At 44.2% G+C, this 1,096,317-nt stretch overlaps 12 protein-coding genes and 2 long non-coding RNA genes across 37 annotated transcripts in view; 4 read left to right on the forward strand and 10 right to left on the reverse strand.

Moving 5' to 3' along the window:
- Window positions 1-1,077: 1,077 nt before the first annotated feature.
- On the forward strand, window positions 1,078-19,915 carry PINK1 (PTEN induced kinase 1). The gene is made up of 8 exons (XM_074975462.1): window positions 1,078-1,386; window positions 6,982-7,293; window positions 8,754-8,857; window positions 11,192-11,374; window positions 12,526-12,689; window positions 15,810-15,937; window positions 17,648-17,884; window positions 18,346-19,915. The coding sequence occupies exons 1-8, from the start codon at window positions 1,078-1,080 to the stop codon at window positions 18,604-18,606; spliced, it is 1,698 nt and encodes a 565-aa protein (XP_074831563.1). The 3' UTR covers window positions 18,607-19,915.
- Window positions 15,737-25,472, reverse strand: LOC142000845 (uncharacterized). The gene is made up of 3 exons (XR_012642333.1): window positions 25,402-25,472; window positions 20,683-21,163; window positions 15,737-17,096 (listed from the first exon to the last, which is right to left on the reverse strand). It is a non-coding gene; the product is annotated as an uncharacterized LOC142000845 (long non-coding RNA).
- On the forward strand, window positions 23,967-40,608 carry AGMAT (agmatinase (putative)). Its single transcript, XM_074975463.1, has 7 exons — window positions 23,967-24,467; window positions 26,977-27,179; window positions 27,814-27,862; window positions 30,787-30,982; window positions 31,651-31,830; window positions 33,954-34,038; window positions 37,373-40,608. Exons 1-7 carry the CDS (start codon window positions 24,055-24,057, stop codon window positions 37,444-37,446), a joined length of 1,200 nt encoding a protein of 399 aa, XP_074831564.1. The 5' UTR covers window positions 23,967-24,054; the 3' UTR covers window positions 37,447-40,608.
- Window positions 38,522-56,307, reverse strand: DNAJC16 (DnaJ heat shock protein family (Hsp40) member C16). Of its 2 annotated transcripts, none has more exons than XM_074975461.1 (15): window positions 56,236-56,307; window positions 55,073-55,258; window positions 52,947-53,013; window positions 51,304-51,637; window positions 49,931-50,115; window positions 48,634-48,738; window positions 47,732-47,890; window positions 46,755-46,885; window positions 45,817-46,000; window positions 44,611-44,793; window positions 44,240-44,316; window positions 43,625-43,705; window positions 43,436-43,531; window positions 42,465-42,632; window positions 38,522-41,924 (listed from the first exon to the last, which is right to left on the reverse strand). In XM_074975461.1, the coding sequence occupies exons 2-15, from the start codon at window positions 55,237-55,239 to the stop codon at window positions 41,525-41,527; spliced, it is 2,337 nt and encodes a 778-aa protein (XP_074831562.1). In that variant the 5' UTR covers window positions 55,240-55,258; window positions 56,236-56,307; the 3' UTR covers window positions 38,522-41,524. The 2 variants fall into 2 exon arrangements, with proteins under 2 accessions (XP_074831562.1, XP_074831561.1); XM_074975460.1 differs by having other exon boundaries at window positions 42,465-42,635.
- A 1,530-nt stretch (window positions 56,308-57,837) lies between these two features.
- On the forward strand, window positions 57,838-71,875 carry CASP9 (caspase 9). Its single transcript, XM_074934119.1, has 10 exons — window positions 57,838-58,121; window positions 59,158-59,371; window positions 60,997-61,086; window positions 62,282-62,319; window positions 64,184-64,360; window positions 65,622-65,711; window positions 67,766-67,913; window positions 68,422-68,601; window positions 69,226-69,335; window positions 71,248-71,875. The coding sequence occupies exons 1-10, from the start codon at window positions 57,990-57,992 to the stop codon at window positions 71,338-71,340; spliced, it is 1,272 nt and encodes a 423-aa protein (XP_074790220.1). The 5' UTR covers window positions 57,838-57,989; the 3' UTR covers window positions 71,341-71,875.
- A 1,796-nt stretch (window positions 71,876-73,671) lies between these two features.
- Window positions 73,672-83,580, reverse strand: LOC142000728 (chymotrypsin-like elastase family member 2A). The gene is made up of 8 exons (XM_074975215.1): window positions 83,538-83,580; window positions 83,156-83,244; window positions 81,905-82,002; window positions 79,737-79,865; window positions 75,874-76,010; window positions 74,981-75,126; window positions 74,449-74,601; window positions 73,672-73,724 (listed from the first exon to the last, which is right to left on the reverse strand). Exons 1-8 carry the CDS (start codon window positions 83,578-83,580, stop codon window positions 73,707-73,709), a joined length of 813 nt encoding a protein of 270 aa, XP_074831316.1. The 3' UTR covers window positions 73,672-73,706.
- A 9,817-nt stretch (window positions 83,581-93,397) lies between these two features.
- Window positions 93,398-103,742, reverse strand: LOC141974376 (chymotrypsin-like elastase family member 2A). Its single transcript, XM_074934050.1, has 8 exons — window positions 103,649-103,742; window positions 101,660-101,748; window positions 100,240-100,337; window positions 98,796-98,924; window positions 95,710-95,846; window positions 94,816-94,961; window positions 94,226-94,378; window positions 93,398-93,514 (listed from the first exon to the last, which is right to left on the reverse strand). The coding sequence occupies exons 1-8, from the start codon at window positions 103,740-103,742 to the stop codon at window positions 93,497-93,499; spliced, it is 864 nt and encodes a 287-aa protein (XP_074790151.1). The 3' UTR covers window positions 93,398-93,496.
- Window positions 103,743-106,620: 2,878 nt separating this feature from the next.
- On the reverse strand, window positions 106,621-115,680 carry LOC142000674 (chymotrypsin-C-like). Its single transcript, XM_074975110.1, has 9 exons — window positions 115,613-115,680; window positions 113,089-113,190; window positions 112,289-112,377; window positions 112,092-112,189; window positions 111,180-111,302; window positions 109,789-109,925; window positions 108,841-108,986; window positions 107,581-107,730; window positions 106,621-107,097 (listed from the first exon to the last, which is right to left on the reverse strand). Exons 2-9 carry the CDS (start codon window positions 113,126-113,128, stop codon window positions 107,092-107,094), a joined length of 789 nt encoding a protein of 262 aa, XP_074831211.1. The 5' UTR covers window positions 113,129-113,190; window positions 115,613-115,680; the 3' UTR covers window positions 106,621-107,091.
- A 4,736-nt stretch (window positions 115,681-120,416) lies between these two features.
- Window positions 120,417-141,374, reverse strand: EFHD2 (EF-hand domain family member D2). Its single transcript, XM_074975349.1, has 4 exons — window positions 141,058-141,374; window positions 127,361-127,508; window positions 123,188-123,322; window positions 120,417-122,575 (listed from the first exon to the last, which is right to left on the reverse strand). The coding sequence occupies exons 1-4, from the start codon at window positions 141,372-141,374 to the stop codon at window positions 122,441-122,443; spliced, it is 735 nt and encodes a 244-aa protein (XP_074831450.1). The 3' UTR covers window positions 120,417-122,440.
- A 9,313-nt stretch (window positions 141,375-150,687) lies between these two features.
- On the reverse strand, window positions 150,688-210,904 carry FHAD1 (forkhead associated phosphopeptide binding domain 1). 4 transcript variants are annotated; one of them, XM_074934062.1, is made up of 30 exons: window positions 210,766-210,904; window positions 208,775-208,857; window positions 207,534-207,645; window positions 206,038-206,244; window positions 198,696-198,969; window positions 196,874-196,947; window positions 196,169-196,396; window positions 194,053-194,176; window positions 192,961-193,091; window positions 188,707-188,772; window positions 187,964-188,068; window positions 186,213-186,320; window positions 183,964-184,044; window positions 182,184-182,336; window positions 180,392-180,587; window positions 176,867-176,937; window positions 176,378-176,515; window positions 174,539-174,646; window positions 173,593-173,682; window positions 172,813-173,038; window positions 172,002-172,083; window positions 170,779-170,885; window positions 169,673-169,832; window positions 169,195-169,324; window positions 165,944-166,079; window positions 163,957-164,081; window positions 162,833-162,928; window positions 160,554-160,774; window positions 155,508-155,673; window positions 150,688-150,925 (listed from the first exon to the last, which is right to left on the reverse strand). In XM_074934062.1, exons 3-30 carry the CDS (start codon window positions 207,627-207,629, stop codon window positions 150,827-150,829), a joined length of 3,798 nt encoding a protein of 1,265 aa, XP_074790163.1. In that variant the 5' UTR covers window positions 207,630-207,645; window positions 208,775-208,857; window positions 210,766-210,904; the 3' UTR covers window positions 150,688-150,826. The 4 variants fall into 4 exon arrangements, with proteins under 4 accessions (XP_074790163.1, XP_074790166.1, XP_074790165.1 ...); XM_074934065.1 differs by lacking the exon at window positions 183,964-184,044; XM_074934064.1 differs by lacking the exon at window positions 188,707-188,772 and having other exon boundaries at window positions 150,689-150,925; window positions 210,766-210,903.
- Window positions 210,905-216,101: 5,197 nt separating this feature from the next.
- Window positions 216,102-229,831, reverse strand: TMEM51 (transmembrane protein 51). Its single transcript, XM_074934076.1, has 3 exons — window positions 229,753-229,831; window positions 223,063-223,540; window positions 216,102-217,547 (listed from the first exon to the last, which is right to left on the reverse strand). Exons 2-3 carry the CDS (start codon window positions 223,410-223,412, stop codon window positions 217,124-217,126), a joined length of 774 nt encoding a protein of 257 aa, XP_074790177.1. The 5' UTR covers window positions 223,413-223,540; window positions 229,753-229,831; the 3' UTR covers window positions 216,102-217,123.
- Window positions 229,832-260,331: 30,500 nt separating this feature from the next.
- On the reverse strand, window positions 260,332-973,030 carry KAZN (kazrin, periplakin interacting protein). 9 transcript variants are annotated; one of them, XM_074934067.1, is made up of 17 exons: window positions 972,891-973,030; window positions 848,934-849,091; window positions 658,072-658,261; window positions 407,103-407,294; window positions 341,189-341,325; window positions 332,927-333,097; window positions 327,152-327,341; window positions 322,343-322,473; window positions 318,421-318,471; window positions 315,561-315,684; window positions 287,885-288,090; window positions 286,975-287,093; window positions 283,799-284,030; window positions 282,092-282,193; window positions 281,610-281,776; window positions 267,880-268,012; window positions 260,337-265,063 (listed from the first exon to the last, which is right to left on the reverse strand). In XM_074934067.1, exons 1-17 carry the CDS (start codon window positions 973,009-973,011, stop codon window positions 264,899-264,901), a joined length of 2,589 nt encoding a protein of 862 aa, XP_074790168.1. In that variant the 5' UTR covers window positions 973,012-973,030; the 3' UTR covers window positions 260,337-264,898. The 9 variants fall into 9 exon arrangements, with proteins under 9 accessions (XP_074790171.1, XP_074790169.1, XP_074790174.1 ...); XM_074934068.1 differs by lacking the exons at window positions 848,934-849,091; window positions 972,891-973,030 and adding an exon at window positions 659,775-659,971 and having other exon boundaries at window positions 260,334-265,063; XM_074934073.1 differs by lacking the exons at window positions 848,934-849,091; window positions 972,891-973,030 and adding an exon at window positions 659,452-659,473 and having other exon boundaries at window positions 260,334-265,063.
- LOC141974391 (uncharacterized) lies at window positions 659,390-668,000 on the forward strand. 3 transcript variants are annotated; one of them, XR_012635738.1, is made up of 4 exons: window positions 659,390-659,857; window positions 660,600-661,588; window positions 664,351-664,640; window positions 667,546-668,000. It is a non-coding gene; the product is annotated as an uncharacterized LOC141974391 (long non-coding RNA). The 3 variants fall into 3 exon arrangements; XR_012635739.1 differs by having other exon boundaries at window positions 659,390-661,160; window positions 661,257-661,588; window positions 667,546-667,990; XR_012635736.1 differs by having other exon boundaries at window positions 659,390-661,588; window positions 667,546-667,987.
- Window positions 973,031-996,889: 23,859 nt separating the features above from the next.
- Window positions 996,890-1,096,317, reverse strand: part of PRDM2 (PR/SET domain 2) — a 118,389-nt gene continuing 18,961 nt past the window's right edge. For 3 of the 10 annotated variants that reach the window (XM_074933946.1, XM_074933952.1, XM_074933947.1), the window contains 8 exons: window positions 1,083,211-1,083,328; window positions 1,079,504-1,079,607; window positions 1,071,283-1,071,435; window positions 1,062,536-1,062,662; window positions 1,031,532-1,031,636; window positions 1,025,365-1,029,835; window positions 1,001,013-1,001,143; window positions 996,893-999,235 (listed from right to left, as the gene is read on the reverse strand). In XM_074933946.1, the coding sequence (XP_074790047.1) occupies window positions 1,001,035-1,001,143; window positions 1,025,365-1,029,835; window positions 1,031,532-1,031,636; window positions 1,062,536-1,062,662; window positions 1,071,283-1,071,435; window positions 1,079,504-1,079,607; window positions 1,083,211-1,083,328 (5,187 nt within the window). In that variant the 3' untranslated portion in view covers window positions 996,893-999,235; window positions 1,001,013-1,001,034. Of the gene's footprint in view, window positions 999,236-1,001,012; window positions 1,001,144-1,021,565; window positions 1,021,655-1,022,136; window positions 1,023,118-1,025,364; window positions 1,029,838-1,030,827; window positions 1,030,887-1,031,531; window positions 1,031,637-1,037,571; window positions 1,037,630-1,062,535; window positions 1,062,663-1,071,282; window positions 1,071,436-1,073,078; window positions 1,073,618-1,079,503; window positions 1,079,608-1,083,210; window positions 1,083,329-1,085,719; window positions 1,085,763-1,096,317 lie in introns of those variants that run through there. The other 7 variants (XM_074933951.1, XM_074933948.1, XM_074933950.1 and 4 more) reach the window with 7 other exon arrangements.

Below are 1,096,317 nucleotides of genomic sequence, written 5' to 3' on the forward strand. Positions count from 1 at the left end.
TTTATCTCCAGACTTCTTCTCCTTGTCCAGATCTATTGCGCCCCCAACAATCTTCTATTCATTGAACTTTTTGAAACTTTGCACTTTTAGAGAGAGGTAAGGGATTGACTCTGTGTACACAAATTTGCAGAGGGACAATAGGGTTGAGGTCTGTTATTTCTCACCTCTATATATTATTTATTTAAAAACATTTTTGCTGTTAACAAGTGTGTTACCTTTGGAGACACAAATCCACAGTTTGAGAACTGCAAAACTAAGCATCTCTGATGGTATCTTCTAAACTGAGCACTGAGTCCCATAGAAAGATTAACCTAAATAATCTATACAGAAGCCTGTGGAACCCCATAAAATTGGGTCCCTAATCCATGTACTATTAGAACTCATTTATAAAACTTTTCTTAAACATTACATGAATATATTGTCTCATACTATAGAATTAGAATTTATAATCCGTATTCTATGATGAGCTATCTTTGAGTTATAATGTAGCTTAGTTAAAACTATCTTTAGATAGGTTTTTTCCTCAAAAAGCATTTTATCAAAAAAATCTGATTTACATAAAAAATATCATTTTTTTTAAAAAAATCATTGATTTTTATCCACCCTGATGCAGAGCACACACCCAAAGCCCAGAGTGACACACAGCATCAGGCCTGGCACACACAACCCATATTCAGAGTAACACACACACACTATGCCCGGCACCCAGCCGGTACTCAGAGCGACACACATACCAGGCGCAGCACACAACCTGTGCTTAGAATGACACACACACCACGCCCAGCATACACAACCCGTACCCAGAGTGACACACACACACCACGCCCAGCACACACAACCCGTACCCAGAGTGACACACACACACCACACCCAACAGACACAACCCGTACCCAGTGTGACACACACACCAGCACCCTGTGCCTGGTCCTACCCGCAGTGACCCCCCCCCAACACACTCCACGTCTGCCGTGACTGACACACAATCCCCCCCCCCCGGGCCGGGCGCGTCACAGCGGGCGGGTCCCCGGGTAACCAGGGGCCGGGCCTGGGCCGAGGCGGGCGCTGCCGAGCGGGGCCATGGCGCTGCGACAGGCTCTGGGCCGCGGGCTGCAGCTGGGCCGGGGGCTCCTCCTGCGCTGGGGGCCGCCCCGGCCGCCGCCCGCCCCGGCGGCCCGGGGGCTGCTGCCGCCGCCGCTCGCCCGCTACCGCTTCCGCTTCCTCCGCGAGTCCGTGTCCGGGCTGGCGGGGCGGCTCCGGCGGCAGCTGCTGCTGCGGGGCCCGCGGGGAGCCCGGGGGCTGAGCCTGGCCTTCGGGCTGGGGCTGGGGCTGCTGGAGCAGGGGCTGGAGGAGCAGAGACAGGCCGCCTCCGCCTGCCGCCACATCCAGGTGCGGCCCCGGCCCTGGGCGGGAGCGGGGCTGAGACCGGCCCGGCCCGGCCCGCGAACGGGGGACCCGGGCTGCGTCCTGCTGGGCCCCGACCCCGGGGGCTGCGTCCTCTGGGGAGCGACCCCAGGCTGCCCCCCTCGCCCCCCGAGGGAGTGTTGGGGGAGGGGCCGACCCCCAACTGCCCCCCCTTTTGGGGGAGGGGACGACCCAGGCAATGCCCCCCCCTTTGGGGGAAGTAGCCGGCCCCAGGGCTCTCCCCCCCCACCTTCCCCCCGAGGGAGTGTTGGGGGAGGGGCCGACCCCCAACTGCCCCCCCCTTTTGGGGGAGGGGACGACCCAGGCAATGCCCCCCCCCTTTGGGGGAAGTAGCCGGCCCCAGGGCTCTCCCCCCCACCTCCCCCCGAGGGAGTGTTGGGGGAGGGGCCGACCCCCAACTGCCCCCCCCTTTTGGGGGAGGGGACGACCCAGGCAATGCCCCCCCCTTTGGGGGAAGTAGCCGGCCCCAGGGCTCTCCCCCCCACCTCCCCCCGAGGGAGTGTTGGGGGAGGGGCCGACCCCAAACTGCCCCCCCTTTTTGGGGAGGGGACGACCCCACTAACACCCCCCCCCTTTGGGGGAAGTAGCCGGCTCTAGGGCTGTCCCCCCCCCCAACCCCCCGAGGGAGTGTTGGGGGAGGGGACGATCCCAGTAATGAACCCTCCTTTTGGGGGAGGGGACGACCCCAGCAAGGCCCCCCGCCCTTTGGGGGCAGTAGCCATCCCCAGGGCTGCCTCCCCATCCCTGGGATCCTGGAGGGGGACCCAGGTCACAGCCTGACAAGGTGTGGGGTGACAGGGTCCTAGGGAGCTGCCTGTCACTGTCTGGGGGAGACCCGTTGTGAGGTGCAGGGGGGGGCGACCAGGGGAGGGTTAGGTCGCAGACACTGTCCTGGCGAGTGGAGGAGCCCGACGCTCCCCACACTGAGCCCTGGGGAGGGTGGGTCCCAGAAAAGGAAATCCCAGTTCGTCCTTTGGGCATCTCCAGTCCAGGGAGACGCGGGATCCCGTCTGGTTTGGCGAGGTACCAGTGGCAGAGGAGGAATGTGTCGGGTTTTGGGGGACTAGCCCCATTTGCACAGAAGGATAGTAAGTGGGTGGGGGTCTAAGCAGCAGGGCTAAGGACTGACTTAGCACTGAGATTCGACCCCCCGCCCTCCCAGAACGGGTCAGGGTCCCTATATGTTAGGTTTTGGGCACGCTGGTGCTGCTGTCCATGCTAGAGAAGTGGAGACTGACAGTCTTGAGGGCTATCAGACCAGCACCTTTCACCAGCTCTAAATACACTTCTATAAAACCGCCTTTTCTCTCTTTCAGGAGGCTTTTTCCTTTTCCTCTCCTGCTGCCCCCACCCCATCCTCATCCATTGTTTTGTAAAATTGTTCTCCCCCTGACTTCTTAAATACTGTACCTTCCCGCCTATTTTATTTTGTGTAAGTTAAATTAATAGGAGAGTGTCTACACACAAAGCGGCTTTAAATAAATTGGTTTAACTTCAGAGCTTTAGTGAAACTGTTGAGACTTTGTATGTAAACTAGGGCTGTCAAGCAATTAAAAATATTAATCACAATTAATCGTGCGATTAAACAATAATGGAATACCACTTATTTAAATAGTTTTGATGTTTTCTACATTTTCAAATATATTTATTTCAATTACAACACAGAATACAAACTGTACAGTGCTCACTTTATATTTATTTTTATTAAAAATATTTGCACTGTAAAAAACAAAAGAAATAGTATTTTTCAATTCACCTAATACAAGTACTGTAGTGTAATTTCTTTATCATGCAAGTTGAACTTACAAATGTAGAATTATGTACAAAAAAACCTGCATTCAAAATAAAACAATGTAAAACTTTAGAGCTTACAAGTCCACTCAGTCCTACTTCTTGTTCAGCCAATTGCTCAGACAAACAAGTTTGTTTACTTTTGCAGAAGATAATGCTGCCTGCTTCTTGTTTACAATGTCACCTGAAAGTGAGAACAGGCATTTGCACGGCACTGTTGTAGCTGGCATTGCAAGGTATTTACATGCCAGATACGCGAAAGATTCACATGTCCCTTGATGCTTCAACCACCATTCCAGAGGACATGCGTTCATGCCGATGATGGGTTCTGCTCAATAATGATCCAAAGCAGTGTGGACCAACACATGTTCATTTTCATCATCTGAGTCAGATGCTACCAGCAGAAGGTTGATTTTCTTTTTTAGTGGTTTGAGTTCTGTAGTTTCTGCATCAGAATGTTGCTCTTTTAAGACTTTTGAAAACATGCTCCACACCTCATCCCTCTCAGGTTTGGGAAGGCATTTCAGATTCTTAAACCTTGGGTTGAGTGCTGTAGCTATCTTTAGAAACTTCACAATGGTGAATCTCCTCTGCATTTTGTCAAATTTTGCAGTGAAAGTGTTCTTAAAATGAACAACATGTGCTGGGTCATCATCCGAGACAGCTATAATATGCAAAATATGGTAGAATGTCCGTAAAACAGAGCAGGAGACATACAATTCTCCCCCAAGGAGTTCAGTCACAAATTTTATTAATGCTTTTTTTTTTAATGTGCGTCATCAGCATGGAAGCATGTCTTCTAGAACAATAGCCAAAGCATGAAGAGGCATATGAATCTTTAGTGCATCTGGCACATAAATATTTTGTGACGCCAGCTACAACAGTGCCATGCGAATGCCTGTTCTCACTTTCAGGTGACATTGTAAACAAGAAGCAGGCAGCATTATCTTCTGCAAATGTTAACAACCTTGTTTGTCTGAGCAATTGGCTGAACAAGAAGTAGGACTGAGTGGACTTGTAGGCTTTAAAATTTTACATTTTGTTTTTGAGTGCAGTTACGTAACAAAAAATACATTTGTAAGTTGCTCTTTCATGATAAAGAGATTGCGCTTCAGTACTTGTGTGAGGTGAATTGAAATACTATTTTTACATCATTTTTACATTCAAATATTTGTAATAAAAACTAATATAAAGTGAGCATTGTACACTTTGTATTCTGTGTTGTAACTGAAATAGATATATCTGAAAATGTAGAAAAGCATCAAAAGTATTTAATAAATTTCAATTTGTATTCTATTAAGAGTTCGATTAATCGTGGTTAATTTTTTTAATCGTGATTAATTTTTTTGAGTTAATCACATGAGTTAACTGCGATTAATCGACAGCCCTAATGTAAACCAGGCCTTGCGCCCTGATATTGCAGTCACATCCATGCATATTGACTCCTGTACTCATGCAGGTCTCATTGCAGGATTGGCGTTTTAGTTTCCTTTCCTTTCTGAGGTGTACTCCTGCCACAAAGTCATTGGGTCTGGTCTATGCCTCCGTCTTCTGGGAGCGACCCCGTTAGTGTACTGGGCCCCAAGGACCCACACAGTTCCATAGGGGCAGGCCCATGGTCTTCAAGACTAGGCCTTCGGCACCAGTGTTTCCTGCCTTTCTCTCTGGCTCCCTGCAGGGAATGCACCCAGCCAGACTTGTGGGAGGCCTGTACTGTGCCACTTTAGGGCCCAGTGCTCTCAGGGAGTATTTACAGAGACACAGGAAGCCTTTCCAAAGCCAAGTAACCATTTATTGGTCATCTGGCTATAGAATCTGGAAGTCCTTAGGTTAGTCCAGAGAAATGAAGTTAATCCATATAGTTCACTCTGGTCAAACCAGTGCCATGATGAGCCAGCCAAGCTAGGATGGAGTCCTCTGGCTCTCTCCCTCTGTTCCCCTTTTGTCTCCCCAGTCTAGGCTCCTGTTTTTCCAGTCAGCTGACACCTTATTCTCCAGCTCAGTTCCCGGTTCCTGCCTGCCAGGGTTTCCTGCTGTTAAGTGTTGATTGTTCAGTGGTTGGGGCATCTCTTTGTTTTGTGGGCCCTCTGTTGATTTGGATCAGTTTGAGCCAGTTCTTTAAGGACTATATTCATTCCTCGCAGACAGCAAGGTGGCACACTCATACCTTCTGTCTCTTGTGCTGTTCCAGGAGCTTTGTTAACCCTTTTGCACCCACCGGCTACCAATGCCACGCTCAAGAGGACACTGAGGCATGCCTCGGCGTCATAAAAACATTACAGAAAATTCCCACTTCATCACAACTGGTTTCTTCAATGTCTTAATTCTTAATTTCTGATCCCGAAGTCCTCTTCCTCTTCTCCTTTTTGCGTCTCTTTCCGTCAACCCCCATACATTTCCCCCTCATTGATTCTCTCTCCTCTAACCATCTATCATTTTCAGCTGCCATGAAAGCTTTAGGGCATTGGCATTCTATCTGCCATTGTTCTTAACTAGGTTTTATTTTTAAACATTTTATTCATTCAGAGAGGGAGGGAAGCACAGTAAAAATCCCTGTTACAGAAGCTGGCCAGATCTTTCTCTGCAGACTTTATTTGCTTCTGTTGGAGATCAGTGGTTCCCAAACTTGTTCCGCCGCTTGTGCAGGGAAAGCCCCTGGTGGGCTGGGCCGATTTGTTTACCTGCCGCGTCCGCAGGTTCAGCCAATTGCGGCTCCCAGTGGCCGCAGTTCGCTGCTCCAGGCCAATGGGAGCTGCTGGAAGCGGCGGCCAGTACATCCCTCGGCCTGCGCCGCTTCCAGCAGCTCCCGTTGGCCTGGAGCAGCGAACCGCGGCCACTGAGAACCGCGATCGGCCGAACCTGTGGACGCGCACTGCTTCCAGCAGCTCCCATTGGCCTGGAGCAACGAACCGCAGCCACTGGGAGCTGCGATCGGCCGAACCTGCGGACGCGGCAGGTAAACAAATCGGCCCGGCCCACCAGGGGCTTTCCCTGCACGAGCGGCGGAACAAGTTTGGGAACCACTGCTGTAGATGAATAAATGTTTTTCTTTTCCCTCTTCTGATCAAACACATGTATTTGTCTGTAGTATTGGTTGAAAAACACCTTAAATAAAAACTTGTTGGATAACTATACCCTCAAAACCTTCACATTGTAGACACAGCCTGTACCTGCAAAGAGCTTTTCTCAGCACAACTTATCAGTTCGGCAAGCAATATGAGTGATGCTGGCAAAAGCAGTTTTTATGCTGGTATAGCTGTGTCTACAGTGGGGCTTTTGCGGACAGAGAAAGTTGCAAAAAATATCACATCCCTAACTGACATTGCTCTGCCAGCAAAAGTTTCTAGTGTGAACCTGGCTATTGTCCCTTCACTTGTAGGGTATGGGTAATATTTTACTTACCTTATGCTGCTGTGAGGCTTAATATTTATACAGTGCTTTGAGGTCTTCAGATAAAGGGTGCTACAGAAACACAAAGTATTATATGCTTTATGTGCCTATATTCCAATCTGAAGCATGCACATGCAGGATTTGGATGTCGTGAGTTTGTAAATTGGATCCACCATGTGTTTTGTAAGTGCCCAACTGGATTGTAGTTTAACATAATAGAAGATATAAAGCTTTCAAATGACGACTGTGCTGGCCATGTGGTATATATACTTGTATGCACACCCTGGAGCACATACAATAATATAATTTAACATAGCAAAGTAGTTCTCTATTTTTTAAAGTGTGGAATAATTGAGTGATTTTTCACTTTCCTTTCAGACCATATTTATCAGAAAGAACAAGCCACTGAAAGATCCACTGAGCGCTTTCCGCTGGCAGGGCTTCAAACTGGAAGAGTACCTTATTGGGCAACCCATTGGGAAAGGGTGCAGTGCTGCGGTATATGAAGCAGCTATTCCTTTGTCTTCCAACTACCAAAGAAGTGAAGATAGCAAGCCTTTAGAAGGGAAGAGTCCAGATGCACAGTGGGATCATGGCTCAGTTATCCACCCTGCAGAAACGAAACCTGTACAAACAAACCAGCAAAGAGCTGCTTTCCCATTAGCTATCAAAATGATGTGGAACATTTCGGTAAGGAGTTAGTCTTTAGTCTTCCTGTTTGACGCTTGCGAAGTCTGAGTGAAATGTTTACCACAGATGTGTTGAAAGCTCTAATTATTTTGTGCACAATTAGTACATTGGAACAAAGTTGTTGATATATAGCAATGGAAACACAGATTGTTAATGAACAGTCACTCAGCGAGGTAATTAATGCTCATCAAAAATCTTCCTATGGGAGTCAGCGTCAGCATGACATTTGTGTGTCACTGCTGGTTTGTCTATTGTGTCTTGACAATATTGACAGTATTTTCTGGGAAAAAAATATTTTGTTTAATATTAAGAGAAACTTGGAGAAATGTTAAGAACTAGCAGGAAATGGAAAAACACTGCGAAAGAAGTTTGAGGAATCACTTGCTTTTAGAGATACTCAAGGATAAAACTTAGATGTCCATTTGCTGGGGACATTTTAGGTATGAAACCAGTAATGCTTTGTGGAAGCTGGATAGCTAAATTACCCACTGGAGGCCCCGCACAATTAGGTGGGTGGACCAGATCTCTTTTCATAAGTTTCTTCCAGCCCAAATGATTCTGTGATCAGCCATATCCCGAAGTAACTATCCCAGAGATTCAGAGAGCTATCATTCTTTTCTCTGTGGAAAATTCACTGTACCCATCCCAGTCTGAACATGAGAACATAGGCACCGAGTTTCTAATCTGCTGGGGGCGCTCCCCCTGGCTCCGCCCAGGCCCCTCCCCCACTCCACCCCTTCCCCCAATGCCCCACACCGGCCATGCTTCTTCCTACCCCCGCTCCTCCCCCAACCCGCCTCTTCCCTGCCCAGTTCCGCCCCTTCCCCCGAGCGCACTGTGCCCTTGCTCCTGCCCCCTCCCTCCAGCGCCTGCCGCAAAACAGCTGATCCGTGGCAGGCAGTAGGCACAGGAAGGGAGGGGGAGGCGCTGATCAGCGGGGCCCACCAGCAGGCAGGAGGCTCTGGGGATGAAGAGAGGCATTGATGGGGGGGCTGCCAGTGGGTACTAAGCATCCACCATTTTTTTCCCATGGGTGCTCCAGGGCTGGAGCACCCACAGAGTTGCCGCCTATGCATGAGGAGTCTTCCAGACTAGTGATCCCTTAAATCTGTTGGGATTCATAGATTTTCTTTTTTAAACCCAGAATGGACCATTATGATCATCTATTCTGACCTCCAGCATAACAAAGGCCATAGAATTTCACTCAGTAATTCCTGAATCAAACCTGTATCTTGTAGCTGAGTTTGGAAATATTTTTTAGAAAGACATCTAGTTTTATTCTGAAAATTTCAAATGATGAGGAACCCACTACACCTGCGCTGTTAAAAATGACCCCTTATTTCTAGCCTGCATTTACTGAGCTTCAGCTTCAGGGTTATCTGTTTCCAGTGTTGGTATTTAGATTGGATGATTTTAAAGCTCAGGTTTGAATACAACGTTCTGTGTAACTGCTGTTGTAGGCTGGTTCTTCAAGTGAAGCTATCCTCAGCAGCATGAGACAGGAGCTCGTTCCAGCGAGTGGTTCTGCCTTATCTGGGGAATACGGAGCTGTTGCTTGCCACAGGTATGTTTTATTAGTAGATGCTTTTTTTGGTCCTTAAAGGTGATCAGAGAGCCTTTATTAGCATGTTTTAAGAACACAAGTTTATTATAAGAATCTGTGAAGCCCATAAATTTCAGATACAAAAAATTGGAAAATCAACTCCCCCTTTCACATGTCTATCAAGACCTGAATTCAGGGGGCTGTGTTTCCCTGCAATAGCTACTGCCATCATTAAAATCCCCCCAAAAGATGGAACAGTACTGATACATTCAGGATCTGAGGCACCTTTCATCCAAATCCCAATGTGGCTTACGCATTTTACTCATTGTACTTGTATATTTGTACAATATGTGTGGAAATCATTTCATCAGACCTCTGAAATTCAGCGGTGGTTTAGAGTACACAGGCATACCACAGAGTATCTAAATAGAGGAAGTTAAGAGAAAAACTGCATCCATTTGATGCTACGTAGGGGATTTAATCACTCAGTCTGGACCTTGGCCAGAATACTGGGGCTGACTCTTCTACACTTGCCAAAAAAAGAAAAAGGGCCATGGAATTATTAGTGACCACAAGTGGTCAGGACCTCTGTTGTACATTTCAACTAAATGATGGCACCTCCGGAAGTACAGGGAACCCTAAACACAGTTTTGGAGAATTAGTTCATAGGGATTTGGAGGAGAGAATAGCACCATATCTGTTTGTTCTTTGTACAGCGCCTAGCATAATAGGGTTCTGGCCTGTGATTGGGCCTCCTAGGTGCTGCAGTAGTACAAGTAATTAATAACAACAACAACATGTCAATGGGGTTTACTCAAAACTGACCAGAAACAAAAGTGAAAATGGCTTACTCTGTTTTCACATACTGAGCGAAGAGAAAAGTAAATAAATACAGGAAAGTAAATTAGAATTTTAAAATTCTTTCACATTTTGTCATCTAAGATGTGAACACAGGAAAGTGTTGTTTTGGTTTTTTTTTTAATCGGTGTCCTTTTAAAAAAAGCTTCTTTTTTTTTTCCAGTATAAAGAATGTAGTCCAGAATCCAGATCATCTGTTTTAAATTTCAAATACACCTCTGCTGCCAGTACAAATAGATAATAAACACTGCTAGGTATGTAGCTAGCCTAGGAGTGTAACAGACAAATCAGACAGATATTTTGCATTCAGGGGATGAGAGAAAAGAGAGGTCTGTTTTGCTCTAGATACATGTGTGTAACTTTCATTCATTTTAATGGGCACTTACTGTGTACATCAAAGCATAGATTTCCTGGTTTGCTATCCCCTTGATCTTGATCTGCTTCTAGTAATAAATTCATTTTTTTTCAAAGCCAGTCCTAGTTTTCTCCTTAATCTTATTGAGAGTCAGGTCTCTTTCACTAACTCTACTCCTCTGTTAATAATTTAGAACACTAGCACTTAAAGGGTAATTTGGAGGCTTAAGGGGTTATTTTGGATTAAAATAAAGGGTTACATTTTGCTTTTAATGATTCTCAGTGGGGCTTATTTTCTAATGTAGCCAACTGTTGGCTCATGTTCAGCAATCAAATTTGTAGAAAATTCTTTTTTCTCAATGTAATTCTTTTTTTTAATAGTCGATAAAACAAATGTTTTGAATGCCCTCTTATGGTGTAACATTAAACTGCACCTTGCAGAAAATAGAGATTGGTTGTTTTGGGTTATTAGAGCAAGGGGATCTAACACATTTGGTGGAAAGAGCCAAATTGTAGTTTTAATTATGGTCAGTGGGTCAGATCTATAAAGCCAGAGTCCATTGACTACCCTTGATCTGCAGGGGATTGTCCACTAATAACAATAGGAGTGGGGATTTGCAAGAAGTCTGAGTCATGCAGGCAGATGCTGGTGTCTGTATGGAGCGCTGTTTAGCTCAATGGGACTCAATATAGGCAATGAGTCTACTTTGTGGATCCCTATTGAAGTCAGTGGGATTTCATGTGAGTGCAGGAACCTGCCTGTATGGATTAGTTTGCAGGACTGGGGGCTTGGTTAGGAAAGTTATCTGTTGAACAATTGTTAGAATTGTTTGTAAACTTGTGGTATCCAGAGCGTTTCATGTTTGAGAGTGGTTGAGTATTTTTTATAGACACTTTTAAGGTACATCTTGTTTTGAACTGCACTTTCTAACCTTAATTTTAACTTGCCAACATTGTTTGTTTTAGAATGAGTGAGTTTATAAACTGCTTTGGGATCCTTTAGGAGGAAAAGTGCTGTATTAATGAAAAATATGATTTTAGTAAGAATAACAAAAATGAAAGTGTCCGTAATTCACCATCCTACTGTCGCTGTTGGGTTTTAATTTCTTTGTCTGATGTGATTCACAAATTATGTTGAAACAGGAGACCTGTTTTTGGGAAGAAGAGGTTGGAACCTCATCCGAATATAATCCAGGTGATCCGAGCTTTTACATCCTCAGTTCCTCTGCTACCTGGAGCATATGTGGACTATCCAGATGTTCTCCCGTTAAGTCTGAACCCCAGTGGGATCGGTCACAGCCGCACGCTCTTCTTAGTGATGAAGAAGTAGGTAGAGATGAGCTTTGTAAGGTACTCAGATTTCTAGTGTGGCTGTGCTGCGAGGCTCTGTATTCTGCAGCTGCTGGATAGGCAACACAAGGCCTTGTGAAGTCTTGGTCTGGCTCATTGCCATGGATCAAAGAACACCTTAAGAAATATCCTGTGATCTTTCCCCAGTTCCTGAGGCTTTAAATCTTGTCAAACAATGAAGGCTAGTTGCTCTTTTAAGTAATGAATTTAATTAACTCATTTTAGAAACTCCAAACACTTTCCCAATTTTCAGATATTCTGGTTCTCTAACCCTACCTTCTCAGCTGTACACGAAGGCATAATTAAAGCAAAAGTGACTCATCAGGACCCAGTAACTCTGGGCTTTCTCTTTCTTTCTGATCAGCTGTTGCTTTTCAGTTGAGACACAACCATTAGGCTCCAAATTATCCCTCCATTTTTTATAAAACACTTTGTAGGGGGATATCTCCATTTCCCCCACTTTTTGCTATTTTGACCAACCTGGCTCCAGAAAAACTCTTCCTTCTCTGATTCATGTCCCTTCCCACCAAGTCTGTCTGTTCTGTAATAACACACTTCCCTCTCTTTCCTTCAGAATACAAAGGAGGATACAGAAGAACCCTTTGTAAATAAAATACCTAAGAAATCTCATTGTATAACACCCTGTGAGCCTCCTACTTTTAGAGAGGATGCTTTTATTTCCAGTTCTAGAAGTATGGAAGCCCTGATGGAGGTGCCAGATTTGAGATAGCATGCCAAGTGGCAGAACATTAGCAGATGTTTTTGTGTACTGGGGATGAGAGGGGATTGGGGTTGGTTAAGGAATTTGGGATGGTTAGAGAGAAGTTAGTAAATGTAACAATGAAGTATCTCCAAGCAGTTGCCACTAATGTTGAACTGAATATTTGCTTTACAGCGGTAGAATACTGAATCAAATATTGGGGGGGAGGGGTAGCTCAGTGGTTTGAGGTTTGGCCTGCTAAACCCAGGATTGTGAGTTCAATCCTTGAGGGGGCCATTTAGGGATCTGGGGCAAAAATTGGGGATTGCTCCTGCTTTGAGCAGGGGGTTGGACTAGATGACCTCCTGAGGTCCCTTCCAACCCTGATATTCTATGATTCTATGATTGTCTTTCTCAATCTGTCTAGTTATCCATGCACCCTGCGCCAGTACTTGAGCGAGAGGAATTCAGATGCCCACCTCAGCACCTTGATGATCTTACAGTTACTGGAAGGCGTGGATCATCTTGTTCGACATGGAATAGCACACAGAGATTTAAAATCTGACAATATCCTGGTTGAATTTGATTCTGGTATGTAGCTTGCTGAATCCAGCCGGAGATGAATAGGGAGTTTACAAAAGTAATTTGACTTGTATTGGGACTTGGGCTACTAAGTCACTTAGATAACAAGGAGTCTGGTGGCACCTTAAAGACTAACAGATTTATTTGAGCATAAGCTTTCGTGGGTAAAAACCCCACTACTTCAGATGTATGGAGTGAAAATTACAGATGCAAACATAAATAAACTGACACATGAAGAGAAGGGAGTTACCTCACAAGTGGAGAACCAGTGTTGACAGGGCCAATTCGATCAGGGTGGATGTAGTCCACTCCCAACAATAGATGAAGAGGTGTCAATTCCAGGACAGGCAAGGCTGCTTTTATAATGAGCCAGCCACTCCCAGTCGCTATTCAAGCCCAAATCAGTGGTGTTAAATTTGCAAATGAATTTTAGTTCCGCTGTTTCTCTTTGAAGTCTGTTTCTGAAGTTTTGTTGTTCAAGTGCAGCTACTTTCAAAACGGTTCTAGAATGTCCAGGAAGATGGAAGTGTTCTCCCTCTGGCTGTTGTATGTTACCATTCCTGATGTCCGATTTGTGTCCATTATTCTTTTACATAGGGACTGTCCGGTTTGGCCAATTTCCATGGCAGAGGGGCATTGCTGGCACATGATGGCATATATAACATTAGTAGACGTGCAGGTGAATGAGCCTCTGATGGTATGGCTGATGTGGTTGGGTCCTCTGATGGTGTCGCCAGAGTAGATACAGAGACAGAGTAGGTAGCGAGGTTTGCTACAGGGATTGGTTTCTGGATTAGTGTTTCTGTGGTGTGGTGTGTAGTTGCTGGTGAGTATTTGCTTCAGGTTGGGGGGCTGTCTGTAATGGAGAACTGGCCTGCCTCCCAAGGTCTGAGAGAGTGCGGGATCGTTTTCCAGGATAGGTTGTAAATCGTTGATAAACACACTCTGTCAGTATATTTATGTCTGCATATGTAATTTTCACTCCATGCATCTGAAGAAGTGGGGTTTTTACCCATGAAAGCTTATGCTCAAATAAATCTGTTAGTCTTTAAGGTGTCACTGGACTCCTTGTTGTTTTTTGGATACAGACTAACATGGCTACCCCCTGATATAAGTCACTTAGGTTATGTCTACACTACCGTGGTAAGTCAACCTAAGTTACACAACTCTAGCTACGTGAATAACATAGCTGGAGTCGATGTAGCTTAGGTTGACTTACTGTGGTGTCTATACTGCGCTGGGTCGACAGGAGACACTCTCCCATTGACTTACCTTACTCCTCTCTTTCCCGATGGAGTACCAGGGTCTTCAGTAGACCCGCTAAATTGACTCCCAGTGCATCGATCGCCGGAGTGTCGATCCTGCGGTAGTGTAGACGTAGCCTTAGGTTATGTCTATATTACCCGCTGGGTCGGTGGGCAGCGATTGATCCAGCGATTGATCCAGCGTCTAGACTAGATGCGATAAATCGACCCCCGAGCGCTTTCCCGTTGACTTCTGTACTCCGCCGCCTCAAGAGGCGCAGGTGGAGTCGACGGGGGAGCGGCAGCAGTCGACTCATCGCAGTGAGTCCACCACAGTGAGTAGGTCTAAGTATGTCAACTTCAGCTACGTTATTCACGTAGCTGAAGTTGCATAACTTAGATCGATCCCCCCTGTGTAGACCAGGCCTTAGATGCTTTTGAAAATCACATCCACGGTGTTTAATGGGGAAGGAAGTGAGCCTAGATGTTACAGCCTTTGTTTAGGGGAGTTGAGACTCCTAGGTTCTGTTCTTGGCTCTACCACATGCTTCTGTTGTGACAGCTGGGAAAGTCACTTAGCCTCTCTGTGCCTCAGTTTCCCCATCAGTAAAATGGAGATAATGATTCCCAGCCTCACAGGGGTGTTGTGGTGTTTGTTCAGTGTCTGTTACATGCTTGGAGACCATCAGATGAAGGGTGCTATGGAAGGACAAAGCACTGTTAAGAAGATATGTTGCAAAAATTACTAAGTGAATGACTGCTTAAACAGAGAGCAGAGGGGCATGCACTAGCCTGCACTACAACATTTATGACGCATTCGCTCCATGTCCATGGTCTCTGTCATTATAACTTGCCAGGCAATTTCTAAAATCCCACAGCAGAGATAGGTTCATGATATTGCACCTTCGGATCATTAAACTTTAGCTGAGACCAGAGGGAACAGCATTTTGTTGGTTTGCTGTCACTCTCTTTAACTGAAATTTTAATTACCTGAGCACTGTGTCAGTGTGACCGAGATTCAAACGAACAGGGAACAATAGCAAGTGCCTAGATCTGTGTAATTAAAAATCCTGCTGTAGAAGATTTTTAGAGGTCCTACTAACAAAGGTTTCGTTTTCTTGAAGCCTTGTTTGAGCTATACCGAATGCAGATGGTAATGATTAAAACTTCAGTCTCTGGAAATCAATTATTCTCTTTTGCAATGTTTGACTTGGCATCAGCAGAGTAACCATTAACTAGCTCAAACATTTGCCAGCTCCCTGACTCTGAACCAAAGATTCCTTCCATCCCTGATTAATTCTTAACCTTGTGTGTCTTCTCTGAAGTCAGAGTGGGACTCAGTCAGACCTGGCACACCAGTATGTTTTCTCTTATCACTCAGCAGCAGCTCTAATTCTTACGCTGCATTTTATATCTAGGAATATGCTTCCGTTCTGCCCATCTCTGCTGTACATTGGTACTGTACCTCACTCGCTGGGTGTCCAAGTTACGATGGAAGCTGTTTAAATGAACACGAGTGTTTTCCTCCATGCAACCTCAGAAACTGAAAGTACGGTGTGTGTGGAGTGTGAGTCCCAGACTGCTGAATTTGGGAGAATCACTGATGTGTCTGAGAAACCTCTGAATGGATAACTAATTCTTTATACAGAGAAATGGGCAAACCTTTTACTTTACAAATGTCCCCAGTGTTCTAACTTGTAATACTGAAGAGAGGAGATGCAGAAATGGTCTTCAGTAATATAGATTCCTGTAAGGAATGAGACTGCTTGTGCTGATTAATAGTCAGTCAGTTTTCTGATATGATGTGTGGTATCTAATATTGCCAAGTATTGTACACTGCACATCTCAATTGGGTGCTAACTTTGTTAATCTGTGATGTTTACAGCTGGCTGTCCCTGGCTGGTGATCACAGACTTTGGTTGCTGTTTGGCAGATGAAAATATTGGCTTGAGATTGCCTTTCACCAGCTGGTATGTGGATCGGGGAGGCAATGGCTGTCTTATGGCACCTGAGGTAATTTCTCATGTGTATGAGTCTCAGTAAGTAATTATAGCCTGTATTAGGTAGTTACATATGTGTAGTGCTGTTGGAAGTGTAGGATCCAGTAAAGTCCATTAACATAGATAGGAGCAGGATTAGGTCCAAAGTAATGGATTTGGGGAACACCAAACCTTCCCCTTTGCTCTATATACCCCCCCACCGCAAGATGAGAAATTCGAATGCCGTTCAAACACGTCCATCTTAGTCAACACTTGGTAAAAGCCTCTTCATTATTGGTTATCTTGCCATTTTTGCCTAGTACTGTGCCCACTAATTTGCTATGTTGGCTGCTGCAGATTGTTGTGGGTGTGGCATTGTTTGTCTAGTTTATCTCCCCACAGAACTTCCTGCCATGGATTGCCATCTCCAATAGCATTGCTTAGAGGATTCATGGTCTGGTTGATTGGCACTACCATGTGGTTAAATGTCTCTGATAAGAACATCAGAATGGCCACTCTGGGTCAGACCAATGGTCCGTCTAGCCCAGTATCCTGTCTTCCCACAGAGGCCAGTGCCAGGTGCCCCAGAGGGAATGAACAGAACAGGAATCATCAAGTGATCCATCCCCTGTTGCCCATTCCCAGCTTCTGGCACACAGAGGCTAGGGACACCATCCCTGCCCATCCTGGCTAATAGCCATTGATGGACCTAATCTCCATGAACTTACCTAGTTCTTGTTTGAACCCTGTTATAGTCTTGGCCTTCACAATATCCTCTGGCATGGAGTTCCACAGGTTGACTGTGTGTTATATGAAAAAAATACTTCCTTTTGTTTGTTTTAAACCTGCTGCCTATTAATTTCATTTGGTGGCCCCTAGTTCTTGTGTTATGAGAAGGAGTAAATAACACTTCCTTATTTACTTTCTCCACACCAGTCATGATTTTATAGACCTCTATCATATCCCCCGCTAAGTCGTCTCTTTTCCAAGATGAAAAGTCCCACTCTTATTAATCTCTCCTCATACAGCAGCAGTTCCATACCCCTAATAATTTTTGTTGCGCTTTTCTGAACCTTTTCCACGTCCCATATATCTTTTTTGAGATGGGGCGACCACATCCGCTGTTGAATTCATCACGAGAACACCATTACAGAGCTCCGCGCTGGGCAATCTCCCGCTGGTATCTTGAGCAACTGAAAATGGGAAAAAAAATCAGTGTTACAAGGTGGTAGTTGATCTTACGCATAAAAGTAAGAAATTCCAAATTTGGCTGCCTTCCATTCATATGCCCTCTTCTGCTTAGCTTTTCCAAGGGTCTCGGGACAGTGAGTTCTCCTACACAGCATCTGTGTAGCAATTCTTGCATTGTTATCAAACTAGTAGTCATTCCTCTGCATCCTTTGGGTGGTGGTGAAATTAATTGTGTTTCCTTTCCCTCCCCCGTTACCAGTAATCTTAACATATGGTAAGGGATCCCTTGCCTGGCACTGGTATTTGGGGCAGAGATACTTCTGGCTTTCATGCGGTGTGAAATGGAACACACGGTTCCTTTATAAGGCCACTATCTGGAGTCCCTCTTCAGCTGCCCAAGTAATATATCCCTATAAATACTAAGCTGGGTGCAAGCTTTAGTCAGAAGTAAGAATTGAGTTGATGAATAGAAGAAGATTTATCAGAAGGTTAAACAAACTTGTGCTGTGTATTTCTACCTTCCCATATATTTCCTATGGTCTTTCTGATGCAGGTGGTCACGGCAATACCTGGTCCAGGTGTCCTGATTGACTACAGTAAAGCAGACGCATGGGCTGTTGGAGCGATAGCATATGAAATCCTTGGACGGTGTAATCCTTTCTATGGCCAAGGAAGGTCCTCTCTGGAAAGCAGAAGCTACCAAGAAGACCAGCTCCCAGCATTGCCAGATACTGTGTCCTTCGATGTGAAGCAGGTGGTAAAGATGCTACTTCAGCGGAATCCCAACAAGGTGAGAGACCTTGCAGCTGTTGTCATGAGTGGGGTTTTAACAGGGTGTCAGTTGCGTAACAGTCACTGTCCTGAGAGTATTGTGTTAGACTATACAGTGCCTAGTACAGGGGGGTCCTTGACCATGACTAGGGCTCCTAAGCGCTGTGTTGGTGGTGGTAATAGAAAATTATCGTAGGACTTCGATGAAAGTGTGATGCAATATAAAGATCTTGGTACCTGACACTTCTTTGCATATTACAGTGAAGTTATATTGTAAAAGGGTGGCATTTAATGGAACTTGATTGAACTGGGAGCTCAAGTATAGTAGCCTGACAGCAACAGCCCCACAAAGCCTTGCAACTAGAAGTGAATGTTCGGTGAGATGAGAAGATGCTTGGGAGCATTTCAACAGTATACATCTTATGTGTCTATTCTAACACCTTTGTCGTTCAGCTGATCTTCTTTCACTTCTTGTTTCAGAGACTATCTGCTCGAGTTGCAGCTAATGTGCTCCACTTAAGCCTCTGGGGTGAAAATATTCTAGTCCCAAAGAGTCTGAAACTAGACAAGATGATTGGCTGGCTTCTTCACCAATCTGCTGCCACTTTACTGATGGATGGACTGGTGGACAGAAGCAGGGTAGAAACTAAGATGAAGACGTGCTTCTTGGCAAATCTGGAGTATGAAGATCTTTGGGAGGCAGCATTTTTACTGCTCTCTTGGAGAGACCATTCTGCCTGAAGGGTACAATTCTGTGTGTGGCCCTGCAGTAGATAAATGGCATTTACTAAAAGCACTTGGGAATCTGTCTAATACTTCTGTCTCTCTGGAAGCCTAAAATACTTTAAGGAAAAATATCTGCAGGCCTGGTGTATGTGTTAATGTAAGAGGTTGAGTTTACCTACAGAAAGAATTAGTATACAGAGGGTTGTTGTCTTCCCTGTAGAGAAAACAACATTGAATTGTTATGAGATTTGGTATGATTTGGAAAGTGTTTGAAGGCTATCTGGTCAGCTTCATTCACACCGAGAATTTAGATTTACTGCTTGAAGCAAATTCCTTTACAAAAGGGTTTATGCACTGAGGGAAGTATAACACAGCTGCTCTTTACAGAAAAGCATTACAGTTGCACTTTTGTTAATCATACTGATTTTCTGTTCGAACTATAAAGGAAGTTGAACTGATGGAACAAAATGAAATCTTTGTTTTCTTAAATTTGAAATCAGCATCATTCTTATTAAAATAATATTCCTCTGAAGCCATAGATACATTTTATAAAATGACAGCCAAGAGCATCATGATTGAGCTGTTTATCTGTGAGGAGTTCTGTCAGGAGCTGTGGGGTAGGTTATAAAATGCACAGCCAAAGTACTTATCTAATTATATGTAAAATGCCATAGAGGCACTCAATACAGAACAACTAATTTCTGTTTTCTGATTGATTTGCTATAACAACATTTTTATCCCTTTGAGGGCTCTCATCAACTCTAATATCCAAATCTGAATTTCACAAGCCAGGCTTGCAGTGTTAGAAGGTTCGCTGCATGAGCTGAACTGGAATACCAAATCCAGATATCCCCAGGCTTTTGAGAAGTTTGGATTCAGATCTTGATCTGAACTAAGCAACTGAGTCACATCTCTGATCACAGCAGGTCAGTACTTGGACCATTGAGATAGTCATGTGGCCTTTTAGACTGTGTAGATCTAGTTCTTCTAACCAGATCTAAAATTCCTTCCAGGGACATGCTACTATTTCAGTGTGCCAGGCTCAGAGAGAATTGCATCATGGTTGAAAGAATGGTGAAAAGAGGTCATGGGGTTAATGGCTCTTTCGGTAGTTATGCTTGACTATGTTCCTTATTATATATACCTGGTTTTCTGTTTCACTACAAGGGCTTATTCTGTGGTTGTAAGGAAAACACTAATTTTTAAGCAGCAGCAAGTGTTGTACTGAAAATATCATGAGACTTTATAGCTGCGTATTGTGGGTGTTTGCAAAAGTTAGTTCATTTTCCTCTGCACAATAAAGTGGTGACTGTGCTGTTACAATGAATGAATTCACGGAGGCTGATTTTGTCTCTGTTCACTGTAGCCGGACTTAATGCCATAGTGACCTGTGGGTTAATTCATATTGGGTCTTGGCCTTTCAGATTTACTCTTCTGTTGCATGCTAAATATTTGTCTGGATGTGGTCCTGAAAGCATCGTCAGCTCCTTCCAGTCCAGCCCTCAAGGCTCAGTTTATTCTCATACTCCACCACTAAGGATAACCATTAAGTCTAGTTTTGCAAAGAGCATTTGGGAAACAAACCAAGCACCAGGATTGTTCAACATATTCACGGAAGTCCTGAACATTTTCTTGGTCCCTTATATTCTTATTTCAAGGAGATCGTTAGAGCTGGGCGGTGAGACACTGTGTGTCAGTGACTCACTACACAGGAACAAGCTGCCCATGTAGCATGGGTCTCGTAAGTCGTTTGCAATGCTTTTAAAAATGTTTTATTTCAGGCCTCTTCTCCATTCACTTGTAAAATATAATGGAAATATCAATTGCAAATTTGTATTGCACTGGAGTAAATCTGCTTATAGAAATTGGCACCATTCATTTTATAATGCAGCCACTGAGCTATGTGCTTTCATAGCTAACATACCAGAAAGTGTATCAGCTGACTAACATAACCAGCCACCTAATTTGAACCTTTATAGGTGCCATACAACAATACCGAAATGGTCCCACACAGAAGGACCCACAAAAGGCAAAGGATCTGGGAAGATTCAGGAAAATCAAAGTAAATTCTAGCCCTGGAAAAACAGTTACCTCAAAACCCTGATAAGTTAATGGTGTTTTGAGCACAAATTGCCATCAGCAACAATCCCATAACTTGGCAGAGTTCAGTCTAATTGTTTGTGGATGGCAGCACCTACAGGTGCTATCTGTAAATGGGAAGTGGGGGTGGGCTTTATCCCTCGCTGAAAGGATCTTGGAAAAATTCATTGCACAGTTATGTAGACCATGGCTGTTTGCTACGGATTCTACCCTATATTTAGGGTAGGGCTCTGCTTCAGCAACGTACTATCCATGTTGACAGGATGTTTCTAGCCACGCCCACTGCCAGTTATCAGGACCGTGATAGGTATGAGGTTTTATGCAGTTTGGCTTTTGAGGCCCTTCGTCTTTTTTTTTTCATTTATTTTTTGCTTCAAAGTATGGATTATGGCCTGTGTTCCAAGCAGGAGATGCTTCCTGAAACATCCCATTCTGCGCTCCCCAAGGGTGGGGTGCTAGCATCTCCGACAACCTGCAAGATAAGAGGACAGAACTAGAGAAATCTTATCAATGTTTCCATGATAAATGAGGATAGTGAAACAGTAACTAATTTTCCTGAATATAAGCCTGGGTTGGATCTCTCCCCCGCCCCACTGCTCTGTATTATGTAACACCCTGTAGAAGATCTGAGGGCTAGTAAGGTCAGGCGAGGCACTGCTGATAATAGTTGCATAACCGCTGCTGAGTTGAAATCTCTGGTTGATGCAGAGATTTCAGCTTGCAGGGAGGGGTAAACGCTGTCACTTTTCTGTTAGCTTTCAACCCCAGCAGTGAATTCTCAGCTTCTCTTTTATGAAAAGGGGTTAATTGGGACATGTGCCACAGCATTCATTAATTTTCACTTTAACTAGAGAACTGAGGCTGCCATCTGCATTTATTTGCGTGAAGAGGTATTGTCAGAAGTTCTACCCTGGAACCAGATTGCTTTACACATGTGACTGCCCCTCCTGTCTCTAAGAAGCTCCAGTCTGCAGAACAGTAGGGAGTGGAGTTAGAAACATAGCATTTGCCAACCAGATCAGACCGCTGAAGAAAAGTGAAGAAAAACCCATAGTGCACATAGCTAGTTGTGTAGGGGACTCTTGAACTCTGCAGGCAGTCAGCTGGCATCCTGAAGTAGCAAGTTTTCAAAATGCATTTGTTACTTACAGATGCACCTAAGTATGCCAGGTGATTATTAGGGCAGGGACCAGCTGTGAGACACAATGGGCTAAGGGAAGACAAAACCAAAAGGAGCAGAGGACCAGGAAGCAGAGGTCATTGAGAAATTAAATACACATTCCTAGAAGAGACAAAGGGAAAGATATGTCCGGTGCTTTGATATAGACAGCGAAAAGAGGTGTGGTGATACTCCACCAACTAGGGCAGGAAAGGCAGACACTTCCACCAACTACCACCCAAGCACATCCTTGTCTAACCAACCTCCCCACGTCGCAACCCTCTTAATATTTTCATCCATCTTGACTCAAGGCATTTTGGACTGCTGTAGTCAATACATCTCACAGCTTCCTTGCATCATCTGAGTCAAGCCTGCTTGGTATGAAACACTGGTGAGCCTCGGATATTCAATCTGGTTTGATCTTGTTCAGTCCAGTGGCCAAAATTAGAGTTGGCAGGAGGACAGCAATTCTGTTTCACACTACCTTTTGAGGTTTTTGTGAAAATTGAATTACATTGGTGTCTGTTTTCAGGTTGAAATGCGAGCTTTTTGATTTGGGAAGATAAGGGTGAGATGTGGGAGGTGATCCAGATTCAGAGCAGAGCTTGATTCAGAGCAGAGATTTTCATCCGAGATGACTCTGAATGAGGCAGAGTAGGGACTTGAACCTGGGTCTCTAACATCCCAGGCCAGCAGTCTTGTCACCAGGGAACAGAGCACATGTGTATTCTTGCATGCACACAAAATAGTCTCGCTGAAAATTTCCTCAAAACTGATCTGTCTCCATGAAATGTTTCAGTTTTGCTGAAATTTCAGTTTGTTGAAAATGTTCCGACTATCTCTAGCCAAGTTTAATATAGTTTTTTTTAAAAGGTTGCAGGTTCCTGCTTGCTAAAAATGGGAAAGCTGGGGCTTGTGAAGCAAAGAAATGCTGAGTGTCCATCATCAGAATGTATTTAACCACTGGAAGCTTTTGGTCACACCTGAATTTTGGCAGAGAGTTTGCCATTTTCTGATATACACTGACAGTGTTCACAGCTGCACTGTTACAAGGAGTTGCCATTTCTTGGGCTTCCTACTATGAGAGTTCATATCACTTGGGTATTAATCGAAAATGTGATAATACTCTAGGATTGTATTACTTCCAACCCAAAGTCTTTTATGATGACTAAGGCCTACGTTTCCCTGGGGACTTACCCTGAGTCCAGTCATCAGTGGCTGGTTACCGGTATAGTTACCAGTGCATATCCCCTAGAAAAGGAAAGCTGCCATTTGTACTGCTAAAGCTTACTTTGCTCTAAGTGCTAAAGCTGCATACTGGGACTCTGTGTGTACATGCTTGGGGTTTGCACTAGGCCAGCTGGGCATCTGGAGCTGGAGCTGGAACTGGGGCAAATCCGCATAACTCCCTTGGAGAATTGTCTGTGGAGACCTAATAGACAAGGCTCATGCTGAAATCACATGGTCCTCAAGAAAGTGGAAAGTCAGAGGGTGAGATGTGAAGAAAAAGTTCTTCTCTTTTCCCTAAACCTCTGCTATGACAACTGACCCGTTTAAACAGCTGCTGCATTCCCCGTCAGTGTGTATTGCAGCAGGGCAGTGAAGACAACTTGTAATTCTAGTGGTAAATTTTGCGAAGGATCCCTTCGACTAACAGGCAAAGGTAGCTCAGGCAGTTCTGCAGTGAGGCCTGTGGCTTCCTTTTCCTTTAATCTTATGGAGGTGCAGCCTGCAGGGACTACAGGCTGCTTGATTTAAATGAACATGTTGCAAGCTGGAACCTGGCCACGTCGGATCACGGCAATAATGCTCCATGTGGCACAAATTCAAATTGCTCCGGCCACTTGGCTGAGTAGACTCTGGGGTCCCTGACACGGCATCTGACAAACCCAGAGGAGGAAAAGACTCCATTTCCCAGAATGCAAGGTGGGAGGAAACAGGGGAGGGGGCAAGGGGAGTGGGAATAGATTATGGGGAAAGGGTAGGAGTTTAAAGCTGTTGTATCCCTGCTCTTGGCCTGGAGGAACAGAGGGAGGTGTGGATCTCGGTGTTGCACTTTGAACCTGCCAGGGGGAAGGGAATGAGGGGGGTGGAATGAGTGCTGTCTGTCTCTGCTACCCCAGCCACTCTCTGCTTTGAACCTGAAGGGCCAGCTCTGGACGTGTCTGCTGTGCTGGGGGAGGAGAGCTAAGCAGGGGGTGCAGATGGAGGCCCTCTTTCTGCGAGGCAGCCAGCTGCTCTGGAGAACGCTCTGCAAGGAGCGACTCTGCCTTCGGAAGTTCTCGGCAACTTTCCTGGCAGCCAAGCTCCAGCCACCTTTGCTGAGCAGCCCCAGAGCTAGCCCGTGTGCGTGGGCCACAGCTCACCCCGCTGCAGCTGGCTCCCTGCCTGGCTTCCATCGTGGGGGCTTGGAGCGCGTGCTCGCTGGGCATGGTGCCCCTCGCCGCTTTCTCACTGGTTCTAGCTTCAATATGCCTCCCAGTGCTGAATTCATAGCCAGGCCTGTGGGGGTCTGCTCCATGATGAAGCTGCCCATTCAGACTTCACCAGAGGGACTAGATGCTGCTTTTGTTGGGGTGCCCCTTGACACGGGAACCTCCAACCGTCCTGGTGCAAGGTAAGGGGCAGCTGTTAGGCTAAGAGCTGAGGAGGGGGAAGCCACAACCCATGGGATAGGGGCTATTCAAGAAAAATCCCAGGGGAGTCAGTGCTGATGAAAGATTGGGACCGACTGCCCGGTAGCGTGCAGGCCTCTTGTTATTCCAGGGAACAGATATGGCAGAATGCAAGGTTTCCCGTACTGCCCTGCCAGTCTGCCTTGGGCGCGTCCTGCAGGGACCAAGAAAAAGCGGGAGAGGGTGGTTTGCTCTTGGTACCCATTCAGTCCTGTTCAGGCTGCTAACGAAGGTGCCAGTTGTCAGAGTGGTTCTGTAATGTGACAGTCAGGGTCCAGACACCCCAGGGGGAGAACAAGGGTCTGAACCCCAAAGAATTTGCAATTGAATCAACTGACTGAATATAATATTATTGTACTATAAAAGCACATTGAGTAAAGTCTTTTATGAAAACTGGTAACATGCTGGTCGTGAATATCAGCGTGATGTATGTATGGGTGGTGCATAGAGTTATGTATGGGTGCTGAAAATATGTTCCTATAATACGTTGTGGAGAGAGTTGATAAACCAACTTGCCTGAGACAAAGGAATGCGGATTTACCTGTCTAGGTCAGAGGTGGGCAAACTTTTTGGGCCGAGGGCCACATCTGGACGGGGAAATTGCATGTAGGGCCATGAATGTAGGGCTGGGGCAGGGGGTTGGGGTGTGGGAGGGAGTGCGGGGTGTGGGAGGGGGTGCGGTGTGCAGGAGGGGGCTCAGGGCAGGGGGTTGGGGTGCGGCAGGGGGCTCGGGGGGTTGGGGTGCAGAAGGGGTGTGGGGTGTGGCAGGAGGCTCAGGGCAGGGGGTTGGGGTGCAGGAGGGGTGCAGCAGGGGGGATCAAGGAAGGGGGGGTCGGGGTGCAGGAGGGATGCGGGCTCCAGCCTGGCACCACTTACCTTGAGCTGCCCTAGCGAGACGCCGCTCCCGGAAGCGGCCGGCACCACGTCCCTCGGCCCCGGGGAATGGGGGGGCAAAGGGCTCCGCGTGCTGCCCTCGTCTGTGGGTACCTCCCCTGAAGCTCCCGTTGGCCACGGTTCTCTGTTCCTGGCCAATGGGAGCTGTGGGGGGCGGTGTCTGCAGGTGAGGGCAGTGCGCGGAGCCCTCTGCCCCCACTCGTCCCAGGGGCCGCAGGAATGTGGTGCCGGCCACTTATTGGAGAGGCGCGGGGCTGGCAATCCCACGGGACGGATTCGAAGCCCTGACGGGCCAGATCTGGCCTGCGGCCCATAGTTTGCCCACCCCTGGTTTAGATCAACCTCTATAAGCCAAAGGACAATGACAGTACATTTATATATGAGGTAAACACAGCAATCAAGCTAACAAACGGCAGCATATTGGGGACAGAGTCTGCACTCCTAGGAAGTCTTCCCGGCTCCTGATCCAAAGACAATGGACTTTGGCAAAGATAAAGTAGAGCAAAAAGACATTCTAGTTATCCATCACTTATGGGAACACTGAGGCTGTGCATTCCTCTTACCTAAATGGCTGGAGTTGCGGGGAATTTGATTGAGTGAGTAACCTGCTTAGGCGAAGTTTATAACTTGCTAAAAATAATCCTTAGTCACTAGAAAGCATGTTTGGTTTGTAACCATACCAGTCTGTTTTCCTCTGGCTTAGTATCATTTACATCTAGGTTCTTTATTAATAAACTTATTCTTAGTTTTACTATATACCGTCTCCGTTAGGGTGACCAGATAGCAGTGCGAAAAATCAGGATACTTTTTGGGGTGGGGGGCAGGTGGGGGATAGTTGCGCATATAAGACAAAGCCCCTAATATAGCGACATCTGATCACCCTAATCTCAGTGCTGTTATGTTGAAGTAAGTAGGAGTCTTCAGCTAATCTAACAGGTTAATGTGTACATTGTCTCTGTGGAGACAGCAAACCTAATAGTGCCTGTGAGTGTCCATTGAGCGTGACTGGATGCTGCAGGGAGACGCCCGTTTCAGGCTTTCCGGTCGTAAGCATGGCCTAAGCACTTCAGCAGATGGATCATGTGTGGCTCCAGTCAGAGACTTTCTTGTAAATCTAGTGTGACTGGCAAAGAGTTTCAAAAGCACCTGACAATTTAGACACTTTAAAGGGAGCGGAGGTTGAAAAGGTGGGTGTTCAGCATATCTGAAAAGCAGGCCCCTGAAAATCTTCTCAGGTTGGCCACCCAGAATCAGAGTCACATGTGAAAATCTTTGCGTGCACTCTTGATTTGCAGTAAGCGCTCTGCCTGGATCTACAGATGACCGGTCTGTTGAAACCATTCAGCCATACTCATTATGCATCTGACGTAGACTATCACAACCACAGTATAGTCCCACTTGAAACATTTGCCCCAATGGTCTTTCCAGCCTTCAACTCCTAAGTGTCTAGGAGGAGTGTGTGCCCAACCAGCCATGTGTTCAGAATCCCCGGGTTCTATACAAGTTTCGTCCTCGAACCATCCCAGATAACGAAGTGTGGGATTCTTTCCCTTCCAGGTTCGGCCCTCGCCATATTCGAGCGGAGTCGGGCATGGTGAGAATGTATAACCCCAGCACTGGGGCAGCACCTTTCCATTCCCTCGTGGTTGCTGACATTGGTGATGTGAACGTGAACCTTTACAACCTGCAGGACAGCTGCAGGCAAATCCGAGAAGCCTATCAGAAGATTGTGGCAGCTGGCTGCATTCCCCTCACGATGGGTAAGGAACCCAGGGCTGGGCCCAATCTCATGCTTTGCAGTTAAAACACCAGAAAGTGGGCACCCGGAAGAATAGCAGGATCCATTAAAGCCACCTCCCCCCTTCTGCCCCATACACTGCAATGGATACAGACTAATTTATTAACAGGGTCTTGAGAGTGCAACAGAGCTACTCTCTCCTCCCCGCTGAGATAATTCAGTCTCCTGCAGCTGCTCCCAGACCTTTGCTGCTGCTGGTTCAGCTCTGGGGCTGGGGCTGGGAGAGAGGCACATCTCCCCCAGCCTGCTGCGGTGAGAGAGGGCTGTATATCCGGGATCTGCATTCAGAAGCTGGCCTTGAGTCCCAGCTGCAGCAAGAGAGTGACAGCCAGCTGGATTTTTGAGAGCTTTTAAAAAGAGAAGCTGCCCCTTTTTATACTATCTGCCACCAATTTAAAGCTGCAGAGAAGGTAGTTAGATGAATAAAGGCTGTTGCTTCGAAAGGATGAGCTCTCTCTTTGTGAAGTGCGGATGTGTTCCCCTATGAGAGGAGAGGTGCAATATGAGTGTAGGTTGCTATGACTGGAAAATATATCTGATCAGTGCTGGCCTGTTCTTATTACATAGCATGTTCTCTGTTCCCTGTCCCGTTGCAGGTGGTGATCACACAATAACATACCCAATCCTGCAGGCAGTGGCAGAAAAGTAAGTTTAAAGTCTTTTCTCAAGACTAAACATGCCCAATTTTTGGTAACTTTTCCTCATAGGTCAGGCTTCCTAACCCTTTTATCATTTTGGTTGCTCTCCTCTGGACTCTCTCCAATTCGTCCATATCTTTCTTAAAGTGTGGTGCCCAGACCTGGACACAATACCCCAGCAGAGGCCTCATTATTGCTGTGTGTAGTGGGGCAATTTACCTCCCTTGTCTTACCTACAACACTCCCGTTTATACACCCCAGAATGTTGTTAGCCTTTTTCGCCACAGCATCACATTTTTGGCTTATAATCAACTTATGATCTACTATAACCCCCACATCCTTTTCAGCAGTCTGACCACCTCCCAGTTATTCTCCATTTTGTAGTTGTGCGTTTGATTTTTTCTTCCTCGTGTACTGCTTTGCACTTGTCCTTATTTAGTTTCATCTTGTTGATTTCATACCAATTCTCCAATTTGTCAAAATTGTTTTGAATTCTCATACCGTCCTCCAAAGTGCTAGCGACCCCTCACGGCTTGGTGTCATCTGCAATGTTTCGAACATCCTCTCCATTCCATTAGCCAAGTCATTAATGAAAATGTTGAATAGCACTGAACTCAGGATAGACCCCTACGGGACCCCACCAGATGTGGCCTCCCAATTTGACAGCATACCTTTGATAAATACTCTTTGAGTACAGTCTTCAACCAGTTTTGCACCCACCTTAAAGTAATTTCATCTAGACTACATTTTGCTAGTTTGCTTATGAGACTGTTATGTGGGACTGTGTCCAAAGCCATACTGAAATCTAGACACATCATGTCTACAGCTTCCCCCCAGTCAACTAGACCAGTAACCCTGTCGAAAAAGAAATTTGGTGGGGTTGGCATGATTTCTTCTTGATGAATCCCTTTTGGCTATTCTTTATAACCCTAGTATCCTGTAGGTGCTTACAAATTTATTACTTAATAATATATTCCAGATTCTTTCATCTATCGAAGTTAGGCTGACTGGTCTATAATTCCCCGGGTCCTCTTTGTTCCCCTTTTTAAAGATCATTACAATCTTTGCTTTTCTCCAGTCCTCTGGGACCTTACTTACCCTCCCTGGGTTCTCAAACATAATCAGGAACAGTTCTGAGATTTCCCCAGCTAGTTCCTTAAGTACCCTAAAATGAATTTCATCAGGCTCTGCTGACTTGAATACATCTAATTTAAAGAAATATTCTTTAACTTGTTCTTTCTCTATTTTGGCTTGCATTCCTTCCTTCTTGTTCTTAACATTAATTGTGTTAAGTATTGGGTCACAATTTATCTTTTTAGTGAAGACTGTAGTATTCAGGCATTACACAGCTCAGCCTTCTTAATGTCGTCAGTTATTAGCTCTCCCTCTCTGCTAAATGGAGGACCTACACTTTCCTTTGTGTCTCTAATCCTACTCATGTATTCACAGAACCTCTTCTTATTGCCTTTTATGTCGCTTGGTAGGTGTAACTCATTTTGTGCCTGTCTTTCTGATTTTGTCCCTACATGCTTGTGCTATTCTTTTATACTCATCATCAGCAATTTGTCCATGTTTCCACGTTTTTGTAGGCTTCCTTTTTAATTTTCAGGTCATTAAAGAGCTTCTGATGGAGCCGTCTTAGCGTCCTACTGTTCTTCTTATCTTTCCAATGGCTCCTCAGACATTTGGGGTTCCAGGGTTCGTGTAAGCAGACAGGGTTGGAGAGTCATGTGAGGGATAAAGTTGGGCTGCAGCAGTATCTGTCAATCAATAGCTAGATGCTGGCAATCTTCCTGTTTGCTCCTCTCACTTACCCAGAGCTTGTTTGTGCTGATCCCAGCTGGCATCTTGTGTCTGCACTCTGTCTCTGGCTATCTTTGCCCTAGAGTTAATTGGTGAGAGATCATGTGCTTATTGCCTTCCTGAACCTGCTGAATAGAAAGATGCCTTCTCAGAGGTCTGAAGCCATAGGAATCTAGGGTGGGAAGAAGACCTTGACAAGTCAATTGTATGATCTGTTTGGCATCTAGATCTCTATCATTGTGAAGAATCCAAGATTTTATGCTGAAGGATTGAACAAGGTCAGCACTACTTGTGACAAAGTTCTTCCTCTGCCTTGGGGGGTCCTGCGCTTTTTGGCAGATTTGCTCCCCTCAGAGGTTCACGGCAGCCCTCAGTTTGGCCACTTCTGCTAGAGGCGCTAACCTCATCACCGGCCAGCGTGGGGGAAACTTCTCCACCACCTCTGTTGTCCCACCTAGGGGGTCAGGGACAGGCCAGATCCCTTTCCAAATTAGACCTTCCCTTCTGGTGTTGCTCACAGCCCAGGTCAACTCCTCCTGTGTCCAATCAGGAGTTGGGGGGAACCCGGGCCCACCCTCTACACCGGGTTCCAGCCCAGGGCCCTGTGGATAGTAGCTGTCTAAGTCTCCTGTATCAGCTGTGTGACAGCTACAACTCCCTGAGCTACTTCCCCATGGCCTCCCCCCAGCACCTTCTTTATCCTCACTGCAGGATCTTCCTTCTGAAGCCTGATCACGCTTGTACTCCTCAGTCCTCCAGCAGCATGCCTTCTCACTCCTTGTGTGTCCTCCCCGCCCCGCGATGGGAGGTCCCTTTTAAAAACCAGGTGTCCTGATTAGTCTGCCTGCCATAATTTATTCTAGTAAGTTCTTAATTGGCTCCAGGTGTCTTAATTGGTTCTAGCAGGTTCCTGATTGCTCTAGGGCAGCCCCTGCTCTGGTTACTCAGGGAACCGAAAACTAGTCATCCTGTGGCCAGTATATTTGCCTTCGACCGGACTCCTGTACCCCACTGGTCTCGGTCTATCACATACTGTAAGCACCTGTTTTAACCAAAGCATCCACACAAATGCATGTGAGCATGGGGCTGGAGCTAAGGCCGTGTTTGTGCCTGCCCTGTCCCAATTAGGCATGGTCCCGTGGGACTGGTGCACGTGGATGCTCATACCGACACAGGAGACACAGCGCTGGGGGAGAAGATCTACCATGGGACGCCATTCCGACGCTGCGTGGACGAGGGGCTCCTGGACTGCAAACGCGTGGTTCAGATCGGAATCAGAGGCTCCTCCTACACCCCGGATCCCTACAAATACTGCTGGGACCAGGTAGCGTATACCACTGCTAAAACCTTCTCTACTCTCCGCCGGGCCCAGCCTGTGCAGTCAGGGCCAAAATGGCCATTGATTTCAGTGCTGGGAATAACAATATGTCCCTCTTCTTCCTGAGACGGCATCTGAGAGGCTTGCTGAGTGTGTGTGATGTGAGATCCTCAGACAAAAGGTGCAAGATGATATTGTTCATTAACTGATGCCGTGGCATGGGACACTTCTCCCACTCCAGTCCCTGCAACCAAGACACTTAGAGCAGGACAAAAGCCACCCGCTGCCATTCTTTTCATTTATTGTCCCCCTCTCCTTCTTTTGCACCAGATGGCAAGGGAAAGGCACCCCTGCTCCCTCATTGCTCTCCTGTCTGTGCTGTTTCCAGCAGCATATGCCCTGAACAGCTTCACCTGTGGGAAAAGCGCTACTTGCCAGGGCAGGTGGAGACCATAGTCTGTCCTACGTGGGGGGCATAATGGAAGAGGGAGCAAATGCGAGACCACAGAATGGCTGGAAGCACCAGTTGTGATCCGCAGAAGACACTTGCTTTGGCCAGTTAGAGCTGTTTGCATAAACATTACACTGGACCACTGCTCTCTCCACCCGTTTCCTTTCCCCAGCAGCGTGTTTCAGGCAGGTGAAGCCAACCTTTCTTCTCCTTCCTCCACCAGGGTTTCCGTGTCGTCCTGGCTGAAGACTGCTGGCTGAAGTCATTGGTACCACTGATGGGGGAGGTGAGAAAGCAGATGGGAGCAAAGCCCATTTACATCAGCTTTGATATTGATGGATTGGACCCTGCATATGCCCCTGGCACAGGGACACCTGAAATTGCTGGTCTCACACCTGCTCAGGTAAGGAGATGCTCAGACTTTATTTCTGAATGTGCAGAGTGGATGCAGGGAAAACCTGGCTCCCTTTAAAGGAAGTCCTAGGGCTTACACTGTCCGCCCCTAGAAATCATAGAATCATAGAATATCAGGATTGGAAGGGACCTCAGGAGGTCATCTAGTTCAACCCAAAAGCAGGACCAAGCCCCAATTTTTGCCCCAAATCCCTAAATGGCTCCCTCGAGGATTGAACTCACAACCCTGGGTTTAGCAGGCCAATGCTCAAACCACTGAGCTATCCCTCCCCCCTAAGCCGGACACACTTTCTCCTTTCCCAGACACACAGCTTGGGATCTCATTCCCCTTGTCCCAGCACACAGGGCAGTTCACAGACAACTGCTTGGAGATCAGGGTAGCTCCCTCCATAGGCAAGTCAATACCCCTGACAGACACAGGCACGTTTCCTTCACTGTCACACTTCTCCACCCAGCTAACAGGTAAGGTCCAGGGACACTCATCTTCCACTCTCCTCGCCTTCCCACCCTGCTGACTAGACAAAGCCATCAGCTCACAAGGCTGCCTAGGCTCATCCAGACTTTCCTTACCAAGCACCTTGCCTCTCCCAACAGATCCCCTGCCCTGCCTGTGTTTCCCCGCACTCAGCTGGGGTCTCAGCTCCCATTGTGCTCAGCGCTGCCCTTGCTGTCCCAGTGGGGCAGGCAGCGAGCTCGCTGCTTTCCTCACTGCATCAGAGCCAGCGAGAGCCCCCTCTCCAGTGTGCAAGGGGGGCGGGGAGCATCTCTCTGTCCCACCCAGCCCCAGGGGTCTGGTTACAGGCAGGCAGGTAGCCTGAGCCTAGCCGCTCCTCCCCATCTGCCAGCCAGGTCATCTGCATTTTCACTGACCATTTCCCTCTCCACCGATTGGTTCCCTGATTCAAATTCAAACCCTTGGCAGTTACAGGAGCAGGGCCTGGATCCTGTCCCAAAGAGGCACAGTCACCCCACAACAGGGTCTCACAGCTGGTATCCTGGAGCCCCACCCCTCCTGTGTCTGCACAGGGATCTGGGCCATAGGCAGGGCGAGGGGCTTCATCCCTGGGACCCTCACCCAGCTCACACAGCCCCTCAGCATCTGAGGCTGCACCACCCAGGGCCTGACAACAGTTCTCTCTGTCCCAGGATCTCGCCACCCCAGGAATGTCTCCCCATTGACCATCACCTTCTGCTCCCACTGGAGGTCTGAGGGGCCTGGCCCCAGGAAACTCCACACAGACATATAGGTTGGAGTCAGGAGTGGGAGCCTGTCCACCTCCCCACCCATCTGGCTGACGGAATCTATCGCCTTGGGACCCAGCAAGGGAGCTAGACACCGGGGCTTTTCCGCAGGGTCCCCCTGGTTCAAATCTCCAGCCTGCTCAAAGGCAGTGAGGTGGGCATCCACATCCCCCGCTTTCCTTAACCAGGGGCAGCAATTTAGTCTCGAGGTTCCCTGCGGAACTGGCACCCTGGGGTCTATCCCCACTCACCCCTGGGAAGTCCCCTAGGCCTCTCCGCTCCACCATCGCCGGTTCATGCTGCTGCTGCTTCTGCAGCTCTTTCTTGGACTCTCGCTGTGTCTCACAGTCCTCTTGCTCTCTTGGACTCAGCTCCAATCCCGTCCGTCTCCAATCCCCCGATGGGGAACCCGATCGTGAAGACCCTCGTCTGGTCGGGGACAGGAGTCTTGGGGATGAATCTAAGGGTCAAGGATCTAAATGGGATTTAGAAGTCTTTAAACAGGAAACCTGGCAGAGCGGGAACTGAAATCATTGAGAACTACTGTGTCCTGCCTATAATCTAGAGAGAGATTGGAATTTACCCTTCTAGAATAGGAAAAGCCACTGCTAAGGGAGATTGAGCTGATATACAGTTTGATGGTGTCTCAGTATTTATACATCTAATCCTCTGCTTTCCGCTCACTCCGGGTCAGCATGTAACAAACAAAGGGCACTGGGTTACAGCAGTGATCTCAGACTGTATCTTCTCAGATTTCATGTCAGCTGTGTTTAAAAACCAAAACACCCCCTCGGCTATTTAAATATATAGAGTGTTTTCAAAGTTAACAATTTGGGTACCTAGTAACTAGCCCTTTCTTACCTTCCCTAGGCTTTGGAGATCATTCGTGGGTGCCAAGGACTGAATATAGTGGGATGTGACCTTGTTGAAGTTGCACCAATCTATGATGCTTCTGGTGAGTCACAGGAAATATTTGGGACAATAAAGCAAACTTAGAGAACTGCTGCATACCATGTTTGTCAGTAGTAGATTGGGTCCTGTTTAGCTGTGGGCACTGGACGCTGTCTAGAGTTCAAAACAAAACGACAGATATTTGGTCCTGGACAGTTTGAGCATCCCTAGAGAATATAGTGATGGCTGTCGGAAATACTTATAGTCAGGTTTCAGAGTAACAGCCGTGTTAGTCTGTATTCGCAAAAAGAAAAGGAGTACTTGTGGCACCTTAGAGACTAACCAATTTATTTGAGCATAAGCTTTCGTGAGCTACAAAAAAGCTTATGCTCAAATAAATTGGTTAGTCTCTAAGGTGCCACAAGTACTCCTTTTCTTTTTACTTATAGTCAGCTATTCCTACTCTGCGTATTACCGACAATTCAAACAGCATGTTGCATGAGAATATTTAAGAAAATGCAGAGTAGTCTTTAGAAATCTAGCAACAGTGATTTCAGGGTATGCTAGAGTGTGTGACCACCAGGATGTCGGGGACAAATAGTGCTGTGTAAACAAGAGAGGCCACAGCTCCTGTATAACCAAGATATGGATTCCTCAGCGTTAGTCGAAACTCAGCTCAGTACTCGAAACAGCTGGAAGGTAAGAAGCACTTGTGAATGAACTGCTGTGTTTGCGTAAATCTGTACTTCCATTCTGCAGTTCTATAGCACCTTCAGTGCAAGCACCTCAACCACTAATGATCTGATCCACTTGGTCCCCTTGTCGCTCCCTTTTCAGATGGGGGAAATTGAGCTACAGGGAGGTGACAGGACCTGTCACAGCTCACCCACCAAACTTGCTGTAAATAAAAGCCAGTTTTCTGGACTCAAAGTCCAGTGCTTTAACCACTAAGCCATCCTTCCTCTGTACTGCTGTGGCAGCCAGGTAAATGCAAAGAGACGTCAGTCCTGCCCTTGGTGACAGAGGCGACTCCATGCTTCAACAGCAATAAAGACAAAACAATATTTAAAACTAATTTAATTTAGAAAAACCAATATTTGAACCTGTTATGTTCAGAAACTGTGGTAGGCAAAGCGCACCCTGTAATAAGATGATGGCTGTATTAGGTTCATGTCCCGCCAAAGGCACGCTTTTTAGCAGAACACTCTGCTACTGGAATTGACTTTGTCATATGTATATAACGCAGCCGGGCTCATGCAGGGAGAGAAGTGCTTGCTTTAAGAAACACCAAAAAAAAACCCCCCAAACACTGTATCTGGTTCCTGGAGACCTGTAGCGACTATAACAACACTGGACGGTCCTGTCCCGGGGCCGCTCTGCCTTTAGATTGATTTCAGTGTGAGTTATACACATAAAGGGACAGACCTGGCCACACTGGCACTTCACAGCGCTGCAACTTTCTCGCTCAGGGGGGTGAAAAAAACATCCCTGAGCGCAGCAAGTTACAGCGCGATAAATCTAATCCCCTTGCGGAGGTGGAGTACCAGGAGAGCTCTCTCCCAGCGCTGGCACGCGACCACACTCGCTCCCGCGGCAGCGCTTTGAAGTTTCGAGTGTAGCCCTGCCCCTGGAGTCTTAGGTTGCATTTATGCTGGCAAAAGTCAGCTGGTCACTATGGGTGTAGCTCCAACAGTGTAGCAATGGTTGTGATGCACTCTCTGTATAGAGTGTGAATATAATGTACCTGGAATATGCTTCATGCAAAAGGTCTCTTGTAAGGTATCATTACAAAGCTTATAATCCACTGAGTGTGGTCATTCTAGTTGTATAAATGTATCCCTCTTGTATCAGAAACTAGAAATATGAAATATAACTCTGAGGGCCTATTGTAGTTATGCAAATGGGCCATGAATGGTGGCTTGGAATCTTGATGGCTCCCATCGACCAGGACAATTGACTGTGGATGGCTCTGTTTGCAGGCAGGCCTTCCTGTGAGTCAGGCTGGGAGGAAAGAAGGCTTGGGGTCTCACAGGACATGTGATTATGTCACCTGAACTGGAATCCATCTTTAACCTGGTGTTTTTCCACTGAGAAGGAGGGGTGGGAACCCAGAGGGACAAAGGATTCCCGCCTGATGCAAAAGATATATAAGTGGGTGGAACAGAACAAGGGTGGCAGCCATCATGAGCTGGAACAAGGGCTGTACCCGGGAAAAGGATTGTGCCCAGACTAGGAAGGTGTCCAGCTCCAGTCTGTCAAAGAATCTTATTGAAGCATCTCTAAGGGTGAGATTTTATCTGTATTCAGTTTTTAGTACTGTACTAGACGTAGACTGGTGTGTTTTAGTTTATTTTGCTTGGTAATTCACTTTGTTCTGTCTGTTACTACTTGGAACCACTTAAATCCAACTTTCTGTATTTAATAAAATCACTTTTTACTTATTAATTAACCCAGAGTATGTATTAATACTTGGGGGGGAGAGGGAGGCAAACAGCTGTGCATCTCTCTATCAGTGCTATAGAGAGCGAACAATTTATGAGTTTTACTCTGTATAAAGCTTATAGAGGGTAAACAGATTTATATAGGGTTTGGACCCCATTGGGAGTTGGGCATCTGAGTGTTAAAGACAGGCACACTTCTGTAAGCTGCTTTCAGTTGAGCCTACAGCTGTTAGGGGACGTGGTTCAGACCTGGGGCTGGGTTTGCAGCCGGTTAGCAGGTCTGGCTCAAACCAGGCAGGGCACTGAAGTCCTAAGCTGTCTGGGCAGGAAAGCAGGGGCAGAGTAGTCTTGGCACATCAGGTGGCAGCTCCCAGGGGGTTTCTGTGATCCAACCTGTCACAAAACATATGGACAGGACCAAGTGTGTTCTCTTCCCTTGTACAATGGTAAAGACTACAGCTTTCCACCAAGGCACTCACTAGGGAAGTAGCACCAGCTGTGAATCAGGGGCAGGCGCTGTAGATACAGCCTTAGTGTACTGTGCAAATGAAACTTGTGTGACTAAGAATTAAGTTACTTGTGTATTGTTTCAGCTGTTGACTATCAGTTACTCTAATTTATTTCCTGGGGTTAGGGTAGAGATTCCATTTGAAGACAAGAAGTCAGTTTGGTAGACATAAGCATTCAGCATAACTACATTGGTAGTTTACCAGCACAGACAGCTTTTCACTAGCGTATGGCTTTTAAGCAGCCGGTCTCAGTCAGGCAAGTGAATTTGTGCAGGAGCACGTCATTGACTTGAATGAGCCTCTGCCAACGTGACGTCAGTTACAGGATTGGGGCCTAGATATCGGAGGAAGAGTTGGAAAATAACCCCTTGTTCGTGTAGTAATGACTTTCTGACTGACCCTTTAATTGGAAGCCATTGGATAGTCATGGTTTTTTCTTTGTTTGTAGGTAACACAGCCCTCATGGGAGCAAATCTGCTGTTTGAAATGCTGTGCGCACTCCCGCGAGTCAAAACGATTTAAAGCCGTGTAGGGCGGGCTCCAGCTTAGGCAAATCAAGTCACGACTGCTCTCTCTTCACCTACAAGATGAGTTTAATATTCACAGCCTTTCCGCACAAGTACTTCGACATAATATGAATGAAGAAAAAAGCCTGAATGGAACAACGCAGTCAGATATTGCTTTTAATTTCCAGCTTCCCTCACCTCTGCAGTTAGAGAAGGGGCGAGGGAAAGCTAAGCTTTGTGGTAGAGAATAAAAGCCATTCCTCATCAGACAAAGTCATTTCATGCTCCTTGTATGCTACAAGCAGCGGCCAGAATAGATGCCGGAATTGCGGGGGGAAGGCTTAATGGTCATGTTGCTCTAGTAATATGGCTTAGCAGCATATGGGTCCAAGGATGGCGGCTGGAATTCTTTCAATATCAAAACTGGCGGCCATGATCTAAAATGTGGGGGTCTTTTGGAAGTGCCTAGTAAAGATTTTTTTCCACTAAACATAAACCTAGGAGGAGAGCAATATACAGACATAATGTAACATCCTGGCTCCCTTCCATGGGCATGGAATAGAAGAGAAGTTCTTCTGGCTTCTTTATGCAGTGGATCCAAACTGACACTAGCTCCAAGCCCTACCTTAGGAGAGGACTTATGCCAAGGCACTGTGTTCTCCCTTGCAGTGATGGGACGTTTCTAAACCCTATTTATGCATGATTTTCCTAGGGCCCATAGCTGTCAGCCTTCAGAAGGGCAATAGGAACATTGACTAAAATACAGGGCAGCTTTTGGAAACAGTTGTCCTTGGTTAAGCAGCCCTGTTGCCTGAGTGGAGATAACTAGCCCACTGCATTTGCTAAATTACAAGCAGTTAACAGCTGTCGAACTTTTGCAATTAACTCACGTACGCCACAGCGCACTGTCAGTTTGTCTATTAAAATGCAAGGCCACCTCATCGTCTCACATTAAAATAGTTTATTTCAGTTGCGAATCTGTAATAATCTTAAAACAAAATGACATTATCAGTGCCTGTTCACAAATACAAAAACAAAAATTAAAAAAAGACATTTGCCAAATAAATTATTCCCTTCCCCTCCCTCCCCCCCAAGAGTATCAAAAGTGCAAAATATTTACCTGCTTTTCAATCCAATCTCCCAGGCTGCATTATTGTATTAGTTCCTGGCAAGCTTTTACTGACCACATATATGTCAGCCATCGCTGCGAAGCTGCTGTGTACCACACCCAGTTAAGGGGAAAGGGCAGGTACAGTATTTGGACTCTAGGCTACGTTTCCCTGTGTTGTAACGATGTTTCGCTTCAGTTTCTAGGAGTTTTACGTTTAAAAAGCTTATATTTAGGTTTCTCGCAGAGCAGTACATTAGCACTGAAAACTTCCTCGCTCTTAGCTCAAGAAAGTACCATGCACAAACTGAGAATGGCCGAGTGCATTTCCTTCACTATGAAGCAAACCAAAGGGCAATAGTGAGGGCAGTAGGACAAAAAATTATCCCAGCTTAATGGTCTTGCAGCATCTGGAAAAGGGTGGAGGGAAAGCAGAGACATTCAGTTCCAAGCAGCAGAGAGGTCCTGTGACTGGTCTTCTGCCCCAGATGAATAATGCAACTAGCTGGATATCAGAGCAGTGCTATCCTTGCTGAACAGATGAATTCCGAACAGTTGGGGTGTGCCTGAGCCCATGAAAGCGTAGCGTCTCCCTAAAAATACAATGCGCTAATAATAAATCATGTACTTTTACAAATGAGCTGGTTTGACCTCCTGCAACTTTGTTCTACATTCACTTTTATCCGTAACTGAATGGAATCTGTAGCACACACAGTTGGCTATTTCCTGAGGGTGTATTACTGCGAGTGGTCTCTCCACAAGACCCACATCAATAGATGTTTATACACAGAGTAAGAGTCACCCCTCTGTACAGAACAAACACAAGGCCTACATACCATGGAGCCTCAATATAGGGTTTAAGTAATGCCTATAGCCTTTTCCTGGGTCCTTTCTTCTACACAGCACACTTGGGCCCTTAGTTTAAAACCCTAAAGTTTGACACTGGTTTCCGACTAGCAGAAGAGATAGAAGGATAATTTACAAAAGCTGGCTGTTACTAGGCCTAACCCACTCCTGGAGACATTGTTCTGCTGTGTTTAGCGTATCAAAAATTCTCTTTTTAAATTTGGATTTTTTTCTGCAGTGCGTCCAACTCTGGGGTTTACAGCACTGTGTTAAACCATGCAAGACCCAAAAGGCAGAACTGGCTACAAACACAAGAAAATAACCAGGCTATTTCATTACCCAAGGCAGCTAAAGCACCAGCTTCAACAGAAACAGCATAAAGAGTGAAAAGTCAGTCTGCTGCTTCAGGTTAGTTTAGGGTCAGTCTAATGCATGAGGGTTTTCAGCATTTTATTGCTGCCTCTCTCCTCAGAAGAAAAATCCTCTTCTTCCCTCTCACAGCCTGTGCTTAGTAATCAAAAGGGTTCACGCTGGAGTTAGGACTTTACAGATTAAACTCCATTGGTTTAAGTAATATAGGGAAAGTCGGTTGAGTCCAATATTTTAACCTGACAGTACCCTTACATATAAGAGCATTATGATTATTGTTCAAGTGCTCTTTCCTTAGTTGAAGCACAGAGGGTAGTGAGGTTTTTAAGTAAACCCCCATGCTTGTAGGAGTGCTTTACAATAAGGTTCAGAATGCCACTCAGGAGTTAATCTCAATCTGAATGAGAGGAAAACTCATTGGCCATCATGTACCATAACGTGACCCATTCACGTGGAAGCCTCAGATTCCTATCCAGGTCACTTTGGAGAAGTTTATTAAGTTTACAGCAAGCATCAGATAAAGTGACTGTGTCCACACGGATTAACAGAGAGAAAAAAGGAAGTACCAGTGTCACAAGATTACAGTTCCCTGCTTTGAAAAGAAACCTTTCCCATTTACCTTAACGTTCAGGTAGCAGCAAGAGACCATTTCTTTGTTGACTACTTGTCACTAACAAAAAGCCAGCTCCCTGGGCAAGCCAAATGGCTGGTAGGAGAGCCCATTTGATATATTTAAGTACAGTAACTCCACAGCCTAGAACCATTCCAGTTTTACACTGAACCATAGGTTTTAAAGGAGGAAAAAAAGGCAACCTGTATGTTCAGAAACCTTTGAGCTGAGGATAAAAACAAAGTGAGAGAAGCTGAAACTACGCATCTTGTAAACGTCTGTCTACAGCCAAACTAGTTCCATATGTAACAAATGATCTGATGACAGCATTTGTTGGGCAACATAGTTCAAAAATACAATCATTAAAGAATTAAGTTCCTTGATACAAAGAAGTGTCGATATTGTACTAGAGATGTACCATTGTTGTTTGAAAGGTGTCCAAGTTGATTCACTAGCAGGTATTGAAATTTTCTTTTACATGTCTACTGGCTCATAGCAGCTTATGCCTACAATCTGAGGACGTGGGTAAAGTTATGGCTCTAAGAAGACAGTCTAAAAATCGACAGAAGCAAAAAGGCATCTGAAACACAATGTACATTTAAATGGCTCAACATCTTTACAGTATTTACTGTAACCACACTCCTAAATCACTCACCGCAGGGAAAGCTGATAAATAAGAATGCTTGGTATGAGGCCTTTCAGAGTTTCAGAGGCTGGGGAGATTCTGTAGGGTCTTCCCAGTATCACACCATGCACTATGGGTTAAGCATTGGGAAGGGGACCTGACCTATGTAACAAGTTCATTGTGTTCAGTCCAAACTGAGTCACCGTTGCGAAGAACTCATAGGTTTTCTTCAACTGAGAACAAACAAGAGACTGGACAGAGGCGATGCGGTGAGCAGGACATTAAAGGGAAATAGACTGGGTTTTGTCTTAGATAGTACAGCATTCAAATACAAGAACAATTTGGTACAGAGGACTTCAGTATGTTTCATCTTTCACTCCTAGGTCAAAGATGAAGGAAGATACTTCTACTCACTGGCCTAGGAGAGTTCATCTAAAACCTACTGTCCATTTGTTATGATTGTTTATTCCTGGAAAGAATTGTCCATGGTTGTCATCTTAAAAAGTTTGTAGTGTTAGAATCTCTTTTAAATCCCTTCAGTCTAATGCAGGCCAGGATGGAATATAGAACCTTTGTAAGGAACCTTCTAAGAGACGTTCCATCCATAAGGACAACTTGCTTAATTTGTTTTTAACTTGTTTGGATCCTGGACTGCAGGAGGATTTTCCTCGGGCTTCTCCTGTGTGTAGCAAGGGGTCATAATCCTCACAGGACCCCATGGTTCCCCCTTCATCGCCTGATCTGTGAGGCTTGAAGAGGCAGAAGTATTTCTTGTGGCCATTTAGAGCTAGGACGTAACCGGTGTAGTCGCGCTCCAGGAAATGTTTATCGTATTGATTTGGAATGGGGGCAGCATCCTGGGCAAATTCTAACAAATACTCCAGCCATTCTCTATGCTTATCGAGGCTCAGGAAGGAGAAATGAAGACAGCTGCTCCTGCGGAAGAAGTGAGAGGGAGACAATTTAGACTGTGTTCCAATTCCGACCAGACACCACACAGGAAACATCAAAGTTAGAAACTGAAGGAGGGTTGGAGTAATTTATTTTTTGCGCACACTATTTTGACTGACTTACAGCCCTGGAAAGTGAAGCCCTGTATTTGTCCGAACACAGGCATAGCATAAGTGGCAGTAGATAGACCTGGAGGGGAGAGTTCAGGCTCCATGACCCATCCAGTCCTTGGCCTCTCCGCTGAGATCACCAGTTGCACTAGTGACAGTGCGGAGGACATCCATCCATTACAAAGGGGACTGAGCCCACCAACCCATTTAATGCTGGCTATCAAACGGCTACCCATTTAAGCCCTCTCACAGGTGCAATCACCCACATGAAGCTGAAGATGTTCTTGGGAGCAAGCATGCAAGTATACACGTGACGAAGCAATGCAACAATACACACCCCAAGCCTATTCACTGCACAACACTACACAGACCATTAAGACCATAGCAGAAGCCCAACGAGGAACTCCGTACTTACCCTGTGAATGTGTAGACTTCCAGGGCAAACTTCTGAAGCAGGCTGGTTTTGGTGGGGTTGGAAAGGATCACAACCACATTCATGTGACCTGGCCTCAGGCGCACCAGATTACTAGTATAGGTAACATCTGTTAGCTCAGTCACTTCAACAAAGCCCTTTTTGGGAATCCTGCTGGGCAGAGAGAATGACTCAAGTGAAAAAGGAGCAAAGGACAGTAAATGCACCTGGTCACGATAAGGAAAGAGTGACCCAGTGCAAAGTAACTCAAAACCCATGTCACAATGTGTTGGCTAATCTGGCACAGTGCAGAACCCCTGAAAACTCACACTCCTCTATGCCCTCTATCCAAAGCCTATTAAAGCAGTTTATCTTTGGCCTGCTAAAGGTTATGGATTAGATGCTATTTGGCAAATCATTGTCTTTTATCCTTCATCACTCCACAAAGCATTTGTCTAGGGGCAAACACGTGGGCTTCTAAGTGACTGTATGGCGGGAGAAGGATAGCTTTTAAATGTAGGAGACGGAGAAAGTTGGGTGGATGGAAAGAAGTTGGCTGTATAGCCACTAGTCTGTTGCTAGTTCAAAGAACTTAGCAGTGGCTCCCTTGTATGACAGGTTTCAGTCACAGCTCAGGTAACAGCTACTTTCCAGTTCTCTACCTCGAAGGGACTTTTGGTCCCAAATATTCAATTTGTTGCTTTCCCCGGATTGGTCGATAGCGGTGCCCATTCCCCATGCACGCTTTATATCAGCTACACCAAACTGACCCATGCGCTGCTGTTCCCATGCTGCCTTTCAGTCACACCAGCTCCATTACTTCCCTACTACCTACCCACTGCCCTTCCCCAACCTGCCCTCTCTGCCTGGGGGAAGCAGTAGGAGCAAGACTGTGCCCCACCAAGCCTCTTGAGCAGGAAAGTGGAGGTGCAGAGAAGGCCTGACTAGTGCTGGAAGGAGTTAGCAGGAGAAACCTGTTCTCTTTGCTGAAGGCCGTGTCATTCTTTTCATTTTTTTCATTGGGTTCTTCTTTCTGGGGGAGAGGAGAGTCTCTCTCATCGCTCGAGTCACTGCAAAGGAGCATTTTAAAATAGGGTAAGTTTCAACTGAGATGCTGAAATCTGGTTTGTAAGGCTCCAACAGATGGTCTGGTAGGTACTCACCTGAAAGCCTGAACGATAACAGTGCCAAAAAGAATGAAGAGGGCTGAGAAGATCAGGGACAGAAGTGGCATCATTTCCCGCCTAAGAGAGAAGGTTTGCAGTTAGTTCTGAGTTCCTACAGTCAACCTCTGCCTCAGGTTTTCAGCTTCCTTCCACCCCAGATAATAGCATATAATTTTCCTTGAACTGATTGTCTTCTGGTTGAAGGGCTTTAATGGAAGCTCTCTCATCATTCCTATCTCCTAATGAAAAGCCGGGAGACAGACGGAAGCATGTTTTTAAAATACCCTAAATGCTAATGAAAACCAGCACAGCAAGACAGCCAAGCCAGGACTATTGCCAAGAGGAGCAGTGTGTTTTCAGTAGCACAAAATCCAGGGGCAGACCTCAGCTTCACAGCTCAACCAGCTACCCAGAAGATGAGGCAGAAGCCAAGCTTCACTGGCCCACAGTTCCTCTCCTCTCTCCAAGAGAAGATATATATGCCTCCTTCTGTCCCTGTCAGATACCTCCATATCTTGATACGCTTTTGAATTTATCCTCAGGCAAGACAGAGGGCATTACATCTATACACAAAATAAGAGCTATATTGATATTTTAAATGGGATTCCATACCAGTTATTATGAAATACGCTATCCCAGACGTCTGAGACATACTCTATTGCGGAGTAGAGCCATCGGAGAAAGAACACCTGTAAAGACACAACAGGTCAATGACAAGGTGGCTGCTCTTCCCCCACGTGTGAAGAAACACATCAACTATGTCACTATCCCCTCTGCACCCCTTGTCCAAACCAGCTCAACTACCTCAGAGAACAGGGGCTGCCCCCTGAAGCTGATGAGTACACAGTGAAAGAGTCTTGCCTCTCCAATACTCAAACCTCTAGGCACAATTCCCATCACGGACCACAGCGGTGGAGTCTTAGAATTAACTAGAACCAGCTAACATAGGTTCGTTATGTCTCTACAAAACTGAGAATACTTACAGGAGCAAGTTCATCATTCAAGTCTGGCAGGACAGTGTCTGAAGAGAGAAGACCAGGGTCTGTTCTTAACTGAGCCAGAAGATCCAAAAGCATGAAGTTATCCTCTTCGCTGCCCTTCCAGGCATCTTCCAAGATTTTATAGACCACTCTTCCTACATTATTGCGCCTTTCCAAGATGGCCACCTGGACAAATCAACATCACCACAAGCTTCAGGGAATAAGATACCAACTCGGAAGAAAGACTTGATGTGTCAAATGAGAATTCAGCACGAGGATCCAGATTAAAAACAGCTATTTCAGTTAATCTCTCACAACTCCCATGTCAAAGAGCGGGCACAACAGCGGGATGGGAACAAGTATTAAAATACGCCGCATGTTCCATAATACCCAACAGGAATAGAGATGAACAGCACGTGTTCTCTAAACCCCAGCTCCTGTTCTTTGAAAGCATAACACTTATTTTGTACAGCGTTTTCCCTACACACTGCATTCCACATCACAGTAGAGTTAGCCAGAAGGACAGTAATTAAGAAGCATAGGCAAGGAGGAAAAAGAGGGATGTTTTCTCAGCAGAGATGTGAAATAAAACAGTGGATTTGGTGGTGAGACATAGGAAGGTCATTCCAAATAGGAGGAGCTGCAGAGGACAAAGCTCTCACATGAAAACTGGAGTGACAGAGTGAAATGACAGAACGGAACAGTGCTAAATAAACAGGAGTAGTTTGGGAAGGAGTAGAGAGAGACAAGGTCCGTCCATGAGACTGGCAGGAGCAAGTTCATCGAGGGGTTTAACATCAAAGGAGGACAATTTTGAACTGGACAGTGAAATGAACAGAGCCAGTGGAATCATGAGAATGGAAGATGATGAGGTTACACTTTGTACACGTCAGAAGGCAGGCAGTCGTGTTCTGCACATGCTTGAGTCTAGAGAGCTGAGATCAGGACAGATCAAAAAGAAGAGAATTGCAATACACAAGACAATGAAGATCTGACCTGAGGCAGAGCACACCACCATGCAATACAAGAGGATTTGTCAGAAGTAGAAGGTCTGATCCTGCCCATAACATGCTCCCATAATATTTCAAAGAAGCAGCGTCAATGTTCTGTCCCCCCCGCAACATTTTTGAGTTTGGGGTGAAAAAATGTAAAGTTCAGAGAAAGAGAGACTGAATTACAGATTAGGCAGAAGGAAAATGTGACACTCACGGCAGATTTCCCCCAATATTTCTCATCGTCCATCAGCAAGGCATGGGCAAAGTCTCGCTGACGGTCGTTGTAGATATGCACAAACCTCACGGTGTCTTTCGTGTTTGCCAGAGCAAAGGCCACAAATGCCTCATAGGTCCTAGCAAACTTGTCACCCTCGCCCGTAAGTAAAACCACACAGTACCTAGACAACACAATGAAATGGAGGATTCACAGCAGGCCTGGAGACACAAAGGAATAACAAATCCAACCTGCCAGCTCGAACGGACCCTGACGAGCCAGAGAGACACTTCATCGTGTCTATCTTCTTATACACTCTATTGCTCAATGTTCCAATCTCAGTCCTTCCCATCTTCTATGTTCCTGTCCCCACAGAGTTACTGCAAGGTATTCTATTCCATAATACAAGAATAAGGGATAGTGAACAGAACTGAAGAGTGGCATGTTTGAAACTGATAAAAGGAAGCTCTTTCACACACACAATTAGCTTCTGGGACTCATTGCCACGGGACAGAGGCCAAGATCTTAGCAGGATTCAAAAATAGATTAGACATTTAGATGTGTAAGAACATCCAAAGTTCTAATACTAAATATAGAGAGACCCCCCCCCCTCAACGCTTCTGAAGGCATATAGACCTAACCTTGAATTATTAGGGGTTCGGAGCAAACTCCCCTGGGGGCAGGTTGTCCCATCACTGCCACTGAAGAGCTTCTTGGACATCCCTGTGAAGCATTTGGCACTGGCCACCGATGGTGACAGGATACTGGACTACATGAACCACTGCTCTGATCCCATCTAGCAATTTCTATTCTTCCAATGAATATTCTTCCCCCTTTATGGACCCCCCCAGAGAGTTAAACGAGAGGTCGCCTGTAAGCAGCCACCAAGAGTAGGTGTGCATGAGGATAGGAGGATCTCCCATTGCAGCGAGCCTTACTTCCGCTGACGGTGAGACTTCTTCACAGGACACAGCTCACGAAACAGTTTTTGGTTGGTGAGCCTGGCTGCCAGAAGGAACTTGTTCTGGGAAAGGAAGTCATCAATGAGCTGCTTTTTCATCTCTCGTGCCTAGAAAGGACAAAGCAAACAGAAGATCAGCATTGTTCAGCTAAACCAGAAGGATATTCAGCTCTCAAGGAACATGAATGCTCTAGTGTTAAAGGGTCACCATGATGATGGTCAACAAGATGTTTTACACAATGGAAGAGATGTTTGGGAGATTGGAAGCATGGCCACTCATGACTGCCCCTGGAGAAGGAGAATTAAACAGCTGTTGGAGCTGAGGGGGGGAAAAAAAAAAATCAAAAAAATCAGAGCATCCAGTAATATTAAAATCCCAACTGTCAGAAAGCGAAACAGTGACCAAAGGCTTCTGACGACCCAGCATTTTACTGGGGTGTACCTGCACAAGAACAAAGGTTTGGGCATATCCCATATGCAGCCTTTCACTATTAATTCACTTTCTCTGTGAAACCTCTAAGTCTCATGGACTAGTCTCTCTACGGAATTCCTCAGAGCCAAGGGTTCTTCCAAGGAGACTAACGATATCTGACAAAGCTGAATTAATTAAGAGCTGCCCACTCTCTGTACAGTCACTGCTCCACTGAAACCCAAAGACCTGCCCTCCTCCCATCAGCTTAGCTACAAAACTATGTTCCAGTGAAAACCAAAACTATCACCCAGTTATCCTCCAAGTTAAGATCCTTGTTGAAACCTACAGAGCTCCCTCGCTCCCTGACATTCGTTCAAGACATCCTTCTGAAGCTCGAATTTCTGCTCACATCCAACCCAGAGTTGGTTTGAAATGCTCCACTGACCAACTTCTGATGCAGGAAACAGGCCAGAAAAGCAGTTATTATATTTTTTACTTAAAACCCAGACAGACAGACAAAGACACAGACCACGAAGGGATACCTGAATAACATCGGCAGGCTTATCAACGTGTTCCTTGAAGATCATCATGGTGGGGGTGTAGACATTGATGTTATATTGTCTGGACAACTCTTCAGTCCCTCTGAGTCCAACATACACGTATCCAAAGGACAAATAATCTCTGTACGCAAAAGCAGTGAGCTAGAGGGAAACAGAGGTCCAGTGCATGTTTACATTGCAGATCACGCTTTGATTCTTCCCCAATACAGCTTATGGTGATTATTTCCCCATAGCCTCCGCAGCACTGTTAAGTCTACAACACTCACCATTGTAACAGCCAAATGACACACAACGTCAGCCCATTCCCTTTACTAGGCTTATTACACAGTTAGCTTCTTCCTCATGACAGAGGAAGGTTGGCGGGATCCATAGCTTTATTTTACAATTTAACATTCTATATCTTGCCAGATGTTTCTTTAGCAACTCGTCGTCCTCAAACAAACTAGATGCGGTGCCCAAATGGCCCGGATCATTAACTATTTGTGGTGGGAAAGGAATGACGACTTCTCCCCTTGCCCCCAACCCCACCCACGCCCTTACTCCCACTAGAGATCTGTCTATGGAAAGAAAAGTAAGTTCTACTCATATTCAGATGTTTAAAATAGTTAGCAAAAGCAGGTCACCTGACTATGCAGTCTCCAAATAACACACATGAAATTGCTGGGTGTTCGGGGTGGATAATGCTACTTAGAAGAACCATCCAGCCTGTGCCTACACCGAGATCCCATTCTCTGCTAAGACAGGTGTCTTTACAAAGCTGTAAATCTTTGTAAAGACACCCCCAAGACAAAGGTCACATCAGAGACTGACTCCTTCAGATGATGTGTCAGAGACAACAAAAAGATCCAAATGCCAGAGATAACACACAAACACAAGTACATTACCTTGTATAACAATGGCACTACTGGCATATGATCAAACAGAAGGACATGGGGTTTATTTTCTTTCTTCCAGTTTGACAGGAATCGGACATAATTTTTATCTGTAATCTTAAATGTAAAACAGACAGTTAGTTTCAACCTCAATACATTCAGAAAACTAAAGTTCAATATGGTTAAATGGCTGCATTAGAATTGGGTCCTAAAAAGATGCCAAAATGTCATGGGTGTTTTTTTTTTTTTTTTTGGTAAAGGACAATTGTGCCCATACATCTTTTCTCGCTAAGGCGATTTTTGCAAAACCAGGATTTTTACACTAACCGTTCTCTCTGCTTTTGCTGATCTTTCCTGACTTGATGTCATAAATTCTCAGTGGCATCACAATCATTTCCACAGCAACTAACTAGTGGTCATTACTGAGGATTATGACTTCAGATGGGGAATAAGCAAAAAGGGCAGAGTAGAAGTCAAACACTATGTTTATTTTAAAATGTCTCTAGTGATAAAAAAACTCTGTCTTCCAAAAGGGCTTAGTGCGCTCAACTCCCATTTAAAGGCCTGATTTAAAGCCTGCTGAAGTCAACAGAATGATACCCTATTCACTTCAGTAGGCTTTATGTCAGGCCTAAATATCAGCAGGAGTTGAGAATACAGAAAATCTTGCAAGAGGTACTTCTCAGTTTGCAGAAGTGGGCAAGGGGAGAGGAAGAGACATACAGTGATAGTCTCTAACGTCACGTCCATACCGGAGCACCACTTTGGAACCTGGACATGACTATCCTCCAAGCAGAGTTCAAACACGAATCCTTAATATAGTTGTAACTATCTCTGGTGTAGTCCCAAACAGTGTCAAATTGGCACCCGTGTGGTTACGAGCCCTAAAGTGAGCCACATGTACGATCAAATGCTTACCATGAAGCACTGCAGTTAACCCTGAAGGACGGGAGTTATGGGAAGTGGGGTATCATCAGTGAGGGGGAGCGTCCTGCTGCCAGCTCTGGCACCTATCTCACCATGCACAGGGAACGATGGAGAAAAATTCCATCTTGTGCGTGAATGTAGTGTTTCCTTCAAAACTGCCTCCAGCATTCATAGCTATAACGACTTCACTCATCCAAACTGCCATTCTCCCTTGATTAACGCCATTGCAAATAGCTTCAGAAACTTCTGACACCCCAAGACAAAGGTCACATCAGAGACCGACTCCTTCAGATGATGTGTCAGAGACAACAAAAAGATCCAAATGCTTAGCACACACTACTACTTACCAGAATCCGAACACGCTGATCTCCCTGTCACGTACCTTCTCGATGAGGTTCCCTGGAAGAAGGCTCTCCACAAACTGCTGCAGGTTTTCTCGAATGACCGCATTGTGAAAGAAGGATATTTTCCCATTAATGAGTCCCAGAATGGACGGTGTGCTGTGTGCTCCCAGGTGATGTGCGAGGCGTCTCTCATATCCAGCATGGACAACTCCAATTCCCACTCCTGAAAAAGGAGGGCAATCCAAAAAGAGGGTCACCTTGACATGGTGGGTGAATGACCCAAACTCCCCTACAGGGAATCAGCACTAAGGTGGCTTCTGTTACCCAGCACACCGAGAGGATTAGTTATTCAGCTGGTACTACATAGTGTTTCCCTTTTTCACATTCCATGGAGAGTTGTATTACTCTGCTCTCAGGAAGAAGTAACAATGGCACTATCTCCTCCTTACTCTTCTGCCTAAAGGTTCTCTCTTCGGCATGTTAAAACCCCAAGGAAAAAATCACATTAAATATACAGTGCAGCAACTTCTGGTCCCTGCACTCTTATTTTGGATTCTGTGTTCTCTGTGACCAACTATCTCTGGTTATGTAGATGACCCATAAGGGGGACAGGAATTTTCATCCTGAGCAAGAAATACTGTAAGTGCTTAACTGGAATCCAAGTGTATATATTGCCAGTGTTCCCTGATTTTTATTTTGGGTGCCAAAATTTTCTCCCATCCTCCTGTGTCCTGCAGGATAGTGGCCTTGACTCTGGTCAAGTATGGGCTGGCTCACAGCCCCCTCTGGACTCCAGATTGCATCTCAGTACCATTCCTGGTATATATCAAAGGGCAATGTAATGTTTATATTGCAGGGCAGAACACAGTAGTCCCTGACCATGCAACACTCCTTGGTGCTATTTAGAGTGATGCAGGCACTAGGAATGGTTTAATCACACTGCAGCAGAAAAGGAGACAATCACTGAATTTAGAGATGGAAGAGACTCCCCAGACTGCATCCAGTCCATCCTCTGCCAGGGAAGGATTTCCTAATGCCTTGTCTCGTCAAGTTGCAGCTATCTCCAGGGATGGGGCTTTCACCAGCTCCCTTCAGAGACTGACCCAGCCCTACAGATCTAAAGTGTTTCCTCATGTTTTAAACCTCAATTTTTCCTGTCTCAGTTTCATTGATGAGGATCGGTGTTGAAAAGAAAGAGATCAATGCCCCTCCACTTACACTGGAAAACAACAGAAATAAAGCTATTCACACCACACTGATAAACCACAAAGGAACTCCGTGGCTGAATTCACATTCAAACACAACCCCCAAAAGTTGAAGTCAGTTGCTGTGGCCTAGGATGGAAAGCTTTGAGAAAGCCTCTTTCTGAAAACACGTTGTATCTTGAGTTTTTAAAATTTGCTTCTCTTACCCAGCACCTCTAGCTCCTGAACAACCTCCTTCCACACAGGCTCAATGTGGATACAGCTGAAGCACCAGTCTGAGGTTATTTTAATGAGGTAGGGCTTTTTGAAACTGTCCGGTACAATCTCGTTCACGTAGTGCGAAAAATGCAGCAAGTACTTCTCATCGGAGGAGTCTCGTCGCTCCGAGTTAAACGGGAAGTGGAAAAAGGATTCATCAAAGTAAAAGCTTTCGTGGAAGTGATGGAACTGGCGGTGCTGCTGCTGCTGAGGGTACCCCTGGTTCTCACCCACGTCTCCGTAACGATCAAAGTTTGATCTCTTTTCCTCATTGGAGAGGATCTGTCAATCACAGAGTTAAGAAGGGTTGAAAAGAAACAAAACCTGGCTCATGTTGAGAGGGAACTGGAAGGATGACAATTCCCCTTCTTAAAATGACTGAATAGCCATAAGGAGCAGACACACTGGGAAGAGGACATAGGTGCTGGAACTAGGGGTGCGGGGAGTGCTGCAGCACCCCCTGACTTGAAGTGGTTTCCATTATATACAGGGTTTCCAGTTTAGTTCAATGGCTCTCAGCACCCCCACTATAAAAAAATGTTCTAGCACCCCTGGAAGAAGAATTTCTTTTGCTGAATGTCTACCCAGTTGAGCTCCAAGAAAGGGAACTGTCATGTCTTTTACACCTGTGTCTCTGTAGCCAAATTCACGTATGTGGCATGGAGCAAGACAGAGTTCACCCAAAGAAACACAACATTTATTTGGAAAATTTTGTACAAACCTACTCACTAGCTAACCATTCTTTTTAAATATTAATTTCTGGCTTCCTAGTTCTGTGACACTCTGTCTTCCAAACTCTTATCATTTCAGTTTCTCAGCTAAGAGGCTATAAAAGAGAGTCCTAAAACAAACAGTCGAGATGACTATTGTGGCTTTCTCGTAATGTCAAACATTTAACAGCCACATGAATTTGAAGAGCTGAAGTGCTCAGGAAGACAAGCAGCACTTTAAGCAGAAACTGCCGATTGAGCTGGGAGATGAGAATTCAGTTTATTCCTGGGAGCTCAGCATGGATGTAAGAAGAGCATCGGCTGAGATGCCACATGCTGAGGTAGCTGATTCAGTGCGCCTTGGATGAGTGACCTGCAAATATTTATGCAAATAATATTTTAGAAGTGACTAAAGCTCTCAAGCCATTAAACCCACTTACATCATCACTGGAATATGTATAACAAATATGAAGAGATGGCACCAGCCTGCTTTGCTGAACTCAGTGGATACCCCTTACTCTTTGCTTGATGCTTTTCAGCAAGCAAAAGGCAGAACTTTACATTTATTCTTCCACAACATTTCCAGCTGTAGAATGTTCACGGTTTATTGAGATTAATTCACATCTCCCCCAGTAACTGGGGAAGTGTTAAATGGACATATAGGTTTTTTTGAAGTCAGCAGTATCCAGGTGCTGGTTTTTGTCAAGAAAACCCAGACAAAGATTCCACCACCCTACTCTTCTATACACAGAGCTGAGAAATTGTTCCATGTAGATATAACTGGAAAATAGTAAAGGCTACTTGTAAAGGATGAACAGCAATTTCCAGGCTCTAACATACATCCTGAAAGCAGCACAAAGTTACCAAACAGTGTTGAATACCTCATAGGCCTTGCTAATTTGTATAAACTTATCTTCTGCTCCTGGGTCCTTGTTTTTGTCAGGGTGCCTACAATGCAAAAAATAAAGAAAATGGATTTTGTCCTTTAGAAAGCATCAACAATTTATCACAGGGAGTCACAGCAAGCCACAAGTGTTTTCAGCTTCAATTTAATACTCATACTAAGCGGGATACATAGACATTAATGCCATTTATTGGTATCCACTTCTCAATCCACCTGCTGCAGATTTATGGCAAAAGTCTATTTCTCCTACCCAGGCTGAACCACATAAAGAATTTCAATAGGATTTGGGTGGTGTATGTAAAAGCATTTCCTCGGTTTTGAATTTTATTTAATAAATAAATGGTCCAAGTGGAGCTAAAAAGTTGATTTAACAGCAGGCAGTAAATTCCTTAAGCAACAATCCTACCAATTTGAAAGATGCACGCTTTAGCCGCTGCTCTCTATATATTAGGCAGAGCAGCTACTTGGTACATCTGCAATTCTATTCTGCATTTTAATAGTTTTTCATGATAGCATTAGACCACAACCTTAATGCCTAGGTTCTATGAGACCCCAGAAGCTATCAGATTCTGTAGTTCAGATAATCATGTTTTTCCAGATGCTTTACATCAGCTCTTCTCCTCAGTGTATGAAACAGGTCTTAATGTATGGTCATAATTTGGTTTAGCTTAATTCACTTCCTCTTGAAAATTTGACTTAAAAAAAAGCTCAATGACTAGAAGTTGGCCGTGATCAATTTTTTATATATATAATAATAGATTTACTCAGTTGAGCTACTGGATGTGAGGAGCACACGTAAACAGTTAGAGAAATTAACTAGTGAGTGTGATCCTGTTGCAATTCCTACAACAACCCTAAAGATATAGTACAGAAGTTATTAAAAGACATTTGTTTCTTAAATGTCTGCCCTTGTTGACTCTTCCAATATGGTATATTTTGTAATGTACAAGATGGAGAGGGGAAAAAGTTTCATATTAGATCCTCCAGAGTCTGATATCCAGAGAACTGGATGAACCGGAAGTTAGTACCATCAGAAAATATTACAGCATGTGCAGTGTGTACAAACAGCTAAAATTTACGGCCAGATCCTGCCGTTCTTATTGTCAACCTGTGAATAAAAATGAGGAGTCTGGTGGCACCTTAAAGACAAACAGATTTATTTGGGCACAAGCTTTCGTGGGTAAAAAACCCACTTCTTTATGCACCCATGAAAGCTTATGCCCAAAGAAATCTGTTAGTCTGTATCCACAAAAACTACAAGGAGTCTGGTGGCACCTTAAAGACTAACAGATTTCTTTGGGCACAAGCTTTCATGGGTAAAAAACCCACTTCTTTATGCACCCATGAAAGCTTATGCCCAAAGAAATCTGTTAGTCTTTAAGGTGCCACCAGACTCCTTGTAGTTTTTGTGGATACAGACTAACACGACTATCCCTCTGATACTTAGTACCTGTGAACAGTCCCACTGAAGTCAACAGGTCATTTGTGTGACTATGTGATGTGGGATCAAGACTCTCATCACTTATACAGAACATAGTGTATAACCAGCCTTTTACTTAGAAGACACATTGAAACAAGATAGCTAAACATTATAGGTCCAATTCTACAAACCTCTTCTTGAGTAGTACTTACTCACAAAAGAAGAGCCACTGAATTCAATGGGACTACTCATGAAAATAAGTACTTCTCACTTTCAGGCTGCATAATTGGGCCCTTTATTAGGAAACAGTTTTCCTTCTCTCTCTCTCTCTCTCTCTCTGTCTTTTTTTTTTTTTTTTTTAAAAAAAAAGGTCTCTCCCTGACCAGCAGATACATTTACTTAAGAACAGTGGGCCAGCTCCTCAGCTGAAATAAATCAGTGTAGTTCTATTGTGGATTTAAGTTGATTTACACCAGCTGAAGTGCTGGCTTGCTATTCAGAATACAGTTTTATTCAACATGATAAGAGCAAGTATGGGAAAATGGTTATTGTACAATTTTGAATGTCTTTGTTTTTATTTTGTAGATGATGGTTTCTCTCACAAATATTTGATGCATTGGTGAAAATAGCTGACTCTACCTTGCAGAAACCATTTAATATGCAACATATTTTAATCCACCTACCATTCCCGGGCGAGCTTCTTATAAGCCTTTTTAATGTCAGCCTGGCTGGATGTCCTGCTAACCCCAAGGATTCTGTATGGGTCAAAATCCACTGCAGACAAAATTTGCAGGACCAAGACCAGAACCAGGACCACAACCAACGAGATGCTTAACTTTTTCAGTTCCATTTCTCTTCCTTTAGGCAACCTGGACAGGAGAGTTTCCATATGCATAAGACAGAAGTACAAAACTAGGGATTGGTGCAAAATCCAGGAACCCCTATATTTAGTCCTGGACCACTGGCAAAAGAACTGAAAAACCAAAGGCCCCATCTCCTTCAAACAACCAGCACTAGCATTCATGTCTTATACTACTAAAAAGGTAAGATTTGGTAGAGAGTCTGTTCCAGCCCTTGCATTTCATGAAATATCACATCGTTCTAGTTATCATCATTTTGCTTCACCTGCAGTTCAACATTTTAGTAGCTTCTATCTTGAGAATTCTAGAGCAAGAGACCTGTGCTTTACACCTACTAGCAGTTCGCTACCAGTTTTCAGATATTAAAAAAGGCAATAAACTGTAGCTGTTTCTGCCATTCCATCATCTATTCATTTATCAGGACTAGCAGATACTTAAGGGACCAGTACAATTTTCAAAATGCTAGTACTAGACTAGCAATCAGAAACCAAAGAACTCTGATGGCTGACAGTTACATGAGACCATGTTAGCTGAAGGGACAATGCCACCCTGAACTCTAGTCAGTTCCAAAAAAGTGAGCTAGAATATTTTCAGGTACTACATCTGCCCCTCAGCCCCCACTGTTGTCTCGGCACCCCCCGGCACTGCGGGAGGGGAGCGCCCCGAGCTTCCCAACGCTGCTCCCCAGCAGGGCCCCGCCAGCACCCCCCGCTGCCCGCATCCCCACAGCTGCCCCCCACTTTACCTCAGGTCGCCTCCCACCAGGCAGCTCTGGGCTCACCCCACCGCCAGCCCCCCAGCCGGGCGCCCCGACCGTCGCCCCCGCTGCCCCCAGCCAGGCCCCGGGCGGCGCTCGGAGCGCGAGGCCCGGAGCGGGCGGGACGGCCCGCGGCAGGGTCAGCCCTAGATCACATGGCGAAGCCCCTTAAAGGGCCAGCACCCACTCCGGGCCGGGACCCCATGGTGGGAGAGGGGGCGATACCCACCCTGCGCTCCGGGCGCCCGGTCCCCGCTTCCGGCTTCGCGGCCCCGCCTCTCGCCGTCACCATAGAGACGGCGCACGGCTCTCTTCCGCTCTCCGCTCCATCCGGTCATAGAGACGAGACACGGATCATAGAGCAGCGCGGGGCTCCGAGGGCTAGCGAGTACCATTCTGCAGAGCATGACGGGATACAAGCGGAGAAGGCGGGGGTGGGGGGATACCCTGTAACCAACCCCCTTTCATGTCGAGGCAGGAGTATCATGACGTGATGTCATGGTGAAGTATTGGCCCATGTCACAGCACCGTGACCTGGGGCGTGATGGCGTGTCTTGGTGTCAGCCCATGTCACCGTGGCGCTGCATCATAATGTGACGTCATGTCATGAGGTCAGCTCATGTCACCATGTGACGTCATGTCATTGCAGGGGGGCTGGAACAATTTTTATCGTGGGGGGTGCTGAGGGCCATTGAACTAAACTGGAAACCCTGCATATAATGGAAACCACTTCAAGCCAGCGGGTGCAAGAGGGAGCACCCCCCGTAAACCTAGTTCCAGCACCAATGTGCCCTGGTGTCAGCCCAGGTCACCATGGTGCTGCTGTGTCACGACATGACGTTGCGTCATGGTGTCAGCCCACGTCACCGTGGTGCTGCGTCACCCTGTGGCTTCTTGGCCTCACAATATGGTGTTTTCTCTCCCTCTCCCCTGCTCCTCTCTTGGCGTGGTAACTGAATTAGCATGATTGACCCACTAGATGTATAAAATGCCAACCCTATTCAAAATAGCCTAAACTGCTTAGCTGCCACGCAAACATGTAGAGCTATTAGCATAACCTCAAAGACCACACACGCTGGGGTCCAAATTCTGCCTATTGTCCAGATTGTACCCGTGTAAAGCCACAGGTTTCAGCAGAGTAACTCCAAATTCACACCAAGGTGCGAGTAAAGTTTCCATCTGTGCAGGGAACGTGTTCTTCCATGCAGGAATGACTGCGCTGGGACAGACTCATGGTCCATCGAGTCTGGTATCTGGACCCATGCCAGCTGCTTGCATAGAGGATGTGGGCACACAATATACTGCTGTTAGCTGTGCGGTGCTGCCTGATGGGGAAGAATGTAATTGTCTGTCAAGGGGGAGCATATAAAACCAGTACTGACAGAGATAGGGGAAAGGCTACAGGATGTCATAGAAAGGTGCAGCAGGGGCTTATAGAATATTAGGATTGGAAGGGACCTCAGGAGGTCATCTAGTCCCACCCCCTGCTCAAAGCAGAACCAGTCCCCAATGTTTGCCCCAGATCCCTAAATGGCCCCCTCAAGGATTGAACTCACAAGCCTAGGTTTAGCAAGCCAATGCTCAAACCGCTGAGCTATCCCCCGCAGGAGCTTCTGAACCGGTAGAAAGAAAGAAGGGCGACTCTTTCGGGGCCCTGTGGACGGTGCTGCACAGCGAGAAAGGGAAGGGGTTGTGCAGGGAGCTGGTGTCAAAGCGGCAGGACGCGCACACACCGCCGGGGCTCCGCAGGGGACGGTGTTACACCGCCCTCCACGTGAGGGACCAGGGCGGGCGCTCCGGGCGACGGGAGCCGGAGGGGAGGCCCCTGTAGGAGGAGCAGCCGCGGGGAAGGGCGGGTCCCAGAGACGCTTCCGAAGGGGGCCGGGCCGAGAGGGGTTCCCGGAAGCGGGCGGAGCGTCTCGGCTGTCTCCTGCCCGCGGCTCCCACCCGCACCCCACCCCAGGGGGTCCCCGGGCGGCGCGGATGGAGGAGGCTCAGCGGCTGCTGCTGCAGCGGAGCCGCCTGCGCCTGGTGCGGGAGCTGCAGGTGGCCCCGCTCTGGGACCTGCTGCTGCACAAGGGCGTCTTCACCCAGGACATGATCGAGGAGATCCAGGTGCCCCGCCCCCCGCCCCGGGGCTGTATCTGGGGTGGGAGCTTCCGGCGGTACCGGCCCCCCAACCCCCCACCGCTGCCGCCCTGCCCTCGCTGTACCCCCCCTCCCCATCCCTGCTCAGCCCCCCCTTGCCCAGGCTCCTTCCCCATGCCCCCTGGGGTAATTGCATTTTAGCGCCCCCCCATGGCTAGAGATTGCAGTGCAGACGGCAGGGCAATGCCCCCGCCACAAGACCCAGCCCCCCTGGGGTTCGCACAACCCCCTTAGGCTTGCTGGGGAACTTCTCCACTATCTCCCGCGAGGAATCCGGCAGCCGCTAGATGCCATTGTCAGGCCACTGTAAACGGCTGAACTTTTACAACCCGGGGCAAATCGACAGTTGTGGGGAGTTCCCTGCATTTCTGATCAAGCCGTTCAGGGTTATTGCGGGGGCTGAGGTCGCAGAGCGGCTGTGAATTTAAGTTTTATGACTGTGAGCTGGAAGGACAACCTTGGAATTAAAGTGGCATAACCCTAACCGTGGGGGTTTACAAGCCAAGAGAAGCTTTGAAGGCTGGGCGTTAGTTTGTACAAAACCAAACCAAAACCAACAAAGGTATAATACAGTAGAACTTGCCCTATCACGTGGGAGGCAGCATTGTCTAGTGGTGGGAGTGGAGGACTGTGGATCAGGTGACTTGGGTTTTATACCTCGCTCCACCAGTAACTTGCTGTTTGACCTAGGGCAGTTCCTCTGTGCCTCAGTTTCCCTACCTATGATAGTATCTGGGCCTTAAAAAATTCACTGGGCCTCTACTAGGCAGAGGCATGAATTTGCCAGCCAGAGGCTGATGTGAAAGATGGGAGGGCCATCAATGAGTTGCCTGGCTACAGGCTAAAAAGACAATACCCTGATCAGTTTATGTTCTGTTCACATCTGGAAAATCCCCCGTTCTTTCTTGTACTCATCACCATGCTGTTTATGAATTGCTGGACTGTAGACATGCTGTGCCCACTGGATGCTAATGCTTTCTGTCTTGGTTTTGCTCCCCTATAGAGAGCAGGCACTCGAAGAGACCAAGCCAGGCAGTTGGTTACAGACCTTCAGACGCGAGGAAGACACGCTTTTCCTGCATTCGTCTCAAGCTTGCGAGAAACGGGACAAAATGACCTTGCCACTTTGCTGAGTGAAGGGGACAAATTCCCACAGTTGCGTCCGGTTGATCTAAAACCAGTTGAAATTGGCTTACGTGGTGGAAAGGGTGATATGTGTAAGTATCAGTGGTGGTGTTATTTTCGTGATAGACGGCAAAATTGGATACAGCAGTTGTAAACCCTGTTGCTGAGGAGGTACAGGAGGCTGGCTAACAGCTTGTGAAATCTGATAAACCAGATGTCTTCCAGAATCGTTGATTGTACAGATTATTCCACACAGCCACTGGGAAAATATTATGCTATCCAATACCACTGAAAACTTTTAATTGGCAGCAATCTCCTAGTGCTGTGCTAATAACTTTAGAACGGCTGGGTTTTTTTGCAGATCACCTCAGTGGTGTCTCAAATCTGACCTCTGAGGACACAAACGTTTCTCTTTTCTATTGGCGAGAGAGTGTGATCCAGTGATTAGAGAAGGGATTGGACACTGGCAGATCTGAATTCCATTCCTAGCTCTGTGTCTTACTTGCTGTGGGATTTGGGTCAGATCACAATTCCTCCATCTGTAAAATGGGGGTAAAACCTCCTTACCTATCAAAGGAGTTCTGAGCTTTAATTATTGTAAAGCTAAAGTGTGCTAAGATTCTTGGATGGAAGGGACTGTACAGCATAGTATATTTTATTTGCATTTGATGTGTAACTTGTCTACCTGTCCTGTTTTTACCTTATATAGTCATATTTCTTTCTTTATTATTCCAAGGACTTGTCTACCCTTTAAAATGCTACAGTGGCACAGCTGTGCCACTGTAGGGCTTCAGTGTAGACACCACTGTATTGACGGGAGGGGTTCTCCCTGGAGCGTAGGTAATCCACCCCTCTGAGAGGCGATAGCTAGGTCGACGGAAGAATTCTTCCATCAGCCTAGCGCTGTCTACACAGGGACTTAGGTCAGCTTAACTATGCCGCTCGGGGGTGTGGATTTTACACGCCCCTGAGTGACGTAGTTATGCCAGCCTACTTTTCTAGTGTAGACCAGACCTTACAGAGAGAGTTCTATACATATTACAAATTTTTTTACCAAAAATATAAAGGCAGGATCCCTGCCCTGACAAGTGTCTGCTCTCACTCAGACAAGTCTGATACACAGGACAACAGCAGAGGTGTTGCAAAGACATTTGGTGCTGAGAAGATCAGCACAGTAAGGCCTTGAGAAAGGCAAAGGGTTTGAAGCAGGAGAGAGAGGAGTCTTGGGAGGTCATCCTGAGAATAAGTGGTGGCAGGAAAGAAGAGGCAAAACTGAAACTGAGAGCGGGAGGAGGGATGCAAAGATCACGTAGGACAGAGGACATGAAGGAGTGAGAATTTAGGGTGGGATTTAGGTAGGCGTGGAGTAGAGAGAAGTCTTTTTATGAAGGCTTGGCCTTTTCAGGATGCTTTAATTATTTGGGTGGGGTGGGGGAAGAGGGAGAGGTTGCTATTTCTAAGAGCATGAGCCAGGAAGAAAGGGGCAGGTGCCCTCCGTGTGATGGTGAGAACAGGTTTTGCTGTGTGCTCGCAATTCCCCTCCACTGTTGAGTCTGGTTCTAGGAGCAGGGCAAGAGGCTCTGTTACCTGCAATCAGCAGTGCTCCATCCGGATCCTCCGGAGAGAGGCCTGCTCTCTGCTTCGTATGCTTTTCTCTCTTGCAAAAGTCTATCGGAAGGGCAGTAATGCATGACCCAGATGTCTTATACCTTTACAGATGGGAAGGCTCATGAATATTTGCCTACCCCAATCCAAGCCGTGACTGAGAGGGGCCAAGTGTCAACATGTCCCAGCGCAGCAGCTCCGGGTAAGCAGTCTCCGCTAGCCGGTTCTTGGTCTAAATCCTTCATTCCATCTCCTCTCTCCCCATACCTCATGTAGGTCCCTTCGGCCCATCTTCCTCTGGGAGCCTCAGCGTGGCCCACATATTGTGCCAATCCGCCTTCTGGATGGAGCACCCTCTGGAGCAGTGGTTCTCCACCTGCGGCCCAGTCAGTACAGAGCTGCAGCCCATGTGACCTCCTCAGGGCCATACAGGGAGTATTGGATGCGGCCCACCTAAGGTTCTTGCTTCCCACAATGGTAAAGAGGTTGAGAACCACTGCTCTGGAGTGCATCAGTGCCACTCCATAACTCCGCTGGAGGCATTCCCTCTACCCTGCTCTTCCCTTTCCCTGTGCCCTTTTGCCACAGGCTGGCTGATCATGCTGTCTACGCATTGCGTCCATTCCCTGCTAGTCCAGGCATCTCTCCTGAGTAATGATGATTTTCTCTCTGTGTGCAGTGACTAGCAGCCACCTGCAGCCATTTCCCTCTGTGAAGCGGGTATCTCTGTGTACCATTACTTGTATCAAATCCGTAGTATTCGTACACATTTCTGGCTAGTGTCTGAGAGCCTGCTAGCCATTAAAAGCACCCAGAGAAGAAAATATCAAGACTAAAACCAAGGCTCTGTCATAAAGGATCCGTCCATCGAAGGTGGGAGGGATGCAGCCCCAAGTGTACTGTGCCATGTAATTGTTGATTTAAGATGGAATGTAATCAATCTGAACAACTAGACGCTGTCAAAAGGAAAACTACTTTGAGTTGTAACACTGATTGTTCCAGAGACTTTTATAGGCTAGGTTAGGTTGCCTGCTGCTTAGGAGAGGAGAGAAGGTATTTGGGATGGAAAGGCTATGAGATGATTTCCCATCTAATTCTGTTGTGACAAACGAAGCTCAAATTCACAACTTTCTGGCCAATACTCTTTGGCAGACAATGTCCAAAGCCATGATAAATGAACCCCCAGAACTTCACTCTCAACATCTGCAGTCCGATTATGCATGTAAAGGAACAATGCTTCTTTCCGGTGTGTCACCAGGGGCGAGGAGGAGTTCAGGTGTCAAAGCACTGGAAATATTTGCATTAATATGAATCCCATTAAGCAGGGACCCAACCTCTAACGAATGTGAGGTAGGTGGTGGAGCTGTATGTCATTTCTCTCTCATCACGTGTTGTAGGTTCTGCTGCAGAGAAATCCAGGAGGAACTCAGATATGGTTAGTTTCCTGCTTCTACGTATAGTGTTTTTACTCGTTTCTTACTTGAACGACCTTCTTTTCCTCCCCTGTCCCACCCACTTTGCATCCCGTTTTCAAAAGTCAAAGGGACTTAGGCTCTTAAGACTCCAAATTACAAAGGTATTTAGGTGCCTAAAGGTGAAGCAGGTGTATAGTGTAATTTTCAAAAGCGTCTATTCAGGTGAGGTGCCTAAGTTCCATTGGCAGTTAGGTGTCTATCTCACTATGGTATTGTTGTAGATCTCGCTGGGCACCTGCTGTTATTTTCAAGTCCCTAAATACCTTTGTAAGGTTTTGTCTATGCTAGAAAGGATTTGCTGGCATACTGGGCAAAATAATTTTTTTTGCCAGTATAATTTATACCAGTTCCCCGAACGAAATAAGCAGCAAAAGGACATTTTTGCTGGAATAACTGCGTCTGCTCTAGGGGTTGTGCTAGCCCTCGAGCAGTCAGTTATGGGTGTGATTGTCCCTCCTCCCCTCAACCAACAGAGAGATGCTGGCAAAACTTTTAAGTGCCTAGCAGGTCTAAATCTGGCCCTTAGTGCCAAAGTTCTTGGGATTTGGGTGCTTTTGAAAATTTTTGCCTGCAGCTGGTAATTTACATTGTGCTTCTTTACAGTTTATTTGAATCAAACTGTTCTGTGTTATTTAAAAGATCATTTAAATAATTACTAGCAAATGTGACTTTGATGTCCAGGTGTCAGATGCAGCATCCGAGTGAGTCCTGCTGCTTTGACTGGGCCAGTTCAGTTCAGATTAGAACAATTGTCACACCACACTCACTCTTCTAATTACATTAAATACAACATAAATCTGACCAATAATGTATAGTCAAATATTTTTCCCTACGCAATTATCATCAAGACAACTAATAATTACCTAGCGCAACGCTTAAAGTGTGCTGCATTTGTAGAGTGGGTATTTTGGTTTTGTAATTATAGTGTGAAATACACTAATAAAAAAACCCCCACTAACTAAAATGCACTGCACACATTCGTGCAGCATGACCGTTACAAGTTAAGCTAGTGTCGTGAATACAGACCTGCATGTTTAGGAAAGTGGAGGCCAAATTCATCCCTGATGTAAGTCAATGGAAGGGAGTTTGACCCTGTATCCGTTTCAGTCAAGACCCTGATTCTGCTGATCCCATTGACTTCAGTGGGACTCTGCATGAATGAAGTAATGCTGGATGTGTGACATTATCCCAGCTGCTTGTATTCACTCGTATAGGGAGCAATTTTCCCTCTAATTTTTTACATCCATATGCGGAATGAATTTTGTTATGTGCACCAATATGGAGGTGATGTGTGGTATGGGTGGGGCCGAGGGATGAGGGGTTAGGGCAGAGGGTTGGGATGGGGGTCGGTGAGGGCTCTGGCTGGGGGTTGCTGGCTCTGGGGTGGGGCTGGGGATGAGGTGTTTGGGGTGCAGGTTTCCCCAGGGCTGCAGCGGGGAGAGAGGACCCTCTCTCGCTGCAGCAGCCCGGGACGGGGGCAGGGGCGCCTATCCCCAGCCGCGGGAGCTCCGGGGCCGGGGCCAAGGGAGAGGCACCTCTCCTGGCCGCGGCATTTCTGGGGCCAGGGGAGAGATGCCTTTCCCCACCTGCACGGATGTGGCCGCACAGCCTAGAGGGAACTTAGATAGGGAGCATGGATTCCATTATCCATCTGTCATCCTGGGCAAACAATAAATTGAGTTTTCAGAAGCAATAAAATGTGGTTCATGAAAGCTGCATTTTCAGTTCTGAGCTGCATCCCACTGGATTAGCCGACAGACACGCTGAATAAAATGAGGTTGAATTTAGTTTGTCTGACTGCTCCCCTGTGGGTATGTATGCCAGGTTTACGTTCTGAAAGCTAACCCGTGTGGTTACTGCCTCATCATCAACAACGTCCGTTTCACCGAAGAGTCTGACCTGTCTTCTCGAGAGGGCTCCAATGTAGACTGTGAGAAACTGGAGAAGCGCTTCAAGTCACTGCACTTTGACGTCCTGGTTCAACGAGATCTCAAAGCTCAGGTAAAGGTGGATGCATTTGGCGAGAGCCGAGGGGCTAAGAGGCTGTGCTGCAGGTGAAGGTGTGGTGGTAGCGGGGGTGGGCATACCTGTGCTAGCTTCAATCTCACTAGTACAGGTAACAGTTGTCGTTCAGACATGGCCGCACAGGCTAACTGCCTGAGGGCAAGCCCATCCGAGAGCCTGCGTACGTTCTGGGGTGGCTAGCCCCCACTGAAGTCCGTGGTGCCACATCTATGCTGCTACTGTTACCCGTGCTAGCTAGATTAAAGCTGGTATGAGTCTACCTACCTGTGCGACAATCCCACCTTCGCTTGCCGTGTAGATGTACCCTAAAAGTGTTGCTAGAGGGTGACAACGTGTGCTCCGATGGTAAAAGCACATAACCCTCCAACCCCAAACGTCAGTGTTCGAAGAGACAGCGAAAGCACTGCTTTCAAATCATCTTGTCTTTTGCAGTTACAGTAACAGATGAAAAAGGAGCCCCACGTTCTGGGCTCTCTGGGCTGAGTTTTTATTCCTGAACATGATTTATAAGTAATTGTCTGTGGATGTATTTATTTGATAGTTCTGACCGGGATTCTCCCTGACTGGCGTACCCAGGGGCTTGATTTTCTGTTTGTTCTTGAATGATATAATAGTTGATATTAAGCAGGGCATTCAATCTCCTGGCATACAAACGAGTCTGATTATTTTTAAATCTGAGGCGGAGCATTGGTGTGCGTGCGTGCGCACATCAAATGCACTGCCTTCCATTTGTGCTGCGTTTGGAAGAAACACAGAAATGGGGGTGTCCTTTAAAACAGCAAAGTAAATATCTTCATTTAAATGGCAAATGTTAAGTAGCAGTAGATTGCAATCACCCTGAGCTTGTTCCATCTGAGAAGTGGTTCATGTCCTAGACGAAGAAAGTAGGGTGGCTCTCCTTGTGGACACTTGTCAGGGTAATAAAATTGTCATCCTGCTTGGCACTGAGTTTAACAGCCTTGCTGGCAAAAGAGAGGGCAAGGATTAACTGGGCCGGGGAGCAAGCAATGGGTCTGCTCTCCTCCACAGCAGCAGTGTCCGCAGATCAGCATTGAGCAGCACGGGGAAGCTGGTCTGTGCTCTTGGGTGAGGCAGTCTCCGGGGAGCACACTCTGACCCCTTTCAGCAGCATGACATTGACATGGGATTGCTAAGGGGCAGGATTGAAGGTAGCAGTTGCTAAACTGGCAACGGAAAAATGGGATCATTGAATGCTGACCTTTGCAAATGTGTGTAGGAAATTGCCAGGGAGTTGCAGCACCTGGCGAGGCGGGACCACAGCGCTCTGGACTGCTGCCTGGTAGTGATCCTTTCCCATGGCTGTCAGGTAGGAGGATCGGTACTCTCGTGCATATCTCCCCATGATTGGGGGAGAAGCATGCTCCTGAAAAGCGTGTGTGGATTGCCACCATGCCCTGGGCATCAACGTGGTGACTGGTTTCTGCTCCCTCCTGTCCTGATCTTATCCTGCCGACATAGGCCATTAGGGCCTCTCCTTTCCAGGTATCGTGCTATGGGGGGGGGGGGGGGTTTGCCCAGGGAAAGGATCTTCTAACTGCAGTGCTGAACTAATCACGGTGGGGGTTGCCCCATTACCATGCGCGATGGGGCCTCCCTTGATGGTAGGCTCGGTGATTTGCTTTATAGCTATAAAACATGGTGAGGAGTTTTCTCAGGTGGGTGACAGATGCTATATCAAACACAAGCTCTTTCCTACTTTAATCTGACCTTGCTACTAATTCCCCTTCCTGGGCATCCTGTGCCCCTTATAAAAAGAAAAGGAGGACTAGTGGCACCTTAGAGACTAACCAATTTATTTGAGCATGAGCTTTCGTGAGCTACAGCTCACTTCATCGGGTGCATTCAGTGGAAAACACAGTGAGGAGATTTATATACACACAGAACATGAAACAATGGGTGTTATCATACACACTGTAAGGAGAGGGATCACTTAAGATGAACTATTACCAGCAGGAGAGCGTGGGGTGGGGTCTAACCTTCCTGGGACATGGGGTGTGTTCCGAGTTTATGGTGGATGAAACAGTGAGGGGAGCCTGCTGCTAGACAATGTTTTGTGTGGAATAATTCTACATCCGCCAGGGGAGCGTCCATGGATCAATGCGGGGGGCGGCGGGTGTATAATCCGGTATGAGTCTACCTACGTGTGCTACAATCACACCTTCGCTTGCCGTGTAGATGTACCCTAAAAGTGTCGGAATGAATGAATGTAGTAGGAATGAATCCCTGGATTCCAACAGTGCCTAGCTAGAGGAAATGTGGTGAAATTACAGAAAGAGGAAAATTTAGGGTGGCTGTTAAGCAAATATTCAGATTAGCCTATGGGGCAGTGGGTAAATTAAAGCTGACAAATCCCAGGTTTTGGGGGAGAAGTGGGGGCCATTGGAAGATCAGGGGCATGGGTTTCTGGAATTTAGACTATTTAAAGTAACACATGGGTTTTCTCTCTCCTTAACTCATATCCCAAATCCTCCTAAATATCGGAGCATCAGATTCATCCCAGCATCCATATGCAAGGAAAGACTTTTAAAATGGGGGTTGTTTATACTAGAGCAGTGGTTCCCAAACTGGGGTTTGTGAACCCCTAGGGGTTCGCGAAATGTTACAGGGGATTCTCAGGAAAAAATTCCCTAATGGCGGACAGAGCTGTCCCTAGGGACCCCAGGCAGCACCGGGCCAGCAGCCTGGAGCCCCTGGACTTCCAAGAGCTAAGCAGATCAAAGCAAGCATATCTATCATACTGAGGAGATTTAAACTTTAAGACTCCTTATAAGAAATGGAAAGGGAGGTGGATATTTTTTGCTGTTTTTAAAATTAAATAGGCAGCTAATACTGTTTTAAAAATTATTATGAAGAACAAGTTTAAACTTTGTTGTAACGTGTGTTGTTTGACTGGACTGCTCAAGACCTGAATGCTTGTGTAGGAGGAACAATTTGAGTTGGCTTCTTAAATCCCTTCCTGCTGTTTCACATCTGACGCTCCTTGATGAAACCTAGGAGCCTTGTCTTATAACAGGCTTATTCAAAGTGATACAAGCTACGAAAGTGAGATCTTGGAAGAGTGTTGCCGTTTTCATAATGTAATAAAAATATTGTAATGATAAATAATAATTAATAATAAATAGTGTGTAATAAGCATGTCATAAAAGCAAATTTTATATTTCCAAGATCACTGCTTTTATAATTTACACTCAGCTAAAGGAGAAAATCCCTGGAAATAATCATTTTTCGGAGGGGGTTTGCGAGACTTGACATTTTAGTGAAAGGGGGTTCACAGGTAGTTAAAGTTTGGGAACCACTGGGCTAGAGAAAAGGTTGGCCTCTTGCCTTTGTGTTAACAGCCAGCGGATTTTGCTCTTTCAGACCAGCCATATTCAATTTCCTGGAGGCATTTACGGCACGGATGGAAAGCGCATTCCAGTCGAAAAGATTGTGAACTTCTTCAATGGGTCCCATTGCCCAAGCTTGAGAGGAAAACCCAAACTCTTCTTTATTCAAGCCTGTGGCGGAGGTGAATATTGGCTTGAGTTCTGCGAGTGCTTTGCCTTCGGGGCTCCTTCAGGAGGAGAAGCAGTTGTATGGCCGCTTGCTTGTGCATAGGCACTTGGGGTGTAATAATTCTCTGTCATCTCTTTCTTTTGCTGCTCTTATTCCCTTTTCTCAGGCTGTCTTCTCTTGCTCTCTGCCCCATATTCTTATTGCTGAGGCAATGCACTGATTGGCCATAGAGAGTGAGGTTTCTAAAGACTGAGCCGTTGGAAGCACTTCAGAGCCGGAGGTGCGTTCCACTGCAATGGAGTTCTGAGCAGAAGACTCCTGTATGGAGTCTGCCACAGCTGATTGTTTCGGTTCTCTGCCTTTGGCTCAGAGCATCTCGCTGGCATGAATGGACTCTGGGCTTGAGTGAATTGCAGGTGGCTTCTTTAGTTAAAGGACTGTGTTTGCTAAGGGGTGGGAGGGAACCACTGCGTATTAGTTACGTAGGTAACGGAGAAGGGTTTTCTGGTTGCCTCTTGCAGAGCAGAAAGACCGAGGATTTGAGGTGGATTCTGATTCACCTGTAAACCAACCTAGTGGAGGTTCCGTAGAGTCGGATGCAACTCCCTTTCAGATCCAGCCCGGTAACTTGGATGAGCCAGATGCAGTAGCCAGCTTACCCACTCCCAGTGACATCTTCGTGTCCTATTCAACTTTTCCAGGTGAGACAACATAAGTCAAGCACTGGCAGTGGATAGAGCACTGGCCTGGGATTCAGGGGACATGGGTTCTATACCTGGCTCTGCCACTGACCTGCTGGGTGACCTTGGACAAGTCACTTTCCTGCCCTCTGCCTCAGTTTCCCCAGCTGTAGAATGGGGATAATGATACTGATCCCCTTTGTAAAACGCTTTCAGATCTATGGATGGGAAGTGCAAAACGAGAGAGAGGGCTTATTATATATTCTTACTTTCCCTCTTTCAAAGTCTTAAAGAACCTATTCTTTGGTGAGCAATAACATCCTGCATTTATCATCTGAGGATCTCAGTCCTTGGCAAACATTAATTGAGCCCCTCACGAGCATGAGGCAAGCAATTATGATCCCCATTTTAGACGGAAGAAACGGAGGCACAGAAAGGTTTTGACTTGCCCCAGGTCACCCAGTGAGTCTGTAGCACTGGCCACGCTCCCTCACGAAGACTCTGAATATTCTAGTGCTGGATTTGGAAGAAATTATCCATAGGGTGGAATTTCTACCCCTCCGGGCATCTCCTTATGGAGTTAGGAAGGAAAGAAAGGACTGCTTGTAGGGAATGAGTTCCTTACTTTCCCTGTGTTCTCCTAAGGTTTTGTTTCCTGGCGGGATACCCAGACTGGCTCGTGGTACGTCGAAACACTGGACAGTGTACTTGAACAATACGCTCCTACTGAAGACCTGCTCTGCATGCTAGTGAGGGTAAATGTTCCTGTTTCTGACTCTCTTGCGGAATGTAGGCATTTAGTTTTGCATTTAATCAGGCGTTAGACACTTAGGCCTCCATTTTCAATAGTGACTAGTGATTTTGGGGTGCTTCAGTTTTGGGAGGCCCAACAAGAGATGCCTTGAAAAAGCCTGATTTTCCAAAAGGGCTAAGCACCTTTCCTCTGAGAATCAGGCCTCAATCAGGTGTCGCACTCAAAATCACAAGTCACTTTTGAAAATATAGGCCTTAATCTTTGCCTAACGGCCTGCCCTCATCCTGCCTCAGAGCAAAGTACCATCTGTCCGTCCTGTCACAAAAAGCCAAACTGTCAGAGCCAGCAGCAGCAGGCACAAAGGTAGTGTGTTGAGATAATCTCCTACTTGAACATAAAATAGCAAGACATGGTTGTGTTTGTAATGGTCAGAGTTCTCCGTATTGATCTTAGCTTTTTGCTTTTACTCTCTCTCTGCTGCTGTGGTGAGCTTTTGATTTGTCTCCTGGAACGTCCTGTTGTATGGATAACCCCACCAGATGCTTGCGTTACTGTTGTTTTTTTATCTTGACTTGTGAGTGATGTAATTGCATCTTAATTTATGTGCATGAAATGTAAATGTATATGTTAATGAGCCAGTAAGTTTGAGTATATACTAATTTAGGATTCTCAGAAATAACTCTCCCATATTGTGAATGACGGGCACAGTGTTTCAGAAATAATTCAGTGAAAATCCGAACCTCTCAAACTAACTTTTAAGGGTACTCGTACCATGCTGCAGCCCTCATACACTGCAATGAAATAGCACAAAAGCCCATTTTGTCACTATCAAATGGGCCACTGTGTTTACTCAGCAATACCCAACAATTAGGGTGACCAGAAGTCCCAATTTTATATGGACAGTCCTGATTTTTGGGGCTTTTTCTTATATAGTCACCTATTTCCCCCCCCCACCCCGTCCCAATTTTTCACACTTGCAATCTGGTCACCCTACCAACAATAATCATTCACTTACCAGAAATTGTGTACTGGGCATACACCTACAACTCAGATAGTGGAGAGGTGGTTGTTTTGTCCATTCAAGACTAGGTAAATGACGTTCCAATTTTCAGAATTTCACCTGGTCTTTTGCGTAATCCGTGTGTAAAGAAGCATCCTACATTGTCTTCAAAACAGGAAAGAAAAATTGTTCTCACAATCTCCTGGACCTAATTCTGCTCCGGTAGAAATCAGTGGCACAACTCCTGTTGATTTCAATTTGCTGAGGATCGGGCCCTCCCATTCTAAAGTGGTCAAACCGCTTTCAGTTGGGAAAGTGAATGCTTTGAAATCATTCAGTCCCAGTGCAGGATTCTTGGGGAGGTGATGGGGAGTCCTAGCAAATACGGAAGGGGAAGAGGGATAATAGACCTTTCTGTTTTGAAAGAAACTGCATGGAAGTGTCGCCACAAAAGCAATGACTAATCTCTTGTGAGCAAAGGAAAGGTTATTTCTGATTCATACAAAGAGATGTCTGTGTGGACTGGGCAGCGGGGGGTGGGTATTGACTGCTCTCAGGCAGCCTTCAGAGATTAGCATCTGATGAGGAGCACAGGGGTGATGGAGTGGCTCTGAAGTGTCTTAGAGGCAAAGACCTACAGTACAGTACAGAGGTTTGACACAAGATCTGCTCTGGGACTCTTTATCTAGCCCTGCACTTCTCCAGAGTTGTCTTAATTCTGCCAGCAAACCCTCCCCCCCCCTCACCTTATAAATGTTAAACCTACCCACTGCCTCTCCTCCCCCTTTCCTAATACATACAGCTCTCCTCACTGCACCCATGGTTATCTGTGCGTCTCTAGTGCTGGGAAAAGCTACGTTCCAACACACTCAACCAGCAAACTAGCCACCACCTTGGTTTTTCTCTTTCCCAGGTGGCTCATGCTGTGTCTGCTAAAGGAAAGTACAAGCAGATGCCAGGCACTTTTAACTTCCTCCGTAAACAATTCTTCTTCCTGAGCGACTAAAGTTGTGGTGGAGAGGTCTCCGCCATACGCCCGGGTTGTCTCCACGAGGCCGGAAGAGATTCTGCACCTGGCCATTACTGCTCCGAACCAGTGCTCCTCTTTACCTTCGTCTTTTCATGGATTCATTTTTCCTTGGAAGCTTAATGTGTTCATGCACTCGTTACTATGAAATATACGTCACACCTCCTGCCTGGTCAGACCAGGACTGTTCGTTTCCTAATCTCAAACATTTAAGACCGACAACAAGGACTGAAGAGTCCTACCCTTCATTACGAAGTTGCAGCCTTGGACTCTGTATCTCTGCTATCCAGAGGGCCGTGCCGGTGGCCGTTTTAGGCCCCACTCTAACTACGATTACGGTGCCCTCTACCAGGAGGCTGGGTGAAGTGTCGGCATTTTGTAATTACCTTTGTATTTACACTCTTTGAATCAAAAATGCCCCTGAATCAAAAGCCAGTGTTTGGGGATGAGGAATCGTTTTACAGCATCTGTTGCCCTTTTGTATTAAAGACCCCGCTCTTTCTATACAGTTTGTCTTGCTCTTTTATTCTCTTGTCTCTTCTCCAGCTAGCCTGGCGTTCTCTGACTTCTCTCTTACGGCTAGGCATCTCCCAGCGTCCGGGGGAATAAAAGCATGATGATTTTAGCAAAAAAATATTTTGATGGCTCTTTAAGAACTCTCCCACTAATGAATTATCACAACCGTCCACGCTTACCAGGAACACCAGAGTAGCTTAGACCAGCTGCAGCTAGTCTGTGATGCTTAATGGCCGATTCTCCCTTTTAAATAAAATCAGGAGTGTGATTCCTTTGGTTGCTGTTTGAAGACACCAATTACATTATTTCCCCCTGCAGCTGACTCACTTGGGTGCTGGTCTTATGTACGAGTCTGATTGGCTTTACTTTAGAAACACGGTATGCCTGGCACCTGCACTGTTAATGCTCCTCCGGGGAGAGGGAAGCAGAAGACTTATCTGTGGGAAATGGAGCTGGGGGGCCCTGTCATGTGTCTCAGGAAGCTGCAGCTAAGCAACACGCGCCTTCTGGACAAGTGATATGGCAGGGCTAAGGTTGGTGAGGGACTCTGTGCACGAAAGGGGAGAATCTGGAGCGCTGCGGTTTGCTACCGTACATTCCCTTCGCTGTGCTGAAACGTGGTCTCTCGAAATCCAAGTAAGTTACTGCTACTGTAAGCACTTATTGTCCTTTGCACCCTTGCAGCTTCCCTTAGCCAGATGGCTTTGAGTTGGAACGTACCCCAGGCCATAGCTCATCCTGATCCTTGCTCACATGTGCAGGACTGAATTGACCAATTGTCTGTCTTCGGTTTTGCTCCTTTCTGGAGCATCAGAGCTTCTTTGTTAGGATCATTTGACTAAAGGCAATGGGAATGTAGGTGGCCCTCAGTCCTTCCAGGGTGTTTCTGTTCGGTAGTTCCCAGCTCTGAAAGCTCAAGGCAGACAGGGTGAATTTATGGCCTTTCCCTAATTCTTTCCAAGTGGGTTAAATTTTATAGTGGTAGAAAAATGAACACTGGCTTGTGTTTTCCCCTCTGCAGGTGCGCATGAAACTCCAGTTGGTATGAGATTTATGGGCTGCTGGGGAGAGAGAAGCACCATGGGCTCCATTCCCCTTAAAAGGGTAAAAATGTATCATCAGAAATTGTCCTCCGTCTTTAAAAGCCTCCCTGATATTTCAAAGTGGCTTTCAGGTGGTTCCCTGCTCTACGGCATGTTCTTCAGCCAGCAGCCGCTCCAGGATCATTTCCAATAGCCAGGCATAACCCAACGAATAACAGCATCAAATCACTGAATAGGGGAACTGCCAGGAGCTCTGCATTGCGTATTTTGGGTTCCCATCAAGAGCATTGCCAGGTTCTTGGGATTTGTAGTTCTTATCATTCCCCCGTGCTCAGGTGTAAGGCAAAGGGAGAGTTGGCAGCTGGAAACTAGTATGGGAATGTGGCGTTAGAAGGGAGTGTGGGGACACCAGGGTGACAACACACATTTCTCATGTCAACCACTGTGGAAGGAGATGGCTCTGGGTGAGCCCCCCCCCCCATCCCGTTCCCCCATTCTTGTGTCATGCTTCTTATTCCACTTTCAGTCACGATGGGTTTATCTAATGGAAGAAAATACTCCATTGCATAACGCCCTGCCACCGTGTCATATGCTTCATCCTAAACCCTCCCTTTCCCCGAGGCACAGGCTTTACATGTCCGTTGCAAACAAACGTTGGTTATTTATTATACACAGATTCCTTCAGCACCTCAGATTGGAATTTGATGAGTACGACTTTATTTCAAGTAGCAAAATAGCTTCCCTTCCCCCGGCACAGGGTTAGTCTGTTGTCCACGGCTCTTCAGGTTAGTTGTTTGCCATAACCTGCAGAAAGTGTAAAACACAGTGTGTGGGGGAGGAAATCAAACCAGAAAACTAAGGAAATCCGTAAACAGGGCCACCCAAACGCTACAAATTGTCCCTTTAAATACATAAACCAGTCCTACAACCCTCTCTCTTCCTAAGGATTTAAGACAGGTGATTTGGCTTCTGTGTCATCCTTTATGTGAAGGGTTCATTTATAGTTAATAAATATTTGATAAAAACATTATAGCCATGAGCGATATTTGTTCCTGATCATCAGAGTAATAGATGATAGCTAACTAAGTTGTTGGACATCAATTAACATTTATTAAAACTCTATAAAATATACCCTTAATATACAGCATGACAGATTTATTCCAAAACGTCTGAACTTTGGTTAGAAATGAAGATCATTTGGATAGTTGCATTCAACCGGAAGACACCTCACCTTCGCTGCAGGAACTAATTCTCTAGAAACAAGACAACATTCTCTCTTGTTGTGTTGTGGGATCGTCTACGTGGTGAAGTTATTATGGAATAAGTTAGGGGGTGAATTTAAAGTGCACTAGCTATTCCAGGGTAAGTGTGTGTGCATGGGAAGCTACTGCTGGCCAGTGTATCCATATGGACAAACCCTCGGTCTTGAACTGTTTTGCAGGTGTTTTGTTTTGTTTTACCCCAAATGACCATTTAGAAGTTCACAGCAGAGTTTGTTCTTGCTCAGCAGCAGACACTAGACCCTTACCGTAGCGATCCAGTTGTTGAAAGCAGAGACTCGAGTGAAGACGGAGGGTTTGCGGTAATAATTACAGCCTAGTGAGGAGCCGAAGCTGACTATGCCATGAACTTCCCACTTGCCATCAGCACCTCTGCAGTTCAGTGGGCCACCAGAGTCCCCCTGCAAAGAAGGAGAGGCACAGTCATTGAACGGGTCTCATATAATTAGAGATGGGACATGGGAGAAAGGCAGGAGTGTGAATGAAATGAATATAGGTTCTGTCTTATGAGAAGGCTCCCAGCTGCCATGTTCAGGTCCAACATGTAGGGGGAGTTTGGATCCAGGGGTTTGGGGTGGATCCTTCTTGCACGTGAGGGTATAGAAATGTGTTTATTAAATAGTCCTTCAACACGTTAATTGCTATCAACCTCTACGAAGGAGTTTCAACGCCCATCTAGAATGGGTAGATCCTAGTACCCTGCCTCATCTTCAGAGTCCCTTCCCATAATGCAGAACTTTCTAACGCCATTCTCATAAATGCCAAGTTCTCCGGACTCACGTTGCAGCTGGAGATCACTCCGTCGCCGCCTGCGCAGACCATGGTGGTTTTTACTGAGCTACCCCACCAGCTAGGCAGGGAACAGGTGGCGTAAACAACCACGGGCAAAGGTCCTTGCTGCAGTTTATCTGGGAGAGCACCGTTTGCTGGAAGGGAACAGAAACAAGGGAATAGCATTAGCTCCTGGCAGTCAAGAAACAGCAAAATAACGTATCCAGGTACAAGAGTCAACAGGGATTCCAAGCACAGAGGGGTTGCAGAATCCAGTCCTTAGCACATCCCTCCTTCAGAAAAGTGTCTGAACTAGACGGATAATCCTCATCCATTTTAACAATGGCTCTCTGTCTATATCGCATGGGAAATCAGCTGGTGGCCGAGCACTTTAACATTCACATATCAACACCCTACTGGCGATAGCGTCAGCAAACAGGCCAAGGAATGAATAGGCCAGGATCCCTGCTCTGTGCTCTCACCTCTAGGTGATGCATCCTGGTCAGGATTGAAGCACGAGGCTGTTGCCTGCATTGTACCCGTTCTCTGCACAGGGACTTCCCTGTTCCAGGCTGGCTGTCCAACACTAACATTCACTTCTTTAAAGTGGCTTTTCAACACTTCCATGAGCACTAGCAGCCCCAGCAGCCTTCAGACCACTCTCACTTGGGTTACAATTGCACCTCGAGGCCTCAGCTGGGGTCCTGACAAAAGCTAAACATTCTGCAAGGAAAATGCAAAAACATCTCTGGTGCAGGAGTGGAGCAAGAGCCTGGTCAGCTCTTTCTTTGAATTGAGGGCTGAGGGGGACCAGAAAAAAGAACCTTATTCCAGCCAATCCCAAAGGAGGTGTTAACACAGACGGACTTAGTGTTACCACTGAGAACTGTATTAACACTTACTGTACAGCCTTCCCCATCCAGTTACGTAGCAGATGACGCCAGAGGCCAGGAGACTGTTTGCCGGAGGGAGGCAGGCCGGCTGGATTTGATTGCTCAGAGCAACGCTCTGGGAGAGTTTGATCAAAGCGATGTCGTTGCTGTGTTCAGAAGCCGGGGTTGAGGAGGAAGCGTGCACAGAGGGAGAGTGGAAGAAAACACAGACCCATTAATATGTAGCATTTATAGAGTGCTCCGCCTGTTCAAAAGAGGGGGCCCTGCCTTTAGCGGGAGGAGGAGGGAAGGAATGTCCTCAGGGCATGGCAGAGACGTCCCACCACTTGGTGTTGCCTGTACCACACCCAAACGCATGCCTCAGTGCCCATAGGCCCTGGTGGAGCACCTTTATTTTCCTTCCTCGTGGCCCAAAAGCCATGTGGAAATTCAGGTCCCAGCATCTCCAGCTCCTCTGCCCACACGGGGTTCAGTTTGAGAGGCTTGGCCTGTCTCTGTCAAGCTTTGGGGTAAACTCAGCATGTGACAGTGAGAGCTTCTGGAGAATACATGGAGTGCCTCCTGGAGCTTCAGGCTCGTCAAGGCTTGTCAAGCACTCGTTTCTGTTCAGCTCCCTGTGGTGGGTGGGTATCTCCCTAGGGAGGTGCCCATGCTGTTACCGACTCATCCTTCTACTCAGAGACTCCCAAGAAATGGCCTTTCAGCCAGAGGCTTCCTTGTCAGGCTGGGGTTCTCTCAGGGCCGGGGGAGTGAGACCTTTGTCTTTGTCTTGGAACCCCCCAAATGGATAAAAGAAAAAGGGCTATATGGCTTTTAGCTTATGCAGTAGAGGCTCATGCATTTAGCTCCAGACATCCCAGGTTCGATCCTGCCCGCTGACAACTGGCATCTGTCAGTGTTACACAAGCAGGTTTTGGAGGGAGGGATAGCTCAGTGGTTTGAGCATTGGCCTGTTAAACCCAGGGTTGTGAGTTCAATCCTTGAGGGGGCCATTTAGGGATCTGGGGCAAAAATTGGGGATTGGTTCTGCTTTGAGCAGGGGGTTGGACTAGATGACCTCCTGAGGTCCCTTCCAACCCTGATATTCTATGAATTCAAGAGGCATAACTCCTTCTCTTCCAGTCAGTGCTGCACGTACTCCACCTCAAACACATGCCTTAATGCCACCTGGCCCTGTTGGAGCACCAGGACTTTCCTTGTATATGGCCTGTGAGGTTTGTGTTTCAGTTTATTGCCGAGTCAGCATCCAAACGTACAAGGGCTCATCTGTGGTGTGTGAGCATCAATAATTCCATAACTGATATTTGTTTTAATTTTTACCACTCGGGGTTTGCCAAAACCCTTCCCGCACAGCAGGGCAGTGTTCTGTACCTTTCCTCTCCAGATGGGGCAGCATTTAAGTAATTTTTCAAGCCTTCCCGAGCCTCAATAAACATCATGATATTGTGCCCTGTAACTGCTAGACTGAGGTGTAATAAACCAGTGGAATCTAAAAGTGTTGGCTGCAGTTGGACATAGTCTGGCTCTGTTTAATGGTGTTCAGCCCTACATTTGGCAGATAACATAATGTAGCAAGTTTCTCAACTGCTTGGTGTTCAGGCCTCTAAGGGAGGTGGCTCGACCCTGGGCAGTTATCATAAGAGCACAATGCCATTCTATTAATCCCTGGTACGCCCACACTTGAATATCATAGAATCATAGAATATCAGGGTTGGAAGGGACCTCAGGAGGTCATCTAGTCCAACCCCCTGCTCAAAGCAGGACCAATCCCCAATTAAATCATCCCAGCCAGGGCTTTGTCAAGCCTGACCTTAAAAACTTCTAAGGAAGGAGATTCTACCACCTCCCTAGGTAACACATTCCAGTGTTTCACCACCCTCCTACTGAAAAAGTTTTTCCTAATATCCAACCTAAACCTCCCCCACTGCAACTTGAGACCATTACTCCTTGTCCTGTCCTCTTCTACCACTGAGAATAGTCTAGAACTATCCTCTCTGGAACCACCTCTCAGGTAGTTGAAAGCAGATCTCAAATCCCCCCTCATTCTTCTCTTCTGCAGACTAAACAATCCCAGTTCCCTCAGCCTCTCCTCATAAGTCATGTGTTCCAGACCCCTAATCATTTTTGTTGCCCTTCGCTGAACTCTCTCCAATTTATCCACATCCTTGTTGTAGTGTGGGGCCCAAAACTGGACACAGTACTCCAGATGAGGCCTCACCAATGTCGAATAGAGGGGAAGGATCAAGTCCCTCGATCTGCTCGCTATGCCCCTACTTATACATCCCAAAATGCCATTGGCCTTCTTGGCAACAAGAGCACACTGCTGACTCATATCCAGCTTCTCGTCCACTGTCACCCCTAGGTCCTTTTCCGCAGAACTGCTGCCTAGCCATTCGGTCCCTAGTCTGTAGCTGTGCATTGGGTTCTTCCGTCCTAAGTGCAGGACCCTGCACTTATCCTTATTGAACCTCATCAGATTTCTTTTGGGGAATACTGCGTGCAGTTCCGGTCACCCCATCTCAAAACAGATATAGTAGAATTGGAAAAGGCACAGAAGGTCAATAACAATCATTAGGGGTATGGAACAGCTTCTGTATGAGGAGAGATTAAGAAGGCTGGGACTTTTCAGCTTGGAAAAGAAGCGACGAAGAGGGGATATGACTGAGGTCTGTGAAATCATGACTGGTGTGGAGAATGTGTTATTTACTCCTTCATGTAACACAAGAACCAGGGCTCATTAATAGGCAGCAAGTTTAAAACAAACATAAGGAAATACTTCTTCATGCAACACAGTCAGGCAATGTTGCGAAGGTCAAAACTATAATGGGGTTCAAAAAACAACTAGATAAGTTCCTGGAGGACAGGTCCGTCGATGGCTATTAGCTAAGATGGTCAGGGATGCAGCCCTGTGCTCTGGGTGTCCCTAAGCCTCTGACTGTCACTCGATGATTACCCTGTTCTGTTCATTCCCCCTGAGGCATCTGGCATTGGCCACTATCAGAAGACAAGATACTAGACTAGATGGACCATTGGTCTGAGGCAGTATGGCCATTCTGACGTCCTCGTTCTTGTACTACTGCCTTGGGGAGCTGGGCTTGGCCACATACTTGGGGATGAAACGCGTAGAAAATTGGAAACAGAGCTGATTCACGGAGCTAACACACTAGGGCTTCAGCAGAACCAAGGAGTCCTTCAGCAACGTGGCCTCAATCCAAGTTACTAATAATACTCTGCACTTCTAGTAGCACCTTTCATCTGAAGCTTTCAAAGTACTTTACATACATTAAACATATGTATGAAATGAACCTCTCCACACACCTGTCTCTTCACCCACTGCTAAGATGCAGGAGACACTGTTGGGTCGAACAAGGCAGCTGTTAAGCAATGAACAACTGTGCTATGCAGCCATTGAACTGAATTCAGTTGCAATAGGTGGAATTTGGTTTGGACACGGGCGTTAATTCACCTGTACTCTTATGAAACCTGCTGCGGACTCTTTAATAGGCACAAGTGGTCAGCAGCTCAGGTGAATGTGTCTGAAAGTTTCTGAGATAGTGGAGGCTGAAGGCATCACTTAACTATTGGGGAGGTGGCTCCTGCACTGGCATCTGTCCCTTTGGGGGTGATGGGCATCTGCTCGCTGAGCCAGGCACGCCCATCCTCCATAGTGTGACAAAGGTTTGAACTGTGGAAAGGTTTCACCACTCCCCACATCCAGTCACCCAGTATTTTGGAATCATCAGACTGAGCCTATGCTGTAACAACTGGCTCCAAATTTGGAGCTGCCCACCGTGTAGGGGTGTTTGGACCAAGAGGCCTTGGTTTAGGGCCCTATCGCTAATACTTTTTATAAATAGCTGCTATTAACTTACCCATTTGCAATACGGTTTGGGTTCCAGCCTTCATGGACAATGATTTTTTCTGGACTGGCTGCAATCGATCCTTGTTCAGTAGCCTTTAGGTTGAATTTGCCAAGAAACACTCGATAGGTCCGAGAAGAACTGGGGAGGAAAAGGAACAGGGAGAGATAAGAACATATGAATGGCCATACTGGGTCAGACCAAAGGTCCATCCAGCCCAGTATCCTGTCTACCAACAGTAGCCAATGCCAGGTGCCCCAGAGGGAGTGAACCTAACAGGTAATGATCAAGTGATCTCTCTCCTGCCATCCATCTCCACCCTCTGACAAACAGAGGCTAGGGACACCATTCCTTACCCATCCTGGCTAATAGCCATTAATGGACTTAACCTCCATGAATTTATCCAGTTCTCTTTTAAACCCTGTTATAGTCCTAGCCTTCACAACCTCCTCAGGCAAGGAGTTCCACAGGTTGACTGTGCGCTGCGTGAAGAAGAACGTCCTTTTGTTTGTTTTAAACCGACTGCCCATTAATTTCATTTGGTGGCCCCCAGTTCTTATATTATGGGAACAAGTAAATAATTTTTCCTTATTCACTTTCTCTACACCACTCATGATTTTATAGACCTCTATCATATCCCCCCTGAGTCTCCTCTTTTGCAAACTGAAAAGTCCTACCCTCTTTAATCTTTCCTCATATGGGACCCGTTCCAAACCCCTAATCATTTTAGTTGCCCTTTTCTGAACCTTTTCTAATGCCAGTATATCTTTTTTGAGCTGAAGGGACCACATCTGTATGCAGTATTCAAGATGTGGGCGTACCATGGATTTATATAAGGGCAATAAAATATTCTCCATCTTATTCTCTATCCCCTTCTTAATGATTCCTAACATCCCGTTTGCTTTTTTGACTGCTGCTGCACACTGCAGGGACGTCTTCAGAGAACTATCCACGGTGACTCCAAGATCTTTCTCCTGATTAGTTGTAGCTAAATTAGCCCCCATCATATTCTATGTATATATTTTTTCCAATGTGCATTGCTTTACATTTATCCACATTAAATTTCATTTCCCATTTTGTCGCCCAATCACTTAGTTTTGTGAGAGCTTTTTGAAGTTCTTCACAGTCTACTTTGGTCTTAACTATCTTGATGCTTAGGTGTGTAGCTCCCTGCTTCCTGCACAGTCACACGCCTCTTTGGGAAGGGCGGCCAAATGCAGCCTAGGGGTCTCCAGTGGGAACCCTCTGAGAACTGCAGGGGCCAGCACGCATTGATCTACATTACCAGCCGTTGGTTTAGGACGGAGCATTGCATGCTGGAACCTATAGTCACTAGAGGCTGCATCTCCACATGCTCCTCTGCCTCCTGCCAAGATTCCTGCTAAACGTGGGCCCCAGCTGATCTTCGAGTTTGAGGCTGCCACTTCCTGGCACATCTGAGCAATTCCGAAGGCCTCTCTGGTAGTGTGACCATGTCTATTACGAAAGCATCTCGACTGGTACAGAGGTGTGTGGAAGAGTATTGTGCACCCTGGCAATCTGACCTCACACACAGCCCGCCCGGGAGAGCTCATATCTGCTCTGACGATGCTTTCCGTGGCTGGAGTGGTAGTAACCAGCCGCAGTGCATGTGTGTACGGGAAACAGGCCTGTACTGCGGTGCTGGGTAGGGAAGCTGGCCTTGACTGAGGCATTTAAGGTGATGAAGTCAAAGCTGATCACGCCCCTCATTTTTACAGCATCCCATAATCTGAGAACGAGAAGCTCTCACTGAAATTGATGGCAGGTGACTTTAAACCCAAAGGGACGATTTCCTCATGGAAGTGGGTGCGCTAGTTAACCTATGGAACTCACTGCTACATGTGCTTGTAACGAGAACACAGCTGATTTTAAAAGGGGCTGGACAATTTAATAACTAATATGTATTGTTATACATGCAAAAATAAAGTCAACAGTGCAGAGCATGGCACAGGCAGGGGACGAGGAAGGAAGTTTTCCCCTTCCAGTGAATCATCAGGTAGGGGCCACAGCCAAAGACATAATCTAGATGTGATAAACTTTTTAGAGGGGGAGAGCCTGTTATTAATATGCTTTGGCTTTCTCTTTTCCTCAGAGCATTTACAGCTTTCTGCATGTTGACTTAAAAGAAATGATTGCCCAGGCTTCGGCAGCTAACATACCTGATACAGTGAGCAGCTGTCATGACCCAGTTGGGTGCAATGAGGGTTCCCCCACAGGTGTGATACCAGTTACCACTGGAACTGTATTGCAGGGAGACCTAGGAACAATACGGTAAGAATGCTACTCTCTGATCGACTTCTCCTTCTGTTGGGAAGGTGAAAAGCTGAGCACCCAAGTGCTCCATGTCCAGACCACTCTCTTGTGAAAAGGCTTTTTTCCAAAGTTTCATTTCACCGTTGCTTTCCCAAAGCTATTTACTAAGCATTGGCCAAACAGAGGGTTGTATTTGCTACAGAAGAAATCGGTTCATGAAACACCTCTTTGTCACTCTATGTAGAAATAGGGCCCTGTTGGTGGTTTGGGGGTTTTGTTTTTTAAATATTTCACTGGGTTTAGTGGGCAAGTGACCTGATCATGGAAATGGAATCTAGGGAAATAGGAATCCGTGAACTCCTGAGTTGTTGCTTTTGTTCTGCCTTTGACACATTATGTGACCATGGGTAGGTTGCTCAGCTTCTCTGCCACAGTTGCCCAAATATGCCATGAGGATTGTATCAACGGTACAGGGGTGTCATTTATTAACCTTTCAACAGGGTTTCCTTAGCCCAGTCGAGGATACATTGAGCCACGTTGCCTTCCCATTACGTTGGGCCTTGCTTTGCTCAGCCTGCACGCGCGTTGATGGCATTTCCCTGTCTGATATGCTATAACTTTTGAACATGGTATCCGATCAATTCCAAACTTCCAAGGAACGTTCTAGGCATCAGTGGTCAGAGCCCTACTGAGTTTAGTGAAAATTGGAAAATGAGAAGGCAGAAAAGTAGAGGACACCTGGAGCCCCCGGCATCTGGTTAGCAGACCCAGCAGCTATAGCTGGGTCTATAATAATAGACATAGATCAGCGAAGTGGTTGATGGCAGCCATTGACCCCTTCCAGTGTAACAACATGCCCCAGATCTCAGCCCTGCCCAGCATCCCAATGGAGCAGAAGGTTTTGATCCCCTGAAGGACTTTGCTCCCACATGGAAGGAAAAGAAATAATTTAACAAATTATACAAGTGGGATTATTTACATATGTCCCTGATGTGAGGGGGATGGGAGGGCAGCACACAAGGAGCTTAGGGGGTAGAATGGGGAATGCAACTTAAGGACCCCTGGTGGGTATGTGAGCGGAGCCTACAGAGGCAACAAAGTATCCTCTGTAAGCAAGGTATCCTGGACTGGGCTAAGGAAACCCGGGAATCACTAACCTGCCAGGGCCAGCTGAATGGTCTTGCATCTTCTCCTCCAACCACTCTGTTCAAGAGAGGTGGGTAGGCGGGATTCCCACAACTGAGGGCTGCAAGAGACACAAGATGGGGTCCGATTTAGAAATCGGAACAGATCAAGCCACCAACCAAAACTGACCTGATCTTTGTGTAACACATGTTTGAACTTAGGGGACCGATCTGGCGCCCTTTCTGTCACTACAGACGTTTCTAAGCCATAGTCTATTCTGACCCTTACACTGCACCCATTACTCTGATATCTCAGCACCTCCAGGCTGCTGGTCAGCGTCAGGACCACAGGATCAAGCTAGAAATCTGCAATTGGTAAAACAGATGAAATCCTACGTCTAGGCAGGATACATACCCCCAGTGGCCAGCGTCAGGGTAGCAAACAGGATACGGATCATGGTGCCCTGTAGCTGTGTCAGGTGCAGTGCCTCTGCTGAGCCCTCTTATATGTCCGTAGCGCTTATCTCTGGCAGATAGGGCCTGGAGCAGGGGGTGTGTGGCTCAGTCACCAGTGGGAAGATTTCGCACCCGTGGGACATTTTCCTGTGTGTGCACGTGCTAAAAAAAGATGGACCTTGAGATGCTGGCTTCAGCTCTGCCTTGTCTGGGGAGTGTTGCGTGAGCTTGATTTTGTTTGTCGCAGCTGTTCACTCTCCCCTACCTCGAGTCCTGGTCACAAATATGTGGATGGAAGGGAAAATTACCTGAATTGGGGGGGGCGGTAAATCTCCCTCCAGCAATTCATGGGGAACCCTTATGATGTGGCACTCCATATGCTCTTTGGAAATATGCTTATGAATATGACATAACTGGAATATGCTTTATGTTAAATACCCCTTGTATGGTGTCATTAGAAAGCTTGTAATCTACTAAGTGTGTTCATCCTATTTGTTTGCATGTATTATTTCTATATCTGGAATTAGGAAAATAAGATATAAACTTTAATCACTGATGTAAACATATTAATTGGAGGCCATTAAGGGTGTTCCAGAAACAATCAGCTGTAAATGGCATTAGTTACTTGAAAGCCTTCGTGTGTACGTGTGGGCCAGTCCATGGGGAATGGTGCTTGTGGGTCTTACAGTGACATGTGACCATGTCGCCTGACAATGAAATCCATCTTAAATCTGGTACTTTTCCATTTAGAAGGAGGGGTGGAGACCCAGAGAGACAAAAGAGTCTCGCCTTGTGCCAAAGACATAAAACGGGGTGGAGTAGGACAAAAGAGGCAGCCAGTCATGAGAAAACCCCTGCTTACCACATGAGATGTCTGCTGGATCTAACAAAGACTGTACCAGGGAAAAGGATTGTGCCCAGACAGGAATCTAGGAAGGAATCTAGTCTGTGAGAGGTTTCAGAGTAGCAGTCGTGTTAGTCTGTATTCGCAAAAAGAAAAGGAGTACTTGTGGCACCTTAGAGACTTACAAATTTATTTGAGCATAAGCTTTTGTGAGCTACAGCTCACTTCATCGGATGCATTCAGTGAAAAATACAGTGGGGAGATTTATATACATAGATAACATGAAACAATGGGTGTTACCATACACACTGTAACGAGAGTGATCACGTAAGGTGAGCTAGTACCAGCAGGAGAGTGGGGGGAGGAGGGGGAACCTTTTGTAGTGATAATCAAGGTGGGCCATTTCCAGCAGTTGACAAGAACGTCTGAGGAACAGTGGGGGGTGGGGGGAGGAGGGGAATAAACATGGGGAAATAGTTTTACTTTGTGTAATGACCCATCCACTCCCAGTCTTTATTCAAGCCTAAGTGTAAGCAGTGTCAGGATGAGCTCCACCCTGACATCTGGTGGTGAGGTGTGGCAAGTTGTGGAAAAGAACTTCAGGGGCTGAGCTCATTTGCATAGGCACACCCACCCCGCCTAGAATGAGGCCATAGCTGCCCAAATGATCACTTTGGCTGCTGTGGGATCCCCAGTGTCTCTGTTATTGGGGCAGGAAGAATAAATTGTTATTACCCTGATTATGGGAACTGTGCTTGGAACTGTACTTGGCCTTTTGTTATGATGGAGGGACTCACCATCAACTAAGTAGCACTCGCTAGGCAAGGGTCATGGGTTCCAAAACTCTGTGAATTGAGAGAGGTTGGGGACAAGTATTAATACTTGGTGGCATGGGCCCCTTGGTGAGGGCCTTACATGCTAATTGCATGTTTTCCTCTCTCTATTGTGGAATATCAGAGCTAATTTTGATTTCATTAGGAGTCTAGTTACAGGCTGCTGAGCTCACTTTGGGCTAATAGTGCACCAGCACTGAGGCTCCCCTACTACAAGCTGAATTCACCGAAGAGCTGAACTGACTAAGAGTTGAAATCACTGAGTGTTGTGTTAAGTAGTGGGGGAGCCTGAAGATATATTGTGGAGAAGTTTGCGGGACGGCTGGAGTGCCTTGTGGACAGGCTGGTGGAGCAGTTCATAGGACGGTGGGAGCTGCTGGTGGGACACGGAGCAGTTCGTGGACCGGCTGGTGGAGCAGTTCATGGGACGGCGGGAGCTGCTTGTGGGCCACGGAGCTGAGCAAAGCAGTTCGTGGGGCGGCTGGTGGAGCGGAGCGGAGCCCTATGGAGCTGTGGAGCGGTCTGAAGCTGAGGTGCCTTTTACCCCCGCTCCCATCTCCACCCAGGTTGGGAGGTAAAGCTCTGCAGATAAACTTTTGAACTCTGGGGCTGCCCTGATCAGGGACAGAGACTTTTGGTCATTGGACTTTTGGGACTTTGGGTGATTTGGGGTTGCTGGACTCAAGAACCAAAGGGAAAGGGCATGCCCCAATTTGCTTGGGGTGGGTTTTTTGTCATGGGTTGTGTTATGAATCCTGTTGGTGGTGTTTCCCCAACATAATGCCACATTGTTTCTCTCTGTTATTAAAAGGCTTTTTGCTACACTCAGACTAGGTGCTTGCGAGAGGGGAAGTATTGCCTCTTGGAGGCGCCCAGCGGGTGTGGTATATATTTGTCCCAGGTCACTGGGTGGGGGCTCGAGCCGGTTTGCATTGTGTTATTGGAATGGATCCCCTAGATATTGAACCCGGCCCTTGTTGCTGCCAACTCTGACAGGAAGAATGGTTACATAAGTTAATTGTATCCAGTTTGCAAATGAATTCCAATTCAGCAGTCTCTTGTTGAAGTCTGTTTTTCAAGTTTTTTTGTTGAAGAATTGCAACTTTTAGGTCTGTAATCGAGTGACCAGAGAGATTGAAGTGTTCTCCAACTGGTTTTTTAATGTTATAATTCTTGACATCTGATTTGTGTCCATTTAGTCTTTTACGTAGAGACTGTCCAGTTTGCCCAATGTACATGGCAGAGGGGCATTGCTGGCACATGATGGCATATATCACATTGGCAGATGTGCAGGTGAACGAGCCTCTGATAGTGTGGCTGATGTGATTAGGCCCTATGATGGTGTCCCCTGAATAGATATGTGGACACAGCTGGCAATGGGCTTTGTTGCAAGGATAGGTTCCTGGGTTAGTGGTTCTGTGGTGTGGTGTGTGGTTACTGGTGAGTATTTGCTTCAGGTTGGGGGGCTGTCTGTAGGCAAGGACTGGCCTGTCTCCCAAGATCTGTGAGAGTGATGGGTCGTCCTTCAGGATAGGTTGTAGATCCTTGATGATGCCTTGATGATGCGTTGGAGAGGTTTTAGTTGGGGGCTGAAGGTGATGGCTAGTGGCGTTCTGTTATTTTCTTTGTTGGGCCTGTCCTGTAGTAGGTGACTTCTGGGTACTCTTCTGGCTCTGTCAATCTGTTTCTTCACTTCAGCAGGTGGGTATTGTAGTTGTAAGAATGCTTGATAGAGATCTTGTAGGTGTTTGTCTCTGTCTGAGGGGTTGGAGCAAATGCGGTTGTATCGTAGAGTTTGGCTGTAGACAATGGATCGTGTGGTGTGATCACTTTTGTTTATTAATTTCCCCAGAGTAAGTGATTAATACCTGGGCCAGTAAACAACCATGCATATCTCTCTATCAGTGTTACAGAGGGGAGACAATTTATGAATTTGCCCTGTATAAGTTTTATACAGAGTAAAATGGATTTGTTTGGGGTTTGGAACACATTGGGAACTGGGTGTCTGGGTGCTGGAGACAGGTAACCTGCTCAGCTGTTTTCAGTTAAGTCTGCAGCTTTTGGGGCATTTGTGTTGCAGCAGGCTAGCGTGTCTGGCTCAACAAAGTAGGGTTCTAGAGTCCCAAGCTGGTACGGAAAATGGGCTCAGAGGTAATTTCAGCACATCAGGTGACAGTCCCAAGGGATCTCTGTGACCGAACCTGTCATACCCCTAGTCCACAAGGTCCTCCAGGAGCCTCTGGTGTTGCAATGGAAGGATCAGGCTCAGGGCAAAGCCACCAGGGCCTGGGTTTGAGGGTTAGGTAAGGGGGAACATGCGTGAATACGGACATTTGGGCATGTGGCCAAAGGGGCAAAGGCGTGGGATGGGCCTGCATTGAAGGGACGGGCATCGGAATATTATTAGACCCTTGCCTAAGTTGCCTTTTTTCAGGGGGTGAGATGGGAAGAACAGTGGGCACTTGGGAGCAATAATTATAGCCCCCACCCCAAAAAATATAAAGACCCAAAGACAATTCCCCTCCCCCCTTCTCCTTCAGCCCCACAGTAATTGGAAAGCTAGAAACTGTATGTAATAACTTTTTCACAGCCCTGGTAAAGCTCTTCCTGATGGAAACTCACCAGGCTGCTACGTATGGGTCCCACCACATTGGGCCGTGTGAGGTTTAGGCTTTCCTTGGTCTGGGTAGACTCCAGCACTGTCTCTTTCTTTTGGCCTCTCTGGCATGGTCCCATGGCACAGGCTGTTTGTCTGTTTCCCCATCATGGCAATGGGACATCAGGGGCTAGCTGCCCTAGGCCCCCCCAGGATAAGTGCTGGCTCCACAAAGACACCCCAGTTGCTCAAGCATTCCCTGGCCCAGGTCTCCCACCTTTGTGAGTTCTCTGGTTTACATTTGCCAGTTGATGCACACACTACACAGGCTTTGCAAAAGGGGAATCCTAAACCAATTCCTCTTTACTTCAGGCAGCACAAAAGATAGACAGATCCAGACATAATAATAAACACACCTGCACCTGTTTCCCCTTCTCAGTGTCCTCACCACTCTGGAGCATTCTTTGGGCTTAGGTCAGAGTTCTTTAGGGTGTCCAGGATCTCCCTCCTGCAAGTCATAGCTTCTCCTTCAACTCATGGAGTTGGTCAAACTTCCTTTGACCATGGCTGGTTGTGCAGTATAAAAAGGTCCTCTCAGCTAGGAAAGTAACCTTCGTTGTTCCTTTCTCTTGACACAAGCTTCCTTTTATCTCTCTGACCGGCCCAGGCTCTGTGTTTGTAAAGGGCTGTACCCTCACCACCTCTTTGTTCTCACTCCAAACCCCTTCCCTGCAGACACACTTGGTCAAACTGGTTTCCCTAGACTTCAGCCATCCCATTGTCTTAAGGTGCTCCAATATGCATGGGAGCAATTCATGTTAATGACTCTCCATTGTCCCTGGACTGGGAGAGCCATGCTACCAGGCCTGAGAGTATATATGCCCACACCCACTAAGGCATTCAGTGGTACAGCAATTTCATAAAATCATCCAGAATTCATATGTTCTACATAGATTCTCCAATTTTCCACACTTTACATAAAGAACTATTATTATTAATAATTGAAAACAAATAAAAATATAACCCTTCTGCCAGTTGGAGTGGCATCAAGAAGGGCCAGATTCAATATCTAGGGGGGTTCCTTTTCAACAATATAACCAGAACCGGCTCGAGCCCCCACCCAGTAACCTGGGAAAATTTCAGTCTACCCTCTGGGCACCTCTAAGAGGCATTTCTTCCCCTCTCACAAGCACAGAGACTGAGGTAGAAAGAGTTTCTTTAATAAAGTAACCTAGCATTAATCTGAGAAAACAACACACGCTGTATTCATAAACATAAAAGCAGGAGCAAGACACGCTCCCCAGAGTACGCTGGGCAGTGTCCTTTGTTTCCTTTGTCCTTTGTTTCAGGTTCTTGAGACCAACATCAAAGTTCCTATAGTGTGCCCTCCCCCTGCCCTTAACTCCCCACTCACAGTCTCTGTCCCTGGTCAGTGCAGACCTAGAGTTCAGAGGTGCACCTGCATGAATTCTCCTCCAGCCATGAGTGGGGGTGTGGGGTAAAAGCCACCATGCTCCCTCCACTGCTCACCACCCCCACCTCTCTGCTGTAACCTCTGCCAGTCAGACGCTTAGTGATTTTCAGCTCTGGGCAGAATACGGTCCTACCACAAGGGATTTCAGCTCTCAGTCATTGTCAGCTCTGGGCAGACACACCGTCCCACTGTGACGTTGCACTCCATGTGCTTTATGAGATATGCTTATGAATGTGAATATGATGTAACTGGAATAGGCTTCATGCAAAAGGTCTCTTGTAAAGTAGCATTACAAATCTTATCATCTACTGCGTGTGCTCCTCCTGTTTGTTTGCATGGACTAGTTCCAGGGCTGGAGTTAGGAGAATAAGATACAAACTTGTGTTACTGATGTAAACATACTAAGTGGAAGCCATTAAGGGTGCTTCAAAATCAATGACCTGTGAATGGCTCTTGTGGTGGGTTCGGTCACAGAGACCCCGCCTTGGGACTGTCACCTGATGTGCTGAGACTGCCTCTGAGCCTGTTTTCTCCTGCCAGTTTGGGCCTCCAGAACCTGCCTTGTTGAGCCAGACATGCTGCAAACACAGACCCAGGGTCTGGGCCACGCCCCCAAAGCTGAAAACGTCTTAGCAAGTGCTCCTGTCTCCAGCACCCACACACCCAGCTCCCAATGGGATCCAAACCTCAAAGAAATCAATTTTACTCTGTATAAAGCTTATACAGGGTAAACTCATAAATTGTTTGCCCTCTATAACACTGATAGAGAGATGTGCACAGCTGTTTGCTCCCCCAGGGATTAATTACTTACTCTGGGTTAATTAATAAGCAAAAGGGATTTTATTAAATATAAAAAGTAGGATTTAAATGGTTCCAAGTAATAACAGACAGAACAAAGTAAGTTACCAAGCAAAATAAAACAAAACACGCAAGTCTAAGCCTAATACAGTAGGAAACTGAATACAGGTAAATCTCACCCTCAGAGATGTTCCAATAAGCTTCTTTCTCAAAGTGGACTCCTTCCTAGTCTGGGCCCAATCCTTTTCAGACCAATGTTGTAGTTTATCACTCAAACCCTCATAGTTACTGTCCTTTGGTCCAGTTTCTTTAAGGCATCTCTTTGGGGTGGAGAGACCATCTCTTGAGCTAGCTGAAGACAAAATGGAGAGGCTTCCAGGGCCTTTCATATTCTCTCTCTTGTGGGCGGAAACCCCTTTGTTCTTCTGTGCAAAATCACAGCAACAAGATGGAGTTTGTAGCCACCTGGACAAGACACATGTCCATGAATGATTCAGCTTTTTGCAGGCTGACGCCATTGTTTACATGTTAGCTTGAATGTTCCCAGGAAAGCTCAGATGTGGATTGGCGTCTCCCAAAGTCCATTGTCAGTTAAGTGTTTCTTGATTGGGCACTTACTCAGAATAGGCCTTTCTCAAGAAGTTGACCAAATGCTTCACTGAGGCTACTTAGACGCAAACACATTGAGATACAAGTACAGAGCCAATATTCATAACTTCAAATACAAAAGTGATACACACATACAGACAGTATAAGCGTAACTAGCAAATTACAACCTTTCCATAGACATCTTACTTGACCTTCTTTGTACAAGATTTGGTGCAACTATCGGACATTGGTTGCAACAATGATCTATATGGTCACAGTTCATGTCAGTAACGTCACAGCTCTGTTGCAAACCAGCCTCTGTACATGTGGGCCAGCCCAGGAAGAATGGAGGCTGGGGGTCTCACAGGACATGTGACCATGTCACATGATGCTGGAATCCATTTTAAATTTTTCCATTTAGAAGGAGGGGGTGGGGACCCAGAGAGACAAAAGATTCCCTCCTTGTGCCAAAGCTATAAAAGAGGGTGGAGCAGGACAAAGAGGCTGCCAGTCATGAGAAAGCCCCTGCTTACTACCTGAGATGTCTGCTGGAACTAACAAGGACTGTACCGGGGAAAGGATCGGGCCCAGACTAGGAAGGAGTCTAGTCTGTGAAAGAAGCTTATTGGAACATCTCTGCGGGTGAGATATTACCTGTCATCAGTTTCTTAATGTATTAGGCTTAGACTTGCATATTTTTGCTTTATTTTGCTTGGTGACTTACTTTGTTCTGTCTGTTATTGCTTGGAACCACTTAAATCCTACTCTGCATACTTAATAACATCACTTTTGTTTACTAATGAACCCAGAGTAAGTGATTAATACCTGGAGGAGCAAACAGCTGTGCACATCTCTCTATGAGCGTTATAGAAGGCGGACAAGTTTTCAGTTTACCCTGTATAAGCTTTATACAGAGTAAAACGGATTTATTTGAGGTTTGGATCCCATTGGGAACTGGGTGTTGGAGAGGTAAACTGCTGAGCTGTTTTTGGTTAAAGTCTGCAGCTTTGGGGGTCTGTGTTGCAGCAGGCTAGTGTGTCTGGCTCAACAAGGCAGGGTTCTGGAGTCTCAAGCTGGCAGGGAAAATGGGCTCAGATGTAATTTCAGCACATCAGGTGACAGGCCCAAGGGGATCTCGGTCATTGACCTCATCACAACTGATTTTAAGCTCTGATTGAGTATTTAAAATAACAAAGAGGTTCTTATTTAGCTCGAGTCTTTGAACAGTGGGGAGAAACAGGCTAAACCAGTTTGGGGAGAGCCCTTGGAAACGGTTTGCAGATATCTTCTGGCTTAGATATCTGTCTCCACCCCTCTTACTTTCTCAGGACTCTGGCATTCATGCTCCTGGCTTAGCGAGGTTCTTTCAACTGAGTGTGACTCCCTCATTTAGGACAGGTTAAGCACAGTCCCGCTTCCCGTATTCCTACAATTATTACAACATTGGTAATCATATTTCACTACCCCTGCATTCAGTATTAAGGTGATTTGTAACCCAACACCAGCCAAAGTTGATCACTTTGACACCGCTCTGTCTGCTGAATATCTAAGCAGAGCAGGAGCAAACTGTATTTACATAAACACAACCAAAGTCTCTCCCCCTCCAAGCTAGCTGCCAGGGGAGCATTCATTCAAACCCTGCTTACAAATATGGCACCTTTCATCCATCTGGCTTTGAGTCGGAACTTTTCCCAGGCCATAGCTCATCCTGATTCTTGCTCACGTGTGCAGGACTGAATTGACCAATTGTCTGGCTTCGGTTTTGCTCCTTTCTGGAGCATCAGAGCTTCTTTGTTAGGCTCATTTGACTACAGGCAATGGGGATGTAGGTGGCCCTCAGTCCTTCCAGGCTGTTTCTAATGGGTAGTTCCTGGCTCTGAAAGCTCAAGGCAGAGAGGGTGAATTTATGGCCTTTCACTAACTCTTTCCAAATCAGTTAAATTTTATAGTGGTAGAAAAATGAACACTGGCTTGTGTTTCTCCTCTGCAGGTGCACATGGAACTCCTGTTGCTATGAGATTTATGGGCTGCTGGGAAGACATAAGCATCATGGGCTCCATTCCCCTTAAAAAGGTTAAACTGTATCATCAGAAATTATCCTCAGTCTTAAAAAGCCTAACTGATATTTCAAAGTGGCTTTCAGGTGGTTCTTTGTTCTATGGCATGCAATTCAGCCAGTAGCCGCTCCAGGAACACTTCCAATGGTTGGCCATAACACAACGAGTAAAGGCCTCAAATCACTGAAAGGGGAAGTGCTGGGAGCTCTGCATTGCGTATTTTGGGTTCCCATCAAGAGCATTGCGAGGTTCTTGGGATTTATAGTTCTTATCATTCCCCCATGCTCAGGTGTGAGGCAAAGGGAGAGTTGGCAGCTGGAGCCTAGTACAGGAATGTGGGGTTAGAAGGGAGTGTGGGGACACCAGGGTGACAACACACATTCCTCATGTCAACCACTGTGGAAGGAGATGGCTCTGGGTGAGTCCCAACCACCATTCTTGTGTCGTGCTTCATATTCCACTTCCATTCACGTTGGGGTTTATCTAATGGAAGAAAATGCTCCATTGCATAACGCCCTGCCACCGTGTCATATGCTTCCTCCTAAACCCTCCCTTTCCCCGAGGCACAGGCTACGCATGTCTGTTGCAAACAAATGTTGGTTATTTATTATACACAGATTCTTTCAGCACCTCAGATTGGAATTTCATGATTACAACTTTATTTCAAGCAGCAAAATAGCTTCCCTTCCCCCAGCACAGGGTTAGTCTGTTGTCCACGGCTCTTCAGGTTAGTTGTTTGCCATAACCTGCAGAAAGTGTAAAACAAAATGGGGAGGGAGCAATCAGACCAGAAAACAAAGGAAATCTGTGAACAGGGACATCCAGACTCTCCAAATTGTCCCTTTAAATACATAAACCAGTCCTACAACCCTCTCTCTTCCTAAGGATTTAAGACAGGTGATTTGGCTTCTGTGTCATCCTTTACAATAAGGGTTCATTTATAGTTAATAAATATTTGATAAGAACATTATAGCCATGAGCAGTATGTGTTACTGATTATCATAATGATAGATGATAGATAATTAAGTTGTTGGACATCAATTAACATTTATTAAAATTCTACAAATATAGCCTTAATATAAAATTGTGACAGATTTATTCCAGAATGTCTGAACTTTGGTTAGAAATGAAGATCATTTGGATAGTTGCATTCAACAGAAAGACCTGTTCGCTGCAGGAACTAATTCCCTAGAAACAAGACAACATTCTCTTTTGTTGTGTTAAGGGATTGTCTACGTGGTGACGTTATAATGGAATAAGTTAGGGGGTGAATTTAAAGTGCACTAGCTATTACGGGGTATCCACATTGGAAGCTGTTGCTGGCCTATGTACCCAAATGGACAAACCCTCGGTCTTGAACTGTTTTGCGGGTATTTTGTTTTGTTTTACCCCGAATGACCATTTAGAAGTTCACAGCAGAGTTTATTCTTGCTCAGCAGCAGACACTAGACCCTTACCGTAGCGATCCAGTTGTTGAAAGCCGAGACCCGAGTAAAGACGGAGGGTTTGCGGTAATAATTACAGCCTAGTATAGAGCCGAAGCTGACTATACCATGCACTTCCCACTTGCCGTCAGCACCTCTGCAGTTCAGTGGGCCACCAGAGTCCCCCTGCAAGGAAGGAGAGGCACAGTCATTGAACTCCAGATTGGAAAAATCCACGTCTTTCTATGGTGCATGAGAAGAGAAGTCACTGACAGGGGTCTCGTGTAATTGGAGATGGGACATGGGAGAAAGGCAGGAGTGTGAATGAAATGAATATAGGTTTTGTCTTATGAGATGGCTCCCAGCTGCCATGTTCAGGTCCAACATGCAGGTGGTGTTTGGATTCAGGGGTTTGTGGTGGGTCCCTCTTGTAGGTGGGGGTATAGAAATGTGTTTATTAAATAGTCTTTCAACACGTTAATTGCTATCAACCTCTACGAAGGGGTTTCAACGCCCATCTAGAATGGGTAGATCCTAGTACCCTGCCTCATCTTCAGAGTCCCTTCCTATAATGGAGAACTCTCTAAAGCCATGCCCATAAATGCCAAGTTCTCCGGACTCACGTTGCAGCTGGAGATCACCCCGTCGCCGCCTGCGCAGACCATGGTGCGTTTCACTGTGCTACCCCACCAGCTAGGCAGGGAACAGGTGGCGTAATCCACCACGGCCAATGGCCCTTGCTGCAGTTTATTTGGGAAAGGACCATTTGCTGGAAGGGAAGAGAAACAAGGGAGTAGCATTAGCTCCTGGCAGTCAAGAAACAGCAAATGACACATCCAGGTACAAGAGTCAACAGGGATTCCAAGCACAGAGGGGTTGCAGAATCCAGTCCTTAGCGCATCCCTCCTTCAGAAAAGTGTCTGAACTAGATGGATAATCCTCGTCCATTTTAACAATCGCTCTCTGCCTATATCGCATGGGAAATCAGCTGGTGGCCGAGCACTTTAACATTCACATATCAACACCCTACTGGCGGTAGCGTCAGCAAACAGGCCAAGGAATGAATAGGCCAGGATCCCTGCTCTGTGCTCTCACCTCTCTAGGTGATGCATCCTGGTCAGGATTGAAGCACGAGGCTGTTGCCTGCATTGTACCCGTTCTCTGCACAGGGACTTCCCTGTTCCAGGCTGGCTGTCCAACTCTAACATTCACTTCTTTAAAGTGGCTTTTCAACTATTCCATGAGCACTAGCAGCCCCAGCAGCCTTCAGACCACTCTCACTTGGGTTACAATTGCACCTCGAGGCCTCAGCTGGGGTCCTGACAAAAGCTAAACATTCTGCAAGGAAAATGCAAAAACATCTCTGGTGCAGGAGTGGAGCAAGAGCCTGGTCAGCTCTTTCTTTGAATTGAGGGCTGAGGGGGACCAGAAAAAAGAACCTTATTCCAGCCAATCCCAAAGGAGGTGTTAACACAGACGGACTTAGTGTTACCACTGAGAACTGTATTAACACTTACTGTACAGCCTTCCCCATCCAGTTACGTAGCAGATGACGCCAGAGGCCAGGAGACTGTTTGCCGGAGGGAGGCAGGCCGGCTGGATTTGATTGCTCAGAGCAACGCTCCGGGAGAGTTTGATCAAAGCGATGTCGTTGCTGTGTTCAGAAGCCGGGGTTGAGGAGGGAGCGTGCACAGAGGGAAAGTGGAAGAAAACACAGACCCATTAATACGTAGCATTTATAGAGTGCTCCGCCTATTCGAAAGAGGGGACCCTGCCTTTAGCGGGAGGAGGAGGGAAGGAACGTCCTCAGGGCATGGCAGAGGGGTCCCACCCCTTGGTGTTGCCCGTAATACACACAAACACATGCCTCGGTGCCCATAGGCCCTGGTGGAGCACCTTGATTTTCCTTCCCCATGGCCCAAAAGCCGTGTGGAAATCCAGGCACCAGCATCTGCAGCTCCTCTGCGCACATAGGGCTCAGTTTGAGAGGCTTGGCCTGTCTCTGTCAAGCTTTGGTGTAAACTCAGCTTGTGACTATGAGAGCTTCTGGAGAATACATGGAGAGCCTCCTGGAGCCTCAGGTTTACCAAGGTTCCCTGATTTAAAGCACTCGTTTCTGTTCAACTCCCTGTGGTGGGTGGGCGTCTCCCTAGAGAGGTGCCCATGCTGTTACCGACTCATCCTTCTACTCAGAGACTCCCAGAAACTGGCCTTTCAGCCAGAGGCTTCCTCGTCAGGCTGGGGCAGGTGTTCTGTCGGGACCGGGGGAGTGAGACCTTTGGGTTCAAGAGGCATACCCGCTCCTCCTCCAGTCAGTGCTGCCTGTACTCCATCTCAAACTCATGCCTTAATGCCCCCCGGCCCTGTTGGGGCACCAGGACTTGTGTGAGGTAAGTGAGGCCTGTGAGGGCTTTATGTTTCAGTTCATTCCCGAGTCAGCATCCAAACATACAAGGGCTCATCTGTTGTGCGTGAGCACCAATGATTCCAGGATAGTTATTTGTATTTCTTTTTAACACTAGGGGTTTGCCAAATCCCGGCCCTTCCCATCACCCTTACAGCAGGGCAGTGTGCTGTGCCTTTCCTCTCCAAACGGGGCAGCATCTAAGTAATTTTTCAAGCCTTCCCGAGCCTCAATAAACATCATGATATTGTGCCCTGTAATTGCTAGACTGAGGTGTAATAAACCAGTGGAATCTAAAAGTGTCGGCTGCAGTTGGACATAGTCTGGCTCTGTTTAATGGTGTTCAGCCCTACCTTTGGCAGATAACATAATGTAGCAAGTTTCTCAACTGCTTGGTGTTCAGGCCTCTAAGGGAGGTGGTTCGACCCTTAGCAGTTATCATAAGAGCACAATGCCATTCTATTAATCCCTGGTACGCCCACACTTGAATACTGCGTGCAATTCTGGTCACCCCATCTCAAAACAGATATAGTAGAATTGGAAAAGGCACAGAAGGTCAATAACAATCCTTAGAGGTATGGAACAGCTTCTGTATGAGGAGAGATTAAGAAGGCTGGGACTTTTCAGCTTGGAAAAGAAGCGACGAAGAGGGGATATGACTGAGGTCTGTGAAATCATGACTGGTGTGGAGAATGTGTTATTTACTCCTTCATGTAACACAAGAACCAGGGCTCATTAATAGGCAGCAAGTTTAAAACAAACATAAGGAAATACTTCTTCATACAACACAGTCAGGCAATGTTGCGAAGGTCAAAACTATAATGGGGTTCAAAAAACAACTAGATAAGTTCCTGGAGGACAGGTCCGTCGATGGCTATTAGCTAAGATGGTCAGGGATGCAGCCCTGTGCTCTGGGTGTCCCTAAGCCTCTGACTGTCACTCGATGATTGCCCTGTTCTGTTCATTCCCCCTGAGGCATCTGGCATTGGCCACTATCAGAAGACAAGATACTAGACTAGATGGACCATTGGTCTGAGACAGTATGGCCATTCTGACATCCTAGTTCTTGTACTACTGCCTTGGGGAGCTGGGCTTGGCCACATACTTGGGGATGAAACGCGTAGAAAGTTGGAAACGGAGCTGATTCACGGAGCTAACGCACTAGGGCTTCAGCAGAACCAAGGAGTCCTTCAGCAACGTGGCCTCAATCCAAGTTACTAATAATACTTTACATACATTAATTGAACCTCTCCATACACCTGTCTGGTGAGAGCTCCCCTCACCCACTGCTAAGATGCAGGAGACACTGTTGGGTCGAGCAAGGCAGCTGTTAAGCAATAAACAACTGTGCCACGGAGCAGTTTAGAGGCGTTGAATTGAATTCAGTTGCAACAGCTGGAATCTGACTAGGACACTGGGGTTAATTCACTTGGACTCTTACAGAAACTGCTGTGGACTCTTCAATAGCCTCAAGTGGTCAGCAGCTCAGGTGAGTGTGTCCAGAAAGTTTCTGAGATAGTGGAGGCTGAAGGCATCACTTAATTATTAGGGAGGTGGCTCCTGCACTGGCATCTGTCTCTCTGCGGGTCATGGGCATCTGATCGCTGAGCCAGACACGCCCATCCTCCATAATGGGACAAGGGTTTGAACTGGGGAAAGGGCTCACCACTCCTCACATCCAGTCTCCTGGTATTTTGGAATAATCAGTATAAGCCTATGCCGGTGTTCGCCAAACTTTTTACCTCGCACCCCCCCCCCCTACTCCAGTCTGCACCCCCTCTCCCCCAGGCTGGAAACAGGACCACAGCTCTGGGTGGGGGGGATGCGGACGGGGTAAGGGGGCCAAAGCTGGAGGCCTGAGCGGGGCTGGGGCCGAGAGCGGAGCCTCAGCTGGGGGTCTAGGATGACTGCCGGGGCCCCAGGTATGGGGCTTGGAGTGGGGCCCTGGGCACGGGGCCAACAGTTGGGGCTGGGGCCAGGAGAGGAGCTGGGTGGCGGTCCCTCCCCACCCCTCATGGGGGGGGCCTGGCCCAGGCCCCAGCTGCACCCCTCCCCAGAATGGTCCTTCACCCACAGTTTGGGGACCTCTGGCCTATGCTGTAATAACTGGCTCCAGATTTGGAGCTGCCCACGGTGCAGGGGTGTTTGGTTTGGGGCCCTATCTCTCATACTTTGTACGAATAGCTTCGATCAACTTACCCGTCTGCGGCATTGCTTTCGTTCCAGCCTTCATGGACAATGATTTTTTGTGGACTGATGGCAGTCGATCCTTCTTCAGCAGCAGTTAGGTCAAATTTGCCAAGAAACACTCGATAGGTCTGAGAAGAGCTGGGGAGGAAAAGGAACAGGGAGACACGCTTAGCTGTGTAACTTCTGGCTTGCTGCACAGTCACACACCTCTTTGGGAAGGGCGGCCGAATGCAGCCAAGGGTTCTCCAGTGGGAACCCCTCTGAGAACTGCAGGGGCCAGCACGCATTGATCTACATTACCAGCCGTTGGTTTAGGACGGAGCATTGCATGCTGGAACCTATAGTCACTAGAGGCTGCATCTCCACATGCTCCTCTGCCTCCTGCCAAGATTCCCGCTAAACGTGGGCCCCAGCTGATCTTCGCGCTTGAGGCTGCCATTTCCTGGCACATCTGAGCAATTCCGAAGGCCTCTCTGGTAGTGTGACCATGTCTATTACGAAAGCATCTCCACGGGTACAGAGGTGTGTGGAAGAGTATTGTGCACCCTGGCAATCTGACCTCACACACAGCCCGCCCGGGAGAGCTCATATCTGCTCTGACGATGCTTTCCGTGGCTGGAGTGGTAGTAACCAGCCGCAGTGCATGTGTGTACGGGAAACAGGCCTGTACTGCGGTGCTGGGTAGGGAAGCTGGCCTTGACTGAGGCATTTAAGATGGTGAAGTCAAAGCTGATCACGCCCCTCATTTTTACAGCATCCCATAATCTGAGAACAAGAAGCTCTCACTGAAATTGATGGCAGGTGACTTTAAACCCAAAGGGACGATTTCCTCATGGAAGTGGGTGCGCTAGTTAACCTATGGAACTTGTAACGAGAACACAGCTGATTTTAAAAAGGGCTGGATAATTTAATAACTAATATGTATTGTTATACATGCAGAAATAAAGTCAACAGTGCAGGGCATGGCACAGGCAGGGGACGAGGAAGGAAGTTTTCCCCTTCCATTGACTCATCAGGTAGGGGCCACTGCCAGAGACATGCTCTAGATGTCGTTACCTTTTTGGTGGGGGAGACACTGTTGGGTCGAGCAAGGCAGCTGTTAAGAAATGCACAGCTGTGCCACGGAGCAATTTAGAGGCGTTGAATCGAATTCAGTTGCCATAGCTGGAATTTGGCTCGGACACTGGGGTTAATTCACTTGTACTCTTACAGAAACTGCTGTGGACTCTTCAATAGCCACAAGTGGTCAGCAGCTCAGGTGAATGTGTCTGAAAGTTTCGGAGATAGTGGAGGCTGAAGGAATCACTTAACTACTGGGGAGGTGGCTCCTGCACTGGCATCTGTCCCTTTTGTTATTAATATGCACTGGCTTTCTCTTTCTCGCAGAGCACTGACAGCTTTCTGCACGTTGACTTAAAAGAAATGATTGTCCAGGCTTCGGCAGCTAACGTACCTGATGCAGTGAGCAGCTGTCATGACCCAGTTGGGTGCAATGAGGGTTCCCCCACAGTTGTGATACCAGCCACCATTGGCACTGAATGCCACGGAGACCTAGGAACGATATGGTAAGAATGCTACTCACGGATCAAATAGTCCCTATTTTGAGACACCGGTTACTTGCCGAGCATGGCTCTGCAGACCTAGCAAAATATAATGACATTGGTCTCTTATTCCTCCAGAGCTTTCATCCTGATGGATCCGAGCAGGCTTTGACACTTAGCTGACCTGTCAGCTGTAGACAGGAATCACTTCGCTCCCCAGTTAGTTCTTGAAAAGAGCACAGTAACGCTGCAGAACCATCTGGGATGTTGTGATTAATAGTAGTCATTAATTGGTAACTCGTCTTTAGCACACTCCGTACGAGGAGCTCCAGCATTAGCAAATGAATCCTGATACGGGCCCTTGGGAGTAGGATCAGAAACGGAGGTGCCGTGTCCCAAAATAGCAAGTCAGGATCATTTCCCAGCATGCTCCTTGTTTGCTATTTATTGACAAGCTTATCAAAGGGCTCACCACATGGCTCTGGGTGCAAAGAGAGCCCGTTCTGACACCCACTGAAACCAGGGAAAGTTCCTCCTCCCTCACTGATTTCAATGGGAGCTGGATTGGGTGCTAAGTGACTTGCTTAAGGGCAGGCAGTGAGTCTGTGGCAGAGCTGGGGATAGAACTCAGTTCGCACACCTCTTCTTGCACCTTAAGCACAAGGCCACTTGGCCTTGTAGTGTGTCCCATTCAGAATACAGCCACGATACACCTACACTTTGTTGCCTCTGTAGGCTCAGCTCACATACCCACCAGGGGTCCTTAAGTTGCATTCCCCATTCTACCCCCTAAGCTCCTTGTGTGCTGCCCTCCCATCCCCCTCACATCAGGGACATATGTAAATAATCCCGCTTGTATAATTTGTTAAATTATTTCTTTTCTTTCCATGTGGGAGCAAAGTCCTTCAGGGGATCAAAACCTTCTGCTCCATTGGGATGCTGGGCAGGGCTGAGATCTGGGGCATGTTGTTACACTGGAAGGGGTCAATGGCTGCCATCAACCACTTCGCTGATCTATGTCTATTATTATAGACCCAGCTATAGCTGCTGGGTCTGCTAACCAGAGGCCGGGGGCTCCAGGTGTCCTCCACTTTTCTGCCTTCTTGTTTTCCAATTTTCACTAAACTCAGTAGGGCTCTGACCACTGATGCCTAGAACGTTCCCTGGAAGTTTGGAATTGATTGGATATCGTGTTCAAAAGTTATCGCATATCAGACAGGGAAATGCCATCAACGCACATGCAGGCTGAGCAAAGCAAGGCCCAACGTAATGGGAAGGCAACGTGGTTCAAGGTATCCTGGACTGGGCTAAGGAAACCCGGGAATCACTAACCTGCCAGGGCCAGCTGAATGGTCTTGCATCTTCTCCTCCAACCACTCTGTTCAAGAGAGGTGGGTAGGCGGGATTCCCACAACTGAGGGCTGCAAGAGACACAAGATGAGGTCTGCTTTAGAAATCAGAACAGATCAAGCCACCAACCAAAACTGACCTGATCTTTGTGTAACACATGTTTGAACTTAGGGGACCGATCTGGTGCCCTTTCTATCACTACAGACGTTTCTAAGCCATAGTCTATTCTGACCCTTACATTGCACCCATTACTCTGATATCTCAGCACCTCCAGGCTGCTGGTCAGCATCAGGACCACAGGATCAAGCTCGAAGTCTGCGGTTGGTAAAACAGATGAAAACCTACGTCTAGGCGGGATACATACCCCCAGTGGCCAGCATCAGGGTAGCGAACAGGATACGGATCATGGTGCCCTGTAGCTGTGTCAGGAGCAGTGCATCTTCTGAGCCCTCTTATATGGCTGTGCGGCTTATCTCTTGGAGATACAGCCTGGAGCAGGGGGTGTGTGGCTCAGTCACCAGTGGGAATTTTCACACCCATGGGACATTTTCCTGTGTGTGCACGTGCTAAAAAAAGATGGACCTTGAGATGCTGGCTTCAGCTCTGCCTTGGGTGCAGAGTGCTGCGTGAGCTGGATTTTGTTTGTTGCAGCTGTTTGCTCTCCCGCTATCTTGAGTCCTGGTCACAAATATGTGGATGGAAGGGAAAATTACCTGAATTTGGGGTGGGGGGGGGGGTAAATCTCCGCCCCAGCAATTCATGGGGAACCCCTAGTCCACAAAGTCCTCCAGGAGCCTCTGGTGTTGCAGTGGAAGGATGGGACTTTAGGGTAAAGCCACCAGGGCCTGGGTTTGAGGGGTAGGTAAGGCGGGGGAGGCATGGGTGAGGAAGGACTTTGGCTGTGTGGCCAAAGGGGCAAAGGTGTGGGAAGGGCCTGCATTGAAGGGACTGGCATTGTCATATTATTAGACCCTTATCTAAGTTGCCTTTTTTCAGGTGGTGAGATGGGGAGAACAGTGGGCACTTGGAAGCAATAATTAGAGCTCCCCAGCCCCAAAAATATGAAGACCCAAAAACAATTCCCCTCCCCCACTGCCACCTTCTCTTTCAGCCCCAAAGTAATTGGGAAGCTAGAAACTGTATGTAAGAACTTTTTCACAGCCCTAGTAAAGCCCTTCCTGCTGGAAACTCACCAGGCTGCTGCGTATGGGTCCCACCAAACTTTTCCTTCCAAAATCCATCTTTGGTTGTTTTCCAAACATTTCCCAGGTAATGATGGTTTAGGATATTAAATGGGGCTAGTTCTGACAATCACACCTTGGGTTTCCCCATCATTTACTCGCTTCTGTTGCATTGGAGGAGATGGTTCTTGAGAGGTGGTAAAAAGCATTTAAGTCCTTTGGGGGCAGGAAGCCAGGCTTCTCCAGACCTGCCAGTATAGTGCCTATCACACTGTTGGTGCTAGATACATTATGTGGCTTTCTTACTGTTATCTGTATGGAGAAACTGCCCATTAATTGATCGGTTCTTGGGGCATCTTTCTATCTACAGTACTCATTATCCTGTGTCACTGTAGTATCTGAGCACCTCACACTCTGTAATGTATATCCTCACGTGAAGTGCCATTTACCCCAGCTTTAATATGGGGAACCTAGGCACAGAGAAGCTATGTGACATGCCCAAGGACGTCAGTGGCAGAGTGGGGAACAGACACTGGGTCTCCTGATCCCTACACCATGGCTATAATCAGATCAACCCTCCTCTCACGGCAGATGTCAATACGTTTAGGTTTCCAGTCCGGCTCAAGTAAAGAAACTTGTAGCATTAGATTGTCTGAGCTACTTGAGTCCTGTCTGTTACCCCAGCATGTGATCTCAACTCCCATTAAACTTAACCACAGCCCCATCTCCACAATACAACCTGAACTCCTGCCCCGAGACCTTTGGATCTGCAGTTGTTGTTGTTCATTACCTTGCCGTTCTTCCTTGCCTTGATGACGGCACTCTGCAATGCACCCGGGGTGGCTCAGATTTGAGATGAGTTTGGTCTCAGTATCAATCCACATCAGAGGAATATTTGAACGAAGAGCAAAACCCACTTCAGAGTTTGGAGCCAATAATCCATGTGCTCTGGGAACACCCAGCACGCTGGCAGGAGAACTGGTGGCAAATAGCTGTGTGTGCCACAGGACTTGGGCTGTTTTTAACCAGTTTGCTCAATTCCCCAGTGTCACGGGCACTTTAATTTAGAAAGGCCAATTGACTTATACATAGAGCTGGGGACGGTGGTGGGGCGAGGTGTGTGTGTATGTGGGAGTGTGAGAGAGAGCGAGAGTGTGAATATTTTACAGTATTTCCCTTCTACAATGTAGGTTGTGTAGTGAACCTAAAAGTCACCAGGAGGCACGGTTTGGCGCACATGGATTGGGTGCTGCCCCTTCATTTCTGGGGCCCTCTGCTCTAGCTCTGTGAAGTCCTTTGATCTGTCTTAGTCTCTCTGCTGTGCATGCGCATTCATCCCCAAAGCACAGACCAGCGAGCCCGCTCTGTGCTCCCCGGGAAGTAGGGAAGTGTTAACCCCATTTTGCCAAGAGGAGAATGGTGAGGTGGCTCATGTGAGATAACAGTGAATGGGTTAGAACTCAGCAATGCCTGGCTTCCAGCCCTGAGCACCCTTATGAGATGCAATACAGAGTTAGAGCCCAATCTTTTCTCTACCCCTCACCCTTAAAAAAAAAAACTGTGTAGCAATCCCTGATTGCAGTCACACAGGTACCATTCCACTGCCCATGGGAAGGTGGGGCAGGATTCCAGGAGCCCACAGATAGATTCTATAGAGCCATGCTCCCTTCCCCAATGCACGGGTGTTTTTGGAGGAGCAGGTCAGGGGAGGGTTGGATCTGGCGCGTCTAGGACTGCATTAATCCCCTAGCCACTCCCCTACGCAACAGGGCTGTGCAACAGGACAATTTTCTGCATCATCCAGGAAAATCCTTAGTGAATTAAGGTTAAGTAGCTCTGGAATCCTTTAAAAATGCAAAGTTTATGTGTTAGTGTGGAATTGTACACAACTTCTCTAGCGGCAAGAGGTGACCAGTGTAAACCCTGGGATGTGTTTTGAGCCCCAAAGGACTATTTGAAACAATGTGCCCGGCAAGAATGAACTTTTGGGACGAACAAATTTAAGTGGGCTTCCCAGAAAATCGTCGGGGGGAGGTGAATGCAAATGTACAACCACCCCTCCTTCCCAGTTGTGCAAAACCCCAGCCTTCTGAAGCTATGCCCTGAGGAAAGGACCTTTGTCTGCTGATCAGCTGTTACATGAGGACAAGAGCAAAAACCCAAACCTTATAAAGGAAAAACAAAACCTATGCACGGTTGTTCTTGCTCTGAGCTAAAGCAGTTGTGAACTTGTAGCCCCAGGAGAAAACCATGCATAGGGTTTGAAGGACTGACTCCTGTCAGCACCTGTTGGCGTTAGGGGCCTGATCTCCAGTAAGCTTAATAGCAAGCATGTCAGTTCTTTTATCGTTTCTAATGATTTTGCTGTAATGCTTTCACCTTAAGAATAAATGTGCTTGCTTAGAAAGGGCTGCACAGTAACTTAACTGTGGGCCATTACCCTGTTTGTAGCCTCTGAAGAGAAAGCAAAGCACAGATGCTGGCTGGGTTAGGCAGTCTGGCTTGCTGGAGAACTCACCATGTAGGCAGGGAACAGTGCAGCCTGGAAATACCCCGGTCAGAAACGGGAAAGATGCAGGTCCCCACCCAAGAGAGGTGACAGCTGGGGAGTGGGTGCCTTGCTGGACCACGGAGGGGGAATACAGCTGCCATTGCCCTGAACTGTGGCACGGTGCACAGCAGCCACCATGGAGTGGCTCCTCGGCTTTGCTCCTCCTCCCGCCATGCTTGGGGATCTCCTGCAGTGAACATCCCAGTCACGCCAGACCGGTGGTGTTAAAGGAGATGCTCACTTGTCATTTTAGCTCTGTGTTCCCTCAGACAGTTCTACTGCATGATCTATCAAAGCATACGGGGGCATCCAAACATCTCTTTCAACGTAAAAATGAAAGGATCAGGCAGAGAGTGATTCCAGGTAGGACCAACACCTTTCCCCTCCTTTGCTTTGTTGCGTGTGCATAACAAAAATCTTCCTTTGAGTGGTTGTGGGGGAATGTGCTATGCGATTTTGCAAGCACAGGACAGTAAACATATGGGTGAGTGGGCTTCCCTCTGCTGCAGAGGGAAGTGGCTTATACTTGTTCAAACGGAGCCTGAAGTTACTGACCAGTAAGACAGGGGCTACTTTATAGTTACATTCCACAAAGAGCCAAGCCTGGTTGTGTGCAACTGACGCGGGTTCGTGGGCTTGCTGGTTTGGGATGCATCACCGGCGAGATAAAGCCGTTGTATACGCGAATGTATCAGCATCCAAAATCAAAGCAAGGAGACTTTCACTTCAGCGTTATGTACAGATGCCAGAATAGCTTTGATCATTTCACTGCTGAGCTGATACCCCTTGTTTTTAGCCCACCCTGGGCTCGCCAATCCTTGAGGAATTGGCTGTTTGAGGTACAGACCATATCTCTGTTGGGTGTTTGGACAGCGCCTGGTGGAATAGTACTGGGAACTCTAGGTTCTGCTGTGGTAACAGCAGTAGTAAGGACAACCATCTGCTTTCAACTCTTGCCTATTGATAGTCACACATGATTCCACAGTTTAGTCTCAGGTATTTTCTCCCCTGTATAAGTGTCCCTGGGAAAAGGCAAAAAGCTGGGCCAGATCCTCAGCTGGTGTCAATCAGTGTAACTTAACTGAAGTCACTGGCACTGTGTGTATTTCCTGTAAATAAGTACCCATGTGTCAGACACATTTCAAGCAGCCTCTGGACCAAGGAAAGTTATGATGAGACAATTTATTAGGGTTTCCTGGGATTTACAATCAATGAAATGAGCTGGACTTTTCAGTTGAGATTTATTTTCTGGTGACAGGGGAAAGAAAAGAAGCAGTGTTAGTCATTTTTAAAAAATAAGTTACAGTTTCACACTAAACCAGACTAAATGGCTCCCGGTAAAGCAAGTTCTTATTTACAAGTCCACTCGGTCTGAAGCATCAATGGCTCTCTCCTACTGGAGAAGTGTAACCTATACTGTGGCAAGCTAAAACAGACGGGCCCGAAGTCCTGGGTATCCAATTAGATTTATACACGTGCAACAAGCTGGTCATAAAACTGGGAGATTTCTTTATAAATTTCAAAAAGTGTCCGAACAGCTGACCACTCTCCTCTAAAGTAACGTCGGCATCTGAGGCAAACCCCCAATCCTTCTGCATGGTGCAGCTGAGTTAAGTCTCTCTGGGTTGTCTCCTCTCCTATTGGCATTTCCAGCATTGTAGACTATTTCTAGGCCAGGAGGCTCAAATCTAGGGACGAAATAAATGGCTGGACTTTCAAAGTTGCCCATTACCTAGTAGCTCTCACTGAAATCCCACTGAAGTCAATGGAAGCTCCTTGGTGCTCAGGCTATTTACTTCAACACCTAAGTAATGACTTAGGAGCCTAACTTTAGGCCTCCATTTTTGACACTGGACACAAGAATGCCTCATTTTTGTAGGACAGCAGCAAAACCATTTGCTGTGTAGAGATGGCACCAAAGATGGGCCAAGGCTGTTCAGTTGCGATCCTGCTCCAAACTTCCCCAGAGTTTGAGGGCTTTGGTGCAGGCCTATACATTTGATTTAGTCATCGAGAGCTGACTGAAAAGGAAACAGAGATAGTAGTTCTGGGATGGGTCAATCGGTTTTCTTTTAGGTACTTAAATAAAAGCAACTAGATAATCATTTCACGTAAGTGTGCAGAAATCTAGTTAAGCACTTGGAGCTTTGCTTTAATGGGCTGATACCTACCTCATTTATCCAGTCGATGTAGGCAGACACCCGGGTGAAGACAGTTGGCTTCTTATAAGTGTTGCAGCCCAGCCCAGATCCAAAGCTCACAATGCCATGTACTTCCCAAGCATTAGCGCCATGACAGTTCAGTGGGCCCCCAGAATCTCCCTGACACAACACAAAACAGGGAAACTTTTATTATAGTAACAGTCCTTCTGGCTCAGCGATAAGGCTTGGCTGATTTTCTTAGTATTAAGATTTGGGAGGATACAGAGAGAATTTCTGCCTTTTTTTTTTTGTGTCTAGTGTCCTGGACTTCTTCAAACTCTTGGGGATAATGCCTTCATTCTGTACTGTGGTCACTGTTCAGAAAGTCTATATGTGACCCGGTGTTGTACATAGGACACTACCATTTTTCTCTATACTCGGAGTAGGAAATAACTGGTAGCTTTGACTTTTTCAAGGCAGCCTTGCGTATCTTCGCTCATGCATTCGAGTAACTTGTTCTATTGGGTGTGTGGCCAAGCTGAATTCCACTGTTCTATCAGAAGTGGGTGAATTGGTGTCTGCATGGAAATAAGAGGCTCGTGTTCAGATATGGGTGAGGCGAGCACCTTCAGACTTCTTCTCCTCCCAGGCACTTCACTCTAACCTACAACAGCTGCTTCAGTTCAGAGGATGGGCCTTGTGCTCAGCTATGAAGTGGATGAATCTTTTACATTTGTGTTCTGCGTTGTCAAAGGCATACATCAATCACCAGTGAAATGCAGCCACTCTGGTGTGGCGAATAGCCAGATTAACTCTTTCTGCTCAGCAGTTAGAAGAGACACTGGGATCTCATGAAAAGCACTGTGGGATCTTTAATTAATTTGCATGGATCAAAAAGGACATTGGTTTGCAAGATTGAGTTCAATCCTCCCCTTACGCCCCCAAAAAGAAGTAAATAACATGGCTTGAGAGGTGACTTGATCCCTGCTTAGGTTTGAACCTGTAACTCCAGGGAGTCCTATATTCCAAACTTGATACATGGACTGCTCAGCTGTGCCACAAAACTCACTCAGCTTGTTAGCAAATATCAGAGGTGCCAAGTCTCACTTCGATGTCATTATCCAGAGGACTTTCTTGGTTGAATTTTCATAGCTAGGGAGTCCCTAGGAGCCAATGAGATGCTGCTGTGAACCCATCAGCACATGCCCCAGTTCCTGCCAACAGGATTTGCTCACCTTCCTTGAGAGGTGATGAGAAAGGATGCAGCACTACCGTGCTGGGAAGACTTACTTGGCATCCAGAAACAACTCCATCTCCTCCGGCACAGACCATGGTTTCCCTGACCATGAAGCCCCACCAGTCCCACTGACTGCAAGTGGCATGGTCCACGACAGGCAGCAGTGCCTGCTGGAGATCATCAGAGATGGGGCCATTGGCTGGTAAACAGAGTGGATCACAAAAAAAGAAAAAGAACCATCAGGAGCGTTTTACACAGGTGAGAAGCCAAGTCAGGAGCTGTCTTCTACACAAGGGAGGTTATTCAGAAAATGGAAACATCAGATTGACTGGCTATTGGTGATCACTCAAGATACCAGTATATGAAGGGTGCAAACAGCAAAGGAAGGAGAAGAATCACTGAGGGTGCGTAAAAGCATTATGGGAAGAAACTGAGTAAAGGTAAATTTAAGATGTTAATCAGAGAAGACTAGACTGGGAAAAGGACTAGAACAAAGAGTAGGAATCAATGCCGCATTGTCAAGCAGGTAAACTAGTAACTCTCCTAACTCTCTTCCACCTCTAACCTTTATGATTTATTAGCTCTTTTGGGAGTCTGAGATCTGATCTGGCTCCAAGGGAAATCCAAGCTCAGACATCCTTTGGTTTCTGGTTCAGGAGCTCAGTCAGCCTGAAGGCACTGTGTCCTATTTCCTCCAGCATAATAGTTTCCAATCTTTTTGGCCACTTGCACCAGTTCCCCATGCTTTGGCCTCCACTGAACCAGCCCATGCTCACTCTAGCCTTTCACAGTGCATAGGCTGTTCCAGATCTTAGCTTTGTGAGAGGGCCAATGGCCATGGCATGTCAGAGCGGGGCCAGTGACATGGGAAGCTTGCAAAGGAGGCTCATTGTTAAAACAGGTAGCCTGGAGTAACACTCAGCAACGACTGGAGTCTATCGGTACTGGGCCACGTCCTAGGAGCGGGACACCACGGCTGTAGGAGAAGGTGCTCTACTCACTCCAAAGGCGTCCCCATCCGGTGATGTAGCAGGGGAAGTCTTGTGTCAGGATTGCACCGTTTGCAGGCAGGCAGGCTGGCTGGATCGTCTTGCTCAGTTGTACGGGCTCCGCTAGCTTGATCAGGGCAATATCGTTGCTGAAACCCAAATCAGATCGGGAGGGGAAGTTTAAACTCAGCTGGGAAACACTGGACTCCTGAGGACTGAGAGACCCTTTGAGACCCTCTTACCCACCTTTTCTTTTCTAGCTGAGTAAGATGTTCAAGTTCTTGTTCTTTCCACACTCAAGAGTGAGTGGGCTCACTAACAACCTTCCTTTCCCTCCTTTGCTCATTTCTAACTGCCGGATGTCTATGTCAATGTCTATGCTCAGTCCTGACTTGGTGTGGAAGGCAGACCCACAGAGCAAACAGCAACTCTCTCAAGCAGAGAGGACACAAGTCCAGTTCAGTAGCTCTATGCAGGGCCAGATTTCAGTGGGAGTTTAGCCTGTGGGAAGGAAGCTGCAGGGTTGGCATATTTAAGCAGTATTAGAGTAGGATCCAAATTTCAAAACATGGTATTAAAAAAGAATCCCACCGTAAATAAAGATGCAATATTAATATACTGGATAAAGAGCAAAAGTGTCAAAATGGCTTAAGTCCCATTTTCAAAAATGACCTGGGTACTTAAAACCTGTGTCCCTTTGACTTTCAGTGAGACCTAGGTGCCTAAGTCACTTGGGCCTTTTTGAGAATTTTACCAACCACTTTTTCGCACACATTAAATACATGCCTTAGTTTGCAAACACTTTAAACTTGAGTTATGAGAATAAACGAAGTGTAATATCTGAGCCAGTCAAAAAAAAAAAAAAAAAAAAAAACAAACATGGACAGCCAATGTAGCCATAAAACAACTGCTGAGGTGTTTGTGCCTTACCCCGGCCTGTCTTCTTAATTTGATTGAATTGATTTAATCTGAACCGTGACATTCCATTACAAAAGCAACCCTTCACTAGACCCACCTCACCAAAGCACATCCCACACGGCAGCCAGTCAGAAAGCAAACGGAACCAAAAATCTCCCCTGCCCACTCCTTAGCTTCCCAAAGGAAACACGTCACGTGACTCCAGGTCAAAGCAGGGAAGGCCGGCAGTGACTTTGGGGCGGTGGTGGGAGAATGAGGGTTGGTGACATGACCCAATAATTCTCTTTACACAAGAGTGGCCCGTCTGAATAGCAACTTTCCTTATTGCAGTTGTCAGAGGCATATTTTAATCAAAGTGGCTTTGGGCGCAATCAGTGAAATAGAGCCAGAACTGGCTGATTTGAGCTCAGCTTTCACAGCACAATTGCTGAAAGAGAAACTGCAGAGCCCCCACCACCAGCACCCAGGGGCCTTAGCGGATTTACATGGTCAGGAAGGAGTTCCATTTCTCATGGACAATGATCTTCTCCACAGCAGCGGCCACAGAGCCAGGTTCCTCGACCTCCAGGTTTTGTTTCCCCAGTAGAACTCGGTATGTTCTGCTGTTGCTATAGGAACAAACGGCAGGAGAAAACACCGTTAAACTTACGCCTCTCTTGATTGCCTCCACATTCACAGCTTATCTGCTTAGGCCTTGCATTCGTTTCCTAGCTGTGACGAGGCCATCAATGAAAGCTAAGGAAGTAACTCTGTTAGAGGACAGCTATTAGCCTCATTGTGGATCAGGCACCAGATGAAGGCAAAGACCCACGCACCCCTAGCATGAGTTGCGTATTCTCACTCTTGGTCCCCTCCCCAGCTGTGTTTCTGCACTAAACACTTGGACTTCCTGGACAAGGGCTTTGGGCCTGTTCCCTTGGCAAAAGACTTCCACTCCTAGTTTGTGTGCATGGCTTATCTGCCCTCGTTCACCCACCATGGCTATTTGTTTATCTCAGTGGTTCTCAGCCATGGTACATGTATCCCTGGGGGTACGCAGAGGTCTTCCAGGGGGTACAGCAACTCATCTAGCTATTTGCCTAGTTTTGCAATAGGCTACATAAAAAGCACTAGCAAAGTCAGTACAAAGTAATGACTGGCTTATACGGCTCTGTATACTATACGCTTAACTGTGAGTACAATATTTATATTCCAAGTGATTTATTTTTATAATTCTATGGTGAAAATGAGACAGTAAGAAATTTTTCAGTAATCGTGTGCTGTAACACTTTTGTGTTTTCGTGTCTGATTTTGTAAGCAAGTTGTTTTTAAGTGAGGTGAAACTTGGGGTACACAAGACCAATCAGACTCCTGCAAGGGGTACAGTCATCTGGAAAGCTTGAAAGCCACTGGTTTACCTGATGCAGTGGGCCGCAGTGAGGACCCAGTTGGTAGCAATAAGGGTCCCGCCACATGTGTGAGCCCAGACGCCACTTTTGTCGTATTGGAGGGAAATCTGGAATTCACCGAAAGCATGAGGATGTTAGCCTGGATTTCACCCAGTGGTTAAAAAAATAAAGCCCAGTCTTGGGCAATAATAACGCTGCTTCTTTACCTGCCAGGGCCAGCTGTGGGGATTGGCATCTTCACCTCCGACCACACGGGCAACAAAAGGTGGGTAGGCAGGGACGCCACAGCTGTACGCTGGGAAATGCAACAGGGAAGAGAGATGAGCATTTACAAATTACCACAACCTCATACTAATGGCCTGACCCTATGCTCCTGTCTGCTAACCAGCTCAAGGAGTCCCAAGTTCATTTGGGGATGGGGAATGTGCTTGTGAGCTTTATTTCCACCTGAACTCCCCCGCCCCCTGTCCACCCATGTAACTGGATTGAATGCAAGTTTGTCATCAAGCTGAGCTGGGCATCTGCAGAAGAGATGCTCACATGCGCAACATACCAAGGAAATTTAGGAGGGAAGAGGAGAAGCCCTGTGTATGGTAAACCTGCATTCAATATGCTGTGGACACTGACAGTAAACTGCACCAAGGAAATCCCCCAAGTTAACTGACCCAAATTGGGTCCATTCTCAAGTGCAACTTTCAAATTCTCAGGAACAAGTGTCCATATTGCAGCGGGTGTGAACTGGTCACCTTGCCTGAGGTCTCTGTAGTGAGGCCAAGGTCTAACTGGGCCAAGGTAACTGAATTCCCATCTGGCTCCTGGAAGAAGTCCCTGTGGAGTAGGTTTGAGGGACACCAGCAGGAAGCTTGCTCAGTGCTCCAGCTTGTGGTGAGGGAGAGGCCTTCAGTCGCCAAGGCTGTCATTTGGCAGCCCCCTGCACTCATTTCAGGCCTCCCCTCTCCCTTCCCATCCAAGGAGACTGGAGTTGCCAGACATATAAAAAACTTACCATAGCCCAGGAGCAAAGCGAGGAACACAAACCCGAACATGGTGACTGTCTAGGTTCAGCGAAGGGGACTGCTGACTACTTATAGGGTAAGACCAGTTTGACCTGAAGCCAAGAATGGAGATTAGCTGCAGCATAGAACCAATACGCGGTGAGATAAATATTTGTTCCTAACCTTGGGAAGTTATCGTTCAGCAAACATGATGCACTGGGCAGTTTGGAAGAAAAGGCAATGTCTTACCTTTAAAATGTGCGACCTAGCAGGATTTCTCTCTCTGTAGAAAGAAAAGGAGGACTTGTGGCACCATAGAGACTAACAAATTTATTTGAGCATAAGCTTTCGAGAGCGACAGCTCACTTCATCAGATGCACGTAGTAAAGGCTCACTCACCGTGCCATGCCGGGCAAGCCACAGTTGCTTTTAGGCATACCCAGGATATCAGGCACCATGAACCAGGTAATGCTTTCATTCTACACAGAGATCCTGGGGTCAGTAAAGAAAAGGCAAAACTTTGCTCTCCGGCCTCCATACACTGGGTTTGTACCATGTTTAATCCGCTAATGGGCAGTCGTTTTTGGCTCGCTTACCTGATCTTCTCTGTGCATCAGTTTTTCCATCTTAATTAATGCTCCCTGAAGGCCTCACATGGACGAGGCTATAGCACAGGCAAAGTACCGGTGTTATAGTCAAGTATTTTCTCATTTCGGAAACTTTTTCTTCTCAAGTGGGAGGCTTGGCTTGGTCTGGGTTACTGGGCCACCCATTGCTACTGTATAACAGTGGGGCCACTGTAAGATGCGTATGCATCTCCAGCACCTAGTTTTGACACCGAAAAGGGGTCAAGCCGGTATCTGCCAAGGTATTTAGGTACCTAATGCTCATGGGAATTTGGTGCCTCAAGCCCTTTGAGGATCTGAGCCTCACTACTTAAACATTCCAGGGATAACCTTAGCAATAGCTTCAGTCCAGCCGAGCACTCGCACGCTGTAGCAATTTTCTGAACAAGAAGCCCCCTGACTTCAATGGGACGATGGTGGAGTAAGATTGCAGACAATGCGAATAAGGGAGGCAGAACCTGGCCTATCGCTAGAGAAGCTGTATCATTTTGCCTCGCCTTGCGACAGATTCGCGAGGATATTCTCTTACTAGTTACAAGAGCAGGGTTCCTAGGCCTCTGAAGGGCTTCTGTAACATTTAAGCACTTCCATATTTTCAAGGCGTGTTCTCAGAACGGCTCGCGCAAGTGAATCTGTGGGACAATTGTTTTTGGTAACGGGATTAAGGAAAAACCATCTGGTTACTTCCAAAAGTAAAGCTGATGTTCCGGCTTCTGCAGAAAGCATTTTAGGTGCTGCTGGCATTCACAAAATCCCCGTCCAGCTGCTGCCTGACCTGTAGGAGCCTCAAAGATATTTAGATGGTTTCAATGGGAGTTAAGTGCCAAACTAGATTTGGATCTAGGCACCTAAGTTCCACTGTGACAGTCCGTAAAGCCCCTGACTGGCTAGTGCAGGGGTGGGCAAACTACGACCCGTGGGCCGGATCCAGCCCCTCGGGGCTTTGGATCCAGCCCGCAGGATTGCCCCCACTGCTCTCAGAAGCGGCTGGCACCACATCCCTGGGGCCCCGGGGGGGCAGGGGACAGAGGGCTCTTGCCTCCAGGCATCGCCCCCCACAGCTCCCATTGGCCAGGAATGGAGAACCGCGGCCCATGGGAGCTTTGGGGGAGGTACCTGGAGGCGTGGCAAGGGCAGCGTGCGGATCCCTGTGCCCCCCCACCCCCAGGGGCCACGCAGGGACGTGGTTCCTGCCGCTTTCCGGAGCGGCGCAGGGCCAGGGCAGGCAGGCAGGCAGGCAGGCAGGGAGGGAGGGAGCCTGCCCTGGCCCCAGTGCATGCCGCTGCCACCCCGGAGCCTGAACCCCTCCTACACCCCGCCCCCCAACTCCCTGCCCTAAGCCCCCTGCCGCACCCTGCACTCCCATGCACCCCAACCCCCGCCACACCCCTCCTGCATCCCAACCCCTTGCCCTGAGCCCCGTCGCACCCCACACCCCTCCTGCACCCCAACCCCTTGCCCTGAGCCCCCTCCCATAGTCCGCACCCCTGCCCTGAGCCCCCTCCTGCACTCTGCACCCCTCCTGCACCCCAACCCACTTCCCTGAGCCCCCTCACACACCCTGCACCCCTCCTCTGCCCCAATCCCTTGCCCTGAGCCCCTTCCTCCACACCGCACCCCCTCCTACACCCCGTACTCCTTCCTGCACCCCAACCCTCTGCCCCGGCCCTGCATACCATTTCCCCACCCAGATGTGGCCCTCGGGCCAAAAAGTTTGCCCACCCCTGGGCTAGTGGCTAGTTTAGGCAGCTCACCGCTGAGCTTGCTGGCTTTTGTGACTCGGTGCCTAACGTGCCCCACACACTGTGTGTATGGGGAGCCTGGACACCTAATGTGTAGCTGTGAATTCCCCTGGGCAGCCCAGCACCTAAAAGATGGGTGCTGCCCCGCTCCGCCTTGCAGCACTTACGTTCCTCCTTGAGCATCCGGCCCTTAGACTCAGCCTGGAGTCTGGGCAACCGGAACGGAGTTGCAGAAGACAGGGGTAGCCCTATATGAAAAAGGAAGCCAAGCTTTAGAAGGGTCAGTGTGTCAAGAATGGGAATGGAGAGCCCAGACTCTGTGAGATGGACACTGGGCCTATCAAGAGGGAATTTGAGGAGCAAATAGCCAAAGGCAGAAACAAATCACAAGAGGTAACGTAAGGGCTTGTCTAATTCACAGGGAATTGGGGAATTGACAGGGCCGTGAGTGAAGAATAGCCAGGGTGGGAATTCAAAGTGCAATAGCTGTTCTGCACTAACTCCCTGTGTGGACACTTTCTCCGCAGTGGATTGACCTAACCCACACAAAGGCACTCACCTGGCAATAAGAGCGTTCACACGAGGGGCTTTGCTGTTCCGGGCTTTCCCCCCAATGGAGATAACACTAGTATGTCAGAGACAGTAGATCAGAAACAAGAAGACTGTGAGAGAATCGGTGGATTTGCTGGAATACTAGAGAACTGGGAGTGCAACTACAGAGACAAATGTTTTCTTTGATGTTCATCACAGAGGATGTTGAGGAGATAGTGAGCCTAGACCCACCTTCTCAAGTAATAAAGGTGAAACGGTGAAAGATGTGGAGTCATCAGAAGAGGAGGCGCTGGAAGAAATTATGACATATCAGCTGGGTAGATCTCACGCCATTGTGGGGCCCTGAGGCATTGGTGCACCTCCGGCCTCCCTGTTCTCTGCCTGCCGCACACAGTACGTTAGTCTCTTGAAGGCTGTGTAATTTGGTCTTATTCTGGTTGTTGGGTTCAGTGGGTGGGTGCTGGGTGGAACCTGTGATGTTCAGGTCAGATTAGAAGCTCTAGGAAGACACTGCAAAGGGACTGGCTGACCCTTGCAGAGAGCTCAGCTGTGAGAGGCTCCAGTTCTTTTACACGTTGGTGTGAATTCAGCCAAGCTCCCACAGATTGGAGCATTAGCTTTGCTTCTGGCGGGAAGGCCCCTGAGAGCGAGGTGCTAACAGGTGTTTCGCAGAAAGACAAATAGGCAAATACTCAAGGACCCATTTTTCAGCTGTCATGAAACCTGAGTAATCAGCTGCTCAGCTCCCCCCAGAGCCCTCGCTGGTGGCAAAGCGTCAGCTTGGGTGCCCTAGATGCAGTGAATTTTACTGCCAAACCTCCTCGTCAGACATAGAACCATGGGCCTCCAGCAGGGTGCGAGGTGAAGTGCTGCGTTCTCATGCCCTGGGAGGACACAAACCTGAGAGCGCCTTGCAGCCCGCGGACTGACTGACACATTAAAATGCAATGGTGCTTCCTTTCCTGTAGAGTTCCCGATAGAGTCCCATGCAAACTGTCCCCGGCACGCTTTGTAGATGCCAACGCAACAGTTGATGCCGGGTGTGAAATGGTTTTGGCACCCCTTACCAGGTGGCTGTGCTCAAACGCCAACAGAAGCTATAGCTGCAGGTCAGCCTGTGTTAGGTGAGCATAATGGTCCCGTGGGACCTTAAAAATCTATTAATTTAGTTCTTACAGGTTTTGCATAGTGACTTATAATCAGAACCTGAGCAACGGGGTGGCATGAGGGGAGGATGTCTTTGCAGCCTGCCTGTTTGCTCTCCTCCCCTCTATACACTATTGTCAGTTTTGTGGCTGCAAAGCCTGCGGCCCCACTGAACACCCTTGGCTTTCAAAAGCAGCCTGGAGCGACCTCTAGCCACGGACAGCTGGCACTGGAGCCAGGGTGGGAGGCTGGTACAGATCATCTCTCACCCCTGCTGGCTTAGATGAGCTGCTTAATATGGGGCTTGCTGGCTGCTTCTAAAACTTCATGGTATCATCAGGGCCGGATTAACCTTTTCTGGACCCTGGCGCCTGGACTATGGCCACAGCTCCCCCGCTTCACCCCGAGGCCCCGTCCCCGCTCGGCCTCTTCCCCCAGAGGCCCGGCCCACCACTCACACAGGGGTAGGGGGCAGAAAGGAGCAAGCAGCAGGTGGGGGCGGAGAGGAACGAGCCAGAGGCGGATCATCTGGGGCAGGAGAGGCCAAGTGGGGGAGTGGCCTCAGGGCAGATCGCAGGTGGAGCAGGGGGTGTGGCCATAGTCTGGGCACCAGGGCCTCTTCTGGCATCATTGTAAACCCAGTACTGGGTATCATACAGATTGCACCAGCCCGGGCTGCACTGCATCAGGGTGTGGAGGGTGGGGAGAAAATAGGAGGACTGGGTATTAAAACTGTCACCAGCACTAGTAAACCTAGCATGGTCATAGCCAGCATCACCTCCCATTGCTCTCTACTGAATTGTCCCATCTTGGATCCACCCTGCAGAGCACTTTGTATCTCCTTGGATCTAGTTTCCCACTGCTGTGGCCTCCCAACTCCCTTTTCCCCACGGTTCTTATGCTGGCTCAACCTCTCTCCCGAGTCTCCCTCGCACCTTTCTGTTTCCCCGTGTTGTTTGTGTTTCCCCTTCTGCTTTAGCTCATCTTTCTTCTCCATCTCTTTTTCTAAGGGAGGCAGGTGCCCAACCCACATTGATTTTCCGCTGGTGCCGACTGACTAATTTCTGTTAGGCCTCTCTGAAAATCTCTGAAAACCGCAAGAGCAAGCTGGGAGGTTTGGCTCGGCCGCCGCAGGGGATTCTTGTGGGCAATTTGCTCGTTTCATTACGTTTTAGAAAACATTTCTTAACATGGACGTTTGCCCCATTTCCGCCTTCCCATTCCCCAGGGTCGTGAACAGGAGAATAAATATAGCTGCTGTGATTTAACTATCCAGGACAAATCCACAGCCCACATGGAGATTTTGCTTATCAGGGGGCTGCTGGTATGAAAGTAGGGTTTGGGCTCACGAAAATTTCATCTGGGGCTCCCCAGGGCAACAGCCTCCATGCTGGATCAATGAGTCACGAGCAGGAGGATTAGGGAAGAAGTTTTAAGAATCCATTTACTTAGGAACCTAGATCCAGAATCTAAAATGATCCAGTGAAAAATTCTTTGGCAAGAATTCCACTGGGTCAATTTCTAAGGTCAAGCACGGACGCAGAAAAGCGAGAGGGAAATGTTCTACTATATCAGCGAGTCCATCACCTAGGGGGCTGCACAGGGTAGTTACCTACCTTGTTCTCTAGCTCAGTGCATCTCGGCCTTTCCTGCACCAGGACCCCAACCCCTTTTAGGGAGCACTAGGGGATCCCCGGCTTTGTCCAGTCCATTTTTAAGTGGCCCCAGTAATGAAGTTTCCATTACTTACCTTGAAGCTGTTACATGATCTAAGATCCACTGGCAGGACAACTGTCCTTATCTTCAGCCTGAGTGTGTATTTTCTGAATTTCTTCCCAGGTCTCCTAGTTATTGTTTCCTATACCACATGCTGGGTAGCAACATGTGGATTCCATGCTTGTAAAATTAAAACTGCTGACAGAGGTGCTGCAGCCAGCATTCCAGCCTTGTGCACACAGACTAGCTTCCTGGTCCCTCCTCCAAACTTCTCCTGCAACTTGTGCTCCTCCCTCAGAGTTCCATACAGGTTGCTACAGCTCCCCAGAAGGTTAGGCTGCTAATCTATGGGCAAGATGATGTCATAAAAATCAAATCCCCCTCTCAAACACACATACAAACTCCCATTGGTTTCAGTGTCTATCTAAGAGCAGAAACTAATCCTAAAACTTCTCTCCATTTTCTATTCTAGGCTATGGGTCTCAGTCTGCAGAGAGCAGCTGGTGATGTGGGAGAAGAGGCATCCATGGGTTTGAGATGTGGGTGTCACTATGAAAAAGCTTATGAGTCACTGGTTTAAGCAGGTTACAGACTAACACGGCTGTTACTCTGAATTCGCAAAAAGAAAAGGAGTACTTGTGGCATACACATTGTAAGGAGAGTGATCACTTTAGATAAGCTATTAGCAGCAGGAGAGTGGGGTGGGAGGAGGTATTTTTTCCATGCTTTGTGTGTATATAAGAAGATCTTCTACACTTTCCACAGTATGCATCCGATGAAGTGAGCTGTAGCTCACAAAAGCTTATGCTCAAATAAATTGATTAGTCTCTAAGGTGCCACAAGTACTCCTTTTGGTTTAAGCAGAACCAGGAAAAACCAGTGAACAAAATTGCCTGTTGCAATTCTACACGCTAGGTGGCAGTGTGATTTAATTCTCAATTAAACGGTCATGTTATTTTTGCAGGGGTTTCTGTATTGCTACCATAGTGGCTGGCTGTACAATACTGCATGTGCATCTTCTGCACTGTTGCCATTTTAAGGGGTAGTGACCAGAAGTATTTTTGAGTAATATTTGCTGCCAGCAACATAGGGGGGGAAAGTATGTTGCTCTTCGCCACTGCAGTGTCACGCTCACTTTCAAACGGAACCTAGGGAGAGTACACAGGTCAGGGGCTACACACGTGTTCACTTGCAACAAAGCTGTTTTCTGCATGCGTTAGACAGCTCGATGCCTAACTCATGCCCAAAACAAGGCGAATGGGCAGCTTTGCACCTAAACAGCAGCGCTGCTGCTAGGATTTAACTGATGCAGAGAGTCAGAGTTTAAGGCCAGAAGGGACCACCAGAGCATCTGACCTGTCTACCACAGGCCACCAACACCACCCCCCACCTGCCCGCTAAACCCAACCAGCTGGAATGAGACCACAATATTACAGCCCATGGGAGACTAGACAGACTCATGGGCCACAGGCAGAGAATAATACCTACATAATAGGAATAATAATAATAAACCCCTTTGCATTTGAAATTCGCCAGCCATCAGCCACACACAGGCATAAGAAATATAGGTTTTATTTTAGTTTAGTTACAAAAAATAATCAGACCCCTGAATGGAAGGAGCTTTTGAAGAAAAAAAAAAAACAACAACTTTTAAATTCATCTGTAGAAACATCTGCTAAAGAAAAGCAGTAAAAGAATGGAAGAAACCAATATCATCTTTTAGCAGATAACCGTATGAAAAATAATAGAGCCTCTAAATCCACCAATGGGTTTCTTCTTAAAATCTTTTACCAGAACACCAGGTTGGTCTACACGCAATCAAGCAATTAACTTTTTCAGGATGAACAGGACACTCTGCATTTTGCATACCAGTGGCATGGATTTTTAAAACACTTTTTCCAGTAAACATCAACACTTAAATGTCAAGTCTTCTGTTCTCACACTTCACTTCCTCATCTGAATGACGACATTAAGGGTTAGTTCGGGCTTTCCATGCTTACAGGCAGGCACAAACCAATTCTACTGGTTTTCATTACAAACACCACTTCGTGCCATGGAGGTTTCTGTGCATTCCAGTTGACCACGTCAGAAATGCAGTTAGAGACATTAGTTATGTGTATGGTTTCGTTACAAACCCTGAAAGGATCGAACAATGGTGATTAGAGTTTGTCCCTTTCTTTTAAGGATCACAGTGCATGCAAAAGACATATAAAAGCACTTCTCAGAGAGGTGTTTTTCCAGCCTGAATGTTTATTGGTTGTTAAAGAGCCGTAGCTGTATTCAGCAAGTTTCCCCAGCATGCCTGCGGCTTTCCCCTCATTTTTTGCAGGGGACCAAAATATTTAGGCCTGATACTGAGAAATCCCCTGCATTCGTTCTCCCACCATGGCTCTTTCTGCACAGGGAACACTGTCTACAAACCAACTCAGGTGACATACACAGGATTACGCCAGCGTTAGCTGCATCTTCCAGAACTAGGCTGTGTCCTTTTCCCTAACACCTCGGTACTAAGCGTTTATCAAGAGGGAATGCAGAGAGAGGCAGAGCTTCGTCATGAAACGCAGCACTTGGGTCTCAAGTCAGCAATATGCCAAGCAACTCCTGGAGGTGCTGTGAGTCCTTAACTCCCACTGCCATCAAAGGCAGCTCAGGGAACTGTCCAGATTGTAAAGTTGAGCCCTTAGTGTATGCAACCATTTAGGACCAGTCTGTGGTGCTTAGCATCTCACAGAGAGGCAGGCCCTGCTCAAAATCCACCTTCTCGTCCGCACCCCCTGGTGAAGGGAGGTGGCCTTGTCCTCATTGTATGGGCACAAAAAGTTTCAAGCAACTCATCCAAGGCCACACAGTGAATCAGTGCCAGAGGCAGGATTAGAAGTCAGCGTCCCCAGCTCCTCATCCCACATTCAGTTGACTGAGTATGCTGCCTTAATGCGGGCTTTCCCCCAGATGATTTTTGGAACGGTTTCAGCTACGGGCCTTTAAAGGGACTGATTTAAAGCATTAAGTGTAGACTGTTTCCAGAAGACCCCGCGCACTAACAGCTGCCTGAGGCACTTCTGCACAAGCAGGAGATGCTAGTCCAGAGTGCAGTACGTTCAGTGCCAGGGGCATAGCCACAGTGCTTATCATACGGTTCGGTTTACAAAATGGTTCACAGCTAGAGAACACACACGAGTTCAGAGCACACGGAAAGTTGGCTTTTTTTTTTGTTTTTGCTTTTGTTTTTTTTTTTTAAAAGCAGAGTTACACCCCCACCAATTTGCAGACGCACATCGTCACAGAACAGCTAACAGACCAACGGGAAACGGCTCGCCAAGTCTTCACTTGCCATATTTACATTGCAAGACAACAGGATGATAAACAAAACCGTCAGCAGCCTGTCCCTGAAGGTGGCCCAACAACTCTGGATTCACAGACAAAAAATGTTCTTTATAAATTGGTCCATTCAACCATCACTTACACAAATCATTCCGGACATTTCCCAGACAGCGGTTTGCTCAGCACCTCCTTGGCACTCTGTACCATGGAAGTCCTTTCCAGGGCTGCAGCCGCCCCCCGCCCTCCCCGCCAACCTCTGATCATTGCTTGAACGCGGACTGTAGTTCCTTAAAGGCGGCTTTCCTCTGTTTCATCTCCTCTGCCTGCTTTTTCTTCTCCTCCTGCTCGGCTTTGATCTCCTCTTCGAAGCGGCTGGCCTCATTAACAGCTTGGACCTGGAAGTTCAATTGCATTAGGCAAGGGAGTCAGAAGAGCCAACCCCACAAGGCCTTTGGCAGCAGGATTTCTCACAAAGAGCGTAAGCCAAAGCCCAGCGGAGCCAAGGGAAACTCTCCACTCCCTTCAGTGGGTTGGGGATCAGGCCCTAACAGTGAGGCTTCCAGCCGGCCCTTTTGGGCACGACTCATCTACAAGTCACCATCCAAGCTCGTCACGTGTGAGCCGGCAGCAGGTGCGAAGCCACGGCACCTCTGCTGTCCCGGCTGTCATTCAGCAGCCTCGCAAGGAAGAGCAGATGCTGCATGCAGCAGCTTTGCAGGCTGCAAGCCAAGCTCTACCCTTGGGGGCACGCAGCTGCCATTGGCTCACACAGGAAACGCACGACAACGGGTGGTGGTCGGGGTCTGGCTCCAGAGTGGCTTTCTGTAAACCGCAGTGTGACGCACACTGGTTATATAGGACATCTGAACACCGGGCACTAGGGTCAGAATCATCTACCAGGCCCAGAACACCCGTCACCTTGTGATAATGGAACACACCCTCATGTGTTCCCCCGGCCCCCCTCCTAGCTGCACTAAAATGACTTCAAGTTGTATTTTTATCCTTACTTTGGCCTCGAAGAAGCTTTTGGCTCCTTTCACGCCCTCCGTGGAGACGTCGATCTCCGAGAGCCGCGCTAAGGCGTGAAGCCCGCTGTCTTCCTGCAATTCGCCCGCCGCGGCTTTGTGGAAAATCAGGAGGAACTGTCAGAAGGAAGAGGCACAAAATTGCAGTAAGTGGAACCTGGCTGGAGGGCCTAAGAGAATAATCCTGGGAAGAGAGACTTGCTCCCCGCTGTGTTATTTATTACTGACCAAGATCAGGGCCCCACTGCACTCGGTGCTCTGCAGATATGTAGGACAGTCTCTGCCCTGAAGAACGTACACAATCTCCACCACCGAAGAGGAGAAGGAAAAGCTGAAGTGACTTTCCCAAGGTGTCCCAAGCCAGCAGTGGCAGAGCTGGGAGACGCCAGGTCTCCTCAGTCTTGGTCCAGTGTCTTGCCCACTGGACCTGGCCTGATACAAAATGTTCAGAGTCAGTTGTATCAAGCACGAGAGGGCGAGTCAGGAGACTGCCGTGTAACCAGGACAAGGCGGGAAGCTGACAGGTTAGACACTGAAAATTAGGTCACTGGGCCAGCATCACCATCTTATTTAGCGACTGTAGGACCAAACACCATGAATATTCATCTTGTGAATGATACTGAGCTGTATCACATGTCTGCTGCACATCTGCTCACGAGTATTTTAAGGGCAAGTGCTGAGATAACTGCACAGAGCAAGCAAGCATGAATGCCAGCCGCTCAGGGTTGCATGCAGCCATGTCCCTCACAGAGAATGAAGGCGCTGGCGACAGCCTGGACAGTGCGTAAAACAGGAAGATGTAATCCCCTGAGTGCATTATTTTGCCTTGCTGCTAAAGTCTCACTTCTCTTTTCGGAAGGGGATTTCATTCGATCTGCAGAGGCTTCGTTACGACGCCCCAAGAGCGGAGTGCTTTTGCACGGATGCTGTTTAAGGAGGCAAGCAGCCCGTCTCACACAGGAAGCATGTTTAGAGCGATGCCATCCCAGGGTCTCCGTGCAGTCAGTGTAACTCACTGGAAATCTCCCGCAAGGAAGGAAGACTTTTAAATGCAAGGGGCTGCGTGTCCGCATGAGTGTCCTACACTGGGGGTGAGGTTCAATGCTGGAGAGACCTAGAGATCGGCAGGAATGCAGTAACCTAAACACGACTGCCCCATTAGACTTACCCTTGTTCATATAGCACGGGAGGAGTGCACAGTGCTTCGTGGCCGGAAGAATATATTAATGCCTGCCACCTTACAATCTAACAGACATAGCGATCCTCCCCTGGGTGGGGCGTCAAGAGGGGAAGACATTCTGGGGAAAGCAGGTTTAACCATTTTTTATATTATCCTAGACAAGCTCCAGAGCAGAGATGGGTGCCAGCTGGATGCTAGGCCAGAGCGTCGAGAGGGGGTCTGAACCGAGGACAGTGAGGAAGTGAGAGGCAAAGGGGGAAGGAGGATTTTGTAGGCGAGATGGACAGCAGAGGCAAAGGCATAAGTGGAGGGAGAGAAGGAGGGGCACAGAAGCTTCAAGGCAATAGCAGAATTAGGGATGTAAATATCAGCTAAAAAGTTAACCAGTTAAAATTATATTGTTTAACTGGTTAACCGAGGTCGCTCTGGCCGGCCTGGCAGGGGTCCCTCCCGCCAGCCCGACCCGGCATGGCTGGGGCTGGGGTCCTCTGGCCGGCATGGGACCGCCGGGGTTAACAGGTAAGGCCAGTTAAGGGTAAACCTAATGCTTACTGGTTAACCTTTTACATCCCTAAGCAGAATGTGGGGGCCAAACGGGGACACCACAGAAGCGGAGGCGGCAGCACTGATGGGGAGGAACGTGCAGCAGATGACACCGGGGAAGGACGTTACGCCATTGTGACGGTTCATCTATTTTAAGTAGGAGGGACCATCGTCCTCCAGCTTGACCTGCACAACGCAGGCCCCAGACCTCACCCTGTGATCCCTGCAGCAAGCCCAGCACCCTGTCAGCTAGCGCAGATCTTTTAGCCTTGATTTAAAGTCTATGTGATGGAGAATCCACCACACCCATAGGTAAGTTGCTCCAATGGTCTGTTGCCCTCACTGATTTAAAAAAAAAAAAAAAAAAAGCACCTTATTTCTAGTCTGAATTTGTTTAGCTCCAATTTCTAGCGACCGTTCTGCCATTGTCTATTGACAAGCCCGCTGTGAAAAATCTCTTGCCTTGCAGGTACTTCTAAAGCCATGATCAAGTCAGCCCTTAACCCTTTGGTTGTTAAGCTAAAGAGATTGAGCTCCCTGAGCCTCTCCCCATCAGGCAAGTTTTCCAGACCTCAAATTTCAGCAGAAGGATTCTTGAAGGGGGGAGATGACAGCTCAGAGTGAGAGGGGACCAACTGCATGGAGGAAGCACTCACAGTTTTGATTTAAACCCAGTACAGATATTTGCAGGGAATCCAGCCCCTTTAGCAGTGACCCTGTTTGCCCTTCCATTGTCCAGGGGGAATTTCTTGCCAAAAAGACATGGCGTGGGGCATGTTAATTTCTCATCCAACCGAATAAGGAGTGGCTGAGCACTTGTAGACCTGCAGAATCAGGTTAATTGTGTGTGGTCTCCTGGGAACTGTCTTATTTAAGCGCGTGATGGACAGGGAATGGGGAGGGGCACAGGGCTGCGTTACGAGTCTTTTCCAGTCCCCAGGCTCACATTAACAACACTGGTTTTGCCAGAAGTAGTAGGTGAAGCAAAAAAGTGCATCACAGAGTGACAGAACCAGACACCCTCCATCCTATCTCCCTATCAGTCATTCCCAGCCCCGTGCCAACTCCCCCCCTTCCCTGCTTCATCTCCCCTCGAAGAGACACTGGGCCTGGGGCCAGACTGCCTGCTGGTCCTCTGACAGAGCTAATGTGTAATGGGGACATGTCGCACTCCAGATGATGCAGGAAGAGGGTGAGCCAAGATCTGGACCAACGGCTGCCACAGGGGACTCCGAAAATGGCACAAGCATTGCTCAGACAGGAGGTACAGCGTCACGGCTCCGCACAGAGGCAGCTGGACCCCTGGTGCCCAGAGATCTTTTCAAAGGTGGGAAGGAGGGAGAGGCCTTTATCAATTGCTTGAGCAGCAGCCCAATCCTTCCCGTAGCACACGCCCAGAGTGCACATTGACACTTACCCCCTCCCCTCTAGTGACTGGGCACTCAGCCTTTATACGCCGTCCCCCAGTGCCAAACCCGCCCACGTTGCGCAAGACAAACTCCAGTATAACCTGACCTCACCAGTGTCATGGAAGCTTTGCAGATCCCCAAGAAATCAGAGTCAGAAAAGCCCCTGGATAAGTGAAATGCTGGTGATTTAAAAACACAGGAGCTGAAAAAATAAAGAGCCACAAATTTGGCAGGTGACTGAAATCAGTGGGACTGGTCCGAGGCTTAAAGATAGGCACGTGCTTAATTATCTTGCTGGATCAGGGCCGAAGGGAGAGATCACACAAGCCCCACGCTGCCAGCCACAGTAACACAAAGATGCTACAGCTGTGCAAGGTGGGAACCGCAATCACAGCCCAGCGTTGTGGCCTCCAGGTTGAAGTTGCCAGCTGTAAAACCGCCCGAATGCAGTTTCGCTGGCATTTAAGCACAAGCTTCTCCCCAGGGCACAGCTGCTATAGACATTTATACAGGGCGCATGTTGAATTCTCCTGCCTTCGACTGGGAGGCCATTCCCTTAGGGCTATGGCAGGAGAAACAGGCTGGTGGATCTGGAAACTGACTCAACCCACCCTGACTCCAAGCTGACCCAGATCTAGCCCTCTAAAGCATTTCTAACACACCCATCACCATGCTATCTACATCCTTCTACAGGAGCCTATAGACACATCAGAAGAGCTTTTAGCCAGCTACTTTCTAGGGCAAAAGGCAGTCTGGCTGAACGTGCACAGCACAGATATTCAGTGGTGGAGGGCTCGGAGAAACATTCAGCGTGATTAGCTATACACTGTAACCGAGGGCACAAAGATCACTGTGGAGCAAGTGAAGGAGCAGTTGTCCTGCCCTGGCAGAGAAGAGAAACATCTAAAAGTCTCGGTATCCCCGGAGAGGAGCAGGTGCTTCCATGGATCGGGCACACAAACCAGGATGGGCACACTGTCCTGGAGCACTCACTCTGATACTGCTCACTAGAGAAGGCCTTACCTCCCGGAAGCTAAGCTTGCCATCAAAATCTTCGTCTACTTCTTTGATCATATTTTTCAGCCCAAGGTGCGTTTGTGATGCTCCTAGTTTTTCCATCATTAGCTTCAATTCCATCAGATCAATGAAGCCATCTTTCCCCGCGTCATACCTAAGAGACAGAAACAATAACTACAGAGACCAGCTTCCCTTCAGAAGTTGCTAATTCAGATCCCGTGAATTTGCCTCTATGTTATCAGCACTTTTCCAGAAGGCCCTGTCCTATCGCTCCCCATCAGTGCTGCCTTTGCAAGCCCACCTGTACCATCTCTCTTTGCCGTGGACTCATCAAATACCATGGAGTCAGTGGAACTCAGGGACTTCAGTATCAAATGATCAGGCCTCTCCCAGTTGAGCTAAATGTTAGCTTAGCTAAAATCATAGCTGTGAGCAATAGCAAGCTGTCAGCCTCTGTGGGCAGCAGCTACTCGAGGGAGAGATGATCACACATGATGGGTGAAATTTACCCTCCTCTCCCCACAGGGCCATGCAGCAAAGCATCAGGAGGGACATATATAACATACTAAGAGTGAAATCTACCTCTGTACAGGAGACCAGCAGAAGTGATGCAAGGAGATAGTACTGACCCTCTGTATTATACATGCACCCCCTGATGCTTGACTACAGCCGCTCCTGAACGGCTAGTTCTCAATCAAAAAAGAAACGTAACTCCACAAAGCATCATTCCAGCTGGCAGAGAGTGAATCGAAGACCTTTGCCTAGAGCCCCTGGCATGGGATTGAACTACACACCCAGTAAATGCAATCCCTTTCCTGCTCAGGACCCTGAAGCTCTAACTTTCAATTCCCTCTCCAGCAACACAACACACAGACTGTAAAAAGAGCTACAGTTAGTGACATTCAGATCCAGCTTAGGAAGCTGATCTACTGCCCAATGGTACAATTTCCCCACCGTACAAAAGCCGACCAGGTGAATACCACAACAGGAAGTTCATAGTCCATAATAAGTTCTTAAAATAATGGATCTGCCTTCGTCTCTTAATGGCCTACCGCCATGCATTATGCAGCCTGTTGACACTGAGTGCAGAGTTATGGTATAGCTCAGCCCCTTCATTGTACTTAGTGGGCGAGTCTGTTTGCTTTCCAGCCTCCAACCCTGGCAATAGCTGGAGCTTATCACAATGTCCACAAGCAACGCCATGCTAAAGACAAAGACCAGACTCTGTGTGGGTGTGGAAAGAGCATGGGGACATGCCAACCTGAATGGGGCAAGGCAGGAAGCAAGAGCAGGAAGCATTTCGACATTGCACTACTGATTGTACAGAGTGCAATGGCTTGCAAACAGACAAGGACAAAGCAAACAAAGGAGGAAATTACAGGGTTGGTTGTGGGTTTTTTTGCACCATTAAAATATTTCTTCTACTTATTGTTCCAAAAATTGTACAGGGGGCATAAACAACACCAGAACTCACTACAGCAGTTGCTCTGATAAGAATCGGGGCACCCCTAGAAAGTGAGCAGAAGTTCGGGTAATGGGCCATCACTTCCTTCAGTGGAGATTCCAAGGCCACAAGGGACCACTGTGATCATCTAGTCTGACCTCCCGTATAGCACAGGCCAGGGCACTGCCCCACGATAATTCCTAGAGCAGAGCTTTTAGAAAAACATCCAATCGTGATTTTAAAATGGTCCGTGACGGAGAATCCACCATGAGCCTTGGTTAATTATCCTCACTGTCAAAAATGTACGCCTTATTTCCCGTCTGAATTTGTCTAGCTTCCACTTCCAGCCATGGGATCATGCATTAACCCTTTCTCTGCTTGATTTAAGAGCCCATTATGAAATATTTGCTCCCCATGTAGAGATTTATAGACTGTGATTAAGTCACCTTTTTAACCTTCTCTTTGTTAAAGTGAACAGATTTAGCTAACTAGATGGAATAGTGGTACTTTGGCAGTCTCAGTACACTCTGCATCAAGCAATAGCTCTTAAACGGCTTGGGGGAAGAGAGGGAGAGAGACTTGGCACAAGCCTCCAGGCCTGGCAGCTGAGCTGTGAATATCAGACGTGCAGAGCCCTGCTGTAGGAGGTCGTCTTACAGATCTCCAGCTGGTGGCTTCAGCCGGTTATAGACACATCTATATGGAGCTTGGCTGCTGCACTCCAAGTTGAGTACTCTCAGGAGCAGGAATTTTGTTTCCCACTCTGAAGAGGAGATGGCGCATTCAGGTATGAAATTAGCTACCGGGATGGGAGGAGAAGCAATTAAGAGTCTGCACATTCTAGGAAAGCCTCTCCACCCGCTTAGCGTGCAGATGATCTGCCTGGTGAGCTGTCTAAAACCTTCCTGTTAAAAGAAATGAATAGTGGAAACCACACACCTCCCCAGAGGCTTATGATACTGTGAGGTTTTAGATGAAGATCTGGTTCCTCTAAAGTCTCCCAGGTCAATGACTCAACATGTATTTAAAAATAGTAGCCAGAATGTAGATAGCCAGGATGTGGCTGGAAGCACCTAGTATTGAAACTCATCACCAGGCATGTACCAATGGACCTCAAAACACCCTCAGTCTCCTCTCTTAATTTCGTCTCTGGCTAGGAATTCTCTGTCACTAAGGAGTGCATAAAGAGACATGAAGTTTTATCATCCTCAGATGCAGCCCCCCCATTCACACTGCAAGAGCTCTGTGGCTACAATTGTTAGTACCGGTGTTGCTTATGATCCACTGTGTCCTGGCCCAGGGGTTCCCCATAAGGACGTCGATATCCCACTATAATAATAGTCAAGGTTCATCGTGAACATGCCCCATAAATCCCATCACAGAACATGTTTGTGCTGAACGTTTACAGCAAGCATTAAGATGAGCCAGGCCGTGCTTTGGTGGCTTACTCAAGATGGCTTTGGGTGTGTTTCAAAACCACCAGAGGCATGTGTGAGACCACTAAAGGCACCCGAGAGTGTCTTTTTATAGCATCTAGTTTTACTTTTGGCTTAAATGAGATTGGTTTGCAATGGTATTCAAGCCCTCCAGGACACATCCAAGTGCTCATCACTCTCGGGGCTTAGAATGCACTTGCACTAAGCATTAACAACCCCACTAAAGGGCTCCCTGCGGAGTGGGGGGAGTGGATGCTTTTTGAATGATACTTTGTGTTATTGCTGAAATTAACACGCCAGATGCTTTTCTCCCCAGTGAAGCGTGCACCACTTCAGCTAAAGAATTTGTTGCAGTACAAGAGGAGCTTTTCCAGGTAAATCTTGCCACCGCTACCAAGCATGGAAGATTGGTTTGAGACCTGTGCCTTGATAATCCCCCTTCAACCTAAGCCAATCTACTTCTGAAGTGGAATCACAGCTGTACATGTGCTTTGAGTTGAGTGGATTTAATTTGCTTCATCATTATCTGAAGACACCCTACACCTCTTTGCTTAAGTCCTACACGGTAAAATGTGCACATGCTATAGGGGGTTCAGTGCTTGCTTTACTCGGCATATACGAGATTTCCAATAAAGTGATCACGCTAAATCCATTCAATAATACTAAATTAGAAAACATAGTGCTCCAGAGGCAGATTCAATATAGGACTGGTGTGTGCATCAAGACTAATGTAGCTATGCACATGTGTTAAGGAAGGAGGAAAACACATCCACTTCAGTTGTTGAATCACTATAAACTCTGAAGGGAAGTTTAAAATCTAAATAAGACTAAGCAACAGGACTGAACCCAGAGACTGATGTCTCTGCCAATATAATGGGGTGGAATAAATAACCTAAACATTCTTATTTACCATTCTTCTTTCTGCCATGATGTCCAGACACTGGAATGTTGTGCTGAAACAAAGGATTTCTGCTAATATATATGTCTATGTTGACCCAAGAGACGTGTATCTTAAGGCATAGAGTAGCTCTGCACTGGTTTTCAAACCAGGAGAGATGGCCACAGGATCAGTGTTTTAACAATGACTTCATTTCTATTGAGCAATGAGAACTGGTGAATCAGCTAACCTCATAGACACTGGTACTGAAAGTAACTATTACACTGCTACGCCATTTACCTGCTCTATTAAGATTGGTTTAGAACAAGGTTGCTGTTCTTTAACGAATCAGAATCGTTTGTCCATAAACTAGAAGGTTCTTCTGATTAGGGTGAAGTCTTCATACCTACTCTTATCAGTGAATCATTGTCGGGCAGCCAACAATTGCAGAAGTCACAGATGGAAATGACCCATTAGAACACGAGGGCCCTCTCCCTGCAAATGCTAGATTAATCTGGCAGACTGTCTAGGAAAGCAGATTCAAGTCATATCCATACTTAAAAATTTCACAAGGACATCTAGTGAGTTTGTTTGAAGACCCTGATGTTTTTTGTCCCTAGAATACACCTGCTGAAGTTACCTGACTTCCCTAAAGAATCACAGAAGATTAGGGTTGGAAGAGACCTCAGGAGGTCATCTCATCCAACCCCCTGCTCAAAGCAGGACCAACACCAACTAAATCATCCCAGCCAGGGCTTTGTCAAGCTGGGCCTTAAAAACCTTTTAGGATGGAGATTTCACCACCTCCCTAGGGAACCCATTCCAGTGCTTCACCACTCTCCTAGTGAAATAGTGTTTCCCAATATCCAACCTAGACCTCCCCCACTGCAACTTGGGACCATTACTCCTTGTTCTGTCATCTGCCAAAACTGAGAACAGCCGAGCTCCATCCTCTTTGGAACCCCCCTTCAGGTAGTTGAAGGCTGCTATCAAATCCCCCCTCACTCTTCTCTTCTGCAGACTAAATAACCCCAGTTCCCCCAGCCTCTCCTCGTAAGTCATTAACACATCCCAGACACATTACGCTAAACACCTGGTGTCTGACAGAGTAGATCCCCAGCAACATCCAGCAGGAATTACTTCATCTCCTTGAGCTGACTTGTTCAGAAAGATGATTTATGTTTGACCTGGATGATCCCTGCACCTAGCACAGTTCTCCCAGCACTGCTTGATAGTTCCCCATCAGCAGTTCTTTTAGTTACTTGGCATTGTTCATCTTCAAAGTCATTTGCAGACATCCTCCCAACACCCTTCTGAGACAGGCAGATATTCTTACAGGTTTATAGATGGGGAGAAGCCCGTGGTCAGAAAGTTGAGCTCAGAACTCAGGAATTCCTGGCTCACCATTAGAGTTGGTAATTCAACAATCTGGAGTGGGTAGCCCTGATTTCAGAAGTTCTGAACTCCCCTAATCCAGCTGAATGGCAGCCCCAAGCAGCCCCGCTTGCTTCAATACGGTACAAAGGGTTGGGTTTGTAGAACTAGCAGGTCAACATCTTGTCTACAAAAATGAAGCTGGAACAGTGGCGGATTTAGAGTTAGTGGGGCCCTGTGCGCAGCTTCATTTTCGGGGGCCCCCCCTCGGGACCCAGCCAAGAAAAAGAACAGTCTCTCTTATCCCCCCCCCGTTTTTCATTCTTTTTTTCCTTCATCCTCCTCCTATATTATAAGTAATGGGAAGTAAATGAAAATAAAGTGAGCTACCCTGATTGGGGCAGGGGGTTGGGGTGCAAGAGGAGGGCAAGGGGGCAGCGCTTACCTTGGGCAGCATGGCTCCCAAAGCAACTGACACCCCTCCCCCCTCCGTCAGCGACTCCTAGGCGGGGGGGAAGGGCAGGGGGGTCTCCGCGTGCCGCTGCCCGCAGGCATTGCCACCGCAGCTCCCACTGGCCGCAGTTCCCAGCCAACGGGAGCTGCAGAGTCGGTGCTCGGGGTGGGGGCAGCGTGCAGAAACCCCAACCCCCCCACCCAAGGGCCGCAGGGACATGCCGGCTGCTTCCAGGAGCAAAGCGGCGCTGAAGGAGGGAGGTAGAGTGGGCAGGGAGCTGGCTTAGCCCTGCTGCTGGCACGTCTCTGCATGCCCCTTGAGGGGAGGGGGGGCAGTGGGTCTCTGTGCATTGCCTGGGGCAGGGGCAGCATTCGGAGCTGACTCTCTCCCTCCCCGCCTGCCAGGGGCGCGCAGAGACGTGCCAGCCGCCAGCCACTTCCGGGAGCAGTGTGGGGCCACCGGCCACGGCATGCAGGCAGCCTGCCAGCCTTAGCCCTGCTGCGCCGCCCGCCGGGACTCAGGGCAGGTTGTCAGATATTTGTCCTGCATTTTGGGAGCCCCCCCATCATTGGGGGCCCCGTGCCACCCCATGGTTTGTTTCATGGTGAATCTGCTCCTGAGCTGGAAGACATATCAGGGGGTGGAGGTGGGGAAAGAGTTTAATCTTCCAGTTTGCCAGGGTTGGAAACAACCCTTGTACAGTATTGGAAAAATGGAGCCCGCTGCTTCCCGGGGATACACACCGCTCTCCGTAAGACACGGGGCATCAGGAAGCGTCCCTTAAATCTCTGCATGGTTCCTCAGCCGAAAGGAGCCTTTCTGGCACTCCTCCAGGGATTAATAGAGGAGAGGCCTTGGATCAGGGTAATTCCCGGTCCTGAAAGCGAGATCTGAAAACGCTCCAGGCAATTCTCATAATTGTGCTTTGGAGTTTGGAGATGGAAAGTCTCAGCCGTGCCTTGTCTGATCCTCTGTGAGCAGTGACCTGCTTTTGAGTCCCGGCTGCCAGCGGGGGGCAGTTCGCGATACCCGACACCCACGCTGCCAGCCAAAGTTGAGAGCTACCCTGCAGCACAAATGAAGGCTTGGTCATTTTCCACCTTTATCGGGAGCTAGCGCTGTGAGTAACTGGTGGTGGGCCAAGGTTCCAGACCGCCTTCCATTAAGTATCTTGCCTGCAGGACATTCATCCAGCCCCAGCTTGTGCTGTCTGCTGCCAGAGGACAATGTTCCCCACGCTGAGCAGAAGAGAGGAGAATGTGGGGCTGCCCCGACAGCCGTCTCTCTGTTCTACTCATTACGGACATCGTAGTGTAACTCACGACTTCACCACTTGTGCGCGCCACACTCTCTCCCCTGCCCGGGAAGGCCCGAAGATCCCAGTGGCGTGTCTCCCGCCTCTCTGGCTGTCCTGGAGTGAAATCGGACCCACGAAACACAGACCCAGGGACAGGTCCCCACCCCCAAGGAACCTGCCAGTTGTGTTGGCTCCAGCGGCAACGGGGGTCAGGCTTCTCCTCTGCAGGGCGCTGAACAGAACCATTTGATTCCTCTGTTCAGAATTCCTTGACGCAGGCCCCTAGAGAATTAGTGATCCACATGGCTGGGATTCTCGAGCTGCTGCAGGGACTCGTGCGTTGGAGAGGTTGACACAGGGAAGAGATTCCCAGACAGACACGTACCCCTTGGCTTCGCTCCTCCAAGAATGCCAAAAGGACCAGGCCAGGCTCACCTTGCTGGGAGGGGTCAGTCTCACCCTCCCCTCCCTGCCACAGTAGCTCCAGCTAGGATCAGCTGGAGAGCAGTGCCTTGGGGCCACCTCAGCTGCTGAGTCTGATCCTAGTGTTAAGAACCCAGCAGGGAAACTGGGCTCTTAGATGTGGGCCAGTCGGCGCCCCCCCTGCCCTGAGAGTTCAGGGGCAGAGGGATTTCTCGGTGCTGTCCAGCTGCAGGAATCCGGCACTTCACCACCGTCAGCAAAGCACGGGCGATCCTGAAAACATGCCCAGGCCCACCTGATCATTTCCTTTCTTCCAGCAGGAAAATCCACAGATTGGTCCCACCTTGTTAGTTACCGCAAGCAAGACTCTCTTCTCTCTGGAGGAGGGGGGAGAAGTTGTATTTAGGCTCTGCCACAAGCAGTCACTGTAATCGCAGCTAGAGCTGGGTCCAAATAAGGCGTGTTTGAAGCTATCATGCGAGGGGAGCAGAGGTTCTTCACAGCGCAGAGCCTAAACCTGCGCCGGCCTGTGACTCAGGGGTGCAGTTTGCTTTTGGAGCAGCAATGGTTCCTCTCACTCCCCATGGTCTGTGGGGAGTACTATATTCGTACTATATTAGGAGAAAGAACGGTCTCCTGGAAGCCTGGGTACATTTGGTCGAACGTGTAGCTGATGACAAAGCCAGTTTGGGAGGCGGAAAAAAAAAAGCTTCTCTCTAGACTGGGTTCTCTCCAAACTGCAACAAATGCAGCACCAATTCAGTGGCTACTACACTGGCTGCCTTGAATTAGGCACATGCCCCTCTTTTCCCCTTCCTTAAGTTATTCTAGGGATCCATTTTAATTTCAGTGTGATAGCTTGGGCTATAAAGCAAAATCTCCCCTCTTGCTAGCATGACTCACGCTTTGCGTGCCAGGGCTGGTAGCCGCTCTCTTGCTGAAAATCCCGCCGCCCTGTATGTAACTCAGTCCTTCCTCTTCCCCAAATTAGTGGGGTCAATTCAATGCAGCATTTCAACAAAGCCTCTGTCTGGATAACATTAAATACACCCTGTGGATGAATTATTGCAGTGTTGCAAATTCCCTCAGCTTCCTAACTTGGAAAGGGGGATTACCTCTCCTGGAGACAGGCTTTAATTGTGCCCCTAATCTCTGGCTAAGTGGTAAATGACCCCATTATTAGCAACCTCAAAAGAAACATCATTAGAGCATTTCTGTGTCAGAAGGGTCAGTCAATGGCTCCTTCAAATTCTTTGCTAGCAAGCTCTTCCTGCTTGTGTTACTTAGTCTTCTCCAGTTCTTTGCCTCATTAAACAGGACCGTCCCAGGAACCCTTCATAATTTAAAACAGCCATGTTTACCAGTTTGGCGCCAACAGATCGAATAAGGATTTGGCCAGGCAAAGAGGACAAGGACGAACTATGTTGAAACCAGGCTCCTAGCGAGAGACAGCATGTCCTTGCCCTGGTTTAACCCCATCCACACCGGGTTATCTTCACTGGCACCAACCAAGCACGATTTTTAGAATTCGGGACGTGAAGCCTGTGTAAATGGAATCTGAAAGATGCCAAGATTCTAGAATCTTGGAAGTAACGGGGCTGCAATCAGAGGTGCTGGATAGGAGGGGATGGACCGTTTCTTTCTCTGAGGAAGAAGTATCCCCCAATCTGCCAACTCCTTTCAGGAAGAGAGCATGGCACAGAATTCAGCAACATTTTGTCTGACATTATATATTATACCGTAGGAAAACCAGTACTGATTAGATCTCTACCACAGCTGCTTCAGGGAAGACAGATGACTAAGTATGTGACTGACCTATACTATAGAAGCAGATGACTGTATTTCCTGTGTCTTTCTAAGCCTCTGGTTCTATGGTCTCCTTATACAAATACTTAATTGCTGTAGCAGAGAGAAACACACACCCAAGAGACTGCAGAAAGCAGTGAGCTCATTTCAAATTAAGTGTAAAGGTATTTGAAACTTACGGAACTAAACGTAAGTATGTTGATAGCAACGTGGCCTTTTGAACAGGAGCTAATAAACGCAGAACCAAAAATACACCCCACAACTCAGAAGAAAGCCAATGGGGTAGAAGAGGAACACCCTGCAAACACATACCGGAGGAGAAAAGCAGAACTAGAAAAAACAGCATGAAAGGAAGAGAAGTAAAACCTCTAAAGCCAGAACAAGCTAACATAGCTTTGGAGGTGGACTGACTTAAATCTTTACCTATGCGGTTCTGGTGACTAGGAAGGAGAAATAATTTAAGGCTAACTTTTATTTTTCTTTAAAAGGTTAGGGGAGAAGCAGAACTTAACAGAGGGATATTCATGGGCAGAGCATTACTTCTGCAACCTTTTCATTTTACAAGATGTTTTAATTGTTGCTTTCCCTTCTGGACATCTACAGAAATGCCTTACACTGACTTAGGAAGTGGGGGATGAAGTCAGGGTCCCTTAGGTTCTGTTACACACACACACACAACCGGGCTTTGCAAGCTCTGCTACAGGCCAGCACAGCTACACTACAAGAGATTAAAAAGTAGCAATTTGCTGAATTCAATGCGACACCTAAGCCACTGTCTGAGGGCCTGATCGAAAGATCAAGGAAGTCAACGAGACACTTCCCATTGACTTTGACAAGCTCTGAATCACACCTCGTGTTAATACCCTAAAAGGGAAGCAGGAGGAGGGCGAGAGAATGAGAAACGGTCCATTCAGTAGGTTTTAAAAATGAAGAACAAGGGAGAGCACACAGAGGCAGATTACAAAGCCGCTAATAACAAAATGTCTGGGTAATGCTGGATCTCAGGACCCAGACCAGTAACCCTTACTCACACAAACTGTCCCAGGGACTATGAAAAGTGAGCTCTGGAAACCTTAGTACAAATACACATTTAGAAACTGAATGCCTCATGCTATGATTAATCACTTCCTTATCACCGAGGTGGCCTTGGGCACTGGAGCACCTCACTCCCTCCTGTTCTCTAACTGTGATAAATAACAGGTTAGTCTCCTGTGGGCGCTGGTGCTGTGGTTTAGTTTTGGTTGTTAGGTTTAGTGTGATGGTGCTGGGTGGTGTTGGTGGTTTGTAATATACCGGAGGTCAGACTAGATGATCTGGTTGTCCCTTCTGGTCTTGAACTCTATGACTCTTTGATTCCACTAGGCTCCACGGGGCAAGTATACATCTCAGGCCTCAATGGAGAAAAACTTTCCACAGACCCTCATATTTTACCTACCAAATATCTGTTAACACTATCAGAACGGGGGCAGTCTTGTCACTAAAAAAGGCATCTGTGGCAAAAGAGGAGCAGCAAATTCATCTATACCAATAAGAAAATCTTCGGAGAACAAGTCAGATACAGAGAAATTAACACAAGAATCTGACAGGGATTGCCACTGCTCTAGTTTTCATCAATATATAGACAACACAGGCAAATCCAGAAAGTAACCTGAACTTGTATTCTGGCTACCTGGATTTGCCAGTGGTTTTGGGTAGAATTCTCTAGATTTTGCTGATTATCCAAGTTATGCCAGTGGCACTGGCTTGATACATAAGAATGCAATTTGCTTGGCTTTACTCTGCAATCTAGCCTTACAGCTCCCACACAGACTCTCATTCCTCATGCTGCAGCAAAATGCTCGGAAGTGTGTTCAACTAAGTAACGTTAGAACAAATGAGCCGAGTGTGTAGAAACTGCTTACTCTGTAGTTCTGTAATCAGAAGTAGGCGTTAGAACTGGGCCAGAATATGGTCAGATGCAACTTTTGGCCAACAATGCAGCATTTCCTCATTTTAGACTGCCACATGCAATGCCTATCCCTGAGCAGTGGGTTGCACTCCAATTTTAAAAGAACAAACACAGGTCCGCACTGGTCCAAAATTAAGATCTCTGTAGCCAGGAAAAATTTAAGTTTTCAGGGGAAACAGATTAACAAACCCCAAACAAACATTCCAAAACAATGCAGCAGAACAATGCCAGTGCAAAGTATCTGGAAGTGAAATTGACTCGGAACTTACCGTAAAAACAAAAGCAGAACTAGTCCATTTTTAATGTCCCAGCAGAAAAACATTTTTTAAAAAAAGGCCGGTCATAGTGAAAAGTAACTTATTCAAACAAAGCGTTTCCAGTATAATTTCAGATTTTGTAAACATGAGGAAACATGTTGTTTTCCAATAGCATCTCCCTTAGTTCCATCACTGCATTTATTTTAAATCAGTGTCAGAGTTTAAAGCCAGAAGGGACCATTAGATCATCTCGTCTGACCTTCTGTATATCACAGGCCATTAAAATTCACCTACTTACTCCTGTATGGAGCCCAATTAAGAGCTTATGGACCAATAGCCTGAAGATCCTTATGTTTTTTTAGTGCAGCCTTTCTAGTTAACACACTCAAACTCTCTAAATATTTGTTCCTAGACTGATTTAGCTAAACACTGTTTAAATAAATGGCTAACAACATATGTCACGTCTCAGCTGGATGCTAATTTAAAATAGCTGAGCAGGAAAGGTCAGGATTTAAAGAGCAATGACAGGCCCTTATATTGATGGTAGTAACGTACACAGAGCAGCATCCTTTCCACCGTTTTCATCCCTGTTCCTACCCCTATTGAAGCCAACAGTAAAACTCCCAGCAGTGGTGCAAGATTGGGCCCTCAAAGCATTACACAACTGACCAGGCGCATTATGGGATTTTCCCACTTTGCTTTGAAGCATTTGGTGCTCGCCAGTGCCAGAGGCAGGATACCAGACTACATGGCCCATTAATGTGATCTGTATTCCCGGAATTTTAACTTGTTACACTGAGAAGGTAATGTCTGAACATCAAGCTATAGATCAACCAATTTTTACAGAGGAGATCCAGTCTATTTTACTTATTAATGTTGCAGCTTGTAACTTAACCCACAGCCTGCAGAATTCTTCTGTTTCCGGAAGATCAAAACTTACGTTTCTTTTCAGTTTCCATGAGAAATTTCTAAAACTCTAAGGTTTCTTCCTTGATAGTTGCCGTTAGCGACTAGTGATAACTTATTTGAATCAAGCTAGTACAGTAATTGTCAGAGCGCGAGCCTCAGGAGGGACTGAATGGAGAGCAACCGAAAAGAGGAATACAGCAGAAATTAATAGAGCGGGAAGTGTTACTCTGATGTGTGAAATTTATTGCCATGTCAGGTTTTTCTAAAAGTTGCCTTCTATACTCTTAACTCTAAGGAAAAGAGCTATGTCTGCAAAGCATAACGCCACAGGCCCGGCCTGGTTAGTTGGGAAGAGATGGAAGGATTTTCTTGTTAAATCCAAAACAAGAGCAAGTCACCTCCAATTCTGGAAGTGGAACTTGCAAAACACACACACATATACACACACGACAAAAAAAGGAACAAGATTTCCTAAGCTTTAACTATTACAAAAGCAGCACTGGGTATTATCTCAGCATGCAGCAGAAACGCTAATCACCCTCACACCACTAAGCCTTCTTCTGCAGGATCAACTTCTTCTGGACAGGTCTGGAGGCTTCACACCCGTTGCCAGACTCGCTTACAAGGAGAGGGGAGTTTGTGCAGAGATCTTTTCCCTCTTCTATCCACAGGCACACTGCACACCCTGCTTTAAATCAAAAGCCCAGCCTCTCTAATGCAGCTAAGTCTGGCAGTCTTTTGGGGGAGGAAAGGGGGAATTGCTCATGCTCCTAATGTAACTATTCCTACTCCCCCCAGCGTCACATGGCTGAGGGTGGCATCTCTAAGCCTGCCAGAAGCAAGCAGAACTACACCCCACTTGTGCATAGGTCAGTGATGCCCCGAGGGGCAGAGGAGTGTCTCCGGGGCAATTCTCCCCCCAAGACAGAGGTCAGTGATGCCCCGAGGGGCAGAGGAGTGTCTCCGGGGCAATTCTCCCCCCAAGACAGAGGTCAGTGATGCCCCCAGGGCAAGCGATGAGGATGGCGGTTGGGTTTGCTCCTCAGGAGGGGAAGGAAAGGGGCTGGAGTCCCGCAACCAGAGAGACAGGTGTCGCTGCCCAGAGGAAGGAGGCTGGGGAGGAGAATCTCCATCATCTCCCCCCGGCACTCAGTGGTTGCAAGTGGCTCCATCCCTGCCCTGTCGTGTGTGGCTAGAGGGTGGGGTGGGGGGCTCCCCTTCTCCCCCGGACTTTACGGGGGGGGGTCGCTTTCCCGGGCCCCAGCACCGGCTGCCGGGGGGGGAGCGGCTCAATTCCCCGGTTCTCCTCTCCCCGGGCACCCCCCGCACCAGCCTGCACGTGCGCCGGGGAGCTCCCTGCCCCGCCCCGGGCACCCCCCGGCCCCGGGCACTCACTGCACCAGCCTGCACGGCCGCCGGGGAGCTCCCTGCCCCGCCCCGGGCACCCCCGGGCACCCCCCGCGCCCCCGGGCACTCACTGCCGGAAGAGACGCTCCATGTCGCGGATCTGCCGGCGGGAGAACTCGCGGAACTCGGTGTAGGGGTTAAAGACCTTGCGGCCGCCGCCGGGCGAGAGCTCCCCGCCGCCCTGGCTCAGCTCCGTGCGCCGCTGCAGCCTGGCGCTCAGCTCGCCGCCCGCGCCGCCGCCCAGGGGCTCCGGGCCGTCGGGCTCGGGCGCGGCCGCCTCCCCGTTCTGCCCCTCGGGCCCGCCGCCGCCGCCGCCCTCGCCCTCGCCCTCGCCCTCCTCCAGCTGCAGCCGGCGGCTCAGCTTGCTGGCCAGCTCGTCCGTGGCCATGGTGCGCGGCGCCTGGCGCGGCCGAGACTCTGCAGCAGCGGCGGGGACGGGCCCAGAGGAGGAGCCGGCGCCGCCCACCCGCCGCCACTGACTGACAGCGGGGCCAGGCGCGGGGTGGGACACGGGGGCGGCACGGGACAGGCAGACAGGTGAGGTCGGTGCACGGTGCAGGACAGACAGACAGGAGGGTCAGGCTGGACAGGACAGGGGCTGGGGCACAGGACAGACAGACAGGTGAGGTCGGTGCACAGTGCAGGACAGACAGACAGGAGGGTCAGGCTGGACAGGACAGGGGCTGGGGCACAGGACAGGCAGACAGGTGAGGTCGGTGCACAGTGCAGGACAGACAGACAGGAGGGTCAGGCTGGACAGGACAGGGGCTGGGGCACAGGACAGGCAGACAGGTGAGGTCGGTGCACAGTGCAGGACAGACAGACAGGAGGGTCAGGCTGGACAGGACATGGCTGGGGCACAGGACAGGCAGACAGGTGAGGTCGGTGCACAGTGCAGGACAGACAGGAGGGTGAGGCTGGACAGGACATGGCTGGGGCACAGGACAGGCAGACAGGTGTGGTTGGTGCACAGTGCAGGACAGACAGGTGAGGTCGGTGCACAGTGCAGGACAGGCAGACAGGAGGGTCAGGCTGGACAGGACAGGGGCTGGGACACAGGACAGACAGACAGGCGAGGTCGGTGCACAGTGCAGGACAGGCAGACAGGAGGGTCAGGCTGGACAGGACAGGGGCTGGGGCACAGGACAGACAGACAGGTGAGGTCGGTGCACAGTGCAGGACAGGCAGACAGGAGGGTCAGGCTGGACAGGACATGGCTGGGGCACAGGACAGACAGACAGGTGAAGTTGGTGCACAGTGCAGGACAGACAGACAGGAGGGTCAGGCTGGACAGGACAGGGGCTGGGGTACAGGACAGACAGACAGGTGAGGTTGATGCACAGTGCAGGACAGACAGACTCAGGCTGGTGCCCAGCACAGGCCAGCCCCAGGGGCTGCAGCAGGACACACACCAACAGGGGAGGCTAATAGGCTGCCCCTCTTCCTGACACACCCCCAGTCCAAGCGCCATCTCTTAAAGAGAGAGAGTTTCCTTCTGGAACAAACTTTAGCAACCAGCACAATTCTCTCGACCCCCTCCTATGCCCTGCACCCCCAGCTGTATCATTTCCTAGGGGAAGCAGTTCTTGGTGTGCTAGTCTTTTACACTCCCATGCTCTAGTCCAGGAGTTGTTAAACTGTCTCATAAAGTGGCCCACCTCTTAAGGAGATACTGGCCAACACACCCCTTCCCTCCCATTGGTGCGGGCATGAACCATTTTCCCTCCCACTGCCAGAACACCGCTGGCAGCTACTGCGATGGCTGACATGACAAAGTAACAAGGATGGAAACAAGGAGAACACTCAGCACTACTAGACCAGCCAGCTTGCTGCAGTCCATTGAGGGTCTGATGGATGGCTGCTGTTTGGGAACCATGGGTCGAGTAGTTAGCTAGAACCAGGAGACTAGACTCCCGATTATATTTCTGCCTCTGCCACAAACTTCCTATGGGATCTTGGGCAAGTCACTTAAGGCCAAATTTTTAAAGGTAGTTTAGGCTCCTAACTTCCATTGATTACTTTTGTGAATCTGGGCCCTGGCCCTTAAAGTCTCTGTGCCTGGCCTTTGCTTGTTAAACAGGGACAGACTGAGAGAGAGAGAGAGAGAGTGTGTGTGTCTCTCTCTCACCCCCTTAATTTGTGTTTTGAGATCCTTGAATGGAAGACACCACAGATTTGCAAGCTATCTACTCCCTTGCAGTGTTTGTGACCATACTGTGTGTAATAATGGTATATCTGCCCTGGGAGATTATGAGGCTGCTGTAGGCAGGGAGGGACAATGGATTAGCTGGTGTGTGTAGAGATGTCAAACTAATATCTGCCAGCATTTGAAAGAGATTAATAGGTTGGGTTTTTTTTTTAATACCAAGCATTGCTACGATAGCTGAACATCTCACAACAATCACAGACAAGGTGACATCACAGAATGCTACAAAAAGAAGAGCATGCTTGGCAGGTAGACCTTAAAAGGAATCGTACACGACAGTCGCTTTTGTAAGAGCTAAGCGTTATCATTGCTGCATTTTAGTATTCAGATCCCAAATCAATTTACTTTGCACATTAAATCTTCATTAATCAACACCGTTAAAAGAAACCTCTAATGGGGAAGTCCCTTTCACTGTCACTGAAATGATTTAGACTGGGTCATAGATATTTTATGAAAAAAATACAACCCCTAACTGGAGCTCTCCCTCCCCTAGGGTGATGAGCTGATCTTTCTTCTCTCCCGCCAAGCTTCTCCTTCTGCTGGAATCCCCTGTAGTCAAGTCATAATCCTGTGTTTGTGACACTCGTCTGTTGCCATGAAAGTGATTGTGATGGGCCAGACTTGGCACCGACATAGCAGGGTTACCCATGAAGAGCTGGCTCACATGAGAAAAAGAAGCCACTGCCTCCCCAAAGAGAGTATTTTTTTATTATTGTCAGGAATAAATATGTGCGTATATGTATATGTACAGAAGCACCACTATATGTGAGCTAAGTCAATGCCAGCATCAACTGACAAGTTAGAAACCTGCTGGTAGAAACACTGCATTTAAGGATATATTTATATCCTTTTATTAAATTAATATTAAACACAGAACAGCAAACTATCCCCATGGGAAGGAAAGATAGGAAAAATAGTACAAGGCCAATATGGCTCCATCAGGAACTTAAAGTGCAAACTTGGACAAATTGCTAGGGATGGGTACAGAAGAAGAGTGCAAGCATCTAGGGACAAAATTAGAAAGACTAAGGCACAACATGAATTATAGCTAGCAAGGGACAGAGAAGGCAATAAGACAGAGGTGGGCAAACTACGGCCCGCGGGCCACATCCGGTCCACGGGACCGTCCTGCCTGGCCCCTGAGCTCCCGGCCGGGGAGGCGCCCCCAGCCCCTCCCCTGCTGTTCCCCCTCCCCCGCAGCCTCAGGGTGCTGCGCCGCCAGCGCTCTGGCCCACTGCTCCTGCTGGGCAGCGTGGAGGCGTGGCTGGCTCCGGCATGGTAAGGGGGCGGAGAGCGGGGGTCCCAAGGGGCAGTCAGGGGACAGGGAACAGGGGGCGGTTGGATGGGGTGGAGGTTCGATGGGGTGGAGGTTCAGGGGTGGTGGTGGTCAGGGGACAGGGAACGGGGTTGGATAGGCGTGGGAATCCCAGGGGGCCTGTAATGGGGTGGGGGTGTGGATAGGGGTCAGAGCAGTCAGGGGACAGGGAGAAGGGGCGGTTGGATAGGGGCGGGGATCACGGGAGGGGGCGGTCAGGGGACAAGGAGCAGGGGGGTGGATGGGTCGTGAGTTCTGAGCGGGGCAGTCGGGGGCGGGAAGTGGGAGGGGGTGAATAGGGGGTAGGGGCCAGGCTGTTTGGGGAGACACAGCCTTCCCTACCCAGCCCTCCATATAGTTTTGCAACCCCAATGTGGCCCTCGGGCCAAAAAGTTTGCCCACCCCTGCAATAAGAGTTTATTTACAAACTTTAATAACAAGAGAAAGACAAAGGACAGTGTAAGTCCTCTACTTAGCAGGGAAGGAGAGCTAATAATGGATATTAGGAAGGCCGAGTTGTTAAATGCTTATTTTGCTCCAATCTCCACTAAAAAGGTTAATTGTGACCAGATGCTTAACACAATTAATATTAACAACAAGGGGAAAGGAATGCAAGTCAACAAAGAGGAAGAATGGGTTAAAGAATATTTAGATAAGTCAGATATATTCAATTCAGCAGAGCCTGATGAAATTCATTGTAGGGTACTGAAAGAACTAGCTGAAGCGATCTCGGAACCATTAGCGATGATCTTTGAGAACGCACGGAGGATGGGTGAGGTCCCGGAGGATTGGAGAAGGGCAAACAAAGTTCCCATCTTTAAAAAGGGGACTCGGCAAATTGTAGACTAGTTAGCCTTGCTCTGATACTTGGAAAGATACTGGCACAAATTATTAAACAATCCATTTGTATGCACCTCAAGAATAGGGTTATAACGAATAGCCAGCATGGATTTGTCAAGAATAAATCATGCCAAACGAGCCTAATTTCCTTCTTTGATAAAGTTCCTGGTCTAGTAGATGGGGGGTGAAGCTGTACACATGATATTTCCTAATTTTAGTAAGGCTTTTGATACAGCCCACATTATAGTCTCGTAAGCAAACTAGGGAAATGTGATCTACAGGAACTTACAATAAGGTGGGTACAACACTGGTTGAAAGACCGTACTCAAAGAGCCGCTATCAATGGTTTGCTATCAAATTGGGGGGGAAGCATCAGATATGGTCCTGGAGGGATCTGGTACTAGTCAACATTTTCATGAATGACTTGGATAATGGAGTGGACAGTATGTTATAAAATTTGCAGATGACACCGAGGTGGAAGGGGAGGCTAGCACTTCGGAGGACAGGATTAGAATTCAAAATGACCTTGACAAATTGGAGAATTGGACTGATGTCAACAAGATGAAATTCAATAAAGACAAGTGCAAAGTGCTACACTTAGGAAGATAAAATCAATGCACAACCACAAAACGGGGAATAACTGGCTAGGTGGTAGTACTGCTGAAGAGAATCTGGGAGTTATATGGGATCACAAATTGAATACGAGTCAGCAATGTGATGCAGTTGTGAAAAAGGCTAATATCATTCTGGGGTGTACTAACAGAAGTGTCATATATAAGACATGGGAGGTAACTGTCCTGCTCTATTCAGCACTGGTGAGGCCTCAGCTATAGCACTGTGTCCAGTTCTGGGTGCCACACTTTAGGACAGAGGTGGATAAACTGGAGAAGAGCAATAAAAATGATAAAAGGTTTAGAAAACCCAGCCTGTGAGGAAAGGTTAAAAAACTGGGCATGTTTAGTTTTAAAGACTGAGGTAGGACCTGGTAACAGGCTTTAAATATGCTAAGGGTTATTATGCTGAGGACGGTAATCAACTGTTGTCCATGTTCACTGAAGCAGGACAAGAAGTAATGAGCTCCATCTGCAGCCAGGGAGATTTAGGGAAAACTTTCTAACTACAGGGGTAGTTAAGCTCTGGACTAGGCTTTCAAGGGAGGCTGTGGAATCCCCATCTCCATCACTGGAGATTTTTAAGTACAGGTTGGAGAAACACCTGTCAGGGATGATCTGTGTTTATTTGGTCCTGCCTCCACACAGGGGGCTGGACTGAATGACTTCTCCAGGTGTCTTCCAGCCCCACATTTCTATGATTTATGGTTCTGGAGTATGTATTTAAAAAGATAGGCCCCAAACAGGTTAGCCACTGGGCAAATGCGCAGAAATAGACAGCACCTGATCTAAGGATCTTACAATCTGAATATCAGGACAAAAGATGGAGGAAATTGCTGAGATGTCATCTCAGCAACAGACGGGTATGTATGTGTGGTCTCAAGAGTCTTGACACACTTTTAAAATGGCTGCAAACGTCACTTGAATTACATTCAACCTGAATTACACTTCTAAAAAACAACCACCAATAGGCTTACTCACACAGATGATATGACCCATAACAGGCCATTTTGGTCAAGAGATCTTATATATTCAGGGGTAAATTTTCCAAGGCGTGGTGAACTATGCACCCACAATTTAATTGCTGATGCAAAGCAGACTATTTGAGCAGCTGCAATCAGGTAGCTACAGCTCAGTGCCTGCAAAACCAGGCTGGGTTACAGAGCAGCTGAATATGTAACCCTTAATGATTGCTTTGCGTGTTCAACAAGACAAAGATTCTTCTTTTGTTTTCTTTAAATTATTCTTCTCTGGTTCAGGTCTTAAGTTTTCTGGCAACAGAAATAGTTTTGATAAAGGTGATTTATGCTTGTCACCAGCTATTTTGAGAATATCAAGCCTTAGGCTGGTAGCTGGCTGACTTGAAACAGATATTTTTGAATGCCAGTCTCTTGTCAAAACCTCCTGGTTTCAACATGAGTCCTGACTGAATGAGTGGGAGAGAACTGCGAGCAGCAGTTTAAAGCATGGTTGTTTTGTGTCCTTTTCAATGGCCTGGGAGTAAGAAAAAAAAACAAACATAAAAACCCCATCAGGCTAGAGTGCGTGAAAATGATATTTAATTAAAGCAGCAGTTCACAGTACTAGAGATGCAATTACTAAAGAACATTTATAATGGAATTAGTGGAGCAACTTTTCAGAAGCTGTTCTATCAAGTACACAGCAGTGGTGAAGAAATAAACAAAGCAAACAAATATGTCTAAGCTATAAAGGAGAACTTGTTCCATAGATTCCAAAGCCAGAGGGACCATTGTTGTCATCTAGTCTGACCTCCTCTATAACACTCCAGAAAACTTCCCCAAAATAATTCCTAGAGCAGATCTTTTTGAAAAACATCTGGTCTTGACTTAAATATGGTCAATGATGGAGAATGCACCATGACCCTTGATAAATTGTCTAATAGTTAATTATCCTCACTGTCAAAAATGTACACCATACTTCCAGTCCGAATTTGTCTAACTTCAACGTCCAATCATTGGATTGTGTTATACCTTGCTCTACTAGAAGTGAAGATCCCATTATTAAATATTTGTTCCCCATGTAGATACAGTACTTACAGACTGTAATCAAGTCACACCTTAACCTTTTCTTTGTTAAGCTACATAGATTAAGGTCTTTGCTTCTCACTGTAAGGCATGTTTTCTAACCCTTTATTCATTCTCATAGTTCTTTTCTGTACCTTCCTTAATTTATCTATTTCCTTCTTGAATTATGGGCCCCAAAACTGAACACAGTATTCCAGCAGCGGTTGGATCAGTGCCAAATACAGAGATAAAATAATGACTCAATGCAAGTGTGAATTGCAAAGATGTAGATATTTCCATGCATGAGGTTGCTGGAAAAGGTTATTGTAGCACATTGGCTCTGTGCACTGAATCTTGAGAATAGGTATTCTATTAAAAATAAGCTTTTTAAAAATAATTTCCCTGATTTTCAAAGGTGCTGAGCACATATGTGTTCCCACTAACTTCCACAGAAAGCTGCGGTTGCTCAGTACCTCTGAAAATCAGGCCAAATTTACTTTATTTATATATTTTTAACAATTTGGGAAGAGCAGTAACACACTAAGTACATGGCTTGTACTAGTTTCCTCAACTTCTCAGATTGTTGGACGTTACTAGGCTTTTGGCATCACATGCTGAGCACCAAGGGCAAAGCTATTGATTTTTGGTGTCATCAGAGCTCTGCAGGAATGATATAACCTTAACAGGTTTCAGAGGGATAGCCTTGTTAGTCTGTATCAGCAAAAACAACAAGGATTCCTTGTGGCACCTTAGAGACTAGCAAATTTATTTGGGCATAAGCTTTCGTGGGCTAAAACCCGGGTTTTAGCCCACGAAAGCTTATGCCCATATAAATTTGTTAGTTTCTAAGGTGCCACAAGGACTCCTCATAACCTTAACAGTTTCCCTGTGTTGCAAAATATCTTGAAACATCTGAAAACATACTTGAGCAAAGGTCTGATTATCAGTGATGACCTGTTGTTTAGACACAATATTGACTGACATATGGAAATTAGACATATAGATAAAAAAGCTGCTAAACGTATTTGCTAGAGAACCGTTTAATTAGACTATAAAGGGTCTGAAACTGACCACAAGACATCAATTATTCTTTATGAAGTCACTGAGTGACTGCCCTCTGCAGATTAAAATAATTATGGTCAAGCTTCTGAGATGACCTGAAAGTATTCCACTTGTAGCAAAGCTACATCTACAGCTGATGCACTGGGAAGAGCAATGGATAAGAGTATGAAAGAAAAAAACATAGGAAATAAGGGAGCATATGCTAGTTTGGTAATGATTACCTTACTAGCAGCTGATCGGAAGATTAAATTTATCACAAGCAAGACAGAGGAGACTTTTCAAATCCTTGGGACAATACTGAAGTGATAGCCACATGCAAATCTAGATTATTCAAGGTACGGCAGCTATAGAAATTAGCTAATGTTATAGGGCAGGGGGAAGGGCAATATATGAGGATTGCAAAATAACGATGCCCCAAAAACGCTCAAGGAAGAACTGCTGCAAAGGTTCAAACAGAACAGATGGACGGGGCCAGAGCAAAATGTTAAAATAAAACAGGCATGTGAGGTCATGTATTGTCCCAAAATAAACTCAGGACATTGTACAGATGGAAGCATATTGCACATCTGGTAAGAAAAATAGGCCAAGTCCTAAAGAGAGACTGACTTTACCCAGTGTGTTAGGAACTAAACCAAGTCTGCACTAGAAAAGAGCTACTAGTTACGGACTATTGTACCATACATAACATTAGCAGTGAGACTCGGACTAAAGCATGTCCACGCACTGGACATTTTAGCACTAATGAGCCAGTTTGTTAGTGCCAAAATGTAGACAATTTGCAATATAATAAGACTTTATCTATACAGCCTAGAATCCAAATTACCCATTGTTGAAAGGATCTGTGCAAACTGTTCAGAATACAACAAAGGGAGAATGACTGTGGGGACAGTATGTACCAGAACCACTAGCTTACTGCACTGACCCAGCAGCAAATGGGCTAACACCTACCTCACTACTTAGCAAGATTAGCTTTCTCAGATATCAAGGATTATTTTGGGTGGTAGCTAGTACAAACATTTTGCTCTGATTTTGCAAAGGAAAATAGCCTTTAGTTTTCAAGAATGCTATAGTAATAAATAATACATCTGATCAGAGTAACAGACAGGTGAGCCCTTGCTGTTCTGTATTCTCTGGAATATGGGAATTTGGGTTGGTCCCTAAGGCTGCTTATCAAATGTGGCTCCCAGATTGCTCATGCAGGTGTATTATTTAAGTAACATTCTAGTAAATGAACAGTGTTCTTTCAATTGGTTGTAATTACACAATAGACTCAGAATGGTTCTGTTCAGTCACATTTATGCAATTCTGGAATTTAGTTGCCAGAACCTGGTGGTTCATTTTCATACCTCATGCTGGAACTCTACCATGGATCTACTTGGATTTAGGACTGTGTTAGGGCTCAAGTGAGCTACACCAGCATAACAAAATTTAACCTAAGCAGACCTTACGAGTTTGAGACTATTTAAAAAAGGATACTTATAAAGATAAAAAATACACTTCTGAATTTATATATCAGTTTGTATTAAAACGATACATTTTAAATTAAATTAATATAAAGATTAAAATTACACTTCTAATTATCAGAAATACAATATGGTACATAAGCAACATATTTAAAAAAAACAAGTCCTAAGTAATTCAAGATACACTGCAGCATTTCATATATTTACACAAGGGCTAAATGGATTCTCATCAAAACAATAGAATTAATAACAGCTCTAACCCAAATAGTATTACAGTACTTGGCAAATTCCTACTACAGGATTTTTGCAAGAGAAACGCCTATGAGGTGGCATTACTATGTGCTCTCCTCTTAAATGTTTCTATCACATGGTCTGTCGTCTTCAGCTTTTCGGGGAATGATTTTGTTTTGGGTCCAGGCTGCGAGACAGAGAGAGATTAAAAAATTGTTCTTATACGGGACAACTTAAAATTTGTAGATTGCAATGTAAACCTTCTCATGCTCATGTGTTCATCACATCAGTATTATGCAATTTAAACCAAAGGGTAAACTTGCCAGTGTAGATTGCCCACATGTACCGGGTAGCAGTAACACCACACGGAGGGAGGTGCAGTGGAGCAAGTGTTGTCTATGATGCCTGCATCTAGTTAGTGCAGCACACAAGATGGAAGGCCTGGATGAGAGGATGAGGCCTGGTTCAGTGTGTGGAAGCTGCTGCATATCCAGCACTTAAGAAAAATCAGGCCACTTATGATACCTAAATATGAATCTCAGAGCCAAACTTTAAGCACCCATTTTTTAATGATTCAGTTCAATCCTCGTAACAATGAGCTACTGATAGAGCTGGGTTAAACCATAGAATCATAAAAATGTGGAGCTGGAAGGCACCTTGAGAATTCATCAAGTCCAGCCCCCTGTGGTGTGGCAGGACCTAGTAAACTTAGAGCATCCCTGACAGGTGTCTGTCCAACTTCTTCTTAAAACCTCTGATGATGGGAACTCCACAACCTCTCTTAGATGCCTATACCAGAGCTTAATTTGTTAATTTCCCCCCTAATATCTAAACTAAACCCCCTGGCTGCCGATTAAGCCCACTACTTCTTGTCCTACCTTCAGTAGATACGGAGAACAATTGATCACCATCTGTTTCACAACAGCCCTTAACATATTTAAAGACTGTTCTCAGGTCCCCTCTCAGTCTTCTTTTCTCAAGACTAAACATGCCTGCTTTTTCAATCGTTCCTCAAAGGCTGGGTTTTCTAGATTTTTTATCATTTTTGTTGCTCTCCTCTCGACTCTCTCCCATTTGTTCACATCTTTCCTTAAGTGTGGCACAGAATTGGACACAGTGCTCCGAGGCCTCACCAGTGCCGAACAGAGAGGGACAACTTCCTTCTGTGCCTTACACATGACACTCCTCACACAGCCTCACATAGCATTGCCAATGCACTTTAATCCCAATGAGCTATACTCCTGTTTACTGCAGTGATGAAACTGTTTGTAGGAGAATGCCAGTCCCGCTGCATTCTGCTAACTTGTCTGATGATTTGGTGACTTGCATAAATGCAGATTAGACCAAAGTCTGAAGGGCCTGGACATTGGGGCACTGCTTTATAAGATGATACTTGTGATTGTGCGGAGCCAAAGGAAGTAGGACAAAGGGAGGTGAAGTATTTTAGAAATATTCCCTTCACTATTGTCACCACTTCCTTTTCATGAACAGACTGCATGTGACCTTCAAGTGGAATCCCTTTCCCTGTTTCTTGACTCTCTTCTCACACTTCTGAGTAAGCTCTGTTCTTTTACGTCCTGGTTTCCCTTCCAGCTGCATTTGTTCTGAAAATTAGTACATGCAACTACAAGTTCTTTTCTCTGGAGTGTGACTAAGACCAGAGGTTAAGACAATCCCTGCATCACTCATCACCTCTCCTTATCTGACCAGTGTCACTATGCCAATTTTTCGTCATTAACACTGTAATTACTAATCTTATACACAGTACTTCTCTCCCTTGATGGTACTGTGTTTAAACCCTCTTGAACTCCTAGTTGATTACGTCTGCTGCCTCTCTCCTGTCAGCTCTCATTGTCATTTCCACAAGGAAGTTAATCAGATTTGTTATGCATGACCTACCCTTTATAATCCTTACTTACTGATCTAGGAAATCTGGTGCTGGATCCTCGTTTTTTAAGCATCTGCTTGTTAATACAAATGAAATGTACTAGTTTCTTTTCCTTCCCTCACAGGGGAATGTCAGATATTATTTGTGAACCACCACAAGTATACATGGAGCTTTATGGTAACTAAGCAGTGATCAACAAGTCACAAAGAAATTATCTCGTTTCATCTGTGTGGACTGTCTAGTGAATATTAGGGATTTAAGTGAGCTGTGTACGGTAGGTGAGTGTAGATCTGTAAAGAAGATTACCAATTACTGGTTCATAACCCTACCTTGGGATCCCCTCTGTACATCCTTGCACCTGGGAGAACTAAAACCAGTGCATTTTGGGTTCTTTTTATTCTTTTGCCTTCTGGATTTTGAGCCTCTGGGGATCACATTTTCAGGCTTTTCTCTGCAACCATGAGGGCCAGAGATTTACTTTAAAAAAAAATGCTGAGAGTCTCAGGTAATCACATGACTCCAGGAGATGGATCTTTAAAACAAATTCCAAATATACTAAAAAATTCTAAGCACCACTTTACTAGAGTGAGCCCCCTGTGTGGTGTATCAAGACCATATTATTTCCTACCTGGTAAAAAGTAAAATGTAATACCTTGTGTTTACAGATGCTTAAAGCAAATGGTGTGGCCACATCCGTAAGAGAAAGACCATTGGGCCCTTCTGGACTAGGTATTTTCATAAGCAAATAACAGATGCTGCACAATTCTGTTTCAGATAGAGATATGGAGACCTTTAGATTCTATAAACGGAGTGTGATTTACAAAAAAGACCTCTCAGCTGCAGAGAAGGTAAATCATTGCTTCAGCAATGTCTTCCCCTACAGATGTAGAGGGTAACATTTTCAAAAGGGCCTAAGCAAAATAAATCTCATTTAACTTTTAGAGGGACTAAGGCACTTTTGAAAATTCTACCCAGGTTCTATAAAAGGAGATTTACAATCAATGGGTTAATTAGGCATAGAATGCATTAGACAGAGCACAGATAATTAAGGTGATTGTCTTAGGCCGACCAAGTGGTTAAGAGAACCATAACTTTACGCAGCATGATAGGGGGTTTACTGCAAGAATCTACAGTTCACTAACTCGTTATGTAATCAGAAAAAGCCATGCACAGTCCAGACACCCAAGTATAGGGAGAGGATGACTCTGCACTGGTGTATGCTTGCAGCTTTGAAATATACAACGTTTTCAAAAGGTTCTCTAGGTAGAGCTTGCAGAAATTTCAAATTCTGTACCTGTTGATGTTTGTAGTGCCTTGCACATAGAAATAACAATAGTCAACTAAGGAATGAAGAGGCCAGAGTTCCCCTGAGGAGTTCAGGATGTGCATACACTGAGAACTTGAGCACCTCTATGGAATTATAGTCATTTCACTTATGGTCCAAATTTGGCCCATTTTAATTCCATACATGTCTCCCTCCTTCTTTGGCAGCCCCTCCCAGTTTTCCCTGCGTTGTCATCTGCTCCCCAGGCTCCTGCTGTGTGCGCTTCCTCCCCTCCACGGTTAGTTGCTGCTTCCCTCCTGCTGTTCATTCAGTTGCAGCACTAGCTGTCACCTACTTCACTGTGGTCAGAACAGGGGACTAGAAATCAGGAGAGCTGGGTTCTGTTCCTGCCTCCAGCTGGGTATGTGATCTTGCATGAGTTACTTAACTTCTCTGTGCCTCGGTTTCCCATTCTGTATAATGGGGTTTCTGCTTTGAGTTCTTTGGATCAATGCCATTAATATTACTACTACCTTACTGACAGCTCTTCATTCATATTGCTGGGCCAGTTCAATCTCTTCATTCACGGGTGTTATGACACACAAATGAATTATTATTAGATGGGCTGAAGTCCATCCCTTATAAGTTAGGCAAAATGATTACACTGATCCAGTTACTATGAGCAAGTGTTCAGACATATGTATACCTTCCTGGCTCTGACTTTTTGTGAACAGGTACGAGACGGTGACAACTTTTCACTTCTCTTCTCCAGTTCCTCTAAATGGCTCTGGGTGAAAATACCAGTAAAATGACATCCAATTGCAAATCTTGCCTTGGACATCCTATCAAAAATACAGCTGAGACACATCAGAACTAAATATGACTCCAAATTTGATAAGACCAACAAAGCGGACTGAGTTACTCACTTTTCCCAAAGCCAACAGCAAGCTGCAATGAAAAAAGCAGCTAACTGCTGGCAATTATTGTTTAATCTCAATACTTCCTTCAAACATGAATTGTCTTAACTTGTACCAATGTGCAATTCACTCTTCTAAGGGTCATTCTGATGAAGACCCAAAGCATCAACTAAATATGAAAGTCTGGATAAAACCACTTATCATATGGCCTTTTGGGGCTACAGAGCATTCTCCAAGCTCATGACACTATACAGACAGATTAGAGAAATCAAGGAAACAATAGCAAATGTACTGCTATTCTTGTCCTAAATCTCAGCCAGTTCTATTCTTGGTTACATACTAAGGTGACAGGCTCCTTGGGATCTTCCGAATCCTGTGCAAAGATAGACACGCAGAGGCCCTTCCAGCTTACTACCTGTTTGTGATGAGCTCCCTTCCCACCTCCATGTACCCAAGTCAAAACTTGCAGGGTCTTGTTCTGTGGTGTTTGGATTGCAGGGTGACATCTCAGTGTTAACCCTGCAGCTATAATATAATCTTTCATCGGTGCCTGCCTCAGTGAGGATGTTTTCAAGCAGGACCTACCAAAATTCAGCCCCCTAAATAATTAGGTTACTGCCCAACACACAGCTGGAGAAGAGGATGTTTAGGTACCAGGTTCATGGAAGCACTGCCATGACTTTTGTCCCTAGACCGTTACCTTATGCAGTTTAACAGCTCTGTTCAACCTTTTCTCCTGATTCAGCTGGAACTGTGTCCTCTCTAGAGCCTCTTTTAGCAGAGCATTCTCTTCTGCTTCTCTATAGACATCATCTTCCAGTTTAGTCATCTCGGCCTGGTACGCTTGCAGAGAGACCTTATTCGCCCTGTACAAAACAGAAGAGGTAAAGTCTTCTGGGCTTTATTCTCATCTATGCTACGGCCTCTTGATACATCTCTGGCAGTGTAAGGGGCCTTAAAAAGAGAGGATAAATTACATTTACACCCACTTTAAGGGTATGTCTACACTATGAAGTTAGGTCAATTTTATAGAAGTTGATTTTTAGAAATCGATTTTATACAGTTGATTGCATATGTCCACACTAAGCGCATAAAGTCAGCGGAGTGCGTCCTCACTACCGTGGCTAGCATCGACTTATGGAGCGGTGCACTGTGGGTAGCTATCCCACAGTTCCCGCAGTCTCCGCCGCCCATTGGAATTCTGGGTTAAGCTCCCAATGCCTGATGGGGCAAAAACATTGTCGCAGGTGGTTTTGGGTACATGTTGTTAATCACCCCTCCCTCCGTGAAAGCAATGGTAGACAATCGTTTCTCGCCGTTTTTCTGTGCAGATGCCATACCATGGCAAGCATGGAGCCCGCTCAGCTCAGCTCACCATCACCGCTGCTGTTGTGAGCATTGTAAACACCTCATGTATTATCCTGGAGTATATGCAGAACCGGGCTAAGAGACGTCAGCACGAGGAGGATTTTGATGAGGACATGGACACAGATGTTCCTGAAAGCACGGGCTGTGGCATTTGGGACATAGTGGCGGCAGTGGGGCTGGTTGATACAGTGGAATGCCAATTCTGGGCCCCGCAAACAAGCACAGACTGGTGGGACCACATAGTGTTGCAGGTATGGGATGATTCACAGTGGCTGCAAAACTTTTGCATGCGTAAGGCCACTTTCCTGGAACTCTGTGAGTTGCTTTCCCCCACCCTGAAGCGCAGGAATACCAAGATGAGAGCTGCCCTGATAGTTGAGAAGCGAGTGGTGATAGCCCTGTGGAAGCTTGCAACGCCTGACTGCTACCGGTCAGTCGGGAATCAATTTGGAGTGGGCAAGTCTACTATGGGGGCTGCTGTGATCCAGGTAGCCAGTGCAATCATTGACATTCTGTTATCAAGGGTAGTGACTCTGGGAAATGTGCAGGAAATCTGCAGCTCCAACAGATGCTTCATCATGTCCGTTTGCTCTCCCATTAGCCTCGCATTGCCTCCTGCCTCCACTCTTCACACTCCTGCCTCCGCTCTTTGCGCTCACTTAATGCTTTCCTGGCCTCTAACACTGAACGCCTCCATGCATTAAGCTGTGCCCTATCAGTGTGGGAGGACTGCATGAGCTCGGAAAACATGCCATCGCGAGTGCATTTTTTTCGCTTTCTAATCTGTGATAACCTCAGAGACGGAAATGATAGGAGGAGTGTAGAAACATTTGCACCTGGGGGGGGAGATAAAAAGGGAGAGTAAAATTTAAGATGATACATTTCTGAGAACAAAAGAGATACTCTTTCACAGTGAATCAAGCAATTCACAGCAGACAGCACATGTGCTTTAGGTACAAGGTCGCATTTTACCTTTTATATTGAGTGCCTGTCGGTATGGTGACACATCACACATGGCTGGGCAACAGAATTCAGTTTCCAGGCAGCCATGGTAAGGCCCAGGGTACGCGGGGTTGGCTTCTTACGCATAACATGTGGGAATGGTTTCAAACTGCAGCACCACCCTTTCCCATAGCAAGCAATGAGTTGCGTTGAATATTTAAAAGGAGGGGCTGTGGTTTTCAGGTGGATATGCAGCACACACCTCCCTCCACCTTACCGCGTGGCTATTCTCTGGGATGATCCTTTCACCCCTCCCCCAGCTGTGTGGCTATTCTCCGGGATGATCCCTTTTAGCCAAGCGCAAACAGCCAAGCATGAACGGGGTCCTTTTACTATTCCCTTACAAAAATTCCCCTATTTCAACCAGGTGACCATGAATGATATCACTCTCCTGAGGCTAACACAGAAAGATATAGACCGAATGTTGCTTGAATGTGACCAAAACCCAGGACCATTCGCTGCCATGCTTTGTGCTGCAGTGATTCCAGACTACTTGCTACTGGCCTGGCGTGGTAAAGTGTCCTACCGGGGAGGACAAAATAAGGCAGCCCTCCCCAGAAACCTTCTGCAAAGTCTTTCAGAGTACCTCCAGGAGAGCTTCATGGAGATGTCCCTGGAAGATTCCCGCTCCATCCCCAGACATGTGAACAGACTTTTCCAGTAGCTGTACTGGCCGCAAATGCATCCCAATTCTTCGGGGCAAATCAAACATTAAACACTATTGCTTTTAAACCCTGTACTGTAGTTACAAATGTGCACTCACCAGAGCTGCCTTCTCCAGCTTCAGGGTTGGGGATCCCACCTTCGGAGGGTATTGGGTCCAGGGTGATGAAAAGGTCCTGGCTGCTGGGGAGAACGGATTCACCGCTTGCCTGCTGCACATTCTCCTCCTCCTCTTCCTCATCCACAAAATCCTCCTCCTTATTGTGTGAGACTCCCCCCTTGCAGGTGTCCCCGGACAGTGGTGGGGTAGTAGTAGAGTCCCCCCTAGAATGCCATGCAGCTGATCATAGAAGCAGCATGTATAAGGGGTCTGACCCAGAGCACCCATTTGCCTCCTTTGTCTTTTGGTAGGCTTGCCTCAGCTCCTTAACGTTCACGCGGCACTGCTGTGTGTCCCTGTTGTAGCGTCTCTCCATCATGCCCCGTGAGATTTTGGCAAATATATTGGCATTTCTTCTTTTTGCTCTGAGTTCTGCCTGCACAGATGCTTCTCCCCATGCAGCAATCAGATCCAGTGTCTCCCATTCGGTCCATGCTGGAGCTCGTTTGCGATTCTGGGGGGACTGCATGGTCACCTTTGCTGCTGAGCTCGCCACGCTGACCAAACAGGAAATGAAATTCAGAAGTTCCTGGGGCTTTTCCTGTGTACTTGGCTAGTGCATTGGCGTTCAAAGTGCTGTCCAGAGCGGTTACATTGAGCACTCTGGGATAGCTCCCGGAGGCCAATACCGTCGTTTTGCGACTGCCCCAAATTTGATCCAGCAAGGTCTATTTTAGCACTATTCCCCTCGCCAGGGAGGAGTACAGAAGTCGATTTTAAGAGCCCTTTAAGTCGACGGAACAGGGTTGGTTGTGTGGACGCATCCATTTTAAAATCGATCTAACGTGGCTAAATTTGACCTAACCTTGTAGTGCAGACCAGGGCTAAGGCTCCTTTACACTACCAGAGGCATGGAAAAGGCCTTAGTGTAAATGAGAAACAGGCCCCCTGTTTTTTCCTGTGAAATGCTGAAAATATTTTAACAAGGATTTCCCACAAAAATTTCTCCTTAGTCCATGATAAACCCCTCTCTTTAGGGTGCATGTCTCTGCTGAAAGAAGTGGCTCGTGATGGGGAATTTACTCATCCTATTGAAACAAAAATGCTTTCTCATAACCACAACCAAGCAAGGAGGTAGCATCAACCCACAGACCATACTGAGTGTGTTTGTTAGGAATGTTTATACTTGATTTCTGCAAAGTACATGGAGTGTGAGGATAGCACAACACAGCTTTCAGTGTGTATGATTGGGAACACTAGGTGAAGACTCAGTAGGGGCTCCTGGGAGTTCCTTCCTTAGGAATTATGTTGAAAACACCTGCACATTTGGGGCAATTTTGTACATTTCAAAGTACACAAAAATTCCTTTAAAAAGCATTTTAATGAGTCCCAGAGATAAATAGTTCTGTTAGGGAGACTTTACTCTCCACAGGGATGGGGATTTCTTCACAGGCAGAGAAATAACCCCAACCTTCCCTTCAATTTCAGGGTGGAATATTAACCAGAGATTCCAGAGAATCTCATCCAACACTCCACTGTTCTTTTTGGCTTCATTTTCCAAATGGTTTAGACATTTTTCTAGTACAAGACAAACACCACATGTGATGCATATGATTAAGCAGAATAACACCGCATTACTTGCCATGGATTCTTCAAAGAATCATATAAATAATTAAAGACTATATAATTATTATATCTGTTACTAATAATAAATCTCGAACATGAAAAACAGACAAGAGTAATGTTGCTGTAGAATAAAAGCAGCAGATGTCCCTCTGCTCATACTACAAACCTTTAGATATCATTTTCATCTGCAGGATCCTATTTTCAAATTTGAGTTTCTATGGTAGGTAGTTAAGTGACCAGCCCTAAACTTAGGATTTCAAATGGGCACCCAGATGCTTAAAATGAATGAATGCCTAAGTGCTGATATAGGGGCTCAGAATTTGGATGTCCTATTAAAATATCCATTTTTGAAAACTGGGCATACAGTTTCCAGACATAGCTTGTAATGGACAATCCTAACAACACATAGGTATTTAGTACAATAATAGACATTGTGTCATCTTGTATGGTTAGTTTTTAAATAGAATTCCTCATTTATTTACTTGGCTAGCTCAGTAGTTCTCCAACTTTTGTACTGGTGACCCCTTTCACATAGCAAGCCTCTGAATGCGACTCCCCCTTATAAATTAAAAACACTTTTTTATATATTTTACACCATTATAAATGCTGGAGGCAAAGCGGGGTTTGGGGTGGAGGCTGAGAGTTTGCGGCCGCCCATGTAATAACCTTGCGACCCGCTGAGGGGTCCTGACCCCCAGTTTGAGAATCCCTGGATTAGCTTGATGTGGCCTTAGAAGATACCGTTTTAGAGAGCTATGAATTTCAAAAAGGGCATTTCCTAGCTTACGCCAGCTTTATTTCCACGCAATAACATAGTGAATGTTTTTATAGAAACAAAAGTATCCTGTAATTAAAACTGAATTGTAAATATGCGCCTTCCACTAAATTTCTCACAATTTTTTGTCACAGTTTTGGGTCTTTTTGCTAAAACAGCTGGATCCACGGTCACGACTCTTAGTAAATAGTAAGCAAGTGTGTTTTCTCTACCTGAGTTGTCCAATGTCTGACTCATACTCTTTCAGTAGTTCTTCTTTCCTTTCTAGCCGACTCTTGAGTTTACTGATCTTATCGTACAGCAGCTCAAGGTCCTTCTGTCGCTGCATTCTCACTTTTTCTCTCTCATCCTGAGAAAGATGCTTAACAGACTGCACTCCTGTCAGCTCCTTCACATTCATCAGACTTCCAAGAGCATGAATTAAGTTAAGATACTGTATGAAGAGGAGAGAGTGAATTATTTACTAGGTGTGCTGACTCCTAATTAGAAAAATATCACACTGCTCAACCCATCGGCTTTCATTTTGCTTTAGTGTAAAGGATTAAAAGGTAGTACATAAACTACTGTGTGCAAGCCTCTTCATTTAAATTTAACCTATTTTTTTCCTTAGCCTCTTTGTGTGTTCCTAAGGAATCAAGCAGAACAATAATGTACCAAATAATTCATTCATAATGTATTAGACAAATTAATTTGACTATGAAGCAGTTAGGTGCAGAACTGGATCAGCATCCAATGGTTCTAAAGTCACTATTTCTTGGGTTGTCACAATGCCCACGTAATGGAGGCATAAGGACTCGAAACTAACTAGACGTTGGAGAAAGAAAAGGAGTACATGTGGCACCTTAGAGACTAACCAATTTATTTGAGCATAAGCTTTCGTGAGCTACAGCTCACTTCATCGGATGCATGCAGTGGAAAATACAGTAGGGGGATTCAGTGTTGTTTTCCAGGAAGTAGAAACCAGGATGAAATGTCGCTATTGGGTTTAAAATAGGGAGATTTTATTTACAGTGCTTTGATGATGATCAGCACATTTTAAAAAAGAGGAGATAAATAACACACAGTAATTGGGACATAAATAGAAACAAGATGAGTCAGTGCACTGACTGTGTCCTAGGGCAGCGGTTCTCAGCAGTGGCTCACAAAGCCATTACTGGGGATATGCAGGATCAGGTTGAAACATTCTCAGACCCAAACTGTGGGGAAGCGGAGAGGTGTCACTCAGATAACCTCTTCTAAAGTGGAAAGATTGGAGAGTCTCTAACACAGGTGAAGCATTCAGATGATGGACAGGCTATAAAGGCCTAGACTGATACATAAGATATATCAAAAACTCCTTCCACCTCAATACAGCACGGGAGTTGAACTAGTTGTTTTAATGGATTTTTGGTTCTGTCTTCCACTTCCAGTCAGTCAGAGGGATACCCAACCATTTATTCGCATACAGAACACTCAGGCCCCTATGTCTCCTGAAGTTTAGGACCATAGAATATCAGGGTCGGAAGGGACCTCAGGAGGTCATCTAGTCCCACCCCCTGCTCACAGCAGGATCAATCCCCAATTTTTGGCCCAATCCCTAAATGGCCCCCTCAAGGATTGAACTCACAACCCTCGGTTTAGCAGGCCAATGCTCAAACCACTGAGCTATCCCTCCCCCTTCTCTATATACACAGCCCTTCTTATATCATGCAACGCACAGGCAACAACAGGCTTGGTAATGTTTGACGGAAACACCCTGCCCTGTTAGTAATTCTCGATTCTTATGGAAAAGTATTTAGTGTGTTTTGCTGTCTCACTAATACGCGTGGCTCATAATCCCATTCTGCTACAAGGCAGGCGGCAGTAGAGACAGAAGAGCAGTTCAGAGGTAGGAACCCTAGGAGCAGCTCAGCTTGGGGAGAAGGCTTGAACTAAACATTGCTAAATTGCCAAACCTCAGAAAGGGGCTGAGTGTTTGGCTTTACACAGTGTGTGGTCTGTGTTTTAGAGAAGGTTAAGAATGGCACTTGCTCTCAACACATTTAAATACATTTTAAAAATCCCTATGTCTCAGGCTATTTATTCCTACATATCCTCTCTTGTTTTAAGGCAAAGCATACTCCAGCGCATATCCACAACAATTTTAAGCTGTCATGCCATTGAAGGGGCCCATTTGCTGGAGGGCAGTCTGGCTCCATAAATCATTTGGGCTTTATTTTAATGCCATGCTAAGGAGACATTCAAAGATCTAAGGTCTTTTAAGGGAACATTTTTTGGAGGTTAAAATTGAAGGGAAAGGAAACACATGCCATTGGGAGCTGCTCAGACTGTATATTTCCCAGGCAGCTAACAGAGGTTTTGAAGTTCCTGCAGATATGAATTCATACTCTAAGAAATACATGAGATTCCCAGGGTACCTGGAAGCTGAACACTAAATTATGAAACTGACTTTAACAGGACCCACAATATACAGTTCCTGAATGTGATTGTACCTTGTCTTTTATTTACATACCATCTTCTCGCTGAGGTCTAAAGCGTCAGACATTTCCAACTTTGCTGTCCTCTCTAAGGCTACATTTGAATATGTGTTGGGAAAATGGCTTGGAAGCTGAAATAGATAGAGTAATGGATCGCCTTACTACTTGTAGACCAAATCCTGTTTTCCCTCCCACAAAAAACAAACAAACAAAACAACCACAACAACCCAAAGCTGTGGTGAAAAAATACCCACCCTTGTCAAAGTGTGTCACTTCTGGCTGTCAGAAGGCCTATTATGTTGTTGTGCAAAGTACAGCATCGGGTCTAAACAAAGGATCTGTCAGCAAGTATCTGCTTACACTAGATTACATGTTAAACACACCTGATTTCTGGTTAACCTTGCCTCTTTCCTCTCTTATCTACCCTCAAAGGGGCACCACCTTCACATGAAGCTTTCTACCTGCTTTTAATTAGGGTTCACCTCTTGCTCAGTGCCCAGTGATTATTGGCGGTATGTGTACTGTTTATTTTTCCTGCTAGCACACTCTTGTCTTTAGCTAGAGCTTGCCCATATTACCATTGACTTTTTAAGGCAGAAAATGATTTAAAAAACTATAAACGTGAGCATCAAAACATTCACTTCAACTTAAAAGCCACTTGATTCCACCAGTTGGCCTCCTTGTTTTTTTACAGTCATTCACACTATCAGAGCAGTTCCTTTATTGTTCTCCATATACATTTTGCTGCCTTTTTACATGGTTCACAGCCTAAAGGCAGCTAGAAAGATGGATCCAGAGAATGTACGGGCAGTGGGGCCAGATCCTCTGCTGGTATAAATCAGCACTGTTCTATTGAAGTGAAAAATATTGAGAACTGGGTGTCTGAATTTCCTATGCATCTTTGAAAATCTGAGCCTAAAAGTGTTAACTCAACATTCATTGTGTAATGCTGAGTTAAAGGAGAGAGATATTGGAAAAGTTCTATATAGATATAGTTACAGGAAGTCACTTTTTGTAAAGACAGATGACTTCAGGAACTGTACTAAAAAGTCAAAGGTATTAAGGAATATTTATCTGTAGCTTTCTTATTGCACCTTAAAGATGTTCCTATGTATTCTAATGAAACCACAACTAAAATAATATATAAAATTCTGTTTACCTTGGCCTCCATTTTTTTTATTGATGATGGCACACGTTCCTTTTCTAAGCCTATTTTCTGAGCTATTTTCTCAGACAGGTCTTTCTTTAGCACTATAAGTGGCTCAGGAACCTCCTCTTTAACAGCTAAGGGAACAAGAAAACCCCCCACACAGAGTTGTTACATTGTCACATGTAAGATGTAATGGGTTTACTAAAAGCACACTTTTAATAATAGATCTCAAAATTTCCTGAAGAAATTTTCCTGTAAAAATATAAATATAAAACGGGTAACACATGGTATGTATTTCTCATAAAATCAGGAAGAGAACCCACAATAAATCTAGTAATCAGACACTGTACTCAAGGTTTGAAATCTAGGGATTGCACTGGAAATTACTATTCTAATCCTGGAAGTTTATGGGGGTTATACCTATCTTCAATATTTTCCTGAAGATGTATAAATTGTGGACAGAGAATGGGGCTACTTCTATACTGGGAGCTAGGGGTGTGATTCCCAGCTCGCATAGACATACTCACACAAGCTCTGATCTAGCTAGCGCACCACATATGACAGTGTTGCCAGGTACCAAAGCCAGCAGTGGCACAAGTTAGCAGTGTTAAGTGTGTACCCAGGGGGTTCAGGCACATTTGTACTCAGCGTGGGCTAGCCACGCTGCTACACTACTATTTTTAGCGGGTTAGCTCGATGAAAGCCAACGTGAGTATGTCAACACGAGCTGGGAATCCCTTTGCCCAGCTTCAGATGGAGGCATACCCGGAGCGAGAACAATTAAAAAAGTTAAATTAAAACAGGAAAGGAACCTTACTGCAAAAACACATGTAATTTACTGTATTAATACTGCTCGCAGAGCCAAGTTCGTTGCTGGTATAAGCAGGCATAACTATTGACTTAAGTGGCGTTGTGCCTGCTTATATCAGGAGTAGATGTGGCCCATGATATTTCGATGTCTAGTCAGACCTCTGCTCAGTATCTGAATCTTAAAATATAGTGAACAGAGCTGAAAGGGTTGTTCTCGCGGATTTATTTTGCTAACCTCTGAGCAGAATAGAGCCCCTTCATTCGTATATACCTGTACACACTTGACTGTCTCTGAATGATACACGGTATGCACCTATTATCATTTAACTGTGGGCCTGGTTTTGCAGAAGTGTAAATCCATTCAACTCTATCAAGTCACGCTGGTGAAAGCAAGAGCAGGGTTTGGCCCTATAAGGGCAATGGCTGCGCAGTGTAGGGTAGTTGGCTTTCCTTGCTTTAAACGTTCTACTGGTTCAGGCCCCACTCATGCAAAGACTTACACGCATGCTTAACTTTAAGCATCTCAGTGAGAGGTGGCCAACCTGAGCCTGAGAAGGAGCCAGAATTTACCAATGTACATGGCCAAAGAGCCACAGTAATAGGCCAGCAGCCTCCCCGTCCGCTCCCCCCATCCCATCCCTAGTGCCTCCTGCCCGCTGGTAGCCCCGCCGATCAGTGCTTCCCTCTCCCTCCCCATGCCTCCCGCCCACCATAATCAGTTGTTTCACAGCATGAAAGAGGCTCCGGGGCGGGGGAAGGCTCTGGGGAAGGGGTGGAGTGGGGGTCAGGACCTGGGGCAGAGCCAGGGGTTGAGCAGTGAGCACCACTGACACATTGGAAAGTTGGCGTCTTTAGCTCCTGCCCCGGAGTCGGCACCTATGCAAGGAGCCGCATATTAACTTCTGAAGAGCCGCATGCGGCTCCGGAGCCACAGGTTGGCCACCCCTGATCTAAGTATTCCTATTTTCTTGCATCGGACTACTCACGTGCTCAATGTTAAGCACGTGGGTAAGTCTTGGAAGGACTGGGGTCCTAGTCATGATATACTATGACAATTTAGCAATCCCAACATCACAAATTTGATTTCTTTCACTGTTGTACAAGAGCCCAGTATCCCTTTCAAGTATATTCACTCTACACAATTACTGAGAAATGTTCTAGCAGAAGAACTGCGTCCTGGACTTACTTAAAGACTGAGTCTTTTCCAGCGTCTTGATTCTGTCTCGGAGCTCAGTCAGTGCATCTTTTTGGCGCTGAATTATCTCCTCATGTCTGAGACCTTTACACTTAGCTCCTACGTCAGCCAAGTCCAAATTCTGCTTCTGAAATCAGAAACCCATCCAAACCATCCTTGATTATATTACAAATTACTGTGCTCTGCACAAACGAGCACCATGTAACTCTTGAATAACTGCTGTATCATAACCTTGGTTCAACGTAAACACAAACATGCAGGTGCTTGGGCCCTAAAATTCTGTAGCTTTCCTTAAAACTATTACCCCACTTGCAGTATTTGTGATTCTGATCTCACCAGCTAGAAGTCATATGCTAGTCATCTTAGGTGTTTTGAGAATCAAATTCTGGTTGGTGTGAGAAAAGTAGCTCTCTCCATTGGTTTTAGAGATAAGGAATTAAAACAGGAGTAGTCAGCTGGCTAGCAGTGCCTATGTAACACACTGGAGAATATGTTATAGATCCCCCTCTGCATCAATCCACAAAGGACAGGAATTGTCCTAGCTGCAAAGCTTTGGCTCTTCAGTTCAAGCTGTTGCAGCTCATGCTTTTTAGCTCTGGAGGTCTCTGGTTCAGTCTCTGTTGTGGCAGCCAAGATGGCGGCCGACGCACCTCGATGCAGCTTATTCGGCATTGGTCTCAACGTATAAACTGAATGTAAAGTCAGCTTTTTCAACCCCTTTCAACAGAGGTTTAAATTAAGGCACTGCTCTCTTCAATTATTTCCGTCCCTGCCTTCTCAAGAAACTGCATCTCACATTGATGTGTTTGTTGTTTCCAAAGCAATTCACTCTGTACGCCACATCTGAAGGTGAGCTTATAAATTATGCCCCATTTGTTTTTTAAAAATATATATAAATTATGCATTTCAGTATTCCACCACTGTTCAGTGACTGGCTTTATGATTAATATACATAGATATCTATGTAAGCATGTTCATTCAAACTGCATCCAGCTAAAGATAAATGGACGACACTAAAGATAAATGGTCTCAACGCTTATTTTCATTGTATTGTTTAAAATCACCTCATTTATAAGATAAAAAATATACAGCTGCAAACTTCCCCACCTCACGTGTAAGGAAGAAGTGGCTGGTGATAATTCTCAGTGCAACGCCCAGCCACGATTCACCACTTTGGCTGTATAAATCAAGTCAGTTGGTCTTGCATTTTGCCTGTCATTATTACAGAGGATTTTCATAAAGTTATTAATTAAAAAACCTCTTTCTGCCATTGCATCCTTTTTGAATCTGTTTGTATTTTTGACAGTAATATATACAGCATTTCAATACAAAGCAGGAAACCTGCACATTTTCCCCTTTTCTTATTCACAGAAACATCCTATATTGTACATTAGACCCTATCTGCCTAGGAAAGAATAGGAATGGGCTGTGGGAGAGCTAGAGTATGGTATCTTTTTTCAAGCTGCTTTACACAATCTAATTGGCAATTAAAACAACACTTAGCACTTTCCACATTTCACATTTGCAAAACGGCTGTACAAACATTAGCTAAGTAATCATCACAAAATGCCTGTGCAGTATGTAAGAACTGTTATCCTGAGTTTTCAGAAGGGGAAATGAGAAAGATTAAGGCCAAAATATTTCAAAAGTTGCTAGTGATTTTGATGAAGTGGGTTTTACCCCACGAAAGCTTATGCCCAAACAAATTTGTTAGTCTCTAAGGTGCCACAGGGACCCCTCGTTTTTGCTGATACAGACTAACATGGCTACCACTCTGAAACTAGTGATTTTGAGTACTTCAGTTTTTGAGTATCTGACCGGGGACACCTTGGGCCTGGACTTTCCCAAGTACAGAGCATTGACAGAAGCCACTGGTGCTCAGCAACCCTGGAAATCAGGCCACTTTTGAGAATTTCAGAGTAAGCGATTTGCCCAGGGCCAACATGTCAGTGGCAGAATTGGCAGAACTGGGTAGAAAACTCAAATTTCTGACTTTCAGTCCTGGGCTTAGCCCATTAGAGAATGCTGTTTGTCTAACAGTGAATGTACTTCTATGACAAAGCCAAGTAAACAAACTCTTGTTCAAGAACTTTAAAGCCACTTTACTTTAAAATATTTTATCATTTTCTTCTTACTACTGCTATGGTCAATAAAGCCATCCATCATAAATCCCACTTCTACATCAATATCGCATTTATTGGTATTGTGGTAGCACCCAAAGGCCCCAATCAAATTCAGCATCTCTTTGTGTTAGAAATTGTACAAACACATAGAAAGAAACAATTCTTGTCCTGAAAAATGTGTACTCTAATTTAGGACAAGATGCAGCAAAAGAGGTTAAAGAACAGAAGAGGCAGGGGTGGGGGAAGTGAAGGAACGACAAGGGTAGCAATAGTCAGATTATACAATGGCCTAGGATAGTTAGGTGCACAACCTGATGGTGCATAACATACATAGCACACAGCTACGCAGTAAAACCATTACCACTACAAAAATATATACCAGGAAAGCCTGCTGGAAAGCACTAGACTCATCAAGGCAGTGAGTAACCAATTTTTTCCATTGCTCTGGTCTGAGACTAAAGATGTTGCTCCCTGGCCCAATCCACCTAAAGGCAGGAAGTAAATACAACACTCCACCTAGGGTGACCAGACAAAAAGTGTGAAAAATCAGGACAGGGGGTGGGGAATAATAGGAGCCTATATAAGAAAAAGACCCCAAAATTAGGACTGTCCCTATAAAATCGGGACATCTGGTCACCCTACCTCCACCTCCTTCCCTCACAGCTGCCTACAGCACCAAATCTAGCAGTGAAAATTTCAAACATATGCTAGAAAGCAATGGATCCAGCAGCCTGATTCTCATCTCACCACTGTACAGGTTTACACCACTGTAACTCCACTGACTTCAACTGGTGTACTCTGATGTAAGTGTACTTGGTGTAAGTGAGATCAGAATCAGGAGCAGTGTCTGATTAAAGAGCAGCCCTTAGTGAAACAAACATCTCAGATCAAAAGGAAAATGTTATGAAATATTGTGGATCCTTTCTCTCTCTTCCTTTTGATCTCTGGATATTGCTTCTCATAGGTTGTTGACCAGACCTTGCCCATTCAGTTTGATTCTGTTACTGCATCAAGGACATATTGCTCTAGGTTTTCTTTATTTAACAATTGTTTATTCTTTATTATTCAGTTTAGTCTATTGCATCCTCAGTTTCTTGGCTTGTTTTGATTTGGACTTGCCTTTTTGGTTTTGGGGACTTCATCCTTTGTGGTGTTACTGGCCTGCACATCTGTTTGTGGTAGCTTTTCAAACTCACTCTCCTTTTCTTTTGCTGCATTCTTCAGCTTTTTCAGTTTTTCTTTCGCATGCCTATGTGAAGATCAGAAAATATTGCTGAAGAGGATGACGGGTGAAGGTGAATAATAAGTTTGCTGAAAACAGCAACATGAATAACTATTAAAGCATACAAATGCACAGACGGGAATAGATAACTAGCTGTGATTTAGCTCCAACTCAATTTGCAATGGCTCTTCCAAATCCCTGTAGAAGATTGTTTGAGATTTCTGCAGAGGAAAGTAAAAATTTACATTTTAAAATGTTTCCAAGGGAAGTAGTTATCTAAATGAAATACTAATTCGACTTATGAAGTCAGTGGGTTTTTTTTGCTGGGCTGGGTAGCTCAGCCTCTGCTATTCTTTATGTTGAGGTGGCTTATACCTTAATTCTTCAGCTGAAGTTCTCAGGTCTTTATCCTTCTTGTCCACAAGGTCGGACATCTCAAATAGCTTCTCTCTAAGCACATTCAGTTCACTCTCTTGGCTTCTAACAAGAATTAGGTTCCGCTCCAGTTCCATCTTTTGTTTCTCACTGAGTTCTCCTGCATTAAGAGAGGTTTCAGTGGTTATTGGCTACCTTAGTGCCTGATGCTGCCAGATGCTAGGTGCCTTCAATTCTATTAGGATCAGGGCCTTGGAGAATGCCTCTCTTCCCCATGCAATATCATGATGGCTGAGATCAATGAAGGTGCTTTTTCCGACAGTCCACAGCTGTGTACACCCAAGGCCCTCCGCTGTAGAACTCACTCACTCTGGCAGTCCATTAGAGCTTGAGTTTACTGTCCCTCAGAACTCAGAGCAAGGCACAACTTTTCATTTCAGCAGTTGTGTCTATATCATTGCTAGTGCAGTTTATCTTCTGGGTTGGAAAAGGACTGGGATGAGATAGGCTGTATTGTGGACAATTTAAATGAATATCCTGTTTGTAATGTAGGTACATGCACCCATATTCCATGGCTACCAGCACACTAAATAAATCAGATACACACATTTCTAGTTTTAAAACTATTCTTTCAGACTCTGTTCCACAATATTCCTTCCTTCCTATGCAGAGGACAATATTTAAGCCCCTAAAGGATAAAGCATTTAAGAATTCTGGCCAAAGTTTTCATTAGTGTCTAGTGATTTTGGATGTCCAACTTGAGACCTCTTAAAGGGGCGTAACTTTCAGAAGATGGACGCCCAGCACTTTCTGAAAACCAGGCCCCCTCAAGGTGTCTCAAGTTGGGCATCCAAAAATAGAGGCATCCAAAATCACTAGCTACTTTTGAAAATCTTAGTCTCTTTTTGCTAAGTCCAAAGTGGAATCTACCCAGCTAAAGAGAACAGACAATTTTGCTTTTGCCTAAACTTCAATGAAAATGTTCCAGTGAGAAAGTAATATCCATTTTTACTATCTTGTGTCTCCTTCCATTAACACCTATTCTCTAAGTATGTTTTGGGGGAAGTCATGGCAGTACTGTAAATCACATGATACATTTCACAAACCTATCATATCCGACATTCTGGCTTTGGCTTCTGAGAGGTCTTTCTTTAATCCCAAAATGATAGCCTGTTTGGACAGGATTTCCTTCCGAGCAGCTGCTAATTCTCCTCTGAAATTCATGAGACAGATAATGCAAAACCCAATTTCATTTGAAAGATTAATATTACTTAACATGTACATGTCATGTAGGGTAAGATCATATAAGTAATACACACACCTTATTTTAAAAATACGAGTTTAAATCCCCTAAGCCCAGGCACGTAGAGTTAGGTATTACTGTCTCTCTCACTGCTTAATTCAAGCCAACATGCCTAGATGTTGCAGAATGGATGACAGATAAAATGACACGATATTTTGCGTCAGAACCACTCCAATCAAGATGGAACACTATATAACATAGTCTCAGCTGGATGCAGTTCAGCAGTGAAGATAAGAGCAGCTGTGGATCAGTGTAGAACTCTGAGAGCCATCACTTGGCCTATGGGCAGTCCATTGGCCATCCATACTCAAATCCACAAAAGCAATGAATGTAGTAGTCAAGGCAATGTCAGAATTACATGCTATATGATTTTGTAGCTTAATATACTTTAAGTCCCCAGAAGTGATACTGAGCGGAAGAAAAACCACAAAAATAAGATGATATAAAGACTGGCTCTCCTCTCACATACAAATCATTTCACATTTATATGGGCCTCTATGCACATTTATTAGATGTTCTGGACCTGATTCTCATTTACACTAAGGGTACGTCTACACAGCAAAGAAAAGCCCATGGCTGGCCCATGCCAGCCGACTTGGGCTCACGGGCTTGGGCTGTGGGGCTGTTTGATTGCTGTGTAGATTTCCAGGCCTGGGCTGGAGCCTGGGCTCTAGGATCCTGCGGGATGGGAGGGTCCCGTGCTCAGGCTCCAGCCCGAGTCCAGAAGTCTACACGACAATGAAACAGCCCAGCAGCCTGAACCCCGTGAGCCCGAGTCAGCTGGCACGGGCCAGCCATGGGTTTTTCTTTGCTGTGTAGACATACCCTTAGGGACCTGAAAGCGTGAATAACTTCCATTTACACCCATGGGAAGGCTCCTTTATATTGCCAGAGTGATATAAAGGGGGCTTCATCTAAATGAGAATCAGGCCCTTGATCTTTTTAAAAGTCTGTTACTGATTACTAGTTTTCCTTAAACGCTTTTACATGACGATCAAAATCAGAGAATAGTTGTCAGCTGCTTACATCAGAAGAACATGGGCCTCTTCATTGTCAGAAAGCTCTTGTGAAACAGACGATGCTGACTGCTGAGGCTCTTTCTGAAATACTAAAGAAAAAAATAAAACTGACTACCTACAATTAACTAAGTTACTAGTTTATTCTCAAAACCTATGGATACTTGAGGTCTGTTTGCTTTTCTGGTGCAACCTGAGTTTAATAGAGGGCTTTTGAGAGATTGTTGAATAGATTTCCCATCAACAAATTAATTACGTTATTTGATTAGGGTCTTTTTTTTTGTAAGTCTGTCTGTTCAAATCCAGACATTACTGTCTTTGTCTTAATAGGCAGCAAGCCACTACAAGGAAATATTTGTCTTAGCAACCCTGGCACATTATACAGAAAATGTTAGATTTGGTCCTTCATCCTGTCGGTCATTTAGGCCCCAATTCAGGAAAGCTTTTAAACATGTACTTAAGTCCATCCCTATTCAGGTGCACTTAAGACATGCTTAACTCTAAGTATGTGCTTAAGTCCCACTGATTTCAAGGGTTACAGATCCTTCACTGAAGCAAGGCCTGAGTGCGCCTGGAAAAGTCATACAAGAAAACATAGTAAAATAAAAGAGACTTTTTATAGATATATTATTCATACTCTGATTCATGTTATCACTCAATTATTAAGATATCCAGACCTACCTCAGAGTAACACACAAGAGAATGATCTTCCAGAGTAGAAGTCCAAGTACTACAGTTTCTGTAAGTATGTAGCTAATTTAAAAGTAGCTGAGAGTTTACAATAATAATTAAAAAAAGCTCCCATACATCCATTTACCTACTTTCTATTTTTTCCCGTAGAGCTAAATTTTCCTCCTCTATATTCTTCTGATGCTTTGTGGCTTCCAGCAGTCTGTCTTCTAAAGCCACAATTGTCTCTGAATGTTGCTTGATTTGTTCTTTATATTCCATTATCTCTTTCTGAATTTTCTGCTTCAGTAACTCATTCTCATCCTGAATGAGTGTTAGATGTTTGTCTTGCATCAACAGGTGCTCTTGCAACATGGCCTAGGAAACATTTGTTAAGACTCTGAGAAGTGTTTAACTTTAAACATTTTTTAAAAGGGATAATGAGCTTAATCCTCAGGCTAGTAGATACTGTGGAAATTTTTCAAAGCTCTGCTCCAAACTTTTCTTCCATATCATAAAAGGAGTGTAGGAACAACCTGTGTTTCATGAACAGTAGCAAGACCTGAGAACTGTTCCCAGTCCCAGCCCAAATTTGTTAGTCTGTAAGGTGCCGCAAGGACTCCTCATTATTTTTGCTGATACAGACTAACATGGCTCCCACTCTGAAACCTTTGACTGATTATGTAACTGACCCTGCTTGAGCCTGGGACCTACAGAGCTAAAAGCATGAGCTACTGCTACAATATCCACAAACTTCTCATGTAGGTTACAGTTACATAGGAGGTGACCCCTCAAATGAACAGGTTTGCAGGGAGCTCTGGATGTGCTTGAACGAGTCTGGCTCATCAATGTGCAATGAAGAAATTGCATTCAACCAAAAATGTGTATAATGCAAAACATAGTAAATATATTCTCCTTTCTACTGTAGTTACCTCTCTCTTTCTAGCCTCTTCTAAGCTGTCCACGGCTTCTATCAGTTTGGCATTTACAATTTCTTCTTCTTTCATTTTAAGTTCAATTACCTAAATCAGAAAATAAGCAGTAGATGAGAAAAAAGAACTAGAATATTTCCTTTTATTCCTAATAGAGTTGAAATCTATCTGAATCCCACTCAACCCATTACAGACATGGAATCTCTGGGAAAATTCATCATGTGTAAGTAGGCACACACCCCGTGAAGTCAATGGTGACGTGCCCGCTTACACCAATCGTGAATTTGGCTCATAGTCATAAACATGATTTACATTTTTTATTTAAGCACCAGGAATTTGCAATAAATCTAAGAAATAAGTGTATGCAGTAATTATTTTTTAAAATTGTGAATATTAAATATTGCAACTGGAGAAACTCAAAATTATGTACTTTGCACTCTACTACAAAGATTAAAAAAAATGTCAGAGGTCACTAGCTATTACTGTACCAGAGTTAATTCCAATTGGTGCCAAATATATCCTTTTGAATAGGGACAAAGAAAGTATATATAGGCCTGGGAACATCAACAGGGAAAAGAGAACTTGTCTGCACATCGTTGTTGCTGCAAAGAAATACAGCTGCAGGTGCATTGATCTGACTACAAATAAAGTGGTGCAGATCCTTGTCTGCTTTACCTACTGGCTGCTTCCCTTGCTTCTAGGTCTTTAATCATTTCAGAGCCCTATGGATGATTGGCACATACCCAAAAAGGTTATTCCAAAGCATGTGTGTTTGGTGTGTGCATACACATGTTGGATGTATAGCTAACACGTTGATCTCCTGTTGAAGTTTTGCCTGAAATTGAAACTCTTGATGGAACAAAATCCAATGGGCTCCAAGGTTAGAGTAGATTTTGAAAGTGGGAATGTAGGATGTTCTATTTCATCTCTTTGGTTTTCTAAATACCTCAGTCAAATGTCTCCATTGATTTTCCAAATGTTGGAGCTTTTTCTTTTCTTCCTCCACAGATTCCTTTAATTTGTCTTTTTCTTGGGCAACAGCACTGTCCAGAATCTGAGAAAACATATCAAATTATCACCCAAGTGCCGACGGTTTGTGTCATAAATATAAAGGGAAGGCCAGGAGGGATTTTAAAGGTGTTTACCCTTCGCTTTATATTTATGACAGTTTGTGTAACAAATAAAGAAATATTATTTAGAGGAAGGACATTGTTGAGACGGAAAAGGCAGAGAGCAACTAATATGAGTCATTCAGAGTAGCAGCCATGTTAGTCTGTATTCGCAAAAAGAAAAGGAGTACTTGTGGCACCTTAGAGACTAACCAATTTATTTGAACATAAGCTTTCGTGAGCTACAGCTCACTTCATCGGACGCATCCGATGAAGTGAGCTGTAGCTCACGAAAGCTTATGCTCAAATAAATTGGTTAGTCTCTAAGGTGCCACAAGTACCCCTTTTCTTAATATGAGTCAGGTTTTGAAGGGAGGATGGATTACGAAGGAAGGTTAGCTGGACTTGGCACAACTTTAAAAAGAAGAGTGAAAAATGCTTCACCAGAGATACTGCAGAGATCACAAAACTAAAAGAGGAAGTGAATGGTCTGCTGATCAACTGATTAATTTGAAAACCAGACGTCTCGGAAGGAAGTTCAAGAGGAGACTCATGAATAATTCAGGCAAAAATACACAGTGTCATTTGAAATATGGCTACTAGCAAGAAATTACGTCAAGTTGGAGAGAACTGTGATTTTTTTTAAAAAAAGTAAGTGTGTCCCCCACTAACCCCAGATATTGTGAAGATCTGTATTTCCCTGAATTTAAAGGAAGTCAGTGAAGACTGGTAAAGAGACAGCCCCAAATCTGACCTAACAGGGATATTTTTCTTCACAAATATATATGTTGATATATTTCAGTTGTGGAGAGCTGTTTCCACAACAGAGGCTACAGCAGTTTTACAGAGATACATTTATGCCATCATCCCATCGTTCACAAACAGCCCTATAATATGCATTCCACCCGTGTGGACATGTGAAGGGGGGAGGAAAAGGTGAGATGCAGATTCCAGCTTCAGCCTCCCGGGGAGTTATTCTAGACAATAGCACTACTGAATACATTATAGTACTTCTATAAAGCATCTTTCATACAAAATTATCAAAGCATTTCACAAACATACTGTGAGGTAAATTAATCTATTATTATCCCATTTGAAATATGAGTCATCCGATACACAGAATGGTTTACATTTTTTTGCCCAGGCTCCAATGAGGAGTCAGCTGTGGAGCTGTGAACAGAAGCGCTCCTGATTCTCAATTTGTTGCTCTAAACCATGGGTAACAAAGTGTCTCGTGGCCCGCCAGGGGCTTACCCTGAACAAGCAGCGAACCAAGTTTGGGAACCCCTGCTCTAAACCTTAGACAACAATGCGTTTAACAGGGACCTTATTGTTTTCTACTGGCCCCTACTTATATTCATTTAATATCTGTGCAATAACTGCAAGTCTTGATATCTCTCCTCACTTTAACAGAAACATACAGACATGGGCCCAAAGCAAAGCACCAGATCTGGGGTAAAAGCCTGGCTCCATTGAAGACAATGGCAAAACTCCCATTGACTTCAAAGCTGCCAGGATTTCACCCCTGGACTTTTTAGAAGTTTGGATCTGGATCTGAATTTTGGGGCTAGAGTTTATCTTCTTTATACATGCAAAACACAACAATGTATTTGAATATATTGTTTGTGCATAAAAGAAACATACTGTATTTTTAAAAATAAACTGCTTTACTATACCTTTTTATTTTCTTCCTCTTTTTCTAAAAGTATTAGTTTTATCTTGTCCTGTAATTCTTTCTCATGTTCCACTTTTAGTTCATTCAGCTTTTCGTGTAGCAGAGAATTCTGGGATTCCTGTAATTTGTCTAATTGGGCCTACAGAGAAATGTTAGAAAACAAAGATATTAAGGAACTGGCCCTTTAAGCATAAGAAGAAGGAATCGTGTGGACATTCACTAACTTTTTAACAAACTGTTCAAAAAAGAATGATGTTTAAACGACATTTGTAATTAGTGACTTCTGAAAAAAGAATTCATCTATAAAGCTGGCATTGGACATAGAATGTTTCCATAACACTGCATTGCAGGCATATCCTACACTTCACATCTCTGCTCCACTCTGGAGTAATCAATCAAAGTCTCTAAACCAGATCGCTAATAGTTATCACCATATTTTCTTTTAATACAAATCCACTCAAAGTGTCTTATGACTTTTTTTTTTTTTTACCTGCAATGTTTGAATTCTGCCCACAGTTTCATGATTATTCTCCAGCAGACTCTTCATGTATGAGGCCATTCCTTGGCAAGAAATGAAAATTAAAATGACAGGGGTTTATATAATCTCTTTTTTATTACCTGGGGATTTTCTCACTTCTGGTCATTTACCAAAGGAATGTGATGATGCATGGAAAGGCCTAGCCAAGGGTGCCGTTTGTTTTGCTTTCTAAATCAAGAGCTTCAAGGTTGGCCTTTTTAATCCTAGATTTCACTGTCCTCACTATAGGTTCTATCCTCCCTTTTACAATGCTGAGGAGACCAAACAGATGTAAGAGAGTCAGAAAATGGCCTCCATGGAATCATCCAATGCCATCCCTCTTTACCAAATACGTGTGCACAATCCACGCTCTGAGAAGGGACGGGCCTGAGAGAAATCAAGGAACAGAGGCTCTACGTGGCATGTTCATCTCACAGATACATAAAACAAATGTGGGAAACAGCTTCAGGAGTTGATACTACTTGGAGCAGCATAACTTTTTGCCCTCCTCCTTCTCTCTCCCCCCTCCACGGCCTTTGTGACCCGTTACAATACCTGTGAGACTGGGAGTGGTTGTATGGCAATGGAACAAGTATTGCTACTAACGCAGGGAAGAACCTGGAGTCACACTCTGGTGGGGACACTATATGGAATGGGCTGAGACCCATGGGATCTTCTTTAAATCTATTGCTCAGGATTTTCTGACTTATGTGTGAATTTGAGGCCACCTGCTTTGCCCTTTCCATGCTGTCCTTCAGTCCTGAGGAGAAGATGCAGTTCATGCTTTGGTGCTCAGAAGTAGTGGGTTAATGAGCATAAATTCTTTCCTTCTGCTGTTTTCACACAGGAAAGGAACATACTGCCTATTCATTTATTTATGTAGTAACTAGTCTGTGATCAAGAGGGCACACCTACCAGCTATTTCACACTTCAATGGAGAAGCATATTGTCACTGGATAAGAATCACTTGCTCATACTGGAGAGGCAGCACTGGCTAGTAGCAAGAGAGCCAAGAACTCCTGGGTTCTTGTCCCAGTTCCACCAGTGACTCTCTTAAACCTCTCTGTGCTTCAGTGTCCTCATGTGCGACATGGCGCTAATAATTAGCTACTTCATATGTGTGTTGTGAGGAGTGTCATGTTTGTCAAGTGCTAAGTATCATTATTGGTATATAGATCCCAAAAATGCAGAGTAGATGTCGTTTTGGATGTGTTATTCAAGATACAGACAATTTATCCCTGTCATCATTTGCTAATTGGGTGAGGAAAACATATGCATACCACACCCATGTGGTTTCATGAGACACTGTGGTCTATAACATGCTACAGGGTATGTTTTAAGCTAAGAAAACTATAGCTATTTGAAGAGATCATGCAAAATAATCAAAGAAATCAATGGGCCAATACCTGCAACATAGCCACAATAAAATGTCCCCCTGAACTGAGGTTCATTTTAAGAACAGCCTGAAACTAGTACTTTCCCCTGAAAGGATGATCACAAAATGATGGTGTTGCTTAATGACGCTACCATTGTTGCTGTGTTTCAACTTATTTCTGCTTTGGGGATTCCTTCAAAAGAGGAGGAATCAACTTTCCCTTCGGTAAATGTCATTCTTAGGCCTTTTTGGCACTAAGTTTAAAACCATGCTAACCACAACAGCGTTTAAACAGTCCTAGCATGGTTTCCCTAAACAGTGTGGGTTCTCTTGCCATCCTCCTGCCTTCCTGCACCCTTTTAATTCAAATTGTATGAGTAGATACACTTTTTACAGCTCTGTAGGCAAGCACCATGTGAGCGAAAAGTTAATTTCTCCTCTTCTCAGTGCAAGGAATCACCTCTGGATCAGATTACATAATGTGAGTTGCATGACATGATGTACTGTTCTGCATCAAGACATAAAAAGCTGTTTGTTTTTCCACTCACAAAGTTAACTTATTTTCAGTAAATCAGAATAGAAACGGCTCTGTTTCACAATACAGATTAAAGTGGAAGGGAAAGACAGGACAATCTGTTACCTTGCACCACTGAGTTAAGATAAGGGGTCTGGCACTAAAACAGCTGGCAGTGCTAAATTCACTGCCAAGAGCCTTTTCTTTTATTACAAAAGGAAAAGAACCACCAAGATAGAATAACTGGCATGGAGGGAGATATGAAACTGCGTAAGAGCCAAAATATAAATAGTATATTTAGAGGGGCAAAGATCAAAATATGGTTTAGGTGATATCAACTGACTTTGGTATCAGTTTGGCCATAAATATAGGGATACAATAAGACAGATGGACAGAAATTGCTTCAGGATCTGATTCTTTTAATGCCATAGGATGAATAATGACCATAGCAGAAATCAGCTGATTTGATAATACCCAAGCACTTGCTAAACCCAAGAGATGCAGAGGGAGCCAAGCTGCAAACTTAAAACAAAACTTTCACAGTTTGGGAATGTCGGGAGCTAGAGTTTTGGTTTGAGCCATGATAAAGATAGTGACCAGCCATGCAATTTCCACACAGCTTGGACCCAGATCCAAACTTCCCCAAATTTGGGGATGTTCAGGGCTGGGGTTTTGGTTTGGAACTGTCTCTACTAAGAGGGTCTAAGAAACTGGAAGCCCATATTTATTAGTATTTTAAAGAGGAATTAATGATGATTGAAATGTTACTTTTGTCACAGACATGACTTGCAGGACAATAACTGCCTTTTAGGTTTCTCTTGTAAAAATGATCTTTATTACCCTGAATCACCTACTATTGAGCAAGACTTCTCCATGAATTTTTACACATTTGACTCTATATAAGTCCAGGGGAACGGAGTGTGGGTTTTAAGATACATTGCAACTATTAGTTAAATATTTTATTGTAAAATTAAGGATATTTAATAGATTGTTCTCAGTTTCCCTAAATAAACAACTTTAAAATATTGTATCCTGTGACTTTCTTCTTTTTTGCTAAATACTAAAATGACAATTTCTGTCTTTTTTGCCATGACTCATCCTATATTTTTGCCATAACCACCATTGGCCTTAACGATGATTTACAATGCTGCAGGTCTACAAACTTGTTCAAAATAATGACAGCTGGTATTCTCACAGGAGAATAAGGAAGCTAGGCACCCAACTATCATTGAATTTCAATAGGAGATGAGCACCTAGCTCCATTAAGCTCTTCTGAAAATCCCAGCTACAAATACTAAAAGGAGAGCTGGCAAGTCTAGTATCAGAACTATCTGTTGTGGTTTTGCTCACAACGTGTTCCTCATTGTTTTGCTTGTCTATTCAATTCCTCTGAGGAAGTATGGTATTGAAATGCACAAGAACCTTGCTTTCTGCTGCTCTCCAGATGTCCCCAGGTGACTCTATCTTCTAAGACACTGTAGTTGCTAAACCCAGCCTTAGTTATTGTGAAATACTGGGTCTAAGATTAATACGTGATAGTATTTTAAGCTGCATTTTGAACTCTCATGCTTAGTATATGGAAAAAGGTAAGAAAAAGAAAACCAAGAACCTTTGTCAGAACAAGACACGTCAATCCCCACATCATGAAGGAGCTGCTCCATTGCTTCTACCCATGAGAGTAAACTGCTTAGAATTTCAACTACTGGTGTGTGGATCCACAAGACAGAGGGGTCAATGCACAGATCTTGAAGGTTACAAATCTCTCTTTTCAAGCTACTGCTGCAATAGGAGGTATTTAAGAAAGCCTGAAAGACAATTAATAACAAACAATCCAAACCTTGTGATTATGGGTCATTTGTGTCTTAACACAACAGTTAATACAATAAACCCTTTACAACAAAATACATTCTATTATCACTACAACAATCATGTTCTGTTTTAAAGATGCCTATTTATGTATTGCAACAACTTTCAGGAAAGTGCTTTCTGTAGGATGTAATGCAACTTTGTCCACTCCATCAGATACTGCATGTGTACTGTGATGCATAGCAGGCCCTATCCTGCAACAGCCATTGCCATTGTTGTCTGGACTCAACTGGGTTTCAACCAACATTTCAGACAACTTTTGACACTTCTGTGATGGGGAATAGTTAGTGCTCCACAGTAAAACATATTTGTATCTCTGGTACTATTACCCCTAGCAATTTTTAGGGACCTCAGCCACAAACCTGTTTTGAGGTAGGCTATCTTTACACACACACACACACACACACACACACACACACACACACACACACACACACACACACACACACACACACACACACACACACACACACACACACACACCAAAATTATGTGATTTTCCACTCCCATACACTAGAAAAATTATCCAGGCCAAACCAAGACTATACTGTATCCTCCAGAGTCTTGCATCTAGCACTGAAAGTCACTGGGAACTCGGTGCCCAACTTCCTTGAGTTCCTTTGAAAATCCCAGTCTGCAACTTTTTCCCATCATCTTTGCTCCAGTTTCAATAAATACATTTTGCTCAGCAGTCTGCATGGCCAAAAAATGGGGTTTTCACATTAACAGTAAAGTTTGTTCAGATCAAATGGACAATGGATCATATTCTTCATACCCCGGTGTTGCACTGAAGAGCCTAACTTGGAAGATTAAAAATAATTAAAAAAAAGAACTGCATCTTTTTTAGAGTTGCCTGTAACATTTGTATTCACAGTGAATTCACATGCAAATGGCCAACCAGAGGTCTAACTTGCATTTGTACCTGCAATTATCATGATTTTGTTGTGTGCAGTTCTAAAGATCTGGGGCTCCCAGGCTCCCAGCAGCTTGGCAACCTGTCTGGCAGCCAGGAAGCCCAGGGAACCCCAGCTCCTTGGCAGCCCACCAGGTGAGATGAGAAGGAGCCTGGAAGTCCTGGGAGTTCCAACTCTGCAGCAGCCCACCACGCAGGCTGCCAAGGAGGCAGGGAGGCTAGGAGCATGGGGAGTCCCAGCAGGCAAGCTGCTGAGGAACAGGGGAGATGGGCAGGTAGGCGAGCTGGCAGGAAACAGGGTAAGTTTCCACTGGAATCCTGTTTGGTTTCCTTTGAAAGGTTCGCTGAAATCAACATGCTCCAGTGGAAAATTTTGCTTCGACTAATTGGCATTTTGTGATGGGAAAATGTTTCATCCAAATGTTTCTCTCCAGCTGTAACAACCACAAAGCATTGCCACTGATTTGTAGAGCAGGAGCACATCTCTTCAGTACCATATGCAGCAGATCTTTTCTCTGGTTAAACATCTAGATTAAGTCACTATTTAGGACAATCATGTGCAATATATCTGAATTATCTTCTAATTCACTTTCAGTATACAAAAAGCACTTAAACAAGTGACCTGGAATTCATCCAATGATTTCTTCAACATCTCAACACTTTCAGATACTTCCTTCTCTTCAGAGTCCTTGGAACTCATTTCCTCCTGTAATAACTTCTCCTCTTCATGATTCTGCAGATTTTCATTAGTGATCTGTCTTATCTTTTCCATTAACTGATAAAAGGGTATGAAGGCAGAAGAAGAAATAAATGCACAAAAAAATGGAAGACATTCCCATTTTCACTTGAAAAGAATGGCTTAGTAAATGTAAGCTTACATTTTTCACAACAATTCTTATTTCAGTGTAAAATAATTGACTAAAATAGTTTGGTGCTTTACTTATCACTAAGGCCCAGATCCTCAAAAGTATTTAGGTGCCTAATTCCCTTTGACTTCTGGCTAAATACCTTGGAGTATCCTAAATAACTTTAAGGATCTAGGCCCAAATTAATTTTTATGAGTTGGCTTAAGGAATATCCCATCAAGATATTAATCCCACCAAGAGGCCAATTTTCAAAAACAGCTTCTCAAAGCACATGTACATTTTGTGCTCTGAACTAATTTTCACCGCCATACGAAAGAATGTGTGTGCCAGCACACACACTCACACACACACTCAGGATTGCTGCATGCAAATGGAGTAGTTTTAAAGTAGTTAACTGCCAAATTTGTATGCTGCTCAGTATTGACTTCAATGGATGCTTAAATTTAAACACGTGCTTAAGTGCTTTGCTGAATCAGGGCCAGAGCACTCAGCACCTTGCAGGATCAAGGTGTCTCGAATGTGCAACCCAATTTGTCTCCATTTTGTAGAACTTCCATGCAGTAAGTGTCAGCAGCAGATCCTGCAGACTGAAATGACAGAGAAAATGAGCCTCTCCCCAAGTCATAGGCAAACTTTCGGAGTCTTGGAAATCTAGGATGCAAACTATAATTTGGTGCAAAATTTTACCCATCCTGAAATGTGTTTTCCTATTAAAGCATACTTGCTCAACCCCAGATTTGGAGGGGGAAATTATCACATTTCTTCTTAAATACAACAACGTTAGATATTGTTGATTTTTCAAGTGAAACCAGTACATCATTATATCTTAAACTACACCTTATTCAAGTGTTTAACTTAGATGGTCTCCTGAACCTAGATGAAGAAAGTGGTAGAGAGGCAGAAAGCCAACTCCTGGAGCAGTAAAACATTTGAATGTAACATTTTTCTTAAAGATGAGCTCCCTCCTTTCTTAATTGGTATTCCAGTGAAATAAAACTCAGATATAGCACCAGATTCATTTACCTGGACCGTACAATTTATCCATATAGTATTCAACTCGCCTCTCTCCCCACCAAAATTCTCCATTAAGGTACCTTAGCTCTGTACTCATGAGCATCTTTTGGACCAGCGTCATATGTCACCTTCGGGGGAGGGATAGTTCAGTGGTTTGAGCATTGACCTCCTAAACCCAGCATTGTGAGTTCAATCCTTGAGGGGGTCATTTAGTGATCTGGGGCAAAAATTGGGGATTGGTCCTGCTTTGAGCAGGGGGTTGGACTAGATGACCTCCTGATGTCCCTTCTAACTCTGATATTCTATGATAAGGTGTCTGTATGGAAAGAATCCCAGATGGGATGAGTACAGAGAATTACAAAATTACCTTTGTTTGTCAATTGGTAAAATGAGTCTGGAATGAGGTCCAACAAGATAAATATGTGTAAACAAACAAAATCAAAATGATCTGTTCCCTCAGTATCAGAAGCTCCCAAAATGTTAAAGCACCAAGAAGTTGTGTTTGCTGTCACCTGAACTAACCTGTTGATCTGTTACAGTCTCTGGAATTTCCACTTCTTGTGAATAGAAGATTTCAATCATTTGCCTTTTGAAACACTCCAGCTAAAGCAGAGATTGATAAAGTAAACAAAATCACTAACAGCTAGAGTCAACAGAAACTCCATTTGGCTAGTCTGCGCTAGTCCTGAAAAATCAATTAGGAGGGCACACCAGTTTAATAATTATGTTGTTCTATGAAAATTTTCAATAATTATAGAGGGCAGGAGTAGTAATTTTGAATTAATTTTGAAGGTATTCTGCCCATGATCATTGACCTTGGCGCCCAGTGACCACACTTGCCCTTGCCTTAGGCTATAAATTCAGCTCAAAATCAATTTTCTGTCAGAACAGTCCACAACAAACACTACTACTAAACTGTAAGTTTACACCACATTGATAGAATAGCCCTGTAGTTAATAATATTACTCATGTTGTCTACTAAGTTAAAGGATATAATCAACAGTGAGACACCAGGGGGATTGTTAAACCATTATCAGTGAATGAAAAGTGGTTCTTGAAAAGTGAATGCCATCTTTTGTAAGTACTGTATTTTGGAAGGAACGTGAAGAAAGTATGCATAAAAATAGAAACATAAATACATTTAAAAAACCAGAAAAAGGATCCCTATAATAATTCCTAAGCAAAGACAGCAAACAAAATACAAAACAGAATAAGAAAGAATTTAGCTACATAAGTAGTAAACACACAAGCAAAAGGATCCACTGAGGAACTACACTGGAAAGCTGATGTCCAAATCTGCTCCCATTAGAGTCAATACAAGTTTTGACATTTATTTTACTGTGAGCAGGATTGGGTCCACATTAACAGATGTGGTAAAGGTCAAGTGCTAGATGGGGCTCTTTGTAGCCTCTTGTTAACATTACAGCCCCAATCTGTAGGGAAGATTGAACTGAATTCTCTGCCTCTGATTGAGTCACCTCTCTGGATACTGCTAACGCACCTCTGTCAGAGATGATTTATCTGTGAAACTCATAAAAATGTTTCTGGAGAGCAAAGGCACCAGATTGCATCACACGTCAGATATTTAAACAATTGTCCAAAGATACCTCTACAAGGTCTTAACTCCTGGCCCTGCTAGCATTTCAAATTACACAAACTAGACAGATTGCTAGACTAGAACAGGTTGCTAGGTTTTATGTTCTGGGTGCGATTTTCTAAAGTAAAATTCCCATTGCCAGCACTGAAGGCTGTTGAAAATGCCACCCACTGTGTATTTTTCAGAAACGAATTATAAACATTTCCAATGAAGTGAGCTTAACACAACTTTGTTTGCTAGGTGGTATTTGTCTCTTCCCTTGGCTGTAACAAAACATTATCCAGTCTTTCATCTAACGCATCTACAAACACACGCACTCCTGGGACAAGGAGTTTGTAATCTGTGACAATTGTGTGGGTTCCTGTTAGACACTGGCAGGACTTCCCAGTGAAGTAGCTGTTACTAGGGGCCTGATATTTACCCTTTGCTCCATTAGTCACAAAACTAATGGATAATTAGCATACACCTGTTCAAAAAGTTACTGCTATAGCAGAGCTTCTCTGACCAAGGTCAACAGGATTTCTTTGCCGAGAACCTTGCTAACAACACTGGGCTATAGGCCACTGAGGAAGATGGGATGTGAGATGATGGCATAGTTTTATAACACTGTTCTATTATGATTGTCAGACCAAAAAATATTTCCCTGTCCATACCAGACAGGAAACTTTTCTGAATCCTGCTAGCAACCATCGTGTTTAAAGATGGTGGTAGCTGGCTCCGTTCTGTAAGGAGAGGGCCCTAAACTAAGAAATTAAACATTTAAAGGATTTGTAATTGCACCAGAGCAGATACTTAAACAGAAGTATTTTACAAAGGGGCTTGTTCTTCCTTGAAGTAAGTCAGGCAGCAGTTGTGGATGATTTGTGGGTGATGGAGAGGACAACAGAAAATAGAAGGAGCGTATGATGCCTATGCATCATATAAACACTAGCCATCTATAAATGAGATATGGAAACACACCTTGTAGTATAACCCAGCCATGACCTTCACAATTTGGAATTAATACCAATGTAGCAACCACAGAGTTCTGTGCTCCAGGTTTATATTTCCTCTGCGGCACTCTAGCTTTCAATAGATTTTATGGCTGTTATAAATCACTTTTTCCTAGAGAAACGCTCCTATTGTTAGCTATAATGCAGAGTACAGAGTAATGTTTCTTTTCAGCAACCCCTACCTGAGCTTTTGCCTGTTCCAAGTCAGCTTTAATGAGGCCTTCTCTGCGCCCCATCTCCTGTAACTGCAGACATTTCCTTTCACACTCTTTTTTCAGTTCCTCTTCAGCCTGAAACAATGAAAGCACTTGAATATCAAAGTGATACCGTATAATAATGCCATAATCAGATCTATCACTATTTCCTACAGAAATCTTATTAGAACAATAGAGTCCACATATAACTTTGGGTCATGCGATGTCACTTTTTATTTTTTAATTTGCAGTGCTGGGTACTTAAGCTGTTTAATATCCTAGCTATAGGTCATTGGTAGCTCATCAGTCATATAGTTCTAGCCACGCTGCCCATGGTTTTAAATTAAGTCACTGGTACTGAGCTTTTTGGGTCTCCTCTTGCACAAGATAAAAGAGTTACTGAATGTGCTTCATTCTACAGCCAATCTACAAAGAAAGGATTCCTGTAGGCTCCCTGACTTATGAGCAATATATAGACAACTCCTTGGATTCTCGACAGTACCAGTATACCTGATAAATCTAAAAAGGACATATCTAATTCTCCATGCATGTGTCATGTACCAGCTGGGTGGGTGGGTGCGTGTGCGCACGCGCATGTCTTTCCTCTACTGAATGTAATCAGATCTATTCAAGTACCAGCTAGTTTGCGAAGATCATACCCTCTAGTGGCTGGCCAGCAAATATGTTTAGTGCTCTAATACTATGGCCAATTAACAGAAAATGTCATTCTTTAGGTCAGGTGGCAGACACCTGTTTTCTAAGCGCTAACGGCTGTGCATGTGGTTTAAGCAGATGATCTTGGAACAAAGTACAGTTACAATTAACATCCACCGAATTGAAGGTAACAAAGTTGGAAACCACTGCTAGACACAAGAATTCTATCACATTCATGGAAAGTAAGAATTCTTTATTGCAGAGCAAGTAGTGAGATCAAAGAAATAAACATCTAGGCAATAGCCCTATAAACACATTAATGGGCCTTTCAAGGGGGCAGGATTATACTCAGGAACATCAGAATGGGTCTCTGCTTATCTGACTCCACAAGTTGCAGCCTGAGTTGCACAATAGTCTTGCTTTGGAAAAGGAGAGCATTATCAAGAGTTGTAGAAGACAGAAAACTGAGATGATACTGGGGGACTATACCAAAACACCACCCAAGAAACAGCGAGGAAGAGTAAAGGCGATAAGAGCAATTTTAGAATCCTTTGTAATGGAGAATATCACATTGCAGAAATACCATAAAAACATCTTAATTTTATTTTCATTCTAAGTCACTAAGAAAAATAAAAAAGCTATTTCAAGAAAAAAACGGCTGCAAGCAGAGTAGCTGTACATGTGCTGCAGAGACTAGCCCAAATCCTGAGCTGGCCTCTGCTGACACATTAGAACCAAAAGCAGGAACAGTGCTGCAGCATGGCTGGGCAAAGCGGCAAAGAATTTCCTTGGGGGGCATCCACCCCTGTATGTGTGCTGGGATGAGTCCTAATAAGCGGGTCTCCACAAAGGAGTGTGAAAGGGGGAAAGTGTCACTCACAAATAAACAAGAAGCTGCACAGCCCAAAGTCAGCACAGGAACTGTGCTATGGTACTTACCACCACAGTGGAGTCAGGGAATCCATTCCCAATCTCAAGACTGCGTTAGCCTGGAGTTTCACACTTTCCTTTTATTCAGAATTATAATTTCCTTTTCAGGACCGTACCTCATGAGAGAGAAGCTAGCAGGCAGAATGGAAATTTACCTTTGTTTTTTCTGCAAGCCTACTTGTTATGATTTCTTGTTCGGTGCAGTTCTTCTGCATTTCTCCCTGCAGCCCCTTCACTTGCAGCTCCAGCTCTCCAATGCGCTGTAAAAATCCCAATAAAATGGAATCAGCCACACAAAATAGTAAGTCACCCAATTTAATGAGATTATATTTCAATAAACCTCCTAGTTTCATTACATTAACTTCAAGACCTTTTTTGTTTTATTAAACAATCTGAGTAATTCAGTTATTGCATATCCTAAATCTTTAACTAATAAGAAATACATTTGCCCTATCTATCATTTTAAAGATATTGGATTTACAGAGATGGGTGAAAATAATCATTAGCTTATTTGGGAAATTAAGGAGTAACATTTCATTTACAGTACAAAACAGACAGGTTTATGGTTTCATTTACCTCTGATGCTTTGCTCTAAATTTTTAATAAATGAAAAAAAAACCACATTTACTAATCAATATAGTGATTGCCAATTGTAGTTTAAATCTTATTTCAAACAGAATTCCACTTCATAGAAAACTTCTATTAAAATATTTCCAGGAGTCGACATTTCTCCAATCTGTTGTGTAGTTACATCCCTTTCCACGACAAGACCCGGATTATAAATACAATTCGTAACGTGTCTAGTTAATTATTCTCAAAGGGGTGCAGAGTTTCAATTTGCTGCTTGCCTATATGCTAAAACAACCCAGGCAACTAAAAACTAAGAAAACTAACTCACATTTTGGTATGTAATTACTTCTCTCTCTCTGAATTCATGCTTCATTTCCTCTTTAATTCTAGAACACTGGAATGAACAGCAACCAAGGAAAAAATCATCACAAGCAAGGAAGATATGATCATTTTTATATTATGTTGAGCACACAGCAAAATAGTATGGCACCACAGTAAGGGCCCAGTACCACAGATTGCTGAGTGTCCTCAACTCACAATAAAGGAAATGAGAGAAGGGGCTGCTCAGCATCTTTCAGGATTGGACTTTTAGAAAAGCATTCCCTGTTTTAGAAAAGAAAAACAGAAAGACAATTAAGAGTTAACAAAGCTACATGAGACAAACCCCTTGTGCTTTTGAAAAAGAGTGCTATTGAAAATGCAGAGGTAAGGAAGAAAGGAATAGAAGAATTTTTGAAATGTACAAGATGATCAGAACTAGTGTTAAACAGAAATTTTAAAACAAATACATGAAACAACATGTGTATGTTCTGAGATAGTATTCTGAGCCCAGAGAAACTGGTTATATTTATAGGACCAAATGTTATCAGAAGTTCAGATAATGAGCCAGATTCTGATTGACACGTATATACAGACACATAGCAGAAAGCCCATGGCCATAGGGTAGCGCAGTGTGAAAATTGTATGCCCCGACTCTGGCTCTTTCCAGAACTCATGAAGAGGCTTCTCTGCAAGCTCCCCAACAAGGGAAATGATGGAGGGAAGTTCTGGGATGGGGCTATATGTAAGGACTCTATGTTTCCTGCATATAAGCATATGCCTCCTGGCCTGGTAAAAGAAATTACAGCCTCCCCATTCCCACTACAGCTGGGTGAATACTTGATTTTTCAGTTCCACAGGCAAACCACAAAAATCCCAAACAACTTTTGTTTCAGGTCAATGTGAAATGACAATTTTTTGTTTTTTCTTGTTGAAATGAAAAACAAACAAAAAATCATTTTGTGTAAACCAAAACATTTTGTTTAGTTTTCAAGTGCTTTAACCCTTTTGTTTTAGTGAAACTCAGCTATATTTTGAAACAAAGTTGTTTTGAAACAAAAAGTCTTTGACTTTTTCAGCATTATTTCCCCCATTTTTTTTTTGCAGTCAAAACTATTAGCTGAATTTGACCCAATTTGCTGAACAGTTTTGACTCACCCAAAATTGCATTTTTCAATAAACTGTTTGCTTAAAAAAAAAAAAATCACCCTGCTCTATTCACATTGCTATCAGGATTAACTTGAGGGGCCAACATGGGTGCTTTTAGCACAACATTTTGCAACTATTTGTTTTCCACAATCCCTAGAGCTCTATCCTGCAGCCCTTTTTCTCATCACTAATCTCACTGGTTTGAAAAGAACACCTCACACAACGCGGCCTGCAGGGCCAGCCCTATAATGCCATCAGTTTGAAGGAAATGTTGAATCTGTGCAGTGGAGTTTGTATGAGATGAAAGATCCCTGTCTTCTGTAGTGCTACCCAGAATCATAGCTAATCCTGAGAGGAGCTGAGTTACTCCTGTAAACTGCTAAGCACATCAACTCCTGTGTTCGGTGATGGAAGTGTATCCACACGGAGTCACACAGGGAGTTTAGGAGCTAACTATTTTTAAGAATTTCAGATGTTCTCACAATGAATCCTTGAGTCATATGCCTCCAACCATCAGCTACTTTGCGCCTTCCAAGTTAAAATTGAATAAACTGATCCAAAAATCTAACTCAGAAGGAAAGGAGAGGAAATACATTTCTTCATTTACAGACAAGAAAACTGGGTTACTTATAATTAATTGGTATTTTCCTGTTACAGCTGCCTGCTCCTTAGGAATTCTACAAGTATGCCACTGTGGTACGCCAGAAAACCCCACCAGTCAAACTCTCAATAGTACACTCTCATTCATGCACCACTGATTGCTTCTTCTCGTCTTGAAATATGCATCTTTCACAACTCATCCCTCCCATGTTTCAGCCAACTCAGTGCGATGTTAAGGGGGAAAGATCTGAAATGAAGGGGATGTGGACAGACAAGTGGGGATTTGGTGAACATTTCTTGGTCACAGAAATCCAATATGCATAGTTTTTGAGGTCTCCTTCCCTCACTGCTTGGGAACTACAAAGTAATAGTGTGGTTTTAGGTTACAATATTCTGTAATGCAGCCTGACCAAAATCAAGCATCTGCTCTAAATTTAATTTGATTATGCTGCCTTTGCAAGGAGTAGAAGCACAGCTTGAGGGTAGCATCTTTGTAAATATACAGGACATGTTTAGGAAAAAGCCATACCGCAGCTTTCTTAAAGAACAGAATTGAAGACAATCAGAAGTGGGCTTGGTTGTGAGACAGAGGCAATGATTGGATCTCAGACGTAGAAAATCCCTGTTTGGAAATAACCTGATGCGAGTGTTTTGGACAAGCAAACAGATGATTCATTGAAATAGCACCACACCACACAGTGGGAGAAGGTCTAGGAAAAATCACAGCGGGAAACTGGTAACTGAAAAAGAAGGATCCATAAAAACACTCTGCAACTTGCTGGTTTTACAGATGAACCTGTCTAGGTACATACCTGGCCCTCATCACTGTAACACCTGAGCAATGTGGCTCAGCTTTCCATTGACTTCTATCTGAGTTGGATCAAACCAGAAGCACCAAACAAACAACAAAAACAAAAACCACTCACTAAGGGAGAACAGGTGATGAGCTCCATTTATAGAGGCTCAAACCTAGGGTCCCAGAGTTGGATGAGGATCAAATTCAGGCACTGTGAGAGAGGGAGAATTTTTCCTGCTGGAAGGTACCTATATAGTAGCCCTTTCAGGAAGTATCAGACACCAGATGATGATGATGAAGAAACAGCTCTGTGATGAAAAGCTGAGACAGCAGCCAGATGAACTCTTGGAGAAGGGTTAAATTAAACAACTGCCACCATCATCAAAAGGTAGTAGTACTCTCCCGAAGTCCACCCATATCCCAAGATCTGCTCACATCCCAGAATTCTCCAATTCCACCACCAAAAAGAGGCACCACATTTTGACAAAGTGGTTTGAGTTTGCTTTCCTCCTAGTTGGCACGCAAACGTGCTCACATGCACAAATAAATCTACTCCCACCTGCTTGGGCTTTTCTTCCCTCCCCAAGGCTTCCTGATAGGGTGTCCAACCCATCAGGGAATATGCTATTCCTCTTAGGTGGCTGGAGGAACCATAGAACTCTTCTCTCAGACTGAACTAAGAAGTTCGCTGGTGAGGTTGCTGAGTAGTTGATTTGCTCTTCAGGGTACAGGGCATGCGGGATGGCTCTCTTGCACTCTTGTACCACGAAGATCAGTGGCTGCTCCCACTGGATTTGGGGACAGGCAGCAATAGCATTAAGTGGGAAGCCAGCAAAATTTTGAATTTGGCACCATTGTCTCTTGTGAATGGATAGTTGTGTTGTCGTTACTATAATATGGCCACAACCGAGCAGCAGAGCAGTCAGAGTAGCACAGCAAAGGGAGTGAGCAAACCTGTTGGACACAAGCTTATATACGCTTTCTTTGAGAGGATCTTGGAGAGGTTCACTGAACTGGAAGAGAATGACCATGCAGACTAGGAAAAGGATTTTCACTTGATTGAAAAAAAGCACTGTTGCTAAAATTGGAAGGAGGAGAATTAAAAAAAAAGACATATCGGCTAGCGCCTGAGTTTTTCACCTGCCTTGCAGTAAGGGGGTGTACTTTTAACAGGAACTCAGTGCTATTCAGTGGAATTCACCATGCAGGGCAAGTGGGATTCAATGTGCCAGAGCCACACAACAATCCTCGAAGCACATCTACATGAACAGCAGAATGAAATTTGAGACTGATACAGAAACTGCATAGGTAAAATTGAAGTCTGGCATAAGAGGATGAGACACTGGTATGTCAGCACTGAAATCAGGTGGTGTGATTGAGACTATGTAGACATACCTGAGCTAGCTTTAATCTAGCTAAATCAAAGGTAGCTCAAGTAACAATAGCAGAGAAGCCATAACAAAATGGGTTGCAGCCACCCAAGGATGTGCCTAGGGTCCTGGGTGGGCAGGACATACCCCATTTCCTTGACTCTTAGTTCTTGCCTAGTATGAAACTACTGTACAGATATCAAAACTATAGACATTGGCCCAAATTTGGCTCCAGTATAACTCTGGTGAAATCAGTGGAGTTGTTGAATTGGGTCCATTTTGTTGTTGTTATTTTACTGAACCATTTGTAGTATAGTAAATAACAGTGCACATAAGCATGGGTGTCAACCTTGGCAGAAATGACTGCAAGCTGATTATCCTTCTCCCTGTTTTCCTTCTTTAGTTTATCTGCATTCAGTTTTAGTTGCAGTATTCTCTGCTCTTTTGCTGAAATGTCTCTTTGCAAACTGGTCACCAGTCCTGTGAAGAACATAATTTAGGTCAAAGAATACAAAGGCATTTCAGTTATGAAAACCTGCTAAACAATAACATCATCATATAAACACTAAAGAAGAAAAAACATTTAGCATATATTAACAATATCTGGTTTTGAAAGCAGATCCAAATTTAGTCCACACACTCTGGGAGTTATTTAGTGTGACCATTAGTCCCAAGGAATTCAGTGCTTTGCTCCTTTGGGCAAGAACAATTCTCTTACAGCTCAGTTTTTCTTGAAAAAACTATGCTTAGGTCTGAAACTTTGATAACTTGTCCCTGTGGACTGGTGTAAGTAAATATAACACACTCTGTTTGCTTTTGGAAAACGGAGATGGAGTGAAATGATTTCGCTAACAGGACTGTATTGTTAGCTACTGTTTAAATAAAAACACTTGAGTATTTTGTGTAAATATTAAAGTCCTTTTGACTACTAAATCATTATATAAAGGAAGGCTGGAAATTGGAAAATGGTTTGCACTCTGAGACAGGGCCCTTGAGAGATGTTCAGAACACTGGACATAGGAGGCCGGATCCTCAGTAGGTGTAAATCAGTAGTGTCCCTGAAGTTAGTGGAGCTATACTGATTACACAGCTGAGGGTCTGACCTACAGTGACTAACAGTTCCTTATATTCCAGGGTTTTTCCCCCTCTTTTTTTAAATAAACCATCTGTCCCACAACTCACCCAGGTTTAGGTCCCAATGTTCCTTATTTCTACTCTACTAGTTCTTCTGTCAGAAGATATCTGTAAGCCTCAAAGAGGTTAAAATGAAATAGAAAAAAGGGACGAATAATTTTAGAAGGTCCACAAAGCCACTAAAAATCATTTCTGGCCAGAGAAGTTTTCAAGTATACATTTTCATTGCTAAACTATATTAACTGTGATCCTAGCCCTAAAAACTGCATATTAAAGTAGACTACCTGAGATGCCAGAGGAAATATACCTGTAGTTAGAGCTTGGTTCCTCCTTAGCTTCTCACCATCTTTTTTCAAGTTTGCAATTTCTAAGTCTCTTTCAGAGAGGGAATGGCACAAGACTTGGCTCGAATCTCTCTGCAGATTGCTGATCTACAAAAGATATGCAAAGAAAATAAATTATTGGTCACCTTAAATAGGGAATGGGCGAACCAGCTCAGGTCAAACAAACCCTACCTTTGTTCTACATTTGAACCAGACTTGTTTTGAGGTTTGAAATAAGTTAAATGGCTTTTTGTTTAAATTAATCAAATACACTCATGTCCATACTTCCCAATTCAGTCGTGATCAAAAGCTGCTATGAGAAAAGTGTTCTTGCTACATTTCCAACTCCATGGATATGCCAGATATTTAGACAGTCTGTCCAACAGCAAGTTAAGGAGGGCCTTTACAGCTCTCCGTTTTCAATCTACGCAGACAACTAACTTAAAAATCTGATATACGGCATTGAGAAATGTAATCACCTCTGTCCATGGGGCTTTGGGTAGGTGGAAGACCTACCCCATTACTTATGATTTTGTAATTTGTATTGCCACTTGAGGTCAAAATGGCTTTCTGTGTTTTTGTCCCAGATGCCTGTTTCTAGAAAACTGAATATTTGTTAGGAATTGACAGTGTATCTGTGATTCAAGCAGTTGCCCTATTTGCATGGTCAGCCGCTACAATAAGGAAAAGGCAAGTGGCACAGTGATTATATATGGTTTAATTGGTTTTTGTTCTTTTTAATTGGTTTGTACATATATTTTAAATATTTTATCATTCTGGATATCATTTTAAGTTTTATTGTAATATATTTTAATTTTTGTGCATTGAACTATGGCTAAGTTGCTATTAATAAACTTGACTTGATATTTCCAACTGGGAAAAAAGCATGAGAAGCTTCATTTGTGAACTTGTTTTCCAAGATCTCCAACCCAATTCTGCAGACCTGAGTGGTTTGAATAGTTTAGACAAATATTCAAACCTGAGAGTTTATCCAAACTGAGCAGGGTTCAGCCAAGATTACTCTAAGCACAAACAAAAGGCAAATAGTCTCTCTGCTACTGAAATATTCCAGCAGTCAAACATTCAGAAAAAAAACAAAAAAACCCACAGATCACAGATCCTTCTCAGCTAACTCACATGAGCAGCCCCATGGATGCTTGCATGAGTAAGTCAAAAGGATTTATATATCATGGGCCAACTTATAGCAACAGGAGGAGTAAGGCTAGTATTTCAAGGTCATTGGTTTATATGTTTTTTTCGAGAGTCTTCAGCTAATTGTCAAGAACAAAATATTTCAGATAATAACTTACTGAAAGCACTCAAAGTCATGTACATTTTCTAATGCAAATAAAGATCAGCCACATTACCTCCTGGCTGTCATGAGTGAAGATGAAACTTTGCAGTCTACTTTTGCATCTCATGGCCAAAGAGATAATAAGAAGGGAGGAAATATAAATTTCCCATTGTTAAAATAATTGGTTTCATGAGCCTAATTCAGAGCGGATAAGTAGACCGTTTGAAGGAGTCCACTGGGGGAGTGAGCAGCTCTACCTGCAATATATCGTCTTCAGCATAATACAAAACCAGAGCTGCTGACAACTCACTGAAAACAATCACCAACGCTCTGTATAGCAATAATTCTGTCTTATGTATCCGATTTTCAGTATTGCTCTTTCCTTGCTCTTTATCGCTGTGTGCATTCACATGAACACAAAGCTTAAAAGGGACACGGACATCTTGAAATACAGTCAACATAAAAATGTCTTAAAAGTAGTTTCAGATATTATACTTGCCTTCCAGCCACCCTCCCAATTTATATAGCTTTTCAATCAGATTTCCATATTTTAAAAATGTGTTCTCTCTCCTGTTGTTGTATGAAAGACACACACAAACAAATCAGGAAGCTAACTAACTGTCTATGCAGGGGAAACAGTGTCTATATACAAAGGGTTGTCAAAAAGGTGAACAAACTGAAAAAAAAACCCAGCCCTTTTTCTCCTCTAAGCTCTTTTGTTTCTAGCAACAATTGTTAGTAAAAAAAAAAAAAATTCACAAAGGAGTCTAATTAAAGTTGACAGTGTCCCATTACGAGTTCAATACCTGTTCTTTCAAGGCTTTAATCTCTCCTGTCTTTGCTTCAATATCTTGCTCAAAGGTCAGTAGTTTTTGAGTAAACTCGACATCATTCCTAGCAGCTTGAGCCATCTTCTTTGTCATCACTGCAATTTCATCCCGAAGATTGGCTATCACTGTATCTTTATGTTTTGACTCACTTTCAAAACCCAAGAGACAACTGATTTCATCTTTCATTTTCAGAATTATTTCATCCTACATGCAGAATAAATTTGAATATTATACACAAATGTGGATACAACATTGTGCCTATTCCAAAAAAGGTTTTCAAATTATTTTATTTTATTTTATGATAAATTTTCTGTCTCCAAAACACTACACTTGCTCATTCTAGTATTATTAAAATATAGTGGTAGTCCAACAACTTTAAAACAAAATTTCAGATACTCACATTTGCTACCTTACAGTTTCTCACCCTGAAATTCACTAGCTCCAAGACATCTCATTCCTTTGTCCACATAGTAATTCTCACTCATGTGTGTAGCCCCATTCAAAATCAGTTACTCTACACTGATGTGCGTGAAGGGAATTTTACTATTAGTCATTTAAAGACCCTATTTGTATAGCATTTCTGCTTTGTTTGCCCACCAATCACAATATTTGTTTCAATATATTCCTGTTGATATAAACAATATTTTTGTGATCTACCTCCATGTCACATTCATACATCACCTTTTCCTGAAGAAGTAAATCCATATGATGACTTCCTGATAATGGAACTCCACTTGCTCCAGATTGTCCATTTCCTGGTACATTTGTCAAGATTGAATATAAAAAATAAAAGGGGCTTCTAATGACTTGCACAGAAATTCAACACAAGTGCCTGTTCTGATTAGGATTAATGCATCTTTACCTCCCTAGTTTGTCTACAAGCATTTCCAAAGCAACCATCATTTTAGTACCTATGCTTTTTATCCAATTGCAGAATAATAATAAAATGTTATAATAAATGACATTCACTGGCATAAACAAACTATATAAACAGTGAAGTATAATATAGTTTCAAGATAAAAAAAATCCTCGAGTGGAGGAGGAGTAGATATAATGTCTGAATGTTTTTCTGAATATGCAACATTGAACAACTATGCATATACTAGCTATAATGTTATGACATATGGCATATGAATAACTATGACTATATAACCTATAACATTATGAAATACAGAATATGGATCATTTTGGCCCTGATTAAGAAAAGCATTTAAGCTTCAGTCCACCACTATTCAGGAAAGCACTTAAGCATAAGCACATGCTCAGAGCTAAGTGTAAGTCCCATTAACTTCAATGACCTTAAAAATTCAGTTAAACACATGCTTAAGTGTTTTCCTCCATCACTGCTTTTCTGTTGTGCTGGCATGATTGTGCAGCAATGCTTTTTTGTCTGAAACAATTTCAATTTCAATTCAATTTGATGATATGCTGTTTAATCTTTTGTATTACTATATGTATAAAAACAAGAATAAGAAAAATAAATATTTAATTAATGTCATGCTATAGTGTTAGGGACTACAGTAGAGTTAGGGACATTACCAAGTCTAGCTATCATATGGCCCTAAAATTTGTTGGCATGCAAATTCTTATACAATATGCCAACCATGGTTAAAAACTTGGTTCAGCTTTTCCAGTTGTATTTGGGTTTAAACCCTCTAGAACCTTTCCTTAGCCATGACATTGTCCTGTTCTTTACACTTAGAAAATATATGCAAGATATGGCTCTATTTTTAACTCACTCCCAATGAGAACGGCTGATAACCACAGATCAAAAGAGAAAACAAAGTTACCCCAACCACCAGATGTAACAGTTGAATGTATCACCAATGGAAAACACAGTAAGTAGTAACAGAGCAAGTTACACTTTCATAGAACCATAGGACTGGAAGGGACCTCGAGAGGTCATCTAGTCCAGTCCCCTGCACTCATGGCAGGACTAAGTATTATCTAGACCATCCTTGACAGGTGTTTGTCTAACCTGCTCTTTAAAATCTCCAATGATGGAGATTCCACAACCGCCCTAGGCAATTTATTCCACTGCTTACCCACCCTGACAGTTAGGATGTTTTTCTTAATGTCCAACCTAAATCTCCTTTGCTGCAATTTAAGCCTGCTGCTTCTTGTCCTATCCTCAGAGGTTAAGAACAACAATTCTTCTCCCTCCTCCTTGCAACAACCTTTTATGTACTTGAAAACTAAACAGCAATTCTATACTATGAACCTGATCCAATGCCCACTGAAGACAATGCAACAACTCCATCGACACTGGATTGGGTCTGCATGCCTAATTCTCCTGTCACTTGCCAATGTAAGTCAGAAGTATCTCCACCAAGGTCAGTGGACCTGTGAAACTAGTGTGAGAGGAGAATCAGTCCTGTCAATCCTTCTGTAGACTGACAAGTAGATACATGTGAAAAAACATCATTTTGCATGGAAGTCATGATCAACTTTACTACTGTGCAATGCTATATAAAGGGTTAATAATGAAAGCACGTTGAAATACCTTGTCTGACTGCAGTAGGCCTATTGAAAGTATCTGGAGAGAAAGAAGAAGTCATACTTCTCCCCCAAGCACTCACAGGTCTTTTTCTGTTTGGTGGATGGGGCGTAGTTCCATTTGTTCCATGTATCCAACTGTTGTGAACACTGGATGGGTGCTGAGACTGGAGGAAAGGAAGCTGAGGAGGAGCTGTTGAAGGGGTATAAAGTTTTATCTCTGAAATTAACTGGAGCTGCCCGGGCCATGCTGTGCGATGTTTCATTGGTGGGCAAGACATCTGCAGGGGGGAAAAAATGCAATCTTGTACAGAGGGTGGGAAAAAATTACTTAATACAGTGTGTGTATGTTATATATTAATACATACTGCAACATGTATGAAGAGAAGAAAAATTCAAATCAACCTGCATCACCTTGCCATTTTCAACTTTGAATTTCATCTTTCATCATGCCACCTAATCACTTAGCTTTGTTTGGTCTTTTCGTAGTTCTTCAGAGTCTTCTCTAAACTATTGTCATCTACAAAATCTGCCACCTCTTGATTCACCTTTTTTCCAGATCATACATGAATATCTGTACAACATCAATACTAGTAAAACTCATCCCGATGCTCTGTTGGCATACTTTGCTATGACAACAATTAAATGAAGTCTTTCAAACTATTCATGTGCTTAAAGTTAGGCATGTCCTTAAGTGACTACTGGCCAAGGCCTGAGTTTCTTAATCAACTCTTGTGCAGAATTTTGTCAAGACTTTGTAAAAGTCAAACTGGTTCTCTTTTATCCATTATATTATTGACAGGATTTAAGAATTCTAGTAGACTACAAAGCACAAATTTCCTTTACACAAACAATACTGGTTCGTACCAATCATATCAAGTTTGTGGATCTTTGGAGGCAAATCTGGCTAGGTATTCATAAACTTTGTGGTTGGGTTATGGTTTCATATGGAAACCACTGGTCTGCATGATTTCAACCCAAAATCCTGGCATTTTGGCAAAGTTTCACTTTGAGACAATGGATGCAAACCCATGTTCAGAGAAACTGAATAAACGTTTGTACCCTGGGGTAATTGTATGAAGGAAACTATGCCAAATAAAGTGGTTAAGCAAATGGTTTGTGAGCAACAACACTGTGCTGTGGACAGGAGACTAAACTGGAGGCTATTTTCTTCAGCAGTTCTCAGACTTTTGTCTTGGTGACCCCTTTCACACAGCAAGCCTCTGAGTGCGACCCCCTTTTATAAATTAAAAACAATTTTTTTTATATTAAACATTGTTATAAATGCTGGAGGCAAAGCAGGATTTGGAGGTGGAGGCTGACAGCCCACGACCCCCATGTAATAACCTCATGACCCCCGAGGGTTCATGACCCCCAGTTTGAGAACCCCTATCTTAATCCGTCATTTGGTATTCTGAAATCCCCATGAGGACACCTGGCTGGAGATCAGATTTATCCAGCCTGATAGCCCTACATGTCAGAGAAATTATGTAGGGCACTGCATGCTTATCTGTTAATTAGAGCACCTTTCAATTGTTGTAGAGATGAGCCAAAACTGAAGCTCTGAATTCCAATTCCTTTTAATTTCATGCTGTGGGTTTATATTCCTGCCCTGGAATACAAACCTGGCCTGTGGTTTCAGTCTTGGGTCAGATCCAAAATCAAGAGAGGTCTAGTTTCCAGTTTGGTTGTGACTGAATTCTGATGAAAACTGCCAAAGTCTTGTGAGCTATAATCCATCCTATCCAAACCCTATCCCTGGTTCAGCATTAAACCTGAACCCAACCCTAATCCTGAGCCACAACTAAACACTGCTAACTTGACCCACCTCTAGAAGAAGCTGGACCTTCCACAAAGGGATGACTCCACTGGCAAACAGTAAGCATGCTGTACAACACTTCCCTTGCTACAGGACATGTCCCAGAATTTGGAAAGGGGAGAGCCTGAGTTTATCAGCTGTATGGCCCATGAAATCAAGTGCTTTGGTCATCAGACTTGTATCCTTCCACAGAAAGGGTGAGTCAGGTATCTCTCTAGACAGCCACCCAAGTTTTCAGGCAAAGGCTAATATTGCTCCCTGGACTTCAGTGTTCCTCCAACTATCATTCTTTAACACCATCCTTTCTGGATACAGGTCTTTACTCTGAACACTACATGACTGATTTTCCAAGCAAAGGAAGAGGCTGGACTCAAAGAATCTCTTGATTGTGGCCTAGCTGCAGCTGGAAAAATATAACCACTTTGGGAGACAAACAATATTTTGTCTGTTTTATTCTTTTAAATCTGTTTACCACTGAGGCATTAGCAATTGACTCCTCAGAGTTTATCTTTTGCTCTGTGACACTGTGGAAATATAAGAAGTACTTGTGGCACCTTAGAAACTAACAAATTTATTTGAGCATAAGCTTTCGTGAGCCAGTACGTCCCTCGGCCCACGCCGCTTCCTGCAGCCCCCATTGGCCGAGCACAGCAAACCGCGGCCAGTGGGAGCCGCAATTGGCCGAACCTGCGGACACAGCAGGTAAACAAACCGGCCCAGCCCGCCAGGGGCTTTCCCTGAACAAGCGGCGTCTCAAGCTTGGGAAACACTGACTTAAGGTGAACTGAAATACTTTTAAAATACATACAAAAAAGATCCTAAGTCTCAAACAAAATGCATGCATGAATTAAAAAATTATAAATAAAATCTGAAGCAAACAATGTGAAAATAATGTCCTCTTTTACTTACCTGCCCAGACCCAATTTCAGGGTCCAATGTTTCCCCTGCAAGAATTGATAACATCATACACACCTAAAGCAGCATTATGAATGCAGCACCTCACTCTGTATAGGTGTTTGTGATGCTCAGATCTTGACAGGTTAAAAAAAAAAGACTTTTATTTGCCTTTAAAATGTATTTGTAATTTCAGGGCTACACATTTGTTTTGTTCAGGATTGAATAATTTAACATCTTATACAATTATAATTAAAAAATTGTTTCACTTTTAATACTAAAAAAAAGGGACAATCATCTTTTTATATATATAGTAAGTACTTGGTGCACTGAAACTTAACCATGATTTATCCTCTACAGTGAACAATGTCAAACATCAAAACTATTATATCAAAAAGGAATCATAAAGCCTGAAGCTTTAAAAAGGCACCGTTGTGCTGTTTCTGTGTCAGTATGTATTGTACATGTCAGTATGTATTGTACATAAAATATTTTTTTAAATGAAAATGCCTGATGTTCTAGTGTGGACAAACTTTATTTAAACAGTTTTTCTGCCACAGCATTGGAATTCTAACTGCATTAGTTCATCAAGTTGGTTTCATCACCTAGAATCAGGATTTTTCTCTTCAGTTATCAGCTCTCTGTGTATCTTTGGGGAGAAGAGTCCAAACTACTAAACTGGGCTAGGACATCCAAAATCTGCACCCGGATACTCAAATTGGCACTCAGGGACTATTATGTGTACTGAGGTGGTGCTTAGAGGCCCAAGATCAGGGCTTAATTTTGCTTGGCACTCTACACACAGCAGAGATAATCCCAGTCCCTGCCCAGAAGAATTTACAATCTAATTTATAATTTATATGTTAGTCTCTAAGGTGCCACAAGTACTCCTCGTTCTTTCTGCTGATACAGACTAACACGGCTACCACTCTGAAATCTAATTTATGTATAGGAAATGTAGCCTAGTGCTTAAACCTCAGGATTGAGAACGAGAATTTCTGGGTTCTGCTCCTGGCTCCTCCACTGATTCACTCTGCGACCTTGAATAAGTCATTGAACAGCTCCCTGCTTCAGTTTCCCTATCCATACAATAGAAGTAATGCTTCCTTAATTTACAGGGGGCATATGAGGTTTAATTATTATATGTTGCTAAAGCACTTTAAGATACTGTGATGGAATGAGTTATAACCGTGCAAAGTGTTAATATAAATGTGCATTTTGTGTGCCCAATGTTAGTCTGAGTGATAGAATATGTCACCCCATTAAGTCACCCATTTTGGAAAGTTAGGCCTTGACTATTTATTTGAAGTGCAGCATTTCTATGTTTGCAATATGGGAATACAAACTATTGCGACATCCTTTGCTACTTGCTGCATTTGAGCACTCCTTCCCAAATTCTGGAGACATGTCTCCAAAGACAAGCCTGAATCTATCAGATTGTTTTTTTATCCTATTCAAGGAAGATTTCTAGATCTCCAATTTCTTGAGATCTTCAAGACCCAGAGCAATAAAAGTATTACAGGTTCTTATCAATTCCTTCCCACATAAATTGCCTGAAATCTTGGTGATACTAGCTGACTGTCCGGTGACAGGAGTACTACAGTTCCTTTTTTAATGTCATTTCCTATACATGTGAATGCTTTTATTTTACACTGTGTTCAAGAGTTGTGGTGTGACATGGTGTCTTTGCTGGATGCCTGTCTCATGTTAAGGACATGAATGATACTATTGCTAATAAAGTAATCACATATAATCCAGGTATACTTTTGAGTTTGAAAGCGCAAATTTTTAAGTGCAATTTTCAAAAGGTAACCGTTTTTATAATCTGTTATTTCTACCATTTAACTTTTGAAAACACATCTTGAAAAGGGAATTTTCCAGTTTGGATACTCTGTACTTCTGAAGAAGAATCAGAAAAAACTGGAGATATTTCTGAGTTTTCTAGAGGCTTAACTTTTCTTGTCCCTAGTGCATTTGGGGGCAAAGAAAAAGCCAGGAGGTTATATAACCTCTCAATGAAGGGCCTGAGATTGTGCAGCAGGTGGAGCTAAAGACCTCTTATTTTCCAATTCCCTCTCACAATGAATCCACGAACATTTCTTTCCCCCTCTTTTGAGAGAGAAGGCGTCTCAAACGGAAAACAATTTGCCTCACTACCATATCTAGCTATGCTGACTTTCTGAAAAATAAAATGTTAAAACCTGAGTAAGATGTCTAGGCTGTGATTAAAGTACAATTATCATACTTTATTTCTGAAAGAGTCTCTCTGTGTTGAGATGCATGCCCTATACCTAGGGCCCTACAAAATTCATGGTCCATTTTGATCAATTTCATGATCATAGGATTAAAAAAATCGTAAATTTCATGATTGCAGCTACTTAAATCTGAAATTTCATGGTGTTGTAACGGTAGGGATCTTGACCCAAAAAGGAGCCTGTGTGTGTGTGTGTGTGTGTGTGACAAGGTTATTGGAGGGGGGTTGCGGTACTGCTACCCTTACTTCTGCACTGCTGCTGGTGATGGTGCTGCCTTCAGAGCTGGGCAGCTGGAGAGCAGTGGCTGCTGGCTGGAAGCCCAGCTCTGAAGACAGAACCATGCCCAGCACCTGCGGAAGTAAGGATGGCCTGGTATGGTGTTGCCACCCTTACGTCTGCACTGCTGACTGCTGAGCTGGGCCCTCAGTGAACAGCCGCCGCTCTCTGGCCACCCAGCTCTGAAGGCAGCAGCACAGAAGTAAAGGGTGGTATCATATTGTATTGCCACCCTTACTTCTGCACTGCTGCTGGCAGTGCACTGCCTTCCTTCAGAGCTGGGCGCCTGGCCAACAGCTACTGCTCTCCAGCCACCCAAATCTGAAAGCAGGGCAGAAGTAACAGTGGCAATACCGCAACCCCCCTAAAATAACCTTGTGACTCCCCTGCAATTCCCTTTTAGGTCAGGACCCCCAATTTGAGAAACGCTCGTCTCCCCATGAAATCTGTATCGTATAGGGTAAAAGTACACAAAAGACGAAATTTCACAGGGGGAGACCAGATTTCACGGTCAGTGACACATTTTTCATGGCCGTGAATTTGGTAGGGCCCTACCTATACCTAAAACAGGGTTTACAGCTGGAACCGGCAATATCTCTCAATGCAATAAAACCTTTTAAAGTACACCCACTGTACTAGTTAAGGAAGTGAGTATCAGAGAAGGGGAACATGGAACATGCAAAGAGAAGGATGAGGGGGAAAAACAGAAGGAAGAGAAAAGAAGCTCCTTGGGCATGGACCATTGTTTTGTGCTGTTTGTACAGCACCTAGCACAATGGGATCATAATGGAGGGGCACACAGAACCCTTAGTGTCAGGCCTGGATTAACCAATATGCACTGGGTGCACTTGCACAGTTCCTCAGCCACCAGAAAAAATAAACGGGGTCAGAAAGGGGGCAGGGCATCGCAGACATGGGGCATTGCCTGAACACTGTGAGGAGAGCCAATGGGCTGGATCAGGGAGCTAGGCCAGCACTACAGCACAGAAGCTGCTGGGGGTGAGTTTGGGGTGAGCTCACACTCCAACACCCCCCATGGCTTCGCACCTAGCACCGGAGGCAGGACCAGACACCCTCCCTGGGGCCTTTCATTCCCCTGGCAGCAGGAAAGATGGGGGACCCCCAATTGTCATAGTGCAGAGGGCCTCTGTTGGTGGTGGTGGGAGACTGATGGAGCCAGTGTGGAAGAAGGAGAAGCATACAGACCTCCTGCCATAGGGGAAAAGGCAGGGAGGGATGGGGATGAAAGGTATACGGGGAAGTGAAAATGGAGATAAACCCAGAGCCACTGGTTTGTGTGGGGGAGAATGGGAGAACCTGGAATGACAGGAGAAATGGGAGGCACACAGATCCCCTGGTGCTGGCAGAAGTGACACAGAGTCCCTGAAACAGAGGAGGATGGGAAGGCACCACACAGCGAGTTGTGGAGTGAGAAATGGAGGTATGCAAGGAGCCCCTGGTGTGTGACCCTCTAGTACATAATAATACTGAAAATGAGTGAGAACTACAAGGTGAGGACCAGAAATGGAAAAAAGGACCAGAAATGCAGACATTACAAGAGGTAGAAACATGAGAGAGGGAAACAACTAATAAAATAAGCAGAATGTTTTAGTTTTTGTTTTTCTGGTATATTAATATAGTAATATGTTTGGGTTTTAAATGTAACCAAATGCATAGCTATTGGAGGCTTATTTCACATTGTAGCTTGATGTCAAAGGGAGATTTACCTGAGAAATGAGATACTGAACAGGACCAAGGAAATGGTCATTTGGTATAGTCACATGATTAACAAATCCAGTCAGACTTCCGCAATTTCAGCCCATTTTTTACCAAACATTTCACTCCATTCTTTGTATCAATATATTTACTTTTATAAATAAGGAGGGTTGTCCATTGCTCAGTTCTAGATTTTACACATCTGACAGGTTCCACTCTGCATTATTCTTACATTGGCATAAGAGGGGAACAAATTAATTAAAAAAGGAATTTCTAAAAGGTCTTGGGTGAAAACTCCTCAAAGGGGCCAGAATGTCACCCCTGGAGCAGACACTCATATGCAGCTACCTTACAAAATAGGAAGATGTTATCCACTCATGGGACAATACCTGAGAAGTGTTTTCTATCACTAGCTCATAGGATGTTCCTCCTGAACCAAAGCGCAGAATATCCCCTGCACCCACTTTCACTGCTGCATTCTGTATATGGCAATCATTAACGAAAGTGCCATGAAGAGAGTTGAAATCTTGAAGAACAAAGCTGCTTTCTGAATCACTGAATTCAATGACTGCATGGTGATCTTCAATACCTACAGACTGAAATTGGATAACAGTTTCAGAAATCAGTGCAAAGAATTTCTCAGAGTTATGGATCACAATGGGGATTTTGCTGGGATTTATTTTGCTTTGTCTCATCTGGCTAATATCATACCATAATATGTTTTGGCTCAGAGGTAGTCAAAATGGCTGCTGATTACTCATCTATTATGCAAGATACAGTATTTTTTTCTATTTTGTTCAATGGCTAGATTTTTTTTTAAAAGCTTCACATTTTTGCATTTTATAAGTTAGTCAGGTCATCTGAATAGGTACCAAAACATACAAGATCCCAGCAATAAAAATGGATAACTGATGTTACAGAAAGATGCATATGATAATAATGAAGGTATGATTTTAAGAACTTTTCCCTCCCCCTTGCTTCTTGTGATCTTTCTCTATAGCATATTATTTCATATCCAACCTAGGCCCCAATACTACAGACACTTAAAACACGAGTAACTTTTTTGTACATTTAGTACTTCCATTGAACTCAGTGGGACTACTACTCACATATGCAAATGTTTGCAGTATCAGGACCCTAGATTGTAAGCTACTTGGAGCAAGAACCTGTCTTTTTTCCTCTCTGTAGTGTAAAGCATCCTTGACACTTACTGTAGAGTGCTACACTAATGTATGCTCCTGGTTTAAAAACCCTCCTGTATAGAGACATCTGTGGTTTTTAGTAAACTAATCTCAGAACAGGGACTATTTTTAATTGTGATCTTAAACTTAATCACAGATGAAACAGCTGTAAAATGACATTCTGATCCAACCCTTATTCACATAGGGCTTGATTCAAAGCCCACCAAAGTCACAGGACAGATTCCCATTGACTTCAGTGGGCTTTGGATCTAGTCCCTAGCACTACTGAGGTATAATTTTCTATAATACCCTATCCTTTTCTAAGTGTAAGAGCTAGTTCATGTATGAACACCTGTAATGATGGTATTTAAGCAACCTCCTTGGCAAATTATTGAGTTGTCTAATTGAACTGGTGGTTCCTAATGTCTATGTTAAGTTTTCCTATTTTTAGGAGGCTGTTTTCAGGCTGTTGCTTCATGTTATATGACCCTAACCCATATCAAATAATTCCTCTCTCTTTTGGTTGTCTAATTTAAATATTTAAACAGGTTCTCTAATTGCCATTTCATCCCTGTTGCTCTAAATGAAATCAAATAAACCACTGCTGACTAAGAAAGACTGGAATTATTATAAATGGGGTAATGAAGTTAAGTAAGAGTAAGTGCTGTAAAGAATAATAATGAAAATAAATTTTATGCTTATACCTTCAGAACGAGATCTGAATCTTCATGTCTTCCTATAGTAGTTACTTTTGCTCTCAGCATAAAAACACCATCTGAACTTTTTAAAAAGGCTTTCATTGTCTCTTCTTTTTATCTGTAAGGTTTTATTTTTTTAAAAAAACTCAATTTCTAAGTGTTATCCAATGCACTTTTGCAATTACTACAGTCAAAACATTTTAAATAGCTTAAATGAACAGTATCAAATAACATAGAAGAAATATCGTAATTTATTTACAGGGATGCTGTCAGATTGAAATTAAAATTAAAGACAAATTCTCTACCCTGTATAACTAAAAAAAAAAAATTTAAAACAAATTTTCAAGACCGCCTGAGAGAGTTAGGCATCCATTTATCATTAAAATTCAAATCCCATCCTAAGACAGAAAGAATTTTAAATATCTGATTTACTTTTTATACCATTCATGCTATTTGGATACTTTCAGAACTTCACTTTGAGACTGAGAGGCATCTAGAGACTGGTCAAGTTCACTTTCTCGGTCACTAACAGATGCTGCAATGTTTGGGTTTCATGCAGGGTGAAAATATTTAGATCCAAACAAGGAAATGCTTTTATTGACCTTTTAAAAACATCATTACCAATGTTTCTTTGTAAATTTGTTTCCCCACTTGCAACCTAGACTAGCTGACAGTGTCACTTTAGGAGATCTAACATTCACAGCAGGGTGAGAAATTTGTGTACCCTCTGCAAAATTGGTATCCTATGCAGCTGACATCACACCAAAAAGATCACTACCTCCCACAGTGAATTTCATCTGTAAAATATCAATTCTGCTTAAAAACTTTGTGTTCAGTCCTGCAAGTGCCCTATGCACAGAATTCATACTTCTGCTGGTATAAGTTCTGCACATCATTTTGAAATGCATTTCACAGTTCATCAGTGATGTGCTACCAATTTTAAACAAGGTTCTCCAACAACCATTTGCCCACGTAGCCTATGACAAATCCTCTGTTCAAGAAGCACTGGAGAAACTATTCATTTGTATTCCACTATATACAAACATACCTTTTATATCCATAGACAGGAATGAGAATAACACCACTTAGCAAACAAACTAAAGCTACACGTCATTGGAAAAGCTTGTACTATGATACTGAAAATTACACAGCAAATATTGAGAGTGCAGCAGAGTTTAATATGTATAATTTGAAGGAGGGCATGAAGAGCTGTTAAGGTCTCCAAATGTAAAGCTACATGCACTAACCTAATATACCATCATTGGATCCATTGCTGGAAAGCAGAGAGAGTGGTTTGGGAGTCAATGCTGCCCCACTTCCTCTCACGAGGCTGTGGAAAAGCAGAAGGGTGGCAGCTTATGTGGCGTCCAAGGGATACATAATCATGCAAAAATCATGTGGAGAGAGGATATTCTAGGATATGTGTACCTGCAAGGGAGGGCTATATCTCAAGTTTCTACAGAAAAGTGGTCAGAGTTCAAGGGGCCATTGGTTCCTCAGGACAATGGTTCTCAACCAGGGGTACATGTACCCCTGGGGGTACACAGAGGTCTTCCATGGGGTACATCAACTCATCTAGCTATTTGCCTAGTTTTACAGCAGGCTACATAAAAAGCACTACCAAACTTAATATAAATACAAATTTCAAACAGACAATGACTTGTTTATACTGCTCTAAATACTATACACTGAAATGTAAGAACAATATTTATATTCCAATTGATTTATTTTATAAGTATATGAAAAAATGAGAAAGTAAAAGCAACTTTTCAGTAATAGTGTGCTGTGACACTTTTGTATTTTTATGTTGATTTTGTCAGCAAGTCGTTTTCAAGTGAGGGGAAACTTTGGGGTACACAAGACAAATCAGACTTCTGAAAGGGGCATAGTAGTCTGGAAAGGTTGAGAGCCATTGGCTCAGGATAATGTGTGGGGGAATTCTGGGCTTTGGGTAGTAGAAGGGCAATAACCAAGGGTGAGAAGGGAAACTAGCAAGCAGAACATGGTGATGAATCACTAGCCTGCTTATTTCTTTGCTTTTTACGGTGCATTGGTGTCTGTCAACCTTAACTCAGTTGTCCTGCTCTAACTATAATTAAAATGAAAAGGAGTACTTGTGTTACCTTAGAGACTAACCAATTTATTTGAGCATAAGCTTTCGTGAGCTACAGCTCACTTCATCGGATGCTCACGAAAGCTTATGCTCAAATAAATTGGTCAGTCTCAAAGGTGCCACAAGTACTCCTTTTCTTTTTGCGAATACAGACTAACACGGCTGTTACTCTGAAACCTATAATTAAAATGGTACAACTTCCCTAGTGGGGATTCTGCTGTACTGGTATAAATGTGCTTATACCAGGACAGCTTATTCCTATCAGGAAGTGGAATAATAATCTATAACAGAATAAGGCATCATTGAATGGGTATAACTGTGTCCACACTAGGTGTTTGACCGGTATAACTATATCACACCCCCTACCGGATATAGTTATCCCTGTACATAATCTTGTGCATAGGCCTGGCCTTAGTTTTGAAGCTGTTTGTGTGGCGATATGCTGGATCTCACACACACTACCGCACCTATTGTTTGTAACCCTTTGTGTAGAGTGGCAGCCTGTGTCCCTGGCAGATTTCTAGCCCACCCGCAAAACAGCCTGTACCGTACTGCACCAGGGAGTCTCAGAAACAACCCTTTATCCTCCACAGAGCCCTTAATTGCGAGGCGATGGCTTAGCACAGGGCACCGTTCCTCTCCACAAGGCCCTTGGGGGCAAGAGGGATGCCACCGACATGGGTTTCTTGGGTAAGTGGGCACCTCGCCCGGGGGTGGGAAGGGGCGGGCACCCCTGTGGAGCTCCATAGGAGCCTGGCACGATGCAGGCAGTGGAGTTGGTGGGATTACTACACGAGGGGACCCCTCACATCGGCGGGGGTCGCGCCGAAGGAGACTGGCCATGCCAGTGGGAGCCTTGCCCGGTGTCTCCTCGAGGTCAGTGGCGGCCCGGCACAAGGGCGTGCCTGGGGTCAGTGGGGGGTCCCTCGGGACAGCGGGAGCCTCGCCAGGTGGGGGTGGCAGGGCCCCAAGGGGACCAGTCATCCCAGAGGGGGCGAGGGGAGTCTTGCCCCTCAGGCCAGAGGGGGCCTGCTCCATCTTGGGCCCCCTCGGGAGTCCCTGTGATAGCCCCTCGGGCTGGGCCGTGCACTGGGGCGCCCCCAGCCCCAGCTCGCCCCCACTCACCAGCGCTGGCGAGGCCGCTGCCGGCACTAGGGCCCCGGGGGCGTCCCCTCGTCGAGCCGGGCCGCGCCTGGTCCGGCCTGAGGCGGTGCTAGGCCTCTTGTGTTACCCGGGTCTCCGAGGCAACCGAGGCGGAGGCTAAGCGGGGAGGCCGCCCCGGCGCTCGGGGCCGGGGCGGGAGCCGGAGCCGGGCTGCGGGCAGGCACCCGGCCGGCCCCCCACGGCCTAGGGCTGCACCTCCGAGCGGGCGGCGGCAGGCCCCAACCCTGGCGCTGCGCTCGGGGGGCCGCCGCGGCCCGGGCTGGGGCCCACACAGCGCGGGTTGCAGCCAGGCTGGGGCTAGGGCCAGGGCCTTGCTCTTGGGGAGGGCAAAGGGGAGAGACGACATGGGCCCAGCTCCAGGGCTAAGCGCAGGCAGCGCTGACGGGGTGAGATGGGGGGGGGGGCTCACCCTTTAGCGGCCTCCCGCCCAGGGCCCCCCTTTTGAGTGATAGTTTTTCGGGGACAAAATAGCGAACAAGGAACGGGAAAACTACAGCACCAGGTGAGGCCGCGAGGGGAGGGGGATGTAGGGTGACCAGATGTCCTGATTTTATAGGGACAGTCCCGATTTTGGGGTCTTTTTCTTATATAGGCTCCTATTATCCCGCCCCCCCCCACACACACACACCCTGATTTTTCACATTTGCAGTCTGGTCACCTGAGGGGGATAAGCCCTACTAATAAAACGTGGGACTTCAAAAGGGGTCATAATTATAAAGATTACACAGTGCATGGACTCGCCCCCTGCCCCCAGTGCTTGGAAGTTGTATTCCTTCTCCCCCCCCCCCCCCCAGTCTTTGGGGGAGAAGAGGGATGCTGTTTCAAATTGTAAGGTTTTCAGTCCAGAACCCTTCACCTCCGCTAAGAACATTAGAACGGCCACACTGGGTCAGACCAAAAGCCCATCTAGCCCCTCAACCTGAGGCTAATGCCAGGTGCCCCAGAGGGAGTGAACAGAACAGGTAATTATCAAGTGATCCATCCCCTGTCACCCGTTCCCAGCTCCTGGCAAACAGAGGCGAGGGGCACCATCCCTGTCCACTTTGCCATCAATAGCCATTGATGGACCTATCCTTCATGAATTTATCTAGTTCTTTTTTGAACCCTATACGTTTGTATAGCACCTAACCAACTTTGGGCACCACCCTACTGTAAATAATAATCAACTAACCACAAAAGGGCTTGAGTGGACCTGCCTCCTGCACAAGAACAGAACATCCTTGTGTAAACACAGCTCGTTTTCCCATCTAGACCTTATCGTCTATACCTGATTCTATAATACCTCTGTGGGCTAGGGGAAAGAGCTGTTTTAGAAACAAAAACAAACACGCAAACAAAACAACCACAGGTAACCTGCATGTGAAGAGGCATACAGAAATTAGACAAACTTAACAATGAAAAAGACAACTTAAGAAATAAACAAACAAACAAAAAACAAGGGCTAAAGTCTGCCCTGATTACACTCCATGCAATCCTATTAACTTCAACAGTCAAGTGCAGATCAGGGCAGAATCTAGTTCAAAATTAGATACAGAAAAAAAATCCCAATAACTTTGCCTTACCTATTAAAAACAATACTTTCACAATCCAGAAAGTACAAGTTCAAAGTAATTACTTGAGTTTGTACATTGTGATCGTACATGACACTGTTTAATCCACATTTTTGAGAATTTTTTTAACCTAGACTCCATAATGTACAATAACTGGTTTAAAAGAAAGAATTTTGTTCCTAAAGTCTCTCCATTTTGACAGACATTTTTCTGATGTCAGTTTTGCAAACCACAATTTCTTAACTGAGAGCAATTCTTCTGGCAACACAATTAGAAAGCAGGATAACTTGTTCCTGTAGAACAAGTCTGAGCACACAGTGCCAGTAATTTTTTTTTTTATTTCTTTTGAAGGCATATCAGTTTTCTTGCTTGGTTTACAAATACCTTTTAAAAATATATTTTACATTTCCACTATTACATTGTTTTCATTTTTTGCATTTCTCAGTTCAGAGGAGGAAAAGTAGGTTTAACTTTTCCAAATTATATTGTCAGATGGTATTATATATTCCTTTATATAAGCTATTTCCACTGAATTTTCTTAACAGTACAAAAAATTCTTTTTAAATAAAACCAAATTTTTGGTTGTAAATTGATCCAACTCTCTAGCTCATTCTTTCCCTTTTACATCCATACTAGTTCTTGATTGAAACTTTAAAAAAGTGCTTACAATGAAGTCCTGTTATTTTACTCTGGCTAGAAAACAACAGATGACATAGCTCAGCTCAGCTTGCTTTAATTCTGTGTCTGTGCTGGCCAAGAAACTAACCTTTCTAGCAATAGTATTTAAGATCAGTTCTTGCTAGAAACATGCCTTATGTGGAGTTTGAAAATTGACTTATGAAAACGTATTCCCTTTGTGCTACAAACATTATCATCATCCAGAATGTTTTAGGAGATAAGAATAGCATAGAGGTTAAAAAAGCTTAGAGGCCTACAGATAATGAAGGTAGCTGTTGTCTAACTGACTCACACCAGAGAACAGACTTGGACAAAGGAACTGTAGAGTTTTACTGTATTACCCAGAAACCAATATCCACGTCTCACAACTTTCAGGACTTGTGATGGGCATTGCAGCTAGCCAACTGACATAATGATGCAATACTCAAGCGTGCAGTTTGCAGGTGAGGTTATAGCCACCACACATGTATGCACCTATAAAGGTCAGGTACAAAGCATAATTGTGTGTGTTTGATTAATGAACTTTGTAGCTTTTGTGATACCAAAGAAAAATTCTGCAACGACTTTTTACAGATATTAAGAGGAATAGAACTCCTGTTTTACTACACATGCAGTCCTTCAGTATCTTGTATTGTACCCATTTGGATTATTACGATCCCTGGTATAAATGGGAGCAACTCCATTGGCTTCAGTGGCTGGACACTTGCTTAAAGCAGGTCTGAATCTGACTCAGAATTCTTGATGTGCTTACATGTGGGGCTTATATAAAGTCAGAACAATCGTATGATTTATACCTTTTTTCCTGTATATGCACAGCATAGCTTAAGATCTTGTTTCTTGGGCGGTGTTCTACTTCCTTTTCAGATTTGGTCTTAATTCATTTTGACTTTTTGTCTCATTCTCCCAGAGAAAATGTGACCCTTGACTAGTTCATACACTATGATGAACCATATCCAAGTGGCTGTTGTGGAACAAGAATGTTCACCCAGGCTTGATTTGGTTATCTTTTTTCTTGACTATTGCAGTCTGTGGTCCCCAGGTTATTTCCCAAGGAGATGGAGTAGTAGAGTCCCACTACTCCAATACTATGCAGAATGATTTAGTATAATCATCTTAATTAGCACACCTACTCAAAAGAGAAGCATATCATATAAATGACAGTAGCCTATGCTAATTAGGACAAATATTTGTGCTGATTAATACTCGTTTGCTGTATTTCATTAATTTCTGTTTTTTAATCCATTAACACATATTAGATGTTTTATGGCACAGCTGACTAATCTGACACAATAGATTTGGGAAGTGAACAGATCTTTTTTGCTAGCAAATACCCAAATCATACATGGTAGTTGCTGGAAATAGGCAGATAGATACTACCACCCATTGTTCAAAATCACTGAAATGCACTACCTTGGAGCTGCTCTCCCTAGCAATTATCCAGATTCAATGGGTGTGTCATATTTGATGTAGATTTAGTATATCTTACCTCGGAGTCAATTCTGTCCATTTGCTAGCACCAACACATAGCTGGTGTTTCCTTCAGCAACAGCCCTGAGGTTGTTTCTTTAATGACCCAATGCTGCTCCCAGTGGAAGAACCCCCACTGAGTCTTGGAGGGAGCAGGATTCAGCCCTCTGTGCCTAGGCAATCTTTTGATATAGAGAAAGGGAATTACAGTAGTCACCAAAATTGGGCGGCGGGTGGGCAGGGGAGACTTGCTTATGATGTGGATTAAAAAAAAAAAATCATAGAGTACAAACTAAGTGTCAGACCTAAAAAGCCAGTTTAGGAAGAAAATGACAAGACTATGCTGAAGAAGGATTACTTTGTAGTCAAGAGACTGTCCCTTAAAACTTGAGTGGCTTCACAGCCAAAGTGGCTTCACAGCCAAAGAAACAGATTATCCTCAAACAGTATCTGCATTTTTGGGGGGTAGCTTTATTGACCCTGCAAAAGGGCCGTTCAAACTGTCTCAGTTTTCCAGAGATCATCTGCCTTTTCACAAAAGTGGTTGAGGGTCACATTTGTTGCTCAAGAGCAACAGAGCAAGCAACTAGCTGACTGAGCTGGAATTTGAACCTGGGCTGCTCCTTCTTAGCCCTTGAGCTTTAATCATTACTGCACACTCCCCTCCTCTTCCTCAGTTTTAGTTCAGTAAGATATAGTGCTCCAACCTTGATCAGAAATTGCCAGAAATCAAGCTAGAATGGGCAAGGGGTAATTATCTGTTCTAGAGACCTGGGTTGGAAAGGAAGGTGCCCCCTTAAGGAAGAGGGTCAGGTTTCACTTTATTGTACCAACAATTTCTTACATTACTGCTCCTTTGGAAACTAGGAGCAGAAGGTTTAAACTAAGGGCCAAAATCTGGACTTCAGTGGGGTTGCTTGGATACAACACAGCAAGATTTGGTCCTTAGCATAAACAAAATAGCACCCATTCTATTATTTTCCATTTGAATGTGGAAAACTAGAAAGTTTGAATCACAGACAAGGATTCCAAAGGTCGTGCCTTCTTAGAGCTGTATATGGATAGGTGCAGTGATACACAAATCAGAATGTGCTTGCTTGTACTGGGAAAACTTTTCCCTATAGGATATTTTAAAATCTTGTTCAAGTGGGTCTTCCCTACCAGACACAAAAATGAGACAACTCCCTCCTCCATTCAACTCCAGAATAGATGTCACTGAATAGTAGGCATTGCAAATCAGTGAAATAAGACTGATGTCTGACAAGGAGCAAGGCTCATTCCACTCTAGCTGGGGCCAGCTTCTGCGTACAGAGAATATGCCTCAGTAACACATCTATATGTAGCGTGATCGCTGAAGCGTTCGTCACGTTTTCCAAACACCAAGCTGGAAGAAAAGCCTCTTTTCTAGCTTATTTTTACTATTAGATAAAGTCTAGTGTAGCAAAGAGTGCCTGAAGGAGTTTGCATCAAAATTGCCCTGTGACAGGAGACATCCGTTAACCTTGCAAGTGTTACATAATTAAACTTAATGTTGCATTTACATCATACATACTAGGGCATAGCATTGTCTTATACAGGCCATCCACATTATTTGAGTGCATTCTACCTTCTTAATGTCGTATTCTCTGCCTTATATCACGTCACCACATTCATCAATGCAAGTGCTTTCTTCTCAGCTACATCACCAAACAGTTGAGACCATTACCAGGAAGAGGCACCAGAGGAACTGGCTGATTTTGGCTGGCCAAATGCCAGAGCAAGTGCACTTAAGCATGCCAGAGACCTAGGGATCAAGCTTGAGTTTGCATGTTGAGGACTTCTACTCTATGAGTTCAGAAAAGTTTATCTTCTGACCCATACAGGTATGCATATTCCTTCATATGGCATCACAGCTTGAGTGAGCATGCTTTTATAATCTTTGTGGCCTTACTAAAAACCCGAAGAGCGATTGTGTGCTTCAAAGTTGCTGAAACTGCCATTTTCCAAGCTAGAATGGAAAGAGAACATTTCGCCCTACATTTCTTACAGCCCCTGATTAAAGTACCTGTGTTGTTCCCATTTACAACACACACATACACACAAAACATTTATTTAGAAAAAGTCTCCAATTGCTCAGCATATTCAATGCTAACTTAAAACAGAACATTAAACATTTTTGAAGTGGCACAATGGAGTAGATACCAACTGAATGAATTTACAGGTTAACCTTAAACACACTCTCCCATCACACTGGAACACCAAAACCCATCTTCTCCCCTATGGTTGTCAGTGCTTAGAAAGCTTCTCACAGGCATCATGAGTACTGCTGAAAGGATTAAATAAATCTGATAGTTCAAAACTGTCATTTCATTCAATAGATTTCACAGCATGACTATGAAGTGTTACAAAATGCAGACTTGCTTTCTTCAGTTATCTCGACTCCATTTTAATGGAAGTGGAGAAAGCCACAATGTTGTTTGGTTTTTCTGACGTGGAAGAAGAGAAACTAAAAAAAAAAATTACTTTTCCTTTTCTACTTTTAAAATTATTGGTAAAAAAGACAATTTAGTGGCTTAAAAAATATAGTGTAGAAAAAAGAATTATAAGAGAGGCATACAATGTACTTCCTTGCTATCTGGTACTTGCTATCTGACTTTATCTGGTACTTCCTTGCTATCTGGTGCTTTATCTGGGACATCATCATACTGTGGAGGAGGGGTCAATGGTTCTATTGTTATTTGACCTGAACTGTTTCTGTCTGGAAGGTTTATTCGGAAGTCCTTTAGGTGCAGCTTATCAGACTTAATTCTCCGAATTTTCAGGGGTTTCAGTCGTTTGTTCAAGCGAGAGCTGTGCCTGCTTGGCTGACGCTGTATGTTCGAATCGACATTTACGGTGGTTGTAGTTGGTGTATTTTCATCAATCCCAGTTAGAGATTCATAAGAGGGCAGAGACATGCTGATCCTGGTGTTTCTGTCCAATTCTCTCATCTCAGGATAGCCCGTGTTCATAACCTCCTCATAACTGGGAACATAGTATTGCGACGGTGTCTCATCATCCTCTTCTTGACTGTAGGAGACAATTTTAATACTGTCAGTATGCTAAGCCATTTCAGCTGCATTTCTGGTCATTCAAATTTTGGGACCAGAAATACATGATGATACAATATAAATTTCTACAGCACATTTCATCCCAGGATCACAAAGTGCCTTACACGCATTAGTTAAATCTCCAACATCCCTGTGAGCAAGGATTATTATCCGTATTTTACAGTTGGAAACTGAGGCACAGAAATTGTGACTTGCCCCATATGTGACAAATTCATTTCCGGGGAGGGAATGCAATGCAGGAGTATGGTTCACAGTTCCCTGCTCTTATCACTGGGCCACAGTAATGTTTTAGGGTGTAAAACTGAGTTCAAAGTATCCATATCGAAGTAAAAATTAGGATCTTGGTGGTGTCACACAGTAACAAGTTGGGTTCTTATAGCAATGATTGTAGACTCAGAAGTTAGAAGTGGAAAAGATCTGTTTAGGACATCTAGTTAACCCTCTCTCACTCTCCGCTAAACTTTCTGGAGAAATCTGTAGGTGTAAACGGATTACTTTTGATCTATCATATGGCTGTGTGTACACTGAAAAAGACAGCAAAGACACTTTACACATTGCTTTATATGGTCTAGTGTGTCATTGAAATGAGCAGGCCAAGAACATGAGTATGCATTTTTTTCCCATCTTTAGTTATTTTCCAGATACAGAAGTCCCAATCTGCTTGCAAGTCTGTGACTGTGTGGCAGGAATGGGGGAATACTAACAGCCAGGACTCACTGCAATTGACAATTCACTTTACCCATCTAAAAAAAAAAATCACATTTGTAAAACCCTTCACCATCCTCAGATGAGAAATGCTATGTTCAACTGCCAAGTGTTAGAATTTAAAATTCTTCTGCAACTAACATTCAATCAACTGTTCAATGTAACACCATCCCACTCAAGTTAAAAAAAAATAAATCAAGGAAGGAACAGACAGGAGGAGTTACTGTTGCATCTTTACATTGTTTAAATACCAGACTGGAAATGCCAGATTTTCTTTCCTTTGTGAAACTGACTATAGCACCATTATTTTGACGTTAAGGTGCCTTCTCATTGCCCTATGACTAACGAGTTACAAATCAGGCATCTTTCATTAATTATTCCTTGTTTCACCGTTCCATTTCCCACAAATAGAGATATCAGAACAGTGATTCTCTTCCAACAGACAGGTGAAGAATTATCCTAACATCTTCCTTGCCAACTGTACCACTCAATTGGAATTAATTTAGAGGGACATCATTTAATGCCTTTGTAATTAAGGTAAGGTATAACTACATAAACCTGGTTATTTTTTTTCTTTTGTTTTTTCTTTTTCTGCTGTGGGGGGGGGGGGAGTTAGGAGAGAGGAATTCTGTTAGCTACTATTAATGGACATTATGCCGATCTGTAACGTGGGTATCTACATATAGTCTGCGTAAGTACAAAGTCTGCATTTTATTAGCATTAGTAAGTTTCCCTTCACATAATCGTTATAGCACAAGAACCTTCTCTGCAGATTCTGTCATTCTGTAATTACCTTAGGGTTTTCTATAGCTCCCATCATGGTACTTTCTAATTAAATGAAGCTAGAGAGTTGCCGTCTCATACTCTCTTGTTACATATTTCATATGAAAAGCCTCTTTCCCTTCTTCAGAGGGAGTGAACAGAACATTGCAATTTATCTAGTGATGCCCTGTTGTCCACTCCCAGCTTCTAAGAGTCCTTCTTCAGAGGGAAAGAGCAATGTTTTGGGGACAGGATACAGTCTGAATCAAACACCATCACAGTTTACGCACGGCCAGGCTAGGTTGTCAAATTCCCTGGGATGTTGAATCAATGTTAGTAAACTGTTTATTTAAGATTGTCTGTTACTAGAACATCTTTGCTCAGTATTTATTGGAGTTTCCCTACCGTCAATGGATGTAAAAGTTTGTTTCATTTCTCTGCAGCTCTTATATGTACTTCCGTAAATGCTGTTGAAAGGCTGTTTTGTAATTTTACAGAATTACTGGACTTAACAAGCCACAGCAGAAAGAGAGATACCACATTACCCTCTAGCAATGGCACACTCCTTTTTACTTCTCTGACATCTGCTAGCCCTGCCTGGCTCACAAAAAGGATTTTGTCTCCTCTACAATTATACCAATGGGGTCTTGGTTTTAAGATACACACCTCACCATAGCATTTTTAGACTAGAGAAGCAAGCAATCTCCTAAAGCTTTGTATAATAGCAGAGGTGGGAAAACTACGGCCCGCGGGCCACATTTGGCCCGCAGGACCATCCTGCCCAGCTCCTGAGCTCCCAGCTGGGGAGGCTAGCCCCCTCCCCCACAGCCTTAGCATGCTGCACCGCCAGCGCTCTGGTCAACCGCTCCTGCCGGGCAGGGGGATGGGGAGCAGGAGGGTTGGATAGGGGGGTGGGGTCCCGGGGGGGGGGGGGCGGTTAGGGGTTGGGGCAGTCAGGGGACAGGGAGCGGGGGGGTTGGATAGGGGGTGGGGTCCCAGGGGGCGGTTGGGGCAGGGGTCAAGGAGCAGTGGGGGTTGGATGGGTCGGGGGTTCTAAGGGGGGCAGTCAGGGGGTGGGAAGTGGGAGGGGATGGGACGGATAGGGGACAGGGGCCAGGCTGTTTGGGGAGGCACAGCCTTCCCTACCCGGCCCTCCATAAAATTTCACAATCCTGATGTGGCCCCCGGGCCAAAATGTTTGCCCACCTCTGGTATATAGGATGTAGCCTATTTGTTCTAAACATTGGTCCATCCAGTGAAGTACGTTATTTCCAGCTGTGGCCAATAGGTTATACTTCTGAGGAAGATGAATATTTATCATTCCCTTAGCACATTATACTATGATATTTATAGAGGGATAAACTCCTCCTTGACCTCTAAGGCAATCAACCCATGCACAGAATCACAGAAATGTAGGGCTGGAAGGGATCTCAAGAGGTCATCTACTCCAGCCACTTGTGCTGAGGCAGAACCAAGTATACCTAGTCCATGCCTGACAAGAATCTGTCTAATCTGTTCTGAAAACCTCCAATGATGGGGATTCCACAACCTCCCTTGCAAGCCTGTTCCAATGTTTAACTATCCTCACAGTTAAAGTTTTTCCTAATATCTAACCTAAATCTCCCTTGCTGCAGATAAAGCTTATTACTTCTTGTCCTACCTTCAGTGGACATGTCCTCTCACTAACAGTCTTCAAATATGTTAAGGGCTGTTATCAAGTCCTACCTCAGTCTTCTTTTCCTAAGACATGCCCAGTTGTTGTTTTTTTAACCTTTCCTCATACATCAGGTTTTCTAAACCTTGTATCACATTTTTGAAGCTTGAGACTTAAGAACATGAGAATGGTCATAGTGGGTGATACCAATGGTGCATGTAGCCCAGTATCCTGTCTTCCAGCAGTGGCCAGTGCCAGATGCTTCAGAGGGAGAACATGGCAATATATCAAGAGATCCATGCCCTGTCATCCACTCCCAGCTTCTATCAGTCAAAAGTTTAGGGACACCCAGAGCATGGAGTTGTGTCCCTGACCATCTTGATTAATAGCCACTGATGGACCTATCCTCCATGAACTTATCTAATACTTTTTTGAACCCAGTTATAGTTTTGGCCTTTACAGCATCCCTTGGCAACTATTTCGATAGGTTGACTGTGCGTTGTGTGAAGAAGTACTTCCTTATGTTAGTTTTAAACCTGCTGCCTATTAATTTCATTGGGTGACCCCTGATTCATGTGTTATGTGAAGGGGTAAAGAACACTTCCTTATTCACTTTCTCCATACCATTCACAATTTTAATAGATCTCCATCATATCCCCCCCCTCAGTCATCTCTTTTCCAAACTGAACAGTACCAGTCTTTTTAATCCTTCCTCATACGGAAGCTGTTTCACACCCTAATGCCCTTTTCTGTACTTTTTCCAATTTTGATATATCTTTTTTGAGATGGGGTGACCAGAACTTCATGCAGTATATAATGTGTGGGCACACCATGGTTTTATATAATGACATTATGATGTTTTTTGTCTTATTATCTATCACTTCCCTAATGGTTCCTAACATTGTTAGCTTTTTTGATTGTCACTGCTCATTGAGCAAAGGTTTTTAGAGAACTACCCATGACGACACCAAGATCTCTTTCTTGAGTGGTAACAGCAAATTTAGAGCCCATCATTTTATATGTATAGTTGGGATTATGTTTTCCAAAGTGCATTACTTTGCATCTATCAGCATTGAATTTCATCTGTCATTTTGCTGCCTAGTCACCCAGTTTTGTGAGATTCTTTTGTAACTCTTTGTAGTCTGCTTTGGACTTAACTATCCTAAATAATTTTGTATCATCTACAAACTTTGCCACCTCATCATGGTTTACCCTTTTTTCAAGATCATTTATAAATAAATGGAACAGAACTGGTCCCAGCACAGATCCTTGGGAGACCCCGCTATTTACCTCTCCATTGTGAAAACTGACAATTTGTTCCTACCCTTTGTTTTTTAAGCTTTTAACCGGTTACTGATCCATGGAAGGACCTTCCCTCTTATCCCATGACTTCTGACTATGCTTAAGAGTCTTTGGTCAGGGATGTTGTCAAAGTATTTCTGAAAGTCCAAGTACACTATATCCACTGGATCACCCTTTTCGACACGATTGTGGACACACTCAAAGAATTCTAATAGATTGGTGAGGCACAATTGCCCTTTACAAAAGCCGTGTTGACTCTTTCCCAACACGTCATGTTTATCTGTGTCTGATAACTCTGTTCTTTATTATAGTTTCAACCAAATTTGCCTGATACTGAACTTAGGCTTAGTGGCCTGTAATTGCCAGGATCACCTCCGAAGTCTTTTTTAAAAATTGACATTACATTAGCTATCCTTCAGTCATCTGGAACAGAGACAGATTTAAATGATAGGTTACATACCACAGTTAGCAGTTCTGCAATTTCACGTCTTGAGTTCCTTCAGAACTCTTGGGTGAATACCATCTGGTCCTGGTGACTTACTACTGTTTAATTTATCAATTTTTTCCAAAACCTCTTCTATTTACACCTCAATCTGGGACAGTTCCTCAGATGTGTCACCTAAAAAGAATGGCTCAAATGTGGGAATCTCCCTCAAATCCTTTGCAGTGAAGAGAGTGGCAAATAATTTATTTAGCTTCTCCAAAACTGCTTTGTCTTGCTTGTGTGCTCCTTTAGCACCTCAATCATCCAGTGGCTCCACTGAGTCTTTGGCAGGCTTCCTGCTTCTGAGGTACTTAAATTAAAAAAAAAATTTTTTTTGGCTGTTTTTGTGTTTTTTGCTGGTTGCTCGTCAAATTATTTTTTGGCCTCCCTAATTATACTCTTACACTTGACTTGCCAGAGTTTATATTCCTTGACACCTATAATTTAGTATGTGGTACAATTGATCTTAACAAGTTAAATTTCTAAATGTGATTTTTTTTTTTAAAAGAACACCTTTTAAATTTTACCTGTATACCAGACCCAGCACCCTTTTACTGAAAGACTTACCTGTCCTCCTGATGTTGAGTTTCAGCAGATGTTTCTTGCTGGATCCTAGCAAGATTCTCATTTTGTCTTTTCTTTTTCCTGTCCCGGACATTCAAGAAAATGGAGAGCAAAAGGAGCAGCACTCCAGCCCCAACCAATACATAAGCTACCGAAAAGGTCTTACTCTTCAATATTCCTCCACCATCATGCCCTGGATTGCTACTACTTCCAGCAGATGAGAGAGGCTTATCAGTATGGCCAAATCCTGGGACCAGGTTCCAGACTGCCATTATGATCCCAAGGACAAGCATTCCTAACCCGATAGCAGTCAGGGCATAGTAAGATCCATTTGACTTGAACTGGGCCATCATACCCAGTGCTAGATCACTAGATAATAAGCAGAGTCAGCTTATAGCATGCCACTTCCAAAAAACGGTGTGTAAAATCCAAGCTTCTCACTTTTATGAATCCACCCAAATGCTTGAGTTTAGAGAGAAATCTGGAAAAGGAAAAAGAATAGCAATTAGTACATGTGACTTATAGAACGAGCTACAATTACGGTGAACAAGAAGGCCACTTGGCATCATTTTGTTTTATCAGCCTTAATACTGGAAATTAAAGCACATTTTTATGACCATGCAGAGTAAGCCAAGGGCTAATATAATGGCCAGACTTAAGGAAGGATCACTACTGGCCATTCTGGTTATGCATGGGAAGAGAGTATCCCCAGGCTTTTTGTTCCATGCTGCTTTTCTGGTGTGAGGCATGAAAGACAGATCCTGGCCATTTGCCAAAGTCACCCCCTTCCTCCCCTTGCCAAGTTCTGCAAAAACAGGAGGTATTGACAGGTTTCAGAGTAGCAGCCGTGTTAGTCTGTATTCGCAAAAAGAAAAGGAGTACTAGTGGCACCTTAGAGACTAACCAATTTATTTGAAGCATCCTTCTGGCCAAATTCCAACTTGGAGTGATTATAGTCTGTGTAAACGCAATTCACCCTATAGTTTCAACTGGAGAATTTCTTTCTTCCCTTGCTATGTGGTTTAAATACCACAGAGGGAACCAGAATTCCTAGGTTATAATCCTGCCTTTAACAGAGACACCCTTTTCTGTTGCACTAAGGAACCTGATTCAGAACTTATGGGTAATATTTGCAAAAGCACCTAAGAGATTTAGGGGCCTAAATCCCATTTGAAAAAGTGATTTAGGTGCCTGACTCCTACATTCCTGGTGCATTTCAATGACACTTAGGTGCTTTTGAAAAATTTACCCTATGTGACTTACCTACCTTCTGAAGGGTGTCAAAGTGATTGAGCGTTAAGCACTTTCAAAATGAAGACTGCTAGGTATTTGTGCTAGTTATTATTGGTGAACAATCGCACCTTGATCACATATATAATCTGTACAATGCTTTGGAATCTCAGAATGAAAGGTACTTTAAAAAGATACAATATGGTAATATACATTTAAGATTCTTTATGTCACATGCCCCATGGGTCTTCACTATCTTGAAGACTAATTCCAATTGGCATAATATACTGGTCCCAATACCAAAATGGAAAATCACAAGCCTTAAGAACAATACTTTGAAAGAAGAACTGGTTAAAGATCTGTCTGGTCTGGTGTGAGGGAAGTCTTTTCACACACAAAAGAAAAGCAAGCAAGAATTCTGTCTCAGCATTTGTGCAAGGGAGCAAGCTGGACCACAGGTTCCTCTTCTCCCAGCTGTTGAGAGAGAGAGAGAGAGTGTGCGCCCAGAGAACGCTCTCTCTTAAATACAAAGATGCTTCACTGACATGAAAGACATTCTCCTGGTCAGTGATATTAATACAGTAGAAACTAGTGATGACGAGATTCGGCCATGTGTCTCCAAACTGACATGCAAGGCATATCCAAGTCAGAAGGTCAAGTTGTCGAACCAGCAGGCAGACAGGCATTGTAGCTGACCTTAGAATCTCCTGTCCCTGGCCCCCAACACCTTGTAAACTGATTTTTTCCCCCCCACCGTTGATGGAACTAATCTTGGTTGGCTTCCCAAGATAATATAGCAACTGGCACCTTATTAATGCCTGGATAGATGCCAAACCAAAGCAGTTTATGGCTAGCCTTAAGCTAATAAAAAGTATTAATTCCAGGGTATTTAGGGACCTCTTTGGTGTGCTTACATGAGTATGCCTGTAACCATTTATATCCTCTGGAAGGTTTTATGATAGGTCCCTAAATCTCTTATACATGTAGAGCAAAAGCAAAGTAAAACAATCAAGGAGATCCATTATAAATTACTGCATTTTGCCAATTAGTATGTAAGCAATAAAGGACATTGCATTACAGAACATACTTTGTTGGTTTTGTTTCGTTTTAACACTTGTAAACATAGTAACAGGTTTCAGAGTAGCAGCCGTGTTAGTCTGTATCCGCAAAAAGAAAAGGAGGACTTGTGGCACCTTAGAGACTAACACATTTATTTGAGCATAAGCTTTCGTGAGCTACAGCTCACTTCATCGAGCTGTAGCTCACGAAAGCTTATGCTCAAATAAATGTGTTAGTCTTTAACGTGCCACAAGTCCTCCTTTTCTTTTTGCGTAAACATAGTAGTACATCCTGTAAAAATAATGAAGTCTTAGTATTCTGAAACCTCACTTCAGAATTTTACTATGAAGTCTTTGCTGATATAAAGGAAGGACTTGCGTGCAATAACAATGGTTAAATTAGCAAAGTTTCACTGGCATTATTGCTGTATTTTGGTGTGTTTTTCCATGCTTTACGTACGTACTTCCTGAGCTGAAATACTGTGGTTTAGTGTTAATTTTTACCTTAGTCCAGGCATACGGAGTATTATTGTGCAGTACTAATTACACTATCAAACTTTTCACCTGTATCATGACGACTTTGTTGCTTATTAAGAATCTGAAGCAATGCTTAATTTGTAATGAAGGAGGTGCCAAGGCTCAAGCAATTTTTTTACATTCATAACTGCTGCAGCCCAGAGGTGCTGGGGCTATGAACTGCCAAGCCTAGAGGTGCCAGGGATCTGCCCTGGCACAAATTAAGCACTAATCTGGAGGAAACTGACCATACAGGTTAGCTGAAGCATCATAACATTAGAATGCTGAGCAACCGCTTCAGAATTCCTCTCCACCTCCCCCAAAGCAATCATGTTGGAGCATGAGATTTCTCTTAAATACCAGTTGTGATCTCTTCCAAATGTGCCTCAGATACTCAGTTTCTAGTGTGTTTGATTTTCAAAAATTGTTATGGAGATGAATGAATTGTTTGCTGGGTATTGGCTGCCAGATAATTCATCCATTGGCACCTGCTGTCCCCTTCCCTGATGACACGTGCTACTGCAACAGGGCTGAGAGTCCCAGTGATGTAGCAGTTTATACCAAGCAGTAATGTGGCTTTAAGGTCAACACAGAGAAATCTGAACAGCATTTGGACTCAAGCAAGGCTTTGGGTCGTATTAAAAACTAGCTGCATAGTCTCTTGTTGGGTCAGCCCCACATATCACTCTGGGGTCGGAGCCTCGGCACATGGTTACTAATAGCATTTAATACGGACTAAGGTCTGGTGGAAGGCTGCACATAGGCAATTCTATATTTTATTCTGCCATTCTATCATGCTTGAAAAGTGGGTTCCCATCTAATCTGTTTGAAGCTCTTTGAGTGCAGAGTTTTTTCTAACCAGGAACTCCACCTGTGCAACTCTGCCATTTATGATCATTCGCAGTGGTTTGTTCTGCCTTTTGCTCCTCGGCTTTATGTCGCAGAGCCCTGCAAGATACTTTTCAGAGTAGCAGCCGTGTTAGTCTGTATCCGTAAAAAGAAAAGGAGGACTTGTGGCACCTTAGAGACTAATAAATTTATTAGAGCATAAGCTTTCGTGAGCTACAGCTCACTTCATCGGATGCATGCAGTGGAAAATATAGTGGGGAGATTTTATGTACACAGAGAACATGAAACAATGGGTGTTACCGTACAGACTGTAACAAGAGTGATCAGGAAAGGTGAGCTTCCCCCACCCCTCCGCTCCGCTCTCCCGCTGGTAATAGCTCACCTTTCCTGATCACTCTTGTTACAGTCTGTACGGTAACACCCATTGTTTCATGTTCTCTGTGTACATAAAATCTCCCCACTATATTTTCCACTGCATGCATCCGAGAAAGTGAGCTGTAGCTCACGAAAGCTTATGCTCTAATAAATTGGTTAGTCTCTAAGGTGCCACAAGTACTCCTTTTCTTTCTGCGAGATACTGAATCCCACTACGCTATCGAGGCATATCATGGAAAGCTCTTAGACGGAATATGAACTTTTGATTAAAATTCTACTGCATGCAGGAAATCTACTACATTAAGTATTTAAGCTCTGTGGAAATCAGGAGTGCAGCTTATATTAATCTTGGTAAAAGTTAAACAAATTATGAAAGATGACTGGATACTCTTTGGTTAAAAAAAAAAAAGTGAGCTAGGTCCAGGTGACATCCTAAAACCTGAAAGATAAAAATTGCAGCCAGTAGTGGAATCTATATAAATGTATCTTGGAACTCTGTAGCGGAGTTCCTAGCATTCTACAGTGCGGACTAGATAAACTTTGCAACAGAGTTTGTTTGGAATGTTCCAGCTTTAATTGGCTGCCAAGAAAAGTATCCCAGCTGCACAAATATGGACACATTTTCAATTCCTCCTGTGCCTCTATTTTTCCATGGTTATTTATGTTGGATGGGACCTCATGAATATATGGTACTTGGGTATTTAGCGCTGTAGAATGCTTATTTTTATCATTTGCCCCATACCTTTTATCACTGACTTACAATTCATCTATATTTAGTATTGTGATTTCTTGGTTAGATTAAGAGAAAGGCTAGTTCTTGTGTCCTTTAAACTGCAGAACAGCCTTCCCAGGAAAGTGGTAGATGATCCAGTTACTTGCGGGAACAGACCCACACTGGCCAGGTGGGAAAGAGCAGTGGACTGCTGACAGCGGGCATAATACCACAGAGAATCTGACCCCAGATTTTCATGGCGATCCTACATTCTGATGCTTTGTAGCAATTAATATCTAGCCCTGACGAAGGACAGATTTCTCTAACCACTCTGAGTTGGAGGATTGATCCCAAGTCAATCTAGATAGTATCTAGCAGAGAAAGAGGAATCACTGAACCAGTCTAGATATAAGATGGTTGCTTCTGCCAAATGCATTGGCCAGTTAAATTTGTAGAAAAGTCCTTAGCGTCCAATTGAAAAACAGAGTTCAATTATTTTGTATTTCTTCATTGAACAAAGATAAAATAATGAATACTGCAGCAGATGGGGATTCCGTAAATGCTGAATCCCAAGTTCTCTCCAGTGAAAATGTCAGTAACGAGAGCAAGTAAACAAAATTTGAAAGTAGTATTTTTACTAAGTAGAAAATGTGTTACCCCAGGATTTCCTTTCCTAGGACTGACCTCTCCTCTCAGTCTGAGCCATATACACCGTAGACCTGCTTTAGGTTCAGACTTCTCTGTTGCTAAACTCTTCATTCTTGCTAAACAGTTTAGTTACTAAACATGGGTCGTGTTGCAAGTGGAGAATGAATGCTGCAGTTATGGCAACAATGGCAGAGGTATATATGATGGAAGGCTGTACATACCAAAAGAGAATGTGGTATCTATTACAGGCAGGATATGGGCCTAGAGGCTGCATGGTTCTTAATGAGGCTACTTCCTACTTGTGACATACGATGAAGAAATGGAAACATATGTAAAAATTTGGTAAAATCTTTTCATTGAAAAATAAAGCCAGGCCAGGCCAGATTTGTGCTTATCAAGGGTTGTTCTACTGATACAAAGGTCAGTTTTAGCAAAGCCATTTGAGTAAGAAGAGAGCAAACCCAAAAATCCCAACTTCAAGAAGATGTGTAGTTATAAAACAATTCTCAGCCCTACCCATCTTTAACCAAGTTCCGCTCTTCTCTTTAAATCTACTCAAAATGGATTTTCAAATCAATTCCCAGAGTAACCATGCGGAGGATCATATCTGCCAACTTTTCAATCCAAGCTCTTGAAGGTGAAGTTCACAAGAAAATTCGGGGGGAGGGGTCTGCTTTAACCATAAAATCAAATATTTGGGCAAGGGTTTTCACTTGTTAAAAAAAAAATCATAGATTTTATGGATGATGCCACAAGTCAAGGAATAACAAAGCCCAATTCAAATTGCATCTTTTATGTGAATGGCCCAGTATCACAAAAATAATGTATGTATGTGTAAATAAGGCACACACAACACATCAGGGGCCAGGAACAAAGCACATGCAAATTAAGGAGGTAAAGTTCATGAACAAAGAAGGCTATTTAGGTCTTAACTATTGGGAAGGCCATGAAGCTGTCAGTTAAATATATGGGCTGCAGTAAAAAGAGAGTCAGACCAGGTGCTGGAATGAACAAACAGAGAGGATACAAAGTAAAGTCTTCTTCCTGTAAATGCCTGTTAGGTACAGCTCTTCTACTAGTCTATTACAGTGCATGCAATAACTTTACCACTAAAATGCGTCTGATGAAGTGAGCTGTAGCTCACGAAAGCTTATGCTCAAATAAATCTGTTAGTCTCTAAGGTGCCACAAGTACTGCTTTTCTTTTTGTGAATACAGACTAACATGGCTGCGACTCTGAAATGACTCTGAAATGTTTCTTTTCAGTTGCTCTAGATCAGGTATATAATATTTTAAAAGGAGTTACCTCTTTAAGTGCTGTGTCTGTGTGTGCATTGCCCAGTCGTGCCGAGTTCCTGAATTTCAATTTGTGAATTTACTGAATTCTGTAAGTAAAAAAAAAAAAAAAAGCCTGCTGTATCATACAGCTTATTTTATTTTTTTGCTACTGCTGCAGCTAAACACAATAGTTCTTTGCTACATTTTATGTAGCCCAGGCTTTCTGTGATGAACATTGATGCATCTGGATGCTACTGAAAGTCATTCACCTTATCTTGTAGATTTGTTGAAACTTCCCTGATCTTTTCCCCTTCCCACTCCTGTCTTTAATAAATATGCACCAAAAGGCACATATGGTGAATTAAATCCCAGTTCCTGTATCCTGGTATCTGTAACCTTTCAAGCCCAATGGATGGAGCCAGAAAGTTGTCGCTATCTGATATGTCTGCCATTTAAACTAGCCCTCGTTCGTCAGTAACTTCCAATTTAACAGTTGATGGCTGCTTACATTCCCGGGCTCCATCCCATGTTGCAGGGAAAATATGAAATGTAACATCTGTCCTTTGAAACAGGTGATAGCCATGTCCTGCAGTATGGTGTGTAGATGTTTATCTGAATTACAGCAGACCCTTGCTAACCAGCGTGCACAGAAATAGAGCTCTCTCCTCCTCTTGGCAAATTAACAGGAGAGTCCTGTACTAAAGGTTCATATTATTAAGACTTCTTCCCCTCCTCCATTACTATACATTTACCAGTTCCTTATGAAATGTAAAATTAAACTATTACCAAAAGACAAGAAAGGACATTTTGTCAGACATCATCTTTGAGATTTTTATTTGACCACTTACTAAATTTGCATAATGCTATCCTTTGTTGTTCTCCATGTTATGGACCTGATCCATAGCCCATTGAAGCCATCAGAAAGATTCCCATTGACTTCAGGGAGCTCTGGATCAGGCCCTATATGGACAAGATGGCAGGATTCTACAGGCATTGTCTAGCTCTTTCGTAAGAGCAGGTGATTAACTTTATTTTACTCTATTGGGAGTACTCATCACTGTAGTTTCCATACTCTTCCACACCACAACTCCATATTACGACACCCAAACGTTTCACACCTCCATCCCATAAATCTGGGATGACCCTTTGTCTAAACGTAAAGAAAGGGATAGTGGCAGTCCCCAAATGAGAACCCACAAGTGGCAGAAATCAAAATTGTAATTGTCTTTGTTCTATTTCACCTTCCCTCCCCAAACTTATTTTAAGACCTATTAATTTAATGTTCCTTAAAGCGAGCTGAAAGCATTGCCTTGAGACAGCTGACGTGGGTATGCAAGCCTCAGCTAACTCCACTCTGCTACCTCTTTTCCTCCCATGTCAGTATAATAATGCACAGGACAGTGATTCCTTTGACTTGTTCTCTTATTATTGTACCACCATAAAGGGTAAGAAATTATTTCTCAGACAGAGGGTAACTTTTCCAAAAGCATTAATATACTTAAGTTTGTCAACTCCCATTTTCAGAAGTGATTTCAGCACCTAAACCTCACAGAAAGGCAATGAAATTTAGGCTCCTGAACTACTTAGGTGCTTTTTTCAGTATTGTAGCTGTTTTGGTCCCAGGATATTAGAGAGATAAGGTCGGGGAGCTCATATCTTTTATTGGACCAGCTTCTGTTGATGAAAGAAGCAAGCTTTCGAGCTACACAGAGCTCTTCTTCAGGTCTGGGAAAGGTGCTTTTGAAAGTTTTACCCAGAGTCCTTTGAGTGTTAAAATGCAGTTGGGAACAGGGCAAATTAAACTAGGATTTTTTTTTTAAATCGTCCACTTTTTAACTGAATTTCCCTCCACTTCCTCTTTGTAAGATGACAAACCTCTTTTCCTCTGCTTGTGACGTCAGCAGTTAGTGCTGCCCCTCATCTGTTTAAGAAATATCTGCTTCGAAGTACAGGCCTTGCTTCCAAGTACAGGCCAGTTTGGCAGGACTAGCAGCTCCAACCACTTGCTGGAAGTGCAGAGCCAGCGTCAAAGGGGAGGCAGCCTGAAGAAGTACTCCTGGCACCTTATAGGCTGGTTTCTACCAAGCCACTTGACTCTTTCCTTTCACTTCCAATCCCATGTGGTGGCAAATGCTCAACTCCGATTTAGTCCTAAATTGGGCCTTAAGAGACTCACCCTCACTTTGTTTATTTTTTAAGAAGCTAAAGGGAGTTCAGTATTTCCAATTCCACTTTAATGAGAAATTGCCCTGCCCCCCACCTCACAATTAATCATACTTCTAGGAGACGGGTCGAGGTCCCTGCATTTAGACCCAGCTCTGCCTCACACACACCTGCCGTTACCGCATTTCCAGGACTGTCAATGATTTACACTAGAAACACTAAATGACCCAACTAGAACTGCTGTTACCAGAAAGGTTGTTTACGATGGAGAAGTTAATTCCCCCTGCCCCCACGTAGAGCTGTAAACCAGGTTTTTCTTGTGCTCCTCATTTTTTCCCCATGACCAAGCTTAAGAAAAAATCATGGTGGCAAAGTTCTTCCTGAAGGTGACAATATAAAATGGTGATGGAGAGATTACCGTGCCAATCTGTATGCCTCTTCAGATCCACTTACAATAGATGATAGACTATTGATAGGCGGATAGAAAGGAGAGCCGTCAATCCTGCATGAGGAAGCAGCGCATGCGATTATGAAAATGAAGCCCAGGACAACACCAGAGCTAGAGAGTGTACCAGAAGAATTGCTAAAAGTGATTGGTGACACCAGTATTGTTCTCATGTGGAAAATTTGTAACCACAAGTGGATGAATAGAAATCGGCCAGGCGACTGGGAGAAAGCCATCCTTCTGCCCTTATCAAGGAAAGGGGATATAAAAACTATTACTACCCAATTGTACCACCTCCCTGATACTGCACACACGTAAAGTGCTGCTCTGCATAATTCAGGATCACATGAAGCAACTGATAGAAGCAGAACTACTGGTTCCAGAGAGGGACAAGTCACGCAGGATCAAATCATGAATATCTTCTCATATCACTGAAAAGTGCAAGGAACATAATCACCCATTGATTACGTGTTTCATTGACCACTCCAAGGCATTTGATACTCTCCAACATGGCAGTCTCTGGAAGGTACTGGCAGGGGATTCAGAAGCATCTTGCTTGACCTCATTGCAAGTCTCATTGCAATGAGGTCAAGACCTCATGCAAGTCTCATTGCAAGTCTCATTGCAAGTCTCCACTGTCAACTACAGACCGCAGTACAAACTGCAGGTGACTGCGAGTGGCTTTCCAGTGGCCAGGGTGAGAGACAAGGGTGCATTCTGTCCCCCAAGTCTTTTCAATATGTATGCAGAATTTATTATAAGACAAGCCCTGGAAGATTTTCATAAAGTGGAAGGAGCTGGGATTTCAGTTGGTGGACACTTCTTAATCAACCTCAAATATGCTGATAAGACACCACTCTTTTCTGTAACCATTGATGCAATACAAGAAATGTTGGAATCTGTAAAAAGTTTGTGAGGAATATGGACTATTCCTGAATGTGCCAAAAATAAAATGCTCGTATGTTGACAAATTAATAACAATAGGATGCAAGCGGGCATCACAATTAAAGGTCACGCTGTAGAGGCAGTAGATTCATTTAATTTTCTGGGATCATATATATCCAACCAAGGAGGCTACTCCAAAGAAATCAGACGACAACTAGGGATGGGTCGCTCAGCCATGGCCTCCCTTACAGAAGTATAGAAAATCTGTGGCAAAGTTCGTCTGGTGAAAAGCTTAATTTTTTCCATAGCAATTTATGGATGTGAATGCTGAGAAACTAATGCGACTGACAAGAAAAAAAACTGAAGCCTTTGATATGTGATGCTGGCACGTTTCCTGGATGGAAAAGATAAACACTTGTTAGAAATATTATTGGAGATCAGTGGACTCTGCTCTTGGAAATCAACAGGTATGAACTTATGAGCTTTGGTCACATCAAGTGTAGAGATGGAAATAACCTAGAGAAAGTTATCACGGACAGAATGGCGGCAGGTCATCATACTAGGGGATGACTAGCGAGGAGATGGATAGATGGTGTGCAGCAGATCACAGGGAGGTCAGCTGCTAAGAGTGCAGAGTCAGTGATAGATTGAGAAGGCTTCTGAAAATTCTGCTGGGATGTCCCCAGTATTCAGATATGAATTACTAGACCTGACATATTCACTCATTTTGGTCTCTTGCCAGCATGCTGGATCACACATGGGTTTGTTCTCTCCCTTTCCCCCATTACAAGTCTAAAGTTTTCCTATGTGAATCTCTCTCTCTCTCTCACACACACACACCCCCTGTTTAAATAATTAGATAAGCAAACGACTAAAGAGGGGAAGCCACTTCTGTTTTGTGTTCCTTTAAAGTGCTCAGTGCCCTGGAACACAGGAGTTTAAGCCTTCCTCAGAGATGCTTTAACGACTGATAAATCAGAATTGGAGGATTTAGGAGGCCGCAGCCATGTGAGATCCGGATGGATAACTGCACCTCTGTTAGGAAAATGATAATATGTTGGTCAGTCTGCAAAGGACACCGAACAGGGGTCAGGTACAGAATTCCAACCGAAAGGCAGCTACCGATACCACCTTTGGCATGTGTGGGAAAGAACACAGCTTCTTTGGAACTTGGAGCTTTTTTAGTGGAATCATGCTGGCAGGTGCACTTATGCAGGTCAGTGAGCTCTTTAGAGATCACTGGCCACAACAATTCACCTCGAGGGGCATCTGAGGATTCCTCCGCCTGCCCCCTCCCAACAAACTTTGGACTGATTTGTTTCCCCATTACGTTGCTCCCCTCCCATGTTTTCAGAAATATCAACAATCTGAGTCATGAGATAGCCATAGATGAACCCACAGTTAAGGGAAAAGGTCAAATCCGTGACGCAGCCATGATGCGTAACAAGCCTATTAAATTAGGCTTGAGGGCTATTTCACCCTCCTGCAGTGAAATCAGGGTAGCGTACAGTGTGCATGCAGAATTGCAGGGGTACGCATCATTTGAAGTCCTATGTTGCAAACTAGACCTTGGGGTTCTACTGGAAGTCACAAAGCAAAGATGGAGTCTACCCATCAGACTACTGAATTAATTAGGCATTCCCAGACACGAAGGACAAATCTGCCATTGATGCTGGTAAATGAGGAATCTAAGCTAAGATGCCAGGTATAATTTTTCTCCCCTCCAGAATTGCTGAAGATAAGCCCATTGTTTGCTGCAACAACAAATTGTACTTACTGTAGTTTGCACAATTTATGACTAATCCAGTTTAAAAGAAGATAGTTATATCCTAGCAGAAATGGTGGGGAGTGCTGGTCGTCTGTGCTTTCGGCTGCCATAACGGTCAGACTTCCCATTAGCCTGCACACCACAGATTTAAGCACTCGATAAATACAGTGGACCCTTTAGGCCATTGATGAATTTGAACCTTGAGGATGCAATTAAAAAAAAAAAAAAGTATACCACAACCTATGTAGATAAATTTTACAACTTTAAAATGTTGGCAAGAAAGATAATGCCACTGTAATGCAATGCTTGGGCATGCTTTGGGAATTGATTGCCATTTAGAAAGTTAAATTACTGTGGTTTACAAGTATAACACTGCCAGATAGCTGCTCTGAAGTTTGAGTGAATCATTGTCTAAACAAAAAAAAATACCATTTCTTAGTACTTTCTTTTTTGTTGCCAAGAGCGAGTGTCACATATTCAAGGCAACTGTGCCTGTACTTCCCACTCAGTGATCTCTTGAGGGCACCCACTTAACAGTTTCCACCTCCCAGCAGTCACGTCCCTGGACAGATACCCACATCTTGCTCCCTTCTGAGCGGGGGTTTTAAGTTTTGCACAGCTCAATGAATTTACACTGTGATATCCAGAGCAAGTCCAACTGCCTAAACAGGCCAGTGCCTGCACTATTCAAAGGCTGTGACCAGTGTATTGCCTGCATTTTTAAAAGTCACCACACAGCTCCTTCTAAGCAAGCACATTTCTTCCTAAGGTAAAATCATTACAGAGAAATATACTGAAACAATAAAAGAACCTACACACATGGTAAAAAGCTTACCAGAGGACTCCCCCAGCTCTAACATAGTGCTCTAGTAAATTTTAGTCCTTCAGAACCCACACTGGGTTTTCTCTGTGATTACAGTTCATCTGTCTTAGATCCAGAATCAGAACAAAGGTTGGGAAAATCGGCCATTTCTTTACACAGCTTGCGCCTTTGATCTTGGCCTTCTGTAACAGGTAATCAGCAGACAAAGGCCCTCTCTCCTCAGGCTTAGCTTCAAAAGGCTATTTCTTTGCATAACTGGAGTTGAATAATTTGCATTAGGGGAGAGCCCAAGGGATTCCGTGGGAAATCCATTAACAGTTATTGTCCCAAAAGTCCATTCTTTTCTGGCACATTTTCAGTATAGTCTTTTGAACTTCCAGGTCTGACCTCTGTCACGTCAGCCCCCTTAGAGAGGTTACATGCAATCACAGCCCACAATAATATGTAAACTTAATACAGTAAGGTCTTTCAAGGCCAGGAAATTGCCCTGTCACAGCCTGGATTCCACTGCATAATGATGGGGCGTCCAGGATTTCCAGGTTTATGGATCTTGGGTAGCATATAGAATACCCCAGGTCGGAGTTCCAGGGTTGTGTCTGTGCGGATTTGTTCTTGTGCTTTTTCAGGGAGTTTCTTGAGCAAATGCTGTAGTTTCTTTTGGTAACCCTCAGTGGGATCAGAGGGTAATGGCTTGTAGAAAGTGGCATTGGAGAGCTGCCGAGCAGCCTCTTGTTCATATTCCGACCTATTCATGATGACGACAGCACCTCCTTTATCAGCCTTTTTGATTATGATGTCAGAGTTGTTTCTGAGGCTGTGGATGGCATTGTGTTCTGCACGGCTGAGGTTATGGGGCAAGTGGGGTATTCTGTCTGCCACCCAAGATCCATAAACCTGGAAATCCTGGACACCCCATCATCTCAGGCATTAGCACCCTGATAGCAGGATTGTCTGGCTATGTAGACTCCCTCCTCAGGCCCTACGCTACCAGCACTCCCAGCTATCTTCGAGACACCACTGACTTCCTGAGGAAACTACAATCCATCGGTGATCTTCCTGAAAACACCATCCTGGCCACTATGGATGTAGAAGCCCTCTACACCAACATTCCACACAAAGATGGACTACAAGCCGTCAGGAACAGTATCCCCGATAATGTCACGGCAAACCTGGTGGCTGAACTTTGTGACTTTGTCCTCACCCATAACTATTTCACATTTGGGAAGAATGTATACCTTCAAATCAGCGGCACTGCTATGGGTACCCGCATGGCCCCACAGTATGGCAACATTTTTATGGCTGACTTAGAACAACACTTCCTTAGCTCTCGTCCCCTAACGCCCCTACTCTACTTGTGCTATATTGATGACATCTTCATCATCTGGACCCATGGAAAAGAAGCCCTTGAGGAATTCCACCATGATTTCAACAATTTCCATCCCACCATCAACCTCAGCCTGGACCAGTCTACAAAAGAGATCCACTTCCTGGACACTACGGTGCTAATAAGCGATGTTCACATAAACACCACCCTATACCGGAAACCTACTGACTGCGATTCCTACCTACATGCCTCCAGTTTTCACCCAGACCACACCACACCACACGATCCATTGTCTACAGCCAAGCTCTACAATACAACCGCATTTGCTCCAACCCCTCAGACAGAGACAAACACCTACAAGATCTCTATCAAGCATTCTTACAACTACAATACCCACCTGCTGAAGTGAAGAAACAGATTGACAGAGCCAGAAGAGTACCCAGAAGTCACCTACTACAGGACAGGCCCAACAAAGAAAATAACAGAACGCCACCAGCCATCACCTTCAGCCCCCAACTAAAACCTCTCCAACGCATCATCAAGGATCTACAACCTATCCTGAAGGATGACCCATCACTCTCACAGATCTTGGGAGACAGGCCAGTCCTTGATTACAGACAGCCTCCCAACCTGAAGCAAATACCCACCAGTAACCACACACCACACCACAGAACCACTAACCCAGGAACCTATCCTTGCAACAAAGACCGTTGCCAACTGTGCCCACATATCTATTCAGGGGACACCATCATAGGGCCTTATCACATCAGCCACACTATCAGAGGCTCGTTCCCCTGCACATCTACCAATGTCATATATGCCATCTTGTGCCAGCAATGTCCCTCTGCCATGTACATTGGTCAAACTGGACAGTCTCTACATAAAAGAATAAATGGACACAAATCAGACGTCAAGAATTATAACATTCATAAACCAATCAGAGAACACTTCAATCTCTCTGGTCACTCGATCTCTGATCTAAAAGTGGCAATATTACATCAAAAAGACTTCAAAAAACAGACTCCAACGAGAGACTGCTGAATTGGAATTAATTTGCAAACTGGATACAATTAACTTAGGCTTGAATAGAGACTGGGAGTAGATGAGTCATTACACAAAGTAAAACTATTTCCCCATGTTTATTTCCCACCCCCGTTCCTCAGACGTTCTTGTTAACTGCTGGAAATGGCCCACCTTGATAATCACTACAAAAGGTTTTCTTTTCCCGCCCCGCTCTCCTGCTGGTAATAGCTCATCTTAAGTGATCACTCTCCTTACAGTGTGTATGATAACACCCATTTTTTCATGTTCTGTGTGTATATAAATCTCCTCACTGTATTTTCCACTGAATGCATCCGATGAAGTGAGCTGTAGCTCACGAAAGCTTATGCTCAAATAAATTGGTTAGTCTCTAAGGTGCCACAAGTCCTCCTTTTCTTTTTGCGCATACAGATTAACATGGTTGCTACTCTGAAACCTGTCATAAATAAGGTAACAGCACAGACCATTCACTCAATCAGATTGGATAGCTTCCATCTGCTATATATAGGGAAAACTTCCTTCCTAAGCCCCACAGCCATCAGCTAAAGAAGAAGAATGACCTTTAGCAAGTCTTACCAGTCAGATCCAGTTCTTTAAAATCAAGTGGTGTTTTTAAAGTTTAATCGCTATTGGCATTTCAAGCCTAGCACCTGGGTTGGCAATTTTGATTTAAAGGGATACGATTGTGGACACCAGTAGTATTATACTATAGAAGAGGTTTCAGAGTAACAGCCGTGTTAGTCTGTATTCGCAAAAAGAAAAGGAGTACTTGTGGCACCTTAGAGACTAACCAATTTATTTGAGCATAAGCTTTCGTGAGCTACAGCTCACTTCATCGGATACTACAGAACAGGCTATATATTAGCTACTATTCTGCTTTAAATATTGTCTTAGTCAGCAGAAGAAAAAATGTCAGCATTCCATGTTTTTAAGTCAACTCTAAAATTTAAACAAGTCAACAACCAGCAAGCTACTATGAAATTAGGATGGTAACACGGCTTACAACCTCTTCCATTGGGTTCCCAATATATTAGCATCACCAATGATAGTGTAATCCACCAGTGTATGAGGACCATTCTTACTCCCCAGTGGGTTACAAGAACACTCTTCTGCAATCCTGTACTAGATTCAGAACTGCCCATTGTAAACTAACTTTGCACTAAAAAACACTTCAGTTAATTCATTTCCAGGCAGCTACACTGACCAAATGGCTGCAGTTTTCATTCAAGCACATCATGCTGGGAAGGCATTATCTACTGACCCGGGGAAGGGAAGTTAAATTCACCTGAAGTCTGAAATGAAGTCGTTGGACTGCATTTTACCTGCAGCACATGCAAAACAACCTAACCATTTTAGAGTTAGTGAGAACTGGCAGGTTGATTTAAGCAGCTTACATTTGTCCATGTTACACTTCAGCAGGAGTAGCAAAGAGCATGCCTGCACCAATTTACAACAACATAAGTGATCCATTAGCTCTCAATTGTATCCTGTCCCTTTTATGAATATCTTTTCAACACCTTTTACACATCGAACAAGCGGGACAGCCTGACCTCATTAGCCTGCCCAGCTGTCTCGCACATTCCTCTAGTGCAGAGATTGAACCATTACAAACTAGAGAAAATGCACTAACCAGGGCTTGAAAATTCTGTTTTCTGCCAGCTAGAGGATTCAATCAGCTAGTCAAATGACACACTGGAGGAGCAAAAACAACAAGGAGTCCTGGTGACACCTTAAAGACTAAACACATTTATTTGGGCACAAGCTTTCATGGGCTAAAACTCACTTCAAAGCTTATGCGCAAATAAATTTGTTAGTCTCTAAGGTGCCACAAGGACTTCGCATTGTTTTTGCTGATACAGACTAACATGGCTACCAAACTGGAGGAGGAAGAGCTTACCAGTCAGCTCAGGGAAAACAGCCATGTGAGAAACTTAGCACTCACACTTTCTGGGAATAGGAAGAGTGCTGGAATTTCTATCAGATTGATGTCCCTAGGCCCTGCTTGCGGGCTGCATCTTTTGTCCCAGACACCGTTAAGCAGAGGCTGCTAAGTCTGAAGCCCCTTTGCCATACCTTGCTGATAGAAGAGGGGAGGAGCAATCTCCCCTGCTACAGCTCTTCCACAGCCTGGTGACTTAGGCATGGGAAGTCTGCGGTACTTGGAGGTGCCCCCAGCCTCTAGCTGCTCCATCAGCCACTACTCTCTCTCTTCCTCAGTCTCCATTGCTCACAGCTCTGCCAAGCACCAACCCAGTCAAATTGCAGTATGCTTATCAGTTTTATAGCCGCCCTCTCCCAGCCCTGAAATCGTCTAGCAACTTGGTCATTTCACTCTGCTGCGGCTTGGCAGAGCTAGGAACAGGGGCTCTTGGGTTGTGGAAACTCAAGTTGACAACAGGCTCACACCTGCAAGGTGCTTCACAACTTTAAGGGCTAGAGAATGACCTTCAGTTTACCAGAAACAAATTTTGCAGAAACTAATGGTCTAGTGCCCTCCATCCCTATTCACCAAGAAGAGCTTCCCATATGTTGACAAGCAAACAAGGGGCTATTTGTAAGACCTAGTAATAAGTGCTGCCCTATCTGGGAAATCCTAAACTCCTGAAGTCTGTTCCAATTGCCTAGTGGTTTGACTGACAAGGTGGGTGAGGCAATACCTGTCAACAGAAGCTGGTCCAATAAAAGATATTCGTTCACCCACCTTCTCTCTAAAATATCCTGGGACCAACACGGCTACAACACCCTTGCAAAGAATGATCTGACTGTCAGATACCTGCTAATGTTCAGTTGTGCACTGACAGTGTTTGTCAGTCTCTTCCCCAGTCGCCACGTCGATGCTTAGCTGTACTAATGGAATGTAGGGTCCACAAATGATCTAGAACAAGGTTTACAACAATTGGTGCCTACTCCTGGGCACCCCAGGTAAGTGGCTGAATTCCAAGAATGCGGAATGCCCTGCGGCTCCCATTTCCTTCAAGGAAGTGAACTGTTCACACCTATTTTTTAAACTCCTAGGTACCCATCTGAATGGTCTCTCAGGCCAACAAGTCCTTAATGAAGGAAGGGACTGGGAGAAAGAGTGACTTGATGAAACCACAGAGTCTACTAAATTAAAGCACATGTGGTCCAAGGAAGTACGAAAATCCTCCCATAGAGAACGGCTCAGTGCTAATTATGTCAGCAGGTTTTAAAATTTTTAGAAGTGGAGCTTCAAGACTGAGCAGTGAGCGGTCCCATTTAGTGTCACTGTTTTAGCATTCCTAAACTATCAAAGTCCTTGGGCACATGCAAAGCAACACTATGCTCAGACTATAACATATTCTTCAGCAACCACCACCAACAAAAAAATAGAAAAACGGGGAAGTCCCAACATTATGGCCTTCCTGAGATTTCATGAGTTTCTCCGGTTTGCTTTTGAGTAATACTTCACATTTATGTCACACTCTGATTAATCTTCACAGCAGTCCAGTGAAGCCCAGTAGGCATTGTCTCCATTTCACAAAGGAAATGACTTTATCAAGGCTCCTTAGATCAGTCACAGAAGTAGGATTAGATCTCAGCAGTTCCTACCTCACAATCCTGTGATAAATCCATTAGGGAGACATGGTGGGTGATGTGATATCTTTCACTGGACCAAGTTCTTTCTAGGCAGGACAAACACAAGATGAAACTATCAGAATCTGGCAATTAAGATTTAGTGGAGTAAGGTAAGTCTATTTACTGTGACGAACGTAGTACCCCGGAACAGACTCTGTCAAATAAACAGATTCAAGAACGCTTTCTGCAAGCCTATAGATTACTAATGCTACATATTTCAGCCTTATGATGGAAGCTAGATAGAAGGCTGCTCTCCTTACCTGGACCTCTGTGGAGAAACTTATACTCTAATAAAAACTTAAGCACTTAGTTCCTATGAGCATCTTGGACAATGCTCAAAAAGAATTGAGCTGAAATGATTAGTATGTGACCTAGCAGAGGACACTCACTAGAATCTAACTATAGCCACATCTCTGGTTTTCCAAGAGCTAAATGCAGCTGCAGAAGGCTGGATAGTTGACCGATAGATTAGAATGGGTGACTTAGATCCCTCCCTTCTTCTCGGTTGGGTTTAAGGTAGTTTATATATACTGGGTACCTTTATATTCAGTTCCATAGCACTCAGGTATTGAATATTATATTTCTAGTATTGCAAACAGCAGCTACAGACCTAAGGGATATCTAGAAAAGTGTGAAGCCAGGTGTGGCATTGGCAATATCCTCTTTTTCTTTTGAACCAGCAAAGTATTTTCTACCTATTTATCTATGATTGTTCATACAGGGTCACAGATGTGCATGATGCTATGCATAAAGAGTCTCCATGTCCCCAGGTTGCTGACAGTCTTAAACACATAATCTTAAGAGCCCAATGATTTCAATGGGAGTTTGATTGGACCCCAATTTTCTACAACTGCATCCTGAGACATTCTCTCGCCTGTTCATTTTTTTAACTAGCTGTTCACCCATCTCTATGCTACCGAATGGCACCTTTTACATTCTCCTTGTACAGCGTCAGGTAGAGACAAAATTTATTTCACAGCAACAGTTGTCTACTGACAAGGAGACAATCATAAGTAGTACACTTTCTCCACAGGTGCACGTATATTACTGTAATTGCTTCCTCCTTGTTTTATTCTCTTCTATATAGGTTTGTGTATATATAAAATATATATAAATATTTATAAATATATATATTTTAATATTCATCACTGTAGCATTCAAGAGCCTTCCAGTAGTTCATTAAGCGGTATGACTAACATGTCACATTTGTTCTTTCACCCGCTTCCCAGAAGGAGACGTGTTTGTGGTAGAATGTTTTGTTATTTTAAAAAATTACAAATGTAGCAACACTTATTTTAAAGAAGGCAAAGTCAATGGAATGCTCCTTGCACTTGGAGCAGAAGGTGATGAGGTTTGTGAAGGTTCTTAGTTCCTGTGGGAGTTCATTGTGTTTGCAATTGACGCTGCTCTAGGAATTATGACCAAATGTAGTGATTAAGCCTAATGTTTGTCTGAAGCAACATAAAAAATTTTTTAAAAAAATCTCATTTCCATATATGGCTTAAATTAACCCATTTTTTTCAAAATATTTCTTTTTTTAAAATCATGCAAACTGATGAGATCTGGCACTTGTATGAAATCAAAAACAGAGGCCACTTCCGTTGACAGAATTTCATACCTAGAAATTTCATACCTAGGCTTTATTTATCTCCAGTTAGCAGCATAAGATTTTGCTTTAATATTGCTCAACATTCCTGTAGAAATGCATGCTGTACCTGTGAAGCACACATCCAAACACTGAAAACAAAGCTAAGTCGAACTTATCCCACCTTGCCCAAAAGGAATTACTTGCACATTCCCAAACTTCAGGAACTGGCAAATGTTCTCACCTGTGCATTTTACAGGATGCAGCTCTTCATTCAGGTTAGAGCCATCTGGGTCTCTGGTTTTAAGATGCCAGGTAACTCCCTGCTCACTAAGCTGATATAAAGGATATACTAACATATACATTCAGACAGGAGAACAGTAAAAAATACACACGCACACACACACACACGCACACACTTTTGCCCCTCAAGACAGCTGGGCTGAGACATCTAAAGTGTATTTACAAAATGAAGCCATCACCCTGCTCACACTCCACACTGAATATAGTCAGAAATCAATATGGAAGTTCTACTGATGTTGTGGTGCCAAAGTTACTGTAACAATCTTATTTAAAAAAAAATCAAACTACTTTGACGTTCATGGTAATTGGCATCTAAGCAAACTCAACCACAGTTGTGTAAAAGCAAACATCTTTCCGTACTACTCCGTACTATATTCTCAGTCCCATCCTCAGCTATCTGGGCACAAATTGGGGTGAATTTTATGATCAACTCTTGCTGCAAATGCAGTCCGGCTCTACAGAAGGGATCACCCCACATACTCTCTTGTTCAGAGCAAGCCCTAAAACAGATCATCAGTTTTCAGAAGCCGTAACTATTGACACAGAGCCAGAAAGCAGAATTTTTGTTACTTCAGGCTTCTAACACATCATCTCTGGGCATAACACCATGCTGTAGTTTGCAGAAACTCTGAACACATTTAGTTAATTTCAAACCAAAGCGACTACCCCGAGTCTACATATCACGTTGTCAGTTATCTTCAGCATCAAATCTTCATGACATGATCCAAAACTCACTGCTGTTTACCTTGTGCTTTTAAGAAGGGGGTGGAAGGCCTCCCAAAATCCCATTCTGTTAGGTGTGATGACCAGGGTTGTATAGGAAGCACATGAGCTGAGGTTTATTTATTGCTTTCTCAAACATCAATGCCATCCCCCGCGCTTTAGAACCCTTACTCCTGGGAATGCATTCAGAAGCAAAATCAATGGAACATGACTAGGCTTAGCACCCTCCCCCAAAGAAACTGGCCCCTTAGGTTGGGATTAACCTAGGAAAAGCTCCCTGTTTCAGTCTGTAAACCCCTGCAGAGCAGGCTCTATCTTCTTGTCTGTCTGTGCAGCACTGCCACTCTGCGGGTACTATGGAATCACTCACTTCATACAATGTCTAAGTGTCTCTAACTCCTTGCTCCTGTGTCCATGGAAAATTGTCCCATGGTTACTGTTCTTTGGGTTACAGAACTCTGCACAAATCAGTTTCCATAATGTGTTGGCTTTTACATTTATGCAAAGCATTAAAAGTGTCAGCCATCTTACGTTGTCATAAATGCTGGGGTTGGCTCGAGGCCTTCTCCAGTTCTTTACTTTATTGTCTCCTTCAGTATGGTAGGGTTAAAAAAAGAACTAGATAAATTCATGGAAGATAATCTGTCAATGGCTATTAGCCAGGATGGGCAGGGATGGTGTCCTTAGCCTCTGTTTGCCAGAAGCTGGGAATGAGCGACAGGGAATGGATCACTTGATGATTCCTGTTCTGTTCATTCCCTCTGGGGCACCTGGCATTGGCCACTGTCAGAAGACAGGATACTGGGCGAGATGGACCTTGGGTCTGACCCAGTATGGCCGTTCTTATGTCTTATGGTGCCTTCTCACTCGTAGTTCCCGCCCCCCCCCCTTCTGTTTTTAATTCAATTGCACTTTTCTAATATCTTTCAAAGCCCTGCCACTTCCCTCCTGCATTTCGATGACTCCTACTGTAGTACATCACCTCCAAAGTCTTTTTTTTACCCTCTTCAGCTGAAGTAAAACAAGCTAAATAAGGTCCAAAGTCATTCTTCTTAAAAGGACTGACTGGATCTACCTCACCCCCCATGTTCCTCTTGATCCTAGCTCCCAAGTAATTTTCCTTCAATACCCATCAGAATTTTAGACTATCTCCACTTGCAGTCTCCTCCTCCCAGTAGAAGCCTATTTCCTATATTCGGCAAAACATTAAAATTGCCAACTGACCGTCTTTCCTCATTTCCCACTCCAATTCCCATAGCTTCAGAATAAATACAGCCTCTGTATATCAGATGTGGTTTTGCGTAATTTTTTTTTATGCACACTAAATATTTTGCAAACAAAACAGCTAAAATTAAATCAGATAGCGAGAGTAACATTCAAACACTCACACTGCTAGGAAGCTCCCATCACCACTACTGACCATGTTTGCCATCAGAACGCTGACAAAAGAATGCTTTGAAAAAGGGCGTAGCCTACCATGACTGTGCCCAAAAGTCACTGCATGAGACAAGGGTGACAGCTACTAATAGTTGCAACATGCAGATAAGATGCATTTTCACAGAACTATAAATTCTGCTTGAATCACAGTGTGAGTTCACTCATTCCTTGCTCAATGGCACAACATTTGGAGTTACACCCACAATTGAGGAAAGTTATCTGCTTTGGGTAAAAGACCTGAGACATTCTAGCCTGAGAAAGCACCTGGTAAAGTTTCCAAGTCCTACAGGTGGGTCTCCGCATGGGTTCGGAGTGTGGAGGAGAGTTGGCAGGAAAGCCCGAGCCTGACAGGATAAGTTAGAAAAGGGAAGTACACGAAGGGGGGAGGGGAGGGAGAGAGAGAAGAGAAAGAAAAAAGAAATTTTAACAGAAATGGTAGAATGCAAGGTGTAGGGGAGAGGAGAGGGAAAGAGACAGAAACTGAAGACAACACGGGGAAAAAATAGACCAGGGCCTATTACAAGAAAAGGAAGGAAATAACAAAAGCATGAGAAATGCACTGAACAGTTACAGTGGAACAGTGGTCAGGGAATCACTGGATGAATTTCACTGGTATTCCGATAATTTACTCAAACCCTTGTCTATGCTATTGGATCAGCTCTGTATAGTTGGCCAAATACTGTTCGGGCAATGTATTATTTTACAATAATATATTGAACTCATTGTTTCTTTCTTTCTTCTGCTGTTCAGCCAATCCTAATTGTAAATTACTCACCAGTGTGCTGAGGGTGGGAAGACTGGTCATGCTCCTTTCTCTTCTATTCCTATGTATCTGAGGTGGAGGTAACCTATTAGTGCATCTAATCTGTCTTCACAATTATGCAGGATTGTTCCCTACAATACATTCTCATACGATTCATAGTTAAGTGACTCAAGCAATGGGGCTTTCACCACATCCCTTGGGAGACTGTTGAACAAACTCCTTGACCCCTCTAATTCATCTAAAAGTAAATTAACCCTGTACATACCAGCTGGTCCTGTGTGGCTCCTGTAATTTGTTCAAATGACCACTTGAGTCAACTATTCATAACATGCATTTTCCAATTCTCTATCCCCCCGTGCATGATCTACTCCTAACAAATGCCTTTGTATCTAATATATCTGGGGGCAAAGGGAATGGGAAATAAATGACAAGAGGAAGGAGATGAAAAAAGGTTAATGGCTGACTTTAAGACAATTAAATTTTACACCTAAAGGATATAAGAGGCAAAGACTGAAGGCTTTTGAATCTAAGTGGTAGCAAGGCAGGTTCAAGAAGAGAGAGGCGGTGTGCTGCAACACGTTTACTTTCAAAGCAAATGGAAGGAATGGCTTGTCTCTTCTCTAAATACTGTAACAAACAGAATTTGTCACTGCTACAGCTGAAGGTAAGATCATTTTGAAAAAAAACTGGACTAGAAGGTACAAAATTCTAACCAAACTGCCTAGTAAAGTCTTTTTGGATGTTGTCACGCATTACTCACACACTCCTGCCAAAAGAACTGTTAGAACAAAATAAGCTTGCTTTTATTTCTACCACCAATTGTATTAGCATTACTGTCAACTTAAAACATTTACTTGTGTTATTAATACCATCTTAGATTATTAGAAGTTTTTTGTCATTACTTATTCTCTGTTTGCTTTCTGCATCCCTTGGGTAATAGTCAGCTTCACTAACAGGTGGTTAGTACAGCAATGTTTGGGTTTCAGGGGGTTGCTAATAGGTTTTAAAAACAGCTATTTTAATTAGATTTTTTAAAATTTTAGAAACATTTCTAGCGGTTCTTGTAAAAAACTGTTGGCTGGTTTGCTTTTAATAAAGACCTAGGGTAACATTTTTAAAAGCCCCTAAGCGACTTAAGAGCCTAAACCCTATAGACCTTCATAAAATAGATGTGCCTAAGTCACTCCTGAAAATGAGACTTAGGCTCCTTACCTCTAGTACATAATTGGGGTTGTTTGTTTGTTTGTTTGCGGTTTTTTTACAACACACCAAGTAGCAGAAGTCCTTTTGTTCTCCCACAATATGCCTGTGTGCGAGTTCCCTTCAGCAAAGCCACAGACCGAATCAAATTGGCGTTAGCAAGTGGAGTTTTCTGCTGACTACCTCAGTTTCACTTTTTCCTTCTAGCCCCCACTGCTGCAAAAGTTCACATGCACAATCATCAGTCACATACTTAAGCATATGCAAAACAAGGACTCTTGAGAGAAAGTCAGAGGCCCAACTCTCCACTGCCTTGCACTGTGTCATCATTTAGATAAGTGCCAAATGGGCAGTAAACACAACTGATCAGGAAGTGTTCACATCCCCTTTGCACTGGTGTGAAGAAATACACAAAGCACAAGACAATGCAGAAGGAAGGTCACCATTTAATTTTCTTACAATTAACATAAATGAAGAATGATTCTTCATTCTGACACTCTTTGGAAAGGTACAAGCACACACACACACACCGGAATGCCAAAATATGATCCGACTTTCAGAATAACCATAAGCCCACATATGATTTATCAATATACCCTGTCAAATGACAGGCTCTCAGCTAGTAAGATAGAGTGAACCATTATGAAGTCATAGCTCACTATACTAACAACAACAGATGGTATTAAGATTGCTTTAGTGATATATTCCATGCTCAGTTGCTCAAAAAACAGGTTTTTCACAAGAGTTGTAAAACCAGTTTCCATCTCTCTATTTTAGAAGACTAGTTTTCTGTTTATACCATATTTAAATTGAGTGTTTTAAATTTCTTAGACTTTCAACTGCTCCTCCTTTGTCTTTGGGAACGAGCAAGGCTGACTTTCAACTGGACTTTATTTGCTCCCAGGTGGTTGTTATTAATTTTTAACAAGAGAAAGTTAGAAGGCAATATGAGGGCCATGAAAGTTGCAGTTACACATGAGAAAAGAATCTCTGTAAAGAGCAGATCTGCTAGCGTGGTCATAAGACTCAGGGCATGTCTATACTGCCCTGCAGTTTGGGCCACTGGGGTGTGAACAGCAGTGCACACCAAAGAGCTACGCTGTACCTCCCCTGCGTGGACACCACAGCGAGAACTTAAGTTCCTATTTCTCATTAATGTGACCCTGTTTGAAGAGGGTTAATGCAAATTAAGGACCTTTTGGTTTGTTCCTGCAGCATCCATACAGGGAACTTTTAGCACAGGACTTTGGTGCACACTGCTATTCACACCCCAGTAGTCCAAACTACAGGGCAGTGCAGACATGCCCTTACTTCCACTATTCATGAGTGAGACAATCAACATGATTCACAGAAGCCTACACCAGTGCCAGTGGGTGGGGTCTGGATCAGACTGGGAAAAGCCAAGTAGCGTAGCTAGGAATCTTTCAGACTCCTGGCTCCAAACTGGTCCCAAATGTCTCTCTCTTCCCTTTTAATACCAAAAAAAGACATTTTATCTCGCAATTTTTCTACTAGCCCCCATCTCCGTAAACTCCTACCTCCCCCCAAGCCCCTGCCCACCTACAGAAGCAGGATATGTTCACTATAAATCAATTACACAGTTTAATCCCTCCTCAGTATTTTTGCTGGAAGTTCGGTCCTCAGCTCAGAAACCTGGCCAGCTGGTAAGGCAAATTTTCTTCTTTGATTAACCATTCCACTATAACCAGGTGAATTAAAACACACTAGAGATGCTGAAAACACCAACTTGGGAAATATTAGGTATAAATCTATTCTTAGGCATACAATCTTCTCATAGGAGATAGCAGTGCCAACTTGTTCAAGTTGAGGAACCACTCCAATCTTTCCCCCATGTTACTTGCAAGGCAGCATTCTGAAAGTACCCCCAAGGGTCACCTCAGAAGTTAATGAGCATCCAGAATTCCCTAATATTCTGCATCATTTCACCCTGGCAAGTTTTCCCTCTAGCCTAATTCAACTGTGCTCATCAAATGCCCACAAAGAGTACTAATAAAACTGACTGGAATTATAAGCTACCCAAGCAATGATTGGATAATGAATTACATACAGCTGGGGGGTGCAACTTTATTGACAGGACAGTTGTCTCAGTTGTAATATACATGCCAAAGTCATCTTTGTAGTTCTCTATCATACCAGCAGTGAAATAATCCTCGCATACCCTCTTGACACCCAGATACTATAGCAATTACTGCCCTGGCCCTTCGGTATTATTGTTTATGTTGCAGTAACACCTAGAAACACAAAACAGGATAGTGGCCCCACCGTGTTACGTACTGTAACAAACAGTCCTTGCCCCCCAAAGAGCTTACAGACAAGATAAAGGGTGGGAGAAAAAAATATCCTATCTCCATTTACAGGTGGGGAACAGAGGCAGCACAGAGAGATGAAGCAATTTGCCTGAGGTCACACAGGGAGTCAGTGGCAGAGCCGGCAACTGACTCCAGAGTCCCTGCTGAATCCCTCAGACAGAAGGCTGCCCGTCCTCATAGGGCAGAGGTATCTGAAAAGGATACGGACGGTGAAACCCGTTGGTAGCGAGAACTCCCATTGATAAGGAAATGGCATTCAAGTCCCGTTTCCAGCATGCAAACTGCAACCCCGATTAGAGCAGGGGTGGCCAAACTGCAGCTTGCGAGCCACGCGGGGCTCTTTTACAGTTGAAGGGTGTCTCACGTGTCCCCCCATTCTCCACCTACCAGATGGGGTGGGGACAGACGACTCATGGCTTCTGCCCTGCAGCAGGATGGTGGGGCTAGGGGCTTCGCCCAGTGGGGAAAGGGGTCTCGGGGCTTCAGCCCCAGGGGAGGTGCCTACTGAGGCTGAGGGCTTCAGCCCCGCTCTTGCTGAAGCCCCAAGCCCCCGCAGGCACCTCCCCAGCCACACCACCCTGCCGCAGGGCAGAAGCCCCGAGCCCTGGCGGTTGCACCCAGCTCTCCAACTTCTGAAGATTATCATATGGGGCTCGGAGGATCAGTAAATTTGGCCACTCCTGCATTATAGGGTGCTTGGAGGGCAAGTTCTGGCTAACCAGATAAAGTGATCTCAGTGCAAACCATTTCCAGTTCCAGGAGATGTTCGGCCCGCCCTGTTATGGAGGCTCACTGTTCAAATCCGAGACAATCTGCTTCAGAGGCAAGTTCCCTAACGGCAGCGCTGCCAGAAAAGTCTACAAGTGGCCTGCGGACCAGCCACTTGGAGGAACTCCGGGATCCCACCCAGCACCTTTGAGGCAATGCAGAAGCCCTCTGGGACCGCCCGGTGCGGCAGGGATCCCGTTCCCGGCCTCCGGCCAGGGCCAGCTCCATGGCCAACTGTTACAGCAGGAAAACGAAAGCGACTTACTCCGGGCCAAGGCGGAGGAACGAGTCCGTCCGGGAAGCGCGGACAAGAGGGCGCCGCGCAGGGAAGCGCCGGGTTTCTCCTGGGGCAGGACGTGGAAATCCGGGGGCAGGGCGTGGCACAGCCCGTCCACGGGAGACCAGGGCGCACCGGAGCGCGGCCAGCCCACCTGCGCCCCGAGCGCACCGGGCAGGGGAGGCGCCTCCGCCGGGGAGCGCTCGGAGCCTACCTGGAACCGGGGCGCCAGGTCAGGGCACAGCTTCCCCCGGGAGGCGCCGGGCTGGGTGAACAGCTCACGGCGGCTGGGACGGACTCAGCTCCCTCCCCCGGGCACGGGGAGCGAAGTCCGAGGGGAAGTTACCGGGCTCCGGCGCGTCCTGCCTGCGCCCGGGCCCCACTCACCTGCGCGCCTCGGGCGCCGCTCCATGCCCAGCGGCCCTCCCCAAGCCCTGCTGCCGCCGCGGGCGCCGCCTCCTCCCCATGGCAGGGGAGAGCCAGGGCGGCAGCAGGAAGCCGGCAGCAACCGGGCGGCTCCAGCAGCGCCCTCCCCGCGGTGGCTCCACGCCCCCTGGGCGCCGCGCCCGGGTCCTAGAGCCTCCTGGCACGACACAGCAATGAGGGGCGTGTGCGGGGACGAGCACCTCTCCGCGCAGCATGGCGAGGGCGCCCTTTCCAAGCCGAGAACCGCCCTAGCCAGTGGGTGGGCTCGGGCCGGGGCCCACTGGGGTCCAGCCGGCCCTCGCTGGGGCCTCCAGCCTCCCTAGACAGGCCTGGGCTCCGGGTGCGGCAGCGGGGTTCTGCTCTTCCCACAGCTGCTCCTTCACGTACAGCACAGGGGCGTTACTTGACATTCCCATAGCACCTCTCCTTCCACCGGGACCCCGGCGCTCCCTTCCCCAGCCCTGAAGGGCCAGGCCCCGGCCCCAGGGCAGAACAGTCAATGGGCCCCCCACGCACCCCTGTGGACACGGCCCACCGGCTGCGCTGCTGGGCGCACTCTTCCAGCAGGGCCAGGGCTTCCACGTGCCCACCCAGTGGGGTTGCCAACTGGCTAATTGAGCAAACCCAAAGACCATTGCCTTGCCCCTTTCCCTGCCCCGAGACCCCTACCCCACCCCACCCCTGCTCACTCCATCCCCCTCCCTCTGGCACTCGCTCTCCCGCACCCTCACTCACTTTCACCAGGCTGGGGCACAGGGTTGGGATGCGGGAGGGGGTGAGGGGTGCAGACTCTAGGGAGGGAGTTTGGATGTGGGAGGGAGCACGGGGTGCAGGCTCTGGGAAGAAGTTTTGTGCGGGAGGGGGTGCAGACTCTGGGACGGAGTTTGGGTGCAGGAGAGGGTTTGGGGTGTGGGCTCTAGGCTGGGGCAGGGGGTTGGCGCTTACTTCCGGCAGCTCCCGAAAGCAACTGGCACACCCTTGTGGCAGCGGCTCCTAGACAGGGGGCCAAAGGGAGCTGGGGAGTCGGCACTCAGGGCGTTTAAAGAGCATGAGAGCTGAGGTTCCCATGTAATCACTTGTCTCCAGGAGCTCGGTGTCTAAGAAAACTTCAAATATCACGGGACTTGTGATAAATCCACAATCATTAGCAACAATTTATTTCGAGCTATTGGCTCAAAGGACACGTTGTAAGGAATAGACGGTGCCAAAGACTAGATCACTGCTCAACAGAGGTTACAGTTCATTCTGGGATTTTCAAGAGACTCTAACAGAGTAAGGAACCCAAATTCCAATTGGAGTTGGGTGCCTAACTCCCTTTGGCATCTTTGAAAATCCACCCTAAAAGCATAAGTGGGCATAATGTAGAAAGATAAACGTACAGTTCCCGGGAAGCCAGGGTGAGGGCGGTGCGGTCTTGGCAGCATTAGGGCACTGAGGAGTGATGTCAGAGCAAGCAGTATCTTCGGGGGGAGGGGCAGGATCTCCCTGGATGAGTGACTGCTAAAAAGATAACGAATGGCAAGAGTGATCCAGCACCAGAATTTCCACCTGACAGCTCCCAAATACAGTGGTCAGCCAGGAAGGATGGGTCTGCTGTGGAGGATCAGGGAGAAGAACGCAGCCCCTTAGAAGCCCCTGCCTGTTGATCTTTAGACCCCATCTCTGGTTCCCTGTCTGCCCCATCCCAAGCGACTATGCTGGGGTTATTATAGCCGACAAGACTATAATACAATGGGAGGAAGAAGGAAATGGTCTGTTGGGAAACTCGCTGCTCCTCAATGCAACTTCCTCTGAAGCAGCTGGTGCTGGCCACTGTCAGAGCCAGGGTCCTGGACTAGGTGGACTTTGGGTCTAATCCAGCCTGGCAATTCCTGTTTTCCTACAAATTAAACCCTGTGAGGAGAGGACTGACGAGGACATAACCCCTAAGTACGTTTTCCTTATTGAAAGGCCTTGCCTCCAGGCTCGCTGAGAAGAACTGACAAACTTATGGCATTTTCAGGGCCCTTACTTTGTCCTCAGCCACAAATCTTGCCCCAAACTGGGTCCTGGCTCATCTCCTTTTTCAGTCCATAAACTGAAAGTGCATCAAATCATTGACCTTGGACAGAGATCTTTATCCATATTTGTCCCTGCCTGGTGTCACTCCATTGTGAGTTTTTCAATGGAAACATCCAAGTGGGACAGAGGAGGCATTCACTCCTCTGTGGAACACACAGGAAATGAGGCCTAGACCCCTGAAGTCCCTAAAGTGCAAAGAAGGTGTCTGCAGTCAGGCCAAAGGTATGAGGGCACTTAAGACATCCACTTCTCTCCATTGAAAAATAGGCCATATTGCAGATAATCCACATTGTCCCTGCCCTCTGAGGGATGGTGGGAATGGTATCATCTGTCCCACCCTTTTGCACAATCAGCTAGTGAAATTTCTAAAGCACCTTGCGATCTTTTTGAATGGTACTGGTGTCTACAAGTAGTAATGGTGGTCTGAGGCCCCTACCAGGATCGGGGCCCCATTTGATAAGTGGGGCACAAAGCCAGAGCAGACGCAGTCCCTGCTCCAAAGACGGTATACATTAACAAACATCGGATATAAAATGCCAGATGATCACTATAACTGAGTGTTTTGACTTTCAGTTTTCCCTTTGCTGTGGTGCACTAAGGGCCAGATCCAAGGTCAATCTGAAGTCAATGGAATGACGTAGATTGACTGCAGTGGCCTTTGGATCAGGCCCTAAGAACAAAAAAAGAAACCAGAGCCATGGAGTCTCTGGGTTGGAGAGCAGCCTTCTCCTCTGCACTTTTGTTTTAAACTCTCACTTTTGTTTTAATCTCTGTTTACCACGGTGTTTTCAGGCATATCAGCTTTTAGTAGGTCAAGAGCCCCACTCACAGGCTTTTGCTTTGGTTGTCAGTAGTTACATCCGTTGTGCTGTACTGTGAATACGGCACTGGGGAGAATGCAAATAAATATCCCATTTACTCAATGGCTGGAAAGCAACTTTGGTGCAAAAATGAACTAAGTCATCCTGATCCCGTGAGCATGGCCAGGCTGATGCTTGAGGGTTAATCGCTCGCCTTCCTCTTTTCCTCTGGATTTGTGGTGTTTTCCTTTGGGCAGCTTCTTTGAATAATGTAGCAGGTACAGCCTCATAAAACAGCAGAAAAGGGCAACCATAAAGTCTGATTTTGTTCCCCGTCTCCGCTTTGACGATCAAACAATCTTTTTATGAATAGGCTTATCTCTAACTAGGGCTATAGATGCAGCTAATAGGATTTTTATGGCACCTCTACTTTGAAACCTGTGTTTAAAAATACTGCCTTTTCCCCAAACATGCTTGTACATCAGAATATAAGAACAGCCATACTGGGTCAGACCAATGCTCCATCTATCCCAGTATCCGGTCTTCTGGGCCAATGCCAGGTGCTTCAGAGGGAATGAACAGAACAGGTAATCATCAAGTGATCCATCCCCTGTCGCCCATTCCCAGCTTCTGGCAAACAGAGGCTAGGGACACTTCAGAGCATGGTTTTGCATCCCAGCTCATCCTGGCTAATAGCCATTGATGGGCCTAACCTCCATGAATGTATCTAGTTCTTTTTTGAACCCTTTTATAGTCCTGGTCTTCACAGCATCCTCTGGCACAGAATTCCACATATAGGGAAGACAGGAATTGAACCCAGGCAGCCGGTCTCCAGTCCCCTCCTCTAAACACTAGACAACACTGCCTCTGAAGTTACTTTCTCCCTCTCTAAATTCCCCTTATGCGGTTTCATCTGGATCCGGTATTTTTCACCTCCTGTCCTAAACTAATGTATAGGGTTGTCATGCACTGTTAAACTGCTGCTATGTTCCAGCCCAGAGGTGGCTGTATGTTAGTAGTGGAAGAAGTAATTCTTTCCTGTGTAGAGTCTGTAAAAAAACCCCCTCTGGGTGAAATTCTGGAAATGAGCTGACAGTCTGACTCAAGGGCATGAGGGAAGAAGGAAGTAACTCCTTAGCCACAATCTGCAGTAGTCAGGTCCGAGTAGCTCAACAGCTGCTGCGGCAGGGAATGGACCCATGTCAAAGCCCAGGATTGTTGTGTTCAACCCTAAGCAGGTTTGTGTGCTAGTGGAGTCATGATTTTCCTGGAGCTGTCCTTGCCCCTGGTCCTCCCCATCACATCTTTCTCCCCCATGGTGGGCGTCAGACATGGGGCTGCTGATTTGCTCTGAGTGGCTTCTGGCACCTTGTCTACACGGTGGACATTTTGCAAACTGTTTCTAACATAGTTCAGTTCCCCTGGATGGTAGGTGGTGTCTCAGCCTTCATCAGTGACTATCACGTCATCTAATTCTGTTCTGAGGATGTCTCAGCAACATGGTGCTGAAAATGCTACCGCTAGCCCATCTAGTCTGGGGTTCCTACTAACAATTATTATTATTATTAAGGAATTCAATGTGATTGCACCAATTCATGGACCAAGAGTTTTCAGAAGAGATTGGGAGCAATATGTATATCTGGTCACTAGGGCTGCAGCAATCGTTACTATATCAGACAAGGGAGGAATTGTACTGAGAGGAAGAGATGAAATTGCTTAGATGTAGTCTCTCTCATTTCACTAGATGTGCAGTTTTGATCAATCAGTGGAAAATTATTTGAATGGTTGAGAAATTCAGACACTGTTTGCTTCATTTCTGCTGTTGTTCCCCATTTACAGGGACTAGAACATATCTAAAAGACCAGAATATATTATGCTGAATACAACCTCCCAGAAGAGCTTGCAGTGCTGATGAGAAGAGTTACAGCAAACACTGAAGTTAATTCAGAACTGAATAGTGATTTCAGGTGCCTCAATTTTGGGGTATCCAATTCAAGACATCTTAAAGGAACCTGATATTCAGAGGTTAACTTCTCAGCACTTCCAGAAAATCAAACCCTTTTAAGGTATCTCATGGTGAGCAAACCGCTCCCCCCCCAGTTTATTTTGCAAAATTCGGCATGAAATTTCATGTTATTTTGCATCTGAAATGTAGGATTATTTTATTTATCTAGCAGACATCCAGCAAGACCATTTAGTGTGTAGTATCCCCATGAGCAACTAAACCAGGGAAAGCCAGAATGATTTTAGAGGCAAAATTGAAGTGCAAGGCCTAGCTCTAATACAGATCAGTACAATCCGGAAGTTTGGAGTTGTATCAAGACAAGCGTGAACAGAAGAACAAATCCTGATCCAACCTCCCTCCATCCAGAATTCTAGATCAGACTCACCTCTAGTTTTAAAGGAATAATATTTAGCTTTTATACAGCATTTTTCATCTGTAGATCTCAAAGCATTTAAAAAAAAAAGAGAGAGAGAGACAAGGTAGGTGAGGTAATATTTTTTACTGGACCAACTTGGTGAGAGAGACAAGCTTGCCTCACCCATCTTGTCTCTCTGATATTCTGGGACTGACACGTCTACAACAATACTGCATACGTATTAAAAAAAAAAAAAGGACACAAACATTGTTATACCCATTTTTCAGGTGTGAAAGTTGAGGCACAGAGAGGTTACATAACTTGCCTCGCATCACACAGTGAGTCAACGGAAGCATTAAGAACAGAATACAGCTCCCCTGATTCGCAGGCCTTTGCCCAGGCCAGTGAACCAGGATGGTACCCACTATAACAAAATAATACATAACAATGGGAGGTCACAGTGAGCAACTCAAGCTGTATTGGATAAAAGGCATGCACTAGCTGTTCAGATGGAGCTATTACAATCTACACAGGGGGAGGATCTAGTCCCCTTGCCACCATTATCTATGACACTGATAGTCATGCATTTAAAAAGCTTGCATTTTATTACTATTAAAGTTTATTTAAACTTAACTCCATATTAGTCTGGAGATTTCATATGGACCAATCCATTTTGGTAATATATGTAAAAGTTATCTTAATAGGCACTAGATAGCTGTAACAGGGTCTCCCCAAACTCAGCATCAGACCCTGCCTCACTTTCTCCACACTCGTGTAAGCCCACAGGCCAACTTACCAGCCAGCTGCATCAAAGGAGTTTCCACCACTATCAGTATTGCCTTCCCTTTTCTTAGGGTTGCATTTATTGTTCACATACAGCCCAAAAGCAATCAGCTAGGTAAACCAGGTCCTGCTGCCTGGCCCCTCCTAAGACCTACTGCCTCAGAAGGCTGCTTCTACTGAGAGAACAGGTGTCACTAGCCAGGTCTGTCCCTACCTAGTGTAACAAGCCCCTTTCTGGTACTTTCCCTGATCCAGAATCTCCAGCAATCCCCTCCATACAGCTCCCTCCCAGCCCCCAGGTAAGCTGCTTGTTGGTCCTATCTCACCATCTGAGATGCAGCTAGTCAGTCACAGGTGGGGGCCATAGGGCTCTGCCTGACTCCCTTAAAGAGGTCATCTCACCCTGAAACAACAGCCCTAATATGTGGGACAATATTTTCTCTGTTTCTTTTCTTGTTAGTATCATCTTCTTTTTACTGAACTAGCAAAACTTACAGCCTGCATTGATTTTGCTGCAAATGCAATTTTGCATTCACTTAGAGCTTTGTCTGAACACTTTAGCCCCTTCAAACAGTTGCAGTTTGCTTTTTCCCCCTAATGCTTCCACTGCATTCATCTGTCTCTATGGGCACTCTCTAGTTGGTGGCTAGTTCAACATGACTCCTTTGGAATTTACCTCTACTAAGTCTTTGTGCAGCTAATGCAACTGCCTTATGGTCGTGCATTCTTGTGGTTTGCAAGGTGTATGTCCTTGGGAAATGTAGAGACGCAGGGACAAACCTACCAGATCCCACCGTCGCATAACACGTTCCTTATGTGGTATGATGCCATAAGACAAAGTCAAAGCTGCAATTTTTCTATAGCAGCACAACACAGTGTTGTGGCTTGTTCAAAGTTAATTGGAAGGGGGGGGGCGGGGTGAGAAATTTCCATGCACAGCTCTGGTGCCGATCATCTATGACTCATCTGCAGTATAATACAAAGCCAAAATGAGAAGCATTGCCCCTAAACTGCTCCAGCTTGTGACTGCCAGGCAACCCAGCGGAACAGACGGACCAGTTGGATCTGTCCAAGAGCCGAGCAGCAAGCGTCTACTTCACGCTCACCGACTTGGCACGCTCTGCAGTGATTATGACTGTGTCCAGTTTTACCTCCCCTTGGCTGGCATGTGTCCATTAATTGGGGCTTTCACATTTACAGGTGCTTTCCACAGCTGACTGCCGTTCCTGCATGGAGGTCTGGATTTTAACTCACAGGGCACTATACAATCAGGATGTCTCTACGTACGCAGGCAGGGTGGCATTCTCCTGGTGCAGCTAAGAGTTTGGTAGGTTTGTATCTTCTAAAATGCATGGCAACTCTTGTTGTCATGTTTCCCCGTGTCTAGTGATAGTGCTTTCTTCCAAAGAGTTTAGGCCATCTATCCTTCTGCAGTTATTAAGGATTTAATTAAGTGGCATCAAACAGCTGTTAGATATTAAGGGCCCCAATCCTAATTCCATTGAAATTCCACCGATTTCGATGGGCTCACAAATTATATCTAAGGATTCAGAATCTGCTGGGGCTGAGTTTTCATTGCATCTTTTCTTGCTGGGGAGTGAAGAAGATCTGTAGTCTCATCAGACAAGACGTACCTGCTGCTTGTCCTTAGGAGCTCAGTTTTACTTGTTACCTAAGGCCTTAAAAGTCAGACAGAAGTTTCCTGGGAATATGAAACCCAAATTACATCCCCTCTCCTCTCCCCAGTAGAGATGAAAATAGATCACTATGTGTTCCACAGGGTCACCTAGACAAATTAGTCTACATGGAGCTACGGGCTCTTGCCTTCACCCCACTCCCAGTTCTTAATCTTCTTCCCAAATGAGACAAGCCCAGCCCAACCCAGCATGTAAACATGAGCCATCAGCCCTGCACCAGGTGGCCTCTGACTCACTGGTGGATCTGGGTCACTTCCAATTTCAGGGGCTGGTTCCCAGGGATAATGCCTTAAATTACTCTTAGCATGCATGAATTGGCAGGCCAGATTTTTGGCAGAAAGGCAGAGCAGGCAACGCTCCCTCTGTTGATTGGGTGAAGGTCCACCATGCCCATCCAGATTAAGGGATTTGCTTGCATGGGTACATGCAAATAACCCTCTGTAAGTCCAGCTTGAATGGGAGCACTGTCATGAGTTAAGGACTGCAGGACTATACCCCGCTCCTGGTTTCTCCACTCTGGGTGCTTTTGTTATGTTATGTTATGTTATGATTTCAAGATGGCAGCCCTCAGACTGGGGAAATTACTGAAGGATGTTTGGTGTGAGCAAAATTCCTTTATCCTGAGCATTGGTCATGCAGATGTCTTCTTGGAGAGGGGGTAGGAAAGCCTCCATGCACAGCACTGTGGAAGCCCAGGCTGGTTAAGCAAGCCTTTCTCCACCTATTCTACAACTATTTTTCAATGAGCTTTAGTAACAAATGCCACCACTGGTCAACCCCAGGGTCTGAACTCAGAACTAGAGCTGGTCAGAGAAACTTCGATGGAACCATATTCTTCAAGTTCCATCGAAATTGAAACATTTTGGGAAATTGGGTCAAAAATAGTTCTGACAATGTCGTAATTACTGGGTTTGACATTTTTTGGAATGAAAGGTTTAAACTTTTGTTTTGAAATGACTTCATTTAGATTTTTTTTTTAATTTTGCATTTTATTATATAATAGTCAAAAAATCTATAAAAGTTGAAATGGAAGTGAAACATTTCCATTGGTCAAAATAAAATCTTCTGATTGACCCGAACCTATTTTCCCCTGGAATTTTCCATAGCAGAAAAATTCAGAATTTTCAGTTTTTGTTCCTGTTTGGAATTAAGCTAAATTTAGAGATCTCAAAATTCTTCACAATGTGGAACTTCCATCCTCCCACAGCTCTACTCAGAACTCCCAGTATTCAGACCCAGACCTTGATTTACCTGCCTGTATATAGCGACGTCAGTTCTTGCACAGTTCCTCTCCTAATCACTTATGTAATATTTGTGAAGGCTGTCATATCAAGCCTACTTGATCTACAGGAGTAACTACAGTAGCTGGCAGCAATAGTGGGCTGTTATATGTTCTGTGTGGATTAGCCACTAGAGGAAGACACAACATATACTTCATATGTTGACATTAAGGTTACTGGTTTTGTGATCTTATGTATTTAAATTGTTACTTAATCCATCAAAAATGTGACTATTAAATGTAGGACTGAAAACATTCAGGAAATGCTGCTTAATTAATACTTCAGATTCTGCCCAGTTCAATTTTTAACTGGGTATCTTTCTAAGTGTGTGATTAATGCCTAGCAATTTCCATGAGGCACTCTGAAGGTGGGCAACAAAGAGTGGAGTTTCAGCTACATAAATAAGCTCCTTGTGCCCTCAGTTTCCCGCTATGGTCCCATTCTGTAAAGCCAAAGATCTTCCAAGGCTGGACGTTTTAGAGGCCGTGGGCAGAGGCCAAGTCAGCTCTGTAATGAGTAGAAGGGAATGTTAAGAACTGACCTTGGTATCACTTCTGTAACAGTGAAAGAAAAGTAGGCCGTACTGATGAAAAACAGAACCCTGAGTCGCAGCTTGTAGCAGACATGAAATAACAAATGTCTATCAGAACATTAAGTGGAATTTCCTTGCCAAATTCCCATGTGGTGATTACATGCTCTCTCCCTGCATATAGTTATGTCAATACTTGTGCATTTCCTCTCCTACTCAGCGGTGTCATATTCGCCTGTTAAACACCCATTGCCTTTCACCACAGAGGTGTCCGCATTTCAGAGGTAGGTGGCATGATTCCTGTAGGTACATATGACTGATTTATCCATACCCAGACAGTTTGTTTTATCTTGCCTCTCTCAACTCTGCCTTTCCAAACAGATTTACTTCTCCTTCCTTGTCTCTAGGCTGCCCATTGGCAGCAGCTTTCTCCTCCCTTCAACTCTTTCCTTACACCAATGGGACTTGCATACACATATCAGAGGGCAGAATCTGACCTGTTGTCCTTATGGAGCCTTTCCTATGTCCCCTTCCCTTGCCTCCCCTCTGGTACAGAACAACTTCCTGATAGATCCTGATCCATTTGCATGACATCTAAATAGCCCCTTTCCTCCTATATCTATACTACAGTCCCCATGGGTGATGTATTTTTAAGTCTTTGACTCAGTCGCACTGCTGACCTTGCCCATGGCAGGTTTGTCTCTCTTTGGGGCTCCTGGAGTCAAATATGTGATGATAAACACCTTGCTGCTAACAAAGGAAATGACTCCTAGGTGAGCTTCCAACAGGTAAACAAAAGGGCCACTCAAAGTGACGTTTGATGCCACTGTACCAGAATAGAGGATAGTATGTTACTCAGTAGGTGAAGTGGTTTTTGAAGTTACACTTTTGTGGAGGAAATTGGTTACAAACATTTGCCCCATCTCTGTTTCAACACAGTTCCAGTGGTTATTAAAACAAGGTATTTAATACCTGAATAAACCAATGATACTGAAATAGCTTTTACATGATACACAAGTCACGGTTCCTTTCCTAGAGAAACAGTAAACGGTATCTTAGTGTTCACTGAATGGTCGCTTTCGGTTGTCAGCGGAGCTCATTGATGCAAAGCTGGCATTTGGACAACAGATTTCCCTAGAGAATTCAGTAAGTCTTAGTATCTGACTAAAATGTAAGGGCCTGATCCGAAACCCATTAATGTCAATGGAAAAACTCACATTGGTTTTAAGAAGCTTTAGATCAGGCCCTTAGTTAAGAAATTGTGTGGGGGCCTGATGCAAAACCAGCTGAGAACGTGGGTCTTTCCATTGACTTCCAGGAGCTTTGGATCAACTCAGATATGCTTTCTGCAGCCATTATGCCCATGGAGTAGCTGCGGGATTGGGCCCTGAATGTGAAATTCACCCCTGTGCAGAGAACACACACAAGATTTATCTGTCACTTAAGATCTAAGCACTTAAGCAGGCACCTAACTTTAAGCACACAAGTGGTCCCACTGAAATCAATGGGATTGCTCACATGCTTGAGGTTAGTCACATGCTCAAATACCAGGCTGAATTAGGGCCTATTGTCCAGATTTTTAAAGCTGTTTTGGTGCGTAAGGATGCAGGTAGGCACCTAACTAACTCTCATTGATTCAATGGGAGTTAGGCACATATGCCCCTAGTAAATGCAGCCTCTAGCATGCTAGGTGATTGCTCCTAAATCCATATTCAGGCAGCTAAGCTGCCTAATTTTCAGAGATGCCAGGCACCCCAGACTGTGGCACTACCTGCCTGTCAGTGAGATCAGAATTTAGCTCCGTATATTTAAAATTCCTTTTTCTAAATAATTGTTTGTCTCGCTCAATACCAGAGAGGAAAAGAAAAAAGAGAGAGACAAAAAGAGTGAAGCAGAAAATACGTGTTGTAAGTGATGTTCTCCTCCGGACAGAGATTTGAGTTTCATATTCTGCTTGCTTGATCTTCCCCCCGGCCTTTCATTTTTCGCCATTCATGCTAATGAACCTTGTAGTCCCAGGGAATCTCTTCATTTCAATTTTCCAAAAGGCTTGTCTGACATCTACTCTGTGGCCTTAAATGTGTAAAATTGATCTTTCCTCACTGTGAGCCACTTCCCCTTAGTGAGCCACTTGACTGTGCTGGGCCAGATCCTCAGATGGTGGAAACTGGCAGAGCTGGAGCGAGGCCATTATGCCTAAAACAAACCCAACAGCTGCCTGCCCGACAATATGTTTCGCCAAAAGAAAACATTTACTTAGAACCCAGAGCCCCGATGAGCTCCCATAACTTCTAATAAATAAACGAAAGCGTCCTTTGGGCCCAGAAATTTTTAGCAATAAATCGTTCCACAGTAAGACCATAATCATAATAATACAGAACCACTGAGCCAGAAAGTCCCCAAAGTGCTTTACAGACTGCAGCAAAGAGCTTGCTCCGTCACGGCTGAAATGCATCCAGCTCTGGAGAGGAAGACAGCACCCATTCTATGCCAGACACGCTAAACAATCATTCATAGGGAGGGAAGGGAACTATTATAAGAAGCTCAGCACAATGTGTGTACCAAGGTTTGAATTTGGCCAAGATATCAGGACCAACGCTCTGTGGGCAGGAGCTCATCTTTCCACATTTTTAACTGGAGCGAGGACAGTTAAACAGCGTATGCTCCTTAATGCCGTGCCGGGGCACTGGCCCAGGACTGACTCACAGGGAAGAATGTCACCTACGGAATCGCCCGCATTGCTTCTCGTCGCAACAGACACTTCCTAGCAGGTATCCCACCCAGGCACTGAAAGTTTGCCCATGTTGGTGAAATCACATGGGACTGCAGGCTGAAAGAGTAGGGCTGCTCCTACAGATGGTATCTGTCAATTTTGGAAGCTGTGAGTGCCCCGGAGGCTGAGAGGTGAGTCAGGTTTTTGAACTCTTGCTGCACAATGCTGAAGTGACTTCAGATGAGGAAGTACAGCCCCTGCCTGACATTACTGTCTATCCATGGTATTTCTAAAGCACAGCTCACCATGGGATCTCTGCACTGGAGAACCATGAAAGGCCCCGATCCTTCAAGGCTCTGAGTGGGAGGCGTTTCACTGCCTTACTTCCCACTGATCTCCTGCAGCGCTCCCAGCAGGCGTTCACCACTTTGCATAATGAGGGTCAGTGGCAGCACGGAGGGTGCCCCAAAGGGCCATATCCTTCCCGGCTCCCCACCCTGTTCCAAAGTACGGGTTGATTTTCATTCACCTAATTTCGCCTCCTCCTCATGTTTCCTCTCTCTTTTTATCCTTCCTCCCCAGTGCGACGTCAAAGCAGTAGACAAACGTGATGGGCTGATGCTGGGTTACGATAACTGGAAGCAATCTCACTGGGGCTGGTCTTTCCTGCCCCATTCAAGCTGGCAGTCCTGGGGGCCCACAGTCATCCCATGAGTGCATTTTGTATTTTTGGAGGGCCCACCCAGAGAGAGGAATGGATCAGTCAGGTCATTGGCTGGGCATCACTATCGTTTCACAGAGGGCCCAGGTTGGGCTCTGAAAATTTTCTGGAATGCTTGCTGGAAATCTTTTACTATAGGGAATCAGCACTGGGTTTATCTGGGTCCCCCAGCATTAACAGAATACAGACACTTTAAACAAAGACATGCCACCGTGTTAGGTTTGAACAGAGTTGCCTCTAGCAACGGCTACAATATGTACAACCCAAGAAGTGTGCGTTTCATTCATCCTCTTGAGATTTCCTTCCCATTTACTGGCCACAATGTCACCGTTGATTTCAGCGAGTCCTGTCTTGCCTGAATAATCCAATTCATTACACATTGGTGACTTCCAGATTACCAAAGCGTTCCAAGCGGCACTGCTCTGGCCTACTTAGCTTCATATCCTCACAGCACTCTTCGTTTTTGAGAGATCCATAGTCGTCATGGAAATCAGTGTCTTTTCCACTGAATCCCCTTCCAATTTTCCCCAGGGGAAGCTGCAAATGAAATCAGAGGAACGTAAGGATAATCTCCATCATTGTATGGCGATTTTTAAGAGCAGGTTAGAAAAAACACCTGTCAGAGATGGTCTAGCTAATACTTAGTCCTGCCATGAGTGCAGGGGACTGGAGTAGATGGCTTCTCGAGGTCCCTTCCAGTCCTATGATTCTAATGTCATGGGGAGAAAGAGACAGGACGCACAATAGTGTCATGGAGGGAATGGGGCACCAGATCTGCTTAATCAAGAACTGACCCTTTAAAATCCACGTACGGTCAGAAGTAGGATTGTAAAGATGTCATTTCCGCAGAGTTCCATATCGCAAAAGCTTCCAGATCCAAATTTGCTCAGTATACAAATCAAAGGTTTGTTTCTCTAATTGCCAGCACTGGAAACTCAATCTGGAATCTGAGAGTATTAAAAACCCACAGCTGGCCCCTGCCAACAGACTCGGGCTCAGTCTAAGGGGCTATTTAATAGCAGTGCAGACTGGATCCCGGGCTATGGGACACTGCAAGCGGGGAAGGTCCCAGAGCTTGGGCTCCAGCCTGAGCCCAAATGTCTACACTGAAATTAAACAGCCCCTTAGCCCAAACCCCACGTGCCCGAGTCACCTAGCACGGGCCAGCCATGGGCTTTTAATTGCAGTGTAGACATGCCCTTGAGGGCAAGATCCTTGTCTGGTGTCAGTTAGCATAGCGCCCCTGGAGTCAACGGAGTGACGCTGATTTACACCAGCTGAGGATCTGATCTGGAGAGTCAAACCCTGTGAGTTCTGCCTCTCGCACCAACAGCATTAATACCGATTCTGTACTCAGAAAGGCACTGGCACCTGTTGATTCCCAAGGAGGTACCAAATCCAGCTCACTCACCAGTAGCCGGACTGGCTGCTCTAAGAGGAGACAAGAACGTTTGTTTGAGTAAAGTCAGCAGGGCTGCATTTGTATTGAGTAAGAAAAAGTTTTTGTTTTTTTTTTAAAGTGTAGTAATAAGCACAAAAGTGACTCTAAATCTTACTCTTCTTCACACCACAGATCTGGTTCCCTGAGTCTGTCTCACTGGCTCAGCTGACTAAAGCAGGTTCCTATTGCTTTTGTACGCTTATCTTTGCCCAGCCAGGACAGCTGCAGGAGGACAAGACGGATCTATTCTGGCTCAGGTGTCCTCAATAGAATTTTTCACTAAGTTCTGTCTGCAGATTCGTCATTGCCAGTCATATCAGTGCACAGCTTGATTGTCAGCTCCCTTGCTGAGGGGCTCGATTCTGCCACTTGTACTCAGGGTACTTCCAGTCAAACTACCCACATAACGAGGGACCACTCGGCGTGAGTAAAGGTAGCAGAATTAGACCCTCAGTTTGCAGGGCTGGCAGTTAGGAATTTATTATTTTGTGCTTGTAATCTGGGTGAATCTAACCCCGAGTCATTGAGCTACAACAACCAGGGAAGTTCCAGGGTGGCATTTTTACAGTTACTTTTCAGAGGAGAATCCACCCACACTTTAAAAAAATGGCTTCTCTGATTATAGCCTCACATTAAGGCTTGAAATATGTTTGCATAGTTTGCATCCTGCTCCATACTTCCAAACAACCACCCTCCAGCTTCCATCAGGGACTCTGTGTTCTCTATCTGTGTTCCTACGGAAGAGGTTGTTGGGGGGGATGGTTTCGGAGTCTGTCCTGAAGTCCCCCATTGTTTCCCCTTTAACCGTAAAGCCCAGGGCCAGTTCCTCCACTGGTGTTAATCAGTACAGCACCATTAAAGTCAATGGAGAGATTTCAGTTTGGACCAGCTGAGATTCCAGCCCTTGTTGCAGGCTGAACCCCCTTCCAGCCATCTGGAGTGGCAGGCACATTGCCAGTCAATGGAGTTCATAATGCTGGCCAGCAAGGGGTGCTAGAAAGCAACATAAGATACTAACCCTACAAAAGGGCTCAACCAGGGCTCCCTTGACATCTCTAGAGAAAGCTTTGACTCTGTGGAGCCATTGCACTGGACTGCTTTAGACTGCTGGCCCAACACCCACGTGTATAAGACTATTTCTAAATATTTCTAAGACTATTTTAAAGTATTTCTTACATTATATATAATGTAAGAAATACTTTAATACACAGAGAGAGAGAGAGAGAGAGAGAGAGAGCTAATTTTAAAATGAATGCAATTAATTATTTCATTAGCTCACACATGCCTCTTCTGAGTATTTACATCCCCAATTATCATGGAGATGAAATGACAACTCCAAGCAGAAAATCAGTCATTTCCAGCTGGGAGAGGGGAGTAATTTGGACGTGGTGATTAAATGGCCCATCCTGTGCAAGTTATAATTGGTTTGTTATTGAGCTACTCATCACATAAATTCCAGGCTTAAAAATGCCAACTTTCCCTGGACACAAAAAGGCTTTTCAGTGCAATTTAATTCCTGTAAAGAATATAATTTATAGTCACCCATCTTGCATTATGCTGCTTAATGCCCTTACTCATGCACCTGGTTGATAACGGTAATTAGCACCAGTGGGGAAGCAATGCAGAGGGGTTTACTGGGGCAATCTAGGGCTGTACTGCCTGCCCAGTTTCCCGATGGTCTCTGTGTGAACTGCCATAGGCTGTACTGATAGGACCATACAAGTGAAGAGATCAAACCTCAAAGGGAGAGCAGCAGGGAAAGGGGATCTGAGCCCGAGTAAGCGGTCATCAGGTCATATTTTCAAAACAGCTCAGGCCCAGATTTTTCAGTAGTGTTTAGTAACCAGGGCGGGTCATAGTGTCATATTCGCCACCCTGCCAGCCTCCGCTGTAAAAACGTAAACAGACTCACCCTGCTTGCTTTGCATTTTAAGCTGCTCCCCTCCTCCTTGCTCTGCCTGGTAGCGCTGGAGGCGCGCCTGAGTGACCCCTGCTGGATGAGAGTCGACGCTCCATACCGCTCGCTCTCTAGAACACCTGTAGGGCTGAACAATGAACAGGCACTCATCTCACAGAAGTTTTTAATGTGGAGCCAGTAAACGAAAGAGCCACATTCAAAATCCACCAAACCAAACAAGTGGTGGCTGGGTTTTTTAAAAGGACTGGTTCATCTGATGCCCAGTTATAACAGGCATCCATGACAGCCAATAACTGAGGCTCAAATTGTAACATCTATGCTACGGCAGGACCAAAGGTGAAGTAAGCTGGTACGCTCCCGTACGGCATACTGGTAAGAGCCAGTGCGCTGTACCGGGACCAGCTTTCCCAGGTGGCAATTTAAAGCCCTAGGGTAGCGGTGGTGGTGGGGCTCCGGCAGGGATTGAAATGGCCCCGGAGCTCCAGCTGCTGCTACCGCCCCGGGGCCCTTTAAATCCCCGCCAGAGCCCTGCTGCCGAAGCCCTGGGGTAGCGGCGGTGGGGCTCCGGCAGGGATTGAAATGGCCCCGGAGCTCCAGCCGCTGCGACCGCCCCGGGGCCCTTTAAATCCCTGCCAGAGCTTGGCTGCTGCTACCCCAGGGCTCGGGCAGCAGGGCTCAGGCGGGGATTTAAAGGGCTCGGGGCTCCGGCAGCTGCTACCACAGCGGAGCCCCAGGCCCTTTAAAGCTCTACCAGAGCCCAGAGCCCCGGGGTAGCGGTGGCAGCTGGGAGCCCCCAGGGCTCCTTAGTGATTTAAAGGGCCAGGGGCTCCACTGCGGTAGCGGCAGCTGGAGCCTGGGCCCTTTAAATCGCCCCCGAGCCCCCAGCCGCCTCTGCAGCTGGTAGCTCGGGGGTGATTTAAAGGGCCCCAGGCTCCCAGCCGCCACTATCGCAGCTGGAGCCCCGGGCCCTTTAAATCAAGATTTTAAATCAAGATTGAAAGGGCCTGGGGATTTAAGGCCCTGCCTCTTCCGGTTGAGGCCACGCCCCCTGCTCAGGACTCCGGCGTACCGGTAAGTCCTCTAACTTACTTTCACCCCTGGGCAGGACTAATGTGATCTCATTCTGCACAGTGTATTGTAATGGCCGCAGGGATCAAGAAAGAATCCTCCCACACCCCCCATGTGTAGAGGTGCATACCTGGCCAAGTGTATGGCTTTTTTGCCTTCCTCTCAAGCGTCAGGTATGGTGACTGGCCAATAGTCTCACGAGCCAATACTGTCCGCCAGCATCAGGCCCAAAACAAAACTTCAACAAACCCAGTATTTGTGAAAGGCCAGATTTAGACCCAAACTTTCCGCCTGGCCCCTGTGTCTATAATGAGGTGAACAAAAACCTGGCTCCACGTCCCCAGAAGCTTCAGAAGAGGTCAGCTCCATCTGTGCTCTGACTCGGAGCAGCAAATTCCTGCTTCCCAAAATAATGAACTTCAGGCACTGACCAGCACTCCGGGCTTTCCAGCTGGATATAGATGAGGGTGCATTTGCCAAAGAGAGATTTTTACAGGGTGCAGGGAGGAAGACATACCAGGCCCCTTTCCCGTCTGCAAGGTTAGGTGGCGCCAGATGCTCCCACATGCATCTGCCAGAAGTGGTGGGACTTCTTTGACATACCCAAAGTGGACCAGAGCCCTAAACTGGCTTGGCCAGAAAAATCAAAGGCATTGGATAGTGCACACTAGGATGGCCTCCAGGGGAGAGCTGATTACAACACAAAGCAGGTGTATGTGCTGATCTGGACAGCTGACCCGGACAGCTGACCCTGCTTTGGCACTAGAAGCTCTATTCCAAAGGAGAAATTGCCTTGGCTTGATTCTAGGATTGCTTTTCCTGGAGCGGGGTGTGTGTGTGTGTGTGTGTGTAATTCATCCCCTCGCCTGCGCCATCCACGATTAGACGGGCTGGCTCCGATCCTTTTGTGCCGTGACAAAGTCCAGTCCTCTCCATTGCTCGCAGTGCGGGTCACCTGCTCCTTGCTGTCATCCAGTCACTTTCCATTTGCCTTCCCATCAATTGACACCCTGGCTTTCTTCCTCCCAGCAGCCATTCCACCCAGCGCCACAGTCCCCGGCAGCCAGGTTTTCTTCTCGCTCTGCAGTGTTAGGTGGTGGGGACACAGCGGCACAAGGAAATCTTTTTGCTGCTCCTCTGCTCGCTCGAGGGACACAGGGTCCAGGTCAGTCCCTGCACCTGCCTCGCTTTTGTGCCTTTCATGGACATTCCCTTTTCTTCACAAGTGTCATTTGATCCACGAGCCAATCTCCTGCGGCCAGCAGTGGGCTAGGCTCCATTCTGAGACATCGTGGGGCCAGGGTCGTTCAGCCTCTCCATTGTCAATGCACATGCTTTGATTTTACACAACTACTTGGGAAGCAACTCTTTTATCTCACCAGCCTTTCCGTCTCCTCCTCCTGCTGCTGGCCCCTTATTAGCTCTAGCTCACTGGCTGCTATGCTGGTCTTATTCCCTCTCTGCAGGAGGGAGAAACCATTGCTGACAACTCTGGATTCCTCTATTGGGAGAAATGGATTCAGGATGATGCCTCCTGGCTCCCCCTCTGTAAGGTCCCTCTCAGGCACTACCCTGATCATCTCATATCCTGCTTCACCCCTGAACAGGTATAGCCTGGAGAAAGGCAGAGTAAACTTCCTCTCACTGCCCCTCTATCCTGACCTGCAGGGACCATCCCTAGAAATGAGGATGGGGACATTTTCCAGACACATTCCAGCCCTGACCTCTCTGCCTCTTCTACCAATTGGGACAATGGACTGAAAACCCCCAACTTATTCTGTGTAGGTCTCCAAAGACCCAGTAATATGGTAGCATCTTTAAAGTTACTCCTGACATGTTGGATTTCAACAGCTTACCTAGCAGTGAAATCCTTCCCGTAACTCATTAGCAATGCCATGAGCCATCCTTTGGACAGCTGGTTTTGATGCCAGGAGAGTGGGCTGTGCCTTTGCCATTCTGGCTGCTGCTTCTCATCGTGACAGTAACAGAGCAGTCAGTAATCAGGGCAGGCAGAAATATCGCTTTCTAGTGGATGGGTTCTGCAACGTACAATGCTGCCATCCCCAGCGCAAAGCCTTCTGCTGTCAACACAGCGGATTGCTTGTACAGTACTGACAGCTCAGAAGCTCTAGGGCTCCCAATTTGCCTGGGCTCTTTGCGGGTGTGTGTATGTGTGTGCAAACAAAAGCACAATATTTGCAATGTGAACCATCTGTTTCGGGTGAGCCAACTAACCAGAGCCATCTGTATAGTCGGGCCTGAAAAAGCTTGAAATCTCACTGCCTCCACTGGAAATTTGCAGGAGAATTCCCCTCTCAGCTCTCAACTGGATACTTTGCATAAATCCTGCTTGTGTGGACAGAAGTGCCATGCAGTGAATGAGTGCCGAATACGCCCAGCAGAGCCCCGGTGCAGCGACCTGTACTCTACGTTGCCCAAGGTAAGAGAAGTCCAACTCAGCCTGTTATACAAAGTTGTTTGTAAAAGTCAGCAAAAAGAGGAGATAAAGAGCCTGATACTAACTGGATTGTTTAGGTTACAAGAACTGTGCTAAGGGATCTGCAAGGCTCCTGGTAAAGTCACAGGGCGGCATAAGAATGAGCGGAAAGATTCTAGAGATGGGTGAAGATGTTTATGTTGGAAATTAGTGGCATGTTTTTCCATTTCCTTGGACATTGTTGACCTGGGGGGGGGGTCACGCCAGGGATGCGGGGGAAGAGGAAGACATGGACTGGAAGGAGTGAGCTTCACAAGCTAAAAGCAATGCCCTAAAAAGCCCTGTGCTGGAACGAGCTCAGTGTAGCTGATAAGACATTGGGCCGTGCTTGCGTTACTCCAGCAGCAAAGTTGCAAGTGAAAGTCGGCTCCAGAAACAGAAGCTGTATTTTCTAGCTTAGCTGTTCTTTTTTCTCCGGGTGTGCGCGCTCGTGTTCTGTCTAAAAGAAAACAGGCCTGGACGTCACTAGCAGCCATACCTGCTCCAGACCACCTCAGCTAACTTCATCTCTTGTTCACATCCAAAAGGACAGTTAATACCCTCTGAAAGACTGGCACACAGGGGTTTCTTCCGATCAACAAAAACTAAATACAGCTCAAATGGTTTTTTAATGGGTGGTTGCTACAATCAAAGTAAGCCATGATAATTTGACACAAACCTAGGGTGACCATATTTCCCAATGCTGAAAAGGGACACCTGGTAAAATTACTCATATTCAAGCGTGTTCAACGGCAATCAGTCAGAACTATGCAGTACAAACATTCAAATTAACATCAAGCTGACTGAGCCCCTGTTAAAAAGCTGCTTAAAGATAAGAAGGTAAATAAAAAGAATCCAACTATACTAATAGTTGGATTCTTTTTATTTACCTTCTTATCTTTAAGGCTTTAGTGTTCACACGGGGAGAGGTCTCACACACACACACACCTCTCTCTCTCTCTCTTTCTCTCTCTCGCTGGGGGTGTGTGTCTGTGACTGACCGACCCGACCCTCCCTGCCTGGTGCTCTCTGCCCTTCCTGCCTGGCTGGGGCCTCGGGACGGGCCTGCCTCTCCTGGTACCTGGCACCATGTCTTTCCAAGGCAACAAATGGAGAGAGGTGGGGGGGGGGAGGGGACTCAGGGTCACATGCCCCCCTCCCCAGATTTCAGCCAGGATTCATACCAGAATGTGGCCAGCAGCAGCCTTTCGGCAGGGTGCGGGAGGGAAGGGATGGGAGCTGCTTCCAGCCGTGGGGGACGGGGGTGGGGGAAAGGGATGACCTGGCCCATGTCTTTGCAGAACTCATCTCTTCCCACCCCTACCGCTCCCCTGTGGCTAGAAGCAGCTTGTCCCTTCCTGCCCACACAGTGTTGAAATCCAGGCTTCTGCTGGCCACCAACATAACCCAGCCCCCACCTGTCCCCCGACTACAGCGTGGGCAGGAAGGGGTTAAGCCCTCAGGACGCATTGGGCACCAGGGCCCAGGGAACCTGACTGCAGGGGCTTCAGCGAACCCGGCCAGAGAGGTGGCGCAGCAGAGGAGGGTGCCTAGGGGACGGAGCGGGTGAAGAGGGTCCTAAGCCCCTGCCCGGGGGGCTGCTGTGGAGCCTGCAGGATCAGGGCACGCACAGGCTGGAAATTGCTTCTCCCTGTCCTGCCACTCCAGAGCTTAGCTGGGAGGCAGAGAGGCTTCCCCTTGCCAGTGCTGTGCGGGGCTTTAGCATAGGCAGGGCTCGGCTCCCCCTGGCCAGCGCCCCAGGCTGGAGGGTCTTGGGCTTTCCCAGGGTGCCTGCCCAGCCAGAGCCAGTGGGGGAAGGAAGGAGCCTGCCGGCCAGGCTGTTGGTGAGCTGAGCGCTCCGACCGGGGACTGGTTCTCTGCACAGCGATGGGAGCAGGAGGGAGGTGGGTGGGGAAGGATATGGAGGAGCAGCGGGGCTGGGGGGAGTGAAGGGGCAAAGCAGGGAGAGGGGGAGCATGTAGAGGGCCAATGGGTGGGCAGCAGAGGAGACACGTAACCGGCCGCTTGGCACCTACCCGCACTCACCAGCCACCGCAGCTCGCAGCCAGTGCCGGCCGGAAACGGGACAGGGGGGTGGGGCCCTGCTGGCCGAGAGCCGTCAGGCCCCTGCTGGTCTGCACTGACAGACCAGCAGGGGGAGCGGCTGGCCCCCCACGCTGCAGCTTTGCCCCGCCACCAGCCTTGCACCCCCACCCCCATCATCAGTCACTGGACCCCGCAACTCACCGCTGGTGGGCGGGCGGTTGGCGAGCAGGTATCCAGCCAGCAGCGGGATCTGCCAGGACTGATGGGGGGCGGGGAGACAGAAAATACAGGACAGTTTGCCCGTTTTTAAGAAAAAGTCGGGACACCTGCAGGAGGGCTTAAATATTGGACTGTCCCTTTAAAAATGGGACATCTGGTCACCCTACACAACCCCCCAGACCACACTTTGCTATTGAATATTGTAATAGTGAACATGGGTTTTATTACCATCTTATCCCTTGTTGGGACTGAGACACACACACACACACACCCGCCCCCTTTCAATACAGCAGATCTCCCAGAGAGGCAGATTTTGTCCCTGCTGGAAACGATGAAGGACTCCCCAAAGCACATCAGCCGTGAGCACGGTACAAATGCTTCAATAGATTAGATTGGATCTACACAGTCCAGCTATAATCACAACAGCTGGCTGTATTTTAGCCTCAATCTACGATCACTGCGTGTCAGTGTGAATGCTGTGCAAAGACTGATGGGAGAGACCGGCCCTTTATGAAGCCTCCACAATGATCAGAACTTTCAGCAGGGCCGCAGAGCTCGCCAGCTGGCCACTTATCAGCATTTCATCCATTGGTAGCCGCAGTCACTCAGCTTTTCCCATCGACAAATCAACAGGCGTGAAACACATTCCCTGTGTGGAGGGCCAGCACAAGGCTTATGCACCACTTAAATCGCACTTAATCCCTCAAAATAGAGCTTTATCCGATACTTACGTGATGGACCCCCTCTTGGCCAACAACAGGCACTGAAGCACAGAAGCCTACAGCTGAAAGCATACGTCTCTACAGTTTGAGCTAAAAAGCCAGAATCTGTGTGAATTAGGCACAGAGAGGGCACATAATAGACACTGACTAGTGTGTTACACAAGGGATTTATACTGGCTCTCTGACAATGGAGAATTTCACACTGGGATTGTAATTCCAACCCAGTGGTACATAGAACGTTATTTCAGAGCTTCAGAGAGTTTAAGGCCAGAAGGTACTATCCAGCCTGATCCCCTGGATATCGCAGACCATTAAATTTCACCCAGATACCCCTATACTAAGACCAAATACATTAGTTAGATTAAAGCGTTTCAGTCCTCAGGAGCCAGACAGAAAACAGGGGAGACCGAGCTGTTGCTAGTGTCCAAGGCCTTGCAATGGCAGGGGATTGGTTAGGTGAGCTATGCCCAGATGATCTCAGCAGGCAAACCATGTCCCAGAGTGTGGAGGAAAGAAAATACACCCCATGGTCCCTGCCAAGCTCGCCTGGGAAAAATTCCTTCATGACCCCAAATCTGGTAAGCGGTTAGACCCTGAGCACGTGAGCAAGACCATCAGCCAGGCATCCAGATACTTGATACTTCAAACTTTTCCTCTGCCCATCTCTTCATTTATATGTGACCAATTTATGTGCTAGGAAGTTCCCTTTTCTGCACTCTCCTCCCACGTCTGCATGATTTTAAAATGAAAATGGAGAGCTGCCTAATCTGTGTTTGAATCGTAGCACATACTCCTTGGAAGCCAGTCTGAAAGTAAAGCTCTCCCTAGTTAATAGGTCCTGTCCTGCTTTGAGCCCATTTGAAGTACAGCTGGGTCCCAGCCAGTGGCAGATTTAGAGTTAGTGGGACCCTGTGCGCAGCTTCATTTTTGGGGTCCCCCCTAGGGACCCAGACAAGAAAAAGAACATTCTCTCTCATCTCCCCCCCGTTTTTCATTCTTTTTTTCTTCATTCTCTTCCTATATTATGTGTAATGGGAAGTAAATGAAAATAAAGTGAGCTACCTTGATTGGGACGGGGGTTGTCATGTGGGAGGGGGTGCAGGCTCTGGGAGGAAGTTTGGGTGTGGGCTCTGCGCTGGGACAGGGGGTTGGGGTGTAGGAGGGGGTCAGGGGGGCAGTGCTTACCTTGAGCAGTGTGGCTCCCAAAGCAACCGGTACACACACCCCTCTGACAGCAGCTCCTAGGCAGGGCGGGCCAGGTGCCCGCAGGTGCCGCCCTTGCAGCTCCAGTTGACCACAGTTCCTGGCCAATGGGAGCTGCGGAGTTGGCACTCGGGGCGGGAACAGTGCGTGGAGATGCCTCCCCCCCCGGGGCCACAGGGACACGCCGGCCGCTTCCGGGAGTGGCATAGCACGGTGTGGAGGGAGGGTCGCAGGGTGGGCAGGGAGCTGCCTTAGCACTGCTGGCACATCACTGCACGCCCCTCGGGGGAGTGGGACAGTGGGTCTCTGTGCACTGCCCGGGGCAGTACGCGGAGCCGCCTCCCCCATGCCCCACCAGGGGTGTGCAGAGACGTGCCAGCAGCCGGCCCTTCTGGGAGTGGTGTGGGGCCACCGGGCATTTTTTAATGATGCGCCTCTGCTTTCGGACTGAGCGCACGGAGCGAAAGCTCACCTGAGGTTTGCCAGGCGATAGCAAAGACTGAGGAAAGATCCCTCGGAACTGATGGGATATCTACAGCTTGCAAAGAGTTCACCCGCAAACTGCTAGGTGGCAACTTGCATTGTGTTCTTTTGTCCTTTGAGGAAGATTGGTCGCTTACGACACTTATTAAGGGACTTTGGTTTCATATAAAACCAGGAAAATAACTAACTATATTCATGCAACATTTGGCTGAGGTTTCAAACACAGAAAAGTCAGGAAACCGAACGTTCTGGCTACCATGGCAACTGTAGCTCAGCCGCATTGTGCATGTAAAGTGAGCACCACAAGCAGCCGTGGGGGTTGATATCATAATCTGTCACACTCGGATTTAGCTGTCCAAACGGTTCTAGAAATGCTAACTAAAGATCCAGCAGCCCTGGCTCTCTTTCCCACAGGAGTCTCCTTCACCAGCCCTGCATAGGATGCGGGAGCATGGGATAGGCCCTGCGGACCCCCCTGGGTTTCCGTGAAGTAGCATGAGCTCCTGCTGGGATTCGTCCTGGTTGCTACTGTGTCGTCCTGAGGCCACTCTGCTGGCTAGAAGAGCGGAACCAGAGTGGCAGAGATGGGTGGTTCCATTTCAGAGTCCAGGAGCTGCCCCCTTCACCCCATCAGTGGGCCCCTGATCTGTCACCCCCAGGGAGCTTCTTGAGCCTTCCATGGGTGTTTCCACAGTAGGGTCTGATCTGTCTTAGGCTTTTTCTTGCTCTGAATACACTTCTGACTTTCAGAAATGTAACTTGGCTGAAGAAGAAAGAAAACACTCTAGCTGCCATCACCACACTCTGGATTTGGGAGAGGGATTTTTTTAGCTTTTCCTAAGGGTTCTTTTGTGCTTGGTGGCGAGATCTCGAAGCCAAAGCCGGACAATCAAGAAAGCATTGGAAGATAGCTTTGGAAAATGAAATCCAGGACTTTAACACAATGGGGCTGTAAGATAAGCACTCGGGTGGTATCATAGCGACAGGAAAATTGAAAGAGTTGAACAGAAGTTGAATGTAGCTTTGCAGAATTAGGAACAGATGGCTAGCGAGGGCTTATGCTGGAGAGAGAGAAAGCAGTGGAAAGTATGTTGACAGTTATGATAAAACACAGAGGAAGCCTTATTTGGACACTGATCTTAGACACTGTAGGCCTACTGCAGCTCAAATATCAGAGCAAAGCAAACAGTTCCATAGATTAGGAGCCGGGATAGAGATTCATCCTCACTCTGGGTGAAATTTGCTCCTGTGCAGACAGCCCGCATAAAACCTATGCACCTCAGTACAAGCTGTGCGTAGACCTTGTGCTGGCCTGCTGCACAGGGTTGGGTTACTATGGAAAGTAGCATTTTACCTAGATGAGGCCCATCTAGTCCCTGTCAGAGAGATCCAATGATGTGAGGATCTCCTCTCCTTAGGGGAGGGTTGGTTGGCAGGATCCCAGACAGAAAAGAGCTCTGTGTTTTATATATATTGGTAATATGGCAATTTATGGTTATACCACTGCAGAGCCAACCCATGTCACCACCATGTCACTCTTAGCCTCAGCGCCAGTGGCTGGTCCACGTAAGAGGTTAATGGGCTACCAACTAAGGACAAACATCCAATACAAGAATTCTCTGGGTAGCTGGGGAAGAATCACTTTCTTCATCAACAGCCTTATTTTAAACAAAAGAAGCATAAAGAGCCTGAAATTGCGCACAAGTAAGATGTTGAGTGGAACTTGAGCCAGGTGAAATTGTTCAGACAAAAACTTTTTTTCCAGTTCAAAAATGCAGGTTTGGCAATATTGAAACGTTTTGTGAATTCATGTCGAGTTGGCCAAATTGTTCATTTCAGAAAAAAAAGAAAAAAAAAAAAAAAGAAGACGACAAATTCCCCCAAATCAAAATGTTTGATTTTGACATTTTCAGAATGAAACATGCTGATATTTTGACTTAAAATGACTTTTTGTTCCCAAATTTCCTTCAAATTTATACTAAGAATATCAAAAAACATTTTAAATGGTGGAATTCAAAATGAATGTTTCAGTTTTGTCAAAACAAAACATTTCATTCAACCTAAAATGATTTTTTAAACTTTTTGTTGCACTGAAAATTTTGAATATTTTCATTTTTGCTCCAACCCAAAACAAATTTTTTCCGACTTTTCGAAATTGTCAGCAAGTTGAAAAATCTGTAATTCACTTAGCTGAAAGTGGAGCCACAAGCTGATGTTTCCAGTCATGACACACTGCATGGCCGCTTTGTGATAGCACAAAAGGACTGACTAAGTTAAGATCCATGACATGCATTTTTCATGTTCAAGCATCAATCAGGGTTTTAACTGAAGACTTCATAGCTGTGGAGTGCTGCCTTAATATTGCGCTTTATGACACTTATAGCCAGTGCTTTTAAGTTCATATGCTTCACTGATCAGAGGCCTGAATTTCTTCTTGAAATATTTCCTGCTATCTCCCTCTGGCACAATGCTAGGGTTTCACTGCTTGGGTAAGAGATCCTCCGCACTAAAATGTTGTTGTTTTTTTAAAAGGAGATGTGGGGTGAAAAGATTTCTTCTGCTTCCAGTTGGCAACTAGGTGTGGGAACAGAGCAATGGTCTGGTTGGTGGTTCTACTGGCCTCTAACTGGAGATTTTTCTAAAATCTGCTCAAGGAATTATTTTGGGGAAGTTCTCTAGCCTGTGTTGCACAGGAGATCAGATTAGATGATCACAGTGATTCCTTCTAGCCTTGGAATCAAGAAGAGAAAACATAAGCGGCCAGTAGAAATCAACAGAGACCAGGAAGAACCGGCAGAGACCAACTGGAGGATTCTAATGGAAGCTACTGGAATGTCCACTGGGGAAGAGGACTCTCCCCACAGAAAGTGAAAGGAGCTCCTGTAATGTGTCTTTTTATCATTCCACATTCTCACGTGGCAACCTGTAAAGAGTTCCCAGCCCGTGCGCAGCTGAGTGACAGCTGAGGATCACCCACAGCAGAGGGATGAATTGAGAGCACTACAGTCAATGGATGGATTCTTCCCCTCCGAGACCTCCTCAAACCAAGTGTCTTAAAAGCCATGAACTGTCCTGCTGCTTTATTTAGCTGTTTAATATAAATATGTACATACTGTAAAGCTATTTTGCACTGTCATCTGCATATCTCAAAGCAAGTTACAAACAGTAATTCTCACCACACTCTTGTGAGGTAGGTAAGTATCATTATGGCCACTTTACAGCCAAGTTAAAAGACTCGCCCAAGGTCACAGAGTGAGTTAGTGGCAGAGCAGGAGTAGAACCCAGGAGTCCTGACTCCAATTTCTCCTGCTGTCACCATCGGAACTCACTCCTTCCCTATCTATTTTAATACATTACCGAAACATGACAAACAGACATATCACCAAGATACATTAACAAGATTGCTTGGAAATAGCACAGACAGCTTCATTACAATTTCAATATTATGAAAAATGTTCAATAAACTTAATTCAAAGACAAGCACACAGCTCCCAAAAACATGAAAATGGGCTGTGAATGCTGATGAATCCTTAGCAGCGAAAGGATAACCTCTTCCTCTTTGATTTACCAAGCCCCACCCTGTAATTTCCTCCTAGCAAGTCCACACTGTCCCTGGCTCCAAAACTCCACTGTGGACAATTCCTCCTGCTTCTGGGGTGCAAAGGTAGAAAAGCAGGTGGTTAGAATTATCTCCAGGGTGATATTTCAGCTGGGATGGCACTGAACACTGTAGACAATAAATAACTTCTGTGCTCCCAAACATGAAGGGTAGCAGGTAATCCTGGTGGCCTCTGGCTTGCCAAGGGCATCATGGGAAGGGCTGACAGAAATGTTGTGTTGAGTACCAGCAGGAAGTGAGGCACAGTCCGCACAGGTGCCCATATCCTACTGATGCCTCTGTGCAATGCTAGGTTGTCTGTCCCTGCTTCATCCCTGGGAATCCCCATCCATTCACTGTGCTTTCAGAATTCACCTGGGTGGGGCCAGAATCCAGGCCTCCTTTTCAAGGCCATGTGGTGCAGTTGCCCACGAAATATGGAATATCTGTTGCCTCTTTCCCCAGTTCAACCATCAGCCCGCCTGAGGCACTTGAGACCTTCCAGGAGGAGGGATTCCAGGGTTTCCTCAGACATCCTTGGGCAGGCGTTGGCACAGGAGCCATCTCTTCTTTCCCAGACTGCCCATTGGGCAGGCTGCACTCAGCAGAGTTTGGCCGTGAAGAGGAACCAGGCGAAGGGTGGGTGACTCCCTCTTTTGGTCCATGCAAAAAAATCAGTATTCTTCGTTATCTCCTCCCCTGCTGCGTTTGGGCTATTTTTAGCTCTAATAAAGGATCCGTTGATTTAGATTGAGGTGAATGTAGTTGGCAAAATTATCTCCTAACTCCCCATAGGGTGAAAATCATCTCTGTGCAGTGCAACCACACAGAACCTGTACACCACCTAAATCCCACTTAAACCCCTCGACTTTAGCTGTGATTTGGGTGGTCTATGTATGATGGCAAACAGGACTTGAGCGTTGGAGTTTTGTTGTTTGTTGGAGCTGGCCTTTTACACGGGGGGAATTTCATCTTATGCCCTCCTCAGATGTCTCCCGCCCCCCTACAGTATGGTAGTCAAGAATGACGCTCTGTGGAGGCTGCATACGCATATATACGGTGTCTTGAGAATCTGTCCTACTGGGAAAGGACCACAGGCTGGTTTGTGCTTGAGTGGGGAGTGAAGGAGGTGTGTTGCCTTTATGGCTGTTCTAGTTCTTTAGAGGATTTCTATTTTAGTGGCTGTTGGGCTTTTGCTGCCTGGAGAATTACCTGCTCTTTGAACAGGTCTCTCCTTTTGACAGGAGTTCAGGTCAGCAGCCACCTTTCCATGTTTTGAACTGCATTCCTCCTTCTTAAATTCAGTGCAACATAAGAAATACAATGCAACACTCCCCTCCCACAGCTTTCCTTCGGGGATCTCCCCAGGAGCCACTGACTCCATTTTAGGACGGTGGGACTTGTTCCAGAGCTGCTAGAATGATCAGGCCGCAGATGTCTAGCATGCAATGGGCTTTACCCAAAGCCCTTTGAAGTCCAGGGAAGTCCATCCCATTGACTTTAAATTTGATGGGCTTTGGAGCCGGCCCAACCAGAATTACATGCTGGTGGGTTAACAAGGAGTCCGCTCCCAGGCTGCTCTGCAACTGGTTCTGCATCAGAAAGCTGGAGCAGCCCTCACAGTTGCTGTCCCCTCTGTATGCAGGGAGAAGGGAGTGAATGGTGGATCTGTGGCTTGCCAGATCCGCTAGCCTTACCCCCATCGCCCCCTTCCCCCAAAGCTCCCTGCATCTGCAGAGAACAGAACCATTGCAGACGGGGGGCTGCAGACTCCCTGGCTGTGTTCCCACCATCCTGTCCTCCACATCCCCAGCCGAACTGCACCATCCCCAGCGAGTCCATGGGAGGAGAAGGGGCAGGAAATCCCTCCCCCCGAGAGCCAGCGAATGAATGCTGCAAAGGGCCTCACTTGTCTGGGTTAACGATGGCGTTCATCTCCTCTGCCAGGTGCCGCCTCAGGATGTGTTTGCTGCTTGGGATGCCCAGAGCTGTGGCCATGGCTTCTGCATTGAACGTGGGCTCCAGGATTAGCACAGCCCCATGCACGCCGCTGTTCATCAGGTTATCCGCATACTCCTAAAAGCAACAACCAGAGCCCGGATTTACCTGACAAGGAAGGACACCTCTGCCCGCCTCCCTTGGTGGTAGATGCTAAGATGTCTGCGGGTGCTATTCCCAGCTGCAGCTGCTAGGGGGAACAGATGAGTTCCTCTATCCTGTATGACCACCATGCCCCGGCTACCCTGTCCATGGTGCTTGGCTATTTCTATACCTGATGCTTCCGATGCCCACTTGAGATCTGAGTGATGAAGAGTGAGCCCTGCCCAGGCAGACTCTTCCCCTCCCTGACTATTACACCCCACAAGCCACTTCCTCACAAGCAGGTCCTACCTTCAGGTCAATTTCCCGCACCCACTTGAGCACCCGTTGATTTGTCCAGACAAGCGGATCGACGTTCTGGATCTCACAGCGAGCTCTCCGCTCTTGCAGAACCTACACACAAGGACACTGACATTATCGACAGTAAAATAGGCCCTGCCCTCTCCTTATTTGGATCCCTCCTAAAGTCTCACTTCTTCCACAAATACCAGAGCTGTGCCATCTTCGGCCTTTGGAGAGCCTAAGATCTGGAAGTCCCATCCCCTAGGGTCTTGGCTGACCAGAGGGGAGGAAGGGAACTAGCAGCTCAGTAAATTATTTGAGACCCAGGCCAATAAGAAATTGTTCAAACAGGAGGGATCACTTCTTGAATTATGATTTCCCTTTGCTATGTAACTAACTATCTAGAGAGACAAGGTGGGTGCGGTAATGCATTTGATTAGACCGACATCTGTTGATGAAAGAGACCACCTCTCCAGCTTATACAAAATTCTTCTTCAGGACCCATGTAAGCGCAAAAGTCTGTCTCTTTCACCCACAGAAGTTGGTCCAATAAGAGATATGACCCCACCCACCTTGTCTCTAACATCCTGAGACTCACACCGCTGCAACACTACAAACAATCGTATCTACCTATCCGTCCATTCAGCTGTCTAAGAAGAAGAATCACTTGATGTTGGGGAAACAAAATGGGTTAACATTACCTGACCAATTGCCAAATCTCCCAACAACAGGGTTCAGTGCAGCCCTTTTGTTCTCCTTCCTTGCCCAAGCTAAGGGGTTATTTTGTTCCTGGTTCCATTTTGAAGGTGCTTTGTTGGGAGAGGGCAGAGTTACATATTTCAGGTTCCCAAAAAGAGGACACTGCCAGAGGGTGGGGGAGCTGGAGAAGGAGGGGCTAGAGGGAGCCGGAGGGACTGTACAGTTGGGGGTACTGGAGGGGGTATCTGGGGGGTGTGGGAGGGGTGTGTGTGTACTGGGAGGGCTACCTGGGGGGCGGGGTGGGAGTGGATACCTGCAGCCTCACTCTTGAGTTGGGAGGGGCAGTGTAGCTCCCACTCTCGGTGGCAGGGTGGCTGGTGCAAGCCTAGGACACACCGCCAACCATCAGTCAGCGCTTCCCTGCAGAACCCCCCTCTCCCCCTGGGACTGGGATCCGGGGCCTGGAGCGGTGGAATTCGGCAGGTGTGGCTGCAGTGGAATGGACCAATCAGCTGCGGTTGCAGGGAGGGACCAATTGGGATGTGGACCAATCGGGGCTTTTTCTGAGCTACAACGACTGCTCTGCAAAAATCCCAAACATCCCATAATCCACTGAGACAGAAGGTGGAGGATCAAAAGAGAGGCAATACCCAGGAAAACCTGGATTATGGTAACCCGAGGCGAGGGCTGCTCCGGCAAAGTCGACAAACTCTGAAATCTCCACTCCCTGGAGTTGCTGAGTGGTACGGCTATTTCTATAAAAGAAGGCCAATGGGAGACGCGGGTGCACTGTCCCTAATGTAACTGATCTATTCGAGACAGGAACTGGGAATGGAGAGCACTCAGAGGAATTGCACTGGCCTGGAGCGATAGAAAGTTTGGGTTGGTCCTGCTTTGAGCAGGGGGTTGGACTAGATGACCTCCTGAGGTCCCTTCCAACCCTGATATTCTAGGATTCTATGAAAGGCTAATTGTTTGGCAAACCAAACCACCTGTTTTAACCATTTCTCATCTCACCTCTTTGCTGAAGTTGACTTGAAAAAGCAGCTCTATTCCCAGCAATATGCTGACCTGGTGGAACTTTTTAGACACATTAAGGTACTTCTCCAAGTCTCGTTTCATCAGCGAGTTCAGCATCCTTCCATCCACGAGGTGATTTTGGAAAGCCTGGGAATACTGAGACAGCCCAATATCATTCAGCCAGGCCTTGGCTACCCAGTGGTGATCCAGTTCAGAGGCTTTAGACAAGCTGTGGAGTGTAAGGAAGACAGGAGGTGTAAGGAAGGTCATCAAAGTGCATGACGCTTCTGCTACCCGGTGTTAAAAATCATGCAAATACCTTGCACAAGGTCTGTGCAGGCAATGGGCCAGATTCTCTGGTCCACTCCAGTCACTTTGTGCCACTGAGCTTTTTGCCAGTGGAAAATTCCCTTTGTGGAGGAGAACTACCCACTGATTTAAACCCCCAGCAGTTCCTACCTCCACCTGGCTTAGGGGGCATGCCAGAGAAGGGGTAGGAGTGTGGCACATGTGAGTTAGGGATGAGCTCTGGGCAGGCAAAAAGCATGGCAGCTCTGTTATAAGTCTCTATACAGATTCCATGGACTGGAGTGGGGACACTAACATGCATAAAGCCAAGCACGTGCTTAAGTCTTCTGATGGATCAGGGCCTGAATACTGTTGGGATTCTATGTATGCTTTAATGTCTACAAGGAAAGTTGTTTTTTGCTCCCTACATTTAAAAACAAAGCAGGAAGTGTGCTGACTGTTTGGTGCTGGGTTGATTATTGTGACTTTCCCCCTTTGAAACAAATGCCAATCTGAGATGGGTGCAGTTATTCAGGTTTGCCTGAATAATTGGATAAATATTGGATAATAATTGAATAATTTTAAAGGAATCCCTGGAGTCACCTCCACAGAAAGAGGCCTACACCCGTGCTGCTCACCAGCTAGCCACAGGAGGTCAGCATTGCAACATGGAAGACCGTTGGTGAGGATGTGTGTTTTTTTCAATGGGACAGGCAAATCCAGGAGCATACATTTCTGCACACTTCTCATGTCTGCCTTATGTGTTGTAAGCGAATGCAAACAGGGGCGAGTCACAGCACCAGGAGACGTGTGTCCATGTTAATCACTAGATGCCTTCACTGATTACACGATTCAAAACACCACCCATTACAGGAGGAAGAAACAAGCCACTCTGAGCCTGATTCTCACAATGCTTGCCCTATGTATTTACAGGTCTATAACCCCATGTGCTTCCTTAGAGACACACCTGTGATCTGCTGGCACAGACATGTGTTTGTTCACTTACAACTAGACGGGAGTTGCCCAGCTGCTGTGGCAGCTGGCTCTACATCATTCAATAGATTAATTAATTAATTAAAGGATTAATTAATCCTTCATTAATCTAGCCTCGCCATCCCTATTCCCAGCTCTGAAGTTTATAATAAAGCAGAAACTGAGCAGAAAGCCTGGCTTCAAAGCAGAATAGTCTTTCCAATTGTCTCCCTTAGCATTGGTAAGGAAGCGTAAGAGTCATTTACAGCACACTCTGTTGACTAGCTGCTTTCCTCTCTTACTCTGTGGAGACAGAGTTTTCCCAGAACGAATCTCATTGGTGGGCAACAATGAAAAATGCTTAAAAAAGCAGGTGAAATAGCCATTCACAAATGGTTAATGCCTGTCATTTCTTTCTGTTCCCATGAAGCCAGGTACTTGCAGACCTGGAGCTGCCAGTCACAAGGGATTTAAGCACGAGCCATGTCTAAGCGCTGGTATGACAGTTATGTCGAGACAGAGTCTGGAAAGCAGCACCCAGGTCTGGGAGCTGAGCTAGGGTTTGGTGTTCTTGGCCCCAGGGAGCAGAGCAGCTGCCTGTGTGAGGCTAGACTCTTCTGTGGCTCCAGCCCCAGTGATCTGCAGGGGTACAATAGCCAGCAGAGGTCTGTAGTAGAAGATCCCCCGACCCATCACTGCTCCCCTGGGCCCACTCCTCAGAGGCTCAGCTCTGGGCTGTGCAAGGCGCCAATGTCGTATGCAGCTGTGGCCTTCCCAAATCTCATCCGCCCTCGAGCAGCAGAGCAGCAAAGTTTTGCCGTCTCTGGGGTCCTCTGCATTGGCAGAGAGGGGACGGGTCCTGCCCCTGAGCCTGGCTCCTTCCCTGTGCTTCTCTCCACTCCTGGCAAATAATGAATCTCTGCGAGGAACGGAAAACTGGAGGGGCATGTTGTTCGCAATTCAACCCCAGTCTGAGAAGCTGAATACTACAGTGCAGCCACCAATCATTAAAAGGTTCTAGGACAGAATAGTCCTGACTAAGCCCCAGACGATGCAGAACCTGGTTTTAAAGCTTTAAGATCTAGTCTGAAGGTGAAGACAGAATAGCAGCTTCACTCAATCCATCCAACCTGCCTATACCTCTCCAGTAGGTAACCTGTCCTAGCTTGGTGGGCCTTATGTAAACCCTGGGAATGGATTCTTCTAGACTGCTTCATTTGATTTAAATCCTACACGAGGAAACAGAGGAGATAGCTCCATAACACTGAATACTACCAGGTACAAGACTGACAGCTATTGGTTTTGCTTCCACTGGGGTCATTGGATTTTAGGAAAATCTTGCTCTAGCCTCTTTGCTGAATTGCTAGCCAGGCTCACTCCCAAAGCTCACCGGGGTGTTTATGTTGTTGGTGGTTTTGTGGCTTTAAATGCAGGAGACAGTTTGATTTCTTTCTTTTTTTAATCACCCAGGCCAGCTCTGTGAGGAGCAGCACCACATGCTAGAGTTGATTAATTAGCAGAGCAAAAATGAGGGGGACGTCACTGAAGGAAGTAATTATGCAAAACAGAAGTGTCAGTTTTGTTAAAGTGAGTTTTCTCTCGCACTGAGCACAGCAGTAAGAATTGTTCCCTGACATTTGTTTTTTTCCCTCTCTCTCGTTCTCTCACTCTTTTTTTCTTTCCCGCCTGCCCCCCGCCCCCCAGATAATTTGGCTGCTGTCTGAGGAGAATATGTAAACACACACATGCACACATCAATACACATGTATGCATATGCATGCGTACATTCTCATGTACACATACATACAGACACGCACACACACGTGGGCACGTGTATGCACACACAAGCATACACATGCAGACACACAATGAATGCAGAAAGTTGGGTTCTGATGCCCACGGGGAGAGCTTACCATTTGCCTGCTTCTGCATCCCTGTAATCCTCTATTGCCAGCCTGAGTTTGCGGCGGTGAAGGGAGCTACAGACGCCAAGCCCTGTCGCCAAATCTTCATCGCTCAAACTTAGCAACATCTGCTCTCCAAGAAAAAAAACAACAACAAAACTCAACCATTGACTTTGGTCACTTACATACCAGCAATGCAGTATGCTGGGTGGGTTCTTGTAAACTATACCCCAAAATGCTTTACAGCGTAACTAACAAAACTATAGAGAAGAAGGGAGGAAGTGGTTAAGGTGTCAGACTGGGGCCTAGGCAATTTGGGTTCTGTTCTTGGCTCTGCCACAAATTCCCTCTGTTATCTCGGACATGGCACTTAGTCTTTGTGCCTCGGTGTCTCCATCTGTGAAATGGGGATAATGATTTCCCCCCCACCCTCGCAGAGGTCCTGTGAGGATGAATTAACGGATTCATCCTCTAGGGGAGCGTATCATAGAAAAGCCTACCAATGAAAAAACAACATCAACAGAGATTAACTAACAACAGTGGGTGAGGGCAAAGGGGGGAAGCTGAGCTTTGCAACGAGGTAGAAAACTGTTGCAAATGGCAGAAGCTACAGTGGAGAAGGCTCAGCAGTGCCCAGCCTGCGTGTGTGGGGGGGATGACAGAGCAGGTCGGGTTGTGCTAGTGACTCGGAGGCCTAACAATCCCCTGCATTAACTGGGGAACCCTGGGCACTTTTTCCCACCAAACAACTTGGCTGCGAGTGAGGATGGGGTAGGGCTGGGACAAGTGGCCACAGCTCTGGCTTTGGAAGCCCCTCGCCACTCAGAGGCTTGTTTGGGCTCACGTGCTTTGGCGCTGACAGCAGATTGCTACCAATGGTGCAGACACACCAGTGCAGAGACGTAGCTTGCTCTCCTACCTTCCCGCTCTTGACGTTCTCCCCACAGGCTTTGACGTACATGGGCATAGCCATGACCACCTCCAGCCATGCCTGCACAGTGCCTGCCTTCCAGTGGGACATGGGCGTGGTGCGGACCAGCTCCACCTGCTGCAGCCGGTCCACCTGTTCCTCCCCTTCAGACAGGCTGAGGCTTAGGCGAGTGGGGCTGGAAAGGCTGTCGGAATCTGGAACACAAAGCAAACGGTGGAAATGCTGCTGGGCTCCTTGCCCAAGGGGCTCACGGGGATCTAACACTTCAGCTAGGAATGGTTCCAAAATCTCCCCGGACGGCTCTAGCTCCAGGAACCTGGCCCAGCCGCTGGAGACATAAAATGTCATGGCTTAGGCTGATGCGAACACATCACTGTTCTTGGAACCTGAGAACCCTGGCCTGGCTCGCATTTCAGCTCTGCTAATATTACCTGTCTTACAATGCCTGCCTTGTCATCAGCAGGGTTTGAGCCTCAGTCCTTGAGTACCAAAGCCTTGAGCCAAAGCAGTAACTCCAGTAGCAGATAGCAATAGTAGGCTCTTACCCCTCATGTGGACTAGCCACTAAAAGGGGAAATGATACATTGCGCCACTAGACAGTACTGGAAGGAAGTAGGAAGCATTGAGCAACAATGGCTGGGATTGAAAGCTCTCTCACCGAGACCCTGCCCTGAGCCAATGTCTAATCGGGGCAGACCATCTTCCCACCCTCTTGGTGCAATTTCAGCCCTGGACCCTTTACGGAAGATCTTCTTGCCCAGTAATGTCTCCATCGAGGAGCCAGGTAGTGTACTGACATACTGACCGTTACCCTTCTGTCTCCTCTTTCACTGGAATTACTACACAGCAGTCTCCTAAATAAAGACCTGATAGAAAACAAGCATTGACTCTCTTGTGGCTGCAAGAGGTAAGAGCCAGATGGAGGAAAACGGGGCAACTCAGCAGTGTCAGCCAGCTGGTCGCGGGAATCAGTGGGCGTATCCAGTAGCTACTGCCCTTCACTGATGCTGACTCTCGTGCCGGCTCCTCCTTAGGTCACGAGAGGGGCTGAACACTTCCCCATGGTTGGTCGGCAGCAGTTCTGCTAGGTGAGATGGATGGGGACTTCCCTCTCAGACCTTCCTTATGAGGCTCCAGGCAAGCATGGCCCGCGCTGCCAGAGCAGGGGCGTCAGGTGACTCCTTCTCCCTCCCCAGCCCCAGTGCTACTAATAGAGAAGGGGGCATTTGGCAGAGTTGACTCTAGTCCCATTGAGGGAAGGGGAGAATGGGCAAGCCCCTGAGTCTGTTGGGTGCTCCAGAACGGCAGGGCCCCCCGGCTCTATTTGTGTGGCTTGTGGTGAAGGCTCATCTTGCTTCCCCATCCCAGCAGAGGCAGGAGGAGCTGCGCTAAACCCTTTGTCGCTCCCCATCTCACTGCCAGGGGCACAGCCAAATCCAAACGCTGCCGGAACGGGACCCAGGTCTGTTTATTCGACCAGGCTACCACACAGCCTCTTCCTCTCTCTGTTTGCAGGGAAACACCAGGGCTCCTGGAAGGAGAGGAAAAGAACTGACTGGTTGGAAGGGAAATGCCAATGCTGCTCATTGCAAAGAGACATATCGCCAATAGGCACAGACCGATCACCCCCAAGGGATCACTCGCACAGTAGGGCATTAGCTGCCCATCCATCAGGCTGATTACCAGCAAAGAAAGGCTCCAAGCTGGGCTAAACAGGCTTTCGGGACCTCTGAAACCCAAGGCGATGCAGCAATTTGCATACTCTGGATGGCAGGGGAGGGTTTTTTGCTCTGTGCATGGATTGGTTTTCTGCTAGCTGGCCATAATCTTAGGCAAAACAGATTGATGGGATACATAGGGAGGAGGATAGGTTGGCGGGGATGGGAGTCCCTAGGAATAACTAGCGGGGTGTGTCCTCACAGCCCATGGGCTAGGAATATGGCCAGCTTCTCAAAAATACCTTCCAAATCAATGCACTGCAATGAAGAAGAGAAAGACTGGCCTTTACCAAGAGATCGGGGCATTCGCCTGCCCCTTTCCCCACCCCTAGCTCAGCTCATCCTACCCCCATGCTGCCTCGCTAGGCGCAGCTGCCCAGGTCCCTGTTGAACCAGCTGTATGGAAGCGCCCGCACATGTGGCTGGCTGTGCATCCTGTCAGGGACGTCATATTTTTCGCTCCTGGCCTCATCCCGCAAGGCTGAGCGCCAGCTGTCTGTCAACCCCTCTGGCTGACGTCCGCTGGAGCTGCGGGACCCACCTCCCTGCGTGGCAGTTGCCAAACCTGAGGCCTGCTGACAATGCGCTTCGGGGGGGCCTTTCACTCCCCCTGTGCAGAGGGGAAGTACAAACCCCTGCCCGACGTGAATGAAACTGCAGGCCTCGCAACACGGCTCAGGCAGGCTGTCAGCGTTGCCTGGGCCCTGTGCAGGCTCCTCTGTACAGAGCTGAATTTCAGTCGTCATTACTGTGTCTTTAAAGCTGCAGCAAAAAGCCAAGCAGGCTGCGGTTGTAAGCAGAAGCTTTAAAGTTGCTTTGTTTTCAAGGCTCCTTGTTCCCTGATAGGGGACACTGGTTCTCCTAGTGGGCGATTCTTCATGATGCACTTAGCTAGTTTAACTGCACAGGTGCAGGGTTTTCCTCGGTGCACAAACTGGGCGTGTTCCTTTGCCTTTCCTCCAGCTTTCAGCTGGGTCCTTATTGTAATGAGCTGAGGGGAACACTTGAAATCCCTTTCTCCTCTTCTTTACAAGTGTTCAATAAATCGCCCAAAGAAAGGGACATGCCCTGTGAGCGCTTTATATTGCCACATGGGCCTAGCACACAGGTTGGAAGTGATATGCCACTGGCCTGTGTATGTCCCCAATAGCTATCAGGTGGGCTGTGAGCATGAGCTGTGCACTAAATAGGATGCACAGGTGTTTCGTGTGAGCACTAATACAGCCAGTGCGGAGGGGAAGTGGTTTCTAAGAGCAAGTGCATTGCAAACTCTCAGCTTGGATCTTCAGCCTTTTCCATATAGGTAAGTTTATAGGGTGATGTCTTGGACCCTGATCATGGCTTCAGTGCCTTTGCTGTCTCCTTGATTCATTTGTCTTTGACAAATGGTAAAGGCCTGAGCATCAGCGATATTTGTGTCTGCATTTGCACATTGGAACACCCTGCCATGCTTAAGGCAACCTGGGTTTTTAAGTATTCTACACAACGGTGGGGGAAAAACTCTCCCATCTTTACATTGCTGTCCCTGGTCTCATTAAATCTGGGCTGCCTGTAGGCCTGGATGGATGATCTGGGAAGAAGAGCAGGAAGCACGCTGTGGCTGGAACTCCCTGCAATCGTTCCACAGGGATCTGGGTCTGCTTTACATTTGCAGGTAGGCTCCCCTCTTTTAGTTAAAGGTTCGTTAAGATGATGAGTAGTAATAAAAGTGAGCTCTCAATTACAGGAGGACGAGTCAGAAATGGTGGCTCTGTGATCATGAGTGATTACAGTGGTGCTTACTCCAGGCATTCAAAAGGTCATGAATCAGAATGTTAAAAGCATGAGATTTACTGAAAAATCAGGAACTTTAGCTGCTTTTCCTTTGCCTTGTGTTGAGCCTTTAAGAGGGCACTCGGGTCACATTTGCAAATTCTTCTGTGAAATCATGTAGGGAGCGTCTAGCCCTTTAAAAAAATATGGACAGCTAAGATTCTTCTCTAATCATGTCAGTCCAGGAGCTGGGACTCTTTGGGGGGGGGAAGTACCAGATACCGTAGGAGTGGGCAACACTATGTCATTAGGAAAAATGACACACATTTGCAAAATAAACCATGTGGCTGCATAGAGGGAAATGTGCCGAGTTTAGTATCTGTAAAGTTACTGCTTTGGTGTTGGCTTTATCAATGAAAGAGCAGTACTTTCCCCCCTAAAACTAAAGTTTGGTGGCAGTTTCAGGCTAAATGCTAAAGAATACATTGCGATCCTTTAAAAACAGGCTTTGATTCTGTAAATATGCACAGTCTTAATTTGCTTCAGTGGTACTGCTTATGTGAAGGGATAGCTCAGTGGTTTGAGCATTGGCCTGCTAAACCCAGGGTTGTGAGTTCAATCCTTGAGGGGGCCATTTAGGGATCTGGGGCAAAAATTGGGGATTGGTCCTGCTTTGAGCAGGGGGGGTTGGACTAGATGATCTCCTAAGGTCCCTTCCAACCTTGATATTCTATGATTCTATGTGCTTCAAGTTGAACATAGGCATAAATATTTGTAGGAGTGTGGTTGGTATAGGTGCAGGTCCTGCATTATCTTTTAGCATGTGAATAGTAGCATTGATTTCAATGGCTCCATTTATGGTAGTAAAGTGGAGCATATGTTTAAGTATATTCAGGCCTGGGGCCACAACGTGGAAAATTGTTACCTGTCCTGTATTTGTTCAAAAAACCTGACTGATTTATTTTTGTGACCAGTTCCTCCTGCTTTTTTCTTCTGTCAAAGGTTCAACAAAAATCATCAGCGTTTTGAAATTGAGAAAATATGGCTGGTTTTGTTTGACACATTATTCGCTTTTGTGTTAGTAGTGCAAGGCATGTAGAGTTGGTGTGAATGTGATTAGCTGTTCAGGGAGGTGTTTTTGCTGCAAGGGTGTGAATTCCCGTTAACACATCCATAGTGGTTGTCTGCTGCGTTGCAGTTGCAGAGCTAAACTAATAAGATATATCCAAGAAAACACCCAGAGCTGTCTGTGAATATAACACTTCTGGGTGCCCTTTAATCAACCTCTCACCTGCACGAGTGGTGGCAAAATCCACGGGGGAGAGGTGTGGCGGAGAATGTACTGCTTGTTATACTAATCCAATCAAGAAATAGAAACAATGCCATATTACCTGACAAATGCATCTCAAATTATTAATTTATTTGACTTCTTCCAATGGGCCCTCATTAGGGTTGCTAACTGTCTAATCACACAAATCCAAACACCCTGGCCCCTGCCCCGCCCTACACCTTATCCCAGGCCCTGCCCCACTCACTCCATCCTGCCCCCCCATTGCTCTATCTTCCCCCACCCTCACTCACTTTCACTGGGCTGGGGCAGGGAGTTAGGGTGTGGGAGTGGGTGCAGGCTCTGGGCTGGAGCCAAGGGGTTTGGAGTGTGGGAGGGGGCTCCAGGCTCAGCCTGGGGCAGGGGTGCAGGAGGGGGTGTGGGGTGCAAGCTCTGGGAGGGAGTTTGGGTGCTGGAGGGGGGCTCAGGGTTGGGGTGGGGGTGCAGGCTCTGGCCAGGAAGCGCTTACCTGGGGCGGCTCCCGGTCGGCGGCGCAGCGGGGCTAAGGCAGGCTCCCTGGCTGACCTGGCCCTGCGCCACTCCTGGAAGTGGCTGGCACGTCCCTGCAGGACCTGGGGGCGGGCCCGGGGGCCTGCGAGCACCGCCCCCACAGCTCCCATTGGCCACAGTTCCCGGCCAATGGGAGCTGTGGAGTCTGTGCTCGGGGCAGGGGCAGCACGTGGAGACACTCTGCCTCCCACCAGGACCGCAGGGATGTGCCGGCCGCTTCTGGGAGTGGCATGGGGCCTTGGCAGGCAGGGAGCCTGCCTTAGCCTCACTGCACCACTAGACTTTTAGTGCCTAAAATCTCCCTATTTGGCTTCAGTGGCCTCGGGGAGATAGAGCCTGATTCCAGGAGACTCCCGGGAGGGTTGGCAATCCTAGTTCTCATAAATGAGCTGCAGACTAAGTAGGGTTGCCAACTTTCTAATTGCACAAAACCGAACACCCCTGCCTCTGTTCGCTCCATTCCCTGCCCCGCCCGCCTCCGTCTCTCACTCTCCCCCACCCTCACTCACTTTCACCGGGCTGGGGCGGGGGGTGAGGGCTCTGGCTGGGGGGGTGGGGCTGGGGATGAGGGGCTTGGGGTGCAGGAAAGGGCTGGGGCAGGGTGTTAGGGGAGGTGCGGGGTCTGGGAGGGAGTTTGGGTGCGGGAGGGGAGTCCGGGCTGGGGCAGGGGTGCGGGAACAGGTTTGATGTGCAGGGTCCCAGTGGCACTTACCGTGGCTCCCAGGAAGCAGTCGGCAGGTTCCTGCAGCCCCTAGATGCACCGTCGGCCAGGGAGGCTCCACGCCTTACCCACCCCCTGCAGGTGCCTCCCTGCAGCTCCCATTGGTTGCGGTTCCCGGCCAATGGGAGCTGCGGAGCCGGCCCTCGGGACAGGGGCAGTGCACAGAGCCTCCCTGAACCCAGGGGCCACAGAAACCTGGTGGCGGCTTCTGGGAGCCGCAGGGAGCCTGCCTTAGCCCCAGGTCCCCACTGCGCTGCCGACTGGACTTTTAACAGCCCGGTGGGACCCTGGCGACTCCGGTCGACGCTGCCTTTTTCAACCGGACGTTCCGGTTGAAAACCAGATGCCTGGCAATCCTAGGACTAAGAATTATTCAGAGAGTCGGAATGCCACTTGAGTCCTACTTAAGTGGTGTGTAGACCTGGTCTTAGATCTCTGCAGGGTGAATTTCACGAGTACTGGGCATTTAATTCTAAAGAGCAGATTAGGATTTGAGAGAATCTCAAGGTGCTCGCAGGCAATTCACAAAAAGGCTAAATTCACGGAACGAGTTACTGCTAAATAGTCCTCCGAGTGCATCTGCATTCTGACCGGGTTTCTATCAGAGCCAGTTACAGTCTCATAGTCACTAAAGCACAGCCGTGGGAAGATGTATTTATCTATCTGGGATGCCTTTGTATTTTGTTGCCTCTGGGACTAGAAACTAAAAGCACCATTTGCCTGATCCTGCAAACACTTACACTTTGACTTCAGTGGGTCTACTTACATGACGGGGGGAGGGATAGCTCAGTGGTTTGAGCATTGGCCTGCTGAACCCAGGGTTGTGAGTTCAATCCTTGAGGGGGCCATTTAGGGATCTAGGGCAAAAATTGGTGATTGGTCCTGCTTTGAGCAGGGAGTTGGACTAGATGACCTCCTGAGGTCCCTTCCAACCCTGATATTCTATGCTTCTATGACTGAAGTTAAACATGCGTGTACAGCACTGATCCCATGTTGTCATCCATACAGGCAGACTATTGAACCTGCACGGAGCCCCATCTGCTCACTCAGGTCAAAATACAGGATCAGGGCATACACTTTTTCAGGATCTTAGCCTAAAATACCACACACAGGAAGCTATTGTACAGTATTTCTGGTCTAGCCCAAATAGGAGGGGTAAGCAGAGTGAGGAGAAATTTTTATACCCAAGGGGCTTTTGGGTAACTGCAGATAAACCACAGAACTTTCCCGTGCTTCAGTGAGGCTGTGAGGTTTGTTCACAGCAACCACCAGTCCAGATAAACTTTCTGCTGACAGATGTGGTGATTTTTAGTCATTTAGAGGCACCAAAAGTGATGACACCCGGCGATATGTTAGCTTTTAGTCACTTCTTCCTCATTTTTTAAACTCTCTTCTGAGCAATGTGATTGCCAGAATAATCTCCAGCTGATAAAACTTCATACAGATTTCCTCTTAGTCTAAGATCAAAGTGATTAAACTCTAGGAATAACAATACTGCGTCCTACTGACACCACCTTTCCATGGCGTTACGTGCAAAAATGCCCTGATAAATTACCGTCTATCTGTTAACAAGCTTTTAAAACGCAAATGTTCTACTGCTATTTTAATGCTTTGTATTATCATAAAAGAAGGTCTTTATTTCTGCTTTCCATCAAGTCCCAAAAGCCAGTGGCCTGTAATCATGACTGCATTACATCCCTGGAGATGCAAAGGCAAGGAAATGCATAGGTGCAATAAACGTTTTCTTAAGACACAAAATATATGCTTGAGTGCCTTAGTGAGATTCGTGGCTGTCTGGGTAGATGATGCTGCGGGGGGGTGTCAGCTCAGCGGTATGGCACCAAGCCATGTCTCAGGTTTTTCTATAGCACTCATCACCGTAGTATCTGAGCTCTGTAACTATCGCCAAAGGGCCACAGACTGAATCGAATTGAGCATCCTGATTAGGAATAAGAATGGCCCCACTGGGTCAGACCAAAGGTCCATCTAGCCCAGTGTCCTGTCTTCCGACAGTGGCCAAGGCCAGGTGCCCCAGAGGGAATGAATGGAGCGGGTCATCATCAAATGATCCATCTCCTGTCGCCCATTCCCAGCTTCTGAAACATTACTATAAACCGGAGACAGAACTTAACCCCACAGGTAGGAGCTTGGGTCCAAACTTCAAGGCTGGGGTGTTTGGATCGCTGGTCTGACTTGGGTTTGGAGCCCTGTTTATCTTTGAAGCAGCCATAAAGTGCACGCCTATCCTCTACAGCATATATTTATAGCTGGCTTTAGCCCACCACCATTGACTTCCTGACAGTGCTAGGGGTGGTGCAAGCCAACGCCTGCCCCCGGCTCAGTAGCAGTGCATGGTAGAATTCCCCGCTCCACACTGTCCAGTAGGTTTAGAAGTTGAGCAGACCTTACGCATGCATAGGCATGTTAGTATACAGCGACTCTAAGTCTAGGCAAGCAGCTTTCCTTACTAGTAGTCGTATAGCTGGGAGGTGAGGATGTTTAGGATGGTGAAGGGGAAAAAAGCAGCCTTATGGTCAAAGTAGGGAATTGAAAATAGGAATTCTGGATTCTGACTCTTGGCTCGGATGCTCACTTGGGTCAGGCATGTCACTTTGCTGTGCCTCAGTTTCCCCACCTGAAAAATGTGGAAATACCACTTCCAAGGCATGAGACTTAGTTCATTCATGTCTGTGCCACACGTTGCTGCCTTGAGGTGAAAGGTGCAGAGTCTATGGCCTTGGTTTTTAAAACCTGCCCTTCCTTTGTGCACCTGCAATTTCAATGGCAAATAGCTTCAGGCACGTTTGTTTAGGGGCACAAATGAAAGCAGGTAGATAGTTAACTCCCTGAATGCTCCTGGGTCTGAGACTCTTCCATGTCTTACCCACAAAACTGCTCCCACAATTACATCTGGGCTCAAAACGTTGAGCCCATAAAGGAAGGTCAGGTAAAGGCCCCATTTACAACTCCAGTCTAACAACTCATTGGCTCACTAGCATCGCCATGTGCCCCCTATGTCAGACCTGACCCGCTGTATCCCAACTAGCTAGTTCTGAGGTCCCCGAAAGGCTCAGAAGCTGCCAGTTCTCCTGAACTCTACGAACTAGCATGATGCCTGTGTGAGATGGTCCTATGTCTGCTGGGGGAAAATGCCAAACTCCTCTGCACAGAGACGTGGTTCACACGAGCTCTGCAGCAGAGACTTCCTTAGGAACCCCAGGATCAGTAAAAAAGGCCACAGTAATCACCGCTCCATTACTCCATCACTGACTGCAGTATGCCAAGGGGAGTGATGCTGTGGAGAACAGCCCCTTGGTGTGAAAAGGGGACAAAGCAGCATTGTAGGAGTTTAGATTTTGACTGCATTAGGAAGCACAATATACTTATAGGTGAGGGACATAGGGGTGCTGCTGCACCCCCTGGCTTGAAGTGGTTTCCATCATACACAGGGTTTACAGTTTGGTTCAATGGCTCTCAGCACCCCCAAATTGTTCAAGCAATCCAATACAAATTGTTCCAGCACCCCTGGATATACTGCCTGGAGACACAACAGAAGGCAAATCTGGGGGTACTGCACTACATTAGCCAAACATCGTTCCTTATGGAGATAGGATGAAACTTCAGTCCATTGTCTTGTTTGTTATCAACAATGCTGTGTTAAATGTGAATAGGTGCTAGAAGTGAGGAAGGGTTGTAATAAAAGAGCAGCCGATGTGCATTATGGTTAATAATACCGGGAAAACGGGGACGAAAAAAAGTGGGGAGAATTTCCTCCATAATGCCATTGCAGCTGCCCATGCCAGCCACTTGATCCAGAATTTCTGTTGGAGTGAAATGCGCCCCTGTGCAGAGGACTGTGACAAACGGCACACAGTCTTTAAGGCTCACTTACTCCTCAAACCAGCGTCTAAGTGGGACTTGAGTGGTGCAGGGGCTAATGTTTGCCATGTAAGTAAAGAACCAAGTATGGGAAGATTCCACATGTTCCGAGCTGATCTTGCTTACGCTGGTGTGTAGCTGATGGCAGAAAAGGCCCGGTGTGAGCGGCTCAGGTGTGGAGAATGGGGATATTTCTTGGTCCGATCATGGTGGTTTTGCTGCGTAAATGGGGATTGGATAAACACACACTGTAAAGCTGGTCAGATCTCAAGAGTACATTAAGACTTTGTTGCAGAGCTAAATGCTCAGGCTTGTTGTGAGATTAGCAAGGTGGTTTTTTTTTTTTCCATCTTGTGTGCATGAGGCTTACTTTTTGACACATGAGTCCACAGGCCCAGTATCGTCGATCGAGGTTAGGATGGAAAAACCAAAAAACCCTAGGAAAAGCGGCTTTTGTAAAACCAGAATGAAAATGTACCAGCCAGGTACTTGTCTACTCTTTAACAGGATGACGATGGGGAGGGAAGAGAGAGTGCCATTTTACTCTTCAAAACAAGGTCCTGGCCCCAGATGAGTTAGCTAGGAGAATTTTGAAGGGCTTAGGACAGGTCAGCTATTAAAATAACCCAAACAAATTCTTGAACATGTTTCCTAGAGTGATAAAGATGCTTGGGTCTGGCTGAGCTGGGTTCATCACCAGGCAATGGAGGAAGGATAAAGGTGACTTTATGCCACCATTGCGGCCCCTGGATCCTGGAGACCGATCCAGTGTCAAGTGAACATTAGAGCAGCCCAAAGGCTGCTCTAACTTATGTCTGGTTGCTCATGGTGCCAAGTGGCCATTGTGGCAGCTCATGAGGGCAGAGGCACCTCAGATCAGGGCACCTGGTGCTCAGGGATGCTGATGCTATGTCCATCCATATTCATGTTTTCTAAAAACACATTAACAACAAAATGTAACGTATTCCCCTGGATCAACTGCTTCCAAATAACGCTTTGTTTTCAGATAAAGTGTTTTAAAAGATGCAGACAAATGCCAGTCAAATTACAGGCATGTTTGGTGTCGAGAAGCAAGGTGAGCACAGCAGTTTGATCATTCACTCCTTGTATCAAACCATCCCAGACCTCCCTCACCCTCTTTCTCCTTTTCTCTTCTTGTCTTTACCTGGAAGCTGGCTGCAGGATAACTGTGTGGGCAAGATCTAGGAGAAACAAAGTTCCATCCAGCATTGCTTTCACACCCAGCCCTTGTCTCGCTGTAGGACGTTCTCTCTTTCACCCTCTGCGCTTGTTTACAGTGGAACAATTCCACTGGAGTCAGCAGTGGCGGTGTGCTAGATTTACCAGGGGAAGTAGGAGGCAATATTGATCCAGTTCTTTATGATCAATGGGTTACTTGAGTTGCTAACTCGTGCCCAGCTAGCGCAATGGTTTTCATCTGCATGTCCACTAAGAACTGATCGCTAAAGATGACGCGACAGGCACTTTAACAAAGCCCAGCCAAACTTGGGGTCTGGTAAAAATGAACGAGAAAGGGGATCGCTGACCAATCTGAATGACAGATCCAGTCCATCCCACCAGGGACCAGTGCCAGGATTATTCCTCGCAATGGGCCAGTCCCTCAGCTGGTATAAATTGGCGTAGGTCCAGTGAAATCAGCAGACCTATGCTGATTAAAACAGCCAAGGTTCAGGCTCAATGTGTTTCCGAATTTAGTCCAGTGTAGTTTTAAATGTCCCCAGACATGGGTCTTCCACATTCTAATCAATCAGTCTTGCTAACAGGATGTTTTCCCCATAATCAGCCACGTTTCCCTTTTCTTGGTTTCATCTCATTACTTCCCCATGCACCATGCTAAACAATTCCTCTCCCTTTTTGGTGCGTATGTAACGATGCCCTTGGCTGGATCATCAGGCAGGGCTGAACACAGCACCTCAGCATCTAAAAGCAGGATCTACTGCTGCTTGAACTAAAGGAGCAGGTGCATTAGCCAAGAGGCAGTAGATGTATACTTGATTCAACCATGAGAGGGATACAGAGAGCCACACCGGTTGTGTGGATTACATTGATCCCTTTCAGATGACTGTCTTGTCCCCTGTAAAAAGAAAAGGATTACTTGTGGCTTGTAGAATCCAAGACCTAAGAGAAATCTCTCTGCCCTGACATTGTGTCACATGTTGATATGGATCAGGAAGCACCTGAAACGGAATAGTTTTGGTGTTTGAGTTTGCTGACCTGCTGTTGGTTACCCTTGTCTTCAGCCGGTGGTTATGCAGCTGTGGGGCAGGTTTCATGACCATCAGCTCTGCCAGGCCTCCCGGCTGCATTTTGCGCATCTCTGACTAGCACCGCACAGGGCAACATCGGGCATGGAAGCATGCGGCCAAATACGCAGAAGGGTGTGAGTAATGCAAACCCTTACAGGAAACCAGCTTATCGTGTGGGATTCCACTGGCCAGGCACGGTGCTCCCATGCTTTAGGCAAATGTTCGTGCCCTTCTGCAGAATCCAGGATCTTCCGAGTGTTGCTTTTGCAGGCAGTGCCGCTGTTGCTCCTTGCCTCTTACAAAATCAAGCAGCTCTAGGGATGGCACAAATTGTAGCTCTTCACCCAAGGCTGCTACCTTAGACGATCAATGCACTCTCCGTTCAGTTGCCTTCATTGATATTTAAGTCCTTTTCCATTCCAAAAGCCACAGCATGTCCCAGGTTGTGTCCATTGCTCAAGGTCATTACCACGGCGGGGTTAGTTTCTTGAGCAACCAACGTGGGCTCTCTTGTGGAGCTGTAAAACCAACAAGCGTTTGGGATTCAGTTTGACGCAGGTTCCTTTGCTAGTTGACATGGGCCTAATCCGGATCGAAAGTTCAAGAGACATTGGATATTCTGGGCTTCAGTTTACTCTGTTGTAGAGATGGACGCAACAATCAGCTTCAGATCAGCGGATTGCACTTGGATACCACGATGTCAGGGGTGTTAAAAATACTGTGAGAGACAAGACTAGACAGATGGTCCAGTCCTGAATCTGAACAGCCCCAGAGTTGGGATGTTAAATCAGGCCCATCTTTACATATGGTTGTTTTTAATTACACTGCCTGCATGATTTCATAGGGGAAGAAGGCACCATACAGTTTAGATCATGCCGCAGCCATACACACGGTATTGGTTTGCTGTGTACTTCTAGTAATGCTGCCTATCCCCTCAGAGGGTATTGCCTTCAGGAGCTGCATTTGACAACGTCATTATTAGTCATGGGATCCTACTGGCCTCGCTAGCTGAGGTCCCAGGAGCAGCTCTGTTATGGCCTTGCACACCCTTGTGCCAGCAGGTCTACAGGCCTATCACATCAGAGCGCGCTGAGCTCCATCCTGGTGTGGCCTGGGATCAGTCCATAGGCCCATATTCCTCAGTGTCCAAATACTCTCCGTAGCATCACATGACTTAGTGCCGCAATCCGGGGCGCTGGTGTAAAGGATTCTTTGCTGGTAACCCGTGGAAAAGCTGGGGCAATATTACAACTGTCAATCACTGTTAACTCTCTGATGAATTCTTGAGATCTCTCCACCTTTCATTTCAGCAGGGTGAGTCTGACTCCCATCAGCATGTGCCAAAGGTTTGGGGGTAGGCCTTGCTTTTAATTGACCTTTCCAGGTCTAAGAACATCCACTCTGTACTGAAATCTCTGCACTGGCCTAGTTGCTTAATGCATATGGTAGGTTTTGACACCATAAGGCAATTAACTATACATTGTACAGAGAATTTTTGCAAACTCTACCATGGAGTTATATACTACAATTGGAGAGATGCATAACTGCTGGAGAAGAATGAAATAAAGTGGTATAGACAAGGAGAAAAATGTCTCCTTGGCCAAGATGTGAAATAAAACAGACTCAATGAGGTGGAGGTTGGAGCTGGGTGAATAATGGATTTTTTTTGGTTCAGTGGCAATTTTGAAAAATAAATTTTAAAAATATTTTGGGTCAAATTGCAAACAGTTTTCAAACTTTTCAGTGAATCGAGAGTTGGGAAAAATAATTTTTGGCTGAAATAAAACATTTTATTTGACCTGAAATGTTTAGATTTTGAGCATTTCTTTATACATTTTAAATTTTTTTTATAAAGAAAATTAAAAAACTTTCAAAACAAAAAGTCCAATCAAATCAAGAAGTCGAAAAGTTTCACTGAAAAAAAATTTTGAAACACAATATGATTTTTTTAAAATGTTTTTTCCCCCTGACTGAAACAATTAGGTGAAATCAACACAAATTGGTTTCAGTGTCACCAAATCTGCCTTTTTTCAGAGAAAATAAAGATGTAGGTTGAAATATTTCACCCAACTCTAGTGGAAAGATTTAGGAAAGCTGTTAGAAGAGCTACAGAAAGGAATATTCTTGCACCAGCAGTGGTCAGATTGCAGGGAGGGCCACACAGGAGACCGGTACAAGATGAGTGGATGGAGCAAACAGGGAAGGCAAGAGATAGACAGTGCGACAGGTAGGCTGGAGCAAGCCGATGTGGGTTTTAAAAAGAAAGGGCCAGATTCACAGCTGGTGTGTATTGGTGTAACTCCACTGTTTTCCATAGAGAGAGGCCAAAATACACCAGCTAAGGATCTGCTATGAAGAGGCTAGATTTAAACTGGATTCTGAAGTGAGGGAGGAGCTAATGGGGTTGGCTGAGAATACAGCTGCTGTAGCTGTGTTTCCTTGTACGTGTGTGAAGAGGTTGGGAGAGGAATTCGGCCAGGGCCGCAGTCTATGAAAAATTTTAAATCAAAATGGGGGTCCTCGGGTTGCTAAAGTTTGAGAACCACTGCCATAGTGCGTAGGTCTCTAAAGGTTTCAGTTGGCAGACTACTAGGCAAGGCTCACAGAGTTTAAGGCCTGAAGGGACTATCATGATCATCTTGTCTGATCTTCTGGACCACTCTTTGGACCTCTATTCCCTCCCAGAGCCAAATGCAGGATGGTTCCTTTCAGTATTTTATCTAGTGCTTTAACTAGTCTAGTTTTAAATAGACCAGACAGTGGAAATCCCACATCTTTTCTTGGCCCTGTAGATCTCACTGTCAGAATGTTTCCTCTGATATTCAACCTCAAGTTACCCCTTCCTTGATTTCATCCCATTCCCCTGAGTTAGACCTCCTTGCATCTCCCCAAATACTCCCTCCCTCCTTGATGTTTCTCTCCCTCCTTCAGGTATTTTTAGATTGTTTTCTTGCTCTCCCAGACCTTGCTTAGCCAAGGTGGGGTTGTTGAGCTTTCCAGGTTTTTGCCCATAAATCATCTCTCTAGTTTCCTAGTCATGATGCGCTAGATTGTGGACCCTGGTGGGCATTTACTCAGGTCAGTTGACCGACTCGCGCCATTTGTCTGAGTAAATGTTCATCCACCTGCGTATGGCTTGTGCGGCTCTTCTGCAATTTGATGGCTGCCACAGACAGTTTCACAAGGCAGGGCCCCATGGGGAATTCCTAGGCACCACACTGGTCAGTATATGACTCCTGTGCTGAGACCTTCAATGTCACACATGTGCCCGGTGTGAAATTGACTATGTCGTGTCAATTGCAAGAAAGAGCGCAGGGGGCCTGACAATTGAATAGCTTAAAATAATTATCTGACCAATATTTTATTCACGCTCCCTGTCTCCAGGTAATTCCGCTTGCACTCAGTGATACACTCTCATTTTTTACTCCTGCATACTCGGAGAGACCCAGTGTAATCGCAATCAATCACACAGCATATTCACTCCATTTTAGACAGCGTGACACCCTGCTTTCCTACTTGGGCATACATTTTTATTAAGTCATTATTGATTAGCATCTCTCTTTTCCAGCTAACTAGGCCACTGTACACTCCTTAGCCAATATAGGGGATCACGCCCAGCAGACAGATCTCTAGGGAAGCAGGAGGGAAAAAAATATTAGACACAGTCCTAGAATTTAGCACGATGGTTTCACCACGGGATTTAAAAACAGAGCACACAGGCTACTGCTGGGATTAACTGAATGCAAATTCTGGGCTCAAGTTGGAAAACAGCTGCTGAAATTCAGAGATTTATCCTGAGTCTGAAAAATGAGGGAGGCACTCACAAGAATGGGGCTTTTCCTCCTTATGAGATTTCGGGAGTTTCCAGCAGGGAACAGGTGTTTGAAAATGTCAACCAGTTTGTTTCTATTCCTCTTCCTACTTGTCAGGGTTGGGGACTGGAGTTTGTGCTCTCCAAATTTTTTTGACGGTCAGGATTGTACATTCTAGGGATCCTGGCAATTCATACCACATAGTTATTTGCAGAGGGAGATGGCCACACATACAAACAAGTTCACCTCTGTAGGACAGGAATGTGCTATGTTTGTGAAACAGAGAGCTGCATTAGCAAAGGGGTATACAAACGCACCCAGCTGTAGCATTGGCTTGTACATCCCATCGGTAACAGAATGCAAATTGCCGGTTGGTTGAGAGAAATACCTGCAGCTCAGCTTTGTCCTTGCTCTGCGGTTGCATTTTATTGCTCCGCAGTTTGCATGAGGGCTACATGTCGGGCACCCTTGACTCATAAGAACCATTTGATCACATAGTTTGCACAAAGGGGGTTGTAGCCTCCGCATTAGGAATCGGCAGGTAGCTCCCATCAACACTTCTGGGACTATGCTGCACAGGGATCAAGGAAGGCCGATGCAGAGAGGGCTGTAGTGAATAAAATAGAAGCTGTTGCTGTATCTTCTGCTTTCCCTTTCCAGCAACACAAGACAGCGAAATGACGACATTAACCGCCAGCTGCTGGCCCGTGCATCCAGCATTACACTTACTCTTAAAGCACATTGCCTGTGAGCTCTTAGCTTGCACAACCATCCAGCGAGTGAATGGGGGTCTGCAGGGGTGTGTATGTTCTGGGGCCTGGTTGGGTGATATGGGGATCTACCAGAATAAAGATAGATATTACCCTATCTGAGATGTCAGTAAAAAGTCTCTTTAAAACACTATAGTACATGCTTTCATTGAATGTTCATTAACATTTTTTTTTCAACTAAGAGGGATGGGTTTGGTTTGGGTTTTTTGGTGGGATTTAAACAGTCCCCTGCAGTTTGTCATCACAATGTTGTCCTTATGTGTGTCGGAGGTCAACTGTAATAACCAGACCGGTCTAGTTTCATTGTCTAAACCTGAGTGAAAAGCAAAGAGGGAAATCGCCACCACTAAGAGCAAGAACTAAATTACTCCAGCAGTCTGAGCACTAGCCTGGGACCCAGGAACTCTTGGCACATTCATAGATCCCAAGGCCAGAAGGGACCATTGTGATGGTCTAGTCTGATCTCTACTATAACACAGGCCAGAGAACGTCTCCCAAACAATTCCTAGAGCAGAGCTTTCAGACAAATATCCAGTCTTGATTTTAAAATTGTGTGATGGAGACTCCACCACAACCCTGGGCAACTTGTTCCAATGGGTCAGTATTTGCATGATCAAATATGTACACCTTATTTCCAGCCTGAAGTTTTCTAGCTTCAGCTTCCAGCCAATTGACCATGTTATACCTGCCTCAGATAGACTGAAAAGCCCATTATTAAATAGTGGTTCCCATGTAAGTACTTATAGACTGTAATAGTCACCCCTTAATCTTCTCTTTAAGCTAAGTAGATTCACTATAAGGCAAACTTTCTTATCCTTTAATCATTCTTTTGGCTCTTCTCTGAAACCTCTCCAATTTATCAACAATACTTCTTGAATTGTGGACACTAGGACTGGACACAGGATTTCAGCAGCACTTGCACCAGTGCCAAATACAGACATAAAATAATCTTTCTACTCCTACTCGAGACTCCACTGTTTACGCCTCCAAGGACCACATTAGCCCTTTTTGCCAAACTGGGAGCTCACGTTCAGTTGATTATCCACCATGACTCCCAAATCTTTTTCAGAGTCTCTGCTTCTCAGCATGGAGTCCCCCAGCCTGCAAGCAAGGGCACCTTTCTTTGTTCCTGGATGTATATACTTACTTTTAGCATAATGAAAACGCATATTTGCTTGCGCCCAGTTTACTGAGTGATCCAGACTGCTCTGACTCAGTGATCTGTCCTCTTCATTATTTACCACTCCCCCAATTTTTGTGCCATCGGCAAACTTTTAAAATATTGGCACAGAATTAGCTTTCTTCCAGTTTTTTGGAACTTCCCCGTGTTCCGAGACTTATTGAAAATCAAAATTAACAGTCCAGCATGCTCCTCAGACAGCTCTTTTAAAACTCTTGGGTGAAAATTAAATGGACTTGCTGGTTTAAAAATGTCTAACTTTAGTAGCAGCTGTTCAACATCCTCGTACTATATTAGTGGAATAGAAAGAGTGTTAAGAGTGGTATTATATGATATGACTACATCTGATTTTTTCCAAATACAGGACAGAAATATTTATAAAACACTTCTACCTTTTCTGCATTACTATTGATAATTCTTCCATTTCCATCTAGTAATGTACCAATACCACTATTAGGATTCTTTTTGTTCCTAATATACTTAAAACACCTCCTGATTATCCTTAAGTCTGCTAGTCCTTCAGTTCCCTTATCAATTTTCTACAATTCCTAGCTTCTGAATTATATTCATTACTATCAACATCCCTTTTCTTCCCCCTGCCTTCACTTCCCCTCTAAACCAGGTTGGTTTTTTTTTTTTTTTTTTTTTTTTTTAAAACTAAGACAGCCTCTTTCCTCAATTGTTGGACTTTGGCTTTTTGGGCAACTAGTAAAGCATTCTTAAACAATTCCCAATCCTCATTCACATTTTTCTGATTAAATTCATCCTCCCCCCCCCCCCTTCATTTGGCTCATAGTTGTTTTCAGCTTTGTGAAATTGGCCCCTTTAAAACACCAAATATAGGTATTACTGGTCTGGACTTTTTTTCTGTTTGTACATTAAGTTACCATTATCTTTTAGTTCTGTGATCAGTTCTTCTTATCTGTCAAGATTAGGTCTAGAAATAGAATTCCCCCAGGTTGGCTGCAGCACTTTGTGAGTTAGGAAATGATAGTCTATAATGTTTAGAAATTCCAAGGATGTTTTAGTACTGGCAACATTAGACCTCCAGCATGTATCCCTCAAATTTATGTCCCCCATGATCACTCAGCTTTCCCCCCCTACACATTGTAGACAAGTGCGTAAGGAGCCGTTATCCTGTGCCCTAATGTGATTTGGTGGTCTGCAGCAGATTCCAACTAACACTCCAGTCTTGTGCTTTATCTGCTAGGACATTGATCCAGAAGCATTCAAGATCATTTTCTTTTGTGTTGTCAGTGGCTCAGAAAAGGGTGATGCCATTTTTTGACGTACAGTGCCCCTCCCCCTCCCCTTTCGCCCACTCAGTCCTTCCTAAATAGGTTATAACCATTGATTTTAACATTCCAATTATGTGAATCATCCCACCACGTTTCAGTAATACCAACTAGATTGAATTTATGCTCATAAATGAGCCATTCCAATTCCTCTTGTTTGTTACCTAGGAGACTAGCATTGGTTTATATGCAATTAAAAGTTCTTCTCTTTATGTCCTTTGGTTCCTTGATTAATTTTGTTCTCAAGGTCTTGAATCTTTTCTGTGTCTTCACTCTTTTTACCCTCTCCTTTTGTTATTAGTTTAACCCCCTCCACAGTACTCTAGCCAGCCTGTCCTCAAGGAGATTTGGTCCCCTGCTACTGAGGTGGAGGCTATCCAAATTATTCAGTTCTCTCCCCCACAAAAGAAGGTGGATCAATGTTCCACAAAACCCAAACCCTCCACCTTACACCGCTTACCTAACCAGCGGTTCACTTCCAGAATCTTCTGCCTTTGGTTGTCTTTTGCTTGTGGGACAGGAAGGCTCTCCAAAATCACTTGGACATTCTTCTGCTTCAGCATGCTTCCAAGTTCTCTGAAGTGATGTTATCTGTGAGCTGTCCCTTGACGCACTATTGTTACTGTCGACATGAACTATCACCAATGGACCCTGACCTGTTCTCTTCAGAAGGCTATTCAATCTTAGAGTGACATCTTGTGTCTTGGCCCTGGGAAGACAGCATCCTGTCCTGTTGTCCACTTGTCCCTTGCAGAATGCTCTTTCAATTCTTCTGAGTATTGAATCCCCAACAAGGATCATCTGTCTTCCTTAGATGGTTGGAGAACTCATTGTGGGCAAGCCTGCTTTTCTTACAGGTTGGGCTGAGCTGCCATCCATAGGTGTGTCCCATACATCTCTCCATTCCCATAGACCAACTGGATCTTGAGAGGTATCTTCTACAGTTTCCACATTGAGGAACTAGTGTCAATTGGAAACTTCTAGCTGTGTGGAATTCCTCCTGGTCCTCTTCTCTCTGGTGGCCACAGCCTGCCCATCTTCATCTGTCTCCACTGGTAAAGAATGCTGACGTGATTTCTTGCGTCTGATGGTTAGGAACTGCCAGGCCTCCTCTCTGACTCCTTGATAGCCAGCTCCTTGCTTCCTTGAGCCTGGCTGTCCAGAAACTTCTCCGCTACTCTGATTCTGAGTAGTGTCTTGAATCCAAGAAACTTTTCCTCGAGCACAGCAACCAACTTGCACTTCATGCACCAGAAGTCCCTTCTGGCTTCAGCTAGGAAAGAAAACATGGCACCTCTGTTGCAGGTCACCACCACTGTTCCATCACTGGCCATCCTGAAATCGCACATAGCGCTGAACCCAGAAGGAAAACCTCACACTCCCTCTCTCATCTCCCCCCGAAACTGTTAGTTGCCTCTGATCATGGCTCTCAAGTTCACCTGGCAAATGACTTTTAATACCAAGTCTCCTGCTTAGCTTAGCTCAGCTCCACCCGACACCACTAGGGTGCGATGAACCTGTCAGACTTCAGATGGCAGGGCTGGTCAAAGCTCCAAAGGGCAGAGCCTTATAAGGCACTAAACAGACCCCCCCCCAGCTGCTTACTTAGGGGCCCATGGTCGCTACACAGCCTGGGCCCAGAGAACAGCCGACCCATAGACGGACCAAATGCACCACTCCCCAAGCCCCACTACCTTCGAGCACCGAGTCCACCTCTGTGTCCTCCAAAATGCTCCTGTTAGTGGCCTGTTGCGGTTCTCGAGTTCACCTAGCAAGTGTCTCGAATGGCCTTGAGCAAACTGTTCCAGTGCCTCAGTTTCTCTCTAGGATTACTGATGCCTAACTTAGCTCACAGGCAGATTTTAATGTAATGGTTGCAAAGCACTGTATGGATTTATGAACCCCCCCCCCCATGGTGATATTAAAAACAGTGGTAAGGAATATTTTAAATGTGAAACCTATCATCGTGCCCCCCCCTTTCATTGCAGGCTGTTGTCTCTCTCTCTAAGCAGGATCGGCTGGCCTTCCTGTATAGTTTTCTAATGAATGATCAGGCCAGATCCACCAGTGGTGTAAATCAGTGCAGCTCCATTGAAGTCAAGGGGCCAGATCCCCAGCAGGTGTTAATTAGTGCAGCTTCCCTGAAGTTGGTGGTGCTATGGAGTTGTAGGCCAGCTGAAGAACTGGCCATTAAGTTCAGAATTGGGTTTGGACACAAAGGGTGACGCTGGTTTGGACACACAGGGTCTGGGATAATTGCTAATAATCAGGGTTTATGCAAAGGATTGGGTATTTATAAACAAGCAGGGAGCCTGGTAGGGTAGCTAGTATTGCACTGGTGGCATGTCTTGCAGTGTTCTCCGCAGACAAGAGAATAAAAAGGCGAATGTCTCCCACCACTTAACTTCAATCAGGAGGCAAGTTAAATGAGACCATTCTAAAGCGTGAAACACCCCATAGAGCAAGAACTGACCTTCCTGAGCAGTGTGGTTTCTGTATTATTTCTCTAAAATATTGGTTGCTTGTTTTTACACTTTGCTGCAGTTCATTTGTGTGGCAGGTGGTTGTGTATGTTTATAGGTGGGACAGGAGGCGGCAGAGCTCCTAGGTTCTATTCCCATCTTTGCGAGGCAAGATACTGCACCCTTGTGCCTCAGTTTCCCCATCTGCCTCACGGGGATGTTGTGAAGCGGAGTGGTTTGTAAAGTGCTCTTAGAGTTTAAAGAAGAGGTCCTAGGGACTGGCAAAAGAATGATTATGCTCTCTGACATGCTTGTCTGTTACAGAAATATAGCCAGAAGGATGGCCCTTGCAAGACCTGGGTTCAAGTCCTAGCTCCCCCACAGCCTTCCTGTGTGACCTGAGGCAAGTCACTTAGACTCAGGCCCTCAAAGGTGTTTAGGTGCCCAACTCCCATTGAGAATCGGTGCCTCAGTTTCCCCTCTGTGCAATGGGGAGACTAGCAGATTTTATAGTAATGGGGGCGCTCTCTTTAACTTACACACTACACTTGTGTCACTAATGTGTTTCTGTCACACAGGAGAAACGGAAGATGGGAAGGCTGGAGGACCACCGATCAGAGGGCAGGACTGTGTGAGAGATGCCTAGCTGAATGATCCTGGTAAGCACTTCTCTCCCCATACAGGAGGGGGAATAAACTATACTGGTATAACTGCATCCATGTTACAGGTTGTATCGCTATTTCAGCAAAAAACCAACAACCCCAAAGCCAAAAACCCAAAACATCCCATAACCGAGCTCGATATACTGGTACAAAAACGCTCTGTAGCCTCGGCCTTAGACTCTGACTCCGCCAGCAGCTGTGGTTCTGAATAAACAAGCCTCCTTTAAGCCGATAGCATCACAGGCGAATTAATCCTCTCTGTAAGCAGTTATCAGAAAGGGATAACTCCCATGGAAGGAGGAAGTGGAGTAACTCCTGTCTCTCCTCTGTGCAGGGAAAGTAGAGACCTTGATGTCCCAATTCCATGGTCCCTGCACAGGTCTGACTCTGCAGTGCAGGCCTGACTGTAACAGCACTGGCTCTTCCAGACACAGATAATCCTACTGGATTGTGTCAAATATAAGCAGCCTGAAGTTCCAGCAACTGGGGGACAAGAATCATCATTGGATACGTTCTTAGCTTCTCGAGAATTGCACCACTTGGCACTCGAGAGAGCCCATGAAGAGGCCCTGGCTTTCTGCCCTCCTGCGTTTTGTTTCCATATTCTTCTCAGAACGGCGCCATGACTTACCGGCTGGTGCCTCTGGGATCACTGCTCCTGATTCATTTTGCACTGGTCATGAAATTCCAACTGCCACCTTGAAAGCCTTACACACCAACGTTGGAGACTGCTTCCTTCACCTCCCGGTTTTCTGGTCTACTAAACCTTTTCCTAGATTCTTGATGCCAGTTCCAACTCTAAAAGCCACTGCCCTATACTGATTGGGAGATAAGCCTGAGACAAAATCCCTGGTTCAAAGATCCTTAGATTTTAGAATAGTTTGGCCCCACGTCCAAACTTTACAGCTGGCCCTGTACGGGGCCAAACACAACCCCCAGGTCTAAACATTCCTGAGCCATGGGAAAGCTCAGATCCCAGAGTCAGCATCACTGTTGGACTCTCTCAAGAGACTGGTCTGGCTTCTGTTCTTCACCAAGTGGGTGTTTTTCAAGCATTGTTTGGGATTTGCAGCTTTCTCTGCTGCTCCAAACTGAGCTGCCCTAGGTAAGGATTTCCTAGGTCTCCTCTACTAAAGCTAGGTTACGTGCCTGCTGCTACTTCACACATTTCTGAGTGCTACAGTATTCAACACATTCAAAGCCAGCCCAAGTCAAGTTCCCTCTGAAGTGAAAGATGGTCAGGTTTTCTGTACATGCTCTCCCTTTCCTCCCACTCCTCCTCTTTTCTTCTGCAGTTTTCACTATGATTTTTTTCTCCACTTAAATCTCCATTTCCCTCTTCTCCACTCATTCCCCGATGGCCCCGCGTTCTGCCCTTTAAGTCCCCCTCCTTCCTCTCCCCTTCCCCCCCCCACATGGTGGCATTCTACAAGAGGGCAAGGGGCAGACAGAGCCATTCTGTTGCCTTGTCCTCCCAGTAGTGGGGCTGGAGTGAGGTCTGGTGAGGCGGACGCTAGCCTGGGATAAATACATTTGACTGAGAGGTGCTCTGCTACGTGATAATAGGAGCCATATACCTTTAGAATGAGGGGCAGTGGGTGAATTTGGCCGAACAGTTGGGCCTCATTAGTCACTCTATCTTGGGTTGCGAAAGAACATTTTTTAACATTGTTCTTTCACTGGTTTTGATTTTTCTTTGCATTTTGCTCCGTACGGAGGATGAAACTAGACCAGTCAGTTTCAGCTGCTGTTTCCAGACAATTTTCGCTTTTTAGCGAACCCTGCCGTGTTTGGGTTGGGAGCACCGCAGGGGGAATGTTCAGGTCCACCCAAACCTTGGGGTTGAAATGAAAAAGAAAACAGGGGAAGCATTTCAATTTCACACAGGTTTTGTGAAAGTCAGTTCAGTCCTCAGTGGCCGTACTTGATAGCAGCTATAGAATCCAGCAAATGATGGGGAGAAGGTGATGGTGATTCCCAGTTAGGGTAGCCTACAAACTATAGCCTCATTAGGGGGTGGGCTGTGAATTGGGGCATGTCTAGTCCCCATGGTCAGCTGACATTCACACGGACATGAGCAGCAAATACTAGCTCATTGATTTTTGGGTCTGCATGTTTTTCCTGCTCAGAGGATAAGCAAGGCAGACTTAAGGGCATGTCCTCCTATTCGAATCCTTTCCTGGCCAGGGCTTCTTGCCGCCAAAGACCCAGTGGGCAGAGTCTCTGCTCCCTTCACCTTGCTGTCTTGTCTGGGGAATGATTGGGCTTTAAATATATCTTTTTTTCATAGGCAAGTCATGAATGGAGATATTTCCCCCCCTTTCTTTTGTTAAGGTGGACACAGCCACAAGGGCTGGAAAATAATGGACAGCAGAGGAGAGTTTTTAAGAGGACATGAAAGTTATTGTCTATAGGCCTCGATTCTCTCCCCACCCGCAGGCAGTTCTTGGAATCTACCTCAAAAATGCCAGTCACTGGATTCCAAAGCTGCAATAGCTTCTGTGTGTTGAGTCGAGTTTCTGAAACTTTGTATCCTTCCTAACCGGCTGGAAAGAAATCGCTCTATTAGACAAACTCTGGTTCTGAGGGAATGAACAAATAGAGCTTCAGCTACCCTGCTGGCATGTGGTGTAAATACTTAATTTGTGTTACAGTATGTGACAATACATATGATCCGATTTAATCACCTGGACTAGCCAAGGATCCAGGCCTAGCAAACACAACTTAGAAACCATTAAATCACATAGAATTCATTCATACTTTAAAATAAGCTTTATTTTTTTTTAATATTTTTATATTTGCATCCATGCCTTCAAGGACTCTTCCCCACTCACATGGGAAAAGTTAAATCTAATGTTACCCATAATTCATATGCTATTAATTGTAGTTTTCTTTTAAATAAATCATCCTCTTAGTAACTTTTTTAGAATTATTTCCTAATTTAGAAAAGCTGAAATGAAAAGGAAACTACTAAAATAACCAGGAGTTTTGCTTGCTTGTTTTTAAATTATAAAAACACAAGAGGGGGGAAAAATGTATAAAGATGGTCCTCTGCAGAGAAGGATGCCACAGGGTTGTTCTCCCCCACCCCAGTTTGGGACAGATCCCCATTGCAAAGCAGTGCAGGTATTTAAAGCTGCTTTCCCTAACCCGCTGTGGTTCTCCAGATTGTTGTTAGAAGGAAATGTAACATGGGGGTATTTTGTGTTTTAATTTCATAATTAAAGACCAAATATCCCTTTCAAACAGGGTGCACGTATTGGAATTAAAAAAATACACAATATTTTATTAAATAATCTTAAAGTTAAGAGCGTAAAATTGTATTGTAAGCATTAAAGCACGACACACTGTATTTTGTAGTAACCAGATAGCCGTGCATGTTAGTGGAAAGAAAAAAAAAATCACAGATTTTGAAGAGAGCCTAATGGATTTAGGAGCACAAGTCCCCAGTAAAAAGCATGGGCTTTGTGCTTATAAATCTTTTAGGTGCACTGGCAAAAGTCTCTGCCCCCCCAATAAACCAGAATTTAGAAGAGAATGAACAGACATGGTTTCAGAAGCAACTGCATCAAATTACCTGATCTTTCCAAAATGGACATTTGTTTGCCTGTGAAGCAGAGTTAGAAGGAAACAATGCCCCACACTAAGGGTTGAAGAGATGCAACTGCCAGCTTTGCTTACCTGGGGGCACCAACGCTATTAGACTGCTCCACTGTGGGATGAATGACAGGAGTGGCCCAGACCCAGACCAGTGTTCTTACAGACAAAATAAATATTCCTGGCCCGAGTTAAGAGCATTGGATACAGAACAGTTTTCCAGTGTTCCCCAAGTGTCTGATCGAACGCTGTAGCCTGATATTTACAATCGGACTCACTCCCAACTTTACTCTGGAGTCTTAGGTTCCCATTCAACAAAGCACAACTTTAAGCAGGTGTTTAAACCACATTGAAATCAATGAGACTTAAGCACTTTCCTGCAAAGAGATGGATTGCTGAATCAGGGCCTTGGTTCCTTAAGACACGCTTTATCCCCCTTTCTTATTAATAACCCAAATGAATCCAGTATATAGGAAAAGCCGCAGACGTGAGGCAAAAACTAATTGTATGTTTCTGTGGACAGAAAATACAATCAAAGAAAAGGTCAGTGCTTCCTTCCAAACCCACGCAGTACTGAAAAGGCCGGTCTGCTTTGCAGTCTAACATTTTCCTCCACATTATTCCATAATAAATATCTCTGTTGCTCTTTTCCAATATGTTGAGCATTTTTTTTTTAATAGTTTTAGATAAAGATATCTGACCTGGTTATACTTCCTATATAGGAATCTGGCTCCCCGATCCTGCTGTCTGGATTGACTGCGGGATAGGGGAACGTACACCATGTTAGCACGAGAGACAGAAATGCAACAGAAATTCATTTGGAAAAAAACCCACCAAGACACATAGAAAAATGGATTCTCTCAGCTTCTACCCAATCCTACCCTAGCTCTGCAGGCAGCAGTTTAATAGAACAGTTCGGTATAAACATACCCTCCCATCCCCATCCAAACCATTGTGGGAAAAATATAAATTCCAATCTGTATGCAATAATTTAGTTAGAATAGCTCTTCTGGATTTGCGCAAATAAATTAAACTAAACAATCAAAGGAAAGTTAAACCATCATTCCAGGCTGGCAGGCATTAAGAAGAGAACAGTGTTGCCTCCTGAGATTTTGGCCAGGAAGACGTCACACTGAGTGAGATTTTAAGGTCTTTCTGGAAAGGCAGAGCCTAACGGTTTTTGTAACTCAGGTGCACCCTGTGAATAGGATACTGTCCCCTCCAACCCCCAACTTTTAGAACATACCAGATACAGAATGCACCAACATGAGGGGCTCAAGAAAACAGCGGTTTTTGGACAAGAGACGTCACAAGCACAAAGTGCACAATATTGTTGTTATTTACAAGTACACAGCAGTCCTTCAAGTTTCAAGTTTCATTAAGAAGAAAAAAATAAAAATCAAAAACCAAAAGAAACCAAACCAAACAAAAAAGAAACAAAACGAGAGGATTACAACACAACTGCATCGCTCCAAAGACAACAGTTAACAGAGTCACACACAGGCTTTGTTTGTAGTACGTACATCAGTTACAGAAGTGGCGACGCAGAGGGAAAAGGCTCACTTCCTTTTTTAGTTAGATGCATCCGCGCACACACAACCACACACCCACGCACGCACACCGGCAGCAGAGGAAGGAGGCGAGCTACCAGCTTGGGGAGGGGAAGGGTCACCAGTCTGCGTCTTCCTCTATGTAATAATCGGGAGCAGTACCATCAAAGAGGCCCGGGTCTAGGGATTTCCGCTGCTTCCCTCTGGCAAATACCCTGGAGATGGAACCAAACCCCATCTTCTCTTTCTTCTTTTTTCGTTTTTGGTCTTCGAGGTCCTCTAGAGACTGCAAAGCGGAGGGAGAAGAAAGAAGGGGAAATAACATGAGTGTCGACAATAAACAGCCTGGGGAGAGAAGGTGCTGAGGTGGGGCAGGAACCATATGAGGGAAAGGAGACGATCCAGAGACTCCATGGAGGCCACTGGGGACTGCTATAGCTATTGGTTTTATGTGGAAAGTGCCCAGATGCTATGGTGATGAGCAGCCGGCTAAAACGCCAAGATGGGTCACTTTCAAAAATCTCCATCTAAGACTGGGAAATACACAGACATCCAAATTCCTTTGGGGGCTTTAAATATCTCAGCCTTGATCACTAGGACAGGGGGATGGTCCAGGCCTTCTGGAGAATGCCTACACAATCAGCAAAAGCGCTCAAGCTGGAGCTCCCGTAATGTAAATGAGAAGGGGCTGCTGGCGGGGGCCCTCAATTCTGGAATTTGCTCCCCACCCTCCGGTCCACAAAAGCCCGGAGTTGTTGCTCTTCCAGGCAAGCTGGTAAGGAGCCTGTGGGTTGAGGTGGAGAAGTTTATGGGCTGTCCCTGGCCTATCTATGTTATTTTTCACTTACAGGTTAGGCACCCTGAGCAGAGGGTAGGTGCCTATTGGTGTATTTTAAAATGTGAAGAAATTAATAAGGGCCTAATTTGATGTCACTGAAGGCTAACTGGGCTTTGGTTTGGCCCCTGTACCTGGACTGTCTCTTATCCTAACTAATAACCATAATATGTATTTACATAGTATCCATGCATTGGAGATGTTATTAAAATTAATAGTACTTTGTGAAAAGGCAACGGGGTCTAGTAAATTCCAGCACCAGCGTGAGGGGAAAAGAATCCAGCCCCAATAACCCCCTTTCCTGCAATCCAAAAGCAATCAACTTCAGCCTAAGGAAGTGGGATCTGAGCCTGCTCTCATTGTAGCAAAAGACTCATTCAACTCAATGGGAGCCAGAGTGGAGCTTTAAGTGGAAGGATGCTACAGAGGAACTGGGGAGAGGATTGCAGACGAATAGGATGGAAGTTCTTGTTTTCTTAAATCCGGGTGCATTGCTTTGTGCAGAATGTAGCCTAGCTGGATGCGCTTTTACATAACCCCATGGACTCACCGACCTGTACTTTAACCTAGGCTAGAACACTAGAGCCAGACAGAACAAGCTCAAAACTTGGTCCCCTTTGTCAGAAAGCCTATGGAAACTTTTGAGCAAACCTGGGAGGATTTAGTGGAGTCAAGATTTCACCCTCGGAAGTGGGTGTTTTGCCACTTACTTCAAGGGGACCAGGTTTCACACTGGGCTTAGTGAGGGGGGTTCTGCGGGTAAAATAGGAGAGTCGTTTGACTGAGGTCTGCCTTGAAGCTCTGGGTTTACTCAAACCAGAGACAGGACTCTAAAGCCCAGATCCTCAAAAGAATGTAGGTGTCTAACTCCCATTGAAACCTAAATACCTTTGGGGATCTGGGTCAAAGTTATTACAGCTGGATTTTGACCACCACAAGTATTCCTGGGGTTCGGGGGTGTCAGTGTTTGGACCTGGGGTTTTGGAGCGGCTTGTTTATATTTGGAAGACCACAGAGTTCAGGAATAGCTGGGGCACAGGCCCATCTGCAATCCAAACCCCCAGGTGTGTGAATCCACATGGGCGATGTTCACACAAACCCTTGTGAAGGGAAATCTCTGAGTCTAAAGGAGGTGTTTTAACCGTTTCTTCTCTCTCATCAACCTTCTCCCCTCTTGTTTTTCTTTAGTAGCAGCGGGCTCTAACGTGGAGACAGATCAGCCATTGCTTTTGCTTTTCAGACCGCAAGGTGTGGTTTACTTGAAACTTTCTTTCCAAATAAAGTGTCTTGAAGTTAAAAAACACTGAGTCAAGGAGCAAATGCCAGCACCAGTGTCTCACTCCAGAAGAGGTAAATCTGTGCAAATGGCTGGTGCGGAATGAGTCTACGGTCCTGTCTGCTAAGGACATTTACAACAGTGTAGCTATTTCAGTGCAGTTACCCAGTGCAAGCTCCTAAGGTATCTGGCTCCGCAGCTGCAGCTTACTGCAGGATGATGATGTATCAGATGAAGCCCTTGTGAGGCTGGTGCAGCACATCATTTAGTTACACCACTGCAAATTTCTTTAATGTAGACAAAGCCTCAGTTACTTTTGTTTCCACCGTTCTGCACCCAGCTGCCTGAACCCAGCATAGCGAGCTCATGCCGCTGCTTGCCCCTGCCTGTTCGGCCAGGGCTATGCTCCTTTTAGTGCACTAGCGGCTCCTTGAGCTAGCAGGAGCGTGTCTAATGAGAGCTGCCAATCACCCCCCCCCCCTCGCCCCTGGTGTAGACGTAGCCTACGTTGGCGTAACAGATACCGAGCAGCTGGCAGAAGGTGCAATTTACGCCAGACTGGACTCTTCTGCATGTGACCTTGCGGGTCCCTCCCCCTCTCTGGAAAAGGCAACTGCTATTCCCTATATCGGCCACTCTCTCCCACCTCCTCGACTACAGCTGGGCCGGGGTCAGAGGGTTTGGCTCTGGATCCAAAGTTGAGGGCTGCTCAAATCCAGAGTTTTGATTCAGGCCCATTTCCAAAACTGACACATGTTACCAGTCGTGGTCTACCTATAGACTTGCAATATACCTATTAGGCATGGCACGTGACTCTAGCCTCTGCACCCTGTGTGTGCATCAGCCACGCTGCGCACTAGTAAACTGTATTTCATTAGGAGATTGGTCAAGAAAGGCAATTGGTTTCCTACCTGTACAATTGGGTTGTGCAAGTTCTTCTGTACCGGGCCAGGACTATCCCCCTACCGGTAGAAGGAGACAGATCACATTGAAACAGCATAAACACAGCCCTAGTACCACCCAGCACTGTTAGAGGAAAACTGGCCCAGGGATACAAATGCCCAGCCAGGAGCTCTCTCTCTGGAGATCCTGCTTGTTTCTGGGCTTCAGAGCATTAGCTGGTGCAAAGTTGCTGCTGTTTAATGCTGAAGCCAATTCTTTTGGGGAAGGAGAAGAGGGGTTTGGGAAAAGAAGATCATGCTGACGCAGGTAAAACTGTATGTCCCCTGTTATTTTATAGCCACATAGACTAGGCTAAGGGCAACCAAGAGGGAAATTCAAACATGGTTTTGGAAAAGTCAGAATCTCAGACTAAAGAAGGGTGCATCCGCTGAACTCAACCAAACTTCCTTGAACTGAGACAAGATTCATATAACCCTTTGTTCTTATGACTCCTGCACCTGTGTCTCATCTTTGCAAACCAGAGAAATGTCTGAGAAACACCCAAACTTTGGGGTGCTTCTCAGGGCCCAGATGCACTCTCCCAACCCCCACATTAGTAACAAAAATAAAATCCAGACAAATGCAGACATTTCGGTCCAGGTCCCTTTCCCCTTTGGGTGACAGGTCAAGGAACTAAAGAGGAAAAATTTAATCTGGAGCCACTATTTATGCTGTTCCCAGCTGGTCTGCCTCTGCCTGTTGGCACGGGGCTAATGCCATTGGCTCTGGACGGGTATAGGAAATGCCACAGATTGTCACATTAATTCATGTCAGGCCAGGTTTGAAGGCAATGGATTTAAGTTACACATTGGCGAGCAGGGGGAAAGGAGCATGCATTGGTGAAACAGACATGCCAAGTGACCAAACTGGTGTGAAGATGGGTCTGCTTTACTACCACTTCTCAGCTCTTTATTACACCCCTCTCTTCTGGCCCCCTAAGCATGGAGTTTACACCAGCTTACACTCCCTTAGACTGAGATCTGCTCCCTGAACTCAGATCCCCTCTGACTCGTATCTTGATTCAAATGCCACAGGTACTGGAGGTAATTGGTCAAGCAAAAATGTAACGAAGAGGACTGAAGCTAGCCCCTCGTTAACGAGGAGGGATGTGCCTGACTATTACCAATTAGTAATGAATCATTATTATTTGTACAGCACTGCCAGGGTGCTGGATGCTTTATGCGGGAATGGTCCAGGACTCAATGGGAAATGGCCTTATCAGCTCGCATAAGGATTTGGGAAGCTGCCTCATATTCTGCCCATTTGTGTTTAGACGCAGCTAGGAAGCACCATCGGGGGGGGGGGGGGGGGAGAGAGAGAGAGAGAGAGAGAGAGAGTGAGTGAGTGTATTTCAAATGGGAGGAACAGCCAACGTGAAAGCATAACTGTCAAACTACAAACGCCACACAAATAAATCTGCTCACTAAAAGTTAGCTCTAAGGGTTTGTCTCCACAGCAAGTTATTCCAGATTAGCTATTATTCCTGATTAATGCCATGTGTGGATGCCCTTGTTCCAGAATAAGAGCACTTTATTGTGAATTAGTTTAATCCAGTTGGTCCCTTCTGTAGTAAAGCTCCTTAAACTAACTTGGCAGCAGGCACTCTTGGGGCTTGTTTACACAAACAGTTAGTGCATGGTAAACTGAGGTGAAAGTCTACCTCGCACTAGCCTGCTGCACACTCACTGGCAGTCTGAACTCTGCTGTCGTGCACTGAAAGTTCCCTAATGCACTTTAATCTGCTCCCATTTCGAAGAGGGGCAGCTCAAAGCACACCAAGGAACTGCTGGTGCCCAGCAGCAGGGTCTATTTTGGACACAGTGCCTGGCAGGCTAGAAATAGGTAGATTTACATCCCAGCTTGCCGTGAACTGCTGGTCTAGACAAGCCTGTATTTGGGAATCAGGAATAGTTAATCTGCTTTAAATTCATACCGTACCTTATTCAGGATTAATTTTCATGTGCAGACAAGCCCTAAGAGAGAGCTTGTGCCACACACCCCATTGGTCTCCCTGCCAGCAAGAGGCTCGGTGAGCCTCAGCTGTGAGGGGGAGCTTTGGAGATGCCAATGTCTCTAGGAGCGAGACAAATGCTACCCCCTCATTTCACACAGGTCACTTGAGAGCGATCAGATGCTGCCTTACAGATGTGAGCTGGATTTTAATTGGTGACCCACAGCTAAAGGGTCTGTTATCAATACACTGAACCAGACAGTTCTCACACACTGTTCTTCTGACTGCACAGTGCAGACACTCCCCCCTCCTGCCCCCATCTCTCTCTCTTTCATTGCAGTGGGGCAATCGCCTGAGGGGCTTGGAGATTGTTCTCTCATTCCTATATGGTTGCCTTAGTCAGCAGGGCTCTCTTATCTGGCAAATGCTCACTCCCTGAACTCCGTTCCTAGAATTAAGTTACATTTATCTGCATCTATTAGCCAGGACATCTTAATTATGAACCGTATAACCCCTCTGCTCTCCCATTGCAATGTTTCTGGATATTTCCTGCACCTTCCAATTTATTTTCTCCATTGAACTTTGAAATATTCTCTTCCATGCTGTCGCTCCAGTCATTTAAATCAATTCTATTGATACCGAAGCAAGACTCCTGGCCTCTCTTTCTTTGCTTCTTTCATTAGTAGAAAAGGCTGCAGCTCTCAGGTCGGAAGCTCTCTCTTTTCTCCCCTCCCCCAATTAAAAAAAGTGGAATGCAAAGGGCCAAATTCTGCTCTCATTTACACGGTTATACATCAAGAGTAACTTCACGGATGGAATTACTGTAGATTTATACCAGCCTAAAAGGAGAGCAGAAATGTGGATTTACACCAGCTCGGTGTGTAAGATCATGTCTCCCTCTGGTGGCTAAGGAAAGTATCAGCCCTAAATCTGTTCACTAATGGAGATTCTCCTTTAAACTCACAGCTATGCTTTTGGAGAGGAAGTTGCTAGGATCTGTCCCCAGTGTTGCAGGTGTGTGGTTTACCCAGGGACTGTGGCTGGTAGCCTCAGTTCACAGGGAGTTTGACAAACTGTGTTTTCATTTTGACTCATGTGGGTTCACAGCTCTTAAGTTTGATTCAGAGGAACTTGAAAGCTCAGAGTGAAAGTCGGTCTATGTGGCTCAATTTTGCTTGATGGGGGAGGCAAGGGGGTGTCACAACATGAGAAACTTTAAAGCTTTGCACGTACTCAATCAAAACCTATAAAATTGCAGCCCGAGGGGAGAAACACTTTGTCAAAGTCTCAGTCCAGGTCCAGCTCAGACGTGGGCCTGTTTTTAAGTACATTTGTAAATTTTTAAATTTTCGCTCTGCTGAAGCTTGTTCCTTCCCTGGAAACATGAGAGATTCCGAATGTCTAGTTAGGAAAACTGTCATTTCAATAAACCTCTTTTCAATCAATGTTCCAGGCTGCAAAAATAATGGCCTGGCACAAAATGATAGTTGTTTGTTCAGGACGTTTTACTAAAATAGGAGATGCATCATTTTTGCACAGCTCTTGAAAAGAGGGACTTGGATTCCCCCACTGCCTCGTACTTTGTGTGGGCGTGGCCACCAGTGCAAAGTGAGAGCAACACACTGCCCCAGCCACCCTGGGAGCCAGGGAAACTCACTTTGCAGAGGTGCAAGTGAGCACACAGAGTTAGGCAGTGTAGAATCAGCTCCTGGTTGGTATGTGGGTAGTTTTAAGTTCCATTCAAACACAGGATTTACATTAATAGCCTGATTGAAAGCCCAGTGAGAGGCTTTGCCTTGTCATTGGTGGGCTTTGGCTCAGGCCCCAGAAGAAGGGGTGGCAAAAGACAAGCAGGTAAGTGATGGTTAGGGTTAGAAACATTGGCACGGAGGTTAAGAGGACAGCTTTAGGAGTCACAAACGACCTCACAACTGCCTTACATTGCAGAGGGAATGCGTCCGATGCCGGGGCGAGTTGATGTCACTTGGCGTCGATGACCTATCGCCTTCTGCTGCCGACGCATCAGAGATTATGGAAGGCTGCCGTGAATGGCACGGACTCACTCTGACAGCTGGAAGGCAAGGAGCAGAGTTAGGGCTCAGTGGAATTAGTATTTTCATCTCCATGCCCTCCCTGCTTTAGCTCGGATACTACACCATTCTCAGTCTGTGAATTTCGTTCTCTCTAGTGCTGTGTTTATACACGGACAGTTGCCGGCTGGGGTGTTGGATGAATGCTTTAGCCCACAGCATAACGCCACAGATCTACTGTCCTGCCTGTAACTTCTGGAGGGGCAGCTGCAGAGATAGAGAGGGTGCGATGGCTCAGATGCTGGACTAGAGACCTGGATTCAGGTCCCAGTTCTGCCACAACTTAACTGCGTGAGCTTGGGCAATCTCTACGTTTCTCTGTGCTTCTGTTCCCTATCTATAAAGTTTCTTCGCCCTGGTCTACACTGGGCAGGGAGGGGGGGTCGACCTAAGATACGCAACTTCAGCTACGCGAATAGCGTAGTTGAAGTCAGCGTATCTTAGGTCGACTTACCTGACCACGAGGATGGCGGTGAGTCGATCGCTGCCACTCCCCCGTTGACTCTGCTTCTGCCTCTCGGGAGCAGGAGTTCCAGAGTCGACAGGGAGCGCGTTCGGGGATCTATTTATCGCATCTAGACGAGATGCGATAAATTGATCCCCGATAGATCGATCACTACCCACCAATCACTACCTGCCCTTAGTCTCCCTTCTTTATTTAGGCCCTGACAGAACAAGGAGCAATGGTCTCAAGTTGCAATGGGGGAGGTCTAGGTTGGACATTAGGCAACACTATTTCACTAGGAAGGTGCTGAAGCACTGGAATGGGTTCCCTAGGGAGGTGGTGGAATCTCCTTCCTTAGAGGTTTTCAAGGTCAGGCTTGACAAAGCCCTGGCTGGGATGATTTAGTTGGGGATTGGTCCTGCTTTGAGCAGGGGGTGGGACTAGATGACCTCCTGAGGTCCCTTCCAACCCGGATATTCTATGATTCTATGATAATTAGTTAGATGGGTAACAACTTGTGCCAAAGGGAGAAGCATCTTCATAATCAAAGCTAAATAATACAACTACTTTCTTCGGCCCCACATGGAATGAGGTTTGCTCAAAGAAACACGATCAGTTTAGTTTGCGCCCCATAGTTAGGTTTGGTGGGTAAAGGACAGAAAGGATGAATAGAAACATTAATAAATGTTGCAGGTTTTCTTTTAAGATCCAGGCAGTCCCTTGCAATATTGTGAAGTCAAACCCCGAAGCACGGTGCTGTGGTGGGAGACTCAGAAACTGACCAGACTAATTTCATGGTGAAAGCTGAATGAATTTAATCTATCGCTAATTTATGAGGATCTTTGTAAAGCGGGAAGATTAAATGTACATATTTAAAAACAACCACTCTTGATATTGTCCTTTTAAAACAACTCACCCTAGAAGTTTGTAGCTCTAATATGACTGCAAACATTTTTTGTTGGAATTTCTTACATTTCAGATGATGACATGCGCTAATAAGTTACTAGTTTCTTCCATCCTTCCTGCCCGTGGTGGGGGCTCCCCAGGCTTGTCCAGTACCCAGAATTCTACTCAACAGTTTGAGACAATAGTGACCATCTCAATATTCACTTTCCTTGGTGAGTCCCTGAGCATGAAAGCCACTGAAATGAAGCTCTCTTATGCAGGACGACTCCAGCACGGGCAATGGTTTGAGCACAGCACTGGCTGTGAGGACACCTGGGTGCCATGTCCGCCTGTGACAGAGATGTGTTATGAGGCCATAGGCAAGTTCTTTAATGTTTGGGCTTCAGGTACCCCACTTGTAAAATGAGGAAAGTAATAGTCACTTCGATACATTAACGTCTGTAAAGTGCTTTGAGATCCCTAGGTGAGCAACACTACAGAAGAGGAAAGATTATTATTGTTAAAAACGGGATCCTTGGGGCCCATCCAGGCCCAGGTATTATCCATGCCATGTGAGAAGGAAGGATAATGTCCTTTTGTTGAGAACAGACCTTTAATCTGGATCCCAAAGTGCTTCCTAAACACGCTGACAGAGGTTTTCAAAAGCAGCTAAGAGAGTAAGATACCTAAATCTTGGGAGCTGGGTGTCTAACTCCCTTGGGCTCTTTTGAAAATCTCCTGGAGTCACCCACCACTGCAGGGCAGCCACCGATGGCCTTGAACGTGGCAGCTGTTTCACCGCCCTGCAGGACAGGTACGGCAGAGAGGAAGCATGCCGTATGAAGCCAAAATTGCAGGGGTGCATGTGGATTTACAGAGGCAGACTGCAATCACCCCCGATAGCCGTATGAAGGACACTGGGATACTACAGTGTGCTGCAATAACAGCTCATGCGTTAGAGCAGTGTCACTCTCGTGTTCTGAGCAATTACTGGAGTATTTGTACTAAGGGGTGAGAAGAGGAGACTCCCTGAACGCTGCATCCTTGTCCCATATACAGATGCCAGGTTATCTAGTGCTGCAGTGTTTCACCTTCTGCTGAGAGCGAGGGCAATCCTTGAACTGCCAGAGAATATTATAAACCAGCAGCAGCCCATGGACATGCAGTTCCATGCCACAAGCGCCTGGAGACAGCAGACTTGCTGGATCCTGATCTCTCACGCCTTTGCACAGGGTCAGGCATGGCAGGGCGCAGGTGCCCTTCTGCTTGCAAACAAATTCCTTTGCAGCGTGGTGCTCGCTGCTGACTTCTGAGCAAATGCATCCTCCTCCCTGATCTGTCTTTTCAGGGCTTAAAGCAGGGGTGGCCAACCTGTGGCTCCGGACCCACATGCGGCTCTTCAGCGGTTAATATGCGGCTCCTTGTATAGGCACCAACTCCGGGGCTGGAGCTACAGGCACCAACTTTCCAGTGTGCCGGGGGGTGCTCACTGCTCACCCCCTGGCTCTGCCACAGGCCCTGCCCCCCACTCGCCCCCTTCCTGCCCCCTCCCTTGAGCCTGCTGTGCCCTCGCTCCTCCCACCCAGAGCCTCCTGCACGCCACGAAACAGCTGATCAGGAGGTGTGTGGAGGGATGGGGAGGCGCTGGGAGCAGGGTGGGGGAGCTGACGGTGGCTGCTGACGTATTATTGTGGCTCTCTGGCAACATACATTGGTAAATTCTGGCTCCTTCTCAGGCTCAGGTTGGCCACCCCTGGCTTAAGGGAACGAGGCACTGACGCCTTTGAGATCACCTCTCAGGAAAGAATGGCAACTGCTGTTTCCCGAGACCTGGGATTTGGGTGCAGACAGTTGTGGGGCCGTGGAGGTTATTGGAAGAGGGAGAGCACATAGGGTAGCTTAGAATTTAAAGGTCGGCGGCTCAATCCATTTAGCTTGTAAAGCTCTACATGGCAGGGACTCTCTCTTACTATGCGTTTGTACAGTGCCTGGATCTCATTGGGGGCCTTAATGTGCTACTGCAGTACAGATAATTATGGGGTGCCTAAGCCGGTACCCTGATTTCCAGAAGTGCTGAGCTCCCATTGACTTAGAAGCTGTGGCTGCTTGGAAAGTCGGGCTCCTTACGCAGATGCCCAACTCTATGCCCCCGGCTTGGAAAACCCTGGCCCAAGTTCACCGCAGAGTGGAAGGCAGAGAGTGGGGAGATCAGCCTCCATTTACTCCAGCTGCTGCTCTGAAGCAGAGTTAAAGCTGCTCCCTGAAAGGGGATTAGTTCAGCAGGCCACCCAGCTGGCAGAGAGCTGGACTCTGAAGCCACAGGGGAAGGTGAGGTTATGCAGCCTGGGTCTGAATCTGTATTTCAAGACCTGGTCAGGTTTCTTACATGCCCTTGTCAAAACACGGGAGAGACTTGTCCCACATAGGGTAGAACCAGCTCATCCCTCGCCCTCCCGCAGCGCCCCTTCTCCAAACACCTCCACGGGCTTTACAGCTAGGCCTCGATTAAGCCTTACAACATCTGGAGGAGACGGGAAAGAGAGAGCCGAGGATGACATCATCCCAACCACTGAAACTCAGCCAGCCTCTGGGGTGAAAGGTGGCAACGGTTACAGGGCACTGCATAACTGCTCGGAACAGGAAGTAACAAAGAACGTTGTGTATCCATTGGATCCCGCAGGAGGCAGAATGTAATTTATCTTAGCTGGGATTCAAAAGAATCCTAAAACTTCAATGACCCCAAGGCCTCAGGTTTACACCTCATCTGAAAGAGGGGAAAACAGGGGTGAAAATCCTCAGTGCTAAAGATAAACCCTCATTTTAAAAAGAATGAGAATTATTGACATTCAAAAGGGAAACTGTTAAGCTTCAGTTTAATTTAATTTGATTATTTAATTTAATTTAATTTGATTTAATTGGGGATTGGTCCTGCTTTGAGCAGGGGGTTGGACTAGATGACCTCCTGAGGTCCCTTCCAACCCTGATATTCTATGATTCTATGATTCAGATCAAAGCTGGCTCAAGCCTGTGGGCCAGATCCTCAGCAGGTGTGGACTGGCATAGATACACTGGCTCCAGTGAAGCTATAACCTGGGGATCTGGCCTTGTGCCTCCAGAACGCTCATATGTATTTAAATCTTTTTCCTATACCTGCCTCTCCTTGGAGTGGAGTCATACCAAGCTACTGGACTTCATTTCCCTTCCTGCCACAACACTAACCCTTTGCTGGAACAAGGAGGTGCTCGACTTCATCAAGAATGCCATCGTATTAAAGGCAGAAGAGATCAGGGAGATTTCCCAAAGGGGTTAGCGGCTGGCTTGGAGCTCACCTTGTCGGTCTGCTGAGTGCTGGGGGTGCGCATGGTAAAGCGTCTGCTGGCTCTGCCGGATAGCAGCTGTGAGCGGGAGATCTGCCTGCATCACCCATTCCTGATTCCCATTCAACACGGTCTCACCTGGCATGGCTAATGAGTGACGCTTGGGGACATCCTTGGTTAACGTGGCTAAGGACTGCTTGGCCTGATGGGATAAAAGAACAAAATACAGGACAATGAAACACTTCTCTCAAGACAGCACTTGGACTGCAATGAGTTCAAGCCACCCCTGTGCAGAGGGACTAACACAACGCACGAGGTCAGTTTCACACTCCAAGAAGAGAATAGGACATAAGTGCTGCTCTTAGGCTTAAATCCTTCCAGAAGACATGGTTTCTTTTACCAAGGTTGATAATTAACTCTTCTGGGGGATCTGCCGTGCTGCCAATGTTACAATAATAGGATTTCAAAATGCAAGCAGCTACCATTTAGATCTGATTGAGTGCAAAACAGAACACGCACTTGTTCAGAGCTGGGAAGCCAGCCCCAACTTTCCTGCAGCCACCAGGTAAGACGAAGCATGAATGATTGAGCTGGGGGTACGCCGGCCAGTTAAAGTCAAGCCTATTTGGTCATCACAAAGAAAACAAAAACAGCACAACAACGTGTTAGCGTATGATTTACCTTCGAGAGAAACCTGGACCAAAAACTGAAATAGCTGTTCCTGCAAATACAGGAGCCAGTGATTTATACAGCAAGCCGTGCCAAATTTCATGAAGAAAGGCAAAGGCACACAGAGGTAGTCAGCAGTTGGCTTTGGTTCAGATGTATTAAACAGGCCTATTGGTTCTTCTGCTGTTCCCAGTGGACTTGGCAGGCTCAGAGGGACGCTTTCCCCCTGTTCAATATTTTGTTTTTTTGAAAAATTAAACAGTAAATTTACAAAGTAAAAATAATTTAAAAATTCTCATTAAAGAGGTGCCAGTTGCTTGACTGTACCTTTTAATTAGCCAGCAGAGAATAGCTCCCATGATTCACTTGATGTTTCATAACTAGGAAAACACAGAATATATCCACAGTTCTAAAGTGCCTTGGAAATCATAGGCTGGCTGGGTTTTTTCCAGTCCCTCAAGGTGTCACTTATTAAAGGCCCAATCCTGCATTTTGATCCCTGCCTGTGGTCCCTTTATGCCCGTGTGATGCCCTGTTGACTTCCCTGGGACTCTATGCAGGTGTCGAGGTATGTCAGTGATCAGATTAAAGGATCAGGGTCTACACCAAGACTGACTGTTGCCTTAAATGATGTGGTGCCTTTGGTCCAGAGGAACAAGGAGGGCATGAATTTGCTCCTAAGGTACAGACAGAGCTGCTAGCACCCCCATTCTCTGCCCTGAGTCTCGCAATGGGTTTCTTTGGGGAACACCCCAAACACTGCACTGCAGGACACGCAAGCCACGAACCAGGAGCTACACACAAGACCTCTGGGGCCCAGTCCTGCTCTCAGTGGAGTCAGTGGGTGCAGGATCAGCTCCTATGTGCCTGAGCCAAAGCCTACTGAAGTCAATGAGAGTCTTCCCTTTGACGGACTCCGGATCATGTCCGTGGGGAGGAACGATTATTGGTAAGGGATTCACTTTTTAAAAACTAAAGAGGAAGAAAAAAACCAATCAAATCGCAACCTATATTTTTTTGTAGCTTTGGAGTGAATACTCAACTTCCCTATGCAATAGTCCATTCCCACTGACTACAAGCAGGGAAAGAGAGACTGTGTGATACAATAGGATTAAAAACAAAGCCCAAACTCTCTGATGCATCCTATTCCCTCTTTCCCCCTCCCTCCTGGGCATCCTACCCAGTGCTTGGTCTAATCTGTTCTACCAAACTCCATTTAATGCTAAGAAAGTGACTCCCAAGTCCTGCTCTTATGCTGCCCTTACAGCAGTGAGGAAAACAAAAAAAACACACAGCACACACTGAATGTAAATATATGCATTGGTAAGTCTGGTGTATTCCACATCTCCAGTGTGTTTTGCTTTTGTGGAAAAGCCTAGGTAGAAGGGTTCCTGCAACAGCGTGTGGAATTTGCATATAAATACCCCATAATAGGCCACAGAAAGAAAACACCCATCGATCTTACACATTGTAAGGAGAGTGATCACTTTAGATAAGCTATTACCAGCAGGAGAGTTGGGTGGGGGGAGAAAAACCTTTTGTAGTGGTAAATACCCATTTTTTCATGCTTTGTGTGTATAAAAAGATCTTCTGTACTTTCCACAGTATGCATCCGATGAAGTGAGCTGTAGCTCACGAAAGCTTATGCTCAAATAAATTGGTTAGTCTCTAAGGTGCCACGAGTCCTCCTTTTCTTTTATCGATCTGAAAGGCAGTGGAACATTATGTACGATGGCCCAACTCAGAGAACATGCACAAATTGCCAGCAGTGCCGCTCCAGTTTAGGATCTGTCAGCATTTCCATTACAAAACCTGGTTTTCAAGGGTTCAGAAGTCAGCTCGGAAAAGGCCCTCCAGGATACAGCTTGGCCATGCACACAAGATCTCAGCCCGTAAGCAGTTTTTATTTTTTAAAAGCACATTTTCAACAAAATCCCCAGTTGAAAACGTTTAAAAGTGCTTTTCGACTGTGTAAACGTGTGTTCTGATGGTCCTCCACGTTTCCTGGGTCAAAGTCACTTCCACCTCACATGGGCTTGGTGTACAAGGAGACAGAGAGAGTTTTCCTAACTCCCTGCAAAGCCACCCTTGGCACAGAGGCCCAGATCCCTCAAGGGGAGTTAGGAGCCCAAATCTCTGAGGATTTGGGGCCTGAGTCTCAAAGTTGGCCTTTTCCCCCCTCACCTCCAAAGTTCTGTAGGTGGAACTCTGCCCTCCGCGAACCTGTACAACGCTGTTCCTTCATATCCTGCTCGCCTATCTTACATCCGCACAACCCCCTGCTGTTTTCCAGGGGGCTTTGGCGAGCTACTGAGTGAAATATCTGTTGGTTGATGTCCCAGCACTGAATGTGTGCACAATCGCCACAAATGGCTGCAGCACGAAAGACTCGGTTCATTTCTCCAGATCTAAGGGTAAGCATCTACATCCTTCAAGTGAGGAAACAAGGCACCTTTTGGACTGCGGAGACAGTGATCAGATCACAAGCATACTGCTGGTTTAACGTCCAGTAAGCAAACACCCCTGGAGTATAGTCAGACTGGCAAGCTGACAACGTGCTGACAATAAGGCAAACATGTCTGAGCTGGAACTCAAATGAGGTACTAAGGGCTAGAGCCTCCCCTGGTGAAAATGGACATAGCTCCATTGAAGCCAACGGAGCTATGCTGGAGATTTGGCCCTATTAATGTTTTAATAATTAACAAAAGAGCAATTCTCTGAAAAGCAGAGCACCTTTAAAGCAATGCATCTCAAATTCTTATCCCTGGGAGTTAAATAGTTAACAAAACAAAACACACCTATCCGACTATGATTGTTGTCTAACAGATATTCTTGTCTCACTGTGCTATAAAAGTTGTAAGCTCCTTTACAGAGATACTTGCCCTAAACGTTGGTTGCTGTGAATTCACCTGTATAACACCAATGTTATTAAGCTTGATTACCCATAACACACTATAAAATCTCTAGCTTTATTCCTTAAATATGAATGACTCCGGGCCCATTCTTCCACCTTTACTTAAAGAGTCGTTGCCTTCCTTTGCAAATAGCCCCCTTGCTTTCAATGGAGCTAACTGCAAGGTGCCACTCATGGTGATTAAACGTGACTGAATTCTGGCCTAACATTAGAAACATCGAGCTCTCAACAGACAGTCCAATAAAGGGAAGAAAAATCATCACAGTGCCCTTTCCTGAGATCTGCTGCCTTTACTGTGAAGCACACTCCTGTCTCAGCTAGGTGAGAAACCACAATATTCCTTCTCTCTGAGCTACCCAGTCTGCCTTCTGGAGACAACGGAGCTTTGAACACTAGGTGTCGCAGTTAGCCAGTGACTGTGCACAGTGAAATTATGCAGCACAAGGTGAATCAACGCACAACAAATTGTGATGTATCTATTTAATACCGGGGAATATTTCTAAGCTGGGGAGAAAACTGACTGCATGTCCAGCTGTCATTTGGGTTTTATGGCAGAAATTTGATTTGAACAGTGAAAACACAGGAGGCAATTGACAACCAGCGTGCTCACGATTTCAGAGCCAAATGCTGAAGAATATGAAGGCAGATATGGGCAGAGGCACGGGCAGGCGGGTGGGTGCATGGACACATGCTTGGAGCGGTGAAGGAACAGGGTTATGGATACGCTTGCGTGTATGTGTTTGAATAGATCCAGCACTGTATGTATAAGTAAAGGAGCATATGAACTTGTGTATTACAGTGGGGGCAGGTGGGTACTTGTGATGTGGGTATATGTCTGCACCTGTTTGATAATTCTAAGCCTTTCAGAGGCATCAGTCACAGCGGTATTGGTCTCGATAGGCGGGGAGGTCTGTGCACTCCCATGCATGAGCTGGGAATGGGGACATCCATATGTATTTCATGGAAGGAAACTGCACCTCATACTGAAGCCTGCCAGGCTTGCCAGACACCCTTTCAACTCTTTGCCTTCTCTACTTAATTCATTGGCCAGACGGCACTCAGGGAAGCTTACAGCTGAGCAGTCACAGACACACAAGTAAGAAGGGTGCCTGCTTTCAATGACATTCACCTTAGGCTTCCAGCACCATGTCGGTCTGCAGAGAAGCCAGACAAACAAAATGGTTCCAAAGAGATTGTTTTGTTTTTGCTTTTCCTGGTAAGCTTTGGAAGGCAATTAGGGTCCTTATGTGGGAATCGTATCTTTGGTTGGTATTGCAACCCCCTTAACGAACTGAGATCATTGATCGCCCAAGCAGGTGAACATTGGTTTCAAGTGTGCTTCCGCAGCCTAGTCATGCTTTGCAGTGCGCGGGGAAAGCTGCAGGTTGTTGAACAGCTGGGAAACAGAGTTCCCATCACAGGCTGCTACGGCACAAAGGCCCCAAATAACAAGTGCTGGGGGAATCGCTAAGGGTCCTGGGATGACTGAAGAGTCTGAACCGCAGTGTCTTTCCAGGGTGGGTTGAAAGGCTGCCTGTCTAGGTTTGCTGGACCAGAAACATACGACCATCTGCTCAGGTGAAAGTCTCCAGCCAGGAGACATCCACCGGGCAGGGGCTGTCGCAGCAAATCAGACCAAAAGCAAAGCCTACAGAATTCATGGTAATGGCAGAGACTCTGGACTGGCTGGGGTTTTCTAGGGTGTGTCTCCGCTGCAGCGCGGAGCTGCAATTCCCAGAGTGGGTACCTATACACACACTAGCTCTGCTTGGGCTTAGATGCTCAAGGACGTCCCTAGGATCTCAGACAGTACGGTATTCGGGTAGCTAGCCTGAGCTGCTGCTTAGTGCGGCAAGGGATTGAGGTTGGATATTGGCAAAAACTCTCTCACTATAAGGCTAGCTAAGCACTGGAACCGGCTTCCAAGGGAGGGTGTGAAATCCCCATCTTTGGGGGTTTTTAAGAACAGGCTGGACAAACACCTGTCAGGGATGGTCTACTTGGCCCTGCCTCAGCACAGGAGGCTGGACTGGATGACCTCTCGAGGTCCCTTCCAGCCCCACATTTCTATGATTTTTAGCTAGCAGGTGAACATCTTCCTGAGTTGGCATTTACACCTCCCAGCTGCACTGTAGAGGTGCCCCATCTGCACGCCAGCCTAAACAAATGCCTCCAGCTACCGATGCAGGAGGGAGGGCTCTCACCATGGCTAGCTCGGCTTCCAGTTCCTTCATTCTGTTGTCTTTCAGGTCCAGCTGGGAGCGGAGTGCGCTAGCGTGGTCTGTCGCCTCTTTGGCTTGCCGGCGTAGCTCCCACTTCTCTCGCTCCAGGAGATCCTTTTCTTTTGCAAGTGCTTTCACCGCATCCTCGCTCTCCTGCAAAGACACCAGGGCAAAGGCAGGGAATGAGAGAACAGGCCCAGCTTGCTTCCCCAGGAAATCCATGCTAGGGAACACAGGGCAGCGTTTTATCCTGTATTAGAAACACTGGGCAAAATCATGACCACACGGGAGTCAATGTCAAAGCTCCTATTGGCTTCAATGGAGTCAGGATTTCACCCCTCTTCACTATTCCTGTTTCATCTCTTCCTTACCTTCTCCTACCATAGCCTATAGCCAGAGTGAATAGGGAGGGTTGTAAGGAAGCTGCAGGCCTGCGTCAGGGGTAATAAGTAGGGACAGAAGCAACACACGGAAAAACTAAAGGGCAAACAAACAAAAGTAAGAGATGGTTTTCACCGCCTGTGTCTCTTTACCACACTTTGGACTAGACCCCTCCTGGAGACCATCTGAGTGCCACCGACCAGGCCCGTGGGGCAAAATAGATCTCCACTGCAGCCCATGGGTGGCCATAATGAAGTGCCAGCGTTTCACCAGAACGTTAGCACTGAAACGAACACTGGAGAGAAGCAAGGAGTTTGCTGCTTGAGATAGAATCCCCAGTGCTAACCCCAGGTGCCAAAGAACCTAAAGTGAAGGCAGGCTTGTTCGCAAGCCCAGCTGTCCTGAAAACGCACCATTTTCTACTGTTTGACACAAGCCTGTGGTATCTCCTCCCGAATTGCACATTTAGTCTGTCCTCTGTGGATACAGTGATATGAGAACTGGCCTCATAGGAAACCCATCCCCCCTTCATCGCTCCCAACAGAGCTTAATAAAAATGAAAGATTCCCTATTTCTACAAGGAAACGAATATTTAAAAAAAAAAATACAGGTGGGAGCTGCTTTGTGTGCAGCTTCGCTACAGATACAGAAGTTTTCTGTGTTTTTAATCTGTGTTTGTCTGTCTTTGGGTTCTTCTCTCCTGCCTACCATTGTGATATCTGAGCACCTGCCACATAAAATTTAGTGGCAACAGTCTAGTCCCTAGTGGGATTCAAGGAACCCTGACTCTTCTCCTTTTCTGGGTATGAGAGCTTTGTTATGCTTCTGGAGATTACTCATATTCAGGCCTTCTCCAGCCCTTCTCATTCATAGATCTCAATGTACTTTACAATGGCGGCTAAAGTATCATATCTCTGTTTGACATGGGGGGAAACTGAGGCATGGTGGGGTCATGTGGTTCAGGACAGAGAGTCTGTGGCAGAGACAGGAATTGAATTGTAGTCTCCTGACTTCCACTCTGGTTCCCTGCCCACTGGACCACACTGTCTTCAGGTTCCTGTGCCAATGAGAGGAGATCCCGGCGCCACCTGGGAGGAGACTGCTGGATGGGAAATTACCTGGATACAAAAAGCACACAAGCCAGCTTGCTTGTGCTGTCAAGGCCATGCAGGACTGGGAGCCCAGCTGATGCAGAATGCCAGCTAACAAAGTTATTAGTTTGACGGTGGTCATGGCCCGGTGCAAACTAGTTCAGCGAGGCGAAAGCAGCACTGACTTGATTGTGCTAATGGCACCGTGCATCCTGCTGGCTGTATTTTTCACTTTTCAATCCATTATTTTTTGGTAAAAGAGGACTCTAGACGGCAGCTGCATTTGCATGCTGGGTATTACATTATGCCAGGGATCCCTCCCCATGACACTGCTTTAGTGACTGAGTGATTAGCAGCTGCAGAAAAGTCCAGCTGTTTTGAGAGTCCGCTCCTCCAGGAACGGGTCGAGGGACATGAAGCTTGGTGCCACCTATGCCCGTTCCGGGGAACAAATCACTGAGGGCTGATTTGGCACCTCACAGCCCAGGCCGCATAGGGGGCAGTGCACAGAGTACTTTGCCCAGTGGATAAAGGGGGTGCAGGGAAGGGAAGTGTGAAGCTGTAATGCCTTTCTCCTGGGTGCTTCCTTGGTTACTTCCTTCTGCATGGCCACTCAGCTGGAGAGAGGAGGAAAAGGTGGAGCCAAGGTTGTGCCTGCCCTTCGCCCCCTGCCCACCCACCTGCGTGGGATCAGCAGCTCAGCACCAACTGCTTCCCCAGACACCATGCAGGGTCTGGCAACATAGATAGCCCGTGCACGGGGACTAAGGGGACTGCTTACATCCCCTTACGTCACTGTGCATGTGGTCGAGCCCAAAGGCTGAACTTTGCAAAACTGCCCATGGGAACTGGGTGCCTAAATGCCTGGGAATCTCAGACTAAGTGGTAGTACATGGGAGTGGTGGCTTATACCAAACAGGACCAGGCGGACATGCTTTGTAGCTAGTCTGATTCTCTTTACATTCTAGCCCTACTGAAAACCTCAGTGCATCCCTCTCCTTTCCAGGATGGCTAAAGGGACATTCAGAGAGCAGTTCCTGCTGTCATAGTCAAATGATCATTTCAGTGTCTGCAAGGCCAAGCTCAGGAAAACACAAACAAACCCCCAACCACCCAACGTTGCATGTAATGAAGGCAGACGTGTTCTCGCCTCACCAATAGCTTTGCATATATGTAGAATTCTAATGACCTAATCACATCTGCGGATGTGACTGCAGAGCCCTTGGCCATTATCTTTGAAAACTCGTGGCGAACTGGGGAAGTCCCGGATGACTGGAAAAAGGCGAATGTAGTGCCAATCTTTAAAAAAGGGAAGAAGGAGGATCCTGGGAACTACAGGCCAGTCAGCCTCACCTCAGTCCCCGGAAAAATCATGGAGCAGGTCCTCAAGGAATCAATCCTGAAGCACTTACACGAGAGGAAAGTGATCAGGAACAGTCAGCATGGATTCACCAAGGGTAGGTCATGCCTGACTAATCTAATCACCTTCTATGATGAGATTACTGATTCTGTGGATGAAGGGAAAGCAGTGGATGTATTGTTTCTTGACTTTAGCAAAGCTTTTGACACGGTCTCCCACAGTATTCTTGTCAGCAAGTTAAAGAAGTATGGGCTGGATGAATGCACTATAAGGTGGGTAGAAAGTTGGCTAGATTGTCGGGCTCAACGGGTAGTGATCAATGGCTCCATGTCTAGTTGGCAGCCGGTGTCAAGTGGAGTGCCCCAGGGGTCGGTCCTGGGGCCGGTTTTGTTCAATATCTTCATAAATGATCTGGAGGATGGTGTGGATTGCACTCTCAGCAAATTTGCGGATGATACTAAACTGGGAGGAGTGATAGATACGCTGGAGGGCAGGGATAGGATACAGAGGGACCTAGACAAATTGGAGGATTGGGCCAAAAGAAACCTGATGAGGTTCAATAAGGATAAGTGCAGGGTCCTGCACTTAGGACGGAAGAACCCAATGCACCGCTACAGACTAGGGACCGAATGGCTAGGCAGTAGTTCTGCGGAAAAGGACCTAGGGGTGACAGTGGACGAGAAGCTGGATATGAGTCAGCAGTGTGCCCTTGTTGCCAAGAAGGCCAATGGCATTTTGGGATGTATAAGTAGGGGCATAGTGAGCAGATCGAGGGACGTGATCGTTCCCCTCTGTTCGACGTTGGTGAGGCCTCATCTGGAGTACTGTGTCCAGTTTTGGGCCCCACACTACAAGAAGGATGTGGATAAATTGGAGAGAGAGTCCAGCGAAGGGCAACAAAAATGATTAGGGGTCTAGAGCACATGACTTATGACGAGAGGCTGAGGGAACTGGGAATGTTTAGTCTACGGAAGAGAAGAATGAGGGGGGATTTGATAGCTGCTTTCAACTACCTGAGAGGTGGTTCCAGAGAGGATGGTTCTAGACTGTTCTCAGTGGTAGAAGAGGACAGGACAAGGAGTAATGGTCTCAAGTTGCAGTGGGGGAGGTTTAGGTTGGATATTAGGAAAAACTTTTTCACTAGGAGGGTGGTGAAACACTGGAATGCGTTACCTAGGGAGGTGGTAGAATCTCCTTCCTTGGAAGTTTTTAAGGTCAGGCTTGACAAAGCCTTGGCTGGGATGATTTGATTGGGGATTGGTCCTGCTTTGAGCAGGGGGTTGGACTAGATGACCTCCTGAGGTCCCTTCCAACCCTGATATTCTATGATTCTATGACCTCAGCCAAACAGCGCCAGTCCTTCCACATACAGCACTGGACCGAAGAGTGCTGAATTAACACGGGGGACACAAGGAAAGGGTATCCGCTTCAAACACCAGCAATGCCATCCCTCTGTCCTGCTTCCCACTGAAATCCCCTCCACGCTCCCAGCTGTTATCAGAGCAAGGCTGAAGCCCTACACTTTTATAGAGAAGAGCCGGCAGATGTTTTGCATCACCCGTCAACCACTGTGATGGAACATTGTTGGCTCTTCCCCAAACTACACATGAAACTGTTCTATTAACACCACCCTCCAGACTCTGTTGCCGAGGGCGTGGTTTCCCCAGCCATGCAGACAAGTGCTTTTTCCTGGGCAACTTGTTTGAAAGCCATGCTATTGTGAGAGTCTATAGCATGGTTTGACCGACAGAGCTTTCGGAATAAGCAGATCCTCTATGGTGATTAGGGAAAACAGGATAAAACCGCTGCTAGCCACAATCATGTTCAGAAACACTGAACGCCCTCAGCTCCCACTGACCCCAGCTTGAGGTTGAGTCTTGGATGCTCAACACTTCTGATAATCAAGCCTCGTTATTGCACGGTTTCCAGTCACACTGTGGACAAGACCTAAGCCGCTTACGTCACTGCTACAGACTATGGCTGCGGGTCCTCAAGACCAGGGTGGCAATAACATTTCTCCACAGGCCTCAAGGGAAATGACATGTGATGCCCTTGGAGAACAAGCACAAGAAAGAGGCAGGATGCTTTTTCCTCTCACTCTTTGATCCTCCTCCATGAATACAGGAGATGACATCAGTCACCCAGTCCCCTGTTCATAGGTTATTTCTTACACCACATTTCTCTAGCGAAATGGTGGTGAAAATATGCAGGCTGCCTGTCACAGAGTGGAAATGAGGACATGTCCTAAGCTCTCTGCAAACACAGGCCCCAGGGAAGAATTGCCTCCAAGACTCCCATAAAGATCCTACCAGCAGATCTGGATGAAGCAAGTGGAGGGGCTGCAGAGAACATAAGACCTCCAGCATCCTTGCAAGCAAATAATCAGCACACAGAGCCTCTCCCCAACCTACGTGCCTTCCTCCATGCGTTCCTCCCTCACGTGTCTTTGCGGTTTTTTAAATTGCATTGATTTTCTCATATGAGCAGGAAAGAAAAATACAACTTTTGGAAAAAGCTGAAAGCTGGATTCGAGTGATCTTTGTTATGATACTTTAAAAATAGAAACTTTCTCTCTTTGCATGGAAAAAAAGAATAATTACAGATGTTTGATTCCCATGGCTGTTTATTGGAGCGGATGGCTTTATGCAGCCTAATCAAAAGCAAAACAGGAAACTGTCTATATATATATATCCTCTTGCAAACTGAGCAGAGATGCTGAAAACCATTTCAGAGAAATGTTATTTATTATTGAGCGACTTAGTCTAGAGTCACTGCAGTTTGTATGTTCTTTTAACAAGCTCTTAACTTGAAGGACAATTATAAAACCTGTCCTTGAAATAACCAGTTGTAAAGGTTCATTCCCTTGAGCAAGGAGAGAGAAAGAAAGAGCGCACACCATATTGGTTCAGTGATTTCTTCCAGTCCGATCTGTTACATGATATAGATGGAGCAATACTCTTAAATCAAACGCTGCTAACTCTGCTCATTGACCTGCCTTTTCCTGTATTTATTTATTTACTAGTGCTCCAGTTTCTACAGTTATATTGCCAGCTGCCTTACAATATTTTATTTGCTCACTCACCTGAGATAAGTTTTTTTTTTGATCAGGGAGTGAAAACTCTCCAAGTCTTTTCACTACCATCATTCATCACAGTAACGCAAGTAGATTTTGGACTTGATCTTGCAGCACTGAAGTGAATGGGACTTTTGCCATTGACTTCAATGGGGACGATCAAAGAGTTTCTGCGTGGGCTGGTAATGTTTTCAGGACAATTTAGAAAGGCCAGTGCACAGATTCAATACAAGCCATTGTAGGACTGTGGTACAGAGAGAGCCAACAGGAGATCAGCCCCTTGCTTTGGATAGTGCAGATGTCATGGCTTTTAGAGCCTAATCCAGAGCCCACTGATATCAATGGAAAGGCTTCCACTGAGTCCAATGGTATCAGCATGTCCCCAGGATGTGAGAGAGATGGAATCTGCAGCCCCCAAGAGCATAGGAAGGTGGACTTTGTGGTGTGATACAGGCTGCTGGTGCAGATATACTCTGCAGATACAACAAGGAGTCCTCTCTGCAGATAAAGTATCTTGTAGCCCTAGTGTTACCAGCAACAGACTGCCTGCTCCCTTGACATAAATTGCACCAGCTAGGGGGAGAGGGGGTGTGTGTGATGGCTGGTGGTGGGTTGGAGTTTGTACATGCACAGACCACACCTCCTTACACTTACATCCTGGAGAGTATGTAGCAGAGTGGCATCTCTGAGGACTCTGAGGGTGGAATCAGGCTCACAGAGGATGATTTCCCACCCCTGACCCCTCTCTGCCTGGGGGCTTTTTCTAGCAGGAACCTTTAAACGTGGCAGCCGTGTTTAAGAAATGTACAAAATTTTTGCATTTTGACAGCTAAAGTTTATCACTTACACTATGTTAAACACCGATGTCTGAGCTAAAATGAAGCCACAGTATAACACAACTAAAATCGAAGAACATCAGAATGGCCCTACTGGGTCAGACAAATGGTCCGTCTAGCTCAGTGTCCTGTCTTTGACAGTGACCAGAGCTAGAGGCTTCAGAGGAAACAAACACAACAGAGCAATTATTGAGTGATCTAGCCCGTTATCCAGTCCCAGCTTCTGGCAGTCAGAGGGACACCCGGAACATGGGATTGTGTCCCTAACCATCTGGACTAATAGCCATTGATGGACTTATCCTCCATGAACTTATCCAATTGTTTTTTTTTGACCCAGTTATACTTGTGGCCGTCACAACATCCCATGGCAATGAGTCTACAGTTGACTGTGTGACGAAGTCCTTCCTTATGTTTGTTTTAAATCTGTCGCCTATTAATTTCACTGAGTGACCTCTGGTTCTTGTGACGGGAAGGGGAAAATAATACTTCCTTATTCACTTTCTCCACACCATTCCTGATTTTATAGCTCTCTATCATATCCTCCCTCAGTTGTCTGTTTTCTAATAGAAACAGTTCCAATCTCAACTTGTATGGAAGTTGTTCCAAACCCCTAATAATTTTTGTTGCCCTTCTCTGTGTTTTTGCCAATTCTAATATATCATTTTTGAGATAGGGTGCCCAGAACTACACACAGTATTCAAGCTGTAGGTGTCCCATGCATTTATATAGTGGCATTATATTTTCTGTCTTATTTTTTATCTCTTTCCTAATGGTTCCTAATATTCTGTTAGCTTTTCTTTTATTGCTGCTGCACACTGAGCAGATGTTTTCAGAGAACTATCCACGATGACTCTAAGATCTCTTTCTTGAGTGGTAATAGGTAATTTAGACTCCATCATTTTGTAGGTGTATTTGGGATTATGATTTCCAATGTGCATTACATTGCACTTAACACTGAATTTCATCTGCCATTTTGTTGCTCAGTCACACAATTTTGTGAGATCCCTTTGTAGCTCTTTGCAGTCAGCTTTGGACTTAACTGTCTTGAGTAATTTTGTATCATCTGCAAATGTTGTCACCTCATTTTTTATCTGTTTTCCCAGATCATTTATGAAGATGTTAAACAGCACTGGTCCCAGTACAGATCCTTGGAGGACCCCGCTATCTACTTCTCTAAACTGTGAAAATTGACTATGTAGTCCTACCCTTTGTTTCCTATCTTTTAACCAGTTACTGATCCATGAGAGGATCTTCTCTCTTATCCCATGACTGCTTGCTTTGCTTAAGAGCCTTTGGCATGGGATCTTGTCAAAGGCTTTCTGAAAGTCCAAGAACACAATTATCAGTTTGATCATCCTTGTCCACATGCATGTTGACATGCTCAAAGAATTCTAACAGATTGGTGAGGCATGATTTCCCTTTACAAAAGCTGTGTTGACTCTTCCCCAGCATAGCACGTTCATCTGTCTCTGATAATTCTGGACTGGCTATGCAGGAGCTTACTTTTCTGTGTTGCTCGTAGTTCCTGATGAAGTCACGTAGCTGTTCCTCCCGGCTCTCCAGTGTGGCGTAGAGCTGTTGCATTTGGCTTACCAGGTCTGTCTTCTCTGCTTTCAAACGTTTTCGATCTGCCTTCATGGCTGCATGAAAGAACACAGTTACAGCTCAAGGTCAGAGACAAGAAATGGGGCTCTTCTCTACATTCAGAAAGTCACATCTCAATCTTTCCAAAACACTCTGGGCTTATTTTAAACACAGGACAACTACAATTCTACGAAGGACTCCGAACTCCTGATTTCCCTGTAATAATTAGCGTGAATAGGAACTGCCACAGATGCTCTGCCATAGTTAGCTGAATGATGCAAAAGGAATCAGAGCCTGATCTACGCTAGGGATATCTGTAAATTCACCAGTCCATATCCATGTATTATGAATGCCTCTTTCCACAGTTGGAAACTAAGGCCCTTATTCAGCAGAGAACTTAAGCACATGGCTAACCCAATTTATTTCAGGGAGCCTATTCATGTGCTTAGGACAAGGATGTGCTGAAATGCTTTGACAGATTGTGGCCTAAGTTTGATCTAAAAAAGGAAAGACCCATGTTATTTTTAATCTAAAATGTTACCAGTCTCCTACAACCAAAACCAATGTAGTTTTCAATGCTCTGTAAGTTAAAAAAGGAACAGTGGTGTTGGTAGTGACTAATCCTACTAGATTTTAAGAACTGGTCTGATCATTTACAGTGCTGGAGTCTTTCAAATGCACCTGTCTGCCAGAAGACAATGCCTTTATTTTTTGAGCATGAACTCAGTGTTATTCAGTGCAATCTATGCCGGATGGCAGGAAATTCTTCTACTGATTATGCCAAGTTTCCTTCTAGGGTGGAGATAAACCATGCCAAGTTTATAGCTAACCCTAGAACCACAAGGTAGAATCCTGGTTTCATTGAACTCAGTGGCAAAACTCCCACTGGCTTCACAGTGGGGCCAAGGTTTCACCCATAAAGTCTTAAGGGGTTTGGATTTGGCATTCCATCTCTATGCCAACTGCAAGTAAAGAAAATAACTAAGATCTGAAACGATAGTTCAGGGGCTAGATTCTGATCTCATCCATGCTGGCATAAATCCAGAGCAGTTCCACTGAACCCAATGTTGGTGTGATGCAGATCAGAATTTAGTCATCAGACCTTCTAAGCCCAGCTCAACCTGAGCCAGCAGGGCAGCACTAACTGTTTGGATGGAATAATCACACCCAGCTGATTTTCAAATTCCAATTACAGAGCAAAACCAGAGGGGTGGGGAAAAAAGCATTTGAGATTTTTCATCTCCAAAATTTCAGGCTAAAGGCATTTCCCAGCAGGCATGTTCCTGTGCTGAATGCTCCCTTCTGCTCGTTACTGAAAAAATAAGTCAACCATAGAGTTACATCACATCAAGCATCTCTCAAGGAGGAGGATCAAGGGATATTTGGGGTGCCTGAGTGAAACAGAATAAGAAACTGAGGAAGGGAGACCAAAGGGCAGGGAGGTTGACCCTAAATAAACAGGGTATTTCCTCCTTGCTCACAAACTAATGTAAATTACAAACACCATGACCCCTTCACAACACTGAAACATCACAGCGGTAGTTATGGCTCTTAATCGTCCCACCTCCCGTTAAGTTACAATGCGGCAAGCTGATGGGGAGTAGCAGAAAATGAATTCCAACTTCTCACCAGTTAACGTCATTTCCCCAAGCCCTCCTGTACCAGCTCAGAGAAGTAGTGCTGTCCTAGCTGTGGCTTCCTGGTGGGAGGAACGAAACCCATATATCTGAGCTGGAAAAGGAGAATACTGGAGAAAGTACATTGCTTGGCTTGTTCCACAGATTACGGGTGGAAAGAGAAGTCAGGATCAGAGTGCAAACAGAAAGATATTCCATGATACAGGGGGTTCTTGTGATACTTTCAGTCTAATCAGAAGTAGGAAGTGCCAGGAATCTCACAGGAAAACTCGTGCCCATGAATCTTCTAGCCTAATATTGCAGAGCCAAGGGTTCTGATAGTTCATATAAACATGCTCACATTACAATGCTCCTGAGGGCATGTCTACACTTGCCAGTAGATCGAAACTGCTGCAATATAAGTGTCGATTTAGAGGGGCTGGTGAAGACATGCTAAATCGATGGGAGAGCACTCTCCCATCGATTTGTGTACTCCACCTCTCCGAGAAGCGTAAGGGAAGACGATGGGAGATGCTCTCCCGTTGACACGGCGCAGTGTCGCCACCTCAGTAAGTGGATCTAACTACAGCGACTTCAGTTATGTTATTCACGTAACTGAAGTTGGGTAAGTTAGATTGGCCTCGTCTACACTACCGCAGTAAATCATAGTAATGTAGGGTTGGAAGAGACTTCAAGATTCATCCCCATCCCTTTGCGCTGAAACAGGACTAAGTATACCCAAAAAGAAAAGGAGTACTTGTGGCACCTTAGAGACTAACCAATTTATTTGAGCATAAGCTTTCGTGAGCTACAGCTCACTTCATCATCAGATGAAGTGAGCTGTAGCTCACGAAAGCTTATGCTCAAATAAATTGGTTAGTCTCTAAGGTGCCACAAGTACTCCTTTTCTTTTTGCGAATACAGACTAAACACGGCTGCTACTCTGAAACCTGTAAGTATACCTAGACATCTGCAGGGATTGAACCTGGGACATCTGGATCTAAAAACTTGAGCTTCTTCTGCTCAAGTTAATGAGCCTGGTCTACAACATTGTGCTGTTACACTCATTTCCAGGCTCTTATTCGAACCTAACCCTGAACCTCTTTGGAATTTGCCCAGCACTCACTGGTACATTCTGCAACTTTATGAAATACATTTTAAAAAGGGCCAGATTCTGTCCCCTTTAGATATGTTATGTCACTTTATTCCATTGCTTTCAATGAGACTATTTGCAGCACAAAATGCTAAACTAAGCATGAGCAAGAACAACAAAAATAAGGCCCAAACGGTTTCAATTTTCAAGTCTTGTTACTTTGAACTCTCCCCACTGATTTGAGTCCCCTACAGAATTCCCATATTTTACCGGGAAGAAAATACCAGGCATTACAGCAGAGAAAGGCAGAACAAGCACCAATGGCTGGAAGCTGAAGCCGGACAAATCCAAATGAGAAATCAGGCACACACTTGGAACAGTGAAGGTGGTTAGTCATGGGGACAAAACTACCAAGGGAAGTGGTGGATTCACCATCTCTTGATGGCTTCAAAGCAAGACTGGATGCTTTTCTGGTTGATGCTTTAGCCATTGGGCTCAGAGGAGCAACAGGGTTAAATTCAATGGTCTTTATTATAGAGATCAGATCAGATGACCTCATACATCTTCTGGACATAAAAATTGAAAAGTTTATGTTGCAAAACTCTGCAGCCGTTTGAAATCATGTTGGCTTGAGAATGCGCGCAGGGGGAGGAGAAGGGAGGGAAAAACAAAGAAAAAACAACACCACAACACACTTGCTTTAGCTTACACTAAAATCAACTTATTTTCTCCCTATTTGTTTTCTAGATGCTCATTTGCAGTGGTGGAATTTTTTGCCTTATAAATACTGTATGGAGCAGAGAAAAAACAAGGCCAAATAATGACAATAAATTAGGGAATATTAGTTAATGAGCCAAACTGCCAGTAGTTTCCTCTCACTGCTCTTCTGCACACATTTCTCTAATTCTGTTCCTGGCCACGCTTGGTGTTGATGGCTGAAAGCAGCAATCAGTCCTCATCTTTTTATTCTTCTAATAATTACAAGCCTTGGTGATCTCTTCCAGGGCAGAACAGCTTCAGAGGAGGCTTGAGATGAGTCAGAGCTGGAATCTGAATCCAGCAATGCTTGGGAGATGGTGTGAGACCCACCTGTAGCTCACGCTGAGTGTGGAGGAGCCAGCTGTTGGCTTCTTGCAATTGCTGGAAGTCTCCACTCCCTGCCCTCCCTTCCACAGAGCAACTTCAGTATAAGTAAAATCTCCATTTATATATTATATAAAGGACAGGGAGCCATTATTTCTTATTAATAATCACTACATGTTCCCTCTACATTGGTTATTATTTGCATTACGGTAGCAACCAGGAGCTCCAGTGAAGGACCCGGCCCCCATGGTGCTAGGCACTGCACAAACGCAGAACCAAAGGACGATCCCTGCCCCAAAGGCTCAAGTTGCAGAGTGGAAAATCAGGTTAAATATAAGGGAAAATATGGACAATGGTACTGGTTCAAGAGGTGGAATGAGATGCAAATGGTGGTTGTGGTATCATGGGAACATCCAAGGATAAGTCCTGATGCCGTCAGCGATGAGTCAGGAATAGTTGAGTCCATCCTGCCACAATGCAGGAGGAGGGTCCCATGTAAGCCACGAGAAGGTATTTTTCCAACCCAAATCACTCTAGGACTCTGATCCTGCACATAGGAAGCAGTATATCCTGACAGTGCTAAAAACAGAATGCATGTGTCACAAGTCCGGCGAATGAGACAGCTGAACACCTCTCACTACAGATGGAGCTTGTGGAGAGGGTTGGTACACATATACTGATCTATCATCTTCCAGTGTCCCCGCCCCACACACAGAGAGCAGAATCTCTGCTTATCATTTAATAGATCTCACGACTGGTTGAGCTTGCAGAGAAGACCAGTATGCACAAATGTATTTATCATGTTCCAAGCAGAGCTCACAGCAGAAGCTCCGCTAACCATTTGGCAAATAAATTTTTTTTTCTTTACAAGCGATTCTGTGATATGATCAGCAAACTCCTTAAAAAAAAAAGACACAAAAGTGCCAAGGGCATACATCAGAGGACAAATATCTCGCAGAGGTGCCACTGAACAAGCTGCAGGCAATATATATATATTTATCACACAGACAAAAGCATTATGAAGGTTGCGAAGTCAAGGACTCAAAAGTTAGGAAGTGCCAGAACTAAGGACACACCGGGCAACCTTAGCAACAGGGAGCACCCTGCCTATCTCTTGCGCACGCGCACATAGAGAGCAAGAAAACAGGAGAGCTAATTTTGTTGCCAAGAAGATGATTCCAATTTTACAGCTTGGTGTGCTGGAGAGATTGCACCCTTGCCAGGCATTCTCCAGCCTGCAGGGATTAAAGAACAGCATCAGGTCGAACAGAAACTCTCTTCATAAGACCTCCATCAACCATAGGTATTTTCTCTTCATGATACTGCTGTGTGATAGGGACCCATGCTGGGGTAAACAAGCGGGGATTGATATACAAGACTTCCCAAGGCTGTTACACTCAAACTGGCCAGAGAATGTAATGGGAAAGCAGAGAGGTTGGCCATGGATGGGTAACCCAGGCAGGGCCAACTTTGTTTTACAAAACACACTCTTGCTGTATTGCTGCTTTTTTCATGGCAACAGCTTAACCCTTCAGACATTTCCTAAAGGTTCCAGTGGAGAAAAGACGAGCGTCTCTACGGAACGCGTACTGGTTGATGCAAATATGGTCCAGCGTGAGCGAATGAAATAGAATCGTTCTATCAAACATTATGTTGAGTTTAGGTTGCGACTAATGTGGTAATACTCTTATGTCCCTTAAAGGAAAACTACATACAGTATCATATGCATCCAGAAATGCTCTGTCCTGGACACAGTACTATGTACCTCCTCTAGCACTTAATTATCTGTGAAATACAGTATATGCTTAGCTGTTTATGACAAAATATTTTGCAGGGAAATACATGGGAACAAAAATCTTTTCAGCCTGCACTTTTTTGGACACTTTTAAAAGCAATCAGTGGGTTTAGCTCTGGGTCTCACTTATATTGAGTTCAATGGAGTTACAATGGGATAATGCTACACAGATCAGAATCAGGTGCATTATGGATTTGGATGGGAGCTGGATCAGCCCTAGGTCTCCACCATAAGCATAAATGAAGTAGGGTTTTAAAAAACCTAATTATATCTATAACTGATCTTGTGGAGTCTGGACTACAAATTGGTTTTTCGTTTATGTATAAAACAAAACAAAAAAAATACATCAGCGATGGGCTGAAGAGACAGAACTCCAGATCCAGATCTCAAAAAGTCCAAAGTCTAGAGGCATCTGGATCAGTTCATTATAGACAGAGAGGCCATGTGCAAACTTCAGATCTGTGCTCATATTTTTAACACCCCTGATGGGATTTCCCCTGAGATCTTTCCACTCAGCTTATCTAGAACCAGTTCTCTGGAATCCAAAAAGCTTGGTTGGACTCCAGCTTGGCACTCAGGTTACATTATAAGGTAAGTAACAGCTCTTTGCACATGCTGGCAAGGCCCGAACGCAGGGGATGTAAGGGATGATACCACAGTTCTAACTCATGTCCCACACCACACAGTGTAGATCATCTTTCCTAGCTACCAACATCTATATTTGCATGAAAGGACCAATCGCTGTGCAGATTGCATTACAGCAGGCTTATCAATTCAGGTGTTCGTGCATACTTTGTTCACTACCAACATATCCACATTAGTTGGTTTCTACCTCCCTTATTTACTATACACATAGTCACAATGGTTAGTTCTTTCAGCATTTACTTGTTTTGGCTCGCTCAGCAGTTACTTGTTCAGGCTTGTCTTGTCTAAACTTGAGGCTGCTCACGTCACCACCCCACAAAGATCAGGGGGATTTTGCTTCAGTCCCCATCACTATTGGACCAGTTTGGCCTGCCAACAATCCTGCTGTGTATCGCATACCTAGGGTAATGGGGCTGGTGTAATGGCAGACAGGGTTATTGGTGGCAAAATCTCAAGGCAGTAGGAGAGCCAGTCAAGTTGAAACCATCAGCGAGCACTTCTAGATCCCCCTTGCCTCCTGGGACCTTCAGAAACCGGCAGTCAAGCTTTGTAACAAACCTGCGAGGTAGGGCCAGGAGCATCAAAACCTTACAGAGGCACAGAGGAGCGAAGGGAATTGCCTGCTGGAAGCATCCGGCAGACATAGGATTAGAACCCAGTTCTCCCAGGCTTGTCTACGATCCACAAGACCATCCTCCTGGCTATGGTGGTGCAGCTGCAGTATCAGAGAGGTGGATCTTGGGGAAGAAACATTTTCGACTCTCTCCCTCATTCACGTACTAAGCTGAGAAAAAGTCTCGGAGCACCTCCGCGCCAACAACCAACCCAGCAGCCGCTCTGATGTGTGCCATCTTCTCTCTTTGATAAGATTTCCACGGCGCATTATTCCGGCTCACGCACGTGGCAGAGTAGAAGCAGCTTTAATTACCAAGTTTGTTGAAATGGATCGACAACTTGACAAGACAGCAGAGAGGGCAGCAATGCTGGGGGGTGGGGTGAGGGAAGACATTTACTGTCATTACCTACTACTGCAAAGCTCTGTTTAAAGTCACAAAGTCCTGAGAGTAGTACAGATCCGGGAATATAACCGTCATTGCTGAGAAATCTCACCAAACCGTCTATGAGACAGAACTCTTTAGGCAAATACTCAGTGCAGAAAGCATCTAATACCATATTTATCTAATAAAAGAGTGCCAGAAGGACTTTCACCATGCAACAGGCCAGTCTCAGTTTGTTAAAGCGATGCTGCGAGAAGCTTCAGGACTTCAATGTTCCTCGGCATGATGGAAAATCCCCTACAGGGTGGTGCTAGACAGCGTGGTCGTGTGTCTACAACTCCACAACACAAGAGTTGTCTCCCAAGAAGAGGAAGTCCCATTACTTGAGTCACTGAAAACTGGTCAGGGTAGAGTAGGAGAGAATGTCCTAAAGGTCACAATCCTACTGGCTGAGAGAAAAGGACTATGTTCCCTCTAATTTTTTACATCCATTTGTGGAATGAATTTTGTTATGTGTACCAGTATGGAGGTGATGAATGATGGGAGTGTGCTCAGGGCTGGGGCAGAGGGTTGGGGTATGTGGGGGGGATGAGGCCTCTGGGGTGGGGCCAGGGATGAGGGTTCGGGGTGCAGAGAGGGGACTCAGGGCTGGGGCAGGGGTTTGGAGAGTGAGGGCTCTGGGGTGGGGCTGGGGATGAGGGGTTCAGGGTGCAGGAAGGGGACTCAGGGCTAGGGCTGGGGGGGAATGAGGGCTTCGGCTGGAGCCAGGGATGAGGGGTTCAGGGTATAGGGAGGGGACTCAGGGCTGGGGCAGAGGGTTGGGGTGTGGAGGGTGAGGGATCTGGCTGGGGGTGCGGGCTCTGGGGTGTGGCCACGGACGAGGGGTTTGGGGTGCAGGCTGCTCCAGGGAGAGAGGACTTGCCTCTCTCCTCTCCAGTCCAGGCCCCTATGACTGCACGCCTGCGTGGCCCTTAATAGCCTGCTGCACTAGAGGGAACTTAAGACTACGTGACCTTCTGTTCTTTATTATTCATATCATAGGAGCACCTGGAGGTTCCAACCCAGACCGAATCCCCATTGTACCGGGCTAGGCCCAAACACACAGAAAGAGACAGTCTTTGCCCCAAAGATCTGACAGTTCTAGTACCCAGGAGAGGACGGATTATTGTCCCCATTCTGTAGATGGGAAATTGAGGCCCAGCGTGGGACTTGACCAAAGTCACACAGGGAGTCTGTGGCAGAGGCGGGAGTGGAATTCAGATTTCTTGATGACAACCTGATGTCTTAACCACAAGCCCATCCTTTCTCCTGTATGGGTCTTCTCTGCCGTTCGCTTCCACTATTCAAGCTCCCAGGGCACTGATGATGTAAGTAAGCCAGAGCCAAGTTTTGTAGGAAACACACAGGGTGAGAGACAGCACCAGACTTGTGCACTTTTAGCCCTCAAAACAGGGCTTAAGTGGCTCACAAGCATCATGCTGGCCCCTGCACAGGGCAAAATTTCACCTATGGAGTGAAACAAGACACACCTACTGTATGTGTAATTTTAAGGAGTGCTTGAGAACCTCTCAAATATTACTGGCAAGTTTTCGACAGTAAGCAACCCAACAAGAGCCAGTGGCTTATGGCAGACAGCAGGAGAATTATTAGCTTGTCGTGTGTGCGGATTTCATCTCAGGAGAAATATACGAGGAAGGCTGATCTGATGAATGGAGATTCCCTCCTAGGCTGGGATGCCAACCATGGGGGAATGCTCAGAGCAAGCTGGCTGCAGGTTTTCAGACCCCACTTGCTGTGCGCATTGTCGAAGGAAAGCGCCCCCCAAAGTCCTAAGCCAAAGGGACCTCTCTCTTTTTAAAAGGGCTCTGCTCCTGCCCTGACTGATGGTATTCATCTCAACATGCCTGTAGTTCCAGGGCCAGGACTCCGGTCCCTTCAAGCAACACTCCTGCTGACATAGTGCTGTCCACACTGGCGCTTAGGTCGGCGTAAGTTATGTCACTCAGGGCGATGGCGTATTCACACCCCGGAGCGACATAAGTTATGTCGGTATAAGGGGCAGTGTAGACATGGCCTTAGACTCCCCTGCCTTGTAACCGGCCCATTCTGTTCAGGGATGAGACAGTGCAGCCTTGGCAACATCAGAAAGGCCAACACTTGGCTGCATTATGATGCTCCCAATGCAGGACTGCAGTGTTACTTGATAAACCAAAAAGAGGGGCATACGTATGAGGGAGCCAAGTTTCTGTTACACCCAAATTAAGATCCTGACCAGTAACAAGGATGGGAAAGGAACACTGACTCGGCACGCAACCGACATGAAGGATTTCAGTCCCACATTGCATTCGCTTTTATTATGGATGATGTCAGGTTGCAAAATTTAGATCTGGATCTGCCCCACAGCTTGGGAGGCATCTGGCTTGGCCTATCAGAAAGAGAGGAGCCAAAGGCAAAATACAGATTCCCAACTTGAATGGCTGCCAACAATGTAACCGTCTCCGTCTCTAGGATTTTGGTCCAATTATTTTAGAACAATGCATCAGCAATTCTTTAAAGCTAAGCCTGCTCCTGCAGCTCCCTATTGCCAAAATTCAGGCATGTTCTTGCCTCACAAATTAAGAAGCAGCTTCCCCTGACTATGTCCCCGGCATGACCTTGGATCCAGCTTTTAGAACAGCAGCACAGCCAGCGCTAATAAAAATTCAGCGTCCCATAACTCCTTAGCCTCCATTAAACACAAAAGCATGCAGCGTGGGAGGGCTCTCCATTAAGCAGCTACACTAACAATGTTCCCCACAGTTTAAAACTCCCTTGCTATGATAAGCAGAACAGAGAAGAGAAGGACCCGTTATCATCATTGCTGTGGCCGGCAGAGGGCTCCCCAGTTTATTTTTGCTAGGCTCGGTCTCTTCGCCTCCGTTCAGAACAGACTGTTTCTCAGTTTCTGAAAAGAGCCCCAGTTCGCTAACAGATTCCTTTAACGCCAGGTGTCCCATCAGCATGCAGTTCACACGCAAGAGAAACAAAATTTGTCTTAAGCTAAGTCTCCTTTCCTATGCATAGCGATTATTGGCAAGTACGCCAGGCCGATCATAAAACTTGCAGCCACTTTAAATTCATGCCAGGGCTACAGACGGCGCTAGCATGGAAATCTGACATGATATTATTTATGAGCTATAAGACGGTGGTAAATTCCAGTGCAGCTTTAAAACCCATTCCCCAAAGTGATTAAAAATTGACGAATCTGTGATTACTTTTGGACTGCAATTCTTTAGCTTGCAGGGCACGGGGTGCCGTAAGCTGCATAGAGTGCTGCTGGGGGTGGGGGGAGAGCGAGCAGGTGATGGATATGCAGACCTTGATGTGCTATGTGATCTGACGGATACAGCTCCTTCTGGCAAATGGGTTGCTTCTGCAAGCAACATGGGCTAGAAAGTGTTTTTCCTGTGCTCCTATCCCTTTGAAACCTAGGGGCCTCTTGAGTGGCTTGTTCTTCTCCTAACTTCTCTGCTCAGGCCCAATCCTGCCAATGCCATGGGGGACAGTGCTTACTAGCCAGGGCATTACCACTGACTGCAAGAGTAGTCAGGGCAGCAAATGTTTGCAAGATCAGGCCCTTGGGATGGGATTTTCAAAGGTGTCTAAGGGAATTAGGCACTCAACTTTCACTGGATTTCAAAGGAATCTGGATGCCTAAACCCCATGGCCTATAGGCTGGGAATTTCAAAGGCAGCAGGGTCCCGGTAAAGGTACACAGGTGTGGCACTGGTGGGAAGGGGCAGTGGAAACCTGTCTGCAAAACCCTTGCAGGCTTCAGTTCTGCAGCATTCAGAGGGGGGAACCGCAGCTGGGGCTCCCCACTTAGACCTACCCCTTCCTCACTTGTCAAAGGGCAATATCTGCCCCCAGGAGGAGACCAATAGGCAAACAGCAGCGTATCCGTGGCAACATGCGGTCCAGTTCATAACTCTTCCAGACATAATCAATTAACTTTTATAGAAATTTTTTATTTTCTTCTTTAAAAAATAACAAAACACAGAACACATTGCCAGGGTTTATAAATAGCAACTAGCGAGCTCCAGGCCAGGCATTTCCTGGCTGATAGTGATTGTTGGGTTACCTCCTCTGGCCAGTCGCTCTGATTAACGGCATGGAAATGCCTCTCTGCTTGTCACTATTTAATTAGGTCCCATGTCAATTTCCATGATACCCCCCCCAAGCAAAACAAAACTGAACTGAGAATGGACGCAAGCAGCAGCTCTGGCGCCCTGAACTGCAGCCTTCCCCCAAGGAAGCCGCAGGAGGAAAATGAGTGTCACCTTGGCAATGAAAGCCAAGCCCCACAGACTGCAGAACAGAGCGGTTGGAAGAGTGGGTTTTCCAAGAGCAGCCATTATTGGTGGTGCTAATTAGCACATCCCAGCATCTATTTTGCCCATGATGCTACTTGTACTGATTTTCAATGAGGGCAGGCTCCGTGGCTTTGTTATGCAGGGCCGTTTAGAATGATAAGAGCATGACTCTCCCATTAGGAGTGCAGGAATGTCCTTGCTAAGAGCTTGTCTTCACACGGGGGTAAGTCGACCTAAGTTACGCTACTCCAGCTGCTGGAGTCAACATAGCTTAGGTCGATTTACCCTGGTTTCTTCACTGTGCTGCGTTGATGGGAGACGCTCTCCGGTCGACTTCCCTTACTCTTCTCAGAGAGCTGGAGTAACAGGGTGGACCGGAGAGCGCTCTGCCATCGATTTAGTGGGTCTCCCTGCTGCATCGATTGCAGCAGCGTCGATCTCCCCATAGACCAACCCATGTGAATAGCTGCCTGAAAATAGGATCATAGTGAATCAGAGCAGTGGTCCATCCCGTTCCACATCCCGTTTCCACCAATGGCCAGTACTAGCTGATTCTGAGGAAGAAAATCTCACAGAAGGCAGTTATTGGATAATTGGCCTGCAGGGAAAGGGTCTTCTCAACCCCTAGTAGTTAGAGGCTGGTTTATGCTCGGAATCATGAAGGGTCATCTCTTTTTCCAAACTCACTATTACTTTTAACCCTTTCTATTCATAGACTAAGGCCAGAAGGGACCATTGTGATCATCTAATCTGACCTCCTACGTAACACAGTTTCTCCCTTTGCATCCAACTTCCATGAATCCCTTGAAATTGGGAAGGAGGAGGATTTTGTGCAGAACATATTTTACACAGCAAGGGAATCTAAGGGGAGGCACTGAATTTACAAAACTTATTGAAGGAAGTTTCAGATGGACTCGACAGATTACAGGCTGCTGAGCCTATCATCACGGTCTCTGCAGAAATCAGGTTTGATCTATTGGCTCACAGGCACCTGGAGCCACACCATGGAAAAAAAGTGAAAAATGTCGCAGGGAAACTGTGGGGCTTTTCTATTATTTAGCCCCATGACTGGTCAAAATATCAAGGCCATATGGTGAGCCCAGGACAGGAAGGTGGTGTGAGATGGATCACCATCCTGAGTGTGTTTCTTTTTTGTGGGATTTTTGAGATGGGGAAAATCACAACTCTTGATTGAACCCCTTCTTGGCAATCCCAGCAGAAGCACAAAGGATTGAACGGACCACAACATTTAACACCCTCTAGAGCTGGTAAGTCTAGCATCAAGGTGAGATACACGGGCGGAGAAGTACTTTGCTGATGTGGCCTGCACAGCTTTTCCCAGCACGATACGTCTCAGTTTGCACGAACTCTCCTGGCCTGGTGCCTCCCGGTTTTAACTCACCCGGCTCTGAAGGACTGTCAAATCCAGCACCTTTGTGAACCCTAGAGCCTCTAAAGAAACACCTTCCATTCCTTCATGCTCAGCATCCTGCAGCACAATCCATCCCTGCGTCGTCTGTCTTTGAAATCCTTTGCAAATAAGACCTAACCAGAGACAAAAGGGCTTCTTAACAACCACCCCAGTGGGAAAAAGTTGATCACATGGGGATAAGAAATCTTGCAAGTGCAGAGATTGGTCAGTAACCAGAAACAATTTAGGTCTTGACCATTGCTTGTGAACAAGTGCTGATTTAAGGGTGAAGTGAATAAGTTACTCGCTTACTCTGTCCTATGCACTTGAATCCCTCCCAAGGGAAGCACGAAAGGCTCCGGTTTTGGGGGTGTATTTTTAAATTTTTATTTAAACTACCTGCGCTATCTGACGCGCCAGAACCTCCCACAAGAAAGAGCACTGTTCTCCTGGATACAGTTGCCACGGAAACTACTGCTACAGACTCTACATGTAAAACAAATCGGTTTCATTTTATCTCAGCCTCTCAGGGAAGCAAAGTTACAAAGAGACGTCATAAAAGAAGGGGGAAGCAGCTCTTATGGGCATATAATCTGTAGCTAGTTACACAAGTTGCTTTCCAGAAAAAAAAAAAAAAAAAACCACCCAGTATAAATATTTAATCTTTCAAGTGAAGCTGGGGCTGATGAAAGGCCCGGAATTGACAGCTGAAGAGAGGGGAGTGCTCCAGGAGTTCAGAGACTGGGTACAATCCAGTACTATCCTGACAATGGCTCATTGCTAGTGACCGATAAGAAAGCACTAAAAGATGCACTGAGGACAATCCAATTGGGTTTTCATCTCTGACTCCAACCTTGGCCTGGATGGATCACTGTCAGAGATGGTCAGCTTCAGTCCTTGGCCTCTTTGGAGACTGTCTACAAGGATGTGAGGCATGATGGTGAACAAATGTCACTTCACAATCGCCACCAAAACAATGGTTCCTTCCAGTCCCTTCTGGCCTGGGCTGGACTGGAACCTGTGATCTAGTGAAAGGTTCCATACCCTCCATTAGCAACTCTCTTGAATTCTGTTGTATTTAACAACACAGGAAGGTCTTTGAGCATGGTGGGGTTGAGTTATGGGATGGGAGGAGCCCTGTAGGTTGTTTCCCATAAGACTAACTGCTGGAGATGCCTCAAACACACCTTTAGAAAGGACCTCTCTCCGGATATTTCCCAATGAAAGATGCTCCCATTGCTGTCTCTCTCTCTCATTAAATACGTAAATATCAAAACTGGGTTCTCAGACTCTGTCTCCTGATTCTCCACTGGGGGCTTCCCTAGATGTTGTGCGAGTATCGCTTGTGTCAGTGGCAGCCCAAGTTCTCTCTCTCTCCGTCTCTCACGCACACTTTTCCCTACTAGCCGAGAATGCAACATGCACAAAACAGGCCAAATACAAGCAACCAAAAATAAATAGTTTCCACAGGAATTAATGCTCTTCTGAGCCCATGTGAGGGTGGCAACACTGCAACAAAGTTTCATCAAGAGCCTGATGTGAGCAAGTTTCAGAGTAGCAGCCGTGTTAGTCTGTATTTGCAAAAATTAAAGGAGTACTTGTGGCACCTTAGAGACTAACCAATTTATTTGAGCATGAGCTTTCGTGAGCTCGGATGAAGTGAGCTGTAGCTCACGAAAGCTCATGCTCAAATAAATGTGTTAGTCTCTAAGGTGCCACAAGTCCTCCTTTAATTTTTGACTTGAGCAAGACTCCAGAGCTAATGCTCATGCAAGTACATTACACAACTGCCGTACAGACAGAATTTTGAACAGCGAAATGTCTCAGTGCAGCACAGACCATTAAGGGCATGTCTACATGGCATCGTAAACTGGGTCTGTGGGCTTATGGACTCTGTGTTTCCACGCCTGCACTTAAGCGTCCACACTGCACTGGAAACCAGGGCTTACAATTGCTGCACCCAGTCTCACTGCCATGCTAACGTGCCCATACTGCGTTCTGCAGACCTTCTGACTCAGATCTGTGGCTTGAGCTGCACCCACGCTGCAGAATGACATGGCCTGGACCCAAAACACAGCAGGGCTCTCATCTCTAGGACCAGGATCCTGAGTGCTTGCTGACCCGAGCCAGACTGATGTGTGTGTGGATGGAAGTGGGGGCTTGGGCTCAAACCTCAGACAGAGCCTGGGCTTAGTGTGTAGTGTAGACATACCTAAAGGTCCTTGCAGCCTGACCATTGCAGAGCATTTTCTGCAGAAATCACATTACAAAATAACTCCCTGATACATGGTGTATTTCAAAAGGTTTTCACTATAACTGCCCACCAGTGGAACTGATTTATTCATGCTGAACATTAACGAGCAATGCCTGAAAAGATTTAGTAGCTTCAGGAGACCCAAGCTCACCCCGCATAGTCAAAAGACTGGCCCTTCGTAGGCAGCTGTTACATAGCAACATGGGACTATCGGGATGTAGTAGTTTTGCTGGTTATTTTTATCTGATGGCCAAGCCTCCTCTAATGGTCCCAGCTACAGCAGACACAGGAGTTCTGTACATTTTGCAGCACTTCATTCTCCAGAATGGTTGTTTACAGCTTTAAGACATTGCTCCTGAGTAATCCAAAGAGAGTGGATGATCTGCGAATGAGGGTCAAAGGGTATGGGCAGAAACAAATGCAAGCAACGCTTCCTCCACATTAAAGACTTGCAAGAAGGAGCACCCCAGAGAAACAGCCATGGCACGTTACATGATTTGTGCTCAAATCCCCTTACGTTCCTGCTGCCCTGGATTAAAGAACGGTGCCGACATACTAATGCGTTAAAAGTGGGAAAACAGAGAAGCGTACTGTCAACTGCAGGCCACTTTAATTCCATTGTCCATGATTTCACGCTTGACTTATGCGACATGCAGAATATGCTTGCGGAAGTCAAGAAAATCAGATGAAGTTTTGATCATTTGCAAATGAGTTTGCAAGGGACACCACTGAGGGTGGCAGTCCACACCTGAGCTGCAGCAACTTGGTAAGCATGCACATTGCTCTGACCATTCAAGTTCCCCCCACCCTCCGCCCCGTTTAAACTGACAAGTGTCTCCAAGAACTAGCGCTCGCTCTCTCAGAGATATCTAGTTCATTTCAACAGCACGCCTGTCCTCCAGTTCAGAGCAGCCAAACATAACAGGGGAAACAGAGGAAAGATGATTCTACTGTGTATGAGCAACACAGTCATCACAAATCAGACCGGGCAGTTTGGCATTGTGTCCAACACTAACTGATTAGTGCGAGAGCTGGTATATGCAATGTTCATTTGAGAACACTAGAGTAAGCAGGGAAAGTGTCTAAGAGGAAGAGAACAACTGGTGGAAAGCTGTTGGGGAGCTGGATGAAAAACAGAACAGATTTTGTAAAAAGTTTCTGTTTCTACTTTGCAGGGTTCATAATTAGCCCTGTCTCTCACAATATTTTTAACAGATTCTTTTAAAAATAAATATAGGTTTTAAAATGTTTCGTTTTTAAACGCCCCATTTTTCTGCTCAAAAATGTGGTCTTGGGTAAACAAAAAATGTTGAAAATTTGGTAAACAAAAATTGTGGAAAATGTCCCGAAAAATGGGACATGTCCATAACCGTGACAAATTTTTGAAAAAATAAAAATAAAATTTTCAAGTCTTTTCCCCCCCCAAACAAAATTGCGTTAAAAACGTTGGCCAGCTCTAACTGTGATCTTTGATGGGTTAGTTTCAGTGAGGAATCCAGTTTAATCCTGTTAACTGCTTGCTTACTTCAGCCAAATCATGACAATTTAAAAGCTGGGGCTAGGAGCAGACATGAGATTTTGGGAAGAGATCAGAGGAGTTTTTTTGTTGAAGTATTTTTTTTAGATCTGGTTCGTTTCTGGCCCTGTTGTCAACCTTAACAGAGACTCCAATTCTGACCTACAGAAATCAGCAACTTAAGAAAAAAATCCCTCTCTCAAAGACAGGCCTTCAGTTCAACAGAATTCCTTTCTGCGAATTTGATCATATGGGTGTGTGCAAGGAATGCTACGCTTGCCAGAGTCCTGGAAGAAGCGGTATGTGCAAACCACATGCTGAATTGGCCGAGTGCAGTCTGCAAGCTGGCCCACTGCAATGCTTTGAGCCGAAAACATACCCATGACCTCTCTTATCCATACACCGAACTGGCTTCTCGAACATATCCTGCTGAAATAAATCAACATTGGGTTTCAAAACCTGAAATGTTTTCGGGGAACGAAAATGGCAAAGTCCAAAATCCTGCTGGTCATATGTTGTTATAATAATAATAAGTTATTAATTATCTGTATTACAACACCTTGGCCCCAGTTCAGATCAGAGTCCCGTTGTGCGTGGGGATAACAGGATACAGCTCCTGCCTCAAAGGACTGACACTCTAAATCAGAGGTCCCCAAACAGTTGGGCGTGCGTCCCTAGAGGGGCGTGGAGGACTGTTCGGGGGGGAAGGGGGGAGGTGAGCGGCGCGTGGCTGGAGCCTGGGCCATGGGGGTAGGGGAGGGAGCATCTGGCCCCTCTGGCCCCAGCCTCAGCCCCCTTACCCCTGTCCACGTCCCCACCCCTCCTGAAGCCATGGCTCTGGTGGGGTGCAGACGGGGGGGGTGTGAGGTTTGGGGACCGCTGCTCTAAATATACAAGAGATAGGAGAAAGTAAGTTTATCCTTGTAGTGCTGTTGCCATTTACTGCCTCTCAAGTGTGACCTTGTGGCCAGAGGTCACTCTACGGCACCCTGTCTCGGTGGCCATCTGCCCTCTTCATGGCCCCTTGAAAAACTCTCAGTTCACCATGTCCCACAAGCTGCCCCCGCCCCCAAGAGTCCCACTTATGTAATCCTGAGGCGCACACTGGCCCTGCAAGCCCCAACCCTAGATGTGTTTCTCTCCCAACAGTCCGACAGAGTCTTTCAAAACAAAACACCAACTCATGCAGCCTTACCCCAGTTTCACCCGCTCCTCCCCGAGGGTGTCTTTCTGTCTGCTGCCCAGTACCTCCTGCCTGGCCTGTCCTTCTCCACAGGCCATTCCAGGCAGGCCTTCGCAGTCTCTCCCAGGCCACACCTGCCTGGAGAGCTCTCTCCTGAACCTCTCCATCTTACTGTCAGGCTTCCTGCCTCTAGCAGGCTCAGGTACTCTCTCAACAACACCCCCCTACAGCTTCCTGCTACCTTTTATACAGAAATCCCGATTCCTCTCAGATGGGCTCATCTTGCCATCAGGGCTGGCTTAGCCCCAGCTCCGAGGCCTACAGGCAAGCCACCTTGTTACAATCTCCACGTTACAGATGGGCAGAGAGATGAAGTGACTTGCTCAAGGTACCACAGGGCATCTGTGGCAGAGCCAGAAATTGACCCAAGCCTCAGTCCAACACTGTAACCACTAGGCTGTTGCTTCCCCTCGTTGGCATTACCACTGCTTACACGACAAAAGAAGAAGGGGCCGCTGGAGGATTAGATCAGACATACTAATATGTCACTCCTGTTTGATTTTGCAGCTTTGCTCAAGCCCATGCTTAGCCAGCCACCTAGTAACTACAGAAGAGTACAGTGCTGGCCACCTGTAGTGGGGGCTGTTAACATCTCAAACCCCCCTTGCTCTGCAAAAGAACTAACTGCCGGTGCTGGACCGTGTTGCAGAGCTATTGTGCCCGCCCTGCCAGAAAAAGGCCCACCCCACAGTGCGCCCTCTAGGGGCCATCAACGATAGCGGCAACACACATTGGTACCTGTGCATCGGCCCTCGTTGCATTTCAAACGGCTTAGACTCTTTACGTTGTGCTTTAAAAAAAAAAAATCTTCAGAACCTGGCTTAAAAATAAAGCCAGCTCCTTCTGTATTAGCCACGACAATGAATGATGATTGCGTGATTAATACTTTAAACTGGAATGCCGAGGTTCAGCTATCCTGTAAAATGACCCTCCCGCTTCTATTCTTTTAAGTGTTTCAAGGGAACTTAGTGTTGATGGAAGAGGAAAGAGTGACTGCTCCAGGGTGTGCAGATCCCGATTCACCTACAGGCAGGTTATGCATGATTTTGAGACCTGGATACCTTGTCTTCTCGGAACCAATCTGAGACCCAACGAACTCATTACACAGCAGTCGCCAAACTCATGCTTTGAAATATCGTCCGAACCTCTTGTTTGGACCCTGAAACTACAGCTAGGTTTGCCCACGTGGAGCCCTACTGAAGGGTGCAAAGGTCCACTCAGGTGGATCCAATTGCAGGATAGGGGCCTCACAGTTCGTAACACCGTATTCTTTAATATTCATATCACAAAAGCATCCAGAATCCCCAGTCAGGATCCAAACCCCACTGAGCTCAGTGATGAGCAGGCTCCTAGGAAGATGCAATATTCTCGCCTCCCTTTCCCATTGCATGCACAGGACAGAATGTCCAGGTAAATCCAGACAAAGCCACGATTTCCTTCTTAGGAGAGATTCCAATAAAATCACGCATTTCTTACTCGGTGGAATTTACCCTACAGAAATGAACAGGTGAAACCCACAGGAGAGCAGAATGCCTGCCCCAGATATAGCTCATTACTGCCAAAGATCCAGGAAATAACTCTTTTCTGGATGATTCAGAATGCTTTGAGTCTTACAGCTTTTGTCACCTTCATGAGATGACTAACTCTGATCTTAAGCTGCTGTCACGTCTTCTTAAGCAAATGTGACCTGGTGGGCGTATACAGAGGGGAGCACACAAACCTTCCCATCGCAGGGGTTTGAAACTGACCTCCATGCCCTCTCCTGGACAGTGAGATGTTTGCAATGAAACATTTAAACAAGGTTTTTTCTAGTTGACTCTTTTCTGCAGGGAAATGGGAACCAGCTTTGCCCAAAGCCCTGCAGCAAGCCAATGCCAATCAGTGAGGAATGTGACGGAAGCCTCTCTTCACCCGACTCGGTCATTAGGAGCAAGCAACTTGTCTAGCAGTTAGACCATGACACCTGGACCTGGGCAACTTGGGTTCTATTCCTGGCTCTGCTACAGACTTGCCGTGTGATTCAGGGCAAGTCATTTAAGGCCAGGCTATCAAGACCACTCAGGTTCCCTTTAACGTGCCAACGTCAGCGGCCGGATTTTCAAGGAGCCCAGCCCTTTGGGTGCTGGAAATCTGGCCATGAGCATCATCGTGGGAGCTGCCAGGTGCTAACCATTCACAGGGCCTTTTCAGCCGTGCTGAGCAGCGGCAAGCACTACTGACGTCCCTGGGAAAGGAGCGCTCAGCACCTCTGAGATGAGGCCTAACCCCCTCAGCGCCTCTGTTTATCCCGTGTGTAAAGCCAGAATGCTCCCACTTGCCTTTGTCAAAAACTATCATTGGATAGAAAATACCACGTAAGCGCAAAGTCTGCTTCTGATTACAAGAGGGTCACTGCTGAGATAAAACCAAGATTTAAAACAACCCCTGTTCCACGTTACTAACAATTCTGCGGAGTCTTATAAACTGACATGCTTTATTGATACATTTCATTCTTTTTCACTATTTTGTTTTGATTTTTTTGCATTTTTACTCAGTTTAGACACTGAAACGATGCTGGTCAGTTTCACTTTCCACTCCTAGTAAGTTGTGCTTTTGGGTCCTCACTTGCTGGCATAATATTCTTTTGTTTGGGTTTCCAACACCATAAGCCGATGTTTAGAGATAGGCCCACTACATACATGTCTGCGCACAGACACGTGCTGCTTTAATTGAATTCAAAGGCCACAAAAGCATTTCTACTTGCATTAAGTTCGATAAGATTCCCCCAACTCTCTGTTATGTATTTTTTAAACACAGAACTTAATTTTGTGGCTTAAACTACATAATGATGTGCCTTTAGCTAAAGCTCTCTCTCCTCCTGACAAGACACATATGGGATGAAGACCTGGAATAAAGGATACAAGAAAGTCGTCGTTACAAGAAGCATAAAAGGTGATTAATTTCCTTAGCCCAATTAACACCTGCTGTAACCTTTGGCTCCTGACTCAGTTCCTTATTAGAAATGGGCCTGGGCTGCAAAGTGTGGATTGGGTTCTGAACCACCCCATAGTTTAAGGCACTTTGGGTCAGATGCTCAGGTTCTGATCTCTCTCTATTTCTGATTTAAAGAATAAAGAGAGAGAAATCAAATCTGTGTGGGGAAGAGGTAAAAGTGGATCTTAACTGAAGAACAGTGGAGAGATTAATCTGCTGAAGAAACAAGTGCACTTTCTCCCTGAGGGTCTCTCTTCGGAACTGTTCATCAGCTGCTGCGTTTTAGCTCAGAGGTGGCTGCATCATAATGGTAGGCAAATCATTGTGGGGTCCCTTTCTAAGAGCAAAGCCTTAAAAGAAAGTTCCTTAAAGAATCAGCCTTGTCTACCCAGGTTTCCACGCTTCCTTTTTGGGCGATGCCTTCAGAGTGAAAGCCCTAATTCACACAGTTTGCAGCTATCCTATATATTCCAGATCAAATCCTCTCTCCCCTCATCGTGGCCTCAGGGCATGTGACATTTACTGTTCCTCGCCCATATCTTCCCCCCCACAGTCTTCAGCACAAGTTTTAATTTCATTGTACTTTCAGACATGAAGTAGCCTGTTTGCTGTGATGTTTTCAAAGTTAATATAAAGGTTATTGTTCTTGCAAAATCGCTGTAGGCGGCTGATAAAAAAAACTCTACCCAGTGCACGGCTGCTTTACATTTCTATCACTGCCTCCCAGCTGGCTGTGGGATACGCTGTCAGGGGAGGAAGGAAGGAAAAGGGAGAGAGCGGGGGGAGGAGGGGAGAGAAAAAGAAGGAAGATTTTCTATGAACAAAAGCTTTCTCAGCCTGAGATTACAAACAGAATCATCAAGAGCTTGGATACAACAACCAGTCGCAGATGCCCTGAGTTCAAGCTGAAGGAGGATCACAATGCGATTGTCCAAACTGCAGCAACATGAAGAGTCCATCCCATCTGATCTCCCAAGGAGGAGCTATCCCCACCTCGCCCTTGCCCAAATCTCTCTCATTTTAGCTCTTCTTCACTTAAGCCCAGATTTTTAAAGCTAGGTAGGCATTGCTGTGCTCAGCAATGCTGTCACTACCTTATTTAGGAGAGAAGTCTCTTTTCCAGAAGGGATTTAGGCACTGAGGAGTCTAAATCCCATGAAATTTAGACTCATGTGCCTAAATCCCATCTGAAAAAGAGATCTAGGCTCCTAAATCAGTTTAGCGTTGTAATGCTGTGCCTAAATACCTTTACAAACCCAGGCTTTAGTGACAACATTGGTGATTTCTCTCCTTGAACCTTACCCCTGCCACCAAAGCTGCATGATCCAAGGGAACAGCTGCAGTTTGTATTACTGGCAAGGGCTGCTCATTCATCGTGCACTAAATTCAGTCCGTATGTCTACAGAGCAGCCTCACTGCGTTCGCCTCAGCCCCTGCTCGTCGCTTGGCTGCCAATGCTCACCTTCACTCTCTTCACATGCCAAGCAGAGGGGAATGGAAATTGAGTTCCTGGGAAGGGTGCCAGACTGGCCTCCTCAGAGACTGACATCCTCCGTGGATCTACAGGACACTAACCAGCCTGGGTTGAGGCTATGCAGCTTCCCCCTCATGTATCCCACGAACGGACATGAACTCTGCCTTGGAAGGGCCATTTCTTGGGGTGAGAGAGCCAGGCATTCTCCGTGGATCATCCAGGCCTTGCTGAGGAGATTGCTAATAAAGGTACTAATGTGCCACTGTGGCTTTTATTATGTGGACACCAATCCGGTGGGGATTGAGATGAGGCACCAAACTCACGGGACAGAGGTCTGTGAACAGGGATCAAAGGATAAGGACTTCTGGCTAGGACCAGGTGAAGAATCAATTTGTCGGTTTGGTGGTCAAAACATTTCCAATTCTTCCCCCCCACCCCCCCAGCTAAAACTATTGGTCAAATTCGCTGGTAGTTCTGGTTGACCCAAATCCGCATTTTTCAGCCAACAAAAAATTGCATGAAAAGTTTCACCCAGCTCTACTCCCAGAGCAAAGGAATGGCCCTACGGCCCGTTGACAGGGCGGGTGGGGAGTTGATTGCTGACCCCTGCGCTGTAATCCCCTCTGTGGGGTACGACACTTCAGTACCACAAGCCATCCCTGCTGGGGCACTGCAGTGGCTTTCAAGTTAGGCTTTTTTTAAACAGCACTTCTGAGAGAAACCCCCCTTTCCTGAAGTGACCATTGCCAAACCCAGTAGTCCCCATGACCAGAATACTCATGCCCAGCCCACCGAGTGACCTATACAGAGATACGGATATCAGTGCCTAATTCTTTCTTAAAAGAACGGAGTTCTGAAATCAGTCCTTTGAAAGAAGATCAAGGCAGCATGGGCTAGAGGAAAGGGCGCTGGACTGGGAGTGAGGGCAGCTGGGTTCTATTCTTGGCTCTGCCACTGGCCTGCTGGATGACCTTGGGCAAGTCACTACACCGCCCATGCCTCAGTTTCCCCTCCCACCCTTTGTCAATTTAGACTGCTTTTTGGTATTCTCTCTCACGATGAGTTTGTACAGCGCCTAGCACAACGGGGCCCTGATCTCAGCCATGGACCCTCCACACCACTATGCTATAAATAATATAGTCAGTGTTGAGTCTGTAGCTAAACTGGCCATTAGCGCTTCTCCAGGCTTGTGTTTTGAAATCCTTTGACGGAAGATGCTGGGTGAATTTCCCAGTACTGTCATCTTCGAAAAGAAAAGCAACAAGTGCAAAGAAAACAAATCACTAAAGGAAATCTACATCTGCAGAAAACCTGCTCCAGTCCGATGGACTCCCTGGCTGAGAGCAGGGAACTGCGACACTAGGTTTTAAGGGATGGATGAGCTCTGGGAGGAACATATTGTGCCGAAGGCCAGATTTTTTATAACATTCCCCCATCACCTTCCTTACCCCCAAATCGAACCCAAGCAGAGTTATAAAAGGGAAGTCAGCATGCTGAGTGCAATTAAGAGAAAAATACATCCTGTTGCAGTCTGTATCCTTCCGAGATTTGTGAGGAATATCTCCTTCCATAAACGCAGCATCCCAGCTGCCAAGAGAAGAGGGTGGCTGCTTGGGATGTGGTGGAACAGGTGATCAACACTCAACTGGCTGGGAAGAGAAAGAAAGTAAGAAAACAGAAGAGATCCGAGGTGGCAGCACTGCTGATAACGCAGAGAGGGAGAAAATTGCTGGCATCGCCCAACCAAAGAAACCAACGGTATCGACTTCCAATAGCTGATTTGCTTTCACTTGTGATTCCAACACAGGCCCTAGCCCATGGCAGGAGGTATATACCACTAGCTAACAACACAGCAGAGGGGATGCTGGAGATGGACTGGGAAAGGCATTGTTGGCAACAGTGGACAGTAGGGGTAACTGATCACAGGGAATAAGTGGGAAGGGAGAAAGAGGAATGGTATTTAAAGGGGCAGTAAGAAATTAAATGCAGCAGCCCAACAATGGGCTGTCACAGACTGTAGACCCTGATCCTGCAATGTGCTCCATGCATGTGGACCCCATTTGACCGCAAGTCCTGCCAAAGTCAGCCCCTTTGGAGCTCATTGCAGGATTGGGGCCTTGGTGTTTGTAGCTAAACCAATGAGAGCGGTGATCTCACATGAGCTCAAGCAAAGCAGGGCTGGGCCTAGGTGCTGAATGGGGGGCCTTCCAGCAACACCTCCATGATGGTACTGGCGACTCGTGAGGTGGGACTCTTCCCTATGGGTTTCAATGCTGACCAAACTCCTGGTGATGATCGCAGACAGTCCTCTCCGAAAGCACCAGGAGCCACGTACCAACAGATTAGAGTCATGGCAGCCAAGAGTCTCTCCCAAGCTCTGCTCTGTTGCAAACCCAACTTTCAGACAAGGCTGCACAAGTGGTACCGTTAAGTAAATTGCAAACAGCACGGAGAGCCCTTGACTTCCATGTAAGTACAGTGTGCACAGGGATGTCCTTTTGTAACACTTCCAGTTCTTACCCACAGGATGATAATGGCCAAGTTAAGACTAAATTCCTGTTCTGACCTAACACAGACCTTTACGTGAACACACAATATGTCACCAGAGAACAGGAAGTGAAAAGGCCGTGTCACATAGCATTTACCTGTCATGGTGACGATAACCATTGGGGATGATCCTCAGCAACTCTCAGGATCAGGCCCTACTAGGGCCAAATGTAATATCTGAAAGGTGAGCTGCAAACTCTAGTCAACACCCTCTTTCTACCAGGCAGACCTCCTCTCTCCATTGCCTGCCTAAAATGGTTCCCCCTTCTTGACTTCATGCATCTGAAAAGCTCCAGTTGACTTCACCTCCATTCATTGCCAGACAAAGCTAGAAGAAAACAGCACCTCTTTAACCTTCCTTCAACGTTTGAAAGTGCAAGAAGGGGAACTAAGATATGAAATGAATGAGTGCCAGTCTCCTCTGTGCTTTCCTGTTATCATTCAACGCTTTCCAACCTCCTCCCACTTTAGGTTTGAGCAGGCATTCGTGTGAACATTAACTCGGCAAATTAGCCTGTATATTATTTTGATTTTATTTGGTGCTACAACAAGCTTTGTATATTGAGGCTCCAAAGTAATGTTGACGGTAGCAATATTCATTTGGCAATAATGCCTCCTGATGTAAGAAGAAAAGAAAACAGTCCAATAGCTAAGTCTTGAAGATTTAGGAGATCTGACAGCTTCAAGCAAATAGTCACCTGGTACCATTCAATAGAGCTACATGGATTTGTACCAGCTGAGGCTCTAATCCAAGTAGTGTAAGATGGCTAAAAGAACTGTCCATCAGTTGTATACGGTAACATGAAGCAGCAGGAAGGCTGTCCAACTCAGCTAATTACCAGAACACATTTTCTGTTTTGTGAACAATATGTTAGATGACAACGTTTTCCCATCCTCCTCCTTTTACATAATAAAGCACAGGGAGATTGGGTGATTTGTCCAAGGCCACGTAGCAATCCAACAGCAGGGCTCTGTACAGAACCCAAGAGTCCTGAATCCCACTCCCTTGCTCCAACAAACCAACCATCTCAAAGGCTGGATAAATCCCGATTAGGAAAGCAAAAACTGATGGGGCGCTGTACATTTTCCCCAAATGGCTCTTGGAAAAAACTGAACATAAAAATGTTTTTCCTCTACTGCATACCTGCACATTAGTTTGTTATTTATTGTCGAGTAGCTTCTATCTAGCATTAAAACTGAAGGCTCCGACTTTTAGGATGAGGTGGACAACAAAAGTCCCCATTCCCCCACTGTATGAAGTTTGCAGAATGATTTGAAAACGAAAAAAGAAACAAAAACCCCACCAGATAATACAGGTTATTACTTAGGGTCTATGAACCTTGCTAATGGCCCCTTTGAAGCCAAAATATTTATTTTAGCACAATGTATCCCTGATTATTAGGATGGTGTGACACTTTGTACCTCAAAGCAGCACCCTGGAACCCCCATATTCATCACCATCATATAATGATGATGCATTTGGTACAAAGCATGCCTTGTCAGATATCATTTTGAAAGTCTTGATTTGCTGAACATTAATATCCTGTTGGATTGTATGTGCTCTCATTGGATGGGACGTTATGAAGTTTGGCTGTGTATGTGTTACTGGAACACCCACAACCAGCCTTTCCGGTACAATGGAGCAGCCAGACAGCGGTTAATGGCTCAACACCCATCAATCCACTAGCCTAGAGATTTCTGAGAGGAGGCTAGTACACCATGGGGGTGGACTAACCCACCTCACAGCAAAGATCTTTCCAGCAAGCTGGAAGAAAGTATAAAAGAGGGCAAGTGACATCATGACTTGGTAGGGTGACCATACGTCCCGTTTTGGCCGGGACAGTCTCTTCTTTAAGCTTGGTCCCAGCCATCCTGTCTTTTTTTTCCTGCACAAAAGTGGGCATTTGTCCCATTTGCTCTTCCTGACTTGGTCAGTTGGCAACAGCAAACGGGACAAATGCCCACTTTGGTCAAAAAAGTGGGGTGCAGTGCGGAGAAATGTGCAGGGGAGCGAGCAGAGCTGCCAGCCCCACGCACAGAGGGAGGCAGGACTGGGAGGGAGGCAGGGTTCCAGCAACCAGCAACAGCCGCGAAGGGGGGTGCCTCAGGTGAGCCGCTGGGGCCAGCCCCAGGGGGAGGGAGGTTCTCGGGTGAGTGGCTGGGGGTGTCCTGTTTTCCCTTTGGGAAATCTGGTCACTATCACTTGGCTTCTCTCCCCTCTCAATGCATAACCTGGAGGAAAGTTTGGAGGACAAAAAGACTTTGAATGGGGGAAAGGTGGTCCTGGGCTGGAAGGCGGTGCCAGCCTGGGCATTGAGGAACTAGAGCATCTGTCAGGGTGAGACCCTACTTGATTCATATCCTGTTTAGTTTGTAGAACTCAGACAGTGTATTTTTCTTATTTCTTAGGTAACCAACTTTGATCTCTAAGTTTGCTATTTCTAATCACTTAAAATCTCTCTCTCTCTATAGTTAATAAATCTGTTTTATATTCTACCTAAACCACTGTGTTTTGGTTGAAGTGCTTGGGAAATCTCAGCTCAGTTTACAAAGGCTAGTATGAGTCCTCTCCACTTCAAGGGAGGGGTGGACTGAGTAATGAACTTACACTGGCCAGGCTCCTGACCAGTGCAAGACAGTACAGTTCTGGGATGCAAGGCTGGGGAGCTGAAGGGAATTGGCTGGAGCCTCCCTATTATCGGCTCATGAGTGGCTGGGAGATCATTCATGTAACTCAGCTGGGTGTGTTCCTGCCTGTGGATGTCTGTGTAAATGCAGTATCTGCCAGAGATCTGGGGCTTGACAAGTATCACAGGCAACCCGGCTTGGTGCATTTGGAGGGCTCAGTGGTCCCATGCTCCAGGCTGCACCCCGGGGACCTTGTCACAGATGGTCTTTGAACTGGCTTGGAAGGAATATGGAATTGCAACATATGATTTAACCAGCAACCACCATCATTAAGATTTAATCTAATTGTTGTCAGCTAAATCTTTATTACATTTATATGGCACAAGGAACAAGCGCGGCCAGGATTTTTATTAGCAGATGCTCCACTGGGGACCCAAGATTTCTTTAGGGGATGAACAACATAATAACTAAATATAAAACACCCTGGTATAAAAGGTACTATTAGAATGCTTAAAAATAGCTCTCTAAATACTAGTGGCTTTACTTCCTACTCTTCAACAAGCTGTATATAATAGGTTTCTATTATCTTAGATGTCCTACGCTGAGCGGATTACAACAAACAATGGTAGGAAAAAGATTTATTCAGATAGAGATTTATCTGCAAGGAGGTTTTTACTCCTAATTGTTTAGTGGAAAAAAATTATACAGTAAAACAAGGCTGGCTCAGGAGGAAGATGGGAAAGAAAAGGGAGGTTTGCATGTGAGACAGACAGACAAACAGAAGATAGAAGAGAACTAAAAGGAAAAAAAGGAGTGTGTGGGAGATGAGGTGAGAGGGAAAAGTGTATTTTTTATTTAAAATATTTAGGAGAGATTTTTTTAAAGCATCCAAGGGATTTAGGTGCTCAACTCCAACCACAATCAATGGCGTGCTTCTAAATCACTTGGGCACATTTGAAAATCTGCCCCTTACTTGACATCCTAAGAAAGGCCAGAGGCAAAGTTGGACTGGCTCATTCGGAGCCCAGTGCAGACCATAGAAATAGCAGAGGGAGGTAGATTTATTTAGGGTACAACACTGCTGTCTCGGAGACATAGGATCTCCGGATGGACTTGCTGCCCTGGTTTATCATATGGTCAATGTGTTACATTTTCTCACCCCTTCCTAGATTTAGTTTTGGCCTCTGTTTAGGACTCGCCCCATGTTGTCTGCTGAGCGGTAACCCCCAACTTACAGTCCAAGAGGAATGGATGGACAATCCACCCAAGGCATGCTCTCCACTGGATAGTTCGCAGTAAAGATCATACCCCAGTGACTGTATTTGATGCTTACAGAGGGTGGGGTTTTGAACTGCATGGGTGGACTATTGTTTTCACAGCTCTTATTGCTTATTTGCTCCTTTCTGAATTGGCTGCTGCAGCTTGGTTTCCCTGCTCTGGAGCGGAGATGAACTGGCAAGATAGCAGCCGGGAGGGAGCAATCTGGCCAACTGCTGGTTGAGTCTCGTTACCCAGGGCTGTGCTTTCAGCACTCATTCGATGAAGCGAGGCAGAGCATTCGAGGAGTAATCTGCATGAAAGGGCTTTTCCACAAGAAAATCAACTTGGAATTCCTGTCTGCATGCTGATCATGTCTGATGGCCAACGCCTACACTGTAATCCTGCAAACACTTATTATTGAGAGTACTGGCCAAGCTGCTTACATGCCCCCTCCCCTTTACCAGGGCACCTTAGAGTATTTAGCTTTGCAACATCCCTGTGTGGTAGGGAAGTACTACCACCCCCATGTGAGAGACAGGTTAAGTGAGGCACAGAAGAATTAAGGCCTGAGTCAGCAAAGTACTTAAGCACACACCTAACTTTAAGCATGGGAATAAGCTACACCTACTAGGAACACACTTAAACCTTGCTGAATGGGGGATCTGCAGCCTAAGTATGATCACAAAGGAGTTGTGTGGCAGAGCCAGGTATTAAATCCCGACCTTCTGAGTCCCAATTCAGAAAAGCACACTTAATCCAGAAAGTGCTTCAGTCCCATTACTAGGGCCCTATCAAATTCACGGTCCATTCTGGCCAATTTCACTGTCATAGGATTTTAAAAATCATAAATTTCATGATTTCAGCTATTTAAATCTGAAATGTCAGGGTGTTGTAATTGTGGGAGTCCTGACCCAAAAAGGAGTTGGGGGTGGAGGAGGGGGTGGTCCTACTTTTACTTCTGCCTTCAGAGCTGGGCAGCTAGAGAGTGGTGGTTGTTGGCCAGGAGCCCAGCTCTGCAGGCAGAGCCGCCGCCAGCAGCAGCAGCCCAAAAGTAAGGGTGGCCTGGTGTGGTATTTATACCGTGAGCCTCTTAAAATAACCTTGCCACCCTGCTGCAACTCCGTTTTGGCTCAGGACCCCCAATTTGAGAAACGTGAAATCTGTATAGTATACGGTAAAAGCACACAAAAGACCAGATATACAGATTTCACAGGGGGAGACCAGATTTCACGGTCCGTGATGCATTTTTCATGACCATGAATTTGCTAGGGCCCTACCCATTACCGATAATGGGATCTGAGTATGTACTTAAGTACTTCCCTGTATTGGGGCCTCCAGGCCTTAACCACACAGCCATCCTTGTGCTTGAAGTCCATGGTAGACTTGTTCAAATTGTTTTTGTCTGAATGATTTTCTGACAAAAACATGCCCTTTCAGTAAAACTGAAATTTTCCATGTGAAAATTTCAGTTGTGCCAAAAATTTTTGATTTTTCCGCCAGGAAAAAAATCAAAATGACACTCCAGGCTGCCCGGCTGTGACCCAAGAATCTCTAATACCAACTGACAAGGGGATGCATGAGGTCATGCAAACTGGATACCATTAACTTAGGCTTGAATAAAGACTGGGAGTGGCTGGGTCATTACACAAATTGAATTTATTTCCCCATGTTAAGTATCCCCCTATTGTTACTCACACCTTCTTGTCAACTGTCTGAAATGGGCCATCTTGATCATCACTACAAAAGTTTTTCTCCTGCTAATAGCAGCTCATCTTAATTCATTTGCCTCTTAGTGTTGCTATGGTAACTTCCACCTTTTCATGTTCTCTGTATATACACGCACACACCCCTACCTATCTATATACACACCCACCCACACATCTATATATCTTCCTACTGTATGTTCCATTCTATGCATCTGATGAAGTGGGCTGTAGCCCACCAAGGCTTATGCTCAAATAAATCTGTTAGTCTCTAAGGTGCCACAAATACTCCTCGTTCTTTTTGCGGATACAGACTAACACGGCTGCTACTCTGAAACCAGTGATAATCAAAATCACTGTGAAATGTATGGACATGTATTATGTAAGGAGTTATGTATCTGGACTAGAAAATTATGTTCTTAACCATGCATGATAAAAGCAGATCACCAAAAGTTGATACGCCTTAGACCAGTTCCTCCAGGCAAGAATAAGAGAGGTGTCTCTCTCTGTTGGGATGTAAATTAAGCATTGTAAGCTAACACAATGGATGCCCAGTTACATACAAAGTTAAACATTAGCAAAGAGATGTGAGGTCAACAGGAAAGGTGCACACAGGAAAAAAAACAAGCTGCAGGGGGTTATCCTGTTTATGGGAAAAGACAATGAACTTTGGGGGTATTTCTAAAAGACACCTTGGTATCCTGAACCTAGCAAGTATATAGACGGTACTTCTGCATTCATGAAAGCCTTTGTTGAAAACACTACAAAGGACCTGAGTGAGATAAACTTAAATTTAGTATCTAGACAGCATGTTATGATTTTATTTTATACACAATCACTTGTTTCCAATACTCTTATTCAACATTACTTGAATCTCTGATAATAAACTTATTCTTTTTTCCACTATAAATATATTTAAGCGCTGTGATGTTATGCAAAGTGCTGGTCCAGAGTGGAAACTTACAAACTGGTGTGCCCTGTTCCTTTGGGAATAGCAAACCTGGTAATTCTGTGAGTGCCCCGTGGACCAGGGGCTAGACACTACAGGGTTCAAGGAGCTGGGGGCAGGTGTGTGCCTGTTGCTACATGTGCAGAGAGAGGCCTGGAAGGCAGTGCTTGCGCTGCGAACGGCTCGTGGTTTCAGGGAGCTGATCCACAGCCAGCACTGCTCTGTGCTAAGGGCAGATATTGGTGAGGTGCCTCACAACTCTGGGTATCCCAGGTGAGCATCACAAAGGCTCTTGTTGCTTGACAAATTGACGAAATTGACAAAAGGTTTCCCAGAGAGTGCCCAGGCTCACTGCCTGCCTCCCACCAGCTCCCGGAGCTGGAGAGGCAGAGCACCCACGGTCTCTGCTTCTCCACCTCATGTAGCAGAGGAGAGGCTGAGTGGTCAGGCTCTCTGCCAATCCAGCAGTTGGGATGGAAGACAGGCAGCCAAAAAAAAAAAAAAAATAAAAGCCACAGTGGTTCTCCCCAAAGATCATTTCTACTGATTTCCCTTCCTGCAAAACACCCCCCGCCCCTCCATGGTTTTGATGTTTCGTCCTGGTTCAAGACAATTTTTTCCCCCACAACAAAGTTTTTCATAGGAAAAGATTCACAGTTTTCAGCCAGCTCTAGTCCATGGCTCTATGGACAGCAGGAAGGGATTGCAGGATCGTCTCCTGAAGTGAGGAAAGACTGTTTCAACAGGTGGCATTTCAGAAGGGCTCTCTCCTCTCTCTCTCTCCCCCCACCTTCTCCCCCGTGAAGTACTTCTTTCTGCTGCCGGTTGGCTTGAGTCAGAGCTTTTTGATGATAGTTGGGTAAGCAAACTGTTCATTTTCCTACAGAGGTCGAGGTTAGTGTGCATCTGAATGCAATAGGGTTTGATTTATTGCTGCCAGGGGTAATACGGCTGGGTTTTGTTACCCAAAACAAAATCAGTGAAGACCAACTGAAACATATATGCTCCCACCATCTATAATTTTCTATTCTAAAGCTTTAGCAATCCGAAATGTAGGCTTAAATATTAATTTAATTAATCTTTCAGCTAATTATACTCATTCAATTTAAATCGTTACAATCATTAATATCTTTAGGCAGACTGGTTTTTTAAAAGGGAGGTTTAATTATTTTGAGCTTCTAAATTTGCTATCCAAAGCCCATTTCAGATTCCTAAATAAATGGATGTTATCAAATAGTTTATAGGCTTTGGATTTGACCTACTTTAAAATTGTTACAATCTAGCAAGGCAATTGCTCTCCAGAGTTTAAATATCGGCTTTGCATCCTGTAACCCATGAGCATTTGTGTAGTACTTAAGCGTGTGTTTAACAATAATACCAACCAACGCTTACGAAACCTTTTTCAACAATAGATCTCAAAGCACTTTACAAAGTATCACAGAGCCACATTGGCTTGTGCTCTGTTAAAAACAAGGGCTGAGGTTAAAAAAAATAAATAAAAAGGGAAACAACATTTACAGCGGACACTGCTCCATAATTAGACATCGCTGGCGGTTCTTGCTACTCAATTGGAGACACCTGATTTTCAGAAACCAATGTCCCCTTTAAGATGCCTTAAATCAGGAAACCAAAATTGCTAGTGACTTTTGAAAATCTTAGCCTTATGTTTTAAAGGAAAACCCACTATTATGGTCCTGATTCAGCAAAGCAATTGATAACATGCATAAGTGCAAACTGGAGTTAAGCATGTGCTTAAGTTTTTTGATGAATAGAGAAGGGATCATCCATGTGTTTCAAGTTAAGCACATGCTTAAATGCTGTGCTGAATCGGGGCCCAGGGTAGTAATTTTACAGCCTTGATGAATAAGTTAGTATACTAACAGTTTGATACTTACCTGAGCTAAGAAAGCAAACCAAAAATTGCCCAATTAAAGTTTTTTATGGTGGCAATGGATAATTAAAACACCCTATCATAATGAGTTCAATTAAAACCAGACAAATTATTACTGATGATATAGTGGTGGTAGGATGCAGAATTCTCATGGCTTCCATATGTTTTCCCCACCAATGAATGTTTTTCATTCTTGTGGTACTCAGGGGTTATGAGGTTTTTCCCACTAATAAATACTCTAAGTGTCCCCCAGGAAGCTATTAAATATCCTCCTCATATGTAAATAATGACTTTTCATGTCATCAACTTCAGGATTAGAATTCCTAATGTCCTACCATTACGTACTGTAAAGAGCATTCATGTTGAGAGCTACCCAAACAACTCCTGATTAGACTTGGCAGGTTTTGCCTTGATTATTAAAATGATCATTTTGCTCTGTTAGCAATAGGATTTGTATTTTTATTTATTTTACTTATTTACCCATCAACTCTAGTTTTTCCATCTCCAGTTCCCTTACTACTACCCTGCGACAAGCTGACTTTCCCAACCCTGCCTTGGCAAAATTCCAGGGTCTGATAATTATCCAGAAACTTGGCATGGCCAGTTATTTTACCCCGAGGAACCACTGTATGAGAAAAGCAGCAAACCACACATGTGTGGGGCGCTGGGACTCATAAACTTGCTATTTAACAAAGCTTCATTCTTGAACTGACAGTTGAGTTGGGGTGAAGAGAATTCCACTGAGTTTGGAGAGATGCAAAAAGGACATATGACAATTTGCTGTCGTGTTGACCGATGCAAAACTAAATAAAAGCACGCTGCTAGGTGATCCAGCGAAGCACATTAACATGCGTTTAACCTCAAGCACATCAGTGGTTCCACTGAACCCAACCAGAATATATGCATTAATGCAAATTAGTACCTTTTAGTTCGCACCAGCAAGGACTTTGCAGGGCAGTTAGAGTGCAACACAGAAGAGCACTTTACAATTCACACCCTCAGTCTGGACTGTGGCACTGTGTGGACAAGCCCTGAATTACTATTGTTTTTAGAATTTAGTCAGCTCTATTGACTAAATGCATTTTTGTAGATTAATTACAGAATATATACATTAAAAGTGTGCCTTTATGGATACCTGCTTATCTATGTTCTTATATAGCCTTCTTTACGATTGTAAGGGAGCACGTCTCAAACATTCATGACTTTATCCTCATACCATCCTGTGGGGCAGGAAAATGCAATCACCACTGTAGAGATAGAGAGAAACTGAGGCACGGGGGTTAAGTGACCTGGGCAAGGTCACATAAGGAGTCTGGGGCTATGCTGAGAATTAAGCTTAGTCCTGAGTCCCACTCTAGTGCCTTAAGCACTAGACCAATCCTCCTCTAGCTCATTAATACCTAACAGAAGTCATCGGTCATATCCAAGGCCTTATAAAAAAAAAAAAACAGGGGAAAAATCCCCAACAATCTTTCAAATTGTATAGGACATAACTTTCCACTGCTAAAAGTCTAGAGCCCCAGGCCAAGCATTCATTCATTCCCCATGCCCAGATTATACATCTGAAATTATTATAGCTCAGACTCAGCCACGTTAGCCTTGCTGGTGTCTGGTGGTGGCATTTGGTCGGCTGCAATGGCGGATTAAGTGAGTCAGTTCCAGTAACTGGATAAGAGGCCATGCATTGAGAGTTTTGGTTTATTCAGAGGTTAGGACAGCATTCTCCCAACCTCCAGAAGTGCAGAAATTAAAAAGTGGCCGTCAGGGCAGCGGGAGAGTTAAGACAAACTTTTCATCCTCCTCCTGTTCTACATTGTTCTTAGACTGGGCCTCAACAATGTGCTGCATCAGCTCTTCCTCCTTTAAAAGTCCCTCATACCAGGACACTCTGTGGGTCTTATACTGTAGAATACAAACAGCCCGAAACACCTCCCACCAGCAACGGGCAAAACCTCAGACAATTCAGTTCTGTTTGCCTATCAGAAGTTGATCTGAACCTCTTGGGTTTCCATAACTGAGCTCGGAGTGTCATGAGTCTCCCCTTATTAGTGCGTCAGTATGTCCAGTTGGCGTGTAATCTACAAGAACTGCCTTTCCACTTGCAGATCCCAGAAGTGCCCTTGACAGTGCTCTGCAGCCATGGTATAAAACACAAGGGAGTGAAGCCCGGTACTTGCAGCTCTCACTGTAAGTTACTATGCTCTTGGTCTCTGATGGGAAGAGTATACGACTCAGTGTTACATTTGCGCCATATATGACCCATCTCTCTCAGGGACCGTGACTGGTAACCAGTTCTGGATGACTATCATGATCAGCATGGAAGTCTGCCATGCTCCATAGGGAGGGCAGTGGAGAAGGGGCTAGAATTCAATTGAACTTTTAAATAAGACTGGGATGTTGCCCAATAAAATGTTCCCCATCATGGTTTTGCAAAAGCTACTAAAGTGGATGTTATTCACGGAAAGGAAAACACACTGTAAATGCACTGGCCAGGCTTCCCCAATGCAGCCTCACACTCACGTAAGTAAGGTATTAGCGGAGAAGGAAAACGTCCCCCAGCCCCCCTCACTGGAAAGCTACAAGGACACCCTTAGATCTCCTAAAGGTTCCATTCGTTAGTGCTTCCGAAGGCTCTGTTGTGTGACCAGCTGCTGAGTGTCAGCACTGAAGGAATAGGCTAAGGCTGTGGTTTTTGAAATGGGCCAATGGGAGTTGGGCACTTAATTCTGGTAGGTCCCTTCGGAAAGCCGAGCCTAAAATGATGAAGTATTGCTGTTCCCTCTTTCTGTTCTCTGAGCAGAAGGGTTAGTGGGAGAACCTAGAGAGGCCCCAGCCCCTAGAAGGAAGTGTTACTGAATGAAGGAACACAGAAGAGGGACAAGGGGAAAAGAAAACCAGTGGCTGTGCTTACAAACATTTCAATTGCCTTTCTCAGGTGACCTTGGTATTGCAGCATTCCCTACTAGATGACCTCCTGAGGTCCCTTCCAACTCTGATAGCCTATGATTCTACTTTGGACTTACTATGCAGAGAGAAATGCAGGGAATGCATCAAAGACTAGCTGGCCCTTGAAAGACAACTTGGAAAGATTTAAAAGGTAACCCCCTGCTGTTGCTGCCACAAGCTGGTGAGAAATCAAGCCACAATTGGTCCCAGAGCTGGATGGGGAGAGCAGATTGGCAGGACCTGAGAGAGAGTGTGTTTGCTACCTGCTGCCCCTCTCCCACCTCCCCACAAATCACAAGCCTCACTCATGTTAAGCAGTCACTTGCATCTCTTGTGTGGCCAGCCCTGACCTAACTTTAGCTTCATTACCCAACATGCCTGCTGTCTGGGAATTTTTTTTTTTTAATCTCCTAACTTTCCTATATCCTTCCTGCTATGTTTCACCACCACACCCCAGCATTTCCTCTAGCAGGGAAAGCAGAGGAGGGACTGCATGCCTTGTTGAGACCTTTTGGCTTAGATCTCGTAGCTGGACACTGTGCCTCAGTCCGGGAGGAAAAGCACTCTTTGGCTGAATCATGCTGCCTCTGTGCTTGAAAGTTTGGAGGGATGAGGAGGAAATCAGAAAGAGAATGAAAGAACAAACTGGGGCTCAAGTATGACAAAGGTCAAGCTTCTGATTGCTAGGAGCTAAGAGACAGGAAGGAACCCAGTTGTCTAGAGGCCTCTGGTGTACACTGTGTGCACCTGTAGTTCCTCAAATTAATTTCTCATGGAAATGTGTTCCTTTCATTAGATGATTCAACTTTTAAAGGACATCACAGATCATGTGCTGCATGGATCCTGGCACCTCTTTGGCATCACCAGACCGTTCTCAGGTTTGAACGATACATCTTCCCAGTCTGCCCAGGTATTTGTTTGTAAAGCACCAGCTGCTATTTAGTTCATTTGAAACATGCCAGAAAGAAAGGAGTTTCAGATGCTTTTAAAAACGACAAAGCTACTTCAGTGGGTCAGATTCAGGCCTTATGTGAGTGGGTGAAGCAGCGCCATGCCTGTCCATGGGGTTTTACCTGCTTAAGCCTGGCCTGAATTTGGTTCCGTACGTGTACAGTATCTGGAGATGGGCCAAGGGGGTGAAGTTTGGATCAGAGTCAGGTTTAAGGTTCAGGTTTAAGGTTAAGGTTCATGGGTTCACAATGAACAGCATCAGGATTTCACAGGCTGTTTTCAGGACGGCAGCATCCAACCTGGAAAAGAGGTCTCGGCTCTGTCCTGGAACCAGAACTGTAGGGGGGGAGAATTTGGAGTCTACTATTCAGCTCTCAACCCCTTGAAATTCGAAGGAACTTGGAACGGAGGCCAGAGAAAAATCTAAGCATAACTGACTTTCCATGAGTGCTCTCCATTTCCCAGCCTCCCGCCCCATTTGCCTGAGTTTCTTGGCCTCTCCTTTCTTCCCTCTCATCTTCCTCTTTCTCCTGTGAACAGCCCAGTGCAGAGGGGTGGGACTGAAACATGGCAGTATGCTTGGGACTTGAGACAGGAGTGGCCTCATGTACTTGACGCTACTCTCACTAAAATCTATGACAGAACTCCTGTTGATTTTCATGAGGGCAAGCCCAAAGTTACTAAATGTACAGAGATGCTAATTTGGCTGGGGAATTATTGGGCATTTACAGAGATAGGCTCTAATCATCCCTTAATAAACTTCCCTGAATTTGTTTATCTCACTAGAAAAAGAAAATAAACACCAAGATATGAAACAGGCAAATATTGTGGTCATGGGTTGCTAATGTAACAGAGAGAAACTCTACCTACAATCCTATCTAAGAGATGAGACAAAAGCCAGGTTGAACTTTCCAGGCAAATCATAATTATTCTGCCTCTCCAAGAGGCGAAAATAAGTGCACAACCTAGACCTCTATTGTTCTGTGTTTCTTGCATAAATGTTGTAAACTGATAGACTGATCCAAAAAATGTCTTATGTAAATGCATCACTGAGGGCAACAGCAGTGAAGGAAACAAAGTTAGCGAGCAATGAAGGAAACAAGAGAATGGAGCTATGTTCCCAAGCAATTTTCCATATACCTTGAAATTACCACTTTACATGGCTTGTTAAACCATCTGTCAAAAAATCAGGCCAGATACTTATCAATTTAGCTCCTGAGTGTTTGTAACAGGGAGTTAGTCCAGGCAGGTTCCCTTGTCAATAACAGCCACGTTGTTAGCATTCCAGGCTATCATCATGGAGAGGAAAAAAACCAAGAGGAGCAAATAAAACCTCATTTACAGCAACAAGTTAAGCATCAATGTGACACTCTCAATTTGCACAGCAAACATGTGATTCACAGTGTTGCAGAAACCTGAATTATGCCAGCTGGTAATCAGAGACTGCACTGTCTCTGGCCACCTGGGTTCTCTTCAGTCACAAAGTAGCTAAGAGAGACGGAGAAATCGGATTCCAAAATGCAGTGTCTCTCCTGCACCTGCAAGGACTTTAGATTCTTTGCATGGCCACAAGGCAGAAAATCTAGGCCATTCTTAAAGGGAGCTAAATCAAGTTCTCAAGGATTTCTGCAGGAACTTTATTATTTAAATAACATTTGTTCTCTATTCTGGGTGGCTGCAATCTTATATGAAAGACCATGCTTCCCTCCCTTCCCAAACTCCAATGGGAGAAGGAGGATGCCACATCTCTACGAATCAGGCCCCATGAGGATCAAAGTGGACAGCCAAAAATGGAGGCATCCCAAATCACTGGCCATTTCTGAACATTTTAACCTACAGGCCCAGTCCTGGAAGCTTTTACGGAGGCAAAACTCCCAGTGACGTTAAGAGAGTGTTGCTTGATGAAGATCAGCAGCACTGCCCCAGTGCGAATAAGTAGTTACTATTATTTTTTATTAACATTTGTAATACAGGTAGGGCCTCCAGGCCTCAACCAGGTCGGGGACCTCTGTACATACATAGGAAATTAGAGTCCCTGCAACCCAGGACATTACAGCTTCATTCTTCACATGACTCTTGGTGAATATACACTGGGGCACAGACAATGGATGAAATCCTGGCCCCACTGAAGTGAACAGCAAAACTCCCGTTGACTTCAATAGGATCAGGATTTCACACTCCCTCCGTAACCCCTGCAGAAGTATCTAGCCTCTGCCTCCATCTTATCTCTATACGGGCAGCTGGCCTCACATGTCATATGCCCTTGCTAGGCTGAAGCTGGGCGTCTTAAACATAGTTTGCCCATTCCCTTATTGTAAGAAGTTACATGTAAAACATTTCAGTTCAATTTGGTACAAATGAACCAGATCAAGTGATTCGTAAGATTTTTTTAGAACGTGAACTCTTTGGGATGGGGGCTGGCTTCTAGCCTATGGTTGGGCAGTGCCCAGAACAATGAGGTTCTAACACTGGTTGGGGCCTTTAAACAGTGCCAGAATACAAGCAATAAATAGTAGTCTAAATGAGAGCACTGACTGTCTAATCTAATTCTACCACCAATTCCAGGGATCCTTTGCCAGAGAGGTTTAAAAGAGATGGATCAACTGGCGAGAAACCCTCTATAATCTTGAAGGCAGGCAGTGTAGCCTAGTGGTTAGCACACTGGACTGGGATTTCAGAGATCTGGGTTCAATTTGAGGCTCTGCCACTGGTTCGCTGGCTGACCTTGGGCAAGTCACTTCCCCTCTCTATGCATAAGTTTCCAGATTGGTAAAATGGGGATAACAAGTGTTGAGATCTCTGGATGAAAAGTGCTATAAGAGCTAGGTATTAATTAATTTATTATTATTTAATACCCCAGTCAAATTGGATCTACCTAACAGATTTGCTTGGTCTTCAAGTCTTGTCATGGATAACAGTTTGGGGGCAGATAAAAACATTTTTAAAAACTTTCACGAGGATAATGAGATTCACTTATAAAAGTTTAAGTTACATTAGTACTCTTTGGGGCTGAAGGCGACAAAAGACTTATATGAATTTAATTAAACAGCTAGTACCCTATAGCAACAATCTATTCTAATTAGCAGTAGTCTTTAGGGGATCCTTAAGTATTTATGGAAAATACTTCATCTCTATCAAAAAGAACCACAAACCCATGTAGGAGTATTATTAGAAGAATGCTGTGTAAAGTCTCGGTAGGTTTAATATTTGGTAAACACTGTCCCAGTCCATCCAAGTGTGGGTTAGCTTTACAGATCTGTCACCTTTTAGAACATGGCATGGCTCTGGAAGGAGTGGGAGCTAAAAGTCAATACCGAGGGGCCTAGTTCCAGCTCTGCCACAGACTCACTCTGACACCTTGGCCAAGGCACTTAACAGCTCTTTGCCACAGTTTCCCCAGCTGTAAAATTAGGATAATACCGATGTCACAGAAGGGTCATGAGGCTGAGGCCAACATTTTCAAAAGTGACTATGATTTTGGGTACCCAACTTGAGACAATTTAAAGGCACTTTTTGAAAATCAGGCCCTTGTAAAGCCTCTCAACTCAAGTACCCCAAATCACCAGTCCCTTTTGAAAAGGTATGTAGATGTTTGCACAGCACTTTGCAATTCTTTGCTGAAAAGTGTTGCATAAATACGAAGCACTTCAACACTTTTGTCCACGTGATGACGAGTCTTCCGTCCAAGACAAACACTTGCCATGCTCTAACAAGGATATTTCTTTCCACACAATGAAAAACTACAACTCTTATGAATGATGAAAATCAGCATGTAAGTGTTCACGGGTGTGTTTCTCCAAGAGAACCCATTTTTAGCACTACACAGCGTAGATTTTAACGGCAGAAGGGACCAGCCTGTTCATCGAGCCCAGTGGCTCTCAACCTTTCCAGAACACTGCACCCCTTTCAAGAGTCTGATTTGTCTTCTCTCCCCCTGTCCAAGTTTTGCCTCATGTAAAAAAAAAAAATACAAAAAAAAAGTGTCCCAGCACACTAGGACTGGAAAATTGCCGACTCTCTCATTTTTACCATACAAGTATAAAATAAATCAACCGGAATATAAATATTGTACTTACATTTCAGTGTGCAGTCTACAGAGCAGTGAGCGTTAGAGCAGTGGAGCTGCACTGGTGTGTACAGGAGGAGCAGCAGGCCCAACTGGCTGATGCAGTAAGTGCTGAGTAATTTTTCTTGATCTAGCCATTACTACTTGTATTATTCCGTCAACACATCTCCCATGAAGCCTGAAGACTCTCTCCTCCACCAGGAAACCATCTGAGCATCAGTGTGTTCAGAGAGCTGGCCTCCTGACTGTCTGACTATGCCACCAGCCTTCCCTTTGAACATGGATCAAATTCCACTCTCAGTTTACTTGTGCAACGCCATCAACCTCAACAGGGCAGAGACAGTTCTGGGGCGAGAGTCTGAGCTGGCGTAAATCGGGGACAGCGCCATTGACTTCCGCACCAATTTACACCAGCTGAGGAGCCGGCCTGGAGCAGTAAACACAAACTGGTCTCCTAGTTCATTTTCCTTGCCTAGATTTTAGTTCCTTTCAAATGAATGAGTACATTTTATAGACCAAAATCTCAATTGGTTTCTTCTAAAACAAATGGATCCCTACTTGAAGTTAGACCAACTGTCCTAGCCTAATAAATAATAAAGTCCCAAGTACTTCACCATTTGTTCTTGTTCACTTGAGAGAGAGAGAGAGTTACTGTGTATTAATTTTAGTTTTAAACCACCACGTCTCCCCTGCTCAAAAAGTGATTAGCTCGTAAGCTTAAAAGATTTATCAGCCATTACAGAACTTCATTCCAAAACCGATTAATAGGAAATTAATTGAAACAGCCATGAAAAAGTTATGCAAAGATGAACAATTACAGCCATAGATTTATAGCTGCTACTAGCAGACCATACGGAACATTTTTTGGTGGTGGTGGTGGGGGGGGGTCACCATTTTTAATCATCATCATCTAGTAGGGTTTCAGCTTCACAGAACAAAGTTTGGAGAAAAAAATGACTAGATTTATAATGCCTCAAATGGTTAGATTGCACCAATGTGCGCTGTTAAACTGCTGCTGTGTTTCATCCCAGAAGTGGCTGCATTTCACTGGTGAAGTGCATTAGGCTCCATATGCCAAGGTCATTTTAGCGAGTACAAAGCTCACGATCATTAACTTTGTCAGAATCAAGATCAGACCCATAAGGCTTGGCCTGCTGGGGCGGCTGCTGCAGGAGCAGCGGGAGACCCCCATTCGCACCACCACTCCCCATTCTGGAGCGGCGGAGCCCTGTGGAAGTGACCCACTTGGCTTGCAGCAGAGCTGGACTCAAGCAGAGCACAACTGCCCGCTAGCCCGTCTAAGGAGCAAAATCAGCCTCAGCCTCAGTTCAGATGCTAGTAAACAAGTCTCCACATCACAGTCCCGACCTCCACAACTATTTAGCCGAGTCAGCAGGGGGAACACGGACTCAATTCTCTTCTTGCTCCGGAAGTTGGCCCAGGATCAGAGCGATGCAGGGAGGCTTGTATTATAGGCTGCCCGTGCTGTACTTGTTCTGCGGATAAGGGCTCCAGCATTCAGGCATGGCCACCTGGTACCTTTCACCCAGGCTACTAATAAACCAGAAGTCGTCACCACAAACCAAAGGGGAAACCAACCATTTAACAGCCGCGTAATAAAAACTTGGCAGGAATCTCAAAGGCTAAGCGCCTCCTGATAACACGTTATAAGATACCACATGAGAACTATTTTAAAGGTCCCCCTTCTGCATTTTTAGTAGCCTGTTGTATCACACAAGTATTTGGGGTACACTGGCAGAGTTACATTGACTTGAACGACAACGGTGGTTGACACTCGCTGGGGATCTGGCGCTCAGCTTTCATCCCTGCTCTAAAATGCATCCTCCGGCCCTGATTCAAAGTACAACGCAGCCTTCGCATTTTGCACAGCCATGTGCAGTGAAATTCGCTCCCACGTAAGTATTAGACAAAGGTTAGACAAACACCTGTCAGGGATGATCTAGATAATACTTAGTCCTGCCATGTGTGCAGGGGACTGGACTAGATGACCTCTCGAGCTCCCTTCCAGTCATACGAATCTGTGATTATTTTCTTAAAGCAGGTAGAAGTACCTAGCAAGGAACACATTGTCCAAGGACTTTGGATCTGAATTAAATTCTTTGCCTATAAAAGGAATGTAAGATGCTGGGCGACTAGTGTGTTTTCCCTGCTCCCCAACCCCCGCCGCAACTGCTTATTTGCTCTGCCAACTGGTAGGGGAGGCAGAAATGCACAGCACTATAGTTACAGAAATATGGTGGTGAAGTTGTTTGGATCCCTGCTCAACTGTACATTTGGCATTTGCCTGTCACTCGCCACCTCCTCCATTGCTGTGACAAGGGTTGAAAAGCCACGCCCACGCTTCTCCCGTCCCTTCCAGTGCCCACGCTTCTCCCGTCCCTTCCTGAACTTGTACCACAGAAGGGTTGCAGGACCAAGTCTACGCAACTGGTGATTAGAAAGAGAGCCCCGGACCGTGCATTTTTCTATTGCAAACATCTATTTCCTTACTGCTCGGAGGCCAGTGTGATAAATGCTAGAAAGATCTCGGCGATCCAGTGGAAGGGGTAGGGGCTTGGGGCCGTGATGAAAACCAGATGAATCCTGGATGAACTTAGAAGTTTACATCACTTCTTCTGAGCACTTGGCAATAATCCATTCATCTACCATCAAGCCCCCTTTCTGTTTCTAAAAATAAACCTACATTCCAAGAACCGACCCAAAGCTCCCAGGTCAGTAAAAACAACAAACGTGACTCATCAAGGAAGATCAGCGGCGGGTGCTTCCTGCCTGCTCATTACACCCCTAGCTGCTGTCCCACATGCCAATTGCTTATCCAGGAAGTCGCAGCCTCCCTTGTGTCCGGGATACTTTCTCGCGATGCCCAGGACTAGGAATCACCTTTTTACCCCTCGGCTTTAGGAAAAAGGGGTAACAAGGTGACTCAGAATTCTGGGGGCCCCGAGAAAGCATCTCAATGGCACAGCTGGAACAGGATTGTTTGCTGGTTGGCAAAGGTTCATGGTCATGTAATAGTAACTCCTATCAGAGAGCTCAGGACAGCTGAGGCATTGCTGTGGCCAGCACTCCAGAGAACAAACAGCGGGAATACATTTCAGAGGTTTACTGGACTGTAAGAAGAAGGGGGAAAAGGATGTTTTGTTAATCGTCACTGGGGGAGCAAAAGTTCAGCGCTTTTTGTATCCATGAAAGCTGGATCCTGGCTCTGGGGGCTGTGATGCTGAGAAGCTGCTTTAGGTGAGAAACTTAGCCAAAGATTTTAGCCTGCTCAAGTTCTGGCTGGTCTCTTAGAACGGTGTTACATTTTTGTTTTAATTGTAACCATATCTGTTTCCACTGTCCTCACTCAGAATCACAAACCTCTGTCACTGATCACAAACCCCAAGTAGATCTCAGTGCTGTAATATTAAGTCAAGTGTGAAGTCTCAGCTGAACCAAACAGGCTGGTGTATACGCTGTCTCTTTGGAGACAGTAAATTTGGTAATTTCTGTGTCCAGTGACAGGGGCTGGATACTACAGGGGGACGCTTGCCCGAGGGGCTGATGGATTGGGATACACAAAGTTAACCTGCAAGGCAAAGTAAAGGCTGGCAGAGCTTCTGAGGAGATTGTTTGGGGGTGGCTAACACACTGGAGTGACAGGGAGCTGACGTCCTGTTTAGCACCAGCAAGTCTCTCTGTCACCGAGACTTATGATCCTCAGCGCACCAAGACAGCAGCAGTGTCCCAACACCCAGTGGAAGGTGCCCCACGCAGAAAGCAAGTCTCAGCAGGCAGCAGACTCACAAAGGTCCGCCACAAAGGAAATGGAACCACAGAGATAATGGCTCGAGGGGAAGGTAAACAGGAAAGTTACTTACGCTGCAGCAGCTTAGTCCATCTCGGCAAACGAGACGGTATAATTGCTCAGCCCAGACAACCAACCCCCATTTAAATCCACACTGAGGTGGGAGAGCCAGCCAAGAAAGATTAAGCTAGACACTTCTTGCTTGTTCCTTTTAAAGCAGCCAGGAGAATAATACTCATAGTTCATAGGGTTTCATTGTGCCACAAGGACATTCTTGGGATGGACTCTAACCGGCCTTTCATGTCTCTTGCTACTATCAGGCCAATATCTTGCCCCCTCTCTCTTTTTTTAATAGTGCTCACTCAGTTGAAGCTGCAGGAAACGTCTTACCTGGGTCCTGATCCAACTCCCATTGAAGTCGATGGGAATCTTTCCATGGACTTCAATAGCAGCTTCATTGGGCCCTTTTGGGGGAAATTTCATTGAGACAATCTCTCTTCCAGAGCCAGAGGGGCCAGGCCAAGTTCTTTTCCATTCTGAAAAGCCCAAGGGGTATTTTCATGGAGTGCCTGTCGAACTCTGCCAGTTGCGCGAGGAGATGGCAGGTTGTACTGAGGGTAGCAGCCTGGGTCACCATCCAATTAGAATCTCCCTGGCTCTAAGCCCAGTCCCTGCAGCCCTGCCAGTTATCACATCGCTTTCCACTCCTCTCACGCAACCTCACGAGAACGCTCCGAAAACAAGCCTCCTCTAGAAGCCGAGCTGGCCCGATCTTGGCTGTACAGGCCCGTGGGCAGCAGTGCTGCCCTTGGCAGCACTGTGCAGGGCAGCAGACGCCACTGTTCATATGATCAGTATTTATTTGTGTTGTACTAAGAGAACCAATCAGGGCCCCACCGTGCTGTACAAACACAGAACTGAAAGGTGCCCCAAAGTCAGTCTACCGCCAGCCAAGGAAGGTTTCGGGAGGGAGGACTTTTTTATAATATGAACCACATCTAAATAGTCTCACACAGACAGCTCCTCCCCAGCCATGACTGCATCAACCTCAGCCTTTCCCATTCATCATTGCATAACATCCCCTGGGGAACTGACATTTGGAAAGTTCTTTTGCTCTTTATTTCACCTCCCCCTCCCGCCGTGCTCTCAGCTGGAAAGGAGAAGAGCCCAGTGTGACCAGCCAGCGCGCCCCAGCAAAGGAACCTCTCTGCTCTGAGACTGTTGGCAGAAAGCTCAAGGAAATGTTTTAAGAAGCCCTCATGGGGCTGCCTTTTAAGGTGTAAAGCAGCTGGGGCTCCCAAAGAGAGCCCCCAACCTGCTCATGAAGCCGGAGGACAAGTCAAATGGTCCAGTCAATGCTGCACTTACCCTCTGTGGCATACCCCAAAGCCAGCCCGCTTACCCAAGGGACTTTACATTCAAAGTACAGAAGTGCAATAGTCTTATTAATATGTCTAGTGAGAGGATGGGGGAGAGCGGGTGAATGCATTAGCCCTTTGTTGCTCCAGACAGGACTGTACCATTTAACTTCAGTCACTGGTGAAAATGATGTCTCTCCACCTAATCCTTATAAGGTATTTGTCTACATCATAAAACGCCTGATGCAGTTTGACAGTCTGGCTAAGCAACCCAGCATCTGCAGGTCTTTGCTCACATGAGCATAGCGCGTGCCAGGGAAGGTTTCAATCTGCACGGAGAATCAGAATGGCAAAGCTGCTATTTGAGGTCTAAGAGAAGCACTTTGCAAATGACAGCAAATGTAAGCAATCATTTCCATTCCATCCCAGCGCAGGACACAAAGAACCAGCATGCCTAGGGCAGGGACAGTAGATTAGGATATACTGTGCATATCTGAATGGAAAAACCTCACTGCTCTCATCCAATAATTTTATAGTCAAGCCTTTTCAGTCAACAGGAAGCATGATGCTTGTGTCTCGAGCCCAAACACCTTGTTCTTGCTTTTCAGATCTTCTACCACATAGCCCTGGTCTCTGTCTGACCTGCATCCTTCTGTGCGCCAGTGATGCCAGCCTCAATCCCTCTGCATTCTCTTCTCCCACTTCCAACTCTCTGCCTGCCGCCATGTTGCTCCCTGTGCATGGAACTTCCCCACTCCCCGACCCTCCCAAACCTACATGCCAAGCTACTGCTTCTCGTTCATAGCCCTTCCAAAAAACCCAACACCCAAAACCAAACCACTTCTGCTGTTCCCAGAAGAGAGCCGACACACTCAGAAAAAACTACATTAACCCACTTGTTAAAATGAATTGTAATATCGAGTGATACTTTAAATTAAAAATTTAATGCAAGCATCAAGGAGTGCACATGCCTCCTTAATGGAGCAACTGTAGGACCTTATCGGTATAATGCTTGCCCTTGACCACCGGGTCTTCTGAGCCTACGCAATGCCAGCTTCCTGCATGGTTAACTTATCCTCCTACAACCTTCATTTTTCATTCACCTGTTGTCAAAGTCTAAATGCCAGACTGTGAGCTCTTTTGGGCAGATGCAACCACAACAGAAAGGATGAATTGTCCTAAGTCTCCTTTTCATCCTACTTTGTTTTTCAAACGAACACTGAGGACCCAACTCTGCAAACACTTATACACGCTTCACACCTGAGCTCCATTAACATCCGTGCTGTGTGAGTAAAGTTGTGCTATTCCTGTGCTATGCAGGAGGACATGCTAGAAGGACATAGAATCCATGAAAAAGTACCTCCCATGTATGACCATTTGCCAGATCGGGCCTTGAAAGCATGAGCTCTTCAGAGCACAGATCACCTCTTTAATTATTTCTCTAAAGCTCTTAGCACTAAAAATTAATTGATTGAGGAGATGACGATGAGACTACTGAGCAGACAACTGTAGAGTGCAACTGCAGGGCACGCGGTGATGCGTTCCTCGTGAGGAGCGGTGCTGTGATACGGGCAGATAGATAGCCTGCAGAACACAATAAGAGGGACCCATTGATTTTTTTCACGTTGCTTCAAGAGTTGCTGAAAGGCCACCTGGCAGGTTGGTCGGGTTCGTAAAGGAGGCTCTCTTCTCTTCGCACTTCGGAGGGGAAGAGGTTAGCCCAGCAGCATTCCAGCTGGGGAGCTTTGAAAACTCACAAAGGGAGCCAGGAGACGAGAGAAGGGGAGGAAGGAGCGAAAGAAGAGGGGTGTGATAATGGAAATAAGGGGGCGGAGAAGAAAGGGCAAGAAAAGGGGCAGAGAGGAGAAAAAACAGAGTAAAAAGGGGGAAGTGAAGGAGGAAATTTGGAGAAGACAAAGAGAGAGGGAAACAAAGCAAGGAACAGGAGTGGGAGAGAGAAAGGGGGCAGGGCAGCAGGGAATGGATGGGGAGGGGACTCTGTCACTCACACCAGATGGGAGTGAAGATGGTGTCAGGCCATGGGAGTGGCTCCACCTGCTACCCAATGCCTCTGCTCTTTGTACGGCCAACAGCACTGAAAACACAGGGGATTCAAGTGGGGGACGCAGAGAAGAAGTAAGGATTTTACCCAGCTCAATCACTCCTGCTTCCTCATCCCTGCTGAGTGCATCAATCATTCCTCAGACACGTGCAGTCATTGCCTTTACCCTGGAGTGCTTGGTCCTACGGCCACCTGGAGAGACTTTTGAGCCCGGACCAAGCCGGCTTTCGCCGAGGCTGGAGCACATGTGAGCAAGCACTCATGCTGACCACATTTGTTGAAAATGGCTTCTAGAGAAACTTGAAAACAGGCGCTGTTTTCATCGACCTAACAGCGGCGTATGATAGGGAATGGCACACTGGCCTGCTTGTGAAGATATCACGAGTCCTGCTACCTTGTGTCTCAGGCATTGTTGAACTGTTCCTCCGTGATAGGCAGTTCAGAGTCCATATTGGGGAGAAGAGGAGTGCTTGGAGGTGACAGAGCAATGGGTTGCCCCAGGGCTCTGTGCTTTCTCCAACCCGGTCGTGGAAGTTGAGCAATCAAACCACCGTTTGATGGAACCTGGGACCTCTGGATCCTACAGCCTGAACTTCCATTAGCTGAGCTAATGAAGCCAGGTCTGTCAGACAAGGTGATAGCAGGCTCATTGACCTCTATATGGGGCCTGGTCACAACATACTGAGGTGTGGATTACGTAGACCAGGCAAAGTGTCGTTTTAACACATGTGGGCTGAGGGCGTACTTCAATTAGCTAACACATGTTAAAATGACAACTTGCTTTGTTTACACTAGTATTTTGACATGGGACAGGTAACATATGTTTAAAATACACCTCCCCCCCTCCCCACTGTGCACATGGCCTTTAATCTTTCCATTTCAATTAACTCTCTCCACATCAATTCAAACAACAGATTCAACCAATACCTTTCACCCCTGTACATATACTTCAAACAGAAAAAACACCAACAACAAATGGCAGCGATGGACGAGGAAAATTAACCGCATAATTGTACTATTTAACTCAGTGAAGTGTTTAGGGATATTGAGATACACAAAATAATTATGTCTCTCAGTAAACGTGACACTAGATGAAAAATTCATAGCAAAGGAAGACAGAATAATTTGTCTATAATTCAGAGTGACTAAATACTACTGTAATGGGAAAATTAGATTAGAAAGATCAAATAGATTGTGTGTTTTGTGTATAAGGAGAGGAAGAGATTAGACATCTATCTATCTATCTATCTATCAAGAGAGAGAGAGAGAGAGAAAAAGACTAGATGGAGAATACCTCACTCAAAGAACCTATTATTAAACTAAGGACAGACAATAGAGAAGGATTCATTATTGAGACCTCTGCCTATGTGAAATAAGGTAGGAACAAAGAGGACAAATCCCAGGAATTCCTTTGTGTTCTAGGCATCAGAACAAGATCTAAGAAATAACCATTGCAACTTGGTTTTAGAGGAGAAAGGTAAGAAGAATACAGGCAGGAAGGAAGGCAGAGATTGTGCAGCACAGACAGGTGGAGGAATGGCCTTGTGGTTAAGGCACTGGACTGGGACATCAGAGATTTGCACTGAATTTCCAGCTTTGCCACCTATTCTCTGTGTGATTCTGGGAAAGTCACTTAATCTCTGTAGGCCTCAGTTCCTCATCTGTAAAATGGAGATAATTTTTCCTGTCTACTTAAATTGTAATTACTTTGTACAGTGTGTCTGTCTACTTCCACTGTAATATTTTCAGGGCAGGGGCCTTCTCTTACCTTGTTTGTACTGTGCCTAGCACAATGGGGTCTCAATCATCTTGGTGCTACTAGAATACAAATAGTTAATAGTAAGTAATTATCTTTATTACTCGTGATAATAGATTAATCAAAGTAACCCAGCTCGCTTTCCCCAGCTCAGGCTGGGTAGGTAGGGCTGGCACAGGAAACACATTTTTGTAATGTAAGCTGAAGCCAAGGTGATATGAAAGACAAAGAAACATGAAACTCCCTGGGTCATTTTTCACAGCAGAACTGCCCCTTGAAGTTTGTAAGGGGTGCCCTGGGCTTTCCTTTAGCTTGATCCTAGCTTCAAAAATATTCTCTAATTCTCTGGAATACTAAGGGCCCGATCCAGTGAGCACTGAAGTCCATGGGAGTCTTTCCAATGGCTTCAATGGTTCTTGAGTCAGGCTCTAATTCTCTAATGCCGGGAAAGGCATCTCCTCACAAGGCCACAGCGCTCAGACCTCAGCAACATGCTATGAAAGAAGAATGCGGAGACCAGCTTGTCACATTAACATTCACTTAATTTCTGCTGTATCTACGTCCCAGCCATGAAATTCGAATCGTCACCACGACTGACCCCTAACATTCATCAACCCCATGCAGTGTTTACACACACAGTCATCCTGTCTCTACACTTTGCTATAGACTCAGTTTTCAGGCTTAGTCTTTAACGGTGACTTCATAATAAAGTTGTATGTTGGAGCAGAACCGTTTCTCGTGAAGGATCTGGAAGCGCTTTATAGATGGTTTGCCCAGGAACTGTGGAACAGAGTCGCCTCTGGGGCTGAGTGCAGCAGTTGTTTCAGAGAATAATGTAACACTGTGCACAATGAGTTAGGACAGCTAGTCAGTCAGAGCGCCAGATCTCAGGGAAAATTTCCATAGGTGGATCGGAACTGCCCTCGCTGGAATTTAACCAGTAATATGTTGCTAAAAGTGCTGTAGGACCTTTACTGAACACAGTAGTTTCACATCTCTTCTGAGACGCAGACCTTCAGAAGCACAGGCCATACTTCTGGCAACCCTCCGGGGTGGTGGTCCAGTACTCCCCAAAGACAATTTAGTCTGTAATCTCTTTGGGGCAATTTGTTACATATATTGACATTATAGGTGCCAAACTGTCCCTTTGTTCTGGGTCTATATGGAGCCTAGAGCAACGGGGCCCTGCTCCACAACCAGGGCTCCAAGGTGCTACCGTAGTACAAGAGATTATAATAATCAGGGACTTGCCTCCACTGTCCAATGCCATTGTGTTTTTACATGTTAACGGAGACGTTAAATATATGTTCGCACACAGGATCCTCAGGGTAACCATGACCCCAGTCACCATCTACACTGAGCAGTATCATGTCTATTATGTTATAACAGGTCGTCATTTCCCAGTGTAAACTAATCCTTAGAGGGGAAGTGAAACCTACCGAATCATTAACTGCATCCACCAGGCCAGACTGCTTTGCTAGGAACAGCAGATCAGCCCACCTCCAAAAGTGATCTGACTGAGGTCTGTGTAAACAATGTGTCATCCCACTGAGTAGGCATTGCAAAATCCCAACAAACAGGCAGCCGACTTTATAAAATCTAACAAACACCTGCTCCCGATTCAATTTATCCCAAGAATATTGATGCTTCCAACACCAGATAAATCGAGAGTGCAGGAATGTAATACGGAATACTCTATCATTATACTAAGTTTGCAGCAGCTCTCTATTTAATTAGAATTCCCTTTAGAAGATCTTCTTTAGTGCAAATACCGGCAGGCAGCAATTCACTCACTAAACAGATTCCTTTACTGCAAAAGAAAAGAGTCTCTGGGAAAAAAAAAAATCAAATCAAAGTCAGCATTCATTGAAAATATTGCTGTAGGGATTCGAATATAATTTGTGTTACATATCAAACACTTTCAGTGACTGGATGAGCAAATCACCTTAGTCTTTTGTTTGGATTAATAAGTTAGGTCTTTGAAAAGCGGATTGGGTTTTTGTACAGAGTCCTGTGCTTCTAATAGGCAGGTAAAAGAAAATCTGGACAATCTCTAGAGATCGCTTCCGCTCTATACAGCAGGCTGGGAAGTCTGTGTATCCATTTCCACAATTAAATATATGTTGTTGTGGCCAGCCTGGCACTCAAATAGGATTAAGCGACCACACAAAAGAGGCAGCGATGGAAGGAGAGAAATAAAATAAATAAAATAATCAGAGCTTCAGGACCTGAGCCTATCTTAAAACAGAGCCATAAGTGCTTTGCTGAATGAAGATGGACGGAAACAGGCACTTAAGGGTTCTGAATTAGTGTCTTAGTCTGTTCCTTTTTACCGAGCCAGGTTTGTTCCCTATGCTACAGTCTCCAATACCGAGTCCTGTAGAGTTTGAAACCTCCCAAGAAACAAGGCTTCTGTCACTTCCCAGGGGGGACGGCTGTACAATCTAACACAGCTCATTCATCCAGGTCTTCATCTCAAGCTCCTACAATTCTGCAAAACACCTGGGTACAGCCAATTCCCATGAAGTAGCCTCTTAATAATACAACTGCCCACGTCTGCTCTTGCTGGCTATTTATTTGTTAGACAAACAACCTGACTCTAGAAGGGGTCTGAAGTAAAGTCTGTTTCAAATGCAGTCCCTAAAAGTCATGATAGTCTTGAAAATGCGGTTAGCACAATCCAGGGTCACAGAATCAGAATGCTAATGCAGACAGGGGTTAATGGGCTGCAGCTCAAAAGGGTGTTACTTGGACAGCATGTGAGCAAAAACAGAGATGGTGTGTGATGGGATTAGCACCCAAGGAAGGAACAATGGGATAAAGACAAGCAGGCTACACATTTGTGTTCTATTAGGAATCAAGAAAACCACTTGGGTCATTCATACAAACACCCAGCCCTGCCTGGATTCAACCTTTATTCTGCTAAATAAATAGAATGTTTATCCAGTTTATTTATATGAAAACAAAGGAAAGTCAGAACTCTGTTCCTTTCCCTCCCAGAAGGGTTTTAGTGAGGTAAAGGGACACTGCGTTCATCTGATCACCTTGTTCATGTTGCATTAAGCACTGACAAAAGCATGAGAAATGTATTTCAAGTACATAAAGAGGGACGATTATCCGTATTTTGCATTCAGACTATTACAAAGCAAACCCCTTCAGGAGATCTCTGGAATTTAAGAACAAGAGAAGTGTTGTCTCAGCATTTTGTGGGATTGCAGTTTTAATATTTAAATATTTCAGAAGTAACATCACAGTACATGAATTTTCTATCTCCAGATGAGAATTAACATCTGTCACTAATCACTTGGCCAGCATCAAGCTGGTGTCAGTGAAGCAAAGTTATGCAAAAGAGAGGCTGTTAAAATTACTGAAGCCTAGTAAAACTAACACTCCAGGCAAAGCTATTCCAGATCTCAATGCTTCCCTCCGCTTCAAGCACCAAGTATTCCATATCCATTCTAAGTTTCTACATTGCACTTGCAGGTTTAAAACCAACAGCAAGAATAGGCTTCTATAATTTTTCCACTAACAACCATAAGTGTCACTTTACATGATCTGTACACTGCTGTAAGAGCACCTTGGCATTTATTGTGTACAGGACCTAGAAGAATACATGTTTTTACACAGAGGTATTACAGAGATAGGGTAGCCTAGTGGATAGGGCACTGGACTGAGAGTCAGGAAAGCTGAGTTTTATTCCTGGCTCTGCTAATGACCTGGAGTGGGTTCCCTAGGGAGGTGGTGGAATTTCCATCCTTAGAGGTTTTTAAGGCCTGGCTTGACAAAGCCCTGGCTGGGATGATTTAGTTGGGGTTGGTCCTGCTTTGAGCAGTGGGTTGGGCTAGATGACCTCCTGAGGTCTTCCAACCCTAATCTTCTATGATTCTATGATGTTCTGTGACCTTGGGGAAGTCACTTCACTTTTTGTGCCCGTTTCTTCTCTCACTCTTTGCCTTGTCAATTTAGACTGGAAGCTTTTACAGGCAGGGGTTCTCTCTTACTATGTATTCTCATAGGGCCCAGCACTTCTGTCATACAAATAATACATTTTCAACTGCATTAAAGATACAGATTTATTTCTTATTCCTCATTGTGTGTAACAGCTTTTTAGAAGGTGGACAATAAAGAAGTCTTTCCCTGCTAACACTCTCCCAGCAATCACACACACACTTACTTTATGATGTTTCAGATTAAGTAAAAGCCAATTTGGTTGCCTGTGTTTACTTCCTTGTCTGTGTACCAGGGTGTCTGATTTCTCTGCCGGCACACAAGTGCACCACCTGCCCCAGATCAGCAGGAGGAGATCACACATTGCTTTTCAGCATGACACACCAAAATTCTGGATATTTAATTTTTTTTTTTTTAAAAGAAAAAATTAGGAACTGCCACGACTGCCAGAATCATTGATTCACTCAATGTAGTATCCTACCTCCTACACTGACAAATTTCAGCAGATAAACCCCTGTCAGCAGGCGCCTTTCTCAGCCTGCTCTACAAACACAGCCAGAGAGTATGCAAAGTGCAAACACCCTCTTCTCCAAGCGTTCAACACAAACCCTCTTCCCAGGCTTAGCAGCGCCTTAATTTCCTTCTCGGGACTGCTCAGCCCACACCCTGGATCTTCTCTCTTCTAAACAGCTCATCCTGATGTGAGGGTGTCCAGTTTTCAACCAGAAAGTTCGGTTAAAAAGGAAACCTGATAGTGTCCGAGCCGATCTACTGACTGGACACCTGAAGTCCAGTTACTGAGGGAGGGGGAGGTGCCGTGTCATCACCTGCACCAGCCCCTACTCAGCTGGGGCCGCCTCCTACCTGCGTCGGGCAGCTGCAGCTCACAGCCCTGGCTCCACAGGCAAGTCCCTCCTGACCTGGCAATCCTACCCACTGCCCTTATATCAAGGTGGGATAACCAGTTACATCTGCCTGGAGAAATGAGAAGTACCCATGCAATTCTCTCCCAGCAGGATCAAGAGCTGGTAACAGACCGGGAGGTTTCAGGAAACAATGGCCAGTATATTAACCCACATAGCCTCGTGACCCATCAGCTTACACGCTAAGTATCACATTGAATTGCTTTTGTCATTATTTTCCTAGCTAGTGTACATACCAGTACTCTGTTATTCACACATCTAATCACTCCCTCCTTTTTATTTGCAAATTTCTAACATATAATGGTTACTTACCAAACTATTGTTTTCACTGACCTATTTGCCTCAACAGTAACTATTTCAAAGCGGCTTTCTACCAAGCCTGCATGACTTGGGCTGCAATGGATTATTTCCATAAAAAGTTGATGCAGCCTTTTGCTCACGGCAGGATTCCAGAGTCTATTTGTAAAATAAATCAGACTGTAAAATAATTAAAAACAAGGGGGGGGGGAAGATTGCACACGCCTCACAAAGTTGCTGCAATCTGGAGCTGCTCAGAATGACAGTAGCTAGCTTGCACTATGGCCCCATCCCCTCCACTATACCCCTTATGCTCGGGGGGGAGAGACAGACGGACAACAGACTATATTAGAGCAACCTATGGCGTTCCCATGCAGTATCTATGTGAAGGAATTCTCCCCTAGCTAGTTAGGGTTTTTTTTCAGCCCCCTGTATACCACTGCAGGGGCATACAGTGGCCATAGGGAGGTGGGGAACTCCCAAGATTTAAAAAATGTATATATAGCTTTTATAAACACTCCGTACAAAACATTAAACATTGAAAATAATTCCACATGCTTTTAAAAAACAAATAAGTAGAGGTGGATGAACTATTCCTAAAGTTTGGTTTTGTCAATGAAATTTGGACTTTATTTGGGAACTTTTTGTGAATTTTTAATACTTGCTAAATTTGTCATGCTAATAATTTTTCAATGAAAAACTTTATAGGAAAAATGCCAGCTGATTTAGGTTGACCAGATGTCCCGATTTAATAGGGACGGCCCAGATATTTGGGGCCTTTCCTTATATAGGCACCTATCACCGCCCACCCCATCCCGATTTTTCACACTTGCTATCTAGTCACCCTAAGGTGATTGGTTGCTGCTGTGAGAGATTGTTTCATCTTTTTCTGTGATTAGTAATTTCTTAACACCACTGTATGGTTGGTCACTTGGTGCCACATGGTATTTCCTCTTCCCTTCCAAAACTACGGCCCAGTTCCTGCAATGTGATCTGTGGGAGCAGATCCAGCATAGCAAACTCTCACAATTTTATCATGAGCCTAACAATATTTGGAAGACATGAACCCTAAAGGTTCAAATACCAGAAGGCAAATAAAAAGTCCCCACATTTAAGTTGGACACACTTTTTTTTCCTTTCTGAGAATCTGACTAATGATTTTTGAATGCTTATGGATGGCAATACTGCAGATCTATACATGTTCTCTGCCTGAATTGGTTTCAAAACATTCCTAAAGTAGTTTTCCTCTAGCATATTTGGCAATTGCAGAATACATGATGGTGTCGTATAAAGGTTTTATTGGCATTCATTCAGGATCAGCTGCATAACTTCATCACAAGGTTAATGTGCCATTCCTAAATTCATGTTGATAAAAATGTTTATTCCACTCCATACTAATATGTATTCTATGGACATAGTAATTATATACATATATATTTACACACACATGTAATACACACTCACTAGGGCCCTATCAAATTCGCAGCCATGAAAAACGTGTCACAGACCGTGAAATCTGGTCTCCCCCCATGAAATCCGGTCTGGTGTGCAGATTTCATGTGGGAGACCAGCGTTTCACAAACTGGGGGTCCTGACCCAAAAGGGAGTTGCAGGGAGGGTCACAAGGTAATTTTTTTTTGGGGGGGGGGGGCGGGTGTCACAGCATTGCCACCCTTACTTCTGCGATGCCTTCAGAGCTGAGCGGTCGGAGAGCGGTGGCTGCTGACCGAGGGCCCAGCTCTGCAGGCAGCAGCGCAGAAGACAGGGTGGCAACACCAGACCGTGCCACCCGTACTCTGTGCTGGTGCTGGCAATGGCTCTGCCTTCAGAGCTGGGCTCCCGGCCTACAGCCGCTGCTCTCCCGCGGCCCAGCTCAGAAGGCAGCACTGCCACTAGAAGCCACGCAGAAGTAAGGGTAGCAGTACCGCAACTCCCCCTACAATAACCCTGCGATCCCGCCCCCCACAACTCCATTTTGGGTCAGAACCCCTACAATTACAACACTGTGAAATTTCAGATTTAAATAGCTGAAATCATGAAATTTACAATTTTTAAAATCCTATGACCATGAAATTGACCAAAATGGACCATGAATTTGGTAGGGGGCCCCCAACAATCACACACAATAAACAGAAACCAACAAGGTAACACAACAAGCAAACCTCAATCTCTCTCTCTCAAGCCAAACACTCAATGCAAATAAAACAAGGAATTCTTAAAACAACTATAAAACCCAGACAAGCAGCACAAGACAGGGGGAGGTGCATTCCACAGGGCTGCTATCATGACAGACCAGAAAAAGGACAGGGAAGGAAAGGTTAGTGAAACGAGAGAAATGCTAACATGGCATTAAAAAAAATAATAATCAGCACTGAGGCATGCGGTGAAGCACATTTCCTGGCCCCTATCGATCCCTGGGTTGTGTTCTGTTTACAGTTTCCACCCCCCTAGAGTTTAAGACAGATGCGCAAGACTGCAGGGAACATTCACAGATGAGCTGCTCTCCCTTCTCTAAGAGTTTAGGTTTTTTTCTGGCTAGATGAATGCTCTGTCGGCTGCACTGGGATGGAACAAGAGCTGCAGTCAAGGCTACATATCCATGTATTTTCTGGGGATATTGAATCCAGGATATTGAATCTCATCGAGATCTGGGAAGAGGTAGATTGAGACTAAAATGCGGCTTCCAAAACTTCATCCTCTGATCACCTAAACATCCAGCAGCCCTCTTCCCCCATCCTCCCGTCATAACCATAAGGGTAGCCTAAAATTCCTCCTTATCTGTAAGGGGTTAAGAAGCTCAAATAACCTGGTTGGCACCTGACCAAAGGAACCAATGGGGACAAAAGATGCTTTCAAATCTGGGGAGGGGGGAAAGAGGGTTTATTTTGTGCTCTTTGTTTAGGTGGTGGTTCTCTCTTGGGACAGAGAGGTCAGACAGAAATCCATCTTCTCCAACCCATCCTAATCCAAGTCTCCAATATTGCAACCAGTATAGGTAAGCCACGCAAGGCGGATTAGTTTATCTTTTGTTTTATGCGATTTTTCCATGTGTTAAGAGGAAGGTTTATTCCTGTTTTCTGTAACTTCAAGGTTTTGCCCAGAAGGGGATCCTCTGTGTTTTGAATCTGAATACCCTGTAAAGTATTTTCCATCCTGATTTTACAGAGATGATTTTTACCTTTCTTTTCTTTCTTTTTTTTTTAAATAAAATTCTTTTTAAGAACCTGACTGATTTTTCCATTGTTCCAAGACCCAGGGGGTTGGGTCTTTGATCATTTCATAACCAATTGGTTAGGATATTATTCTCAAGCCTCCCCAGGAAAGGGGGTGTGTAAGGCTTGGGGGGATATTTTGGGGGACGACGTCTCCAAGCAGTCTCTTCCCTGATTCTTTGTTAAATCGCTTGGTGGTGACAGCATACCAGGGTTTAACCTAAGCTGGTAGAAATAAGCTTAGGGGGCTTTCAGGCGGGTCCCCACGTCTGTACCCTAGAGTTCAGAGTGGGGAAGGAACCCTGACATCCCCTCTAGACACTCTTCATCCCAATCCCATGCCTCTAAGCATCCTCTCCCATCTCCCCCCTAGATTAAATGCTTTGCAGTCCCACTCCAAGACACTTGCTACCACTGGAGTTCTTTGAACCCTCCTCCACAGATAAACTCAGTTCCAAGTCGTGTGTCCCTTCATGAGCCTGATCCAACGCTGACTGACTTCAGTGGGTGTTGAACCAAGCCCTGAACAACAGGGGGGTTTTCGAGAGAGTGCATTTCAGACAGCTGTATCACTCTGTTTAAAACCAGATTTTAAAATAGTTGGTACTCTCTGTGGATTGGTATAATAAGACCCTGAGAGAAGCTGAATAGCTACAGGCTAGATACTCGGCTGGTATTAACTGGCGTAGCTCCACTGAAATCAATACAGCTATGCTGGATTTATACCAGCTGAGGATCTGTCCCTATTTCTCTTTTCCTTTTGCCAATTTTATCTTCCATTTGACAGTCATTGATTCCCCAGCCATTATTGCTAGCGAGGAGCTGAAAGTCATTAATGTGCTTTTAAAATAACAGCTGCAATTTACATAGCATTTTTCTCCAGCTCAAGCATCGCTGTGCACCAACACTATCAATGCACCTCTGGAGAGCCCTAGGAAATTGCATTTGAGTTAACTGCAGCTATACGGGGGTGAGGAAGAGTGATGGACAGACGAGGCACATCCTGCTAACGAGGAACTCCAGGGAGATTTTATCGATCTCCCAAGACCTGCACTTATTACAGCGTTACCAGCTTCCGCGATCACAAGTCTCATTATATTTGTTTTTTTCTTAAGGTGCTAGAGCCTGGGGGCATCTGATTAGAGGAGAAACTTGGCTTTCAGTTCAAAATAAAAAGAAATTTCCAGCTCTCATCATTCTGGAGTGAAGCCTGAAAATGTGAACCCTAAAGGTTCAGAAACCAGAAAGCACGAGAAAAGAACCCCACACTCACGTTTCTTTAATTCTCCCGATTTTAACACCAGCCTTACGATAGCTGGAGGGACCCAACTCAGGACTTTTCAGTGCTTGGGATCTGCAACACTGTGTTTGCTTTGTACTTTTAAATTTCGTCCGCGTCAACCAAGTGCTGGGGTAAAACAAAAAGCCCGCCCCTTGCAAGCACTTTCCCAAATAAGGGTGGTGGTTACTTTCACTGCCATCACCGCAGGCCCACCTCAGTCAGCTCTGGTCACAGCAACAGTCTCTGCCCTGGCTCCAGGGAAGCCACCAACAGCCTCTGAGGCTCCCTGCTTGATCAAAGCCGCAGCAAGCCAATCCATTTCTAGCTGGCCTAGCCACCTCTAGAGGGGGACAAAGTGCCACTCCAAGCAAGTGGGGGCTACATTTATCTTTAGACCGGCAACTCTGCCAGCATTTGAAAGACGAGTTCCTTCCCTGACTGGTAGGTGGACTGGAGCCATCAGGATAGGCTGCTGGCTCTGGGTAAGAACTTGTACTTCCTGATTTCATTTACAGTTCATTAATAGAAGGGTCTTGTGCTGTAAAAAATCCACTCTCCATATTCCAGTGATGTCCCAATGAGCGTCCACCAGTAACCTAGCTTCGTGTTTCTTTCCCTGTCTTGCTACATTTGTTCTACAGCCGCGGTTCTGGGCTCTGGACCCATTTGCAAATATTGATAGCCTCTTGCAACCCCATAAATAGGCCGGGGAATGATGGGTCCTGCCCCTTGGGGGGAGCAGGAGGCCCAGAGTGGGGGATGGGTCTTGTCCTAGGAAGGGGGTAGGAGACCCTGGAGGGGGTGGTGTTGCAGAACCCACCCCACACTCATCCTGCAGTGGCAGCTCCGGTCCTATGGGGCTGGTTGGACTCAGTTTCCCGCTCTGGGCAGTCTAAACTCTGAGCAGCACTGCAACCCCAGGTTTGACCCCGCCCCCCACAATGGGGGTCAGCTGGGCCAAATTTGAGTGAGTGGCATTGTGACCAGGCACACGGGGTCACAGCATCCCCCACTCAAATCTGGCCTGGCTGGCCCCCCACCATCCTGACAGAGCAGCGGCTGTGCCAAACCTGAGCAGCACTGAGACCCCAGAGGCAGAGCCCTGCATGGATACCCAATTTATATCCACAGATATAAAGCGGATATTCATGGAGCTGCAGGGCTTTAGCAACAATGAGTGAGACAAGCAGGGCCATGGCCAACGACCGGGCAGGAACCACAGCGGTAAAATCAGAAGCACGTCGGGCCTCGGTGCTGGAGGAGCCAACGCCCAGCCCAGGCAGCTCCTCCGGTGTGGCTCTACTGCCCCCAGACCTGCCCCATGGGGCAGGCACCAGGCTCACCGGCAGCTGTCCCTGGTCATGCTAGCGTGGTGAGCTGCTTACAGACATAAATTGTGTATCCGCGCCGGGCTCTACCCGGAGGTCATGATGCCCGGACAGGGCAGCTGAGCCCAGCCAGCCCCGCGGGAGTAGGGCTACCCCGTGACCCCTTGAAACATTCTGGCCACCCGATTTTAGGTCGTGACCCACAGGTTGAGAAACCTTGTTCTACATAGAGTGCTAACAAGGTTCACGACACACTGCTGATGCAAGGGACTGCATCCATCTGCTCAAAACAGGCTGGTGAAAAACCACAGCAGCAATAAACGGCAGAGAACTGAAGGTGGTGGGTAGTGTTCTGTCCCATACACATCTTTGCAATCTGTCTTTTGCAACCAGTAAGCATCTCCATCCCAGGTATGCAATTTATGGCGATGCTTAGCCAGCATCCTTAGGGCTATGTGCAGTACCTGCTTCGGGATCAGATGCCGTTTCTTGAGGCAGAATAAATAACTGATCTTGTCCGTACGTCACTAGCCCTTATGTGCTTATTGTTTCTCTGAGTTTAGAGACCGAGGCAAAATGAAAGGTGGATACAGTGGTTACTATTATAATGCTGACTTTCACCACAGGCAACATTACTGCACTAATATAAAGGACAGCCATACCAGGAACCATGTTATAACATAACAGCAAATAGGTAACCTTCCTCCTCTTCGCCTCCCCCAAGATGAGACAAAATTAATAACATCAATGTCAATTGCTTGCAAGTTGCAGATCACAGGATCTGAATACCCCTGATCCTAGAAATCAAGTCCATCCAGGCAGACTCTTCATGGAACCCTCTTGACTGCACTGGCATGCTGTCTGAGGGTAAGAGTCCAGCCATGAAGATATGATTGCAGGATATAGGTTCTCTGACTTGTAAATTGCTGGAATTAAGTTTTGCTCATTTTCAGCTCAAGTTTATTAAAGCTCCTGCTCGCTCCAGGGTGTGATCTACACAGCGGAGCAGAGGCCTGGGAGATAACAGTTGTGGGGTCTATTCTGAGCTGATCCATTGAGGGACCTTGGAGAAGTTACCACTTGCCTTTGAAAAATTCACCCTCCTGAGGACCATAGCTAGGCTGACCGAGTCTCTGGTGTAGATGTGGCTCGGTTGAAATTCCTCCTTCGACATAGCTACTGCCACTCAGAGAGGTGGATTAGCTAACTCGATGCAAACAGCCATCTGTCGATGCAGAAAGCATCTACATTATGGCCCGTAGCACCGACACGCCCTCAGTTTCCCCCTAACACAGATAACTCTTCCCAACCTCACAGTGGTATTGTGAGGTTTAATTCATGCTTGCAAGTGAGTCTCAGACAAAAGACACTACGCAAGAGTCAAAAAAATATTCATAGCCAAAGGGGGGGTAACTGTGCTGTTAGGGATTATTTGAACATCTTTCGGAGTCTGAAAGTTGGGATTCATCCATCCCTGGTGTGACTCTTCTCTTGCTCTTTTCCTACAGGCCTGATATGGTGGCGTTAGCAGATGTTGCCTGACAGCTGCTGCTTGCTTGGTTTTTTTCCCCTAAAGAACCAACAACAGCCACAGATTGTAGTTTTTCATACTTGGGGCCCATAAATTCCTTTTATGCCAGTTGCATTCAGATTACACCTGCCTGCAATTTATCCCCTACGTTTTGTAGCTGGGTAGAAAGCACTTTCGGCAACAGCATTCAGCTTCCGTGTCCCTAGCTGCACCTCTGGCACTCAGAGGGAGTTGGTTTGCTTCCCCGGCTGGGATAAGGCCAGCCGCTGTGCACTTGACCTTGAAATCTCCAAGACAAGATAGGGGATGTCTGCACTTCGGGCTGGGAAGTGATTCTTAGCTTGAGGAGACATACCCACGCTGGCTTGCTAAAAATATAGAGTAACCAAGGCCGTGCAAGTGGTGGGAGGGGCGAGCTGCCTGAATACAGACCTAGCACCTTGGATGGGTACCAACTCAGGTGGCTTGCTCTGGCTGCCATTTGCACCGTTGTGGTTACATTTTATTTTCTGGGCACTAGCTCGATCAGTTCTTGGACTCTCACCCCCTTGACCTTGGAATCACACCCCACACCAAGTGTCGACAGACCCTTACTCACCTCAAGAGTTTTTAATTCTTCCTCTTTAACGTTTTTGTCGTTTTCGCCCCGCTTACCTTCCTGTATGACACTCAGTCCCTCTGCTTTGGGGACATGTTTGCCAGAGATCCAACTCAAACGAAAGGGAGCAACTTGCATTTTCCTTGAGCTGGTTTTCACACCACGAATTAGAGCGGCTAAAACATCCTAGGAGATCTTCTTGCCGGTCCCTCTGCTGCTTTAGACTGCCACTTTGTGCCCATCATTTAAATCACCACCACTCTTCTTAAGGGACCAAGCAGCATCACGACACAATAAATCCTTGGTAGGGACAGTGATCCCCATACTGCATGCCTTGAGCCTCACAAGCTCTGTTGTTTCAACCAATAATATTTTCTTACAAAGTGGTCTAATTTTAAAGGGGAATTTCAGAGCTGAGTATACACTTCCCTGTGTGTAGTAGGATCAAATCCGAAACGACACAGATTTTTTTCCCCCCACCTGGTGCTTCTTAACATCACAGCCTATGCAAGATCAGAAATAACACTGCACCCCCTTTAACAGTGCAGCTCAATGCATTGAAAATCCAAATGCAAAATCTTTTATTTCAACCTTACCTAAGGGCTTAGAGCAGCCACAGAAGAGGATTTAGGCCAGGTCTGCACTCAAAGTTAAGTCAACCAGCTATGTCGTTCAGGGGTGTGAGAAACCCACACCTTTGAGTGACACAGTTAAGTTGATCTAACATCAGTGTAGGCAGCGCTAAGCCCATGGAAGAATTCTTTTGCCAACTAGCTGCCACCTCTCGGGGAGGTGGATTAACTACAGTGACAGGAGACTGGAGTGAGTGGCTACAGTGAAGCAGCTACAGTCCTGCAGCAGTGTTTCAAGCGTACACTAGCCCTGAGCCCTAGTTCGCAAGCTGAGTAAACTGGAGTGGTAGTTTATCAATGTTTTCATTTGGAGACATAGGCTCATTCTCTCTAATACTCAGACAAGCCATGCAAGTCACCAGGAGACAAAGGCAAAGCCATGAGCAAGTTCACTGCCACCTTCAAGAGGAAACTTGAAGGGATTTATAATATAATTTTCCAGGTTAAACTATCTCACAAGTGTTGTGAGCTGGAAAGCAGTAGCCATTGTGGCTAGCTCGATCCCATTATTACCTCACACAGGAGGCAAAGAGCAGTTCTGCAAAGAGACCACGCTGATCTTCTGGACAAGAGTAGGAACGACAACAACATGTCCTCGGTTGTATTCGTATGCAGGTTGGTCATGGCCATTCCTGGTCAATTCTGCCACTGGCAGCACATTGTCCAACTTTCAGGGTGACCGTGCTCACAGACAGTATTGTAATTTAAAAAAAAAAATCACCCAAATCTACAGTGGTTAGAGACACAAATAAAGGTACAACGTCCTGAACAACCTGTCAAGAGGAGGAATCGTAGCCAGCTCTATTAAGAAAACCTCAGTTCTGCTAGGAAGGGTCACCGGCCACCCAAGTCAGTCTCACATACGCGCACACACACACGCCAGTTTCCATCTCAAAAGAGACAAAGCAAGGCAAAAGTCTGGAAGAAAAAAACAACTAAGGAAATAAGGAAGCAGAATGATTTATTTCAACCCAGGGAAACAGAAAACTAAGCCTGAGGGATTCAGCTAAGCTGGACTCAGCCCCTCCCCTTCCAGTGCCCCCCCCGCCCCTTTGCCTCCATCACTACACCAAGCCCTGGCTGAAACTCAAGGCATCAGTGCATAATTTGTTAAGTCTCTGCAGCTTTCCTGACATTCATGGCTACGCCCACCATATAATGCTGAAACAGGGCATTGGGGGTGGGATGCGTACAGGCACACACACGGATAAATGACATTGGGACACCATCCATTTCAAGGAGAAAGCTCTCTGCTGGAGAGGCTGCAGAAGGCTCAGTGAATGTTCACCGTATAGCAGGGAAATTCAGACCCGTCTATCGGGCTAAGTCTGGAAGCATGGGACAGAATTTTGGTGGGAGTGAAATCATTTCACCTGGGCCCTTATAAACAACTTCCCTTTCACCCTAAACTAGAAGGCCCTTAAGAAGCAGCCCGGTTCCTTCTGACCTCAGCAGATAAAGGCAGGAGGCTCTGGGGTGACTATAAACCCTGTGATCAGAATGAAAAGGGCAACTTTTTGTTCCTCTTTGGTAAATATTGTGGACGATTCTCAGGATGAGACAGACAGACAGACAGGGAGGGAGAAAGAGAAGGGAGGAGAGAGACAGAGTGTGTAAAGCACAGATCCTGTGACAGAGCCACGCACAGACAACAGGACACAGAGAGACCTGGGCACAAAGACAAAGGGAAAGTTTAACGCTTACCCTGTAGGGCTTCTTTGGCTCGCGCTAGCTCTTGCTCTTTCTGGGCCAGTTGGAGTTTGAGCTCAGTGGCGGAGAGAACCTCTGTCGACTTGCCGCCATGTGTCTCCTCCAGATCTTTTGTTAGCATTTCCTTCATTTGTCGGAGCAGGTGAATCTCCTCTTGAAGCTGGGTCACTTCTTCTCGTAACAGCACTGGAGGAAGAGAGAACACAATTCGAGGAAGTGACTAGCTGCTCTCTTCGGCTCTGGCAGGTTTTCAGTCGCTCGGGCAGTTTGACAACCGAAACCCAGTTGGTGAAAAGAACCCAGCACTGGCGTTGTACATGCAACTCTCAAGCCCCCGCAATGCCACTGAGTGGGACCACAGCACCCCCAGGTTAACCTGTTCGTCCTGCTTAGATACATGGTGCCAGAGGCACAGGTAAAGTGCAGTGGCAGTGAAGTCAATTGTATTCTCCATAGAAATGCTTCACTCTAATTTGATAAGGGAGATTGCAATCTGCACACTGCAAAGCACTGAAGATATTCTGGACGGTCACCCAGGGGCTACTCCGTAGGTTTAAAAAGATGAATGTGGTGGAGCAAATGCACCCTTGACGTCAGAATTTTTCAGAGGAGGGATGGAACCAGTAGAAGGGAGCTCAGAGAGCTCCTGCCAGTAACTTGTTTCTATTCTGTTCCTTTTCCAGTTCTTATAGCCATGATCAGAGAGGAAATTTCAGCCCTTGGAGAAGCACTAGCAAAGATTTTCAAGGGTGATGGGCGATTTGGGGTGCCTTTATTTTTGGATGCCAGACTTAAAGCAGCTTGAAAAAAGGGTCAGATTTTCAGAAAGGGCTGAGGACTACCTTCTGGAAATCAAGGTGCTTTAAGATTTCTCAGACTGGTTACCCAAAAATCATCCATCATTTAAAAAAATCTTGACCATTACCTCTAAATTCTGCTAATTTAAGGCCCGTGCTGTTCCTTAATGATTTTTGCTATAGCCACAATATCTAGAGAAAGCAATTGCTCAGCCTGATCTCAGTAGATGTTGCCTTCAACTCTCGATCTACTCCACTGAGTTTCACTATACCTAAGTTCAATGAGAGCAGGTTCTGCTTACATTCACTCATGTGCTCAAACTCTGCCCAAGAAATCTTAGCAAAGGTGTTTTGAGAGATCTTGGGGGGGGGGGGAGGAGGTGGGGGGAATCTTCTTTCATTTATGGGCAAAAACCAAAGTTTTAAAGCTTTCAATCCTTGTTGTCTGTATCTAATTCTTCTACATTAATTACTAACCATCACTAGCCCCTTAAAGTACTACCCCTACAAGTATGGAAGCAGAGGGCAAGGATCCTGAAACGTTAAAGCAAGTTCAGAAATAGTCCTTGCAAGTTAAACTCCATTAATTTTTTTTTTTGCATAGTTCGTGTGTGTACAGGAAAGGAGGTTCTGATTGGCTCTAGAAAAACAGCTGCTTCTATTGAAAACCATTTGGTGGCCAACTAAAACCCAACCAAATGCTATCCAGAAGCATCTCTACGAGAAGGCAAAAGAGATGAAGTATCCTCCATAGGCCATTTACAAAATATGCATCTTTAAAGAGACTCATGAGAAGCCATTATGACAAACTGCTGTAAAATGATGCATTTTGGGCTGTGACGGATGCCAAATACAGCTTGCCGGAGCATTGTAGTGCATCCATTGTCATAAATATTGCAAGTGTGTATGCAGGTGGGGGAGGAGAGAGAGCGAGCCTCATACATCGAAAGATTAAAGTGATACACGGGAGCAGATCTGTTGCTCAGCTGAATAATGGAATCCCAGACAATACTGTAGGGGGCTAGTTTCTGAACCATTATCACAGCAATACGGAGCGAGAACAGCAAAGATGCTTACTGCTGTTTAAAAGGAGTATGTAATACAAGACGAGACTCGCATCACTGCTGGTTACAGATGAAATATTCAGAGACACCGCACTCAGAAATGCATTATGCTCTCCTGTTCTTAGGACCTGCTTGCCCTCGCTTTCCATTATCCTTACACCCACTGGGTTCTCCCCACCTAAGTCTTTGGAAATGTTTTTTAAGCAATATATATATGGAGTAAATAACCCCTCCAAACAAGCAGTCGTACTTTCAACAGGGCATGTTTTCAAACTCCAGTTTGACCCAGGGTCACTCCTAGAACAGCAGCACGAACGTAAAACAGGAATCAATGAGCATATTCAAGAGCACAGCCAAAAAATCTGCCAGCGCCGACTCCACCAGTAACAATGTTGCAATGAAGACCAATGGAGCCAGAAATTAAAACTCTACAGTCCCCTGTACTTAGGTGCCATGCGGTGCCTGCCAAACTGGAATTTTTAGACCAGCCAGCTTTCTGCCACCATTGGACTGCTGGTGTGGAGTCCCTGATTAAAAAGGGCACTGAAGTGCTGTATCTACCCCTCACCACAGCACCGCTGTGGAAACAAGGCATGAAGGGAAGATAAGAGCCGAACAAGGACAGTTGGGAGGGGGGGAAAAAGGAGGGTGGGTTTTCTTTAAATAAATGTACATGGTGGGGAACGGGACATTTTGTTTGCGGTTTCAAAGCGGTCACCCCTGGTCACCCAGGGAGAGATTATACCTGCGTCGCCTGCTTCTTTTGAAAATCCGTTTACCTGCCAAATCTCCCTCCTCCGCTGACAGCCAGCTCTGGCAAGGGTAGACTAACTCCGGGCTCTTGCCGAGACCTTCGTCTGTGCAAATCTTAGGCCAAATTCTCTGCGGCTGGAAATTGTGCGTGGCCTCCACAGAGCTGCACCGAAGTGCACCACCAGCTTTCAGCGAAACAGGCAGCTGGCGCAGAACCACGCTGCACCGTGGGGAGTGCCGGCGGCCCCAGGCCTCCCAGAGCTCCCCTGAGCACTGGCGGCATCTTTGAGGGTGTGCTCCTTTTGCGTCCAGTTAGCTGCACCTACAGTACTTCCCTTTCTTCCTATTCCACTTGAGGTGGCCAAAGCACAGGGTAGGGGAAAGGGGGAGGGAGTGCGAGGACTGAAGATGTGGCTGGCCCCTGGGCAGGGAGTACAAAGGGGGAAAAAGGCGGCTTCTCTCCCCTCCCTGCCTGCCCCTCCTGTTCAAGGACCAGGCCATCTGGCCAACAGCGTTAAAAGGATAACCCTGTGATATCAGCCTATCATGAGAGGTACCAACACTGTGCCATTGCTCAGCCCACCCGGTCTCTAGAAAGCAGCTTTCCAGGGAGCAGACCCGCCCCGTGTTTCCAAAGGGCTGTCTGATCCCCCTCGGAGCCTCCAGCTCCTTATCTAGTCCTCTTGCTGGCCTTGAGAGGGCAAGACAGAGAGAGGCACAAGTTGCGCGTGATACACAGAATCACGGGTTGCTCTGATCACCAACCCAGAACCTGGATTCCTTTGGCCTTCGTAGGACAATCATCAAAACCCCTCCAAAAGCAGACATTTGTCCCAAGTTTAAACTGCTGGACTTTACTCTTCAGACCCAACTTTAATCATGACAACAGAAAACCCCTGTCTAAACCAGCGTTTGACTACATTTATACTGCGCATTCGCTCCCCAGAGTAAATAATGGGCCCCGATAAATGGTGCCTCTGTGGGCAGCACAGAAGCAATTTGGTTTCCTTAGTCCGAGCGAGAGGAGTGTTGCTAGTTCATATGGTTTTGAAGGGTTGATTCCAAACCATAAATATCCACGTGTTACATACAGGAATAAAACGTGCAAGAAATATTTCAAGGGATTTTATTCAGACCAGAGACCCTGGCCTTCTTACTGGTCCACATCTTTAAAGAGGCAGCAGCCCCAATGTAATACTAATTGTACTTATCGACCTGCACATCTGTGGACATCCGCTCTATATCCACAAACATGGCCTGTGGATTGGATGCGGAAGGCAGGGCTCTACTGATGGGCTAAATAAAGCAGAGAGGAGTCTTACAGAGAGTCAGTGTCCGAGTGGGATGGTAGAACCCAGGGGTCCTGTCTCTTTGTCCCCCACTGAACTACAATGTCACTATACAATGTGGAACAAGGAACCATACATGTCTTAATCTATCCAGCTTGAGTCAGCCCCACTGACAAACCACACACTCGAGTATCTGCATGGGGCAGGCGTGTCCCAGGACGATTCACTCCCAGGGGAGTGCAATGATGACACATGGAGCCTGCAAGAACTGCCCACTTTGACTTCTGGTCCTCCAAACAGAGCAGAGTTTGCAGGTGCCCTTGTCCCGCTGTGACAGATCAGGCCGTCTATCCAGGCAGACTTTCTGCCCAGCTCTTGCACCTGAGTTTCTGCCGACTTAACCCAGAAGCAAGCCTGACTCGCTACACATATCGAGGAGTTAAACAGAATGTCACTTCAGAAGGAAGCATTTTGCTCCCCACAACAAAACCAAGCCAAGAGGCATGTACGTAACACACGGTTTAGTCTCCTCATACAATGCTGATGATGATAACACTCTTTCTATTCCACTAGTATATCAGAAGGATGTTAAACATCAGCCAGCCATTAAAGTTAGACATTTTAAAATCAGCAGGGCCTGAACACTTGCATATAAGAGTTTTCAGAGAGCTGGCCAAGGAACTCATTGGACAGTTAATGCTGATTTTCAGTAAGTCTTGGAACAACGGGGAAGTTCCAAAAGACTTTAAATATTGGCACATTAGTTTTCTTTCAAAGGATAAATGGGATGACTCGGCTAATTATAGGCTTGTCAGCATGACATCGATCCCAGGCAAGATAACGGAGTGGCTGATACAGGACTCTGTTAATAAAGAATTAAAGGAGGGTAATATAAATTAATATAAATCAGCATGGTTTATGGAAAGTAGATCCTGTCAAGCTAACTTGATATTTTTTCTATGAGATTACAAGTTTGGCTGATAAAAGTGCTAGCTAAGACTTCTGTAAGGCATTTGACTTGATACTGCACAACATTTTGATTAAAAAACAGATATCAAATTAATATGGAACACATTAAAACCTGGCTGATTGGTCAATTTGTAGGTCTGAGGTTCTGCTGTACATTTTGAGACCAGTCAACCACACACCTCACTGGGAACTGGAAGTACGCAATCAGGCAGCAGCAGAGGCAAAAAAACCACAAAACTGCCTGGAACTACAGTACAGTGCTGTGTTAAACGTAAACTACAAAATATAAATAAAGAAAGGGAAAGCAGCATCTTTCTTCTGCGTAGTAAAGTTTCAAAGCTGTATTAAGTCAATGTTCAGATGTAAACTTTTGAAAGAACCACCATAACGTTTTGTTCAGCGTTACGAACAACCTCCATTCTCGAGGTGTTCGCAACTGTGGGTCTACTGTAACAGTAAACAGGGAATCTTCATCAAGAGGGTGTGTTTTAGTGGGGTCCACACGGCTCTTTTCTAGGCCCTACACTATTTCTATCAATGACCTGGAAGAAAACAAAATCATCCCTGATAAAATTTGTAGATGCACAAAAATTGGGGGAGTGGTAAATAAATGGAGAGGATAGGTCACTCAGAGTGATCGGGATCACTTGGTCAACTGGGCACAAGCAAACAATGTGCATTTTAATACGGCGAAATATAAATGTGTACCTCTAGGAGCAAAGAATGTGGGCCATACTTACAAGATGGGGGACTCTATCCTGGGAAGTAGTGACTCTGAAAAAGATTTGGAGGCCGTGGTGGATAATCTGTTTCCAATGCAACACCGTGACCAAAAGGGCTAATGTGGTCCTTGGATGCATGCACAGGGGAATTTTGAGTAAGAGTAGAGAGGTTTTTTGACTTCTGTATTTGGCACTGGTGCAAGTGCTGCTGGAATCCTGTGTCCAGTTCTGGTGTCCACAATTCATGAAGCGTGTTGAAAAATTGGAGAGGCTTCAGAGAAGAGCCATAAGAATGATAAAAGGATTAGACAGCCTGCTTTATAGTGATTGAGCTCCTTGAGTTTGTCTATTTAGCTTAAAGAAAAAGTCCTGCATCCTGCATGTTGGCAGGGGGTTAGACTAGATGATCCTTGCGGTCCCGTCTAACCCTACGGTTCTATGATTCTAAGATTAAAGGGTGACTTGATTACAGTCTATAAGGATCAATGTGGGGAACCAATATTTAACAATGGGCTCTTCAATCTAGCAGAGAAAGGTATAACACGATCGAATGGCTGGAAGCTAAAGCTAGACAAATTCAGACCTGAAATAAGGCATAGTGGGAGTGGCTGGGTCATTACACAAATTGAATCTATTTCCCTATGTTAAGTATTCTCACACGTTTCTTGTCAACTGTCTAAATGGGCCATCTTGATTATCACTACAAAAGTTTTTTTTTTCCCTCCTGCTGATAACAGCTCATCTTAATTAATTAGCCTCTCACAGTTTGTATGGCAACTTCCACCTTCTCTGTATGTGTGTATATATCTTCTTAAAAAGAAAAGGAGTACTTGTGGCACCTTAGAGACTAACCAATTTATCTTCTTACTATATGTTCCATTCTATGCATTCGATGAAGTGGGTTTTAGCCCACAAAAGCTTATGCTCAAATAAATTGGTTAGTCTCTAAGGTGCCACAAGTACTCCTGTTCTTTTTGCGGATACAGACTAACACAGCTGCTACTCTGAAACATTTTTAACAGTAATTAACCAGTAGAACAATTTACCAGGATCATGGTAATGTCTCTATCACTGACAATTTTTAAATCAAGATTGGATGTTTTTCTAAAAGATCTGCTCCTGGAATTATCTGGGGGCAGTTCTCTGGCCTGTGATACAGGAGGTCAGACTACATGTTCACAGTGGTCCCTTCTGGCCTTTGAATCTGTGAAAAAGAAGAACCTACCACTGGCTGAATCAGTGCCTGGAACACAGAAGTGGGGGATTTACTAGACACGCTCTGAAGGGCAAGTATCACCTGACAACTCGTGCAGATGAAGTGGCTATTTCGCTTGCCCGGGACACAACGGAACGCTTGACAGAGGCTGGCTCCACCTGAGAGTTTGCATATTTTAACAGCAGGCTTGCCAGTCTTGTGACTGAAGCCTCTGGTGTCCTTAACAACTGAACCCCAGCCTCTGGGGACCTATCAATGGGGCATTAACACAGTGATTGGCAGGACTCAAGTGAGAAAGTTCACCAGCTCCCCAATTAGCATTAATAAAGCCAGATCTTTTCATCTAATAACAATCCAATTACAACAGTGCAAACTCGTAAACAGAGATCTACTCAATGGGTCTGCCCAGCTGCAAAGCAAAACTCCCTCCTCCTGGAGACAGAGAATGTTTTGCCTGCGACACATTTCCAGGAGCAAAACTCCCAACTAGGGGGCAGATTCTGGAGTGAAACTGGAGTAACTCCAACCACCTCAGTGGTCCCCCTTCAGATTTACACCAGTGTAACTCAGAGGAGAACGCTGGCCCCTGGAATTCAAAATGCCCAATTCTCAACCCATTCTGGTCATTACAAAGTCTCACCCTTGCTGCTTTTCCCACTAGCATTTAATTAAGCTGGGCTATCCTTGCAAATCAAGGGCATTTTATTTCCAGGGGAACTGCATGGTAACGAGGTACTAAGTGGTGCTAGGAGCCTAACTCCCATTAACTAAATGCCACTTGGGCCTTTGAAAATCCACCCCCTGCCCCCCGGAACCTTTCACCTCTTGGTGACAAGGTTAAAATCCCCCCCAGGTCAGTAGTGACAAAAGGCCATTAACATCAGGTGGTTTCTGGGTGGCCTGTGTGTGATGAGTCTGGCAGGTCTCTATTCAGCCACCCCCCAGCCTGCACACAACTAGCACTAATTGGCAATCTTATCTGGGTGCACTCAGACGAAAACCCAGGACTGAGGTGGTCCCTCCATGGTGGGGTTTTGGCACACGGATGGGAGGCTCTCACTTATGCTGTCACTACCAATTGTGTTGTGGGTATAAAGGGATGAGTCTGCAGTGCTGGCTGCGGTCCCCTCCTTCTGACCCTATGACCCGCACCCCATCCCAGGCTTTGCATTCTGTGTCCCGCATGCTTGATTAAGTCCTGGGTCTTGTGGCCCTTCCTCACCTGAAGTCTTCTGTTGTTCTGATGGACTCTGCCTGCCATCCCAGAACTTAAACAGGCCAGCACCTTTCAACCAGCGCTACATTCACTTTGAAAAGATTTTTAAAAATGCCCATTTGCTCTGTTCCAACTGAGAACTAGGCTACAGGTAGGAGACAATTTTCTCCGGCCTCAGGTTGCTTCGTGTGGCATCACTTCTCCCCCTTCATTACGCCTGTGTAACCCACTGTTCTGTACACGCGTCACCCTCGGCGCCTGATCCACAGAGGAAACAAGCATGCTACAGCTCCCGCCTTGGAGACTCAGCCCTTTAGCTCTGCCTTTAGAGGTTCATGAAGTCCTCAGTTAAAATCCCAATCACTAGCGGTGACAGAACCAAAACTCTTACATTTGCTAAGCTAGACCTGAAATGTATAAACACTCTTTGAGGCCATAACACCACTCTACTGTCCTGCTAAGTAGCAGGCTGCAAGTAATTAGCCAGAAGCCAACTATTCTACCTGTTACCCGACAGCGAGTCAGATCTGCCATTACGACATATTTTTAGCCAGAAAACACCATATCCTGCCTTCCCTGAAAACAAACCAGTTCTCGGTGCAAGAGAGACAACTGCAGATGCAGGCGTGTATCACATACAGAGAAACTGAAATGTTTGCTCAACTGCTGTCCTTGGAGTCTCACTGGTAAGCATTCGTGTCCCCCTCCTCAGTCCCTACACCAAATGAGACCGGCCATGCACTAATAGGAGAAGGCAACGTAGCAATCCGCAGGCAGCAATCAGGAAACTCTCAGCGAGTCAGGGTACCATTCACCTCCACAAGGGGGTGCCTTGTTAAAACAGGACCCACATCCCAGCGAGCGGTGGCGTCCTAGGGACTTGAGGGTGCCAGGCAGTTTGCAGGATTGGGACCACAGAGAGTGGATTAAACCGGATTGCGTGCGCGTAGAGGCATGCTGCTTTCCTCTCCCAGATGCAGAGGTACCAAACACTCAGGGCCCTATCTGGCGGAAGTACTGCCCCCATCCACCTTTAATCTCGTTGGCCCAGGTACCAATGCAGTGAAGCCACAGATGCATCAGCTTCCACACAGACTATAGAAGCCTGCCCACAATCCTGGGTGCTTACTTGGGCGCTAGCCCATGTGGAAGCCTGTGGTGCCCTGGCTTCATTGCTGCAGGTACTTGTACTAGCTAGATTAAAACAACCTTGGATACGTCTACATGTGTGTGCAATCACGCCCCCCCCCCCCGTCCCGCCACTGCAGGAGTGTTACAAGATTGCAGTGCAGCACCACACAAACAGAAAACGCAATTCCTTGGTCCTGCAGGTCAAAGGTAACTAGGTGGCACGCACCTAGACAGATCTCTGCCTCCACAAGAGTGATGAGCAACCCCTGCTAACAAACCATCCCCCCGCCCCGGGTCTTGAACACGTAGCTGCATCGGTGCCTGGCGTCAAACGTTCTGCAAAGCCACATGAGAAACAGCATCTGCCACTCTTCAGAAATGGGCACGGCCAGTGCAAAACTTTTCACAATTTCCACCACCCTCCAAAAAGTCCTAACTTCCAGTGCCACTGTTACCAACAACGTACTGCCAATATTTTAAATCCCGGACACCCCGCTTCCCTTTATGCTCAGTATACTGGGGTACAGGTGCTTGCTGTGCCGCATCTAAGGGCCACTAAAGTCAGTAGAAAGACTCCCATTGACTTTGAATCACGCCCATGGGCAAAAGCGTTAAAGAACTAGGAAATGTATTAGTTCGTTTCTTCCTTTCATTTAAACAAACACATTTGGGAAACCAACTGATGATACCAAGTGCAAATGGCTGGAAATATTTATGCTTTGTTCCTGAAAACTGTATGGTGTTAACTGATACAGTTACAAAGTTCATCTTGTGGCATTTCAGACAGGGGCAGGGTAAAGACCTTCTTAGAGGAGAGGAGAAGGCCTCTGGACCTGGCATTTGGTGCAATCTGGTCTGGAAGCAAAATGTTTGCCTTTGCTAGAAGCAATGTTAAGAGCTCTGGAGATGACAGCTGGGATGATCTGACAGATAGAGGTGACTCCATCTGAGGCAGAGGAATTATGCTCACCTTCAATTTATTATGTGTACTGTGGTGGCTCCTAGAGACCCTAACTGAAATCAGGGCCTCACTGTGGGAGGTGCCACACAAACAACTAGTGAGACAGTCAAAGAGCTTATAGTCTTAAAGACAAGAGAGATGAAGCGGAAAGGAAACAGAGGCAATTAAAGGGAAGAGTCTTGCTTCGGGTCATCCAAGTTCAGTGCCAAAGGCACGAATAGAATCCAGGTCACCTGACTCCAAGTCCAGTACCCGACTCACTAGACCATGCTGGCTTGGAGTTGGTAGTAACATTTTTAAGAGGGGCTTGCTCCCAAGAGTCCTCTCCAGCACATCACTGCTTTGGGCCCTTCCTAACCCCACCAGGACCTTCTTCACATTTCATTTCTTTGTGTCTGATGGTACCCATCTTATGATGTACGCACTGATTGTCCAAAGCTTTGGGCATAACACACAGCCTCCTTTCTAGGCAGAGCGGGGCCTCGGCTACCAGAAGACAAAGAGACAATACGCTTATTACAGCGGGCAGGCCTGCCATTGTCTTCTCATCTGTTAGGGTAATCTTTATAAGCCACACAAATCTATTGATTGTTTGAAAAGGGTCATTACAACAGGAGATGGAGAAGGAGAGATGCATCCAACCATGGAAAGGCACAGGGAATTCCTAAGAAAACATACAACATAGATTGTACTTCTCTAGAGACCTCTATGATGCCTGATAGCGGTTTCCAGCTTTGACTGAAAAAGAGTGGATGGTTCCTTTGATTTTGGACTTGTCTGAGTGGTGAAATTGACTGGACTAATTATTCGGCTATAGCTGTGCTGGTCAATTTCTCCATATAGACAAGTCCTTTGGTTTTGTCACTCCCCCCTGCCCTCCCTCCACACCTGTTAATTTTACAGATGTATCTATGAAACAGATTCTAATTAAACTGTGCAGTAAATGATCCTTTCAAGGTATCTCATCAAATTGCAATGGCCTTTTTCGCTGGGTGCCAGTTATAAAGAACGCTGACAGCTGTGCATTTTTATTTTAAACCTGTGCGGCTGGACTGGGAAAGAAGATTTGATTTTAGGAGGACTACCGATGATAATGGATCCCAGAGGTGCAGAGCATGATTAATTATTTACGTTACTGTAAAACCAAGAGGCACCAGCTGAGACGAGGACCACATTATGTCAGGTGCTGTACACACACACACACACACACACACACAATCGCTGCCCCAAAGAATTCACAGCCTAAGTAGACAAGACAGACAAAGGCGGGGAGGGGAAAAGCAGCACGGGGAGGGGAAGTGACTTGCCCAAGGTGTCACAGCAGGTCAGCGTCGGAGTCAGGGACAGAACCCAGGTTTCGCAACTCCAAATCCAGTGCTGCATTCACCAGCCTAAACTCTCAGCCTTGGAGCCAAAAAATCACAATCTATATTAGTCACAAAACACGTGTAAAAAAAAAAAACTGAAATCTTTTGAATACCAGACAAAAATTATCCAGCTCAGCATCCATATTACCCATGCATTGTGGAGTCTTTGTTCTAGACTCTAAATATACGTTTTGTTCAAAAAGCAGTCTCTATCCCACATTATTCTGTTTCTGCTTACTCTCTCAATGCACCTTTCATCACAGACTTGCTCGCATACGTGCATGTGCTGCATATCAATCATCTTCCTGAGCCTGAATAAAGTTTTGTTTTCTAAAAATGTTGTAGGCAACATGGTTTCATACAGAGAGTTTGATACTAGAAACACAGCTATGCACAGTTCACTCAGGGCTGGCAAGAACCAAGGCTGTGGGTGGATGTAGACTTAAAAGAACATACAATAAAAAAGGATGGAAATTCAAAAACTCTGGCACTAAAATTAGATTCTTATTTGCAAGCTAAAGTTTTTCCCTTCCCCACTCACTGGAAGCTTAAGTAGAAGGATATTTGCTCTTCAGAAAACCGCATGTAATGCTGATACACATATCTGTAATTACAGTGTTTTTTTTTTTACATGCTTGAATCTCTTTGCATTCAGGGCTCGTTTGGAAATGCACTTGAGTGATCTAAAAAACCCCCCAAACCTCCCTTCTTTGTTTCTAGCAGGCATGTCAGGTCAGGAGGGGCACCAGTAATTCCACAGCAGCAGGTTTCCAGAGCTCAAGATGACAGTCAAACAGCTGGTTTCTGGAAGTTCCTGTCCCAGATTGCTGAGAGAGAAGAGGAGAGGCTCCCAGATAGAGGTGGGTGGAATAGACACTAGGGACTGTCACTCAGGGGGGTGACAGCAAACTGGCATGCATCTGCAGCAATTCATTAACAGCAGCAGGAAGGGCAGTGGGGAGGGAAAACTGGACAAAAAAGGGGGAGGGAGGAAAGGATGCGATCTTAACGTTTTCAAAACTGAGTTCCTGGGTATGAGATGATCTGAGTGGAGAGATGGAGAATCTCTGTGGGAGGAAGAGGAAGAAGAGATTAATGAGAAAGGAAAAGTAAACAAAGAGTCCCACTGACAAGAAATGAGACCACAGACCTATTTTGGTGGTGATAATCTTTACATGGCTCTCAGGAACCACAGTGATGAACAAGGCCTGGATAGACAAGATCAGACCTATGGTCCCTCTAGCCCAGTATCCTGTCTCCAGCAGTGGCCTGCACCAGCTGGTTCAGAGGAACTTACAAACAACCACCCAAGAGTAGATGTGGCGTAATCTGTCCCTCCATTAAGGTCTGATCCTAACCCTGAATAGTCAGAGATTAGCTTAAACCCTGAACCAGGAGGTTTTATATGCCTTACGAGCTTTTTTTTTTTTTTTTAAATATTAACTTTTATACCTCCGGATATACTTGCTGGCCATAGAAACGTCCCTTCCCTGCTTGAATGTTGCTAAATTCTTGGCCTCAGTGACACAAGTGGGTGGGTAGATTGGATGGATTTGCCAGTCATTATTTACAATATGGAGAACAAGAGAAAAAATATGCCAGCAAAGACCCACTGAAGATTTAGTTGTCAATCTCTTGAAAGCAGTGGTTCTCAGCCCACAGCTTGTGGGCCGCATGTGGCCCAGCTGTGTGCTAAAAAAATTTTTTTTGAAAATTTGCTGTTCTGGGCTGGCAGGGGGCAGGGCTGGCTGAGGGGGAGACACTGTCTTGCAGCCTGCACCAGCACTTCTGCAAGCGGGGGGCTGATGGTGGGCAGGAGAGTGGGTAGGTTGGGGGGCACTGGGAATTAGGGGTTTGCCGGGGTTCTGCAGCACCCATGAGTTTTAGGTAGGGCTCTGCTCCTGGCCCCCCTTTGTGGGTCCTGGATACTGGCCCACTCCAGATGCTCTGCTCCTGGCCCAGCGCTGGGAGTCCCAGCTGCCCGTCCACACCCCGCATGGCGGCACTCGAATCCGGGTCCGGCTGCTGCCCGGTCCCAGGGTCCAGGGTCTGGCTGCCAGGCCTGCGCCCAGGGCTCTGCTCCTGGCCCCTCTCTGGGTGGGTGTGCTGAGCATAGGGGATTTTGGGCACGTTTTTTTGAAGGGGAGTCGGGGGGGCACTGTGATTTTCAACCTGTGGCCTACAATGATGAACAGGTTGAAAACCACTGCTCTAAAACATCTTGAAAGTTAGTTTCTTTGTACAGCACACATGCCGCTTTCGTACTTCAACTTTGAGGGATATATACTGTGGGGGGGGGGGGAGGGGGAGAGAAGAGGGGGCACTCTGGATTATTCTCCATCCCAAATGAGCAGCTGCTTCAGGAAGACAAAATGTTTTGCATCCTTTAAATGTTTCCCTTACGAAAATTGGCAAGGACGGGCTCTGTAAATTATTTAGCAATAAAATCACTAACTAGGAACAGTCGAGCTTTGGACTGGGGATTTCATTAACATCCAAAGTGCTCTTTGAATTCCTAGCAAAACTACCATAAACGAGCGTCCAAGGGCGATGTGACAGCTTGTGATAGCCTGCCAATGCAATGTTACAGTTTCTCAAGGGCGTGAATTTAGCTCCTAAATTCCAGCATTTGGGATCATTCAAGAGAACACAAGTAGCAGTCATCCATATCCAAACATGCTGCAATCAAAGCTGTCATCTGGAAGTTGATCCCTGGGTATGGGCCACGGGGAAAAACAGCTTGTTTCTAGTGAATTTTCCCACACTACCGCTACTGAAGAATTTCCAGCAAAGAGAGGCTAGATACATTGAGAAGAACCAATTTAGTCATCAGCCATTTTGAAAATGCACAAATATATTTAGAAGGCCATCAAATATTTTAGGGCCAAACTTAGACCAGATAATATATTTCAGAATGTCTTGGGTGAATTTAAGGCCTGACCCAATATCCAGTGAAGCCAGTGGAAGTTTCTCCCATTTACTTCAATAGGCATTGAGCGCTCATTAACGAGAGGGACTTAGAGCTGGTTTACACACAAACTTGCACCTATTTAATTCACTAAACTGGTTTCCTAAACGTTGATTTGTTACCAAATTCAGCTAAATCGGTGGTTCTCAAACTTTTGTATTGGTGACCCTTTTCACACAGCAAGCTTTTGTGTGTGACCCCCACCCCCCTTATAAATTAAAAACAAACACTATTTTAAATGCAGGAGGCAAAGTGGGGCTTGGGGGTAGAGGCTGATAGCTCACGACCCCCTGGGGAGTCATAACCCCCAGCTTGAGAACCCCTGAGCTAAACGGACCTCAGCCACTTTCATTCCAAAATGAGTATCCACTCACAGACAGGCACCGAAACAGCTAACGCACCAGTTTGAATTCGCACTTTTTAAATGTTAGCACAAGCTTATGTGGAGACTAGCCAGACCTACCATACATGGGATGGAGTCAGCATAATACAGGCAGGGGCTGTGCAAGTTTCCTCCCAAACAGCTCTGCTAGGGAACTTTACGCGGAACTACAGCCGCCATTGTTATTCTGGAGGTTGTTCCCCTACCTGCTCTCTCCAACACTGAAAATCCTACAATCAGCTTTTCCATAACAAATAACCACCCAGGATGGAAAAACAGTGGAGAAAATACCTTTAAAATACAGACCTTTTGCCCGGTAACAACTATGATGCAATTTTTTATTTTTGCAACAGCTGGTAATTATATGAGGTACTTAGTACAAGAGCTATTAGTTATTCCTTGGAAAATGATTGATTAGAGCACGCAAAACAAACCCAGGAGAACCAGATCTCATTACAACAGACGCGGTTCTCTAAGCCACGTATTACTTCTCCTGTACCACAGAGAAATAGGTCTCCAAACTTTGGCATTTCTGTGGCAGACCCCGAGGGTTTTCAGTTGGGGAAAATAGCTTTAATTCACAGCTAAAATTAGAGATGGGCTCTGTGACAACACGTTGCCCTTTTAAGGGGAGGAAAAGCTGGGGAAAAGGTATAAAATAAGAGTCAGCAGAGTGAAGTTAATCTGGGACAGTGTTTGGTGAAGGAAAGACCAGAGGTCACTTGTAAGCCAAGGAACCCAGGCCTGGAGGTACCAATGGGTTGTGTCTGCTTTTTGTTTCTTTTTCTCTCTCTTTTGCATGTGCTTCTTTCCCTCATTGTTTGATTTGGCCTTGTATCCCAGGGGCCTGACTCTCCACCCCATTACACCAGTTTAATGCGGGTGAAACATCATTGAAGTTAGCAAGCTACACCAGCTTAAAACTGGGGTAATGGAGTGGAGAATCAGGCTCCTTGATCTCTGTAATTCCTGGCCTTGTGCCTCAGCTGCCGTATTTAGAGCTGGGACCCCAAACCTGCAGAGTTAGGTGTGATTCACTTGGTGGGGGGGACGGGACGGGGGGGATTGTTGGTTTGACCCCAATTGCAAAACTTGGGGGAATGATAAATAGAGGACAGGACACTGATTCAAAGTGATCAGGATCGTTTGATAAACGGTGCACAAGCAAACAGTATGTATTTTAATATGGCCAAATGAACACCTTTACATCTAGAACATAAGAACAGCCATCCTCGGTCAGACCAGTGGTCCATCTTGCCCAGTATCCTGTCTTCTGACAATGGCCAATGCCAGGGGTCCCAGAGGGAATGAACAGAACAGGCCATCATCAAATGATCCATTCCCTGTCACCCATTCCCAGCTTCTGACAAACAGAGGCTAGGGACACCATCCCTGCCCATCCTGGCTAATAGCCATTGAGGGACCTATTCTCCATGAATTTATCTAGCTCTTTTTTTAACCCTGTTATAGTCTTGGTTTTCACAACATCCTCTGGCAAAGAGTTCCACAGGTTGACAACAGTGGAACAAGATAGTAGGCCACACTTACAGGATGGGGGATTCTATACTGGGAAGCAGCAACTCTGAAAAAGATTTGGGATAATCAGCTGACCAAGAGCTCCCAGTGCAATGCTGTGGCCAAAAGAGCTAATCTCACCCTTGAATGCACACACAGGGCAATCTCGAGTAGGAGTAGAAAGTTATTTTACCCCTGTATTTGGTACTGGTGCAATACTGTGTCCAGTTCTGGAGTCCAAAATTTATAAAGGATGTTGATAAACTGGAGAGGATTCAGAGAAGAGCCACAAGAATGATTAAAGGATTAGAAAACATGCGACAGACGCAAAGAGCTCAATCTATTTATCTTAACAAAGAGAAAGGTAAGGGTGACTTGACTACAACCTATATGTACCTACACTGGGAACCAATATTTAATAATAGGCTCTTTAATCTAGCAGAGAAAAGCATAACACTATCCAATGGCTGGAAGCTGAAGCGAGACACATTCAGAATGGAACTAAGGTGTCGATTTTTGACAGTGAGCGTAATTAACCAGTAGAATAATTGACCAAGGGTCATGGTGGATTCTCCATCGTTGGCACTTTTAATATTATTAAGATTGAGTGTTTTTTCTAAAAGATCTGCTGTAGGAATGATTCTAGGGAAGTTCTATGATCTGTGTTATGTAGGAGGTCAGTCTAGATGATCCTAATGGTCCTTTCTGGCCAAGAATCCCTGATATATACAAGCCCTGAGTGTCTGGAGAGGTTAGTTTTCCCCTCTGTTCAACGCTCCTTTTGTATTTCAATAAAACTCTATGTTAACATGATCTAGCCGCCGTCAGTGCTTCTTTCCTCACTAAACATTTTCACTTACTACAGATCAGTCAGTGCTGTGTCAGGCAGGCCACGGACAGAATAAATTGAGCTTTTAATAAATCACAGTCGGGCCAGGATTCATTGATCAAAATGATACAAACTGTTAAATGGTTTCCGTTATTTTTCCAAAGCATTTTTCCATTGCACTTACCAGAAGCAACACACATCTGTAATTGGTTCCCGTTGCATTATAACTGGAATCACAGGCTAACAGATCATACAGAGCAGCGTGATTTTATTTGCATGAAGCACATAAGAAGAACTAGGCTTTAGAAAGAGGGATTTTTCCCCTTTAAAATTGGTGAAGTTAAGGAGTTCTCCCAAACCAAACTGAGAAAATCACTTATGCCTCTATTTCCCTGTTTATCCTTATGCACATGGCCCAGGAACCCAAAATTAGGCTCCTAAAATCTCTATTTGGGCACTTAAATGACCTGATTTTAAAAAAAGTGCTGAGCACCCAACAGCTGCCAGTGATCTCCATGGGAGATGCTGGGGGCTTGGGACTTTTGAAAAGCAAGCCAATTATTTAGAAGCCTAAATTTAAACTATTTTTTTTGGGAAATCTTTGCCAAGAAACCTGTTATTAGACTGTCTTCTAACAGCATCAATGTAGGCAGCTGGACAATTATACACACACTTCCACTTTCCCTTATATTCCCCTATGGTCCCATTTGACTGTATGACTGACTATCACAAAGGGTGTTTACAACAAAATCTGAGTTTCTCCCAAAACAGCAAAAAGTTTACTTGCTCCACAAAAGCGGAGAAAGATTTTCAACAAGCACGAACAACATTTCCTTCTGGGCAGACCACCTCGCCCATTTGAGAGGGGAACCCCGTTCAGCGTCATGCAGCTTCTCTCACCTACAGTCCACGACAACCTCATTTTAAAACAGGAAGTGAGTGGACTTTTTACACCTGCAATGGTGCTCTCTGTAATCCTGATCACTCCCAATCAGCTATTCAAGGAGGAGGCGAGCATTAACTTAGGGCAAATCCACGCTGAAACCTCAGGCTGCACCTGGTTACAAAACTGAGTGAGCTGCGGTTCACACTTGTAATTAAGATTCCTCTTCACACTTTCCGATAAACCAGTGTGGGACAATTCCAATGTGAGCAGTAGGTTTAAAAATGCTTTACTCTGCATTCTTTTCTTTCAGTTGGATCTTCTTCCCTATGGGCTGCAGCACACAGGGAAACTGAGTGGAGTAATTATTCTGGAATAAAAGTGTCAACACAGGGGAGTTATAGTGGCATAGCTACAGTGGAATAATTATTCTGCTAGCACTAGGCCAGTCAATTTCCCTATGTAAACAAGCCCCTATAGACAAGCCCCTAGTTTCATGGCAGTTCATGCTTCAATTCTTGAAAACATCACCAATAGATAGCTATGGAATTAATGCATATAAAAGATTTCTAGACCAAGTGATGAAGGCCACAGTTAACTTTGAAATAATTAAGAGCTAACTATATTTCAGTTTACATAATTAAACTTACACGGCATTATAAGGAGGAGTCCAGATATTTTATGCTTTAAGATCTGATTGGTGATTATAGATTTATCTATGTAAATAATGGAATATTTCTTTAAAATGTTTGAAAGTTTTGAATAAAAAAAGGGCATTTAGGGCTGAAGTCACAGAAATCTTGAGCCTTTACAATCCCATTCCTTTCTACAAAAGCACAAGAACTTTTCTAAGAAAAAAAATTAACCACCTACCCACTCTTTATGAACTGTGGATGTGACCCAAAGCCCACTGAAGCCAATGGAAGCCTTTTTATTGACTTCAGTTGGCCTTGGATCAGGCCCCATTTGAATTTTTATTTAAAGGAATCTATGTAACCCGTTTGATATGGCTTCTGGGTGTATTTTTCTCTGTGCACTTATTTTAAAAAGTGTATTAAACACATAAACAAGCAATTCCCTTTCACAAAACCCATGCTTGGGAAATAAGTGTCCTAGAATGAAAGGTGTGTGTGTGTGTTGGGGTGAATCTATTCTCCGATTTGAGGATCAGAGAACAGAGTCTAGCTTGCATAGGCCAACTTCAGGGGTAGTTCAGGAAAAACTTCCAGAGGTACAGTAATGTACTGAATAAATAAACTGAACATTTGCACCAAGACATTTCAGTTTCAGCCTCGTGTAGCTTTAAAACTGAACAATGGATACAGTTCACGCACAAACCTACACAGGTCATTGGGCCATACCCCTCAGTCCGTATGCTGGCAGGGCTCCTACTGACTTCAGTGCCTGTACAGAACTAGTATTCTTCGCTCAGCAATTTACCCTAGGCTAGAAGAATGTCTACAGAACACACACTGTGTAGTGGGGACTTATGAAAATGCAAATTGGAGCCTGTCTTTTCTCTAAAGTTACTGAGAAGGTCTATGTGCTTTTAGGTTTGATACTAGGAAAAGCTTTCTAACTCTAAGGGTAGTTAAGCTCTGGAATAGGCTTGCAAGGGAGGGTGTGGAATCCCCATGATCGGAAGTTTTTCAGAAAATGGTTGGACAAACACCTCTCAGGGGTGGTCTAGGTTTATTTGGTCCTGATTCAGCACAGGGGGCTGGACTAGATTACCTCTCGAGGTCCCTTTCAGCCCCACATTTCTGTGAACTGTGATTCTATGACCAAGATGGGGCGGCTGCATGTACCGAGCAGCAATTTCACCCAGCAGACCTTCCCAATAATGATCCTGAGAAGTGCTGAGCGTCCTTCACTTCCACTGGTTTGAAAAAGCAAGCAAGGGTGCTCAGCACCTCAAGGACTCAATCCCAGAGCTCAGAGAGGAAATATCATGGCCTGAATTCAGCACTGCTTGTGGATTAAAGACCGCAGGATGTAGCCCAGGATATGGATTTTTAAAGCCAAGACTGTCCTCCAAATATTCAAATGAGCTACTGTTGTGTAGCGAAGAGGTTGAACTGATTAGTGGGTAAATCACTCACATACCCATTACAGCTGAATCTAGGCTCAAGCGCACTGTACCTGACCCTGCAGGGTCACAGAAAGGCGACTCATTACATCATGTCTGTGGAAAACGTGCTCTGGGAGTGAGCTATTGAGGTGGTACAATCTTTCCCTCACACCTACACTATCCAGCCTGAATAGCTGAGGTCGTACTTTTTGCTGCCCATGCTCAAAGCACGGCAGCATGTGCACCTAACTTTAAGTCAATGGGTTTTAAGCGGGTGGTGAAGAGCTCACACTGATTTGGGACCTATATTACTGTTATTCAGCATGTGAATGCAGAGAAATTTAGTCTCCACCTCCCTTCATTTCTTCCATGAAAGAGGAAGAGGAGAAGCTGGTGCCAAATGGAGAAGAAAAATGGATGGTAAGGAGAAAGTCATCCCTAATTACCACCTACATATGGGACTTTATATCTCATTCCCCAAAGAGAGTATTATACAGTACAAGCTTGGGACTGTTTACAAGAAATTCATGCCACTTACTACTTGGTAATACAGTCTCACTCCACATATACAGTTTGTCTAATATGCTTTGCAGAGATAATAGGACAGTTGGTATGCAGTCTCAAGATCAACATGACCGGAAGCCGGCATAGGTGGACTCTCACCTGCTAGCAAGTATTAAACTAAATAAATCTTCCCTCTATTTCCCTTCCCTACTCTTCTGAGAGTAGTTCTGATTCGGTTTCAAAATTACTATTATTTTTTTCTGCTTGGGAGGAAAGTTAGAACTTGGAAGTCATGAAAAAAATTAAAAGAATGATCATCGGTTGGGAAAACACGGACTGCCAAACGAAGATTTTTTTTAAAAAAATCCCTATTTATGTTACTAACACATTTGATTATTAGAACTCAGGTCTTGATGCAGTGATGTACCTAAGCATGAGAGGTTTCAGAGCAGCAGCCGTGTTAGTCTGTATCCACAAAAAGAACAGGAGGACTTGTGGCACCTTAGAGACTAACAAATGTATTTGATCATAAGCTTTCATGCATCCGATGAAGTGAGCTGTAGCTCACGAAAGCTTATGCTCAAATAAATTTGTTAGTTTCTAAGGTGCCACAAGTCCTCCTGTTCTTTTTAAGCACATGAGATACACCATTCACCACATGTGATTAAAATTAGGCCTATACCTTAGTGAATCTGGGTCCAAAAGTGTATTGAAATCAGACCTAGTTACTCCATTTATGCTGGCTATTAAAGTGGTGCATCACTACTTCTGTTTAAAGGTCGACCTTTCCACACCCTCTAAAACCAGTATGATTAGTTGGATTCCTTTGAAATTTGATGTGCCACAAGGCAGGGATAATGATCTAAATTTGGGGTATTTGAGGCAGGGGTTGCAGAGATATAAGCCCTAAAACAATAGCCATTTTTCAAAAAGTTTCTAGGTTTTGGGGGGTGGGGTGGGGTTGTGTAGTGCTAGAGATCAAACTATTGATGTGATATGGGTTCAAATGGTCTCAATCTGTCAAGTTTTACCCATTATGGAGCATGATACCCACTAAATCTTTGGGGGACCCAAGCTGAGAACAGTATTTAAGAAAATACACATTTGTACAGTCTGCATGGGCCACTACAGAAAAACTGGCCAGAGGGTTTCCATTCCCTTCATCTTGTGCTTAAGGCTTGACTCTTGTAAGTGCTCTAAAATCCGAACAGTTATGCAGAATGCTTTGCAATTTGGGGCCATTTGCTCCAGGGTAGCATTAGAGATCCGAATTTGGGGCCATTTGACCAATGGATTCCTGTGTCACAAGCTCCGCAAACAAATTTCCCTTCCGCAGCCTTGTACAGTTAAACGGAGATCCTAACGGCTGCATGAATCACAGACCTCGCTGAGTTTCATGGCTGTGAACAACTCACCCTTCAATTAACGTAACTGAGGAGGATACGTTAATCACACGTCCCCACCTAAAACAAAAGGAGTTTTAGACTGAGTGGTTGGAGGTTGGAAAATTTGAGTGTCACAGGCAAAAACTGTATTTTGGAGGGAACGTAATAAACGTATTGTTGGGGAAAAAAAATTAGACATATGAATGCCTCTGGAGAAACGGAGAGAAGGACATTAGGGGGCCGTGGAGGGGAAGAGAGAGAGGGGGGTTTGGGGTTGTAGTGAGTTCAGTTTTACCCAAGGCAGTGCATGGCACCCCCTCTAAATCCATGTTTTGCACCGTACAATCCGTGCGAGCAAAAGGAAGAGCTGCATTTGTACCTTCGGAATCTATAAGGCATGATTTCAGTGCAGAATTAGGGCTTCTGATTTTAGGTTTTAACTGATAAACACCAATAAAACACCCCGAAGAGCAGAAAAAAAAATCAAATTGGGGTTTAGTCAAACAATGAAAAACAACAGAAATGGTTACTGAGATTCTGTTGACTTCACCCCATTCCCAGTGCACTTTGTTTACATAGGCGATGTCCCTGCTCCTTGCCTTGTATCTAATTGCTTATCAGCTATGGGGGTGTGATTTCTAAAGGGCACTAACGTGTCGCACATTAACGGATCCATGAAAACCTGGCTGATAAGCACTAAAGGTTTCCTAGGGTGCTTTAACATAGCGCTGTTTGAAACAGTACTACGTTAAAACTCACCAGGGACAAACGCACTAAATGCTAAACCAGGGAGTCAATAACACACACAAGACATTTTTACACATATAATCCAAATTAGAATAGATCCCATTTAGACAAGAATTTTGGGAAACACCTAAAAAAACAAAGGTTTCAGAGTAACAGCCGTGTTAGTCTGTATTCGCAAAAAGAAAAGGAGTACTTGTGGCACCTTAGAGACTAACCAATTTATTTGAGCATAAGCTTTCGTGAGCTACAGCAGTATGCATCCGATGAAGTGAGCTGTAGCTCACGAAAGCTTATGCTCAAATAAATTGGTTAGTCTCTAAGGTGCCACAAGTCCTCCTTTTCTTTTTACCTAAAAAACAAACAATCTTCTCAAAGCAAAGGAAAAACTCCCCTCCCCTGCAAAACCCTGATTGTGGGACATTTACATAGGATTTTTTTTTAGCTCCTGAAAATTAATAACCCCTCAAACCAGAAGTCCTATATGTCTGTTATATAATTAGCCAGGCACTGGGGTTTTATTACAAAGGGTAGTGTCAGTAGTGAGCTCGGATATGACAGCAGTCTAAGTATTTATTATCTGCATGTGCTCCAGGTAGAGCGAGTGTGGTCAGAGCCAGGCATCGCTCTACTGACTTGTGTAGGCTTTAGTTTGCTCTGTTTGGTAGAGATGTGTTTGTGAGATGTGTGGATTACTTTGAGGTGTGCGACAGCTGAGATTGTGACACGAGGAGATCTGCGTGTTGCAGACTCGTGTGTGTGTTTGGAAAGGGAAGAGGTCCCTGGGTACGTTCAGGATGTAGTATGCATCATTTCTATTGAGTTTTGTGTAGGTTGTGTCAGTAACAGGGCATCAGGCTTTTATTATAAAGGCTACTGTCAGCAGCGAGGTGGAATATGAGATGATCTTAACGCTTTAACGATGGTTAATTGAAAGAGTAGGCTGTGTTGATACCCTGTGAATAAGTGTAACGGAGTTGTAAAAGGCCGTGAAGTTGCTCTTAAATTATATGCATGTGGTATTCTTTTGGGGGAGTTGGCTAAGTGTGTGGGTGTATGCCAGGCTCTGGTACCTCCAGAATCTCAGTAAGAAGGGTCAGCATGAGCATGTGCATATTGAGGCATTGCTTAAATAGGGTAGAGGGAAGGTGGACTGGAAACCATTTTTTTTCTTTTTGTCCTTTAATGGTGTTAGATGGGATTCTGTGGGTTGTAAAAGGAAGTAAAGAGCTTGTACTTGAGTCAACATTGTAACACTGTTGCAAAAAAAGCGAACATCATTCTGGGATGTATTAGCTGGAGCATTGTAAGCAAGCCACGAGAAGTAATTCTTCCGCTCTACTCCGCACTGATTAGGCCTCAACTGGAGTACTGTGTCCAGTTCTGGGTCCCACATTTCAGGATAGATGTGGACAAATTAGAGAAAGTCCAGAGAAGAGCAACAAAAATGATTAACGGTCTAGAAAACATGATCTATGAGGGAAGATTGAAAAAAATGGGTTTGTTTAGTCTGGAGAAGAGAAGACAGAAGGGACAGGATAACAGTTTTCAAGTACATAAAAGGTTGTTGCAAGGAGAAGGGCGAAGAATTGTTTTTCTTAAACTCTGAGGATAGGACAAGAAGAAATGAGCTTAAATTGCAGCAAGGGAGGTTTAGGTTGGACATTAGGAAAAACTTCCTGTCAGGGTGGTAAAGCACTGGAATAAATTGCCTAGGAAAGTTGTGGAATCTCCATCATTGGAGATTTTTAAGAGCAGGTTAGACAAACACCTGTCAGGAATGGTCTAGATAATACTTAGTCCTGCCATGAGTGCAGGGGACTGGACTAGATCACCTCTCAAGGTCCCTTCCAGTCCTATGATTCCAACAACTATGGGTTGGCAGCATAAAGGTATGTATGTTAACAGGGTGTATTGGAGCATTGCTGAAAGAGGGCAGAGTTAAGGTTACATGGGCAACCTTAATTCTGCATTTCCTGGTTTTCAGAATTTTGCGTTTTCCACAACTCAGCATTCTGCAAGGGAATGGCACAACGCCAAGCAACCTTAACTCTGCATTAATGTAGGGTTTTTTTTTTTTTAAAACCTTGAAATACAAAGAGTAAATTCAGTCAGGTTGGGCAGTTAAACTAGTTAGGTCAATTGCATTCCCTGGCTTCACAAATACCATAAATAAATAAATAGCCAGCTCTTATATAGCACTTTCATCAGTAGAGCTCAGAGTGCTTTACAAGGAACGTAGCATCATTTTACAGATGGGGAAGCTGAGGCACAGAGAGGTGAACTGACTTGCCCAAGGTCACCCAGGAAACCAATGGCAGAGCTGACAACAGAATCCAGGTCTCCCAAGAGTTCCAGTCCAGTGCTCAGTGGAAACACTGCCTCTTCTATAACAAGCACACTGTGGTTGTGTTTGGGTTGCTAACAGAGCTGGTGGGGAAAAAAAAGAGGGGGAGGAGAGGAGAGGAAATCCTGAAAATGCTGATTATTTTTCCATTTTTTCATCAAAATTTTGAAATTCATTCAGCCAGCTCTAATTTGTAGTACTGAAGAATAAAGTTTGAAAACCAAAAACCCCTTCAAAAACTGTCTTTGTTCATATGTTTTAACTCAGATTGAATACAAAACGTTACTCAAACAGACGGTAGGATTTTTTAAAATTAAAATGTTCTTTGGGCACATGCAGGCTTTGTGTAACACTCTCCGCTAAGCGGGAGCCAGAAATAATGCTGCTTGACTTCCGCAACAAATGAAAACTAAGCAATAGATCAAATTTCACCAGGCCAGTTCACTTCAGAAGAAGTTGGGGATTTTCTGAAATTCAGGCCACTTAATTTAAGCCACCTAAACATGGGGGAGTTTGGTGACCAAATTTGAAATAACTGATCTATAGTTTTCTGAGACCACATTACTGGTTGTGTGTTTCATAATGGAATCTCACACAGACAGTGAAACGAACTCTACAGATAAGAAAAGGAGTACTTGTGGCACCTTAGAGACTAACCAATTTATTTGAGCATAAGCTTTCATGAGCTACAGCTCACTTCATCGGATGCATACTGTGGAAAGTGTAGAAGATCTTTTATACACACAAAGCATGAAAAAATACCTCCCCCCACTCTCCTTGTAAGGAGAGTGATCACTTTAGATAAGCTATTGCCAGCAGGAGAGTGGGGTGGGGAGAGGTATTTTTTCATGCTTTGTGTGTATAAAAGATCTTCTACACTTTCCACAGTATGCATCCGATGAAGTGAGCAGTAGCTCAAGAAAGCTTATGCTCAAATAAATTGGTTAGTCTCTAAGGTGCCACAAGTACTCCTTTTCTTTTTGCGAATACAGACTAACACGGCTGTTACTCTGAAACCTGTCATTCTACAGATAAGGTGTAAAACTCTTTATGGCGTCAAGCAATTTGCTATCGTACGGAACATTTTGTTTATGGGCGATTAGGAATACGCAGCCTAATTGATCATGTCAAAGACGCTGATGAAGACATGCCTCCATTCCTGATGGAGTTGTTTGTTTAAATGTTCTCAACTGGCTGAGAAAGAAATCACATTCACACAAAGAAAGCAGAGGCAGTGAAGCGGACAATACCCTTGGAAAAAAAAAGAAGGTCTATGAAATGCTAAATAAGAGATGTGATGGGCCAGTTTATAGGGTTACTATTTTGTCATGACCACATTACACAGAGCCACAAGTACGCTCTGCTAGTTTCTCCTAGACAAGTGGCAATAAACTTTTTATAGCATTCCCACATCATCATGTGTTCAGTTTATGCCATATATATATCTCTCTCTCCAATTACACAATGTGTTAATTCACTTCCTCTGTTCTGCTTTAGCCTCACATGGTTTCCCCCCCCCCATTTAAAAAGAGGGGGAAGCTAGTATCATGGCTAACTGGAAGTCAAGAGATCCAGGTTATAATACCCAGACTTCTTGTGTGATCGTAAGGAAATTTACTAACCTCTCTGAGCTTCCATTTCCCCATCTGTAAAATGGGGTAATAAGGGTTAGTGACCTGTCAGGGTTGTGGCGAGGCTTAATTAATGTTTACAAAGTACACTGGGGCCTGGTCTGCACTACAAAGTCAGTTGCAATGTTATTGTAGCCTTGTTGATCCCAGGATATGAGGATGTGGGAGATATCTTTTATGTTGGACCAATAATAGCTATTATCTCACACACTTTGTCTTGCTACAAAATTAGGTCATTCAACTACATTGCTCAAGTGCTGAGAAAAATTTCACACCCTGTGCAATGTAGTTAGGCCAACCTAAACCGATCCCATTAGGTCAATGAGCTGGCTACCACCTCTGGATGGAAGAACCCCTTCCATCGCTGTAGTCTCTACAGCTTGGCGCTGCAGCTGTGCCGCTGTAGCGTTTCTAGTGTAGACAGACCCCTGAGGTCATCCAATGGAAAGCACAATATGTTTATTTAGACTAATCAAAATGCTCCTAAAACATTAAGGGCAAACTTTTTGGCCAGCCCCATAATATTAACAGGCCTACCTGTGTGCCTAATCCAAATACACCCAAAAATCTTGCAGAAGTTTGTCCACTTTGCATTTGAGCCATTTCCAGTTTTGATGCAAAACCCATAAATCTGCCTAGATTGGCTTGAACCAGGGCACAGTGTGATTTTACAAGGAAACTCAAAATCACGCCGTTTTCACATGGTTTCAAGTTCATGAACAGACACAGTTGATCTGATAGCTTTCATGACCCCTTCTGTGACATAAATAAGTCAAAGACAAACACGGATATAAGCTGCACTGGGTACACAGACATTCCAATAAGGACCTACAAGAGAGACCAAGTTAACAAGACTTGGATTAGTCTGCTAGGGGCAAAGGTTATAGCTCTTGCAGAAGAGGTTTGACAAGCTAGTTCTGGGGAACAGCCTGGGGTATTTCTGAGAGAGAGAGAGAGAGAAACAATCAGAGATCATTAAAAAGAAAAACAAACAAGGACACCTTTTCTGGAACTAGAGCAAGGAGATGCACAATCGTGTTTTCTACGAGATTATAAAATATCCACTCTTAGCAGCAGTTGGTAAACAGGTGTGGAAGGGCGAATGAGCCCCTGGATGGCTGTCAGAGCACAATTTGTTTTTTGGCTGTTTACGGAAACCACAGAGCAGTACAGAGGGTCTGTACCTCAGTCGTATAGAGGGAGAAGAACTCTCTCTCTAATATGGAGAAATTGCTGGGACAGAATATCAATTAGTAAAGATGAGAACGATGAATTTTGGTGATGGGAGTGAAGGGTTAAATAGAAGGTAATTCTTCTTATTAATTACTGTATATGTATTGTGGTATCACCTAGAGACTCTTATCAAGGCCTGGGAGTCTCATTGTGTTAGGTAGATACAAACCATCAGTCATACTTATAAGGCCCCCAGCACTGCAGTATCTGAGTGTTTTCAAATCTTAAATATATTTATCTTCCGAACTAAGGCCATGTCTATACGTACCACACTGCAGGAGCGCAGCTGGACCCATACACGTCGGGTGAAGACACTCTCTCCCATCAGCATAAAAAACCACCTCTGCGAGCGGCAGAAGCTGTGTCAGCAGGAGAGCTTCTCCCGCGCCGCTGTGCACACGAGCGCTTACATTGGTGTAACTTATGTCACTCAGGGGGGTGGAATAGTCACACCCCTGAGCGACATATGTGTTGCTGACATAGGCTATGTCTACACTGCAGCCGAAGTGACTTGCCCAGGGTCACACAGGGAATCTGTGGCAGAGCAGGGAATCTGGATCTCCCACAGCCTATGGGACACCCTAACCACTGGACCAACCTTCCTCTCTACAAACGCATAATGAAAACATAGCCCCCTTCATCCACAGTGTCCTAATCAACACAAGAAACATTGTCAGAGGGAGGAGAGGGATTTAAAGCCAAAGAGGGTTTGGAAAAGTTTATCATCACTTATTACAGTGATGAGTGCCTGGCTCAAGGGTCAGCTCTTCAAGGTGAATAAGCAAATTTATTGCCATGCGAACTAAGCCTTGGCTGGATCAAGAGAGCAAGCAGGAATTTTAAAAGACAAGGATAGAAATGTTTTATGGGTGGGTATAGACAAAATGGATCAGAGTAACTGGTGCCAACAGTAAAAAGAAAAGGAGTACTCGTGGCACCTTAGAGACTAACCAATTTGAGCATAAGCTTTTGTGAGCTACAGCTCACTTCATCGGATGCATACTGTGGAAAGTGTAGAAGATCTTTTTATACACACAAAGCATGAAAAAATGGGTGTTTACCACTACAAAAGGTTCTCTCTCCCCCCACCCCACTCACCTGCTGGTAATAGCTTATCTAAAGTGATCACTCTCCTTACAATGTGTATGATAATCAAGATGGGTCATTTCCAGCACAAATCCAGGGTTTAACAAGAACGTCAGCCCCCAACTAAAACCCCTCCAACGCATTATTAAGGATCTACAACCTATCCTGAAGGATGACCCAACACTCTCACAAATCTTGGGAGACAGGCCAGTCCTTGCCTACAGACAGCCCCCCAACCTGAAGCAAATACTCACCAGTAACCACATACCACACAACAGAACCACTAACCCAGGAACCTATCCTTGCAACAAAGCCCGTTGCCAACTGTGCCCACATATCTATTCAGGGGACACCATCACCGGGCCTAATAACATCAGCCACACTATCAGAGGCTCGTTCACTTGCACAGTGGCATGGGGATGCTAAAAAAGACAACACTATTTTGGCCGAAGCAGCAAGCACAGCCTGGATGGAAGTTAAAGACAATAATGGCTGTTTTATTGTCATATGGGACACCTCCTCCCCCCCCCTCCCCGCAGCTCAGAAAAGCAGGTGCAAGAAACATTTTCATAGATTAAAGAGAGGCTTATAAGGAGGCATGAACATTGGCTATGGGGGATTTTATCACTCAGTGGATTTGAACAGGATTTCAGAATTAATGCATGAGTACTTTATTGTGTTGTTTATACAAATAGGGAAGATGAGAAGACAGACAGAATGGGCTGAGGCCATTCTAGGCTTACGATAGTGCTGAGAAAAATCAAATACATAAGTTGGGGAGTGTCAAGCAACCTTTAGCCACATTAAACACATTGTTTTTCTTTAATAATCAGTACCACTGCTTGGAAAGGTTCACTGGCCTGAAAGCATTTACCCTGGTCCCCCCGGCCTGCTTCTGGAATTGTAAAATCACACCATTCTGATTACTATATTGCTTTCATCCCCACTCCTACTTCAGTCCTGAGCTAATTTTAAGTAGGCAGTTTCTCACAAACTACTTGTATAAAAGCGGAATGCCTTTCCCAGCTGAAAGCTGAGGTTTCAAGTGTGGTCAATAAAATGGTCTAGTTAGTTTCGTTTTTGCTTCTAGTCAATTGCTCGACAACCTTACTTTCAGGTTCTGGTGACCTAGCAAATTGCTGCAGGGGCAAGAAAATAAAAAAAAAAAAAATGTTTCCTTTATAATGAAAAGAAATATCATGGAAATATTTGGATCTAGTCTTTGTAATTTTTTAAAATAAAGTCTAAATGAGGGTCCTTTTAAAAATTAAGGGTAAAGCTGAAGTATTCCACATGAAAAGCAAAACACAGGATGAGTTGCAAAGGAAAGTCTCTGAAACAAACAGTGCAAGGCTTTTAAGCAGTGGAACAGAGCTGGTGGAAAGATGGAAGGAGGAGATCACTGCAGAATCCACGGACAGTGGGGCTTAAACTTAAATGGGCAGCTATGCTGGGCCAGAAATTTCTACAGAGGAGATTGACCTTTGGGAACCACTGAACCGCCAGAATATTTGCGTTGGTTAAAGACTTGGGAAAAGCCAGAACTATACAAATTATCTTCTTGCCTGGCTTGCCCATCTCTAACTGACACAGGCTAATAGAGAGAAGACATTGACCAATGCTAATAATAAGCGTTCTAAGATTGTAACTAAATTCATGTTGCAGGGCATGGGGAGAGGGGAAATGGAGGAATTTAATCTGTTCAGGAATTTCACACAGATTGCTTATTAAAAAGCAGAGTAACTAAGATCCTAACCCTGCAATGTACCATGTGCCCTCAATGCCCATTGACTTCAGTATCTCAGAGGATCAAGCACTACTATATAAAGATGGTGAAGGAGGAGCAGCATGATGTTTAAAAATCCCTTGACTATAGGAGGGAGGTGCATTATTGGAGAAAATAAGAATCTACAAATGTCCAGTAAATGTTCGGGGGTTCACATGGGAACAAATTGATCTAGTCCCTCTTACCAAATTAACTAGGATTAATGGTCAAGGTCTCTAAAGCCTAAGCAGCAAGTGTCATGCTCCCATTGACTTTCAGTGAGATCTTCGAGGATCCCTTCTGAAGCGGAGTGCTCTAGAGAGGCACCTCACTCCATATTCAGACACTTGAATAAGTAAGTGGCCTGATTCTCAGAACTTGAGAGCCAAATCCAAGCAGCAACCCTTCCTTTTAGGGTTTTTAACAACATAAAGCTTCTAATATTTCTGTTCAAACCACTGTCTGCTCTTGTTTCAAGTTCCAAAAAGACTCAATATGACAGATACCATGTCAAACTGCCCATAATATCACAGACAACACTTGGAGTAATGTAATGAGCCATAGCACTAAAGTTGTAACGAACGGGGCTCCCCTACTGGTTGGTCTCAAGATTGCTCACCTGTATGTCACATGGCCTATACAGCTAACAACCAGTACGAATTCTGCTGCAGTTCAAGCAGTAAGATTCTCGTGCTTTTAGATCAGGAAGATCTAGGTTTTATCCCCATTATTTCCAAAAGAGAAAGTTGTCAAGCACGGTGACGGCCAGGAAGTCAGATCTATGGGCAACTATGTTACGTATGTACGTGTGTGTGTCTCCTTTGACTTCAGGAGCTTAAACCATTCTACAAATCTAGGGTACAGGGAGTTTTCAGAAATTATATTCACAGAGTGCACATGTGTATATATCTCTATAGAGATATGCACCCTTGCAGATGCAGTGTAGATTATTACAACTACAGCAGTACACCTAGATAACGCACACACATTATCACACTATCACAGGAGTTAACAGTGCCAGCCATCATGAAACGGCTGAACAGTGTACAGATCCTACACTCACACTCAAGTTAACTCACACTGCCCGGTTCCCGTGTTTTACCAACTTGCTGCATCTGCTTTTTTTAAAAAACAGGATGATGTGTACACTGTTCGGCCAATCAGATTCTCGTTTTCGCTACCCATTCCCAGCCTTTTAAGTTGGAACGGAAATTGGCAGGTTCCTTATGTGGTGGGACAGAGTCCACCACAGACTGTTTCATAATGACTGTACTTTGGGATAAGGGGGAGTGAGGAGGGGGAAGAGGAGAATATGGGAGATAGGGAAGGAAAACTGGGAATATTGCAGAGACTCAATTATTTTCCGCTCAAAATAAAGGGCCAGAGCAATGAAGCTCCACCCTTTACATCAGCTGAGGAACTGGCCCAAGTTCCTTAGGGGCATTTTATGCCAAGATTTTCCATCTGATCCACAGGCTCATCTGCGTTTGAATGAGAGCGCACCTCGTACACAATTCAGGCAGCCTGGATACAATTCCTCACCTGCATCTTCCTATAGTCCCACACCTGAATTACTCACAAGCACCATACAATTCAAACAGAGGGTCAACTTGTAAACTTCCAGCCTGCTTGCAATCAGTTTATAACCTTAAACTTCTCTTCTCAGGTTTCTGTAATGACCTGAGATGGGCTAACTATACACAAATCAACCTAACACCACATGTATCTTCTCAGCACTGTAATTTCCCTTTCTGCGTTGGTGGAGGTGCTCAGTTTGAAAAATGCAGCAATCTTTCAGCCTGAGAGTATAAAAACTACAAAGAAGCCAGTTATTTTTAACCCATTTGCTGAGCAACTCGGCAGTATCGGAGGGGGAGTTACAAATAGTCTTAAACAGTTCAGAGAAAAAAAAACCCTAATGCACATGAAATGAAACTGCAACCAGCCTCATCAGAAGCAAAGACAGGGAGTAAGATTACCCAAGGCAAAGAATGCACAACTGCCTCTCCACTGCTTTAACGCCAGGCACGCCGCAAACTGTATCTTACAATCCCATCACCGTACAGTGATCACTACAGTTTTGAAACTAGCAACAGGACAGTCATATTTCATACATACTTGAAGACTTTTTGGGGGCTGCTGCTCCTGGAATCAGCTTCCCAGGCTGAGCACTCACCTTTCTTTTAATATTGCAGTGACCAACAAGAGGTATTGCTTCTGGCCTTTCTGTTCATGATCCTCCGTGAATACTCAAACGGTTAAAACAACCGCTCCGCGAGTTAACCACTCATTCGCAAGTTCTGAAAGCAAGAACTTTCCCACACAGCTCCCTTTGAACATCTGCAGCCCAAAACATGCTTGCGTTTAACAGACAGGGTTGCTGTATTTTTTTTTTCTCCTCCCACAGACACAGAGCTTTTCCCCAGCAGCAAAGGAATGAAGGAACAGCAACTAACCAGAATTCTGAAGGACTGTTTGTTTCAATGAACAACCAGCTTGGAAAAAAATCACTGGGCGTGTAGTGACCCAAACAACAGGCAGGGCCTGAAAGGAGGACTCAATCAGCATTTTCCCATAAACGCACACACAAGTGTTGTTCCAAACTCTCCTAACCCGCGTCTAAGGCAGTGCGGTTCCGCTGGGACAGACATACCTGGCTTGGTCTCCTCGCTGTCCGATTTCATGTTGGGAGATTTTTTGGCTGCCCTGCGAATGGCTGGAGATTGCATTCTGTCACTCTCACTCTCCTTCCCCCGACTCCTCCCCAGCAGGGCAGGAAGTGCAATGTTCTCTACCTGTGCGGCTTGGAATTTGACCCCTTGGCAGGTTGCTGACTGTGCTCCCATGATGTCACTGGCAGGGGGGTGTGGTTTTCCACCCCGGGGGAGGTTTCTAGGCAGAGAATGAAGGTGCACAGAACAGTGAGGTCAGAATTCGTGGCTTTTAAAAGCTCTTTGGGCACCATCTCTCTCTGCCTCCCCCTCACTCCTGATTTCTGAGCTAATTCTGGTCACCACAACTGACTGGGTCAACTTTTTGCTGAGTCCTATAGATGACCTTGTCGGTGACACTTTGCAGAAAACAGGAGGGAGAGAATTTAGCACTAGCTGCCTTATATTGGGGGGGAAGGATTCTTCCCTTTCCAACTTGTTCTTCGAAGAAAATAAGCCCATATAATCAAAATCTGTCATACTCTGCAGCTCCTGTGTGATTAATGAACTCTATTAGGTTACTTTTATGAATAACACTGGAAGATCAATAACTCGGCAGGCAGCATGGTCCAGTGGATAGGTCACTTTACATAAGCTATTACCAGCAGGAGAGTGGGGTGGGGGGAGAGAAAACCTTTTGTAGTGATAATCACCCATTTTTTTCATGGTTTGTGTGTATAAAAACGTCTTCTGTACTTTCCACAGTATGCATCCGATGAAGTGAGCTGTAGCTCATGAAAGCTTATGCTCAAATAAATTGGTTAGTCTCTAAGGTGCCACAAGTACTCCTTTTCTTTTTGCAAATACAGACTAACACGGCTGTTACTCTGAAACCTGTCACTAAACTAGGTGACAAGCTGTATTCCAGCTCTGCCTCTGACCTGCTGTGTGACATTGGGCAAGTCATGTCCCCTTTCTGTGCCTCAGTTTCCCCCACTCCTTGTCTGTCTTGTCTATTGAAACTCTATGCTCTTTGGGGGTAGACACTGCCCTGATTGGGGTCTTTAGGCATCAAAAGTGCCTAAGTGATTTAGGCTCCTAACTCCAATTCTCAAAAAAGTGATGTAGGCAATTTACCATCAACTTTCAATAAGGCTGAGGCTCCTGTATGCCTAAGAACTTGTCTACATAGGGGCACCCAGTAAAAGTAACCCAAATTAACTAAGGGTGTGAATTTAAAGTGTCACATTATGTGTGTGTGAACTGAACACTCTTCTTCAGAATTAAAGTGAGCTTAATTTAATTGATCTTAATTCGCTTCATGAATTAAGTGAATTAAGTTAAATCAAATTAAGGTCTCTAATTCTGAAGAAGAGTGTCCACGAAGAGGTTTTACGCAATTTAAAAAGGTTGATTCAGATTCATTTTTGTGAGTGTCCCCCTGGAGACAATCCCTTTCCCTATGGCAGTGCAAATAGCAAGGAAGGGTAGCAGCAGCAGGTTGCGTATACACTATTCTCCAAGGTCCTACCTATACAATAACTGTGTCTACACTGGCCCTTTCTCTACCACATTATTGCTAACAGTGCAGCTCCATTGCTAACAACAATGGTGAGGAAACTTAAGCACAGGGAGGTTAGCTTCAGCTGTGTCACACTGTCTTGTACACGGGATGACTCAGGGTCGTGAAAATGGACTATCCAGCCTTGTGGCTGACTGGCTTGACTCCAGTTTGGTAGCGACTGAAAGCTGTTACCAGCTGCTGGCTGTTTGATTGTAGATTTTCACAGCCCAGTTGCAAGTGGATAAATAGCCACAACACAAACCCACCCCTTACCACTGGCAACTCTATCTCAGAATGGAGGTCAAGAACGGAATGGGTCATGGAGCCTGAACTCCCCCTGGAAATGGGGTCTCCAGGACAGGCTTGGCACTTTAGAAAGTGAGAAAATGGCAAGGGAGTGAAGGGGAACAAATACAACAGCAACAGGGTAAGAGAGGGAAATGGAAAGGTGTCTTTATAATATAACGGGAAGGTAAAAATACGTTGTAGGCTGAAGAGGCCATATATGAATGGGAAGAGGTCAAAGGGAACAGGCACAAGTTGTTACATTTTCTGCCATGATTTGGGTTTGTTTTTTTTAAAATCATTTAGGATGTTTTACAGCTCCTGCCCTCAAAACCAGGCCCTATTTGTAATTTATTTGCCATGTCCAACAGGTGGAGAAGGCAGACAACACTTGGGGTGCATGGATTTATGTCTGTCTCTTTATTGCGCTTTGTAATGGCAAAAGTGGAGCAATAAATACTGATTGATTGGATGGGTCAGGACCCCGGACGGGCAAACACATTCCCAGCTGCTGAGATGAGGTCATATGACCTTGTTCCACGCTACTGTCCTGCTAGCTGCTCAAGGCTGGTCTGTGATTGGCCGAGACAAGGTCACCTGACACTTTTTGTGTCTCGCTCACAACAATGCGGACTGCTTACAAAACAGCTCGTCTGGTTTATTTCCATTCTTCCCCACTCCCACAGGGCCAGCTTTAGGCATAGGCAACAAGAGGCAGCTAACTAGGCTGCAGCATGCCAGTGGGCACTGGAACACTGCTGAGGTCACTCCCCTCGAGGCAAGCGGAGTCCAGAGTAGAAAGGCCTCACGGAGCCAAACTTTCAGCCGCAAGGAGCTTACACAATAGCCTCACAAACCCCAATAACTGTGGTATATTGCCCTCTTGCAGCCCCTTCCAACTGCCAAAGATAGTGAACGAAGCCTCACAGCCTGCACGGCAGTAAGTATATGGGGAAACTGAGGCACAGCAATGTGAATCGACTTGTCCAAGGTCACACAGTGAGCAGCAATGCCAAGAACATAACCCAGATCTCCCGAGTCCCCCATCCCATGTGCCTTAACCACAAGCCAGGCTCCCCCATTCCAATGAATGCAACAAGCTAGCGTGGGATGAAACCAAGGGTCAAAATCTTTTCTTCTCACAGTCAGGACAGGTGGCATATAACCAGCAGTGGTTATCACTGACATCTCCCTTCTGAGAGTCTCCTGCAGATGTGTCTCTCTATACCTCAGTCACATCTGCCCCAGAATCTGAGCCATGCACATCACAAATCTCTTAACTACACAGCAAAAGCAGTTCCCAAAATCAGTGTCACATGCATCTCATTCCTGCTTCTCCTGCTAGGAGTGCACCATCTCCCTTTCACTGTCCACCAGCTCCATGCGGATACTTGCAGGGGCACTGGTTGGCAAGATGATGTCATTCAAAGCAGGCATCAGCCTTTCTCCCCGTGACAGCCTATAGTGTATCGTCAGCAACAGTCCAACATCCAGCAGGGTAGATAAAGAAAAGGAGGACTTAGATTCATAGATATTTAGGTCAGAAGGGACCATTATGATCATCTAGTCTGACCTCCTGCACAACGCAGGCCACAGAATTTCACCCACCACTCCTGCAAAAAACCTCACACCTATATCTGTGCTATTGAAGTCCTCAAATCGTAGTTTAAAGACTTCAAGGAGCAGAGAATCCTCCAGCAAGTGACCCGTGCCCCATGCTACAGAGGAAGGCGAAAAAGCTCCAGGGCCTCTTCCAATCTGCCCTGGAGGAAAATTCCTTCCCGACCCCAAACATGGCAATCAGCTAAACCCTGAGCATATGGGCAAGATTCATCAGCCAGATACTACAGAAAATTCTTTCCTGGGTAACTCGGATCCCACCCCATCTAATATCCCATCACAGGCCATTGGGCCTATTTACCATGAATATTTAATTACCAAAACCATGTTATCCCATCATACCATCTCCTCCATAAACTTATCGAGTTTAATCTTGAAGCCAGATAGATCTTTTGCCCCCACTGCTTCCCTTGGAAGGCTATTCCAAAACTTCACTCCTCTGATGTGGCACCTTAGAGACTAACAAATTTATCTGAGCATAAGCTTTCGTGAGCTACAGCTCACTTCACTGGATGCATTCAGTGGAAAACTTCACCTTTGGGTTTGTCACCTCACAGTCCTGTCTCATATCTGCCCCACAGGAGCACTGTAGGCATACTTCACACTGCCCTCCTGGAAGCTTTTTGCAGTCGGTTGTAAGGCCTCTCTCCCCTGTTGTGAATTTACAATCAGGAGGAGCTGTAGGACACTGCTAGATGCATCCCACACTCCCTTTGCAGCAGCTGGAGTATTTCCATCGAGCCAGCCAGGCAGCAGAGCTGGGCCACAAAGTTCAGATTCTGAACCAACTACCTCTAACGCCCAGAATCATTTGGATCTGTGATTTTGGTTCAGACCCCTCTACTAGCCACATGTGCTTTCTGACACAAAACAGGCAGTCTAGCCAGCACCCACAGACAGGGGATCCATTATGTACGGGGTTTGCCTGTGACTCAAGACTAACATTCCTAGGCCTCCGTGCTGCACGCTGACTTCTCACATTTTTGCAGCAGCTGTGCATGTGAGCTCATTTTGCTCTTTGTAAATAAGGCTGTAATCCCATGCGGGCCACCCGTATTTCCCTGGCTCGCTGTGGTTATGAACCAGTTACTGACTATAAAGGAAGAGGGGAGAGAGAGAAAATAAAAAAACCTCACTGTCTCCACATTACGGTTTGAAATCTAGGCTGTGGAATTACTGCCTTCCCAAGCGAGGCCCCGCTCTCTTCTTGTTATGATTCGGGTCAGACAATGACCTGTCGCCCTGACCCGATGCTGACATGAAAGAAGGCAAAAGGGTGACTGGTGACAGCTATGGGAGAAGGTCAATTGGCAGTTTCCATTTGAAACATCCTCTTTCCCAGGGGCTGAGAGAGAATTTGGTCGTTTTAATCCGCTCTAGACTGGAGAGATGGATTTTCTAAAACGGGAAGAGAAAAAAAAAAACCTTAAAGGGTTTGTTGTTTTCTCCTCTTTTAAATTATTGCTACTTTAGAGGTATCCAAAAGGTTGTTTTGATCATATTCTGGTATGGTTTAATTTTTGTTGGTTTACTGTTTTTAATTATCTATCTATGGTACTAACATGGCCTCCCTCACAATAGTTTCTGAACATCTCATGATCTGTAATGTATTTATCCTCACCCCACCCATGTGAGCAGGACAGATCTATTATACCCAATGTACAGATGGGGAACTGAGGCACTCAGATGCTAATGGACCTGCCCAATGTCCCACAGGAAGCCTATGGCAGAGCAGGGATTGTGATGAGTGAATTCCCAGCCATGGGAATACAAGACACTAAGGGCTTGATCCTGAGAGGTGCTGGACAGTTGTGACTCTGATGGGAAGTCGTGGGCACTCAGAAGAACTGCATGGAAGATGAAAGTTCTCTTTCGTGAAGGATTTCGAGATTTCAAAACCTGGCTTCATTTGGAATGGGAGGGAAAACTGAAAGTTTTGAAATTCTCCATGAAGGAAAGTTCAGAATTGTTTGTGTATTTGGGGTCAACTGAACGTTACCTTTCAAGAAAAAGTCAAAATTGAAATGAAATGTTTAGGTTAAAAAAATAATTGTCTTACATTTGCAGATACAATACAGAACAAATAAAACATTTTAAAATGAAAAGTCATTTCAAAATGAATATGGAACAAAATGTTTCCGTTTAACATCTAAATGACCTGTTTGGACACAGTCACCACACTCCAAGCCTTTATTCCCAAAAAAGGGAATTTCGGTGAAATTGGCCTGATTTCACAAAGTATTTTGATATCCCCAGAACAGCATGTTCCAACGGAATATGGTTCCATCAAAGTTTCTCCAACCAGCCTGCCTTGACCCTACCATTGTAATAGTAACAGGAGCGTCACTGTATTTGCAGTGTTTTCCTACAACGCCATGTTCTTTGCCAGCATCACAGCTGCTCTCTGGAAACAGATGCAACTTTGGGGATTAAAGACGAACCTGGAAAAATACTGTAGAATTTTGAACAGCGTTGCTCTGTGTCCTCATAAAACTGTTTGGAAGTGGGTTTTGTTTCTGTTGCCTATTTTAATAAGAGCCAGCTCCTACCATCTGCCTTTCTTGTGCTGTCTTGGCTGGTGAGTGGTGTTTGGCTTGGCACTGCCAGCCCGGATGTTGGCACACAACTGGCCAACGCTTGACATCACTCACGTTGCTGATGCCAAATGCCAGCCTGGAAAAGAGTCTAAGCTCCCCCAGCAAAGGACTGCTAGCATCCGGCCTTTAACCCTTTCAGGTATTCCATGGGAAAAGGCAGCATGTTTTCCACAGTTGTGTCCCCCCCCGCTTTTCCAGTTGCCTTGATGGTGACACTGCAGCAGGTATTCCATTTGGCCACATCCTGCGCACAGAAGGATCACACCCCTTGGGCAGCAAACCTTTTCCTCTGCATCTCTCCTTCCTCTCCTCCAGTCAGACCCAGTCACTGGTGAAGCTCTGCCTCCATCTTCTCTTCTCTCCTGCGAGGCCTCACCCCCCAATCTCGGATTCTCTCCACTCTTGCTTTCTTTCTCTCCTCTTCCCCTCCTGCTCTGCCACCCCCATGCGTCACTTCCCCCATCTCTCCATATGTATTAGAACAGAGGAATCACTGTTTCATCCTCTCCCAAATCCTGTTCATCCTTCACCTGTTATTCTCTTTCCTAATGTTTCTAGCCCCTTCTGTTTGATGCTCCTTCCACTTACTCCTGCTGATGCTTCACTTCCGCCGTCCTCCCACTCATTTCTTACTGATTCTTCCCCTCAGTTACCCTCCTCTCATTCTCTGTTGATCCTCCACATCACCCCTTCTCCTCAGTCCCTGATGCTCTTCCATCTCCCCTCCCCGTTCAGTCCCTAATCAAGTTCTACCTTTTCTTCAGACCTTGGTGGTGGCTCCGCCTCTTCCCACAGTCCCAGTGATACTCCATCTCTTTGCTCCCAAAAGGCCTGGGTGACGCTCTGCCTCTTCCCCCGCATCCCAAAAGACACGGCCTGTTCTCTCCCCACTGGATTCACTGGCTGGCCAAAGGTTTGGACAGCACTTGCCTCAGATTTCTACAGGACAGTTGCTAGTGTACGTCAGAAAAGTTAATGCTTTGAAACAAAGAAAGAGTAGAAACAAGCACCGAGACAGCAGACCTGCCACATAGTTCTACATCCTCAGGATATCTCTGTAAATGGAGCTTGTCCAGCTGTTAGTCAGGTATTTGAACTACCCCAGCTGCCCTCTGAAAACAGCAGGATGCAGTGTCTGATCTCCTGTCAGCCAGGTAGGGAGTAATGCTACCTGAACAGAGGAGCTGTCCTTCTGAGAAGAACGGTCCCACAATGCATGTGCTGATCAGCTGCTCAGAGTTATTACCTTTAGCCTTAGGTACCTCACATACCCTCAAGGCAAACCTGCTAATGTGGAGACACCTGCCGGCAGCATGGCTAGCACGACATTCACTTCATAAATCATCTCTACCTGCCGGTAATACCAGTGAGCAACTGCAAGTGGGTTAGGAGCCTGAAAATCTTTGATCCTGGTACATATCCCTCGCCAACATGTTACCTCCCATCTCCGATTGTTTGCATAACCCTTGTAGTGATGCACTGTGTTCTAGGGCATCATCTGCAGAGTCAAATCGCCAGGCAGTTCTTCATGCAGAGTTACCTTGGCTTTCCAACAGCCAAGGGCATCTGCACCGGAGCACCAGCAGCTAAGATCAGGTCCCTACCTCCACACAGCAGTTAACCCGATCCAGACTAAACAGGGAGTGCTGAAGCCCACACCAACAGGAGAGCTAGGTTACACTGATAATGCCACTCACTTCTACGGATTTGCACCACTGTAACGGAGATCAGAACCTGGCCCATGGAGTTAGTGAGCCACACAAGACTTGCCTGGACTTTAAGACAGCGGTGGAAGAAAACACCCCAAAACCGTATGGGATCAGTTCCAGCAAAGCAGGACTAGCCATCTCAGAGCTAATGCATGCCACTCGCCAGTGTTTTCTGTAAGAGGTAGTACTGCTTAGCTCCCTATAACAGGGTTCTGATATGTTGCCTGCTGGAATCTGTTCAGAACACCCTAATAAAACACATATTTCTTGCCTTGTTAAAGACAACAAGAGACCCTGCTCCAGGTTCGCAGGATAATTAATAACATTGTGCTTTTATGCACATGGGTCTTCATCCAAGGATTCTAAAGCACTTTGCAAAGGTTCATTTACTGAGCTGGTATCGTCACAACCATATACACTGGACAGTTGAAAAAAAACCTAGGCACGGAGAGAAAGGTGGGAGAGTCTTGCCCAACACCACACAACATCCGGAGTCCGAGCTCCCAGCCCCCTGCATGAACCATGTGGCTGAAATCCCCCAAACCCCATAAAGACGACTTTAGAAACCTCCACGGCACTGCAGGAACCCGTCTCAGGAAGGGCTATGAGTGTGGGTATAAGGAAACATGCTGTTGCCAGTCCTCACTATAAGTCTTTACCATGCACTTGAAACTCCGGTTACTGTTGTCCCAACTGTCCCAGTTGTCCCTGACCGAGAGCAGGATTGAGTTATAAAGACCAATGTTGTTCACATCACACTGAGAGGTGAATAAAAACGTGCAGTGCCCTTCTCCCATCCCTGCCTGTCACATTACAAGCAAAGCAAGGGGTGGTCCTGCTTCCGCAGCAATGCTTGCGCCGTGACAGTGACATTGCTACAAAGCTGCCCACGAACAGATTCTTTGCAACCTAATCAAAGGTGCTCAGCTCCTCCCTCGGGGGGGAAAAGAGTCACATGGCTAAGACTGGAGGGAGGTCTGGGCTTGCATGTTTGTGTTACTAATTGTGGGCTTTTCTTAGCCAACTAGCATTCGTCACATCTGCAGAACCAATACCACTATGCTCCCTTGCATTGTGTCTCTCTAGATATAGATAGTAGGGGCTGCCAAGGTGGTCAGACGAGGGGAAGGCACTGCCAGCTTTTTATTTAATGATGCCGCCCGTACAGATTTGCTTGCCAGTTCCTAACTGGTTAATGATTAAAAGTCTCATGGGAAAGTCCATAGGGAGTGGGTATTAGCTAATTAAATTACTATGGATGCAAGAAGCTTGTTAGGGTTTTTATTTGGTATGCCTGGGTTTTAATTTGTGACTGTGGCCCTGGGGGGCAAAGGAAGGGGGGCTGGATTGTGTGTCATCTGGATACATTTCTATTCAGAGTCTTTTTCCTCTCTTTTTTAAGGTGAAAAAAAATCCACCATCAGCTGGTTACCAGTGACTCCTGCTAGATAAGGAGATGCATAAGTTGTCATGGTGACAAGATGATGCTCTTCTGCCTGCTGCTGATCTAACCAGCAGTTCACAAAGATGAACAGAGCCATCTCCTGAAACATCATGTGAAGAACAGATGGGTCCTAACAAGCTTCCGGCTTTGAAGGCATTTCACTACAGCTCCTGATTGGATGGTGGGAAAGAGGCCAATGCAGTTTATACTTCACATGTGGCTGGGTTGAGTTTTCTTAACCATGATCTTTAAAGGGCCAAATCCTGTGATGTGCTGAGCATCTGCAACACCCAGCATCTAGCACTAAGTGAGATTGCCTTGAGAATTGGGCAAAGAGGTCCAGAGAGCTGAAGAGCACTCAGATGTCCAGGAAGCCTGAGGGGAGGTCACAAGCAGATGGCGCAGTTGTAAACAAAGGTTATGCAGCCCAAATAGCATATGCATGTCCATTAAATTTGACTTGCAAAGCAGAGCTTCAAACAGCACAAGTCACTAATTAAATGCAGGCCCAGCCTTAAAAATTAGGCAATGACTCTGGAAATGAGTCTTGCCCACCTGCTGGTATTATGCCGTGGCAGGTTTTACTTTGACAGGCAGGGTGTAACAGGTTCAAATACAGAGCATGAGAAGACATGATCCAGATACTGTGATGGGGATGGGTGGTCAGGGAACTGTTACCTGAAGCACGATCAGGGCTTCTGGGGAACAGGATTGAAGGCCAGGTTCGTTGAAAGGTTGCAAGCCTCGGAGTGAACCTGGACAAGTTTCATGCAAGCCTGGGCTGATTGGTAGCTTGGGGTAAAATGATTTCCACCCAAAACCAGGCAACATTTGGCAGTTTCGGCTGAATTTCACTTTGATATTTTTGGGTTCATTCCAACATGAAGCTCAAAGTTAAAGTCAGAGGAGAAAGTGTGAAGGGGAAGGAGGTGAAGCCAGAGGGCTAGAAACTCATCTGGTATAAAGTGGTGTAGCTCCATTATAGTCAAGGAGAAGGGCCTTATGGCTGAGACTCAAGATCTGTGTTTGATTCCTGGCTCCACCACAAGTTCTCTGTGTGACCCTGGGCCAGTCATTTCGCCTCTCTGTGCTTCAGATCCCTCTGTAAAATGGGGGAAAAGAATCCTCCCTATCTCCCACCCCGTGTCTAGCTCACCTGTTTAGACGGTCTATCTCATTATGTGCGTTTGTACAGCACCCAGCACAGTGGTACTGCAATTCCAATAATAAATTAGAACAGTTTACACTAACTAAGGATGTAGCCCAGAACATGCCAACTCATGTAAAATTCAACCATAAAATGGACCATACAAAATAGTGGAGCTTCACCCAGCACCAACGGCCGTTATCGAACCAAGACAGGGAATCAAAAGCTTGAGCCCTCACGTTCACTTGAAAATGGGAGAGAAAATCAGCAACGCCCTGGGAGCTGAGCAGTCTGCTGATGAAATAAATGACCATGAGATTTCAAATTGGATTTACACTTTGCCATTTGCATTTTCCTCACAACTGCCTCCTAAAGATGCCCTACGGGCAAAGGGGTATACGGCTCCTATGTAGTTATCTATATAACCCTGCAATACCTTCTCGAGAAGCAGCATAAATTAACCTAGTCTTAAATTCACTAGGTTTCTTGCACTATAAACCTAGAATGGTGTCTGCTCTCTAAGGGGCCAATTATTATTTTTAAAGTCCTTATTTTCTCAATATTCTTCCCCTTCCTTGTCCTGTTAGTTCATTCTAAATAGCTTATTCAAAAAAGGAGAGGGGTTTTAAATAAAGTTTTTAATGGGAAAAATAGCTTAAAAAACCTGATCAATATTTTAAAAGGAAAGGGAAAGCGTGTGTGTGTGTGTGTGTGTGTGTGTGTGTGCGCGTGTGCGTGTAATACACACACTCATTTATTTATTTATAAATATATAATTAAATACATATACACATACTTAAATACTAAATAAGATTCCAGAAATGTCACTGTGCGTGAGAAGCCATATGTTGAAAGAAATAAAAGAAAAAGAAACAAAACTTCAAACAGAGTGTAACATTCCTGGAATCTTCTTATAAAGATGGAGAATAGGCCCCTCTGTCTGAGGAGAAGGTAAGGCTAAATTCAGTGCAAGATTTGTATTATGGTAGCTCTTAAGAGTCCTCAACCAAGATCTGGGCTCTGTTGTGCTAGACACTGTACAAACAAATGGCAAGAGATGGTGCAGCTAACGAGTGCACCTTTGTCAATTGATTAACTTCCAGGAAACCCAGTGTATTGTGGTATGTTACCTGTATGGAGGTCACTAGTATTTTGTGACAGAGGCCCAAGTGTAGAAATCTGTTACAAATCAAGAGACAATGATCTGTCCATGGCAGAGTCTTCAATTCCAAGACTAGGATAAATTTGCATCAGACTGACCATTGGTCCAGAATGCCCACGTGACATGCTGGGGGCAAAGGGTTGTCAGCAGAAGCTCAGGAGCCGAGCATTGCTGCCCCGGTGGCACCAATGCCGTTTATGCAGCAACAGGCCACAGTACTGCGTGAATGCGGTTGACTCCACTTCATTCACCAGAGACTGTGCATATGGTCAAGGCAGAGAGACGCTTGACGAGCGACCCTGAATTAATATTGTGAAAGTGCCCCGACAGTGACAGCGGTGGCGGTTGCTAGTCAGAATCCAGGAAAATGTATTTACTTCTAACATGTTTGTTTTAATTCCCTTCCCTCCTGCTTCGTGCTGGCTGGGGAAAGCAGTGGAGCCTTTCATTCCTCGAGATCAGACAACAACCTCATGGCCAGCTGTTGTTTTGAACCCAGCCTGTGCTTAGGAGGATGAAGATGGTGTGTTCTGTCTCTCCATCCTTCCTCTCTGGTCTCGTAGCCCAGTGGGATCTTCCAATCTGCAGCACTTCAGACATGAGGCCAGCAGTTGGCCATTCGTCCTATGGCAGGGAAGGTGATGCAGCTTACTCTTGGGGGCAGTTGCCTGCTGATTTTACAATCCACTGACATCCAGAACAAGATCTTTGGTGTCTCTTTCAGTGGGAGGGCATGTGGTACCCAAACCAGAAGCATAAGTGCTGTCAGAGCTCTGTCCCCTGAGAGTTAGAGGCTTTGTATTCAAGATGCACAAAGGGTTAATCAGATAAGACCAGTCAAAAAGTACAGAGCAGTACATAGCTCAGGTAGGGCCACCTTTAGAGCATGACGCAAGACTCCTCTCTTTGTAAAGGGACAGGTAACGGTTCCAGCAAAGCTCTCCTGAAAAGCAGCCCCCAAGGGCTAAGAGAGGAGTGGAGTGGCTGACTGGTGGTGGTGAATCTCAATTACGTAAATGATGCCTCGGTTCTAAGGTAACGAGTGCATTAGGAGATCACAGTTCAAATAGGTCAACTGTTCCCCGGTCCATCAGGGCAAATTTGGAGTAACTCTAATGACATCCAGACTGACAACAGCGTGAGCGAGGAACGATCGGTATTCTGAAGTGCTTATTAGAGCAGCATCGCCGAGCAAATGCTTCACTCCATCCCTCTTGTGTATGGAGTCAGTGAAGTCACACCAGAGTTACACAGGTGTAATAGAGCAGAATTTACACCCAGGGAGTAGAGAAGGAGCCCTAGCTCAGGGTACAACAGCTCATGGGCCAAGTTCTCTGTTGGTATAACTATTAATTGCAATGGAGTTGCGCCCCCCAACTGGGCCCCTCGTGAACTCTTTCCCCAGGACGACCTCATGCTTCAAAGTCAGGATGCGACGAACCATGATCATAACAACATGCAGTGATCCAGGCAGCAATCTGATTTTGCGGACTGAACAGCAACAAGGAAACAGCCATCACTGGGCCTAATTTTCAGCCCCTTCGTCAGTCAAGACTCCCACTGCACAAGGGGCATATTTGCCCGAGGATGGACTAGAGAAGCCAGTGATGCATGTTATGGGTAGCAGTAAAAGAAATCAGTGGAGTAACATGGAGTTCCTGTGGGCTGGACGGGTGGGATTTCAAAGTTGCAGAACTGCAGTGACACAGAGAACTCCGCAGTGTCAGCTAGGAGGCTGGATTCCCAGAGCTACAATACAGCAACAGGAGCCGCAGCAGCAAACAAAAACACCCTGGGGTGGATTCCCCTCTCCATGGGCCTATTTAATTCCCGTTAATGTCTGCGGGCATTCCAGGAGGGAGGGCAAGAAAAGGATTTATGGACGCTCGGTACGGTAATTACAGCCAGCATGCCCAGACTGCACGACTGTATTTCTCTTCACGGCCTGGCCTACCTTGCGTGTCCCGTTGCTGTGCCCTGTCAAACAGTCTGGAAGCTGCTGCTGTACGTGTGCAGTCTATGAAGTGCTTTGGGATCCTTTAGTTGACTTTTCCCTCTGTGTGCTGTATGTCTTCCTCCTACCCTTGAGAAAACCTGATTTGCTAGGGGAATGGAATTTAATGGACAGCTTCTTCCCAAGGCCAGATCAGGGCAGCTCCATGGACAAACCAAGAGGGGACTCAAAAGGGAAGTGCCACTTGGGTAACAGGACAAAAGACTGACTGCATTACCCATCCCACCCTGCTGCAGGGAACCAGCTTTGCCATTGCACCAGAGATTTACCATCACAGGGTCCAGCCTGACAGATGGTAAGCTCCTACTGCTACCCCTTATGTCAACTAACTTCAATGCCACTTACAGTGCTCAGCACCTCTCAGGATTTGGGCTGGGATATTCAAAGGAGCCTAAGGGAGGTAAGCACCCAGATCCTACTGAAATCCAATGGGAGTTGTGTACTGAATTCCACTAGGCAGAATATCACAGCCTTGGCCTACAAGGGGCAGACATTATGAAGAGATTGTTCTAAGAGGAAGTGGTTTTGCACAGAAAAAGCATTGCAAGGAGGTAGAATCCAAGCCGTGGTTCACAGCATAGCCAGTGTTATGTGTATGCACCACTTGCGTCGCACTGAAACCCCATCTTGATGACTTAAGTGGTGTGTAGACCTCGAGCTAGTTGGGCTGAGTTTCACCCCAAGAACAATGCATGTGGTCTTTGTAGAAATTGATCAAAACGATTTCTGGCCAATGAAATATCCATCAACCGGGCTATAAAAAAAATCAGATGGCCTCTTAAGAGCAAATCATTTGTCTTCCCCGGGCCCTCTGCTCTGCTTTACTGGAACTAAGTGAGTAACATAATTTGACTTGACTTTTACTACAGAGCATTTCCTCCTCTCCTAAAAGGCCAGCATAGCCGCAAGGCCAACAAGATGCGAAAGAAATGGTATTATCCCGAGGTTGGATCAAGAGCAGCAATGACATTTAGAAACAACATGATCTCTATGTTTGAACAGGTAATCTTAACGAGCAGGACACAGATTCCTTTGTTATCCCTTAACTCGGCTAAAAAGGACAATGACAAGAAAAACTATATAAAAAAGCTTCCCAATATTCATAATGCGATAATATTTTGGATCATCATCAGTGACAGAGAGGCAGTGTGAGCTAGTGGATATGGCACTGGACTAGGAGCAGAAGGCCTGGTTCTGCCACTGATGTACAGTGTGACCTTGTGCAAGTCACGTCACCTCTTTAGGAACATCTACACACTTACAGCAGGATGTAGAGTACAGACACCGGATACTCAGCGAGCACAGGTCTAGCTAACAATGTAGATGGTGAGGCAAGACTTAGAAGAGTAGAGAGCCCTACAGGCCTGAACCCCACAGGGTATATACCTCACACAGCTTTCCACACACCCAAACAGGGCCTCGCATGTGTACCGGACTATTTTTAGCAGCATGGCGTCCTCGCGGCCATAGCCTTTCCCCACAGCACGTAGCACATGTAGAGCCTGTACTCGACACACAGCCAAGTGTGGACATAGCCATTGTCACACTGTTGCTCCCATCCATCCTTTGTCTGCCTTGTCTATTTCGACTGTAAACCCCTCGGGGCAAGGACTGTCTTACGGTGTGTTTGTACAGGAACTAGGACAAGGGGGCCGTTGGGCCTCTAGATGGGGAGGACTAAAATATTTTAGTTTAAGTCAGTGATACTCAAACCTCAGTGGTTCAGGAGCCAAATTAGCAACTGACATTACTCAAAAGAGCCACAGTCGTGTGAATTCATTGTCTGGTTTACTATAGTACCTATAGATTGATATTTAAACAGTATGACGGGAAATATTCAGTTCACATTTATTGTTCTCACCGCAGAATGACTGACCAAGTATTATTTTCTCAACTACAATTGGTTAATAACATAGTAGAAGCCTCCTGACTGGTTAATAACTTAGGGTGGTTAATAATTAAATCACACAGTGTTTTAATATTGTGTGCAAAGAGATGCAGGAAACACATTAAAGAGCCACTTGCAGCTCAGAGCCTTAGTCTGAATATCACTGGTTTAACACAGGGAATTTGGGTGCAACTGAGTGGCCTGTAATATTCAGGAGGCCAGACTAACTGATCTAATGGTCCCGTCAGGCCTTTCCACTCTAGGAAGCTATCCAACTATGCTACTGTAATACAAATCATTCACACCAAAGATCCAAGAATTCTGAAACTCCTGTTTGGCTTGTTGCCACCTGTGCTGTTTACTTTGCACACAAAGGAACAGATCCCAGGGTTAAATCTAAATCCCACCATCACACTTTCAAAAGGGATCTGAATTTATGTTCTAGCTTGGACCCACCTCTAATAAAGCAGACTGAAAAGAACCTGCCTGCTATTAACCTCATTATCTTCTGGAAACACTGATAAATGTGGGCCTGATTCTGTGGAAGTGCTGAGCCTTGCTTCAAAGGGAGAGGAGGGCGCTCAGCATTTTGCAAACAGTGCTCGTTACAGGTAGAACCCAATCCTGCAGGGCGTAGAGACCCTTCCTCTGAGATGCTTAGCTCCCTCCACTGCATTGACTTCAATGGCGTGGCTGGTGCGGAGCACTGCGCAGAATTGGGTCCCTACATTCGGTACACTTTGGTTTGTTCAGTGAACACGACAAGCCCGTTTAGGACTCACATTCTTTGCCGCCAGCCCACAGAAATAGTTTTGCAAATGACCAAAACAGTGGCATTTTCCATGAGTTTACAACCTGCTCTTGTCACTCAGATCTTGGACGCTTTACAAAAAACAAGGGCTCGGGTTTGTTCTCGACACAAAAATGTGACTAAACAGCATAGCAGTGAAAGAAAGGTCGTCCCAGGGGGAAAGCAGGACATCAGCCTGTGTCAGAGGCAGGCCCGAGTGTCAGCCGTGAAAGGCAGCAGGGAAAAGCGAGGGAAGAGAAGCAGGGAAATTGTCGGTGGCATCCCAAAATGACAGCCCATGATTATGAAATCATGAGATACCTAGATTTGTTTTCAGGAGGAAGGGATCGAGGGGGAGGGTGAACACCACAGGGAAACGGAATCACGTAGATGCTAGGTATTTCAGTTGCTTGATTAGTCGTTTCTTTTTCTTAAAGGGATCCTCGCTATCAAGAGTCAGGGCCCGATTTTCAAAATTGCTCTGTGTCTGTTATTCAGGGGAGCTGGGGTCTTTGGAAAACTGGCCCTGAACTTATGGAACAAACCCCACAGGCTGAAATCGGCATGGATGCCCTTAGCAGATGTGGCGCCCAAACCAAGTGCCACAGCCTGGTAATGCCATGATCCGTGTGTACTTGAGGCCAGCCTAGGTAAGCAATGTGCTCCTGGTTTGCTCTGAGGTCTAACACACACACACACACACACACACGTTTGAGGTTATATGCTTCTGATTGTGCCCATCGTAGAAAAAGACACAGCCCCCCAGTGAAATTCATATTTGGGTTTAGTCCTGATATGAAAGCCTCTCAAATACGAGCCTGATTCTGTGACGATGCTGAATGTGGACGTCAACAGGAGAGGAGGACACTCAGCATTTTGCAGACAGCAGTTGTTACAGGCGGAACCCAATCCTACAAGGCACAGAGGCCCTTCCTTTGAGATGCGTAGTCCCCTCCACTGCATTGACTTCAATGGTGTGGCAGGTGTGGAGCACTTCACAGAATCGGGTCCCTACATTCGATAGTTTGGAGGAGCACCTGACTCAGTGACGCTTGGGGGGAACAGCTCCTGACACCAACACCCCCAAAAATAATGCATGGTAACTGGGCAAGTCAGAACCTGGTGCTGTAGGGACCAGGTCAGGATCCAGCAGCTCCAACCCCCCCCCCCCTTTCCTCTCACTAAGAGAACCTCCTTTGGTGTTGTTTTCATTCCCCAGGCAAGTGAAATGAACCAAAGGAACAAATTAAATGGAACGAAAGTCAAAGGAATAGCGGGCAGGCCAGCCATAGTGAGCTCATTGCCCAGGGGAACGTTGCGTCCCAGCTGGGCAGGGAGTAGGGGCCAAAAGAGACAAAGGTGCATTCTACTGCTCATTGAATAAAAGGGTTAGGTCATAAGCATGACTCACGCCTTCACCTGCTGCAACAGCAGCTGTTCATCGGCTCCACCGCATCACTGGCCCTCACCTAGTCCTGAGTACTCCCATGCCTGCCTCCCTTTTCACTAAGCTGCCACCTCCTAGTTCCTGACTTTGTCCTTCTAGCTGCCAACCACGCCTCTCCCCTGACCTGCCTCTGCACACTGCACCTAGTCCGCTGCAGCCCGTCCACCACACCTCGGCCCAGCGGGCAGCCACCCGTCCTACAGGTGACAATAAAATTAAATGTTGCATAAAATAAAATAAAATTTTGCATTAGTGACAGACCACACCGACTTGGCATCATTTGGCCTAGTTCCAAGGTCAGTTTTGGTTTGGGTCCCTCCACCCTGGACCAAGAGGAGAAAATAAGGACCCTACTACTCAGCTGTTTACCAAAGCATTTGTTGGGGTCTGTGAAGAAGGAAACACTTGCTAATTCAGAGAAATCCAGCTCTTCGTTATCTCTGTCTAATCTTTCCAGATGAATCAGTGAGTGTCCCTGCAGAGCCTGGATGGCAGATACAGTACATGGCAAACAAATAAAAATCCTTGAAGTGAGCAAACGCTTAAAACTACCTAGTCAAACACGTTGTTCTTTATTTCCAGTCAGTGTGTGAGTTTAGTGTCCAGGAGAGGTGCCAGTTGGAAAACCCTGGAGAGCAATAGCATCTGTTTATCCATAGGAATGGACAGCAGAAGTGCAAGGCTGCTCTGCTAATGGGCTTCAATCCTGTTCTGGAAGGGCCACATCTAGGGGTTACAGAGATGTGCATTCAATACTTATTATCGTACTTCAGTAGTGCCTAGAGGAACCAAGTGAGGTCAAGGACCCTCTGTTCTATGCACTGTATGAACGCATAAGCAGCAGCAGTCCCCGCCCCAGTAAGCTTACAATCTAAATAGGCAAGACCAACAAAGGATGGGAAAGGAAACAGCAGCACTGACAGGGGAAGTGACTTGCCCAAGGTCACACAGCAGGCCAGAAGCAGAGCTAGGGATAGAACCCCCAGCTCCTGACTCTGACTCACAGTGTTTCCAGCTGGCCACCCAAAAATTAAAGCAGCCAAAATCATTAACTGTTTTTTAAAATCTTGGCTCAAGGCTCCTGGTTTCTATTCCCAGCTCTGCCACTGACTCTGTGTGACCTTGGGCAAATCATTTCACCTCTGTGTCCTTCCATCTCAGTATGACAATACAGTACCTACTGCAGAGGCTTCATAGCTTGCTTGTAAAGTACTTTAAGATCTTGAACTGGAAGGGGCTATTGTGGAACAAATGATTATAATAACCAGATCAATTTGCAAAAGAATGGGGATGGAGTGGGTTGAAAAGTTCATGTTTCTTTATTAATGCAGGAAATCTTTTTGGGAAACAAATTGGCATTTTCCGATAGAAAAAACATTCCAGCAGAAAATTCCCGACTGGCTCTAGGAAGTACTATTAGTCTCATTTTACTGAGGAGAAACTGAGAGGTTAGGTTACTTTCCTTAAGGTCACATGACAGACTCAGTAGCAGAACTGGAGTATGGAAGCCGGGAACCCTAGGGCTCGATTCTCCCCTCCCACTAGTTTTAAACTTGACTTACATAGAGCTGCTCCTGATTTACACCAATGTAAGTGAAAGGAGCATCAGCAGATGCAGTCAGCTGGAACCATTACATGACACTGCTTCTCAAGCCTATGGCATTATCAAGTCTCAAATACACTAGTATTTTTTTCATATTTTCTCTGACGATTATGACTGTCTCCAAGGTAAAAATGCAGTGAAGTAACAGAGTGAAATCACCCCAAAGATAAAACAGGGTATGTAACAAGCAAGAAAATTAACATGTCAGATTTACCTATGTAACATATAACACACCTACAGAGGTAAGTACTAATGAATTTCTCTGCTCTCAGTATGGATAGCAATGAACTCCTGTTTTGATGAACAAGGCACCATTTGCCATTCTGAAGACCGCTACGACATTTCAAGTAATCAAAGGCTGCTCCTCAAATTTCTTCCTACAGTAACTGTAACATCTGTGGCACTGGATTGCAGCCGCTGCGAGTATAAAATACGTTGCAGCCTTTCTGATTTGACTTGTATAGCTCTGCTCCCAACCTACAAGTGTGTTCTACTGATCAATTACAGCAAGGGGGTGGGTGGAGATGTGTGTGATTACTCTCATTAACGCTAGAAGGAAGTAATTTAAGGCTCCTAAAAACACCCTTGCCCATCAGTGCAAGAATAGATCCACAAAGGCCTGGTCTACACTACAATTAGGTTGATGTAAAGGCAGTTTACATGTCAATCTAATTATGTCGGTGTACGCACTACAGCCTTGTCGCACCAATGTAAGTGCCGTACTGCACCAACAAAACTACCTCCAGGAGAGGCACAGGGCTTACGTCAGTGTAGTTAGGGTGATGCAGTGTCTGTGTAGACACTGTTACTTACATTGGCTGTCTTGTCAATTTCAGGGCTCCATGCTGGAGCCGTGAAATTGACAAGAAAACCCAGCAGCTAGAGCCCAGCTGCCCCCGGCTCCCAGCGGGGAGGTGAGAAGCCCAGGCAGCTGCTCCCTGTTCCCAGCTGGGATTAGGGAGCTGAGAGCCCAGGGGGCAGCTGGGCACAGAGCTGGGAGCCCTGGCTCTCAGTGCCCCCAAACTGTCCCAGTTCATTTGGTGGAGGCGTTCCTGGTGAGAATGCACACCACTGACAGAAGGCGGGTAGGGTGCACATCAGCCACCACAGTAATTACTGCTGTGTCTGTAAGTCAACTTAATATAGGTCGACTTAAGTCTGTAGTGTAGACATGCCCGAAATTCGTCTACACCCACTTTATTCCCCAGAGGGTTGGAATCGCCTGGCTCATGGCACCTTTCAGAGTGTACGGAATTAAAAAGAAAGAAAAAACGTTTAGCTGCAGCACGGAAATGAGAGCGAAAAGTCTCACCACTGCCCTCTAATGTTTGGTAAGTGCCCAAAGGGAAGTGACCTTGCTAGGGAAAGGCCTCTTTGCTGTAGATCTGTAATGTAACTGCACAGAATATTTGCTGGGCAGGATTAGATGGCCAACTGCTGTTTAAGATCCTCCAGCTCAAGGTTAGCTCTGTTTGTGTCCCTATGGTTTGCAAGTGTGTGTTTGCTGTACTTCGCGTTTGACCCAGCTACGCTGTCTACAGAGGTCACTGGCAGAGGTCAGTGGCACTATGAGCCTCAATGACATTTTGCCACTGCTCCTCATAGCTCGGTGCCACCTGGGCTAAACACGGGAGGTCAGGAAGCTTGTTTCAGAGAAACATTCAGAAATTGGGATGCAAAACTGAATCTCAGACCTCTCATACCCTTCCCCACCTCCCATTCACAGTCTCACTCCTGAGCCACCCCTATGCTAGCTAGGCCTCACTCAACCCATTCCCCAATGCACAGGGTGCATACTTAGAATCATCACAGAATATCAGGGTTGGAAGGGACCGCAGGAGGTCATCTGGTCCAATCCCCTGCTCAAAGCAGGACCAATCCACAATTTCTGCCCCAGATCCATAAATGGCCCCTCAAGGATTGGGCTCACAACCCTGGCTTTAGCACTGAGCTATACTGGAAAATCCTGGAAGGTATTTGAGTTGAAAGGCCTTATAACCCCAGCTACCCGTGCTTGAGAGAATGAGAGAGAGAGAGAGCCCAGCAATAAATACCACACACTCAAAATAAAACAAAGAAGCCTGGAGCGGCATCCTTGCAGATCTCACAGTTGTGCCCTGGCAAATACTGAATGAGAAAGGAGTCCAGAGTTGCAGATCCTGCTCACAGAAGGTCCTAGCTCATGTCATGGCATCCTTGTGAAGTGCAGTGAAGGATACTGATTATGACAGGTATTCTCTGAAAGCAGCCTTGGATGCTGAAATCCTTTATTTGCATGAGAGGTCCAGCCCAAGCAGCAGCCATGCAAGCTTGATGGCCACTGGCTGCATAGTTGGGATATGAACCAGTGCTTGGGGCTCTGTATGCCACTACTATTCTTTGATTCGGTCAGTCAGCCAAAATCAACTTCTGCTCCCTCTGTTTCATGGTCTTCACTTCTTATGAATTCTAGCAGATTTTTACACATTCTCAATCTAACCTCCTGTTTCCCATATCCGTTTCTAAACACTATACTGACCCTGATTAAGGAATAATGGGTCTTCGGCTAAAATCAACCAGTAAAGATCAGCATCAACAACTTGCCTAAGCATTCAAAGGCCAAAAACATTCTAGATATATTCAGGACAGTTTTCATCTCCAAAGAAAACAATCAAATGAAGTGAAGTTCGTGCACCAGAGGCAGCGCTAACCTGGATTTAGCAAGGCTGATTTGGAAGTTTCTAAACAGCTGCAGGGGAGTGTAATTTACCAGCAGTTCAGTTTCCACAGGAGAACACTGCTCTGAAGTCAACTCTGTACTTTCTCAGCCAGGTCTAACTCGACTAGAGTTTGGCTCCATCTGCGTTATACAAATCCTGACTCTCAGGCACGTGAACTGATGCCCTCGACCAAATTTAGATCTGGTATCTTCCCAAAAACAACTTGGCGAAGAGCTGTGGAAGCCGACCTGAAAAACCTGGGGCACAGCTGAGGAACCATTGAAAGACTTGCCAGAAACAGACAGGAGGGGAGGAAGCTTCGTCACTGCCCTAAACGTCAGAGGCGTAATAGGAACATGATGATGATGATCTTCCCCACAGGAGAAGGGAGGAAGGTCTTGGAGTCATTGGAGCAGAGTACTCTCTAATACACTCCCGATTCCTCGGTTCCTGTAGCGGGATAGCAGGGGCAGGAACTGCTTCTGGTGGCCAACATGAGGCAAGGTTCTTGTTCCTGATGTGCAGGCAGACATGGAAATGTCCAGATCCCTTATGTCCCATGTGGCACCATCCTCTACAAGGACGGGCTTGAGGCCTCTCTAAGCTTTGGTTGTTGCTACAGTGCTTGACTCCTTGGTGCTATTGCAAGCACACACATATATATGTTCCCTCTGGGACTGCTCCCGAGATGTGCCGAACGGTATTGAGAACCCGCAACTACAGTGATTTCATTGTGGGTGGCAGGGTTGAAAATGGCATTCAGGATGTGATCAGTGCCTCAAAAGATCATACTCAGATGGAGCATTTAAAGGGAAGAGCAAGGGAAGAAGGCGCCTGTTGCCCAAGGAGCTTTCCCCTTTGGCTGGCTCAAGAGAAGTCATTTGCTGCCCTTCCAGTTTGAGGAATTGTATGGAGATGGGCCAGCTGTTAGGTTGGATGGAAAGTAGTAAGGACGAGGAAGCTTTGTGCAGTACCCGAGTGCTAAGCATGGGTTGACTTGTTTAACCTACGCCTTTGAATCCGCTTTAAAATACTTACACTCGCTACTGCGTTTAAATTGAACTCTTAAAACGAAAGCCTCCCTCTTCCCCCCCCAACAGGCTCCAACATTTCATCTGCGGGTTACCAGCCCCTGCTGTGGGCAATCAGTTAAGAGCAGCCCTTTTGGATATTTATCAGTGGGCTAAGAGGAAGCACGACTGCTGCGAGTGTGACTGTTAATATGCAGTTAACTAGGGAACATAGCATGGAGATCTGGGATGCCCAGATGCATCAGCCTGAGCTGTCACTTAAGCAGCATGCCATGCCCGTAACAACTAGTGTCTTCATGGTGAAAGCAGATGCAGTCACTGAAGGTGGAATTTGGGTTGGAGGCACTGCTGCAAAGCTGGTGTTTTGGAATAAGAGGGTTAAAGACAAAGTTTAATGGGGCTCTGCCAGCCTGCACGAAACCCCTAAACGCTGGTTGCTACCAACACAATTAGCACAAGAGCTGGGTCTCCAACAGCAGTTGGAAACAATGTCATTGTGACAATTGATGGAGAAAGGGGGTTGCTTCTTGCCTCTCTAAACAGCTTTTAATCTGGCTTTGATTCTTAAAAAAGGCGTTTTCCATAATTAGCTCTTTGAAGATGCACAGAATGTTCAAGGGGAAAGGGAATGAAAAGTGAGACACAGCAAGAGATGAGGGAGGGCATGGAGACCTGGGAGGAAACAGAGTAACATGGGGAGGAGTTGGGGAGAGGCAGCTTCCAGGAGATAGTTCCAGTTGCATACAGAGAAGGTTTTGGAGAATGTCAGTGGGAGAAGGAAACCTGCATGGGAGAAGGAAACAGAAAGCAATACAAGAAGGCATGTGGGCAAGTAATACCTACAGGCAGAAGGAATCACAGGGTACAGGGAGGGAAGAAGGAGATGGAGGGGGTGTGGGAGGAAAGAGGGAACATTCAGAATTAACAGTGGCATAAGCACCAGCACCACATTTCTTGAAAAACTCCCTGTGCCTTGGTGAAGCTTGTCCTGACGGTCCAGAGAATCTGTCTCTAGTTTAAGTGAAGCTATAAAAAACTTCGGGCCCAGTTCCCTTCCTTCAAAACACAACTACCTACCAAGGCTGTTAACAGGGGTCCAGCTCATAACCTGCGGGAGGAAGGAGTAGGCCCTTCACATGGACTTTGGCTACAACTTCCAGGGCCTTTTTTCCTGGTTGCTCCAAGTTTCACCTGCCCCAGGCTCACTCCAAAATCATTCCCGGTCATGAACAAAGCCCAGGTTTTAGGCTTGTAATCCAAAATTAGCGAGTTGGGCCTGGTGAAATGCACTGGCTAAGGGGCTTTGCGCAGCTCCTGTGAGGTCAGCGTGGGGTTGAAAATAGGGACACCAATTTAAACACACCCCACAAAGAGAATGAGGAAAGGAGAACGTGCAGTACTCAGCGATCCTCACAGGACGCCCCTTGTCAGCCTGCCAGATCTTCTCCAATCCCTGCTGTGGGAGCTCATGTCCCTGTCTAATGAACAGGCCTTGCCCCTAAGTGACACTGCCCTCTTGCTGAGAATTAACACGGAAATCTCTGATAAGTTTTTAAATTACTGAATCTTCCTAATGTTGTTCTGTGCATGTTACCACTTTGTCCGCCACTTCATCACAGCAGCCCAAGAGACTGGAACAACAATATTTATAAAGTGGGTGCTCGGATCTGTATAATATATTCTGAAGGAAGAAAAATTTTAAAAGGATTTAGCTGGGAATGGCTAAGATTTGGGCTTTTACTCTTCTGGGACCATTGGTTATGTCACATGTTCATATACATTTGTTAGTAACCGTGCTTAGTTTTGGTTTTGCAAAACCATAGGACAATGCAGGTCATATATTTGAATCCCCACATTTGGGAGTTGGAGAACATTAGATGGTTTTGTCCTGTCACTGCTTACAGCGCAGTCCCGGCTAAAAGGGCAACCTATTACCTGTAATTGACCTAGCTTGCAGTGTGTGGTGGAGAAAATACCTTTATGATCTTTGTGAAGTGTCTTTTGACTCATTTTTCTCAGTGTGGCCCTGAATTCACCTCTCTGTGCCTTGTGCTCTATATTTTAGTATCCCTGGTGCTGGCTTTGCTAATGCATTTGGTTTGGGCTCCTTTTTACATTTGGTTTGATCCTTACCTAGTTTCAAAGGGTTATTCCAGGCACAGCATGATACACTGGTTAGAGCAGGGGACTAGGTGTTCAGGCTTCTGGATTCTGCCACCATCTTCATGTGTGCCCTTCAATTTACTCAGATGTGTGTGTGTTTGTTTTAAAAGGTGAATAAGAATACATTCCTACATAGACAGAGTGTGCGGGGTGTGGCTTTAATTGATGTTTGTAAAAATGATTTGAGATCCTTGACAGGGTGTTCTGTAGGCCAGGACTGTAATTAGATCAATTTGAATTTACCTCAGGTTTACTGTGGCCACACTGGAAGTGCTGTCCTAATTTAGAAGGTCCTCCAGTTTAAAGCGCCTACTCATTATTCGTTGATCACTTCCTGAAAGAGCGAGGTATAGTCTGAGCACAGGACAGGGAAACAGGAACTTGTCTGACTTCTAATCTTGGCTCAGACACACTGTCCCTTGGTGGCTCCTTTACCTTCTCCATCTCAGCTTCCCCATCTTAGAAAAGGGGAATAAAGCTACTTTGCTAACTACCTCAAAAGGGCCATCGTGGGGACAAATGAGTTGTTTGCGAAGCATTTTGAAGATGAAAATATCTATAAAAATATTAACAGAGGCCTTATGGGGGAAGTTCTGAAGAATGACATAGGGCGGACACCAACAGGCTTCCCTACAAATTTGGTAGGATCTTATAGCAGTCAGTCTAAAAATGCATAAAATGGGATTATCAAAACCAATGAGCTTTGGCCTAACTTTGCCCTTATTGGCATCAGTGGAGTAAAACTACCATTGATATTAACAGGAAACAAGTTAAGCCAGGCCTGAGCTCTTCTGAAAATCCCCACTCATAGGCCATGGGATTTTTTCAATGGGTTTATTAATATTCCTGCAACGTTCTATAAGCAGGGATAAAGTCCACTGAATTCTATAGAATGCTTAAAAAAAATCAATCCTAGAAAGTGTGTGATTTTCTGTTAAGTTCCATAGGACTTTTCTATATTTAGACTGACATTTACTGGATCAAGAGACAAACTTTCAAGCTCCAGAGAGCTCAGCGTGAAGACGACCCCTGTGGAGTTCAAAAGCGTGCCTCTTTCAGCAACAGAAATTGGTCCAGTAAAACATATTACCCACCTCTCATATCCTGGGACCAACAGGCTGCAACAGCACTGCAAACAACAGATATTTAGACCGGCTCTATGAATTTATACAGCACCTCGCACAATCAGGCCCTGATCTCAGTGGTGGTCTACCACCCTAACAGAAACAACAACAATTATGAGAATAAGAGGAAATGAATGATCCCATAAAAATGTTTCACAGTGACTAAAAGCCCTGCGCATTGAGAGACAGAATTTAATGTACCGCAAATATACCATCATCATCAACAGCCCACAATTATGCTGAAAGGACTTCATAAACTGCATTCACAGAGCACTATGAGATGACAGAAGAGTCATGAGACTGGTTAATTTCCATTCCTCATTACTGCACGGGCAAAAAGGACAAATGTTGCTCTGCTGTTTCCCCTGCTCTCAGTTACAGTCTACAGGCTGTCAAACAACAGACTAATTTGGTACCATTTCCTGGACTCATCACACTTTCTTGTCATAAGAATTAGGGTAGTTATCACAGAACGTTATGCCTAATGGGTCCTGGTTTCCTTTAGCTATTCCCATTCCAATGCTAAAACACTATAACTAGACTAAGAAAATGGCCCACAAAATTAATGATAAAGATCAAATAGAGACAGCAAATTTAGCAAAATAAAATAAAATAAATAAAATATATAAATCATCCATCCCAATTAGAATCTAAAGATGGTAACTGAGAAATCAAGGAAAGAAAAAGCACAACGATGCATTCCCAGGGAAACGGGCTTCATTTCTATTGCAGATCTCAGAGTTGATAAAAATCACTAACAGGTTCAATGTGGGATTTACTGAAGATAATAAAAACACCAGATCCTGCAACTCTGACACTAATAGTTCCATTGAAACCAATGCAATTACTCACATGTGTAAGGATCTGCAGGATTCAGCCCAATGATTTGTATGCTAAGGCCCTGATCCAGCAAAGTATTTAAGCTTAACGTTAAGAACATGAATGATCCCACTGGCTTCCATTTGTTTAAGTGCTTTGCTCAACTGCAGCCTAATGTAAGCGGGGGAATAGTCCCTCTATTGTGGGGAAGTTTCCTGGCTTCTGTACTACCCCAGTGAAGTGGGCTAGCGAAAGGATCCGAGTCCTCACTCCCACTTCCTTTACCCAGTGGCCTTCCTGCCCTTGAGGACTCCCCTTCCACTCTCCTGTCTTGGCAGAGTCCTCGTAACCCCAACAAGGCTGGGCCCAGGATTCCTGGGGGGCTCGACCCCCAACCCTGTTGTGGTCACCTAGGACACGGGCTAGGGTGTCCCCACTCTAGGGTACTCTCTCTGCACTGGGCACTTCTCTGACCCACTGACCATTACATACAAGTTAAAGTTATTTAATCAACAATTAATTTTTAAAAAGAATAAGGAATAATGGGAAAGATTAAAGGAAACACGTCACCCCGCTCTGTGGCAGGGAACATCACAAACAGTGTCTCTGGAATGTCAGGGCAGTTCACAGTCTGTTCCTCGTAAGTCCCAGGCCGCCTTCTCAGGCCCTGGCTGTGCTGCAGGGATGCTGTGGGTTGGACACTTGCTCTGGTGGTGGCCACACGCTCTCAGTCTCTAAGTGGTAGGACTTCTTCCCAGTGTCGCCCCCGCCCTGTCGGGGTTACGATCCAAGCCTGGCCTGCAGAGCCTCTGGGCTGAGGCATCTCCCTGTGCTGGGCCTCCTGCCCAGGGTCCCCCTCGCTCTCCCCAGCTGCTCACCGCACCCAGCTCCGGACTGCTCCAGTCCCAGCTCCACCACTCGGTCTCAGCACGGCTGCTGGTGCTCTGCCTCCCGCTCCCTGGGCTGCTTCTTTGGCCCCCCTGGCTCTGGTTGCTACAGCTCTGCTCCCAGGACAGGTCTGCTGTCTCTGGGCTGTGCCTCTAGCTTTGGGGCTGCAGCTCTGCTCCCAGGACAGGGTCAGCTCTCTCTGGGCTGCTTTTCTGGTCCCTCTGGATCTGGCACAGCTCTGCTCCCCAGCTCAGCTTAGGCCCCTGCTTTCTCCTTAGCTTGGCCCCACTCTGTCTGACCCAGGCAAATCCAGCTCACACAGAGGATGGGACCTCCCTGGCCTCTTGACTCTCTGATTAGCCTGCCCACCCTGTCATTCAGGCTGACCTGGAGCATTGGCCTCTCCCCATTGTTCCTGGGGGCTGTCAGTCTCAGGGTCCTGATTCCCCATCGACCCTTCCCCCTTTTTAGCATTGGGAGTTAGCCAACCAAAACACCCCCACTGAATGTTAGTAAGGGGGCAACAGTCCCCTTACACTAAGGATCAGATCTCAATCTGATGTAAATCGGTGGGGTTTGCTTGACTTCAATGCAGCGATAGCGATTTACACCAGATGAGGATCCAGCCATAAGATCACGAGCTACAATGATCTACTGCTGTTAAGGGAGTGGGAAAAACCACGAACCAAATTTTAAATGCAAGTTGTGCCCGCTCCTGTCAGGGAAATGTGTCTATGTTGTTTAAGGGCTTTTTCCTTCCCTCAAGAAAATTTAAATAAATAAAAAATGGAAAGCACTTGGAAACCAAATCATACAAAATTAATCCAGCCCCATGGCAAGCATCATAGCAGGAAGGAAAATGGCATCATTTAGGAGGATTTGTTCATTTTATTTGCGGGCTATACCATAGTATCAGAGTTCACGGTAACAGCATTATTAGCTTCTGCCCAGATGTTGAATCTAACGTGCGCAAGTGCGGTATATGTTTTCAGTGCTGCTCAAACAGGGTTGCTTAATGTCCATTCCCCCACCCATCCCTCCTCATATCTGCTGAAACAACAGCAATTTCTCTTGATGGTTAAGCAAACAACAGCATGTTCCTCTTTGCTAATCTCAGGCAAGCCTCTGGCAGATTCTCTCCTCTTTTCTTCTAAGGTTAATGGAAATCTAATAGGATACTTCAACTACCCCACTGCATGGAAAATGGCACCAGAGTAACCATATTTTTATTTTAAGTAAAGCAGAAGTCTGTGGTATCGATCCTGTAAACTCTCTTTCTTGCACAAGGAGTCTTCGTTCGGATCAGCCCTATTGAAGTTAATGAGGCTACTTGGGCTAGTAATGGTTTGCAGCATTGGGCTCATTCACAGGCTAACCAGTACAGATGTACCACAATAGCAGCAATGGACAGACGCCGTAGGCCAATTATTCAAGCAGCCGAAGGCTTGCCTCCATTTATCCTCAAGTAATGACTGTCTACAAAAGTGGGCGTGCACCTGTTTTGTCTATGCAAAATAGGTTGGTATAGTCAGCTGTGCATCGATTTGTTACCTTTTGGTTACAAGAAGAAAAGGAGGACTTGTGGCACCTTAGAGACTAACATTTATTTGAGCATAAGCTTTCGTGAGCTACAGCTCACTTCATCGGATGAACTGTACCTGTGACCTCCCTCACAGTCTCCGTCCAGGCACCTTTCAAGTGACAGACCTACACTTCGCACTTCTCTCAGATTGGAATCCTGCAATTCACCCCACTTTAGACTGGATCATCAGGTTACAGCACCTCCCATTTACCATATTACCCAACTGTATTACCTCCAGCAGGTTTGGCCCCTGCTCTAGAATCCTGTCTGGGAGCTGTGACCCAGCTGGTAAACTCAGTGACAGAACAGCTTGTTCAAAGGGAGTATGAATTATTTATCCATAACAACATCACAAGCAGAGAGAAAGGGGTTAAAATAATAAAACTCTAAACTCATTATCTCACCTAAACCTTGTCCTTTTCTTGACAGTTTAGGCAGATTCCACCTGCCCTTGTCAGCTCTTCTGAGTCTAAGGTTCAGCCTGCATCTCTGCAGACCCCTTCTCTCAGTCAGAGTTCATTTCTCAGTTCACAAGCAAACGTTTATCCATTTAAAAGGTCTTTTGTCTGACCTGGGACCTTGAACCTGATCCAAAATGGTTTATGCGTTTCTCCAGAGGGGATCAGAGGTAGTCTTCAAACAGTGGATTCCCTGTATTGTCCATTTGCGCACCAGACTGTTTAGAGTCATTAACTGAGGTCCTGCAACCCAAAAGGTAACTAAGAGACTTAACCCTTAACAAGCAGCACAATCTGTCAGACCCACAAAGACGTATTGTAAACTACAGACACGTAGTAAACTAGACAGACAATCTCCTTTTCATTCAAACCATGTATATACACACTATATATATATATACACACACACACACACACGCTGGCTATATATTTTTTATATATATATATATTCAGAATTTTCAACAGGATTTCCAGTGATATATTCACTATTCAGAACTTGTGGGTGTACAATATACAACATAATGAGGTTGTGAATAAATCAAAAGCATGAAAAACTGAAATTTCAAGAAGCTGGGGAATTACTGAATTATTGCATGTAAAGCAATGGCAGAGGATTGTACATTTAGTGAAATACATATAGATAGAGAAGTGCATTTATTATATGCTACAATGACTGGTTCAGTGGGAGTTCAAATATTCCATGAGGAAAGCTTCTGGGTCTTGGGGGAGACATTCAGTTCCACGCTCCATCACAAGTTTCCTGTGTGACCTTGCACAAGTCACTTTGCCTCTCTATGCTTCAGTTTCCCATCTGTACAAGGGGCATAATAGCACTGCCCTACCTCACAGGAAGGGTGTGAGGATAAGTGCATTAAAGACTGAGGCGCTTTGATACTGTAGTAATGGGGGCCATGGAAGTACCATACATAGATTGGAGTGGTACATAAAATAGTAACTGAGTGTCTTGGAGAGGAAAAGGCAGCCAGCGGGCTCCACAAGCTGCCTGGGATGGGTGGTTGTCTAGTTATGTAAAATCCTGTCCAGCTCCTCCAAAAAAACTGGACAGGTTATATGTCCCCTGGTGGATACTTTTCTGCTTCATCCTTGTTGAATGTTGGTCCTTCACGGACATCTGCCTAGCAATGTCAACAAAAATCTTTATTCTGGTGGCTGGCCACAAGGGCTTCCTGCACCGATACTTCTCCCTAGGTGGCAATGAGATCCAGGGTCTCAGCATGACCCCAAATAGCTGCTCCAGGCATGTTGTGGGGCTTCTGAAGTATTATTGGAGGTCTTGTGATGAACCTGAATCCAGGAGCGAATGGACAAAATCTGTCTGTGCAACAGCTTATAAATGGGAAAAGGGACATCTAGGCAACTTGACTCCAGAGCAGGGGAGGGCACACAGGTAAACAGAGAGGTCAGTAATGGGCGCTGCAAAGCCGTGTTGGATAGCTGCTGGAAGACCGCCAATGTAATTCACAGAAGCATTGCGTGCACATGAATAGATCAGATCTGCAGCAAAGTAAGTTCACTTTGAAACAAGACTCCAGAGTTTGCGATAAATGTGGAGTCAGTGCACTACAATGAATAGCATTGTGTGTACGCAAGTATTTTCAAAGCCGATTAAGTAAAAAAAAAAAAAAACACACCTATGGATTAACCCCGCCGACCCTGTGTAAACAAGCCCTTAGTGGCCAGTGACAGAATCCAAAGCAAAACAGTGGAATGAAACAGAAATGGCTGTAGCAATAGCAAAACCAGAATCATGTGAAGCTCTAGAGTTATAGTTTACCAGAGTCCATCGGAACATTATTTTCAAGTTTGCTACATCTGGGTTTGCTCTGCCTGAGTTTCAGTTTTGGATGAACCCCAAAAAGCAAAAGAATCTACCATGCTCACCTGGTTTTACACAAAAATTATAAACCAATCCAGGTTCCCACAAAAAACTAGAAAACTTTTTGGCTAACGTGGTATGAGTTACACATTTGTAACAAAATCCCCCAAACAGCTGATTTCTGCATACTTTGGGTTTTTTTCCCACAGAGAACATTTTGCAGACAACTAAGTCCCTCTTCACCTAGTGGGTTCCATTTGGAAAGGAGTAATGATTAGAAAAAAATCTAGCTGCAAAATTTGCATCTGGATCTGAACTTTCCCAAACAATGAGGATGGCTGGACTTGGGTTTTGGTTTAGTTTGGTCTCTAGTACAACTCCATTTTCTATCCATCAACTACAGGCTGTTATATGGATGCCCACCACTAGAGCACGTGAGTGCAGTGGTCTCCCTACAAAACCATGTTACTATCATTGCGTGACAACCTCCAGCATAGCACAAGTGGGCTGTTGATCTAGGCCAAGTTTTTCAAGTGGTTCTGGTTGCTTTAGTTATTGAGCACCCAACTTGAGACACCTTAAACTCAGCTGCACCTCAGTCCCTAGAAAAATCATGGAACAGGTCCTCAAGGAATCCATTTTGAAACATTTGGAGGAGAGGAAGGTGATCAGGAACAGTCAACATGGATTCACCAAGGGCAAGTCATGCCTGACCAACCTGATTGCCTTCTATGATGAGATAACTGGCTCCTTGGATATGGGGAAAGTGGTGGGTGTGATATATCTTGACTTTAGCAATGCTTTTGATACGGTCTCCCACAGTTTTCTTGCCAGCAAGTTAAAAAAGTATGGATTGAATGAATGAACTATAATGTGGATGGAAAGCTGGCTAGATCATCAGGCTCAATGGCTCGATGTCTAGTTGGCAGCCAGTATCAAGCAAAGTGCCCCGGGGTCGGTGCTGGGGCCAGTTTTGTTCAACATCTTCATTAATGATCTGGATGATGGGCTGGATTGCACCCTCAGCAAGTTCATGGATGACACTAAGCTGGGGGGGAAAGAGGTAGATATGCTGAAAGGGAGGGATAGGATCCAGAGTGACCTAGACAAATTGGAGGATTGGGCCAAAAGAAATCTGATGAGGTTCAACAAGGACAAGTGCAGAGTCCTGCACTTAGGAGGAAAGAATCCTTGCCCTGCTACAGGCTAGGGACCGACTGGCTAAGCAGCAGTTCTGCAGAAAAGGACCTGGGAATTAAAGTGGACGAGAAGCTGGATATGAGTCAACAGTGTGCCCTTGTTGCCAAAAAGGCTAATGGCATATTGGGATGCATTAGTAGGAGCACTTGTGGCACCTTAGAGACTAACCAGGTGCCACAAGTACTCCTTTTCTTTTTTCTTTTTACGAATACAGACTAACACGGCTGTTACTCTGAAACCTGTCATTAGTAGGAGCGTTGCTTTCACCCTTCCACTGCCAGAAGCATTTCTCAATCATACTACCCACCTGCTCCAGAGTGAATTTTAAGGAGAACAAGGCTGCTACCTCTGATGCCATCTCACATTGCAATCTGCATTTCTACTTCAATAAAATTAACACAACAAAAAGCAGCTCCATGAGGACAGGTAACGTTGAAGTATGTGATCACTTACACAGGACCAGCAAAGTGGAAGTGATACTGCTGAAAATTCTATAAAACAAACCCAATCTATTGTTTGCTTTTTACACCATGTCTCAGCAGCACCCTAATGAGAGAACATCTGTTAACACATTCTGGATTTTCTCTCTCTTTTTGTTAGGATACAAATGTTTTTGTTTGAATACAAAGATTAAAAGCAGTTACTTGCCCATTAAAAAAAACCAACCCTAACCAATTACCCTTTCAAGGTTGCAGAGGGATCACACACACACACACACACACAGGGGATGTGATTTGGAGGCAGATGTGAATTGCATCTCCCTAAGCCAGTGGTTCTCAAGCTTTCTGGGCACAAGACACATTTGTAAATCTTTATGGCCTGTTGGGACCTAATAAATAGTCTTGGGGGGGATCGCCTGGGGTGGTTTCAATCAGGTCCTGCTCCCCATGGGGGGCGGGGGGGGGGGCAGTTGTGTCCTGCCCAGCACTCACTCAACAGTGACAGCTCCAGCAGCTCCTGTGCTGTGGGGCTGGCTGGGCTTGGCTCTCCACTCTGGGTGTTGGAAGCAACCTCTGGGGTTGCAGCGCTACTCAGGTTTGGCCCCGCCCCCCTGACTGGACCAAATTTGTGCGAGTGGAGTTGTGACCTGGCTTCTGGGGTTGCAGTGCCACTCACTCAGATTTGGTCTATCTAGACTCCTGTCATCATGATGGCTGGGCTAAACCCGAGTGGCTCTGGGACCCAGAGGTTGCAGTGTCTGCAGCAGGGAGGCAAGTCCAGACAGCCCCGGGGGACAGGAGCCACAGTAGCTGCCACAGGACCCTTTAAAACATTCTGGCGACCCGATTCTGGGTCCCAACCCATGGGTTGAGAAACCCTGTTCTATACCACTTGCCCATGGGTAAAAGGTGCTTGCACAGTGACATCCCTAATGGTTCTGCCAGGAGAAGGAAGCCCTAAAGTGAGATCATGAGTCCACAGGAACCCCCTATTTGCAACTTCAGGAACCCCGGCCTTAACCCCTAACTGATCAGCACTGTTCATTTTTGGACGATGCCGTCTGGCATAGCGGGGAATGGAGACAATGTGCATCCCAGGGAGTTACTGCCACTGTTAGGTTTGGCACCAGCTGAAGCCAGCACAGACCCTAAAACAGGGATCGGCAACCTTTGGCACACGACCCGTCAGGGTCAGCCCCTAGTGGGCCGGGCCAGTTTGTTTACCTGCAGCGTCCGCAGGTTCAGCTGATCGCAGCTCCCACTGGCTGCGGTTCACTGTGCCCAGCCAATGGGGGCTGTGGGCCTGGAACAGCGAACCACGACCAGTGGGAGCTGTGATCTGCCAAACCTGTGGACGCAGCAGGTAAACAAACCAGCCTGGCCCGCCAGGGGCTTACCCTGACAGGCTGCGTGCCAAAGGTTGCTGATCCCTGCCCTAGAATCAAACCTAATACAATGGTCACTGCTAAAAATCAAACATTTAACACAGCAAATTACCTGAAACCCTGAAGATATTTCCTATTCCAAGTACAGAGAAATACTGCAGTATCTCATACCACAGCATGGTAACTACCAGTGACGTCTGACCACAGCACATATGACATGTATGTGTGCATGATGTGTAATCGTCTGTGCACTTACACACACACACACGTAACAAGGCCCAACCAGAACCACAAATCAAAAGCCATCCATCTCCATGAATTCCAGGGGCAAAGGGTGTAGGGGAGGTGGGGAGCAGGGAATATCACATTCAGATCCCCAGTTCCAAGCTTACTTCCAGGGTTGTAGATCCATTTTGAATCCAAACCTGGAAGGGGTAGGCAGCATGTTTAAAACGCCAACCTAAATTCATATCCACCTTTTGCAAACAGCCCCTATATACAGTGGGCCAAACCAAACCCCCTGGATCCAAACACCCCTGAAACCTGGATCCAGATTTGAATTTTGCAGCCTCTCTTCTTAACATTTTATCTTACCACTCCCCCCCCGGGTTGATTTTCTCACCATGTCTCAAATTCTTCCCTGGCTTGTTAGCACTACTGACAAAACACTTATTGGTGGGGGCAAAGGACAGCAGCATCCCGTGCTCCTGTTCTTCCTGAAGATCTTAATAATGCAAGCCTCCTGGAGCAACTTGGTAAGCTAATGAAATCCATTTCTTGCAATCACTGCAAAATGGAGTGCGACTTACCTGAAAGCCTGTAATTTGCAGACATGAAGGGGAATAGGATATGGTGCTCAAACATTACCAGCAACTAGGTTTAGAATATTGATTATAAGCTCAAAAATGTAGACACCCTGTGTGAGCTTTAAACCTCTGAACCCAATCAAAATCAATATTTTCCTCTTTAAAAAAAAAAGCTGGGAGAAAAGTACATTTAATATGGATTCAGTGTTATTCGGGGTTTTACATTATTCATTGGATCCCATCATATGTCATGCTGCAGTGAATATATTAACATAAGTGATGATAGAGAAATTACAGCTTTCCTAAGAAATATAACACAAAGCAACAGCCTTGTGTAGTAATGGTGCACTAAAGTGCAACTCTCCAATTAGCAGCATGCAATTAAGCCTGGGTGCTCTGAGCTTGTATCTTCTTGTAGATTTACTCCAGTAAGATTGAGAACAAGCAAACAATGTTGCAGCTACAGGTCCATCTTCACTGGCTGGAGTGTTGGCCCCAACCTGACTTCTGGGCATGCGCAAAAATCTCTAGTTTGAGTTAGACGGTGCTTTAAACCCAAGCGAGTTGCCTCATCTGGGGAGTCTGGTTTGAAGCTCAGGGGCTGGAGTGCTGATGCCGGAGCTAGTCAAGCACTGAGGACGCGGCTGCTCTGTGCTGCTAACAGGGCAGTAACCCAATCCCCCTCTGCAGCTCGAGTGCTGTGTGTTCGCTCTCATGCGAGCCAGGCGAACTCTCAAGAGGATTTACCTGGAGGGTAGATAACTCACGATCAAACCACAGTGAAGATAAAACCCTCTATGGCAAAGTCCAAAGACCTCTAGAAACTTTCCTTTGTTATTTAACCTTTGCAACTCCCCTGTGAGGCAGATGTAACACCCATTTTACAGTCAGGTAAACTGACTCTCAGAAAGGCTAAGGGAACATCTACACTGCAGCTGGGAGGCGTGATATCCAGCTCAGGGAGATGTGTGCGCTAGCCCTGTTTGAGACAGCACACTAAAAGCAGCAGGCTAGCCTCGGAGGCTCGGGTTAGCCATTTGAGTACATACCTCAGACTGGCCAGCCCGAGCCACCAAAACCACACTGCTACTTTTAGCATGCAGCTCTAGCAGAGTTAGCCTGTGCAAGTTGACGCAAACTGGGAATTACACCTCCCAGCTGCAGTGTGTAGATATACCCTATGTGATCTGTACAAAGCCGCTGAAAAGCCTGTGAGTAGAACACAGGAATGCTGATTCTCAATCCGCTATTCCACCCACTTGTGTACACTCCCCCATAAGCCAGGAACAGATTGCAAAAGTCTCAACTCCCAGTTACTAAGCCTCTTTTCCTCCAGAGCCAGGAACAGACCCTAAGAATTCCCAGATTCTAACCACAAGGCAACATTCTACAGAGCCAAAACAGAATGGAGAAGTCCTAGCTTCTATTTGCTACTCTAACCACTAGCCCACAGTACATCTCACAGATTACGCAGCACTGCTCAGAAAGCTGAGCACATTCCACCACCGCAAGTAGCTGACCACTCCTGTTTTGTTTCAGTCCTGTGGTCAAAGTCCAACAATTTTTGTCTCCTCTCCCAACCTGCTCAGATATACGCAGTGTGACTCTCCCAGATCAGATTTAATAATGCACAATAAATCTTCAAGGGAAAAGGAGGGGGAAAAAAATCATCAAAGTGCTGTTTTGTTGCTCAGCCGGTTAGGTGGAGAGCAGAGGACTACACTCCTGAAATGCAGCCCCCTTCAAGGCAGAAGTCAGTTGCACAGCATGTTACACAATAATGGAGCTGGAGAAGCAAAGCGGAAGGTGAAATTTTGTCTAAGGACATTTTTCTGCCTCTTTGCTTCCCCTTCCTGCATTCCCAAACCCTGATCCCTCAACGCTCAGAGAGCCGACCCTGATCATCAGAGCCCTGGGCGCTTGGGACCCCTGCAACAAGCGTGTGCTGCGGACCTGTGGGATCGGTCGATGCTACACACGGCTCCTCATGGAATGCGGCGCCTCATGGTCTCGGACACCATCCAATGGTTCAGGGACATCTACATCGAACACATCACCAGCCACCGACAGCACCAGGAGGTGTGAGCTGGTATGACATCGTGCATCAACTTCGAGAAATGGACCGAGAGACTTTTCCCATTGGACCATATGAACTGGAACCATAAACTCACTGAACATTAAATCCCACCAAATGAGGGTAGATCCATCCTCATCATTGTATCCACTCATTATACTCCACACCTGAACATAGCCATTATATGGACAACATACCCCCATATCTCAGTGTCTGTACTTTGACCCGTTAAACTTTTACCCCCAATTGGGGAGATTGCAGATTATGTATTCCTTACGCCACTCGTTCCTAAACCGAATTTCGCACCCCTTGATAATCTGTACTTTATTCCCTGATAACCAGAAACTTCTATGCTTAAACTCTGTACCGTTTTCTTTTTACTTCAACATTATCTTAATCAAATTTTTAAGGACTCGTCTGAAAGAAGCCCTCCCACTACTCCCTCGAACGACCACCTATGGAACCCAATTTACTTGGGAGATCTGGCTTCAAGTCTCTGCTCTGCTACAAGCTTCCTTGGGCGTGTAACTTAGCCTCTCTCTGTGCCTCAGTTCGCAGTCTTCCCTAACCATTATCCCTCCTCTCTTGTGGAGTAGTGGCGTTTGTTTGAGGTAACAGGCATTGCTACACTGGATGAGATCAGTGGTCCCTCTAGTCCAATATACTGACAGCAGCCAGTTCCAGATCCTTCAGAGGAAGTTGCAAAAAGCCAAGCAGTAGCAGTTATGGGAAAACCTACCATCATGGAAAGGCTTTTCTGACTTCCAGAAGCCAGAGGCTGGCTTAAAGCCTGGATCATCAGTTTGTAGCCCTTCCAAAACTCTTGGCTATTTTTTTTTAAGCATACACTATTAGTACTAGGCTATTCTCATAGAATATCAGGATTGGAAGGGACCTCAGGAGGTCATCTAGTCCAACCCCCTGCTCAAAGCAGGACCAATCCCCAATCAAATCATCCCAGCCAAGGCTTTGTCAAGCCTGACCTTAAAAACTTCCAAGGAAGGAGATTCTACCACCTCCCTAGGTAATGCATTCCAGTGTTTCACCACCCTCCTAGTGAAAAAGTTTTTCCTAATATCCAACCTAAACCTCCCCCACTGCAACTTGAGACCATTACTCCTTGTCCTGTCCTCTTCTACCACTGAGAATAGTCTAGAACCATCCTCTCTGGAACCACCTCTCAGGTAGTTGAAAGCAGCTATCAAATCCCCCCTGATTAATTCTAAATGCCTAATGCCTTTTTCAATCCTGCTAGGCTCTTGGCCTCAGTGATATCATGTGGCAGTGAGGTCCATATTCAAAGAAAGGGAAGGGAGACATTGGGTAAAGCAACAGGTTGTTCCTGGATGGATGAGGGTCAGAGCAGCAAGCAGCGATCTCTTCTTCAGGGGAAATTGCTCATGTGGCTTCCAGGGTGGGGGCAAGGAGAGCCCTGAAAGGAGTTGTCAAGAAAAACAAAACTGAGGGGGGAGGGGCAGGGAAACACATCAAGAAGGGTTAGTAAAAATATTTTAAATGAAAAATGTACAGCCATTTGTAAAATCCACGACACCAATTTCCATCTTCAATTAAATGCATTATTTTAATGACACTGAAGGGGTGTAACTGCGAACAGCTTTTGGGACACTATCTTTATAAACCAGATGCTATTGTATTGTGGTTTTGTTTGCTTTTTAAAGCCACGCTTTAGCTTTCACAGATAGCTTCTAACAAGAAATTCTAATGGATCATCTTCATTAACTATTTCATTCCCACCACAATTTAGATGCATATTGGAGAATATGGTGTGGAAAAGCTTCCTATAAAATATCTACCCCTAGCATTGTCAAAATGGGCACGTGCATGGTCATGCTTATCAGTATGTATGGAATTTACCCGTAAATGGCAGTGTGTCTCACTGAAAACTGGTTACATTCCAAATGCAAATAAAAGCCCCGTTCTGCATCCCTAGTTTCAACTGGACTATTTACATTAGTAAAGCTTTATTGGGCACATTTAGAGTACAGACAGATTGAAAGCATCTAATTCACATCCAGGTCCAGATTTGAAATAACCCAGATTTTGGGGTGTGGAAGAGAATTCCAGGGGCTTGGTACAACCCACAATATTGTAGTGTCGGGGGCCCATTTGCAACATTCAGATTTGGATTTCAGACACTCAACATTTTAAGTGTGTTTGGATTCAGGACTGTCTCTCATCAATGTCCAGTTCAGCAAAGCACTTAAGCGTGTGCTGATCCTTAGATCCCGTCAAAGTCAATGGGACTTATGCATGTGCTTAATAGCAAGCCATGAATCCATATTTCCTTTTACTCGTTGATTTTTAATGCTGTATAAGAGCAAAGTGTTATTATTAGCAGAAGAATGATGGAATTCAAACACAAAGAGCTGTGGAATCTGCCAGCATTTCTCAGAACCTGCTTCTTTGGTCCACTTTAAAAAAAATGAAGTCAGTCCTCATAAAGCAGATCGATCGTAAAAATCTGCTGCCTTTTTGGAACAGACTTAAGCTAAATGGAGCCAAACACCTAGACAGACTAAACTTTTAATCACTAATTAGAACATGTTTTAGTGAAAGATACAAATGTTCTGATGGCTAATTAATAGAGGCAGTGCAGGCTAACAGGATTTGGAGACGTGCATTGGCTAGGATGATGGTAATCGGACCCGATGCTGCAGGGCTTTAGCGGATTGCCTGCAGGAATCAAAGAAGAAATAAACAGTGGCTGTAATGACACAGCCTTACATAAATGACTAAGTAAGTTCTGGGCTGCTTCTGTCTTCCTCCAAAGCATCACATGTGAGACAGTGCTGGAGGCAGGATATCAAACCTGACAGACCAGCGGTCTGATCTGGTATGACAGGAAGCAGGATGTAGGAACTGATGGGTCAATGACCTGATGTGCTATGAAATAGCCTATGCTCCAGCTGTGTGTTGTAGATATTAAGCGTAATACTCATAAATCAATTGAAAGCAATTAATCATTTACAAGAAAGGGGAGAAAATGAAGGTCTGATTAGCTCATGATACTCCAACAGAACTCTTCCCTGGAGAAACCTTTGTGGTTGGAAAGCGCCTTTTCAAAGCCTATTAATTCTGCTTTTTAAGAAGAGGTAACCTGAATGATTAAAAGGAAATGTTAATGGCTCATGCTAACAGCTTTTACAAATGACTGTTTGTAACAAACACAGCGTGTTGGTTTGGTTCAGTACATTATGGAACAATCAAACGTGCAGAAAAACCTTCCCCGCTGTGAGGTGAGGTGAGAAAAATCTTCATTCTTGAGCTCTCTCAGTTACTACTGGAAACAATGAGTCTAGAGAGTTCGCTATCCTGCAGGATTGAGGCCTCCATTTGGTAAATCAGGATAAAAAACCCTGTTACCTCTTGGATGGGGGCGAGAGGGCCAGAGTGATCAGTGAAGTCTCTGCCTTTTGGTTTAACACAGGAGGGAGTGTTACCTAGTGTTGAGACCAGGGAACGGGGATTAAGAACACAAATTGGCCAATGTGACTCGCTCTATAGCCTTGACAAATCCCATGGCCTCAGGTTTGCTATTCTGTAAAATGAAGAGCACAGGAACTGACAGATTGGATCAGAACCAAGGTCCATCTAGCCCCGGATCCTGTCTCAGAGTTGCCAGTACCAGCTGCTTCAGAGGGAGACAGAACCCTGCACTAGCAGAAACGAAATAATCTGACTCCCACATCAGGTCTCATCATCCTGATCAAGAACAGTGAGAGATTGGCTTAAACCCTAAAGCCTAAGGACTATACCTACCTCACAGAACTGCTGAGCACTTAAGTACATTAGCCCTTCATTCTCCTCTCCCTTTCAGTGCGGTTACTCCCAATGTCCACCAGTGAAAACAACTTGGTGTAAAACTATTGTGAAAGGAGAACGAGGCCCATCAGCCTCTCTAAAGAGGTGCAAGACGTGCTAGCTAAGGCCCAGTCTACACTTAAAAGTTCAGTCGCCATAGCGACAGTGCCGAGGTGTGAAAAATTCACACCCCTGAATGCTGTAGCTATGCCAACCCAACCTTGGGGGATGATAGGGCTAGCTACTGCCACTCAGAGAGGTGGATTGCCTAGCGATGGGAAAACCCTTTCCATTGCTTCGCTGTAGGAAACATCTACACTACAGTGCTACAGGGGCATAGCTGCAGGCCGTGCACATGGCCGAGAGAACTGAATTATCGTTATGAGGCACAATCGGCTAAGTGAGTGTCCTTTTAGTTGCCACATTTACACACACATCCCGAAAAATATGAAATACACTGGTGTTTTCTTGGCCCAATTCAGCAGGGTTTAGTGAAGTGACCTGCCCCTTAAAGCTGGGTTATAAAAAAATAGTAGCCTAATGACTATATAACTTACAGAGAAGCCTCTGAGGATATAAACCCTAATATTATCCATTTGACCTATCCCATGGCACTAATCCGTCCCCACGCAGTGAGATAAACATTAAATGTACCTTCATTTTGGTGACTGATTGGAAACAAAAATTTACTTCTCAGCTGTCACAGATGCATTTTACATATATTTTAAAAACATTTCTTCTCTTTCTCCACCCGATTCCATTCCCCCCCCCTCCAGCTGCCATACTTCTGGGGAAAAATTTTTGGTCACCTCAGGCCAATACAATAATCTGCTTTAATAAACTTGCAGGGCTGCTTTGGTTTGTAACACCTACCTCCTTCCCCTACCTCCTGGCTAAGTGACCAAGGCAAATAACAAAGTTGAGCCTTGCCTTAGTGTAATTTGCTACGTCGGCATGAACAGGACAGCAACCTCAGGAGCAGATTATTGCTCAGACAAATTATCCTTTATCACCTTTACAGGCATTTAGGATCATTGGCTAAATCTATTCTGCTTAGTCCATGTTGAGAAGAGCGGGAATGACAAATCCCCATTTATTTACACATAACCGCAGTTCGCCTGGCTCGACACAGATCAGTTCTGTCCTCTGGGATTTGACCGACTGAAACGCTGTATACTAGGGTCCTGTAACTGAGTTCACTCACCGCTAGGCACCCCGTGGTGACCAGGCATGGGGTCGCAGATCTTGCGCTGGGCTAGCTCCCCCTGCCGACAGTTGCTTCAGTGCGGTGGTGGTTTCTCTGTCAATAATTCAGCCCTCCGGCTGGGTCACCATCTTAGAGTCCATCCCTGCGGGGGTCCCAGTCATTCAAACTAAAAGTCCCCAAAATGTCTAACATAAAGAAAAATCCTTCCCCCACTCTGGGGCTCTTCCTCAGCCATCTTCAGCTCAGCCTGGAGCCCTCTTGCTGGACCCAATAACCTTTGCGGTGGGTTTATTACCCCCCCCATTCCTGGGGGCTGGTAGGGGAATCCAGTCCCACCCTCAACTCTGAGCAGTGGCCTCAGGATCCTGGACTGAACAGCTGCATCTGCTCCTTGAACTGTGGTGCAGCTTTCTCTGGGCCACTTCCTACCCAGCCTCTCAAGCTCTACCCTGCTTCTCTCTGTCTCTTCCCTGCTTAATCAGGGTCTCCCCTAGGCCTCCCTGCCCAGACAGCTTTCCTTACTCCCTGAGCTTCTTGCCTGCCTCTTCCTCCACCCCCTTCCCCAGCTGCACTTTATCACCTCTTAAGCCTGGCTCCATTCCCACCAGTGCAGCCTCATTATGGGGAATTATTTGATTCCCTCCAGGTGGGGATCATTCTGTAATCAAGTTGGCTTAGTCCCAGGGTGAAGCCACCCTGCTATAGTTCCCAATTCTCCCCATGCGAAATTCACCCCCGGGCAGAGTTGCCCATACAAAAAGGCATCAGTTACACCCTCAAAATTAGAATTAAGTGGGATGTAAGCAGCACGTAAGCCTTGTGCTGGACCGCTGCACAGGGGGGAAATTCATCCCCTGTTCAGGACTGGGGTACTGCAACTCCCCCTGAAATCAATAGGAGTTTCACTACTTTTTCCCTGGTGGCAGAGCACCTCAACTCTGCAACTCTAAAGCTCAACTCCTAGTTCAAAGCTGCTAGACTCTGCAGTTCCACTCCTGCAGAGCTACAAGAGCTGAGATTCAGGTCAGGTGAGGTCCAACACTCTGTAGGGATGAAGGCACCAAGTTAGACATTTCTCTCTCATTTACCCCCAGGCTTTGATTTATGTATTTAACAGGAGTTTCATTCTGCCAAAATAAACTACCCAAGGCATGGAGTCAGCAAAAGACAGACAGGTTTTCTTAAATCATCAGATTATAGTGCAGCATTGCCATATACCAGGGGTGGGCAAACTTTTGGCCCAAGGGCCACATCTGGGCATGGAAATTGTATGGCGGGCCATGAATGCTCATGAAATTGGGGGTTGGGGTGCAGGAGGGGGTGAGGGCTCCGGCTGGGGGTGCGGGTTCTGGGGTGGGGCCAGAAATGGGGAGTTCAGGGTGCTGGAGGAAGCTCCGGGGTTAAATAAATATATATATATATAATTATTCATTCATTCATTCATTCTGGGTTTTGAACCTTTAGGCTACACCCAGGTCATGTTTTCAAGCTTTTCTTCACCACTATGAGGGCCAGAATGCTGGTGGAGGTTGTTAGTTTTTGTTTGCTTTTATTGAAAGCTGAGATTTTCACTTATTCATCTGACTCCAGGAGCTGGGGCTTTAAAAAATACCTACACCTAATATGAGAGTTGGCAACGCTGGATTGTATCTGACCCAGATCACACTGGTTCAAAACTTAGCCCCAAAGGCATTCATGACTGAGCACAACACAGACGCTAACCTCCAATTGGGAGGATTTTATTAAGAATTTCAATATGAAATGTACTGCTGTACAGTATATTTGAGAATGTAATATTTGAAAATTTTGCAGGATCAGGACTCAAGACCTATACATTGGAGGGGGAGAAGCATCTCTCATTGTTATTCACCAACTTGCAAGGCAGCAACTTAACCTTTAAGGAAAAGCTCAAATTCATTTAGTAACAATCGTTATCTACAGGCTGGGGGCAGAACAATTCTATTGAGAACAATATATAATAGAAAAAAATAACCATACTGCAGCAAGAAGACCAATAATATGGTGCAGGGCAGTATATAGACTATTTCTTACTTCTAAAATAGAGGATTAATGTAGTGCCAAGGTACAGCCAGGCAGCAGGAAAGCAGCTACAAATTCTGACGTTTAAAGGGGTACTGTCAACTTAAAGACCACACTTCTGTCTAGGGTTTTTTGGTTTTTTTTAAACTATTTGTTGTTCCAAGTGACAATTAATGTTACTATGAGATCAGAGCAGAAAATATATTTCAATTTATTTATTTTGTGCCCTGGCAGCACTTTGCAGAGAAGCTGCTTTTTAAAAAAACCCAGCCTGTAACTGCACAGCTCCCATTACTTACTGTATTTTTCACTCCATGCATCTGATGAAGTGGGTTTTAGCCCAGGAAAGCTTATGCCCAAATAAATTTGTTAGTCTCCAAGGTGCCACAAGGTCTCCTCGTTGCTTTTGCTGATACAGACTAACACGGCTACCCCTCTGAAACCATTACATTTCAGCATCCCAGCACTAGTCAGTTCCACCATTTCCCATGTATGGAGAGGTTATGTCCTGATCTTCCAACCACTGAACCACATGCTTAATTTTACTCAGCCGAGCAGTCCCACTGAAGCCAACGGGATTACTCCAGGGCATAAAGTTACTCACGTGCTTAAGTGTTTGCCTTAAGTCTCCTTCCATTTGTTTGTGGGTCTTTCCTACAGCAACATGGCACATTGATTTCAATGGGATTTTGGTGCCTGGGTGCTTTTGCAAATCCCAGTAAAGGCCTATGGGCATCTTTAGGCACTTAAATACCTTTAAATCTGGCTGTAAGTGCTGTAGAAGTGTAAGTCCCATTTTCAAAAAATGACTTAGTCAAAATTTCATTGCAAGTCTCACCAAGGTGCCCGGGGTCAGAATTTTAAAGGTATGTAGGTGCCTAAAGGTGGTGATAAGCACCTACTTTATCACAGCATCTCAGAGCCCAGTCGTAGACCATAATAACCCCACTGTGCTAGGTGCCGTAGAAAAGAAAGAACCAAAGAAGAGTTCCTGCCCCAGAGATATTACAATGTAAGCCCAATGGGATATTAAAAAACACCTACACAGGTTAGGTGCCTAAGTCCCATTGATATCAACCTTATACAACCTTATTTTCTAGCATAATAATACAATTAACTTTTCCAGCAGACACCTGTTGTAATCTTTAGTTTCCTTCAATCCTTCAAATAACCAGTCATGAGCTTCCCTTTCCCTCTGCCACTCACTATCAGACTCTTTTGGCCGGAATCACATTTCAAATTCCAAAGCTTGCAAAAAGTATTAAATTCTAGTGGAAGGGTTTACACAGCCTATAAATTTCATTTCTCTCTGTTTGCTGTCAGCTTTTTCAGAGCAGCTCAGATGTACTAGTTTTCACGACAAGGCATAGAATCTGAAAAAAACCCCAAACCCCAAACTACAAAAATTGTTTTATGCAGAAGGATTGCAGAAAAAAATCTGTGTTTCACAGCCTATGCTGAAGCATTGTTAACATCCTTACAAATATTGCAATAGGTGCTTTCTTTGCAGTACTCTGCTTTCAATCTTCTCTGCATAGCTGCATTGCCCATTGCATCACATATACAAATATTTCATTGATAAGAATATGGAAGGCTCCCACACCAAGAATTTACAAACTATAAACAGGAAAAATCCTCACCTGTCATCCAATTGCAGCCACATCTAGGGCAGAGCATGGCAGCTGTCTGATAACGCACAGCAACACTAGATAACAGTTCTGGCCAGTAAATGAAGAAAATTCTATCTTACTGAAATGTTAAAGAGCTATAATGATATAATAATAAAATGTATTTAGGAAGTTGTAACAGATTTACAAATCATTGCTATGTAAAATCAGAAACAAAACGATAATCATTACAACAGAGATTTTATGTGTTGGTATTATTTCTACCTTATTTATTATTATAAACTACAAAGGGAATTTAGACAGACTGTAATTAACAAAGCTGGGAGAATGCTGCACAAACATCTTCTGTGCATATCCACTTGAATGTGCAATAGTGAGGTTTACTGGTTTCAGGTGAATTCTAATCCAGGGATAGTGAAAAGATCTGGCAAAAGTCAACACAAACCTTGCTCGGTTCCATCATTATAATGAAATATAAAGCCTGGCAAAATGGCTTCAGGTTTTGTTGCAATAGTCTGAGCTTAACCAGTGACAAAGGGTCAATTTAGTCGGCGGCCTTGAAGGGGACCTGAAAGCAGAATCAGATTTCGAATTGCCTGTCCTGAGTAGCTAAAGAAAGCTATGTGCTTGAAGGAGATACACTTAGTGGCTGGTGAAGAACAAAAATGACTGCCCAGAGTAAGCTCATGCAAGCATCTAAATCAGTCATGGTGCTGAAGTAAAGGCAAATGCTGTTAAAGTCACAAATTTGGAGGAAGCAGTGAAAAAATGAGCAGCTTTTTGCAGCAATGCTTGAAACAGTAAAAGAAGTCATTTGGTCCCTTTTCAGATGGAAAAAAATATAATACATTAGTTCGCAACAATTACACAACAGCACAGACAGTCTGCACAGAGAACTGTGCCAAAGGGCCTCTGCTGAATCAGTGATGCAGGAGTTTGGAGCAACATACATGCAGGTTGCCTGCACAAATAACATTTGAATCAATATGCAGTGTTGCTGTGGTCATGTCGGTCCCAGGATATTAGAGAGACAAGGTGGGGGAGGTCATATCTTTTATTGGACCAACTTCTGTAGGTGAGAGAGACAAGCTTTCGAGCTACATAGAGCTGTTCTTCAGGTCTGGGGAAGGTACAAAGAGTGTCACAGCTAAATACAAGATCCAACAGATAATTTACCAAAAGTAGTTAGCTCACATAGTCTCAGCCAAAGGGACAAATTCAAGGTGAAGTGGCCTGTTATTACCCCATTGTCATAGGACAAAAGGGGGGTTAGTGGATTACAGATTGTTGTAATAAGCCATAAATCCGGTGTCTTTATTAAGACTGTGATTTTTAGTGTCTAGCAAAGTTATGAATTTAAGCTACGAGGCTAGGGTGACCAGGTGTCCGGTTTTCAAATGGAAAACCCGGTCAAAAAGGGACCCTAGTGACTCCGGTCTGCACCGTTGACCAGGCCATTAAAAGTCCAGTCAGCGGTGCTGCAGGTTGAAGGCAGGCTAGTCCCTACCTGTCCTGGCTGGCACCGCGCTGTGCCCCAGAAGCGGCCAGCGGGTCCGGCTCCTAGGCGGTGGGGCCACGAGGCTCCATGCAGTACCCCTGCCCTGTGCACTGGCTCCACACTCCCATTGGCCAGGAACCAGCCAATGGGAGCTGGGGGGGGCAGTGCCTGCAGGTGAGAGCAGCGTGTGGAGCCTCCTGGACCCCTGCCTAGGAGCTGGACCTGCTGGCTGCCTCCGTGGCGCGTGCAGCGCGGTACCAGGACAGGCAGGCAGCCTGCCTTAGCCCCCCACCCGCTGCGTTGCTGACCTGGAGCCATCTGAGGTAAACCCGTGCCCCAACCCTGAGCCCCAACACCCTACCCTAGCCCTGAGCCCCCTCAGCCTGGAGCCCCCTCCTGCACCCCAAACCCCTCATCTCTGGACCACCCCAGAGCCTGCACCCCCAGCCCAGAGCCCTCACCCCCTCCTGCACCACAACCCCCCTCCTGCACCCCAAACTCCAAATCCCTCAGCCCCAACCCCCAGCCTGGAGACCCCTCCTGCACCCCAAACCCTTCATACCAGCCCCACCCCAGAGTCAGCACCACCAGTAAGAGCCCTCACCCCCTCCCACACCCCAACCCCCTGCCCCAGCCCAGTGAAAGTGAGTGAGGGTGGGGGACAGCAAGCCACCGAGGGAGGGGAAATGTAGTGAGTGGGGGCGGGGCCTCAGGGAAGGGGCGGGGCCTCGGGTCAGGGGCAGGGCTAGGGTGTTTGGTTTTGTGTGACTGGAAAGTTGGCAACCGTATCCAAGGTTGGTCTTTTGAAAGTGTTGTGCAGGTTTCCCTTGGGGATGAGAACTGATGGGTCAGAAATCAAGTCATCGCTTTGTGAAAAGTGTTCACCCACAGGTGAGAGGGTGTTTTTGTCTTTTATCTTTTTCCTGTATGAGTTCATTCGAGAGCATAGGAATTGTCTGGTTTCACCCACACAGTTGTTACTGGGGCATTTAGTGCACTGGATGGGGTACACCACATGTTGTGATAGGCATGTGTTGTACTCATGGATCTTGAAAGGTGTGTTGTGGTGGATGTTGATCATTTTAGCAGTGGAGATATGTCAGCAGGTTTTGCATCTGTTGTTCTGGCAGGACTGGTGCCGCTTTGAGTTGGTGGGCCCTGGTCTGTGGGGACTTGGGGAGCTTGTTTTTGATAATGAGCTTGGAGAGGTTGAGGGTTGTTTGAAGGCCAGAAGAGAGCTTTCAGGAAAGAGTTCTTTCAGGATGGGGTCTCACTGAGTATGGTTTTTAGTTGTTTGATGATACTCTGTATGGGTTCCAGCGTTTGTCTTCTCTATACATTTGATTTCTAAATGAAAATAATAGCTACATATTTAGGAAAATGTAATTGGGTTTGAGGCTGCAGGACCAGCTATGGAGGAACAGAGCTAGATTCCTGACTTACGCTGGTAGCCAGAGCAATAGGGTCTGATTAGCATCATTTGGGAACAAAAAAGGCCAACAGTCTCCCTGTTGCAAGAAGGAAGAGCTGGAGGGTTCTGTAGGGAGAAATCCTAATTAGACCACCCCAGGACAAAGAGTGGGAGCTAAGGCTTATGTTTGTACACACAATCCTGTCCTAGGAATGAGATACTTTTAATAAAGAATAGAGGCAAACCAACCCAAGTGCAGATGTTTGGGAGGGTGGAGGAGAGTTGTGGGTGAATTTGGACAATATCCGTTGTGTGTGTCCTATGCCACGACTCACCACCTGCTTACTGGGTGGAACTAAAATATGGTCTCAATTCACACAACACTGGTGATACAATGAAGCAGCAGAATCTGCCAACTACAGGGGCAAAATGGGTAAGGCAATTTTTGGACCTGAGCTTGGCAGAAGCCCAGTGATGGGTGAACATTAGAAGGGCCAGTGATTCCGTTAAACACTGATGCTTATTTGAACCTTACCCGATCCAACATGAGCGGCACAAATGGACGGGGAATGTCTAACCCCCAAATGAACTGGGAATACCATGAGATCAACAACATTTTAAAACAAAGGCTAGAAGCCTGGATCGTGTCCTTATTACATGGAAGAGGTGGTGGCTGTGCAAAACCTGCTGGGGCTTGAAACAAACTGAAGCAGAGCTCTGTGTAGCTCAAAAGCTTGTCTCTTTCACCAACAGAAGTTGGTCCAACACAAGATCTTGCCTCACCCGCCTTGTCTCTCTCTGAAACAAAACAAAGTCAGAGGAAGTGCCCTTGACCTCAGCGAGGCTAATGCCTTGGAATCTAAAACATCTGATTCTTTCCATGGTCAAGACAAAGCTCTAGAACAGAGGCACAATTTAAAACTCAGCAGTCTGGAGTCCCCCCCCTGCTGAAGACACAGCGTTTAAAACGATTTCTGGAATTATTTCCACCTTTTCAGCATCCATCAGCGTGTCTGTCAAAGCACCAGCACGTTAAGCAATATTTCACTCAATGCTTATTCTGTTTGCAGCCTGTCACTCTGCCTTTCCCTTCGCGGCTCTACTTACTCCAGCACTAGCTTTGCAAATGCCCTGACAATATAAAAATGTTCCATTTTCCTGGCTTCTTGCTGTACTTACCATCCCCCTATCCCCAGCCAGTGAGGAGTGTGTTTTAGGTCCCAATTGTGCAGGCTGCTACATGAAGTAAATGCAATTAGGGCACACACTATGCTAAAGCCCGTTTTTTTTTTTCTGGGGCTCTCTATTTACACGTTCCATGCCAATAGGCTTTTAATGATGTTCTAATGGTTTCTTGTTAGCTGGGGCTGGGGTGGGAGAGAATGTTAACGAGGTGATTCCCACTGGCCTGGGATGAAGCCAATGACCTACAGTAATAAGGTCTTTCTATCGCTATCTTCTCTCCGTTACACTCGAGTGTGTGTTGGTGTCTGGGAGTGAGGGAATGATGGAGCAAAGAGCCTTTTTCATTACCAGGGCAGGAGCCCAGCAGATCACTGCACTACTGAGCTGTTGATAAGGAGCCTAATTGCCATTGCTTAATGGCCCTAATAGACAAGGTCAGACCCTGCCATACCATTCATGGGTGGATGGGGAGTATTGGCCTAGCACATCTCTTTGATGTATTTTCTCTCAGATAATCATTAGAATTACCAATCCAAAGTATTCAAAAACCACAGAAATCATGAAATTGGCTTAAATATCGTGATTTTTAAAAAGGCAGGTTCTTTTTATTTACTTTTTGGGTTTTGAACCTTTAGGCTACATCTGGGGTACATTTCCTGGCTTTTCTTCACCATCATGAGGGCCAGAACCTTTATTTTTAACCCCAAAATGAAAGCTGAGATTTTCACATATTCACATGACTCCAGGAGCTGGTGCTTTAAAACACCCTCAAATATTCTGAGAGTTGGCAACACTTATATATGAATTGGATCACAATGGTTGAGGGAAAAAAACTCCAAAACGCATTAATGGTTGCATGCAGTGGTCGCTAATGAAGAGTCAGCATTCATCCCTACTGTTAAAGCACGTTGTTCTGTGATACTGCAGTTGAATGGCAAGCAATTTTGTGGGATCTCAGATGGCACAGTGTGGCTGGCTTTACAATACTGGCCACAGTAGACCTATTTCACAAGCACCGCACAAAGCAGTTTAAAAGCTTCGATAGCGGCAGTTCATGCCTGCCTGGAATTAAATAATGCAGTAGATTACAAAGTTAATAAAAGTGACAGGCTTTTATTAATCTTAGCTCTTGCCATAATGCTCCGAGACAACAGGCACCAGTTTTGACAAAGTTATCATTGCTTCACACGCGGCGAGCTGAGTGCTTAAAGAAAAAAAAAAAGAAACCAAAAAAAACCCCGGCAAACATAAAGCTTCTGACAATACCATCAGCATTAGCAACATTTATATAACCTAGGAAAGCCAGGAGTTCTAGATCCAGGAAAGGACGAATGCCCCCTTCCCTCCCTCCATTCTGATAGGGTGCTAACTGACAGCAAGGCCGGCATAACATAGGCAAGGCGTGATGTTAGCGACAGTGAGCATTCAGATGCTCCGAGGACAGTAGTTTTGTGCTAGGAATGGATAACGTGGCTGTTGGTCATGGGAACGTCACGCGCCACCAGTACTGTATGCTAGCAGAATCCCACCGGTTGCGCTCTGCAGAAGATCATAAAGGCAAAGAAACATGAGGAGAAAAGGAGCCAGAATGTTTGTGCATGGCCTAAAAGAAAGCCATTAATTACTCACACGCACAGCTTGTCATAGCTGCATTCCCTGTAGGCCTCTGCTAGAATTGTCCCTTTTAATAGCTGACATTAACCAAGCCCATTGCTCTTCCTTTTTTTCACATGCATGGATTCAAACCAGCAGTGTAAGTAGGGTGCAATTGCACCAGAGGCCATCTACTCCTTTGGAAATATCCCCTGGCACCGAGCGAAGCATTGGATAAAACACCAACACGGCAATTTTCACAAGCTTGCCCCCTCCCCTCCCAACAGCTGCCAAGTGGCAAGAGAAAAGGCGACCATGGGTGGCTAGACACTTGCAATTCCTGCATCTTGCCAGGGCGTTAGACTAGATGACCCTTGCAGTCCCTTCAAACCCTAGGGTTCTAGAATTCTGATTCGGAGGTGTTGGGGAGTGGGGGGGAAATACCCCCGAGCAGGAGCTGTGCATTTTAAAATTCTCAAGGGCTCTAATTGTCACGCTGATAACTGGAGGTTTGACACCGTATTGCAAGTTCAGAAGCAGTACAAAATAAGTTGCTCGGCATGTATCAAACGTGCCGTTGTGCTCACACCACAGTGCACCACTTGAAGGATCTTATTCATTTAGCTTTCTGATTGCAGAGCAGTTTCCAGATGCCATTCGGAAGCGAGCGAGATGGAAAAACAAACACTTAAACCTGTTTATTTTGAGCAAAACAGAATTTGCGATGGAAACGGGATCGCTCGCAAGCCGAGCGACATCTTTGGATGGCACAGTGGGAAGGAGCATGTTTGCTCCTGGGCGGTGAAGGTGCTGTGGGAACAACGGAAGCAAAATGCTTCAAGATTGGAAACCCACTGCGGTAGGCGTATCTTTGCACTATACGTGTGTGCAGCGTTGCGCACGTTAGGGCTTGAGCTGGGGGCTTTTAGGAGCTACCTCAAGACAGACACTTTAATAAATAAACAACAACAACAATAATAGCGGAAAGACAATTGATCTGAAATTGAAAACTGCTTCTCACAGTGAAAAAATGAAGGCATCCATCTGAAAAGGAAAGGAAGACGGGTCCAGTGGTCAAGGGCGTTAGCTTGAGTCCTAAAAGACCCAGGTTCAATTTTTGGCTCTGCAACAGACTTCTTATATGACCTTGGGCAAATCACTTAATCTCATTGTTCACCTGTAAAATGGGGATAATAGCAGTCCCCTACCTCACAGAGGCATTGTGAGGATAAATATATTAAAGGTTGTGGGGTGCTCAGATAGCACAGTAATGGAGGCCATATATGTACCGTAGACAGATGGAACAACAGGTATAATGCAATCTCTGTCTCACCTTAAACAGGGTTATTTTTCGTTATCAGGTGAAGTGAAGCAGAATATTTCCATTCTTTGTATGAAAATATGTGAATTTGTGAAACAAACCCAGAAGATGCAGAAGGTTTTAACACTGCGTTTCTTCAGACTATGAAATGCGAGAGAGCCATCAGCATATGCAGGAGGTTGCACCACAGAGAAACATTATGTTTAGACACAATTCTGACGAAGTGAAAGAAACGTGGTCTTCGTGGTTACAGCATGTGACAGGGAGTCAGCCCCCAAAGAGGCACAAATGCAGCCAGAGTGAATTTAATTCTTTAGCTGAGCGAAAACTGGCATAAAAGTTGGTTGAGGAATTTGCTCAATTGTTCCGCTGCATAAAATGCTTTTCAAAGCTCTCCGGGAGGGCTTCAACAGCTATTTAAAATTACAGCACAGTTTGGAAAATCACCAACTCTCTTTTTACTTTAAAAAGGCCTGCTACTTTTGCAACTATCATTTACCATATTACACATTTAGGCCCCGATCCTGCACCTGGATCTCCACGTGCAGACTCCTGTGTTCACAGGGAGCCTTATTGACTTCCATCGGCCCCCCCGGCTCACTCTGCCAGCATGGATCCAGTTATTTTGTTGGTATTGCCATGGCACCTAGAGGTTCCAGCCAAGATCTGGGCCCCATTGTGCTCGGCACCGTACAAACACACAGTAAGAGGCAGCCCCCGTCCTGAAGAGCTTACAAACTAAACAGACAGGACAGAAAAAAAGGTGGGAGGTGGAAGTATGGAGAGATTAAGGGATTTGCCCTAGATGATGAAGAAAATCTGTCACAGAGAGAGGAATTTAGTCAAGATCCCACTGAGTCCCTGTCCAGTCCCTTAACCATAAAACCAATCCTCCTCACTGGATCCTGGTAATCTGGAAACTAGTCCAGCTCCTTCCAGAACCAAACAGAAATGGCTTGCTCAGGCCAAAAGCTGTAACTTTGTTTCCTTTTTCAATAATGAGAAATAGCAGTGTGTAATAAAGCAACTTTTGGAATTATGAACTTCGGTTCCAGAAAAAACACAAACTCAGTGACGGACGGTATAGTATGTCTCGGCAATACCCCATCTGGGTCCCTGACTGAGAAAAAATAAAAAGCTATGAAGAATGCATTGTGTTTTATTCAGCTCCTGATTAAGTGCCAGTGCAGTGATATGATGTATGAAGAGTAGGGTGGATGCAGACATTTTAATCACTCAGACCAAGAGAGGGATGCTGCTTAATGGAACTGTCGATCTTACTGACAGCCTACATCCGTAAATTCAGGCTTAGGAGCTGATGTTAGTGTTACCCCCTTGATGTACCTCCTGTATAACTCCAGAACAAATGCAGCCCACTATTTACACAGAGGCAAACCCCTTAATCATTGATTTCTAAGCAAAGGAAGAGAGAGCTTGGGCAACCCCAGAACCATTTATCCGAAGTTCTCCCCCTGCTAGGCCTATATTTGTAGTCCATAACTGCCTACTGCCGGGTTTCCTTTCTCTTTCCTCTGCAACTGACGATGGAGGATACCGGCCCACGGTCTGATGTCATACAGCCGTTCCTGTGTTCCTCTAACACTGGTGTGAATGTATTATGGATACAGAACCATCGTCACAGCGCTCACAATCCCATATTCACTTGGCTCTCGTGACTTAGTGTTACGAGACCCTCCCTCTAGACTCCCCTCCCCCCTGCGGCAACTCTCCATCCCTTTTCAATCTCAGAGGAAATATACAGCTTTCCTCCCCTCCTAATGCCTGCTCTTCTGCTCTCCACTCCAGTCTTCACGTCTGTAATCATGCTATTTAAACTTCATACAGTATTTGGGATGCTATAAATGATGCTACAGTTGTAGTGTGACTTAATGGTCATTATCTTCCCCTGGGCAAATAGTTTTTAAAGAGCTAGAAATTAATTCCACTTATACACTCCACTGGGGCAGGCACCACGCCCCTCTCTGTGTTTGTGTACAGCATGGAGCACAATGGGATTCTGATCTTGAGTGGGTCTTCTGGGCACTACCATGTACCAATAATAAATAATATTCATGTATGGCTTTCAGAGGGGAAAATGATGTTTGTTCTTGGAGTATTTAGAGAAGTGTAGCAAAAAATTCCATCAAAAGGTGCTTGCATTGTCCCACTACACATGCTGTACAATCGTGTGCTGCTGTCATCTAGTGGATGGAATGAGAACTGCTTAACTGTGTGTCATAAGACCTCCATAGCTATTAGAAAATCTTCTTTTATCCAAATGGCAGGTGGCTGTATCTTCTCTGCAGTAGGACCTGAGATCCAAACCTGCTGTCCACATGATGTTTCAAGTGACAATGATATGAAGCACGGTGAAGTTGTCAGATGGCCATGAAATTGCTACACCACAAAAATCTTGCATTAAATGTATATTTAAAACTATCTTCCATACACAGTATCCCACACAATTAAATAATTAGTGTAGATTACTTTTTAAAAAAAATCAGTGCAAAGAGCAACATTTATAATTAACAGTAATTGTTGCCAGCTTTACAGTTCATTAATTATAATAAGAGCACTTTCAATGGATTTGACACAGCCATGCTGAAATCCTGGCTGTCACGGATGCAGGAAAAGGCAATGAAGAAATGCCAAGGATTTTGTGGCCTAAATGATCAGAAGTACTTGGTGATTTGGGTGTCCAATCTGGGACACCTTTAACGCGACCTGTTTTTCAGAAAGCACTGAGCACGCAACGTCCGAAAACCAGGCACGATAAGGTGTCTTAAATTGGGCACCCTTTTGAAAATTAAAGTCTGTCTCTTCCTTACTCTCCCTAGCTTATCAATGAACCAGGAATAGGACTGCTGAGATATACCCTATGAAAGGGGGAACACTTGATTTTTTTTGAAGCAAAAATGTCTCTGTCAGGGCAGGTCTACACTACAAATTTACATGGGTGCAGCTGCACCAATGCTCTCCCGTTGGCTTAATAACTCCACCTCCGCGAGAGGTGGTGGCTGTGTTGGTGGCAGAAGCTCTCCCACTGACATAGCTCTGTCTACAAGGTGGTGAGGGGGTAAGCTTGATATAATTACGTCGCTCAGGGGTGTGGATTTTTCACACCTCCGAGTGACATCGATATACCGAAGGAAGTATGTAGGGTAGACCGAGCCTCAGTACTGCAGCGTGTCATCAATTCAGGATAGGTGCATGGCCTGAAAACAAGAACTCGCAGCCAGAGAGAGCTGTGCAAATATAGGTACAGAGCTTATTTTAATTTTGGATTCTACCTCCTGCATTGGGAAGGGGATGGGAGGAGGGAGGAAGGGAGATGGAGAGATTTCTCTGCTCCACTTTGATACCCTTGAAAAATTCACTGCATCAGAGCAGGGAAGCATGATGATAAAGGGAGGAAAGGGGAACTCGGGAAGAGAGATGAAATGGGAATTTTAAAATGTAGACAAGGAGTGATGGGAAAGGAGGAGAATGTGGATTATCTGAATAGGATATGAAAGGATATGAAACTATAATAAGAAGCATTGCCAACTCTCACTATTTTACAGTCTAGCAATAATTTGTGCTTTTCGTAAAGTCTCAGCTCCTGGAGTCATGTGAATACGTGAAAACCTCAGCCTTCACTTTTAAAAAGAGTATGTTTATAGCCCTTATGTAGTCAAAAAAAGCTTGAAAATGTGACCCCGTGTACTATTCAGACTCACAAACCAAGGCAAAGAAAAAGAACCCAAAAGGAATTTTAAATATATATCTGATGACTTTTTAAGTCAAATTCATGGTTCTGCAGAGGCCTGAATCATGATTTCTGAATACTTGGGACTGGCAGTATGGCAACAATTATCAAAAATGATAACTATTATTGTTATTCGTGGCAGACAGATACCCAGGAAGCAGTCGTACAGAATGAGAACTAAAGGGGATAGTCACCAATCATTTGGATTTGCATTTGCAGCGTAATATGGCGGCAGAATAAAAACGATATAATTTTGGGCTGCGTACTCCAAGGCTTCACATCATGGACCCTGCTTCTACAGCTTTGATAAGATCTCACCTGGACTGTGTTTGGTTCTGGGCACTTTATCAGAAAGAAACTGACGAAAGTAAGAAAAAGAACACTAATTACCAGGGGGCTTTAAGGATTTGGAGGATAGATTATTTTTTTTTAAATGAATGGGTGAGATCTTCGGTTAGTGTGAATCACTAACTCCACTGATTTCACCAGGTGAAAATCTGGTTCAATATGTACAGTTTGGCTGAGCAACAACAGGGGAACAGAAATGCCTCCAAATAACTGAAGCGTGTAAACACCACACAAAGTAGAATAGGGTAATTCACAGTGATACTATTAGGCGCAATGAGATAAAATTAATTTTAACTAGGTGTCAGGAAAAACTTCTTCTGAATCTTTACCTCCCACACTGCATATAATCAAAAATACCAATGAGTGAAATACACAACGGTGTAAAAGATCTGGGATTGACCTCAGTTTGATGCATGGATTAGGTCACTGTGGCCTCAATCATGGAATTACTCCTACCCCTGTTTGGGGAGAGTAAATGGCTCTCAGCAGATTAACACTGTCAAGTTTTTATTAATTTAAATCCTAATCACAGAATCCAGATCTGACTTTAAATTGGCCCCATTCCAAAATGGAACCTAGCAAACATCTAAAAGTGAACTGCCTTGATTTTCAAAACAAATACAAACATCAGACACTGGGCCCAAATACAAGCACCCCAAACCAATCATGCACTTGGGCCCTGTGTGCTTAAACGCCATCAATTTAAATGCAGTTTACGTTCCTTTTTAAAGTAAAGCATATGCTCAAATGAGTTCACAAATTGAAGCTTTAAGCAATCCAATGGAATCAAAGGCCTGATTACTCAGTTGTGTAAATTTGCTCATGTGCGTAAGTGTTTCAAGGATCAGGACTGAAGCAAGGAACTGAAGGAAATACATGAAGCAGCGCTTATCACATACAATTGCATGTGCTATTAAGTGATTTGTAATCATCACTTCAAACCTAGACCTCTCTCAATTTAAATGGCTTTAGGCCAGATTTCTTTAGGACTGAATGGAGAGAGATATTTTAATTTTTCATAAAGTGCTTTTGTCTTTCCCTACACAGATGGAGAAGGGAATTGGGGGGGGGGGGGAGGAGGGGGGGAGTATGATGCTTTGTATCTGTGACATTAAATCTATTTCTTCTATATCAGCCTGGATTCTTAAGATAGGGGGCTCCTGGTTGATTTATGGTACAGGCGAGTCACATTTTACGTGGGGGTTAGGTTCTGAAGTCAGTGCGTAAGGCGAAAATCGCGTATAGTCAAAATTACCCTTAAAAATCCCTTAAATAGTCCATAAAGTACAGCACAGTATACTGTACATGGTTTTGTGTATACTGTACAACCCTGTACAGCAGGGGGTGGCAACCTGCCGCACGCGTGCCAAAGGTGGCACGTGAGCTGAATTTTGGCGGCACTCTGCTGCCAGCCGGGGTCCTGGCCGCCGGCCCTGCTCAGCCTGCTGCTGGCCTGGATGAACGGAAGCCAGGGCCAGCAGCGGGCTGAGCAGTCCGGCCGCTGGCACCGCTCAGCCCGCTGCCAGTCTGGGGTTCCGGCCGCCGGCCCCTGTAAATGTAAAATGTATTATTGGCACACCAAACCTTAAATTAATAAAGACTTGGCACGCCACTTCTCAAAGGTTGCCGACCCATGCACTAGGATCCACTCAGCGTGGCAAGATGCTCACACTTAGGGTATGTCTACACTACCCGCCGGATCGGCGGGCAGTGATCGATCCAGCGGGAATCGATTTATTGTGTCTAGTCTAGATGCGATAAATTGATCCCTGAGCACTCTCCCGTCGACTCCTGTACTCCACCGCCGCGAGAGGCACGCGGGAACTGAGACCGACTGTGGGAACAGCAGATTCACTTCTCCCATCTCACGCTCACTCCGGTGCATACGCTCATTGAGTGGAATGGTGGGCGGAATCGTTATTTTTTTTTTTTTCTTTCTTTTTTTTTTCTTTTTTTTTGCTGAGCACGTGTAGCTGAATTCGCATAAGTTAAATGCGCGTATAATGCGACTCGCCTGTATTACTTTGAACAAAGGAAAAACCAAATACGGATTCAAACTCAATCTTCACAATCGTCAATATTAATGTAAGTTTTCAGGTTTCACTGACTTAGATCTATGTTTACACAGGGGAAACCAAAAAATATTTTGTATTCTCTGTGTGGAGTAGGTGACTAAGAGACCCACCTTTTTCCTTCCATAACCGCAAAAGGAACTGATATTACAGAATTCTCAGAATAATTCAAAACTCTTTTTCTTTCCCATTAGGTCTACTACATTTTAGATACATCGTCTTACAGATTATACATGGTGGGGTAGATTCTGATATACACAGGGCAAATCCAGAGTCACTTCAGAGAGCTGGATGTTGACAGTTACATCAGGACTATTCCGGACTCACTCCCACTGGGAGAGATTCTTATGGCACTTTCGGCCTTATCTTCACTACAAAAAAAAAAAGTGTGTTCTTAAATCATGTTAACTAACTCAAGGTAAAATCCTACTGAAACTAAGGAAGTTTGTAGGTTTCATGTGAATTAGCTGGCCGATCTGCTAACTCATGTGAAACCTATAAACTTTCTTAGTTTCAGTAGGATTTTACCTTGAGTTAGTTAACTCAAATTAGCTATAATTTAGATATGAGTTTGCACTGTTAAGAATACATCTTTTTTATTTTATTTTTATAGTGAAGACAAGTCCCTATTCTGGTTTTATACCAGTGTAACTCCATTGTCTTGAGTACTTTTGATTTATACTGGTGTAACTGGAAATCGGAATTGGGCCTAGTGATTTGTTCTATCTCAGTGGAATTACTTCAGGTTTACCCCAGCATTAACCATGATTCAGATGTGGCCCAGTTTCTTTGTCTCAAGCTAATTGCTTCTGTTTTTATAGTCAGTATTTCCTTAGAAGCTACTGTCAAAACGCAGACCTTTGTGATCTGAGGCTGGGATTTTCAAAGCAGCCTAAGGGAGTTAGGCACCCAATTCCCAAATAATTTCCTCATTCTCTCAGACTCTCTTGAAAATCCAATTTTAAATATCTAAGCCTTTCTTTGAATGAAACAGGCAATGGAATAGCTGACCTCAGAATGTGATCTATACATGAAGGACTCACAATGCTTCGGGTTGTCAACTTTCTACTTGCACAACACTGAATACCCTTGCCCCGCCCCTCCTCTGTGGCCCCACCCCTGCTCACTCCATCCTCCCCTCCCTCTGTCGCTTGCTCGCCGCACCCTCACTCACTTGCTCATTTTTACTGGGCTGGGGGAGGGGGTTGGGATGCGAGAGGGAGTGAAGGCTCCAGCTGCAGGTGCCGGCTCTGGGGTGGGGATGAGAGTTGAGGAGTTTGGGGTGCAGGAGGGTGCTCTGGACTGGGATCAAGGGGTTTGGAGGGCAGGAGGGGAATCAGAGCTGGGGCAGGAGATTGGGGTGCAGGGGGGGAATCAGGGGTGGAAGCTCCGGGCGGCACATCTCCTCTCTGGCCCCTATGTGGAGGCGTGGCCAGGTGGCTCTGCACGCTGCCCTGTCTGCAGGCACCACCCCTGCAGCTCCCATTGGCTGTGGTTCCTGGCCAAAGGGAGCTGCAAGGGCGGCGCTTGGGGCAGGGGCAGTGTGCAGAGCCAACTGGCCGCACCTCTGCATGGGAGCCGGAGGGGGGACATGCCGGCTGCTTCCCAGGAGCCACACAGGGGCTAGCAGCGCCACCAACCAGACAGTCAACAGCCCAGTCAGTGGTGCTGACCGGAGCCACCAGGATCCCTTTTCGACCAGTTATTCCAGTCACCCTATGCTCTAAATTTACTATCCTGAATTAACAAAACACAAGAATCTTTTTAAAAGGCAGTGATTGGCAACTCAAGGTATATAATAGGTTACTTTACTGTAACATAAGGTGTACTCAAAATACACCAATGGCAATGACTAGAATTAGATCTTCATCTTGGGGAAGTGTTTGGGTTTGAGGCATTCACATTCCAGTGCAACACTGTTAAACTGTAATGAGGTTTTGGCCATTTGGGGCCCCTTCTGAGCCAAGGACAGCCCTGAGTCCTAGCTGCAAATCCAGGTTTAACTCCAAGTTCACAGCTTGAGCTCACTGTCGAAGTTACTAGGCTAACTGGTCCTCTGACCCCCTTCCCAGTCTCTGAGTGCACCCCTCAGGTCTCTGGACTCTAGCCACCGTCTTGCTCAGGATGGAAGCACACAATTCTTCCATACTCCAGCTGGGCCCTGGACATCAACTATGATAACCTCAGCAGGTCTGACTTATGTTCAACACCTGCCTCTTTCTGTCCCCTCCCGGAGCAAAGACAGTGGTAACCAGCGACCACACAGCCTCCATACAGCCCAGTAGCCTTGGTTGAGAACTAAAGCACTTCAAAGAAAACAGATCCTAAAACCACAGTCTATATCAGAGCTCCCCAAATAGTGGGGCATGGAGGAACATTTGTGGGGGGTGTGGTGGGCTCAAGCCAGCCCCCACAGAGGTGAACAAGGAGTACCACCTAGCCCTGCCCCGCCCCCAGCTCTGCTCCAGCCCTCCCCTCAGCCACAGCCCTGGCACCTAGCCAGGTGCCACGCCCGTCCCCATCCACAGACTCGGCACGGCTCTGCACCCGGCCAGGGGACTGGCTGCCGGCCTCCACTGCAGCCTGGTTGCAGCTCTGCCCCCACCCCCAGCCTCAGCCCCTGGCCGCAGCTCTGTCCCTGTCCCTGCTCCCGGCCCCAGATCCACCCCCAGCCTCAGCTCCCTTAGCCCTGTCCGTGACCCCGCTACTGGGGGGCAGGGAGGGTACGGACGGGGCAAGGCAGGGTGCGACCCTCAAAAGTTTGGGGACCCCTGGTCTATATGCACACTGGCCTCTTCTTAAGGCTTACTCTTTCCTAGGCCTTCCCCAGCTCCATGCTTCGGTACACACTCATGCAGGACCGAGATCTGTGCCCATGCCAGAGCTCATTGACAACTCCCTCCCCTCTCCTCAGGGGGCTTTTAGACCTTTTGATCTCCAGGCGCCCAGCCTGGCATAGCAAGAAGTGCATCTTCCCTTTCACCAGGCTGTGAGATTCTTGAAGTCAACAACTTCCCCCATTGCCTTTCAAGTGTTTGATGGGCTGTTTCTTATCTGGAGAGCCCTTATGTTGCCTTCCTGCAGGGTCTTCACTGAACTCAAGCATTACAAGTGTGTAATGAACATTCCACTATCCCAGGATAAGTGAGAGTGTCTCTCTCAATAACTAGGTTGCATATAAGTAGTTTTAAATGATTACGCAGCAGTCCTACCTCCTATCACACATCCACCATTGACTCCCCATGGCAGGAGTCTTCAGAACTTAGGGCTTTGGTTTGGCCCACTATAGAGATGAAAAATATGGATTCATATCATGTCCCAATCCAATGCCTTAACCACAAGTCCATCCTTCTACTTGGCTAACTGCTCTTTTATTCTTTAAGCCTCTTTATATCCCACAGCATTGAATAGATTATAACATACACTCCAGTGCTGACAACTCATCTAGCATGATCGCATTTCACAAGCCAAGAGGGAAGGAGCTGGGGAGAAGGGGCAGCTGAGATGTGCACATCCCAAGCACAGTGTAAGTCATGTAGCAGATACGGGGAGCAGGAGGCCTTGGAGAAGTCTCCAGCCTTGCTGAGGGGATGAGTGGCGACCAGGATGCTCCACAGCCTGGTAGGGTGGAGGATTTCTTCTTCCTCTGGCTCCCCTGAGCTGCTATCACTCAGACTAGAATTGCTCGTGTTTCTTAGGTCTTCTGGCAGGGCAGGGAGAGAGACATATGCGGGATTTTGACCATCTGTGTTTTTCTCATTGAGAAATCTCATTTAAACCTTGACTTCACTCCAGAAAGAAAACCTATTACGATGAACTCTCCAGCACACCTATATGAAAGAGGCATGGATGCACTTGTATCAATGGTCTGGCAAAGGCCCTTTATCTGAAGACCCACTAATGTAACTATTACTAATGTTTCTAATGACACCTGCAAATTTGGGGGAGACATTAACTTGAATTTCTCACTCATTTCTCTCCAGCCTTCTCCCTTCTCTCTGCAGGGTCTATGCTGTCTTAGGTCACACAGGACTGTTCTTTGCTTCCACAACAAAAAATTCACTTCTTCAGCACTCTGTTTCCAAAAGCAAGCCAACCCAAACCAGAAGGAACTAGTATAGTGTTCGTATGCGACCCTCCATCAACAAACTGGAGTGGACAGCCTGGACTCTCAAACTACCTATGAAAACAAACCAATGGGCCAAATCTACCCCTGGTGTTACTCCACTGAAGGCAATGGTGTTATCCCAGGGGATAAATTTAGCTCAATATTTTCAAAAAAGTGGGAGTTCAACCTGAGACATCTTAAAGGCACCTGATCTTCAGAAGAAGAGTTCTTTTGGAAAATCAAGCCCCTTTAAGGTATCTCAAACAGGGCATCCAAAAACTGATATCCAAAATCATAGGTACTTTGGAAAATCTTGATGACAGTCCAGCGGTCATGCTACCGTACAGTAACAAACCAGCGCATATTAGGGAGGGATGAACGTGACTGCTTAAAACAAGGACAAACTCAAAACTTTTCCCACATGGAACTTTTTTCAAGTTTGACAAAGCTTGGTGAGCTTTATTTCTCTGCTCACTTTCATTCTTTGGCAGTTTTGCTAGTATACGCGGGATCAGCACATTATAAAATGATAAAACATTTCATTCCCACTTGAGTGAGAGTGACCACAGCAACACAGTCCCTCTGGGACTACAAATATTTGATGTGCTTGAAAAGAAAAGAAAACTGTCCCAAAATGACACCCAAGACAGAAACAATCTGGCTTTGCGAAAAAGTTTAACCTTCAAAATATGTCACTTAATTTATGTCAGGATTTCTGCACAATTAAGAGGTTAAAAAACAAACCTCCAGAACAGTATCTGCTTCTCTTTTTTCTTCTTTATAAACTGAACTGCAGGAAATAGATTGTTTTTTTAAATAAAATGAGTACTAATAAACTTAATACCATTAAAATTCAAACTTCAAGGAAGATTGACACCCCAGTCATTCCTGGGTACAAATCACCCAACGCATAGTCATTCTGTACTGCCCATTGCTGTTAATTTTCTCCTTTATTTAAAACAAAACAAAAAAACAAAACAAAACCTCAAGGAAACAAACTGTTCACCAATCCAACTCACTGGCCTGCATTCAGTGGATGCAATTTAGCAGGGTAACACAACTCTCCGCAAATTTTCACAGCTTTTGCTGGCACAGAGCCTGACGGATAACATCTGGCAGCGTAAAGGCCATTGGGGTTAGGGCGTAGAGTGAGACAACACAATTTTCACTCAGCCAGTGGGCTCTGCAGGGGTCCGCAGCTTTGGGGCAGCGTGCCGTGGGGACTGCCTCAGAGGTGGGGACCTCAGTGCTTTCAGGCAAACTGCCCCACCGCCGGGCTCCATTCCCCTTTGCAAAGAATTTTGAAGTCTTTGGTTTTCATTCCATATCAGAGCAAAAGCCAATTCCAAAATATTGAAACCTTTGGCAAAATGGAATTACCAATGTCCACCCCACTTGCCTACCTCACTCAATGCCAAATCCTAGGGGAAACAAGGCCCTGGTTTACCTCAGGTGAGAGGGTGGGTACAGGGTTAACCTCAGCTACCTACATCAAGGTGAAAACCACCTGTGCCTTGAGTATGTCTACACTGCAAAGAAAAGCTCACCGAGTTTCAGAGCCAGGGTCAATTGACTCGGGCTGCGTGACTAAAAACAGTATAGTGTCGACATTCCCGCTTGGGATGGTGCCCATGCTCCGAAACCCTCCCTGCTTGCCCGTTTTCATGGGCTCCAATCTGAACAGGCAATATTTACACTGCTGTTTTCAGCCCCATGGCCCAAGCCCTGCAAGTCTGAGTGAACTGACGCAGGCTCTGAGAGCTGGCACTGCGGGTTTTTCTTTAGTGTAGACATACCCATTGTCTCCATTAGGAATTGACACCAAGTTAGTTATTTCCATGTTAAAAAAAAACAAACCCCACGCCTTTTCTGCAGTGAAGACCAGCCCCAAAATATTAATGCACCAATACAAATTGAACCCAGCCCCCCTGCAAAATATGATAAAGCCACAGGAAACACCTCCAGAACCTACCTCATTGTATACTCTCGCCTTCCCAAGCTCTGAATACAGACTGGCTCCCTGGTAGGTCTGACTGCTACTTATTTACAAATTGGATTTCTTGCACCAAATACCAGATTGGCTTCCTACCACCAGTGTCACAATAGCAACAGTTGCTCACTGTGTGCATCGTTTGCCAGTAGAGGTTCATGGGCATTCCGTGTACCTGTTTGCATCTTTTACCTGTATTACCTCAGCTTCCCTGTGCTCTTTTGCACTTATCCATCTGGATCACAAATGAACAGCTGATAGGAAATAAATGTGTCAGATTACTCTCTATCTAATCTAATCTCGATGAGATGATAGATTACATTGGCTGGTCTAGGCACAAACCGACACAGGCGAGAATCAGGCAATAGTGCTGAAATACCCTAAGAAAGGGTGCTGCTCACTCAGCCAGAATCAGGAAGTGAGAAATGATTTAATCCAAGGGTGAGGAACCTCTATATAGACAGGTGGGGAGAGATGTTGGCTAACCATTATACCTATCGGTGGGGCGAAATAGGCAACCCTTATTCACATGAGCAATACTTACTCACACAAGCTGTTCTATTGATTTGAAGAGGACAGTGCTTGTAAGTAAGAATGACACCGAGTAAGAGTAGCGGGATCCGGTCCAATTATTTAACGTAAGGGTTCAGACTGGAAGGTGCGAGCCAAAAGCAAATGATATTAGCATCTAAGGCCTTGGTTCTGCCAAAATTTATATATGTGCATAATCCCACTGACCTCAATGGGAAAACTCCTCTGCATAAAGTTTAACACATATATCAGTGTTTGCAGAATCAGGATCTAAATCTGTAAAGCCCCTTAAGGATCACTTAAGAGCTAAACACATATATACACACACACACTAGTATTTATACACGCACACTTTTTTTTTACACTTAAGGTTGGATATAAACTTGATTTATTCCAATTAATCCTATATCTGGAGATTTGACTATGTTCTTCAGCTACTTGGGAAATCCTTCTGAAAGATTGCTTGGGGTTATAGAGGGATTATATTGTTTAGTGAGCCAGTTATTATCCCTCAGATAAGAGGATCTGATCCTAACAGAGAGGCAATGGCTGTATGATATTTGCAAATAAAAATTAAAACAGAGATTGCAGCAGGCTTGCTTAGCCTTGTTCTTTTATCTTAAAAGGGGGCTTGTAAAGAGGAAAAGACATTATTTGTTCTAACTCTACCTGAAACACACACGGCTTGGTAGGGATTTAGCGACGGCAAAACTTTAAGACATTAGCAGCCTAACTACTGAAAAAAAAAAAAAAAAGACACTCACTAGCTCAGTAGGACAGATTCTGTGAATGCAACAGGGACTTGCATGCAAAAAAAAGTAGCTCTCTGCATGCTCAGCTGTCCTGTCTGCATGCTCAAATGTCCTTTTGCATGCACAAATACAGAGCTTGCGCAGGCAAGGGGCACACACATTTTCTATTATCTCAGTTTAGGTGCAAATGCCCAAAAACTGGACCTTTGATGACCAAGATTGAGGAAAGCATCCCATGTCAGGAAAGCATCCAAGCAAGCAGGTGTTGAATCCCACTGAAGTCAAAGGGATTTAAGCAGACACTTGAAAGCTAACTATGTGCTTTTCTGCTTTCCTGAATTGGAGCCCACGTTCGGTAAGCTCGACATGTTGTGCAATTTAAAAGGTTCCCTCCCTCATTCCAAATAATGGAACCTCGCGTGCTGAGAACATCCACTACCTGCTAATCAGCAAAGATCGAAGTTAAAATCCCATCGGTGCTTATTTTAGCTCACCTAAGTTCAGCTCGTATGACATCACCAAAAATATTGAAAGATAAGAAGTCAAAAGGAGCTTTCCCCCCTGCAGTTATAAACCGAGTAGGACTGGATGCCGTTTGCAATGCTTAACACAGTCATTTATAACTGAATCTCCATCATTGTAGAAAATCCTTTACAATTAATACAAGATATTTCTTCTTCTTCTTCTTTTTTAATCTAGGGACAAGGATAAACCCAGCTGGAAGGAATTCATTTCCTTAATCTGTTTTTGAAAGGGCAAAATTCTCCGCACTTACTTTCACCAGAAAACATTCAATAAAGTAAACAAGCTTGCATTATGCACACTCTGAATGGTTTTGTTTTGCGTTCATAAGACACTGATCAGACAGTTAAAGATTTGGGAGCATTTCCTTGTGAGAAAAAGCAGACATGCTCATGGAATGAAAGGAGCAAATGTCTTCAGTGCCATTCCTCCCTCCCGAATACTGTCAAGGCCAATGTAACCCTAAGGATTTTCCCTACAATTAGGCTCAAGTTGCAAAGTTCAGATCCAAATTTGGATCCTGAAAGTTTGGTGTTATTTGGATCCAGGATTCTGGGACAGGCCCAACTCTAATTACCCCTCCTGGAATGTTTCCATGGGCTTCAAGGCAGTTCCTCTGGATTTCATTACCAGCAAGTTCAGGTCAAAGAATAGACCCTTTGTAAAAGGCAGTGTCACCCTTCAACAGGACCTCAATAGGAGGAGGGCAGTGCTTCATTGTAGACTCCAATTTAACACCAGGCTACTCAATTGGATGTTTCCCTTACTGCTCATTACTGGGGAAAAATAATGTCAGAAATGCTGAATCTCGAAAACAAGGTTATAGGAGACTTCAGATGTGTTCAAGAAACTAAACCCCAGATCGCTTCAAACGCCTGCCTGCATTCCTGTGTTGTGCCCCTCTTAGGCCCAGAGAGTCCTTGGCCTCTCTGCAAAGAATGCCAGTGATGGGGCCAATTAGTTTAATCACATGGACATCTTTCCACAGGGAGCTGGTGTATGGCAGCCAAATAGGCCACCAAATAGCTTTTGGATGACAACTACTTTCAGTTACGGTCAACTTGGTCTGTGTTCAGTGGGGCAATCCAGAGGTTAAAGACTCTAGGCCTGATCCTGAGTTGGTGTAAATTAGCTTAGTTCCACTGAAGTCAAATGAGCAATGCTGGTTTACACCAGCTGAGGATCTGGCCCTGCTAATCTCATTCTTAGAGCTGGCTGGAAAATTGTGCTTGAAAGTATTTTTGAAAAGAATTCAACAAAAGTTTTTGCAGTTCTCTGACAACACACACACATTTCTCAACCGTCTCTACCCATCACAGTCCCTAAAGGCCAGCCAGATCTCCTCTTGTTTTACCTTCAGCCTCCACTTGCAATCTGACATGAACATTTGCTGCTTGATTTATATGTACTGAGACTAGCTACTCTTTTTTTCTTTGCTAGATCCTTTCCTGTTTCTTAGGGCTTTACGGCAGAGGTCTGAAGAGGCTTGCTGACACTAATTGCCCTGTCTGTTAAATATGAATCGTGCTCCGATTAAATGATCTGTCACCAAACCCCCTTGGCGAGGAAGGAAATGTAGCAGGATCCAGAACTGCTAGTTCCTCTTAGTTTTCTAACAACGTTTCAGATTTGGACTTCCACAGCATTTGGGGAAACTAACAGCCAGACTAGACTTCTTTACTCCCCAAATACAAGACAACAATCCATATAATTCAGAGCCAAATTGCATGGAGAAGGGGGAAGATGGGGATGGCTTTTATAGAATTAAAAACAACAACAAGCAGGAAACGAACTAGATAGGTGGCAAAAATCACTTAGCTTGCTTTGCATTTATGATTAATTATTTGTACTGTGGTAGTATCTAGGAGCTCCAGGTTGTGACTTCCCTATCCCTCATCCTTTGCCTGAGGTTTTCCAGTCTTTTTTTATGGCTCGATCTTGCGCCTAGGACTACCTTTACTCATGGGGTTAGTTCTGTTATTTCAGTGGAACTGCCTGTACATAAAGTTACTCACGCTCAGGCTGGCGGTTTTCAAAGGCACATAAGGGAGCTAGGCATCCATATCCTATTGAAAAATCAATGGAGCTCAGTTGCTTATCTCCCTTAAATTGCTTTTAAAATCCCATCCTTAAATATCTGCAGGTGCAAGCCCTTAAACCTTATCCTGAAAGTAACTCTGCATGTGCAGACCTCTTCATGGAGTACCTTCAAAGAGGCACTGTGACACAGTCAATGGGATTCAGCAAGTCTGTTCACCCGACATGGTCTCCAGGATCAGGCCCTTACACTGTAAACTCTGTGAGGCAGATATCAAATATCCCCTCAAAACCCCCAAAGTTTTAGATAAAAATGGACAAATTTCCATAAAACATCTGTGTTGTTCAAAAGCCATCTTCAATCCCGGAAAGTACATTTTGACCCAAAATTTCTGGCCTGCTCTAACGAACAACAACAATGCACATTGCCACCACTGGGCTTCCACAGAATTGGGAGGAGTGGGTCTGCTCAACCCCGCCACTTCCTTTCCTTTATTTTATTGCTCATGTATTAAAAAAAGAGAACACAGAATCTTTTAACATTTCTGCTGCATGGAGAAGGAAAAGAGCTGGGTTCTGCTGCAAATCAGAAGCCCTCTCTACCATTTCTCTACCATTTCAGACACTCCGTGACAAAAAACTCCCATCCTCGCTGCATGTCAGTGCTTTGCTTTCACTTACCATGCAAGGGGAAATATTTTGACTTGCAGAGCCCTCTGCAGAAGCCTGCGGTAGTATCGCTGACACACATGTTCCATTAGCCAGGGCAGTCTGACAGGTTTCTATAAACCTTTAAATAAGAAACAGTTATGCTTTGATCTGGTCTCTTTTACAGTTATCTTCAGGCCAGCGCCTCAGGAAGTAAGAGTGTGAGAGTGTGTGTGTGTGTGTGTGTGTCTCTCTCTCTCTCTCTCTCTCGGTCTCTTGCTTAGCTAAAATTCCACAGCAACTTACATCTATTTTCCGTGCTGTTTCTTTCCTGATTTCTTTAATGGTTTTTATTACTTAGGCTAAATCAATATCACCGCCAAAGACTGTTTCAGTTCAGATCAGAGCGGGATTCTGCTTTGATGTGTAGCTGGGAAGTGAGCTATTAGCCTTGGCACTTCTGCAGAGGAATCTACTGATTACGAGCTAGACAGGGTCCAGCCCTGAGCGGATGTGAAAGGGATAGGAGAAGGTGCAAGGAGCTTTCCCTTGATGGAGCCCATCGGTATGAACCTCTGGCGCAGATGGGAATGGAGATATTCAAGTCAGTGCAAGACTGATCTAGCCTCCGAGTGGAAGATGGGACCAGGGATGTTAAGAGAAGGAGAGGTGCCATGGACCCGTCTCATGTAGCTAAAAAGAATCAGAAGGAACAGTCTCGGGGAAGTCTATTGCAGTGGTTCTCAACAAGGGGTTTGAGGCCCCCTGGGGGGCTGCGAGCAGGTTTCAGGGGGGCTGCCAAGCAGGACCAGCATTAGACTTGCTGGGGCCCAGGGCAGAAAGCTGAAGCCCCGCCGTATGGGGCTGAAGTCCAGGGCCCCGAGTCCTGCCACTCAGGGCTGAAGCCAAAGCCTGAGTAACTTAGCTTTGTGGGAGCCCACTGTGGCACGGGGACCCAGGCAATTGCCCTGCTTGCTACCCCCGATATTGGTCCTGGCTTTTAGAGGCAGAAAAACGGTTGCTGTGCACCACGTGGAGTTTTATAGCACGTTGGGGGGGCCTCAGAAAGCAAAAAGGTTGAGAACCCCTAGACTATGGTACCACATGTATCTACACTGTTCTGTCTGCACCGAAACTAGACGAGCACCCTGGGGCAGGGACCGTGTGTGGTTACTGACTTGCAAAGCGCTGTTGGCATTCAGTAAAAAAAATCAAAGTAAGGGTGCAAGTGTGGGGGCAGGGGAGGGGGAGGAAACACCACTTAGGGAAAGGACAAAGGAGAATAACGTTCATGGGCTTGGGGAAAGAAAGTAGCTCAACTAAACTACCCTCCAGGCCAGCCATGGAAAATGCCTAGGCTAAGCAATGCTGCCCCAGTGCATCCTATTCCTTGGAATATCCCCCCCACACACACACACACATGCACAGTGAAAGGATTTCTGTACCCAAAATAGAGTTGCCAGGTGTCCGGTTTTCGACCGGAATGCTCGGTCGAAAAGGGACCCTGGTGGCTCCAGGCCATTAAAAGTCCAGTTGGCGGCGCTAAGGCAGACTCCCTGACTCCGCAGCTCCCATTGGCCGCAGTGCGGGTGGCATGCACCATGCAGAGCTGCCTGGACGTGTCTCCGCCTAGGGGCTGGACATGCCCTCCGCTTCCGGGAGCAGTGCGGAGCCAGGGCAGGCAGGGAGCCTGCCTTAGCCCCACTGCGCCGCGGACTGGGATTCGCCTGAGGTAGCGCTGCTTGGCCGGAACCCACACGCTGAACACCTGCCCCAGGTCAGAACCCCCTCCCGCACCCTAACTCCCTCCCAGAGCCCACACCCTGCACCCCCTCCCACACTGCAACCCTCTCCTCCAGCCCCGAGCCCCCTCCCACACTCCAAACCCCTTGGCCCCAGCCCGGAGTCCCCTCCTGCATCCCAAACTCCTCATCCCCAGCCCCACCCCAGAGCCCGCACCCCCTCCCACACCCCAACTCCCTGCCCCAGCCCAGAGCCCCCTCCTGCACCCTGAACCCCTCATTTCTGGTCCCACCCGGGAGCCCGCACCCCCTCCTGAACCCCAAACCCCTGCCCCATCCCAGTGAAAGTGAGTGAGGGTTGGGGAGAGCGAGCGATGGAAGGAGGGGGACTGGAGTGAGTGGGGGTGGGGCCTCAGAGAAGGGGCAGGGCAGGGCCTCGGGGGAGGGGGTGGGGTTGGGGGCAAGAGTTTTGGATTTTGTGCAGTTAGAAAGTTGGCAACCCTAACCCAAAAGGTCCTAGCCCTTGCGTGCTGCCACGTTCAGACAAATCGCATGCAAGGATTGTGTGGGACTGGCATGCTCCTTCCAGGTAACAGCCGTGGAATTAGCTGTTCTCAAAGGAAACAAAGGTGCTGCCTGGCAGAGCCAAAAGTCTTTCCTGGGTCCAAGGATTCCTTAGAGGTTTTTAAGGTCAGGCTTGACAAAGCCCTGGCTGGGATGATTTAACTGGGAATTGGTCCTGCTTCGAGCAGGGGGTTGGACTAGATGACCTTCTGGGGTCCCTTCCAACCCTGATATTCTATGATTCTATGATACTGCGAAGTGGCACTGTGAGCAACGATGGGAAGCATCCGGACCTGGCACCGAAGCAAGAGAGGGCCTTGCCTTTCCTCTCAGGCTGACATCCCAGTATAGGACAGACAGAAGAACCTGTCCATGAAGTGATTTGATGTCCTCCCTCTGCAATAGGGGGTCTATAAATCACGCCCTTCTCTCTCTCTCTCTCTCTCTCTGAGTTTTTCAGTCCCTACTCAAAGAATAACTGAACATTCGCAGGTTTGGTCTATGCTTAAAAGTTCGGTCGACATAGCTATGCTAGTTGGGGTGTGAAACCCCCGCCCCCCACCAATTTAGCCATGCTGACCTAACCCCTAGCGCAGATACAGCCACGCGGACAGAAGAATACTTCCCTCGACGTAGGTACCATCATGGTAATAGGCTGCATTGGGGCAGCATTGCTTAGTCTAGGCATTTTCCATGGCTGGCCTGGAGGGTAATTTAGTTGAACTACTTTCTTTCCCAAACCCCATCGTGGGCGCAGGCTGTGTGTACACTACAGGGTTATGCGGCATCGCTATGGCAACGCATGGTAATGCCGGTACAGTCTCCACAGCACAGCCTCGGGGCTTGTCTACATGTAGAACACCACAGCAGGACAGCTGAGCGGCTGCAGATACACCACCGGAGTGCTTCAGTGTAGACATGGCCTATGCAGATGGAAGGGGTAATCCCACCTCCTCAAGAGGCAGTGGCTAGGGCGACGGAAGAATTCTCTTCCATTGACCTAGGTCTGTCTCCATGGGGACTGTGGTCGGCTTAACGACATTGCTCAGGGGGGTGGCTTTTTCCCACCCTTGAGTGGCGTAGTTAAGCCGACCTAATTTTCCAGAGTAGACCAGGCCTCAGATACTTTCATGCAATGAATCGAAGCTGTTGCCTATTTGGGATTAGTTTAAAAGGACCAGTTGAAGCTCTCTCCTTTTCTCACATCTTTCGAGCAGCAAGCATTGGGTCGCTGACATATGCACCCCTAATGATTATAACACCACCACTAGGGAAGAAGAAAAGCCCCAATGATTTTTGCCAGTGGGTTTTGTAACATGTGATTAGCTTCATTTGGAGTTTGGAAACTTCCAACAAACCTAATGATTTCAATTGGCATAACAACAACAATAATAGGAACAACTCACCTCTGCAAAGAAAGACACGTGGGCAGAAATTTGCAATTACTGTTTCTAATCTTCCAGACCCATTTAAGACGCAAAGGGAATTCTTAAATCTTGAACAGTCAATAAGAATAATATGATTAGACAGATTACTTGCAGGAGGTTCTGCACAAAAGCTCTTTAGAATTCTATAGAAGTCTTTTTACAAGCAGGCAAGGGAGTAGGGAGGGATGATACCAGTTGACAGGATCGGTGTTGTTCCCGTTGAAAGCCTGTTCTGATCATCTAGGTGCTGATGAGTGTCATTAAAAATAAAGAGCAGAGGGATCTGAAAACAGGGTCAGAAAACTAGTATCTAGCCTAACACACAACAGCCAATTTCTCCTGGTTTCCTACTAGACTTCACAGTGGGGGAACTGAGGGAGACCGATCAAAACATCGTGCTGGGAAAATAACGGGCTTTGGTTCTAACGGCTGCAGATTTGCCATAAGGTAATGATGGAGATGTGAAGGATGGGTAGGGGGATCTACAGATAATAGGGCAGATACATTACATGATGTATAATCCTATAATTGTTGCTGTTGCTTAGGGACTTATATGGCTACCTTTAGTTTAGCATCTGAGCTCCTCACAATCCATTAATGTATTTATCCTCACTACACACCAGTCAGGTAGGGCAGTCTTCTTATTCCTCTTTTACATATGAAGAGCAGAGAGGCTAAGGCCCAGATTTTCAAAGGTATTCAGGCGCTGCTGCGCTCAACGTGGCAACACCTACTGACTTATAAGCCTAAATTTCATCTTCAAAAGGGAATTTAGGCATTTAGGAGCCTAAATCCCATTAACAGTCAATGGGAACTATGCTCCTAATCTGTTTTGAAAATGACATTAGGCCCCTAAATCAGGTAGGTGCAGCAACACCTAAATACCTTTCAAAATCTGGGCCTAGGTGACTTGCCTAAGGTCACACACACAAAATCTTTGGCACAGCAGGGTGTTGAATGTTGGTCTCTTGAGTCCCAGGCTAGTGCTCTAACCACTGGACTAGCCTTCTTCTGCCATACTAGGGAGGCAATGTGGATGACACATGGAACTGGGAAGCAAAAGGTTTGGATTCTATCCCTGACGGTTTTATGACCTTAGGCATGTCATCGCTCTGTTCTCGTATCTCTAAAACAGATAATACTAACCCTCTTTTGTAATGTGCTTTAAGATCCCTGGATGGAAAGTGTTGTATTAAGACTGTGGAGCATCATTGTTACCACCACATTGCAGGCAAGAGGAGCAGAGGCAGAGAACTGGAACAAGGCTCAAAGGGCAAGATTCTCCTGGCACTGATTTCACACTTGGTTAACTCCATTGACTTCAATGAGGTCACTTCTGCTTTTCACCTGTGTAAGTGAGAAGAGAATCAGACCTGCCAGGAGAAGCAGGTGACAGAAAACTATCGGGACAAAACTAAAGACCCTCACTGAGGTAACGTATTATTCCTGTAGTATGTAGTACACAGAATCCCATTCACTGTAATGGGCAGGGCTTAATTTATATGAACACACGCAATAGAGAGAACAGAACAGGTAAATCTTTGGTTATCTGTATGCAGGGAACTGAAGACAATTTTTTGTTTTTAAGATATGCACTGAGGATATTCATTCAATGCAGTCTTTTGCGGGTGGGCGAGGCAGCTAATATACAAACTAGACATGGACTTGACTCGTAACATTCGCTTTGGATCCTTGCTTACCCATTGTTTAGATCCAGGTCCATTATAGTGCTTTGCAGTGCAGATCCAATCCAAATTCTGCAGCTTGAACCCACCTCTAGAGGACAGTAATGTAACAGTTTGCTTCTCAGTGCATCATTTGTACTTTCCCAATTTATTGTTAACAACAGACAAACGCTAATCCTGCACCATAATCTTTTGGTATTATCAGTTCTACAATACTGTGCGCCTCTGTCATTACATTACGAAGTTTATATAACAGCTGGATAATCCTATCAGAGCAGGTGATAGGAATGCAATGTGATTTGGATTGTGATAAGCGCTCCCTTTCATTCTCACGATAGGCACATCTACGAAATGAACATCTTATTTTCCTACAAGCAAACTCCAGTGCTGCTGACTAATTCCAGATTGTATTAGCTGGCACTAACCTGTGCCATATGAACCTGTAGGAAAATCTATTGAGCCATGTCTGAAAAAGTGGCACAAAAGTAAGGATTTAATAAGCATATCTGGCTTTTTCTATGGTACAGAGAAATAATGCAACTCAGTGTATTTCAGAAGACTCTGCTGTGACATATTGTAAGTAAAAGATACTTTAAAACACTGTGTTGCCAACTAGAATCGGCAGAAAAACATTTTTTTCACCCAGTGGAAAATGTTGATGAAACCCTCAATTTTTTTTTTGTCTAAATTTTCAGCCAAAAATTCTGTCTCGTCATCAAAAAAACAAAAGCCAACAGCGAACAATTTTTGATTTTCTAACAAAAAGCTGAAAGTTTTTTGAGGAAAGTGGCGCTTCCTGCGAAAATGTTTCATTAGTCAAAACCCCCCAATTTTCCAGAGGGGAAAAAAAGGTTCCAATGGAAAACGTTCAACCAGCTCCAATGCCCCTCCCCCCAGGGATTCCCAAAGCAGGAATCTGGCCCCCAAAGTAATGAGACTGACTTAAGAATCATGAGTTTAAAGGAAGAAAACTGGGTTCTTTTCATTTGCCTTCTAGTGTTTGAGCTTCTACTTACTTCTTCCTCATTTCTTTCATTCAGTGTCTTCTTAGCCCCTTTCCTCCCCTAGAAAAAGAGGGACGGCATGGTTTTTCCAGCATCTTGAGCCACAGCAATGTGTGTTACAGTGTTGCCAACTCTCATGACTTTATTGCAAGTCTCAGAATACTTGGTAGGTTGTGTTTTTTTTTAAACAGCTCCAACTCTGAGAGTCATGTGATTAGACTCAGACTCTAAGGCCAGAAGGGACCATCATGATCATCTAGTCTGACTTCCTGCACATCGCACACCACAGAACCTCACTACCCACTCCTGTAATAGTCCCATAATCTCTGGCTGAGTTACTGAAGTCCTCAAATCATGATTTAAAGACTTCAAGTTACAGAGACGCCACCATTTACACTAGTTTAAACCTGCAAGTGACACACATTCGATGCAGCAGGTTTCATTTCATTTAAATCATTTCATTTAAAAACAAAAACCAAAATCAAAGCAAGTTGCTAGCCCTTCCAGTTGCAGAAAAGAGTTTGAAAAGATTTTTATGCAGATCCTGGGTGCCAGTAGAGGCTTATTATGTGGCATACAAACAAACAAAATACTTACACACTTCTGATGCCCACAAAATACATACACACTTCTGAAGGCTTATACAGGGTGTTGCTGATGCTGAACAAGCTTCTGAAGATGCAGAAATAAACACTTTGGGCAACATTCTCCATGGGTATAAACTGGCACAGGTTCACTGAAGTTACTTTTCACCAGCTGAGGATCTGGCCCTTATCCTCCTATTCAGAACCAAGCTGACACTGACCCAGGAAGCTAAAGGGCCTGTTGGATTAAGATCTTTATGAAGCAGCATAATAAACTATGCAGGAAAAAAACACCAATACTCGCATAATAGTAAATTAGGGAACCTGCCAGGGTAGAAAGAAAGCCAAACATCATATCTGCCCATTAGGAATGTCACTAGTTTATGCCTTTCTTAATTAAATGCAAAGCTATTGGAACCTGTCCCACCTGGACATGAAAGACGGCTACACAGTTTGCTCATGGCAGTTTTTAGGAAAAGCTATGGGGGAAACCACTAGAAAACTGGCAAACATCTTGGAAACCGAGTAATAAACAAATCCAGGGTCAACATTTCCAGTACACAGATGCACCCACAGCTCCCACAACAATAGCAGCAGCAGTGCTCACAAAATCCTGTTCGTCAAACAAATCAGCTCTTGCATTGATTACTCTTACCAGAAGCATAAAACATCTGCAACTCACAAGGGGGAACTCTTTCCACTGAGGCCTCAGGGGCCGTGGGAGCAGAAATACGTGATGCCTGCCCCAGGGTGTTTGAGATATTCTTCTCCATGGCTCATGACACAGAGGAGCTGCTGGGAAGTATTGTGAACAAGTCCCTGGGCCTGGGAATTAAGAGACTTGGGCTGGTCTCTGGCTCTCTCACTGACCTGCTGTGTGACCTTGGACAAGTCATTCTGGATATAATTTTCAAAAGCATCTAATGGATTTAGGAGCTTAAGTACCATTAGCTTTCAAGCAGAGTTGAACTTCTAAGTTCCTACAGAGCTTTTGAAAATGTTACCCCTCAATTCAGTGTTTCAGTTTCCCCTCCCATTCTTTGTCGCTCTTGTCTATTTAGACTGTAAACTCTTCGGGGCAGGGCCTGTGCTTGCTACATTTTTGTACAGTGCCTAGCCCAGTGGGGCACTGATCTCTGTTGCAGTCTCTCAGGGCTTGTCTACACTACTCGCCGGATTAGCGGGCAGCGATCGATCCAGCGGGGGTCAATTTATTGCGTCTAGTATAGATGCGATAAATCAACTGCTGAGCGCTCTCCCGTTGACTCAGGTACTCCACCAGAACGAGAAGCACAAGCAGAGCTGACGGGAGAGTGTCAGCTGTTGACTTACCACAGTGAAGACACCATGGTAAGTGGACCTAAGTACGCTATTCACGTAGCTGAAGTTACGTATCTTAGACCGACCCTGCGCGGTAGTGTAGACAAGCCCTAAGTGCTACGGTAAAAGCAATAATAATAATAATAATAATTAATAATAATTTTGAGTGAGTCAGAGCCGAGCTGCAACACTTTCCCCAAATGGCTGGAATTTCAACCGCTGTACACAGCCAACCAGAGTGGGACCCACATTTCCCGCTGACAGGCAGTCACTTGCACAATATTATTTTGCACTCCGTTTTCTACGCATGGATTTCAAAGAGCTTAAACCAAATTAAAGTGTCTAACACCGCCCCTTGCAGAGCAGTCAAGTAATAGCATTCCCTTCTTACACACTGGTTCTCGTGTAGGATTGTCAGCAAACATGGGTTGGTTTCAGTTGCATGAGGGGAGAAAAAACTATGACCAACATTTGCAAAACTGGTCGTCTAAATTAGGCACCGAAATCAGCGATCTCATTTGCAGAGCAGCTGAACACACACGTCCCATGGACTTCAGTGGCAGCCGTGAGTTCCCAGCACCATGGAAAATCAGACCACTTCTTTCAGTCCCTAAATATGGACGTAAGTGTCTAACTTTATGCACCCAAGTTTGAACAACAAAAAAAAATACTGGCTTATCTTTTTGCTCCACAACACTTTTTGCAAAAAGACGGTTAAAATAGCGGGCCAACCAAGCTTGACAGCACCCCGTTCACTCAAGGCACCAGTTGCAGCAAAAATGCTGATGGTGAAGTTTAGGATGGCAGAGTAAATGAACAGAAAGCCTAGTGAAAGAAAACAGACCTTGAAAAGCACTTGCTTGCACAACTGCACAGAAATAACTACTTGGAATAGCCTGCCAGGCAAAGATTGTTGAAGCACAGATGCTGAGGTCAAGAAAGAAGCAATTAAATGCCACATCTTGCAGGGAACAGAGTATTAAAAGGTATAGAAGAGGCCAAATTGTCTGTTCTCTTTCCCATCATGTTATATTCTCATACAGATTTTCTTTAGCCACCAGCAGACCATTAAATAATCCATAACTTAATTAACACAAATTGCAAAACTGCCCCCTGCCTCCACATTTCCAAACATTCCCAAGCCCCTCATCTTGGCCTCTGGCTGGGAATTCCTGAGGAACTCAGCTATAGATCTATGCAAGTAAACAACAGAGACTAAGGGGGCAGAGTTCAGAGGGCGGAACATTAATAACACAAGGAAAGTGTTGTTTGGGGAGGAAAAGCAGGGGGAGGAAATCTCGATGCAGTGTCACAACCTGACACCACAGACTAAAATGTATAAGGAAAAACAGTGTCAAGAGAGGCTAATTGGGGTCCCCAAAGTGTCCCAATTTCATTAGAACATGGAGTTTAGAACAAAAGATAAGGAAATCCTAAATCACACCCCATAAATTTTGCCATCCCATCACAAAGTCGGACCTGGGGCTGGCATGGAGTCACTAGCTGTGGTGAAATCCAGACCTATTAGTGCAAGTTAAATGTGGCATACGCTTTGTATTTACACCCAGGCCTTTCCCACTCCACGCAGCCCCACCACAGAGAGTAAGCTGTTCAAAAGGCCCATCCCCATGCTAGCAACGTATGTCATAACGTCAGTCAGCAAAGGAAGTCACCAAGTCCTATACTGTGGCTGGCTTTAAAATGGGGCTGGGGTAATCTGATGGCCAATGATATGTGCAGTTGTTCGGGCTGGGATTAAATGACTCATCATCTGGATAGCACCAACATATGCCCGACAGAGTGTGGGGTCCTTAGCTACTCTATGGAACAACTCCTTTCTCTGCGCACGCAATCCCAGCAGCTGACTCCTCCAAGAGACTGTCCGCAGGCCCAAACTGCAATCATTAAAGTGAAGGACACTTTGAACTTCTCTAGCATCCTCCACCTGAGGGTTTCAAAGAGCACGAAGGGCCGGATGGTGATGGCCTTTGCTCAGTGGTGGTGCAAGAAGCATCCGCACTCTCACACAGCTCATTATGGGCCTCCAACAACAGCCGTCCCTATGCTCAGTGGAGGGCAGATAGCTCACTCCTGCTCACCCCAGGGAGCCAGCTGCCCAAAAAGAGGGCAAAGAGGAGCTGAGGACATCACCCTATCCCCATTCTACATCAACTAGGGGAGTCAGGCTAGAGCGCGGGGGAGTAATTTGCTCCATTCTATTGCACAGAGCAGATTGTGTGCACGGAGCAGTCCCCAGATAGATTTTGCCTATCTCCTCCAGGGGCACCAGAGTCCTGGAACTGACCCCTACACCAGGCAGGGGCATCATCCCAGGATCTAACCCTAATGACTTAAGCCTCTCAATATTGGCGTAAGGCCTGGTAACTTCAGAACTGCTAACATTACAAACACATTAAAAAATACATTTCCAGAACTGAATACTGCACGAACCCTAGAGGGGGTGGGGAACCCTCCATCCGACTAATTCCAGCAAACATATTTTAATTGCTCCTAGGATGCTTGAATGAGGCAATGGAGCTGTGCAGCCAGGAAAGTCCTGAGCATGAAGCGGTTAAGCTTCCCTAACTAATACCAGCCTAGCCAGGCTGCTTGGCAATTTCTGCCAAAATATTTTAAATGAAGCAGCTGTGTGCTAACAAAAACACCGGGAATCACTCTTGCTTCAAGCATGAAGCTGAATCATTCATGTACTGTATTTGACTGGCTATGTAATTACCATAAACCCTATTATCTTCCCTACCAGTTGTTGAAGTGTCATTAGGACACCTCAAATGAGAGGCTAAATTCTCCTATACACACAATTTTAATAATTACAGTCTTTTTATACTGAGCAATATACAGTGTTCATAACACACTCAGAGCAAATGCAGGCCACTGGGTTGAAAAACGGATGCCAGGGGACTTCCCAAAATTGGAAACTGATGATTTTCCCCAAACCCATCTTCTGAACAATTCAGGTTTGTAGTATTGTATCCACCCAACCGCTACCTGCAGCTGATGCTTACTTTCATTCCTCGGTTTCATTATATATTCAATATTTTCTGTATGATACATTTATGTTGAAGATAAATCCAGGGCCAAATCCTGTTCACTTCACTCAGATAAGTAATCTCACTCTAGTCAATGGGATTATTTGCGTGAGTACAGCAAGTAGGATTTGGTCTTAGTATCAGGTCTAGGCTGACTGCAATCTACCTAGTCTGGAGGAATCTACTGTGCCCTCACAGGAGAACCGACTTAACGATCTAGTAGGATGTTTATTTCTAATGCATATGAGCCTACCAGACATCTTTCCAGCACTTCAGTTAAGGCCTGATGTAAAATTCTGAGATACATTCTCTATATTATAGGTCAGATTCAGCCCCGTGCATCGTTCCAATTTAAGACATTTCAGAGCAAAACTTAAGTCAAGTGATTTCAAAGTTAGTGTAACATTAGAGGTGCTGTGCAATGCCTTTGCATGGAGATAAACAATCTGTCCCCAATCCAAACAAGACAGCACCCATAAAAAAAACCTCCCCCCCAAACTGAAGCATTCCAGTACTGCAGCAAACGCATAAACCTTGGTAAAACATATGTGGTTGGAATGAGATACATTACCCAAAGGGAATTACACAAGAGAGCATAAACTATGTGTCATATTTACTCTGCACACACGCTCCCAGCAACAGCTGGCACCCGGTACCTCGGAGACAGAAGCGTACTGACTAGAAGCAATTAAATCCCAAGGCATCTCAGCAGAACACATAGACAATGCTGCCAACAATAAATGATTGTTCTCCCTCATTGTCACTTGTCTGATTCAGAGAATGATACTATCATATAAAAAAAAAAAACAGCCAAAAACCAAGAATGCACAGCAGTCTCAGGTACCAGAGTGAGGGATCCACCATCTGTTTAAAGATGTATACAGTTACCCAAACTCGAATGCACACAAAAGGGAGATAAATGCCAAGTTTGTTTGTCTGCTTCTCCTAATTTAATTGCAGTGTGATTTCTAGAACCGCTTCTATTGCTCTGATATTTGGAAATGGATTTATTTGTCAGTCAACAGTGGCATCCTCCAGACTTTTAAGGGGTAATTAGACACTATTTCATTCTCCCCAGCTAGGCCGCAAAACAGCAGGAAATGAGTGAGTTCAGTCAAGCAGAAAGGTAGGCCAAGGGGAAAAAAAGAGTAAAGGACAGTGCCACAGCATGATGTATGATTTTGCAGACTATGTCTCACCTACCTGTATTAGGCAAAACCCAATGAATTTCAATTGGAACCTGTGACCTACCAGGACACAATCCAGACTAATGAGTAGCTGTGTCACCCCTGCCCTCTAACCTGGGGTACCCTTTACACTGTTTTTCTGCTGTAGCCTGAGCCCTGGACTGCTCACCAACAGCCTCCAGCAAGTCACTCCCGGCTATGTCTGTGTGCGTGCTGCAGCCAGCCACACCGGGGCTCTCTTGTGGGCAACTATTTCTCTCTCTTCTTTCAGCTTCTCAGCTTCCTGGGTGCGCTGGAGGGGGCTGCTTCTCGCTCTTGTTTTCACTTCTCAGCTGCTATTTCTTGTTCTTTGAGCTCCCTGGCTTGCCAACAGGCAGCTGCCTGCTTCTTGATCCTCATCTTTGCTTGCTACCTTTGGTGCTCAAGTCCTCTGCATCTCTTCCTTCTCCAGTTTGGCGAGCTCTAGCTTTGAAGTAGTTTCACTGTGGATCATTTTTATGCTTTACTATTTCTATGCCCCTTACCCAAAATGAACAGAAAACAACAAACTATGACCTCTCTGTTTCCAGCCACTACACTTCAGACTCACTTAAAATTGCTACACCCGTGCTTAAAGTGTCAGCCTCATTTAAAATAACAAGCTGTACATAAACCCTAGTTCCCTGCACCACTGTGACATGCCAGAGTACAATCCAGATTAATGAGTAGCTGTGTCATCACCCCTGTCCTCTAACCTGGGGTGCGCTTTACACTGCTTTGCTGCTGTAACCTCCAGCCTGGACTGCTCACAAACAGCCTCCAGCAAGTCCCTCCCAGCTATGAGTGCTGCAGCCCGCCAGCCACACCTTGGCTCTTACCAGCCTGGGTTATATACTGCAGGGTGACCCCAACACACCCCCAGTTTTAGATCTTCCCCCAGAAATGTATGTCCTGTCCTGTCTAGCCCTCTCCCGGACAATACAAGTTTATATAAAAGTCCACTCTTTCTTTAATAGAAATAATATGCACACAACTTGCCACCCCAAATGGAGTTTCCCTAACACTTCAATTTAAAAACACTGGATTAGATAAAACAATAAATCAAGTTTATTAACTTGCAAAGAGACAGATTTTAAATGAGAACAAGTACTGGGGCATAAAAGTCAGAAATAGGTACAAGAAAAATAAAGATAAAACGCAACTGGTGCTTAACTTAAGAAACTATGTTAAATTAAAAGCAAAGTTTTCTCACCCTAGGCTTTCAGCAGTCTTACTGACTGAACTTCTTAGGTATGGACCCCTTCTCCCAGAATTCAACAAGTGCTTCCTTTGTCACTTCAGGTGCCCTCAATATGATGGACGGGGTGTGTGTGTGCCTTTCCTTCCTTTTTATAGTTTCAGTCCCCCACTTGAAAAACATTTCCAGCTGGGTACGAGGACACAAAAAGTCTATGGGGAAGGATATTCCCTGCTGCTTTTCCCTCACCTATTTGAGCTTGCTTTGTTTCCCTTCCTACTTGATGATGCTTAAATGAAAATTAAACAGAGTACATGTTCCTTTGCTTGAGGCAGACTTGTTTGCCAACCTCAGTTTGCAACATGTGTTAACAACACCATACAGTGTAATCATCTAATTTCACATACAAGCTTGCCACACATTTTACTAGGACAACAACAACCAAGTTTTCAAACGATACCTCACAAGGCATACTCTCTATAAAGATTATTACAGTCGTGTGTCGGGTGTGGACACAGAGGTACATTCTGTCACAGAAGCATTTGCAACTGGAAGTGCTGTTGTGTTGAAGATGGTGGATAGAAGCATTGTTAAATTAAATGTATGGAGGGAGGCAAACAGACATACAGGTAGGTAGGTAGGTAGAGGGATAGAGAGACAGACAGGTAGACAGTTCAACAGACAGGCAGGCAGGTATTTAGACAGACAGACCTGCTGCACCACAACAACATGGAAGGTACTAGAATAGATAATCGCTATACTATAGCTGCATCAAATCAATAGGCAGGATCCGAAGCCTGGGAAGCCTCTCATTGACTTTGGTGGGCTTTGATTAGGCCCTAAAATTGCCTATGGAAAGGCAGGGGAAGAGAAGGGAATAATCTGAGAGAGGCACAGAAAATACACATTGACACCAGTAAGCGTTCAAATGAACCCTCATGGTGGGCTCACTTACCCCGCCTTACAACTGCCCCGCAGTGGGAAGCTTAGCGAGAGAGGAGAGGCTTTTGCAAAAGCCTGATTGGCTCAGAGTGTAATTTGCTATTCTGTCAAGGACTTGTCATGACAGCTGATGGAAAAGAATATAATTAAATGTCAACAAAAACGTACATGGTTTCATACTGACTGACATGCCAACTTCTTCACAGAGTCTGAGTGATACCCAATGCCAATCACTGACCCACTGTCACTTTAATTGCACATCGCTGCTTTGATGTGATCAAACGCCACTGACATCTGAGAGAGGGAGGGACCAGCTTTGCTTAGCAGCTGACAGCAGAAGATTAATTGTGAAAGGCCGAGGACTCGATCGTGCCCTCCAATCCGTGCTGCTCACGGTCCTTGGGAAAAGGATCACAGCTGGTTTTCCAAACTGGGTGGTGAAAACGCAGCGGGCTCCAGGAACAGGGGAATGTGATATTACCCACAGCACGTCTAACAGAGACGCGATCAGGTGCTGTCACAGAATGGAGATGATTCTTTAACTCCAATTCAGCCACAACACATGGGCTACCACCCCTGTTCCTGCCCAAGGCCCATGGCATCTTCATGAACACAAGTTGCCAACACCTATGTTTTACACACTTTCCAAATTGCAGCATTTCCACCAACACCTAACACCTTGCCAGAGGGTGGAGTACCATCTGTGGCAACTTAAGCACAGATCTAACTTTGCTCATATGTGGAGTCCCATGGGATCACCAATAAGAACAGAGACATGCTCATGCCTGTGTTTGCAGCCTAACTCTTTGACTTTTATTCCTTTTCCTGGTACAAAAAAAATGATGACATAAAATATGTGTGTATTCATTTTGTAACAAGTTTTTAAAAGAGAAGGAAACTCTAAAAGAAATGTACTATTTCTTAAAAAGTGGGAAAAAAATGACCTTCTGTGCTATTCCAAAGTAGATTAACAAATATTTCCAGAAACAGCTTTTCCTTTAGCTATTTTACCCCTTTGTTAATTATAGCATGTCTCACCTCATGAGGAGCTTCGTTTACTCACAGCCACTTGACTGGATTAGTTTGATAGCCTAGGAGATAATGGCCACATCTCTTCATGGTGATATTCAATGGTCAGTTTATTTCCAATCTCTTTAATGGCACCAGTGGGTCCTCTACAATTAAAAGCCTGATGCAGCCCAGAAGCTGCACTTTCTACAAAAAGTCAACTTTTGAGAGGTTTCTGGTACTATTAAACTCTGATAAATCATCATCTAATGGATGCTTTGGTACAATTTGGTTAGTTTATTTTTACATTTAAATCATTCAATTTGAAAGTTAAGCCATGTTGTACATGGATGTCCAAAATGATGAGAGCGATCAGGCAAAAATGCCTAATTAAAAAATTTAAATCTTTGCAAGTGATCATTAAAATGCATATTTCACTGCCTCCCTCTCCCTGAACACTTTGTACGTTGTCATTTGCCTTCTTAGGCCCCGAGCCTGAAACCAGAAACTTTAAAGCTAAATCCTGATTCTAATGGGAGGTCAATGGAACCAAGATTTGGCCCATCAGTAGTTCTAGGTATAGACTAGTGATGCCAACTTTCTAATTCCAGAAAACCGAATACCCTTGCCCGCCCCCTGCCCTGCTCCCTGCCTGAGGCCCCACCCCCACTCAGTCCATCCCCCTCCATCCGTCGCTTGCTCTCCCCCACTCTCTCTCCCGTGCTCATTTTCACCGTAAGGCCCAAACAGGCATATTTATTGTTTAGACAGATGTATTATGCGAAGTTCAGGTTTTATTTGTTACAGGACGCTAGAGCTGGTAGCAAAAGAGTCAAAATGGGTAATTTAAAAAAAAAATGAAATTTCGCAAATGTTTTCATGATTCTTTCCCTTCTCTCTTCCCATTTTTCGTAACCAGCTTCATGTTTTTTGTTCACTAAAGTCACTGTAATTTTATGTGTGGAATTAGGACCACACATTATCTATCACAGCTGCAATGGGTCCATTAAAGGCCCATTCCCAAAGCCCAAATCCAAATCCAGAGAGCACAACCACAGAAATGCACACCTGTCCAGATACCTGTAAAAATAAATCTGTAGAAACTGACTCCCACACCTACATGCAGATACACACGTGTATTCATGTGTACACCTCTAGCATGCACTAACACATATACTTCCACATTCTTTATTATCACAATAGTTGGTTAGTGCCTAGAGACCCCAACTAAGATCAGGGCTCCAGGGTGGTAGGTGCTGGACATACACATAAAAAGAGAGTCTGCAACAAAGAGTTTATAATGTAGCTAGACAAAGGCGGGGAGAAATGTATGATATATTGGTTCCTCTGCAATTATAGTCAACAACATTCACTTTTAAAGAAATAGTACATTTCTTTTAGAGTTCCCTTCTCTTTTAAAAACTCGTTATGAAATGAATACACACATATTTTATGCCATCAATTTTTTTGTGCGCAAACCAGCAAAATGAATAAAAGTCAAAGAGTTAGGCTGCAAATTGTATTCACACCGGTATATATACATGCGACAATACACGCACCTCCCTACACAAAGACACACAGTCTCTTACACACATTCACTGCATGCATACATTTGCCTACTCAGAGACACTTTTTCATACACTTTTCCAGGGGCTGCCTAAATCACCCAGCTGGGAAGGGAGGAGGGTGGGCTGGAGAGGAAAAGATGGGGTGGGGACCGGGGTGGAGGAGAGAGGATGGGGAGTGAAAGAGGCCAAGGATGAGAGCAGGGTGGGGGTGAGAGGAGGCAGTGAAGGAGAGAGGAGGGGTTGTGAGGGGGTATGTGGGGTGGATGGGGGTGCAGGGGGAGGCAGAAGGCTACAGGTGCATGAGGATGTGGGGGGCACAGGCATGTATAGGAACATAATGGGAGTGCAGCAGTGTATGGAGGTGAATGGGGTGCAGGGCTGTGGCGGCTCTGGGAGGTGTAGAGGATGGATGGAAGAGCGCTATAGGGGGTACAGGACTGGGATGGGTAGGTGTGGGGGGCAGGATGGGATGGGGGAGGGATGCAATGACAGGGGGATGGCGTCTCGCGGAGTACTCACGAGTGGCTCAAATTCCTCCCCTGCCCTGACGCAGACAATGGGAGTTGCACCTGCAGGAGGGGTAGCATGCGGGTCCCCCCCGGAAGCTTCTAAGGCTAGGAGCCAGACATGCCATCTGCTTCCGGACCCGGGAATCGCGCAGGCCGTGGCATGGCGCTAGCAGGGAGCCAGCCAGCCCCGCTGCGGTGCCATGAACCGGCATTCAAGTGGTGCTGTCTGGAGCCATCAGGATTCCTTTTTGACCAGGTATTCCGGTCCAAAACTGGACACCTGGTCACCCTAGTATAGGCATGTGATTAAACTTACTCCCCTGCATCAGTGGTTGGGGTATAAAGTCTCTGGGGTCAGGGCCTTGTCTTCTATGTTTGTGCAGCCCCTAGCACCATGGGGTCCTCAACTTGATTGGGACCTGTGGTTGCTAATTCAATATAAATGTTAAATAATATTAATGCCTTGACAGCTCAATGCTCCTTGCACTCTTGAGTCTTTTCTGCTTGCGGAAATTCCTGAGGGCCTAAATCTGGCCTCAGACAAGCCTAGGTGCACCAATCTCTATGGAAACTGTGAACAGGCAAAAAGTTTTTGGCCAGTAGTATTATAGGACACTGCATGTACAGAAAGGCGATGGGCCTGATCCCAGGAGGTAACGGGACTGGGGGGAGTCCAGGATCTTGCTGGATTAAGCCCTCAGTTTGGCTGGAAGATAGAGAAGAAGGCTTGGAAATCAGAACAGCTTTATTTGTAATGTCTCTTAGCCCTCTTCATTTAGAGGTTTAACTCCTCCATGTCATGTCTCCAAGATTACCAGGGCTGTTTAGATGGCAGGGTAATGAGCTGAGAATATTTAGCCTAAGGAAAGGCAAATTGATTCGGAGGAAAGATGAACCCGTTGCACCTTCACCAAAACATAGATAAAATAGTGGGCCAAATTCTTCACATTGGAGTGAAGGGAACAATACTTTGCAATAGGCCATGATTCACAAACGCACATGCTTAATCCACCTGCACTCAGAACACTCTGTAAGTATGACTTTGACCTTAAGCATGGGCTTAAAGTTGAAGTCAATGGGACCGAAGCATGTGTTTAAGCTCTTTGTTGAATAGAGATGGATTTACACACACGCTTAAGTGCTTGGTTGAATCAGGTCCTCAACTTAGCATGGTATCTTTACTGTAATTTTTCCTATTCAAGTATTAAAGCCCTGAACCAAAGCTCCAGATCCAAAACACCTTCGGAAACATTTGGGTCCAGAATTGGACTTTGCAGCTTGGACCCATCTCCTATGAAAGGGAAGGAAATTCCTCCCCAACACACAGCAGCTTACACATTCTTTAGAAACTGCACCCGTGCTAACAAGCACAATATGTTCTTCTCGGTTCATTAGGTTGCCAAACATATTTGGAGAGGCTGTTTTTTCCACCACCAGATGAATCAAAGCCGCTGTGCATCCTGAAGTTAGCTATTGTGCTGCAGCGGGGAAAGTCGTGTTGCACGAGAGAGGCCAAGCGGGATTTGACATTTAAGTCTTAAAGGAGACGAGCGCAGGCTGTTCCAGGAATGTACACGTCTGTGCCAGGAAGCTTGCAGTGGGCTGTCAGGCAACACACACCACTGGAAAGAACCGTTTCTCACATCAGCGGAAAAGCTCTCTTATAGGAATCTCTGGTTCCCACGCAATGAAACCTTATTAAACTGCACAAAAAGGGTGTGGAAGCAGATTAATGCAACAAGGGGAGTTAGAAGAGGTGCATCACTTCAAATGCTACAGATGCAAGTCAGTACCGCTGCTAAAAGCATCGTCTGCCTCTCTCAGGAGCAGAACCAGGCTGGCGGGGATAAAATAGGGGGAAATGAGCTGAAATGGGATGAGATAACAAAACATGTGCCAGGAAGCAGACGAGTGAGGACATTCAAACACCAAAACTGATACCTCCACAATACCCACATGCCCGTGGGCACATTGATGCAACACGCTTACACACCATCAATCCTACTGCTTGAAAGCCGGGCTGTCACGCACATCCTGCGACTCCTAGGGTACGTCTACACAGATTTTTAGAGCACTAGTGTGAGCCCTGCTACCCTGAATTTGTCACTCCAGGCTGGGAGGCTCACCCCCGTGGGCTGTGTAGACATACACCTAGGGACCCATTTAACTGCCCTCACCAAGTAACAACTTAATTTCCTGCCATGGCTGGCATGTGATCAGGTGCAAGGGTGCAAAGGCACGCCAGGAAGGAAGAGAAGAGGGCTCAAAGACAGGCCAGGGGCAGCTTTCGGGGAACAGGATCTTCCTACGCTTTGTCCCTTGGATATTTCCCGTGCCCTTTCCAGACCATTTCAACTTTTCGAGTGCTGTCTTCATGTACTGGTACATCAGGCAAACTGCAGCCCCAGGGCTTCTCAATGTACTGGCTACATCTTCCTCAATTCGCAGCTGCCACGTTCTGCTGCGGTGAAGAACAGTATGACAATGACAGGACAGGTGTGTAACACACTATCACTGCCTTGAATTTTCATTCGCCATTAGGGTCATTCTAAACATTCAGGTTGGGTGATTTATCCTGACATCTCAAACGCAGACACATTTTCCAATTAAGCTACTTATTTCAGTGAGACTGTGCTGAGGAAGAGCGCACCAAAGTGAGAGGCTCGCAATCTGGTCTTAAAAAGTCCTTACCCATTACTTCTTTGAGAAACCTAGCCCTTTTGTACCCAAGGTTCAACCCCCAATGCTTTTTAGTAGTAGAGAAAAGAAGCACAATGTAAGGTTACTTTTACACGGCCGCCTATGTCAGCATAACTTATGTCACCCAGGGGTGTGAAAAAAACCACCCCCCGGAGCAACAGAAGTTACACCGATATAATGCTCGTGTGCCCAGTGCTATGTCGGTGGGAGAGCGTCTCCCGTTGACATGGCTTCTGCCGCTCGCAGAGGTGCTTTTATTATGACAGCGGAGAGCTCTCTCCTGTCGGCATAGAGCATCGTCATCAGACGTGCTGCAGAGACACAGCTGCACCGCTGCAGCACGGGACGTATCGACATGGCCTTAGATGTTATGCTATGATTGATAGACAGGTAGACAGACAGGAAATGGTCACTAGTGGAGCTAGTCAGTTGCCATAATGCTAACATCATCAAAGAAAATCTTGCCAGACCCAGGAGTTAGGGTATTTGAATCATGGCTCTGCAGTTAGCATTTTAGGTGTCTACTTTGTCTGGAGACATCTTTTGTTCATGCAGTTAGGTAACAGCAGCACGCTCCTCATGGCTTTAGCCCCTGATGGTGAAAAATGGCAGCATGTGCTCAATATTAATCTTCTTGGAAAATAACCACCAGCTCTAGGAATTTCCTTCAGTTTCCCCTTTCTTCCTCTCCAGACTCTGAATCTAGTTAGCGCATCTCTGCTTCCCTGAAGTGGCGATAGTGGTCTTAAATCACGAGCCATTTTCAGCCAATGGCTTATTTTATTTTCCTTTAAAATGCAGTCCTGCTCTGAGAAGAGGCATTGTTGGGATTCTATATGTATTTTCTCTATGATTTTCATGTCAGATGTACTCAGTTTACAGGTTAAAAGCTGAGGAAAGGGGTAGGTAGATTCCTAAATGCAAGCCCTGCAAATTTACCTATAGATCTGACAGTCAAGCTGGGTTTTTTCCTTTATCTCATTACCACCAGCAAAAAGGGTCTTCTAAGCCACAATAGGTCGACTTTTGCAACCCCATTGCTTTCGGTGGACGTACAGCCCTGACTGCCTGGAATTTAAGCGTATGCAGTGTTGTAGTTTTGTTGGTCCCAGGGTATGACAGCAATAAGGTGGATGAGAATCTCTCTTATTGGACCAACTTCTGTAAGTGGGAGACAACCTTTCGAGCTGACACAGAGCTCTTCTTAGGCTAGCTGGGACACTAGAGCAGTGAAACTGTGGCAGCATGGGCTTCAGAGCAGGGTAACCCCTCCAGTAATTGGAGCAGGGCTTCACTCCTCCAGTACCTGAGCTAGCTAGATTACACCCCGTGATTGCACTACAGAGATACCCTCCGCTCAGACACAGAAGAAGCAACAGCTCCATGTAAGCTCAAAAGTTTGTCTCTCTCTCACCAACAGAAGTTGGTCCAATAAAGGATATTCCCTTCCCCACCTTGTCTCTGGAACTTAAGTGAACATTTCTGTGGACGATGCATGGGATGGACTAGAACCCAGCTCACGCTCTCTTTAGCTGGGCTGACCCTACGTGGCTAACAGAAGCAAAAGGTAGTAAAGACTCATTTATGCTCCTAGGTGTGACTCTGAATACACACAGGGAACAGATCTGCTGAGTAAAAAGGAGCCATTTTACCACTGTCACTTCACTGAGTACATGTGCACTATACAGAGGTCCTCTCGCTTCTGAAATTGTATTTTATTTACTGCTTGTTTAGAGTTTCCATCCCCACTCACATTAAATGACAACCCTGCTGACTTAAGCTCTCTGTTCATGGAACAGGCAAAGTATGAGCTACAGCCCCCAATCCCCCCAAATACTGGGCCTCCATCCTGACCCAACAAAGCCATCTCTATAGGTGAGACAGCTTAGTATTGCAATATACTCTTGGTAGCCATTTAACCACCAGTTGCTTTTCCTTGAGACCTATCACAGACAGATGTGGAGGAGAAGAGGTCCCTTATATCAGTGAATTTTAGGACACACACCTGTACATCAAGTAGAGTACAGAGTCTTTTCAGAGAAGGAGAAAGCCCCAAACAACTTTCAGACTGTAAGTGATTAACATCCAGAGCCAGATTTGAACTGCTGACCTACAGCGGGAAGGGTCTATATTCCATTACCAATCCTCTCAGCCATCTAGTCCCTCATTTAATTTCTAGTTAAGCCTTTGCCCTCTTTACTTAATCTTCCAAGTTCAGTTAAAAACAGTTCCTCAATTACAATTATCTCAGCCGCTGCGCTCATGATTTGGAACACTCCAATTAGATTTCCCCTCTCGCTTTCTCTACGTTCAGGCACTCGCAGCTTTGCAACCTGCCTCCAATGTCGGCAGCCCCAAGATTCTGTTGCTCCCCTTTGCGATGGTTTGCAGGAGCCTGACATTATCTTTGATCAAGCTGAAGGTGTGAGGAAGGGAGACTTTCAAGGATGGTCTGAAAAGAAATGCACATCAAGGAAACACGCTGCATTTGGAGGGGGGTGGGGGATTGCAAAGTTTTTTCAGAGACATAAACGAACCAGGCCGTCTTCAAAAACGCCCTCACCAGACACGACAGTATCGCAGTAAAGACTGCAGCTCCTTGCACTTTCATAGACTTCAAATCTTTTTGTGGACATAAGGGGGAGGAAGGCCTGTGACAGCGTAGTCCAGGGGTGGGCAAACTACAGCCCGTGCGCCACACCCAGCCCGTCAGACCATTTAACTCGGCCCTCAAGCTCCAGCCGGGGACCGGGGTCGGGGGCTTGCCCCGCTCCGCGAGGCTGCCAGGAATCAGCTGGCATGACCCCCCCCTCCGGCTCCTATGTCGTACTCAGAGGCATGGCCAGGTAGCTCTGCGCGCTGTCCCGTCTGCAGGCGCTGCCCCCGCAGCTCCCACTGGCCGTGATTCCCAGCTAAAGGGAGCTGCAGGGGTGGCGCCTGCACACAGGGCAGTGTGCAGAGCCACCTGGCCGTGCCTCAGAGACGGAGGGGGGACATGCTTCCGGGAGCTGCTTGTGGTAAGCGCCGCTTGGAGCCTGCACCCCTGAGCCTCCCCGCGCCCCAATCCCCTGCCACAGCCCTGATCCCCCTCCTGCCCTCCGAACCCCTCAGTCCCAGCCTGGAGCCCCCTCCTGCACCACAAACCCCTCATCCCCAGCCCCACCCCAGAGCCCACACCCCTCCACACACCAACCTGGAGCCCCCTCCCGCACCCTGAACTCCTCATTTTGGCCCCACCCCAGAGCCCGCACTCCCAGCCAGAGTCCTCACCCCCTCCTGCATTCCTACCCCAATTTCGTGAGCATTCATGGCCCACCATACAATTTCCACACCCCATTGTGGCCCTCAGGCCAAAAATTTGCCCACCCCGGTGTAGACCTATGTTCCTTGCAATTCAGTGCCCAAGGACCTACATGCTACACTAACATCTAGCCCCAAGTAGATCAGGGGACTGTTGGCAGCTACTTCACCTGCCCCCGTTTCTACAGAGAGACACGTCTTGGAAACCTCCATGCATTGCTGCCCGTTTAACTGTCCAAGTGTGCGCAGTGCTGTGGGAACAGCGCTCTGCACAAAGAAAATGGACAAAGTACATATTGATTTTTCTAAGTATGTGTCTTAATAAACCTGTCAGAAAGAGGTGGGGAGGAACTTGGTCTCTATCAAATGAGCACAGGGGGCTGAGCCAGAGTTTGAATGGTCAGGAATTGACAGTGATTTTCCCTGAGGCTAGTCTGTGAGCTGTATATACCCACCAGGGTGCGGCACACACCACATGCACAAAATCCCCTTGCAGAGCTTGACACAGTGAGATGTCCCCAGGGCTCACTGAAGGAGCCAGACTCTGAATCCAAAAAGCAGATTTCTCCCCATTTTCCACAGAATGACACTCTCATTGCGAGCTGCAGTATCACCATCCCCATTATACAGAGAAGGACACTGAGGCAGGGAGAGATTCGGGGCAACACCTTGAAAGGTGGCTAGTGGTTCAAGGTGTGGAACCTGAGGTTTGGCCTGGCTTTCAGAGCTGCTGAGCCCCCTTCAACTCCAGCTGAAGGCAATGCAAGCTGAGGGCATCCATCATCTTTGAAAAATCAGGCCCTATGTGTCGCAAGCTGGTGGCTCAAATACTGAAGCACACCAAATCAGAAGCCATTTTTGAACATTTTCTTCCAAAGTCACACACCAAGTCTAAGGCACATATAGGATTAGAACCCACATCTCCTACCAGACAGGCTGTGCCTTAACCCTATGACTCTCTTTCCTCCCACCCTTACCTAACTCAGGGTTTGTTTATACTGCAAAGTTGCACCAGTATAATGTGAATCAGCTTTTGAACGAATACAGGTAAACCAGTGAAGAAGGCTGTGCGTGGCCAGTCTTATTCTGGAATAACAGAGTGGCTTTTTCAGTTTAGCTTACCTTGACTGGGAAGAGCTTTAAGTGAAACTGAAATAAGCCACACAAAGCAAAATAAGAGTTTGCACCAGTTTAACTATAGGGGTATAAAACCAGAGTTAAGTTAAACCAATGTAATTTGCTGACGTAGAGAAGGAGGATGCAAGGCTCATCCATAACGCATTCATTGTCAGCTGTACTGCCGGCTAGAATCTTATGAATTCTCCTGTGAATCTCTCTGATAACCGAGAAAGTGAGGAAAGGGCATGCCTCTACCAGTTTGGTTAGTATCATGTCAAATACGCTTTAATCAGTGTTAATTTCTGCATGCCTGCTATATCCAAGTGATAATAAAAACATATTTCCCTCTCATCTTTGCCCCACAGCTTAACACTCCCCAGCAACTTGCAGAAAACGGAGGGCAAGAATAACCAGGAGAGGGATCAAGTTAAAGGCAACTCTTTATCCAAAGAGAAAGCAGAGCATTGCATGCTACACGCAGAATGTGAGGCTGGTGACTACCTAGAGTGGGAGCAGGTAGCAACGCCATCTTCTGAAAAGAAGAAACAAGGAAAATCGGTTTGTTTCGTTTCATAGCAAAGATAAATAACGATCAAAGGGGTAATTCTAAGAGGGCTATTGGAGCACAGGAAAAGCTAGTATAAGTCTCCCCATAGCCCCAGTGCTGCAGCTGCATTTCAGAGTGTGGATTCCCCACATCCAAGTCCATTGGAGTCCTGCCTGGTCACAGGGGTCTGCACCAGTGGATCCTACTGCAAGATGGGGGACTAGTGGTACATCTGTGAATTGTGGAAAATCAAGCCAATGAAGTCCCCCCCCTCTATTATTTTATTTCTTAGTGCCTACCAGCAAGAAGGCCTTAGGTCGCTTCCCTCTGCCCTTGGTATTTTCTAAACCGACACGCCATACAGGTACGTATACCCAGGGGTCAAAGTAAGTTAGAGGACTTACTTGTACGCCAGAGTCAGAAGCAGGGGGCGTGGCCTCAACCAGAAGAGGCAGGGCCTTAAATCCCCGGGCCCTTTAAATCTTGATTTAAAGCGCCAGGGCTCCAGCTGCGGTCGTGGCGGCTGGGAGCCCGGGGCCCTTTAAATCACCCCCGAGCTACCAGCTGCAGAGGCGACTGGGAGCCCCGGGGCTCGGGGACAATTTAAAGGGCCCAGGGCTCCAGCTGCTGCTACCGCAGCGGAGCCCTGGGCCCTTTAAATCACTGAGGAGCCCCAGCCACCGCTACCCCGGGGCTCTGGGCTCTGGCAGAGCTTTAAAGGGCCTGGGGCTCCGCTGTGGTAGCAGCTGCCGGAGCCCCGAGCCCTTTAAATCCCCGCCTGAGCCCTGCTGCCCGAGCCGTGCCCGCTGGAGCCCCACCGCCACTACCCCAGGGCTCGGGCAGCAGGGCTCAGCCGGGGATTTAAAGAGCCCGGGCGGGAGGGGGGTAGCAGCGGCTGGAGCTCCGGGGCCCTTTAAGTCCCCGCCAGAGCCCCGCCGCTGCTACCCCAGGGTTTTAAATTGCCCTCCTGTAAAGCCGATCCTGGTACGGCGCACCGGCTCTTACCGGTATGCCGTACCGGGGTGTACCGGCTTATTTTCACCTCTGCGTATACCACACCCATCACCATAGTAACCCAGGGTCTCATGATCATTAATCCTCCCCAACACCCCTGTCAGAGTAGGTAAGAATTATTACCCCATTTTACAATGAGGCACAGAGACTTGCCTAAGGTCACACAGAAAGTCGTTGGTTGAGCTAGGAAAACAGAACTCCCGAGGGCTTTAGCCACAGATTATCCTTCCTCCCTGCCTACTGTGATCCCCATTCAGCATTTCCCATAGCAGTAAGTTGCTGTTACAAAAAAATCAAATGCAATTTTAGGTTGCATTAACAGAGGCATAGCATGCAAGTCACAAGAGGTGATAGTACCACTCTACTTGGTGCTGGTTAGGCCAATTCTAGTTACTGATGTTGAGAAAGGATGTTGAGAAACTGGAAAGGATCCAGAGGCGGGCGACAAAGATGATCAAAGGGATGGAATGTAAGCCATATGAGCAAAAGCTGAAGGAACTGGGTATGTTTAGTTTGGAAAAGAGGAAATTAAGGGGGGGAGGAATATGATAGTCTTCAATATTTGAAAGGCTGCCATAAAAAAGATGGAGAAATGTTGTTCTCTCTTGCCACAGAGGGCAGGACAAGAGACAATGGGTTCAAACTGCAGCACTTATTTATATTAAATTTATATTTATATTCAATCTCAGAAAAAAACTTCCTAACTGTAAAACCAGTAGGACAATGGCACAGACTGCCTAGGGAGGTTGTGGAAGCTCCTTCACTAGAGGTTGTTAAAAGGAGGCTGGAGAGCCATCTGCCTTGGATGGTTTAGCCACAACAAATCCTGCATCTTGGGAGGGGGTTAGACTAGATGACCCTTGCAGTCTCTTCTAACCCTATGGTTCTAGGATTCCCTTCTCAGGTTAAACCAACACTCAGATCTACAGACCAAATTCTGAGGTTCTTGGTCAGGCCAAAATTCTACTGGCTTCAGTGAGAATTCCATCTGGGCAAGGAGTGAGTCAAGGGTGCTCCTGGGAATGACTGAGACTGATCCCTGGGTTTGACAGTCTGCTCTGTGTAATACCAAATCAAGCAGCTGGAATTTCTGGATGATTTCAGCATCAAACCAGGGGATTTGAACTCTTACAAAAAAGCATAACTATGTGTTTCAGGCCTCTGTAAATGGCAGTTTACAGAAGCACCGAGAAGTACTCACAGACACGGAGGAGTATAATCCACATATCAGACCATCACATACTAGCACATTACAATAAATTTAAGTGCAGCACAGACGACCTGGGAATTCTGAATCAGGGATGGCAGGTTAATCTGTTTTCCCCACTGCCAATGCAATGGGGATTTAGTCAATTCTGGTTAGATGCTATGAGAGAAGGAAGCAATAAGAGCAGGTCAAAAGGCCCTCTGTTTATCTGTCCAAGTTGCTAGGGGCAAATGTGGCTCTCTTTAAAAAACACCACTAAAAACACATGCCAGGTTCAAACTGAAAAAGGAAAGTTAAATTCACTTCACTGAAGACTTGGACTGGGGGGAGAGAAACTACTGAAGAATTTTTGGATTAACAAGTAAATAATTCATCCCAGCACAACTTGGTACTAGAATGAGATACTCCACAGATTTTAAAAACAACTCTCTTCTATGCCCGGTTGATTAAAGAACACATGCAGGGTACTAAAAGGCTCTACCATGAGGTCACATTCACCGTTACAACAATGGACTAGACAATACAGTTGCTTTATATTCAGATGATGTTATAGCAGGTCTATATAGTCTCCACTTGAAATTACATCATGATTTATGATGTCTGCTTTACACCTATTCCACCTACAAATAGAAGGAACAATTTCATGCCAGTGTAAATATTCTACCACTGTATTTTGATTAATGACTGTATTCTTAAGAAAACAAGGATATTTGCAAGCAGATGAGAGCATTTGCTATTTATTATTCAATATTCACTATTTTCCTACTTAAAAATTGTCATTCCTCCAGTCAGGGAACAAAAGCAAACCCATGAAACTAATCACATGCCATAAAGAGCAAATATGGTAAGTAGACAGTGTTCATTGGCTCACACTATTCAGCCAATACTGACGAAGAACAAATCCATTTGCAGAAAGCTGAATGGGATGAGACCGACTCACAAAGAGTAAAAAAAATCACTGGATAATTTTATTTCCCATGATTAATTTGGCCCACTCTAATTACATCATAAAACACATCCTAATCTGATACTCCTAATCCTAGTAAGGTCTGCGCCTTCTCCCACTGAAGTTGACTCCCACTGGAATTAGGCTTCTGCAAGTATTTGTCACATACAATATTTAACAGATGTCTGGTTTCAGACAGTTTGCTGTCTATGTGTCTAGAGGCAGAATAAACAAAGAAATTGTTCAAAAGGGAGAGCAGAACCACCCTCTGCGATGAGGCATCTTAATCTAGATGGATCTTGATCCCATGATGCTAAAAGACAAACATCACAAAAGGAACAACCTATTAGCCAGGCATACAGCACATTATTGTCCAAAGAAAATTAACATAGAATGGAATAAATAAATCAATAGTTATCAACCCGGCAGATCAGAAACAAAGTTGCCCTCAAGACCTGTGTCGTGTTTGCTCAATATTGCGAGGAGGTCGGAGGCCTGTGTGAATTGATTATAGCTTTTAAATTCAGAGATTAAAATTTAATTTAATGTCTACTGCACCTGCTGCTGCAGCATCTAAATGCCTCATTTTTTTGCTCTGATTTTTTTTTTTTGGTTACTGTAACTCTGCTGTTTCAAATATTGTTTTTAATATGTGTTTCCAACTCGTATGAATCTCACCCAATGCAGTTCCTCACCCCAAATGGCGCACAGCTACAGAAATTGTTCTGGGGAAGGTCTATGGCCTGTGTTACATAGGAGGTCAGATTAGATAATCCCAGAGATCCCTTCTGGTCTTAACTCTATGAATCTATGTTTCTATGGAGAACCACATGGTATGAAGTCAATCAAGTTTATACTCCCAGGAGTGCAAACCAAGAGCCAAGTCCTGAAAAGGCAATGAGTTCTTACAGCTCCCACCGAATCACCTCTCAGGATTTCAACCCCAAATGTGCATTTGTGGAAACTGCTCTTCAGTCTTAGAGCTCCTTAGAGTGTAAGTTTCTTGGGTCAGTGATCGTCTTCTCATTCTATACATTAGTACAACGCCTTGCACAAATCGGGCCCTAGTTCTTGACTAGGGCCTCTAGGAACTACCACAATAAAAATAAAATAATAATAGCCTCGCTGCCAGCTCTCAGGAGCAATAAGGCAATATCAAACTTTTGACAGTTCTTGGGAAAATCAGATGAAGCCGAGAGAAAACTCCCAATGGCAGTGAAGCAAAGAGTCTATATCATCTCCAACTGGCTTAGATTGATCTGTCAGCATCTGCAGCCAGACAGAATTCCACTCCTTAGCACTGCATATCCAATAAGGTAGGCAGGCAGCAATCCTGTCCCCTCCAGCTGGAGAAATGCTCTGGGCTATTTCAGAGGCAACGGGATATTTTAAATGACACAATGAGTAGCCAGCCGACACACCAGGGAAATGAAACTTTGCGGACTGCAACCAAGACTTCCACGTTAAGAAGAATATTCTAGGGTCCTTTCACCTTAAGTTCCCTGCAGCTCCAGGTAGTTTCCACATTAGCTAGTATAGCATAAAAAGACCTATCCAGTAAAGGTTTTATCTAACACCTTGGAATCCAGCCCAGTCCCTGGAAGCCCCAGGCCAAAGAGGCACAGAGCCATCTTCCTTTTTCAAACAGCATGTGCAGAACCAGACCTTTAAGAAGTAATTGAACGAGCTGACAGAAGAGAGCGAGAGTGAGAGCATAACAACTCAGATCTTCCCTTGGGAGTGCCAGATAGCATCCCGAGTTTCAGCTGTACATGAAAGGAAGCATTTGTGCTTGGGTGATACCACGTTTACGTCAAGTTTGTGGAATCACTGGGGCCAACACTGTTTGCTGAAAAATATGGAATCAGAGCTGATTGCTGCTCCTTTCCCCGCTGCACCTTTGGCAAACCCAACTTATGAACAAAATCTACCGAAGCTATTATTTCCTCACCTACCACTTTTCCTTTTTTTTTTTGCTTTCCCTTACAAATAAGAAATACCTATTTACCCAGTCTATTCCCACAAGGTCTGCAACAGAAATCTGTCTTCAGCTGACTTACTGCAATGATGTAAATTCACGCATGCTGGTTGAATACATCCTTGGGACATCAAAAAAAAAAGGGAGTGTGGTACTAAAGGAAAATCGGCTTTTTTAGACACAAACCATGATATTGGAAGGAAATTTAAAGCACAGGGGGTTTTTTTATAATTAGTTTTGAGACATCTTTGCCCCCATGTTTTGCTTGAAACGTCTACAAGAAAAATCAATACAAGAAATATGGTTTTTGTTTTCATTTTGGCTTCTGAAAGTTTACTAATTATGAGTTTTCTGGAGCTTAAGAACATGTTTAGAATATCACATTGATCAGAGCAGGCAAATACCGAATCAAATATTCAGTGAAAGCCTCATTAGTGACATTGTGTTGTTAAATTATGTTCGTGAGAAACTGACTTCTTTAGAATTGAATGTGGATGGATCACAGAGCTTCTTGGCAACTGGGGAAGAGAGCAGTGTTAATCCAGGTCCCTGTGGATGGGTGCCTACATCAAAAAGCCTCCACACTTCCACAGCTGACACTAATGAGCGCCCTGGTTGGCTATCTAAGCAGAGGGGACATGGGCTGAAAAGACCATGGACACTTTGGCGTGATCCCTGCAGAAATGGGGTGAAGTCTGTTGGGATAGCTACACAGGATTCTGCACCAGCTCTCCCTGTGCTGTCCTTGTTCTGGGGATAACTAACACATCTCAGACCTCTCAATCTGGCATCTTTTCAATAGTGTCAAATTCACAACTAAAATCTAGAGAAAATTCCTGCTAAGGGAAAAAAAGGAATGCTACTTCTTTAGATAACATTGAGTTAGCTAGTCGTCCTCACGGCTGCAGTAAACCACCAAGTCAAATACTCTATTGAAAATGTCGGCCTCAAGAGCAGTGTTATTCCAGCACATTTCACTACAACATGAACAATGTAAAGGCAGGCCACAACCAAAGGCTTGTGCAAAGTCCCATTGCCTTCAAAGGAGGCATGGCTGCTACTATACCCTTTAGTGGCCTGAAGCATACATTTCCCATCCATGCCCTTCCAACCTCTCCATCTCTTCGGGTGGTTGGCACTGTGACAGGGTCGGGCCAGATGGCTATAGGAGAGTAATAGAAGGCAGATATATTAGCCCCAAGCTAAGTAGGTCCCTTTTCCCTGGGTAAGGTAACAGGGAAGGTTCCAGAACAATCAGGAACCTTCTGGAGACAATTAAGACAGGCTGATTAGAATACCTGCAGCCAATCAAGAAGCTGCTAGAATCAATTAAGGCAGGCTAATCAGGGCACCTGGGTTTTAAAAAGGAGCTCACTTCAGTTTGTGGTGTGCGTATGAGGAGCTGGGAGCAAGCGGCACTAGGAGCTGAGAATGAGAACGCGGACTGTTGGAGGATTGAGGTGTACAAGCATTATCAGACACCAGGAGGAAGGTCCTATGGTGAGGATAAAGAAGGTGTTGGGAGGAGGCCATGGGGAAGTAGCCCAGGGAGTTGTAGCTGTTGCACAGCTGTTCCAGGAGGCACTCGAGACAGCTGCATTCCACAGGGCCCTGGGCTGGAACCTGGCGTAGAGGGCAGGCCCGGGTTCCCCCCAAATCCTCCCAACTCCTGGTCAGACACAGGAGTCGTCAACCTGGACTGTGGGTTCAGAAAAACAGCCAAGCTGAGGGCTGCCGTGAAGCTCCAAGGCGAGCAAATCCGCCAATAAGCAGAAGACCCACGAAGGTAGAGCAGGAACTTTGTCACAGCACGCAGAGACATGTTAGCAGAGAGCATCCCAGAACTGACTCCTTTGCCAGGTGCCTGGGTGGGGAAGGAGATTTCGTGCCACTTAGACAGACAACAGCAATGATTTGGCTCGATATTTGCAAGAGGAGACCCCTTGACATGAACAGGTCTCTGAATATGGTTGAGGCTGCATAGTAAATAACTTTGCATTGGAACACATGCTGGAAGGCAACTCTCCCTTTCACGAAGCCGTTTGTGGAGTAGTTTAGAAAAAGTCAGCCAGCAACAGGAAAACCACCCTTAAGGAAAACGCCTACCATATCTAGTAGAGATGTAATTGCAGAGTTGTAGAGAAATCACTCCAAAAAACCTATAGAATTCAATCGAGAATGAGACCACTTTGCGCAGGTATTTTTTTAAACCACCTGAATATTGTAGCAGGGTGTGATTGTTATTATTTATATGTATTACCATAGCACCAAGGAGCCCTAGTCATAGACCAGGACCCCATTGTGCTAGGTGCTGTACTACCAGAGAGCTAAAAGACAGTCCCTGCCTCAAGTGACTTACAAACTAAGTATAAGACGAGAGAGGACAGTTAGATATGGACAGATGAGGAGGTACAATGGAACAATGAGATAATATTGATCAGCATGACAGGCAGAGGCCTCAGTGTGTCAGCAGCCTAACTGTTGTCAAGTGTTTTGTAAGCGTCACACACAGGAAGGTTTTGAGGAGTGATCTGAAGGTGGATAATGGGGTTGCTTTGCGGATGTTTATGGGGAGCACCTCTCAAGTGTGATGAGCAGCATGGGAGAAAGCACAAAGGTTTTGGGCTCAAGATTTAACAAGTGGGTAGTGGAGGACTTACGTTTGATATCACAGAGAAAGGAGACCAGTGGTGGGATTCAAAGAGGGGGTGACATAGTCAAAGCAACGGGCTAGGAAAATGATCTTTGCAGCAGCATTCTGAATGGACATAAGACCAGGCAAGATTGCGTTTCTCAAGGTCAGAGAAAGATGTTTTGCAAGGATATAATTTTCTATTCAGTTCCACAGAATAGTTCACAAGGTAAAAAAAAAGGGGCTGCTTTTATCTATTATTCTCTATAGGACGATTCCATCAGGCACTTTCTATGCACACAACAAAATTGCAATTCATCTTTCTTCCTTAGCAATAATTAATGTTACAACATCAGAAAGCCCTGACCTTAACCTCAACAAGGTAGGGACCCATTACACTCCGGTTTTATCAACCCCATGGAAAAATCCTACACATTTAATACAGAATTATAACCTTCCTATGGAATGGGCCAATTTATACAATTCTATAGCAAGATTATAATTCTCTACATAAGGTTTAGCAATCCTAGAGAAAGTATTTGTTTTCTATTAAATTCTATAGATTTTTTAGTGTAATTCCTGTAGAGTCCTATTTCATTTCTGTGGAACTCAGTTGGTTTCATCCCTATTAAATTCTACTCCATAGGACGTTTTTTCATAATAGTTCCAATGGGCTTCTGCATTGCAGCGTCTATTCTCCTCCAATAGAGGATCTAACATGTTATGTGAAACAATAATATTAGGTTAAGTAATTTGTATCAAGATTCTGATCTAAGTTACACTATAAATCTGGAGTAAATCAGCTACAATCAGTTGAAGTATCCTAGGTTTATACTAGCATAAGATCAGATTTTGGCCCACTGCATGGGAGACATTAAAAACTTTATGCTTTGGGGAGTTAAAACAACATTAGCATTATACTCACTTTGTTGAAGTTTATTTAAGTATGTTGATCTCTTCTGCTACTAGATAACAATGGCCAGAAATTAAAATTCATGTTCATTCTTTGCAGGGTCATATCTCTGATTTGTATTTGCCTTTCATGGCAGCTCTATTAAAAATCTCAGATGCTTCACTCATAAAATGGCTGTAATCTGTCAAAAATGTACCATGGACTGATCCTTAGCCATCAATTATTGAACATCTCTCTGCGCTGTCTGTCTGTTCAGTGAAGCTGACATTCACCTGATTTGCAGTTCTGAAGGGAATGCAGAACTCCCTGTAGTTATGTATCCTGTAGCTAGTGCTTCTTTTGGCATCCTCACCTTAAATTTACAAAGCATCAGATGTCACTTGATCTCTAGTGACAGCCATAACTTACACTGAGAAGATATAAATTAATGTTGAATTATGAAGCCCTAACTTCTCCAGCTAGCTAGCTCCACTGCTTGTGTAAAGACTGCTCCTTGGAGAACTGTATCCTTGAGGGAATTCACTGATACTACTATGAGAAGACAGGTTTTTTTTCTTGTTAAGCATTCAGAGACTAGATGCTAAGGAAGTCAGTTTGGGTTTTTAAAGAAGGGAAACAGAGTTACCAAGGTTTCAGAGTAGCAGCCGTGTTAGTCTGTATTCGCAAAAAGAAAAGGAGTACTTGTGGCACCTTAGAGACTAACCAATTTATTTGAGCATCCAATGAAGTGAGCTGTAGCTCACGAAAGCTTATGCTCAAATAAATTGGTTAGTCTCTAAGGTGCCACAAGTACTCCTTTTCTTTTTTAGAGTTACCAAGCTTTCTGTATCAGTTAAGTCAAGTCTCAAGCAAAATAAAAGCCAGTGTTCGTGTCACCGCTAGCTTACCCTCTGGGATTAAACACTGTCTGTCTGTCTGCTCTGGTTCTCCAATCTACTACATATGGATATGGTTGTCAAAGTCATTCATTCTAGTGTGTCAGGTCTGGTATTGTTCTCTACACAGATGGGGAGAAAAGACAGACTTATAGATAAGCGAAACACCTGAGATCTGGGTTCTATCCCTGGCCCTACCAATTGCTGCCTGTTTGTCCTGGGGCATGTGACTTAACCTCTGTGTGCCTCATTCTCCCCAACCATAAAATGGGGACCATATTTATCTGCAGAGGGTTGAGAGACTTATTTGTAAAGTGCCCTGGGATCTATGGATGGAAGGCACAATATAAGCACACAAACTATCAGAGCTCTCACCACAGACTATAGGAAGCAAGCCCATAGATAAAGCATGCAAATCTCATTTTCATCCACAAACCCCTACACACTGGGGCAGAATGCTGCTAAACACATGAGCCGGGATTTTCAAAAGACACTAAGAGCTTCAATGGGATTTGTGTGACCAACTCCTATAGGCTCCTCTGAAAATACAAGTCACTGTGCAGGATGCATGTTGTGCTTTATTTCTTTACAAAGGAAATGAGAACTCCGATCCTTACGCTGCTTTGTATGGGACTCAGGTTGTTTTAAACACTAACTATAGCATCTGTGGGCAAGGAATTAAATAGATGGATTGTTGATGGGGAGCAGAATCTAGATACTAGAAAATCACACTAGTAAATAAATGCTATCGAAGTAACTAACACGGGAGACAGGCTAATTCTGGCACTAAGTGATTTGGGTATAGACTGAATTTTCTCCATCTGCTTTAAATCTCATTTATTGCTATTATGTAGCCTTTGCATCTCTGGGGGAGAAAATGTTCCAAGAATCAGACACTCTTTAACTAGGGGAGGTATCAACATAAATAATATGCCTTGTTTCCACAGAATGAGGCTCTTACAGAGCAAGGCGCTTAATGAAAGGCAAATCAGGACATATAGGACTAATCAACCCACTTTGTCATTATTACTGGCAGTCCTATATCCCTTAAGGAGTGGCATTGCTACATCATAAATGAAATTCTTCCTCTTCTCATAATGCACGTTTTACATGGCAGACGCATGGTTTAATTGTATCAAGCATAAATATTCACCCTTCCCTTTTAAGGCACCGACACGTGCCAATGTATAATTAGCACTAATCACATCTGCATCAGATAAGTTTATGAATGGTTTGTGTATCACTGTGGGCCACGGACTGCATGTAACTCCAAAGGGGAGGGTCACCACAGCTCCTCCAGGCACCAAATCACTTAGTTTGTAAACACCTCCAGAGAGGTGCCACCCGCTGGGTACTGGTTCAGACTAGGATTTTCAGAGACCAACAGATAAAGAGAGGGATTTTGATATAAAAAGGCTGCATTTAAACTGAATGGGGACCTTCCTTCTGATCCAGCAAACAGACAGGACATTCTGCCAATGGGGGGGCCCCAACCGTTGCAGAAGAATTGGAAAGGCCTATAAGTACGGTGGGTGACTTGGGATAAGCTTTTAGCATACATATAGGAACTTTTATTATATTTTGTATGTTTTCTCTGTGATGCTTTTACCTTAAGAATAAACGTGCTTATTAAAAAAAGCGGTGTTGTAACTTGTAATGGCTGGCAATGCACTGTTCATAGCCCTTGGGAGAAAGCAAAGCTCAGGCACTGGCCTTTAGGCAGACTGGCCTGCTGGGGACATCACAGCAAAAGGCAGGGAGCTCTGCAGTCTTAAAACCCTGGTCAGAAGTGAGAGACGCAGGTCTCCACCCAAGAGAGGTGAGGGCTGGGGGCCAGAAACTTCAAGTGGGTGCCTTCAAGGGACCACAGAGGGGGGATACAGGTGCAGTGACCCTAAAACTGTGACTTCACCTCAGTTCACACTTATTACACACTTATTACAACAATTAGTCCAGTTGTGCCTCTGCATTTGTTCGTTTGACCACTGACCTGCTTGAGTAATTATAGATTATTAAAACATCACTCCACATTTACCACAATTCAAATCAGTCCCCTACAGAAAAATGCCATTAGGCCTGATTTCTAGAGGTGCGGAGCACCCACAGCTCCCATTGACCTCAGTCAGAGTCACTGGTTCTCAGCTGGTGGAAACAGGCATCGCTCCATGGAAGTGAATTAAGTATGCCCATTTACACCAGTCGAGGAGCAGCACAATAGTGTTTGACTCCAGGGGGGGAAATATCTGTTCACTGCAGTACTGCTATTTTCTCCTGCAGTCAGGCAGACTACAAATATTATGCTGGATGGAGTGAAGTTGGACACAGATTTGATCTGTGAAGTCTATGGCATGTGAATAACTAAACGTTTGCATTAAGCTACTGGGAAGAGCACAGCACCGTTGTCACTAAGTATTTGAGAAGTCATCAGGAAAAGTTGGCTCTTTGTTAACTAAAATAACATGCGAGAAGATGAATGATCGACACAGTTTCATCTCGGAGTTCGGAAAATGATTTCTGTGCCTAGATGACTGTGAAGCCTATTCTAGCCTTGTGCCATAAATACCTATATAGAGAACCCAGCTAATTTTCTCCTTCAAATAGTATTTCTTCCATTCGATTTACTGGCTTGACATCTCTATTGACTATGTAAGTCTTGATGACTTTAGCAGAGAGCTGCAGAATACAATATTGAGGGCCAAGGTTAGCGGTGCTGAGTCAAAAATACACGGCTCACAATTCCACAATAAAACACACACCCAAAGAGAGGAGGCCATGAAAGTCTCACCTTGCAGAGAGAACACAAATTTGCATTCTTTTCCCTGATCAGATATTTCAAAACAGTGTGAAAAATCAACGCATTTTACAGAGTCCTCCAATGGTAACTGCTTTCTGTTATTACTGACCTAGGTCAGATCCAAACGGGTCACCTAGGAGATTGTTATATTGTAGTGACCATGTAGCCAAAATGTGTACTGATTACAATTGGTAGGTGTTATGCGTCTCCTGGAGACACACACAGGGATCAACAACAACCACCCCCAGATACTCGGGATGAACTTGGCCATCAAAAGACCACATGAGCAAAATAGCAGCCCCGTTTTCCTCAAACCTGGTCTTGTCATCAACACAACATTTATGACCGATGATGACATTTAAATCCTCACTGTAGACATTGGTGGCATTTCCATCACATCTGTCTACAAACCACTGTGCAAATAATTCAAGTTCACTGCCCATAAAATCTTGAACATGATAAAAGGCAGGGGATCATCAGCGACTAACAATCTATAACGTAACTGAAGAAAATGGTGAACTAGTTGAATAGTGGGCAGATGCACAGCACTGGAGCTTAATTCAGGACCACCAGCTCCCCAGTTCTTTCAACAGCAGCTGATGGAATGTGGCGTGCTCTGTTTCAAAGAAGCATATTCCGTAAGGCTGCAGAAGAAATTAAGCGCCAGGATTAACATCCGAGTTATCAGATTGGTACACAAAATACAAGCAAAGGTTTGAAGCAGACCCATTTGCTAAGGATGCCATTGCAGCCAGCCAAGAAATGGTCTCTGCACTGAAGGAGGAAAAATAGAGGTCATGGCAGAATCTGGTTGACTGTGTGGACGTGACCAGACAGCAAGGCAGAGTAATATTACAATGTTACTGCAGACTAGGTTGCACACCAGCTCCTAGAAAATGGCAGGGCACTGAACAAACAAACCAAGATACAGCATAAGCGGCAAGATGTCCAGGAGACACATCATTTTGGGGCACGGTATACAATGATCTAATTAACGGCCTCAAGAATGGCAAAGCTGCTGGCCTCAATGACGTTTGACTGAACAAATCAGACATTTTGGACCAGCAGTAAAGAACTTGTTACTCAAGTTAACACATGCTCAGCCATGTACAAAGTACCTAAGATCTGGCGAGGAGCACATGTTGCGGCTCTCCTGAAGCCAGGGAGGGACGCAACAGAGCTGAAGAACTTCAGGGATATATTACTGTTACGTCTACAAATTGTGCAAGCGTCTCATCCTAAACCATCAGCAGCATTCACTGAAGAGCACCTAGTCCCAGAGCGAGCTGGATTCCACCCAGGCACATCATGCACCAGTCAAGTGCTGAACATCACTCAAAATATCAAAGACGGCTTGGAAAAGGGTATGGTAACAGGTGCTGTGTTTGCAACCTATCAGCAGCATACAACACAGTAAATCAGCAAAAGCTCCCCACTAAAATATATAATACAACAAAAGATCACAATCTTGTGGGAAGCGGAGCCAATGGCAGCAACAACAAAAATGGCCTACCACAAGGGAGCATACTCTCGCCAATGCTTTTCAACATCTATACGAATGATCAACCAATCCATATAAGCACAAGAAATTTTATCTATGCCAATGACCAGTGTGTCACTGCCCAAGCTGAATATTTTGCCAAGATCAAAGGTATGCTAACACTGGCTCTACCTGGGCTCTCAGTCAATTACACGAAGAATCAATTGTGCACCAACGCAGCCAAAATGCAAGACTCTTCCATCTTCAGAATCGTGAGTCCAATAGACAACCCAACATCATCTGGAATGGGGTACCACTTGCCCATGACTGGAATCCTGTCTACCTTGGAGTGATGCTAGACTGGACTCTCTCCTTCAGGGCTTACGAGGAGAAGACAAAAAGCAAAGTTAGCACCCAGAACAACATACTCAAGAAGCTTGCAAATTCAAAATGGGGAACCAACCCAGCAAGACTAAGAGCCACTTCACTTGCACTTTGCTGTTTGGTGGCTGAATACTCATGTCTGGTGCAGGAAAGATTGGCTCACAGAACGTAGCTGGGCCCTGTCTAACAACAAATCGGTCTAAAATCAATAAACGTGAATAGCCTTTTATGTGCTCGTCGGAATCGTTCCATCAGATATCAGGAGCGTGGTCACAGGCAGAATTGAATAATTGCAACAGGCTGAAGATACCAGACATCCGCTACATGGCCACACTGTGGCAGTTAGCCACCTAAAACTATGGAAAAGCTTCCTAGCAGCTACCGACCCCCATAAGAAATCACCGACGGCTACACAACTGGAAATATGGTGTGCACAGCTCAAAATACTCAATGAGGATGTCAAAATGCACACTGACATGGCTGTACACCTTCTTGGAGGAGTGGAGAAGGATTGGTCTACCTAGAGGTGTTTAAATTGCCTCTGAACAAGAGCGGGCAGGCCAAAAGTCAATATGCAGAAGTGGGGCTATGCCAACGACCATCTGTTGGTCTGCTGGCTCCGGAAGGAACCGGGCATAATGGAAGATCTCGCCAGGGCTACATATCGAGCAATATCGCATGGCCAACACTGAAAAAACCTATGATTGAGGTAGAAGGACATGAGAAGAACAACAACAACTTAGGAGATGGAAAGTTTTAACTCCCGTTACCAGTGCTCTGAACAGTCTGACCCTGTCCCTACTAATGTCGTAACTAGCCTCTGGAATCCCAAAGCCTTATCATCATTATTATTATTATTATTTGTATTACGGTAGTACCTAAAGACACCAGTGGAGCTCAGGGCCCACTGTGCTGGAAGATGCTTACACACATAGTGAGAGAGAGTTACTGCTCTGAATAGCTTGCAAGTTAAACAGGCAAAGGGAGGGAAGGGAAAAGCAGCACAGAGAAAGAAAGTCTCTTGCATAAGGTCACACTGAAGGAATGGAATAATTATCCAGGACTCCTGATGCCCAGGCCTGTGTCCAGTCCACTAGATCACACTGCCTCTTTTTAGGGCTCAAGTGTGGAGTCTTTGCTCACATTGGTGGGCACTAATTCAAGCAGTCCCACTGAAATCATTGGGTAAGATTCTCACCCCTACTCTGGCCCCTTTACACCAGGTACAAAGGCCGAGTGGCATAAAGGGGCTCTAAAAGCCCTGGATCCAGCTGGAGGAGAATTCCCCTGATGCAGGAACTGAGAAGAACAGCCACAGGCACATATAGCGCTGCAGATCCTGGGCAGCCTGGGAATGTGGTTTGCAGATGCCTAGCCCCCCCTTCCCCTAGGCTGCAAGTTTTGTGCTGTAGCCCTTTAAGGCGCTGCAAAGAATCTCATCTGCTCAGAGTAAGGGGTTCCCAATCTGGCTCTTAGGAGTTAAGAATTTCTACCCCTACATGCCACATCTGTGTGCATTTCCTATATCCTGTAACAGCTGAGAACATCCTCGTTTGCTGCACTCGTCACTGATTTCACTTGTCGTTGAGCCCTTTTCTGCAGAGTAGCACGCGTCCTTGGAGAAGGGATGAGAATCCTCAGCTTGTCTTCAAGCCAGTGAGAACTGAGGGAATGCCGCATCTCTCCAGAGGCCCTCAGCACTTTGCAGACTGAGCACAAATCATTCAAACACTCGGGCCCCAATTCAGGAAAGCACTGAGGCAAATGCTTAAGTTCTTTGACTTCGATGAGGTTTAAGTACTTGCTAAAGAGCTTTTTCAGTCATTGCTTCCAAGCCAATATCACAACTCACAAGACTTTGCAGGATAGGGCACTCACTGGTCTAACCCAGTTTCTACCAGTTGAAAGGCCACTTGTTTAGGTTTCTATAATATAATCACGCAGGTATTTAACAGGGTCCCAATTGTCCCTTTGGAAGGTTTATATCGCAAAGAGGAAGGAGAAAGCTTGGCGTGAACTCCATTGTGTGAAAAAAAAAATGTATGTAACGCCAGGCCAGATCCTCAGCTGGGAAATCTGCACAGCTGTGTTGAGCTTAATGGAGTAATGCTGATTTACACAAGCTTACGATCTGGCTCATTAGCTTCCAAATGAACAGTACTCTGGTTTTTGATGTGCATCTACTGTTCACTGAAAGTCGAACTGATTAGTTGTGCCCAATTTTCTGTCCTCGTCATGTTGTTTTCTATGTATGACACTGATTCTAAATTGATATTTTGCCTCCTCTGGATCCACGGCGCATGCCTGTGGACATGTGCTACTTCGCTGATCTGATCAATAAGAAGATATAAAAATGATGGCTCCTTTCTGACACACACTAGCCCTGCAAGTGAAGAACTCCAGGAACACTCAATAGGCCCCTGCCCTCTTTACGCCATGCGGCAACCCTGCTAGGAGGAAAATGAGGATTACCCTCCACAAAAGATACAAATGTGCACATTATTCTCTTCCAGACACATTGATCCAGGACAAAATTCTTCCTTCTTTTCTATGCACACATGCCGATCCCCCTCAAATCGACAGGAGTTGTGAGCACATCACCAATGGGTTATTTTCATTTTAATAATGATTTTTGAAGAAGTGAATGAACTTTCTCCACAAGAGGCATCTTCCAGTTGCAGCGTGTACGGTCAAACATCAAGGGGCAGGAATGACAGTGGAAAAGCATTGGAGTTTGATGTCACCTCCCACACACATTTGTGGGTGAAAGGGTTTGAAAGCCGGAAGCGGCTGCTAATTATTTAGACAGACATTGCAAGAAGCAAACCAGGGCATTTACTCTTACTGTGGGAGGAAGGAAAATGGGGTTCACGACGAGACAGCCACGTAGGATTTCAGCAGCTCTGAAGGGTCCCGTCTATTTCATCCTTCAGGATGGTGGTTGAACTCCTTGAAGACCCTGTCACCAAGTGGGACGAGTGAAGGTGATCCAGGACATTGTGGGGGGTTTGGCTGTGTGCCTGGAGGAAGTGCTGACAGAGCACCAGGTCCCATGCGCCCCAGCACTAGCAAGAACACCTCACAGCCCATAGGAGAGTGCTGACTGGAGAACAGCATTGTCCTCTGCATTTATTGCTGTACTCACAGAGGGGCAATTTTTGAAAGATAAGAGAGGCACCATTTTCAAACGTGCCACATCTGTACTGTGACGCGGCCACAGCTGGCCTGGGTCAGCTGACGGGCTGGCAGGGCGTGGACTGCGGGGCTAAATACTGCAATGTAGACATTTGGGCTTGGGTTGGAGCCCAGGACCCTAGGCTCCAGACCAAGCCTGAACGTCTACACCACAATTAAACAGCCCCACAAGCCTGAGTCAGATGACATGAGCCAGCTGTGGGTGTTTAATTGCAATGTAGACATAGGCTCCGAGATCACTTAGGGTAAGTCCCATTTTCAACATGCAACTTGGGCATGTACGAGTCTAAATCCCATTGGCTTTCAGTGAGGTTTAGCCAAAGTGACTTTTGTAAATGGGACTTTGACTCCTAAATCACTTAGGCACTTCTGAAACTGTTGCCCTAGATGTTTATCTGTGTGAACACGGAAGAAGATGAGCACCCCCCAAAGATTCCTGCTCCAAAGCAGGAAGCAACGGGTCCTCCATGACTGGTAGGGCTCACACTTGGCCTTGTTATGTATTTATACTCTAACATGTCATTCGATCTCCATAGTTCCTCTGCACTGGTTTATCTACTTATTTATTTTCATTCCTGTATAAGGAGCAAATTCAGATCTGGTGTTAGAGGGTCAATACCCCTGACTCAGCATTGCACCTGCTTACACCAGGTCTGAATTTGGCCCAAATGCCTGACTGGGGTTGCTCATTTCCATTATTCTGCCTTCCCACATAATATCCTTGTGCAGAATAGCAAACCTGAGTCAGGTCTGTCAATACACCAATCAGATCTCAAATTAACCCCAGTCCCACATCACTGGGAGACAAAGATGGGCTGAGAAAAAAATGAAATCAGGTACCCCTAGAGCTTTTCCTAACAATTAGAAAAATCAGACTAGGAAAATTACCAGGCCATTAATTTTCTTAAGGCTGCTTTCAGAGTCAACGCCTCTATGCGCGCCTACTGGCAATCAACAAACTCAACTCATGCTACCTGGGACCATGCTATTCTTTACATAATGCCCTTTCGTCATTGCAGGAGGTTGGACTTTCCAAAAAGCAGAATAGAGCCACAGTAATTACAATCAGATTCTTTTTATGTACATTCATCTTGAATCTGTGATAAACTCCCCGCAAGCCAAGGGACTACTTTTATGATAATGTGCTATTGAAGGAATGCAAGAGCGAGCAAGCTGTGAAGACTTAACATATATCTGCAAATGCAGAGCTAGCCGAGATCTTGAAAATGTAGGTAAGCCCCTGCAGCCCTGATGGCTTGTGCACCTATATGCAAAACCACCTTTATGAGAGTAGACCCAACTCACAAAGAACAGCGTCATTGACTTCAAAGGTGCTTCATATCGACTGCAAAGGGACAGTTCAGATAAACAGGGGCTACTCGCATGAATAAGGATTTGCAGCATCTTTCCCCATATCTGTCACAGGGAACTTGAGTGAGAACACCTCAGATTTACTTTGGATTCTGCTGTAGTTCCCATATTTACACAATTACCCGAGTTAAAAGGTCAGAAAATTTAACATATGTTTGGAAAGGATTTCGAGCTGGTTGTATCAATGTGATTATTTTAGTGCTGGTTTTAATCAATTCAATGCAGCTCTCTAAAAATTTGTATTATTTGTTAAAGGCCAATTGTGTGTTTGGTGCTGTACAAGACACACAGGAAAATAGAAAGATATGGGCTGAGATTTTCAAAGGGATTTAGATACAGCCCCTCCATTCATGTCAACCACAGTGTCTCTCCAATGTAGCAGACACTACAGAAGACAAGCAAAGATCAAATGGAAACACCGTGGGGGACCCAGAACCCTATAACTTGATACTGACCTGCGTGTCACAGAAGACAAAAGTTATTGGGAGCACGCTGAATGCAGAGAGGTTGGGCACACTGTGTAGGGTGACCAGACAGCACGTGTGAAAACTTGGGACGGGGGTGGGGGGTAATAGGAGCCTATATAAGAAAAAGACCCCAAAATCGGGACTGTCCCTATAAAATCGGGACATCTGGTCACCCTACCACTGTGCACTGGGAAAGAGAGCCTGAAGGGCAATCTGCCGAATTAGATCACTTCACTTACGAAACGCTATCTTCATGGGCCAAATTCAGGGGTGATGCAAGTTACATGTTGGTAAGCGTGTGTGATCTAAGACAGTGTAACTTATACCATATCATACCAGAAGGGTGTAACATGAGAGTGTAAGAAGGGGTAAATTAAATTAGGCCACCTCACACTTCAATTTATACCTTCCTTCATCCCCATGACATATACCATGTCATATTAGACTCCTTTACAACCACGTTGCACTTACATCACCTCTGAACGTGTCCCTGTGCCTTAAAACCATGAAACCTGAACCTACTCTCCCCTCCCAGCATCCCTCAGAAGAAGGGAGAAAAATATCAACCCATATGCCCCACAGATTGCTGCTTCTCTTTCCTTAGCATTTCAAGATTGCTTTGGCAGCATCATCATACACACACCTCCACAGGAAGAGTGATTCATCTCAACATTGTGTGCTAAATTGCCTCGCCAGTATGAAAGGGCCCCATACAACGCACTAATTGCAAAAATGTCACCACACATCACGCATACATATGGCTGCAGAGATGCTTTTGGGACAGCTGTGAGCTGCAGCAGCTAGCTTCATCCGAATGACTCTCTTCTTATTTCCCCTCTGTGTTCAAACTTGAAATTCAGGGCCTTGGTGTGCTCAGTTCTTGTCTGGCAAAATCACTGTGCAGGCACACCATTTTCGTAACCTTCTAGCTTTAAAAGAAAAAAAAAAGCCCCCTTAATTACTTAATCCAAAGGGAACTCTTGCAGTCAAAATAGGGGGCGAATGTCCTCTGAATTCTAAAGGTTATCAAAATATCAGGGTTTGGACAAACAGGGCTGTTATTAAAGAGCGACACTAAAAACAGTAAAGCAATTCCTTCAGAGAGAGAGAGAGAGAGAGAGAGAGAGGGAGATAAAGAATTTCTTCTTCCAATGGCAATAAATCAAAGGGCACCGTTTAGACAGTGGAAATTGATCCTCCCAGCCTGCTTTGCATTTACATCTGGAGAATCTTTCCCATGGCCCCAGATGAACAGAGTCCTGCTCAGCCAAATCAATGAGCCACCTAAGAAATATCAGGGACGTTTTTAGCACTGACCTGATGATACGAATCTTTAGTGCAGGGGACGTCAATTATTTTTTGGCAGGGTCCAAATTCCTTGGTCAAGAAAAAGTCAAGATCCAGACTCCAGAGAAAATAATAAAAATAAATGAACAATAAGGATAAGAAGATGTAAATAAAGATTTTGAGGGCCATTCCAAAGTGGCTGGCGGTCCGGATTTGGCCCACGGTCTGCCTATTGACTATCCATGCTTTCGTGCAACTGCCCTGGGCCGCCCTTGCTTTTCCAGAGTCTCGCTCATTTTGAGCCTTGCCTGCACTCTGGACTAGCCCCACCTCAGCCACCAGTGTAGCTGAACTGGTGCTGCTGACACCGAAGTGCGGACAAGGGCAAGTCAAAGTTAGTACCGATTGCAGTGTAACTAGATTCCCGCAGGGGGTGGGCAGGGGGCCGAGGGGTGGCAGCAGCAGCATGGCAAATCCCACAGGGACGTAGCCTTCTTGCAGACTGAGTACCACCTGGATCCATCTCTAGCTAGGTCTGTCTGGATATTCAATCTATGTTCAACACTGGCAATCTTATTGTGCCCCTGAAGCTTTTGGTGACCACGTGATCAGCGGCATTGCCTGGTAAACACACTTTGGAATTTCTTGGTCTTCCACCCTCATAACATGGGTAAACACACCTTCATTACCTCAGGGTAAACACATGCATATTCTCTAGGGGTCAGCACTGGGACAGCTACACTGGTTGCTAGCCACCAATGACTGAATCAGGGCTATTCCAGTCTGGAGACAAGACCTAAATCTAACATGTCACCTTCTTGCCAAAGTTAACGTCTACCATGGTGCTGCAGGAAACCACTCCAGAAGGCTGAGCAATGACTTTCAATTGGTTTTCATTCATGCGCAGGGAGAAAGTACTTTCATGTGCAAGTAGGGTTACCAGATAGCAACTGTGAAAAAACGGGACGGGGGGAGAGGGGGGAATAGGCGCCTATATAAGAAAAAGTCCCAAAAAATGGGACTGTCCTTTTAAAAACGGGACATCTGGTCACCCTATGTGCAAGTCAAAATGGAGTTTTTTTAGTTATTTTAGTTTCATCCCTTAGAAATGGCTTCTCATTCCCACCCACCCTTTTGTGCTAATATGTCTGGGCATCTCTCAAACATGTGACTTTCTGGCATAATGAGCAGAGATAGGCTTAAGCCACAAAATTTAGATTTTAATGGAGGGTCTCAGTTCTGCAAACATACCCACCTGGGTGGATCCTGGCACCCATGCAGAGAGACACTGACTTCGATGGAGCATGGGTCGGCATCTTGCAAGGATAGGTGTTGTAAATCAGCGTAGATCCTGAAGTCAATGAAGCTGTGCTGACTTACACCAGCTCTGGCTCTGGCCCCTTGCCCTCCTGTGTGTGTCTGTAAAGTTCTGTGTACATTCCTGAGCCCTTGGAATTGCAGCTGTTCTGCAGTTTACCTCCTGCCTTACAGGATGAGTTCCACTGAACAACACTGAGTTCCTGTTAATACTCATGTCCCCCCTACCCCTGGAAGAACTGGAGGGATTTTACATCTTACAAATAATAGCTGTTACCACTCAAGTGAGAGATCTTGGAGTCATTGCGGATAGTGCTCCGAAAACATCCACTCAATGTGCAGCAGCAGTCAAAAAAGCTAACAGTGCTGGGAATCATTAAGAAAGGGATAGATAATAAGACAGAAAATATCATATTGCCTCTATATAAATCCATGTTATGCCCATCTTGAATACTGCATGCAGATGTGGTCGCCCCATCTCAAAAAAGATATATTGGAATCGGAAAAGGTTCAGAAAAGGGCAATGAAAATGATTAGGGGTATGGAGCAGCTGCCATATGAGGAGAGACTAATAAGACTGGGACTTTTTAGCTTGGAAAAGACATGACCAAGTGGGGATATGATAGAGGTCTATAAAACCATGACTGGTGTGGAGAAAGTAAATAAGGAAGTGTTGTTTACTACTTCTCAGAACACAAGAACTAGCCATCACCGAATGAAATTAATAAGCAACAGATTTAAAACTAACAAAAGGAAGTATTTTTTCACAAAATGCACAGTCAACCTGTGGAACTCCTTGCCAGAGGATGTTGTGAAGGCCAAGACTATAACAGGATTCAAAAAAGAACTAGATAAGTTCATGGAGGATAGGCCCATCAATGGCTATTAGCCAGGATGGACAGGGACGGTGTTCCTACCCTCTGTTTGCCAGAAGCTGGGTGACAGGGGATGGAACACTTGATGATTACTTGTTCTGTTCATTCCCTTTGAGGCACCTGGCATTGGCCACTGTCGGAAGACAGGATGTGGGCTAGATGAACCTTTGGTCTGACCCAGTATGGCCGTTCTTATGTTCTTATCTAATAATTAATAGTTCACCCAGCCTCATAACAGATCAACGTGTTACAATCTTCTTCTCCTGTGCTGCAACCTAACAATCCCTAATGTTACCCCGCTTTAATTAAAGGGTAAAAAAAGACACTTCACTACAGGTTCCCTCAATGTGACAAACTGAAATCTTTTACTTTGCAAGGGCAGGAGGAGAAAGCATCGTTAATGCAGAAGCCCAGAGAAGCCGTTCATATGAAGAGAAGATCAATTCTTCTCCCCCTTGCCAAAAACTCTCTAGTAACAGTCATTCAAAGCCAATGATTCTTCCCTCCCCCTTTTTGTATTTAGCATATGCAGTCACAGAGGGAAAGAACCACATGAGATTGATTTGGTTTCATTTAAAATCCTGATAATATCCCGAGGCTGCATTATATAAAACGGGTGGCCTGATTTAACAGGTTATAAAGTTCCATAGTTTTCTTACTATCGACTTTTACTGTGGTGTAAAATTTTTAATGAGAAATAAATTGATAGAGACACATTGCCATGAAGAAGCCATGATCTGATCATTTGTGAGCCGTAAATGCAAGGATCACATTTTTAACCCTAAAGAAAAAAATAGCCCCCTTGTATTAAAGTTACTATTTAACTGCACTTGGCATTGGCAGTAAAACACTGAGGTCTAGGATCCATCCTTTGCCTGCAAGAATCCCCCAAAACACTTAAATCCCTTCACTCAAGTGATCAAACTAGTAAAAAGCCAGCATGGACCAACAGCTTCCACAGCTTAGCTCCCAAATCTGTCTGAATATGCAGCTCAGTTTAAGACTCCTCTTTTTCTCATTTCTCTTATCTAGTGTCTCCCTTCACCCTGGCTTTGCTTTACTGCGTTTTTAAAATTCTAAACTGGTGCAAGACTCAGGGTATCCGAGGTCTTGAAACAATTTCTGACTCTGTTACAGGACCTGTCTATACTGCAAACACAGTGGAGTCAGGGGAGGGAACATGGGCCTGTGGCTAGAAGCTAAGGTTCGATCTTCAGATCTGCCACAGACATCCTGTGTGACCTAAGGCAAGTCACTTGATTTCTCTGTGCCTCGGTTCCCCACCTGTACAGTGGGGATTACGGTACATCCCTGTCTCACTAGAGTGTTCGGAGGATAAATGAATTATTGTTTGCAAGGTGCTCAGATACAACAGTGATGAGGGCGATATAGACCAACAGCTTGATGACCTGGTCATACATAATACAGTAGGGCTGTTTCCAGCATGATTCCTGATCACAGGGCTGGGGCTCCGAGGTGCGACCACCATGCAAGTAATAAAAAATGACTTTTTGTCCATCAAACCCCTCTCTCCTCCTCCCTCCTGAAACCTCCTTTCTCCCATGAACTCCTCTCCACGCTAGTCTCTTTACCAGTGATCCCTCCACACACCACTTGCCTACAGGTTGCAGTGTTGTGTCTTATCTACGTGACGTTAAAAGTTCTTTGGGACAGGGACCCGTCTCTCATCCTAGGTATTGTGCAAATTTACCTCAATATAAAAATGCTCAACAATCAGCCATTGCCAAGGCCTCCCCTAGTCTTGGATTGCTCTGAGATGGGCAATTTCAGCTCCTTTCTGTTGAAATGGATAGAGGAGCAGACTGCATTGCTAACGTTACTCAGTAAAACTTGGTGCTGCCTGGTCAGGTCTATGGTGGAGCCCCAAGCCGTATGTTTGAAAATGCCTTGAGATGGGACAACAAGGGGGCGGGGGGGGGGAATGGGGGAGGAACAGCAGATTAGCCACATGATGCTCAGGCCTGTTTGTGCCACCGGAGGCTGACTGAGCAGTAGGGCAACCCAGTGTTATAGGTTCCCACTGGAAGTCGGGATCAGAGTGGGGGGAGGGGGTGGGGGGGGGAAGAGTTATATTGTGATACAATGTGGAAAGAAAGCCTCCACCAGCACCACCAGGCCCCTGTCTCCTATTTCTCCTCCTTCAATAACCAGGAAGTCGGCACCCGCCTGCTTAGAATTAAGGTGTGGCAGCACCATCCGGTCTCAGCAAACCCCAGAAGGCTTCAAACGGCTGATATTGAACCAGTCAAAACCAGCAGGGGGTCCCCTAAAAGATCACCTGCTTCAGGCCTGAAAAGGGGATAGAAAAAATACCCACAAGGGGAGGGGAGAGAGAGGAGGACAGGAAAGAGCCACGCAGGAAGAGCGCAGAGGGACGGCACTCTGCCCTTTTCAGGCCATTCCTTCTTCCTCTCCTCCATACCCTGCCTCGCTCTTTCCTCAGCACTCTTCACCTGTCTCTCTCCATCCCCTTGTTCCACCCGCCTGTGAAGCCAGGGAGGAGCCAGGAGTCCCCGCTTTTTAATGAGGAGCCAATTTAAAGTGTGCGTGGGAGAGGAAACGCAAAAAGGAACAGGAAGGGGAGGGTTATTTTCGTAGCATAAAGAAAGGGAGCGGAGCTGAAGCAGTACAAATAACAGGGCTGGAATGTACAAGGCCCAGCGGGTGATGCATCGCTACGGGAATTCACCCCTTCATGGCTGGCCATGCTGTCATAGGAGAGCTCAGCAGACCTCTTGTCAGCGAGACACATGTTCCATTCTAATGTTGGCCCTCCAAAGGGGACAGGGTGCTGCACCCCAGGCCACACTAGAGGGTTTGCCCCATATATTGTATACTTGGACAGTAGTAATGGTATTATTATTGATTTGTATTGCGGTAGCACTTAGGGGTCCCCACCCCTTGTGCTAGGTGCTGTACAAACCCAGAACAAGAAGAAAGTCCCTGCCTCGGCAAGCTGACCATCTAAGTAGTAAATGATCACTCCTTTCCCTTTGTCGGTGTCACATCCCCTCCCCCACCCAACCTTACCAAAATCCACATGTTTCCAGGACCCGAGACACACAATAACATGCTTTGTGAGATTCTCCCAATGCCAACGGAGATTTCATAATCAAACGCCCCCGGGAATAAGGAAGCAAAGTACCCCGCCTTTCCCTTTGATCAATGACCGCTAGATGGCTTTTCATTGAACTCTGTAAAGCAGGTTTACAAAATGACCCTTTTTTTGTAAGGGAGAATGTGGAGGAGCCCCTACACTTATAGTTCCACTCCAAACCCTTTTGCCTGAGAATAAATGCAAAGTGAGCACTGAACCACCAACAATTAGGCAAATCCCCTGTATGTAGCTCATGTCCTTTCTCCCTGCATGTGAGAAAAATCCTCAGACTTTTCTTCTCATGGGTGTTGCTATTTGGGATTAAGCATTTCCTCAGTGCTTATGTTTATTGTGAACGATGGACTAAGACACACCTTCTTTAGTACTGAAACACCAAGAGGAATTTTCCATGCTTCTGAAAGAGATGGTTGGTGGAGGGCAGGACTGGACATATTTGAAAGCTTGCTCTCTCTCTCTCACACACACATAATCTGTGATTCTAACTGATCACCAAGCACCAACCTCCAGTCACTACGCCAGGAGTAAAGCATTCCATTAAGATTTACCTGGATGTGATTTCTTCAATACAGAAACAAACTCACTCCATTCACAAGCAGAGCTTATCCTTTCCACATGTGCTCAGGGCTCAGACCACCGGGCTTGCATGAAATTGCTGGTATGAGACCAAACAGTGTTCTGGGTATTGACATGAAGAAGAGAACTCAGTGGGTCTCACATCACTTCAGAAATTCCCATCTCCGGTATGGACACATCAGGTCACTTTTGTACTGGAGGCAGGTTTACCCAGGACAAGCGTTACAACTCAGCACCACTGGGACAAACCGATTTTTGCAATTATAAACATGAAGGTCATAAAGTCTTCTGATTAGAGCAGGGCACTGGGAGTCAGGATTAAAAGAAAAAAACATAGGATTGATTAGTGGCTCTCCACAAATTAACCCCTGCTGCGAACAAACAGCAGACTGTTCTCAGCAAGAGCTGGGACTCAACAGGTTATGTCGTGCCGAATGTTAGCCAAGGTTAACCCTACATGTGTTCTAAGCAGAGTCAGCCACTTATCTGCAGTTCAGGCAACCTGATCTGCCAAAACCTTCAGATAAGAATATTCATTACAAGTTCATTTAGCTACGCCTGACAACAGGCTTCCAGAACTGTGCTTCCCCGAGATCACAGATGGATGGCCTTTGACCCGAAATGCAGCTACACGATGGCAGGCCGTCTTTACAGAGATTAGCTTGGAGGGGGGTGGAGGTGGGGTTAGAGGTTTTCGTCACTACAACAGTAATTAAAGAGTGTTGGAATGAATCAATCAAGCTGCCTTTTCCCGTAGACAGTTATGGAGCAGAGAAAATAGTTTAAATGCCTTTTCAAGGAGGATATTTTGATGTTCCACATACTAAGACACATTCTGCCGTAAGTTTCAGAACTACTGGTGGTACTGAGAGCAAATTTTAGCCCACTGCGTTTACCCAAAGGAGGGGTGGATCACTTTAAATATGGAAAGAAATTGTTGTCTGGTATTTATTGTGTGTTTTTTTAACCAAGTGACTTCACTCACTTCTAAGACGTTATGGGTATTTAATAACAGATACACAACTCCTATTGACGATAATGCACATAAGTCCCAGAATTCTTGTCAATGGAAGAGTGATACCTTATACTACCAGAGTGACCTTTATTAATTAATTAAGGCCAACAACAACCCAAGACAGACGTATTATCGCCCCCGTTTATAAATGAGCAAAATGAGGCACATAGAGATTAATGAATTTGCTTCAGATTACTCAGTGGTAAAACACATGCAGAGACCCAGAAGTCCTAGTTCCCAGTCTCTTGCTTCAACCACTAGACATCACTTCCTCGCTGGGCGTTACAGTCAAAGGGGGAGAAGAGAGCAGACCCTACACAAGCTTCCAGGAATTTAACTCCCACTACAAGAATGCCCTGGTTATAAGAAATGTTGTTGTAGCTATGTTGGTCCCAGGATATTAAAGAGACAAGGTGGGTGAGTTAACATCTTTTTATTGGACCATCTTCTGTCAGGACGCAAAGAAAAGCTCGGTGTAAACTGTGAAGCTTGTCTCTCCCACCAATAGAAGTTGGTCCAATAAAAGATATCACCTCACCCACCTTGTGTGTCTGGTTAGAAGAGCACATTTTCAGGTCTCGGTTTCCAACTTGGAGCTCCCAGCTGGATTTTCTGCTCCCCCAAGAACAATCTACAATTACACAAAATACTTTGAAAATTAAGAGATCAATTTAGGGGAAAAAAAAATCTTTATCACTCCCTGCTCAGCTGCATCCTCATTTGTTTGCAGACTTTTGTGGAAATTAGACAGAAAGAGAGAGAGATGAACATAGTGACAGTACAGATTCTAAAGTGACTGTCCAAAACTCTGCATATCGCTACTGCCTCTGGGACCATTACTGTAAAATATCATAATATATAAGGATGGGGATTTTCAAAGGAGCCTAAGGGAGTTAGGCACCCAACCCTGGTTTTAAGCCAATGGTGGATGGGTTCCTAATCCCCCTATACCCTTTTAAGAATGTCAGTCTAAAAATTTTAAGGATGTCTCTGTAATAATAGCAAATCACTGCGCTTTTCTACAGTCAGTGTACAGGGGGGTTTACATAATGGAGACTTTCCTCTTTGGTACGAAGAATCCAGAGTTAGAGACCACATCCGGGACTGGGAAGATCCAAAATAGCAATGGCTATAGGTCTTGTCCTTCTTACTGTTTGATTTACACCATAAAAACACCCAGAAACAAGGCTACTTTCCCCTGTCACTGAGCATGTTCTCACAAGCAGTGAAGTTACTCAGAGTGTCGGTGGCATTTTAAAGTGCTCCCTTTTAATTCTTCAATCAGTTTCATATCAGCGCTAGATGAAACACGTTGTTTTGGGAGAGGAAGGTTAGCACAAAGCCACTGTGAAGCAAGACGAATCATAACTACTTTCAAACCCCATATTCCAAACATTTTCTCACCAATCCTCCAAGGAAACATCAGTGACATCCTGATCTAACAAGATTGCTTTCAACATCAGTAGGAAAAAAATAACACCCCCCTTCCCCCAACACACACACACACACACACACACAGCACAAAGCCTCTCTTCCTCACTGCACTGTGACATGCCAATCTTGTCATTTGATTCACATTACAACTGTGTGTCCAGACAGTCCTGGTCTCTTTGCCAGACAAGAATAATGTGTTTGTGGCATGCATCCCATGAGACTCAGAGATTCCTCGGAATCCATTTATCCCAGTGATTCCCGATAGAGAGGAAAATCCCCACTCTCAGATCCACACAGCTGACCACCACTCTCCTACTATACTTGCCTTCCATGCAAGGAGCAGTGCCATGCAGGAAGGGAAGAACAGCTGGGCCGAGGTGCAGAGCTGAGAGCAGGGTTCCGTCCCTAACTAGCAGGTCCTCTTTGAGTTATTGACTTAGTCTGGAAATGTTCACGTAACCCCCAGCAGCAACGGGGTCACTCTGGTGAAGCTAGTGAAATATTGGTGATATTTTTCATACAATGACTGGCATATTTATTTGCTACTCTCTACCCATTCTAAGTTTTCCAGACAAGCCAAAACGGTCCCCCTTGCCCAAGTCCAGCGGGTACTTTAGCCAACAGCAACTGACCTTTAATTTCATGATACCGTTAAAGAAAATGCAATACATTTCGAAGAACCTTAGGTACTGTAGTGATGGATGCCAACACTAGACAAATAAATGGAAGCTGGGAAGATGCAAATAATTACTACTAATAATAATATCCAGATCTTATATAGCTCCCAGATCTCAAAGAGCTTTACAAAGAAGGTCAGTGACATTATCGCCATTTTACAGATAGGGAAACCAAGGCACAGAGCTGTGCAGTGACTTGCCCAAGGTCACCCATTAGGCCAACGGCGGAGCTGGAAACAGAACCTTCTGCGTCTCAGACTGGTGCTCTATTCTCAGTGTCACTTTGCCTGACTATTAGAGGTCTCTGGTTCAACCCTTGATGCCAATGATCCACCCAGAAGAACAGTATTACAAGTAATTGACTTCAGTGGAAGTAGCGTAGGAAGAAACTGGACTGTTGTCTCTATGCCTTTTTTAGAACAAAGGACGCATGGTATCAGAAATGGGACAGTCCCATGAAACAAGCACCATGTAGCTATGCTAAAGCCATGGAATAGAGCATTAAAAGGAGCTCTCATCTCACGCAGAGTTAACAATTAATAATCACCTATTGCACATATTTCAGAGTAGCAGCCGTGTTAGTCTGTATCCGTAAAAAGAAAAGGAGTACTTGTGGCATCTTATAGTATTTTACAACTTCAGAGCACTTAAAAATATAAATTCCTGTGACTCGTGCAGCAGGTACTCACCCCACCTTACAAATGCAGGAACTGAACTGGGCAAGCTAAGTGATTTAACCAAGACCACAGAGTGAGTCGGTGTCAGAGACAAGACTAAAAACTCAGGCGCTCCCAATTTCTACCTCAGGCTCCACTGCTCTGTCTTTAACCCTCATTAAATAAATCATTACTATACTATAAAACAAAGGTTCAAAGCATTATGGTAGATGGCAATATTACTACATAGCCTGGGCCAGCCCTCGAGAAAGCGTTTGGAGACAGAGAAGTTTTGGTCATGTTTGTACAGGACTTTGCAGAATGGGGTCCTGCTCCAAGACTGGGGTTTCCTAGGTGTTACCACAACACAATGAACAACAGAGAATATGGGAGCATTTTATTTTGTTTTGTACATTGGTACCAGGGAATTGCAGGCCACAAGATTTTGTGCTTTGTTCTCACTCAGGCCGATGTTATTATAAGCTCCTTTAGCAGAAAATAAACAGCTTATGACAAACAACAGGCTTAGCCTGACATTATTTATACAGCTTGGCTACCACTAAATCTGGACATCTAAGAACGATTTTCTTTTCCTGGCACCGCATCTCTAGGTGCCATAGAGACTGTGCACGCTTTGACTCACATGGGTTTATTAGGTTTCAGAGTAACAGTCGTGTTAGTCTGTATTCACAAAAAGAAAAGGAGTACTTGTGGCACCTTAGAGACTAACCAATTTATTTGAGCATGAGCATCCGATGAAGTGAGCTGTAGCTCACGAAAGCTCATGCTCAAATAAATTGGTTAGTCTCTAAGGTGCCACAAGTACTCCTTTTCTTTTTATGGGTTTATTAGCGGTTTGAAAGGGAAATCACTGAGCAGGATGTTGAGGAACCCATAGCGTTCAGATAAGCCAGGAGATCATTTAGGACATGGTGGTCCAACCCTTGGTCCCCAAGGGTCTACATTTTGGCCCTCAAGGGTGTCTTATCAAGACAGAAATACGCATTTGATTATCAACTGGAATGGAGCCACGCCCTGCGGCTTTTCAGTGAAAGTGATTGACTCGCCAGCTACCCCGCACCACTTTCCCCTGCAGCCCCAGGAGCAGCTTTGGTGTGATCAGGTAGTGATCAATGGCTCCATGTCTAGTTGGCAGCCGGTATCAAGCGGAGTGCCCCAAGGGTCGGTCCTGGGGCCGGTTTTATTCAATATCTTCATTAATGATCTGGAGGATGGCGTGGATTGCACCCTCAGCAAGTCTGCAGATGACACTAAACTGGGAGGAGTGGTAGATATGCTGGAGGGTAGGGATAGGATACAGAGGGACCTAGACAAATTAGAGGACTGGGACAAAAGAAATCTGATGAGGTTCAACAAGGACAAGTGCAGAGTTCTGCACTTAGGATGGAAGAATCCCATGCACTGCTACAGACTAGGGATCGAGTGGCTAGGCAGCAGTTCTGCAGAAAAGGACCGAGGGGTTACAGTGGACGAGAAGCTGGATATGAGTCAACAGTGTGCCCTTGTTGCCAAGAAGGCTAACAGCATTTTGGGCTGTATAAGTAGGAGCATTGCCAGCAGATCAAGGGACGTGATCATTCCCCTCTATTCGGCACTGGTGAGGCCTCATCTGGAGTACTGTATCCAGTTTTGGGCCCCACACTACAAGAAGGATGTGGAAAAATTGGAAAGAGTCCAACGGAGGGCAACAAAAATGATTAGGGGGCTGGAGCACATGACTTATGAGGAGAGGCTGAGGGAACTGGGATTGTTTAGTTTGCAGAAGAGAAGAATGGTGAGGGATTTGATAGCTGGTTTCAACTACCTGAAAGGGGGTTCCAAAGAGGATGGATCTAGATTGTTCTCAGTGGTACTAGATGACAGAACAAGGAGCAATGGTCTCAAGTTGCAGTGGGGGAGGTTTAGGTTGGATATTAGGAAAAACTTTTTCACTAGGAGGGTGGTGAAGCACTGGAATGGGTTACCTAGGGAGGTGATGGAATCTCCTTCCTTAGAGGTTTTTAAGGTCAGGCTTGACAAAGCCCTGGCTGGGATGATTTAATTGGGGATTGGTCCTGCTTTGAGCAGGGGGTTGGACTAGATGACCTCCTGAGGTCCCTTCCAACCCTGAGATTCTATGATCCTATGATTGGGCAGAACACTGAGCGGCTCCTGTATCTTCCCTCAACAGCTCCCGCACTGGCTGCCTGCCGCATTGCAGGGCAGGGAGGGGAGAGTAACTTGCTGCTCTGTTGCTTCTGCTTGCCTGCCCCACTAGGGGGACCTCAAGGAGAGAGGGACAGGGGCTCTTAAAGGCTGGCTCCTGTCCCCAGTGCAATCACCCAGGGCAGCTCGGGAGAGTGGAAAAGAGAAGTTGAGAACCAACAGCCCAGTCATGGCTCCGATTCTCTGTGCTAGACCCAGCACAAGTTAGAGCAGCCTCAGAAGAGCTATACTCTCCGAGGGACCATACAGCAACGGGAGGCAGGTGAAACACAGCATGCTCCAGCCACCCTCCAGTCCCACAGCCAACACACCCTCTGTGCCAGCTACACTGGGTCTATGCCCGCAGGGGACTCTCCTACATGGCGGGGACCTGCCACCAAGGAGATACTGACTACACACTGCCCAAACACACATACTGACTACATCCAAAGAGCTGTCAAATGCACAAAGCCCACCAGGGGGAAATGCACAAAGGAAACGTTTTTCCTCCACCCTTTCTCAATTACAGTGATGGTAGGTGTTTCTTGTAACAAAAGAAGGAAAGAAAACTTCAGGCAATGATTTAACAAGTACTTTAGTGAAAATGTATAATACAAATAAATTAGGAAATCTGGTCACATGAAAAGCTGAAAGTGCCAAGGATAACAAGTAAGTTACAACAGGAAATGCTTGGATATCATGGTGAAAGGTGTAACAGACCAGACAGACTATTCAATAATTTAGTCCATCCTTTAGTGATGCAGGATTGTCTACTACACTGTATTCCCCAGGGTTTCGTCTAGTCCAGTTTGAAATGACCCAAACAACAGGGTTAGTCTTACAGATAATCAGGACCAAGGCATCAAATAGATTTCTCCCCACCCCAAGAAGAAAAAGAAATTATATACAGTGTATTCTAACCCCTTTCCTTCCACCATGGAAAGCTGCACGTTCATTAGTGAAATATCACTTTCCTCTACATGGTTCGCCTCTCTTTTTGGGTATGTCTACACTGCAATCCAAGGTGTGGCCACAGCTCGGGTATGTATACCCACGAGATTGCATGGCTAGAAATAGCAGTGTAGATGGGGTGAAGGGGGCCTCCACACGGGCTAGCAATGCAAGTAAATACCGGGGTCCCCAGGTGGGCTTATACAGCTCACACTGAAGACCACACGACCGCATCTACACTGCAACTTTTAGCCCTGCTAGAGCAGGAAAAACTAGCGCCGATATGCCTACCCATGCTGCAAGCACACCTCGGATTGCAACAAACAGCTCACGAAACTGATCACCCTGAAGCAAACTATCAAGCAATTTTCCCTACTATCACTAGCTTAACACGCAGGATCACGATTACCCTGACATTTTGTGCTTGCAGGCTGCCAGTTGTTAATAAAATAAAAACGTCCCCTCTTGGGCTGCATTCCAAACTTCAGGACAAATTCAGTGATCTTTAGCTCACAAGTTGTTAGAGTTAAAAAAAAAAAACTCCTTGTCTGGCACTTGTGAAAGGATAAACCTGCGTGGCCTTTGCCATAAACTTGGCACAGAATGCACTCAAGTGTGTTTGGGTTTTTTTTGAGAAGTAAGACCAGTCAAGCTAGCCTTGAAAAGGCCAGGAGTAAAATAATTCACATCTTTGTCACTCGCTTTGTTCCAGTTATTGTAGAAATGAGCCCAACCTGCAGAATTTGATCACAGATTTCAAACCTGCCAAAGAACTCAGGGATTCAGGTCAAGACACCAAAGCTCCTCAAAAATTCAGGGATGGTCAGAATCAGAATTTTGTTGGGAAACCATCTCTTGGTATTGAGAGGAAGAGATGTGATAAAACACATCTTGGTTAAGTAATTCTGATTAACCAATTCTCTATTAAATTTCTCACTCTTCTTTGAATCGCTATTCCTTAGCTAAAGTACAGACTAGAGCCCTATTATAAAAGTTTTAGAAGCCAAAATAGAATTACAGAGAAAATAAGACCTTACAGAGAGCAAAACAAAGACGGCTAGATAACAGTTTAGGGCAGGTTTCAGAGTAGCAGCCGTGTTAGTCTGTATTCGCAAAAAGAAAAGGAGCACTTGTGGCACTTTAGAGACTAGCTCTCAATCTTTCCAGACTACTGTACCCCTTGCAGGAATCGGATTTGTCTTGCATACCCCAAGTTTCACCTCACTTAAAAACTACTTGCTTAGAAAATCAGACATAAAAATACAAAAGTGTCAAAGCACACTAGTACTGAAAAATTGCTGACTTTCTCATTTTTACTGTACAATTATAAAATAAATCAATTGGAATATAAATATTGTACTTATATTTCAGTGTACAGTATATAGAGCAGTATAAACAAGTCACTGTCTGTATGAAATTTTAGTTTCTACTGACTTTGCTAGTGCTTTTTATGTAGCCTGTTGTAAAACTAGGCAAATATCTAGATGAGTTGATGTACTCCCTGGCAGACCTCTGCGTACCCGCAGGGGTCCACATACCGCTGTCTGAGAACCACTGCTTTAGAGAATTCATAAGAATTCAACATGGAATGTTACAACGTATCAAGAGTTATGCCAAAGATTTTGGCCTATATGTGAATGCGTACATTATTATTGTTAATACATTCCATATTTTCTGTGCGGTCAATAGAGTATTTTGCTTTATATTCGAGTTTCCATGGATTTGCAGTGAGAGGCACCTCAGCAATGTTCAAAGGCTCCAGACCCTATTACCAGCCCAGTACCTCAGTCCCGCCAACCATTAACATTTGCAGGCCATTTCTCTGACTGCTAAGCAGCATGTCACAAGCACAGAGCTTCTTGCCATCCAGTGAAGTCACTCAGAAGAAGCCTCCTTTTGGTTTTATTATGACTATTGGCAACTGTTAATTAGAGTTTTGGAAGAGCAGTGATAATTTTCCCGTTTCTCAGAGAGATAATCACTCTTGCTTTGCTACCAACAGTTCTCTAACAAATGCATTGTTCTGGGGGAAGCACTGTTTACCATCTCGCATTATCACCGCTATCTATTTTAGGCTATTTATCTTCAGAACTCTGATCAAATATGCCCTTTTAGTAAAAGCCCAACATGATTGCTCTCTTTCACGCCACCCACTGTGAAAATCAAACACTGGCATCTTAACCACTGCAGGGCTCTGTAGGTTATGATGTTACATCTGTGAGTCAGCAGTTCTTCCAAAGTAATCAGTTGTGATTTCTAGCATACAGCTACACAAAAATGCACCCATCAGGCCTTTGGCTTCCCTTCGAGCACTTCCAAGTCATGCCACAAATCATTATAGCCATCTCCCACTGATTTCCCTTAAATGTAATAATGCATGAGGTCTCGAAGGCTACAGTTTGCCTATAATGGCTTAAAATTGCTGGGGGGAAAAAAATCAGAAAGTCTCTGTTGCTTTTTCCATGAGCCTTTTTAGCATCACATCAGTGGTCAGACAAATGGCAGGATGACTGCTCTATTTGCTGCTAAAACGTGTACCATTTTAATTCCACTCCTGCACACAAAGGTGCAAAGGGGGAGGGGTGGTTGTTAGGCACCCACTCAGGTTCAAAAGTGACACAAAGTTGCATTTTATTTTGTTCTCTGGCACTTTCAGCCTGAAATCCTGTGCAGGCACATTAACTGGATTAGAAATGTCTGCCTTTATCAAGGCTCACTTTTGTCTACATCGACCCTCGCAATTGCTTTCAAAGGGCCATTGCAGAAAAGTCATGTTTTAAAGGGGGACATTAAGCAAGGTGTCAGTAACAATGTCAGACTTGTTAATGGATCAAGAACCGAACCATTTAGCTGCTTCCTTTTCCCCTCTGAAACAGAATCATGCAGATCAATTAAAAAAAAAAACCCATCAAAAGCGGAAGACCTCAGAGCCTCACTGATCAAACAACTGAATTTTATAAGCGTCCCAAAATCTTGAATCTCATACTAATGAAATTACAGTTAATTCATTTACCAAGGGAATACTCCCACTCATGTGGCAAACCCTTCATTTGGCAAAAAAAACAAAGTCCCAGAAGCTAAGAACCCGGAATTGATTGGTGGGCTCAGACCTTACCTGTTAACCCACCAAGATCCACACGTAGGTCGTTAAGTGTGGCAAAGAATGACGAAAATATATATATATATATATATATATATATCCATGTGGGAAACTTATATGTTGTGAAATTCCTTCCTTCAGAGTAGATATCTCCTTCTATCTCATTCATCATTCTTTATACTGGACGTAAATCATTAAACAATGGTAGCAGGGAGAGGACACTGAATTGGTGCGGGATGTAGGTAACTTTGGGACTCAAATTAACAGCATATCTAGAAATAAGAAACATTAAAAAAGTGTAGATCAGAACCCCTGACGTGTGGGGCAACTCTCATCTGACTGGTGAAAGCTAGTGGGGGGAGAGCTCTGGGTCCACACCTGTTGGGCTGGGGAGGGTATTTAAAGATTCATTCCAAGAGGACAGGACATGTGTGCTGGATGCAATGCTGATGTGGAGACAGCAGACCAGCGATATGCTTCCTGGCATCTTCTGCTAGACCTCTCAGTGCAAGGAATATTTCAGACTGAAAGGAGGCCATGTGGCTCCTGTAGTGCCCATCCACCTGTCTACGCAGTGTTTATACAAGGTAATGTTCTTCCCTTCTGATTCCATCCTCCGTATGCAGACAACTTCCACTGAAAGCAATAGGGGTCCCTAAATTGCCTCTATTCTAATCAATACAAACAATGCTTTGTAATGCAGATTGCCAAAGGAAACTCGAGTCCTTAACGGCAGGAATTCTTCATTTTCTACTGTTCCCACTGCAAAATAAACTAGCTAATAGTGATGCTTCGGGTCACACTTTGCTCTACAGGATATACAAAGTGTTCACCAAATTAATTACAATAGGGAGGACTGTACACCAACCACCAGTATATTATGAGGCACCGAAGGTCTGTGGCCTGTTTCTCTGTTACCCTACAGCCCCTTTATGGCATTCTGGCAGGAGAAATGGGTTGTAAACTGGGTGGAAATGGCCCTGGGGAAATACCCCTGGCGTAAGGGGATTCTCCAGACAGCTTAAAGCTGCTGGAATGACGCAACACCAGATGCCTCGTAGCTTAGGGGACATGGCCAAACCATGCTGCATTGCCACGATTACTGGCTGGTGGACGACCTAGAGGGACCTGATGCAGCCTGAGGATAAATTGGAGCAGCCCTGATGCTTCTCTGACTTATGGTGGGAGCTGAGCAGTTCCCTGGATGGCTCAAGAATATGAGAAATGCCAAGGTGGCATAAAGCTATGTTTGTCCCCTCCCATCCCCACACTCCTATGCCAAGTGGAGGAATGGAGAATCTGAGCAATGCTTTCTCCCCTCCCTCCCCCCCCAGTGTAAGGAGGGATAACTTCGTAGCTCACTATTTTCTCTTTGTGAGCATTTTATTTCCTTTCAGTCTCATCATCTAGAAACTGCTTTTCAAGCAAGCAGGGGCTTAGTCAGGGTTCTAAGTAGCATAACTGCCTTTGCTTTGGAAAGCCTTTCTAGCAGTCCTCCGCCTCCCGTCAGCCCTGTGTACCTCACTCTAATCGGTACCACTAAAGTCTTTGATATGAGAATCTAATAGGTTTCATGAGTTATTGTCTTAAGTGTGTGGTCTATGAAATTAGAGTCCTTTCCCCACAATATCCTAAAGAGATTAAAAAGAAAGCCCAGATTTATGGGAACTGGAGAATGAATATATTTATAACCTAATGAAAGGCTGTAGTAAAGTATCCAAAAGCAGGTATTTTTAACTTACAGCTCTGCTTTAGCCCACAGATTACACACAACTATTTTTTCCCATCATCTGGCAGTGGTATCTGAACTGCTGGTTGGGAGGGAGGGGGAAATACTGGGCCAGATTCTCTGCTGGTGTAACAGGAACAGCTCCATTTACTTCATTGGTGTTTCATCCATTTTCACTGGTGAAGAATTTAGCATGACATAAAATTAACTTTCACTCCGTACTTCTAAATTGACTCCTGTCTGGGGCCATCAGTTCAGTTACCCTGAATGTTGCTGGCTCTAGGGTTTGCTTTTTAGAAACTGATGTGTCTTCTAAATATATATTTGCTAATAAGGGTTTATTATTTTTATTAGGATACATAAATGTCCATGGAGTCTTATCATTACCCAGGTCTTTCCATTCACATCCCAGCAAGCTGACATGCTAGTTAAAGCAGCGACCAGGCTGGTGTTCTGTTTACTTCTCCTTTTTGATGTATCACCACAGCCTAAATTAATTTCTTAACAGGTTCACTTTCAGTCCCGTGGAGCAAATGGGCCTCTGGAGGACCGCATCATTAGCATCAATAAACACTTCACAATGCAGTCATACACAAATGGAACCGACTAAGGAAGAGAAAAGAACCGTTGTAAAGTAATTGAAAGTCTGCAATTTCTGTAGTTGTGACTGAAAGACCTCATCAAGTTGCTCCTATTCTCTTACTCACCACGGTCCCTGTCATTGAAATGACAACTCAAAGCCACAACTTACCCAAGCTTCAAGGGGATATTGTCATCTGGATGTGGACTAGAGATTCAGTGAGCACTGGATTTACTGGGGAGAAGAAATCAGTGATGAGAAGGCATTTTGTTTTTCTTATACCAGGGCTAAGCACATGGCCAACAGCCCAAACTGAGCAATGCGCGGTGGCACAGCTGGGAACTTCAAATGTTCTCTCGCATGCAGTTCTCCATTTATTAACACAGGCGACCTTATAATAAGATGAACAAACTCCATGAAGTTTAGACATACTGGGCCAGTATGTTCTCAGCTGTTGTAAATCAGCATAGACCTGTTGACTTCAGTGGAGTGATGCCAATTTATGCCAGTTGACAATATGGCTCCCTGTGCCAGTTAAGTGTTGAATGCTGCCGCTAACCAGCCTGGGATGGTCATTCAGCAAGGTCTGGGCAACAAGGCCCCAATTCAGCAAAGCCCTTAAGCATGTAGTTAAATCCATTCTTGTGCACCAAAGCATGTAGACTGGGATTTTCAGAAGTCTGTGGAAGTTAAGAGCCCAGCTCACATTGCCATTCAATGGAAGTTGAGGGCCTAACTCCTTTTTTAACCCTTTGACAATTAAGTACACACTTAATTCCCATTGATTTCAAAGAGACGACTTATATGCTTTGCTGAACTGAGGCCTGCTCAGAATTTGGGCTTACCATCAGTATCAAAAAGCCTGTTGATCCTCATGATCTTTTACTACCAAGCAGCACCACAAACCAAGAGCGAAATATCCCAACATCCTACAATAGCCATTTGTCAGCAGCAGCATGAACAGGGCAAGCTACTTATCAGATATAGTCTATCATCACCAACACCTGTTCTGGATTTACACAAGCAACACATCACATAATAGCCACTTAACGTGCAGAAGAGAGAAACAGCAGTCATTTTACAAAGCAGCCTCATTCTCTAGCTCACCGGTTTACAATCGTACAATGGATTTGCTTTGGATATACAACGTGTTGCCTTACAGATATAGGGCAAGATTTTAAAAAAGGCTTAAATGACATAGGAGTGCAAATCCAATTCACTTTCAAAGGAGCATGTGCTCCCAAGCCTTGGTCTGCATACACATTTTGTATTGATAACTATTTCAAGTAGGGATGAGATTGTCTTTCTTTTCTTTCTTTTTTTTTTTTTTGCTGATATAGTTATAGTGTTACATCTCGCAGTATGGATGCAGTTGTCCTGTTATGCAGGTAATTCAGTACAACAGCTGGAAGTTGAAGCTTGACAATTTAGCTTGTTATCCTGCTTAGGAACGGGTTTAAACGAAACACACACAAAAAAGCCTCTCTTATATTGGAATAAGTGTGTCCACACTGGGGGCAGAGGGCGGGGATGGTATATTGGTGTAATTAACTAAATCAGTATCACTGGTATAACTTTCTCATGTAGACAAGGCCTAACTCCATTGGCTTCATGGAGTTACATAGAGGATGAACTTGGCCCAGGGTTCAGATAAGCACCTAACTATTGGATGCTTATGCAAACTGAGAAGCCAAACCATTTGAAATTCACCCACCTTTAAACTTTCCACTAGCACAAACAGTTGATTGGATGCATTTTTTTGAAAGCAAATGAACAAGAGTGCCCAGATAAGGGGAAAAAAACTCCCAAAGATATGGATGATAGCCATGTATGTGCATCATCAGAACTGCATTGGCAACTGAAGTCCTGTAATTACCCACAAAGCATTCTTTATAGCTGGTCAAACTTAGGAAAACCTTCATGTTTCTGTACCCAATAAAGGAATTTAAATTCAATTGCAGGGATGCTTTTTGTAGTTTCCTCAAGGGATAGTTTTGGAAGGTCCTGACATAGCAGAGGAATTTTACATCCATCATGTACTACTATTTCTGTAAAAGTAAACTCCATTATTTCGGCTCTGCTAGGAAAGGAATTGGAGAGGGGTCTTTATGAGGCAGGAGAGGGGTCTTTATGAAGATAGCTCAGAGACTGCAATGAGGTGAAGGACCCCTACATAGGTTCTGGCAGGGAGAGAGTGGTAACCCCATACTTCCCAAATATAGGCGAGACAGAGAGGTAGCCCTGCTATTCCCTTTAAGTGAAGTCTGAAGGAAGCCTTGTCTAATACTAGTTACTTTGGAACTTGGCTGAACAAAGCTTTGCTTTATATGCTTCATTTCAGCCTGTGGCTTGGGCCTCCACAGAGCAGGTCATTTCACTACAATGTTCTGGTTTGCAAGAAATGGCATGTCACAGATGCTTACACTCAAGCAGGGCTGCTGCAGAAATGACCTATACCAATGGGCCAGTCCCAGGCAGCTATACAAGCTGCTCCAGGTCCCATGAAGCATTTTCTCTCTCTCAAAACTGATGTTTGAGAAGAATAAACACAAAATAAATCCTATAATTATTATTTACATCCTGTAGTGTGTAACTATCAGTGTCTCCACAGCTCTTCTTTCCTTTTACCAAGCAGGCAGGAAATTCCTCTAGTGTTAGGCCAAACAGTTCTCCTTTTCTAAGGTTTGTGGTCCATCTTGTGCTAAGACGAAGCCAGACATGGTTTTCCTCAGTGTCATGGATGGAGAAAGCCATTTTGAAGAGTGAGGTCACACTGGTGGGGGCAGGGCGGCATGCTCTTAAAAAAGGGCATCCTCCATGCAGTCACGCCGACAGGAGCAGGGTCACGCGGGCGGGGGCGGGGTCACACTGATCCTGAAAGTACCAGAATGTCTGGTATTCTGGGGACGGGCAGTCTTACCGAGTCTTCTGTATCCGGTGTTGGAGGGCATAACTATAGTACCTGCGTGCCTTCATTCAAGAAGAGTAGGAGGGGAAAGACCAAACAAAAATGTTTCATGCTTTACAAGAGACTGTGCATTCCTGGTTTGGGAAGGACTCGATTAATCATTCGTGGATGGCTGTGATTCTAAATAACCATGAAAAGGCTGCCATATGTGTTCAGATTTATCTCTTGTGTTTCATAATGTGTACATCTGTTTTTTATAAATAGCTGTCCAAGCCAATGCATCTACCCCCTTCCAAGGCACCCTTCCAATGACTAATCATGAGTGGTTTTGCCAACACAGGATTGGTGTTGATTTCCTTAGTGGCCTCCACTGGGTTATCTTCAGGCTTGACAGAATTTGATTTTTATTTTTTAAACAATTTTGATAGGTATCAGTTTATTTTTAAGCACTGTTTTCTATCTTTATCTATTTAAATTTTCACAGTTGTGGGTAATTATTGGGGAGGGGGTTTCAGATAATTATTTAATTACAGTAGATGTTGAGATTCAAAAAGTTAAAGCTCTATAACTGTTAAAACACAAAATATACACAGTAAATATCCTTAGATCAAGCTCTATTAAGTTCTTAAGCAGCGTTTTTCTTTCTTGGCCTATCTTTAAATTTCTATGATTAATCAATGGAAATATTCTTTCACTGTTTGTGTGTGATGGGTGAAATTGACATTTACTGACATTTACCGATAAAAAGCTAATCCTTCCAAGCCTACTTATCTTGAAGATCTAAAGAATGATCTATTACACCAAGAGAAGGTGTTTAGGGTATTAAAGTCTGAGCACAATTTCCCATTCTAGGTTTTATTTAATTCCACATATCCCTTTGTACAGCCATTACCAGAATATCTCTAACAGTACGGCAACACCTCAACATTTACTGAAGACTTTCAGAGGACATGAGAACATTACTCAAGACAAAATGAGTAAGCAAAGATTGTAAAGAAGTCGAGGGAAATAAAAAAGAATCTGAAAGAGTAGACAATGGGTCTAAGCCCATTGACAGCCGGAGCAATTATAGGTTAGATACTCAACTAGTGTTGAGTACTGATTTCACTGAACATTGATTTCACTGAAGTTACATAGGTTTACACCAGTGGAATGGCCCCCGGGGGAAGTTAGAATCAGAAGCTGATCAAACAAATCAGACTTTCAGATAGGAAAAAGGAACTCAGTGGGAAGAAAAGATGATGGCAAAAATCCAATAAATACATGATGAATAAGTTAGTTTTAATGGAATACCTGAGTTACCCAGACAAATGGAACATGCAATATCTAAAAGATGGAAGAAGGAAAAAGGAATGGAGCAAATATTGGAGTGGCTGTGAAGATGATGGATCCAAAGGTGGACAATTACCCGAGCAACTAAATCTCTTTTTTTTAAAAATTAGAATTTAATTAAGATTCAGTCATTTCTTTTTTCTTTAAAAAATGCCATTAACTGAGCTATTGGTGGAAGAAAAGCACAAGTGAGAGAAAATGTTAGGTAAAATCAAATACACCTACCTTCTTAAGAATGTATAAGAAAGCCATCAATTTAGTATCTAATTACTGAGATAAATGGGATAAAAATAATAGAAAAGAAAGCTTTAGCGGGAAAATAGAAGGTGCTTAGAGAGAAATTCTGTTCTAAGAGTTAAACATTGGTAGTGTGGAGCGTGTACAAATGTATGTTACTATTTCCAACATTCACCTGACATAAAGGATGTGAAATGGGGCCTAATAGTTAGGAAAGAGGTTTGGGATTCAGGCCTCCTTGTTCCCACGCCTCCCTCTGCCACTGACTCACAGCATGGCCTTGGCAACCCATTTAACCTCTCCGTGTCTGGAAAATGTGTATGAAAGTAACGGCCAACATCACAGGCTTCATTAACTAACACTTGCAAAGGACTTTGAGATGCTTAGATCTGACATACCAGGTCAGTGCATAGTGAAAGCACTGGAGTGAGATGGATGATTTTATATCACATCCTCTGTTTTTTTTTTCTTTTCAGCCTCTAGTAAAACAGTTTAAAAATAAATGAATATGTCCAAGAGCTAATCTTGCCCTCTAGCATTGGAAACATTCGGCACAAGAGCGGCTATATACGAATAAGAAAGAATCAAAAACTGTCCCTCTAGGGTTAAGGGAAAAAAAACAACCAACCTATCAAACATATGTAGACATAAATGGAAAGATTAAAGCTGAGTGTATAAAAATGATAAGAGCATAGACAGAGACGGAAAGGAAGATTGCAGAAGCTGTTATGGTAAAAAAGTTCCAAGCAGATACAGAATAAAAGGTCAGCGAAAGGAGACGGTGATGTTGCTAAGAAATAGCAGAAGTAATTTACTGACAGAAGTATTGACAGAAGAGCAAGATATGTAAAATTAATTCCACTCCTGGCCTCGGTGTTCATAGAGGATGTAGGGGACAGAAGGCAGAAAGAGACAAAGATCTCCTGCAATAGGGGGAAGAAACCACTGAAGGAAATCAGGATATTTGAAACAGGAAATCATGGGAAAGGAATCAGGATATCATGTGGGGGCAGATGAAATGCATCTAACCATGACTCCTCTTGTCTTACTGATTTGGAATGAGCTTCAGGCAGGAATTTTTTGTCCCAGTTCAACCAGACATTGTACTCAAATGCGGGGAATTGATGCTGTAAATTCTGCTACCCTCTGCTAATGTAAACTGAAGTTCAACAGAGCTACACTGATTTACAACAGCTGTAGATCAGGCCCACTGTATCGTCTTTTATATAAATAAAAAAATAAAATAAGAAACCAACTGTGAAAACTGGAGTCCCTGCTGATAAATTCCTACCTTTCCCTCTCACAGCCCCTGGGCTGGTGGGTTTGAACCAACATGAAATAAAGAAAAAGCCCGAGGACAAGCCCACTTTTTTTCATAAAACAAGCAGGGAGGAGAAAACAAAACCCTTCAGCTTTTTTATTTACTAGTCACATGTTGATTAAAGACCAGGAGTTGGCTTCGCCTTTATCCAACTGCTCTAAGCACTTGTGAGATTTTGGCCAAAGCTTCCCCCTTAATTGTGAATATTTTAAGAAAGCCACAGATTGTAAAGCAATGAGTGACAGTGGCATGAGCCGATGCTTCTGTTGCTTGGAGAGGTTTTAATTGCGATAACATTCTGTTAGTCTATAGAGGCCTGTTAAAAATTTACTTGACCAGGAAAAAAATAAAGGAAGAGATACTGGATCTCAAATGCGTTTAGTACACTCACAGAAATGTACTGTACCAGACTTAACCTTAACAGTGCATCTTATAGAGGACAGGCAAAACTTCAAGCTGAATTACGCCTTAAATGATGATATGGTCCTTGGAGAAAAATGAGCTTGTTTGATGCATGTTTTCTTTTATAATCATGTTTTACAGGAATATAGAGGGGAAAAAACCCACCATTGCAGAAGCTTTCCACAGTGCGCTTCACAGTAGGGTTTTACCAGAATCCTCTCAAATCCCCCTCCTCCCCATTCTAAATTTCAGTAACCACTGACAATACTGTTACTGAGAATCACTGCTATTTTATTCCACACTACAGTGCTCTGTGGCAGATAGAGATGAAATTAAAGCCTGGCTTGGTAACAGAAGTAGTTTAATAGAAAAAGGCCAATTAATGATTTCTCACCCCAACCCTCCCCGTAAACCCATTCTGATTACTTTAAAAATGTCTCATGTTTTCCCTCAGGCCTTTATCCTCTTCCTCAATTAATCATTATTGATCACACCTCAAAATTTCAAATTCTCTTATTATGTACCCAAGTAAGTGCTCGTGACTGCTTCTCCCAGCATCTCCTCTGGCCAGTCTGGAAGAGAAAATTTTGCTAAGAATCACCTCAACATAGGAATTATTTTCTCCATAATGCTGGAAGCGGAAGGAGCGGTAGTAAGCATGGTCTCAGGGTAGCTCCTAGGCCCTGATTTGGAAAAATACTTAATGCTTAAACCCGAAGCATTAAAGCACACGCTTAGCTGAATCGGGTTGCTTTTAAGCAAGTACTTAAGTACTTTGCTAAACTGGTGAACTGATTTCTGGTACACAAAACCATCACCTCAACTGATGTAACTGCCCCATCTCTGAGGCTGCAGCAAAGGAGCCAAGAGTTGAATGAGCTATGGAGACAATGTTCCCCCACCGACACGTGGCCCCTCCAGCATGGTGTAGGAGCACTTTGCGGGAGCCTAACATTGCCTGTGCATGTCTTGGATTTTCACAGCTGTCAATTCAGTCCTTTACAAACAATGTGCAGACGGGTAGGCCAAGGGTCATTTTCACAAGCAGGAAATTCACTGTCGGTGAGTTAATTAAGGCCATTCCTTCTACTGCAAACGCCCCCTTTTAGCTTCACAGGCACGTTCAGAACATTCGGGCAGCAAAACAACTGTCCCTGAGTGGAAGCCCAAACTCAGAGCTTTGGAAGGTGCGAAGGTCTCTCGGTCACCTTCCCCCTACCGCACCCAGAAGAATGGATACCTCAAAATACAGGCAAGAACAAAAAGTAGCAGAGGACCAATTAAGCACGTCATGCTTCTGTCAAAAGAGGATGAGGAAGGGGAGCTATGCACATCTGTGATTGACAGGCCCTTGGCCTCCTTTAAGGTGGTGGATTTAACCTAGCTCGTTCCATCAGATGGGAGAACAGGGCACATGTGACAATAGTTATTTTAAATACATGCATGGAAAAGTCTTTCTTCCTGCCAAACCTCATAGGCAAAGAGCTGATATCCCCAGACACTTCTCCCTGGCCCGGGTGCAGTACCTAGGTCCCGGACTTGCAACCTGACACAGCCCCAGTGGTGTTTAAATACTCAAAATGCCACTTGGCTCAATCTTCTCTCCTCTGTGTTCACTTCCACTTCTAATCTGTAGACTTTTGCGATCCATGACTCCGGAGCCCAAGGAGTGGGAGGTGTGGCAAGAAGCAGTTGTTTCTGCCTGTGCAAGCACCGCTGCTTAAGTGCAATCTGACAATTCCCATGAAATGGTGTCTCTCACAGCCAATTGCTCATTGTCTCCTGGTGCACCGTGGGCATAGTATTCCTGTTGTCCCGCCAGCCTGCAGAACATCCCCTGCCCTCCAGTTTAGTTCACTAGCAATATACCCTACTCAGCAGCTCCAACCCCAGGCTTGAGTCCTGAAGTATTAATGGATAGATGGCACCACTGGTGGATATAGTGCTTTACAGATACCCAAGAGGAGAAAAGGTCTTGCTCAACACTGCATGTGATCCACCATGGTTTCCAGTTAGCTACGCTATCTACTTGTGTATTTCCTCTTTACTGGCGTGATGTGTGTCTATGCCACAACTATGAGAACCAACGACAGACAGAGTGGGACCGAGAGTTCAACTTCTCAACATCACAAGACTATTAAAAGCAAAAGTGCCTCTTGCTTTGCTCACCGAGTTCTCAGCTTGCCAGAGGTCAGAGGGCTTCTTGAGAAACCTTGGATAGCATAAAAATTGTAGTGGTAAATTGATGTTGACATTAAGAGGGTTTGACTGGATCATTTACTTGAAGTCGAACTGCGAAATAAAAGAGGGAAACTGACTCTGAGCTAAACCCAGATTTATGGCCCAGATTTAGCAAAGCACTTAAAAACGCGCGTAACTTTAAGCATGAGTAGTTCTACCAAAGCCAATGGAATGATCCTCATGCACGTATTTAAGTGCTCCGCTGGATCAGCGACTGACGGCAGAATGATCCAGGCTGTATGTGTGTGCGAGGTGGGGGGGGGAGGGGGGGAGGGGGGGAGGGAGTAATTGGGGGATGTATTCAGCACAGAAATCAGTTCCAGTTAACCTCTTAGATAAGGAACACACCCTCCTCTGGGAAATCTTGGTACGTAAAGGTCCTAGGAGGATAAACCCACAATGCATCTTCTACTTTCACTTTTATTCTGTTTGCCTTTAAACAGGTGGAGAAAAAACACCACTCCGGTTTACGTCAGCTTCTACCAAGCCAGGCTGCGATATCCACATCGGTCTAAAAAGAGACATGGAAGTGGAACAAAGGCCAGCCCGGGGCGAGCACAGACCCCAAAGAGGGCAGCCCTGGCTGGTGCTGGTTATAGGCTTCTTGAGCACAAGCCTACTTCAGTCTGCAGCAGCTGGGCTCCCATGGACCAATGCTGTCAGCCCGATGCAAAACCGTGCTGGTAAGGGCATCATCGGAAACACCGACTGCCCCCTTTGAGGTGAACCTCCACGGGGACGCAGCGGGTCTTACTGGCCCAGGGAGTTGCAGCTGGTATTTCTCTGGGCCAACGAATTTGAATCTAGCCTGTCACATCTAAATTGTTGCTTCCACAAAGTTTGGACAGATGTAGATGCACTGGACCAAACACCTACTGCTGCTACCTCTGTCATTCTAAACATTTATCATCCGCATTATGGGAGTGCCAAAGGCCCCAGTCTGGGTGGGGACACAGATCATGTGACCAGGTTCCTGCTCGGAGTTTACAGTCTAAAACAGGGGTGGGCAAACTTTTTGGCCCGAGGGCCACATCTGGGTATGGAAATTGTATGGCGGATGAATACTAACAAAATTGGGGGTTGGGGTGTGGGATCCAGCTGGGGGTGCAGGCTCTGGGGTGGGGCCAGAAATAAGGAGTTCAGAGTTTGGGATGGGGCTCCGGGCTGGGGCAGGGGGGTTCGAAGGGTGGGAGGGGAATCAGAGCTGGGGCAGGGGGTTGGGGCGCCGGAGGGGGTCAGGGGTGCAGGCTCTGGGCAGCGCTTACCTCAGGCAGCTCCCAGAAGCAGCGGCATGTCCTCTCTCCAGCTCCTACGCAGAGGCGCAACCAGGCGGCTCTGCACACTGCCCTGTCTGCAGGTGCTTGGGGCGGGGGCAGCGTGCAGAGCCCCCTAGCTGCCCCTACACGTAGGAGCCAGAAGGGAGACATGCTGCTTCTTCTGGGAACTGCACGGAGTGGGGCAAGCCCCTGACCCCGCTCCCAGCTAGAGTGCCAGGGCGGGGAAAGCCCTGGACCCCACTCCCCAGTGGGAGTTTGAGGGCTGGATTAAAACGTCTAGAGGGCCAGATGCGGCCCCCGGGCCGTAGTTTGCTCACCCCCGATCTAAAAACCACAGAACAGATGAAAGGTTGGGAACCAGGATATGCCAGCTGAGTACATGAATATGGTCATTAGGCTCATTCATTAGTAATGCCACAACGTTCTGCAGATTGTCTCCCCAGCCCCCTGTAGTGCAATCATTTTGGAGGCACTATATGAAGAGACAGAGGAAAGTGGCATTAAGTCTGACCAGTTTCTACCCCAAATGACAGCTGACGAAAATGAAAGCCCAGTCCAGCAAGCAGAGATACCGCTGTACATTCATCTTCCAGTACAGTGAGCCACCACAGTGCTTAAGGGAAAGGGTTATTAATGAGCCTTATCGACTTATACGAACAATTGGATGTCTCCTCGGTATTTTTTTTCTCCGAGTCCACCTCCCTTTGATGGTGGACGATTGAAGCTGTCGATGTACCTAGTCCCTATGATCGTCAACTGCTTTTCAGGGTTACTTCAAAACACGTCACAATCCTTGATTAAAGAACCTGATCTGTCTGTGTTCAGAAATTACCCAAAGTGAGGGGGAAAATTATGCCAGGCAAGTGTCTGACAAAAAATTCTATGTTGCCACTTTAAACTACACTAATGGTTATTATTCAGGTGGAATACGCAGTACTTACATGACCCAGATGCATGCATTTCACTAGAGTGGCAACGCTCCTGGGGTTTCGCATCACATCCCACGTCGAGAAGTGCTCTGCAAAGGCTGGCAGCTTAGCTTGGAGTAGACAGACAGACATGCAAAGTCAGCTCTGGCAACTCAATGTTTTTTTGACCCATGATGTCTGCATGTTTGGTGCCACCTTGGGAAAGCGTGCCAGGATTCATTGTTATCTTGAGCCTACCTCTGCTGAAAACCTGAACCTCTGAATTTAAACCAAATCCTATTGCAATTCCCTTTGTTACTGCTGGTACATCCCTACTTGCTGACAAGCTTTGGGGGTATGCGGGCAGAGAGCTGGGTTCAGCCCCCCCCCCCATCACTCCAGGAAGAATAAGCAAATCACTTATCTTACCATCTTAATATATTTCTCTGTCCATGTTCAGATCCAACACAAAATTGCCCTGGTTTCCCAAAATTCTCTTTGGACTTGCCTCCCTCCTATTCTACTGTCCAAACAGCCTATTCTGTGGGTGAAATCCTGGCCCCAGTGAAATCACTGAGAGTTTTGCCATTGACTTCAATGAAGCCAGGATTTTGCCCTTCATCTTGACTTTCTTTCTTTCCCCACCCAGGATATACACTTTCTCTCCCTCTTTTACCCTGCGTCTGTCACTCACACTCCAAATGTACCGGTGCCTGCTGTACCTCCCGTGCCTGGACTCGTCGGTGTGTAGCGTGGGCAAGTGTTTTCTAAAAGGTAGCCCAGGAGAATGAAAGTCTGAACTCCCAGCTTCTGTTCTCTGCTCTGCCTCGGACTTGCTGAAATGACTTCGAAAACGGGTCATTTAAACTCTGCGCACTAAATTCAGCCTGGGCATCAGCTGGCACAACTGGCATCAGCTGACTCCAGGGCTGAATTTGGCTCTGACTGCCAAACTGGAACACCTGTAAAATAGGGACCGTAATTAGCTATGCCTCACAAAACCCCCGAGAAGTAGATCACAAGGCTTGCAGAGCTCTTTAAGATCTTCAACGGAAAGGTCCTATGCAAGTGCTAAATATCGTTAAGTAGTGGTCACAAGTGGTTCTTTTAATGAAAAAACACACATGTTAATGTAACATTGTTTCAAGAGGGAACAACCCAGGCTTCAACCAACACACTGAGTGTTACCTTCAGGGAAATAAAGAGAAACACAGTATTGTGTGTGTGTGGACGTTCACACCTTCATAGAGGATACAGCCAGAGAAGGACGGGGTAAGACATCAGGCCACCAGGAAAGGAGTATGGTCCTCTGTTTAACTAGGAGTCAGGAGGCCTGGGTTCAAATTCTGATTCTACCAAAGACTCCCTGTGCAACCTCCCATAATCTCTCTGTGCCTCTGTTTTCTCATAGGTAAAGTGGTGATAATAACTCCCCCACTGACAGGAGTGCTGTGACCTTAAATCCATCACTGTTTGTGAGGCGTTCAGATGCTATGGTGACAGAAAGAGGATAACTTCAGAATTCAAGATCAGGTTGCACATCTAAAACATTGCATGTCTCCACAGACCACCGCTACATGATGTCTCTACATAACTGGCCCCAGGAAACATCCCACTGCTACTTACTGTGTTTGTAAGTTTATTCACTCTCCAACTCCTGGCGGTTTGCTGACAGCCTTTGATTTCACCCAGGGGAAATGGTTTTGCCCTCAAATCGTTAGGCTCTTCCTTCCCCCAAAATTTCAGACTTGAAGAGATTTGAGGGCAACCTTTGTTAAATAAAGTGAGCTTCCGCAGAGCACTGCAGGCTGATTCCGAAGGCCTAGCAGGGAAACCAGATGACTGCAAAATTCACCAGCTTTCTTTTTAATGGCAAAAAGACTTGCCTATCTACAGACTCATTTGTACCATTCTGGGTAGAATCCCCCATGACTCTGCTTAAACAATCTTTGAGGAATTCCCCCCACCCCGCTTGCCGAACAGTAAAAACCTCGCCAATCGGCAGAACAGTGCTGGGGGAAAAAACAACTTCAGGATTGCAACAAGCCGATGATGTGGGTTAGCCTGGCAACGTGATGGAGCTCTGCTGAAATTCCGACTGGTCAGAAGGAGCATTCCCCTTGCAAGGCAGAAAACACCCCCGTCACACGAGCACGCAGACCAAGAAGCAGCAGGCAGCTGGGAAAGAAATCCCTTATCTATTTTCTTAACCCGAGATGGGTCCAAGTTTCAAGATCTGGATTCTGACCCCCTTCCCCAGGGCTGCACCCCCCACTCCACAGCCAGAGAGTACGTAGATCCAGGCTTTTAATCTGGGGCATGTTTGAGGAAATGTAACACGTGCACAATTGAGACAGCGTTCAGCGGCCACACCCCCGCCCGAACTTCACTGCTGTTTGGTGCGGGGGGTTTTGTTGTGGGCTCATCTCATTTCCGTACAGACACAACATGCTGCTGCAGCCATAGCTACTCTCAGGCCCCCACGGTTGCCTTAATAAATGGGCTGCTCACTGGCAGCTTGTTGGCACATCAGCCTTCCCCGGGCAGTCTGGGAGCTGGGTCTAAGTTCGTCCAAAAGGTTTTCAGCCATTCAACACATCCACGCTGATATCTGGAGTCAGAACAAAACCAAGCAATTTCTGTGTCATGTAGAGTTTTGTAATGGAAGTAACACGTGGCTTTAACTCAGCAGGAACGTTACAAATGATTACAATGAGCCGATGCACCGTGCACACCACAGCCCATACACCTCACTTCAACCATATGAACGCATACATGCCATTCACTCAATGGCACTCCACCCGAACCCGAGCCCTCCTATGCTACGCCAAGCTACATGGGAACCCTAACACGCCATACGCACCCTTGCACTCCACATGAGCCCGTGCAGTGGATACGAGCGTCGGCACTCCATAAACTCTACACTGCCCTCTATACAATCACTGACTACACAGACTATTCAAAGTACCTGAATCTGCGACATGCTTCACTAAAAAGCTACAGAACACACAAAACAATAACAATGAACGAACACTGGAGGGGCGTGGGGGGAGAAAGGCACCTTTTTAAATCATCAAAATTAACTGCCAGACTAATACTCCTTAGGTGCACGGAGATACTACAGTGCACAAATTGTGTTATGTTGATTCCAGCGTGTTAGTCATAAGGCTGAAGGCCAAGTCCCATCAATGAAATGAGGCATGAATTGATATATTACCTTTCTTGCATTAGAACTGCAATTCCTAGCAGCGATGATAAAAATATTTAGTCAAGGGTGGGGTTTTTTCCCTCCCTCCTGAATTGACTGCCCTGCTCATACCCCTTTGCTTTATCCCTGCAGCTCAGTCTTTCAGACCTCTCCACTGCATTCTCTTTTTTAAAGCTAGTAAATCCCAAACACATGCATTTAATGACAATCGGCATCAAAACTGACACTGAAATTAGAAGGGAACAAAAGAGCAAACCTTGCTCCTCCATCGCTGGTTCACAGCCTTGCACTTTAGAGGTTGATGATAAATAGTGCAGACAATGGACCCATCTGTTCACGGAGAAGAATCAACCGACAGTGAAGATAGGCTTGAACATGCAAAGCAGTGGGGAAGAGGGTCCTTGCTCTCCAGGGGGTAGGCTAATATGCATCTCATTGGTTACCTGTCAGCCTTCCCGGGCAGTTATAAAGTGCACACTCTGCTAGGCAGAGAGAGGAGGAGATATACAGAGCTGGGGGCATGGGGGAAGAGAAGGGGAAGGGAAGGAAAAATACAGTACCAACCCTTAGACACCACAGTGACAGGTGCCTTAGAAATACCATGCATTGGAAAGATTAGGTTCGCTAGATAGAGGCTACGAGCAGCGGTGAAGGAACTAAAGAATGTCTTGATTTACTGAAGATGCACTACATCAAAATTTTCAGAAGCACACACGAATTACAGGTGTCTCAGTTTGGGGTGCTCAACATGACCCTCCTCCAGTCTGCTTTTCAAAGGTGCTGAGAACCTGCAGCATCCACGCTCTTCTGACAATCAGCCCCTGTCTCCAGTTGGGCACCCGAAAACCTGCGGCACCAAAGCCAGTGGCCACTTCTGAAAAAAAAAAAACAACCAAACTTTGACTAATTTCTTGCCCAAACCTCTCTTCTCGCTTTAAGTTTATTGCTTCCTACTCTCAGTCTCTGCTCTTGGCTTATCCATATCTTGTGCCCTCTGGTGCGTTAGAGAAACCAAGTTAAAACTACATGACTAACAAAGGAGAATTGACAGAGGGTGGGGGGGGAGCTCAATTTTTCCAAACCATTATTAAACAAAAATAGCAAAAGATGAGATCGTAACTTCACACCTTTCAACATATCTGTTCATCTGAGCACCTCACAATCTTTCATGTATTTATCCACACAACACTGCTGTGAGGTGGGGCAGTGCTATTATTCCCATTTACAGCTGGGAAACGGAGGCACAGAGAGGCTAAGTGACTCACCCAAGATCACACAGGAAGCCTGCAGCAGAGCTGGGAACTGCAGCGGGGACTCCCAAGCGCTGGCTAGTGCCATAACCAAGGAACCAGTCAAGGAATCTCTTTATGACTTCATTGCTGCTGTTTTCTCCTCTAGTCTTTCCTCCCTGCATCCAAACTAACAAAGGACTCTATGGAATAACATCACACCCGGGATGTCTGTGAGGAGCATAACCCTCCACCAAAACCTGTTGCTTGGATTATGGGTTTCTTGTATTTGATTTGCATTTGCAACACAGCCAAAAGAGAGACTTTTTGTATTCAGCTCCAAGGGCATCTAGCAAATTGATCATGGGTGCGTACGCAAAATTATTACTTCAATATTTTTTCTGCCAAAATATTTAAGCTGCCCCCCCCCCAATGAAACAAATTCCTGAATGATCATCACCCAGATGCTAAATTAGAGTGAAATTATGTTGAGTGGGTAAGGACAGCTCCAGTGAATCAGGAAACATTCCAACGCACCACTCCATGGTGTAATATGGGGTAGACAAGAGGGGACCATGGGCCAAATCTGGACCACCAGATGCTTTTGAACAAACCGTGAAATCTTTTCATTTACTTATTATCATTATCGTTATTGCAGTGTGAAAAATGCTTCTCTGGAGTCTGAACCCTGACTGTACCCTGCCCAAGAAATTTGGACCTTGACAAAAAGCAATTGATTGCCCCCAGTGTAAAACATACGGGGCTCGGGTGTATGCACACCATTGTCTGTTGGTGGAAGGAGTCGGCCCTGATTTAAAGGCTGTGGTCCTGTCACCCCAAAGGAAATAAAAGCCCTCCTACTGATGACAATGGCGCAAAACGTTTGCACTGAAACTCAGGCCAGGTTTGTCTGAAAGGTCCATGAACGCCTGGGCCAAGTTATGGGTTTGGATGGAAGCTCACGCAACGTTCAGTGGCTCCGCAGTCTGAAGGCAAGAGAAACTCAGCTGGTGTGGCCCGGTTTCACTTGAAACTGCAAACCCTGTGGGGAGGCAGAGGAGACGATACCAAACCAGGTTCTCATGTGTCCTGAACGCTCAGAGTACTGCTGGCCTCTAGACTTGCCAGCGAACAGGGATGCTGTGGCCTCAAGTGGCAGGGGTCTGTGTTTTGGGAGCACAAAGCCCTGAGTTATATTTCCCGTGTCTCATCTGAGTGAGTAGTTGAATTCGGGACCCGGCTTTCTGTGCGGATGCAGCTCGCTGCAAAGAGGCATTCTGAAGGGTCCTAGGGCCGCTCACTCCACCCAAGCTTGTAGGGAACTGCGGGAGCCACTTGTGAAGGAGAGCCTGCAAGTCCCTGCCCCACGCCCCCAGTCTGGAATGGCAGCAGAACCACGCTCCATAACGGCTATTGGCTCTCCAGGGCGGCAGTCGCCCCTGCTGCTACGACGCAGTCACTCAGGGAGACAACGGCCTGTGATCCGTGCAGCGGTAGCTCCATCCACTCTGCTCCTGCGCCCTGCCCGCAAACCCTGCTGCTATACATGCTGTGGGGCTGGAGGCACCAATCCATTTTGTGGGCTTCTGAAATCCTGCTCCTCCAGGGAGCTGTACCAGATAGGGCCTTCCACAGCCCCGGTGTAAGCACTTCTGGACAGAGACTGTCTTATTATACGCACAGACTCCCTCACACAATAGAGCCCTGATCTCAGTTGAAGCTTCCAGGCACTATATTGATCCAAACAATGAAGGAGGAGAGGGAAGGGACATGATTTTCCCCTTGTGTAGGAGAGACTGTGTGAGCAAGATGAGTGAAAGAGAGCAGTGTCTCGGAAATTCAGTCAGGAAGAAATAAGACCCCTGGGTAATAAAATACAGGCCAGCTTCTCAGGCAGTGCAAACTGCCACAACCCCACTGAACATCGTCTCACCTGCTTTGTCTTTCTCTAGCTCCACTGAAGTCATCTACATCCGCAGAGGATCTGGCCCTTTGTTTTTAAAACGGTAAAGTGACCCCCTTTCTCCAAACGCTCCCTGAGCCTCCTGAAGCCCCGCAGCCTTTGTTAGGGGCCCAAATTGCACTGTCTACGTTTTACTGACTCTCCCTGCGAAGACTGACATGAAAAGGTCACTGATTTATCAGAGCAGCTCCATTTACTGTGTCTATTACTGCAGCACGCACACCGAGCGAGAGCCGAGATTGATTAGGGTTATCTCGGGCAGATCATATAATCGGCGCGGGTTTGTCATTGTTTTATAGTCTCATCAACAGTAAATCCTCAGATTCTCACCAAGGAGGAGAGGCAGGCATGCTGCATTTCAGACTGCAGTGCTAGGACTGGGACGGGCACCCTTTGGGAGCGCTCTGAATTGGAAGCCACACGTCTGCCGTCTTCCACTGTCTGATGAGCTGGACTTTCGATTAACCTCAGATAATAAGCTATAGGACAGGGAAAGCATGAGGTCTAACTCAGAATACCCGACACGGAAATGGAATGCCCAGGTTTGGCTATACATAATATTTGCCATTGTGTTTTCTTATGTTTGTCCTACATCAATAGACGTAAGTGGATACAAGGGGGAGTAGAGGTGAGTAGCAGGTGGGTTAATGAATGCGCTAACCTATGACCTCCAGAGATCAAATTTGATCAATGTCACTGCAAAGTATGAGAAACCAGGGACTGGTTGGAGGGTAGAGTGAGTCAGTTGCTGGCTGTGTTTCTTCTGTCTCAGTCAAACTAGGGGGGAAAAGCAGGAGCCTTCCCCGATAAAACAGAAATGTCATCTGGGCTAGTTTATCCAGAACAAATACATCACAAATCCAAGCCTATCATTGGTGACTAGCTACAAATAATTCATAGAGCAGCAACTGTCACAGCTGAACAACGAACAAGAGATGTACTCTGCATCAAATAGCTTATAGAGCAGGGCCCAATTCTAGACCCAGAGGTTGCACTTTCTATGGTGAGTTGGTCCATTGCCTCTAAGTAGCTGCAGGATTGGAACTTAAGTTGGACAAGAGATACAAACTCAGGAGATAGTTTGGGTTAGGGAGAGACTAGGGATTTGCTGAGGATGAGAAGGAAGAAACGACTGCTGAGCGGTGTGTTCTTTAAGGAGGAATTTGGAGGAAGAGAGGGGATACCTGGAGGACAAGAACCAGGGAGCTTCTGCTTGCAATATTACTTAACTCTCACATAGCACAAACACTGCATGTCTCCAAGTGCTTCACAAATGCAGGAAGAATTGCCTCTATTTGACAGGTGGGAAAACTGAGGAAATGAAAACTTAAGTGGCACATTCCCCCACCCACACAAGTCAGCGGCAGAACCAGGAGCATAACCTTGCCTTTTGACGTCTTGTCTAGTGTTCTACCCCTGGCCCATGCTGCCTTATTTCCTTAATGCTTTCAATCTAGTCCCCCATAGTGATCTGGCCACCTGCCCGCACTCAGCCCCTAGCTACCCCCCTCCCTGCAGCCTGAGCTACCCCCGTGCCCACACACAGCCCCTAGCTACCCCACTCCCTGTACCCTGAGCTACCCCCATGTCCGCACACAGCCCCGAGCTACCACCTGCCTGCACCATGAGCTGTTTTCAAACTTTTTGAGCTGAGCCCCCCACCTTTGAGTTATAATTTGTGGTTGCCCCCCACCCCCAGACAGGTGGGTGGCCTGCCAAGGTGAGTCAGGGGGTGTAGGTGGCGCTCCCTCCTTCCCTATGCCCGAGCTCCCCCCAACCCCTCAACCCAGAGTCCTGTCCCATCCACCCCCACACACCCCTTCCTCCCCGCTGGGCTGAGGAGTTTTTATAGCAGGTTGTGGGAGGCATCAGAAAAAAAAAAGGTGGAGAACCCCTGCTTTATAGCACGGCCCTGGCTCTCACCAACTCGAGCCATTTCTCACTTCCATGAACATGGTAAGTTCTACCCCTTCCCCACTTCCTTCTCAAAAATACATCTTCTAGCCGTGGGGGCTGCGGGGCAATCTCCAGACTCGTGTCCATTGCCACTGCTGTCCCTTGGCACGACTCCATCACTGGACAAGAGCCGAGACCTGACTTGCACCCATACGTTCAGTACGTTGCTTAGTGTACTGAGGGCAGGCGGGAGGAAACGATGAGGGCAGAGGCAATAAGATTTATGTCGTAAATTAGAAAGTAAAACAACATTTCTCGGCTCAGCATAGTTATTTCAGTTTGAAACCAATAAACAATGGCCCCATAGCTTAATGGGATTGAAATATGATGGTATTCAAAGGGAATATCAAAAGCGTTAATAGCCTGTCTCCTTCTAGCTCTATGCTAAAGCCAGATTATGGCCCAGGGTTAAAACCATGCTCAGTCTGCATGCCACATTTTAAATCTTCTCCATTAAGTGCAAGCCACCGGCATCTCAAGGGGGTGCGGGGGCGGGGGGAACGGACTCTCACAGCTTCAGCGCAGGTTAGGGCATTTCTGCTGTTCTGCCTTTGAACGGCCATGACACCATGCAGCAGCAATGTTCAAGGTGCTGAACCCAAAAGAAAATAGAGGATGCCCCCACTGTTCCCGAGCCTGCCTCCGCACACCCAGGAAATGCTGTGTGCCTCTGTTCGTGACGCTGTAATTACTGGCGTTGCGAAACAGCAAGCTGTTCAGAGTGGGGACAGCTACTTATTTTTGTTACCTACCTTCCCCACTCCCCCCCCCCAAAAAAAACCATTTTTAAGCTTCTCTAATGACTGTAGATAGAAACAAAAACCAACCCTGCAAGGACTAATACATCTAAGTTTTTTCCTAACAACTAAGTTGGGGCCATATAGTTTACTTAGCTATGCACATGATCCAAAGCCCACTGAAGTCAATAGGAGTCTTTCCATCAACTTCAGCGGATTTTGGATCGGGCCAATAATGGGGGTGAGCGTTTTACTGGGGCATCTCCCAAGGAATCAATTTGGTGAATGACTTAACAACAGTGACTGCTGCTTAAGTGGGAACTCCTATTAATGGAGTTGTGTTTGGCTAGTGCCAAGTAATTAAGTGATGCTTAACCAAATGCTAAAGGTGAAATTCTAATATTAGGCATCTTAATATCAAAGTTCTCAAATAAATATTAAAATAAGAAAAAATAAAGAGCAGAAATGAAATGCAGTAAACATAATCCCCCCCCCCCCATTTACCATTCAGGAGAGAGCATTATATGACATTTTAAGGTGTTTCATGCTGGTTTTGGTCCTAATGCTTAAGCTTAAATGGGCCTGCATTAAATAGTGGAAGCACCAATCTTGTGCACCATGCAAGGACTAGCACAGGGGTGGGCAAACTACAGCCCGCGGGCCAGATCTCACCCTCAGGGCTTTTGATCTGGCCTGTGGGATTGCCACCCCCGTGGAGACGCGGACCCCGCACCACTCCCAGAAGCAGCTGGCACCACGTCCCTGCGGCCCCTGGGGGAGGGGGGCAGCGTGCAGAGCTCTCTGCCCTTGCCTGTGGGAATGGGGAACCTCAGCCAATGGGAGCTTCGGGGGCGGTACCCACAGGCAAGTGCAGCGTGTGAAGCCCTCTGCCCCACTCTCCCCGAGGGGGCGCAGGAACATGGTGCCGGCCGCTTCCCTGAGCGGCACGGGGCCGGGGCCGGCAGCCTGCCCTGGCCCCAGTGCATGCGGCGACCACCCCGGAGCCTCTCCAGGTAAGTGGCGCTGGGCCGGAGCCTGAACCCCTCCTGCACTGCACCCCCCAACTCCCTGCCCTGAGCCCCCTGACACACCCCACACCCCTCCTGCATCCCAACTCCCTGCCCTGAGCCCCCTGCCACACCCCACACCCCCTTGCACCCCAGCCCCCTGCCCTGAGCCCTCTGCCGCACCTCTCCCTGAGCCCCCTCCCACACTGTGCACCCCCTCCTGCACCCCAACTCCCTTCTCAGAGCCCCCTCATACACCCTGCACCCCTCCTCTGCCCCAACCCCTTGCTCTGAGCCCCTTCCTGCACACCGCACCCCCTCCCACACCCCGCACTCCCTCCTGCACCCCAACCCCCTGCCCGAGCCCTACATTCATGCAAACAATTTCCCCACCCAGATGTGGCCCTCAGGCCAAAAAGTTTGCCCACCCCTGGACTAGCAGGATCACAACCTGAGTAAAGATTTGGCCCCATGAATGCTATTTTTACAACTGGCCAAAACTTTCCAAATTTAAAAAATTGGATGAAATTTCACAATTAAAAATAATATCATAAATTTCAGTGTCATTTTCATGGTATATTTCCTGTTTTTTCAGCCAGTTATGGAACTGGTTGAAAGTTTTCAAAAGTTTGAATTAAAAAAAAAGAATGTTTTAAAAAATTTGTTAAAGTTTTCCCCTTTATTTCAGACCAGTGCTGATTACTTGTATTAATTTACACAATACATTTATACGGACCTCCATGCAACAACAAAACGGTCAGCTTTCAAAGGATGCATTTTTAAAGAACATTCCATTCCAAAGGCACTAAAATATTGACAGACGTTCTAATATTTTACTGTATACACCAAGTTATGCGTAAAAAGAAGAGGAGGACTTGTGGCACCTTAGAGACTAACAAATTTATTAGAGCATAAGCTTTCGTGGGTTACTGCCCACTTCATCGGATGCATAGAATGGAACATATAGTAAGAAGATATATATATATACACATACAGAGAAGGTGAAAGTTGCCATACAAACTGTAAGAGGCTAATTAATTAAGATGAGCTATTATCAGCAGGAGAAAAAAACTAGATACCATTAACTTGGATTTGAATAGAGACTGGGAGTGGCTGGGTCATTACCCATATTGAATCTATTTCCCCATGTTAAGTATCCTCCCACCTTCTTGTCAACTGTCTAAATGCGCCATCTTGATTATCACTTCAAAAGTTTTTTTCACACCCAATGCACCTGATATTGCAAACGGAAATTCAATATTAGCTCTTTAAACTATGCGTTGTTTTTTTAAAATTAGCTTAGCCAGCAAGTGACTGTGCAAAATTAGAAATAATAATAATTAATAATAATCAATCAGGATTAGGAAATAAACCAGGATCAAAACACCCTCATAAATCATCCTGCACTCCCTGCACATGGGTGAGTGTGCTTATTTTTAAAAAAATCAGGTAAACATTGTTCAGGCCAGCAAAATTGCATTGGGGGGGAGAGCGGGGGGAGGAAGCCCTGGATGAATTATGGATATTAGTTATAGAAGTAAGTTATTAAGAGGCTTTTCAGGGTTAGTGTTCCACGGATGACATAAATGTAAGTTTTCTGCATTGAGGGGAAAGTTAAAAAGGTAATGTTTCTGTTCCACTAATGGCCTTTGTCTAAGATGACGTGTCCCCAAGATGGACAATAAGTATAAAAGGAGTGCAATCGCTTCAGGATTGCTTCTGCAGTGCTGCAAAAAGAAAGGAAAATATTTGTACGCCGAAACACAGCAATCTATCCCCCCAAATAAAGACCCCAAGTCTGTATGGTATATTTGATTTGGATCGAGATAGAAATTTCCCACTGAAGAAAGTAGGTCCAAAATCAGATTACTCCTTGCTACAGTAGGTCTCAGTGAAAAGTACTAATGGTTCATCCCATTGTATCACAGTGAGCTCATTTCAGACGTGGAGAGGAAGAATTCTTGGTGATAATCTTTGGCATGAAAATGAAAATATATTCTGAAGCAAGGGAATATTTTTATTTGACATCTTTTGACTGGGAAGGAGGCTGTGTGTATCCAAAAAAACAAACCCCTTATTGGTTTTAGATAAATATTTGAAAAGTCCCTTTACATTTATACACGGGCAGGAATAGGATTTCTTTTAAGGACTGAAATTAGGGTGTGCAAAATCCATCCTGAAGCTGATACTTATCACCCTTCCCCCTTTCTTGCTACAATTCAAGTTATTCACAAGATTCTACTTAATCACACTGGAAGGCAACATCATACATTTATACGTATTATAAAGAGTGACACTGTATCATTTCAACCCAGTAAAATAAAAACTGGGTAGGAAACATCATTATATTTACAAATGAATGGTTCAAATCAAGGCAGGCTAGACTGGAAGAGCACTCATTCTGTTTGAAGGGTACGGGACTGATTCAAGCCCTTGGAAATCAATGGAAAGACTCCCACTGACTGCAGTGGGATTAGAATCTGACTCTGGATATCTTTGTGGCAGATTTTTCCCTGATAAACTATTATAACCCAGTGAGAGAAAAAAATTCCCACTAGGTGACACGTGAAACCATTTTTGCATGTAACACGGTGTTTCTCGCTCCGGCTGTGTATACTTGGAAGCTCCAGCTGCCTGTTGGTCCTACTGTGCCCTCTGCCCTCCGACAAGCTGAACATTGTGAAGTTAAGCTTCAGGACACTGGTGCCAGTTTCTAAGCGTCCCCGAAGGAGCATGCTTCGCTCTGCATGCCAATGCTTACCATCTGGTTTGTCAGAACACGCATTATATTCAGAGCTCTGGACAGCAAGCCGGGTCGTGCACCAGTTTCTTTCTGTAGGCTATTTCAGCTCTGTGCTGTGAGCATAATTTCCTCTTCACCCAGGAACGTCAGAAGGGCACCTCCACGTGGTGATCTAGGGAGAGCAATCCCCATGCATTCATCTGATCAACACTTGAATGAAATCCTTAGCTGGCTCCAATCCAGCAAATTAGGACAGCAAACAGTTGCTGTAGAGGAGGATTCTCAGAATTGGAAATATCAAACCCTTTGGGTGGGTTTTAGGGCTTTTTTTGTGTTTTTTTTTTAATTTTCCCAAAATGCACAAGAAGTCTGTGTTATCATCAACACTGCAGGGGAAGGATAGCCTCGAGATTAAGGTGCTAGCATGGACACTCAGGAGATTGGGGTCAATGCCTGGCTCTGTCACAAGCTCCCTTTGGGTATGTCTACACTACACACTAAGCCCAGGCTCTAACTCAGGTTTGAGCCCAAGCCCCCTTCTGTCCACACACAAATCAGTCTGACTCGGGTCAGCAAGCACTCACAGGACCTAGGACTCTGCTAGGAGGGTGGATCAGTGCCAGAGTCCTGCTGAGGCTCAGGACCAAGTCTGTCATTCTGCTGTGTGGGCACAACTCAAGCCACAGACCTGAGTCAGAAGGTCTGTATAATCCAGCAACTGTAAACCCAGGTGTAACACTCTGTGCCCCAAAGCAATATCCTGGCACCCCCATATTCACCACTGTCATATAATGATGATATGTTTCGTGCAAAGTATGCCTTGTGAGGTATCATTCTAAAAGTCTTGATCTGTTGAACATTAATATCCTGTTTGATCGTATGTGCTAGCATTGTGTGTGAAGTTATGAAGTTTTGCTATGTGCATGTTACTGAAATATGTTGTGAGGTTGAAAACACCCACAACCAGCCTTTCAGGTACAACAATGAAGAAGCTAAACAGTATTAATGGCCCCATTAAAGGGAATCCACACACCCTGGGACTATCTCAGGAATTGTTTACAATGGAGGCTCTCCAGAGGGAGCACATAGGCAATAGAGGATTCTTGATGAGGTGGGGCAGGGGGAGAAAGACCCCCACATCATGGGCAAAGATCTTTCCAGCAAGCCGGAAGAAGCTATCAACGTGGGAAAGTGACATCACCACTTGGCCTCATTCCCCCTACAAGACAACACCTGAAAACACCTTAGGAACAAAGACTGAACTGGGGAAGGGAGTCTCAGGTAGGAAAGAAAGAAGCCCTGCCTGTGTCTGGAAGATTGGGGGACTGTTTGCACCATCTGGGAGAGACACGGCTTAATTCAAATCATGTCTACTGTATAGAACCTAGATTGCAGTTTTGTTTATTTCTTAGGTAACCAACTTTGATCTGTACACTATTACTTATAATCACTTAAAATCTATCTTTCTGTAGTTAATAAGTTTGTTTTATATTTTTTATTAAAACGGTGTGCTGCTTGAAGTGCATGGGAAATCTACTCAGTGAACAAAAGTTGGTGCATGTCCTCTCCACATTGAGGGAAGAGTGGACTAGGTATTAATCTTATACTGGTCAGGCTTTTGATCAGGGCAAGGGTACAAGGCAAGGAAACTGTGGGGAACTGACTGGAGGAGCCTCTCTATTGTTAATTCATGAGTGGCTGAGGAAAAGCGTTCATGTAACTGCAGCTGGGTGTGTCCCTGCCTGTGTAAATGTTTGTGTGAGTGCAGGACCCAGAGCAGTCTGCAGTTTGTCACAGCCTCACAGTGTGAGAGGAGGCTCAGATTGCTATGCCGGAGGGCTCAGCTGTACCCCTGTTCCAGGTTGCACCCTGGGGAAGCCCATCACACCAGGTTCACAATTAATGTGGCTCCTCAAGCATAGGCTTGAAACCACCAAGTCCACAGATCTGGGCTTACAATGCAGTGCAGACATGCCCTTTGTGACCTTGGGTGAGTCCCTTACTCTACTTGTGCTTCAACTCCTCTTCTGTAATTTGGGAATGATAAACCTTACTCTCTCCCACCCTTTGTCTGTCTTGCCTTTTATAGCGTAAGAACCACAGGACAAGGCGTGTCTTTTACTACATGGATGTATAGCACAAAGTACCTGGATCTTGACTGGGGTCTCTAGGTAAGGCAAATACAAATTAAATAAAGCAAGAAGAAACTAAACATAAGTGGGGGAGCGAGGTAGGGGTTTAACCTCTTACTGTAATATTATTATTAGAGGGGACATTTACTTGCCTGGACCAGCATCCCAATTGTTTCATTCATAAATATTTTACCAATGGAGAATCAGCTTGCACAATCTTTACAATTGAGCTTTGATGAGCCAAAGAGAGAGAAAAAAAATGATTTCCATTAGTGCTTTTGATGTTCTTTGCATACAGAATAAGGAACATGAAGGATTCAACTTCTCTCCCGCCTCTGTCCCCCTCACTTTATTCTTTTATCTCACAGAGCCATGCACAGTCTCAGGCGTCCTGAGAAAATTAGGGTCTGCACTGGAAAGCGGAATATACTTTACTTACTGTGCCCTAATGGAACTCTTTCATCCGGACATCTTTCCTGCTTTCCATACCGCAGCTCTTCCGGATCGCTAATGGGGGGTGAGGGGGGTTGGGAAGGCTTTTGTAACCATGCAGGCTGCTAGTCCAAAGGACTAAATCCTGCTCATTTTACTCTCCGGAGTAGTCTCGCAGAAACCGTAAATGGCTAATGCCCTGAATTGCACCAGTACATCCACACAGTGCTAAATCCTGCGGCCTGAAACTTATCCTCCTTCAAACTTCCTCCTGGAGAATTCCTCTGCAAAGCCCTCCACTTGCCAGTGGCTAGGCTGCTAGTGAGCCAGGACCTCCTGCTATCCGTGTGTGAGTTTGCTGATGTTACTATGACCTCATTCTCCTTTTCTTCTCGTGAGCTGTGAGCTCACTGGGACTGTCTTTACTGTGTCATACACAGCATCAAGCTCAACGGACTTTGATCAGTACCCCACTGCTATTGCAATATAAGTGATAATCATATTGAACTGCATCTTGGGTAACCTCACAGAATTAATTTTTCCTTGACCTGCAACGTGGGCAACCTGACTGACTTCTTTGGCTGGCACTGACGTGAGGTTAGGATTTTGCCAAGCTGGCTTAATTATAGTGCAAATATGGTCTAAGGAAACAAAATAACTTTCTTTTTGGTTGTTAATGAAACCTAGCAGCATAGGGGGAGCAGGGACGGGAGGCTGCAGGAGATTATAACAACTGTTTAACGAGCTTTCTACATTTCTCTTTTATAAACCACAGACAAAGCCTTTTGAGAACTCTGCACAATCAATGATGTGTTATGGCTGGACAAAGCAGCTGATGGATTTGGGATCCAAGCATGTAAGTTCTTCCATGTGAGCCGCTCAGGATGGATCCTTCAAAATACGGATCACATCTCTACTCTCATGGACTTCCATAGAGAGTTGAGGATGACCCCTAGCAGGAGGTGTCTGCATCTCCTAGAATCAGGCCCCTTTGCATTAGCACAAACACCATTAGTAGCTTTCCCATGTCCCAGTGGTGCATGGCATATCAAATGGTGCCAAATTAGAGGAATGTATTTCAGTGCACTGTGTGCTCGCTCTATGGATGGTGTTTAGCTGCTTTCTGAGAGTTAGTCACAACCAGATAATACCTAGTTTTTCATCAGTAAACCTCAAAGGACAGTATCATTATTCCAATTTTACAGAATGGGAAACTGAAGCACAGAGAGGCAAAGTGACTTGCCCAAGCTCACACCCGGAAGCAGAGCGAGGAATTGAATCCAGATTACCCGAGTCCCAGTCCAGTGCTCTAGCCACACAGCATATATATATATAGGCAAAAAATACTTTGCCCAGAGCTAAAACAATTAAATTGTTATTCAGATATGCGAAGAGAGAGTAGTTAAAAGTCAGGTGAATTTGTCACAGTCATACAGCAAGACAGCGGCAGGTTCAGAATGCAGGACCTTAATAGACATCTCCCAGGCATGTGATCAGGATGATGTTAAAATGGCTAAAAAACCCTAGTGTTGGTAGATACTTTATTCAGATTAAATGTAAGTGTCAATGCAAGCTGTCATTAAAAGGAAAGGTTTCAGAGTAACAGCCGTGTTAGTCTGTATTCGTAAAAAGAAAAAAGAAAAGGAGTACTTGTGGCACCTTAGAGACTAACCAGTTTATTTGAGCATGAGCTTTCGTGAGCTACAGCTCACTTCATCGGATGCATAGCATATTGTGGAAACTGCAGAAGACATTATATACACACAGAGACCATGAAACAAAACTTCCTCCCACCCCACTGTCCTGCTCGTAACAGCTTATCTAAAGTGATCATCAAGGGAGGGCCATTTCCAGTACAAATCCAGGTTTTCTAAAACCTGGATTTGTGCTGGAAATGGCCCTCCCTTGATGATCACTTTAGATAAGCTGTTACGAGCAGGACAGTGGGGTGGGAGGAAGTTTTGTTTCATGGTCTCTGTGTGTATATAATGTCTTCTGCAGTTTCCACAATATGCTATGCATCCGATGAAGTGAGCTGTAGCTCACGAAAGCTCATGCTCAAATAAACTGGTTAGTCTCTAAGGTGCCACAAGTACTCCTTTTCTTTTTTCTTTTTATTAAAAGGAAAGGAAACAAAAGGTTACACTAATGGTTCTGCAGATCACCAGTGGTCTAAAGCAGTCGTTTCAAACTGTGAGTCGTCACCCAGTTCTGGGTCACGGAATGTAAGACACTGGGTCACAGTGGCTCTGGTCAGCACCGCCGACCGGGCCATGAAAGGTCCCGTTGGCGGTGCTGCCCGGCTAAGGCAGGCTAGTCCCTACCTGTTCCAACACCGCGCTGCGCCCCAGAAGCGGCCAGCAGCAGTTCCAGCTCCTAGGTGCAGGGGGGAGGCACGGGGCCCTGCGCGCTGTCCCCGCCCCGACCACTGGCTCCGCACTCCCATTGGCCGGTTCCAGTTGTGGGGGCGGTGCCTGCGGGCGAGAACTGCGTGGAGCCATTTGTGTGCCTCCGCCTAGGAGCTGGACCTGCTGCTGGCCACTTCTGGGGTGCAGCGCGGTCCACGGTAACAGGACAGGCAGGAAGCCTGCCTTAGCACCCCCGCTGCGCCGCTGACTGGGAGCTGCCTGAGGTAAGCCCGCGCCTGAACCATGCACAAATTCCCTGCCCCCGCCCCTCCCCCCGCCCCTCCCCCCATAAGCCCAGAGCCCCTTCCTGTATCCCAAACCCCTCATCCCCGGCCCCACCCCAGAACCCTGACCCCCTTCCGCACCCCAACCCCCCGCCCCAGCCCAGAGCCCCCTCCCACACCCTGAACCCCTCGTTCCTGGGCCTACCCCACAGCCCTCACCCCTTGCATCCCAACCCTCTGCACCAGCCCTGAGCCCCTCCCACACCCCAGACCCCTCATCCCCAGCTCCTTTGGGGTGTGGGCATCAACAATTTTCTTCAACTGGGTCACCAGAAAAGAAGTTTGAAAACCACTGGTCTAAAGAGCCCATCAGCAAAATTACACTATGAGACCTAAGCAGTAGAGGAAACTGGAGTAGTAGAAAGGGAGAAGGGTCCATTACAGGAGCTCTCTCTTCTGTCTTTGGGGGACCAATGTTCTATTGTACTTTAAAGTAACACTGAGGTTCAGACAGAAGTCAGAACAACCTGACCTCAATCTGGCTTTTCTAAGCACCGCAGCATAATGTGGACATATCTTTCTCTCAGGGGCTCTCACAAGAGGCAGGGGATCCTACATACAGCATCACAATGCAAACGCAACGGTGCACAGTCACACTGAAGATGCAGGGAGGTGCAGTGACCTTCGCACAGGCTTTCCCTGTCTTACAGATCTGTACGCATTCCTCCTGGCACGCCAGTGCCAATATTTTCAAAGCCTGAGCTGCAAAGCTTTAAATTGCATCTTTTATTGTCTGTGTTGTAACACTGCACCAAGGCAATTATAGCCAACCTATTTCCCCTGCACTCATTCCTAAAGTGGAGCTTTCATGTATGAGGCACAGACTAAGGTTTCAGATGGGTTTTCAATTCACATCCCCTTTCCATCAAGGACTCAGCACCAGTCATCTCTTCTTTCTCATATGAAACTTGCCATACTTGTTAGATTTGATAAATGCAATTTAAAGTAGTGGAGAGGACTATAAACAGAGTTTTTGTATAAAGAGGCCTGAAAATACAGATAGCATTTTAAGGGACTTACTGGGAACCGAATTCAAATGAGAGTGACTGGGATGCTAATTTCACGTTTCAGAGTAACAGCTGTGTTAGTCTGTATTCGCAAAAAGAAAAGGAGTACTTGTGGCACCTTAGAGACTAACCAATTTATTTGAGCATAAGCTTTCGTGAGCTACAGCTCACTTCATCGGATGCTAATGTCTAAAGGAGAATTACCACTGCTCATTATTCATCCCCTCTTTTTGTATTAAGAATGATTATGAAATCCAGCACAGGCCAAGTGATGACTTCACTCCGGGGTTCTGCTGGGTAGGAAGAACTGAGCCTGTTAACATAACAGAATGCTCCCCATGCGAGTTGGCGGAAGTTTTATAAAACACAGTTCTTCTTACTTTAAAAAAACAAAACGAAACAAAAAACCAACACCTCATCCTCGGACCCAGTCAAAACCCACTGAAATGCAAAGTAGAGGGCAGCAGCTAGGAGGATACGAAGGGGGGGTGGCCACCACATGCCCCCTCCCCATAGGAGCCCTTCCAAGGATGTTTTGTGTATGGACAGGGGATGCACCAGCAGGACAACTGCTCTTCCACAGCATCACCACCGTCAATTCTGTAGGACAGCCCAGAGCACGCTACTAGAATGGTTGGGCGGGGGGCAATGTGGAGGTGAGGGCCTGTTTTGTAGATGAGCCTGGCCTCCTCAGCTGCTCAGGGATTTGGTACGTCTACAAAATTCAGGGCCCACGCCTTGCATGTGGCATGGGAGGGGTGATCTCAGTCTGTTTCTCAGGAGGCATGTTCACAACACACACCCGACCGCCATAACCGGCCCCTTACTGGCAATTGCAGCAGACAGGTGAAGGATGGGCCTTGGAAACTCAACGAGCGCTTCAGCCGTGGATGGGTTTGCTGAAGGAAAAGGTGGGTGTGTTGGCAGGAGGGTAAGAAAGGCAGTTTGCACTGTGTCTGCCCATGATGGCCTGACTCCACCTGTAAACAGAGTGCTCCAGTCTTCAGGACTGTCAGTCTGGTACTTTTCATAAGTATGGATGTTGCCACTTTATTTTACCCTTAAAGCCTTCATGTACCAAATTAAAAAAAGCTGCCAATGGTCTATGCCTGCCGATACAGTTTCCAAATGACTGATGATACGAAGCTTCTCATTTTGTTCTCTGTTTTGCAGGCTCATCCTCTTAGCCTTCATTTGTGTTTTCCAAATTCTCCATATTGCGTTACCATACTGACTCCTTTGAGCTGGTGTCCTCTCCTGCTAACATAGCATCATGAGCGAGTTCACTCCTGACCCAGGGAGTAGAAAGCATTCCATCTGAGCTGGCTATGAAACATATTAAAGAGCTTCATGCTTCCTGTTGACAAGTTTCTCCTTGGAGGTAGCATAAACAGAGGAGCTGCATGATGGTGCAGTCGATGGGAAGTTATGCGTTAGATGGGAAGAAAAGTGTGGCCAAAACAGAGATGAGGAAACTGTAGGATGCACAGGATCAGAATCTTCACAAGATCTTTAGAAAACAATGGTGAGAATCCCAGTGTTGCTTGTCTCAATTACTGTGTCTGTTACCGTAGTGGCTAGCGGTCCTAGCAGAAACTGGGCCCCACTCATCTAGGTACTGTACAGACACATACTAAAAGACAGTCCATGCCCCCAAAGAGCTTCTGGTCTAAGATAAAGACACAGAGAGGGGAAGTTACTTGTCACACAGCAAGTCACTGGCCGAGCTTGGAAGAGTCTCCTGACTCCCTGTTCAATGCCCTATCCAAGGACCACACTGCTTCTCACAAAACTACACGTTTGCACACGCAGACCCTGCCTACAAACAATGGGCCAGACTGGGCCTGACATGCACAGGTGTGTGTAAAAGGACATCCTCCCCCATGCCCGTACTCAAGTCCAGGGACGAGGGAGAAATGCTGTCCCTTGTACTGCACTGGGTGGTAACCCGCCAAAAGAGACTGGGAGGAAGCAGAGCCATGACATGACCACACCTCCCCTGAGCAGGGAGGAGACTGCAGCATGCTCTCCCCTCTGCAGGCACACACTCATACACACACACACACTTTCTGGGAAATTTAAGCTTTTATTTAAGCTTTTATTTTAATATCACTTTCTCCTGAAAAGCAGACCTTTCTGGAAGGCGCTGCCAGGGACATGGCAGGGGAACCACGCCTTTTAAAACCATTCATTATGCAAACAGCTCACTTATCACGGCTGAGCTGAAAGCAAGAATTCCAAGCACGCAAATAAAAATAACTGGGGGAGGAACAGCAAGTAAATGTGCATCCAAGTCTGGCTAATGAAGAACTCAGGTGATAAGTGCCCCAGATCCAGCGGATGGAAATGAAAAAGTGACATAGCGAGAGAGACTGCAGCTGATGGGGCCACTGCCCTTCCTTACACTCACCAGCTGACAGAAGTTATTGCTTTGGGGTTCCATAGGGCCTTACTCTAAGAGGATCTCAAAGCACTTTAAAACATTGGGATTGAATTCATCCCAATGCAGATGATCTGCACAAAGCCCTATCATATAACCCTGTAAGATAAGGCTTAAATACAGCACAGAGCTATGCATGGGAACTCTGCACTGTGATGCATTGTGTCATTCGTTTGGCCTCACAACAACTCAATTTTACAAATGGGGAAACTGAGGCACAGAGCAGTTACATAACTTACCGAAGGTCGTACAGGTCATGGGCAGAGCAAGACATGGAACCCGGATCTCCTGACTCCCAACCCTGGATTTTAGCCACTAAACCATAATAACCTTACCATGACCTATTGTAAATTTCACCAGTAAAAATTAAATCTCAGGGAATGAGCTACTGTGATGGAACTTTCTTATATGTCCTTTAAAATATTCCAGAGAGGTTGTTAATGCTGGATAAACTTCAGAAGACACAGAGTCAGAGTCTGATCAGGAAAGGAGACAACACTTCGGATGCTTATCAGAACTATCCACAACTCGAGAGTCATCAATAACTGGCGAGAACAGTCTGCCCCATGGTGTTTCAGCACTTCTTTTGCTAGATGCAGAACTGCAGAGTTGCATGTGTAATCCATGCTGGCAGAGCCTGAGTCTTTGCCCTCTGGAGTATGGACCATGTGAAGAGTCTTAGGGGTCTGCTATGGCCTCCAAGCTACTGCACCTGTGTCAGAGATTCAGTGTCTCAGGTTTGAGCCCTGCAGATGACCCAGATGGTGGTGGTATTATGTTTCTATCACTCACATCCAGGGAGTGGAACAATACTTAGGTCTGAAGAATGTCAACCAATCAGATTGCATGTGGAGGTAAGTGCTCCCTGCCAGGCTGCAGCTGAATTCAGTAAGCTTAGATGTGGGGAGCGGAAAGCACAGGTTTACCAGGGCCTCTAACTTCACACACTGGCGTACAATGAAAAATGGTTACACTTTTTATATTCATGGCCACAGTGGAGAGACTACTGCATACTTCAAAGGAGAACATTAGCAACACCGTACATGTAACAATACACTGATGGACTTCATGAGTCAGTGAACACTGAGATGCACTGCCCTTCGAGATAGATGAAGGGCAACCACTCCAAACCGAGTGGCCCCACTGAGTAAAGCTACTCAGGCTGATATGTGCATGCAAGTCTAGGCCATACATTTCTTCTCCATTGCAGCCAAAGTGAATTGCTGAGGCTTCTTATTGTGACGTCACGCTGCTGACTAATTCTTGGGGAATTATTATTATGATGCCTAGCTTTCATACAGCACTTTGCATCTACAGATCTCAAAGTCCTTTAACAAAGGAGTAAGTATCTTTGGCATCATTTCACAGGTTGGGAAAATAAGCAACTTGTCCAAGGTCACATGCAGCGGGCCAGTGGCAGTGCTAGGAATAGAACCCATGTCTCCTGTGCCCCAGTTTATTCCCAGTAACCAACCTTGGGGAAAAAAGCAAAAAAACCCAAAATCTGGTCCATGAAAAATACTGTAGCATATGGACAAGTTAATGGGTTACTGGAAGTCAAACACAGTAGGAGAAAGCCCTAATGCATTCATCTCAGATGTTTATCTCTAGAGAAGAAAATAAATGGAATGTTACCGTAGGACCTGATCCCTTATTCACAATGAGTGCTCCCTACTCATTTGAGTAGTCCTATTAGCTCTGAGGACTGCTAGCGACAGTAAGAACTGCCGAATTAGGGCCATCAGTTGTGGAGTTAGAAGAATGAAATATACATCAAAACATGAATAACCACCACCCAGAGTATTACATGCTCTCTGAAATATATGTCAGCACACCTTGCAGAAGATCTAACTGCACTGGAGGGACCATCATTCATGGCAAGCAGATGATACCAGAATAGCTGAAAGGAGCTGGGAAGACAGATACCCAATACTTCCAGTGGAGAGACGGTGAGATTTGTTTTTTGCGGAATATGGAGAATGTGTTACTGAAGAAAACGAGCACTGGCATGCTTTATCATTGCTGATGCGGATGCTCATTGTAATATGACCAGCCATGGAGCACAGAAGCAAACAGCCGCACTGATCAGGTATAACATGCTATAGAAATGAACTGAGATGCTTGGACTTTTTTATCATAGGAAACAACAATCTTCAGTCCAGCAATCAATGAGTCAATATAACAATATTATGGCGCCACCATGAGAGAAGCTCAAACCTCATGGTTTAAGGTTCAGTTTGACTTTAAGGTTGGAGTTTTTAGAAGGGTCAGCAGCCACAAAATGAGGCCAGATTTGAAGGGGAGCGGGGAGAGAGGGAAAGGCTCACATCCCAGCATTTCCCATGAGAAAAACAGGAGTTCAGTTCTTGTAAAAATCTAGCCACTTCATGTAGGTACCGACATGCGGAGCTGAACTCTTTGGAAAATCCAACCCCATCTTGTGGGTTCTAAAAATTCAGGCCCCCATATATCCAAAATGTAAAAGTACCTTTAGCAAATAAAACAAACCCACTAACCAAACGATACTGACCTACTTCACAGGGGGGTTGTCAGACTAATTAGTGTTTGCAAAGCACATTAAGGTCCTTGCATGACTAGGGGAAGGAGTGGGTGTCAAGGGCTTGACCCTCTTTCAGTGGAAGTTAGGGGCAAAGCTCACACTGACCATAGTAAAATGGAATCAGGCTCCAAGGCCTTGAGGAACAACTTCTCCTGGAATAGTGAGGCTCTGTGAAAGTGAGAAAAGGCACCCCTGGCATGTATGGTCAGGGTTCTGAGAACAGCCCAAGGTCAGATAGTGTTGTTCAGCCTTGAGGACAGAAATAAAAACTCAGTAATGGCAATAAGATGTCAAGAATGAAGTACTCTAGAGGCCAGTGTGAATCATACAGATACTGGTCTTTCCTATCATCCTTCTTGTGCCCAGTGCTGCATTTAAGATACTCAAGATCCATGCCTCAGTAATTAATGAGAACCCATCGCAGGCAAGGCTAGCAGCATATAATTCCAAACTTGAGGACTGATTAATTATAGAACAGGTTGCAATTACAAACTGATGTGAAATTCCGCGCTTTGCTACAGAATTTGTCCCACTACCATGCATCTATTGTATATAGATATATAAAAACACAACCATTAGTGTACTACTGAGATATGCAGTAAAACAAGCCAGGATCACATTTACACCTGAATTCTCGCTAAATCTTATTCCTGAATCTAAACACACAGTAGCAATTGTAACAAATTTTCAGTAGGGGAATGAATTGTCAAATGAGTGACAGTCTAGTTCAGTCTCTCACTCTCTCTTCACAGCCCATATCCTTCCAGTTTGGGGAAAGAGGAGTACAAACACTGCACATGTTTACAAAGTGTAAAGTAGAGGCACTCAGCATGAGTCAGGGTCTGGCCCTTAACATTTATAGAGCCCCGGCCTTCAGAGTAGCAGACTTGCCTATGCATCTGCTTTCTAGTCAGTGCACCCACCATTGTAGCATCTGGGCACCATATTCAAAATTAAGGGTCACCATTACATCTATCCTCCCCCATTTTCAGCTGCCTCCTCCAGTGAGATTAGTCTTGGTGACTGTAACCCAAGGAGAAACAATGCAGGGATATTCAGCTGCTCTCTTATCAGGGAAAGGCCGGTTACAGAGCTGGCCTTTCAAAGCAGCAGGCCGCTGGCTCCTCTTGTATGTGCAGAGAAGCTCCTGATTATAGTGTAAATGGCGGACTATGGAGACTGAAACTAAGAACAACCAATTCAGGTCTTACTAGGCTTCCGGAGGCTTCTCGTGAGGGAGATGCAAATGAAAAAGGAATCTGTTCAGCCAGTTGCCATGTCCCATAAGAGCCCATTTTCATAGAATATGAGGGTTGGAAGGGACCTCAGGAGGTCATCTAGTCCAACCCCCTGCTCAAAGCAGGACTAATCCCCAATTTTTGCCCCAGAACCCTAAATGGCCCACTTAGGGATTGAACTCACAACCCTGGGTTTAGCAGGCCAATGATCAAACCACTGAGCTGTCCCTCCCCCTACCTGCTGATGGTCTCCATCCAGGTTCTAAAAAACAGACAGTCACGTCACTAAGAACCCCACCACCACCACAGTTGTCACCAATTAGCTCCCTCAATGGCAATCACCACAGAGGCGCCAAGGACAAAGTGGACAAGGCTGGGATTTCCACGGGGGCCTAAGGGAGTTAAGTACCTAACTCCCCTTTAATCAAATGTAATTTCAATGGGTGACTTATTCCCTTACACCCCATGTGAAATTCTAGCCTAAACTACTCTTCAACGTCACAGAGATGGGGTCCTTCAGAACAGGGCTGAGGCCCCGGGGTGGGGAAACTTATATTGCCAATGCCCTTCGGTGCCTGTTCTGTGGGTAGTAATAATAATAGCTAGTACTTCACAAGGGAGGTGAGTATCGCTATCCCCATTTTACACATGGAAAAACTAAGGCACAGAAGGGACTTGCCCAAGATCACTCAGCAAATGAGTGACAGAGCTGGGGGAAACGCCTACATCTCCTGACTCCTAGTCCAGTGCTCTGTCCATCAGGCCACAATAAAGAACTCTATGAAAACTGAACTATCCAAAATCAATAGTCACTCCTGAGTATCTGGGCCAAGATCATTTGTTGAGAAGTACTGTGCACTGGAATAGAAAGCCCCACATGTGAAGCTTCCACAAAGCTCTCCCCTCTCGGAAGTGTTTTAGGACGTCATTTATCTGGGCGAAAAAACAGGCTTTAATCAGCTAGCAGAACTGCAAAGAAATAGAATATTTATAGGTAGCTGCGTCCAGTTACCAAACAAGATGAAATCCTCATAGGAGGCTATTAAGGAGATTGCTGGATTTCCTCTCCGCCAGGCAAACAAGATTATCTGTAACAAGCTTATTGACTTGGAAAAAAAATAATCAGAGCAATGATGAGATAGTTTTGAAAGATAATTAATGATAGGTGTGGGGGTGGGGGAGACGGGAATAACAGCTGTGTAACAATTGGAAAGGGACTCCATAAACATAAGTCTTCATGTGTGATGAGACATAAGGATATTACATGACCCATTATATCGTCAGGGAAGGAAACAGTATGTAAAGGTGCTTACAGTGCTTTGTTGCTGCGACTTCCCAAAAACAGAACTGCCTTTATCTTCTTTAAAATTCAAAGAAGGAAAAATCTCTTGCAAGTAGGTTTGATAGCATCAGTGTATCTTTCCATATAGCATAACAGTGTTGCCTTTATACATAGCTACAGTGATGTTTGCCAGCAGGAGGGCTATTCTTGTGAAAGGTGTGCTCCAGGGCCAGTTGAAGTCAATGGCAAAACTCCCACAGACGTCAGTGGGGACAGGAGCAGACCTAAGAAGGATGGTCTTGTGGTTAAAGCACTGGACTGGGACTCAGGGAATCTGGGTTAAATTCCCAGGGCTAGCACAGACTCCCTGTGTGACCCTCATCCAATCACACTGCCTCAGTTTCCCATTTGTAAAATGGGAACAACATTTCCTTTCTCCAACTTTTATTCCGCCTTGTGGATTTGGATTGTAAACTCCTTGGGGCAGGGACTGGTGCTCACTATGTGTTTATACGGTGCCTAGCATTATGGGGGCCCAATTCTGAGGGAGGCCTCTAAGCAGCACCATAACACAAATAATAATCTGCTTCTCCAAGATGCTGAGCACCATCAGCTACAATATCTCATAGGATGAGGCTCCTTAGGAATTAATGCTCAGCACCACCCAAGGATGCAATCAGAAACTTTCAGGACACAGTTAGTACCAGAGTTTGACAAGAAAAGAGTGGAAAGTAGAAAGGGATTTTAAAAGTTCTACTTATACCATTACTACACTGGTGAGGTTTCTCTCTCCCAGAATTATTCTCAGTACTTTCTGATCTGGAATTAAAAGAGCATCTCTCACAATGCAGATAAAATAGAAAAGCTCGACCAGAGATTGTTGTTGAACTGATTGGTTTAAGGACATGGCATTTCTAAAGATTTCGATGGGGAAATCTTCCGTAACGGAAGTGCTTTGTTCACTGGGACTTTCCCCAGCATTTTGTCTGCTTGTTTCGGAATAATTATCATCTGCCTCAGGTCAAATTCAAATGTTTGATACAGTGAAAATACATTCTTTTTTACTGGGGAAGCACAGCGTAATCAGCGTTCTGCATAGCTGATCATAGCTGATGCCTTTCAAACCATAATCAAGGGGACATTGGAAAATATTTCACTTCTTTCTCTCTTGGACCTCCCTGGACTCTAACACCCCAGGAACCCATGAATACATGGGCTGAACTATTCTCCTTTCAGGACGGGAGTTGATGATATAATCCCCCTTTCTCCATCACCTCCACCCATCTCCAAATTCAAGTCAGACCTGGCTCACTGCATCTAACCTTTCTGGTTCCATCCACTCTCCTGTCCACCTAAGTCAGTTCCATGTCTCTCCCTCTCGGTACTCGTATAGTTCCTGTCTGAGCACCTCACTATGTATTTGTATTACAGCAACGTCTTGGAGCCCCAGTCAAAGGGCAGGACCCCACTGTACTTGGGGCTGCGCAGACACAGCAAAAAGATGGTCTCAGAATATATAGGAATAATGAACTTAACCTCACAACACCCTATTACAGCTGGGAAGCTGAGACACAGGGAAATAACTAACGGATCTGCTTAAGGTCACGCTGGGAGTCAGTGGTAGAATGGAACCCAGATCTGGGAACTGAGATCCAACCCAATGCCTAGCATAAGGCCATCAGTGCTGGCCTCTTCTGCCCCTCCCAGAGACCCCTGAGAGTTGGGATTCCACTTCCACTCATGGTGCATCATCCAGCCATCCGGACTTTTCTACTCCTCCAACCTGCTAACTTCCTTCTCCACTCTTCTGGTATTCTCACCTTCTGGTATTCTCCCCCCACCCCTCCATTGCCAGTTGGAAGGGATCCAGACCACAAATAATGCCAGCACCAGAGCTAGCAATTATTGAGCTCCGTGTTGACAGTCTCAGCAGAAGGGGGCAAGGAAGATGAGGGAGGGGAAGAGTCTCACACTGCTCACAAATGGCGTCCGAGTGACGTGGAGGAGCTCCAGAATGAGCACCTTCTGGCCATTCGGATCCCAAAGGAGAAATAAAACTGACACAGGGCCTTCAAGAAGGGTGCAGAGAGGACACCGCTGCACCAAAAGAAGTAAAGGAAGGAAGAATCTCCTATAGTGTTTTATCATGTGTCACATGCAAGCTGATCAGGAGAAGCATCATTTGCAACTGATCTCCAATGCAAGGCACTAGGCACTTTTGGGTGCAGTAAAACAACAAGTCACTATAGAATCACAGAAATGTCGGGCTGCTAGGGACCTCAAGAGATCATCAGTCCAGCCCCCAGTGCTGAGGCAGGATTAAGTATATTTAGACTATCCCTGACAGGTGTTTGTCTATCCTGTTTTTAAAAACCTCCAATGATGGGGATTCAATAATCTCCCTAGACAAGTGCTTAACTATCCTTAGAATTAGGAAGTTTCTCTTAATATCCAGTCTAAATCTCCCTTGCTGCAAACTAAGCCAATGACTTCTTGTCCTACTCTCGGTGGAAATGGAGAGCAACTGATCACCATCCTCTTTATAACAACCTTTTACATATGTGAAGACTGTGGTTGTGTCCCGGGGTGGTAAACCTCCGCATGGTCTTCATGCACGTCGTCCCTGAGGTGTTAGAAAAAGCTAGGCTACATCAGCAAGTTGGACAGATCACCCAGAATCACCAGAACCGGCCCTTCATGCTTGATTAAGAAAAACATGATGGCTTTATTTCTCATGATGCTTTAACCATCACCCAGGGCTATGCAAGTTGTAAAGCTTTACTTGCACTTTTGACAGCAAATATGAATGTAGAGCACTTAAATAATATATCTTGATGCTACAGAAACAGTTACATAACTTATTCATCCACCTCCTTATCAACAGAACAGATAAAATGTCACTTATTTGAGGCTCAGAGTACCAGGAAGTCTGGAAACATGGGCACTGGTGAAAAGGTTGCATAGTGAAAAACAATGATATTTTTAAAAGGCAATGAAGAAAAAGTGGTTGTCCAGCACATTTGCTGATAACCTGATAGACAGAAAAGAAATACATTGATTTCTGTCCATTTAAATTATTTTGCTGTCATCTCGGTCCTTTCACTTAGCTCTGTCTCATTGCTACTGTTTACTCCGATACCGAATGTGCCAAGTGCCTAGAATCTTAAACAACTCTAATGGCTGCATGCAGGAAGTCCAAAGATACAAATCCATGCTTTTCCCAGTTTTCTATTGTTACCTTCACATTTTCCGAGACAGTTCACTGCTCGCCTCCGTCTGTTTCAGTAGATGAGGAAGTCTTGCCCGTCTAACGGTTAGACCACGGGAGTGATCACGACTTTGGGCTGCTATTATTAGCGTCTGCCATGGACTCCGTTTATGACTGTGGGCAAGTCACTTAACCTGTCCATGCCTCAGTTTAATCCAGTCAGGAGCTGGAGCCCAGATCAGTAAAGTGGACATCGTTCCATTGATTTCAATGGGCTTTGGATCAAGCTCCCGAACAATGTACCTCCCAGAGCTACTATGAAGCTTAATTCATTAGCATTTGTGAAATGCTTTGAGATCCTTGAATGAACTATGCCAAAGTGCAGTGGTATTATTAATACCAGAAGAATGAGAAATACAAGTATAATGCTTCAGTCTGAAGCATGTGTAGTAAGGGCTTGTGAATGAGATCACCCAAACATCCCTAAAGGAACACCGCTCAAGAACATTTTGATTGATGTTAATTCAAAACAATTTGTTAATTCAATCAATTTTTTAAAAATGCCCATCCAGCAATGTGGAAGAGGGACAATACAAAGTCCTTTGAAGCCAGTGGAAAGGTTCCCATTCACCTTAATGGGTTTTGGATCTGTCTGGGTATGTCTGTGGCGGGTGGGGTGGAGGGGGGAAAGGGAAAGAGACAAGAAAGTGTAACGTTCAAGTTTGAAGCTGATCAGGAAGGAGACACGACAAAAAAGTTATTTTCTGCTGCATCACAGTGGTACAGGAGCAGAGTTTTCTGGTTGCTGGTAACCCGTGCAGAATAGCGCCGTCTGCATCCTTCTCTCAGAGAGCCAGCCCAATCATGCAAACATTAATCACATTATCCAGATTATCGCACTATACTCCACAATGCAGCTGCACTGGGACTTGGATTTAATATAAGAAGGGTGTGGAGGGAGGGAGGTTAAGCAAAACACTTTTGGGGAAAAAAGGCTAATTTCCCCCTCAACTGGGAAAACCGTGGCCAGAACACCCGTGCGAGAGCTTTCTGAAAGAGCGGCAATTCAAATCCAATTAAAAAACCAACAAAGATTTTCAGTCTCACTAACCCTAGGAGGAATCCAAATTAAAAATGAAGGCAGACAGGCAAAGCCCTAGAAGAAGATAAATGAACAAGAAGTGAGCGTGCTAAGGAGATGCCCTGTCACTCAGCCACCCCGGATGCAATACTGAGAAGCGCTCGGTATCACAGAACAGCATTAATTCCAGCAGGGTTTGACCGTAGGGCAGCTATTCAGCAATGAATCCCTCCTGTAATCACTGACACTGGAAAATGAAATTCTATTTAATACACGTTTCATGCTGGCACCACATTGAAATTAAGTAAACCTTTAAATAAAATGAAACGCCAAGAACGACACCTACTCGAAAGGAACTACGAATCTGAGTCTGTTCTACAAGTCTGAGACTTTCCATTCATTACAGATGTTCATCTAATTCCCCTCTCAAGTGGATTGAGTGTTGGTGAAATATTACAGCTCTCCAAATGGAAGTTCTCCTTTATGTCCATACAACAGCATCAAGGGTAAGTGTCCTCTCCCACACCACCCCCAGTGGGAGAGGAGTTCAACTTTCAAGGACCATTCAATTCCTTGGCCTGCCTCCTGTGACTACCACAAAAGGTACCAACTAGTTGTGATCTGGGCACCAAGAACTGGATTGTTCCAAACCACTTATTTCACAGAGGCTCCTGGGAAGCCACTGAAGGTAACAGTTTGCCCCCTACAATTATACCTTGATTTTAGTGCGAAGAACAGTCCTTAAGAGGGGAATCACTAGGGCTGAGATTTTCACAGCCATACAGGGGCTTTAATGGGAAGTGAGCAACCAAAGCTCTTAGGCCTTCTCTGAAAATCTCTAACCTCAGAGCCAGGTATGGAGGGCTTGATTCTGTTCTCACATGGGTAGAGGCCAGGAGTAACTCCACTGAATTTGATGGACCAATGTAAAAGCAGTATGAGAACAGAATGAGGCCCGAAGTGCATGGGAAGCCTGATGTAGCCAACTATTGCCTTACGGATGTTAGGATTTTTCCTCAGGAAATAATTCTGGATCGGTAGAAACACTGGCCGCAGCCTACACACACTCACAGGAAGTTGCACAGTGTTCTCCACTATCATTTCTCTGGTGCAATAGGTTTCGACTTCACCCTGTTTCCTTTGGCCTCAGATCAAGCAGGCTTCTCACAGGAATTTTCCATGATCCTGTGGCAAACTCCCCAGAACAATCCAGTCCCTTAACTGACTTGCACTCTGACTTCAGCTGTAGAAGGATCGAGACTGTGCATGAAACACAAGCTTCCTTCAGTAAAACTTAATGTTCCAAATGACAGAGTCCAAAAATTGAAGAACTGCAGGCAACAATGGGCTACATTATAAAGCTACATGGGAGGTGGTGCATGTCACCAGGCTCAACTGCTCTCTCTCTGCTCATTATGGTGATCTTTTTTTGGATTGGTGATCTCTTGCAACTTCCAGAGTCAACCCGCCCTACCCACACCGTGATCATCAGTGATGAGACTCCTGAGCATTCCTCCTCCTCGGAGATTCCTGAGGGCCCCAAACGACATCCTTCTACTGTTTTTTCCCCAGCACACTCCAATAACTTTCCCTGCACAGCCTCTGCTGTGATATTAGGGACAGTACTTTTAAGGGCTGCGCTTCCAGGCGAAAGGCTATGAAGCTCTTGTTATGCTCAGCCAGTTGGAATCAGACACAGTATAAAGCAGAGTTCTTGCAAGCACCCTGAATACCGAGTGACCACTGAACATCACAGCTGCAACCATCCCACAATCTCTGCTACAGAGCGAATCCTTAAATTCACCTGATTATTGCCTTGCTTGGATTTGAGCTCCACGAAGCACCACATAAACTGGGATATCGACAGCCAGGACCTGATCCAAAGCCCACTTAAGTCAAGGGGAGTCTTTCCACTGACTTCAGTGGGCTTTGGATCAGTTCCTTAATCAGGAAACACATTTATTCAGAAGGAGTCTTAGGAAGCAGATTTGAACCCCAGGACACTTAACCGCAAAGACGGCGGACTAATGAGGATATCTTCAAATGACCGGTGATTAGAAGGTCGTTTGTATCTCTGTCCCAGCCTGGTGCTGCCTATTTGCTCGTAGCACAGTTCCAAGTCTGTCCACAGCTCCGACACAAGCTTAAAAGCATATTGTGCCACCAGTGCGTCTTCTCAGATGAGACTCAACATCGTTCCATGCCACCTACACTTGCTGTACCCACAAGCCAGGCACCTCCCAGGTGTTCTTGTTCAATCCCTACGCCAGTGCAGATACTGCCTCCTCTGATCACCAGAGATATTTCCAGCAACACTGGGCTCTGACATTACCAAGACAGATGCGTTTCTATTAGAGCGGTGTCTTCTGTTAAAGCAGGGATTGCTTTTAATGGGGGCAAAAGATGTCTGCCAATAAAAGCAAGCCAACTAAAAGGAATGTACCATATCTGGTGGGAATGATGCAACGATTTGTCTTCTATTTCCAGTAGTCAGGGGTTGAATAATGAAAGACAGCTCAGCTATAGATACGTAGTGACATTTCTTTTTATTGCATGGACCATAACTAAACAAACCACACCATCTTCTCCAAAAAGGTATGCTCTTCCCACATGCTTAAGCAAGTCACGGTGCAGAAATAATTCTACGAGTCTGGGCCATATTGGGCTATTACACGGCCACGCCAATACATCTCAGCTCTTTGGTATTTATATTTGATTCGTAATGTACTGAGGGTTTTTCCCTCCTGTTGAAGCAGATCAAACCAAATAACTCAACCTGAAGAGGTGAGAAGGTGACCGTAATTATATATCCTGGAGACATGAAAAGTTTTGCATCCAAGGTGATGTGTGGCTATATTATGTGTGCTGAATGCAGGTAAGAGCAAAAAAAGTTCTCCCAGCTACACAGAGCTCTCAGGAACATGGAGCTCTTCATGCACAAAGCACTGGGATTCGGTCCAGCAGTGGGATTCGGTGCTAGGTAATTAACTCTGGGAAAAGCTACAGCTCCTTATTTTGTGCAGGAGGAAAGCCTGTCTATGATAACTGAGCAAGCTACCTTGGGTTTGTCCATTCTGATCCAGTTTGTGTTCTTATCCGCCTGAGCTTTCATGCTTTTACTGCCACACTCCACCCTAGGGTGTAGGGGCATAAGGGTGCTGAAATTTCACATCCAGCTGTAGAGAGCCTTAAAATATCAGACCTGACTACCAAGCTACTTTCTGAAGATTTTTTTTAATGTATGCATATGAAAGGAATTGTGAAAGAAAATAAGCACCCTGACTTTGGAAAGCATGGTGCATTATAGTAAGGAGCATCAGATCCTAAATCTCTGTATGACAGAGCAACAGAGGAGGGTAAAGATCACAGGAGTAATAAGAGAAGCTATGAATTCCACCATTTGGTTTCAAGGAGAGAGAAAGCATATTGCACAAATGTCATGTAACAGTGCCTCCAAGAATGATCTTATCCAGGCTACCCATGTACCTTGGGCAAATGCTGAGGCAAGCATGCGAAAGCAGAGTGCCTTGAGCAACCTGAGTAGAGCAGGGATCCAGTGTAAACACATGGCCTTATTTACTCTCTGGTTTTATAAAAACGTGGGCATCAAGGTGGTCTCTGGGCACACACAGGCTGAGATTTTCTATTAATTCTGATGGGAATTGGGCCTCCCAACACCACTTAAGCACATGCTTAACTTAAAGCACGAGTAGTCCAGTTTACTTCAATGGGATTTACTCACTTGCTTGATTTTAAACATGTGCTGGATCCCAGCCAGATGCTCAGTGCAATGCAGGATCAAGTCCTTTGGCAGCTTTAAAAAATCTCAGCCTCAAAAATTTAGTTTAAAAACAAAATTATGTAATCAATCAATGTCCAATGTAAATAAACAGACCCTGCTTCAAAATAATTGAGATGATTTAATCTCCTGAGTACAGGTCCACAGCTCTAACCAATGAATCACGGTCAAAGTGTTGCCAGTTCTTGTGATTTTATCGCAAGTATCATGATATATAGTATGTTTATTTAAAGCCCCAGCTCCTGGACTCATGTGAGAGTTTCAAAATAAATAGTAAAGAAAAAAGGTTTCTAGCCCTCATGTATGTGGAGGAAGTTTGAAAACATGACCAAAGTGCCCCCTAAAGGTTCAAAAGGTAAAGAAAAATAAACCACCTTTTTTTTTTGTTTAATCTCAAGATTTTTAAGACAATCTACTGCTTTTTGGGGAGCATGGCTCCTGTTTTTTGAAGTCAGGGAATTGGCAGCCCTGCACTCAGTCAGATACACTTGGAAAGCCAAGCACTGGTTTGCAGCCTCTTTTGGCCATTCTTACTTACCTTTACATTAAATTCCACCTTCAGAACTTAGTGGGAGCCAACCACACACATACAAAGCAAGAACAAGCTGCTTTGGACCCAGTTAACCTCCCATGCAAATCCTGATGACGGAGTGACACCAGGGGATCGATTTGGAGAATTTGAAGAAACACACCCAGCAGCTAAGAAACACCTCTATGGATCGTATTATATCTATACATACACATATATTCCATACAAACCTGAGGGCCTGATTCTTGGATTCTTTGTTGCCCTACAAAAAGAATTAACAAGTCACGTTTTTTATTTAAATTGCTCAATGCACTACCGCATGGCACTCATAAGCCAGTCATGAGAAGAGAGATCAGTGCACAGGGATGATCATTGTTATGATTATTTTACTGTATTTGTATTAACCGTAGTACCTAGGGATGCCAACGGAGGCCGGGGGCCATTGTGTGTGGTGCTGTATGAAAAGAGAGAGAGATGGTCGCTGCCTCAAAGAGCTTATTCCCTAAATAGACAGGACAGAGTCTGATTATTAGTGTTCTATGCACACTTTACACTGGTGTAAACAACTATCTAGAGCAACGGATAACCAGGTCTTCAATCTTTTCAAATATTTTTATTTGTTTCGCTGTTTAAATTATTTCAATGCCCTCAATCTTTCTGTCAGGAGCAGAACGTTCAGTAATTCAAGTGGGGGGGGGGGGGGAAATGTCACTTCACCTGAACCACTCTATTGGAAAATCAAAGTACTACCACATATTAATCTGTACTTACAAACTAATCAGTACAGACAAAATAACTTGTCTAATTATCAGACCGTAGTCACTTAAATAATGAATTATATGGCCTATTGAAAAGGACGATAACAGATTGGAGGTTGGAACATTTGCAATTAGCCGCTCCAAAAAAGAAAAAGTACGAGCTGAATTTGAGAAACTAATCTTCCAAAATAACAGTTGATCTTTCCAAAGACACATCAGACGGGACGAACCTTCAAAGATTAACTCTGACTCAACAAATGCAATTTGCCTGAAAAATGACAAATTTCTCTTAAGATCTTGCTTTCGTGGCTCAGCCTGCTGCACTCTTACACACACACACACACACACACACACACACGCACACAGAGGCCCCTTTTCATATCTATAAGTGAATAAACCTCAATCTGTTTTTTTAAACTTCAACATGCCAATTCATCTGGGGGCATGCTTTGGTGTTCATGGCCCTGGCTTCATAAGGGAGGAAGGATGGCCGGTAGCGGTGTAACTGTACAACAAATAATGATCATTTACTGTCTCCTTCCTGGCAGGCCCTTTGATAATGGCAGGGAACAGCAGCGGACAGGCTGTGTCCCAGCTGGCATTCTGTGACCCTGCCACAGAGCAAAGACGGTTTCCTTCTGCCCACCGCACTTCCTACTTTCCCCAGGGGCTAGCTCAGGGGAGGGAGTCCACCAGACTGCTGGGCAAGCTCCAGCAGCAGAATGAATGGGAGGAGAGGGGAAGATGAGTCAGACACTCGTGTGTTGCTTGCAGGGAGGGAGACTCCTGCGAAAAGCAATGGCAGAGGAAGCACACAAGCCCTTGACTTTCGTCTATAGACCATACTGGGTTCACCTGCTCAGATCAATCACTGCGAGCAGGGTGCTGGCTCCTTCCCACTGCCAAAGGCTGCATCTTTTCATACCCCCTCCCCTCCTCTCCCCTTCCTGGGGAACCAGATCCATCTAAACCTCTGTGTATTGTACAAACATTGCATTTGATAGGATTTCACAGCACTTCACGATCACTAGTGAATAAAGCCTCACAATAGCCCTCAGAGGTAGAGGAGAATTTGTCTCCCCTTTACACAGAGAAGCCACTGCTCTAACCCTTCCCTTCAACTCGAGAGCCTTAGCCCCAGTTTTCCTGGGTAACCTGTACTGGACCAGCAAGACTAACTTCCCAAAGAAAGCATGTCAGTTAATATTCTTCTCTGCATATAACCGGTTTGTTAAATGAAACGGGAAGAGGGAAATGATGCTGCTACTGGCAAGTTTTATGGGAACCAGGGGTGCCTTTCAAGACTCAATATTTGCCACACTGCAGTGTTTGCAGTCCTGTGGCATCTCCATTTTTATGTCAGAACCCCACTGTGCTACGCCCTGTGCATACACAGAATAAAAGACAGTCCCTACCCCAAAGAGCATCCAATTTAAATAGACAAGACAATGGGCGAGAAGGGAAACTGAGGCACAGAGCAGTGAACTGAGTTGCCCGAGGCCACAGAGCCAGTCTGTAGCAGAGCCAGAAACAGAACTGTATCTCCTGCCTTCCAATCCAGCGGCCTATCCACTAGCCCACAGTGTCACTTACTGCAAGTATTTGGATGGAGAATGGAAAGTTTTCACTGTAGCACATCTTTAAATGGCTGCCCTGCTCCTCTTCTCACCTTTCACGCGTCTCTTACACACACACAGTTATCTGCATTTTGAGTTCAGAGGCCATCACAGTGCAAAACCAGATCAGGCTTCCAGCATCAATAAACCGCAGAGATGTGCATCCAGCCCGGTTTGCAGCACACCTGATGTTGTATTCTATACATGGCATTATCATGCATCATTTTAAGAAGAAAAACATTTGCTGAATCCACATGCAAAATCCTCCTTCCCCCATCTGCATTACTACAGGCTTGTATTTCCTCTGTTTATGGTTGAGCCATTTTTACAACCCCCCAATAAGCCAATTGTAAGAACTTAATAGAATTTTAAACATTTGCTCAAATGTCATAATTCGCAAAAACTGAATTTTCCTTGTGGTATCCCAACGCTTCTGGCTACAGTCTGCCTATTAACCTCCCAGCTACTATAAGTCCAGTAACTCAGCAAGGAACATTCTACCTGGACCCATTTATGTGAATTTACAAAATCCAACATGTTTAAGGAAAGGAGGCTTCAGAGACCCCCAACTCCCTGACAACTCTCCAGTGGAAATGGGATAAGCGGAATTTGACTCCTGCTGGTATCCTGTTCACTCTGTCACACAGTAAGTACCTTGCCTGCTCCATCCTGGGAAAGGGAGGTTCTCTCTCCAGGGCAAGGGTTCTCAAAACTTCATTGCACCGCGACCCCCTTCTGACAACAAAAATTACTACATGACCCCAGGAGTGGGGACCAAAGCCTGAGCTCACCTGAGCCCCACTGCCCCGGGTAGGGGGGCCAAAGCTGAAAACAAAGGGCTTCAGTCCCAGGTGGCAGGGCCTATAATCTGAGCCCCGCTACCCAGAGCTGAAGCCCTCGTGCTCGGGCTTTCACCCCGGGCAGTGGGGCTCAGGCTTCAGCTCCAGCCCTAGCAAGTCTAACGTCAACCCTGGCAACCCCATTAAAATGAGTTTGAGAATCGCTGCTCTAGGGCCCTGCCCTCTGACTCTCTATCGACTGCATGTATACCCGGGTCATGCTTCAGACTGTATTTCTTTGATTTCTCTATAAGTTAAAAAGCAGCTATCCTATGTGCTGGACCCCACTCAGGAAAGCATTTAAGCACATGCTTTAGTCCACCCTTATTTAGCAAAGCACTTAGGAGGAAATGATAAGTTCCTAACTTCCCCTGGAAGCCAATGAAAGTTGGGCAGCTAAGTCCCATTTGTGCCTTTAAACGTTCCCCCCTTAAGCATTTTCAAACATACTATTCTTAGTGCTTAAGGGATGGATTTTTAAGTACCTAAAGACCTTTACAAATCTGGCCCTAAGTGACTTCAGAGCCTACATCCCATTTTCAAAAATGACACCACATCTAGGAACCCCACTCCCATCGAATTTCAATGAGACTTAAGCTCCCAAGTTACTTGGCATTTTTGAAAGTTTTACCCAAACTGCTTTCCATATGCTTAAGTGTTTTGTTGAATATGGATGGACAGTGGAATAGGCACCTCAGGGATAATAAATTCCATACACCACAGCTGTAGTAACTGGGTACCATTGCAATGCATGCTCTATGGGGCATGGAGTTCATCTGATTGTCGGTACAGCATCTAGCACAATGAGGCCTTAAATTCTTGAGTACTGCCCCAGACACACCTAGAATTCAAATGACAAATAGCAGTAACACCTCAGTATTTGCATTATTCCTTATGGTGTCAAGGGCTTGTCTACACTTAAAATGTGACAGCAGCACAGTGTGTCGCAGTAGGGTAGACAGGTTCTCCCATCGGCGTAGGTAATTCACCTCCGACAGGCGGTAGCTAGATCAATGGAAGAATAATTCTGTCGACCTAGAGCTGTTTACACAGGCACTTAGGTTGGCTTACCTACGCCACTCAGGGATGTGGATTTTTCACACCCCTGAGCAACACATACATGCCAACCTAATTTTCTAGCGTAGACCACGCCATAGGAAACTTCATCTAGCTATGCAAGGCAAACTGTTGGAAGTGTGATCGCTGCAGCTCCCCTTGCTGACTCAGCCGGTTGCTCCCAGGACATGACAGAGGGGACCAGTGAACAGCGTGGTGCTCTCTGCCAGACCACAGGGCACTGATCTACAGTTAAGGATGGGCACACCTAGTTTGGAGGTCAGCTCCAATTCAGACACTCATCTAAAACCCTCTAACGCTTAGGAGGCTAAACATAATTCACAAGCCCTTTAAGGCCCCTTTTCACTGCCAGAGTAAGGCAAAGTGGCCTTAGCGTAAATGAGAATAAAATCTTGTCCACACACATGCACACGCTCTGCACTCGGTGAAATTAAGGTGAGATTTTCAATCCATCGAGTTAAACCAGTTCAAAAGACTGGGTGGACATTCCTAAATCAATATAAACCTGGCCAACATGCTTATAACTTAAGGTGATGAGGAAAAGGTTTTCGCTAAACTAAAATAAGAGTCTCCACTACACAGTTTAACTAAATCGAAGCAAACTTGTGTGTAGACAAAGCTTAAGGAACCTGGAATCTACAAAACTGCACTGTATACCACAGGAGAACAAGCTCTCTTTCTCTGGTGACAGCCTCAGCCTGAGAATCTCATGAGAGAGACTTCAGATTTGTTTGGAAACACACTGGGGACAGCCCATCTTGCTATTTCAGAACTTCCAGTTAAAACCAGAAGAGAAAAGCCCCTCCCCTACGATAAAGCTATCAAGACAATCTGGTTCAAGTTCAGGTGGATGCTTCTGATCTGATCTATTTCAGTATAGGTTCTTAAACCACACTCATCACCGCAGTATCTGAGCACCTTGCAATAGCGAACTAAGCAACGTGAGTACCCATCTGTCACGCTGTTAGTTCCTCATCCTCTCTCAAGGGGAAGAAAGGTGTTGCAGAGGAGTGTTTTGTTTGAGATTTTTATTTTTACCCACACGTTACTGCATGTGTGTATCAGAGCAAGCCAAAGCAATGCACTTGGTACTTGGTGTGGAAGGTGGTGAGAACTTTGTACTCCAAAGGGGTTTGGCCAGGCCTGGTCCTTTCCCTTGGTAATCTTCAAGATTTCTCAGCCTCAGAATCCCCCTTTCAGCTGTCGGAACTGTGCATCAAGGAGAGGATAAATGCTGACTACTGAGCCCGTTTGAAAACTATGGTCCTTGGTGGCTCTCTCAAGATCAGCAAGTGAGTTGCAAGAACATAAACCTGATCACCTGTCCTGCTGTGCCTTCATCACACAACACACAGGCCAGATCCGCAGCTGATGTAAATCAGAATCATTCAATAGATATTCCAGGAGCTACACCAATTTATGACGACACGATCTGTTTTGATTTGTGTTTGTATTCCTCAGATATAAATAAGATAAGGCAATCAATCTATTTCTCTAGAGATAGATATATGACAGAGGCAGTTAGAGCTCTGGAGAGAAGACTATTTTATATAGAGATAGTATAAATCCAAATAAATATTCTGAACTTTATATATCCTGTAACATTTTTTAAAAAACTCTCCATAAATCTACATTTTAAAACAGGTCACCGCAGGAAAGCTATTTTAAAAAAATATTCTTAAAGCCCAATAACCTTTCCAGTGTCCCTTTAGTAAGAGCAATCCCTAGATCCCCAAGCTGTGCCTCTGGCTGGCTACTTCTGCTTCATCTTGACGATGCTTAGATACTGCAAACATTACACAAGCAAGGCTGCCAAACCTATTCACCAATCACTGCACGCCCTTTCTTCACAGGAGCAGGGCACTGATTTAGGGGGTGGCGAGGTTGCAGGAACTCCCCATGGAAACAAATCTCCACAGGGGAAGGGGTGGAAAATTCTCAGCACTATGTAGGGGAGTTTGGCCTAGGTCAGCATGATGCAGAAGGTCGTCATCTTAAAGCGTCTGCTGTCACAAAGCTTAAAGGACTCCCTTTAATTCGCAGGCATTAACTTTGCCTCATATGAAGAAATGTTTCATGAATGACTCCTGTTAAAGCTCGTACAAAAGGCTCAAGATCGAGTCTTATTCCCTGGCTTTACAAGCTCTTCTTGCTCCAAAGCATTAGTAGCATCAGAATGCCTTGAATGTAACCCTTTTGCTTTTCTTACTGTATAAACCAGGAACTAAGCAGCTACTGCAGGTTTAAATCTCAGTGTGCTACTTAGCCATCTGCTGTTCTCTATAATCAGGAGTGATGCGAAAGTTTCCTTCTTGTGCTGTTATATGAACTAGCTTTACTGCTCTCCTGAACGCAAGGGCCTGAGCATTTTCCTTGATCTCCTTTGCATGTTCTGATTTAACACTGTCGAAGTCAAACATGCGACTTTGTGCTCAACACAACATCAGTGATGCAGATTTGAAAAGAAAACAATATGCCAAGCCTAGGTAGTAGGGGGGATGACAGTTATCTCCTCAATGTTTCAAAAATACACACAGATTTTTATTTGTTACAAAAAAATGTGGTCCAAAAATATTTTCCATGCAAGCTCACTTTTGATATAGTTTCAGCCTGATGCAATTAGAAATGGCAGGGATATGAACACACAAAAGTTAGGGGAGGTTACCAAACATAACACGCACATTGGCATGGATTGATAGTTTGTTGTCTTAGGGCATGATCCTGAAAACACTTACACCTGTGCTTAACTTAAAGCATAGAACAAGTCCCACTGGAGTCAATGAGACCGTTCAGGCACTTAAAGTTAACTACACGGACGTTGCCGGGACCAGATCCTTAAAGTCAAGTTTGACCTTCGACTTGTATGTATGTGCGCGCACACACAGACACACACAAATCTGGCATAGACAGTGTAATAGAAACAGTTTTTCCTTCAAATAATAAACATTCCCCTGCTGTTGTCTGAAAGCCAAATGCTTCAGATTGTGCTAGTGCATGAGAATTAAAGAGAATAACCAACTAGAAACTCCGTAGAGAATAACCAGCCAACAGTGGAACTAACTAGACTGTTGTCATTGGCGAAGTCTACAGAAATGCAAGAAGTGAAACCAACAAAAGTCAAACAGTGAAAAGTAAATCAGATTTTAAAAATTCTTTGGGCATCGTTCTCTCACTATTATAATACACTGGTGTAAATCCGGCCTCACCTCAAAGGCATCTCAGTGGGATGATGGCAGGTTTACACTGGCATAACGGCACGGAATAGGACATTCGGAGTTTAAAGAACCTAATGCGGTATCTGTAGCACAGCTAATTTTAACCTGATGTTAGCCCATATTTCAATGGCCAGTTTTTCAAAGTGGATGCATAGACTGTAGCCACATAACCATGTACTTGCTGCAACCACAAATCCTGCATTTGTGCATGTAAATAAGCATTTACTTGTGGAAATCAGCTCAAGGGGCTTCCCAACGGGTATTTAATTATAAAACAGCCCAGTCTGCCTGCACAGGCAAATGTGCAATCTGTGGCTGGACACAGCGGATGTGCATGCAAAAATCTGCAAACGCACGGTAGCTGCCCTCCTACAATGAAAAGTTAGCTCCAAAAGTAGCTACTTCAGGCCTTTTGGAGTAGTGTTCGTTTCCTGAAATATGCTAAAAAACAACACATTTCACATAAGAGAGGATTTCAGGTTCTGAAGCCAATAAAAGTGGCTGAGTTATGATTCCTTGGAAAGAAAGAGACAGTTAAAAAGTGGGTTGGACAGACTTACAGCAAGAAGTTGGAAGACTGCTGTGATAGTTTGGTTATGCTGCTCGTCTTCATGCTGCCACTTCTGATGCCTTCTGCTTCCACAGACTCTGCCTCAAGGGTCAGGGTGGCCGTGCTCTGGCCTTTTTCATGCTGATTTGGAGAAAATCTATTTCGGTCCCCGAACAGACAAGAGACAGACTCTGAGTCTGAACCCCACTCTTTGAAAGTGTTTGCGTGTGGAATACTGCCTTCCCAAATGTACCAGGCTAGAGCTTGTCTGTGATTCCTTTGATATTACTGGGTATTTAAAACAGGAACTCTCCTCTTCAGACTCCAGCTCTTCTCGTTGATCATATGAGGACGCTAGTGTCCAGGGCTTGCAATATCCTGTACTGCTACAATGTCTTTTATTTTTTTGACCACCAGTTTGCAAGCCAATATGCCGTCTGCTGTACCCATCAGGTCTTCTCAGCATTATCGCATTTCCAAGCGGTTCCCTCCCATTGACTATGCAAGTTTCAGATTATTCTCCATCACAACCACATGGATGGGCATATACTTGACTATTTGCTGTGCTCTGCCCATATTTCTGACCTCTCTAAGGTCCCTTTGTGCTCATCTGCCATGCTCACTGGTGTTTGCAGCACCTTCCAATGTAATAATCATTTACTAATTTAATTAACATTCTGCTTATTCCTTCCTCCAGATCACTAAAGAAGCTGAAAAATCAAACATGCACTCAGGAAACATTATTTGGATTTGTGATGCTCCCTGGAGGACTTGGGTCTATAAACCAATGAATGAAATACAATGAGACATAAATACAGCATTTTCATCTGTGACAGTCAGATAGAATCATCCTCCAGCGCTGTGTGAGTTAGGCAAAGGAAAACCGTACTCCTTTCCCTCCAGAGAGCACAGGAAATTCCCCATGAAGACCACCAACATACAAATAGACTGAAAACTGAAGATGGCAACTCATTTGATACATCATCACCTTTCACTCACTGTACTATCAGGTGCTTTTGTTTCAAGAAAATGCAAGAACAGAAGCAAAGAGAAATTGTTTCCTCTAAATGCAAGGTGGAGGCACGGAACGCTGTGCTATGTGTCAGGTGTGTCAGACCCATGAGGTTTAGAGGGGTAGGGCTGGCTGTTATGACTGAATCACAAGTTGATCTACACCTCAAAGTAGCAGTGTCATGGTAGAACCTAGGCATCTCGTCGCTGCTGAAATAGCAGCTTTGTAGCATTCCTTTCCCTCCTCCGGCATCTAATGACACATATCAGGAATTGCAGCAGCCCTTACTACATAAAGTTGCAACGTATGACAGTCAGGTGTTGTTATATTGCTGGGCAATGCAATTCAGTGCTGGGAAGAAGCTTAGTTCTCTCTTGCTGAAGGAGCACTACACTGTTATATGGACAAAATCATTTTGCCTTCCTCAGGTACAATATGTACAGTGTCATAGTTAGGCTGGATAATACTTATAGATAAATATAGGAATCCAATTCCCCAGGCAGCAAATTCACTTTAAAGAAAACAAAACACCATGTAAATGGATGTTGGACAAACAATTTGAAAATTGTGATGAATACTGAAAGCCAAAGGGAGAGCTTAAAGGTGTTTATGTAGATAGTATCTTTTTTGTATTTTTAGACCATTACCTTCAAAAGGAAAGAAAACAGAAACACAGAACCTTTAACCTCAATATCAACTGCAGAGATACTGCCTAGATAGCAGCTTTCGCTGGAAAGAGAAGGTTTATATACTTCTTTGCATGGCAGTGGTGACAGGCGGTAACTAGATTGACCTCCTGTCTCCTATTTTAAGGGACATCTCCTTTGCTCAGTGCTTAATGTCCTGCAACCAGAGGCCAATAAGGACCTATTAAGAGGCATCTGTTTGATAAAAGACTATTTTCCAGAAACAATCATGCAAAAGATGCTGCACTGTTTCAGACAGTCATCCCTTAGTCCCTTGAAACACAACAGCGATCCATAAGTGCGGGAGTCCACCTGTCCATTTGCAATCATGAAGTTTTGCTTTATTTATGGATTTGTGCTTACAAGCTCGTCTGGCTTGATGGAGGACTTCCAATCTCCGAAAGTACAAGTAGTTTGGAAAATTCCTACGGCGCCCAGGAGACAGTTTATTTAAATGCTAATGAGAGGTGGTGAGACGGAAAAATTAAGAGATGATGCAGGGTTGCCAAGGTGTATTCACCCAACACTGCTAGAAGGTCTGAAGTTGGAATAAACCTCCTAGGAAGGGTCTGACTGATCAATCGAGAAGTGCAGAAGAGTTAATATTCCCTTCCCCCACCTCTCTTTATATCACTGAACAGAGCAAACAGTCACAGAGACAGATGGAGACCTTCTCCAAGGGAGGCGGTTGAGAAGTGGAAAAGTCCCTCTTGGATAGCCTGAAAGACATGAGGAGGTTTCAATAGAATGATATGTGGAGCTCATCCTACCTAGAATGACTGAAGAGTATTTTCCCCCAACAGTGTGAGAAAAGCTTATAGAAACAGCTCTCAAAGACCAGAGTTGAGGCGACACCAGTCCGAAAATGCCTCCACGAGAGACAGAGACTAGTCCTAGAGTTGAATGGACCAATGACCTGAGGTAAGAAGGGCCCTGGTCTTTACCAAGTGTAATTCCAAGTTAAGATTACTTAGGGTTTTCAGCAATAATGTAGTTAGAGTAAGAAACATGCCAAGGCTACTATGCTTTGCAATTAACCCTAAAAATCTCTAAGGTTTTCTTTGTGATCATCTCTAAATAACTACCAGGGGGGCTCATGCTGTAAAGTCAGACCCTCATTTCCCCCAAGTTCAGATCCAGAGGTTTTGTTCTGGACCCAACTTTGATAAATACCACTTTGCTTTTTATCTGTCCATGAGTCCCACTGTAGTAACGGTGGACAACTGCACTGGTCCCAGCATGGGAATCTGTTACGTGACTTGCTCTGCCTAAGTGGCTAACAGAGAGAAAGGTAAGGGCTGCTGGTTAAAACAGAACTGGACAGTGGGTTTCAAGCCCCAGCCCACAGAAATAACCTTGGCAAAGCATAAGGGTAGCACGAAAAAGAGCACAGACCAACTCCTACCACAGTTAAACCGTGTGCCAGTGACTTCTACCCTTGTCAGCATTTTTGGACCCATATGAATGCAAAAAAAATGTTCATTAGATCATCAGAAAGTACCTACTCTTCCCTGCTATTCATCATTTATGAAAGGCAAAATAACTAACAAAGCAAGTTCATACTTGCCTGCATAAACAGGCAGGAAGGAAATTGCCTGCCATAGGCAGATTGTAACATGTGAAAGTCACACAGCATGTAATCAGAAAGCTTCCCCCATGCACAAGTTCTTCTTGAGATTCCTCTTTTGTGATTATACTTGTCACGGAGACAGTTACTGTAAGCATGTTTACTGAGTTCACCACCGGACCAGGAACTTGTTACCTCCGGTCACTATACTTTTAACCACATCCACAATCATTTGCCTACGAATAATACAATTTCCTTTTATATTACTGCAGATAGAATCTTTTTTCTAGGATTATGAAATGGAAATGTCTGCAGCATCAACAAAAAGAGGGGGGACACCCACCAGCATTTTGTGCTCTCAGATACTCCACTGGGCAAAGCTCTGGGTAATATTTTGCAAGCAGATGTTGCATTCTGCCAGGGACAATATTTATCTCGCCAGAATTCCGTAAGTATGCACATGGTGATAAATACTGTGTTTTGTGCACCACTTGTATTGCTATCTACGGGATCGGTTTTGCTCTGGATACACTCCTATAACCCCCATTGACGTTAATGGGAGCTATGCATACACATAGAGACAGAAATAGACTCCTCTATGTAACATACATATTAACATGGATTTTTAGTCCAATACAACAGAAAGCCTCGATAGAGACGTCTATAGGGTGGGACTGCAAGATCTAGGCAAGAAGGCAGCTGAGTTACGGGTTGCAGAGCTGAGAATATTCTTGATTTAACCCATTTAAGTCAGAACTGCAGCATCTTTGTTTTTCTATTTTTTGCCCTGTTGTGATCATTTCTCATCATGCTGCAACGAAGAATGGCATAACTAATGAGATGGCTGTAGGCCTCTCATGCCAACCCAAGGAGGACAGCATCAGAGAAAGGTCTTGGCCACTGGTATGACAAGAAAGCTCTACAGTGGTAACCATCTGTTGCATTCTGCTTAAGGTGAGTTCCTTCATCATCAATTGTCCATGTCTACCTTCCCCACACTACAGGAAAGGAAGGAGAAGAGGGCAGGGTCTCCCAAGGCTGAGAAATGTTGAATGAAAAAAAAAAAGGTCATCTGGACTGTAAGTTAGATGGGAAGCCCAAGACAAACTGAAAAATCCAGTGGAAAGTTCATCCTCATAAGGGTTTTACTTTAATCACTCACAGGTTTCCAGAATAACTAGATTGGGGCCATTCTGACCTTACATGTGATAAGTAGAGTCCAAAGTGTGGTTCATCTTTTTTCTTCCAAAACAAAATTGCATCATGCATCACACATCCGGGAGAATTTGCCCCAAAGCAAGTTAGATCCTAAGAGGCAGCAGGCATCTGCAATTCATATTTTAGGGGCCCAATTCTGCAAGGTGCTGAGTGTCCTCAGTTCTCCCCAGAAAAGTCAACAGAATCAAAGAACCAGAGAACTAGAAGAAAAATTGCACCAGAGAAGTAGAATTTTTAGTATGTAAAATCTCAATGATTTTATTATTAGAAATAACATTTTCAGCTCTCCTCAATTTCCCAAATGCAAATCTTCCAGTTGCTAGTTACAAACCCAACTGAAAACTTTATCTGTCTTCATGGCTTTATCATGTGCATTATTGTTTTAAGCTTTTGGTGGGTTTTTTCATTGCTTTAACATTTTTGTACCCATTTTTTACTGAAGGAATAATGAAAATTCTTTTGCAATTTTAATATGAATTTCATACTGCTATCCTAGGGACATATACAGATATCCAGGATGAGATGAGTGCAGCTCCACTAATCAGGGATAAATTTAGTATACTATAGAGGGATATACCTTTTATTAGGCTTTCATGTTGGTCTAATTAATGGTATTGCCCTCTGAACTACATACACATGCTTACAGAAACTCAGGACATGCAGAAAACAAGCCTAAGGGGAACCAGAGAATGCTAAATAAATTTCCACCGATTATCCTGGACACTGACTTCTAACTCCATCTCTAACACCTGTTTGTAACTGATTATACCACCTCAACCTCCCTCATCAAGCCATTTTGTCTGGCAAATGTCTTTGACTGCTGATTTCAAAATTTAGGAATAAACTTCTCTTGAGAGAATCAGTCCAAGTTCTCTCTCTCTCTCCCCACCAACCTCCCATTAGGGAGGCATCACCACTCATTTGTTTTTCCTTATTAAAGCATTGCTGAGGCCAGGAGAAATGTGCAGAATTACATTGCCGGGGGGGTGAAGGGGGGAGCTAATATTTGCTTCTCCACTAATGACCCAAAATAAATTCACAAATGAGAGCACTTTCTCAGTAGTTTTATTTAAGCAAAAATATTCCCTGTTTGGATTCTTTAATCACCAGCTGGGAGGAAAACGGGCCAGCACAAAACTCAGAAAATTCTCAGTGCTCTAAGCTAATTTTCCCTTTAAGAGTTAAGCACAGAAGCCAGAGGCAAAACTGTCTCCAGCCAATGCTACAAGGAATCGGGTTTGTGTATCCAGATTCTGATCCTGACAGTTTCAGGAGTACAGTATCCACTGACTCTGCATGCCCAACTTGAGATGCCTTGGGTCTGATTGTCAGAAGCAGGTATCTAACAACCCAAAATCAGAGGCCACTTTTGAAAGTTTTGAGGTCAGTCTATAAGCTCTAACCTCTCCCCCATCGTCTCCTCCTACCTGCTAATTAAGAGGAGTACAAAGGGCAATTCACACAAACCCATGCAGTAACAACCCAGCCCCAGTCTGATATAAGTGTAGCACTGAGATATGGAAAAAGTCTGTTTCGTTAACAGAAACAAAACTTAGAAGCAGCACCAAAACCGACATGGCTAGAGACAGCTGATTTTGCTTTATTCCTAAATTAAAAGACAAAACAAAAACCCCCACTGTAAATATAAACCCCACTGTAAAATGTAACATTCAGTATACTAGGAAAATCTGTCAACTAAAGTTATTAAATGAGGAACTGGAAAGTTCAGTTGTCTGATACAAAAACCTTTCACTTTTAGATCACAAAAATGAACCCAGGTGAGGCTGATAACGACATATAGTCATTATCCTCTGATGGCTGCTCAGTGGCCTGTGTGATATAAATTGGTGGATTTCAGTACAGTTCTCAGTGGACAGGTGCCATCTCACAAAAACCAGCACCACAACTGACAATACTTGGTGCCTTTGTTGGAATTCTCAGGAGAGAGTCCAATGAATGAATGGGCCATGCAAAATGACCTACCTTCTAAAGCAGCGTCTCCTGATTTGACTCGAGGCATGCTGGTTGGGCAGACCTCACTAACCAAGGTCTTCAATTGCCCATGCTAGCCAATGCCGATCATTGGAGAAGAAATGCCATTCACGGTCAATTAAAACGTCTATAACTGTGACATCAATACACGGCTCATTTTCTACCTATATTTGGTATTTCTAAGTCACCTGTTACCATGAAATCTAAGGACCCTGTAACAGGGTGGCACCCACCTCTCGCAAGTGCCCCCTTCTGGTTGGGTGTGTCTGCAGTCTTTCAGTTTATGGTGATCCCTTTGGTGGTTTCTCAGGTGGCTTTTCAGTGAATCAGCACTCCTGCTGAGTTACACACGTAGTCTGTTTGTGAAACAGAACAAACCCCTTCCAGGGTATACAGTCTTTAACTTGTCCTGGCCCTGGTATGGGGCTGTACACCCAGTGCTTCCTCCCTGGAGACACTGTCTTCCTGCGGCCCTCTCTGTTCTCAGTCCTTAGGCAGTCCCAGTAGCCAGCCAGCAGCTCTCTCTTGCTCCCCCACATCCTTTCGAGCACTGAGCTATCCATGGTCCTGCTGCTCTTTCAGCCAGCCAGGAACACAATTCTCTCCTCCAGCACCAGGCAGCAACTGAATGACTCTGGCCCAGCAGCTCATTTTATGTGAGCCTGCTGGGCCCTGATTGGCTGCTCCCTGCAACCGCTCTAGGCTGCTTGGAGGACTTCTCTTCTGCGCCTCTCTGGGATGGAGTGTGTAGGATCCTGAGGCCTCCAGCAGGGGGTCTGTGGGCCTAGTCCACCCCATCACAGTCCGAATCCTACAAACCTTTACTCACACAAGTAGTTCACTTGAAGTCAAAGGGATTACTCATGTGAGTAAAGACTGTTCACACAAGCAAAGATATGCTAGATCAGTCCCCTATTACCATGGTGTTTAATCTAGCCTTCACCCATAAGAACATAAGAACAGCCATACTGGGTCAGCCCAATGGTCCGTCTAGCCCAGTATCCTGTTTTCTGACAGTGGCCAATGCCAGATGCTTCAAAATGAACAGAAGAGGGCAATTATCAAGTGATCCATCCCCTGTCACCCATTTCCAGCTTCTGGAAAACAGAGGCTAGGGACACACAAAGCATGGTGTTGCATCCCTGCCAATCCTGACTAATAGCCATCGATGGACCTATCCTCCAGGAATTTATCTAGTTCTTTTTTAAATCTTGTTATAGTTTTGGCCTTCACAACATCCCCTGGTAAGAAGTTCCACAGGTTGACTGTGTGTTGTGTGAAGAAGTACTTCCTTTTGTTTGTTTTAAACCTGCTGCGTATTAATTTCTTTGCTGACCCCTGTGTGTTATGTGAAGGAGTAAATAATTCCTTATTCACTTTCTCCACGAGTCAAGATTTTATAGACCTTTATCATATCCCCTCTTAATCGCCTCTTTTCCAAGCTGAAAAGTCCCAGTCTTTTTAATCTCTCCTTGGATGGACTCTGTTCTATAACCCTAATCATTTTTGTTGTCCTTCTCTGTGCCTTTTCCAATTCCAATATATCTTTTTTAAGATGGTGTGACCAGATCTGCACACAGTATTCACAATGTGGGCATATCATGGAAAAAATGAAAAAGACTTTCAGGATATGTTTACATTGGAATGTAAACCCAGAGTTAATGAGACATAAAAGTCAGCTGACCTTGGGTTAGAGAACCCAGGGCTTGAGCATTTACACTGACTGTGAACCCTACTCTTAGAATTTTCTAATCCAGGCTTGAACCTGTGGTTCTGGTGTCCACACTGCAGCATACAGACCCGAGTCAAACCAACCACATCCCAGACTCCCTAACACAGCAGTTTCCAAACTTTTTGCTAGCACAGCCACATTCTCATTAATTATTTCCTCCCTGGACCCCAGACAGCATGGAGGATGCCATTTTGTAGAGCAATATGGTGTCTTCCACAAAGTGTGGCCTTGCTCGCACAGTATACGTGAGGTCACGCCGCATGGGAGATGCCATTTTGCTCTACAAAATAGCGTCTTCCGCACACTGAGATCTTATACATGCGAGGTCACACTGTGCAGATAAAAATCGCATCCTCCACATGCTAGCGATCGCCGCAACCCCACCTGCTGATGATGCAACCCCACTTCAGGTCATGACCCACAGTTTGGGAGCTATGGACTAGCACACTCCTGAAATGTGACCTCTCTAACTCTTTGAGTGTGGTGCGCTGTGGAAAAACTTGATTGTCCAAGCTGCCTGCTACAGGAAATTCGAACACATCCTGGCGAGCAGTCATTTTGGTCGGTGCACTCTGAGCTACCGGAGCCAGCAACTTGGAGGAGGCAATGTTTGGAGAACTCCTCTTGCTGGCACTTTCACTCCTGTGTCAGCAAATGGGCAGGGCTTCCATGAGACATTGGTAGACATTTCAGCAGCATTTTCTGAACCACCAAAGGCTCCTGACAGAGCTTACGATGGAGCAGGGGGAAGAGGACGACGACACAGACATGGCAGACTCAAAATGGCTGATGCTGCTCATGATGCTTGGTACAGTCACTGATGCCCCCTACATAGACCGGTGCTTCTGGAGCAGGGCCACAAGCACAGGCTGGTGAGATCACATCGTCATGCACACCTGGAATGACCAGCAACGGGTCCAGAACTTTCTCATGAAGAAAGCTACATCTCTGGAGCTTTGTGAGCAGCTTGCCTCAGCCCTCCAGCATTAAGACACTCGCATGAGAGAAGCCTGGCCAGTCCAGAAGCAGGTTGCTATAACCACCCGGAAGTTGGTGACCCCACGCTGCTACAGGTCTGTTGCCAATCAGTTTGGTATTAGAAAGTCGACAGTGGGTAAAATGGTGGTGGAGTTTTCTGAGGCAATCAGGTGTTGTTGACCCCAACATAGTAGGCATAAAAGATATTCCTGAAGTAATTGCTGGCTTTGAGAGAATGGGGTTTCCAGACTGCACCGGGGCCATTGAAGGGACTTGTGTGCCCATACTTTGCCCTTCCCCCTCCTGTTACATCCTTCCCAAGGATGACATGAGTACATAAACAGCAGGTCGCTAGTCCATTGCTATGCAGGCCCTCATGGACCACAGAGGGTGATCTATGAATGTCAACATGGGTTGCACTGGAAAAGTTCATGTTGCCAGGGATTTTTTGCTGATCGGGAGTCTACATTCATGGACAGGCTGGGGCACTATTCCCACCGTATGACATTGTCATAAACAGAGTTACTGTCCCTACTGTTAATTTGCGAGACCTCGCACATCTCTCTTTTGCCTTGGCTTATGAACCCACACCCTGATTTCAGAGACTTGGCAAAAGACAGTTTCATTTCACTCGCAATAGGTGTAGAATGGTTACTGAATGTGGATTTGGCAGACTGAAATCCCGTTGGAGATGTCTACAGACCCATCTGGGTGCCAGTGACATCAGTGCTGTTCACATCATTGTGGTTTGTGCTCGTCACAGTCTTTGTGAAGCCAGAGGTGAGCCATTTCCCCCTAAATAGGCCTATGGCAGCGAGGGGCCGCTGACCCGTTACACTCAGCCAGAAAGTGCACCTGCCAGAGCTGCAGCTGGATGCACCTGGGCAACAGATGCTTTGTGCTCCCACCTTGTGGAACTGTATAGGCCAATGGAAGAGGGAGAACAGTACCCGTATGAATGTCCTTCTGGGGCCATGGAGGTGGGGGAGATGATTGCAATGCAATGTATTTATTAATGACATGACCACTTAGCAATGGTGGACTGGGTCGATTCACAGTGTGGATTGATGTAAAGAAATGACTGAAGTATGGATTGATGTAGATAAATGTTCTGAGAAATAGTGTTTGCATATTAATTCCTAGATGTCCCTGCTCATGCGTTTAGCTTTATTATTTTAAATACAAATTGTATAATGTGCTGCAGTGATAACAATAAACTTTCTTATTAAAATAAAAAGCTTTATTTACAAACATGTATTAGAAAAGTACAATATTAACCCATTGCCAGGCAGGTCAGCTGCCAGTACCACACCAAAACACCCATAACAACAGAACCTTATCAAAAAAAGTGCATGAACAATGCAAACAGTGAAACCATGTACAAGGCAGAAACCCCCTCCTGTTACATGTCCCCCTCATTCTCCTTTCCCTTCCTTTCCTGTTTGCCACACACTTGGTGCTGGGAGAGGGGTCTGGGGGCATCCACAGAGGACAGGGTCAATATAGAGGACTGCATGGGGCAAAGTTGCCCTGCTCAGCTGCTTACAGGGCCTGACTGCATGGGCCACCCAGCCATGGAGTTTTCCAAGCTGTTTCTGAATTGCTTCACAGTATACCATGCAGGTGACTCAAGGTGCGGTTTAGGTGATGCAGCAGAAGCTGGTTCTCGTGCGGCCATTAGTGATCTCAGCTGCTCAAATTGCTCTTTCTGCTGAACTCTGGCCTCCTCCCCTAGCTACCATTACTGCTCAAGGAAATGCAAAGCAAGTACCTGTTCCCATGCTGAAGCCATGTCCTCTGTGCAGCCAGGCTCAGCCTTTCCTCTTACCATGCCTTTCCCCTAGCTGCAAGTCCCTCTGTCTTTGGTACTGGACCTGCTTGTTGGCCCTGTCCAGAACGCCAACCATAAGTTCGTCATGGAAACACTTCCTCTTTGAATGATCCATGAAGTTATGTTGGCCCAGGCTTCTGCTGCTGCGTGGGTGAGCTATGTGGCTAGTAGCGGTCAAGGGGCCTGGAACAGGACAAGACACAGAGGTTCATTGTCTCAAATAACTCAGTGTTGGAACAAAGTAAAATCCTTGTGGAATTTCAAGGACATAAAAGGTTACTTTTCCAATCTGAACCTCAATATATTATAGAGGGATGCGTCAGACAACCGAAGCTCCCTGGAAACAGCCCGGTTAAGTGCAGTGAAAGAAGTGCAGGGACAATGGTATGTTAAAAATTCAAAGTTGTTTTTTGTTTTCTAAAAATTGCAGGGTTGCGGGGGGAAGGGACACCAGTGGCTGTGCTAAAAAAAAGCTTTTTCTATCATTTCAGGCCTTCCACACTCCAGGACAGAACAATTCTTGTGGTGCCCATCTGGCAAAGGGAGGTGTTATTCCAAGCTGCAGTTTATACAGCCAAAGTGTCCCGACATACAGTGACTGAACAGCACATCTATGAGCGGAGTGAGCTGGCCCTGGAATACACACCCGTCCCTGAAACATGCCTACCCCTCTGGAGCTCCTGCTTCAGGAAAAGTTTGAGGCTATCAGCACTCAGGATTGGGTCAGAATTCTTAAGGGAAGCAACAGGATGATGGGTTAGCTTCTGCATGGCATAGCCTGTTATGGTTATATACAAACATACAGGACTGCACAGCCTTCTTCTCTCCTGTCCCCTTCCCTCCCCACCCCCGCACCCAAACCCGGTTTCCGGACAAAATTTCCAACCCCTGTTGAATTTGGCACAAAGGATTTGGTCACCTATGGACTATGTGGACTACCTGTAACTGAAACGGAGTAGATTTGTAAATGGAACACGTCCACCTCCCCTCCCCTCAGCTCACTGTTTCCAGGTGGCGCGTTACACTGTTGAGTGGCTACAGAGCAAGGTACTTACAGGCATGGCAATGTAGACCTATTATTTTCAAGAAACAGGAATGCCCTAGCAAAAATCTATGTGTTTCCATTAAAAATTCCCTTTTAAGCGGTTTTTACTGTTTGCATTTCCTAGTCACCACTTTGACTCGGAGACATGGTGGGGAGGGGAGGAGCCAAGCTACTGGTGACACTATAATCCACCATTAGTGGATGCACACTGCTAGGAAGGGCTTCTAATAACCTTTGCATTGGTTCACTGAACTGAAATCCCTCCCGTTCCTAGATCAATAAATATTGAAATGGAGCCAGAAACTTACAAGGGTCCAGGCTGACTTCTGGCCCTTCCGTGTCTCCTGCAGGCTCTGTGGAGGTCTGTTCCTGGGGCAGGTGGGGAGCATCAAACAGCTCCTCTTAGTACAGCCCCAGGATGTGTTGCTACTGGTCCTGCTGCAAAGCCTCCTCTGGAACCGTTTTCAGCAATGGAATCGCTTCACTGTCCTCACTCAGCGCCTGCTGCTGCCTCCCGTTAGTGCTCATGCTGGATTCTGGGGCCAGCAGGGTGCCATCCCGGCTACGATGGTCCTCATGAACCACTGTTGGCTCCATGCTGGGTGCAGTCCCTAGCATCCCGTCAAACTCGTCATAAAATCATCTCGGCGAGTTGCCCATGATTTGGTTCTGGTCCCTGGTGTTCCTGTATTTAGTCTTGGCCACCTAATTTGCTCCCTGCACTGGTCACGGGTCCAGTAAATTTACAGTGCTGCCAGCTCCTTCACTAGATGCTGGTATGCATGATCATTCCTGGTACTTTTACTACTGTCCACTGTTTTGCTGGCCTCGCACCAGAGATGTACCAAAAGCTGACGGTGTGCCCATGACCATGAAGCAGTGCACTTTGTGAAAGACTTCTTCTGGTCAGTCTCCATTGCAAACCCAGAAGGGTCTTGGATGGGGTGTCTGCAGCTTGGTGTTCAGAAGACAATGGAAGGGTTAACGCTGACTTACTGAGCTGTTGCACTTCATCAAGTGGTTTGCTTCCATTTCCCTGGAGTTGACAGGAGATTCTTGGGATAGAGAAGACAAAGGAAGTTGGCCCATGGGATTGTGGGATACTTTTGGCGGACTCCCTGGACCTGAGTTGCGAGGGCTACATCTACACTGCAAAGCAATAGGGCTCAAATTCTCATTCCTGGCTTGACTTGGGCTCGAACCCTCCATCCCTGCTGAGCAGGAGTCTGAGGGTACATCTGCAATTAGACACCCTTGGCTGGCTTGAGGCAGCTGAGTCGGGCTAAGGGGCTGTTTAACTGCAGTGTAGTCTTCTGGGCTCAGGCTAGAACCCGAACTCTAAGACCTGCGAGATGGGTCACCTGGCCACAGACCAGCCAGGGGAGTTTATTTGCAGTGTAGACGTGCCCTGAGAGATTTGTGTGTAGACAGAAGAGGAGTTTGGGCTCAAGCCTAAGTCTGAACCCAGGCTCACACTCCGGTGCAGATGTGGCCTAAGAACAGACAAGGGATTCAAACCTATTTAGGAAAGTGCTTCCCATTAATACTGCGCGATAGGTATAATCCTGAATCAAAGATGTGTTTTGCCATCCCAGAATAAATGTGAATATTGGAGGAATTACACGAGGGATGAAACTGGTCCACAATGAATACACTTCAAACCACACTGAAGAGCACGGTGTAGCCAGATGTATTAGATTCGACCGTTTACCGCACTATCCTAGAAACGAGGCATATCCAAGGAGAAATAGCACATAAAATGGTTCCCTGTAAAAGGGACTGAAGTGCAAAGTGGCTTTTACTGCCTTCACTTTGCTTGAAAGCAAAAATAAATTTTATTCCACTCCGTGTTATGAGAGGTGTTCACAACCGCTGACAGTCTATAAGGAGTTTTGCTTTTAGCATACCTGGTCTGCTGCATGTAATTACACAGTTAGGATGTTCCTTTATGCATCTTGGGTAAAGTTTTCCAAAGCATCTAGATGATTCAGAAGCTAAAGGCCCAGATCTATAAAGGGACTTAGGTGCCTAAGTCTGCAGTTTAAGTGCCTAAGTCCCTGTTTTAGATACCACTGTGATCCACAAAACCCCCGCTCGGCTGATAATTAGGAGCCTAAATTTTTGCTGTGAAAGTTCTTTAGGTGCTTACATGTCTGCCTCTGGGCATGTGTACTGTTGCCCCAGTCTAGGCATCTGGGTGCCCATCGGACGTCTAAGCCCCAGTGCAATCAACAAACCAGAAGGAGATAGGCAAAGGAATGTCAGTCTCACCTGGGGGACCCAATCTGAGGGATACCCACATCAGAATATCCCTTAGTACAGTGGGCAGAGCACTCTCTGGAGAGATGGGAGACCCCTGCTCAGATTTGTACTGGTTTCAATTGCGCTCCAGTCCTTAGGATGACAATGATCATCCGTAACATTTTGATTATACGATGCAAACGTAACCGAATACACACACAGTGTAGCATTGAAGTGCTTCCTCTTCAAAGACTCAAGCCATCACCTCAGCATGTCGAAAATACTGGCAAATCGGGACAAAGCCATTCAAACACTCCGGGTATGTTAATAAAGATGGAAAAATTCAAGAAATGAATGAAGATTGTGCAGGTGAATAAAATGAGAATTTGTTTTTTCATAGCAGATAAGGCATAATTGCTAAGGATAAAACCAAATCATTAGGCATATTAAGGTTATTAAAGTTTATTAAAAAATAAATAATAATGCAGAAAAGAAAGGTGCATTGGGGGAACCCTTTTATGATCAAAGGATGAAGAATCTGCCTTCTGTAGGGGCTGCTGTCAAATTAAACCACAAAAATAATGCATTCAAATAGCACGGACGGTCTACTGCAAAGCCAGGAAATTCAGAGCCTGATTCTCCTCCTTATGCGAATGTAAATCAGGAGTTGCTCCATTAAGTGAATGGCGATGCACATGTGTAAGGGGTGTAAATTCACCCCACTGACATTTTCCTAAACAGAGTCTGCTGTGCCTAGATATCGCAAAATAGACGGTGTAGGACACAGTCTGGCCAGAGAACCTCACTGCCTCTCTGCCAGAAAGGGTTGTAAATAATACCACCACCTAGCTCTTATATACAGAGCTTTTCATCAGCACATCTAAAAGCGCCTCACAATCGGCAATGTATTTATCCTCACAACACCCCTGTGAGAAAGGGAAGTGCTATTATCTCATTTTTACAGATAAGTCTCTCCATGCCTCCATTCCCTACACAGGAAATCGGAACCCTGTGTCCCAAGTCCTAGGCTTGTGCACTAACCACTGAACCCTCCTTCCCCTCTGGACCGGGCTTTGGTCTCTTGATGAACAAAAGGGAAAAAATGCATATGACAAACAAATGGGTCCCTGCCTCACTGGTTGTGTTTTGAGTTTGTATCTGATCCTTCATTTCTTTAAGTAGTTATTAAGCAAGCTTAGAGCTTGTGAGAAGTGCCAGACTGACAGTCCTGCAGGCTAAACAGGCAATTATCTATTGACTTTGAATGGGACGTGGGCACCTAAATGCATTTGTGCCTTCGCAAATCCGCTGCCCCCTCCCCATCCCATCCCTCTGTTTATCCACAGACAAGGGACGGCTCAAGCTTCCCCCACAGCACCCTGCCAGCATGCCTCAGCTGGGACTCCGCAGGAACTCCTCTAGGGGCACGAGACAGGACCCCAGTCTCTGAGGCTCATTCAGATCTTGGCCACTCTGCCTGGGCTGCCAAGAAAGGGGGGAAGTCAACCGAGGGATGGTTGTGTGATCACGATGTGTCCAAAAGGAACTGGAGCGAGACTTACAGCATCGGGTGAACTCCTGGCCCTACTGAAGGCAGTGGCAAGACTCCTGAGACTTCAATAGGCCCAGGATTTCGCCCAAGGTTTATTACAAATAAGAAGCTTTGTCCTCTTGTTTAGGAACAACCCTTTCACTCACCTCTTCCCCTTCCCTTGTCCAACAGAGACCCAGAACTCTGTGAGCTTCTCTGACTCTTAAAGACACGGTGCTGGGTAAGAGCAGTGGGGAGAAGTTCCTTGCAAAAGGCCCGATCCTGCTCACACTGAAGTCCACAGCAAAACTCCCACTGACTTCAATGGGAGCAAGAGCGGGCCTTATATGAAATGCTGGATTGACCCTCTATTTGGAAATGTTCCTATAGGCAATTCCTTTAGACTCCATTACAGAGCTGCTGGAACCATGTGTTTAATGGGGGTGCTGAGACCCATTGAACTAAACTGTAAACCCTGGATATGATGGAAACTACTTCACACCAGGGGGTGCCACAGCACCCCCATTTCCAGCACCTGTGCTCCATTAGAACCTTTTAAAGTGATCTCTGGGGGTTTCTGCTGGACACATGTACCCCTGTAGATCTGTTGTCTTATTCCAAAATCTAATTGCCAATCGGAACCATTAGGAAACAGCTGACGTTTATTTAATGCCCACTAGGGTCCTGTAACAACCTAGGCATAGTGTACATCCCTGGGTAGGATGGCAGCTAGCCAGTGACTGCTATGATCGGTGAGAACAGTTATACAAACAAAGCCATCTTTACTGTTCCTTCATTGCCCACATCCCACCCATTTGCCCGGTCATCCACTTGTTGAATCTTGTCAGACTTCTAGACCATGAGTTCTCTGCAGCAGGGACTCTCTTTGTTCTACTCATCTGTATGGGGCCTAACACAGTGGGGTCCTGATCACTGATGGCAACAAACAGCAGCAACAGGACCAGGAGAAAGGAAGCAAAAACCACTCCACTTTCCTTCCTTCTGTTCACTACAGCCAAACTCCTAACATCATTCTATATTTTACATAAATAAAATAGTTTAGAAAAAGTAATAATAATAAAAATGGTAATAAACCCACAAACCGATTCGCTTTGCTTTCAACCTTTATGTAGCATATTTCTTTCAAAAACTGGAAAGCCATTTTCATGCCAATGTTCCTACAGCAAGCTTTACCCTGTAGAGTCATACATGCCCCCCAGAATACAGCTTTATACTGGAAGCACAAAGGCAGCTCAGTTTGGTGGTGAAGTTCTCAGCAGAATCGTTACATAAATGCAACCCTCACCAATACATCTCTGAAGAGGCCAAGAATGATCAGCAAGAGCTGAGCAAGAGCAGAATAAAATGGATCAAGCTCTTGGGGTGTTTTAGGGCTTTTTTATTGTTAAGGAGGTGGTGGAATGAGTCATGGCAACAGTCCCATTAACTCATTATGGTCAAAACCTAGGGATGGCCTGTTCTCGCTGTTCAGCTCCTGGCCAGCGTAGACCAATATTCTTCCCAAGTTATTTAGATGCAGTTTGTTTTATGGAAATGAGGATGGGCAATTTGCTTAGAGGTGATGGACTGACGCTTGGCTTAATGAGACACTGCAAACCGTCATCTGTCATAAGCAGCGCATTTGCATTGTGTGTGTATCTGTTTGCCTAGGAAAACTGCTGGAAAGTCCTACCCATTGCTGGCCAAGAGGCTTGGAGTGCAAGTCTACTGTACGATAACCAAACCGCGAACCCTGTATATAATGGAAACAATTCAAGTCACAAGCGGCAGCACCCCCAGCACCCCTCATTCCAGCACCTATTCTAGCTGTGGGGGCAAATCTTGGTGGCACCGTGGAGGTACAACACTCATGGGCTGGGAAATGTGTTTGATAACAGCTCAGGGTGTTATTCCTGAGGAGCATCGGAGCCACACGTCAGCAGTTTTGGAAGAAGTTCTTTGGGCAATCGCTCAAAGGGATCGATTGAAGGGGTAGGCTGGGAACTGGGTGCAGAGTGTTGCCTGTGGCCTAGACTGAAAGAACTGAAGAAACAGTAAACCCCTTTAAACCAGGCTCATGCCCTAAGGCCGTACAGTGGAGCCATAAACTGGAGGCTTTCAGCAAAAGACAATAATTCTTGCTGTGGCCAAGACCACACACTTTTTGATCTCTAAGGGAGCACAAGCCAAGCGGCATCACACTGGCTTTTTACAATTAGGAAAACAAATGTATGTTGATTTCTGCCAATGCCATGTTTTTGCAAGAATTAAAAGGCAAGCAAAGATTGTGACTCAAGTCTCAGAGACTCTCCTATTACACATCCCAGACGCAGCCATTACTGGCCCTACTCTGCACCAACAGAGGCACAAGTCTTGTTTCATTGTCACAGCAAAAAAGCTATTTATACACTTGCAAGTGTCAGCTCTCCTGTTTTAGACTACTTCTTCCAGGAAAAATGGAGAAACCCCACCTTGGAAAGAGACAAAAACACGTGTTCCTACTTTTCGTAGAGCCCTCACCAGAACTTTTAAAAACTTTTTAAAACTTACATTATTGTCAACATAAAAAATGGTTCACCCTCCCTCTCTCCAGTGGAGGAAACGAAGGCAAGCTCTTGGATCCTTGAACCAGCAATCATACAAGGAGAGAGACAGGTAAATAATGGAGGGAACACGGGGGAAACAGGTATGTCAAAGGTGGAGGACTTGGGAGGTTCCAGTTCTGTGTTGACTAATTTGCCAGGTGCACCTCACGGAGAAGGAGCATGAGATTTCAGTTTAGAGGGGGAACTGCCTCCGGGGTGAAGTCATTGGGAGGAATGGCTCAGCCAAAAAAATAAATAAATAGAAAGAGAGAGAGAGAGAGAGAGACAGGCAGCAAAGTCACATCCTAAAGGGACAGTGCTTATAATAAGAAAGTTAACATAAGCAGAAAGGAAAAAAGAGAACTCTGCAAGCTTCAGGTTCAATGCAGTCTCTGCATGTTGAGCCTGTCCTTCCCAAAGCCATGCTTCCCACCTCTGTCTCCCAAATAATCCATTTATGGTTTATCTGTGCAAGGAAGTTGCAGGGCTTAATTGCCCCCATCCCTACCCTGGCAGCAAGGTCCTCCATGTCTCAAGTTAGCCAGGTTGCAGGCTCCAAATGTTCCTGCCATCTCTTGGTGGGCAGGGAAAATCTGTCCCTCCTCAACCCCTCTACAGGAGGGGCTTGTATTTTAAATGTCATGATGTTTGATCACAGGCTCGGACATGGCGAAAAAGGCTTTCACGTTTCTTTTACTTTCAATATAGACCCAGCTGTCCTAGCACTTGCACCCCAAGTCGATGGTAATCAATAAGAGACAATTTCTTTACAATCAGTTCTGTAAAAGGCTCATGGGGAATCACAAGACAGGAGCTAGGAGCATAGACCAGAAAGTCTAACTATAGAAATCCATTCCTCACCAGGTCTTCTAGCGTTGGAACACGGCACCCTCTTTCGGATCATTTTCTGCACTTGAAAGCACAGGTTTTAGTTCCTCATTATATGTCAGAGTGAGGAATATAGAGCAGCAATTTAGCTTTCAAATAAAGACCTAACAGCTCGTCAGGCATGGTGAAAAGGGAAAGCTACCCCCCAAAAGCCACCTTCACAAGGGGCCAATGCACCAGCCACCGCACCTCACCAAACAGACCTGCACAGAGATGTGCAACTGCGAGTGACAGGACTCTCCGCTAATGATAATCACTGAGGTATATTTGTCCAACCGCTCCATCACTGTGGGCGCTCATTGAGGGGATCTGAGAAAGGGAAAGACTAACAAGATCAGAGGAGTAAGTAATTGATCCGATTACTTAACTCGGACAACAAGAGCCTGGCTGGTTTGCACTGAAGCATCATGACATCTTTGGTATTTATAGTCTCCAGCCTGTCCCACATTGCATCCTAATAAATAACACTGCCAAGTTGTTCCTACTCTAGCTATAGAGCCAGGACATATCATCCTAGGTCCTCTTGGTTCACAGTCTCTTACCACCATTGCCTGGTCTACAACAACAGCTCTCAGGGCCTCTTTTGTACTGTGACCCATGTCCCAGAATTATCCTTTGTTCCTGGTTCCCACAGCCCCACGGTAATTAGCACACCAATCTACGAGGCACTCCTAACACCCCAGGACTTGTAACTAACCGAAGTGGCTTCACCATAATGGGAGTGCAGGGAACTCAGAATGCCAGCAAGCATCTCCAGACAATTGCTGGCTTGTCTTTCCTTGGAGAGTAGACCCACAGGTCTAGACACCTCCAGGTTTCCCCAGCAGCCTGCTGGGAGGTGACTTCACTGGAAGAAGCAAACACAGCTAAGACCCTGCACACAATAATTAAAATCTCAGGCAAGCCCAGGTTACGCAGACTTTGCCAAGACAGTCTGACCTACAGGAAACATTTAATCTCAAACCACTTCTGTGGCTTCCTGGTGCAGCATCCTTCCTGATTTTAGGCCCCTATTTCCCTAACTTTTTGTTTTGCTCGCTCTCTCTCGGCCTCAAAAGCTCACTGCAGACTGCGTAATAATACTTTGCTTTAATACAGTAACTTTCACCCCAGCATCTTCTAGCACTTTGCAAACATAGGTGAGAATTCATCCCTATTGTGCAGCTAGATGGACACAGAATGAGGGTTAAGCCAACGGTTTCTTCCACCTGGTTTTTCAGCGATGCTGAGCACCCGCTGCTGCCTTTGACCTCAGCATGCATCTCCGAAAATCAGGGATAGCCATCCCCCCAGACTGAGCTCCTACAAACTGAAGCATCCAAATGTCAATGGCCACTTTTGAAAACTTTGGCCTGAGTGACTTGCCCACAACTATGTAGCAAGATGGCAACGAAACGGATACTAGAAACCAGATCTCCTAACTCCTAGTAACTTGAGCAAAACAATGCTAGTAAACAATGAAGCCCCTGTTCTCCAAAACTCTTAAGGCCTAGGGAATCTTTTGCCCCAAATTATCTTCAGTCTCTTCCGCTGCTCTTGTAAACATCGTAATTCTTGCTTCTCTCCATGACATTACCTAGAGTGAAAGGCTCATTTCCAATGCACTAAGTCCTTCAGTCTTCCTCAAGTGAACATGAATTCTTCAGATATTTGGAAAACAATGCCTCTGGTCAACTGAGCCATCAGGGTATCGAATATAAATATAATTGCTGCTCAGCTATAAACACACATCATCAGTCATATTACAAATATACCGAATTTGCAAGCTGCTGTGTCAGTATCAAATTCTCTTATCTCATGCACGGCTGTCAACAAGAAATTATGAGAATTGAATTTTAATAAGCTGGAGACTAAAGCACTGTCATACATCATGCCACCACTGAATCTTTGTGTATGAATTAAAACAAGTAAATAAGTAATGTTTGATGGTTAAATAAAATGTATAAGCTAATCAAGGAACGGGAATTGCATCATTTGACAGAGATCGGGGAATATGTCTTGTCAATGTATTGCTTATGCAAGTGTGAACAAGCTAGCAAATTGCCAATGCCTATGGAAAACTTAAAAAAATAACAACCTTAAATTCCAAGTCTACATATTTTGGTGCTGTTTCAGTATTTAAATCAATTGCTTTCTTCTCCCATCCCTCTGTTGCAGGTTCACATCATGAATATTCACTGACTGCATATGATGTGCAAGTAACTTTCCAGAGTTAACACCAATGCTATTCTCAGGTGGACTGGCAGGAATTTGGGGTTCGTATCTGCTGCCTTTTTGGCAAATAGTCAATGGAGCTAACTGAAAGGGGAAGTACAACTAAGTATGAGTAAAGGTAGCAGAAACAAGCTGTACATTTGTAAAGTGCCCAGAAACTATGGTGATGTACATGCTACAAGAATGTAGGCAGATCTGATCAGACAGATATAATCCTTCTTGATCTTTCTGAGATAGGGCTGAGTACCCCACCCTACACATCCAGGAATCCATGAGTGAGTGTGGTCCAGTAGTTAGAGAAAAGGCCCTGGGACTCAAGAGTCCAGCATTGAGCTCCTAGTTCTACTTTCCCCATAACCTCAGTTTACTATCAGTTATATCGGAAAAGGGGATATTAATAAGGCTAACCCATCTCCTAGTGCAGCTTAATTAATGTCTGTTTGTAAAGCACTTGGAGAGCCTTAGAGGAAAGAAGGTCTGAGTGTTGTTATAAATATTATCCTACTAGTTCTAAAGGAAATTACCTGATTAGGCAGAATTTGGAAAAAGATGTAAGAGGGATATTTTTAATTAAAAACACCAAAAACTTGAGTGTAACGGGGACCTAAAGTGCTGTCTGCAAACTGGTATGCTGAGCCTCGAAAAAAAAAATCATTTGAACATCATTGTGCACAGACGCATTTTCCAGTGTATTTAATTGTTCTGCAAACACGCAACTCACTTCACCCTCTCAGCTGGGCAGGGAGTCAAAGGAAAACAAAGTGGGAAATACGTTGAAAAATAACATAATGATCAAGGCCCCAATCATGCAATGAACTCTGTGCAAGAGGACCTCTGTGCCCAACTGGATTTGGGTGCCTGATTTCTGTAGTCTCCTTTCGATATCCCAGACTTAACGCTTTGGAAGAACAAAAAGCAGACTACATTGCTAGGAAAATGAACACTGTAGATTCAGAACAACTCTTGCTGATTACTCACAAAGTCGCAATAGCACAGACTGCAGAGGTAACTGATTGCCTACTGGGCTAAAGGCAAAGTCTTCCCGCTATAGCAATGAAAGTATAAGATCATTAAAGGAAAAAAGAGAAAACTCTGTGTGGAATGTCAGGATGATAAAGGTCCCTGGCCCTCTGGCATCACTGAGCACCACAGTTGCTACTGAATTTCTCCTAGTACCGAATATGCTGCAGACTGTAGTGGAATACAGATAACGGGAAATCCCTGAGTAGATCAGTAGGGTGTTAACCCTGCTGTCTTTAAAGAAAGAACACTGTGGACCTTATTCTCAGAAGTGCAGACATGACAACTGTCATCCAGGCCACAACTGGGTACTGAACCAGGGATCTCCAGAGCTAAGAGCATGAGCCTCTACAGCTGAAGCTAAAGGACCAAGTCCAGAAGATAGGAGCTGTAGCAAACTCATATCCTCTGTAATCAGACAGAGGGTGACATACGACCCACACTAACCAGTGAGTTACATAACAGCTCCCACTGACTTCAGCTGGAGTTGTGGGTGCTCACTACCTCTGAAAATCAGACCCTATGGTCTTAACTGCACCAGCCCCCTTAGTAGCTATAATCCTCTATGCTTTCAGCGCCATTCAGCATATCAAAGACAACGCTTCTCAGCACAGCGAGTTCTGAGCACCACTACTATCACGGCCAGCCAAACAGAGTTGTAAAAGACGAAGCAAGAGTAACCAAATGCTAAACGAGATGTTGTTTCAATTAATACCATTTAGCCATTTACAGTGCTTTACATCTTCAAAGCGCTCTACAAATATTACCTAATTAAGGTGTTCGCCTTCGAGGCTGCAGGTAGGGACTTCAACTAGCAGCAAAACTCTAGGCTAGATGGACCAACTCTCTGCTCCAGTATTGCACTTCCTCGTGGCCCAATCACCAGCCTTCCCATAGATTTTGCAGCAACTCCTTCTGATGGCTGAGTACGTAGACGCAGATTCAACAAAGCACTTCAGCAGAAGTCAATGAAACTAAAAGGCAGGTTTAAATCCTTTGCTGAATCGGGGCCAAAGATGGTACTAAAGCCACCATAATATGGGGCCATCGATTATGGTGCAACCCATGCAGAGTTTGCCTCAAAAATCCAACTAGTTTACTTTTGCAAATCCGTCTGAAACTCCAAAGGTCTAAGCCCAGATGGTGAAATTCACTCCTGTGCAAAGGGACAGCACAATGCCCATGCACCACTTAAATCTGAGGGTTCAAGTAGGATCTAAGTGGTACATGGGCCCCTTGTGCTGACCCCTCTGCACAGGGGTGAATTTTACCTAGAACGAATTGCTTAACTGATGTAAAGCATGGCAACAAGAACTCAGAACATATGGGGACTAAATGAGACCATGCGTCTTGTCCTCCTAAAAATGCAGCTAGGTGCCTAAAATACCCATAAAAATCTGGCTTTAAGTGAGTGCAATTCCATCAGCATCACTAGCGGCTGCGTAAAATAGCTAAAATTGCTGCACTGAGAACTAAGGACATTGAGTGTTAATTTCACCTCAGTCTGTCCTCACTCTCATGGTGAGGCCAAAGTCACTAAAATATTTTCTCCAGTAAACTTAACACTTTGTGGGGTGGGGAGGCGGTCAAGGTTGTTAGGCTGAAATCCCAACTGACCACGTGTGTTCAGGCCTGTGGGAGCGAACAAACGTTGATCACATTCCCCCACACACACCTCCCTCCCCAGCAGTCCTCAGATGCTCATCCTTGCCATGCAGTAAGTAAATTAAAAAAACAACAACAAAACATTACAGGAAGAAAAAGTATCCTTGAAAAGTCTCTCTTCGCTGTTTGCATACAAGAGAAAAATCCTAACAGCACCTCAGAGAAGAGCATCATCATGCACACTGGTTTGTGATTGTGGGGTCCCAGTCAGTACAACGGTTTTAAAAACAACATTTGCAGCAAATTACACTGAGTTAACAGCCTTGGAGCACAAAGCCCTTTGTTTTTCCGCAGGACAGATCCTCAGGTTGTCTACCGAGCTTGGGCAGGACAGAGCAGGCTTTCCACATGCACTTCCCCATATCCAATGTACATTAAACATGACCTGGCGTGTGTACCTGTATGACCAAGAGAATTTGGTCAATCCTCAAGCTCTCTTCTCACATGGGCCTGCAGCATTTGTGGAGATTTTGTCATGTTCTTGTCCATTTAGAACTGGTCCACCGACCAGTTTCACGTAGTCTATCAATCCGCTATCAGATGGTAAGAACTTTCAGCTACTACCAACAGGGGCTGCATTTGAACCTGTGACCTATGAGTGAAAGGCTTTCTATCCTGTAAGCCAACCCCTGATCTATCAGTCCCGTTGCTTTTCCAAAGTTTATTTACTTAAATCAATGAGCTTGGCAGCCCGGCTATTTAAAACCCATCACAATTAAGTTATTCAAAGAACACAGAGACAGATATTTACAGGGGTGCTGGAACAATTTGTACAGTGGGGGTGCTGAGAGCCATTAAACCAAACTGTAAATCCTGTATATAATGGAAACCACTTCAAGCCAGGGGGTGCAGCAGCACCCCTAGTTTCAGCACCTATGGATATTTATTTTCACTATCATCCTTCAGAGTGTCCCTTTAAAATTCTTGGGAGACAACCCAATGCCCAATACCAGTCTAAAGAGTTAACCTATAAAAGCAAACGCAGAATGATATAAAAAGGTATCTGCCACAAGACATACGGTAGTAGGACAAATTAGGAAGAAGATATAAAACACACAGGGAATCTAACCGGCGTTTTGATGAGACAAAGTATTCTTCCCATTTTCTCCCATAAGAACGAAAAATGCAATTCACTTCAAACGTAATTTTACACTTAACCGATTGGCTTCTGTTATAATACTAGCAGTACATGGTTGTAGTCACATTTAAAATAATAGCCTCCTCTTTAACTCAGGCAAAAAATAAAACAGAAGTGTTGGCTACACCGCCACAGACTCTCACTTCAGCAGGAAAGCACTCTCTGTCATCACTCCTACACAGACACCCTGGGCCCAATCCTGAGAATTGCCTTGTGCTCTCCACTCCCACCGACCCACTCGGTGGCAGCAGGCCCCCAGCGAGAGCTAAGGGTGGTGTGGGACGCTCTCCGAATGCTGCAGAAGCAGGCACCGAGTATACCTGAGTGTAACTCCCTTCACAACTTTACAGCTGATCCACTGTATATTGATGGTTGATTTTCACCGGTGCTGAGTTATGGTTGCTCCTCACCTCTGATCATTGGGACCCAACTCCTTAGATAACAGAAAGATCCCACTGACATTTAAGTTTGTATTTTTAAATCATGCATGTAATTATAGTAATTAAACAGAAATAAGGTTCTCCACTGGGCACAAATTAACACTTTGATAAATGGCTTTTTTTTTTAATAGGTTACAACAAATCTATTTTTTTCAATTATGCTGAGAGTAACACATCAAACTGAATAAGCGCTTTTCAGTCACTCATCAAATTACAAACTACTACGAACAGCTTTTTCAAAGCATCCCTTTAGAAAATACAAACACAAACGCACACACACAAACACACCAGGGTGTTACACAAACCAATCAACTTTGCTGCTGCAAAAAGAGGACAAAAACCAAACAAGTACTTAAGGCTAAAACATTTTGCAGGGGCAAGGGGGAAAATGTAAGAAAGGATTCATAAAAACAACAGACAATGGTATCCGACAGGCTTTGCTAGCCATAAGGCAACATTTTTAACCTGAGAATCTAAGCTGATGCCCTCTACAGTACATCGACATTCCGATTATAGATCATTCAACTCGAGAAGAAAGATGAAGGGAGGTTCTTCTTCACAGGGACTTTTGACAGGGATGTTCCAAAAGAGAGTACTTTGGTGAGTAAAGTCCACTACATTTCAGGGGTAATTTATTTTTAGGCTCGGTTCCTTTAAAGTCCACAAGGATTCAATGAGATTAAAAGGGCAGACAAAATACTTTTTTACTGTAAAGTAACTGATAGGTCCCCATACAGAGGGGATATGAACACATTAGAAAAATAGGGACCCAATCCTGAAAATGCTTAAAACCACAGGTGGTATCTTTTCTTATGTGACTGGAAGGGACTACGCACATGAGCAAAATTAAGCATGAGCAAGATTGGCCGCTCCGTTTACTTGGACAAATTCCTGATTGCACAGGTGGATTAAGTTTGTGTAATAGCTACAATTCCCTGTGCAGCGTAAATAGCAAAATATGACAAGTTTGATGGAACAAATCCACAAATTACTCTCTCTAAATCAATTTGTGCTAATACTTTAATAATGCAACACCCATGATGTAAAGGAATAGCAGTCTTATGAGAACAGCAACACTGCATTTTAGAAGAGCGACTATGTTTTAAAAGCTACAGGTAACATATACAAAATACAGCTGTTAAATAATGTATACACATCATACCAAGAGACCCTTGCAGTAAATATGTAATAAGTAAATAATATCTGCTGACATTTTTATCACGCAGGTACAAATTCAACTCAATTATAGCTCTCTCAAGGCAGGGAAGGGTTCACACTATTTCTGATCAGACATAAACACTGTTCTGAGTGTGAATTATCTTGAAATTCAGTATTTACCAGTTCAGTATTTTTATTTAAATGTTTCTAGAGTAATTGTGACCCAAGCACTATGTTCATGAGTATAACATAGCATATTTCAGCCAGACAAGAAAAAAGACAAACCCTACAATCTTAAGAGCTGTGCATCAACAATTTAGCACTCATTTGGTAACCCTCATGCAAAATTAAGACCATACGTCATTCACGACATTACATATATCAACCTGTTTTATATGCTCAGTCTTTGCTACTGAATCTAGAAGACTTGCTAGTAAAGTCCACCTAACTTTAGTGAGGGGGGGCGTGTAAGGGTTAATTGTTGGAAAAACAGATGGATTCTTTACTACTTTTTAAACCCAGGGTCTTTATTCTTAGCAAAACTCATTTCTCTGCCATTTGCTAGTTAGAAGACAGCTCTCTCCTGTGATGCATAAAATCCCCAATACCTTGCATTCTGCAAATACAACACTCCTATACTTTTTGCTAAGGTGAGGTAATCAAAAGGCACATATTAGTAATGCCTTCCTCCTTCCCCCCCTCCCGGACAGGTTATGACATTTGCCAAATTCCATGCTAGAAAACTATGCATTAAACAGCAGGACTGAAACACATTAATCACAATTATAACATGGCTGCTTTGTTACCAAATTACCGATCTGATTCTTAGACCTTCATCAAACTCTAGGCACCAGAGAGTGAACTGAGAATGGAATTCAACCTGAGCAATGCTAATTTGCAGGTTAAACAATTCACAATTGCCAAAAAACAAATATTTTAATTTTTACTTAAAGACATTTAAACTGAACCCATCACTGAAAAAAAAAATAAATGTAAAAATGATCACCACCTATTAATTTAAAAAAAAAAGAGAAAATCTGAGATCTAATAGCTACCCATTTGTTGTAGTAACCATTCCATTCAATTGCCCTGTTTTAACTCTTGTTTGGGATTTCTGCAGCCGAAATTGTAATAAACTGAATTTGCGGAGAACATATGATATTAAAGTCAAAAGCTGATTAACAGAGAGTGTCAGATGCATTTGCCATTTGACTTCACCAATCAGAGAAACAATGCATTTTTGGGACCACCTCATCCAGTGTTAATCCTTGAAGGATTACCAACAGCTGCCGGGGTTGACAGTGTCAACATAAACTGGCAACCTATTTCTACCATCTCAGCTACACAAGGAACCAGTTCAAGATAAGACTGCATCTATCCCACTGTCCTATCCCAGGAGAGATTAATCCACACCTTAGCCAGATTTGGGAAGATGTCCACCAAAAACTAACCAAAACAACAAAAAAAATCCCATAGATGGACTTGTTTTCATAATGCCCCAGACATTTAAACTCCATGCAGTGCAGCATCCCATTGTCTTGTTTATTTTACTGACTGGATACAGTGCAAAGGGGCGGCGGGGGGAGTAAAGCTACAACGCAGGTATAAAAAATATCTCATTATCAGATAAAAGGAAAAGTGTGAACATGTCAACACGCTGCCGTTTAAAACAAAACCTTGTTTTGGCTACAACATCTGGAGCGTTTTTAACCCCCCAGAGGAAGATCTGCAACCGGAGTAAAAAAATCAGGTAGGTAGATGGATCTTAAAACGTTGCACTTAACACCTCACAAGAACGGAAACCCCCAACCCTGCAATTAAAAGTTTACACACAGAACCGGTTCACAGTGGGTGGGAAGGGGGTTCCAGGGATTGCTTGGCGGAGACCCTCCCCTATTCCACCCTCCTCCCCAACACATACAGCTCCGGCTGAGGGGCACTCCCCCCCCTCAGCATCCTTGCCTCAAACCGCCACCGAAGAGCAAGAGGGAGAAAGGGTTAAAAGTTGGACAAGCCACCGATGCTCCACCCGGGAGTCAGCGAAGCAGCCGAGGCGCCAGGGTGAGCGCTGCGGGCTGGGACCGGGCCCCCAGCCCGCGCCCGGCGGGCCCCTCACCTTGCGCGTTGTGCTGGTTGTTCTCCATGATCGAGGGGGTGGCGGGGCCGCTGCCCAGCTCGGCCAGTCTCCTGCTGGTGGCTGTCAGCTCGGCTCGCAGGTTGGTCATCTCCTGGCTGGCCGACTGGATAGCTCCATCGATCCGCAGCGCCAGCTGCTTATTGTCTTCCATCATGTTCAGGATTTTGGCCTGGGGAGGAGAGAGGTGAGAGAGAGCCGCATGATGCACCAGCCAGGGGTGGGTGGGTGGGTGTGGAAGGGGGGCGGGTGGCTGCCTCTCTCTCCTCCCCCTCTCCCCCCCCCACCCCACTACCTGTTGGGTCCCCTCGCCGCTGCCTCCCTCACCCCGGCGCAGGGATGCGCGCAGCAGGCTCCGGCCGCAGGGGACCCGCGTGCGCTTTGCCGCTTCGCGGAGGACAGTAGCGGGGAGAAAACAGGGCAAGCACCCTTTCGATGGAGCCTACCATCTGCGGCGGGGGAGGTGGGGAGCCCTGCCCGCGCCGGCTCCGCCGCAGCCCCCGGCTTTGCGGGGCGCCGTCCCCAGCCCGGCCGCCTCACTGGCGCAAGGGCAGCGGAGGGGAGCAGCCCGGGGCGGGGGTGGCTCCCCCGGGCGTGCGTGCGCTCGCCGGCCTGGGGGATGCACCGCGGGCTCTTCCCTCCCCTGCCCCTGCCCCGGCGCCGCGGCGCGACGCGCTGCCCCTCCAGCCGCGGCCACGGAGCGCACGGCCCCGCGCAGGGCTCCGGCTGCCTGCGCGCTGGGGCGCCCGCCGCGCCAAGCGCTGCCCGCTGGGGGCAGAGGGTGGGAGGCCGCCGGGGAGGGGGGTGCAGGGAGGATGCGGGGGGGGGGGGTTGCACGCGGGGGGAGGAGGGCCTGGGAGGGGGAGCCGGGCGCTCCAGGGAGAGGGGAGGGCGCAGGGGCGGGCCGCCCCGGGAGTTTGTTTTGCAGGGAGCCGGGCCCGGGGGGGGGGGTGGAGGCGGCTGCCCGCCCACCAAGGGGCCAAACTGAAAGCGGGGAGCCGGGGCGCTGGGAAGCTGGGGCCGGGCGGAGGAAAGGCGAAGGCAGGGGCGTCCGTCCCCTTCATCCTGGCGCGGCGCGGGGGAGGGAGGCCCGGCTGGCTGGCTGGCTTCGGATCGGGTTGCAGCGCGGCCGGTGGGAGCCGGGTGACACCCCCTGCTCCGTCAGCCACGGAGGGGGATGGGGCCGGGAGAGAAGCGCTGGGCTGGAGCGTGCAGTCGCCATGCTCAGGAGGGAAGGGGCTCCTTTGTCTGCCCGAGGGGAGAGCTCCTGGGTGCATGAATTCCCCCCCCCCCCAGCGCCTCTCCTGGCACAAGGGGGCGACTCGTGCAAAGCGCTGCCCCCCTCCCCCGACACCCAGCCACCTTTGCACCCCGAAGTGGCCCCAGCCCTGGCTGTGCCCCTGTCGGCCTTCGCTTGCCACGGGGATCGGAGCGGCTGTAAGCGGAAAGGGCCACCGGGCTTAACGCAAACGCTGGGGAAGGCGGGGAAGGAGCAGCCAACGTGCCCTTCAGAATCGGGAGTATTCACGCCGGGAACCTGATTCTCGAGTTCCAGCCATGGGCCAAGAACAGAGCCCAAAGACCGACCACAGCAGCCTGAAAGAGCAGTTTCTCCTACTACACCGGCTCACCCAAAGAAACCCTGCAGCAACTCACTGTGAATGCATAAAATCCAAGAAACTCACCAGCCACTTGGTGACCATTTGCAAATAGAACAGGAGGCAGAATTCATGGAACACCCGATCTTTCTAGCTACTGTTCCCTTGGGGTAAGAATAGTTTCTCTCGCTGCCACTTTTATCCTTAGAGCGTGTTTTGGTGGTGATGGGAAGTCAGGACTCTTGGGTGGCGGTGGTGGCGGGTTGTTTTGTTGTTCCCAATTCTACCACTCAACTCAATACATGCCCCTGAGCCCATCAGTTCTCTCTAGTGCCTCAGCAAATGTGGCAAACAGAACTTTGCAAGGCTGGTTAAATCTGCCAGGTTGAATTCATTGTCTAAAGGACTTGAGATCTTTTGATGAAAGATGCAATGAGAGTGCAAATTCTTCTTCTTTGTCCCTTCCCTACACGGGGCTTTGCGCACAAGTCTGCTGCATGTCAGTGCCCAAAGAAGAGTAAAATGGACCAAAAATCTCTGGAAGAGGATGGGGGGCGGGAAGGGAAAGGCAACAGCTTCTCTGGTATTATTTCATAAGCCACATCCACCCAGCAGGTGCTGCAAGCTCAGTGGGTGCTGCCAAGCTCAATGGGGCATGTACCCACTGAAGCAATGGAGAATTACTTGGCATCATAAATTACTTTGCTTCTAGAAGGAGCAATAACATTTTGCAGTGTCTTTTCAACACACTGCAGGTAATCTGCTTGCATGAGGACTGTGGGACTTTGATTGCACCAGGCAGCAAAGCTGTAGGCCTGAATTCATGACCAAACAACGCATGTGTTAGGGGTTAGACTAGATGACCCTTGCTGTCCCTTCTAACCCTATGGTTCTGTGATTCTCTGGAAGCAGGTTTCTGTCACCTGGAAGCTCTGAAGAGCCAGACCATCACTCCCTGTTTTCAAGAGGGAATGATGCAGTGGAGAACAGCAGTTCAGGAGACACAATTGTATCCCCATGCACCCTTTAAGGCATGAAAGGGAGGACTGTTCCCAAAGTAAGCCATAGCTCCCTGGGAACTGAGCTCGGCCAGTCTCTAAGTAGCACTTCTCTTGAGGTACAAAAAATGGCTCTTACCCTATTGTTTGAACACGGGAAAATATTATGCACAAGATTAAAATAAACATTTTGGGGAAACAGGGGCAGATTGAGCAGTTACTGCCATGCTGCCTGTTGCTGCAGTATGCTCTCAGGTCTGCCCTGTGCGTTTGGCTCCCCAGCCAGGCCTTGAGAGTGCGCTCAGGACTTGCAAATGCAAGGACGTTTCCAAAATCTAAGCACTTTCAGCTGCTTAGTCTCTAAGGTGCCACTAGTCCTCCTTTTCTTTTTGCGAATACAGACTAACACGGCTGCTACTCTGAAATAGGCATCACAGCGACCTTGACAAAACTACAGCAGGAGAGGGACAGAAAGGTGGGTCCTGTCCCAGCAGGCTGCAAAGATGGAGACATATTATTTTCTGATTTAGAAAAAACAGAATTGATCTCAGGTTTGTTTTTCCTTTGGCAGTGTAAACACCATGTGACGGTGGGGTTGAGCTGACCGGAAATCATGTCAGTTTTCAATTGCAGGCTGGCTGGTGCCAGCTGTGCTCTTCTCTGTCTGGACTTGCACCATGGCATTACAAGAGTGGCCACTTCGATGAGCACAGAGAATGTCCTCATTGGCCCCAGAAGCAGCTCTGGTGTAAAATCACCACTCAGCATCTGAGGGAGGAAATGGTTTAACAAACCAATGGGCTGACAGTTTCTGCTGCTCGCTCACGGGAAGTGAAATGAGGTAAAGCAAAAGTGCGTTGTTCTCCAGCAAGACAACGATCCTACTGGGAGTCGTGGAACAAGGTACTGTAAAGCTGTGAATCTGGAGGGGGTTGGCATGCAATGAGCCTCCAGGCAACTTTCAGGAATAAAAATAAAATGAATCTGTGTTCACATGCTGTCAGTCTGCTGTAGTTTGCTTTCCGATTGTGCTATGGTCCCTGAGAACGTCAGTTCTGATCCTGACTGTACTTATGTCCATTCTGCACTGTCATAACCTCCACCAACTTCCACAGGGACGCTTGGAGCACACTGGACTAAGGAAGAGGCCCAAGTCCATTGGGAATAGACAGTGCTCTACCATTCCCCGATTGAGCCTGTAGGTACTTAAGGGCAACATGTCACATCTGATGAAGTGAGCTGTAGCTCACGAAAGCTTATGCTCAAATAAATTTGTTAGTCTCTAAGGTGCCACAAGTCCTCCTTTTCTTTTTGCGAATACAGACTAACACAGCTGCTACTCTGAAACATGTCACTTAGGGTTTGTCTACACAGCAGGGGAATGTATTCTGTGGGGGAGTGATTTCTAAAGCGCACTCCTGTCTTGTGCATTAGTTGGTCCATGAAGACACAGTAGTACATTAAAGCACACTAAGTAACCTTTAGTGCGCACCAGCAGGGTCTATGCAGACCAATTAATATGCAACACATGAGTGCACTTTAGAAATCACACCCCGGTAGAGCACATTACCTTATGGTGTAAACAAGTGCTAAATTATGGAAAGTTTGGAAACAGTATTTCAATAGACACAAATAGTGCCAAACATTTTACTGATTTAATCTCAGATTAAGATGGCCACAGCATTTATGGGGTGAAACTGCAGCCTGTGGAAACTCTTAATGAGGTTGTCACTCGAGGAACTTGGACTGTGTCCCACCTAGGGAAAAGGGATTGGCCATCCTATGGGGTACTGAAAATTAATCCCCTTCAGTTTTCAAAGTAACCAGTATGAATTCTCCAATACACAGGGTAAAATTCTGTTCTCTGCATATTGGAACTATATGCTGATATTCTGGTCTCTCTGCAAAGGTGGATCTCTCAGCGATATCAATGGGTCTCCCACATATACACTGTGTGGAGAGAATATTGGTCTGAAGTCCTCTCTAAGGGCTTGGCTACAAGGGGACATCCAGGAACATAAATTCAAATTAACTAAAGGTGTGAATTTGAAGTGGATTAGTTAAACTGCATTAAACGCTGTGTGAACACCATCCTTCAGAATTAATGTGGCCTTACTTCAGGAAGGCTGCTTAATTCTGAATGAGGGTGTTCACACAGGAGTTTGATGTGGTTTAACTAATCCATTTCAAATCCACACCTTTAGTTAATTTGGATTTATGTTCCTGGATGATCATGTGTAGAGAAATCCTTAAGACTTCGTCTACACTACAAAATGAAGGTGTTTGTTTTGTTTTTTTTATAGCACCGGTAGGTTTACCATTGCTATCTTTAATCTAGCTAGCCACAGGTCCCAGTAGTAGTGAAGACAGGTGGTATAGGCTACCAACCTCGGTACAAGCCTGCCAGAGACTCTGGGTACATATTCTTGTTGCTAGTCTGTGGTGTAGCCCATGCTGCCATGGGTTTGCTAGTATTGTTACCCACACTAGCTAGATTAAAACCAGGCATACACTGTAACACCGTCATCTGGAGAACTTTGTGGCCTGGGTATATTACCTTGAAACAGGATCTACCTCAATAATAATCTTATTTAACTAACTACAGGCTCAATAGATTTTTCTAAACACTAAATATCTGAGCTGTTTCAACTCCTTTTTATAATATCAAAAGAACTTGTCTCATTTTAAAGCTACAGTCAAGCAGATGAAATCTACATTTTTTGATTAGTTTTTTTTTAAAATAAGATGAAAGAATCTATTTAATAGAAAGTATTTAATGGTTATTTTTAAAGGAAAAATTATTTTTGACTGACAATTTCCAGCAGTGTCTGCAGCCCAAACATTGCAACACTTGGGCTAGTGCATGAAAACCTCAAAGTGACCAGAAACAGACGTGGAAGTGAAGCTGTCTATTTTCATTACTTGCATTTATTCAGGGTGGATAAATGGCATAAATGAAGAATGAATTTGAATTTTGAAATTCTGTCTTCATCATTTAGGTTGTTATTAGTGACAGAGGCAAGGACACTTGTTACGTAAGGTTTGTTTTCTGAACAATGTAAATGCTTAGGTGCATGTCTGACGTGTATGCACATTTAATGCAACTGTGTATGCAAACTAGAAAATTACATATGCAACTAGATGATTGAATGTGCAGTTGCCATCACATATATGTAAAACCATGATCCGGGCAACAATTTACATTCTATACTGTAATAAAATACAAGCTTGTGTACTATCAGGGCTTAAATTAAACTCATCTTCTTTAAACCCCAGGCCCATTGTTTTTAGCCTACTGTTTTTTCTTTTAAATTAAACCCGATGTGAGCCTTCCAGGAAAGCATCCAACATCGAAGGCAAAGCCCAGATTACACGTTTAGTCAATGTAACCTCAATAATAGACTAGTCAAGGTATTATATTGGTAGCATTGAAACCTTTTTAAATTGGGGATGTGAAAAAATTTCTACACTATATTGCCTATTTTAAAAATTGTTTTAAAATCTTGAACGTTACCATAATAACCCAGCCTTAGAAAGCTTCCTTATTCCTTTTAAACCCCTTTGAGAGTCCCCTAAAGATATCCGAAGAGATTTTCTCCTTCCCCCTGCCCAGCAATAGGGAGCAGCTGGGTCTATTTAAAATTGATTTTGATCTCTCCAAGCAGGATTTGATTTCTCCGCACACTGAGCTTTTGCCTGAAGAGAGTGCACAGTAGAGCAGAAATTCTGAGATGTCAGCTGGCGTGGCAAGAGTCGAAGAGAAAATGAGCAGCTCACTCTGTGCCCACTGGCATAAGCATGAGACGGCGACACGGGCAAAGTGATTGTCAGTGTGACAGTGGTTGGAGTTTGCTGGCCGTATACAATTAAAACAGAATAAAGCCCTCTTCCTGCTGAGCTCCAGATCACAGATGGTCCCAATGGGGTGCAGCAGCATAAGAAATGCTCATGCAAAGTAAGCTGCCTTTCCATTAATTCCTATTAATTGGGTGTTTCAAGGGCTTCAGGCACCATGAAAGGGCCAAGGCATCATAAAGGGACATGAGGTGTTCATTTAAAAACAGACAATGCTGCTCTCTGAACAGGCTGAGTGGTGCAATGGCTGAATGCTCTGTTCTGAAGAAATGCTAGGATCCTCTTGGTTCAGATGGAAGTTAACCCCTCCACCGTGATCTCAATTCTCTCTCATTCTCTCTCTCTCACACACACACACTTTGCCAAAAGCCAAATCAACCTCCTTGAGATAATGGCCCCAATCCTGAAATCATGCCCCATGGAACTCTGTTCACTTCAACAGAGCTCCACGCAGGTCTGACTGCAGGAGTGGGGCCCTATTTAGACATTTTGTAGTGAACTAGACTAAGTATTTGGGATAGATGAGGCCTTTCATTTCTGTAGACCTAGGTCAAATTCATTGCTGGTGTAAGCAGGTGCAACTGCATTGACTTCACCAGAGTTATGCCAGCTTCTGTCAACATTCATATGTATGATCCTTGGTCTCAGTCTCATCCCCACTGAGTCTGTTTCTACATCACAAAGCCACTACTTAGTTTGGGTTGACTGGCAAGTTTTCCTGAGGAACTGTATTGGAATGGCAGGCTAGGACTGGGAGAATTGGAACAGCCGGGGGTCTGCCCAAAAAACGAGAGAGTCAACGTTTGTGAGCGCTTGGGATTTGTCACTTGACACAAAGTTTTAAAATTACTTTGTGGAAGACGCAAAGAGGAATTAAACAGGGGAGGGAATAATGAATTCGTATGAAGCCATTTCACAGGGCAAATATTTTTTTAAGAGACTATAACAGAAAATTATGCAGCTCGAGTCCCCTTGATTGGTCTGAGCCAAACGCAACCCAGGCTACATGAGAGAGCATAAAAACACGCTCCTGTGAATTGCATACCCATTCTACTAGTGATGTGATATACGAATTACATGTTGAAATTGCTCAGCAGTACAGGGCCTGATCATTGCTGCAACCACAAAATTGAGAACATGACCATGATGTGTGGTAACTATAGAATACCTGAGAGATTATTATGTGTGAGATTAATTCCTGTGCAGAGGGCCAAGCATCACTTCAATCCTCAAAACAGGGATTAAATTAGACTTTAGTGGTGCAGAGGCTTTGCTCTGCAGAGGGGTGAATTTCACCTGACATCTAGCATATTATTTTCTGACAACAGCGTTAAATGCTATGTTATTAAGCAGGCACAAGCAAAGGGAGGATCACAGTGGAAAATCTGGGTACAAGTGCCTGTTCCATAAATGAACCCAAACTAAGAATTCAAGCATAGACAGCAGGTGACACTGGTTGATACTCCAATCAGATGATGCAGCTGCACAACAGAAATGCAGTTTATCTTTGAATCAGCCAGATAAAGACTATTTTCAGTTAAATGGTGTCCACATTTTTTAAAAAAAGCATTTTGGGGATGATTTATGGTTTAAGGGTGAACTTTTCCAAAACGCCTAAGGGATTTAGGAGCACAAATGCTATTGAAAAATAAATGGAACTTCTGCTCCTAAATCTCTTAAGTGCTTTTGAAAGCCTCCTTACACATTGTTTACTGCATCTAGGATTTCTCCAGCTGTCACATAAAAGCTTTTATAACAATCAAAAGACAAGGAGAATCAAATCCATGTTTTCCCCCAGATTATTGGAATATTCTGGGGGTTTGCTGTTGTTGGTCTTTTTTAAATTCTGAGTTTCAATCAAACAACTTGACATACACAGGATCAGCTCCATTGTGCATGGTAATGCCAAGTACTCCATGTACTCTCCCCATATGTGGTATATAAAAGGAGATTGACAATAGACAAGACAACTAGCTAAATCAAAAGACAACATCAAATAAAGCTTTGAAGATTCATGGGGGCAACAACACATTTGACTTTTACAGAGCCTGAGGTCTGTCCATGCACAGACTCTTTGGAAGGGAGAACATGCCACTAATGTGAGTTGAAAAGAGGGGACTTATTGTGCAAAAGAAGCATTCCACCCACCCCTTTCTAACACTGCTCGCTACGGGCCTGGACCTGGGAAAATGTGAATGTCTTCAATGCCCATTGACTTCAACAAGAGTTATTATTATTTATGTCAGTGCTTAGAGGACCCAACATGTAACCATACTTTACAAACAGAATAGGAAACAGTATCTCTCCTGAAGAGCTTACAATTTGAAAAGACACAGCAGATAAGAAGTGGGAGAAAGGATAGTTAGTGGGGTTCTGTTTTTCAGGGTTTATTAATTTCATTTTTCTGGGTTTATTTTTAGCAACATTTGAGTTTTATGTAGATGTCCAAAATTCAGGGTTTTTTGCAGGTCTCTCTCTTTGTATATCTGTAATGAGTAACGTAGATTATGTACATACACTGTAATGAGTAATCTCTTTGTAATGTTCCCTAGTGCACTTTAACAAAGTGTAGTTTCAAACAGCACTACATTAAAGTACACTAGAGAACTTTCTGTGTGTACCCAGCTGGGTCTGCACAGACCAATTCACATGTGACATGTTAGTGTGCTTTAGACTTCACTCTCCAATAGTCCTCATTACTGTTCCTTTTCCATGTAGACAAACTCTTACATCTAAGTAACCAGTTCTGATGTTTTCCCAGTGTTTATTGGATAAACATAAATTTCTTTCTCTCGCTCTTTTTGGTGTGGTACTGCGGGTGTTTTACTGGCTAAAACCGAAAATCAGAAACTCTAATTATTGCTCCATTTTACAGATGGGGAAACTGAGGCACAGAGTGATTACGTGACTTGTCCAAGGTCACACATGAAGTCTGGAGTGACATTAGATCCTCCAAGCCCCAGTTCAGTGTCTTACCTCCACTGTCACCTTCTCTCTTATTCTAGGTGTTCAGCATCTTGTAGAATCAGACACAAACTTAACACCAGTATTCTTAAATATCTGAAAAGTTGAATATTGAGCAACAAGTTTCAGGAGAAGTGGACTTTCAGAGAAGACTACATTTTCCAAGCTGTGATAGAAGATGTGTGGGTGCGTGGAGGGAATCCAAGTAATATTTGGAAATATTAAAATACAGTGTATATTGTTTGGTATTGCTTTAGATGTCTGAGTTTTTTCAGGACAGGGAATGTGAGGGAAGTCGGAAATGAAAGGGGTGGGGTGTAGGAACGAGATACCATTAAGAGTTCTAGCCAACCACTAATTTGCTATTCAGTTTACCAGCCTGTAGTTTATTATGTATGGTATGTGAAGGAACCTGTTTAGCCAAAAGGGAAATGCCTTTTGTGTTAAGAGTGACCCTAATCTAATATGGCCTTTTGACTTGACTCAGTTAAATCCTTTCTGTTTCAATTAAATAATCAGCCACAATTTAATAAAATGAATTTCCGTGTGTTGTCTCCGTGTCTGATGACTTTAGAGATCAAGAAACCTCATGTAAATTCTGTGAATTACTTTTTATCAGCTTGTGTGTCACTTCCACAAAAAAATGCTGCCTGTCAGTTTATTAAGATTCTTTCCCCATCTTCTCATTGCAACACTGTTTACAATCATGATTCCCAGCTGACGGGGCTTGAAATAGCTCTAGTTTCTTTTACATCTGCCAACAAAATTGGCCCTTTCTGACTGGAAAAAGGGCCCATCCAGTGTAGATAAATTTCCGGTGGGGTCTTCTGTGTTCCCTTTTTCATTGTGAACTTGAATTCTGTGCGGTGAATAGCAATATCTTGGCCTATTCCAAATTTTAGTTGAGGCATCCACTGAGCAATTTGATAGCAAAGCAAGTCTCCCTCCCCCAAATCTAATCAAACAGACGAGCAAACTTACAAACTGGCCACTAGAAAAAAATCTTAGCCTTCCTCTGTTTATTCTATAAAATGAATGGGACTGTTGCAGCATGTATACTGCAGACATCTGTTCCCAGTTCTTCAGACTGTGAACTAAGTGACTGGTTCTATTACTTACAGAATTTTTTCCCCTCTAAAGGGCACATTTTTTATTTTGTATATTCATAACTGCATCTGACCCTCCTTCTCACTCTTAGAATATTGAGCAGTGATTCAAAGGACAGTGAATCGTTTCTTCCCAATCTGAGAACAGGCCAACGCTCTAATACAAAGGGTGACCTTGCTGGATGCATTACTGCTATAACATAAATCACATTTTAGTGTTTTGCTCTTGTTTTAAGGAAGTATAAATTGCACAAATTAACAAGATGCTGGAATGCGGTCAAGCGGTTGGAGCAGAAGGCTGGGAGGTCAGAAATCCCGGGTCATACTCTCAGCTGGCTCACTGATTCACTGTCATAACTTATGTGCCTTCTCTGTGTCTCAGTTTCCCTGAGGATTGTGAAAATAAATTGTGTAATGTTTGTAATGTGCCTTGAAACTGCGGAATCAAAGGAACTACATCACAGCTAAGGAATATGGACCAAATGTAACAGACCAAAGCACTAGCCTAGATCCAAACACTGCAAACTCATAGAACCTGGTATAAACCTAGAGTAACTCCATTGAGAAGAAAAGGAGTGCTTGTGGCACCTTAGAGACTAACCAATTTATTTGAGCATAAGCTTTTGTGAGCTACAGCTCACTTCATCGGATGCATAAACATTGAGAAGGGGTAACTGAGAGCAAAATTTGATCCAAGAGATTTTCCCTGGTAACTCCCTTTGGCATTAATGGGAATCAGACATCTAGACCCCAGAAAACAAATGACTCCATAGCATATTTCACAGCTGAATGCATCTATGGCACACATCTCAATATCCAATTCTATTAAATCCAGCATTTGTTTAATGAATTACAGCAATCCAATGAGTCTGTAGATGGGCGGCTTGTATTTGACTTTTATGTGGTAGACTCCAGCAGCCAGCTTTAAAAAAGGAATCAATATTTGTGAACACATTTTAATACAGTTTATTCTGAACTCTCCCCCCCCCCCCCGCCACTGTTGACATATATGGATGCTTGATATATTTCACAGGGGTTGATGAAATGGCCTTTATCAAAACCAGTAAGGGAAATGCTTGGCAAACCCAAATGAAATATTGCAATATTTTTCTCATTTATTAGTTACAGTTTCTATTCGGTTCCAAATTTCAATCAACACCACTAGTAGCTGTCTCCTCAATCACCAGGGGGAGATCTTATTTTTCAGGATTAGTTTTTTAAATTAATTAGATAAAATATGCTTAATGGAACCACTGTGAATATTTGATTTCTTATCGAATGGGTGTAGTGTAATAAAGAGCCTTGGAGGAGCAGTGGACATTTCTCCATAGAGGATTAGGACCCATATTGCCATTTAAGGCCTAGTCCACACACAGTTTTGGTACAAGTATAACAATATTAGAGATGTGATTTTTACCAAAATACTTGCAAAACCCCAAATGTAGACACAGTTACACTGGCATAAAGGTGCCTTGTACTGTTGTTATGAATATTATTTATTTGTATTACTGTAGTGCCTCGGGACCCTAGTCATAAACTAGGACCCCGTTGTCAGTTAAAAGTTTGTTCCCCGTCGTGTATAGGAAAAAGCAATATTGGTATAAGCACTTTAATACCATTATAACTGTGTCCACATGACTGGGATGGTATCACTTTCACCATGCTGGCCTAGTTAAAGAGTGTGTAGACAAGGTCCAATACATTCTGAAAGGTGTTAAAAACCCTGTCAACACTACGTGCTAAGTGGTTTTAAAAAAACAACCCAAAACATATGAGCTAACATGTTTGTTTGTTTGTTTTTAACACCAGCCTCCCTGTCAAAGTGTAGACAAGGCCTTAGAGACTAGATCTGGAGGGAGAGAGAGACTTTGAAAGCCAGGGCTGTTTTGACAGTGAAGGCTTTAAAAAAAAAAGTGTGAAATATTCCTTCACTTTCCTCCATACTTGGAACAGTTGCCACTTAAAAGCCTTTGCTCTCCTGTTCGCATTGCCAGCCACTTGAATGCACATCCACTCTACAGAGTGACACAAGCATGCAGAACGACCAGCACATTGCAAATATTAAGTCCCAGACCGGGGCAGCCAGCAATTTGAACCTGCAACATATATGGAAAGATTCTCCAGAGAGCTCAATGTCCAGCAGCTCCCACGGAGATCAAGGGAGAATTGCTCCCCTCTCCCTTGCCAACACAGAGAGAACAACACGAGCTCCTGGGTGTGGAGCTCTTCGGAAAGTTTCGCCCATTGTGGCCAACTCATCACCTCCCCACGCCCCAGATGGAACTATAATTACATGCAATCTAGCAGCAGGCGCAGTTAGGGATCCCTAGCTGTGTGATGATAAACAGATACACCCACCAGACACCACATCAAATTCCAGACCAAGGTAGTTGAAAGCTGTACACATGCAAATACCTGGCATACTCCCGCCTGCACCCACTGTCCCAGAATACCCTGTGGTAAGACATTAAAATAAATGGTAACATCATGTCCGTATGTAAAGCATCACTGTTTAGTGAACTCCTTCTGAAGCACCTGGCATTGGCCACTGTCGGAAGACAGGATACTGGGCTGGATGGACCATTGGTCTGACCTACTATGGATGTTCTTACGTTAACTAGTAAACGAATTATGCATTGACGTACATTGTTATTTGGGGCTGAATTCACATGGCTGCATTTCTTTAGATGGGGACTGCAGAAAGTGGGAGTGATAATTCAGTAGGTGGTATTCACCCCTCTGGGAGAGCACTGAATGCACACCCCAAAGTGGACTTATGTGCTGTTGAAGGAACCCTCTCTCTGACGAGATGTAATGCCAAGGCTATTAACTATCCTGCAACAGTCTTCACAAGAGTTGGGCTTGTTAACTGTGGTGTTCTGGCCAAATCCAGCTGGGGTATGAACATTCTGCCCACTTAAAATTATTCCTTTGGTTGCAACTGGATGAAGAATTCTTCAGTTTCTGCTCTACACTGATGCATGGGGCTGGTGTGTGCAATTAAACCACCACTGTCTCACCCAAGAGGTGTCCATATTTCAGAAGTGGGTGAGTGACTCTGATGCAATTATAGTTTATAAAGCACTTTGGGATTCTTCAACAATGCATGCCACTATAAAAACCGTAAGGAAGATGACTGAGAATTGTGGCCATGGATATCATACAAGGCAGTGTGGTCTAGCAGACAGAGTGCCAAACTGAAATTCAGGAGACTGGGGTTCTACTTCTGGTTCTGCCATTGACCTTGGGTGAGTCACTGCCCTGCCCTGTGCCTCAGTTTCCTCATATGTAAAATGGCGATAATGATACTACCCTCCTTCATAAAGCAGTTTGAGATCGACTGATACAAAGCCCTATATAAGGGCTAGGCATGATTATTGTTATATAACTGAACTGTATGACTAAATTATAGAACTGCCACCAGGTCATAGATCAGGGCAGCAGCTGTATCAAAATACACACACAACTTGTTTTCCTGTAATCATCTTTCATGCACACTGTCACAGAATGGTTTACAGCTAGACAGATGGGTAGGAAGGGAACATCTAACAGCACTGATAATAGCCACTCTCCCTACAGGCAGAAAGAAGGAGGGTAAATGTGGAGAGGACATAAAAAATGGAACATGAATAGTAAAGAGGCAGTCCGTATTTCTGCAGCCTTATTGCAGTGAGCAGAGAACAGCAGGGTGCAATAAGCAGTGGAAGGATCCAATGGTTTTGCTCCTTAAGTAGGTGACTGAAGACTACATAATATCTCCATTACTAGGTATAAATCAAGAGTAATCGTGTTGGTTTCAACTGAGAAGAGTAACTCAGTTGAAATCAACAAAGGTATTTTAGATTTACACCTGAGAGCAGAATTTGACCCTGATACGGGAGCCAGTATTTCAAGCCTGTGCTGTGCACTATGATCAGCACTGATCGTCCTTGCATAACTGGAGCTTTTAAAAATAAAAATAACTTGAGAGTCCATTGCCCACGGCTGCTGTTAACGTTCAGTTTTTATCTTCCAGAATAAATTGGGCTTCTGCAAGTTTTCAATCAAGACAAATAAACAATCCTTGCAGTAAATAAGGGGCTTTTCCTTCAGGTTGACAGTTTTCATATGCGGCCTAGTTACTGTCAGTTACTGTTAGCTTTTCAATTAGCGGAGGGTAGATGTCCCTTAACAGCTCTCTATGCCAGAGATTGGTCTCAATGAAGTCAATAGGAGTTTTGCCACTGAATTTAGGCATTAAGGTTTGTCCCTCTTGCCAAAATGTTCCAGGGATCCGATGCTCATTACTGGTGAGATTCTGCAAAGCACACTGAAGTCAGGAGCAGGCCTCAACTCAGGAAATGTGCTTTTCTGTAGCTTATTTATTGTGAGGTCCTTATTTCACTAGATCTACAGAGCCCAGGCTCCAGCCTGAGCACAAATGTCTACACTGCAATTTTATAGCCCCATAGCCCAAACCAGCTGACTGGGGCCAACCAGGGATCTTCTGTTGCAGTTTAGACACACCCAACGTGTCCAATCAAATCCGCGAGTAATGAGTTGTGAATACTCATTGAGACTATTCAGTGAACAGTCCACGTAGTCTACAACTAGTTTGCATAAACTATTTGTCAAATATTTATAAATAAGAGAGAAATTCATAAAAATTGCAGAACAGAAAAAATGGCTAAATTAATCAAATATTGCATTATTCAATGCAAATAGTTTGTCAAGGTCCAACACAATCAATGGGCAACATTCTTTTTTAGGTTTAATCTAATTCTGAATCAAAAGATGCATTAGCATCAAGAGGTTTTAGACCATCCATCTAATGTGCCTTTTATGAATTGTTCTGCATACGATTTTTAATACATTTCATTGTGGCCATGTTTAAAAAAAGAGCATTGGGATTTTTTTTGTTCAGATTCCTGGCCACACTTTGTATTAAGGGCAGATTCATAAATAGTTAATAAAGGGTTAATAAATGATGAATTGCTGTTTTAATAACAGGTTAATCAATTGGTATAAACTGTTTGTGATGGGGCCACTCATTTCATGGGAGCGCTCCTGTTGGCTGGGTGTGTCTGGACCTTGCCGTGCCCCTGCTGGCAGTTAAACTTCTTAGGCAGATTTCAGTGACTCGGCCCTCTGGCCGAGTCACACGCTATCTGTGTGTGCATGAACAAAATAGACCCCCTTCCAGGGTACAAGTCCAGCAGGGCCTATCTGAATGCCCTCAGTTGGTCTTTGCCTGCAGCCCTCCCTGAGCAATCTCTCTCCAATTGCCCCTACTCTGGTATGGAGCAGTGCCCCATCGGGATTTCCTCCCTGGAGACTTTTCCTCTATTGCCCCAGTTGAGTCACTCTTTACAGTTCATTGACCCCTTCCAGGGTAGTATCAAAAGTCTCACAAATGCTGACCCTCTTTCTGGGTCTTCAACACCTACCCTGGGCCAGTTTAATTTCTCCTTCTTTGGGGCTTCCAGGGAAGAACTGAGAGTGGGACTGGTGGAGATTCCCAACTCCTCTATGTGATTCAACAGACAAAGGGGATCGAGGGGCAACTGGCTACATCCGATGCCGGCATAGGCAGAGCGGAGTGAGAGCATTTTGCTGGAAGGAATTTCATGCTCAGTTTTTAGATGTTTGTTTTTAAAATGTTCACTGCGCTCATGCTTCCTAGCTGGGTTTGGCTTTCATGTCTTCTTTGGTAGAGTTTGTTTTTGTCTCTGACCTTTTCGTTTTTGCCAAGTGGAAGATTCCATCTGTGGTTTGAAATTACCCAAAGATATTTCCCTCCCCATCTTAGAGGAAGGTGTTTATTGTGGGTTGCAGGACTTCATCCTCTGCGCTTGCCAATTTGGTCAGCTTCAAAGCTATCTTCCACCAGGCCACTTTTCTAGGCCTCTGCTTTGTGTGTGGGCGTTTGTTGTTTAACAGCAGCAGAGCGAAGTACTCAAGAAAGCCTAGGACCTTTCAGAGCAGTGCGTGGGTGGAATGCAGCTAAGTCAGTGACATCCCCAAATGCAGTCGGAGTCAAACACTCAGATATCTGGGCCTAGAAGACAGACCAATACACGTGCAATGGCAGTGCAAGCCCTGCATTTACACAGGCAGAATGGGTGTGTACACAGATAGGTCTTTGCATGCTATTCATGTGAAAATTTCATAGAGTTGAAGGGTTTGCAAAACCTCTCAAACTATTTTTTGCCTTTGCAAAGCTCATTTGAATTTCTCAACCTCCCCCAACAAAATTCAGATCCATTCTACATACCCTCTGCTTCCCCTTCCACACACGCAAATGAAAAAAAAAATGCATGGGATTTTCAAAAAACACCTAAGTGACTTAGGAGCACAAGGACTATTGATTTTTAAATGGACAGACACTCCTAACTTAATTAGGTGCTTTTGAAAACCCCGTCCTTATATTTCTAATTAAAAGAAAGGCTTTGCTACCTATTAGCACCCGCTGCCATCCCCAAAAGACACACACACCAAGCAGACTGGCACAAGGGGTAAAATACAACTTTGCCTTATCTTCTAAAAACAGAGGGATAACATCTAAAATGCTTAGATACCATGATGATAGAGCTATGGAAAACCCTACGATCGACTGATGGGCAGGCATAGTCTTAAGGTAGGTTTCAGTGGGGAGAAAGCAAAGAATGTGATTAGAGGTTCTCTTTGCTTTTTCCCCTTCTTTGAAACGTTGTATTTCCTTGGGAACAATGATGACATATTGAGGTGGGTAAATCTTGGTGACATCCATACATGCAGAATAAAGTTAATTTATTCTCTGGTTGGCAAAACATCATGGTTTATGTGACAGTTAATCTGTGCTATGAAGTCAATTGATATAAAGTTTGACATCTACCCTAGAATTTGTGAAACGCGGCAGCCCGTTTGATGGTTTTCATGACCACATACAGCATAAACACACTGATTTTCCCCCCTTTAACTGTCTGTCTCTTCCATAATATCTTTACTTCTGTTTTCCGCCAGACATTGCTGATTGGTATGTGTTGGTTGTAATTATCTGTTTAATACAACATTTCACTGTCTACTAAATTAGGAATCAAGAGTTTTGGGGTACAATTGTGAAAAAGGGCTTTAATGATTTAGGAGCTTAAATCTCATTGACTTTCAGTAAGATTTAGGCTCCTAAATCCCTTCAGACATTTTTGCAGATTTTACCCCATGCTCTATTTCTCGGCTGTGGCATGGACTTTATGATTATATGACCTTGGACAAGTCATTTGTGCAGTACAAAATATGGCCAAGATTTTCTAAAGGCCCAATTGTATTACAGGGGCCCGATCTGAGATCTCTTACAGGGGCCTGGTTTTCAGAGGGTGGATGATCAGCACTTTCTGAAAACCAGGCCCCTTTAAGCAATCTCAGATTGGATACCCAAATATCAAGTCACCCAAAATCATTAATCACTTTTGAAAATTTGGCTTCTGTGTTTCAGTTTTCTCACCTGTACAATCAACATTTTGGACTTCTATAAAGTGCCTTGTGATCCTTGGATGTGAAGTGTTATATGAGCCCATATAATTATACACGATTACTATAACGGATATCGATCTTCTTTGTGGATTCATAGTGGAAGCTTGCATAGAATCCTCGATTCAAAAGAACCCCCCCCCCATAATTATTGCTAGAACAATAGAGCTAAATCTGGTAGATTTAAGACAAGAGCTCCGTGACCTAAAATATGCATTTACGTGGAAATATGCCTTTGCTTTTCAGCTTAAAAAACCTATTTGCATTTTGGTGGAAACTAACATCTGAATCTCAAGGATTTTTTCCCCCCACTCAAAGCAAAACGTTTATTAGTAAGAAGCAGTGAGGTTTTTGTGGTATAGCACTTTGAAAAAATAAGAGATTGCTGCTAATATTTAGCATTGCTTAAGTACAGATAGAGAATCCTGTAAACAGAAGGCTTTTAAAATGATAGCAACTGTACTCTAGCTAATATTAGGGGGGATTATTGTACGCGTACATGAAAGCCAATATACCAGGATCTTACAAAAGCCTCAAGTGATAGATGAATATCTGCAAAATGCTTATCTCTGAAACTGCTTAGACTAGCTTCAGATATAATCTCTTATGCCAATGAGAGAGGAAAGGAAAGTAATAGACAGGACGCCTAATAAAAAGAGATGGAATGTAACTTGTACAATAAGTAGTGACGATCACACACACATTTTGAGTGGATTTGTCTTGCAAGGTTTTCCTTTCAGTTCAGGGAGGGAAAAAATATGGCTTTTCCCTCTGGCTTATAAAACCTTATAAAACCTTTATCACCACAGTATCAGAACAGTTCACCAATATTTAGGAATTTGTCCTCACAACACCCTTGAGAGGTAGGGTGAGGTATTTGACCGGCTTACATGTGAAAATGCCAATCTCCCTTGTCTTCACTAGCATCTCATATTAGTTATCTCATGTTAGCTAACATGAGGTAAAAACATATATTTTATTCCCTAGTGAAGACGAGGCCCAAGTGTTCAAAAACAATGGGCCAAAGTCCAAAAATCATGGCATGGTCTTAAAAACCATGAGGATTTTTTAAAAAGTAATACAGTTTGGGCACTTTTTGTTTGTTTTCAAGTCTTTAGGTTTCACTTGGGCTCCATTTTCAAGTTTCTCTCCACAACCATGAGGGCTACAAACTGACTTTTTTATCTCAGTGAAAGCTGAGAGTCTCACCTAACACATGACTCCAGGAGCCAGAGCTGTAAGCAAAACACAAAATATCGTGAGGCTATCAATAAAAATCATGAAAGTTGGCAACCCTGCTGTTGGCAGAGTGATGTACGACTCAGTGTGATTAAAGGTAACAGAATCTGACCCAGATTTAGAACATGGATTCCATGACACCTGCCAACCAATGTACACACTATAGTCAACACAGTTCTCTCTAAGGTGTTTTGTTTTCTTTGTCTGTATAAAGAACCATAACTGACTACCAGCAAAACTTAATATATAAGCAAGATTCTGCTCTCCAAACCACTACATTCCTTCCAGTTCCTATGGGGAAGGAAATTCAACTCTGCTCTAAATTGTTTACTTCCTTTATTTCTCAATAGCATCATCAATGATGTCACCACCATTCTTGGCTTTTTGTTGTTGTTATCTTGTGCTCCCTCTGCTGGTGAACTGGCTGCTTCTGCAGCCGATGAGCAAAATTGCTGAATGGGTGGCATGAACTATGTGTATTTTTAAAAAATCATCAGCATCAGAGAGGTTGGTGTGTGTGTATCTTAATAGATAAAGATTCCCACAAAATTCTGTAGCGCATCTCCCAGTCAATTATAAAAGTTTCAAAGTGTCATTCAGACAGTACTTTAATGACAATAATCTGTTGAATGAGAAAAAATTGCTATTTCTCAAGGATAGTAATAATATTAATTTCCACCTATACTCTCAGAACAGTTTACAAACACTTAATTAAGCTGTGAGGTAGGAAAATATTATTGAACCCATTTTACAGCAGGGTAAATTGAGGCACAGAGAGGTTAAATCACTCTCCTAAGGTTGCACAATGAGTCAGCGGTAGAACTGGAGATAGTTCTGAGTCCCTGCTCTGTACACCGTAACCACGCGACACACCCCCAGCATGTTGTAGTCATGAAAGCTGTGCAAATAACAGCAATACCAACACAAATTTGCTCAATTTTTTGCTGTCACCACATCTGCGTTTTTCACTGAAAAGTTAAAGCAGAATTTCACCTGGATATAGTAGTCTCAATACTGCAGTGTATTTGTTAATCTTAGCAGGTTACAGTACATATTTTTTATGTTTTCAGGGAAGAATATATGCACATATATACAGCCCTGGAATTCTGGCTGTTTAAACAACATGAATTTTTGCCATCCAATATCACTACGGGTGTCAGTGTCAAGATGCAAACTTAACAGCAACATCTACTTCCTGAGCAAATGCAAGGAAAAAAAACCCATCATCCCCAGAGGACTCACCAGCTATAACCCTCTGACCACTACATACAACTCCAAATAACCTTGAATTGTCTCTTGCAACATGTGTTAACTCCTTTTGCTTAACAATCTCTTCCATCTTGTATTTAGCGGTGACACTCTGATTACCTTTCCCAAACCTGAAGAAGAGCTATGCGTAAGCTGGAAAGTGTGTCAATTTCACCAACAGAAGTTGGTCAATAAAACATATTACCTCACCCACCTTGTCTGAGTAAATGAAAGGCTAATACAAAAGATGAAGGTAAGAGGGATCATAAAGAAAAATCAATAGGAACTCAGAGGAATATGTTTGACCGCAACATGATCAAATAATAACCATGCACAGAAACACCACAAATGCATAACCAAGTTTGACAAAAAGCCAGGCACTGGACTGGGACTCAGGAGATAAAGGCTCAATTGCTGGCTTTGCCACAGAATTCCTACTAGGATTATGGAGACATTTTAATAGCTCTGTGCCTCAGTTTCCCATCTGTAAAATGGGGATCATAATATTTCCTTTCTCTAACCCTCTGCTTGTCTTATTTATTTATATTGTAAGCTCTACAAGACAGGGAGTGTCTATTATTTATTAATTATTATTATTAATAATAATATTTGTATTGCGATAGCACCTTGGATTCCTCAGTCATTGACCAGGACCCTCTGGTGCTAGTTGCTATACAAACACAGAACAAAAAGATGGCCCCCGCCCCAAACAGCTTACAAACAAAGTATAAGACAAGAGGCAAAAGTTGAATAGACAGGCAGGCGGGGGTATACAAGGAAACAATAAGACAATATTGATCACTGTGATGGGCAGTGGTGTCAGCACCCCAACTGCCTACCTTTGGTGTCTTACAATATCTTTGTATAATACCTAGCACAATGGGGTTTCAGGCAAGTCCTTCAAGGTACCACTCTAATACAAATAAATAATCATGATTTCTGTTGCACAGGTTTCTCGTCTCTGTATTGTAGAACCTCCTGGCTGGGATTTTCAAAGGCGTTCATGGGAATTAGGTCCAGATTTTTAAAAGTACTCAGGTGGCGCCACTGAGCATCTAAGTGACTTAGGAGCCTAAGTCTCGTTTTCCAAAACGACTTAGGCACTTAGGGCTCAGATCCTCAAAGGTATTTCACAACCCCTTGTGAAAAGTATTTCAATGGAAGTTAGGAGCCCAAATACCGTTGAAGATCTGAGCCTTAGGAGCCTGACGCTCAATGAAAGTCAATATGACTTATGCTCTTCAGTCAGTTAAGCATTGCAGTGTTAAGTGGAGCAATGCCCAAAGACCTTTAAAAATCTAGTCTTATCCATATGCCACTTGTTTGCAGTGATGTTGTAGCTGTGCTGTTCCCAACGTACTAGAAGAGCTCTTTGTAGCTTGAAAACTTGTCTCTTTCACCAGCGGAAGATGACCCAATAAAAGATATGAACTCACCCATATGCCACTGAAATTAAGTGGCAGTTGGGAGCCTAACTCCCTTAGGCTCCTTGGAAAAGCCCAGCCTCTTGTAAAACTTCAGCAAACGTTGCTTTCCCTGAGGACAGGTTGGGTAATGGTCAGTTTCCCCATCAATCTCAAACTGTGGCGACATTGAGTCATGTCTTTTCTCTCACAGTGTTGTTCCCAGGAGAAGTGCTAATTAAAACAGGTTGATAAACTTGAGTGACGCTCTAAAAGCTGCACGTTTTTGAATAGGCCATGACTTGATTCAACACTGTGAGACAAAAAGCTCGAAATGCAGTTTTCATCAGAGATATTTTTCCCTCCTTGTGCTGCAGCTGACAGAACTCTCTTGGCTTTATTCACAGCAGGCAAGTAATCTATGGGTTTGAAGTACCGGATTTTTAAATTTTAGGTCAGTGACAAAAGTGCAAAAATGGCCTTCTGTGTCTCAAGGAAGAGAGCATCTGCCCTTGCTATGGGTACCAAAAATGGAAGAGGCATGAGTCAGAGGCAGTCTGTTGCCTACACTTGACTCAATAGATCATAAAGGAGGGGGAGAACTGAAAGCCCAAAATAGTTTTATGGAAAAGAGGAAAAACTGCATTGGAAAGAAATTGTTAAAAAAAGAAGAAGGTTGTGAAGCCAGGTCCAGGTTATTGTTATTATTTATAATACAGAAGCAGTTAATCACCCTAACTGAGATTGGGGCAGCACTGTACAGACATGTCATTAGAGACAGAGCCTGCCCCAAGTAGCTTACAGACAAGGGGCTGGAGGGGAATCAGAGGCACAGAAAGATTAAGGGATTAACCCAAAGTCACACAACGGGTCAGTGACTGAACCAGGAACAGAACCCACAGCAACTCCTGACACAATGCCTTATCTAGCTACTGAACCACGCTGCCCCTCCAGGTCTGGGTCTGCATTCCTTGCACACCCACATACTCTATGATTTCAGGGGGAGTTTTGCTTGAGTAGCCAACTTGGGCAGGATGACATTTTGGTTAAGACACTGGACTGGGGCTGAGGAGCCCTGAGTTCAGTTCACAGCTCTGCCATGGACTCCTGATGTAACCTTGGGAAAGTCACTTAATCTCTCTTGGGCTTATTTCCCTGTAATAATGCTTAGGTTTACAGTTGCCTTGCCTGAGACAAACTAGTGCAGCAGATTTTTGAGTTTATTGCTGTATTCAGAAGAGAGACACAAGTTTTAAAGCATTTTGCTAACCACTAGGTCACAACTAAACAGGTGCTTCTTCCAGTAAAAAAGAGATCTGCTGGGAGTTGATTTGCCGAAATGGATAAATGTAGCAGCTCGCCATAAAAGGGTAGGGGGGGATGATTTTTCTAATAAAACGTATTCAGTCCTGACACAGATTACATTTCTTTTTAAAATAACAAGAGTGATAAAGTATCTTAGTATAAAATCAATAGCAAGCAGTTTAGCACTCTCTGAAGTATTACGGCAGGGTTTCTCCTTTGAGTCTCTACATGGCCGAGATCAGATGAGGTGCTCCCAGCTCACATGGGGGTTTCACTCTCTTCCTGACACAGAATAGTTAAAAATTCATCTAAAACTGTAGATCAGAGCATCATTTCCTACCCCCACTCATGCCCCAAGCACAATCAAAGTACCTAGGAACTACCACCCCATATCTGACTGGTAGTCCATCTAGCCCATTATTCTGTTTCCCCGCACAGTGGTCAGTTCTAGCTGCTTCAGAAGAAAAGGCAAGAGATCCTGCAGTGGACAGTTTTAGAATAACCTGTCCACAGCTTCTTCCTGAGCCCCTCAGGTAGAGTTTGACATGCCCTGAAGCATGAGGCTCTCTCTTCTAAAATGCAGTGTGTACTTATGTATGCACATGTGTAAGCTTTCCTGATCCCTTCTAATATGCCCCAAAATAACAACAAGATGACATTACTGAACTCTGCCCCATGGCCCCATCCACACACCTTAAAAAGTCTCCTGCATAGTTCAGAAAGCTGTGATATTCAGCAGGAAACTCTGAGCTGTCAACACTTCCTTATCAATCCCTGCACCGTTGGGGAAAGCTCAAGATAATCTCCTTCCTTGGAAGTTTTTAAGGTCAGGCTTGACAAAGCCCTGGCTGGGATGATTTGATTGGGGATTGGTCCTGCTTTGAGCAGGGGGTTGGACTAGATGACCTCCTGAGGTCCCTTCCAACCCTGATATTCTATGATTCTATGATTCTATGATAAATCCGACCAGCTGTGAGATGCCACAGCAAGGCCTAGATTCAAAAGTCCGATTCCCTGGCTGCTGGTGCAAATAATCTACAGTCCTTAATTGATAGTGCTGACCATCAGCTGGAGCATCTCCATAGTGATGCTCCAGCCTCTACTAAAAGAAAAGGGCCTGGACTGTGATCTAGCTCCCAAGCTTACTCAGGTGAAAGAACATAAGTTACTTTCTAAGGAAGCTGGAAGATGCTGAGAATCCAGGAGGAAATTTTAGTATGAGCAGCAGGGCTCAAGTCAGGGACGGGTGAAAGTGTCAATTAGATGGTTCTATTTCTAGTGAATTTCTGCTTCACGGTTATCTGAAGTTCTGACAATCCCACTGTGTTGGGTCATGGGGAAAATGCCTTCAAATCAAAACCAGTGGGGCCCAAGCCAGCTGATACTCTGGCATCACGAAGATCTTTGATCCGAGTGGCAACGTTACATGTGATAGTGTAGGAGGCAAGGAAGGCATATGAGATTGTCTGCAAGGGCAAGGACCATGCAAAGAGGCAAATAGGTTTATATACATCCACATATACCGCCTCTGATCCCCTTTGCAGTGGGTCTTTGCCAAAGCAGGAGCAGAGATGGCAAATGACGTATGATCCTGCCAGGATGGGGGATCTGGAATGATGTGTGTATGTTAATAATGCTGCTTTACTACTATCACAGCTTTCATTCAGGGGTCTCTAAGAGCTGTACAGCCATTCACGAACGAAGGCTCACACCATCCCAGTGCGATCGGCAAGTGTCTCCCCCTCCGTTCTACAGGCAGGTATCGGTAAAGGGAGGCGTATAGTGGCTAAGTGCCTTCTCATGGTCACATGTTGTCAGTGGCAAAGCCAGGAATAGATGGTACAGAGTCTGAGTCCCAGTCCCCTGCTCTAATCACCAGGTAAAAATGACACCCCCAGGCTCTCCCTCCTGTTCACACCCTTGTCCAGCAGACGCAAAGAAGGGGAAGTGGCTCTGATTTTCAGAGGTCTCAGGGACTGCAGCCTTCAGAAAATGAGAGTAACGGTTCTGTGGAGCTCCTGAGCTCCATGGAAATGACTCTCAGCTCTGCAGGAGGGCACCTTTGTTGCAGAGCACAGGAGTCGCCAGAGATCAGGGGTTCTTCTGACTTCAGCCCCACTGGTTCCCTTCTATGGAGGTCAGTGCAAGCCTGGGGGATGCTTCAGGTAAGTTGGCATTTCAGTAAACCCAAGTTTATAAGAGTCTGTAGTTACCAGGAGTCTCTTACAATCGACCATGTGTAAAGAGGATCATTTCCAATGCTATAACATCACTTGAAGTCAGACAGTGTTCTAGGCAGGTGCACCACGTGCTGATCCTTTCCTGGGACCGGCTTGTGGACAGAGATGCGGACTAAAATTAACACCCGTGGGATCTCTCTTGCACCTAATCGTGAGTCATATAGAAACCTGGAAGCCAATTATTTGAGAGCTTGTATTCAAAGCTCTAATTGGCCCTGGTCCACTTTGGAAAGTACTATATAGTAGTTCCAAGGTTCTGTGTGTATTTGTGTGTGTGTTCGCACATGCTCCCTTCAAAAACCCTGTGGATAGAGAAAGTTAGTTTCCTCTTAGTCCCTTTATAAATCAACGGATTAAGGAAATGAAAGAAAGACATTTAAACAGCATATTTTATGCACTATATATTACATTCCCAGATAAGTGGCGGGTATTTTCATATGGTAGCTACAGCTTCTAGCAGATATGCTGACAAGAAAAAAAACGAGTCTACGCTATGGGTAAAGTTCGTGCATTGAAGTGTTTGCAGCTTAGACTAAACAGTTCTTCAGCATGATGGGAGGAAGGAAAATGATTCCCTATCTCCTCTCCCCCTGTGCTTAGTAGAGGATCATCAGCCTCTAGTAGCAGATCTGAGCATAGATCATATAGGCCATCTGCTCGGCAATCTGCAGTTTACCTGGAGATCTACATTAGTAGGCAGGAAGCTAAACAGAAGAACACAGCAGCTTGGGGAAGGGATTTTACAGCACATCAGGCTGCTTTGTGTTTTTTCCTAATTTCCTCTTCCTTCAGCCCACTTCAGTGACTTGCACTGGAGGTGGAGAGTACTGCTCCCTAGGCTCCAGCCCCTTAGAATGATTTCTGCAGTGTCTCGACTGTCCCACAGCTCCAGCTTGCTCTGAGTAGCATTTCTGCTACCCTCCTTTCTTCTGTGAATTGCACAGGCTTAGAATCGGACATGAGATAGGTGGGAACAGAAGGAGTATTGTAAGTTATACCTTGGTATGTAGGTGTTGAGAACAATCTACTGGGAGAGATCAGTATTATTTCTTATTATTATGATATGTACCTCGGTTTATCTGTTTGATATTATTTTGACTGTGTGGAGTAAAATCAAAACCAGCTGTCTGGAAGAACAAAGAGGAAATAAAACAATGGTCAGAGAATAAGACACCTCTGGGCTAGCAACCTCAAGGGAGTTAAGAGAACAATGGCTTGGCCATCAATTGTGGGAGCTGCTATTACTGCCTTACAGTAGCTGTGAAGCAGTTTCAGTGTATTTGAGCCTCAGGCTCTGCGTCACTTACCTAGACAAATGTAAATGGAGCCAGGAATAGAATTCTAGAATCCCGACACCTTGTCCACTCCTCTACCCAACTAGATAACCCATCCTCACAGAGCTGGGGAGAGAACTGTGCAAAAAGTGGATTATTTGGTTTGCTGGTTTTGAACGCAAAAAAGAATTGTTTTGGATCAGACTAAACGTTTCATATCAATTTTGACCATTTTAAAATGTTTTTGAATGTTTAAGAATACAATTAAAGGCATTTTTTAAAAGGAAAAGTCATTTCAGACCAGAAAATCAAAACATCTTGATCTCTAAATGTCCAAAGACAATGTTTTCTTTTTTTGCAAATTGCTGTTGTTTCTGAAATGAACAATTCAGTGAAACCGACACCTTTGTAAAATGTTTTGGTGTCGCCAAATGTGCATTTTTCACTCAAAAGGAGTTTTGGCCAAAAAAAAAAAAATCACCCAGGTTTACTCAGGAATCTTGGTTCCTAGTCCCCTGATCCAAATACTAGACTATGCTCTCCGTTCCTCTCATAACTAGCCTCCTAATTTCTAAAGGATGTTCTTCAAAAGTAAATATTGAAAAAAATACACAAGTCAAAAAATAACAAACCCCCAAAGCCTCTGATTGATCCTTTTAGTGACATGACCCTGAAAGGACACAACTGGATGAATTCCTTTAGAAGAATATAAATAGATTATTAAACTTTAGTACATACAAGCAGCTCTTTGAGTAACAAATGACACAATAATAAATAACAAAAGGTCCTCCAGGCAGGACTCAAGGAAGCTTGGAAGGGTTATTGAGATTTCAAGAATGTACTACTTACAAAATCTACTAAGAGCCAATAAACAAGGCAGGATCATTGCCAAGGGATGGTTGTTTGCTTCGGCACCCACAGACTAGCTCTCAGTCAGCTGAAATTTGAACGAGTTTTGCCAGTTGCTTTTTAAAAATTTAACATTTCCTATCCCACTATCTTATGGCTTCGTACTGGGGCATTGTTGTTATTCCACAAATGTTAATGACTTCATAACTCAGTGCTCAATGCTTTAGGGCAATTTTTGTATTATTAAGGTTTCCTCTGATGCATAAAATGTAAAGTCTCAAAAGGTAACAGGTGCACAATTAAAAAAAAAAAGTTTTTGCACTTCCAGAGAAAGGGAGATTTAGAGGGGTTTTAAAGAGACAAAGTTGTAGGTTTTTAACTGAGGGTGGTTAGGAGGGGGTTGTGATCAGTGTACGCACCCCATGCCGTTCCCCACTAAAAAAAAAATCAAGACATCAAGATGGAATTCAGATGGGAATTTAGTTTTATGTTCCTCTTTGTGTTGCCTTAGCCCTTCATGGGTTCTTATGTTATTAATAACAGGGAGTTCAGAGATAGACAATGGTAATGACAAGAGGCATGAAGAGACTCCCCAGATGAGAAGATTCGGACAATTTAGTTCATACAAGAGACAAATAAGAGGGGATTTAACAGAGGTATAGAAAATAACAAATTGTCTGAAGCAAGTAGGTCAGGCCCTTCTATTAATTCTTTATCACAGTACAAGGACAAGGAGATGCAAAATAAAACTTTTGGTTTTGCTTTGGTTCATATGGATTCATAGCCCCTAAATTTTACATTAAGGTTTGGGGTTAAGAAAGTGAAACTCAGTCAGAACTTCAGAGCCACGTGTGACTTTGGATTGAATTAATGCAAAACCAGAGTTTTGCATGGCTTGTATCGGCAACCATAAATCAGTTAGATTTGCCCCACGCAACACAAACAAAATGGATTACAAATGGATCACCACCAAACGGCTCACAAACCTGATCGGAGTACTGCATTTTCCCCAATATTTCATCATTTTCTCTGCTAAATAAATTTGTGCTGAGCTGTTGTAAGGATTCCTAGATTGATCAGCAATGCATGGTTTCCTGATGAACTAGGATAATGAACAATCTGTTTTGCTCTATGTAACCGGTGAAAGTGCTGATTTCACCTTGTTTACAGATATCCAACAATATCTGCTAGTGCTTACAAATTCTGTCTCCAGAGGTAGTTTTGTAGCCAGGTGTTTATAAGCAACCTGAATCCAAATGAGTTCAAGTGTATTTGGGCTTGCACAAATCACGCTTTGTGCCAATGGAGGATGTGACTATCAGAGAGGATTTTGACTGCAGCCTATGTGTCTTGTCTCAGGTGCTTGGCTATCATAGGTTTAGAAAACATCATTCATTTTGTTAAAGTGTTTTACAGAATGGATGTAAGTGCTGGTGAAAGGTGTCTGGTTGGCAGGCCTTGAGACTATGTCCTCAATTTCCCCATGGAACAGGTACAGCCCAACCGCTCGAAAACTTACCGAGCTCCTTCCCCATGTTGACTTGGAGGGGAGCAGTACTAGGACGGGACGATAGTTCTGTGGCTCAGTCAGTCTCGGCTTAGTACCTGCCGACAAAAGTGTCTACCCCCAATGAGTGGCGTTCACGTTGTCGACAGGAGAGCGCTCCTGCCAGCAATGCGCTGTTCACACTGGCACTTCTCGTGGCAAAACTTTTGTCTTTCAGGGGTTGGGTGGGGGTTAACACCTCTGAAAGACAAAAGTTTTGCCAGTGTAGACATAGCCTAAGAGTGGGACTCAGGACCCTCATTCCCTGTAAATTGTCAGAGGCCTGTATAGTTCCAAGAGTGATTAGTAAGTGCCTCTGTTTGTCTGGGGCACAGCTAAAAACTCCTGAAAGGGGCCTGATTCTCCGACACACCGAGGTGCAGATTTTTGACTGCCTGTGGGATTTGGGCTCTTAAGTGCCTAAATCTCTTTCGAGAATGAAACTTCAGACTCTCAAATCAATTAGCTGTTGCAATGCTGGGCACAGCAATGCCTAAATACCTTTACAAATTTGGGCCTGAGCTCCCGTCCCCTGGACCGTTTAAGGTACTTCAAGTTGGGCATTCCAAAATTGAGACATATCAAATCACATGGACTCTTTTTCCCTTACGTCTGCTTTCTCTGTGCTGGGACAGAGCCTGGTGACTTGCCTCCTCCCATGCCTTCAGGGAGAGCCAGCTGTGTGGACACTTCAGGAGAGATCTGCTGGCCAACTCTCTTCAATCATTAGTGTGAGGGCCAGTAAGCAGAGGCTTCCAAATACCTGGAATATAACCAGGGAGCTGAGTCCTAGGCTAGAGCATTATGGGGCATTATACACGCCACATGCCCAGTGCTATACCCAAAGGGCCAGCACGAGTGTGGAGCCTGATGTAAGACCTCAGAACACTCGGCTGAAGTTCATTCAGTGAAGACACATGGTTAAACCTAACAGTTAATAATCCGCACAAGTCCAATTTAAGATTAAAATTTGCCTTCATTTGCAATTATCTAATTAGCAGTTACCCTAATTTCACAGGTACCAAGTTGCATTTTTTAAATAAATGTGATATTTGATGAGAAAAAAATAGCGCCAATTTACTTTAGGGTATTTTATATAAAACGTCATTATTATCCTGTTGCTAGAATGTATGTCTAGATACTTTTAATGAACATTTTCATTTTTGCTAATTGGCAATTTCTTTTAATTCTAGGGCAGAAATCAAATCAGAAGTAGGCATCAAAACAGCACGTCCACTATCTGGGAGGGAAAAAGACATAACGACCCCCAAGCCCTTCAATATATAGGCTTGGTTTTGAATAAAGAAAGAGCCTCTGAAGTGTAAGATCCCCCTATCACTCTAATAATTAAGGCCACAACGACATTAAAGACAAGCAGAGAAATTGATGCAAATCATAGATTGTAATCTGAATCCAAACCCTACAGTTTTAAAGAGATAGAGAAAAAAGTGAAGCTCACCAGCAACCATCACAAATCTTATGCAAATCCACCTCAGATGATTTGTTCTTGTAAAGATGTGAAGCCAGACTGAATTTTGAAAGTTACTGTATGTAGGGGGTTGGTGGAATAGACTTTCACATCCAAGCAATTCACTAGGGAAAGCCTAAAGGAGATGAACCGGAGGGGATGTGATAGCTGTGTATATAGAAGGAATAAATAAATATTCCTTCTATACACACAGTGCCGTACTCAAAGCAGGTGCAAGCAAGGAGGAACAGTGGGGGGAAATCCTGGCCTTGTTGAAGTCAATGGGATTTTTGCCACTGATATCAATGGGACCAAGATCTCACCCTGGGGGTTTAAGGTTAGGATTTTCAAAGGGAGTTAAGCACCTAACTCCTTTATGCATCTTTAAAAGATCACAGCCTTAGATCTTCCATATGTGCTGGAATGTGGCTGTGAATCGATGTGATGATGTCACTTTTTGGGGTAGAAGGGGCTGTTTCCCAAGATAAAGTGTATTTAAAACAATGTTCCTTATCTGCTGTTAACAATCCTTTAGATTAATACAAGGGGAAGATCTGTATGTTTGAAACTTGCACCTTGTTAAGCTTGAACTAAACTGATATGTTTATAGCAAAGCTGAATAAATACTGCAAAAAAAAAGTCTGAATATTCATTAGAACTCTTAAGGAAATTTGTCCTCGTCATATTTGCATCTCTCTTGTGTTTGTTTCCTGTGCAAAGGAGTTTTACATGAACATTCACAGAAAGTGAATGTGAAGCTTGAAGGCTCACGAGAAATGAATTTTAAATTCACTCTCTGTGTGCATTCACCCAGGAAACCTGATTACAATTATTTATTTCACTCAAACATTTATTTGCCGTAGCACCTAGTAGCCACCCAGGCTGAGGTCCTCCTCGGATGAACACTGTGCACACATTGCAAATTGCAGCCTCAAAGCGCTTACAAGACGTACGCTCCTCCACTAGGAACGGACGCAACACCATGTGACGTAGGCGACCAATCTCAACTAAGCTTGAATTGGAGATTTCAAATATTGAGCTGCCAAGTAAACAACACTGGGGAGAAATTGTTCCAAATAATTTTGCAGAATGAATAAATCAGAGAAAGTCAGAATCTGTTCACGGACATTCTGTGAGCGGAGAGAAAGGCAACAATTTTCAACCTGATTCAGTCAGAATGATTTGCTCAGGTTGCTGGTGAATGACTCATTTCTTGGTTGGTTTCAGAGTAGCAGCCGTGTTAGTCTGTATCCGCAAAAAGAAAAGGAGGACTTGTGGCACCTTAGAGACTAACCAATTTATTTGAGCATAAGCTTTCGTGAGCTACAGCTCACTTCATCGGATGCATGCAGTGGAAAATACAGTGGGGAGATTTATATACACACAGAACAGGAAACAATGGGTGTTATCATACACACTGTCAGGAGAGTGATCACTTAAGATGAGCTATTACCAGCAGGAGGAGGGGGGGACCTTTTGTAGTGATAATCAAGGTGGGCCATTTCCAGCAGTTGACAAGAACGTCTGAGGAACAGTGGGCGGGCGGGGGGGGGAATAATCATGGGGAAATAGTTTCACTTTGTGTAATGACCCATCCACTCCCAGTCTCTATTCAAGCCTAAGTTAATTGTTTCCAGTTTACAAATTAATTCCAATTCAGCAGTCTCTCGTTGGAGTCTGTTTTTGAAGTCTTTTTGTTGTAATATTGCGACTTTTAGGTCTGTAATTGAGTGACCAGAGAGACGGAAGTGTTCTCCGACTGGTTTTTGAATGTTATAATTCTTGACATCTGATTTGTGTCCATTTATTCTTTTACGTAGAAACTGTCCAGTTTGACCAATGTACATGGCAGAGGGGCATTGCTGGCACATGATGGCATATATCACATTGGTAGATGTGCAGGTGAACGAGCCTCTGATAGTGTGGCTGATGTGATTAGGTCCTATGATGGTGTCCCCTGGATAGATATGTGGACACAGTTGGCAACGGGCTTTGTTGCAAGGATAGGTTCCTGGGTTAGTGGTTCTGTTGTGTGGTGTGTGGTTGCTGGTGAGTATTTGCTTCAGGTTGGGGGGCTGTCTGTAAGCAAGGACTGGCCTGTCTCCCAAGATCTGTGAGAGTGATGGGTCGTCCTTCAGGATAGGTTGTAGATCCTTGATGATGCGCTGGAGAGGTTTTAGTTGGGGGCTGAAGGTGATGGCTAGTGGCGTTCTGTTATTTTCTTTGTTGGGCCAGTCCTGTAGTAGGTGACTTCTGGGTACTCTTCTGGCTCTGTCATTCTGTTTCTTCACTTCAGCAGGTGGGTACTGTAGTTGTAAGAATGCTTGATAGAGATCTTGTAGGTGTTTGTCTCTGTCTGCGGGGTTGGAGCAAATGCAGTTGTATCGTAGAGCTTGGCTGTAGACAATGGATCGTGTGGTGTGATCTGGGTGAAAGCTGGAGGTATGTAGGTAGGAATAGCGGTCAGTAGGTTTCCGATATAGGGTGGTGTTTATGTGACCATCGCTTATTAGCACTGTAGTGTCCAGGAAGTGGATCTCTTGTGTGGACTGCTCCAGGCTGAGGTTGCTGGTGGGATGGAAATTGTTGAAATCATGGTGGAATTCCTCAAGGGCTTCTTTTCCATGGGTCCAGATGATGAAGATGTCATCAATATAGCGCAAGTAACCTATCCTTGCAACAAAGCCCGTTGCCAACTGTGTCCACATATCTATTCAGGGGACACCATCATAGGGCCTAATCACATCAGCCACACTTTCAGAGGCTCGTTCACCTGCACATCTACCAATGTGATATATGCCATCATGTGCCAGCAATGCCCCTCTGCCATGTACATTGGTCAAACTAGACAGTCTCTACGTAAAAGAATAAATGGACACAAATCAGATGTCAAGAATTATAACATTCATAAACCAGTTGGAGAACACTTCAATCTCTCTGGTCACTCGATCTCTGACCTAAAAGTTGCAATATTACAACAAAAAGACTTCAAAAACAGACTCCAACGAGAGACTGCTGAATTGGAATTAATTTGCAAACTGGATACAATTAACTTAGGCTTGAATAGAGACAGGGAGTGGATGGGTCATTACACAAAGTAAAACTATTTCCCCATGTTTATTCCCCCCCCGCCCCCGCCCACTGTTCCTCAGATGTTCTCGTCAACTGCTGGAAATGGCCCACCTTGATTATCACTACAAAAGGTTTTCTCCCCTCCCCCCACACACTCTTCTGCTGGTATTAGCTCATCTTAAGTGATCACTCTCCTTACAGTGTGTATGGTGCACCCATTGTTTCATGTTCTCTGTGTATATAAATCTCCCCACTGTATTTTCCACTGTATGCATCCGATGAAGTGAGCTGTAGCTCATGAAAGCTTATGCTCAAATAAATGGGTTAGTCTCTAAGGTGCCACAAGTCCTCCTTTTCATTTCTTGGTTGTCATGCACGAGTCTAGTGCTTCAGCGTTTGGGTTGCAAATACTCTCGTGCATGCACGTGAGATGTTTAAATTAAAACGATCAGCTTTCAATGATGACAAAAATCACCAACACTTTTTTCTTTTATTATTAATATTGTGCCAAATGCCACAGTCCTCACTCAGGCAAAATTGCCAGTGAAGCCACTAGGGCTTTTGCCTGAATAAGGACTGAATCAGAATTGACTAAGGGCTTCAGGGTGTTGGAGCACCAGGTTGCACAAGATGATTTTATACTTTCCCCTCCCCTCTCATTCTCCCTATTTGTAACTATAAGTGCTGCATAAAGAAACACCCACTGCCAAACACAACAACAGTCACTCCTACAGCAGATTGCGGATGGGACACCGATGACCCTACAGCACAAACCGTGTACAGGACACGAAGGAGTCAATATTGCCCTTTGTACTAAAGGCTTTGGCATGAGTGATTATGAAAAGGCAGCTCTGGTCATCCATTAACCCCAGTAATTCCTATGCTCCTCCCATTGCAGAAAGGCTGCCTCTTGCTGGTGAAAATGGATGGCACATATTCAGACGTGGGTTGTATCCTTGTGGTCTGAAAGGAAATCCTCATGTCCGTCCCCTTCTGCATTTACTGGCTAGAAGCTGCTGCCATTCCCCTCCCTGCTTCCCATCACAGGGGGAAGATCCAGCCTCAAGTTCTGCAACTCTACCAGGCAGGTTGGCCCAAATCATCTGCATTTGAGGGAGCTCAAAGCAAGGGCTGGCACTGTTTAAAATAGCTCTGCCTGCACAGGACTTAACTGACTGACTTAACAGGCATTTTTGCAGAAAGAGCTCCGATCAGGCTTCTCTTGTACACTTTGCCATTTCACGCCATCCATCACGCCATCCTTCTGGTGTATAACAAGGGCAGTTGCCTCAGCCACATTCCACCTTGTCCACCGAGTGCTGTGACTCTGAAATCAGCCTCTCCATTCACTCGCTTATTCTTGAAACAAACACATGCTGTTGCACTGACAACTGTCATATCCCAGCACCTGAGTTGTGTTGGAGATCCAGGAGCATTTCCGTACAAACATCAATACTATGCTTTCAACATCTTCACTGGAAAGAGGTTCTATTGGGAGCATGTTTTTCGCCCAATCTTAATAATAAACCGAGCCACTGGCTTTTTTGCTTTCCTTTGTCTCCCTGCCTGGCTCAGCGCAGCATGCAACTGGGGAGCAGATTTTTCATAATTAGGGAGAAATAGACGATCATTCAAATCCCTTTTGGAAGTGGCTGGTGAACACAAAGAGCTGAAACTGTGACTTAGAAGAGGATAACAGGTGTTCAGGAAGGATGCAACAGGCACATACACTTGCATTAGCTCATTTACTTAGGTCATTTCCTCATATCATATCCTCTCCTTGGGCCAATTTCAGACCTGACAGAAAGGGATGCAGTTCCACCGACTGGAATTTCACCTGTTTATTGCCAGGTCTGAATTCAACCTAGTCCCTAATGTGCATGAACGTGGGAGCTACGGAGAGGAAGCAATATCTTATATTTAACACACGAGAATGGGGGTCTGGAAAACTGGTGAACATTTCTATTCTTGGCTCTTCCACAGGCTTCATGCAGGACTTTGTGCAAGTAATTTAGCCTCTCTATGGCTCAGTTTCCCTGTCTGTTAAATGGGGATTGTCATTTTCTGCCTGACAAGGTATTGTCAGGCTCAACTGAGGTTCATAAAGTGCTTCAAGATCCTTGGATGGCAGGTGCTACAGAATGAAGTGGTATTATTTGAAATAATTCACCTGGTTTTCCAAAATCTATCTTGTATTCCTCTTCATGGTTTTAACTTTTATTTTTTGTTTTCTTTCTGTCTTAATAAAAGAGATTTATTGGTTTGTATAAATGGATGTAACTTCAAATGACTGTCCTTTCACTCATGTTCCAATTATGTCAATATGGCATTTCCAGCACAGCAGGTTACAATGATTCCAATATTCCTTCATATAAATACTAGGCATTATTGACAAGACAATCACATGCCATGATTAATTAGAAAAGACTGTAAGTTGTATAAATGATGTCAGTAACAAAATCAGTTACAATATTTCATGGCTGGTGGGTCTTGCCAACATTCTCAGGGTTCAACTGATTGCCATATTTGGGGTCAGAAAGGAATTTTCCCCCAGATCCGATCGACAGAGACCCTGTGTTTTTTTTTGCCTTCCTCTGCAACATGGGCCATGGGTTGCTTGCAAGTTTAAACTGAAGTAAATGGTGGAGTCTCTGTAACTTGAAGTCTTTAACTCATGATTTGAAGACTTCAGTAACTCAGCCAGAGGTTAGGGATCTATTACAGGACTGGAAGGGTGAGGTTCTCTCAGGACGTCAGACTAGATGATCATGATGGTCCCTCCTGGTCTTAACTTCTATGAGACCTCCTCAGACTGTAAACTGTGTAGGTGATGTTGGCATCACAAGTGAAAACAACAGCCATTATATATAATGGGCAGGAGAGTTAGGAGCTGGTCAATGAGTAGGGAGCTGGCCTGGGACCTACAAAAGAGGGGCCCAAACTTTTCTTTTATGGCTTGAACTGGTTCAACACGTGGCTTCCATGCATGAGAAAATGAATGACACTAAACTGCACAACAACAACAAAAAATGAAAGTCAGCCCCAAGAATGTTCTCCTAATTGTATCAGCCTGCTACATTGAGGCTGAAAAAGGAAAACTCATTTACACTTCAGTTATGAAATGGCAAAGCATTGCCACCGCTTTTATGGCTTTATATTCCTCTGACCAATGTTGTATGTAATTACTCTGCAAAGCAGCCTCATTTTTAGGAAGTAACATTGAAATGGTAAAATCCTTATGATTTTATGTTTTCAAGATCTAATTTGTACAAAATAGGAAAAATATAATGGGTCCAATTCTCTTCCTGGGACACCTTGAGGTTCTAGTAGGTGTTTTGGATCCTTCACTGTGGTATGGGTTTCAGTTATGATCACACAGACTGTTTATGTTCCATTAGAGAGAATCTGCATAGAGTCATAGAATCATAGAATATCAGGGTTGGAAGGGACTTCAGGAGGTCATCTAGTCCAACCCCCTGCTCAAAGCAGGACCGATCTCCAATTAAATCATCCCAGCCAGGGCTTTGTCAAGCCTGACCTTAAAAACTTCTAAGGAAGGAGATTCCACCACCTCACCAAATATTCCTATATGGCCTCATTCCATCACTGGAGCAGGAAAGGCCTCTTCACATGACCCAGTATGTCATTTTTCTTGAGGCATGTGTAAAACACCTGTCGAGAGAAATGGTGGGTGAGGTAATATCTTTAATTGGACCAACTTCTGTTGGTGAAAGAGACAAGCTTTTGAGCTACACTGAGCTCTTCTTCAGCTCCGTGTATGCTCAAAAGCCGTCTCTTTCACCAACAGCAGTTGGCCCAATTAAAGATATTACCTCACCCATCTTGTCTCTCTAATATCCTGGGACCAACACGGCTATGACAACGCAGCATGAAACTCCTGTAGATTGTGTCTTGTGCTCCCTTCTGGTTGCTAGTCCCACTACGGCTCTCAGCTAAGTGAGTTGCTTCTTTCACTCAAGCAGTGGAGGTCTGTGCTTCAGCATTAAAGGTCCAGATGACCCATGTGAGGGGCTGTTACTAAGCTGGCAGCTGATCAGCTACAGGGCCAGAATTTAAATGAGGACTGTGCTAGGATAGCTACAGCCAGGCAGCAAAGAGAGGGGAGACAATTGCCATTAATTTCAGGAGGAAATAGAACGGATCTTGGACTCTGTCAAGGGATTTCCTCCAACCCTGATTCAATCCAATACAAAAAAATAGAAAAGCATTTTCTGTATCTCTCTCTCTCTGTCTTTCCCACCTCCGCAAAAATTGGACATAGCACAAAAGCAGCATAAGGAGGCATTAACCACGTTTCCCAAGCAGAATGACCGAGTCGCTGTTAAAAGATGAAAATAAATTCATATTGTGTGCCTTTTTGTCCCACACTCCTTGAGGGCTGGAGAGAGATGTCTGATACTAACTGAACCCCTAGGATTCTCCTGAGCAGATTAAAAAGTCATTTTTGTTAGATATGATTTGGTGAAGCAGTCTACTGTCCAGCATGGATCCTGAGCATTTCAAAAAGACTTCAGACTAGACTCACGCTAGCTAGAAAGCCTTGGAACTTAGTCTATCAAACAACAACAGAATATCACATCATTCAGCTGCAGGAAGATTCCTCAGGCAAAGTGAGTGGCCAAGTGAGCATGACATATCACAGACCTGATCCAGCAAAGAACAGCTCCCACTCTCAATTCCCATTACTTTCAATGGCACTTAAGCTCATACTTAAAGTCAGGCAAATGCTTCAGCACTTTGCTGAATAGGGATGGAGTGTATGAGACCAACCTAGGTCCCACTGAAGTCACTGGAAAGAATCTTGCCTACTACAAGGTTTCATGCACACTCCTCCTGAAGCTTTTGTTACCGGCCACTGTATTAGATGGACCAGTGCTCTGATCCAGTCTGGTGATTCCTACCATCCTATGTTCCATGGGAGTCAGATTGGGCTGTATGTTGGAGACTGACTGTCACAGAGGAAAGAAAAAATCCCAGTATTGTCATCTCCCATGATTTTATCGCAAGTCTTATGCTATTTGGTGTTTACTTAAAGCCCCAGCTCCTGGGTCATGTGGAAATGTGAGAATCACAAGACCAAACAAGTTTCCAGCCCTGAGGGTTGCAGAAAAAAGCTTGGCAAGATGAACTTTAGTGGCTAAAAGAACCCAACAGAGGGTAAATAAAAAGGAACCACCATTGTTTAGTTTTTAAATTCTCATGATTTTTCATCTCATGATCTTCTCAGGGCCTGACTTGATATTTTCGAACATCTCAGGTGAATGGAAAGAGAGTTAAGAGGGAATCCCACAGTCCAGGAAAAACTAAATTCTCAGTGGGTCCCCACCCCACTGGTACCCTTACTCACTGGCCAGGTATGACAGTTCACATGATCTCCCAACCAGTGGGGATTAAGAGGACTCACTGCAGCCTTGAGAATTCCAGCATTACTGCAAGAGCATTTATTTATGCAAGAGGCATCTCACCCCGCCAGAACATTATGAATCGTTCCTTAGAAGGGCTGAATGGCATCCGCCTCCCCCACTCTCGCTCTTTAATACATGACTGTGGAATCAGCCAGCTTTTGCTGCCAATGCTAACAAGGCCCAACTTTGTGGGATTATTTAATATTTATTCAAAATATTTGCGGCAGATATAATGACATAATCACTCAGTCCAATAACCTGACATGGTTACATAAGCATGCTTTCAAAAACAACAACAACAACATCTACAGTGAGAGGGAAAAAATATGTTGACAGCTAGAATAATTTATTCTATTGTGTACAGAGCCTGCCAACGCAATTCAGACAAGCTTAGGGTAGATTTGCTAAGAGAATCTAGGTTGGAATTTACAAAGGAACCTAAGGGAATTAGATGCCCAGATTCCTTTGAAATTCAGTGGGAGCTGAGCTCTTGAAAATCTCATCCTTACTTCTTTCACTTTCAGGTTTGTAACACTTTAAGGCAACATATAGCAAAATAATACTTTTTCATGGAAATTTTTTTAAGGAAAACTGATCTTTTGAACATGATTATTATTTGTATTATTTATTATTTATTTATCTGTACTGCAGTAGGGACCCCATTGTGCTAGGCACTGTACAAACACAGAATGAAAAGAGTCCCTGCCCCAAAGAGCTCACAATCTACATATAAGACAAGAGACAACAGATGGACAAAGAAAGATGGGAGAGGACAGGGAAACAATCAGACAATATTAATCAACGTGATGGGTCGTGATCTTGGCACACCAGTTGCCTAAGTGTTGTCAAGTTGGAAAATGTAAGTTTCCATGAACATTTTTATTACAGCCGTTATCTTTTTTTTTATGACCATGAATTTTCAGCTTGGATTTTTTCCATTAAAAAAATTCAAAAGTTTCATGAGAAATTTTGGAAAAATTAACATTTTTTTTGGAAAATTCCTACAAAAACAATTGACATTTTCTACCAAGCTCCACAAAACAACCTGTTGGCTTATACTTGGTTCCATTAACCAAAATCCTGCCCCAGACTCTCCAGTTACTGCTAGCTGTACTGACACACATTGCTGAGGTGAATTGCGTTCAGCCAACGTGTTTCTCTCAGCTTCAGTGTATGCCTCTGCTGCTTATGTCACTGAAATTTCATTACCTGCCACAGAACTCTTTACCTGACACTTCTCTGCTGGGAGAAAGCTGCTAGAGTGCAACTCTTACAAAATCTCCTCTCACACCACCGCCGCGGCTTCAAAGGAAGAACGCAGCCTGGATTTTCCCTGTTTGCTTTCCACTGCACAAAATTTTACAAGTTATGCCTTTGTTACCAGTCATTTTAATTTTTTTTTAATTAGTTACAATTAAAGGGCTTTTTTTAAATGATATTTTGTGAAAACCTTTTGATTTTCTAAACTTTCTTTTTTCCTGTTGAACGTTTTCATTAGTTTGGTTTTGTTTTCAGTTTTTTGGTCTTTTCTCTCTCTGTCCAATTGCCAGTTCGTGTTGGTCAGCTCAGTCCCATGGTGTTGTTTTTCAAAATGTATGATTTCCAGTTTGAAATAGAAATGTTTCGTTTTAACAAATTCTGATTTTTCACAGAGAAAGAGGAAAAAATGTCAATTAAAACTTTCCACCGAAGATTTTGAAAAATGAAAAAAATTTGGTGGATTTGAAAAAAAAGTGGAATGAAACCATGTTTGAAATTGTAATGATTTTAAAAATTTGGGACAATTCTCGTATTAAATGTTTATAAAAGTTGTAATAATTATAATAATGCAATAGTAAATTTCAGGCACTAGTATTTAATAAATTATAATAATAGTTATTATAATCAAATAAATAATAATAATATTTTCCAAGCCGTGCAAGGGGTCCAGCCACATGACTCCTTTTCATGTCGATGGGGGTTGTGTGGTTAAACCCCATACAAATATATCAGTGCAGCAACCTGATACTTTCAGCCATGGATCTCAAAGTGCTCTACTAACTGTAACACAATAAGAATTTCAGCACCTCTATTACACAGATTTTATGCCCATTGCACAGATGGAAAAACTGAAGCCCAGGGGTTAAGCAACATATCCAAGGTCACACAGCCAGTCTGTGGAAGAGCCAGGAATTGAATTTAGATCACGTGACTGCCAGCCATCAGAGCAAAACCACTGCATACGTGGAATAAAAAAGAATAATCCCAAGTTGTAAAACAAAAGAAAGGTAAATTGGAAGAGCTATTATTATACAAACTTAGCGATATATAGAGATGGGATACCTAGAACAGCAATGTTAGAAAAGGATGAGTTTTTCAGCACCTGAACTTCCAAAGCACTGAGCCCCTGAAGCTCTCACCAATTTTATTTGTGTTGCTCAACAGGCTCTCATTGTGAATAGTCAAGTTAAACAGTATAACAGCTAATCCCCCTTCCCTGTATTCGTATACTCTGTTTTATTCCAATTAATATAGCACACAGAGGCCCCGTCATGCTGGCTGTTGTAGAAACACAGACAGTCCTTGCAAAAAGAGCTTACTGTTGAAGAAGCTCCACTCACAGGAGCTGTGAACTGGGGAGGAAGGACCGTGATAACCTTCAGCTTGAAATGTACTCAATTTTTCAACAGTTAAAAGTCATGTCAGGGTTTCACGCCTGAATCTTCCTGCCCATTTTTGTGGTTTTTACATATTCCTCCATTTTAAAATATTTTTCTTTCCCCTGATGCTGTGTGAAAGAGCTCCGCAAGCTCCCAGAGAAATGGCAGAATGTGCACAAAGTGCTGTCAGATGCTCAAAGTCAACCAAATGAGAATTTCCCCCCCACTAATCTTCCTTCCCCCATCTTCCCGCCACCATGATAATGGCCTCCAAACTAGTAGGTATAGCATTTTCAGACAGAAGTGTGATTTTGAAGTTGGTGGAGTCTCTTCTGTAAATACCTAGCTCTTGTAGAGAACTTTTCATCTGTGAATCTCAATAGAGGTCAGTATCCCCATTTACAGAAGGGGAAACTGAGGCACAGAGAGGTACAGTGACTTGCCAAAGTCACAGAGCTAGCCAGTGGTGGAGCTGGGGATAGACGCCATATCTTCTGAGCCCCAGTCCAGTTCCCTATCCATTGAACCACTATAAATACTGCCTCTTTGAGAGCCTGATCCAAAGCCTCAATCCCCTCCTCTGCTAACACGGCTGGTTCTCCAAATATCTGTTGGTGATGGGGCTGTTTCTTTTCTAACTTGGGTTTTTGAACAGGCAAAACCCTGTAGATTATACTTCATCTCTTCTTAGCATGGATTGAGAGCCAGGAATAAGGAAAATAGCAGCAGCAAATGAAGGGGAACATACAAGCTCTAACATCAACCATGAGAAAGTCCATGTGGTTCCACGAGTGCAGTGGAGACGTTTAGCCAGGCAAAGGCAGAGAGAAAGTAAAATCTGCTACAGAATTTGAAGTGCAAACTTGTGTGTGCTGTGAACACGAGCAGTTCAAACTCGGTAGCAGGCAATTTTTCTTTGTCTGTGCAAATGGCCAAATGAGTTCTGGGACACAAAACATCCTGATGCAATGTGCAAACAGCTCTGGATACTGCCGACGTGCCCATTTTCACAGACGGAGGACAGTAGTCCTTGTACAAAATAACACATGCATTTGTGCCAGCAGCTACCATAATTGCATGCCATAAGTCTATGCAGAAGCTAATTAGACACCTTATGGCTTTTTGTATGTGAATTTAATGTACTTGGCTTGTACATACAGTAAAGGTATACACAGCTGTGATGCATGTGTGTACACTTTTTTCACATGTGGCAGGCTTATCTGTGCTACGAAAGGCGGCATTTCTGGGTAGACCATTGATCTGAGCACCAGGAGACCTGGGTTTTAATCCCACCTTTGCCACACTGTCTCGGTTTGTGGCCTTGGGAAATCCCACGTATATCTTTCTGTTTGTCTGTTTCTCAGTATGTTAAATGAAGATAACGAGGCTCACCCAGCTTTGTAAAAACACCTTTGAGATTTCCAGATGAAAGAGACTATGCAAATATGAAATGTTATTAACCCTTTGAAAATCTGGTCCACGGTCATCTTCTTGTCGTCCTAAGCATTCATGCGGCTGATAATACAACCTTGAGCTACACACTCAGCCTTTCTGGGTAAGCCTACACTGCAACAAAAGACCGGTTGCATGGCCACATCCGTCCTGGGTCAGCTGACTCAGGCTTGTGGGGCTTGGGCTGTGTAGACATTCGGGCTTGGGCTGGAGCCTGGGCTCTGAAATCCTGCGAGGGGGGGCAGTCTCAGGGCCCAGGCTGCAGCCCAAGCCTGAACGTCTACACTGCTATTTTTAGCTCTGCACCCCGAGCCAATTGGCTCTGAGGCTCGGTGATGCGAGATTTTGATGGCAGTGTAGACTTAGTGAAAATGTCTCAGCTGTGCTCCCTGTCTGTAAAATAGGGAGGATACATCTATACCTCCCAGAGGTGTTTTGAGGCTGAATTCACTGCAGCTTGTGAAGCACTCAGCGACCACAGCGATGGGGGCCATAGAAAAACCCATAACAAATACTGCCTCTTTAGACTGAACTGTGTTGTGAAGTACCTTAGGATGTGCTGTATGTAAAGCGCTTGGCATCTGTGCTTCTGCCCGGCTGACCTCAGGAACAATAGTACAAAGCGGCAGCAGGGAAGGTGGCCTTTTTAATGGACTGAATAATGAGATCAGAATAGATAGGCAAACGCCAGAGCAGATGTTAGGATAATTAGCAGTGATTTCCCTGCTTTGCCTGAGATAACTAAACACATAGAGCCAAATGCATCCCTGGTGTAAAACCACTGGCCTCAAGGAAAGCAACCAAAGGAGGAAAGGGGCTCAGCCCTGAGAGCATAGTAACATTGCTGCTGAGTCTGCCTGTATGAACTCCCAGCTGCCTAGGACATGGCATCACCATCCTCCGATGCTACCTTCGAACCATACTCCTCTCTTCCTGAATACCAGGGCATTTCCTTTGGCCCTTAGGTCCTAAATGGGATCTACTCCCGGCGCCCTGCCGTCGAGTGATTTCCAGCTCTTTCCATTGATCTGAGTATAATAAGCAGGGGGGTGAGCCCTTTCCTGATGGATGAAGGATGGCGCCTGGCTAGCCGTGTCACGATAGTTCTAAGGCGAATGCTGTTATATTGCAACAAAACTGAGGAGCAATTAGAGTCATCACAGCTACTCAGAAGTGCACAGTGACCAGCTGGATACTACTCAGATCCTCTGGCTCCAAAAGCAGCGGCAGCCACCGCTTGAGTTAAAGAAGACTGTCCGTTCACTGTAAGCCACGTAGGGCCTATGATAGAAATTATGCAGTTCTGAGTCCATGCTGGAGAGATCAGGAGTATACACCCATCCATTTCAGTACAGCATTGAAAAACTCCCTCGCAACAATATGGAGACAACTGAAACTGTTGGTGTAACCCCTGGTGAGCGTGTCTCACGGATAATCCACAGAGGATATGAGTTGCTACAGTCACCAGCTACAGAAATGTTGCTTTTTTAGCTCAAGTTGCAGCAGCTCCTGCGTTTACCTCTGGAGGTTCCCGGTTCAATCCCTAGTGTATTGGCCAAGTGGGCAGTGGTCACATTGGCATAGTGCACTGCGGATGTTCCAGAGATGCTACAATGTAATTGCACAGACACGTGCATCCGGGAAACCTTTGCTTTTTAAAAAACCTCTTTACGGCACTGACTGCTTTTACATTGAAAAACTGATGGGAGAAAACAGAACAATTATCTTTAGCCCCATCACCAGCCTGCTATACAAGAGGAACGGGAAGCAGCCTCTGCCTCAATTGTTGCAAGGCATGTCTCCCCACACTCCTGCAAGCCTCATGAGAGGAACATATTGCTGTTTGAAAGCACTCTATTGGCTCCATACACTGTAATATGCCAGGTGTAACACAGAGGTTGCAGTTGCTATGGTGACTCATGGTGTAGATTTTCTTAAACTACTATAAGAAAGGAGGAGGGAGAAAGCCCAAGGAGCCTGAGTAGCTACAGTTCCTTTGCAGAGAGTTTATAGTGCCACAAATGTTGGGAGATGCTTGTCAGGGCACCTGGTTCTGTTAAATACGAGCCAGAAAGTTGATGTTGACTCAGGCTGGCTCAGTGAGCTGTTGCTTCCAAGAGGTTCATGTCTGCAGCTCATTGGCTCCTTCTGTGCTGTGGTCATCACCAGTCATTAGCACTTTGTTAGCTTGTTTTCAGTGAACTCAGCACTTGTGAGCGGTGCCAGATTGTGTCAGACCAGCTTTGTTCATAAGGCAGGTGCTGTAGGGACCCGTTTTTCACTGGCACGGAGATGGATTACCTGGATCTAGTGGACTTTCCCCACACTAGCTATCAGGGGCCTGATCCTGCCACTTGTAAATGGATCTGTTCCCTGCTACAAAACTCCACTGACTTCAACGAGGGTGTTTCTCATGTTGAACTATAGCAGGATCAGGGCCTAGGATTCTGCAACAGGAAGAGGCAGCAGGAGTACAAGCTCTTGGTTCTCTGCTCTGCTCGTGCCTAAACCGAAAGGTCCATTGCTGGGGTTGAAGAGGAGTTCAGCCCTATTCAGTCAGTCCTGAGAATCTGTCAAGACAGCCAGTTAATGATGGTAACTATTGTGCTGTGTAAACCCACCCACCAGGAACTGGTCTTAGAGTGAGACCACTGGCTTCTTTTATCCAAGTCCATCAGCAGTCACCCATTGATAGTGACTTTGAATCACCACTAACCTGATTAGGGTTAGAGGCAAAAGCTTGTATGTTCCATTAAAAGCCCCCAGCACGATCCAGTTCCCTTCTTCCCCCCAAATCAAGGATAATTATTTTTCAGCAATTCTGATGAGAAGTCAATGTATTTCCCCACACAGCCTAATTTTGTGCCTAGGTAAATGCTGCTGAATTGGCAGACCTGGGGAACGAAGTCCTCTGTTCACCCAGATTGTCGTTTAGGCTATGGGCAGTGGCAGCATAAACTTCCTCCATACTACCCCTTCCAGAGGCCCTCAACCTAAAGGTAGCATACCTAGGGCCATGGGGTTAGAGGTCAGTCTCCAAACCTTGTCAATCCCGAGACTCAGCTGAAAGGTAGCTGGATGTGGTGATGACTTTTGCAATGTGAATGTGAACCTTTGTCCTGTGGGAAATTAACTGAGACCCCCCAACTCTTTTCAGACAGGCCACCAAACAGCTATCATATGGTAAGGGGTTTCAGGCACTACCGATCTGGGTCCAGTTTAAACCAGTGGCCTTGTCATAAACATACAGCTAAGGGTAGCATAAAATCCCTCCTTTACCTGTAAGGGGTTAAGAAGCTCAAATAACCTGGTTGGCACCTGACCAAAAGGACCAATAAGGGAAGATCCTTTCAGATCTGTGGAGGGAGGTTTTTTGTTTGTGCTTCTTTGTTGTTCTCTCCAGGACAGAGAGAGAGACCAGGGCAAAAACAAACAAACGAAAAAAAACCCTCTCCTAAAACCCTACCTGAAATAAGCATCTAGATTACAAAAATTGTAAGTAAAGCAAGAAATTGCGTTAGATTAACTTTTGTTTTAGCTTGTGAATTTTCCCTATGCTAAGAGGGAGGTTTATTCCTGCTTTTTGAAACTTTAAAGTTTTGCCTAGAGGGGAATCCTCTGCGTTTCAAATTTTATTACCCTGTAAAATTATCTTCCATCCTGATTTTACAGAGGTGCTTCTTTTACTTTTTCTTTGTAATAAAGTTCTGTTTTTAAAAACCAGATTGGTTTTTAGTGTCCTAAAAACCCAAGGGTCTGGTCTGTGCTCACCTTGTTTACCTATTTGGTTGGTATATTATTCTCAAGCCTCCCCAGGAAAGGGGGTGAAGGGGCTTGGGGGGATATTTTGGGGAAACAGGAATTCCAAGTGGTCCTTTTCCTGAATCTTTGTCTAACTCACTTGGTGTGGCAGCAATCCCGTCCAAGGACAAGGAAGAATTTGTGCCTTGGGAAAGTTTTTAACCTAAGCTGGTAGAAATAAGATTAGGGGGTCTTTCATGTGGGTCCCCACATATGTACCCTAGAGTTCAGAGTGGGGAGGGAACCCTGTCAGGCCTAGACACAAAAGCCTCTGTATTCCTTTACCGATTCCTTAAGCTACCCGATCCCCTCAAAAGTAACCAGTTCCTAAATTACACTTTGTCCAGGGCCTTAAATAAAAAAACTTCAAGGGCAAGAGCGTCAGCTGGTAGAAATCAGTAAATTCTAATGGCTGATTTTCACCACCTAAGGATCTGGCCCAGAATTCCAGTTTGTGTCAGTTTTGCAATGATTTGTATACATGCTAGGAGAGCATTTTAAAGACGAATTCAGTTGAATTACCTGGCAAAATCCCTTGTGAATTCTCAGTTAGTATATGAATCCTGGCATATAAACTCATCCATTTTCAAGCCCTCTCTCGGCAACTTTTGTTTCCATAGTAACTACTGTTTGTATGTAGATCTATTCAGAATGTTTCTATCAGATTTTACTTCTCAGAACAGTTGTTACAAGTCATTTCACCAAGACAGATGATCCTGATAAGGAACATAGTTTCCATTCTACACAAATGCACATTTTGTTCAATAAACTCGAACAATTCAAACCCGGAAAGAACTGTGCTTTTAAAGGCTGACTATCAGTGCAGCAGTATGATGTAAAGAGACCACAGAATAACTAATGCAAAATAAGTGGAGCGATACAGGCCTAATTAAAATAAATAAATAAATAAATAAATAAAAACCACATACAATTCTGAAAACACTAGTTTCCTTATTAAATTAGGTCCTGATCTTTTTAGATTAGGGTTTTATTCATGTGTGTTATGCCTAGAAACGGCCATTTGGTCCACACATTTGGTCATTTCTTTGGTCATTTGGTCCACACATTTGCATTGCTCTTACTGTTTTAGCTCTATACCTAGTTTAATCTAATCATACAATCCAGACAGATTTAAAAATCACATGGAAGTAGTATGAGGTGCGCAAAGTATGCAGAATTGGGCTTGGTCTAACTGGCTTATGTGTTTTACTGACCGATGCTTTTCCAGTGTCCCACCACTGTGGAATTTAGACACCATGTCCATAATTAACCACACTTTCCATGCCAACCTTGTTTAACACTTCTTTCTTAAATGGGGTTATTCATGGAGCAATATTGCTGAGACATCCTTCGGACTTCTTAACGGAGAAATCTAGGTCCAAGGATCACTGAGGTCAATGGGAGCCTTTCTGTTGACTTCAGTGGGTTTCGGACCAGGCCTCTGTAGACCTACTACAGGATCCATGACACTTCCTGAACTAATCTTGCCTTAGATAACTCGAAGAAAGGTGACACCTCAGGGTCCCTGAACAATTTATCATTATTTAATTATCCTTCCAGTTAATCTTGGTTCCCCTCCCACTTCATTTAGCCTACACTTTGCTTGGTTTAACTTCTACCTGAAGCCATTACCATGGAAAATCCCTTCTTTCCTTTTTGCGGCTTTCTCGGATTTACAGTCATCACATTCCCTCCTTCAGCCCTTTTTAATTGCTAGACGGTACATATCCAGCTCGCATTAACCTTTCCTCTCAAGCCACTTTCTAAACCTTTCATCCACCCCTCACCCCCACCTCCCTTCTGAGTATATCCAGTTTATGGATTTTTTTCCTATGGGAGCTCAGAGGTTAGAATAAGGAGGTTAGGCCTGGAGCTCTGTGAATTTCAATTTGTAGGGCTTCATATATTATGGTAATTAGGGTCAGTGAATAGATGAATGATATGGATACACCTCTCTGTAACCGATGCTTGCATAGCATGGCTCTCTGACATCCTCTAGTGCCGGGACCACACGGATTTATTACTTGGCTACGGTCTTTGAGCTAACAGACCCAAGTGTTTTAGCTCAGTAGTAGGGGCTCATGCCGTTAGATGCAAGTCCGAGCTCTGCTGCAGACAACCCACCCAGGAGTGCTGTGGTAGACTGTCATTTCAGTTGAAATGCATCATTTGTGCCCCGAGTTTCCTTTTTGAGTCTTATACTTGAAAGAACTCTGAAACACGAAGAGAAACTCAGACCAAACTGCCAAGTTCCACGTTGTTTCAAATGTAAACCACTGACTTTTTAAGGGTTTCCCCCCGAACCACAAGTCAGCACTAGGGTGCTGAAAGGGTCATGAACTTGAAAAACCCGAGACTAGGTTTTTAGATTTGTAACTGGCCAGGCAGGATGGGTAAATCTACATCAATCAAAGAGAGAACATTATTGTAGCAGGATGTTGTCAAAGGAGTCTCACTTTTGTCTCAGCAGTTACATGGCAGCAAAGCTTTGGCAAGCCGGAGTCTAGTCCTAGGCAAAAGCCCAAGATGAGACACCCAGCCACTCAGAAAGACTAGAGAAAGGAGTTTAAAAGGAGAAGCAATTCATTTAAAAGCCATAAAGTTACCTGTTAATCCAGATCCATGATTCAGCCTTCCTCTGACAGTACAGGCTTCCTCATGCTACTGATATGTTCCCTCTTGGGGTGAGAGGGGAGTTCAGGCTCCATGGCCCATTCAGTCCTTGGACTCTGAGCTGAGATGGTCCATAAAGGGGGACCAATTAGTATCACTGTATTGTGGGGTGCCCTTCCTGCCTGGAACTGGGCCGCCACCCCATCCCACACAGGCCAGCAGCCATCAGGCAAGAAGATGATAAATCAAAACAGAATAATTTTAGTAACAATTGTGGGTGGCCTGAAAGGGGGGGGGGGGAGGTTTGAAATGGTCACTTAAATATGAAAGTATTTGGGGTGAAATTCACCCCTGTGCAGCGGGCCAACACCGTATAATGGCTGGAGATCTATGCTAAGGTTTCACAAGCTTTGTGCTGATCTTTTGCATGAGGATGGATTTCACACTTTTAGGCAAAAGCCCCAACCCAGCAATTGGGTGGACCCCCCCCCCCCATGCTTGCATGGATCTGCACTGAAGTCAGTGGGGCTCAGCAGGGGTACAAGGATCCACCCATGCAAAGCAAGTTGCAGAACTGGGGCCCAAGGCATTAGCCATCCCCAGGCCTTAGACCAAGCCATCCATCCTGTCCTCCACATATTTGTTACCATAAATAGCTGAAGTGCCTTGGGACCGGCAAGAGGTGTTAAATTGTTTATTATTTTAATCAATTTTAAATCCTGGCTCATCACGCTGCAGAGCTTGATACCTAAGGAAATTATTGTCATTGTGAGTCTCCTTTTTCTTAATTTGAAAACTTCCTGAAAGTAATTGGAATTCCTGCTCTGTGAAAGCAAAATGTTATCTGCTGCTTTGCTTAGTCAAATTAAAAAACCTAGGTCTTGACTCCAGTTTACGTTTGCTCAACATTATTTTCTGCTTTCGGAAGCATTTATAACATTTTGCCATTCTCCCTCCTTCTGTCTGCAGAAAAACACGGCACCGGTTTAATCAGAAACGAGGATTATGTCAAAAAGTGAACTGTCACACAGCGCAATCGGCTATCTGATCCCTGCAAAGCTTTTCTCACTGAGGTTCGGGCTTTGCTCCCCTGTCTCTTTCTGTATCAACCAATCTTGGAAAATAAAGGCATGGAGCCAAAATTATTCTGTCATCAGTGTCTAAAAGTGTTCTAGTTAAGCATCTGTCAGCGCTTCCATTATTGATCTTGATAGCCCCGGTTCCCTATCTCAGCTATTTCATATTGCACCAGGTTGAAACTTGGCATGATTGGTAAAGATGACACGCAGTTTGCTTAACAGCAGCCTTTTAATATTCTTGGAACCAAAACAACACAGGGAGGATGCTATTTTTTAAAAAATCTATCAGGGCCTGTGTTTCAAAACCCCCGAGCACCTGCAGCTCCCATTGACTGCAGCTTGAGCACCTCTGGAAACCAGGCCTAATGTTCTCCTTCATTTTGTCCGACCTCCAACCCCCTTTTGAACTGCAATGACAGAGAGCGGATTCTGCTTTCTGTTACACTCTTGTGAGCCCGGAGTGAGACCTGAAGGCCGTGGAATCACTCCAGATTCACGAGGGGGAACTGAAAGCGGGATACGGCACAGGGTGCGAGTGTAAGGTTTGATCTGTAACTTTATGCCCTCCTGGTAACAGGTTTCAGCAAAATCTCCCTCCCTCTCACACACAAACGCTCTTTTACACCTCTCTTTCCTCCCCGTCTTACACCCCAGCACACAGAGGTCCAGATTCTCCCCCCACACACGCAGTTCCGGCCCCATTGCTGCGCTCAACCTATGCAATGCAGCAAATTCTGGCCTTAACTGGTTAGCTGGGAATTTCCTCAGGTTGGGAGCAGGGGGTTCTCAGAGGACACAAAATGGCACAAGCTGGCTCCTATGCCTCCTGCCTCCCTGCACCTTAGTGGGGTGGGTTGGGGGTTTGTGCTCTGCCAATTCTCAGCTGTGGTCTGGGTTCCAGAGCGACCGCAGCCAGCTGGTGAACGTTAAAGAAGCCTGTAGGTCACTCTAACTTGTGCCAGTAGGCTGGGGCTGATAAAGCTGAGACTCAGGGAGTCACAATTTGTTCTCCGATCCCCACTCCTTGTGGATCCTGATGCAGGAAAGGACTTGAGCAATACGTTACAAATCTTTCCTGTGCGTCTCAGCTTGGAGAAAGCACGGGGTGCAAGCAGGACGAAAAGCACTTTGAAATTTCCCAGAGATTTTTCTTTCATGATCATCCTGAGGAAATCCTTGGGCTACAGAGACAATATTGCCATTCTCTTTGTCACAGCTCCAATGCATCATTTCCAGCCCCGTACCACATATGTCGATCACAGAATTCTTCCTCGGCAACAAAATAATTAATAATTAAAACCCTTCACATAGTTGTTCCAGCCCCATGGGAGAACATTTGATTTGATTTTTCCTTTAGGAAAATAGGAATATTTAAAGACTAGTCTAGCAGGGACTACATATAACCCTATGTAATCTACCCTATTAGTGTCCTATCCTCATAAATTTAGGACTATCAATATATACACAATAGGTTATATGATCCACAAAAATCTGACTCTCTGGTTTTGTCTGTAGCTGGATACAAGGAGATGTGGTTCAAAGCAATTTTCCTTTTCAGATTCACAGCGGGCCTTTTTTTTATTTTCATTGATGAATACGGGAGAGTAGTATGGGGGAACTGGCAATCACAGCACCTGTAAAGCCTGATTTATCAGAATTCACATTCTAACAAAGATCTTTCATCCTGCTGCTCCTGGGCAATAGCACTAACACACAAGTTCCCACACAAAGGGTGGTCGGGGGCTGTGTTGCCAGTATGGGGAACGTTTGCTCACAGCCTTCAGAAAGTCAGCCAGCTACCTGGTCCTGGTCCTCCTCTTCATCTCCAGCTGAGAGAAACAGTGTAGATTACGTGTGTGTGTGTGGCTGTGGGAGCAAGCGAAGGCAGAGGGTGACATTTGCAAAAGTGCCTATACCACTTAAAAAAGGAGGACTTGTGGCAGCTTAGAGACGAACCAATGTATTTGAGCATAAGCTTTCATGAGCTACAGCTCACTTCATCGGATGCACGAAAGCTTATGCTCAAATACATTGGTTCGTCTCTAAGGTGCCACAAGTCCTCCTGTTCTTTTTGGGGATACAGACTAACGCGGCTGCGACTCTGAATACACCATTTAAGAGCATGAGTCGCATGTTCAGATGTGACTTATTGAAAGTCAATAGGGCCTAGGTGCCTAAGCCACTTTGGAAAAGGAGATTTTAGCCAGACTTCGAAATTTTACCCAGTGTGATTAACATTTTCAAAAATGTCAAGACATTTACTGCACGGGAGACAGCTCGACACACACAGCTGCTTCCCTAATGTCATTTCCCCATGTAAGCAATTGCTGTAGTTGTCACAGAGATATAAGGCACTGTCGAATGGTGGGGGATGTGTCCACATGGAAATCCCTTTATTAAGATGTGGTCCACGCTATGAAAATGTTTGAGAACCTCTGCAGTAAAGCTACTGAAAGACATAACTGAGGCAGCCACTTATAGAGAGTTGCTTCCCTGTAATGTATCAACTTTCACTTGTAAACAACAGATAGGGGCAAACACTTGGAGCAATTTAGCTTAATTCACATCTCGGAGGTTTGGATGAAATGCCTCCAGGATATGAATCAACTCTGATTTTGGTTAAAAATCTAAATCCGTCTTTTGCAGGTCAGGCCTATCCTTACTGCTGAAGGCCCTCAGCCTCTGTGGAGCTAAGCAGTTTCAAAAAAGTGCTCACAGATCCTCACCGTGTTGAGCCCCAGAATTAAAGCTGAACCCAGACTGCAAAATTAGGATTCAGATTTCAATTCTCAAAAAGTTCAGGGGTATTTGGCTCTGGGGTTTTGCTTCAGCCTTTTATAGAAGAGCGGTGGGTCAGCTGTGAATTGAAGACATGGATCCATTTTGCCACTCCTATCCCCAGAAAAAGTTCTGGTTGTTCCACATTGGGTCCATTTTTAAACAAACCTTTGGTTTTTAACATTTAAAAAACCAGTCCTACCACATATTCAGCCCATGTCCAGTTGCATTCCTAAGGCTTCATGCACCATCGAGGAAGGATGATACTGAAGTTCAGGCACTGGATTGGGGGCTCATAAACTCTGGGTTCAGTTCCCAGATATGCCACAGCCTCCCTGCGTGACCTTGGTCAAGTCACTTATTCCGTCTTCCTGCCCTAGTTTCCCACCTCTAAAATGGAGATAATAATGCTTCCTTCCTCCCACTCTTTTTTCTGTCTTCTCTGTTTAGATTGCAAACTCTTTGAGGCTGGGACTGTGTATTTTTATAGGACACATCACATGGAGGGAGGGGAAGAGGGGAGATGAGCTCATCTGATGCCCCTAGGTTCTATTGTGATATGAACAGTAATAAATGATTCTGCTCTCACTTACCCTGGTGGAGGTTAACATGTGTGTAAAACTTGGGAGAAACGCAGAACCACACCCGGTGTTTCAAAATAAAGACGTTTAATTTATGGATGAATTATTAAGACAGCAAAACACCTATTATTTTACAGATGTCATTATTCCCACCTATCCTTCTTGAGTCTTTGAATGGGTATGCAAGTGCTCAGGGCAATCTCATTTTCTAGAAAACCTGTTTTACTGCCTAATATTCAAACCAAGTCTATGGCAGATAAGTTAAATACACTTTTTTCAGGCAACATAGCCCGTGCCTCTCATTTCCTTCTGATTCCCTGAAGCAGGCTCCGTGTGGGTGTGTGGGTGGGGAGAGAGAGAGAGAAATCACAGTGAACATAATATAATCATTTTCTGTCAAATTAAAATTCTGACTCATTCCAATTTACTCCTCTTGACTGAGAATCCTTAAAAGAAACCAAAACCTCAAGGAGAGCATGAATTCACTGGCACAGCTGTAGTATGGGTCTTCCTATGCTGTATGGTTAGCACCAGTGTTCAGACCAGTGATGGAGTATGCCCACCCAGCCCTTCGTAAATTGCTAAATTGGACAGCGATCCACAGGTAATCCCAATATGGAAAAGTCTGAGAACCACTGGTGTATTTATTTACAATACCCAGCAACTCTGCTAAAAGGGTAACTATATACTTCGCCTGTAAACCTCAAGAAGTTCAGAGATTTGGAGATCTCCCACATCTGAATGCTGATCCCAGCCACAGGCAGTATCCCCTTTTCCCTTCCTCCCCTCTTTGATACATTCCTTCTTACTTCTCGTTGTCCCATTCCCAACTACATCTGTCACTTTCCACCAGTTCTTCATCAGTTCCTCCCTCAACCACCAGCTTTCTCCACTCTTTGAAATCCAGTTTCCTTTCCCCTGTCCTCAACATTGATTCATCGCTATCTCTCTCCTTCCAAAAACGGCCTCCTTTGCTCCTTATCCATGACAGAAGCAGCTCCTAGAACTCACCAGCCCTCTTCTAGTAAGAGCCATAGGGAGCCATTTGCAGTTCTCATTGTGAGCCATACAATGAACTGTAGGGTTTTTGAAGGCAGCCCAGAAAGCTTTGTTTCCTTAGCAAGGGGATGCCCAGACCTGCTGGGAGACACTCTCTGAGGAAGATTTCAGCACAGGTCAGGTATAGGGTATTTATTCAAACTGTAAAGCGACAGGTTTAAAGTTCAGCTTAAAAGTTGGAGCTGGTTCTGACTTTTTCTAGATTGGTTAGACTCTCCCCACCATATTTATTTAATTTTTTTAATTCATGACTTTTAGCGCTGGTGAAGGGTGCCAAATTCTTTCACCACAGAACAGGTAGTGGCAGTTCAAGATTCCCTTGATAATGCCCTGACCTGAAGGAACTAATCCCACCTTAAGGAGGAACCACCTTTATGAGGATGAAAGTAGCTTCTCTCTGCTGAGGCTGCGAACACAGGCACCAAGGAACACTTGTTGTAGTGAATCATTTTATAGTGGGGTCAACACGGTTTAGTTGTTAGCACGCAGGCCTCTGAGTTAAGAAACCTAGGTTTTAGCTCTGCCACTGACTTACTGTGTAACCTTGGGCAAGTCCTTTCACCTCTCTGGCCTTGTTCCCAACCCTGGGAGCTCTAGGGGGAAATGATGTTTTGATCAGCGTGAGGGCTTGTCCAGATGGTGGGGTATTGTAATCGGGGGAGGGGGGATTTCCAATGTGCAGTAAGATGTTGTACATCAATTGGTCCACATAGACCCTGTGTGCCTTAACATGGTGCTGTTTGAAACAATGCTATATTGAAGTGCACTAGGGAACCTTGAGTGCACACCAGCAAGGTCTATATGGACCTCAATTAATGTGCAACAGAAATCATACCCCTATATTGCGCATTACCCCGCTGTGTAGACAAGCCCTAAGACAACACATGGTTAAAAATACTTGAACCCTCTCCAAGAGCTTCTGCCATTGCTACAACCATTGGAGTTACACCAATAGGTGTCAGTGAATTATGGAGCCTATTTTTGCCAATGTAAATTTACAATTTCTGCTGCAGCTTCCCCATCTTACTCACTTTTAAAAGATATTTTAAAATCCTAAAATTAAGGACACATTGATGTGAGCAAATTTTGAGGTGGCAAAGTACATTGCAGGATGAGGTCATTTCATTATATAGACACTTCTCCAGGAGGAACTGAGATAGCTTCTTCTACTTAAAATACCACTGGCAACACTACAAAGTCGTTTAGAGCCTTAAGAAGCCAGACGGACCTTACAGAGAGACGTTCTGAACATTTCAATGTTAAATCAATAATTTGCCACATGTACAGTCCTGAAGAAATGATAAAACCGTTGATTTATCCCTACTGTCCTCAGATGCCTTCAGCAAAGCACACTCTAGTGATTGTACACATTGATTTATTGCGGCATATCAATCTGTATGTGCAGGTACACAAAGGAAAAAAGTTGATCCTCAGACATTTAACCAGTATATTGATTTCTCTATTTAACTTTGCTACCCACTACACAGCATACACACCCATACGTTGTTGAGGATGGGAAAGCAGAAACAGCATATTTAAGGCCTGATCCTGCTTTAACTGAAATGAATAACTCTTAATCTTAATTTAATGACCTCACTCTGTTTAAATTCATCAAAAAGAAGATGGAAAGGCAACTTGATTGTAGTGTGTAAGTACTTTCATGGGGAGAAAATAGTGCATAATAAAGGGCTCTTTAATCGAATAGAGAAAGGCAGAACAAAAGCAATCACTGGAAGCTGAAGTCAGACACATTCATTAGAAAATAAGTGCAAATTTGAACAGTGCAGGTGATTATCCGCTGGAACAAACTACCAAGGGAAGGACTGATTTGAAGACATCAGGAGATGGCGAATCCTTTGTGGAAACCAAATATACATTATTTGGCTAACTCTGGGAGTACCTGGGTGAAATGTAAGGGCCTGTGACATACAAGAGATCAGACTAGATCAGAGGTTCTGAAACTGGGGGATACGGAATGTATTCTGGGGGTGTCTGAGAAGCTTTAGAGGGAAAAAAAACTTACTTCCCCCTTTTTTACCCACAGCAATGAAAAACTAGCAAAGCGGATTCCTCCAGACCCATCAGGTCCTCAGAAGGCGCTGTGCATTTGACTCTAGGTGGCGCTGTGCATTTTGACAGATTTCTGTTACGCTTGCCTAGCATTATACGAAGTCGTTGCTGTCTGTACATCAATCAGTTTGCTACAACGCAATGTGCACATTTAGTTGTTAGCATCGACCACAATCGCCGTTTTGCTTTTGCTCTTATTACAATAGAGAAAAAAAACAAGTGAAAAACAAAGAAGCGAAAACTGACTGAAGTGAAGCACCCCTGTCGTATATATCGGTATAGGTACTTGTGTGGCCAAGGGCGCGTGGTGGGAGGGGTAAACTACTACAGACTACTGCGTAGACGGGGGGGGGGGGGGGGGCAGTGATCCACTAAGTTTGAGAACCACTGGACGAAATGATCTAGTGGCCCCTTCTAGCTTGAAACTGTATGAATCTATAATCATGCCAATAGTCCCTGTGAAGTCAATGTGAGGAAAGATTACTCAGATGATTAAGGATTTGCAGGATCTGGCTCTAATATTGTAGCAACATAAAAACCAAGCAGACTGCTGGCCCATGAAGTCAGGCATTCTGCTATGGCAGTGGTCAGTACCAAATACTTTAGAGAACTCCTTCTCACCCAATAACTCATTTGGTTCAATACTTTGGATGAGGGACTTCCTTATTAAGCCTTTCAGTAAATTTATCATCAGGCACACTGAAGCATGGGAGGTTGATTACCCTTGTTATCTTAGCCTGCATAATGACCATTGTTATTATTGGTCATCAACTTATCTAGTGCCATTTAAAAATAGCGCCCGAATTTGAATATATGACATTCTGTGGCAAGGAGTCACACAGTTTTGCTATATGCCCTAGGAAGCAGTACATTCCTTAACGTATTGAAAATGTATCAACCATTAATTTCATAAAGTGGCTCAAAAAAGCTAATGGAATGTTAGAAACCATTAGGAAAGGGGTAGATATTAAGACAGAAAATATCATATTGCCTCTATATAAATCCATGGCATGCCCACATCTTGAATATTGCATGCAGATGTGGTTGCCCTATCTCAAAAAAGATGTATTGGAATTGGAAAAGGTACAAAAATGATTAGGGGTATGGAACGGCTTCCATATGAGGAGAGATGAATAAGACTGGGACTTTTCAGCTTGGAAAAGAGACGACTAAGGGGCGATATGATAGAGGTCTATAAAATCATGACTGGCCTGGAGAAAGTAAATAAGGAAGTGTTATTTACTCCTTCTCATAACACAAGAACTAGGGATCACCAAATGAAATTAATAGGCACCAGGTTTAAAACAATCAAAAGGAAGTATTTCTCCACGCAATGCACAGTCAACCTGTGGCACTCTTTGCCAGAGGATGTTGTGAAGGCTAAGAGTATAACAGGGTTCAAAAAAGAACTAGATAAATTAATGGAGGATAGGTTCATCAATGGCTATTAGCCAGGATGGGCAGGGATGGTGTCCCTAGCTTCTGTTTGCCAGAAGCTGAGAATGAGCAACAGGGGATGGATCACTTGATGATTCTTTGTTCTGTTCATTCTCTCTGGGACATCTGGCACTGGCCACTGTTGGAAGACAGGATACTGGGCTAGATGGACCTTTGGTCTGACCCAGTATGGCCATTCCAATGTTCTTAAATAGTCCATTTTGTAGTCACCTGAATCTTCTGATTATGAGAATACGGTCCAAGAGAAGACTGAGTTCTGGAAGCATGTTTAATTTAATAAAGGTTCCCCTTAAATGTTTTCAACCCTACAACATGACAATTACTAAATCATCCATCATTACACAAACAACAAAGCTGTGCCTCAATAAGCAACAAAATGATGAAAGTTAGTCTCAAGATTGGGAAGAAATTGGAAAACTATTGGAGGGCGAGGGCATTTCCATGAATAAATCAACAGTTGTCAGCAACCCAGGGGGTCAGAGGAAGAATAGAGGTAGTAAACAACATTGCAAAGTGGCTGGGTGCCAGTCCCTTGAGACACTAAGAAAACTCAAGGAATAATTATGGTAAAAGAAGACAAAGCTAGCGTAAAAAGTTCTCAACGAATAATCATGCTAATCTACCTACCCCTCTGTGTTGTGAGTAGTGTACTACCAAACTGGGTGGTTTCAGTCTGTTTTGAGACAGATAAATGGTTGGTAGCTAGGTTCAGTGCACGCTGTATCTGTAAAAATGATAACACTTTCTTTCCTTTACCCTTTATTTTTTGCAGCACAATAGCACCAAAGAGCCCCTGTTGTGGACCAGGGCCCCATTGTGCTAGGTACAAAACAAAAAGCCCCACAAATCTGACAATCTAAGTGTAAGACAAGGGATAACAGATGGACAAAGACAGATGGGGAAGTAAAAGGAAACAGGGAGAAGATGCTGGCCAGCATGATAGGCAGCCTAACCATTGTCAACTTCTTTTGTATTTATCACAAAGAAGGAGAGTTTTAAGGAGGGATTTGGAGGAGGACAAGGGAGTGGCTTTATGGATGTTTCCGGGAGATTATCCCAAGTGTGACGGGCAGCACAGGAGAAAGCACGAAAGTGTTTGTCTGAAAACACAACAAGTGGGTGATGGAGACTTCATCTGTCTTGGGTAAATTCTCCATGGCCAGGACTGTCTCTTACAACATGTTTATATGACTTTGCCACAGTGCCATCAAAACACTAGACAATAGTTAGGTCACTGGTTTCCTTGTACTCACCTGTCTGTTGTGTCTTCTCCTATGCTTAGATTGTATCCTACGCTTAGATGGCAGGGACCATGTTTTTGTTCTGTGTTTGTACAGCACCTTGCACAGTTGGGGCCTGGCCTATGACTAGAGGTCTCAGATTGCTACAATAATACAAATCAATAACAACAAATAATAATAATACTGCAGCTAGCTCAATGAGGCCCTGATCTCAGCTGGTGCTTCAAGGTAGTAATGTAATACAAATAAATTATCAACAATAATATATCATAGAATCATAGAATATCAGGGTTGGAAGGGACCTCAGGAGGTCATCTAGTCCAACCCCCTGCTCAAAGCAGGACCAATCCCCAATTAAATCATCCCAGCCAGGGCTTTGTTAAGCCTGACCTTAAAAACTTCTAAGGAAGGAGATTCCACCACCTCCCTAGGTAACGCATTCCAGTGTTTCACCACCCTCCTAGTGAAAATTTTTTCCTAATATCCAACCTAAATCTCCCCCACTGCAACTTGAGACCATTGCTCCTTGTTCTGTCATCTGCTACCACTGAGAACAGTCTAGAGCCATCCTCTTTGGAACCCCCTTTCAGGTAGTTGAAAGCAGCTATCAAATCCCGCCTCATTCTTCTCTTCCGTAGACTAAACGTCCCAGTTCCCTCAGCCTCTCCTCATAAGTCATGTGTTCCAGTCCCCTAATCATTTTTGTTGCCCTCCGCTGGACTCTTTCCAATTTTTCCACATCCTTCTTGTAGTGTGGGGCCCAAAACTGGATACAGTACTCCAGATGAGGCCTCACCAGTGTCGAATAGAGGGGAACGATCACGTCCCTCGATCTGCTGGCAATGCCCCTACTTATACAGCCCAAAATGCTGTTAGCCTTCTTGGCAACAAGGGCACGCTGTTGACTCATATCCAGCTTCTCGTCCACTGTAACCCCTAGCTCCTTTTCTGCAGAACTGCTGCCTAGCCATTTGGTCCCTAGTCTGTAGCGGTGCATGGGATTCTTCCATCCTAAGTGCAGGATTCTACACTTGTCCTTGTTGAACCTCATCAGATTTCTTTTGTCCCAATCCTCTAATTTGTCTAGGTCCCTCTGTATCCTATCCCTACCCTCCAGCGTATCTACCTCTCCTCCCAGTTTAGTGTCATTTGCAAACTTGCTGAGGGTGCAATCCACACCATCCTCTAGATCATTTATGAAGATATTGAACAAAACCGGCCCCAGGAAGCCATTAATTTTGTTTTAATTATTTTTGTATGAATTTCTTTGTTTTCCTTAAAAAAAATCCTTCCTGAAAGCATGGGTGTAACTCCCTCCCTGCTACAGCTGGGCAAAAGGTTTTGGGTGAATAGCTTATTCACAGAAAAATGCAGTTTCGGGTCATCCAAAACTATTAGCAAATTTGGTTTAAATTCACCAAATTCTTTGAGACAAAAATTTTTTTTTCAGGCTAGATTCATATGGGGACTTAGGTGCCATTAAGAAAACAACTAGAGAAGGCGATTGCGCTTGTGACCTTATAACCAATAACCCATGGTAGGACACTCACATAAAAAGTGGGCGACGCAAGTTTGAATACCCGTTCCAGAGCAGGGACTTGAACGCAGGATCTTCCCCACACCCCTGTGTGAGTGCCCCAACCACCAGGGAATTGTGGGGTGGGGCTCTCAATTGCTGCTGTGCTGTTTGACTTTTTAATCAATAAAAATTGGAGCAGGGACTGGTATCTAGACAACCCAGCTGGGTGCCCTGACCAGCAGGCTATATGGTCATTTTCATTCACTTGCTGCTCCAAGGAATAGTTAAGTATTTATACAAAGTGGAACAGCTTCAACAAGAGAGATGGCAAACAATACACCCTACGATAGATTAGTGGTTAGGGCTACAGTACTGGGATATGGGGGGGGACACCACCATGCCACCTGTTTTGTGAATCTAACCTTTCCTTTCTGTGTACTTTTAATTTAAAAAAATGCCCAAAACAAAATCCAGAACAAATTTGACGCAGAAAATTTTTTTTGTCAACTTTTGATTCACTGAAAATTAATACGAATTTTGGTTTTGGTTCAGGTCGAAACAGATTTTTTTCCCTGAACTGCCAGTGAACAAAAAATCAGTTATTCGCCCAGCTCTAGTCCATACTTAGAAACTTTCAGATATATATCACTGTGCAAGTATAGACTATATCTGGAAACATATCATGGTACAGATTATTTACCTGGTAGAACATAAAGACCCCAGGGTTAAAATATATCATGTAAATGTATAGGAACATTTTTATAATGCTCCATTTCACCCCATTAGATTGAATCTGTTACGGTCCATTGAATCAATAGGTACTTAGAGTCTATTACGTTAAAGTGGTTGTATAGAGCATGGGAGTTTCTTTTAAAGAACCATTAAAGACTAAAGGCCTGAGAAAGTTTCATTACAAAGCAATTCTGAGCTACAAGAGCCTTCTGACTTACTTGAAACCTGTGATTTTTGTACTTGAACTTTGTTTTACTAATTTTATTTTTTTTAAATATAATCCCAAAGGGGCTGAGATTTGGAGAAAACAACGAACACTGGCTTCATTAGGTACAATTTATGAGTGAAAGTGTGAACCAGTTACCATTTCTTGAATTAAAATAGCATCTAGAGGCCCCAAGAATGCTAGGTGCTGTACATACACATAACTAAAGACAGAGTTTTATAGTCTAAATAGATATGTAAAGCATGGGAGAAAGGTAGTATTATATCCCCACTTTACTGATGGAGAGCTGAGGAACAGAAAGACCGAGTGCATTGCTCAAGATTACCCAGTAAGTTGATAGTTGAGGTGGGAACTGAACCCACAACTCTCATCCAGTGCTTTAACCTTAAGACCCTCTTCTTTCTCGGTTACGGTGGGAAATGTGCAGGAATTTGTATATTTTAAGGTCAGCGTTTCAGAGGTGCTGGGTACTTGCAGTTCTAAATGATCTAGCACTTTCAAAAATCAGGTCCCTGTTAACTATATGTTGGTGGTAATATCACTTTTGATGTTACCCCAAACAAACTACTTCAGGGGATTTCTGCTTTTGACCATTGACCACCTTTTGAAAGGTTAAAGAGTTTCTCTTTCCCTTTAAAAGTTAGTTTAAAAGGGGGGAAATAAATTATTGGAGTGAAAACAAAAACACCCTAGGCATCATTCACTGTATGGCATTCAGTAGTAAAAAGGGACAGAAAAGGGAAATAAAAAAAGAAGCCAAAAATCTGAACACTCAAAATTTATGAATTTTTAGTTTGACTGAAAAACAGAAAATGTCATACATCTGAAAGCTTTTACCAAAAGATTTTGGTTTTGAAAAAAAGGACATATTTAATTTAAAATGTTTTAAATTAAATATTTTGACCAGGTCTACTACGTTTGAATAGGCTAAAATCACAGTACAACAAAAAAAAAGAGAGAGAATTTTCGGGGGAGGCCAGTGACCCCAAAAATTGATTGGCTCACTCTGATCTGCTGAGAGTTAAAATGGAGTCCTCTCACTATGTATTGAAGAACAGGAGTAATTTATTACAAGCACTTTTCACTGCTTCACTTTAGAGTCTCTTTATTCCACCACAATTCAGGGCAACCCGAAGACCAAAGCAAATACGAGGTTTTTGTTGCTACCACTACAGCTTCTGAAATATGCATTTGTCCTGCAGCCGTTTTCTATCCATCACCTGTTCAAATGAATGCAACATCAATTTGTGCCAGGTATACTGGGCAGTTCTGTAGACCGATTTTCAGAGAATGAACCCGGCTCTTGCTTTGCAGTGGAAGTGCTTAGATACTATGGTGATGTGTATTCTAGAAATACGCTAGGGGCTTGTTAAAAGTCAGTGTCACAAGCCTGATCCTAAAAGTTCCTTTTCCCAGGCAAACATCAATTGACTAATGTGTCTGCTAGAAAATGGACCGCAGGATCGGGACCTAAAAGAGCTGTCATATACAGTCCATTCCAGGAAGCTTCAAGTTCCGTTTTTTCAGCCATTTCCTGATTTCTAGGATTAGATACCTACAAGATGAAGTTAAAGGCCTGATCCTTTGCTACATTATTTCTTGTACCTTGCTCTGCTGGAAGACATTGTTTGTTTGTTTGTTTGTTTGTTTTTTTAAATAACAAGGACAAATTGGCTTCACTCTGCAAGGTAAGAAATTCCCTGCAGGAGAGGCTGAAGGTTAAGGGCCATGCATAATATGCTACTGAGTTATTCAATCACTCGAGTTACATTCCTCCACTACTCAAAACTCAAACAGCACTACAACGGAGACTGAAAAAAATACTACTACATTTTAGCTTCTCCCTAGCTTCCCCTGATATATTGTACCACGCTCCAGTTTATCTCCACTTCCAATTGCCCCTCCAGGTTAATCTGATTAGAGAGAGAGGAGGATCTGGCAGCCTTCTGCATTGTTTTGCCTTGTTCACACTGTCTATTTCACATTAATCAAACTGATGGCTTCAGTGTTCACAGTGCAGTTGATATGGAGCAAGGGCAAACAAAGGATTAGACAGAATGCATAATGCCTTCAACTAGCACGTCAGTAAAAACATTTCTGTTATCTACTCAACACCTGTGCTGATGAAACATTTTGGATTCAGTAGACAGTAAATATGAAAATACCTGGGGAATCAGAAGTGCTTTCCAGCTTCTTCCTGGACTAAACATACAGCACGTGCCAAAGCACTTTCATTCTTAGTTATAAATTAGGGCCTGAATCTCCACGGCCTAGAGCCTGGTGGTGGCTATCTACATCTATGCAAAGTGGATGCAAAATGCTACCAAATCAGGTATGGGAACCCATGGGGTTATGCCAGCGTACACCAGATGGAGATTGAGTCCCAGAATGGGAATGTTTTGCACAGGTATAAATTGATCATGCAAGGTGCAAGGTGGTGGAGAATCAGACCCTTACCGTCTCCTTATAGGGGCCCAATTTCTAGGGATGGGAAAACTTGTTTGGAAAATGTGGCCCTTGTCAAGGTGCAGAACTGAAATCAGACGGAATCTTATTATTCTTAAGGTTCTGAAGGATGATCCAATGTGACCTCTTGCATAATGCAGGCTACTGAATTTCAAACCCATAATTCCCACATTGAGTCCAAGGGCTTATGGTTCATCTCTGGCTTCTGGAAAGGTGAATAGCCGTAGGACTTTTGATAGCATCAATCACCTTAATAGAATCATAGAAATGTAGGGCTGGAAGGGACTTCAAGAGGTTATCTAGTCCAGTGGCTCTCAACCAGGGGTACATGTACCCTTGGGTACGCAGAGGTCTTCCAGGGGGTACATCAACTCTCCCAGATATTTGCCTAGTTTTACAACACGCTACATAAAAAGCACTCGCGAAGTCAGTACAAACTAAAATTTCATACAGACAATGACTTGTTTATACTGCTCTATATACCATACACTGAAATGTAAGTACAATATTTATATTCCAATTGATTTATTTAATAATTCTATGGTAAAAATGAGAAAATAAGCAACTTTTCAGTAATTGTGTGCTGTGACACTTCTGTATTTTTATGTCTGATTTTGTAAGCAAGTAGTTTTTCAGTGAGGAGAAACTTCAGATACTCAAGACAAACAGACTCCTGAAAGGAGTACAGTAATCTAGAAAGTTTGAGAGCCACTGATCTAGTCTATCCCCTGCCCTGAGGCAGGATTAAATATACCTAGAACGTCCCTGACAGGTGTTTGTCTAACTTCTTGTTAAAAACCTCCAGTGATAGGGATTCCACAATCTCCTTAGGTAACCTGTTCAATGCTTAACTATCCTTAGAGTTAGAAAGTTTTTCCTAATATCCAACCTATAATTCTCTTGCTGCAAATTAAGTTGATTAATTTCCATATGCTTCTCAGAAAAACTAAATCTACACAGTGAGATCCAGAGGGAACTTGAAAGACCTTTCTGCTCCTCTCATTCTCTGTAAAAAAAATTGTGTTTGGAGAATATATATGATTAAAAATATCATCATGCCGGTGATGGTGGAAAAGCTTTGTCAAAGGAGAGGGTTTGGCACCCTTGTCAGACTTTGGATTTATTGGATTCCTCCCAAAGTTTGTTCCACAGTTAAACCACTGTGAGGTAAGCAATTCATGGGTACGGTGAACTGAGCAGAAATTGATACACTTCAGATGGCAGATCATTATAATCAGGATAATTGGATAAACACTCAGCAGAAAATAGTCACCACCAGAACATTTTCAGCCAATGGCAGAGGAAAGTCTTGAAGACTTATGGTGAGAAAGGCCAATTCTGTAGACCCAAGAATTTCAACATAAACCAACGAGGTTTCACATAGTAACGATATTTGATCACTGCTGAGCAAGGCTGGAATCAAGCCCCAGATATTTTTGCTTCTACAGGATCTTTGCACAAATAGCTTATTTTGATTTTTTGGGCCAGATCCTCAACTTACGTAAGTTGTTGGGGCTCCATTAAAAATTCACTGGGAGCAATCTATGGCCTGTCTTTTGCAGGACATCAGACTAGGTGATCATAACAGTCCCTCCTGGCCTTAAAACCTATAAGCTACACCAATTTACACCAAGGACCTGCCCCCGGGCCAGTTTTCCATGATCAGAGTACACACACAATTACATAGCTATATGCAGCACAAACCTGGCAGACTCACAATCCAAATTATGGTTTGTCAGGACAACGGAAACACCATTTCCCTTGTGACCAATGCACAGGCAGGAGGAAGAGCTATCCATAGCACTAACTCCATTATATCCATGTTTCCCACTGTACCGTATACACCGCGTCACGGTAGCGACAGTGGCGTTAGCAACGTTAGCTCCACAGCTTTGCAAGCGGACCTGACACCAGAATCGTCCCAACAGTGTCACACGCATGAGGCCAGAACCTCAACTGCTATAAAGCAGGTTTCAGAGTAGCAGCCGTGTTAGTCTGTATCCGCAAAAAGAAAAGGAGGACTTGTGGCACCTTAGAGACTTTATTTGAGCATAAGCTTTCATGAGCTACAGCTCACTTCATCGGATGCATTCAGTGGAAAATACAGTGAGGAGATTTATATACACAGAGAACATGAAACAATGGGTGTTACCGTACACACTGTAAGGAGAGTGATCACTTAAGATGAGCTATTACCAGCAGGAGAGCGAGGGGGGAAGAAAACCTTTTGTAGTGATAATCAAGGTGGGCCATTTCCAGCAGTCAGCAAGAACGTCTGAGGAACATTGTGTGTGTGTGTGTGTGGGGGGGGATATAAAGCAGTGTAGCAGCACATACTTCCGTGGAGCTGTGGTGATGCATACCAGCTTGCCGATCTGCCTGATGGTATTTAATACTAATAATGATAATATTTAACTCTGATCTAGTACTTTTCATCAGTAGATTTCCAAGTGTTTCACAATCTTAAACACAAGTTGTGCTGATTTCCTTAACTGACAGAGACAGGAGTCCCTAATTTTCTTTTTTTGTCTCATTCTTTCCTTATTTTGTTAGCATGCTTTTAAAAATATGCTTTCCCATGCTTCCTGTGGTCCGAATCCAGGTGAGCATCTGACTATATTGGCCTCCACGGAGTTCTTTTTAGTTTTTACATGCAGCTTGTCTCAATTACCGATGATGCATTTCTCTCCTCTCTGTTTTACATCACGTACATCGCACAATAAAAGCAAGTAGCAACACGATCATTTATGGCTTCCTTCCCCACCTGCTTTAAATTCCATCCCACACTTTCATCCGAAGGAAAAGATTCAACCGGAGTTGCCTTTCCTGCACTCTGAAACCTTCCAAGTCAAACCTTGGTCTCTAATAAATATGGCTGATCAGAGGGTTCAGCCACTTCGGAAGGCAGAGCTCAGCTGTTGGACGGTTGCTAATGGACTACAGTTGTCTGATTTAAATGTGCTGTTGAAGCAAGACCCTCTTGCCTGATAAGAGCATGATGTTGTGAGCCATTTAGGTCAGAGAAGGGTAGAGCAAAGCTGCCTAGTTAGATGCCACAACTGCTCTCGTGTAGATAAGGGGACACCCAGAATAATGCTTTACAAATCATTATAATGTGGCAACTGCATATTAGAAAAGAGGTGCAATTGACTTGCCAGAAAATTAGGTGTTTAAAGGAAATTACCCCCAGTGGGATCCTCCTAAAGTCATTCTCTATTACCCACTCCCCTCCCAGTAGAATAACTTCACTGTACTCAGAGCTTCTCTGGAATGAGAACTGCACACGGCCATGTTCTGAAGCAATGAAGGACTCAGCACTATGAGGATAGGTGCTATGGAAACACCTTGAAAGAGAGAGACTTTCTTTCTGTCTCACTGCGAACAGAGTTTCAGTATGTCCCAGTTCATCTCTGTGAATATGCTGCACTGTAGCCCCCCATTCACTAACAAAATGAAACATTCCATTTCATGTCACCTCTGTAAATTATTATGAATTATGTTTCTTGCAGTCCTGCCTGGGAGCTCCATAGTGCAGGCATTGCACGGACACAACATAGACGACTGTCCCTGCCTTAAAGAACTGACAATCTAATAGACAAGGCACAAACAGGATAGGGGAAAGGGATATAACACATGGAGTGAACAATGTAATGGCAGAAGATGTCACTGTACCTCCAAAAATACTTAAGGGTTGAAGCATCACTGGGTACAACTGGTGGCTGGCGTAGCAATGTTTCCAATATCTAAATTTGCTAGAACCACAAGTTCAAATCTTAAGCAGGGCCAAATCAACCCCTTGTCCTTCCTAAGGAGATTCATTGAGTTCCCTGCCACTTTGGCACAGGAAAAAAGTGAGAAAGCACATAGATCTTCCTAGCTGATTCCCTTACTGTCATTTATAAGGCTTTCCATCTCTCTGGCAATGTAGGGGACCTTGAAATTTTTACGGGATTTTTATGCTCCTGGGGGAAATTACTTCTGGGGGAACAGTTAACTAACAACAGAATAATTAACAATGTTACTATGCAGACAGGTTACTACATTTCTGCCTCAGAGAATGAGATCAAATAACCATCAACAGCAACATTAACAAAATGTGGGGTTTTTTTTTAACAAAAGCTATTTTCTTTAACTTAAAAACAAACCATGTTCAGTAACAGGATACGAATATTTAATTAAGTGTTTTTTCAGTTCTCAAGAAGTTATATTTTACTAGGCAGGCAGGCTACTACACTTCTGCCTCGGGGACTGAGCCTTCCTCCTGCATAACAAAGAGGCCTGCCCTCCTCCACACCCCTCGAGCCGCAGTACCAAGAGAGAGGGACAGAGTCCCTCTCGCTTGTTGGCCAGCCACGCCCCCTGACGGTGATCAACGTCTCCCCCCGCAGACACGCATGCCGAGCCCCCTTCCCCTGCAGTGATTTGAGTCTCTGAAGCTGCTCCAAGCACGCTGGAACAGACATGCTGACTGTGCTGTTGGGGAAGGGACGCATGCCCCCCCCCCCCCCCGCGCAGATTTCTTTTGCATTTTCCTGTACAGGGGGCACAGAAATATGCGGGCCACGTGAATTCTGCACTCCCTGCATGGGTGCAGAATTCTGTTAGGAGTAACTTAAGCACATGATTACCTTTAAGCATGAGTTGTCCCACTGACTTTGACGAGACTACTCATCCTTGGTCCAAAGTCCATTGAAGACAACAGGAGACTTTCCATTGAATTCAGTGAGCTTTGGATTACTAGATCCGGCTTAAGTAAGGCAGATACTACATAGAACTGGATGTCTTTCTCTAACTTTTCAGAAGTTTAGGGCAGAAGCACAGAGTGTATGATCAGACTATTGATGTAATGTACAGACGTATCTGAGTAAACAATGCACCTTTAAAAATGCCAAGTCAGTAGCTTTGTTGCAAATATTAGCGGGAATGACTCATTCTGGGGATTAGAGTCTGGAATGGAGGAACACAAGATACCTTTATATGGTAATCACATCCTGCTGTATCTTTCAGAGCCAGTTAATTCTGTAATCACTCATAATCAGTGCACTGGAGAATTCTGCAACCCATCCAGCTTTAGGATCAATTTAAACAAATCCAAAGTCGTCAGTGTCCCTCAGCCACCACCAGAATTAGGAGCAGACAATTTTCATTCCAAATCGGCTGGGTGATACCTGATTTCAAATCAAACAAACCTTCCTGCACTACCTCAACATGCTCCATGCTAATTTGTTATCTTAAAAGAGACCCTTAACCCAGAGAAACAGATTACTGGCCAGAACTTAATTAGAAAGCATTTGAAGATGCAGGGGCCACTTTGGCATCTAGCCATGTTATCTTGCAGCCCAGAATTTCCCCCAGGAAATATTTGTCCTTAGTATCAGTGGTCCAGCCTTCAGAGGGATGAAATTTATTGCTCATCTGTTTACCATTAACAATCTTTGCTCTTTTCACGCATTGCAGAGGAATTCAGCATCCCTCATGAGGAAGTCTTCTGTACTTGTAAACCAAACTCTCTCTTCAACAGAGTTAGACTATTTAGCAGATTCATATCTGTCCCAAGCTTCTTCCTGAACAAGATTAGGGAGGTCAGGGCTTTTCTCTGAGAAAAAGGAAATATTAGACATTGGCAGGAGACACAAGAAGTGGCGTGGCAGTTAGAGAAGAAATGCCTGCTTCCTCCAAGTAATCTCGTCCTCAAAGGTTTCCCCCATAAGGAGCAGTATATCAAAACCTTCGGTTTAGTATTGGATTTTTTTAAAGCAATGCCCAAACAAGAAGCTGCTTATGTTGTCTGCACCAACCATCAGCTCTGTATCGTTGCATTAAGGGTGTCAACAGTATTGATGTACAAGCTGAGTTTAAACGCTGGTGGGCAAGTCAGATTTCATTCAGAAGCAGGAAAATTACGTCAGCACAATGCAGCAAAGCTGTATAAACCAAACACTTCCCATTCATCCCAGTGGTTATTATGCTTCTTCGGAAGTCATATTTGCTGGCTACATTGGGCCGGAGTGTAGATCAGACCCAATTGCCCTTGCTTTGTGTCACCAGTGGAAGACATGAATGGGCCAGGGCAGGAGTCAGGAGAAGCTGGGGCGGGGGGAATGCTGCTGTGAATTGATCTGGCTGCAAAACCAGGGCCATTATTTGCACAGTCCATTGTTTCTGATTGTAAGGAGAGGTGTGAGGAAGGAAGGAGGCATGGGCTTCTGTGCTCTTGGGGTCCCGGGCAGGACACCATTTTGCCTGATATCTGAAAATTGCTTGCTAGTCTCAAATGACAGTTTTAAGGGAAAACCACAAACTTTAAACACTCACATTTTGCCGGCTTTGTTTTCAAAAGTCATTGTCATCACGGCAGCTATGCCTGAGCCTCAGGAGCAGAGGAAATTGAATCACAGCAGGAGCTGGGCTGTGTGGAATCATATGGAAGGGGAGTGGGCGGGAGGCAGGTCCCCCCCGAATAGCTGCAGTCATTCTTGTCTCACTGGCGGGCATAGGCAAAAGCTAGAAAAGACCTACTGTTTTCTGACATGTTTCATGAATAAACTAACCCTGAGCAGGATGGAAACTGGCTGCAGTGGAAACAGAAATGTAGGGGGATGATTTGTTATCATTGTTTCTAATAGCTGTTGCTACAAATACCAATGGCTATGAACAGGAATAGGCTTCTGCTTCAGGAAACACAGATTCCATAACTGATTGTTTTTAAAACAGACCAGGCAGGCAACTCTGTTATCTGTAGTGCTCATCACCACAGTATCTGAGAGCCTCGCAGCTACCAACTAGTCTAAAATCTCCTTGTGAAGTCAGCCATTCTTCCCCATTTTACTTGTGATGACCGGGCCATAGGGAGCTTAAGTGATTCCCTAGGGAGGTTGTGGAATCTCCATCATTGGAGATTTTTAAGAGCAGGTTAGACAAATACCTGTCAGAGATGGTCTAGATAATACTTAGTCCTGCCATGAGTGCAGCGGACTGGACTAGATGACCTCTCGAGGTCTCTTCCAGTCCTATGATTCTATGATTTGCCCAAGTTCATCCCCTCAGAGATTGGCCGAACCAGGCATAGAACCCAGATGGCCTGACACCTGTTCCATGCCTTAACTTCAGGATCATCCTCCCTACAGCCAGATGTGTGATGCTGGAGCACTACCTAAGTTGCTCTGTGCCTCAGTTTCCTCAGATGTAAAATGGGGATAATGATACCGATGTCCTTTGTAAAGTGCTCTGACATCTGATAAAAAGTGCTATATAAGAGGTAAGTGTTATTATTGTAACCACATGAGCGTATTCCTCTAACCCTCCTGCTCCCTTCCACCGTTCCTCCTTCTCCTTCCATTTATTGTTGTTGCTTTCTCATATCACAGTGCATCCAAATTTAGACTGTAAGCACTCTAGGGCCGAGACTGTCATGCAATAGCTACACAACATCATGCATGCTTATGGTGCTGTATGAATCACAACTGTGACTGTGGGGAATCTAGTCAGTGATTAGGTTTCTTGAAGTCATAAGGATTCTGCAGTGAAACTCAAAATCTGGACAACCAGCAAAAACATAGGAATTATCAGACCAGACCAGAGCCTCAGACACCAGCCACTACCTGTTTGCTTCAGAAGATGCAAGAAGCCCAGTACTTGGCCAAGCACTTTACAAATGACAAATGGAAAGCCCTGGACTCTAGAAAACCAATCCGTCATGGTGCAGCCCTTTGTGACTGCCCTAAATATCCATATATTCATACCCAATGCTTTCTCTTGGTATCGCTAGAGAATTCGACAGGACCACAGTGGGAAATGTGGCCCATTTCATGCTTTCTACGCCACAGACAATGCTGCCTGGGTGCAGAACAACTCCACATAATGCAAAGCAATTTAAGAGAGCCTTCGCAATGAGCTGCTCTCTCTTTCAAGGAGGATTTGTGGCTTTCGGTCTCTCCTCATAGAAGCTGGTAGCACAGAGCAAAAAAGGAACAGAAACGTGCAGTTTTGCAAAAAGTTAATAAAATGGGCAATTTTCTATGCGATGTGTGCCTCCTCCTCCTGATTAGATCTATATCCTTGGCAACTCGCAAAAGATCTCTAACGAATCAATCCCTATTACCTGAAGAGCCATGGTCCTGCTAAAATTAGCGCTAGAAGAAGTGTAAATTTCCTACTGAGTGATATAATTTGGTAGACATTACCTCCAGGAGGGTCTCTAAACACTATTACTAGCTCCCAGGAGAGCGGAAATCATTATCTATGTGGCCTTATCTGCTTAATCCCATTACAAAGGCCTGCAGCATGAAAGCCTACCACTCCTAATCCCAAACTTCTGTGGCAGAAGTTTCTGAAAACTGCAACTGAAAACTTCTGTATTCAGCTGCAATAACAGGCAATTGACGGGTGGGAGGGAGCAACGGGTGTGTGTATGGTACAATGAACTGGATTCTTGGCCTCACAGTCTGGAATGATTCCAAGGATCTGAGGGCTTAGGTGCCGACTCCGTGGGTGCTCCAGCCCTGGAGCACCCACGGAAAAAAAATTAGCTGGTGCTTAGTACCACCGGCAGCCAAGCTCCCCCATCCCCCCAGTGCCTCCCACCCACCGACGGCCCCACTGATCAATTCCTCCCACTCCCTCTCAGCGCCTCCAGCCTGCCGCCATCAGCTGTTCTGCGACGTGCAGGAGTCACTGGGAGGGAGGGGGAGGAGCGGGGACAGGGTGTGCTCAGGGGAGGGGGCGGAACTGGGCGGGAAGAGGCCGGGCTGGGGCAGAGTGGGGGCAGAAAGAGCCAGGGCAGGGGTGGGGCCTTGGGGAATAGGGTGGAGTGGGGTTGGGGGCCTGGGGCTAAGCAGGGGTTGAGCAGCCCCGGCGAAAGTTGGAAGCCAGCGCCTGTGTCTGAGGGTGAGTTTGACCATATATAGAAATAAAAGGAAGAACGGTTTTAGGATTAAGGCACTGGCCCGGGAGAGCTTGCATCCTCACTTTGCCATAGACTTTCTATGTGATCTTGGGCAAGTCATTTAATTTCTCTGTGCCTCAGTTCTTCATATATAAACTGGGCTGTCACAGGTGGGCTGGCCTTTTAAGGCAAGCTGGGATCAACCCTGCCCGCAACCTAGCAACCCAGGGATAATTTGTGACTGCACCTGAATCTGTTTGGGAGATTTAAGACTAGTAACTGACTCCAGCTGTAGGGGGAAGTGAGGAAAGGCTATATAAGCGAGGGTGAGAACACAGAAAAGAGGAGGCCCAGTAGTTTGGGGCTAGCTGTAGAGTAGCATTGAGCCACGGGGGAGTAGAGCTAACTTCAGTGGTGGGCCCATGGAGTCATGCAGGGAGGCAGTCCTGCTGCCAGAGTCCCCAGGGATGGGAAGCGGCGGAAAAACCTTCAGAGGAGGCAAGAGAGGAGAAGCTCTGCAGGGGTCAGAAGAAGTAGCCTGGAAGCAGTGGGGCACAAAAGGGGCTCAGGCTCCAGAGCTGAAAAATCAGTGTGTGGATGCTTGGACTCAGGCTGGGGCCCAAGGTCTGAGACCCCGCAGGGGTGGAGAATCCTAGAGCTTGGGCTGGAGCCGGAGCTGGAGCCTGAATGTCTACACAGGGATTTTTAGCCTTGAAGCCTGAGTCCAGTCCAGCTGTGGCCATGCAGCGGGTCTTTTATCCCTGTGTAGACATACCCTTAGACTGTAGACTTTGCAGGGCAGGGTCTGTGTTTTACTGTGTGTGTGTGCGTGTGCGCGTGTGTATTGGCTGGAGCCCCTAGGTGCTCCTATAACACCACTAGTGCCATCAATCACCACTGCCCGCTGAACTCTCTTCTGCCCCCATGCTGGCTGGCCCCTGCAGCCATTTCCCCCACCACAGGCAGCTTTGCCCAGTCACATGATCTCACCATTGTTGGTGCAAGACCATTCTGCTCTGTATTTCCTTTCGTTTGGAGTACCCTTCCTGTAATCACACGGACTCCCCCTCGCTTTTCAGCTCTCATCTGCAAATGCCATTGCTAATATCTCCCAGCCTCAGGTAGTTAACACTGAAGTCTGTAGCCATCACATTTTAACTCAAAAGGCAAGATCCTCAGCTGGCATAAATCGGCTACACCCATGTACAGTCAATGGTGCAACACTGATTTACAGCAGCTGTCTGTCCATCCCAAAGGGCGTTGGCTTACAGTATATATAAAATATGCTGTCCATAACAAAGTTGTACTGTGCAGTATCACTGTTGCTGTGAGCCGGGTGAGTGTTCTTCTACCCATTTTACAGATGGATGAAGCGTGGCCCGGAGAGGTCACATAACGTGCCCAAGGACACAGCCTTTCAGTTGCAGCGTCAGGAATAGACTCCAGGAGTTCCGTACTGCCAGTCTCTGACTCTAACTACTAGGATCCAGTTAAAAGGAGCTCCCTTAACAGCTTATTCAATGGAAATCTCATTATGGAGGAGCTCTGCCAACTGTTTATTCGAAAGAAATCCATTGTGAGGAGCTCTGCCAGTAGTTCATCAAAAGGAAACCGTCACAAGTTCAGCCAGTATTTTATCCCAATGGGAACCCAGCAAAAGATGAGCTCTGCCACTAGGATAAAAGAAAATTCACTGCGGGCCAGTCTGCTAGTGATGGAATAAGAGTGCTCAGTTAAGCAGGACATTAAACACAGTCCCACTATGGTCCAAGCACTCAGACCTTGAGCAGGACCCCCCGAGAAAGTTGCTGGATAGGACAAGAAGCAATGGGCTTAAATTGCAGCAAGGGTGGTTTAGGGTAGTCATTAGGAAAAACTTCCTAACCATCAGGGTGGTTAAGCACTGGAATAAATTGCCTAGGGAGGTTGTGGAATCTCCATCATTGGAGATTTTTAAGAGCGGGTTAGACAAACACCTGTCATGGATGGTCTAGATAATACTTAGTCCTGCCATGAGTGCAGGGGACTGGACTAGATGACCTCTCGAGGTCCCTTCCAGTCCTACGATTCTGTGATTCTATGTGATCTATTTGCTTGACACACAGGAGTGGGTGGGTGAGTTTCTGTGGCCTGCAATACGTAGGAGGTCAGATCATAATGGTCCCTTCTGCCCTTAAAGTCTATGAGTCTCTGACCCCAAACAGGCCAAGCTTTCATGCAAAGCATGGGCCACAGTCTACTCCGTGTTGTCCCTTACATGCTGCTTGGCTCCTTTTATGAGGTCTCAGACATTGTTTTCCCACCTGATTCTGGAAGCTCAGTTGCATTAATTCACAGCCCTGGTTGCTATGATAGCAGAGAACAGCTTTCCTTCTCTCCCTTCCCCCATCACTTTTGGTTTTCCACCAAGATTGGATCTTTCGATTTGACCTTTAAAAGCATTACACTACGACGAGCAAAAGCTAAGGAACAATAAAGAAAAATGATGAGATATCCAACAGAAGGGAAATTATTTCATTAATAACTGCCACAGGTTACTCCAGCAACTTGTCCATGGGGAGCGCCGTTAGAGTTGCCTTCATCTGCTGACTTTCTGAAATCATCTTCCTCTCTCCACAGAAGCTGATGATTGCTGAGGCCATTCAAGTCAAGCACCTTGTTGGGAATTGGGGTGGAACATTCAGGATCCCCAGGAACCCAAACACAGGGACCAGGGAAGCTCAAATTTGCTTTTGCAAAACCTCATTCGCTTTAGTTTTGGTTTTGCACAAGTTTTGGTGGTTCTGATCTGGATTCAACTTCAACTAAACTCTCCTTGTCTGCAGGGTTTGGAGAAAGGTTTGGATCTGGTCCCAAGTCTGTGACAGGTAAATCCAAGGTGGTTTTGGTTTTGAGAAAAACATATCAGTCAGAGGTTTCGGTTTTTGCAGAACTAAAAACCCAAGTTTGGTTTAGAACTAAGATTCATTTGCTCTGAACCACCTAAATTCAGCTGGTTCTGATAATTGCCCATCTCTAAAATCATCCTGGCCCATTTGGTATTTGTATTGTTTTGTTTGTTTGTTTTGTTTTAGCGAGTGGTTTAAATAAAAGGAGTACTTGTGGCACCTTAGAGACTAACAAATTTATTTGAGCATAAGCTTTCGTGAGCTACAGCTCACTTCATCGGATGCATTCGGATGCATTATGCTCAAGTAAATTTGTTAGTCTCTAAGGTGCCACAAGTCCTCCTTTTATTTTTGCGAATACAGATTAACGCGGCTGCTACTCTGAAACGAGTGGTTTAAGGGATCAAAAATGCCAAACCTGCTCTTTTTACTCAATTACCACCTCCCAGGAACTGAAGTACTGAAAGCAGAGAACATTTCACTCTATTTCAGGCACATAAATGGCTGTTGAGGCCCATGCAAAACATCCCAAATATTGGAATACAAATACAAATACTAAAACCTGTTCATACTTCTTGTAACAGTGTCTCTTGTGAGAGCATTTGGGGTCTACAGGCACCGGCACCCAATAACTCAATATTTTTAAGTAAAGGAAAACAGCACCCCATTTTGCTTAACCCAACAATTTGCAAATACCCTACATATGAAATATTTTGAACCAGCATTGTTGGGAGCCAGCACTGGGAAGTGGAAATCAGTTTTCAACCCACTTTCCTAAGCATGGTCTAATCATTAAAGTTCTGCTAACAAGCCTAGGAGGCAGGGGTTTGCGTTCTGTTCTAGTGCATTGATACAGTGTGGCACTTTAGCCGAGAAAACAACGCCAATACTTTTCAAACTTGGGTGGCGAAAGTTGCCTGATTTTCAGAAGTGCTGAGCCCCTACAAAATCCTGTTTTTGTCATGGGGGTGGGCAGGGGCACAGCACTTCTAAAAAATCCAGTCAATGTGCGGTGCCCAATCTGGGGTGAGTTGGGTGCTTCCCCTTCTTTGAGAGGCCCAGCCTGGAAGCCCCTCAAGTGTGAAGATTTAATCTCTTCCGTTTCCCAGTCTCCCCATGGGTAAAATGGGCCTATTCATACTTGTCTACCTTGCAGGGATGTTTATCATGGAAGCTTGCAAAGCACTTTGAAATTCCTACCTGGAACGTACTCTAGAAGTGAACGAGATAAAAATGAAATCTTCGTTAATCCTGAGTGGTGTCAATGATTATTAAATCACGATTAAAACAGATTTGAAACATGTTTGCCACCTCGGACAGCACACCGCTGCTTCCACAAATAGCATCTTTTCTCAGCAAGAGGCTGACCTCCTCCCACAAGGTTCAGGTGATGAAAGAAACCTTTCCTTCTTGCAATAGACATTTGTGTCACATTTTCTTGCCCTCCGAACTCTCAGGCTGTTAGGGTGAGCAGAGTGGCTCCAGCTTCCCTTTAAAATGAGTATCCCTCCCTCTCTCCCCCGTATCATTTCCTTGTGTGAAACTGTCTAATCAGAAAGGGTTTGGGAGAGCGGTAAAAACCTACAGTGAGATGTCAATGAATATTCATAACGAAGGCTTTTACTTGAGAGGAAAAACCCAGCCAACTTTCAATGTCAGCATATGTGTAGCTGTGAGCTGCAAGTCAAAGCAGAAGTGAAACTGGGATTCTGTACAAAGAAGGGACTAGGAGTTCTGATTAGCCAACAGAGGCATATCATTAGGGGTCATATTTCCTGCTCTAGTCTGGTTCTTACATTGCACCCATCACCATGGTCTAGTGCTTTTGCACTTCTGTACTGGAGTGCCTCTCACCCAGGGACACTGGTTCTCAACCTGGAAGCCACAAACAAGCATCCAGGGTAGGGTTAGCATATTACTAAATGAGGAGTAGGTCTCAAGGGGGTCCTGCTATGGAAGAGACTGAAAAATTCCCCCTGGGATGTAGGCACCTCACCTGCTTAGGTGCTTTTGAAAGTCCTACTATGCACCTAAATATCTTTGAAAATCTGGCCCAAAGCCTTTGACAAGCACTGACTGACTAGGTTTCACTGAAAACTGTAGAACTGTTCAGCTCACTAAACCTATTTTTCAGGTGAGTAAGTTGAAGCCCAGAGAGGCTGGCGCAGCATCACACAGAGAGACAGTGGTGGAGAGGGGGAGAGAACCCAAGAATCCTGACACCTCTTCTGTTGCCTCAACCACTATAAAAGGGCTTCTAAGCTGGGGCACCTGGCTAGTGGTCTGTAGAAAGCTGGCAGGTCACACGCGGTTGCACCTCCATCATCAGCTCCTGAATCACATTCCAAGGCAGCTAGAAATGCATTAAATGCTCCCCGAATGTCACTTTCCCATGTCAGCACTTGCTTTGGTTGCCACAGGCCTGGTAGATGATTACAAACGGGGAGAGAAAAGGCCCCCACTAAAGGGTGAGGAGATATCCACAAGGCAGGCAATCGCTGTAGTCAGACGAGTTCCATACTGTGAAAAACGCTGAGAAACCCTGGGCTAGACAACACTTATTAGTCACTTCAGCTCTGCAAGGCAGGTCAGTTAGCAAAATTGCATCAGACCTATTCTCATGTGCCAGCAGCTCCTGCTCTGAGGTTCAGTTCCAGCTCCCTAAATGAGATGCACTAAATATTGTTGATAGTATGTAAAGGCAGGAAAGCCTGCTCTGTCCCACCCAGCAGCCACAAACCAATCCCCTTTGGCTGTGGTGATTGGTTTTGCTGCAGTATCTTTCGGGAGCAGAGGGAGCTCTCCTTTGTCAAACTGACTTACATTTTCTCATTACAATCTCCTTTTGCATATCTCTGTTCCTGGTCAGGGAAAACTAAAGAATTTAGGATGATTTATTGCTGTTATAAAGAGCTTTATGCTAAACCAAAACATATTTGCTGGCCCAGTGGTTTTGCTAGCCGCAGTTCTGTGCAATAGGGATTTAGGAGCACACATTGGACCCTTGTTCTCCATCAATGAAGCTTAGGCACACGTGCTTGAGGTCTGGGTGGAAGAGGGCAGGAGTGGAGGTTTATGGGTCGCTCGTTCTTCAATTGTTTCTTGCTGGCTGGTACACAGCAAGATCCTTTGGGCTGCTGTACAGGTGTCTCACAAGGGCAGGTAGAAACCTCACTGCTTGAACATATACAACTAGACTGGACAAAGCACTAGGGGATACTGTGTAGCCCTGTATGAGTGAGAGATATGGGGATGGACAAAAATGACCTGATACATCTTTTCCTACTCTAGCCTCTACGAGGAAGGTGGCTCACCGCACTGCGAGCAATAGACAATCTTGATGGCCGTCACTCAGTCACAGAAAGCTGCAACCCTCCTGTCTACCTAGATATCATCCAAGTCGTGTCTGAGTTCCTCACATTCTTTTCAACACCCCGATGAGGTAGGGATAAATTAGCTTTATTTTAAACAGCTGGGGCATTAAGGCACTGAGATTACACAATTTGCCTTAACTCACTCTGGGAGTCCAGGCCGAGCCAAGAACTGAACCCAGGTTTTCCCAGTACTGTCACCACAAGACCATCCTCTCCTCCTGCACCAGTCACCACAGACAAACTTTGGCTTAGTGACAGCTGATGCTGCAGCAGGCCACCCCCTCCCCCCCGCCCCAAAGGCATGGAAGTCAGAAGTTAAGGGGAAAATCTCCAGCATTCATTCATTGCCACCTTTCCATTGCCTACAATGCTCTCGACAACACATGCAATCCTCCATGAGGCCTTTGCTTCCACTGCCAACAGATACCGAAAAAGGAAAAGGAGTACTTGTGGCACCTTAGAGACTAACCAATTTATTTGAGCATGAGCTTTCGTGAGCTACAGCTCACTTCATCGGATGCATACTGTGGAAACTGCAGAAGACATTATATACACAGAGACCATGAAACAATACCTCCTCCCACCCCACTCTCCTGCTGGTAATAGCTTATCTAAAGTGATCATCAAGTTGGGCCATTTCCAGCACAAATCCAGGTTCTCACCCTCCGCCCCCCCCCCCACACAAACTCACTCTCCTGCTGGTAATAGCCCATCCAAAGTGACCACTCTCTTCACAATGTGTATGATAATCAAGGTGGGCCATTTCCTGCACAAATCCAGGTTCTCTCACCCGCTCACCCCCCTCCAAAAACCACACACACATGCATCCGATGAAGTGAGCTGTAGCTCACGAAAGCTCATGCTCAAATAAATTGGTTAGTCTCTAAGGTGCCACAAGTACTCCTTTTCTTTTTGCGAATACAGACTAACACGGCTGTTACTCAGATACCGAAAAGATACCCTGCAACTGCATCCAATTCGCACTCCAATGCAAAACCTGAACTCTGACTTCACATTCTCCTGTCTCAAGATACAGGCTCATGTGACTGACACACACTCCACACACGGGTAAGTTTATTCTCCCTTCACATTGCAGAGGTTGCCTCACCATCATGTCATAGTGTTAAGTGGAGGAGAAGTGAAAAGCAACTTCTTTCATTGAAATGAAGCAGCAGTTTTAGGACTAGTAACAGAGGCTTTAAAAAGTCTATTTTTTAAAAAAATAACCCCAATGTTATCAAAATTACTGACAGATAAATTGTCACTTGTCTCTTCCAAGCTCTGCATCATGGGCTGCACAATAGAGCGCTGTGAATGATTGGCGTGAGCATTGTGTACCACCCACCTCCTAACTGCAATTCAGTGAACTTCACCCAGATGAAGTTAATTGCAAAGAATTTTTCTCTTAGATGTTCACAGCACCTCAGAGAAAAATAGAGCCTAAAGATGAGCTTTTCTTCTTGCGTAGATGGAAAGATTCAGGGGGGGAAGAAGAGGAGGAACAAATTATTTGAACTTAAACCAAAGACCTACAAGCACCACCAGAAATACTATGAAGAACCTAGACACTGAGGTGATGGGGAGTCTAGGCTGCAATCTCATGTGACATCACAATTCAGCGTCTCCAAGTCTTGCCCATGGGCCTCCATCAAACAAACCAATCTCTTCGTGTTTCAGATGAATTAAGAAAGCTGGGGTAAAAACAAGTTTAAAAAATCCCTGAGACACTGTTTATTCATCACAATGGAGCCATACAGAGCAAAAATAATTCACTGAAAGGATGCTGCATTGTAAACTTTCTTCACAACTCAACTCATGTTAAATGCCTCCAGCAGTAACTTAAAAAGCAACCGGGAACTGGGGTCTGGAATCACGCTGTAGATTCATATGCCAGTACAATGCCATATACTTAACACATAAAACATAGCAAGGAGTTAAAAGCAGACACTGAATGAAGCCAGATCAGTTGTGGAATTTTGGATATCCAGTACCCTGAGATCATAGATCATTGCTTCCAATCCCACTGAGATCAGTAGAGACTGAAAGCTGTTGCCATCTGACTGCTGTTCAAGATGTGGGAGATGAGTCACTGATCTTGTTTCAGTTCCTAACGCATAACTGTCCACATCACGTAAGCAGAGGATATCAAAAACTAAGTGGGGTTTGAGTCCACTACTTCTACCTCCCACTGCAGGTGGCCTCTGTAGGTGCATTGGCGGGTCACTATGCAAAAGCATACAGGGCTGCTACTGTATCGACAAAAAGAGCATCAGTTTTAAGAGCTGTTGTTAATCTGGTCGCTTTTATGAGTGCTCAGGACAGATCTAGATTGGATAAAATAGAACAAGATGCTGACAAGTGTATTATAGGAAGAACTTGGCACCATGGGAAAAGCAGCCCTGTGTTCCCCCTTGCTCTTGTGGGATGCTGCTCCACAGTGTGATAAAATTCATAGCCGTAATCGAGCACGCTCTAAACAGTCAATCTAGTACAAGCTGTGCCCAGTTCAGAAGCAGTTTGAAATCCAGAGGGATATAACCACTTCTGCAAGCAAGACACCATAATGCCCCCTTTAAGATGGAAAAATGCTGAAATCACTCTGTCCATACGGTACATTCAAATTAGGTGTGACCTGCTCAGGACTGTTCCATTCCTAATGAACGCTTCCAAGGCAACACTAAGATGGAACCTATTACCCTCTGAATACATTAACGGAGATATTGACTTTGAGCACATGCTGTTTAACTGAGTAAGCATTAGCTGCCTTCAGAAGATCCTTACCTGGGACTTACTGGAATAATATAATAGACTTAAACTGTAGCTAAACCTGAAAGAAACAGGGAATGCTGTGGAGTGAAACAGACCTGGACCACAGGTGGACACTGCTACCTAGACCCTACTGAAAATATGATACCACTACAATGATGATTGTTCAGTGTTCTTATAAGGGACAGTATGGTTTAGTGGACTAGTCAGGTATGGTCTGGTGGACAGCATGGTTTAGTGGACTAGTCAGGAGACCTAGGTCCTGCTATAAATCTGCTGTACGCTCTTGGCAAGTTACTTCACCTCTCTGTTGCCCCCGTCCCATTCTTCATCTGTCCAGTCTTTTTAGACTATAAACTGCTTGGGAGCAGAGATTGTCTCTTAATCTGTGTAGAGCACACAGCACAATGGGTTCCTGGTCTTAGCCTCCTGGTACTGAATCTCCTGGTCTTTGTATGTATCACTGGCTCGACAGCGCCTATTGCCTATACTTCCAATCTTCTCCTATCTATTCCTTTCAGGATTTCAGGTATCTCAGCTAGCAATGGGCAAAACTCAAGATTCGGATAGTCAATCTGACAAAGCAGCCAGAAATTCAGGTGTTTACCTGAAATGCCAACCAAACTAGATAAACCTCTCAGGTCCATTAAATTGGTCAGGACATCTCGAGAGAATGGGTTTCTTACAAGAGTTCCATTACTATTACAAAAAGAAAAAAAGTACTTGTGGCACCTTAGAGACTAACAAATTTATTTGAGCATAAGCTTTCGTCAGCTAAAATTCACTTTATCGGATTACAATCCACCTAGAAATAGTGTGAGAACAGCCTTTATTGCAGTATTTCAACACTAGTCATGTCAGAACCCAGAAGCATCAATCCACGTGAAAATGAAGAATACCAAGGGAGGTAGATAACTAGAATTTTAGGACTTTGGGTTTACATTCAATGCAAGTTTCTGATGAAGTATCAGGAGTTTTTGCCCATCTCTAAGCCTCCCTGTCCCTCCTGGGGCCTAGACCTGAAGTTTTCAGGGAGATAAAACTCCTGTTGACTTAAGCTGGGAGATTGGCTTTAGTAAGCTTTTTATCTGCATGATGATTGGAGGATCAGAGCCTATATCTGCTAAAAAAAAAAAAAAGAGTTAGCCACTCAAATCATATTGAAATTCAATGGGAGTTTGGCATCTAAGGCTTTTCTGAAAATCTTTTCATAAACCTTCTTCTCTGGCCTTACTAAGATGCTCCTGGTCCTTGGATCATTATTACTGTTGTTGTCTGTCATGCCTTGTCCCCTTCTACAGAGAGGGTTACTTGACCTTGGAGAAATTAAGGCTTCTCTGAACAGTGAAGTAGTCATCTGGTCATGAACGGGTATTTTATATTACTACTTGGGCAGCACTTAGCTTGCTAACAGCTGGCCAGGGAGTTCTGCCAGGAGGTTTGGAATATTTTTGTACTCTTCCCAACCAGCACTGGAGGAACTTACACACTTTAAAACTAGCTCAGAGCTTACTTCTTGCATCATTGCTGACCGGGCTTTGTTGGGAGTTTATAGTTTCTTTTCTGCTATGGAACAGATAACAGAGCTGGTTTGGAAATGGTTTTCCCATCCGCTCAGAGGTTTTGAGATTTAGAATCTTTGCCCGGGTCCCAAAACAGGATGAAAATTCAAAATCTCAAAATTTTCCCCCAGCAACATATACAGACCCGGTCAATCAAAATGTTTTGATAATTTCAAAATGTTTCATTTTGATTTAGACCTTTCAAGAAATGTTTTAACCTTCATTAGTATAAAGGAACTTAAATTTCAAAATGAAGTCATTTTGATTCTAAAAACAAACCTTCTCATTTTGAAAAATATCAAAACTGGATCTTGTGACAATTTCAAACCTTTTGTTGCCCTCCCACCCAAAACATTTTGGTGAATCAGGAGATTCTTTCTTGTGAACAGTTCCGGTTTCGATGAATCAACATTTTCAGATGAAAAAATGTTTAATCAGAAAATTCCCAACCAGTTGTAACAGACAACAGCAGCATGGCCCAGTGAATAGGGTACAGGCCTGGGAATCAGCAGATTTGAATTCTATCTTGGCTCTGCCAATGACCCGGGGTAAGTTGTGTTGCCTTCTCTTTTGCCTCAATTTCCCCATACATAAAATGAACATAATGCTACTTGCCCTTTTTTGTAAAGCGTTTTGAGTGCTTTTCTCAGTTGATGAAAAGCATTACATGGGAGGTAAGTATTATCCATATTGTCAAGTATGAAATCACTAGACAGAAATCTATTAAAGGAGAGGAAGAAATAAATAAATATATCAGTTCAGAGGCTCACTTTCCTTGTTTGGCTTTGCGAGCTTTCATATCTACACCTGAGTTGACTGGCTTATATTACAAGGTCAAGTGTGTTATGACAGTGGCTGGACTTGCAACAATATTGCATGCCAAGAATTATTGATATAATGCTCAGAGGCCTGAGATTAAGACAGACATGCTCAATAATCTCTTCTCTAACTGTGCAGCTGAAGACTTTTAGTGCCCCAACTGTACTGTGTTTTAAAGCATACTTAAGCCCCTTCGTTTTCAGTTTAAACCGATTTTTACTGAAAAAAAAAATCCCGGGTTTTACAAGAAGTATTATTCATTTTTTCTCCAATTTTCACCCTACTTTTGTATCATTCCAATATATAAAAAATAAATTGTTTTATTAGGAAAATACAATACAGTGCATGAGATATATGTATTACATCCCATGCAAAAAGCACCTGCTACTAGGAATTTTAAGTGGCCACAAAGATCCATAGATGGGCTGTAACTTTCTTCTTTGAAAGAAGAATTTTCTGGCACTCCCAAACAGCAGTGGGACAGACTCAATGGTACCCTGGGGCTTCTCTACCTCTTACTGCTACTCTATTGCTTAACCCTATGAGGGTCAGGTCACTTCCCGAGCTGCAGAAGCACAGTCTGGTTTCTCTGATCATGTGTACTCTAGAGGAACACCTTTTTCCTTTTAACTCAGGTTGGCTAACATCTGTTAACATCCTAGTGCAGTTAACTAAGGCAGCTGCAATTTTGACCCATGTTACCCAGTAGGTGTAAATCCTAGAGGGAAGCCTAGGGTTTACTTTGACCTGCTAACATTTAAAACTTGTCTTTACTAGGATTTTAACACATTAGTTAACATGTTAAAAATACACCTTTTTCCTAAGGAAGACAAGGCCCCATGGTGAAATTCCTGCTTGAGCAGAGTACCAGCACGTCGTATGAACCACTTAAGCTCTCAAAATAGGGCTTGTGCTGTTTTTCTAAAGGGGGTGATTTCACCCTGTGTGTGTAAATTTATGACGGGGTCGAGGCTTGTCTGAAAAAGCAGTCTACTATGTAAATTCATTTTGGCTACCCCTCAGCTCCTAGCTTGCCGTGGTTCCCCATATCTGTGGCTGATAAGACAAACTTACACATCTGTATCAGTGATGATATAACTGGCAAACACAGCTTTAAACATGTTTCATTTGTTAACAGAGCGAATACAAACAAAAACAACATTAAGATATTTGCGTGTGTGTTCATTCACACACGTTCACTAACGTTTATTCATGATAAAATGGTCAAAACGATCTTGACAAAGTGAAGAATTGCTCTGAAATCAACAAGATGAAATTCAAGGGAAAAAAAGTGCAAGGTACTACACTTAGAAAAGAAAAATCAAATGCACAGCTAGAAAATGGGGAATCACTGGCCAGGTGGTCGTACTGCTAAAAAGGATCTGGGGGCTATAGTGGATCATAAATTGAATGCGAGTCCACAGCATGATGCAGTTGCAGAAAAAGGCTAACATCATTCTGGGTGTATTAACAAGAATGTCATAAGTAAGACAAGGGAAGTAATTGTCCCACTCTATTCAGAACTGACGAGGTCTCAGCTGGAGCACTGTGTCCAATTCTGGGTGCCACGCATTAGGAAAGATGTGGATAAACTGGAGAGAGTTCAGAGAAGCGCAACATGAATGATTAAAGATTTAGAAAACCTGCCCTATGAGGAAAGAATAAAACCCTGGGCATGTTTAGTCTTGAGAACAGGGTACTAGGGAGGGGGATCTGATAACCGTCTTCAATTATGTTGTTACATATAGGATTGTTCTCCATGTCCACTGAAGGTAGGACAAGAAGTAATGGGCTTAATCTGCAGCAAGGGAGATTTAGGTTAGATATTAGGAAAATCTTTTTAACTCTAGGGATAGTTAAGCTCTGGAACAGGCTTCCAAGGGAGGTTGTAGAATCCCCATCATTGGAGGTTTTTAAGAACAGGTTGGACAAACACCTCTCAGGGATGGTCAGTTTACTGGGTCCTGCCTCAGAGAGGGGACCTGGACTTGATAACTTCTCAAGGTCCTTTCCAGCCCTACATTTCTATGATCCTATATATTCACATAAACACGAGCATATACATAGATATTTATTATGGGCCAGATCCTTAGCTGGTGTAAATCAGTGTCACTCCACTGAAGTCAACAGAGCGATGCTGAATAACACCATTGCGCCCAACGTTACAACTGTTTTAAGAGCGCACGCAGCACCGAGTGAAATTGACTGGGATAGAGCAAAAGAGGGAAAAGGCAGGGGGAGAGAGTAAAATGGAAAACACTCTAAGAAAAATGAATGCATGCCCTGAAGGTTATGAATGCCATCTAGCAATAAATGGACTATGAGGACAAAAAAACCCAATGTGGATGAACTAGGACGTTCAAAAGTAATCAGTGGTCAGAAAGAGGCATATGAGAGCAAAATCATCGGGTGCAGAGGCAAAAAAGAATGTCAACTGGAGTGGAGAGAAGAAAAAAGTGATAAGAGAAAGTGAAGGGAAATTGCACTGGGGAGGTTAAGATACATACAAAGTGGGTTTCCCCACAAGTGTGGAAGACACTAAAGGTCATTGAAGGGGAGAGTAGGGGAAGATAGCAAGAGCAATTTGTTGACCGTCGGAATAGATGTTGCTGAAATATGAAGAAGAAAAGTATGTGGATGCATTGCCTTGGCGTTTGGCAAGAAAAATGGGCGAGATGCTCTTGAAACAGCTCCGTGATTCCCAAGAGGAGGGAGGAGACTGAACCCCATTGTGACAGGTGGATAAAATGTGCAATAAAATTTCGCATATGAAATCTGCTTTGCTCTTCCAAAGTGTCTTTTGTCAAAAGATCAAAAAAAGCAGTTTACACATTAATGAATTTATCCTCCCGTAAGGCAAGTCAGTGACATTATCCCCACCTGACAGAGGGGGGAACTGAGCGATGAAGTGTTGCAAAGATGCTGAAATTAATAAGAACAGACCTGGTTTTATACTGTTGACTGATGTATTGAGGAGTGATTCTGAATGCTGTTTAAATATCTGCTTATGGCTGCAGTTATCTTGCTTGTAATGTTAAGATGAATGTATTTCTTAATTCGAGACATGGCAGCTTCTCCTTTAAAAAGAGGGTGGGGCCCGTGGCGGGAGCTCTTGCAGGTGTCTGTGGAAAGGGCAGCCTGAGAGTGGAGAAGATGCATCCTGTAGGAAGCTCTCTAAGAAAAGGTCAGAGCTCAGGGCATTACGACATTAGCCCCTTCAAAGAACTAGTCTCATTTATCATTGAAGGTGTAACCATGATTTGCCCAAGATTACACCATTTGGATCACAGTAACAATGAGATTCAGGATCTGGAGACTTACCTGTATCATAGTGCTTGGCAACAGAAAAAAATTTGCTTGGAGGAGCTTAACAAGAGACCTGATAAGCTGGTCAGAGGCAAGGCAGACCAAGTTTGGGGAAGCAATAGCCCCATTCTGCAGGTGGGGAATTGAGGCACAGAGAGATCAAACAACTTGCCCAACGTCACACTGTGAGAGGGTTCTGGCTGAGCCAGGAACTGAACCCTGATCTGCTGAGGATCAGCCAGCTGGCCCTAATCACAAACCACCCAACTTCTTGCTACCCACGCAACCCTGAAAGAGGTTCAGAGAAGATATCCAAAGCTGAAGCTGGTTCTCTCAACCCAGCAGAACCCTCTGATGCTTTGGAGATTGCCCCGTCACTAGAATTTATTGGAGTGGTGGTTGGTTTGTTTCTTGTTTAACAGCTGTTCATATAGGCGATGGTGGCACTATAGACATCTGAAAATGTTTGCTGCCTGTATGCAAGTATCATTGTTTGCTCCTGCTGTGTGGTCCAGCCCACCACAAACAAATCTGATCACCACATTTCTTAGCAACGGAAGATTCACTTTTAGGACTCTCGGCCCAAAGGATTATTTACGCCACGCAGGACAAGCCTTGTCCATGTTGCCAGGTGGAGCATTTTCATATTGTCTGTTATTAATGCTTCACAGAATCAAAGTCACTACATTTTAACGAAGCAAACTTTTAACAGTGAAGGTACTCTGGGAAAAGAGACAATGTTGGAGTGAAACGAGGGTGGAGAGAGACAGGAAGAGGAAATGAAGATATTTTTAAAATAAACCTGCTCCAAAGCTCAGGAAATGAGTTGGCTGCTTAGAAATATTAATACAAGAAGAGAGTTAAGACAGATATGGAGGACAAAGGAAATCAGAAAACCTATAAAGAAAATAAGAAGGTTTCTGACAGGTGAGTCATTGTGAAATGTCACCAAAGAGTGTGGACAAAACTGAAAGGGTATGAAAAACAGATCAAAATTTACAATCAGAGCAGGATTGTCCATTGGGTACAAGTACAAATATTGGAAGGGCAGAGACGGTCTTATGGCTAAGACACTGAACTGGGACTCAGGAGATCCGAGATTGATTCATATCTCTGCCACAGATTTGTGCGATCTTGAGTAAGTCAACTGATCTTCCTGTGGAAGATTTCTCCATCTGTAAAATGGGGACAATAATCCTTTTTGTTTTCTACCCTTTGTCTGTCCTGTCTATTTAAATAGTAAGCTCTTCAGTCAGGGAATATATGGCCAGCGCCCAGCACAATTAGCTGGAATCTCTAGGTGCCACCGTAGTACAAATAAAGAATAACTTTGTGATTAGTATTAACGCAATCAACAAAGGAAGTCATTAGACCCAGGCATAAAGTAGGAAATAACGCAGGAAGAGGATATATCTAAAAAGCAAATACTTTGCATAAATGTATCAGTTTTCATTCTAGGCTCTCAAAGCCTTCTACAAACGTGAATGAAGAAGGCTTCCCAACACAGCCATGTGGTAGGTTTGATATGGTCTTGCTGGTTTTACAGATAGATAAACTGAGGAACAAAGAGGTTAACTGACTTGGCCAAGGTCCCACAATAAGTGAGTGGCAGAGCAGGGGTGAGAATGCAGGAGTTCTGACACTGATGCCCCCGCTCAAATGCAGTAGACTATATACCTGACCATTTATTTTCCTCTGAAATCTCAAAGGAAAACAGATGCCAGAAATGAACATCATTCTCCCCCAAGATATCTACAAAGCGCTGTTCAGAACTCCCATGGAAATATGTGGGAACTGAGTGGGAATTAGGTGGCTGAGCTTCATGCAGATTGTTAAGAACAAATACAATCCATTGGGTCTAAAGGCACCTTTACAACCTCTCGTACTCCTGGCTTCCTTGTCTGTCTAACGTAGCCGTCCTGGCTTTTCATTACATTACCCGTATTTAAGCTGGTGCTTGCAGTGGGTTTAACTCATCAAGCAACAGACCAGACACAAAACAAAAGCAATGTAACCGTTCACCGAGTGAAAATGCTATTTACATAAACAAGGGGGAAAAAACCCAGTTCAGTCCCCGTTACTAACTGGGTGTGGAAGTCTCCTCCAAGACAGCTTTCTCCTCTCAATGCAACACGGGGCCTCCAGTCCTCACCCCGGCTCCATTATTCTGTGCTGTTCACCTGGGGGGAACCAAAGCAGGGAGTCTGCTTCCTGCTCTTCGGCTGGGGCTGATGCCCCTTGTTGCACAGTGGGTGTAACAGGGCAGCCGTCTCCTGAGTTCCCCTCAGGGCCTGAGGTCACTGCAGCACCCTGCCTCTGTCTCCCCTCTTAATGGCCCCTCAATAACACCACACTGTCTATCTCATCAACAGTCCTTCTTGGGCTCTGCTTTTATTATCACACAGCTCCAGAAAACAAGCACCAAAACTCTTCTACCAAACCTTCACAGTCCCTCCGCCCTGAGGGTCTGTCCCTTCCTGCTTTTTGAGCACCTGGGGAAGATGCAAGGCTTGGCCTGCCTTTTTTGCCTTCTTTCCAAAAGGAAACTTTCAGCTGGGTCTTTTTACCTAGCCCCATCTCCCTTCCTCAGGGACCACTGGAGGAGACCATCTCTCCCTGAATCTTGACTCCGCAGTTCTGCTGCTCTGGCTTCCTACAACACACATGTAGGGGCTTGCTTGTGCACTCTCAGCCAGTTCTGTTCCCTTCTAGCTCTGATCTCACCGAAATGTCCTCTGACCCTTTATAGGCCAGGTGAAGCCCTGCTCCCTTAATTGGCCCAACTGGGCACAGCTGCTCTGGCACAGGGACGCTGGACCTACTTTGACCACAGGGCTAGCCACCCTCTGACAGTGGGACTAAATATGAAAGAGAGGGGAGAAACCTCAAGCTTTCTACGGTCAGTTTTTTATGTTTCATAACATCAAATATTGGTATTATCCTGCCACCTGGATAAAGCAATAGGGTCAGATCCGGATAGCAGTTTCACCAGTGCAAATAAACAGAGTCACTCCAGATTTAAATCGGTGTAATTAAGATCCAGTGTTAGCCCATTGTTCCTCTACTGGGAACATCTTTTATTGTCTTTAGCAGTAAATAGTAGCTAGGGGAAAGCTGTTCTTTCCTCTACAGCATTTCATGCCAGAAACTCAATACAAGAGCATTTCTGGTGCTTACAATAATCAGGTTACAGTGAAAATTATTACATTACAGTACAAATACACACAAATATCACACAGCCCAGCAGTGTGGCGATTCTGAAGCAGCAAGGAAATGCACTGGTTTTTTCCCCCTTAAATGTAAAGAAAAGGAGAAAGATATATAATCGTTTAACACAGAGACTGCACTCTGTATGTTTTCAAATTCACCAATAAATCCTTCTTTTGGGAGATTGGACATTTATTGGATGCTGTATCAAGAAGTAGCTCTCCAGTGACATTCAACAGAATTTTGTATCAAAGCAGAATCCATCACAGCACAATCCAGCTTTGCAAACGTGCTGGGAATGTCAATGGAAGTAAATTACATTACTGTGGGATTATAGATAGGATAATGCATAAACAAGTGGCGATTATAATGCTATAATGCCATCAAAGGGAATCTGATAGTGCACCATCAAAACCCTGAGATGGAACTGTAGCCGTATAATAAACACCACTCTTCTTCCAAGCCTTGTTCTGTTTAATATTTTGCATGCTGCTATTACAAGAGGGTACTGAAGCGTTTGCTATGGTAACTGCTGCCGTTCCCTGAGCCAAGTTCAACACCAAAACTCTGAGACGGGGGGACTGACCCTGGGAAGAGGAGAAAGCATGTTGAGGAAGGCAGATTGTGATGGTTTAGAAAAGAGAGCTTTGTCCACCCCAGGAGGAAAGGCCGTCCATGCAAAGCAGAATAACTGGGTGGGCATATTTAACAGAGTTTCAAACTGTGTGTCGCACCCTCCCCAAAGGCTAGTCTGCACAAAGGAGAAGAGCCTACTACTGCTGTCAGCTATCAGAGTCGATCTGTTAGATCAGAAGCTGGCGATTTCTTTTTGGCCCTGAAGGTCCAAGCTTCAAACTCTGCTGATTGCTCGGATTGTTACATGTACATTTTGTGGTGTGTAAATGCTTCCCCATAATGCTTCCTGCTTCGCGCTGAAGCTATGGCACCGTTGAAAGAGCCAGGATGACAGGGAGTCCCACAATTTGGAATGTCGTCCTACAAAGCTAAGTTGGGGAAATACATCCTGCGGCTTAGACTTCCTGTGCTAGGCTATTTTCAAAGCTGTGGCTTTAGAACTGCTGAAAGACTCACTAAAATTACGGTGCCGTGTGCTGCGATGCAGGAAACTTTGGGAGGTGTTCATTCTCCCGCCCCCTCCAAGGGTCATTGGCAGGGGAGGTCCCTTAAGAGGACCCAAGGGAGGCACACACTCCCCTGGTTTTTATGGTGGCTTGAAAGACAAGGGCAGCAAGAACTGGCCTCAGGAGCAAAGCAATTGGAGGTAGCTCCAGGGGCTTTTTTGGTGCTGAGCCCCTACATCCTTCATTGATTTCAGCATTACCACGTGAACATTCCAGCCCACAAACCAGTGGGCCAAATTCCAACGTATTTGCAGGTGCAATTCCATTGACATCAGCAGAACCACATCTGCTTGCCCAGATGTGAAGGTGGCCATTCGTTTGCTGGATTTCCTTCATTTTCTGAATCCTGGCCAGAGCAGCTGTCTTGTTAATTTGCAGTGGCATCGCCTTCAGTATGGCTCCTGCTACTTCCCTTTAGCTTTCCCCCTTTGTTCACTCCATGCGTCATTCAACTCAGCATTCATTAGTACTGACAGAGAGGCAGTCAGAGGAGAGCTCTAAGCGGATCTTGAAAGGTGAAGGTTCTATGTGCATAAAGGTTCCACAAATTTAGCGACTGATCTGAACCTCTATCACAACATTTCTGGCCCCTGCTACTTCCAGGCAGGGTGGGAATACCATAAGGCCATCCCCTTTCAGGGTATTTTGGCAATTCCTGTTCCAGTCCGGTCCTGGCCGTAAACTGGAAGCACAGAGGCTCATGGGAATGAAGAACCCTGGAGAACAATTGGCTCAGCACAGGGCATATGAAGCATTGGATGGGACAGGCCCAGCCCCCTGCATGGGGGGAGATTCACGCTGCAGGTCCTCACCCTTATTTTTCCTTTAAAGGCAATACTGCCTTGATCTTTTTCTTTCCTCCATCCTTCCCCCCACTCCCACTCCTTGTTCACTAGCTCCTCTCTTGTTTCTTTCCCCTGATTAGTTTCTACTATTTGTTTTTCTCACTCTTCACTTCTACAGCTCCCCATCCACCATTTCTTTCCCCTCCCACGCAAACAAAAATAACTACTCCAGTTAATATGCTGCATTCAGCCACTCAAGGCAATGTCCTAATAAGATCCCTTTGGCATTCTATGCTAGAGTAATGCCACAGAGCTCCTTGAAGTTACTTTGGATTCACACTGGTGTAACTTGAGAGCAGAATTTGAACCCAGGATTTAGACACCGCTCTCACCCACCACTCCCCCCTCCCCCAGGTAATCTGCCCCATATTTTACATAAGACTCAGTGAAAGTTGGAACAGAAAACCTGCAGAATTTGCAAACACAGATATATTGAATTAAATAAAATGGCTAATTCTTACCATTTAGGCCTTGTCTAGACTGGGATTTTTATACCGGGCTATAGCCCTCATGTAGACATACTGCCATAGTGTAAAATAGCTGTGACTTACTGGAGTAAGTGCTGTTTTACACTGTTACAACACAACTACATAAGGACTTTGCATTGGGGTAGCTGTCACTGCTTCAAATTTCCTAGGCAGACCCTTAATCTTAGGACCAAATTCTGTTTTCCATTACACCAGTAAAATCCAGAGTGATTCCAGTGAATTCACTCATATTATTCCAGATTTACATGGATCTATCAGAGCAGAATGCAGCCCTCTGGACATTAAAGATGCTCAGAAGTTTTAGGCATGATTCACAGTACAAGGAACAGAACTACAAGAAGTACAAAGACTTTGCATTTATTGTAAGATGTTTCTAGTTCAAAGATAGGCCTGAACCAGAATTTCAGATATCCTCATAGATTCATAGGCTACAAGGCCAGAAGGGATCACTGTGATCATCTAGTCTGATCTCCTGTATAGAACTTCCTCCCAAAAATTCCTAGAGCAGCTCTTTTAGAAAACCATCCAATCTTGATTTAAAAATTGCCCATGATGGAGAATCCACCACAACCCTTCGTAAAAGCGCAGCATCCAAATCTGGATCTAAATTTTGTCAGACTACTTTTTACTAAGCTCTCATCTAGGATTGTTCATCTGTAGCTCTCCAAGTGTTTTTCAAAGGAAGATCAGTATTATACTCCTCATTTTATAAATGGGAAACTCAGGCACGGAGAAGGAAGTGACTTGACCAAGGTCACACATCAGATCAGTGGCAGGTCTTCTAATTTCCTGTCTGGTATTCTATCCACCAGACCATGCTCCCTCCCCCTCTATGTGGCGGACTCTAATGGGCCAACCCCAAACCATAGATTCCAAACATGACGTGAACTTTGGGGAAGTTCAGATTTGGCTCTAAAACTTTGCAAACCTCTGTATTCTACTATTATTCTTTGGAACTTCATATGATCCATGAACTCTGTCCATGCACCCTATTCTGATCAAGAGCTCTGATAAGCATAAACCTTTTGGGAAGTTCTGAGATTTCCAGCAAGTGACACAGTAAGTTATCAGCATCATTGAATATATATATATATTAGGACTACATTGTTTTAGGCATGGTGCAAACACATGGTGAGAGACCATCCCTGCCTCTAAGAGCTTAGAGTCTAAACAGAGGGGAAACTGAGGCACTGAGAGGGGACGTGCCCAAGGTCACACATATAGCAGATCAATTGCACAGCTGGGAATAGAATCCAGGTCTACTGAGTGCCAGTCCAGTACTCTATCCATCCCAAGTGTTATCTTAGTTTTGACCATTATATCCACATCCGCTACACCAAATTCTGCCCCCAGTACACACCTCCAAGTGTAGCAGTGAACCTGACGGAATAATTAGGTTCCTTGGATAGAGAAAGTGAACAGCAGATTTTCCCCAGTGAAAGCTATGTAAAAATACTACAGGTGAGTTGATAAAACTATCCCAGGGAGAAAAACATGTTTTGAGGTGAGTAATGAAGAAACCCCTATTTCCCCTTGTTTCATCTCAAACTCCCAAAGTTTGAGCCTGGCTCTTGTTGCAGTAAAAACATAATGATGCTTGTCTTTTATTTCAGCAATTCAAAGGTTACTGCTGCTGTGTCCCCAGCCTTATACGCTGAAAAAAAATGGCTGGATAGACATCCCTGTAAACATATATAATTCTTGGTTTAGATGCTTCATAAATCATATTCTTTATCCCGGGGGCAGTCTACCAAATTCTATTATTGCATTCTCATTCCAATAGGCCCCATCTCCATACAGCAAATCGCACATTTTCCACAGCCTTCCATCACAGAATAAAGAGTCAAGATGAAGAATCTGCATTTCAAATCATTGTTTGTTGTTATGACAACATCGTGTGAATTTGTTCTGGGCTGAAGCTCTTGCAGTCTTGGATTCCAAAGCATTTTTTTGAAGCCTTTATTCATAGAGCGGTTGTGAAAGACATTTTTATATATTTATCTCTTAGAGAGCCAACAGCCTTCCGAGGTTAGCTCAGTGTGGTATAAACCACCCGGGGAAAAAGATCAGGGCACGTAATTCCAGAGGACAGGATCTGAACAGGCTATGTGGTAACTTTTCCTCCACACAAACTTTACTTAAAAATACAATCCACCGAACTTGTCAAATGCTCAGTGAAACCTTGCTCATTCCTACCAGTGTTTAAGGGCTAAAGGGTGTTATCTCAATGCAGGAGCAGTTTTTGGCCCCCTTATTCATGCTGAATAGCACTTTACTTCACAAGTGGACTTTGCTGGGACTATTTGCGGAGGACGGGAATATTCAGTATGGGTCAAGGTCTTAGGGAAGGCTTGTCTACACAGCACGTTACCGCGTGGCAAACCAGGGTGTCAATCTACAGCGCACCAACTTGCCGTGCAGTGATAGCCTGTGCGGACACGGTGACAGCACGGTGCAGCTTAGTGTACTGCACTTTGAAGTAGTACGTTAAGCTCCATTCCAGGACTTTCATGTGGATACAGCTACAGCGCAGAGAGAGGTTACTGCATGACAAGCTGGTGTGACGGAGAGTCATACCCTCTCTTGCCACGCAGTGACTTGCTGTGAAGACAAGCCCTCAGCCTCTGCCTCGTGGAGAACATGGACACAGAAAATAGTAGGAGAAATATCTGATTGGGGCCTCTATGTCCAATAATTATAAAATAACCCCCCCACACACATTGTTAATACTAGCTATAGCCTTTAACGCCAGTATGAATCATTCTGATTATCTAGCCTGACTTCCAGCAATACAAAGGCAGGACCTAGATTCCACCCAATGATTTCTGCATCTAGCCCAACAATGTGTGGTTGAACTAGAGTATATATCTTAGAAAGGCACCCAGTCTTGACTTAAAGAGGCCAAACAATGGAAAATTTACTGCAGCCTTTTGATAAGATGGCTCAACGAATAAAAATTACCCTCACTGCGGAAAAAGTTCATCTTTTTTCTAATACAAGCGTCACTGACTTCAATTTCTAGTCAATAACAACCACCCCTACCTGCACCATCAAAGGCTTTTGCATGGATATTAAATGGGCCCCGGAAGAGTAATATCCTATTTTGAATGTGCAAATTACCTCACCTGTGTTATTTATTAGGCCTTAAATTATTCAAATTGGAAAAGATTCAGAAAGCTAATTTACCCTTCGACCTCTTGTTTATCTTCTGAACTTCATTCACTTTGGACAATGAAAATAGGTTAGTGAAGTCTGTTTCTAGCCAGTTTCCCTTTCGTCTGTCATACACCAACTTACACGCTGCTGCAATATCTGGGCTGGAAACATTGCAGGGAAATCTCCAGATCCAAATAACTCATTTTCTTATTTTTCATGAAAATATAAGTATTTAATAGGAGATTAAAAAATAATACTTGGGGCCTAAACTGCCTCACAATATCTGTAACCTGAGAATATTGGAGCCTAATGTAGAATAATTATTATGTATATTGCTGTAGCCCCTAAAGGCTCCAGTTGAGATTGTCGCATGATTGTGGACATAAGCATGTCCATGCCCCTAATTAGTCAAGACAAACATTGGGAGAGTTAAACAGAAGCAGAGAAGTGACTTGTCCGGGATCACACAGAAAATCAGTGGCAGAGCAAGGATTAGAACCCTGGCCAGGCATCCACCCACAGGACTATGCTGGGCAACATATTGAACAGCCCCATAAGCAGACTGTGCTATAGGACAATGACTTGTCCAGCCAAGTTTATGTCAAGGCACTTTACAACAACCCTGAAATTAAGAGTCAATCCATCTGCAGTTAATTACTAACTAAAACACTTTAAAGCCAGCAAAGACAGATGTATCCCAAAGTTACAGGCTCACAGAGAGGGTAAGAATATTCTTGATGCTTTCCTAGTTAATGAATTTCAAAGGTATCATGTCTTACATTTTAGTACCACCATGTTTCATCCCTATGATTACATATGGATCCTGTAAAGGCAGGAGGAAGGATCAAAGCTCCTTTCAAAAGCATTGATTTTGATCGAAGGCCACCCAAAAGTGTTTGAAAGGGGTCTTGACACACATATATAATTTCATCCCTCAGTTTTTCCACTCTGAGCTGGATGAAAATTGAAACATAAAAACCTGCTCTGCTTACACGTCAGAAAATCCTTGGAGAACCTTGAAGCTCTGACTGTCCACAAAAAAGGAGCATAAAGGCCAAATGGAAGGACTTGGCAACATACGCTTTGTGGCCAGGATTTTTTAAAAAGTCTACGGGAGTTAGTCATTGGGACTTAAGTACCCAATTTTCTTCGGTCTGTTTGTAACTCCCAACCTATATCCACATTCTACTGCCATTTGCGATCCACATCTATAACGTGTCACCATTTCCTCTGGTTTCTTTCCTTGAGTCGGCAAAGGAAAAGATTGCATTGATACAGTGCAAACATCACCAGCAGACTCCCTTTTTACTGTTAGTATAATTGATTGCTTCAGTGAGTGGCCAGAACAGCCTTTCATTCCATCAACAGTAATCAAATACTTGTTAACAATTTTCAGGTCCTGAAGGACCAAGAAAACGAGTTTCTGAGAAGGGGACCTTGCTTCATAGCTGTTAAATCTGAAGCGATGATGAAGGGGACAAATATTAAGCACAGATGTGCATCCAATTACTCTCCCCAGACCAGTGGAGAAACAGAATATTTCAACTGAGTTTGAAAGAATTGTTGCAAACCCGGGGGCTACAGGGAAGCCCTGGAAATCATTTAGGACTGATTTCTTACAGCAACCCAAGATGCAACAATTCAGATGTCTCCAGCAGAATTACTGCATGGGGGAAGTTTGCAGCCCAGGTTACATATTAATGTCCTCCCGAAGCCCTAGACCTGGTGTGCCATGGAAATTTGTCCCAGTTTTAGAGTCAATGGCCAGCCATCGATGTATCTGCTCTGGCGTAAAGCCCAAGTGTAGACAGGGTAAACTGTGATTTGCCCTGGGTGAGATAAGTTCCACTGGTACAAATCTCAGCTTTCCTTGTGTGCAACTGGGAGTTTGCACTGATGCAGCTGGCCTTTGATTGCTGAAATCAGGACAGGCACCCACTGTGAACAAGGCCTAAGCCTGATGAAAAGGTACAAAACTATTCAGCACAGGAGAAAGGCACTGTTCAGATAAGTTGTACTGAACAAACACCATAGTAAAATTTAATTGCTCCATTCACTTCAGTGACTGCCTTGATTTTCGCTCTAATTCAGCCATGCCAGCCCAGATTTGGCCCTTCAGTGACAAGCACCCAAAATTTCAGTCTGGGCCCTTTTAGAGGAGGGCTTCGTCTGACCCTCTGGATCTAATCACCCCCAAACTATTCGATTGTACAGTCAGGGTCTGTGGGGCTTAGTTGACAGCAGTTTGACTAGGGCTGGCTGGAAAACAACAGTTTTCTTTCACATAAAAAATTCAAGGTTTCTCTCAGTCTTTCCTGTTGGAGCTGGTTCATTTGGTATGAATAATTAAATGTTAATTGGTTTACAGACTGAGAGATTGACTCACTCTATAGCCTGGTGGTCAGGGCTTTCACCTGAGATGAGGGAGACCCATATTCAAGTCCCTGCTCCATATCTAGCAGAGCAGGGATTTGAACCAACATCTTCCACATTTTAATTGAGCTTCCTAATCACCAGACTATCTGGCTTGGGGCTGTCTCTCCTATTCATATCCATTGTTGCGATTAAATGACATTTTGATGGAAAAATGTCCAGCTTTAGGTCTGATCTCCAGTCAATATTATCAAAAGCTCAAGTCCTGCCAGCACTTGGGCTCTTCAGGGCCATGCATACAGCTTTCATAAACCCTGAGAGCCTGATCACTGCAAGAAGAGGTGAGACGAAGCATTGAGTTGGAGTTGTGACCACAGGAGTACTCCCTGCACTGCCCAGTAGATATGTACACCATCTGCATAGCTCAGTATATTCAAGAGAGCTTGGAGAGACATAACACGGCCCAGCAGTTTGGGAGCTCCCAGAAGTATTTTCCCCACAGAGAGAGGCAAGAAAGGAACTGCCAAGATCCCATTCTCCCTTCAGGCCGCCAGTAGAGAGAGCCATGAAGGTGGAGTGGTGCAGGGAGAAGCGATATAGTCTTCTCTTTGAGCAATCAGGGAAACTGAGATCAATGATCTACTATCTCTCCAAGCATCCAGGAGATGAGAGAAAGGAGAATCACAGCCTATAATCTCTCTTTTCACTGACCTAGCACAACTCCCTTAGCTCCCATAGAGTTAACTTGCTTTACCGTGAGCAAGAGGACCCAGTGCGTTGGGTGGATGTTCCCAAGTCACAAGAACCAGCATGTTCCAGTAAAGTCAATATCACCTTACCTTGATACACCAAGATAAGCTGCAACAAGGCTGCGTTATTGCAGACTGATGCCTCATTGCAACACATTCCCAGGGGTCAGGGCTGGCTTAGTCTCATAGCGCTGATCAGGTACAAAGGGCCTCCAGCCTCTCCAGTGGTAACGGACCCCAGACATCAGTGAACAGAACAGAAAAGCAGCTATTCTCCACCCTCTCCAAATAAATGCTTATTTGGCCAACATTTAGGTATTTTAAATAATGGCGCCGGGCTGAGTCTTTGGATTCCCTTCATCTGCAGTCACTGCAGCAGCTCATTTGGAAGTGAGAGGCGCTCGATTATTTTTCATCGCATTCCTTTTGAACCCATAGTGCGTGTCTGCCTTTATCTCCATGTGACATTCACAACAGGAGGAAGGCAAATATTAAACCAAGAAATACAAATACATAAAAATACTGGCCCACCCATGCACATCCCTTGCCAGAAAGCAAGGTTAGTGTGTGCATGGGAGAGGTTTTTGTTCTGTTGCCTATGGTACGGAGGTGATAGGAACATCAGAAAGCACAAGGCAGGTAGTCAGCATACGCACATAACCACAGCACTTCTTTGATCATTAAAATCCACACAACAAAGCCCCAGCTCTCATGACGCTGATCAAGTAAATTTTAAAGACTTGTATTTTCCCCTTCTTCTCTACATTCATATAGCTGGGAATCTGAACCTACTGTCTGCTGGATTGCCTGGTTTGTAATCAGAAGTAACTTACTGACTCAAGAGTCTAAGACATGACACAGTGTCCTGTAGCATTGTTTGTCAGTGCAAATACCTTGTCACAGTTCTTGCACCTCAATGCAACATGGCAAATAGACAAAATGATTACAAATACAGAAGTTCCCACATGCAGTTCATGTGATTCTTTGTGAGCAACTGTCACGGACCGAGCCCCCCTGCTTCCCAGCTGGGCATCTGATATCACCTCCCCCAAGTCCTGCCTCTGTCCATTGTCTTCTGCCCAGGTAAACAGGGTCGCCTGGGCCTCCTCTCCTCTCAGCCGCCCCTCTAGCTGGAACCGGCTGGTCAGGTCACCGGGGTCCTCTCTATGCAGCCCATTGTCCTCCCACTGTCCAGAACCGGCTGTGGCTCCTGAGCTGGGCCTCCCGGTCAGCAGGTCACCAGTCGCTGGGATATCCATTCTCCAGGCCATTGGCTGGGGTCCCAAGTTCCATCGCTGGTCCTCTGTACTAACAAACTCCCTCTCCCATCACCTCATTAAACCAGTAACATCCAGGGACACTGCATCCCACCCCCTCTGGATGCAAACCATTGGAAAAACCAAGAAACCCCCCCACTTCCTCACAGCAACACAACCACAGCAGGCTTAACCTTCCGTGGTAGAGACGTTGTGTGGTCCCTTGGGGTATGAGGCAGCAGTGACAAGGGTTCAAACACAAAACATCCCAAGTGAACCTGAAGGTGCTGAACTGATTGTTAACAAAAGCTGCTCTTTCTGATTCACGGGATCCATGTGGGCAGAAACCAGCTGGGTTTTGCTCAGTGTAACAATTAGCCTGAATTGTGACACCACCTCCCCACTCTCTGCCTGCAAAGCTAGAGGAAGGCTGGAGGCCACATTCATAGAGATGGGGCCATTATGAAAAGTTTGGAGCCAGATCCACAAGCTCCCTGCGAGTGGCTCAGAAGTAGGGTCTGATGCCGTCCCGTCTGTTCTACTTTCAGAAGACAGGGCTGGAGAGTGGCAGGATTTTTCTCATGAGTCTTACCTGGCTGCATGTCTTGAAACAGATGTGAACTTCTGAGAACTCTGTCTAAAGCAGATGCTTTAAAGCTTACAGGAAAGTTAGCTGCGGCTTGTCGGTATGATGAGTTCAGTGTTGTGTCAGCTGTATTGACAGCCATAGCTACTGCCCGTGGCCTGTCGCATTGTGAAGAATGGAATGCGAGGAGACTGGGACTCTGGGAAATTGAAGGTGGGGGACACTCTTTGGTAAAACCAATATTTCATTCACTCCGTTCCTGCAAGCAATGTCGCCACACAAAGAATTTTCGCTTTGATAAAACTGAGCTGGACTGCGACTTGCAACGGTAGTAATGTGAAATCGTCCTTATCAAAGACAAATTCCAGATTCAGCCTGACCTCCAGAGGCTCTCTCGGGTTTCCTTAAAGTGATTTTGACAGACAAAGGACTTTCAGAATCCGCGGCCTGAGTATTAAAATACCCATGATGTTAGAGAAAAGGCCAGTACAAAAATAATAATAATAAAGCACTGATTGAAATCTTGTCTTATTTATTTTCATACAAATTATTAGGCAGAAATGCTGCAAGCATTCTCTGTGGGATTATTTCTATGCAGTGATTCTCAAACTTTTCAGGCAATTTTAATCAACTAACAGACTAAAATCTCCACTGTACCAGGCAGTGACTTTCTCATTCCCTCACTCTGCAATCAGGAAGCACCTTGTCTTCTGCCCTGTACCTCTAGCAACCTCGTCCCAAGTCCAGGGTCTTCCTATTAAAATATTTTTGTTGGTAGATAAATAAGGCCTAATTTTTAGTCCCTCTGAAAAATCAGGCCCTAAATGAATATGAGGAGAGACTTAACATGTTAAAAATAACAAATCTTATTTAAAAGACAAAACCTCGCAGAGTTTCAACATGGTTAAAGGAGCGCAGATGTCCCTGAGGTCCTTCCACAGACGGAGCACTTTCCTCAATCTGACAAACACACAGAAGGTCACAGAAAAGCTGCCTGAAGGCAACAATTTCTGGACTCTGTCAACTTGGATCAATAGCACGGTGTCGCCTGTTTACAAAAAGCTGGTAGAAGTGCAGTGGTTGTGCTGCTGGCACTGAGGGCCACCTGACGAGAGCGCTTGCGGCATCTCTTCTTTTGCGTGGTTTGCGGCCCATCATGCAATGGGTGGAGAGCGCACCAACACACAGGGGCATGCAGTGTGGATCCACACATCTCCACAACCTCCTCCGTGCCCTTTGTTAAGTCTCTTAGGCACGGCCTAAGTGTTCAGCTGCTTAAATATCTTCCCAATGATTAGCAAGAAAAAAGATATCTAAATGCCTCTTGGGTGTTCAGCTGCACAGAGGCTTGAGTGGATGATTAGTGAGCAGTCAATTACAGCCCACACATTTAATTTCTCTTCGGTTTGCATCATGTACACCTGCCACTTGCCTGGAACGTGCTTGGTTGCAGAGCGGGGAAAACTTGGTTTCTTGCAGATTTAAATCTAGCTTTGATTCACCATAGGTTCTGTGCACACTTACTTCAGAAGCATTCCTTGTATTATGCCTCCATGAAATTGTGCACACACAAAACATGCAGGAATGAGTGGAGAGATGCTGATGGGTCAGTGAGCCTGGCAGGGACCTTGCAGGTTTGTGATCGTTCACCTTTTTCTGAAGTACTGAGCAGGGATCATCTGTTAGAAATATCTAGATTATCCCACGTTACCAATTCCCTGCCATTTTAAAAGCAGTGGTGCACCACAGTCCTTGCCATCTTCTTCTGTACTGCTTCTCTCTTAAAGACCCCCAGTCAGTAAGCATCCCTTACGAGGGGCTAAGCACTCGCAACTCCTACTAAAATCAAAGGGATGTTAAGGGTGCTGACAGCCTGACAGATCGTGCCCACACATAATAAAAAGTCAGTGCGGACCAAAGGGAGTTCTATAAATTGGCCTGACAGAGGCAGGTCCTTCACAAGGAAGATGGCTTAGGTTTGCGTTCTGCAAAAGGAAGGAGGCATTCTAAAGAAATAAGCTGCAGTTGGTGGCAAGTGACCGAGCAGCAGGAAAATTAAGCTTTGGTAGCTCATTAAAGTGAGTGAATACGGTGGAGAAGCCTGTAAAGCCTTTACTGCGTTCCAAAAAAAAAAAAAAAGTGCTGGAGTTAATCCATTGCCATCTGTCTTTATTTTGCTAACTTACTTAATGGGAAGCCACACATTGATGGAAATTTATAAATAGTTTAAGAGCTCTATTACAGGTTAGCAAGACTATCTTTGCTCTCTCTTCCTTCTCTCATTCATTCTAGATGGAGGATTTTACTGGTGCAGGATTCAAACATCAACACCCAACTGAAATTGTATTTGTTCACTAGGGAAATATAGTTATCCAACTACCTCTGTTTATGTCAGTTCTCATCCATCTCTTTCCATCTCCCCCGCAACTGAGTTATCTAGCATAGTCAATTTCCATCACACAATCTATTCCCCATTTAAGAAATACCTGAGAATGGATCTTAATCCTTACTGGTGATGTTTATAAACCTGTTCTTTTTGCATCTTCTCACTGCTCATAATTTTTATGTTCAGATAGTATTACGGAGGGATGCGCTGGTCTGGCTAAAATCAGAAAGTTCGTATCATCACCTCAGCTTCTTGGTTCCATAGAAAGACAGAAGCTGAATTACCTAGTGAACCACATTGTAGTAGAAAACCCCAGAAATCCCATAAAGGAACCTGTTCATAGGAGATTTCCAAATGGTCAGTTTTGCAAGCGGTTTCAGCTATTTCAGATATGGGGCAGTTTATCCAGATCCGAACTTTGAACCTTTGGCAGTTCATCTATCAGCAAGCAGCACGTCACAAAGGTGTGCTGCAGCTTGAAAAGGCTGACTTCAGTGACTCTAAGGTGACACGAAGTGCCAATCATTCATGTTCAAGTCGCCCTTGTTAATTTCACCGTCGATCACTCTCCCGCTACCACATTCACTGCCTGCTAGTTATTTGAAGATTGTGCAACAAACCATTAACATTTTCCCTTTTCTGACATGACCGGATGCTTTGTGTTGCAGTAAAACACTGCTAGTCCACCTATGTAAATAGGTAATAGCATTATTCTTGGCACTAAGTACACCTTAGCCCAATGTTTGATGGTGCGCTTTTGATGGATTGCCTTTTTGAGGGAAAGGATTATGGAGGGTGTAAATAAATGTCTCAAAAGCGCATTGAAGAAGCCATGCAAAGAAGAGGAAAGACCCTTTCATTATTTTCTATTTCATACTCCCCACACGTTATGTACCATGGCAATACCGTGAATCAAGGTCTGCCCTCTTTGTAGAACCTCACCACCTATCACCCTGTGACAGACATCAATGCCCGCAGTGGTGATAATGTGTCAACGGCATAATTGCCATGAAATAATCCTAATTATTTGTCCGCAACTACAAGGTACAGTAATTACACAGGAAACAATATTAATTAAGTGGTATCTCAGATTCAAACAACCATGTTATCTCCTCAAAAGCATTCAGCGAAAGCTGTGCCTGCAATAGCCATGTAGCTTTGCAAGAGGAAAATGAAGGCAATGTTTGGCCTTCTAGCATGGACATGAACAGCGGTGAGTCCAAGGATGCCATTTTCAGAAGCGTCTAAGGCTTTGTCTTCACTGCTAACAAAGGTGCATATTTTACTTAGGGATGAACAATGCACACAAGCTTTCCTTGGGTAAGAAGCACAGTGAGTACAAGGCACTTCAGTTCGACCAGGCGGCCAACTAGGTGAGGACAACCCCAGGCAGGAGCATAACGCTGACCTCACCTAGTTTAGCTGACGGTAAAGCTAAAGAGCATGGCCTTCAATGTGTTTTTACCTCGGGAGAGCTCACGTGCATAAGTTACCCCAAAGCAGGATGCACACCTCTTTTCACAGTGCAGACCAAGCCGGAAGTTAGGTCTGCACTGCAGCTGAGAGATGTAATTCCCAGCTCAGGGGTCGTACAAGCGCTAGCTCTGCTCAGGCGAGCACACTCGAAAGAGAAGTGAGGCACTGTGGCTTGGGCAGCGGCTCAGGCTAAATTATGCTCCTGCTGTACAGTTGCATAAAATGCAGGGGGAAACCACAGGAAATAAACCAGTTTCTATTAAACACTACAGGTTTCCCAATGGAGAGGGAAGTGAACTGGGAGTCAGGAGACTTGTGTTATATTCCTGGCTCTGCCACTGATGTGCTGGGTGACTTTGGGCAAGTCACTTCACCTTCTGGTGCCTGTGTTTCTCCTCCCATCCTTTGTCTGCCTAGTCTAGTTAGATTGTAAACTCTCAGGTATAGGGACTGTGTCACAAGGTGTTTGTATAGTCTAGCACAGTGGGGCCCAGATCTCAGCTGGGGCATCTAGGCGCTATTATAACACTAAATCCATTTTTATAGAACCCCTATTAGGTTTCATAGGACTCTTCCATAAAGCTTGTCCTTATTCGTGATACTTGGGTATGAAGGTTAAATAGACTCTTTCTCTCCCTTAACCTCACTCTTGTACCTGTGCTCCTTGCCCTGTCATGCCCATGAAGGTGTTGGAAATACTCTGCAAGGATGCAATCATGGATTCATGCTCAAATAGACAACGATCAGACACTCCTCTTTGCTCTCTCCCATTCTCTTACTGCCACTCTGTGCATAGGACTCGCCCTGTCTATTACCACAGCTACTTTATGAATCTCTTATAGTCAGTTTTAGGTTTCTTATTATGACTGAGCCAGTGGCAATAAATTCCTCCCTCTGCTGTCTTTCACACAATGGCAGCCTGCATCAACCTTTACAGGTAAATATGATAATGAAAGTATTTTGGTATTGCTGAAGTTAACTACCCCATGCTTACTGAGGAAATTAAAGAGCATACAATACATTTCTGACACTTCTGCTGGCCTTCCAAGCAGCAGCTCTACTATTAAATAGAAAATCCCATAATCCCCGCATCCTTCTAGTAACTGATCTCCACTTGGCATCTGCTTTGTGCCTTTGTACCATCTCTTGTGTAGTGCTGTGAAATTTGACTCCCCTGCTGTATCTCTCTTGCCCGCCCTTTTGGATTTGCTGAGGGTTATTGCGTGAAAAGGACGTTTTACTGCAAAACATCTTTCAGCCCTGAGAATTACTGGGGAAAGATAGTAAGAGAAGGTTTGAAAGAGCACAAGCCAAAGTGGGCATAGAGTGGAATTGGCTTGACAAAAGCGCGGAGGGACTGATTTAGTGTGCAACTAGAAACAATTTTGCAACCATCTCTCTGCTTGGAAATCTTTCCAATCCTGTCACTCACTGTAAATTCTTTAAGGAAGAAAGGGGAGGCTCTGATCCGTGTACAATTTGCAAAAATGCCCCTGCCTAGAAATGAAATGTGGATGCTTATTTCTTTTTTCTCCCTTTGTAGCAGTTTGCTTCAGTACCCGGGGAAAGGAGAAGATGCTGTCAATTACAGAACATGGAGGCAGATGCCTTCCCCAGCATAACACCAGAATAGTCAGCTAAAACACCTTTAAATATTAATGGCAGGTTAGACTCCTATTGCCCCAGCAAGAGTAGTTTGCTTGACAATTTTCTAAGGCCTCTTGTTAATAATGGATATGCTTTGCTCATTGAAGTATGTTGCTTTTTTTCTTCTTGGACTTCATGTACCTTAATTTTCTTACAGCAGAGTTTGTGCTGGTAAGTGCATCCTGAGAATTTAGGCTCATGGGGAATTATCAAATGCAAAGTGTACCTGATTTCTGTATACAGTTTATTAGCTCATACACTTCTCTTGGTTATAGGGTTGCCAACTTTGATTGGACATATTCCTGGAGGTGTCATCACATGATACTCCAGGACAATCCTGGAGGGTTGGCAACCCTATGCAATTTCAGATTTGAGCTTCATGCTGCATGTCTTGTACCAGATGGTATTCCTCTCCTTACAATTTTTAAGTGAATTTACTGTTTGCAACAGGCGTTAGATCAAAAAACAGAGAGACTGATTTCTTAGGGATGGAAAAGAACCACTAGAATCTAGTAACTCAAATCAATCTACTCCATCTTCCTGGCAATGTAGGATATTGGAGCATGGATCTGATATTAAATTGATAGCACACCAATGTGATTCAAATCCTGCTCTTCAGGAAGCAGTTAGGAACATAGCAATTGCCATGGTCTGTCTAGTTCAGAGACCAGAACCAGATGCTTCAGAGAATGCTGCAGTAGAAATACGTGGAATAATCTGCCATTCACATAGGTCTCTGAGAGTATGGCTACGCAGCAAAAAAAAGACACACAGCAGCGAGTCTCAGAGCTTGGGTCAACTGACTTGGGCTTGCACAGCAAGCCTAAAAATAGCAGCATAGACAGTCAGGCTCGGACTAGACCCTGGGCTCTGAAACCTGGTCAGTTGGATGGGCTCTGAGACTCTGTGCTATAGTTTTGTGTGTGTGTGTGTGTGTGTGTGTGTGTGTGTGTGTGTGTGCTGTGTAGATGTATCCTTATAGTTAGAAATTAACTAAAACCTTGAGGCATAAGGTTTAATATCCCTTCCAAAAATTTTATTGTCACTGATAGAGCTGGGTGAAATGATGAATGACTATGAATAGCCACCATGAATGACAATGAATCGTCATTGGGCAAGAGAAAGAACACAAGCATGATTCTATCATTTCTATGGCCTGGTGGTTAGCGCACTCAGCTAGGATGGGGGAGACCCAAGTTCAAGCCATGCAGGAATTATTAAATCATAAATGGGAAGCGTAACGTACTGAGTATTTTAGCCTTCATCTGGGTACTTGAGATTTGCATTCCATCAGATTTATGAAATGTCAAGCAAAAGTGGCTGAATGAGATTTTGCATATATCCATCTAATGAAAAATATTCCATATGAAAGATAATAAAAAAAGAAGAAGGAAGTTTGTAAATTTGCTGTGATTTTGGGGAGTTTCACGCACACAAAAATAAGCAAGCTTTTGATAAGAAAGCATTCACAATGGTTATTTCACCCAGTCTACGAGTGGATCTTGATTAGGACCACGCAGCCAGTTCTCATTGGCATGACAAATTTCACATCCATCACATCTAGTGATTTTCCAACCTACCCTAACATCTGTGATTGCCTATTAGTAGAGTCCACCAACCCAAAATGATCCAACCAAAATACTGACCCTCATGTTTGAGCTGTTCATCAAAAAGGCAGAAAACAAGTTGCAACACAGAAAATGCAAGCTAATGCTGTCTGGGGGGAAATAAACTGAAACAGAGAGATTCAGTAGGGGAACCAGCCATGCTAGAAGAGATTTACTGGGATGAGATGGTAGAAAGCAAATTGGATATGAGTATGTAATGTGATATGGTTGCATAAAGGACCAGTGCAATCTGAGCTGCATAATGAAAAGAACCTATTACAGATCAAGGAGGAAACAGTCTCTTTCTTAGGTGTCTCTGTAGCAGCTCCACATCCAATTTTGTGGAGCACCCTATTACACAAAAGATACTGACAATGTGAACAGAGTTCAGAGAAGAGAAACCAAAATGAGCTGTAGCTGGGGGCTTGATTTACAAGCAAAGTTAAAAGAACTAAACGTAGATATCATTACAAAGTGACACCTACGGAGGGACATAAGACTAAACGTACTGGAAGGATGTCAGCACCAAATAGGCAGAGGAATTACTGAATGTGCTGAAGGGGATTATAACTAGGAATAATGGGGCAAAAAGGGGAAATTGAAGTTGCATACCAGGAAAATCTTCCCAATAGTGATATGTATTAGATTCCGGAATAGTAACCCAAGGGAAGTGGTGGAAACTCCATCTCTTTAGACTTTTCAAATATAAACTGGGACTAGAAAATGGATTGTAGGGAACAATCCTGGATTTCCAGGGAGATGGACCGAATGCTCTATCATGTATTTTCCATCATTATTTCTGTAATCCCAAGTTATGAAGGGTATGGTGGGGGATGGTAGCTCTCAGAATGAGCCATCTTCTCTTACATCCTTTCATAAATAGGTCCTCTTTTCTCATAATATGGACACTGAGAATAAGCCTCCAAACCATCTCCCCTCCACTGAAATGTAAATAGTTGCACACTTTTTTGGAAAATGTAAATGATCTTAAATCATTTCTGGTCAAAGTGCAAATTTTTATTTGCCTCATGCTCCTTATGAAATGCTGAATATTTTAGAATCCCTGATCACATCTGTTTCATGTACTGGGAGCTGGGTAACAACATGAGAGGACTCCACGTTTCTAAAAACTAAGGTGGCTTTTTACTAATGGAACTATTTCCTGAAATGCTGCAAGTTACAGCTAGTATTCCAGCCATGTACACACAGACTGTCTTCCTAGTAGGAAGCAGGTATCGCTGTTCCATTTTACAGATGGGGGCACTGAGGCACAGAGTGACTTGCCCAAGATCACGTGATGAAATGATACCATGTCTGTTGTGCATCATGCAATTTAAAACCAAAAATAAATCTCCTGTTTTATTTCAAAGGAGATAAATGCCTGTGAGTAGTGGATATTTTGCTGGTACACCAAGTACGGACACTTTGGGAGGTAGTCCACTGCTGACTGGAATACCTCTAAAAATAATCATTCTGAATTGCCTAGCATTTCTTCAAGATACGAGATAAGTTTTACTTATTTGGAGGGCACTGTTTTATTGTTGGTATATAACCAAGTTGTAGTTTAAAATGTAGATCACCTCCAAAATAAATGAGATTTTGTGACATCATAATAAAAAAGATAATGACTTTTTCCTGAAATACACATCTGTTCACTAAACTGTCTGCTAGACCATTGCAGCTGTTCACATTTAAAACTAAACATTTCCACATAATCTTTTACAATGGAAAGTTAATAACAAAACATAATGCAAATAAAAATCTTCATCAAAGTGTTTTGGCAAAAATATGCTCTATGAAATATAACACTTTAAATATCCTATTAAGAAATCAAATATGGAAAATTCTGTCTGAATTACTGTAGCGGGGTGGTGACCCACTCCGGGGCTGCAAGGAAAGCAGCAAACCTCGGCTGATTGGGGAAGCAGCCACAGCTGGGCCACGCCCCAGTCAGGGTGCAGCTGGGCCCTATAAAAGGCTGTGAGCCAGGCACTCAGGCAGTCTCTCTCTGACTGTAGAGAGGGAAGGACCTGGCTAGAGCGGTGCTGGGGGAATGCAAAAGGAGCTGGGGAGATCCCACCTGGAAACCCCCCAGGCTGCAGGGCCTTGTGCGGGGTCTAAATAGGTTCTGGGGCTGCAAAGGGGCAGCCTGGGGCTAGGTAGAGGCAGTTGGTCCTTACCCCCCCACTCCCGCCTATGATGACTGGCTCTTATACTGCAGTCTGCCCCAGGGAGCGGGGGCTAGATGATGACTGGCAGTAGCTGCTGAGGCAAGGTGGGATTAGGGGCTTGGGGGTTCCCTGGGGAGGGGAGACCCTGAGAGTGGGGGGATACTGCTGGGGCAGAACCCCCAGATAAAGGGGTACTGGGGTCTGGGAGGGACACGGGGGCCAGTGATGGCTGGACACTGGCAGAGGGTGCTCTGGAGCTGGTAAAAAGAGTTAATTCCTGGAAAGCCAGCAGGAGGCACCGCTGGGTGAGTCTTGCACTGTTACAGTTACCAAAGGATGATTTTACTTTTGGTGGCCTATAAAAGGATTTGTGGGCTTAGTTAAAGAGTGGATGGAATAATTTGTTACAGACTATCTGTTTCTTCTTCATAATAATTTTGGGCTGATAGATTTTTTTGTGAACAAGTTCATTAGGAGTGTTCTATATTGGGAATTTGGGCTGGTTTGATTTGAATTAACAGACTCAATTCTAGCCCATACTACCTCTTGACTGGATGAGCATAACTGGTACACAGATTTCTGGTGTGAATACTCGTGACTAAAGCTGGTTGAGATTTTTCAAATTTTAACTATTTGATGAAAAATTATGCAAAAGTCATTTTTTCATTTAAAATTTGTCATTTAAATAAAGTTACAAAGGCTGTCCCCCACAAAATCCTACCTCAGCATTGGTGTGGGCGTGAACGGGGTTCGACAGCGAAGTACGGTGGAGCTTATGCTCTGGCAGGTCTTACCAAGCTGAGAAGGTGTCAAGCTAGTGTCCAGGGTAGTAGGGAGTCTGACCGTACTTCTATTACTCTAGGGCAACCTGGCCAAAGTGGAGGGGGTACTGAAGCTACAGGGCACAAGGGCTTGCACCCCGAATGCACTGCTGCAAAATTCTCCTGCCAAACAAGCCACACAAAGCAGAATAAACCGGGAAACTGAGCACAGACTCATGCATCGGCCTGATCAATGCTCACAACCCAGGGTAGCACAGGATGAAAAACAGAAAATGGCTAAAAGAATAGTCCAACTATTTGTTGCAAGTCACAACACAAAAACACTATCATCTGATCCATACATCGGTACTTACCTTGAAGTCACAAAATCAATAAAAGCGGACGTCAGCGGGATATGCAAAACAAGAAGAATAAAAGACCTCATTGCAGAATGGAAAAGCAGAGAGCAAGTATTCCTAGGAAGATCATTCGACAATAGAAGCAAGGACTAGAGGCGTTGGGTTCATTGTCAGGGAAGAAACAGTTCCGAGAATAGTCAGCTGCGACATCCTATCACCCCGGATAGCAGTTATCACGCTTCAGATAAAACAAAGACGAATGATTAAAATTATTCAGGTGTATGCTCCCATGCAGCAAGCGGAAGACGAAGAAATGGAACATTTCTATGATGGGCTGGAGGAGATAATGCAGAAAAGATCCACCTATACAATTATCCAAGGGGACTTCAATGCAATAGTAAGTGGAAAGGAGAGTGAGAAAGAAAAGTACGTGGGAAAATTCGGTGAAGGTGTAAGAAATGATCGCGGAGCACATCTGGTTGCATTCACAGAGGCAAACCATCTCCACATAATGAACACGATATTTCAAAAAGAACAGTGTTGGCAGTAGACATGGAAAAGCCCGGATGGAGTCACACTATCAGATTGTAATGAGAGATACCAAACATGGTGTTTGTGGGGAGATGGTAGCAAGAAGGGACAATGCCCACTCTCCAGGAACTCAGCCTCATAGTGTGGTGAAGGGGATAGTGCTACTCTACTACCACCATCATCAGAAAGAGCATGGGCTTGAAATCACCTATTTCTGTGCTTCTTAGTTTAAAAGATATACACTGGGGAGCTGTTAAAAGAACAAAATGCTCATGGCTAATCCTGTTCGCCACTGTGTTACAAAACCCCACCAAATTAATACAAACTCACTTCTAACATGAATTAGAGATATTTGGATCTGGGGTTTTGATCTGATCCACCGTAGTGCTGACTGCAGAGTTCCTATCCAGGTCAAAACATCTTCAAAGGTAAAGGCACTTCTAATCCAAGTTAGAATATTTTTAGAGATTTCCACGAGACAACACTACCCTCCCTCCTTTGAAAGAAAATAGTGAGACACAAAGTTGGAGCTGTGGTTTCCAAATGTCTGGAATTTGCAACCTCCTTCTCTCCTGATGTGTTATGGGATCTAAGAGTCACTGAACATGATTGTTTCATTGCAGGCCTTCTGAAAAATTATTTGACTTTTGTCCAAGGAATCAACTGCTAAATGAAAAGATGTAAGATGTGCACTAGGAGCTTGTGTGCACCTTCCCCCCCCCCCCAAAACAGCATTTTCCACTTCCTTGCTTTGCTACTTACACACAACTCTTATGCCTTGCTCAGTAGTGCTGATCTGCAAAATCTGATTTCTAGCAAGCGAGAGGGAAATATCGAGCAGTAGAGAACACTTTGCAAGTCAAAGGTAATTGTTTTTCCTTTCAACACAATCTGGGTAAAACTTGGTTATTCTTAAGGAAACCAGATCCTTTCCCATCAAGAGTTTAAAACATAATAAAGTGAAAGAAAGAAGAAAAGGGCAGCTGACAGTTAGTATGAGAATGTAGTACTCCTGAGAAGTACCAGGCAGCCTTGGAGAGAGACCCTCCATATGCTCACAGAATAGGGGCAGGATCAACAGTGACAAGGCAAACTTCGTGCCCCAGCGCTGATCTGCCCAAACACTGATCTGGAGTGACCCCCTCTTGGGCAAAGAGGGGAACTCAGTCTCAATGGCCCATTCAATGTTTCTCTGTTGTGACTCTCAGCAAGGGGATACTACCATCTGTAGCAATAGGTTTTTGGGACTTGGACACCAGTTTATAAAACACTTTAGGGAAACCATCAACTCATTGTATACTAAGGACACATCAGCTGGTAACAAGATCATTTCTGGCCACTAGCAACCTGAACTGGATTGGAACCGCTGACCTAGGAGACGAAAGTCGTCAAATATTATTAGCAGTCTCCTGTGTTATTCAACCCCCCCCTTGAATGGAACTGTTCAGAATGCAACATGCAGGAAAAGATTCTTTCACTATCTCAAAGGGATTAAAAGTGGTGACCCAAAGGTTAAAATATCAAATTCAGTTTGATCTTCATGACCATAAAAATTTTAAGACAGGGAAAGAAACTTTCTGGTTCAAGGCATAAACTAACTGCCTGGAGTTAAAAAGACACTTCCTGCAGGGCAGGTTATTCCACTGATTTTTTTTTTTTTTTTTTTTTTTGGTTTCTTGCACCTTTCTCTGAAATCGACCACTGTTGGAGACACTGAATACTAGACTAGGTGGGCCACTGGTCCAACTTTACACGGCAATTCCTGTGTTATTATGGAACTGCTGCTTATTCAAATTCTGAACAGGGTGTGGCTCTTTGTAGTTAACCCACATACAGATGAGCCTGCCTTGGTGATAGCAGCTCTGGTTCTTTAGCCCTGGTGTAGCATCAAATGCTTTTAGACCCACAAGGCTTTGGTTCAAATCCCACCGATGACGTGACCAGTGGTGGGATCATACTAGGTCCCAGGAGAGTCTACATAGCTCCTTCCCATAGTGAGCGACCCCTTCTGTCCCAGCAGGACTGCCTCTCAGTCGTGTGCACTCCAGACATTCCCTCTCATGAACTGAGGACTAACCAGCAGGCACAGGGGCAGTTGAACTCCCCCATAGCTTCCTCATTTGTAAAATGGAGATAATGATTCTGCCTTCCTTCATGAAGTGCTTTGAGGTCTCTGGATAATAAGCATTATATACAAGCTAGGTATTATTATTAAAGAGCCAGCTCACCTTTGTGACACAGCCTTTCAATTTGTGACACGCACATTCACATGCTGAAGTCACAGAGAGAGTTAGGTGAGTTCAGATTGAGAAGTAGCATCAGAAGAAAAATTGTTCAGGGGGGAAAAAAAAGATTCTGGTTTTGGGCCATTGTCCCTGGTGATGAAAGTAAATAAGGGATGAGACTTGCATTAAATATATATGATGCATAAAGAGAATAGTTTCGAAATGACATGCTTTCTAGCATTTTCAGAGAGCCGTCCATCAGTCCTTAGAGCCTCAGGCAAGCGGCACTCTTTGGAAAAGTTCATTAAGACAACGTCTTCAAGATGTTAGTGTATGTTTTATGTATGGAAATGTAACTATGGAGCACCAAGCGCTGGCATAGAATGTTCATTAACAAGAAATCTGTTCCCTTTAAGTCATAGTCACTGATTTTGGAATCTGTGATTAACAGGAGCAATATATAGCTCTGCCTCTTGCCATTTACCATTCCTGGCATCTAGCAAGGACTGAAGAAAAACTGCCCAGGAATCAATGGTAATTTGAAATGAACGCAGCTTTTTATAGCTCAGTGTTCATTTTCCGATCAAGTAGATTCAAATAACTACTGCAGCACAGCTGGATGAGGCTAGATCAGGAAATCAGCAAGCATGTAAACAAACATATTGGGGTCTCTTGTTGGACTTCATGTTCCTTTTAGTGAAGTCCAGTTTCAGGTTAATACTCAGGGCCGGAGCCTCAGGTGGTGGAAATCTTTATCTCAGAAGGAGCAATCAATTGAACTATGCTGAGGATCTGCCCTTCACGTCTAGATGGGTCTGTAGGTGAGCGCAGTATATGTTACATAATATAGGCTGTATGTGCGTGCAGTCAGGGCCTCACACACAGCTCATTGAAGTCAATTAGAGTCCTTCTATTGCCTTGAATGAGCTTTGGATCAGGCTGTAAATGACTGCCATTTAGCACCTCTATAATTAAGAGTATGTCAGCATCCCATTAGATTCTAACACAACCATTTTAATTTGTATCAAGCTGAGATTTGGCTCATAGCTTCCCAGCCTAGATGAAAGCAAGAAAGAGGGAGTGAGAAATCTGCTCAGATCAGTTTGGTCACCTAAGATTTAAAGATATGCAAAAATCTCTGGCTCTAAAATGCTACTTTAGTGAATAAGTGTCCAAGCAATAAAGTCAGACAATTTTTTTGAATCACTTTTTGTATTTACATAGTGAGTCCTCTGAGTGGTCTACTCACTTTGGTGGCTTTAAATAAAAAGAAATGGAGTTAATGGGCAAAATTAGTTTAGGGTTGTGTTTGACTTCACCATGCATCGTGATTCATACTACTGATCAAATTCTGCCTTCTGCTGGAGGTGTCCAAAAATAGGTCACATAGAAACTGCAAAAGCAGAGTTCCTGAATGTCCATAATGCTGGCTAAGAATATGTCCTCCTAACTAATGGAAATTTTTCCATTAACTTCAGTAGGTGTTAGATCAGGGCCTTAAACCTAAAAAAAAAAAGCAGGAAAAAAAATACAATCAGGAGATGAATGAATGTAGTGAGCCATGCATCGTTCGCAATGGCCTTGATTCTGCCAGTAAATAACTTTATGCCCATGACACATCCTTTTAATGCTGATGGAATTATTCACAGGTGCAAAGTCGCTCACATAAATGTTTACAGAATTGGGTCTGTGCGTCCAACCAGTGATTGGTCTTATGATGCTTTAATATTTTGTAACTCTCAGCTAATAGAATTTCCTGTGATTTTTAAAATGCCGATATCCTTGACCAGGTAAAATTCAACAGCTCTTGCTCTAAGGGAAACAAAATGTCCAATCCTATATATTCTTTTTTTATTAGTGCTTCTTGTTTCTCTTGTTTTCTTTAGTTGACTCACTCGGGGCATGCAAGCAAGTGCTTTGTTTGGCTCGTGCTTGAGTTGCCTGAGGTGGTGATTAGCAGCATACCCTGGGATTTGTCTCTCAACTATCTCACTGAATTTCATTTTTTAACTGGAGAACTATATTTGCCCATGTCTGGTCTGTCTGTGTGGGACAGGAATGGATGGGTGGGTACATTTCCAGTGTGATGGGCAGGAGTGGGGAAGAGATTAACTGCAGAATTCTCCCTGTTAAAGTTGTCTAGTTGTGCAGTCATCATCTCTCAGTCTCATGAGATTTGCCAAGTCCCAGGGGCTGGGGAAATATGTTGTCATGAAACAGTCTCTTGGGGATTCCAAATGAAGTCATCTCAGGCAGGAACTGTATTTACTTCGTGTGTGGGTGCTTTTTCCTCCAAATTTAACAATAACATTCCACAAGATGCAAATAACAAGGTTAGTCTGCACAGATCAACAAGGTCCCAAGCTCTTGCCTTCAATAGTGTAAGCGTGGCTCCTGGCCAGTTCTAAGCTGATGCTTGATCTCTGACAGCACATCAAGAGTGTTGGGTTTGATGCAAGATTTCATCTACGCTACAAGAGAACTTGACTTGGAAATAGCTAGGGAGAACTGTATGCCTGGTCCACTACTTAAAGATCCCAAACGTAGAGCATACATCCTGTGACAGGACCTTCTCCAAGACCATTCGTGAAAATCAGCCTGTCTTTAATAACATGTACCTCAGTATTATTTATTCACATTCTATATAACGTGGTGTGGCGTATTGGATAATGTGAATATTGGTAATGATTCTAAAGGATGCTTTTGGGGAGGGGGGGTTTAGAAATATACGGTTTTGATGGCAGGCACAACACCAAACTTAAGCAACACAGTTACATGGGTGGACCCCTTCACCTGCAAAGAGCCCTACCGGGGACACTGATAGGACTGCATGACTCTCTCTACTAGATTAAGGCTTTAAACTATGTTTCTCTGATAGTGGAAGAGAGCAGGTGGCTCAGGATTGATCATTGACCAAGTAATTCATTCACCTCTGAATTGCAGGCTCAAAGCCAGTCCATCTTTGTGGTGACTGACTTCTTACTATTTGATGGCAGCTCAACTGTCTGGATGAAATGAGCTTTTGGTGGTTTCACTAGACAGATACGCACATTGCAAAAGCACCATCACATCAGGAACTAATTTGTTGGCAGCCTCAGCAGAGTCCCTCAAAGCAGAGAATGAGCTACCCTGCCAGCTCCATGAATTAGTTCCTCTAGGGCAGGGTTTAGACTAGAGTTATTGGTTTAAAAAAAAAAAAAAGTGAATGGAAATTTTAGTAAATTCCAACACATTTTGAATTCCATTATGTTTTGTAACAGTCAGGGATTTATTTATTTTTTTAAATTCTCTGAATTTCCCTCTGAATTTCAGGACATGTTTGAAAACTTCTCATATCTAAGAAGACCCATCTTATGATTATCCTGACCAATCACAAGTTACACAATGGCACTACAAAAAAAAAAAAAATAAACAAAAACTCACCCCAAACCATGCAGATGTCTAATGTACAAGGAGCGAAGACATATGCTGCTTTGATTATCCAGTTTCTACTCCCAATAGTTTCCAGGCCATATTTCACTTTCCTGCTCTTAGCCTCATGTACTGAATATGCTCAATACATTCCCCCAGCTGGATGTACTCTTTGTTACCGCTAGCTGTTTCATGTTGCAAATGAATGTATTATTTAATCAAGGGGAAAGTGTAGATAACAGTGAGCTTTGAGCCTACATTAGCTAACTGAGGAATCTGTTGAATAATACAATATTATTCAAGTCTTCACAAAAATCCCAGAGTGCCTTGCCAAAATCAGAAAGAGCAAATACATCAAAACACATGTTAAGTCTGCTTTGATTAGCACAGTAAGTCTTCAGTTTAGGTCTTTAAAAAAAAAAAAATAAAATAAAAATCACCAGCAGAAGTTTCCAACCTAACACATCCAGATAAAGAACTCCAAAAGCAAAAGGTATACTGTAATATATAAAATGCCCAACATCCAAAATGTATCTCTGGGTGCTGATAGATTATATGCCAAGGGCAGAAATCCTAAGGAATCTAAGTTACAAGCATATTTGTAAGGTATGGTACAGGAAAACTGAACTATGGCCTGAATGTAAACCACTTCTCCTGATGGTTCACTGGAAACCAGGTGCCAAATCTTCATCCTTGCTGAGAACTGCTTGATGCAGCTCCCTGGTTCCAGCGGAGTTTAAAGCTACTTAAGGGTTGCTCTAAACTCTGCCATCTAAGAAAAGGCCGTCGTCCCCCCATGAGCCCCCCCCGGGACTTTATGCCAGTTGGGATTGATGGAGAAAAGTGCATTCCTACCACACGCTTTTCCATACCCCTAAACTGGGGCCAAGAGAGGAAATGGCATAGAACCCAGCTACACGGCTTTATGCCAGCTGAGAGCTCCCTCAGCTGGTCAGATACGAATAGATTTCAGCCTCTTTGAACCACAGGAGAAAACCTGTTCCCAGAATACTTAGAATCCTGGTAGCATCCTTTTATCTTAGAGAAGAAAACACAGATAATTACCACTATTTGTAACATGCCCATCACTTCAGTATCTAGGCACCAACTAGAGAAGGTCTTGAACTGGAACTTTCAATCAAAAATTCCCATGATTTTATTTTATTTTTTGGGGGGAGGGAAATGGGGAGAAAACGTTCTGGATTCAAATCCTTGGATTTGAACCAACCCATGCCATTTTTGTTTCAGGCTTATTCAGAACCAGTTAAAATGCAGCAAAAGATACAGGAAAAAACTTGTGAGAAACAACTAATCTCCCAACATTTTGGGCCAGAATCTTGTAAGAACAGCTCAAGAGATTTAATCTACGTTGAAACTGAACCAAAACCCTAGCCAAGGGTTGTCCTTGAATCTGAACTCCAGTCACCACCCGAAAGCTAATCCAGAACTGAACATTTTCCCTTGGTCCATGTCTAGATGTAATCAGTGTACAAAATGTTCCATTTGGGAAGACCTCCAAGAAGGAAACTGAAGAACTGTACCTGAAACACCTAAAAAGTATGGCTCCATGATTTGCTATCTTCCTGGGAAAGGTAGCATCATGCTGTCCTTATAATGCTCCTATCATTATGTCAATTTCAGATGACTGAGTACAATGATCACTGAAATCTACAGTCATATTCCTCTTCCCTCTCATGTTATTTCTCGCCGGTGAAGGACCTAGCATTATGTCAAAATGAAAAACAGAAGAGAGAGAGGGAAACATAACAACCCTATTATCAAGAAAAGTTCAGTTTCATCGTTACTGAGGCCCGTGCTGTTTATTTTACATCCAAGCTTTGATTTCATTAAAGTACAGCACAGCAATCTGCTTGGCTGGGATTCTTGGGAGAAGGCCCATAAATTAAGCATCATCCTCAATTCCACATGCTCTATGGATGAACATTGCGATGGCAACAGTTTTAGACAAATCTCATACACTGGAACATATATACTCAAGATAGAGACCCTAATATGGAAGATGAACATAAAGTTTTTTTTAAAAAAAAAACTAAGGAAATTCCTAAATTAAAAATCCAACTCTTTGTTAATCTGGAGTTAAGCTTTAAAAAATCCTTTCACGGACCTAGTGGAGCAATATGATCTCCTCAATAATTAATTAAATAACAGTAGCACTTAAAGGCCCCAAATGAGACCAGCTGAGCCCCACTGTGCTATGTATTCACACAATGAGAGAAAGAGCCCCAGCCCAAAAGAACTTGGAGTCCAAACAGACAAAATAAAGGGTGGATGGAGAAACCGGGCACATAGGTTGTGAACTGACTTGTCCAAGGTCACAGTCAGAACCATGGCTAGAGCCCAGGGTTCCTGATTCCCTGGCCAGTGCTTTATCCACTATTAAATACTTCCTGCTGTGAATTTTACTGACTAAAAAATTGTGTTAAGTGTTAAACATGTAAAATAGTCTGGGCTACACTCTACAAAGTGAAATTTACCCCTGTGTGTAAGGCCAAGCATGAGCCTCTAAGCACAGGTCTTGGTGCTGCTGTCTGGGGTGAATTTCATCCAATGTGAAGATGACATGTTAGGGGCATTTGTCTTCAAACACCTTTATGTTGGCTTTATGTATAATCCTCTAGATCTTCCGCCTGCTGTTTGATGACATTACCATGGAATTTGCTGCTTAGCCTCACGCTGTAATAATCTTCCTTTTATTTTGAACCATCCCCATGTTCACCCTTACAAACCCAATCTGTTTCTGCCTCAGTTTTTGCTGCCAATTGGAGAAAGAAATGAGTTTCTGCTACAGCTTCCTGATTTCTTTATTGTCACGGGGCCTTTCATCTTTCCCTTCCTGGTGGGCTAAGTCTGGGCTCCCGGCCTCCTCCCATGAAGCCTTATCAGCTGTGTTTGGCTGGGTGTTGGTGACAAGTACTTTAAACAACAAAAGTCTGTTATCTCTTATTCACTGTCTTATGTGACTAATTTGTAGGGAAGGAGGTTTAAAGGAGCAGCTCTTGGTATAATTCAATATAAACAGTCCCTTGCTTGGCGAGGATTTGACTGAAACATCTCCTTGCCCGCTAAATGAAAGGGTGGTTTAATTCACAGAGGACTCTTGGCTATTCATCGCCCTTTGTTCTCCTCTTCAGTTATGTGGTAGGCATTGGGCTTTATTTGCAGGCTGTGTTTTGAGTGTTTACCAAGTCAATCAGGACTGTTTGTACATTTTTGCAGCCTAATGCACATTTTTTTGTTGAGGGCATGTTGCATATTTTGGGCATGTTTCCCTGTCTTTGTTGATAGGCTTGTGTGAAAGATCAGCCCTTGTTCCCAGCCAGAAAACCTCTAGTCCACCCCATCAGAGTAAAGGGCAACTGCACCCAAATTTCCCCACCATAGCTCACCAAGGGCACCTGCTCTCAGGATTCCAGCTCCCCAGATGGTGCCTTTAGGGTTCGAGACCTTCTCACCAAGGTATTTCCAGGCTGTACAATTCCCTGCCTTCACTGTGTTATTCCCAGCACAGACGGGTTGTCCAAGGATACCTGCTTGCTTTCTCTTCCGAGAAGGTTAACGTGTGTAATTGCTACAGTTATACAGTACCACACAGCACTACCTATGCAAGGCGACTCCTTTCTTAAGGTAAAAGAGCGTTACAGAGAAAACACATTAAAAACAATAAAAGAACCGTCACACATGCTAATAAACTTACCGGAGATCTCCCCAACCCTAACATGGATTCTGGCAGAATCAGCCCTGATCACAAGTGTTTCATTCTAGAAATGGTCACACCATACTCTAGCATCCGTTCAGGTGGGATGTGTGGGGATTTTCATTTACCTCCCAAACGATTCAGCCCTTTTTTTTTTTCACAGCACATGCCCACTCGCATTTTATTCCCTTACTAAATTTTAGTCAGCAAACTAAACTTAATCCACACAGTAGTTAAATAAAAGGCAATGAAATCCAGTTGGTGCCAGGACCTATGCTGATAGAATATTAAGGCTGGGAATGAAAATGAAAGCCGGGAAAGTCGTAATTAAACAGGGAAAGCAGAACATCCTACAGTGCCTAATCAAAAGTGGGGGACCTCCTGTTTTGACCACTTAGCTCCATTTCTATTCAGGCAGCTACTACACTTCATTGGCCTCGAGCCTCATGAGATCTCCTGAGTTGATCAGATCAGGTGTGCGTCTGGGTCAATACTTGGTTCGGAGATATCCGGGGGGAAACTGCTCTGTTGCCATAGGTGGTCCTTGCCAAGTCCGTTGTGCTGAACCAGTAACCCGGCCTGGGGCTGGAGGTACTGTCTTTCATACGAGTAAAAGCTTTTTCCCTTTGTGCTCACTGAAAATCCCACAGCACTTTCTTTTTTTGGATGGGCAGGGGGAGAGGGAGATAGGTGGGCAAAGTCACGGTTTTTGCCTCAGTGTCCTACCAAAATTTCAGTCAGGGTAATACAGCGACACACCCTAGGTATATGTCCATTTGCTTGAATTGGAAACAGTGTTTTTCTTTGCTTTGTGTGCCTAAACTTTGGGGTAATGTTGCTGGTGTGGTTATAATGGCTGCCGTGTTCCACCCAGAGGCAGCCGCATTTCAGTGATAGGTGTCATGACACCAACAAGGACAAAGGCTGCAATTCCGTAGCTCATTCTGAGGCTGGCTAAGGGCATCGTCATACAGCTGGGTGGAATTAAGAAAATATTTAGTGGTGTGATTTATCCAGGCATTGGGAAAACACGGGCCATTTCATTCTAACATCCTTACATTTCTGTCCTTTTTAAGGGACTGGATTGGTCCCTCTGATTATGTGACTGGAGGGGACTGTGCAGATGGAATCACCCTTTCCCTTCCCTAGACCTTGCTGCTGTTGTTTCACGGGCAGACTTCCTTGGACCTCATGGGAATGCTGGGTGCGGGAGAGGGAGGAAGAGGGTACCAACCATTCTCTGCAGCATTAGAGCCTGTACAGCTCACAGCTTTCTGCCAGGAAAGTCCACGGGGGATTAATGGTGCAGCAGTGCAGAGATCAGTGCTTGTTGCTGAGCAGCAACCATGGCTTTGAGCAATGGCAAAACATGGCTCTTAGGGGAGGCCTATGGCCCCAGAAGAAGGGCCACCACCAGTGCAAGAAAAGAGGCAGCTGGAGGCTGCTGCATGCTGCAACATGCTAACACAAATGCTACTTGTGAGCAGCACGCAAAGCTGTAATCAAAGCAGCTGGTCACGCTGAAGGGAGTAGACAGCCAGAGCTGGGACACTAGAGAAAAACGCACAAGTACGATGCAACCTTCTCCCTTTCATCCATCAGCACGGACATGCGGGAGACATGAGAAACGACACTTGGCACACAGAGAGGAAAAGAAGGAGAAAGAGAAGAAGGGGAAAGGCAACTCAGACATTCATCAGCTAACTAGCTCCTGCAGCACTCTCCTCACACGCACCACACAGGAGACGCTGCAGAAATGTTTTAAATTCCATACAGCAGCCCTATAAATATCTAGAATGGATCATTCTCCGCTTATGCAGTGGCCCCATGTGCTGCTGTAACCCACTGGTGAGGGTGTGTTAGAGGTCTGTGCCTGTCACAAAGGATATCAGTCCGTTACAGACTCCGCTAAGGAGCCTTGGATCTTTATCTCATGATGTAGCAGCTCTGGTTCAATGTCCTGTGTGTGCACCAAGCTGGCAGCTACCAAACTGCCCTGGAAGAGCATCTTCCCCACCCATTATATTGCTTGTCTGGTTCACCTTCACTGCGTTTCTCAATAGAGTCCAATGCTCTGATGCTAAATTAGGCTACGTCAGCACAGCAATCTAGCTAGATCAAAGCTAGCTTCAGCATGTCTACACATACAATCACCTCCTGACTGCAGTGTAGTCTGGCCGCAGGGGTTTGAAATGAAACATGCTTACACTCATTTGCTCATTAAGGGTTAGGCCCCTGTCTCTTCTTTAAATGTCTTTTATTTCATGTTTGGAGCAGATTCTTACCACTGAGCAGCAGCACAAGGCACTCCCATCGGTGTCCAGTGAAGTCAGGACAAGAGAGCTATTTCTGGCTCTGCTACTGACATGCTTCGTGACCTTGGCCAAATCACTTCTCTGCGCCTAAGGTTCTCCGTCTGTAAAATGGGGGTAATGATACTAACCTTTGTGGGATAATTTGAGCTATCTGGAGGGGAAGTTCGATAGCAGTAGTATTACTGGCGAGCACATTGTATGAATCTTTCCACCATGCATCTCAAAAAGTGCTATACAAGCAGGCACTAAATGCTACCATCAATTTACCGGTGCATGCTCTAGATCAGAAAGGTGAAGTGACTAACCAAGATCACACAGGTAGGCAGAAGCAAAGCAAGGTGTAGAACCCAGGCATCCTGACTCACACTACAGTAGACACACCACTCCCTCCAAAGTCTGTAAAATCAACAAAAACATCAATTGTATTCACTTCCCTGCAAGGCTAGCTTGACACTACTGGGCGGGGGGCACACTGTCCTAACCCTTTCCAGGAAAATGTGTGGAGTAAGTCATCTCACTCTCTACCTCCAGTGAGAATGGAATTCCATGGACCTCATGTGGCCCAACAATGGGTTGGCCCCTTGTGCTGAAATTGCTGGTTCCTGATCAGTTGTCTGCCCTGGCTTTTCGTCTGCAGTATTACCAACCTCAGGCATTCACACATCCATCTATCTGCTACATGGCTACACCATGGCAGTTAGCCACCTGAAATCACAGAAAAGCTTCCTAGCTGCAATGGAATTGCTTAAAAATCACCGACACGATTGGGAAGGTGGTGCACACAGCTCAAAATACTCGATGACGCTGTCAAAATGCACATTGACATTGCCGAACGCCTTCCTGCAGGTGCAGAGAAGGATTGGTCAGCCTGGAGTTGTTTAAATTTTCTCTGAAAAAGAGCTGGCAGGTCACGAGTCAGCATGAGGAAGTGGGGCTATTCCAATGACCCAGACACGTGTCTGTGCTGAAGAACACCATGGAACATCTGTTGATCTTCCAGCTCCTGAAGGAACCAGGCACCGTGGAAGATTTTGCCAGGGCTACACGCCAGGCTATATCATGTACCCAATCCTTGAAAAACCTATGATTGTGGTGAAGGACAGGAGAAGAGGAAGGTTTTAAAAATCTTGAGTAGGCCTCCTCAAAATCACGAGATTATCTTAAAAATCACGAGATTTTAAAAATAATCAATTCTGGGTTCTTTTTATTTGCTGTCTGTTTTTTGAGCCATTTGGGGTCAGATTTCCAAGGTTTTCTCTGCAACCATGAGGATTAGAAACATATTTTTACAAAAGGAAGCTGAAATTCTCATTTGAAAGGAGCTCGGTCTTTAAGAGAATCACAGTGAAATTACAAGAGCTGGCAACATTGCAGCTAGGAGTGGCTGAAATATGAAGCTTTCAAGAGTTTGCCATACATGCTAGATCCAAGTCAATATGGTAGAGAAATCAGCTCCCACTGAGCCTGAGTTTCAGAGGTGCTGAGCCTAGGCAGCTCCCCATCGATTGTAACCAGAGCTGTGGGTGTTCAACACCTCTGGAAAATCAGGCATAGTATATCTAGCTTCATCTGTAGAAATGAGAACCTTGGAATCCATCATCGAACTGAACCCATCTGATTAATCTGTAAACTATGAAGTCATACGCACTGCCAGACTTCAGCAGAGACCCGTTACAAGACCACTCACAACCGAGTTTGTGTGCAAAACTGGCAGAGTGCTAATTAAAGCCTCCCTCAATGATCTGTCCAGAAAAATATCATTCCACTCGGGACAGGGCAGAGAAGTGAATCAGTTTCTTCTAGCTTTAGGAACAGATGCTGCCTGAGGAGACTGCTTCCGAGTATTGCTCCTCACCCAGTTCATTGTTCAAATGAGTTTTTAGATGAATATCTGAAACTGGTACTTTTTTGGCACAGCGACGTTTGCAGGGCTCTGTTTGTTACAGTGCAGCTGAGAATGAGTGATGCCAAGATGATTAGTGTATGCAGTAGTAGGCAATGGTGTTTTACCAAGGACAGATTTAGCATGAGATTAAGAACGAGATAGGTGGCTCTTCTTATACGGAGTTAATTGATTGCCATTTCATTCAAGGTAGTTAACACATTTGTCTAGGTTAAAGTGAACACTTGCCAAATGTTTTTTCTTTTTACCCAAAATTTGGCAAATCGATTTTACTCGAGGTAAAATGTTGATAAATGCAAAATAATGCACTCTGGAAAACATAATCCCAATTATACATACAAAACAATGGGGTCTAAATTAGTGGTTACCACTCAAGAATGAGAATTTGGAGTCATCATGGATAGTTCTCTGAAAACAACTGTTCAACGGGCAGCAGCAGTCAAAAACACAAACAGATTGTGAGGAACATTAGGTAAGGAATAGACAATAAGACAGAAAATATCAGCATGCCACTATACAAATCCATGGTATGCTCACATCTTGAATGCTGTGTGCAGTTCTGGTCGCCACATTTCAAAAAAGATAGTGTAGAATTGGAAAAGGTGCAGAGAAGGGCAACAAAAATGATTAGGGTCTGGAACAGCTTCCATCTGAGGAGAGATTTAAAAGGCTGGGACTGTTCAGTTTAGAAAAGAAACGACTGAAGGGGGATGTGATAGAGGTCTATAAAATCATGACTGGTGTGGAGAAAAAGTGTTATTTCCCCCTTTACATAACACAAGAACTAAGGGTCACCCACTGAAAGTAATAGGTTTGTTTTAAAGCTGCTGCCTAAGGAAGTACTTCTTCATACACTGCACAGTGAACCTGTGGAACTCATTGCCAGGGAATGTTGTGAAGGCTGAAAGTATAACTGGGTTCCAAAAATAATTAGATAAGTTCATGGAGGATAGGTCAATCAATGGCTATTAGTCAAGATGGTCAGGGATGCAACCTTATGCTCTGGGTGTCACTAAATCTCTGACTGCCAGAAGCTGGTATGGGATGGGGGAATGGATCACTTGATAATTGCCCTGTTCTGTTCATTCCCTCAGAAGCATCTGGCACTGGCCACTGTTGGAAGACAGGATACTGGGCTAGAAGGACCATTGGTGTGGCCCAGTATGGCCATTCTTATTTTCTTAAAAAGTCTCGTGTGGACATACTCTTGGACTGGCAAGTATAAGTCAGATGGTCTGTCACAGTTCAGGCACCTGCATCCATATTCTGCCTCCAGGGTCCATCAAGGGCCCGCACTTTACACTTCTGGCTCCCACTGGTCACCTTTCCTGGGTGGAGACCTGTGACTCACTGCCTCCTGACTGGAGATTTTAGGGCTTGCTGATATCCCCAGCAAGCTAGTCTGCCTAAAAGGCCAGAACCTGTGTTTTGCCTTCTCTTCAAGGGCTGTGACCAGTGTATTGCCCACAGTTATAAGTTACCACATAGCTGAGGAAAGCAAGCACCTTTATTCTTAAGGTAAAAGCATTACAGAGAAAACATATTAAAACAATAAAAGAACCTCTACACATGCTAGAATGCTTACCAGAGATCACCAAGGCTCTGATAGCTTTTAGTGCTTAAAAACTCACAACTGGGTTTTCCCCAGGGTTGCAGGTTCATCCATCTTAGATCCAGAACCAGAACAAAGACTGGGCAGATCACCCATTTCTTTATATAACTTGGACCTTTGATCTTTGTCTCCTGTAACAGGTAATCAGCAGGCAGTGACCCTCTCCCTATGGTGTAGCTTCAAAAAACTACATTTTTGCATAACTGGAGTTGGGGAGTTTATGTTAACTTCTCATGAGGAATTCTCGAGGAACTCCAGTAACACATATTGTCCCAGAAGTCCATCCTTGTCTGGCACATTTTCAATATAGTCTTTTGAACTCCCAAGTCTCACATCTGTCACATCTCCCCCTACCCCAGAGATGTTATATACAGTCCTGGCTCATAATAATGCATACACTTAATACAATAAGATCTTCCAAGAATATTGCAGGAAATTGGCATACCTGCCAGTCTCAGAATTTAGGTGGTTTGATAAGCCCTACTGACTTGGATGAGTTTTCCCAAAGCCATGGTACTTATTACTTGCTCTCAGCTGGCTGAGCTGCTAATGTGAGAAATGACTCAGTGGATCTGTAATGGGAAATAAAGCCTTTTAGCTCCAGGTCACCAGTTTAGTTCTGTGACTGAACATCATTATAATCTAGCGCTGGTCAGGAATTTTTGACAAAACATTTTTTCATCAAAACTGATTTGTTGAAACTTAACTTTTCACAGGAAAGGGTCCGTTTCAGATTTCCTGTGTCAATTTTTTGTGAGGTTGTTGAAATGGCCATTTTTGACATTTTCAAAGTGAAATGAACTTGCAGTTCAAAATAACAATTTCAAAATCTAAATTAATTTATAGTAAAAATAATTACAGTTCAAACTAAATCTCTTGGAATTATTGAAATGAAGCAATGTTGGTGCATAAAAACTTCCAGGACTTTAACATTTTGTCCTGATTTGAGATAGGGAAATTTTATCAAAGTCTCAAAAATATTTGCAGGATAGGAAAACTACTTTTCACCCAGTTCTTTTATAATCTGTGGAGTGGCTGGTGTGAAATGAGCTGGTGGTCGCTGTCTAGTCCTAAGCATGCATGTCACAAACCCCACAATCAAAAAGCTCAGTAATTGGCAATCCTGCAATGGTTTCCAGAGAGCAATCAACCATTGAAGGGGGCACTGAACAACAGAACTATCCATTTCTCCAGGCCAGACTTCACATGGCATGGAGAATCTTGCACTGCCTCTGCCCATCAGTACCTGCTTTGTGGACAGAACGCCTTGCGCTGACAGACTATGTGTGTGGTGCTCTCACTCTGCAGCTATGGGGCCTTTCCCCTTGTTCGGTCAGCTGTCTGTACAGCGCTCCTATGGGTGGCATCCTCTGACACCCTGGATTCCTTGTTGGAGCAGTGTGTCTGTGTGGGGTTTTCTGTTCAGGATCCCTTGTTCTGACCCTGCACTCCGACCCTGTTTTTTTCAATTTTGTCTCACAATCTGTGGATTACTAGGCTCTGTGGCCCCTTCCTCACCTGAGAGGGTGGGGCCTTTCTTACTTCTCTGAGCTCCGCCCACCAATCCTAGTTATCAAATAGGATGGCGCCTTACACTTGCACTTGGGGTTGGTGGGATAAAAATGCATTTTGAGCTCTGAATAATTAGATTCAGAAAACATTGTATCTTGAAACATTGTGCAGTGCATCTACAGATTGCCTCTGTTCAACTTTGTTCATACTTAAGTTCAGTACTAAATGATACTTTAAAAAATCATTAGTAGCTGTAAGTACCAACTGGAAAGAAACAAGCTACTAATCCTTATCCTTAAAAGTAGTGGGCAGGCACTTACTCAATACAGTTTAGTCTTACTGATGTACACCCCAAGCACAGAGATAAACCCTGAACACTACTTAGAAACGTAATGTTTAGGTGGAAGAAAGAGCATTTCCCACCGGGATATATAATAGAGACAAATTATTATAATAAAAACATTTCTATTGCAATGGAAATTGACCTGGTGCTATAAAGCGTATAGGTCAGACTATACTGTCCCAAAGAATTTACAATCTAAACACAACAAGACAAACCCAAGAATTCCATTTCATCATCTGCCCCTGATTCTTTGGCCCAAATGACTTGCTTTGCCCACAAACACATGTTGCTAGATTTATTATTTTCCCCACTAAAGGGCTGTAGAGTAGAACTTTGGTGATTCAGTGTCTTACCGTAGGCAAGAATGTCATTTTACAATCTGCCCTAGGAGCACACAGACAGAATGAGACTCAGGCAGTCACAATCTGCCTCCTCTCTATTCTGCTCTGCCCGGGTCCTTAGAATGTGCTCATCAGAGTAGTATCTGAGTGCCTTCCAGTAATGCACTGAGCAGTGTGACTAACATCTGTTACATATTTATTCTCTCATCCTCTCCGCAGGGGGAGAAGTGTCTATAGATGAGCAAACCTGGCAAAGCGCTAATTGTTATGTCTATGTTAGAGCAGGCAGGTCAAAGAAACACACCTTGGACTTGGAGCTAAGGGGAGGTGGTTTGTGATGGTCCTTAGTTCTTGCGGGAGTTCATTCCAGTCTCAGGTGAGCCCCTGAGGAAGCTCTGTCTCCCGGTATTCCCCTATTCTTGAGAGGACATACACAACATGAGCGCTATATCTGGCTCAGGATACACTTTCCAGCACATCGCAGGGGTAAGGAACCAGTGCTCCGCCTATTTCCTGTCCCATCCCACCTACCTGCATGAGGTGTAGGGGAAGCAGCGGCCTCGTGAGGAGGCTGTTCCCCTCCATGCTGCTGCCTGTGATACAGATACTCGGCCCAGGGAGGTAAGAGTATACCGTGTACCTTCTTACTCCTCTGTGGGGACATGCAGGATGGCTCACCTCCTGACCTTGCAGCATTGCTAGACATTGTGGGGCAGATCCTCTGCTGGTGTCACTTCAATGGAGCTCTGCTGATTTGCACCAGTGGAGGAGATGACCTTGTCTTTGTCCCTTTTTAACTCAGAAACCTCTTGCTGCTCTTCCGCTCTGCTCCAAGAATGAAGTACAGATTGCCCGGCTAATCCCATTTCTGACCCGTTGCTGATACAGAACCTCTCAGAGAATTATAGTATTCATGGCCTGCTGGGTGAATCCCCCTCCTAGCTTTTGACATTAGTGTCTTTGGGTACAGCTACATAGCAAAACCCCCAGGGCAGCAAGGTTCAGAGCCTGGGTCTGCTGGCTTGGGCTCACTGTGCAGGACTAAAAAGAACAGTGTAGACATTTGGACTCAGGCTGGAGCCAGGTTCTGAGAGCCTCCCCCCTTGATGGGTTTGCTCAGGGTGTGCTCAAGACAGTGTCAAGCATTTTTTTTTTCACCTTTAGGCTGCGGGTTCAAATCCAGCTCATGGTGTTAATGACAAAGCTGTTAGCATTTAATTGCTTTTCAGTGGCCAGCATTGCTGTTAAGAATTATTTGTGTTGTGAGGCAGTGCCCATTGTCACCACTCAGAGTCATGGTCCCATTGTGCTAGGCGCTGTACAAGCACATAAGAAGACTGTCCTTGCACTGAAGAGTTTGCAATCTCAAAGATGCAACATGGATTTTGCAGTCCCAGTGCTCTTCCCTCTAGCTGAATGTCAATGTGGCAGACCCCCATACTAACTGGCACCCTATTGGGCAATTTCAGTAGATAAGCTACAGTGGAAAAACTGAAGCCCCCGCTGGCCCCTGCCAGTCAGGGTAGAGGCACAGTGGTGTGGGCAAAGCTTGCATATATCTTGTCTGTTCTGTGGATAAATAAGGAACATCAATGTCCTGCTTGGGCACCTGGAACTTTTATTATTACTTGACTTAGAGAATGAGACACAAGAATTGAGACCCAAGCCTGCTTGGCCTGTATTGCAGCTGAAGAACATTAGCTTAGGCCCATGAGATGAAGTTGCAGGTTAAAGCCTTCATCCCCCAGACATGCCCGAGCTTACCTTTAACTCAAGGGAATCGTGTCATTGAACGGTATGGGGCCACTTATATGAGTAATGCTAAGCATGCACACAACTGTCTGCAGGATCAGGATCTTTGGAAACCAGGCTGCCCGGTCAGAGTGGGCTTGATGCAGAGCAGAGGCAGCGTTGCAGGCAGCAGCATGACCTATGGCTGGCTACAGTGTAGAAGGGACGACGGGCTGGGAAGGAAGATTCTGTCGGCAGGAGCCTCACAGCTTTTGGGGTGGTACTGGACCCACTTTTAGCCCTAGCCCATTTGAACTGAGACAGCCACACCACAATCTGGATTTTAAAGCCTGATTTAAATAAGATCTCATGAGACGTTTCCACTGGTAGAACTCCATCCTCTTGTTCTGTAAAGCGAGCCTGAGGCATTCACTTAGATTTGAAATAATGCCAGAGGACGGCAGCTCTGGGATCGACGCCACACTGGGCTGGAAAGTTGCTTCTAAGTCAGGTGGCTGCAATTTGCCTTGCAGCTGACTCACTCTATCTCTGTAGAAAGCAACCCCCCCAAGCTGCTGCTGATAAAGATATGTGTACACTTGTATTGCCTTTGTCCTTCAGATGCTGTAGTGAAGCAGGGAGGGGGTGGAGATATCAAGGGTTTTAGGATTACGGAAAAAACTCAACACTCAGTTTTACACACTTCCTAGAGCAGGAAGCAGCCCTAAACAGAGTAAGATGAAGGGAGTTGTTCCCTCTCAACTAATAAAAATAATCATTTACATTCAGCATTTAGAACTGGATTTCAAACATGGAGTTTGGGATGTTTGGATCTGGAGTTTCACTTTGGCCCATTATAAAAGAAAAAGGCCATTTAAATAATAAACATTTAGCAGCTATACAAGACAGAGGATGGTGATCGTTCCTAGTTCTTATAGAGCACGTTTTGTTAGTAGATCGCAAAGTACTTTTCAAAGGAGGTCATTATTATCACCTCTATTTTATAGACATACAGGGAGGTGAAATAACTTTTGCATAAGGTCAGAGAGAGGAAACCATGCCAGAGCTGAGACCAGAACCCAGATCTTCTTACTCCCTCCCTTGGGATCTAGCAGCCTGGTGATACAGCTGTAAGCTGGCACTAAAACCCCTTTGAGCCTCACATGACTGCATTAAGTCCTTTGAATATAATCACATTTTACTCTGCAATGGCATTATTCCACACCTGACTTTGTGCCACTAGGACCCCTCCCCAGACTGCCCCCTGTTACTCCAAGCTTTACCTTTTCTGTTGCTCTTCATACATTATGACCATGCTCTTTTAACCAAGAGGGTGCAAAGTAACCCGTCAATTATCCTGTCTCTTTGAGAAAGGACTGCCATTTCTATCGCAACTATGAAAATCTGGCAAAATGTTCAGGCTCACAGCTTTGTTTATTGTTTAACAAGATTATGGAAGAAGAATCTTTTTCTAAAGCTGCCCCAGCTTAATGATGGTGGCCAACTATTCTGATTCTAGTGAACAAAGCCCTTCAAATTCAATGGCCAAAGCTTCCAGTGCCATTTTATTCAGGCTCTTTGTTCACAGGCTAGGAAAACACGTTAGCTAAACCACTTTAACATAGCACAGACCTGGTTCAGGCTATGAAAGCTGAAGCAGACAAGGTGGATGGTCTTGTGGTTAAGGCACTGGGTTGACATTCAGGAGAACAGCAGTCACTCCCCAGCCTTCCTGTGTGACCTTGGGCAACCCTCTTAATCTCTCTGTGCCTCAGTTCTCCGCTGTAAAACAGAGATAATACTCCCTTTCTGTCACCTTGCATTTTATCTATTTAGATTGTAAAGCTCTTCAGGGCAGGGACTGTCTCTTATTATGAATTTGTACAGCACCTAACACAGTGGGGCTCAGATCTTGGTTGGACCCCTACATCCTTATAGACTCATAGATTTTAAGGTGAGACGGGACCATCACAATCATCCAGTCTGACCTCCTGCACATTGCAGGCCACAGAACCTCACCCACCCACTCCTGTAATAGACCCCTAACCTCTGGCTGAGTTACTGAAGTTCTCAAATCATGATTTAAGGACTTCAAGTTCCAGAGAATCCACCATTTACACTAGTTTAAACCTGCAAGTGACTCGTGCCCCAGTCTGCGGAGGAAGGTGAAAAACAAACTATCATTGTTTACATGGCCTAGTGGTTGTGAGTGGTTCAATACTCAGGACAGTTCAGGTCTATCTTGTGTTCCACTCCTAACTCCAATAAAATACAGGAGAGTCCTTTTCCCAGCTTCGGGTTTTTCTATTTGAAAAATTACAAGAGTTACTTTTTTTTAATTAAGGAAGCAAACCCTGCTGATAAATTAAACAAGGCAGCCACTCTCCAAACACTGCAAACTCCACCACCAGCCTTAATTAGATCTTGAAGCATAGCTGTGAAAATCAGGGCCTTTAATTTGTAAGTTACAGTACCTTTCTAGGATTTATTAACTAGCAGCTTCAAATTCTAGGTTTCATACCATTGTATATCATCATTCAGGCTGTTAGTGGAGAGCCCTACAGATTTGGTAGTTTCCAGAAGTTTTTCCACCCTCAGGGAGAAATGAGAAACAGCTAATTATATTTGACTGCCCCAAATGGATAGAGTCAGTTGTTTCCAAGATTATCTCATGTTTAATGTCTAGTGATTGGGGCCCCAATACAAACAAGCATGTTAGTCCCATGGACTTCAACAGAACTACTCACATCCTTAAAATTACGCACATGTTTCAGTGTCTTGCTAGAATGGGGCCTAAATCAGTTTGACCCCTCCAAGTGAGAGTCGGGATCAGACCTAAAGCAGGTCAGGAAAATGCCAATTCAAACCCGAACTGTTTGGTGGAATTGTTTTGGGTTCAATGAACTTTTGTCCAATCACAGTTTCCTAGTTTCCTGGCAGGCTGTTGGGCAGCTGGGGCTTTCAGACTCTGGAGCTCTGGGCCAGCTCTGCCATGCAGACTGCCCTGAAGGTGGGGACCCCAGGCCTCCCAGCCTCCTGGGCCAGTTGGCTCGCTCAGCTGTCTAGCTTCAGAGCAGCAAGCCCAGGGAGCCAGCTGGCCCAGAAGTTTGGAAGCCCTGGAGTCCCCGGCCCCAGGGCAGTCGGCATGGTGGGGCTGCCCCAGAGCCACAGACCCTGGGAAGGGTGTGTTGTGGCAGTCAGGCAAGATGAGTTGGGTACAACTTGATGCAGAGGAGTAGAAGGGCAGATCTGTTATCAGAAGGAGGTAAAGAGGCTAAGGTAGTGAAGTACCCTTGATGTCAGTGTTTTAATGATTACTTATCAGTGCTGTTACTGAGCCAGGTATCTGTGTCTCTGTCTGTCCTGAGTTACCCTGCTGCCTGCTACGTTTCTGGTGGCGCTTCGCTCTGATCAGAATGCTATGATCCCGATTCAGTTCCTTTGGTTCATTTTATTACCCAAGACTGGAGTCTCCATAGCCATAAAAGACCCAGTTGTATTTATGAAGAAACAGTCTGCCTCATCTTCAGCTTAATGGAATGTTTTATGCGGGACAAAACCCACCTTTAAGCACCCTCTTAAAAACTACAAATTCTCTGTGTGCTTTGGTGCTGTGAATGCCATTATTACCTCAGAGTTTCCTACAATCTAAACATAAAGGAAAAATGCGGTAATGATCTTACATGCTAATTTTCAAAGGCGTTCAGGCTCAGACTCATAGATCATTCCCCTCCTCCTCAATTCAAACAGAACAGTGGCTGCTCCTGCTTAGTGTTTACATTGGAGTAACAAACTCAGTGAGACAATATACATGCAGCTTTTTAGATTGATCCAGAGACCACAGCAGTGGAAAATGGTTCTCTTCTGTTCTCAGTCACAATGTTAAAATATGTTAATGTCACTACAATGAAACAGATTGGCTGCTGGGGTAAACATAATTCTGATGTTAGAAACTGCCTGGTGCGACTAAATTTCAGGTAACTGAAAGCAGACAGTATGCAGAGCTCAGTATGGAGGTGTTTGCAGATATGTTAGGTATTGTCATCACACCCGTCTAGGGGGCTGAGTAGTGCAGATTATGTTTTGTAGTCAACCACACTAGGCCCAGCTATCTGGGCTTCAACATGCCCTGACACACACAAGGAATAGGGTACTGTTCCTTCGCTCTTCAATAGTTTAAGGCTTCTTGTTCAGCAGAATATTTAAGCACGTGCTTAAGTTCCTTGCTGTTTCGGGATGAACACATGCTTAAACTTAAGCATGCCCTTAAATGCTTTGTTGAATTCGGGATCTACATCAGTTCAAGGGCCCTGCTCCCCAATTACCCTTCCCCACCCATATCTGTTTTTGTCATATGCACCCTTCCGCAGATGCTGAGTGTCCTACAGCTCAGTGAACAATCCCATTGACTGGAGAGAATCTACTTCATGTTTGTTATCAAGGAGAGACTTCTCTGACTTTTTCCTTAATATCACATGGAAGTAGTCCTCTCAGTATAAAGCCAGTTGAGTAAAAGTATGAGACTATATATAGCCAATAAAAACCTTTAAAGGTGGAAATCAAATATCTTTGCTCTTTTTAATTGTGGATCAATCACCAATACATCATTTAATGTTCTGTTTTGCATGCTAAAGTGCATTTTAAATTTTGTGGGAATTTTACCAGCTCTTAGAGGTTTAATTTTTAATTTCTCCTTATATAGATCATCCCAATTCTTAAATGGTTCTGCACTTGAAATATGCTAGATATTTAAAATCATATCAAGGAATACATAAGCACGACTGTATATAGCACATACATACAATCAAATGGATGCTTAATTTCAAAGTTACTTTACCAAACAACTTCCCTTACCTAGGTTACCCAGATTAGAACCTGCAGGTAAGAACTCTTCTAGGTTCCTCGTGTTTCCAGATGGGAGAGGGTACCTGGCTTATCCAGGCTAAATGGGGCCAGGGACCCTGGTATAGGAAAGGAGGTCCCCAGTGTAGAAAAGATTGAAAACAATTGCCTTAAATTATTAAAACTTAAATCATTTTGAAAAATTATTTCTCCCCACTATTATATTGTTTATTTGTATTTTCCTCCTAGCCCTAGCTGGGCTAATGGACAACAAAACCACACTAATCAGTTTCTGCTCAATTTCACGTTCAAATGCTTATGCCCAAGCACAAGGGTGTGACTTCTAGGCTCCAAATACTGCAGGGAGTGAGTTTTTATTGTTAAGAAATCACTATTTCCATTCCATAAAGGGAGAAACATTAGGATAGCATTTGCTTTAGATTTTATAAAAGCGGGCGGTTCTTAAACAAGACTTAAATTTGGGGCTAACTTTAACTTGATTCCACCTCTTTAATTGTCTTCAGTCAGATCTTGAAACTGTTATACTAACAGGTTAAAATTGCATACAACTCTGAAGAGATTACCCATTTACAAGTCACTCAGAGGAAAAACACAAAGCAAGCAAACAGTAGTAGCCTTGAAGTCCAGTGCTGAGTTGGTATCCCCTCTCATAGACCAGTCAGGTGTACCCTTTCATAGCTAGCTGACTGTGGGACTAGAGAAAGACAGCAATCCAAATTAATGGCCCAATTTCTCTTTCCCACTCCTTATGGCCCTTTCCAAGTCATCCACATGACTTTGATAATCTTTCATAGAATATGTGTCCATTTCCAGGGAACAGTATTGTCTAGGGATCTAGAGTACAGGACTCGATCCGGAATCAGAAAACCTAGTTTCTGTTTCTGACTCTGCTGTTGACTTGTGTGATCTTGGGCAAGCCACTTAACCTCTCTGGACTTCAGTTTTCCCATCTGTAAGATGAGGAAACAAATAATTACCCACCTTTGTAGAGCACATGGAGATAGTAGGATGAAAATTGCTATGTAAGTGCCAGTATAATTATTTCCCCTCAAGGCTTTCTATAATTTGTGGGTTGCAATAAGAAATCGCACACAGCTCATATTTATAATCGTTCTCATCGTTTCAATTCTTTAACCCGCTTTGGATAAAATGAAAAGCAACACAAACCTAAGACGCAGTCTCGGTTCAGAGCTGAGCCTGAGGCATGCAGAGACAGGTCCAGAATCAGAACCGCCCAGACCAGAGCTCCTTCAGTTTTGTTCTAAATCCGGATTCAGATCAGAGTTTTGCAGCTTGGGCCCATCTTCAGTGATGCTGCACAGTTATCAAAGCAAATGAAATTAGGCTAACGTGTTTTTCAGCCACCAGTAAAAGCTTAGTTTACCCAATTATCTTGTCTAATTGCATTAAAAATTGACAGACGAATACATGACCCCTTGACATTTCAGTTTGCCACCTATAAATCTGTGAAACAGACCCCATATTTATTTACATCATTTGACTTGGATCTCCTTTTGAGTCACTACAATAATTGATTTTTTAAAAATTAACTGTTAATTATGTCAAACCAAATTTATCTTTTCAGCAGCAAGGGAAAAAATAAAAAAGGGCTGGCACCTGGCGATTCTGAAAGAGACAGAGCAAGATAACATAACAGACCCTTCTACTGTTTAATGATGCATTACAAGGCAATGGGTTATATATACTGAAATCAATGCGTGCCATAGAATAGAAACTCCAGGCCCATTCTGAGAAGAACCAAGGCTACCAATGTAGTAACAATGACCTCTTTAGTATGAAGTAGATAGAAAAAGCAGCGCAAGTGAAATGAATTTAAACAGGGAATTATACAAACAACTGGCCCTCTAGCACATCTTTCACCCAAGGATCCCAAATGTTTCACAGTCACTAACTAAGACTCTCATAACCCACCTGTACGTATCTGAGTGCCTCACCAGTATGAATTAACTAATTCTCCTTTGAGGTATGAAGTTTTATTATCCCCATTTTACAGATGTGGGATGGAGGCGCAGACAGAACAAGATACCTGCCCCAGGTCACACCAGAAGCCTATGGCTAAGCCCAGAACTGAATCTACATCTCCTGAGTTCCAGTCCAGTGCCTTAGCCACAGAAGCTATCCTTCCACTATTATCATCCCCATTTTATCAATGGGCAAGCCCAGACACAGAGAGGTTCAGTAACTAGTCAAACAACTGGTCAATAGTAAAACCAGAAATGGACTCCAGGAGTTCTGACTTCCAGAATGATCCCATTTCTAATCACTGGACAACATTCCCTCCGAGGAATGCGAGAAAGCATATGGCCCTGTGTTTTTTAAACAAGGCATAGGAAAGTCAAACTTCAAAAATACCAATAAACAACAACTAAATGAATTAATTAAAAAGGGATTTGGAAAATGAGTCCAACATTTCTTTTAAAAGGTCTGTGCACCTGTAAAACTGGATAGTTTATACTTTTTTATGAGCAAGCACTTATCTACCCTAAAGAGAGAGAAACCATGATCTTAGCTAGCTATCATGTTACCTAGACACAATATGGCTGCTGAGGGCCATTCAAAATCAAATATTGTAAGGAAACAATTGGGCTGCAGAGGGCTATTGAAACACTGCAAGGCAAAGAGAATTCACCAGGACTCTTTACAAGAAGTTCCCCAGATCTCTGCCTCCATCATTTTCTCATCTTAGTACTAATTTCTTAATTAGTGCACAAAGAACGTTAATGCAGTAGGCACTAAAGCTTGGGGTTGTTCAATCATCTTGCTTCGGCTTTTATCTGTTTGACCACCCACAACATGTTGCAGAAGGTTCAGGATGTCTAGATAGTGTCTGAATGCAGGGCATCTCTGAATACAGTTATGGTCCCCAAAAGGTCAACGGTTGGGTTCCAAGAAGGCTAGGGCTCATTCCATTACTACAAAGACACAGCAAGATATATATGCTGAATCAAGTGAACCACAAGCATCGACAAGAACACAACAACATCAGGGGAATGATTAGCAACATTATAAAGGCTCTTGCACAACGTTTGGGTTGATGCTCCATCATCTGCAGAGCACTGCCTTGTAACAAGTATGTAGACCCGCCTGCTAATGGTCAAGATGATGGTCAACACTGCTTCTTTAAGCAGAATACCTACCATATGTATCTGTCCTCACTGCAGATATTACCTTGTTATTGCAATGAGAAGCATATGTTTTGGATTCAGCTAGTGCAAATGATCAGCAAAACTAAACTTCTGAGACACTATTATGGAAGAGTTATAGAATTTATGAGAGATGAAATCAATAGGGTTCTGTAAAAATTATTCCCAAACCCATAGATTAATGGAGAATGGGATACTTCCTAGAGGGTTATGACACACCTAACAGAATTCAATAGCAGGGATGAAATCCTCTCTTAAATTCTACAGGGTGGTTAAAAAACACTCTAGAAAAGTTATCATTTTCTGTCCAATTCTGTCAGACTTTTTCATAAGGCTGGTTTGATTTGGCAGCCACTCCCTGTGCCTCAGGTAAGACTGATGGTGAAAAGAATTTTGCCTTAATTCCTTTGAACCCCAAATCTCTGAATTGTTTCTCATTCACCCAAAGCCTTGACTCACCTGGCTTTTCATAAAGCAATCATGCCTTCTTGGAGTCCCCCTTGTTCATTACATTTGACCCCTTGGGTCACTGCACTTCAGTCTAGACTCAGAATTTTTTTTAATGTCTCTTTTGCTCCTGAAGATACTGTAAAACAAAGCAGACATCTCAGGAAGACAAATTACCATTCTAAAGTAGGCGGTGAAGCTCAAACTGCAATCCCTGAAGCGTATCACAGCACCCAAAGCCTTGCTGAGCACCTCATTTTAATCTGCCTGAACGGCCTCTGTCAGATGATCATATATACAATTCCAAGAAGACAAAGCACTCACAGCCTCTCAAATGCTCGTTTCTTACAAGGTACTTACAGCTTTAGGAATATATCCTGCTGCAGATCTGCGCGTGGAACTCCCAAGGCTGTCAAAATACTTTCAATGCTAATGGAAGGCTGGATACGACTCTCAAAGCACTGTTTTAGGGCTCTCCTCTATTACTGCAGCAGCTTTTAGTTTAGAAAAATCACATCGACCTGCCTGCTGGGCCCCTGCCCACATCTCCTACTTTCTGTGTGCATTGCCAGGGCGTGTAGGTGCTAACGCTCTTCTGCTGTTGCATGGCAGGAGCCCCTCGCTGTGCTGTTATAGAATTTGCCCTGCTTTGTCTCAGAACAAACACAAAAATGCCCTGAAATATGAGATGCGTCCTTTCCTTTCCACCGTTCTTCCCCATCTCTTTTCTGCTCATTGTCCTAGAGGATTATTGAAAATGCCTTTAGATTCCTAGTCCAACCATTCCCATTGCCTTGTTCCCCCCCCTTTTTGACCTCAGAGATGCTATTACGGAAATTTAGACAGCAGCTAAATTTAAAGCAGTAGCTTTCAGTGCTCGGTGCATATGCTCTCCTTTCTATGCACATTCATCACTGTAACCCAGGGGTTCTCAAACTGGGGGTCGGGAGCCCTCAGGGGGTCGGGAGGTTATTACTTGGGGAGTCGCAAGCTTCAGCCTGAATCCCAAACCCCGCTTTGCCTCCAGTATTTATAATGGTGTTAAATATATTTAAAAGTGTTTTTAATTTATAAGGGGGGTTGTACTCGAGAGAGGCTTGCTATGTGAAAGGGGTCACCAGTACAAAAGTTTGAGAACCACTGCTGTAACCTTAGTTTCATTCACCTACCTTAGAAAATAAATCCCAGTTCAGAGTGATTTGGGGGTAAATCTTGCTCACTTTACTCATGCAAGTAGCCCCACTAAAGTCAAGTGAACTTGAGTCAGGTGAGTAGGGTCTGGTCACTAGCCTGGTCTGAGATGTTAACTTTAAGTTTAAGAAACTCACTGGGCACTCAAGACTAAAGATGAGAAACATTTTTCCTGTCCTGAGAAAAATTTTGAGATTTCAAAAAATTTTCCCATCCCAAATCAGGACAAAAAGAGTCAAAATGTTGAAAGATTTTTGCAAAGGAAAAGTCCAAAGAAAAATGTTGGTGTTGGTCAATTGAAAGGTTTCGTTTAGGTATTTTGGAAATGTTTTGTTTTGATTTTTATCTTTGATTTTTTTAAAAAAATGACAAATAGCTTAAATTTCAAGCAAAGAATTATTTTGAACTGAAAAGATTTTTAGTTAGAAAAGGTCAAAATGGGATGTTTCAACAATTTTCAGCCCTTTCCCCCCTAATTGTTTGAACTGAGAAATTCATTGAAATGTATTTTCCAACAAAAAAAGTTTTATCGAAAAATTCATGACCAGCCTGAAAAGTTCTAGTTCTCTGCAGGTTTAGTAGCAGCAAATGCTCACCTTTCCTTCAGATTCACTCTTCATCCAGAGCATGACTGAGGCAAAGTCTGAGTCTGGAGGGAGAGTAGGCCTACTGACTGGATGCCAGGAAACTTTGGAGGGCCTAGTTGGCCTGAACTCAAGAGCAGGGCAAACTCTTTGATTCAACTCAACTATTCCAATGCAAATGTAGAAACAGATGCTGGCCAACTTCAACTGACCTTTTGTAGCTCCCTCTATAAATTCCCCATTGAAGACAATCCAAAAATCTCCAGCACTGGGAGAGAGGCAAAGCATCTCGTTAGTGCAGTGTGTTCACGATAACAAAGTATATCCATTTATTCGATAAGGATCTGTTCATTACCCTTATCCAGCTAAAAGAAAAAAAATTATAATTGAAACCCAGTCATGGTCTGTGACTAATATCAGAAAGAAACTTTATTTTTCTAATTAGAGAACCAATGGCTATTTTTAGTGTTTGAGGCGGCAGATCAGATACAGAGGATGTTCAACTCTGCTCTGTAAGACATGTCCGGTTTTAAATCATGGTGTGATTAACCCATCAAATTAACCCTTTGCTCTTGGCATATTCCTTTACCAAAATGTCCATTGACCTTCGGCAAGGTTTGCAGCTGCTGGACACTATACCGTCAATAATATGAGGACAGAGTAAAGGTGACGGCTTGCCGCACGAGGGCCTAATTCTCCTCTAACTTACGCCAGCTGTAGATTAGTGTAGCTCCATTGATCACAGTGACCTATTTACAGCAGTGAGAGACAGAGAGAGATCAAGTCCACACACTTCACTCACAGTACAGTTCTCCATCACATTCCCATCAGCTCTCTTTGCACAACGCCGCTACCCACAAGTGAGCCTGAGATTCCTCTCTCTGCCACACACCTCTCACGGACTATAGCTAGTAAGGAGGTCGTCATCTGTTTCCCTCCAAGCCCCTCAATGCCAAGTGGCAAAGGGTTCACTACTCTGTGTCAGCAACTCCAATCAGGATGAACAAACTCACTACACTTAACATCGTACCATAAAGAGTGCCATGTAAGATCTTAGATGAAAGCCAGGATCATGCCGGTCATTACTGTCATTGTGCAATGTATGGACTGATGACATTTTAAAAGGTTATGTCTCTATTCTGAAAGTATGTCCTTATCATTTATCTCAAGGTGTTACTCTCCAGCAGAGGCTAGTTTCCTGTCTGACCAAAGATGTTTATGCATCTATCTGTTGAAATGTCCACTGTCTCATTCACAATCACCAGGGTGAGCTAAATGCAGACTCAACAGGAAGAGGAGAGCATCAGGGGAAAAGAGCTTTGTTGGAGTTGCACTTCAAAGGTTAATTTGGATTACAGCTGGGGGACAAGGGAAACTCCCTGTCATTCTGCACTTGAGGACCTTACAGGGTGGTGCAATTAAATTCATAACAATGGGATCCCAACCTGTCCTGGCTGGAAATGCTGCAAGGAAGAGAAAACACGTTGGACATGGATTTTAGCCTGCTAAAGTTAAGTTTACACTCTAAGAAGCTTGTTATACCTTTTGGGTTTTGATGCAATCATTTCTGTTTCCATTCTCCTTACTCAGCATCTCTTAAAGTCCTAACCTTTGACGTAACAGGGCGGCTTGCCCCAGGGGCTGGAGAGCCAGGGGTTAAACCAACCCTAATCACTGGAAGAGCCCCACCTGAGAGGGAACAGGAAATTCCCTATAAAGGGCAGCAGGTGGCTACAGTAAATTTGGGGAGGCCCAGGAGACAGAGGCTTGAGAAGCTGGTGCTGGCTAGAAGGAGCAGCAAGATTAGCTCTTGCAAAGACTTTGAACTCTGTCCAACTCTCGGAAGAGGGATGAGAACCCCCCATCTAAGGGGAGAGGGACATTAAACTGGGATTTGGGGCCTGGAGGGCCAGAATATACTTGGAGTGAATAATTTGGACCCCAGGTGGGGAATGTTTTTATTTCCTTTGAACTGTCTTGAGTGTGGTTAAGGAACCCTGGGAAGGAGACAACAGGGGCAGATTATTGCAGAGCAACCTCTGGCCACGAGGGGGTGCTTGGGCAGTGGCCAAGCATGTTACATTTGCTAATAAACTTATAATTCTTTCACTATATCTCCATGCAGTGGTGTTATAAAGAACCTGATCCTGTGTTGTACCAATCAAGCTGTGTGTATACTGTACCATGTAGTTACAGTACGTGTCCAATGACAGGGGCTGGACACGACAGGGGGATGCTTCAGAGGAGTTCAGGGGCTGGGGTACGCCGAGTGTTAACCTTCTAGGCTAAGTAAGGACTGCTGGAGCCCTGAGGAGATTGTTTGTTTGCGTGGCTAACAGACTGGGGATGTCAGGGAGCAGACATCCAGTTTATTTAACCCCAGCAAGTCTCTCTCTCTTGCTGAGGCAGGAGGATAACATGGTGATTCACAGTCCATGGTGACTCACAGACCCGAGAAAGTGTCACCTCAGCTTCTAAACCACCCCTCTCCTATTAATGACCTCCAATAAAGGAGGGGCATTGTAACATAATGGTGTGCAGTCTGGAAGTATTTGTACACCTTGTGTGCTTTAATTAGTCATCATGCTAGAAGATATCATGCTGATCTGCCACTATTTCAGGCAATGGAAATAGGATGTATTCTCCTGAGCCTTTTACTATTTTCCCAACTTTTCAGCTTGTCCCTTATGCTTATGTTCTCGGAGCTGGCTGCTTATAGAGTCTGTCCCTGCAGGACCTTCTGTTCCTCCATCCAGCTCTCTCTTGTCTTGAGACAGAGATAGATAGAGAGGGAATAGGGTTGCCAGCCCTCCAGGATTGGCCTGGAGTCTCCAGGAATTAAAGCTTAATCTTTAATTAAAGCTTATGTCATGTGATGATATCTCCAGGTATACATCCAACCAAAACTGAGGCAACCCTAAGAGAGAATCCCAACCTTTCACACTCCTGAGATGGAACTAATGGGACCCATCTGGTCTAGCTGCCAATGTGAATCAGCAACATAACTGTACATGTGCTAGAACTGACTCCTTCTTGCAGCTACTGTGAATTTTAGAAACTTGAAAAGAAGTAAGTATTGGTATTTGTCTCGATACAGTTCAGGGAATGGAGCAACAGAACCTTGTAGCTTTTACTTGCTCCATTTACAGCTTGCTAAATGTATTATCTTTGCCCCACCTAATCACTAATTTTAAAAAATCTTTTACAAACATGTTTTTTTAAGATCAAAAAAAGATGCTTGGCTAACATTTTCAAATGCACCCAAGTGACTTAGGAGCCTAACTCAGTCACTGGGAGTTGGGTTCCCAAGGAACTTGGGTGCTCCTGAAAATGCTGCTACTCATCTATAAAAAGAAAAGGAGTACTTGTGGCACCTTAGAGACTAACCAATTTATTTGAGCATGAGCTTTCGTGAGCTTCATCGGATGAAGTGAGCTGTAGCTCACGAAAGCTCATGCTCAAATAAATTGGTTAGTCTCTAAGGTGCCACAAGTACTCCTTTTCTTTTTGCGAATACAGACTAACAAGGCTGTTACTCTAAAACTACTCATCTATAGTTTCCCACCCCGATTGGAGGCCCTGGGATATTATGAGGCAGCCTGAAGTCTTTTATAAGAGAACATCTGTGCTCCATAAAATATTTTAATGGAGTAGCCAGGAGAAATCCTTATCTGTGAAAAGACAGAGACCTGCAGGGACAGAAATTATTCTATTTTGGCTGAAGAAAACAAATGTTGCCAACTTGCTACATTTTTTTTCTTTGCCATCTGCAGTGCCCACCCATCAGATGAAGCAACATACCACCTAGAACAGGGGAAACCACTTTAAACATGCCGAGAACTGCTGAAATCCTCCTTTCTTGGTATTTACTGGAATGAAATAGTACTGGATCTACCTATCAGTTCTGCAGCATCTACCAGCATTGCATCTAGGCAATAGAATCACTTGTTAATTTAGGTTGCGATCTCCAAAGGTGCCTAGAGGAGTTAGGTACTTAAATCCCATTTAAATTCATTAAGATTTGATTAGATGCATGAGCATTTTTAGGAATCTTTACTTTCTGCATCAAGTTCAAGTGATGTTAAATAACAGAATAATCAGAGTAGCCCTTTACATCTCCAGAGTGCTGTATAAACAATACACGAACTCACGAACCATCGTAACAGTGCTATGTGGTAAATGAGGATTATTGTCTCCCATTTTACAGATGGGAAAACAGATGGTGTGGGGTTAAGTAGTTTGGCCAAGGCTGTTCTGTGAGACAGTGGCAGAGACAGGGTGAGAACTCAAGAGATCCTAGCTGCCACTTTCATCCTCAGTTCACTAGACTACATGCATGTTCACCTCCCCCAGAGGTGAAAGTAAGCCAGTACGGTCCAGTACGGCATACCGGCAAGAGCCAGTACACAGCTGACCTTACCGGCAGGGGGCAGCTTTCCCACGCCAGCAATTTAAAAGGGCCCGGAGCTCCCGGCCACTGCAGCCAGAGCCCCGGGCCCTTTAAATCGCTGCTGAAGCCCCAGGGTAGCGGCGACAATTTAAAGGGCCCGGGGATTTAAAGGCCCAGCCACTTCCGCCTGAGGCCCCGCCCCTTCTGGTTGAGCCCACCGCCCCTACCCCCCCGCTGCGTACCAGTAAGTACATACTGCGTACCAGTAAGTCCCTTAAGTTACTTTCCCCCCTGACCTCCCCTAAAAATAAACACCACAGTCAGGTAAATGGGGGAAGATCACAGACCCATTGGTGCTATAGGTGCAGGCCTAGGCCCTCAACCATCCCAGTAGACAGGGCAGGTGTGCAGGCTACACAGGCCAGATGATGCTGCCTGTTCCCCGCTCACTGGAAAAAGGAGGGCTGGGTTTATTTGCATAATTCCTCCCTATCCCCTTTGGAGCAACATGTGTCCTCCAGGACGCACAACAGAAATGTTCACTGCAATGACTACAGCCAGCCCTTTTGCAGATCATCCAAGGAAGGGAAGGAGCCTTTTTGAGACTTCCCCTCCCACCCCGCCCCATGCAATGCAGTCAAGTGCACTGATTCAGATATAGCACTAGAAGCTCTGTGTATAAAGCAAAGGGAGAGGAAATGTCCTTTGCATAGCCAGCAGGCCCAAGGAACTCCCTGGGAAATCATACATGTGTGACTAACAGAATGATAGCACCCTCTGGGGTTTTCCTATCTACAAATCCTCCCCCCACCCAGAGGAGAAAGGTTTGTGAGAGGACCTCCTCTCTGAGAAGTTCAAAGTAGTTCTAGACTCCAACACTCTGCTCTCCATACAGGCACAGGGCTCATGCACACGGAGAGCAGAGCATCAGAGATGAGGTCTTGCCTTGAGATCTGAAAAGCCTCCAGTCAAAGTCAGAATTTGGATTCTGAAGCCTACTGTGCAAAACTTGTATTTGTTCCCTCCACCTTTGAACCACCTTATGCTCTGCTATTCAAACAGGTTTTAATAGACCCCCAATTACAACCCAACAATATATATATTTTAGATAAACATGGTTTGCGAGCAGAAAGATATTGTGGCTGACGCTGCTTTTAAACTAATCAGATGTGCAGCTTGCACAGGCTAGGGAAGAGCCAACTGCTGTGATGAAGAGATGGAAGAAGCTGCATGAGCCAATGCACTGCAGGGCTTTCTATGTTATAGCATTAGAATAAAAATAATGTACTAGAAAGTAGTGTCTTACAGTAGATTGGATGGCATAGAGTTTTCCTGGCATGTCACCATATCAAAGCTGGAGACAGTTGCATGATTTATTCAAAATCAATGTGACATTTTTGTTTAAAAATATCTGAATCACAAGCTCATTACACTGCCAGGAAGACGTAGCAATTTTTTTTTAAGATTAAATACATTCGTGCAAGCCACCCTCACATGCATTTTCATCTGGATTTGCAAATTACTGCACCAGTTTTGATCAAATGTGAAAAACTGTAGTGTTTGTATGCCTCATGGCATACATGATTGACAATCCTTAAGTGCTTTGTTTGGCTTTCATAGCAGACACGATCAACAGCTCTTACCCAGATAGAATGGGCAGCCCAGCATATGTATATTGTCCTGTCCACCTTGGAAATACATGGAACAAATAAAGAAAATCATTTCTCTGTACATTCACAATATACACCAAATTCTTTTAAAATAACATCCAGGGGTCTGACACCTGGTGAAAAAGTCCTCAAACTCCACCTTTATACAGTCAGGATTTAAATTCACATTAAAAATGTTCCTTTTATTCAAAAAAACAGATTCCCTACATTACGTGGTTTTTAAATGGCTAGACATATGATCTCCAGCTTTGATTTTGTCAGATTTTCTCACAACTTGGGGGTTGCCAACAGGTATCAATCTGCAACTACACTGCCCTTCCCATATTGCTAAATGGAAGCAGGATCCTGGTACATAGAAGGATCAGAACCACTGTCTTAAGCTAAAGAGTGTTGGGGTCATTGGAAACATCTCAAGGAAAAAGCTCAAATGTGGCCAGAAGAGGTCACAGTGACTCATATAAGTAGAGGACACTCTTCCCTAGGTGTCTGTTTTGAATAGAGCTGGGGAATTATTCACTCTGAAGAATATCCATAGTGAATTTAGTCATTCTTTCTGCTTGTGAATGGTTTGCAAATTAATACTGATTTCTGCAAATGTCCCTCATCTCTGGCAAGCACCCACTGAATAGTTTGCAAGCAACCTATTATGCAAAAAAATTCAGCCAAACTGTTCACTGAGGCTATTTGCTATGTGCAGTGTGTTATTTGGTTACCTAAGTCACAGGATATTTTCTCGTTCCCTGACTGGATGACAAACTTCTGTTATAAAATGTATGGATGAATGCTGAAATTCATGAAACGTTCAGGATTTGTGGACATTTTCACAAATACCTGGTGGCTAATACTTGTGTACATAAGCAATGCACAGAAATCAGCACGTTTGTTGGATCATATTAAAGAAGTTCTGTATTAAAATCACAAATGAGTTTGATTCCCCATAGTTTAAATTCCAGGGTATTACTAATTAAGAGGTCTCTTGGGTTTTGGTACTGTTTCTCTCCCTCTATGTGTGAAACTTGCAAGCTGCTAATTGTGTTAGTACATTCTAAAACAGAATCTGTTCTCAAAGCAATTCACAGAGACTCAAAGCAATACTCTAACAACAGAAACAGCACCCAGAGACTCCCCGCCCTTTTGTTGTATTAACAATTGTGATTAAAATAGAGATAGAGGATGTATGTGGACGGATGCTTGGTGTGGATAACAACTGAATGATCAGGGAGGTGCCAGCCTAAGAATCCAGTGTCCATCGGCTGAAGAAGGCGTCAAGTGGAAATAACCAGAGGACCCCCGGAGGGCAGACTGGAATCCACCCAACAGCCTCAAGAATGGGAGAACCAAAGAACAAGATAACTTCTTGGAGCCGTCAGGAATGTGCTATCTGCTGATTGATTCAGCAACAGCATGATGAAGCAATTCCCATAGACTGGCATAGGAAGAAATTCCTATAAAAATAGACTCTTAAAAAGTGAGAACTTTGGGGTCTGATTCTGCAAACCAACTTCCAGGAGCATCAGATGAGCATCTGACAAGGCCCTGCTCCCTCCTCATGTCCAGGCCACCTGGCCAGTGGCTTGGCATGAGCAACTCTAAGGCTGGTAACTATGATGACAACCTTGCAGAACCTCTGTGTGTGTGTGTGTGTGTGTGTGAATGTGTGAATAAATATGAGATTGAATGGAATGTTATAGCTATAACTAACTGCTTACTATGATAACAACCTTGCAGAACCTGTGTGTGTGAGTATAAATGAATGAGTGAATAAAGATGAGATTGAATGGAATGTTACAGCTGTAACTAACTGCTTACTATGATTCTTTCTGTATTCACAATAAATGTGGTATTTTGCCTTTTTCCCTTTAATAAGATCCTGCTGGTTTTTAATTTATTGGTACAACACGTTACTCATGAGTGAGTATTTGAGTTATGTCAACAGCTGTAACACTGCACCAATGCCCCAATAAGGTGTTAAGACACGTTGTTATCACCATTCCTCAGACAAGACCGAAACCCCCTGAACTGTACATACAAGAGGCATTAACTCTGGTGTCTACATAAGTACCCTTCAGTTGGATATAACGTTCTTCACTCTCTGTCCTAAACAGTTGTGGCAATATTACTGTGTGTTCTTTTGCCAAGTTTTGCCCAACTGGTTTTGCCCCACTGATTTCCACATTTGCACCCCAAATGAAAAGAATGCAGGAGCAGACCCAGATTTTAGCAGAATCAGTCAAGCCTGTAAAGCACTTTAAAATCCACTGAGATGAACGGAGTCATATAATCACAAGATCCTTCACATCAAAAGGGCTGTGATTTTTACCCAATGAAAGAAAGGTTTGACATGTCTGAATGTCGAAAAGGGTCAGATAGTGGGGAAAAGTAACTCCCCCCCCCCCACACACACATCCATGAGATTTTACATTATCAGAACCTATCCCTGGTTTTGTCTAGATGCTAACACCAACATTTTCAAATGTGGTCACTGATTGTGGGAGTGCAGCTTTGGGATATTTCAGCCTGAACTTTCAGAGGTGCTGAGGACATGCAGTGCTAGTTAAACTCATTTGGAGCTGTGAGTGCTCAGGACCTCTGTTAATCAGGTCCTCAAGAACCACTGATCACTTTAGAAAATTTAGCTTTCCAAGACTCATCCAAAGCACTATTGGTTTGCCCCTCACTCTGAAGTTCTTCTTTCTTTCTTGTTACCCTGGCAAAAAACCTGCAGCTTGTAACAAAACCTAAATCCATTTTGAGTTGTTTATGCCAGCCTTAATGACTGTAATAGGTGTAGACTGGGGTCTATGCACTTCTCTCTGTAAATAATAGGACTGTGGATAATACTTATACAAAAACTGCAATATCTAAATATTATTACCACTCAAACTCACACCATCTAACGACCACATCTTCTCAAAACTATTATCATTGCAAGAAGCACTTACAGACTTTCATAAACACATTTGTAATGCAGATGTGGATTGTTAAAACAAAACACTTGAGATGCCAAAACCAAAATGCATTTCTATTATGCATTTGTTTGTGAAAAAGCCAGAGAGAAAGAGCTTAGGTTTGCTGCAATTTAATTAAATAGCAACAAACTACACTTTTCATTGTTTTTAGGAATGGGATTGGCTGAGAAGAATTTTGTGTATCCCAAAAGAGAGGGCATAACAATATCTTCATCCAACAAATGTAACTATGTAATTAAAAGATACACTGTTAAATTCACTTGCAGAAAATTTGATTTTTTCTTCCAGGATATTTCTATAACTGGCCCCAAAGTCTTCATACTGTTTCATATGGGGAACCAGCCATGCGTAGAAAGCATGAGTGGAAGTCACATGACTAAGATCTCAGGTACCACTTCTCTTTCCCTTGCCAAAACCAACGACAAAATTGGAGATTTCCTGCTAATGAAGTTGAAACAACTAACATTTTATAAATTTATTTTTAAAATTAGCTGATCAAAAGAAGGGGGGAAATTGCAAAATGTTTTTGAATTTTTAAAAAAATGTTCCCAATTTTATTTTTTAATTGAATTTTGATATTTTGATCAGGGCTATAGTTATTGAAAAATATTTAGTCAAAATTTATGAAAATTAGTCAAAGTTTTTCTCACTTTTTTCTTTTGTGGAATGGGAGCAAGTGCTATTTTATCTGAAGTAGTTTGCCCCTCTTTCTTATATACTTAATAGAAAATCAAAGGTACCACCAATGCCACGATAGCATGCATCAAATTGGACTATGAATGCAATTTCACAGAGTTTAAGGCCAGAAGGGATTACCAGATCATCTAGTCTGTCCTCCTGTATATCCTTGGCCACCAGTAGCACCCACCCACTAAATCCAACAACCCAAATTAGATCAAACTGTTACAGCCCTGCGGCAACTAAATTATTATGTGACACAGGCAGAGAATAGGAGGGACCAACGTGTACCAATGCCCGAGGCCCATGCAATGGCAGGGAACTGATATAACCAGATGATCCTGGCAAGCAACCCATGCTCCATGTTGCAGAGGAAGACAAAGAACCGCCAAAGTCATTGCCAGTTTGACCTGGGGGAAAATTCCTTCCCAACCCCACATATGGCAATCAGTTAGACCCTGAGCATATGAGCAGCAACCAGCCAGCCAAGCACATTCAGTTCCGACTGCTGGTGTTTTACCCACTCAAGGGCTTCGGATGGTCAAAAATTTTCCAATAAACCATTTTTCCCCCCCATCAGAAAATGCTGATCAGACAGAATTGAAACATTCCACAGGAACATGTTGATTCTATCAAAATTTTGATGTAAACCAGGCTGCCCGGTCTGCCTGGCTGGTGTGCCAGCTACCAAAATGGATTGTTCCATTTCACAGGAAATTCTGCAATGTCAATATTTTGCTCCAATGAGGAACAAAATGTCAAAAGCTCAGAATTTTCTGCGACATGGAAATTCCCTTTTCTAGCCAACTCTAATTTCTATATCAAAGCAATATTGGACCACTAGTCATTTTGTCCTTGCAGATACAAGTGACTGTGCTCCAGACAGGCAAGCAGGACAATTAACTGTGTGTACTAAACAATTTCAGATCCTTTAGTGCTTTTTCTAACTACTGCCCACACCCTTCAGGTAATTAATGCAATCATAAGAGCTACATTTCCTCAGAACAGGGAGGCTTACTGTAGGACATAATTTGCATGGGTGAGATGCACAAGACTCTTCTTATGCACTTGAAAAACATCATATAACAAACCTGATTAATGTCACCGCAGTACATAGGCAAGGCCATACAGCCCAAACATCAGAGAAATTCCACAGTAGCTCCAGCTCCGGCATATTACCCTCACAGTTTAAAACAGGGCTCCGAATGACCCCAAAATATCTTCCAGCAAAGTTTATTTTTCCTTCTATTTTTTCTGCTCCCCATGTATGAAGACTGACTTTCACATCCAACTTAGTGCTCACTTGGCCATTCTTCACAGATTGTGCATAGCTACAGATGAGTCAAATGCCTAGGATTCTTATTCCCCAAGGAGTTCATCTCAGTCCTGCTGGTGCTCTGCGGATCTCCCCATTTTCTCTGTGGGAAAGCCATTGAGGCCGTGCATTGTGTCTAAGACAGGCTGGCTGGCAATCACTTCATAAGCCCCACCAATGTCCTTCCTTACTCATTCAGACATGCTGCTGCTGAGCAATGTAAACAGTCTTCCTTCAAAGGATAAGCACAGGGCTGCTGCAGCCTTCCCAACACTTGCTGGCTGAGAGTCCGTTACTTCCAACATTCTGCCTATAAAGACCATCTGGTTCACAGCCAGGAAAATGCACAGCTCCAATTCAGTTGAGCGAGTGTAACATCCAGAGGCAGCTAGGGCACGCCTACAGTTGCCTTCTTGCAACTTCGCCTGCCTGGCCTGGCTTCTGGCTAGCTGCTGCCTCTGTTTCCCCTCACTCAGGTTTGGTCTCCCGACCTCCCCAAGAAGGACTCCCTGCCAGGCCCAAGTCTCTTTTTGGGCACCGTTTTAGTCTTCAAATATAGAAGTTAGGCAAAAGAGCAAACCCCAAAAGCAGTTAATCCGCCCCCACCCTACCCCAGGTGACAGTCTTTTGCAGCTTTTCCCCTTGCCTCTGTTAGGGTGCGTCTACATTTGAGCTGGGAGGTGTGATTCCCAGCTCACATAGATGTGCTCAGGCTAGCTCCTAAAATAGCATTGTGTCTGTGGCAGCACAGACAGCCACTCGGGCTAGCCCCTCTGAGTACAATCCCACCCGACCCCTGGGATACATACTTGGTGGCTAGCCCAAGCTGCAGCCTGTGCCATCGCAGACACTCTATTATTTGGGGCACCAGCTTGGGTACATCTACGCAAGCTGGGAATCTCACCTCCTAGCTCAAATGCAGATGCACCCTCAGGGCTGAAAGGAGGACGCACCCTTCCCTTGATTCCCCTTGCTCCAGGGGCTCCTGCAGAAGCCCATCTCTCTCTTGCAGCTCCTCTCTTGGCTGTCTGCCCTCTTTCTCCTGCAGCTTTAGAGTCACCACCTCATCACTCCCCGAGCTGGGTCTGATAACAGAACAGGGCTGGCTGTACCGAGGCCCCTGACTCAAAGAGGCAGGTCACACCTATTTCCTACTGATGTCCATTGACTACTATACAGGACTTAGCTTCTGCTGTTTAGTTCCTTATATCCCATACTGATATCCCACAGACTCCCATTCAGGACCTATAATTTTCTACTGCTTAGTTCCCTCGAGCACATAGACGACTGTATCTGAGCTATCAGCTTCTTCTGTTTAGTTGCCGATATCCCATATAGTCTATCATGCAGGACTTATCAACCTTCTATTTTTAGTTCCTGTAGTGCAAATCTATTATTGGGCATTTCTGAAAGTTTGTTTTTATACGTCTGCCACTACTGCTTTGTGATGCTCAATTAATTGTGGAATAGGCTGCTGACTGTTAGTCTTATCTCTTGCTTTGTCTGTATCAAAATTAGCCAAACTTTAAAACCAAAACTACACCAAGGTAGCATGTAACACATCTGTGTCTTCTCTGAAAACAACCAATATCCTTCTAATTGGAGTGTATAGCATAGGAAGCATGGATTTATCAAATATTTGCCTCTTCAAAATTTGTGAATGAAATTCAGTGTTGATAAATGCAAAGTAATGCACATTGGAAAACATAATCCCAACTATACATATAGAACAATAGGATCTAAATTAGTTGTTACAACTCAAGAAAGAGATCTTGGAGTCATTGTGGATGGTTCTCTGAAATCATCCACTCAATGTGCAGCGGCAGTCAAAAAAGCGAACAGAATGTTGGGAATCATTAGGAAAGGGATAAATAGTAAGACAGAAAATATCATATTGCCTCTACGTAAATCCCTGGTACAGCCCACATCTTGAATACTGCATGCAGACATGGTCGCCCCATCTCAAAAAAGATATATTGGAATTGGAAAAGGTTCAGAAAAGGACAGCAAAAATGATTAGGGGTATGGAACGGCTTCCATATGAGGAGTGATTAATAAGACTGGGACTTTTCAGCTTGGAAAAGAGACAACTAAGGGGGGATATGATAGAGGTCTATAAAATCATGACTGGTGTGGAGAAAGTAAATAAGAAAGTGATACTCCTTCTCATAACACAGGAACTAGGGGTCACTAAATGAAATTAATAGGTAGCAGATTTAAAACTAACAAAGGAAGTATTTTTTCACACAATGCACAGTCAACCTGTGGAACTCCTTGCCAGAGGATGTTGTGAAGGCCAAGACATAACAGGGTTCCAGAAAGAACTAGATAAGTTCATGGAGGATAGGTCCATCAATGGCTATTAGCCAGGATGGGCAGGGATGGTGTCCCTAACCTCTGGTTGCCAGAAGCTGGAAGTGGGTGATAGGGGATGGATCACTTGATAATTACCTGTTCTGTTCATTCCCTCTTGGTTATCTGGCATTGGCCACTGTTGGAAGACAGGATACTGGGCTACATGGACCTTTGGTCTGACCAAGTATGGCTGTTCTTATGTTAACAGACTATCTTGTTCATTCTGAGTATGTACAGGTATTCTATGGGGACTGAAGAACTGCCACTTGCCACCACTTCCTGCAGATTTGCCGATGAATTACCTCTGGATATTCATTCTTGGAAGGGAATCTGTGCTCTATCAAGCTTTATTCTCCACAAGTGAAATATAATATGCAACAGTTCCACAGAAGGGGAGCATTGGGACCCTGGAATGGTACTTGCTGAATGGATTTGCAGCTGCCAACATATTTGGAACTTGAGGAGGCTTTAATTATCTCACTGTCAGTGTATCAATGAAATACTGCCTCTGATAATATTTTTTCCCCCGCATATTGGCAAACGACATCTCTGGAAAAAACATCTCCAATTCACTGTCGAGAGTTTTTCATGGTCTTCATTGGGAGTAAGAACAGGCCCGTGATTGCCTTAAGTTAACTTTGTTTGCTTTTTGTGCAGCTTTTTGCTTGTGGTAAACAATTCCTGGGAGTGTGTGGGAGGAGAGATTGGTTGTTTTGATGTTTATATTCTTCAGGGGCTTTAGAATGCCTCAAAGCAGCATTTATGAGGCTGGAACAACAAAAAATATAGCCTTCTCATCTCACAGGATTATGGGACCATAAATGATTCCCGGAGGCAAAAAAAACCCCACCCCAAAACAAAACAAAACAAAAGTCATGAAGAACAAACAAACAAAAAAAAAGAACATAAAATCCAAAGACCACTTTACACCACTTTTCTGCAGAACCTAGTGCATCTTAGTTATTTCTAAGGTGTCCCGTCACCAAGTTATCCATGTTCCAGCCCCAGAATTCTTAACGTTTGCTGGTGGCAGACCATCTGGTGGTAATTCCCGCTCAAAAGCATTCATGGACATATCTATTGGTATTGGCTGCACTCTCAACTTTGGTAAATAGCTTCCTGTTGCCTTTGACACCACTTTGCTAATTCTGGATGGAAGTGTGCTTTGTAGCAAATGTCTTGGTTACATACTTGTTTATCAAGGCAAAAAATGGAGCTGTTTTCTTCACAAGCCTCACATAATGTCTTTAGGGACTCCTTTGGGCTTTTGTCGGTCAGGCTTTGTCTATTTTGGGGACTCAGGAATCAATGGCTAGCAGCCAGGGTAGCCTCCATTTGTATTAGTTGAACATCCTGCTTGAAACAGAAATAGGTGCTGGACACCAATGGCAGAATCAGGGCAAATGCCAAAATTATAGACAAGGGGTAAAATTTTCAGAAGTGCTTAATTGACTTAGAGGCCTTAAGTCTCATTTTCAAAAGTCTCCTAAGTCCCTTTAGAAAATTATAATTAAAAACCTAAGTCTCACAGGCATTTTTGAAACATTTACCCAAGTCCTTACTTTGCTTTCTGCCATCAACAGAATCCACAATGCCCATTGTTACAATATCCCTTAGTAAAAAGGAAGCCAGTAAATCCAACTTCCCTGCCTCATTCATCAGCTCCTTAGCAACGCTGGTACGAGTGACTCCAATGCAAAGAATGAGCATTGCATTGTGAAAAATCCAACTCTCATATTTATTAGCGTTTGCAATATCCGCTTCCTGACAAAATGTGCTTCTTAATAAAGCTAACGCAGCTCAGGACGCCTGACGTTTTATCATTTCTTCTCTGTGACCTTCATCTAACTTCTGCTTTCATACACAGGGTGGAATGAGTTATTTTGATTAATAATGATTGCTTCCTTGTAAGACCAAGTAAATCAACTCAAATAAGAATCTCGCACCTTGACAGATTTAAAGGGAGCGCTGCCAGGTATTTTTATATGGACTTTATTCACTCTCCATTGTGTGCACTACTCTCAAACATGCCACAATAAAATTCCTTTTCCTGTCAATTCCCCCTACCCCTTTTGCAAACATTGCATTTTTCCTATGCTTTCAGTGGAGCCGATATATTAATATAGCTGTGGGTTTGACTTATTTCCTTGTTTGTGCAGAGTCATCGCCGATTATGTGAGTGATGTGTGTGTAGCAATGAGAACAGCATTAACTAACACCTTTGGATTCGGTGGGAGGTTTGGGCTAATGGTGACAAGGAGGTCTTTGAGGAGTAGGGAATTATGATATGCGGCTACTTTTTTATTAAAAGACTTTTTTAAAACCAGTGTCTTTTTTAAAGGCCTGATTTTATTCCCATTTCACTTGTGAGTTAAGTTTCCAGTCTGGAGGCGATTAGTGTTGTAACACCTGACCTACAGTAACCACTGAATACAGCTGGAGTAGCAAGGAAGGGGAGGGTTGTCCAGTGCTTAGGGCACTAGACTGGGACTTAGAGACAGGGTTGCCAATCCTCCATGATTGTCCTAAAGTCTCCAGTAATTAAAGATTAATCTTTAATGAAGGATTATGTCATGTGATTAAACCTCCAGGAATACATCCAACCAAAACTGGCAACCCTACTTAAGAGACCCACGTTAAGTTCGCTGCTTTGTCACAGAATCCCTGTGTGACCGTGGGCAAGTCACTTAGGGCCAGATTTTTAAAGGTATTTGGGTGCATAAGTCCCACTGAAATCAGTAGAAGCTAGGCACTTAAACACCTTTGAAAATATGGACCCTAGTCTCTTTGTGACTCAATTCCTTGTCTGTACAATGGGGTCGGAATAGAGGTCTACATTGGGCCTGGGTGAGCTATGGTTTTAAATTGAGTTTGGATGTTAGGAGGAGGAATAGACCCAAAGCACTTGACCAAAAAGAATGAAATCACGAAAAAGAAGGGTTGTTTGTATTAAATCTGTAGTGATCCTTGAAATACCAGCATTCTCTTATTTAAGGCTGGGGCTGAGATAACCAAAATGAAGAACACAAGGTGAATTGGGTACCTGGTATGCTAATCAATTGGTTATATAGATTTGTTTAATTTATTATACAGAAGTGCTTGAGTTAGTAGTTAGGCAGAAATACAGCAAATAAGACAAGAAGAGAACTTTGACGAGAGGAACCCAGCCATTAACCTTGCCTCAGCTAGGCTAAAGAACAGGGCTGTGCTCTAAACCTCCTCATCTGGCTTTAGCAATGACATCACTTGTTTATTATTGTGTATAAAAGGGCCTTCTTTGTCAGAGCTGGTCCTAACCCTTCTGGAGTTGTGCCATGTTGGGATGGCATCTCCCGAACCTGATCCTATTGTGAGTATTTGGCTAATGCTTATAACTCTGTTGTTGCTAGGATATAGAGTATGAGTGTGCATACACTTGATTTTTTTTAGTTTGGATGTAATCAAAACCAAGTGGCCTTTGAGGTAATAAAGGAACACTTGTGCAGAAGCTGAGTTGTGATAAATCTTGTAAATGTATTAGGGACACTATTTCCACAAATGGAGATAATAGCACTGCCCTGCCACACAGGGATGTTGTGACAATAAACACATTAAAGACTATCAGGTGCTCAGATACTATGTCAATGGAAAAGGAGGACTTGTGGCACCTTAGAGACTAACCAATTTAGTTGAGCATAAGCTTTCGTGACCTACAGCTCACTTCATCGGATGCACGAAAGCTTATGCTCAAATAAATTGGTTAGTCTCTAAGGTGCCACAAGTACTCCTTTTCTTTTTGCAAATACAGACTAACACGGCTGCTACTCTGAAATATGTCAATGGAAACCATGTAGATAAAACCTAGCTGAGCCTTACTGTCAGGGACCATGGGTCTCAACTCTTGGGAGCCAGTAACGTTCCAAGCAACTATCTAGTGACCTAGTAACCATTGCCAGAACTAGAAGCTCAACTGCAACAGAGGACCCAGTCCTGGGAGCTGACCGGTGGAACTTTATGGGTCCTATATTTCCCTGCTTCTACTGAAACCAAGCACAGGAACAGAAAGTTGCCAGGAAAATGGGTTTCCCCTGCTTTGGGATGCTTCCCTTGTTCTATGTGCTCCCTTACGCTACTGCCTGATTCTGATCTCCTGGTAACCTGACCCCGCCTGCTTCCTGACACATGACTCTTGGTTTGCCCTCTGGCCTGACTTCACACTCTGATCTACTGATATCTGATTCAGCCTGGCTCCCGACTCCTGCTCCGACCGCTAGGTCAGACCGGCTACGTCCCAGCCGTGACGCCTACTAGTGGATAATGCTATAAAACTTTGGCTGCAATGATATTTTCTAAATAACTGTACTAATACTAATATGCTTCAAAGCTTCATGTGTCTTTACTAATTTCAAACTGTGCAAGCTAGGAGGGATTTGGCTACTGTTACGGCAACAGCTGTGCTTGGATGAAGCCTGTAATTCTACCCCTTACAGACAATCCTGACAAGGAATAGAAACGAATAATATAGGATGACAATCATTTTGATTTAATTCTCTTGGACACATACTGACCTGATCAACTGGTATAAAAAAAATATTGGAAGGGTTTTCTAGAGGGCTTTCTCATTCCAAATATAAATGAAAAGGATTCTAATACTTCCAGTGCATGAAGCACACCACCAGGTGCTCTGCAGCCAGCATACTCTTCAGACCAATTTACTCCAAATTGTGAGAGTCTCTTGAAAGCAGCAACTGACTCACTGACTAAAGGCACAGGACAATCTTCTTTACACCCATGATTCATAAAAACAAGCACGTCCATTGCTCAAGCCTCTGGACTTATTGACACCTATAACAGCTCAAACACACGTCACAAATTGGCAGCAAACAGACAAATCCGTAAATCCATTTTTTTTCACCAGCACTGGACAGACCTCAGAGCTCCATTTAGGTGCCAGATTTTCAACCAAGTTTCATTTATGGGTATGCAATTGTGTGTGTACATACAGATTGGCACTTTTAAAAAAATCATTATCATTTGTTCACTTGCACTTACATGCCCCAAATCCTCCTGTGTATGAATGCAATAATGCTGAAACACCCTGCTGCATGCACTCAAAGAAGTTGGGTTTGGAAAATTTGGTCCAAGGTATCTCTGAATGGAAGTTAGCCTAAATTATTTTTAGGTTAAAAATCTATTCCCAAGATATCAATAGGCTTCAAACATCTGCTCTGAGACCCTTGGTTCCTCTTCTAACAGAGGCTCTTTTTGATCTCTTCACAGACCCTCAAAAATGTTAGCTCTTGCAAGGAATAAAGGAATACCGACACACAGTGTCTTACTGGTGATGGTCCTTTCACAGCGCTGTACATACGTTAACAGCAACAAGAAATGATTCGCTGTCAATGCGTCGGGAACTTTACAGGTGGAGTACAAGGGAAAAATGATACATCTTTGACACAAGTGCTTCAAGAGATCTCAGCACCACAGGCCACTCCACATTTCTTAGAGCTTCACAAACAGAAAGGAATCAAAACCTCCCAAGCTTGCTGTTGAAATAGCAGAAAATAACCTCACTGCTCATTCTTCCTGAACCCAACTGCATTTAAAAATAGGGATGGCTCACCCAGAGGGTCTACAGGTCCAAATGGAGCCTTGACATGGGTGAGGGGAGCGTGGGTCAGGAAAGATAGGAAGACCAGTAAGAGGACAATATGGCTCCATCAGGAGCTCTTTAATGACCTGAAAATCAAAAAGGAAAATTATTTTGTACAACAAACAGTCACTGGTTTGGAATCTAAAAGGACTTGAACTTCAGGCCTTCATAAGCATAAGCATTCAACTCAGAGGAAAGTACAAAGGAATCTGAGGTCTCTTTCAAAGGGGCAGCTAAAAAGGATTTAAGCCACCATGTTTTATAAGGGTGATATGAAATATTCAAGGACTTTCACATCTATAATCATGGTGGCTTTTATCACTGTAAAACAGGCATCAACCATGGATTTTCATTAGGGATATCTTAATGATACATTCAGCATACATTCTACAGCCTAATTAACTATGGCCTGATTATTAACAATGAGAGAAGTGTAGCACCAAGGTAACAAATGAAGCTAAAGAATTTTTTTCTATGCTATAAGACAAAACCAGATGGGAAAAAAATTCCTTAGTTTCAGCAATGCCTCAAAGGAAGATAAAAATGAGAGCAAAGGAAATGTATTCTAGAAAAACAGAGTCATTCCTCTCCCAATATCACGAGTATTGGAGAATGACACCATTTGGAAGAGAAAAAGTGATGACGGGGAACATTATATGGTGCATGTATAGCACCGTGTTTCTGAATTATAAGGCGTTAAAGGATTGAAAAGGACAAGATATTTTAACAAACTTTCAGGCCCAGGCACTTAACACACAGGAACAAATGGAAGAGATTTAACATAGATGTTCAATTTAAAGTTTTTTTATTCTTATTTTTAACATATGGGTGAGAAAACTCTTGAACAGGTAACAGCAGCTCTTTAAAAACAACCTTGTGCCAATGATGAAATTGTCTTCAGCGTTGTTTGATGGGCGGTGGTTACAATGGACTGAAACAGGAAAGGGAGCTCTCAAAAAGAGGAGGGGGAGCTGTTGGGAGAAATTGTTATCCCAGGAGAGAAAGCACTGAGATCTTTCCTTCTGCTTTAGCAGAGGAGGGGAAGCTGTCCGGGTCCAGCTGGACAGATTTTGTGGTCAAGAACTGAAGCTAACTATACATTTTTCCAAATTCATCCACCCCTACAGATTTAGCATGCCCAGCTGCCAGCCTTTTGCAAGATCTATAACAATATCCTAGACCTGGTGCCCTTTTAACAATCTGCAGAAAAGAATACAGATTTGAAACTTAATTTAAAAAATAAAATCTTACTTTCCCAGCTTTTCATAACTGCACGTACTGTCTGTTACCCTGAAGCAAAGTCTCTTGATGGCTTCTGAGGTGAATTTCTGGTGTGGAACTTAGCATTACTCATTAATTCAAAGACGGTAAAAAGCATTTCCTTAAAAAGAAATGAGAAAGGTGGCGACTGAACCTTAGTAGATCACAAGCCCTTTGCGAAGAAAGGGACTGTCATTCCTTTTTGCAAATTAGGAAATCACACTAATAAATCCTTCTAACTGCCCTGTACACCAATCAGCCTCCCTCCTTCCATTCAAATCCCTCCTTTTAACTCTCTTCCCCCCTCAAAGCCTTCGAAACAATAATGCAACAAGTAGCCAATAATATTAAAACCAAAAGTGTCAGCACTGACCCATTTAGCCCTCCAACCGTGTGTCCTTTGTCTCTTGTTATCTGTGCTTGATCTTACTGTAAACTCTCTCAAGAAAGAAAGCGTTCTAAATTTTGTGATACAGCATGGCCAGAAGGCAGCGGGAGAGTGTTAGAAGGGAGCCTTATTCCCTGTAGAGGGAAGAAAGTTTGCTATAAATTAATTAAAGCACCTGAAGCCAGTCAATCAGACAAGAGGAGGAGTTGAAGCAGAGTGGATTGGCGTTGGAGCAGAGAGCAGTCTGGAGGAGTTGAAGCAGAGTGGATTGGCGTTGGAGCAGAGAGCAGTCTGGAGGAGTTGAAGCAGAGTGGATTGGCGTTGGAGCAGAGAGCAGTCTGGAGGAGTTGAAGCAGAGTGGATTGGCGTTGGAGCAGAGAGCAGTTTGGAGGAGTTGAAGCAGAGTGGATTGGCGTTGGAGCAGAGAGCAGTTTGGAGGGAAGCAGAGCAGAGTTTGGAGAAGTGCTGCGGTGGGCTAAGAAGACCAAGACCCTAGGTAAAGGGACACTGGTTTGTGCAGAGGGAGGGCAGGAGAGGGAAGTAGCCCAGGGGAAGGAACTGCTAGTTCTAGTGGTTTACCGCTATCCCTAGGGCCCCTGGGCTGGGACCTGGAGTAGAGGGCAGGCCTGGATCCTGCCCTCTCCACTCCCCTCCTCTAGGACACTAGTGGGGCATTAATATCTCAGTTCAGGGGCAAGAAACAGTGCCCTGAACGTGCTGCCTCCCCCCCAAGAAGAGAAAGTGTGAGACCCATCATAGTAGTGCCGGCAATTTGCCACAATTTGAACAATACCATGCATTAATCTATGGCACAAATGGTACAATTTTCAGAGGCACTTAAGTCATGTAGGAGCCTAAGTCCCATTTTCAAAAATGACTTAGGAACCTAAGGCTCACTGACAGTCAATGGAAGTCACTTTTGAAAATGGGACTTGGGTGCTTTTGAAAATTTTACCCTAAATAATTAGATTCCAGTACCCATGTCTGATGTCACACTGGATGCCTGATTTCAATTCCCACATCTGTACCTCATCTCAAATTTATTGGGCTTCTTAAAATGCTACCACAATATGCACCATGTTCACCAACTCCTAAGCCAATTCCAAGCCAAATTCTGAGATTCCTTACTTAGTTTTTACATTGCCCCTTTTTTACTTAGGCAGACTCCTATTGACACCGGTTTCACCAACGTTTAACCCTTTCTGGGCATGTACCATTGTTATCATCAACGGATAGCCAATATACTTGAAAGGTCAGGCATTCTGTTATTCTGTATGAGGGGAATCCCCCCCTTTTCAGGATAGTACCTACTGTTTAGTTCATAACCCAATAAAGTTTTGATTTCAGAGTCTACAAAGCAAATGAGCCGATTTTTCATCATTGATACCCACCGCATGGTCTCGCAGCAGGAGATTAAGTTACCTGAAGTAGAACTAGTCCAACAATATCAAAATGTCCACAAAATCTTTCACTGAAACGCTGAATTTCACAAAGAGGATAAGTTTTTTGTAAAAATTTTCATGACAATGTTGACTCTCCATATAGAAGTAGCAGCTAATCCCATTTATTTTAGTGTTAAGCTAACTAACCTCGTGTGGCTACACTTTTAACTCTGTCACTGAACAGTAAGATCACAACAGGTGTTCATATTGCACAGCAATCATCATGCAGCCCTTGGGGCCCAATTCTGCTGCCCTTGTATCGTTCAGTAGCTCTTTGCTGTGCAATTCACATACCAGGGTCCTACTCAGTGTGAAGGTATGTGACGGAACTGGGTCCCAAGAGAGTGTCTTTTTTATAACTAGGGAAGATCGGGAGATTCAGAACTTTGTGTGGCTCAGCCAGTGCTTATCTAGAGCCTGACCCGACTTAGTTAAAGTCCCCGGGAGTTTTGCTGGAGATTCAAAGGGAAAAGGATCAAGGCTATAAATGGTGAATCATGATTGCTGGTTAAACTGGATCCAGTTCATGCTCATGCCTAATTTTAATGGAACATTTGTTTTGATTTATGGAACGAAGAGATGTAAGTGATATTATTGATGTATCTGGAACATTGTTCAAAAGCATGATGGTGCAGTAGTACATTATTATTCACAACCCTACTTTCTAAAGCAACTTTCATTTAAGGCTCTCCAAGCACTTCATCTCTGAAGTATCATCATGGAATATCATAGAATATCAGGGTTGGAAGGGACCTCAGGAGGTCATCAAGTAGGAAGCTAGTACTTCAATCTGGAGATAGCTAAAGGGAGGGAGGGGGAATTTAAATGGATTTGTCCAAGGTTGCACAGAAAATTAGTGACAGTCAATAATAATTCACGAGTCTTGCATCCCTGACAATAGTCCCAAGCTCCCCACCGCTGGCCCCACTTTCTCCCAACCAAAAAGCACAGTGAAGGTGTTCAGACTTTCGGCATCAGCAAAAATGTCTTTAGTTAAGATGTTAAACTGGGGTTGGTGTTTTATGACAACCAGATTGACCTCTTTGGGAGAGAGAATTCTAGCCCAGAAGGGAGCAACAGTATGTTTGCCAAAGCTCTGTACAAATGAAAGGGTGGGGGGGACATGTACGTTTGGTACTTGAGGAAGCAGGTTCCCATCAGAGCTGTTTAGCTTACAGAACATCAGAGCTGTTTAGCTTACAGAACTGAAAGAGGGAAAATATTGAAGACTGCAAACTGGCAGAATATTTTAACGTATCTTTCAAGTACTGGGAGCAGGCAGGCATTTTCTTTTCAATCTCAGCTCTTCCAGGAGCGTTGGCCTCCAAAATCATATTAGCATTTTCCTGCAAAATTACTCTACTACCCTGCCGATGCACATAACCAGCACCTAAGGCATACACTACGAGAGGTAACTTCTAGTCAGTGCTGATGCAAAGGGAAAGAATGCAAATGATTTCTCATATTGGCTAGGAGCTCCTGAAACCCAAGGGATAAAAGAGTCCCATAGAGCCCATAGAGCCATTAGATATTTATTGTTTATTAATTATTAGTATTGTTATGTTATGGATAAACGGTTGCTTGCAAGTCCCAGTGATGCCTGCACATGTGCTGAACTATGAAGACCTTTATGAAGTGGGAGCTAGCTGTTTTGAGCCCAGCATTAGTGGTTGCTTAGTGGTCTAGGCATTCAGTTTGTTGATTACATAGTAAGAGGTTTCCATACACATTGAGCAAACTAGTTTCAGTCGAAAAACAAGAAGAAGAAAAGATAAAAGTAAAACTTCATGTGAGAGCACAGTGTGTTCTGTCCTCTCTGACAGGCTGCAGCAACTCTGAGAACAACATGGCTGCTGCCTCCACAGATGGGCGGAGTTCTTAGGCATTCAAGCCTTTGTTTTTCTCTGTTGTGCACCTTTACAGGAACAATGGGTCTTGTGATGAAGACTGTGCACTGGGATTCAGGAGATCTAGGCTCTAGCCATGGCTGTGCCCCAGTCCTGTGTGAACCTGGGTAAGTCACTTAATCTCTCTGTGCCTCATTTCCACAACAGTAAAATGAAGGTAGTACTTCATTTACCTCACAGGGGTACTGGAAGGGTAAATGGAATTTTCTTATATTGGTAGCACTCCTGTGCTAGGTGCTGTATAAACAGAGGAAACCACTGTCCTTGCCTCAGGGAGAAGTGCCTGTGGGTAAAGAAAGGTTGGATGGTACCAGTGTTTATGCAAGTATCTGGAAGTTGGGGGAAATCACTAGGGGCATGGCCTGAAATGCTAGCCAGCTCCTGCCATGGGGAAGATTTGTGTAGACGCCTGGCCCGGGGGTTAGGGTGCTGACCTGGGACCCAAGAGAGCTGGGCTCAATTGCCTGCTCTACCACAGACTTCCTGTGTAATCTTGGGTAAGTCGTTTGGCGTCTCTGTGCCTCAGTTCCCCATGAGGATAATGGGGGTAACAGCCCTGCGCTCCCTCACCGGAGCAGTGTGAGGATAAGTGCATTAAAAGACTGTGAGGTGCTTAAATTCTGTGGTGACAGGAGCCAGATAAATATATTGGTGTAGGATATAGATATTCAGGCCTGGCTGTAAAGGCCTACAATCTAAGAATTTAGGTGTATTCTTATCACTTAGCTAGTTATAGAGGTATAAAAGAAAGAATCAGAATCACTGTCTGCCGGTGTAAGGGCCTTCTCTTACTGCGACAGTCTGAGGCCCTGTTCTTAGGCTAAGATCGCTGGCTAAGCAGCAGAGGCAGCCATAAGCTGGGAAGCGAATGGTCACATCCTCACATTCCAACCTAGTCACATTGAAATAAGGTGCTATTGGGCTGTTAGGCATTATCAGGACAGGATCGTATTCCTATCCCCTCCAGAGACAGGGAAGTGCCTAGAAAATGTAAAAGGAAATTTAGTTTGATAGCATCCTGTCTGGCAAGAACTCACTTATCAATAGCTGGGATGTGAAATCCTCATTTCTGTGTTCTATCATTGTAATCCCCATTTCCCTATTGTTTGTCGTATAATCTCTGTCTGGTTCTGTGATTGTTTCTGTCTGCTGTATAATTAATTTTGCTGGGTGTAAACTAATTAAGGTGGTGGGATATAATTGGTTAAATCATGTTACAATATGTTAGGATTGGTTAGTTAAATTTCAGGAAAATGATTGGTATAGCTAAGCAGAACTCAAGTTTTACTATATAGTCTGCAGTCAATCAGGAAGTAAGGGGGGCAATGAGAACAGGGAATGGGGGTGGGGAAATTGGAATCATGTTTTGCTAAGGGGGGGGAATGGGAACAGGGACACAGGTAAGGCTCCGTGGTGTCAGAGCTGGGAAGGAGAACACTGAGGTAGGAAACTGGAATCATGCTTGCTGGAAATTCACCCCAATAAACATTGAATTGTTTGCACCTTTGGACTTCGGGTATTGTTGCTCTCTGTTCATGTGAGAAGGACCAGGGAAGTAAGCGGGTGAAGGAATAAGCCCCCTAACAATTGGCGTGCTAGTCACTTACACATCTTGATTGGAAGAGATCTCTTCACGCTTCTCCACTCAGCACCTCCGGACCCCAAGTCTTGCACAATTATATAAACAGCTTTCTGGAATTGGTTATCAACACATGGTGCAGCCTGAATTTTGGCCACTTCTGTTTTAAATGGGTTCCATCGAGGAGTCATACGTTTCGGAGGCGATAAGCAGGGACAATGTCTTATCGCTCCCTGCTGTGTCACTCTTATCTCCGCAGTTATAGAGAGTTTTCATACCAAAGTACCACGCCGCATTTGGAGAGAATAAAATCACTTCTCCTGAGCTTTCATTTCCTAGACTTATTTGGAAAGTGCTTTTGGAATACAGAGCAGGAGGGATGGAAGCAAGCGGGATTTTATAGTTCCGTTATCTGCTGCACGGTTACTGTTTTCTCTTCTTCAGTGAAAATCTGCATTGCTGATAAACGGCAATGATAACAGATACACTCCAGTTTCCCCTAATAACTCCTTCCTCATCTAGGAAGAAACTTTCTCATTTCTCTCTCAAACACCAATTAAGCGTTGTAGAGATTTCTTCTCCCTCCATGAATAAATATAATTTTTCTCAGTAGTTGCACGTAAGTGACACAACACTACCCGATCTTTTCTTTAATTTTTAACTGAATTGAGCTGGGTGAAAAGAACTTGACTGATGGCACTAGAGAATAAAGCCCTCTACAGGTAATAAGTGGGTCATGTTTTCAGGTTTTTCTGCACTACCAGGAGGGCTAGAAACTTGCTTTTTTTGTATAATGAAAGCAGAGATCCTCAGGTAATCACATAACCACAAGAGAGTCCTGGATAGGAAACATGAATTCCTTTTTGCATTCCAATGTGGAATGAAACTGAGACCCTATAATTTTCCATGTGAAAAAATATGAGAGATCAACCCCACAATAGGCAGGTATTTAGGGTACCTACCTGGGATGTGGGAGATGCTGGTTGAAGGCCCTGCTCTGCCTGCCAAAGAGCAAGAACTGGAACCTAGGTCTAACACATCGTACAAAGTGGAACAGCTCCAACAGGAGAGATTGAGAGTCTGACCTATACCCTGGGGGTGAGGGCACTTACCTAGGAGGTGGAAGAATCAGGCAGAGCAGAATGTGAGTCTTTAACATCCTCGGCAAGTGCCCTATCCACCAGGCTATTGGCTATGCTAGAGTGCCATGTTCTCTCTCTCACCAGAAATGTCATCCTGGGCCTGAGAAAGTTCAACACAAATTTCACTGAAACCCATATGTTTCCACAAAATGTATCCGTTTCAATAAACTGGCATTTTCTGGTGAAAACATATTTCACTGAAAAAGTCCCAGTCACTCCAACCCAAGCATAAAGTAAAACACCAAATATCATAAACCTGGGAGTGGTGGGAGCTCCAATCTATTCCAACTCCCCTTCTTCTCCCAGCATGGGCCCTGGACCCCACAGGGTATGTCTACTCAGTGAGCGGCAACCTGCAGCCACGAGTCTCAGAGCCCACGTCAATGGACTCACGCTATGGTGCTAAAAATAGCTGAGTAGATGTTGCAGCTTGGGCTGGAGCTTGGGTGCTGAAGACTTGGGGGGTGGGGGAAGTCCCAGAGCCCGTACTCCAGCCGAAGCCACAAAGCCTACACAGCTCTTTTAGCACCATCGTGCAAGCCTGAGTCTCTCGACCCGGGCCTTGAGATTCACTGCTGCTCGCTGTGTCGACGAGCCCACAGAGAGCTCTCTGCAGGGCCCGGGGATGACAGTGCTATGGAAGCATAACAGACCCCACTTCTTCACAGAAGAGTTCAGGATGCAGAAGACCCAGCCTGATGCACATGTAAGAGAATACAATACAGCCCTTAGCTAGGAGGGAGTCTGGGACATATGGATAGGGGATCTCACCCCATTTGAAATTTCTTTTACGATGAGTCAAACAATATGCTTCATAGAGTTTAGCGATTCTGCAGGTGAAGAGGGAAGAGTTTGTAGAGTTCACCTGACTTTGCTTATCGCACATTGTGAGTTAGCTTTCCCAAACATTCATGCAATCAAATTTTACCATCATGAACATTTCTGGAAACCCAATTTTAAATTTACAGATACATTTATTTGTGTAGGAAATGATGGTGCACTCATCCAACCAGGAACCAAAATAGCACTGTGTGGCTTAACTAACCACTCAACACTAATGCCACTCACCTGGCTTACTGGGTGGGACACCTGATCTGATCCAGGCTGGACAGCTTTAGAGTGGAAGGGGAGTGTAAACCGAGGTAGGATCCTCCTTTCCCCTGGATGCTCCCTGCTGCCCATTGGCCAGCCAGATGAAAGCCAACGGGCTTCTTGCTCCCAGCAATCGTTAATTTAAACCTTTTCCCGTGATTCCTCAAGCCTCTTGCCCCATTTTAGCTCACCCAATCAAGGAATAGAAACACCACTGTGTGACTTAGCTAACCAACCAACACCAACTGCCACCTAACCAGCAAATTCCAAAATACTCACTGAGAGCCAGTTACCATTGATTCAGAGGTTTTAAAAGGCGCACAAAATGTGTTGAAAATTTTCAAACGAGAAGTAAATATGAGGGCAGTTGAAAGAGGCTAAATTCATGGGGTATGTCATTTGCTATTTGCTATTTATTCACTAGGCTCTAGTTCTAGTTACTTGAGTTAGGCTCATTCTTTAGCTCTTTGGAGCTTGCACAAAGCACACCAGCCTGATCAGTTCTCATACAGTGTCAAAACCAAACTCTAATTCCAATTAAAGCATTGAATTCAACATTCTCTGGAGCCCAAAGAAAAAGGCACAAGCTTCACACAAGCCCCTTGACCCCTCCTTTCCTTGCCACCAGCGGTTCATAGGTGCTCATTATATAATGTATCAAAGCAAAATGTCTTTTAGGAATGAGGAGGTCACAGAGTTCAGCAATGAGCCGAGCTGCTGTCTTCATAGTGATACAAAAGGAAGTCAGATACAGAGAAGGATGGTCCAGTGGCTAGGGTGGTAGCTTGGGCCTTAGAAGACCAGGGTTCAGTCCGACATACTTCTTGTGTGACCTTGGGCAAGTCACTTAATCTCTTTGTGCTTCACTTCGCCATCTGTACAATGGGAATACTAGTACTTCCCTGTCTCACAGGGATGTTGTGAGCATAAAAACATTACACAGCTGTGAGGCACTCGGACTAAGGTAATGGGGGCCATGTAAGTACCTAGGATTGGTTGACAGAAAAAAAACTTAGGAATAGGAAAGAGACTTAGATGTTATTAGCAACTGTAACATGGACTATAAATTAAAGGAAAACTAAACTCTATTTATTAAAAGACACTAATTTAAATAAAATGGGGAAAGGAAAATGTAACCATAAATAACCTAATAAATAGTAGCTATAAAGTCTTTGTAAGAGACACAATGAGTGAAACTCCTTGTCATAGTGAAGTCTTAGGACATTTTGCCATTAATTTAATTGGGATCAGAATTTCATCCATGGATTTTGTTTGTACAGAGTCAAGAACAAGCAGCCCTCAATTCCTCGTCTTTGCTTTGCAACCATTCTAGCCAACAAGTTGCCTGGCCAGAACTTTTGCAGAAAAGGCTAATTTTATGCAATGGTGGTGAATATTTGCTGATAATGAATTTTGAATCTGTAACTCACAAGCATTCTCAGTGGAAACCTGATTCTAACACTCATCCTTATGCCGTCAGAAAGATACCATGGACCCAATTTTCCACTGCTCTGCATCCTGACTGTGCTCCTGTCCTGAGTTAGTAGCATCCACTTTGCACTAGTGCAAATAACTGGTAAAAGAAAAGCAAGCCCTGCACATGGCCAATCAAAACAGCTGGAACTTTGATTATCAAATACTTGCAACAAACTCCTTGTGACTGGGCTGCAGACCAAGCAATATACAAAGAAATTGCTTTGCAAATAATATTGATTAATGAATGCAACCTGCTCATGCACCATTTGCAAATGTAAAAAGAGGTGAAATTTACTGAAAGATTATTCCATACAAACTATTCACTCATCTTTGCTTAACACAACCCTGAGGCATAAATTCAGTATTGATTCAGAAGGCTTGCTTTGTGTTCTTGTGAATGAATCTAGACTCAATGGGGGAATAAAATGGTTGCACATACATTTATTTTACAAAGCCTCCGTTTCAAAGCAACCCAACTCCCACATCCAATGTGTGCCAGACAAGCCATAAGATCCGGAAAAATATTAATTCTTTCCTTATCAGGTGAGGTCTGTCAGCAGCCTATAATCTGTTTAGCTCAGAAGCTAATGACAGGACAATTCTTTTTAGGGCCAGATTTTGTTAATCTTTGCACTGATACAGACTGCTGACAGGTTTCAGAGTAGCAGCCGTGTTAGTCTGTATCCACAAAAAGAAAAGGAGTACTTGTGGCACCTTAGAGACTAACAAATTTATTTGAGCATAAGCTTTCGTGAGCTACAGCACTGCTGAGTTTCCTCTTCTTCACTAGGAAGAGCTTCCCCTTTAAATACGCGGCAGACCGTGAGAGTTTTTGTGAGAGAGGGTGGGATAAATCTGGGATGCAAACAGAGTTTCTCCTCAGACTAACCAGACACAAGCATTTCTATTACTCCACTCAATGACTGTGCATTACTTTGATTGTAAGCTCTGTGAGAAAGGAATTGTCCCTTAATACGTGTTTGCATAGTGTCTAACTCAATGGGGCCCTGATCTCAGTTTTTGGGCCCTCTGGGTGCTGCCACAAAACAAATAGTAATAATGATATCGTACTGCAAAAATATGTCTACTCCCGCCCCCCACAAGAACTATATGATTGCCACTTTGTTGCATACTCAGACAGATCCCAACTGCCACCATGAAGCGTCATCTATCTAGACATTTCCACCATATCCATCACCATGGCAATGGATGGAATTCAGATCCTCCTGCTCTGAAAATGTTGTTCCCTTCCACTTCAGCTGAAGGAGAATCTCAGCTGTTCACAGTATAGGACTTTTGGCACACAGATGAGTATTCTGATTCCATCCGTTATAGGACAGTGGCACACAGTATACCCGCTATAGTATTTTAAAGACATTTCCCATTCTTGTTTGCAGCCTCAATACTGTTACTATCCTATCCTTCAGGGATGAAAGGTTTCTGGAAACCAAGAATACTTAAGGATGATGGAGACCACAAGCCCAAATATTGGTTGAAATGAGGCAACACTGGCTCCTCTACTCCATGACATTTCCTGTCTAATGTCTCCATTCCAGATGGTACTTAGAAACCCTCCCACCTCATTTTCTTAGTTGCCAGGTTCTTCATGCTCTTTTTGAAGAAGTCTTCTTTCTTCCCTTGATGAAGTGTTGGAATGTTACACAACATTCTACTCTCACCTTTCCTCCCCCCATGCCATCCTTCTTGCTGAGCCCCCTTGCTACTAGGGAAATAATAATGCCTTTCTACATCGCGAAGTCAAAGACAGAGCTGGGAAGGCATCTGGATGATCTGACTCCCGCGTCCTCCTACCACTAGCAAATACTCCCCTGTTTTGATTTCCTTCTCTTCTCAGCCACCATTGTGTCATGACCCATATGGAATCCTCTTAACCAGGAGGTATTCCAACTAACTCAGAAAGAGGAGCAACTGCATCGCTGCACCAAAGAAGAACAAAATAAGAAAAAAAAGCAGGTGACAAAGAATAAAAGCAACAGCAAACTGATGTCACTGTGTTGACGTGTCTTCAACTTAACTCATCACTGCTACTTTTCTACGAATAGTTGGGATGGTGGCTGGATATAATTCTGCTCTCTTCCAAGGCCTTTACTCTGGCTGTTAGTGTTAGCAGCTAAGAAAATCCAACGTTTATATTGATGTAGTGCTCAAAATGGATAGGAAGCTGCCAGGAGCTGAGTTCCTGCACTGCTACCCCCACTGGAAGCTCTGTCATGACTCATCCCAGATTTTTAAAAGAAGAGTTTCTGCCTGTTTCACCTGGGCAAGAAAATCAAAGCCAGAAAGATACAGACGGAGAGAAAACAGCTTGCTGTAGGGTCTGGCAGAACCTGGTTTGCATTGCTCATTCTTCTCCTTGCCATCTTCACAGCAGCAATGCATTATTCTCCCCTGCCCCACCCCTCCAATCTCCTCTACTCTGTGCCAGGTCCATAGCCCAAAATCTCACCTGTTTTGCAGCATTCCAGGAGTCCCCTGTAGTGTAACAGGAGTTTCCCCATATCCTTCTATATGACACTCCCTTTAGCACAGACCGCATCATGGGTCATGCCCCATCTTTCCCACCTTCCCTTATAATCTGTTCTCTTCCTGAAGCTCAGCCCTCGCCTCATGAATTACAAGACTTCCCCCACACTCCTCCATCCTGGTACACGTCTCTTTCCAGGGAGCACGGTGTGGATCTGTAAGAGTGGCGTGAGCCATATTAAAAATAGTAACACGTACTATACGACGTAGGCAAGAAACAAATTGAGACATAGAGTGATGAAGAGATGGCTAGTTCCTTAGTGACAAAATGCATCCTTGTGTTATAAGCCAGCTGAATTTAGATTCTCTTGGCGACACAGACAGTAATGTTTTGTATGGATAAGCATTCAACAAATCCAGAATGTCTCTCTCTCTCTCGCAAGTCTCAAGGGAAGGGCTGAGATGAGGCTGGCTACCATACAGTACTGCTACAGCTATAGTAAAATGACCAATGTGACCCTCAGATGACAATCCTGCCAAGAAATAACAATGAGAAATGTACAAAGACACCCATTCTGACTACGCTCTCTTGGTTGAAGCTAATCAAATGAGTTGGTGTCAAAAGGAATAAAATGTCGGATGAACTTTGTAGACAGCTCTGTCTACCCTGGATAAATTACAAGAGCTCCTTTCACGTACTGTAGCCACTCTGGGGTCGGAATTAGAGTGGGTGAAGAGTGGCAGGTGGGACTAAGAGTGGCTGGTGGGACTAACATCACAATAGGACAGCTGTTCTCAAACTGTGGGTCAAGACCCCAAAGTGGATCGCAACCCTGCTTTAATGGAGTCGCCAGGGTTGGCATTAGACTTGCTGGGGCCCAGGGGCTGAAGCCTAAGCCCCACCACCCGGGGCCAAAGCCCAAGCCTGAGGGCTTCAGCCCTGAGTGGTGGGGCTCAAGTTACAGGTGCTGCTTGAGGCCGAAGCGCTTGGGTTTCAGCTTTGGTCCCCCTCCTCGCCCTAGGCAGTGGGGCTCAGGCTTTGACTTTGGCCCCCCTGCCCGGGGTGGCAGGGCCCAGGCAGGCTCAGGCTTCAGTCCCCACTCGTGGGGTCATGTAGTAATTTTTATTGTCAGAGGGGCATCATGGTGCAATGAAGTTAGAGAACCGCTGCAGTACGATAAAGTTGTGGCTGAATATGCCATTTCGTCTTATTTTAGAATTTGGCCTAGCGACCTTGGAGCTTATTCATGCTAAGTCCGAGAGATCTGTATGCATCTGGCCACAAATTAAAGCTGTTTTCCCTCAAGGGGGGATGCCCAAAGGGGAGATTACAACAGGTGGAAAAAGCACCCCCATGAATCTGTAGAGGTGAATCAAGCCTAAAACAGATAAAGGTGCTCAGAACTTAAAGGGAGACTTTGGATCTGAGGCCTTAGGCAGTTCAGGGTAAACTACTGCTAAAGCAATTCTGTGCATGGCCAGTGATTCAAATTGTTTTAGCTTTAGTCCTATAAAAAGCCAGATGAAAGAGGTTCTAGCTGGGGATTTGCAAAGTTGAGTATGAGGGTTAGCCACACAACTCCCATTAACTATGGGACTAAACCGCACCATGGCTTTGAAAAGCTCAACCCTAACATGCACATGCAAAAAATCCAGATTTAAACACTCACAGAAGTACTGACTTGTCTTCAAACCCCGATTGTTTTCCTTCATCGAGGACGACAATTTAAGCCAGCTAGGTTTGAGCTTTCTAGGCTTCAGACGTGACTGTTGTGTGGAAAGACTGAGTTATGCAAACCCCCCAATTTTTCCATGTGGACCATGTGGGGAAAGTGACAGCTTTTCCAGTCTCACCTAACTGAAGAACTGATTCCATTCAAACTTTTTAGAAAACTTTACACTCAGACTGAGGATGAAGCATGGAAAATGGCCATCTGTAAAGAATGAATCTGATTAATTTCCAAGCAGCTAGCCAAGAAACAGGAGATAGAACCCAATTTTAACTATAGCATTTCAAGGGGAAAATGATACTTCAGCTCTTTTAAAAGTTATAAAGTGCTTTGGGATCTTTGGATGAAAAGAACTGTGTACATTGCCAAGTGTCACCATTTGTAGCAAATACAAATGGTAGCAAATAATATGTATTCCCTATATAGTACTGTGTTGGTGCACTTCAGAGTATATACTCCAGCACGCAACTGGCTTTTTAAAAGAGGACTTTGATCATAATTTATTATCCAGGATATCATTCCCCAAATAAATTGGACTAGCAGAGAAAGACCACAATCAATTTCCTCTCTCCCAGCTCAAGAAAAGAAGCAGCGGTTAGCAGGTGCACTGTTAGGGGAACAGTTTGCAAACCTGGCTCCTATAACACATACTAATGATGCCACTAAGTACAACATGGTCATTGATGAAACTTGCTTGACTTTGCGTTTTATCCTTTTTGTGTGTGTGTGTATGTGTCAAACAGATGAGATATTCTTTTGTGCTCTGTTTCAGAAGGGGCCTAACAGGGAGCATTAGTATCTGAACTGCTGGCTTGAAAGTGGGTTAGAATATTTCTTCTTATGAAAATGAGATGACAAGATTCATGTCAAAAATGCAAGCTTATTTTTCAAAGTTACTTCCAAATACGTAATCATTTTGTCTTCATAGAAACAGAGATGCCTGTGTTACTACACTTATGTATAGATATATAAATACAATTGTATGCAAAATATGGAGTGACACCAAGGGCAATAGTAGTCAAATATTGCCCAAGCTGGGGATATGTAGTTCCTAAGACTGTGGCAATATTGTCCAAAACTACGCTCAAGGGAATTATTTTGATGACTGCCATTGCCCTCAGAGACCTTCCATGTGCAGCCTGTTCTCTCTCTCACTCTCTCCCTTTTAAACAGCTGGTCAAAATGTTGAGGTTTTGAAATTCCGATGAAAAATTGTCAGAATTCTGCTTTTCATGGGGAAAAATATGTGGAACTTGTTTTAAAAAAAATGTTTCCCTGTGTTTTTGATTCGCTACAGAGCAGGCCAACATTCATACTCAAAATAGTGCTTAAAAGTCAAAATGTTGATGGGGAAAAAAAGAGGAAAAAAATGAAAACTTTCTTTATGAAATTTCCCCCTCTTTTTTTGGGTCCAGTTCAATATTTAAAGCTGCCTTGGACCCCTCCCCCACTCCAATAGTGTCTTTATTAGGGAAAGGTGGTAAAGCATTCAGCCGGAGAATAGTCCTCAGCAGGGTCACATTTTGACATCGCTGCCTCCAGCCCCAGCAAGGGTAACCGTCACTGGGGCGGACACATGGTCTCACCACCACTTTCTCACCCCTGATGTTCTCGACAGGAATTCCTGAAAACAACAAAGCCAGCCATTCCACTGCCACAGTGGAGTCTGGGCTGCGCAGCGGTTCCCTTCTGGCCTAGGGAGCTATGAATCTGGGAGCAGGATGGACAAACCTAGTGTGCACCACAGCAGGTGAATACACGTCAGGTGAAATGGAGGCAGAGCACTGAGTACCTCTCCGTCAGAGTTGGCCTACACAGTCTCCCAGATCCATAGTGTAGCAGGTGGCCATTGTCCCAAAACCAGTGATGTGGGATCGAGAGGCCACGCACATGGGAGCTATCGGTGAGACTGCAGTCACATGAGGTGTCACTGGAAATACCTGTTTGCTTATTGTAGACTAAAGCTATACATGCACTGAGCTCAGCTTTACAGCAGGAACCCAATATTTTATACCACGTGATTCTTTTTAACCAATTGTGAGTCAGGACAAAACAAAGGGTATTTATAAATTATCTAGCTAATCTTTCTGTCTGCCTTTCTAAAGCACTATCGCTGCAGGATCAAGGCATCTAATACATACATTAGGGTACATCAAAGGGACCAAAACTCTATGACTTTCCTTTATAAGCCATTTTCCAAGTTAAATCCGCCTATTCTCCCTCCCCCACCGCAGTTTAAAAATACATTTTCAAAATACTCAGTATCAGGGAATCAGTGGTTCTGCATCTGCATCTGTGGGGTTTTTTTTAAAACACTTTAGTGGGGGCAGGGGATATTTTTGGTACCCAGGCACTGTACATTTGTGGACTCGAGGTCAAATTCTACCCACACTTTGAGTCCCACGGATATAAATATGACCCACTCCCACAAAGAGGTCATCAGAGTTTGTTCCTCAAACTATCTGCTCGAAGACTGAAGAGCAGATGGTAGCAAGCATTTAACTGCTGAACAAAATCTTAGAACATATCTTTGTAAAAAAAAAAAAAGAAAGAAAGAATTATTTTTGCAAAAGGTCAGTTGATGAAATAGCTCTGCGACCAGTTCTGCAACAGCTGTACCAGTCATGAAAAAGCAGTAGGTGGGATGCTGATCAGCTAAAAGTATGGCAGGATAGATGGACTTTTTCTGTCACTAAAACTTAAGGGCTTTTTCTCCCCTTTTTAGGAGATCGTACTTTACATGATATATTGATAACATACTGGCATCTGACTTAAGACGCACTCCTGGTGAAGCAAATTGAAATAGTCAAATATTTTTCAAAACATTATAGGTTGGATCCTCAGTTGATATAAATCAGTGTGCTCTGGAGAACTCAAAGGAGCTGTGCTGATTTGCACCTGCTGAAGAGTGAAGACCTGGCTCATTATTTAACATGAGATGGAGCAGCACCATGTTGGAAGGCTACTATACACTTGGGGAAAGAGTATCAAAAGAGATCAGCTCCCATTTAGGCACTGAAATGAAAAGGCCAGATTTCCAAACGTGCTCCCCACCCAGCAGATCCCACTGATGACAATGGATAATTCCTCCTTTGGATAATTCACTCCCTGCCCACCCGCTTACCTCCACTGAGAATAATGGGAGGGGCTAGTTGATGACCATGGACCGATCAGCATGCATTAGTGCCATTGCTTTGTATTTGAACATGAAGAGCATACCAATTGCCTAGCCTAGAGGCCAGAGAAGCACAGGTATCTGCAGCACCATACGCATCCATTCATGTTCATAACACTGTTCTGAGATCTATTGATGGAAGGCGATAGAGAAGGGCCTGGTAGAGAAGCTGGTATTTTTACCTCAAATTGTTTCCTAAGCCCTGCAGCTGCCAAACACACGAGTAAAATGTGAACCCTTTTTTGCTTCTCTCCTGTTGCTTTTGTGCTATATCCACATTATTTTGTTCACAGAAGTCTTAGCCTGGAAATAATGCCGGGCCTGTTTCCTTTTCCGACTTGGGAGTGAAATTCACCTCCGTTCAGAGGGCCAACACAAGCTCGATGCATCACTCAAGCCCTCAAGTTGCACATAAGCTTTCTGCTGACCCTGGGCAGGGGAATGAATTTCACCCTTGAATCTTTGCATTTCCTGAACCTGCACAAGCTTTACTCATGCAGACAGTCCTTACTTACAAAAGTAGCCTTACACAAGACACTGGTGAGACCTCATCTGGAATACTGTGTGCAGTTCTGGTCTCCCATGTTTAAGAAGGATGAATTCAAACTGGAACAGGTACAGAGAAGGGCTACTAGGATGATCCGAGGAACGGAAAACCTGTCTTATGAAAGGAGACTCAAGGAGCTTGCCTTGTTTAGCCTAACCAAACGAAGGATGAGGTGAGATATGATTGCTCTCTATAAATATATCAGAGGGATAAATATCGGAGAGGGAGAGGAATTATTTAAGTTCAGTACCAATGTGGATACAAGAGCAAATGGATATAAACTGGCCATCGGGAAGTTTAGTCTTGAAATTAGATGAAGGTTTCTAACCATCAGAGGAATGAAGTTCTGTAATAGCCTTCCAAGGGAAGCAGTGGGAAGACCTATCTGGCTTCAAGATTAAACTCGATAAGTTTATGGAGGAGATGGTATGATGGGATAACATGATTTTGGCAATTAACTGATCTTTAATTATTCATGGTAAATAGGCCCAATGGCCTGTGATGGGATGTTAGATGGAGTGGGATCTGAGTTACTACAGAGAATTCTTTCCTGGGTATCTGGCTGGTGAATCTTGCCCACATGCTCAGGGTTCAGCTGATCGCCATATTTGGGGTCAGGAAGCTTGGAAGAGGCCCTGGGGGTTTTTCGCCTTCCTCTGTAGCATGGGGCACGGGTCACTTGCTGGAGGATTCTCTGCACCTTCAAGTCTTTAAACCATGATTTGAGGACTTCAATAGCTCAGACATAGGTGAGAGGTTTATTGCTGGAGTGGGTGGGTGAGATTCTGTGGCCTGCATGGTGCAGGAGGTCAGACTAGATGATCATAATAGTCCCTTCTGACCTTAATATCTATGAATCTATGAGTGAGTAAACAGTGAGACTCCAATTACATCTGAGCCATGTACTCCATAAGGTTACTAAAACCATTATTATTATTTATTATTTTTATCACCATAGTGGCTAGGAGCTCTAGCCATTGTCTGGGACCCCACCTGAGCTAGACACGGTACAAAAATCCAGAACTAAAAGACAGTCCCTATTACTGTTCCTGTTTATTTCTATTATAGTAGCACATACAGGGCCCCAGTCAAGAACATAATTATAGGCCATACTGGGACCAATGGTCCATCCAGCCCAGTATCCTATCTTCCAACAGTGGCCAATGCCAGGTGCTTCAGAGGGAATGAACAGAACAGGTAATCATCAAGTGATCCATCCCCTGTCGCCAATTCCCAGCTTCTGACAAACAGAATCAGGACACCATTGTGCTGCGCACTATGCTGACAGAGTAAAAAAACCCAAACAATTCTTGCCCCGAAGAGCTTATAGGCAACTACAATCCATTAAACTCTTTACAAGGTGGTAAGAGGCTCAGGACTTAAGCAAAGTTTGGAATTTAAAGGTCAGGGATCTGGGAGTAAAACCTTTTGTTTTACATGCATACCTTCATATGAAAGAAAATATTAGCCTAACCTCTAGTCTACTTCCATGAGCTTGGATGCACATTTTCAACTCGTTAGAAAAATTGCTTTGGCAAACTGCTAGGGTAGATCTGATCCATATGTCTCACCCTGTAGACCTTTTGTACCTTCTGTTCCACACTACTTAAGGCCCTTTCAATATCACTTAACAGAAAAGAATCTAGTAGAAATAATAGTTTTGGCAAAGCTGGCGGCTGGTTTAAAGTTTGACTGGGGAAGACATAATAGATTCAAGTCACACCTGTCTTGGAAGCAATAAATCCTGCTTAGGAAAACGTCAGAGCAAAAAACACTGCCAGACTATGATATTCCACCTCAGAGGATTATAAAACAACATACGCAGAGCAAACATCCCTTCCAAACGTAATAGGGATGCCAGAAGTGATTGACAACAATGACAATCTATCATAGAAGGTCATATCTGTGAGATAACATCACGCATTGGATAGTCTAGCAGATATGAACTTGTTTATTCATTCCCATACTATATGGAGGATGGGATGTGTCATACAAGCAAGATGCATCTTTTTACTTAATCTGTTTTTATGCACCAGCACTGTGTGAATGCATTATATTGCAACTTTTAGTTCATATTACACTATTTCAATCTCCTGTTGGCTCCTTAAGGTCCACTAGCTAAAGCGATTACTTCTTAAGCATTGTTTAAGGGAACTTAGTTCCTTTAAGTGCAAGGCTGTCAGTGTGGGCTGCTGAAATCCTCTATTTATCTGCAAAACAGGCCCCAAGTATAGGCAGCCAGAAAGCCACGCTGACCTGAAGAAAGGGGGTGAGACTGTAGCTGCCTTCCCAAAGCCCATTGTCTTCTCTGCTGAGGCCGACAGTTAAAGTGCCAGGTCAGCGAGGGACTGTTTTTAATGGAGGTCTTTGTGGTGGGGAAATCCTGGCTGGTGGGACGTGGATGGGTCGAGAGACAGCCCCGCAGACTGTAATGACTTTAATTTAGTCACTACCTACCCTAGGCTGAATTTGAGTTGACACGCCGCATACAATGCATTCTCTGGAACATTGCTTAGCACTGTTGGCAGAGCAGACTTGGGACTCCAGGCTTATCAATGTGCTGAGTGGCCAAGGGACTCCTGGCCAGCCTGCACTGCTCCCATTGCCTCTTCTGCACTCATCTAGCAAGTACAACTTCAGTTGACATCCGTGAAATGTCCGGAGGCAGGACGAGTGCAGAATATGCAAGGGAGAGCCCCATCCTGCATGCAAGAGATCCCCACTGCAGATGGGAGAGTGGATTCCACTTTAACCCCATCTCTGTGTTCTGCACTTACACAGAGGTGACCTCAAAAACTGCCAGCTTTTTCTGCGAGAGCTTCCCTCTTGCTGCAGGAAACAGTGAGCAGAAAAGCAATGCAAAGCATCCTTCTCTTCCCTTCCCTGCTGCCACTTGGCATTGCAAGTATCTCCTCTTGTATGTAGCGTGCTTTCTTATTCTTGCTGGTTTGGCCCTAATTTTGATTAGTTAGGCTCTAAGGTCCCCTTGGAGTCTCTCTCAACACAATGCAATTTGGGAAACGTTTGTGCAAAGTTTAACACTGCAGCTCAAAATGCATCAGGTAGGTGGGGATGAGGTTGTGCTGGGGTGAAGTGGGGGCAATGGACAAGTTACGAAGAGACCGATCCCAACGTGACAATCCGGCTAGATGAGTTGCCTGCAGGGATTGAACCTGGAACCTCTTGACCTAAAAGCAGGAGCCTGTACTCCTGAGCTAAAGAATAAACAAACCTAAAGGGCAGTGAGGGTATGTCTTCACTGTAGAATTCATCTGGGCTTGTACTTGGATGTTGTCCCTAACCCCCTCTCCCATCCACACACACAAGCCTCTGACCCAAGTTTGGTGCTTTCAACCAGATGCTAGCTGGCCCAGCTTGGGCTCTAGGCTAAAGTCTGAGTGGTGTTTTCACATGGGCATAAGCCAGTCACTTTGCAGTGAGGATGCAGGGTAAACCACTCAAGTGCTAATAATCCTCCACTGCCTTCCTACAATTCCCCCTATGTACTCAGAAGGACAGACAAGTTCACCCACAATTCACTGGGAAACAATCAGAGTGGCTCAACTTATTACAGCACAAAGAACCAGGGGATGTTCTCCCAGATGTCCTAGAGACCCTCACATGGGTGACAGCTACCCCAGTGAGGACACAGTAACCCAGGAAGGGCTTTGCAGTGCGGCTGCTCACACCTGGGTGAGGCTAACCTGGATGCCGATCGTCCACATTAAGTCTTCTCAGCAGTTACTTGTGGGTGCCTACGTCGCCAGCCTGTACATTCCAGCTGCTGCTGCTCAGTGGTACCCATTGTTAGATTCTCCTTCCTGTGGCCTGAATGAGTAAAAAGGCACTGCATTTTGAGGAGGCTGGTTTCTGAATGCTAACAGAATGAGGCAGAATGTCCTTTGATGCACTGTGGCTATTGTGCATTTCCCTTTATGAAGATTGATAATTGCTTCCCATTATTTTCTGTAAGCCCAATTAAATAAAGTGCCAGGTGGATTTTTGTCTTTTATACATAGCCTTCATCTGACTGCAATTTCTCAGGCCCAAGAAGCATTCCCCACAAGGCTTGACTGAGCTAGGTTTAGCTTTAGGAGACCTGACAGCTGATTGGATACTAGGTTCCAGCTACAGCCAGCCATTTTTCTGGGGCCGTTGATTTACTTATGAACCTAGAGTATGGGAGGTATTTATTAATTTATATCTCATATATAAATAAAATTTGAGGTGACACGTACATTAGAAATAACTATCTGATAACAACAGAATACCAGCAGTCACATCCCTTACGTTTGAAATCACCTTTCATACAGCCTTGGAATGGCCCAAACAAATGAATATATTACCATAGGACAGATGATACTTAGACTCAGAGAGACGGGGCTGATCCAAAGCCCACTGAGATAAATGGAAATATTCCCATTGACTTCAGTGGGCTTTGAATCAGGCCTCTAGAGAACAACTGAACTGCAGAGATTCACAAGGCAGTCACACCTCTACTTCCTGAATTGCTGTGAAGAAGGGTCTGCTCTGATCCTTGGCCCAGCAGCTTCTTGCTGGGAGGATGGAAGGAAGGGAAGTAGAGTGTGTCTGATCTCTTCCTCTCATGGTTGCTTCATGGGATTGATGGGGATTTCCATTCTTATCACTGGTGCTTGTAAACATGCCTCTCTGGATGTTTGGTACTAGGGTACTGGGACCGGGATATAACCCTTTTCAGCTGTAGGTCGTTGGTTCTAATCCCAATAAATCAATAGCTATTGCCATCTGGTCTCATTCCAGTTTTCAGTGGATTAATAAAACCCATCCTATCAATTGGCCCACGGCAGGAAGATTCAACAGAGAGGACAAGGATGCAGACTTAGAATAAATTATCCTTTCACCTCGAGAGGTGGGGCTTTTCAAACAGGGTTAAGGGTTCAGAGCTGGGCAAAAAACTAAATTTTCAGTTCGTTGGCAGTTTCCAAAGGTCAAAAAAAAAATGTTTTGGGTCAGGCTGAAAATGAAATTTTCCAGCAAATCAAAAAGTAAAAATAATTTGTTTCAGAATATAATATTTCTTTCAACCTGAAATGAAGTGTTTCATTTTAATTTCAAGTACTTTAAAACTTATTTTAATTTTAAGAAGTAAAATTAAAAGAAACATTGAAACATAAAAGTTGTTTCAAACTGAAAAACAAACGTTTTGTTTTGAAAATGTCAATACGAAACCGATTTTTTTCTTAAATGAACAATTCAGCAAAACTGACATGAATTCACAAAACTTTTCAAAGTCGACAAATCTGCATGTTTCACTGAAAAAGTTTTGGCTGAAAAATGTTGCCGAGCTCCAGTTAATGCACATTAGCACAGCAGTCTGAGGAAGCAAGCAATGCTTTGGCCTGTGTTGAATCTGCTCTTCTTTGGATGACTAGGGGACTCCACCTCCAGTGCTATCAATCTGGTATATTTCACAAGCACTAGTCTATAGTCAACTTACATTTTAAGGAGAAGAAAGAAAAATTGTCAGCGTTCTGTAAGATAAGCTATTAGAACGGAAAGAAAGTATGCAAACGAGAAAGCAAACAAGCTACAATTTATGAATGATTCTTTTTGCCCTCTGCTATTGCCAATAATCCAGATAAAGGAGTGCAAGTTAACTAGCAAATTCTAGTCTTGCAGCAATGCTGACATGGTAACTAATACAATGATGCAAGGAAGGAAAGTAAGAAAGTATTATTTGCTTGTACTCCAGTATTGCAAAGACTGGGACAGGAGTATCAGTGATGGTTAAATGTAAATGTATAAAACTGGCAAGGAAAGAAACAGTATTTTTCAGAGTCCCCCCCAAAGGGAGGAATAAAAGATGGTCTTGCAGGGAAGCCACTGGACTACGACTCAGGATATTTGGATTTAGTGCCTGGCTCTGCCATAAAATCCCTGTGTGACCTTGGGCAAGTCACTTTGTCTCTCTGTGCCTTGGTTTCACATCTGGAAATGGAGGGCAATGCTATTTCCTTTCACTCTTTAGATTGTCAACTAAGAAGAAGAAGAAATGCCTGTTAGTATGCATAAATTCAATGCCTAGCGAACTGATCTCAAAACCCACCAAGTAGGTACATAATTTAAGGCATAGAGAAGTTATGTGATTTAGCTAAAGCCATAGAATTAAGAAAAGACAGGCTTAGAATTCAGAAGATCCCAGTTCTAGGCTGGGACCACATCTCTCCACTGCCTATTGTGGTCTGAAATCACAGTTCCCGAACTAGCTAGGAATCTAAGTTCTGAGAAAATTCACCTGCAACTGAAGCTCTACAAGCTTTAAACAACCAAGGTCTGTGTTTAAATCATGCTGTTTTTAATAGTCTCATGGAACTGAGGAATCCCCACTGCCCACTGTTGTGAGAAGCTGAAAAATCACTCAGTACAGGTAGGTTAATTGCCCAGCTAATGGCCTCCAAAAGTTCAGGCTGGATGTTCTCTCCTTGAATTACCTGCCAGACAACAGGCAGGCCCATGCCAAGAGAGTTAGGATGAAAGGGCGTGAGACTTTGAGAAGGAAGGGACCAACATTAAACTGAATGTACAAGTAAAATGCTCCTGAGAGAACCAAAAAAAAAAAAAAAAAGAGCAAGCCTAAGAAAGACCAGCTTGAAGGCCAAATAGGGAGAGAATTACCTTGTGGTTACAGTGCTGCACTTGAATTCAAGAGATCAGGGTTCAATTCCTAGCTCTGACACTGTGCAAGTCACTTAGGTGCTTTGAAAATGTTAAGCTCCTAAATCTCTCAGGCTAAGTCCTAGATGTCTAAGTGGCTTTTGAAAATGTTATCCTTAGGGCTAGTCTACGCTGGCAACGTCAAAGCACTGCTGTGACAGCGCTTTAATGTGGCTTGTGTAGTCGCAGCAGAGAGCTGGGAGAGAACTGTTTCTTCACCCCCCTGAGCGAGAAAGTTGCCGCGCTGTAAAGTGCCAGTGTAGACAAGCCCCCAGTCTCTATCTGTGGATGCAGTGTTGTTGTAGCCATGTTGGTTCCAAGATATTAGAGACAGAAGGTGGGTGAGGTAATTATCTTTTATTGGAGCAACTTCTGGTGGTGAGAGGCTTAGGGCTTGTCTATACTGGCACTTTACAGCGTTGCAACTTCTCGCTCGGGGGGTGTGTGTGAAAAAACAACCCCCTGAGGGCAGCAAATTTCAGCGCTGTAAAGCACCAGTGTAGACAGTGCCCCGCGCCGGTAGCTACACCTCTCATGGAGGTGGTGTTTTTAGAGCGCTGGAAGATCTCTCTCCCAGCGCTCTGCCATGACTGCACAAGCCATGTTAAAGTGCTGCGGTGGCACTTCAATGTGGCCGGTGTAGAGTAGCCCACAACCTTTCGTGCTTACAAAGAGCTCTTCTTCAGGTCTGGGAAATCTACTCAGAGCGTCACCGCTAAATACCAGGTGGAACAGATTGTTTAGCGTAAGTCATTAACACATGTTTCAAGAAACCATTCAAGGTAAGCTGGTCCATTAACACTTCTCCAGTCATAGCGGGGAAAGGAGAAAAAGAAGCTGGGGGAGGCAGTTAATGGGTCATAGACTGTTGTAATAAACTCTAAATCCAGCCTCTTGATTCAGTCCATCATTTTTAGTGTCTAGCAAAGTTATGAATTTAAGCTCCCAGGCTCTTCTTTTGGAAGTTTTGTGCAGGGTTCCTTTGAGGATGAGAGGTCAGATATAGAGGGACTGCTCTGTGAAAAGTGTTCCCTCACAGACCACATGGTGTTTTTGTCTTTTATCATTTTCATGTGTGAGTTCACTCCAGAGCATAGTCCCATTTCACCTACATTGTTGTTAGTGGGGCACAGATGGTACTTACTTGGCCCACATTACTATTGCATCTGAGCATCTCACAATCTTGAATGTATTTATCCTAGCGAGGACAGCACTATTTTACTAGTGGGGAACTGAGGCACAGAGGCACTAAGTGACTTGCCCAAGGTCACAGAGGAAGTTGGTGCTGGAGCAGGGAATTGAACCCTGGTCTCAAGTCCCAGGTTAGTAACCAAGCTGTTGGATCAGGCTTCCTCTCATCCTGGCTGTTTTCCATCTCTACAATATGGATGAAAATAGTTACTTTTCCCACCCTTTTATTTGTCTGTTTACATGGTGGGTTCTTCAGGGCAGGGGCTGTCTCTTACTATTTGTGCAGTGCCTAGCACAATGGGCCTCTGGGGCTTCCCAGCCCTGTGATAGTATAAAGAAATAATACCAATACGGAAGGAAAAGGAGATCTCATCAAAGAAATGGAAATAATTGCATTGGTGATTTTTTTTTCCCTCCCAGGTAATGAGGACTACAGGGCACCCTGCAGTGTGTTTACTCCATATCTGATATGCACATACTGGAGGTGATGTTCCTATTTATGTAGTTCGCTGCCAACATCATGATTTTTGATTCCCCACAGGGTGGTTGTTGGTTTTTAAGTATCTGAAGTTGTCACCTCGCCTGTTCCATCCTTTTAATCATCATTACCACCTCCCATTTTGTCATCCTTCCAACTTTAAAATCCAAGGCAAACAATGTCCAGTACTGCCTGGGAAGTGTTCCAGATGCATTATGAGGACACAAACGCTCTTGACATTTTCCCCATTGTTATTAGTGTTTCCTTAATCAGGCAGAGTATCATAGGCAGCATTAATATGCATTGAGGGCAAATGATAGGCAATAAACCAATTCTCAGGTGCTCAAAAGAAGTTTCTATAAAAGCGGCTTATCAGCAGGTCCTTTCTTCTTCTTTTTTGGTCTCTATATATTTATTTTATCTGCAATATGCAGATGTCATGAGAGCTCCTATCTGTTCTTGGATGTCCATACCTGGCTACCACTGACACTACTTTTAACTGCAATGGGAGCTACATTTGTGCAACTGAATGGCAAAATGTAACCCTTAGTGTCTTTCATTTCTCTTGCCCCCTAGTCTGGCTTCTAAATGATATTTGCATAAGTTAAGGTAAGGAGTCTGAGGCATAAAGTGGAAGTGCCTTTGCCAAAGGGGTGCGGTATTGCATTTGAGTACTGAACCCTCAAGAAAAAGAGTCCCAAACACAGCTTCATCCCTTGTTAACAAACTGAGAACTCACTGAGCATGCTCCTTTCTTAGCCTCCCCAGTAAGATCCCTTCTCCTAGCAAAAGGTGGAGTTTCCCAGTCCCATGTGGCATTCTGGGGGCTGCAGTTCTGCTGGTGCCTCACTAACAGCAGATATTTCTGAACAATCGCAGCTGTGAAACTAAATCTATCTTTGAAGGAATAAAATGAAGGCATGTAACTTGTCCACTGTTCTCCACATGCTTTATGTTAGGACTCCCAGAATGGAGTCCTTGCTGTGTGTCTGGTTCTGCACAAAAGTTCCCTGCAGTTCCAATCCTTAGTAAAGTTTGTCCTCTCCTCCACAACACTACTTCGGTCACAGAAACAGAGCCACGGGCACATTTTGTGGAGTCCTGCACAAAGTTAGATGTGAAGGCCCTCAAGCAGATCATCCATAACCCACACAGCTGGGAGGGATCCAATACTGGCTGAGTTGGAGATGCTTGTTGAATGGTGAAGGAGGACTTTTGCAGCTTGGGAATGGTTCTGACTTTTTTGCCATTCCCTCCTCCCTTTACTCCAAGGACGGACCATACTAAAGCCATGGGGGCGTATGTGGTGCACACCTGAATGCGTAGGCCCGACTCTACATAGAAATGTATTCAGCACTAAAATAGGCGCATTATTGCTACCGGAGATTTCCAGCCCATCTTTTCTGTATAACGAAAGCTCGATTAGCTAAACTAATTAAGACCAAAGAGCTTTAACAGAGAGAGAGATGTGTTTGCTCAGATAACCACCAGGTTCCAAGTGAAAGGCTATGGGAGTAATACATGAAAAGAGTAGTTTTTCTATTTACATTTCCCATTTAAGTACTTGTAAAAGCAAGTCACAGGAAACGGGTCCACAGAGTGCGCTGGAGTAAGTGAACAGTCTGGTTAACTGAGGTTTGGGTAATCATGTTTGTACACTATCTGCAGCAATCCATGTAGGTATTCCCACTGGCAAGACAGGGTTAGCCATGGAATAGTGATGAGGAAAAGCCCCGGCTGAGAGGATTTTGCACACAATGCAGCTAATCTGTGCCAGAATAATTTCCTCCTCTTTTATTTTGCAAACAGTTCTGTCTTTCCTTTTCTTGTTAGGGGTTTCAAATGGAGCATCGCAGGCCCAGAATACTCCTTTCATTTCTGTTACTGGCAGTCACCGACTGGCACAGCTGAGCGAAGTTAGTCATTGTCAGTCTGAAGAGAGGATGTGGTGAACAGGAATGAAAGGACTGGCATAACTTGGGGTGCCTACATCGCCCACGCTATATAAATTCTGAGTATCCTGTACACATCAAAGGTGAAGATAAAATGCACAAATGTTATGAACAATCAGAGGCCTTCTTGGTAGCAGATCCAGAATTTAGGACTTAGACAAAAGGGAAGGGAGACTGTTGTGTTTTCAAAGAGCCATCCAACATCGGATACCTTTTTCATTTGAAGATATATTTGTAAAGCTTCAAAGGGAGTTTAAAAATATATTGAATATTTTCAGAAGTTTCTTATATTTAGAGGGAAGTACCCTGGGATATATTTACTGTGCACAGACTTTCTGAGAAATTCTTATGTTCTAACCTGAAAAGTTGCAATGAAACATCTGAAAAATCATGAGTTCATGTGCAAGTCACAGTCTGGAGCATAGTTAAACCAAGCAATTATGTTATGTGCCTGCCACCCTTAAACTGGCATTCAGCACAGATGTTCAATAGCAAACTGATTTTCACTTTCATAGAAGAAATGCTAGATTACCATTGACAGGTAGATTACTCCATTTTCTTCTGTGATTTTAAAGTAATTTCCTATCCTAAATCCAACATGCTGGCCCATTACAGTCCCAATAGTCTCTGAACCAATATGTCCTTTCCATGGCTGTGAATTTCAGTGGTCTAAGTCAGTGTCAAACAAACATAGGGGACTGACATTTTTTTCACAGCTTAAACCTGCCATATAAATGAAGCACAGCCTTTGGATCTGTGCAATGTGCACTCCTGGGTGTCTTAACAGATACAAGCTTATTGATTTCATACCTGTGCATCCATTAAGAGGTGTCTCATCAGCATCATGGAATTTTTCAGAGACTCTTTTTCACTGGGCAAGAAAGCATCTTTGTCCTCATCCAGCATTTTTGACTTGTTCACGATAAAATGCGAGAGCTGGTCATTTAGGGTATGCATAGACTGCACAGCTATGGGGAGAGAGAAAGAAAAAAAGAGCACTGAAACCATGCAGGGGGATTGGTGGGAATCACTGGAAACATTTGAAATTTCCAAAGGGTGGGCAGATGCTACCATATTCTGGACTAGCTAATTAACTGAGGGTTAAAGCATACATATAAGCAATCGAGACAATAGCATGTTACATTAGATGAAATAATTGACTAAAGGAAGCAGAGCCATCTACACCATGACTGTATTTAGAGTATGAGTGAGTCACTAGCAATAACATTACACGTGCAATAGATGCTGTTACTTACTCCATTCCATATGCTACAATGTACTGTTACATAATAAGGCTACTAAAGGCTAATTTAGCATTTCATTTCCTTGCAAAAGCCCTGGCATAGTGCTGTGATGAGAAGCTAGACAGAAACTCAAGTGAATGCACCAAACTGTTCACTTTTCCTCCTGAAGATTTCCTTACTTACACATTGTGCTGTATTTGACCTTCCTTTCTGATGGAGCTATACCAAACATAGCTATAATATTTAGAGCTCCTTATGGAGACAGAATTTCATGGGGATTTAGAAGGTTGGTAGAAGCCCATATAGTCTCCCGCTTCTTCTACCGACAGTGATTATACAGGTACCATACTAGCAGTGGCTACACCTCTGAAGTTGAAACATGCCTGAATCAAAATGCCAGATCCAAATATCTCCTAACTTTGGGGAAGTTCTGACCTGGATCCCAATGATGGGACTTGAAACCATCTCCACTCTAAAAGTTGAGACATTTGGTTCAGTCAAGCAACCAAACAACTATTCCTTAAAACACTTCTAGTTTGCAATGTCTGGCTTGATGTCTCATGACAGGCAGTTTTCTTGGTTCCTAGAACTTCCGACTTCTCCTCATGCCAGGAGGATTAATGATGATGCTGATGGTATAGATTCGGTTAGCACCCAAAACGTGCAAGATCTGTTTCCCAACAGAAAGAGAGAGAGAGAGTCACTTTCCCCAAAGAGCATGCAATCTAAAACCAGAACCCTAGACTCTTAAAAACGTAAGAATGGTCACATTGAGTCAGACCAGTGGGTCCATCTACCGCAGTATCCTGTCTTCTGACAATGGCCAGTGCCAGATGATTCAGATGGAGTGAACAGAACAGGGCAATTTATCAATCGATCTATTCCCCTGTCATCCAGTCACAGTTTCTGGCAGTTAGAGGTTTAGCATGGGGTTGTGTCCCTGACCATCTTGGCTAATAGCCATTTATGGACCTATCCTCCATGAACTTCTCTAATTCTTTTTTGAACCCAATTATACTTTTGGCCTTCACAACATCCCCTCTGGCAACGATTTCCCTAGATTGATTGTACATTGTGTGAAGAAGTACTTCCTTATGTTTGTTTTAAACCTGTGATCTATTAATTTCATTGGGTAACCCCAAGTGATGTAAAGGGATAAATAACACTTCCTTATTCACTTTCTCCGCAACATTCAGGATTTTATAGACCTCGAACATATCTCCCCTTAGTCATCTCTTTCCTAAGATGAACAGTCCCAGTCTTTTTAATCTTGTCTCATATAGAAGTTGTTCCATACCCCTGATCATTTTTGTTGCCCTTCTCTGTACTTTTTCCAGTTCTAATATACCTTATTTGAGATGAGGCGACCAGAACTGCACACAGTATTCAAGGTGTAGGCGTCCCATGGATTTATATAGTAGCATTATGATATTTTCTGTCTTATCTATCCCTTTCCTAATGGTTGCTAAGATTCTGTGAACTTTTTTTTTAACTGCTGCTGCACATTGAGCAGATGTTTTTGGAGAACTAGCCACGATGACCCCAAGATCCCTTTCTTGAATGATAGCAGCTAATTTAGACCCCATCACTTTGCATGCATAGTTGGGATTATGTTTTCCAATGTGCATTACTTTGGGCAACACTACCTTCCTCCTCTGTATTTCAGCACTTCCTCTTTTGACCCCCAGCTGAAAACAGAAAGTGAGCTTAATGGAAGATGGACAAATACGGCACATGGCTTGTATTCCACAGCAAGGCCTTATAATGTTTTAGAAGCCTGTTTATTTTTAATGAGAGTTATGGGGCTTGTGATAACTGCTGCATTGATAGCCCAGGAGAAGGAAGTCCTCTTCATCACAGAATAGCTACAGCATGGGAAGCAGCAGTGGAAGCTTTCCTAGTCCTGCCCTGCCATTGTGCCTCAATCCTGACGTGAAGGGACCCCTTCTAGGGGGGAAAAGGGAGTCCAGTGCTCCATTAATTCCTTGACTTCTCTGCTGAGAGTGCAGATAAAAGATGTGAAACACAATGGTGGCTTCTGTGATTGGGAACTGGACTCCACCTGGCAATCTAGAGGTGAAAATCTCCTTATCCCATTACTAACCGTAGGCAGTCCAGTTCCCTCTGTGAACAGCCTCTTACACAGATACTTTCTCAGCACCAAAAATTCATTCTCTTAAGATTAAGAGCATGACACCACAGGCATATGGATTATAAAACAGTAGGGTTTATGGGTACTTGTGGCACCTTACAGACTAACCAATTTGTACTCCTTTTCTTTTTGCGAATACAGACTAACACGGCTGTTACTCTGAAAGTAGGGTTTATGTATGTTTAATTATTACCACCTACACCTGTATGAGTATTTAGGGCTTTACATCACAGAGCAGGAGAGCACAATTCATAGGTTGGGAATGCTCAGTTGTAAGGTTCAACATTTTGTTACAAAATAATATTTTTGACTAATGTATTATAGTAGCATCTGGAGGCCCCGAGACCAAAGCGTCTTTGTGCTGAGCACTGCGAATATGCATAAGAGAAAATCTCAGTCCCAAAGTGCTTACAAATCTAAACAAAGAAGACAGACAGAGGGCAGGAAGGAAAACAGAGGCACACTATGGGGTGAAGTGAGTGACTAGCACAAGGCCATACAGCAGGACAGTGTCAGCGCTGTGATTAGAACCCAGGTCTCCTGGCTCCAAGTCTGGTGACCTATTCACTAGACCGGGCTGCACAATAAGATGATAAAGAGAGACAGAGAGGGGAAAAAATAGAGATTATATGAGTTGCGGGAGGCAGAACTGGAGAGAGAAAACCAATAAAACTCGACAAAATTGTGCCTCAGTTTGTTACGCTGAATAACAGGACATGAAATATGAATCTACCTTTAGCAATCTAGGGCCAAACCCAGATGTTGTATGCTGGGGGAATTCTGCTCCTGCTCCTTTTTCGTGTAAAAATGCATCAGATGCAACATGTGCGTGGCTCACTGAGGTCCCCAAGCAAATGCACTTGATGATATTGTAATTTATATGAACCACAATGATATGAACTAATGATCAAATTTATCTCTGCATAATAAAAACCCTTTGTGATTCCACATACCGGAAAAATCTATGATACCATTTGCATTTAAACCATCACAAGTTTTGAATTTTCATCTTTACTGTAGGCCCATTAAATAAATGAGCCTAAAATCATTCTTCGGTGTATCTTTTTTTTCTAGTTTCATGCAGTAAAACCCTCTGCTAAGCTTTCAGTAGATGGTAGCACATTATTCTGAACTGTGCTTCAGCTCTGTATAATGTACATTTGCCAGTCCTGATTTGCCAAGGTGGTTTATGAATTAGGAATTGTGTGTAGAGTTCTCTGACAATCTGACTTTAAAAACGCTAAGTGATGAAATTTAGAAAAGGAACTACTTCTTCACACAAATGTACAGTCAATCTGTAGGATTTGTTGCCAGGGGATGTTGTGAAGGCTAAAAGTATATATGGGTTAAAAAAAGAATTAGATATGTTCATGGAGGATAGGTCCATCAATCGCCATTAGCCAAGATGGTCAGGGAATGCAACCCCATGCTCTGGATGTTCTAAGTCTCTAACTCCCAGATGCTGGGTGTGGATGACAGGGGATGGATCACTCGATAGTTGCCCTGTTCTGTTCATTCCCTCTGAAGCATCCGGCATGGCCACTGTTGGAAGACAGGATATTGGGCTAGATGGACCATTGGTCTGGCCCAGTATGGCCGTTCTTATGTCTATACACAAGGTATCACATATATTAAGGGTGGTGGTGGTGGATCGGTAGATAACATGAGCCAAAGCTTCTCCAGGGCCTAGGAACTTCTAACACACGTGCATGCATCGCTGTGGCAATATAAATTGTTTCAGCACTGTGAAATATTATTTCCAATGTAATGTTAAAGAGGGGCAGGCAGCTGGATTAAAACTAAATTAAAATCATATTCGAAGTTGAGATACATTATGATAAAGCTGCCCATGGTCACAAGCCAGCGGGTTTACTTAATACTGAAAACTTACATTTACATTTGAATGTTATCCACCCCATCACCCAAGTCAAAAGCCATAATGGGAATAAAATTGGGCTCTTCTGTGGGTGATTGGAACCAGCTAAGGGGATGTGTTTGAGGTTCTAAGAATTTAACCCAGCTGTGGCCACAACAGCCTCTCCACATTACTACAGGGAAGACAGTTAATAGATGCCTTGTCTTTTGTGCATTAAGAAGCATCTCGGAAATTTAGTGGCAGGGTTGGGCAGTGCCTCAAAAAGTTTGAAGAACCACTTTGATTCCCAAAGTGTTGATGATGATCCAAACCTTTTAAAGTTCCTTCCAAAACTGGCATCTCTCTTACCCACCCCACCACCCCTCTTTCCTCTTCCTTCTTTATATGAAATACATGCTTGTGAACAAAGAGTCTTTGGAGGATGAGACAGTGAGTATGGAGGATTTAGGAAGGTTGTTATGGTTTGAGCACAGGCATACCTTGTGCCTTGTATTGTTTTCATAAATAGTTGGCATTGGGGGCCTGGAGTATTGGATAGACATATTTTAAATAGTAATATCAATAATATGCTGGATCATGACTTTGGAATGACTGGGGCCAGAAGCCAAATAATCCATTCCAGCGTTTACACATGCCCCTTTGTGCACTGGGATAGAAGTTGGAGATATTCAGCTATACAGGGAGCAGAATAGCACACATTCAATAAAGCTTCCCATTCTTTGCTCTTACGCTGTCATAGGCCTTGATAGTGTCCTACCTTGGGTGGGGACATAAGTGGGTAGGGGAAAAATGGGTACAAGACGCCTCCTTCCCATACCCCTTCTCCTGGGCACAAATGCAGCCCCCAGGACAGCACTTCTCCTCCACAGAGCCTCCTGGGAGGTGGCAAGAAGGGGCAGGACCATCTGCACGTCCATGAACGTGCACTGACACACACACCTGCCTTTCACACGCAGACACACGCTACATTCCCATGAAAGGATGCCACATGTATTTCCCAGGTGGAATTCTGGCTGACTCAGCCAGAACTTCCTCCCAGAACCCTGTTGCCCTGCGGCCCCTCCACCGTGGACTGAGGCTTTAAAGCCACTGTCCGGTTCTTCTTTTGTTTTAACCTGAGGCTTTGGAACGTCTGATACACAACAAAGCTTTGCCTCCTACTGTGACCAATAGCAAACGGCGCTCCAGGCTATCCTCACGGGTGGCTGTAGTAGTTGTGGAGTTCTGCCTGGCCATTGCTGCCGTCCTTTCGGGAAGCTGCGTGGCCAAAGAGCCTCTGACGCAGGATCTGTACACTAGAGCAGCTCTCCTTGTTACTCTGTAACACGGCTGCCTGGGCTACCTGACCTATTTACAGAGCTGTCATCAATAAGAGCCTGCAAGTACTTTGAGGTTTCAGGTCATTACATTGTGGACAGTGAGGATAAATTCTGTGCACCGTGCAACTGTTAGGGAAGCACATAACCTCCGAAAAACATGATGCACTCGAAGGGGAAGGAATGAGGGCAAACCATGGTCTCTTTGAGCCAGTGGCAAATTCCCCTCCTCCCACCCCGACTTCAATGGGACCAAGATTTCACCCGTCAAATCTGCTGTGGGGATTGATGTTCCTGGGTGGCAAAAATCCACATGCTGGAAAATTCCCTCTCTCATTCCTCACTGTGCAAAGAGCAGCTCCTGTGTTCATGCAGAGGGCATGTTAGGCCACTAGCAGGAGCTCACTCCCCAAAGGGAACATGAAAAAATTCTTTTTAACATGCAACACCAATATCACCAAAAGAAGAAACCCAGGAGGAGGAGTTCACCTGCCATTCTGCTCCAGGCAACCTTTGGGCTTCTCTTTTTCCTTGCCATCTACTCTGGATTTGTTTTGGGAAGATTGCTGGTGCCTGCTTTTTCTCCATAGGCCCTTACCCCTTGTGCTCTCCGCCCCCTCTTCTCATTCCACACAGCATCACAATATTCTGCTCCACAGTAAGGGAAGGCCCAAGTGTGCATCTAAACTAGCCCCAAAACTGGTCGTGTTGAGCTCAGGGATGGGGCAGGGGGTTGGGGTGTGGGAGGGGGTCAGGGCTCTGGGCTGGGGCTGGGGATGAGGGGTGTGGGGTACAGGAGGGGCTCCTGGTTTGGGGGGGGGTTCAGGGCTGGGGTGGAGGGTTGGGATGCAGGAGGGGGTCAGGGCTCTGGGGTGGGGCCGGGGATGAGTGGTTTGGGGTGCAGGAAGGGGTTCCAGGTTTGGGGGGGGCTCAGGGCTGGAGCAGGGAATTGGGACGCGGGGTTGGGGCGTGGATTTACCTCCAGTGGCTCCCGATCAGTGGCACAGTGGGGGTGCAGTGGCAGGCTTCCCACCTGTCCTGGCACCACGGACCGTGCTGTGCCCCGGAAGCAGCCAGCAGCAGGTCTGGCTCCTAGGCGGAGGCGCATAAGCGGCTCCGCACAACTCTCGCCCGAAGTCACCCCCCACCTCCAGTTCCCATTGGCCGGTTGCCAGCCAATGGGAGTGCGGAACCAGTGCTTGGGGTGGGGGCAGCACACGGAGCCCCATGGCCCCCCTTCCTAGAAGCCACACCCACTGCTGGCCAATTCCGGGGCACAGCACGGTGTAGGGAAAGGTAGGCACTAGCCTGCTTTAGCTGGGCAGCACGGCCGACGGGACTTTTAATGGTTCTGACTTCCGGTGGGGCCTCTATGTGCTACTGTCATACACAAGTGAACAATAATAGAAGATTCTGAAGTAGCAGACCACATAACTAATGAGAAACCTAGTTTGAAAGATGGGCTAATTATCAGCCGCTTCAGATTCTCCAGAAATCCAGAGCTTTTCTAGAGACTCATCGAGTATTAAAACGGTGGAATCATGTCTCTTCGGAACTTTCAAGGTAACGCAAGGCAGCGCCGTGGCCAATACTTCAGCTGAGATTATTGATGTGGGAGGATAATATATTACGCTGGACATGAAGCTAGTCATGCTTTCAGCAGCTCTTGTGATTAGGTTTTAAGTGATATACGACTGTCACCACACAGGGGGATTTTTTTCCAGCACCGCAATTTTTCCTCCTCCTCCACAGCAGTTTGTCAGGTGCATTATGGTGGAATCTGAGCCTCCTTTTGTAGCATCAACTATTGGTCACAGTCAGAGGCAGGATTGCAGAGTAAAGGTTTGACACAGTCACTATGGTAAACCCTATTTCTAACATTTTCAAGCCCGGTTTGTTCCTAAAGCCGTACTTAGGCTCTTGAAAAAAGAAAGGGGCCGGGCCCTGGTTTTCAGAGGCGATGAGCAGCCCCAGCTCACTTCAGTGGCGTAGGAACAGCCCCATCTCTTTTTTCAGTTTGCTGGAAATTGATTGGCTAGAACTGAGCAAAAGAATCGGAATTCCCACCCCACAGGGAAACTCCACTAGTTCAGCGGGGGGGGGGGGGGGGGTTTCATCACAAATCAGAATGAAAAGTTAAACTATTGATATATCACATGAAACACTAAGGTCAGAAAAATTTGATTAGGAAACAGAATGTTGTTGTGTTTTTTTGTTTGTTTTTTTTTGGCATTTGGGATCAAAACTCAATATTTCCAAATTGAAATATTTCATTTCAGTTTGTTGGACTGACCTGGAATGTCTCAAATGCAGTCAGTGCCACATTAACTTCATCTCCCCGTGGTGCCATCTTGCCTCACAGGAGCTGTGGCTCAATTGCCTGATGCCACCATTCACCTCTGTGGGCCAGGGTCCCTGTCTGGCCGAAATCTCCCATGATGCATCTGCAGCCATATAACTTCCGTGAGCCACCACACAGCAAAGGCCACATCTGCACTTGGAGATAGAGGTGCGATTCCTAGTGTAGCTGTGGTAACAGAGGCTGCAGTGAGCAGTGGACGAGCTAGCTGCCCCGAGTATGTACCCATAGGGTGCAAGCGTGTTTGTGTGTGCAGTGGCGAGCCCATGCAGCCGCTGGCTTCTGTGCATGCAACTCCAGCTGCACTACAGTTTATCTCCCCATCTTGAAGCAGAAATTCACAATTATCCAAAATCCTCTGTTTTTAGATGGCTATCTGCTTTAAAATGTCTGATTGGAATATCTAAAGAAAAACTGTCAAGTGTGCATTTCTTTTCTTTTTTAAATACCGACCCAAGGTATTATAGAGGTAAAAAGGCTTGGGCTGAAATTTTCTAAGTTGTCTACTGTTTTGAACCCGCAACTCCCATTAATTTTAATGGGAATTGACTATGCAAATTTGGTAGGAGGCAGCTTTGGATATCTCAGTCTAAATGCTTAGTGCTCTTCCGATGCAGAATCAACAAACAGGAGGAGCAGAGAATAACTAGCAAACTCTGCCCTGCAGCTGTGCTGACATAAAATGGAGTAGATGAACTACATAGGAAGTAAATACGAATGCCGTGTTCATTTCAGCTGCAAAGAGAGGGCTTGCCAACTGGAAAAGGATAAAATGGGTAAGGGAAAAATACTATTGTCTTTTTTTTTAATTTTGGAAGGGGGTATTAGAACAATGAAAAGGAAAGTCTCATTAAATATTATAAAAAAGAGTAGGGGACTGGCATAGGGACTGGCAAATAGATATAGAGAACTTGTCTAATGGGCTATGGAACCAGATATCTTTATGACCCTGTGAGGGGCAGCTGCCCCTCACTGGCTGGCAGAGGGTTAATAGCAACCCTTGGAGCAGCTGCGTGGAACCCAGCCAACCAGAGGAAGGCTGAGAAACAGCCAATCGGGGCCAGGCTGGGCCCTATAAGAAGGGCTGCAGGGCAGAGAGGAGCTCAGTCTCTCCTTGGAGCTGGAGGGAGAAGGACCTGGGGCAGAGCAATGCTGGGCAGGATCAGGGGAGCAAGTGGAGCTCCAGACTGAAGCCTTGATACAGTGGCCAAGTAGGTGCTGGGGCTATGGAGAAGTGGCCCAGGGAAAGCAGGTACTAGCAGATAGGGGAAGGAGAGGCAGTGAGCAGCTATCAGGGCCCAGAGGAGTGGGTGGGCCTGGGCCTCCCACTCTGCCCCACTGGCTGCCGAAGGAAGTGGCCAGCCAAAGGACTGCAGTTTGCCCCGAGCGAAGGGCTGGACTAAAGGCTGCAGTTTGCCACTGCGGCGAGAGGCTGGGCGAAGGTCTGCCGGTTCCCCTAGAAGGGGGGAGACAATGGAGATGGGGCACAGCTGGAGGGCTGTGCCCTGAAGAGGACTCTGCGGTCTGGGAGTGACACCGGTCCCCACAGACAGCGGAGATGGTGGAGAAGCAGTGACGGAGAGTGAGACACCACAAGAGGAGGGCACCCTGCTGATGGACAGAGCTAATTCCTGGAGCAAGGAGCAGGAGGTACCACAACCCGTTACAGACCCCAACCATGTAATTAGCTCCATTGCAGGGAGACCCCTACCCCCACAAATAGCTCATTGAAGAATCAGGCCCCAAGTTACCAATTTAAATCTGACCTCTGACAACAATGATTGCAATTCACCACTGCTATAAAAAATAGCTCTGTAGAGTGTCAGGCATAGTAACCCTAGCAACCAAGTCCAGTGCTTACCAGGAAAGGTTGTGCAAAACAGCCACAAAGCGTTTGAAAAATTCAGTCCCAGGGTTGAAAGTTGCAACAGATGTAGACCCAGCCAGAGAGAGAGAGACCGATAAGAGTCTTATTCTCTTTTAGTAGAATCCTCTATTGTCTAGTTGATGAACTGCTAAAATACCTTCCATTTGGCATGTACTCATAGCCAGGGCTTTCACAACCTCTCGGAAGACTAAGATTGTAACCTGCAGCATCTGCAGCACCTAGCTGGAGAAAACCTCGGTTTTTGGGTCAGAAGTCTTATCGCTTGCTAGCGTGTTTCTAGCGCTTGCTTTGTTGTTCTGGGGCCATGTCAGGCAGGTTCTGGCTAGACAAAAAAGGTGATCAAAGGTGATTAGGAAAATTTAGAAGGTCTGCTGCTAGCCAGGATGCTATTGTTTTATTCGTTGTATCAATACTTCATATGCTTTTACGACTGAACTAAATAGATAACCCCCCCCGCCCCCACTCCGAAGAAATAGTGCTGCAAGCTAAGTCATTTCAGGAGCTCTCTCCAGTGAGTAATGCTGAATAATAATGCTTCGTGTGCGTGCGCTCTCTCGCTTTAATCCACATTTCTCAAAACACTTTACAAGGGTGGGTCTGTATCATTATCCCAATGATATACTGGGAAACAATGTAATGGAGTGCTGTGCTCCTGGTCACATGGGGAGCTCGTAACGGAGCTTGGAAGGGAAGCCACGTCTCCCCACACCCAGTTTTATGCCCTAAATCCCCTGGACCACACTGCCTCCTTAGCTAATAAATACAGCTGTGCACACAAAGACTCTTGTGACACAGTCGAACCTGACAGTTCTGGGAGGGTGACTGAAGGCAGGTATCAGTCTTAGAATGGTTAAAGCCCTTTTTTCCTATGAACTGAAAGAGGTTCTCAGGCTTATTATGGATGCCTGAGTCTAAGGACAGCCTGTTACCTCTTAAAAACCTCTTCCACGGAGAGGGATGAGAAGGGTTGTGTGCAGTGAGGGGAAAAGGCCTTTCCTAGATAAAGGAGTCCGTCAGTGGGACGGGAAGGCGATTTCCTGAGTACATAAGATCTTGGGAGATTTGCACCCTTTGCGTTGGGAGACCAGATCCTGGATGCTGCCAGGGTTCAGATAAAATCCAATCCCAGAATGCCCACTCCAGTGGTATCCAAAACTGGACAGGACCACTGAGAAGTCAATCCTCCTCTCGTTCCACATAAGCACCTTGCTCTATGATTCACACTTGCTTCTTTGGGGGTTTCTCTTTAGTCTATGTCGTGCCATCATGATACCGAGCAGGTGAAAGTCCTGTGATTTGAAGCACCTTTCCATTCCTCCACTATTAAGCAGTCCTGTCAAGGCCAAAGCGAAGGAACTCTGAATAGCTCCAGTCATCTGCAATGAGCAAAGGCTCCTGATGCATTGATTGGTCTGGGGGCAGCCATTAATACCGCCAATAACGTTAGGGGAGCTGAAAAATCAACAGGTACAAGCAGCAGATTATAAAATTCACACTTGTTCCGAAGGAAATTAACACACTCTCTCCTTCATTTCTCTGCCATCCACCTTGGCAATCAACAGGATTAGCACAACTTTTGCTCCAAATTACATATCTACCATGACACCCATCCCACACATTAAAGCTGAAAGGGGCAGTTTGTTAATGTACACTATTCCAGCTCGCCTCCTTTGACAATCCCAGTCATCAGCAACAGACCTGGAATAGTTTGAGTACCTGGAATTATGTGATCTCCTGGATAGGGCATGGGACATGAAGAGCAGGAGAGCTTGGTTCTGTTCCTGCTTTGCCACGGACACAGGTGACATTTGGCAAGCCGCTTCAGCCCTCCCTCTGCATCAGTTTACCCATCTGTCAAATGAGGATAAGGATTCTGACTTTCCTTTGATCTAGATGTGAGAGAGCACTGCAAATGCTAGGCACCGGTATTATCTTCACCTTTTTGAGGTGGATAAAGGGCTTTCAGGAACCATGCTGCCATGAGGCAATGGGAGACCAAGGAACACCATAGAGGGAGCCAGCCCTGCCCAGAAACTGCCTCTAAGCAGACCAGTGCAGACTGAAGCTGGGTTCTCTTCTGAGCCAACCAGGCTTTCAGTGCTCACAGACACTTCCTCACTGTGAAGAAATGACAGGTTTCAGAGTAACAGCCGTGTTAGTCTGTATTCGCAAAAAGAAAAGGAGTACTTGTGGCACCTTAGAGACTAACCAATTTATTTGAGCATAAGCTTTCGTGAGCTACAGCTCACTTCATCGGATGCATCCGATGAAGTGAGCTGTAGCTCACGAAAGCTTATGCTCAGATAAATTGGTTAGTCTCTAAGGTGTCACAAGTACTCCTTTTCTTTTTGTGAAGAAATGGATGCTGCTCTGAGAGTGAACTTCGTAGAGTTCGGTGTATTTTCTCGCTGCCTCTTCCATGAGGCATATATGTACTTGAGGCTCTGGGGTTTTATAGGGCCTGATCTAAAGCCCACTGCAATCAGTGAAAAGACTGTCATACAGTCTAGAAAGACGAGAGGGTTGGGAATTTTGACAAAATATTTCTTCGTCAGGGAATGCCGATTTGTCAAAACTGAACTTTTTATGGGGAAAGCGTTGGTCCTGACAAATGTTTGGACTCCAAAAAAATTGGAAAGACCTTTCTGAAATGGTCAAAACAAAACACAGCATATTTTCAAAATGACAAATTCCAGTTTTCCAGTTCAAAATGAATGTTTATTTGTAATTAAAGCTAAATGATAGTAAACATGTTTTTAAAAATAAAAACTGGTCAAAATAGAAATGTTTTGATTGACCCACACCAACGGACATTTTTGTTTTGTTCTGTGGGGTTTGGTTTTTTCCGATTTAGTTCATGAAAATTTTCAAGATTTTGACTTTTTGTCCTGATTTGGAAGGGAAAAAATTTGATATCTCGAAGATTTTCACAGGATAGGAAAACTGTTTCCCACCCAGCTCTACTTTATAGTCCTCTTCCCTGATCCTCTTTTTCTTGCCTTCTCCATCTCCCTTCATTTCTTCTCCAGTTCTCTCTCTCCTGTTAAACATCAAATCAGGGCTAGTTGTTGGACTGCTGCTGATCCACACCCCCTCCCACACCAGCTTTGAACCTGCACTTCAAATAGTCACTCCTCCTTTCAGCATGTCAGGTTCTGCTGTGGGAGGCCGAACTTCCCTTGCAGCGAGCTCAGTGTCCCTGTGGAGAGATACCTGCCCTGCTCAGAACTGCATGACGCTCCACTACAATTGGATCAGAATTTAATGCAGAATCAATGATTTTAGTTTCTTCCTGCAAATTTTCCATCAGTTCTACTCATTACCCATCATATCAAGTACACAATTTTTGTGCTCACTTGCAGAATTCCTACACATTTGTGTAATTTGGTTCTGCACCATATCATCACAAGATATGTATGCTTCACCAAACTGGGCTACTTGGCTATTTATACCAAGACCTTGGACAATGTGCTTTTCATTTCCTGTGTGTAGTCCTCAGGACCCTCACTAGTTCCTATACTCAGCCATCTTATGGTTTACGTGTTCTCTCTTTCCCTAGGCCCATTACTGTGGCTTTGTTCACACTCTTATAAATTAAGGTCTTTCAGCGTTTCTATTATAAATCTCCACAAGTCAGGCAGAAAAATTCACTCCAGTGAGGAGTGCAGCACAGAAGTAATCTTTTTTCTTAATGAAATCTGAGGTGGGGAAATAAAATCCACATTGAACTTGTGTGCTGTTAGAAAAGTTAAATATATCTCCTAAAAGAAAGCAGATCAAGCTTTGCTCCCTCCCATAATTCTCTGTTACTTCCTTACTTAAAAAAAAACCAAACATTTACACTTGCATTACACAATCGGTTTATTTTGTCTACAGGATATTTTGGGCACATGCATGCTTTTTTTAATGGCCCCTTTCATGCAAGTATCACACACTTGTGAACTGTGTCTTCCCCTAGTGGCTAGTCCACATAAAGGATAAGTCTGTCACTGCTGCCAGCTAGCGGAGTTACTCCTTTAGGTCAAGTGGCAGAAGTCTGTGCTTTGGAGAAGAAAGTCACAAGCTCAAATCCTATTCTTTGGAGCACTCTGCAAACATAACAGGCCAAATGTTGCCCACCTTCATCCCTACTTGCACCCATTGTTAAGAGACTGAGACACAGGAGCAAAGCGGGGCTGGTGGGCGTGCAGGGGAAAGGAATCTTCCCCCTAACAGCTTGGGGTGGAGTGGCTTCACTGCCAATTCTCTGGCAAATCAGCAGCATTATTAACAGCTGGAAGAGGCTACATTTGCTCTCCACATGGAGGTTTAGGCAGTAGCAAAGCCACTGGTTACACCCTAACAGCCTGCCCCCCGCACAAGTCCTGCCCCTGCCATGGAAAGGGAAGCACCACAGGGAACTGCTTGGGGTGTGGCCCTGGCCTTTGCCTGGTCTGCCCTCTGGTGCAATGGAACTACATTGGTTCTGTTTATGGCCTTCCACACTCCCAGGGGGAACATTTCACCCCAGCTAAGGATATGTCTACACTGGAGCTCAAAGGTGTAGTTCCCAGCCCGAGGGGAGACACCCGCACTAGCTCTGATCAAGCTAGTGTGCTAAAATTAGCTAGTGCACTAAAAATTCCCAGCTCCAGTGTAGAGATACCCATAGTCTCTTTATCTCACCCCCATGAGATAGGTGTTGTTTGACTACTTTACCGATGGATAAATTTAGACACTGAGAGGTTACGTGATCTACCCAAGGGCATAGAAATTGGTTACTAAACAAAGCCCTGACTTTCAGATCCCTGGGAAAATCACCAGACCACACTTTGTGCATGCTTTGGTATTAGGGGGAGCTGCGTGCTCAGTCTTAGCAGTGGCTTCAGTACTAGTCTCTGATGGCAAGTGACGAGCAAACAAAAATAACTGCTGGAGGCCGTGGCACAATAGGTCATGACAACTCCAGCATGGGCTATTGGATTCATCAAGCAAACATTTGTACGTGTCTCAGATGACTGGAGGCCTTAAATACAGAAAGGCAAATTTCTCTCTGACCTGCCCTCTGGATCGCTTTTCTGCAGGGCTAATCCCCAGCACATAATTCTGCACTCACTCACATGGCAATTTCCCGGTAATGTCAGGGATGTTTTGCATACTGAACAATATGTTGTAGTGATGGAAGAGGGCAAGTTTGCCCTTAGGCTCGCTACAAAGCAAAGAAGGAACTAGCAGTTTTATTAAATACATCAGTCCTGGTTTGATATCTCCCTAGAACTAATGCTCCCAAATACTGAATCCCATCCATTTTGGCCAAGGAAGAATGTGGGGTGGATAGTCTGGGACCTGTTTGTACTTCAACGGCTCCAAAATCCAGGTTAGACCCATGAGGCTAGGTTCTGCTGTCAGTAATACCAATGTAAAGCCAGAGCAACTCCCTTTAAATCAATGGATTCATCCCAGATTTACTTCAACTGAGATTAGCATCTCACCCATGGAGATATCTTCTCCAAATATTACAATTATAATATGTTAATTACATATGTCACCAAATTTAACTTTTAAAACTATTTGAAATTGTTTTAATCTCCTTGACTGTAACAGCAATTTCATATTCCTCCAATGCTTACTAATTCCACATTTTCAGAGGCATTGGTATTTGATGCTAAGGAATATCTGGTACATTGAGTTATGGGGCAAGCTCCTGATCGCATTTACATCTGTGTGAATCCAGAGGAATGCCACAGCAATCCGTACAGTCACTCTAGATTTTCACCCATCTAACTAAGATGAGAATCTGACCCAGGCTGATTTCACAGATGGATTATCATGTAAAAGATCTTCCTTAGAGCAGCATGATTAAATTTCAGATTGTGAAACAGTTCTTGCCATGCAGATGCTGGAAACTGGACTGGAAAATAAAGTTGTTTGGGTATTTTCTCATTAAAGTAAAAATAAGCATTACTGAGCCTTTAGCCCGCAGGCAACAATTGAAAAATATCACACACAATTATTCTGATATTACGGAGGCCCAGTATCACAGACTGCATCCCAACTTCCAAAGGACATCAGCCATCTGCAGAAGAACTTTACCGTTTAGTATTTAAATAAATGGAGAGGAACCTCCTGCCACATGCAGAATCTTAAGCGAGAAGAATAACGAGGCAAACTCTCTATCCCCACCATCATTAAATCTTAACATTTCTGCTGAACTGCAATTTACTAAAATGCAGGGAAACTGCTAGCTATAGTAATGACCTACATAGAAAAACATGTAATGACCCAAAAAAAAAAGACAATTGGTCCTCAGGTATAAATGCAATGAAGAAGGTATATTTGGCTCTGACTGAAAAATACCTTTGATCCCTGAACTGCAAATATATTAGTTTCCATTTTAGTCTTCTTGGTGTCGGGTTGAATAATACATTGGAAATACCATGAGTGAGGCATTCATCCTAACGGAATTTCACTTACAGGATCCCCATCAGCTTCTTGAGCCTTCTCCAATTTTAATCTCAACATTTCTCAAATGCAAAAAGCAATTTAAACAGGTGAACGTACCACAGCGATTCTCCCTCAGTGATTTGACATTACCTTGGAGATACGTTTTCTAAGCCCTGGCCTTTTTGCGTTGCTCCTTCAATCAGAGGCGACGCGCCATGTCTCTTTAAATGAGGATGGCATGTCTGACACTAGAATCAGCAACAGGTCAGCAAAGTTGATTTTTTTTTTTTAAATTTTTTTTGCAGGGTGTTTCACAGCATGAATCAAGAGATGAAGGACACACAGGGGAGAAAGGAAATTGCTTTCTGTCAGGGATAAAAAATACACTTAGGCTGAAGACTATTTCAAGAAAAGGGTGGATCAGTTAAGTTAATCCAGGAGGACCCATTTTATACTCTTTCCAACTGCTGCCCAGATGAACAAAAAGTAAAATAAGGTGCAAGTAATGGTTAGTATTATGAAATCTATTGACAAAAGCCAACCATCAAAATTATCCTTAGAGGGAATGACTGAATAGAATCATAGAATATTGGGGTTGGAAGGGACCTCAGGAGGTCATCTAGTCCAACCCCCTGCCCAAAGCAGGACCAATCCCCAATTTTTGCCCCAGATCCCAAAGTGGCCCCCTCAAGGATTGAACTCACAACCCTGGGTTTAGCAGGCCCATGCTCAAACCACTGAGAACGTAATAGGGATGAAGCCAATAGGATCTGTTGGAATCCCCCTAAAATGTTTTGGGGTCAGATTCTATTCCCTAGTTCCATACACAGGAAGGCAACCTCCACACATGAAAGGGAACTAAGCCACATCCATGGCACCATTTCCTCCTCTTCTGGGAACTGTGGAGGCTTCTCCACATGGTCCATGTGCTGGGGAAGGGGCTGGAAACTGGGTGGGGAAGACACTAATGATAGATCTTCGTCCTTAGCCACACTCGCCCCAGGAAAATTAGCCCTGGGACTTCGAAGGACAGCCATATTGGGGTCAGAAGCCCTGCTAGGAGACAAGAAAGACTGGTGTGAAGGTACAGGGCCTCCATTTGGATTCCCAGGGTCTCCCATATTCAGGGGCTGGCCCTGCAGGCTCTTCCATGGGAGGTGGGGAATTAGGACAAGATAGAATGGATATCTCAGCAAAGGGATCCTCACAGAGATTTCTTCCTCTATGTTAGTTGGGAATAGGTAGGAGCTCCAAGACAGGCTCTGCTGTTTACAGCTGTTCAACCTCATTGACTTTAAGGTGGGGCTGTGTGGGGTGTAGCTAAGGGCAGAACTTAGCCCTTTTCCTTTATAATCCTCCTGGCTCATCTACTTCATTCATTTTATGACATGATTCATTTAATGGCTTGGACAGAACTGTGATGTCATTAGCCTTAGTTTGTAGCATCACAGAAAGAACTAGGTAGCGGGGACAGGGTAACTACGAACAGGAGTCAGATTTTATTTAATAGAAAGCACCAGTGGTGGCAAAGGAAAAACAACATACCAACAATATGACTGAGAAAATACCACGTTGTGCTGGAGCGTTGCTGTGGGACTGTAATTTCAATTCTGGAAGTAACGTAGCCCAAACTCAAGTAGTTTTGTGACACAGCTACACTCAAATAGCAATAGCAAGAGAAATATCAGGCCAAACTCAAACACAGCGTAATTAGGGGCGATTCCAATGTTTTGAATTTGCTCTATCATTGGATACCAAATTGATATCCTGAAATAAATTTGTAGCCACTAGTACCTGTCACTACACACCTTTAGTCACCTGGAACTTCACGATGATAGTTATGGTAGAACCCAGAGCCATCTGCTCCAAAACACGTTCATGACCCTAACAACTTGAGCTGAGGGAGGATCATCATTAGCTATTAACTGTACAGAGCCAATGACACATAACTGAGCAGTTCTGACTCCATCCAGTAGATGGCTGTGGTGTGCATGGCCACCCTGCCCAGCTCATACAATATCATATTGTGAAACAATTTCAGGTTCAAGAATAATTTTTACTCATTTTTTAAATAATATAAAATTTCTAAATCATTTTAGGCAACTTCTTTACCCCCTCCACAATCCACAATTAAGGACAATTAAACAATCCATTGACTATTCCTCTGCACTAGATTCAGTCATAGGTTTATAAAGGCAAAAAGGACCATTAGATCAGGGGTCTCACAACAAATTTTTTGGTGGCCTCGAAGTGCGACCACCAATGCTTGCTGGTGGCTGCGCTGACAATTTTTCCTAAAATACTTAATGAAAAACAAATATATATGCACATACACATGTCCAAATCATTGTAATTTATTGAATATTTTTGCAGACTCAATAATAAAAATAATGTACAGGTGTCTCTCTTCTTTACAGGATCTAAACAGAATAGAAACACAAATAAGGTGCTCTGCAGGTTCTTGTCTTTTTTGTTGTTGCTTTTTTTGGTTGCTTTTTTAAACAGACTTGCTAACTAGTAAGTCTGCTGCTGTGAAAAGTGATATTAACAAACATACAAATATCACTTTTCACAGCAGCAGACTTACTCAGTCCTGGCAAGCCAGGGGACAAATTAAGCCTTGGATGGGGAGATCGGTAGGGGGAGTGGGGGACCAGGGAGCAGCGGGGGCCAGGGGCAATTGGAGGTGAGCACCGCAGCTGGGGGTTTGAGCCCCATGGCCAGAGCCTGATGCCTGCTACTTCAGGGCTGGAGCCCAACCCTACATCCCCAGGATTTGTGTCTCCAGAGGGGGGCAGGGTCCAACCCCTGCTGGTGGCCCTTGGGGAGGGACCACTGCTTTGCCCCCACCCATCACTGCCCAGGAGGCTGTGGCCACAAGAAAAACCCCTGGTGGCTGCATTTGAGAAACGCTACATTAGATCATGTAGTCTGAGCTCCTGCCACAGAATTCCACCCCATGACCTGAGTAGGGAGCCTCTAGTGGACATCTGTACCAAAAAGAGCTCTTAAAACATTCAGCCAAAGGAATGACACCACTGACAGAATTTCTTTAGTGACTTTATAATTTAACAACTTATAATTGTAACCTTTAAAATGTGTGGCTGTTCAATGAGAAACCACCCCAAGGGAAAAGTGGATGTCTCCTGGTTGGAGTTGCTTTCTACTAAGCTACAGGAAAAAATATCGAACCAGCTGCTGCTTTGAGATTTCACTTTTACCAGACATTTTGCCATGGATCCTAGCAAGAAGCCTTGAGTGACGATCTGTGTGGGTATTTACAAACAGAACAATGAGACAAAGCGGAACACTTCAGCTTGTGATGTTTTGGCAGCCCACAGATTCTTGGCATAAGACCGCCAGAAACATAGAGACAGTAATAGCCAGGACTGGTAAAATGCCCAGATTTCCTTAGCAAAGCCCTGTTCATGCATCACTCACCCTTGGCTGTGCAGCCCCCTGGGTCAAGGGACTTGTCTGGAGGTGTCAGTATCAGATAACAATTAGTTGGTTTTCCCTGTGTGTGGTGCATACAATTATACAGATCAGTGGCCTGTGTTTCGTTTGCATAAAGAATAGTCAGTTCATCTTTCTATTAAAAAAAGAAAAGGAGTACTTGTGGCACCTTAGAGCCTAACCAATTTATTTGAGCATAAGCATCCGAAGAAGCGAGCTGTAGCTTACGAAAGCTTATGCTCAAATAAATTGGTTAGTCTCTAAGGTGCCACAAGTACTCCTTTTCTTTTTGCGAATACAGACTAACACGGCTGCTGCTCTGAAACCCATCTTTCTATTGCCATCTCTCAAGTGCTCTCCTGTCACCTTGGGAATGATTGTTTCTCCCCAGGTGGGTATGCCAGAACCTGAGACTGTTCTTGGGAGATTTTGAATGCATCCAAACCCAAACTTTGGATCCACCCTGGAGCCAAAACCAAAGGGCCAGGTTTGCACCTGGAAATTCAAATTGGAACCCCTTGAAACCATTTGCAGTGCATAACAACAACTTTATGGATCTACTAACAATGCTACATATTCTTATGTGCCTTGGCACTCTGTACATTATCAAGAGAGACAGAAGTATCTTTTACACAAAACTCTTGTAATACCTTGGGTCTACGGTAAAAAGCACGGCACACAACAGGTAACCTTTGTCTGATTAGAGGCTTTTACTAGAAAAAGACTTCCCAACTGTTTTGTTTGCTAACTGGTGTCCAGACACAATGGAGAACTTAATCAGTCAACAAGGTCTCTCCCCATCTGATAGGTGGTCCACTGGGCTTGATTTCCTTCTCACACCAGTATTACATTGGTCTACCTCTATGGGCTTTAAAAGGAGTTACTCTTGAGTAACACCTGAGTAAATGAGATCAGATGAGGTGAAAAAAGCAGTGAGTGCTGGGTACCTAATGGTCATTCATGCCTTTTTTAGTCTCCCCCAAATGGCTTAGTTTGTGATCACTCCCTTCTGATGGATAGAACCAAAACTGCCCAATGTATGCCACAGCCCTGAACTGGAGATTCTCCTTTACTTAAAGCAGCAGAGACTTCATGTTTTAGAGCAGGAGATTCAGTTATAATCTATTATTATTTATACAGTGATAGCCCCTAGACCCAGTTATGGACCAGGACTCCATTGTGCTAGCCATTGTACAAACATCTTGCTATCACTGGTGTCTTCTGAATGACCATTGAATGCAATATAGCAGCAACCTAGGTGGTCATGGATTTGTTACCACCTGTACCAGCTAAGATGCCTGCTTCATCAGTCTCTTGCTTGACTAGCAAGTGTTTCTAACAAGGGCACTATTTTTATAAAGGGCATGAGGGGTATTTTTAGCCATTTATGTGAGTTTTCCATTCATAAATGTTGGCCAAAAGATTCTAGAGATCATGTGGCCTAATCAGGAAAAAGATAAGAACATGGAAGCAAGAGTTTTTGATTTCTGTGCCTTTGCATACTGCAAAAAACCCCAAACAAACAAACAAAAAAACCAACCCTGCAGCAACAGTCCCGCTCAGTTGGGGCTCGGATTCTGAGACCCATCTCCCTCAGCGGATCTCAGAGCCTGGTCTCTGCCTCAGTTTCCCCATTTACAGAGTGTTGTGAGGATTAGTTCTCTGTTTGTCCAGAGCTTTGAAATGTTTAAAGACTAAGTGTAACTCTAGCTGAACTGTTACCAGGGATCTTTCACAGAATTAACGGTAAAGCCCTGTGCAGAGAGAGAGAGAATGTATTTATAGGAATGATGGGAAGAAAATGTCCCTAACTAACTAGAACTCTGAAGACTTTCATGTCATTTTATTATTTTTTTAATAAGGAAATTGATGATACATCTTTGTTGCCTTAGCAGTGTGTTAGATGGGAACAGCTGATGGCTTCCACAGTTCACTGGATTCCAGCAGTGTTTTGATATTCTAAATATAGTTGTTTTCATGAACATTTCAAGCAGCTAACTAATTTTTATTCCCTGGAGAGCTACACGCAATCAAACTGCAAGGCCAGGAAAGATGTCAGGTTTAAAGAACTATTGAAGGCGTGCTAAGATGGTAAGTCTAACAACCCCCAAGACAAGCTAATTTTAAATTTGCAACTACTTAGTACCACCTTCCAGAGGAGACAAAGTTGTAGCTGTGTGCAACATTGCAGCTGCTCTTTTCCTCTCTTTTCTATTAGATAATCATTTATACGCAGCTTCCTTAGCTATTTTACGTAATGATTATTGTATTTCATAAACAATAACTACTTTATTTAGATGAGAGAGAAATATTATCCAAAACTATATATGCAAACACACACACAGATCATGCGTCAGAGCCTCAGCTATCATAGACTGACTTTAATGAATTTACATCAACTGAGGATCTAGCTCTCATTTTCTGTATTGTAAAAATATAGAAAATGCAGATAAATGATTATGTAATCATACAGATATAAACGGTAAGGCTTTGGATTGTGACTCAGGAGATTTATGGTCAGTTCCCACCTCGGCTAAAGACTCCCTGTGTGACCATGAGCACATGACCTTTGTGTTACACAACTAATGCCCATCTGTAAAATGTGACAGCTACTACCATGTAGGATGCTCAGAGAATACAGTCATGAGGTTATATAGAATGACTAGACAGTTAGACATTGATCCACTGGCCATGCCCCCAACTTCCTCAAAGCCCCGTCAGCAATAGGCTGGATAGAACCCATCTGGCAATGTGGACCCCATACTGCCTCCCTGCATTCATACATAATCAGGAGAAACACATTAGGACTTGTGGGTATAGGGGCATTTGGATGCAGGATTTGCCTTCTTTAGCCTAACATCTCCCTTTGCAAATTATAGGGTCTCACATGCAAATCTCTGGAATACATAGGCTGTTCCATGCCCCCCAGTGTCAAAGATCAAAGAGAGTACTTCCTGTAGAAGGGAATTTCATCCACCATGAACCTCCCTGCTTTGGGAGAGCTGAAATTAGAACACTGCTAGACACAATGTGTCCTGCAATATACCTGCAAGAGCACAAGATAGAATTCTGTCACGCATATGTTTAGAGAATAACAATACCATCTTGCCAACCCTCAAAGATTCAAAACTCATATGACAGGCCACCAAAAATCCTGAGAATGGGATAAAATTAAGAGAGTTTAAGAATAAATTGTGGGTTTTCATCTGGTTTCCAACAGACCAGATTTCTGGTTTTTGAGCCTTTGTAATCATGAGGGGTAGACTTCTTTTTTTAAGGAAAGCCGAGACTCCCATGTAATCCCCTGATTCCAGAGGCTGGGGTTTTAAGAAAAATGTGAAAAATTATGAGACTCACAATAAAATCATGGAGTTGGCAGCACTGCAAATCTCTCATTTTAAATGTCTACGCTGTTTTACATAGCTGAAAAGAGTGATGGAGGTGACTTATTAAAGTAATTATTTTTAACTTCCCTAGGAATCCTTTATTTAAGGAGATCTGCTGATTAAAAATATAAAAAAGAGAATTTAACAAGATGTTATTTTCAGCAAGTGAACATTTTGGTCTTCCTTTTTTAAAAAAGGCCCATTTTCTCCCTAAAACTACACATGCTCGGCATTATACAAAGTTAAAATCCAGACACTATAAATGTATGACTTGATAAAACTCAAGGAAAAAGAGCCAGTTGAGTACGGCAGATCAAACAGTCAAGTTTTATCAAACACTGGCTTGAAACCAGCTGTCTTAGATAAATTTGGAAAAAGTTTCATTCATCCTGCAGATAAAGGGAAAGCTAGGACCACCCTAAGTGATAAATCAGCACTGATACTCCTAATAAAGGAATGTAACTCAACATCCAATCATTCAAAGTCTTTTCCTGTTAACTCCTTTAATATCACTCTTGATGCAAGCTCAGAACCATGTTTTTGAGCGTACTTCTCTCTATCTTCAGTACTTATATGGCCTCCATAACTGTAATATCTGAGTGCCTTGCCAATGTTTTTATCCTCACATACATGCTGTGAGGTAGGGCAGTGCTTTATCCCCACACTACACATGGGGAACTGAGTCACAGAGAGGCTTAGGCCTGGTCTACACCTAAAATTTAGGTGGACCTAGATACATCACTCAGGGCTCTGAAAAATTTCACACTCTGAGTGCTGTAGTTAGGTTGACCTAACCCCTGGTGTGGCTGTGGATCAGATGTTGGAAGGATTCTTCCGTTGCCCTAGCTACCACCTGTTGGTAAGTTGTATAGTCAATTGCTTCACCACACTTTGGTTCATTATGAACTATATTCAAGTGACCAAATAATCAGTATCTGTCAGGTTTATTGCTATGAGCCAATAACAAGATAGCACAGGAATGAGGTTTAATAAAAGAGGAGCAGTCTTATGTGGCACTGTTACATTCACCTCACACAGAAGGTGTGCTCCCAAAGTAACACCTTCTAACACCATCTTTTTATACCCAACCAGTTTATAAGTAAAAGGTACATCTGAAACTAGATTTAACCAATCAACTTTCTACCTTGTTTTTCTGGTACCATGGTGTACCCCTTATCTCTTTGTTCTAAATACATGCATTCTGTGTACCAAGGGGCATGAAGGCACCTCCTAGGTTTGTACCGGGATAGAACATTCATATATGACCCTTTCCTTTGGGTCCGGTATTAGCCTGTGAGAGTAACATCCTACCTGTTGTTATAGTAAAACATTCATTTGCCCTAATTCTGACAGTTGCCCTATCTACTTAAGCCAAAGCTTACTTCACCAAGTGTAAGGTGTTATGGGATACTTGTCGTGGGTGGACAGAGTTGTATGGAGTGTATAATATGTTTAATTAACATAACTTCCCAAAACTTACATCAATACTATACCGAATCTATATGGGCTAACATGCCTCTCAGAGTGTTGGATCACCTACATCTATGGAAAACCCCTTCTGTCAATGTAAGAAGCATCTACACTATGGCATGACAGCAACACAGCTAAGTGACTTGCCCAGGATCGCACACCAATTATGTGGCAGATCCTGGAAGCGAGCACAGTGCAGTCCACAGCACAGGCAAGCCCGCTAACCATTGGATCATGATGTCTCTCCTACTTTAAACCCATGGGATGTACTAAGCACGTAATATAAAAGCATACAGTAGAAATGCCTCTGCTATGGATGTACTATACACTGGATATATTTTGGACCATGTGCATTCATTAAAACCCTGACATTTATTTTTAATTCATCTGTGCTCAATAACCAATGGTCTCTCGGCTCTTGGGAAGAAACCAGCAAGCAGCACTTTGTGCTTAGATGCCAACTTTCAGCCAGAAGGATCCAGAAAGCATTCTACAGGCTTTACAAAATTATACCTCATCCATCATGTACTGCACATCAGCATGGGACGGGAACTAAAAATGATCTTCCCCTCAGAACAACAGAGGGAATACAAGGAAGGTAGAACCTAACTTAACCCAAATGGAGTCTGGATAAGAGGCTGGGGTTAAAACACTCTTTTACTCTTGCAAAAAGCACCTCGAGGTCACTAACACTCACTTCGTTAAACCAGGGTGTGTAACTGGTAGGTCTGGGAGACATGGGGACATGTGTGCCACCCTCCCTTTCCCCTCTAGGGTTGGTGGAGGAGGGGGAAGGAAATTTGGGCTCCCACTGGTACCCTCTCCCCTCCTTCCCAACCACCCATGCTGCAGGGGAGGAAATGAGATCACTGCATCTGCCTTGTCTTATCCCGATCCCTGGTGAGTGGGCCGTCCCCACAGCATCTGGGCCCTGAGCCTCTCTCTCCTGCTCTTGTTACCATTGGGCAGCTCGGGTGATGATGAGCCAGCTGCTTGGCTCCCACCTGTGGTGGGAGGAAAGTGGGACTGTTTCTGCCTGCTGCTGGCCTGTGGCCATTTGACCATTGTTCCAGCCACCCCTATCCCCAGTATGCTGATCTCTTGTGAACCGTGCTAGTCACCAAGCTTTCCTTGAGGTCCGGAAGGGCTTTTTCCCTTTGGCAGGCGCCCGTGTTGTTGGTGGGTTATAAAAGGGTCCCATGTGACATCCCTGTAACTCATGCCCCGGGCTGCCTGGGCATGGGTCCCAAGCATGACGTCGTATACCTGGGCCTCCCCTCATCTCATCTCTCCTTCCTCTGGCATGGATGAGGAATGGGTTAGGGCTCTGGCTCCCCACTGGGGGGGTGGAGAGAATTGCCCTCTTACTCACCCTCAGCTTTGTGGACCCTGGGGCCATTGGTGCTCCGGTGAGTTCTGCAGCGAATATTGCTGCCTGGGAGTTTGAGGAGTGGTTTCTCATCGGTTAATAGTTTAATAGAAGTGCCACCTCCACATTTAGCCGTACTCTGGCTGTGTGTGCGTGTGTCTCATTGTTTCTGTGTCCACATCAACGACAAGTCATCAGGACGTTGGTTCTGCTGTCTACGCAGATATGTATACGGCTCTCCCTATGTAGCCTATGCCTCTTCTGAAAGATGGCAGCACAACGTGACATCATGCTGGAGAACTGGTTCTGCAACAGACTCAGAGAGACGAGCAAGTGGGCTTGCTTGGGGTATCCCCCATCAAGTGACCCTCACATGTGATCCTGCTTCATTTCTGAGACCGGCCTTGTTGTGGTTGGCAGCCTCAATGACATATATTGCGAGGCAGTACCAAGACCTGAGTGAAAGCCTAGAACTAGACAGCACAGTCAAGCTAATCCACAGCAAGGCTCAAATATGACCCAACATATACACACTCAAAGAAGTCTTGAATCTTGGCTCTGAAGGGAATAAGGCCTGCTTCTCCTCTCTTTTGCACCAGTGCAACTCCACCATCTCCTGCTTTAGGCCCCAATTCAGAAAACCATCCCTATTCAGGACAATTTAAAAACATGCTTAAGTCCCATTGAAACTAATAAAAGATGTCTTAAAGCAAAGCACTGACTGTCCTGAATCTATACTGTTATATGTGAAAAGGAGAATCAGGTGCACAGTCCCAAATAAAGGGGACTCATAGAAGATATACAATATCGTACTCATCTTTTTACATAGAATAAAAATAACTTTACAGAACTGAATCTATGCATACAACTAAAATACATCCAACACTCTTAACAGCACTGACACAACTATATCTTTGGCAGGAAAACACAGTCCCACTGATACTTGTTTCGGGTTTGTCATTTATTTTTATCAGTGTAAAATTGCTAAACAGAGGAAAGTGCATTTTTTCCCAGCAGTATTTATTTCTAATCTTTCCAACTCACAGCGCACAAAAAATGGGACAAGATATTTTTCTTTGTTCAGATCTTTCTTGGAGATCAGTTGCATTATATCCACAAGCCCAGATCATAATTAGGGTGGGTTTCCCCTGCCAGAGTCTAGTAAGACAAAGTAACAAGAGCAGCAGTTTTAGAAAAGCCTTTTGGGTTTTCTACTTGCTGGGTCTAATTGTGTATCCAGCATTCCTTACAAAGAGTTAGAAGAACAGACAGGTTTAGGTCCCCAGCAAATGGGATTTTATTGTCACTAAAATAAATGGAAAATAGAAGCTACAGTGAAACATTTTAATGCAAGTCTTGCTTTAGGTTAGCGATAAACAATGGTCCTCAGACAAAGACATGTAAAGCTCCAGCATACCTTAAAATGGACAAGGGAAGGTGCTGGGTTAACTACTCAGATCCTGGCCAGAATGCTATTTCTGTTCTCCTCCTACATAATGAGCTTCTGAGAATACCTCATGACTTTGCCAGAAGGTAGAGGGGTTGTGAATATAGCTGGTTGGAAATTGGGGGTCAAAATATTCTTTCCAATGAAAAATGACGTTCTAAATTGAAATGTTTCCAAAAATGCCTCAATTTTGATGAAATTTCATTCAGAAAAAAAAAACCCAAAAAACAAAAAAAAAACAAAATGAAGATTTTGATAATATGAAAATGTTTCGATTTTTCGTGTTGAAACCGCTTTTCAAATGCAAATTCTCCTTTTGGCTTGTGGGCTTCTTAGCCACCTGCAGCACAAAAGCAGTAAATACGGAGGACATCAGCTTCTCCCGGCTGCACATTTGATAAAGGATTAAAACAAAAACATTCCGTAAGTCTTTTCAGGTCTGCAACTAGAATTTCAGCTTAACCAAGGCGATGCTAAAATGCTACAATGTGTGTGCTTAAAAACAGTGATAGGTGTGTTCGTTCATGGAAATTGCATTTTGTTCTTTTATTGTGCTGGGTGCTGTACAAATACTTATAAAGACATGGTGTCTTCCCCATATGTCTCTATTAAATTGTATAGGATGGCTTAAAAACTATATAAAAAAGACATCACTCTCAAATTCTATCGGTTTCCAGAGTAGTATTTGTAAATCCCCATTAAAAGTTTCCATGGAACCTGGTTGCTTTCATCCCTATTAAATTGTATAGGACCTTTCAATAAAGAGGGCAGAAACATCTCATGTCTCTACATATTGTAAAGTCATGCCAAGAGTTTAAGAATCCACTAGTAATTTATCTGTTGATGACCAATGGGAAAAAACATTTGCTTTTTTAATTTCCCCAGGTGCAAAACAGAGCCCTCTGTCCAGTTTGACTCTCCTGGTTCTTAAAATTTTATCTCCGAGCCCTGACATTTTACAAAACATTACATGTTACTTCGAGATAACCTACACAGTAATAGCAAACATTCACTGGTGACATTTAGTGCAGCTATGGGACAGCAGGGGAGGACTGTGGGGGGAACCAAACACTATCTTTGAAATGATCAGATATAGCATATACTATATTAACCGCTTTCTTCCTTTTTTTTCATGTGCAGTCTTTGCACTGAAATTGTTCTGGGTCCAGACAATGAACTGTAACTTGCCTCAAGGGCTGGAAAAACAACAACCCCCACTATGAAACTTGAAATTTTTTCAAGTCACTGGAAGAGTTGGGGTGCAAATTCCCAGGATCAGACTTCAGAGGACCAGCATTCTGCAGGCAGTGCCAAGAAAGACCTGGGTTCTGGCATTTATCAGCTGGATTTCCAGTTTTGATAACTAGCATTACATTGTGAAGAACAAATACAACAGCCAGGATTCCAGCCATGCATGTGGAAGGATTTAGTAATTACAGCACTGGGCAGATGTCTGAAGCAGATAAAAGCAGAACAGCAATAAAGAAGGGAAGGAAAGATGTTCACCCTTCCAAATAATAGAGAATGCTGGCTAAACAGGAAAAGTTTTTGGGTAAAATTTTCAAAAGCACAAAGTGACTTAGGAGCCTAAACCCAATTTTCAGAATTAACATCGACACTCTGGAGCCTAAGTCCCACAGACTTCCAGTGAGATTTAGGCTCCTATGTCAGTTAGGCATTGCAATGCTGAGCGGCGTAATACCTAAATATCTTTTAAAATCTGGGCTTTAGATGCTTCTGGAAGTTTTGCCTTCAGTGTCCTGACTCAGAAGGAAAGTCTGGGCACTCCTGTAAATTCCCCTTCCCCCCACAAAAGACCTTACCCTTTCCCAGCATACAGAGTGCTAACCTCCAACAGTAGAGGAAGAGCATGTTGACTGACTAGTTTGTTATGTCAGTGTTGCCATGATTACATACCTAGAGGTAAACCCTGCCCATTAAACCTCCTGGGTCTAGGCTGGGCGGAAGTGAGGGAAGCCGTGCTGGCAGTTCAAGTGCTTGTCAGAACCAGTTTGCCAGAGCAGGGCATGTGGTGCTGGGTGCACAGGCAGAATGGATCTTGGCTGGCACAGGCTGCAGACCACAGTACACGTGCTGGAGGAGGAGGGAATGTAAGAACATAAGAACAGCCCCATGGGTCAGACCAACGGTCCATCTAGCTCAGCATCCTGTCTTCTGACAATGGCCAGTGCCAGACGATTCAGAAGGAATTCACAGAACAGGGCAATTACAGCATGATCCGTGCCCTGTCCTTCAGTCCCAGACTATGTCTACGTTTAAATTGCCACAGCTGTAACACTATAGTGCTTCAGTGTACACGCAAAAAGAAAAGGAGGACTTGTGGCACCTTAGAGACTTACAAATTTATTTGAGCAGAAGCTTTTGTGAGCTACAGCTCACTTCATCGGATGCATTCAGTGGAAAATACAGTGGGGAGATTTTTATACACAGAGAACATGAAACAATGGGTGTTACCATACACACTGTAACCAGAGTGATCACTTAAGGTGAGCTATTACCAGCAGGAGAGCGGAGGGCGGGGGGGTGGGGGAAGAGAAACCTTTTGTACTGATAATCAAGGTGGACCATTTCCAGCAGTTGACAAGAACGTTTGAGGAACGGGGGGGATGGGAATAAACATGGGGAAATAGTTTTACTTTGTGTAATGACCCATCCACTCCCAGTCTCTATTCAAGCCTAAGTTAATTGTATCCAGTTTGCAAATTAATTCCAATTCAGCAGTTTCTCGTTGGAGTCTGTTTTTGAAGTTTTTTTGTTGAAGAATTGCCACTTTTAGGTCTGTAATCGAGTGACCAAAGAGATTGAAGTGTTCGCTGACTGGTTTTTGAATGTTAAAAGGTGCCACAAGTCCTCCTTTTCTTTTTGCGAATACAGACTAACACGGCTGCTACTCTGAAACCTGTCAGTGTAGACGCTATCTGTGTCGATGGGAGGGGGTTTCAAATTGCCGTAGGTAATCCACCTCCCTAAGAGGTGGTAGTTATGTCAGTGGAAGATTTCTCCCGTTGACCTAGCGTTGTCCACACTGGGGGTTAACCTGGCATAGCTACATCTCTCAGGAGGGTGGATTTTTCATACCCTTGAGAGATGTAGATATGCTGACGTAAGTTCCCAATGTAGACCAGCCCCCAATTTCTAGTGGTTAAAGGCTTAGGGACACTTAGAGCATGGGATTGCATCACTAATCACCTTGGCTAATATACATTGATGGACCTATCCTCCATGAACTTATCTAGTTCTTTTTTGAACCCACTTTTGGCCTATACTTTTGGCCTTCACAACATCTCCTGACAATGAGTTCCACAGGTTGACTGTGCATTATGTGATGAAGTACTTCCCTATGTTTGTTTTAAACTTGCTGCCTATTAATTTAATTGGGTGACCCCTGGTTCTTGTGTTATGTGATGGGGGAAATAACACGTCCGTATTTCACCCTCCACACCATTCCTGATTATAGACTCCTCTGTCATATCCCCCATGAGGCATCTCCTTTCTAAGATGAACAGTCCCAGTCTTTTGAATCTCTCCTCAGATGAAAGCTGTTCCAGACCCATCATCATTTTTGTTGCCCTTCTCTGCACTTTTTAAAAACTCCAATATATCTTTTTTGAGGTGGAGTGAGAAGAAATGCACGCAGTGTTCCAGGTGTGCGTGTAGTACCATGGATTTGTATAGTGGCAGGCTGGTGTTTTCCGTCTCATTATCGATCCCTATCCTAATGATTCCTAAAATTCTGTTAGGTGTTTTTGACCGCCTCTGCCCATTGAGCAATTGTTTTCAGAGAACTATCCAAGATGACTCCAAATTCTCTTTCTTAGCTTTTTGGACTGCCACTGCACATTGTGGATAATTCTCTGAAACCAGCTGCTCAATGATGGCAAGATCTCATTTTTGAGTGGTAACAGCTAACTTGGACTTCATCCTTTTGTATATATAGTTGGGATTATGTTTTCCAATGGGCATTACTTTGCACTTATCAACATTGAATTTCATCTATCATTTTGTTGCCCAGTCACCCATTGGTGTGAAATCCCTTTGTAACTCTTCACAGGCTGCCTTGACTTAACTATCTTGAGTAATTTTGTATTGCCTGCAAACTCTGCCATCTCACTGTTTCCAGATCATTTATGAATATGTTGAATAGGATTGGTCCCAGTCCAGATCCAGGTCCTTGGGGACCCTGCTGTTTGCCTCTCTCCACTGTGAAAACTGACCATAGCTAACCATCTCCACTAGCTGGCAGACCACACCCTTTTGTTACCAATATTGTACTTCTTTCTAACTAAGCATGCCTTCCAAAATTGCAAGGATATTGAGTACCAGACTTTGATCAACCCCCAGTCTGCAACTCTGACCATAACCATCTAGACAAGTTATCCAGACAAACCTCATGAGCTGATTGCCTGTGACTGGCAATGCATGCCATTCACCCAGAGATTACATAGAGACCCAGAAGTTTCATTCCAAACTTTAAATCTTGAGCAAGATTTTTTAAAATGACTAATTATTCTGGGTGCCCAATCTGAGATACCTAGAAGACAACTGATTTTTAGAAACTGTTGAGCACCCTCCATCTGTTGGGGGGTGAAACAGCTGGAGTTTAGGAATCCTATTGCGCTCTTCAGTTTTCTCTAGGTACCAAACTGTTAGCCCTCTAGACTGTTAATAAGAGCTACTTAAACTTTTATAGCGCCTTAGCATGCTGAGGCACCTCAAGGCATTTAAACAACACCATTAACATTAAAAGTTAATCCATCCAGTTAATAACCCCATCAATCTACCTTAGCAGCTGCCTAATGAAACAGCCATTCTCTTTGATGCAGGCATTTTGATATATGTCAAGACATCTTTTCATTTTGGCACTTGACTGACAGGGAGTGTCACTGGTAATTATAAAAGAAAATCAATAATCCAACTTCATAAACCAACTGTGGTGTAATATTTATGCAGAATTTTGAAAATGTAGGGCCTAGTTCTGGTCTCACAAACACAAGGGTGAATGAGGAGTAGATAATCTCCACTGAACCCAATGTGTTACACGGGTGCCAAACCAGAGTGAGATCAGAATCAAACCCCTGGTGTGCTATAGGAGTGTCAAGCATTATACTTAATATTAGGCGTGCAAAGAAAAAAGCAACAGTCGCAATAAGTCTAGCCACATCTAACCCCCTCCCCATGTACACATCAGTTCTCAGTAGCAAAATATCCAGAGATTTGTTAGAGAAGAGATGTGATGTACTAGGCTCTCTGGGATGATTTCTGCTTTCATTTATACTATTGTAAATATGGAGTAACTTCACTGACTTGGATGATTTACTCACGATTTACAACAATACCAGAGAGCAGTATTTGCCTGCCTCTCCCTTGACATCCTGAAATGATTCCAGATTTACAGAAATATGTAGATCTTACGGGTCATGTTAATAACGACCAACTCAGACAGCTGCATGCCAGATATGCATGCAGCTGTATCAACGGGAGTGTTCTTTCGGTTGATTTACTTCAAACAGCTTGGGACCAGCAAACAGGAATCTCTTGGGAAGAAAGCTGCTGGCACAGTGAAAGGACAGCCAGGATTTTCCCTGTCCCTTTCAGACCTCTGATTTCATGGGGGCTTCAGCTCTCCTTTGAAATCGCCTTTCATCCTCTCACTTGTTATTTCCTGCTCCTCGCTAGGACAGTGGCACAGCATGCGGATGAAGCAGCACCTACGTTGCAACCCCAGGCCGCTGGTTTTCGGCCGTTGCTGTTTGGCGTCGCCACAGAATGTAGGGGAGGAAGGAGTAAGTGACAAAGCCCAGCCTGGCACTTATTACTCAACTCTGCATGAAAACGCATGCACACCAACGTGTTCCATTTCTATAGCATCTTCCTCCCAAAGATCTCAAACCAGCTATTGATGACATCACCCTCAACTTCTGATTATCCCTATTTTACAAACCAGGAAACTGAGGCCCAGAGAGGTTAGGTCACTTGCCCAAAGTTGCACAGCATATCTGTAGCAGAGCCAAGAATAGATGCCAAATCTCTTTGCTTCCGGTCCTGTGCCTTAATCACCAAGCCCCTCTTCTGCCCTTCCAATGAAGCTGTATCTAGTCTGCCAGAAAACAACGGAGGTTTTCAAAGTTCGCTCAGTACAAATATTGTACCAACAGAGGATCCAGGCCTGCACTACAGGGCCAGTTTGCCACTAGTAATGTTAGAAAAACTCCAACTCAGACCTTTGATTTCATTCAAGGGGGCTTCAGCGCTACATTTAAAAAATTAGAAATAACCAGTTTTATGGTTCCCTACAGAGGCAACATTCTCTCATCTGAGGAGTTGCACTCTTTACTTCCAATTTGCCATGACAACAAGAACATTACGCAGCTCTACTTTCAAACTGCTGGCTTGTGCTTTTTAAATTGTCCTTCTGTCACAGCTTTTGCTAGACAGAGGTATGACATTGCTTAGTTACAAGCGAGTAGAAACCAGCAACCCACTTGTTTTCATGAAGAGGTTGCTTTCCAAAAAACTGCAATACAGTAAATACGTAATTGGCTGCAGAATTCTGCTATTGCCAAGCAGGAGTTTAGCAATTTTGGAAACCAAAAAAAAAAGATCACCTTTAATGAATGGCACAGTATGCATTTATAAAACCATCTTTAGTTTTTTCCATATTAAGACTAGCTTTGAGGACTCACTCAAGATGTGAGGGAAGTGCACCCTCATCTGGACAAGCTAGTAAAAATGAAACACGCGCCTAATTGTCACAGAGAGTGTTTACCCACTGGAGGAGGACTTAAACTTATACAGACAAATTAAAGTTTCTGATCAACAGGATTCCATCTGGGTATATTCACTTCTTACCCATATGCTAGTGAAACAGGAGAACAATGTGGCTGACATTTTGTGATAACAAGCTACATGGGTTAGACTGTGTTAAGTCCTACTAGTGATTAAAGACTGCACTTGAACAGCAGGAGTCAAAAGTGAATAGTGGTTCTGGGTGCATCATTTTTGGGGGGCCCAACTTGAGACACTTTAAAGGTGCTCGATTTCAAGTGGGCTTCTGAAAATCTAGACTGGAAACCCAACTTCTTGTGATTTATTTCCAATGACTTGCAAATAGGAACTCAAAACAAGATTTTCAAGATTCTGGATATGCTAATGGGACAGGCGCAGCAAATGAAAAAAATCAAATCAAATTTGAATAATTTGTTTGGGTCAAGATCGATTTAGATCATTTTAGTACGTGGGCTGGCAAAAAAGCAAATGCCAAAATCTAGGAGCAAAAAACCAAAACAAGGAATGTCTCTTAGGGTATGTCTACACTACGAAATTAGGTCTAATTTATAGAAGTCGTTTTTTTAGACATCGGTTTTATATATTCGAGTGTGTGTGTCCCCACAGAAAATGCTCTAAGTGCATTAAGTGCATTAACTCGGCGGAGTGCTTCCACAGTACCGAGGCTAGAGTAGACTTCTGGAGCGTTGCACTGTGGGTAGCTATCCCACAGTTCCCGCAGTCTCCGCTGCCCATTGGAATTCTGGGTTGAGATCCCAATGCCTGATGGGGCTAAAACATTGTCGCGGGTGGTTCTGGGTACACATCGTCAGGCCCCCGTTCCCTCCCTCCCTCCATGAAAGCAAGAGCAGACAATCGTTTCGCGCCTTTTTTCCTGAGTTACCTGTGCAGACGCCATACCACGGCAAGCATGGAGCCCGCTCAGCTCACTGTCACCGTATGTCTCCTGGGTGCTGGCAGACGCGGTATTGCATTGCTACACAGCAGCAGCAACCCCTTGCCTTATGGCAGCAGACGGTACAGTAGGACTGGTAGCCGTCATCGTCATGTCCGAGGTGCTCCTGGTCGCCTCTGTGAGGTCGATCAGGAGCGCCTGGGCAGACATGGGCGCAGGGACTAAATTTGGAGTGACTTGATCAGGTCATTCTCTTTAGTCCTGCAGTCAGTGCTATTGAACCATCTTATGGTGAGCAGGCAGGCGATACGGATTGCTAGCAGTCCTATTGTACCATCTTCTGCCGAGCAGCCATGAGATGTGGATGGCATGCAGTCCTTCTGCACCATCTGCTGCCAGCCAAAGATGTAAAAGATAGATGGAGTGTATCAAAACAAGAAATAGACCAGATTTGTTTTGTACTCATTTGCAAACCCCCTCCCCTCCCCCCGTCTAGGGGACTCATTCCTCTAGGTCACAACACTGCAGTCACTCACAGAGAAGGTGCAGCGAAGTAAATCTAGCCATGTATCAATCAGAGGCCAGACTAACCTCCTTGTTCCAATAAGAACAATAACTTAGGTGCACCATTTCTTATTGGAACCCTCCGTGAAGTCCTGCCTGAAATACTCCTTGATGTAAAGCCACCCCCTTTGTTGATTTTAACTCCCTGTAAGCCAACCCTGTAAGCCGTGTCGTCAGTCGCCCCTCCCTGCGTCAGAGCAACGGCAAACAATTGTGCGTCTGAGTTGAGAGTGCTGTCCAGAGCAGTCACAATGGAGCACTCTGGGATAGCTCCTGGAGGCCAATACCGTCGAATTGTGTCCACAGTACCCCAAATTCGACCAGGCAAGGCCGATTTAAGCGCTAATCCACTTGTCAGGGGTGGAGTAAGGAAATCGATTTTAAGAGCCCTTTAAGTCGAAATAAAGGGCTTCATCATGTGGACGGGTGCAGGTTTACATCGATTTAACGCTGCTAAATTCGACCTAAAGTCCTAGTGTAGACCAGGGCTAAATGGGAAGTACTGAGGGCGGATCTTGGCACATTTATTAAAAGGATATCTTCCAAGCTCTCATTTTAGTGTGCAATAGGAGTGAACAAGACAAGTACCATGCTGGGATTATACTGTCAAAAGCAGAGAAGCATGGCTCTGTAGGTCAGAAGGTAGGTCAATAAACACCTGCATGGGAAAGTTCAGTTCAGGAATGACACCGGGACTCTGTGCCTTGGGAGATATGTGAAGGGAAAGGGTGTAGTCTGCATAACTCCTTATTATCCCTTGGTTATGAAGCTGCATTGCAACTTCAAAGGAAATCTTCCCTATAAGTCACAGGGCAAGTGCTGAATGGGGTAACACAGAAGGGTGCAACGTAGGAAGGAATCCCATTTTATATAAGGAGGAAGGTAACTCAGATTAAGGAACTGGGAAAAGCCTTGGCCTTCCAAATCTCTGTATTGCCTTGGGAAGGGAGTTTCTTTGTCAAAGATGGAAGAACAAGCAAGCTCACAGTCAGGGAATGGTGCTTGCCATGACAAAAAGGCAGGCAGTGCAGACTCCTACAGAAAATCCTAGGGGCAAATGATTGCAAGGCCAGATTTTTTGAAAGGTATTTAGGCATTGCCGCACTCAGCGTCGCCACGTCTAACTGATTTAAGAGCCTAAGTCGCATTTTCAAAAGGGATTTAGGCCCTTAGGAGTATCAGTTCCTTCAACAGTCCGTGGAATGTTGCTGCCCCAAGTGCAGCAGAACCGAAATACCATTAAAAATCTGGGCCTTCAGCTATCAGGAGAAGCTGGGTTTGGGACTTATTTTCATTGAGGAAAGGACTAAGAAGGTGACTCAAAATAAGCTTGTAAAACCATGGAGAATATAGGTGGAGAATAAAAAAGATTCAGTTTATGAGCTTGATTCTCCTCTGACACTAGTTTCATGCTTGTGAGACTCCATTGCCTTCCCTGGAGTTACTCAGTTTACATCCAAGAAGCAGCACAGAACAGTGGATAAAACACCGGCCCAAGATTCAGCTCAGGACTAGATGATCATCATGGTCTTTTGTTCCTTTCTGGTCTTAAAAATTATAATTCTATGAAACCTGGGTTCTTCTATTCCCGCTCCAGTGCTGGCCTGCTGTGACACCTTGGGAAAGTCATTTCATCTCTCCATGCCTCGGTTTCTTCTTTTGTAAGATGAGGATAAATCATATTATCTCCTTTGTAAAGTGCTTTGAGATCAACATGTACAACGTGTTGGGTAAAGAACTACATGAGAGGAGAGTCAGGTCCAACAAGAGTTTAATGATCAAGCAAATGTTTGCAGGGGACTGAGCAAAATGTAAAAGCCACAAACAGAAAAAGCCTTGGCAAAACGACTTGGAACCAATGGAAAACAACATGCAAACTAAATACCTCGACATCACCATTAAAATAAAGAACATCAACCACCGTGTGAGACATGGAACTCTGATCTCTAACCGTTCACTGGCTGTGCTTGTTCTGTATAATTATAATTATTATTTGCCCCTACTGCAATAGTGCCTAGATGATACAGCCTCCCCACCCCCATTCAGTGCTCCGTACAAACATAACAAAGAAAGGTTTCAGAGTAGCAGCCGTGTTAGTCTGTATCCGCAAAAAGAAAAGGAGGACTTGTGGCACCTTAGAGAATAACAAATTTATTTGAGCATAATCTTTCGTGAGCTACAGCTCACTGTAGCTCATGAAAGATTATGCTCAAATAAATTTGTTATTCTCTAAGGTGCCACAAGTCCTCCTTTTCTTATAACAAAGACAGAGTCCCTTTCCCAAACAGTTTACAATCTAAACTGGAGGAACGTCAACCCAAACCACACGAAAACAAAGTTTTCTTTATGACAGGTTCCAGCTTCCACAGCTGATCATCATCACGATACGTGGATGATGAAATATTAATCTCCACATCCAGGATACAAGAAATACAGGGAGCCAGTGGCTCCCTACCTTCAACAGGACAGAGATGGGCACTAAGCCAGTGTCAAAGTTGGTGATTATTTATACGTGCATGTGCGCAAGCCAGAGCGCGCACACAGTTCAATGGAAAGAAGCAATCCCAGACTGAGATGAGCACAGATATAAAGACAAGGGGGAAAGAGGTTCCCAGCCACCAAAATGTGGACTTGGGAAAGCCCCAGTAGCAACATGAATTAGAATTCCCTTCTGCTGCTTTTCTAACTACATACAAATCATAATATCCTTGCCCTGCTCAGTTCAATACAGGAAGTAAAAAGCCAGATCTAGATTAGCACAGAGTTGAAGAAAATGAAATTGAATTGTATGGAAAGAACAACATTAACACACGAGCTTCACTAGGGAAAATAACAGTTTGTCTTCGTGTAAAAAATTAGCTTTCAGTTCTACCAGAAAAGCAAAGAGGAAAAGACAAATATCTCAATGGTCACTCTTTTGATCAGTGAAGATTTTAAGCAAATTGTGACTTTGGGTGAGGGACAGTATATGCTGGACATTATGGCACAGTATATACAACATCTGCCACTCATCAGTTACAGCTATGATACTTTACATGGAGGCAGTGTTGCCTAATGGATAAAGCACTGGACTGGGACTGAGAACAACTGGTTATTCTATAACTTTCCGCTATGGGATTTCTTGCATTTGCTACTTGTTGCTTTCTGAATTAGGATCCTGGGAACTAGGTAGATCATTGGTATCATCGGATTTAGCAATTCTTGCATTCCACTGGATGCCTGATATTGACACCTTCCAACCCCCAGCTTTCAAAAACAGTAGCTTGTTTCTAAATAGCCTTTCTCCTGGATACTTTCTCCCCAGAGAAGAAATTGTTTGGAAAGTTCAGGTGGGTTGGAGAAACCATTTTTGGAGCTATGACACTTTGGGAAGTTATTTTGAAAATCATTCTAACTTTTTTTTTGGTGGCGGGGGAGGTCTGCCCAGTTAAAAAAATGACTAACAAAGGACAAAAAGCCTCTACCCCATCATTGTGCGCAGTCTTAAAGTGCCATAAGAGTGGCTTACTTGACATTCAGCAAAGCTGTACAAGCTTGTTCATCTCACCTTGTCACAGCCTCTCTTTTATTCTATTGTGCCATAAAACATGTGAGATTACACCGACTGGTTGCTTTATTGCAGGGCCATAAGGCAGGATTGAAACAAGAATAGCATCGTATGTCTGAAAGGCAAAACAAGTTTCCAGAGTGGAAATGCAGCTCCCCAACTAAGCATAAACACATGGAGCTATAGAATATAAATCTACCTCCCTTCCATGAATGATTATGGAATTGACAAATATTTCTTGCTGGACTGAAAAGAAGGAATCTGGTTGTTTTAGGAGCTTACCACTAATATCTAAAAAGAATGCATCTCACTATTATATTTTTCCCCTGGGAAAAAAATAACATCCATGCATAACAAAAACAAAAACAAAACACCACGCCACAACCCCCATCAGTGCTCAGGGAAAATTGAACCAGAATTGTTGCGAAAGCTAAAGGTGACCATCCTGGATCACCTGGTAACATAATGCTCTCTCAGCTGGATTATACTGCCTCTTCTCTTTTCCTTTCCTAAGTGCAAGGAAATATCAAACAGTATTTTGAAAGCAAATGATGACAAATTTTTATTCTGTTTACAATATTGCTAACTCTCATGATTGTATTGCAAGTCTCGTGATATTTGGGGTTTGTCTGGAAGCTCCAGCTCCTAGAGACATAGAATGATCTGAGAATCTCAGCTTCCTTTTTTTAAAAAAAATTATCTGGTTCCTGTGGCTACAGAGAACAGCTTGCAAATATGACACAAATGTGAGCCTGAAGGATCAAAAACCAGAAGGAAAACACAATGAAACCAAAATGTATTCTAAAAAGAAATGTCATGATTTTGAATGTGGCAATGCTGTGTTTATGAATGAATTGGAATGCACAGAGGATACTGGCATACTTTATTTTACATAACTCCATACTTTACCAGTGTATGCAGAAAACGTTTACCACAATATTCCTCCAATGTCTATGCAGACTCACTTATGCTTCTAATAAATGACCTTTTTTTAAACTGCTGATAGTTAAGTTACTCTCAGAGGAAACAGATGAATTAAAAAACAGACAAGAGAAGTGCACCTTATAAGACATGTACTCCTGGAGGAATTCTGTGCGACTGTGCATGCGCAGAATTTATGTCCCCCGCAGATTTCTTTGCTTCCCTGCAGAAAAATGACTTTCTGAAGGGGAAGCAAAGGGAAGCCACAAGAGCAGTCTTGCAACCCTCCCTAGCAGTTCGGGTGCCCAGGGCAGCTGGCAGAGAGGTAAGTCACTGTGGGGTAGGATGGTGGCTGCTGGTGGCTCCCACCCCCAGATTTCTCCCCCAGCTGTAGGAAGCTCTGCAAACTCCCACACACAACTCCTGCACCCATCACTCCTCCAGGAGGAGGGATCCATGTACAGGGAGCTGCTCCTCCATCCACCCAGCATCTTCTCCCCCATCCACCCAGCATCTGGACCCCCTCACTGAACCCCCCACACCCAGACCCCCTGCCTAGCCCCAACGACCTAAACCTGGACCCCCTGCAGAGTGCAATTACTGTTGCACCCAGAACTCCACAACAAGTCCCTGTGCATCCAGATCCCCCCGGCACTCAGATCCCCCACTGAGCTGCCCACACCCAGATTGCCCCATACAGAATCCTCTCAACCCACACCGGGATCTCCCCACACTGAGCCCCTCCACACTTGGATCCTGCCTTGCTGAGTCTGCCTGCCCACATCTGGTGCATCTGGCATGGAAGGGCAGGCCCCTGAGGTGTTTCTGGGGCAGGCCGGTCCTTGCACTGTGTCAGGGTTGGGTGAAGCCTCACCGTTGAGTCTGTGTCCCAGGGCAGTAGCTGCACAGTGATCTCCCACCTCTGTGCAGCTAGTGGCCTGTGCTCCCCACTGCCATGCTGGAGCCTCCACATTTATTTGACAAATAAAAATTGCAGAATTTTGCAGAATTTTAAAATATTGTGTGCAGAATTTTTATTTCTTTGACACAATATTTTTATTTTTTTGGTGCAGAATACCCTCAAAAGTAGACATGTCAAGGTACAGTCAGCAAGACTGAGCCAGGCCCACAAAGGAACAAATGCAATAGGGTTACATAGTTACCTACCGCAACTCACTTTAGTTTGGCTATCTGCACTGCGGTGCAGGAACAGTTTTTATAGTGAGGGTGCTGACAGCCATTGAACCAAACTGTAAACCCTGTATATAATGGAATCCACTTCAAGCCAGGGGTGTGTGGCCGCACACCCCACAGATCTAGTTCCAGCACATATGTATTTGCATAAATTTTCCAGTAGCCTATCGGTGCATTTCTTGTAATCCAGGTAGGAAGCCTGCATCAAGCAAAGACAATAGAGCTGCCCCCAAGATAATTCAGCCCTCATTATTGGCCAGATCTTGCTTTCTCTGAAGTCAATGAGAGTTCTGCCATTAAGTTCAATGAGAGCAACATCTGGTCCCTTTGTAAAGAGGAAAACTGTATCAGCCTCATCACCTGCTTAACTGGGACATGCAGTAGGAAGGTACACTTAGGGTATGTCTTCACTACCCACCAGATCGGCGGGCAATAATGGATCCCCGAGCGCTCTCCCGTCGACTCCTGTACTCCACTGCCGTGAGAGGCACAGGCAGAGTCAATGGGGGAGCAGCAGCAGTCGACTCACCGCGGGGGAGACACCACGGTAAGTTGATCTAAGTATGTCGACTTCAGCTACATTATCCATGTAGCTGAAGTTGAGTAACTTAGATCGATTCCCCGCCCCACCCAGTGTAGACTGTTAGTCATGCACAGTTTTTCCTACCCTCCTAACTACAGAGCGGCATGACCTCCCAGCAGCAAGGTACTTCAGCTATAAATTTGACCAGGCTGGGCTTTGGATCTGAGACTGTACGTGCCGACAATAACAACTATAAAATCACAGCGGGGCAGAGGGCTGGAGTCAGGCCCTTCCGTATGAAATTAAAGAGGAGTTCACTAGTAACAAATGCATTTCTTTAGTGAATTTTTCAGTACTGATGAAAGGCACTGGACTGATAGCTTTAGAAAGGCACACTCTAGTTTTTGCCAGACAGACATGTATCATAGCGGCCTGGCTGGAATAATGGTGGACCATCCAGGCACCCCAACATTGCAGCTTGTCTCCCTTGGTGGGGAGAAGTCTCTGTCTCCGGTGTCCACTGAGGCTGGCTCTGGCCTGCCACTGCCAGCTAATTGTCCCTTCTACGTAGGGTTGAGGGGCTCAACAAACCTAACCATACTGAACCATTCCCCACTCTCCCAGGGCATTCCTGCCCTTTCCTTTGAACTTGGTTCCCAAACAGTGTCTAACTCATTCAGTGCTCGTTTCTTGGGATCTAACTGTTCCTCCCCAGTGACTGCTCCAGCTAGCAGACTCATTTCTCTGCAACTCTGCAAACAAAGCTCCCTTCAGGCAGAGAAGCAGAGCTCCATCCTCCTTCCTGGCCAGTCAGCCCAGATCTGAGCCAGGCTGTCTCCTTTTATTCCCCCTCCAGGCTCCGCACTAGCTGCAGGTATAGGGGGGAGGGCTTTCTGGGCCCCTAGGCTCTCTGTAACCCTTTCTCTGCTGGTGTGGGGCCTCGCTGCCCATCACAGACGCCTAGCAATATACCTTAACTCTGTTTTGGAAGGACACCTCCTAGCAGGTGAGAGAAGCTCAATCTCCATGCCCCATTCAAGTATAGCCTAGTGAACAGAGCATTGGACTGGGGCTCAGGAGACCTGGAGTCCATTCCCAGCTCTGCCATGGGCCTGCTGGGTGAGCTGTGCCAAGTCACTTCACCTTTCAGTGTCCCCATATGTAAAATAAGTATAATGATACTGACCGTAGTAAAGTGCGTTGAGAGCTGCTAATGAAAAGTGCTATATTGCAGCTTTCTTGATAAGACTGACAATGTGGGATCCAAACTGTGATGGTGGTTGGTGACATGGACCCCTGTTCCTTGGGACCAGGGCTGAAACCAGGGACTCATTTCCATAGGACAACAGCTGACATGACTCTGGGTCACTACTAACCTGAGCTGCAGTGACCTATAGGTGAAAGGCTTTTGTAGCACATTAGCAGACTGTACCATTATGGCAGCATCTGAGAGACTGCAGCTATTTCCTAATCTAAATACAGAGAAACAAAAGTGGTAACTGTGGATAGATATTGGCTTTTTTGTAGCAACCACTATAGTTCTAACCTGCAAAGTTATCCACAAAAATATTTTCATAGTGAGTCCTAACCAAAACCCATTAAAAATAACCCGCGGCTGCTTAGATTAATGCAGGCAAAATCTAATTTATTTATTTATTTAGACAAAAGTGGCTGTTCCACATTAATCCTGGATCCTGGTTTTAATAGGTATATATATTGGTACTACAAGAATACAGAACAGATTGAAATCTGTGAAATGTGTAAGGCACAGAGGAAAAAAACAGCTACAATCAAGAAATAACTTGAACATCTAAGTGCACTGCATGTATCCAAACCACCTCTATTCTACACAGGCCATTCTCCTGAATCCCCTCTAGCATTTTAGCTGGGCCTTTAAACAATTAGTCACCTAGGCTCTTGCCAAGGAGGCAATAATACAGGACATCAAATATTTATTTGTACAGGGAAACCAAAATCAGTGACATTCCCTCCTTATCCTCTCTTTTCATGGCCTCCAAGGGGCTTGGCCTGCGAACTTTTAACTAGGTGTAAGCATGGGGCTGGGATCCAAGAACTCCCAAATGCTAATCCAGATTTTGATATGGAATATTCATGGGAAACTCTCATCATTTCTGACTTTGTTTCCTCTTCTCTCTGAACAGTGATTATAATATTTAACTATTTACCTCAGAGGGGGTTGTGAGCATGAATGTTAATTTATTTTTGTAAAACACTTCGAAGATGAAAAATGCCTGAAGTACAGATTGCCTGAATACTATCACTATTAATTGATAAAGGGATAATAGGTTCTCAGAGCATGTAAATGTTTTCCCTCCCCCTTTATTATATACATTATTTTTCTCTCTAGATTGTGGTATGATTTGATACCTATATGACTACACACACTGTTGCAATCAGTAGCTTCAAGAACCTTGCACACCTTCACTTCCTTCTGTTTTAGGAGTTCCACAAATCATTGCAAACACTTCTGTGAAGAGCTGGACTCAGGAAAACATAAGAACAACTTTTTTGACCCTATTAATTTATGAACAGTGCTACTTATTCTTATTTAAGTAGAGAATGCTTTTGGTGGGAACTCTACACATATTCACATCTCCCTCTTTTATATAGCACTCTGGTAACACTTCCAACACCCACACAAAGAGAGAAAAAAGATTGCTTTGAACTCTGCTTTTCCTAAGTCAGCTTTGTTTCTTGTCATACAGGAGAAACAATTCTCCTGGTATCTGAATATATTCAGAACAAATGGCTCCACACTGGTACACGATGGCATTTTGTTACCTGTAAAAGCTACTCATTTTCCTGGATATACCTCCATTATGAATGTTATCCCTTAAATAATGTGCATAGACTAATAGCTAGGATAGGTAGAACTAAAGCAAGTGCCTCAGCTCTAAACTATCTTCTCTTGTTTTGATTCTGCAGCTGTATCAGCTGAAATTCTTTGGAGAGGGTTAGAGCAAGGTCTATGCATCATTTAAGCCCTTAGGATTTTAAATGGAACTTTTAAGTGTTGCACAGGGCTCTTAACAGAGGTGACTTTTGCCCATCATGCATACAACTCTTTCCTTTTTAGAAACTTCTACAATGCTTGGGCCTCGCTCAACTGGCCCAAGTATCATAGAAGTTCAACGGGAATTTTCTGGCTTTTTTTCCTTCTAGGCTTGCAGTTGTTTCTAATGGTGTTTTCTTTAATGATGTAAATGAGAGTCTATATGCATACAATTTTGGGGTCGTGCTTTAAGCCCTCAAAGAGCTAACATCCTGTACATTGCCATATCAAGGTGAATGAACCACATTAGACTAAAGACTTTCTCTGGAAAAAGAGAGGATCTCAAGCTGTTAACACATCATTATGTTTCTGTTCATTAGCTTCTGCAGAAACTGACAAATATGTTTTTAATGATGGCTAAAAAAAAAAACCCCAAAGCTCTGTTCTGCATCTTTAAGGACTCTTTCTTTTCACCTTACTGCTGTAGTAATAAGGTGCAGAAATCTTGTCCTGGAGCTACAAGTTCTTATTGCCCATTACAGATTTAATGGGAATATCTTCTTGGGAGTGTAGCAGCAGCAAGTAAAACAAATCATTTGTTATCAGGCAGAGCAAACCATTGTAGCGTGCTTGCAGAATCTGTTCCCTCAAAAGTATCCATCTGATGCCATTTAAAGAATACACCCAATATAGAAACACTGAGGACTTTTTTGGTGAGGACTTTTCTAAAAACTAAGGCCTGGCCTAAATGGGTGTGATTTTTCACCAACATAGTTGTGTCGGTAAAAGCCCTTGTGTAGACACAGTTATACCAGTCTCAGCACTTTTATACAGGTATAGCTTCATCAACATTTGGAGAGCAGGACCAGTCTTAGGGGTGGGTGATCAGGGTGGTTGCCCTGGGCACCAAATCAATATCTGGGGAAGGCACCACATTGCTTTGCTGTTTAGATTTGATTTTGAAGCGGGGGCACGCTTGGCTGCTCAGGGGACACTGAAAACTTTTTTTGCCTCAGGTGGCAGACCACTGCTTCAGGGGGGAAGAGGTGTGTGCTGCTTTAACTCTAGCAAAAGTTAAGTGTAGACAAGGCCTACAGGCTAGAAGCTGGCAAATTTATTGCCACTGAGTGAAATTCACCCTCTGAAGAAAGCCAGCAGAAGGTGCATTACATACTACTAAAGTTTCAAAAAACAATTTCACTAGTATCTGCATGGTGCATGGGTCTTGTGCTGGCTCTCTGCACATGGATTAGTTTCATCCACTGAGTTACACGTTCACTTCCTGGCACCTTACACCATGAGTAGCTGCCTTGACTTTAGTGGAATTTATCCTGGATTTACAGCTTTGTGACAAAGCAGCATGAGGCTCTCTCTGGCATCTAAGAGCAATCTATATTGTTATGGAGAAAAAATAATCCCTAATAACGTTTGTTTCTTCTGCATTAGTTTTCAAAATGAACAGACATTTGAAAGAAGAGCCCCTTGGAAGATTGAAGCAATCCTATGGTTCACTGATTAGAAATAAATCTTTTGCTACAGTTTAAGGAGTTTTTGTAATGCAGAGCCAGACTCAACCAGGAGTGGCTTGTGTCAGCATGACCTAGTCCATGGAAGATATATGGTAGTGCAAAGTCAGACTCAGTCGGGAATAACATACTGCCTTTGTCTGATTCTGCTTATGTTTCAAAATGCTATAAAATGGGGAAGCACCATTTTCAGTTGGGTCAATATGTCTCAGTGGGGGAATTATTTGATTTGCACGCTCCAACATGAGGCCTTGACCCAGCAAAATGCATATGCTTAAGTCCATCTCTGTTCAGCAAAGCATTTAAAGCACAGGTTTAAACGATTCGCTGTACTGGGCTTTGGACGGTGATAAATGAGTCATTAGTAAGAAAATGATCCAAACTGGGTCAACAGCTGGACAAGCAATCCGCACTCTCAATTGGAAGAGGAAAACTTCAGCTTCTGAGTCATAGCAAGAAAGAAATGGCTCCGCATAAGTTAACCCAAAAAACAAAATCAAGGTATTTGGGGAATGATTTTCAGAGGGGCTGAGCACTGGCAGCTATCACTGACTTCCAATGGAGCTTGGTGCGCTCAGCAACTCGGAAAACCAGGCCATTAATAGTTTGAGTCAATTGAACAAAAACAAGGATTAACTGGCTCCATCCTGTGTCTCGTGATTGTAATCATGGTGTAATCAGCTGCAGTAGTTTAACTGGACAATACATAATGAAATATGGTGGGGGAGGTTGGCAGACACTTTCCTGTGAACCCAGTGCTCTTTAAAATAAGAAAATGCATACTTGGCATTTTAGAATGAGAGCTCTTCAGGGCAAGGGCTGTTCTCATCTGCATGGCACCTCGCACATTGTGAGCACTGATGGGAGCAAATAATAATAGAACAAAGCACAATGCAGACAGGCCCTGTGCAAGTTTAATCACTAGACAGTTATTTACACTATCTAGATTGTTATAACAAAAGAAAAAAAGGGGACTTTTATTGGAACTTGTGATGTTGCGCCCCATAAGGCTTTGTGGATATATGTTTATGAATGTATATATGACATAACTGGAATATGTTTTGTGTTACATATGCCATGTAACATATCTCTGTAAAGGTTACGCTCTACTGAATCTATTCATCCTATTTGTATGCATGTATCATTTTTGTATTCAAAGTTATGAATATCAGCAGTATACTGGTTTGATTTTAAATAGCCTTAGTAAGGCATTTGGGCAGCTTCTTTAGAAAGGAATTTGCAAGTTAAGTGCCCAATCAAGAAACACTTAACAGACAATGGATCTTGGAAGGCTCCAATCCACATAAGACGTCTACTTGAGCACATTCAGGCTAGCATGTGAACCATGGCTGCTACCTGTAAGTTCTGAGTCATACTTGGACATGTAACTTACCCGTGTGACTCCAAAACTCCATCTTGTAGCTGGGATTCTACACAGGGGGAGGGAGGGGTATCCACCAACAAGAGAAAGTCTATTTAAACCCCTGGGAGACCCCGCCATTTTGTCTTCAGCTGGCTTAAGAGATAGCCTCTCCATCCCCAAGGATACCTGAAAGAAACTGGAACAAACGACAGTAACTACAGAGGGTGTGAGTGATTGCTGGACCCAGACTAGAAGGAGACTAGTCTGTAAAAGAAAGCTTACTGGAACACCTCTGAGAGTGAGGTTTTATCTGTATTCAGTTTTCTTACTGTATTAGGCATAGACTTGCGTGGTCTATTTTATTTTGTTTGGTAATTCACTTTGTTCAGTCTGTTACTACTTGGAACCACTTAAATCTTACTTTCTGTATTTAATAAAATCACTTTTTACTTATTATTTAACCCAGAGTATGTATTAATACTGGGCGGGAGGGGGCAAACAGCTGTGCATATCTCTCTATCAGTGTTATAGAGGGAGAAGAATTCATGAGTTTACCCTGTATAAAACTTTATACAGGGTAAAATGGATTTATTTGGGGTTTGGATCCCACTGGGAGTTGGGCATCTGAGTGTTAAAGACAGGAACACTTCTTAAGCTGCTTTCAGTTAAGCTTGCAGTTTGTGGGACGTGGTTCAGACCTGGGTCTGTGTTTGTGGACAGCAAGCGTGTCTGGCACAACCAGGCAGGGCTCTGGAGTCCCAAGCTGGCAGGAAAAGCAGGGGAAGAAGTAGTCTTGGCACATCTGTTGGCAGCCCCAAAGCGGTTTCTGTGATCCAACCCATCACAGAACTGAAAGAAGCAAATTTAAAAGTGATAAAAGGAAATGGTTTTTTACATAATCCATGATTTGCCTTTGGAACTCATTGCCACAAGTTATTACCAAGGCCAAGAGCTTAACAGAAGTCAGAGGAGGACTGGACATTTATATGGGTAACAAAGATATGCAGAACAATTTTTTTTTAAAATCAGGAGTTTTGAAAGAGTTATAATCTCTTATGCATCAGGTCAGAAGCCCTCATTGGGGATTTGGAAGAAACTTTCTCTGGGACAGGTTATTCCACAACTGCCTACAACATGACAGGATGTATTGCACCTATCTCTGGAGACAGGATACTGGAGTAGATGGACCATTGCTCTGATCTAATTTGGAAATATCTATGTCCATTAACCCACTTCTACCAAAATCAGCTGTTCAAAAATGACTGACTGAAAAAGTATATTAAAATTCACACTCTGTCACTATTAAATGCTTGCCACAGCAAACCATGGTTTCAAAATTATCATCCAGCAACACATAACTCAAGCAGGATTTTGATATCTTAGGTTAGGTGTTGGTGCATTTGATGGGTGAGGGGCTTTTGTTGGCTTTGCATGAAGCACAGATTGCTTTATTGAAAGCTGCTTCTGACTTTAAAAAAGTAAAGCTTTACAAAGAGCATGGTTGTGGATCCATGGAAGCACGCAATGTTGTCACAGTAACCTATGGGAAAATAAAACAGAAAGGTAACTGCAGAGTCAGGGCCTTTCATCCCTCTCCTCCTCTGATCGGATGTGAGGATGACACAGATTTAGAGGGAGAAATTAATTATATGGTTAACCTGGCTTTATTTAAACTGATCATTCCTTTCTGTTGAGAAGGAGCAAACAATGAGAAGTACCCTCTGCTTTCTTGAAAAAAAAATGTCTGTCTTCCCTCAGCAACTCCTACACATTGCTTTTCATGTCTCTCAAGTGTCTGGGTATTTTTTGTTCATTTGTTTGATGGGGGAATAAATAGGAGATGAAAAGGGAGAGGGAGCCACCCTGTTGGCTGAAAATCTAAGAATGTGGCTTTTCCCCGCTCCCCCATAGTTGTCTTGCATCAAAGATCAAAAATAAAGAGAAAGCAATCACAAAGCCATTAAGCAAGCTGCAATTGACTTAGCTGAAAATAGATTGTGATGGCTTCTGTATGTAGTCTAAAGGTTTTAGTATTTTCAGTAAATCAATTTCTTAGTAGATAGGTCAATTCTTTTATAGTTGAATTAAAAAATTGCCACTGCCCCACGGTACTGGGGAGGGGAAAAAAAAACCCACCAAGTCCGATTCTCCTCTCACTTACACTGGTGTAAATCAGGAGTAACTCTGTGCTAATCAATGAGGTCATACAGGTGAATAACGGGATGAGAATGAGCCCAAATGTCTTCATCAAGTATGTCCTGCCAAAATGATTACTTCCTAAAAATCTTCAATAAATTATCAATAAACAAACTTGCCAATGAAGCGTGGCTTCAATCTGAGCCATTTTACAATCTGATGTTGACTGTAGGATGGGTCTTCAGTCTTTGCTGCCTTTGATGAGTTTAAGTAAGTCTGTTTGAAGCAGTGGTGCAAGTAAGGCGATATGGTCCAGTACACCATACCAGTAAGATATTTATAGCTGGTATGCCATACCGGAAAGACACAGGAGGAGCAAAACATGAGGCCACCAGGCAGCCCCACGCCGGCAGCTCCTCCCGCATGGCTGTACTGCTCCCAGCCCTTCCACACAGCTGTGTCTAGCATCTCCTGTCTGGGGTCTGTAGGCCGTCCCGCCAGAGGACAGGGCTGGGGGCGGGGCTAGGGGTGGTACAGCTGCGCCGGAGGAGCTGTTGGCGTGAGGCTTCCCGGCGGCCCCACGTTCTGTTCCTTTAACCGTTGCTGTTCCGGAGAACCCTGCGGTTCAGAAGTCTCCAGCTCAGCGGAAGGAGGACAGAGCCGCCCCCACCCCCCAGGTAACGTGGGATGGATCATGGGGCAGGATGGGGGAAAGCGCGGGGGCCTGGGCGAGGGGCGGGCTGGGTTCAGATGAGGAGTCATGTGCGGCGTCCCGTGATGAGGTCCCATGCCCACCCCGCCCACTTTAGGTGGTGCAGCGTACCAGTAAGAAATGAATTCTACTTGCATCATGGTTTTAGGCCAGGTCTACATACAAACTTATATCAGTGTAACTACATTGATCAGGGGTGTGAAAAATCCACCCCCCTGAGTGATGTGGTTAGACCGACCTAACCCCTGGTGTAGACAGCGCTACGTTGACAGGAGGGCTTCTCCCATCGACATGGCTACCACCGCTTGTGGAGGTGGATTAACGACACCAAAAGGAGCAGCTCTCCTGTTGGCATAGTAGCATCTTCGCTGAAGTGCTACAGCAGCGCAGTTGCATGGGTGCAGCTGCGCCGATGCAGTGTTTTAAGACTTAGACTCCTGCTTTCATACTTGAGCGAAAGCTCAACAGGAGTCTTCCTACTGACTCCAATGGGCTTTGGATCAGGACCTGGGGTATCTTCCTGAATCTAGTCGTAATATATTGTTCTAGCTAGATACACACTAATTATTATTTTTACTGCACCATAGGTATTCCTGGTGTTTTCAGACATACTATGCAACATATTTATAAAGATGCCCATATATGACAATATCCACATGACTTATTGAGTTAAGTTAAACCTCATTGAATTAATGTAAGTATTTTAGTTCATTGTATTAATAATGCAAATGTTTATGTACTCTTGAGGGATTTATGTATTCCATGGGAGAGGGGGCCCACAGCCTTATAGGAACTCAGAACAGGGTGGTGGTGATTAGGCAAATTAATTCAGCTTGTAACAGCTCCAGAGAGCTACTACCAACTGGAGAGAGGCTCACATACAGTGTTTCAAACTGGACCAACAGACAAAGAAAGGATTTTTGGTTAAATAGCCTGAATTTGATCTGACTCGGAGCTTGCTTTCTGATACAGCAAACAAGCAGGACATCTGGTCCAATGGGGGCCCCAATGCTGAGGAAAGGGTTGGCAGGACTTTAGCCTACTAAGGCCCCATTAGACTGAGAAAGCGAATCCTGAACAAAAGCTCTTATGGACTGGTGACGATAGGGAAAAAGCTTGGGTGGGTTTTGATAGACTGATCATCGACCAAAACCCTTGTTCGGATTAAGGGTGATCTCTGGTAAGCTTATTAGCAGGTGTGTAAATTCTTTTATTGTTTTTAATGTTTTATCTGTAATGCTTTTATCTTAAGAATAAATGTGCTTGCTTAGGAGGAGCAGCATGGTCACTTATAACTGGTGGCAATCACACTCTTTGCAGTCTCTGAAGAGAGAAGCAAAGTAAGTTTGTTTAGGTAGCCTGTCATTTGCTAGGGATATCACGGTGTAGGCAGGGAGCTGCGCAGACTGGAAATACCCATCAGGAAGGAGAGAGATATGCATCTCCACCCAAGAGATGTGACGGCTGAGGAGCCGGGAGCCTAGAGGGGGTGTCCTTGCTGGACCAAAGAGGGGGAATACGGGTGCAGTTGCCCTGAACTGGGACACACACTAGTTATTATTTTTACACCACCATAGATATGCCTGGCGTTTTACAGACATGCTATTAAACATGTTTATAAAGGTGCCCTAAATCCTTTCTATTTTCTAAATGAAAGTTTCTCAGCTGGTGGGTCATGATCCCCCAGGGTTAATTAAAGGCAATTAAGCATGGGGGAGTGAGGTGTTGAAAATTTTATCACACTCTCCACACACCCTTAACCCTCAAGGTCAAGTATTCTCTGTCAACCTCTCAAAACACACAGAAATAAATTACAAAGGCTTATCATTGTTACCATGAATACATTTTTAGTAAGTATAACAGGGTTGTGAAAACTTCGGACTTTGAATAAGGGGTCAACAACCTGAAAAAGTTGAGAAACAGTGCCCTACATGACTATACGGATAAGCCTAGACCATACCACTCAATCTGCCAAAGGCCAGATGTGGAATGCCATGTGTGGCAAAGACCGAAAATGAGGGATGTGAACAAATTATTCATGCAGAAAAATTAAAATACAATGGGAACCATTCCCTTGGTGTAGATGACTTTCTATAGCCTCAGTTTCATGATTCTTGTCAATAATAAAACAGAGGGGATATTGAATTTGTGTGGACTATGGGAAACTTGGGACAGAAATTAATTACATCTCTTGAAATGAAGTAAAGCTGAGAGGCACAATCTAAAATTAGATTCAGTTTGGTCAAACTAAACTATATTGAAAGTAATTTTGAAGTTGTTGCTACCTGTAATTTGAACCGAAGGCTTGAGCAAACATTAGTCACCATCTTTCCAAAAGCAGCTTTCTGGAGAGAATTCAGGACTAGCTTCCATGGGGAAGTTATACCATTATAAGGTAGGGTGTGAACTTAAAATGCTACAGTTATATTGGTATAACTCGCCACCTGGACATTCTTGTTTGGGAGGAAGGGTACCTTTTTGGGACTTAGCTTATATTGCTTTGGAAGTAGTTTAAGCTAAACTGGAAAAATACACTCCTAGTCCAGAAGACGTGTGTTGGCATGGGGAGATATACTGGTATAACAATAGCATTTTAATGACCCTCTTATAACCATACTTATTTAACGTCAGGTATAGACAGCCCTCAGGGAGGCACCTATTTGATAACAGTAGGCTCCTGTACATTGAAAAAGATTAATAGGCTTGAAAAAACATACGATATTAGTGGGGTGTGTGATACTGGCAGCTCAGGTGTGAGCTCTTGCCAAGGCTTTGGGGCTCAGCCAAGCACTGACAAATTCATTGCTGGAAACCAATCTGTTTCACCTGTGTGTTATTATGGTTAAGATGGGTATTGGCCTTATAACAATGTGTTTAGTGTTCAGACTTTATGAAATGCTTGTAAGTTGCTGCATGCATTTATCTCACTTATAATATCTTTATCACATGCTATAATATTTAAGGTTTTGCTTTGTAACTGTAAAAAACGTTTGCTCTGAAACGGTGAACCCAGTGAGGATGGGTCGTCTCCTGTCCATCAAGAACTAAATGGGCCATTGTAGGACGTCATAATACAAAGACTTTGTTAATTGCCCCTTACACCCATAGAGAGGCTACTAGCAAAAGGCCGTGTCCCATCAGCTTGAATTCTGGAAGAAGGAAATAAAACCAGCTGACAAGAAAATTTTACATCTCTTTTGCTGTTTGTACTCTCGCAGGGCCGGAGCTACGAAATAGAAACAATAGACTGTAACTCATTTGTGTATATATGCTTGCCTGCTTTAACCTTCTAATAACACTCATTTTCTTAGTAAATAAATCCTTAGATAGTTTACTACAGGCTGGCTACAAGAGTTGTCTTTGGTGTGAGATCCAAGATGCAAAGTGGCCTGGGGTAAGTGACTGGATCTTTGGGACTGGGAGTAACTTGAATATTTTGTGATCTTTGGTAACCATCTATCACTAAGACCTGATGCTTGGGTGGCAAAATAGACTGGAATGCCCAAGGGAACTGTCTGTGACTCCATGGTAAGACAGTTATAGTGCTTTAGGTGTTTACACTTGTTACTGGGTCGATGAAATCTAATTATAGAACATATCACCAGTTTGGGGTCTCTGCCCTGCTTTTTGACAGTCTGCCCCAGGGTTGACGATCTCAGTCATGAGCCACTCCAGATATAGCAGATAGAACCCAAGAGTCCTGATTCCTAGCCCGATGCTCTAATCACTGACAAAGGGAGTAGTTTGCACATAGCATGTGTGATTTAATATCTGATCTGCTTAACCACAGCAAATATAAAATGAGTATATATATGCACCTTTTACTTCTGACCACCCACACCAACAACCATAGGCACCGGCTCCATGGGGGCTCCGGGGCTGGAGCACCCACAGAAAAAAAAAGGGTGCTCAGGACCCACTGGCAGCCCCACTGATCAGCTCCTCCCCCTCCCTCCCAGCGCCTCCTGCCCACCACAGATCAGCTGTTCAGTGGTATGCAGGAGGCTCTGGGGGGAGAGGGAGAGAGAGGAGCAGGGCGGGAAGACATGGGACTGGGTGGAGCGGGGGTGGGAAGATGCAGGGTGGGGCCAGGGCAGGAAGAGGCAAGATGGGGGTGGGGCCTTGGGGGAAGGGGTGGATTGGGGACAGAGCTTGGGGCAAAACGGGGGTTGAGCACCTCGGGTGAAATGAAGAAGCTGGTGCCTGTGCCAACAACTTGAATTAGACATAAAACCTTTGTCATTTTGTGTTTGGTTTGCTAATCTTCAGCGCGTTAGCGAAATGAAAAGGCTATATTGCTCATGTGTCTAAGCACACGTACAGCCTGATACAAAGGAAAGCAGGTTCTAGGGGTTTTTTCTCTCTCCTTTTAAGTTATTTATCCAGCACTCCTACTAGTGCTTGTGAAGATGTTTATGTGTGAGTCAGTGGTAGATTGAAGAGGTTCCTGGGGTCACAGTCTGTGAGATTCTCCTTCTGCCGAAGATGATCTTGCCCTTTGAATTGATATATTTGGAACAGTCTCTTCTGTCTCCCTGCCTCTTGGAAAGTAGAATTAATTTACTGAAAGGTAAGATGTGCCGCTAGCCACAGGTAGTGCCGCTTCCTTCCTTCTCGCTGTTGTTTTTTCTTCTCATATTGATTTGGTGTGCCCTCGTATGCCGCTGGCCCCTCAGAAAAAAAAGTCACACAAATTCTCAGGAACCCTTTAAGCGTAAATTAAAGCCATGAACAGTTATGAAACTCACAGCAGAAGGTGATCCTGTGGAATTCAGATCTGTATGACCGACTTCCTTAAGAAGCTGCACACCAACACCGGGCACGCTAATTAGGGATGGGTACTGTTGTAATAATCAGGGCCTATCAGACCTACTTTAATTGTTAGCCTAACTGGTGTAACATGGGTAAAGGTTCATGAATTGTCACAACGATCTGATATATAAAATGGTTTAAGAAAAGATGTGCGAAGGAGACATAGTCTGAATTAATTTAAAGAGAAAGGAGCTACCGAAACCACTCCGGGCCTGTGTGAAGATTATGACGGGTAAACCAGAGGGGTAGAGGATTGGAAATCAATGAAACAAAATTGGTGTGTCAGCAATTAGGCATAATTGCTGGACAAAATAATGAGAGGATGGACCTTTCCACCCATCACCTTTTTGGGGCCCTTAAAGGAAAAGACTTTGCGGAAAGAAAAAGGGGAACATTTTACCATCACCACGGTTGTGGCAGAAGGATTATTGCCATGATGCCAGACCTCGATGTTCCCATGGGGACACGGTCATCATCACTGCACCAGCAAGGACCTCAACCTGATACATGTGAGATCCTGCTCTCTCTGCCCACCGTCATGTGCTCCTTTCTGTCCCCGCACTCCCCATCCTCTTCCTGTCCTATTTCTCTCTCAGCTTTTCACCTGATCCTGAAATCAGCTGTACTGCTTGGCACCAGCACAGCAAGAGGAGACAGCCCATCCAGCTCTGATGAGAAGGACCAGTACAGAGAAGGACCTGACCAGACCAACCAGATGATGTCCCTGATTAGGGAAGGTGAGCTGGGGTCTAAAGCAACCGCTGCCATGACCAGCCTGCCAAACCAAAGCATCCATTCATGACTGATCAGCCATGCTGTGTCCTGAGAACATCTACAAAAACCATATTTTTACTATCCTGTCTCTTCTGTCCCTTCTGTGTCTGTCTTTTTGGCCTAAAGCAGGGAAGTGACTATCCTTCCCAACTCAGAACTGAACAACAGAATTAACCCCTTTCTTCCCCGCCAAGAAGAGCTGTTTGACTGACTAAGACTTTAACCAATAAGAAAAGGAGGACCTGTGGCACCTTAGAGACTAACCAATTTATTTGAGCATGAGCTTTCGTGAGCTACAGCTCACTTCATCGGATGCATACTGTGGAAATTGCAGAATACATTATTATATACACAGACACCATGAAACAATACCTCCTCCCACCCCACTCTCCTGCTGGTAATAGCTTATCTATCCTTGCAACAAAGCCCGTTGCCAACTGTGCCCACATATCTATTCAGGGGACACCATCACAGGGCCTAATAACATCAGCCACACTATCAGAGGCTCGTTCACCTGCACATCCACCAATGTGATATATGCCATCATGTGCCAGCAATGCCCCTCTGCCATGTACATTGGTCAAACTGGACAGTCTCTACGTAAAAGAATAAATGGACACAAATCAGATGTCAAGAATTATAACATTCATAAGCCAGTCGGAGAACACTTCAATCTCTCTGGTCACGCAATCAGAGACATGAAGGTCGCTATCTTACAACAAAAAAACTTCAAATCCAGAGTCCAGCGAGAAACTGCTGAATTGGAATTCATTTGCAAATTGGATACTATTAATTTAGGCTTAAATAGAGACTGGGAGTGGCTAAGTCATTATGCAAGGTAGCCTATTTCCCCTTGTTTTTTCCTACCCCCCCCCCCCCCCCAGCCTTCTGGTTAAACTTGGATTTATGCTGGAAGTGGCCCACCTTGATTGTCATGCACATTGTGGGGAGAGTGGTCAGTTTGGATGAGCTATTGCCAGCAGGAGAGTGAGTTTGTGTGTGTGTGTGTGGGGGGGGGGGGGTTAAAAAACCTGGATTTGTGCTGGAAATGGCCCACCTTGATTTTCATGCACGTTGTAAGGAGAGTGGTCACTTTGGATAGGCTATTACCAGCAGGAGAGTGAGTTTGTGTGTGTATGGGGGTGGGGGGGTGAGAAAACCTGTATTTGTGCTGGAAATGGCCCACCTTGATTTTCATGCACGTTGTAAGGAGAGTTTGTGTGTGTGGTTTTTGGAGGGGGGTGAGGGGGTGAGAGAACCTGGATTCCTGCAGGAAATGGCCCACCTTGATTATCATACACATTGTGAAGAGAGTGCTCACTTTGGATGAGCTATTACCAGCAAGAGAGTGAGTTTGTCTGTGGGGGGGTGGAGGGTGAGAAAACCTGGATTTGTGCTGGAAAGGGCCCATCTTGATGATCACTTTAGATAAGCTATTACCAGCAGGAGAGTGGGGTGGGAGGAGGTATTGTTTCATGGTGTCTGTGTATATAATAATGTATTCTGCAATTTCCACAGTATGCATCCGATGAAGTGAGCTGTAGCTCACGAAAGCTCATGCTCAAATAAATTGGTTAGTCTCTAAGGTGCCACAAGTCCTCCTTTTCTTTTTGCGAATACAGACTAACACAGCTGTTACTCTGAAACTTTAACCAATATTCACTGTCTCCAAAAAGGAACTTTGATAGGTTTTTATTGTGTTTTGCATAATTAATCAATTTTGATTTCAATGCTTTTTACCTTGTTTGGATTCTTTTCCTTTTGTGTGTTTCAATCAATAAATTTCAAACCTTTGGCATAAATTTTATAGTGTGTTTGGCATCGTACTAAGCCAGCTGAGATCTCTGCAGACCAAACCTCAAACCTTGTTTAATACTGTTTAATGTTGAATAGTTTCAGCGTCATGGGAAACACCTTTGACTCTCTGGGCCCTTTATTCCATCTAAATTAATACAACACTACAAGTGAAGAACTCCCTCACTTAGAGGGCATTTGGATCTGGTGCTCTGGCTCAGCTTCATCTGAGAGAGATGAGCTGTGAAATTCAGACACAGCTCTTCCCAAGTTCAAGGGATCTGGATTCAATATTCCAGGCCTAGTGCGGGTTTGGGAACCACATTTTAAAGACAAAGTGAAGTGAGTTCAGAGAACAAGAAGTGCCTAAGCAGATGCGCTGACAATGGCAGCTACACACTCCTTTTGCAGATCACACCTGTTCCTAGCAGGGATAATCTATATAGAGGCTGTAAATGAAACTGTTGAGAGTTAAGATTTGTGAACATATTAATTGCTGCTTCTGTGGTAATGCTATGCACCCTTGTTGATGGCATTTATGCAGAGATTCTAAATTTAGCCCTTCCTTTGAATATAATGTACATATGTCTACATGGAAACTTAGTGTGCAGCAAGATAGCGAACTGCAGATTCACACTGGCATGCTGCACACTAAGTCTCCATGTAGACAAGCCCTTCATTTCCTTGAGAACCTGATTTTCATTTCCCTTCATGTCTATTTGTGGTGGTTTATCTGATGTCTAATTGCCTTGCTGACACACTGCTTTTGGACACACAATTTAGAAAGTTCTTCTCAATGCTCTGATCCTTACATCAAGTTTATCCTTTTGGTGATTTCTTTCTCCCATGAACCATGCTGGTTCCATCATTTTGTTGGCCTCCTGCACTATATAATGTTTCATTTAAAAAGCAGCTACTTTAATTAGCTTCCCAAATGCCTCCTCTTTAAAAATGAGAACAACCAGATGCCCAGGGCTTTCTTTGAAAACCGCATACCCAAAGCCTTACACTTCTTTACAGTTTCATTGTAATCCCCATGCCCGTAACAGTGACTTCATTTCTATGGTAGGGGTTCAGCTGCAATGTAATGTACTACGCATGAGGTCTCGATAGAGCATTAAAATGCAATAATTCCATAGCCTTTGATTTATGATCCATTCCTTCAAGCAAAGCATCGTACATTTTATTTGTCTTCTCCCCTACAGCTATTCATTTGGCTGGAAGATTAGAGTACAGAAAAATTATCCATGCTTACCTGAAAATTTCCTCTCATCAAGTAACAGGGTTCATGGGTGCCAACACTGGATCCCTGGCCTGCTGGAAGCAGTGGGGTCGGAAGCAGGCACTGGCAACTGCTTCCTTCCCACTAGATCTGATCAATTCCACGCTAAAGATCATTTCAGCCCACTTTAACCATATGACTCTTCAGGGCAATAAGCACCCAGCTCCCACTTTCAGTGTGAGCTGGGCACTGTTAAAAATCTTCCCCTATAGGCCCATTGCAGAACAATGGAAAACTTTATGAATTCTGGGGTTTCCATAGGTGGGTCAGCTCTGTGAACCCTGCTACTCAAAGAGAGGAAATTTTCAGGTAAGCATGGATTTTTGTTTCTGTTCTTCAGAGAGACAAGTTCTCTATACTTCAGCACTAGGATTCTTATGAGCAATCTTTTATGAGCAAGGTTTAGGTAGGGGAGATTCTGTAGGATTAAGCAAAGAATTCCCCTTTTTATTAACTCTAACTTGTCTACTCTGTTAACGACAGTGTTCAGTACTCTTCTTCTAACACTGTATCTTCTGATGGTGGCAGAACCCAACAGATTTAGGGGCTTATGACCATGATTTGATTTGTAGAACACAACAGATTTAGGGGCTTATGACCATGCTATCCCCATTACAAATCTCTCTGCAAGATGCCTAACATCTATCAGCACAGGACAACGCCACTGCTCTCGAGGCATGTGCTCTGGCTGGTGGATGAACCCTCCTACTCTTATCATGCACACCATTGACATTTTTTGCTCAATGGAAGTTGAGGAATTTGAGTTCTTTGTGCCCCTTTCAGAAAGGCAGCCCAAGGGCAAATAGTTCTGTGGATCTGCAGTGGCTTTACTGTGTGATTTAAATATATTTTGATTGCTTTGCACATATATAGCACATGAAAATTTTTCTTTGGAGATGTACTAGTTTAGAACAAATTAAGTACATCTCCTGTCCCCAGTGAAATTCTGTCTGCACCTTCAGAATAAAACTTCACTGCAGGTGCTATCCTCCTGGATGATGCCGTATTGTGCCTCATTGGATAATGATGCTAGTTCAGACATGTCTAGCTTACTCTGCAATCAGGGCTCCCACCTTAGAACTGGCCAGAAGAGTGTATTTGCATTTACTGGGAGACATGTAGACTAGGATCTCTACAGAACAGGCTATCAGTCATACGACAAGCTCGGGATCTAAACCCAGTCCATCAAGGCATTGTATTGTCATACAAAGCTACGATAGCTTTCGCTTATTAGCAGAATTAGCTAATCAGAAAAATCTGACTAAAGCCAGCAAAATAACAAACTGCTGTAAACTATGAGTCAGCTTGATTAGGTGGAACACTTCATACACCATTTTTCAGGGCATCAGAGGGCCTAATATGGAAACTTGTAAATCAGATGAAAATATTTAATGTTCTGAAAGTGTCCTGCTGCCTTATAAAAATGTAATCTTCTCCAACCACATTTGACTTGCAGTTAAAAACAAATATGAAATTGCACATGCTGTATGGATCAAAGGAGTGCTTGTCCAACATGAGCAGAGAGCAATTAATTGTACAGCTGATGTTTCCATTAGTCAATTACAGGGCTGTTATTTACATTATACCCAAAAGCCATTTCTGGCCTATCTTATGGATGTCCGTGATAAATTATGTAGGTTTTGTTCAGTGTCCTTTTCTTCCTGCTCCTTCTCACTATACTCCAATCTCCAATATTTGTCTACAATCATACTACAATTACAGCCATAATACAATTAATTTACATACATAATGGTACAGAGGTCACTTTGGAATGACCCCTGCAGTCAAGAGTGGTACCACAGGTGAGCCCTGCCTCAGTTTCCCTCACCTAGGGTACAAATAAGCCGAAGCCGGCCCTTCTAGTATTAAAGAATGCCCTCTTCAGAGGCTCTCACTTATTTAACAGAAAAGGACAACATGAAAATATAAATGAGAGCTTCAGTCAGCTACTCACCAGAAACTCTCCACCTCTGGGTTAGTCAGTCCTTGGTCTTGTCCCTCTGGCGAGGGCACCTCTGCAGGTCCAACGGCACCTGCCACCATTTTTGTTGATGTTCCAGACGCTGCAGGAGGACAGCCCAGATCTGTTTTGACTGCTGGGCTGCTTCTTGCAACTGGAACAGGACCTCCAGTGTCAGTAGCTGCTCCTCCATACTCCAACTTGGGAGGGTAAATATCTCTCCGCTGAAGAAGCTTCTGCATATTTCAGCTCTATCTTTTCCCTTATCTGTCCTGGATTGGATAGATCCCAGACAAGCCCCCATGCATGGTAAAGTTGCCACCCCAACATGCCCCCTGCTGGCTGACTATGGCACTGCAGCACCTTTTGCCTCAGTTTCTCCAATCCTCTTTTGGCCTCCTCCAGCCATAGGAGTCTCCTGGCCTTCTGGACACACCACGTTACAGAATCCAGCCCCTCCCAGGCCCACAGAGTCTTTACCAAAGTCCAACAGAAATACCAAACCTTTGGTCTGTCTGGTCTCAGCTTGCAGCCACCTCCCCACAGACATGATGCTGCTGCTGCTCCAGCCTGTCCTCCTGTGCCTCGATCAGTCCTGTGACCCAGGGGCTAGCACACTTCTCCCCTTACTCAGAGGGAGTAAGCTCCGGCTTATCAGGGCCCCGTCTCAGTCAGGCTTCCTGCTCACCCCTGGGGAAGCCTGTCTGGTCTTTTCCCCTTTCTCTTTCGCAGCCTTCTTTTCAGGCTGCTTCCCAGGGAAAGGGAAGTCCCCATCTCCTCTCCTCAGGGTCTCCTCTCTCCAACTGGGCTCACCCAGCTCTTCATGGTGGGAGGGGGAGAACAGCTCCCCCCACAGCTGGACTTTAACTCTCATTAGGCCTGGCCCACCCTCCAGGTGCAGCCAACCTGTGTAATTGGCCTCTCAGGCCTATATTAACCCTTTCGCAGCTTGTGTGAGGTAAACATTGTATCACAGCTTAGTGTAAAGGCAGATGTGTACCAGTAAGGCCAGGATTTTCCTACCTATCAGAAACCATTTTCTGTCAAATCACAGGAGAGAAAATGTTAACAAATTAGCGAGAAATGGCTGTGCCAGATCAGGCACAACAATGGTTGATGGCTGTTGATGGTGAACATCACGGCTGTCACATCGGACCAGACCATTGGCCCATTATTACCCTCTATTATTTGTCAGACGTGTGGCTCTTCACGTCACATAATAGAAGTTATGGTTCATGCCTTGAAAGACTTACAGAGGCCTGATCCAAAACTCCCACATGACTTCAGCGGGCTTTGGGCCAGGCCAGGCAGAAAACAAAAGTGTTTGTTGAATATATTTGACAAGTTTCAAATTTAAGCCCAGATCTTGCAACGGGATACTCATGAGTGGCCCATGCATCTGTGCAGAGCCCCATGGACACCAATAGGATATGTTCAGATGCAAGGATCTGCCCTAATGGATGCAATTGCAGGATCAGAACCTTCAGCTGTAACTCCACAGGGGAGGGATGCATTCTGCATTATTGCCTTGTTGTGCTGTTGACCCCTTGATAAATAAATATCAACATTCATCAAACAACATTTCACTCCTCTGGCATTCCACCAGTGGTAGAGGGAGCTGGATGCTGCAAAAAGCATTTGGCAAATAAAACATTTGTTGGGAAACAGTGCAATTCACCAACTTCCATTTCGACCAGCTCCGCAATATAAATAGCCGTTAAATATGGCACCCCTGTTTCCAGCAGTCATTGCTACAGGATACTTTGGAGAAAAGCAAAACACCCTGCCTAAATCAAGAAGGCAAGAATGCTTTGCTGAGCGTATGGGTCAAATAAATAAACAAAATTCCCTGACCCCTGCGGCAATCAGTTTATATCCAGATCACCCAGATCATAATGATACTCATGTTTAGTATTAGCCAGTGTACTGTGTGCAAAACACCACATCTGAGGGATATCGGAAAAGACAGAGATCAAGAGACATGCATTTGTTTAACTCTAAGTTCCCAATGCTCCCAGACGAAGGTGCATCAGACAGCTGTGCTGGTTTTTGTCATACCCTTGTGCTCAGTATGACGCGTTTAGAAGGAAGAGACCAATTCCGTTGTTATTGCTTAGGGTATGGCTACACTCCAAGTTCAAGTAGCTACGGTGACTGAAGGGGCTTTCCTGTCATTGCAATAAATCTACCCCTTTGAGAGGGGGTAGCTAGGTTGACAGAAGAATTCTTTCATTGACCTAGCAGCATCTACACAGGGCTTAGGTTGACTTAACTATGTCTCTGGAGGGGTGTGCATTTTTCACTTACCAGAGCAACGTAGCTAGGTCAACCTACGTTTTGGGTATAGAGCAGGTGTTAGACAGAGAATGCACAGGGTACCTGAGCTACCTCATCCACACACCGTAAACTTTCCCTTAAGGACAGATTTAATGAAACGCATGGTCTGGTTACTCTCTTCACAGACACTTAACCAAAGGCACTGCAGTCTGACTCTGGTGCTGCACCTACCTAATAATGTCTACTAAATACAGCCTATTTACAAGCCTTGTATATGAAACCTGATGCTCCAGTGACTCGGAATCATTTAGTTTAATTAATAATCCAATTACCAAGACACTCCCAAATCACCAGGAGAAGTTAACACCCCCCCCCCCGCCTTTTCCCCCCAGACAAGGTTTAATTTGTACATTTAATGAAGGGGAGATTTAGATCTTGATTCTGCAAAGCACTTAAGAATATGCTTAACTTTAAGCACATACTTAAATCCATCCCTGATTGTAAGTTCTTTAGGGCAGGGACCGTCTCTTTGCTCTGTGTTTTTGTAGCACCTAACACAATGAGGTCTTGGTCCGTTAATGGGGCTCCTAGCTGCTATGGTAATACAAACAAACAACGATCAGCCACTTGTGTGCTTAACTTTAGTCCTGTGAGGAGTCCCGTTAATTTCAATAAGACTGAAACATGGGCTTGCATGTTTTGCTGAATAGGGATGGATTTAGACGCATACTTAAAGTTAAGCATATTCTTCAGTTCTTTCCTGAATCTTTTCCGTGGGCCATGCAGCTTTAGCAAGCCTTTGGCCTATTGATTTCTTTAGGGATGTGGTTGTCTGTAGAGTCCAGTCATTGCAGGTTGGTCCATACATTTCTCACTCATTGTTAGATTTGATTATTACTTTTTAATCCTTTAAATCCTTAGAATATTGGCACTTTTCAGATTGGCAGCCAAACCAATCCTTCGTAGGCGTATGAGGTAATGTAAATGAATGATACAAATTATAAGACCAAATCTGTCTGGCAGCCCTTTCCAGGTGGTACATTTTGGCATCACAATTTTTTTTGAAGGACGATATAAAATGTACATATTCCTGAGTGGAATTTAAAATACTGATTAGGCAGATTACAAAGGGACTTATATTACCTTGGCTTTGAATTTGATCGTAGAGGTTTTTAATTACATAAAAACACTTTAAGTTTGCACAATGATATAATTGTAAGTATTTGATTAGAACCTTAATTGCATGTTTGCATATTGGTGTAACTGTTTAACTACCTAAATGGACCTGCTGTCCCTTAGGAGGCCATAGTAAACAAAGTACTTCTTATCACAAAGGTGCATTCATCCTGAGCAGAAGTTTAAATGCATGAACTAATAATTGCATCTGAAAAGCAGAATTCTGACTTAAAGCAGCAGCTCTTGCTATTGTTCAACCTTCAACCTCCATTCTAAGGCCAGGTCTACACTAAAAAGTTAGCTCAACCCAGCTACGTCACTTAGGGGAGTGAAAAATACACACCCCCTGAGGGACATAGTTAAGCCTACCTAAGCCCCAGTGTAGACAGACCGAGGTCAAAGGAAGACTTCTTCCATCACCTTAGCTACCGCCTCTCAGGGAGGTGGGTTAATTATAACAACAGGAGAACCCTCCCATCACTGCAGTGAGTGTCTGCAGTGGTGCAGCTGCAGCTCTATGGCTCTGCCACTGTAGCATTTCTTGTGTAGACGCAGCCTAAACTGCCTTCAGCTTATTAAAACAAGCCTACTGATGTGAATTAAGAGCAGAATTTAAAGCTTAACTCTGTCTCTGGTCAATTGGCCCTCAAATATGAGATTAATATCAGGGTGCAAGACTTCATTCTCCTCTCCCAATCCCATTGTTTATTAGATACTGGCTAGAGGTGCTCTCTCTGAAGGCATGCCGTGATGCTGCAGCGTCCAGCAGTAAATAGTTCTTGACCCGAGAGTCTTGCATCCAAGCTGATCTGTTCTATTACTTAGAGGCTATTAGTCGTCTTAGACGGTACCTAGAGGCTACTTAGTTGGCAGATCATTGATCCAGTGGAGTATTGCTCTCCAGTGCAGAGCTAGGTCAATGCAGATGCTGTTTTGTACATAGGCCTAATTGGTAACTAGAGATGAGCTGATGCGTTTTTTCTTGATTTTGAACCCACTTGAACACTGTGGGTTCAAAGGTTCACTTGAAAGTTTTTGGGGTTGTGTTCTGCTTAGAAGACTGTGGGGGGATAGAATGACCCAGGGAATGGAAGAAAAATGTTAATGAGACTTCGAGTATTGGAAATATAATACACCTGGCATCCCCTTGTATCAAAGATTTTCTTTGAAATCTTCTATCCCCAATACCGAGTCCAAGGCAGACTGTTGGTTGTTTTTTTTTAAAGTTGAATCATCCTTGAGATTGGGGGGTCGGCAGGAGGACTGGACTCTAACCAATTATGCAAACCACAAAACGTTGTAATTTACAGATTTAAGGTCTTTTAGGCTGTGTCAACTTTACAGGTAAAGCATGTGCCACTAACACTAAGATTTTCAAATCTCAGTAAAAGTTTGGGGTCACTTCTTTATCTGAACGGGTACATCAGTCATCTAGCCATAACTTGGACAGTATATAAAGAGCCAGAGAGACCCAAAGGCGGCAGATTATTAATAGTATATCAGCAAGTTCACTAACAATCATATTTTCTCTCTGCCAGATAAAGGGACACATCCAGAGTATAAAAGGGGCTTTTTTACTTCATAAAATCAATCAGGAAAATGAGTGCTATATCCCATTGCCATTTTCCCCTATATCTCCAGGTTGTAGTTTAATTTGGTAATATAAAAGAAATTGGATAGGGACCTTGAATTATCCCTTGTCTGCAGAAGAATAGTCAAAAGGATGGAAATTGATTCATTTTGTATGGGCAAAAGACCAAAGTTTGTGCATGCATGATGCAAAGATCAGTTGCTATTTAATCAGGACCAGCTGAAATTTTTTCTTTCAACCTTTTTTCCAAAGGAAACTTCGATTTTCAACTAAATTAAGATGCTGTTGGAAAGTGTCTATTGTTCTCAATTTTTTTCAGGTTTTCACTGGAAAAATTAAAATAAAAAATGTTTGGCCAAAACCATTTCTTCCCCTCAGTTTTTGAGCAAAATTTTTCCGTTTTCAGTTTTGTGGCTTTTTAATGAAAATCCAAATTTTCTGCAGAAAAATGAAACCTTTTCCAACCAGTTCTGCATTATTATTTTTCTTTTTAAAGGCAAGGAGCACCCACGTTCAGGCCACTTTTGCACATTCCATCTGTGGATCGTTGCATTTTTGCCAGCGTGTGACCATGGGGAAAAAAAAAAAAAGACAAACCCACAAACTGATGCTGCAATTCTATATAACTCATAGCTTGTGCTCATCGCCATTTTGAATACATTAATACACTGTGGTTCACCAGAGCTCAGCATGTGCAAACTGAGGATTTTCAGAGCCTCATAACTTGATCATGTTTGGGCAGAACAGCAAAAGACACACCCCTAATACTGGAGCTGTTCCTTTACCAAATGTAAAGTGTCTGCTCCAACACATGGAAATGTTCTCAAGGGAAAGATTCTAAGAATATTTTTTTTAACAACAAAAACACCCAATTTTCCCCTAATCTCATTCTTGGAAATATTTGAATAGTTTAAACTAAAACTTTAAAAAAAAAATCAGCTGGGCAATTCAGCTTGAATTGTTAAAGTTTGGCAAAGTTATAAGCCACTGAAAACAGAGTCTCATAATGGGAAGTATTGTGCAACCTTAATTAATGGCAGCGTTGATACGCACACGCATGCAATATGTTCTCTAAGAATTTCTGATAAATATCTATAAATGGTTCAGGAAATGCGAACTGTGCATATTCCTTGTGCAGGGAATGACCATACCTTTGCCATAAGATGATCACAGTGGTGGCTTTCTTGGTATGGGCAGATGATTAGAATGCAAAACCAACAAACTCCGAAGTGCAGGTACCAAGGAATGCTGCTACACAGCCAGCAATCACATGGGTGTCAAAAGTTCTGATAGCACATTGCCAGTGATGGACATAAACAGAATACAACCAGACCACCTTGAACAGCTTGCCAGAGATCAGTCTGGGTGGGGCTCAGATCTGCAAAGAGGCTACGTCCCTTTGGGATTTGCCATGATGATGATCCACGTTGCTTGTGATCCACCTGCTCTCCCGCCTTGCACAATCAGATAACACCCAGGGGTCAACCACAGCAATTTCTTACATGGAGAAGAATCTTTAGGAAAGGATTTAATTTTTTAAGCTGTCTCTTAATGCAATTTAGCATCTGGATATGGGGAGCCAGCACCATGTGACCATGTGTGTCTGTAGGCCACTAACGAGCGATCCCCACTGACCGTAGGCTGAAGACCTGTCCTTCCTACTACAACTTACATATGAGCTTACAGCCAAACTAAACCTACGCCAAAACCAAACCAGTTTGAGGATCATGGTATATAGATTTAGTTGGGGATTGGTCCTGCTTTGAGCAGGGGGTTGGACTAGATGACCTCCTGAGGTCCCTTCCAACCCTCATATTCTATGATTCTATGATCCCTAGGAATGGCAACGGCAGGCTCTTATACTTCAAACAATATGAACACAGAACAGGAGAGGGGAAAGATGCTCTTGTGGTTTGGGCTGGGAGCCAAGAGACCTGGATCTATGCCTGGCTATACCACTGACTGACTGAACACCTGAGAGACATTAATTAACTGAACCTCACAATACCCTTCAGAGTAAGGGAAGTACTACTGTGAAGGTCAAGTTCATGAATGCTCGCAAAGTTCTCCGAGACCGTGCTCCTGTGACTAACACCACACAGTCGTTCGTAAAAGAATACAGCTCTCTTTACTAAAGATGCATATTCTCACTCACTTTACGTGGCTGAGAAAAGGGCAGAGATTGAAGTGGAGACAAGGGGAGGAAGGAATGCTCTTCACACCTGTCATTCTAGTATCCAATACTTACCACCCCCATATTCCCAGCATTCCCATCTGCCCCCCCTCACCCCCATCTTGACCAGGTCACCCATATTTTGTATGGTCTCCTCAAACTTAATGGACTGACAGCCCCAAAAAGGGGTGTTGGAACAATTTTTATAGTGGGGGTTCTGATGATGGAAACCATGTATTTGGTGTTTGTTATTACGACTTCAAGGCAGGGGGTGCAGCAGTACCCCTAGCTCCAGCACCACTGGCCCTGGAGACCAAAGATGTCTAAGGACAGAATAGAAACAGCCAGGCTAGAGGGAGTACAAACTTCCCCCATGCTGCTCAGGTAATAGTCTCCTCCACACAAACTCCGAAGCGCAGGTACCAAGGAATGCTGCTACACAGCCAGCAATCACATGGCTGCCCCAGTTCTCATGCTCAGCGCAGGCCTCTTGAAATGGAACCATGCTAACGCACTGCTGCAAAAATGTTAATATTGTTTCCTGACAGGTGAAGAGCAGCTGGGAGAGGGCTGGAGAACAAGCAGAGCTCTAACGAGAGAACGAACAGACGGACTAGTATCAATTTTAAGAGGATTAAGTGAAGCGCTCTCTGTCCTTCAGGGACTTCAGCAGAAACTTTTCCAGGGTTGGAAAGACATTGTAGGAAAAGTGATTTAATTTCTTCCCTGGCATTTATAAGTGATTAGAAGTAGTTTCAGAAACCAGTTGTCAGGTTCCCCAGGGGTTATGGCTATGTAAGGCAGGAAGAGGAGAAGATGGGAACCAGAGTCAAAATAAAACAACTCTGTCACTAAGTGGTACCTGTGAGCACTTCATGAGTTAATGGAATCACAACAAAAATACTTCCTTGTCCTTCCTTCTCCTCTCCCTCTCTTCCATTCTTTCCCCTGCCTTGTCCTCCCCCTCAATTAATTTGCAAGCTGGGCTCCTCCTGCTTGAATGGAGACAGGAAAGGACACCAGGTTAGGAGCTTGCAAAGCATTTTGAGGATGGGATATTTCAAGCACTCTCAGTGTTGGCCACACTCTGCTCCCTTTGAAGTCCACGGGGGCTTTAGTATTGACTTCTGAGTTAAGGTAAACTGAGCACTGTTGAAGATACCACCTGGTGGGGGTGGGGGGAGGTGGGGGAAGATTCTGTTTGCAAAACTAGAGAGAGAACTTCTTCAGGCCAAGATCTAGGTAGAGAGGAAGGTGGTTTCTATTATGATACACTCTAAAGATAATACTTCGCCCCCAAAGTGCCTTAGAAAGATGAGTGTTACCTTCCTTATTTCAGATATGGAAACTGAGGCATAAGCAAGTTAAGCACCTTGTCTGAGGTCACATAACTAGTCTGTGGCAAAGCTGGGATCCAGAGTTTCTGACTGCCAGTCCGCCGCTTTGACAATTAGACAGCACTATGTCCAATACTGTGATCAGAAGTATAAACAGGACTTGCATATACAACTTAGAAATGAAGAGAACCTCAAAGATAGGAGCTGGTTGTACCAACTAATCTGGCTGTGGGGGACAGCACAGATATTAGTACAAACAACGTTCTCCATCCCACAGAATCACTATGCTGATTCTGGCTTCACTAGAGACACCACAGAATGCATCATTCTGGGAAGTCTCCATTAAACCCAGAACTAAAGTGATTTTGTGGGGCAAAGATTTATTTTAAAAAATGAATTTAAATTAATATATGTGCTGACTGCCCCTTGCCCACCACCGGATTAATGGAGCATTCGGCTCCTATTTCCAAACTTGTGGTGTGTGGTTGTGTTCTGTTTTGGGGTTTTTTGCGCACAGGCCTGGAAGAGGTTTGACAAAGAGAAGAGAAGTAAATAAGAGGAACAGAAAATACAAGGGAAAAGTTGGTAACAAAAGATAGAACAGGAAAACATTATTTTGTAAATGTATCAATTTTCTATGGGCAAGTTATTCTACTAGAGGATCACACACAGAGGGGTAAATTTTAATGCATAAATGTATTTATTCAATGCATACAATATTTGTAAAATGTCTTAAATCTTGAAAGGTGCAAGAGATTGCACTCGCTATTTCAAAATGTTACAGGGCACGATCCCCAAAACCTTTTCGTTTTTTTTCCCTTTGCCCCCACTCCTCATATTTGTACCACACCCCCACTCCTGCACTGCCTGGGGTGGCAATTCCTCTAAAGATCACCCACTTGAATTGATCCACTTACTCACAGCCCCTTCTCCAGAATCCACTCCCACAACATAAATTAAAAGAGCATTCAGACAAGCCATACCAGTGCTACTTTAATGCGCTCATCAGCACAGAATCTAGTCACCAACAAAGACTATGTTAAAGATGATGACTACTGAAATATCCCTACCCATTCTTATCAGACCGATGAAAGCTACTACAATGGACCTAGTCACTTAACACAGAACAGTCCAATAGCCCTAAGGAAATACCTGGAATTACAATGAACAATATTTGGAAGGATCCACTGCTGGAATATACTTTTGTACAATGCAGCTATTACTGTTATATTTTAAACCCATTTCATACTTTTATGCTTCCCAGTAATCTGTGAAATTAAACACCTAATTGGAAAGAAAAGAAATATTGAGATTCATAGTAGAACAATGACAGGATCATTTGCAAATACAGCACTTCTAGTTCAGATTAAAAATACCAAACTCCTTCCATATTAGAAATGTAAAGCTGAGTCATTTATCTGTGCAATTTATAGGGGGAAGTCTGGTACTTCTTGGAGGCCACAATGGAGAATGGGGCCCCACTGTGCTAGGCTTGGCGCGTAAACCCAGTAAGAGAGTTCCTCTTCCAAAGCATTTGCATTCTAAACAGATGTGTGGGGGGAGGCGGGGAGCTGAGCAATAGAAAGGTAAGTGATTTGCCCGAGGTCACACAGGAAGTCTGTGGCAGAATGAGGAATTGAAAGGCAGTGAGAGTTAAACATCTAACTCCCATTTGTGCCTGTGTAAATCTTGTCTTGAGCCCAGTTCTCCCAAGTATCAGTCCAGGGCCCTAACCATAAGATCATGCTTCCTCTCAGCTAGAAACCTTATGACTGTGCCATTTGTTTAACTTGATATGTTTGGGTTGTGCTGCTCCAAATGTAGCTGTTGGGTAAGATCTTCCAAAGCACTCAGTATTAGTTTACCACATGAAGAGTTTGGCCAACATGGAACACTTTTGAGATCTCACCCACAATGAGATCTTTGAAGAAGGGACTCATTTATGATATTATGACAGGAGTAACCAAGTGGCGCTGTAACACAGTCTTGATTTTTTTTTTCCTTAGTGGGCAAGCAAAGTTCAGTCTCTGAAGAACTGCTGCATTGTTGGTTTTATGATGCAGTCTCTTTTGTGGTGAACGGGGGCAAGCAGTGGATGAGTTTTTCTTGACAGCTCTCTAACTAGAGTCAATTCTTAAGACAAACTTCCTCCCTGGGAATCTGGCATTGGTGTTTTGGCTGTGAATCGTGAAGGAAAGAATTACTGCATGCTGTTAGTGACCACCTCCATTTAAGGACTAGTATATAAACAAGTTACACTAGGAATATTGCCAGACTCTGCACCATGTATTTCTCCTCCAACAGGAAGCCAACCTGCAAGATATTGGGCATCTACCACCGCTCCACAGGGGGTCAACAATATATTTATACAATGCCTAGAACAACAGAGCCCCACCCTAGATCGCACATAAATGTCACCACAACATAAATACTAAAAAATAATTATATCTTGACCAGTTGATACTGTTGCACCATTTTTTATTCTAAGATAAGTCTGTTATTGAGAAAAACAACTGCAACCATCTTGGCACCTTAGCAAGCATCAGAAAAGTCTTCATTAAGAAAGAAATTAAAGCTAATTAACCATCTCATATGCTCCTGTATTCCAACTGCTTTAAAACCATGAGCAGCTCCCCTGCACCCGAGGACTGGCTTCATTCAGTTCCAGTTAGTATATCAAAAATGATGTATTCTGCTTACAAGTTCAAGGCAAAGCACATTTGTCTATGATAGCGAGAGAATGGATTTACATTTAAATGGTGTTCTTTCTGTATCTAATAACTCAGTCCAATAATCAAAGTGATACAAGAGCATGCCTATGTTTGGCATTAATATAGCCCCCTAGATTCACGATGCACATTACTCCTGAATGTTTGGTGAGCGGGGAGAAAGAATAAAACACTTCCATCTTCCAGCTGCAGTCAGCCAGGGAACAAGGCTAACTTGGAATTAAAGGCTTTTAACAAGGTTTACGTTTCATTTAAAAATTCAGACTCAGTGGTTCATAAATCTCAGCAAGAGAGAGAGACAAATCACCACAATAAGAGGATTTTCATTGCATTAATTATTATTAATTATTATTATTGGATAATAATGTGTCTGAAGTGCCAGGAGAAGTTTGGCAACAAAAAAAGTTACCATTCCAAGAGCAACATGCACACAGGTTTTTTTTTTAAAAACCTCTACAGGTGGAACATATCGCTAAAGACAGGGGCATATTCCTGTAACTTTATCTTCATTGAGAGCTGTCAATTCTTGTGATCTTTGTATTGAAAGTGGGAAGACAATGTAGAAACCACTATAAAATATAACCATGCAATGAGTTTCTATGGCAACTTGACTCCAGTATTTTTAAAGCTCACTGGAGAAGCCTCATTGAAGTTGTGCAGGATTGAATATGAGACTAAAAGGCACATGCACAGACAGGAATAAGACAAGTGTGTAAAGAGGATATCCTCCCACACAGGTAATTCTCTATCTTTGGTAGCTATTTGTAAGACACCTATCACACTGCTCTCTAAACTTCCTGCATAGGATGTATTGTCTCGTAGTGATGAGTTTCCTTCCAATATATGACAAGAAACTATGCATCTGACTCGTCACATGCTGCAGTAGTTCCTTGTTATGCTTTGGAGTTAATTGTGGAAAAAACCCACAGCGTCATGCGATTACAAGTCATTTGTCAGGAAAGTTAGCACTCTGTGAGCAAATGCTCCTCTAAGCAAATGCTTCCAGTCCCCAGCAGCTATTCCTTCCATGTCCTCAGAATCACCTGCTCTGTGACTTTGGCAGGATGTGAAGCTCTTTGACTGCATTACCTGACGATACCATAGGAAAGACCAAGAAATTCACAAGGAAAGTGGATCATCAATGCAATTTCCATAACAGCCATTTTTATTAGAGAAACAAATGAGTAGATGGAAAGAGGAAAAGGTCCAGGGAAGGTATACATGGTGGAGTAATGCAACAAATCACTTTGTGACTAATGCTTACAGAGTCACATTTAGAAAACATATGGCCTCTTCAAAAACAGAACAATACAGACAAAGTGATCTTTCTGCTGTCCTCATGCCTTTCATGTAAATAAGAACTCGCTGTAGGCTCCCAATCTGTAATCTGTTTCTCTACACTTTACAAATATGGATCAGACACTGTGTATAAAATACTCTCATTCATGTCAGCTCTAGCCATTCATCGCCTCCCCCTGCTGTCTCTCTCTTCTTTTGTTTGAGCTGCTGACCATCCCGGCTGCCCCTGGGGAGTATCCTGAGCGAAGCATGCTAAATTTTAGGAAGGAGAAAGCCAATCACCACATGCTAGGGATTGCCCTGAACCACAGCCCTGGATTAAAATGCTGCTAAACTTTGGGAAGGGTCAGGTTCAGAACCAACCCTTAGCTAACCTTCATCTCTAGACAAACATTTTCATTTTCATTAACTTTCAGAACTGGTGAATATTTTCACAAATCCCCAGTGCTGGCTGAATCTTTGTGAACAACAAACAATGGTGAATGGACACTGAGTCCTTCTTGTATCATCTGACAGGCTCTATGTCAAAGAATGCTCTTCTTTCATTCTCCCCCCTTTTATTACCTTATTGCAAAGCAATCCCCGACGTTTGCTATGGGGAAGCCAAGCCTTCCACTTCCAAAGCAAGAAGACAGGGAGTGAGCATGATGGAGCTAATACTGTAGGAATTGCCACTGAAAAGACTAAACAGATGAAACCATAATGTGCTAAGCACACACACAGCCCCATCATCAGCTTTGCTTTTGGCCTGTCCCAGTTCATTTCAACTGTATCATTTCTCCAGAAACCGAAACTGTTTCATTACAGCCTTAAATATCTGACCAGACAGCTGACTATAGACGTGTGAAAAGCCATTATTTTGGACATTGATTATTACCACTGTAGGCACTGCATACTTGTAAGTGCAGATAGCTGGGAATGGCGGCAGCTTTATGCGATGGACTGTGGTATCTAGGGGAGTTAATTAATGTTGCAAGATGAGTGGCAAAAGAGAAACTAAGCAAACAACCAGCTTAACATGCAAATTAATTGACATGAAATAAATTCATATGTTTAATTTAAATGTGATTAATTTATTAAAGAAAAACAAGTCTGGGGACAGAGAGGTGGTGCCTCTGGCTTAACACTTAGGTCATCAAATTACCATAGCAACCTATTTGTTAATACTAGGCAAAAAAAAAATGGGTTTTTTTTGGTCTGGTTGGTTTTTTTACCCACAAAAGCAAGGATGAATGGGCCAAAAGGATTCAAAATATTGAAATAAAAATTGGACTGATTTAGAGGCAGAGATAAAGCTGTCTTTCATTTTTCTTTTTTGAAGACGAACATAAGAACAGCCACACTGGGTTAGACCCACGGTCCATCTAGCCCAGTATCCTGTCTTCCAGCAGTGGCCAATGCCAGACGCTTCAGAAGGAATGAACTGAACAGGGCAACTGTCAAGTGATCCATCCCATTGTCCAGTCCCAGCTTCTGACAGTCAGAGATTTAGGGACATTTGGAGCATGGGGTTGCATCCCTGATCATCTTGCCTAATAGCCATTGATGGACAAATCCTTTATGAATTTATCTAATTATTTTTTGAACCCAGTTATACTCTTGGCCTTCACAACATCCCCTGGCAACACATTCCATAGGAACTGCCCTATAATCAATTCTGATATACATCTTAAACTTGTGTGGCTTATACTGGTACAGTAATTATGAAGACACGTCAATATTCCATTGGATCAGTGTTCCATTGGATCAGTATTCCTCTACGTACCATTCCATACCTGTGACACATGGCTAGAAAGGGTTAAACAGCCTGCAAAATAAAGAACCCTCAAAATACATGTGGGGAGATAACATTTGTGTTTTTGTGTATTTACATATGTATGAGTAGGGTCAACAATGTCATCAGCAGTCCCTGTCTATGGTGTATTCTGGTAATTCAGAGGTCAAAAGAAGATCCTAGCATTTAAATGAATTGTAAACATGGGATATCTTGGTATTCATCTCTCTTTGACATGTACTGTGAATGGTGGAGGAACAAGCAAATTGCCTTACATTCACTGGTACTTAGCTATGCAAATTATGGACCTCCTTCAAAGTCATCCTAATTACCTTTTGTTCCCCCAAGGAACTCCCAACTTGTCAAAGAAGACATGAAATTGTATAAAAGATCCTTGGGTCCTGATTCTGTTACCTCAGATCTGCTTAGGCTTCATCAGAGGACATTTGAGTCGCAAGACTGAGGTCCCAGTTATGCTGGTGCGCCCTGAATAGGATATTTGGACATTAGACTATAACCTATGAATTATTTCTAAAAGAATTCTTTGCAACTACAAAGCTCACCATCTCTGCTATGAATCTGCACCTAAATGAATTGAACTCATGTCTGTTTGTATATTGATCTTTTAACCATACTTTCTCTCTTTTGTTTTTCATACATTTTAGTTTCGTTAATAAGAATTGGCTGTAGCATGTATTTGGGTAGGATCTGAAACATTCATTATAAGATCTGAAACATTCATAATACTTAGTCCTGCCTTGAGTGCAGGGGACTGGACTAGATGACCTCAAGAGGTCCCTTCCAGTTCTATGATCCTATTATTAACCTGGAAGGTAATGTGTCTGATCTTTTGGGATTGGTAGAACCTTTTCTTTTATATGATGAAATAAGATTTACAGAAATTTTCATCATATTTGACGTGGGTACCTGGATGGGGGCCTGAGGCTGGATCACTTTAAGGGAACTGTGTTGTTTGGACTTCTGAGTAACCAGTAAGGTAATACAGAAGCTATTTTATGCTGGCTTGGTGAATCTAAGTATTGGAATATCCACCAGCTCTATGGGGATTGTCTGCCCCATTCTTTGCAGTTCACCCTAATTGAGTGACCATAGCTGGCCCCCACTGGGACACCGGTCACAATACCATTTACAAAGGTGGATGTAGCTTAAAACCTATTATTACTTGTTTTCTGTGTATTGCCACTTAAGTTTATGGAGATCTTATGTGCCTCTCCCTCTTCCACTAGCTACAGCCGCCATTTTGTGTTCAGAGTTACTCTGTTAGTTCAAGTAATAGAGGCCTGTGTTGCAGTGCCCAAGTTCTCTTCCCCTGATGACCCCTCATGGTGTGGTCATTACAAAGGCTCAGAAGTTTATAGGTAAGTGAGGTCACACACAGGATTTTGAGAAATGCTTCCCTAAAATACTTAAACTAAATATGCAGATTATATCTATCCAAGCACCAGTGAATGAGCCATAGAAAGGAATAATTCATTTTTTGCTTTCTGAGAGCATCCTATAAAGGACAAGAAAAAATACCTACCAAAATATCAGTCATTACCATGAGACACAAAATGGGTGAGGTATATCTTTTATTGGATCATCTTCTGTTGGTGGAAGAGACAAGCTTTCAAGCTTCACAGAGCTCTTCCTCAGGTATGGAGAAGGTAACCAGATTGACCAGGCTAAAAACAAGGTGGAACGGATTACTACTCATATGGGGTTGCAGGAGACCACTCGAGTGAAGTGGGCAATTAATACTTCTGCAGTGGTAAGACAATGGACGGTTAATAGGCAGCAGGGGGTGCTACAAATTGTTGTAATTGGCCATAAGAACCAATGTACGTGGTTAGTCTGTTTTAGGGTCTAGCAGAGTTATGAATTTTAATTCCCAGCTTCATCTCTTGAAGGTAGTGTGCACAACCTACTGCCAACTAACCCTATGACTGCAGATGTATTAATTGCCCACTTCATTTTAAGCGGTCTCCTATCTGAGTGAACCCCTTATGTTTAACAATCTGCCCCACCTTGTATTTAGCTTGGCCACTCTGGTTACCTTCTCCAGACCTGAGGAAGAGCTCTGTGAAGTTTGAAAACCTGTCCTTTCCCCCAACAGAAGGTGGTCCAATAAGAGATTTTACCTTCCCCACCTTGTATCTCTTATATCCTAGGACCAATAGGGCTACAACGACACTGCAAACAGTTATTACCAGGGCTGTTTAGAAAGTGCAGTGTCTGAAATTTATTGCAACGGAGGAACAGCAATGCCTCTTATCGCATATGGAGCTGTTCCAAAAAGTGCATGAAGATTCAAATCACCTACTCTTATCCTTCCAGGTATTATGTGTCCTTTTATGTATCTGTCACCGGAGTATCTGACCATCTCAAAATCGTCAACGGATTTTACCTTCTCAACACTCCTGTGACAGTGTGGAATCATCACCATTTTACAGAGGGGAAACTGAGGCATACAGTAGTGTAAGTCACTAGCCCAAGGTCGTCCAGGAAGTCTGTGGCTAAGCCAAGAACTGAACCTACATCTCATGAGTCCCAATCCAGCCCTGTTTCCACTAGATTATCTTTCCCGCCCAGTGCCGTGCCCTGTGGACAAGACCACCCTTTCTGAGAACACCCTTGTGCAGCTTTCATCCCAGAACTGGGGTATATTGCAACAACTGAGAGTTCACAGCAGCCTTCCTAAACCTGGAGATTCAGAAGACATTCATGATTTATAGCCCATTCTATGTATTTTACCTTTGAAATGCAACCACCTCTGGGGTAGAGGGAGGCATCCAGGCAGAAAATCAGCTTTGTTGCACTACAATGGTGGGGGAATGGGCAGTTTTGACCAAGGACAAGAGGCATAAACCTCGGTTCATAGGGAAAGTGCCTTATGATCTTTAAATGCCCATGTTACATTTCACACATCATTGGTTTTCACTGCCTTCCATGCAGAAGACAACACAGAGCTCCATTTATCTGCCCCAGCTCTGCCAGGGTTTGAACCTGGGCTTCTAGAGTATATGTATTTATTTCAAACCTGATGCTTTTGGTCATATTTATCCAGTGGTTTTAGATACCTTTAGCCTAATAGCAGGAAAGAACAAACCAGGAGGTGTGTAGACTCCATCCCTGCTGTTAACACTGGAACACAGGATACAAAGACTGCCTTGTAACTCCAGCCCTGGTGATCTCTATTTGTAGCAGTCCTACTCCAGTTACTAGAGGTGAATATAAGCAGACAGAATCCCCCTACCATTGTCTGGCTATACCACAAGGAGGACAAGAGACACAGGATTTGGTTTAATCAGGCCGCAAGTTTATTATTAGATGTGTGTGCCTCTCTCTCATCCCCCACCTTTAAAACGATATATACCCTTTTCCCAGCAAGCCCCAGACAACAGCCTCCCCTGCTTAAGGTGCAGTGGGGCCATTCTTTCTATGAGGCAAACACAGATACTGGGTAAGTATCCAAATTCATCCACTACCTTAGGATTTCCCTTTATTGTTAAGTTCAATAACAAGACATAAACCAAGCTTTCCCCTGGGCTTGGCATGTCGTTCGAATTTCTCCCTGCAAGGCTCAAATCCTTTGTTAAACTCCAGAGCTGATGGCGCTAACGGGACTCGTAGTCTGATGAGTCAGCAGAAGCAGCATGCATCTCTACAGAAGGCGCTAAGCACAGTTGCCAACAGGGTGACTCAGCAGAAATAACTTCTATATCTTGTCATATTGAGGTTTAGGAGAAAGCTAAGGATGCAGCTTCTATATGTGGGGCAGCGAGGATATAGAAGTCACTTGCTCTTTCTCAAAGGACCATGCACTGCTGGCACCTCCATCTTCTAACATGGACAACAGCCAGAATGCTAGATGCAGTCTTGCTTTTTCTGAACACCATTTATTTTCATATAGACCTAATTGTGAAACAGACTATTTGTGATGTGCTGTGTACGTACACAAGATGCATTTTTCGATTCTTAATTCAGAAAGCTTCAACCATTCATCGTAATGACTTTTAGATCTCAAATTTAATTAAGCTCCAAATAGATATATGTGGGGTTTTTTTAATGATAAATGAGAATGTTAGAAAGTGCTTTATAGTTTCTGCACAGACTATTACCAGACAGATATTTACAATTTGATTTGCTACATCTCTTTTAATTCATTGTAGGCAAATATGCAGCCAGGGCACTTTGCTCGGACAAATGCAGGTATTGGCAACCTGCTTTGGATCTGTTCTTGGACATTTGTTTTCTAATTTAGACCTTAAGTAGTCCCCAAAACATTTAACGTGGTATATTCTTTAAAAACTCACACCGTAACATTTTTCTTTTTAAAGTCTAGAAGATGAAGTGTCATGCAAAAAATAGTTATGGAATGTGCCAAGTTTGTGTCAGACAAAGCGACAGGAAGGTCTTGCATAGAGCTGTTTGAATAATGGATTTTTTGGTTCACTGGCAATTCCAAAAAAAACCTCTCTTTTATGTCAAAATAAAAGATTGCATGTCCCTCTTGAGCAGTGTCATGTGATTTTTTAATTTCTTTCAAACCAAAACATTGCAGCATTTCAGTGTGTTTTTTCCAGGAATTTGGGCAAAACATTTGGGTCACAGAATCTGCATTTTGCACCCCACCAAAAAAAAACCCCCAAACAAAATATTTTGGCCAAAAATTGTCACCCAGCTCTCGTCTTGAGGTTAAGCAATAGAACTGGGAGTCAGGAGAACTGGGTTCCTTTCCTGGTCCTGCCATAGATGCTTTCTGGAGATCTTTTGTCAGGTCACTATCTGTGCCCCAAATTTTCCTGTCTGTAAAATGATGTAATGCTTCCCTAGCTGGGGCGGGGAAGAGCTCAGTGGTTTGAGCATTGGCCTGCTAAACCCAGGGTTGTGAGTTCAATCCTTGAGGGGGCCTTTTAGGGAGCTGGGGCAAAAATTGGGGATTGGTCCTGCTTTGAGCAGGGGGCTGGACTAGATGACCTCTTGAGGTCCTTTCCAACCCTGATACTCTATGAGGTGCAGCTTAATTGACTGATGTTTGTGACATACTTTTTCTCAGACAGAAAATACTATAGAGGTGAAAAGTATACATGTGCAAATATCAGATAGTAGGTGCCATTAAAATAAACACACACTTCCTGGTCAGAGTATCCTCCTTGCTGAACACGGCAAATTCCCCAAATCCTGTGACAATATGTAGAGAACTGAGGATGCTAGATATAAACTCAACTTGTAAATACATCAAGCATCATACAGAATTTATAGTGTGAGATGCTTTGGTCTAAGGTACCATGTCCTTATAAGGCATGGATACCCCCACAGTACCCCTTGCTGGCCGAATGTAGCACTGCTGGCAGTCCCTGCCTCCGTTGCCTTCCCTGAACGTCCTCAGCTCTCCTCACACCAGTCTGGGCTGGAGCTACGGCTTAGCCCTCCAGCCAAATCACAAACAAACATAACCCCTTCTGGGGTAGCAAAAACCCAAACAAAAAGTCCCATACAAATAAAAAAGTTTCCTCTGCCCTTCAGGGCTTCTCTTCAACCCACCCACTGAGCCCTGTTCCCTGCCCCTTGCTGGGTCACCTTTGAGTCTTTCCCCTGCTCCAGTATTGAGCACTTAGCCCCTCCCCACACCAGACTGGTTCCCCCTGGAGTACTGGTCCCAGACCCTAGCTCAGGGCCTTCCATGGAAGCCTGCTTACTTGGTGCCAGCTGCCAGACTGATCTCTCTCAGCCCTGTTAGAAGACCCAGATGCCCATTAACTATCACCTGACCCTCCTTAGTCCTGTTCCTTCATACCGGGAAGAAGATAATTAACTGTCTGGCCCCATCTCCTCTTTAAGGGGCCAATCACCCTGGAACTGTCCTCCAAACATTTTAGCTAAGACCTATGAGACAGACTTCATAAGGAATGCTTTTGGAGAAGCTAAGAGTTTAAACTCACAGCAGCTCGCTTTGCCTTTCCCAGCGGTGCTGGAACTAGAGGTGTTGGGAGTGCGGTAGCATCCCCTGGCTTGAAGTGATTTCCGTCATATACAGGGTTTACAGTTTGGTTCAATGGCTCGCAGCTCCCTCGATATACAAATTGTTCCAGCACCCCTGTGCTCTTCTAGTTATGGGTATTACAACGAGACAGGACTGTAAACGTACACTGAAATGCCTTGTGACATTACACTGAAGGGCAATTTAACAATTTTGTGTGTGGAGGCAATTAGAACTTTAGGGGATACTGGATAGCCCCTAAAGCAGAACATGCACTTGGTCAATATTACAAGACATTTTTTAGCAAAACTCCTTTTTATAAGAATGAGAACACTATTTCCAGAGTGAGTTATAAATGTATTTCCTTTCTTTTATGTGTATTTATGTAGAGAGGCAGAACTGACTCATTTTGCAAACAGGCTGAAGAACATGAGCAGTTCAGAGAAGGATCAGAATTTAACTGCACCATTTTGAGGTTTGCCCATCACACTCCGTAAGCAGGGATTAAGGTATGTGCTGGACAGAAAATAATTGTGCTGGAGGAAACCCTGTTAGATGGCAAGCGAGTCACACCAATACGAGCATCTCGTGGCTCAGTCCTGAGGAGAGTTTTAATTAGTGAGACTAGGAAGGTGATATATCCGTTATGCTAAACTACCGTGCAACTATTCAAGTCGCCCTTCTATTGTTTCTTTTGTCTCAAAGCATGAGAGCTGGGTTTGCCTTTCATGTTGCTTGTTTACTTCAGGTTCTGATTTTCATTAGCCAAATAAGGTTTGCGATAGGAATTGTTGGTGTTCAAGTTGAGCAGGAAGCCTCATGGTACTGTGAAATTCAAAAGTCTAAGGCCCCAGTTCAGTTAACTACTTAAGCATGTGCTTAACTTCATTCACAAGTAGTGCCATTGACATCATATGTGGGTAAAAGTACGCCCATATCTAAGCATTTGAGGGATCAGTGACAAAACACTTACAGCTGGGATATGTCTCAAAAACATAGTAAAGCAATCCTTAGAAGGCTTTCACACATATTGACATTCTTATATTTCTAAGATTGAAAATGAGCTCACAAAAACTTTTCTCAGAGCATTTTCGTTCTCTCAGAACTCCCCAATAATGAAGTTTTTTTTTCAGTATAGCACACACATTAGCTTCCAGCAGGGGAAATGTAATTATCATAATAAGATTTCTTAAAGCTTGACTTTTATATTGTCAGCTGCATTAAAATTTAAATCTTGTTCCAAGTCAAGAAAATAACGCTAGAAATGTGAGAAAAATGTACAGCAAAATCAATATTATTAAGAGTGAAATGGACTGTACCAAAGGCAATCAAACCTCTCAGGATACAAGGAAAAATATTGTAAAATTATAATAAATTACCCTCATTTTATCACTTGGTAAAATATTAGTGTCACTGTAATGGCGTTGCTTTCACCCAAGGAACACTTTGCCACTTTAGCTATTACAAGAATCTGATTGGATTTGCATCGTTTTGACAATGTATCTTATTAACTCATATGCTACCTCATTATTTTATACATGCTTCTACTTTTTAAACCTCTTGTATGCTTTTTTCCCCTGATATCATTTATTATATAGACACATGCCCACTTGTTCTCAGTCTTCAGGCTACTCATCTCAGAACACATAAAGTTCTATTTTCCTGGCTCTTTTATATACTGTTGCAAAAGGAAACTTGAAAATGCATGGATGTGCCTATTTGGTCTTTAAATGGCTTCATTTATAGTAGATTGCATTACATATCACTTTGATGATGTCTGCTATATATACTGTTATGAGCTTAATGAAGCCTTATTATGGGTTACGTTAAAACCCCGTTGATGTTGATAGGTGTGAATTCACCCACCAGTTAACATAACGGTAAACATAAGCCCCACTTAGGACAAAAAGTGTGTGCGAACCTGCCTAGGAACTTTTGGGATGGGTATTGTTTTGGGTAGGTGTGTGTGGGAGTGAGAGTGAACACACAAATATTGAGGTCACAGACAAGAACAGAGAGAGAGGCAGAGGAAAAGAGGCAAGAAAATCCAAGCAGCAGGAGCCTGTAAGCACAGCATGACCCTGGAAAAAGCTAGAGAGCGCACTTTGGGGACGGGTGTTGGCTTACATAATCTGTACAGCACCTAGCACCTTCCCAGGGCATCTGGGAGTTACCTCAATTCAAACAATTAATAAGTGGCAACCACTGCTAACGGTGGTATCCCCTACTCTGGCAGGTTGTCCCGCTGAACTACGTGTGTTACAGGACTGAGTCCTTAAATGGCAGCTTTGTTAAGTAAGGGTGCATGAAAACCAGCCATTGACTTAATTCAAGAACATAATTAGCAACTCTTTAAATGCCATGTAAACCTCTAGGGGACAACCGCGGAAGGTTTCTCTTCATGTACGGCATTTCACGGGTGCAGCTGTGCCGCTTTAGCAGGCCCTGAGAGCCGTAGCTATGTCAGCGGGGGAAGCTCTCCTGTCGCCGTAGCGCTGTCTCTATAGGGATCTGGGTCGCTATAACTACATCACCCAGGGTATTGATTTTTCACAGCTCTGAGCGGTGTAGCTATACCGATGTAGGTCGGTACTGTAGACCTGGCCCAAGATTTAGAGCTTTTCCAGCCTGTGTGTTGGCAATCACTTTTTGGACTGTCTCCAGAGCATTCACCACTTTTTCTGTCAACTCACTCATAAAGAGGAGTTTAAATACAAGCTCAGACTATTTCAGATTTCTAACAGGAGGATACAGAGTTCAGTGCATTTGCAAACCAGCCCATATCTTGAGGCTTTGGGGAAAAAATTATTATAAGGTGTTGATTGTTATTAAAAGTTGTCATTTCAATGGCTGCTTTCTCCTGATCCCTTTTCTCCATTTGCTTGCTGCTAGGAATCTAGCTTCAGCCCTTTGTATAATCCATGCATATATTCTGCTTTATTTGTTAGCAAATTTTGGCTTATTTTATATCATAGAATCATAGAATATCAGGGTTGGAAGGGACCTCAGGAGGTCATCTAGTATGTCAGTGCTATCTATGCTGCTATAGTCACTTGTGCACCAGGATTTCCAGGGGGAATAAAATCCTGGTTTCTTCTCACCCAGTGTGGTGCCCTAGCCACTAACCATGCTGCCAGCCAACAGTGGACCCAAGCCTCTAATGAGCTCTGTGCAACCAAAGCCCTGCATCCATGAAGCGCTCATTACAGAATCAGGCCCCATATCTGTACTCTAGCCCCTTTAAAGTTTCCACCATCATCACTCAAGGATCAGTTTATGGGCATACAAGGAAAGACATGGGAGAAGTTAGCAATCACCTATTTTTAAAAACTGCTTCAGCAGAATGCACATCCCAAGTTGAGTGTGGAAACACGTAAGCAGACTAATAGCCTCAAAAAATCACCTGCAAATTGCAAACATTTACAATGGTAAAAATACTTACTAATCTCTTGGAAAAATAATTGGGGTGGCTTTGAATGTGTGGCAACATTATTCCTTATCTAATAGATAACAAAAGTTCTAAATGAACTTGGCTCCATTAAGGAGAAATCTTTCTACAGATAAAATCTTTTTGTAAGCCCTTTCTGTCTTGTACATAGAGAGAGGCTTTTATTCTTGATCAGGTACTCATGTCTTGTTCCATGTCTTCCTTCTCTTGAAGGAACACATTTATTTTGACACACAGTGAGGAGGTTTCTTGTACTCAAATGATACAGAGGGAAACAGTATGAAGATAGCAGCATGGGATTTCTTGTCTTTTGGAAACTATTTATCCCTTTTGAATTCTGGGGATTGAATTTAACCATTAAGTCTCATACTATATAAAGTTTATCATAAAGATAAAATTGCCATTCACTGTTTTCCTCTATAGCTCTTTTGTGCATATTACAGGCATTTATTGTATCAAAAAATTGCCATCAGATTTATTTAGTAAAATGAAATGTTGCAGAGCATACCACATAGGTAAGATGTTAAGAACTGCCAACCTGGATCAGACATGGGGTCCTTCTACTCCAGTATCAGATGCTTCAGAGGAAGACAGAAGAAACCTTGTGGTTGGCAGGTTTGAGATAGCCTGCCCATATGGAAAATTGTTTCTTTAACCCTCTCACCCAGAATCTGGCTTATGCTCTGAATCATGAGGGTTTATATTCCTTCCAGTATCCTAGGGGGGTTTTTTTGTTCGGTTCGGTTTTTATTAATAATTACTGCCATATCTTTATTCTTGTTATCCATATAAAACAGGATGACCTTGCTATCCATATGAATGTCCCATTGCTGACTACCTGGTAATTATTGCCATGCAGTGGCGTGCCATGACATTTGTCATTGCAATTGTATGCTTGCATGAAAAATGGTGTCCTCCCTGTGGCGTGACCTCGCATGCACCGTCATGCTGTGTGGTGAACGCCGTTTTGTACAGGGACCGCTCAGAGTTGTCCTGCAGACACTGTCGGTCCTGGTGCATGTACTGCATGCCTACACCGATGGTGCACCACTGCCATGTAGTGACAGGACAGTTACCTTGTGAGTCACACATAATAGTCAATCCTAATAAAAATAATTATTGGCATCTGGCACCTGCCTTGTCCTGGATGTCCAATCCCTGCTTCCGGAAAGCTTCCATCACGAACGGTAAAGGAGTGCTAAAAATCTTAGGAGAAGGGAAAGACTATGTTTTCATATTCCCCCCTGCTTTTTTTTTTAAACTACACTCAAAATTGGTTTGGACTTTGGGGTTAGATCTAAATGGACTCCTCCATCCCACCACAGAATTACATTTCATTACCCTCCACATCATTGTGGCCCTCCACTTCAGGACAAGAAAAGGACCGCTATTGTGGCTAAAGCATCAAAGCAGTTTGTACAGGAGCTAGAAAAAAAGACCGTGGCATCACACCACTATCTGCCAGTAACACTTGGGCAATTGCTGAATTCAGCAGAGCGCTATTGATTTTTGCAAGCATTGTAACCTAGAGATGCTGCTGGACCTGGAGTGGGCATCTTTTGCAAAAGGACTCTCACTCTTTGCATCTGCACCTCTTCACCAACCCATAATAAACAGACAATAGTATTTGCACAAGGGAAGGACTGCATGTTTTTTCTCAACCTCAGCTGGCTGTAATTTTCTGTACAGTAAGTGCCTCCCCAGCCAAGCATTTTAGCAACCTTACCAAACCAAACAACGTTTCCCCCATCCAAAAATGCTTTTCATAAACAAAGAAGCCCTTGTTCAGATGCAGCATACATCTGCTACAGTCGATAGCAGAAAGAGAATTTCACTTAAGTAACTTCCCTTTGTGTTTGCTCCTTTCTCAAGTAACAGTCGAATCAGAGCAATTGATAGGAGAACAGAGTACATTTACTTAGAGCAAACACTCCAGTTTTATCTACTGAGCAAAACCACAGCGCTATCTAGGATTCCTTGTCAGCCAAACCCCGAAGGACCAGACCTCAAATGCTAAACAAACCAAGCAGAATAAACACCATGTTTAGATTCAAAAAACAGTCAAGCAAAAGCCCTCATAGCAACCCCGAGGTGGAGGCAAACTATTCCAGATGTACCACAGCAGTACGTCGTTTGATTTCCTACCACTCCTTCGAGTGTGTGTTGCTGGTCCTCTTCCGGATTGATCCAGAAAAGAGTTTAGATGATGCAACTCTCGTCTTCAGAGCTTTGGCCCGATAGTGCACGTAGTGGCAGCTCTTGCTTTTAGCTCTAGAGGGCCCCAGTTCAATCACCAGTGTCACCCAAGAGGACACCCATCACACTTCTACAATCTGTGTAGTTCTTAAGCTGCAGACAAGTAGCCCTAAAATATCCCATGAAATATTTATTCCTACTCAATTTGCACCCATCCTGCACACCTGGGAGAATATCACCCCACCCAGCCCTGGGAATCTGTTGGTAGAAGACAGGTTCACTTTTCAGCCAAAGCTCAGCTCAGGTAGCTCCATCAGCAAGGTGCTGAATCAGCAAATCACCGTGGCCTTGCCCACCCCTGGTACTGCAGTGGGACCACCAGTGAAGAAAAGTTTATGGGGGAGAGGGGAGTTTGGGCAGCTGCACCTGCCTTTCTGGTGGCCATATGCCAGAGTCTCATTTCCACCAGTTAAACTGCACCTGGCCCATTCTATCGGAGATGGGGGACGAAGGAACTCAGTGCTGCCTTTGTAAGAGGAGCAGACCACTGCCAGTCTCCTCTCACCTCCACGGTCTTGCTGCCTTTGCAGCCAGGGAGCTACCTTTTGTTCCACTCCCAGTGATTATGGGCAAAATCCTGGCCCCAACGAAGTGGTAAAACTCCCATTGATTTCAGTGGGGCCAGGATTTCATCCTCTATGCTTTGTGGAAGTGAAAACCATTATGGCAGAATAGTGAGCTACCGGCAAATTCTTCCTCCTTCAAACCTGCTTCAAACAAAAGCCTTATAAACTGAAATTACATTGTACTTTCATTTGGTTTCAGACAAACAGATAATCCGATGTTCTGACCTTTCTCAGGGGGGCAAGACTTGAGTGATTTTGTCTCCTCTTTAAACACCATTACATGGATGTGACATTCAGTCAAGATCATGCTGATGTGAGAGTATTCCCAACACAATTATCGAATCCTGTTATTAGGCTGCTCCATATGAATCAAGGATAATGACAAATCAGAGTGGCTGAAACTCATTCTACTCATATTTAGCTAGCAGAAAAAACAACTGCTTCATTTAAAAAAAAAAAGTCCCATTATGATCCATTTCATCTCATTTCCACTAAGTCTATTTTTAAAAGTACCAGGAACCACATGCAAGCCAATATGTTATTGCTTTAAAAAAAAAAGTTTATCTTCATTCAGCATAAAAGACTAAACTGTTAACTCCTTTACCATACGTACACATAAATAAAACAGAGGTGTTGGTTGCACCTACATAATTAAGGCTGACTTGGGTTTTTTGTAGGTTCAGAGATTCCAGAGACAGATGGGACCATTGTGATCATCAAGTCTGACCTCCTGCATAACCCAGGACACCGTGTTTGCACTTAAAGCAGGAATTCCACTTTTGTTATGAAAGATATCATCCCCAACACTATACTGAAATAATGCTGATCATTTCTGCTTTGGCAACTAACCTATTATCTTGGTTCTTAAGGCATCTAATATCAGGTTACAGGTATTTTTCCTTTAAGTGTGTTTACATTCAAGAGTGTGTTTAAAAAATTAGATGGAGATTTTATATGTATTCTCTTACAGCTTCCAGAAAAAACATGCTTAAGTTTGTTCACAAGCTAAAAGAATTTCTTCCCAAGTTGTTTTTCTTTCTGGAAGTACTGCAAGATAATATAGGAGGAAATACCACAAGAATTCAACCTGCATTCTTTGTCTCTTACCACATGACCAGTGATGATCAGTCTACACTCAGAACTTAGCTGACATAAACTGATATCTGTGCCAGAAAAGTCTCTATCTTGCTGTCCCATGGCCATTTTGACTATGCAGTCTGAGACTATGTAAGAGCCTGTTTTTGTTGGTTAACTAAGCAGATCTCTCTCAAAGACATACAGAAGGGGAGGGTACTTAGAATAATGAAATGCCTTTTTAGGTAGCCATTTTTGAGGAGTACAAGCACTTCAGGATGCAAAGCCAAGATTCGGTGGTTCCCAATCAGACTGACTTTCAAAATGAAAAGATGAACTCACATGTGTACTTCATTCTAGCATGTCAAAAAGTCATCAGTTATTGCTTGTAATAGCACACTGATCATAATGTTTTCGTTTATAGCCATGTGGATATTATCTGTACTTCTTACAGGTGTTCCAATACAATTTAGGATTACTAAATGGACCCTTAAAATAAAGTGCTACCACAGTGTGAAGTATATTGCACCTTTAAAAGGAAATGAAAGTCAATCAGATTTGCAACCAGGAATTGCAACACTCTCTATATTTTAGAGTATAATGACTCTTTTACTAGGATATCTGGAGGGAATAATCTATAGGAGAATAATATTTCCCCTTTGTGATTACATTACCATATGGAGTAATTTTTCCTTGACATGAAGGTCAATTCATTTGATGAGCTTTTGAGTGGAGTAACAGGCGCTTGCTTCTTTGACAGCAAAGGACAAACTGAGTTATTAAAAATGTTATATTACTGACTTTTATTAGTCAATTTCTCATTTGTTCTCCTGGAAGATCAAGACATGAATACATTTGGAAAGTCCCTCAGGAAAGATTTAAAATATTACATTGAACGGCAGTTATTCTGGATTAGAAACATCATTCACAAATAGATATTCCAGATCTTCTTTCCTCCCCTAAATAATGATGTCTTTTATGAGGATACTATTATGGTATGTCCAGTACGTTTCTGTTGGTGATACACGGAACTCAAAAAGGTTTGCAGTTCAAGTTTGGGTCAGGTAAGCAATGAAAATGTCAAAAGTTGCCCAAATGATCTGGACTTCTTGAGGCTGCAAAATCTTAATCTGGAAAATCCTGTGGGAACAGGACCTTTCTGTGACATTTCCATTTCCTTATTCATTCTAGCATGGCTGGAAATACTGCAAGAACATTTCAGTATTCTTCTCTTTGGAGGGACCATCTCTTTGTTATAGGTTTGCATAATGCCCAACACAGTGAGACAGGGAATTCTGAGGTGACATCACATTACATATGTTAACGAACAGCTTCCAATTCCTGGTCAGAAAAGGGAAAAGTGGTGGTAAAGCAAAAGTGAAAATAACCTCCCCAGGAAATAGATTGCCCGAAAATCATATCGAGCCCAACACAAAGATCTGAGGGCTTCCCGTTTTAGTTGATTAAAAAATATATATATAGGCAACATGGTCTTCTGGAGGATTAAGCATAGATCTGGGAAGTCAAGAGATCTGTGCTCTAGGGGAAGATTTTCAAAGGAACAAATGACAGCTAGGTACTTCACTCTCACAGACTTTGGGGAATTAGACACCGAACCGCTATTTGTGCCCTGGAAAATCTCCCTCCTCTTCTCATCTCTGCCATGGAATTGCTCTGAGGTTTTTGGTGCATCGTTTAGGCCAAAACGTTCAAAAGTGGGTACCTGGTTTTCAGAAGTGCTGAGCAGCAATGGCTTCCACTGACTTCAGTGAGCATCCAAGACGCGTAACATCTCTGAAAACCAGCCCCAGTGATGTAGGTTCCTAGGCACCAAAGTGTGAAAATATCAGCCTAGACCTCTGTCCCAGCTCCTATTCTGTTAAACGCGGGTACAGTATTTACAATCCTCCCTCCCTCTCAACGGTGTTATAAAGATTTATTAATACATGTCTGTAAAAGAGTTATATGAGTGCTACGGGTTAATATCATCATCCCTCGCTTCTTTGTGTGTTTGCTACGTTGGGAGATGAATTTAGATTTAGGTTATCAAACTCTATCTGAATTTTCCATCACATTTAACACCAAAGTTTCTGCAGTTTTATGGTCATGTGTTCAACCATTTCTAATATTAAGTATGTTTTAGACACTATTGCAGGAAGAGAGAGAAAAGGAGTGAAAAAATAGCTCAAGAAAATATTTTGTTCCAGTTCAGAATGGGCTCCAAAATTGTATAGGGTTTGCCAAGCTTTCTGTAGGTAAAAAGCTTTTCTAAATAGAAAATAAATGAAATGAGGTCTCAAGCTGCCCGACTTGAACGTCCGCATCTCAAAATAGACCTGCTATGTCTTTGTACTGAAAGAGCCTCCAAAGCTAGCCAGTAAGACATTGCTAACCATAGTGCAGTTCTTCACTGGACTGGAAGACTCAAATACAAAAGGGAAGATTACACGGTATGTCAGAAAACTCCCCCTCCCAGTTTGATTCTAACTCACAGGGGGAGTGAGTGCCTGCTGACTAAAAGATGTTTTTAAACGTTACCTATTTTGCCAAGAAAAGGTTAACTGTTGAACAAGTCACAGGAACAAAGCCACCACTATATAAGTTTTGCACTGCCTCAGGTTAGAAAGCTGTGTTGGGCCTAATGAACTTCCTAGCCTCTCTCATGCTCGAGGTGTCAAATTCTTAGCTGATTTCAAACCAGCCTTCAATGTTGTGCCCACAAAACTGTACAGGCAAATGTCTGCCTGTAAACTTGTGTGCACACACCTCTGTGCATAACGCTTGGGTAGGTGAGCACCCAACTAACCACTTTGCATGTGTAAAGCTCGTTAGTACCTCATGGAATTTGCATGTATCACTGAATGTTCTGAAAGCACTCATGCACCCAGTTCTGTGGGCAAAATTCAGAGGCCGTGGCAGCAAATTTGACCTATAACCTCTGTGTTCTATTGGAACAAAAGTCCAAAACCAGATTTTAAATGATCAATTATTTCCCTCTTAAAATTTTAAGGAGAAAGTTTTCAGAGTAACAGCCGTGTTAGTCTGTATTCGTAAAAAGAAAAAAGAAAAAAGAAAAGGAGTACTTGTGGCACCTTAGAGACTAACCAGTTTATTTGAGCATGAGCTTTCGTGAGCTACAGCTCACTTCATCGATGCATCCGATGAAGTGAGCTGTAGCTCACGAAAGCTCATGCTCAAATAAACTGGTTAGTCTCTAAGGTGCCACAAGTACTCCTTTTCTTTTTTCTTTTTTCTTTTTAAGGAGAAAGTTGTTCAGGAAGGATACAGAACTGAAAGTCCTAGAGCTCCAGAAGACACAGTGGGTTATTTTAAATTAAGAACCAAGAGGAATTAACAAAAACCCTAATGAAGAGAACATAGTGGTTCAAAGAACATTCATTTTGTTATTATTGTGTCCAAAGCAAGGTTCCTCTGTTACATCTTGTTGGAAACCTGCATAGATTTCTTGCCTCACATGGTAATATTTGGACAATAAATGAATTTCAGACTCATTATTAAAATATATAACACTTATTCTATTTTAGCCTTGAGTAAATATAGAGTTCTACTCAATATGCTGATTGCCAGCTCCCAAACAATTTAGCCCACAAGGAGTGAGTAGGATTTAAGTTGTTCAAATTTGCCCAAAGTTTTAGCTCTTTTATATTAATTTAATGGGCAGGATTGTCACAGTTTTTGCTTTCATCATATCAATGGATTTTTACATGTATTTTTTTGAAAATAAAGTAGCTAAATGTTGATCATCAAATTAAAAGTCCCAGGAATGCTTGGAGGAAATTCAGCAGGGCTACATGATCTAAGATTCACGGCAACACTCTTCAAAACCTGAATGAATCTAATTTTCTCTGTTCCTGTCTACATGAGAGACATTTGCACCAGTTTAACTATATACACAAATGCAAATCCCTGGTACACATACGCTGCATGGATGGCAAGCATGGCTTTCATCACTATGATTTCATCTATAAGCCCCACTCTACATCCATGCACCTCTTCTGTGTTACAGCAGTGTAACCCAAATGAGCTGAACGGATGCAGGTGCAAATTTCTCCAAAGCAGAAAGTCATTCTTTCCAAGGCTTTGGTTTACATCCCCTTTGACAGAGGATACCTCCCCCGGCATGGTGCTCCGTTACTTCCATCCAAGGGTTTGTTTTCCAGCACCGACAAAGTCACACCAATGCATTTCCCTGCTCTTCGCTGCATGCTGTTCATTTATGACCCAGTTTCCCTCAGTAGGCTCAGAGGGTGCCCAATTCCTCCTTGCGAGAAGCTCAGAGCCTTGCAGGCGTGTCCCCTTACTCAGCCTCTGTCGGATGTTATGAAGTGTCAAGAAATGACACATCTCCAATAACCTTCTCACTTCTTTTCAGATTTCCTTTTGAGGGTTTTTGATATGAAATGTAAATGTAAATGTAGAAGCCAGACATAAAGCTGGAATACTCACTATATGAAATTCAGGCTGTGATTTTAAAGGAGTTGGGCGCTCGGCTATTGAATTTCTACAGAATTGGGGTACTTAATTCCTGTATGCAGCTTTGAAAATCCCAGCTCTTTTCACACACAGATGTGATAAGATTCTGTTTTTTATTTCTCCTTTTGCATTGCCTTAGACATCAAACGTACACCTCTGTGACAGTTTGCACCCCTTTGTTCACGCCTTTTGCAAGACGGTGTTCAATTTTGTACAAAGCATACTACTTAAGCTATCATTTGAAAACTCAGGATTCGCTGAATTTTACTGTCCTGGTAAAATATGTGTAACAACGTTGCATGTAAAGATATAAGATTCCACTGTATAATGTTACCAAGACATGTTCCAACATGTTCTAGAGGTCAGTCACACACAAGTTCCCCAGAGACAAAAGGCTAGCCAATGCCTCAGCTAGATGTCACTGAGAACAAATGGACCACCACCTGATTAAATGGCCACTCTTCAGCAGGGTGTGGGCAAAAAAGATCTACATTTTGACAAAGAAGCAGGGTAAGGTTCCTAGCCTCACAGACTTTCTGTCTCCTGAACCTCAGATGGAGATGATTCTTGCGTAAAAGAAAGGGTTAAGAGAGGACATGGCAGATGCCCCAAATCATCTCTCCATTGCTCTCTGCCCACAGCATCATCAACACCTGAAGAACAAAGGAAGTAGCATTGGACTGGGGAAGCGGGGAAGATATCCTTACTGAAGGCTTTTGTATTCTCTTAGCTTGTTAAGTTAGATGTTAGTTGCATTTTACCTTTTATTTCCTTGTAACCAATTCTGTCTTGCATGCCTCATTGTTTGTAGGCATTTAAAATCCATCTTTCTGTAGTAAATAAGTTTGTTTTGTTATTTTACCTAATCCAGAGTGTGTGGATTGAAATGTTGCGGAAACACCATTTGGGATAACAAGTTTTGTGCATATCATTTTCTATATGACGGACTTTACATGAACTGGTATTGTCCAGGAGAGGACTGAGCAGTACAGGACACGTTTCTGGGGGAAAGTTTGGGACTGGGAGTTTGCTAGTGTTGCCCTGCAGCGTAATTCATGAGTGGCTGGCCATAGCACTCACAGAGTGTAGCTGGGAGGGGTTTACATGCCGGAAGCTGTGAGAGCAGACCAGGATCAGTTACTCTCACAGTGAAGCAGTGCAAAACTAAAAGGCACCCCACGCTGGGGAATTGAGGGGACACAGCTGTCCATCAGTCCAGATTGTACTCTGGGTAACGTCACAACCACCAAATAGGAACATAAAAGACACACATGGTGAGCCATAGGGATAAGACACAAGACAAGACATGTCTTTATAGCATGACAGTCAAAAAATTAGGTTTTTATAAACCAATAAATATTACCAGCATCACTGGCAATGTGTAGCGAGAGAAAGTAGCTAGACTGAACACTAATTCTTATTTCCAGATTCCTTCATATCCATAATGAGGTGCAGTTCCCCAAATGGTTAATCCATATATGTCTTGATGAACGGCCTGCCAGATTTGATCATATGGCCGAAGACCATGTGATATTCTCTCAAACTGGATGATTTCTAGCAGAACTATCGATTTATTTTAATTACCTATCCATATATTAAGCCTGCCAGCTTTAGAGAGTGTGGCCAGTGCTTTTCTTCAGACATATTACTGTTTACTATAATACTGCATTCCTGGAAAGTCATCTTTCTCACATTTACTTCAATTTATTACAAGAAATATAAGATGCACTGCACTGCATAATATACTTGAAGTCGTATTTCATGAACTAGGCAAAAATATGCCCTGAAGGGAAGTATCTTGTAGTGGACACACATCTTTCCGTGTAATAAAACAAATGAAAGGAGCCATTCATCTACTTAACAGCCCCCTCCAGCATCTAAGGAAGACCAGGAAATTATGGGCTTGAGATTGTAACAAAAATGAGTTACAGTACATTTATACCATTCCTCCGGTTTGCTCTAGTCTGTCACCAGGTTAGATTCATGTTGTGCCATATTCCGTTCCTACAGCAAGTTTGACATGAGAATTATTATACCTAAAGGCACACTGTTCTTTACAGTGTTGACCTTTCAGTTGTTTGGCATTTTGATTGGCTGTCTGTTCTCACAAGTGGTGCTGTAAACAGAAAGAGCAGCGGACTGTCATATCTCACTGACAGGAGGAGAGAGGTCTGACTCGCCCGCGAGACCACTAAAAATCACGAGCTAGATGAGGCAATCAAACCCCTAATGCCTCAGTCTTGGGGTTGGGGGGAAGGAGGGAATGTTAATGTGAACAGAAAATGGCGCACAATGTATGTCCTAATGAAGTACAGTCTCCCCATCTGCTTGACAAAATTGTAAGTGTAAACTCCACTGCATGGAGGTGACGTTTCCTGCCAACAAACAAGCTGATCATAGAGGTATTGCCTGCTGGTTTTTCGACAGCAAAGAATCTCTTAGTCTAACGTCGTCCCCTTCAGATTCCTTGCCAGGACTTTTTGTAACAACTCAAAACCAAAGTGCATTGTATGAGTAGCCACGCAATCCAGGCTAGATCCTGAGCATGCACTGGAAGGATTCTTGGGGTGACAAAGGAGGAGGGAGAAACGGTCAATAAAGATCATAGTTATGTACTTCACGACTGAGTCTCGGTGCTCTGATTTAAGGCACTTCCCAGCAATTTGAGACATAGTCTACTCTGAGTATGTTCATTATTGGCCCCCAATGGTTCAGTCCCAGAAGGTACAGCTGCCCAGTTTGCCACCCCACATGCACAAAATTCAGATGCTTTCCTGAATTCAAATTCAAATGTACAAATCGAGATATCCAAATGTCTTGTTTAGAGATGGACAGAAGGAGGCAATATTTTCATTTGTCCAAGATCTATTGGTAGAAAGGTGATTCAAAACCAAGTTCCATGTTCTCTGAACCATCAAACATTAGAGTGTGAGGAGAAATGGATAAAAATGTTCTAGTTTTGACCAATCTAGCCTTGGATCTGAAAACTCATAAGGTCACGCCTTTGTAATGCAGCCAGGTCAGCCTAAGCAAGTCAAGTTAGACATACAGTAAAAACAGCCTCTGTACCTGTCAAAAATCTGGAAAAGATTTTTGTAAAAAAATATTTTATAAAAAATAAATTAAAGCAAGCTTTTCCAGGTCTCAGAAAGTGATTGGCTTGAATTTTGGACAGTAGTATGGGTTGGTTACCCCATCCTAGAGTTTTTAAACTGATAATTATCCAAATACATTTGTTCAAATTTGGTTCTATAAAACCACCACCACCACACTATTGTGTTATATTCCCACTCAAAAACCCTAGTTCAATTTCCGCAAAGGCTGCAGATGTTTTGCATGATTAGCAGCTTTTAAAAACATTAAAGCAAAAAACCAAAAAAGTTAGAAGCCCAGGAAATACAGAATTCAAACACAGATCTGGGAACCAAGGATGAAATCCTGGCCCCAGTGAAGTCAACAACAACAATGCCTAGCTCTTATACAGAGCTTTTCTTCAGTAGATCTCAAGGTACTTCACAATTTTAATGTATTTATCCTCACAACACCCTCTGCCTCAGCTCTTCCATGTGTAAAATGGAGGGTAACTAATAATATTCAGCTACCTCAGAAGGGTATTACAACACTTATTATGTTAGCTGATCTAATTAATAATATACTAGTTAGAGAGAGCAATTCCCTAATAGGATTATCACTGAATTATGAGAATAAATGTTGTCTGAAACTTCACTTAGCATTCCTTGCAAAAGAAGAGGTTTGTAGCTAAGTGTAATTTGCCATATGCTTCAGTCACTTGATTATTTTAGGGCTGAGCTATTGCAATCTTTGATAACACTGTGCTTCCTTTAGGATACTTGAGGCAAAGCCAGTATTGATTTCTCTTGGCACACAAGCTGTTTGCTTCCGACACTAGGACTTTGTGGCTATTTTGGTCACATTATCATAAAGTCCATCCAAAAGATACACAAAACGTAGTAGCATGATTAAGTGTGATGTGTTTAGGTCAAACTTGAGAGCATCTCACTGATTGTTATATGAAGCAGAATTAAAACAAATTGCTCTAATCATTGTCCAGGGGCTTATCAAGAATGCCAGGGACAGCAAGACATGTCTGTTTAACTCTTATATAGGAAGCAAGAACATTAAATCAAATTCATATTTTATAGCTAGGGCCAAACCTCTACAGATGATAGATCCTAAGATGCGAATAAGAGCCCTAGCTCCTAGTATGTTTTAAATCTCTTGTGATGCCCTATTAAAGCAAGACTAAGGGCAGCAGAGCCATCTCACACTGCAAAATTTTGTTGTTCATTTTGTGAGGCCCAGACACAGGGATCTGTGAGAAGACTCAAACTCCGTTTTCCCCCATAGTTTTACATAACACGGTTCCATTCACCACAAGAGCACCTCCTCCTGGCCAGGCGTGGCGTAGGGGCTTTCTTCCCATTAGCCGCCCCCACCAATGGCCACTCTGTCAGAGCGGTGGTCTCTCTTCTTTGCATCAGTCACAGTGCTCTCCCTTCTTGACTCAGCCCTCCAGCCAGGTCACTATATAATCCCCCTTTCCGGGGTATCAAAGTCTCATTGGACCAGGTGTCCAGATGGCACCTCCACCAGTCCTGCGCCACTTCCCAGGAAGCCTATAACCAGCAGCCTAGGTCTTCACAGTCTCATTCCTGTTTCTCTGGGCTTCTTCCTAGACTTTCCTTCCCTTTCCCTCCCCACTAATTCCTCTAGGATTGACCCTTCTTCTAAGCCTTATTCTCCCTCCTAGGATTCCTCCTCCCCACCGCTCTGCTCCCAACAAGCGAATGCAGACTCTTCATCACTAGTTAGTATTTATAAAGCCCAGGGGTGTGCCTTCAGGTGCAACCGTGAAGGTTAATTGGCCACTTCTGGGCCTCCTTAACTCCTTCAGGGCTGGTGTGGGGTGAACAACTCATTCACACCTTATTCCCACTAGGCGCTTTTAGTGAGACAGTTCCAGGTCCTTTAGATAGATGGGGAACTTACATCCTCCAACTATAGCACTCTTTGCCTTATTCTATTCAGGTTCACCCAGAAGTAGGAGTTTTGTCTGAAAGTTCCCCTCCTACTCTCTCCCACCCCCCTAAAAAAATAACCTAAAACTCAAACAGAGCAAATGATAAGGAAACAATAAATAATCACAGGAATAGCAGCTAAATAAAAAACTCCCCAAGCCTTTAAAGCAGCTATTCAGAAGTTATACTCATATAAATGTTTAACCATCAAATCAGTCACACCACTCATTATGGAAGTAAATGGCCATCACTCCTGAAAATATATGCACTGCCCGATCATGCATCACTAGGTCCATAATCACTAGGTTCAGCTATGTATCATAAGACATCAACGTGATGGTTTTCCAACGGTTTTGCATCCTTTTCATATCTTTCATGCTGATAAGGTCCCTACCTCCTCTTTGTGCATCTGGACATTGCATCAGGTTAAATGCTCAGAGCACACCTGAATTACACCTACTCAGAGGAAAGCTGGTGAGTACAGTCTTCAAATACGCACCTACACGTTAACCGTTTTAAATTAATTTTGGGTGTAACACTTCACAGGATCAGATCCTGAGGCTCAGACCCTGCAAAGACTTGGGCATGTGCTTATCTTTATGCACTGAGAGTAGTCCCACTGATTTCAATGGGACTCCACAACTTCTTAAAGTTATGCATGTGCATATATATTTAGGACTGGGGCCCAAGTTACTGGTGAATGAGAGTCTAGCTCTGTCCTTTAGCTATGCAATAAATATCAGTGAAGGCTGGATGAATGGACTATTCATCATAATTTGCAGCATATTAGAAAGTTGCAGCAGATGGGGTGAAGTTTTAAATGACTCCCTCTGGTAATTCCTTGCAAGAATCTTCACTGAAAATTAGGGAAAAGTCAATACCGAATCCATTGCTGATCCCAAACTTTCTAACGACAAGCAACTTTGTTCACAGGAGATTCCCAAAAAGCTCTAATCTACTGCGACAACATAGTGCACACAGGAGACCGGAGGCTCAGATGTCCCTATGGATGTTGCCCAAGGCCCGACAAGTTTATCTATTTATCTTTAAATAAGAGCTGCCCATTGACCAGCATGAAAACTTGGGTCCTGATTTTCAAACATGCTGAACTGCTGGAGGCTGTAATATTCTGGTCTAATTTCAGTTGCTGGGTTTAACATGCGGTGGTTGAGTGGTGGGGTGGCCTGTGATATACAGGAGGTCAGACTGGATGATCCCTGGTGGTCCCTTCTGGCTTTAAGCTCTATGACCAGCAACTTTTATTGACCATTCCTGGATAATGCCTTGCTAACTTTTGAAGGGGCCATTTAGGCATGTGGGGCAAAAATTGGGAATTGGTTCTGCTTTGAGCAGGGGGTTGGACTAGATGACCTCCTGAGGTCCCTTCTAACCTTCATATTCTATGATTCTATGAAACTGTTCTTTCTTTTATACCAAAGAGGTGCCAATTGACTTCAGTGGAATTTGTGGGTGCTCAGCATCTCAGAAAAAAAGATCAGGCCATTGGGTTTTTGTTTGGGTGTTCATTTTTTTATGCTTCCCAATTTTCAGTACCTTTGTAGCGGACGTTGCTACGTGGAGTTAGAATATTAACACACGGGATTCTTTTCTGAACCACGCTTAAATCCTAGACACTGGCAACGGAGCTGACTTCAGGACTGGGACTTCGGACTCTGGAGCAGCGAATGTCTCTCTGTGTTTGACCCACTGGCATAGGTGCAGGAACTAGGGGTGATGGGGGTGCTGAAGCCCCCTCAGCTTAAAGTGGTTTTCATTATATACAGGGTTTACAGTTTGGTTCAATGGCTCTCAGCACCCCTGCTATGCAAATTGCTCCAGCGCCCCTGCCCACTGGGGTCAAAATACCTGACTGAGATCTGTGTGTTCCTGTGATACCAATAAATAATAGTCCATCAGTTGGTTCAGTGGATAAGGTTTGAAAACCACAAGCTCTGAGGAGATTTGAAATAGACTCAAACAGTCCCTTTGCTTTACAGTGTACTCTGCCTCCCTCTCCTGGCATCTTCCAGGTCATCATATAAATCAGGAGCTTCGGTGCAGGAAACTTCAGCTCCTAGCTGATAAGCAGCATTACTGTCAGATCAGGACAACTCTTGGCTTATTGTCTATTTACTGTGTTTGTTCACTGAATTTAGAACAGGCTTTTTACTAGCATTTCCCAGAATGTATGGATAAAACATTGGAACGTTCCAAAAGGAAATCTGTTCTTTATGGTTATCTGGGGACCAACAAGACAACACCAACACTGGAATCCAAGCCTGGCAGAGGTTTAGTTTTCTATTCAGCCTATCTTAAAAGAAACCACTTACTTGGGGATCTTCTAGCCAAAGGGTGGGTGGAAATTGCCCTCTTCCATTATTTGTTTATTTTGATTTATTGCAACATGTAGCAAAAGAAAAGGCACTTAGCCTAAGCCAAGATTTCAAACCCGTGAACAGCAGTAAAAACAACAGCTGCTCCACAGCTCCAAGCCAAATATTAACAACCAGCATAAAAAACAAGCATAATAAAACAACCCCTCTCCCTACACACACAAACGGCTCCCTATCAGCCCCCCAGCCCCAAAATACTGGGGAAATAATCCTGGCATCCCCTGACGTTCGCCATATTCAGACTACTGGGGGGGGTTAATTCTTAAACTGCGGGTGACTCCTGGATAATGCACAGCCCATAGCTCCCTCACTTTCCCACAGGGCAGACTTCCAGCTTGAGTACCTGCACTGATCACAACCGCAATAATGTGTGTAATGGGAAGAAAGCCTGTCTCTTATGTTGGCAAGTGCCAGACCATGTAGGGATTTATAGGTCAACACCAACACTTCCAATACAACCCAGAAATTAATAGGCAGCCAGTGCATTATCCTCTTTTCCTTTATGCTCTCCCCCTAGGAGATTAAGGAATTGACTATCTTGGCTCCTTATATTTGCAGGAGACCAGTGTCCCTGTGGGTTCCTAGCCACGGGATGGGGAACATACAGACTTCCCTATAGATTTTCTGTCCAGCATACTCCCCAACCTCCTTTCGGCCTCCATTTCTTTTAGCTGACTGGGATTAGGTCTCATATGCTTATGACTTTACTAGCTGTCATCAGACAATCTGTTTGCAAAGGAGAGGCATAGTTTCCTCAGAGCAGAATCAAACAAACAGCTGGAGGACTTGGTCGTCCCAAAATGGTGCTTGAGAAACCTGGATTTAAAAGGCTACCAAGTGATTTAAGAGCTACCTGAAGGGGAAAGCAATGGGAAAATCCCCAATATACTTACAAGGTAGAGAACAAGGAGCTGCAAATGTCACTATTCAGTTGCTTGTTTTCATATTGAGCACTATAGGACCGAAGGCAGCTGGGGCTTTCTTTGCAGTTTAAAGGGCTGGCTACAGAGGCGGAGTTTGCGAGGGATAGTACTTAAATAGTGATAATGTTAAAAGACATAAACTTGTGATAGGATGGTGCTGCTGTGATCTATCACAGGCCTGATACTTGAAACATGCACAACTATGGACATGAAAACACTCTCACTGAAGTCAACGGGACTGCTCATATGCATAAAGTTACATTCATCTTTAAGTATTGGCAGGATTGAGGCTGCAGGATCAGATCTCTAGGTATGGCTGGAATCTGGAGTGGTAACAAGGGGCTTTAGCCCCTTGAGAGTCACAGTTTGCTTTTAAATTTTCTTATTGGCATATTCCTAATAAAAGTGGTCAAAATTTTCTCAATTTTCAGCTTTTGATTAATTTTTTGTGTTAAAACTTTGATTTCAATAGTTTCAACCCCCGAAAATGTTTGCGATGTTTTTATTTTTTTGACCAACTTGATTCTGAGCAAGGCCCATTTATTTGTACTGTCTATATTGATGGTTTGTGTTTTGTTAAGTTAAAATAAAGATCTATATAGTGTTTGGAAAACTTCCTCACACATGCAGTACTATTTCTTAAAGGGGCTGCTTGTGATGGAAGTGTTTGCAGGAACAGAGCCCAATGCAGCAAACTGTAAATGGTAAATTGTTATTGTAATGCATTGTGAATTATTAAATAATAACCTACAGTTTGCCATTTACTTTTCAGATAAGAATTCAATATCTGTGAGTATTTCCACCAATAAAGTGTGAATGTTCACAGATAACAAATGTAAAAGTGTCTCTGTGTTGCCAACTTGTGCGATTTTCTTGAGTCTTATGATAGCTGGGTTTTTTTACGCCTTCAGTGATGTGTTTACAGGAGAATCTCAGCTTTCACTTTAAAAAAGCAAGCTTCTAACCCTTCTGGTTGCAGAGAAAAAGCTTTAAAATATGAACCCACATTTCATTATTTTTTAACTCCCGTGATTTTTTGGATGCCCAGCTCACACTCTTTGCATGTTTGTGGCTGGCAATACTGTTGTGAATGCTGTCAGACTCAAATTCACAGACAGTTTTTTCTATTGCCAAACCAGCATCCAGATGCACATTCAAAAACAGCACTTGGATGACAAGAGGTCTCTGACCCCAATCCTGCAATTGGATCCATGCAAATATGCACCCATGTTGCACAACTGGGCCTTAGAGCTACAGTCCAATTTGAGAGAGAGCTTTACATTTCAGTGGGACCTTCTGCACTATAGCTACAGAATGTTTTAATTGAGAAGTGTTTCTCTACCTCCGCACCTTTGAAACGGAGAGAATCTCTTTAGCTTGTCCCTTCTTTAGTAATTTACGGACTGATCTGATTCCCATTGAAGTCGATGGAAAGATTCTTATTATTTACAAGGGGAGTTGAATCAATCCCTTACTCCTATAGCATTTATACATACGTTTATAAAAGAGATGAATCAAAGCACACTTCCCTTTCTTGTGCACTTGAGAATGAGAGAGATGAAAACCTTGGAGGCTAGCAGGCCTCAGTAAATAAATGGTAACAGATCAGAATTCAAATAAGTATGCTGAGGGTACCTCTACACAGCCTGCAGCAGCAAGCCTTCAAGCCCAGTTCAACAGACTCAGGCTTGTGAGGCTTGCTCTCCACACTAAAATCAGCTGTGTGGATACTGAAGTTCAGGCTGGAGCTTAGCCCCTGAAGCTTAGGAAGGCTGTCAACCTGGGCTCCGAGGCTCACTGCTGTGGGCTGATGCTGGCTGTGTACTCTGGGCTACTTCCTTCTAAGATCCCCTTGCAAGATGAAATTACTGCATGATTATTAATCTGTTTGGCCACTGGGGGTCAGTATCACAGCACATGAAACTGAAAGGACGTTTATACTGCAAGGATATTTTAAAAAAAGAAAAAAGAAAAGAAAAGAATTGCTCAAGTCATTGATATTGGCTATAGTTAGGGCTTAATTTGGGCCAGGGCTGAGCTCCAGCACCTCTAGGCTTGGCAGTTCATAGCCTCGGCATCTCTGAGTTGCTGCATCAGTTATGAACGTAAACAAAATGGCTTGAGCCCAGGCACCTCTTTCATTACAAATTAAGCACTGGCCATAGTCCTACAAGGATTTATGGGGAATGCCGTACCAGAGACAATGGCTGTTTTTTCAAACCCAAAGCTGCGTGAAAATTAGTCATTTAATAAAAATACCCTCACTGACCTTTGTTATATCGACTTATCCATAGCTTTCTGCCCAGTGCTTGCAGTATAACCATCATCTCCCAAGGCAAGGCACAGAGCATTAAACACACTATGTTAGTGATCGTTAACACAGCAGACCAGGTGAAGCAGACCTCTAAGCAATGTGATAACAAAAGGCCCAGCAAAGATTCAAACCTTCTTAACATCTGCTGTCAGGAACGTTGCCTCCCAGGCAACATTTGAAAAGCTTACTCTTGTGACATGCCTGCCACCTCCCCATCTGCACATGCGTCGATATAGCCATTCAGATGGCTCCAGCGCGGAAACCCCCCTTGGCTTCTCCAGTTCCCGGCTCACACCCCCTAGAACACCCCTTTCCCACAGTGGTTTCTCTTCGCACCTGAATACATACCCAAGTGATCGTTAACAAATCTCGATATTGGTAAAGACTGTGGGTCAGAAACCTCAGGGATTAGCCCTATCGGTTCTTTTTAGATCTGATGAATGAATCCCTGTATTGACTGTGGACCACAGCTTCCAATGAAAATTAGCTTGAATAAGAACAAAGTAAAAACTGAGCTATGGAGCATTCCCTGTGTTGGCACCAGCTCCAGAACAGAGATTGTCTCTCCCTGTTTAGGGTCTTTGGTAAAGAGTGATGCAGCAGAAGCCATGTGCGGTGAACAACATCAAGCTTTATTAGTCCTGGAAACCCAGGAATCCATGCTACCTATTGTTGAGCACCACCGACTGGCACTTTAGCTAATCATTTACATATACACAGACATAGAGCACTCTCAGAACAAGTGGTGGATAGACTTTATGCTGGTTCCCTATACAAGGGTGAATTTTCACCTTTTATAAAAAGGATTTATTTGCAAATGATTGGGGAACCGTTCTTTCATTTGATTCTATGGTTAACTCTGGCCGCTTTTAACAAGACCCCTGAGCCGGAACCCAGCGGAGCAGGCTGGCATGGGATTTCTTGCCTCTTCCCCAGACTAAGAAGGCAGAGGGAAAACGGTCAAGAACTACAAGAGTTAGAGGCCGGAGGAGAGACTCCGAGACCATTGGACTTTGAGTTCCTTGTTTGTGGACTTTTCTGTTAACCACGAAAGGGGATAGACAGAGCAGTACCTTAGATGAAGGGCTAGGCCACATAAGATGACAGGCTGTCTTGAAGCCAGAAGGTTGGTGAAGGCATTAGACTGAAAGGACCCCTGCAGCACCATGCCTGGACACAAAGAGGTGCTTCAGAGGCAAGAGCGTGCTCTTACAGGGCCTGGCTCATGATGTCTGAATGCACGGGAAGCGCGATAGTGATGTCACTTGCTAGTACATGTCAGTTCTCAACAGTCAACTCTCCAAGGGATCAGCATCCTCGGAGAACAGCTGAATAGTAACATATCCAACAAAACCATTAACCACTGATGGCTAAAGCCCCTCCAGACCTGGCAGTCTCCATCCAGTCCTTCATTGTCAAGTGTCCGCATCACAGCTGATACTGATGGGCATCTTAGCAGAGAGGGCAGGGTGAATGAGCCATGGACACGAACCTCCTTACAATGCAGGCCCTCCTGAAAAGATTTGAAGCAAATGGGGGAAGTAGCAGGAGGGAAGCTTTCAGTAGCACTGCCCCAGCTTTACCTGTTCTGTGCATAAAAGACAAGATTCATCCCTGTGCAGAGGGACCAGTAAAAAGCCCATGCACCACTTAAGTCCAACTTAAGCGCAACTTTGAGGGCTTAAGTGGGACATCAACCCTCTGCCCAGGCGTGAATTTTACTGAGAGGGAGAAAGTCATGCACCAGAGCTGTCAATCTAGCCTCTCGCCCTCTTGCAATATACATCGTTATTTTAAAGGACAATGCTAAATGTTGAAACCTACATGGGGGCACTGTTTAATATAACCATATTGTTGAAGTTATGATGTGGCCAGGGAACCCTATAAAAACATCCCAGAAATAAAATCAGTGTCATGACTTGGAACCCAGCCTCAGCACAACAGGCCATGAAGCCCCCTGGGGAGCATATTGCAAAAGCAGATAGAGTAGTGATATGCATGAGTCACGTGATTAACGGGCAGTCTCCAACAATTTCTTCCAAGAGCAACGTCTTGAGCCGCATAACTGGGAGCTGTTATTTCAAGAGGAAATAAAGTCGCTGTCAGAGTTTTACACGTAACTATCCACACTGTGCCATATGATAGAGTGCTGTGGAGTAACTGAGGGCAGGGAGAGTAAAGGCACAGATTGATACCAGCTTTATGGCCATGCTTAGTTGTGTGCATCCCTTAAAGGGAGACTGCATGATCCAGGCAGAGACTGCAGAATCAGAGGAGGGCACTGGTACAGCCCTTCTTGGTATGATGTGCCAGGAATCAGGGCTGGCAACACAGCCAGTCTCCGGGCAACTTAATGAGTGCATCCATCCAGCAGGCTGTCTGATTGGCCACACTTCCTGATTAGTTGGAAGAGGCAACAAACCAGCTATTAAGTTCAGCAGCTGCTCAAAGCTTTCGCCCAGGGCTGTGGTAGCTCCTGCTCTTGCATTGGTCCCAGCCCTGCTCCTGGTAACCCAGCTCTGACCCTCAGCTCCGATTCCTGTATTTTGACTCCAGCTCTGACATATGACTCTAGTTCTGACCCTCAGCTCTGATTCCTGGTTACCAACTCCTGCTCCAACCATTAGGCATGACTCCTGCTCCAATCATTAGCCTCGTCCCGGTCCCCGACAACTGCACAGTGAAGGCAGAGACTGCAGAATCAGAGGATGGCCACCTTCAAAGCATGAGGGTCTGATGCCCTTCAAAGCATGAACCTCAGTTTAGCTGGTGACTGAATGCTCCCACTGCACTATGTTCCAGGTGCAACCGAGGGAAAGAAGGGAGCGTAGTGGTGAAGGAGCACTGGTATGCAGGAATGGTTCATGCCATAATACATTAAAGAAGTTTGCAATATACATTATTGGCACACCTGGGATTCCAGCTCCAGAATTCCTGGCTTCCAGTTCAGTGCTCAGCCTCTGAGACTACCCTGCCTTTTCATCCATACCTCCCAACCTCCTAAGAACTGCATCATTTAGATCACAGTGAAAGCTGTGCCTTAGCAGCTTGCAGGTTAACGGGTACTTTCCGTGTCACGTCTTATTTGAGGAGTGATCATTCAGCAATGCCTTTAAGCCTAGATTGCCACTCTGTTACTTGTCAGAAATCCAATGATCTTCTGGGTGTAGGGTGACGAGACAGCAAGTGTGAAAAATCAGGACGGGGGTGGGGGGTAATAGGAGCCTATATAAGAAAAAGACCCTAAAATTGGGACTGTCCCTATAAAATCGGGACATCTGGTCACCCTATCTGGGTGTAGCAATTTGACTTCCTTCTCAAAATTATCTGGCCACTGTCCTAATGCCTTTTCCTTCTACCCGGAAGATGATCTGAGTTTGGAATAGCAGCGCAGCATCAGCAGAAAACACATCTTTCCAGAGAAATAGGGCAAAAGCACAGTCAGGACCTAAACCAAATCCCCAGCTCAGCACCACATTCCCTGGAGTTTCTTCTGCTGCAGCAATGTGATGCAATTGAAATGCATCCTGTTGCACAGCGCGATTTACTAAAAGAGAATGGCTAATTCATGTTTATAGTTTACCACCCTAATTGTACCCAGGCTCTCTGCTCATTACTGCAATGTCATAAAAATATGGTGCCTGTTTTCAATTTCAAGGAATCATCATTTGCTTAGACTTTGATGTTGACTAATATTAATTGGCAAAATTAAATCATTCCATCCGGAATGGAGATAAGTGATTCCCATTATTTAGTCAGGACCAAACCAAGTGGTTGGCAGTTTGTGCACAGAGGTTGCAACAATGGGGGTCTTTCTGGCGAGACCACTGAGAACATTTTATAATATTTACTGGTAATTCACACACAGGAAAACATCAGAAGCCTTCCTATGAAATACCCACCTGACGTGACTTATTTGATCTTGAAAAAGCCATTGTGCAGATCAAAAAGCACCCGAGCAAGTGGGTTAGAAATAAAATGGCATGAAATGTTATAAAGCCTTTTATCCTAAAGTGGTTTACAAACCATGTCTCTGTGACATAGGACAGGCTGCTGAAAAGCAGGCACTGCTGGGATGGAAAAGGGTGGCCATGTAAAATTACACAGAAACACCATGCAGCAATTTAGTATGGGAAGAGAAAAACAGCATATCCATTTGAAATGGCAAGGGCAGATTTACATTGGCACAACTGAGCCTGGACAGAGGATAACGCTTCTATCCTTAAACTGTCTGGGTGAGGACTGTGACGGTGTCCTGCTAGGCAGGATTTTTGTAAGTGCTAAATTGGCTTTAGAGAAGATGGAGAAACTTGAGGGGCATCTCTGAGTCCTGCCCAGGTACTTTTCCCCCAGCTGTTAGCAGCATGCAGAGAAATCACTGCAGACATTTTCCAGTACAATACACTGAACATACCCTGCTAAGTCACCAGCAACCTCTGGGTATCATTGACTCTGGATTTACCTAAGTCATCCGCAACATAAAAGAAGACAAAGCACAGATTTATTACTGCAGCCTTCCAGGTTGCAATGTGCAGACGTTATAAACCAGATGTTCTTTGGGCCTGGAAGAGCAGTAGAGAAAGAGTGCCTACAGCTGCAGCTTACTCAACTAGCTCCGAAAAGGGCAAACGTGACAGTCAAGTGCCTGGTTCACTAAAACTTTACTCTCGGACTTGTGTTGGGGGTGGGGTGGGTGGGAAAGGACAGGCACTTGTTGGATGTTGTTTGACAGACACTTCACATTCCCTAGGGATTTAAATGATGTGCAGTGTGTGACTGACATCGGAGGAGGTCACATCCCTTTATGCTGGACAGCTCAGTGGAGGGGGAAGGTGTTGCGGCATCAGAAGAAATGTGTCTGACTGAATCTGTGCCTTTGGAAAGTTACCATTAACAGCTGATGTAAATTGCTGCACAGAGAGGGGGCCATTTTCACTGCACAAGAAGTATTGGTCCTACACAATCCAGCAACTATGCTACTATGCTTGAATGCCATCTGCTGGCACTATATTTATTAACTATTTACAGCTCTATATAGACCTCTCTTGTAACTATTAGTGGGCCAGATCTGCGGTCAATTTAACTGTGGTCAATTTATGGCACAAAGCAATTGTAAAGGTGGCTGAAGTGGGTTCCTGAGGATTCCTGCAGCACCAGGGAAGCCCAGGTAGTGCAGAACTCATACAGTGGGCTCTTCTGCCAGCCCCCAGTGCAGGGGGCATGCCCAGGGAATTGCTATGTCTAGTCAGTCCTCCAGCTACTGGTACCAGTTTGCAGCTGGATACAAAAGGCCCAGCATGCTTCAGCAGGGAACACAGCATCCATACTGTCATCTGAAATGAGAATTTGTCTTCACCTTAAGCCTAGATTTCCACACCTCACTTATACCCCCACCATCTAGATTCCCAGTTAGGAAAAATATTTGTGACCCTTTCTTCCTTTTGCCACCACTCTTCTTCAAGCACAATCTGTCATCCACAGGAACACACCTAATCTTTGCTCATTTGTAAAAAATGATCTCTTCTGTAAGAGATCGCTGACCAACGACTTTAGCTATGCATCATAGTTGCCAGGTGTTTAAATCAATCGATAACAAACCCTTCTGGTTTTGAGGCCCCATTTCACTTGCTATGCTGAATGTTATGTTTATCAATATGCAGGACTTCTCATACACTTCACTGCTGGGTTTTTTAAGCTACTAGTTAATAGTTGTCTTCCAACTAAAGACTAGGCAGAACAGCATATAGTGAAAATCTGTGGCCATCGACCTCATGTGACACACCATGGTCATTTGGAATTTCCTGTTGATAGTAAGAATAGAACACAGATCCTTCAGATTCAGAACACAGTTGAAGGAGAATCTCTGATAGGAGTATGTGGCCTATGTCACAGGAACAGTTTTAATTCCAGCCAGTAGAGGGTATGTCACTTCTGATCTGACTGAGAGAGCAGAGCTGGATAAAAATGAAGGGAAAAGTAAGTTTCTTTTTAACTTTAATAACAGGTTTGATTCATACTGTGGTTTAGATGAAGGCTCATGACATTCTTCTTTTTTTTTCTTGCCCCCCCCTTAACCTAGTCAACCATCCCGAGGTTGGAGACATTTTTTTCCCTGTCTTCCTTTGGTTCAGGTCACCCAGTAGCATGTCACCTGTCGGGCCCACCTTTGTTTACTGCCATCATGGAAAGAGGTCTCATAGAATATCAGGGTTGGAAGGGACCTCAGGAGATCATCTAGTCCAACCCCCTGCTCAAAGCAGGTCCAAGCCCCAATTTTTGGCCCAGATCCCTAAATAACCCCCTCAAGGATTGAACTCACAACCCTGGATTTAAGCAGGCCAATACTCAAACCACTGAGCTATCCCTCCCCCCAGGTCACTGTGTGCTCTGCTAGTCTAGGGTTGGTGCCGGATACAACTGGACTAGCCCTCCCTCCACCCAAAACTTCAGCCTTGAAAAACATTTGGTTCAATTTCTATCAAACTATTTGCATTTTCTTCCATGTCAAAAAATGTTTTTCACTTTGGTACAAATTGTACCTTTCTCTGACAACCACCACAATTCCACCCAACACGATGTAACACAGCACCCCCCCGCTGCGAGCCCCTGGATACCATAGGATATTTATGCTGCATCCATTACTATGTCGTCAGGAGCTCATCAAAACTTCATTCCAATTCTTGAACTTCTGAGACTTGACACATCACCAGGACAAACTCAGAGGATACATCCATCAGAAAGATAAAATTTGAAAGGGCATCAGAACTTAGTAAAAATCTGCCATTAAACTTCAATGAAATAAGGATGAGGCTCTAATTTTGCATTGTTGTAATAAACAATTTACTCTCCTGGTTTCCTCAGGAGCTAGCCAGCATCTCAACAATTCCCCGAAACATACACTGAGCACCAACCTGATACCCAGAGGGATCAAAACCTCACGGATCATTGAATACATCTCTCCACATTGCTTGATATCGCTCTCACTTCAGATTTTCATGAAACTAACAAGCCAGCTTGTGGATAAATGTAGCCTTAGCAGCCATCTGCAAATTAGCAAGACTGCTGCAATCAGCTTTTGAAATCAAGCCCATTTATTATATACACACACTCACAAGTCATGTTTTCATGAGAGATCAAATGAAAAAACTTATCATAAAAGATTAATCACTGAGTAATGAGCATAGGAAACCCAAGGCATTCAGTACCAAAGAGTACCTTTCCAGTCATGCTCTGCTGTGATCTTTCCCAAACTGATCCAAGCCAATTTTTTGCTGACTTTACTAATTGTTGCTAAGGAGCTGTCACAAAAAGTTTGCTCAGATACTCTTGCAGACTGAACTTGAGCCAGTTTTAACAATGTTGTACCTGGGGAGACAAAATGATCCGTAGCTTCACATTTGGGGACATTCACCCCTGTGCAGAAAGGGTGCTCAAGATCTATGTGCCACTTAAGTCCCACTCAAACGAGGGCTTAAATGGGATTCCAACAATGTAGAATCCTTGTGCATATGAATTCCACACTTTATGCACAGCTGGCTTGTCTACAGTGGAAACTGATTATAACTGTGGGCTGCAAGTTATTATAGGAGGCATGTTTTCCCACCAAAACGGGAACCATTTCAACTGAGTTTTGTCATTAAAAAAAAAAACCACACACACATACACAACACAATGCGCATGGGAGGGGAAAACCTGTCCCACAGTGTATTTGTGAAGTATTCACCCAATTGCACATTTTTTCTCTCACTCAGAAATGTTTTTTTTTTTTTTTAGCAAAAGTGGATTGGCAGAGAAAACACATACAGATTTCAGAGACATTTCGGTCATGTTGATGGAAATGAGAAATTCCAAGGGTGCAAAATAGTGACTATTTCAAGATAGCAAAAAAATTGTCACCACTTTCGCATTCTGTTCTCGTTGCAATTCCTGGTCAAGTCCCCAGTTCCAGAGTTCCCCCAGTTTGTTATGGCCCTAATCCTTTTGATGAGCTCCAGGCAGGCACAGTGGCCTTTGAATGTGGAGTTTGTTGCCAGATCTGGATTAAGGAATGGTGGTGTTACATACAGGGACAGGTTCCTTTCATTATGCAAGGCACTGAATTTAGCTGTATGGAATGGAAATCCATCAACTTCATGAATTTGCAGATACAGGGACAGTGGGCTACTCAGCCATGGTTAGGGGAATATTTACCTGGCATAATTACCATGGAAACCCTCAGCTGGTGAACGTAGAGTTGATGACATGTGACCTTGGGCAAGGCACTCTGTGTCTTAGTTCCCCATCTGTACAATGGAGATAATAGTGCTTCCCTATCTCACAGCGGTGTTGTGCGGATAAATACAGTAAACACTGTGAAGTGCTCAGAAACGGTGATGCTGGGGGCCATTAAAGTACCTTATATAAAGAGGTAAATGTTCGCTTACAGCGACCCCGTTGTTGGAAATGCAGAGAGCCGCACCCCCAGAAAGCTCTGCGATGTTTCCCATTGCAGTCACTACGTGTCTCTGATGCCGCTTGTGCATCTGAAGAGGGTAAGTCCCAATAACAGAACATCCTACTTAAAAAGGGTTTCACTCGACTGCCCCCCTTGTGCCCGCAGAACTCTGTTAGGATTAGTGGGCACTGAGCCTGGAATTTGAGAGGAAATAGGATATTGCTTTAGTACAGTGCAGACCACTTAGTAAACCTCTATGGGAGACAAATCTATTTCCGTCCCTTCCCTGCTCCTTGCGGATGCCTCTCCTGTGACTGCCATACTGCAGTCTGGTCTGGCAGCAATTAATTCACATGACTGCAAACGAGATTTACAGCTGCATAAAAACAACAGAGAGCTACGCTGTAGTGATCTGAGACTCCCCAGCTTTGCAGTCGTATCCCTGCTCGTTTTAGGGCCATTGTCTTAGAATGCTAGAGTCATTTTAAACTAGGGTTGGCCCATTCTCATCGCTTACCATGTGGCTCCAGCATCCTCCGACTAATGATGTCAGCCTCATCTACCTCCTTATCAGCTTGTAACCCAAATCTTTTCCCACCTTCTGCTATGCCGCTCCTCGCACACACAACATCCTCCCTGAACTGATTTGGAAAGCTACTCTCCTACCCTGTTTATGGCCCACCTCTGATGCCATGCTGGGGCCTCCAGGCATGGTGATGACATATATGTTAAATAATGTCTCTTGCCTTTTGGAAGAGATTCATTCCAGGAAAGCCAGGAGAAGAGACTTCTGTTTTATCTCATCGCAGGTCATTTCACTCAGCTAGGGCTAGATTTTCAAAGGGGCTCCGCCCACTAGCTGCACACTTAGTGCTGAGCTATTTTGAGAAATCTCTCCCTTATTGACAAGAATAAATCAATTGTACCCATCTCAGAAGTGAGTAATGCAGCTTGGATGTAAAGCCCTCTTCCAGTCGGGTCCATTGTGCACAGATATTTTTCATGGTAGCTTAGGGCATCACCATCTTTCAGTTATAGCTGGGTTCTCATCCTGGTTCCCCCCCGTCCCCACTGACCTACTCTGTGAACTCAGCCATGCCATTTCAGCGCTGTGCCTTTGTTTCCCTGCCCTTTGTCTTGGCTATTAAAGACTGTGAGGTCCAAAGGGGAGGGAGTGTTTCTTACTATGGGTCTGTACAGAACCTAGCACGAGACACCCAATATCTGCTGGAACCTCTTATCACCAATGCAATGCAAATAATAATAGCACCAAGAAATCAAGGGGCAGGGGGAGTTGGTTTTGCAAAAGCAAAGCATCATTAGCTACCCTTATGTTGTAATGATGAAAATGGAGAAATACCATCTGAAAATGTAATTCTATGTGAATGTGAAATCTTTCCTTCTGCAGTGAAGGGCGGGGGTTGGGAGGGACTCAACCATACCCAGCACTATAGTGCTAAGAGATCCATTCCAGGAAAGCCAGGAGGAGAGACTTCTGTTTTATCTCATCGCAGGTCATTTCACTCAGTTAGGGCTAGGTTTTCAAATGGGCTCCGTCCACTGGCTGCACACTTAGTGCTGAGCTATTTCGAGAAATCTCTCCCTTATTGACGGGTGCAGATCAATTGTACCCACCTCAGAGGTGAGTAATGCTGCTTGGATGCAAACCCACGACACCGTTGCCTTTCCCCCTATTTATATTTCAGAGACTCTATGCACCATAATGCAGCCCTCAATGAACAACACTGATGAATGCCATTAGTCTTCACCTAGTTGGAAGAAGGTGACATTTATCCATCTGCCCCACTTCAACCTTGAGTTAAAGGTGTGGAAAGTCACCACAGTGGATAATTAAACCCAGCAAGAACACAAAAGGGATTAAAAAAATAAAACAAAACAGAGGAAGGATATTGTCAGTAAAGCGTCATCATCTCCTTAGCACTGTTCTGAAATCTCGCCACTTTCCTTCAGCATCCTGTTAAACAGAGAGGCTTCTTCATAAATTCTTCGTCATTTGCATGACGCATTCCTTCGATCACAGCTGCCATCAGTAAAGTCCTCCTACCCCAGTCCTTGGTCCTAAGTAATTTATTAGAAGTAGCAAGCATCCCGCATGGAAACGTAATGAGCTGTAGATAAGCATTGATTTGTGGTTCTGCTTAAAAGGAAACAACAGAAACAAACAATGTAAAAACCCACCCTGCTCGGCTTAGCAGTGGTTCTGTTCCTTTATTAAACAATCTGTCAACATATTTTTTAATCCTGCTTTTTTTTTTTTAAGAGTCCAGTTCTGAAGCCCTCGCTCAGAATGGGGAGGCCTTACTTGCAGAAGTCGCGATACTGACTTCAGCAAGAGACCTCCACAACCTGGTCAACAATGGACCACGAAGAAGCGGATAATGGAACTATTGGGAAAAACATTGGAAATGTTCATGAGCAACCCCACAGTCTCCAAAAAGCGGTCATTTTCAGCCTAGTCGACAACATCACCACTGCCAGCCTTCTGCCAGTCTGTCTCCGAAGACGCCAAGGACTGAATGGGCCATGGAGCCGGGACGACCTTCTCAGCCTTAGAGGTGGTCACTTCAGAGCAGGGCTGAGGTGTGTGAATAGGGCAGCATGGGAGAAGCTTGCACTGATGTACCCGGGCTGTGCTTGTTCTCTGGACAAGAAAGGATCAGCTGGGCTGTACGTTCAATATCTTTCACAAACACTAAATTCACATGATGTTTTAAATAAATACTTAGTCATCCGCTGTAACAAATCAAGGCACTTTTTGGTACTACAGAACTCTACTGCCTTCTGTAACAGTAACGAGCCCATACAGAGGAGAAGTATTGCCTGCTACAGCCTCAAAAGCTGAATTACTGCATTACAGAAGCATCAACACAGAGAGCAATAAACCTTCTCTACAATGGACACTTCAATTTCTAGTTCCCTGCTAAGTTTTCTGCTTACTGCTGAAAACATTTTTGCCACAGGCATTCCTCTGATGCAGAGAGGAAAGAGAAGATCTTCCCCCCACCCCCAATTTTAAAAGAATTTGCATCCTCAGTGAATTCAGCCTAAGGATTTTCTGGGTATATAAAAGCCCCAGATATATTTAGCTTCATTGTGTCCCTTCTGCTCTTGCTGGGCTGAGTGATTTGTGCTCATTCACACAGTGATTTTGTTTGGACTGGTACTTGCAAGCACACAGGGAGGAGGAAAGCAATACATGTCTGGGAGGTGAATTGCACAGCCCTGTATTGCACTGACTCTGCCTCTGGAAAGGAGGGGATGGCTCCATAGAGGAATGCAGCTCAGAAGTGTGAAGAACCACATGCTCCTTATCATGCTCAGAGCAGCCAGGAGAGTGGGGAGGATGTGTCCCTAGATGCGCAGCTCCAGTCCACCATGTCATTTCTTTGTGACTGGAATCGGTGCGCTAGGCACCTAAGAACCTTTGTGAATTCAGCCCTGAACTCCCACTGATTTCAATAGGTGCCTAAATACCTTTATAAGTCTGGCCCTAATGTTCAAGCCACAGCCCACTGAAAATACTCCCATGGATTTTGCATCAGGCCCTTTGTCCCCTTGCTTGCAGCTGTAACAGACATCTCTGTGGACCAGCCATTAGAGTGGGATGCATAACACACACACACTAAGCACAAGTCTATATGATGGATGAATGACATGCAAAAGCTTCCCATAAGCATCCAAAAGCGTAGTGGCTTCTTGAAATGACCTGACCCTCCTTGTTCATTCAAGTCACACAGAGATTTGAGTTACTCATTCTCTAACTGGTGGAGAAAAATTAGTTGGCAAAGTAAAAATATTGCAGGATAACAAAGCTGTGAGTCAAAGATGAATTAAGGAAAATGACAATTAACCTAATGCAGGATGTATTTATGGAACGGTGAGTCATGGAGTAATATACAGCAACCCAATCTTGGGAAGTACTGCAGAGAATGACAAACGACTTGGAATTAACTACACAAGAAACAGTGGCTGCTCTTCTGGGGCCCAATTCTGCAAGGTGCTGAAATCTCGCAATACCAACTGAGACCGAGGGGAGGTGAGAGCCCTCAGCACCTCATCCAAAGGAAAAGAGCTCAAGCCTCGTTCTGGAGCACTCAGATCCCCAGAATGTTACTGCATTAGTGGTTCAGAGGAGGAGAGAAAATAATAATTTTTAAAAATGGCTCTGACTAAAGTACTCACTGCTTAAGGGGAGGCTGTTTGATTTAGAGGACAGAACACTAAACTGGGACTCGTGAGAGCTGGGTTCTGTTCCTGGCTTGCTGGGTGAGCTTGAGCAAGTCATTTCACTGCTCTGTGCCTCAGTTTACCCACCTGTAAAATGGGGATAGTAACATTGACCTCCCTCAGGATTAACAGATGAAAAGCACAGGGTAAGAGCTAGGTATGAAGTCATGCTGGTTTCTTATCCATGGACCAACGATGGGCAAACTTCTAAAGCTTCTAAATAGGTTTATCCACCCCTATTTGGCTTAGAGAATGGGACAGGCTCTCTTACAAGATTTTTCATTTCACTTACTGTGTCCAACTGGCTGCTCACTAGCATGCTCCCACTGGAGTATCCGAGTTCAGGATTATCTACCCCCAAATGTAGTTCACTGAGTCGACGCTCATAAAGGGGTAAACAGTGAGGTGGCAAAGTTTGCAGATGATACTAAACTGCTCAAGATAGTTAAGACCAAAGCAGACTGTGAAGAACTTCAGAAAGATCTCCCAAAACTAAGTGATTGGGCAACAAAATGGCAAATGAAATTTAATATGGATAAATGTAAAGTAATGCACATTGGAAAAAATAACCCCAACTATACATACAATATGATGTGGGCTAATTTAGCGGCAACTAATCAGGAGAAAGATCTTGGAGTCATCGTGGATAGTTCTCTGAAGACGTTCCCGCAGTGTGCAGCAACAGTCAAAAAAGCAAATGGGATGTTAGGAATCATTAAAAAACGGATAGAGAATAAGACAGAGAATATCTTATTGCCCTTATATAAATCCATGGTACACCCACATCTTGAATACTGTGTACAGATGTGGTCCCCTCATCTCAAAAAAGATATACTGGCATTAGAAAAGGTTCAGAAAAGGGCAACTAAAATGATTAGGGGTTTGGAACGGGTCCCATATGAGGAGAGATTAAAGAGGCTAGGACTTTTCAGCTTGGAAAAGAGGAGACTCAGGGGGGATATGATAGAGGTCTATAAAATCATGAGTGGTGTGGAGAAAGTGAATAAGGAAAAGTTATTTACTTGTTCCTATAATATAAGAACTAGGGGCCACTAAATGAAATTAATGGGTAGCGGGTTTAAAACAAATAAAAGGACATTCTTCTTCACTCAGCACACAGTCAACCTGTGGAACTCCTTGCCTGAGGAGGTTATGAAGGCTAGGACTATAACAGGGTTTAAAAGAGAACTGGATAAATTCATGGAGGTTAAGTCCATTAATGGCTATTAGCCAAGATGCGTAAGGAAGGGTGTCCCTAGCCTCTGTTTGTCAGAGGGTGGAGATGGATGGCAGGAGAGAGTTCACTAGAACCTTTGGGTTCTGTCCCTCATTGGCAGTTACAACACTGCCCACCGCAGTATCAGCCAGCAGATATAGTGAACAGCTGCCTTTACCCTCGACCCAGATTATTAACGCTGATCAGACCTCACAGTGCTGAGCATGGCAAAGGATTGGGAGGAGGATGGGCAGTTCAGGCATGGACGGAGAGGACTGGAGAATGCAGAAGACAGGAGAAGGAAGTACAGGGTGTGAGAGTGGGAAACATCAACATTGTAATGCTGGCCCTGCTGATTCCTTATGGATCCCTGCGACAAGTCAGAATTAATGCCTACTTTTGAAATGATACCTTATCTGACCAACTCTCCATTAGAAACAAATGTCTCTCCTGCATCAGACATGCTGAACACATGCTGTTAATGATAACTTATTACTTTGGGAAGCTGGAACTTTTTCAGCTTGACCTGAACCAGGGAATTAAATTAGTTATGTTATAAAAGTGCAACCTCTTCCCCTCCTTTCCCCGCCCCTACAAAATATTCCCCTGGAATATTTGCTAATGCTAACCACAGATAAAACAGGTCACCTCAAAGAACACAGCCAAGCAAACAGATTTACTGGGACATAATAAGGCAGAAGGTAGATGTACTGTAAAATATGATAAAAGGAGAGGATGAGTTTTAAAAAGTAATTTCCCCATATAAATTTACATGCAAACAGCATTTCAGGGTTAAAAAAGAGCAAGCACTTATGCAATGGGCCTAATAGGTTTGGAGTAGTGTTCCCTTATGACAATGAACTATTTAGACTAATAGTGTAATTACCATGGTACCTAGGGAATTATGCAAATGTACAAAAAGCATGTATAAGTAATTAGATTATGCAAAACCAGCTGCACAGAAACTTTTTTTTTTTTAAATTTCAACTTTCATATCAAGCAAAATGATGTGCAGCTGGGTGGAGAAGAGTTAACTCCCCCCCCCCCCCGCCCCCGGAGTCAATGCTTGGTGTTCAGAAAAAGAGACTGCACAGCAAGATTAGGTGAGCGAGAAAGAGCGTGGTGAATGCACTAGCTTAGGACTCAGTTCAGGGTTTAACTCTGTCACAGATTGCAGGTGTGACCTTGGGAAACTCACTTAGTCTCTCTGTGCCTCTCTGTAAACTGGGTATAACATGCCTGTTCTATTTCCTGAGGTGCTGTGAGGATAAATACACTCCAGACATTGAGGTGCTCAGACATGATAGTAACAGGAGCCATGTAACTACCATATAGATAGTAGAAAGGAAGTGTCACCTTGGTAACTGTGAAACTGAAATATCTCTAGGAAAAACTTAAACAGAATTAATCTTTTTCTTTCACCAAACAGACCATTCAGCAGGCAGCGAGCAGGCCCCAGTCCTCCCTCCTGGGGGACGGCAGAGCAAAGAGTCTCTCACCTTCCATCACAGGACATGAGCCAAACATCCCCAACCAGCACTTAAAATTGCCAGGGAGTTGGCGCGGCTGCCATTCCCCCTCACACTTCACAGCTGCAAGCTGACATGGCCTGCCAGCTAGCCTCGCTAAATGTACACACTGCTATACAAAACCCGAAGGTAGCCAGAAGGGTATGCTTACAGGGCCTGGTTCTTCTTTCAGTTACTATGGGAGAAACCTCTTGTAACCAAGGGCAGAGTTGGTCCCCAAACATCTATAATGAAAGGATTCAGAGTAGCAGCCGTATTAGTCTGTATTTGCAAAAAGAAAAGGAGTACTTGTGGCATCTTAGAGACTAACCAATTTATTTGAGCATAAGCTTTCGTGAGCTACAGCTCTGTAGCTCACGAAAGCTTATGCTCAAATAGATTGGTGAGTCTCTAAGGTGCCACAAGTACTCCTTTTCTTTTTGCAAACATCTATAAGGCAGAAAGAGGTTGGTTTGACTGATACAAATATTCACAGAACAAGCCTCAACAATCAAAGTTTCTATCTTCAAGTTTTGTGGCCCCCAGAAGCCCCGTGCAAACCTTCCACCAGGAGAGATCTTGACTGCAATGGGAGCTCTACCCACAAAGGGCTGGTTTTCTGTATGGGAACTAAGTTAATCTTGTGAGCCTGCTGTCCTTAACGAAATTTAAGGGAAAATAAATTTCCCCACCTGATCCCAAGCCCATTAAAGTCAGTGGAAGGACTCCCACTGCCTTCAATGGGTCTTGGAGGGTAATGGTGGGATGCTCTCAAAACCAGAACCCTCTACATTTAAACTCAGCTCAAGCATTGCGAGACTGCTGATTTCCATGTGATGAAGGGCGAGCCATAGACAACATTGCCACTTGCAGATAACTTGAAAGGTGCTAATGGGAGGTGTATGGCCAAGTCTGTGATTTACATAGTTTGGTATTTCTGCAGGTGCACTGTTTGACTTTCAGATTAGGTCTGGACCTTTCATCGTTTCAGCACATCCTCTTGCTATGAAAAAACCCCCAAAATGTCATTAACCACAGTGATGTGATATAGGAGGTCTACACGTTTTGCTGTTTAAATTTAGGCTCCCAGGGTCAGACTCTACATCCCTAGAGTCCCAGTGAAGTCAGTGGTGCATAGATGTAACTGAAGGCAGAATTTGGCCCTGAGGTTTCTAGGTGCAACCATATCCAAGCACATTATATATACTAATGAATTTGTCCTTACAACACTCTGTGAGGAGGAGCAGCACTAATATCCTCGTCTTACAGATGGGGAGCTGAGGTATAGAGAGGCTAAGTGACTTGCCCAAAGTCATGCAGTGAGTTCTGTGGCTAAATCTTTACAATTGCTCCTAGTTGCTCAAAGGTTCCCCTGGACATCCATTTTCCACGTTCAGTCAAGTTGTGTAGCAGTGAGACGGCATTTCAATAGATTACGTCCAGAAGGGCCTAGGTCCGAAAGTTTCATAACTGGAGCGGAGCTTCCCCAGACTTCTGGATTGTTTGGAAGAGAACTTTCGTCCTAATCCCTCTCTAGTGTTAAAGACACAATGTACACGGTCATATCCTTATCCAGCTGCCCAGCCACCAACAAGAAGTACCAGTATCATTTACCAGAATTCTCCCTCAGGTTTGGGTTAAGGTGCTATAAATGACAAACTGTATTTTTCCTTTTGGAGCAGGACATCTGAATCTCTCTCATCTGAATCTCAGAACTGCTCCTCTATCTTATAGGCCATAACAATGAGCAGAGAGTCTCTTTTAGCTCACGTGATAGACCCCTGTGGTTGCAGAACAGCAGAATCAGAATTCTATCATTGTGTCTGCAAAGTTCTGAGTGGCCAAGATACACAGTAGAGGTGCAGACATGCAAACCCAGGTAGTATTTGCCTGTTTGTTACAATTTGTTTGCTCTGGCTTCCTCCACATGTTGTTGCTAACCGGAGACCCCATTCTAAGCAGCCAATGGAGGAGACAGCTGTGACTACTGCATTAGTACATGCACAGCCAAAATCCGCACTTGTTTTCATGTGGTTGGCTAAAGAACATTGCCAGTATTCATTATTACATTGCTCTTTATCTTCTCAGGGTTAGTGCGGTGAGAATAAGGGCTTTTTCAGTTCATTGGTAACTTTTAAAAAGTTTTACAACATTCCATTTTGGGTCAAACGAAACATGTCGTTCTGCCAAAATCAAAGCATTTCATTTTAATTTTAATCTTCTTAAAACTTTTGGAAAAAAAATGTTTTTAAATAAGATTCAAGGACATTTTGAAACTAAAAGTAGTTTTGATCTGAAAATCAAAATGTTTCAATTTTTTTCAGAATTTTTGTTTCTCCCCTCCCCCCAAAATGAACAATTCAGTAAAACTGACAAATTCATGAAATATTTCAGTGTCACTGAATCTGCATTTTTCATGCACGCACTCACAAAAAATTTTGGCCAAAACCTTTCACTCAGCTCTACTCGGGGGCATATTCTGTCGTCAGTTACATCCAAGCAACATCATGGAAGACAGCCACTGAAAGGAAAGATGAGTTTGTGGTTGAGGTACTGAACTGGATTTCAAGAGCTATCAAACATTGGCTCTTCCACAAACTTTCTGTGTGACCCTGGGCAAGTTTCTTCATCTCTGTGTGTCTCAGTTCCCCCTTTTAGAAGTTAAGCTACTGTTACTTGCTTTCTCCTATCCTTTGTCTGTCTTGCCATTTGGAATGCAAGACCTCAGGGCAGGGACTGTTTTTAAATGTGTTTATGTACAGCACCTAACCCAGTGGGGCTATGATCTTGGTATCATTGATAATATGATCTGAAATATGCAAGGGAGAAAAGTAAAGCTGCCTTGGATTATTCCCTGACATTTTCTTTGAGAGCCCAACACAATCACAAGCTAGAAAATGAAGCTCACCATAGGTCTTAACTTTATCTAGGTCACTTCCACAGATTTCAGTGGAAATCATGTAGGAATAACGCAGTGTAATTCTTTTGGAATTCACCCTCTAAACAGTAACAATGTGGTCCAAACATAACTTGTAATAGGATCTGGGGGGACATATTCAAGTGATCTTCTAGGGGAGACAACTATGTGTCTATGTCCTAGCTTCACTCCTAGAAATTCACCAGAAAATAAGTCGTATTCCATAGTCAAAACCAGTATTGTGAAAGTGCCAGTGAGTCTTGGCAACATGGACACTATATCAGGTCGATACAGTATGTGATTAAGAAAATTCATTGTAAAGTCATCATCAATATTTGCAACTACCAGTCCTCTCTCTCCACCCCTTGTGGAGAGAGCTTCCCTTAACCCAGCACTGGAGAAAAAATGAAGACTCATGAATTTCACTAGGGTCCTTGTTTGCCAGGCCACTTTACTAACTCAGGAAGTGTTCAGATACTATGGTGGCGGACGCTGGTACAAAACATTAAGATAGTTAGAGGCAGTGGGCCTAGTTCTTCATGGCCTTGCACTTTGCGTAGCTGTTTGCACCGCCGCAGAGAGAGTATGAAGAACAATCAGAGGGAAAATTCTGATTTAGCTATGTTTTACATAGTTGTATGTGACTCCACGAGGTGAAGGGCCTCAGAGAATCAGACCCACCCTGGGGCGGGGGGTGCAACTCAATAAAAATCTTTGGAGCAAGGATCTTCTTTTTGTGCTGTGTTTGTACAGCACCTATCACAATGAGGTCCTGGTCCATGACCAGGACTCCAGGGCACTACAGTAATAATGAATAGTCACCTGGTCCTTTACAGAACAGAACACCCTCACCAAAGGTCCACCCCACCCAGAGATGCATCATGCTACAATAGTCACTCCCCAATACAGTACAAATCCGTGTTCCCTGACCAGCTACTCACCAGTTAGAAACAACTCATTCCCTACAAAAGTTACATGAGGCAAAAAGATGCAGCAGAGGAATTACCACTCATGCCCTTGCTTGACTCATTATTTCAGCATCATTTGTTTTCATGACTGTTAGTAACTTGATGAGTTATCATGCATACCATTTACTGTTCAAAACACAGTGGCAACCTCTCTTGGACCACCAGCTCAAGAGTGGCTGATTTCAAACCATGTTAATCCAAACAGCATAATGTCCATCCTACGCCATGGTTTCAAATTTGCGAGTATTTGGATTTAGGAATCTTAAAGTGGGATTTTCAAAAGAAGCTAAGGAATTGGGTGCTTAAATCCCTTAGACTCCTTTGAACAATCCCAGACTTTGGTAAGTCCTGGGTCTGGGGAGAAGATAATTTGCCAATTAGTGGGCAATAAGTTAGGAAATTAAATATATACCCCTCCTACCTGCCTCCATAAGTTGACATTGCTGGCCAAAGACCTGTGAGAAAGTAACAGGGCCTGCAGCGGAGTTGGAGGTCACAGGTAAAGCATCCATGGCTCTCCTAGGGTCCTTCGTGTTAGTCATGTGGCACAATTCAGAACCCTTGAAGAAGTTTCCCGTTCCCCCACGGTCCCAGATCGAGAACCTGGATGGATCGGAGAAGATGACCACCACCTGGCTAGGTAACTTGTTCTCAGTGCCCAAGGTTCTTCCCCTGCTTTTTCAAAGAAAGGAACGACACCACCTGCTGTTTTCACTTAGGTGTCATTTGTATTTGGAATGAGACTAACCTTCTCTATTCAGGAGCTGCTGTACCTGTTTTAACCAGTTCCGAGGGCCTCAGACATAAACCAGAGAGTTGAAAAAAAAAAGATAGATATTGATTAACTCCCCCACTTCTTGGGGTAACTGCAGTAGTTGTAGGAAATGTGCAAGTTTCTCCCCAAAGCAGTCGTGTCCTCATTCGACTTCAGTGTCTAATTGTGTGATTAGCTTGTCCGTGAGCTCTGGCACATTTCCATGTGAGGACCGTGAAGGGAGTTTTCCCAGTGGTTTAGTAACTGGGCTTGCTAGGGATATTAAGCTTTAATCATTTCAATCTGCTAGGTGGACACGCAAAGATCCACGCATCGACTCCTGGCTGCAAGATCCAGTGATGTTTGTTACCAGGAAGATCTGTCAGTTTGTCCAGCTTTTATGTCTGGACTTCACAGTCAGCAGGCAATCACAGAATGAAATAGTCTTTTCAGCTGATCAAGTTGGTGCCAGAACAGTGCTTCAGGGAACCTTCCACCTGCAGCAGTCTACCGAAGATAGTCTCCTTCCTCTCCAGGTGATCTGGTTGAATTTCTCTGTCTCCCTTCCTGAATCCTGTAGCAGTCTGCAGCAGGCAGCCTCTGCTGTCACAGACTGTATTGGCTCTTGGCGTTAGTCCCTGGTTAATGCCTTCCCTACAGATCTGCCTCTCTCTTTTCCCCAGCCAAACAGGCAAGTGGGAGGAGATTGGAGCCGGCGTTAAATAACATTTCCTCTGACCTGCTGCAGTGTCCCCCCCTCTGTTCTGTGATGCAAAGGCTGTTCCTTGGAGTCATCCTGGAAGCACAGGGAAGTGCTAACTCAGCCAGGCAGGAGAAAGCTGGTTGCTTTAACCCTCTCGTGTCCATCTGCAATTGTCAAGGATCCAAGAAGCCCAAGCGAAAGGGGGAAAGATGGTGAGGGATGAGTTGTGTACACATGTATCTTTAACTCCAGCTGTTGTGTCACAGTCAGGATGGTAGCAGCTGCTGTCTCAATTATTTCAATGTAAAGTAGCAAGGAAGGCCATTTCCATGGAAAAGGGACCAAGTGTTAACTCCCAGCAGCATCTGTGACAGCTGATTCATCTTTATTTTAAAAATCCCATCTGGCGATGCAAAGGATGCTAACTTTGGAGAGCGCTGCACGATTTTTATCCTTTGTGAGTCACAGGCGCCGTCTTTGGGAATTCTGCCGGGAAGAAGAACCGACAAATCAGGATGAAAACAAACACTGCAACCTAAGCAGGACTATGAAACTGTAACTCATCGCATGAGGGTGATAGAAGTCATAGGGCCAGGGTGGGCAGCGCACCTAAGTGTGCAAAGGGCCTTAAAGTTGACATCTGGCTGGTTCCCATGTGCTGCATGAGAAGAGCACAAGAGTTGGCTAACTTGCCTATCTAAGGCACTGAGATGGCCCCCCACTATTGTGTCTGAGCACCACAGTCTTTAATGCATTTATCCGCACAACATGCCCGTGAGGCTGGAAAGTGTTTATGCCCATTTTACAGATGCGAACGGAGGCACAGAAAGTAAGTGGTCACACCGGAAATGTGTGTCAGAGCAAAGGAATTGAACCCAGTTTTCCCAAGTCCCAGCCCAGTACTATAGGGTTGCCAGGTGCCCAGTTTTACGTCTGACGGGACACCAAAAGTCCAGTTACCGCAGGCCTGGGGGAGACACTGGGTCATCAACCCACGCCAGCCCCTGCTAAGCTGGGGGTTGCCTCTTACCTACAGGCAGGCTCCTTGTCAGGCTGCAGTAGCTCCCTTCCCAGCCCTGAAGCAGAGTCCGGTTCGCGGGGGGTGGGGGGAAGAGACATAGGTGCTGGAACTCGGGGTGTTGCCACCCCCCCTTGGCTTGAAGTGGTTTCCGTCATATACAGGGTTTACAGTTCGGTTCAATGGCTCTCAACACCCCCCACTATACAAATTGTTCTAGCACCTTGGTGTGAGGGGAGGGAAGAGAGATGGAGAGGCTCCAGTGAGCGATGGGGTGGGGGGGGAAGAAGCGAGCAATGGGGACAGTGCCTTGGGGTGAAGAGGTGGGGCAGGGTCTCAGGGGTTCGGTTACCAGCCATTAGAAAGGTGGCAACCCTACGCTCTAAGGAGGGGGGAGGCAGAGGGCTGCCCCCCCTGCCCCCACAATGGACATATTGTAAACTCATGCAGGCTCGGGGAGTGGGGAGTGTGGAAGCGAGAGTGGGAACTGGAGGGACTGGAGTGGGCCTGGAAGCAGGTAGAAACCCCCGGAATCTTCCTTCACAGCCTGGAGAAAGTGGTCACCTTTGCCCCTCCCCCCCGGCCCCCAACTCCAGAGGCTCAGTCCCTCCCCTCACTCCCCACTCCTCTACCTCCACTCCCCCATTTGCAGGGAGCTTCTGCCACCTCCTCCCGTCCCCTCCTCGCAGCACCATCCTCCCTGAGACAGCCACAAGCAGCTAAACAGAGCCATGGCTCAAGGTACCCATCCAATTCTTCCAGCTATGCTCCCTTTTCCCTGCTAGGCCAGAAACTGGCAGACTGAGACGACTAGCTGAAGAGCCTCTTGGCTGGTTCTGTGCTCGATAAGGCTGAAGGCTCCCTCTTATGCTGGGGCGATCCTCTCCGAGCCGGTTCAAGCGGCGTGTTTTGCCCAGTTTGAATGAACGCACACCAAAATCCCAACAAAAGGCCTATGGCTCGACACGGTTATAAACACTACAAACTTTGGGCCAAATTCTGTTCTCTGGTGTGAGTGCACTTCCCTCTCCCCACCCACACTGCAAGGAGGAGAGCACAATTTGGCCTGTTTACTTTAGTTGCCTTAGTCAATTTATTGCAGCTCCCACACAAATAAAATGGATCCTTTTCCCACTATTTATCACAGCACCGCACAGCCTAAGGGTTCTGGGTGGTGGCAGGGGGTGGTTGGGGGAGATGATCCTTCCATACGCACCCATGTCGTTTGAATGCATTTCTACAAAGTGAGCAGCTTGTTCCTTTCAACCCGAGTGCCTAGTTTACATTTTCCAGGCAATCTTCAGAAGGACCAGGGCTGCAGACGTAATATGTTTGTAATGCCTCACTCCTCCATTGTCCTCAACGTGCTTTAGAAAGAAGGCAACTAGCCTTGTCCACCTCTCGCATAGGGGGAAACCAAGGCACAGAGAGAAAAGTGACTGTCGCAAGGTCAACAAATAAGCAAGCAGCAGAGTCAGGAATAGAACCTCACGTTCCCCAGTGCCAGAACCCAGCCCTACCTACTAGGCTATCCTGCCTTCCTAAAAATGAAACCAGAGTCCCCTTCCCATTTCTAGTTCCTCCATGGAAAAGGGGCCCATAGCTACAGGTTTATGGGGCCAGGGAGGCCAGCAGTGTCTCTGAGTTAGATTATGGGAGAAATTAGCATTGGGACAGAAGCTTGTCCTGGAGTCAAGGTAGCTCCCATCCACCGGTCTAGTATGTTTTTACAGCTGGAATATTTGGGGCTGCAGTAATGTGATTTCCGGTCAGGTCCCCTCTGTTCCAGTCAATATCAGAAATGGACTAAAGGCGGTTTGCAAGAGTTCAGACAGCTGAATAGGGGTGTGAGGGTTTTAATACTCACTTTCCTTGGAATGAACCCTTCTTCCATCATAGAACATTTTCGGCTGAACACGAGAAGAGTCTGAAGCAAAACCTTGTCTTCAAACTGCAACAGGCTGACCACCACCCCAGCACCTCCTTGTGGCCTAAGGTCACGGTGCAGGCACCCTGCCTCAGTTACCCTTTTTGGATGCCTCAAGAACACCACATCACAGCACAATGGTAATTAAAACATTCCCCTGCTGGGGTCTAGTTGATTTAGTCCCTACACACACTGATCTTCTAAACCCTAACCTCACTTCCACATCTCTCTCCTTGAATCAGAACAACCCCTCAGCCTCCTTCCTGGAGCTGGGTTTGTTTTTTGAACCCCATTATAGTTTTGCCCTTCACAACATCCCCTGGCAATGAGTTCCACAGATTGACTGTGCATATAGGAGTCTTCTAGCTCTCTGCTATATCTTCCTCTTCCTGTTTCCCTTTCACTCTTTATAGAGACTGGCTTCCCTCTATCAAGCCTCATCAAGGCTATTAATGAGGCACAAGTGGGCTGGACCAGTTCCCTTATAAAGGTCCGATCCACCCTGTGACACCAACAGTGCAAACTTTGGGGACTTTTACACCTGTGAGAAGTCATGAGGCATGTTCTACCTGAGCCAAACATCCTTGTGGGGAATGCTGCAGCTGGACAAAGGCAGATGTGTTGTGCTGTCTTCTGCAGACCTGGTGACAGGTTTGTCCCTAAATAAAATATTGTTACCCCTTTGGGGCTGAAGGTTGCCAATATTTGGGGTCTTATAGGTTGGTTTTGTTTAGGAGGAGAAATTGATGAGTCAGATATGTCTCTGATATGATAGTTTCATTACAAAGAATGGATGACATCCTGTTTCCCTGCACACAGAAGGAGTCAAACAGGAGACAGTTTCTGTACTCAATATTTCAGCCTCTTTTTTTTTCCAGCCAGCACTCTTCCCCAAGAGCTCTCCTTGAGGGTCATTCTCCACGTGCTTCCATCGCACACACTCACAGCTCCAAATAATGCTCAGCTCCCAGTGAAACTTCTCCACCCCCAAAGCTCAGCTCTTGAGCCGCCTTCTTTGTGGCCTCCGTCTGGGGTGGTAGCTCTTACTGCTTCACTACAAAGGGAACTCAACTGCTTCTTACATTGATCCTGAATGAGGGTAGCTGTTACAGCCCCCAGCTTTCAACAAGATTTTCCCAACTCCCCCATATTACAGTATCTTCATAAGGTTAAAGTCCAGCACAGCATAACTCACATCCACTACTGCTGCAGGCTGCGATCCATTCTGCGTTAGCAGTGGGTGAGTTTAGGGGAAAGGCCCCAGTTCTGTTTCCATGGCAGGCGGTGGAGCTTGTTTATCTTGCATTGACTTCAAAATGAGCCGGCTCGGCTCCAGCTAGGTTTTCCCCTTGAGACTGGCCCACGTGAAAGCATGTTACATTGACAATTGACTTCTGCGGTACCAGGGGAATGTTCCTTTGTGATTAAGGGAGAGGACGGGGAGGCATGTGATCTGGGTTCTATTTCCAGCTCTTCCACAGGCTCATTGGGTGACCTTGGGTGGGCCCCTTGACCTTTCAGTGCCTCAGTTTCCCCTTCTGCAAAATGGGAATGAAAATGCTCAACCACACAGGGCAAATTCATTAATACATGTAAAAAAATGTCTTGGCTACTTCAAATGGCAGGTGTTGGAGCAGTTAAAAGTTCAGTGGGGGCAGTGGATAGGATGCCCCAAATAGGCACACACAAAAATTGAATTTCAAAATACAACCCAAAAAATTTAAAATTTCTCCTCAGCCCCCTCCTTTTTTTTTACGTATAGGGTTAAATTTTCATATTTGAACAATTTTGGATTTTTAATGTAGAAAATACATAAGAAAAGTTTGTGGGGTTTTTGCCCTCCCCTTATCTCTTAAAAAAGGTGTAATTCATCCCAATGGCTCCAAGGTTATGGTGCAGTGTAGACACACCCTTAGAGGCATAAGAGGACTGTACTGGCACCCAGAGACAGCAGTGTGGAACAAGGTGTGGGCCCAGAAAGGGCAGGGGTGAAAGTAACTTAAAGGACTTACCGGTACGCCGGAGTCCTGAGCAGGGGGAGGGACCTCAACCGGAAGGGGCGTGGCCTCAACCGGAAGAGGAGGGGGCTTTCGAGCCCTGCCCTTTAAATCTCAATTTAAAGGGCCCCAGGCTCCAGTAGTGTCAGCTGGGAGCCCCAGGCCCTTTAAATCACTGCTGGAGCTACCAGCTGCAGAGGTGGCTGGGAGCCCCGGGGCCCATTTAAAGAACCTGGGGCTCCGGCCACCACTACCGCAGTGGAGCCCCAGACCCTTTAAATTGCTGCCTGAGCCCTGCTGCGAGAGCCCCAGGGTAGCAGCAGCGGCCAAGGGCTCTGGCAGTGATTTAAAGGGCCAGGGGCTCCCAGCCACCGAGACCGCAGTGGAGCCCTGGGCCCTTTAAATTGCTGATGGAGCCCCGGGGATCCTGGCTGCCGCCACGACCCCGGGGCTCCAGCCGCTGCTCAGAGACCCAGGCCCTTTAACTTGCTGCCTGGGGAAGCTGGTCTGGTATGGCAGACCAGCTTACTTTCACCTCTGAAAAAGGGGCAGATCATGATAGCAGTGTTCAGATACACGTGCTAACGTCTCGTTGCTGGTTTGATTTCTGGAGTGTGCCTTGGGGCGGCAGAAGTGGGGAGACAGCAGTCCTGCCACCGTATTCCAATCTCTAAGGAGAAGAGCTTAACATTTGTGTGTGGTGTACTGTGTGTATAGCACCAAGCACCGCAGTGATTACACACACCATCATGCTCCTTGCAAGCTGGGCGGCTGCGCTTCATTTAACATCATTGTTCACGGCTTACAGTAATCAGATCGAGTCAGTACATGTCTCTGAAACACGGACATAAACACAATGAGATCTCTACTGCATGTTGATTGGAAAGCAGGGTATATTCACTACATCAGCTTTCTCCTTGCCCAGACGTAGTTTAGGGACATGCTGAAAGCAGTGTGGCAGGGTCTGGAGGTACAGCATCTTTATTCAGAGCAGCAGTGTGACGCATGACCAGAAAGGGTTAAGCATCCTGCAGGATAAATTACTCAAATTCAACCCTTAAAAACATATGGGTAGATAATGTTTGTGTTTTTGTGTATGTACATGTATATTGGTAGTGGTCAACAACGTAATCAAACAGTCCCTGTCTATGCTGCATTCTGTTAATTCAGAGATCAAAAGAACATCTTAACATTTAAATGAACTGTAAACATGGGACATCCCTGTATTCATCCCTCCTTGAAATGTATAGCAAATCATCTGCGAATGGTGGAAAAACAGGCAACTGCCTTATGTTAATCTGTGTAAATAATTACTGGCAATGCTTAGGAAATGAGTGCCTATTGTTCGCCGAAGGACCCTGAAACTATATAAAAAATGGCTTGGACCCTGATCCTCTCATCTCAGACCGGCTTGAGGTTTCATGCAGAGAAGCCTAAGCCACAAAGGCTGAGATCCCAGTCCTGAGTGGACCGCCCTGAATACTAACATTGGACTATAACCTATGGACTATTTCTTAAAGAACTCTCTGCAACTACAAAGCTCTCCATCTCTGCTATGAATCTGAATCTCAAGATTGACTCGTGTCTGTATGTACACTGACCTTTTAACCATACTCACTCTCTTTTCTTTTTTAATACATTTTAGTTTAGTTAATAAGAATTGGCTTTAAGCATGTATTTGGATAAGATCTAGAATATTCATTAACCTGGGAGGTAATGTGTCCAATCCTTTGGGATTGGCAGAACCTTTTTTATATGATGAATAAGATTTTCAGAAATCCTCACCATATTTGACTTGGGTATCTGGGGGAGGCCTGAGGCTGGGTTACTTTAAGGGAACTGTGTTGTTGGCTTCTGGATAACCAGTAAGGTATTATAGAAGGTGTTTTGGTGCTGGCTTGGTGAATCTAAGTACTGGAATATCCACAAGCTTTGGGGATTGGCTTCCCCATTCCTTGCAGTTCACCCTAATTGAGCGACCTCAGCTGGCTCCCCTGAGATTCTGGTCACAAGCAGGGTAAGATAATGCAAGTGCGTTTTGCACTGTAGAGATGTATATCACTGGGCTTGGATGGCCCTATAAAGTAGTAATGTTTTTTCAATGACATTGCTGTGAGCTATAAGTTTCATTACAGCTGCCTGAACTTTTCCCACACACCTGATGGCTCAGGGGTTCTGTTCTCAATTCAGCGTAAGCTTAGGAGGGTCCATCCCCCTGGGCTAGGGTGACCAGAGAGCAAGTGTGAAAAATTGGGGGTGGGCGTAATAGGTGCCTATATAAGACAAAGCCCCAAATATCAGGACTGTCCCTATAAAATCAGAACATCTGGTCACCCAGTGCCTCAGTTTCTTCCTCTGTACAATGTCAGTATTAACATCTTAGCAATGGAGTTGAGGTTTAATTAGTGTGCACAGTAGTGTTTTGAGAGTTCCACATAACATTATAAAGGTGGAAATGTTTTGATTATTTTTTAGTAGCAGGGGGTTTGTCTTCCAGCTGCGGCTAGAGTAGATTTCAGGCATTCTACCACCCCCATTATGCATTTTGAGGCAAACACACAATTACTGACACAGGCTGCATCTTGCTACCTCCCACAACTTCACTGCCTGGAACCATAAACTGAAGCAAGGAGCCTATTGTTTCAAATGGTAAATTCTGCTCAAGGACCAAGGTGTAAATTTCACTCCTGCCTTTATTGGTCTCTTGATGACACTACAAAGCCTCTGTCAGAAACACTGTTACCCCTCAGATCACCTCTGCTGATGACTTGGTAGAGTGCTCTGAATTTAGAATGAGTTTGGCTTAATTCTGAACCTATTTGAATATTGTGGATTCAAGAGTTCAGCTCACATTGGACATTAATTTGGAGAGACTTATATGGGCTGCTCTATAAAGGCCATGCCTTTGGAAAAAAAGACTGAAAATAAACAGTAGCAGAAGGGGCAGGGGGAGAATCTCATAAAACTACAGGGACAAATGGGACAGAGGCATCAGAGGAAGGTTGTGGGGGAGAAAGAGAAAATACAGAGGGGAAATTTTTCAAAGGCACAAAGGACCCAACTCATTAAAAGGCCATGGCTCAGCTGTTTCAGTGACCAAAGCTAAGGAAAACAAACATGGTTTTGCCCAATGTTAAAAAAATGCTGGTGGCCATTTCTTTGATTAACTTTAGTATCACTACGCTTTGGGTCAGGGACTTCAACTTTGGCAGGAGGGTGGCTTTTATGTCAGGTAGATGCCTTTAGCCTTTCCCGTACAATCTTAATTCATCCCCTCTGTGCATACGCATTAAATCAGGGGTGGCCAGCCTGTGGCTCCAGAGCCACATGCGGCTTCTTGTATAGGCACCGACTCCGGGGCTGGAGCTACAGGTGCCAACTTTCCAATGTGCTACAGAGTGCTCACTGCTCAACCCCTGGCTCTGCCCCAGGCCCCAGCCCCACTCCCCTCCTTCCCCCAAGACCCCCCGCCCCTTCCCCTGAGTCTGCTGTGCCCTTGCTCCTCTTCCTTCCTCCCCCGCACCCCAAGCCTCCTGCACACCACAAAACAGCTGATCACAGCCGGGGGGGGGGGCGCAGGGATGAGGAGTTAGGTGCTGATCGGTGGTGCTTCTGGCAGGTGGGAGGCACTGGATGGGGGAGCTGACTGGGGGCTGCTGATGTGTTACTGTGGCTCTTTGACAATGCACATTGGTAAATTCGAGCTCCTTCTCAGGCTCAGGTTGGCCACCCCTGCATTAAATGATAGAGTCTTTTGTTATGTGATCAAATATGTTTCCCGCACCCCGGAGCCCTGCCTTATTCAGTGCACAGAATGGAGCATACTCAATGAACGAGCAGCTAGTCAATATTTTTGTTTTCTTGTTGTTCAGCATCTGACCCTGGGTGTTATTCACGGCACACACTTCAAATTCTGCTCTGAAGATGGAAGTATTCATTTCCTCCTGGGCTCTTCTGTGGTGCTCAGCACTACAGCAGCTGAGTCTTCAAAAAGATTAATTTATTTTTACAACACGCCTGCATGATAAGGGCCAATTATTAGCCCCAAGCTACAGCTGGGGAACTGAAGCTCAGAAAAGTTAAAGGTCAGACGTATCCAGTAACTTTGGGTGCTCAAGTTTAGTCCCTGGGACCTGAATTTTCACAGTACTTAGCATTATAGAGCACTAAAGCACAGTTCCCATTGGCTTCAGCTGCAACTATGAATGCTTGGCACTTCTGCAAATCAGGCCCAAGATCTCACACAGGGCACCCAGAAAGCAAGGAGCTCGCTATTAGTGACCACCTCTGAAAAGTTTGGCTTAAGTGACTTGCCTCGCAACACACAGCAACTGTGTGGCAGATGCAGGGACGGATGCCAGTTCTCCAGCACAGCATTCAACTGTCTTAAACCAGAGACCCTCCTCTCTCTTCCTACAGCCCCTCAGCCATTGTCCGCCTTCCAGCTTCTGCAGCCAATGAAGCCGGGGTCCCATTGACCTCACCATCCTGCTTTCATCCCCAGCGCAGGTCCATCCTGTGCACTGAATGGGACACGGGTCCTGTGTGAAAAATAGCATGTGAGCGTGTCGTAAAAGCTATCACAACACAACGGGTGTATGTGCGTGAGTTTTACAGTTGCACAGACCCTAATTTTGGTTTTTCCTAACTTTGGCGTGCTTGACTTCGCAACCATAATGCTCTTTTAATGTAATTTGAGTGTAGGTAGTTACATACACACCCCCATTTTGTGTGCTGTATGTACATACTGCATCCATTGGCGTGCACCAAGCTTTTGGGGTGTATCGATCCCCACTGCCATCCCTGAAGCTAGAAAACTGTCTTTTAAAATAATTACTGAAACCTGTTGCTCCTCGGGTAACAAGAATTTTCAAGTGTTTACAAGCTCGTTTTGTGTCCTTCAGAAACAGCTCGGGAGGGTTGCTATTTCCAAACCCCCTGGGGTTCCCCCATCCCAATTTTAATCTTTTTGCTTAGCTAAGCTGTGAAAAGCTTCCAGACTTCAGCAATTGAATGTTAGAAGTCAAGCTCCTCCCATTTGATGGCCTCAGTGCGTCCAGACACTGAGCCCTGCAAGCATGCAAAGTGGCTGCGAGAGCTGTGCCAATTGTTGACTTGTTGGGGTGCTGGTTAAGGCCAAATGTTTTTCGTGTGTTTTCTGTGCTCAGTGAAAACTCAAAAAAAAATCATTTTGATTTGGGGCGTTTTTTTTTTTTTTTTTAATTAACAACAGCAAAGGAAATTTAGAAATGTCATTCACAAAACCACCAGAGAAATGGGTGACAGTCATGCTGCTCCTTAGCCCTATGGCCAAGTTCACTTCCCTGCTCTGAATCATGGACAGCGGAGACTCAACCCCCACACAGTAGGGGAGGGCTGTAACCACAGGGCTGTAGGAGAGTGCAGTGGGGAAGGGAGGGTATTGGCTCCTCCTCCTTCTCCAGCGGTTTCACAAATGGCACTGAAGTCCCCTTGTGAATCTAGTCAAAAAATAATCCTAAGTATTTCACCCACCTCTAGCACATGCTTCATTGTAAGCGCACAAGCAGGTCCCCTGCCAGCAGGGGATGCTGACCCTTTGCAAGCCCGGCACCGGTGTAAACAAGTGACTCTCAAACTGGGCAAGCCAAAGCAGTGCAAGTAGGGTCCATCACATTAATGCAGCAGGTATACGCTCGTACCTATAGTGACCCCCTTCAGTGGAGCTCTACTGGTAAAACACCCACCCCAACTCATCGGGGTAAACAAATCCTCATGCAGCAAAACCTTAACTTGAAGCTCAGGTAGAATTAAGGTTTTGCCTTTTGGTGCAAGTGGAAAGGGTTCATTCTGCAACATGTAGGGAGCTTATTGCAGAGCATCAGAATACCTGGAAGTGTTGGAGACCAAGATGCAAAAATGCTACAAATCTTCATTCAGAACGTCAACAAAGTTGGCCTTGTCTCAACAGTGAATTGCTTTTTTCTGATTGATAAAGTGAAACATTGGAGGGGCGCACTGGTTTTTCAAGAATGGGTATGGGATACACATGCATAGATGCTTTCAGTGGCAAATGAAAAGCAGTGGGTAAGGGAGAAAAAATGGTTTTAGTTCCCAAAGAATATGAAATCTTTCCAAGCAAAGAGATGGCTGAAAAATGGCAAGTAGGGTTCATGAACAGGTGGGATGGAAAGATGTGTTTGCCTCACTGAATCTCCCTGTTTTATTGCAATTTCACTAATAAGAAATTCACTTGAGCCAGCTTACTTCCTATGTTCATGCATCTTTCAACCTGCTGCTTTTGCATGTATCTATTTTTGCTATTTGAAAGAGCCCTGGTGCCTGGACTCTGATTTATGAAAGCTACTCTGAAGGCTTTTTGGAGTTCAGCCTCTATGTGCATGGCTAGAGGAATATCAACAGCCGTGATCAATGAACTTTGACTAATTGACTCTTTATTCATATAAATGGATCTGCAAATGCCAAGGTTTTTCTTTAATTTTATAAGCAAATTGTTCATGCCCTGTTGGGCTTTTACTGCCTGCATATTTTCACTGTACTAACGAATACTGATGGTGCTCTTCTGTGCATATTATGGCAAGTTATTCTTCATAAACAGTAGATAGTGGGAGCAGCCTATATGAATTTCTTGCTTTCCATGAAGAGTATCGCTCTTTCAGCCTAGTAGTTCTCAGGGCCAAATCTCCAATCCTTGCCGATGGGCTTTGTGGGGAGGCGGGCTGCTCAGAGGGGTGGTATATCAGCCCCTCCTTCACAATTTCCCCCCAAGCCAGGGACACCAGCAAAATCAGCAGGAGAATTAAAAATGCCTATGTTTTCTCACCACACAGCACTTCACTTACCCAAGTGGGAAACCCCTCATTCCACTCATCTACTTAATAAACACAGAGCAGCAGACTAACTCCAGTCACTGACAGCCACTGCTGGAAATGGCCCACTTTGATTATCACTACCAAAGGTTTTCCCCCCCGCTCTCCTGCTGGTAATAGCTCACCTTAAGTGATCACTCTCCTTACACTGTGTATGGTAACACCCATGGTTTCATGTTCTCTATGTATATAAATCTCTCCACTGTATTTTCCACTGAATGCCTCCGATGAAGTGAGCTGTAGCTCACGAAAGCTTATGCTCAAATAAATTGGTTAGTCTCTAAGGTGCCACAAGTACTCCTTTTCTTTATACAAAACAAAGGGGCCCCTGATAAAGTGCATTCATATACCATGCTTGCAAAAACCAGAACTGTAAAGCACAATTGGCAGCAAACTATAAAGAGAATCAAGGTACTCAAAGGGGGACCAAAAAATCTCCAGGGCAGGTTCACCAATCCCATACTCTGCAATTTGGTAGAATAATTCACTAGGACAAACACTCACTGCATAACTCATTTTTCCTAAGGACAGTTTTTTCTTGGCTTGGCTTTATTCCTTTTTGTATAGGGTTTCTACTGTGCCCACCACCAAGTCCCTCATAGTAAATATTTTCAGAATATCCCCTTTGACGGAAAAGATCATCCAATGGTTAAGTACATCATGAGACACCTGGATTCAATTCCCTGCTCTGCCAGAGACTTTCTGTGGGACTACGGGCAAGTCACTTAAGCCCAGATCTTCAAAGATATTTTGACACTTAACTCCCATAAGAACATAAGAATGGCCATACTGGGTCAGACCAAAGGTCCATCTGGCCTGGTATCCTGTCTTCTGACCGTGGTCAATGCCAGGTGCCCCAGAGTGAATGAACAGAACAGGCAATCATCAAGTGATCCATCCCATTGCCCATTCCCAGCTTCTGGCAAAAAGAGGCTAGGGACACCGTCCCTGCTCATCCTGGCTAATAGCCACTGATGGACCTATCCTCCATGAATTTATCTAGTTTTTTTTTTTAACCCTGTTATAGTCTTGGCCTTCACAACATCCTCTAGCAAGGAGTTCCACAGGTTGACTGTGCATTGTGTAAAAAAATACTTCCTTTTTTTTTGTTTTAAACCTGCTGCCTATTAATTTCATTTGGTGGCCCCTAGTTCTCCCATTCATTTCAATGGAAGATGGGCACCTAAATACCTTTGAGGATTAGGGCCTTTGCCTCTCTGTGCCTCTCCCCCATCTGTAAAATGGAGATAATATTTTCCTACTTCCCAGGGGTATTGTTATAACTACATTAGGGACTGTGAGATGTACAGTGCTGGCCAGCTAAGTACCTACGATAGACAGACCACAGGAGGATTGTTATTTGTATTCCAGTAACAACTAGAGGCTATGGGGTGCTCCAGAATCAGGACCCCATTGTGCTAGATACTCTGTATACCCATGGAGAAGATGGTTACTGCCCCAGATGACTTGCAATCTGAAACAAGAGATTAGAGGTTGGTGCAACTAACAGATGGGGGAGCACAAGGCAACAATGAGAGTTATGATGGATGGAGGAAGAGCACCAGCTACCTCATTCACTGGCCAGTGTTTTGTAGGCATTGCAGCATAGATGGATAATTGCAAATTGCATAAAATGGAGCCAACAACTGATGGGAAACAGAAACCAATTAAGTGACTTGCCCAAGGTCACAGTGACAGAGCCAGGAATTGATCCAGCTCTCTCAAATCCCGGTTTAGTGCCTTAAAGTTACTCTTAACAGCATTCAAGTTCTAAAATGCTTATCATACATCTGAGATGTCCTATAGTCTTGGGAGAATTTCTGTTACACGGGTCACAATATTGTAACAATGTATGTTTTACAGGATCCTCAACATATGTTAGTAGCTGCCGTTTGTGCCAAAGCTGGAGATGGGTTATTCTAGCACCTTCAGTGATTTGTACAAGTAGGGAGATTGGAGACTCGCTTTTAGTTGTTTTGAAGACTCCTCCAATCTTTTCATCTTTTGGAATAGCCCAGTAAATGGTTCCTCTTATCGCAAGATCAAACCAGATTTCCCTTGAAAGTTGCAGCACAAACATGAATCAATGCTGTCTGACTTTTCCATTAGCTCCTCAGTCTTGTGGGCACTTCGAGTAGGGTTTCTATTCTTGGCATGTTGTGAACCGCAGCTAGGACAGGGGAACTGAGACCCTGCCTTGAAGCAATTAAAAAAAACAGACAGCAGCAGAATTCCCTCAGTACCAGCCGTGGACAGCAGCCAAAGTAGGAATGAGCTCTTTTCTATTGCCAATAGTTCCCTGTGGATTGTGCACTGTGCAGTAAGGAGTTTGAGAAGTCATGACTATCAAGCCTGAACGGAACGGTTAGAAACAGGGCTGCACTGGCGGGTACAAGTACTCTTGGCAATATTCTTGAGCAGCCCTGGAAATTACTAAGCTGCCAAAAGCAAAGTCTCCTGGTTCACTACCCCAGTGAAGGTTAGATTTATTTTTCTGAATGATGAAGACTCTTTGGGACCATCTGATGCATGCAACCAGTGATCCTCTATGTAAGTGTGAGCCATTTAACCCTATCAGGCACTTCACTATTGTGTCTATTTTACGCAAAAGGCACTCAGTTACTATAGGGGGAGCAGCAGTATAAAACACTAAGACAATCTATCAACATTTCTGTCTTTTATATACCACTGTATCGGCCTCTGGTTATAATGTCCTTCACCCACTCATTGATGTGATCTGCTTCTCTCTCTCTCTCCCTCCTCTTCCCCTTCCCGTCCCCCCAAGTGTTAAGTGACTAAGGAGGTAGCGGGAGGGAACAGCAATAGGTATCTCAAATATTCATAGGCTGGTGGCTATCCAGGACTATGCAGACCACTGTGACTGTTTCCCCTGTCTTCCCATCCCCACCCTGTAACTTGCATATCGACTAAGGGTTCAGTTTTGAAAGTTATTATTGCAGTTGCATCTGGGAGCCCCAGTGATGGGTAGGAATTCATTGCATTAGGAGCAGTACTAACAGAAGACAGCCCCTGCCTGATAGAGCTTGCAATCTCACTCAGCATTGGCCTGACTCTGCTTCCATTAAAGTCAAAGGGATTTTGACTCTTAATGTTAATGGGAGCAGAGTTAAGCCAACACAGAGTGCTTGGAAAACCCCACTGTAAATGCTCGATCGCACCGCCTCTAGTATTGTCGGGCTGTGATCAGGATGCCCAGACAATGCCACAACAGAAACAGTAAATCCTAGTGGGGCATTGAGAACCTGATCCACCACCACACACGAAGTCCCTTACTTGAAGCACAAGAATAGGGATGGGGACAGGGCAAGCCGTGTGAAGATACCTGATGCCTAGTTTTAAGGTGTTGCACACTCCCAACTCCAGCTGAAACCAGTGGGAGCTGCAATTGCTTGGTCCCTGGGGGAATCAAGCCATCACCATTTTACATTGTTACAGTGAATTCTCTCCCTTTACATCTCAATGCTCCCCTGGCTTCTGATGAAAAGGTCAGCTAGGCAAGGTCTCAACTCAATGGGGCATAAAAGCGATGACATCATGCTAAATATATGCTGCAAACTTCTACCAAACACAAAGTAACACCCAGGGAATTTGATTACTCCCACCCTGCTCCAGATATCAAGTGTTCACGCACTGGGCACATTTGTGAAGTGCCTGGAGAGTCAATATGAACAGTCTCGAAGCTCCAAAGCCATTCTGCCCTTTGAGCATATTACTGGGGCTACCTTGTTGTCACATCGTGGAAACACTGTCTCCTGAAGAAAGTCACAGGGCCAGCCAGTCAACATAGCCACTGCTAGCAGCTCACTTCTGACATGGCCCTAAAAGAGAGGATGGGGGGAAAAAAAGGTCTGACCACCCAAACAACTCAACGCTGAGTTCTAGATTTGCTGACCCTGATTGAGGGTATCCCTGTGAATTTTCACCTTGAATCCTAGGGCAAAGCCTAGTCATTAAGGCAGAATATTAACAAGATCAATTATTCTTCTGCCAAATGGATGTTCTTCCATTTCTACAGCTGTTCTTTGTGTCCTTGGCAGAGTGCTGGTCATGATGTGGATTAAGAGTTTGAGCCTGCTAAATTAACTCCTTGCGGGCAGGGATCATGTTACTATGCATCCTTACAGCACCGACCACAATAGGAGCTCCTCTCCACTGGGGCTTCTGGTTGCTACGGTAATTCAAACAATGAACATGCAGGTCCCATTGCTGCATACCATATCTATTGCATTTGCACCAGTTGTATAACATATGGTACACAGTCATGGGGCATCCATTGTCCAAGGGTAGAATTAAGCTCCAAGGCAGATATTTTGCTCTTTAGCTTCAGTACAAGCATGTAGAGGAAATCTATACTCCCTGCTGTCATTTTTGTTAGTGTCGGTCCAAGTGTGTGACAAAGGAAAGTGAGGCAAAGTTCCATTCACTACTGACAGTTTATGGCTATAGCATCCCAGAGAAGATGGAAGAAACTTGTTTGCTCACTGGGGTCAAAGCAGTATTGTACCCTACAGCACGTCTACACACTTGGTCCATTCGACTTTTAAGTCCTGACCAACAGAGCATCTAACATCTCCCTTGGGAGAAGAGGCTACATCCATATCTGAAACAATAGGGCTTTCAACATGTCCCGTAGAGAGAGAGAGGCCAAGACTGGATCCAACAGATCTGTCCATTGAAATGTTTCCCTTGATAGAGTATCCTAGGCAAATTAGTAACTTAAAACCAAGTTATTATGGAAACGAGTGATTTGACAGAGAAAATTCGGCTATTTCACCTTTAGTAGTACTCTGTCTGGAATGACGAACAGCCCTGCTGACAAGGTCCTTCATATCGTTTTATGAAGATGTAGCAACTTATCTTCCCCATGCTGACGCTTAGTGGATCTGACAGGAAGTCAAGAAGTCTTGCAATGCGAAGCTTTCTGCAAGATTGGCAAAGAAAGTCTAAAGTGAATGCATAGTGGAAGCAAATCACATAAGGCCAGGCCTTGATAAATGCAACCCACTTGGTACCGGTTTTTCTTCCACGTTTAGTTACCTGAGTGGAAGAACAAGCATATAGCAGAGGGCTTAACATAGAGGTCAGAGCAGGATGGCACAATATACAAGGAGCTGTCCCAGCAAGAAAATGGATTTTATTATAACATGCTTTTCACTGTGTGCATGTGTGGGTATGTATGTATGTATACACACACACACACACACACACACACGAGAGAGAGAGAGCATGCGCGCTCTGGAAGAATCCCTGCACACAGTATGGGTGCTATGCCGTCAGTGCTCTCCTATGGGAGAAGATGCAGGAACAGAAGAGGAGGAGTTTAAATGGAACAGCGAGGAATTAACTCATGCTTTTAATTGAAATTCACCAGCAGGACATGGAAACAAGCAATTGTATCATTACTGAAAAATACTGACCGGCAAAGTGTTAAAGAATTTTTGCTGTTCCCTCAGTTTGCCGCCCCAAGCAAGTTCAAATGCAGATGAGGAGAATTACTGCACATTAAAAGATTATCTCCTGGGATTTGATTCATGTGCACTGGAAATATATGTGTCATTCATGACTTGCAGTTTAGGAACAAAAGGAAGGGGGGGAAATACAGTGAAGAGTCATTAGGAAAGCAGTTCTTGGCAGGAAGAATGAGTTGTTTGATGCCAGCAGCATAAGCCACATTCCAAGAAAATAACTAAAGTAATTTTTAAACGAAGCAATTGCTATGAGAAAAACTCGAGATGGGTTGAGCCCCAGTGTTTGGTATTTGAAGACTTCTGACATTCTGGAAACAGGTATTCAGGGTCAGTGTGTGGCTGGAGAATTCAGAGAGTTACTCCTCACATAAGCCAGGGTTCTGAAGGCTGATCAAACCAGAGAGCTGCCTCTTGCAGCTAGTTGGAGGCTTTGGTTTCTGCACGGTTAGGTGGATGTAAAGGTATAAAGAGAAGCTTTTGTTAGTAGCGTGAACACCACACTCCCTACTAGGAAGGGGAGGAAATTTGGTATGTAAGGATTTCATTTGCTGGCACTTTGAAAGTTTCATGGTCATCTTTCTTGGCCTTCTAAAAAAAAAAAAAAAAAAAAAGGTATCAAAAGGTACTTATATGGCCCCATACTGAGGTGTCTGAACACCCTACAGTCTAATGCATTTATACTCAACACCTCTGTGAGCTAGGGAACTACTATTCCCCCTTATGCAGATGGGGAACCGAGGTACAACATGTCTTGCTTAAGTCATACAGGAAATCTGTGGTGGAGCAGAGAATTGAAGCCAGATCTCCCAATTCCAAGTCTAACCCCCTAGACTGCCCTGCCTTTCATGATTTTCTGTTCAGTATCTAAACAGCAGTAGTTAGGGTGGACCGACTCTTGTAGCAGGAAGAAGAGCCTGCTGAACCAGCCCCAGCGTAGCATGTAACAGAGCAAGCAAGTTTGGCAGATGAATCATCGCAGTGGGATGTTTGCCTTGCAACACAAATATTGCGTCATGCTGCTGGCTTAGAAAAGTTTGCAATATGCAAACCCAATTGAACAGGATAGGAAGGAGCTGAGAGACTTTAGGCTAGATTCTTCATTGCCCTGCACTATACATTTACAGCTGCACCTAGCAAGGGCGACGTAGGAGTGAATTGCTGCTAGATCAGAACAGGTGCAAGTCACTACACATTGTCCAGAGCAGCAGAGAATCTGGCCCTTCATAGGCAACACCCCAAAAGGAACTGAGCTAACTTCATTGCCCTGTAGTTCCTGGCTGAACGCACCTCCTTCAGGAGTGCATTTCTTTCCCTTCCTGTTGGGGAAAAACTGGTAGTGAGTTAAGCGCTCATGAAAAGGTTCCAGTCTATTTGGTCTGTGGCGTCTCAAGCCTACTATTCACTTGCACCGCACTGTACTGTCTGGTCAGTGGCAGGACTGTAAGGGTTACTTCTCCCCTTTATCACTTGCTCTTATGTGAAAATAATGTTGATGGGCCCAACACTTTCTGCAGAAGGAGATTCCAATAGCTGATGAAAAACACAATACATACGACTTTTTTTTTAAATAAAAGGATACAAACATCCCTAAACTTTCACAAATGGAGCATTTACCAAAGCATAGCAAAGGCTTCTTGCAGAGAGATTCATGAACAACCACATAACAAAGATGCTACAAAGTCAAGGTGACTAACAGCTTAGTAGAGCAGCACAACAAATCCTGGAGGAAACTTCTACCTGGGAGGGAGAACCAGCGTGATTATTTACTTCAGCCCCAAATGCAAAGGGCAGTTGTTCCAGGGTGGTCTTACTCTTGAGAGGAATTATTCCCTTCTTCCAAAGCAGGAGCACAACAGGCACCAAAGCAGCTTAGTAGCGCTTGAGTTTTAAATCTAAAGAAGTGCCACAAACAGTCTCCAAACGCCTGCCTGCTCCCACCTGCTCTGCTTTTCCACAAGCTGACCACTGCAGGTGCTGCCTTTTAGGAATCATCGACAGCCAGGCACACACCCTTTGTGGTCTGAAAGCTCTGCTCCACAGCAAGCTTCCCCTGGCCACACTCCCCTTCCAAACTAGCTCATCCCTGACTGAGAGGGACCGTCTCTAGGACTGAGGGGCTTCATGGGGCTATTCAGTTTTTGGCCTCTCTGCTGACAGCACCAGCTATGATGGGTCATGTGCCTGTGCTGGGGTCCACTAGAGATACGGAAAGCACCCCCTGCTTGTTTCACATAGGCCACTAGCCATCAGCTAGTCGTGACTTTTGGTCCCTGACCTAGGCTAGACTCAAACAAGTGACCTAGAGGCAAAAGGCTCCCTTCCCCATGAACAAGGAAAGCACGTTCCTTAGTGCTTGACTCTTACACTATTTCTAGTCTGTCCCCTCAGGAGCTTGCCCCGTATCTAATACACAGTGACAAGCTGCTAGGGGATCCTGACACTTGCAAGTGTCTTCCTTGTTTAATTTTTTTTTTTAACCTTTACACGCACTGTTCTCCAGACAGCCTACAAGGAACATTATCTGGTCATTGGCATCAAAGATGGCAATAGATAAACCAGGTTTCTCCTCTCCTGTGAGACTCTCCATCCTCTGTCTTGAGAGGCATGGCTGAGATTTTTTTTTTCCCAAAGGGTTTGTTCACCAGCTGCTTCATCATCTCCAGCTTTTGTCCTCCTGGAGACTGCAGCTGTGGGTGATTTTATGTTGTGGCACAAGGGCAGCCACAGTAATAGTTGGAGGGTTTTCCCCCTTATCTTTGTGAAGGTATCTTCTTCCACAAGCCAAAACACCAAGCCTGTCTTCATTCCTTTCAAAGGGGAGATTCGTGCGGCCAATTGGACAGCAAGTGAGAGCAAATGACATCTAGCCAGCCAGCTAAGGAACACTTCAGAGCTGCTCTCATGTAGTGAGAGATTTATGGTCAGAGAAGTCTGGTTTTGCTCATCACCTAATTGAAACTAGGGTTTTAAAAAACCATCAAGGCTGCAAAAGTGGACTGCGGGCAAAAGACTGCGCATTGACTTCGGTATGCAGCTTCAAACGAGCTAACAGCATTAATCAGCAAGAACATAAAGTGGTGACTTTTAAGTAACAACACAGTCTTATGGGGCATGAAGGAATCTCCAGATGTCAAAGGGAAAAATCTACTGCTTTTAGCCTCAAAACTACCCCTCAAATACTCCCAGTGGAATGGCTCAATAAATCTGCCATTGTTTTGAGAATGAAGGATGCTCCGGAAATGAATTCACTAGTAATGAACCCTCCCCACCCTCCACCCTTTAAAAACCATAATAAACTTTATAGCCATAGACAGACAGTGCACCACAAGGAATAGCATAGAATCTCCTTTTCAAACCACTAATTTGCTCAACACTGAATGCGGTTGTTCTGTAACAGAGATGGACTAATGGGTTCAGGGAACCCTTCTCCACACTCTACTCACCTTCATCCAGTTCTAGAGCAGACCTCAGATAATGCGTTCAGATGAGAAATGTTCCAGTAAAAATCCTACCCGCCATCCCACCTATCTTCTCTCTATTCCTCTGAGTCCCAGCCTCTCTTACCTGGATGGCAGGTGGTCTTGGGTTAGGGAAGATATGTCAGATTCTTCAGTGGCTTGCTTCCCTTTCTCAGTGATCTTTGGAGTCTAAAACCCTGTCTTGGAATGACTCCCGCAGTAGGTGACATTAATTGTCCCCTCGGTTCTTTCATTCATGGCTCCTCTGCTGAGATGTCCAGCAAAGGTGCCAGTTAGAATGATGTCTCTTCTGTAATGCAAACCGCTGTCTACTGGGAACTGGATAAGCCCCAACAGTTCATTATCATGATTCCTGTAAAGGGCACCTTTTGCCTGCCTTGGACTATTCATTTGAGTTTTGCTTTGATCTTAGCTGAAAAATCACGTGCAAGCCGTGAATACATATATTTCTCTAAAAAGAAAAGGAGTACTTGTGGCACCTTAGAGACTAACCAATTTATTTGAGCATGAGCTTCAGCTTTAGCTCATGCTCAAATAAATTGGTTAGTCTCTAAGGTGCCACAAGTACTCCTTTTCTTTTTGCGAATACAGACTAACACGGCTGTTACTGTCAATATATTTCTCTGATATCAAGTGCATGAGCTGCATCATGCATGATAATGAGATTTACCTTTGGTGTGGGCGAGGGGGAACGTCATTGTGGAAACACTGGCAAGGCGGATGGATCGTCACAGGCTGTTCGTCATGTTCAAGCATCCAAATACGTTCCAGCAACACCATCACAATTAACAATCTAGTGGCATTTAACTCTGGACAGCTCATTTTCAGGAGGTAATAACTACAAGCTGGGGATGAAGAATGGGATATAAAGACTCAGTCTGGCTGGGATGGATGGATACAGCTGACATAACTCTGTTCCATTTCTGAACATGTATACTGTTCTGTATAATTAACCTTGGACTTCTTTCCCAGCCCTATTACTCCCAGAGAAAGGGGTCTGAGGAACCAATATCAAACATATTTTCATAAACAGATTGAGCAAAGGACCCTTCCTTTGGGGGGGGGGGGGAGGGGAGAGAGAATAGGCTAATCTAAGAAGGAGGGCAATCAAAGGAGAGAAGAGAGTGAGCTTGCATAGATGACATGACTAACTCCTTCGTCCAACTGTCTGGAGGGTTTGGAAAGATCAAGAGCTTGAGTTCTCTTTAAAGCAGAAAGCTACCTCCCTGAAAATGGGGACTCTTGGAGAACTCCAGCAGAGTGGAAGGAAAAGTTGTGAGTGTTGACAAGAGCAGGCATAGTGTGATCATCGAAATTTCTCTCCATTAACAAACACTCTAACCCCTATTAGAGTAATTTTTTGCAGTCTCTGTCCAGATGCCACACCACTAAAATGCTCCGATTTATGTCCTCTGGCTCTTTTTTCTCAGAAAAGCTTTCTCCGGTTTAAATTATTATTTGTACATACTGTGGTGGTTCATAGAAGCCCCCACCAAGATTGTTGTGCTGGGTGCTGTACAAACACATCATAAGACAGTCCCTGCCCCAAGGAGCTTGTAGTCTACATAGATCAGACAAAGATTTGGAAGGGACACACAGAGATGGGAAATCATTTGCCCTGGGTCGCTGCAAGAGCCAGGAACAGAACTCAGATCTCCTGAGCCCCAGGCCAGTGGTCCATCCACTAGACCATGCTGCTGCATCTTCACATAGTGAGTGTGAGCACATTCCTGAGAATGCAGGAAAGTTTGCTCTCTGCAGGAGCAGAGAAAGCTGATGGGGTGGGTGGAGGGGTCCAAGAACATGGAGGCTTGGATGATGCTTTGGCCTTGTCCGAAAAGATGGCAGTGACATAAAGGGAGCACTCAGCCCTTCCTGTTCATAATTATTAGCAGGTCTGGGCCCTTGACACCCAGTGTTACACTGGGAATATTCATTTATTTACAGTGATTTTCTCCCCTCCACTCTCCCGCCTCCAAAAAAAAAAAAAAAAAAAAAAAAAAATCCTTTGGCCGCATTTAAGTTACAGGAGATACCCATAAAGGAATTCTCCATTTCAGCCCCTCCTGTTGCATGGCTGTGACTCAAAACTGGTGGACTGAAAGTGCTGGCAAGTCAGTAACCGTTCCCACGCGACAGTTCGTCACATTAGTTTATTGTTTTTTCTTTACATGGCAGACAGAGTCTTCAGTTTTCCAGAGCAATGTTCAGAACTCAAGCCCCACCAGGTAACACCACGTCTTCACATTGTTTATACCGAATTTTTTATTTTAAAAACAAGTGTCATGAGAGTGCTGCAGAGCTACCAGCGTCAGCCTTGCAAATTTCTACATGCAAAACCTGGGTCTCTCCCCCCCGCCCCCTTGAATTTTCATGAGAATTTGTGATTTTTTTTGGTGGGGGGGGGAGGGAAGGAGGTCAAAGGCAAAATTTTACAAGTTTCACCAGCAGGCATGGTGGAGGGTTGTTGCAAAATTGAAATTCTGCCCTGGAAAACAATGGTGAATTTTCCTGAATATGCAGAGGTGAAAATGTCCCCATCATCATATAGAAATGCTATGAGTTTGAATCAATTATTGTGCAAAGATGGACTCTCTGCCTCCAAAGAATCTTCTTTTGTTGTCTAAGGGGAAAACAGTGAAAAGTTTACTGCAATAATGGGACATTTCTTGTTGATGGTGTGGATATTTTTCTACCACGGCTCAGACTGCAATGGATTTTTAGTGTGGATTGATGCAAGGTCAAACTGGGTGCTGCAATCTTTAGTGGAGTAACAAGATACAAAACTTTAAAAATGGAGCATTTACAATAGGGACGCAAAGACGTGCTTTTAAAATTGTAAATACATATTTACAGGTTTGCATGATAAACCAAAACTGCTCTGGGAAAAGTATTCATATATCACAGCATTTACACACTTCTCTCCTTGAGTTTCTTGAACAGTATAATTAATATCACTCTAAAAAAAACCAAAGAAAAGTAAACTGCACAAAATTCAGCTTTAGTAATGTCACAGGTCTACCTTAAAGGCACTAAGCCCAGCAGAATCCAAGCCAGAATCTCCATTTCTAAACACACCTTGCCCGCTCCTAGATACTGAGGGAGGTCTCAAAAGAGTGGGCTATTTTAGGTATAGTTCAGGCTGCAACATGAGGCATCTCTTAAGCAAGAGCCCGAGTGACAAGTGAAAATACATCACTTAGTAAACATGCTCATTGTCTAACAACATTGCACTGGAAACTTTAGGGATACCTCAAAGTGGTGCTGGAATTTTTCTCCGATTTGTTGCTACAATGTTAGGTGCTGTCAAAACATACAGGAAGATCGTCCGTTTTCTAAAGAACTCTAGTGCAGGTGTTGCCATACAAATTCTGGATCATGAAAAAAGGAAGAAACAAGGACAGGTGAATGAAATAAAAGAGAATTTGCTGCATCCAGTACAGCAGAGTCTATTGTGGAGACCTTTCGATGAAGCTAAATGACTGTAACTTGCAGATTAGGTACAATGGGGCAGGCTCCTAGACACATCTAAGACCCATAAATTGCTTTATCAGTGTGCTGAGAATTTCAAAGCTGCCCAGTGGCTTTGGATATGTGGTTTACATTAATTTTTAATGGGTATTGGACATCCAAATTCATTAAGCAGCTACAAAGGTGAAGTTTGTGGAAGCAAGAAGAGGTCACCTCTGCCATAGGATAGACCTGCGTGAACGAGGCCCTTTATGAGCAAGAGAGAATACATCTCTTTGTTCAGCCTTCTCACTAACTGCAACACCCTGAAACTTCGTCTTTACAGGCTGTGGTCAATCATCATGGCTCCTTCCTCTCTAAGCCTAACCAAACTAGATTGGCTCTAATGGAGAGTCACAACTACTAACCTCCCTATTTGTGGGAAGATGTTGCTTGGTACCATGCACTGTGATGGGCATTTTAGGAATGCTTGTAAAACTCAATCATGGCAGCAATGAATGGGTGCTGAGCTAGTGCCAAATATAACGGACGCTTTTCACAAAATGAACGCTTGTCCCATTAGAAAACTGGACTGACACCATCACTGCATTTCAGAGACCACTTAACAGGTGAGTTTCCAGGAGTTGCGAGTCCTACAATCTTCTAAAAGCAGTGGCATCACAACCTTTGCAATGTCCCAACATCTTAAAGATCATGATACACACTCAGATTGGGGTACCCACAGATTTGGGATATGAACACCTCAGCAAACGCTCCACTCTGGGTGGATTTTCAGTGGGTTGCTCAGTTCTATAAAGCGTACTGTACAGTTAGAAGATAAAATGATGTAACAGTCTTTTGAAAATGTAATTGCATAGTATCTCCAACCCCTCTACGTTCCAACAGAAAGAGAAGAATTGCCCAAATCTACCTGCCCTCCCAATGTGGTCACAACAATCTACAATTCTCTCTGAATGTTTTCCCATGCTCTTCCACTGGCTCTGGATGAGTGGACTTCACATTGCAGGGGATGCGACAGAATCATCCTTTCACCGGCCTCCATAGTTCATGACTCGCTCTCTGCAAAGAAGGACAATGACAACAAGGTGCCGTTGCTTCTGGCACAGAATACCACTGGCCCCCCTCTTTCTCCTGATGAACTCCTGGTCTCACTCGAACTGGGAATGAACAGACCAGATTATGATATCTAAGGATTACTTTGCCTCATCTTCTCAGTTCAGCACTGTCCTGTGCCTGCAAATACACATAATCACCTGCAATAATGGTGGTCTCCATAGAAAAGTCACCATTTACCCAAAGTGGTCTGTGAAAAGTCACAGTCTCCCCTATTCTAACAACAAGAAATAACAGGGGAAACTCAGATATCACTGTCCAATCAATGTTAAATTTTTACTATTCGCCACCATTTCTGATAGTGCAGGAGGCAGTTTGGTTTTCTTATCATACTAAATTTTTCCCATAATACTAATTTTCTCTATTTCATTTACAGTTTAGTTTAACCAAATATAAACCTATTTCAGGGTTCAAGACCCTGCACCCATCCAGGATCTCGACCCTGTAGGCATTTGCACATGTACTTAACTTTACTCACATAACTAGTAATAATAATATCTCGCTCTTATGTAGCGCTTTTCATCAGTAGATCCCAAAAGAGGTCAGTATCATTATCCCTATTTTGCATGCAGTGAATCTGAGGCACAGAGACGAGGTGGCTTGCCCAAGGTCACCCAGCAGGCCAGTGACCGAGCCAGGACTAAAATCCAGGTCTTGAGTCCCAGTCTAGTGTTCTATCCACTAGGTTCTATCCAACAGCACTTTAGCAGCTTTCAACAAACTTTTTATTACTGAGTTGGGCTTCTTCAACTACCCGGATTAGTCAAAACTTCCTCTGATGTACGGAGAAGTGAGTCATTTCAGGATCACTAGGGGGACTGGGCCAGATCCTCAGCTGAGGAAAATTTATGTCACTCCCTTGATTACAATGAAGCTACGCTGATTTACACCAGCTGAGGATCTGAGCTAATGTATTTAAAATGCAACATGGCACTATATTTTTTGTATTAAAAATGTCTCCTACCAAAGAAGCAAATAGTGAAGTCAAGGTTATTAAATATGTAAATTAATATGCAAATGAGGGGTCTAGTTCTTAAGCTACCGGCACATTGCCAAGGCATCCCCCAGTGGTTTGGGTGCAGTTGCCTTGATATTAAGAATAGAGTGACATTAAGCCTTTGGCCCTTTCGTCCCGTAGGATCTCAAAGCACTTCTGCGAACAGCAGAAAAGAAATGCGGTCCTGTCTGAGGTGGAGGGTGGCAAGCAAATGGCACACAGGTCCCTGCCCAGCAGCACAGGAGGAATGGAGAATCAGAGCACTTATAAGAATTGCCAAGGGCTCAAAGATCCACCTGTAGGAGTGGCACAGTGAGCTTTAAGGCCTCTTCCACAAGGATCTCACATAGGGCGCGGAGTGGAACTCTGTTCTCCTGTTGAAGGAGAATGGAGCGCTAAATCAACCCTGCCAGGACTTGAACCTGTGGGTCCAACGGGTCTAGGTGTTTCAGAACAAGAGGAAAGGATGGTCTTATGGGCCTGGCTAAAGCAGGGGACTAGGACTCACATATAGAGTTCTATTCCCAGCTCTCTTTGTGACCTTGGGGAAGTCATTGAGCCGGTGTGCCTCAGTTTCCCCACCAGTAACTGAGGACAATAGTTAGCTGCCTCACAGGGGTTCTCTGAGGTGAGCTAACGTTTGTAAAGTGCTTTGGCTACAGAAATGCAAAGCATCACAAAGCGCTGTGTGGTCATCAGTACCACGGGGCGACTGCCTTGCTGTACCTGGTTTGATGTGCAGAAGAGTCTATTCCTTGAAGAAGTGGGCCGTGGTGCAGTTGGATCTCTTGCATTGCCTGGTGCTGGTGTTCTGAGAAGAGGAGGGGGGACATCTAGAGGCCGTGCGGAGTCTGTAACTGCATAAAGAGGCAGGAGAAACTCTCTCTCACACACACACACACATCATATTTGGGATAAAAGCAGAGGCAGGCCATATATCCAACACACAATCTCAGTTCAAACATTTACCCCAACCTACTTGCCAGGCTGGTGGCCCAGTATCATATGAAAGCCGGGGTACCTTTCCCGGGCTTGATCCAAAGCTCACTGAAGTCAGTGGGAGACCTTCCATTGGCTCCAACTGACTTTGTACAAAGGCTCTAGACCCAGGTGCTGCCAAGGTTGCTCATGAAAATGAGGAGGTGTCTTGCATTGCTCTGCAGTGACCCTTTAGTCAATTTAGGTGAAAACTCAGGAGAAAGTTGAGTGTGTTCTCCCTGACCCCCTTCTCTTCCCCCCCCCCCCCACCATCCTCCCCGATGTCCAGGCTCAGAGAACTATGTGGAGAACCCTCCAGGAAGGACAAACTGGACATCAATAGTCAATAGGGCTGTGACTGCAGCGGGCCCCCTGTGCAGAATAGCTGGCAGAGTCAGGGTCTATTTTGTCATGTTGCCATGCCATGTCATTGTTTTGCATCTGTGTTGATGCAAAAGGCATTTCACATTACATAAAAAACCACATACACTAACAGGGTAAGGTGTTCAAAAAGGCCAGGTGCTCAACTACACTCCTAAGCTGCATGCCCCATCACCACGAAAGCACTTGCAAATCAGATAATTGCACACACGAATAACCAAAAGCAGAGTGGTTAACTCTTATGATTTTATTGCAAGGCTTTTGATATTTGCTTTTTACCTTCAGCCCCAGGTCCCCGGATCCTGCGACTACGTGAGAATCTCATCTTTCATCTCAAAATAAAAATTATGTTTCTAGTTTTCAGGATTGGTGATAAAAGCTACTGACAAGGCAAAAAGAGCATGTAAAAGGCTAAAAGACCAAAAGGCAAGGATAAAAAGAATCACACATCTATTAGTTTTTGAAAAAGCATTCCGGCTTAAAAGAAATATCTCATGATTTTTGAACACTTGTGGTTGCCAGTACCACAGCACCGGTTACTTGCACAAATCTGTACAGTGTTTGTACACAGAGCTGTGGTAACGACCCTGCATATTGCACATGCAAAGACTGACCAAGACTAACACTATGTTATCATCAACTTACATTCCAACAGAGGGACCTCTTTCAAAAATCTATTACTACAAATACTCAAGAAGCTAGTTTTTGCTCCAGCATATTTTTAGAGTTCAAAGGAAATCTTTGAAAAGGGACCTTTGACCTTAATGTTAGTCCCCAGCTGTAGGTTTTGTAAAATGTTTCACAAAACCTGGTATCAAATTAGAACTGTTTTTTTAAAAATTGTGACAATGGTTCATGAAATTTAATCAATTTTTTAAAAGTGTGAATTTGTCATCAACATTTGGAAAATAGAAAAATGTCAATCAGGCCTAATAAAAATATTTTCTGGGATGTTTAAAAATAATCCATGAAAATAGTTGTTTAGTTTGAATTTGAGTCTGCAGTGTTTGCATACGTAACATTGTAGCACTGGGCAAGTGCATGAGAACCAGAAAGTGAAAATGGCCAGTAGAAAAAAAGCCAATTTTCATTGCCCAAGATGATGAATGCTCCCAAATGAAATAATGGGAATGGTAACAAGTAAATAAAAGTTTGACCTTTCTTTTGATTTTAGCAATTAAAATGTTACTGGTAACACAAGGAAGAAAATAAGTTTGGCTTGGATTTTTTTAAGCAGAATGTGTCCATCTAAGTATTGATTAATGTCAAGGATGCCTTGCAACTTTCAAAAGTCCTTTATAAAATTAATAATAATACACATTCATGTATTAGGCAAATGCTCAAAGACCTTTGTGCACCTTAACATATAGAATGAAAAATAAAATATAGGCAGGCAACATGCCTGAAAAGATTCACCTCTTACCCCTCCTCCCAAAAACTCAACCTCCAACATTAAAGTAGATCCAAATTTTTTTTTTTTTTTTGCATTTCAACTAGTTCTTACAGTAGATCCCTCACCTTGTGTTTTGGGGTGTGAGAGACTAAGAATGTTTTTTAAAGAGCCAGATTGAGGTTGAAAATTAACTCCTGGATATTTTATTGACCACTTTGTCTCGTGTTCCCTACTTAAAAATCACTGAAGCCACATGGTTAACTATGGACTGTTTCCTGTACCAAAGGCTAGCGAGTGCTGTCTGTTGTAAGAGTGCCTGTGGGAAATCCGTTGCTGTGCCATTATGTTGGCAGTCCTCAAACTCCATCAGACTCCTGCGTGGTGCATCTTCACTAGGAAAGAAGGTGTGTTCTTGCCTCAAGTTAGCTAGTATGTGGTAACTCAAGAGGTCAAATCCTAATGGAGACAAGGCATTTTGTAGATCTAATATGTGTTAGCAAGTTGAGGTAAACCTTAGACTTCCCCATAGTCTTTACCTTGACCTGCTAATGTGAAAACTACAACCTGCCTCGTCTTCATTAGGATTTTACTCAAGAACACACCTTTCTTCCCAGTGAACACAAGGTCTAAGAGACTCTACATCAGGTCAATAGATCCTGATGGGGATGTGTGCATGTGCAAAGAATCCACATATCTCCTGCTACTGCAAGGGGAGAAGCTTGTGCAAATTGTCTTCCACCCTCCACCATGGACTGTTCTGCAGCTCCTGGTCCTCTCCTACCCTCCTGGGATGGTGGGGGAATGGGGTCAAGCTACGTGCCACAGAGGGCCCGACTTGCGGTGTGGAGGAACTGCTGGGCTCTTTGGTAACCTCACCCATCCACAAGTGGCATGGAGTGTGTGTGTGTGTGTGTGTGTGTGGGGGGGATTATCTTCACCCCAGTTGGTCCTGGTTTCAATTCATGGCTGATATCTTCATTTCAGAGCTATCAGTCGAGATCAGACATGCACTGGCTGTCCATCCCTGCTTAGGAGGGAGTGTCCTGTTCAGGGGATATTTACTACTGGCCCTCCCTCCCCCATGTTGTCCCTGCAAAGCTCTCCTCACTCAGTAGGGCTCAATGCTGTTCAAAGGGACAGTGCACGAGTTGTTAATTGTGTAGATCATGGAAATCTTCCGCTGAGAAGCACCAAGTAGTAGTATCATTGTTATTTTGCTGTGTTGTGCAATAGCAAGTTCCAACACCACCACTTACGTGGGGATTTTCAGAAAGTCAGCCAGCTAAGAGGGGCAGAAAAGTATTCACTGAATCATGACCTTAAAGCTTGAAAGCGGTAGCAGCAAAGATGTGTTAAAAACCAAGGAAATGAATGTGTTTTAAACACCACAGCAGGCCAGGGCCTTTTCACAAAGGCACAACACTTGGAACTTTCTCAGTGCAAGGTAAACATCATTTATGGCAATGCACGCCAGCCTGTGTGATGGGACACACGCTGACCTCTACTCATCAGAGCAGCAGCCAGCTCCCATCCTTTGCAGCGAGAGCCCTGTTCAGAGAAGTACATAATCCCCCACATGGTGGTGCCATTGCCTTCCCAGCCAGAGAGAAGGCGTAGCATTGTCTGGAGCCGGGCAAGGGATGGCAGAATGAACGGACACTGATGTAGCAACTTAATGCATCAGGAATGAACTCAATAATGACAAACAGACGCAGGGGATCACACCCCGAACACCACATGAAGCCCATCTGGGACAGATGTAGGATGCATTGGACCTGTCTACAACAGCAACACAAGGCTCTTCTGTTTCGCTTGCATTTTTGCAATATTTATGGAGCTTGTTATGCCCACAAAGTGTTCTGAATGGGTCAGGATGGAGCCCTGCACTGTTATGAACAACTTTAATGATTGGAGCCCACAGAAAAACACGCCGGGTCTCTATTGACCTTAAATTAACCTCTTGGGAGGCTCATGAGCTTGCTTCTTACAATAGTTGCAGCTCTACTTTTGGGACAGATGGATCAGCAAGCAGGTGAGAGATATTGCCAAGAAGTCAATAAGCCACTGCATGCACATTAAAGCATTTGAAAATCCTGCAACTGCACTAGCTCTAAAACCAGTTATCGCTCTGTCAGCCGGCATGGACACTGGACACCTGCAGATGTTCTCCCACCATTGCTACTTCCCCACCTGGGGACAATAATGACAATGAGGCACTGTAACCAAACCCCTGTGCCTCACGGATACTAGCGCCCCCACCATGGCTAGCAGGGGGGCAGAGCAAAGGGGAGAGAATTTCTGAAGATGCCCAGTGGTGGTGATGCCCAGTTATGATGCAGCCTCAGTAGCGTATCAAGTCCACTCCTGCACCACAGTTCAAGAGATACTTCTCGCTGCAGAAACTGGGCTGACCTCAGAAAAAAATAATGAGTGTACAGGGGGAAGGCAAAGAGAAGTATCACTAAGTGCTTGTCTGAACAAGGTTTTTGTACTGAACTAAATTGGTTAAAAAAAAAAGATTTAGTTAAATAAGTGCAGCGGCTTGGGTTGCCAACCCTCCAGGAATTAAAGATTAATCTTTAATTAAAGATTATGTCATAATGAAACCTCCAGGAACACGTCCAACCAAAACTGACAAACTTACAACCTCCTAGAATAGACACGGTTACACTGACATAAAGGGGGTTATATTGGTCTGGCTTGTTTCGGTAAACAAATTCCTAATTGATTTAAACTAAGTTATAATAAGACACTCAAACTAAAATAGGAGTGTCCACACGGGGGGGAGGAGGGGTTTGCACCATATTAACTAAACTGGTTTAAGTTAAACCAGGGCAACTTGCTCATGTAGACAAGACCTAAGGCTCCTCCTTGTAAGTTAGGGACACAGCTCCAGTATGCTGGACGGCTGTGCCGTTGATTTTAGAGAGAGTTACACCAGTAGACTCTACCGCAATGCTCTGAAATGTAGAGATGAAGGGTTTGAAAGTAATCGCCTTTCAGTGAAAAGTAACATTTTCCAAAACCTCTAATGTCTACTGCTCCAACCTCCCCAAACCCTTGAACACTGGGTTGGAAGCAGAAGGATGCCTAATGTAGCTAGCCCATTAGAAAAAGGTACATTAAACATACACTCCCCTCCTTTACAAAGAGCACTTGGCATTTTCATGCAAATTACCTTGTCTTCCACCACAGGTGAGCAATTTACATTCTTGAAAGGTGTTTTTCAGTCCTCCACATTACCCATTTAAGTCCCAGAAACATCAGCTGTGTAACTAGTGGGAATGAAGCCCGGAGGCTATTTGTCATGATTGCTAGATAAATCGAGATCCAAAAAGATTAAAGATCCTGCTGAGATATTATAAATGGGGCAGTATAGTAACAAAATAACCAGTTATCAGATTAGCAGCCGAGTTAGTCTGTATCCGCAAAAAGAAAAGGAGTACTTGTGGCACCTTAGAGGCTAACAAATTTGAGCATTAACCAGTGTTAGTATATGGTGAAGAGGACAGAATTTAAAGGAACTGTAGTGAGGATTTTAGGGTTTAATATTTGACTTAATTGAAAAATGTTTTTCTTGGAGAGCTTAAGTTTCTGATCCCCTAATTTAACAACAAAATATGTACACGGTCAGAAGTCTCTCTCTCTCTCCCCCCTCTCCCCCCCCCCCCGGCTCCACATCCTCCACACCCAATCACAATCTGGTTTAGTTCTTAACATAGAGCATATTTATTGCCCTCTATCATCATCAATTTAAGATCCATAAGCAAATCAACTTCAGCAGATGCAGACTGACATCAGTAGGTTCAAAAAACCTCTTGGACAAGTTTCAGAGTAGCAGTCGTGTTAGTCTGTATTCGCAAAAAGAAAAGAAGTACTTGTGGCACCTTAGAGACTAACCGATTTATCTGAGCATAAGCTTTCGTGAGCTACAGCTCACTTCATCGGATGCATTCAGTGGAAAATACAGTGAGGAGATTTATACACACACAGAACATGAAAAAAATGGGTGTTATACACACTGTAAGGAGAGTGATCACTTTAGCTCATCTTAAGTGATCACTCTCCTTACAGTGTGTATGATAACACCCATTTTTTCATGTTCTGTGTGTATATATAAATCTCCTCACTGTATTTTCCACTGAATGCATCCGATGAAGTGAGCTGTAGCTCACGAAAGCTTATGCTCAGATAAATCGGTTAGTCTCTAAGGTGCCACAAGTACTTCTTTTCCTCTTGGACAAGTGCGTCTCCAAACTGCCAACCTTCTGGGTTTGCAAAACTGGGCTGGTTAACCACCTGGGAACAGGGCTTTTAGTACTTCCCACTTCGGGTCAGGTATGAAACACTGCGAGTATGTTACCCTGCTAAACGAACTCTCTCTCAGCTGCATTAGAATAGTGCTTACTGGGAGAGTGAATTCACAGAACAGCCACCAGGGGACACTGAGAAATATTAGCTAACATCAGTTCCATGGATTGTACTGTGGAGCAGGGAACTTTTCGAAGGGAAACAAGGGAGGGCCTACTGGACCAGAAGAAATTTGTTGACAGATTTTCTTGCACATTTTACTCTACAGCCATATACTTAGGAACTGGAAAGTCCTTATTCTGCTTACCAAAACGGAGGATTTCCGTGTGTCCCACTGCAGTTCTTTTGAGAGTGTTATGTGCTCAATTCAGACCAGTGGGAGGGAAGCTGGGTCACGGGGCTAGATTTGATTTTACGGGCACCAAACGAAGGGACACAAAGGAATAATCCAAATAATGTGATTTTATGGTCAGTTCTCTCAGACCACCAAAGCTAGAAAAAGCTCGTTTATCACTGAGAAGCTGGAATGCCCAGCTTTCTAGAGGTGCGGAGCCGGAGTGTCTAGCCATGGTGGTTTAGGGGACATCACGACAATGGTCACTGCTCCCTCAGGCCAACACAAAACAATCAGGCCATCCCCAAGTCAGTTTCACTGTGCAGATGGCCCCCTAAGGGTGGCATTTTCAAGACTGCTCAGTGCTGGCTCAACTCTGCTCCCATTTAAATCAAAGGTAAGATTCCTACAGACTCCAGACATAGGATCAGTGTTAGGGCAGCGCTGAGACCCCTGAAAACCTCACCCTTTGTTTAAAGCCTGATGCAATTCTTATGGGGGTGGGGGGCAATCTGAACATGTGAGAAGGTGAATCCATGTAACAAAGTGACATCTTACTCACCATTTACAATTACACCCAAGATTTTCAAAAGCAAATAGTGATTTCTGGGAGCCCAGCCTCAGAGGCCGGAAGGGTCCTGATTTTCAGAGAGTGGATGCTCTGCGCTTTCAGGCCCCATCGAGATGTCTCCAGTTGGGCTCCCAGAAATCACTGGTCGCTTTTGGAAATCTTGGCCTGAGCCTTTACAGTGAGATGGACTGGATTGCTTCAGCAATGTATCTTGCGGCCCTTTTTAAGGCGCACATTGAGTTTGGAGTGCCAAAAGGTGAAGAACACTGGATTAAAACGAGAAGTACTCAAATGCATCTTTTATGCTGTCATAAAATCTAATTGGATAGTTTGATAAAAGTCTTCCATGTGCACTGAATTGCCCTCTTGGTTGGGGGAATGAATAAAGCTCATCATTTAATAGTAACAGAAAGAATATCATAGATCGGGAAGACTTCATATAATCTTTATTTACCCTCTATATGAATGTGCTCACCCCAGCTTAGTTATAAAAGGAACATGAGAGAGAACACTGTTGGTTAGCACTAAGGGCTAGCAGAACTGAAAAGGCTTGGTTCAGCCCTGCATATCTCATTACGTAATTTGCTTCAGACAAAACAACACACACAGAAGGATCAGCACAGGAAAAAAACGCTTTGGGTGTAGCCGATTTAAAAGACGCTTTGATGTGATAATGTGTTGGCAATACTGCAGGGAACTGACACATACACAAGTCAGTCTAGTTACTAGTGTAATAACTGTCACCTTGATTGTCACTGGGGATTGAAGCTAGGGCCAGCAAAGCTAAGATCATGAACTAAAGGGCTAAGCGTCCTAGTTGGCAGACTTAGCAGACATGTTCTCTGCAGCTCAGGCACAGAAGGGGTTACGTAACACAAACTGCACAATGGGTTACACTTCTAATACGCATTTGTGCATGGACAGAGTCTCAAGGAATCTAAAAATGGAACCCTAAGAAAGGGGCCATGTAGTTTGGTGAAACCATGCAAGGCAGCACAATGGGGCAAGAATTAATCATCTAGCATTTCTCTAACCCCTCACACCCCAAAGAATTGAACAGCCAAACTTGCGCCCAAGCAAAACACAATCAAATCTGAACCCTGCAATACACTGAAATAGCAGCATAACCGCTACTCAAATGGAGGCCTGGGGCAGAGAAATTCACACCCTGAGCACGACAGCTATGCCAACCTAATCCCTGCTGTAGATGCAGCTAGGTCTTCTGTTGAACCTTGCTACTGCCTCGGAGAGGCCGATTACCTCCAGCGATAGAAAAACCCCTTCCCTTGCTGTAGGAGGTGTCTATGCTATGGTGCTACAGCTGCTGTGCCACAGTAGTGCCCACAGTGTAGATATGGCCTCCGTTAAACCCAGCAGGCTGGATTTGCCTAGAGGCAGCTACACCAGCTCCTGCTGGAGTAAATGCCCTAAGAAAGGGCAAGAGAGCCATACAAGGTGCCTACAATCTTCCCTCCAATGGATAGGATATAGCCAGGGCAACTGGGAGATGCATTGATTCAGCTCATCCCTACAGCAGCCTCCACTGGCAGGGCTTCCTGAGGAGTAAAAGCTTCTTTCTCCCCAGCAGAACCCTCGTGGGGAAAGCAACAATGAAAACACCGCCTATCCTCCCCTGGATGCGAGTTTCCCCTTCAGGGTACAGTGACTCTCACTTCTATAGTATGTGCCCTGCCTATGCAGAGCAACAGCACACAACAGGTTCTGACACGAAAGGAAACGTATCCAATTAAAACTGCAGGAGGAACTGATGTAGACTCTGTGCTTTACCTTGAATTGGGCCCTGGTACCGGGATTAACCCTCTCACTCTTCTTAAGTGGCATAGTGACAAGTGGTCAAAGCCTGTTTTTCATCTCATCTGAAAGGTGGCACGGCTCCAAAAGCACAATGCCATCTAGCACTCTGCCTGGGCACCGGGCCAAGAACGACTCAGAGAAATGGAGTGTCACCTGCTGAATCAACCAACGCCACTTCTCACAGCTCCTTGGCAGTTCTTGGATCCAAGTAATGACTCAGCCAGCCCTGCTTGGATTGTGAAACTTAAAAGGATCACGCAGCATGAGGTGCTATGCATATTTTGAAAGGCTTGTCACCGGTTCTCAAACTACCATCTGCAAAACAACTTGCTATTGTCACTATGGAAAAGCATCCGTCAGTCTTCTAGATATGGGTGTGTTGGTTTTTTTCAACCTAACCCAAGAAATCAAGTACTTCTGTGCATTTACTTGACTGGTTGCTTCGTGCTGTTCTTTGACGTAAACTCAACCAAGGAGTGACAAGACAAACCGCAACATGATCTAGAGGGAGCTGGGAGCAGCAGGGAGAGAGAAGATTCAGTACTAATAAATATAAATTTCTACCCCCAGAGGAGAAATAGCGCGGGGGTACCTATTCCAGCTGCCACATCCATCAGATGGTGAATTTATTTTCATTTTTATCTCCCTTATTATCCTAATATTGCTATTTCATGTAATGGAACAGTAAAGATGATGCAGGGAAGGTGGGAAAGGGGTTTTGGAAGGGGAGCTACTCCCGAGAGCAAAAACAATGAGGCATACACAGCTACCCCTCTGAAACCTCCTCCCAAGAGGGATCTCTTATCTTGGAGAGATAGGATGGTCCAGTGGATAGAGAACTGGACTGAGAATCAGGAGACCTGGCTCTGCCAAGGACCCGCTGTGTGACCTTGGACAACTCACATCAGCTCTTTGCACCTCTGTTTCCCCACCCATACTTTGTCTGTCTAATAATCTGTATAGATTGTCAGCTCTTCCAGGCAGGGACTGTATGTTTGAAGAGTTCCCAGCACAAAGGGGCTTTGATCTGTCCAAGTCTCTCTGCATTGCTTTGATATTGATTACACACAAAAAAACTGTTAAAAGACTACTGTATGAAGGTTGCAAAAATCAAGCACTCCAAAGTTAGGAAATGCCAGAATTAAGGTTGCCCATGCAACCTTAACTTGGCCCCTGGGTGCATCTGCATTAAGAAATGGTCTTTACTTGCATGGTTACACACTTTTCCCCCCACAGGATCACTGCCACATTCAGCACACAGACTGGACTGCGTTCATTTAATGAGCTGCTATTCAGTATTTTCTTTTTAACCCCATTGTTCAATGTGTGGCCCTAGGCCTTATTTACAGTTCAATATACAAACCCTGCTCTGGAGACAGACTTGTGAACTGCCTGTTGGGTTGCTCTATGGGGCTGATCACTATAGTATAAGTTCTTCACAAACTCCAATTAATCTTCACAACACCCTGGGAGGTGACGGGGTGTTATCTCCAGTTTACAGATGAGGAAAGGAAGCACAGAAAAATTAAGGTCCAAAGATGTCATTAATTGTGGGTGCTCAATTTGAGACACCTAAGACGTGATTTTTCAGATTTCATAGCATTATAATAGAAGGTTGGGTTTTTTGTTTTTTTTTTAAGCACTGCTCCCATAGACTTCAGTCACAACTGTGTACGCTCAGCACTCTGTAACTCAGGCCCCATGTCTCAGTTTTGGGCATTGAGGAAATGAGAAACAGAGTTAGCGAACAAAAAGAAAAGGAGTACTTGTGGCACCTTAGAGACTAACAAATTTATTTGAGCAAAAGCTTTCGTGAGCTACAACTCACTTCATCGGATGCATTCAGTGGAAAATACCAAGAGTTAGCGACCACCTCTGCAAAGTCTGATTTAAGTGATTTCCCCAGCATCACACAGGAACTACGTGGCAGAAGCAGGAACAGAGCCCAGTACTCCGACGAAGCCTTCTCCTGTCTTAGCCCTGAGACCATCCATTTTCTCTTCCTGCAACCCTCTGCCTCAATCACTACATTACATACACGCCACCCAGTGTCTGCAACACAGAACCAGGGGGCCTACAGTTTCCTTCACCACATGCCCTGATTCATCCCCAGAGCAGGTCCCTACTCTGTGCACCGACTACAGCAAGGGTCCTGAGGAAAAATAATGTGTGATCACGTAATTAAAGGCTACAATAATGTTCATGTACAAAGGGGTCAAGTTAAGGTTACACGGGCAACTTTAATTCTGGCATTTCCTGACTTCTGAATGCTTGACTGTGCGACCTTAATAACCTTCTTTTACCAGAAGGTGTGCGTGTCATTTCCCAGGTTTTAAAAAAAGCAAAACTGAAAAAACAGAAATGGCATCCTATTGACACCCACATGGGTCATAAACAAGGGTGGAACCTTTAAAACCACCACACGGAGCTCTCCCACTTGGGAGATGTTATCTGCTAAGCTCTAGCATGTCTCTATTGAGCCTTTGACAAAAACCACAGTTTGCAATTGATTAGGACTTGGTCAAAACCAGGTGGTTTTTCTTGGGGATGGCAAAAAGGCACATCTCTGACAAAACGGCCACACCCTCTGCCAAATTTCAAGTCCCTGCTCCAGAGAATGGGGAGTGCTACACCTGTTCAAAGATAAGGTCTTAAGTACTTTTTAACAAGAGCAAAACAGCACACTTTTCCATACTTTCCCCTGGCCTTGCTCTTGGAAATGGCTGAACTATTTTGGCCGAAATTCCCCCCACTCCCCTCTCAAAAAATGAACCACGATTTCAGCTTGAGACAGACAACCAGTATGGAAAATTCCAGCCCAAATGGTTAAAGTTGGGCGAAGCTATAAGCAACTGAAAACAGCATCTTTTAATGGGAAGTGTTGGGAAACTTGAATAATAGGTAGAGCTCCCAGCCCCACCCATAGGTGCTGACTCTGTGGGTGCTCCAGCCCTGGAGCACCCACAGAAAAAAAAGTTAGCCGGTGCTTAGCACGCACTGGCAGCCAGCTCCCCCCCAGCGCCTCCTGCCAGCCAGCAGCCCTGCCAATCAACTCCTCCCTCTCCCTCCCAGCGCCTCTGTCCACCGTGTATCAGTTGTTTTGTGGCATGCAGGAGGTGCTGAGAAGGAGGGGGAAGAACTGGGAAGGGGCACACTCTGGGAGGAGGTGGAAAGAGGAGGGGAAGAGGTGGGGCAGGGAGGCCTTGGGGAAAGTGGTGGAGTGGGGGGCAGGGCCTGGGGCAGAGGTCAAGCATCCCTCAGGCAGAGAGGAAGTCAGCACCTATGGCCCCACCTATATTAAATTAAATGCTCCACAATCTGAGAATCACTCATTCATATCATATAGGGATAATGGAGCCATTAGATGGTATACAGCTGAAGACCATGCTCTTCCATCCCTCGTATCAGAGTGATGGCGTACTGTTTAGACCATACACACATGCCAAAAACCCCAAGCATTTTAGAAATAGAAGGTCAGAAGACTTTAGCTCATAGAAGGGATCATGTGATCATCTAGTCTGACTTTACGTATAACACAGCCCACAGAACTTTCCCCAAAGTTAAAGTTAAAACCCCAGAAGTAAAAACCCATTTGCTTTTCATATCATGATCAATTATATAGATGATTACTAGCACATGCATGAAACATGGTTTATATCATTGCTAGAATCCCTTTAAAAAGATTTATTTCCTCATATTTCATTTCAGACCATGTGTATTATTCCCTAGACAGTTTTATGAATAGATTGCATGCAATTATTCCAGGAATTTACTCTGAAATGACAAATCCATCTACTTCCAACTGAACTCATATATTCATCAGGCTGTTCAAGAGTCCAAATCATTTAGCCAACCCCTGGGATGATTTCTGATCAATGAGTGCAACAACTGATAAGTGACCTCTGTGAGAGAGGTTTTCCCCTGAATTTAGGAAGGATCATTAAATAACTTGACATTGATGAATGCCACACTGAATACGCACTTCATATTTAACAAGTCCAGATAATCAGTAAAATCCAGAAGTATGTGCTTTCTTCCTGGGCCCCCACCGCACTGGGCAACATTACAAGATAGTAAAATGCCCCTCAAATTTAAGCAACTGGAAGAAGTTACTTGACATTGACAAATATTTCCAAATCTGTGTGCCTAAATTTAGGCTCTTTAATCATATAAATCTGAAAAATAGCCCAAATCTGGTGACTTTCCAGGCAGGCTGCAAAAGACATCTGTTGAACAGGGTTTTGGAGAGGGTCGAGTATGCGTCTCAGTAGAGGGAAGCTTTTTAAAAAAAAATAGGTAGTAAGCCAGAAGAATTCCCTTTTTGAGTACTTTAATGTTGGGATTTTGCTGTATTAATTATGTATTAAGATACCTGGAGCAGAGATGGGCAGCTATAAGGCAGTAGAGGACCACAAAATCCTCTAACACCTTCTAGCAAGCTGAGGTGTGTGTTGGGGGTGGGTCCTCCCAGGGGGATGACACAAGCCTGGGTGGGGCTCGGGTTGGGTCAAGTCCTGTCTCTGAGGGGCAGAAGGTTCCGGAACAGGGTGGTTGGAGAGCAAGCTGGGCCTGGCCTCCTGCTTCAGACTGTTGGCTCTCACCACAACATCATGGAATGCCCGTGTTTGCACCCAGGCCGCCCCTCCACCCTAACACCCCACCCCGCTCCCGGCCCTGGTGCTACCAGCTCCCCTGCCCTGAGCTGGGCTGTGGCAGACCTGATGCAGCTGCTGGGTTGCCGGTTGCCCATCTCTGACTTACAGCTTTGTATACGCATCTTTTTTATAAAAATTGAAATTAAAAAAACAATATTTGGGCACCTTAATAGATGTGGCCAGAGTTTCAAAGGTGCTCAGCTTCTGCAGGCCCCGTGGACTTCAATGGCAAGTGTAGGCACACAGCTTTTCTGTACAGGGGCATAAATATGGAGTTAGAGGCCTAATTTTAGGTACCGAGGCTGGAATTTATAAAGGGATCTATTTACTAGTCTATACACAGGTTAAATCAAGGCACCCCCCCTAATGTGGGCACAGTTAATACTCAGACTGAGATTTACAAAGGAGTCTAAAATCAGGCTCCCAACTCCCACTGAATGTCAATGGGATTTGAGCACCTAACACTCAGGTGCTTTTGAAAATCCCAGCTGAAGGCTCAAAAACATTGGCCGTAATATCCTAATAAAAAAAATTGTATAATAAGCATTAATCTTTTCTTAGAATGCAGGACATTGGTGATCCTAAGTAGTTCGGCATTAATGCATGGTTTTGCTTTATTATAAACTCTAGGGTCTCTTATTTTTTCAGTTGTGCTGTAAAATTTTATATTACTTCCAAGACTTTAATTCTAATTCTCTTATACATCCTGCATTTTATAATTTACTTACCATGCAAAAGTCAGGTCAGCTGCAGCTCCTGGTCATCAGTGAAATAGTCTATTTTACCTAGTTTCCCTAATGAGCAGACCATGGTACAGAAAGTCAAATGACTTACCAATGCTGCACAGGGAGTCAGTAACTAAGCAGCTGAGATTAGAACCCACGATCCCAGCTTCTTATCCATTGCTCTATCAGCTAGGGTGCATTTCCTCTTCCAGGTCATTTTACAAGCTGATAGCCTGATTTTCAGAGGTGCCGAGTACTTCCAGCTCCTGTTGACTCAATGGGAGCTGCGGATGGCCCACATCTTGGGAATTTCAGCATGAATATATTTTAGGGACATATTTTTGTAACGGACCACTCAGTGCAACAAAACCAAGTCTGCTCATGACAGGACTATAGGCTGGGAACTTGCTGCTCTATTTAATTGTACCATAACTCACTCACTCTCTCTCTCTGTGTAACTCCTACAGAAATTGAACCACGACTACCGCACTGTATTCTGGCTAACCCAGTCAACCCAGTCATGACTGCTTTACTACATGTATCAAAGTAAAATAGTTATTTCTCCCCGTGTACACTGGTTTATATGCCACCCAAACAGCTCAAAGCAGCCTGTAGTTCAAGACTCTTAGCTGATGCTGGGCTTTCATTTAGCAGCATCCACCTTTTACCATTGCTAATTGGTTAGAGGACTGTGGCACAATACCCAGGCCCGCCATCACCTCCCAGATGGATTATGGCAGTGTAGTTTACTTGGGCTTGAATCAGCCGTAAGAAAACTGCAACTAATGCAGAATGGAATGGCACAATTTCAGCAACAGACTACCAAAAGCACAGCGCCCTGGGGCTTCCCCGCATACACTGACGTCTCATAGAACCCTTCTTTGTTATTGTCCAAAGGGCTAAATGATCTGGGCTAAGGAGACTTAAAAGGCCAACTCTGTCTCCAGGATCTTTCAATTAGCCCAGCTCAGGGCTGGTGCCGGAGATGGGACCTTCTTGAGGCTGATCCAAGGCCGCAGAATTCACCCCCAGAGGAACCAAAAGTTACAACCTCACTCCACTCTGGCCTAAATGCCGTTGAGGGGGCACTGGCCTGGGGAGTCAGGAACTTGGGTTCTAATCCTGGTTCTACTATTGACCTCCAGTTGTAACCTTGGGTAAGTCACTTCACACCTCTGTGCCTGTTCCCCCTCCCTCCCTTTAGCTCTCTTGGCTATTTATATATTGTAAGCTCTTTGGGGGCAGAGATTGTCTTATTCTGCGTATGTACAGCAACTAGCACAATAAGACCCTGTTCTTGGTGGGGGCTCTAATACTATTAGACAAATTATGAAATTTTTAACTTGACTTCTCCAACACCACCCACTTAGCACATTAACTTTAAAAAAGTACTATACATGCATTTTTCCCCATGAAGACGAACAGAAATGGAGAGGAAACTCCAACTGACAGACGCTAGCCACTCTGTTTAATTTGCTGACTCTGGAAAGTGCTCGGGTATGTAGTGATGGGTGTTGTATGGAACCTAAGAGAATACAAACACAGAAGTAATAGGCTGTCACAAGCTTTCCCGTGCACAACTTACTTAGATTCATAACATTATAGAGGGATGAATTCAAGAACATGGATCTTTTCTTGCTCACAATAATGCAAAATAAAAGCATGCTCACTGTAAGGCTATACAATGCATATTATTACTTGCAGCTAACAAGACATGTAATAACCAAAATGCAGCATAAAAGTACCCGATGGTTAATCATGATGATGGGCCCGTTAACAGACATACAAACAAAACTGGTCTAAAAATAAATAAGGGAATAGGACTATAAACACTAAAGATTACGCTTATTTGTTTCTGGTAGAATAAACACCTTGATAAGATTTAAACCCCCTTCCCCCACTGATTTGTTTATTCAATGTGGAAGCTCTGTGAAGCCTTCTTAACATTTTGGTGAATTTTATCCTAGGAATGTAATGAGAGTTGGGATAGGTGTCTTCTGAAGAGAGCGTACAACACAATACACAGCATGTGAAATTCAATACCAGAGGTGGTCACGAAATCAAATGATGTGTAGCTGGATTGAAAAAGGGGCTGGATAATTTCTTGTCCACCGATATTTTCAGCTATTCATTCAGGGTGCAATTTGCCCTAGAGTAACAGGAATGCACAAAGTCCCATTTAAGATCTCAACATTAGGTTTAAGTGGTGTGTAGGGCCACTCCGAAAGGGTGAATTTCACCCTCTCAGTTGTACCCCCTACATGGGGGGAAACTGGAGAGGTACGTACAGCCATTACACCAGCTCTGAATCACATGTAACCCCTTACACTGGAGATATTCCCTAACAGCCAGATCCATCAGTTTATAGCCCCCATTTCGGCTGCTGGGGCCACTCTGTTGGTACCAGGTAGGGCCTTTAAAGCTGCTATTAACAGGCTACTGAGGATTCCTGAGCTAGCCCTCCCTGGTGTGCAAGCCCCATTACATAATGGATAGAATCATCAGGATGCTCTGACAGAGCTCTGGTGCACTTTAGGATTAAGCTTTTGATACCTACCAAAAATGGGACTAAGAAAAAGATGACTTTTGACATTGTCATATTTATAAATCTGCAAAAAACCTTGGAGAATGAGCTCATGCACCCCAAAGGAATGTCTAGTAAATGAACTGAAACAAAAAAATAAAAATCAAGACATCTATCCCACTCCAAGTTTGAAGGATACACAATTCTCTTGTGTTTAGTGGGGGCAAAAAATGAATGGTCCTTAAAGGCTGAAAGGACACACAAAATACATACATTCCTTTCTATGTATGTTTTCATATACAGTAGAACCGCAGAGTTACGAACCAACCAGTCAACCACACACCTCATTTGGAACTGGAAGTACACAATCAGGCCACAGCAGAGACACTCCCCCCACCCCCGCAAAAAAAAGCAAATACAGTACAGTATTGTGTTAAATGTGAACTACTAAAAAATAAAGGGAAAGCAGCATTTTTCTTCTGCATAGTAAAGTTTAAAAGCTGTATTAAGTCAATGTTCAATTGTAAACAGCCATAATGTTTTGTTCAGAGTTAGGAACAACCTCCATTCCTGAAGTATTTGTAACTCTGAGGGGTTTTATTGTCCCACCTATTTTTGTAGTACCTGAATGTCTATAGATCTGAAGATCAAAAGAGGAGGGCTACATCTCAGATCTAACGAAAATTCACTTTTGCAAAAGTAATCTGGAATGAAAAATAAAATGGGAAATTTCAATAAAATATGGAAATGAGAGACGACCAAATATTTAAGGAAGATTCATCCAGGAACAAAACAAAAGTGATAGCAAATTACTAATCCTTTCTGTACTTTATGGTTAAAGAGAAAAATTATACATTAAAAATTTCCCATAAACATTTTAAAACCATTAACAGCTGTTTGTCTGAACATTTAAGATGTCTTTACTGCCAAGTACTATGTTATAATCAAATTAGACCACTAGCTTTAAAACAAGGCCTCACAATGGGAAAAGATGATACACAAAATATAGCAGTAGAAACTGGCGTTAATATGCAAAGCCTTCATTTCAGAACAAACACATGAAATGTATCTTAGAAGACACACCGGACTTTCCCAGCCAGCATGGGATTGTGGGACAGAGTCAGGTCAGGTCATATCACCTGGTCTGTCTGTGAAGTCAGTCAGCCAGCCAATGGGGCAGCTTCACTGAGGGGAACTCTCACTGAGTAATCAAGGTGTTTGCAACAGCTTCCTGAATTGGCTGGCTGGGGCAGTTGACAAAAGGATGTTAGAGATAGGAGGAGAGCTAATCCACAGCCCTGCCAGGGCAGCATTGTTCCCTACACTACTAGTCCTAGTCTATAGGACTAACTTCTACTCCTGCTAGTCTAGAAGATGATAGTAGTTAAAGAGGTGGAAAAGACCAACTAGCTCACTAGTTCCATAGAAGGATAGACTATAGTGCCAGAGTATGTATTAAATATTAAGCTGATACCTCTCACTTCATTTTACCAACATGTCAGGTATATTCTCTCAGTAAGAGGGAAGAGCTTAATGTTTTCATTGTCTGAGTCCAGATATTTCAGCCACCTTCATTTTTGCATCCATGTTTAGATCATAAAGCGATGGTTATATATATCCACAGGGTAGTCAATTACGTAAATGAGATGCAATGGTAAATGTAAAATTGCTTATCCAGGAGAAAGGAGCTGCTTTGAAGAGCACGTTCTATTTACTGTCACCTCTTTTAGCAATGGCAATGCCTGTACTCTCTTGAAAAAGATCCGATTTCATTTTGGAATGCAGATTATACTATTTCGCACTTTCCCCTTTGGAAAATGTTGTGTGTGAATTCTGTGTTTGTGAAAGGTGCCAGACTGAGAGCCTTACAGAGCGAAGGATACAATCACAGAACAGGCAAGATACAATGGCAATGGAAGCTTCTACCAAAGCATCGAAAGCAGGAGAGCAGTGACCAATTAATTGTTGATCTCACTGCTGAAAAAGATTCCAAGATGCCAGATTGTGGTGAACAGTCAACGGGAAAGTGGTCTGAGCACTAAATAAGCATTTGATGAGAAGTTTTAGTGCTAGTGTCAGAAGGACTGGAAATGAATAGGTAAATGGATCTATAGTCCCTAGGCAACTTTTAAAAATCTCAATCTAATATCTAACGTAATGTGTAGGATGCTTTTCTAAACTTGTTTCGCACTTCTTAATTTTCTTGGAGTGTGCCATGTAACTAACTATGCATAAGTAATAAATAAAAAATGTTTTCAATCACTAAAAATTGCAAAACGTAATCAATTATACATTTTAAAGTGTCACATCCTATTCAACTGAATAGTTATACAATTGCGAATGTAACCAACACTAACAGCATGTCTCTGCAGCATTCTAGTGTCTAGACCACACTAGGCATCAAGCTACAGTGCACATTATGCCACATACAAAATGCCTTTAAAAGTATTTGCTCATCCACAATTTGCAATTAGTTTTTATGCATAACACAATGTTCAAGAAGAAAACCACCATAAAAAACATAGCCTCACTGGGACTGAACTTTAGCACAGATTGGCCCTGCTTTCCTTACAATTTTTAAATGGTTAAAAAATGTGAATACTACTAGAGCGAGCAGCCTGAATATTTTAAACATGTTAAAAAGGTGAAGTGTTTCACAGGGTTTTCTGCAGAACTATGCCAATTGCTCCTGACTGGCACCCCTGGTATGGGTAGCACAATGCCTCCAAAATAAATACTTGTAGTGTGGCATTTACTTCCATACCAGGAAGTAAACAGAGTTATCCGAGAATCTCATTCAAATAAATAAAGGTATTTATTTGAATAGGCAGTCATGTAATAGACTTCAGTTTTGGATATTTCCTATTATTCAATGGCAAGTCTGTGTACACAGTGAAAGGAATCATGGGAGAATATCACATGGTATCTTGTTCTATGTTTTCATGTACTGTAAAACATTAACTTGTTCCTGCAGTGTTAATGATGGATATTCTAAAATGTCTGTGAATAAAGATTAACTTAATACAGTTACAGTCAGAACCACGATAAACTAAACTAAGTGTCATGCTAATGTAGGCAGGTCTTAAGTTGGTAAATTGTAACAGCTATGCTATTGGAAGATTTTAGCCTGGATATCAGGCATGTCATAATTCCTCCTTGCTTTGGAATGCAATATTCTAAAAATCCAAATTGTTCAATAAGCCTTAAAATTTATTTCTGTGATAAACAATTTCAGAAATTAGGAATACAATCAGGGTATAAACTTTAAGTATTGTGTACATGGAATATTTTATTTACCTCTTACAAAAAAAAATCTAAAGATCACTGAGTATTACGTAAGTCTAATGCCCTTGCATTTGTAGTGGTATTATTTCAAGGTATTAATTTTACCCAAACCAACAACAACAACAAAACCCCCTGAAGGATTTATGTGTATTTGCTCTGCTGAGCTCTATGTTATTATATAAAGGATGCAAGCTTACTTAAATTCCTTCTAGATGTTTTTCTCATAGTCCACATTTAGGTACAAAAAGCAAGTTTTTCACAAGTTTTTAAAAAGTTTACTTTATTGGTTACAGTTATATAAAATGTACCACGGTAGTCCCATCTAGCTGGTCATTAAGTGCTTGCAACGGCTGAGAGATCTTATGCATCTGAGAGATATCCAAGGTTTATTTCATGCTGGAGGAAAAACAAAACAAAACCTCTCTTCATTTGCTTGCCTGCACTTTAAATATATCCAACAAGGCTAAAATGTTTAAAAGCAAGGACAACCCCATTTGTATGTCAAATTGTAATTTTTAATATTTTCATTAGAATAGTCTTTATATCACTCTCCAACAAAAGAAAATATAACTAACAGCAAACTTTAATACAGGCACACTCTCCAGATTAACAACCCAAAACAAAAACAAAAAGAAATTAATGTAAAATGTAAATCACATATAATACAATTGAAGTGTCCAAAACAATTTAAATAATTTTAAATATTTTATTTTTTTTAAACTTGCTACAAATGCTTTATACAATATTTCAACATAAAGTCCCCATAACAGAAATGTAACAAAATGGGAATGATAGTGAAAGTGAAAGTGGCACAAATTCACCAAACAAGTATTAAACTACAAATTTTAAGAGGTAGATTACTTGTTAAGTCAAGGGGGGAGGGGAGAGGAGGGGGAAGGGGAAGAGGGAGGGTGCATAATGAAACTAGCTGCTTTCCATCAACTGAGTCATTAATCCGGCAGGGTGTATAAATGCACGAGAAATGATATTTCCATGAAAAGCTCTTTATGAGCAGTAGGTCAATTTGTTGCGTTTAAGTTATTAGATGAGGTGTCAGACCTTTTACAGTAATTTTATTATACATTTATCTTTCAAAATATACACCTACACAGCCCCGTTTCTGGCCTGTTTATTAATAAAATAGTACACGGTGTCCAATTATATGGAATTCAGAAATTGGTGCCAGTATTTCATTTCTATAGGAAGAAAGTTTTATTTGCATGTATAAATAGGAGATTGGGAAATTCATAAAATGTCCATACCTGGTTTTTCCCACATCTATGCAGGGCATCTAAAAGACTTAAAAACAAAAAAGTGGGGGTGGAAGGAGAAAAGGAGAAAATTCTGTCCTCTCTACTAGTTAATTTAAAAGAAAAGCTTCAGGAGACTCAATACATGACAAAAATACTTTGAGTGCAGCAACATTTGTCGTCCCTGACTCTACAACGAACTATTGATAAAAGAGGAACCTGCTTTGCAAAGTTTAAGCTGAAATGTCTTTTTGCATGCCATTCACCAAGATATGGGCAAAACCAGAAATCTGAGCTATCAGTTCAGTAGCAGCAGATTCTGTTCAGTTTAGCCCATATTGTTTCCTTCTTTTATTTATTATTAATAGTACCCTTCTCTTTGTATCTAAAACATCCTGTAGCCCAGCATGTGTATCAGGCACCAATGAAGAAAACATATGCCTGACACTAAACATCAGAGCAAGAAGCCTGCAGGCAATCAGCTGCATTTTATGATTGTGAGTCAGTTTCAGCTGGTTTCACAAGCTTGGTGGATTTCACATCCATTGTCGTAGTGCTTATCCTAAATTGAGCATTTAGGGAATTTTGTTTTGTTTTTACAGGAGGTTCCTAGAAAATAAGAAACAAAAACTGAAGATAAATGACAAAAATAATAGTATAAGCTGCTTATGAACTGAATATGCTTCCAAAGAAAACACAAACCAAAGTGTGAGAAGTAGACTTGAAGACAAACAATTGCTTAGTGAAGCAGATGGTTTTGAAAAATACTTAATTAAGATTTCCTGGAAAAAACAAATGTTTGCATGCAGAACAGAATCAAAGTTTGCCGACTGATGCCTGGTGTGTATGGCATCAATTAACGTATTAGGGCAAGAAACCCTTGATTCTTGACATAAATATCAAGGATAAGCAGGCAAATAAAATCCAGGTTTATGAATTTAAATGGCATATTCCTAAAACAAAACAGCAAACTTCCTTTTTAGCTGAACTATCCTTAAGACCAGCCAACAATGCAAGCTGCAACTGGAAATGTATAATATTTGAGACAGAATGTCAAAGCTGTCTCTATGTAAATCCTTATTCATGCCGTGAACACTTTGAAACAACTTCTGTGCGTGCAAAGGATCACTTTTTTTCAATGTGATCTATTATTAAATAGCTAATCAAGATATACATCTCTGGCTCCAAATTCTACTGATTTCCAGTATAATGTCTCATGCAAAATCCTTGGTTACTAACAACAGTTTTACAGACAGCTCTGCAAGACAGCAACTGATTTTGAGGCAAGTACTGTAATACAGAGACATTGATGTTGTGAGATAATTAGGGCTAGCTGGTTTCTCTTGCTCTTTGAAGACATTTTTCTGTATTACTGGCTGACAAAAATTCAAAACCTTTTTTCTGCTTCTCTTTCTTGTGTGTGTGTGTGTGTGTGTGTATTGATTTTGTTTATAGTTCAAAGTAACTGGAGTCTATTTCCCCTTTAGCCCACTGGAATAATGCGCCTGTGTTGAAACCTGTACTTTTAGACAAAGTATTTCCTCCAAAGGATCATTAAAAATGAAAGGCCTGCATTATTGTTTAATCACAAGCACTGTACTGCAACCAGAACAACAACAACAGACAGCTTCTCCCCTATATGAGTTTTGGAACAGTTAATTTGGCAAGAAAAAATATAAGATCAGGCAGTTAAATCTGTCCATCACATCTGATGTTTACTATAAATCACTCAAAGAGGGAGGTACTGCTAAAAGAATTGAAGAAGTATTGAGCAGGAAAACTCAGTGGCCTTGAGGTTGTAAATATTCCACCACATTATCCATTCCAGGATGGAAGGGGCTCAACAGCATTAAAGGACAGGAGATCTCCCAAACTATGGATATCCCTAGACACACAAGAATTCCCAATTATCTCAGAAGCACCTATGCAGAGGGCTAGACCCTTGTGCAATATGCCTAGGACCTATGTTCCCAATATGCCGTGGAGTCCCTAAGTCATCACATTGACCTTGAATCCCCGTCAATACCCACGTCACAACTCCTTTGGAGGGATTGAGAGGTTTGGACCAGGAAGCCAAAAGAATTTCTACCCAGGATTTCTCCATTGGTTTGCTGGCAGAAAATGCTGTGTAGAGTTGGGAAGCCTGAGTTAGCCATTCTCCCAAAAATTTTCTGAGAGGTTTCTGCTATGCTTTGCGGAGGATAAGGGAGATAATGCTTCTGCTCAGGCTCAACTTGCTGACAAATTTTGGGCCTGATGAGAGGGTTTTCCATTCGTATTGGTAGCTAAAAGTGGAGTAGAGCATTTTGCCCTTAATTATATACTGGGGCAAGTAGTTAACAGATTTTGACCAATAACTGTATTATTACTATCTCTGTATTTATTTTTTCATTATATTCTTGTATTAGTCCATCTGTTATGAAGGCAATACTTAAACAATAGCTGAACCAAAATATTTAGGTAAATAGTTGAGGAATTCAGTCATGATTCTGAACATACAGAACCACTATGTATTAAATCAATGATTACTGTGTTTGACTGCACATTATATGCTGTAGAAAGGTCATGTTATCCAATGACATACAAATGTTGTTAAATATGTTTGCCAGGCTTTCCAATTCGGTTTGCTCCATCTCTCTGTGGATGATATTTCATGATGTGATTTGACAAAATACAGAGAGAATGAAGTATGTGCAATGTAGCTCAGCATGACTGAGCAACAGATCCTGCTGCAAGTTTTGCAAAGCTCAACATTCTTTACCTTAAATTTGAGAAAAATTCTACGAAGACCAGGGAACTGGAAAGCCCACATGCAACGTGTTGCTGTTTTAGTCAAACTTGAAGCTAAAAGCTTACCTGAAGTCTTTTAGTTCTTGTTTTGTACTGCTCTCTTCTCTGTTTTCTATTGTGTCTGCATTAGCTGCCTGCTGTAAGCTCCGAGTGATAGGTCCTCCAACCCTCTCTCTAGATTTTACACTGAACCTATCTGCCTTTTTCTTGTTTGCCATGGCAGACTTACTTGGCAAAACAGCTTTATTCTTTTGTATTCTGACATGCAGTTTCCGGGATGTTTTGCTTGAGATTCCAGAATTATTCTTGGCCACCACTTTAGTTTTTTTTCCCTCAATGTGAGTCATTTTGTCCACTCTTACAGGGCTGGAGTTCCTTAACACTGAAGAGGGACTTGGCTTTTTGGATCTAATTGGAGGTATAAATTTTACATTTTGCTTTGATTTGAAGGATGCAGTAGGCAGCTGAATCTGCACAGGTCCTGAGGTTCGTGCTCTCGTCTTGCCCAAGTGAGCCTGCATACTCTGCATTTTGATCTCCGCATCTGCCGTCCGTCTGCGCTGGTTGTTGCCTTTATCGCCACTTGCAGATGAGAAGCTCCCACTTTTTTTGGATGCATTTTTTTTAGAGGAAGGGGAGATGGGTTTTTTGGGACAGCTGTAAGATGCATGTTTGTTCAAACTTCCAATGTAAGTGAATTCTCTATTACAGTACGGGCAGATGTGAGAGTCTGACTCCGATACACTGTTTTTCAAGTCTGCCTTCTGCTGTGCAGATTTATTTTTTTGCAAGATGGCTTTCTGGACAAGCTGATTTTTCTTCTTCAATGCACTTAGTTTTAGCTTATTAGAAGACATTTTGCTAATCTCAACATTGAAATTAAGTCTTTTAGGTTGTCCCATTCGTCTGAAGGTATTTTTTCCAGTGCCAGCTATAATGACCATGCCATTTTTAGGCTGCACAGTCTGCTTCAGTGGTACTGGATTTTTTTTGGGCGTGTATCTCTTTTTGTCACTGGCAGAGGCACATGCCAAGATGTGTTTGTGTAATTCAGGCATGTTATCAACGCTTTTCCCACATTTTGTACAACGAATGGCAGTAGTAAAGGTCTGTGGAATATTATGGGTAGTGAAATTTGTAGCAGTGGCTCCAATACCCATAGGATTTCGGTGGTGATACTGAAATGGAGGTGGTTTAAAGCTCGGATAGTGTTGATTGAGGCCCAAACGAACATCTGGATCTTTTGACTTTACTCCAGAAGCCATTATTTTTATGGTAGTATAAAGCTCTTCAGAGGAGTCATTTAGATCTTCTTCCTCCTCTTCTTTTGAGGGTTCTAAGGAAACTTCTGGTAGGCTTTGCATATGTTCTACATTTGCCTTACTGGGATCTGTAAAATTCTGGGGTCTTAGAGTCCCACTTTCAAACTCATGATGTGTGCATTCTTTGTCTGGATGGAGATCTCGCTGATGTTGTTGCAAATTGCACAAAAAGGCAAATTCCTTTTTACAGACTGAGCATACAAAGATATTTCCTACTCCATGAAGCAAAAAGCGATGTTCTGACAAGTCAGTTTTCTCTCTAAATAGCTGTACGCAGAATTCACATTTGAAGGGCCATTCTTCAGCATGAACAGATAAATGCTTAGTTAGGTCTTTAATAGAAAGAAAAGGTGATTCACAGACATTGCACACAAAGCTTTTACTGAACGTTTCCTGAACTACATCTGTTTCACTTGAAGTCTCTCGATCGCCTCTTGGCTTCAGGTGCTCACTTTCCATTTCCTCTTGTTTAAAAGCTATTATGGGGAGAGTACTTTCCAGATTATCAGCAGGGGAAACAACTGAAGAAACTACTGAAAGAGGAGGGGGAGAAGGAGATGAGGAAGAGGAAGAGGAAGAAGAGGAGGAAGAAGAGGAGGAGGAGGACGACGACGAGGACGAGGAGAAAGAAGAGGAAGATGAGGACGACGAGGAGGACGAGGACGACGAGGAGAGGTTTGGAGGACCAGGTGAAGCAGTAGTAAAAAGTTCAACAGAAGGAACAGGGGATGGAGAAGGAGATACTGTAGGTGAAAGGATTGGAAGTGGGGACTGTGTAGCAGTGTCACAGAGTGGTGATGGGCACAGACTGGGAGTGACACTGGCAGAGGCATCTGGAAGTGGTAAAGGAATAGTAGGAAGGAGTGGAGGGGGTGGCATAGCAAGTGTTAACAGAGGAGGACAGGGTGGTGGGGAGGAAGGATTTGTTGGCGTTAGAAGAGGGGGCAACTGACATGAGGAGGATATAGCAGATGTTTTAGGCAAAGGGGAAGCAGAGGAACAATGAGAAGGGGACTCAACAGTAGGTGCTGACAGACCACGATCAACTTCAGTTTCTGGCTGGGGTACTGCTGATTTACATGGACTTGGGCTTCTATTCAAAGTCAAATCTGGTGTGCTTTCAGTAGCTACATCCGTTCCGTTATATTCATTCAGCAGAACTTTTTGTAACATGCATGTGGTTGGTTTCTTCTTTTTAATACCACTACATGCTGGCTGCACTGAATTATTTTCTTTGTATTCCTTAACTTCAGTGTCACTATATGGCTTCTTATTCACACTTAGATCCAACACTGATTCCCAAGGAACCTGAGTCTTGCTTTTGACATCAGACCTTTGTTTTACACCACTAGATAAATCCAATGGCTGCTGGTTGCACACACTACCAAAAGTTGGAGTTGTTGTCCATTCCTTAGATATTTTATAGTCTTCAAAGCACAGAGGACTCATAGTCTGTCTTTCCTCCCTCCCACATAAGCTCCATGCAGGTGAGTTGCTGTGACTTTCTAATTTTGGCATCTTTGAACCTAGAACTGTATCATTCCACATGGTTTTTCCATCACCTTGTTTGCTGAAGTCTCGAAGCGCAGGACTGTGCTGTGGAGAACTGGGAGGAGAGCTGGTTCTCCTTTTAAACCTACTAGATACTGAAGGCAAAATGGGTGAAGATGTAGCAGAAGGACCTAATTTAGGGATTTCAGTTGCTGCTGCTGCTGCTGGAGTTATCTTATTACTATCTTGTGTCTGAAGAAGTTGTTTTAACTTGGATGACAAATAAACACTTTTTTCTTTATGAAAAGGTAAGCTCTCAGCTGTTGAAATGCTAAGAGGAAGACTTAACGAACATGAAGCAGTTATAGGTTCTGGATCTATTTCAGTTTTTATTTTAGGTAAAAGAGGAGGGCTGGCAGTCCTCCTCTTTTTGGATTCATTGCTTCCACCGCTAGAAGGCTCCTTAGGAAGATCAGTCATGTGTGTTTGTGTAGACTTTAAATTTTGAGAAATTTCCACTGTGACTGGACTAAGTAAACAATTTATTCCATACAGGTCTGCAGGATTGGATTCCATCTCAATCACATCACAATTGGTAGTGCTACTGTTGGACTGAATTTTACCATCAATATAGTAATTTAAATTTTCTGAGATATTGCTAGAAATATCCATAATATATATGTCATCTGCTTCACCATCCTCTTCTAATTCTGTACTTGCTATATACACGCTCTGGGCTGGTTGGGCCTGCTCGGTTTGAAGTTGTGGTTCCTCAAGAATGAATCCTTTTCTCCTGACACCTTTGGGAATAAGATGACGCTCATGAACCCTACGCTGGTGCCTACGCATGTTAGTATGAGTTCCAAAAACCTTTTTACAATATTTGCAAGGATGCAATTCTTTGGGTTCCTTGTTCTCCTCAACAAAGGTAGAATTTGACATTTCTTGGGAGACCTTCTCAGAATCCAAGACTGTGAAGTTTTGCACAAGATTGGAAACGTTGACTTCATCTTTAAGAACATCATCTGCAAATGTCTGTCCATCAGCAACATCAGACTGCGGGGCCGAAGTTAGTGTTAAGAATGGTTTCCTTTTTGGCCCTGCTTCATGACGCCGTTCATGCCTTCGCCGGTTAATTTGAGTGCCAAAGGCTTTCCCACAGTATCGGCATTTGAAAGCATGATTGACACTAGATATATGAATATGCATGTGGCGTTCAAGTCCTTGCTTTGTTGTAAACTTCCTCTCACAATGCTGACAGGGAAACATAAATGTTTCCTGGAGGTCACCATTAGATACACCTTTTGCTTTAGGAATTTTTACAACAGGTGTTTTCTTCGGGGAGTTCTCTGGAGATTCTTCCGATATGCTGTTTTGTTCCTCCATAGAGTCTAGCTTTTCTTCACACACCGCTGTAAGCTCTTTTCCAGGACTTTCTTCAGGTAAATTAGCATCTTCCACCTCCTCTTCATCTTCCTCCTCCTCTTCATCTTCCTCCTCCTCCTCCTCCTCCTCTTCATCCTCCTCCTCCTCCTCCTCCAAATCATCTGATCCACAAGTTATTGCTCCTGGTTTGTCTTCAGGCATTGTTCGTGGCTCACTGGTAGGACTTGGGATCATTAGTTTTGGAAGAACATCTTGATTTACCATCTCCTGAATCACAGCTGTTTGTTCCAGTGACAGGACAGCAGAAACAGATGGCTTTTCATCTTCCTCTTTATAGTCTAAGAAAGAAAGAAAAGGAGGAAGAGAAAGAAAAGCATTAGTGAATTTAGCAAATTTTCCACAATATTATAATCCCTTTCATTTCCCGTGTCCCCCCGCCAATATGCTCAATATTTATGAGTACTAGTATGCTACTGTTTCCTATTGTTAAGATACAGTGTTTAGAACGAAAATCTGTATTCATATTTTCCTGTCTGCACTTTTTTGACCAACATGTAGGGGACTGAATTCAATACACTGAGAAACTGAGAATTACTGCTAACATTGTGGCCAGCCAAGCCTCTTCCAAGAAAGAGAGCAGGGTGTTGGTACATTTCACTGTGTATTTCTGGATATTAAAACAAAAATCATCAGATGAAATTAATTGACTTTTGTCACCATTTTTAAACTCGGGGAAACAAGACCTTAAATTTGAACTCTGCCTGGACACACATCTAAGAAGTCAGCCAAATAAGTTTTAGAATTTGGCTGAAAACTAAAATTACTTTAAATTTTGTTTATAATAAACCAATCTGGGTTTGTTTGGTGTTTTTAAACACATTGTAAAACACACTATTCGATCCAATTTGTTATTTTCCATTCCCTAAATTCTGTTTCCTGAGTAGCTATAGAATCCCCACAGGCACAGCCCACCCTCTTCTAAATCAGATATACTATGAGCATCATTTGCTGCAGTAAACTGGCTCTGAAGGCACTTTTGTATGCCAGTTTCATCTACCTGCCTTCAGACATCATCAATACCTCCTGATGAAGGGAATGCAGCTATCCTGCTGATAATGTGCACAAGCAGAGTACGTCAGCAGAGCAGTTATGCAGTTAAGGCAAAAATTCCTCCCCTGCCTCCTTTATATATCTAGCTTGGAAATGCTGGGGTATGCGGGGGGGAGGGGAGGTGTCAGATTCCCAGGATTACTAGTTTTTAGTGGGTTGGTCAGAGGGTAGTTGGAGGAAAAGATCTTGAATGAAGCCGGTAGTTACATGCTGCCCTTACCTCCTTCAATTATATCTCCCACTGGTCCAACAACAAAGCCAGGGAAGACAGACTTTACATTCCTGATATTTCTAAACCAAAAAAACAATCAGGAAAAAAAAATCTTAAAAAGATCTTTCAGGCCTTTAAAATATACATCACAATGTGAAAACGGGCAGAAACCAATTTTCAAAAATATGCTCTGCAGGTCACCTTTAAGACAGACTGCATCAATTGTTGTGTGAGAATTTTTAGAGGTGGTATTTTATTCTGTTTGCATTATACTGCACTTTGTTTTATTCTGTTGTAGAGCAATCCAAATGGCTGGGCAAAAGGCTAGGGCAGCCAGTGGCTATATAATAAAATTATTATACCATGATTCCCAAAGTCATTTGGTACTACATCTTGATCCTATTTCTAAGTTTCAGAAGACTTAAATTTAAAATAAGGACTTCTTTATTATGTTCCATCTGAGGGTTCGGGATTTTGTGTTTAAATTCTGTACTAAGCTAACTCTTCTGCACTGTATAAAGTGTGAACAAATGACATACTTCTCTGAACGTACAACTAGTAACTTCAAGTTATTTAACACTACAAGATAGCTGGGCACACAGTATAAACATTTTTATAGTGCTGCTGGTTTTAGTATATAATGCTATATATATCCTCCTTTAATTCAATACGATACCTAAAGAAATTCATATGAGATAACTGAAAAATCTTACCTTTTTTAGACTCCCTCATATCTGTGGAAGTAAAATCCAAATCAGTCTCCCTCTGCTTTGTATCTATTGCCTTCCTTCCCTTGTTTTTACACTCCTTTTTCTTCCCTGAAAAATAATACAAAAAATTTGTCTACTGCTGCTCAACAATTGTTTAAAAAAAATTTGAGTGACAAAATTCAAAACCCAGCTTTAGAAAAAACTGCACATTTTTGAATAATTACTGCATTTTCCTGAGGAACATAAATGGCACATCCTCAATTTAAAAAAAAAAAAAAAAAAAAAAGGGATAGCAACATTCAAGGAGTACATTAAGCGTATGCAAAAAGATTGCTAAAGGGCAAAGCACAGAACAAAGGAAAAAAAGGTGACTTGCAAGAAATTAACAGTTTAGCCAATTTAATTTTGATACCTGTTTCGTCACTATAACTGATAAAGCAATAAGCCTACAAATGCCTAGAGGAAAAATAAATGATCGGTACAAGGTAAGATGAGTTTGTCAGAAACAAAAACATGCTGAACTAGTTTTCTTTCACTGATGGCACAAAGAGGATCAAGGAAATGCAGTGCAAGTCAACTCAGACACAGTTATCTGACATCTTCACAGGTATACTAGACAAACAAGACTTTTATAAGGATGATGTTACACATTAATGGTATCTTAGACAATTTTATGAGACAAGGTGGGAGAGGTAATATCTTTTATTGGACCAACTTCTGTTGGTGAGAGACAGAAACTTTCGAGCTCACACAGAGCTCTTCTTCAGGTGTCTCTCTCACCAACAGAAGTTGGTCCAATAAAAGGTATGACCTCACCCACCTTGTCTCTCTAATATCATGGGATCAACATGGCTACAACGCCACTGCACTCATTAATGCTTTGTGTCAATTTGAGAAGTGCTGTCAACTGGTATTCCACATGGGTTCCATATACTTCTGTGTAGGTTTTCAAAATAATTCTACATCTCTTTTCAGCCATGACTTGGAAGAGGGTGATACAAAAAGCAGAGGAATCATAAATATTCCAAAAGAAAATATTAAAACACAGTATGATTTTTACAAACTGGAGAAAGATGAAATCAATGAAATTCAATAAAGGTAACTATAAAGTGGTTTACATAAAAAGAGTAATTAAATATAAAATTGGGTAATAGTTGTTAGTGAGCAGAATTACAGAAAGATAGGGATGAGGAACATAATATACGTGAATAATGCAATGCTGACACAAAACCAGAAAATACTAAAGGAACACTACAAGAAAGCAAGTCAGGTAGCTAGTCTGCTCTATCAGACTTTGATTAGGCCTTACTTGGGAATGCTGCATGTAACTTTTGGGCAGCACATTCTGATACACTCGACAAAGTTAAGAGAATAGGAAAAAAAGGAATGGTTTAGAAATAAGACCTATAATGAAAGCTTAAGAACCAGACATGCTTACTACAGATGAGAGGACAGACAATTCTCTCCCCGAGAAATAGCTAATGTGAGACAGAAAAGAATACGGAGAAATTCTCCATCCAAGAAGCTGTAGCAAGAAAAAAAACGTAGGTCAAATATAACTTTGTAACTATAGCCAATATGTTGTTCTCCATTTGTGTCTGTACTATCTGCAAAGGGAGGCCTTCTCGGGGGAAAAAAGGCCCAAATATGGAATTATTAGAAGCCTTAGCCAATGATTTGAAAGATGCACAGAAACTTCATTTACAAATTGGCTTTGAGGGTATACTCTCCAGAGTTTTCCTCCTGCTCCTATATATGGTCTCTCTTCATCCAATTCTATGATATTCAAAGGGTAAGGGATAGGCTCTCACAGGTGTATGTAGGGTGGAAAAGTGTTTATTTACATCTTCATTCTGGGTAAACTTTCCATCCTTGAAAAATCTCACACTTCTGATACATTAATGTATGCTACATATTTCCCTTGCAGCTAATGGCTTGTCTACACATGGAGTTATTCAGTTATTCAAAAGTGGATTAAGTGAAACAGGAACAAGGAACTCTTATTCCAAAATAAGATGGTCAACATATGGAGTTATTCAGGACTAGCTACGGTACTTTAAATGCACACCCTACCTTAATCTGAATTAACTTTCAACTGTACACAAGCCCTAAAAACAGCCATCTCTTCTGAAAATGAACACCTCTGCCTACCCAGCTGCTAGAATGGTACCGCTACAAGAGAAGTAATACATCCTCCTGCCAGGCTATAACAGGGTTTAAACGATAACTGGATAAATTCATGGAGCTTAAGTCCATTAATGGCCATTAGCCAGGATGGGTAAGGAATGGTGTCCCTAGCCCAGAGGTGAAAGTAAGCCGGTACGCCCGGGTACAGGGTACCGGCAAGAGCCAGTGCGCCACACTGGGGTGGATTGGCTTCCCCAGGCGCAATTTAAAGGGCCTGCAGCTCCCAGCAGCAGCTGGAGCCCCCGGCCCTTTAAATTGCTGCCAGAGCCCCACTGCTGGAGCCCTGAGGTAGCGGCAGCAGGCTGAGGCGGCGATTTAAAGGGCCCGGAGCGGTAGCGGCGGCAGAGCCCTGAGCCCTTTAAATCATCCCCAGAGCCCCACCGCCGCTTCCCCAGGGCTCCAGGGACGATTTAAAGGGCCCAGGGCTCCGGCCGCCGCTACCGCCCAGGGCCCTTTAAACTGCTGCCAGAGCCCCCGGCTGCCGCTGTTACCCCGGGGAGGGGGAAGGAGGAACTACGCTGCCGGTACAGGGTGGGCTGGGGCTGGCTCTGACCTCCTTCAGCCCCATCCCTTCCGCCCGAAGCCCTGCCCCTCCCGGGGGACAGAGCCAGCCCCAGCCCAGCCCCATACCGGTAAGTCCCTAGACTTACTTTCACCCCTGCCCTAGCCCCTGTTTGTCAGAGGGTGGAGATACATGGCAGGAGAGAGATCACTTATGTTCTTAGGCCTCTCAGACACAAAACTTTCTAATACATGACCTTCTGGCCAGAGATGTGAAATGTATTCTGGAATCCATGTCTCTCACTTAGAAGCACACTCTCCTACCTAAGAACCCATTGGACTTGCCTCATATGAACCATTTTGAACTTAAATCTGAGATTATTCCTTTACTCTTAGAAGTATTTTGCACGTCTTTTGCTGAAAGTTTTTCCTCTCTATTCCTACTGAAACTTTCTAACCTTCCGACAGAAATGTTTAAAGATCAAAGAAAGATCAGCTTCACACTAGAGAAAATAAGAATTACTAGTTTTTATTTGGACACCATTGATGTATGAACTAATTTTGTATTTTCTCCCTCTTCTTTGATGAACTTAGATTTAATTAGTTGTCCAGCTTTCTCCAGTTCTCCATATAGCTTTATCAGGGTGTTTCATTCCATTTTTGGTTATTTTCTTATTTTTTACCTTAACAGATTTTTATCAGATCAAGCGATCACTATACATTACAACTTTTTATTTTTATTTTTTGCCATCTCTGGATCACACATTACTATATGCAATGCTTTCTCTCAACTGAGCAGCTTTGTGCCTCATCTTATCCCCAAATACTATAATGTTTTGTCTCTAAGAACTTCCCTGACTATCATACCTACCTGGAATTGCGTGATAGGGCATCATTATCAAGTGCTGGGAAAATGCAGCTGGAGACTAATCAGAAGTTTCAGCATGCTTTCTGATGCTCCGACTGACCATAATGAGTTTCTCTGTGCATCTTTACCTGCCAAGCTCCGCAATTCAATATTATATGCCATTAGTCAGAACCTCTGATAACCTTTGAAAGAAAAGGAGCCACAGCCATGGTCTTTAATGCAATTCCCTATCTGGGCACAAAGGGCTTCAGAGCTGTGTGATGAAGTGGGACTGTTCTTAATGTTGTCTCTGAATATTGTGGGGGTGCCTCAGTTTCCCCTATTCAGTTCTTAAGTATCTAGGTGGTGGAATAAGGGAGTATGATCGTTGCAGAACCCTAGAGGGCAGGTGTGTGCAGGGTTCTGGACACAGAGAATGGCAACTGATTGCAGGGGGGAAGGGCAGGCCAAGTGAGAGCTAAAGGGTTGAAGATAAAGAGATCAGGTGACCTCCTGGCCGGGGAAAGGGACAAAGCCCAGAGAAGGAGGGGCTGGAGGGTATGTCAGTTTGGGGCTGGCTGGGGACGAGGAGTGAAGTGCAGACGTGGTTGTCTGGCTCACTGCCCCCCAAAATGGACCCGGCTTGGGGTCCTGTTCTCTGTACCTACCTACAAGCTCTGGTTTAGACCGTGTTCCTGTCATCTAATAAACCTCTGTTTCACTGGCTGACTGAGAGTCACGGCTGACTGTGGAATTGGGGTGCATGACCCTCTGGCTTCCCCAGGACCCCACCTGGGCGGACTCCCTGTGGGAAGCGCATGGAGGGGCAGAGGATGTTGAATGCTCTGAGGTCAGACCCAGGAAGGTGGAAGCTGTATGAGCTGTTTGCCCTGCAGGCAGACAGACAGTCTGCTCACAGAAAGGAGACTTCACCAGAGTCCTGCCTGGCTTCGTAGGGAGCAGTTCCAGACCATCGCCCGGGGACTCCGTGACAAGCTGTACACATCCAAATATCGGTGCTAACACACATGTCATCCCTGCTGAAGCTCACAGCAAGTGTAATTGATGCAACTGCACCTCTGGGACCAAAAGTAAAAAATATAAAAAAGGCTCAAACGTTCACTTCAGTAGAGTCTAGAAACCATTGTACACACCAAGTGCCATTATGTATCCTTTGGACACTGCCTCTAATGAGCTTTGAAACAACGTATGGGTTGAAACCCAACAACAAAATTTTGAGAGCACAGGCAAAATTCCACAGCTCCTTCTCTCACCTTCTGGTGAAGCGGGAGTTGGGGTGAAGAGGAAAATTGGGTCTCCTGGTCCATATGCCAAGACCTCTAGTGTTCTGAAGTAGTCTGACCCACAGTCTCCCCTTCCATACACAGAGGGAAGCATTCCACTCGAACAAAGGAACGTGTTCAGGACCTGAAATCTCTAGGAGCCTCACCTTTGCATCAAATATGGTGGTGGCTGAGGACTATATTTTGCCTGTCCTACATGCTGTGGCAGCTGGAGCTACAGTAGATTAAAACTATTTCTAGAACAGAGTGGAACAGGTCACTGGGCACTTTTAAACCTATGGTGCCACCTCTAATGTGACTGCTATAAAACCTTTGAAATGGAAACACAACTAACTCTTCACTTCTGATAAGCTGAGACATGCATTGTGATAATTAAGAGGCTTTGTAAATGATGTAGAAAACAATCACAAGGGCTTTGCTTTTGTATTTTTTTTAAATGATAAAGAGAATGCAAACTTTCCCAAGTTTCATCCATTTGTATAATACACTACCAAAAATATCATCCCCACTATGACCTGAAAAACAAAAGAGGAACAGTCTTCATAACTGAAGTTATTTAACCTACGGTTAAAATTAATGTGTCATCTAGTTGCTTATGGGCTACTAAAAATTCCTCTCTCAATACCAAGATGAAAAGAAGGTAATTTCCAAGCCCCCTCTAGACAGCCTCCTGCTTTCAAAAAAAACCCAAAAAACCCTAGTTGATATACTTGGAACATTTTTAAGTTCATGGCCTTTAAACAAATAATTTGAAGAGAAGATTCATCTGGCACCTACTTGCCTTTATTCAGAATAGCCAACAAGCTGACTTGCATGTATATATAATTTTAGATTAGTCAGATCAATTTGCAAGGAGTAACGGAAGTATCTATTGCTTTTCAACAGGTTGGGGTTGTTTTGTTTTTGTTTTTAAACACATACAGCAGTTAGCCACATCTTGCCTTTTTTCAGATTCTGGTCTGCTTATAAAAAAGTGTTCAAGACAGACAACTCTCAAAGACCTGCATGTTTTATCCAACACATTTCCAAGCAAAAGCAATAACCACGACACTGATAAGAACTGATACCAATGATCAACTAATGAATTGTTGCCCCTTAATTTTCTTGTACTTTAAGACTTCAAGACCAGCAGAAGACCACAGAGGGGAAAAATACAGTATTGAACCTGGTGGAAGCCTGAGTATAAGTACACAGGTGCACTTACCATCAGGTTCCTGAAGGGTCCTACATGGCTGCTACTGCCAGCTGAATCCTCCACTTGGTCTAAACAAGAAAGATACAGGAATGAAACACAGGGAAAGTGAAATGGAAACAATGACTAAAGAATAAATGAAAGGTAGAACCAAATATATATGTATATGCATAAAAAGAATTGCAGAAGAAGACTGCAAAAGAAAACTGAATGAAAGAAACAGAGGGAGAACAGCTACACTGCCTACAATGACAAAGGTCAAAAGGGGAATGGCCACAATTTGCCCATTTTGATTTTCAGTGCAACATGCTGTTGATACGAATTGTGTTTCTGTTCTCTCTCCTGCCACTCATGCAGCATTCTGTAGGCAATAGGGTGGGTGTGCCGACTGCTTGCCCACCATTGCACTATCTGTATAGTGTTTGCTATCTAACCACATGGGTACAAGAAATCCTACATTACTGACTTTGGGCCAGATCCTCAGCTGATGTAAATCAATGTAGTTCCATTGATTTACATTAACTGAGGAGCTGTCCCTAGAAACCTGCAAATCAATCTGTTGGATGAACGTCAACTGTGTTTAGCAAAAAGTAGGACCCTCTCTATTTATCCCTAATGTAAAGGGCTGGCAACATTTTATAGCTCAGACCAGGACAACAGCCTCAAAACAATCTATAGTACTTATGCTGATGTGGACTTTGCTAATAACCAAAAGCTGCAGTAAATTAAATCCTCTGCTGATGGTGATTTTTGGAGAGATGGAGGAAGACACGTATATGCCAGGAGGGGCGAAATCCATCTCTATCTTTTCCTAAAATTGGAGCTGCAGAAGATCAACAAGCATTACCAGCTTTGCCAAGGTGCTGCTGTCTCAAAGGGATACCCAACTAAAATAATAAGGCTTCAATGGGATGCAGAGTGTGCCATAACTCAATATTCTTCTCTCTCAGACAGTGCTCTGATCATATGTAAGTACAGAACACACTTCTCTACACCAAGAACCATGGATAATGTTTAACAAAAATTACTGGTCACTGAAGGTCAAAAATTCCCTCAAAGTCTAAAATCAACGTATCAAATTGCAACTGGCTGTGCGTAGATACATTCCTCTAGAAAAACACTCTACACATATGCTGCTGCTGAAGCACACAACAGAGAATGGCTGCCGAAAAATCCTGGCTCCCCCGAAAAACAAGGGAGGAGCTACTTCATCTTAAAAGGAACCTCCAAGAGCAATAATGACTATGGCCAAAGGGCAAGAATTCACATTTCAGTCCACATCCACTCTGGACTACGCCATAACCACTACACTCAGTTCTCAATGTAAGGTATTTTTTCTCTGAGTAACAACAGAATGGGCAGAAGAGGACTGCCTATGTCCAGAATACAGACACACATTAACAATAATTTTGCAGTTATGTTTGCCTGCCTGGTTTTGGAGGAAACGCTGAATTACATCAATCTCCAGGCACCTGCAGCCATCTCACTTGTTGTATATTCTAGATATAAATGCAGTTTACACATATGGAAAGACCATGTCCAAAATAGAAGAGACATTGTTCCAAAAATGTTAAATCCATGTTAGAGAAATACAAGAACAATTTAAAGTTCTGCATGACTTAAAATACTCTATTTGTAAATGTTATGTTTCAAACTTGGTATAACTAGGTAAGACAGGGACAGCCAGCTCTTTTTTCACCCCGATTTACTTCCTTCTGGATTTGTCATCCTTCCCCATGCACATGAGAAGCAGCACAAAATACAGGTGAGAACATGCTACAGTGCTAACTTATGCATTTTTAAATTTTTGTGTGAACTGTAAGAAAAAGAGTTGCAAAGCACAACGCTGTCTAGAACAGCGCCCAATGTGTTTAATAACTCAGGTTGACTGAATGGGTCAAAAATTAAAATGACGACATGCAGAAACATGCTAGCAGCAATGTGGCTCCTACACAGTTCTGCTCTGAATGTGGAAGGGCCTAAATAGCAGCCATGCTGCGGGATGGGAACAGATTTAGTGACAAGAAAGAAAGCTAGAGAAAACAAAACAGATGACAAAATGCCAGTTAGTAAAGATGTGAACACTTTAATACTGTTCTTTCTGTTAACACTTTAAGAGTCTTGGCATTTGCTTTTTGAAATATCTTTATCATTACTCACATCTCACCCCATAAAGAAATCCTGTTTTCAAAGCCTTTGATTAGGATCTATCACAACACCTGCTGAGATAGTAAAGCCAAATCATAAACACTTTCTGACTGATAAGTCCGTACAAACCCTGTATGTTAAAAGGGCTGCTTAAAGTCAGTAACACTGGAAAACTGCCGGAAATTTTTCACACTTTATGGAAATTTTGTATATGCTTTATTCCACATGCTGAGAGTGGATTTTTGTATAACCACGGGGACGACTGAAATCTGCTGAACCCTCTCCCTGCTCCCACCCCAAGCCACAAGATTCTGCAGATTAGTACATGTAAAGCTTAGCAATAAGTGAACATAAAATGCAGCTGTACTTTTTTTTTTTTTTAAAAGGCTATATGTGAAGCATTGCCGATCTATACATCCACCAACATTGCTGCACTGGAAAATATTTTTTTGATAATTTACACTACAATTCACATAAATGTAGCATCCAAGATCAAATATGGAATGTTGTACCCACTTCCCAGTTCTGTAAAACAAATAGGTATCGAAAAGTTGTCCAGAGATTCCAGTAGTCCGATGTAGGCCAGGTGACCCCACTCCACCATTTTGCCGGGCAACAATTAGAGATCAGGTGCCAATGGACCCGGCTTAAAATGAGATGCTACCTGGCAAATGCGGCGCAAACACTGGACAAAAGAAGAAACTAAAGGAAAATAATGACAAGGATAATCGGTAGGGGGAAAAAATAATGCTCCTCGACTACGCAAGCAAGAAAAAAAAAATCAAAAGAAAAACCCTCAGAAATTCTGCCTCATCACAAAAACTTTTAAATACCATTTTAATATTAGGACATTAACTTTGAATATTTCTGACTTAACTACAGACATTACAACAACATACCAAAGAAACTTTTACCCACGTCCAGCTAAGTTAATGTATGGAGATTTATTTAATTAGGGCAAGTTTCTTGAGAAGATGAACCATTCTGAAGTATATTTTTGGAAGCTCGTGTATAAACTACAGACAAATTCTTCTACTCAGTTGGGTGTGTCTTATGAACTCAAAAGCTTCCACACTTGAAACTCAAGAGAAATACAGAAACTTGTTAAGAAATATATTGCAGCGAATATTGCTGCCCTGTTAGGGGAAAGGACTACATAACCCAATAGGATTCAGCAGCCGACAGCCTCTCAGACTCTTAGGGCCTACTTTCAATCAGCCTATAATGGCCTCCAATTTTGTACCCACCAAAAGACAGATATAAGCATGTGGCACGCAACAGCTGAAAACTGGCAAACAAAAAATAAAAGAAATCCCCCAAAACTCTGGCATGACTGGGGTTTATTAAAAATTACTACATTTATAAAACCGGAGACAAACCATTACTATGGAATTACACTAAAAATGCTAGTCCCGTTCCACCAACACGCAACTAGATAAATTACTACAAATGCCCATCACATATACTACAAAAGCCCAAACACTACTTAGGGTAGGAGGTCTACAACAGAAACTTTTGCAAAGTATATACTGGCCAAAGCCCTAGCGTACATGCAGTTATACCAGCATAAAAATGCTTTTGGCCAGTAATAGCTTACTTGGCTCAGTCAACTGGTGTAAGTTCTACCAACAAAAGCACAGTTTTGCTGGTATAAGCTGCACCTCCACTAGGTATAGCTATAACAACAAATCTTTCCTAGCACCAACAGCCGAAGTCCGCTGCTAAGGATTGTGTGTCCACCTCCATTACTGGTTCCTAACTTAAGGAGGCATGTTGTTGCTTCTGTGTCCTGTTCCCTTCATAGGACCATGCCAATTTGAGAGAATCATTCAAGGTAAAAGTCTCAGATTTGTGTAGCTCACTCTTTGAAGTCCAAATAACTTCTAAAAGGGCCGGACAAAATGCAGCCTTCTACCCTAGTGTCCCCCTAGTGGTCTCAAAGCTGTAGATTAAGCTAATGCTGTATGAAATTTACTTTTTTTGCGCACACTGGAAGTGAAGTTGCTGCAAAGTCAGTGAGTTGGAGACAGGTGTAAGGATTCTAGACACTATCATTGTTCATGTTCATATTCTAGCACTAAAGGGGCAAAATTCAGAGCTAGTCTACTCAGATGCAATGTCATTATTGTCAAAGGAGTCGCACCCGATTAAACCAGGTATCAATTTAGTCTGCAGTGCTGTACGGAAGAAGCATTATTTATGAGACTTGTTTTATAAAGATAATGTCAAAGTAAATATAAAGGCAAATATAACATGTAAAATGCAATGGTAGATAGTACTACATTTAAAACTTGTTTGTTATATATTGGAAAGTATACAGTGCCATTACATCTCTCAATATTGATAGATACGATGGTGTGGCATTGTCATGTACAAGTAGAAGAGCTGCACAGATCTTTTGCTGCAGTATTGTTATAGGGCCACACCAAGTCAGTGTAGATTTTATGCATTGATAGGTAAATAAGATATTTGGTGCAGATCGATTAAACCACTGCTGAGTTACAGACAGGTGTCAGTATAAAAATATACTGGTATCTTTTATATATTTTACAATTTAGCTTAGCATTATGCTTGGGAGCTGCTCAAGCTTCTTGGTACAGAGCCTATCTTATACACACAGGTAAACAGAAGAATGACTACAACGCCCTGACACATGGAAATCCTAATTCAGGTCTGGTGCAGAGTCCCTTCTCTGTAGGCTGGCAAGAGCCTCAAGAGCTGCAGGAACTATACCTGCCTCTAACAAATCTGCCAAGTGTTACTGAAGTGCTCCAAAAGGGAGCTGTCCTCTATTAAAAAGAAAAGTCACTAAAGTGCAAGACCTGACAGTGGGAATTGTTGGGACCAAAAACTTAGGATGCTGCATGTGCCAAAGTTTTACAGCCATTGAATTTGCTACCGAAGACACTTTAACATCTGAACAACACAAATACAGCAGCACAATTAAGAGAGAAATCTCTTCTGCTACAACGGCAGTTTACCAACAAAAAAGAATACACTTTCATTGATCAAAGGTTTTTTTTCCTTGTACCACAACTCATCTCTTTCCTAGCTACATACTTAAACACATAATACTTAAGATTCTCAGGAGAGTGAAGAGGAGGAGGAAGAGGATAGGTATGACAGATGTCAGAAGAAGAAATAGAAACTTCATAGTAATTGTATTGATGCCAAATCTGGGAATTTAAAATTTCTTCCCCAGCCCACATGAAGCAAGCTTAATTACATACACACCAAGCACTAGCCTCACACACACATACCCCAGCATTTATTAATATCATACAATGAATGCCCATCAAAATTACAACTGTGATACTTAAAGTTTATAACAATGAGAATTCTGTCTTTTCTTAGGAGGATACACCCAAAACATCTAAACACTGGCTTTATTACACACACTGGAGGGCTGGCCCAGAGTATTCCACAAGTCATATTTTGTCATATTTTCCATGTGATGGCACTACCTGAGGTATTCCCCAAAGGTCTTTTGCTACTGCAAAGCAATAGCTGAATCATGTACAACAAAATGAGCAAATATAATTTTGCCTGTTAAGTACTATTTCTAAGAAATTAGTATTGGAATATGGGTAGGGAAAGGCTATATCCTCAGAGATTCTGTTTCTAACCTATATAAAAGATGAAATTAGTCAACTGTAAGTACTTATTACTGAAGCGTCCAAAAGCATGCTAGGAGTCTCACAAACCAAAAAACCGAAACATGTACCCTGCAAAGGCCTTATATCCTAACTATAACACAAGACATTCAAATTAGGGCAAACAAAAAATGGGAAGGATAGGAGAAAAGAAGCAGAAGGGTTACAAATACACTGACTTATGTCTGTTGTGCACACTTCAAAGTTAGTAAGATATATAACAAAATATACTATTTAATCTACAATATTTCAAAAGGTTATGTACTAGTCAATAAAAATAGGTCTTGCAAATACAGCAATTAGATTGTAGTACAATCATGAATGATCAATAAAATGGCTGCATAACAAAAGCTGCAATGCCATGGAAAGTGTGACAAAATTATGTGACTTATGGAAGTTTAAATTAGTTTTTATACATACTCAAAATCTCTATGGTGGACACTTCTAATGGCGCCATTAGGAAGCAACACTTCGCTATTTCATCTCACCACAAATTCCTGCAACTGTATATTATTAATCCCTATGGGACAAATGAAATTGTGGCGCGTGTCATGAGATGATATCAAATGAGACAGTGACTTGCAACAGAACAAAGTAACATCACCATTATAAGAAGTGATATAAAATCCCTGAAAAACTGAGTTTAAAAGGTCCACAGGGTCCTCTGAACAGAATGGTTTTATGCTGAAGAGCTATAAAAGATGGAAAGATGTCTACCTGCACAGTACTTTAATCATCAGGCAGAAGTGACATGGGAACATCCTGTGTCGTTTCTCATGCACTTGCTGTATTATTTATTTGTACACCATCGCCATTCATGACAGGAAGAGGAGTAAAAACAAATATGCTGTTTGAGATAATGTACTCTCTACAATGCCAGGAGTGTAATTCAATTCACTAAATGTACACTTCGGCTTTACGGACGAATCTATACAAATATAACATACGCAAACTACTGTAGCTATTGAATACTTGGGACTTAGTTATCCATAATTATTTAAATGCTGCAGAATGTTATCAATTATTGAAAATGGGTAAACAAACACTTATGTGGTTTAATACCCTGCTTTATCACGTGTTTGCAAGACTTTGAGTAGAAAAGTTCAGACAGATAGAACTGGACATCTGTGTGGGTGGACCTGTCCTACCAGAACAGATGAGAGGAATGTCCCAGGAAACACGATCATGATTAAATCTGGATACAGTGATAAAAACAGAAGCAGCAGCTCTTAGCAAAGTCATTAAAACAAAAAATATTCACATGAAAATTGCTCTGAAAAAGTTATTACACAACTCGAGAATTGAACAGAGGAAAAATAAATGGTGGGAGTAGGAGGAATACACAGGCATCAAGAAAAAAAGAAAACCTGTTATTACTAAAGGCTAACACTGCCTTTAGATTCTTAGGGGAAACAGCTGAAATTTGACAATGCTTCATAGTAAGCATGGTATGAGTTCTCAACTCAGTAGGAGGTTGAGTATGTACACAATATAATAAAATTTAAACTTGGCAGAGGGTTTACATCCTGATCTGAAGATATGAATTCTTTTTTGCAACAAAATAGCTTTCCCAGTTAAAAGAACAGGAAAAGAAATCTATGGAGTGTGGCCAAAATTTTCAAACAGGAGCTTAAAATTAAGTGGGGGGGGTTTCCAAAGTGTCCCACTGAGGTCAATGTGACCTGTGGGCCTAAATCATGTCAGGGCATTGGAAAAGTCCCACTTTTGAAAACTTTGGCATCTGTCAAAACATTTTCCTTGGGAACTAAAGGTAACTTAAGGATATTGGCAGGAATCAAGTAGTTAGTTTCTTCTGCAGTTTACCTTTCAAAGATACCAACATTTCTTTTGCCTGTATACAAACACTGTTTTCTTCACACAGCAAGGGAAATTATACAAAAATTGCAAACTGGACCATGATAACGGTTTCTTTTTTTAAATCAAATACCACAGTATGGTACACGTTGATATTTTTAGCCATGCCAACTATCTATAGGAATTAAAACAAATGAATGTAACTAACTAAACTTAGGACTTTTACAGTCTTTATGAAAATAAAAAATTGCTTCCTACATCTATGTTGACACTTACGAAGTTAAAAGAGCAGCATGTATAACTTAAAATAAGCAAACAATCAGTATTATAGAATGCCAGAACGGCTGTAAAATTTTCAGGTACTACAAGCAAAGTACCTCCCACTCTTGCTAATAACATGGCTTCTGACACTTCATTACAAGCTCCAGGCAAGTCTCTTGATAGCTAATTACACATACACTCGGCAACCATATAAGAAATGCATTTTTCTCTTTGGTTACATTCCTTTAGGTTTAGCTTAGCTTACTATTAAACTAAAAGCAAACAAATGATTTTGGGAATGTAACTACTTCAGTGAGATTTCTAGAAATAACTGCACTCGATACAGTCTGTCACTCTTCATGTGCAATACAGTTAGGAACACATTACTATACAGTGACAAAAATGGAGAAGGGTGTTGTTCTAGAAGCTAAATCTGAAATATAACAAATATGAACGATTACTTTGATTCAAATTTTTTATTTGTCCATTCTTCCCCACTCTCTAAAGTAGGTATGTTTTTCATCACAACCAGCCACTGCTTTGAGATATTAAGAAAGAGTAAGCACTTTAGGTGCCACTATTTGCATCATAGGATCTCACCCCACAAAGCTCATATGTAATGTGCTTAAAATGCCATTTGTTCAAAAGTAGTAGTGCTTCTCAGCTACCTGTGATTTGGATAGCAATTCCGTTTAGAAACGTTTGCCTTATATAGACTAGTATTTTAAATTTTAACGTTTACCCAAGAACTGTACTAAAAACCACGGGCTTTATGATATTCGTTATCCAATCTGTTAGACAATTATATGATAACTTTTATTGGTCTTTTCTATTTCTATTAAAAAAAATATCAAATTCCAGTACTGGCAGCATTAAGATATCGCATGTTAAGGCTGTAGTAGTGTTAAGGCTGACCCAAAAGCTCATGTCCTTACTGTACCTCCTGTAAACGTTACTGGTGCTGCTGCCACTAAGAAAGGCCCCTTCCTGCACCTTCACGCCAATCAGAGATTTTAAAGGCTTGGTGCACCAAGACATGACTGCATGGAAGTCTGAAAATGCAAAGGAGTCCATCCAAATGGTTCTGCCCAAACATGGGCTGTGGCTTCACTTGGAGAACACAGTTGTGCAACAACTGCAATACCCAGGAACAGGGCTGCCATTGTATCTAGCTGGAGCATTGGGACTGTTGTCATAGGACTGGCTGTTTACCACTGGGAGAGAGAGTCCAAAGTCTTTCAAGATGTTGAAAACAGAATATTGCCAGCAAGTGTTGTAACCCCCAGGTATTGCCCCCCTGAGCGTGAAATTAAAAATACTCAGAGTTACTAAATAAACTGCACGTTAAATTCACATTTATTCAAGTTTTCCTTTTTGTTAGCCATTTTATTACAATATTAAATTTTATTTTACCTAGGTATTCCTGCAGGATCCAGGAAATGTCATTTGTCAAAAATGTTCTCTACCATCACCACCACAATGGAACATTTCTCTCTGCATTTTCTTCACCTACCTTATTATACATTGCTAGCTTCCTACCATTAAACCCTCTCTTCCTCTTCCTTGTTTGTAAGCAGAATGAAATCACAAGACCTGTAACTAAAAGTGCTCACAAAAACTGGGGGAGATTAGAATTCATGTTTCATGGAAGATGGTGATAATAGAGAACCATTCAGTATGTATGCTTACCAATGAGAATTATTTCTGTAACACTACCAACAATTTCCAGCCAGATGTGCAACACCTTTAAGTTCCCACTCAGAAGTTCAAGAAATTAATCTGGATGGAATGATCAGCAATAATTTCTGCATCACAATGAGTCTCATTGCCTTACTGGTATTTGCAAATTCTACAAACTGCAGAACACTGTGGGGTCAGTTTTGATTCATTATGCAAGTCTAATTTATAACCATACATGCTGCTGTCATCTGTTGCTCAAGCCAAAAAGGGCTATTTATTCACCTCCCACTTACAGTGCTTACTCTCCTCCTGGGTCTTTTGCTTTGCATTTAAGAATTTGACACCACGTAACAGAAATGACAATAGTGCATATATTCTCACTGCTGAAATAAGCATATTAGGTATATGGAAGTGTATGTCAAATGAAGCGTAGTCATGTTTTTATAATTTGCCACGAAGAAAACCATTACGTTTTCTAAAAACCTCTGAACAGAGATGATGCAAAACTGGAGATTAAGCAACAGTCTATTCCAGCCCTCAGTGAGGCATATAAAGCCTCAGAATAATGGAAGACAAATATCAGTGTACAATGTTAAATACTGCACAAGATTTTTTTCAACAAGTACAGCTGGACCAAAAAAAAAAAAAAAATTGCTAAGGCTCTTTCAATATTTTCTTAAACTTAGGCCATAGTGAAAAGGCTCAGTTAATACTACATAAACTGCAATTTTCCAATCTAACAATGCTCAAATATAGCTTAACTGCTGTTAGGCAGTCACTATTAAGGCTATGTATGCATTTGCATGCATGAAAACTTTGCTTCCTTCCTGCATCTGTTAAACTTGCAGTCATCTCCTTCCAACTCTGAAGTGACAATTCATCTTTTTTGACCAAGAGAGACTCAAGGGGAGGGTAACAAGCTAAACGCTATGTAGGCCCATTATTTTAATGTGCAATATGGTCTATGAAGGAATCATTTACGTTCTCCTGCACATTTATGAAGGAGTACTGCTGGGTTCCAGAAGATTCCCTCAATTTTCTATATGAAGGCAAGAATCGCATTCATTTCAAGAGCAGCCTCAATGAACATTTTTCAAGAGGAACACATTTCAGGCCTTTATAAGACCAAAAGTCTTATTGAGCTGCAGTTCCAAAGGACAACTATAGCTGCAATGCTCCAATTGCTCAGTCAGTGCCTTTCTTGCCTAACAGAAGGAGCAGTACAGTTGGTGTATTGACTGACAGAACAAACAACAGAAGTTAAGTTACAGTTTGCATCAAATCACAAGAGAACAAAATAAACAGCCGGATATACTATTTACTGAGCCAAGAAAAGGTCACTAAACACAAAACTGCTATCAAGAACAGCAATTTCTTCTATTTTTCCACCAAAGAGATTTAAAATTTAGACAAGTGGGAGCATAAGCATAATGATAGTCTATCAGGTAGTTAATCACTTTAGTCAGCAACCTATTCTGAGCAAATTAAACCTCTGATCATTATAAAGGCTCTTTTTGCATACACACTTCTTTGGATGGTTTGGAATATAGCTTTAAAAAGAACACACAAAATATGATTTGCACTAAAATGCACTTAGGGAAATTTTTATTTATGAAAGAATGAACAGGAAAAACCTTCTGATATCTGGGACAGCAGAGAACTTGGAAACTGACATTCCACAGCTAAGAATGTGGTCGCCACTAATAAAGTTTTAGAACAAAGTCCACCTGGCTTTTGCAACTCCTGACAAGGGTTGAAACACCGTACTTTTTACTTTACAACAACTTGAAATAAATCGCTAATAATAAAGTGATTTAGACAGTCAATTATTTACCCTAAAATTGGCTGAATTTGAGTGTGAAGCTTTATTATAAGGCTGAGTATAATTTCAACATTATATCCTGATTTATACCTCTCTTACAAGCTACTCTTTTTTTTAAACCAGAGTGAGTGAATATAATGTGTAACTTGTTTGCACCATTTAAGCATTTCTTTACAAACCATGTATTTAAATTTAGGATTCAGAAAACATTTGTACTATTACTGCTTTGTAATTCTTATGTAAAATGGGTACAAAAAGCTCAATTTTATTTACTTGACAGCAAAAGTTAAGCTCTTACTTTAGATGTCTTATTCCAATGGAAGTGGTTTGGAAAAATATTCACTCTGCAGCACCTGGAATAGTGGCAGAACGTGAAACTCCTCACAACATTATTAGGTTTAAACCACTTTCAGAACGCCAGGATGTTTTCTTAAGCAAAAATCTCATTCAAACGGAAGTTGCATGTAATTAAGACTGGATATTCAAAGGGCCCCAAGGGAGTTAGGGTGCCTGTCTCCTACTGAAAGTCAAAGAGTTATTTATCTTATAAAACCCTTAAGTGGTTAAAGCTCAAAAATTTTAAGTTTATAATTTTCAAAATCTCCCTCTGAAACTTGGCAACATTTTGGTAAATGTCCATGTATACCAATATTTTTATTTATTTTCATAGCCTTTTCTACAGTCAATCTTTAGGAATAGTAAAGGGTCAAATATGAATATTTACAAAATAGTTGCAATACAGCCACTACAATAAATTATAGCATTATCTTCAATTTTAAAAAGCATACATCTTAACCTTTATCAATGTTGCTGAGGAGCATTATGCAGAGAAGATTAATAACTAAATCAACTCTTAACAAAAACTACCTACCTAGTAGCAAGCAGTCACCGAGGGTGGGGTTTTCAAAAGCATCCAAGTGATTTCAGAGAAAAAATTCCCTTGACTTAAACCACTTAGATGGTTTTGACTAGCTCACCAAGAATAGCTAAAATGCAATGTTTCAGAGTAGCAGCCGTGTTAGTCTGTATTCGCAAAAAGAAAAGGAGTACTTGTGGCACCATAGAGACTAACAAATTTATCTGAGCATAAGCTTTCGTGAGCGACAGCTCACTTCATCGGATGCAATGGTGGTCAAACGGAGGTTGCCTTTCCTCAAGCAAAGGGAAATAACGGTATGGGAGGAGAGATTTAGATGCTGAAACTTGAACATTAAGGAATGAATATCTGACACTCAATAGGAGATTCTTAATTCACTCAGCCAAAAGTTTTAAAGATCATCGAGTCTTTTCTCAGTAACAGGTAAACTGGGTCAAAACTGACTGAGATATATAACATCTAAATGAATATAATATAGTAGGCATAAACCAGAATAATTTCTGAAAAAGGAAAATTACACCTGTCAATCCTACTAGAATTCTCTGAAAGCATAAACAAGAGAGTTGAGAAATTTAGCCATTTGAAAAATTGGCCATAAATGGTCCATTTTAATATGTAAGGTGATTAACAGGACAATGCCCCACAGATACATACTAGGATCAGTGTTATTTAATGTATTTATTAATGACCTGAAAAAGTAGGTAGACAATGAAGTGGAAAAAATCTGTTAATGACAACATTATGTAGGTTAAATAATCAAGGTTAGAGGTATTACAAGAAACTTAAAGGGTTAATTAAAACTTATTGACTGGGCAAAATACACAATGATCAATAACATTCAAAATGTAAATAAAAGCAAAGAAAGACAATGGAAAGGACCAGTCCAAACTACTCACACAGACTGATGGATTCTATACACAAACAAACTCTTACAAACAGGGCTTTGGAGCGGAGCCCGGAGCTGGAGCAGCTCCGGAGCATTCAAGCTGCAGGTTTTTGCCTGATTTAATCAACTGGTTTAAAGGTCATTTTTTGCACTGATTTAATCAACTAGTTTAAAATTCCACATATTATGTTGCAACTGTGCATGCTGACAAGTCCTTAGTGAAATGTTAAAAAAAAAAATTTTTAAAAAATCAAGAACTATGAAAATATTAAATGAAAACATTCTCAATGAACAAAAGATTGCAAGGAAGGTGTTAGATTGCATTAAGGAACAAAGAATACTATTGAAAATATAGCATTATATAAATTGATAATATGCCCTCATCTTGGATATTATTGCTCAAATCATTTCAAAAAGATCAGCAGAAATAGAAGCGGGCTAGAGATGGGCACTTAAAATGATTAGATACATGGCAAGACTTCCAGATGAGGAGAATTTAAAAAGATTACAACTAGTTGATTTGGAGAGGAGGTGAATAAGATGTGACATGATGAAGATAAATAAGACTCCATATAAAGTCAATCATGCGCTCTCTCCTGTTCACCCCTCATAGTAAAAGAGCCAGGAAAAATCCAATTAAATCAACAGGCAACAAATAAAAAAAAATAACCAAACAGATGGAAGGAATTACTTTAAACAAACTACCTCTTAGAAATCAACGCTGCAATAGAGGCAAAAAGCTTAATGGGATTAAAATAAGGATTAGAAAAGTATATGAACAAAAACCATTCCGTTACAGTAGTTAAAATACCATTTTAGAGATGACTGCAATCTTTATGCTTTGGGACATGTAAAGCTAACACTAACTTCTCGAGGTTAGGAAGACACTTCTTCCTGCCCAGATATTATTGCGTAACTATACAACTTATTCTGAAGCACCTGGTACAGGCCAGTGTCAGCAACAGGATACTGGATTAGGTGAACCTCTGGTCTGACCCGGCAAGGCAATTTCTATGAAATGACTCTGCAGAAATAAAAATTAGCAGGCTGCTCTGCCATTCCACATGTCTGAACGCAATTTCAAAGCCCACTGAAAGCTGTTTCCTAAATCAGTTGCACCCTATTTTTAAATGTCTTACATTAGCAAAGGTCTAAATAGTTTTTCCATGAGCCGGAAAGAAATGCTCTAACCAAGTATGGGAAGGCCTTCATACAATGAAACCTTGCTGCACGAAGCTGATTTTTACTGGCTGCTTATGAACATGTAGTTCACATCCTTATGGCTCACCATCAAAGTAATGAAAAATCTTCCTCTTACAAGTAAAGGACAATTTTAAAAGAAGACTTAAAAATTAAAAATCAGCTAAAAACTGGTATTGCAATACTGCCCCTCTCCCCCGCAACTTCCATGTCCCTGATTCAAATCCAGCCCAGGTTAGATGCAAGTGAAATTCATTAATCTTGGAGTGCTGTTTGTGATTTATGTGTAAGTTATTTTCAATATGGGACCCACAGCTGTGTACATCACTAGACAATGTGTTCAGAAATGTTGTGACTTCACTTTAGAACTTTATTGGTATAGTCGGAAAAACAAATACAGCCTACAGAAATGTGGTTGACCAGAATAAAAGAATTAAGAGAAATAGAACAATTTACTGCCTATATTAGATTCACATCTTAACTTGATGTAAGATGGACTAAAGTGTAAAAAAAAAAAGGAATATAGCGTATACAAATATGCATACCTGATGGAACTCAACCTATAGTGCCTCAACTCTGCTGGTATGCCCTACTTCTTTGTATTTACGAAAATAATGTGTGCTGTCAACAATTCTGTGGATATTAAATTAAAAAAATAATTAAAAACACTATCAAGTCTGAATAGGCATGGTTGCCATCTTATTCCTTCCAGGTCAGGACTAGCACACTCTGACAGGATAAAATGAGGGACTACATGTTCTGTGAATAAACAGTGGATGCTTGCTGCGAGACCCCATAATCTGCTTTGGTTACTTAGATGAAATAAAACAGCCCACGTGAGCAGGATGGGGAGTTTACACATGGCTCTTCTGTTGCTACCACCAGTTCAGCTCCACTAGTGGTGTCAAGAGTGGGGACGTTAGCACTGACTTTATAGACAAAGCTGCAGACAGCCATTTCCATTTTAAGCACCACATAGTCCTGATCTGAGTAAGGTAAGACAGTCAGTGGCATCAGGTCGACAGTAGTGCTCCCATTGTTACTAAGTGTGAAATTACACTGTGGTAGGCGTTTTGGAAATTTTCAGAGAAATTTTATATACACGCAGTAGACAAGGCTTTTGAAGTTAGCATGATGCTGAATTAGTCAAAGAGTACACAAGGTTTCCAGTGTTCACATGAAACTGTAATAATCTCTCTAAAGCAAAAACTTTCAATTGTTTTTCTAAATGAAATATATAGCAAAGTTACCAGAACTTGCTGAGTTCCCACACTTGCTGGGAGCTTATCCCTGGAAGCATGGATCTTTGAGGGAATCAGTTTACATAATCTGAGAACGTATTTACATCATTCAAGGCAAACTTTTTAAAAAACAGATGGTTTTTTACTCCTAAAAACTGAGCCACAATCTTCTGCTATGCTGAACCCCGTGGGCAGCAGGAAAGCTAGAAAGAATCATGTCAATTTCACTCTTGGGAAAGTTCAGAGCAGCAGCAGAGGCAGGAACTGGAGGCATTTACTGGGGAGGATGGGGGTAGAGAGAGGGAGAAATATGAGGTAGCAACTCCCCCACCCCCGTGCAAAACTCTGGCCATCAAGGGGTAAAAACAGAAAAGTTTCATTATCCTGGTGACCTCAAATTTATTGGATATGTACAACACAGAAGCTAACATGAAAGATACAATCTCCAAATAGGGCCAGAGGCAGCTCTCTAATAGGAATACCACAGCACCTTCGCTCTTCAGATCAGTTGGGGAAGAGGAGTGAGAGTGAAGCTTCTCATTAGGGTATTACCTCTGGACCTTGCTGCTGGCCTCCCTCCATATCTTTTGTATGGGACTCTGGCTAGTAGGTTTAAACTTTTTAATTACTAGGTGTCTAGTAAGTTTTTCAATCACTGGCCCAAACCAGTTTCAGCTGATTGGCAACACTGCGTAGCTAGAATGTTATTTCATGTAGGGATCTCATCACAATAAAGCAATATTCAAAAAGCTGAACACTAACAAATTTACAGTTATTTAGTATGTCCTTCGCCATGGAATATATATTTCATTTTATATTTGGAAAGTGTTTTTAAGCACTTCCTTTAAAGTGTTTTTGGAGTTAATTTTTTTAAATACAAAAATGTACCAAATATGGTACAGTTTTCAAGGTCACATTCTCCTTTATTCAAATGAAACTATTCTTTTAACTTCAAATTGTAACTCAAGGCCTGCATTGTGTCATCAAGTTCAAATTGTATATTTAAGTGGTTCTCTTAAAAAAAAAAGTGCAAATATGGGTAGCACAATGTGCAGCAAAGCACAGGATGGACTAAGGTCTACGAGAAAATAATTTGGAACAAAACAAAAGCGAAAGGACTTGTGAAAACTTTGATTTCACATCAGCAGGAAATTGCAAGGTGTCCCAATAAACACACCCCTCTAGGTAAGTCATTTCACCCTTCTTTAGTTTTTTTTCTGCAAGAGGTCAAAACACAGCTACTTCTGAAACAGTTTCTTCATGGGAAAAAAATCTGATCAAAGATGTTGATATTCCTTCCTACCTAACAAGTTAATTATTATTAATCCTAAAGGGGAAGTTAAAGAAAAAAAATGTAGTATTTCTAATAAACAAACAAACACACACCATATTATTCTCAAGAGCTTCTACTCAGAGTACTACAGTTCTTTATATAAAGTTCCATGTGAGAAAACCGTCTCTTAAAGAAACAATGCCAAAATTGAAATACAGACCACTTTTAGACAAAAACAAAATAAAATTAATCCCTCTGCCAATTTTTGTGGCATTGCAATTGCATTTTCCCCCACTTCTCCCGTTTCTGTGTGAAACACCCAAGAGAAGAGGAGAATGAGTGTTCCTTTAATGTCTCTGAAACAGGAGAATAAAACTGAACTTTATTTGCAGCCTTTAATAAAGATGCCATAATAACTAAGTATAACTGATCAGAGTTAATCTAAATTGTTAATTTACCCTCTCCAGATCCACACTGGCTCCAAAATGAACAGTATCCGTTAAGGAGAACCACTGTACCTTTCAGGCGCTGTCTGAAATCTGATCAGAACTATGCTAGATATCAACATTTATTATTTATACTGTGGTAGAGCCACTTATGGTAGCAGAGTTTTAACACGGATTTGTTATCAGCGGCATTGGGACTGTGTTATAAGACTACTACTATCCCCACAGTGATGTTGGTATGATCTGACGGTATGACCAGATCCTGTCTATACCACAATATGTGTTTTCACTGGGTCACCTGACATGGTTGATTTTGTAATGCAGACAGGAACTAGAGTATCACCACAAAATCCTACTCACTTCTTCCTGCAAGAAAATATTGAGCTTGCCAAAATGCAGTCACATACTCTGTTCTAATCTACTACCCTGACTCTGCAGAGAGGGGAGAAATGAAGGAGGCACATACAGTTTTCATGCCAGACTGTAACTGAGTTTATACCACTGGGATTTGGTGTCTGGATGAAGTATTAAGTGAAACACAGCAGACACACAAATACATCTCAGAAGCACAGAATGGGGAGAACTACCACCAGGACAAACAGACACAGAAGAAAAACAAACTGTTAAAAAGTTACCCTGGAGGGGAATGTGGGAGACTATGAAAGCAGTAAATGAGAAACCCTAGTTTTAGTTGGTTAAACTGGACCAATCTTTCCTCCTCTTGGTTCAGAGGGTCATTGGTTGTAGATATTCCAGATAAATGAAGGAAAAATAATACCTCAAAGCAGTAGATTACATTAGATAGTGTGGTGAATCCTAAACATCCAGTTTTAAGAGAGTCTTAGTTCTGAAAAAACACTTCTAAAGACAAGGTGAACTATGAAAGCAGGTGTGAAATATAATGAAAGCTTCAAAGCCCTTGGTTCCATAAGAGGAGGTTTACCCACCAAACCAAAAGATAGATACACGCACACACACTAATAACTGAAATAAATATTAGAAAAAGCGTAAGCATGAAATCCATCTTCTAGTCTTATCAAGGGCTTGATAAATTTACCCAGAATTCTAAAAAAATGGCTTGCTATAAGAGTGAAATATACATGCTCTCTCCAACCGCCCTACTGCAATTTAAAGAAATAAAACAGTTATGTACTGTATTTAATTGTATATTGTCAATCCACTTTTTATTTACCACTACTTTATAATGCAACTGATTGCATCTCTCTTGCTTTTGGTATGGTATCTTAACTAAAGTGTAGCCAAGCAAGGTTTCTCTCCTTTTCTTTAAAAAACCCTGATGCATTTCTTCCTGCACGATTCCTGATGCATTTCTTCCTGCACGATTTTCAGTGTATCACTTTTTCCTTCTCTCACCCTTTTCTTTGCACGGACTTCTCTGCCACCTCCTTTATATTTATCTCTCCTTTCTTCTCCCTTCTATAACACCGTTTTTTTTTAAACTTACCCCACACCTTCACCTCCCCCCATGCTCCTATATACAGGAACTGAATAATGCATCAGACACTGAATGTCTAGATGATTAAACCTACACATACACCCCAAAACTGGTATAAAATATGGGGAGCTGCCTCTGTTTAATGAGGTAGTGCCCTTATGTGAAACCAACCCTCACCCTCAGCATCTAGAAATGGGCAGATGCTGTCCTTGGACCTTAGCTAAGGGCTCCAACTTTTATATTATTCATTAATTTTATAACACCTAAAGTGTGCTGTGTAGAGGGGGAAAATAAGCTGAGAGAAGATAAAGAGTAATTAACAACTATCCTACTTACCTGATGTAGTTGCAAACTTTTACCTTTCTTAAAAAAATTAAATGCAAAGAAGTAGCCTATGTTAATGCCATTGTTTGGCTTGAGACAGTTTTCTGCAATCCTGGGTTAGGAAAGTCAAAAACACCTCACTTTAAAATTGTGATGGTTGTATTACCACAACAGAAAAATAAAAAAAGTTAAGCTTTTTTCTAACCAACATTTGGAATTTAAAGAATTCAGCTTAACATATGCTTCTTAGAGGATTTTTCTGCATGCTATGGCCTCACTAAAACAATCTTCTCATGTAAATTGTCCCAGTCCCACCTGCTGTCACTTTCAAATCTAGAGTTCTCAGGTTTTCCTATATATGTCACAAAGATGCTGCTGCTTCATTAGGTGAGAAAATGCTGAGAAAAATTTTAGATGCCACCTAAGAAAGCTCAAAAGAGATTTTTCAGTTGCTTATTTACTTATTTACTCTGAATTTCCCCCCAAACCTAGAATACACACTCCACATCCGTACTGTCTTTTTTACATGCAAAGTTTCAAGTATATATAAAGAATAAAGAAATAATTGATTCTGAACTCTTTTTTCGGGAACTCTTCCTAGCAACTCCTAGGCTGACATGAAGTGTTAAGAAAAATGGTAAATCATGCATTTCAATCTGAAGAGCTAGAAGTTAATCAGACACTAGCTGTTTGCATGTTTACATCTTCTTGTATCTCATTTCGGAAGTGGAGTTCTAAGAAGGAGGCAGATACTGAAGCTGGGCTGTATGATCAGAAGTGATAGGTAAAGAGGCTGAGAGAGTATATAGAGTGAAGATGGAATTCTGTGAGGCATAGCCTAGGCATAAACAAAATGGTTGCAAAGGCAACAGGAAACATCAGGATAAATTGGGGAATACCAGAGGTCCTCCAGTGTTTCCTTTAAGAGGGATTATAATAATACCATCATCAATGACTGCTTGGAAACAGAGGTCAGACTGAGGCCAGAGAGAGAATCAGTGGAGAATATATATATTTCAATATTATCCTTTGCACCTATCTCAACCTCTCCCTGCCATGCTTAATTGCCATCTGAATTTTACAAAGTGAATAATTCCAACCTCACACTAACAGAAACCACTGTTGAAACAGACTTTGTTTGAGAGGAGACTGCGGGTTTATTTGGAAATTCACAATGGAGTTTCTACGATAATTTGGAAGAGGTATTAATTTGTTAGTTAACTATTACAATCACACTTCTGAAATAATCAGTTGGCTAAATAAAATCCAAAGACAATTAATTGTTTATTGCAAATTGTTCAAAATCCAATGACTAGTTAAAGATAGTTCTTGCCCACTAAATGCATTACATTGGTTAAAACCCAAGGGGATAGTTGTTTAATTGAATACAAACATGCAAATACGTGCTGTAAAAATTTATTTAGCGAGCTGAATAAAAAGATACTGTTAAAAAATAAAGACTGTTTATAGTATTTTTTTTTTTTTTTACATTTTAAACAGTCAAAATGTCTCTTTTGTTAAAAAAGGCATATTTACTAAAGTAAACACTCATTCATAGCTGTTTAAACTATATGCTTTTATATTTCTTAAAGAGTTATTGCTATATTTAAGATCTATGAAGGGGATAAACTCTGTAGCTCAGAATACAGTACGTCAAGTGCAGTTAACTAGCCTGGTCAGGTTTCTAATAATCATTCAAATTTCACAACTCTCCTGAGGAACCAAACCGCAGCTTTGGTAAAGTAGGAATTAACGTATAAAATTATTTGACATTTCGGCTTCCATTTCTACCAACTACAATCAAGTAATACAGTATCTTTTAAACAACTGGGGGTAGCATTTTTTCAAAAGGGAAAGTTACTCTTCTTTTTCCATCATTGCTGAATTCACAAATGACAGGTTGCAACTTCCTAACTTTTCCATAAAAGTTCAACCTCTGGGCTGAGATCAAGCTTGAATAATTTCAGACACGACATACAATTTCCAGAAAGGGGGAGGGTGAGTGCGAGAGAGAGAGAAAAAAAGACAGGCGGTAATACTGGAAACCATTTTGCAACCGTACTATGGCTGTTGCTCCCAAAGAAAGCAAAAAATACCGTATTACTTGCATGTAAATTAGCTTGAATAGCAACACACTATTACAAATACTGATGTAACAGATTGTGCACACCTTTTTCCTCCTTTAAAATTATTCCAATAAAATTTGTTAACAAAAACAAATAGAACAAGGAATAGAACTCATGGTTGAGCACAAAAAGGATGGAAAGTATGGAACACCGACCATAAAAATGACTCTAGTTGGACAGACAATGGTCTATCTAACCTAATATCCATCCTGTCTTCTGACAGTGGCAGTGCCAGTTGCTTCAGGGGGAATGAACAGAGCAGGGCAATTTCGAGTGATCCATCCTCTGTTGTCCACTCCCAGCTTCTGACAGTCAGAGGGTTAGGAACACCCAGAGGTTGGGGTTGCATCCCTGATCATTTTGGCTAATAGCCATTGATGGACCTATCCTCCATGAGCTTATCTAATTCTTTTTTGAACCTAATTATACTTTTGGCCTTCACATCATCCCATGGCGATGAGTTCCACAGGTGGACTGTGCACTGTGACTGTGCAAAGTACTTTTTTTTGTTTGTTTTAAAGCTGCTTATGAATTTCATCGGGTCACCCTTGGTTCTTGGGGTGGGTGGGTGGGGGGGGGGGAGAGGGAGGGTAAACAACATACCCCTTTTCTTTTTCTCCAGAGCACTCAAAATTTAAGGACCTCTATCATATCCCCCCCTTAGCCATCCCTTTTCTAAGTTGAACAATCCCAGTCATTTTAATATCTTCCCATATGGAAGCTGTTCCATACCCCTAATCATTTTCATTGCCCTTCTCTATACCTTTTCCAATTTTAATGCAATTTTTTTCCCCCCATAGGAGGCAACCAAAACTGCACACAGTATTCAAGGTGTGAGCGTACCATGGATTTATACAGTGGCATTATGGTATTTTCTGTTTTATCATCTTTCCCTTTCCTAATGGTTCCGAACATTCTGTTACCTTTTTTTTCGACTGTTACTACATATTGAGCAGATGCTTTCAGGGAGCTACCCACCATGCATCTAGATGTGCATATGCTATATCATTTAAAGCGTGGATTATGAAGCCTTAATGGTTGGCAATTCTTTGTGATGAATTTGTTCTACTTTTGCCTAGTGACCAAAGAGTTCCACACACAAATAACCTTTTACAAACAGTTACCATTTTTTTTTTAAATTTTGGTTTTTCGATAGATTGTGGTTCTGTTAATTTGTTAAGTGCCTAGAGCCTGGGATCAGAGGTTTTTAAATATACAAAATAGAGATAATGTCCTCTATGTGATTATTTCTAATTAAAACTTTGTTCAGACACGAACAGTTAATAATCCCAAACTGTTAGTATTGAGAAGAAGTAACAATTTCAGGAACTGTGAGGTTAGTTTAGTGAAGATTTGTCCACAATTGCATTAATACAAATACAATTTCAGTATCTTGGAAATGTTCCAGTCCTTGCTTTTGTGATTTAAAAAAAATAATAAATAAAACTCTGAGGTTACCGTTATTGCCTATTGGGTAAATAACATGCAGACCAAAACTGTATTTTACCAGGCGAATGCACATTTATTAAAAAGTATAAATCTGCCTTTAATGGACTTAAACAATTCTTGCTAAGTATGTGCTAAAGAGGTGTTTTACCATTGTCATCAAAATAAAAATCAGTGTTTGAATTTTAGATTTTTGTTACTTACTGCGACCTCAACATTCATTTAATGCTTCTCCCAATGCTAAAATAAACTTGAATTAAGGACAAAAATTTTCATTTTCCAAAAGCCCTGCTCCTGCTTCCAATATGAGCTTTACAGTCAACTTCAGCACAAGCAGGACTAGGTTATAAATTTGTATTTAAAGACTATATTACAGGTATGATTCCATTTCAAAATTTCACTACCTTTTTTTATTGGAGACTAACCAATTTATTTGAGCATAAGCTTTCGTGAGCTACAGCTCACTTCATCGGATGCATACTGTGGAAAGTGTAGAAGATCTTTTTATATACACACAAAGCATGAAAAAATACCTCCTCTCACCCCACTCTCCTGCTGGTAATAGCTTATCTAAAGTGATCACTCTCCTTACAGTGTGTATGATAATCAAGTTGGGCCATTTCCAGCACAAATCCAGGTTCCCTCACCCCCCCCCCCCCCCCCGAGCTGTAGCTCACGAAAGCTTATGCTCAAATAAATTGGTTAGTCTCTAAGGTGCCACAAGTACTCCTTTTCTTTTTGCGAATACAGACTAACACGGCTGTTACTCTGAAACCTTTTTTTATTGGTTCATTTGAAACACATTCAAGAATCTTACAAAATATATATTCCTAAAACAAAAACAGCAGCAACACACATGCACATTCCTGTATATATTTACTTTTTCTTTAGTCCTTAACATTGTTAAACTGAGTATCATCACCCTTAAAAAATGTGATTTTGACCTAAAATAATTGAATAAAAAAAACAGCTAAATACAGGCACACATATCAACCTGGCTCTCCTAGAGGCACATTAAAGTCAACAATTTTGACATCTTTATTAAATTATGTATGGAAAAATTAAGACATACTCAGTATATCCTACTTATAAATTAAATAATCCCTATGCCCCCCAAAATTATTCTCCGCCTATCCTAAACTCTTCAAAAAATTAGCCAAAAGCAATCATTCATATTTTCAGGCTGCACATTGTCATAAGCCACAAAATTGCTACTGTCCTAAAAATTAAAACTTGTGAATCAACATCTGCATTTTTCACTTCTACTGCTGAACAGCTTTTTATAATTTGTGAAAGAAAATTATTGCTCGGTAGACACTTTGCATGATAAAATCATATGCACGCAGAAAGTTAACAGCAACCCCACTCACGTGGAAAGAACTTACATTTAAAAAAAAAAATACTGACCCAGTCTTAACAGTTGTGGTGCGAACACATCTTATGTTCTTATAATGATGTTAACACACCAAGGAAATGAAAATGTTAAGATATTATTTGGTAACATTGAATGTATCACCACCTGAACATCAGTGGAGCTCAGAAGCAGATTAAGAACTAAACTTAAAACTGTGGGCTTTAAGTTAACTACTGCTCTTCTTACAAGCGTACTTGTAAGCGTACAACTACTGCTCTTCTCACAGTGCTCTTATCATCTGTCTGAATTCATCTAGTGAGGCCTGCAATTTACCTTAATCCATTCTAAAATGTCAGCTAGCCATCAAAAGCTGCAAATGGGAAGTATTGCTATTTAATATACTACCTTGCAAATCATAAAAATACCTAGATGTAAAACAAACAAACAAACAAACAAACCACAACCCAGTTGTTATCTAAAAATCACAACATTTTCCTCAAGTTTAAAATTTTTTTTTTTTAATTAGGACAAAGTTAAAACGTGAATGTTCCCATCGCCAATCCACGATTCCGCCCCTTCCTGCGCGTTTCCTATTGTCTATGTTCAGCGTTAGAAAGCCACAAACGCAACAAAAAGTAGCCAAGAATTCCGGCACGACTTTCAAAAGGCGAAAGTGCGGGCACGCCCGGGTGACTTCGCGGGGTGGGGGCGGACGGGTCCCTTTAACTCCGAGCTGCTTCGCCGATCAGGCAGTGGAGTCTGGAAAAGGTCACCCGGACACACTTACTCCTGGCTGCGAAGTCCTGCGGCGGCTACTGATCGAGCGGGCGGGGGGGAAGGGGGGCGGGGGGATCGGCCAAAGTTTGCAAGTTTCACTCCAGGCCCCCGGCGCGCGTTTCCATTTCGCTGTGGGGCGAGCTCCGGCCGGGCTGCGGGGGGGGGGCTGCGGGGCGGGAGGCAGCGCTTACCTTTCTTGGCTTTCGGGGAGTTCTTCTTGCTCCGGTGGGTGGCTCGCTCTTCCTCAATAGCAGCTGCTATCTCTGGGTTGTCTTCCCCATTGTACCAGACCAGCAGCTCGTCGCCGGGCTCAATTGGCTGGGGGGGCGGCAGAGAGAGAAAGGCAACGCCAATCAGCGGGAGGGTTGTTCGCGCAAGGCCGCGGAGCAGGCTCAGGGCCAGAGGGCGTGGAGCTCGCCGCGGGGACGGCAAACAGCTGTGCTCCGCGCCCAGCGCCTATTGCCTCACGGCCGGACGGACCAAACAGGAAGAACTCTTTAACCCTTCCCGGCTGGGCCGGGGCACGCAAGCGCCGCCGCCGCCGCGAGCAGGGGAACGGCTTGCCCCGAGCGCCCCCTGCTGGAAGGAGGACTGCAGGCGTCCAACCCCAGGGCACTGGCTCCTGGCTGAGAACAGGCTTTCCAGTAAGAGTCGACGTTCAAAGCGACTGCACTTGTTTGGCAAACGCAAAAGGAACAGGAGGACTTGGGGCCCCTTAGAGACCAACACATTTATTTGGGCATAAAGCTTTCCTGAGCTACAGTTTCATCACGCTTCCTTTAAACCTGACATGGCAAACACTGATCTCTAATCGCCCACCCTGTTATGAGCTCACTTTATGCGGAAATGCTGCAGTTTTGATTTGAAGATGATTTTAAAAGCTGGCTCTGTTATTAAAAAGGAAGGTAGGGCAGAGAAAGTAGGTCATAGAAGATGTTAAATTCAGATAGAGGAAGCCTGTAACTCATTTTCCTCCTAGCAGGGGGAAATGATGACACTTTGTTTAATGAGATACTTTCTAGATTATTTCTCCCCAATCTATTGTTTTTTTATAAAAACAAATTTTGAAAAGGTATTTGAAATTTCAGGTTAAGCCAAGCAAAATTTTACTGAGGAGTAATTGTGCTTACATTTGTAAGTTTGATCTACATGTATATATTACATATATTTCTTTAAAAAATGCAGTTTCTAAACTCAGGATACACAATCTAACAGATTAATTAACTATATACTGCCATTTTAAAATGTTTTCTTCATTTTAGTAGATTTAACTGCAACTATTTACATTACACAAACAAGACAGTCTTGTCTGTAATACAACAAAAAAAGAGTAAGAAATGTCTACATATAGTAGAAACCCATATAGAAACAGCCATCTATTGAAGTTGACAGTTTGGAACTTAATTTCAGGAATACATTGACTGGAAAAGTTTATGGCAGAGAAAGAGGAAGAAAGGAAAATGGAAGGCAATTACTACATGTTTCTGGAGTCCCCCTGAATTAAGCCCAATAATAAGAGAATTGTGTGCCATTCCACACTTATTTCTAAGTCTTTATGCAACACAGAAACTCAAAAAAAAAAAAAAAGGAAAGGAAAGGAACAAGAAATTGAACTAAACACAGGTCATTGCGATTACTACTCTGATGTCCCAGTGCCATTACCCTGCTGCTCAATACTAGAATTGATAGTTTTACTGGTAATTTTATGTGGTCTTAAATAGCATCATCAGGATCATACAATTTTTAGTGAATCCCCTTAAAGATTTTCCCAACTTGAGCAGAGTAAAAGAGGGAAATACTTCTGTACCTATATTTTTCAAATAATCTCCCAAACATTTCTCCATTCAGAACAATTCTACTCAAGTGTGGGAATAAAATCCATTGGCCCTAGATACAAATGCCTTTCTTCCTTGTGACTGCAACTACCCTTTTCAGTGGCTGAAGAATAATATGGTGCCAGAAATAGTTTTAAAGTAATTAGGTTAGAGCAACGGGAATCTCAACTTATTATTTTAAGTTTCACCTGAGCCAAAGAAGGGGAAAAAAAACCCTATTTTACCCTCATATGCTGGAAGAACTCAAGAGATGCAAGGTTCCTGGCATCTACATTATAACCATCTTTACCATGATCAGATCTAGCTTCTGGGGCTTGTGCAATCCCTCGTGCTTTGGGGTGAGGGTGTGGGGACGGAGGGACACCTAGAAACAATCAATTTTAAACCCCCCCCCCTTTTTTTTTTTTACGGGTATCTAGAAGTTTTCTTTGCAAAGGAAATGTAAGTCAGTTCATAGCATTAAAAATGTCATTAATTTTTCCTAAAGACCATTGTTTATGCAGAGCTCCCTATTCTCCTCTACTGCCAACCTATGAGTTACTCATGGTCCCCTATCCTGCTGAACTGATTCATGTGTTATGATGGTTCTGTGGAAATTTTTGCGAACAAAAGGCCTACACCAAACTGACTTCAAGAGGAGTTGGATCAAGCCAAAATTCTTTACATCTTACTGTTTTTGAAAGTTAGTTTGGAAAAAAAATGGTAATTAAGTTTGTTTTGAGTACTTATAAACAGAACCTCTTCATTACAAGATGTGACATGCACAGCTTAGCATTCATTACTGGAAAAGTCTACTGACGTAAATACTGTTACAATATAGAAAGTTTCAAGCTTTTGGTATAAGGGGATTAACTTTACTTTATAAATTAGATATATTTCAATAATATTTACATTAAGTGTTATCTAATGGATACCATATTAACTAAGTATTGCATAATTTTTAGGAAAAGAAAACATGTACAGTACTTTTTAAAACTATATACTTTGTTGTTAAAAGTGTTTATTTTCTCCTGATCTGCTAAATTCCAAAGTATAAACATTTTTCAATTAATCCTCACAATAATGAAAGTGAAAAGGTTTGTTTCAGAGAATCCAAGTGTAAAATTGCACTGACCATTATACTTGATATGTTCACATACATAAAATATAAGGCCAATGCTAACCAGATTAACCTAAATCAATATATGCTAGGTTTAAATCAATTTGTATCTACATAGAAATGTACACAAGTTTAAACTGATTTAAAATATGGTTAAACAAGTGTAACTTTTAATATAAGCAAGGCCTAAGATTTTGGTTTCCATTTGCAGTTTTGGAGTCCTGATGGAATAAGTGTTGGGTAAATTATTTATTTGCACAGCGTCAGTGTGGTAGTGCCATACAACCAAGAATGAAGGCAAGGTTCCTGCTCCAATCTAAACCTAGAATGGGTTGACAACAAAGCGAAATGGAATTCAGTGCTGTGTTAAGCATGCAACTTGTCAGTTCCATGGTTGGTTGTTTTTCCCTTTTAATTTGCTGAGTGTAGTGTTTGAGTTGCTAAATCAATGTCTAAATAAAGTCTTCTGACCCTGTCCTTCCAAAATAAGATGCGGCCTTCCTTCATCAGTCCAAGCTCGTGCAATAGAACAGCTCCTATGTTAGCAATACTAATTAAAGCAACAGCTCTACTTTGAGGAAATCCACGATCACTTGCTTTTGATGTAGAGTAAGCATACAACTATACCTAGAAACAGAAGACTAGGATCAGAGAACCTTCCCGTGTAAGAGTTTTCAGTAAAAAAAAAAATATCAAAAATCTAAAATTTACCTACCTGAGCCACCCCCTTAAATTCTGTCTACAACCACATTTTTAAAAAGTTACAAAAATTAATATTGTATCTTAAAGGTAATGCATAATTCAATAATATGTACATTATAGTGGTGGTGCTGGTTCTTATTATAATGTACAGGCTCTTCCAAACTTTGAAGGTCATGTGTTGAACATAAATACACAAAGAACTTTGTTGTTTGTAAGTTCTTCATAAGAGCAGTAAAGGGTTGCAACACACAACATACATGACCAACACATAAAAACAAGGAAATGAAAAGTTAAGCCACTGAACAATACATACCTCTATTCCTCCACACAGAGGCACAAACCTTAATCATTACTACAACACTAAGGACCACACATTGAAACCCCCTCAACACAACCCATCTCATTACCAACTACCTTCTCCCAAAGCTATTAGACTGGATGTTCAGTGTAGTAGTGTTGGGAGGAAACAGTTTAGTAAAAGTATGAAGTAAAGTATGGCATCCTTAGTGGGACAGAGTTAAGGTTGTGGTGCATTGTCTGTGGTACATTCCGCCTACCCTGTGGTGTTCTCTCTTCTTAGCTGAAGGCACTAGATCAGTGGTTTTCAACCTTTTTTCATGTGCAGACCCCTAAAAATTTTCAAATTGAGGTGTGGACCCCTTTGGATATCTTAGAAATAGTCTGCGAACTCCCAGAGATCCACGGACTACAGGTTGAAAACCACTGCACTAGATGAAAACAAAACTGCTTTCACCCCCAAAGTATTAATAATCACAGGTATACATATCAATTGTAGAATAATCCTTCTGTTGTACATTTACTGTACATTGTGACCTAAGTGTACTTATTTCTTGTGTGTTTCTTTAACAGTTCTGGATTTGCACTCTGGAACTGGGAGGATGAGAAACAACATAAGTAATTTTCCAGCATTTGTCTATCTTGTCTAATTAGGTTGTAAATTCTTCAGGACAGGAACATCTCTTATTATGTGTTTATACAGTGGATTGCATGGTGCTACTATAATAATAATGAAGCACTTTTTTTGGATGGAGGTGTTAGTGCTTGTGTGCAGTGTTTACACCTGAAAATATCAAATTCCATTATTTGGTTTACATTTGTGGCACTACAAATCGAGTCTTTGAGCTATTATGTGTGTCTTGTACTTACACTGATTTTATTTATACTGTACTGTAACTTGATAGAATGGGATCTTCCATAAACAAATTAATTTCACCTGAAGTTGGTCACATCTTTTTAATCAAGCCGATTTAGAAAATTTCTTCTAATTGAATTTTCACTGCAAATTATTATTAGTTAGTATTTGAACAAATTATTAGTTAGTATTTGAAGACAAAGTGCTAAGTACCGTATTGTGTGAACATAGTTTTTCCAAGAACTTTAATGTGAACTTTAAACCAAAGCCTTTCATTAAAAAATAGTAAGTTTTTTTTTTAATGACTGATTTAGAAACCAATTAAAAGTTTAAATAGTAGGGGTGAACTGCCCCCAGTTACATATGTGCACTGGAAAGACGTACACCAAGCAGCCTACAAAAGTCCTCCTAACTTGAAAGCACCACCTTGTAAAGGGTGGCAGCGTTATTCATTTTTTCTCACTTTAATATTCAAACCTAGACCTTCAATATAACAAAGTCCCAAATGAGCAATTTTGCTATTAGCTAACAACAAAGAATGGGAAGAAAATGAAAGATCTACATAGCTCTGAGGCCCTATTCTACCAAACATGCTCAGACAGACAAGACTTTGCTTATCTTGGCCTAGAGGTTTTCAAAAATATTACAGTGCTCCAATATTTTGAAATTAGGCTTTTTGAGTCACAGACTAAAAATCCACAAAGCCATGAAAAAACTTAAACTTGGAAAAAATTAGGTGGGAGCAGTATTTTAATTAGGTATGCAATACTAGTTTGAATGCCAAACAATAAAATAGAGGACATTATGTGCACACCATCACTGCAAAATTCTTCTTTTGTGGGGTAGATTTCTTTTTCTTTTTTTTTTACTTCCAAGAGGAATCTCCTTAGTTTTATTAATTATCATCAATTGTTGTGACAAGGGGCAAGTGAGTAAATTGTGTCCCTACACTAGTAAAATCTACATGACCATTGTGAAAGGTTAATATATACAAACAAAAACATATTGTGCAGAATTTCTAGGCGAGGAGAGCAGCAACATTCCGAATGTTCAAAAACCCATGTTAACTGCAAGACTACTCCATCTAACATTGAGAGTATTTCAGCTCTCTGAATAAATTCATAGAACCAGTGGGACCTGCCACTTTAGATACGAGGACAAAAGTCCCTGCCCCCAAGAGCTTGCAATTTAAATCAGACATTAGAAAGAATGACAACTGAACACAGTGGGTACGGCATGGGAGGAAACATTAAACAAAAAGAAACGGGAATTAATTTTAAAGAGCATTTTATCAAGGACATTATACAGCTCCATGTTCTTGTTTTATGTATTTATTACGTTACTTTAAAAAAAAAATGGTCATGCATCAGAGTAGGGGTGAACTGTACCTAAGAGAGATCAGGGCACATTAAGAAGGAAGCAATTTCAGGCACACTAAATGATGTGAAAAACAAGCTTTGCATTCAAGGAGATAGACAAGTAACATTACTTTTTGAATATATGTTTTAAATGATTTAGCGCAGCAATATGGCTCTGAGGTTCCAAAAAGTTAGAAATGCTTTTCTATATGATGCTCTGTTCTCAAAGTCTTTCTGCAGCTAAATTTGCTTGCTTTTCTTTGCAGTAATTTAACTTCGGGAATCTGGCTCTTATAATTGTGCAGGCTAATTACCACTGATTTAATCATTTTGGATAATTAATAAAATTCTGCAAAATACTAGATCTTGTAATGTGGTGGATCAGACAAGCTTCATTACCAAACAAAACATCAGATTAATTCAAATATTCTTTAAAAAGTTACAAGGAAAATTACTAACTTGCGTACATCGAAATCTGTGCTAAGTGACTCTCCAAAGCCTAATCTATACTAGGAAACTGACCCAATGTTGACAGTTGTAACAATACTAAAAACTGCTTAGCTTCTAGTATAAACTAAGATTAGGAAGACTGGAGTTTGCCCCTTGTCTTACTTCTCAAGAGGATATATGAACAGGAAAAGCAAAAGCTGTTGAAACAAATGCTTTCAGATGTGATTGGGAACATCTGTAAAGCTGGCAAGGTAGGTTTACTTATTAATTTGCCAGTAAGGGAGGCAGCCATGTAAACTGAACCTTATATCGTAATTTCTGTTATTCCCATTTATTGGGAAGTCCTAAAAGCAAACCATACATCTATATTTAAAATTTGCATTAAGTACATCTTTGACAAAATCCTGCTCAGTGGATGGAGAATGGCTATGTTGTCAGTGGTCTTTTTGCAAGATATTTTCTCCCCTCAATGAACAGATCTTGTTACTGTTGTTGTGCAGTAAATTTGCAAGAATGCAACACAAAAACAAATTTTCAAAATCTGGATAGATTCATAGATTCCAAGACCAGAAAAGACCATTGTGATAATCTAATCTGACCTCCGTGTAACAGGCCACAGAACTTCCCAAAAATAATTCCTGGAGGATAACTTTTAGAAAAAAATCCAGTCTTGATTTTAAAATTATCAGTGATGGAGAATCCACCAGGACCCTTGGTAAATTGTTCCAATGGTTAATTATTCTCATCATCATAGGTTAAGATGCTGATTTCTTTTGCAAAATCCTTCTATATTTGGCAAGGTTGACTGACAAGTTTGGAGCTAGGAAAATGCAAGAGCAGCTACAATTTTTCTCATGGATCTTCCAATCAGGCTTTCAAACTGATCACAGCACACAGATCATGTATGATAGCACAGATCCCAGACAGTTTTCCACACTGATAGCCGGTACAATCTATGTTGTTTGTGACACCTTGCTTGGGAAATGCTGCTTACTGACTATGTGGACAAGTTGGGATGACTACTGGCAGAGTAAGACTCACTAGCATTGAATCAATTCTCATGAATGAACAGAATATAGTCCATAGACAAAGGACACTTCATATATTAAAGTGAGATATTAGATAAATGAGAACAGTGATGACAAGATTAGGTGAACATGAAGCTATATTGCCTTTATTTGGAACAATGCTATCAACGCTCATGGCTAGTAGATTAATCCTTCCCTTAATCAGAGAAACAAAGTGTATCTCATGAAACTGTGGTTACAGTATTTTCAACTTCTTTAAAATATATGTAAACCATCAGGGCTCTGCCTTTTTTTTTTTTTTTTTTTTTTTTTAAGTTGGGGATATGAGAGTTGTCAAAAGGCTTGGCCTTCCTGTGGACTGCTCCATACTACCAATGACTCATGGATGCTGTGATACTACAGAGTCAGGTGGTCTGGTCACCTAATACAAAACATTACTTGGGACTTCTTGTAACTTTCCACTGGGGGGGGGGGGGGCACAAGTTTGGGAAACAAAGGATTTCTGCCTTACGTAAATCCTATTTAAAAGTGGGAGGAAGGCAAACGGGACGACTCCTCTCCGTGGCCTGTCTGCCCAAGAAGAAAGACTGCTACAGCTACCTCAAAGGAAGGCAAGGGGAGAGTCCAGACTGAGACAAGGGTCCAGTCTGAAAAGGAATGTAATTGGAACTCTGAACCACAGAAACTTCGCAACCTGCCTAAAACAACATTTAGGGTGAGAACTTACATTTTTTAACCTGTTTCTTAAGTATATTGAGCCTAGCTTGCGTATTTTGGTTTATTTGCTCAATAATCTGCTTTGTTCTGTTTGTTATCTCTTGTATTCACTTGAAATTCACCCTTTTGTAGTTAATAAACTTATTTCTTGTTTATAATATAACCCAATTTTTGTAATTCCTAACGGGGGAGATGGCAGGGGGCGGGGTGGCAAGAAGTTGTGCATATCTCCCTCCACATTGAGGAAGGGAGTGAATTTCATAAAGCCTTTGGGTTTGTACCTCTTAAAAGGGGTGGGCACCAGAGTGTTGGAACAAGCCCTAAGGCTGAATCTTTCCAGAGCTGATCTCTGTCTCTCTGTGCAGCTGCCTGTGTGCTTGGTTGGAAGAGGCTTGTGAGCCTACCCCAGCAAAGCCAGGTAAAGGGCACCCAGGCTGGCAGAACAGGCTGACTCAGTGGCACCCCAGCACATCAGGTGACACCCCAAAGGGCCCAAATCCATCACAGAAAAGTACAAAAATAAAACAGGTTCTTGAAGGAAAAGGAAGAAATGGATACCAAAAAGTCATCGACACTTCACAAATGGACAGTGCTACCTTTAAGGTTTTGTAGTAAATGGTCCTGTTGATCTCCAAAGGGAATAGATTTTGCTCCTTTCCTGAAAGAGCCCAGTTCACATATCGCAGCCAATTTCCTTTCCTTGGATCAGTTGCATCAACACACATCCATCCCAAGTTTGGGTAATATACCTTAGAAAAAAAAAAAAGAATGAGTTACTCATGGGCAACTGAATTAGCCTTAAATATAGATGCTTAAATACACAGGAATAATTTCAATAATTTATGACAGAAAGGCATTTCTTAATGAAAAGATTTATGAGAATGGTACAAACTAAATATTTTACTGAAATTTGCCAAACCAGATAACACCCCTCACCCCTGGGAGCATGGAAAATAGAAATGTACACGCATTTTCCCTCAGCCTGTATAGAATTTGACTGATTTTTGAGGGGTGGGGAGATGTTTATGATAAATGGCTCTTAAATATTAATGGCATATTAATCCTAAAACACAAGGGATGAAATTCTGGCCCCACTAAAATTAATGGCAAAAATCTCATTGATTTCAGTGGGTCCAGGAATTCACTTTCAAGTTATTTGAAGCTATTGGCTTAGGAAAGGTCAGAAAGCATTATAAACTTGTAAGTCCTCTCAAATGCAGAGCATACTGTTTACCTCAGGTTACAGTGCTTGGTGCACTGCAGACAAAGAACTAGTAACTTGATTGAGTTGGCGTATTTTCCTCTGATTTTGCGCTTGCAAATAACTGGAGACATATATTATAGCACTTAACACTCTCTGTGACTGTGCCTACAGTGAGTTGCTAGAATATGTGCTATATAAGGTACCTACAGTTCTGTGGATGCAAAAGTATGGGAAGTCAAACTGAGAAATGACTTTTTAGCATATTACATAACTGTGAACTCTGAAATAGCCCCACCTGGGCCAGTGCTGGCAGTCAGAACACAACCAAATGAACCTTTAAAATTCAAAAGTACTGATTGTGTCCTCCCAGCCAAATATTAATCCAGAAAATGTTGTTTCAGTACTTTGCAGATGCATCCCTCGTGCTCGGCACTGGGATTTCTGATTAAGGTCTATGTATATCCTTACATGCTAATACAGTAACTGGTTCTTTTATATTATCCATGTTTGAAGTAGTTTGTTAGATTTCCCTCTTTCTCTAGAAGTGGAGTAGACAAGAGAACAAGTAGGTAAAGAGTGAATGAGAGAGTGTGTGTGCGCACGCACGCGTGTAAGTAAAAAGAACCTCTTGCCCTAGGAAGAGAAAACTATTTCTCACTGTGAAATTAAGAGATCAAAATTAAATTGACAAAGTTGCAAAACGGTTATGTAATCACTGTGTGCATTATTATTTTGGCAATGAATTGTACATTACAATTTGACCTAATGTGCTCATCTTTTCTTCCTATAACAGTTCTGAGATTCCACTGGTGAAATACTTCAGTGTTGAATGTATCTATGTTGCATTAATATTAGGGCTGTCAAATGATTAAAAAAGTTAATCGCACTGTTAATAATAGAATACCTTTTAAAAAGATATTTTTGGATGTTTTCTGCATTTTCAAATACACTGATTTCAATTACAACACAGAATACAAAATATACAGTTCTCACTTTATATTTTGATTACAAATATTTGCACTACAAAATACAAAATAGTATTTTTCAATCCCCCCATTACAAGTACTGTAGTGCAATCTCTTTATCATGAAAATTGAACTTACAAATGTAGAACTATATACAAAAAATAACTGCATTCAAAAATAAAACAATGTAAATCTTTAGAGATTAAAGTCTACTCAGTCCTACCTCTTGTTCAGCCAATTGCTCAGAGAAACAAGTTTGGTTACAATTTGTATGAGATAATGCTGCCTGCTTCTTGTTTACAATGTCACCTGAAAGTGAGAACAGACGTTCGCATGGCACTGTTGTAGTCGGTGTCACAAGATATTTACATGCCAGATGTGCTAAAGATTCATGAGTCTCTTCATGCTTCAACCACCATTCCAGAGGACATGTGTTCATGCTGATGACGGGTGCGGCTCAATAACAATCCAAAGCAGAGCGGACCGATGCATATTCATTTTCATCATCTGAGTCAGATGCAAGAGGCAGAAGGTTGATTTTCTTTTTTGGTGGTTCAGGTTCTGTAGTTTCTGTATCAGAGTGTTGCTCTTTTAAGACTTCTGAAATCGTGCTTCACACCTCGTCCCTCTCAAATTTTGCACAGCACTTCAGATTCTTAAACCTTGGGTTGAGTGCTGTAGCAATTTTTAGAAATCTCATATTGGTGCCTTCTTTGCATTTTGTCAAATCTGCTGTGAAAGTGTTCTTAAAACGAACACGGCATTCATCAGAAAATGTTAATCTACTTTAAATTCTCATTCCACCTTATTCCGGATTTACTTTCATGTGTAGACAAATCCTAATACTTGCAATTAAAATAAATTGAATAAAATGGTACTGTTCATAATGTTTTAAATTAAACCTACATTAGTAATTAAAGGTACACTGTTTTAAGAAATTTAAAGTTAATTAACAAAATGATTTAACTATATCAATTTGGCACGTCTTCAAGGAATAATTCTTTAAATGATTAAATACGTATACTAAACATTAGATTATTCATTAACTTTTATTGTCCCCATTTGATGGATTGAAAAAAGTAAACACATCAGAAAAGTTGGAAGTTAAAATAATTTACTTTTTATCTGTTTCAGTGGATAAAGTACCATTTTACCGTGTGAAGGCGATCTTTAGTGTTTTTATAAAATTTATCCAGCTACAGGTTTGAAATGTCTGATATTCCAAGATCCTGTATAAATTGTTTTCAAGTGGGTTGTAACTCCATTTAATTATCTTTAACTAATCAAGACAGCTTGCAATAAAATCAGTTCACTGACAAGTGATCTGTTTTCAGCCAACATATAAATCCTCTTTGCTTTTAAGACAAGATATATGCCTACCACATTTACTATTTGAATCAAAGATAGATGTCTATAAGGGTATCATGAGTTGTCATACATTCTTTCCAAACCACAGCAATAATCACTTTTTGCAGCTGGAGACATCTTTTTTTATTTAAAATTGTTTTTCCTACCTCGATACATATAGTGGATTGTAGAGTACAAGTACGGGGCTGCTCACACAAATTTCGGGGGAAAGATTTACACACACCTGCTACGAATAGAAAAAGAAAGGAAAAGTACAGACAGATTCTGGAAGTTTAAATTTAGTATTTGCTTCTACTCCTCTCCATTCTATTTAGGAATTGTACCACGTCTTTTCTCCACCCCCAAGCTCTCTTAGGCCCTGGCATTTTGCACCGTTTAGCACAGCACAGTCCCCCCAATACTAGCAACAGTGCAAGTGCTATTGTCTACCAGGCATAGGGTCAGATGACAATGGCAAAAGTGCCTGCAGCTGTGCTATACAAGGCCCATGCCACTCTGCTATTCAAAGAGCATTTTAAAATAACCCCTTTTCAGAGGCGAGAGTTGTGCCGCCCCTGGAAATGGGGCATAACTTTGTTAAAATGTTTTCCTTTTGTTAAAGCCAGGGAATGTCTAGTCTTCATCTAAATAAAACAAATGACCTGGGCCCTATCTACAGCACAGACCTGCTCACTGAAACCTGCTTTTTTTAAAATGGCATTGTTTTAGTGTAAACTGAATTGTAAGAACTACTTGTTTGTCCATATATTTAGCAAGAATGAGGAGGTGTTATCTGGTAGTTATGTACACTGCAGCAGCACCTACAGGTCTCTGCCACATCAAGGCACCGTTAGGCTGAGCACTGCACAAGTATATAAATAAGCGACAGACTTGGCTCCAAAGGCTATATAGCGTGTAAAAGACATAAAAGGTCAGCGAAACAGACAGACAGTGGAAGTGGTGGAAGATGTGGATGGGGTAAAAAAAAAAAAAATTGGGTGAAAAATTGTAAGTAATGAGCCAGTCCTCTTTCTACATTTCTAAAAATTTTCAATATGGCATCTTTTCTTCAGCTTCAAATATACTTTGGCTAGGGGGAAGCTACACAGCGAACAAACTTTTGGCTTACGCTGAAGCTTCAACTAGTATCTTTGCAAAGCCTTGAGTGATAAACCCAAAGCCAGACTTCATCCTGAGTCTTCCATTTTCCTGCATGATGTTGCATCATTTGAATTATTTCTGAGGTTTAGTTTAGAAACACTTTAAGTATACATTTTTGTTCCTCCCCAATATTTTACTATCTTCATTTGAAAGTATACCTCTAAAGTTCATTAAAACAGGGACCATTTACTAAAGTTTATTAGTTCTGTGGTGCCCACACCATGCTGGTTTGGAACAAACTTGTTGACTGAGGGTAAAATCCCAGCAGAATCTGCCACAGATTTCTGCACATTTGTTAGTCTTCTCATTATACCACAGATAGAAAAACAGTGAACACTGTCCTAGTTAAGTGTTCAGATTTCATCAGCTGATTTCCAGGAGTGTGCTTGTAAGTGCACCAAATCCTTACATCTGTGAAAGTAAACTCTTCCACAGATCAGGACTATAAAAACAAACAGTCTGTGTAGTTAAAATGAAAGAGCAGCACAATGTAACATTGTTAGGGAGTGCAATCCCAGAATGGAAGACCTAGCAGATACGGAATGCATGGCCAAACTAACTAGATTACTTCTTATTTCAACCAGTCTTCACTGTGCTGACTCTCTTTTAAGTCTTGTCCACAGTGGGCAAGGAAACAGCGTTGGCAACTCTCTAGGATGCTGTGACTAAACATAATTCCTGCTGGACAGGATCTAGATGGCTTGGCACAACATGCCTCAAATTCTGGGCTCATCAGCAGACAGCCGTTCTTCCATGGGTTTTCTAGTAATGCCACCACACTCCTTTTAGCTGCCTTCTCCTCCAAGAAAGGAAAACATGTACAATCTTTCTTCAACCAGGCTCTGAGCATACAGACACAGAGCTATACCATACAGAGCTGATTCAGAAATGCCCACTTCGCCTGAAGTTTGCTAATTATTAACTAGGTGGAGATACTGACTTCAAGGGTCTCACCCTTTCTCCAGATTACTTTAGTTTCTTTCTTAAAGATCCACTACTGAGCAGCACCCTCTTTCACAATTTATCTTGTTTGAGTTAAGATGCTAGAATGGTTTTCAGATGTAAGAGTTGGTAAATATGAGTATGGGGGCGAACTGCTGCAGATTACAAATCTCTTTTCAGCCTACATTTTTCAACTGCTAAACCAGTACTAAAGCAAGCTGTAACTGACCCTCAACCCTTTTATTACCTGCATTGCAAAGCAGATCACTTTACAACAAGTGGTTCAGAAACATCAAATTAATACAAGATGTAATTGTCAAATAGAATTGGTAATTTACTTGGTGTAAGAGGTTTTTGCTGTATGAACTTTCACTATGCACTACAGAGAAAAAAAAACGTGCAGCTGAGGTAAATAATTTACCTGACTGATTTCATCTTGTTAACTGTACTTGTACTAGATCTAAGCCTGAGATACACTGCATTGTAGTATCCTCTTGTAATGTCTAGAGGCACTTGATGGCTTATCAGGCATTCTACTTGAATTATTTTGATTCTTATTTTACTGGCTGTTAGTTTGCTTTTATGGGAAATTACCATTCTAGGTCCATTTCTGTGCCAGGGTTCAACAACCAGCTTGATGTGTGTGTGTATGCATGTGTGTACACAGTGCTTCATAGTTTGTTTTATTTTATTTGGCAGGTGGCCAACAGGGATTACTGTTGGCAGGTGGCCAACAGATATCATTAAAATCTGTTTCTTGAAATCTGTAAAATGTGCACATAGCATGTCTACTAAATAATGTGTTACTATCACTGTTACCCAGCCTCCCCCCAACTCTTCCAGTTTGTTTGTAACACCCACGCGTTGCACAGTCTAACCAGTTTATAAACTCTTTAGGGCAGTATAATGAACTGTTTCTTACCCTTTCCCTCTACAGCAGTCTTAACTCTGTCTTCTTGCCAAAATGAAACTCAGACTTGAATAGTTATGAACTACTTGAAAAACGAACAAACCAAAGTGTCCCCTAAAATAATTTTAGCATGTAAGACTGTTATAGCAAACAGAATGGCTTTTAATGGAGCTACAGTGCTTATCTGGTAATTTCCCACCACAAAATTTCCTACAGAAGGTATTCATGTTGTAGATCTACCTCTTACCTTGAGACTCTGGGGAAGATTACAGATTTCCATATTGTATTTTAATCCTTTGTACAGTCACCAAACTAGCCTTCTAATTTAAAAACACTACTAAACAGAAAAATCTCTTTTCAGAGCCTAGGTTTACTTTTAGCATGGATTTCTATTGTTCATTGTTTAATAAATTCTCATCGTTACTATTGAGAGATTACAGCTGCATATTGTACTTTAAAATTGCTGTTCCTACTTTCCAGTTTGCCCACTAGTCTAAAATTTCAAGATAGCTTTTCTCCAAAAATATACTTTTAATGCCTCCCATGGACCCATCCACACCTTTCAATGATCTTATTACTTCCTACTATCTATTAATAGATCTATTACAAGTCCCTAAATTATCACCTTCATGAAGACGGAGGGATTTGAAGTGCAGATAGCTTTTAGTCACATTTACCCAAAATGGTGAAACAAACGAGCACAGAAATGTGCACTCTGAATATTCTATACACTGCTACATTATCTTCAAATGAAAGATGATTTAAAATTATTTGGAATTCTTTAAATTCCTCTACATCCTGTTGTACAAATATCTGAGTTCTTCTGAAAGTACTATGTGATACATTACACGAAGACAGCCACACACGTCTGAGGTCTGTGCTTTAAGTTACATAGTGTTCAAATTAATTCCTTTTTGTACAATGATAAACATTATTTCTCATTACCAGGGGATGTTGTGAAGGTCCAAACTAACAGGAATCAAAAATGAAATCCTTAGATAAGTTCATGGAGGATAGGTACATCAATGGCTGTTAGCCAAGATGGTTAGGGACACACCCCATACTCTTGATGTCCCTTAGCCTCTGACTGCCAAGATAGGATTGCACAACAAGGGATGGATCACTCAATAATTTCCCTGTTCAGTTCATTCCCTCTGAAATATCTGGCATTAGCCACTGTTAAAAGACGGGATACTGGGCTAGATGGACCATTGGTCTGACCCAGTATGTCTATTCTTACGGTGTAAATTGCTACTCAGACTAATGGTCTGTAAAGCATTCTATGATGTTTTTATCCATAGGTATTCTTCCATAACACAGCATTTGTGCACCAGTATAATTTATTATCAAAGGAACAGATATACAGTTTAAACATATTGAATCAAGGTATTCTGATTTTTACAAGACAGGAGTATTTTGTGATATTCTTCCTTCAGGCTGCGAGACTATGCTGGATTTCGCTATTTGTTTTTGACAAAAAAGCCGTTCTGCAGTTCTAAAACAGATTTCAAATTTACAGATATTAGAAATATTAGAATAAATGGAGCAGCAAAAAAAATAACGTAACACGGCTTTATCCCATTTAAGCTGCATATGCTGCATCTACTTGGAGAAAAGTGTTAAATGTCAAATATACATTTTAAAAATACTAATTTATCTAAAATTATAATAGGATTTTGTAGTTATGCTATTTTATTTACAGTGACAAATGCTTCCTCCTTTTTACGCATTTATATCATTTCAAAACAAGTCTGATCATACTGCTTTGACAAATGTCAAAATGGAGCTGCACAGATGGTACTTCAGTAGTTGAGTTTTCCTGAAAATTGCAAGTAAATGTTTTATGCTGTAAGAGAGAAATCATGTGAGGTGCCAAACCCCTCCTGAGAGATGCGAAGCTCCTTTCACTTCCACTGACTTCAGTGAGAGTTGAAGTGCAGTACCTTGCAGGATCAAGCCATCTGAAGCCAAGCCTGATCAGCAACAGACCATTTTTGCAGGAAGTTGGGGCCAAGTAGCAGTGCTTAACATACTTCATATTGCTTTACAAAACATCTACTTAATATTTTATCAATGACAATGGCAGGGTTTTAGCTGTGTAATTCAAAACAATTGCACAGTCTGATCTGTAGTTTCAACTAACTGTATTTTCTGAAAAGGAAATAGTTCTGATTTAAATAATCATACACAATGATCAATATCTATAACGTCTGGGAAAAAATTAAATGTCAAATAGAAAATAATCACTTAACTATAGCTGGCTACTTCCTTTACCAGCTGTTTCTTACCTCCCACATGTATACATTGCTCTTAACTTGGGATCTTTTTTTCTTGTCACCAACAAATGGTCCGAATTTTTTGCCTTTTAAAATTGACTTTGTTGCCCAGACACCTGGAGAGTTAAATCAGTAACTGTAATTAGTCTACTTTATTTCTGACAAATAGCTTTCTTAAACATTTCAAATTTCATAAATTATCAAAATACATGCCAACTATCTTCAGGGAGCATTTGCAATACCAAAAGAAATAAAAATTTACTCAAAGTCAACTTACAAAGCCAACTATGAGCCCAGAAAAGAAACTTACCCATGAAAGACTTGAGTAAATTTATAGACCTTACAGATGAATAAACTCCATATTTGCTGAACCAAAGAAATGGCAAGCGAATTACAGACCAGTTTCCTTACTTACAAATGAGAACAGCATCTCTACCTGACCAGAGTTCAATCTGGAGACTACTAGCTGGAATGTCCTAACTGATCAACTGTTGGGATGGTGAAGAGGACAAGAGGTGGTCTTATGAAGGAAATGAAGCAAAAGAGGCGATATTCCGGACCCCACCCTCCCAGCATGATATCATCTCTATCTCATTAAAGCAATAGAATTTGTAACGTAGGCAGAATTGCAGAATTTATTTCAGAACGATGAAAAATAGTACTTATCTAAAAAATTTTGTTTTGAATCCTTCGTATCACGTCACCAGGTAAAAGCATTGAATCCCCATACTGCTGTATGCACGATTTTATGGTAAGTTTCTATAAAGCTACACAAACAGTTTGTCAAACCATTTTCTGCACTGTTTCAGTTAAGCACACTATTCAGCTGATGATATACAGACAGCCCACACACCCTTGCAACAACTTCCATTGTCTCAGACCAGTTCAGAATAAAAACCAAATGCTATCTTTGTTACAGATATAAAGTCAAATTCTGCATACAATTATACCAGTGAAAATCTAAAGCAACTACACTGACGTCAGTGGAGTGAACTTTGGAATTACACTACAGTAATTTATCCCAGTGTTTTAATGTACGACTGACAAAAGGGAAAGGAAGATAACTCTCTATTTAATACCATATACTGAACTCAGGCATTTTCCCGTTTTCTATTGTATCCATTATCCCAGTCTTTATACAGTAAGGTAAAGGTGATCTCTCCAATCCCTCCTGTTTATCTGATCATATTCACAATACCTTACTACAGAGGTTCTCAAACTTTTTCTTTCTGAGTGCTCCCACCCCCGCCCCCCCCCACACACACCCCCAACATGTTTTAAAACCTCCATGGCCCACCTGTCTCACAATAACTGGTTTTCTGCATATAAAAGCCAGTTCTGGCATTAGGGGATAGCAAGCAGGGCAATTACCTGGGGCACCATGCCACAGAGCCCCCCACGAAGCTACATTGCTCAGGCTTCAGCTTCAGCCCTGGGTGGCAGGGCTCAGGGACTGGGGCTTCAGCTTTCTGCCCTGGGCCCCAGCGAGTTTAATGCTGGCCCTGCTTGGAGGCCCCCCTGAAACCTGCTCAAGGCCCCCTAGGGGGCCCTGAACCCCTGATTGAGAACTGCTGCCTTACTATATTATCTTGGTGTCTTTTTTTTTTAATATAGTTAGTAAAGACCGATATGTCAGCTACTATGTAGGGTTGTTTAACTTGTTAAAGAACAACTTATGAAGTTATTGGAGGACAGTTCTAGGAAAAATGCATTTTCACCTGCTTTACATATAATAATGGAAGAAAGGCAAATGAAATGCATACAGAAGTTCTTAGGTGGTATTTAATAGTATAGCTAAAGAGAAAATTTAATTAAGATTTGTTCAAAATCTACATGTTCGGCCCTTAACTTATTATCCACAAACCTTAACAGAACTTTGATCTTTTCAAAACATCTTACTCTGAAAAGCTGTCAAATTATAAGTAAAGGTTCATGTTTTATAATAAGAAAATTAATTATATATGGACACACAAAACTTATGTGTTTCAGGCAACTTTAATTCTTAAAACCATCCATCCTTCACTAGAATTAAAAGACAAGCTCCATGCACAGACAATTAACCTCTGGTAGGTACATACCTGTTGGTCTACAAAGATAAAACATTTTGATTTCATTGACAATTTAATACTTGCTTTAAAAATACTTTTACCAAACTTTTCATTTTCAGTGAACACTTAATATAACCTTCATAACCAATGAAAGTTTCTATGTTTTTCCCCCTAAATCTAACACAACTCAAGGCATGACATTTCTAATTAGACCCTGTTTATATTTTCAGCAATGTATTTCCTTGTCTCAGATTGGAAAAGCAAGAGAGTCTTCAAAATGGATTCTAATATTTTTCCATTAGCAGGTTATCATAAAAGTCCTCTTGTACTTTAAAGATCAACAGGTCACTTAATCAGTCCAAAGCATTATTTATTATTTGTACTGCTGTACTTCGTAACCTCTATTAGGATCAGGGTCCTATTGGAAAGCACTGTCTCTGATCCAAACAGCTTACAATTTAATTGGTACTGAAGTCTTTCATTTCCAATTACATTTCAAATTCTATCTCAAGCTGCTAGCTTTCTGCACAAATTCCCTACCCTATAGAACAAGCTCCATCAAAGCTAATAATGGAAACTTTACCTCTTTGAAAGGCATTAGTGCAACTACATGGTGAAGTATTTCTGCTATCAAATTTGCCCTCTCTCAAAACACTTCTCCATTGTACTCTACCAGCTGCTGAATATCCAAGGAGACTGCATGTTTTATGCCATATCATGGAAAATATCTGTGGCAAGGAAGCCAGTCTTGTGTGGTATTTTCCAGGTCTGCAGTGAATCCCTCCTTGAAGGCTGAAGTCAAAGAGCTGTGATTGTGATCATCAGAGAGCAAGAAAGGGATTTGGATGGAAACCGCAAGATGACTGCACAGAACTACCAGCAAAAAATTAAGCTGTGGAGCAGGTAAACGAGCAGTGAGTGAAGGAGATTCAGCCTAGTGATGTAACAGTATTTCTTAATAAAGCTAAGAAGCAAAAAGCTCAATTTTAACTCCGATTTGTATTCTGATGTTCAATTCAGTGCAGACAAGCATGGTCTGTGGAAGAAGTGCAGTGACAGATCATTCTCACTGAGACCTTGCTAGCCAGGTCACTGTGGATCATTCATCATAAGCTCAACAGAAGTTTGCCTTTACTCTCCATCTGGGAACCAAGTTGTTACAATAAAAGTGAAAAACTTATCTGAGTTCCTATGTAAAAACCAGTGGTACAAGTAGAAAGTGTCCAATAGGGAGACTGTGGAGAAGGACTCACAAGCAACAGAGAGGAAAATCATAACTCTAGATTATGAAGAATTTTCCAGCGTAAGTTTAACTGGTGGAACACTAGATACCTATTAAACGTCACTTCTGATCTGATAAAAATGCATGATGCAGGAGAACAAGCAAGCATAAAAAAAAGGCTTTTTTCCACTACAAACTCAAAATCTCATTGCTACACAATTGCAATCTTTGTCTTTAACAAGCATTTTCATAATTCAAGCTTTGTTTTATTTTAACTTCCCACCACATTTTAGTTTCCTTCCCGTTTGTTTTTTCTTTGAGGAATGGGGAAACTCACGCTGACTGCACCATTTCTTTGTTACTTTAATGCTTCACTTTCCATAGCTGCCAGAATGTGATATTTTTGTCCTCTAATTTCTCCGTTATCTCTTCACAGTTACAGCACTTACCAAGCCGTGTCTTGTCAACAGCAGATGGGAAAAGCCTCACTTCCTCAGGAAGTCCTTTAAGCACATGTTCAGGTACATCAGCCAAGGTCTCAGCTGCTCCTGCAGATTCAGTTGTATTCTACAAGTCAAAAAAACAGAAGCGCCATGACCATGATGAAAGAAAAACATTTTAGCACAACAGATGATCAACCCATACAAGCTAGAAAAACTGGTGACAAAATGAAAGTGAAATTTTAATTTGGGATTTCAACCAGGGATTCAATATTGCAAATGTTTTCCACATGAAGGCATTGCAGGTTCTTTGGTATGCCCATCACACTTGTTTATACTTTTGTAGAGAGTTTTAAAATCATGTTAAAAAAAATCTCCTAGTGAGAAATGTACCCAGTTGTTCCTTTGAGAATCTTCCTGCTTTGTTCCAGCCATTCTATGCTCATGTTTGATACTGACAAGTCGATGCATGTATTTTGTCTATGATCACTACTTGGCAAGCAAACGTAATTTAGGTTTGTTTATATCCCACAGGCCATTTGCCACTTACTTCAGCCTTGTGTTCTATTTAAAATTCAGAATTTCCATCTCAGAAATATTTAATCTCATATGTGCCCGAACTTGGTATACGTGTCAATGTTGGTGTGGGTTACCTGATCGCTATTAATAGCAGCTATATTAGTCATATTAAAGGCAGAAAGTGGAACAAAAACAAAGGGTTGCGCTCTTTCTATGCCTTTGAAAAAATGTATTTTATATTTCTTCCATTATTCAATTTATCTAAATCAACTCGTTTTTCATTGTAGTTCAGCTAATGTTTTGAGAACTGTGCAAATTTATATATCAATCAGGTAAAACTGGTCTACTGAGCAGAATTATAAATCAATCTTAAACAAGAACATTACACAAGCATTCCACACATTAGAAACAAAATGTTCAAAGTAGGATCTGAAATCCATAGTTAGGCACAGGTGCACACAAGTTTGAATATCTGGTCAAGATTCCTGAGTCCAGCTATTTATACAGCCCCTCTGAGTACCTCTTTTCCTCTGAAGGAAAGCAATATAAGAAGGTAACAACTGAAGTCTAGAGCAGAACTGGGACTGAACCCATACCTCCTAAGTCACAGTCCATTGTTTTAGCCACAAGACCATCCTTCCTCCTTAAAACGTTTTCCCAAAAAGTTTAGTTTTCAGCATTCTTAAGAACTTTCAGTTCAGTATAACATTCCCTTCTCAATTCACAGTGGCTCAGTCAAATTGTTATGAAGAGATCTCAGAACTGTAGATAACTTTGCATATCCTGCATGTTGCAATGTGTAGGCATAAGCAGGCAAAGTCATGTTTGCTATGGCTAGACACAGTTCTTAATTCCCCCCACTTTTTAAAGTTGTGGACACTTAAAAGTGGTGTATAAAAGCCCCAATCCTGCAACTGCCTTTAATGGGACTCTGTACAAGCACAGGAGTCCACCTGCACTCCATCAACTGCAGGATCAGAGCATGATGAATACATTTGTAAAAAGAGTCTTCATATACCGATGTTTATATTGAGAGTTTTACTGCCTGTAGACTATCATCATTATGAAATTTCAAATTTCAACAACTTCCTGTTGAGGTGCTAGAGTTGTTCTAAGTCTGCGAAACAATTTTTTAATTTAAAAAGTGTAGTTTTTTTCCACACTCTGCAAACTGGACAATGGCTGCACAACTTTTGCTCTAGATTAAAAAAAAATCCCAAGCAAATATCATCCCAGAGGTAATATTCTGAGAAAGTTTTAAATCACTGAAAGAGCTTAGAGAGAAAATGCATACATAACTTTATTTATAGGAAGTGCTCCAAATGATGCAGTCAGAACTTAACTAATTTAAAAATTAGCAGTAAGAAAAGGAAGCTTTTTAAATTTTAGGATTTTTTTTCAAAAGTGTTAAATTGTAAGAGAAGCCAGTGTCACAGCTGTTAGCCAAGACATATATAAACAGAAAGATTCATGCCCCAAGTCAGAGAATAAAATGGTAGGTAACTGTTGACCCAGTGGCCTATCCTCCTTGACCGAGTACATGACAACAGACACCGAACAGGTTTTAAAAAGAAGAAATCGGGTTTTAGTAGCGAAGTGCATTTTTTAAATATTTGACCCTTGACCAAAGAAGCTAATTGAGTAAGGCAAGCAAGTGCATGTTGAGATTTACTCTTCAGGTGCAGCATGTTTTAAGTTTAATATGACTTTACTTGGTAGTTCAATATTTTTATTTTGAGCTTTGAATATTTGAAGAAAGTTGACAAAGGAGTCATGTTAGACTGTGAGCTCTTCAGGGAAGGCACTGTTTTCATCTGTACAAATGATACAGCACAACCCTGTAAGTCAGCAAAGGTAACTATGAAAGCTGGTCAGCTGCTGTGCTAAGTACATTAATTCAAATTAGTATCAGCAATACAGCCAGAACAGTTGTATATTATAAAGCCACACTGATGGAGAACGTATTTTACCTGTTAGGTACCCAAAAGACAATACAAACCTGAGAAAGCCACGGGACTGGTGGTATTGTGCCCACTTGGACTCTATATTAAAATAGATTCAGTCACCATTAAATTAACCATTTATTTACATTAACTATTCTCAAAGCACTGCTGAAACTTCTTAAGCTATCTTGTTTGCCTTAAAAAAAATGAAAGCTATGCTTATTAAGAAATGAAGAGCAGCTGATCATCTACTCCCTTAACTTATGTCTGCTGTTAATTTGATTCTTACAGCCTAGCACTGTGGTGATTTTTGAGAAAAATGAATCCAGATGAAATAAGTTTGTGGGGAATTAGGAACACATCTACTCAATTACGATCCACAATAAGTAGGGCCCTACCAAATTCACAGCCATGAAAAATGCGTCACGGACCTTGAAATCTGGTCTCTCCCCCATGAAATCTGGTCTTTTGAGTGCTTTTACCCTATACTATACAGATATAATGGGGGAGACCAGCATTTCTCAAATTGCGGGTCCTGACCCAAAAGGGAGTTGCCGGGGGGGGGGGGGTCGGGTCGCAGGGTTATTTGTGGGGGTCGGGGGGGTGTCACGGTATTGCCACCCTTACTTCTGTACTTCAAAGCTGGGTGGCTGGAGAGCAGCAGCTTTTGGCCAGGTGCCCAGCTCTGAAGGCAGCACCCAGCCAGCAGCAGCACAGAAGTAAGAGTGGCAATACCATACTATGCCACGCTTACTTCTATGCTGCTGCCTTCAGAGCTGGGTGGCCGCAGAGTGGCAGCTGCTGACTGAGGGCCCAGCTCTGCAGGGGGGGAACATAGAAGTAAGGTGGCAATACCATACCATACCATACCATCTTTACTTTTGTGCTGCTGCTGGCATCGGTTCCGCCTTCAGAGCTGGGCTCCTGGCTAGCAGCCACCAGCTGCCCAGCTCTGAAGGCAGCGCTACCACAGAAGTAAGGGTACAGAATAATCTTGTGAACCCCCACCCCTCCCCACCCAAACTCCTTTTTGGATCAGGACTGCTACAATGACAACACTGTGAAATTTCAGATTTAAATAGCTGAATCATGAAATTTATGATTTTTAAAATTCTATGACTGTGAAATTGAACAAAATGGACCATGAATTCAGTAGGGCCGTAACAATAAGCTGGCTTCAGCTGAGGTTAGTAAAACTAATTTTCCTCAACAGGAGAGTAGTTTTACAAAGGATTGCTGGATCTGCCTCAAATGTCTGGCCTGTAATTCACCTATCTTCATCATAAATTGACAGTGTAAGTGAAAAACATGGCTAAAGAAAATATATCCTATTTTACTTTTGTTTACAGATTTACAAATAGCTTTTCATAACTGAGACTTATGTTTAGGATATAATGAGTCAAAAGATACCAAGAGATGGTAATGATATTGTGTTGAAGAATGTGTCACAAGTTGGCTGGGCTATGCTATCTACTGGATAAATATTTACTATTTGTATTGTGGTAATAGCCACACAATGTGGTAAGTACTTTCCCACCACACGTTCCTCTGGTCCGAAAGAGCTTAAAAATAAAAAAGGACAGGACATAAGAAAAGAGACAGGAAAAGAGATGCAACATGCAAGTAGAGCGATTAGAGTGATGATTAGCCTGCTTATTTATTATTTCTATTACAGTAGCATCCAGAAACCCCAAATAAGAAAACCCCCCACTATGGTATATGCAGATTTTTTAAGGGACATTATGTTGAAATCTATTCAATTTAAAACAAAAAAAACCAAAGAAGTCGTTTCAGGTACCACACCATACCCTGAATCTCCCTGTCAATTTTTGCAATCATATTTCTTAATTTTATAAGTTTTTCTTCTCGTCTGTTGTGTGGAAAACAAACGCACACAGCAGGAAGTCATTTATACACGACAAACAGGGAAACTGACTACAAAAGAAAGTGCTGTGAAGTGCACAGAGGAAATTGAAAAGTAGTGGAAAATGTTTCTCTTTCATTTATTGTAATCATTGGTGTTACTCCTATCAATACAGTAGAACCCGAGAATTATGAACACCTCGGAAATGGAGGTTGTTCGTAACTTGGAAATGTTTGTAACTCGGAACAAAACATTATGGTGGTTCTTTCAAAAGTTTACAACTGAACATTGACTTAATACAGCTTTGAAACTTTACCATGCAGAAGAAAAATGCTGCTTTCCCTTTATTTTTTTAGTAGCTTACGTTTAACACAGTACTGTACTGTATTTGATTTTCCCCCCCCTCCCCCCCCCCGGTCTCTGCTGCTGCCTGATTGCATACTTTCTGTTCCAAATGAGGTGTGTGGTTGATTGGTCAGTTTGTAACTCTGGTGTTTGTAACTCTGAGGTTCTACTGTAGTAACTAAAAAAATTCAGAATAAGGTGATTTTTTTAAGTTGATGGTGTCTCTTTAAGGACACTTCACAAAAGGCACTGCAGATTGCTTCTTTCTCCATATGCCTTTCCCTGCCAGACCATACCATTTTGCTCCAAGCATGATGTATGCTGCACAATTCAACTTGATAAAAGACATTGGGAAGGTTCACTTTGCATTCTGCAAAATACAATGACTTGGACCAGCAAAGCACCAAAATGAAAGGCAGGCTTTCATCCAAGAAATTTACAAAAGCCAAAACATATAGCACCCCCTGCAGGAGAGCAGGGGGGATTACTGGAACTATTCCTATCTACAACTAACCTTGTAGCTCCAAAAATTAGCATGAAAACAAATGAGTTTTAGTGCTTCTCAGTCACCTACTTTGCTACAAAAACATTATAAATTGCTGTTAGTTTAAATGTTACAAAATAATAATAATGTTTCTAATATTCTGAATTTGAATAATGAACATTCTGAAGTCAGAATTCTCCAATAGCCACATATAGATAATAAGTAAAAATAATAATTTGGTCAGAGTGTATTAAGGGGAAAAGTTAGGTTCTAAAAGGTTAATAAATTATTAGGTATTTTAATAAATGGCTAATCAATTATTTTAAATTGTTAAGGAGCCCAACAGGTTGCTTCTAATCAATTATAACATCTTCTGTTGTGCTCATTATTTGTACTACACGTCTGTAACATGCTTACAAATAGATTAATATGTTAACTCTATAAGCTATTTATGAATGTACCCACAATTTCAGAGTTACTGAGCATGCACAACTCCCACTGAAGTCATTGCTCTTTAAAAGAACTGCATCAGGTTGGAACTGAAGATGTTTAGGTAACTGAAAATCTTTAAATACCTACCTTTTGGCATCCAAGTTTGATAAATTCTGGCCATAGTTACTCATCCTAAGCCACAGTAAAAGACAGTAGCAAAGATGGAAATAACAAATCTAAATACCTAGAAAAGGTATCAAAATATCAACCAAAACCAGGGGACTGCACAACTGGCCTGGGTAACCGTGCTCTACTTTGTAATCCTCCTTGCTTCTACATAGGAGACAGAGCAGAGGGATGCTGAGAATGCTCATATGCATTCCCATACTCAAAAGGTTCTCCCAGTGCATGGCTTTTTTCTTAGCGATGAAAAGGTAAATGTTTGAGGGGAAAAAATTACAGGCACATTTGTTTATGCACCAAATTCAGGTGTGCGTCTTCAAGCCAAAACTGAACCCTCCTGCCCCCAATCTCCAGTGTCAACATCTTGTGAACCTAGGGCTCTTTCCAGAAACGACCAATCCTTAAGATATGGTCTGAGATTAAAAATAGTAAAACACTTCCCAGCACGAGGTACACAGTATAATCAATCAGTAGAAGCAGCGTTTTCAACAATTTTTGACATTATAACTGTGTAGCTCTGATACTAGCTATACCACACTGATCACTGTTACATGTACCGTATAAAAACTTAGCTATCTGTGATAGTTTTTCAAACAAAACAGTCAATATTGTGTACATTGTACATATCAATTACATTCAATAAATAAGGTGACCCAAATGAAAATTTAGGAAAAGCTTTGGGGTACACTGCTGTAAATCTTTTGAATCAACTATATAAAGAAGTGAGCTAAAAACTGAAATGTGTAAGACCATATTTTGACATTTAACTGTATTTTCATGTAGGACTGTAGAGTATATGGTATATGCAGTTCTCCTAGGTCCTCCTTTTTTACAAATTTAATCATTAACAGACTAAGTGAACATGATGAGCATTAATAAAATAAATGGTAGGCCTTGTCTGGGAAATAATCTTTAGTACCCCCTTTACCTAGGGAAGGTTACAATATTTTCTGAGCTGGGTTTTCAAGAGAAGGAAAGCTGCACTGATTTGAAAAGTCTAGGTCCTGTGATTTAATCAGCAACATTGACTATACTATACCCTTGAGAAGGCTACATTTCCTTTGGCCAGAAGTACTGACAGAGTAATGACAAGACAGCGAGAACTGCAAGCAAAAAAATATGGAAGATCTAGAATGTAAAGATAAGCAGACAACCTATGATTAGGTTCCTGCAAATGAAGACATGGTGTTAACAATTCAGTTGAAGCTAAGTATTCAACACAGTTCGATATCTACCACCTACGTAACCACTCCCTTTAGTGTGCTCTCAGAATGGGGTAATCTAGCCACTATTAACTATTGGTCCTGTCCTCAGAACATTTGTTTTTTCCCCATCACAGATTTGCTTTCTTAGAATTTTCCCCATCACTGGGATGTTTCTTTACAAATGTTTCATATCTGACTTAAGCAATGAGAAATGTATCCTTGTAATCAGATATTTTCGATATAAGTAATAGGCATTTGGAAAAAATATGCAATATTAAGATTCAAACACCAAAACATATAATAGTAAATAAGGCTAAGGTATACCATTTTCTATATATTTACTGTGATAGCTGTGTATTTAAACATTTGAGACTTGTGTGGCCAAGTGCTAAATAAACCCAGTAAAGTTTCAACATTGATCCAGCAGTTTAAAGAGTACACCCCAAAATGTCTACTGCCTAACAGGTACTAAAATAAAACTTCCACTGCTGTCAATCAACCCTAAGCATTAATGTATCAAAGAGAGGCCTGCACCATCAGGTTGTTTTAAACTTGTTTGAACTCATCAGCAGGAGTAACTAGATACTTTTTTCCAGTAGTTTAACACATTGGCTTTTTGCCATTGTTTTATTCCATACAAAAAATCGGAAAAAGAGAGGCTTGCCCTGCACCTTAGCGCACTTAAGTACTAAAATAAGTTAAAAATTCTCGTATTTGTTGTATCATGAACCTGTGTGTGTCTGTATGTATACTTATCCACACACGCAGCATAAGCAAGATCTGCTGAAATCAGACATGTTTACTAACACATTAATATGATTTGAGTTCCGAACATTTAAAATAAAAACACCAATCTCAGATTTGAAGTTTCATTTAAAAGGCAGAAATGTAAGAGTAAATATTTTAATGCATGTAAAGAGGGTCATTTTCTACTTTCTCTGTTCTTTGCAATGCCCTGTGAAACTATATAGTAACTGGTTTTTGAATGACTGTTCTGACCATATTTTAATGCTCCAACCAAGAAGAGGGTTGGAGGCTCAAGACCACAAAATATTTTTATCTAAATGTAGTAAGTAGTCTATATAAAAAATGCAGACTTTGGCTCATTAGCAATTTTAAAGGGAAAATTACCTACCTGTAAACGCAATTCTCTAAAGGAAGGTTCCACTATAAATCTGTACTCTTGGGGTCTCATGACCTTGAAAGCTGACTGGCTAGCACAGTGTAGTTTAACATCCTCTGACAGTGAGGCAGTCCACGCACATGCCTCATGCCCAGGCGGATGGATATATAAATATACATAGCACATCTCAGCTGTTAACTGCCAGTTCCTTTTCAACAGAACTTTTATAAGTATCAAAGGAATAAAAAACCCCCACCTAACTCATGGGGAGCTAGGAGGGAAAAATGTAGATGTACAGAGGAAATGACCTTCAGAGTACTCCTATTACAGGTAAATATAGCAATTTCTTTTTCTTCAAAGGTATGTATCCTTGACAGAGCCTCATACTCAGTGATTACAAAGCCAGGGGAATCTCTCTCCCAAACAGAGTATGTTACTCAGTGAAGCTGGAAAAGAATTACACAGGATTAGTCTAATATGTCCAGCCTACTATTACAGTTAAAAATATTAATTAGAAGAATGCCAGGTAAAACAAATACTCATCATCGTAACATGACACTGAAGAACCATTTCTTTAAAAATGATAAACATAGGTTGGCAGAATTTAGCTCTCAGCTAAACATTTGAAAAAATTTCAGGTCAGGATTACAGTAGTTAGCCACATCAGTCTTCAATAAATTTATTAATTAGTAAAAAAAAGTGGAAAATGTGTATTTTTTCCTGTTAGTGGTTACTGAATTATACATCCTTTTTGAAGCACTGCTGGATGTAGCAGCCCACGATGGCTACAATTATTTGAAGTTTCCACTGTTTGAAGACATGTTAAGAATTTCCTCCTCCTTCTTCCCCCCCTCCCCCATTTACGTACAAGTATAGCACAAATATGCACAGGATTTTGTAAATCCACTCACCTTCTCAGCAGAAGTGAGTTGGGAAGCTTTGCGCAGTAAGTGGGCAAGCTCTAACCAATGGTTTTTGCTTATTTTAGGCTTTTATTTAAAAATATTTTACTTTCTAGCCCTTATGTTTGTGATTTGCCGAATATGAAATGATACCGTGCCATTTCTTGAGTTCAGAAAGACCATTTCAGTGTCTCTGCCACTACTACAGCATTCCCAAACAGCAGCAGAGTGAAAATGACAACACTGTGGTCATACCAATTTTACTGCATTGTGCTTCAGTAAGCCTGGAACAGCTGCAAAGACACGTACACAGAGGAGGATGACCCAAAAATTGGAAACTATGGAAGATGTAGAATGGCAGGGATCCCCTGCTATGCATAGCAGCCAAGAGGTCAGGGGATGGGTAGAGACTACCATACTTCCTAACTCCAGCAGCCAGAAGTCCGTGGAGGAAGAGAAAAAGGTTACTTTCCTCTTTCAGCAGGCAGAGAAAGGCAGGAGTAATGGGGACGTTTTGTGACTTTCAGACACTTACTAGCCTTAAACAAATATAGAAGCAGAAGGCACCTGAGCTGACAGAGCATGGTGACTGGAATTCCAGCACTTTTTTCCCCGTTCCCAGTATCTGGGACAAATGGGATTGGGCTTCGCACCAGGGTATTGCACATGGACTTTATTAGTGACCCCTCATTTTATTTTTCATATTGGTCTCTGGCTAGTAGGTGTCTTCTAGAATACATGAAAGATCGTAATCAGAATTATGTAATTTTAAGGTCTGATTCTTCCCAGTATGTCAGGGCCAGAAGATGTTAGCAGACCAGGACATGTTCCCAGTACTGCTCATTTTAAAAATGTTAATCCCCATTTAACTATGTAATCTCTCATGACTCTTTTTTTAAAAATAAATAGTACAGAGTCAACTAGTTTGGACAAAATTGTATAGCATTTTACTAGATTATCCACTTAGGTCTGTCAGAAATTCTTCCCTAAATACTAGCACTACCCTTCAGCCTCAAAAACTTCAGAACAGTCCGAGCATGTAACAGAGCATGTAACCTGCATGTATCTGCAGGTATTAAAATACAAATCAGTACCTAAATTTACTTCTACTTACATAAATCAAAGAGATTAGCATCTAAAAGTGATTTAACATAGCAGTTTGAATTCCACCTCCACTGTACTAACGGAATTCACAAATCATTTGTTCAAGAGCATTGACAATGGCCCGGTTCATGACAGTAGATTTACACCTCCAAAACAAAACTCTTAATAAGTAACCAAATACACTATTCAATACACTAAACAATGGACCAAATGCTGTTCTCAGTTAAAATCAATGCAACCCCATTTATTTGCAACTTGAACGCAGTTGCATAAACATAATCCAGAAATACTATGGTTTCAGTCACTTCTCATAGACTTTGAAGAAACGCATTCCAATAACTTTTGCTATAAAAAAAATTAGTTTACCTCTGGGATATTTTATGGGGCTACTATATAAGCGCATGTGCTACAAGCAATGTTAACAGACATCTGGATAGAACCAGCCTGAAAGAGTAAAAGAGAAATCCTAAAACAGTGGGTATTGTTTTAACGTTTTCCTCGGAATCCGCCACTTGACTACTTCAAGAAAGCTAGCACTCACTGAATAACAGAATGACTAATCAGCTTCATTACTGCTTTTTACACTTGTTAATGTGAAGTCGCTGATAAATACTGAGCTGTTGGCATTCAAATTTACAGGGGGTAAAATGGTAGAAAAACAACACAAAAAAGCATTTGAAGGGGTGGAAGAGAATCCTATATAGACAGCAGACAGAAGACTGAAGTTAAAATAAAACGTTGAGCCCAACTACCTGTCCTTGACAGTACCTCTGAAGACATTTCTGAAGCAATATTATTATTAATCATGTTTATTATGTTAGTGCCTAAGGCCCAATCAAGAATGGGGCCCTGCTCTGCTAGGCACTCTACACAAAGAGAGAAGTAGACAGTCGCTGCCTTGAAGGGCTTATAATCTAAATAGGCAAGACAGACCTAAGGTGCGGGAAGGAGTATAACACACAATATGATGCCAGCAAATGTTAGTTCCACATTTTTTTTAAGGTAGGTGCTGTTAGGAGGTGACAAACCAAATGCAAAGTCAAGGAAGAGGGGCCATGGAAAAGAAAGGGTTGAGAGGGGCAGGGGAGAAAAAGGCAAGATGGACAGGGGTGCCCTGAAGCGGAGGTGAAGACACTACAAGCAATTGGGGGGCCGGGGGAGGAGGGTTTGGCGCAAACAGCCAGTTATAACAGAGCAGAGACAATCTAGTCAAAACTGTAGGAAGTTCTCAGACTGTCCAAAGGTACATGTTTTGGCTGCTGCAGCAGCGGCTCCTATTGGCAGTGATGTTAGTTTCTCTGTTTCTGAAAGGGTCTCTAAGAAGGGATATTAGTAACAAGTGAATGCACACAGCAGAACTCTGATTTGATATTTGATTTAAGAATATACGTCATTTGCTCACTTAAGCAATTTATACTCCCATCCTTTTTTTTAAAACGGCCACCTGTACAAATATCCCAGATAGCATGCAATGTCTTCTCCATACAATCTTAATGCAGTCTGAGATGCATGCATAAGAACAGCCATACTGGGTCAGACCAAAGGTATATCTTGTCTAGTATCCTGTCTTCTGACAGTGGCCAGTGCCAGGTGCCCCAGAGGGAATGAACAGATCAGGTAATCATCAAGTGATCCATCCCCTATCACCCATTTCCAGCTTCTGGCAAACAGAGGCTATCCCTGCCTATCCTGGTTAATAGCCGTTGATGGACCTATCCTCCATGAACTTATCTAGTTCTTTTTTAAATCCTGTTATAGTCTTGGCCTTCACAACATCCTCTAGCAAGGAGTTCCACAGATTGACTGTGCATTGTGTGAAAAAATACTTCCTTTGTTAGTTTTAAACCTGCTGCCTAGTAATTTCATTTGGTGACCCCTAGTTCTTGTGTTATGAGGAGTAAATAACACTTCCATATTTACTTTCTCCACACCAGTCATGATTTTACACACCTCTATCATATCCCCCATCATCTCTTTTCCAAGCTGAAAAGTCCCAGTCTTATTAATCTCTCCTCATATGGAAGCCGCTCCATACCCCTAATAGTTTTTGCTGCCCTTTTCTGAACCTCTTCCAATTCCAATACATCTTTTTTTGAGATGGGGCGAAGACATCTGCATGCAGTATTCAAAATGTGGGCACACCAGGGATTTATAGAGGCAATATGATATTTTCTGTTTTATTATCTATCCCTTTCTTAATGATTCCCAACATTCTCTCTGCTTTTTGAACTACTGCTGCACACTGAGTGGATATTTTCAGAGAATTATCCACAATGACTCCAAGACCTCGTTCTTGATAAGTAACAGCTAATTTAGACCCCATCATTTTATATGTAGAGTTGGGATTATGCTTTTCAATGTGCATTACTTTGCATTTATCAACATTGAATTTCATCTGCCATTTTGTTGCCCAGTCACCCAGTTTTGCGAGATTCCTTTGTAGCTTTTCGCAGTCTGCTTGGTTAGTATCCTCCGCTAGGTTAATATCCTCAGCTAGATCCAGGTTTGTTGTTGAAATAAGTTATTCACCTAAACTACTTCATTACAACATCTTCTATGTCTACCTCAAAAATGTTATGGAGCGATCCCGGAAACAAATGTCTGTGACCAGGGACCCTTGACGCCAACTGGCAGAGTGCACAAGGGGTGTATAGTGTTGTACAGGGAGCCCCGGATCAGATATCTGCATAACAGTTCAACAAAGAGTGGCATGTGAGGTCTCTACCAATAATCATTACAAAAATGTATGTACGAATAATATGTAAGGAGTTATGTATCTATATTGAAAAGTATGTTCTTATGGTCTTAGAGTTAAGGCAGATTACCAGAAGGTGACATAATTCGGAGAGGATCCTTGCAGACAGGAGATAACCGACACCTATCTCCTTGTCTGGCTATTTGTGTATTGTATGCCTCACACTGATGCCTGTTTATTTGCATATTGGGCCAGATGCAAATTAAGGGAGTGGAAAATCTACAGGAAGACACAGACAGCAGGTGGGTGGGAGAATG

The sequence above is a fragment of the Natator depressus genome, chromosome 18, assembly GCF_965152275.1.
Source record: "Natator depressus isolate rNatDep1 chromosome 18, rNatDep2.hap1, whole genome shotgun sequence".
In the NCBI taxonomy this organism is placed as follows: domain Eukaryota; kingdom Metazoa; phylum Chordata; order Testudines; family Cheloniidae; genus Natator; species Natator depressus.

Bases quoted from the DNA above. Each gene is read 5' to 3' on its own strand.
- PINK1 (XM_074975462.1), top strand. From the start codon at position 1,078: ATGGCGCTGCGACAGGCTCTGGGCCGCGGGCTGCAGCTGGGCCGGGGG. The intron at 7,294-8,753 runs GTAAGGAGTTAG...CTGCTGTTGTAG, and splicing joins AAATGATGTGGAACATTTCG to GCTGGTTCTTCAAGTGAAGC. The intron at 11,375-12,525 runs GTAGGTAGAGAT...CAATCTGTCTAG, and splicing joins CTCTTCTTAGTGATGAAGAA to TTATCCATGCACCCTGCGCC.
- AGMAT (XM_074975463.1), top strand. From the start codon at position 24,055: ATGGAGGCCCTCTTTCTGCGAGGCAGCCAGCTGCTCTGGAGAACGCTC. The intron at 27,863-30,786 runs GTAAGTTTAAAG...TGTCCCAATTAG, and splicing joins CTGCAGGCAGTGGCAGAAAA to GCATGGTCCCGTGGGACTGG. The intron at 30,983-31,650 runs GTAGCGTATACC...TTCCTCCACCAG, and splicing joins ACAAATACTGCTGGGACCAG to GGTTTCCGTGTCGTCCTGGC.
- DNAJC16 (XM_074975460.1), bottom strand. From the start codon at position 55,239: ATGGAACTGAAAAAGTTAAGCATCTCGTTGGTTGTGGTCCTGGTTCTG. The intron at 53,014-55,072 runs GTAGGTGGATTA...TTTGCATTGTAG, and splicing joins AAGAAGCTCGCCCGGGAATG to GCACCCTGACAAAAACAAGG. The intron at 44,317-44,610 runs GTAAGTATTCTC...GTGTCTTTACAG, and splicing joins TGAATGATGAACTTGCTCCT to GTGTTCTTTCTCCGATGGCT.
- CASP9 (XM_074934119.1), top strand. From the start codon at position 57,990: ATGGAGGAGGCTCAGCGGCTGCTGCTGCAGCGGAGCCGCCTGCGCCTG. The intron at 68,602-69,225 runs GTGAGACAACAT...TGTTCTCCTAAG, and splicing joins GTCCTATTCAACTTTTCCAG to GTTTTGTTTCCTGGCGGGAT. The intron at 69,336-71,247 runs GTAAATGTTCCT...TCTCTTTCCCAG, and splicing joins TGCTCTGCATGCTAGTGAGG to GTGGCTCATGCTGTGTCTGC.
- LOC142000728 (XM_074975215.1), bottom strand. From the start codon at position 83,580: ATGATCCGTATCCTGTTTGCTACCCTGACGCTGGCCACTGGGG. The intron at 79,866-81,904 runs GTATGTTAGCTG...TTTCCTCCCCAG, and splicing joins ACAGCTGCTCACTGTATCAG to TTCTTCTCGGACCTATCGAG. The intron at 76,011-79,736 runs GTAAGTTAATAG...TTCTGAACACAG, and splicing joins CCAAACCGTATTGCAAATGG to CAACGACATCGCTTTGATCA.
- LOC141974376 (XM_074934050.1), bottom strand. From the start codon at position 103,742: ATGTGGATTGATACTGAGACCAAACTCATCTCAAATCTGAGCCACCCC. The intron at 101,749-103,648 runs GTAATGAACAAC...TGTCTCTTGCAG, and splicing joins AGGCAAGGAAGAACGGCAAG to CCCTCAGTTGTGGGAATCCC. The intron at 94,962-95,709 runs GTAAGTGTTAAT...CTTCCCTTCCAG, and splicing joins TGGATGGGGAAGGCTGTACA to CAAATGGTCCTTTCCCAAAT.
- LOC142000674 (XM_074975110.1), bottom strand. From the start codon at position 113,128: ATGTTCGGGTTTGTGTTCCTCGCTTTGCTCCTGGGCTATG. The intron at 112,378-113,088 runs GTAAGTTTTTTA...TGCATTTCCCAG, and splicing joins CGCTTTGCTCCTGGGCTATG to CGTACAGCTGTGGCGTCCCT. The intron at 109,926-111,179 runs GTAAATCCGCTA...TTTGGGTTTCAG, and splicing joins TGGAACTCCTTCCTGACCAT to CAACGATATTGCCCTGATCA.
- EFHD2 (XM_074975349.1), bottom strand. From the start codon at position 141,374: ATGGCCACGGACGAGCTGGCCAGCAAGCTGAGCCGCCGGCTGCAGCTG. The intron at 127,509-141,057 runs GTGAGTGCCCGG...TCTGTCTCTTAG, and splicing joins ATGGAGCGTCTCTTCCGGCA to GTATGACGCGGGGAAAGATG. The intron at 122,576-123,187 runs GTAAGGATAAAA...TTGAACTTCCAG, and splicing joins AAAGCTTCTTCGAGGCCAAA to GTCCAAGCTGTTAATGAGGC.
- FHAD1 (XM_074934062.1), bottom strand. From the start codon at position 207,629: ATGAAAGCCTTTTTAAAAAGTTCAGATGGTGTTTTTATGCTGAGAGCA. The intron at 173,039-173,592 runs GTAACTACAGTA...AATGTTTCCTAG, and splicing joins AAGAGGCTAGAAAGAGAGAG to GCCATGTTGCAAGAGCACCT. The intron at 169,833-170,778 runs GTTTGTGAAATG...CTCTTAATGCAG, and splicing joins CAGAATGTCGGATATGATAG to GAGAACTCAGTGAGAAACAA.
- TMEM51 (XM_074934076.1), bottom strand. From the start codon at position 223,412: ATGATGGCCCAGTTCAAGTCAAATGGATCTTACTATGCCCTGACTGCT. The intron at 217,548-223,062 runs GTAAGTCTTTCA...TGTCTCCTACAG, and splicing joins ACTCAACATCAGGAGGACAG to TCAAGAAGAGGATGATGAGA.
- KAZN (XM_074934067.1), bottom strand. From the start codon at position 973,011: ATGACTAACACGAAGGACCCTAGGAGAGCCATGGATGCTTTACCTGTG. The intron at 318,472-322,342 runs GTAAGGCAGTTG...TTCTACCGGTAG, and splicing joins GGACGCATTCCCTCTGCAAT to GGGGATAGTCCTGGCCCGGT. The intron at 268,013-281,609 runs GTGAGGCCCTTT...TTCATTGTTCAG, and splicing joins GCCATCGTTAACCCAGACAA to CCCTACAGGTGTTCTAGAGA.